This window comes from Bos javanicus, chromosome 9 (genome assembly GCF_032452875.1).
Source record: "Bos javanicus breed banteng chromosome 9, ARS-OSU_banteng_1.0, whole genome shotgun sequence".
Lineage (NCBI taxonomy): Eukaryota > Metazoa > Chordata > Mammalia > Artiodactyla > Bovidae > Bos > Bos javanicus.
The window spans coordinates 11,881,386-13,028,392 of NC_083876.1; the positions used below are offsets into that span (position 1 = coordinate 11,881,386).

Genomic DNA, 1,147,007 nt, shown 5'->3' on the forward strand with positions numbered 1-1,147,007 from the left:
GGTTGTCTCAGCAGGCCTTATAAATAGCTGAGAAAAGAAGAGAAGCAGAAGGCAAAGGAGAAAAGGAAATATGTACCTATCTGAATGCAGGGTTCCAAAGAATAGCAAGGAGAGATAAAACAACCTTCCTAAGTGACCAATGCAAAGAAATAGTGGAAAACAATAGAATGAGAAAGACTAGAGATCTCTTCAAGATAAGTAGAGAAACCAAGGGAATATTTCATGCAGAAATGGGCACAAAAAAGGATAGTAATGGTATGGACCTAAGAGAAGCAGAAGATATTAAGAGAAGGTGGCAAGAATACACAGATAAACTGTACAAAAAAGGATCTTAAGGACCCAGATAACCACGATGGTGTGATCATTCACCTAGAGCCAGATATCCTGAAGTGTGAAGTTAAATAGACCTTAGGAAGCTTTGCTATGAACAAAGGTAGTGGAGGTGATGGAATTCCAGTTGAACTAATTCAAATCCTAAAAGGTGATGCTGTGAAAGTGCTGCACTCAATATGCCAGCAAATTTGGAAAACTCAGCACTGGCCACAGGACTGGAAAAGATCAGTTTTGATTCCAATCACAAAGAAAGGCAATGCCAAACAATGTTCAAAGTACTGCACAATTGCACTCATCTCACAGGCTACCAAAGTAATGATCAAAATTCTCCAAGATAGGATTCAACAGTATGTGAACCTAGAACTTCCAGGTGTTCAATCAGGATTTAGAAAAGGCAGAGGAACCAGAGATCAGATTGCCAACATCTGTTGGATCATAGATAAAATAAGAGAATTCCAGAAAAACACCTATTCATGCTTCATTGACTACACCAAAGCCTTTGACTATGTGGATCACAGCAAACTGTGGAGAATTCTTAAAGAGATGGGCATATCAGACCACCTTACCTGCCTCCTATGAAATCTGTATGGTCAAGAAGCAACAGCTAGGGCTAGACATGAAACAACTATCTGCTTCCAAATTGGGAAAGGAATACATCAATACTGTATATTGTCACCTTGTTTATTTAACTTATATGGATACTACATCATGCAAAATGCTGGGCTGGATGAAGCACAAGCTGGAATCAAGATTTCTGTGAAAATATTAATAACCTCAGATATGCTGATGACACCACCCTTATGGTAGAAAGCAGAGAGGAACTCAAGAGCCTCTTGATTAAAGTGAAAGAGGAAAGTGAAAATCTGGTTTAAAACTCAACATTCAAATAATGATGATCATGGCATTCAGTTCCAACTCTTCATGGCAAATAGAGAGGGAAAAAATGGAAACAGTGACTGACTATTTTCTAGCGCTCCAAAACCACTGCAGATGGTGAGCACAGTCATGAAATTAAAAGACGCTTGCTCTTTGGAAGAAAAACTATGACAAACTTAGATAATGCATTAAAAATCAGAGACAATACTTTGCCAACAAAGGTCTATCTAGTCAAGGCTATGGTTTTTCCAGTAGTCGTGTATGGATGTGAGAGTTGGACCATAAAGAAAGCTGAGCACTGAAGAATTGATGCTTTTGAACTGTGTTGTTGGAGAAGACTCTTGAGAGTCCCTTGGACTCCAAGGAGATCCCACCAGTCAATTCTAAAGGAAATCAGTCCTGAATATTCATTGGAAGGACTACTGCTGCTGCTAAGTCACTTCAGTCGTGTCCGACTCTGTGCGACCCCATAGATGGCAGCCCACCAGGCTCTGCCGTCCCTGGGATTCTCCAGGCAAGAACACTGGAGTGGGTTGCCATTTCCTTCTCCAATGCATGAAAGTGAAAAGTAAAAGTGAAGTCGCTCAGTCGTGTCTGACTCTTCGCGCGACCCCATGTACTGAAGCCTACCAGGCTCCTCCGTCCACGGGATTTTCCAGGCAAGAGTACTGGAGTGGGTTGCCATTGCCTTCTCCATTGGAAGGACTGATTCTGATACTAAAACTCCAATACTTTGGCCACCTGATGCGAAGACTCATTTGAAAAGACCCTGATGCTGGGAAGGAGGAGGAGAAGGCAGGAGCAGAAGGGGAAAACAGAGGATGAGAAGGTTGGATGTCATTACCAACTTGATGGGCATGATTTTGAGTAATTTCCAGGAGTTTGTGATGGACAGGGAAGCCTTGTGTGCTGCAGTCCATGGGGTTGCAAAGATTCGGACACGAGTAACTGAACTGAACTGAACTGAATCCTGGCATTGTACAGGCAATGCTTCACTTATTTTTCAGTCTCTTTATCCATTTCCTACATATGATCATCCTGTAAGGAGCCTGGCTTACTCATTTAGTCAAAAGCCCACTTTGTTCATTTTACTTTGTAATTCAGTCTTCAGTGTCTTTTGCAGCACAATGCTATGAATTTTCAATTTATTTTAAATCTATTTTTATAACTGCCACTTCTACAATGTGGCAAGCTTTTTTCCCCCTTAACTTTAAAAAACATTATTTCTGAAAGAAAGCTGTTCTGAAATCTGGCTTTTTCAGCAAACTGAACACCCACATGACGAAGACAAAATGACAGAAGTTAGAGATGGAAAAGATGAGTAAGGTCACCTTGCCTAATTTTTTAGCAAGTACAGAGATATTTACACAGTAACACTTGAATCTACATAACCCAGCATTTTAAGTTTAGAAAATGTTGCTGACTGCTCACCCCAACTCCCCACCATTATGCCTTCTCTTACCTACAGGTTTTGCTTCAACCATATGAGTTTTGCTTTTAGTTCACATTTTCTTTGAAATCAAAGTTTATCTTTGTGTTAGAATGTGAGTCTTATTGAGTCCAGATTTGTTTTTCCTTTTAAATGATAACTTAATTTTCAACCCACATCCCATTTTTAGGAGTACCCTTCTCTTTATCTCTTAAAAAAAAAAATACCCTCAAAACCTTAACCATTTAAAACCCCAGCATTATTTTCTTCTTATTTCTTATTGGCAAGGAAACTGGGTTCAGCTTGGCAGTTTTTATCCAGGGATCTGTATGCAGCTACAGACAGATGGTGGCAGCAGCTGGCTTCATCTTAAAGGCCTTCTCACACACCTGACTGTTGACTGGAATCTTTGTCAAATTTCCAGCCAGAACGTCTACCTACAAATGGCCTCTGTGAGTGACCTGTGCTTCTCTCACAGCAGGGCAGCTGATCTTGAGACAAACAGTCCAGCAGAGCTGGCCACTCTTTATGATTTGGACTTTAAAGTCATGTAGCATCATCTCTGGAGAAGGCAATGGCAACCCACTCCAGTACTCTTGCCTGGAAAATCCCATAGACGGAGGAGCCTGGAAGGCTGCAGTCCATAGGGTTGCTAAGAGTCGGACACGACTGAACAACTTCACTTTCACTTTTCACTTTCATGCATTGGAGAAGGAAATGGCAACCCACTCCAGTGTTCTTGCCTGGAGAATCCCAGGGATGGGGGAGCCTGGTGGGCTGCCGTCTATGGGGTTGCACAGGGTCAGACACGACTGAAGTAACTTAGCAGCAGCAGCAGCAGCAGCAGCAGCAGCATCTTACCAAATAATCACAGAGGAGAATCCAGGTATAAGGACAAGTAAGGAGGAAGCTGGTGGGGAGATCAGCCTGCTTCTGGATGAGGACAGTGGGATGAGCACCATCTTGTTCCACAAACTACTAATTAACACTAATTCTAAATACTATGTGAATATGAAACCAAGCAGGACCCTGCAGGGCTCCTGGGCATGGAAGTCTTTCTGTGCCCTCTGTCTCTCATTTGTGGGAAACAGTCTCCATGACCTTCCCGGAAGTCCAAAGGGCAGATTGCTACAAAGTGGTTGCCACTCAGGGAAGGGAAGGGATGCAGAGACAAGGGAAGAGCAGCCAAGAAACAATAGTGAAGCATTGGGACAGGGTCCTAGTTCCACCTCAAGGGATACACGTAAAACTATTTTTGAGTTCTTTACAGACCTTAATTTCACCAACAAAATGGAAGATGTCAGCATTCTTCATTTCAGACATCACAGTTTGATAAGCTCAAGAGGCTCATCAGGAGACCACCTGAGGTCACATTGTTGTTCAGTCACCAAGTTGTGTCTGACTCTTCACAACCCCATGGACTGCAGCATGCCAGGCCTCCCTGTCCATCACTGTCTCCCACAGTTTGCCCAAGTTCATTGCATCGGTGATGCCATCCAACCGTCTCATGCTCTGTCACCCTCTTCTCTTCCTGCCTTCAATATTTCCCTTTATCAGGGTCTTTTCCAATGAGTCAGCTGTTCTGTTCACATCAGGTGGCCAAAATATTGGAACTTCATCTTCAGCATTGGTCCTTCCAGTGAATATGCAGGATTGATTTTCTTTAAGATTGACTGGTTTGATTTTCTTGCTGTCCACGGGACTCTCAAGAGTCTTCTATAGCACCACATTTGGAAGGTATCAATTCTGTGGTGCTCTGCCTTTTTTATGGTCCAGCTCTCACAACCATATGTGACTACTGGAAAGACCACAGCTTTGCCTAGATTGGCCCTTTTCACAAAGTGATGTCTTTGGTTTTTAACACACTGTCTAGGTTTGTCGTAGCTTTCCTGCCAAGAAGCAGCCATCTTCTAATTTCATGGGTACAGTCACCATCCACAGTGATTTTAGAGCCCAAGAAGAGGGAATCTGTCACTGCTTCCACCTTTTCCCCTTCTATTTGCCAAGATGTGATAGGACCAGATGCCATGATCTTAGGTTTGTTTTTTTTTTTTTTTAATATTTAGTTTAAAAAAAACTAAGAAGGCCAGATTAAAAGACTGCAGACCTTATAGACATCCTGATCCTTATCAGCAACTCCACCTTGGAACCGTTGCTATAAAACTCCTTGCCAAACCCTCCAGTCTTTCAGGGCACAGCCCATGGTGTCCCCCTTTGCCTGGCAAAGCAATAAAGTTATTCTTTTCTACTTCACCAAAAACTTTGTCTCTGAGATTCGATTCAGTATCAGTGTACAGAGACAGAGTTTTCAGCATCAGCTAGGGAATGAAAGATTTCAGCTTAGATACCAGTTTTAAGTTCTTTTCACACTACACCACACACAGTGCCCTGAATAGATCTTGAAATGAGAGTGCTTCCCTTACTCTGTCTCAGTGCTTCCAGATCACTCCCTTTAAGTTAGTGAAATTGGTGAAAAATATGAGGAGGAAGGGCTTGCTATTTCATAATCTGTAACTCCCCATGTCTGATCATTTCAGTTCAGTTCAGTCCCTCAGTTGTGTCTAACTGTTTGTGACCCCATGGACTGCAGCATGCCACACTTCCCTGTCCATCACAAACTCCCAGAGCTTACTCAAACTAATGTCCATTGAGTCGCTGATGCCATCCAACCATCTCATCCTCTGCCGTCCCCTTCTCCTCCTGTCTTCAATCTTTCCCAACATCAGGGTCTTTTCCAGTGAGTCAGTTCTTCTCATCAGGTGGCCAAAGTATTGGAGTTTCAGCATCAAAATCAGTCCTTCCAATGAATATTCAGGACTGATTTCCTTTAGGATGGACTGGTTGGATCTCCTTGGAGTCCAAGGGACTCTCAAGAGTCTTCTCCAGCACCACAGTTCAAAAGCCTCAGCACTCTGGTGCTCAACTTTCTTTATAGTCCAGCTCTCTCATCCATACATGACTACTGGCAAAACCATAGCTTTGACCAGATGGACCTTTGTTGACAAAGTAATGTCTGCTTTTTAATATCCTGTCTAGGTTGGTCGTAGCTTTACTTCCAAGGAACAAGTGTCTTTTAATTTCATGGCTGCACTCACCATCTGCAGTGATTTTGGAGCCCCCCAAAATAAAGTCTGTCACTGTTTCCATTGTTACCCCATCTATTTGCCATGAAATGAGATTGGATGTCATGACCTTAGTTCTCTGAATGTTGAGTTTTAAGGCAACTTTTTGCACTCCTCTTTCACTTTCATCAAGAGGTTCTTTATTTCTTCTTTGGAACAAGTCTGTTCTTCCATTTCCAGTTCTAACTGTTGCTTCTTGACCTGCATACAGATTTCTCAGGAGGCAGGTCAAGTGTTCTGCTATTCCGATCTCTTGGAGAATTTTCCATAGTTTGTTGTGATCCACACAGTTAAAGGTTTTAGTGTAGTCAATAAAACAGAAGTAGATGTTTTTCTAGAACTCTCTTGCTTTTTTTATGATCCAATGGATGTTACCAATTTGATCTCTGGTTACTTTGCCTTCTCTAAATCCAGCTTGAACATTTGGAAGTTCATGGTGCATGTACTATTGAAGCTTGGCTTGCAGAACTTTGAACATTACTTTGGTAGTGTGTGAGATGAGTGCAATTGTGCAGTACTTTGAACATTCTTTGTGATTGGAATGAAAACTGATCTTTTCCAGTCCTGTGGCCACTGCTGAGTTTTCCAAATTTGTTGGCATGTTGAGTATAGCACTTTCACAGCATCATCTTTTAGGATTTGAAATAGCTCAACTGGAATTCCATCACCTCCACCAGCTTTGTTCATAGTGATGTTTCCTAAGGCCCACTTGACTTTGCATTCCAGGATGTTTGGCTCTAGGTGAATGATCATACCATCGTGATTATCTGGGTCATGAAAATCTTTTTTGTATAGTTCTTATAGTGCAGCCATGAAATTAAAAGATGCTTACTCCTTGGAAGGAAAGTTATGACCAACCTAGATAGCATATTCAAAAGCAGAGACATTACTTTGCCAACAAAGGTCCGTTTAGTCAAGGCTATGGTTTTTCCTGTGGTCATGTATGGATGTGAGAGTTGGACTGTGAAGAAGGCTGAGCGCTGAAGAATTGATGCTTTTGAACTGTGGTGTTGAAGACTCTTGAGAGTCCCTTGAACTGCAAGGAGATCCAACTAGTCCATTCTGAAGGAGATCAGCCCTGGGATTTCTATGGAAGGAATGATGCTAAAGCTGAAACTCCAGTACTTTGGCCACCTCATGCGAAGAGTTGACTCATTGAAAAAGACTCTGATGCTGGGAGGGATTGGGGGCAAGAGGAGAAGGGGACGACAGAGGATGAGATGGCTGGATGGCATCACTGACTCAATGAACGTGAGTCTGAGTGAACTCCAGGAGTTGGTGATGGACAGGGAGGCCTGGCGTGCTGCAATTCATGGGGTCGCAAAGAGTCGGACACGACTGAGTGACTGATCTGATCTGATCTGATCTGATATATGTATTCTTGACACCTATTCTTAAAATCTTCTGCTTCTGTTAGGCACATAGCATATCTGTCCTATATTGAGGCCATCTTTGCATGAAATGTTCCCTTGGTATCTCTAATTTTATTGAAGAGATCTCTAGTCTTTCCCATTCTATTGTTTCCCTCAATTTCTTTGCATTGATCACTGAGGAAGGCTTTCTTATCTCTCCTTGCTATTCTTTGGAACTCTGCATTCAAATGGATATATCTTTCCTTTTCTCCTTTGCCTTTTGCTTCTTTTCTTTTCTCAGCTATTTGGAAGACCTCCTCAGACAACCATTTTGCCTTTTTGCTTTTCTTTTTCTTCGGGTTGGTCTTGATCACTGCCTCCTGTACAATATCATGAACCTCCATCCGTAGTTCTTTAGGCACTCTGTCTATCAGATCTAATCCCTTGAATCTATTTGTCACTTGCTCTGTATAATCGTAAGGGATTTGATTTAGATCATATCTGAATGGACTAGTGGTCTAGTCTAGGGACTAGTTTTCCCTACTTTTCTCAATTTAAGTCTGAATTTTGCAATAAGGAGTTAATGATCTGAGCCACAGTCAGCTCCGGGTCTTATTTTTGCTTACTGTATAGAGGTTTTGCCTCTTCACCTGCAGATGATATTACCAATCAGATTTTTGTATTGACCATCTGGTGATGTCCATGTATAGAGTCTTCTCTTGTGTTGTTGGAAGAGGGTGTTTGCTATGAGCAGTATCTCTGATGAGCTAGCTCTCATCACATCTTCAGTGAGTTCAGGCTATCTCTACTTGCTGTATAACCATAACAGCTCACTTCTCTGGTTCAATTGACCCCAGGTTCTGTTTCAATTCTAATGTTCTGGAATTCTAACTTGTATTTGCAGGTCAAAATCTGTTTTAATCTGCTAATTAAATATCATGAGTAAGTGTTAGTCACTCACTCATGTCTGACTTTTTGCAATCCCATGGACTGTAGCCCGCCAGACTCCTCTGTCCATGAAATTCTCCAGGCAAGAATACTAGACAGGATTTCCATTTCCTTTTCTGAACATCATCAGTATTACCAGATGATTATCCTAACAAATGTTCATGTGTTTATTTTTCTATCTTGAACCCCATGGAAAACCATGAAATCAATTCCCATTGCATGCTCCCTCATTGAAAATAAGATAAAGATTACATTTCTACTTGGAGTAGAGTTTATTGAAATTGCACACATTATTTTTCTTCTCCCTTTATGCAAAAGTAATTCATCAAGCCTCAGAAGGTTTCCCATGAAAATAATAAAATTGTGCAAACAACATGTCCTAATACATTTTACTGAGAAAATCTTTCCCCATCAAACATGAATCTGTGAACATGATGAAACTGAGAAATCTGGAATCTGTCAGAAGCATGGAAGTCACTTGGGAAACTAGTTATTAGTGTGCTGAATTTTCACATCACAGCAGTCACCCTGTGGGTTTACAGAGAAACATGAAAACCAAACTTCCAAAATGGTCACTCAAGTCATCTGAACTGATGTCTGGCAGAGATTGCAAAGCAATGGTGACCTTAAGGGTGACTTTGAGGTCAGTCATCAGTAACCCTTCATCACTTGGTAAGTTGCTCTGAATAAAAAGCATTGCTAAATGGGGATAAGACTTTATCTTTCCCCACCCACGACAATTTTCAGAGCTTAATTCACACATTCTTTCATCTCCTATGAACATTTCTTTATCCTCCCAGTCAAGTGATGTTAACAAGATGAAGTGTTGTCACAACTTTTTTTTCCCCATTTTGACTAGAAATCCACATGGCCTTCTCTCAGTTTTTTCTCCACCAACTGTCCCCTGTAACAAATGTTTCTGTTTACTCCTACATCTAAATCCAAAATAACAGTCATAGGTCAAATCTTCTGTGGATGCCTCTGCTTGTATGCACGACTCTACTTAGAAGCGCATGGTGCAACACGTAACTGGACATTGGGGAAACCTGGCTCATCCTCCCCTTCTCTGTTCCGGCTTCAGTCTTGACTGTGTTCTCTCAGCTCATGGGAGATCAGCTGTGGTTGGAGGATCTGAGCAGCCCCAAGGAGTTCAGAGGACAACCTCCCTCGCTGCCCACCCAGCCACTGGCCCCTAGGTCAACATGAGAAGAGACCAGTGGAAACCAATGATGAAATCTAAGATATATTAGGAGGTTGATAAGCACCCAGGTACCAAGTGGAGCCCCCCTGGCAGGGGAAATTCTAGGGGAGCAACCCACAGAAGTTTTTGGGTCCCAGCAAGACCTCAGAATCAGGAGAATGATCCTCAGACCCCTGACAGAGGCATTAAATTCAGGAGGTTTCTTCTGGATGGAAGTGAGACCACTTCTATGGGAAAAAGCCCCAGTGCACTGCAGGAGCATCACCATTAGATGAGGACAATTCAGGCTTCCAGTCTCGCTTCCCTGAACCACCCTGACTCAGCCCCTGAGGCAGAAAGTTAAAGGTTTTGCTGGCATCTCTCCCCATACCCCATGGGGTAGCATGCCCAGTAAAGGCACTTCTAAAGTAGGGGACTAAAGTGATCCCCACAGCCTGTTGTAACAATGAGCCTCTGGAAAGTGGTAGACTCAATACCTGATCAGTGAACCTTGTTTATGTAATGACTTGTCCAGAAACATCGCAGCAAGAAAAGAGGAAGGAATGGCTGATCTAACCCAAGTAATGCGCTATATGGGGAGGCCCCTGCCCACAGCCGCAGACCCTCAGGTCCCCCGCTGCAGCCCTATAGCTGCTCTTCCCTTTTCTGGAAAAAGTCCTCATTAAGAAGCCCATTAGAGAATACAGAGTTTCCTCTCTTTTTCTCTTTCCCTCAAAGAAAAAATGCTATTTTCAACATATATGGAAAAAAAAAAAGACTGAAAATTCAAGAAAATCAGTATTTTTATGCTTCTTTTTTGCCATCCCCCCAAACATGTCTTTTTAAAAATAGCAATGAGTCCATAAATGTAACTGGATTAAAAATGTGTTCTTAAAATGTGAGGAGAATACTTACAGTGTGAGAATATGCTGTCAAGAGGAAATAGAATAGACATGATTTCCTTAAGAAACATGCTTGAAATAAAAACATGGAAGTAAAATTAGAGGAAAGATATACATAGTCTATATTGATTCTAAGGTTAAAATCATATTGGAATAGTCTTATAGATCTGGCTGCTAGAACTTTTTCTTATCATTAGATGCTTAGTAGCCAGGAATAGAAATGAAAAGTTACTTAGGAGTCTTGGAAGTTTGCTGTGTTTCTTAATTGCATGTGTGTTTGAATAAATATATGTGTGTGTGTGTGTGTGTGTGTGTGTGTGTATGAACATCTGTGCAGTCATGTAAATATATAACACATGCATAATTTCAAAATATTTAAATTGGAATCAATTTTTATTAAATCTTAAAAAAAAAGGATACAAATGAACTTATTTACAAAACAGAAACAGACTCACAGACATATAAAACAAACACAGTTACCAAAGGGGAAGGGTGGGAGAGGGATAAATTAGGAGTTTGGGATTAATATATAAATACTACTGTACATAAAATAGATAACCCACAAGGAACTATTGCATAGTACAGGAAACTCCACTCAATATTTTGTAATAACCTATATGGACAAAGAATCTGAAACAAGTATAGATACATGTATATGTAGAACTGAATCATTTTGCTGTATATCTGAAACTAACACAACATTGTAAATCAACTGTACTCCGATATTAAATACAAGAGTGTTTAAAAATATTGAAATTTAGTCAAAATTCTGGTGTCTCTATGTGTTTGTTAGTTGCTCAGTCATGTCCGACTCTTTGCAATCCCATGGATTGTGGCCTGCCAGGCTCCTTTTTCCATGGAATTCTCCAGGCAAGAATTCTGGAATGGGTTGCCATTTCCTACTCCAGGGGATCTTTCCAACCCAGCAATTGAACCTGGGTCTCCTGCATTGCAGGCAGTTTCTTTACTGTCTGAGCCATCAGGGAACCCTAATATGACCTGAATTTTAAAGAACAAATGTGATGTTGAGATTAGACCCAGGCTATTAGTCGGTTCCCCACAGGGCTCTGGGGTGGAGCAGCAGAAACCCTAAGTGACCCAGCCACTGTCACGTACGTCAGGACCAATGAGTACTTTGTTCCTCAGCACCACAAATCCAGACATACATGATCGAGCAGGTGAGAGGTAGCTATACTTGTGACCACAGGCACACTCACAGACAGTGTTCACAGGAACACAGTCAGTGATGTTGGTGGGCTATTTGGGGCAGGGAAGGTTATAAATCCACATTTCATAAGAAGTCCCCAAGCACTTCTCTTACTGGTACTAAGAACACATTGTGCAAACTCTAAGGTTAAGTAGTTAACTAGGATATAGATTTCACTTTTGTTTTTAAGTTCTATTAGACTAACTTTATAAGATCAATTTATTTAAACTATCAATCTTTATAACAATAATTTCTTATTCAATCACACTGCTATGCTGAGTTGTCATTCAACCCTGTTTATATCTTGCAGTCTGGCACACCAATGTGCAAAAAGATGAAATAGCTTACCTCAGATCACATAACCAATTCCTTGTAAAAGTCTTTGAAACTTTAAAAAAATTATTTATTTATTTTAGTCAGAGGATAATTTCTTTACAATATTGTGGTGGTTTTTGCCATACATCGACATGAATCAGCCATGGGTGCATATGTGTCTCCCCAGCCTAAATCCCCCTCCCAATTCCATCCCTCTGGGTTGTCCCAGAGTGTCGGCTTTGAGTACCTTGCTTCATGCATTAAATTGCACTGGTCGTTTATTTCACACATGGTAATATACATGTTTCAATGCTATTCTCTCAAATCATCCCACCCTCACCTTCTCCCATGTGGCCTAAAAGTCTGTTCTTTACATCTGTGTCTCTTTTGCTGCCTTGCATATAGGATTGTTGTTACTGTCTTTCTAAATTCCATAGATATGTGTTAATATACTGTATTGGAGCCTCTCTTTCTGACTTACTTCATTCTGCATAATAGGCTCCAGTTTTGTCCACCTCATTAGAATTGAGTCTAAAAAGAACATGTTCTTTTTTATTTAGCTGAGTAATATTCCATCATATATATGTACCACAACGTCCTTATCCATTCTTCTGCTGAAGGACATCTGGGTTGCTTCCATGTCCTAGCTATTGTAAACAGTGCAATGAACACTGCAGTACATGTGTTTCTTTCAATTCTAGTTTTCTCAGTGTGTATGCCCAGCAGTGGGATTGCTGGTCATATGACAGTTCTACTTCCAGTTTTTTAAGGAATTTCTAAACTGTTCTCCACAGTGGCCGTACCAGTTTGCAGTCCTGCCAGCAGTATAAGGGGGTTCCCTTTTCTCCAAACCCTCCCCAGCATTTATTGTTTGTAGACTTTTTGATGGGGGCCATTCTGACCAGCACGAAATGATACATCATTGTGGTTTTGATTTGCATTTCTCTAATAATGAGTGATGTTGAACATCTTTTCATCTGTATGTCTTCTTTGGAGAAATGTCTATTTAGTTCTTTGGTCCACGTTTTGATTGGGTTGTTTGTTTTTCTGGTATTGAGCTGCATGAGCTGCTTGTATATTTTGGAGATCAATTCTTTGTCAGTTGCTTCATTTGCTATTATTTTCTCCCATTCTGAAGGCTGCCTTTTTTCTCTGCTTATACTTTCCTTCGTTGTGCAAAAGTTTTAAGTTTAATTAGGTCACATTTGTTTATTTTTGTTTTTGTTTCCATCACTCTGGCGGGGGGGGGGAGGGGGTTGGGTCATAGAGGATCTTGCTGTGATTTATGTCAGAGAGTGTTTTGCTTATGCTTTCCTCTAAGAGTTTTATAGGTTCTGGTCTTACATTTAGATCTTTAATCCATTTTGAGTTTATTTTTGTGTATGACGTTAGAAAGTGTTCTAGTTTCTTTCTTTTACAGGTGGTTGACCAGTTTTCCCAGCACCACTTGTTAAAGAGATTGTCTTTTCTTCACTGTATATTTTTGCTGCCTTTGTCAAAGATAAGGTGGCCATAGGTACATGGATTTACCTCTGGGCTTTCTTTTTTTTCCCATTGGTCTATATTTCTGTCTTTGTGCCAGTACAACACTGTCTTGATGACTGTAGCTTTGTAGTATAGTCTAAAGTCAGATAAGTTGATTCATCCAGTCCCATTCTTCTTTCTCAAGATTGCTTTAGCTATTTGAGGTTTTTTGTGTTTCCATACAAATTGTGAAATTATTTGTTCTAACTCTGTGAAAAATACCATTGGTAGCATGATAGGGATTGTCTTGAATCTATAGGTTGCTTTTGGAAGTATGCTCATTTTCACTATGTTGATTCTTCCAATTCATGAACATGGTATATTTTTCCATCTATTTGTGTCATCTTTGATTTCTTTCATCAGTGGTTTACAGTTTTATATATACAGGTCTTTTGTGTTTTTTTTGCAAGGGTGAATGGGATTGTTTCCTTAATTTCTCTTTCTGTTTTCTCATTGTTAGTGTATAGGAATGCAAGGGATTTGTGTGTATTAATTTTATATCCTGCAACTTTACTCTATTCATTAATTAGCTCTAGTAATTTTCTAGTGGTATCTTTAGGGTTTTCTATGTAGAGGCTCATATCATATGCAAACAGTGAGAGTTTTACTTCTTCTTTTTCAATCCAGATTAACTTTTGAAAAGTAAAATTTGCCAGAGTTTGTGTCCTTGAATGGGTCTGCATGTTTCTGCTTGGTTGTAAACATGGGCCAGTGCATGTCTCAATAGCTGTGTTAGGATGGAGGCTGGAGAGCTTCAGACATGAGGTGATTACCCCCACAGTGACAGTTCTAGTCACCCAGAATTCAAATCAAAATTGACAAAAGGGACTTGGTGAAGATCAGAGGTGGGTGGGTAACCAGGATCATCAAATATGGAGACATTTGAGTGACTGGCTGAGATGTTCAAACTTTATTCTCATGTAAGTGAATAATCAATTTTTGGAATGAGTGATTATTATCATAGATTTGAATATTAAGGAAAATATAAGACCAGCAATCTTAAAAAATAATTGACAACCTTAAAGCAGAGAAAATTGGAGAGGAGAAAAATGTATTTTTCTAATGTTAAAAACAAAGGATGCATACCAAAGTTATATAGCCTCTTGGGAGTCCCACATGACACCCAACAGTAATGAATACTGATAGGAAATGTATACCAACCCCTGCTTAGCTCAGGGTCAGATATCAATTTCTTCAATTCTTGGGAAGAATGTAAAGATGAATGTTGTCTTGAATAAATGAAGTTGAATGAATTGCACTGGAAATAAGCTGCCTTGTTTTCTCCAAATTGTCTCCATGTTTGCATAATAACAACAACCATGAATTGTTCTTGTAGAATTCAGTGGAATTGTCTTTAGATACTATTACCTTGAACCATACTATCACAGTCTGAAAATATTTTCAAATTTTTATCTCCTGGAATCTAGAAATAGGCCTGTTGACCAAGAACTGTGAGACCAGCTGAAAATATGGCAAATGTAATGCATATTATTATTTGAAGGAACATTTAAGCTAGTCATGCTGTACTCAAATTTTGTCTCATACAGAGATCCTCACTCTCCCTGATGGCTTCAGCTAAGTCAGAAGGAAGATGCCATCAGTAAAAGGAAGAATTCTTTCCCTTAAAATAAAAACCACTGGAGGAAGGGCTGAAGGAACGGAGACATAGCTGATGAGTTGACAGGGCAAGTTTCACTTTTATCAGGACTGTGCTTAACTTAAGAAAGATTAATTCTAAAACTTCTTCATGCAAGTAATCTCTGGTTATAATCCATAAATGTTGACTAATGATTAATTCAAGTAATGGACACTAGCCATTCACAGTGCTCAAGAGGTTGAAATGGTTGAATGCAGTTTCTCAATAGTTTGCTAGTAGTCCTCAGGGTGATACTTGGTACTCTTACAGCTTTTTCATAGGAAGTAAATACTATCTCCTTAGAGCTATGGGCTTCCCAGGCGGCACTAGTGGCAAAGAACCTGCCTGCCAATGCAGGAAATATAAGCGATGTGGGCTCAATACCTGAGTTGGGAAGATTCCCTGGAGGAGGAAATGGCAACCCATTCCAGTATTTTTGCCAGGAGAATCCCATGGACAGAGAAGCCTGGTGGGCTACAGTCTGTAGGGTCACAAAGAGTTGGCATGACTGAAGTGACTTAGCACACATGCACGCCATAGATCTACAATGTCATCCCACTAATACCTCTGTACAGCACAAGCTTTCTCAAACTGAAATAAATGTATTAATAGCAAGAGTTCAGCAAATTTCAGCTCATGGACCAAAACTGGCCCACTGCCCTTCTACATAAGGCCTACAAACTAAGAGCAGGTTTTATATTTTTTAAGTGGCTGGTGAAGAAATACAAAGAAGAATACCCTATGACACTTAAAAATAATATGAAATTCAAATTTCAGTGCCCATAAGTAAAGTATTATTGGAACATAATCATGCCTGTACATTTATGTAGCTGTTTTTAAGCTATAATGGTGAAGTTAAGGAATTGCAATAGAGACCCTATGACCCACAAAGGCAAAAATATTTACTATATATCCCTTTTTAGAAACAGTTAGCAGAACTCCAGTTTACAGCATTCCTGGAGCAAAACTTTATATAAGAAATTGAGAATGACTTTTTTAATAGTCAACTAGGTTTTTTTTTTTTTTTAATCATAGCTGTCTAATTAGAGAGAAAAAGTTGTCTCTGACAAGGTTTGGTTTGTGGGACGGCAATGAGTTCTCACTCGTAGTTGAAAGTTGTGATTTTGAAGCATGTGGAAAAATCCAGGCATGCCTGTAAAAGAATATATGAAGGCCCACAGTGTAGGCCTGAGCCCCGCGAGGCTTGAGGAAACACAGCAAGTTACCGGACACTGGCCCTGTTTGTGTTCCTTGCTGGCAGGCACGTAAAGCGGAGCTATTTATAGTGAGTCAGGCAGTGGCTCAACGTATGTTCGCTGCACAACCACCTTAGGAAAGAACCGAACAGTTTTTAAGAGAAGGGAAGGTGGGGAGAGAAGTCTTTTTTTTAAAATGATCCAGAATAGAAACATGTCAAAGAAAAAGGAGAACACGACACACATTTGAAAACACATGAGGGCGTCCCCAGCATCTGACTGGGAAAGTAACCAGTCCTGAGGACCTGGCTGTCCCTCCCAGGGTCGTGTGAGCACACCCAGGGGATGGCTGTGGGTTCCATGCTCTGATCTGGCACCTAGATCCACTCTAGCCCACAGCTTCTGTTTTCAGGGCCTGTTCAGAGCATTTCTCCAGCAGAACTGGGAGGGCTCCCTTTGAACAAACCAATTAAACACTGGAGCTTAGCTGACAGCACCCATCCCCTCAGGAAACAGGAGAGGAGGGGGAAACAACCCTCTGAGGTTTCCATCTTCTATTTCCTACAGATCAAGAAGACAGAATCAGGCTGAATAGCTCTGGGCTTCTGTGGCAGATTGTGGGATTTACTGGCCTCATATCTCAAATCCAGTGAGCAAATCTAGCTATTGCTGTGTGCAGCCTTCAACAGACGTGGGATCTCCCAGGCTTCTAGAGCTGAGGACCTTCCACTATGAGCACGTTTTAATAGATGTCACTGGGGTGCATCTTCTCTTTTATATCACCAAGCAGCTCTATGCCTCAGGACTCAGGCTCCAGACACCTGAGCCACACACCTGAGCAGCTGCCCTCACAGAATCAGAACACACAGCTTTCGGGGACAGTGGTTGCTCTGGGGCATGTATCATCTTCCTGCTTCCTCAGTGCAGCTACTGCCTGTGGACCCACCTCAGTTTTGTGGCTGTATCTGGTTTAGATTCGATTGCCCAGATTTATTCCTTCAGTTCACTGACTTTGAGCAGCTGTTCTGAGGTCCAGCCTTTTGCTCTCATTCCTCTTTGCATGAAGCTCCTTGCTTCCCAGCCTCTGAAAAAGAAGTAGTTTCCTTTGACCGAAAGAAGTAAATTGCGCTTATCTAACCGAGTGGGTTGAATCTGATAGGTCTGATTCTACACTTGCCCTAGGTTGACTCAACCATTACGCTGAGGTCTTGTGCTTGTTTTTGCCACCATTTCCAGTAACTAAACAAGCAACAGACTGTAACTCAGCAATTTGCTTTTAGCTGCCGGTTGCCTTTTCTCCAAGCGTAATCCTTCACATCTTCCTCTCTTGCTCACATGGTCAGTCAGGGCCTTCACATAAAGCCAGAATGTCATTGTGTGAACCAGTAGTATTTTTAGTACTGTTGGAAAATTGACAATCAACACCTATAAGGCAATGAAGATGAAAAAGATACCAATAATAAGAAGTGAAGCAACAGATCGAGTTTGCAATCAAAGTATTGACATTAGTGTGTCTGACACATGCAAAAGTGATATGATAAGTCCTGCAAATACAAAGGAAATTTATTTATCTACTAGGAGCTTTGTATGAAGTGTACATGTATAAAGTGTTAGCAGTATATCAATTTTATTTTAGAAAAACCTCTTAAAGTGGGTAGAGATACAAAAATTACCCCTAATTCTATTGCACTGTGAACTCTAAAACAACACTTATGTAGAATCTACCATTTTAGAAAAAGTTGCAATACTATGCTGTTGGTTAAGAATTAAATTATGTCTTTGTGAAAAAAGAGAATGCAAAATATTCCAAGGGAGTCATTACCAAATGTCTTTAATCAACTGAAACTGACAGACAATGAGAGTGGGTGATGATTCCAACAATGGAGAAGCAACGGAAAGGTTGTTGCTGAATGAAAAGATGCCGGGATTCCTGGCCTCCAGAGGAGAAGAATTCAATCCGGGGCCAGAGATGAGGCTTGATCCCTCAGAGCTTTTGTGTAATAAAGTTTTATTAAAGTATAACGGAGATAGAGAAAACTTCTGACATAGGCATCAGAAGGGGGCAGAAGAGTGCCCCCCTGCTAGTCTTCAGCTGGATGTTATATAGTCACTAGCAGTCTGTTAATGAAAGAAAGGAATGTCTTAAAATTCAGAATGGCACCAGGCCTCTCCCTCATAAGATGCATTTTGGGATAATCTTGGCACCAAATGGTTTATCCTGGGCCATAAAATGATTAACTTGAATCTTGAAGAAGGGCAGACCACCATACAAATAGTTTCATTTACATAGATTAGGGGAACAATATCTGAGTATAACATACTGATTTGTCAAGTAGGTTCTGAGCCAAGAGGCGGAACCCGACTTGAGGACAGTTTGGGGGTAAATGCATAGTACATTAGCATAGCTTAAGACAAACATTTCTATAAGAAAAAGGCATTGGTTAACTTCAGGTGAAACCAGGTGTCATTATGGCAACACAGCATTTTAAGAGAAACCTCCTTTTAAATTTGTATAGAGAAGGAAAAAAAATATCACTAGTTTGTTTCCTCCTGCCGCTTAAGAGAGATAAAAATGTCTGACACTTGCAGGCTACTTCCTCCGTTTGGAGACCCCTGGCTTTCCAACCTGTTACCCTCTCACAACGTCTAATGTGTGCTGTGTGCATGTGTGCTAAGCATGTCAGTCATGTCTGACTCTTTGTGACCCCATGGACTGTAGCCCTCCAGGCTCCTCTGTCCATGGGATCCTCCAGGCAAGAATACTGGATGGGTTGCCATGCCCTCCTCCAGGGAATCTTCCTGAACCAGTGATCGAACCTGAATCTCCTGCATTGGCAGGTGAATTCTTTACCATTAGCACCACCTGGGAAGCTCCCTGCTGCTGCTGCTGCTGCTGCTGCTGCTAAGTCGCTTCAGTCGTGTCTGACTCTGTGCAATCCCACAGACGGCAGCCCACCAGGCTCCCCCGTCCCTGGGATTCTCCAGGCAAGAACACTGGAGTGGGTTGCCATTTCCTTCTCCAATGCATGAAAGTGAAAAGTGGAAGTGAAGTCGCTCAGTCGTGTCTGACTCTTAGTGACCCCATGGACTGAAGCCCACCAGGCTCCTCTGTCCATGGGGCTTTCCAGGCAAGAGTATTGGAGTGGGGTGCCATTGCCTTCTCCGAGGAAGCTCTCTAATGTGTACTAAACAGGTTTTTAAAATTATAACAGGTGATGTGTTACAGGCAAGAATCCATAGGATTTGGAATAAAAGAGCCTGTGTGATTCTGGACAAGTCATCTAAATTTTCCAAATCTTAGTTTACTAGGTTTTAAAAATAGGAACAGAAATACTGGCCTCCACAGAATTTTAAAATGAGAGAAACATGTGCAATGTATTTACATAAAATCAATTCATAAACTGGGAGCAACTACATGAAAGAGATTTTAGTTTGACAGACTTTCTTCTGTCTGATGCCAATTTTGCTGATCTTGGTAATACTATTTGCTTCTTGAGCACCTGCTGTACATTTGGCCCTCTGCTAAGGGCTCATAGCACACTTTCTTTAAAAAGCATTTTATGACAACCTTGAAAAGTTAAGTGTATTACTACTCTGAATACAGGACACATTTTCTAAGACCTTAGTTTCTATTTGCTGCACACACAGCTGCTTCACCTGCTGTATTTAAAGACTGAAATGCTGAACCACTTCTGACTCACTTTTTTTTTTTTTAATTGAAGTATAGTTGGATTATAATGTTGTGTTCTTACTTTTCTTTTAAAAACCAGCTTCAGCATCACAGTACCCTCCACAATGGTCTTAGAACACATCCTTTTTGCTTCCTTAATGGCAATTCCTACCTCCTATGAGAGTTTAGACAATATCACAGATAATTTAAGATACATAAGGACTTTTGGGGAGGGAGGAGAAAGAGAAAATCTGATTTTACACATATGATGAAAAAGCAGTGATCTAGGAGAATTGATGCTTTTGAACTGTGGTATTTGAGAAGACTCTTGAGAGTCCCTTGGACTACAAGGAGATCCAATCAGTCCATTCTGAAGGAGATCAGCCCTGGGATTTCTTTGGAGGGAATGATGCTGAAGCTGAAACTCCAGTACTTTGGCCACCTCATGCGAAGAGTTGACTGATTGGAAAATACTCTGATGCTGGGAGGGATTGGGGGCAGGAGGAGTAGGGGATGACAGAGGATGAGATGGCTCGATGGCATCACTGACTCAATGGACATGAGTCTGAGTGAACTCCGGGAGTTGGTGATGGACAGGGAGGCCTGGCATGCTGCAATTCATGGGGTCGCAAAGAGTCAGCCCCGACTGAGTGACTGAACCGAACTGAACTGAACTGAGAAAAGGATCAAAGACAAAATTATAATTGTGGATCTGGGGATGAAAGATGCTAATGATATTATGGCAATGCAAATGTAATTTTGGCTTCAGATTGTGAATTTTAAATCATTATAACTAGGCTCAAACACATCTTTATTACTCAAAATAGGAACCATCACAATCAATACATTATTGCCAATGAGAAGTAAGTTTGGTATTCCTGTGGAGTAAAAATCTGTACCTTGGGATTCAGCAAACTCTTGGAAAGCATTTTTTGCATCCTGCTGGTTGTCAAAGCATTTTCCCTGCAAAAAGTTGTTGAGGTGCTTGAACAAGTGGTGGTATGTTAGTGGTAGGTCAGATGGATATGGCGGATGCGGTAAAATTATGTAGACCAATTCATTCAACTTTTGGAGCATTGGTTGAGCATTGCTGTGGAGAAGAATTAAGCACTTTCTGTTGACCAATACCAGCTCAGGCATTGCAATTTTGGGTTCATCTCATTGATTTGCTGAGCATGCTTCGTAGATGTAATGGTTTTTCTGCACATCACAATTCAATCAAGAAACAATTTCTTGTTGTTGCATTCAGTAAGAGAAGATGATACTTCAAAATGATATGTTTTTAAAATTTTTTGGTCAGCTCATGAGGCACCCACTTATTGAGCTTTATTCACCTTTCCAATCTGCTTCAAATGCCAAACAATCATTGAATGGTCAACGTTGAGCTCTTTGGCAACTTCTCATTTAGTTGTAAGAGGATCAGCTTTGATGATTGCTCTCAGCTGGTCATTGTCAACTTCCAATGCTGAGCTACTGCACTCTCAACTTCAAGACTTTCATCTCCAAGACTCTCATCTCCTTTGCAAAGTTTCTTGAATCACTGCTGCACTGTACCTTCATTAGCAGTTCCCGAGCCAAATTCATTGTTGATGTTGTAAGCTGTCTCTGCTGCTTTATGGCCCATTTTGAACCCAAACAAGAAAATCACTTGAATTTGTTTTTTGTCTAACATCATTTCCATGGTCTAAAATAAACTACAAGTAATAAGTCATTAGCTAAAAACCATATAGCAAGAAATGAACATTAACATAGAGAATAGACTTATAGACACAGGGAGAGGGTAGGAGAGGGTGAGATGTGTGGAAAGAGTAACATGGAAACTTACATTACTATATGTTAAATAGATAGTCAATGGAAATTTGCTGTATGGTTCAGGAAACTCAAACAGGAGCTCTGTATCAACCTAGAGGGGTGGGATGCAGAGGGAGATGGGAGGGAGTTTCCAAAAGGAGGGGATAGATGTATACCTATGACCGATTCATGCTGAGGTTTGACAGAAAGCAACAAAATTCTGTAAGGCAATTATCCTTCAATAAAAAATAAATTAATTTAAAAAATTATGTGTAACACAATCACATTCATTTAAAAATGTGTTCCAGTATCAAAGGTCAAATTTCAACAAAGCAAAAACCACCATTACTTTTCAGTTCAGTCTCTCAGTCATGTCCAACTCTTTGCAACCCCATGGACTGCAACACATCAGGCCTCCCTGTCCATTACCAACTCCCAGAGTTCACTCAAATTCAAGTCCATTGCATAGGTGATGCCATCCAACCATCTCATCCTCTGTCATCCCCTTCTCCTCCTGCCTTCAGTTTTTCCCAGCAGCATCAGGGTCTTTTTCAACAAAGCAAAAACCACCATTACTTTTGCTCCAACCATAATACTATTCATAAAGAAAAAACAAAACAAAACAAAACACTGTCCCTTTAAAACTGTACCTCTTTCGCTGTATTTTGTATTTGCTTTATTTATTTATTTATTTTTAGGTTTTGCCATACATCAACATGAATCCTCCACGGGTGTACATGTGTTCCCAATCCTGAACCCCACTCCCACCTCCCTCCCCATACCATCCCTCTGTATTTGCTTTAGAATTGTGAGAGCAAGTGCTTCCCTTGATGCTTTGTAGACTTACATCTCTAATTTTCTGGGTGAAAGACACATTCTTCTGAATGATGACGGAGGTACTACGTGAAAGGTACAAAAGACAACAGCTTGTCTCCTTTTTCTCCATCTGCTGTGGTTCAGAGGCTGGGCTGAAGGCAGAACTCTGTGGCCCTGCACCTCCACCTCCCACCCCATTGAGATGCAACATGTTGTGGGGATGAGGCCTTACCTCACACTGCAGGCTTGCGGGGAACCCAGTGAACACTTCTTGTGCTCTGGATTAAAACACTTGTGCATGTGTGTTTCTTTTTACAAAGAATAATTGTCAGCCTTCAAAGACCCTATGACATGTGGGGAGGAAATAGTAAGAGTGTGAATGAGGAAATGAATCTCAACACAGAGACTCATTCTCACGCTGCTCAATTACAGAGAAATCTCCCTGGTGTGGTTTTGCTGAGATCAAATATCAGCTATGGTCACAAACCCTCTTTTAAGTAAGGGAGACCCATGATGATCTTCAAGGCCCTGGGCAGCTTTCACCTTTGCCTCTGATGGGAGGCATAGCATAAACTACGCATATATTTTTTATCTGTGTTGGCATAGAGGTACATATGTTGATGTTATGTATTGGACATTTTATTTGACTTAATCCTTCTGATTTTAAAAGAAATAAAAACACTTTCACAGTCTCTTACAAATATGATGGCATTTGGAACTGTGTCTGCTTTGCAAAATGGATAAATATCTTATTTTTCAGATGATGAACTTCTATAACTATGTTCATAAGTGATAATTCTCAAATTAGGCTGCTTTTATCACATTTTGATATCAGGGTTACAATACCTTGATAAAAATAATAGAGAATTTTCCTTCTATTTCTATGTTTGGGAATAAACTCACTGTAGGAACCATCTTTTCTTCAAATTAAAACCTACCTATAAAATTGTTTGTGCCCAAATGTTTGAAGAGGAAGTTCTTAACTGATTTTCATTCCTTTTTGGTTTATAGCCTATTCTGTGTTTTTTCTTCTTTTACCATTTTTTTTTTTGCATTTATCAGTCATTTAAACATTTCATGTTCCTCAAACTCTTATGCGCTCTAGAGTTGTGGTTATCTAATACATTTTATTCTTGCAGCTCATACGGTTTTCTTTCTCTTTTTCTTGATTTTTTGTGCTAAAGGGTTGGTTATTTTAATCACTGTTTAAAGTGAGACCTTTGAGGTTTATTGATCAGATCTTTTGCTTTTTCTTAATTTTTGTGTCTATTTTTATCTTTATTATTCCTTTTCCCTACTTTTCTTTGCTTTTATAAAAATAGTTTCCTGGATAGAATGACTAGTTCATTTACTTATATTATTTATTAATAATGAAATAATTGATGGGAAGATTCCCTGGAGTAAGAAGTGGCAATCCACTCCAGTATTCTTGACTGGAAAATTCCATGAACAGAGGAGCCTAGCGGGCTACAGTCCATGGGGCCGACTGAGCACACATACACACAATTTAAATCGTATATTTTCTTCTGATAATAGTTTTGGCTGCATACTGTAAACTTTTTAAACAGTATTTTCTTTGGTGATTTCTGAAAAGTCTCTGTCGTTTTAATTTCCTCACAATCCAAGAAATGTTTAGCAGATTTCCTTTTTTAAAAAAAAAGGCTGCATCTGTGTCTCCTTTTGAGAGAATAGCACTGAAACGTGTACATGACCATATGTAAAATAGTTGACCAGTGCAAGTTCGAAGCATGAAGCAGGGCACCCAAAGCCAGTGCTCTGGGACAACCCAGAGGGATAGGGTGGGGAGGGAAGTGGAGGGAGGAAGGGGGTGGACACATGTATACCGGTGGCTGATTCATGTTGATATATGGCAAAAACCATCACAATATTTTAAAGTAAGTATCTTCCAATTAAAATAAAGTAATTAATTTTAAAAGTTCTAGCTTATTGGTTTTCTTGTCATTAAATTTTTTAAAAAATAAATCTCTTTCCCAAAGAAGACATAAAGAAGGCCACCCAGCATATGAAAAGATGCTCAACATCACTAATCAGGGAAATGCAAATCAAAACCACAATGAGAAATTACTTCTCACATGTCAGAATGACTACTATTAAAAGGAAAAGAAATAACAAGTGTCTACAATTATGTCAAGAAAAGGAAACACTCGTGCACTTCTGGTGGGAATGTAAACTGATGTAGCTGCTATAAAAAGCAGTATAGAGATTCTTCAAAAAATTCAAAATAAAACTACCATAATTCAAGGAAAATGAAGACCCTAGTTCAAGAAGATACTTGTATCCCTATGTTCATAGTAACACTATTAACAGTAACCAAAATATAGGAACAATCTAAATGTCCCTCAACAGATAAATGGATAAATATGTGTTGCATATAGAGTGAAATATTGCTCAGCCAGAAAAAAAGAATGAAATAATGCCACTAATCGCACCATGGATAGACCTTGAAGGTATTATGCTCAGCTAAATGAGTCAGAGAAAGAGAAATACTGTATGATTTCACTAATATGTGGAATCTAAAACAAACAAACAAAATTAAGCTAAACTAATAAACACACAGAACAAATTGCTGGCTGCATGGAGTGGGGTGGGAGGTGGGGGCTGGGAGTAGGTGAAATTGGTGAAGAAAATCAAAAGGTACATATTTCCAGATATAAAATAAAGAAGTTATGGGATGTAATGTACAGTGTGGTATATACTCAGTAATGTTACTGTACATATTTGAAAGCTTTTCAGTGTAAATATACAAAATTTCATCACAAGAAAGTACAATTTTTAACTTTGTATGACAGAAGATAACTACGCTTGTTATCTTGTTAACTTGTATGTCAAATCATTATGCTATACACTTGGAACTAATGTTGTATGTCAATTATACTTCGATAAAAAATTAATATATTTCTATTTTCATTTAATCATATTAAAATTTCATTTAATCATATTAAAAATTTAATCTTTATTGAAGTAAGATTAAAATCATAATTTTAATATGATTAAATAAAAATTATTCATTTATTCAACATGCTAAGTTAGTACAGAATGTCCTGCTGTAGGAATAAGTATTTTCTGCTTTGGAATTTACTAAGATTTTCTTTCAGACTGAGAATTTTTAAATGATCTGAAGACACTGGAAAATAAGATGCATTCTCTAGAGAGTAAAAGTTCAATATAAATCTTTTATTCTGCTTCATGATTTGTACTATTTAGATTTTGTGTATCCTAAATGCTTATATTTTTGCCACATTAATTAGTCAAAGATCAAGGGAAATGTTAAAAATCTCCCCAGGTCTATGTTTTTACAAACGATGTCTTTTGTTATTCTGGTTTTTTTTTTTTTTTCTTTTTGTGTCTCCACGTGAACTGTTCGGTATGTTCACAAAAATTTTATATCTACATAATGATTTGGACTCTTGGTCAACACAACAATTACTTTAATCCCATAACTGCTATTTTTCATCCTGCGTTAGTTATTTTTTGCCTTATATTAACTATTGCTTCCCTTTTATTTACCTACCATCTGATATTTAATTTTTTGTTATCAGTTTTCAGTATATTTCATAAGCTTGTCCTATCACTGGATATGGTTTCTGACTCAGTATAAGTCATTTCCTTTTGTTTTTTCCTTGAAATATGTAACCCATTCACATGTTTCTCAAAACAAATATTAAAGCTCCTATCATTTGTTTCTAAGCCATCTGGTTTGGTTTTTTAATTTTTCGTTTTTGTTTCTAGAGAGTTCTTTATGGTTGTTCTTTTGATATATGAATTATTCTTTTTTGTCCCTTTGTTCTGATCTTTCCTACAATTTTGAAAGCTGTATACTTTGGTTTTCATTTTGCTTGACTTTTAAACCTGCATCTTGTAAAAATAGCTTTTTCTTTTTTTTTTTCTGATTACTAGATACAAAAATGAATTGTTATCTTTTGAATACTTGAACCAAGTATGTTTAAGACATTTTTTTCTCCTCCCTACATTTTGAATTTTCAGTATTTTTTAATGTAATTATTTCAAATATAGACTATTACCATTTCATTACTTTTATCTTACATTAGTAAATTCTTTTTAACATTTACATTTCGTTTTTAACAGATGTTCCCCTCTCTTTTCTGTACTTTTACAATTTTTTACAGAGGGAGAGGTTCACATGTATTCGTATGGTTTATGAATTTCCCGCTGTTGGACTTAGGTTTGGTGTGAGGTCCTGATGAGTTGAAACACACCTTCAAGCTCTTTTTAGGTTAAGAAGAGACCAGCAGTGCTCTCTCTGCTCCACAGCATTTCTGAATACGTTCTTTGGATTCATGCAGGTATCAATGACAACTTGACTCTCTTCAAGTTCCTGGGACGCAATCTTTTCCATCAAAAGCCTGGAAGCTTTGTATCATTGTCTTTGGCCTGTTACTATGATAGTAAATTCATCAGATGCTAACCTTAATTTCCTCTTATTTAATTATGTCAGCATGGTACTGCTAACCATATGTTTTATCTGGCTGTTTGTTTGAGGGTCAGGTTGAACTGGTAACACTTTGTAGCCTACCCCTATCCCACCTAACACATACACACACAAACACACAAACATACAAACACACTCTAACTGGTAATCAGTTCATTCATTATTCAATTATTCAACATGTTTTTAAGTTAATACAAAATGTCCTGCCATAGGAATAAGGGTACAAAACAGGATGCCCTCTTCCCATGATCAGGAATACTGCAGAGAATCCTGGGAGGCTCACCCTCCAGGCAGGCCAGGAGGTATGTGGCACAGAGCCATGCTCGTGAGGACTCCTTATCTCTCCTGGGATTTCCTAATAGTCTGTGAAGAAGGGTTCTGCCCCATCTTTGCTTTCTAAGTCTGGTCTTTGTTGTTGCTGAAAAATCTCTCTGTCCAAAGTCTTAATATGGTCAGTCATGTTTCTGCAGAATCTTTAATTCCCCACTGCCAATGATCCTGTTTTCATTTTAAATTTCTATATCTTGTTTACCATGGATTTTCATTCTTTTTAACTTGCTAAAAGAATGCATGAACATATTGTTTATCTTAATTACTGAATTTTTTCATACCCCCTAATTTCTGCATCACTGATTCCATGGATATGAACTTGGGTAAACTCCGAGAGGTGGTGAAAGACAGGGAAGCCTGGCATGCCACAGTCCATGGGGTCACAAAGAGTCAGACATGACTTGGAGAATGAATAATAACAAATTTCTGCATCCCCCTAATTCTGGCACACGTTACTAAGCCTTCCAAAGCTGGCCCAGATTCACCTTTCCTGCACTCCTCTTTGTGACTCTTCCTTAATATCTACTGATGCTAAACAGTCATTCCTTTTATAAATTTATTTTTATCAAGGTGTAATGAACATACCTGGAAATTAATACTTTAAAAGTATAAATCAGATTTTTAGTATGTTCACAAAATTGTGCAACCATCACTGCTATATAATTCCAGGCCATTTTAAGCAGCCCAGAGAGAAATCCCAAAGCCATTAGCAGTCACTTTCCTTGGCAATTACTCACCTACTTTCTGTCTCTATGGATTTGCCTATTAAGCAGTTAAGATAAGTGTATCATTGCCTTCTCCTTTCACCTGGAATATTCTTCCCCTTCCAATTCTTTTCTCCCCCTTTTCTGTGGCACAAAATCGTACTCATTTTTTTAAGACTTGTATTCAATCTTATTGACATTTCCTCTACCCTTGTATGCACAGCCCTGTTTGTGCATTGCTGCCACAACACCTCTAACACTGGGTTGCCACCATCTGTCTGTCCTTACTCACTGGTGAGTTCTTTGAAAGTAAACTTAAAAAGTACAAACAATTTGTTCGATTTCATGTTTTACATGACCAGCATCCACACTCCTATTAAAATATGCTCCTTCTATTTTACTCCTTTGAAAAACTACTTCTCCCACTCAAATTATTTGCCTTCACAGAGCTGGTCTGTGAAGTGGCCAATTTCTGGCCACTCATATTGGATTTGTGAGAATCAAAATACCCCATACTCTCAGCTTCTGTTATAGGTTCAAACTTTGGTTACATGACCCAATCAGGGCGAATCAGTACACTTTGCTATAATATTTACATATTGGTGACACAAGTCTTTTCTTCCTTCTTGTTCAGCTCAGTTCACTCAATCATGTCCGACACCTTGTGACCCCATGGACTGCAGTACATCAGGCTTCCCTGTCTATCACTAACTCCAGGAGCTCGTTCAAACTCATGTCTGAGTCAGTGATGCCATCCAACCATTTCATCCTCTGTCATCCCCTTCTCCTCCTGCCTTCAATTTTTCCCAGCATCAGGGTCAGGGTCTTTTCCAATGAGTCCATTCTTTGTATCAGGTGGACAAAGTATTGGGCAGCTTCAGCATCAGTCCTTCCAATGAATATTCAGGACTGATCTCCTTTAGTATGGACTAGATGGATCTCCTAGCAGCCCAAGAGACTCTCAAGAGTCTTCTCCAATACCACAGTTCAAAAGCATCAGTTCAATTCTTTGACACTCAGCTTTCTTTATGGTCCAACTCACACATTCATACATGACTACTGGAAAAACCATAGCTTTGACCACATGGAACTTTGTTGGCAAAGTAATGTCTCTGCTTTTTAATATGCTGTCTAGATTTGTCATAGCTTTTCTTCCAAGGAGCAAGAGTCTTTTAATTTCGTGGTTGCAGTCACCATCTACAGTGATTTTGGAAACCAAGAAAATGATGTCTGTCACTGTTTCCATTGTTTCCACATCTATTTTCCATGAAGTTATGGGACTGGATGCCATGATCTTAGTTTTTTGAAAGTTGAATTTCAAGCCAGATTTTCTATTCTCTTCTTTCACTTTCATCAAACGGCTCTTTAGTTCTTCTTTGTTTTCTGCCATAAGGGTGTGTCATCTGCATATCTGAGGTTATTGACATTTCTCCCAGCAATCTTGATTCCAGCTTGTGCTTCATCCAGTTTGGATCTCACATGATTTACTCTGCATATAAGTTAAAGAAGCAAGGAGACAACATTCAGTCTTGACGTACTCCTGTCCCAATGGGGAACAAGTCCATCGTTCCATATTTGTTTCTAACTGTTGTTTCTTGACCTGCATACAGATTTCTCAGGAGTCAGGTAAGGTGGTCTGGTATTCCCATCTCTTGAAGAATTTTCCACAGTTTGCTGTGATCCACACAGTCAAAGGTTTTAGTATAGTCAAAGAAGCTGAAGTAGATGTTTTTCTGGAATTCTCTCACTTTTTCTATTATCTAATGGATGTTGGCAAGTTGACCTCTTGCTCCTCTGCCTCTTCTAAATCCAGCTTGAACATCTGGAAGTTTTTGGTTCATGTACGGTTGAAGCCTACCTTGGAGAATTTTGAGCATTACTTTGCTAGTGTGTGAGATGAGTACAATTGTGCAATAGCTGAACTTTCTTTGACATTGCCTTTCTTTGGGACTGGGATAAAAACTGACTTTTTCCAGTCCTGTGGCCACTGCTGAGTTTTCCAAATTTGCTGGCATATTGAGTGCAACACTTTCAAAGCATCATATTTTAGGATTTGAAAGAGCTTAGTTGGAATTCCAACACCTCCATTAGTTTTGTTCATAGTGATGCTTCCTAAGGCTCACTTGACTTTGCATTCCAGGATATCTGGCTCTAGGTAAGTGATGACACCATCATGATATTCTGGGCCATTAAGATCTTTTTTGTATAATTCTTCTGTGTATTCTTGCCACCTCTCCTTAAGATCTTCTGCTTCTGTTAGGTCCATACTGTTTCTGTCCTTTATTGTGCTCATCTTTGCATGAAATGTTCCCTTGGTATCTCTAATTTTCTGGAGAAGATCTCTAATCTTTCCCATTCCCATCGTTTACCTTTATTTCTTTGCATTGACCACTTAGGAAGGCCTTCTTATCTCTCCTTGCTATTTTTTGGAACTCTGCATTCAGATGGATATATCTTTCCTTTTTTCCTTTGCCTTTTGCTTCTCTTCTTTTCTCAGCTATTTGTAAGCCCTCTTTAGACAAACATTTTGCCTTTTTGCATTTCTTTTTCTTGGGGATAGTAATGATAACCACCTCCTGTACAATGTTATGAACCTACATCCATCATTCTTCAGGCATGCTATCTATCAGATCTAATCCCTTGTATCTGTTTGTCACTTACAGTATTGTAAGGGGTTAGATTTTGGTCATACCTGAATGGTCTAGGGGTTTTCCCTACTTTCTTCAGTGTAAGTCTGAATTTGGCAATAAGAAGTTCATGATCTGAGCCACAGTCAGCTCCTGGTCATTTTTGCTGACTGTATAGAACTTCTCCCTTAGTTCAGTTCAGTTCAGTCGCTCAGTCTTGTCCGACTGTTTGTGACCCTATAAAGCGCAGCACACCAGGCCTCCCTGTTCATCACCAACTCACAGAGTCCACCCAAACCCATGTCCATTGAGTCGGTGATGCCATCCAACCATCTAATCCTCTGTCATCCCCTTCTCCTCTTGCCCTCAATCTTTCCCAGCATCAGGGTCTTTTCAAATGAGTCAGATCTTTGCATCAGCTGGCCAAAGTATTGGAGTTTCACCTTTAGCATCAGTCCTTCCAATGAATATTCAGGACTGATTTCCCTTAGGGTGGACTGGTTGGATCTCCTTGCAGTCCAAGGGACTCTCAAGAGTCTTCTCCAACACCACAGTTCAAAAGCATCAATTCTTTGGTGCTCAGCTTTCTTTATAGTCCAACTCTCACGTCCATACATGACCACTGAAGAAACCATAGCCTTGACTAGACGGACCTTTGTTGACAAAGTAATGTCTCTGCTTTTCAATATGCTGTCTAGGTTGATCATAGCTTTACTTCCAAGGAGTAAATGTCTTTTAATTTCATATCCGGCTTCAAAGAGTATAACCAATATGATTTCGGTATTGACCATGTGGTGACGTCCCTGTGCTGAGTTGTCTCTTGTGTTGTTGGAAGAGGGTGTCTGCTCTTGCTATGACCAGTGTGTTCTCTTGGCAAAGCTCTTGTTAGCCTTTGCCCTGCTTCAGTTTGTACTCCAAGGCCAAACCTTCCTGTTACTCCAGGTATCTCTTGACTTCCTACTTTTACATTCCAGTCCCCTATGATGAAAAGGACATCTATTTGGCATTAGTTCTAGAATGCCTTATAGGTCATCACAGAACCATTCAACTTCAGCTTCTTCAGCATTAATGGTTGGAACATGGACTGGGATTACTGATATTGAATGGTTTGCTTTGGAAAAGAATAGAGATCATTCTTTAATTTTTGAGATTGCACCCAAGGTACTGCATTTCAGACTTTTTTGTTAACTGTTAGAGCTACTCTTTCTTCTAAGGGATTCTTGCCCATGGTAGTAGAGTTTCATCTGAATTAAATTTGCCCATTATTGTCCATTTTAATATACTGATTCCTAAAATGTCGACGCTCACTCTTGCCATCTCCTGTTTGGCCACTTCCAATTTACCTTGATCCATGACTCTAACATTCCAGGTTCCTATGCAATATTATTCTTTACAGGATTGGACTTTATTTCCATCCCCATTCACATCTGCAAGTGGGTTTTTTTTTTTTTTTCCCTTTGGCCCAGCCTCTTTCCTCTTGTGTCAAAAGCTATAGAACTATGACTTAGATTATCCCTGTGTGTAGAGATAATAAGATAAGCTTACCAAGAGGAGATGAGATGAGAAACAGAGGGAAAAAGGAATCTTTAAATCATCTTTCAATTCCCTGGAGAGAGAGATGAATGTCTAAGGGCAGAATCCCCTCTTTCCTTATATCATGTGAACTATTTGATTCCTTTAGAGGAACACAGTATTATGCCCATTAACTACAATATTTTTGTATTCATTTTCTAAGTACTTATCTAGGCTAATTTCCACAGACAAATACTCAATCGGTGTTTTTAATTTTTTATATTTATTTATTTGTCTGTGCTAGGTCTTATTTGCTGCATGTGAGTACTTCGACCTTCACTGTGCCTTGTGGAATCTAGTTCCCTGAAGAGCAATTGAACCCAAGCCCCCCACTTTATGAGCACGAAGTCTTATTCACTGAACCACAAGGGAAGTTCCATTCAAGAGGTGTTTTTAATACACTAGCTGTTAATGCCACAGCTTCGTCTCTTCACTCCCTAGCATCTGACGATTGATCTGTTTCATACGTTTCCCTTTCATTTTCCCAAACCACAAATGTTTGGAGTCACCACTGTAAACGTGGTCCAACATGATATTTCTCCTACCAGTTTTACTCCCAGACTGGTTTATTAGGACTAAACTGGGGGTGGGGGTGGGGAACTCATATAACTAGGGCCTGTTCAAGATGACACCTATTTGATGTTTGGCATCTATCCTAGCCTCTTTTCATCCATCCACTACTCAGTACTCAACTCATAACTTGCAAAGATAAGAAGTGTCCTGGTGTGGAAAGGCCTCCTCAGGCATAACCTTTGCATGGCCTCAGGGACTGTCAGACACCCCAGGGCTAGATGTCAAATTCCACATACAATCTTGACTCGATATATGTGTAGGTTGTGATCTCTTATGATCTTAACACACTTTGTTGTGGTCTGACTTTCATTTTTTGGATGAAATTAAAAACACTGCTTGAATGGATAAAAGTATTTTGTGCATGGTAGTAAAATAATACTGACTAAAAAATCTTTTCCTATAAATCTCCATTTTGATATGAATAATTTGACCTCAAGAAAAATACTACACAATAAATTGGCAGGAAAATTTTTGGCAAATAAGAGGTTAAAATGGTGTGCAAGGCACACATCAGCCTAGATATTATAATGCTGGTGAATATTTCTGTTGTGCCTTGTAGATTTCAAGTTCCTCTCTCTACTGTTAATGCTACAACTCTGCCTTGAGTGTTTCTCCTTCTTTGACTATGCTAGAAGAGTGATTTATGAAGAAATATATAAAAAGAAGCAAATGTTTGTCCATGTGTAATGTCCCAGGCATCTCTTAGCAATCACCTCATCTCATCTTCACACAATCTTGCCATGCATATTATTATATATTGAAAGAATCTGAAGCTCAGAAGAGATGATATGCTGATCAATGGGAGATAATAAATCGAACTCCAGGTGTGTCTGAGTTTACTGTATGTAACATATAACAGGATTTTAGAAGGAAATTTTAGAAAGGTCCTTTCCTTGTAATCAGGAAAATGTGAAGTTTGTCACATGCTTTATAGAACATGTACAAACTGATACCTGCTTCAAATTTGACTAGAAATCAATGTTTTTGCTTTTTGCTCATAGTAATAAATCACTGCCAAGCGCTTACTGAGAGTCAAGCATTGTGTAAAATAAATGCTCTGTGTATATGACCTTATTCAATCCTTATACAAACCCCACATAATAAGAACTATAATTATCACCATCTCATAGGTTTATATTTTAAGACTCAAGCTGTCACTGAGTGGTCTTCCTAACTCCAGGGCTCAAGCCTAATCACCAGACTATAGAGCCAGGCAGTAGGTTAAAGGGGGACCTTCTTAAGTGTCTCCTTCTGCTAACTCACTGAGGAATTTTTATAATGGTTTTATCTTCTTTTGGCCTTGGTTTTCTCTTCTGTAAGATTAGAAGATAGAACGAGATCATTTTCAGAACTTCCTCTTTTGAACATAGAGCATTTCCATGGCCTGGAGCAGTTTTCAAACATACAAGGATCAAGTTATCCAGACTTCTTTCATCTGACCTTTTAAAAAGTTACTCAGCCTGTTGTTTCTGAACTTGAGCCTTAGGTCAAGTTTTGATTTGGGAAACATCACTGGTGTTACTCTGGGCTTCCCCATTGTCTCACTGGTAAAGAATCCATCTGCCAACACAGGAGATGCAGGTTCAATCCCTGTGTTGGGAAGATCTCATGGAGAAGGAAATGGCAACCCACTCCAATATTCTTGCCTGGAAAATCCCATGGACAGAGCAGCCTGGCAGGGTACAGTCTGTGGGGTTGCACAGAGTCAGACAAGACTTAGAGACTAAACAACAGCAACAGTTGGTGTTACTCTACCGATGAAGTACATACTGATAGACTTCTTCACTCCCTACGTACAGGCTGTCCTCCTGAGCCTATTGAAGAATGAATATGAGGTTTCTGGATCATATGGTAGTTCTATTTTTAGTTTTTAAGGGACCTCCATACTGTTGTCCAGAGTGGCTGCATCAATTTACATTCCCATCAACAGTGTAGAAGGGTTCCCTTTTCTCTGCACCTTCTCCAGCATTTATTGCTTATAGATTTTACCCTGAGAACACTGCAATTGAAAAATATACCGTTACCCCAATGTTTACTGCAGTACTATTTACCAGAGACGGGACAGGAAAGCAACCTAAATGTCCATCGACAGATGAATAGGTAAAGAAGATATGGTATGTATACATGACGGAATGTTACTCCGCCATAAGAAGGAACAAAACTGAGTCATTTGTAGAGACATGGGTGGACTTAGAGTCTGTCATATGTTGTGAAGTAAGTCAGAAAGAGATAATCAAATATCGTATACTGCTGCTGCTGCTGCTGCTGCTGCTGCTAAGTCGCTTCAGTTGTGTCCAACTCTGTGCGACCCCATAGATGGCAGCCCACCAGGCTCCCCCGTCCCTGGGATTCTCCAGGCAAGAACACTGGAGTGGGTTGCCATTTCCTTCTCCAATGCATGAAAGTGAAAAGTGAAAGTGAAGTGTCTCAGTCGTGTCCGACTCTTAGCGACCCCATGGATTGCAGCCCACCAGGCTCCTAATGCATATATATTAGTGGTACAGATGGACCTATTTGGAGGGCAGGAAGCGAGATTCAGACAGACATGAGGACCCAGGTGGGCAGGAGAGGTAGGACAGATTGGGAGAGTAGCATCGACGCATATACACTACCGCGTGTAAAATCAATAGAGGGAACCTGCTGCTTGGCACAGAGAGTTCAGCTCAGTGCTCAGTGCCGACCTAGATTGGTGGGATGGGGGTTAGAGTGGGAGGGAGGCTCAGGGCAGGGGATATTTGTCTACAAATAGCTGATTCATATTGTCAGATAGCAGAAACTAGCACAACATTGTAAAGTAATTGTACTCCAATAAAAAAAGAATTTTTTATAATATGAGAGAGTCTAGGCTTCCCAGGTGGCTCAGTGAGTAAAGAATCCACCTGCAATGCAGGAGGTGCAGGAGGTGCAGGTTCTATCCCTGGGTCCAGAAGATCCCCTGGAGAAGGGCATGGCAACTCACTCCAGTGTTCTTGCCTGGAGACTCCCATGGACAGAGGAACCTGGTGGGCTATAGTCCATAGAGTTGCAAAGAATCAGACACGATTGAAACAACTGAGCACGCATGCATGCAGATGAGAGAGTATGATGCTTTGTAGAAGAAGGAACTTTTCAAGTGATTACATCCTAAATAGCAGAGTGAAAATAGTAAAACCTACAGCAAGCCCACTAGAATTCTTGGTTGTTAATAAAAGTTAGGGTAGGGAATACTATAGAAAAGTCTCCACCCATTATACGTGGCGGCTCAGAGAATAAAAAGGCAATGCAGGAGACTGGGTTTGATCTCTGGGTTAGGAAGATCCCCTGGAGAAGGGAATGGGTACCCACTCCAGTATTCTTGCTGGGGAATTCCATGGACAGAGGAATCTGGCAGGCTACAGCTCATGGGGGTCTCAAAGAGTCAGACAGGACTGAGTGATTAACACTTAGGATAGGAAAAGTCTCCACCCATTTTAATCATAGAGTTTTTGGTTGCTAGAAATCTCAAACTGTCCTTTGGCATGTTTCCTCTTGGAAGTTCTTTGCAAATTGTGAAATATACACACAGGCATATCACACATTTAAGTGCAATGTATCCACATTATCCATCTTAAAACACATTATGTTAGGATCACCTTAGAACATGAACCTCTCTCAGATCACATCTACCCATCTTCCTGTGTGCATGCATACTCAGTTGTTCTGCCGTAACCAACCCTTTGCGACCCCCTGGGCTATGTGGCCTGCAAGGCTTCTCTGTCCAGACAATGTTCCAGGCAAGATTACTGGAGTGGGTTGCGATTTCCTTCTCTAGGAGATGTTCCTGACCCAGGGATTGAACCCAATTCTCTTGTGTCTCCTGTACTGGCAGGTGGACTCTACCACTGCGCCACCTGGGAATCCTGAGCTAACCTCTAACCTGAGTTTCGTGTTAATCATTCCCTTGCTTTTCTTTACAATTTTGCCATTCTTGTATATACCACTGAGGAAATTTTTGATTTTGCCTGTTTTTGAAGTTTGTATGAATGGAATAATCATACTACATGCATTCTTCATGCCTTGCTGTTCTCATTTCCCATCGTTTTATTTTTTATTTTTTAATTCATCTATGTAGAGGATGTAGCTATGGGGTTTTTCTTTGTCACTGATTAGTAGTACTCCATGGTATTAAATATATCAACACTACAATTTATTTATCTGTTCTACTGTTAATAAGTCTATACATTATATCTGTTTGTTTTGTTTTGCTATTATGAACATACATTTATCTGTTTCCTGGTACACACATGAGACAGTTTGTCAGGCATTTATAAATATACATTGGAGAGGGATTGTTAGATTTTAAGATGGGCACATTTAAACTCTACTAAGCTGGTTTGGTTCCATTGATAGTTTAACATTTTTAATCAATTTGATATAAATATTTGGAGAAGGAAATGGCAACACACTCCAATATTCTTACCTGAAGAACCTCATGGACAGAGGACCCTGGAGGGTCCATGGGGTCACAAAGAGTCAGACATGACTTATGACTGAACAACCAACAACAATATTTAACATTCTGGAGAGTGAAAGAAGTCATAATCCTACAGAACTGTAAAATGTGGCTTCCTATCTGTATTTGAAACACAGCAAAAGAATACTGTCCCCAGGTAGACTTAACTGGCTTTAATCAAGACATAGTAAAAGCCAGTAGAAGAGAAGTTGGGCTACTGAAATTAAGAAAAATCCTCAGTGCATAAAAACTAGAAGAAAATCAGCATAAGAATGGATAAATGAATATGAGACCATTCTGTTTCCAGAAAAATAACTTGGAAAGATGGGCATTCTTGCTTCTTCTTTGTTACTGATTTATTTTGTCAGCCCCTAAAAATGACCAGAGTCCTGTGAATTCTAGACCAACAAACACAAACTTACAAACCAGGAATACCAAGTCAAGCATCTAGTCTGAGCCTGCCTCCCCATCCTTCTCGCCCACACCTCATCTGTCCCCCTCCCCACCTCCCCCATTTCCATCTATGTCATCACAGTTTGCATGGATTCCAGGAATAGCTCTAGCCATGCTCCTGGTGAAACTTGGTGAGAGTCACAGTGTACGAGGGAAATAGCGCCGAATTTTCTAAGTAACTGACATCTGAAGGAGTATGTTCTAAGAAACGTAAAAGGCAATATAGAGTTCATGCTTGCTTTATGAGTTTATCATTTTTTCCATTATTGAATCTCTTAGACGTCATTCCGACAGCCCTCAGAAAGAAATGCCTGAGTGTCGCTCTTCAGCAGCTATTCCCAGACTGCACAGAAACCATGAACCTCAGTGGGCACTGGGTTATTCCAAGTGGACTGTGACTCTCGTGCACAGACACCATTGTCACGGGTGAAATATAAGGCACAGAGCAGTTCATGCACCTATGCACCATGGCTAATCAAGGTATGTGGATAACCTTGTGATGAACAAAGAACAAGAGTTCGTAGCATCATACATTAATCCTAGGTAGCTTTTATCCTCTTGATCAATGGATATGTAGATTTCAACTACTATGGAAATGAGAGGAAATTTTTCATATTGAAGTTGTTCTTGCGATCTAAAATCTGGGACCTACTGCTGCATAATATACATCTGCTCCTCTAACGTTATGTGTATCTGTGCACATGCAGACACACACATATATATTTCTAGATATACTTTATAAATACCCACACTGCCAGAAGGATGGGAGGACAGTAAGAAAAATTTTCTCTGCAGAGATGTACCTTCCAGCTCTCTCTGAGACAGTATGTTAAATTATTAAACAGAATACTTCACATTTGTATTTGAACATCTTGTTTGTCAACAGATACATTAGAGAACACGATTATTCAACAAGATTTATCACACTGCAAATGGAACATAGGTCCATTTGGGTTACGTTTTGTAAACATTATTTATAAATCACTAAATACTTAATAGAAAGGGGATCAAACAGCTGAATTGATTAAATATGAATCAGAAAACAAGAGGAAGCAACAGTTCAATAATAACAAGTATCTTTTCTTATTTACTGTCCAGATTTCAAAAAACTGAAATTCATTTTTTTTTCATTTTGCTAATTCAGTTTTGTCTCTCAAAAATACACAATTTCTTTCAGACCAGAGTGTAATTATTAGCAGCCCTGAATATACATATGGGTGCATTTATTTTCTCTTGATCTGAGAAAAAAAATTTTCCTTGAGTGGAAGAGACTGATCTTTTCTAATTAGCATAAAAATGACACCCCTCCTTACAACTCAATTTTATAATTAAACTCTCCAAAGAAAACGAAACTAATAACAATTCTTCACATGGCTAAGACTCAGCATAACGGTTTCTCTCTGACTAACACTCCTCAGAGAATTGTTATGGAAAATCACTAAACTGGCTTCTGACAGTGTTTTCATATTTAAAACAAATCATAAACGACAGTATTTTCATTACTGCTAATAATGAAAATATTGACGTCTAAATGTTTATACTCTGGAAATATACGAGATGAGAGCTTGACTAAGTAAAATGTGTTGATCACAGAAATAGATTTTTTAAAACTAATAAAACAACCGGCATCTGATGCCTTACATGGGGTTACATCTTCTTCCCTAGTGATGCTTGAGACAGAGTAAAAAAAGAAGTGAAGCAAATATATAAAGGAAAACAATAAACTTAAAAATTCTTAACTAGATGACCCATTAGGTGACTACTGTTTTTTTTTTTTTTTTTCCTTTTCCCCAACAAGTCACTCAATAAATAACGTGTTTGAGAGTGTTTGTGTAAGCAGTGTCTTGGCTCCAGGGAAAAATAAGATTAGAACTGACTCCTGGAGTCGGTCCTGGCAGACTCACTACACTGAGCAGTTCTATGGTGTTAGCTGATGCACCGGAGGTGATGTGCAGGACAGATTAACCTTTGTATCTGCTGTGATTTTTTGTTGTTATTTAGTCACTCAGTCGTGTCTAACTGTTTTGCGAACTCACAGACTGTAGCCTGCCAGGCTCTTCTGTCCGTGGAATTTCCCAGACAAGAATACTGGAGTGGGTCTCCATTTCCTTCTGCAGGGGAACTGCTGTGTTTACAGATGTGAAAATATAGATACTGTAGCAACTATGGTACTATGGTACCATGATAACATAGGTACTATGAACATCACATGAGAATGTTCAAATCTCTTTCTCCTTTAACGCAATTATCCCTTGCTCTTGCCCTTCAGTAGAAACTTTTCTCTCCCCACGGGGAAACAAAATGTTGCCACACCCAGACCTGGCTAAGGAGAGTGAGCACTTGCTGCTGCCTGATTGAAGAGTGGGGCAGCTTTTGTGGGAGAGTCTGGGAGTTTCTGGCAAGCTCTACCTGCTCGTAAACATGGGGCATCTACAAAGTCTGGCTCCTGGTAAAAGGATGGACCTGAATCTGAGTGAGAACCACTCCAGGGAGGTCCATCTACTCAGAAAGACACAATTTCATTTAGAGCAGATAGCTCCAGACAGTAAAATTGGTTCTTATTTCAAGAGGACAATGGAAACCCATCTTATCCTCCTGGCACTTGTACGTTGCTTCCATGCTACAGCAGGATCCCCCTGGCCACCAGATACCTACCATGCTGGCATCTTAGTCTCTCATCCACTAAATTCATTTTCTCCTCCAAAGCAAGGGAGTACATCTTTTTACATGTTCAAACTTTACCTAAAAATATATCATCAACCTACTCAACCTGGATTTGATTAGGCATAAAATAGACTGATGATGGCAGTGCTTTGCCACTATTTTTTTTAAATTTGAATTTATTTATTTTAATTGGAGGTTAATTACTTTACAATATTGTATTGGTTTTGCCATACATCAACATGCATCCGCCACAGGTGTACATGTGTTCCCCATCCTGAACCCCCCTCCCTTCTCCCTCCCCATACCATCCCTCTGGGTCATCCCAGTGAACCACCCCTGAGCATCCTGTATCCTGCATTGAACCTGGACTGGCGATTCATTTCTTATATGATATTATACATGTTTCAATGCCATTCTCCCAAATCATCCCACCCTCTCCCTCTCCCACAGAGTCCAAAAGACTGTTCTATACATCTGTGTCTCTTTTGCTGTCTCACATACAGGGTTATCGTTACCATCTTTCTAAATTCCATATATATGCGTTAGTATACTGTATTGGTGTTTTTCTTTCTGGCTTACTTCACTCTGTATAATAGGCTCTAGTTTCATCCACCTCATTAGAACTGATTCAAATGTATTCTTTTTAATGGCTTAGTAATACTCCATTGTGTATATGTACCACAGCTTTCTTATCCATTCGTCTGCTGATGGACATCTAGGTTGCTTCCATGTCCTGGCTATTATAAACAGTGCTACAATGAACATTGGGGTACAGGTGTCTCTTTCAATTCTGGTTTCCTCGGTGTGTATGCCCAGCAGTGGGATTGCTGGGTCATAAGGCAGTTCTTGGAGAAGGAAATGGCAACCCACTCCAGTGTTCTTGCCTGGAGAATCCCAGGGACAGGGGAGCCTGGTGGGCTGCTGTCTCTGGGGTCGCACAGAGTCGGACACGACTGAAGTGACTTAGCAGCAGCAGCAGCAAGGCAGTTCTATTTCCAGTTTTTTAAGGAATCTCCATACTTTCTAACACCATACACAAAAATAAATCGAAATGGGTTAAAGATCTAAACGTAAGACCAGAAACTATAAAACTCCTAGAGGAGAACATAGGCCACTATTTTCTTAAAAGGCATAAACAAGAAAGCATGAGCCACTAGCAAACCATTCCTAAAGCTCCTTGGCATTTGAGGTGTTTCCGTTTTAAGTTCTTTAAAAGCAAGTATATTCATGACATTGTAATTTATCTGAATACAATATTGAATTGTGCCATCTTCACAGCTAATATGCAGGAACAAGTCACTTGGTCTAGTCGAATGCCCTGAAGTAAGGAATTCTCTAATTAAAATTGAATAATGTTACACAGTACATAACTCTCATGCAATGATAAAAACCTTTTTTTCTTGGAAAAATAATTCTCTGAAGAAGTTATTCCTAAAGTTACAGAAATCCTCCAAACCTAGGATGTGAAAGACCCAAGAAGTACCTTACAAATTTCAGAGGTCTCCTGAATCAATGAATATTTAATACTTTCATGGTATAAATTCATCTCCTGGTAAAAATTCAAGTGCTCATTGAAGAATTAGCACTCCGAGTTACAAGTGACCAAAAAACAAAAGAAAAATCTTACAAAGGATAAAAAAATTCAGTGGGAATCCAATGGTCCACATTATTGAAGACATGGGCAAAGGCAGTCAGTTTTAGGAAAAGTCTTCACACAACCGAGACTCTTCCTGTGGTTTCTTCCTCCATATGGAATTTTTCTCCATGTTGATTCCCCATCCTTGTGGATTCTTCCTGTATGTGGATTTTTCTTTTCTGTGGCTTCTTCCTCACTGTGGATTCTCCTTCCCTGTAGATTCCTCTACCCTGTGGATTCTTCTGCCATAGAAGCAAGATGTTTGTAGCAGCTATGGCATCACATCCTTCTAACCTGAAGTCTAATGGAAAGAAAATATACTCTTCTCTCAATATTCCCAACCAAAAGTTTCATTCTGTCTGATCACATGCCCATCCCTCAATCAGTTATGAAAGCACAATTCCCTATTAGGCTTGAGCCTTTGTCACCCTAACGTTCCACTTTAGAGCTGAGGCTGGAGGTCCTTCTGGCCTAGAACAATGAGGATGGAGGAGAACCTTAAACTAAAACTGGAGGCTTTTTCCACAAGGAAGATGGATATTGGAGATGAAAACCCCACTGCCCCAGAACACTCTGCTATCAGCTCACCTCCTTTTATTCTCTGTGTGCCAAGGATGTTTAAAAATTTATAAGTGGAGGTATAATTTAATGAGCCTAGTAACTTGCACTCTCTACCACATATTTAAATTTTTAATATAATTATTAACTATATTGTACTCCATATTAGCTATTTCTCAAGTGGGTTCTTTATTGTAACATGCACAAACACTTGCAAGTTTCATCCAGAATGCAGAATTCAAATTTTACTTTAGCCAATTCAAGACAAAGGATACTATTAGGACAATTTATAGTTGCATAAATGTAGTCTAAATCATTAAGCTCTTCTCTCCCTGCCAGGAAAGCATTTTCTGATCCTGTATTTAATGTATTTTATTAAAGAGTCCCCAAATATGAAAAACAAAAATTGATTAAAAATATGGCCTGCAGATAATAGAGAATGCAGAAAAAGCATATTACTCAGTACAAACACTCTAAGTATAAAGACATCATCATATTTAATATCTTATTAAGTGATAATTTTTCATGGCTGGAAGGACCACAGACATCATTCAATCCTGAAACTTCTTAATAAAGATGCTTTCTCAGTAAGCTGCTGCTGCTGCTGCTAAGTCACTTCAGTTGTGTCCGACTCTGTGCGACTCCATAGATGGCAGCCCACCAGGCTCCCCCGTCCCTGGGATTCTCCAGGCAAGAACACTGGAGTGGGTTGCCATTTCCCTCTCCAATGCATGAAAGTGAAAATTGAAAGTGAAGTCACTCTGTTGCGTCCGACTCTTAGCGACTCCATGGACCGCAGCCTACCAGGCTCCCCCGTCCCTGGGATTTTCCAGGCAAGAGTACTGGAGTGGGGTGCCATTGCCTTCTCCTCTCAGTAAGCTAGTTGCCATTATTTTTCCAGTTGGCAGGATAGCCAGGATAACATAATACTAGCAAATCCTGGGGTTGGTTCTATAAAGGATTCAGTTCCTCCCGGCAGACACACACATGACCCCAACTCAGCTGATTCCTCCCCAGGCTCCATTTAACCACGTGTCTTTGAGCCCCTCTGTCTTCCTAGTACTGCACAAGGTGCTGGAATACAAAGATGAATAAGATGAAGGTGGCCCCTGGACATCTGGAGCTTCCAGCCCAGTGTGGATGACAGGCATCATTCGTGTCATTACACAAATACATTCGTCAGTCCAAGGTGTACTTCATTTTATAAAGGAAAGTTTCAGTATCCTGTGAGAGGGTCTCAGGGCCCATTCAGCCCAATCTGGAGGCTTAGAAAAGTGGCTTTTGCACCAAGTGACACAGGATGAAAGTCTAGGTTATACCACATGCTGAAGGTCCCAAAGATCTAGAACACAGAGCACAGGGGAGGAAGTTATGTGGGGCCAGGTAATACAGGAGTGTGTAGACTGCAAGGGTTTGAGTCTTCTGAAGTTTTAAGCGAAGGATTACATAATCAGATTTCCACTTGCAAAATCACTCTGGCTAATGTACAGGGAACACATGTGGATGTTGGTGTAAAAATGATGTCAGAACAGCGAGGAAGGTACTAGATCAGTCCAGGTGAGAGAGGTCAGTGGGGTAGTGGCTTGTCCCAGGGGCCACTCTTGGAGAGAAAACACTGGACAGATTTGAGAGAGATTTTGAAGATAAAATTGAAAAGACACTTTGGTTCTCACAAGTTTGAAGAGTATCTGAATGCTGGCAAGTGTTTTTTCAGTGTGCTTTCTGAGAAGTTTGAAAATCAGTCCCAGTTTTCCTGACGAGACTGAATGAAGACTGTCACTCTGCCATAGCTGCATTCTTGCATTCCGCAGGACCTGTGAGTGCTCCAGTAGCAACCGTGCCCACAGTCTGCTGCTTTCCATCAATGCAAATGCTTTTGGTTGGTTGCCTGGATTTCCAACCCTGTCAATTCAAATCTCTTTGCTCCGGATTAACGTTTAGACATCTTCAAAATGTGAAAGCATCCAATAACCCAGGGTACCTGTGTGTCTAAAACTCTTCTGAGTCCTGTCATGGTTTATAAATATCTGTTCTTTAAATCCATATACCAATGTGACCTGGAGGACTTTCAGTTCAGTTCAGTGGCTCAGTCATGTCCGACTCTTTGTGACCCCATGGACTGAAGCACGCCAGGCCTCCCTGTCCACACAAACTCCCAGAGTTTACCCAAACTCATGTCCATTGAGTCGGTGATGCCATCCAACCATCTCATCCTCTGTCATCCCCTTCTCCTCCTGGCTTCAATCTTTCCCAGCATCAGAGTCCTTTCAAATGAGTCAGCTCTTTGCATCATGTGGCCAAAGTATTGGAGTTTCAGCTTCAACATCACTCCTTCCAATGAACACTCAGGATTGATCTCCTTCAGAATGGACTGGTTGGATCTCCTTGCAGTCCAAGGGACTCTTGAGAGTCTTCTCCAACACCACAGTTCAAATCCATCAATTCTGCAGCACTCAGATTTCTTTGTAATTCAACTCTCACATCCATACATGACTACTGGAAAAACCATAGCCTTGACTAGACGGACCTTTGTTGGCAAAGTAATGTCTCTGCTTTTAAATATGCTATCTAGGTTGGTCATAACTTTCCTTCTAAGGAGTAAGTGTCTTTTAATTTCATGGCTGCAGTCACCATCTGCAGTGATTTTGGAGCCCCCCAAAATAAAGTCTCTCACTGTTTCCCCTGTTTCCCCATCTATTTGCCATGAAGTGATGGGACCAGATGCCATGATGATGTTTCTGAATGTTGAGATTTACAACTGAGCAAAGTAGCCGACCTCACATAATACACTATATATGTATTGTTCCTCAGACAAATGCTATGTCTCAAAATTAAAAATTCACATCTAGACCAAGATGATGCAGAACCCCGCCATTCTGCCTCTTCTTCCCTTTTCCTTCCAAGCCCCAGCAGTACCACTACTCCCCAGAATCTATCTGTAGGCCATTTTCTCTTTTTTCAAATCAGAGTTTCCCGAACTGCTGGTGTTGGTCCTGAGACTTCCACCTTCACATCTAGCTACTCATATATTTATTCAGCTAACACATACTTTGGGGAGCCTCCTCTATTCACCCCGTATTAAATATCTCCACGAGGCACTCCACCACCAATCCTGTCCACATATAAGAATTTAATCATCAGGCCTCCCAAAATCTACCCCTTACCTGTGTTTACTGTCTCAGCGAAGGTTAACATAACCCACTCACTTTACCTCCCCTGATGCCTAACCCGCATCCCTCCTGCCCTTCACAAGCCAGTCACAAAGTCCTATTCTTCTTAAACCTCTTTCAAATCCAGCCCCTTTCCTTCCATCCTTCCCTTCTAGGGCCTCCAACCATACCCTTGTCATCTCTGCTACAATAAGCTTACACTGAGGAAGCTCACACTTCTTTCCACCTACTCCAATCAATCTTTCCAGTCCAAGTTTTTCTATTATGAAGAGTGATTGTGTCACTTCTGTGCCCCAAAATCTCAAAGGCGGGATTTCCTCACTGCCTTTAGGATAAAAATCCTAGCATCTCAGTACAGCAAACAGCTCCTTTTGGACTATGCCCCCTGGCCCTTGGGCTGCATCCAAGCACCACCACCTGCTCCCCAAAGACCAGCTGTAACTGGTTCCTTGTTCTGCAGTTTTGCAACAAGGTTATGTCCATGCACTTGCTTTCTCTGCCTCGCTCTGCAACTGCCCCTCTTCCCTATAGTCCTATTCTAATATTACTTCTCTGCACAATATCCTTAGGGTCCTGTCATTCTTTCTACTTTATCCATCAATTTTTTAGGACACTCAGATTACCACTCACTGTGATCCTGTGTTCTGTCTCTCTCTCCCAAGATCAGAGGAAAACAAATCTCTGACCCCCTAAGAACAACCACTGTATAGGATATTCAGCAAGTTAGCAACTAGCATTTGCAGAACCAGGACTGATAATTGTAACAACACTGAAAAATGAATAAGTGCTTTTGTGTGCTAAGTGTCTTACAAAGTTTGAAATGTGCGTGCACACACACACACACACCCATTAAGGAAGCAGAATTAGAGCCTGAGTGAAAGAAGTGTAAGTGTAAAAACCTCACCTTGGGATGCCCAGAACAAAATGACTTTCAAGACTTTTTTTTTACACAACCAACAGCAAAAATTCACTTTATATCACAAATTCTTCATCATTCAATCATTTTTAATATGGGAATTACAATTTTACAAAATAAGTACTTCCCCTTACTATATATGCTCTTTTGATATTTTTTCTATCCATCTTTGATTTTGTAAGTGTTGGCTTTAAGCCCTTCAATTTACTTTGTGACTTATTTTGGAAAATGCTGTTTTATAATTTTTGCTATATTTGATTTACCCAGATTTGTATTCACACAGCTTCTGTAAATAATTAAGGCTGCATGTAAAAAGTAAATAAGTAATTTCTCTACCTTTTAGGTCTACTTAAAAATCGTGGATTTAAAAATTAGTTGATAACCACTGCCAAAGCCATACTACTTTCTAATGACAGCAAATAGCTTTTGATGATAATATGGGGAAATATTTCACACACATTGAAATCACTGGAAGCAGGCTAAAACGTGAAGCAGGATTTGCAATCATTGGCTATGCATTTTCTGTCTTCTAGGCCTAATGTAAATCATATTTCCTGCCATGACAGAGCCCTCTGATAGCTCTCCTTTTCCACTAGGTATAATTTCTTGTTTGTTTCTTACCAAAATATTATAAAATATGAGCATGGGATAGTTTTCTCGAAATGAAGCCAGTTGTAGGAATCAATTTAATGTTTATATGAAGAATCATTTCAGAATATTCTTCCCCTTTCTTTCCCCTATTTCTAAATGACTCTATCACTTGGAATAAATCACGTACAGCTCTCATATCACCATAGTATTTGGCGAGGAAATTTGCAGTGTTTGTTCTTTAATCTTGAGAAGCATGTATCAGCCAACCATCATGTTGCCTCATGAAAAGCAATAGATAACTACATTTCATATGTCAGCATTTCGGTGCCCAATAAAAGAGAGTGTTCATTGTTTTCTACATGAAAGAGCAAACATTCAGGATGATTAAAAAGATTTTGCCAGTATTTCTCTATAGAAACATTCTTCTCTTTAAAAAAAAAAAAGTGTCACAAGAACTATACCAGAAATGAGGGTATTTATCATTATATATATATATGCCTTCAGGACTAAAATTGTGAATATTTTAAGCTGAGAATTTGAAAAGCAACATACATAAATAAAGGTCTTGCTTTTAAATAATTTGTATTTCAGAGCAAGATTTAAGCTGTGTTGAGAAATCTGTTAAAATTAAACTTCTATCCTACCATTTTGCTAAGTATAGTAGCACAGCTGACATGAATTTTAAATCTAAGTACTCATCTTTTATGAGTGAGGTTTAGAACACCACTTTTCAAAATATAGTATGGGGTCCTCTTGGTATGTTTTGAGGCTATGGGGATGATGCTATCACCAGCCACATCTAGTCCCATCACTTCATGGCAAATAGATGGGGGAGAAAATGGAAACAGTGACAGACTTAATATTTTGTGTGCTCCAAAATCACTGCAGATGGTGATTATAGCCTTGCAATTAAAAGACACTTGTGCCTTGAAAGATAAGCTATGACAAACCTAGACAGAATATTAAAAAGCAGAGACATCACTTTGGCAACAAAAGTCTGTATAGTCAAAGCTATGGTTTCTCCAGTAGTCATGTACAGATGTGAGAGTTGGACCATAAAGAAGCCTGAGCACCAAAGAATTGATGTTTACAAACTGTGGTGTTGGAGAAGAATCTTGAGAGTCCCTTGGACTGCAAGGAAATCAAACCAGTCAATTCTAAAGGAAATAAAGCCTGAGTATTCATTGAAAGGACAGATGCTGAAGCTGAAGCTCCAATACTTTGGCCACCTGATGCGAAGAACTGACTCATTTGAAAAGACCCTGATACTGGGAAAGATTGAGGACAAGATGAGAAGGGAGCAACAGAGGATGAGATGGTTGGATGGCATCACCGACTCAATGAACATGAGTTTGAGTAAAGTCTGGGAGATAATGAAGGACAGGGAAGCCTGGCATGCTGCAGTCCATGAGATCGCAGACTCGCACATGACTGAGTGACTGAACAGCGATAACTACCTCTGAAGCCTTGAAAGGAGTATAAAGAGGAGGGTGTGTGATTCCATATTCATACAGGTATTGTTCTATTTCAGATGAATTAGAATTTTTTACATCTAAATATGCCAAAACTATTTCTAGGGGATTTTCTATATTGTAGAAAATATTGTGTAGGAGGTCATGCCACCCAAGGTAGGCAGCATCCACATGGTGGTGGTGAAACCTACATAATTCACTGTCCAGTTAGATGCAGTGCCTGAGTGGGCAGGGGGATGACTGGAGTGAGGACGGCAGTGATGACAGCTCTGCAAGTGACGTCTGAGCCCAGGCAGGGAGAGGAAGCCACCGATGCGGGGAGATGGGGGAAGGGGGCAGCAGTGATGCTTGCTGATCACACAGTCTCGTCCAAGAGGAGAATATGTCAAGGTGATGGGCACCAGGTTTCTTAAGGTCAGAGAAGGGGGAACACACATGGAGGGAGAGAAAACTAGAATGAATCCTATGGCATTGAAATGGGAGATATTGGTATGAAGTCCTGTTTTTCAACATATTTGGATAACATAGAAATAGATGCAGATATAAGTGTGTGTATTAGAGTTCTCCAAGAAACAGAAGCAATAAGATATCTGCGTGTGTGTGTGTGCACTCACGTGCACCTCTTTACAGTTTATTATTTGAATTTGGCTCAAGTGATCACAGAGGCTTCAGGTCTGAGGACCAGCACTTGGCCAGCTGGACCCCAGATTGCTGCTAGTGTGGTTCCCATCTGGAGGCCACAGGCTCAAGATATGGGAAGAGCTGAGGTTTAGGTTTGAATCCAGAGGCAGGAAACGTGGATGTCCTGGTTCAAAGGCAGTCCGGCAGGAAGAGTTCCCCCTTGTTTGTGGGAAAGTCAGGGTTGTTCTGTTTAGGTCTTCAGCTGATTGGATGAGGCCCCTACACTGGAGAGGGCAACCTCCTTTCCTCAGGCCACTATTTCGAAGGGCAGTCTCACCCGAAACACCCAACACCCTAACAGACACGTCCAGAATAATGTGTGACCAAGTGATTGGGCACTCCATCACATTAACACATAGAATTAACATCACAGTGTGTGTGTGTGCTTGTGTGTCTGTTTAAAATACCTAGCACCCAGATCTTGTTTACTAAGTGCAATTCTCCCTTAAAAGGGTTCCTTGAAGTAGTGACTGAATCCAAGGCTGGGCAGGCAATCCCAGACCATCTTGCTGTGTCATAAACAAGCACTCAAGAATAATTAAGACACATCCAAGGCCACAGAAGCGAGCCTGAAAATGTTCCCATTGGCTAAAACCAGGAGAAAATAATTAATAATAGCAATAGGCTAGAACATCAAATAGAATAAGGATCCATGAGCTCATACTTCCATAAATTAATAGTTAATTAATTGAACATTTGATGAGGCCATCTCTCATACTTTCACAATCTCGAAGTACATACACACTGAATATATACAAATTACAAAGAGAAAAAGGGTAACTTTCTCATAGGGAATGCTGGTGTACAGCACTTTAAACAAATGATTGACATTAATCATCAAAAGGACAAATCAAATGAAGGATGCAATGAGACAAATGCAGTGTCACTTCTGGGGTACTCCTGCAAGACATAAAATCTGTGTTCTGAATCTAACTATGAGGAAACACAAGACAAACCCAAACTGAGGGACAGTCTACAAAACAGCTGACCTTTATCTTCAGAAGTGCCAGGGTAATGAAGTCAAGTAAGACCGAGGATCTGTCCCAAATTGAAGGAGAGCAAAAGGGATGTGGCTTTCCCTGGTGGCTCAGATGGTAAAGAATCAGCGTGCTGTGCAGGAGACTTGGGTTTGATCCCTGGGTCGGGAAGACCACCTGAAGAAAGGAATGGCTACCCACTATTCTTGCCTGGGAAATCCCATGGACAGAGGAACCTGGCGGGATACAGTCCATGGGGTCACAAAGATTCGGACATGATTGAGTGACTAAGACTTTACTTGCTTTTATTACTTCAATGGATGTGGCAACTAGATACAATATATGATTCTGAATTGGATCTTTTCTCCTAAAAGACATGGTTTGATAAAATGTAAATGAGGTCTGAGATTATGCAAGAGTGGTATATATTTATATTAATTCCTGATGTGTATTGGAGTAACACAAGGTAATGTCTTCGTTTATAAGCAATACTCACTGAAGTACATAGGGTGATGAAACATCATGCCATCCACTTACCCTTTTCTGTTCTTGCAGCTTTTCCCCATGTTTGAAATTGTTTCAAGGTAAAAAGATAAAAATATGTATTATGGAACATTTTATTGCATTGGCAATCTGAAATATCACTGGTTTCTTTGAGAATAGAGCTCTTTGGCCATAATCCTTTAACTATTATGTCTGTTTACTTTGAAGTAAAAAGGCAGTAATTACTACACTTAAATATTATAAATTACTAGTTATGACTTTTTAAATCTTAAACAAATTCTTGGACTTGGATTTTCATTATGCAAATCCTGTGGAGCAAGTCATGGTACTTGAATACATATAGTTCTGGGAGGACAGTCTCATTTTTCCTCCAAAAGTGGGGTCCTGCTGCTTGCCATTCCAAAGCCAGTAAAGAGACCAGAATGGTGGAAAGGAAAGTTTGTTTTATTTCTGATGCCAGCAGTTGGGGTGGGGGAGGTGGGGTCGGGCACTTGTTCAAAGACTGACTCCTGCCACTGATAGTCAGTGGACAAGATGATGGAGGGAGGGGCTGCATACAGAAATAACACAGTGAGCCCTGGTGGTCAACTTGAAATTGGTCGTCAGTGGCCTGATCAGTATCACCTTGATTATTTTAAGTACAGTTAAGTTAAGTACAGTTAATCTGCAGTTCCACGGTCAGTTTTTTTTCCCATTTCCTTGAGGTTAGTTCTCAGAATTGTGACAGCTTATGTCATGGCTACAGTCTGATTACCATGTAGTTAACTTCTTCTACTTGGTGGGAATTTCAGTGGCTATAAGACAGCTCAAAGGACATGGCTCAGAATACTATCTATATGTCCTCGAGAAGGAGCAAAACTTCTTAACTATGCTTAATGATTAAACTACTGTTATTTAGTTTTGTTGAACTGTTACCCTGTGTTTCTGCATGTTTTCAGTTCTGTGATTAAGTTTATTCTTTGGTTAAAGTTTTCCCACGGACACAAGGCAGGTGGAGGACATGGGAGGCAAGGACCTCAGCGTCCTGCTCTGTACCCTACTTGGACATCCTTCTTCTGTTTAGAAACTTACCCACAGCCACCTCAGTGAGATTGCTTTAACAGTTTGTATCACCTATCCCTTTATTATTAAACTCTGAAGACACTTTTCAGCCCTTGCTTGATGCCTCTGAAAAAAATTTGATATTCTTGACCTCCGTTTCCTTGAAAATCTCAAGTCACTGGACTCTGTGGCAAGGTCTTCTCAACTCCGGCCTCTCCAGGAGTTTCTTCTATTTGGCCTCCTGAGGCCCCTTCCCTCTGATAGCCCCTGAAATATCCATGCTCCTTTGAGCTCTGTTCCCCTGGGTGGCCTCTTTTCTTAAGGCACGCCTTTCCTGAGTCACCTCTTCAGTCTTGGTCACCACCTGCTTGCTGATGGTCTCAGGCTTCTCCTGGAACCAGAGACCACTGCCCACTACCTGAATGGCTCACTGCCTATGACACACCCACATCCTATCCCACAAGCATCTCACAGTCCTTATGTCCTTCATGCCATCTCCCATCCTCCCTTAAGCCCCTCCCATAAGGTTTTCTTTTCTGTTTATCTCCCTTTAGAGAATCACATCACCATCTACTTAGGGCCCAAACAGTCAACAAAATATTTTTTAACTTTCTTATTATTTATCAGATCCGTACACTTCTTTCTCTTCCCTCCCACAGTCTCAGTTCAGACCACCGTTGTCTCTTCTCCCAATTACAGAGTCAGAGTTGGCCTCCTGGACAGAAGGTTGATTTTGCCCATCTTCAACATGTCTTCCCTGGTGGCTCAGATGGTAAAGAATCTGCCTACAATGCAGGAGACCTGGGTTTGATCCCTGGATCAGGAAGATCCCTGAAGAAGGGAAAGGCTACCCACTCCAGTATTCTTGCCTAGAGAACTCCGTGGATAGGAGGAGCCTGGTGGGTTTCAGTCCATGGGGTCACAAAGAGGCATACGTGACTGAGCAACTGAGTGCATACACACACACACACACACAATGTGCTTTCATGTGACGCTGGGTATACAAGTTACGGTATCATCCAGCCATGAAAATCCTCTGACCACAATCCTATATTCTCGGCCCATTGCCTTTGGGCAAAAATGTGAACTTCTTAGCAAGGTGTGAATGATCCTTCCTAATCCAGTCACTGCTCACCTCTGTCACCAACAATGTGCCCCTTTATGTCCTTGACAAAGCTATACTTTACCCAACTCTGACTGGAACACACTTCATGAACCTATTTCTTTTCTTCCTCACTGTCACTTTTGGGTGGCACATGCCTTCCCAACAGCCCCTCGGCCACTGGATCCTCCTTCAACACCCCGTGGTTGCCCGGTCCTTCTATCAAAGCACTTAGCATACTGAAGGACTCTCTTCTGTCTCTACTCTCATAACCACAGTCAAGCGTCAACCCCTCCCCCTGCTTCACACAAGTCACAGAGTGCAATCCAATTCTTTCCTCTGGTTCTCATTACTTCACATTACTTGCTGCTACTGCTGCTGCTGCTAAGCCGCTTCAGTTGTGTCCAACTCTGTGTGACCCCAGAGACAGCAGCCCACCAGGTTCCCCCGTCCCTGGGATTCTCCAGGCAAGAATACTGGAGTGGGTTGCCATTTCCTTCTCCAATGCATGAAAGTAAAAGTGAAAGTGAAGTCACTCAGTCGTGTCTGACTCTTAGTGACCCCATGGACTGCAGCCTACCAGGCTCCTCCAACCATGGGATTTTCCAGGCAAGAGTACTGGAGTGGGGTGCCATGACCCATATGCAAATCTGCCATCTCCTCCAGCCCACCCCCACCAGCCCCGATGTTGCTCACAGGCTGCTGATCTATGGGCAACCCATGTTCATTTGAAGGTTTGCTTTCATCCCCTGGTCCTTATGTGGCTGCTCCTTCCTATCATTCTTACTGACCTTAAATGTCAAATCAGCAGGGAGGCTCCCCAGACCACCCAGTCTACAGCAGCCCCTGTGTCATTCTCTGCCCTCTGAACCACTGCAACTCTCCACATTGCACCCATCTCTGCTGAATATTTGTCTTCTTTATTGGTTTATTCATTTCTTACTTGTGTGCCCCTACCCAGAAGGTAAATTCCACGAGCATACAGACCTCGTATGTTTTGCTTCTTTATATAACCATAATGCCAAGAAAAATGTCTCAATAAATAAGTCGTTGAACGAATGACCCCCCCCCCCCCCATAGGACTACAGGCTTCTTGATGACAGGCTCTTATCTTAGCAATTTCTGTTTACCTGACACTATCCTTGGAATACCAAATGCAGGACTCTCACCAATTCATTCAACAGATATCTGAATTATTTTTGTATTCAAGCAGCATGCAACGGATGCAACTGAGAAAAGCACAGATCAGATCAGTTGCTCAGTCATGTCCAACTCCTTGTGACCCCATGAATCACAGCACGCCAGGCCTCCCTGTCCATCACCAACTCCCAGAGTTCACTCAGACTCACGTCCATCGAGTCAGTGATGCCATCCAGCCATCTCATCCTCTGTCGTCCCCTTCTCCTCTTGCCCCCAATCCCTCCCAGCATCAGAGTCTTTTCCAATCAGTCAACTCTTCGCATGAGGTGGCCAAAGTACTGGAGTTTCAGCTTTAGCATCATTCCTTCCAAAGAAATCCCAGGGCTGATCTCCTTCAGAATGGACTGGTTGGATCTCCCTGCAGTCCAAGGGACTCTCAAGAGTCTTCTCCAACACCACAGTTCAAAAGCATCAATTCTTCAGCGCTCAGCCTTCTTCACAGTCCAACTCTCACATCCATACATGACCACAGGAAAAACCATAGCCTTGACTAGACAGACCTTTGTTGGCAAAGTAATGTCTCTGCTTTTCAATATGCTATCTAGGTTGGTCACAACTTTCCTTCCAAGGAGTAAGTGTCTTTTAATTTCATGGCTGCAGTCACGATCTGCAGTGACTTTGGAGCCCAGAAAAATAAAGTCTGACACTGTTTCCACTGTTTCCCCATCTATTTCCCATGAAGTGATGGGACCGGATGCCATGATCTTCTTTTTCTGAATGTTGAGCTTTAAGCCAACTTTTTCACTCTCCACTTTCACTTTCATCAAGAGGCTTTTGAGTTCCTCTTCACTTTCTGCCAGTCCAGTGAAAAAACTCATCATCCGCCTGCATAGACCCCAAGTATACAATTGCAACTCAATTTCCCAAGTTGTCTATCCTTCTAGAATCACCCTTCACTTTGATCACATAATGTAAAATGATTTTAAAAACCCATGCCATGTGAAAACTAGCAAGCTGGATGGTATTGCTATAAATCCATCCAGGGATGGGAGTGATTGGTTTCAGAAGCAGTTTGTCAACTGTTGTTCCAATCCCTGCTGCAAGCCGCTCACCTTGGTGTTATCCTGCTTCCTAAGTCTGCTGCCTGCTGCCCCCACAAGCAAAAGCCCACCCTCCATTCCACCAAACACAAACCTACTGTATGTTACTGACCTGTAATGAAGATTTGGGCACTTAAGGGGAAATTATAATTCAGAACAGAAAACTGTCTACTTTTAAACAGCAGTCCTGAAATCTCAGGCTTTTTTCCAATGAGAAAGCTCACACTCATCTTTTTTTTTTTTTTTTTCCCTTAGTCCCCAGCCTGCTACACTATTGCTAATCCTTATCTCCACCCACAGAGATCTTTCTCCTAGAAAATCCCCATTAATTTTATTATCCAGAACACTTATCTTTCCCAGCATCACACTTTTTCTCTGACATAAGTCACATATGACATTCACAGTGGGCCATGAATAGGTTTTCGTAAATGAAGGAGCTGCCCACTCCCCTGAATGGGGGGTAGGGGGGTGACTCTGTTTGAACAGATCAGAGCTATCATCCCAAGCATTCTAGATAATATATTTTTCTCAACGATGCCTAAAATTGCATTTAGTTTTAGGTCAAACGTTTTGCACGATTGACTCACTGACAGCATTCAGACTGAAGTCTTCAAGTCTTTGGGAAGAGCTGCCTTTCAAGCGAATCTCTGTCATTTTGTGCTTTTTGATTTGGAATTCTGACCAAAATACAGACTTTTTTTTTCCTGCTCTGTTTCATCTTATTACATTTGGCCTATCATTTCAGGCTGTCGAGATCTTTTGGGAGCTTGGTTCTGGCACGCAGTAAACTCACTCCCCTGCCAACTTTGTGTCAAATTCAACTTGTTCTCCAGGCTCTTAGAAGCCACCAAAAATGGCTGGCAGGCATGTGCTGCTCTGTTAGAGGATTCCAAGAGCTTTAGATGCAGGGTGAGGCTCATATGCTCAGGCTTGTGTCTCCCGTTTGTCTAGATAATCTCGTCACCCTTTATCTTACTGTGTAGGTTGTCCTGGGGTGAGAACGAGGCCTGGGGCGGTTGTGGGGGGCAAGTGCCCTAAAACAGAATTTACTGCAGAGGGGCACGGCTTGTCTTGGGTAAAAGTGAGGTAAGAGCAGAGTAGCCTTGCAGGGTTTTTGGAGTGAAGAATCCCTGAAATTGTGCAAATTGGATTTCCCATTTGTCATTTGAGTCAGACTCGCAGAGTGTGGCGTACGGTGATTAGTTGCTCCATCATGTCTGACATTTTGTGACCTTATGGGCTGTAACCTGTCAGGTTCCTCTGTCTATAGGACTCTCCAGGCAAGAATACAGAGTGGGTTGCCACTTCCTTCTCCACTAGAGTGTGGAGACACATTCAGTTTTCAGATGATATCTTTGCCAAAGTTTACTCTGTCAGCCCGAGCTTGAGCTGTCATATCACCACCTTCTTTTCTCTGCTGGTTGAAACCCCACTGTTAAGCTCATTTCTCTAGGGATTTGAGACCATGATTACTGAGGGAGAGTTCCAACACCAGAAATAAGAGGCTTACTCTTTCTTTTTAATTAGAACACAGACCAAAAAGGCCACTTTATTTAATGCATTTTGCAATCTTCTGTGCCAGCCTTTGTATTATTTTCTTTGTTCTGCTTTTCCCATGTCCCTGTAGTTGGGTCCATTAATACCACCACTTCTAAAAAAGCCAGGCTGAAAGCCAACCTGGCTTAGTCAAGCTGTTGGGATCCTCTTGGCACCTCTGTATCCATGCAGGCAATTAACTTGTTTTGTCTAGACCTGCTCGCAGTGTTTTCTGAGGGTCTGGATTGCTATGCCGTGTCCAAATCCCTATTCCCCAGAACTGATGCTTAAGTGATCCCATAGCTGCAAGTCACAATGCTCCCCACTCCTTCTTCCCTCCTCCCCTCTCCCTCTCCCCCTTCCTCCCCTCCCCCTCTCCTCCTTCTCCCTCCCCCTCATTACCCCTATCCCTCACCCCAACCCATCTCTGTGACACCAGCTTTGCTCAGCTTTGGAGTCTGTGTTCTCTACTACAGAATCGTGTCCCTTCATCTGGGCTATTCTTTTTTTTTTTTTCAGTTTTAAAATTTATTTTTGTTTTTTAAAATTAAATTATTTTAATTAGAGGACAAATACTTTACAATACTGTGATGGGTTTTGCCATACATCAACATTTTTATATAGCTGTTTGTCACATTTAATATACACACACAAATTCCCTTTTGCATTTTAAATAGTAGGTAAGTCATAGTTATTTGATGAATGAGTGAAGGAGCCACTAGTAAGCACTGGATGCTCAACACTCAGGAAACCATGATTAAAATGACTGGGCCGCTAATGGTCCTCACAGTGTGAGTACTCCACTCAGGAGCCTGCAGAGGACAGCTGTGCCTCCCAGTTCCAAGCAACGCTTCAGTTAGCACTCTAGTCGGCAAAGCCATGGTTGACAAGCTCAGTGCCTAGCAAATACAGAGGGCGTTCAGAGAAAAGTAGCAAAAATGTATGGTGTGTAAAAAACAGGCCTATAGTTACCAAAGGATATAGTGGAAGGTGTGAAAGGGGGAGATAAATTAGGAATTGGGATTAACATATACACACGACTGCATGTAAAATAGATGAACAACAAGTATCTATTGTATAGTACAGGGAACTATACTCAGTATCTGATAATAATCTGTAAGGTAAAAGAATGTGAAGATGAATATATATATATATGCATCTATGCATAATTGAATCACTTTGCTTTTCACCTGAAAATAACACTACATTGTAAATTACATACCCTTCAATTAAAAAAAAAACAAAACAGAAATATAGATCAATGGAACAAAATAGAAAGCCCAGAGATAAATCCACACACATATGGAAACCTTATCTTTGACAAAGGAGGCAAGAATATACAATGGATTAAAGACAATCTCTTTAACAAGTGGTGCTGGGAAAACTGGTCAACCACTTGTAAAAGAATGAAACTAGAGCACTTTCTAACACCATACACAAAAATAAACTCAAAATGGATTGAAGATCTAAACGTAAGACCAGAAACTATAAAACTCCTAGAGGAGAACATAGGCAAAACACTCTCCGACATACATCACAGCAGGATCCTCTATGACCCACCTCCCAGAATATTGGAAATAAAAGCAAAAATAAACAAATGGGACCTAATTAAAATTAAAAAGCTTCTGCACAACAAAGGAAACTATCAGCAAGGTGAAAAGACAGCCTTCAGAATGGGAGAAAATAATAGCAAATGAAGCAACAGACAACTAATCTCAAAAATATACAAGCAACTCCTACAGCTCAACTCCAGAAAAATAAATGACCCAATCAAAAAATGGGACAAAGAACTAAATAGACATTTCTCCAAAGAAGACATACAGATGGCTAACGAATGCATGAAAAGATGCTCAACATCACTCATTATTAGAGAAATGCAAATCAAAACCACTATGAGGTACCATTTCACGCCAGTCAGAATGGCTGCGATCCAAAAGTCTACAAGCAATAAATGCTGGAGAGGGTGTGGAGAAAAGGGAACTCTCTTACACTGTTGGTGGGAATGCAAACTAGTACAACCACTCTGGAGAACAGTGTGGAGATTCCTTAAAAAACTGGAAATAGAACTGCCTTATGATCCAGCAATCCCACTGCTGGGCATATACACTGAGGAAACCAGAACTGAAAGAGACACGTGTTCCCCAATATTCATCGCAGCACTGTTTATAATAGCCAGGACATGGAAGCAACCTAGATGTCCATCAGCAGATGAATGGATAAGAAAGCGGTGGTACATATACACAATGGAGTATTACTCAGCCATTAAAAAGAATACATTTGAATCAGTTCTAATGAGGTGGATGAAACTGGAGCCTATTATACAGAGTGAAGTAAGCCAGAAAGAAAAACACCAATACAGTATACTAATGCATATATATGGAATTTAGAAAGATGGTAACAATAACCCTGTATATGAGGCAGCAAAAGAGACACTGATGTATAGAACAGTCTTTTGGACTCTGTGGGAGAGGGTGAAGGTGGGTTGATTTGGGAGAATGGCATTGAAACATGTGTAATATCATATATGAAGTGAGTCGCCAGTCCAGGTTTGATGCACAGTACTGGATGCTTGGGGCTGGTGCACTGGGAAGACCCAGAGGGATGGTATGGGGAGGGAGGAGGGAGGAGGGTTCAGGATGGGGAACACATGTATACCTGTGGCAGATTCATTTTGATATATGGCAAAACCAATAGAATATTGTAAAGTTAAATAAAATAAAATTTAAAAAAACACACACACACAGTAAATATGACAGGGGAGGAAATGGATCACATGTGTGTGTTCATGTCTGAGGCACACGTGCATTTGCACACACACATACACACACACACAAACAGATATAAATTCTAAACTACAGCAGCCCCAGAACACGCTGAGTCCTTTGCCACTCCCCTTGCTCCAGCATCGCCCTTTTCATTATGCAGAAACAAGCAGCTGAGAATGATTCTTCTGTGATCATTTTGTGATCAACTTTATGAAAGGCAGGTTGTATCCATTCTTATTGTTCTAAAATTTGATCCAAGAGTTTAAAATTTTTTTAAACAATGTTTCAGATGTGACTTAAAAGCAATGGTTTTATTTTTGCATTTGCATAATCCCTGTTCTCACCAATCCTAATTGCTCTTTCAATAACTTTGTTTGAAGACATTATTTGACATTATAATAGGCACTAGGAAAACAGCAGTGGAAAAATCCATAAGCCCTACCTTCATACAGTTTATAAACTAGAGACAGACGGGATAAACTGCACTTGGAGACATGTGATTAAAGATGTGTTATATCTCATGTCCAACACCCCCTTTAAAATTTTATGAACTCATGATTAAGGGAAAAAGAAAAGAGGAGATGGGTCATAAAGAGATGAGATATTTTAGCAAATTTATGGAATTCATAAAAGAGGTTGAGAAGTAGTAACTGGGAATTAGGTCAGAGGAAATCTCTAGCCTGTAACACACAGAGAAGCTTACAGTCTAAACTCATCTGTAATGGAGAAAGCAGGCAATGCTTGGACTGAAAAAGCTACATTTAATTGAAGGCAAAGTTAGTTACAAAGCTAAAAAGAGGAGGGAGAATAGAAAGTGTATATGTGGACCAGGGACAGTCCTACAGTCTCATCTCCCCAGCCTCCACGTGAAGCCCACTCAGAAGCACGCTTCTGTTTACCAGGCTGGAGGAATACTCTCTAAAGAAGCTGAACAATCCTAGAGAAAACAGCTTCTTTAACATTTCTCCAGTGTAAGAAACCTAAAGTGGGGTTCCCAGCCCTCCCCAGCCTCCCAGTACTCTAAAGTGTTTGCCTGTCTGCTAGCCCTGTCCACACACAGAAAGTTACTAATCAGCTTTTTAACCAGCTTATTTATTTTAAAAAATAAATAAATAAACAACAAAGATACACCAGAAGCCTAAAGAGATAGAATAAACTGCACTTAGGAAGCATGATAGAGTAATCAAAATAAACAAACACAATAATCAAGTTTAAAAATGAAACAACAACAGGCTAAGTGTTCTCAGAGAAGTCTAAAGGAATTACATCCACAAAACAAAAATAGGAAGTTACTAAAGATACAACCAGAGAATTAAAATGAGCTCTCACCTAAAATGAGCACTGCTACTCAAAATGTCAGAAGTGGATTGAAAGGTAAGGAATTCTCCCAGAACATACAATAGGAAACAAAACCAAACTAAGGGACTGAAGATACTAGAGAAAACAAAAACCTAGAGATACAATTCAGATGAAGGTGAAGCTTCAGAGATAAAAGATTCAAAGTCTCTAGGTGAAAGACCACTGCACAGCCGGAACCATGAATTAAAATCCATCACTTCAGAATTCCTCAATTCTAACATTTAGAAGCAACCAAATTCAAGGTTTTAAAAACCTCCCAGGAAAGTCAGGGCATGTTGAAAGGAGAGAGAATCCTAAGCATGAGCTTTTTGTGTTTTGTTTTGTTCTCTGCTTTTATCAGCAGCAGTGACTACTGGAAGGAAACAAAGCAGTATCCTGGGCGTTCTGGGAGATGAACACCTTTTCAGCCCAGAGCTCTATATATACAAATTGTACTAAATAGAATTTTTTTTTTAGGTCAGGCATGTGAGCAACAACAACAACAAATCACTTTCCCTAACTGGCAGGTGAAGGGAAGTCTCCAGATACCAGCTGTGCTCAGAGCCAGAGGACAAGTAGAGACAGAAGCAGAGGATGGAGGGTGAGCATGTAGGTCCGTGAGAAGGTAGCTCTGAAATGTCCAGCACTGTGGAAGAGTTAAATCACCCTGGCCCATCCAGAGAACCCGGTCAGATCACACTAATAAATGTAAGGCAAACTCTTCCTGGCATGTTCTTGGTATCTTAAGGAATAAAGGCAGATTATTAGATGTAACTTCCCAAAAGACTTATGCAATATGTATACACCTGGGGGCTTCCACGTGGCGCAGTGGTAAAGAATCCACCTGCCAATGCAGAAGACACAGGAGGTGGGGGTCTGAGCCCTGGATGGGAGAGATCCCCTCAAGGAGGAAAGGACAACCCACTTCAGTATTCTTGCCTGGAGAATTCCATGGACAGAGGAGCCAAGTGGAATACAGTTCATAGAGTTGCAAAAAGTTGGAAATGACTGCAATGGCTCAGCCTTCCTTATGGTGCAATTCTTACACCCATACATGACTACTGGAAAAACCTCACCTTTGACTACACAGAACTTTGTTGGCAAAATGATGTCTCTGCTTTTTAATACGCTGTCTAGTTTTGTCAGAGCTTTTCTTCCAAGGACTGAGCCCACAGACACCCACATACACTATATGTATGTATGTATGTGTATATATATATATATACACACACACAACTAATATATACATCATTTATGTGCACATGAGATTATTATATTAGACTATTAAAAATCATTGTTGTTCAGTCGCTCATTTGTGTCTGACTCTTTGTGACCCCATGGACTGCAGCACATGAGGCTTCCCTGTCCTTCACCATCTCCCAGAGTTTGCTCAGACTCATGTTCATTGAGTGGGTGATGCCATCCAACCATCTCATCCTTTGTCACGCCCTTCCCCTCCTGCCCTCAATCTTTCCCAGTGTCAGGGTCTTTTCCAATGAGTTGGCTCTTCTAATCAGGTGGCCAAAGTATTGGAGGTTCAGGTTCAACATCAGTCCTTCCAATGAATACTCTGTGTTGATTTCCTTTAGGATTGACTGGTTTGATATCCTTGCTATCCAAGGGACCCTCAAGAGTCTTTTCTAACACCACAGTTCGAAAGCATCAGTTCTTCAGCACTTAGCCTTCTTTATGGTGCAACTCTCACATCCATACATGATTATTGGAAAAACCATAGCTTTAACTATACAGAACTTTGTTGGCAAAATGATGTCTCTGCTTTTGAATATGCTGTCTAGGTTTGTCAGAGCTTTTCTTCTAAAGAGTAAGAGTCTTTTAATTCCATGGCTGGAGCGGGTAGCCAGTCCTTTCTACAGGGGATCTTGGGATCAAAATGGGTCTCCTGCATTGCAGGCAGATTCTTTACCATCTAAGCCACCAGGGAAGCCCACATTATAGATTATTATTAGATTATTATACAAGAAGATTGTTAGACATAACCTGCCAAAAACATACGCCATGTGTATATACCTTGTGTATATACACAAGATTTACATATACATCATTTATATATATACTATATGCAATATATATATAATATGTATACTCCATATATTTGAGGATATTGATATTTCTCCCAGCAATCTTGATTCCAGCTTGTGCTTCTTCCAGCCCAGCGTTTCTCATGATGTACTCTGCATATAAGTTAAATAAGCAGGGTAACAATATACAGCTTTGATGTACTCCTTTTCCTATTTGGAACCAGTCTGTTGTTCCATGTCCAGTTCTAACTGTTGCTTCCTGACCTGCATACTGATGAAAGTGAAAGAGGAGAGTGAAAAAGTTGGCTTAAAACTCAATATTAAGAAAACGAAAATCATGGTATCTGGTCCCATCACTTCATGGAAAATAGATAGGGAAACAGTGTAAACAGTGTCAGACTTTATCTTTTTGGGCTCCAAAATCACTGCAGATGGTGACTGCAGCCATGAAATTAAAAGACGCTTACCCATTAGAAGAAAAGTTATGACCAACCTAGATAGCATATTCAGAAGCAGAGACATTACTTTGCCAACAAAGGTCCGTTTAGTCAAGGCTATGGTTTTTCCAGTGGTCATGTATGGATGTGAGAGTTGGACTGTGAAGAAAGCTGAGCGCCAAAGAATTGATGCTTTTGAACTGTGGTGCTGGAGAAGACTCTTGAGAGTCCATTGGACTGCAAGGAGATCCAACCAGTCCATTCTGAAGGAGATCAGCCCTGGGTGTTCTTTGGAAGGAATGATGCTAAAGCTGAAACTCCAGTACTTTGGCCACCTCATGCGAAGAGTTGACTCATTGGAAAAGACTCTGATGCTGGGAGGGATTGGGGGCAGGAGAAGGGGACGACAGAGGATGAGGTGGCTGGATGGCATCACCGACTCAGTAGACGTGAGTTTGAGTGAACTCCGAGAGATGGTGATGGACAGGGAGGCCTGGTTTGCTGTGATTCATGGGGTCGCAAAGAGTTGGACATGACTGAGTGAATGAACTGAATCCCATATATATATGTTATTTTTTTTCCATGCAGAAGAAAATTCTGGAAGACTATGCACTAAAATTTAAATATTAGTGTTCTTCTCTGAAGGTAGAAGCAATTCTTTTAACATCTGAATTTTCCCCCTCTTTCCCTGAATAGTGAGCATATATTATAGAGAATGAGATCATTGGGTGGCATCACCGACTCAGTGGACAGGGGTTTGAGCAAGCTCCAGGAGTTGGTGATGGACAGGGAAGCCTGGCATGCCACAGTCCATGAGGTCGCAAAGAGTCGGACATGACTGAGTGATTGAACTGAACTGACTGATTACTCTGTGATCAAAATATAAAGAAGCATTTGGTCTTATTTAAGTAGCCTAAACATGCATCTGCTTCTTCATTTGTTATTCATTTGCTCCTAACCCCTCTGTAATCTAGCTTCTATCCCCAGTCCTTCATAGGCATTACTGTCCACCCAGGTGAAAAATGGCTTCTGAGTAGCAAAGGAGGTCCTGCCATTAATCACAATCTGCTATGCTATTTGATAATTATTAACTACTCTTCGTTTCATTAAATTCTGTCTCTTGTCTCTTCTCTGGGCCTTCCCTCTCTGTCCACTCCTTTGGTGTTCATTTCGCTAGCACCCTGCCTTTGACTTTAGCTGGACTCTTTTCCTGGACACCTCAGGTATCCCCCTGAGATTAACTATCCTCTCTATGTTGTTGACTCTGATGTCTCACTTCCAATTCAAATTTCCTTTGTGGCATCAGAAACCTAATGTTAAGCTCTCAACCACATGTGTCTGCTTGGACATGCAGAACTGAATTTATTACTCTCTTCCTTGCCTCCACACAACCCCACCTTCTATACTTTCTGTCTCAGTTTACATACTGAGATATGGCCAGTATCTTTCCCAGGCCAGAAATCGCCTCTTGGTTTCCACCTCTGACTCATCCTACATGAGGTCGTTTAGGACTCCTGATTTCCTGGGTCTGGCGTCCTCTCACCATTTCTGCTACCATTGCTAGTATATATCCTTTCATCACCTATGTCTCGCCCACATGATACAGTAACTTCTGTGTGAGGTCCCAGCCTCCAGTCCTGTGTCTCCCCACAAACATGCACATTGCCACTAGAGGGATCGTCCTAAGATAAAAAACCTTCCCTTCCACTCTCCTGACTGTAATCACTTAATGTTTCCCAATTGTCCTCAGTAAAAATCTTACCACATCAGAGGCTTTGTGGTTTGATGCTTTCTCTCCAGTGGAGATTCAACTTTCCCCATTGTCTCCTAGATCCTGGATTTATCTGTGAACACTTCTCCCCCAGAAAAGACTTTCTTTCTCATGTGTCTTCTCCACCTGCTCCTGTTATTCATCCTTCTAGAATCAGCTTGAGCACTTTTTCAAGGAAGTTTTCCAGAATTCATTCCAGTTGTAATTTTGTGTACTCTTAAATTTCTTGTATTAAATCGTGAAGTCTTAATGGAAAGAACTGCTTTTCATTCCCACTAGATTGCAAGAAATTGTTGCTTTTAGGTCATAGATTCCTTAGGTCATATATGAACCATTTCATATAATTTGACACATTCCAGCACTTAATGTAGTGCCTGGCACTTAATGAATGTTAGATAATTTTTTTAAAGAAAAAAATATGTTTTACTAACATTGTCTGTGGAGGAATTACTCTTGACCTCTGGGCTTGAGATTTATCTATGCAGTTTAGAAATTTAAAAAGGGAGGGGGAGCTTCCTTGTTGTAGATCAAATACTTCATATTTTAAGATTAGAAACTAAACTGTCATCGTTTGTCAGCACCTTATACTATTGTTTTTGAACCTCTATCAAAAATCTCTCTAACCCAACAAAGGAATCATTAATTGGAATAAGGGACATGCTAAAAACCAAACTAAAATGCACTTAAGATATTCATATATAAATTTTAAAGTATTTTTTAAACATGATCCACATGAAAAGGCTGTTCTCATTTGGAAAAGAGAAATAAATTTACTGTTGAATATTCTGACTTATACCTCCTTGTGGTTAATTTTCAGTTAGCAGTGTGTGGTAAAATCAAAGACTTTTTCAGACATTCTTGGCTTCCATAATGTTTAAAGGAAGGCTTCCTGCTGAATTGGAAAGGGCAAAAATATTGATTGAACACAGTGAAATCAACTGGACCTTTTAGTGTTTGATCTGTTTGTTTCCTACTAACTTTTGAATGGGCTGACCGATTTTGATCAAATTTGCTGCACTTCAATTTTTTATTGTTAACTTACAATGTTGTGTTTGTTTCAAGTATTCAGCAAAGTGGTTGTGCTATTCTTATATGTGTGTATTATTTTTCAGATTTTTTTCCATTCTTGTATAGTTTATTACAAGATATTGAGTAGAGTTTCCTCTACTACACAGTAGGTTCTTGTGGATTATCTATTTTATGTCTAGTAGTGTGTATATGTTAATCCCATCTCCCTAATTTATCTCTCCCCCACTGTCCCCTTTGGTAACTGAGCTTGTTTTCTGTTTGTAAGTCTCTTTCTGTTTTGTAGACAGTTCATTTGTATTATTTTTTCAGATTCCACATATAAATGACATCATATGATATTTGGCTTTCTCTGACTTACTTCCCTAAGTAGGACAACCTGTAAATCTATCCATATTATATTAGATAGATAGATAGATAGACATTTACAGCACATCATCTTTAACCACTAATCTGTTTCCACCTCTTGGCTATTTCATATAGTGCTGCGATGAACAGTGGGGTGAATGCATCTTTTTGAATTAGAGTTTTCTCCAGATATGTGCCAGGAGTAGGATTGCAGGATTATATGGTAGCTCTATTTTTAGTGTTTTCAAAGACCCTCTATACTGTTCTCTGGAAGAAGTACAAGCTGGAATCAAGATTGCTGGGAGAAATATCAATAACCTCAGATATGCAGCCATGAAATTAAAAGATGCTTACTCCTTGGAAGGAAAGTTATGAACAACCTAGATAGCATATTGAAAAGCAGAGATATTACTTTCCCAAGAAACGTCCATCTAGTCAAGGCTATGGTTTTTCCAGCAGTCATGTATGGATGTGAAAGTTGGACTGTGAAGAAAGCTGAGCGCCGAACAACTGATGCTTTTGAACTGTAGTGTTGGAGAAGACTCTTGAGAGTCCCTTGAACTGCAAGGAGATCCAACCAGTCCACCCTAAAGGAGATCAGTTCTGGGTATTCATTGGAAGGACTGATGCTGAAGCTGAAACTCCAGTACTTTGGCCACCTCATGTGAAGAGTTGACTCATTGGAAAAGACCCTGATGCTGGGAGGGATTGGGGGCAGAAGGAGAAGGGGACGACAGAGGATGAAATGGCTGGATGGCATCACCGACTCGATGGACATGAGTTTGTGTGAACTCTGGAAGTTGGTGATGGACAGGGACACCTGGCGTGCTGTGATTCATGGGGTCGCAAAGAGTTGGACATGATTGAGCATCTGAACTGAACTGATACTGTTCTCCATAGTGACTGCAATAATTCACATTCCCACCAACAATGTAAGCTTCCCTTTCCTCCACATCCTCTCCAGAATCTATTATTTATAAACTTTGATGATGGCCACTCTGACTGAAGTAACGTAGTACTTACTACCTTGCATTTCTCTAAGTAATTGCAGTTGTGATTTTCATTTCTCTAACTAGTGATGCTGAGCATGTTTCACATGCCTGTTGTCATCTGATCTCTGCATCTTCTTTGGAGAGGTGTTTATTTAGGTCTTCTGCCCATTTTTTAATTGTGTTGTTTTAACAGTTTGTACGGGGATCTAAGTTGTTTCAAGATTTTGGCTATTAGAAATGCAGCTACTGTAAACATTTGTTTAGAACTAAAGTATTTGTGTGAACATAAGTTCTCAGTTCTCTGGGATAAATTCTTGAGTGCAATTATTGCATCATAAAGTATATGCATGTTTAGTTTTACAAGAAACTTGTCAATTTTTTTTTCAATATAACTGTACCATTTCTCATTTCCTCCAGCACCATAGGAGTGTCTCAGTTTCTCTGCATCTTCACTCACACTTGGTCTTTTCAGAGTATTCTATTTTGGCCATTCTGGTATTATATCTCATAACAGTTTTATACATTAAGAGTGTGCAGAGTCTGAAGAAATACTAATTTCACTGTCATGATATTGGTAACTTGCGTCCTTTTTACAAAATATGTCAGCCTTGTTAGAGGCTTGTTAATTGTATCAAACTTTTCAAAGAACTGGCTTTTGATTTCATCAATTTTCTGAATTTTTTTTTGGGGGGGGGGCTTTTAATTTCTTGGAAAATCTGCTCTTGTTTGCGTGCATGCGTGCTAAGTCACTTCAATCCTGTCTGACTCTTTGCGACCCTATAGATTGTAGCCCACCAGGCTCCTCTGTCCATGAGACTCTCCAGGCAAAAGTACTGGAATGGGTTTCCATGCTTCCTCCAGGGGACCCTGGGATTGAACCTGCATCTCTTACATCTGCCTGCATTGGCAGGCGGGTTCTTTACCACTAGTACCACATGGGAAGCTCCTGCTATTATTTCCTTCCTTATTCTTACTTTACTTATTTTTTGAATTTCTTACTATAAAAACCTTAGATTTTTATTTGACACTTTTCTAATTTTCGAATGTAAGCATTTAATGTTAGAAATTTCCCTCTCAGCACTGTTTTAGTTGTGTCCTACAGATTTTGATATGCTGGGTTCTTTTCATTTTTATTCAGTTTGATGTATTCTTATTTCCTATGGGACTTCCTCTCTGACCCATCAGTCATTTAGAAATATATTGCTTAGCCTCTAAGGGTTTGTGTGCTGCTGCTGCTGCTAAGTCACCTCAGTCGTGGCCGACTCTGTGTGACCCCATAGACGACAGCCCACCAGGCTCCCCCATCCCTGGGATTCTCCAGGCAAGAACACTGGAGTGCGTTGCCATTTCCTTCTCCAATGCATGAAACTGAAAAGTGAGAGCGAATATATTTGTTGTTGATTGTATTTTTATTCCATTGTGGTCAGAGTACGCATTATGAATGCTTTTACTTCTTTTAAAATTGATGAATTATGTTTTACAACCCAGGGTATGCTATATCATGCAAAATCTGTGGATTCTTGAAATAATGTGAATTCTGCTGTTAGTGTAGTGTCCTTTGAAGGTCAATTACATGCTGTTGGTTGATGGTGCTGTTGAGTTCTATATTGTTAGTGGTTTCCTTTCTAGTTGTTCTTGTATGTGTGTGTGCTGTCGTGTTCAGCTCTTTGCAACCTGATGGACTGTAGCCCACCAGGCTCCTATTAATTCTTAAAAAGTGGGTGGTGGAGTCTCTAACAATAATTCTCGATATTTTTCTTTTATTTCTATCATTATTTTGCTTCACATATTTTAGAGGTCTGTTGTATGATGCATACACATTGAGGATTGCCAAGAGTTTTTGCTAGACTGATGTCATTATTATGTAACAATTTTCTCTATTTCTCATGATTTTCTAAAGTATACTTTATCTGATATTAATATAGACATTTAAGCTTTGTTTTGATTGATGTTTGTGCACATCATTTTCAGTTCTTTTACTTTCAACCCACTCATACTATTATAATTGAAATGAGTTTCCTATGTCTGTGTGTGCTGAGCTGCTTCAGTCATGTTCAACTCTTTGTGATCCCATGAACTGTAGCCTGCCAGGCTTCTCTATCCATGGGATTCTCCAGGCAAGAATATTGAAGTGGTTGCTGTGCCCTCCTTCAAGGGATCTACCTCACCCAGGAATCAAACCCACCTTTCTTATATCTCCTGCATCAGCAGGCAGGTTCTTTACCACTAGCACCACTTGGCAAGCCCGAGTTTCCTATAGATTGCATATAATTGAGTTATATATTTTTTAAGCCACCCTACCAAACTCTGTCTTATAATTGGTACATTTATGTTATTTGCATTTAATGTGATTCAGTTGTTTCCACTGTTTCCCCATCTATTTGCCATGAAGTGATGGGACCAGGTGCCATGATCTTAGTTTTCTGAATGTTGAGTTTTAAGCCAACTTTTCCATTCTCCTCTTTCACTTTCATCAAGAAGCTCTTTAGTTCTTCACTTTCTGCCATAAGGGTGGTGTCATCTGCATATCTGAAGTTATCGGTATTTCTCCCGACAATCTTGATTCCAGCTTGTGCTTCATCCAGCCAGCATTTCTCATGATGTACTCTGCATACAAGTTAAATAAGCAGAGTGGCAATATACAGCCTTGACGTACTCCTTTTCCTATTTGGAACCAGTCTGCTGTTCCATGTCAAGTTCTAACTGTTGCTTCCTGACCTGTGTACAGATTTCTCAAGAGTCAGGTTAAGTAGTCTGGTATTCCCATCTCTTTAAGAATTTTCCAGAGTTTGTGGTGGTCCATAAAGTCAAAGGCTTTAGTATAGTCTATAAAGCAGAAGTGGATGTTTTTCTGGAACTCTCTTGCTTTTTTGATGATCCAGCAGATGTTGGCAATTTGGTCTCTGGTTCCTCTGCCTTTTCTAAATCCAGCTTGAATATATGGAAGTTAACGGTTCACATACTGTTGAAGCCTAGCTTGGAGAATTTGAGATTATTGATATTTTAAAACTTAATTTTGGCATTTTGCTTTTTGTTTTCCATTTTTCTCTCTGTATTTCATTTCTCTGTTTTATTTTTGCTGCCTTCCTGAGGATTATGTTGAACATTCTTCAGTCTGTCATTTTTATTTATCTATAGTATTTTTTAATGTATTTATCTGAATAGTTTTCATAGTGATTTCTGTAGAAATAAATTATGTATAAATAACTTGTCACAGTCATTTCACCAGTTCTGGTAAAGTATAGAAAACTTACCTCCCTTTCTGTCCCTTTATCTTCCTCCATTTATAATATATTTGTCTCAAATATTTTCTTTTGCACATTGTATACATACAATGTTATAATTCTTGCTTCAGCCATAAAATACAAGTTCAAAAATTCAAGATAAAAATAAAAGTCTATTGCTTTTTTGTTTTCAGTTTTCTTTTTTCTTTTAAGACTACTTGTTTTATCATTTCCTTTCTGTCTAGAATATATCATTTAGCTATCCTTTTAGATTAGGTCTGATGGCAACAAATTCTTTTAGAGTTTATGCATCTGAGAATGTTTTGATTTCTCCTTGATTCCTGAAGGTTATTTTTACTGGATATAAAATTCTGTGTTCACATTTCTTTAATAGTTGAAAAATATTATCTCCCTTCCTTCTGGCCCCATGGTTTCTAGTGTGAAATTCACTATTATTCAAATTGTTTTTTATTTGTAGGGAAGTTTATTGTGTCTCTCTTGATGCTTTTGATATTTCTTTTTCTTTGTCTTTAGTTTTTAGAAGTTTGTTTATGATGTGTCGCTTGTCCTATTCAACATTTTCTCAGCTTCTTGAACTTGTGCATTTATGTCCTTGGTTAAACTTGAGGTAGTTTCATCTTTATTAATTTGAATACTTTAAAATCCCACTCTCTCTCTTCTCTCCTTCTGAGACTCTGATAGCACAAATGTAAGATCAGTTGTTACAGCTCCCACACATGTCTGAGATTTGGTTCATATTTTCAGCTCATTTTCTCTCTTTTTTTACATGTTGAGAAATCTACATTGTTTTATATTCAAGTCCTTTCCTCTGTCATCTCCTTTATGCTGTAAGCCCATCAACTTTTATATGTTTGGTTATTGTACCTTACAATTAAAAAGTTCTATTTGTGAAATTATTTATTCTAGCTCTGTGAAAAATACCATCACAATTTGTATGGAAATACAGAAAACCTCGAAGAGCCAAAGCAATCTTAAGAAAGAAGAATGGAACTGGAGGAATCAACCTGCCTGACTTCAGGCTCTACTACAAAGCCACAGCCATCAAGATAGTATGGCACTGGCACAAAGAGAAATATAGATCAATGGAACAAAATAGAAAGCCCAGAGATAAATCCACGCACCTATGGACACCTTATCTTTGACAAAGGAGGCAAAAATATACAATGGATTAAAGACAATCTCTTTAACAAGTGGTGCTGGGAAAACTGGTCAACCACTTGTAAAAGAATGAAACTAGAACACTTTCTAACACCATACACAAAAATAAACTCAAAATGGATTAAAGATCTCAACGTAAGACCAGAAACTATAAAACTCCTAGAGGAGAACATAGGCAAAACACTCTCCGACATACATCACAGGAGGATCCTCTATGATCCACCTCCCATAATATTGGAAATAAAAGCAAAAATAAACAAATGGGACTAATTAAAATTAAAAGCTTCTGCACAACAAAGGAAACTATAAGCAAGATGAAAGACAGCCTTCAGAATGGGAGAAAATAATAGCAAATGAAGCAACTGACAAACAACTAATCTCAAAAATATACAAGCAACTCCTACAGCTCAACTCCAGAAAAATAAAGGACCCAATCAAAAAATAGGCCAAAGAACTAAATAGACATTTCTCCAAAGAAGACATACAGATGGCTAACAAACACATGAAAAGATGCTCAACATCACTCATTATCAGAGAAATGCAAATCAAAACCACTATGAGGTACCATTTCATGCCAGTCAGAATGGCTGCGATCCAAAAGTCTACGAGCAATAAATGCTGGAGAGGGTGTGGAGAAAAGGGAACCCTCTTACATTGTTGGTGGGAATGCAAACTAGTACAACCACTCTGGAGAACAGTGTGGAGATTCCTTAAAAAACTGGAAATAGAACTGCCTTATGATCCAGCAATCTCACTGCTGGGCATACACACTGAGGAAACCAGAATTGAAAGAGACACGTGTACCCCAATGTTCATCTCAGCACTGTTTATAATAGCCAGGACATGGAAGCAACCTAGATGTCCATCAGCAGATGAATGGATAAGAAAGTGGTGGTACATATACACAATGGAGTATTACTCAGCCATTAAAAAGAATACATTTGAATCAGTTCTAATGAGGTGGATGAAACTGGAGCCTATTATACAGAGTGAAGTAAGCCAGAAAGAAAAACACCAATACAGTATACTAACGCATATATATGGAATTTAGAAAGATGGTAATGATAACCCTGTATGCGAGACAGCAAAAGACACAGATGTATAGAACAGTCTTTTGGACTCTGTGGGAGAGGGCAAAGGTGGGATGATTTAGGAGAATGGCATTGAAACATGTATAATATCATATAAGAAATGAATCGCCAGTCCAGGTTTGATGCAGGATACAGGATGCTTGGGGCTGGTGCACTGGGATGACCCAGAGGGATGGTACAGGGAGGGAGGTGGAAGGGGGTTCAGGATGGGGAGCATGTGTACACCCGTGATAGATTCATGTTGATGTATGGCAAAACCAATACAATATTGTAAAGTAATTAGCCTTCAATTAAAATAAATAAATTTAAATTAAAAATAAATAAATAAAAGGTTCTATTTGGCTCTTTTTTATATCTTGCATTTAAATTATTATTATTATTTTGTAGAGCCTACCTGTTGAGACTTTCCATTTTTTCAGTTATGTCAAGCTTGTCTAAACATTTTTAACATGTCTTATTTAACACCTCTGTCGTATAAGTTTTTTCATCATTTTATGTGTTTTCATCTGTTGATTTTCTTTTTTTGTTCAAGATAGGAATTTTCTGTATCTAGGTATTAGAGATTACTTTCTGTTGTATATGAATATTTTTATTATTATGAGACTCTGTAGTTATTAAAGCATCTCTTTTAGGAGACCTTCTCTGACATTATGTCAGTGGGAAGAGGGAGGCACTATTTCGTGATCCACCTATAGGGATTGTGTTTCCCACATTGCCATGTTTGACTCTCCAAAGAAGGAATCCTTGTTGCTGGTGGGGGGGTGTGGTACTCCAGGCTCATCACTAGCTTCTGTTGACACCACCCTGACCTGGCAAGGAAGAATATCTCCCACTGACATGGCCTCCACTGACACCATGAGGGTGAGGTGGCCTTGTTAACTTTGGGAAGGGATAAAAGTTCTGGCTTCCAGTGATTCTACCCCAAGGATAAAGAGAGCAAGGTGGTACAGATTCACCAGGGTAGACCTTTAGGCTCACCACTCTGCCTTTGCTAAAAGGATGGGAATTCAGCCCCAGCTTTGTCCATGGTATTTGGCTGCAGTAGGAATGGAAGCTACTGTCTGAAAGTCTTATTTCTTTCTAGGCTTTTCCCCTTCTCCTTTGGTTTGAGAGGATAGGCTTTCCTTCAGTCAGTCAGTTCAGTCGCTCAGTAGTGTCTGACTCTTTGTGACCCCATGGACTGAAGCATGCCAGGCTTTCCTGCCCATCACCAACTGTCCATCGAGTCAGTGATGCCACCCAACCATCTCATCTTCTGTTATCCCCTTCTCCTCCTGCCTTCAAGCATTCCCAGCATGGGGGCCTTTTCGAGTGAGTCAGTTCTTTGCATCAGGTAGCCAGAGTATTGGAGTTTCAGCTTCAGCATCAGTCCTTCCAATGAATACTCTGTGTTGATTTCCTTTAGGATGGACTGGTTGGACCTCCTTGCAGTCCAAGGGACTCTCAAGAGTCTTCTCCAACACCACAGTTCAAAAACATCAATTCTTCGGTGCTCAGCTTTCCTCATAGTCCAATTCTTACATCCATACATGACTACTGGAAGAACCATAGCTTTGACTAGACAGACCTTTGTCGGCACTATACCTTAAAGCTTTCCTTAGGGTTTTGTTTTGTTTTTTGTTTTTTTTTTTTTAATCTGCACCCATTGGAGTTTCCAGCACACAGTTAGGGATGTGAGACAAAAAGAAAACCCAGATTTTTCTCAATATGATTTTAAATTGTATTCCTCTAATTGCTAATTATGAGGTGCATCTTTTTATGTGCTTACTTGCTATCTGTATATCCTCTTTGGTGAAATGTCTGGTCATGCCATCTGCCCATTTTCTAAATGAATTATGTAGCTTTTTACTGTTAAATTTGGAGAGTTCTTTGTATAATCTAGATACAAGTCCTTTTTCAGATATATGACTTGCAAATACTTTATCCCAGTCTGTAATTTGATTTTTTTATCCTCTTAAAAGTCTGTTTCACAGACAAAAGTTATCAGTTTTGATGAGGGTATTTTTTTTAAATAGCTTTGAATACCCAAACCTTTTTCCTACAACCACTTTTCTAGGGTGCTGCAACAATTGGAGGGCTGTTAGCATCAGGATGGGATCAATCAGGACTCTGCTCTACATGAGCGTTTCCCTGTGGTTCCTTTGAACAGCATCTTGAAGTAGTTTCTCTTATAACAATTATATTATGTGCAATATCACGAGCATGAGACTATACTGGCAATATTCATTGAATAATCTACTATGGAAAATAGTCAATAAATATTATTGATTGTCAAATAATCCTTATTTTCTCTACTGAAATAATAGGTACTATCTACTGATAAATAATATAATCTGTTTTTTGGATTGTCTACTCTCTCTTGATAAGTATAATTATAAATTTTCTAGTAGCCACAGGTTAAAGGGTTTTTTTTAAAGGTGAAAGTCATTTATAAAATATGTTTTACTCACACATTTTAGGTTCCAAAGATAGAATATCAAGCTGGTTTTATTTGTCCTGGTTTGAATAGAATTTTCCATCCCACTTAGAATTTTTCATGCCATTTAGTAGACAACGGCTCATCTGTGAGGTATCTGTCTTTTGGTCAGCTGCTAACTTTCCAATGCAGCCACATGAGAGAAAAAATTACTTCTGGGAAGGCTATACATTGTAGGATGTGTGAATCAGAACCCATGTTTTGTTTTACACCTAATGATATATTCTACTGGAAATGGAGTCAAGATCAGATAAAGGGGAAATAAATCCTCGCTTTTCATGAGGCTCCAGACAAGGTACTTCCCACCAGCAACTGTTCTTCTGTCACTATTATCGAGCACTTTTCTGTTGCTGTTTTACTGGTGAATACAGCATCTCTCTGTATTCAAACACCGAACAACAACAAAATCGCCTTGATCTCATCATCACTCTTCAATGACTTTGATATTTAATTGTGACAGCAATATACCTGGAACCCCTTAGTCCGCAGACGTTTTGGATGGAAAAAACCAGCAAGAATGGGGAGCCCTGCAGACAAGCAGCGGCAAAAAATCCACAGAGACGTTGTTGTGTCTTGTGTTTCTTCATCAAACCCCATCAAATGGATAAAAGATGCAAAATTCTAAAAGAAATAAATTTGCCTCTGCAAGCCAAGATCAAATAGGCCTATTAGAACAATAACCATAAAGTTTTCTTCATTTTACTTCCGAAATAAAATTAAGATAAAGACCTAGAGGATGTTACCAAATTAAAATGGATTTGATTAATGGAACTGTTTTATGGGGTTACAAAATCTCTTTTATCCATTTTATGGGATTTGATGAAGAAACACAAGACACAGCAATGTCTCCATGGATTTTTACTGCTATTTGTCTGCAGGGCTTCCCATTCTTGCTGGTTTTTTTTTTTTTTTTTTTTTTTTATCCACAATGTCTGCAGACTAAAGGGTTCCAGGTATATTGCTGTCACAATTAAATATCAAAGTCATTTAAGAATGATGATGAGATCAAGGCAATTATAAAATAAATAATATAACTTACAAACACAGGTGTTTGAAATTTCTTAGAAAATTTTGCTATGTATAATTAATTATCTCATTTAGAAGGGAAGAAATATGTGAGAGGGATTAAGAGGTGCAAACTTCCAAATGCAAAATAAGTAAGTCCAAACATTCAGAAAACTAAGATCATGGTTTCTGGTCTCATCACTTCATGGCAAATAGATGGGGAAACAGTGGAAACAGTGTCAGACTTTATTTTTCTGGGCTCCAAAATCACTGCAGATGGGGATTGTAGCCATGAAATTAAAAGATGCTTACTCCTTGGAAGGAATGTTTTGACCAACCTAGATAGCATATTCAGAAGCAGAGACATTACTTTGCCAACAAAGGTCTGTCTAGTCAAGGCTATGGTTTTTTCAGTGATCATGTATGGATGTGACAGTTGGACTATAAAGAAAGCTGAGTGCAGAAGAATTGATGGTTTTGAACTGTGGTGTTGGAGAAGACTCTTGAGAGTCCCTTGGACTGCAAGGAGATCCAACCAGTCCATTCTGAAGGAGATCAGTCCTGGGTGTTCATTGGAATGACTGATGTTGAGGCTGAAACCAATACTTTGGCCACCTGATGCAAAGAGCTGACTCATTTGAAAAGACCCTGGTGCTGGGAAAGATTGAGGGCAGGAGGAGAAGGGGGCGACAGAGGATGAGATGGTTGGATGGCATCACCAACTCGATGGACATGGGTTTGGGTGGACTTCGGGAGTTGGTGATGGACAGGGAGGCCTGGCGTGCTGCGGTTCATGGGGTCGCAAAGAGTCAGACTGGACTGAGTGACTGAACTGAACTGAACTGAAACAAATAAACTCATAGAAAAAGAGATTAGACTTGTGGTAGCCAGAGGCAGGAGGTGGGGGAAGGGGAATTGGAAGAAGGTATCAAAAGGCACAAACTTCCAGTTATAAGATAGAAAAGTTCTAGGGATGTAAGGTGCATGCATGTGCGTGCTAACTCACTTCAGCCATGGCCAACTCTTTGTGACCCTAGGGACTGTGGTCCACCAAGCTTTTCTGTCCATGGGATTCTCCAGGCAAGAATAATGGAGGCATTGCCATAACCACCTCCAGAGGATCTTCCCAACCCAGGGATCAAACTGGTGTCTCTCAGTTTTCTTGTATTGGTAAGCAGGTTCTTTACCACCTGAGAATCCCCTGGGTATAATGTACAACATCATAAATATAATTAACACTGCCTACATATGATATAGGAAAGCTGTTATGAAGTAAATCCTAAGACTTCTTAACACAAGCAAAAAGGTCTTTTTTTTCCTATTTCTTCAGTGCTATATCTGCATGACATGAATGATGTTACTAAACTTACTCACTAAACTTATTTTGATAATCATGATGTATGTAAGTTATTACACTGTACACCTTAAATTTATACAATGCTGAATGTCAAGTATATCTTAGTAAAACTGAAAGAAAAATGTTAGTTAGCTTATTTAAAAATAAGATCCTGTTTTAGAAACAATAGTATGATAAAAACCATCTAGCAATATTACCCCATATTTGGCAGGATGAATACATCAATAAATTGTACTTGTAAAGGTCAAAGTAACATAAAAAACACCTATTGAATATCTCAAAAGGTACAAAATTTAATAAAGAGACAAAGACTTCATTAAAAAAAAAGACTTCATAAGAGGGGGAATCAAAAATTAATAATTTAAAAAAATTATTTTTTAAAAAATAATCCATGAATCTGAATTTACAAATAAGATGGCTAGAATTAAGCCATAATCCATAAGAATTAAACATATCAGGAATACCAATCCTCTTTAAATCAAATGGTTATCATGGTAGGGGTAAATGAAAACTTATATCAAAATCAGAAAAAGAGATTCTTCTTAAGATACTGATGACTATTATTATCTTGAACCTTCCCGAAAATACTGCATTAATTTTTTTCTTCAAATTCTTTTCTCAGCAGAATGACTAACACTGTAAAATTTGTTAAATATGAAATTTGTAAAGTATACTTTTGATATTGAACTAAAGTATACTGACCCATAAATCCATGGAATGACTTTCTTCTTCCATTTTCATTATGCATACAATTAGATGGCTCTGAGTGAATTTTGCAATGGTTCAAGACTGTCTGAACTTGTAAAGAAAGGAGTAATAGTTGTCCTGGAGTTTCTGCATCAGTGATAATATTAATTTCTTTGGAACAAAGTGGAAAATTATATTATTTTAGAAATTATGAATTTGTCCTAGGTTTGAAATTATAGATTATGTTCTCTTTTTTAAACTATGTCAATAGTTTAAAGCAATAAGAATTTCTTCAAAATTGCTTTTAAAATTAAAATGCACTGCCAAGGCCTAATATAAGACCTGGCTGGCTTTGGAGTCCAAGAGTCATCACCATCATGACTTTCTTCTTTGAGGCAAGGGCACAGTGCCAGAAATGGTTCATAAAGGAGAAATTTTTGAAGACAAGGCAAAGATGTCATGGCGCGTAAAGCAATGTGGAAATGTGATGGTTAATTTTATGTGTCAACTTGACTCGGCCACAGGGTGCCAGACAGCTGTTTAAATATGATTTCTGAGTATATCCATGAGGATGTTAGCATTTGAATCTGTAAAGCAGATTGCCCCTCCAATGTTTGTGAGCATCCTCCAGCCTGTCAGGCACATGAACAGAATTGGGAAGGAAGGAAATTCTTTCTCTCTGCCTGACGCTGGAGCTAGGACCACTGTCTTCTCCTGCCATTGGACAAGAATGTATACCAATGGCTCTCCTGGTTCTCAGGTCTCAGACTCAGAATGGAAATATCTCCCACTGGCATTCCTGGGCCTCTGCATTGCAGACAGAAGATTGTGAGACTTGTCAGTTTCCATAATGGCACATGCCAGTTCATAATGATAAATTAACCTCTCTCTCTCCACACACACACATAAAACACACGCATATATCTGTGCATGTTGATTGGTTGGAGGTTCTCTGGAGAACCCTAAAAATATATAGTTTATAAAAAATTAATAATGTCTATATTTAATGGTAAGCATTAATATGGAATTTTTAGCTTCAAGGTCATTTCACGAGATCATTATATCTAAAGGATACTTTGATTCACAAAGCAAAATCTTCTTTCTGTGAAATAGTTTTTAATATAGCCTCAGATGTCAATATGGAGAAGGCAATGGCACCCCACTCCAGCACTCTTGCCTGGAAAATACCATGGACGGAGGAGCCTGGTAGGCTACAGTCCATAGGGCCGCTAAGAGTTGGACATGACTGAGCGACTTCACTTTCACTTTTCACTTTCATGCATTGGAGAAGGAAATGGCAACCCACTCCAGTGTTCTTGCCTGGAGAATCCCAGAGATGGGGCAGCCTGGTGGGCTGCCGTCTATGGGGTCACACAGAGTCGGACACGACTGAGGTGACTTAGCAGCAGCAGATGTCAATATATCTACTGAGAATGATTTTTGAGGCAAATTGTACTTTTGGTAATTCGAATGTTTGTCTCTCTGTTGTGGTTTACAATTGTGTTTGCCTAGCTGTCCCTAATGGTTTCTCCCCACTCCAAGTTACTAGTAAAGAGTTAGAAAAAGATAAAAATCTTCATGAATAATGAGGTTAACAGGACTTTCAGATTAAGATGTCGAGTAAAGGCATTTATGCCCCTTTTCTGGAAAAAAAAAAAAAAATCCACCTCAAAGCAATGTAAGTTGATCACCAGGCTGTTTTGCCCAGAACTGAGAGGTCTCCTGAAACAGTGAACTCTCAGTTGCTGCATTTAGGGCAATCAGGGCAAACCAGAATGACTGGTTACCCCAGAAGAAGAAAAGGAAAATGCTATGTTCACTGAAAGTAGGAAGCATCTGTTGCCCCTACTCCTCTGTGTGATGGGAGAAGTAGGGGGATGAGAATGGATTCCCCATGAGGAGACTGCTCAGCCCAGAGGAGAAGCAAGAGTCCCAGCAGAACCACAGGAAGTTGCAGGAATCAGGAACACCTGAGTCCCCAGAAAGCAGGGGCAGGAAAGGGACTGAAAAGGGATTGTTTACAGCTGCTGCATGGAATCCTGTCTCCCCCACCTGGTCCTTATCTGATGCTTCTCCTGACACTTGCGCTCCTCTGAGCCTCAGCCATCTCCTTGCTCCAGTTGCTGAGGAATCATCTGACTCACTTCAGGTTAGTGCAGTCTTCCAGTGCTTTACCTTATGGCAAAACTCACACCCCTCAACCTACTGCCTTGGAGCCTCTCTGCTTGATGCAGGGATGCAGGATGCTGCTTGGTACACACACACACAACTCAAAAGTCAGGAAGGTTAACACAGGAGAGGGGAGATTGGGGCACTTCTCTAATCAACAGGAGATAGGAGTGGGGACAAATCATCTCACCTGTCTCTACCTTGCCTGGATAGATGACCCTGAATCACAGTTTATACAGACCCTGAGCCACAGGCAGGTCCCAGGTGATGGGGCATCAGCATTCTGTGCCAGGTCACGGCAGTTCTGAAGGCCTTGTAATTGGCTCTGCTTTGTGGGCACCCAAACTCTCAGGCCACCCCACAGGAGACTATGCTTCATTTTCTGAAGATGGTAAATCAAGAGGCTCTGGAAACTGGAACCTTGAAGAATTGGGGAAGAATCTGCTTTCCAATTCACTGAAAGGAATATCAATGGGAGTATCTCCAGTGTAAGTATGGGAGTGTTTCTACTGGAGGTGCCAGTGACAGAGACCACTTAGTGATACCATGGCATCTTCCCTATGAATGAGGAGGAGGGGAACATTCATTAACTCTTTCTAACTCAAATGACAAGGTCATCACCATAATTTCTGGAAAGAGTTCTCTCAGGCCTCCCTGTGTTGAGATCATTTCTGCAGAAGTCTGGAGGGAAATCTGACAATGCCTTCATTTGAAAGACGTGATTAAAGCTTGTCCATCTCACCAGTGGTCAGAGAAACTTGACCCCTGTTGCAGACACAGACAGCAACTGACCCTTAAAAGCCAAAATATGCTTCTCCCCTTTCTCTCTTTTTCCTGTTTGTCTCTCTCACTCACACACACACACTTACACATCATAGAGCTTGCCTGGCTCTGGGGAGACATGTTCCCTCTCCCTGAAGTGAGAAGGGAAAACCTCCTTCCATACCCAAGAGACAATTTTTAAGTAGTCAGTAGTCCCAAGAGACTTCCCAGCTCAAGGCTGCAGCAAGAGGGCTCTGGCTGCAGCAATGAAAAACCAAACCCATGTTCAATCTTCAGCAAGTTGAAGACTTTTATCTTTGCCTGGACTGCCTGCCACAGGCATTTTTCCCAGTGAATTTAACCAAAGACTATATTTTGAGGCAAAACTCTGAATGTGAACAAGCTGTCCCAGCAATAGGCTTTTACCTTCTGCAGAATCAGTCAACAAAGCATTTTGTGACTGCGTGTGTGTGGGACACTGAAGGAGGTGCTGTGCGATGAGAAAGAGGTGACGATGACTAACAGCAGCTAGAAAATATTTATGAAGAGGAATTTTGAGTCCTCACATGCTTTCCCCTACACTTTCTTTAGACTCTTGAAAAAGTTATAAAGGCAATTATTAAGCGGAAGCTATTAGAAGCCAGGTTATTGAGAGGAGAACATGATGGAATATGGCTTCTCAGAGGAACTGGTTACTAATAGCCTTTAAGTTCAGTACATTTCAGATAAGATTCCTAACACCAAAGCTTCCCCTCCACGTTATGGATAAGAAATCTTATGACCACTTCACTCACCTCAGCAACCACACTATGCAAAAAAACAGACAAGCTTTGGACTCAGAATATATCCCCCATCTTGGAAGGGCATCTTAAAAAGCTGAAGTGCTTTTCAGCTCCTGGAATGATTTCCTATTATTTCATTTCTGTCTCACTAAGTATTTCTCACTTTTTCAGTTCTCTAAGTTCTTGAGAAGCATTTTTATTTTTCCTTCCTCCTTTGGTTTTCCTTCCCTCCTCAGAAAGAAATCTCACTCCCACACTGTTCCCTTCTTTTCTGCAGGAGTAGAGAATTCTAAAATTGTGTTGTGCCCTGTGGTGAGGTCTTTTCAACATCAAATGAAATGCTGTTCACAGAACTTAAGCCATTGTCACAAGAGGTATAGTTTATAGACTATTTCCTCATTTGTAAAGTCAACGTCTTACCTTTCAGAGCTCTGTTCCAAGTGGAGTGTGGCTACAGAGAGTCAAATAATGTGTGGAAAGTGAGGGCGAGCTCTGAGATCTGGCCTGGAAATGTTCAGGAGTGCTTCAAATGCTACAACATCTATATGTATTTTGAGAGATATAATTGTGCATTGCAAATGTCAAAGAAAGTTTATTTACACAGAAAGATTGTGGTTTCTCACTAGATCAAAATTAGGAGAATGATCACAGGAACAAATTACATGAAAGGGACTCTTTCTTCTCAAACACAGTTTAGCAATTACCTTTTTTCAGACTCTCCACTTGAAAAATCTCCCAGAAATTCAGGATGGGAGGGCATAAATGGCCCCCAGATAAAACCACATCCCTGAAAATTGATCTTTCAGATTATTTCAAACCACCTCTAACAATGGAAAACACCATTGCCAAAGACTGCCTTTTTCTTTGGATTTTTGGTTTTCCTGGAGTAACTCAGTGCCTTTAAGGATAAACACATCGAATAACCACTTCCCCCACCCAAGAAGCTGCCTCCTCATCATCTATAACATTCCTAGTAGTGAGCCAATATTTTTATCCCTAAAACTTGGACTCACGGGTTCCCATTTTACCTCCTTACATCACCAAAAGCAATGGAGTCCATTTTCTGTGGGCAAATAGTGTACTCAAGGGCCCCCCATGATACACCTCCCTTCAAAGCCTTCATCCCATTCTCTAATGACATGGGTGGGCTCTGATTCCTAGACCACTAAGCTATTCCAAACACCTCCCTCTGGAGCCTCAACAGGAAGCTCTTTAACTCTCCTTGAACAGATGATTCCTGTTGAGGTCTAATCAACACAAAATTCCAGCAAGACCACTTAGGCACTTTCTATAAACCCAGCCTAAACCTCAGGAGCTTTCTTAGTGAACACATCTGCTCTTATTCATTGAGCTCACAGTCGGCTAAGCCAAATGTCCCCTATCCTAGAAATGTGCAACTTGACTTCTGAACCCAAACACATAACTTTGCCTTTAAACCTCTTACATGTCTTTATGTTCTACTTACTCAAACATTCCAGTCTTTTAAAGTTATTTTTGAAACCTGCTTCTTTAGTCAATATATTAATTATTCTTTCTAGTTTTTTAAGTTATGAATCTGATTAATATGCCATTGATGTGTTTTTGTAAATCGATTTATTTAAATTTTTGAATAGAACAGGATGAGACAGAGTCTTTCATCATGTCTCTACAGAAATAAACCTGGATTGAGATCAGTCCAATAAACTTTCCATTCTCTTTTGGGCATAGGCACTCTGGCCCCATTACTCAAGCCTGAGATTCTAAAATAGTCACCCCTCTCCACCATTTCCTTAAAACCTGGGAAGAAATAGGAACTTTTACCAACACTACTGAGTTTTTATAGACACACCATCACTCTCCCAGGTCCTCAAAAGCCATACTGACCTACACGGTGGTGGACACAGCAGGGGCAGTTATTCATTATGAGTAGCTGGATGAATACATACGGAGATCTTTTTATTCCAGCATTCTTTGAATATCCTTTAAACATGTCATCTCAGCTTCTCTCTACTCTACAAAAACAAAGCCAAATTCTCCATGTGTTTGACTCTAAACCAAGTTTTGTGTGGTCTAAGGAGACAAAGTTAGAATCAATGAGCCCAAGTTTTAGAGAGAAAGATACTAGATCACTATGGGGAATATAGATCAGTTTCCTGGGTGAGGGCAGTGACTATTTGACATGTTTATATTTAAAAGCACTGAGTTACTCCAGGGAAAGGAGACAAGATTAGGCCTCATTGCTCTTCCTCTCTGCATTGTATCACTTCCAGCATCTATACCCTGTCTATGAAAATAAGAGAGTTTGTTCATCCCAACTACCATCCCTCTGCTGAATGTCCAACCTGAATCCTTCAACACCAGGAAACCCTTCACACTGCAGACCTTTCTTTATTCCATACACATCCAAACTGACAGGATATAACCCATGTAAAATGTTCTCCTAAAAGCAGAGTCTATTACTAAATAAACATTATATGTGCATTTGAGTTAAGGGATGAATGTCAACAACAGTTAAAACATCAGTACATCAATTAATATTTGCATTTTAACAAAGGCTGTCAATGCCCTAAATCAAAAAAGCACATTTGTAAAATGTGGGTTTTTAACATCCACGTCAAGGAAAGCAACTGTATGCCTCCACTGAGTTGCAAACCAACCCCTAAAGTATTACCATTCCCATGAAGCTGGAAAAACTGACCTGTGTATGTACTCCTTCCAAGTACAATCGATTATTATCTTTATTTCTGTATTACATCTCCCTGGTGGTTCAGCAGTAAAGAACCTGCCTACATGCAGGAGATCTAGGTTCAATCTTTGGGTTGTGAAGAACCCCTGGAGAAGGAAATGGCAACCCATTTCAGTATTCATACCTGGGAGTTGATGAGTTCATGGAGTCACAAGAGTTGGATACAAAGTAGTGACTAAACCACCACAACCACAATGACAAGCCCATTAACCTTCCCTAGTTAGAATTAAATATCAATAAATGATTTTATTTTAAAAGCAGGGGATAAATTGGGAGATTATGATCTGACATATACATATTACTATATACAAAATAGGTAGCTGATAAGGACTTACTGTATAGCACAGAGAACTTCCCAGGTGACTCAGAGGTAATGAATCTGCCTGCCTGGCAGGAGATGTGGGTTCAATCCCTGGGTAAGGAAGATCTCCTGAAGAAGGAAATGACAACCCACTCCAGTATTCTTGCCTAGGAAATCCCATGGACAGAGGAGCCTAGTGGGCTACAGTCCATGGGGTCACAAAGAGTCAGGTACCACTCAACGATCAAACAGCAGCAGCAATATAGCACAGGGAACTCTACTCAATACTCTGTAATGACATTTCTAGGACAAGAGTCTAAACAAGAGTGGATATACGTTAACTGACTCATTTGCTGTACCACAGAAACAAAGACAATGTTGTAAATCAGCTGTGCTGTGCTTAGACGCTCTGTGTGTCCAGCTCTCTGTGACCCTATGGACTATAGCCCGCCAGCTCCTCTGTCCATGGGATTCTCCAGGCAAGAGTACTAGAGTGGGTTGCCATCCCCTCCTCTAGGGGATCCTCCCAACCTAGGAATCGAACCCAGGTCTCCTGCATTGTAAGCAGATTCTTAACTAACTGAGCCATCAGAGAAGCCCAAGAATACTGGAGTGGGCAGCCTATCCCTTCTCCAGGGAAACTTCTCAACCCAGGAATCAAACTGGGGTCTCTTGCATTGCAGGCAGATTCTTTATCAGCTGACCTACGAAGGAAGCCCCAATCATACTCCAATAAAAAATTAGTTTAAAAAAATAAGTTAGAAAATTTTGAGATTTAAAAAAAAAATTCTGACTAGTTAGTAAAGAGCTTTTACTCCAAAGTTTTTTTTCTACATATTGAAAATATCTTCATTGAGAATAAAATCTCAGAAAGATTTCAAAAGCAACACCCCAAAACTAATTATCCATAAAAACAATAGTAACAATACCAGTATCACCAATACACTGCAATAACAGGACTAGAATGACAGCTTTTGTTATAAAAGATCTCAAACTCTACCACCAAAGCTGCATCTTGTCTTGACATTCAAATGTAATCAAGTTTTTAAAACTGTCCAACATCTGTTACCAAAATACAATTTACCAGATCTTGAGTGTTTTAGGATACTTTTCACCCAATTCAATTGGAATTAAGCTAGTTCCTCTGTACATAAACACGAATGTAAATTTTTGGATTGCTTACAGGAAATTTCGGTCAAAACTTCATTACTCTTTAAAAATTTTCTGGTGATCCCAGTAAGTTTAATAATAAAAGGGCTTGTTTTCAAAGATTTGCTAAAGAAAAATTATCATTAAACATGGATAGGATTGCAGTGTCATAAGGATTTAGAAGGAATTTTGAAAGTCAGCTTAAACTATTAACCCTACAGGTTCAAACCAAAGCTAAACTCAGAGAGATGAAGACTGGTTCCTTTCTGTGGATGCTAAGAGGAAAGGTTTCATAGCCATGAGCTTTCATGGTGTGACATCATCTCTGTTAATTAATAAAAGTCCTTGTCACTGACCTGAATTATAACAGCCCTTCCTTTCTGTCACTGCTGGTGGTGGCTATCCTGGTGTGGGGAACTGACCCATCCTAATTCAGGGTCCACTGGCAGCTCCTCTTGGGAAGAGCATGAATTCAGTAGGGATCTCAGGGAAAGACAGAGATGGAATCCGTATAGCTTTCGTCTCCCAAATGTTTGTTTGCAGGGACCCTAGAAGTCTTGGATGAACCCCTAGGTGAGTCTGGGGTGACATGGCTGACCTCTGCTCCCACAGCCCCTCTGGATCAACTATGATCCCCATTTCATGGGAGGGCTGCAGATCATAACAAGGACTGTAGAGTCAAACCATGTGCATTCAAATTATTAACTGTTTCCAATACCGGTTAATTTGACAAGCCATATAAACTTTTGAAGTGTTTCCTTGTTTCCTCATTCAGAAACCAAGGGTGATAAGGTTGGTTAAGGAGTGAATCACAAGATGGATAAGCTCTGGGTCACAGACTAAGGGTTTAAGAAACCCCTGGACTCTGTATCCCCATGCTTTCTCCCTTACCACACAATTTCCATTACATGTAATCTTGAATGCATCAGGGAAGGACAGAAAATAAAATAAACCAAGCATCACTGAGAAACCTGTTACTAGTAGGTAACAGTAAAAGTGAAAGTCTCTCAGTCATGTCCGATTCTTTGTGACCCCCATGGACTATCCAGTCCAGGCCAGAATACTGGAATGGGTAGCCTTTCCCTTCTCCAGGGGATATTCCCAACCCAGGGATTGAACCCAGGTCTCCTTCATTGCAGGCAGATTCTCTACCAGCTGAGCCACAAGGGAAGCCCACTAGTAGGTAAAATGCACCACTTATCAAGAACTGGCTTGGTCTAGTTCAGGAATTCAATGGTAATGTGGCCAAAGCATCATCTCACACACAACATAGGAGGGGACTCTAATCTCCAGTGATGTGACTTCTCATCTGTGTGTCAGATAGGCTGGCAACAGTCTCCCTGGGACATTGGTCTGGAGAAGATGTCTCATCTACTAAATATGAAACTGGGCCCAAATTGAGTCTTTCGCTTGCAAGCTTTGAGCTTTTATTCAGTACAACTGCCTATTATCCCCAATTCTTACCATAAATTATTTGCTCGAAGCCTTGCTTTACTTTGATTGTATGGTGGGCTGACTTTGATGAGGAAAATGTGTTCATCATGTTTCTCAGAGTATCACTCTGTAGAGCATCACTGGGGGAAAATCATTTCTCCTTTCCAAATGCAGGAAAGGCTGCTGACGTTTATGCTGCCATGAGTCTTCAGCAGGTCCTAACCTGACTGTTAACATTGGCCTGTCAATCCCAATGGGTTTGGCTGGCAGTTTACCAGATACGCAGCCTCAGCATCATTTGAGTCAGCAGCCCATACCACTGTGGTCTTGCCCCAGCTGCGAATTTCTTAAATAGCAATTATTTGGCTATAAGACTGTCAATGTAGTTGGTTGAATCTAAACCACACTGATCAACCTTTTTGCTTCTCTGTCTTTAGCAATCTGTGCTTATGGTACTATGTCACCCACAGGAATTTGTTTTATTAAAAGGAGTTGCCTATATAAAGATTTTGTAAACCTAGTGAAGATGAATTTTGGTACAAAATCAGGTTATCTTGGAGACATATGTTAAGAACATTCACAAGTGCATTTATTAATATTTGATGCCTTTAAAAAGCCAAAATGAGGGGGGAAGCATCTGTGGTGAGATGAACATATGTAGCAAGTTTTTTTCCTTGCTTGTTTGAGACTGTTGATCTGTCAATATATGTATGAGGAAATTACTCCATTTATAAGTGATACATCTGAGAAATCTGCTAAGAGAAGTATTGTAAAGCAGAATAAGTTAGCTAGTACCCAAGAATAGAAACTATGAAATGTATGGAGAAAGGTATCCCCAACTCAGTGTCTAGTTACCCTTGCTCAACCATAGAAGAAACCATGGATATAAATTGCTTTAGGCAACACTTAAGAATTTATAACAAGGGTATAAAGGAGAGATGATGTTTTCATTCCTTATGAAAAATGATTCCTGATAAAATTTGATGCTGACCTCTAAATATTCCATGCACTGTGATGAGTTCTGCAAAGAAACAGAAAATGCTCTAACAGTGCATTAAAGGCAAATGAGCAAGATATGGAAGCTAACGTTAAAAAAGCAACTTGAGGCTTTTGCGGGGAGGAAAAGTGATGTGCATTTACTTAATAACACCTTTGCTTAACACAATACTGATGTTGCAATTGACCTGAAGAGTGCACCTCTATTGAAAGGCTGAGTTTGGACTATAAGCTACCCAAGAGTTTGGTTTTCAAAAGTAAATATAAATACACAGCAACAATCCTATATCCACCAAACATTATTTATTCAAGTTTCACTTTATACCTAGATATTTTTAGAAAAACTATATCTTTGCAAACACAGTATGTGCATGCTAAGTTGCTTCAGTCATGTTTGACTTTGCGAACCTGTGGACTGTAGTCTATCAGGCTCCTCTGTCCACAAGATTCATCAGGCAAGGATACTGGTGTGGGTTGTCATGAGCTTCTCCAGGGGATCTTCCCAACCCAGGGACTGAACCTGTGTCTCTTATGTCTCCTGCATTGTCAAGTGGGTTCCTTACCACTAGCGCCACCTAGGAAGCCCCTTTGCCAACACAGTATGGAGTGATTATTTAGTTACTTTTAAGCTTTAGGTATTCACCAAAATGTGTCTCTTGTGCAAATGTATGTAATTTTCTAATGGAATGTATAGCTACTTTCCATCGTACTATCAAACCAATTACTAGTGAAAACCCATGTTGCTCTTTTCTCTTCACAAGTGGGATGCAGTTAGAAGTTTACCACCATGAGATGGAGTGGGAAATACATGCCCAGGTTGGCTAATGCTACTCTGGCATCAAGGGATAGGAAACTCTCCAGAAAACTCTCTGAAAGTGGAGAAAGTGCTCAGTGCACTTGTTTTGTTTGTGATGTGGGTCTTACAGAAGATCGTGTGTGTAAACCACATTTCTAAGATTACTTCCCCTGAGCAAGGGGTGGCAGCTGGGACTTTTCAGCAGCACATGTCACCGTCATGTCATCGTCCCTCATCTAGAGGGTCCCACACGGCTCATGGGGGTATCCTACCTTGCTGTTGACCCTGCCGACCTCCTTGGCTACAATCACAAGTGAGGGAGTCTCCCCACCTCTGCTCCCAGCCATGGGCTTCTTCCCTTTGTAGCAGGACTGTTCTGTCTCCCACAGTGGTCAGGATGAAAGGCGTTGGGAAGTAGACCAGTGGCCCTGGCCAGGGCTCTGCCACCCCCTGGCACTTCTCTATGCCCATGTGTCCCACAGCTGAGCCATGGCTATGTGCAGCCACTCTGTCTTCCTGGGGCAACTGATAGCTTGCTTGTGTCCCATGGTCTGGACCATTGCTCTGGGGCACAGCATGTGCTTTGTCCTGGGGCTGCCTCTCTGTTCCTCCTGGATGTAAAGTCCCACCTCATTCCTCTCCTCACAATGCAGAGCTTGCACCTCCTCTCTACAACCAGGAGCTCTGATGGATCCTCCTTCAACACCACTCTCAGAGTCTGAAGTTCTCCTCGTCCTCTACCTGGAGAAGATTTTCCATTGCTTTATATTTCTTCCTGCAGCTAAGCAGCATCATAATCCTAATTATTCTTTATGTTTTTCTAATGAATTTATTCTTTCACTGGAAGCTTACATTAAGGACATAAAAGTGAATTGCTTCAGCTCCCAGGTGTATAATCTTATCAGGTAAGTGGGGAGGAGTAAGACCTTGGGAAGAGGTGATACAGTGATGCTTTATCTTTTTAAAATTTATTTTATTGAAGCATAGTTGATTTATACTCTTGTGTTAATTTCTACTGTGTGTCAAAGTGATTCAGTTATAGACACACACATATATACAATATATATGTTCTTTCACTAATTCTTTTCAAGTGGCGCACTGGTAAAGAATCCGCCTGCCAATGTAGGAGATGAAAGAGACGCAGGTTTGATCCCTGGCTTGGGAAGGTCCCCTGGAGTAGGAAATGGCAACCCACTCTGATATTCTTGCCTGGGAAATTCCACACACAGAAGAGCCCAGAGGACGACAGTCCGTGGGTTGCAGAGTCAGACAGAGCTGAGCACATGTACACTGCCAGTACCACTGATTGTTTTCTATTATGGTTTATCACAGGATACTGAGTATGGTTCCCTGTGCCATACAGTAGGACTTGGTTGTTTATCCATTCTGTATATAATAGTTTGCATCTGCTAATCCAAACTTCCAATCCTTCTCTCTCCCCCTTCCCTTCCCCCTGACAACCACAAGTCTATTTGCTATGTCCCTGAGTCTATTTCTGTTTTGTAGATTAGTTCATTAGCATTCTATTTGAGATCCCACATATAAGTGATATCATGTGGTATTTGTTTTTCTCGGCCTGACTTACTTCAGTTAGTATGACAGTTTCTATGTCCTTCCATGTTGCTGCAAATGGCATTATTTTTTTTTTTATGGCTGAGTACTATTCCATTGTATATATGTACCATTCTTTATCCATTCATCTGTCAATGGATATTTAGGTTATTGCCATGTCTTGGCTCCTGTAAATAATGCTGCTGTTGGGGTGCATGTATCTTTTCAAATTAGAGTTTTCTCCAGATTGATGCCCAAGAATGGGATTGCTGGGTCATGTGGTAGTTCTAGTTTTCCTTTTTTTAAGGAACCTCCCTACTGTTTTCCATAGTGGCTGCACCAATTTACATCCCCATTAACAGCATAGGAGAGTTTCCTTTCCTCCACACCCTTACCAGCATTTATTATTTATAGATTTTTTGATGATGACTATTCTGGTCAGTTTGAGGTGGTACCACATTGTAGTTTTGATTTGCATTCACTGATGCTTTCTTTAGAGGTGACAACGAAGATTCAGGGCCAACTGTAGACAGCTGGCTCAGAGCTGCTTGGGCCCCAGAACTCCTGTCTTTCTACTATCCCCATGTTTGCCTGTGGGACTTAAAATTCCTCCAGAAGCTGCATCATAGACACCCCCTCTATATTTTAAGTGTGAAACAGCTACTTCTCTTGATCCTGCTGCAGCCTCCCGTTGGTAACCTGTCGGTGACTCAGTGTTGCTTAATAAGCTGAATTTTAACACCATAGACAGAGAAGCCTTTGTCAGGGTTAGTGAGTCTTCAACATCCCAACTGCAGTCAATTGAACTGGCTTTATTTACCTGCACAGTCTGAGTTTGAGGCCTCGAGAGACTATTTCCCAGGAAAATCGCAATCCCCTTTTCACAGCAGAATCCCTGGTATGTTAGTGTAGCGCCTGGCTCATAAGAGGCATTCAATGAGTACTGAATGAATAAATGAATGAATGCTAATATCTGAAAAAAAAAAAAACATGCATGTGTGGGTGAATAAAGATGTAAAATACAATAAAATATTAAATATGCTGTAATAATAAACCCTGCTGAGATCTGACTGCACAGTAATGTAAACACCAGACACCTCTGTTTATCATGCCTCCCCCAACACTAATCCATTTTGTCCTTCCCATCCTGACTCATGTAAGGTGTTCTTGAGGCTTATAGTACATGGTACGTATGCACTATGCATACCCATTAACTTGGCTAAATCCCTCACTAGTCTGTATCCTCCCAGAGGGCAGGGCATCCTACTCATGTTCTATTCATCGCTGTATCTGTAGCCTCCGAAAAGGTGCCTCACTGCCTGACACCTCATGGGTTTTCAAGGAATATTTGTGGGCAGATTAGATTAGGGCTTGACTGACAGGTCTTCAGGGTTTTAGCCCCCATTTAATTTTCTTAACCTTTATAACATACTGAGACAGATTAGTCAAAATTACTTCCAAACAAAAATACGTGAGGAGATAGGTCTATCTTTCCAGGGGTTTTAAACTCTTTAAATCACCCCTAAACAATGGGTGGTGGAGTTGAGTGCACATTTGCATGTGGAAAGTGGCGAGGACTGGCTTGAGCACAGGAGCTGAGCTTGGCTCCCAGAAGGTAGGTCATCTCTCAGGGGCAACAGCTCAGCTTCTGCACTATGAGATATTAGGTCCTGTCACGCCAGAAACCAGAGGACCCCCTCCTTTAAGGACAGTCTGAACTGTCTCTTGGGAAGTGTGTCCCAGGACCATCCCTGGGTAGGACAGCTCTCCAGCTCCTTTGCACCAATCTAGCTGTGTATGTTCTGGCAGGAACAATTCTTACTGCCCAGTAAACTGACCAAAGAAGTACTTCAACAGGAATACTTTTTAAACTCTAACAGATTTTTTTCCTACTACTTTATCAAATTTTTATTTTGCCTATTTGGTTGGAATCCCAGATGTCCTTTTGAGTTTAAAGACCATCCTTGGGAAAAAAGCTGATATCTCCATATGCCTAACATTCCAAAAACCCTGCTGCTTGCAACTCAGCCAAACCATAGTCTGAAGTTTCTCCCAAGAGAACCACTAGGGCAGATGTCTGGGGAGCTGTTGAAATAATGCAATCATCTCATGTTGAGGTCCACTGAGGTGGTAAATGAAGAGACTTGGACAAGAAATTGCTAAGATGCCTAGTTAGACTATATTATAGAAGAAGAATGAGGACGGATGGACAGGAAGATGGAAGAAAGGGGATTTGCAATTCTCTAAGTGAAGCAGGTTACAAATAAACTGAGGGTGTGGAAGTGGAGAAACCGCTGGTTGAGAGACTCACCTGTTTTCACTAAACACTAACATAACTCAGGTCTTTGTTATCTGTCTCCAGTACCAGCTTGTGAGCCTGGAGACCCACATGGCTCTGTCTTGGAGCAATGTTCTGATCAAAGAAAGATCAAAACAGCCAGTAAATATTTCTTTAATTTTTATTTTTACTCAAAGTCTTTACTCAGATTTTTCTAAGATGATGAAAAGGATCCAGATATATAGACTTAAAGTAGCATACAAATATTCCTCAACTTGTGGCAGGGTTATATCCTAGCAAACACAATGTAAGTTGAAAATATAGTAAGTTGAAATGCATTTAATGCACCAAGCTTCCCAGGAAGTGCTAGTGGTAAAGAACCCGCCTGCCAATGCAGGAGATGAAAGAGACACAGGTTTGATCTCTAGGTTGGGAAGATCCCCTGAAGAAGGAAATGGCAACCCATTCCAATATTCTTGCCTCGGTAATCCCATGGACAGAGGAGCCTGAAGGGTTGCAGTCCACAGAGTCACAAAAAGTTGGATATGACTGAAGCAAGTTAGCCGTAGCAGCATCAAGTTGAAACTATCTCAAGTCAAAATGCATTTAATGCACCAAACCTACTGGAGATCATAGTTTAGACTAGCCTACTGTACATGTGCTCAGAACACCTATATTAACCTAAAGTTGTGCAAAATCAGCCAACACAAAGCCTGTTCTATAGTGAAGTGTTGAATATCTCATGTAATTTATCAAAGACTATACTGAAAGTGAAAAATAGAATGGTTGTCTGGCCACAGAAGGGTGGTTGGTATGTCTGTTGTTCAGTCTCATGATCTTATGGCTGATGGGGAGCTGTGGACCACTGCCCAGCATCACAAGAGAGGACGTACTACAATCACTGGCCCAGGAGAAAAATCAAAATTCAAAACTCAAAGCATGGTTTCCGCTGAATGTGTATCACTTTTGCACCACTGCGAAGTCTAGAAATTAAAAGTCAAATCATGGTTAAGTCAGGATTTGTCCATACAAATATATGTTCCTTGTCTTTCCCAAACACCTGCAGTGCCGCTCCAGTGTCTCTCTTTAAATCCCCCCAAATCCCTTTCCTGCACCCTTCTGTTCCCAGCCCTGGCTCACCTCTTGATTTTTGTAAGCCTCTACGTTTCTTTGGAGAAGGCACTGGTGACCCACTCCAGTACTCTTGCCTGGAAACTCCCATGGACGGAGGAGCCTGGTAGGCTGCAGTCCATGGGGTCGCTAAGAGTCGGACACAACTGAGCGACTTCACTTCACTTTTCTTTATGTCTCTGAGTTGATTGCCCGCTCCCTGTCATCCTGGTTTCTTATGTGGTTCCAAAAAGTGGCTTGAGCATCTTTAGATCATTTCTGAGATTGCAGGAAGGAGTCAGATGGGCAAAGTCAAAACTTCCCTTTGCAGGGAGACTGAAAAAAACCAGACTCAATTCAAAATTTTTGTCCTGTGAGGACAACCTATCTCCCTCTCTTCTATTTCTTGAAGGTTATGTCATGAAGAGCAGGGGAATGTGGTCAGGGACAGGCACAAGCAGAGGATTCCTCAGATGGCAGCATAACCAAGTGAATGATGCTAATAGATGATGTAGGCATGGGCCCTGGTTCTCCAGTTCCCACCTGGGAGTGTAGATGAGAAGGACCCTGAGTTCTTGGCTCTCAGGCCTGGGACCTTTGGGACCCACCACCCTTCCTTGTCTTTGCCAGTGTATGCTCACATACTTTCTTTGGCAACCATCGCATTTCTTTTACTGAGGCTGGATGGGTAGACTTTCCTGGTTTGGTTTCCATCATTATGTAAAGTACTCATAAATACTCTGAATCTAGTGTTAGCTTTTTTTTAATACTCTAGTGTTAGCCTGGGTTGTTGGTGAGATTGGGACTAGTGCAGGAATATGGTTAATTTACAAAACCAACTAAACAAGGCAAAATAAACTTCCTAGTATCAAAACTAATAGGACATGCCCTCAAACTAAATGTATTTTTATTTTTAAAGTAATGCCTTGAAAAGTGAGAAAAGTCACATATGAAGTTTAAGTGGACAATATTCTTAAAGACTGAAGTGTTTAGTTTCACCTGTAAAATCTATGTAAAACTTATAGTCCACAATTTTGGTACATTTCTCCCTATTTTTGCCTTGACTTGAATCTGCTTAGTGGTATCATCATCTGAACCTTTGTGTATTGTTTGTGTGTTATGCGTATGTGAAAATGTTAGTCACTCACTTGTGTCCGATTCTTTGCAACCCCATGGATTGTAGCCCACCAGACTCCTCTGTCCATGGGATTCCCCAGGAAAGAATACTGGAGTGGCTTGCCATTCCCTTCTCCAGGGGGTCTTCATGACTCAGGGATCGAACCCAGCTCTCCTGAATTGCAGACAGATTCTTTATCATCTGAGCCACCAAGGAAGCCCTGATGTTTTAATCAGCAAAAAAGACTTGTGAATGTCTCCTCAAGAGTTTTGGTGATCACAGAACACTTTTGAATTGAACCTATCCTCAGAGACCAACACATTTCAATAGATATAGCTAGGCTTGCCCTGCCCTCCAGCAAGGCAGATTTGAAATCTTTGGGCCCCTCTTAATCATTTCCAATGCCAAATAAAAATCTTTGTAGGTATTCACAGAAGCACATTATCACTATTCCTTAAAATTTTTATTTAAGTTTTCCAAACATTTCAGAAAGTATTTTCATGACCACCATGGATTTTCACTCTCATGTTTGTCAATAGGGCATCAATTGTTTGATGATTTTTGCATTTTCTAAACCATTTTCTCTTCTATGATGGAAATATCTTCCCTCTGTGATGGTGTCTAAAACTTTTGCTGTCTCCCACTTGTCAACTCCAGGCCTACATGTTGGGTTGGGTTTGCTGTGATAATCTCTTTAGATTTTTCACCCTGCCATGTTCTCACAGTTTACGCTGCTGCTGCTAAGTCGCTTCAGTCGTGTCCGACTCTGTGCGACCCCATAGACGGCAGCCCACCAGGCTCCCCTGTCCCTGGGATTCTCCAGGCAAGAACACTGGAGTGGATTGCCATTTCCTTCTCCAATGCATGAAAGTGAAACTTGAAAGTGGAGTCGCTTCAGTCATGTCCAACCCTTAGCGACCCCATGGACTGCAGCCTACCAGGCTCCTCCGTCCATGGGATTTTCCAGGCAAAAGTACTGGAGTGGGTTGCCATTTCCTTCTCCAACAGTTCACGCTAATTAACCTCAAATCTCAATCCAAGCTTCTGTAATGTCTTATTTGTAATAAATTTACCTTACATCAAATGTTAAACATCCATTATCTTCATGAAAAGAATTTCTACAAAATGATGTGTTTCTATAATTTGAGGATCACATATACTCAATTGTGGAAAACAGGAAACCAAAATCTCATTAGAAAAAAAGTCGTCCTTATAATACCTAAGAACTTGAATAATGCTCATTGAGCACCAGGAGTGTTTTAGGCATTGGATATTTACCAACTGACTTAGTCTTCACAAAAATTCTAGAAAATAGATGTAGGTATTTATATGGTCTTGAAAGAAAACCTTAAAAACAAAAAATCTTATGCTTTGCAGAATCACACACTAAAAATAACAGAATTTATTGGAAAAACAGTATTAGGGTAGTCAAAATCTAGGTACCATGGCACTATGTAACATAACACTGAAGAGCAACAGTCATTGGTACCATCAACAAGGACTCAACAGCCAAAAACGCAGACATGAGCCTGGCAATTGCTTTGTGAATAGTTTTGATTACTGATTCAATCTCTATATTTTTTGTAGCTTTATTCAGTGTTTCTATGTCATTTGAGTCAGAGTTAATTTCGGTCTTTCTGAATTCATCTATTTTGTCTAAGACATCAAATTTTCTGGCAGATAAGTGTTCATGAAATGGTATTCCCTGTAGTAGTCACAGAGCACCAGTTGGATAAGGTGGGAGGTGTGAGGGAGGTTCAAGAGAGAGGGGACATATGTATGTCTGTGGCTGATTCATGTTGGTGTAAGTGGCTTAGATGTAAAGAATCTGCCTGCAATGCAGGAGACCGAGGTTTTGATCCCTGGGTCAGGAAGATCCTCTGAATAATGAAATACTCCAATATTCTTGCTTGGAGAATTCCATGGACGGAGGAACTTGGCAGGTTACAGTCCATAGAGTTGCAAAGAGTCAGACATGACTGAGCGACTATCACTTTCACTTTTTCATGGCAGAAATCAATGCAATGTTGTAAAGCAGTTACCCTCCAATTAAAAATAAAAAACATTTAAAAAATCGCAGCAGTAGCAGTATCATCTGTTTTATTTCTATTAGTAGAAGATTGGTAGTAAAGTTTCCTATTTCATTCCTAGTTTTAGTAATTTGATCTATCTTTTCTTTGTCATGTGAGCTAAAGGTGTGTTAATTTTTCAATTATTTTTTAAATACAACTCTTGGTTTTATTCACTTTTGTCTTTTATATTTTCTATCTATTTCATTTATTTTCACTCTAATCTTTATTATTTCCTTCTTTCTGTTTGTTTGGGTTTAGTTTGCTCTTCTTTTTCTAGTTTCTTTCAGGAGAAAATTGTTATTGATTTGAGTTCTTTATTCCTTTTAATATGGAGAGCTATGCTACAAATTTACCTCTGCCCACTGCTTTCTCTGCATCTTGTAAGTTTTAGAACCAATCCAGAAAAAGTGTTTTCATCCAGGCTGTCTTGATGTCCAATCAGAAGACTAACAACTGCTATTTATCTTTTCGTTTTAAGATTTGGAGATTAGCAACTTCATAGATAAGGGCAGTCCTGACCATAAACCCAACTGCATTTGCAACAGAACAGTAGAGTCAGGCTATCCTGTCCAGCCTTAAATCCTGGTGCTCACTTCTCATCCTTACCAACACATGTCCTTTATGACACTTTCTTCCCCCTCCAACAACCCCAGAATAGGGCACTTCTGTCTGCATGAAAAACCTATTTGGGCAGATGCCCATTCTCTTCAATGACTTTCTTATCTGTCTGGGTGCTTATCTGCTGTCTCTTGGGCAGCAAAAGCTTCTTCTTCTGTTCTCTGGACATTTTAAAGCCAAACTTCTTTTTGCAGTTATCACGCCATCCTTTGCATGTGTATATATGCTAAATTGCCTCAGTTGTGTCCGACTATTTGTGATATTATGGATGGTAGCCCGCCAGGTTCCTCTGTCCATAGGATTCTCCAGGCAAGAATACTGGAGTGGGTTGCCATGCCCTCCTCTAGGGTATCTTCCCAACCCAGGGATTGAACCTTTGTCTCTTATGATCTCCTGCATTGGCAGGTGGGTTCTTTACCACTGAGCTGACTGGGAAGCTCAAATCCAATTTTAGCTCTTTCATTTTTCTTCTACTCTAAGTTGTCATATAATACTTTGCTTTTTCTCAAATCATATTAGAGTCTACAGGTAGGTCTTTCTTATAACAATTCTATATTCACAGAAAAGCTGCATTTTCAGTGCTCAATAGAAAGGTATTCAAAGAAAAGTACAAGGTTTTCATACCTGCCGGCATAGCTGCAGTGACAGTTCCAGTCCCTACTCTGAGTTATTCATCTGGAAATGGCAACAACCACTGCTGTGCACCTCAATCTACAGTCCATTTCAAGTAATTCAACTTTTTCTTGTAATGTCATGACTTTGCTTCTTGGAAGAATGTCCAGCATCACTAGTGGAATTTCACATGGTTACCAGTGTTATTCAAGCTTCACAGTATTGCACTAAACATGGTGAAAATATTCAAGAGCTACAGAGATCATTTTTTTACTGCAATACTCACTTTACTAGAAAGATGAGCTGCTCTCGCTGAGATGTTGAGTGTCACACTGTGTTTTAAGCAGACACTCAAGACATCTGAGCTAAACACATCAGCAATGGGCAGAGCCAACAAATTATGACAGTAACAGATTACACACCACAGTTAATTGTATGCAGTTTATGATGTAGTACTGCATCGCTCTACTTGTTACATTTCTCTAAACTGGATGATGTCATGGTGCCATGCTCAGTCTGTGTTGTCATGCATACCTGTTAATAAATTTAACTTTTGTATAGATTGCCTGTGTTTTACTGTAGTAAATAATAAACTAATATCTACAAACATTTTATAAAATATGATATACTTTTTCCTTAACTTTTTTTATATTTGTAGGCAACACAGTTTGTCTACAAGTTTTTACATTGTTGGAAATGTCCAAAAGTGTTTCCAATCTATTTATTGGAAAATATCTGCCTATAAGTGGACCCATGTCAGGTTTTTTTACTAAGTTGAGTCTAACTCTTTGTGACCCCATGGACTGTAGCCCACCAGGCTCCTCTGTCCATGGGATTTTCCAGGCAAGAATAATGGAGCGGGTTGCCATTTCCTTCTCCAGGGGAAGCTTCTGACGGAGGGATCAAACACGAGTCTCCTGCATTTCTGCATTGGCAGGCGGATTCTTTACCATTGAGCCACCTGGGAAGCCCATAAGTGGACCAGTGCAGTTCAAACCCATATTATTCAAGGATCATTTTAAATTCAATATACTTGCTAAGTGTTGCATAAACATTTATAGGTGTGCACACAGTGGTTAGCATACAAACATATTTCCTCGTGCTGCCAGCTGGATGAGCCTAGAGACAGCACCACTCTGATAACACCCATTCCTAGCACCCGTATCCTGGTTTCCAGTACATTTTCATGTAAAAGGATCCAGGATTCTATAGAGAAATTGCTGATTCTAGGACTAAGGCAGGGAATACATAACATGATCCTGAAGTATCTTATAATGTCAGAATGTTAGGAAATTCTTAAAAAAAAAAAAAAAATTCCATCATGATGATGGTGTCATGAGTTAACTAGTGTTACTCCAAAATTCATGTTCACATAGGACCTAAGAATGTAACCTAATTTGTAATCCAAAAATACTTAAGAAGGTCATCCATGAATAGTTTGGACCCTAAGTTCAATGACTGGTGTCCTTCTAAGAACACAAGGCATAAAGAGAAACAGAGAATAAAATGTTATATAAAGACAGAGACAAAATCAGGAATGATGAGTCTACAATCCAAGGAATGAGAAGGATTGCCAGAAACCATCAGCAGCTGAAGAGACAGGAGGGTTCTTCAGGCTTCAGAGGGAGCATGGTCATACCAGCACCATAATTTCAAACCTGTTGCTTCCAGACTGTGAAAGAATACAGTCTATTGTTTTGAGCTCCCGAGTTTTTAGCACTTTCTACAGTATCTCTAGGAAACTAACACAGAAGGGATGTCAAAGCAAGAATATTTAAGCAACAAAACAAATTAAATAGAATTGTATTAGAACACAAAATGTAAAGTATGTTAAGTCCATGCTAATAAAATAAATGACTTAATAAATGACTATACGGGAAGAGACAAAACTTTCATGCAGAAAAATATAAAATATTTTACTTTACCTGGACCTGAAGCATGATTCTCAATCCAACCCTTAGATGTGGTCTGTGCATAATGGTTTTATTTCAAAGGGTATGTTATAAAGAGGAGAGTATAACTTTATGGTGGAAAATCTAATAAACAGTGCTTCAGCCAAGTAATCAAGCTCAACATCAACAATCATAAGTCATGTTTATAGCATGCACTCTTAATATAATGTGAAGAAAATGATGCTTTACTTCTGTGGTCTTCCTCTCAAGAACACATAAATCTAGTCTAATCATGAGGAAAACATCAGAGAAGTCTCAGTTGAGGGACATTCGACAAAATACCTGATTAGTACTGCTTGAAACTTTGAAGGTCATCAAAAACAAGGAAAGTCTGAGAAACAGTCATGGTCAAAAGCAGCCTAAGGAGACATAATTTTTCTGCTTTATTCCCTCTCTTTTTGGTGACTCTACTTGTGTGTACATTAAGGCTACAAGATCTTATGCATAGGTCATTTTTCCTCTGAAGTTCACTCTCTGTTTCTCACATAATAATTTTTTAATGTTTATTTATTATTTTGGCTGTGCTGGGTCTTTGTTGCTTTGCATGGGCTTTCTCTAGTTGAGGCAAGCAGGGGCTACTCTTTGTTGTGGCACACGGGCTTCTCTTTGCAGTGGCTTCTCTTGTTACAGGGCACAGGCTCAAGGCTCAAATAATTGCTTTTTATTTTTCTATCAATTTATTTATTTTAATTGGAGGCTAATTACCTTACGATATTGTGGTGGGTTTTGCCATACATTCACATGAATCAGCCACGGGCATACACATGTCCTGCATCCTGAACCCCACTCTGACATCCCTCCCCACCCCATCCTTCTGGGTTGTCAAAATGCACTGGCTTTAAGGGACCTGTTTCATGCATTGCACTTGGACTGGTCATCTATTTCACATGTGGTAATGTATATGTTTCAATGCTGCTTTCTCAAATCATCCCACCCTCCCCTTCTCCCACAGAGTCCAAAAGTCTGTTCTCTATATCTGTGTTTCTTTTGCTGCCTCGCATATAGGGTCATCATTACCATCTCTCTAAATTCCATATATATGTGTTAATATACTGTATTGGTGTTTTTCTTTCTGACTTACTTCACTGTATATAATAGGCTCCTGTTTCATCCACCTCATTAGAACTGATTCAAATACATTTTATTTAATAGCTGATTAATATTCCATTGTGTATATGTACCACAACTTTCTTATACATTCATCTGCTGATGGACATCTAAGTTGCTTCCATGTCTTAGCTATTGTAAAAAGTGCTGCAGTGAACATTGGGGTTCATGTGTCTCTTTCAATTCTGGTTTCCTCAGTGTGTATTCCCAGCAGTGGGATTGCTGCGTCATCTGGCTGTTCTATTTCCAGTTTTTTAAGGAATCTCCACACTGTTCTCCATAGTGGTTGTACTAGTTTGCATTCCCACCAACAGTGTAGGAGGGTTGCATTTTCTCCACGCCCTCTTCAGCATTTATTGTTTGTAGACTTTTTGATAGCAGCCATTCTGACTGGCATGAGATGGTACCTCATTGTGGTTTTGATTTGCATCTCTCTGATAATTAGTGATGTTGAACATCTTTTCATGTGTTTGTTAGCCATCTGTATGTCTTCTTTGGAAAAATGTCTGTTTAGTTATTTGGCCCATTTTCTGAATTGGGTTGTTTATTTTTGTGGTATTGAGCTGTATGAGCTGCTTATATATTTTGAGATTCATTCTTTGTCAGTTGTCTCATTTGCTATTATTATCTCCCATTCTGAAGGCTCTCTTTTCACCTTGCTTATAGTTTCCTTTGTTGTGCAAAAGCTTTTAAGTTTAATTAGGCCCCATTTGTTTATTTTTGCTTTTATTTCCTTTACTCTGGAAGGTAGGTCATAGAGGATCTTGCTGTGATATATATCAGAGAGTGTTTTGCCTATGTTCTCCTCTAGGAGTTTTCTAGTTTCTAGTCTTACATTTAGATCTTTAATCCATTTTGAGTTTATTTTTGTGAATGGTTTTAGAAAATGTTCTAGTTTCTTTTACAGGTGGTTGACCAGTTTTCCCAGCACCACTTATTAAAGAGATTGTCTTTTCTCCAGTGTATATCTTTGCCTTTTTTTCAAAGATAATGTGTCCATAGGTGCATGGATTTATTTCTGGGCTTTCTACTAGGTTCCATTGGTCTACATTCCTGTCTTTGTGCCAGTACCATACTGTCTTGATGACTGTAGCTTTGTCATATAGTCTGAAGTCAGACAGGTTGATTCCTCCAGTTCCATTTTTCTTTCTAAAGATTGCTTTGGTTATCCGAGGTCTTTTTGCATTTCCATACAAATTGTAAAATTATTTGTTCTAGTTCTGTGAAAAATACCATTGGTAGCTTGATAGGGATTGCATTGAATCTATAGATTGCTGTGGGTAGTATACTCATTTTCACTATATTGATTCTTCTGATCCAAGAACATGGTATAATTTTCTATCTATTGGCATCATCTTTGATTTATCAGTGTTTTATAGTTTTCTATATATTGATCTTCTGTTTCTTTAGGTAGATTTATTTCTAAGTATTTTATTATTTTTGTTGCAATGGTAAATGTGACTATTTCCTTAATTTCGGTGTTTTCTCATTGTTAGTGTATAGGAATGCAAGGGATTTTGTGTATTAATTTTATATCCTGAAACTTTACTAAATTCATTGATTAGCTCTAGTAATTTTCTGGTGGTGCCTTTAGGATTTTCTGTGTAGAATATCATGTCATCTGCAAACAGTGAGAGTTTTACTTTTTCTTTTCCAATCTGGATTCCTTTTATTTCTTTTTCTTCTCTGATTGGTATAGTTAAAACTTCCAAAACTATGTTGGATAGTAGTAGTGAGAATGGGCATCCTTGTCTTGTTCCTGACTTTAGGGGAAATGCTTTCAATTTTTCACCATTTTGCTATAGTCTCCTTTGTTTCTTTTTCATTTATTTCTTCCCTAATTTTTATGATTTCTCTCCTTCTACTAACCCTGGGGTTCTTCACTGCTTCTTTTTCTAGTTACTTTAGTTGTAAAGTTAGGTTATTTATTTGATTTTTCTTCTGTTTCTTGAGGTAACCTTGTATTGCTATGAACCTTTCCCTTAGCACTGCTTTTATTGAAGCCCATAAGTTTTGTCATGCTTTCATTTTCATTTGTTTCTATGCATATTTTGATTTCCTTTTTGATTTCTTCCATGACTTGTTGGTTATTCAGAAGCATGTTGTTTAGCCTCCATATATTTATATTTTTGCTAGTTTTTTCCTCTAGTTGACATCTAATCTTACTGCATTGTGATCAGAAAAGATGCTTGAAATGATTTTTTTTTTTTAATTTACGAAGTCTAGATTTATGGTCCAGGATGTGATCTATCCTGGAGAATATTCTGTGTATACTTGAGAAAAATGGAAATTCATTGTTTTGGGGTGAAATGTCCTATAGATATCAATTAGAGCCAACTGGTCCATTGTATCAATTAAAGTTTGTGTTTCCTCGCTAATTTTCTGTTTGGTTGATCTATCCATAGATGTGAGTGGGATATTAAAGTCTCCCACTATTATTGTGTTACTGTTAATTTCCCTTTTCATACTTGTTAGCATTTGTCTTACATATCGAGGTGCTCCTATGGTTGGGTGTATATATATTTATAATTGCTATATCTTCTTCTTGGATTGATCCTTTGATCATTATGTAGTGTCCTTTTTTGTCTCTTTTCAGGGCCTTTATTTCAAAGTCTATTTTATCTGATATGAGTATTGCTACTCCTGCTTTCTTTGGGTCTCCATTTGCATGAAATGTCTTTTTCCAGCCCTTCACTTTCAGTCTGTATGCGTCTCTTGGTTTGAGGTGGGTCTCTTATAGACAGAAATAATTTCTTTTTATGTAGCATTTTGTAAAGAGCTTGTAAATGTGTTCTGCAGTAGTGTCAGCCCAAATCAAGATAATCCACCACTGCCAGAAACAGTATCTATGTCTGTTCATTTCTGATGATTTCTTAAGGACCCTTCCTCTCATTAAAAAATAGTTGTTATTGAAGTATAGTTGATTTACAATGTTGTGTTAGTTTCTGCTGGACAGCAAAATGAACCAGCTAAACCTATATATCCACTCTTTTTTATTTTATTTGTTCACTTTTTATTTGGCTGTGCCAAGTCTTAGCTGTGGCATGCTGGATCTCTGTTGCATCATGCGGGATCTTTTGTTGCAGGGCACTTCTAGTTGTGGTACTTGGGCACAGGCTTGGACACAGGCTCAGTAGTTGTGGGGCACAGCCTCAGTTGCTCCACAGCATATGGAATCATACTCACCTGACCAGGAATTGAATTCACCTTCCATGATTGGAAGGCTGATTCTTTACCACTGGAACACCAGGGAAGTCCCTATCCATTCTTTTTTAGATTCCTTTTCCATAAAGGTTATTACAGAGCACTGAATAGAATTCTTTGTACTGTTTTATTTCCTTAAGCATATTAAACGAACTCATTTTATATTTTACATCTAATCATTCTGATTCTTGATTTTACAGGGCAATTTTTCTTACTTCTCCTAAGCTGGCTTTTGGGTTTTATCTGTTTTTAATTTTTTTTTTTTTTCTTAAAATGGATTCAGTATTGGTTGGTACCTTTTTTTATATGCTGAGATCTGCATTTAATATTTTTATTTCCTGGAAAGTTTTGATTTACTTTAACTTTCAAGTTCTTGGTTTTCGTTAACTATGGGAAAGGATCCTCCAGTTCAGGATCACTTCAAACTAAATTCTTCTTTTGTTTTTGAAAGAACTAAACAGTGAGTATTTTGTCTTCAACCACACTTGAGGCATTTTCCCCCTTTCTATTGACAGCCAAATCTGTGGGAGGAAAGCTCATTTATGTAATTTATCCTTTAAGCCTGGGTGTTGCCCTTTAGGGCCTCTGGCTTTTTAATAGGATGTCTAATCCAAATGCCCCTTTTGTACAGTTCAGCCACTTTTCACCACTAGCACCATGTGTGGGGTTCATTTCTAGGTCACTAAAGATTGAAAGGGGCTTCCCTCATAGCTCAGTCGGTAAAGAATGTGCCTGCAATACAGGAGACCCGGGTCTGATTCCTGGGTCAGGCAGATCCCCTGGAGAAGGAAAAGGCAACCCACTCCAGTATTCTTGCCTGGAGAATCCCATGCGCAGAAGAGCCTGGCAGGCTACAGTCCATGGGGTCTCAAAAGTTGGACACAAATTAGCGACTAAACCAACCAACTAAAATTGAAAGATGCTCAGAGCAGACACGGCTTCAGTGACTGCTTACTTCATTGGATTTCTGACTTGCCTTTTCCTTCCTACTTTTGACTTTTCCTTTACTCTCTGGCTCATTCAACTGAGCATTTAGAAAGATGGTTTTTTCTTTTGTTTGTTTGTTTTTAAATCCAGCATTTAAGTGTTTGGTAGCTGAAGGAATTTTTAGTATATCTAATATACAATGTTGTCAAAATGAAAACATTTTATTCTAATTTTAAATAAACATCAGTTGGAGTACTTCAATTGCATTTCATCTATTTACTTTTATATTTAAAATTTTAAAGTTGATTTTAAATATAAATTGATTTTTATATTGAAGAATTTTTGCTTTTGAACTGTGGTGTCGGAGAAGACTCTGGAGTCTCTTGGACTGCAAATAAATCAAACCAGTCAATTCTAAAGGAAATCAGTCATGAATATTCATTGGAAGGTCTGATGCTGAAGCTGAAACTCCAATACTTTGGCCACCTAGTGCCAAAAGCCAACTCATTGGAAAAGAACCTGATGCTGAGAAAGACTGAAGGTACGAAGAGAAGGGGAAGCACAGAGGATGAGATGGTTGGATGGCATCACCGACTTGATGGACATGAGTTTGAGCAAGCTCCGGGAGTTGGTGATGGACAGGGAGGCCTGGCATGCTGCAATCCATGGAGTTGCGAAGAGTCGGACACAACTGAGTGACTGAATGGACTAACTGACTGGCTTTTATATTTAATCCAAGCGTTGACAATATTGTGAAGGGACAATTTATTCTGCACATCAGGATGGTCTTTAAGGGACTTTTTTCAGTCTAGTGGCTTGTACACCACACATAGCAGAGATTTTCCACTTTTGATGATATACTTCTATGGTTTCCCAAGCTGATGATGAATTTCATGTTTTTTTCTGAAATGATAAAATATGTTTGTCATCTATAATCATGGTACTGGCTATGCTAGTAATACTACCTCTCCACAAAAATGAATAAAGTTAAGGCTGTAAAAATATGTAAATCATGTCTCAAGAGCTCTTCTGCTTACAGGAATTTGTGGATTTAGAGAGCATTATGATCAGAGGAAGATGATTCCCTTTCATCACTTAAATGAAACTTGAGTAGTCATCTAATCCATTCATTCCTGTCAATAAAAATGATAGTAAAATTATTTTTATAAGTTAGACTATATCCTAGTTAAAGGTTTCCAAAGAAAAACCACAATTTCTAAAAAAAAAAAAAAAATTATAGTATTTATCATCTCTGACTCTAAAAAAAGCTTCTTTCTTCTATAATCATGGCCGCAATCCCACCTGTCCTACTCTAGTTTACCTCCTAGTTACTAAGGTTTTCTTTTGACATATGTGAAGAAAAGTGCCAAAGGGATTTGTAAAATTTGGAGGAAAGTGGGTTTTTCTCCAATGGCTCAGTGAGTAAAGAATTTGCCTGCAATGTAGGAGATACAGGAGACTCAGGAGACGTGGGTTTGCTCCCTGGGTCAGGAAGATCTCCTGGGGGAGGAAATAGCAACCCACTCCAGTATTCTTGCCTGAGAAATCCCACAGACTGAGAAGCCTGGCAGGCTACAGTCCAAAGGATTGCAGAGTCAGACATGACTGACCAACTAAGCATACATGGGGGAAAGTGAGAATAATTGCTTTTCCTATCTTTGACCATTAGAAAGTCAAAATCATTGTAAATTTACAAGATAAGGAGGCATAGATGCTTGCTACTAGCCACTTTCACAGAAGCTTCTTGCCATGACATAACCACCACACCTGCCCTACCTGGCCTTCCACATTTTGAGATAGGTTACTAAAATATCTCTATTTTAGTATCTAAGAGAATATCTAAGAGAATACAAGATAACCGTTAAAAAATCTAGCAGTTTCTCAAGCTTTTACTTGCTATGGCATTCTCTTATTTCCCCAGGTTATTACATTTAACACAGTACTCAATTCCAGCTATTAAATGTCTCTTCAGTTTATTCTCTACTAGACATCTCTTCTCACAAATTCAGCATTCTTATCCTTCAATAATATCAGTGGTTTTTCTCTGAAATCTCTTCAAGATTATGATCTTCATGCTCATCTCAAGATGAGTCATCATCATGGTCTCTTTACCTCTCAAGAAATATACACCCTGCCACCCACATATCTGTGTAGAAACATCCCAGTTGATATAAATTGATGTTATTGATGTTACTAGACCTTTTAAATCTAGGTTCAGATACACATTTATAAGTGTTGAAAAACCGAAGATTTTCTGACGTCTGAAGTCTTAATGTTTAAGCTAACACTAGAGTAGAGTGTTTGATCATATAGTAGAGTAGAGTTTGGATCATATAATTTTATAGTTGATAGTCATATATATATAAATTGTGCCATTAACTTTTAAGGGGTAGATACATACCACAAAATTTGCCATTTTAAGGGTACAATTCAATGGTATTTAGTACATTCAAATGTTGTACAACCATTAAAATTGCATAGTTCCAGACAATGGCACCCCACTCCAGTACTCCTGCCTGGAAAATCCCATGGGCGGAGGAGCCTGGTAGGCTGCAGTCCATGGGGTCACTAAGAGTCAGACACGATTGAATGACTTCACTTTCACTCTTCGCTTTCATGCATTGGAGAAGGAAATGGCAACCCACTCCAGTGTTCTTGCCTGGAGAATCCCAGGAATGGCAGAGCCTGGTGGGCTGCCATCAATGGGGTCGCACAGAGTCGGACACAACTGAAGTGACTTAGCAGCAGCAGCAGCAGCAGCACACATAACAGGCATATGTGTCTGCACAAACACACACACACACACACCACACACACACACTTCTTGCCCTGATGTGACACTGCAGCGTAGCTTTGTTCATTCTGATAATCAAGCCTGGTTCAAAAGGTCTTAAGCAGCAGCACGTATTTCCCATCCAACCCTGAAAAACACAGCAGGTTGTGCTTATTAGCACATACAGAAAACAAAGACAAATTTCTGTGAGAAAATACACTGAAAAATTCTCTAAAAAGACCCACACAAAACCGACAGTAGTACTTATCTCAAAGGAGGTGGGTGAAGAGAGAAAAATTAGGGTGGTGGCAGAGACAATTTTAGCCTATTGGTAATGTTTCAAATTAAAAATTTATTTTTAAAAGGGGAGTATTAGCAGACATATAAGCTAACCTTAGCAGATTTACATACTCTTTTCACTTTCTTAGGTTTATATATATATTTTTTAAATGGTTAAGATGGAGAACACACATCATCATCTCTACAATCATAGTTGTATTATCCTAAATAACAATTCCTGAATAAGCATGCTGGGTCATTTATTTCCCCTCCAGTCTTTAACATAACCTCATGTGTATTTTTTGTATCTAATAGATTACTATATTCCAAACCCCACAGAAGACAGATTTTTTCTTTATATGGCACTCATTTTCAAACAAGGTACTGTGTAGTGGAAATTACTATCAATTAAAATTTTCTCTTAAACTTATACAAATTAACAGAAAACCCAAATAGTTATAAAGAGAATAATAGAATTTCAGAAATACAAATATTACATGAGCATGTATTAGAAGAAGACAAATTTAATATATTAACCAGTGTTGCATCTAATTTAAACAGGTCTGTTCTAATTTGATGGGAATCAGTCTCATCTGTTGGAGAAGGAAATGGAAACCCACTCCACTATTCTTGCCTGGAGAATTGCATGGACAGAGGAGCCTGGAGGGCTACAGTCCATGGGGTCGCAAAGAGTCGGACACGACTGAGCAACTAAACCACCACTATGACCAGTCTCATCTGTTGGGGCTTCCCTGGGGTCAGACAGTAAGGAGTCTGCCCACAGTGCAGGACACCTGGGTTTGATCTCTGGGTGGGGAAGATCCCCTAGAGAAGGGAATCACAACACATTCTTGCCATATTCTTTTCTGGAGAATTCCATGGACAGAGGAGCCAAGCAGGCTACAGTCCACAGGATCTCAAAGAGTCAGACACTACTGAACGATTAACTCTTTCACTTTTCTTTCTTTCAGTCTCATCTATAGAGGCTAGCTACTGATGCTGTCATATTTCCTGAATTTGGGGCCTGTTTTCACATTTAAATTTGATAATTTTGGTATTTTAGACATGCTCTAGACATCACAGTCTAATATAATGTGCACAGGAATGTAATAGAAGTCAAGTTTTAGACCTAGTAATAAACTGCAAAACCTTCTAATGTAGATTCTTCAGATCTACATTAAATTGACTTAAAAATTGACTTAAAATCACTCAGCAAGTTAGTAATGACTTAAATTGGGATAAACCCACTGATCATTGTATATAAATGTGTTTTCTTACATGCAAATCAGCTAGAAAAGTAAAATTGGTGTGAGAAAGAAAACCATCCCAGGAGTCCATTAAATGCCATTAAATGGTCTCCTAAGCACAAGCTTGTTTCTAATATAGAATTTTTCAATATATTACTTTTCTGTTTAACTAATCTTGTTTCCTTTCAGTTAACAAACTGCTTTTCCCAGTGTTTCTGAATTACAGTTAAACTTCTAACACTGTTCCTTACAGATGGGTCATTATTAGAACTGGACTCTTGTGAATTCTCTCAATCTCTACTTTGCATACTTTCTATTTCTCACTCTCCCCTTGTGACTAAATCAAACATAGGAAGTTGTACAGCATAATTTCACTTCAATCTGTATTGAAAAACTGCTCTTACTCCTAAAATGTGATGGACAATTAAATTTTTAAATTGCCAATAAACAGCATGAATTACAGGGTCAGAAAGCAGACCACTTGAGCCAAACACCTGGGTTTAAAGATTGAAACCTCTCGATACTGATTCTAAACATGAATATAAAATGGAGAGCTATGAAATGTGAGCAGACAACATGCCAGAAGGTGCTAATGAACTAGGAGCATCACAAGGTGTCCCGTAGATGCTGCTCCAACGTCTATTCAGTTGTTCTTCTTTTTGTCCTTATAAAGAGAAGGCTATCAGATTTAGTAAATAAAAGCACAAGATGTCCAGTTAAATTTGGACTTCAGAGAAATAAATAAAATTTCAGTATAAGTATGTCCTCATGCAATATTTAGAACACACATATGCCCAAAAATTATTTGTAATTCTTCTGAAATTCAAGTTTAACTTAGTGTCCTGTGTATTTTATCTGGCAACCCATTTGTATGCCAAATACCTTTGTGGTATCTCTGAAAATAATCTAGCCTTTCCTATGAGTTAGTATGTGATATGTGATTTTCACAAATTGAAGGAAAAGAAATTTTCAAATGTCAGACTAAATATCTGATAAACTTTGCCTGGAAATGTAACCAGGGACATTTTCCAGACCTGGTGTGTGGGATAGTCCACAAGTGCTCAAACACTTTTTTAAAGGGTCAGATAGAAAAATATTTCAGGCTTTGCAGGGCATAGTCTCTATAGTGTGAAAGCAGTCACAGATAATACATGAACAAACAAATGTGACTGTGTGTCAATAAAACTTTATTTACAAAAACATACGCCAGGCTAGCTTTGACCACAGGCTGTGGTTCTTCAATCCATGTCACATTTGAACTGGCACTTAGCCAATATTCTGGTGACATTCGATTTAAGCTATTGGGAGGTCAGTCCTACAAATTGGATATAACTAGACACCCCCAAATTAGAAAATAGCATGATTGTGAAATGAATTGGAAATCAAATTTTGTATATAAACTCTGAAAATCTGTGCTATATCCTGTTGCTATTTGGGAGACAGAAGAATGACCTTATGACCAAACGGATTTGAAATACTGATTAGCACTAATTAAAGTTAGCACCTTGTACCATTACTCAGGTCATAAGAAAGGGAGACACTATCTGTTAGCCAAATTACTAAATTTTAAAAAAGAAATTAAAAAAAAATTTTTAATTAGAAATGGAGGTGAGGGCTGGCAATTTCAAAGGAAGAAAATTTAATCAAGAGAAAAAGCACTGAAGTAGGTGAAGGGAAAAGCATGTTGTAACCCAAGGGCAGCTGAAAGACAGACATATAACAGGATACGGCTGGTGGATAAAACGGGAGAGACGGGTCTTTAGTAGTTTCCAAGACTCCTTGCTCAACCACAGAAACCAGAGAGGGGCAGATGGATGCAAAAATGGACACAGGGAAACTGAATATGGCTGGAAGGAGGCGACAGAAAGTCAAGGTCTAGAGAGGGTGAAGGGGAATGACAACTTGGAGAGACACATTCCCTGGCAAGACATGTGGGAAACAGATTGGTTTTGTTTGTGATCTCTTGCCAGCAGCTGCTTGCTTACAATCTGAGAGTTAAGTCAAAGATGACAGTGTACCTGCTGATGACAGGAAAGTCTTTTTTACAGGGTGTTTTTTTGTCCTGGGTTCAGCCTGATAGGAAGGACTTGGGCATATGTTTAGAATCAATCATGCATGTGACAGCCGACCTTGTATTTCAGATTATCTCTGGGAATGAATGTTTCACTTGCTAAATTTGAGGCATAAAAAGATGTAAAGAAAGTTGAGCAGAGAAGAGTCACTTTATTAAATGAGTGTCTCTTTTCCTTTTCATCACCATCAAAGCCAGAATCAACCTGCCACCACACTAACTGTGGAAATGACTGAAACGAACTGAAGAGGTTCTTGTCTTTGAACTGCTATTCCCATGGCAATAAGACTAGATTGTGTACGACAGACAGCACAGAATGAATAATGAATAAACACAGCGCATAGTCCCAGGGAACTCAGAGTCCAGCTGATGCTTGTGGGAATCCACCAACAAAGAGATAAGGGAGTCAGGATGTCAGAAATAACCAGCATTTTTACTTTGTTGGAACCGGTGAGTCCGTGAGATGAAACTGTCCCCCAAGTTAGAATAATAACTTAGAAGAAACATTCTATGATGGTTTTGTGCTACTACCTGGTTATTGTCACAAAACAGTAACTGAACTAATCTTAATAATAAGTCTCTTACCTATGAACCTTCAGATTGCAAACTTTCAAAGATGAGACCATGTTTCTCTTGTCCAATCACGTAAGTTAGTTCTCATGTCTGGCATACATTGTCATGTGTGTGAATCCCCTACAACTGGTTGTGTTTTTGTTTTTGTTTTTAATTTACCATACAGTACTGTATAGAGTACAGGAGTTGTTGTTCAGTTGCTCAGTTGTGTCTGACTCTTTGCTAACCCACGGACTGCAGCATGCCAGACGTCCCATCCTTAACCATCTAACGGAGCTTGCTCAGTTTCATGTCCACTAAGTTGGTGATGCCATCCAACAATCTCATCTTCTGTTTCCCCTTCTCTTCCTGCCTTCAATCTTTCCCAGAATCAGGATCTGTTCTAATGAGTCAGCTCTTCACATCAGGTGGCCAAAGTATTAGAGTTTCGGCATCATTCCTTCCAATGAATATTCAGGATTGATTTCTTTTAGGTTTGACTGGTTTGATCTTCTTGCAGTCCAAAGGACTTTAAAGTGTTTTCTCCAACACCACAGTTCAAAAACATCAATTCTTCAGCATTTTCTTTATCATCTAATTCCCCCATCCATTTAAAACTACTGAAAAAAACCATAGCTTTAACTAGATGGACCTTTGTCAGCAATGTCTCTGCTTTTTATTATGCTGTCTAGGTTGGTCATAACTTTTCTTCCAAGAAGTAAGCATCTTTTAAATTCATGGCTGCAGTCACCATCTGCAGAGATTTTGGAGCCCAAGAAAATAAAGTCTGTCACTGTTTCCATTGTTTCTCCATCTATTTGCCATGAAGTGGTGGGACTAGATGCCATGATCTTCATTTTTTAAATGTTGAGTTTTAAGCCAGATTTTTCACTCTCCTCTTTCACCTTCATCAAGAGGCTTTTCAGTTCCTCTTCGCTTTCTGCCATAAGGGTGGTGTCATCTGTATATCTGAGGTTACTGATATTTCTCCCAGCAATCTTGATTCCAGTTTGTGTTTCATCCAGCCTGGCATTTCCCATGACGTACTCTGCATATAAGTTAAATAAGCAGGGTGACAATATAAAGCCTTGACATACTCCTTTTCCAATTTGGAACCAATCTGTTGTTCCATATCTGCTTCTAACTGTTGCTTCTTGACCTGCCTAACAGGAGGCAGCTGAGGTGGTCTAGTATTCCCATCTCTTTCAGAATTTTCCACAGTTTGTTGTGATCCACACAGTCAAAGGTTTTAGTGCAGTCAATGAAGCAGAAGTAGATATTTTTCTGGAGCTCTCTTGCTTTTTCTATGATTCAACGAATGTTGGCAAGTTGATCTCTGGTTCCTCTGCCTTTCTAAGTCTAGCTTGAACATCTGGAAGTTCTTGGTTCACATACTGTTGAAACCTAGCATGGAGAATTTTGAGCATTATTTTGCTAGCATGTGAAATGAGTCCAATTGTGCAGTAGTTTGAGCATTCCTTGGCACTGCCTTTCTTGGGGTTGGAATGAAAACTGACCTTTTCCAGTCCTGTAGCCACTGCTGAGTTTTCCAAATTTGCTGGCATACTGAGTGCAGCATTTTCACAGCATCATCTTTTAGGATTTGAAATAGCTCAGCTGGAATTCTATCACCTCCACTAACTTTGTTCGTAGTGATGCTTCCTAAGGCCCACTTGACTTCACACTCCAAAATATCTGGCTCTAGGAGAGTGATCACACCATCATGGCTATCTGGGTCAGTAAGATCTTTTTTGTATAGTTCTATGTTCTTGCCACCTTTTCTTAATATCTTCTGCTTCTGTTAGGTCCATACAGTTTCTGTCCTTTATTGTACCCATCTTTGCATGAAATGTTCCCTGGTATCTCTAATTTTCTTGAAGAGATCTATTACCGGGGTCCAGCCCCAGTTGGATCCAGGGATTCCCTCGGGAGGACAGCATTGGCGATTAAGGATAGATAAAAGGAAAAAGAGACAGAGGTGAACTAACTGGTTTACGTGGGAAACTAATAAAACCTGTGACACCAGGTTTGCACTGATGACGGAGGCCACAGGCATCCTCTCAATCGCGGAAGGTGCCCCACCTTAGGCACCTTTTCGAATGGGTCTTAGAAGCCCAGCCAAGTAAGTAGTCTCAGAGAGCCCCCATGCTCTGATCAGTCACCCTGAAGGAAGAACAGAGAAGAAAAGGAGAGAAAAGGAAGCAAGAAAGAACGACATGGGGAGACCAAGCTTTGAGCAAGGCCCATAGCTTTATTTTCAAAGGGAGCTTATATACATTAAGTTGTGCATAGAGGATAATAGGGGTGTAAAATCATGCAAAGTCAGCAGTCTTTGATCCTTATCTAGACCAGGCTTTCTTTTCTGCAAACTTATCATATACAAATGGTTTAGATGATTTACATCATCTTCTGGCCAGAAGGCCTGTTAACATTTTATGACTCTGATAAAGGTTTGTCAACCATAAGACTTATTTTCTCTAAGAGTAATTATTTTAAAGTTTGGCACCATCCTCCGAAGGTGTTAGATAAAGTTGCATTCCTATAGGGCAAAGATGCAGTGGGCTTACAACAAAGGAAAGAATTTATTACCTTAAGGGTCTGAAGTTGTTAACACCAAGGCCACTACTTATTTTTTCTATATACCAACTATATTAATTAATACATTTCCAAGGATACAATACAGGGGATGTGGAAACTTGGCAGCAAGCATTGGCTCAACAATGAAATCTTCTACTAGTTCCATTCTAACAATTTCTAACTCTCCGAGAGGCTCTATACTATTTGAATATCTTAAGCTTCCCATGTCTCTCGAGGTTGGGAGACTGTAAACAATCATATGCGTAGCTGTAGGAGTCCAGATAAACCTGTCAGGCAAGTTAGAGAGCCATCTGAGGGGTTTGGATTGAAACACTCCTATTATGCCCAGAAGGCTAATTAACTAGAGCTCTAAGTTGATTTTCTTCAGAGAAAGGTGGTCAGGGATAGCCCCCCCCGCCCCCCCCGTTAATGTCAGAGGAGTTGGTAAAAATCGTAAAATAGTAAAACAGACAGATTCTGGTTTTGGGGTAGACACTCAGGCAGATCCGGGGGGGCCCCTTAAGCCCTGATTCGCCTTGCCCGTCAGGGCTCTCCCGCATGACCTTGTCATGGGTAGGAACTCCCGTGCTGGCTCCTGGCAATCTATAGTCTTACCCATTCTGTTGTTTTCCTCTATTTCTTTTCATTGCTCACTTAGGAAGGTTTTCTTATCTCTCCTTGCTATTCTTTGGAACTCCACATCCAGATGGGTATATCTTTCCTTTTCCCCTTTGCCTTTCACTTCTCTTCTCTTTATTTGTAAGGCCTCCTCAGACAACAATTTTCCATTTCTTTTTTAGGGGGATGGCTTTGGTTACTGCCTCTTGTACAGTTTTATGAACCTCTATCCATAGTTCTTCAGGCACTCTGTCTTTCAGATCTAATCCTTTGAATCTATTTGTCACTTCCACCATATAACCATGAGGGATTTGATTTAGGTCATATCTGAATGGCTTAGTTGTTCCCCTACTTATTTACAGGATATCTAGAAGCAAGCATAAAATCACTGGTGATACTGGTACTGCTAAAAAGCTCCAGGAACTGGAGACCATCGACAGAATGAAGAGAGACAAGAAGAACAAGAAGTAACTGAAGAACTGAAGAGATTCAGAATCCAGGAAATGGCAAGGAGATTTTCTTTATTTGAGGAGGCACTGTCCATTTTTGAGTCACAGGACCCAAATGGTACATGAAGGTTGCAGCAGCCATTCAAAATGAAATCAGTGCTACCCTGCCATCCATGAAGAGGAAAAAAATAAAAGAGCTACTAAATAGGTATCAAAGGATAGCAATAAGGAGTCAGAATCTGTGGCATCAACATCCTTTTGAGTGAAATTGCAGCTTTTCCTCCGTCTCCTATTTCTGATGATCCTTCAGCTCTACCATCTCCCACCTCCTCTCTCTCCTCCAGTCAGTAACTCTTCTTGCCTGTTCGCTCAGTACCAGCCCCTGTATGCCAGCTGTTGTGCTGTATTACTGTACTTTTCAAGGTACTGTACAGTACTTCTCAAGGTACTGTGAGATTAAAGATGTTTCCTTATTTTTGTGTTTGTTTTTTATGTATCATCTGTGTTTAAAGTATTATAAACCTATTACAGTACAGTAGCATATACCTGATTGTCTTAGTTGGGTACCTAGGCTAACTTTGCTGGACTTATGAGCAAACTGAACTTAACGAATGTGCTCTCAGAACAGAACTTGTTGGTATATGGGGGATTTACTGTAATTTATATACTCTGATCAAATTAACTTGCAAAAAAATCTCCAGCTCCTGTGTGAAAATTTTGCCTCTGTCACAATAAGGTGCATAAGAAAGACTTTATTCTGATAAAGTCACTGCTCCTGCTGCTGCTGCTGCTGCTAAGTCACTTCAGTCATGTCTGACTCTGTGCGACCCCATAGACAGCAGCCCACCAGGCTCCTCCGTCCCTGGGATTCTCTAGGCAAGAACACTGGAGTGGGTTGCCATTTCCTTCTCCAATGCCTTGAAAGTGAAAAGTGAAAGTGAAGTCTCTCAGTCGTGTCCGACTCTTAGTGACCCCATGGACTACAGCCTACCAGGCTCCTCCACCCAACGGGATTTTCTAGGCAAGAGTACTGGAGTGGGTTGCCATTGCCTTCTCCTACAAAGTCACTAGATATCATCAAAGGCAAAATTTATCTTGCTTGAAGCATAGAAAGTGAAAGTGACATCGCTCAGCCCAACTCTTTGTGACCCCGCGGACTGTAGCCTCCGTCCATGGGATTTTCCAGGCAAGAGTACTGGAGTGGGCTGCTATTCCCTTCTCCAGAGGATCTTCCAGACCCAGGGATCGAAATCGAACTGAGGTCTCCTGCATTGCAGACAGACACTTTACCATCTGAGCCACCAGTGAAGCCCTTGAAGCATGGAAGCTATTCTTTATTGAGCATGTCAGGCATGGTGCTAAGTGTTTTTATGTGTCTCACAGCACTCTGGCAAGGAGGCATTTTTAATATTTCTATTTACATTTGGAAAACAATGAATGCTGAAAGGCCAAGGAATTTCTCAGGGATGCAGCTAAGAGGCAACAGTGTGAGTCTTGAACCCAGACTGCCCCGTCCCCCCAGATGCCAGGATCTTGGTCATATTGGGTCACTCACCCCAGTGGGCATGCCCAGGGTGGCCCTCATTCATTGCCATCAGTTGCCCCTGACTCTGTGCTTGGGGTTCCCATTTGGGGTCAGAAACTTGGCTCATCTATTCATTCAGGGTGTTGTTTCCCAATAGAAAAGCACCCTTTTCTGCCATTGACCACACTGACTCCCAGAGTTAGCTCTGCCGATCTTAACTGTTGGACAGGAGTGCCTTTGCTACCGTTCCACTTGTGTGTGGGCAGCCCTCCAGGGGCCCGATCTTTGGCTGTGAGTATTCACTGAAGCTGTTCTCATTTCCTGATGGAATTGACACAGGGACTGCTTAAGGCCATTCTATTCAAAGTTGAGCCCTCAAAATTTCAGAGTAGTAAGACCTGGGAGCTGGATGAAAAGCAGTTTCCTACCCCTTCACCTGACTCACTCTATCAGTAACTCTGGAATCTGCATTTTAGCAAGATCTCCAGGGGAGTCATAGGCACACCTGAAACGGAGCAGGACCTGTTTCTGTGTGTAGTACCTCCCCAACTTCTATCTAAAAAAGCTCTTGCCCCACTGGTTGGCAGTGCATGGGGGGGTAGGGGGTGGGAGGTGTGGAGTCAACCTTTGGACAGATGACCACTGCCTTATCCCCTCTTCCCTCAGTTGCCAGCATCTGAAATAAGCAAACTTTACTTTCTACCAACCTGGCCTGCATATTGGCTTTTGAGTGGTGAATGGCTAGACCCCACACATTCTTTAAGTAACAGATTTTGGCCCCCAGCGTGGGGCTGCTACTGCTGGCTCCTCTGCTTTCATGGCACCTGACTCTCCTGGGGTTTCCAGGAGAGAACTATGACCAGAACAATATATGAGCCTGCTGCCTGTGGCTAGCTAGCCCAAGTAGGGAATTTGGAGGATGTTCTCAGCAACCGCCAAAACCATTTGTTTTGAGGATCCTCCCTATTTCTCCTCTTCTCGGCACTGGCTGCCCACTTACGCTTATCCTTGGTGGAATGGAAACTTGCATTTGGGACAAGCCGACAAGCTCCAAGACTGGGTAAGTCCACCAGTGTGCACACGGGCAACCCTCCCATCTGTGAGTGCCAGCGCTATTCGGGCATTCTTGCCAGTTGGTTCATATGTCTATCTGCCATTGAGGACCATCTGTGAGTACCAGGGCTATCTGGGCATTCTCGCCAGTTGGTTCTGATGTGTATCTGATGTTGAGATCAGTCTGGAGCACGAGGTGCTCTTTGGGCACCTTTGGCAATTGGTCCTGATGTGGGTCTGATGCTAAGGACCTTTTGTGAGCACTACCTGCAATTTGGGCATTTTTATCAACTGGTTCTGACATTTGTCTACTGTGCTGACTGTTTGTGAGCATTGAGTGACATCTGGGCATTTCTGTCAATTGGGTTCTGATCTCTAACTACCACTGAGAATTGTTTGTGTTGGGGAATGTTTGTTTGGGACTCTGTACCAGTCACCCTCGGAGAGGGTCTGTGACAGATCTGTCATTTTGTGTGTGAGTGTGTATTCCACCTGTGTGATTGTTATTTCTGTTGCCTTATGTAAAATGGGAAATTCAGGTTTTATTCATTAAGAAAAATTTTAGCTGTAAAATGACAAAAGAAAAAGAAAGATGACTTATTTTTAGACAATGTGTGGTAACACTATTCCTTAGACTCTGGAGAAGATTGGTTAAGATAAAACTAAAAAACACAAAGATAGGTTCTTTTTACATATGCAGTTAGGGAAATCTAACTTGATAAAATGCATTTTTCAGATCCTGAGAAAACAAAAATATGCCTGGGAGAAAACTTGAAGATAACATTGATCATATCCTTGAAATACCAACACAGTCCACTTTGCCTGGAATTCCAGCCTGGGGTTAATTATAGAACTTCAAGCTAAGAGAAAACTTTATAAAAGGAGGAAAGCCTTTTAAAATTGAGTGTAAACTTGACTATCCTGACTATTACCCATAAACTGATAAGCTTAACTGCAATGCCTAATTCACGAAATGCAATAAGATGGAAAAAAATGAGGTCTCTGGATGTTTGTGTGCCTCAGTATGTGTTTTTGTCCTTGGATAATATTGCTGAGGTTAATTCGTAAAGGAGATCCTTTTAATTGACCTTAAAAATATAATTACCTGCAAATCAAACAAAGCAAAATTTACCTACTTTTGTCTGCTTTTAAACCAAGAGGAAAATTAAAGGTGTTTGGATTTATTAAACATGCATGATATATCATTAGAGAAAATTATTCTGTGAAGAAATGTTTGTTTTTAGAGTTATGGAATATGTTCTTCAGCTTGCCAATCAGAAAATGCTGGTATAACATTTCAATCACTTGTGTCTTGATTTTGTCAAGATCTTCAAGGGTTAAAAATTGTGGTATACAAAACTGACAAGGAAAACATTTCTGTGTTTAAAATAAGTAGGATATGTGTTGTTGGCAAAGAGAAAGTATAAAGAATGGGGATTTTTTGGCAAAAAAAAAAAAAATGATGATGACTTTGTCCTACAGTTGTTTGGTTCTGGATGAAAAAATACAGGACAAATTTATTTGGATCCAGAAAATGATACAAAAGACTTATGAAAATGGAACTTTGAGAAAAGAATTTTGTTTTTTGTTTTTTAGGGTTTTTTTTTTTTTTTAGTTTTATTTACCGAAAAGAATTTTGTATGTTGTCAAGATTAAGAATAGACTGAATTTAATTACGGTCATGAATTGTGTTATTAACAGTAAACTGATACAAGACTGAATTTGTTTTTTGTTTTGTTTTCATTCTGTTAAGAAAACAAAGTTCTCCTAGATTATTGATCTGATTTTGGTAACATAGATTTCTAAGGGAAAGTAATTGTTTGTTTCTAACCATACTTTTAACCCTAGAGTTCAAGAAGGAAAATTGTCCAGTAAAGTTGAACAGCGTATAACTGCCCATGATGTTGGCTTTCCTGGTGGCTCAGATGATAAAGAATCTGCCCGCAGTGCCAGAGACCTGAGTTTGATCCCTGGGTCAGGAAGATCCCCTGGAGAAGGAAATGGCAACCCACTCAAGTGTTCTTCCCTGGAGAATCCCATGGACAAGGAAGCCTGGAAGGCTACAGTCTGTAGGGTTACAAAGAGTCAGACATGGCTGAGCAGCTAACGCTCAGTTTTCAAAGCTGTCACGGAGTGTAACTACTCATAATGTGTAGCACTGCTGGTTTTAAGTTGACCGCTTAAAGCACATGTACAATGTTTGTGTGACAATTGGATGTGAACGATAAAATGTGTACCCTAAAATGTATAAAGCATTTCCCTATTAATACACCTCTGAGCCTGTTCATGATATCTGATTAGTTTCCCCCAACGTGGACAACTAGGCACATGTATCAACAAAAAGGAGGCATAACACAGAGGGACATGGATGGACCCAGAACAGGCAAATGAACCACTCTGGCAATGCTGGAAAAATATATTGATCATCAATGCTTCCTATGAAAGGAGTTTCAATTAAAAGGGGAAAACTATGGAAGAAATTTTCACATATTGAGGTATGGGAAAGTCATTCTGGCCTATACATGACTTAAGTTGAACTGTGTGTGTGTGTGTATGTGTGTGTGTGTGTGTGAGTGAGTGCTGTCGCTTCAGTCCTGTGCCAACTCTTTGCCTGCCAGGCTTCTCTGTCCATGGGATTCTCCAGCCAAGAATACTAGAGTGGGTTCCCATGTCTTCCTCCAGGGGATCTTCCTGACCCAGGGATCAAACCCACATCTCTTGCAGCTCCTGCATTTCAAGGAGATTCTTTACCGTTGAGCCACTGGGGGAAGCCCAATTTGAACTTTAGGCTAACCAAAACAGCCTGTTTGTAGCCTATTCAACATAGGCTCTCCATCCCCCTTCTGATGTCTATGTCAGAAGTTTCTCAGTCCTTTTTCACTGTAATAAAACCTGCCAGACAAAAGCTCTGAGTGATCAAGTCTTGTCCCTGATCCTGAAGCTAAATCTTCTTCTTTGGAGATCACAAATCCAACACTGTTCACCATAAACTATCATCTTGGGGGCTCATCCGGGATCTTCAGGACAAGGCAAGAACACTCAGAGCTCTAGCCTCTCTGCTTTCTCAATATACACGTTTTCTGCCTTGTTTTACTAACTCTACATTGTCTTTGTGTGTGAGTGATTGAAAACCTATGGGTGAATCCTGTGGATGGAACTTTCCTCTCTCGTTCATATTTTCCTGGTCTCTTTGACCATTCTGTAACTGCCTGGGGGATTAGAACTGCTAACCTAATCTGTTGGATCATAGACTTTTTAAGGGACTTGTGATCCATGCCGTTAGTATGTACTTTTACATAAACCCCAAGCTTGGGCTTCCCTGGTGGCTCAGAGGGTCAAGCAATTGCTTGCAATGCCAGAGACCTGGGCTCAATCCCTGGGTCAAGAAGATCCTCTGGAGGAAGAAATAGCAACCCACTCCAATATTTTTGCCTGGAGAATCCCATGGACAGAGGAGCCTGGTGGGCTACAGTCCATGGGGTCACAAAGAGTCAGACATGACTGAGCAACTAACAAACATACACTTTACATTGCTTTAATCATTAAGACAAAAATTAGTACAAAGGTAGATTTTGATTATTATCCTTATTGTAATATGTCTAGTAATTTTCAAATGTTTGCCCAGGTACTATGAAATTTTATTGCCTTTCAGGTTCTGTACCAATCCCTCTTCAAGATTGAGGAGCATCAAAGAAAAGGAGGAATTGAAACAGCAGGCCTGCCTACCCTTTTGCCTATGGAAAACTTTAGTCAAAGAATAAGTTTAATCAGAGAACTGAGAAATGTGGAAACAAAGGAAAACTGTCAAAAGAAACTAAATAATAATAATAAGGTAGTCATTAAGCATAGCCAAGGACCTTTAGTTCTTTCTCAAGGGCCACAGATAATATTCTGAGCCATATCCTGTGAGCTGTCTTGCAGATACTAAATCACGAGGCAGGAAAGTTAGCTACATGATGACCAGATTGTGCCCAAGATGTAAGCTGCCACAATTCCAAGAACTGGCTGCAAAGAAATGGGGACAAATGGACCCTGGAAGTGAAGATTAACTGTACCTAAAACAACCAAGATGATGCTGGTCAGACTACTGATGATGGTTTGAAAATGACTTTCAGAGATGACTGTGCTGTTTCTTCAGGCAGTAACCCCCCTCCACTTCTCTCTATAAAACATCTTGACATCCACTGGGAGTCAGCCTTTGGACAGCCATCTGCCACCCTCTCCCCCCACAGTTTTCAGCATGTGAAATAAGCAAACTTTCCTTTCCACCAACCTGGCCTGTTTTTGGCTTTTGAGGGGCGAGCAGCCAGACCCCACACACACCTTTTGGTAACACACTCAAATTGGAAAAGCATCAACTTGGGGGGCTTCCTCTGGCCATCATTTTTTCCTCCTATTCAGAAGACTCAAAATGACTCTGTATCAGTGGATATTCCAGGACCTCAGGCTCAGGGCAGTCACTCTCCATCTCAGTGAACCAGAAACTCCTGGCTAGAGAGAATAGAGGTCAGTGGCAGCCACACTTGAAAATGGCTCTTCTTCATAAAAGTGTAAATTTCATGTTTTTTCCTGGGAGTCCTAGTTCTCAGATTCCCAATAAAATCAATGACACAGAAGCTTCACTTGGGATCTGACCTGTCACTGATCCTGGTTACATTTTGGCTCTGATGTACTTCCTGAATACAAGGACTCAGAGCTTTGTAGATAAGTTTAATGCACATTTTTAAAAAGATTCCATATATAAGTAATATCATATCTTATTTGTTTTTCTTTTCTGACTTTACTCTGTATGACAATCTCTGGGTCCACCCAGGTTGATGTAAATAACATTATTTTGTTCTTCTTTATGGCTGAGTAGTATTCCATTGTATACATGTGCCATATCTTTATCTATTCATGTGTCAATGGGTTTATCTACAAGACAGAAATAGAGTCACAAATGTAAAAATCCAAATTTACGGCTAGCAGAGAGTTAAAGGGGTGAGGTATAAATTAGGAGATTGCTATATATAATAGATACCTATATATAACTCTCTCTCTCTATTATATATATATATATATATATATCCTCTATATAAAATAGATAACTAAGAAGAACTTTACTCAATATTCTGCAATGACCCATTGGGAATAGATTGTGCTATACACCTAAAACTAACACAGCATTGTTAATCAAACATACTCCAATAAAAATAATTTTTTAAAAAAATATAGTAAAATAAAAGGACTCAAAGCTGAGTCCTTAGAAGCTGAGCCTGTAGAAGATCATGTAGGATTCAGTTCAGTGTAAGAGGATGGAATCCTGGCAGCCGGCAATGAGAGCTCCGACAGAACCTTAGCTTCATTTCTTACTGCCTCGGCAATCACTTCTCCTGGGTGTTTATTTAATATCCAAGAGATTAATTTTGACTAAATGCCCTAGAATCTTATCCTGTTAAGAAGCATTTATTGTCTACTTAGAGGGATGCCTTGAATGCATAGATTGTAGGAGGATAATGCAAGCAGAATACCAATTAATTGTGTTACTAGATAGATGCAAGCTCTAATGAAACAATTAGGTGGCCTTATTCAAGAGTAAGCCTGACCAAACAATGCATGATAAATAAGAAAACCAAACTTGAGTTTCAATTGTCCAGAACAAGGGTTCTTCAATGTGGACTGCAAACAAATCAGTTTAAGTCTGTTTTTCAAAAATGCTTAGTGTAGATTTCCTTTAAAATTAATTTTCTTTTCTATTTTCATATGGTACTAAAAATTTATGTCCACCATCTCCCCATCTCACTTCCCTCCGTCTATCTCTGTATCTGCCACCCCATTCTTGAAGTGTTTGCATCTCTCTCCTTGTGATCACATGACTTATTTTAGATCTGGCCTTCAGAAGATTTCAATCTGCATTTATAACAGCCAGAATTTAACTTCATTCTGCATCTTGGACAAAGCAGCAGTGAGAGATGTGTAGAGATAGACATGACATGACATGAAGAAGAGTGGGTGAGGGAAAGATAGTGTTGAGAGAGGCAAAATTCAAGTGGGAGGGAAGATAACCAATAAATAGAGAGGAGCCAATAGACGATCAAGGAGAATAAAGACCCTGTAAAAAAGACCACAGGGCTTTACAAGATCCAGATGAGAGACCCTCAACTAACCATGGACTCTGTACCAGAAATCTAACACTTCTCAGCTTAATTGTGTTATAAATAATAGTATAATTATTTCACTTACAAAAACACTTGAATATTCCTTCAGGTAGCATGGTCAAAAAGTCATTGTTATGTCAAAACTTGAAATAAATATGCTTTCATTTTTTTAATATGCACAATACTACTAACACCAGCAAAATTATTACGCATACTGCACGTAGCTTTCCAAACAGCAAAAGTGAAGAAGTGCTTTGGCGAGTAGGAAGTATAGAATATTTGGTCCATATGTAGTTTTCAAAAGCATCTTCTTAACTGATGGTGGATCCAAGCAAAAGCAGATCAACCAGGGTGCAGTCGGCTCGGGTGCTTAAAAGAACTTGTTGTGGAAATCTTCATTTTGGCCCTCATGGATATCTAAGCATTTCTGATGTTTACCTCACTTTTGAAAATGAAAATATACAAGCAAACATAACTAAATCTATTTTTATGGATACTCATAAACGTGGTAATAATATTCTTTAAAGGAAAGAGATGCTAAACATAAAACTCAGGATGAAAGTTGCCTGCCAGAAGGAAGGCAACAGGAGGCACTATGGGAAATCACAATGACCTTCGGAATATTCTCATTCTTAAACTGAGTAGTGAGTATTTACCGTATTTCTAGAATCATAGCTTACATGGTATATGTCTTTATATGCATAAAATATCACATAATAAACATTGTAAAAATCATCCAAAAATTTTGTTACACTCCCAAATAAATCCACAGAATGTCAATTCAGAAACATCCCAGTTATGAAAATTCATGTCTGAACACTAATTACATGGGGGATGTAAAAAGGCTCATGCTTTGAAATGTTGTTTTGTTTGAGTTGAAAGCAGAGAAGACATCAGTCTGCCAGAGAAATCAAGCAAAGGACACTGGGCCCTTCTGTCTCTTGGTTGTTTACGAGTGTAAAAATGATAGTTTTGGTTTTTACCAAAAATAATTCTAAGTATTTTTTTTTCCCAGAGAAACTATAAGCTTTTCAGATAGACTACATGAATTTCCTTAAATACTATTGCAACTACGTGTTTTGGTTGGAATAAGTGCCCACAAATGCCATGAGGGTTTTGACGAACAAACTGAAATAAAGAATCCACTAAAATTGTTTTTAAATCATTTTATTTTAAAAAACTAAGTTTATTACAATAATCAGAAAATAACAAAGACTTGTAGAAGAGCAAGCGCATTAGGTATATTTAGGAAGCAGAATAGATAAATGCAGAAGAGGCTGCCCTAGGCAACTTTTACCTCTGTGAATGACCAAGACCTCTGAGGGCTGGCTCACTGGGGGATGTGGGTCTTTTCAGACTCCTATGATGAATCAAGAGTAAATTTTATCAGTGTAGTAGGTTACATGAAAATGAAAAAACCAGCTAAGAAAATGCAGGATACAGCTAATATTCCAATGGTCTTGACAAGCTAGAACAGTGGACCAAATCTAACAAAATATATTCAATAGGAGTATATGTAAAGTCCAACACATGTGTTTTAAATATACAGTAAAAAAAAAAAAAGTACATGTGAAAAGAAAAGATACCCAAAATGATATCTATTTCTGCAAGAATAGGATCAAAAATGAGGTAACTGTTTCCTACTCTGAACGGGTCATTGAGAAATCTTGCATTTGTTCCTGAGGGCACCATCTTAATGTTGAAGAAAACAATCAGGTTAAAGAACTGTCTTGAACCAATCTTATAAAAGGGACAGCGGACACCCAAACCAAAACTGAGAGGATGCCACAGGGATCGGAAGCCAAAGGTCAACGTGTGTAGTTATTTCAGGGATTCACATGTGAGGAGGGAGCTAAATTTGCACATTTTTCTCTTTGATGGTGAGGACATGGCCAAAGAAAGGGAGAGTTTAAGCTAATATGTATCTTCCCTCGAGATAAGTAAACTGAGGTAGAATACTGTAAAGGAAACAAATATCTAACTCGGGATTATGTTAATTTTAGGTTAATTTTAAGATTGCTTCCAAATCTGAAGACTGTATGTGTGTTGGCATGCATAGGATTTTAAACCAGTGTATTTTTTCCAATTAATACAGTTTTCCAAAATTTTTTAGAAATATATATCAGCACGATAAAATTTTGACTAAACAATAGCGTAAAATCAGAGCTAAAACCAGAATCAAGAGAGGTTAAATAAACTGATGTTAAGAAAAAGAGTAAACCAAAAAAAATTAAAAAATAAAATAAAACACGGTGATCAAGATATTCTCACTTTCCCCTTGGCTTGAAACATCAGAGCAGGCGTCTGTCTTCCTGGGGCTTCCCTGGTGGCTAGGTGGTAAAGGATCCATTTGCAACACAGCTGACATTGGTTCAAACCCTGGGTCAGGAAGATCCCCTGAAGAAGGAAATGGCAACCCATTCCAGGATTCTTGCCTGGAGAAATACCATGGATACAGGAGCTTGGCCAGCTACAGCCAATGGGGTCACAAGAGTTGGACATAGATAAGCAACTAAAGCACTGCCCCCACTGTCTTCCTGACCCTAGATCCTGACCCTCTTTTCTGAGAGCATTTATTTTAGAAAACATGTAAATTCCTTCTCTGCCTCTCAGAAATGTAAATCAACTCTCAATCTCTCCCCCCTCCCTCATTTTACTACCTCAGATTGTCTTTCTTCAGGACCTGGGAGCCACCATTTGAAATGTGCTCATCAGGATCAGTTCAGTTCAGTTCTGTTCAGTCACTCAGTCGTGTCTGACTCTTTGCAACCCCATGGACTGCAGCATGTCAGGATTCCCTGTCCATCACCAACTCCTGGAGCTTGCTCAAACTCATGTCCATCGAGTCAGTGATGCCATCCAACCATCTCATTCTCTACCGTCTGCTTCTCCTGCCTTCAATTTTTCCCAGCATCGGGGTCTTTTCCAATGAGTCAGTTCTCTGCATCAGGTGGCCAAAGTATTGAAGTTTCAGCTTCAGCATTAGTCCTTCCAATGAATATTCAGGGCTGATTTCCTTTAGAATTGACTGGTTGGATCTCCTTGCGGTCAAAGGGACTCTCAAGAGTCTTCTCTGACACTACAATTCAAAAGCATCAATTCTTTGGTACTAAGCTTTGTTTATTGTCTGACTCTCACATCCATACACAACTACTGGAAAAAACATAGCTTTGACTAAAAATAATGTCTCTGCTTTTTAGTATGTTGTCTAGGTTGGTCATAGCTTTTCTTCCAAAAAGCAAGCGTCTTTTAATTTCATGGCTGCAGTCACAATCTGCAGTGATTTTGGAGCCCTCAAACATAAAGTCTGTCACTGTTTCCATTGTTTCCCCATCTATTTGCCAAGAAGTGATGGCACCAGATGCCATGACCTTAGTTTTCTGAATGTTGAGTTTTAAGGCAACTTTTTTCACTCTCCTCTTTCACTTTAATCAAGAGGCTCTTTATTTCTTCTTTGGAACCAGTCTGTTCTTCCATGTCCAGTTCTAACAGTTGCTTCTTGACCTGCTTAGAGGTTTCTCAGGAGGCAAGTAAGGTGGCCTGGTATTCCCACCTCTTGAAGAATTTTCCACAATTTGTTGTGATCCACACAGTCAAAGGTTTTAGAGTAGTCAATAAAGCAGAAATAGATGTTTTTCTAGAACGTTCTTGCCTTTTCGATGATTCAACAGATTTTGGCAATTTGATCTCTGGTTCCTCTGCCTTTTCTAAATCCATCTTGAATATCTGGAAGTTTATGGTTCACATACTGTTGAAGCCTGGCTTGAAGAATTTTGAGCATTAGTTTGCTAGCGTGTGAGATGAGTGCAATCGTGCAGTAGTTTGAGCATTCTTTGGCATTGTCTTTCTTTGGGATTGGAATGAAAACTGACCTTTTCCAGTCCTGTGGCCACTGCTGAGTTTTCCAAATTTGCTGGCATAGTGCTGCTGTGCTCATCAGGATATGCCTTGACTAATCTCCCTGTGCAACTAAACTCAGAGGGTGTAGTCACAGAGACAAACATTTGAAAACTCAGGAATAACTCAACATTACACACACCTTGTTGCTCAGCCCATCCTCTAACCTCCTCAGGTGCTTTTTCACCAGCTCACCTAGCACTTAACAACACTCAGGCCTTTTGTTTCAGCAGAAATTAGCTCAGACTGAGCGCGCTCTCCTACACTGCAATAGACTTGAATAAAATCATCCTTGCCTTTTAAACTTTCTCCAGGGCAAATTTTGCTTTGACAGCCATGGTCAAGGTAAGACCTAAGAGTAGGGAACCAGAAAGGAAACCCAGAGCTATGCAGTCACCATCATCTGGCAAACATTTCCATATGCCTATCAGTCCACTGCAATGACAGAGAACATAAAATATATGGTCTCCCAGAACATAGGGTGTATCAACTACAAATTGACTCTTGCCAAGAGCATTTGCCAGTGACTGAACAACAACAACAAGGGCATTTGCCATCTGCCTCTGCAGAGATTGAACTTCGTGGTGCTGCAGCTGCTGACCTTCAGCACCCCCTGAGAGTAATTCAGCGTGGAAAGTGAGGCACTCTGTGCTCCAGGGAAATTGGTAGACAGGTCTTCAGACAGATATTTTCAGGAATTGATTTCATGTTCCCAATCCTTGCATCTCTTCATATCTAGAAAAGCACTAACTCCCTTCCTGGTGACATCAATGCCTCATGATTAGCAGAAAACCTTTTGTAAAGTAAGCACTTGGCTGCACTGAACTCCCTTTTCACTGAGATCTTATATATTGATCTTCCCCCACTACCTCTTTGAAGCAGTTTCTCAGAGCTATTTGAGGTGCTGTTTTCCAGGCTGCAGTCCTCATTTTGCCCAAAGAAAACTTAACTTGCAACCCTCATGTTGTATATCATTTTAGTCGACAGGTGTGACCACAGGTGACTTTAATGCAGTCTGGAAAAGGCAGAGTGGCTTGAAATCCTATCAAGTTCCCTGAAGGAATCATACCTTTCTATGATTGGCCTTGGAGAGAAAAGCCCAAGGTGCATATGTAAAACTACAGCAAGAACAACAATCAAGCAAAAAGCTTTTGACACATCTAGTGCTGGAAAGTGAAAGTGAAGTCGCTCAGTCGTGCCAGACTCTTTGCAACCCCATGGAATGTAGCCTAACAGGCTTCTCCATCCATGGGATTTTCCAGGCAAAAGTACTGGAGTGGGTTGCCATTTCCTTCTCCAGGAGATCTTCCCAACCCAGGGATTGAACCCAGTCTCCCACATTGTAAGCAGATGCTTTACCGTCTGATCCACCAGGGAAAGAGCAGGAGGCAATTATCAGGCATAAGCAGGAGTGGAATTGCTGACTCAGTGATGTGGAAAGAACAGTAAAGCCTGCAACTCCGACTCCTCATGTCTTGATTATTATGTGGTCATATTACCAAGTCTAAGCTTGCTCTGCTCGCCACATAACAGGCCAATGAATTCAAGAGATGAAGTATCAAGGCAAGGAATATGATTTTATTCAGAAAATAGGCAGACTGAGAAGATGGCAGACTCATGTCTCAAAGTAATCATCTTGGGGTCTGGATCCCAGGTTCTTTTATAGAATCAGAGAGAAGCCATGAGGAATTAAAATCAAAAGGCAGAATAGATAGGGAGAGTCATGATAAGTCAAGTTAAAAGGCTCTTCAGTCTTGTAAAACATCTCCCCTGAGGGGCCAACATTCAGAAGGATGTGTTAATCTCTTCATTTTGTTGTAACTATTTATAGGTCAGCAGGGTCAGATTATCTCTCTAAGAGATAAACAAAGGCTCTTTAACAGTCAAACAGAGGGGCAGGGTCCTCTGAGTCAGGCTATTATGTATGACTGTAATAACAAACGCAACAAAAAGCAAGTCAAAGAAGCAGTTTCTAACATAGAGGCAACTGGCTTCTCCCTGCAACAGTTACCAAGGGATGTACTTCCTCTTTCTCTCTCTCTCTAGTAAAGAGAAGTGAAGTGAAAATCACTCAGTCATGTCTGACTCTTTGCAACCCCGTGGACTATACAGTCCAAGGCATTCTCCAGGCCAGAGACTGGAGTGAGTAGCTATTTTCTTTTCCAGGGGATCTTTGCAACCCAGGTATCGAATCCAGGTCTCCCGCATTGCAGGAGGATTCCTTACTAGCTGAGCCACCAGAAAAGCTCCTAGTAAAGAGAAGAGCCTATATTTTGCTCGTTGGTTGGCCACTCCATTGCTAATATAAGCACACATCTGCTCTGGAGCAGTGCCTACAGCAGGTCACAGAAGTAGTCCAGGCCCCCTCGGCCCAGCCGTCAGATGGACACTTGACATCCAGCTCCCTGGCTGGCTCCAGGCACGCCAGCAGGAACTTCAGAGTCAGGTAGAGGACACCAAGCCTCCCACCACAGCTGTTCTTGTGCTCAAAGAAGTGTGCTCAGCAGTCTGGCTGCCCCACATGAGATGTAAATATCAAATATCATAGAGGGAGAGAGAGCTGTCCCAGAGGGCAGAGGAACCAGGAAGTCAGCATCTGTGTTAATGATACAAACAGTAACAACAGCAGCCAATAACACTGCCAGCCCAGGTGCTATATGTGCCTTAAGTCTCTGCATCCTTCTACAACCCAATGAAGAAGATACTATTATTATTCCTACTTCTCTAAGGAAGCTGAAATTCCCATATTTAGTGAGAATAACATTTAAACTAATGCTGATTCTAAACCCATATTCTTGTTAATAAATCCAGTGGTCTTCAACTCTAGGTTAACCATCAAGTCAGCTGGGAAGCTATTTAAAATATCAATATCTGAGTCCCATTCCCCAGAGATTCAGATTAATTGTTTTGGGGTGAGACCCAGACATTAGTGTTAAAAAAAATTAAGTAAGTCCTTCTGAAGATGACTGTGCTGTGAGCTGTGTCACTGGGCTATTCTGTTTCTCCTCCTGCCATTTCTATGGTAGAAATAACAGCCAGAAATTGATGCCAGCAGAGACAAAGCTAGCTTTCACCAAGCTCTCCCATCTAATTCACCTCAGAGAGTAGCAGTCTAGCCTCCACGCTTATCATCCAACTCAGGCTGCACCTGCCAAGATCATCAGTTAACTGCTACTGACACATCCACAATCATTTTAATGCTCATCTTCCTGCACTATTTGATTCTGTGATTAGAGTATCAAGCTTGAAACTATACCCCCTCCCTTTTTTGTAAAACATGCTAACTGTCCTGTGCTCCCAGTGGATTTTCTGCTGTGGCTCATACCTGTCATCTTGCTGTTTTCCAGGGTCCCTTCTTGACCCTCCACTTTTCTCATTCAGCACCTTTGCACCCTGTAGGGCTAGCTCACTCTGCCCAACATTATCAATTACCTGCCAAGGAAAACAAACTCTTCCTGTAGCCAGTCCCTCTCCTGGACCTCAGTTCCATGCAACAGCTGTATTCCAAATGTCTCCACCTGCTACACTGTAGACCAGGATGCTGGACGCGGGAAAGGGGGCCAGTACAGCTCAGTAGCCTGGGGTCTGTTATACCATGAGGGGCCTACCATATGCCTTATGCAAGGTGGAGTGCACACTTACTCCTTAGCTCCTGAGGAGGAGGTAAACCCCTCATGCCTTCTCTTAGAGTCAGAGGACAATGTTCTGCTGATAGTGAAGGAAAACTTACCAAGAATACCATTTTATCAAACTGTTAAGGGAACAGAAACCAAGGGAAGTGTAACTGTTGGGTATTTGCCTATTTCCAGGTACTAGGACTCAAGCCAAAGGAGAAATTGTTCAGACTCACGGTTGATTTGCTATTACTCAGACTTCTGTACCCTGACTCTTTGTACTGCTAGCTAGAACAAGTATCATCAGGTTCTCATCTTTTTTTTTCCACTTCAAATATTTAAGTAGAGAAATATAATTTATTTCCCAATGACTGCCTCAATAAAGACAAATTGTTAGTTCTATATCTCAGTGTTTGATAAAGTAATGTGTACTCATTTTACCCTGTAAGGTAATAATACTCTGAAAGAAATGACTTTATCACTGTTTATTTTTAAATTTTATAGCATTATTCTGAATAGTCATGATACTAGCACTGATAGTGATACTGTTATTTTCTCTAATGAAATGTTTTATAATTTATAATGCCTGTTATTATAGTGTCCATCTTAAATTTTTATCGCTAATACATAAGAACAGAAGAACATTATAGCATCCCATCCTTTATTTCATGAGTTATGAATGAGTAATAACTTAAAGGCGCATACACTGAGCCTCTGGTTCAGTAATCAAAATCCAAATTTATATGAGTTACAAGCCTAGAGGTGCTTGTTCCATGTTGTGATAATTATCTGGATTGAGATTCCATTTCATTTATAATAAAGTGCAAGTGCTACAAAGACAAAAATGCAGTTAGGAGGTTTACACATGTAGTCACTGGATTGCTGAATATATAAAATATATTAAAATAATCTCTACAGTATTAAATCTTTAAAAAATTCTGCCATAATTTCTTTTTGCGTACAAGTTAATACGCATGCTGTGAATATTGGATGCAAAAGTTTTCCATGGATTCTTCCTTTTTGCTTCTTAAGTTTAATGTTAAAAAACATCATTTTCTCTGTGCTCCATATAAGACTTGCTGAAACTTGTCCATGAACACAGAGATCTTCAGGATATTACTATTTTTCATTTCTTGCTTCAACTATATCTCTAAACAAAAATCTTTAGATAAGATGGTTTGCAGTTTAATTTTCATAGGAAATGTGAATCAAGAGTTGGAATCTATTGCCTTTTTAATACTAATCTAACAGCAAGAAAAAGTCAAGCAGTTTCCATGGAAACCAATCATCATTAGAACTGTTTTTCTTGATATTCAGTTGGGTATGAAACAGGTGAATTCACTTTCCTTCCAACACAGAACCATGACCCACTCTGTAAAATAAAAACCTCATGAGATATGTGCCTGACTGATGTGTTTCTGAGTAATATTTTCGGAAGGAACAGGAATTACCTATTAAGGAGGAGCATTGATAAATCCCAGAAGTCAGGCATTTGGCCGACGCCCACCTGGCCTTCTAAGACCCACAGACATTTCCACTGACCACAAGGGAGTCAGACACTTTTTCCTGCAGCCTGTGGACCACAGACATGCAGATCAAGACAGAAACACCCTGGCTGCCAGCACAAGTTCTTTTTGTTATTTATCAGGAAGACTCTCAGCCAAAATCAATAGTTTCTGATCTCCATCCCCCATCCTCCATTTCCCCACCTGGACAATTTGTAGTTATTAACAAAGCAGAAGTCCTAGCTTGATAGAGATTCCAAGAATTAAAAACAGATTCAAATAACCAGTGGGATCTTCAGGGTAGAGACCCAGAGTATCAGTTTCCACCTATGTAGGTTAGGATTTTGTAGTCACATGCCAAGAAAATGGGATGTCAGAAGACTATCCTATAGCTCAAACCAACAGGAGTGAGTTGCTCCTAGATTATGAAACTGAATTTCAGGGATTGCTAATGTTAGGTAGTTAAAATAAGAAAAAGGAGTCCAGAATGGTGGTGGCTAAAAGACAAGGAAAGGAAAAGCCCACAAAAATAGAACAAAGGAAGGTCCAAGGACCAGAGTGAGGACCTCAGGTAGAACACGCAGCTCTCCTGGCCAGCCCAATTTACATAGGGTAGGCCTAGAGGGAGAGGAAAAAAACATATAAATAGAGGAGCCAAAGGGGAAAAAACATATAAATAGAGGAGCCAAAGGGCCAGGGCTCGCTCGCGCGCTCTCTCTGGCTCTCACTCCTCTTCGCGTCATTTGAGTTGGTATGCACTCATGCTTTGAGGATGTATCTTCCTTTTATTTTCTGAATAAAACTGAGCTGTAACACGGAGCTGTAACACAGTCTGTCCAAGAGCTGAGACACAGTCTGTCCAAGGGCTTTAACTTCCGTCGCTTCAAATTTTTGTTGTGACGAGACAGAATTGAGGAAATTACATACTCCCCTGACACTAACATCTTAGTTTTCACTGAGGGAAAAGTACTTGGTGGTCTCCATCAATTTAAAAAATACCAGCAAAGTAAACACTCTGGAACTCAGTCTCTGCAGAATCTTTCTATGCTAAGCCCCACCCTGAGTGCTTCCTTCTGAAAGTTAGGAGTGAGGTAAGTACAGGTGACTTGGTGTTCTTTCTAGAACATCTGTTGTACAAGGAAGACAGTACAATAAAGCTAAGGGCCTGGATGAACTTTGGAATTAGACAGAGTGGATTTCTTTCATAGCATATGACCTCAAGAAGTTTATTCCACCTTACTCATCTTGACTGTTTTCCAGCTATGAGATAGAAATAACTGTAAGAGATGTTTACAGAAATAATTGGGCTGTCTTATGCAAAATAAATATCACTATGCCTTACACTTAATTAGTACTCGAATGGCAGCTAGAGTGCAAGCATTTTCAAGTTTTTTGATGATTTTGGTACTCATTAGAACATAGTAACTGGGAGAGAAGAAATGAGTCCTTCTACCTGAATGTTCTAGTTGTACCTCCCTTTCTTTCGGCACCGAACATCTTTCTTGATTTTCCTAATGACCATATTAGAGGTCATTTCTAATAACCAACTGAACCGTCTTGTATGTCTATAGATTTGTGTTAGTGTGCTTTCACATTTCCTTCTGATACATTTTCTGAGGAATGAATTCAGTGGTCAAGAATCTCATCTCTGAAAGGTGTTCTAATTCTTCCAGGACAACTGGCTTCCTCCCCTGTGTTCCCACCAAGAGCAGGGCATTCACTTCACTGGTTGGTTGGTTGTCTGTGTGTCTCTCTCCCTGGATACACAGAAGCTCCTTGAGGGCAGAGACCAGGACTGCTTGTCCTTATTGAACTCAGGAGTGTGAAAAACTTTAAAGTACACACTTTGGGAAAACAAATACTGAGAATTGTTCTGGCCAGCAATGTCATTTGGCATTGGAGAGTCACTGGGGATGGAAAAGCACAGTCAGACATGCTGTGAGATTTTCTCTAGTAAATGCCAGAGTAGAAAGTGACTGGGCATTTGGGAGCTCCCAAGAGCACCACATTTGAAGCAGCAGCTTTGGAGTGAGTGCTGTTTTAGGACTCACATCTGTTCTTCATATTTTGTTGTTCAAAGACTATGCACAGCAGAATGTAAAATATCAGTAAATGGTCTTTTTTGCTGGAATATAATTGCTTTAAAATGTTGTGTTATGTCTGCTGTACAACACTGTGAATCAACCATATGTAACAGTTTTTAATCCTTTGCAGTCTTACTTTTGTCTCTTAAAAATTAAGAGAAAGTTATCTTTAGTCTTAAAGGATCATTAGCTACTCAAGACATCAATGATAATGAGAATATGATCTTTGTTCCATTTCTAAAATTCTCGAGACACAAAGAAAAGCTTTGTCAAAATTCAGCTTATATTTCTAAAATATAAGAAGGATGAAAACCAAATAATCATGATAATCATAGTCATGTGAGGTCAATGCCATTAATAATAGCAAATGGAGTATTAATTCACACTTGCTTTGTGTGTAAAAATGTAACAAACTTTAATTGCCTTTTATTAAACTTGTTTTAAAAAAATTATTGGTGATCTCCCCATTTAATATGCTAAACACATTGTTTACATAAATGGGATTTTGGCAGTAATGATAAGAATATAAAATTGAATTAATCAAATCAAATATTTCAAGAAAAGTGGTTAAGATAGAAAAGATCACTCTACTCTCAAATGCATTGTCTTACCATTACAAAAACAGCATAATCATACTAATAGAGCCAGACATGGAACAACAGACTGATTCAAAATTAGGAAAGGAGTATGTCAAGGCAGTATACTGTCACCCTGCTTATTTAACTTATATGCAGAGTACATTATGGGAAATGCCAGGTTTGATGAATCACAATCTGGAATCAAGATTGCTGGGAGAAATATCAATAACCTCAGATAAGCAGATGATATCACTTAAATGGCAAAACATGAAAAGAAACTAAAGTGCCTCTTGATAAAGGTGGAATAGGAGAGTGAAAAATCTGACTTAAAACTCAGCTTTCAGAGAACTAAGATCATGGCATCTGGTCCCATCACTTCACGGCAAATAGATGGAAAAAAGTGGAAACAATGACAGATTTCATTTTCTTGGGATCCAAAATCACTGTAGATGGTGATTGCAGCCTTGAAATTAAAAGACCCTTGCTCCTTGGAAGAAAAGCTATGAAAAACTTAGTGTATTAAAAAGCAGGTATCATTTTGCCAACCAATGTCCCTTTAGTCAAAGGTATGGCTTTTCCAGTAGTCATGTAGGGATGTGAGAATTGGACCGTAAAGAAGGCTGAGCACTGAGTAATTAATACTTTTGAACTGTGACGCTGGAGAAGACTCTTTGTTGTTGTTGTATGTATTTAATACTGATACAATGTATTTTAGATTTCCATTCTTGACATAAAACCTTCTTGGCTATGTCATAATATTCTTTAATTTGTATATTATTTTTTTAATTTATGTATTTTTTAATTGAAGGATAATTGCTTTATAGAATTTGGTTGTTTTCTGTCAAACCAAAACATGAATCAGCTATAGGTATACGTATATCCCCTCTCTTGAACCTCCCTCCCATGTCCCTCCCCATCCCACCCATCATAGTTGATACAGAGCCCCTGTTTGAGTTTCCTGAGCCATACAGCAAATTCCCATTGGCTATCTATTTCACATATGGTAATTTAAGTTTCCATGTTACTCTCTCCAAACATTTCACTCTCTCCTCCCCTCTCCCCATGTCCTCTCTCCCCTTTCTGTATGTCTGTTTCTCCACTAATGCCCTGCAAATAAATTCTTTGGTATCATCTTTCTAAATTCCACATATATGCATTAGTATATGATATTTATCTTTCTCCTTCTGTCTTATTCCACTCTGGATAATAGGCTCTAGGCTCATCCACCTCATTAGAACTGACTAAAATGCATTCCTTTTTATAGCTGAGTAATATTCCATAGTGTATGTGTACCACTACTTCTTTATCCATTCATCAGTTGATGGACATCTAGGTTGCTTCCATGTTCTAGCTATTGTAAATAGTTCTGTAATGAATAATGGGAAACATGTGTCTTTTTCAATTTTGGTTTCCTCAGAGTATATGCCTAGGAGTGGGATCCCTGGGTTATATGGTAGCTTTTTTCCTAGGTTTTTAAAGGACTCTCCATACCATCTTCCATAGTGGCTGTATCAATTTACATTCCCACCAGTGGTGCAAGAGGGTTCCCTTTGGAGAAGACCTTTGAAAAATCTCTTGACTCCAAGGAGATCAAACAAGTCAATCCTAAAGGAAATCAACCCCAAAAATAGATTGGAAGGACTGATGCTGAAATTGAAGTTCCAATACTTTGGCCACCTGATGCCAAGAGCCAAATCATTGGAAAATATCCTGATGCTGGGGAAGATTGAGGGCAAGAGGAGAAGGGGGTGACGGAGGATGAGATGATTGAATGGCATCATTGACTCAGTGGACATAAGTTTGAGCAAACTCAGGAAGTTAGTGAAAGACAGGGAAGCCTGGCATGCTGCAATTCATAGAGTCAGTAAGAGCCAGACAACACTTGGCAATTGAACATCAACAAAATAGTTGAAAGAGGAGGATTTAGGGGAGCCACTGATTTCTTCATCTTATCCAGGTACAACTTGTGTACAAAAGTACATTTTAAATTAAAATAAAAATTCTGAATTTTTACCAAAATATATTCTACTGTTACATAACAGAGGTGGAACAAAATGTGTAATATTTATTCTGAGGACTAGTGACTTTCAAGTATATGATTTTTAAAATAAATTTTTGTGGGAATAAAATTTCTGAAAACCATCATAAATCGTATTGTATTTAGAAGGACCCAACAAGCCTCATGCTAAAAACAGATAAACTTATTGAAACATTTAAAGTGGAAATTGATACCCATTTCAGAGAAAATATACTTACCTGCAGTTCCTCAACCTGCGACTTATTTCAAATTTATTATGGGAAATTACATGTTTCCCATTCTAGTTTTTTTTCTTGAAAACAAAGACTGACTTTAGAAAATTTAAATAGCACAGTTAACTCTAAATATTTCCATGGTATCTAAAATTCAACTATGAAGACATAGTCCTAACTAGCTTTCAAAACCTTCAATGATATTTTAAAAGCATAACATTATAGAAAAGTGCTATTTGGCAAAAATCTTTATGAGAACAAGAACAATGAATAGAAAACAATAACAAATATAGTAGACATTAATCCAAATGCATCAATAGTCACTTTAAAATGTCAATGATCTAAATACACCAGTTAAACGGCAGAAATTGTCAGTGAGTAAAAAATTAAAGCTCAACTATATGTTGTATAGAAAAAATCAGATTTAAGTATAAAGATACATATAAATTAAAAGGAAAGAGATATAGAAAGATATACATGCAAACAGCAATCAAAAGAAAATGAGAGTAATAACCATATTAACTTCAGACAGAGCCGACTTCAGGACAAGGAAAGTCATCAAGGATAAAGACGGCATTGCATCGTGTCAAAGAGTGTATACTTCAAGAAAACATAACAATCTTATGTGTATAGGTACTTAACAACAAAGCATCAAAATACAAGAAACAAAACTGCAAGGAGATTGATGAATCCACTATTACAACTGGAGACTTTAACATTCCTTTTTCAGAAATTGCTTTCCAGGTGGCGCATGGGGCAAAGACCTGCTTAACAATGTAGGAGACACAAGAGACATGGGTTTGATCCCTGGGTTGGGAGGATCCCCTGGAGAAGGAAATGGCAACTACTCCAGTATTCTTACCTAGAGAATTCCATGGACAGATGAGCCTGGTGAGCTACAGTCCATGGGGTCACAAAGAGTCAGACATGACTGAAGTGTTTAGCATTCTTAGAAATTAATGGATTCAGGAGGCATCAAATAAAAAATAACATAGTTTAACAGCACTATCAAACAACTGATTATAGACACCTATAGACAACTGTATCCAACAACAGCAGAATATATGTTCTTCTCAAACTTACGCAGAACATTCATCAAGATAGACCACATTCTGGGCCATAAATCACACCTTAACACATTTAAAAGAATGAAATCCTACATCTACTTACAGATCATAGTGAAATTAAACTAGAAATAAATAACAAGAAGATAGTTGGAAAATTTCAAAATACTTAGACATAAAAAAACTTTTGTTTTTTTTTAACACGTGGTTCAAAGAAGTAATATGAAGAGTAATTTTAAAATATCTTGAACAAAATGAAAATAAAATAAAACCACCTTATCAAAATTTGTGAGATACCATGAAAGCACTATTTAGAGGGAAATTTGTAGCATTGAATACATGCCTTAAAAAAAAAGACCTAAAATAAAATATTCTAAGTTTCTAAGAACAAATTAAATCCAAATCAAACAAAAAAGAAAAGAAAGAGAAAAATTAGAGCAGAAATAAATGAAGTTGAAAATAAGATATCAATACATAAAAAACAAAATAGCTTTGGGCAAAATCAACAAAATTAATAAGCCAGACTTCTTTTTAGAAGACACAAATCACTTATATTAGAAGTGAAAGAGCTACAGCACGACAGCTACCCTGAGCTTTAAAAAGATAGTAAAGAGAGACCAAGACCAACTCTGTGCCCACACAATTTACAACCCAGATGAAATAGACCAGTTCCTTACGTTACACAATATGTTAAAAACACACAAGAAGAAATAGACAATCTGAATATAGCTATTAAAGAAATTGGATCAATTAACAAGCTTCTGAAACAGAAAGCAACAGGTCAAGAAGGATTGAATTCTACTTCTGAATTCTACCAAACACTTCAGGAAGAAACGACACCAATTTTCTCAATCTCTTCCAGCAGATAAGCAGAGGGAATATTTCTTAATTCATTTCATAAAACTAGCATTACCCTAATATCAAAACCAGACAAAGACATTACAAGAAAACTAAACTACAGATTAATCTACTTCATGAACATAGATGTAAAAATCTTCAACAAAATATTAGAAAATCAAATCCAGCATATATTTAAAAAAAAAAAATGTACACCACCACAAAGTAAGATTTGCTCGAGTTATGTAAGTCTGGTTCAACATCAAAAAATCAATTAATGTAACAGATAACATCAACCCACTAAAGAAGAAAAATTACAGTCATGTTAATCAATGCAGAAAAAAATATTTGACAAAATCCAACTCCCATCTATGACAAAAGCTCGCAGCAAATTAGAAACAGGGGAGATTTTCCCCAAGTTGATAAAGAATATCTACAAAACATCTTCCCCGGTGGTTCAGATGGTAAAGTGTCTGCCTACAACGTGGGAGACCTGGGTTGGATCCCCGGGTTGGGAAGATCTTCTGGAGAAGGAAATGGCAACCCACTCCAGTATTCTTGCCTGGAAAATCCCATGGACGGAGGAACGTGGTAGGCTATAGTCCATGGGGTTGCAAAGAGTCGGACACGACTGAGCATCATTTGCTTTACTTTACTTTACAAAACACCTTAACTAACATTATAAATGGTGAAAAACTCCAAACTTCCCCACTAAGATTAGGAATATAGAAAAGATGTCCTCTCTCACCAGTGCTTTTCAACATCATGTTGGAAGTCCTAGCTAATATAGTAGGACAAGAAAAGAAAATAAAACTGTACAGACGGGGAAGGAAGAAATAAAACTGGTTTGGTTTTCAGATGATATAACAACAATAACAAAATCTTGAAACTAACAAGCAATTTTATCAAGATGACAACATACAAAATTAATATACAAAAGTTTATCACTTTCCTATATATCAACAATGAACAAGTAAAATTTGAAATTAAAAGGACATTGCCATTTACACTAGAACTCAAAAACATACCTAGGTGTACTTCTAACAAAATATGTGCAAGGTTTACATGAGGCAAACTACAAGGCTTGGAAGAAAGATATTCAGGAAAAACTAAATAAATGGAGAGATATTCCACGTTCATAGATAGAAAAACATATTGTCAAAATGTCAGTTCTTACCATCTTGACCTGTAGATATGCAAGAATCCCAGTCAAAATTCTGGCAAGTCATTTTGTGGATGTTGATAAACTGATTCTAAAGTTTATATAGGGAAGCAAAAGACAAAAAATAACCAACTCAACACTGAAGGAGAAGAACAGAGTCAAAATCTGACACTATCCAACTTGAAGACTTACTTTTTATTTTTACTTACTTCTGCATTCCAATCACCTATGATGGAAAGGATGTCTTTATTTGGTTTTAATTCTAGGAGGTCTTGTAGGCTTCTTTGGTGGCTCTGCGGTAAATAATCTGTCTGCAATGCAGGAGATCCAATTTCGATACCTGGGTCAGGAAGATCTTCTGGAGAAGGGCATGCAACTCACTCAGTATTCTTGCCTTGTAGGTCTTCATTGAACCAGTCAACTTCATTTTTTAGCATCAGTGATTATGGCATGACTTGAATTATTGTTGAATGGTTTGCATTGGAAATGAATCAAGATCATTCTTTCATTTTTGAGATTTCTTCTAAGGAATTCTTGCCCACAGTAGTAGATATAATGGTCATCTTCACCCATTCCAGTCCATTTTAGTTCACTGACTTCTAAGATATCAATGTTCACCCTTGTCATCTCCTGTTTGAACACATCCAATTCATTTTGATTCATGGACCTAACATTTCAGGTTCCTATGCAGTACTGTTCTTCACAGCCTTGAACTTTAATTTCACCACCAGAAACATCCACAACTCAGCATCCTTTCTGCTATGGCCCAGCCCCTTTATTCTGTCTGAAGCTATTAATAATTGCCCTCTGTTCTTCCCCAGTAGTATATTGGACACCTTCTGACCTGGGGGGATCATCTTCCACTGTCATATCTTTTTGCCTTTTCACACTGTTCTTGGGGTTCTCCAGGAAAGAACACTGAAGTCGTTTGCCATTCCCTCCTCTAGTGGATCACGTTTTGTCAGAACTCTTCACTGTGACCCAGCTGTCTTGGGTGGTCCCACATGGCGTGGCTCATAGGCTCATTGAGTTAAGCCAGCCCCTTATTCGTGACAAGGCTGTGATTCATGAAGAGGGAAGACTTACTACAAAGCTTCAATGATCATTAGCAAAAGAAGAGACAAACAGATCAATGGAACAGAATGTAAAGCTCAGAAGTAGACCACTATGAATATAGTCAACTGATCTTGGACAAAAGAGCAAAGATGATATCTTCTACAAATATATGCTGGGACAACTGAATATATCTACTTTAAAGAAAGAAATGAATTTATACACAGATCTACATCTTTCACAAAAGTTAACTCAAAATGGATAATAAATCTAGAGTTAATATGTAGAAGTTTAAAACTCCCAGAATATAACATAAAAGAAAATTGAGGTGACCTTAAGTATGGCAATGAGTTTTTAGATATAATACCAAAGACACAATCCATGAGAGAAGAAACTGGTAAGTTAAACTTCATTAATATTCAAACCAAATAAAAAACAAGAAATCCTTCAGTAAGAAACTGGATAAATAAACTGTGATACATTTAGACAATGAAATACTACTTAGCACCAAAAAGAAATGCATTATCAAGCCAAGAAAAGACACAAGGGACGCTTCCATGCACATATTAAGTCAAAGAAGCCAATCTGAAAAGACTATATTCAGTATGATTCTAACTTTATAACATTACGGAAAAAGTAAAACTATGGAGACAGCAAAAAGATTGAGACTGAGGTTTCCATGGGTAATGGGTGAGGGAAGATGAACAGGTAGAGTACAGAAGAATTTGAGGCGGTGAAACAATTCTATATTATGATGGCTGTATGTCGTTACATACCACCAAGAGCGAACCTACTGTGTACAACGAACTTTGGGTGATAACAAGGTACCAGTGTGGGTTCATCCACTGTGACAAGGGTAACACCGTGCTTCAGGGTGTTGACAGTGGAGGCAAAGGGTATATGAGAACTCACAGTACTTTCTGCTCATTTTGCTTTACCTTAAACTGGGCTAAAACATGAAGTTTATTAATATAAAAAATATTTAAGTAACAATACCAGTTATTCTCTGTATATTCATACTTAAAATTGACAGTGTTGTCACCCAACTGTGGCAAAATTGAAAATAATGACTTTATTATATGTATACAAAACTACTACTTATCATAAGGATGCAAAAATTTTTGTTCATGTTATCTCTCTCTAAATAATGTGCAGACTTTGTTTTTCATGGACCAGTGATAACTGTAAAATTGCTCTCTAGAGGTGCATATCTCACACTTATTTGATCCCCAAACTATTTTTAAATTATGATGTATTGACAGAGCCCCAACAGGAACTCATGACTAATGTGACAATTTCATAATACCTTAAACACTGAAAATGTCACCATCGTGTGTTAAAGATACAAGACGGAAAGGTACAGAATGAGCAGAAGATCAAAGTGGACTTCCAGCACCCAGGAATTTGTGGACAGTGCTTTAGCACACTGGCCAAGCAGCACGTGTCAGGTGCTTTCATTTTTGAGACTTCCAAATACTGTTGGGAATTTTTCTTAGAGTCTAGAATAATGATAAAAACAAAAATACAAATATCTTAAGCTTTTTCTAACATTTAGAGCAAATGCATCTCACACAGTCCCAGGATAACTGCAGCCCTTAAGGCTGGCACACCAGAACCCAGGCAATAGGAATGCCTGATCCCAGTCCTGCCCACCAGTGGGCCAACCCAGACCTAGCATTCAACCATGTCAGGAACTGGCTCAACCCATCACCCACGACATCCATAATGCCCAGGCCACAGCCATCCACTCCAGAAACTGGGTCTACCCACCAGTGAGTCAGCACTAGGCCTGGGGTCCCTGGGGCCACACGGGCGGCCCCTCCATGACCTGGCCCCACCCACTACTGACTGGCAACCTCTGCACAAGGCACAGCCTGATAGTCACCTGCACCAAAGGCCCAGACACTCCTCCCAGATCACCCACAGTCGTCAGCCCACCACACAGAAGGACCCGTAGAGCCACACAGGGGGCTTCCCTGATGCGTACAGCATTAGTGACCAGAGGGGAGCACACCAGTGGGACACAGGATGTCTCTGACAAAGGCCACTTCTGCAAGGAAAGCAAACTACCAGATACATAGAAAGAAAAACAGCAAATAGACCAAATGAGACAACAGAGGAGCATGTTCAAAACTAAGGAATAAGATAAAACCCTAGAAGAACTAAATGAAGTACAGTAAATAATCTACCCAAAAGAGAGTTAAGGGAAATGAGCATAAAGATGTTCAAAGAACTTGGAGGAATGGAAGGACAGAGTGGGAAGTTATAACTCTTCAGCAAAGAGTAAGAAAAAAAAAAAAAAACAAAAAACAAGCAGAGGTGAAGACTACAATAACTGAAATAAAAACTATGCTAGAAGGAATAACAGTAGACTATATGATACAGAGGAACTGAGCAGAGAGCTGGAAGGCAAAGTTAGTGGAAATCACTATTGCAGAACAGAAAAAAATGAGTGAAAAGAAATGACAGTTTATTAAGACACCTCTGGTACAACACCAAGTGCATGAACATTTGTATTCTAAGGGTCCCGGAGGAGAAATGAGACAGAAGATGGGCAGAGGATAAATTTGAAGACATAATAGCTGAAAACTTCCCTACCCTGGGAAGCCAAACACACATCCAGGTCCAGAAAGCACAGTCCCAAACAGAATCAACCTGCAGAGGAACACACCAAGACACATTATAATTAAAATGGAAAAAATCGAAGATAAGAGATAATCTTAAAAGGAGCAAGGGAAAAGTAGCACATTACATACAAGGGAACTTCCTTATGGCTATCAGCTGGTTTTTCAGCAAAGACTCTGCAGGCTAGAAGGGAGTGGCAGGATATAATTAAAATGATGAACGGAAAAACCTATGACCAAGAACGTTCCACCTAGCAAGGCCCTCATTTTGATTTGGTGTAGAAATCAAAAGCTTCAAAGACAAGCAAAGGATAAAAGAATTTAGCATCACCAAACCAGCAAATATTCACAAAAAATATTAAAGGACAGAGGAGCCTGGCAGGCTACACAATCCATAGGGTCTCAAAGAGTTGGACACAACTGAAGTGACTTCGCACACGCAGGCATGCATCTAAGTGAATAAGAAAAGGCCACAACTAGAAACATGAAAATTACCAAAGAAAACTCCATTAGTAAAGGCAAATATACAATAAAAGTAGTAAATCAACTTCCTATAAAGCTAGTGGGAAGGTTAAAAGATGAAAGTGGTAAAAATAATCAATATACATAATAAGTTAAGGGATACACCAAACAAGAAGATGTAAAATAGGAGGTATAAAACAGTAAACGTGGGGTGAGGGGAGTAAAAATGAAGGGTTAGTAAAATACATTCCAACTTAGAGATCCACAATTTAAAATAATCTTAGAGAAACTGAGAGATAGCTATGTACAGTGTGGAGAAGATAGTCGATGACTAAGTATTTATCATTGTATGGTAACATATGGTAAATAGACTTCTCTTGGTGATCATTGTGAAATGGATAGGAATATCAAATCACTGTTCTGTACGGCAATTAGACTTCAAAAACAAAGAAACAGACTCATAGCAAAGAGATCAGATTTGTGGTCACCAGACACAGGGAGGTCGGGGGTGGGGAGATTGGATGGAGACATCAAAAAGTAAAAATTTCCAGTTATAGGATAAATAAGTAGCAGAAATGTGATGTACAACATGATAAATGTAATTAACACTGCTGTGTGTGATATATCAAAGTTAAAATGGTAAAGCCTAAGATTTCTCATCACAAAAGAAAAATCTTTTTTTCCTTTCTTTCATTTTTTATCTAATGAGGTGATGGATGTTCACTAAACATACTGTGTTTATCATTTCAAGATGTATATGAGTAAAATCATTATGCTATACACCTTAAACTTGTACAGTGTGAATTGATAATATGTCAATTGTATATCCGGAGAAGGCAATGGCACCCCATTCCAGTACTCTTGCCTGGAAAATCCCATGGACAGAGGAGCCTGGTAGGCTGCAGTCCATGGGATTGCTAAGAGTCGGACACGACTGAGCATCTTCACTTTCATTTTTCACTTTCATGCATTTGAGAAGGAAATGGCAACCCACTCCAGTGTTCTTGCCTGGAGAATCCCAGGGATGGGGGAGGCTCGTGGAGTGCCATCTATGGGGTCGCACAGAGTTGGACATGACTGAATGACTTAGCAGCAGCAATTATATATCAATAAAAGTGAGAGAGAAAAAAAAAGAAAAGAAACTGAATACCTAGTGTATAAAAGGCCCTGTTTCCTGGAGTGTTCCAAAGGAAAAAATACATTTAAAAGGAAAGTTACTGTGAATATTTTTGCATACGACATATGAACATCTTGAGAAATACTAGTATTCTATGGAAGAGGATTTGGAAAATTCTGCCCTAGACAATTAAAACTTTCCGCACAAAGAAGAAATATTCTTTTGAAAAATCCTAAATGAAAAAAAACCCAGAATCTTCATTCATCCTGGCCAATATTGGCAAGACTGTCTGCAGAGGAGATTGCTAAGCTTATTGCTAGAAATAGGAAGTATTATATTCCTTCAAAAGCAGGTGGTCTCCTGATAAACATAAGCATGTTAGGGCTGGCAGAAATAATAAAACCTGTTCTTATGTAAGCAGCTTTAGGCAGGCAAGAGCTCCCTGCCCTTTGTCTTGTCACTGACCTTAAATCTTATGTTCTCCTCATCTCAGGCCCAAGCCCACTTTTCAAATATTTTGATCAAACAATACCTTGCCTCACCTGTCAGTTCATCTTCATCAACTGATGACAAGATCTATTCCCTAGCTTCCTGTTCAGCAATCTTGTGAGCAAACTGTGTGATTAAGACAGCATCTAAAGAAAGATTATGAGAAACAGACAAGCCTGCAAACTAGCCTGCAGACAGTAGAGGGATAGCCATGACTCTGACCCCCGATCTCCTTGTCTAACTGAGATTACATCCCTATTTCCCTTTAAAAACTTTCCTAGCTGAGCAGAATCTTCAGAGTTGGACTCCAGAAATGAGTCTACCTTCTTTCCAGATTGCTAGCATTCTGATTAAAAGCAACATTCCTGTCTGCCAACTTATGCCTCTCTCTCAGATATCATTTTTGAGTGGTGAGCAGCCAAACCTGAGTTTGGTAAGACTTAGAATTCAAGAAATGGTGAGCACTGAATTATACTGGTGCCACAGGTAGATAAATAGCCCTCTCAGGGAACTCCAACCTGCTCAACCAACAGTTTCCAACCTCCCTCTATACGATCATCCTGGAGGGAATAATTCCTCCATAAAGAAGTGAGCCAACACTGAATCACTGCCCATCTCTCCTTTACAGAAGGTGCCGTATTTAGTTTCATCATTTACATATTAGATGTAAAATTAATTTGATTGAAATTTTCAATCACTTAGAAAAAAAGCACAAAAAGATTTCATAACTATTACTTTTAGAAGGCAAGGATGACAGAGGCCAAGTGAATAACCAAATACTGTGACCACAGACCATCCATGGAGACAGAATGTCCCTGTATGATGCAAATTCACCAAAATGTCCAGCTTCACTTTTCCATAGCCCCAAATGAATTGATTTTCTCTAAATAAACTTTCAATTACTGAAAAAAAGGACTAAAAAGTGATTTTCTTCCCATTGTATAATATGTACATCTGAAAATTCATTGCAATTTATGATTTTGATATCCATATGTATATCATATGTGCTATTGATGAAAAAAATATTTATATAAAAGCTTACCTGTGGACAAAAAAATGATGAAAGCTTACACTGTGAATACAAAAGAAATTAATCTATGATAGAGGTTATCTTAAAAAACAAAAAAACGGACCCAAGAATTTGCTTGATTTTTTATTTCTATTGAAGATATTAGCCTAGTTTAGCTTATATCTATGGATCAGTTGTGTATTCCAGTTACAGTTCAGTCGCCCAGCCTTGTCCAACTCTTTGCGACCCCATGAACTGCAGCACGCCAGGCCTCCCTGTCCATCACCAACTCCCAGAGTTCACTCAAACTCATGTCCATTGAGTCGGTGATGCCATCCAACCATCTCATCCTCTGTCGTCCCCTTCTCCTCTTGCCCCCAATCCTTCCCAGCATCAGAGTCTTTTCCAATGAGTCAACTCTTCGCAGGAGGTGGCCAAAGTACTGGAGTTTCAGCTTTAGCATCATTCCTTCCAAAGAAATCCCAGGGCTGATCTCCTTCAGAATGGACTGGTTGGATCTCCTTGCAGTCCAAGAGACTCTCAAGAGTCTTCTCCAACACCACAGCTAAAAAGCATCAATTCTTTGGTGCTCAGCTTTCTTCACAGTCCAACTTTCACATCCATACATGACCACAGGAAAAACCATAGCCTTGACTAGACGGACCTTTGTTGGCAAAGTAATGTCTCTGCTTTTCAATATGCTATCTAGGTTGGTCATAACTTTCCTTCCAAGGAGTAAGTGTCTTTTAATTTCATGGCTGAAATCACCACCTGCAGTGATTTTGGAGCCCCAAAAAATAAAGTCTGACACTCTTTCCACTGTTTCCCCATCTATTTGCCATGATGTGATGGGACCGGATGCCATGATCTTCGTTTTCTGAATGTTGAGCTTTAAGCCAACTTTTTCACTCTCCTCTTTCACTTTCATCAAGAGGCTTTTTAGTTCCTCTTCACTTTCTGCCATAAGGGTGGTGTCATCTGCATATCTGAGGTTATTGATATTTCTCCCGGCAATCTTGATTCCAGCTTGTGCTTCTTCCAGCCCAGCATTTCTCATGATGTACTCTGCATAGAAGTTAAATAAGCAGGGCGACAATATACAGCCTTGACGTACTCCTTTTCCTATTTGGAACCAGTCTTTTGTTCCATGTCCAGTTCTAACTGTTGCTTCCTGACCTGCATATAGGTTTCTCAAGAGGCAGGTCAGGTGGTCTGTTATTCCCATCTCTTTCAGAATTTTCCACAGTTTATTGTGATCCACACAGTCAAAGGCTTTGGCATAGTCAATATGTTTTTCTGGAACTCTCTTGCTTTTCTGATGATCCAGCAGATGTTGGCAATTTGATCTCTGGTTCCTCTGCCTTTTCTAATACCAGCTTGAACATCCCTTTTGATTATACAGTGGAAGTGAGAAATAGATTTAAGGGACTAGATCTAATAGATAGAGTGCCTGATGAACTAAGTACAGAGGTTCATGGCATTGTACGGGAGACAGGGATCAAGACGATCCCCATGGAAAAGAAATGCAAAAAAGCAAATTAGTTGTCTGGGGAGGCCTTACAAATAGCTGTGAAAACAAGAGAAGTGAAAAGCAAAGGAGAAAAGGAAAGATATAAGCATCTGAATGCAGAGTTCCAAAGAATAGCAAGGAGAGATAAGAAAGCCTTCCTCAGTGATCAGTGCAAAGAAATAGAGGAAAACAACAGAATGGGAAAGACTAGAGATGTCTTCAAGAAAATTAGAGATACCAAGGGAATATTTCATGCAAAGATGGGCTCGATAAAGGACAGAAATGGTATGGACCTAACAGAAGCAGAAGGTATTAAGAAGAAGTGGCAAGAATACACAGAAGAACTGTACAAAAAAGATCTTCATGACCAAGATAATCACGATGGAATGATCACTCACCTAGAGCCAGACATCCTGGAATGTGAAGTCAAGTGGACCTTAGAAAGCATCACTACGAACAAAGCTAGTGGAGGCGATGGAATTCCAGTTGAGCTCTTTCAAATTCTGAAAGATGATGCTGTGAAAGTGCTGCACTCAATATGCCAGCGAATTTGGAAAACTCAGCAGTGGCCACAGGACTGGAAAAGGTCAGCTTTCATTCCAATCCCAAATAATGCTCAAACTACCACACAATTGCACTCATCTCACATGCTAGTAAAGTAATGTCCAAAATTCTCCAGTTGTGTATTAGTGGGCATCTAAACTCTTGAGAGTCCCTTGGACTGCAAGGAGATCCAACCAGTCCATTCTAAAGGAGATCAGTCCTGGGTGTTCTTTGGAAGGACTGATCCTAAAGCTGAAACTCCAATATTTTGGCTACCTCATGCCAAAATGAGTTGACTCATTGGAAAAGACTCTGATTCTGGGAGGGATTGGGGGCAGGAGGAGAAGGGGACGACAGAGGATGAGATGGCTACATGGCATTACTGACTCAATGGACATGAGTTTGGGTGAACTCCAAGAGTTGGTGATGGACAGGGAGGCCTGGCATGCTGCAATTCATGGGGTCGCAAAGAGTTGGACACAACTGAGAGACTGAACTGAAGTGAACTGAAAGATATCCTGACTTAATCCAATTCTTCAACAAGTATCATTTTCCTAAAGAAAAGCACCAGGTAGAGAATAAGAGCACTTTTGTGACAAGAAAATCCCACAGCTCTGCTTCAGTGGGAATCAGAGAAAGAAGGAAGAAAGTGACAATGTTGGCAACAGATATCTGCTTCAACGTCTATTGTATGAATCATTCTTCTTCGTGGAACATAAAAAGTACATACCTTGTATTTTATGTTTGCAAAGTTAAATGGATGTTTAATCTGACAATGAAAAAGTAATGGCTATGAAAGCTCACATTTCAGGAAGTACCACAATATTGTGACTCATGAGGAAGCTCCATGTGGTAGCACTTCTATGTTTATTTTGAATCCCGAAAGTTCTGAACTGAGAGCACTGGTGTATGAAACTTGTAGTCCTAGTTTGTAACTTATCTTGAGAAGTCTGTGTTCAGTTAGTTAGTGTATCTCACTTTTCAGGCAATTCTCTGACCCTGAAGAGCAGCTGAAGGAAGACCTCTTCCTGGCTGCTTTGCTAAGTGTTCTTAGTGCCATCTGCTGCATGCTTCCAGCTACTGTAGGGGAACCACTCAGGTTACTAGGAGCTAGTGGATGTAGAAAGTGAGGACACCATGTCTATCAATCTACAATCCACATGTGGAAAGAAAACACACCACAACAGCATTCTGACATGGACAATTCTTTTGAAAAAGTCTTGGAATAGTTGAAAATAATGATTAGTTTCATGATTCTTACACTAAAAATATTTCCTTAATGTACTCTATTTCTTCTGTTTTAAAGTCCATGAGTAATAATTTCCTCTAATACATATCAGTAGTATCAGCTTCAGCTCATCTGTAGTGAGGCTATTAATCACAGGGAGCTATACTTAATGTCTTATTATAACCTATAATGGAAAAGAATTTTCAAAAGAATATATATCTGCATATACATGTGTATATAACTGAATCCATTTACTGTACACCTGAAACAACACAATACTGTAAGTCAACTACATTTCAGTAAAAATTTTAAAAAGCAAAGTGAACCTATTATTATCTTTCAGCCTGCTGCTAGAAAAGTTAAAAAAAAAAGGATCGTGTTTGGAAGCAGCAAAAATAATTTAGTGGCACTAATAAAGTTTACTGAGAAATATTCTTTTTTTTTTAATTAAATGGCCTATTTTTAAGCTAAAAAAAAGACATAAGGAGAGAAAAAAATAGTTGAGCCCATTATTCTAAAGACTGCTGCTGCTACTGCTAAAGCTACATGGGTGCATGCTAACTCACTTCAGTCGTGTCTGACTCTTTGTGACCCCATGGACTGTAACCCACCAGGCTCCTCTGTCCATGCGATTTTCCAGGCCAGAATACTGGAGGGGTTGCCTTTTCCTTCTCCAGAGCATCTTCCCAACCCAAGGACTGAACCTGTGTCTCTTACATCTCCTGCATTGGCAGGTAAATTCTTTACCATTAGTGCCAACTGGGAAGCCCAGGTGATAGCATTAGTGATAGTTAATGCTACCTAAAGGAGGGAAGCATCTGCTTGTGACTAGATTAGCTTCTGTAACAGGGGAGTCGCAGCCAAGTGCATAGACCTGCGCGTTCTTAACCAATAGCCCATTTGAAAACATGGTCCATAAAGTTTCTGAAGACTGGCACATGCCATATAACTAATTATAAACATTTGATATGTTATTTTCTTACGTATATTGTCTTTTTCTGAAACAAAATTCATCTCTGTGAGACCTGGTGAGTTTTAGGGAGGCTGCCAGGTAAACCTGAGCTCTTGTGTCTACCCTGGTTCCAGTCTGTCCACTATTTCTGGCTCCAGGGTCCTGCTGTCCTTCAGGTTCAGCAATGTGCACTGCTTGAGGTGAGTCCTTAATTTCAGGGCTTCTCTTCCAGCCTCACCTCATTTGGGGGCTGTTCTTTGCTTCATTGCAAGAGACTTAGAAAGTGGAACATTTCAGTTAGATGTTCACACTTGCTGTAAAAAGCATGATGAAACATGCTCTGTTGAGATAATTCCATAGTTCAGTCCTCAGCAGTCAAGGTTATGTGGGTATAAAATGCCCAGAGATGATTATCACAGTCTCTGTCTCTTTAACTAATTGCCCTCAATAGTTACACTGTAACAGTTCCTTGAGCTTGTCTCTTTTTATTCCAGAGAATTATTCCTTTCTTTCACCCAAAGACCATCCTCAGCTGGCAAATAACGAATCCAAGAATCCTATCCCCTGCAGTGTATGAAGATCATAGCCTCTGTAAAAGCACACAAGCCATTTCCTCAATGTTGGAAATGAAGCAGACAGTGTACTAATGCAAAAGGTGTTTAATTATGCATAAAACAAATCACAGTTGCAAAACGATAAAGAAATTAGAAGCATTAGAATAAAAGGCTGCAAGGACAAATATGACCAAAAGCTCTGCAAGGCAATAACAAATAAATCACAAAAAATACTTACAATTTTAGGGACTCTTGAAACACAGTGTCAGTTATTATTTCTAAAAGCCAATAGACTAGGTTGACTGAAATCTTTCATAATCAATGTGTAAATAAAGTAATGCTTAGATTTTCTTTTTCAGTCACTGAGAATTTTAAATTTTACTTTGTGTGTGATAGAGACGTAAGTCACAATGTTCAAAGCAAGCCTAAATGTATCCCTTCCTAGGAACCCTGGTCACATGCACCCCAAAATGATTAGAAAAAGAGCACTTCTTAGCCTAGAATACCTAGAATATCTGCTCTGAGACTTTGTACTTAATAGTTCATGAAACCATGAGGTAACTACCATATTCTGTGTGTCCTGAATCTCTCTTTATCATGGTTCATGCAGTACCCAGGCTTTTGTGCTTACCTGACACCTCTTTTCCTGGATGCAAGGAATCTGTGAAGCCCACTATCTCTACATTATGGTGACTTGATGAGTTTCCTTTCATGGGAGGTTATGCATTATAAGAACCCACCATGTGGGCAGGGTGATGCCTGCAAAACCCCCACACATGCAGAATAAGACCCACCACAGCTGTGTGATGGGCCAGTTAGCTCACCTGTTGCAACTGGAAAGGGTTTGGTGCACCTACGATTTTTTTCCTAGTCTTTTATTTGACATTATTAAACCCATAGTTGCTCAAGAAATAGCAGTAGTGAAATTAGCGTTTGAACCCAAGTCCACTGGCGTTCCCAAATATATTCCTTTCTTGTAGAACTGCACCTACAAATACCCAGAGAGCTAAGCTACATAAAAATCAGAGTTAGAACCAGGGTGTCTCATGGGTTTCTGCCAATGACTGTTCCTAATCAACAATAAAAAGCTGATATTTGTGCTTACTTTTCCTCCTTTAGTTTGATTTAATTCTAGCCTGACATATGTAACATCTAATCTGAATCAGGATCTACGTTATCCTGAAGCATTTCCTGTCACTGTTAGCCCGTCTAGGCCGCACTTCTACATGAAACTCAGCCTTTCTTCCCGTTTCTCCCCATTTGCCTTCCCGTTCGGACCAACAACCCACATCCTCCTGCACACCAACTCCTCGTTCCTATTTCTTTTCTGCCTTTCAGAAGAGAAGACATTCCACAGAAGACTGAAAAGGACTAGAAATAAATTAGTTAAACAAAGGAGGCAAATAAAGATACAAATTGCAGGAACAGGTTGGGATAATAAAACAGAAAAGAAATCCAGGATTTCCTGTGAAGGAGTAGAGCTGAGCATCTCTAGGCAATCACAGCTCAAAACAAAACAAAAAAAAAACTCTTGAAATCCAAATTGCTTCCCAGATAGCATTTCCCAGTATTTTATCAAGCATGAAATGTCCAATATCTGTCAGTGGAAATGTGGAAAGACATTCCTAAGGCCCTCTTGGATTCATGCTTTTTTCAAAGCCCAGGCATTAAACGTCAGATCTACCCCTTAAGAAGAGCAGACGCTCAGCCTCCCCCTGGGGTTTTCCAGGAACAAGACGCAGGCCTTCAGAAAATGGGTGGGAAACTTCCTCCAGCTCCTCCATAAATCTGCAGTGGGATTTATGTTTATATTATTTATGTTATTTATATGTTTATATATATATATGTTTATATATATATTATTATATGTTATTTATATTTATATGTTATTTATATGCTGCTGCTGCTGCTGCCGCTGCTGCTGTTAAGTCGCTTCAGTCGTGTCCGACCCTGTGTGACCCCATAGACGGCAACCCACCAGGCTCCCCCGTCCCTGGGATTCTCCAAGCAAGAACACTGGAGTGGGTTGCCATTGCCTTCTCCCTCTTCCGACTGAGAAACCTTCAAACAGTCCCATGTCTTGAATGAGACGTCTGTGTGGTTTCCCTTCTATTGTACTAGATCTTACTTTATGATGGTATAACTGCTTTGCTTCCCCTTACCATTCATTTTTCTGATTGTAATATCCCCTCTCTTTGTTACAGAATAAATTGGATCAGATTCATTTTCATAATATAAGAAGCAGCATAGAAATACTCTGTTTTGTTACATAATAGCATTATAAAATCCAGTAGAACCACTTAAGTTTAGAATTAGAAAGGCACTTGTAATCAACCTTTCAAAATTACTAATCGACCTGCCTAAACATACAAGGAATGTTTCTTGATGAATGAGGCTGTGAAAGTCAGCATTCCTTCTTCCACTGAGAAACAGAAAAGCAACAAAACTGTGAAATCTGCTTTTTAGTGAAACTAGGAGACAGATGATTCTGACTTCAATATACATGTAAAGCTACAAAAAGTTTATTTTTATCAGTCATGTATGAGAATTCCAAAACCTCTGCATCCCCACCAACCCTGGCATCTTGGTGTGGCCAGGCTTTGTAATTTTAGCCCTCTGGATAGGTGTGTAGTTGTGTTTTGTTGTGATTTTAATTGGTATTTGTCTAATGACTGGTGATGTTGAGCACCTTTTCATGTACTTATCTTTCATCTGAATATTTTTTTGGAAAAAGTAAAACTGTATTTATTCATAGAAGACATGACATTCTATGTAGAAAATCCTAAAGAATCTATAAAAAGTGATTCAAAATAATAAGTAAGATCTTATTTAGCAAGATCTCAGGATACTAAGTGCATTTGGCTTCCCCAGTGGCTCAGCAGGAAAAGAATCCACCTGCAGCGCAAGAGATGTAGGGGATACAGGTTTGATCCCTGGGTCAGGAAAATTCCCTGGAGAAGGAAATGGCAACCCACTCCAGTATTCTTGCCTGGAGAATTCCATGATCAGAAGAGCCTAGCGGGCTGCAGTCCATGGGGTCACAAAGCGTTGGACATGACTGAGCACACACACTCACACAGGTCAATATGCAAAATGCAAAAATTTAATAAATAATATCTGTACATTAGCATCAGCATACGAAATATTTAGGAATATATTTAACAAAAGATATTTAAAACATATACTAAATACTGTAAAACATTATTGAAAACATTTAAAAATCTAAAGGAGACATAAATAAATGGAGAAATATACCAGGCTCATATATGGAAGAGTCAATATTGTTAAGATGTCAATTCCACCCAAATATATATATATATATATAGGTCCTGCTGTGTGGCATGTAAAACCTTAGTTCCCTGACCAGGGATTGAACCCATGCCCCCAGCACTGGATGTGTGCAGTTTTAACTACTGGATGGTCCCTAAGTTGATTTGTATTTAACTCAGTCCCAATCAAAATTCTTGAAGAAATTTTTAGTAGAAATTCATAGGTTGATTCTAAAATTCGTGTGGAGATCCAAAGGACCTAGACAGCCACAATTTTGAATAAAGCTTTTTTTACAGTACTGTAAATTTCAAGAGTTTTCATATGGCAACAATAATCAGACAGTGTCTAATACTGCCTTGCTAAATGTTGTACAGTAGATCTAAGGGACTTATTCAACCTTCATAACTGAAATTTTGTATTTTTTCACAAATACCTATTGGTGAAGTGTCTGTTAAAAGATTTTTCCTATTTTAAAATTGAGTTATTTTTCTTTTATATTGTGTCTTGAGAATTCAAACCTTGCTAATCTGGTGGTGATCAGTGAGGGTATTGTTATCGCATTATTATTTTAACCTACACTTCCTTGGTTATAAACTAAGTCCAGCACTTTTACAAAGGCTTATTGGCCTTTAGGACTACTTGTTTGGGGAAATGCCTGTGTTTTGCTCATTTTTTTTTTCCATTTAATTTTCTCCCTTTTACTGATTTGTATGAGTTCATTGTATGTTATGGATATGAGTCCTCTATAGGTCAACAAATATCTTCTCCCATTCTGGCTTGTCTTTTAATAATTTTTATAATACTTTTTGATGAGCAAATTTGTAATTCTAACATAGTCCTAATTTTTATATTTTCCTTTTGTCTTATGCTCTTTGTGTCCTATTTAATATTTCCCTTCCCAGATGTCATGAATATATTATACAAATTTATTTCCAGCAGCTTTATCTCTGTGCTTCATCCACCTGTTAATGGTGTGAGAGAGGGACCCATGGGTATATTTTCCCATATTCATACTTATTACTACATCCTGCACTGTTTATATAAAGGACAGACTTTCCCATTGATCTGCACCGCTTAATCCTGTTTCCAGGCTCTCTCTTCTATCCCCCTTGGGCTATCTTAATTATTCCACACTGTCTTAATGTTACTAAGCCTTGATATTCAGTTGAGATATCTGGTAACTTGCCAAGTTTCATGAACTAACACCACTTTGACTGTCTTTTACTCCCTTGTAGGTATCAAATGTTTCATCGAAGGTCATCTTTATTCCTGCAAAATACATCCTTTAGAATTTATCTTTAATACAGTTTTGTGGGGTTTTGAACACTTCCAAATTGTGTTTTTCTGAAGATGTCTCCTTATTTTATTCTACCTCCATTTTAGAGGATAACTTCACCAGCTATATATCTCAAAATGTTGAAGACATTTCCCACTGGCTTCTAGCATCCTTGGTTACATTAAGGACTGAGCTGGCAGTCAAGGTGCTGGGCTCTTTCTTGGAGGTCATGTGTTTAAGGTTTTCTCTTTGCCTTAGGAATTCTGCATTGTTGTTGTCATGTGTCAGGATATCCGCTTTATTTATTCAAATTTTATTGTGATAATTGTAGATTCACATGCAGTTGTAAGAAATAATACAGAGAGATCTCCCTGTTCACATTCTCGAATTTTCCCCAGTGTTAAAAGTTTTGTAGAAGTTCAACAACCAGCATTAATATTTGTACAATCCTCTGTTCTTATTCATATCTCTCCAGTTTTACCTGTACTTGTGTTTGGTTTTATATAGTGTCTCCCTGGTGGCTCAGACAGTAAAAAGTCTGCCTGAAATGCGGGAGACCTGGGTTCGATCCCTGGGTCGGGAAGATCCCCTGGAGAAGGGAAAGGCTACCCACTCCACTACTTTTGCCTGGAAAATCTCATGGATGGAGGGGCCTGGAGGGCTACAGTCCATGGGGTTGCAAAGAGTCAGACACGACTGAACGACTTCACTTATCCCAGTAAAGATGTGGAAGAGCCCCAATACCAAAAGTATACTTCCTGTTGCCTTTTTATAACCACACACACCTCTCTCCATGGCCTCCTTGGTCTAGAGGGACAAACCACACAATGAATTCCTACCCCAGTTATTTCAGTTCTTCTCTGTCTATATTTTGTGTTTCTCAGTGTGTCTTATGCATTTTCCATCTTTTCTCGACTCTGCTTTCTGGAAAATTTATTCCAACTTGTCTTCTACCTCACTAATTTTTTCAGCTATTTGTATTCAATTGTTAAAGCTTTACATTGAGTTTTTAATTTTACTTACAGTTTTAGGCTGAGAAGATTGATTTTTTTAATCAGTATCTTTCTTAAATAATTTTTATTTCTCATGTCTTTTTTTTATATTTTTAGTTTGTAACTATAAATCATCTTATGATACATGCTTGTTAATTTAAATATTATATCTGAATTCATTATAAACTTTCTGTTGTGTATTTTGCTGGTTCTAATTAATGATATCTTCTTTTTTGTGTGTCTGATCATCATATCTGAAAACAAAATAATTGCAGAAATAATTCAAGGCCTCAAAAGAAGGTTTTAATTTGCTTTCACCAGTGGGTTGGGGGCACTATGAGAGTGTCATCTGAGGAAGTTGCAGGTTCACGTAAGGACTTCTTTCCTTCTGCCTCACCCCTTCTTCAGAGGCTATAGCCCCTTTCAGACTCTGCATTTGGGTAGGAACTGACTTCTGAAGTCTATCCCTTTGCCTCAGGAGGCTGCCAAAACCAGAGCTCAGTTCCACAGCTGTTTCTTTCAATAGACAAATACCCTCTGGGTAAAAGCAGCTTTTAGTTTTGAGCTTAACCTTCTTAATTTTCAGTTTCTCCTAAATTTTGGCCAGGTAATTCTTCATTATCTTGTTAGCTCTTTTAGCTTTTAGAAAAATTTTAAATGTTTAAGCTTTTTTAGTTACCATTTCAGGTAACTAAACATCATTTTAAAAAATATTTTTGGAAATTTGAATCATGTTAATGTAGTACGAGTTTAGAAATAAAACATACATGCACAAACATATACAAGATGGAAGTATTCCAAAGATCCACTTGTGAGAGCAGAAAACTTTGGGAGAATTTTGTCACAGCTATCCATGCCATAATATTCTGTAAAATTAGCCACAAAACCATGGAGTCTGTGTTTTGTTCTTTACTTTTGAGGTTAAAAAAAAAAAAAACATAACAAAGAAAGATGTGCAGATTGCCAAAACTTCTTGGCACAAGGACAGCTGAAACAGTGGAGCACGGAGTTGAAGGAAAGAAGACTTATTTTCCGTATTAATCACACAAGTTCATTTACTACTGAAAGTTTTCAGGCAGTTGAATTTAAAATCGTGTATTTGTTTGTTTTTTGTTTTCCCTTTAGTTTAAAAACTGTGCCTTCCAGTTAGCTAAAAGGAAAGATCAAAATTAGTACTGCTTCATTAGATTGGCTTCAGTTGCCTGGTGAGCTCCAGGAAAGTCTCTATAAATATAAGAAAGTATATATAAGAATATAAGCAAGAAGGCTCTCACCTTGATCTACAATTAAGTGAAGGCACCTCTCTACCAGGCAGTGCAACTTCAAAAAGCAACAGTGACCCTGCAGATCCATTTCTGCAGGGCAGCAATGGAGATGCCAACATAGAGAACAGATTTGTGGGCACAGGTGGGGAAGGAGATGGAGAGGTGAATTGAGACAGTATCATTGAAACATATACATTACCATATACAAAACAGATAGCCAGTGGAAATTTGCTGTATGATGCAGGGAGCTCAAGTCAGATGTTCTGTCCTACAACCTAGAGGGATGGGATGGAGTGGGAGCTTGGAGGGATTGTTCAAGAGGACGGGGACATACATAAACCTAAGGCTGATTCATGTCGATATATGGCAGAAATCAACAAAATATTGTAAAGCAATTAGCCTCCAATTAAAAATAATTAAATTTTGAGAACAAGATGGTGGAGGAGTAGGTGGACATGGAGTACATCCCTCTCCACGGATACAAAAGGAATACACCTCCAGACACAGAAGTGCATGCAGAACACCAGCTGAAAGCAGACAGGAGTAACTGCCCAGCAGAAAAGAATAGATAGACCCATGCAAAACTCAGTAGGATGAAGGAACTAGGGGGAAAAAATGGGAGTGTTAGTAGGACTGGACCTGCCCTCAGCAGGTGGGGGAATTGAAGCAGAGGTCCAATCCCCACAGCGGGGCAACTGTCTGAGTCAGAGGAGAAACATTTAAGGCTGAGAGTGAAACAGCTGATCTGTGGCAGCCTAAATGGAATGAGAATCAGACAGTCCTTGCCACAGCCATACATACACCACACAGGGACGCAGGTCCCCTGGAAGATCCAGCGGCTAGGAGCTGGAGTTTAGGGATTGTGGAGCAATCCCTGGGTGAAGGCTGCTGTTGACCGCGGTGAGACAGATCAAGGGTGTGCGAGGGAGGAGATCATGGTGGGAAATGCATGGAAGCAAGGTGATACTGCTGAGTCAGCATAGGGGGTGGAGCCATCACCATAGCCTCTCTCTCCCCACCTGCCGGCATCGGTAGGTGAACAACAGAGAGGCAGGCCCATCAAAGGACTGATGCACTGAACCACAGAGCAGGACCCCACCCAGGCTGCCTCTTTAAGTGCCTTACGTGCCAATCCATAGAGTAGGACCCCAGCCGGGGGGGCCCCTCTATGTGCCTGACATGCCGAACAACAGAGAAGGACCTCAAGCAAGGGAGACTTCTAAGTTCCTGGACGGGCAGAGCTATGGAGAAAGACTGGCCAAAAAGGCCTTCAGAATGCCAGCTACAAGTGGCTCCAAAAAAGACTCAGACAGGGCCATAACTCCTGCTGTGGAGGCAGTCCGTGTCCCTGCACACTTGGTGCCGCTAAGGTCCCCGGGCCAAGCAGCTGCGCCACCTTCACACTCAACTCTCACTGGGGCAGAGCTGCCACAGACCAAAAAAAAAAAAAAAAATCTTGCCTCTATGTGTGCAGGGTTGCTTTGGTCTTGTCCATCTCTTTGCAACTCTGTAGACTGTGGCCTGCCAGGCTTCTCTGTCAGCGGGTTTCTCCAGGCAAGAATACAGGAGTGTACTGGCCAATACTGGTTGCCATGCCCTTTTAGAGCACTATATCTCCTGCTGCCCTAGCTGCCAACCCCCCTGAGTACCTGGTGCTGCCAGAACCCCTGCGACCCAAGCAGCTGCACCACCTCCACACCTGGCCCTCACTGTGCAAACCCAAGTCCCCCAGGGCAGCCTCAGGAGCAAACCCCAGTGGATGACCCACATGTAGAGGTGGAAACAAAACCACAATTAAAATCCAGAGGCAGTGTGGCCAAGGAAGAAGACCCAAACCCTTCCCACCAGCTGTACAAGCTGCAGATTAAATCCACAAGATCAACTAGGCAGACTCTGTGTCTATGGACTGTATTAAAGGACATTGAGAGCTCCCACAAAAGAAAACACACTAGTTCTGTGGACACTGGAGGCAAGAACACACAGGAGTAGAACCAAATTAGAATCTGAGCTGCCCCCATGGAAGGTCCAGAGATCAGCACAGTGCTGGAGGGCATCCTAGGGAGGTGAGGTGGAGTGTGACTCCCAGTGAGAGAGAGGACTCTGACAGCAGTGACTCAAGAAAAACTTTTATTATTCTTATTGTTTCACCTGTTCTGTATATTCTTTTGGATTTTTTTTTTCTTTTCTTTTCTTTTTTTTTTTTTCCCTTTACCCCCTCTCTGTTGTAGTGGTTGATTTTAATGGCACTTTGAAATCTAATTAAGCTCTTGAGCTATGTTTTTTCCCTCAGTCACATTTTTTATTGTTATAAACGTCTGCCTCTATATTGGGCTTTTGCAGTTCTGTGGAGTTTTCCTCTTTTTTTTGTTTCCCCCTCTCTCTATTTATTTAACTTTTAAATCTATAATCATTTTTTCTACATTTATTCCTTTGTTTGCTTTTCCTACTATTCTTTTCCACTTGCAATTAATCTTTAATGTATATAAACCTTTTTTATCTATCTCTATGTAACTTTGCATATCTAATATTTCTCTCTTTTCTTTCTTTCCTTTCCTCACAACATATTTGTTAGTTTTATTTTCATTGCTTTGTTCCCTAATTGACACCTTGCTTTAGTTTTGTTTTCTACTTTGTGCTTTAGTTAATTTTGTTCTTAACTGGTAGATATAATTTTGGGTTTCCTTTCTTCACCAGATCAATCTATTGTACTTTATTTTTGCTGGACTATTTAGATTTTGCGTATGGGTGTATATATACATGTGTATATTCTGTCACACTTTTTATTGTTGTTATAAACCTCTGCCTTTACATTGGGCTTTTTTTCTCTCCTCTTCCTTTTTTTAATTCTTTTCTCTTTTTATAATTTTAATGTTTTAAGCCTATTATACTTTTCTACATTGATTCCTTTGTTTGCCTTTCTGACTGTTCTTCTCCCCTTCCAGTTAATCTTTAATGTATATAAATCTTCTTCATCTACCTCTATTTAACTTTGCATACCTAGTCTTGCTTTCTTTTCTTTCTTTCCTTTCTTCTCAACATATTTGTTAGTTTGTTTTCATTGCTTTATAACCCACTTGGCATCTTGCTTTAGTTTTGTTTCCAGTTTGTGCTTTAGTTAGTTTTGTTCTTAACTGGTAAATACAATTTTTTATTTCCTTTGTTTCCCAGGTCAGTCTATTGTACTTTATTTATTTATTTATTTATTTTGGACTGTTTTGACTTTTCTCATGGGTGTATATGTGTATATTCCATTATTTTAATTATTACTTTCATGATTTTGTAACTGCCATTTGTCTGGGGTTCATCTTTGGTTTCTCATTTTTGGATATCTGGTTTAATCTCACATAATGCCATAACAAACCACTTGTGGAATTTTTGTTCCTAACCAGAGATCAAGCTCTGAGCCTTTGGAGTGGGAACACTGACTCCAAGGCCCTAGAATACCAGAGAACTAACCCTAGGGAGTATCAAATAGTGAGAACTCACGCAAAGGAAACCATTCGAATACAAGACCTGGCATCACCCAACCACCAGTAGCACCCTGTGCTGCAGGCTGCATCTAAGCAACAAACAAAGCAAAAATACAAACCCAATCATCAGCAGACAAGATTATCACCTCACTCAGCCTTGCCCGTCAGAGGAAAAACAAACAAACAAACAAACAAAAACTCAGTACAAATATTACCCTATACAAAGCTTACACAAACCACTGGACCAACCTTAGGAGGGCATAAACCAAAAGGAGGGAAAAAATTCAACTTTTTTCAAGGAAAGAATTTAACTTTCCTTGAAGCCTGAGAAAAGAAGACCTCAAACACAATAAGTTTAAAAAAAAAAAAATGAAAAGGCAAAGAAATACTACACAAATGAAGGAACAAACTAGAAACATAGCAGGCTAAATAAATGAAGAGGAAATGGGGAAACTACCCGAGAAGGAATTAAGAATAATGATAGCAAAGATGATCAAAAGTCTTGAAAACAAAATGGAGAAAATACAAGAATCAATTAGCAAAGACCTAGAAGAATTAAAGCATAAACATACAGAGACAAACAACACAATTACCAAAATTCAAAATACTCTGGGATGAATCAATAGCAGAATATCTGAAGAGGAAGAATGAATCGGTGAACTGGCAGATAAAATGGTGGAAATACACTCTGAAGAGCAGAATAAAGTAAAAAGAATGAAAAGAACTGAGGATAGTCTCAGGGACCTCAGGGACAATATCAAATGTACCAATATTCAAATTATAGGGGTCCCAGAATAAGATGAGAAAATGAAAGGGTATGAGAAAATTTTTGAAGAGATTATAGTTGACAATTTCCCAACATGGAAAAGGAAACAGTCAATCAAGTCCAAGAGGCACAAAGAGCTACATACAAGGAGAAACATGTCAAGGCACATACTAATCAAACTAAAAAACACTAAACACAAAGAAAGAATATTAAAAGCAGCAAGGGAAAGGCAACAGGTAACATACAAGGGAAACCCCATACGTTTAACAGCTGATCTTTCAGCAGACACTGCAGGCCAATAGGGAATGGCAGGATATATCTAAAGTACTGAAAGGGAACAATCTACAACCAAGATGACTGTACCTGGCAAGGATCTCATTCAAAATTGATGGAGAAATAAAAAGCTTTTCAGACAAACAAAAGTTAGGAGACTTCAATACTACCAAACAAGCTTTACAACAAATGTTACAGGGACTTATATAGTCAAGAAATAGAAGAAAAAAGACCAAAATCAACCCCAAACAATTAAGAAAAAGGCAATGGGAACATGTATATCAATAATTATTTTAATGAAAATGGATTAAATGCTCCAACCAAAAGACACAGACTGGCAAACAAGACCCATATATATGCTGTCTACAAGAAACCCACTTGAGACCTCAAGACACATATAGACTGAAAGTGAGAAAATAGAAAAATATATTCCATGCAAAAGGGAAGCAAAAGAAAGCTGGAGTAGCAATCCTGATATCAGACAAAATAGCCCTTAAAATAAAGATTACAAGAGATAAGGAAGAACACTACATAAGGAATCAATCCAAGAGGAAGACATAACAATTGTAAACATCTATGCGCCCAACATAGAAGCACCTCAATACATAAGACAAACACTAGCAGACATAAAAGAAGAAATTAACAGTAACACAATAATAGTAGGAGGCTTTAACACCCCACTCACACAAATGGACAGATCATCAAAACAGAAAATCAAAAGGAAACACAAGTCTTAAGTGACACAGTAGATGAAAAGGATCTCATTGATATCTTCAGGACATTCTATCCACATGCAGAAGAATACAACTTCTCAAGTTCACGTGGAACATTCTCCAGGATAGACCACATCTTAGGTGATAAATCAAACCCCAGTAAATTTAAGAAAACTGAAATCATATCAAGAATCTACTCTGACCACAACACTATAAGACCAGATATCAGTTACAAGAAAACAATCATAAGAAACACAAACACATGGAGATTAAACAATACATTTCTAACTAACTAGCAGGATACTGAAGAAATCAAAAGGGGAAATAAAAAAACTTATAGAAAAAATGACAATAAAAACACAACTCAAAACCTATGGGATGCAGCTAAAGCAGTTGTAAGAGTGAAGTTTATAGCAATACAATCCTACCTCAAGAAACAAGAAAAACATTGAATAGACAACTGAACTTTACACCTAAAAAAACTGGAAAAAGAAGAAGAAGAACAACAACAACAAAAACACCCAAAATTAGATTAGTAGAAGGAAAGAAATCATAGAGATCTGAGCAGAAATAAATGAAAAAGAAATAAAAGAAACAATAGTAAAGATTAATAAAATTAAAGCTGGTTCTTTGAGAAGATAAACAATATTGACAAAACTTTGGCCAGACCCATCAAGAAAAAAAGAGACAAGAATCAAATCGACAAAATTAAAAATGAAAAAGGAGAGGCTACAACAGGCTATGCAGAAATACAAAGGATTATAAGAGACTATTATGAACAACTATAGAGCAATAAAATAGATAACCTGGAAGAAATGGACAGATTCTTAGAAAAGTTCAGTATCCCAAGACTGAGCCAGGAAGAAATAGAAATTATGAACAACCCAATTATAAGCACTGAAATTGAAGCTCTGATAAAAAATCTCCCAAAAAACAAAAGCCCAGTACCAGATGGCTTCACAAGAGAATTCTATCAAACATTTAGAGAAGAGCTAATGCCTATTTTTCTAAAACTCTTTCAAAAAAATTGCAGAGGAAGGAACACTTTCAAACTCATCCTATGAGGCCACCATCACCCTGATATCAAAACCAGACAAAGACAACACAAAAAAAGAAAACTACAGGCATAGATGAACATAGATGCAAAAATCCTTAACAAAATTTTAGCAAGAAGAATTCAGCAATACATCAAAAAGCTCATACACCATGATCAAGTTGGGTTTATTCCAGGGATGCAAGGATTTTTCAATATACGTAAATCAATCAATGTGATACACCATTAACAAACTGAAAGAATAAAACCACATGATCATCTCAATAGATACAGAGAAAGCCTTTGAGAAAATATAGCACCCATTTATGATTAAAACTCTTCAAAAAATGGGCATAGAAGTAACCTACCTCAACATAGTAAAGGCCATAAGCCTACAGCAAACATTATTCTCAATGGTGAAAAACTGAAAGCGTTCCCCCTAAGACTAGGAGCAAGACAAGGGTGTCCACTTTCACCACTATTATTCAATGTAGTTCTGGTAGCCCTAGCTACAGCAATCAAAGAATAAAAAGAAATAAAAGGAGTCCAGATCAGAAAAGAAGTAAGCCTCTCACTGTTTGCAGATGACATGATCCTGTACATAGAAAACCCTAAAGATAGTATCAGAAAATTACTAGAGCCAATCAGTGAATTTAGCAAAGTTGCAGAATGCAAAATCAATACACAGAAATCACTTGCATTTCTATATATTAACAATGAAAAGTCAGAAAGAGAAATAAAGGAATCAATCCCATTCACCATTGCAACAAAAACAATTAAATACCTAGGAATAAACTTATCTAAGAAGATGAATTGTATTCAGAAAATTATAAGATATTGTTGAAAGAAATCAAAGACAACATAAACAGTTGGAGAGATAATCCATGTTCCTGGGTAGGTAGAATCAATATTGTGAAAATGACTATACTACCAAATGCAATCTACAGATTCAATGTGATCCCTATCAAATTACCAATGACACTTTTCACAGAACTAGAACAACAACAACAACAACAAATCACAATTCATATGGAAGCAAAAAAGACCCTGAATAGCTAAAGCAGTCTTGAGAAAGAAGAATGGAGCTGGAGGAATCAACTTTCCTGACTTCAGATGATACTACAAAGCTAGTCATCAAGACAATATAGTACTGGCACAAAAACAGAAATATAGACCAATGGAACAAGACAGAAAGCCCAAAAATAAACCCATACACCTATGGGTACATTAATTTTGACAAAGAATATACAATAGGACAAAGACAGCCTCTTCAATAAATAGTGCTTGGAAAACTGGACAGCTACATGTAAAATAATGAAATTAGAACACTTCCTAACACCATACACAAAGATAAACTCAAAATGGATTAAAGACCTAAATGTAAGACCACAAACTATAAAACTCTTAGAGGAAAACATAGGCAGAACACTTGATAACATAAATCAAAGCAAGATCCTCTATGGCCCACCTCCTAGAGTAACGGAAATAAAAACAAAAGTAAACAAGTGGGACCTGATTAAACTTAAGAGCTTTTGCACAGCAAAGGAAACTATAAGTAAGGTGAAAAGACAACCCTCAGAAGATAATAGCAAATGAAACAACTGACAAAGGATTAATTTCCAAAATATGGAAGCAGCTCATACAACTCAAAACCAGTGAAACAAACGACCCAATCAAAAAGTGGGAAAAAGACCTAAACAGATATTTCTCCAAAGAAGACATACAGATGGCTAACAAACACATGGAAAGATGCTCAACATCGCTCATTATTAGAGAAATGCAAATCAAAACTATAGTGAGATATCATCTCAAGCCAGTCAGAATGGCCATCATTAAAGAGTCTATAAACAATAAATGCTGGAGAGGGTGTGGAGAAAAGGGAACACTCTTGCACTGTTGGTGGGAATGTAAGTTGATACAGCCACCATGGAAGATGGTATGGAGAGTCCTTAAAAAACTAGGAATAAAACCACCATATAACCCAGCAATCCCACTCCTAGGCAAATACCCTGAGGAAACCGAAATTGAAAGAGACACATGTATCCCATTGTTCATTGCAGCACTATTTACAATAGCTAGAACATGGAAGCAACCTAAATGTCCATCGACAAATGACTGGATAAAGAAGTAGTGGTACATATACACAATGGAATGCTATTCAGCCATAAAAAGGAACACATTTGAGTCAGTTCTAATGAGGTGGATGAACCTAGAACCTATTATACAGAGTGAAGTGAGTCAGAAAGAGAAAGATAAATACTGTATTCTAACGCATATATGAAAGTGAAAGTGAAGTCGCTCAGTCGTGTCCGACTCTTCGCAACCCCATGGACTGTACCCTACCAGGCTCCTCTGTCCATGGGATTTTCCAGGCGAGAGTACTGGAGTGGATTGCCATTTCCTTCTCCAGGGGATCTTCCAAACTCAGGGCTCGAACCCAGGTCTCCTGCATTGTAGACAGACACTTTACCATCTGAGCCACCAGGGAAGTCAAGTAATCCAAGTCTATGCCCCAATCAGTAATGCTGAAGAAGCTGAAGCTGAACGGTTCTATGAAGACCTACAAGACCTTTTAGAACTAACACCCAAAAAAGATGTCCTTTTCATTACAGGGGACTAGAATGCAAAAGTAGGAAGTCAAGAAACACCTGAAGTAACATGAAAATTTGGCCTTGGAATACAGAATGAAGCAGGGCAAAGACTAATAGAGTTTTGCCAAGAAAATGCACTGGTCATAACAAACACCCTCTTCCAACAACACAAGAGAAGACTCTATACATGGACATCACCAGACGGTCAACACCGAAATCAGATTGATTATATTCTTTGCAGCCAAAGATGGAGAAGCTCTATACAGTCAGCAGAAACAAGACCAGGAGCTGACTGTGGCTCAGACCATGAACTCCTTATTGCCAAATTCAGACTTAAATTGAAGAAAGTAGGGGAAACCACTAGACCATTCAGGTATGACCTAAATCAAATCCCTTATGATTATACAGTGGAAGTGAGAAATAGATTTAAGGGCCTAGATGTGATAGACAGAATGCCTGATGAGCTATGGAATGAGGTTCATGACATTGTACAGGAGACAGGAATCAAGACCATCCCCATGGAAAAGAAATGCAAAAAAGCAAAATGGCTGTCTGGGGAGGCCTTACAAATAGCTGTGAAAAGAAGAGAAGTGAAAAGCAAAGGAGAAAAGGAAAGATATAAATATCTGAATGCAGAGTTCCAAAGAATAGCAAGAAGAGATAAGAAAGCCTTCTTCAGCGATCAATGCAAAGAAATAGAGGAAAACAACAGAATGGGAAAGACTAGAGATCTCTTCAAGAAAATCAGAGATACCAAAGTAACATTTCATGCAAAGATAGGCTCAATAAAGGACAGAAATGATATGGACCTAACAGAAGCAGAAGATATTAAGAAGAGATGGCAAGAATACACAGAAGAACTGTACAAAAAAGATCTTCACGACCCAGATAATCACGATGGTGTGATCACTGACCTAGAGCCAGACATCCTGGAATGTGAAGTCAAGTGGACCTTAGAAAGCATCACTATGAACAAAGCTAGTGGAGGTGATGGAATTCCAGTTGAGCTATTCCAAATCCTGAAAGATGATGCTGTGAAAGTGCTGCACTCAATATGCCAGCAAATTTGGAAAACTCAGCAGTGGCCACAGGACTGGAAAAGGTCCGTTTTCATTCCAATCCCAAAGAAAGGCAATGCCAAAGAATGCTCAAACTACCGCACAATTGCACTCATCTCACACGCTAGTAAAGTAATGCTCAAAATTCTCCAAGCCAGGCTTCAGCAATATGTGAACCATGAACTTCCAGATGTTCAAGCTGGTTTTAGAAAAAGCACAGGAACCAGAGATCAAATTGCCAACATCTGATGGATCATAGAAAAAGCAAGAGAGTTCCAGAAAAACATCTATTTCTGCTTTATTGACTATGCCAAAGCCTTTGACTGTGTGGATCACAATCAACTGTGGAAAATTCAGAAAGAGATGGGAATACCAGACCACCTGACCTGCCTCTTGAGAAATTTGTATGCAGGTCAGGAAGCAACAGTTAGAACTGGACATGGAACAACAGACTGGTTCCAAATAGGAAAAGGAGTACGTCAAGGCTGTATATCGTCACCCTGTTTATTTAACTTATATGCAGAGTACATCATGAGAAATGCTGGGCTGGAAGAAGCACAAACTGGAATCAAGATTGCCAGGAGAAATATCAATAACCTCAGATATGCAGATGAGACCACCCTTAGGGCAGAAAGTGAAGAGGAACTCAAAAGCCTCTTGATGAAAGTGAAAGTGGAGAGTGAAAAAGTTGGCTTAAAGCTCAACATTCAGAAAATGAAGATCATGGCATCCGGTCCCACCACTTCATGGGAAATAGATGGGGAAACAGTGGAAACAGTGTCAGACTTTATTTTTCTGGGCTCCCAAATCACTGCAGATGGTGAATGCAGCCATGAAATTAAAAGACGCTTACTCCTTGGAAGGAAAGTTATGACCAACCTAGATAGCATATTCAAAAGCAGAGACATTACTTTGCCAACAAAGGTCCGTCTAGTCAAGGCTATGGTTTTTCCTGTGGTCATGTATGGATGTGAGAGTTGGACTGTGAAGAAGGCTGAGCGCTGAAGAATTGATGCTTTTGAACTGTGATGTTGGAGAAGACTCTTGAGCCTTCCCTGGACTGCAAGGAGATCCAACCAGTCCATTCTGAAGGAGATCAGCCCTGGGATTTCTTTGGAAGGAATGATGCTAAAGCTGAAACTCCAGTACTTTGGCCACCTCATGTGAAGAGTTGACTCATTGGAAAAGACTCTGATGCTGGGAGAGATTGGGGGCAAGAGGAGAAGGGGATGACAGAGGATAAGATGGCTGAATGGCATCACTGACACAATGGACGTGAGTCTTAGTAAACTCCGGGAGTTGGTGATGGACAGGGAGGCCTGGCGTGCTGTGATTCATGGGGTCACAAAGAGTCGGACATGACTGAGCAACTGATCTGATCTGAACGCATATATACAGAATGTAGAAAAATGTTACTGAAGAATATATTTACAGGGCAGCAGTGGAGAAACAGACAGAGACTAGACCTATGGACATGGAAAGAGGGGAGGAGCAGGTGAGATGTATGGAGAGAGTAACACAGAAACTTACATTACCATATGTAAAATAGATAGCCAAGGGGAATTTCCTGTATGGCTCAGGAAACTCTAACAGGGGCTCTGTATCAACCTAGAGGGGTGGGAGGGGGAGCGAGATGGGAGGGAGGTTCAAAGGGAGGGGATATGTGTATCAGACCAGATCAGATCAGATCAGATCAAATCAGTCGCTCAGTCGTGTCCGACTCTTTGCGACCCCATGAATCGCAGCATGCCAGGCCTCCCTGTCCATCACCAACTCCTGGAGACCTATGGCTAATTCATGTTGAGGTTTGACAGAAAACAACAAAATTCTGCAAAGCAATTATCCTTCAATATAAAAATAAATTAATAAAAAATAAATTTTTATAAAGGCAATAGCTAAGTGTTGTTTAAATGCATCTCCTTGGTCACATTATACCTTAATTGAAGTGTTATAGATTGTAAGCTTCCTGAGGAGAGAAACAATTAAAATCACACTAATAGACACATAAGGACCCACATAAAAGTGAAATAAAAAACCCAGGACTTCCTATTTAATAAACTGTAAAAATAAAACAACAGTAGTTAGGAGCTCATAATGTTCACTGAAAACAGTAAGATGTTTTTCGCATAAAAAGAATTGTAGTTTAAGACACAGGATGACGTGGAATGTCTGTAATTCAATCCCCTTCCCTATCGTCTGGAAGTGTGTCCCAGTTAACCATAGTTATATATCCCCAGACAACAAATTCACTCAGCAATTGTGCTGTACTTTGTCCTCGAGGTTTTTAACCCTCTATTCACCACATTCTTCAGGAGGTGGAGAACGTAATGATTTTTGTGCTGTCATTCCCCTGTTGCTCATTTCTTCTCCTTGCCAAGATGGTTTTGCACTGAGAAAATATATTTAAGAAGTTGCCCCAGGGTGGACTTATTTGGATTCAGATGAGTTCTGACAGACCAGGGATGTTCTCAACTATATACGGATGTCTCATAAGAGATGAAGGATTAGAAGAAGGTCTCCAGTTACCATAGGATGGATATGAGTGGCCTCACAACACCTATGAAGGTAGTTTTCTTCAATTATTTTCATTAAATACTGTGTGGATCCCAGGAAGAAGGATCAAATATATGAAGTACGAAAGTAACAATGCAATATGTGGACAAACATCCTCTGTTCTACAACTCAGCACTGCACCTCTTTCTAGACCTGAATGCTAGTCTCCAATCTCATCCTGAGTCTTGGCGTCCCCTTCTAGCCCAGGTAACCATCATATGTCCTGTATCTTTTCTTTGCTTTTTTAAGGTTGTTGCCTAGCATACATATGCAAGCAGCATATTGTTTATTTTGTGTGTGTGTGTGTGTGTGTGTATGTGTGTGTGTTAGTCGCTCAGTCATATTTGGCTCTTTACAACCCCATGGACTGTAGCCTGCCAGGTTCCTCTGTCCATAGGATTCTCTAAGCAAGAATACTAGACTGGGTATCCATTCCTTTCTCCAGGGGATCTTCCCAACCCAGGGATTGAACCTGGGTCTCCTGCATCACAGGCAGATTCTTTACCATCTGAGCCACCAGGGAAGTGCCATTGTTTACTTCAGTCCTTTATACAGGTGCAATTATCAAGTGTCTTCTTGAACGTGGACTTTTTGCTCCTGAGATTCTTCTATATTGAATCTGGTTATAATTCACTCATTTTCCTATCATATACTGGTTCCTTTTACCAATATTCCACAGTTTGTTCATTCACTCAACTATTGGGTTGTGTGCAGCTTTTCTCTGGTGACAAGCAGTGCTTCTAATAACATTCTCATACACATTTCATGGGACCCCTGCGAGTGTGGTTTTCAGGAATAGAGACAAGGGTGGAAATCTATAGGTCCTAGAATTTGTGTGTCTTCAACTCAGTTGGAGAACATTTTTGATTCCAGTTCACACTTACTTCCACCAGGAGCACATCATAGTTTTCTCACTCCAAACTCAAGGCCAAAGCATCATGGCCTGACATCTAGCGGGTATGAATGAACTTCTCATTACAGTCTTAATTTCCATTCACCTGAGTCTTAGTGAGATGGGACATCTTATATTTTCTGGCTTCCTGTTTTTCTCAAGAAAAATGGCTTTACTTTTTCTCATTTGTTGGCCCGTTTTATTAGACTGTCTTCTTCCTGTTGATTTTTGTGATTTCTTTATACATCCTGAACTCTAATTTTTTATCAGTTATATACATTACAAATATCTCCTAAATTTGGTTTGTCTTAACTTAGGAATATTTTGAGCAGAAGTTCTTTTTAAAAAATGTATCCATTATTAATGTAAGGACCTTGTTTTAGAAAGCCCTCTCTATGTTGTGGGCATAAAGATATTCTCCATCAGCACATCAACTGGTAATTACATATGTGCTGAGTTTAGGACCTAGCTCATCTTCCCCAAAATTATCCCAATCCTTTCTCTTTAAAAGTCTGTTTGTCTCCATTAATATAAAATGCCAACTTATCATCATCAAGTTTCTGTGTGCTTCATTTCTGTTTCTGGGCTCTCTTCTATTTTGTTCACTGGCTTGATTATTAGACTTTAGTAATTATTCTTCAGGGCTTCCCTGGTGGCTCAGAGGGTAAAGCGTCTGCCTGCAATGCAGGAGACCTGGGTTCAATCCCTGGGTCGGGAAGATCCCCTGGAGAAGGAAACGGCAACCCACTCCAGTATTCTTGCCTGGAGAATCCCATGGATAGAGGAGCCTGGCGGGCTACACAGTCCACGGGGTCGCAAAGAGTCTGACATGACTAGATATCAGCTCTTTTGGACTTCAAGCTCTTAAACTTAAATTCTAGAATCCATTGGTTTAATAAGTTTCATTACAATAAAGAATACATGAAAACAAGCCAAAATCATCAAGCATTTTATTACTGATACAATAACATTCATTTTACAGATTTACTAAAGGGAAATTCAGGTATAACCTAAATCAAATCCCTTATGATTATACAGTGGAAGTGAGAAATAGATTTAAGGGCCTAGATCTGATAGATAGAGTGCCTGATGAACTATGGAATGAGGTTCGTGACATTGTACAGGAGACAGGGATCAAGACCATTCCCATAGAAAAGAAATGCAAAATAGCAAAATGGCTGTCTGGGGAGGCCTTACAAAATAGCTGTGAAAAGAAGAGAAGTGAAAAACAAAGGAGAAAAGGAAAGATATAAACATCTGAATGCAGAGTTCCAAAGAACAGCAAGAAGAGATAAGAAAGCCTTCTTAGTGATCAATGAAAAGAAATAGAGGAAAACAACAGAATGGGAAAGACTAGGGATCTCTTCAAGAAAATCAGAGATACCAAAGGAACATTTCATGCAAAGATGGGCTCGATAAAGGACAGAAATGGTATGGACCTAACAGAAGCAGAAGATATTAAGAAGAGATGGCAAGAATACACAGAAGAACTGTACAAAAAAAGATCTTCATGACCCAGATGATCACGATGGTGTGATCACTGACCTAGAGCCAGACATCCTGGAATGTGAAGTCAAGTGGGCCTTAGAAAGCATCACTACGAACAAAGCCAGTGGAGGTGATGGAATTCCAGTTGAACTATTCCAAATCCTGAAAGATGATACTGTGAAAGTGCTGCACTCAATATGCCAGCAAATTTGGAAAACTCAGCAGTGGCCACAGGACTGGAAAAGGTCCGTTTTCATTCCAATCCCAAAGAAAGGCAATGCCAAAGAATGCTCAAACTACCGCACAATTGCACTCATCTCACATGCTAGTAAAGTAAGGCTCAAAACTCTCCAAGCCAGTCTTCAGCAATATGTGAACCATGAATTTCCAGATGTTCAAGCTGGTTTTAGAAAAGGCACGGGAACCAGAGATCAAATTGCCAACATCCGCTGGATCATGGAAAAAGCAAGAGAGTTCCAGAAATCATCTATTTCTGCTTTATTGACTATGCCAAAGCCTTTGACTGTGTGGATCACAATCAACTGTGGAAAATTCTGAAAGAGATGGGAATACCAGACCACCTGACCTGCCTCTTGAGAAATTTGTATGCAGGTCAGGAAGCAACAGTTAGAACTGGACATGGAACAACAGACTGGTTCCAAATAGGAAAAGGAGTACGTCAAGGCTGTATATCGTCACCCTGTTTATTTAACTTATATGCAGAGTACATCATAAGAAACGCTGGACTGGAAGAAACACAAGCTGGAATCAAGATTGCCGGGAGAAATATCAATAACCTCAGATATGCAGATGAGACCACCCTTATGGCAGAAAGTGAAGAGGAACTCAAAAGCTTCTTGATGAAAGTGAATGTGGAGAGTGAAAAAGTTGGCTTAAAGCTCAACATTCAGAAAACGAAGATCATGGCATCTGGTCCCACCACTTCATGGAAATAGATGGGGAAACAGTGGAAACAGTGTCAGACTTTATTTTTCTGGGCTCCAAAATCACTACAGATGGTGAATGCAGCCATGAAATTAAAAGACGCTTACTCCTTGGAAGGAAAGTTATGACCAACCTAGATAGCATATTCAAAAGCAGAGACATTACTTTGCCAACAAAGGTCCGTCTAGTCAAGGCTATGGTTTTTCCTGTGGTCATGTATGGATGTGAGAGTTGGACTGTGAAGAAGGCTGAGCACTGAAGAATTGATGCTTTTGAACTGTGGTGTTGGAGAAGACTCTTGAGAGTCCCTTGGAGTACAAGGAGATCCAACCAGTCCATTCTGAAGGAGATCAACCCTGGGATTTCTTTTGAAGGAATGATGCTAAAGCTGAAGCTCCAGTACTTTGGCCACCTCATGTGAAGAGTTGACTCATTGGAAAAGACTCTGATGCTGGGAGGGATTGGGGGCAGGAGGAGAAGGGGACGACAGAGGATGAGATGGCTGGATGGCATCACTGACTCGATGGACGTGAGTCTCAGTAAACTCCGGGAGTTGGTGATGGACAGGGAGGCCTGGCCTGCTGCAATTCATGGGGTCGCAAAGAGTCGGACACGACTGAGCGACTGATCTGATCTGATCTGAAAGGGAAAGCTGATTTTTTTAAAATATATATTTCACCCTATAAACACTGTGTTTCTCTCCGTGTATTTAGGTCTTACTTAATGCTGTTTTATTACATTTAAAAATTTTCTCCATGAATGGCTTGCATACTTTTTGATAATTTATTCTTGCTGCTGCTGCTAAGTCTCTTCAGTAGTGTCCGACTCTGTGCGACCCCATGACGGCAGCCCATCAGGCTCCCCGGTTCCTGGGATTCTCCAGGCAAGAACACTAGAGTGGGTTGCCATTTCCTTCTCCAACGTATGAAAGTGAAAAGTGAAAGTGAAGTCGCTGTGTCGTGTCTGACTCTTAACGACCCCATGGACTGCAGCCTACCAGGCTCCTCCGTCCATGGGATTTTCCAAGCAAGAGTACTGGAGTGGGGTGCCATTGCCTTCTCCGAATTTATTCTTAGATACTTAATTTTTAAAATATCAGAGTAAAGGTTATATTTGTTTGATTCCATTTTCTGCTTTTTGTTGCTAATGTATAGAGGTATGATTTAAGGTTTTTACTGCTTTATGTGTTCAGCAATCTTGCTAAATTTACTCGATTCTTTAGAGGTTACTTTTACCCATAATGTTCTTATAATATCTATATTTTGAAATCAAGGTAAGGAGTGTCACATAAAATGAGCGAGGAATATTTCCTCTACTTCTATACTTTAGAATAATTTGTGTAAGTCTGGAATTAATTAATCTAGTGAATGTTTTATGGAAATTAGAATTAAAATATCTGAGCCTCTTTGGGAAGGTACACAGAAGGGGAGACTTTTAACTACTGATTCAGTTTCTTCCTAGTGAAAATTCTATTTTTTTGTCCCATTTGTCTGGAAGTTAAATTTATATTTTTGAGAATTTGTTCATTTTATCTAACATTTTATATTCATTAGAATAATATTTGAATATTAACTTATTACTTTTAAATTACACAGAATATCTAGTTATACCCTCCTCCCTTTTCATCGATATTATTTTTTTCACTTTTTTTCCTTGCTCAGTCTTACCAGAGTTTGTCAGTTTTGCTATTTATTTCAAATAATCAATTTTTGGCTTTGTTTATTCTCTCTATGGCATGTCTGTTTTCTTTCTATTAAGTTCAGTTCAGTTCACTTGCTCAGTCGTGTCCAACTCTTTGCAACTCCATGAACCGCAGCATGCCAGTCCTCCCTGTCCATCACCAACTCCCAGAGTTCACCCAAACCCATGTCCATTGAGTCGGTGATGCCATCCAACCATCTCATCCTGTGTCGTCCCCTTCTCCTCCTGCCCTCAATCTTTCCCAGCATCAGGGTCCTTTCAAAGAGTCAGCTTTTCGCATCAGGTGGCCAAAGTATTGAAGCTTCAGCATCAGTCCTTCCAATGAACACCCAGGATTGATCTCCTTTAGGATGGACTGGTTGGATCTCCTTTCAGTCATCTATTATTTCCTATTTTTGGAAGATGAATGCAGGTTTTATCTAATTTCTTAAGCTCATTTAATTTGAGGCTTTTCTATTTTATAACATAATGATTTAAAACTCTGTAATCCTTCCTGGAACCACATCAGCTTCATCACATGAGTTTGATATACAGCTTTTTCATTACCATGTTGTTAAATATGGTAAATTTCCTCATGATTTCTTACTTGACCTATGATAGAAATATTAAATCTCTAAATGTATTAGTTTTGCCTTATCTTGTTGTTAATTATTTCTGACAGTCCCACTGTGGTCAGAGCATGTGTCCTACATAACCCCAGTTGTGAGAGGGTAACAGCAGGAAGGCCAGGGGTCTCCAAATGGAGGAAATAGCCTGCAAGTGTCAGACATTTTTTTTTTTTTTTTACTTTACAATATTGTATTGGTTTTGCCATACATCAACATGCATCCGCCACGGGTGTACACGTGTTCCCCATCCTGAACACCCCTCCCACCTCCCTCCCCATACCATCCCTCTCTCTCTTAAGTGGCAGGAGGAAACAAACTAGCGATATTTTTTCCTTCTCTATACAAATTTAAAAGGAAGTTTCTCTTAAAATACTGTGTTGCCATAATGACACCTGGTTTCACCTGAAGTTAACTATTCTCAAACCTAGAGATAACCAATGCATTTCTCTTATGGAAATGTTTGTCTTAAGCTATGCTAATGTGCCATGCATTTACCCCAAACTCTGTCTGCAAGTCCTTCCGTTCCGCCTCATGGCTCAGACCTACTTGAAAAACCAGTATGTTATACTCAGATATTGTTCCCCTAATCTATGTAAATGAAACTATTTGTATGGTGATCTGCCCTTCTTCAAGATTCAAGTTAATCATTTTATGGCCCAGGATGAACCATTTGGTGCCAAGATTATCCCAAATGCATCTTATGGGTGAGGTGCCTGCTGCCATTCTGAGTTTTAAGACATTCCTTTCTTTCATTAACAGACTGCTAGTGACTATATAACATCCAGCTGAAGACTAGCAGAGGGGTACTCTTTCTGCCCCCTTCTGATGCCTTTGTCAGAAGCTTTATACTCTAATAAAACTTTATTACACAAAAGCGCTGAGCGATCAAGCCTCGTCTCTGGCCCCGGATTGAATTCGTCTCCTCCGGAGGCCAAGAATCCCGACGTCTTTGCGTGATTCAACAACAGCCTTTCAGTTGTTTAACATTTGATGAATCTGGCTTCCCAGCACACTACGTGGGTAGTTTCATGATAGTTCTAAGTGCCCTGGAACAGCTGAATGTTTTGCAATTGATCTGCTAAGGTTGTTAGTTGAGGTAGTCAGATCTATACTCTCATGATTTTGTGTCTTGTCTTGCCTGTTACCAGACAAATTTCCCAGTTCTGATAATGTATTAATATGTTTTTCATCCTTTTCATTTCATGCATAAAGATTGTATTATTAAACAGGTATTTTCAAATTACATTCTTAAATCTTGCTAGTAAATTGAAACATTTCTCGACTTTATAACTACCTTTTACCTCTATTAGTTTTTTTTTGTCTTAAAATCTATTTTGTCTGCCATTTACAGAGTTTCATTTTAAATTATTGCTTGCTGAATGTATCTTTTTTTTCTTTCTGAATATGTCTTTGTTCTATCCTTCCACGTTCAAACTGTATCCTGAAATTTTAGGTGAGTCTTTTATTTTTTAATTAAGATTAGAAATCTGGTCTTTTAAATGAATCTTTAATTATATTTTATAGTACTTTCATATTCTTGCAAATAAAATTAGGGAAAAATAATAATACAAAAAATGAGATCAATTTCCCCAGACATCACTAAAACACTCTGAAACTCACGTAACTAAGCACAAAAGATTTCTGCACTGCACGTAACGTTTTAAACCCAATTTATCTAACCAGTTTGTGCTTAATGGATGTTATTGAATATACTGTGTGTTTATTCTGTGGAGTATTGAATGCAAATTATCTTGACTCTCTATGCTTAATAATGAATACGTACTGTTGTAGAACTAAACAGAGAAATCACATGTTAAACATGGTAGGCATGCTATCTAAATTGGATCTAGGAGTTAGTGCCCCTAGGTAACCTACAGAAACAGCCAGAAGCTAAACCCACAGGAAAATAATATTAGCAAGAGATTAGACCTTATTGGAAAAACAGAGGAGATACTTCTGCAAGAACAGGAAAACTTCCTTACTGAACTTACACAGAACTTCACATTTTTGCTGATACATATGTAGATATATGCTAGTTGGCTTTCATTTCAGAAAATAATTTTTGATGAAACATATGCAAGTCATTACAAATACCTAACTTTTGAGAGCTCAGACAGGAGGGATATCTGTATGATTTCTACTATCTTATTTTTGTGCTTTCTCTGTATCCCATTTTATCTGTTTCTATTTTGGTTGTTTTACTTTTTTCAAAATATTGATTGGATAGTTTTCCTTACTCATTTTTCTCTCTATGGATTTGAAATTTAAGCCTTTTACATCTAGTCTTTCATTTCCTTAGTATTTCCAACTTGCCTAGGTATCAAAATCCAAAATTACAATTTTCACTGTTTTTAAACAATGATCTTATTAAACCTTTCAATCTGATCAAGTCCTCCTGATTTATATGTAATTATTGACTATCATAGTTCTACCCTGTTTAAACCAAAAGAAAAAAAAAAGTGTTGTTTGTGCATCTAATGCTGTTTATATTTATCTACATATTTACTGCTTTCTTTGTCTGCCATTCTTTTGGGCACCTTCCATATGGAATTGGTTTCCTTTTGTCTGGAATCCATCTTTTGAATTTTTTAAAATGTATATATCTTTTGTGACAAACTTTCACACTTTTCTTCATCTGACAGCATGCTTTTATTTTGTTTTGTTTCTTCAAATTTATTTTTGTTCACTATATAATTCTATATTGACATACATTTTCTCTCATCACACTAAATCATTCCACTGTTTTCTTTTTTTTTTAATTTTATTTAACTTTACAATATTGTATTGGTTTTGCCATATATCAAAATGAATCTGCCACAGGTATACATGTGTTCCCCATCCTGAACCCTCCTCCCTCCTCCGTCCCCATACCATCCCTCTGGTTCGTCCCAGTGCACCAGCCCCAAGCATCCAGTATCGTACATCCAACCTGGACTGGCGACTTGTTTCATATATGATATTATACATGTTTCTCAATTGTCAGCCTGATTATTTTCAAATTTGCTACTGCCTCATTCTTTCACCTCTATTTCTAGAACTCCAAATATGTGAATTATATTAGAATTTTTTCTCTCATCTACCCACCTCTTTTCTATTATATTTTCTCACTGTACTACTTTAAGAATAAATTTCTGAGATCCATCATCTGGTACATCATCATCTGGATAATCTCATGAAATAGCTAATAATCCATTAAATCTAGCCACAGTTTTATTTCAATTTATTTTTTTAATTTCTGAAAGTTATATGTATTCTTCAAGTCTGCTTTTTAAAGTTTATAGTACTTTTCCTATATTTTAACACTCTCTTTTTACAAGGAAATGTTTTAAGAATACTCAATTCAGCCATTTTATTGTCTGTCTGATAAATCCAGTATCTGGAAGTTTTGCACCTTTGATTCAGCTGTTGACTCGGATGGTGCGTCTTCCTGTTGTCCTGTTTTCTTGACTGTCGGCAGTTTTGACAATAAGCCGCTTTTCTCAGTGACATCTGCTAGTATTCCTTGAGGCTTTGATGGTGGGTGGTATGTTTGCATGAGTTTCTTCCAGGCTCCCGAGGACACCTTTACACTGAAAGGCTGCTGACAGCCTTTGTGAGCCATTGGATGACAGGCCTGCTGTCTGCAAATGCTGTGCTCTGGTTTGTTAAGAACAAATGGAGAAGCTTCCTTTCACATGAACCTAATGCCAGTTTCAAAACAGGTAATTTTTATTCAGTGTTCTTCCAATTCATTCTGTAGTCAAGGACTTAATGCACCGAGGTCCTGTGCAGGGAGCAACATCTGTGTGACCCTGACCTTGAGTAGTTTTGCCACCTGCCACCACCTGCCCCAAGCTGACACCCATGAAAACTGAATTTCAAGTTCCCTTAAACTGGACAAATATCTTCAAAGTGGTGTCTCCACTCACCTGTCAGAACTCTTATTGTCATTAGTTTTGGGTCCCCAAGGGAGGCTGGATCGGGCTGGAAATTCTTTCACGATATCATCACAGAACATCAAAAGCATGTTTCCTTATTACTCCAGCCAGTGTACACATGTGTGTGTGTGTATAAAAATATCTGCTCTCCGCTGCCCCCTAAAAAGTCATTAATTATCTGACATATAATGCCTATGTCTGAGGATGAAAGTATGCGTGCTGTGTGCTAAGTTGCTTCAGTTGTGCTAGCCTGCCAGGCTCTTCTGTCCATGGGATTCTCCAGGCAAGAAAACTGGAGTGGGTTGCCATGCCCTCCTCCAGGGGATCTTCCCCACCCAGGGACTGAAACCTCATCTCTTACATCTCCTGCATTTGCAAGCAGGTTCTTTGCCACTAGCACCACCTGTATATATGAGTGTGTAAAAACATCTGCTCTCCACTGTTCACTAAAAAGTCAATAATTATCTGACACATAACGCCTATGTCTGAGGATAAAAGTAAGGTATTTTATTTATTCAACAGACATTTGTGATAACCTACCATCTTCAGTCTATGTTGTTTCTATTTTTGTTGCCTTTGAATTCATAAAAGCCCCTCAAGAAGACCTTGTCCATGGAACCCGGGACTCTTGACAGTACCACATGGCGGTTTTTCCTTCTCTTGGAAAGAAGATGAAATAAAATCCAGTGTCTTGTGACCTTTCCCTGAAGACAGACAATATGAAATGTCATCAAATTCCCTGCTATGTCTTTCTTTCTGTTTGCTTTCTTCTGTTGCTTATCTTTGAAATTACGTTTGCTTGTGATTGATGTTTCTATAAAATAACTAGAGACAAACAAGCATCTCAGTGTCCCGAAAGAGGTAAGAAACTTGTGTTTAGCTGTAACTATCAGTCCCAATTTCTGCTTTGGGAATAGTGATAAAGGGATCTGAACACTCCCCATTTTGGACTAATAGCTCATTCCGGATATGGAGACAGCAGCTGGGAGATTAGAATAAAATGTTTTAAAAAAATTAAAAAAGGAAAAACATAGAACAGGAGGGAGAAACTCAGCCTATTTAGATCCATGTACATGAACATTCATTGAATATTTACTTCAGTTTGGAAGCAGCTGAAAACATATGAATCTATATGACTGAGCAACATTGGGCTTGCTGGTTAACCATGTTCCTTTATAAGAAAAAAGTTTTTAATAAATAGATAAACATTTCAGCATGGTGTAACACTTGATATTTTTCCTAAAATACTTTCCATATTTCCCATAAACTAGAAGCATCTATAAGCTATTGAACATTGACAGAGCACTGACAGGGTGCAGGGAACTTTGCAGAGATTATAAAACTTAGTTCATCTCCCAGTAATTCTTGTCTCCTATTTTGAAAGTGAGAAAAAGTGAGGGATAAAGAGACTAAATAATGTGCTGTTTACTTGTATGTTAAGTAGAGAGAGTATGGTTTAAGCTAATCCAATAAATCCTCTGATTTTCCAGTATAATTCATAGCAGAAAAAAAAAATCTAGCATAAGTTACATCAATTTTATTTATACCAAAACTGGAACATCATTTAAGGAGTGTTAAAGAAACAGGAGTATTTTATAATTCAAATTTGAGAAACAGTTTTATTTTTCTTCAAAGAGTGACTCTCTTTTCCAGAGCAAGGAAGCTTAAGAAACTTAGTGGATCAGTGAAGGTAGAAATAAAGCTAATATTTTAGAGGCCCTACGCACTTGTGTGTCCATAACCAACTTGTATATGCATGTGTATCTTCCCAGGTGGTACAGTGGGAAAGAGTTACACCTGCCAAGGAGGGAGACAGAAGAGATGCAAGTTTGATCCCTGCATCAGAAAGATCCCCTGGAGTAGGAAATGACAACCTACTCCAATATTCATGCCTGCAAAGTTCCATGGACAGAGGAGCCTGTTGGCTACAGCCCATGGGGTCGCAAAGAGTTGGGTACAACTGAGCAATTGAGCATGCACACATGCACACATCAAAATAAATACTAAGATTGGTGCAAAAGTAATTGCAGTTTTCATTGTTGAAATTTTCCATTTGATACTGGAATACATTCTTAAATAAATGTGGTTGTATTATACATCATTTTAACCTGCATTTCTCACTTTATGTTTTTTTTTCCTAATGATTCATTACTTGCTGTTTATTTTAAATTTTTTTTAACATCATGGAAATGATGTGAGATAAAAAGCAAATTTAAGTAATTTATTTAATCATGTTGCAATTTGTTCAGAGACAACTTGCAACATCAACGCACTTGGCCCAGGAACTGCTAAAGAACATACAGTGCAGTGGTGGTTCAAGAAGTTTTGCAACAGAGACCAGAGACTTGAAGGTAAGGAGCATGGTGGCTGGCCATAGGAAGTTGACAACAACCAATTGAGAGCAATCACTGAAGCTGATCCTCTTAAAACTACATGTGAAGTTCCCCAAGAACTCAATGTTGACCATTCTAGTCATTCAGTGTCTGAAGCAAATCGGAATGGTGAAAAAACTTGGTAAGTGGGTACCTCATGAGCTGACTGAAAATCAAAAAAAGCGTCATTTTGAAGTATTGTCTTCTCTTATTCTATGCAATGACAGTGAGCCATTTCTTGATTGGATTGTGACGTGTAACCAAAAAAAAAAAAAAAAATGGATTTTATATGACAACCAGCAATGACCAGCTGAGTGGTTGGACTGAGAAGAAGCTCCAAAGCACTTCCCAAAGCCAAACTGGCACCAAAAAAAAAAAGTCATGGTCACTGTTTGGTGGTCTGCTGCCAGTCTGATCCACTAAAGCTTTCTGAATCCCAGAGAAACCATTACATATGAGAAGTATGCTCAGCACATCAACAAGATGCATCAAAGCTGCAATGCCTGTGGCCAACATTGCTCAACAGAAAGGGCCCAGTTCTTCTCCATGACGACACCTGAACACAGATTGCACAACCAACATTTCAAAATTGAGTGAATTGGGCTATGAAGTTTTGCTCTCTCCCATCACATTCACCTGCCCTCTTGCCAACTGATTACCACTTCTTCAAGCATCTTGACAACTTTTTGCAGAGAAAATGCTTGTACAACCAGTAGAATGGAGAAAATGCTTTGCAAGAGTTCGTCGAATCCTTAAGCACAGATTTTTACACTACAGGAATAAAAACAACTTATTTCTCATTGGCAAAAATATGTTGATTGTAATGGTTCTTATTTTGACTAGTAAAGATATGTTTGACCCTAGTTATAATGATTTAAAATTTACAGTCCAAAACCGCAATTTTGTTTGCACCAACCTAGAGATGGTGATTGCAACCATGAAATTAAAAGACGCTTACTCCTTGGAAGGAAAGTTATGACCAACCTAGATAGCACATTCAAAAGCAGAGACATTACTTTGCCAACAAAGGTCCGTCTAGTCAAGGCTATGGTTTCTCCAGTAGTCATTCATGGATGTGAGAGTTGGACTGTGAAGAAAGCTGAGAGCCAAAGAATTGATGCTTTTTAACTGTGGTGTTGGAGAAGACTCTTGAGAGTCCCTTGGACTGCAAGGAGATCCAACCAGTCTATCCTAAAGGAGATCAGTCCTGGGTGTTCTTTGGAAAGACTGATGCTAAAGCTGAAACTCCAGTACTTTGGCCACCTCATGCGAAGAGTTGACTCATTGGAAAAGACTCTGATGCTGGGAGGGATTGGGGGCAGGAGGAGAAGGGGACGACAAAGGATGAGATGGCTGGGTGGCATCACTGACTCGATGGACGTGAGTTTGATTGAACTCCGGGAGTTGGTGATGGACAGGGAGGCCTGGCATGCTGCGATTCATGGGGTCACAAAGAGTTGGACACGACTGAGCGACTGAACTGAACTGAACTGAATACTATCTATAGAACATGTCTTTGATTCAGAAAAGAGAGATAAAAAATAAGCTTTGTCATAAAAAAAAATAGGTAAATGTATTCATGTATAACATGACAGCAAGAAAATGCAGTCACTTCATTCATTCCAATATTTTCCCATCTGACAGATTTCTTTCTAACCGAGGACCATTGTTACATAAGAAAATTATTAGCCACTATAGTATATTCATATATTGTTAAGTGAAGTAAAGAAATATTGTCAGTTTAATGTAAGATGGCACCCCACTCCAGTACTCCTGCCTGGCAAATCCCATGGACAGAGGAGCCTGGTAGGCTGCAGTCCATGGGGTCACTAAGAGTCAGACACGACAGAGTGACTTCACTTTCACTTTTCACTTTCATGCATTAGAGAAGGAAATGACAACCCACTCTTGTGTTCTTGCTTGGAGAACCCCAGGGACGGGGAGCCTGGAGGGCTGCCATCTATGGGGTCACACAGAGTCAGACACGACTGAAGTGACTTAGCAGCAGCAATGTAGCTTTTATAACGCTATGATTACCACAAAAAAGATATGTGTTTTTATTAAAATTCTCAAAAAATATGTAGCAATCCACAATGGAAATACTTACATTAAAATGACACTCAGACCAAATGTCCATGTTTGAACCTTTCATAAAATATCTCTAGGAAAGTGGTGAAAGGTGAGCTACAAACCACAGTTATTTTACTTTGCTCATTGGCATTTTATTACCATCAAAGGACTCCTGTATAAATTTATGTGGAATTAGATAAAGCTTGACTAAATCTGTGGCATCATTTCAAGGATCTATACAGTAATGCAAGCATGAAAGAACGCCTCACACGCCTTCAGAACCCTGAGCCAACTGGCAGTTCATTTGCTTCAAGACTCTTTCACTGCCTCTTTCTTTTCTGTGATGGAGGCAGAAAATGTGCTATTTGTTAGATAAAAATAATACTGATATTGTTCTAAATTTCTAGACTATTACTGACAGACATGCCTACTTATTTACGTTCTCTGATGTTTTAGACATTGAAATATTTTATTTTGAATGGGATAATTGTTTCTTTATGAATATCTAGCTTCATTTCCTCAGGCACATACTACAAACTGAAATTCTAAATATAGAAATAGATAATCTATACCCCAACATATATTACCTGATAACAGGAGAAAAATTCCTTTCCTCAATATGTTCAAAGGCTGGCTTAAAAGGCCTCTCTGTAGCGGGGTTTCTCATCCTTAGCTCTGCTGGCATTTTGGGAAAAGGAACTTTTGTGGGGATTGTCCTGTGTGTTGTCACAAGTTTATCAGCATCCTTGACCTCCACCCCTGGAACACCATAGCAATGCCTCCCAGCACCTCTCTCACCAGCACCGCACCTACCAACAATGTCTTTAGGCATTGTGAGCAATTCTCATGGGCAAAGTCATTCTAGTGTAAAGAATTCATAGAGGAATGCATGGTGTAAAAGTATATTAGTTGGCCTTGGATTATCAGGTTTAGATCATTTTCCTGTCAGTCTATGTTATGTACAGTTTAAGATCACCTTTCTATCATCTCATATTATGTATAAAATTCTGCTCTAAAGTTTTAGCTTTAGAAACATTACAGTGAACTGCAGGCTACATTACATAGAAAGAATAAATTGGAGTTTAGAGTTAATGTAAAAACTATATTATAGAGGAGAAATTTGAGAGGCCCATTAGGGGCCGAGGTGAAGAACTATAAGTGTCATGTTGTAGAGTCATGAAGTAGGAGACTATCACGTGTATGTATATGTGTGTGTGTGTATATATATATATATATATATATATATATATATATCCCATATATATGGCTATATATGGGATTCTCCAGGCAAGAAAACTGGAGTGGGTTGTCATTTCCTTTTCCAGGCAATTTTCCCTACCCAGGGATCTATATGTTTGCTATAAGTTCATTTTCGAAAGATTAACCTGACATTTGTGGGACAAGCTGTCATAGTGGAAGAACCTAAGTTCAACTCCTCTCACAAAAAGAGCAAAATCAGAACTAACGGCAGAACAACCATTGACAAAAAAAGATCAGAAGTTACCAAAAAAGATCTTCTACTTCCAAAGACAAAGAAGAAGCCACAACAAGACAATAGGAGGGGCTCATTCATAACACAAAAGCCTAATCTGATTAAGGAGGCTGCTAATGCTTACTATCTTGTTATGGATTTTTTTTTTTGTAGTTGTCAATAAATAGATGTTGAATTTTACTTAATTTTTAAAACATTCATTCTAGATGATTGTATGATTGTTTTTTTTTTTTTTTTTTGGCTGATGGAATGATTTACTTTTTAAAATATTTTAAAATTGAAGTATAGTTGATGTACAATATTATATGTTATCAGTTCAGTTCAGTTCAGTTGCTTAGTCGTGTCCAACTCTTTGCGACCCCATGAATCGCAGCATGCCAGGCCTCCCTGTCCATCACCAACTCCCAGAGTTCACTCAGACTCACATCCATCGAGTCGGTGATGCCATCCAGCCATCTCATCCTCTGTCGTCCCCTTCTCCTCCTGCCCCCAATCCCTCCCAACATCAGAGTCTTTTCCAATGAGTCAACTCTTCGCAGGAGGTGGCCAAAGTACTGGAGTTTCAGCTTCAGCATCATTCCCTCCAAAGAAATCCCAGGGTTGATCTCCTTCAGAATGGACTGGTTGGATCTCCTTGCAGTCCAAGGGACTCTCAAGAGTCTTCTCCAACACCACAGTTCAAAAGCATCAATTCTTCGGCTCTCAGCCTTCTTCACAGTCCAACTCTCACATCCATACATGACCACAGGAAAAACTACAGCTTTGACTAGACGAAACTTTGTTGGCAAAGTAATGTCTCTGCTTTTGAATATGCTATCTAGGTTGGTCATAACTTTCCTTCCAAGGAGTAAGCGTCTTTTAATTTCATGGGCAGGAGGAGAAGGGGACAACAGAGGATGAGATGGCTGGATGGAATCACTGACTCAATGGATGTGAGTCTGAGTGAACTCCAGGAGTTGGTGATGGACAGGGAGGCCTGGCATGCTGCTATTCATGGGGTCGCAAAGAGTTGGACACGACTGAGTGACTGATCTGATAGAATATTAGCTGTATTTCCTATATTGCACAATATTTCCTTGTAGTTTATTTATTTTATACATAGTTATTTGTACCTCTTCATCCCCTCCCTCTATCCTGCCCCTTCCCTCTTCCCACTCCCCACTGGTAATCACTGGTTTCTTCTCTATATCTGTCAGTCTATTACATTTTTGTGATGTTCACTAACTTGTTTGATTTTTTTTATATTATACATAGAAGTGAGAGCATACAGTACTTGTCTTTCTCTGACTTATTCCATGTAGCATAATACCTTCCAAGTCCATCCATATTGCTGCAAATGGCAAGATTTCCTTATTTTTTACAGCTGAGTACTATTCCATTTGGAGAGGGCAATGGCACCCCACTCCAGTACTCCTGCCTGGAAACTCCCGTGGATGGAGGAGCCTGGTAGGCTGCAGTCCATGGGGTCACAAAGAGTCAGACACGACTGAGCGACTTCACTTTCACTTTTCACTTTCATGCATTGGAGAAAGAAATGGCAACCCACTCCAGTGTTCTTGCCTGGAGAATCCAGGGATGGGGGAGCCTGGTGGGCCGCCGTCTATGGGGTCGCACAGAGTTGGACACGACTGAAGTGACTTAGCAGCAGCTGCAGCAGTATTCCATTGTATGTGTATATTATACCTGTGGATGGACTCTTAGGTTGCTTCCAGATCCTGGCTATTGTAAACAGTGCTGCCATAAACACTGAGGTGCATGGATCTTTTTGAATTAGTATTTACATTTATTTCAGATATATACTCAAGAATGAAATTGCTGGGGTCATATGGCAGTTCTATTTTTAGTTTTGTGAGAAACCTCCATACTGTTTTCCACAGTGGTTGCATTTCCATCCCCACCAACAGTGTACGAGGCTTCCCTTTTCTCCACATCTTTGCCAAGATTTATTTATGCTGTCTTTGATGATGGCCATACTGACAGGTGTGAGGTGATATCTCACTGTGAGTTTGATTCATCCTTCCCTAATAATTAGTGATGTTGAGCATTTTACAATGTGTCTGTTGACCATATGTATGTTGTCCTTGGAAAAATGTCTGTTCAAATCTTCTACCCACTTTTAAATGGGCTGTTTGTTTTTCTGATGTTGAGTTGTGTGAGCTGTTTATATATGCTGAACATTAAGCCCTTATCAGTTATATCATTTGCAAGTATTTTCCTCCATTCAATCTGTGACCTTTACATTGTGCTGATGGCCTCCTTTGCTATGCAAAAGCTTTTAAGTTTAATTAGATCCCATTTGTTTATTTTTCTCTTGCTTCCTTTGCTTTAGGAGAAAGAACTGACTTACTTTTAAATGCTAATACACCCTTGTATTTTTTAGTTTATCTCACTTGGTATTGATGTATATATATTTTATATATGGCTGTATTCATATATTTTTATTATAATAAATATATGTTTATGAAATAGATGATGTAAAATTTTATTTTAATGATCTTATTCAATTATGGTGTTGGGTTTACAGTGGTTTCATAAAATAAACTGAAAGGTATTTAAAAAACAAAAACAAAACCCATGCCTTAAAGGAACGGTGCAGTGGAGGTGATCCAGAGGCTCCAGTGGGCGAGTGGGCAGGCAGCTGGCAAAGTGGAGGCTGGGAAACCAGTAATGGGATGCTTCTGAGACACAACATCAAGGTTTTCATTTCTGGAGGCCACTTTCAATAACAAAGCTGATGCTTTCCCATGTCAGAGCATTAGTCAAGAGTGAAAGGAATGTTTAAGCATGGAAATGATTGTGATCCATTTATCAGAGTTGAAGCCCTAGATGGGCCCATAATCTTCCCTTCTATTGCAGGAATAGATGGTTCTTGGCGGACGTGTTTGCTGGTGGGCAATATTTTAAAGCATCGATGCAATTACATTAAACCATATTTACATTTGTTTATATATACATACGTCTCTCAGTCGTGTCCGACTCTTTGTGACCCCATGGACTGTAGCCCACCAGGCTCCTCTGTCCATGGGATTCTCCAGGTAAGAGTACTGGAGTGGGTTGTCATTTCCTTCTCCAGGGGATCTTCCCAACCCAGGGATCAAACCTGGGTCTCCTGCATTGCAGGCAGATGTTTTATCCTCTGAGCCACCAGGGAAGCCCATATATACATACACTAAGCTACGCACACACACACAATCATACTCTTGGGTTTAAAATGTATTCCTAACTGCAGCCTGAGGAATAGGATGGGTTATTTCATGGAGTGCAAGGAAGTGTCTGCTACTGAAATTACTCTCATGCGCTCAGTACAAAGCATCCTGAAGACAGCCTCCAGAGAACCTTTGTAAAATTCATTCCTTTAAGAATACAGTCCAAGGACTTAATAATCTGGAATCCATAAGCTCCAGGTTATATGAATTGTTCCAGAGGTTGTCTGAAAAATTATAGGTATGTTTTTCAGACTTTTGCTAAGACTTTCACCAAATTCTCAAAGCTCTGTCATTCAGTAAAACTTCAGAATCATAAGTTAATTCAGCACCTATCACCAGACATCTAAAATGTCACATATATTTTAGAGTGAAAGAATTAAACACTCATTACCACTTGAATATTGCTATTAAAAGTAGAATAATATTCACAGCTATATGTGTTAAAGGTTTAATTACATCTAGTCTCCTTCAATAAGGTATTGTTAAATAAAAAAGAGTTGACTCATTGGAAAAGACTCTGATGCTGGGAGGGATTGGGGGCAGGAGGAGAAGGGGACGACAGAGGATGAGATGGCTGGATGGCATCACCGACTCGATGAATGTGAGTTTGAGTGAACTCCGGGAGTTGGTGATGGACAGGGAGTCCTGGCGTGCTGCGATTCATGGGGTCACAAAGAGTCGGACACGACTGAGCGACAGAACTGAACTGAACTGAAATAAAAATGAGTACATAGCCTAGTAATTATCAGGTGTGGCTACTTTCATTTGCTTTTTTAAACTTCACAAACAGTTCATGGAAAGCTGTCATCTACAAACTTATAGTTTTACTTCTGGGTTATCTGAAGATTTACCCAGGAAAAAACATATCCTTTTACAAGCTCATGGTTCTATTACTTTTATATGTTTTCTCAATCATTTTTAACATCATAATGCTAAAAATTACAGACGGTAGTGTTTCATAAAATTCATTAGCTATTACTTTCAAATTGTAGGGTGAATCACAAACTGAACCTGAGGGAAGTCTTGCAGACCATGATCACTAGCAGTAGTGGTCAGATTTACTGTCAGAGCTTTGCTAGAACTTTACATCAGCTCTTCATTTAATCCTCACAAAAGCTCTCTGATGAGGATATAATTATTCCGCTTTAAACAGCAAAGAAATGAAGACAGAGAAACTCGGTCAGGAATCCAGATCCCATAACTTGGAAGTTTTTCCTGACTCCAAATTCTGACCAGTTTAAAAGTAACATTGGCCACACTACTCAAAATAAAATAAACAATGAGTAGCTACTGTCTAGCACAGGGAACTATACTCAGTATCTTGTAGTAACCTATAAAAGAAAGGAATCTGAACAAGAATCTCTATCTTATTCACTTTGCTGCACACCTGAAACTAACACAACCTTTAAATCAACTACATTTCAATTTAAAAATTCAGATAAATAGATAAACAAAAGAGAGTCCTTCCAGCCCCCGCCTCTATTGTAATTATTGGTCCGCTTCCGATTCTCAGCGCCCAAAAGAACATTGGGTCTTGTGGCCCCCAGTTTCTTCCTCATTTTTAGTCTTTTAATCCACATCAGGAAATAACCTTCTTCCTTAAAACTATTTTCAACTTTGTCCCCTTTTTTCTCAAAATGCCTCAGTCTGGGTACAAAACAACAAGCCTAAAGCAAAACCAAAAATTTTGAGAAGGCGCAAAGTTTACTCCCTCTATTTCATTGACCTTATTACACTGTATCTCATCAGAATCTTATGCCAGAGTAGCAAAACATATTTTTCCAAAACAAAAACTAAAACAACTTGATTGCAATCCCACTTTCCCTCTATCTGTTTTTCAGGACACTCGCCTGTTACATGAACTCTTTTTACTTTCAGGATTCCTACATAAGGCCCAGTGTCAATTTGTAGCACTTGGATCCTAACATTTTGCAGAATCCAGAGCCGCTTAGCCACTAAGCTGCAGACCCCAGGGTGATCAGAGCCTTGGCCATCAGCTCTGGCTCTCCTTATCTTCCCTTTTGCCTCTGTGGGCGGTGACTCGTCCCATTTTGAAACCATGACTCAAAAAGGCAGCAAGCGTGACCCTAAGCAGCCCAAAAAACAGGACCAGGTTTTAAAAATAATTTTAACAGACTTTCTGTTAGCCTAACTTTGTACTCAAAAGCCTCATATTAAAAAAAAAGAGAGAGAGAGAGAGAGAGAGAAATTTCTGGTTAAAACTCTAGGAACTCGGATGCCCACCCCTGCCAATTCCTGACCTGTCAAAGATTCCAGCATCTGTTCCATTGGTTTCGGCACCACTGCCTGAAAACTGTGTTGAATATCTATGAGTTATTAGAGATAAACATACAGTTTTCCCTGAACGATCCGGTCAGCTCTGCAACCTTTCATTTTAAATAAAATCAAACAAAACTACATCATTTATCCAACATGCATCTTCATTCCAGGTAAAACTAAGCCTGAAAAATGTATACACATTAAATTAAACTTTGGAGGAAATGTTAGAAATGAAAAGTGATAGTTTTTATTAAAAATGCTCTAACAGAGCAAAATCAATAGGCTTCCCAGTAGTCTCAGACCTCCCAGTTGGCAGTGAAACGCTGTCAGTCTAACAGTAGCTCAGACTCAGCCAGAGGACCTGTGCGCCTGGCTGTGACAGCCACTCGGGTCTCGTGAGTCAGCATCATGTTATGCTGAGAATCTTGGTCAAACCCAAATCCTCAGCCTGCTGCTTCCTCGCTCCTCCCCTACAGAATCATTAACGTCACTGTCTCACTTCTGAATTCCTTCCTGCCCATTCTGACCTGATTTCTCGTTCTATAAGAAATTCTGCAAGGAAAACAAAACCCAGAAACAACTTCTTCCAATGACCTGCTTGTGGTCAAACCCTATCTTGATTATCTTTGTCCAGCATTTCCCTGTTGAAGCTTCCTTTATGGCTGCTGAGGCAGTGGTCCTTGGTGATCCTCAAGGGTTACTCAGCTTCCTATTCTCCTTCTCCTCCCCTCAGTGTTTGGCTCTGAGCACCCCCTCCTCCAATTTTGGTCCTCAGGCCTTTTCTTTTTTTCAGCCAATCTACATATTTTCCCAGGTAATCTAATCCCAACCCATGACTTTCATCATATATGATGATTGCATCTTTTATATGTGTATATATATATATATGCAGGAGATGCAGGTTCGATTCCTAGGTTGGGAAGATCCCCTGGAGAAGGAAATGGCAGCCCACTCCAGTATTCTTGCCTGAAAAATTCCACAGACAGAGGAGCTTGGCGGGCTCTAGTCCATGGGATCGCACTGAGTGAGTGCACACACACACACACACACCTACGTACATGTTGGTGATTCTCAAATTTTGATTCCTGGCTCCCTCTTGAGCTGCAGACCTGTTAACTCACTGGATGATTCCACTGGGCTATCTCAGCAGGCAGGCCATATTCCATGTGAAGTTGAAGTCACCGTCATCCCCCTCCCCAGATGGCTGTACCAGATGGTCTTTCCAAGTTCAGGAAATAACACCAGTAGTCATCCAGAGACTCAGGCCTGAAAACTGGAGGTTTGGCTGGACACCTGTCCATGGACTGGCAGCCATCACTACCTTCCACCAAAGACATGCCATCTCTGAATCCCAGTTTGGAACAGTGTGTGCCACACATGCTCAAGCCACACTCCCTGCCCGCCCCCCCTTTAAACTCAACTAATATTCAGGGTTTTTCTGCACATGGAAATAGGAACATGTAGAGTGTCTTATTTCACATTCTTCAGGGGCTCCCTGCTCAAATCAGAACACAATCCCTAAATTCCCACTGAGACTCTTAGCTGTAGAGTCCCTGCCTTACTGTAACACCTTCAGAAGCACCCTGGGCTCCAAGAGAATCCAGCCACTTGTCACTCTCAAAGGATTCCTGGCCTACACAGGTTCTCAACTAACTTTTCTTTGAACAGCCTGCCCTGATGTGTCACCGAAGTCCAGCTCTTCCTCAAGGAAGCCCAGCCCCTGCGTCCTTCAGGAAAGCCTCTCCAGCTTCTTGTAAGATCCGGTGCAAACCTCCGGGAACCCGTCACATTAGAATTACTATCCAGTCCGTGCACCTAAGAATCAAGACATTTTTCATCTGCACCTGCTCCAACTAGCTCATACCTGATGATTAACGATAGCTTGCTGAGGAGATGAAAAGGTTTGGGGTGATTCATAAAGAGTGCTTTCTTAATTTCTCTTTGAAAAAGTTTATGGTAAAATGTCAGTGCCACTAGGGGGCATAGAATTATAACGGAATTTTCCCCGGACACTCCCTCAAACAAGAGGTTTGTCTTCTGTATCAATCTCTTCACACAGTTTCTAAATGCATATATCTTAGAAAGAGTGAATAGCTGTATTCAAATTACTTCCAGGAAGAAGCATTTAAGTAGTTAGCTGAAAGACACTAGTGCAGCCATACTAACATAACAGGAAGAAAATAGAAACCTGGTATAGCCAAGTATGAAAAAATAGGAGTTTGTGAATAAAACTGAAGGTAGTGTTAGGAAAAAGATAAAAATGTAAGTATAATTCCAAGATACTGTTTCTTCATGATTTGGGACTGTTAATGTAGTGTTAGGAAAAAGATAAAAATGTAAGTATAATCCAAAGATATTGTTACTTCATGATTTGGAACTGTTTTAAAATATTCAATACAAAAGACAAATCACTACACATAAGCTTTTGTTCTTCAGGAAAAGTGAAGCGGGGTATTGAGGCTAATTCTGTGTTTAGAATAAAATCCCAAGTCCTGCTATGAAACAGCTACTAGAAACTTTTGAACACTTCCCTTTTTAAAGGAAAAACAGTCAAATATATTAATGTGATAATAGGCTAAAGCTTTTTATTTCAAAAGTTAATATAGTCTAGTAGTTTAAAACCTGGTTTTGTTTTTTGTTTCTGTGGATTTTGTTTTGTTTTTTTTCATGAAATAACCATAAGTTTGAATTCAGACTCAATTTCTCATTAGTTTTGAAAAAGTATCAACTTTCTCACGACCTCACTTTCTTCCTTATAAACCTGTAGTGCTCATTTGTGAGGTTATGGTCAGAATCAAGTGAAATAATTCTTGTTAGGACCCCAGACAAGGACCAGGATTCATGAACTGGTCTCAGGGGCCCGGGCAGGGGCCTCTGGCTCCCGAAAAAAAAAAAAAATTCTTGTTAATCACGGTGCCTCATCTGCAGTAAACACATATGACATATCTGCTATTATTTTGCTTTGACGGTGGTAACTGGCACACTATTTTAGTAATTCCTAGGAAAATAAATTTTGATAGTTGTTGAGATGAACATGGTGAGACTTTTTGAGCCCCTCCCCTGCTCTGTCTGCTCCCCGACCAGCCTCTCTTCACACCCCTGTGCACTCACACCTGCACTGTTTCTGCACCCCTAGGCACAGGCTGCTCTGAGGGGACCATGCCTCACCCACTGAGGGCAGGGCTGGGACGGATCCATGCTATGTAGGAACCTTCATGTTAATTGGCAGGTTCTTATGCTCTCTGACATTGCCCCAGGTTTCCTACTTTCTGTCCCTTGGTAAAATATATAGAGAATCTCAGCATCACATCTCTAAGAATCCTCAATAGAGTAAAAATGATACTGTGGTCCACAATGCTGACACATTTAAAATAATCAGATTCACTGAATCAATGGTTATAAGATACCTAAGAAATACAATTATAGTTGCTGTGCTTGTAGGTTTGGTTCTGATTTGACAGGAGGAAATAAAAGCTAAAGGGAAAGGGTGGCCTGGCCTAAAGGCATTCCACTCAGGCGTTAGGGGACTTCAGTTCTTCTTCCAAGGCAAACAGCTGAGCCTTGGGCAAGCAGCCAGCAATAGTTTTCCATTTCTTCATCAGCAAATGTCCCTTTTGCTCTAAGGTTTGAGGATTCTGTTTATTACCACCACTCTGGTTGACCTGGCATTTCACAGTGGATCAAAAAGCATCCACATCACACAAACAAGTAGCACTTGCATCAGCTGTGAGTTGATCAGAACTATGACCATGACTCGATGGGAAGAGTGTAGAGGTGGTAGGACCAGAACAGACAGGGGGCTGGGGAGGTCCGGAGAAGGAGAGGGGAGAGGCATGTGGTGACGGATATTCTGTAAAACCAGCTCACCACTGGTTATTCTGCCTTGAAAGTCCTTCCCGAGCACCTCTAGCTCTTGTATAGAATGTTCCATATTACTAGAGTGCCCTTCAGATGAAAAATATAATGGCATAGAAAACACACTGAAGTTAAATATTTCTAGTAGCTATTTTCAGTGCAAACCATCTCCAAGTAGACTTCAGAGAATAAAACCTTCCATGGTCATACATTTCAAGCAGACATCTCACAATAGTTGAAAGCACACCCACCTCCAAAGGATGGGGAGTGAAATCAGCTCATGTGCTCTACGCTAGAAATAAACACTTGCTTTGGAAAAGACGGCTGTCTTTTACCTTTCTACCTCTTTATAAGGCTCTAATGTAATATTACAGGTGGAATATACACGACTATATCATTTCATTCTTTGTCTACCCTCTCCTCTGATATTAGGTTTTAATATTTCAACCAAAAGAAAGGCAGTTTCCTAGCAACATCTGTGTTCAAAGGCACAGCAACAGAAAAAAGCTTGATCACAGCACTCTGTTTTTCCAACAGTTAATTCCTGCCTCTTGAGAGAAGTTAGCTGGTAGTGAAGAAGCCAGGTACACACGAGGAAGCCATTAGGAGAGGTGTGCAGCCTCACGTGGCCTTTCCTTCCCAGCAGGCTCAGGCGGGGTGTCAGAGTTTGTGGCTAAACCTCTTTTCAAAGGGAGCCTGCAGAGACACTGAAATACAGCCCATGAGCTCTTCAGTGTGCCTGCGTGCTCAGTTGCTCAGTCAGTCGTGTCCGACTCTTTGACATCCTATGTGATGTAGCCCCGGGCTCCTCTGTCCATGGGAGTCTCCAGGCAAGAATGCTGGAGTGAGTTGCCATGCCGTCCTCTAGGGGCTCTCCCAGACCCAGGGACTGAACTCCGGTCTCTTAAGTCTCCTGCACTGGCAGGCAGGTTCTTCACAGCTAGCGCCATCTGGGCTAGCGTTTCAGTATATGTTCTGTTTAAGATGTGGGAGGGATAGGAAACGCAGAGGCAAGGCTGCTGGGTTCCTGTAACTCTCATACCAACCACCTGTGAATGCTTGGGCTGGTCCCCTCTGGGGTGTCTCAACTTCTAGAGAACCAGAGAACCGATCTCAAAGGCCCTTCCCAGCTCTAAACCTCTGCTGACCACCACCTTTGATGCTACTTTAAAGTGTCACGCATTTGCTTAATCAACATTACGGTTTCCCACCTTGCCACACACTCAGGAAAGCATCCATGAGAAGTCAGGCAACTGGCTCTTTCCCTGGAAATCTGTCCCGCCTTCCCAAAGCTTCCAGCTAGCACGCTGGGCCCAGCAGTGCCAGTGAGACAAGGGACCTGATCTTCGCAGTGGGGTGGGGTTAAGTGTGCAAGAAGGAAAACTGCTCGTTCAAGGCGAAATGCTTCTCATTTTCCTGCCTGCACAAAAGCCAAGATTTTCACGCTGAAAGCGTGCACACGAATCCTTCTAAGCCTCTAGATCTTTCACCCTGAAAGCCCTGCGCGGAAACTCTGGGGGGAGTCTAAATATAGCGACGCCAACTCCCTCGCGCTCCGCCTGGTCCTAGCTCGGCCCTAGGACTGGAGCGCTCTCTCTGGGGCGCTCTCTCCCTTGGCCTGAACCTTGGGGGCACTAGGCCGCCCCCTTCCCCCTCCACGTGCGCGCGCGCGCGCGGGTGGAAGTGAATTAGGGGGCAGTCACGTGGCGCCGCAGCCAGCTGCACTGAGCGCCTCCGTGAAGCGCCCGCGGCCACCCGGCTCGGGCACCGGGCGGGAGGGGGCGCGGGGTCGCGCCGGCGGCCGGGAGCCGGCGAGTGGGTTGCGCGGACATTGCAGCGATGACAGGAAGAAGGAAGGGGCCAGCGGGGCCGTGCGGCCGCTGCCCGAGGCAGACCGGAGCCGGCACGGGTGTGCGCACACGGAGGAGCTGGCCGAGCATCCCCAGAGCCGGGGGCAGCTGACACGGGACTCACGCCTCGGCTTTCGGCTTCTGGAAGCAAAAAGGCACTGGGACTCACTGTCTCGGAACCATCTGTTCTGGCTTTGCGGTGGAACCCCAGTTCTTCATTCAGTTTAACTAGTGATCATTTCCTTCCTATTTGAGGGGGAGGGGAGGGGTTCCACTCTTTGGGAAGAAGTTCCCAAGCCCAGCTTCCTCTCAGTGTCTCCCGCACAGCGGCTCACAGTTTTTAACGCCGCCGTCTCGCTGAAGGCCAGAGGCTCGGCGGCCTCCCTCCTCCCCCAGGGGGAAGGGGGTTTGGGGCGCCCCGCTCTCGTGTCGGAGGCGGCGGGAGAAGCCTCTCACTGCGTAAGTGGCAGCACAGCGGGGTAGGGAGAGGACCCAGCGAAATTGCGGTCCTGGACTCTCCATCCTACAGGGTTTCCCCCCGCCCCCAGACTCAGGGATTGCCGCCGCCACCGCCGAGAGACTTCGCCTGTTTATGACTTTCTGTGACTTCAATGCAAATTTCTTGACGGAGGGACCCGGTCTGTCCTTCCCTGCTTCGCGCCGCTGTCAGGCACAGCCCAGCGCCAGTCGTTCACCGCGGAGAAGCGGAGTTTTGACGCACCCCACCCCACCCCCGGCTGGCAAGGATGTCCAGCTCCTCTATCTGATGCTGGGATGGAAAGTCACAGCCCGCAAGCTGGAGGAGTTTGTGGCGGTGAGATGCCCAGCGCCCATCTCGCCGGCTAGGCAGTCGCGTCCCGCGGGGCTGCACCCTGAACGCGGGGATCCGAGCGCCCCCGCCCGGAGCCTGGGCCGGCGCGCTCGTGGACTGGCTGGTACCTGGAGGGCAGGGCTGGGCCGTTCCCGCGCACACCACTCGCGGAAGGACGACGGGACGAGCCCGCGCGGCGGTGCAGCGGCAGGAGGAAAGGGCGCCTGCCTCTCCTTTTCCTCCTCTGGGTACGAGGGGGGCGCACCTTCCAACAGCTCCGAAGCCCTGGGGAGAATACCCCGAACTCTCGTCCCTGACAGGGGTTTCGGTGCCGCAGGTCCCCTCCGGCGTGGGGAGCCTGGGATCCGGCGTGGGGAGCCTGGGACCCGGCGTGCGCGCGCAGGAGCTCCCTCTCCAGCCCCGGGGGGCGCTTCGCCAGGAGGGAGTGTCCGCCGCGGGGACCGAGGGGCTGGAGGAGCCCTCTTGGAGTGACACTCCCGCGACACGTCCCGATTTCGCCTAAGGAACTGAAGGCTACTGGACACCTGGACTCCTCGCCTCCTCCGGGTGCCCTCTCCGCCCCCCGGCGCGCAGCTCGCGGGCCGTCCGGCGCCCCGTCGGTGGCGGCTCCCTCCTCGAAAGCGGCCGGCGCGCATGAGGCCGCGGCCCCCTCCGCCGGGGCCCCCCTCGCGGTGCCCGCGGTGATGCCATGCCCCGCCAGCACGCGGGCGGCGAGGAGGGCGGCGCCGCCGGGCTCTGGGTGAGGAGCGGCGCGCCGGCGGCGGCGGCGGCGGCGGCGGGCGGGGGGCGCACGGGCGGCGGCATGAAGGATGTGGAGTCGGGCCGGGCCAGGGCGCTGCTGAACTCGGCGGCCGCCGGCGGCGACGGGCTGCTGCTGCTGGGCACCCGCGCGGCGGCGCTGGGTGGCGGCGGCCTGCGGGAGAGCCGGCGGGGCAAGCAGGGCGCCCGGATGAGCCTGCTCGGGAAGCCGCTCTCCTACACCAGCGGCCAGAGCTGCCGGCGCAACGTCAAGTACCGGCGGCTGCAGAACTACCTGTACAACGTGCTGGAGAGGCCCCGCGGCTGGGCGTTCGTCTACCACGCGTTCGTGTGAGTACCCGCGCCCCACCTTGCGCCCCCCGCACCGCGGCGGCCGGGGGCACCCTCCTGCCCGGTCCCCTGGGACGCCCGGCGCCCACGCCCTGGCCGGCCGCGCGCGTATACACGCACACACACACATATACACGAGCCCACACGCTCTCGCGCGCGCACGTGGTGGGTTTTATTTCTTTGCACGTGTTTAGGGTCTCCCTTCTGGCGCCTGCCACCTCCCTGAGCCCCACCCCCTCGCCCCTGCAGACGGAGACTTCCCCGTGGGGCACGCAATGAGCTGCCCGGCCGCTCTTGGCGCTCAGGGGCAGAGCCGGGCAGGCGCGGGACTCGGGCTGCGCGGATAATTGGGAGCGATGAGGTCTCGAGATGCGTCCGTTCCAACCGAGGGGGGCGCCCGGGAGCTGAGAAAGGCGCATGAGACCGTGCGCCCGCGTGGAGCTTGGGAGAGTGTTGGAGAGGTTAGGAGGTGATGGCGGGGTAGACGCGACTCAGAGAGGCTAGGCGCAGGCCTGGGTCTTGGTCCGGGGCGGAGCTGGGGAGGCCGCTGCGCGGTGGGGACAGCAGCTAGGTTGCCAGCGCGCCCGGAAACACGCCTCGCAGCCATCTCAGCCGCAGCTAACGGAAAATCTCTCCGTGCAAGAAATCCTTCCTGTCACAAAGGTGGCAGAGGTCTGGAGGAGGCGAGCAGGGCCAGGCGAGGTGATGTTCGCTCAGGCGCGGAGGACGAGGCCCGCGTGGAGTCCAGCGCTGTCGCGCAGGGGCGCAGGCAGAGGTGCGGGGCACATGGCCCGCCGGGGACTGGGATCAGGCAGTGGGTGAAGTTGGCACTGGTGGTTTGGAGCCAGAGCGTGTGCGTGTTAAGTAAGCCTCACCATCTAGCAGAGAATGCTTAATGAGAAAATGATTGGAAGCAAATGTTTATTTTTCCCTGAGGCATTTAAAACCTTTCAGTGGCTTTAAAGTTTACTACTGTTTTTCCCACAACGTCCATTCATTCAATCTCCTGTTAGAATTACGTTTATGTGGACATTTTACGGTAGTTTTTATGCCGTTACACCCACATCTTTTCTTTTCTGCTGCTTTTTTCTCCTCTCTTTGTCGTTCCCCTTTTCTGCTTCTTTTTGTCAAAATGGAATATAAAAGTCTCAGTCTTGGGAGGCCAGTAGAGAAAGTTGCAGGCACTCCCTGATAGGTTTCTTGTTTCCTAGTTAAAAAAAAAAAAAAAGGGTTTGGAAGACATGAATTAGGTGTTTTTTTTAAGAAATGAGGCCTGTCATCGAAACACAGCTCTCACCTGAGATGGAGGATTGGCATCAAGTCCAGAAACATTTTTGAAATAACATGGAGGAAGGGGCTGGTTTTGTAAATAGGTGAGCCTGGAATTTTACCACGTAGTAGTCAGGAAATTGGTGGAGTCTACAATCTGTGGGGCGCTGGTGTCTGGAAAATTTTACAGTCCCAGATTGATGTGAACATCTAGCACTAGGCAGAATATTCCAGCCAACTTTCCATCTTACAACGTACACAAGGAGAAAGTTGTGTAGTATCATTATTACATCAAAAGTATAATGTTTGCAAGATTCACATTTCCTTAAATGTGGTTTCTGTTGTAAATGCTAGACTTAGAGAAGCACTACTGATACTTTACATGTTCATCCACTCTGAGTTGATATAATAATTAATCCTGTTACCTGATGAGCCTGATAAATTATTTTGACCAATCTGAATCCACTAAAACATTTAGCAATATGATCTGTGCTCAGTTTGGCAACAAAGTATATACTGTATGGAAGATGATTTTTTTTACGAGAGTTTGCTCAGAATATTCATAACTCTGATTTTACAATATGATGCTACTTAGCAGCCTTGAATTTTTGGTAGTTTATATATTGTATATTCAGAAAGGGTTAGAGACAACCTTGGTTAGTGCTCATGCTTTGAATTTGCTAAGTGTTGCCCTTGAACATGAATGAGGGCTTCTTGTAATGCAACATTTTATTTTCAATATGTTAGGATATAACAGGTTTTTCTGGCCTTACAGAATCTTAAATTTTTGACAAATGATTGTTCAAGAGGTTCAAGTTTGAATAATTCTCTACTCACCGGTCTTTATCAGTCAGCCAGTGTCTTTTGTGGTAGAAACAAAACAAATTATGTACTTATTAATACCACATGCTATTGTAAACCTTTGAATTAGTAATTTCTAGAGTCTGAAACTAATGATTCAGTGATGTGGCAGGGGGTGCTAGACTCATGGTGATACAAAGTCGGAATCATCTTCTGGGAGGTTGTGCACAACTACAGTTGGCCTAGGAGGACAGGCCGTCTTTGGCAGCAGCAGCTTATGATTTAAGTGAGCTTTGGAATAGCTGGGCTTTATACATTAGATTAATAAAGGAAAGTTACTTTGAACTATAAGTCTAACAAGACCATTAATAATAAAGGAAATTATAAGAAAACAATTTCTAAAGCAGTATAAGTAACTAATTCCTTGCCAGCCTGGGAATCCCCAAATCTTACTTTAATAACAGTTTTTGTAGCACATTATGGTTCTTGCCAAGAACAAGTGTACTGTGATGAATGAGGTGTATACTTCAGGGATGGATTTACTCTGTTGATTTGTGTTTTCATTGCCAAGAAGCAAGAAAAGTATGTTTAAAGTTATGTTTCGGGTAAAGAGACATTTCTGTTAAATATGCAAAAAGCATGATTGTAATGGTATTTTAATGGTATAAAGCATAGTTTCAAGTGTGTGTGTGTGTGTGTGTGTGTGTGTGTGTGTGTATATATATATATATATATATCCCTGGCTCACTGATGAGATGGCTGGAAAGAGCAAGAGATGACCTGCTATAAATACTTTCTTCCAATCTTTATGAATCGAGGGAGCTTAGGAAAGTCTCTTTTTTTATGGTAATTTAGGATTTACCAGGCAACCATGTTTCCTAGTTTCCTGTTTTCAGCTGCCCTTTAGTTTAATAGAAAGTGAAAGAAAGTGAAGTCGCTCCGTCGTGTCTGACTCTTTGCGACCCCATGGACTGTGTAGTCCGTGGAATTGTCCAGGCCAGAATACTGGAATGGGTACCCTTTCCCTTCTCCATGGGATCTTCCCAAACCAGGGATCAAACTCAGGTCTCCTGCATTGCAGGCAGATTCTTTACCAGTTAAGCTGCAAGGGAAGCCCAAGAATACTGGGGTTGGTGAGTGAGTGAGTGAAGTCGCTTAGTCGTGTCCGACTCTTTGCGACCCTGTGGACTGTAGCCCACCAGACTTCTCTGTCCATGGGATTCTCCAGGCAGGAATACTGGAGTAGGTTGCCATTTCCTTCTCCAGGGGATCTTCCCAACCCAGGTATCGAACCCAGGTCTCCCACATTGCAGGCAGACGCTTTAACCTCTGAGCCACCAGGGAAGCCCACTGGGATTGGTAGCCTGTCCCTTCTCTAGTGGATCTTCCTGACCCAGAAATAGAACTGGGGTCTCCTACATTGCAGGTGGATTCTTACCAACTGAGCTATCAGGGAAGCCAAATGCATGATTGGCTCCATATATAAATTTGTGGTGTATCTTTGCCTGGCTTAATGCTTTGGATTAGAATGTATAGATATTTTATTTCTAAGCTGGGAACCTAGAAGCCATTCTTGATGTCTTCACTTTTCTCAAGCTTGCTCCTGCTGGCTACCCATACGATCAGTAAAATCTGTGTGTTCACTTTATAAGTTTTTTTTTTTTTTCTTCAGATCCATTCCCTTCTCTCCTTTGCTACTGCTACTCTCCCTGTTTCTCTGTACATCTCCGTTGGATTCTTTGTAATATTCTCTGATTTGTGTTATGAGCCTTCCAGCTCTTTGCTCTGACAGCAGTGTTTTCCTAAAATGCACATCTTATCACATTATCTCCTTGCCTGTAATCTTTCCAAGACCCTTCTCCATCTATTCATCCATTTATTCATCAATCCATCTGCAAATATTTGAATCTCCATTTTGTGCTAATTCCCAGATTAATAAGGTGGGGGCCTCCATTCTTAAGACGGGAAAAGATTCCAGTAGGGGGTGAGTGCAAGCCTGTGAACAGCAGTGAAATGCTGCTGTTCCAGGAGCGAGTTCAGAGTCTTATAGGAAAGGAGGGGAAAGTGGAGCCCAGGGTGGAAAGTTCAGCACAGGCTCCAGAGAGGAAGGGAAGCACAAGCTGAGTTTTGGCAAATGACTAGTTAATTTTCAGATGTGAAAGCAAGGGTGGGAGGGGAGTGTGGCGAGCCATCTTGCTGGAGGGAAAAGCATACGTAAAGACGTGGAATTGGAATCATGTCAGTAGTTCCGGGTACTGGAAAGTATTTATAGGATGAGAACAACCTCAGGAAAAGAGGGCAGAGCAATAGCGCACGTCCCTAACCTCGGGTGACTTCCAGTGCCAGCCATGGAATCTAGTCTTTATCCTGTAGGAACGACTGGTCACTGAATGCTGATAATCAGAGGGATGATGTCATCAGATAGGAATTTCAGAAAGATGTGGCTTTCATTGGTTCAGTCAGTGGATTGAAAGGTACCAAACAGAACCAGTGTGGCTGGTGAGAATTTTTCAGCAACTGGCCAGGTTTCCCACTCATTCTCGTGTTCTTTTATCCATAAATTCATGGATGTCTGTTGAACAGGATTCAACGATGTCTGATGAATCGTGCCACGCTCTGTTACAGGCGGGTGAGAGATAACTTCCTGAGGAGCTCAGGCAGCAACCGTGGGGACAAGAAGGAGGGATTTAATTATAAAACATTTAAGTAGGTAGAACTCAGAGTGTTTTCATCACTCCAAATGAAAAGGATGACTCTGAGCTGGGTGACTTGGGGAACAGAAGTACCATTCACTAAGATACGGGACAAAGGATGTGAGAATATGTTCAGGGACCATGATGAGTTCAGACTTGCACTCAGTGATTTGGAGATGTTTGCAAGTCATTTGGGGGGAGACTGCAAGGGATAAACACGTGATAGTGAACCTGCTGTACCCAGTTTCTCTCCATTGAGTCTTAGACCAGCAGCCACCACCTGTCATGTTTTGTCAAGAAGAGAGCAGAAATAAGTAAAATATATTTGAAGGAAGGACCGCTTTTTCAAATCTGGAGCAGAATCTTGATGTCTAGAGCAGATATCTAGATTTGGAAGCTGCCAGCAGTGTTGTGCTGGTGAAAGCAATCAAGAGGAGGAGTGAGTTAGCCCAGGGATGCAGAGTGGGACAAGGACAGGTGGAGGGCATGGTGGGAGCACCTCCCGCCGGCAGGCAGTAGGGGGCAGGTTAAGAGCTCACAGAAGACCTGGGGAAATGTGACAGCGACCTCAGCGCTGGGGGGATAAGCCAAGAGACTTTCTCTTCACTGAAGCAAAGAAAGGAAGACGTGTACAGGAAGGAGCCGTGGTTGGTGTTTCCGCTGCTGCAGAAATGACTAGAAGAGATGTGTTAGGATTTTATTGGCTAGTGATGAAGGCAGTCGCTGGTGGCCTTTGCTGAAGCAGCTTCACTGAGATGACATCACACACGGGATTTAAGCAGGTTGGGGATGGCTGGGTGCTGGGAAGGTGGGGACAGGAGTGTAAGTTAACTCCAGATTCATTGGATTGGCTCCCAAGAACCCTCCTGACATGGCCCGTGCCCCCTTTCGTGTCTCATCTCTAACGCACCCCCCCAGAGCTCCAGCCTTGCTGTCTTGTGTCTTCTGCTAGACAGTGTTTGCTCCCACTGTTCCCTGGGGTTTTCCCTACCCTTACCCTCTGGCTGCCCAACTCCTACAGCTTCTTCAAAACACAATTCAAAGATCACCTCTCCTGAGCTCATGTCCCGGATGCCGGGTTAATGTAGGTGCTTCTTGTCTCAGGTTCCCCGGCCCCGGGAATGTCATTACTGTGGTGCTTGCCCTGCCATGTGGTCATTGTTAGCTACTTGGTCTGTCTCTCCCGTGAGAGGGTGAACTTCCCCTGCAGAAAACCTCCTACAGATCTCTGGGTCCTAAACACCTAGCAAGGTGCCCTGTATCTAGTAGACCCTCCATAAACATTTGCTTTCAGTTCAGTTGCTCAGTTGTGTCCAGCTTTTTGCGACCCCATGAACCGCAACACGCCAGGCTTCCCTGTCTGTCACCAACTCCCAGAGTTTACTCAAACCCATGTCCATTGAGTCAGTGATGCCATCCAACCATCTCATCCCCTGTCATCCCCTTCTCCTCCTGCCTTCAATCTTTCCCAGCATCAGGGTCTTTACAAATGAGTCAGCTCTTCGCATCAGGTGGCCAAAGTATTGGAATTTCAGCTTCAACATCAGTCCTTCCAATGAACACCCAGGACTGATTTCCTTTAGGATGGACTGGTTGGACCTCCTTGCAGTCCAAGGGACTCTCAAGAGTCTTCTCCAACACCACAATTCAAAAGCTTGCTTTATGAGTAAGTAAATCATTTTCCTTGGAAACTTTCCATAGAGGAATTGCAGAGTGAAGCAGAGCTGAAGGAATTACCAGGTGTTTGTGATTTTCTTGCTGCAGTCCATGGGGTCGCAAAGAATCGGACGTGCCTGAGCGACTGAACTGAACTGAAGATACTGATGATTCACTTCGAGGAGAAAGGTATGGGTCCAGAAGTAGGAAGTCTTTGCTTTGCTTTGCTTCGAACTTTCCCACTAATGCTCTTTGTGACTTGGAAGGAGTAATTTCACCTTCCTGGGTCTCCAAATCCCATCTGTGAAGCAGTCACAGCAGTGTTTGTGATGCAGCCACAGTAGTGGAGGTGGTGAGGGTCTGAAGTCTTATCTGAAGGGGAAGGAGTGTTTGTAATGAGCGACTTGATATTTTCTCTTTTCTTACATTTGAATTCTGATTTTAATACTGAAAGCAGCAAATAATTTTTGTTGTTGTTGTTAATATAGCATTTAAACTAATAGTTTAAAATAGGACAAGATTTTATTATCACATACCATACTCAGTAATCGGAGAAGGCAATGGCACCTCACTCCAGTACTCTTGCTTGGAAAATCCCATGGACAGAGGAGCCTGGTAGGCTGCAGTGCATGGGGTTGCTAAGAGTCAGACATGACTGAGCGACTTCACTTTCACTTTTCACTTTCATGTATTGGAGAAGGAAATGGCAACCCACTCCAGTGTTCTTGCCTGGAGGATCCCAGGGACGGGGAAGCCTGGTGGGGCCGTCCATGGGGTCGCACAGAGTCGGACACGACTGAAGTGACTTAGCATAGCATAGCATACTCAGTAATGTGGGTTTCCCAGGTGGCGCTAGTGGTAAAGAACCTACCTGCCAAAAGAGGAGACCTAAGAGACATGGGTTCCATCCCTGGGTTGGGAAGATCCCTTGGAAGAAGGCATGGCAACCCACTGCAGTATTCATGCCTGGAGAATCCCATGGACAGAGGAGCCTGGCAGGCTACCGTCCAGGGGGGAAGTCACAAAGAGTTGGACACGGCTGAAACAACTTAGCACACATACTTAGCAATGTAGTGTCTTACAGATCAAGATTAGCCTAACTCCCCACACCACTGTTTTCAGATTTTCCACATGATCTTTTCAAAATTTCCCTTCCTCAGCTCTGAGCTGCAGGGCCACCTCCTAATTATTTGCATTAACTCCTAACTCCTGGTGAGGTCTGTGGGCCGCATAGCAGTCAAGGGGGTCTTTCTGAGGAATTAAACAAGACAGCACTCCCCTGTTGGAGGAGGAAGGGTTTGTTTGTTGCCTGTCTCTGCCCAGTTTCTTAAGGGGGGTGAGGGGGAGGCTCTCTGTCTGCTTCTCTGCTGTGTCACCTGCACACAGACCTGTGTCCACCACATAGAAGATACTTCATGCTTGCAGACTGAAGCCTTACTGACACCCCACACCTCCCTCAAATACACGGATGGCTTCCTGGAGGAAGATGGAATTTGACTGTCTCGGCCACTCCCTGTGTCAGGACTCAAACAGACCTGATGAGTGACTTTTTTATTTACATATGTATTCTGTTCGGAGTTAAGCCTCTGTCTGCAGAAATTGATGTTTGCATTTTAATTTTGCTCCTGAATTCTTTAAAAAATCACTGATTTCCCTTAAATACAGTGAGGCCTTGTACAAGTTACACTGCTTTATGCCCTGCTAATCTAGTAACATTTTAATAAAATATATACGTATAATAAAATGCACGTGTATAATAAAACAAAATGCTCAAATCAATCTGTTTTCAGAAATTGAAACAATGCTGTAGTATTTGAGGATCATATTACAATTAGAAATGTTGAAAGTGTTACAATCTTAGTCTTGGGAACTTTATGGCCTGAGAGAAATGAAACGCAAGATAAGAAGTGTTGTCGGAAGCTTTGCGACCCCATGGACTGTAGCCTACCGGGTTCCTCCGTCTATGGGATTTTCCAGGCAAGAGAACTGGAGTGGGTTGCCATTTCCTTCTCCAGGGGATCTTCCCAACCCAGGGATCAAACCCGGATCTCCTGCATTGTAGGCAGATGCTTTACCGTCTGAGCCACCAGGGAAGTCTGGTTCATATTACAATTAGAAATGTTGAAAGTGTTAAAATCTTAGTCTTGGGAACTTTATGGCCTTAGAGAAATGAAACATAAGACAGGAATATTTCAAAATGGCATGAAGTCTTGATGCAGAAACCACTACAAGCCAGGAAGGTAGCCAGCCGTCTTTTAATAATTGCTTGCAAAGAACAGGTGCCAGTGGTTTTAATTTTTAATTGCAAATGGCTATTTTGGCAGATGAGAGCTCAGCAGAACAAGTTTTCACCCAGCCGGCTCTTTTGAAACTGCTTGAAGCACAATTGCGGGGCAGCCACAGCTTCCACTTGTGTTTAACGATGGGTAGATGTTTTCATTACAGTTTTCTTTTCCTTCAGCCGTTTCATGGATACTATTTGAAGTGTTATTTGGTAACACGGGAGACAGATTGGCCATGCAACTGCATTTTTCATAATTTTAAAAATTGCTTGATGGCTCTCAAAGTTTTAGGTGATCCTTTTGATCCTTTGTGATCAGTTTCCTAAATGCTACTGAAGTCATCTGTTTATAAACTGAAAAATGCTTTGCACTTTTCCCATTTTAAATCTTTGTCTCTATCTGCACACGTGTATTTTATATACAGTCTATCCTAGCAGAGAACTTGTTATGCAAATATTTACATTTACCTTATTTTTGCTCCTCTACAAGTAAATAATGGATTTGAATAAGATGCAATTGAAATAAAAAGATCATCTGGAGTTTATATCATACTTTGAAAGATATTAACTGTATATAAAGAAAAAACTTTTTTACACACTTAGTCATAGTGTCCGTTGCTTCCATTTATAGTACCTGGGAGGTAATTTGAGAAGCTTTCTTCCTTCTTCAGTCCGTGGCAGGATGATCTTTTATAATCATGTTGTTGTTGTTCAGTCGCTCAGTCGTGTCTGACTGCGACCCCATGGGCTGCAGCACGCCAGGTTTCCCTGTCCATCACCATCTCCCAGAGTTTGCTCAAACTCATGTCCATTGAGTCGGTGATGCCATCCAACCATCTCATCCTCTGCTGCCCTTCTCCTCCTGCCCTCAGTCTTTCCCAGCATCAGGGTCTTTTCCAGTGAGTCGGCTCTTTGAATCCAGTGGCCAAAGTATTGGAGCTTCAGCTACAGCATCATGAACTATCATGTCATAATTTCTCTTTTTTATTTAAACGATGAATTGTGATGAACACCCGACAGGCATTGTGTGTACCGCTGAATGGGCTTGATGCTGGTGGTTCAAAAAGGGGAGTGATGTTGACCTTGACCTCAAGGAAGTTTACTGGGGAACAGACCAGGATGCTGACTCAAGGGGAATGATGGTGACCTGACCACAGTCAGCCCCCAAGTTCCTGGAGGAAAAACTCAGAACCAAGCAGGCTGACTGAGAGCCTGCGTTCTTACCCACTGGATCCTGATCGTGGGCGGTGCCTGTGGGCCCAGGCCCCTCATTTCATGTGGATGGTGTAATTTAAAAACAGCTCTCGTGTCTGGTATAGCTCTTAGCAATATAGTATATACAAAATAATTATTTTAGTATTAACAACATTTGTTTCTCTGTCTCCGAATTCGAACCAGCCCAAGTTTTAATTTTTCCATAAAGTTTTTCTTGATAGCTCTGGCTTATTTCTTTCCTTTTATTTACCTCCCAAAGCTTTTATTATTTGGACCATGTATTTTACTCCTTAATTACATTCTTGCATTGCTTTCTAATTGGATTGTTTAATGCTTCACAAATAATTTGTGTCTAAAGAAACCAAAGTACCTTTTTTTTTTTTTTTGGTATCTCCTATGGCATCAAGCCCAGATTTTTATCCTTTGTTTTTAATCAAAATTTACCTAGTTTATTGCTACCAGGAGGACTATTTGAATGTTATAAGTTTTTAGTTTTCAAAGAGAAATTTCCTTAAGTTCTATTAGTTTTAATTTTACAGCCACTTATATTAAGAACCCAGATTGTTATAATAACTTCTTAATAGCATTTCCTATAAACATCATATTTCAAACTTATACTTTCATTGCAGGATAACTAAAATTCACGTAAAATAGCAGCAATTGTTTGTTTACATTTCACAATGGCTGAAGGTAGAACTATTGGCTACAAACTGATTTTACCGAATTTTCTTTCTTTAAACTAATAGAATACTTGTGTTTTCTTCACACTAGTATAAATGTCTTCCATTTAGGCTCCATGCTCCCCTCCTTCATACACATAGGGGAAACGCTTGATATTTCTTCTTTTCTTTCCTTCATTTGTCCCGTCATCTTTCCCCAAATTAAACTGCTCCTAGTTTTTGGTTTTTTTCCTCCTCTCTTGGCATCCATATTTCTGGAATGAGGTTTTTCCTCATTTCTTTTTACCACATTGTATAATTTGATTTCTCTTCCTTTTAAAGCTATCTGCTCTTAATCAGGAGATGCGCTGACCTTATAATTGCTTACAGGCTGCAGGAGTGTCCTGCATGAGCAGACCAGGCCACCTAATGTACTTACTGCCCTGCAGCAATTCACCAAGGCCTCTAGAAAGATGTGTGGCTTAGAGAACTCTCTTTTTCCTGGGTTTTGGTTAGGCTCAGGTTTCTGAAGAAATCAGAGAGTGAAGCCTTAAAATTGCTCTAAGGCTTTCTAATATCTACCTATTATTTCTTAAATCTGGGAGTAATCAGAGATGCAGTGAATAATTTTTTAAAAAATTATGCTTTCCATTTTGGAAGTTCACTACTGTATATAACTGATAAACTGCTGCTGCTGCTGCTAAGTCGCTTCAGTCGTGTCCGACTCTGTGCAACCCCGTAGACGGCAGCCCACCAGGCTCCCCCGTCCCTGGGATTCTCCAGGCAAGAACACTGGAGTGGGTTGCCATTTCCTTCTCCAATGCATGAGAGTGAAAAGTGAAAGTGAAGTCGCTCAGTCGTGTCCGACTCCCAGGGACCCCATGGACTGCAGCCTACCAGGCTCCTCCGTCCATGGGATTTTCCAGGCAAGAGCATGATTTATATATATATATATATATATAATGGAATATTGCTCAGCCATAAAAAAAGAATGAAGTCTTGCCGTTTGCAGTAACAGGGTTGGACGTTAAGGGCATTATGCTGAGTAAAATGAGTCAGAGAAAGACAAATACCAGATAATCTCACTTAAATGTGGAGTCTAAAAAACAAAACAAATGAACAAACAAAATGGAAATAGGTTTATATAGACAGAGCAGACTGGTGGTTGTCAGAAGGGCAGGGAGCAGAGAGTTGGGTGTAACAGATGGAGTGGATGAGAGGTACAGACTTTCAGTTATAGAATAGATAAGTCATGGGATGTAATATACAGCATGAAGAATATAGTCTATAACATTATAATAACTTTATCTGGTGACAATCTGTGACAAGATTTAGTGGTCGTTTCATAATGTACTTGATTGTCAAATCACTACACCATACACCTGAAACTAACATAATTTGGATGTCCACTATACTTCCATAAAAAAAAAAAATTATCACACAGACTGTTTACAGTCGTTAGCAGTTTCCTTTCTCAGTGAGCCAAGAAATAGATCTATAATTTGGCAACAGAGAGCTGCAGTTTTCCTCTTTAATTGGAGATTAAAGTATGGACTCAAGATGCAAGTTGTCAGAGGATTGCATATGACACAGAAAACCACCTGTACTTTTTCCTAGTTGGAAAAATTTTTCTGAAGCATAGGCTTTATGAAAGCTATTCCTATAGTCTTTATGGAATGGATGCCAAGTTAGGATTCCCTTTTCTCTAAACTGAGTGAATGAGGGACTGGGTGAGATTGAGGATTTGGATTCTTCTCCCATGATTTTCAGTCATTGGATACCTTTCTCAGCTTTCCCATTTGTATTAGAATGTTAATTGATTGGTATTTGTTCAATAATGTGACCTCATGCTTTGTGTAAGGACCTGAATTACACAGGAACTACAGAGACTGAGCAGAAATAAGACACAGCTTATTCTGTCAAGGAATTTTTACTTCAGGAGGATATGCATTTACTGAGCTGCAAACCCACCTCTCTGAGTTGACAGGATAAAAGCAAAGGTTGGCCCTTTTCCAGTATCATTTAGCTACTGCTCCCATTAAAGGAATTTTCAGGGTAAAGTCCAGTCACCGTAGAGAACTGCTGTCAGCTGCCTCTCTTGGCCCCTTGGAGATCTTTGAACCTGGGTGCCCAGTCACTGTGCAGGTGGGCGTTCTGTGCAGTGCATCCCACACAGAGACCAAACCCAGGAGCTCCCACTGATCATAGTGATTCCCAAAGAGCAGTAATTAAACTAGTTAAACTAAATGTTCTGGTTAATAAAACATTCTGAGTATGTTCAATTTGCTCCCAAGTATGTTTAAAAACAGAAATGAACCCAATGCTGCTTCATAATACTTTGGGGATGTTACTTTTTCTCCCCAAAATGACTTATAGAAAATAATGCAAACCAAAATTTGTTGTTGTTGTTTTAAGTCAAATAAAAAGGCCCATTTATCTTCAGTACATATTCTAAATTTCTACTCTTGTTAGCTTTCTTTATTCTAGTACATGGAGGGAAGATATTATGCCCTGCCTTCCATGAGGCCTAGGATTCATTCATTCTTTCATTCATTTATTCAGTATCCAAGTGCCCAAGAATGTGTGTTCACTGCAGTCTCTAAGGTGCTGTTGATTATCTTATTTTATTTTATTGTTTTTCGTTATGCAATTGAAGATTGGTTATTTATTTTTTATTATTTTTTAATATTTCTAGGAGGTTATTTTTTTAATTTAAATTTATTTATTTTAATTGGAGGCTAATTAGTTTACAATATTGTATTGGTTCTGCCACCCATCAACATGAATCTGCCATGGGTGTACACATGTTCCTCATCCTAAATCCCCCCCCCCACCTCCCTCCCTGTACTATCCCTCTGGGTTGTCCTAGTGCACCAGCCCCAAGAATCCTGTATTGACCTTGGATTGGCAATTCGTTTCTTATATGATATTATGCATGTTTCAATGCCATCAGCAGATGAATGGATAAGAAAGCTGTGGTACATATACACAATGGAGTATTACTCAGCCATTAAAAAGAATACATTTGAATCAGTTCTAATGAGCTGGATGAAACTGGCGCACTTGATTATTTTAGATATATTTCTGAACTAGGTTTACAGTGAAATGACAGAAATACACAGTGACGTTATATTAATTTTAAAGGTACCGTGTCAGACGATTAGATCTTATAGTTCTGTTCTGCTCCATTAAATGGAAACGGAAGTTGGATGTCAGTACAAATGACTTTCAGTTCAGTTCACTTCAGTCGATAAATCGAGTCTGACTCTTTGCGACCCCATGAATCACAGCACGCCAGGCATCCCTGTCCATCACCAACTCCTGGAGTTTACTCAAAGTCATATCCATCGAGTCAGTGATGCCATCCAGCCATCTCATCCTCTGTCGTCCCCTTCTCCTCCTGCCCCCAATCCCTCCCAGCATCAGAGTCTTTACCACTGAGTCAACTCTTCGCATGAGGTGGCCAAAGTATTGGAGTTTCAGCTTTAGCATCAGTCCTTCCAAAGAACACCCAGGGCTGATCTCCTTCAGAATTGACTGGTTGGATCTCCTTGCAGTCCAAGGGACTCTCAGGAGTCTTCTCCAACATCACAGTTCTAAAGCATCAATTCTTTGGTGCTCAGCTTTCTTCACAGTCCAATTCTCACATCTATACATGACTCCTGGAAAAACCATAGCCTTGACTAGATGGACCTTTGTTGGCAAAGTAATGTCTCTGCTTTTCAATATGCTATCTAGGTTGGTCATAACTTTCCTTCCAAGGAGTAAGCGTCTTTTAATTTCATGGCTGCAGTCACCACCTACAGTGATTTTGGAGCCCCAAAAATAAAGTCTGACACTGTTTCCACTGTGTCCCCATCTATTTCCCATGAAGTGATGGGACCAGATGCCATGATCTTAGTTTTCTGAATGTTGAGCTTTAAGCCAACTTTTCACTCTCCTCTTTCACTTTCATCAAGAGGCTTTTGAGTTCCTCTTCACTTTCTGCCATAAGGGTGGTGTCATCTGCATATCTGAGGTTATTGATATTTCTTACAGCAATCTTGATTCCAGCTTGTGCTTCTTCCAGCCCAGCATTTCTCATGATGTACTCTGTATATAAGGTAAATAAGCAGGGTGACAATATACAGCCTTGATGTACTCTTTTTCTTATTTGGAACCAGTCTGTTGTTCCATGTCCAATTATAACTATTGCTTCCTGATCTGCATATAGGTTTCTCAAGAGGCAGGTCAGGAGGTCTGGTATTCCCATCTCTTGAAGAATTTTCCACAGTGTATTGTGATGCACACAGTCAAAGGCTTTGGCATAGTCAGTAAAGCAGAAATAGATGTTTTTCTAGGACTCTCTTGCTTTTTTGATGATCCAGCAGATGTTGGCAATTTGATCTCTGGTTTCTCTGCCTTTTCTAAAACCAGCTTGAACATCTGGAAGTTCACAGTTCACGTATTGCTCAAGCCTGGCTTGGAGAATTTTGAGCATTACTTTACTAGCATGTGAGATGAGTGCAATTGTGTGGTAGTTTGAGCGTTCTTTGGCATTGCCTTTCTTTGGGATTGGAATGAAAACGGACCTTTTCCAGTCCTGTGGCCACTGCTGAGTTTTCCAAATTTGCTGGCATATTGAGTGCAGCACTTTCACAGCATCATCTTTCAGGATTTGAAATAGCTCAACTGGAATTCCATCACCTCCACTAGCTTTGTTCGTAGTGATGCTTTCTAAGGCCCACTTGACTTCAGATTCCAGGATGTCTGTCTCTAGGTCCCAAATGACTTTAGGGGAACACATTTATCACCTTCAAAATAAGATCTTGAACCCAAGGGGCATCTACTTTACTCCTGTGTTTGACATGGTCCTTGACACTTGGCAGAAAAGACAATCACTGTGTTTAGGGGCCAAATTATTTCCAAGCTTGAAAATTCAAATTGGCATCCAAGTTTTTTTCCATAGAAGAAAAGCAGATAAATCCTTTAGATTCAGATCAACCAAAGAATAAACCCAAAGAGATGGTTGAGAGTCAGCACAAAGGAACCAACTTGTGCTGAGTCACTCGTGTCTGACTCTGTGTCCCCTGTGGACTGCAGACCACCAGGCTCCTCTGTCCATGGGATTCTCCAGGCAAGAATACTGGAGTGGGTTGTCGTGCCCTCCTCTGGTATCTTCCCGACCCAGGGATCAAACCTGTGTCTCATATGTCTCCTGCATTGGCAAGCGGGTTCTTGACCACTAGTGCCACCTGAGATGGCCTGCAGACCTTCCAAAGGTAGGACAGGAGACACACAAGGGAAGGAAAAAGGATGCAAATCACATTTGTGCCAATAGTGATGACTTTTGCACAGTCATCCAGGTCACCAATTTGGTGGGACCATGCTTCAGTGACCCTTTGCTTCCTTCACCCAGTGGAAGGGATTGTAGTCATTCCGCTGAAAGTGGAAGTTATCTTTAGCAGGGAAGATTCCCTTACATGAATCCAGAACTTTTGCTCCCAGTGCTGGACGTGATGAGTTACTTTACAAATGACTGTTCCCAAACTAGTTGGGTCATGCCGTGGAGTGTTGTTTTCCAGAGCTCATGGGTATGAAGTTTTATTCCAGGCTTCAGGGCAGGAAGTGATAATAAAAAATAAGTTTATAGATGGCACCAAAAGAGGTAGCCTAGACAACCTCCTAAAACAGTCAAGAAGCTATCACATTTTGCCGGAGAAAACAGAACACTCCTCTAATTCAAGGGTAGATACCATAGTTCACAATTGTCATTGATGACAGAACATTCTTTTTTCCTCCAAAAAAAGTTAAAGGCAATTACCTGAAAAAAAATTTTGAGGGGGTTTGTTCTTGATCCAAAGTCCCTTTCCACATTGCAGCCTTAATATAAATTTTCAAAGCACATGATAATACATTTGAGAGATCCACTCACAATAAAACTATTGTGCGTTTTTTATACTTACTTGTAGAGCCCCATGTGAAGTTGGTGGTTGCTTGAGAGTTAGGACCTGGGGGTTGGGAGGTGCAGAGAGAGACATAGCTTCATGAGGACCTGACCTGAAGCATCAGTGCTAGGAATGTGAAGGAGGGGAGCACAGCAGAGAATTCAAGGGGAGAAGCAGAGTTCTTAGCTCTGGATCCATGTTTGATCGACAAAAGAGATGAAAGAATCCCAAGTTTTCAAGGTTTCAAACAGATGCAACTGTGACTAAGCAAAGATGCTGGGTTGTGTTTTAGGGAGACATGGGACACACGGGTGAGCATGTAACCTGTTTGAGCCTGTTGAACCTGTTTGGACTTTGGGAGAGAGAGGAGGAGGGTCGCTAGTTACGGATGTAGGGGTTGTGGTAATGAGATGAAAGCGGTTAGAGAAGAATGTAAGGAGAGAAGTTTAGGGAATACTAGTGTTTGGGGAGGAAAGAGGGGGTGGGTCTGCGTAAGAGAGAAGAGAAAAAAAAGGGCAGTGCACTATCCACCAAGTCTCAGGGACGGACTGCAGTGGGCAGGGAGTATTGTAAGGAGGAAAAGAAAGCTGTCAACATTGAGGTGCATGAGGCTCTTTAAACTGGTGGTTTCATTTCCTTCAAGTATACACCCAGGACTGGAATTGCTGGATCATTTGATCACTCTGTTTTCAGTTTTTCAGGGAGCTTCCACACTGTACTCCATAGTGGTTGTTCCAGTTTACATTTCCACCAACAGTGTAGCGTCCCTTTTCTCCACACCCTCTCCAACAGTTATCATTTTGGTTGTCTTTTTGATGACAGCCATTCTGACCCGGGGTATCTCATGGCACCTTCAATTTTCATTTCTCTAATGATTAGTGATGTTGAATGTGTGTTCATGTATATGTTGGCCACCTGTATATTGTCTTTGGGAAAATGTGTATTCACATCTTCTTTCTGTTTTTTAATCAGGCTGTTTGTTTTTAGATATTGGAATTATACACTTTGGATATGAATCCCTTATGAGACACATCATTTGCAAATATCTTCTGCCATTTGTTAGGTTGTCTTTTTGTTTGGTTGATGGTGTCCTTTGGTGTGCAAAATCTTATAAGTTTAATTAGGTCTAATTTGGATTTATTTTTTGCTTTGTTTTTCTTGCTAAGGAGACAGATCCCCCCAAAATATTTCAAAGACTTATGTCAAAGAGTATTCTGCCTCTATTTTCTTCTAGGAGTTTTATTGTTTCCTGTCTTACATTTAGGTATTTCATCCATTTTGAGCAACCTACATGTTCAGATGAATGGATAAAGAAAATGTCATACCCACACACATACAGACACACACAATGCAATGCTACTCAGCCATAAAAAAAAAAAGAATGAAATTTTGCCATTTGTAGCAACATGGCTGGATATGGAGGGTATTCAAGAAAGACATATACTATAAGTTTTCACTTATATGTGGAATCTAAAATATTTAAAAAGTGACTGAAGTTAACAAAACAGAAAATACCAGTGGGAAAAGGGCTGGGGGAGGGCAAGAGAGAGGTGGGGGATTAAAAGGTACAAAGCACTATGTATAAAATTAAGAAGGTTCAAAGATGTACAGCTCATGGAATATAGCCAATATTTCATAATAACTTTAAATTGAGTGTAATCTATAAAAATATTGAATGTCTATGTTGTACACCTGAAGCTAATATAATGCTGCTGCTGCTGCTGCTAAGTTGCTTCAGTCGTGTCCAACTCTGTGCGACCCCATAGACAGCAGCCCACCAGGCTCCCCTGTCCCTGGGATTCTCCAGGCAAGAATACTGGAGTAGGTTGCCATTTCCTTCTCCAATGCATGAAAGTGAAAAGTGAAAGTGAAGTCGCTCAGTCGTGTCTGACTCTTAGCGACCCCATGGACTGCAGCCTACCAGGCTCCTCCGTCCATGGGATTTTCCAGGCAAGAGTACTGGAGTGGGGTGCCATTGCCTTCTCCGAGCTAATATAATACTGCCCATCAAATATACCTAAATAAAAATACAAAATGCCATTGAAAAAGTTTTAAAACCAACTTCTAAAAAAAAAAAAAAGGAGTAGAAATGAAGATGTAAATATAAGAAGAGGCAGTGATGCAGGTAGCCAGCATAGAGTGGGGGCAGGGAGCAGACCCTGGAGGGAGCCTGGGACACTTTGGAGTGGACAGGTCTGCAGCCTCAGATGCTCTGAGGTCACGGGTTTCATGGGGAAGGAATCACATCCTGGGAAAAGGGACAGAGTAGCCCAGTGATAGGCCAGGCAGGGGCACAGTGATCACCTCAGAAGGAACCCGTAGGGGAAGGATGTCTGGAAGGTGTATCTGGCGAGAGCTTGGTGTCCAGAGAGCCTCCCGAGTGGGCAGGGAAGTCTGGGGAGGAGCAGCCTTGCGGTCCTGAAGAGAAGAGAGCCCGAGGTGAGGGCGGGGCAGTGCTGAAGGGCTTGAGATAAGGCATGGGCAGCTGGGGAGAGGGTGGGGGAAACAGACTGGCTGGGTCATTGGCAATTAAATGGCCAAAGAGAGAGGGAGAATGGTAGAATTAGGTAGCACCAGAGAAAGCTTACCGTGGACGGAGAAGCCTGGTAGGCTGCAGTCCATGGGGTCGCACAGAGTCGGACACGACTGAAGTGACTTAGTAGTAGAGAAAGCTTAATGTTTATTTCTCCAAGCAGCTGGAGGTCTATACAAATATAAAAGCCTTGGGAAACTCCCCCACCCCTCCACCCAAGCTGGGGAAATATGGACATAATTGAGAGAACCAGAGTGCTGGATGAAGAGGAAGAGTGTTGATAAGGAAGAGTCTGGGATGGTGGCTTTGGGTGTGATGATGCAGCCCAGCATCCTGGACAGCAGCAAAGGCCTCGGTGGGCTTGGCAGGACCAGCTTGGAGGCTCTGCTCATTTGATTCCAAGGTCTCTTCAGCAGTGGTACCAGGGAAACTTAGAAGGCAGATGGATGTGTGACCCACAGCTGGCAACCCAGGTAACGTGAAGGAGGGTGCTCTGAAAATGTTAGAGCGACCTCCGCCAAGTCCTGGACCCGTCAGGGCCTGACCACCTGGTAAATGTGTAAGGGTGCAGGTGTGAAAGCTCCTCACTGTAATAATAGGCACGTGTAAAAGCACACATTTAGTGAACAAATGAATTAACATGGCTTATTACTTAGTTTGCAATAGCACTGTATTTGATACCAGAATTACATACCAAGAGGTTTCTTGTTGTCTCTACAAGCTCTCTGTGCTGACAAAAAGATTTTTTTTTTTTTTTACAATCTCTTTATTTTTGAATCTATGGATAAAAGCGTATTCTTAGAGCTCAAGGTTGGAAAAATTGTCAGGGACTACAATTTTGACACATTCAGTAATAGGATCACAGAGCTGAAAGGACCTTTGCTGACCTATGCTAACACGGTTCTTTCTTAGCTGGGAAAACTGTGGCTGCAGAAGAGATAAGTGACAGCTCCCATCAAACACTCGCTGCCAGAGCCTCCCCGACACCCTTACAAAAATGACTTCAGTCGTAGGTCTCGTGAGCTGCTGAGTTCCCTCTAGTGAAGATTCTCTGTGGTTTTTAAAACATGAGTAATGGGAGGGATAAATCAGGAGATTGGGGTTAACCTACATACACTATATATAAAGTAGATAACCAACAAGCACAAACTATACTTACTGCCTTACAGTGACCTATAATGGAGAAGAGTCTGAAAAAGCACAGATAAGTATGTATAACGGAATCACTTTAAACCAACACAATGTTGCAAATCAACTATACCTCAGTAGAGAAAACAAAAACACGAGTAGTGACATTTCCAATACTACTGTTTGCTCAACTACAATACGAAGCATATTCTTTTAACTGCATTTTAGTACCTTTTCTCCATATATATTAATACAGACAATATTCCGCTGTTAGCAATTCCTACAAGCTAGCAACAGACGTTATTTTTATGACATTTATTTCTCCCTAAGAAGTCAAATTCTGAAGCAGGGGTCTCTTTAGGGAGTTAAACCCTATATTGACTAGCTCTTTGAAAACTCTAGTACATGGAGAGAGCAGATAAGAAACAACTTAGTGTTAATGTTTAGTGGACCACGGATGCAGCACTGTGGTTTCTTTCCAGATAGGACAATTTTGTGAGAATTGGAGGGAGTTGGAGTGAGTAAAAGTGCATGTAAACATTCTATGAGGATCCAAAAGCCCCTCCTCATTCTGTGTCTGTCTGTCTTATACACGCACACACACACACACACACACACACACACATGCACAATCTAATTACACTTGATAAATACATGAAGGGAAGCAAAAGTGTTCACCCAGAAATTCAGATAAGCTTATACAGCTGTTACATGTATGAGCCCAGTGCCTTGCTTGTGTGCAGGAGGGTGTGGACCAGGGCAGTTAGACCCAGAAAGGAGCACCAGGGTGAGGTGACCATCTCACTTCTGGAAATCCTTGCCATGTTCATGAAAGGAAAGGCACATCTCCAGCTTTGCAAGTACAGTGTGTTTCTTTTAATGTGCATGGGTGAAATTAAGTTAAACTTGCTTTCCACCCTCCTGGTGTTCCTTTGTCTATATCCAACATGCTTTTTATAGTTCATATTGTCATTAGAAAGCTAGTGGTTTCTAATGGTTTCATTAATGAATTCTGAGGAGAAAGGAATTTGGGTGGGGTTTGCTTTGCTGGCCTAGAGATGCCATTTTTGCATGAATCATGTACCTACACTAGGAGGTTGATGTATCCTGTTGGTGCTTCTTCAGACACCTTCTTGGCTAGAAAATTCTGAGGCAGAGACGTGACTTGGAGGAAGTAAAGGGCTTATATTTAATTTTTCATTTGAATATAATTGCTTTAAAATGTTGTGTTCATTTCTGCTGTACATCGAGGTGAATCAGCCATATGTATACATATGTCCCCTCCATCTAACAGTTCTTTTTGTCCAAAGTTACTCCTGTGGCCTTTAAATACATGGGGCGTCTTTTCTTGGGCAGCAGATCCCGCTCCTTATGGTCCTGATTGGAGCTGCTTCGTTCACTGCCCAGCACAGCAGGTTTGGGGTGGGAGGTGCAGATAGAGAGGAGGCTGGGTTCTCCCTGTCACGTGGCCCTTGCTTTTTTCCTTAGAGAGGAGGGTTGCTTTGGTGCCACACACGGAGAGCACTTTCCAGAGGCCACCTTTCCTCATGGAGCAGATTTCTATCAGATAAAGGGACCCTGTGGTTAATAAACTCTGACCTTACATATCAAGGAAAGCCTGATCATGGGACATTTGTGAAATATCCCGTGTGGGAGCCACTCATCAAACCCACAGGCCGCATCCACACTCTGTGTCGCACTGTCAGTCCCCTAAGAAACGCTGATGACTCCCAAATGCAGCCACAGTAGTGACATGCTGATTACAGAGGCCAGAATTTTCTTTCATTCAGACATCTGTGTCCTTTGCAAAGGTGTAGGCCTAAGAATTTTCCCTGAAGTGTTGTTTTTTTGCTTTCTTTAAAAAAAAACAAAACCAAAAAACCTAAAACTCCATCCTGAGCACCTATATAATCAGTGATGGCAAAATTGTCCATGGGAAAACTTTACATTCTTTGAAAAGAAGAAAGTAAGGATATATGACATGGTTTCTTAAATGAATTAGGTGCAAAAATTAAGGTATAACCCAGTACGTGTAGTGTATACAAGATCTACTTTTATAAAAAAAAAAAAGAAAAATGCACACACAGTAGATTCTCATTTTCCATGGTAGTTTTGGTTGCTGAAGTCACTGCAAATACTGAATCATTGCTCCTGGTAGAAACACAGGGTTAGGCTCCTGGAGCCTTTGGTCACATATATACATAACGGACCTACACATAACTTTGTTTTGTCTATGTTTCTGTTTAAAGACACGTTATTTAATATACAGTAGATTCACTAACATTCACCTCATAACCGAAAACACTGTAATTCACGTCTGAATGACGCTTACCTTGTATATATATATATATATACATATATATATATATATTTTTTTTTTTTCCCTGGAAATGTAACGAAAAGTGGGGTCTGGCTGCTCCTTACACTAAAGCCAATAAAGAGGCCAGGTTGGTGAAAAGGCAAGTTTGCTTTATTTCGGATGTCAGCATCTGGGATGGGGCTGAGGGGATAAGTGGAGGGTGGACACCTGTCCAGAGGCCGACTTACCCTGCGCACTGGCAATCAGTGGGCAAGAACTTTTATAGCCTGAGGGAGGGGGCGGCATGCAGAAACAGCACAGTCAGCTTTGATGGTCATCTTGAAATTGGTCTGATCAGTCACATCCTGATTGTTTTAAGTACAGAAAATCATCAGTCCCAGGGTCAGTTTCTTCCCTTTTCCTTGAGGCCAGTGCTCAAAATGGTGGCACCTCTTGTCCCGGTTACACACTGGTCCTCATGTAGGTGACGTCTTCCACCTGGGGTTTCAGTGTCTACAAGACTGCTCACAGGACATGGCTCAGAAGATTATCTATAGTCTTTGAAGAGGAACTGAAGGCCCTTGACTTTGCTTAATGACCGAACTGTTACACTATTTGGTTTACTTTGATTGTTTCCTTTGTTTCTGCATTTTCTCACTTCTCTGATCAAACTTATTTTTTGGCTCAAGTTTTTCCACAGACAAAAGGCAGGCCGAGGACTCAGAGGGCAAGACCACAGGGTCCTGCTCTGTTTCAGAAAGCACATTGCGGTCTTCTTGCACTTGACACTGGACAGTGCCTCAGCACTATAGTGGAGCCATTTTAAATGACAAAATCATACAGACACACACTCACACACACACATGCAAAGCCCCCCAAAATGCAAAAATCATGACATTAAATAGAGGCTAAGATGGACACATTTACAACTTGAGTGAAACCAGAAGGCAGAGAATCTCCTTGTTCAGTGCAGCATGGGTGTCTTTGCCCCTCTTTGCACGTCCCCAACACGACTGCAAATGCCCAGTGAGCACTGATGCTGGAGTCACAAATAAATGTTAGGAGGAGGCAGACTCACAAACTTGGAAAGTGTGAGTCATGAGGATCGGCAATATATGTGCACGCATACAAATAGAAGGATAAAAGAACTGCTCCTAAGAAGTGATCTTTGTTAAACAGGATGGATGGTGCACCTTCTGTGGTCACACTCTGTGGCCCTCGTGAGTTCTTTTTTTTTTTTTTTTCACTGTGTCCATACACACACCTCTTCCTTCTCTGTCCTCCCTGCTCCTGTCCCACTTCTGCCTCTGTGCTTGCAGCGAGCCGTGTGCATTCTTCAAGGAGCTCCAGGGACAGGATCTTACTGGAGCCAAATTTATCAGAGTGAATACCCACTGAGTCAGCCTCTTGGCAAAACTGGGCAGTATAATTCTGCAGATGAACAGTGTTTTACAAATGCTGAGCGTGACACTCTGACTATGAGTTCCCTGGGTGATTTGCGTTACAGAATATCACCCATCTCCCCGCACCCTGGGGAGCCTGGATGCCAGGGCACTTGAAGTCTGTAAATGCTCTTGCTGAAATTCTTACCACAGGTCATCGGAATAGAAGCTTAGCAAATAGTAAACAACTTGAACAGTACGAGTGATGTAATGGCAGCTATCAGGTTGTATGTGACACATGCACGGAAATTCCCTTCAAGTAGATTCCAGTTTCAGATTGCCGTCCTAAAGCCAGAAGAGGTGACAAGTCCCTGTGTCTTGACCATACCTTCCCCAGGACGTCCAGGACTCAAAAGCATCCTTCTCTGGCTTGTCCTAGATCCTGTGCGTGGCTTCTCGGCTTATTTTTTAAAATCTTGCCATTCATACCTTGTAACTTTAGAAAAGAGGAAACTTTAATTTTGTCTGATGTTTCCTTCCTCATGTATTATCACGGTGTTCTTTTCTTTTACTTACCTGTGAAAGCCTGACTAGAAAGTAACCTCCCTGAAAGGCTTTCTTTCTAATTAATCAGGAGGTTTTCACTTTCCCCCAGGCACTTCCTGTGATTTACCCTAACCCAGGTTAAAAACAAGCTGAAGAAAGAATAGCATTGGAACATGTATATTATCATATATGAAATAGATCGCCAGTCCGAGGTCGATGCATGAGACAGGGTGCTCAGGGCTGGTGCACTGGGATGACCCAGAGGGATGGGATGGGGAGGGAGGTGGGAGGGGGGCTCAGGATGGGGGACACATGTACAGCCATGGCTGATTGATGTCAATGTATGGCAAAACCCACCACAGTATTGTAAAGTAATCAGCCTCCAATTAAATAATTTTAAAAATTAAAAAAAAAAAAACAACAAGCTGAAGCAGAGCTGATGGCCAGTAAAGAAAAAAAATGTGTGAGGCATGCCCACGTCTAATTATACTTGGGATTCATTAGTTTTAATGGTCTCCCGTGGACTGTTGCCCTTTATCCACTGTTAGTTTGTAATCTAAAATCATTCAAATTTACGTGTAATTGGATTTCTGCCAACAGTATTCCGTCCATCACTGTATTTCTTCTCAAGCATTGAGAATGCTGTCTTTTAAAAATGTTTGTATGCATATACATGAATATAATCAAAATGTGTGAAAACACCTCTTCATTTGAAAAAAAAAAAGTTAACAGGCTTGTAAAGAATAACTTTAGCAACAAATGGTGAGTTTATTTTAAGAATAAACTTTGTAAATGTATGGGCCTCTAAAAATAAAAATAGGGAGATTTATCAAATGTTAATTTTTCTTACTAAATATTCCAGTTACCCATGACAGGAGCAGACTGTAGTTACTGCTGATCTTGTGTCTGCAAAACCACAGGGTTTTAGGAAGAAGCATTTGGACACCTTGTGGCCTGCATCATTTATAGCTACATCTGTATACAGGAGCCTACAGTAAAATGCGATGGACCTTATTGGATCAGAGCCAGTGTGCTGCACTGGTCAAAGCTTTCTGGAGTTACTGAGGATGCTTCTGGCTGGAAACTAGCTGGGATGAAATTCTCCTTGATTGGTTGAGTCTGTGTCTTGTGAGTGCACAGCCTTGATGCTTGATCCTATTTATATATATATATCACCATCCAGCATGTCCCTGAGCACTGATGACCTTGTCCACCTGAGCTGCATTTGAACTGAGTTGCATCCTTGTTTGCTAGCCCTAAAAACTCTCTAATGACCTAGACTCCACCAATGCGCACAGCCATTCAGTTCTCTTCCAAAAGGCAGAGTCAGGTGCAGCACCAAACCATCATCAGAAGGTGCCTCGGTGAGTGTAATCACAGGATGGTCAGATGCTGGCCAGCCCTGTGGACCAGGGACCATAGCTTGTTCCTCTTCTGAGTCTGTATAAGGGATGTGAGTAGATGCGTCCCTTCTGAGACTGCCAGTGCTTAGGTCAAGGGTAGCACACCACAGCCCATGGGCCACATCCAGCCTGCTACCTGATTTTATTTTATTTTTTACTGGTCTATAGTTGATTTACAGTGTTGTGCTAAATTCAGGTGTACAGCAAAGTGATTCAGTTATACATATATATATGTCTAATTTTTCAAGATTCTTTTCCCTTATATGTTATGGTAAAATATCAAGTATTTTGTGCTATGCAGTACATCCTCTGTGGTTATCTATTTTATGTATAGTAGGGTATATATGTTGGGACTTCCCTGGTGGCTCAGATGGTAAAGAATCTGCCTGAAGTGCGGGAGACCCAGGTTTGATTCCTGGGTCAGAGAAGATTCCCCTGGAGAAGGGAATGGCCACCCACTCCAGTATTCTTGCCTGGAGAATTCCATGGACAGAAGAGCCTGGTGCACTACAGTCCATGGAGTCTGAAAGAGTCAAACATGACTGAGCGACTCTCACTCACTCATTTGTATGTTAATCTCAAACTCCTAAATTATCTTCCCTCTTTTCCCCTTTGGTAACCTTAAGTTTGTTTTCTGTGCCTGTGGGTTTATTTCTGTTTTGTAAATAAGTTAATTAGCATCTTTTTTTTTTTTTAGATTCCACGTATAAGAGATATCTTATATGCCAAGAAGATTAGGGTTAGGGTTAGGCTTAGATATCTCATATCTCATGTTATTTATCTTTGTCTGACTTCACTTAGTATAATAATCTCTAAGGCCACCCATGTTGTTGCAGATGGCATTATTTAATTCTTTTTATGAGTGAGTACTAACTATTCCACTGTATATCTATACTACATCTTCTTTATCCATTCATCTGTTGATGGACATTTAGGTTGCTTCCCTATCTTGGCTGTTATAGATAGTGCTGCCGTGGACATTGGGGTATATGTATCTTTTCAAATTATGGCTTTCTCGAGATATATGCCCAGAAGTGGGTTGCTGGGTCATATGATAACTTTATTTTACCTCCATCCTGTTCTCCACAGTGACTGTATCAATTTATATTCCCATCAGCAGTGTAGGAGGGTTCCCTTTTCTCCACACCCTGTGCAGCATTTATTATTTGTAGACTTTTTGATGATGGCCAGTCTGACCAGTGTGAAGGCTGACCTGCTACCTGTTTTTAAAAGTAAACTTTTATTGGAGCACCATTATGCATCATTTCTTATGTGTTGTCCATGACTATTTTTACTCTACATCAGCTGAGTTGAGTAGTCACAAGAGTGACCTTATGGCCCTCAGAACTGAAGCCATGCACTCTCTGGCTTATGCCAGAAAACCCTGTTTCCTATGATGTATACTTGCCTTGTTAGCAGGTGACTGTAGAGACATGGGACAAACATACACGTGTTGAGTCTGTTGTAAGTAGATCTGAAATGGAAAGAATGCCCTCAGTCGGAGTTCAGGTCATGACTGTGGGAGCACAGGTGAAGGTGTGAGGAGCCGTAAACTGTGGGTGAAGGAAAGGAACCTGGTCAGGAAACTTCGGGGAGCAGAGTAGAGCCGGACAAGGGAGAGATGTCACGAGATGAGAGAAAGAAAGACCACAGATCCCTGAGACTGAGATTAGCTTGTGCCTCAAGCTCCCAGGGTCTGTAGCAGCCATCCGACCCATGGGCACCCATTCATAAGCCTCCTTGTTGTTTGTATAAAGCAAGAGCTCTCTTTCAAGTAAAATATGGACTAAAAGAGGCCATTGTGAACTCATACAACTCAACGTTAAAAAAAAAAAAAAAAGCCCTATTAAAAAGTAGACAGAAGAACTGACTGGACATTTTTTCCAAATAGGAAATGCAGATGGCCAACAGGCATGGGAAAAGAAGCTTAACATCAATAATCATCATGGAAATGCAAATCAAGACTACAACGATGGATCACTCCACACTGGTCAGAATGACCATCGTTGAAAAGTTTACAAATAATAAGTGCTAGAGAGGGTGGGAGAAAAGGGAACCCTTCTATGCTGTTGGTGGGAATGGAAATTGATTCAGTCGCTATAGAGAACAGTACTGCTGCTGCTGCTGCTGCTAAGTCGCTTCAGTCGTGTCTGACTCTGTGCGACCCCGTAGACAGCAGCCCACTAGGCTCCTCTGTCCCTGGGATTCTCCAGGCAAGAACACTGGAGTGGGTTGCCATTTCCTTCTCCAATGCATGAAAGTGAAAAGTGAAAGTGAAGTCGCTCAGTCGTGCCCAACTCTTAGCGACCCCATGGACTGCAGCCTACCAGGCTTCTCCGTCCATGGGATTTTCCAGGCAAGAATACTAGAGTGGGGTGCCATCGCCTTCTCTGAGACAGAACAGTACAGAGTTTCCTTAAAAAAGTATAAATAGAGCTACCATATGATCCAGCAATCCTACTCCTGGGCATTTAAAAAAAGCACTGAAACTCTAAGTGGCTCAGTCGTGTCTGACTCTTTGCAACCCCATGGACTATACAGTCCATGGAATTCTTCAGGCCAGAATACTGGAGTAGATAGCCTTTCCCTTCTCCAGGGGATCTTCCCCACTCAGGGATCAAACCCAGATCTCCCGCATTGCAGACAGCTTCTTTACCAGCTGAGCCACCAGGGAATCTAATTCAAAAAGATGCATGCACACAAATGTTCATTACAGCTCTGTTTACAGTAGCCAAGACATGAAAGAAACCTAAGTGTCCATCAACAAAGGATGGATAAAGATGTAGTGGTACATGTATTCAATGGAATATTACTCAGCCGTAAAAAATAACTTACATTTGTAGCAACATGGATGGACGTGGAGAACATTATGCTAAATGAAATAAGTTAGGGAAAAACAAATACTCTATGTATCATTTATATGTGGACTCTAAAAAATTCAGCAAACCGGTGAATATAACTAAACAGAAGCAGACTCAGCTGTAGAGATGAAACTGGTTCCCAGTGGGGAGACGGAAGCAGTAGGGGCATGACAGGGCTAGGCGTGTAGGAGGAAACAATTAGGTGTAAGACAGGCTTCAAGGATGTATTGTACAATATGGGGAATACAGTCAGTGTTTTGTTTTGTAATAACTGTTAATGGAAAGTAACCTTTAAAAATTGTATAAGAATAAAAAATTTAGAAAAATAGAGACCAATACGTGTTTGTCCATCACGAAGCAAATTTAATTCACTTATTTCTAAGTTCCTAATAGATCCCCTTTTTGAAGCTCCAGTACTCTGGCCACCTGATGCAAATGACCAGAAAAGACGCTGATGCTGGGAAAGATTGAAGGCAGGAGGAGAAGGGGACGACAGAGGATGAGATGGTTGGATGGCATCACCAACTCAATGGACATGAGTTTGAACAAGCTCCAGGAGATTGTGAAGGACAGGGAAGCCTGGAATGGTTCAGTCCATGAGGTTGCACAGAGTCGGACACGACTGAGTGACTGAACAACACCAACAACAGATCCCCTTTAGACTCCAGTATTGACAATAAGTACAGTAAACTGGCTTGAGTGGAACAACCATGTGATGTAGTGGATGGGAACCATGTTCACAGAAAACTTGAATGTAACATCGATGGCGCTTCATGAAATTGGCATTTTCACTTTCATCTGTTCAGTCATTCTGTAAATGTTGAAGACCTATTAAATGTAAAGAACTTGTGAAAGACAGTTTGATGAATGAGAACATGATGGAACAACACCCACTCCCAGGAAACAGAAGCAACTTGTAAGGACGTTGGCCCAGGCACACTGACAACCACCACCCAGAGAAATCAGCAGTGACTGAATTGAGTAAATACTTGTAGCTGACTTCGAATGTGCTGACGCACGTGCCAGCACTGTGGGTATGGATGTGGGTGAGGCTGAGGCTTTGGTCTTGGAAAAACAGTCGTGTTGCCCACAAGGAGAAGGAGGTTGCTTCCTGCTGTAGAGACAGGGGGGCCACCCTGGGGTGTCATGCAGGTGGGTGCACGAAATAGTGTTAGAGTGTCCACTGCAGCATCACTGGTAATGACCATACAGGGAATAAAGCGAATATCTAACTGGAGGGGTCATCAGACAATAAAATACCATCCTGTAGTTGAAAGAAATGAACCAGAGCTATGTGAATCAATATCGATGAATCTCAAATCAATCACTGAGCCAAAAATAAGATGCGAAACATTCTTGTAGTATGAAACCAACTATATGACATTTTAAAACATGGAGGGATGAATTAGGAGTTTGGAATTAACAGATACACACTAATATATGTAAAATAGATAACCAATAAGAACCTAGTGTATAGCACAGGGAGCTATATACTTAATAATAACCTATAAGGGAAAAGAATCTGAAACGAGCACATATATAGAGAGACATATAGAGCATATATGTATAAATATGTGTAACTGAATCATTTTGCGGTACACCTGAACCTAACACAATGTTGTAAATAACTCTACTCCAATAAGAAAAGGCAACCATGGAAACCAGTATTTGTATATTGCTTAGACTAGCATGCATATGTGGTGTAAATATTTTTTAAAATGTTTTAGAGTAATAGCTACAAGGATAGCTTGTAAATCTGGAGAAAGAAAGAAGGAAATGTGATTGAAGAGGTTTTGCTGGATTTCAGCTGTTTCTGGATATTTTAATTCTTCTTTAAAACAAGACAAAACAGAAAACCTAACCAGGGAGGAAATACAGCAAAATGGGTGATGGAAAGATTCACATTTATTTTATTATTCTCAGACCTTTTCTTTTTGAAATATCTCAGAGGAGAAAAGAAGAGCCCAAGCGTGTTTTTAGGGAGACAATTCCAAAGAAAGGTAATATGGATGGTTACCCTCAAGGGATCTCCCAGGCCACATGGCGTGGATTAGGACCCACTCTGAGCTCTGAGCTCCTCAGTTGCACTGAGTCAGGTTAGTCCAGGGAGTGAAATTCGCCCCGTGGTGGAGTGACAGCACCCCGTCTGGTGGCCAGACTAATGAGTGCAGCCTGGAGGTGGCCATGTCTGAACCCAGGCCCTGGGCTGACCCGCAGGGGCCTGCACGGGCAGGTGGGGCATAGAACTTCTGAGGACCCTGTGGCCCATTCTTACACTGTAGAAGCTATTACTCCAAACAATTTGGGGCCAGGGTATCTTCCAGAATATGAAAAAAAAAGAATACTATGAGCCACCTGCTTAGACAAACGTGCACACGTGTGTGTACATAAATAAACATATGATTACATCTTTCCAGAAGTTCAGAGCCTGAGCCATCTGAGATCCCTGCTTAAGGACCTCTGTGGAGACACATTGCCTTGGATAAACTTGGCCAAATCCTCCAGAGAAGACAACCATGCTGCAGCTTCTGTGACTGCACAGGACTCTGAACTGCAGGCTCAGGAAAGGGCCGATGCTGCTAGGCATTGACCTAGATACGCTGCTAGCTGTCTTGGAGCACAGATGACCCGGATGCTGTCTTGGAGCACAGATGACCCGGATGCTGTCTTGGAGCACAGATGACCCGGATGCTGTCTTGGCGCACAGATGACCCGGATGCTGTCTTGGAGCACAGATGACCAGGATGCTGTCTTAAAGCACGGATGACCGGGATGCTGTCTTGGGGCACAGATGTTGCAGATGACCCGGATGCTGTCTTGGAGCACAGATGACCCGGAGGCACAGAATCTGTCCTTGCTCTAGTAGCTCCACTACGGCTCTTGGAAGGTTCTTTAAAGAACGAAACTACTGGGCTTAGGAAATTCTTCAGCTCGTCTGTCGCCTTGTGCACAGTCATCTGGGTGGTGTAATCGAGCCTGAAGTTTACACGGGAAGGGAACTCAGATGACAAGCATATTCTTGGCATCAGCCTCTGACCACCAATGCAGAATGTGAGTAAGGAATGACATTTTTAGTGAAAGGTCACAGACAACATGAACTTAACACATTTTTATTCACCAGGTGGCAAATAGGAATAAAATCCCAGAAGTTGGGTTCATTGAATAAATATTGCAGGTTGACTGAGGTATCCAAATATGTAGTACTACTCTTTTTTTCTGACTTATATATTTTTATTCATGATTTAAATCCTTCGTGACTCTTTCATAGCATCCATCTTTCATTCATCTGATGGCACATTTACATGATTGTTAGTCTGATTGGACAATTAAAATGCACTTAAGTGAGATAGAAACTAAGTTCCTTTTTCTTCTTTCTTGGAGAATCCATCTAGTCATTGTTGTTCTAATACTTTACACTAACCATTTTTTCCCTCTGAACTGGCCAACCAGCTACAGTGTCTAAAACCGGTGACTCACAACATCTATTTTGAAATCACTAGTATAAATAGATACAGTCTGGTTACACCACAATTTAAACAACTGTCCAAGCCAAATGAAATGCAAAAAAAGAAGGAAAAAAGTACTGCAGACACCTTGAAATGTGTGTTTCCAGCTAACTCTCAGAACAGGTCCACATTTATATAGCTATGTAAAAAGCAAGGGAATGAAACCAGAAATTCCAAAATATTTTCAAACGGGCTTAGACATTTCGACAGTGTACTATTTTTCTCTGCCAGGAGAATGAATAAATGAATGGTTTGCCCTCTGGGGGAAAAATCCATTTACAAGAGAAAATATTTTAAATTCTTACCGTTGCAGAAGGAAAACCAGAGTAGATCTTCGTTGTGGGGGGTGGGATGGGCGTATGTGTTAGGGGCAGGGTGACATGTTTCAGCGTGGGGTCTTGTTGGCTTATTTTCGTCCTTCGTTCATTCAACACGTTTCTGTGATGAGCACTGGAGGTATGAATGGTCCCTGCCTTCACGTGGTTACAGTTCTAAGGGAGGAACCCAAGGGAACAGCAATGCATTATGAGGATGAAATGAGCAGTCACTAATCCCGCGGGGAACAGAAGCCAGAGGCAGGACAGAGAGTGTTGTGAACCGTGTTTGTGAGGCATAGATTGTCCCTGGAGTGTGAAGTGAAGGAAGAGGTGAGGTTCAAGCCGGTGGTCACACCTTTTGTCCATTCAGTTGATGGGGCTGCACTCTCACTGTGCTATAATTACCTGGTTACCCTTTAATCTGCTCTGTAAAGTTCTCCAGAGGAGGAAGAGTATTTATTTATTTCTGTTTCCTAGTGTCTAGAACAGGGCCAGGTGCCTGGAGGGTACAAAATGCATGCACTTTTCGTTTAATTGAATAAATGGGAAGATGGATGGATGGAAGGAGGCTCTGTATTTAGAAAGAAATATACTTAGGTTATGATGGCTTCAGTGGGGAAAAATAACTTAGAAGAAAAAATGCAATACATTGGGTGTGGTAGTATGTAAAAATATTTTTCTAGAAGGATTCTTGGATTTTACAAATTAGAAATTACTTCCCCCTATGTCTGGCCCTTCCAAAATTTCATGCTCACACCTACACTAGCATGCTTGTTAGATTGTTGGACTGAACTCTCCTTTGATTTCAAAGTATACTCCTTCATTGAGATGACAGTTTTTAACTAGTAAAGAAGGTTTTCCAATTAAAACAGTAATTTTGCAATGTGTACCTCAATTATGTGAAAATAAACTGCTAGTACTTTGAAAAAAAATCTTAATGCTGTTAAACTCTTTAAAATAGTATTACATATCAAAGCTACACCTTTAAAATACCAGTGGAAGAAAAATAAAATAGCTCCAGAGACACAGGGACAGCAAGCAGACAGCTGGAATTTTGGGGAAATGTCTGTGGTATTTTAGTTTATTTTTAAGGGAAAGAAAAATTTTCCATCAAACTTTAGGAAACAATGACAGTTAAAAAACTTATACCCAATCAGGTTCTTTATAATGCTGTAGTTAAATTCAGATTATATTTTATTCATGAGTTGTAGGGTTTTTTAATTTTTTTGGTGGGATGGATAGGGTAAGAAACTGACTTTTGTAAGCTTCTTCCATCCCCTTTAATTACATTCTCATTCTGTTCCAATGCACACACTCACATGGATACTCACAGCGCATTATTTTTATTTTTCATGGGACCCTTGTGTCCAGACCATCATACCAGACAGAAATTGAACAACACTACAGATATCCTCCTCAAACTCCAGGAGATGGTGAAAGACAGGAAAGCCTGGCATGTTGCAGTCTACGGAGTCACAAAATGTTGGACACAACTTAGTGACTAAACAACAGTTATCCACCAGAATGTGAAAAGGAGACCAAACATAAAATATTCAGTAACATGTAGGCAACTTCAAAAATGCTTGAGACAGAAGTTTAAAAAAAAAAGAGAGAGAGGTAGAAAGGGGCTTTCTAGTCTTGGGTCTATATTAGTAGATGTTTCAGAAGGTGAAGAAGTTTTAATTATGTGCTTCACAGAGTGGGAGACTGACTCCTCTGAATCACTTTCTGTGCCTTGGGGCCCTCTCTGCTTCTCTGTCCCCTTCTCCAGTCCTGCCCCCCCTGACCTCCCCTCTCCCCTCTTCCTTCCCCCCGTCTCCCCACCACTGATGGCTCCAGAGCTCCTAGCACCCTGGGTAGAAGCAGGAGGGAGCTGAATGCTGCAGTCTCCCCACCAGGTCTCAAGTGTGGTTTAGGGAAGGAAGAGGACTTGTTTACACCTGGATCCTTTGGGCTTTTACTGAGCCTTTTATAGCTTACATCTCCTCTCACCCCGCTCACAAGAAGGTGCCCTGATCAACATCAAAATTGTTGTAATCTATTACTAAACAGTAAAAAAACAAGAATGAAATATTGCCATTTGCAGCAACATGGATGAACCTAGAGATTTTCATACTAAGTGTCAGAAGGAGAGAGACAAATACCATATAGTATCACTTACGGGGTAGTTTGTAAAGAACCTGCCTGCCAATGCAGGAGACATAAGAGATGCAAGGAAGATCCCCTGGAGGAGAAAGTGGCAACCCACTCCAGTGTTCTTGCCTGGAGAATCCCATGGATAGAGGAGCCTGGCTGGCCATAGTCCACAGGGTCGCAAACTGTCAGACATGACTGAAGCGACTTAGCATGCATATGTGGAATCTAAAATCCGAAGCAGATGGACTTACCGCTGAAACAGACTGACAGACAGAAGACACTTGTGGTTGCCAAAGGAGAGATGGGTAGGGGAGGGATGGATTGGGTGTTTGGGATTAGCAGATAAAGCTATAATATATGGCACAGATAGATAACAAGGTTCTATTATGTAGCCCATGGAACTATATCCTGTGATAAACTATAATGGAAAAGAACATGGAAAAGAATGAATGAATGAATAAAAATTGCTGTGTTCAGTTCTGACCTTGAAAAGAGGCTCTATGAGAGGATAAGACAGCACAGTCCTAGTCAGAAGATAAAGTTCAGTTCTGCTTCCCAGGCTGCTCTGAGAGGAGCTTACAGGAGAAAACTTCCAGGCCTCGTTTCCTCATCTGAGAGACAGGATGGTGAGGAGGGCTTGTCCAGGGTCATGTGACTCCGTGCACTGGTGCCTGGCCCCTCTGTCCCTCTCTGTGTGGGCACCCGTAGCATCCTGGGCCCTGGGCCATTGGCACCAGTCAGAGGCATTGCGAATGATAAGAATCAGAGCAGCAGGGCTCACTGGAGTTTGTTTATTCCATGAGAGTAGTTTTAATTTGTTCTAAAAGAGAGCCTTTTCCCTTGGGTTTTCATTACAAGATGCTTCAACGACCACACTTCTGAACCTTCCCTGTCTGGAAGTCGTTCTGTCAGCGTTTGGTTATCAGCCTGCCGTTGTCAGAATCACTGGAAAAAGCCATTTACTGCATCTCTTAGATACACGGATGAGTCCCCTGCTGCTTCAGTTGTTCCTCTAAGAGTCCCCCTTGATTTGAACACTCAGTGTCTGTTTACATAATTTCATCTACATCTCCGTGAAATTTATTTGGTAGATGTTAATTTCTTTGAGATTATTTAAAGAGGAGAAGATAGTAGATGGTATGCAAAAGAGCTTTTAACACCCCTCCCCTTTTATTTTTTTTGCATTTTTACTGTATTGGCAAGTTTTATCTGCTCCATTATTTTATAGTTGTGGTCATTGTACTGTTTATTAAAAATAGTTATTTGGAATTGCTCCATTACTGTCAATGTCTGAATAACATATTTACAAATATGGTATTCTATTTTGCCAGTTCAAATATGTATTAAATAACAATTCCTATTGCTAAGTGTGTCTACAAAAACAGTTGGTTCTCTTGCTAAAGATAATTATTTATACAAGTAAAGTGATGTTATCTTAATATTCTTTTCAAGACAACTATTTCCAAATGTTTATTAGAGAAAATGTTCTGGGAAAAATAAAGTATAGATATCACATATTTAACTGTGTGTTGGAAATTTAGATAAGCCTGGAAATCAGATAGTTTCATATATAATTGCATATGCTTATACTCAATACATATTCAAAAGACTGCTTTCTCATCTGTAAAATAGAAATAATAGTAGCATCTTCTCATTGAGTAACTTTAAAAATTAATAAAAGACAGTATATGAGCTCTATTCAGTGCCTGGCATGTAGTAAGTACTTAGGCAGTGGTAGATATTAGATTGAATTCATTCCATAAACAGAGTCCAGAATAATGCCTTAGAGATGTAACAATAAAAATAATCAATATTTTAGATGAAGGTGACAGAAAGGAAATAAACAGAAGAGACTCCATACTTGGGGACCATGTAATATAAAAATAGGAATAGAAGGGAGTCTGTAGGTTTGAGGGTCCTGCAGGGGAGAGAAGAAATGCCGCGTCATGTTTGGGATCCATTGAGCTGCACCTTATAGAAGGTCTCTGTGGTGAAGATGTATTGTCGCCATCTCATGGATTGGACCAGAGCTTTTATGTTGCTGCTGCTGTTTATTTGTTTTATTGTGGACCAACTGTGTCCTAGGTGCTGTGATCTGGGGAGAAACCTGGGAGGGAAGTGTGTAAGTCTGTGAGTCAGTTTCCTGAGTGAGTGAGGAGTGAGGATCACTGTGCCAGTCCGGAGGCGTTGCTGGAAGCACATAAATAGAGGGGGAGGAGGAGGGAGGAATTACCAAGGACCAGCACCAGAGGCTGAAGATGGATCATGTGAGAGCCTGCAAGAGGAGAGGAGAGGCTTCGGAGAATGAAGAGTGTTCAGGAGAATCACTGTTACAGGTGTCAAATGTGGTTTTAGAGTTTATGATGATCCTTATAAGTTACAGTGATAGCAAGTAAAGATAAAAATGGATTATTCTTGGCTTGTATCTACCATATTTACCTATGAAGACGATTGCACGTATCCACTTATTGTAGTATGAAATCATTGTTTTCATGAAAGTGAAGATATTGAAATAGTTGTTCAGTGAACAATGAAAAATGTACTTTTGCCTGAATCCTGAACATGCATTGCTCAAATGCTCTAAAATGCTCAGTTCTGCAATTTTCTGCATGATTTGTAGTAAACCAGACCTATTTCTGATAAATAGTGGTTTCTTCTTTTGTTATGTTTAGTAGCACAAGTTTTCTTTTAAAGAAAAACACTGGATGTTTTGTCTCAGTGGCTGTGAGTGAGCAGAAGGGGAAAATTGGGGAAGGGTCTTCAGAATCCACTGGTAGACTTTGACCTCTGTAACCCAACCAACAATGACATCTATCACAAAAATGACCTCAGATCCTGCTGGGTTCTGCTCAGATCAACAAATCTGTACTGGCTGCCCATTTCTGAGCAAACCACAAGCTTGCAGTTTTCAAATGTAAGAAGTCAATTACATAAATAACCTTGACACAAAGGAGAGAGTGTGGGTCACCATGAGGCATTTCCAAAGGACATTGCAGATTCTAAGGAGAAGGAGCCCAGTTGGTTGAGAGGGAGCAAGAAGAATCTCCTGGACAAGGTAGAATTAGGGAAAAATGGGGCTTCCCTGATAGCTCAATTGATAAAAGAATCCACTGCAATGCAGGAGACCCCGGTTTGATTCCTGGATCGGGAAGATCTTCTGGAGAAGGGATAGTCTACCCACTCCAGTATTCTTGGCCTTCCCTTGTGGCTCAGTTGGTAAAGAATCCACTGCAATGCAGGAGACCCCGATTTGATTCCTGGGTCAGGAAGATCCCCTGGAGAAAGGAAAGGCTGCCCACTCCAGTATTCTGGCCTGGAGAATTCCATGGACTATATAGTCCAGGGGGTCGCAAAGAGTCGGACATGACTGAGCGACTTTCATTTTCAGGAATAGGGACAGAGTGATGCCATGTTCTTGCAGTGGGAACCACGTAAATAAGACGTGGAGACAGGCTTGATGCCTGGTGCTCCTGGGCAGTGGCCATCCAGCTGGCTGGAGGTAAAGGATCATAACTGTGGGGGTGGTAGGAGATTAGGGTGGAGTGAAAGGTGGGAGCACCCCTAGTGCTAAATGTGTGATGTGGGGAGATTCTGGCTGATTCGGGAGGTGGTGAGGGGCCCTTGTTGGATTCTGAGTGGGGAAAGAATGCTGCTGGAGCAGAGGTTTCAGGACTGATGGGAGCAGTGCATGCTGTGCTAGGCAGTGAATTCAGGGGAAGTAGGGAAACTGTCCAGAACCTGTGGTCATAGCTCTGCCATGCACAGGAGCCTGAAAAGAATGGAAGGAAAAGGGGAAGACCCAACGGAGGGCTCTTCCTAGATGCAAACCACAGGGAACATTCCATGTGGGATTCCCAAGAGCACATGCACATGTCTGCGGGGTTGTTTTTAATTTTCCACTTTGCCTTCAGCTGTCTGATGCCGTCAGAGTTGTGCTCTGATTTGGCACAGGTGAACCTTGCCTGCAGAGATCTCTTGATCTGTATTAATGGGCTCTTGTTACCTTCTCAGGTCAGAAAGTGCATACTAAGTCACATTGGTCACTGCTTCTAGTCTGTCCTCGGTCCCCACATGGCCAAGTTCCACTGGGGATTCAGGCCCACAAAAGACAGTATGGTGTTAGGAACTGAGTGCCCCAGGAGTTTTAGAGGTGCTTTTCAATTACTGTAGAAAGACAACTGCTTCTCTCCCCTGCTGTGGCCTGGACATCACATATCTGTCCCCGGGTTCATCACTCAATGCATCTCTACCTGGTGTTCCATTGAGAGCAAGTGGCATGCTTGAAAACATATTATTGTATTTGTTTTTCATGACTCTAGTTTCCTACTCAGTAAAGAATCTCCATGCAAAGAGCATTTAGTTAGTGACATCATGTCATTTATTCGCCTATTACATCTTTGCAAGATTGCTATGTGTTTAATAAACTTCTAACACAAATAACAATAAAACAAAAGTCAATGTGTAATGGAAAGCACATTCAACTGCTCTCTGCTCATAAGCCGATAGTCGGAGAGGCAAGTGTTCATAGGAAGGAAAGGCACTTTAATTGGAAAAGCTGGCAACCTGGGGAGAAGGTGGACTCATGTTCTGAGACCAACTCCCAAGATTCTTTTAAGCCTTGACACTTTTTAAAGGGAAAAATAGGGGAAACAATCTCAGTGGATCATCGAGGCAGGAGGTTGGGTTCTGTATCTTTCTCCGTTGTGCGCAAACTGGCCCACTCTCTTCAGATGTTTTCTTGTCCACGTGATCTCCTGAAGGATTGCTTGGGGTTGGGTTGTTGGGGGTGGGAGTTAGTCTTTTTCTTTTTTAAAAAATGGCTTCATTCTTCACCTTTTTATTTGCAAAAAGAATCAACAGGTTAGAAAAGGCATGGTGTGCATTCAGGAGAGCGTAAGTCAGGAGTTAGTTTCAATTGATTAGTGATCTCATTTTTGTATTTAGGGTATTTCAAAAGACAGAGGGGAACAGAAATGAGCAAACAGGAAAGGGGCCAGAGAGCTGCTTTCAGATAATGAGTCAGTCACTCTTGGGCTTGCTCTTCTCATCCTTTTGGCTAATGAAAAGCAAGTTTAATTTTTTTTTTATTTATGCATCAAGTCTAGTCAAGGCTATGGTTTTTCCTGTGGTCATGTATGGATGTGAAAGTTGGACTGTGAAGAAGGCTGAACGCTGAAGAATTGATGCTTTTGAACTGTGGTGTTGGAGAAGACTCTTGAGAGTCCCTTGGACTGCAAGGAGATCCAACCAATCCATTGTGAAGGAGATCAGCCCTGGGATTTCTTTGGAAGGAATGATGCTAAAGCTGAAACTCCAGTACTTTGGCCACCTCATGCGAAGAGTTGACTCATTGGAAAAGACTCTGATGTTGGGAGGGATTGGGGGCAGGAGGAGAAGGGGACGACAGAGGATGAGATGGCTAGATGGCATCACTGACTCGATGGACGTGAGTCTGAGTGAACTCCGGGAGTTGGTGATGGACAGGGAGGCCTGGCGTGCTGCGATTCATGGGGTCGCAGAGTCAGACACGAGTAAGTGACTGAACTGAACTGAACTGAACATCCTAGACCCATCTTCCTGATCTTGATGTTCCATGAGGGATTCACCACCACATGCGTGCTTGTCAGCTTTGAGCCCCTCAGCTCTGGCCACGATGCCGTGGGCTTGGACCCACGGCATGTAGAGTACATTTGGCTCCATCACCAGGTGCCGTAGGACATTATTACACAACATCCTCAAATAAATTATTTTATTTTTTAACCAAAATCCTATGAATCATGGGACAAGTTAAAGCTCAATAAAATGACAGAGCCAAAAATAAATAAATAAAGATCCTGATTAAAAAATAATTTCACACTTATTTTTCAGCCTCTACTAAATACAGTGAGCAATTGAGTCATATGTTTTAACTGGAAGAAGTCTTAGAAAGGTAATATTAATTTTTCTCTTTCTCTTTTAAAATTGATCTCCTCATTAACTCACCATAATTGAAAACTGGGCCCTTTTTCTATGAATCAGAGATAAGTCTGATCATGTACTTTCTGAGAGCAAAGAAAGATAACATTTTAAATCTGAAACTTTTGACATTTCCCTCATGGGGTTGAGCCTGAGGGAAGAATGGGGTTGTTCACTCCGGGAGCTCTAGGAGGTTCTTAGTGACTTACTCAGCTTTGCAAAACAACCAAGACTAGGAAACTTCTCCTCAGATAAAGGCCTTTGTCTGTAGAAACTCATAGCTTATTTGCGAGTGATGTTATGATGTAGTCACAACTATTACATTTACAAATATAAATATATATCAAACCTGTATTATTGCTAGGATTTTACTAGAGAATATAATGCAGCCTATAAAGCAACATTAGTTTAACTTTTCTATATCTACCCTTGCAACTTCTCCAACTTCCCTTTTCTTGCCAAGGTCCTCAGAGTCCAAAGTACTCAAGTGACATTAAGATGTAAATATCAGCAGACCTCTCTGGAGGTTTGCACTTTAATCCCCTACTTAGATTCAGATGAGTCCCAGACACGGATGCACTGGGGTGCCTGCAGGCCAGGAGGTGGGATGAGCCACCCAAGGAGCTTTCCCAGAACCTCTGAAGTCCTTCTCAGCTGTGCTGAGGTCATGAGTGAAGGGTTCTGTCTACATTTCAAAATACCTGTCTTGAAAGAATAAATGCCCAGGTAGGACCCTTTGAAAATAAGGTGGGTGTGTTTTATCACCAGGTACATTTATTTTTGTCAACTTAAAGAGTCAGTTACTTGAATTTTAGTAATATGAAAACAGTTCAGTGTTAAAAAATAAGACAGGACAGTTATAGGGGTCAAAGCAAAGCCCATGGACATGGGTTCTTCATCATGCACACCTTTTTTAGGGTCTTCTTCCACTCCACATCCTCAGTCTGCAAGCTCTACCTTCTGAAAAGCCACCTCCTCTGGGAAGTCTCCCAGGACTGCCTGAATCCAGTGACTGACAATCTCTGTGCTTCCTCCACACCTTAGCAACCTGTGGTGGAATGCAGGAGATTTCTCCTCACCGGGCTGCTCTCAGCTCCAGCTTTGATTTTTCCCCTTTATTCCTAGGAACTGGCTGACTGAATGAATAAATGCTAAGTTTTTAGGGATGACAGCCAGCTGCCCATTTGAACTGTGGAGAGTTATTTTGGTGTTTGAATCTTACAACTAAGCCATGATTAGTAATCCTTGAATCAACAGTTGAGAGCTGGTGACTGAACCCTTTTGCCTGAGTATCGGCCACTTCCTGTGTTCTTACTCCAATACACTTACTGTATTTCAGTACAAACACATTTCCTGATAGACATTTCTTAGAATTGTGATTTCTTTTTTTCTTTTTACTGTGGCCTGTGGCTTTGAAAGTGTGTGAGTTTTCCAGACATATTCAACACCATCCAGACAGTGCCAACATGTGTCATGCACACAGTTTCTGATCATGTAGGGGTTTAAAAAAATTCCTGTTGAGGGAGAAATTAGCTACCTTGTGGTTAATGGTCCACCTGGGTTGGCCTTCTTTCTCCTTGATGTCTCACATTTGAGTCTCAGTCCTGACAATGTAATTTAATCAGTGGTGACTCCACACTGAAATCTTGAGCCCTGACCTCTTCTCTTGTTTTTCCGACTGCTTCCTTGACCTCTCCATGTGGATGTTTGATGGGCATCTCTCCCTGGACATGTGCAGAACAAGATTCCTGGTGGTCCTCATTGCCTCATCCCAACCTGCACCTGTGTAAGCATCCCATCTGGGTACCTCACGCCTGAGATCCATCGTCATGGTCACTCAGACAGAAGCAAAGACTCCCAGCAAACAAGCCATAACCTCTTCCACAAAATACAAAGCCCCAAATCAACAATTATGACTACTTGACTCTTCCCTTCCTCAAGCCTCAAGCCCTGTTGATGAGGCCATTCTTCTTGATGGGTCTCTAACCTCCCACTTGGTACCATGGGCTCTAGCCTCAGGATGGGAGTTAATGTCATGGCTGTTTAGGTATATTTTTCTGCTTCTGCTCCTATCCCCTCCAGTTTGTTCTCAACACCAGAGCTTGGGTGAACCTTTTAAAACCTGGCTTCCCTGGTGGGTCAAAAGCTAAAGAATCTACTTGCAATACAGGAGACCTGGATTCTGTCCTGGGGTCCAGCAGATTCCCTGGAGAAGAGAATGGCAACCTACTCCAGTATTATTGCCTGGAGAATCCCATGAACAGAGGAGCCTGGTGGGCTCCAGTCTGTAGAGCCACAGAGTCGGACATGACTGAGCAACTTTCAATTTCTCTTTAAAACCTGAGTTAGAGCATGTATTTCCTCTGTTGAAAACCCTCCGGTGACATGACTGCCGTGTTGTGAACACAATCGAAATACCTGAAGTTAATCTGTGTTGATCACTTACCACGTAGCCCAGCCTGTCTGAAGTATGCTGCCTGGTCTCATTTCATCCTGACCTCAATCTCTTATTGTCACCACTATCTTATACGTAAGAAAACTGAGCTAAACCAGGATGAAACACCTCTCTGAAGATCACTCTGAGAGTGAGTTGACAGAGCTTGTTTTACACTGAAGCAGTCAGGTTCAGAGCAGGGACAGTAAAAAATTAAGCTCAGTTTTTTTGTCCTGCCTTTTTTTTCTTCTTCTTTTATATGCTGTGGTTGTTATAAACAAGGCCTATCTCATAATCCATTTTTATCAATGAAGAAAGACAACAGTGATATATGACATATTTTGAAGTGTAACTTTGTGATGAAGATTCTTAGCATCCTGTTTATTTACAAAGTCCTTGGCAGCATCCTGAGTCACTACCTGGTATTTCTCTTGACACTGATGGCATCAGTGCTTTTCTGGTCTTGCTAGGTTACTACTGCTGGTTCTAACACTCACCTTGCACTTTAGTTCTCATCGGAATCCTGGTATTAAGGTTGACTTTTTCAGAGTCACTCTATACACACACACACACACACACACACACACTCACACACACACGTGTGTGTGTGTGTGTGTATATATATATATATATATATTTTTTTTTTTTTTTTTTGTCTGCACCGTGTGGCTTAAGGGATCTTCAGCAATCAAAGTACACTGGACAGCCAGGAAATTCCTTCCCATCCCAGTATTTTTAAAGTCATTATTCATTAAGGTGAGAGGTGAGTGTGTAAGTGATGAATGCTATTCCCAAAAAAATTCATGAATAAATTCCATTTTTTATGAGAACTAGCAGGAACTAAAAGAAATGCAGTTGTAGATGAAGAACAATTTTAATTCAGTTGGGTAGTATAGTGTTACTGTATTTTATCAGACTAATGATGATTGGAATAAAAATCATTATAACCTCACTATTGGCATATAATGAAAAACATTGCTAAAAATGTGTCAGCAACTCATTTTTTAAATTTATTTATTTTTAATTGGAGAATGATTGCTTTACAATGTTGAGTTGGTTTCTGCCATGCATCAACATGAGTCAGTCATAGGCATGTGTCCCCTCCCTCTTGAATGGCTCTCCTTCCCCCCCTACCCCGACCCCATCCTATCCCTGTGGTTTGTCACAGAGCACCTATTTACAAATAGGTTCATCAGTATCATATTTCTAGATTCTATATATATGCACTGGTATACAGCATTTGTTTTTTTGTGGGTGAAAAAAATTTTAATCACATCCAAATCTTCCATGAAATTTAAGCAAATATAAATATCATCCTCTACTCAGTCCTAATATATTTCTTTTTTTCCAATATCTATTAACATAGTGATGTCTAAATGATTGTCAAAAGGAAACTCATAATGCACAGGGAGACAGACTCCCCTGCCAAGAGCTAAGCCACTCATATATTCTTAAGTCCCTATAGTTTTAGAAACATAAAATTCTGCATAAATGATTAATATTTCTATTTAAAGTATAATAATCACACATTATGAATTTATTGAATTGAGTACAATGTAAAATTGGCATGATTATCCATCCAAATATACTTTTGAAACTTAATTTTCTTTAGTCTTACCATGTAGGCTTATCAACTCATGGAGCATGATCACTGGTGCTGAATTATAGAATCAAAGTAATAAAAAGTGAAAGCTTGCCTTGAGGAATTATTTTGAAATTGAGATTTACTCTTGGAAAAATATGTTAACCCACCATTCATCATATTATCAAATTATCCTAACATAGTTAAAAGCACATTGATGATTTTTCTTTCCATAGGGATCAGTTCTTTTACATTTATTTCCCATTTATATGACTTTACTCTTTTGTATTGATGTAGGCTTGATAATGAAGAAGACAATGGCACCCCACTCCAGTACTCTTGCCTGGAAAATCCCATGGATGGAGGTGCCTTGTGGGCTGCAGTCCACGGGGTCGCTAAGAGTCGGACACGACTGAGCGACTTCACTTTTACTTTTCACTTTCATGCATTGAAGAAGGAAATGGCAACCCACTCCAGTGTTCTTGCCTGGAGAATCCCAGGGATGGGGGAGCCTGGTGGGCTGCCTTCTATGGGGTCGCACAGAGTTGGACACAACTGAAGCAACTTAGCAGCAGCAGCAGCAGCAGACCATTTTGGGTCACTAGTGTAGTGATCAAATGAGCTTTAGGGACATAAAGGCTTAGGTTTAAAGATGGACCTGATACTTAACTAGTTGTGTTCGCTTTTCTTTTTTTTGGTCCAGTTATTGAATCTTCTCGAGCCTGCTCTTTACAGCTTCATATATGTAAAACATGTGGCATACTTCCTGACATACACCTCCTATTTTTTTTCTGGATTTATCGAATCTCATCATGGGCTAGAATAAGCTTACTGAGATGAAGACTGGGCTACCCCTATATTCTGTGTTTTTTTGCATCCATCACATCAGAGTAGCTAACTCCATAGAAGGGCCACATTCATATCTTTCTTCCTATTTCTCTCCTATTTGGAAAGCAATATTTGTCATTACTTCTCTCTTTAGCACATTTGTGTCCCGAGCCTTGTGTGCATTTGATAAGAGTTATAACCAATCAACTCATTTGCTTTACTCACAATTACTGCTTAGTCTTTTTTAGATTAAAAGTGTTCCCCATGAAAAAATGGGCACTTATATTCTAGGAATGAGAGGAAAAGTCTATGAAATCTTGTCCTTTCCCTGTGTAGAAATGTACCTGTATTTAACTTCTATTTTGTTCTTTTTAGCCATTCAAGAAGGATGGTGGTGATGTGGTGACATAAATAACTTTTGTCTGGAATGTTTTTATTTATTGAAAGGCAGGTGTGGAGCAGCTACCAGGTAGATAACATTACACAAAGCCCATGAGAGACAAAAAAGAAATTAAAAATTAAGTAATGTTCACAAATAATCACTCTGAAACAAGCGAGTGATCAAAAACTCAGGTTACCTCCTGGGAAAAGAGGGTTTTATGTGCCTAACAGGATATTTTTCTCTTACCCTAGCAAGGGCTCGTGGTGTCATTTAGCAAATACAGTGTTTTGGCTCACTCTTCTTCCTTTTAGGAGATTGCCTTTTTATTGTTACTGTTTTGTTTAAACCATCCTAAAGATTGGTGTAAGAAAAATAAACAAGGCTGCTTTGACAGCTAAAATTTATAAATGTGATGATCTAGAATCGTTGCCAAAGTTTCTCCAAACTTATAGAAGCACAGAGGGTAATAGTGGTGAGTTTTCATGTTGCTCTTTTAAAAATCTATCAAGATCAACTATTTTAAAGATCTTCTTTCTGGGAACTCAAGCAGGTACAGTTGAGTGGCCTGATTGTTAAAACAACCATGTTTTCAAGGCGGCTTCATGTTTCATTTCATTAGGTTTTGTCAAAAGATGTGAAGACCTTGATTATGCTTAGTGACTACAGCGATTATAATCGTACTTGGTATTAAGTGTGATATGCTTCTGGAGGGCCATCCTCTCAGGTCAGGGGTTTCAAAATATTCCTTGTTCTGCTGAGGCTCATCTGAACCCTCTCCCACCCTCTGCCCCTGTCCTCCCGTTTCCCATTCCAGAGTGTCCACCCTCCTGGGCTGTCCCCTCATCCGTAGCCCCTTCAGGACCATACACTTTGCTGACTTTAGATCAAGCCCCACTCTCCCGTCATCCTCCCTGCAAAATGGCCCTGAATCTCCTCCTCCTCCTACACTGAGGTCCTTGGAGGGCCCCCCAGTACCCACAGAAGTGGTGCAGTTTCTCTAGAATTCACTCCTTGGAACTTCTCTGGTTTCACAAGATCTAAGAGCAACCTCATTGGAGGTCAGCCTTACATCATCACACCCCAAAGTGGGATGAGAACAAAGCCTTGTGCGTCGTCACTGTCCCCGACATCAGGGAGGCAGGCGATGGGGGATTGGTCCGATAAGGCAAAGGACGTGGCAAATAACGTTACACTTGTCCTGTGTTGGCTTATATGGAGCTGACACAAAAGAACCAAATATATGTTGGTTTGATACTGGACACCCTAAGGTTCATGGAAGAACACTTCTGATATGGGAAAAAAAGACAAAATGTTAACATTTTCCAAAGACATATGTATATAAGAGAGAGAGGCAAATTTATCACAAAGATAATGAACCTTAATTTTCAGAGTCCCTTACTCACCAGTCCCTTGCAAGGTTCTGAATTTAATTTCTCAGTTGTATATTTATAATTTCACATCCTTTTTTTCTCAAAGGAAGATCTGTCTGTGGATCCACCTTATGGTCCTGTGATAAATTCTATGTAGTTCTTTAATGTAACTGTAGTTCCGTGTGAAGAAACACTAAGAAATAAGCTCTGTGATCTGTGGAATGATGTTATCTTATCTCTCAGTTCAGTTCCGTTCAGTTCAGTCGCTTAGTCATGTCCAACTCTTTGTGACCCCTTGGACTGCAGCATGCCAGGCCTCCCTGTCCATCACCAGCACTCAGAACTAGCTTAAACTCATGTCCATCAAGTCTGTGATACCATCCAACCATCTCATCCTTTGTCTTCCCCTTCTCCTCCCACCTTCAATCTTTACCAGCATCAGAGTCTTTTCCAGTGAGTCGGTTCTTTGCATCAGGTGGCCAAAGTATTGGAGTTTCAGTTTCAGCATCAGTTCTTCCAATGAATATTCAGGACTGATTTCTTTTAGGATGGACTGGTTGGATCTCCTTGTAGTCCAACGGACTCTCAAGAGTCTTCTCAACACCACAGTTCAAAAGCATCAATTCTTCGGCACTCAGCTTTCTTTATAGTCCAACTCTCACATCCATACATGACTACTGGAAAATCCATAGCTTTGATTGGATGCACCTCTGTTGGCAAAGTAATGTCTCTGCTCTTTAATATGCTATCCAGGTTGGACATAGCTTTTCTTCCAAGGAGCAAGTATCTTTTAATTTCATGGCTGCAGTCACCATCTACAGTGATTTTGGAGCCCAAAAAAGTAAAGTCTGTCACTGTTTCCATTATTTCCCCACTTATTTGCCATAAAGTGATGGGACCGGATGCCATGATCTTAGTTTTTTGAATGTTGAGTTTTTAGTCTACTTTTTCACTCTCCTCTTTCACTTTCATCAAGAGGCTCTTTAGTTCTTCTTCACTTTCTACCCTAAGTGTGGTGTCATCTGCATACCTGAGGTTATTGATATTTCTCCCGGCAATCTTGATTCCAGCTTGTGCTTCATCCAGGCAGCATTTCTCATGATGTACTCTGCATAGAAGTTAAATAAGCAAGGTGACAATATACAAATATTACTGTCACTATTTCTGTTTAGTCTGTTTGTCAATAATCTCACAAATCTCCCCAGAATGCTAAAAACATTAAGTGGTTATCTACATAGAAATTTTATTAGATAGGTTGACGAACTGTCCTTTACTACATAGAAATATATTTTAGGATATAAGCATTTTGTTTTTGAGAATAAGACAGAGTCTTTTAAAATATACAGTGAAGTCTTGCCTATAAATGAAAAATGTTCCCCTTTTCACCTATTGCATGTATTCTGTATTACATATATTACCTTTTGTAGATATATTAGATAGTATTCATATATTACCTATTGCAACCATTAAAATATTTTATTGTAAGATTGTAATTTGGGGACAAAGTTCATTTTTGTGGTGTGATGTTTACAAATTACCAGAGTCTCAAGCTCTGTTGTCGTCATTTAGATCCCCTCAAGAATTGCCGTGTGTTTCTGGGAAGAGAATCAGTAGAATTTCTCTAAGCCTGTAATTAGCTCAGTGTGTATTATTCACATTGTAGATCAGCTGTTACGTAAGAATCCATTTTCAGAATCAGGGCTCCTCTGAGGTCTTTGGAAGCAGGGTAACTGCCCAAAGCAGTCAGTCGACTTTCTTCCTTTCCGTGTCACTGTGTGGATCTGTGTGTGTGTGTGTGTGTGTGTGTATTTTTTTCCATGTCACTGTATTTTTCATGGAAAGCCCACAGTTGCAGATTTTCCCTTGTTTCCCCTCACGGGTGCAAAGTATCACGAGCTGTTTGTGAGAGGGTATGTTCTGTGCCAGTGGTTATGCACCCACACCCCGTGATGCCGGGGTGACATCTCCCGGAGGCCACACCGTTGGGGGATTACATTTCGGGGGCTGTTTTCAACCTAAAACAGAATGGCCTTAGTCACTCAGTGAATCACAAAAGGATTTCAGTTATCATTTGACTTCTCATCATGAATGAACCCCTAACCCATCACCCACGTTCCTCACTCCTGTTGGCTCTACTGACTTATCTTTGCTTCCGTAATCAAAATTAAAGGAAACAATTCCAAACTAGGAATTCTGTAAATGAATTCAGGCATAGGAATACAATAAGAACAATTTTACAGCTTCCGATATGATTGCTCCTTATATGCATGGGAATCTTCAAGGATTTGATAAGATTATTTCTACACTTGAAAATGTAAAATTAAATTTCATTCATTTTTCACAAGCTAATAATAATAAAGAAAAAAGAAATGGAGGCTTATGTCATGATATAAAGGTCCTTAATGAAATTCCAACTCTAAACTTATATTTGTTCATTTGAGCAGTTTATAGAAAGAATATAACAAATGAAATAAATTAACTTATTTATTTGTGGGGAAGCCAAACCTTATCCTAAGTTCTTGATATCATCAAATCATGAGTGTCAGTGTCATAATGTAGAATCATTTAAAAATAAAGGAAAATTTAATATTTTTCACAAACATTGACAGGTTGGTAAGTGATTTACTATTTTGAATCAATTCAGATACATAAGTTTAAATCTTATTTATGCCTTTAAAATTATTTATCTTTTTTCACATAATAAACTACTAATATTATACATGTGTATTTGAAGATTCTATATATTTTCAAATATACTAGAAAGTGATCTGAAATATAGTTTTATTGTTAACATGAAAATTTGAGATACATTTTAATAATTAACTGTAATAACTTCCTTATAATTATTTTATTATGAACATTTATGCTTAAAACTGTTAAAGTGCATTATTGTAAAATTAACAATAAAGTGGCAGAAAATCCATTTTAAAAAGTATAAGGTAAAGTTTAATATAATGGTGAATGAAATGTATAATTTTTAGGTTACTGTTTTCATCTTCCACAATATTGTATTACATTATTCATTGATACAGTGAGATGCTGCTGCTGCTAAGTCGCTTCAGTCGTGTCCAACTCTGTGCGACCCCATAGTAGGCAGCCCATCAGGCTCCCCTGTCCCTGGGATTCTCCAGGCAAGAACACTGGAGTGGGTTGCCATTTCCTTCTCCAATGCATGAAAGTGAAAAGTGAAAGTGAAGTCGTTCAGTTGTGTCTGACTCCTAGCGACCCCATGGACTGCAGCCTACCAGGCTCTTCTGTCCATGGGATTTTCCAGGCAAGAGTACTGGAGTGGGGTGCCATTGCCTTTTCCAGATACAGTGAGATGAATATTCCTAAAATATTGACTGAGATCAATCACCAAATAAACTATTACAACTTGAAAAATATGTGAGTTACTGTAACATTAGCAAATACTCATTAAGAAATGAATGAAATACTTTTTTTGTTTTTTTTTTGTTTTTTTCTTTAAAGAAGAAACAGCTTCTGTTGAGAAAGATGTCTGATGTCTTTTCTCCCATTTCCCTACCACCTATTTTCAGTTGCATTTACAACAAAGCTTCAGGCTGCTGCTGCTGCTGCTGCTAAGTCGCTTCAGTCATATCCGACTCTGTGTGACCCCATAGACGGCAGCCCGCTAGGCTCCTCTGTCCCTGGGATTCTCCAGGCAAGAACACTGGAGTGGGTTGCCATTTCCTTCTCCAATGCATGAAAGTGAAAAGTGAAAGTGAAGTCACTTAGTCATGCCTGACTCTTAGTGACCCCATGGACTGTAGCCTACCAGGCACCTCGGTCCATGGGATTTTCCAGGCAAGAGTACTGGAGTGGGTTGCCATTGCCTTCTCCAGGTAAGCTTCAGGCTACTCAGCCCCAAAATGGAATCACACCATGAAATGAAGTGAGAAGGGGTGTGATGGACTTCATTGATAAAATTAAGGCAGCCACAGAAGCTACTTGTGCCTGGTGTCTGTCTCTGCTCTGGACGTGGATGCCCATAAGCACCTGTTGGACTTGTGTTGACCTCCTAGACACCATCTGACTCCACCTGTCACCTCCATATGTAGAAAACTCAGGTCTTTTGTGCCTCTGCAGAGGAATACAGTTATCAGTTTGTCTTGAAAACTGACAGATCAAAAAAAGAAAGAAAATTTTAAATCGCCACTAGGTGAGTGAGTGAGTGTTAGTTGCTCAGTCCTGTCCGACTCTTTGCAACCCCATGGGCTCCTCTGTCTGTGGAATTCTCTAGGCAAGAATACTGGAGTGGGTTGCCATTCTCTTCTCCAGAGGATCGTCCCGACCCAAGGATCAAACCTCTGTCTCCTGCATTGCAGGTGGATTCTTTACCGTCTGAACCACTAGGGAAACCCCACTACTAGGTATGCACTACAAAAACAATTGTTTCCAGCAAGGTCTGCTGGCGGATGCTAAATGGATTAGATGAAATTTGGAGGAAAAGCAGGATTTTTGCATAGTGTCAATGTACTCCCCCCACGCACAAGGTAATTATCAATTATGAGGGAAAACATAGTCACTTTATAGTGGAGAAACCCAGAAGATACCACTTTAACCAAATGGTGAATACTAACATCACCAGTAATAAGATATCTGTGTCATGTTTCCCAAAAGGATGGTAATGGGACATATTAAAATCCCATTTATGGAAGCAGGGAATGTGCCTTGCATTACTTTGAGGTTTGTGACTGTCTTCATCAGCTTGGAAATCCCATAGGCTGGATGGATGAAACCATACAAATGAATTTTCTCACAGTTCTGGGGACTGGAAGTCCCAGATCAGGTGCCTGTCGATCAGAGTCCCGGCCTTTTTGTCGGGCTTACTGGTACACAGTGTGACAATCTCTAGGTTCATCCATGTTGCTGCAGATGACATTATGTTGGTCTTTTTATGGCTGAGTAGTATTCCATTGTGTGTATATACCACATCGTCTTTGTCCCTTCCCCTGTCGAGTACATTTAGGTTGCTCCCATGGATTGGCTATTGTGAATAGTCCTGCAGTGGGCTTCCCAGGTGGCGCCAGTGGTGAAGAACCCGCCTGCCAATGCAGGAGAGGTAAGAGATGTGGGTTCAGTCCCGGAGTTGGGAAGATCCCCTGGAGAAGGAAGTGGCAACCTACTCCAGTCTTCTTGCCTAGAGAATCACATGGACAGAGGAGCTTGGTGGGCTACAGTCCATGGGGTTGCAAAGAGTTGGACATGACTGAAGCTACTTAGCCTGTAGCACATAAAGACATTAATCCTGTCAAGTCAAGGCTGTATCCTATGACTACTACCTAGTTAAAGGTAACTTTATTACCTCCGCAGAGGCCCAGACCTCAGATACGATCACATTGAGAGCTGGGGCGTCAATTTATGACTTTGAGGGACACAGACATTCAATCCATAACATTCCACCCCTAGATACCCAAAGTTCATGTCTTTCTCTCATACGAAATATAATCATTCCATCCCGACAGTCTCAAAAGTCTTCACCTGGACCAGAACCAACTCTAAAGTCTGAAATCCAAAGTCCCATCTGTGAATCACCTGAGTCAGACATGGGTAAGAGTCGAAGCATGGTTCATCCTGAGGCAAAATTCCTCTCCAGCTGGAAACCTACCTCTCTCTGATAGATACACTAACGCTGCCACATCTCAAGTGTTTCCTTGGAGAGGCTGTGAATTTTCCCAACTTCCAAATCTTCCTTTTTGCCTAACAGTTCTTTCTTTGGTTTCTCTCTCCTCTCACATTTTGTTATAAGCAGTCAGAAGGATCCAAGCCACACCTTCTTTTCTTAGAAATTTCTTCTACTGAATATCTAGCCTCATCAATTACAATTTCTACCTTTTCACAAAACACTAGACCATAGCTTCACGTGTTCTTTGCCACTTTATAACAAGGGCACTGTTTCCCCAGTTTCCAATAACCTGTACCTCATTTCTGTCTGAGCCCCCAACGAAGTGGCCTTTAACTTCCATATTTCTGCCAACATTCTGTTCTTGATGATTTATGTATCCCCTAAGAAGATGAAAGGGCTTCCCTGGTGGCTCAGATGGTAAAAAAAAAAAAAAAAAAAAAAAATCTGCCTATAATGCAGGTGACCCAGATTCAATCCTTGGGTCAGGAAGATCCCCTGAAGAAGGGAATGGCAACCCACTCCAGTATTCTTGCCTGGAGAATCCCATGTACAGAGGACCTGGGACCTACAGTCCATGGGATTGCAAAGAGCTGGACACAACTGAGAGACTAACACTTTCACTTTAAGAAGAAAGCTTTCCTTCTAACTCTTCTCTTATCTTCCTGAGCCTCCACCAGAATTGCCATTGCACGCGTAGTTGTACCAGTGATCCACTGATGGCCATCATGAACTTCTCTGGCCTGCACCCCAGAATTATTCTAGCTGCTACCTGTCACCCAGGTCCAAAGCTGCTTCCACATATTTTGGTATTTGTTACACTAGCACCTAATTCTGGGCTCTGAAATCTGTCTTAGCTTTTATTTCCCTTTGTAAAGACCCTGTCTGCAAATAGTCTCACTTGGGACTGGGGCTTCAACAGATGAGTTTTAGGGGGACACAGCTTTCAGCCCCTACGAGTGGACCGTGTTTATGCTGAGAAAGCTGAGTGAGTCAGTTTCCAAGAGGAGGAGGGATGCTGTTGAGATTCAGGCGGAATCCACAGTGAGGGCTTGCAGAGCTGTGTTGAGACTTAAGATTTGTTTATTGTCAGAATACGGTTTCTCATAGTTTCGTTACCAGCATTTAGATAAAATCCCAGTAACTGGGATTACTCAGCTGGTCTTGAACCTTAGGGCCAAGCCACATACCTTTGTGTTCCTGAGTTTTGTTTTCTTGAGAGAAAAGATAATGACAGTGAACACATGTTTATTCATCACTTTAAACTTGGCTGCCTCTTGGGTTTAAATTTTTTAATATTATTTACTCAAGAAATAGCATCAATTTTATACAATATATAGTATTTTCCCCTTAATACATAGCAAAGTATATTAGGATTATCAAAGTAACCATGACAACCAGCTTCCTTACAATCCAGTTCATGATGGCAGAGCACATAAGCATGCAGATCCTTAGCAGGAAATATTTCTTTGTGGTGATAATATAAATATATAGATAGAGATATACATAGGTATATACATTCTAAAAAGTGTTAGCATATGTATATACACATATATAGTAATTTTTTTTAACAGAAGATAGACAAAAGATTTCCTATGAATGTGTCACAGGTTTTGTTGCGAATAAGCAGCCTAGCATCTTTAGAAATAAAAAGTATAAGAGGCTTGTGTCAGAAGCCCCGCATCCTAGGTCAGTCTTTGGCACTGCATGGCTGCACAGTCAACCATCTGACGGCCACCTGGGGCTTCAGTTTCCTCATCTGAGAAGAACAGTAGTCGTCTGTCAGAGCTGGAAGAATTTGGCCGAAAAAGGACTTTGTAAGCACTACATTTATTCCCCTCACTATTTCACTTCTGTAAGGGTGATTATTCTCTAATATTTATCACTTTTATGTTTCATAATTAAGGCTGATAGTGAAAGTCTTAGGAATTGATATCAGTATTACCATTAAAAAAGTCATAGAAGTAAGGAAAAGCACTTGTGAAAAGGTGCAGTGATTTGTAGATACTGTGCAGGAAGGAGAAGCAAGTGGATAATCCAGTCCTTGTCTCCAAGCTACCTTGAAAACTCCTCCAGAGCGTGGGTAATGATGAGCAGAATGGGGAAGCTGGGTGTGAGTTAGTGAGGCAGATTAAAGGAGACAGTGTTGCCGCAGTGAGAGTCGCTGCCAAGTAGAACTGACTTCCCTCTGGGAGGCTGCGGACCCCACTTGTGGCAGCTGCTCCCCTGGCTGGGGACCCTCGACCTCGCCCTGGAGTCAGGGACCTGGCTCCCCAGACCCGGGGCTCCCTCTGGGCTTGGGGTTCTGTGCCTCTCTGTGAATCTCCAGCACTAGGTTTGTGAGCAAGAGGCCTTCTGATTGTCCTGGTGAAGACTGTTGACCTACAGAAAAGCAAACCAGCATGGAAGGTCACACAGAATACACAACCCAGCAAGCGTATTCCTCTCCTTCAAGAGTCAAGTGTTCCATTTTTCTTTTAAAATGTTGGAAAGAATGTGCTCAATGATTACAGTCAGTGGTAAAGCCTACTTATTTCCAAGGTTGTATTCATTTGAAGTGGTTAGGTTGGGGGAGAAGACAAGGAAAGAGGATGGAGTAGGAAGTGAGGAAAGGGGTGAGGGGGGGGACGGGGTGAAGGCAGGTGAGGGTCCAGCCTGGAGGAGCAGAGGGGAGGGAAGGAGGGAGGAGGCCAAGGGCGAGGAGGGAGACTTTTGTAGGCCACACGCAGCTATCTCTTTAGACTATGGAAATCAGCATTGCCAGCTTTTATCTCCTACCTTTGAAAGTAGTTGAGCTGGATAAGTACGTCCTCCAGATGTTCAGCTTTCTGATTCCTTTCCTTTGGTGGAGCAGTAATTTGAAAGGGCTGCCAGAGTAGCCACTGGATGTTGTTTTCTGGACAGCAGAAGCCGGGACAAAGCATTTTCATCTGTATGAAAGCCAACCAGATGGTCATAAGCCAGTTCTCCACTTCAACTCTAGGAAGAGCTTAACATGACTCAGCTTTTTATTTCTAGAACTTGGACCAGTCGTCCTACAATATGTTTACATGACAGGGATTGACAAATTGTTAATTGTATTCCAATGAAAAATGAAAGCGTTAGTCGCTCTGTCTTGTCCGACTCTTTGTGACCCATGGACTGTAGCCCAACAGGCTTCTCTGTCCATGGGATTCTCCAGGCAAAACAACTTGAGTGAGGAGCCATTCCCTTCTCCAGGGGAACCTTCCTGACCCAGGGATTGAACCAGGTCGCCTACATTGCAGGCAGATTCTTTACCTTCTGAGCCACCACAGAAGCCGCATTCTTATAAGCTGTCCTTGAAGATTTGAGCATTGAAATGATGCAATTAATAGTAAGTGTCCCTCAGATTCTTTTTAGAAACAAGGAAAGGAAAATCTATCTATGTGTCTAGCTAGCTAGCTGTATTTACTATCTGTCTATTTATGTAACTGGGCTGCCCTTGTAGCTCCGCTGGTAAAGAATCTGCCTGCAATACCAGAGACCTGTGTTCAATCCCTGGGTTGGGAAGATCCCCTGGAGAACGGCCTGGCAACCAACTCCAGTATTCTTGCCTGGAGAATCCCCATGGACAGAGGAGCCTGGCAGGCTACAGTCCATGGGGTGCAAAGAGTCAGACACAACTGAGCGACCTAGCACAGCATAACATTTATGTAACTATTTACATCTATCTCTACTTATTTACAGACATCTATCTATTTATAAGGACTTCCCTGGTGGCTCAGACGGTAAAGTGTCTGTCTACAATGCAGGAGACCCGGGTTCGATCTATTTATATCTATATTTACATCCTTATCTTTATCGATTTATATTTTAGTATCAGTCTACTATCTATCTGTCATCTCCAGTGTTCTCTTTTGCTATTTAGAAGAGATTATTTTCTACCTTCCCAAGGCCTTGATAATAATTAGAGATACATTTTTTAATCGGTTGGGTTGGAGGATAGATTCAAGAGATGCTAAACATAGATCCTTAAAAAGGTAGGGAGTAGGTGTGGCCAATCGTCCTTTGACAACCTAAGTAAGGCTTTGCTGTCAACTGTTTCTAGTTCTCTGCTTTGAAGTATCACTCTGTGTGTTTTATTGATCAGTGAGTAAATATATGTGTGACCATAATTGGACAGGTGTTACCTCAAGTTTTACATACAGTGATGTTACATACAGACTATTTTGAAGAAAGTTATTTTCTGTGGTGTACTTTATATCTTTTGCTATGAAAGGTACTATAGTTTAATTCTTAAAAAAAAAAAATGCAGTAGTAATTTTTTGCTTTGCTCAGATCTTTCTGGGACAACAACCCAAACCTCTTTCTCTGTTTATATTTCCCAGAAGTCATTATATATTGGTGCCTGAGAACCCCTTGATTTTTAGCAATAAATATCCAAAAGACTGCTAAGGACACACAAAGCTTGGCTAGGAACTTAAATCTGTTAAATTTTCAAGTTAATTATACTTCCTATCCAAGGACATTGCAACAAATGATTAAATTATCATCTGGTGCACTTAAAAGTTGTATTCTCAGGGAGAATTGGAGAAAGAGCTCTAAGTTCTGTGGATTTATCCTAGAGTTGGAGTATTATTTAGGTTAAAACTCCGTGTCTTCTCCTGTGCTGTGGAAAGTCAGCCTGGCCTGTGGGCCACTGATTCAGCCCTGGTTCAGGCCCTCACGCCCTGCTCTTGGTCCTCCAGCCTTGTCTCCCACACAGACAGGCAGCAGTTCTGACGCCGACCATCAGCAGTTCAGACGGAGCGACTGGACGGTGGTGAGACTTGCCAGTGAGGTAACGACTGAACTTTCCTGGCAGTTTCTGAAGGTCTGTGACACACATTTCCAGAATGACCCCCTGTGACACTCTGCCTTTGTGGAATTTATGTCCTGTGTTCCATCGTAGATTCTTTTAAACTAAGCCGTAGGGTTTTATATTCCTGTTGCCTCATACTGTCAATTTTTAGGGTGGTGATTTTATGAGATGAGATCCGTGGCTTTGAAGAATCGATCCACTTTGGAATTGAGGGAGTGAATCACTGGACAGTCTAACTTAGTCTACTCAGGTAATCTTTCCTTTGTTTTTAAAATATATCCATTTCTGAACCTCTTACTGATTTTGAAATTGCGTTGCTCCTTATATAATGGTTTACATAAATTCAGAGCTTCTTGTCCCTGCAGCTGCTCTGATAGATGTGATTTTACTACCTCGTACAAAGATCTTCTGACTTTGGGGGTTACTCATGGGAGCTGAGTAACCTGCCTTGAGTTAGTCCATCCCATTTAGTTTTCAGGGAAGGGGTTAGTTACTCCCTGCCTTTCTCTTGAGCACAAAGACATCTCTGAGCATATGAACTAGGAATAGGAGACGAGTGTGAGGATGCACTACATCCAAAACATGGAAAAGTGTTGCTCTTTTTTCCTGGATTGTTGAAATATTGTTGTGTTTTTTTTCCCCATGAAGTAATGGAATAAAGGCCCCATTATAAAATATTTCACTGTATCATAAACTCAATTTTACTGAGTCAGTGTGGAGTCATAGATGACGTAGGAGAAACAGCATAGTTCTGTTTTCTGCCAAGTCCAAGAAGCAGGTGGGTAGCCATTGTTGTTGTTCAGTCGCTCTGCCCTGTCTGACTCTTTGTGACCCCACAGACTGCAGCACCCCCTGTCCTTCACTGTCTCCTGGAGTTTGCTCAAACTCATGTCCATTTAGTGGGTGATGCCATCCAACTCGGAGAAGGCAATGGCACCCCACTCCAGTACTTTTGCCTGGAAAATCCCATGGACGGAGGAGCCTGGTAGGCTACAGTCCATGGGGTCCCTAGAGTCGGACACGACTGAGCGACTTCACTTTGAGTTTTCACTTTCATGCATTGGAGAAGGAAATGGCAACCCACTCCAGTGTTCTTGCCTGGAGAATCCCAGGGACGGGAAGCCTGATGGGCTGCCGTCTATGGGGTCGCACAGAGTCGGACAGGACTAAAGCGATACAGCAGCAGCCATCCAACTATCTTATCCCCTGTTACCCACTTCTCCTCCTGTCTTGACTGTTTCCCCAGATCAGTCTTTTCCAGTGAGTCCGCATTTTGCCTCAGGTGGCCAAAGTATTGGAGCTTCAGCTTCAGCGTTAGTCCTTCCAGTGAACACTGAGCATTGATTTCCTTTAGGATTAACTGGTTTGATCTCCTTGCAGTCCAAGGGACTCTCAAAATTCTTCTCCAACACCACAGTTCAAAAGCATCAGCTCTTCAGCACTCAGCCTTCTTTATGGTCCAACTTTCACATCCTACAGGACGTGTAGGATGTGGGGAAAAAAGCATAGTTTTGACCATACAGGCCTTTGTCAGCAAATTGATGCCTCTGCCTTTTAATACACTCTCTAGTATATTATATAGTATTTTATATATGTGTGTATATATATATATATATATATAGTACATAAACTATATATATATATATATATATATATAGTATAGTATATAGTATAATATGGGCTTCCCTGGTGGCTCATATAGTAAAGAATCCACCTGCAATGCAGGAGACCCAGGTTGGATCCCTGGATTGGGAAGGTCCCTTGAGGAAGGGAATGGCTACCCACTCCAATATTCTTGCCTAAGAAATCCCATGGACAGAGAATCCAGGTGAGCTACATCCATGGGATCGTAAAGTCGGACACACCTGAGCAGCTAAGTACACATATAGTCTCCAGGGTAGCCATATCCCTAGTTTGCAAAGTGAATTTCTGGAGTAAGATTTTAGATTAGAACAGAATATAAGGATTTCTGTTTGGACATGATAGAAAATAAGACTCTGATCATTAGAAATAAATGTTACTATTTTTTTTCCTACTGCAGTTCTGCCATTAATGAGCCAGCATGACTTTTTTAGAAAATTCTATCACTCATCTTTTCTTTAGTATCTTGTTTTTGTTTCTTCCCATAAATTTGACATTTTCTTTAAAATCTTGGTAAAATCTTTCTTTATCCTGACTTTATCTGACTTTATCCTGATTGGTCATCAAATTCTGGTTTTCGAATCCTCTTTTTTATTTGGAGATGAAATTGATGTGTCCAAATCTTTCGCTTTGTTTTCATTCAAAAGCCTGGTATAGAATACATAGAACTGCATGTTAGGAGATCTTGTTGACCTAAATCCAAAGCAATTTTTTGGATACCAGAGTGTAGTTAGGTCTTGGGTACAATTGCTTTTTGGTTAGTATTTTCTGTTGTCAGCTTTGTTTTTGCTTTGATTTGTGTATGTGTCTATGTGTGGACACGTGTGTGTGTGTGTGTGTGTGTCTGTTTCCACAACAAGCTCTGAAATGTTTAAGGCTTATCTCCTTCAGCTTCTAAATCAAATTAGTTCAGTATTGTAGTCTCAGTTCCTTTTGTCTCCTAACAACTGCTCACCCAAAACCTGGTTCATGGGGTCAGATGCACACCCGTCACACTAGTCTCTGAAGTCTCCATGGCCCCACTCCCAAGCTGTGGCATGTGACAGGCTGGGGGGTTGCTCACTTTGGGCCCATCAGCAGCCAACTTGCATGCCAGCCCTTCCAGGCTCTGCCCTCCAGAAACACCAGCACCAGCCTTAGGTTTAAGATCACCTGAAGAGAGGAGCTCCAGGGATGGAGCAGGTGGGATGGTTCCCAGAGAAATGGGGAACCTCAGGAATGGGGATGTTAGGATAGCATAAAATAATTTTTTCAACAGGGAGGCATCTTGTAGTAAAGATTCCTAGCTATTTGGCACACCACAAACTTTCTAAACTACTTAAATTTATCTTGGAATGTGATCCATTTGTGATGTCACAGAGAATAAAATGTATCTGGCAGGAACATTTTACTGAAGTTGTTTTCCCTGGACTAAACCTTATCTTGTCTTTGAAGCACTTTCCAATGGCTTTGCTCTGAAGATGGTGCATTTCAGAGTAAGGTTTAGGGAAGGGACCAGCTTTTAACCATAGGTTGTATCTATGACACCTGGCACAATAACTAGGGAACTCAAGTGAAGACCACATTTATCCTGGACATCCATCATGTGCAAAACACAGTGAGTGCCTTGGAGCAACTTGTTGACTTGCTGTAACGCTACTGAACTGTTCCTCAGACATGAACACATGAAGTGGGAGGGGTAGCCTTGCTTTGTCCTTTTCATTTTTCATTATGTTGATGGAGACCACATGTCTTCTTTAGGTGATGTTGTTCCGGGTGGTTAGTAATGACTGCCATTATCGTCTGTGATAGGGCAGTACTCAGATAGCAGCTCCTCTGTGTGTAATCAGATGAACCAGATATTATGTTTGGCTTTGTTTATGGAAAAAAAAAGACTTGATGAAATTGTGGTTTGAGGCCTATTAGCAAAAAGGATCAGTGGTTTCTTGGAATTACAATTTGAATTTTTGAGAAAAACAGAAGAAAGTGTCTCCCTATGGGATTGAATTGGTCTGTGTCATTGCTTCTCTGGCTGAAATCTGTGGATTCTATCAGAAAAGTCACTGGAATGAGAAATGACCCTATAAAAGGGCATTAAGCAATGGCAAGAAAAATATAAAGATGATGATAACACCAGTAACTCAGCCCCAAAAGAGCACCGTGTTAAGTGCTATAAAAGTACCATCATACTGAATTTTCTCAACCCTGTATCCTCATCCTCATTTCACGGATGGAGAAATTGAGAACTAGAGAAATTAAGATACTTTCTCAAGGGCATTAGTGGGGGCATCAGGATTCAAATCAGCCTGACCCCAGGGCTGTGCTCCTAAAGCCACATTGCTGCACATTATACATAAAATCTTGTATTAATCACATCCCCAAATGCATTAAGAAATAAAAAAGTGGGGGAGGGAAGGAGTGGGAGGTTGGGAATAGCAGATGCAAACTTTTATATATAGAGTGGGTAAACAACGAAGTCCTACGTACAGCACGGGGAACTATGTTCAGTATACTGAGATATACCATAATGGAAAATAATATAAAAATAAACAATGCATATATTAATATATGTATAATTGAGTCACTTTGCTATACAGCAGGAATTAATACAGCATTGTAAACCAACTACACTTCAATAAAAAGAAAAGAAAGAAAAAAGCGACACTGTTTATAATGTGTGTGTATATTTTTAATAAAAATTACATTATTCTTATTATTTATCTGGAAAACTTCATTGCATTAATTTGCTAGAAGACCGAAATAAAACTTGGCATTTTCTTAGCATGTGTGTGTGATGCTACAGTAAGTGTTAGGATGTCTTTGGAACAACTATTAATTTGCAAGGTCTTTTTTTTATTGATGTGTGCTATTAAGTAATTATTTTTCTCCCATTTTGGGTATGTTCCACATTTGATCTTCGACTGCTTTCAGGAAGTGACACAATATAATACTTAATTCCATCTTTATTCCACTTCATTCCAAAAACAAAAAAGAAATGCAAAGCCCTTCTTTTATCCTATGAAAAAGGCCAATAAAAGGAGAGAATCACCCCAGGCAATTTTCTTCAAAATTGGCAGGAAATTTTGTTGATAAAACTATAGAAAGCAACTTGAGATTTATATACAAGGATTTCAAAACTTGTTTTTCTAATGCAGTCTCACTCCAGAATTCACTGAACCCCACAAGGTAAGCTTGCAGTGAATATTTGTTTTGGAATATCATGACGATGACAGGCAAGAATGTTCCATGTAGGGTATTGAGATATAATTCACATACCCACACAGTTCATCCCTTTAAAGTATAAAATTCAGTGGTTTTTAGCATATGCACAGAGTTGTACAACCATCATCACTATGTAAATCCATAACATTCTTTTCATCCCAAAAGGAAACCTCATACACATTTGCAGTCGCTCCCCACCCCTCCCACCACCACTGCTGCCTTAGGCCACCTCTAATCTAGTTTCTCTCTGTAGGGATTTGCCTGTAATGGCCATTTATTAACACGATAAATGGAATAATGTAATATGTGGCCTTTTGGGTCTGGCTTCTTTACTTGACATACTGTCTTCAAGGTCCACCTGTGGAGCAGCATGATTAGTGTTTACGTGATTCCTTTTTGTTGCCAAATAATATTCCACTGTATGGATAGATATTTTATTGATCTGTTAGTTAACTGATGTATGTTTGGGTCATACATATTTTTCATACTAAAAATCTGAAGATTAGGAGCAAGAACGCAATCCATGCTAATTTGCAACTGGAGGACAATACCATTCTTGCCTTTGCTTATGAAAAGAATATACCTTTAGAAAGAAAAACCCTGACTTCCATTATTTAGGCAAAAGAGAACAGGAGAATTTGTTTTCTTATGAAAATAGCTTCACAAATTAGTTTTGTTTTTCCTTCCTTTGCCTGACATTTGATAGTATAAAATCATTGGTTGTAAACCACACCCCGCAAAAAATCCACATTAACTCAAATATAAGAGGAAATACCTCTATTAATTTTTGTGCACCAAATTAAGCCTGAAAATAATCAATGTAGTATTATGAAACCAAGAGTAGAAATTAGCATTATGTTTCCCTCATTGTCTTTGTTGGATTTTTCCCAGATAACCCAAAAGGAAACATAAATTTCAATTTATGTGAGTTTCGTGATCTGATACTTTAAGTGGGTGCTTAGCAAGTGGCAATAGAAGAAAGAGTTCTAGGCTACAATTACTTACTGCAAATCACAAGCTTCTAAAAATACTCTTACTAATTGTGTACCAAAGAGATTGAGTAAAAAAACGTGGAGTGGTGGTGAAGCTTTGCTCATCTCGTTACTTGCTTCTGTAGTCCACAATGCATGCGGAGTGCCCTGTGTGGTTATTAGGGCTCTCAGAGAACACACGGGTCCTGCGTATTTGGGAAACCCCAGCATGAAGGGTGAGAAGCAGGCATGAGGGCTTGCTGGGCGATTGCGCCCAGAGGACATCATGGTCAAAACTTTCTAGCTCTGCTCTGATTATCTGATTATTTCTGGTTTACAAACCAGTACATGGATTCTTCTCCTTTTGACCCCAACCCCCAATCCTCTTGGTTTCTTCCATCCACTCACCTTCCTTAAGAAGCCCTCGCCACTCTTTGCTGTGACAGTCCCTCCCTCATCCCTTGCCCCCTCAGTGCCCCAGCCCCCAAAGTACTGCCCATACACTCCTCCCGCTTTACCTTTTTTATTAAATTGTCTGTCTCTTTAAGGAACCAAGAAGATAAGCTGTTTGAACTGATTCCCACGGAGAGTGAATGACCCCTGGTACCTCTGACTTTGCTATAAGGAAGGAGATGGAGTGGGAAGTGCTTCTGAGCTCCGGTGATTCTTTAATTTGTGGAATACCAAGGTGGAAAGGGCAAAAGGACTTTGTGGGGAAGATACCTCGGCTAATGTCTCACACTCGCCAAAGAGAAAGGAGGGGAAGCAAGAGGCCACGCCCCAGCTTCTGTCCAGACAGAAGGAGCTGACGGCTGCCCCACGTCTACCTGCGTCCCCACCAAGTGTGAACCCCCACCAGGGACTGCTCTGTCCCCAATCACACCTGACTGCAGACCTCAGAGTGTCCACCTGGACCTGATGCAGCAGATGGAAAAGGCTTGCTTCTCCAAGTTTGATTTGATTTGTTTTCCATTCTACAACCAGCTCTGCAGGGCGTCTTTATCACTGCTCCATAAGCAGGGATATTAAGAGCAATTAGCGGTCACACAGATGGTAAGAGCTGAAACCAGCCCTCACGCTGAAGGGCCTGAGCTGGGAAGCCAAGCCTTCCCCTTCAGACCTTTGGGTGCTCAGCAAAACCCCATCATGAGAGACCTGTGATTAGAGGAGGAGACACCCCCATACACCCAATCCACTGCTGGAGTCTGGGCTCCAGGGGAACCTTGACTCAAGCTTCCAGTGAGACACACCCCACTTTCCTGTCACCTGGATCATCTTAACAGGGCTTGGGTGTCTTTGAACTGTCTCCAGTTTGTGTAGCTGCTCATCAGTTAAGTGACAGTCATGATGAGCTGAGTGATCATGTTAAAATGTACAGATTTACATTGCCTGGAACTCAGGTTTGTCATTGTTCTTAACAATTCTCTCTCTCTCTCTCTTTTTTTAACATGTCCACATAAGTCCTCAGAGGAAACCTTACCTGTAGGGCAGCTTTTAGCACTTTTATTTTACTGATACTGAAACTGAGGCTTAGGGCGTTTATAGCGACCTGTACAGTGGATATCAACACAAAGGCTTCTGACGTCATCTCCTGTAAGTCTTCTCTGCCCACTGGTTCTCCCAGCCGCCACCCCCTAGCCTGTTCCGGACCAGGGTCATCGCATGTGACCTCTCAGGCTCTCTGCTCTGTCAGGTACAGGAACTCCTGTTTTGCACCAGCAGAGACTACATGCTCCCCCCTACCCCGCCCCCGACACCTGCAGTCCCTGACAGAGGATACCCTATCCTCTCACCCATTCCTGCACTCCGTGGAGCGAGAGGCTGCAGTGACCAAGCATTTAGGTTCCTTCCCAAGGTGTTACTTAACTGTGTTCCTGGTAAACTCTGTCCACTCTGACAGATAGTGAAAGTTTCCAAAAACTTTCATCCCTGCCTTATACAGACCAGCCTCTGCCCCATACACAGCCGTAGGGCATTATTATCAGAGCCCAGACACTGCACTGTTCCTCCTCCACATGGCGCTTTAAAAACATTTCCCTTTGGGCTGCATTTCTTGGCATAGACTTTGTCCCTCCTCCATTCTGATTGTTTATACATCAGGCCCAAACCAAATAAACACCCAGCATGAAAAAGAAAATGGGGCAAGAGAAAAAGTTTCAGAAATAACATCAAGAATGTCTTTTAGGGACTTCCTGGTGGTCCAGTGGTTAAGAATCCGCCTGCCAGCGCAAGGGACGTGGGTTCAATCCCTGCTCCAGGAAGGTTCCACGTGCCGCAGGGCAGCTAACCCTGTGTGCTACAACTCCGGAGCCAGCACTGTAGAGCTGGTGCTCTGCAACAAAGAGAAGCCACCACATTGAGAAGCCTGAGCACCCCAATGAAGAGAAGCCCCCACTCACAGCAACTAGAGAAAGTCCATGCATTGCAATGAGGACCTAATACAGTCAAAATAAATACATAAGAACTATTTTGCAGAGCACAGAACCTTCCTTGGGTCATTCAAGACCTCCCGGGTAACTTGGGCCATGAAGGTGACTCTCTTAAGAGTTTTCTGTCATCTCCATTGTCCAAGTCCAGACTGGGTCCTGAGGGTTTACTCCAGCATTTCTTTCTGTCTATACTTCATCATTTGTTCTTTGTACCATGTCTGGCCTGGGAGCACAGATAAAGATACTGGCAGAGTAACACTTGAAAGAAGTGACAAGATCCCTGTGACAGTGTGAAGTCTTTCCCACAATTAAATGTAAGAGGGTCATAGTGTCAGATCACATGTCATCAATTTTCCCTGTTATTGTGCTTAGTCGCTCGGTCATGTCTGACTCTTTGCGACCCCATGGACTGTAGCCTGCCAGGCTCCTCTGTCCATGGGAATTCTCCAGACAAGAATACTGGAGTGGGTTGCCCTGCCCTCCTCCAGGGGTCTTCCCGACCCAAGAATTGAGCCAGGGTCTCCTGCATTGCAGGGGGATTCTTCACCAGCTGAGCTACCAGGGATGCTCCTGATCATACATAGCTCACTTATTTCAGTAGTTTTTCATTTTTCACACCTTCTTTTACTGAAAACATGTCCCTTAAAAGTTTTTTCCACATTATGTTCCTTTTCTTGTTAACAAATTTGTAACAGAATACAGTCTTATTTTACCTCTAGTAAATCTAAGTAGATCTATAATCCCTGTCATTAGATCTTTTAAAATTATGATTGATTTTCAGCAACATTCAATACACTTGAAGTTTCTGGATAAGTTATCTGGAATAGGTGAGATATAATCGTATGCAACAAGTAAAATACAAGAGTTTTTCAGAATACGCTTAGTGTCATTGTTCAAACACTATTAAAATTGCATCATATTTATCTATTAAAATATTTACATTTTATGATAGTTATCCATCTGTTGCTTCAGTGGTATACAGCAATGAAAAAATTCTATGATTGAAAAAAGTGAGCTTTTAAAAATGTTAATCTCTTGGCATATCTTCTCATTGTCCTTGAGTTGCCAAAAATATAAGGTTACTGAATACTATCACCTCCAGAAATATTTCATGTCAAAATAGGGCACCCATAAAGTGAAAACTGTTCTTTAGAGTGAGAGAAACCTTATAGCAATAAAAATAATTGAAGGGTTTGACTGTTAAAAATGTCTCATTAAGTCATTATACATCTTTCGCTCATTCAAGCTTCTTGAAGCCAGAACTTAATTTACTAATGGTCTGTCAACAGTTAATTCTGAGGTTTGAAGGCTAGAGATGGCCCCTGGAGCCCTCTGGTTGGGATAGAAACCCTGCAGATGTGTGGTGCTCTCTGATGTCAGTGGTTGTAGCAGAATGAGTCGGCCCGAGACAGGGAGGCAGTGCCCCCTCAAGTCCACTCCACTGGAAATGGAGTCGGCCTTCACGCAGGAAAAGTGGAACAGCAGAAAGAGTTGGTCTTCAGTCTCAGGGGGCATCCCTAAGCTTGTCCTGGCCTCTCACAGCTGTAATGGTTTGTTCCAAGGGAGGCCAGGTGCAAGCTCTGAGCATCCACTCAGAAAGATGGCAGCATCCCAGTGGGTGACGGTTCCAGAGCAGCATCTTTGACAGCAGAGTCAAACGCTCTGGGACGGGTCCATACCTCGGGATTCCAGTCTCATCGGAGAGAGAAGCTTCAGAGGTGCTGACTTTACAGCAGCTGAGTTGTGTTCAAATAAGAATGCAAAGACTCTGTATATATTCATGTAGGCAAGAATACTGGAGTGGGTCGCCATTTCCTTTCCCAGAGGATCTTCCCAACCCAGGGGTCGAACCCGGATCTCCTGCCCTGCAAGCAGAATCTTTACTGACTGAGCCACCAGGGAAGCCCTCCATGTTTATGAAGTATTGAGCAAATTATTTATCTCTGCTTATTATATTTATTTTTTGTAATTAATGTTGAGGTAAAGTTTACATACAAGAAATGCACTACAGTTCAATGATATTACATAGAGTTTTTAAGTAGTTTAATTATATTTAGTTGTTTTAGTTGAAAACAGCCATTTTTTTTCACAAGGATTACTGCTTTATTCTCTGTGGATTATTTTATTTTACACTGAAGTATAGTTTATTTACAATTTTATGTTATCTTCAGGTGTACAGCAAAGTGATTCAGTTATACATCAATGTATATCCATTTTTTTAAGATCCTTTTTCCATATAGGTCATTACAAAATATTGAGCAGAGTTCCCTGTGCTCTACAGTAGGTCGTTGTTAATGGTCTATTTTATATATAGTAATGTGTATATGTTAATCCCAAAGTCCTAATTTATCCCTCCCCACACATTTCCCCCTTTGGTAAACATAGTTTGGAAAACAACCGTCTTTGGTTCAACTTCAGTGCTGAAGGAAAAATGAAACACAGCCAAACCCAGAAGCTGACAGTATCTGATTCAGTAACTGATTTGGTTTTAATTTCAAGAGTTACTAAAGAGTTAAAGAGTACAAGATTAAATTTGTAACATGGGATTTCAAAATTTAGCTGGAATATCTTGCAAAAGTGGGAAAACATGCTTTTTTATGGACTCTTTTTGCTTCGCAGACATACCTAGCCACACTCTTATGTGGAATCGTATGGTTTCATCATACTCTTATTCGCAGTTGCTTCTCTAAAATTTTGACCTCCTTCCAAGTCTCTGTGCTTTAATTCCTGTTTGTTCCTTGCCTTACCTTCCTGCTTAACTGTGTTTCATGAACTAGGCTTGCAGACAGAGATTGTGGACAAAGCATAAGTAAAATAGCTAGTCATACATAGTTGCATTGGGTCAACTTAAATAACGTAAAAAGTTGATGTTAGCAATGACAGGGCATCTCCCTGTTGCCAAAAGTGCCTAACGGCCTGATAGCTTAGATTTCGTAGGCCAGTGGTTCCCAACCTTTGTGGCATTAGGGACCAATTTCGTGGAAGACGACTGCTCACCTCTTGCTGTATGTGTGGCCCAGTTCTTAACAGGTCATAGAAGGAAACAGCCCAGGGCCCAGGGGCTGGGGACCCCTGTCTTAAGCCACAATAGTAGAAGTGTATTATTATTATTGCTATTGTTAGTTTTATTTTGCAGTTCTTTACATCTTGACTCATAGGAAAATGTCAATGTACAGTATAATGAAGTATCATTTAGAGTACTGTACATGAGTTATATACATGAGTAGACTTCAAAGAGTGAAAATTACATTTACATTATCCCTTATTTTTCCTTAGAAATAGATTAACAATTGTCATATATCAGATAATGACCCAAAAATATTCAAAATTATTAGCTGTTCTATCACTGACTTTATAAATCTAAACTAATAACAGGCAGCAAATTGGCTTTGGTTCTTCGCATAGGTTCTTAGAAGCTTGAACTCAAATTTAGAAAGATCAGTGAATTAAAAATTAGTACAGATTCATAGAATTTGACATACTATATCTGAATTGAATATTTATTCCTTTTACCTGTCTCTCTGTTTGCCTCAGACTTGTGTCAATTATAGGGTTTCTCTCTGTAGTTTCAATAAAGAGATTTTAAGTTGGATTGTATAGTTCTCTTTTTGCAAGTATTGTTTAGAAGCCAATGTCCAAAACCTGTGATTTATGAAATATTTGTGAACAAAACTCCCAATGTCTTTGGAATGATCCAAATGAAAGAGGGGCTTGTGCTGAGCGATTTGCCAGCTTGAGACCTGCCTTTCACAACTGCTCTGCAGTTGACCCTTCCGTCTTACTTTGCATCACCAGATGAAAATAAGGTTTCCTTTCAAGTGAGGTTGCTAAGGGCAACGAGTACTGACGCCAAAAGATGAACACTCTACCTCCTTAGTATAAAGCCTACTTTGTGAGCTAAATAAAGAACCAAATTGCAGGGAAAGCAGTCGCATAAATGTGAAATATGAGGAAAAGAATATAATCAGGAATTTGAGAGTTGTGAAAATCAGAAAGAGAAATCCTATCAGTGCTTTCTTGTTCACTGCCTGGCATTTTGGACAGATGTCCTCTCTCCTGGGCACTCTGCATTCTCTCCCTCATAGCAGAAAATCTGCATCCTTTCCTGGATCAAGACTTCTGTTTGTAACATAAATGTATGTCATTGGTTCTTAGCGGAGTTTTTTTAAAAAATGCAAATGAGCTTCTGATGGAATCGCATCGGGTGGTATTTGTCAACTTTTAATTTTGTGTCTTCCAGCACAAATAGCTGCACCATCACTGTTCTTTATGTTATTTGGAAAATTGTTTCCCGAACACACTGGTTTAATGAGAAAGGCTTCACGGGATGTGTTTATAGCAGCATTCATAATTTCTTTGGCCAGATTGTGTTGCTTGAATAATCACCATTACTATGATTGCAAAAAAAATCTTAAAGACACTTCTTCATTGTATCCTAGGCCTTGCTAGTCCCAAAGGGTGAGTTTGTTACTCCCTTATTGGCATCTGCTCTGCGCTAGGAGTCTCAGAAGCCTAGGAAAATAACAAAGAATCAAGAAATGCCAGATTAGTATACTGTGAGCCATAATCAAGCATGAACTAGATGCTGTAAGAATGCAGAAGATTCAAAAGAACTGTTCACTAAGTCACATTGAGCTCGTGGACCTTTGAGAGCATCTGCCTGCTGCAGGGTCACTTCCTTGATCATCAAGGCTCATCCAACTGGTCTATTTGTTTCTCTGCCCACCTCTCTCCTTCTTCTCCACTTCTGGAACCAAATTGTTGGTTAAAGAAGAAACCAGGGAAGATTCTTCCTCCCCGAGAGGAGAGTCTAGAATTTGAGTTCCTTGACCCAGCACTCTGCAAATACATTCTATGTGAGCATGGATGTTGCTGACATTTTCTAAGCTAACAAATGAAGACGGGAAAGGGCTCTGTAGGAACCACCAGGAACAGCCTCTGTTTTCTAAGACAGTCCTGATTTCGAATGAATCTTTTTACCTGGGTAAGAACTTGTTTATGTCCTGATGGCCTTGGTCCTAGAAATATGGTCAGTATAGCAAAGATGCAGAGGAATGAAGGAGCACTGCTTCAGTGTGGGAAAGGTTTCTGGTGAGGAGCGGTAAAGATTGAAACTAGAAAGTTACATAAGGACACACTGCAGAGGCTTTGTCTGCCAGACTGGGATACTTGGACTTTGTCCACCAGGCAGGGGAGTCATCACATCTTTCAAGAGAAGAAGTGTGATCATTTTTTAAAGGAATAACTCTAGTAACAAGATGGGGAATGTATCAAGTTTGGGTTTTCAGGAGACAGGCTGACTTGAAGGGTTGCTGACTTAGAGATAATAAAGGTGTGGTTGGGACGACTGAGCCTCTGAGGATGCCAGATGCCACCAAAGAGTCCAGCAGGATGAAAACTGCAAAAGTTATAGTAGATTTGGCCACTGAAAGTCATTTGAACCTTAGGGCCATTTGGATTCAGTTCATAAAGTCTCATTTGTTAGGAAAAGACCCTGTTGCATGTAAGCTCAGTCATATCTGACTCTTTGCAACCCCTTGGACTGTGGCCCATCTGGCTCCTCTGTCCATGGAATTTTCCAGGCAAGAATACTGGAGTGGGTTGCCATTTCTTCCTCCAGGGTATCTTCCCAGTCCAGGGATCCAGCCCTGCATCTCCTGCGTTGGCAAGCTGGTTATCACTGAGCCACTTGGGAAGCCCCTGGAGACCCTCTTAGTAATGGACAAAAGGATTTTCTGAGAAAGGGATTTTCTAGGGGGCAAGAGAAGGGACCTAATGGAGTTAAAATTTTTCTTTGGAAGAAAGAAGGAAGGATTCCAGGAAAATGAAACTAACCTGATGACTATCAAGGAAATAAATCCACATTATAGAATTACAGGACTGACCGTGCATCACTGATGTTTACACTGCACGCCATGGCCAGAACCCCACCTAACATAGTTCAAAGCGGTCAATCTTTTAACAGCTTATATGGAATCCGAATTCTGAGCTAATAAACTGGGATATTAAAACTAGTGCCCTAAGGTTTGATTTGCAGAGAGATATTTATATTCACTGTTTCTAAGGCTTTTCTTTCAACCTTTCTCAAAACCACAGTTATTTCACAATTGGTCCTCAATATTGCAGGCATCAGTTGGTGGGACCCAGGCTTCTGGTATCCCAGGCAGCCTCTTGGGGGCAGTGTGGATGTCTCTACCTGGGGCCTGAATATTGGCATCATGATTAGCAATACCTGTGACCTTCAAATGCTCCGTTTCTTGCTGGTAATGATGTTCAGTGAGGAGAGAATGAAGATACAAGGATTAGTCCAGTGCTTTTCTGCAGTGCTGGGGGGCAACTCTTATACTCTTCCTGTGCTGGATACTGTATACTCAATGCTATTACTGGATCACAACCAAAGCAGTCCCTTAAAGTAGTGTTATTTACAGTTCTCTGATTTAAGAAAACCTGGCATATTAAAGCGTAAGCTTAAAATAGAAGGATGCCAGGATTTACAGTTATAAATATCCTTGCATAGGGATACTCCTGATATCTTGAATATAATTCCATACACTAACCTTATTTTCAGTGCTTCAGGAATACATCTATTGCATAAGGAAGAAAGGCACATCCATAGTTTGGTAGGTAGTAGTTTTAGCCCTAAGCAATAATTGACACTTTAGTGCACGCATTAGTAACTATGGTGATAAAGTCCATTGACCAGGAGAATAACTGGGTTTCCACGGCCCTTTCCAAAGCCTCAGAGTTGCAGTTGATCATGGTTTTATCCTTTGTTTTCATGTCTTGTCATCTTCATCCCTGTGAAGCTGATGGAATATTTTCTTTAACCCATTATGCAAAATCAAGTGATCATTAAGTCAAGCAGGCTTTAGTTTGTAGTTTTATTGCTCTCAAGGACCACTGATTGACATTGTCCTTGTGAAACAGTATTTCAGAGTATTGGTTCAGCAACTCTATAAGAATGGTTGTTTTTATCGGCCACTCGAACTATTCGCTCATTTCCTACTTCTTGCAACGATGCATCTCTGGGTGCTATTCGAAATGAGAAGGGAGCTAGTGGGATGCAGGGGTGAAGAGCAAGGGTCATGTAGAGGAGTCAGAGGATCCAGTGTAACTCATGGTAGGTCACGGCTGTGTTTATTTCAGCAGCTTCTGCTGCCGAAATTTGGAATACAAATTCTAGGCTTTTTCCTGGAAGAACATTTTTCTCTAAATTATATGCAAAGAAAGCAGGTGAGGGCAGCAAAGAAAACTGTAATCCAAGATGCATTTCAGCATTGGAAAATTTAGAGGAAGTTGGGAAGAGAAACATTTTTGGTCTTTGTGGTATGAAATATTATTTATCAGGTGACTGTGTCAGATTGCAGCTAATGATGTCTGAAAATGAGATTGGGAAAACGGTGACAAACTGTTGCTTAGAGATTTGCACATTGCTCTAGTGGCCAAACAGGCATTGAAACATTTCCTTTATCTGTGACAGCTGCACTCTTCTCTTGACCTCTAAAATTAATGATGTAGGTCATATTTTTTCTTACTCTGAGAGTTAAATTATCCTACTTAGCTACCTGTATCATCAAGGTCATTAGAGGATTGCCAAACCCCTGACTTCATGGTGAGCTGGATAATTATTACACTTGAAAAAGAAATGATGGTTCTATTAACCTAGAGAATTTACAATTTGATGAGTTTAAGGTTTATTTAATATAAGAATTCTTTAACCACATAAATTTCATTCTTAACCACTTAGCTTGGTTTATGCTGAGAGATGAAATAACTAATTTGGACTTAGGTTAATTTGAAAATTTAATATAGAGTAGACTTAAATACTCTCATGCAGAAATGGTCCTTGTTACCTACACTGTTAGGTTAAGTTCCTTGAGCAAAATAGTTGACATTTTTGAATCTGTGTTTCGAGCACTGTACTTAAAACTGTGCATCATCCCTGACTTTTCATGCATTATTGATTATTCCCTATTCTGCTTATTCATCTGTAAAATGGAGGTAATAACTAGACTCATCTCAAGGGCTTGTTTGAGAATTCAGTAAGGTCATCTACACAAAGCACTTAAAATAGTAGAGTAAGCCTTCAATAAATGTAAGATACTAAAATCAGCTATTTCACTAACCAAAACAGCCATAATAAGCGTTATTATTATTGACACTTGTGAATGTTCTGGTCACTCACACAAGGACCTGGCAAAGCTGAGAAACAAGCGCAGTTCTGTGTGGTTTCAGAGTCCAGCCCCTTCCCTGCATTCACCGGAGCTAACCCAGCCTTGAGTAACCTCGTCACCGTCATCTCGGTCCCTGCTCTGCTCAGACCCATTCACCTCTCTCTCGTTCAAGTTTTTGTTTTTCTTATTTTTAAAAAAATTATTTGTCAGATTTAGTCAGAGTTTCTACTTTTAGAAGACAATACCTAATGCTGTGGTTCTGAACCACAGTTTTGTCCCAGGTAATTTCACTCATTTTAGTAAAATAGTGCAATAAAGAACTAAAATTTACAAAGCCCCAACTTCAGACCTTCTGAAACAAACTCCACTTGGTATAAACTCAAAAAATATCCTATTAGGCCCCCTCTGTTTTCATTTCTGAATAGCAAATACCAAATATTGTGATATCAGCAAATAAAATACTATTCAAGAATTAATTTAACATGTAGCAGCTTTATAAATAGTATTATAAATTCTGTAGCTGAGAATTATTTTGTGTTTCTGTGTATGGAAGGAAAAAAGAGTGTTATGGACTGGGTTTTTGTTATACTCAATAAGCTCTGGGTTATATACTATATATCAGTATTAAGACTGTTAAATTATGTTAAATTCCTTCCACATTAGATGTTATAGAATAATTTAAAACATTACAATTAAAGACTCATTAAAAGAAAATACAGTATTTTTCCTTGGCTGCTCTTCTTCATCTGTAAGAACACTCTTCCAGAGAAAAGGCAATATTCACAAACTAATGCCTTTTCAATGAAGATACATTATGAGGGTGAGAGTGGGGTTGAGCGAAGATAAAATGCTAGAATCTATGTAGCAATGTGAAGCACTGCTTGGACAATTTTGCTTTAGACGCCAAATGCAATCATCGGATCATACGGCTCAAGGGAAATAAAGGTGGGCATTCCTGAATGGTTGGCCAGGCTTATGGAAATACAGATTTCTTTTTTTTTTTTAAGGAGTACATAACAGGGTTTAAACACAGGTAGTTTTGCAAGTGATTAAAAAAAAATTAAATTCTTGGAATGTTGCAAAAAATAGCCATGGTTGACGTAGAGAAAGGTACTTTTCTGAATTTCAGGGGACAAAAGCTCCCTTTGTTTTATTCTACCCTCAGGAAATACTTGAAGACTCAGTCTCAGGACAGAGTGCAGCATCAGGTAAATTTGGCTGTCATGGTCCTATGTCCCCAGCAAGTCACCTCTTCATGCAGAACAATGGAAGTGATGGACAAACAGCCTCCCATTGTCAGGACTTCATTGCAATTTAAAAAAAAATGATGACTTTATAATAAGATTTCACTGTGTAAAGCTTTACTTTGGCAGATCCAAGCGAAAGACAGTCATTCTTCTTATTTATTGTGGTTCCAAGTGTTCAGCCTTTTCATCTCCTTAGAATCAGTCTTGACTCCCTACTAGTCTTACTAGTCTTACTAGTACTTACTAGTCTTTCTCCTCCTCTGTATCCTTGTGACCCCTGACCTGATGCAGATCAACCCTGCCCAGCCTGTCTCCGGGTGGGAATGGCTCCTCTTCCACTTTGACCCTCGCACAGCCACACGATGGTCTACTTAGGGTGAGATCTGGGGCTGTCACCCCCTGCTGGAGCCCTGCAATGACCCCCACCCTGACCCTGACCCTGACCCCCAGGACCAGCAGACAGAAGAAACGCACTGATGAGTATGCACGCAGACCACACTCCCTGCGCATGGAGCCACCACCTCCGTCCTCTGTCTGCCAAGACCTGTGACTCCGAATGCGAGCTGTGTCTACCCTGCCCATCCTCCCTTCTGCCCAGGCTTGCCCTTCTTATCCTTCTCTTTTCCTGACTCTTTCTTTTCCTTTGTAGAGAGTCACCTCCTCCAGATGTAGGCTTGGAGGCCCTTGACCCTTTCCCGCCCTCCGCGTTGTTTTGTCATGTTAGTAAATCTGCCTCCCTGAGAACAATGTCACACTACTCTAGCCAAACCAGAAGTGACGAAAATATCTAGTTAAACCGTTCCTTTGAAAATATTTCACTTGGCCAGAACCAAGGTCCACAGCCTTCATTTTCTGCAAGGAAGCCAGTTCAGTATAGAAACTGGCAAGTTTAGGTGGTTTGGATGTGTGTCAGAGTTTTAAAGTGTTTCATCATTGGTTCTGATAGTTTTGCAGCACTTTTTTTTTCCCAATTAACCATTTCTGTTTGTGATGTGTGTTTTAATTTGCAGCTACATTTCAAGAATGTACAGGGCCCTGCAAAGGAAGTGGCTCCCCAGAAACAGGACATCTGATATATTTGCTGTTCTTGTGAAAGTTGTAAAACTACTCATTCTGAGAGATTTTCTCTTAAAGTAAGGTTTTACAATAGGACAAATCCAATAAATGGTTTAATTATGGCTGTTTTCAGATACCAATATTTTAAACCACATTTTTGTGTGCCTTACAAAACGTGGCCAAGCCATACTATTCTGATGAAAATAAGTGAATCCTACCTTACTTCTCTCTGCATACAACTGCACATGATGTAAGGTGTTGTGTTTTTAAAATTTTCTCAATAGTTTCTATTCTAGGGAGTGTCACATTTTTAGATATGTTTTCATCATATTATAGTTTAGGGGGAAGATTAGTACCTATATTCTTTTTTTAATGTAGCCAACACAAATCTACCAAAAAATATTTCTTGTTATATTTGTAGAATGATTAAAATCAAAGATATTGTCTTCTAATACCCATAAAGTCCAAACTGAAGTATTGCAAATCTATTATTTGTCTTTTTCTCGTTTTGTTTTTTGATTGGAGTATAGTTGACATACAATGTGATTTTAGTTTCAGGTGTACAATACAGTGTACAATATAGTACAATATTTTAAGACATTATTTGTCTTAATACATCGGCAATATGCATATTCTTCTATGTCTTTATAAATCGCCCTGTTTCTCATTTCTCAGAGATGACCCATTGAGAAGCCTGTAGAGGGGTCTTTAAGAGATGCTCAATTATTTTAGGAAACTGCAGTAATGACTTTCTTTGCTCAGTATGATATATTTAATTATTTCCAAAAAATAAAATCACATATAGAATCATATATACCAATAGCAACTTTATAATTTAAGCAGTTGCTTCCTAATAAAAAGGAAATATAAGTGTAAATTTTTCATATATTTCATTCTTGCTTTTGAATAAGTTAATCTTGGTTTTTCTGAAAATAATTGTTACAAGTGATGAAAAAGTTACATTCATATAAAATGTTTTTCCTCTTTGCTCAGAATTATAATTTTTGTATCTGAAAATCTTTATAAACATGGAAAGCTGTTATTTGATCTTTATGTTTCTGACTTTTGACTCTGCTGCTGCTGCTGCTAAGTCGCTTCAGTCATGTCCGACCCTGTGTGACCCCATAGACAGCAGCCCACCAGGCTCCCCCATCCCTGGGATTCTCCAGGCAAGAACACTGGAGTGGGTTGCCATTTCCTTCTCCAATGCATGAAAGTGAAAAGTGAAAGCGAAGTCGCTCACCCGCCATGTCCGACTCTTAGGGACCCCATGGACTGCAGCCTACCAGGCTCCTCCGTCCATGGGAGTTTCCAGGCAAGAGTACTGGAGTGGGTTGCCACTGCCTTCTCCGGACTTCTGACTCTAGTCCTTTACAGATCTTCTGATTTGGTGATGCTGTGTAAGCATGCTGTTTCTTTGCCTTTTTCTTCTTTTACTCTGTTAAGTTTATTGCACTAGAGATGATTACAGCGCCATTGCAATACATACAAAAGTTATTTACAGGGAAAATGTTACAGTTGACAGTTTTGTTATGCCCCTCAGCTCAAAAACAAAGAGAAGTTTCCACTGCCTACAGAATAGCTGAGTGGTTTCAGGTTATTTCTGATTTGACTGTTTCTTGTTGTCTCGGCTCCAAGATGAACTGAATTGGTCAGCGTTTCTTCAGTAATTTCTGCTCTTTTCTGTCTTTCTGCTTTTGCGCCATCTTCTACCCAATGTAATTTTCTCTGTTTTGAGTCCATTTAAACTCTATCCACATCAGTTTTCTTGACCACATAGGTGGCGACTTTCTTGATCCTTGTACCCTGGGGTGTCCTAAATAACTAATGTTCGCCTCGATTTTGTTGGTTAAGTTGTAAGGCCATCTCCTAGATCATTAGAATTTGCTGTGTGTCCATCAGTCTTTAGTCAAGTTTAAATACAGAAGCTAACCTTGCCTGTGTCTTCATATTGAAATTATTTACCACTTTTATCAGTGTTTGATAAGTATGTATAGGGCAGACATACTTGGCCAAGATATAGATGGTAGAGTTGCCTCCATAGACTAATAGAAATACCAGTATTTCTTCAGATACCTCTGAAGGCTTTGTATTTTCCTAAGAGTATTTAAATTAAGTACAGTTTGAAAAGGTGAAGTGCTTTTAATTGTGCAGCTGTTCTTTAAAATATGCCTACAGGTTTTAATGTCAGAGTATTTTTTAGATAAAGCACAGCCTATAAGAGAAATGAAAATTTGTAAAACTAAATTTCTCCTCCTGCATGATTCCATGGCCCCTTTAAAAAGTAAGAGGGTATTTTCAAAGCAATTATCATTTCTAATTCTTAACACAAAAAGAGCTGTCAGACTTTATGCCTTAATTATTTCAATTTGAGAGCTAATTTATTATATTGTTACAGTGTTGACAGGCTCAAATTCCCTGAAATAAATGATCAAAATAAGAAGCCTAGAATAAGGTAAAAAATTTATTCCTTTTTAATATTGCTGTTCTACTAAAAAAATAAGGATTATCATGGAGAAAGTTTAAAAAAGGAATGGCAAACTATTAAAATGGGGTGTTAAAATTTGCAGAAATTATTTGGCAGTAAGTATTTGACAAATGTTAATTGCATAAAATATTTGGTCAATTTGCCTTGGAATTTTGGTAAAATGAGGCAGCATTAAACATTGCAAAATTAAATTTGATAGAATGCCACTCAAAGTGCAGTTGCATTTTCTTTTTAGAATGAGTTATTGGGTGGTTCAAAAAAGAAGCATCTTATTGGCCACTATAAATCTAGCTATTATTAGCTTTACTTTCATAAAAGCAGAAGTGTTAAAGTCTGAGTACAAACTATGACATGAAAAGAATGCTTCCATATACCTTGAGAAATTCTGAAAATTTTAATATTTTAAGAAAGCATCTTGTTATAATTGAAATTTAAAAGATATTTGTTCTAAGGTAAGAATCAAAAAACACACAAATTCACTCATACATAACACATTTCTGGGGATTTTCTCTTTGCTGGACACTGTAATAGACACTTGGGATGAAGAGATGAATTATAACTATCATTCTTCAGAAATTTGAAATACAGGGCATGTAAGAGACTTGTAACCAAACAGATACAACAGAAATAATAAATGTCATGTAGATGATTGTATGGAATGTAATACAGTCACTAGGATAATGATCCTATTTGCTCATGGCCTTGTGGAGGTAGTTCCAAAGTATTTATTTTATATCCTATAATATAGTCATATTTATGTGTTTCCCTATAATTGCAAAAATATGAGAATCTATGTGAATGTGTATGTGTGCATGGGTGTGTCTAAATACACATATTTGTGTTTTTTAACCAGTTTATGAATATAACACTATAACCACTTGTTCAATACTTTTCCCCAGCCCAAAGAACTTCTTGATATTAGACTAAGTAGATAAGAAAGCACATCAACTTTGTAGGCAATAGATACTTTGTTTTAGTCACTTCCTAATGTCACACATGACCATAAATGGGTGTGATAATGGCCTTGAAAGCATCAGGTTACCTTCATATGATATCTAAATTAAAAGCAGGGCATGGGGACTTCCCTGGTAGTCTTGTGGTTAAGACTCTGCCTTGCAATGCAGAGGGCACGGGTTCCATCCTTGGTCGGGTGGCTAAGATCACACGTGCCATGCAGTGCAGCCAAAGATTAAATAAATAAACACCTTAAAAAAAAGGCATAATTTAACCAAAAAAGGAGAATGTGATTATTGCAAATGTTCAGAAAAAGAACAGAATACTTTTTCTATAGTAATCCGCACCATTATTGGTGATTAAGTGTCATCTTTATCAGTTCCTTTCTTGTCAAAAGAACTGTGCTTAGAACCACGTGTAATAATTTTCTGTGCTCGTTCATATTCAAAAAAGATGCAGACTCCCACACCAACACAATCATTCTACCTGTATGATTCTTAAGATATTTTGCTGCTGCTGCTGCTGCTAAGTCACTTCAGTTGTGTCCAACTCTGTGCGACCCCATAGACGGCAGCCCACCAGGGCTCCCCCATCCCTGGGATTCTCCAGGCAAGAACACTGGAGTGGGTTGCCATTAGGGAAAAGCTAACTTAGTTGTTTCTTGGCTTCCACATTAGGGACAGAGATAAACTTTAAGTATCATGGTTACGTAGACCATGGGTCTGTGTGCTTGTATGTACACCCATTTAGGCATGTGTACCAACCAGGGTTTCCAACTAGGAATGTCAGTTAGATACTTCATTAGTGGTTTTTAGATCTGTATGTATATTCACAAAGCCACCTGATTTTTGGAAAGTATTGACCATTTCTATTGCAAAATGTGACCTTGGGAATCTGACAGATGTTGCCTATCTGACTAGGGAACCAGTTTTGAAACATTTTAAAATATCAAGGCAGAAAGCTCTAACTAAATTAATGAGAATCAGCATCAATTTGTATTGACAATGGAATTGTCCTTATGTGTTTGTCCTTCCTTCCCCAGTCGACATCATCTGGCCTTTGATTATATGTGTGTATGCCTGTGTACACATGTGTATGTATTTCAGATTTTTAAATAAATAATGTTTATTGTTCAGTTGCTCACTTGTGCCTGACTTTTTGCGACCCCATGGACTAAAGCATGCCAGGCCTCCCTGTCCATCACCAGCTCCCCAAGCTTGCTCAAACTCATGTCCATCGAGTCGGTGATGCCATCTAGCCATCTCGTTTTCAGTCGTCCCCTTCTCCTCCTGCCTTCAGTCTTTCCCAGCCTCAGGGTCTTCTCTAATGAGTCAGCTCTTCTCATCAGGTGGCCAAAGTATTGGAGCTTCAGCTTCAGCATCAGTCCTTCCAGTTAATATCCAGGGTTGATTTCCTTTAGGATTGACTGGCTTGATCTCCTTGCACTCCAACGGACTCAAGAGTCTTTTCCAACATCACAGTTCAAAAGCATCAATTCTTCAGCACTCATCCTTCCTCATGGTCCAACTCTCACATCCATAAATGACTACTGGAAAAAATTATAGCTTTGACTATATGGACCTCTGTTGGCAAATTAATGTCTCTACTTTTTAAAACACTGTCTAGTTTGTCATAGCTTTTCTTCCAAGGAGCTAGCGTCTTTTTTTAAAATTAAATTTATTTATTTTGATTAGCAGCTAATTACAATATTGTATTGGTTTGCCATACATCAACATGAATCGACCACGGGTGTACACGTGTTCCCAATCCTGAACCTCCCTCCCACCTCCCTCCCCATACCATCCTTCTGGGTCATCCCAGTGCACCAGCCCCAAGCTTCCTGTATCCTGCATCAAACCTGGACTGGCGATTCGTTTCTTATATGATATTATACATGTTTCAATGCCATTCTCCCAAATCATCCCCCCTCCTCCCACAGAGTCCAAAAGACTGTTTTATGTATCTGTGTCTCTTTTGCTGTCTCCCATACAGGGTTATCTGCAGTCACCATCTACAGTGATTTTGGAGCCTAAGACAATAACGTCTATCACTGTTTCTATTGTTTCCCCATCTGTTTGCCATGAAGTGATGGGATCAGATGCCTGGATTTAGTAGGAAATGAAGTAAAGTTTGTATTCATCAACTGAAATGAATAATATTTTAAAAAGCCAAAAATATCCCTTGAGGTGAATTATAGCTAAGATAAAGTGCTTAAGAATGTTCAATTTACTCCATGATCCTGAAATCTCCTGCGATTTAAATCTTTCATTAACCTGATAATAGTTTATTTAAGACAATATAAACAGATACAAATGATCATTTTTATATGAACATGTTTAATGGTTCAGCAACCATAGAACTTCTTAATAAAATCTGAATCAAAAAAACTTTTCCTAATAGTAGTCCAGGGCAAGTGGACAGGGATTCAGGGTTCATAGCAATGTTTGGACATTTGCTTGATCAGCCAGGACAAAGTCTGATTCTTACCTTTTACCAAACTCAGCTCCCAAGTTGTAGTTCTTCCTGGTTTAAGATTCAGACCTTTCCCTCCATCTCTTTGATCAGTCTTAAGCTGCATCCCCAAACTGCTCAGCCAGGACTTGAGTCCACTTTTGAGGAAATCACATCCCCTCTTCGAATTCCAGCCACACTTTTTAGGAAACCCACCTCCTTTGTAACCGGGATTTCCATTTTCCCTCCATTGACATCCTGTCATATTTTGAAAGGAGCTGCCTTCTGTCAGCTCCCACAGAATTCTCTTCATGCTTTATTTCATTGATTTCTCTCACATTCATCTCACCTGGTTCTGCTTTAACCCCTTACAAATGTATATGTTTTTCATGATGCGTAAAAAGCAATTCCATCTTAGTTGTGTCTTTTTATATCTGATCCAGTCTTCAGAACCCATGCCCCAGGCATGCTTTCCAGAAATTTCCCCCACCTCTCTCCACCATGTTTGATAGTCTCTTAATTGATGAAATATTTATTGCCAATACACTCCATGTAGACCTCAGTGATAAGTGTTTTCTGTTTTATAGAGACCACTCCAATAAAGTGGTCTCTATAGTGCAGACTCAGCCTTGTAAGAGAAGGAGCCATGTCTTTTTCCTCTTTTAATTCCCAGTAGAGCACAGAAACCTTACCAGATACTCAGTGAATGCTCATGTATTGAGTAGATTAGAAAGATCATTATGAAGTCAGTGGTTTTCAATCAGGAACACCAGAGGATGTTTGGTAATGTCTGAAGACATTTCTGGTTGTCACAATTAGGGAAAAGTCCTATGGCATCTTGCCAACAGAAGCCAAGGATGCTACTAGACATCCTATAGTCCATGGGACAGCCCCACAACAAAGAATTATCCCCACCTCCCAGTGTCAGTAGTGCTGAAGTTAAGAAATCCTACTTAAGTAGATGTTCCATCTGACTGCAAATCAAGGATTTCATGTATTTCCTCAAAAAAAAGAACCTCTACAGATTCAGTCACGGGACACAATTATATGCAATTCACCTTTTTCCTCCCACTGTTTATGGAAGATCAAACAAGTACTCCAGAGATATCCCAAGATGATTTGGAAACTTAGTTCTTAAACACCTCATATGGCTACCATGCAATAAAATCAGATAAACTGAATCTACATTATATTTATCGAAGCATAGTAGGAATCACCTTCATCCTTTGATAGTAGCTTTATTCTTCCTAGACTTACTCTTTGATCTTTGAACTTTTTGTTTTTCAGTGATTCTTATCCTTTTTTATTTCATTGAAATGTAGTTGACATACAATATTATATTAGATTCAGTGTGTAATATAGGGATTTAGGATATTTTTATTCATTACAAGTTGACCACCACAATAAGTTTAATTACCATTTGTCCCCATGCAGAATTATTGTAGTATTATTGACTGTGTTCCTTATGTTGTACATTACATCCTCGTTACTTATTTACCTTACAGTTGAGAGTTTGTACCTCTTGATCCCCTTCACCCAGTTCACCTGCCCACCCTTCACCCCCTCCCACTACAAGCAACCAGAAGTTTGATCTCTGTGTCTGTGAGTCTGTTTCTTTTTTGTTTTGTTTGTTAATCTGTTTTGATTTTCAGATTCCTCATGTAAGTGAAATCATACAGTATTTGTCTTCGTCTGACTTACTTCACTTAGCCCTCAAGGTTCACTCATGTTGTTACAAATGGCATGACTTCCTTTCTTTTTTATGGCTGAATAATATTCCATGTGAATATATACCATACCTTCTTTATCTGTTCATCTATCAATGGACAGTTGGTTTGCTTATATATCTTGATTATAATAAATAATGCTTTGATGAACTCAGAAGTACATATATCTTTTCAAATTAGTGTGTTCTTTTTCTTCATATACATATCCAGAGTGGAATTGGTGGATCACATGTTAGGTTATAAAACAAGTCTCAATAATTTTAAGAATATTGAAGTTATATCTACCATCTTTTCCAACTACAATGGTATGAAATTAGAAATCAATTATAAGAAAACTGGAGTAAAAAATCATGTGGGGACTAAACAACCTGCTTACTAAACACCAAGGGGTCACTGAAGAAATAAACAAGGAAATAAAAATACCTGGACACAAATGAAAATAGAAGCAAAAATTTCCAAAATCTAATGGATACTGCAAAAGCGTTTCTAGGAGGGAAGTTCATAGCAATACAGACCCACAAGAAAAGTCTCAAATAGACCATCTAACTTTATATTTAAAGGAACTAGAAAAAGAAAAATTAAGTGTAAAGTTAGTAGAAAGGAGGAAATAATAAAGATCAGAGCAGAAACCAATGAAATAGAGGCTGAAAAATTAATAGAAAAGATCAAGGAAACTAAAAGCTTGTTCTTTGAAAAGAGAAAGAAAATTGAAAAACCTTTAGCCAGACTCATCTAGAAAAAAAGAGGACCCAAAACAATAAAATCAGATATAAAAGAGGAGACATTATAATAAATGCCACAGAAATAGAAAGGATCATAAGAGACTACTATGAAAAATTACATGCCAACAAATTAGACAATCTAGAAGAAATGGATAAGTTTTGATGCATACATATAATCTTCTATGACTGAATCATGAAGAAATAGAAAATCTGGAGACTGATTAATAATAATGAAATTAAAACAATGATCAAAAAATTCTCAGTGAATGAAAATCCTGGTCCACATGGTTCTCCAGGTCAATTCTACCAAACCTTAAAAGAAGAGTGGATACCTGTCCTCAAATTAATCCAAAAAGTTTCAGAGGAAGAAATATCTCCAAACTCATTTTATGAATAAAACATTACCCTGATGCCAAAAAAATTGTAACAATATTATTAACTATATTTACTAGACTGTACATCACATCCCTGTGACATTTATTTTATACATGGAAGTTTGTACCTCTTAATCCCCTTCCCTTATTTTGCCCATCATCCATTCCCCAAAATATTTTTTGTGTTTGAATTTTAATTACAACCAAAGTTCAATGCATTCAAAATTTCTACTTTTTTAAATTTTGCTTATCAGTGCATATTTTATATACATTAAGATATGAAATCAAAGAGAGTGAGGGTAGAAAAACATTTACAGAATTTATTTGAAATATAAAAAGGAAAATCACTTAGATGTTCTTAAAGACAAATTGTTTAGAGTTTTACTTATTGTAAAGGAATTAAAAATTTATATTTGAGCTTATTAAACAAATACTTTTCTCAAACTTTCCTGTAGATGGAGGGACAAATCAAAATAACCATAAGTGTAGTTGATTTTTGGTTCATATACTTGTCAACAAGCAATCAGCTTCTTACCAGGATATTTTGGAGGAGAAAGAACAATTCTCTAAAAAACTGCAATTATTACACATATAGTTTTTTACTAAGTTACACCTACTTTTAACAAACTACAAAATAGTGTATTATCTTAATATTATATTAATCAGTTTTATTTCCTTTTAAGAATCTCTAAAAATAAAACACATGTAAAGAACATGTTCACTTTAAAATTTACTGGTTTGAATAGCCATTCTGACTGTGTATTTTTATTGCCTTGTTTTTAAGACCTTTATTTCAGTCCATACAGAATATTCAAATAATTCAGTCCTGGAATTGCATTCATTGGTAAACTAAAAGAACATCCAATAAATAATAATCTGGTATTACACTTGGTTCTTGGAAAGAAAACATTTCTAGAAATAAAAATAATGTTATTCTCTTTCTCCTGTAATTTTTTAGCACTCTAATGGTAGTTTTATGACCCCTAAAAGAGATCTGGCCTGGAAAGCCATGTGTAAATTGAGATACACCTCTGATGAATCAAAATGAATTGTGAAATAGCCAGAAATGTCACAGACTTTATTCATCTTCTACAAATTGTTTCAAGATGTTTTCCATACATAAGCTTTCACTACTTTTTTTATTTTTTCATTCAGCAAGTATTTACTAAGATCCTACCATGTACTAACCACTGGTACCAGTGTACTAGGCACTTCAGCGACTGGTTACTGGTGATCATAACAGAATTCTTCCCATTTGACAGGGATTACAGTCTGATAGGGCAAACAGATAAGAAGCAAAGAATTTTATTAGTAAATACAGTCATTTATTCACTCAAAAATATGTATTGGATGCCTCTTGTGTTCCATGCCTGTTCTAGATTTGTGCCAAAACCTAGTTAGCTTACATTCTGGCTACATACATATACATATATATTAGAATTAGCACACAACAAAAAAATAGACAATATCATGGCAGGTTTTGCTATGAAAAACTAAAGCTCTGTCAGGGCACAATAATTGGGAGCTGGGTAATATATTTAGAGATATGAGAGTTCAGAGGTAGCCTCTCCAGGGGGTGTTTGAACAGAGATCTGGATGAAGTGGGGGGTGAGCCACAGAAGGAGGTTTCCAGGCAGGAACTGCCTAACATCTGGGGGACAGCAAAAGAGGGGTGGGGCGAGGGGAGAGGATGAGGTTGAGAGGCAGATGGGGGCCAAATGTCATGCACGCCAAACAACTTTGATTATTACAAACTGAGGAAAGTGCTTTGTAACAAAGAGAAGATGTTACAGAACAGATCAGTGGAGGCCTAACCTGATCTGGAGATTTAGCGGGGAATCTATTGGACACTGAGTGTGTTCCCTAACACCACAGGTTGTAGCCTTAACTTCCAATGTGACTGCATTTAGAGATACAGCCTTTAAAGAGGTAATTAAAGTGAAATGAGGTCGGAAGGGTGGGGCCCTAATCCAACAGGACTTGTGTCTTTAAAAGCAGAGGATGAGAACCCAAGGGTCCATGCACACGGTGAACAGGGCATATGACAGATCAGGAAGGTGGCTGAGAAGGTGGTTCCAGGAGAAACCAAACCTGGATTTACACATCCAGCTTCCGGAGCTGTGAGAAAGCATTTCTATTGTTTAAGCCACCCCACCCTTAGTGTTTCACTATGGAAGTAACATCAGAGTTGTATAACATCAGAGTTGATGTGAACTTTGGGCTGGAAAATGAAGGAGTAGAAGTTCACCACTTGAACTGAAGCATAAAGGAACAGTATGTGCAGAGACTCAAGCTGAGCAAGACCCTGAGGGGCCCACCTGTGCATAAAGGTCTTTCCCGGTCCCCAGTTCCTTATTTGCAAGGTAAAGGCTCTGCCTTCTAGACCTATGTGAATAACAAAGAACAGATTCACGCAGTTACTAATCATGGAAGTAGGTCAGTTAGTCAGTGCATTCACTTAGTTCTGTCCGATTATTTGTGACCCCATGGACTGCAGCATGCCAGGCTTCCATGTCCATCACCAACTCCCAGAGCTTGCTCAAACTCACTCATGTCCATTGAGTCAGTGATGCCATCCAAACCATCTCATCCTCTGTCGTTCCCTTCTCCTCCTGGCTTCAATCTTTCCCAGCATCAGAGTCTTTTATAATGAGTCAGTTCTCTGTATCAGGTGGCCAAAATATTGGAGTTTCAGCTTCAGCATCAGTCCTTCCAATGAATATTCAGGACTGATTTCCTTTAGGATGGACTGCTTGATATCTTTGCTGTCCAAGGAACTCAAGAGTCTTTTCCAACACCAAAGTTCAAAAGCATCAATTCTACAGAGCTCAGCTTTCTTTATAGTCCAACTCTCACATCCATACATGACTACTGGAAGAACAATAGCCTTGACTAGATGGACTTTTGTTGGTGAAGTAATGTCTCTGCTTTTTAATATGCTGTCTAGGTTGGTCATAACTTTTCTTCCAAGGAGCAAGCATCTTTTAATTTCATGGCTGCAGTCACCATCTGCAGTGATTTTGGAACCCCCCAAAATAAAATCTGTCACTGTTTCCATTGTTTCCCCATCTATTTGCCATGAAGTGATGGGACTGGATACCATGATCTTAGTTTTCTGGATGTGGAGTTTTAAGCCAACTTTTTCACTCTCCTCTTTCACTTTTATCAAGAGGCTGTTTAGTTCTTCTTCACTTTCTGCCATAAGGGTGGTGTCTTCTGCATATCTGAGGTTATTGATATTTCTCCCAGCAATCTTGATTCCAGCTTGTGCTTCATCCACCTCGATTTTTCTTATGATGCATTCTGCATAAAAGTTAAATAAAGTGGGTGACAATATACAGCCTTGACATATTCCTTTCCTGATTTGGAACCAGTCTGTTGTTCCATGTCCAGTTCTAACTGTCACTTCTTAACCTGCATACAGATTTCTCAAGAGGCAGGTCAGGTGGTCTGGTATTCCCATCTCTTAAAAGAATTTTCCAGAGTTTGTTGTGATCCACACAGTCAAAGGCTTTGGTGTAGTCAATAAATCAGGAGTAGATGTTTTTCTGGAGCTCTCTTGATTTCTCAATGATCCAGTGGATGTTGACAATTTGATCTCTGGTCTCTCTGCCTTTTTTATATCCAACTTGCACATCCGGAAGTTCACAGTTCATGTACTGTTGAAGCCTGGCTTGGAGAATTTTGAGCATTACTTTGCTAGCATGTGAGATGAATGCTATTGTATGGTAGTTTGAGCATTCTTTGCCATTGCCTTTCTTTGGGATTGGAATGAAAACTGACATTTTCCAATCCTGTGGTCACCACTGAGTTTTCCAAATTTTTTGGCATATTGAGTAGCAGCACTTTCACAGTATCATCTTCCAGGATTTGAAATAGCTCAACTGGAATTCCATCACCTCCACTAGTTTTGTTCATAGGGATGCTTCCTATGGGCCACTTGACTGCACATTCCAGGATGTCTGGCAGTAGGTGAGCGACCACACCTTCCAGGTTATCTGGGTCATAAATATCTTTTTTGTACAGTTCTTCTGTGTATTCTTGCTACCTCTTCTTAATATCTTCTGTTTCTGTTAGGTCCATACCATTTGTGTCCTTTATTGTGCCCATCTTTGCATGATATGTTCCCTTGGTATCTCTAATTTTCTTGACGAGATCTTTAGTCTTCCCATTCTATTGTTTTCCTCTATTTCTTTAAGTTGATCTCTGAGAAAGGCTTTCTTATCTCTCATTGCTATTTTTTGGAACTGTGCATTCAAATGGGTATATCTTTTCTTTTCTCCTTTGCCTTTCACTTCTCTTCCTTTCTCTGCTGTTTGTAAGGCCTCCTCAGACAACCATTTTGCCTTTTTGCATTTCTTTTTCTTGGATTTGGTCTTGATCACTGCCTCCTGTACATTGTCATGAACCTCTGTCCATAGTTATTCAGCCACTCTATCACATCTAATCGATTGTATCTATTTGTCAGGTCCACAGTATAATCATGAGTGATTTGATTTAGGTCATATCTTAATGGTCTAATGGTTTTCCCTACTTTCTTCAATTTCAGTCTGAATTTGGCAATAAGGAGTTCATGATCTGAACCACAGTCAGCTTCTGGTCTTGTTTTTTCTGACTGTATAGAGCTTCATCTTTGGCTGCAAAGAATATAATCAATCTGATTTCACTATTGACCATCTGGTGATGTCCATGTGTAGAGTCATCTCTTGAGTTGTTGTAAGAGGGTGTTTGCTATGACCAGTGCTTTCTCTTGGCAAAACTCAGTTAGCTTTTGCCCTACTTCATTCCGTACTCTAAGACCAAATTTGCCTGTTACTCCCGGTGTCTCATGGAAGTGGGGGGATGTAGAAACAAAAGAGGAGCAGCCAAGACAAAATAGCACAGGCTTGGGGCAGGGTCCTGGTTCCTCCTCAAGGGACACACATAATAATACACCTTTGAGTTCTTCTGGAAGGACTCAGGCCCCCATCCAAGTGGAGGATTGTAACTTCAGGCTATCAACAGGTGACAAGGTTCCTGGAGCACCAACCTATCACCTCACCACCAACCAATCAGAAGAAAGTCACACACTCTGCAGCCCTCACCCCAAATTTTGCTTATAAAAGCTCCCTGAAAACCACTGGGGAGTTTGGGGTTTGTGGGCACAAACCACCTGTTCTCCTTGCATTGTCCTGAAATAGACCTTTCTGTGCTCCAGATTCTCGTGGTTTGGTTCATTTGTCCTTACTGTGTGTTGGGCGCACAGCATTTCGAGAGCACATAGCATGTTCGAGAACTTGGAAGAAAACCCCGTGGCTGAAGCTCTGAGATCAAAGATGAGAACAGTAGGTGGAGACGTGACAGTGGCTGAGGGATTCACATTAGACAAGGCCTCATAGGCTCTGGGAAAGAGTCTGGCCTTTGTCTTGAAGAGGCTGATGTGATGAGGGAAAGAGTGAGGTCAGGGAGACCTGCTCCAAAGGCCTCCAAGAAATGAAGAAACTGGACTAAAATGGTGGCAGTCAAGATGGAGAAAAGGGGATTGGTATTTATGGATGGAACTGAAAGGACAAAGCTTACTACTACATTTCTGTGTTTTACGGACAGAAGGACTTCGTTATTGTTCTTGAGGTGGGGAACACTGAACTCATAATTTTATGCCCAAACCTGACCAGTTGCCATTTGGACATGTTGAATTTGAGATATATTGACTTAAAAAAAATGCACAAGTTGCAAGTTTTATTAGGGGCAAAATGAGGACTGCAGCTGGGAGACAGCATCTCAGATAGCTCTGAGAAACTGCTCTGAAGAGGTAGTGGGGGAAGGTCAATATATGTGATTTTGGTGAAGGGGGAGTTCGATGAAATGAAACACTTATCGTACAAAAGGTTTTCTGGTAGTCACAAGGAATGGATGTCACCATGAAGGGATTTCACGTTACTCTAAATATGAGGAGATGCAAGGATTGGGATCGTGAAATCAGGTTCTGAAAATATCTATCTAAAGACCTGCTGTTGCTGCTAAGTCGCTTCAGTCGTGTCAGACTCTGTGGGACCCCACAGACGGCAGCCTACCAGGCTCCGCCCGTCCCTGGGATTCTCCAGGCAATAACACTGGAGTGGGTTGCCTTTTTCTTCTCCAATGCATGAAAGTGAAAAGTGAAAGTGAAGTCGCTCAGTCGTGTCCGACTCTTGGTGACCCCATGGACTGCAGCTCACCAGGCTCCTCCATCCATGGGATTTTCCAGGCAAGAGTACCAAGGTGTGTTGCCTTCTCCATCTAAAGACCTATTCTGTCAGTTTTCCTGGAGCACAAAATGCCTCATTCTCCACCATGAACCCCCTTCAGGGTGTGTCAAAAGTCAACAGCTGCAGCAGCACAGGATTCAATCTCTGTAGAGGCAGATGCCAAATGCCCTTGGCAAGCGCCAATTTATAGTTGACAAATGCTTCTAAAATATCTAAGTGGAGAGAATCTGTCTGTGGGTGAATCTGGAGCTCAGAGATGGAAGCTGAACATATAAACCCCAGGTCACCAGCATAAACAGAGAATAAGTTGAGCCTGCTACAGTATAAATTCTCAGTGGACAGATATTGTCTTTGTTTTGTTCACGGATATGTCCCAGGTACATGGAACACTGCTGATATATAGGAGGCACTCAGTCCACATTTGCTGAATGAATGAAGGAATGAATAGATTCTCCTTAGGTAATACTTAAGGAGAAAATTGAAAATGACAAGAGAAACAGGTCTAGAGTGGAACCTTGGGGAATGCCAACAGTACAGGCCGGGAAGAAGAGCATGAATTTACAGAGAAGCAGCAAAGGAGCTAGGAGGGAGAGGAAGAAAGCTGCAGTCAGAGGCACAGGAAGCCAGGGGACAGGGTTTTCCTTTGGAGGAAGGCATGCCTGTCTCTGCAGAGAGTGGCATGCTGCAGCAAGCCTAGCTCATGAATGCACGCTTCTCCACCTTCACAACCAGATGGGCTTTCAAATACTTGAGTGTGTTTGTTAGTATCATTGCTGTCCATCTTTGCATCAGAGAAGATTTTACTTCTTAGGTGTAAGATTTACTTTAGATAAGGGTCTTCAGGAACCATCTTGGAAGGCTCATCTCTGACACATTCTCAGCCTGGGTGCCAGCCTGGGCGGGTATATTGACCTCATCATTCTTTGCATTAAACTGTGATCATAGTGACAGTTGCAGAAAGGCATACTCAAGTCACAGACTTTCAGTAACTTTTCTTGAAGCGTTCGTGTGGTGTCTCCTCTCTGGATGAAAGTTCAGTCTCCTCCCTCCCCTGTCACTTCTGCATGACACAGACTTTATTTGCTACATGGATAACCCTCAATGAGTCACAATTCAGATTTGGAGGGGTGGTAAAGAAATAAATTTTTTTCACCACCTGTATACCTTCTAGAAAAGAAAAGATAGACTGATTCAGGGGGAGAAAAATATATTTTGGTACTGGTTATACTTAATTCCCAGGGTTGTGAGGATACATCTTCAGATCTTAGTTCCTTTAGCTCAGACTCCCTTCCTTATAGCAGAGTCGTGTAGCCCTAGGAGACCATCTAAGTTGGGGTCAAGGTCTCCAGCTAGAGATCGAGGATATTCAGCAGAATTCAGCTTTCCTTGGCATCTAAGTGACCTTTTCCTTGAAGTGGATAATCCACTTGGCTTTCACATGTTCTCATCTGCAGTGGAAAGTCTAAGATGAAAAGTCATTAATTAGTCCTTGATTTAAATCTCAGTAGTAAACTGTAAATATTTAGGTTACAGAGTACTTCTCCCTCTTCCTCCCTGTTGTGTTTTCTTCAACACAGTTCTCCTACTTGAAATGTTATTATATGTTTATTACTTTATTTGGCCTTGGTCACTCTTTCCTTGAAAGATAATCTACCTGAGAACAGGACCATCAGCTCCAGTTTCAAAACTCTGCCTCAATACTGTTCAGGTCAGTTCAGTTCAGTTGCTCAGTAGTGTCCGACTCTTTCCTACCGCATAGACTGCAGCACGCCAGGCCTCCCTGTCCATCACCAACTCCCGGAGTTTATCTAAACTCATGTCCATTGAGTTGGTGATGCCATCCAACTATCTCATCCTCTGTTATCCCCTTCTCCTCCCGCCTTCAATCTTTCCCAGCATCAGAGTCTTTTCTAATGAGTCAGCTCTTTGCATCAGGTTGCCAAAGTATTGGAGTTTGAGCTTCAGCATCAGTCTGTCCAATGTAGGTGCTCTGTAATCTTTACAGGGTAAATAAAGGAATAGATGCTTAAACGTAATGACAGGAAAGTGAAAAAGTGAAAGTGAAAGTTGCTCAGTTGTGTCCGACTCTTTGAGACCCCATGAACTGTACAGAATTCTGGCCATGGAATTCTCCAGGCCAGAATACTGCAGTGGGTAGCTGTCCCCTTCTGCAGGGGATCTCCCAACCCAGAGATCGAACCCAGGTCTCCCACATTGTAGGCAGGTTCTTTACCAGCTGAGCCACAAGGAAAGTAAGTGCAAAGCTGTGGATTGAATTTACAGCTTAGTCTGAAGAGAAGTTCCTGCTATTAAGTCACACATTTGAAATCCAGGTGCAGTTTGGCATTTGGCATCTCCAGCTGACTCCTGAACTGCAATTCCAGGTGGATGTTTCCACCTGAAGAGCCAGCAGGCACTTTGAACTCAAGGTGTCTCCAACATCCAACCCTCTCACCTTCTCCTCTTTGAGAGAATCACCACCACCTACCTGTTCTTTTTACTTACACACTCCTTCTTACACACTCCTCTGACTCCTTCAAACATCCAGGCCAGCTCTGTTCATTCTGCCTCTACCAGCCTTTCCCATCCATCTCCCACAACATGTGGCTCCTGCCCTGGTTCATGGGTCACCCCCTCTCCCAGCATTGCAGTGGCTAGCTGAGGCCCCCAGGGCCTTAGACTCTTTCTTGTCCAGTCTGTATTCCATGGTGTGAGTTGAGATCTGTTAAGGTAACAAGGCACTGATGTGAACATTAATTCATCAGTAAAGAAACAATAGTTAAGTGCCTTTCATGTGTCTGTTCTAGTCCACACCCCCTTGGGGCCCTTTATTTTACAGAAAAAAAGAGCTCACGTCACTGCCCTTCTCGAAAATGTTCAGCCTCATTGTTTACAGGAGAATAAAACGTAATCTCATAAGATAATTGCCCCCAAACTCTTGCTTTTCTGGCTCCTTTCCAGACAGTTCTCAAGACTCTCACCACAGACTCTGCACATCACCCCTGGTGTTGCTTCTGGAATGGGTGTTTATGAAATTTGCATTCTGGGTTTGCCCTTTTTCATCTCATTCTTCCAACTGGAATGAACACCTCTCTCCCCTTACAATGTACTAAAATCCCATTCATTCTTAGAAACCCAGCTCAAGTGTCAGCTCACCCGTGAGCCCTGAGCCACCATCCTGGGCAGGCCCAGCATCTTCTGTTTGCTCACAGACTCCATTCATCCCTCTGTACTAGCACTGGCACATGCTGGGCAGGCCATTCTGAGAGCCTTAGAGACCTACATGCTTGGTAAGTCCTTTTTTTTTTTTTTTTTTTTTTAATTTGTTTACTTATTAGTAAAACTTCATTTCTACCTGATTACCTATTTGAGGTTTCAAGTTCATCTCAAATAATGTTTTTCTAACATGTCCCAAGATTCCTTCCGATGTGCTCTGGAGGTGGGTGCCTCAGTGGCACAGCAGCTCTAACTGCTGTGCTGTGCTCCTCTGATGCTCTATGTCTCTGAGCTGTAGCCACAGAGGAAGTCTTATACTCCACTTACTAGGAAGCTTCACACTGTCTTCAGAGTCAGAATGGAGATGCTTCCTCCACATGGAATGTTCTGTGCCACGTGGCCAAGTCTCTCACTTTCCTTCTGTCTTTGATGGGGCTCCGGAGCAGTGGCTATGTCTCCATGCCTAATACTGCTGATGATGGAAGGACCTAAAAAGCTCTTTATAATCAGTGTGGGGAGTGGTAGCCTTGGGCGTTATCTGAGAGCTGCTCTGCTTTCACTAATGACCGTCAGATTCAGAGTTTAATTGTCAACGCTGCCTCAGAATCCTTCTAGGCTGACTTAAAGGCTGACTTCTGTTGGCTTCTAAATGAGAACCGCTGATGTCAAGTCAGTTAAAAAAACAGCAAAAACGTGATTTTCCCTCATATCCTAAGGATCATATTCATGGGCACTAGGGAGTCTGGGCTATAAATCTTGTGGATTTTTACCATCATATTTAGAATAAACTAATGCTAGAAACAGTTTTGTAACAGAAGATAATAAAGGAAATGAACAAACAAAAATACATGTTGCAAAGGAAAAACACAGTCTCAGTGAGTGGATTAATTGCTTTTGTAAACTATGTGGATCTTTTTAAATGCAGGCAAGAGTTTTTAAATTATACAATTTAACTAAATAACATAGTATTTGCTCTGATCATTAAATAACCTTTCTATTGGAACCAAAGTTGTTGTGTAAATATGTTTTATGATGAAGAAGCACTTGCCAGATAATGTACTAAGAAATAGTTATTTAATTGGATTGAAGTAAATGAGAATGTAATTCGTCCCTAAAGTGGTCAGTTTTAGGTGGGAAATTGCAGGGTGAGTGTGAAGATTAAGGCCATTCTCCTACCTACCTACCCACCCACCTCCCTACCCACCTACATACCCTCTGACCTATGTATTTCCCTACCCACCAACCCACCTACCTATCTATTGATTATTCCTTAACCACCTACCTACCTCCCTGCTCACTTACCTACCTCCCTTCCCACCCATCTACATACCTACCTACCTACCCACCTTCCTCCCTCCCTACATGCCCGCCTACCTCCTTAGCCCACCCACCTACCCACCAACTACCTACTTACCTCCCTACCTAGCCTCCCCCACCCACCCACCAGTGGGATCATAGAAGAATGCACTCCTGCTCTCAAGGTGTTCAAGTACAAATCAAATTTCCCCAACCCAGCCCAAATCCCCAGGCAAGCCCCCAGGGGTCTTACCTTCACTTGCAAACAGTAACTGTTGACCTGTGGGCTCCCAGTAGGTGTTTGCCCTTTGATTATTACAAAGGCTTCCTTGGTGCAGAGGTTTCACACAAGACCCTGAAGTATAGGATGAAAAGAGGACCAAACAGAAGCTGCTGATTCTCAACAGGTCCCTCCCTAACAGGTAAAGAGGAGGGACCCTCTTCCCAGCTGAAGCCATGACCAGCGTAATATTGTGTCACTTACTTTGTTGTTGTTTAAACAAAAAACTGTATACATTTAAGGCTATAACATGATATTTTGATATACGTACACAGTTGGCCTCGATATCCATGAGTTCCTCATCTATGGATCCAACTCATGGGTGTCAAAGAATTCCAGAAAGTCTCAAAAAGTAAAACTTGAATTTTCTGTGTGTCAGCAACTATTTACACAGCATTTACATTGTATTAGGTGTTACAAGTCATCTAGAGATAAGTTAACATATATGGGAAGATATACATGTGTTATCCCTGGAGGAGAGCATGGCAACTCACTCTAGTATTCTTGCCTGCAGAATCCCATGGACAGAGGAGCCTGGCAGGCTACAGTCCATGGGGTTACAAAGAGTTGGACATGACCGAAGTGACTTAGCACGCACACATGCATGTGTGTGTTATATGCAAACACTATGCTGTTTTATAGAAAGGACTTTATATAAGTATCCATGGATTTTTGATATCTGTGCTAGGTCCTGGAACCAATCCCACGTGGACACCAAGGAAGAATTGGTATCTGTACAATTCTGGCTGCACAGAAGCTAGCTGTACAGAGTGAAATGAATACTGTAGTCAAACGAACAAAGACATACATGTCCTCACACACAGTTACGTGTGTGTGTGTGTGTGTGTGTGTGTTGAAAATACCTGAGATCCACTCTCTCAGTAGATTTTCAGTGTACAGTAGAATACAGAAGGTCCTTGGTTCACAACGGTTCAGTTCTTTGTCTTAACAGTGGTGCAGAAGCAAGGTGCATTCAGGAGAAACTACACTTGGGATTTTGAATTTTGATCTTTTCCGGCACTAGTGATTTGTGGTCCAACGATGTCTCTTGATCCCGGGCAGGGGCAGAGATCCACAGATCCCCACCAGCCACGGGATAACGAGGGCGAGCCACCCGTACACTGACAAACGTTCTTTCAGTACAGAATTCAATAAATTAAATGAACTATTCAACACTTTATTGTAAAATAGGCCTTTTATTGATGATTTTGCCCAACGAGGCTAATGTAAGTAAGTGTCCTGGGTGCATTTAAGGTAGGCTAGGCTAAGTACAACACTCTGTAAGTCAGGTGTATTCAATGAATTTTGATGTTTTCAACTTATGATGGGTTTATTGGAACTTTCCAGCATAAGTTAAGGAAGACTTGTATTGTAATCACCAGGCTGTACATTAGAATAGAATAGAACTATTCATCCTCTGTAACTACTTACTTTTATGTGTGTGTGTGTGTGCTAAGTCACTTCAGTTCAGTTCAGTTCAGTTCAGTCACTCAGTCATATCGGATTCTTTGTGACCCCATGAATCGCAGCACGCCAGGCCTCCCTGTCCATCACCAACTCCCGGAGTTCACTCAGACTCAAATCCATTGAGTCAGTGATGCCATCCAGCCATCTCATCCTCTGTCATCCCCTTCTCCTCCTGCCCCCATCCCTCCCAGCATCAGAGTCTTTTCCAATGAGTCAATTCTTCACATGAGGTGGCCAAAGTACTGGAGTTTCAGCTTTAGCATCATTCCTTCCAAAGAACACCCAGGACTGATCTCCTTCAGAATGGACTAGTTGGATCTCCTTGCAGTCCAAGGGACTCTCAAGAGTCTTCTCCGACACCACAGTTCCAAAGCATCAATTCTTTGGCACTCAGCTTTCTTCACAGTCCAACTCTCACATCCATACATGACTCCTGGAAAACCCATAGCTTTGACTATATGTAATTTGTCAGCAAAGTAATGTCTCTGCTTTTTAATGTGCTAGGGCAGTCATAGCTTTTCTTCCAAGGAGCAAGCATCTTTTAATTTCATGGCTGCAGTGACCATCTGCAGTGATTTTGGAGCCCAAGCCCGAGAAAATAGTCTGTCACTGTTTCCATTGTTTACCCATCTATTTGCCATGAAAAGTGTTGTTACCCACCTTAATTATATTGTTTATCACAGGGAATTTCAAGTGACCTTTCACAGGCTCTCCAAATAAAATTTATACCAAGAATGGGACATATTTCCAAAGAAATTTTTTAAAAAATGACAGTTTGTTTAATGGAATATTCATTTGAGTTTTTGCAATGGGATGGCTGAGACCTTGCATCAGAGATGCTTCCATGATCTTTGATTGTTACTTTTAAAATTTCATCATCTTTTATTGGAGTATAGTTCATTTATAATGTTGTCGATGTACAGCAAAGTGATTCAGTTAGATAGATGATAGATATATAGAGATTCTTTTTCAGATTCCTTTACCCTATAAGTTATTACAAGATACTGAGTATAATTCCATATGCTCTATAATAGGTCCTTATTGGTTATCTATTTTTTATATACTTTTAATTGTGACTTTGAACAGAAGCTTTCCTTTCTACAGATTAATCCTGGGCACCACATTTTGTAAAGTCTGGCTCTGTAGCCACAAGATTACATGTATTTTCTTATGACATGAATCAGCCCACGTCTGTTTGGTTCACTGGTGTGCGGCTGTCAGTGCCCAGGATCCAGTAGGTGTTCAGTTACTGTCTGGGGCAGATGTCAGCTGTCAGGCACGTACCTTGTCATGTTAGACTTCTTGGCATTTGAGAGAAATGTTCAACTTTGGTGAGACAAAGAAAAAATTGTTTTTTAACAAAAGCAATCTTTTGAGAAGAGGTTTCAGGGACACATACTCATAAAGTGACCCATAAACCTCTTGTTCCCCTTTAGCTATTGTCTTCCCTGTGCTGTTTCAGAACAGCAATTTAAATCCGTTTATGAATTTGATCAACACTATATTTATTAGGCACCTATTAAGTACCAAAGAGTGTTGTAGGGATGGGAAAACAGCCATAAATAAAACACAGTGTCTGAGAAGTCTGTGTTCTAGTGGGGAAGGAGTATACTTAAAGATAGTGTAGGTTGTTTGTGAGCACTGTCTCTGCTTTTTAAAAAAGTGAGTCATGAGCTCAGGGAATTGGGGTGTTACAGGCATAATCTGATGAGTTTCATAAATTGAATCACAGAAGAGAGTGCTGGTTATCATTTTGAGCAAATCCAGACAGACCATCTGGATGCCTAACACTCAACCTTCTCCCACCAGGGTTGTGAATGGCCTGTTGCAACCCCATTGTTGCTCACCTTGGGCTTCCCAGGAGTTACCAAGTCATGTGTTACTGGAAAATGATCTTGGATGACACATGCTTTCAGAAAATGACACCTATAAAGGGTCAGTGTAGGAACCCATTTTGGGAACAGTCTTTAATGAGGGCTGTAGGCGGAGGGCTCTTTGTCTCAGAATTACCCGCATACTTCAAGTCTGGTTGCACAGCATCTCTAAGGCAGCCTCCACAAGGATGCCTCTCCATTTTTTAGCATCTCTCTAAGCCACTGGGTGAATACTTTTGATTTGTACTTAAGGGAGTTTCGCTAAAAGCAGAAACAATATCCCTAGCACTCCGGAGGCATTTCAGACATTCCTTTGTGTGTTCAAATCCATTTGCTGAGTAGCTCTTTGATCAGCTTTGACTGTACAGTATGTGTAGCAGAAGCTGGAGCCCTGCCCTGGAGCCCCACTTGACTCTCCCCACCAAACATTGCATGGCCAGTCCTCAACCCTAAGTCTCTAGAGGGCAAAGCTTGCATTTCATGCCCTGGGCCACCGACCACAGCCACCCCAGAGGGTACTAGGTCTCCTGCATGGAGCAGCCCTGATTTTTTCACCTTGACTTTGGAGAAGAGCTACAAAGAGCAGCTAAAAGTTTCCACTGAGTGGCTTTCCTGAGACACTCAGGTGGCCCTGGCAGCCAGCATTTACTTTTTCTGAATTCCTTTTGCTATCCATGATCTTATAAAAGTGTTGCTTGGAACTGCTCCCTAAGAGGGTTTGCATAGTTAATTATGTTACAGATGTCGGCCTCCGCCTTTGCTGATCTGCTTGCGCTGCTCGCCAGTCTTCCCTCAGCAGTTGGTGGCATTAAGCGGCAGCTGCCTTATCTGTATCTTGCCTTTTTTTTTTTTTTTCCCACTTGGAGATTTGAGATCTAAGGCAAGTCTTGAGACTCTTCCCTTCTGCTCCTTCTGACAGTCTTATCTGAAATCCTTTCACATATTTAAGGGTGTACCCAGGTAAGGAAGGACAAAAAAGGCCAGTTTCTCCCTAATCCCCAGTAGAAGTCCCATGGTGAGCCTGCTTTTGTACACATTTGTACTTTATCAGTTGCTCCTTTTGTGTTGAAATGTAAAAATATTCTAGCTTTGTTTTCTTAAAAAAATGGCTCATAAGAAATACAGTAGCTCACAACGAAGATGTAAATTGTAGTCATTGGGGGAAAAAGATGCTACTGGCATCAGAGGAGAGAGTGTTTGTTCATCTGACATTCATTCATTCATTCAAAGACTATTTATTGAGCACGTGCTATTTGTTAAGGTCTCTGGGGCACACAGAGATGAACAAAACTGAATTGCCCCCACCCCCCTTGAAACAGGCAGCCTGAATGGGAGAACTGTAATCTTGGCCTGAACCAGCAGAAGTCTGAACTCCCACTCAGATTTTCACACCCCTGCTCTGCTAGGTTTGCACATGGAAAGTGTTATTCTTTCTCTGCTCTGGGAAGTGTTGTGAAAGCCTGACAGTCTCCCTTCCCCAAAGATGAAGTGCCCTGCATGGTCAGCAGGGTGGGGGGAGGGGAGGGCAGAGGAGGGGGCACGGGTCTCTGCAGACATGAGGGCCTCTTCTCCATGCTCACTCTGCTCACATGGGCTCCTCAATGTCCCCCAAGCTTCTCAAGTAGTGATGGGAGTTTTACTCCTAGTATTTTAAGGATTCTCCATACTGTTCTCCATAGTGGTTGTATCAGTTTGCATTCCCACCAACAACCCAGCCATCCCACTATTGGGTATGTACCCCAGTGAAACCAGAATTGAAAAAGACACAGGTACCCCAACGTTCGTTGTATCACTAATTACAATAGCTTGAACATGGAAGCATCCTGGATGTCCTTCGGAAGATGAATGGATAAGGAAGCTGTGGTACATATACACAATGGACTATTACTCAGCTATGAAAAAGAATGCATTTGAATTAGTTCTAATGAGGTGGGTGAACCTAGAGCCCATTGTACAGAGTGAAGTGAGTCAGAAAAGGAGAGACAAGTACGTGTATTAACGCATTTATGTGGAGTCTAGAAAGGTGGTACTGACACTCCTATGTACAGGGCAGCAAAGGAGACACAGACACAAAGAACAGACTTTGGGACTCAGTGAGGGAAGCAGAGGGTGGAATAATGTGAGAGAATAGCACTGAAACATGTACATCACCATAAGTAAAATAGATAACAAGTCTGAGTTTGATGCTTGCAACAGGGCACCCAAAGCCCATGCTCTGTGACAACCTAGAGGGATACTGTGGGGAGGGAGCAGGGAGAGGGTTTCAGGATGGAGGAGACACGTGTATACCTGTGGCCAATTCTTATTGCTGTGTGGCAAAACTATCATAATATTGTAATTGTCCTTCAATCAAAAGGAAAAAACAAAAGAAAAAAAAATAGTAGTGATGGGAGCCTAAAACAGAGGTGCTCTAGCAGGCTCCTCCCTCACCTCCTCTGAGCTCCCCAGGAATGTACCCAGCAGTGGTCCCCTCTCTGCATCCCACTGGCAGCTATCTGGACCTCTTCCAAGGCACCTCCTCAGGGACCCAGGCCTCCTGTTGAAGCCCAGGAAGCCTGAAGGACTCTGAAAGAGTATCATATTCTTCCTCCTGCCCATCCTTTTCAGCCTTGTGTAAATCAGACTCCGGGCTGACTCAGTACAGTTGAGTCAGCGTCAGACACGAGATCCAAAGCCTTCTGTCTGTCTGGCCCCTGAGAAGTGCTGGTCGTTATCCTACCCCTGGTCATCCCTGGCCCCTGCAGTGCCCTGGGCCCCATGCTCAGGGGCTCCAGACCCAGAGTTCCAAATCTCTGTGTCAGCCTTTTGTAGCGTTACTTTCTCCTCCTTTGCTTTTTTCTGCTCTAAGTGCCTAGTCTCAGCCTACTGGCAGGTTTGCTGCTTTTTCTCGCCAATGGAATTCATGCTTTTTCACACTGAATCTAAAATGAGAGATGATGAGACTCCCAGGGAACGACTTCTCTGTGTTTGCTTAGGTTTCTGAAGCTACCAAGTTCTCTGTCACCTGTTTCGGGGAAACTTCTGCCTCCCTGGAACAGAGGCTGTGTTGTGTTATTTATGTTTCTGCATCTGTGGGAGAAGTGATAAGTGGTAAAGGATATTGTCTTTTCCCTTTGTTCCTATTGATTCTAGGCAAGGTCGAGCATGTAATTTTTTTTCAACTTCTTCCTTATTTAGTGATTTTTCAGCCAAAGAGGTTTCTGCTAATACATAGAAATCTTTCTTTGAGGAAGCCATGATTGAATCAAAGTAGAGGGATGTGTAATGTTTGATGTGATTCATAATTGTTATCATCATAAAACTCCTGGAAATGTAAAACAAAAAGGGATCTTAGACATTACTTTGTCTAGTCCTCTTATTTTCAGGTTGGAAAAAGTCAGACCATGGAGAAGAAGAGCTTTGTTGGCAGCCCAGAGATCGTGGCCGGGCGCCAGGAGAAAACTCTGACTTTCGGTTCTTAGTCATCACTTCTCCCTATTCCACTCTTATCTCTCCCCCTTCTTAAAGAGAATCAAGGATGTCTAGTAAGGGACTGTAGACTTAAATTTACCGTTATGAGTAGAATAGTTAATCTCCTGCAGATTGCCATCCTGCAGAAGACAAAGCAGCAAAGTAAAGAGTGTATGAATTTAGACATAGACAGTGGCCACACACTAGTCTGTCATTTTCCTAGCTGTGTGATATGGTACCAGCTATTCAGACCCTCTAAACTTTACTCATCCATGAAAGGATGTAAATACTAACCATGAAGAGAGAAGTAAATGACTTGACATTGTGCATGCACAGAGCAATACCTAGCCCACAGTAAGTGTCCAATAAGTGAGATGCAAGACAGTTCTAAGAAGTCTTCTCACCCTTCATCAGAAACAGGTAACTTTTCCTCCTTATGCTTGAAATAGTGACTTTTCATTATGTTGCTATTAATTTAGGTTTTTGATACATCTTACAAATAAATTTGCAAATAGGTTAAAATATGCATTTTATTTTTGTGCCTTATGTTTGTTTATTCTGGCCTGATCTCTGTGTGGAGTGAGGAGGGAGTGAGTGTAGATTTATGGAAGTGTTTAAGTGTCATAGACCAGCATCTGTCAAAGTATTTCTAGGATCACCTGTATCAGAATCATCTGTGGGTTTTTTTTTAAAAAGAAAGATTCTTGGTCTGAACGACTCAATAAATAGGAATATCTGCAAAGAAGGGACCTAGGAATCTTTATTTTATGACAAACTCAAAATGTGACTTTTATGTGTTCTAACCCATTGCAATAGATGAATAATCTTAAATGCCAAATTAGTAGACCTAAAATATTACTTTAATTGTGCTACTTCCTTGTTTAAATATCCTTCAGTAATTCTCACTAACCTCTAGTTTGGCACACTCATTCACTATCATGTTGCATGATAGGCTGCTAAATGTCCCCTCAAAGATGTCCATGTCCTACAGATGGCCAAGAAGCCCATGATTAGATGCTCAACATGGCTAATTATTAGAAAAGAGCAAATCAAAGCTACAATGACCTGTCACGTCACACACATCATAATGACCATTGTCAAAAAGTCTACCAATAATAAATGCTGGAGAGGGTGTGGAGAAAGGGAGCTCACTAACTGTTAGTGGGAATATAAAGTGGTGCAGCCACTTGGAAAGCAGTGTTGAGTTTCCTTAAAAACATAAAAATAGAATTACCGTATGATCCACCAATCCCATTCCTGGGCATGTGTCCAGAAAAGAGGAAAACTGACTGAAAAAGATACATGCACCCCAGTGTTCATTAGCAACACTATTCACAATAGCCAAGGTATGGAAGCAACCTAAATGTTTATCAGTGGATGAATGGGTAAAGATGTGGCACACATACGATGAAATAATAGCTGTAAAAAAAGAATTAAGTAATGCCATTTGCAGCAATATGGATGGACATAGAGATGATCATACTAAGTGAAGTAAGTCAGAAAGACAAATGTCATGTGATATCACATATATGTTTAATCTAAAAACAGGACACAAATGAACTTATTTATGAAGCAGAAATAGATTCACAGACATAAAAAGCAAAGGGGAAAAGTGAGGGGGTTATAAATTAAGAGTTTGGGATTAACAGACACACATCACTACATATAAAATAGATAAACAATAAGGACCTACTGTATAGCAAAGGGAGCTGTGCTCAATATTTTTTAGTTGCCTACAGTAATTACCTACAGAAAACAATCTGAAAAATAATATGTTATTTGTTTATATACTATTATTATATATAATATATGTTATTTGTTTATATATTATATAAAATATTATTCTTTCAGATTCTTTTCTGTAGGTAATTACTGTAGGTAATTTAAAAATATTGAGCACAGCTTCGTTTGCTATACAGTAGGTCCTTATCATTTATCTCTTGCCTGGAGAATCCCATGGACAAAGGAGCCTGGCAGGCTACAGTCCATGGGGTCACAAAGAGTCGGACATGACTGAAGCAGCTTAGCATGCGCGCACACATACATATACGTGAGTGTGTATAACTGAATCACTGTGCTATACACCTGAAATTGACACAACATTGTAAATCAACTATACTTCGATTGAAAAAAAAAAAAAAAGATTCGGAAACTGGAAAATGGTGAAGGGACTTTGCAAGTGGGCTTATACCAAGGACTTTGCAATGGAAAGATTGCCCTGTCATCTGAGTGGGCCTGTGTCATCATCGGGGTCTTTACCTGAGAGAGGCAGGAGCGTTAGTAAGTATGGGAGGACAGGAGATGGAGACGGGAGCCGTAGAAGGAAGGCACACAGCTTCTAGTGGCTGAAAAAGCAGAGGAAACAAATTCTCCTCTCCCAACCCTGGAGAGCGGAGAAGGCAATGGCACCCCACTCCAGTACTCTTGCCTGGAAAATCCCATGGGTGGAGGAGCCTGGAAGGCTGCAGTCCATGGGGTCGCTAAGAGTCGGACAGACTGAGCGACTTCATTTTCACTTTTCACTTTCATGCATTGGAGAAGGAAACGGCAAACCACTCCAGTGTTCTTGCCTGGAGAATCCCAGGGACAGGGGAGCCTGGTGGGCTGCCGTCTATGGGGTCACACAGAGTCCGACACAACTGAAGCGATTTAGCAGCAGCAGCAGCAACAGCAACCCTGGAGAGAACCAACCCTACTGACACCTGAATTCAGCACAGTGAAAGTGATTTTGCCTTCTGACCTCTAGCACTATTAGATACAGATTTGCATTGTTCAAAGTCAGTAAGTTTGTGGTAATTTGTCATGGCAGCCATGGAAAACCAACCCTTCTGTTTTTCCAAGTGCCCCTCTTTTCAGGCCCTTGTCCCCCCTTTGTGGGTCCCTGCATTTTCTCTGGACCAGCCTGTGCTTTCACATCGTTAAGCCCTTTTTTGTTGTTGTTTTCCTTTTTCTGTTAGTTCACCTAGTTTTTCAAAGCTCTGAGTAAATCCTTTCTCTTATTTGTTTAAAAACTTTCCTCGCTCCTCCCAGCTAAGAGACACTTTACCTTCTGTGGAATTCTAGGGCAGTTGAGATCTGTGCGCCCAGTTATGAAAGTCTCTGAATCAGAGCATCTGGGCTTAAATCCTGATTCTAACCGTGGAGAAGTTTACTGACATCTCCGTCTCAGTGTCTTCATTGGAATCAGCCTCACAGGGCTGTGAGGTTGAGAGATGCTCCCCATAGAAGTGAACTGGCTTGGTGACTGAACCAGAGGAAGGGACCCGGACATGCTGGGCATCCTGTGAATTACTGCTCAGTGCATCTCTGATTATTGTCTTGTAGAGCTATTTAACCATATTGGTTATGTTTTAATGTGTTTTTGTTTGTTTGTTTCCCTGTTTGTTAACTCCATGAATGTAAATGTGATAATCATTAAAATAGCAACAATAACATCAGTAATAATAGTATAATGAGAGAGCCTCAGACTGTTTTGACTCTAGCTTCATAAGTTATTGGTTGTCTGAAAAGAAAAGAAATAGATTTATAGTTACCAAAAGGGAAAGGTGAGGGAGAGGGATAAATTGAGAGTTTGAGATTAATAGACATACGCTACTGCATATAAAATAGATGAACAGCAGGACCTACTGTATAGCACAATTAACTGTACTCACTAATCTGTAATAATCTGTAATGAAAAGGAATCGGAAAAAGAATAGATACAGGTATGTGTATAATGAAATCACTTTGCTTTACACCTGAAACTAACACAATGTAAATTAGCTATCAGATCAGATCAGTCGCTCAGTCGTGTCCGACTCTTTGTGACCCCATGAATCACAGCACGCCAGGCCTCCCTGTCCATCACCAACTCCCAGAGTTCACTCAGACTCATGTCCATCGAGTCAGTGATAAATCCAGCCATCTCATCCTCTGTCGTCCCCTTCTCCTCGCCCCCAATCCCTCCCAGCATCAGAGTCTTTTCCAATGAGTCAACTCTTCGCATGAAGTGGCCAAAGTACTGGAGTTTCAGCTTTAGCATCATTCCTTCCAAAGAAATCCCAGGGCTGATCTCCTTCAGAATGGACTGGTTGAATCTCCTTGCAGTCCAAGGGACTCTCAAGAGTCTTCTCCAACACCACAGTTCAAAAGCATCAATTCTTTGGTGCTCAGCCTTCTTCACAGTCCAACTCTCACATCCATACATGACCACAGGAAAAACCATAGCCTTGACTAGACGGACGTTTGTTGGCAAAGTAATGTCTCTGCTTTTGAATATGCTATCTAGGTTGGTCATAACTTTCCTTCCAAGGAGAAAGCGTCTTTTAATTTCATGGCTGCAGTCACCATCTGCAATGATTTTGGAGCCCAGGAAAATAAAGTCTGACACTGTTTCCACTGTTTTCCCATCTATTTCCCATGAAGTGATGAGACCCGATGCCATGATCTTCATTTTCTGAATGTTGAGCTTTAAGCCAACTTTTTCACTCTCCACTTTCACTTTCATCAAGAGGCTTTTGAGTTCCTCTTCACTTTCTGCCATAAGGGTGGTGTCATTTGCATATCTGAGAATATTGATATTTCTCCCCGCAATCTTGATTCCAGCTTGTGTTTCTTCCAGTCCAGCGCTTCTCATGATGTACTCTGCATATAAGTTAAATAAGCAGGGTGACAATATACAGCCTTGACATACTCCTTTTCCTATTTGGAACCAGTCTGCTGTTCCATGTCCAGTTCTAACTGTTGCTTCCTGACCTGCATATAGGTTTCTCAAGAGGCCAGTCAGGTGGTCTGGTATTCCCATCTCTTTCAGAATTTTCCACAGTGTATTGTGATCCACACAGTCAAAGGCTTTGGCATAGTCAAAAAAAGCAGAAATAGATGTTTTTCTAGAACTCTCTTGCTTTTTTGATGATCCAGCAGATGTTGGCAATTTGATCTCTGGTTCCTCTGCCTTTTCTAAAACCAGCTTGAACATCAGGAAGTTCACGGTTCACATATTACTGAAGCCTGGCTTGGAGAATTTTGAGCCTTACTTTACTAGCGTGTGAGATGAGTGCAATTGTGCAGTAGTTTGAGCATTCTTTGTCATTGCCTTTCTTTGGGATTGGAATGAAAACGGACCTTTTCCAGTCCTGTGGCCACTGCTGAGTTTTCCAAATTTGCTGGCATATTGAGTGCAGCACTTTCACAGCTTCATCTTTCAGGATTTGGAATAGCTCAACTGGAATTCCATCACCTCCACTAGCTTTGTTCGTAGTGATGCTTTCTAAGGCCCCCTTGACTTCACATTCCAGGATGTCTGGCTCTAGGTCAGTGATCACACCATCGTGATTATCTGGGTCATGAAGATCTTTTTTGTACAGTTCTTCTGTGTATTCTTGCCATCTCTTTTTAATATCTTCTGCTTCTGTTAGGTCCATACCATTTCTGTCCTTTATCGAGCCCATCTTTGCATGAAATGTTCCTTTGGTATCTCTAATTTTCTTGAAGAGATCCCTAGTCTTTCCCATTCTGTTGTTTTCCTCTATTTCTTTGCATTGATCGCTGAAGAAGGCTTTCTTATCTCTTCTTGCTATTCTTTGGAACTCTGCATTCAGATGTTTATATCTTTCCTTTTCTCCTTTGCTTTTCACTTATCTTCTTTTCACAGCCATTTGTTAGGCCTCCCCAGACCGCCATTTTGCTTTTTTGTATTTCTTTTCCATGGGGATGGTCTTGATTCCTGTCTCCTGTACAATGTCATGAACCTCATTCCATAGCTCATCAGGCATTCTGTCTATCACATCTAGGCCCTTAAATCTATTTCTCACTTCCACTGTATAATCATAAGGGATTTGATTTAGGTCATACCTGAATGGTCTAGTGGTTTTCCCTACTTTCTTCAATTTAAGTCTGAATTTGGCAATAAGGAGTTCATGGTCTGAGCCACAGTCAGCTCCTGGTCTTGTTTTGCTGACTGTATAGAGCTTCTCCATCTTTGGCTGCAAAGAATATAATCAATCTAATTTCGGTGTTAACCATCTGGTGATGTCCATGTATAGAGTCTTCTCTTGTGTTGTTGGAAGAGGGTATTTGTTATGACCAGTGCATTTTCTTGGCAAAACTCTATTAGTCTTTGCCCTGCTTCATTCTGTATTCCAAGGCCAAATTTTCATGTTACTCCAGGTGTTTCTTGACTTCCTGCTTTTGCATTCTGGTCCCCTATAATGAAAAGGACATCTTTTTTGGGTGTTAGTTCTAAAAGGTCTTGTAGGTCTTCATAGAACCGTTCAACTTCAGCTTCTTCAGCGTTACTGGTTGGGGAATAGACTTGGATTACTGTGATATTGAATGGTTTGCCTTGGAAACGAAGAGAGATCATTCTGTCGTTTTTGAGATTGCATCCAAGTACTGCATTTCAGACTCTTTTGTTGACCATGATGGCTACTCCATTTCTTCTGAGGGATTCCTGCCCGCAGTAGTAGATATAATGGTCATTTGAGTTAAATTCACCCATTCCAGTCCATTTCAGTTCGCAGATTCCTAGAATGTCGACATTCACTCTCGCCATCTCTTGTTTGACCACTTCCAATTTGCCTTGGTTCATGGACCTGACATTCCAGGTTCCTATGCAATATTGGTCTTTACAGCATCGGACCTTGCTTCTATTACCAGTCACATCCACAGCTGGGTATTCTTTTTGCTTTGGCTCCATCCCTTCTTTCTTTCTGGAGTTATTTCTCCATTGATCTCCAGTAGCATATTGGGCACCTACTGACCTGGGGAGTTTCTCTTTCAGTATCCTATCATTTTGCCTTTTCATACTGTTCATGGGGTTCTCAAGGCAAGAATACTGAAGTGATTTGCCATTCCCTTCTCCAGTGGACCACATTCTGTTTATATTAGCCACATTTTATTTATATTAGCTATACTCCAATATAAATAAAAATTAAGAAAAAAGAAATTGAGTGTTTTCATCTGTATAATGGGGATGAAAATATTGAAATTGATTTTCAGGAATCAGTAAGATGGTAAATTTCAAGTCCTGGTACAGCACCTGGAATATAGTAAGAGTTAAGTATTTGGTTTTCTTTTTTACTTCTTATTCCATAATATAAATCTTGATATTCCTGTTATTTTACAAAGCAATCATGTGAGACACAAGAGGAAATTAAGAATCTAATACCCGATGTGGTGCTTTACCACCACGTGTTTTAGGGGTCCTGAGACTCCCAGGCTTGTAGGGAGTCCTGCTGTTGAGAGATGCTCCAACCTCAATGGGCAGGAGATACAGGAAGCCTGCCTGCTTCCCTCCCTCCTTGCCTGGCTTCCTTCCTTCTTCTCTTTCTTTTATCAAAGATGCTCTCATGAATAGTTTGGCATTTTAAATACTTTGAATACAGCACTTTGAATAGATTTTCGAACCAGTTTTGAAAAAAAAAAGAAAAGAAAAAACCCTGAGATTCAATACATTGCCATTCATCATTACCTCCCCTTACAACCCTTCCTGCTATTTTGGTGCAAGTGAGAGCTCTCCAGTCCCAGCTCCTCTGAATTCATTTTTCAAATGCCAGTTCAGGAGCTCCGATGCTAAAATTAAGGTCTATTACATCTTCTGCACTTCCTTTGTCTGCTAATGTTGTAATATGATCTTTAAGTAATTGAGTTTCTTTTGACATGATTTCTTATTTAGAAACCCAGGCTTATTTGCAAGTCTTTTATCTCTGTATGTGTTTATATAATTTGTATTGATACTTTCTCCTCGATTGCCCTCTAATTGTTTTAGAGAGTCTTGGATTTAGTCATTTTTATTTATTTTATAAATAGTCCCATATTACCGAGGGAACTTGATACAAGAACACTAGGGGAAATGAAAACTAATTTTTATAAAGAAAAAGAATAAGTATACTTAAAGGTACTAAGTATATGTCTCAGAACCTAGCCCTTGTCTTTTATTATTTTTAAGCAAAGAAAGATTAACTGTTTTTCTTTTTTTCCTTTGGCCTCTAATATTGAAAGACTTAATTTTATAAATAATGTAAGGGATTAAACTTACCTAAATAGCAACTGGGGATTTCTCCCAAGCCTGTGAGATGGTCGGTCTGTATGTGTTCTTGCTGGAATATTGTACAGAAGAGTCAGTCTAAGAGGTTTCAGGCTCTCCCTGGAAACGTTGCCTGCTAACCCAGTGTCTTAGAGAACTGTTCATTCACTCTGGAGAGGCATTCTGACTCTGGACTCACTCACACACCCCACAAGTGGATTTAAACTGAGAAATGGAGAAGTCATTTGACAAAGTGGCAAATGTGATGTCCGCCTGCATGAGGCGTGAGAACCAGGGCTCAGAAGTGAGAGGCAGGGCTAAGCCAAGCATGGCTTTATGGACTTGATGACCTGTGGCTTGTGAGTAGCCAACGGGTCGTGCTGGCACAGAATGTCTATCTGTGCCCTTTTGGTGTGGGTCTCCCAGTTAAAAAGAGGCATTTGATGTCAGATAGAAAACATACAGTTTTAACTTACCACAGGCATCAGAGCAGGAATACCAGCTGTTTTACTTAAGATACAGTTGCATTAGAGCACAACAGATTTAAACAACTCAGTATAATCCTAATATGAATTCACCCATGATGATATTAATAAACAATTCTAAAGAATAAGATAAAAATTTATTTGTATGCTACAATAGTGATTTTTTTCCCTTATAATTTTCCCCTAAAATGAAATTTTAAAAATCATGTAATAGAAGATTAATGTTATCCTTTCAAATAGTCTTAATGAGATCAAATATAATCTAATTAATGACAAAATAATGATAAAATTTAAGTCTATATAAAAACATATATTCTGAAACTGTATACATTCTTAATATATTTAATGAAAGTCAAGTGGTAATCATTTTTCCTATGGTTACACAAATTTTCCCCAAACCAATTGATTATATTGGTTGCTAGTTTGGGGAAGTAATTTCACTGATTAATTTAAAAGTAATGTATGTGGTGAGATATGACTTTTCTTTAATAAGTATAATAGGAAAATAACTTCTATAAGAATTACTTTTTATTCTTCTCAAGAATCCCATTTTAGATAAAAATAAATTATAAAATCAAACATTTATCAGACAGTTCATTTAAAAACAAAAATGGATTCATCATCATCATGTCTCACTTAGTGCCGTTTCCAAAACACCTCATTCCCCAAGTCATTTATGTGCAGAATGTATGGATTCATTGTACATAAACTCTCATTTCACATAATTTACAAAAAAAAAAGAAATTTGAAAACAAAATTTTTACTTAATAACACATGTATGACCCCTTAAATTTTTCAGAGAAAGCCAGGTATTTACAAACTATAGATAAAATTTTTTTTATTATTATTATCACCTTCTCGCAACCAGTGACTTCATAAATTTCAACCTTAAAAATAAACAGGGTTCCTTTCAAATTGTTGTCAAAGGTGAATGGCCAGTACAGGGGTTGCAGATAGAGAGAGATGATAGGATGATTAGACAGCAATGTTAAGTGGAGAATAGATTCTGAAATGTTATTGAATAAATACAAAAAATAAATAATACCTTTTTAAAGTCTGTTTTGTGGTTGAAGGAAAGGAAGAACAGTGAGGAATAAAATTAGGACAATGTTGTAGACAGAGTGTCTGTCTCTTTCCCAAATACACGGCACTGCAATTCTAGTCTCCCGTGTGGTGGCATCAGCTGGTGATCAGGGCACACGGGTGGGGCACCAGGGAGACAGAGCAGTGCCCTCAGAGAGGAGACAAAGGTGTGAAGAAACCCTCACCCTGTGAAGAAACACAAGAAGACGGTCATCTGAGAACCAGGAGGCAGACTCTCCAGGCGTCTGCCCCTTGGTCTGGGGCTTCCAGCCTCCAAACCATGAGAAAAAGATGTCTGTGTGTGACCCACCCAGTCCATGGTGACCTGTCACAGCCACTGGAGCTCTTGGCGAGAGAGAGGATGGGAAGAGGGAGAGGAGACAGACGGCTTCAGCTCTGTGGTGCGCGGCCCACACTTGCCAGGGCGTGTGGGAAAGGGACTCCCCTCAAACTCTTAATTGGCTGGTTAACTGCCATCGCACTGCCGTTTTCACAGAGGGAAACATTTCCTTGATGTGGGGCAGATGAAGCCATGCTCCCCGCATAGCACAGCGTGGTCCTCACACAGAGCAGAGGAAGGTTGAGCTGAGAGCCCTCTGAGCAGCAGCTCTGTAGAGACATATTTCGACTTACTGGCTGGAGATTTATACTTTTCATTTGTTTCAAAATTCATAATAAAAACTGCAGAAAATGTCATCTTCATCTCTGAGGTAATGATTTCCAGTTACCATGTAAGACTTTTCTTTCATGATAAACAACCTTCCTCATATTAAATGAAATGTTTTTGGTTTAAAGTCAGGTACAGCATTCATGTATTCAGCACCCTCCCTCTCAAACAACATCCCATGATTTTCTGAGAAGCAATTTCATAATTTTCTGGTTTGTTTTTGGACTTTTGTAAACATGTTCCAAATAGCAATGGCTTAGAACAATTGCCCGTGAAATGAGTTGGAATAAACATCTAACAACTGTTACTCCTTCAATAATTCTTGAGATTTGTGAATTGCTATATTTAATGAGCTGCTGCTGCTGCTAAGTCGCTTCAGTCGTGTCCGACTCTATGCAACCCCATAGACGGCAGCCCACCTGGCTCCGCCGTCCCTGGGATTCTCCAGGCAAGAACACTGGAGTGAGTTGCCATTTCCTTCTCCAATGCATGAAAGTGAAAAGTGAAAGTGAAGTCGCTCAGTTGTGTCTGACCCTCAGCACCCCCATGGACTGCAGCCTTCCAGGCTCCTCCATCCATGGGATTTTCCAGGCAAGAGTACTGGAGTGGGGTGCCATTGCCTTCTCCGATATTAGTGAGCAGCTACCCTCAATAATGGGCTTTCCCAGTTGCTCAGGGGTAAAGAATTGCAGGTCAACGCAGGAGACATTGGAGACACAAGTTTGATTCATGGGTGGGGAAGATCTCCTGTAGAAGGAAATGGCAAGCCATTCCAGTATTCTTGCTGGGAAAATCCCATGAATGGGGTCGCAGAGAGTTGGACCCGACTGAGCGACTAAGCACAGCACACACGACAGTAACACTGGGCAGTTGATGACCTAAACCCCAGGGCATTCAGGAAGCATTTATTTCTTCCCCACAAGACAGTTAGGCCAGAAGAAATTTGGCTGATCTGGGCTGCCTCAGCTGGGCCTGGCTTTAGGTTGCAAGTTTGGTCTGAGTCAGCTGCACCTGTCTTTTGAGCCTCCTTGGATCAGAAGCTACATAAAGAATAGTCTGTTGTGTCAAAGCCAAACCAGGCAAGAACGTTTAAACCTCTGCTCCCTCGACCTTTTGAGGTGTTGATGCTCTTTGGGGATTAGCCAGGCAGGGAAGGAGGTTGCATCAGCTACTGTCTTGGTGAATGTATTCAGAAGCCATTGGGATTTTTAAGACAAGGAAAGAAAAAAAGAGTTTCCTTTCAATTTATTTTTGACATTTTTATGCCTCTTTAATGTGGCATCACATAGGTCTCCAGAATATAAAGTTCTCAGTAATATGCATATTTTTCCTTTATTTTATGAAAAAAATTTTAATTGAAGTACAGCTGATGTATAATATTATGTAAGTTACAGGTTACAGTATAGTGATTCACAATCTTTAAAGGTTATAATCATTTACAGTTATTAACAAATACTCTCTGTATTCTCCATGTTGTACAACATACCCTGTAGCTTGCTTTATACCCAATAGTTTGTAGCTCTTAATCCCCAGTGTTTATCCTGCTCCTCCCACTTCCCTCTTCCCACTCACTGGTAACCTCTGGTTTGTTCGCTGTATCTGTGAGTCTGCTTTTTTTTGGTATAGTCACTAGTTTATTATTTAGTTTTTGACTAGGTAATATATTTTAATGGCCCAAACATCAAAAAGTATACAAAGATGTATGAACAACAAGGTCATACTGTATAGCACAGGGAATGCTATTCAATATCTTTTGATAAACCATAATGGAAAAGAATATGAAAAATGATGTGTATATGTATGTATGATTCAGTCAATTTACTATATAGCATAAATTAATACAAGCTTCAATAAATTAAATTTAAAATAGTATACAAAGATGTAAAGTGAACAGTCTACTCCCCAATATTTTTCCATCATCTTCTCTTTTTTAAACAGAAAATAGTAGTATAAGTATTGCACAATGTTCTTTTTTTCCCAGTTAATGTATCATATATATTTTTCCATGTCAGTATAAAGAGCTCCCTTGTTCTCTTTTAGAGTTGTGTTTTATTCTGTTTAATGAATATATCATAATTTAAAGTCAGTCCCCCAATAAAGAACACTTAGGGTGTTTCAGACATTTTGCTGTTATAGATAATGTTGCAATGAATAATCATATATAAGTCTGTTAGACATTGGTGAGTAAATGTATTTGTAGGAAAAAAAATCCGAAAGTGGAAATGTTGAGTCAAAGTGTTTATGAATTTATAATTTTGAAAAAAACTATCACATTGCCTTTGATGACATTTCTAACAATATTGCTCCCACCAGTAATACAAAGAGAGCCTCTGTAGCTATAGCCTTATAGGAAGTTTGGCCAATTTCCTCACTGAAGAATGAAGTTGCATTGCTTTTATTATAAATGAAGAAGAACTTATTTCATGTATTTGAGAGCTATTTTGTATTGTTTAAAACATTAACTGTTCTTAGACTGAGATCAAGTTTCATAAGTTTTTGGATTTTTCTCTTAGTGCCTTTAGTAGATATTGACCAAGGAGCTGCATGTATACCAAGGAATTAGTCCTTTTCTTGGTTATTGAAACTACAAATATTCCTCATATATATTGAGTTTTATTATAGCTGTTTTTTTTTTAACTATTTAGAATTTTGTTTTTCTTTAATACATGGTCTAATTTATCCATTTTTCTTTTGTGGCTTCTAGGTTTTGTGTGATAGAAAAGCCTTTCCCAAACGTTATTTAAAAAATTCTCAATTACATTTCTTCTTATAATTTTATTGCTTTGTTTGTTAACATTTAGCCTCTGATCCCTTTAGAACTTGTTCTGTGTATGCATGAGATAGAGACCCAGCTTTTTTCTGCATGGGCTACCCAGTTGTCTAAAACTGGGCTTCTCTGATGGCTCAGATGGTAAAGAATCTATCTGCAATGTAGGAAACCTGGGTTCAATCCCTGCATTGCAAAGATCCACTGGAGAAGAGAATGGCCACCCACTCCAGTATTCTTGCCTATTGCCTGGAGAATTTCATGGACAGAGGAGCCTGACAGACTACAGCCCTTGGGCTTGCAAAGAGCCCGTGGTCAGACATGACTGAGTGACTAACATTTTCACGTTCAGCCAGTTGTCCACACCAGCTCTTGTGTGATCCATCTTGTCTCCACAGATATGAAATGCTACTTTTATCATATGCCAAAATTCTATATATTTTGGTGTCTATGTGTGAACCTTTTTAAAAATTTTACATCTCTACTCAGGCATGCAGGTTCCGTATTGGTTTGACGACTGAGATTTCATGGTATCTTAGGTGATAGAGTTACTTATTCCTCAGTGTTTCCCAAATTTCCCTGGATGTTCTTGGTTTGTTGCTGTTCTTGTTCTTTTATATAAACCTCAGAATGAACTTATTCTGTTCTGGAAAAAAAATATTGACTTATTTTGGGTGTAGTTATTAATGCATTCACACATTATCTTTGAGAAGACAAAGGTCTTTAGAGTGAGTTTTTCTATCCAAGAACATAATATATGTTTCTAATTGTTCAAGTTACCTTTTATGTCCTTTAGAGGCATTTAAAAAAAAGGTTTTCTTCATATGGTTCTAGTATCTTTATCATTAAGTTCTTTAAGATTCTTCTTATGGCTTTGCATACATGAAGCTGAGAAGGAAGGGCTTGGTAGATGTCTTTACACCCAGATTCCTGAAGGATTAGTAGAAACAGACAGATAATGTTGTAAGAAGGCAGGTAAAAGTTTTAAGTGAAATGAGGGGGAACTTGGGAAGCTATTGCCTACTGGGTGGCTAACTAGCTTTTGTCATGTTCTCCAGCAAAAGCCACCAGGCAAAGCACAATGAAAGCTAGAAAATCCACAGAAGACTGAACAATTGTCACTTACAAGCAAAAAGGAAATGGATTTTAGAATTTGTTTCAATTAGGTTTGGCTGCATTTACCAGCTATACCAAATAACAGTGAGTTTAAATAAGGTAGAGGCTTATTTCTCTGTTCTACATAAGTGCTGGGTGTTGGCACTCCAACATTGGTGTGATAATTCCATAAATATCAGTGATCCAAGAGCCTTATTTTTTTGTCTGCTACTATTCATAGTGTGTGATTTCCATCTTCAGATTTGCCTTGTGGTTCAAGATGGCAGCCATCATGTACTTTTCAGGCATAAGGACAAGCAACAGGGCAAAAGTATGTGACCTCAAGCTGAGTCAACCTCTTCTAAGGCCTTTCAGAAGCCCTACTCTCTCTTACTTCATCCTATCCTTATCTGTACAAGGGACTGCTCTAAAGAAAACAGAATTTCTGTTACTAAGGAGGATGGGAGATAGGATGCCAAGGAAACTTCTGGTCCCTGAGAGCATGAGTAACATTCTTTTTAAAATTTCCTCTTCAAGTGTATTGCAGAGAAGGAAAATACTGAGAGGGAAATAGGAAAGTAAATAAAATGAGCATAGTTTGATTATTTTTCACCTTTTAGGATCATTTTTAGACAATGTAGTGTTGAGCAAAATCTGGGCTGGAAATCACTGCTTTGGGCTTGTAGTTTTAACTGTAAAATGTTTTCTAGAGGAACTGAACCTCATGTTCCCTTTTTCTTCTTTAGAATTTAAGCACCTCAGTAATTAGTTAAAATATAGTCCCCAAAGGGCACAGTTTGTACAGGGCTCATAGAGAGGATTAAGAGATAGTCTATGCCTTTGGATTCAAAAGGCTTTCAGAAAACACAGATGATATTTTTTCTCTTCACAAGCCACTAAATTGGCCAGATTTGGGAGCAGCTCCCCCGGGGTCCTGAGGGAAAGCTTAGGTGGGCACTGGAGGGGAGTTTTCATCCTATGGGTCTTGTAGATGGGGCTGGTGTAGATTTGGTGCATAGAAAACAGTGTGATAGCTTCTGCTTGTTTATTTTTCTATTATTGAACTGGGGACTTTTCCTCTTATTTAAATACCAATGAAATCACATTCAATAGCAAGTTTATTGTATTTTTACTTTACCACAATATGTATCAGTAACTACTGTTTCATGAAACTTGTCTTAGTTTTATATGTGTGGAGGAAGAGGGGAGGGAGATGGAGAATATAAAATGTATTTTTTACAATCTAGTGAAAAATGTTTGAAAATTGCTGCCAAAGAGGCAAATATAACCTGTTAATGAGAGAAGATTGAGGACATTGACATCTGACATCTATGTCGCTCAGACTTGAAACAGCCCCCACCTCTACCTGGAGGCTCACTTCTCAGACACTCCATCCAGGGTCCAGATATTCTACTGTGTGAAATAATTTAGTTCCATAAATGTCTATCAATATATCAGAATATTACATTCCATTTCAGGTTCTCAACTGTAGCTATTCAGCATTTCTCAATATATCTCAAATTATATGCAAATAAACTCACAAGACTTTCAATTTACATAGCCCTTGGAAAACCTTACTTTATTAATTAGTTTTGGTTCTGCTCTTGTATTAAACTTACTATAATTTGTTATTTATAACTTTATTTATTATCATTTGTATTAAATTTATTATTTTCTATAGTAAAATAGAAGAAATTGTATGGTAGCACAGAAAAAAAGATATTTAAAAGGAATTAGGGCAACAACGGAGAAGGCAATGGCACCCCACTCCAGTCCTCTTGCCTGGAAAATCCCATGGACAGAGGAGCCTGGTGGGCTGCAGTCCATGTGGTCGCTAAGAGTCGGACAGGACTAAGTGACTTCACTTTCACTTTTCACTTTCATGCATTGGAGAAGGAAATGGCAACCCACTCCAGTGTTCTTGCCTGGAGAATCTCAGGGATGGGGGAGCCTGGTGGGCTGCCGTCTATGGGGTCGCACAGAGTTGGACACAACTGAAGCGACTTAGCAGCAGCAGCAGCAGGGCAACAAAGATGTCTTTCAGTAGGTGAATGCATAAATAAACGATGGTAGATGTAGACACGGGCGTATTGTTCAGTACTAAAAAGAATTGAGCTATCAAACTATAAAAAGACACAGAGGAAACTGCAGTGCATATTACCAAATAAAAGAAGTTAATCTGAAAAGACTACCTACATACTTCCTGTACGATTCCAACTATATGACATTTTGGAAAATGAAAAACTTTGGGGACAGTAAAGAGATAAATGGTGTCAGGGGTTGGGGGAGGGGAGATGAGTAGTGGGAATCTAGAGGATTTTTAGGGCAGTGAAGCTCCTCTGTATGAGGCTATGATGGTGGACACATCCCATTATACCTTTGTCCAGACCCATAGAACGTGCAGCACCAAGAGTGAACCCTGATGTAAACTGTGGACTCTGGGTGACGATGACGAGTCAGTGTTCATCAGTTCATCAGTCAGGTTCATCCGTTGTTAATAAATGGACCATCTGGTGGGGATACTGACAGTGGAAGATGCTGTCCATGGGTCAGGGCAAAGCCTACATGGGAAATCTCTTTTGTGCTCAACTTGTTGTAAACCTAAACAGCTCTAAAAAATAAAGTTTATTTAAAACCCTTTAAAAAAAGAATCTGCAAGTTAATATAAGAATTGTGAGAATGATTTCACACAATTGTGGGAAATTGTAGAAATCAGTTCTCCAATGGGTATTTCCATGGACTAACTGCTGAAAAAGGCTGACAATAACGCTGCGTGTGGAGGACAGAAGCCACCATTTGTGATGTATTACATGAGACCAGTAAGTAAGACAGAAGGAAAAAAATTTATATTTCACTGCATCCTCTTCCTTCAACAACCTTTCTACTCAATGCTCATTTGGTTTTCTTCTGCCTGGTCTCTATTGATTCTGAACTCCTTTCATTTCATAGCAGCAACCTGGAGCTTTTGCGCTCCACTAAATTTCATTTTAAAACCTATTCTTCCTCAGAAGTGATAATATAGATGCCACCCTTACAAGCACAACATTTAAAGAACATCAAATCCCCTAAATAATTTGTTTCTGTATCAGAGGAGGAGAGCTGCAGATGGCGTGTTCAGTGAGCCGAGAACTCGGGCCCGAGAAGCTATTAATTCTCACAGCAGCTCTTCTGCTGTTTTCTGTTCCCAGGAATTGATGTCATTCAGCGTCAACTTCATACACCATAAATCTATAAAATAAGAAAATAAAATTAGCTCTTGTACTTTAAGAATATTTATGGCACTATAAGCTTAGGCCATTGTATTTGTTATCTGCTGCAGTGTAACAAATTACCCCAAATGTAGGGGCACAAAGTGAGTTTGTGATTTCAGTTTTTGTGGGACAAAGTGTCTGTGAACAGCTTATCCGGGTTCTCAGCTCACTATCTCAGCAGATTGAAGGGGGCCGCCAGAACACTGAAGTACTTATCAGATAAATAGCTTTTCCCACTGTTTATTTTGGTAATCCCAGGAAAGTGAAAGTGAAAGTCACTCAATCATGATTCTTTGTGACCCCATGGACTATACAGTCCGTGGAATTTTCTAGGCCAGAACACTGGAGTGGGTAGCCTTTCCCTTCTCCAGGGGATCTTCCCAACCCAGGGATCGAACACAGGTCTCTTGCACTGCAGGCAGATTCTTTACCAACTGAGCCACAAAGGAAGCCCACAGTAATCCCATATCCTTCTCAAAATATTCCGATTTCTGTCCTGGATGGAGTAACATCTCTGGTTTTTCTGTTCCAGTTGCCTTCAGTTCACAAGTATTTACTGAGTGTCTCTCATTTGCCAATTTGGGCTTCCCAGGTGGCTCAGTCTGTAAAGAACCCACCTGCAATGCAGGAGACATAGGAGGTGCAGGTTCGATCGCTGGGTCAGGAAGATCCCCTGGAGGAGGAAACAACAGCCCACTCCAGTATCCTTGCCTGGAGAATCCATGGACAGAGGAGCCTGGCGGGCTATAGTCCACGGGTCACAGAGTTGGACATGACTGAGACAACAGAGCACACATTTGCCAGTTTAAGGCTCTGGAAACGCAAAATGAATAAGAGGACTTGATCATAGTGGATGAATGGCCTTGTAGAGAAGCAGATTGGGGGAGGGATATGAAGGGAGACCAAATCTGAATCACTTTGAGAGGAGGAAGGAGACTCAGAGCAGTTGCCAGGACCCATTTGTCTTGAGAGAAACTTCCCTACTAGTGAGTAACTGGACATCCGTTGTCAGTGACAGATTGGCCACAGCAGCTGTTGTATTGGGAGCTACAGAGCAGCCTATCAAGGTCATCTGAGTCAACAGGACTGTTCCAAGGCCGAAGGGCTAATGTGAGATTCTCAGTGAGAGACCAGCGCAAGGAGCAGCTTTATGACGATATTATTGGAATGTACCCGTGTTTACCAACCCACGAGGGGGAGGGTATTCTGAGTAGAGGATTAAAAGTGGATGAAGGCTTTTCTGAGCACAGTTACACAGATGGAAGGAAAGTTCTAGGAAGTAGAACTGAATGCTAGAAGTGTCAACAAACTAGCGGTCCCATCTGATACCTTGGACTTTAATAGAACCCTGGGGATCTTAACTGCTGAATTCCGTCAGCTCTGTGTCCTTGCCCAGCCGTTTCCTTTTCTCCCAAGTATGACTTCACCAATGCCAGAATTGGGCATCTCTGTCTCTGGGGAGAGAGACCCAGTACTTGCTCTGGAGTGCTGTGATGTCAGAGATTACGTTCATAGTTGAGGAGCTCGGTTCCCAGGCTTGCAGTGTGATGAATGGTGTAGCAGCAGCAACAGTCGGGTGCTTCCTTCCAGAAGGGCTTGAGAGTGTGAGTCTGGCATTAGCTCCACGATCAGTTAGGGACGAGGTCTCTGATGGGCACTTGGGTGGAGTCCTTTCTTTAAGAGGGGAGATAATGAGCTGGGATGTTCAAGAATCTTGAATTGGGAATGCAGTGGACTTCAGCTACCTCCTGAATATTTGATTGCCCAGTTAATGGCCTCCCAGAGGGATCTCCAAGGCTAAGGTCTTGAGTGTCACACAAGCCCCTGCAACGTTTCCTTTGCTGTGGCTTTTCTAACAGGAAAGGGTCTTGGGTCACCAGGACCAGTAATAGTCCTGGGTCACCAGAAAGACTGGTTTCACCGAATATGGCACGCCTCAACTTTTCACCTCCTTTAAGAGTCAGCCTGTAAGAAAGGCTTGAGGATGAATAACAGACTCTCAGAGGGGAAGCAGGAGTCCAGATGTCTCATGGGGCATCATTTCTCAAAACTGTGTGATAAGTATTAATCACCTGGGCATCTTGTTAAAATGCAGGTTCTGATGTAGCAAGACAGAGGGGTGGAGTGGTGAGCATTTGCATTTCTAACAGCTCCCCAGGTGATCCGCAGACCTCACTTGGAGTAGCAAAACTTGGGAGTACTAGAATAGGGAAAACATACCTAACAACACATGATTAGGGTCTTCCTACGCTACAAGGCACAGAAACTAGAGGAGACTTGGCTTAACCCATGCAGCTGCAGTGAGAATTTAAGAAAGCTTTAGGAAGACTCACAGATCAGCAAGGAAGAAACCAAATCCAAGCAAATACAGTTTGCTGAAGCGAGTCTCTAAAGAGGTCCTCGGGAAAGGACAGGAAATCTGGCAGTTGCTGGAGAGGCAGAAAAACCTAATTCCATTATCCAGTAACTCTGAAGGATGAGATCTTCTGGTTGAAATTTTAGGGGCCGCTTATATCCAGCTGCCACCCCCCACACCCCATCCTGTTCCCACACAACACCCCTCGTACCCCACCATTCACACCATTCATGCCACTGGCTCTCAGATGCCTTAATACATCAGGGAAGCAATGGAAACTTCATGACTTGTGGATGAATTTTAGGTTGTCAGACATTCATGGAGCAATTTGGTGGAGGGGGTAAGTGTGAAATCTCCCTAGGGAGGTGGGGGACATAGGTGATTGGAAGGCCCATTAGAAGATAGCTTCAGTATCCTTTGTTGTAATAGGTCATTTAAATGTTAATGCTGTGCAACTCAAAGGTTACCAAAATATTTCTCTTAAAACATAATGCAGTAAAACTTCCCTTGTATAATAGGTGCCATCCCAGTACAATCTTAGAAGTAGTTTTCAAAGCTCAAAAGGGTTGCAAAAGTTCTCCTTGATCCACTTGATCACGTATACAAGTGTGACTTGCCTGCTTCTCTCTACTGCTATTTATATCAGCTGTCCTCCAGGAGATCAGCTTTCCTCACAGCATCAGATATAAATAACCACAGTCCTCTATGATCTGCTCAAGATTGCCAGGTAACTTATAACCAGTGTCTGGTTACTTATCTTCATGATTAGTCAGTGATATATTTTGTTACTGGAGTTAATGCTTTTCATACACAATTCAATAATCATTACACAGTATCTCAGTGATTTTATTAGAAGATTCACTATTCTTAATGAGCAGGTGAGTTGAGTTTAAATACTACAGCAACAAGCCCGGCGGAGGTCTTTTGAGGCCATGCCCTTGAGTTGGAATTTTTGTGAGAGACTTAGTCAAGTGCAAATACAGAAGCGAACATAACGTACCCAATGGATGCAGCTGTCTTATCTGCCCCAAGTCTGCTCCGATGTCTTTCAGGACTTGGGAGTGTGGGCTCTTATTTCTGTTCATGTCCCTTGTACTGTAACTAAAAGAAAGCTGAAATATTCTTGCTTCTTAGAGAAAAATATCAGTCAACAGATATAAAACACTTTTCAGGGGTAAAACTAACCTGTAATGTTTTTGTCTTGAAACTATCCATGTTGAAAGCAGCCCTGTCTAGCTTCTGCATGACTCGTCAAACACCTTTGATCATTTAAATCATTTTAGATGTACCTTGATCTAAAATGTAGACTCGACTTCAGGTCATGTAGCAGCAATCATTAAATACTTAGAAAAATTAAAGATCAAAGTTTGGAGTAGCAGAAGTGTAACTATATACAAAAAAGCATTAACAAATAAAGAAGCTATAGTTTTCTCTATTAACATTTGGACTGGTGATGAGTCCAAATGTTATTAAATTTAATTAATGAAATATTTATAATTAATATAAGTAATGCATTTCATTAAGTATTGTTCATGATTTCAGTCATTAAAATTCAATTTAATTATGTCAATAGAATTTTAATGGAATTTAACATTACCACGCAGCTTAATAATTCGAATTTTAAAATAAATTTGTTGTAAATACAGGTCCATTTTCATTTTCCATTATAATAAATGAAAACAGAGCCTAATGGCAATTTCACAGATTCAATTTATTAACATCTCTAGTAGTGACCATACCAATATTATGCTGCAATAAACATATGTCCTTTTAAAATCCTGATCCCATTAGGGATCTATTGGGTCTATGCTTGTGTTCACTTTGTATCTTCTACAAGCAGCTTATAAAGGAAAGACACTGGAGCTTGATGCAACTTTCTGTTTTGTATTCTTACCAGAGCTGTGGCCTTAATCTTCTCTCTGGTGTACCCTGCCCGCCTCATGGATACGTCCTAACTGAAGGGAAAATAAAGTATTGGACATAGTATGAATTTTTGTCATTGCTGCCCTCACAATAAGGTTTTGCTGCAATAACAAAAGAAAATCAAAGCCTCAGATCTCAGTGGCCTGAAGAGCAAACCCCTATTTCCCTCTCATGTGCTCTTCTGCAGGAGCTTGGTGGACCCTTAAACCCCGAGACCCAGGCCAATGGATGCTCAACCAACCTGTGCTTCCACAACCACCAGCCCAGAGAAGCTGGCGGCAATTATGTCCTTGTGCTTAAACCTTCCTCCTGGACAGGACACACCACCAACTCTGCTCACGTTCATTGGCCAAAGCAAGTCCAAGGCCACAAACACTTCACAAGGAGAGGGGAAGTCTGGTCCACCAGAGGTCTATGAGGAGGCGGGCAGGCACCACTGTGATCAGTGATGACTCTAACAATTATTGCAAGTATTTAAACCTGGAACGGTAGCTTGTTTATCCCGACACAAGTTGAGTTTTGTCTTGAAATGGTAGCGAGGACTGTTATGTAATTTTCTACTATGAATTGTATAAATGTGCACTCAAGATTTAAGACATGCACACCATTATTAGGAATATTTTATGTATATATAAAATATGCTAGAAATATATATATATATATACTAGAAATATATATATATTAGGGCTATTTTATGTTTATATACTAGAAATATATATTATGGTATATATATTAATATATACTAGAAATATATATGAAGTGTCTTTATATAGCGGGCTACTGTCCATGGAGTCACAAGTACTGGAGATGACTGAGCAGGCATACATGTCTTTATATATAATATGCATATTATATTACATATACTAGAAATACATCATAATATGTGTTATATATATATATATATGCATGCTAGAAATATACATACATATATATTAGGAAAACAGTAAGACAGAGGGTCAGAACACTTGTTCCCTCCCATTCCTTCAGTGGGACTGGGAAGATTTTTTGAGAATCACCAGTTAAGAACTGGATACTGAAAAATGGGAGGGACATGGATTTATGGAGAGGAAAGGATGAGCTAAAATACAAAGAAGAAAAATTCAACACAAAAATTCTGATTTCTGGGCTATTCTTAATGAGCACATTTATGTTGTTTTTGCTAAAATATCAAGACCTTTTAATCCAGTGACTCAGCTTTTCTGTCTCCACTTCTCCTGCATTTGGTCTTATTGCTTTGCCATTTAAAACTCTACAGTGGGAGAGATGTTGAAAACTGGGTCCATTGCTCATGTGCACTGTGGCTCCTTAAACCTAGAAAGATCAATTGAGAAATTATTGGTCCTTCACATTTGTTTTATCACTTCTGATCATTTCATTGCTTGAATTGTGCTCTCCAGACTTCGTGATTCATTATAGTATCAGATCAATAAAAGATTAAATGTTTTCATCAACTGAGTGTAAGTAACTGTCACACTCTTCAGTGTCCAGGACCCTCCTCCAATGGCAGCAGTCAAGGTCAGGATTGGTCAGGGTACTTGCAATTTTTCCTTAGTTTTACTACTACATTTTAGCCTATGTTTATGGCTTTCTCAATGGCTCAGTGGGTAGAGAATCCATCTGCAATGCAGGAGACACAGGAGATGTGAGTTCAATCCCTGGTCCAGGAAGATCCCCTGGGAAGGGAATGACAACCCACTCCAGTATTCTTGCCTGGGAAATCCCATGGACAAACCAAAGGGTCACAAAGAGTTGGACATGACTGAGCAACTCAGAGAGAGAGAGCGTATGTTTGTAGAATTGCAGCCATGGTCTCTTTAAACTGAGTTTACATTTTGCAGTGAAATTAAAGCAACTTTTGGAGACAAAAATTATTTGCCTCCTTGATGTTAGTCATAGTGAATTTCCAACTCTTCTTAAAGGATGTGGTTGTATTTTTTCTCTGGATTGCCATAATAAATTACCACAAATTGAGTGGCTTAGAATGGCAGAATTTTATTCTCTCATGGTTTTGAGGCCAGAAGTCTGAAGTCAAGGTGTGGGAAGGTCATATTTCTTTTGAAGGCTCCAGAGAAGAGTCTCTTCACCTCTTCCCAGTTTCTAGGGATGCCCGTGAGTCCTCAGCATTTCTTGGCTTGTAGCACATCACTCCAGCCCTGCCTCCGTCGTCACCTGGCTATTTCCCCTCTGTCTTCCCTGTATATCTCTGTGTCTCTGTCTTAAGGGGTTTAAAGCCCATCGTGACCTCATTTTAACTGTATTACATTTGCAAAGACTCTGTTTCCAAACAGAATCTCCTTTACAGGTACCATAGGTTAGGACTTAACCTCTATTGGAGGGACACGGTTCAATGCACAGCGATTATTGAAGCTTTTCTGTAATTCTGTAGCACACTGTTTGCAAGACCCTGGGGAATGCCCCCTCTCCCAGCCTCAAAATCCAGACTAATTTCATTAAGACAAGTCCCTGTGCTTCTGATTGCCACAATTTTTAAAATTCTGCATCATTGTTTACATGCCCTGTGACCTGGTTCCTTGGAAGCAGTTCTCCTTCTCATGATTTTGTTGGTGGGACTTGTCAAACTTTTACCTTCCTTTAAAAAGCATCAGGAGGCAGTTCAGATGAACCAGAGGAGACATGCCAGTGACAAAGGGTGAGTCATTCTTTCCCTCCACCAGGGATCTCTGACAGATACTAATGGTAGCTGTCATTGAACTAAATGTGAAGCAAAGGTAAAAGAAAATAAGGCTTGCACTGCTTTAATGAAGATACTTAAAATTGCTTTCCCTTCTTGCTTTTCAACTTTTACATTGGATACAGTTAGCTAAATGCTTTAAAATAAATCTAAGCAAAATCTTGGAATACCATCTTTCCTTTCAAAGTAACATTAATATAATTTTACATGTAGGAAACAGAAAAACAGTTAGAAAATGCCATTTGGGATAATAAACTGAGACTCAACAGTGCCAGATCATACAGTGGTCCCTCCCACCCCCCTTATCCACAGTTTCCCTTTCTTTTGTCTCAGTTACCCGAGGTCAACTATGATTTTAAATATTAATTGGAAAATTCCAGAAATAAATAATTTATAATTTTTAAGTGCACACCCATTCTCAGTAGTGTGATGAAATCTTGTGTCATCCTGTCTGAGATCCCCAACCACTGATAATGATCCAGTCTCCCTGATCCAGAATCACTCAAAAGAGATGGTCCTTCTGACTTATCACCTAAAGGTTAATAGTGACCTACCACTAGGTCACAATGTCTGTGTCATTCACTCATTTCATCTCATCATACAGGCATTTTATCCTCTCATGTCAGCACAAGGAGGCTGAAGACTGTACAGTAGGATGTTTTGTATCTTTTTGCACATAACTTTTGGAGAATGCAATGGCACCCCACTCCAGTACTTTTGCCTGGAAAATCCCGTGGACGGAGGAGCCTGGTGGGCTGCAGTCCATGGGATCGCTGAGGGATGGACACGACTGAGCGACTTCACTTTCACTTTTCACTTTCCTGCATTGGAGAAGGAAATGGCAGCCCACTCCAGTGTTCTTGCCTGGAGAATCCCAGGGACAGGGAAGCCTGGTGGGCTGCCATCTATGGGGTCGCACAGAGTCGGACACGACGGAAGTGACTTAGCAGCAGCAGCACATAACTTTTATTAACATATATTGTTATATATATTTTTTGTTATTAGCTATTGTTGTTAATCCTCACTATGCTTAATTTATAAGTTAAACATTATTGTGTGTTAGTTGCTCAGTCATATTGTTGCAACCCCATGGACTGTAGCCCGCCAAGCTCTTCTGTCCATGGGATTCTCCAGGTAAGAATACTGGAGTGCTTGCCATTCCCTTCTCCAGGGGATCTTCCTGACCCAGGGGTTAAACCTGGGTCTCCGTCATTGTAGGCAGATTCTTACCATCTGAGCCACCTGGGAAGTCCAGACTTGATCATAGGAATGTATTTATAGGAAAAAATACAGTATACGTAGAGTTCAGCACTATTAATGATTTTGGACATCCACTGTGGGTCTTGGAACACATCCTCTGAAAGTGGTGGGAAGGACTATAAGTTGAGACCCAAGAGCATCCTTTTGTATTAAACTATATTGTGTGTGGTGTGGTGTGCTCAGTCATGTCTGACCCTTTGCAACCCCATGGACTGTAGCCACCAGGCTCCTCTGCCCATGGCATTTCTAGGCAAGGATACTGGAGTAGATTGCCATTTCCTTCTCCAAACTATATTACTATGTGAAATTAACACATACCATACATTATATATACTAATGTAGTGATTGCCCAAAGGAGTGAAGTGACTTGATTCTATCTAATAGGATTGCAAACACTTTTAATTATAATAATGAAAGATGATATGTTGCAATGTAATCCTGCCAAGAAGGAGACGAGCATGGATTTTGAGGTCTCCTAAGGATTATGTTATTTTATCTTTCCTATACGGACCTGTCCTTAGTTTAGGGAGCTTTACTTGGTAGCCAATTATAAATAAGTAACTTGAGTCACATCCCAAAACAAGTGAATCAGAAGCTACACTTTAAACAAACTATTATATACAAAATGGGTAAACAAGGTCCTACTTTATAGAACAGGGAATTATATTCACTATCCTGTGATAAACCATACTAGAAAAAATATAAAAAAGAATGTATATATATATATATATATATATATATATATATATGAATAGCTTAGCTGTATAGCATAAATTGATACAACATTCTGAATCAACTATATGTCAGTAAAATACATTTTAAACATAAAAATTAAAGAAAAATGTGCATTTTAATAAGATCCTCAAGTGAGCTGAATACACATTAAAATTTGTGAAGCTGATATGACTTGACTATAACTGAAAGATGATTAAATTCCTACACTTTACTCTTTCACAGTTTTTTTTAAGCTGATGTTTACACCTTCATCAAGAGATATGAGGCCTATGCTAATAAAAATGATTTTATTGATTACTTTGGGTGAAAATCTCCTTAAATCAGGCAGATGTTCTTAAATAGCTTGTAAACAGATTGTCAGAATGGAGAGCGCAGCAGATTAGGACAAACAGCCCCTGTCGATGCCACAGACTGGCCAGGAGAGCTCAACGGGAAGAAGAGGGCCCTAGTGTTGTATTGAAGCAAATCCCAAGTGTGTAGTGTGCCAGGGAAAGTTCATGCTTTCCCTGCACTGGCTCTGACACGTTCACACATGAATGTACTTCATTCAGAAGAAGTCAAGGCTCTAAACTGGCATAGTCTGACTTTATTAGAAGCACATGTATCATGGTTCACCCACTCCCTGGCCACCGGTGGTTTGTCCATGACTCAACTCTTGAATAAAGGGAGTTGACACTTGGATCTCAAACAAATCTAAATTACAGATTTATTTTCTTCCTCTTCATATTTCTCCTCCTTGCTCATTGCCATGACAGAACCTTACAATTCAGAGAAGTCTGAATAAACTACAAAAGGAATTCTCAACACTCCAAGCATTTTCATTCAAAGGCAAGTCCTGACTCTGATATTTAGACTGAGGTTCTGTGAAAAGTTCAAACAGAATGCTGACTTCTCCAGCCAATTAGAGAGAGTGATTTTTGTTTATAGTTTAAAGCCACCTGGTCCTGAGGTGTTTTCACTTTGGTGCTTATTTTTTTAGTCGAAGGTAGGAATTATTTTCATTCAGAAATATGCTTTGGATAACATCAGTCATTTGCTTAATCCTCAGATACCCCTGTTCATGAAATCCTGTGGGCAAATTAAAACCATTAATATTCTGTAAACTTCAGTCCCTGCTGTTAAAACTCACCTTCAACCACTTCCTCCAACTGCTCACAAGGAGCCAAAAGGAAGGATTTGAACTTCATTACATTTTATTTCTCCTGCTGTGCTCTGCTTTCCATTCCACTGAGAATGGGCAGGGAGATGGTCCAAACACAGGTAGGTAGATGGAAAAATACAGGCTGCAGAAAGCCCACATATGGAATAATCAAGCTCTTAATGGTCACAACGTTTTTATATATTTTCATTTCCATTTATGTAATCCCATTAGAGTTGTTTTGACATAACACTGAGTCATTTGATTTTTCTTTTCATAGGGTATTTTTTTTTGTTTCTTCAGCATCATCTAATTAAAAGCAAACATAAATTAATATAGCCTGTCAAGGAAATACTCACCATTCATGGTCCCATTATAATTATAATAACGACACTATCCAAAAAGGCAAAACCATTTTTTAAACCCATAATTAACTTATCGCTTATAATTTTTAATTTGAAAAGTAAATACCATGGAGTTAATGTTCATAAAACCTTGGTCTGTATTCCTTGCTATCAAAATGGTATTCAGAATAACTTGCATGGCAAATTCTACATACTTTTTATAAATGGGGAAACTTCAGTGACTGAGAGGAAAATAACCTGTCCTCCATTGAGTCATTCACAAACATTGGAAAGAAATTCTCAAATGCATTTCCTGAAAGAGTGTTTTATGAGTTCACATGCGCTACTTATATCCAGCGTGAAGGAATGCCCTGGTAATAAATAATCTTTGAAGTCTAATGATTAAGTATTTAGTAATAAAGATTCACTAGAAACCAAATGCAAACTAGTTTTCAAAAGAGAAAATATTCCATTTCAACATATAGGCTTGGAAATAGCACAGCTTAAAATTTACTCATATCAGATAACCCTCAGTGAGTTACTGATGTATTAATACTTTGGGATTATTTTATGAACAATAAAACTAGATGATGGTAGATTTTGGTCATAGGGTGAGCTATCACCATTAATGAATCATAAGTAATAAAGAGTAAAAGTAATAAGCTTTTTTTTTTTCAGTTGAAGTGATTTTTTATATTGCCACAATATGGGGCTTTTTAAATCCATTTGATTTAAAAAGCCACAACACAGATAATTCAGAATGTAAAGGCCACCCTATGATCAAGTACAGTTCTTTTTGATACATTAAAGTCCTTGAATTTGGAATTAAAAGGCTCTGAATTAAATAGATACGTAATTCTAAAAAAAACACCCTGATCTATTGGTCACACTTCTGATTTTGTGTCTTATAAGCAAATCTATAAGGATGCCAGGGGTGTAACTTGCTGGAAATAAATCCCTTCACCTGTTTATAGTATCCTAAAAAAGACTGTCCTGTTAAATCTTCCCACTTCCATCCCTCAACATGTATTTAGTGACTTTCATCAATTAATGCCACTCAACAATATACACCTTCAAAGGATGCCAACTGACCAAAGATATTCTAAATCTTCCCTTGGAGAGAACTGGTAGTGCATGCAAAACAATGGCTGACCTGTTGTCACCCTATTAAGGAGCATACAATTTGGCTCAATTAAAAAAAAGAGAAAAAGTGTTCTAAATTAGCTTTAATACAAGAAGGATTATCCAAGGCAGAGGTGGGGGAGGTAAAGGCATAGAGGGGGAGTTATATATACATTTGAACTGGAACCTAAGGGGTAGACAGTGCTTTTGATAGAAATGTTGGAAACTAATTCTAAGTGGTGGGTCCAGTATGAGCTGAGGCACAGGCTCAGGAAAGCCTAGGTGCATTTAGGTAGTGAAGCATCTGGTGAGGTCTGGACTCAGAGTGGAAACAAGAGCTAGAAAATATGGATGAAAATGTAGGTTGAAGCCATAATTGAGGCGACTTAATAACACCCTATGGACTGAAGATGATTCCTGTTGGTAACGGGACCATGAAAGGATGTTTGGTGAGTTGAGTGTTTCTGTCATCGAAGCATATTCACATTCGTTATAAAAAGAATAATACAGAGAAAATATATATACTTGGGATATAAAGTCATCAAACAGTTTAACTCACTTGAAATTGCCACTTTTAAAAACCAGTAACAGTTGAATATCATCAGTTTTCACATTAATAAATTCATTCCCAAGTCACAAATTGGTACTTTGTCTTGTTTTATGAAAAGATACTCTGAAAATGTAATTAAGATTGAGTGAGACATCTCTATGATTTAGTGAAAAACTATTTACACTTCTATTGGCTACCTTTTCTGTCCTCAGAACAGATAGATATATACCCCCATCCTCACCCATCTAGGGCAGACAGAATGAAAAAGACAATCACAGAAAACTAACCAAAGTGATCCCATGGATCACAGCTTTGTCTAACTCAATGAAAATATGAGCCATGCCGTGTGGGGCCACTCAAGATGCACAAGTCATGGGGGAGAGTTCTGACAGAATGTGGTCCACTGGAGAAGGGAATGGCAAGCCACATCAGCATTCTTGCCTGGAGAATGCCATGAACAGTATGAAAAGACCAAAAAGTGTGACACTGAACTTCTGATGACACGTATCTTCTGACAAGAAGCATGACACTGATGAACTTCAAAAGTCAGTAAGTGCCCCATAATGCTGCAGGAGGGGAGTGGACAAGGAACTCCAGAAGGAATGAGGAGCTGAGCCAAGGTGGAAACAGCGCCCACTTGTGGATGCGACTGGTAGTGAAAGTAAAGTTTGATGCTGTAAAGAACAATATTGCATAGGAACCTGGAATGTTAAGTCCGTGAATCAAGGTAAATTGGAAGTGGTCAAATAGGAGATGGCAAGAGTGAACATCAACAGTTTAGGAAATGGACAAGAAAGGGTGAACTTAATTCAGATGACCATTATATCTACTAATGTGGGCAAGAATCCCTTAGAAGAAATGGAGTAGCCCTCATAGTAAACAAAAGAGTCAAAAATGCAGTACTTGGATGCAATCCCAAAAATAACAGAATGATCTCTGTTTGATTCCAAGGCAAACCATTCAGTGTCACAGTAATCCAAGTCTATGCCCCAAACACTAATGCCAAAGAAGCTGAAGCTAACAGTTTTATGAAGACCTACAGGACCTTCTAGAACTAACACCAAAAAAAGATGTCCTTTTCATTATAGGGGACTGGAATGCAAAAGTAGGAAGCAAAGAGATACCTGGAGTAACAGGCAAATTTGGCCGTGGAGTATAAAATGAAGCAGGGCAAAGGCTAACAGAGTTTGCCAAGAGAGCGCACTGGTCAGAGCAAACACCCTCTTCCAACAACACAAGAGAAGACTTTACACATGGACATCATCAGATGGTCAATAAAAAAATCAGATTGATTATATTCTTTGCAGCCAAAGTTGGAAAAGCTCTATACAGTCAGCAAAAACAAGACCTGGAACTGACTGTGGCTCAGATCGTGAATGCTTTATTGCAAAATTCAGACTTAATTTGAAGAAAGTAGGAAAATGACTAGACTATTAAGGTATGACCTAAATCAAATCCCTTATGATTATACAGTGGAAGTGACAAATAGATACAAGGCATTAGATCTGATAGAGTACCTGAAGAACTATGGATGGAGATTCATAACACTGTACAGGAGGCAGTGATCAAAATCATCCCCAAGGGGGGAAAAATGCAAAAAGTCAAAATGACTATCTGAGGAGACCTTACAAATACCTGAGAGAGAAGAGAAGTGAAAGGCAAAGGAGAAAAGAAAGATAATTATTTGAATGCAGAGTTCCAAAGAATAGCAAGGAGAGATAAGAAAGCCTTCCTAAGTGATAAATGCAAAGAAATAGAGGAAACCAAGAGAGTGGGAGAGACTAGAGATCTCTTCAAGAAAATTAGAGATACCAAGGGAACATTTCATGCAAAGATGGGCTCAATAAAGGACATAAGTGGTATGGACCTAACAGAAGCAGAAGATATTAAGAAGAGGTGGCAAAAATACACAGAAGTACTGTACAAAAGAGATCTTAATGACTGAGATAACCATGATGGTGTGATCGCTCACCTAGAGCCAGACATCCTGGAATGTGAAGTCAAGTGGGAAGCATCACTATAAACAAAGCTACTGGAGATGATGTAATTTCAGCTGAGCTATTTCAAATCCTAAAAGATGATGCTGTGAAAGTGCTACACTGAATATGCCAGCAAATTTGAAAAACTCAGCAGTGACTATAGGACTTGAAAATGTCAAAACCAATACAATATTGTAAAGTTAAAAAATAAAATAAAATACTAAAAAAAAAGAAAATGTCAGTTTTCTTTCTAATCCCAAAGAAAGACAATGCCACAAGAATGTTCAAACTGCTGCACAATTGCACTCATCTCACACACTAGCAAAGTAATGCTCAAAATTCTCCAAGCCAGACTTCAAGAGTACATGAAACAAGTGAGAAATTTCAGATGTTCAAGCTGGATTTGGAAAAGGCAGAGGAACCAAAGATCAATTTGCCAACATCTGTTGGATCACAGAAAAAGCAAGAGAATTCCAGAAAAAACATCTACTTCTGCCTCATTGACTAGGCTAACGCCTTAGACTGCGTGGATCACAACAAACTGTGGAAAATCCCTAAAGAGATGGGAATACCAGACCACCTGACCTGCCTCCTGAGAGAACTGTATACAGGTTATGAGGCACCAGTTAGAACCAAACATGAAACAACAGACTGGTTCCAAATTGGGAAAGGAGTACATCAAGCCTGTATATTGTCACCCGGCTTATTTAACTTATACGCAGAGTACATCATGAGAGATCCTGGACTGAATGAAGCACAAACTGAAATCAAGCTTGCTGGGAGTAATAGCAATAACCTCAGATATGCAGATGACACCACCCTTATGGCAGAAAGTGAAGAAGAACTAAAGAGCCTCTTGATGAAAGTGAAAGAGGAGAGTGAAAAAGCTGGATTAAAATTCAACATTCAAAAAACGAAGATCATGGCATCTGGTCCCATCACTTCATGGCAAATAGATGGGAAAACAATGGAAACAGTGAGAGACTTTACTTTCTTGGGCTCCAAAATCACTGCAGATGGTGACTGTAGCCATGAAATTAAAAGACGCTTGCTCCTTGGAAGAAAAGCCATGATAAACCTAGACAGTATATTGAAAGGCAGAGACATTACTTTTCCAACAAAGGTCTGTATAGTCAAAACTATTTTTTTTCACAGTAGTCATGTATGGATGTGAGAGTTGGGCCATAAAGAAGGCTGAGTGCCAAAGAACTGATGCTTTTGGCCTATGGTGTGGAGAAGACCCTTGAGAGTCCCTTAGATGGCAAAGAAATCAAACTAATCAATCCTAAGGGAAATCAGTCCTGAATATTCATTGGAAGGACTGATGCTGAAACTAATACTTCAATACTTTGACCACCTGATGTGAAGAACCAACTCACTGGAAAAGACCCTGATGCTGGGAAAGATTTAAGGCAGGAGTAGAAGGGGATGACAGAGGACACGATGGTTGGATGGCATCACTGACTCAATGGACATGAGTTTGAGCAAGGTCCAGGAGATAGTGATGTACAGGGAAGACTGGCATGCTGCAGCCCATATGGTTGCATAGAGTCAGGCATGACAGAGTGAGTGACTGAACCACAGCTCTCCATTAATTGTTGTTATATTCCCATTAAGGGTTAATTATGGCTGGAATGTTTACATAAACTTCCCCAAATCATTAGCAAGTAAATGGTAGAGTTGGATTTCAAAGGCATATCTTTTACTTTTTCTCTGAGACTTGGGCTTTGATATTTATTGCATACAGGGGCTAAGCTATTTCTGAAGCCTGCAGCAACTGTTTAGTGAAAAATTGTAGGTTTGTTGAATGTATGCCCTGAACAAGACACAGAATCAGGTCCTGGATGAACAGTTGTCACCCAGAGAGACATTGTCCTTTTTTCTTGCTGAGCTTATATTTGAGTTGGGAGATAGATTTTAAATTATTGGTATTGGGAGGCACATTTTTTTTAAAGAAAGAACACTAATTACAAACTAAATGCTTCACCAAAATCAAGTTGTGTGCTACAAGACAGAATGCCAGTTAGTACTAAATGCTTAAGAGGATGATCCTAATGCCAGGGTGGGAAAAATAGCCTTGGGCATTTAAGCTATGAGATGAGGATGAGTAGGCATTGACAAGTAAAAGAAATGAGAGGATTTTAGGCAAAGAAAATAGCTTTTTTCTATTTTTGCTTTCTTCAAAATATAACTCTATCTCAAGGCAGATGAGTAGGGCAGCAAAAGCCAGGGATTTAAGAACATATTAGTTCCACTCAGGCCCCACTACACCCACTGATATGGGCATCATTGGCAGCCTGAGCACCACTGCTGTCCACGTATAAATAGGATCCCCACACCTGCCTGACTCGTCTCCGTCCTGTTGGGCACACAGTTCATTCTGACAAGTAGGAAATTGGATGAGGGGATCTGGAAGCCTTGTTTCTGTGCTAGCAATCTGCGACACTGTGTTTCTGGCCCTCATAGTGCTCACATTTGAATTCATGGTTTTATCAGAAATAGAGCATAGCAAATATACACAGCGATGAAGGGCAGAAAGGGAAGAATTGACTGATCGAGACTCTTCTAGATTCCAGAGGAATGGTTTTTGATGAGACAGGAAAACTGCGTGCCATTGTGCAAGTTTGAATGTCATTTATAAATTAAAATTGAGTGCATTTTCTTACTTGCTAAAAACAGAAAATTTGCTTTCATATAAGAAAGGTTTCAATTTGTTATTGAAACAGACAAATGATGTCAAATGTTAATTTATAGTATGTAGGATACCATGAGAAAATTGAGATTTTTGGAAAAGAAATCATGGGGTAAACTAGTTTATGGTTACTTTTCAATCCTTTCTTTATTCTGGTACTGAATTGCTGAATAGAGCAGAATTCAAACTCTGCTGTCCTTTGGTTGCTAAGTACTGTCCAACTCCTTGTGACCCCATGGACTGTAACATGCCAGGCTCCTCTGTCCTTCACTATCTCCTGGAATTTTCTCTAATTCTGTTGAGTCAGTGATGCCATAAAACCATCTCATCCTCTGTTGCCCACTTCTCCGCCTGCCCTCAATCTTTCCCAGCTTCAGGGTCTTTTCCAATGAGTCACATGTTAGCATCAGGTGGTCAAAGTGTTGGAGCTTCAGCATCAGTCCTTCCAATGAATATTCAGGATTGATTTCCTTTAGGATTGACTGGTTTGTTCTTTTTGCAGTCCAAGGGACTCTCAAGAGTCTTTTCTAACTCCACAATATGAAAGGATAAATTCTTTGGCACTCAGCCTTTTTTATGGTCCAACTCTCACATTGTACATGACTACTGGAAAAACTATAGCTTTGACTATATGGTTCTGTGTCAGCAAAGTGATGTCTCTGCTTTTTGATACACTATCTAGGTTTTACATAGCTTTCCTTCCAAGGAGCAAGTGTCTTTTATTTTCATGGGTGCTGTCACCATCTGCACTGATTTTGGAGACCGAGAAAATAAAATCTGTCACTGCTTCCACATTTTCCCCTTCTACTTGTCATTAAGTGGTGGGACTAGGTACCATGATCTTAGTTTTTTGAATGTTGGGTTTTAAGTCAGTTTTTTCATTCTCCTCTTCCCCATGCATCAAGAGGCTCTTGAGTTCCTCTTGACTTTCTGCTATTAGAGTGGTAATATCTACATATATGAAGTTGTTTGTATTTCTCCCAGCAGTCTTGATTCCAGTTTGTGATTCATCCAGCCTGGCATTTCACATGATGTTCTCTGAATATAACTTAAATAAGCAGGGACACAATATACAGCCTTGTCGTTCTTCTTTCAAGTTTGAACCAGTCAGTTGTTCTCCGTCCAGTTCTATTAATAACTGTTGCTGCTTTATCTGCATACAGGTTTCTCAGGAGACAGGTTAGGTGGTCTGGTACACCCACCTCTTTAAGAATTTTCCAGTTTATTGTGATCCACACAGCAGAAATACATATTTTGCTGGAATTCCCTTGCTTTCTCCATGATCCAGCAAATGTTAGCAAGTTGAAGTTTGGTTCCTCTGCCTTTTCCAAACCTAGCTTATACTTCTAGAAGTTCTCTATTCAGGTATGGCTGAGGCCTAGCTTGAATAATTTTGAGCATAACCTTGCTAACATGTGAATTGAGCCCAAATGTATGGTAGTTTGAACTTTCTTTGGCATTGCCATTCTTTAGGATTTGAATGAAAACTGACCTTTTCTGGTCCTTTTGCCACACCTGAGTTTTCCAAATTTGTTGACATATTGAGTGCAACACTTTAACAGCATCATCCTTTAGGATTTTAAATAGCTCAGGTGAAATTTCATCACCTCCATTAGCTTTGTTTGTAGTAATGCTTCCTAAAGCCCACTTGACTTCACACTGCAGGATAACCAGCTCTGGGTGAATGACCGCACTATTGTGGTTATCTGGCTCATTAAGACTTGTTTTTGTATAGTTCTTCTGTGTATTGTTGCCACCTTTTTATTCTCTTATGCTGCTTTTAGGTCCTTAACTTTTTGTCCTTTATTGTGACAATCCTTGTATAAATATTCCCTTGATATCTCCAATTTTCTTAAAGATATATCTAATCTTTCCCATTCTATTGTTTTCCACTAGTGCTTTGCATTGTTCATTTAAGGTCTATTTATCTTTCCTTGCTATTCTCTGGGACTTTGCATTTAGTTGGGTATATATTTCCCCTTCTTCCTTGCTTTTCACTTCTCTGCTTCTCTCAGCTATTTATAAAGCCACCTCAGGCAACCACTTTGCCTTCTTGCATTTTTTTTTTTTTCCTTTTAGATTGGTCACTGCCCCCTGCACATTGTAACACACCTCTGTCCGTAGTTCTTCAGGCAGTCTGTCTCCCAGATCTGATCCTTTGAATCCATTCATCACCTCCACTGTATAATCATAAGGGATTTGATTGAGGTCACACCTGAATGGTCTAGTGGTACGTTCTTCAATTTAAGCCTGAATTTTGCAATGAGGAGTTTATGATCTGAGCCACTCCAGGTCTTGTTTTTGTTGGCTGTATAGAGCTTCTCCATCTTTTGCTACAAAGAACAAAATTGATTTGTTTTCAGTATTGACCATGTGATGATGTCCATGTGTAGAGTCATCGCTTGGTTTGTTGGGAAAGGGTGTTTGCTATGACCAGCATGTTCTCTTGACAAAACTCTGGTAGCTTTTGCCCTACTTCAAGCACAAACTTGCCTGTTATTCTGGGTATCTGTTGACTTCCTACTTTGCATTCCAACTCCCTATGATTAAAAGGACATCCATTTTTGGTGTTAGTTCTAGAAAGTGTTGTCAGTCTTCATAGAAACAGTCATTTTCAGCTTCTTCACCATCAGTGGTTGAGGCATAGACTTGGATTACTGTGGTACTTAATGGTTTGAGTTGGAAATGAGCCAAGATCATTCCGTCCTTTTCGAGACTGCACCCAAGTGCTGCATTTCAAAATTTGCCCATTCCTGTTCATTTTGGTTTACTGATTCCTAAGATGTCAATGTTCACTCTTGCCATCTCCTGCTTGACCACATCCAGTTTATCTTTTTCACGGACCTACCATTCCAGGTTTCTATGCAGTATTGTTCTTTACAGCATCGGACTTTACTTTCACCACCAGACCCATTCACAGCTGAGCATCATTTCCGCTTTGGCCCAGTCACTTCATTCTTTCTGGAGCTATTAGTAACTGCCCTCTATTCCTCCCCTGTAGCATATTGAACACCTTCTGACCTGAGGTGCTCATCTTCCGGTGTCATATTTTTTTGACTTTTCATACTGTTCATGGGGTTCTACAGGCAAGAATACTGGAGTGGGTTGCCATTTCCTCCTCCAGTGGACCATGTTTTGTCAGAACACTTCACTATGAGCTGTCCATCCTGAGTGGCCCTGCACAGCATAGCTCATAGCTTAATTGAGTTACACCAGACTCTTCGCCATGATGGAGCTGTGATCCATGCAGGGGATTGCTGCTGCTGCTGCTAAGTTGCTTCAGTCGTGTCCGACTCTGTGTGACCCCAGAGAAGGCAGCCCACTAGGCTCCCCCGTCCCTGGGATTCTCCAGGCAAGAACACTGGAGTGGGTTGCCATTTCCTTCTCCAATGCATGAAAATGAAAAGTGAAAGTGAAGTCTCTCAGTCGTGTCCGACTCCTAGCGACCCCACGGACTGCAGCCTACCAGGCTCCTCCATCCATGGGATTTTCCAGGCATGAGTACTGGAGTGGGGTGCCATTGCCTTCTCCAATGCCAGGGATTAGCCCCTTCCTATACTGTTTGTTTCATTTAGGGACTTTTAATGTTCTGCCAAAGTCCAACACTAATATAATTCTAGGTTTTGGTGACTATGAATAAAACTGCTATAAACCTTCTCAGAGAGGTCTTTGTGAGTAATTTTATGTGGATAAATATGTAGAAGAAATAACCCTGTGTTATATAGGGAATGTATATTAATTTATAGGAAACCGCCGACTTTTTTCCCCAAAGTGGCTCTGTCATTGTGCATTCCAGTCAGCAAGGTGAGAGTTTCAGTAGCTCATTGTCTAGACCAGCACATGTTGGAGACAGATTTTAAAAATTTAGTCTTTTTTGTTGTTGTATAGTGGTGTCTTACTGTAGTTTTAATTTGCATTCCTCTAATAGCAATGGGTGATGAGTATGTTTACGTGTTACCTGCTACCCATTTTTCTGCTTAGGTGAAGTATTTTAAAATATTTTGCCCATTTCTTAAATGAGTTCTTTGTTTTTCATTATTGATTATAAGAGTTCTGTATAAATTCTGAATGGAAGAGTTTTTAATTAGATATATGTTCTGTGAATATTTCCTCAGAATCCCTGACTTTTCATCTTCTTAGCAGTCTCTTTTTAAATTATGTAGATTCTTTGAAATTTCCTACATGTACATCATGTGGTGTGCAAATGAAAGACACTTTTAGTTATTCCTTTCTAATCCACATACCCTTTATTTCTTTTTTGTGCTTAATTGCTTTGGTTAGAACTGCTACTTCAAGGCTGAATAGGAGTCGTGAGAGCAGAGACTTGCCATGTTCCTGATCTTAGGTGAAAGCTTTCATTCTTACATCAGTAAGTGTGATGTTAATTATGGGTTTGTTGTGGGTACCCTTTTTTAAGTTGAGGAAGTTACTTTCTATTCCTAGCTTACTGAGGGTTTTTATTATAAAGATACTGAAATTTGTCAAATACTTTTTCCACATCCAGTGAGATATTTGTATTATTAGTAGTACAGCTATTGTTAGTCACTGAATATTGAATCAATCTTACATTTCTAGGAGAAAAGCACTTTGACATAATATATTCTCTTTTTTGTACCACTGGGTTTTGTTGTATTTTGAGAACATATTTTATATCAGTGATTCTTACCTGGGGATGATTTTGCCTCCCAGGGGATCTTTGACAATGTCTGCAGACATGTTTGATTGTTACAACTAGGAAGAGGAGGAGGGTTTGCTGTTGGCATCTCGAGGGTAGAGGCCAGGGATGCTGCTAAACACCCTGAATTGCACAGGAAAGCTCCCAGTAACAACAACAACAACAAAAATTACCTGGTTATAATTGTCAATAATGACAAGCTTGAGACATCCTACTTATAAATTCCAAATGTTTATAATTTATCCACATATGTTTTAAGGCCCAGAAGATTTGTGCTACACCACTTCAGTCGTGTCTGACTCTTTGCAACCCTGTGGACTATAGCCTGTCTGATTCCTCTGTCCATGGGATTTTCCAGGCCAAAATACTGAAGTGGGTTGCCATGCCCTCCTCCAGGGGATGTTCCCGACCCAGGGATCAAACCCATGTGTTCTCCTGTATCTCTTGCATTGCAGACAGATTCTGTACTGCTGAGCCATGAGGGACTAACTTAGTGAATGTTCAATGTACATGTTATGTGCGTTCTCTTGGGGTGGGTTAGGAGTGCTGTTGTTTAATGTTAGGTCAAGTTGCTGAAGGTGGTGTTAAGGCCTCTGCAGTGTGGCTGAGTCACCTCCTTGTTCTGTGGATGGCTGAGCAGAGGGTGCAGACACCTGTAATTATGAACCTGTCACCTCCCCTTTCAGCTCTGTAAGCTTTGCTTCACATTTTTATAAATTCTTGAAAAATGGAACTCTATCATTACATAATGTTCCTCTTATTCCTAGAAACATTTCTTATTCCAGAGCACACTCTCTTATATTAATATAGCAATCCAAATTTCTTTTGATTAGAGTTTGTTTGGCATATTTTTTTCATCCCTTGTTATCTATCTGTGTCCCTGGTGGCTCAGATGGTAGAGTCTGCCTGCAATGCAAGAGACCTGGGCTCGATCCCTGGGTCAGGAATATCCCCTGGAGAAGGGAATAGCTACCCACTCTGGTATTCTTGTCTGGAGAATTCCATGAACAGAGAAGCCTGGCCAGTTACAGTCCATGGGACTGCAAAGAGTCGGACACGACTGAACAGCTAACACATTCACTTTCACTTTATCTGTGTCCCTATATTTAAAGTGTGCTCTGTACACATCATATAGTTGAGACATTCTTTAATTCAAGTTGACAGTTTCTATCTCTTAATTAAAATGTTTAGAACCCTTACATTTAATGTGGTTATTGGTATGGTGGATTTAAATCTACAATATTTCTAGTTGTTTTCTGTCAATTCTATGTGCTTTCTCCCTTTTTTATGTTTTTCCTATCTTGGAATTAAATGTTTTTTATGATTCTATTTTATCTCTATTATTCGTGTATTAGTTGTTATTCTTTTAAAATGTTTTACTTGTTCTGTATTTTACAATAAACATCTTTAACTTATGAAAGGCTACCTTTCAATAGCTTTGTATGTTTCACCTGTAACATGAGAACTTTTAACATACACCCCATTTACTCCCTTCTATCCTTCTGTTTTTGTTACCGTCAGTTTACTTCTATTCAGAAACCTCACAATACATTGTTACTCTTTTTGCTTTAAGTAGTCATATTATCTTTAAAATTTATCAGATTATCTTTATTTTTCTTTTTTTTTTTTTAGATTATCTTTAAAAGTGAGAAAAGATATCTTTCATATGTACTTTCATTTTACTACTTCCATGACTATTTCTTTGGATAGCTTCAGGTTTCCATCTGGTATCACATGTGTTAGTGTCTGAAGAACTTCCTTTAATTTTCTTTCTCTTCTTCAATATTTTTCCTTTTTCTGCTGGCTCCAGGCCTGTCCCCTACCTGGTCACCTGTAGGCTTCTGCCTCGGCCGGGACATCTCTCTTATATCTGCTTCCAGCCTTTTCAGGAGCACCAGATGGGAGCCACAGAGAAGAGCTGATGAGCAAGTGTGGATTCCCCTGTGTGTGGAGTCCCCAGCTGACACATTAGTCCATGCTCATCCCCTACAATTCACTAGAATTTTACCAAATTTCTTCCTGCCCCTTTATTGGGAGGCACCCTCTTCCTCTCGGCTTCCCTGGTGGCTCAGACAATACAGAAACCGCCTGCAATGCAGAAGACCCAGATTTGACCCCTGGGTTGGGAAGATACCCTGGAGAAGGGAACAGCTACCCACTCCAGTATTCTGGCCTGGAGAATTCCATGGACTGTATAGTTTATGGGATCGCAAAGAGTCAAACATGACTGAACGACTTTCACTTCACTTTATATGTACTCAGTTTAAATACACATACTTGGTAAAAGTAAATTAAATCCATTAAAAAACAATAGTTGTTTTTAATTTCTTGAATCTGTACTGCATAGAAAAAAAAACCAAAATCGCAGGATCCTTTCTAAATATTTATGTATTACTATATCAGAATCGAGGCCATCTTCTGCATATTGAAAACTGTCTTCTAGGCATGTGTGCGTGCATATGCAGTCACTTCAGTCATGTCTGTCTCTTGGCGACCCCATGAACTTTAGCCCGCCAGGCTTCTTTGTCCCTGGGGATTCTCCAGGCAAGAATCCTGGAGTGGGTTGCCATGCCTTCCTCCAAGGGATCTTCCTTACCCAGGGATCGAACCAATGTCTCCTACATCGCAGGTAAATTCTTTACCACTGAGCCACCAGAAAAATCCCATCTAAGTGTATGGAAGGTGATAATGAAAATAGAAAGAATAATGTTAATGCCTATGAAGTAATTTAATTTTCATTTATGCTGGGGTGAAATGTCATGAAGAAATGTAACATTGTATTAGTATATTGAATTAGTATAAAGGGAAACCATTGGACTGTAATAGAGCATTCAAATTGAGTTTTTCATGGAGCATATTCATACGTTAGCCCTTTAAAAACCGTAAATCAGATTAAAGTAAAGCAGCAGTGAGAGAGGAAGCGAAGTTTGCTGAGTAAGGCACCCTAGGAGAATGCTGTTCATATAATATTGCCTGATCAGTGTGTGCTGAAGCTATCTTTTAAGGAAAAATGCACGCTTTTTTGTGTGTACACACCTTTACTATTGTCCTTTCTTTGGAATTTCCCACCATAATAACCAATGTAATGAGGAAATTAATACTTGAATTAAATCTATTTCTAAGAACAGGAGAAAATAAAATTAATTCTGACATTACAAGGCATGTCAATTAACTCTTTCTGATGTTTGAGGAGCTTAGCCTTGGATTCAGAGTAAATCAAGAAATATTCATCTTTTGGGCACAGACCAGGTCTTTCACCCACTGCCGAAGTGTAGTCTCTGCTCTCAAGTGGCTTCTGGTCTGATCAGGAGATAAGGAAACTGAGCACAGACAGAGCCCCTAGTGTAGAGGCTGCGCCAGGCTCCAGGAAGTCAGGATGCACAGAGGTCCCTGGGTACCCCAGGCAGGGGAGCACGATAGAGAGCATCACAGGAGGATGATGTTGCAGGAAGAATCTGAAGTAGAATCCCCTCCTCTCAGCCCCAGGAGACTGTTTAGAGGATTATGACCCCAAAACTGAGCTGTCTGAAGTTTTCTTTAAGAAAGTGAAGGTGGAACTCCATGTGTGACCACGTCCCTCCCCCAAGCCCTGGTTTCTCTCATCGGCAATGGCCTTTCTGTTTTATTGTTCATGTGTATGCATTTTAAAGCTATACTATTTAGAACTATGGTTATTTTGTCTTTCCTGTGTCCTTATATCATTTTCAGGATCTTAAGATATTTTTACTAGATGATTTTACTTATTTGTGTGAAAAATCATACTTTAACAAATCTGTAGCCACAGAAAACCCAGGGAGGGTTCAGGAGAACAGGTGTAAATTTTCTCTCTGTGTCTTCAACAGCTACCTGACTGCAAGGAGCTTAGGTCAGACCAGACTTCAGGGCAGAGCTGGAGCCTGAGCTGAGGCCAGAACTTCTGATGTTACCAGCTGGCAATTAGGAAAGTGCCAGCAGAGGTGTGTAAACCAGCCAAGGAAAAGGAATGCAATTTAGGGCAATTGTCATATGATAACTCAGTGCCTATAATCATCTCTGAATGTATTCAGTTATTTAGATTGTGCCTTTTGTCCTGCATATTTACTTACATTAAGATTTTTCCATTAGTCTACCATTATGGAAAAATTAGTAAGTTATGCATCTGTAGGAAGGAGATGAATCAGATTGAGGCCCTGTTGACCTAAGGAAACAACCGAAGGAATGAAAGTGTGGCAAGAAGAAGTTATTAACATTGCTCAGAATGGCCAGACAGTTCAACATGAATAATTATGAGAGCAAATCTACTGAAACTAGAGGTTGAATAACGGGAAGGAATACCTTTGACTTTCGAGAACCTTCTATCAGACCAAAACGCTTTAAAGCCAAAAGGAGATCAAAAGCACCCATGATGTTTCTTACTTCAGGAGACCTGGCTCTCCAGCACTGAGCCACTTGCCTCAAATCCTTAGGAGAAATGTGACATCTTCATTATGATTCCTTTCAAGGAAGGAAGAGATGGGTCTCAATCCCCAGATGGACTTATCCATTTTGGTGCTGTGAGCCTGAAGTCAAAAGACATCAATCTGAGCAAACAAAAGTGCATTTTCTCCAAGGCTCTTTCCCACTTCAGTTATAAGCATAAGAATAATTATGGCAGAATAATTATGACTTATTTGAAAAGACCCTGATGCTGGGAAAGATTGAGGGCAGGAGGAGACAGGGATGACAGAGAATGAGATGGTTGCATGGCCTCACCAACTCAATGGACATGAGTGAACTCTGGGAGTTGGCGATGGACAGGGAGGCCTGCTGTGCTGCAGTCCATGGGGTCAGAAAGAGTCAGACACAACTGAGCGAGTGAACTGAACTGAACTGAATTATGGCAGAAAGAAGAGCGATCAGTTCAAGCTGATCATGGCTGAGACTTGGAGGAGCATATCTGAGTTCAGCTTTGTGTAAGAATAGTCTGCCTCTTCCCGTCTCTGAGCTGCCCCACACAACAGTGATCTTGCAGTTGAGGATTTGGGAATAACTGTTTGCAGTGGAGGCATCGCCCAGGTCTTCCCTGTACATGAACAGAGGGCTGTTTCTCTGTGGGTAGGTAATCATGCCTCCCAGTTTACCTCAAACAGTCCCACTTCATGCCTCTTTCTCAAAATATGGTTTGGGTGAAAATATAAAACCACAGGTTACCTGCTGACGGTGCCTCCAGAGAGAGCCCATCACTAGAGAGAGCCCATCACTAGAGGGGAAACTGCCAGCTAACCACGCTCACAGAGCATGCTAAACACCGCCGAAAGATAAGCATCCTAAATTTTATCATCTTGTTAAAAAAAAAAAGTGATATATATATACCTATGGCTGCCTCACTGTGCTATACAGCAGAAAAGAATGCAGCATTGTAAAGCAACTATACCTCAATAAAAATAAAGGTAAGAAACTAAAATAAAAGAAGCATAATACAGGTAAATGGACAAAGGTTCACACACTCACACACAGAGACACACACCCACCCCAGTATTCTTTTTTAATCCAAGTGCCAGTGAGACTTAAACGTATGATTGGAAGAAAAAGAAGAAGGTAGAAAAGTTGTCAGATAATTGGGTCCTCACTGGAGGCGGAGGTGGTTAGGGGGGAGCCCTGTTACCAGGCAGAGCAGAGAGATGACTCCGGGCTCCTGGAGATAGTCATGGGGAAAAGAGTCCCTTTCCAGGTGAGAGCCTTTCCCTTCATCCTACTGGGCTTTGTCCATACTCAGTAACTTGCATTAATCAACAGATCAATCAGGTGCTTCACCCCCGCTGTATCAGGAAAGGCCCAAGTGTAAGTGCAGCTAGCTAGTCTCCAGGTTTGTCTGATAGTAAGTCCTCTTGGGTACAGTTTTAGGAACAATTAGAGTTAATTAAAAAGACAGGGTTGTCAGCACCTGAACGATGTGGAAAAAAGAGAATTGGATTTGGATTTCCAGCTGCACCCAAGTTCAAGCTGAATACAACTGCTTTTTCGGGAATGTGTGTGTGTGTGTGTGTGTGTGTCCATGTGCGTATGTGCCTGTGTGCAGAGGAGGAAAGGGTTCATAACGTAGATACCAGATCAGTTTTGGAATAAAAGTGAAAGGCATTCTTAGTGGCTTTCAAATCCTCTAAAAATAGCCACATGTCTCTGCCAAAGCTAATATAGACAGGATTCCCATGGAAACCCTTTGGGCTACAAGGGTGGGTATTATTTCATCTCCGGCTATTGGGTGAATACTTCTGCCCACTTACACATCACGCTTCTTCATAACCTAGGACTTTATCTATTGTCAGGACCGATGAACCAAACCCTAAAGGCACCTGCTTGTCTAATCTGCTCATCTGAAAGGGAAAAACAGTACAGCAGTGACTGTACTTAATAAAAAAAAAAAATTTCACAAGGAAAGCTCAACAACAAAAAAAGAAACACATCTGCCTTGTTTCACATTGTGTGCTCATGCTTTTAGTTTTTGTAACCAGTTTCTAATTCCTAGTAGGAGTCCCTGATCGTGGCCAGATTTTATTACATAATTTGTTCTATATATTTATCTGTGATAATAGTCTGCCTCTTATATGTTGTCACATTTTGGGAGTCCCCTTTTTGGATGCATTTATCAGCTCTGAGGAACTAACAGAATTAAAGTATATAAGGTCTGCATGGAGCATGATATTGCTAGCTGGCCCTCAGGCATTCTTACTCTGTTCACTTTCAGATGGAAAATAAATTTTTTAAAAAAATATTAAGGGCCAGGAATGGTCAATGTATTTGCCTCTTTCCTTTTGGAATTATAACACTTTTGGGAAAAGATCTTTAACACAATAACTATCTGTAATCACTATCATTTTACAGATTCTGAGATAAGAATCTGTTTTAAAAATTGCAAAACTCAAGATTACAGTAAAATTAGAGGGTATTTTCTGCATAAGTTTCAGCAGATAAAAATTAGGTCTAATTTTATGACTAATTGACAGTCTTTAAAAATTTTTTTGCAGCTTCATTCTTTACTCTTATCTTTGCCTCTTTAGCCTACTTTCTAATAATGTGTTTTCTAAGCTGCATTATAAATAATAATTAACTTATGTACATGCTTCTTAAGTACCTACCAACACACATCCTTATAAATAAGATTTAATCATCATAAGTTCAGTTCAGTTCAGTCGCTCAGTCATGTCCGACTCTTTGCAACCCCATGAATTGCAGCACGCCAGGCCTCCCTGCCCATCACCAACTCGCGGAGTTCACTCAGACTCATGTCCATCGAGTCAGTGATGCCATCCAGCCATCTCATCCTCTGTCGTCCCCTTCTCCTCCTGCCCCCAATCCCTCCCAGCATCAGAGTCTTTTCCAATGAGTCAACTCTTCGCATCAGGTGGCCAATGTACTGGAGTTTCAGTGTTAGCATCATTCCTTCCAAAGGAATCCCAGGGCTGATCTCCTTCAGAATGGACTGGTTGGATCTCCTTGCAGTCCAAGGGACTCTCAAGAATCTTCTCCAACACCACAGTTTAAAAGCATCAATTCTTTGGCGCTCAGCCTTCTTCACAGTCCAACTCTCACATCCATACATGACCACAGGAAAAACCATAGCCTTGACTAGACGGACTTTTGTTGGCAAAGTAATGTCTCTGCTTTTGAATATGCTGTCTAGGTTGGTCATAACTTTCCTTCCAAGGAGTAAGCGTCTTTTAATTTCATGGCTGCAATCACCATCTGCAGTGATTTTGGAGCCCAAAAACATAAAGTCTGACACTGTTTCCACTGTTTCCCCATCTATTTCCCACGAAGTGATGGGACCAGATGCCATGATCTTCGTTTTCTGAATGTTGAGTTTTAAGCCAACTTTTTCGCTCTCCTCTTTCACCTTCATCAAGAGGCTTTTTAGTTCCTCTTCACTTTGCCATAAGGGTGGTGTCATCTGCATATCTGAGGTTATTGATATTTCTCCCGGCAATCTTGATTCCAGCTTGTGCTTCTTCCAGCCCAGCATTTCTCATTATATACTCTGCATATAAGTTAAATAAGCAGGGTGAAGCATAAAAGGTTATCAAGTCAAACGTTTCCAGAATGCTTCCAGGTTTATTGAACGATATACATATTCTCCAAAGATCATTTCATGTCCTTCTGTGGCTGATTTGACTTCTGGTTCTAATAGATGTCTTACAGTCCTGCAGTAGGTGTGTTTTCTTGCTTAGTATTTACGTGTTTGAGTAAGAATTGGGGAAGGGATACGGTTAGCTCTCCCCAAGTGGAGAGGAGTTACACTGAAGATACTTACCACCAACAGCAGCAGGAGTGGTTGGAAACTTAGGCAGGCGTCCTCAAGATTCCTAGACAGTATCTGGAGTGTCCAAAGCCAGGCTCCAGGGAGGCCTGGTTTTCCTCCCCTGCACAGCGGAGGCAAGACCGCATACCCTCTTCATCACTAGAGCTGGGTCCCGGTTGATCTGGTACATTTTCCTCCTTCCAGTTTCAGCTGCGGGAGGTATTCACCGACCATCAGAGAGAACCTGTCAGAGGGGTCAGTCCACCGAACATACCTGCTGGCGTTCCGAATATGAAGAATCCGTAAAATCACTTTTATTGTTACTTTGTTTTTTAGCCGCTCAGTTATGTCCGACTCTCTGCGACCCCATGGACTGTAGCCTGCCAGGCTCCTCTGTCCATGGGATTCTTGGGGAAATAAAGAATAGGGTAGTACAGTCAGGAGAAAAAAAAAAGTGCATATCTTGTAACTTTACAGCTGTGAAAGTGTCAGGGTGCAGATTTAATTCAGTGAGAAAGCACAGGGAGCGGAGAGGGAAAAGCCTTCACCTCTGACTGGCTGGGTCACCTTAGTGTGCTTCTAATTTAGAGGCTCCGCGTCTCTGGACTGAAAACAACACATTTAATGATGTGACACAAGCTCATTCATCATTTCAATCAGTCGTTACCTTCCACAGCGGTCAGACAGTGTTTGATACTGGAGAATTTGGAAAACATCAGGAGCAAGAAGCAATTCAGTGAGGCCCAGAAATGTGACCCTGTTGGAATCCTCCAGGAAGCCAATTTAGATTAGCAGCCAAAGCTGGGCAAATTGTCCTAGACCCTAGAATAAACACAACCTATTGTCCAAATAGGAGGAGGATGGCCTTGAGTAGTGATTAAATGAGTGAGTAATCCTACACGTTGTGGGATGCTGCTTGAATGCATTCCATTCACGGCTGTGTCTCAGGAATGACTTGAGTACATTACACTCATCTTTTGAGTTAAACTTGCTCTTCACGCTTTCTGCTAAATTACCTCTGTTTATCATTTAAATGGGATTTGAACATTTAATCTCATGTTCCCAAGCTATAAAGCTAATTTGGTAGCACTGAACCACTTTAGTGATGCTTGTAGTAAACACACCAAAAATCTCTACACAATTATATTGATGAGCTATTATCCAGAATCAAATGTTTTTATCTAACAGTAATGAAAGTCCATTCCATAAATGGTAGATTTTAGTTACCTATGAATTGTGAAGGACGTAATATAATTTATTACAAACATTAAAATTATCATTCATATAAATATATACCTTGTTGCTTATTTTTTTTAATGTGCTGGTACCCTGGTCCCTGCATGTGTCATTTCCACAGCACATTGAAAAATATCAACAAACTTACATTAATTATTTTTTAAACAGTCGTAATAACCCTATAGGCAGGATGTGTTGCCTTTAAAGGGATGAGTTACTATAAACACTATCCGTGTAGACATTTGCAAGAAACAGAGTGGGAGTTTAAATTACAGGTTCAAGAACCTATTTTTCGTCTTTCTCCCACACATATACTCATCTCCTGTCATATTCTTTCCCCAAAGTTTGCAAATTTCCAGTGTTTTGCAATAAATCCTTCCTTTAAATAAATGCATTAAGTGTCAGTTATAAGTCATGCTTGGTGCCATCTCTTGTCTTATATCAAGATTTTTCATATCAGAATTCCAAAAATATAAATTATCTTTTATCAAAATATAGTTGATTTACAGTATCATATAGTTTCAGGTGTAGTGTATAGTGATTCAATATTTTTGCAGATTACATTCCATAGGTTATTATAAGATAATGGCTATAATTCCCTAGGCTATATAGTAAATCCGTGTTGCTCATCTATTTTGTATATAGTCATTTGTATCTATTAATCTAAAACTTCTAATTTGTCAGCTCCCTCTCCTTCCCCCTTTGTAACCACATGCTTGTTTTCTATGTCTGTGAGTCTGTTTCTGTCTTGCATGCATATTCATTTGTGCTATTTTTTAGACCCTACATATAAGTGAAATTATACAGTATTTATCTATCTCTGTCTAATTCATTTCACTCAGCGTAATATTCTCTAGATCCATCCTTGTTACTTCAAATGGCAGATTTTTTTTAAATTACTGAGTAATTATGTAAATTATTATTTATTTATTTATTTATTTATTTTTAATTTAAATTTATTTATTTTAGTACCAGAACAAACTATATTATCAGAAAAGTGTTCATTTCAGGTCCATTACCTCTGCTGTAATTACTGTTACAAAATGAAGGCTCCAGCCAGTTCTCTGAATTCTAGAGTATTCTTTTTCAATTATGTATGTTTTAATTTTTTAAATTTTTAATGAATTCCATAGTGTCCTAGTAAAGGTTTTGCAAGTAAAGAGGGAGAAAACCTGAAGAGGAGGAAGTTGTGTTTTTACTGTTCCATGTTTCCAAGAAATCCCTTGATGGGTGATCATGTCCTGTTGTAGAAAGAACAAGACATTTGGGGAGAAAAGAGAAACAGGGACTGAACTCTTGGCCCTGTGTCCTTGGGAAAGTCATTGATCTCTTTTCACTTTCTCTCCATCTCAATATGCAACACTAATGAATACAGGGTTGGGGGCAATCAAGAGCTTCCTTTATAAGTGACTCTGATTCTCAGTTACAGTTCAACTGGAAGGTCTTATGATCATTTTGTTAATAGTAGCTTCCTAGTAAGGAGGAGAAAACCTAGTTAAAACAAGCCATCATTTGAAAGATCCACTTAGAATACCAGGCAGCTGTTGAGGATGTATGACTGTTAATCTTGAGGAAGCACACTGCTAGTTTAGTTTAAAAATTTGTCCCAACTTAAAATTGTACTCATTTGTAATGAATGACAAAACAAGCAAAAAAATTATATGAGAATTTACCAAAATATACTCCTCTAACTATGAAATGGTGTTTGCTATCAGATAATATAAAAAATATAAACTATTGATTCAAGAAATAAATATTAAGCACCTGATACATGCCGACTGCTGTACTAGGTGCTGGGGATACTCTGTAAAATAAGGAAAACAGTCATCCTCATCTCTCATGGCTTATATTCTAGTTGGGGATGGGGGAGGAAGGCAGACAATTGTCAGTCAGGAAGAAAGGATATCAGGTCAAGATAAGAGCTATGAAAACCATAGCTTGCTTTCTGTGTCTATGGGTCTATTTCTATTTGTATATAACTTCATTCAAAGGGGAAAGGCAGGGGAGGGGGATAAATTAGGAATTTGCGATTAATATATACACACTACTGTATGTAAAATAGATAAACAATAAGGGACTACTGTATAGCACAGGATGGCTACAATAAAAAGTGTTAGTCATTCAGTCGTGTCCAACTCTTTGCGACCCTATGGACTGCAGCCTGCCAGGTTCCTCTGTCCATGGAATTCTCTAGGCAAGAATACTGGAGTGAATTGCCATGCCCTCCTCCAGGGATCTTCCTGACCCAGGGATCTAACCCGCGCGTCTTATGTCTCCTGCATGGGCAGACAGGTTCTTTACCACTTGTGCCACCTGGGAAGGCCAATAAAAAGGCATATGATAGCAAGTTTGGTGGATGATATGGAGAAATTGAAACTGCTGTACACTGCTAATAGGAATGTAACATAGTGCAGAGACTGGAAAACAGTCTTGCAGTTCCTCAAAGGGTTAAATAGAGTTACCACATAACCCAGTAATTCCACTTCTAGCTATATACCCAAGAGAAATGAAAATGTACATCCATGCAAAAACTTGAATATGAATGTTCATATTTAAGCAGCATTATTCATAACAGTCCTAAAGTGGAAGCAACCCAAATGTCCACCAACTAATGAATGGATAAATGAATTGTGGTGTAAAATGTGACATTTTTCAACAATAAAAAGGAATGAAGTACTAATATATACTACAACATGGATGAACCTTGAAAATAGAACCACCAAAGACCACATATTACATAATTTAATTTATATAAAATATCCAGAATAGGCAAATCTACAAAGAAAGAATGGAGATTAGAGAAGAAATTAAATAATATGAATTAGAGAAGGAATTGATGAATTAAAACAAAAAACCAATAGAAAAAAATCAGTGAAACCAAAAACCAGTTTTTTTAAACAATGAAAATCAAGAAGCCTCTAGCCAAAGAGAAATAATTAGACACAATAACTAATATCAGAAGTGAAAGAGACATCACTACAGATCCCATTAACATTAAAGATAATAACAGAACATTATGAACAATCCTATGCACAAAAATTTGTTAAAGGAGAAAAATGGACCAATTCCTTAAAAGACACAATCTGCCAAAACTCACACAAAGAGAAATAATGTGAATAGGCCCACACCTATTAGATAAATTGAGTAAATAATTAATAACCTTAAAACAGCACTGGGCAAAGAAGGGTTCACTGGTGAATTCCATATGTTTCAGAAAGAAATTATAGCAATTATCTACAATCTCTTTGAGAGGATAGAAGCAGAAAGGCTACTTCCTAACTCTTTTTAAGAGGCCAGCATTACTTTAATACCAAAACCAGACAAAAATACAACAAGAAAAAAGAACTACAGACCAATGTCTGTCATGAACACAGATGCAAAATTCTCCAATATAATATTAGCAAGCCTAGTCCTACAATGTGTAAAAGAAATTACACACCACAACCAGGTATCCTGGGTATGTAAGGCTGCTTCAACACTCAAAACATCAGCTAATCATCACATCTATAGGCAAGAGAAGAAAAATCACATGTGTATATCATAAGCAGGAAAAGAATGTGACAAAAATCCAACACCTGTTCCTGCAGGTAGGTTAACTATTGCCTTGGGCTGGTCGGAGGGAAATGGTTAAAAGGAAATGAGAAATGACTACCTAAAGGCGTACAGCTTCTTTTGAGGTGATGAAATGTTCTCAAATTGATTGCAGCCATGTTTGCACAACTCTGAATATATGAAAAAAAAAACCACATTGAATTATACACTTGAAATGAGTGACTATACGGTATGTGACTTACATCCCAGTAACTTTTTTAGTGACAACTAAAAAAGTTAGTTAAAGGAGAAAAAGCAGAGCAGCAAGGCACCATCCTGGAAGGAGAGCTAGTGAAATGTGTTGTCCTGGGAGCTGGAAGGAGTGGACTTCTCGGAAGAGGGACAGATGGGTTAGCTGGGCCAGATGCTGCAGAAAGGTCAAATACAAAGAGACCAGGGAGTGGACTGCTGAGTGTGCCAACGTGGCAGCATTTAGGGAAGAGCCTTCCTGGTGGAGTTGAATGGGGAAGGCCCTCTGGAATGATGGAGAAAAAGAGCTGCAGAGGAAAAGATAACCTACAGCTTCTGCAAGGGATTTTGCTTAGAAGTTGAGTGGAGATATGGACAGGAGCTGGGTTCAGTTAGGGGGATCTTTGCTGCTTTTATTTCTCTGTCTTGTTTTCTTTTATTTTAGAACACCTTTGTTCTCTGATGCAATTGCTCTGGTACAGAAAGATCCATTGAAGCTATGGGAACAGAGGGGCTAGAAAAGTCTCTGAGAGAAGATGGGATTTGTAGCCTGTGAGGAGAAGTGATGAACCTTGGATAAGGTCTGGAACCCTTTTCCCAACATGATAGGAAGCAAGGCAGACAGAGTGGTTCATGAGGTTCGTGGGCTTCTTTGTAGCTGCTTTGTTTTCAAAACCATTGTATGTGTGTGTGTAATATCTTGGGTTCCCTTTCATCAGGTCCCAATCTGGGGCCATCTTACAGGGTTTACATGTATAAATATTTCACTGTCCATTTCACTGCTGGAGCTGTATATTGGATTTCGGCCTACAGTTCTAATTGTGGACAAGGAGAGGAATGAGAGCATTTCACCATGTGGAGAAGGATGGCTTCCCAGACAGCAGGTCTCCTGTCACTGACCCCAGCCAGAAACTCCCCAAATTCTCCTCTTTCCTGAAATACTTTTCCTGGCCCATTTCCATTCATGCAGTGATCAGAAAAGGATGAACTACCAATAGAAGAACAGAGTGGAATAATTTTAAAGTAAGACAGAAATACTGTGGCATAGCAGTACGTGGGTAAAAAGCAAATGCATGTGCTCTCTGTTTTGTTGATCTTTGCAAAAGTGATTTGGCATTTCTGAAAGTAATATAGGAATAAAATCAATGATGTAATGTTTACTGCTCTGAATGTAATAAAAATACAACCTTTTAGGTAACAGCTGTGTTCTGGGTTGGTTGATAGAATTACAAAATATTAAAATAAATCTAAGCATGATCAAATATAAATTCACAGATACACTGTGAAATGTAAAGCACTACTTGTATTCTTCAATCCTTTGAATCATCTGAGGAGGTTTTTAAAGAAGATACCAATTCCTAAGTTTCATCATGTATCAGTTAAATTGGAATCTCTAGAGGGAGATCTAAACACTGATTTTTTAAAAGTTTTAAAATGCAGTTTTTTAAAGGTTCATTTCCTTTTCCATTTTCAGTTATTATAAAATATTGACTCTATTCTCCATGTTGTACAATCCATCCATGAACCCATCTTACACTCAATAGTTTGTACTTTCCCCTACCCCCAACTGGGGGCTTCCCTGGTGGCTCAGATGGTAAAGAATCCATCTGTAATGCACGAAACCTGGGTTTGATCCCTGGGTAGGGAAGATCGCCTGGAGAAGGGAAAGTCTACCCACTCCAGTATTCTTGCTTTGAGAATTCCATGGACAGAGGAGTCTGGTGGGCTACAGTCCATGGGGTCACACAGAGTCAGACACAACTGAGCAACTAACACCTTCACTTTCACTCCCCCCACTGATAACCCCTAACTTGTTCTTTTTTTTTCTGTGATTCTTAAGCACAATTTTTTGAAAAGCTCTTTAGATGAGCTCCATGTGCAGGGAGGTTGAGAACCACTGTACAAATCATTGCAAATACCTTATAGAAAGCACAGAACCATATCATCAACTGTGTCCTGTCATTGTAAGCCACCTACAGGACGTGTGAAAAGAAAAAAATACACTAAAATGCAGTCCTACACTCAGAAACTTCTTACATCATGGCTTTGCCTGAAAGCAGTGTGGATAAAGCACAGGAAGCTAAATGATGTGTTTTTCTCTTGGTTTATTTCAAGATAAGGCAATCGAAAAAGTTCAACAGACTTGTGAGATGCAGAGGACCCAACAGCTGTTAACTGGATTGAAGTGAGAAGTCAGCAGATGATTTAAAAACTACTTTTAGGCACCATGCTGACAGGTGAACCCCTTCTGTCACACTCTTCTAGAGAGGGCTTTCCTAGAGTACATATATGTTTTTAAACCATGTTCAAGAAAAGAAAAAGAATCCAGTAAATCTGTGAACAGACTCAGCAGCACAGAGACCCTCTCAATACCAACTCAGCAACAGATTGAGGAAGGGTAAATGGAGGATATGGTTTAAGAATCAATTTTAATGGCCTATTTGATTGAAAAAGTTTTTTTTTTTTCCCAAAGGAAATAAATTGTAGACAGTGTTGGTAGTTATATCAGGTGGAATCATCCTATTATCCACAGTCCAAGAAGAAAGGCAATGGGAAAAGAAAGAGACAGAATGGGCAGGTCTAGCTCTCCAGGTGAAAGGCAGGTATTTAGCCCAGAGGGAGGACCGGACACATCTCACCTGGTGGTCTGCAGAAGATCAGCAGGTGAGATGCAGGAGAAGATCTGCTTGTGAGAAGTTTCTATGGTGACTTAGGTATCTGAAGAAAAAGTCTGAAAAGAATGAAATATAATGAAACTAAACATTACATTTTTTAAAGGAATAAAATACACTAATTATAATCTGCAAAAAATTAGTTTGTTTTTAGAACTGGTGTGATGACCTGAATAATGTTTAAATCAAGAACATTTCAGTGTGAAGTCATTGATTATTCCAAGTAGAAGGACACCATCATTCACATATGTGCATCCATTTCATTTTCCTTGCTTTTAGGGTGCTCTGCTACATGTGAACTTAAATATTACAGTCTTTTGGAGGATATGCATTACAAAATGTAACACCTGTCATAAAACCATAGAACTTCAGATAGAGCAGTATTAGTGTAAGGACAGACAGCAATAAATCAGTGGAAAGAGTCCAGAAACAGAGCCCCACGTACAGGTCCTCTGATTCATGACAAAGATGATGCTGTCATAAAGTGGGAAAAGGATTGTTTTTCCTAATAAGATCTGCAGGTGAATTGCATAGCTTTGTGGGGGAAAAAATAACAACAAATCTTGACCCCTTATCACAACTTACACAGAAATAAATTTTAATCAATTCTAGATAAATTGCATTTCTAAATGTAAAGCTAAAAAAAAAAAAAAGAAAACGTCTAGAAAAGAGTTGGTAAATTTTCCTTAAAGGACAAAGCAGCAAATGTTTTAGGTTTCAAAGATTATATAGTGTTGCAACTACTCAGCTCTCTGCTGTTGAAGAAGGAAAGTACCTATGGATCACATAGAAGGGAATAATACTGTGTGTGTGCCAATAAAACTTTATTTACAAAAATAAATTTGGCTTGCAGGCCATGGTTTTCCAACCTCTGTTCTAGAACATCTTTCTGAATAAGTAAAGTGTTCTCAAATTGAACTCAATAGGTATGGCAAAACCAATACAATATTGTAAAGTAATTAGCCTCCAATTAAAATAAATTTAAATTTTAAAAGGTGATAACAAAAATTAAAAGTTTAATAAATTAGACTGCATTTAAATGTTTAAATTTAGTCATCAGAATTCACTGTTAAGATTGCAAAAGACAGCCCACAGAGTAGAAGAAAATATTCGAAATACATATGTTCAACAAAGGACTCATATCCAAAATATATAAATGTGTGCACACACACACACACATCCTTTAAAGAGATTAAGAAAAGAAAATGACAAACTCAATAGAAAAAAAGGCAAGAAATTCTTGAATGAAAGTTTTACAAAAGGAACACCACAAAAGATAATATTCAAATGGCCAATATATGTATGAAAGGTTCTCAGTCTCATCAGTTATCAGGAAAGTAAAAAATAAAGCTTCAACAACATTCTACTATGCAGACATGGATTTAAAGGCGAGCAGTTCTAATGTTGTTGAGGACGTGGAATAAATGGACCTCTCACGTTCTCTGGTGAGCTGCAGATGGGTGTGATGCCTTTGGAAAACTGCACTATCTACTTGAAGCAGTCGTAGTTACATCCTATAATCCAACATTCCATTTTGGGTATAAAATAATAAACCCACCCAATATGTTCACTAAAAGACATGTACCTGAATGTCGCCAGTGGCACTCCTTAATTGTCACAAGTTGGAAACTACCGAATCCACATCAGCCCGAAGGCATAAATACATGTGGGTTAGTAGCACTGTGGATACAGCATTGCGAAGGGTCTACAAATACACATAAGGAACTACATCGTGGTGTATTTACATAAGACATTTTCTTACAATGGAGCAATAGGAATAATCTACAACTACATGCAAAGCGCGGTGAATCTCTCCCCAACTCCACCCTCCGAAAAACATTGAGTGAAAGAAGTCAGACACCAGAAGACACCAGAAACCAGTCAACATGTAATATGATTCCATTTGTGTGAAATTCAGAAGCAGGCAAAACTGACGTGTGCTGTTGGACTGGAAGTTCCTGGTTACCCTGGGGCGGAGGACGCAGTAAGTGAAAAGAGCGAGCGAGTGGTGCGTTCCGGGGACCAATGGCGTCGTGTTTCTTGAACCTAAGCGGTGTCAAAGGTTCCTCCAGCTGCGAGGTTAGTTGTGGTGCGCGTGTGGGTGTGCTGCGCTGCAGTGGGGGTTACTGTACAGACGACTCAGCTGCAAAGCTTTGCATTAGTCTAAGGATAATGGAGGCGGTGCCCCTTGGCTCCCTGTCTCCTTTCCTGCTTCCTGTTTACTTTCTTTTCCTTTTACTTCCATCAGTGTTTAATGTAAGCTTGATGGTCCAAAATAGCCCACAGTCTATAAGTTCATGCTAATAAGAATAAATGTTGAATAAATTAATAGATCAGAGGGGAGGCCTATCTCCCCTGTGGAAGAATTCAAATGATTTGTGTAGACACTCCACCCTGGAAGAGGTGGACCCCCAAAGCCTCCCTCTCCCCGAGGCCCCAAGGGTAGGCTGAGCACAGCGGCTTCGTTCCAAAGAGTGCAGCGTGGAAAGGAGGGAAAAGAGTAAGCTCACAGTGTGGAGGCCTGACAGATCCTGCCTTAGCAGGTGATTAAGGACAACATCATCCCTGAATCACTTATGAGTCATCTTGATAGTGTGTCCTCTTAACATGGAGTGATGACAATGATGCTTTACCTCCGTGGTCCCCCTTCAAAAGCCTGTAACTCCACTCTATTCATGAATAAAATATCAGACAACCTCCAACTGAGGGTCGTTTCACAAAATAGCTAACCAGGACTTCTTCAAACACAAGGGAAGTCTGAGAAACTCTCAGAGCCAAGAAAGGCCTGAGGAAATGTAATACCTAAATGTCACAGATGATATCCTGGATGAGAAAAAGGATATTAGGTAAAAATTAAGAAAATCTAAATAAAGGATAGGCTGCAATTAATTCAGTTCAGTTCAGTCGCTCAGTCGTGTCCGACTCTTTTTGACCCCATGAATCGCAGCACACCAGGCCTCCCTGTCCATCACCAACTCCAGGAGTTCACTCAGACTCACGTCCATGGAGTCAGTGATGCCATCCAGCCATCTCATCCTCTGTCATCCCCTTCTCCTGCCCCCAATCCCTCCCAGCATCAGAAACTTTTCCAATGAGTCAACTGTTAGCATGAGGTTTTAGCAACTAGAGTGTATCAATAAAGTAAAAGTGAAGTTGCTCAGTCGTGTCTGATTCTTTGCGACCCAATGGACTGCAACCTACCATGCTCCTCCGTCCATGGGATTTTCCAGGCAAGAGTACTGGAGTGGGTTGCCATTTCCTTCTCCAAGAGTATATCAATATTGGCTCATTAATTATGGTAAACATACTCTACTACTATAAGATATTAAAAATAAGGAAACCTGAACTCTATACACTATCTTTCCAACTTTTCTGTAAATCTGAAATTATGACATGAGAACAACCTAAATGTCCATCCGTAGATGAATGGATAAAGAAGATGTAGTACAAATATACACTAGAATATTACTCAGCCATAAAAAAATGAAATAATGCCATTTTTAGCAACATGGAGAGACCTATAGATTATCATACTAAGTGAAGTCAGTCAGAAGGAGAAAGACAAATGCCATATATGAGGTTTAAACTAGGACACAAATGAACATATTTAAGAAGCAGAAATGGAATCACAGACATAGAGAACAGATCTGTGGCTGCTATGGTGGAGGGATTGGGGGAAAGATGGACTGGGAGTTTGGGGTTAGCAGATGCAAATTATTATATATAGAAAATTGATAAACAACGAGGTCCTACTGTATAGCACAGGGAACTATATTCAGTATCCTGTGATAAACCATAGCAGAAAAGAATCTGAAAAAGAACTTGTTGTTGTTCAGTTGCTAAGTCTTGTCCAACTCTTTGCAACTCCATGAACTGCAGCACACCAGGCTTCCATGTCCTTCATTATCTCCCTGAGTTTGCTCAAACTCATGTCCATTGAGTCAGCAATGCCATCCAACCATCTCATCCTCTGTCACCCACTTCTTATCTTGCCCCCAGTCTTTCCCAGCATCAGGGTCTTTTCCAATGAGTTGGTTCTTTGCATCAGGTGGCCAAAATATTGGAGCTTCAGCTTCAGCACTATATATATATACATATATCTATATATAGATATATAGTCTGTATAACTGAATCACTTTGCTCTACACTAGAGATTAACACAAAATTGTAAAGCATTTATACTTCAATTTAAAAAATAAAAACATTATTACAAAATAAAACTTTACTTGAAAAGAAGCATTGGGTCCTAAATTTGGAAGCATAATCTGAGGAATCAAGTTATTAACAATAAGGAAGTACAAAAGTAGGCAACAAAGACTAATACAACCGAGTACCAAATTGCCTTCTTTACAAGTCTGAATGCATTTCTAGTGATTAAACCTTATGAATGTGAATTACTTTTGTTTACTTCAGCCCACGAAGGTGGGGATTTTATGTGCTATAACTCACTCAGAGATATTTTAAGTTAAACTCTTTAAATGTTAAACTTCGTGCAGAAGAACAGAATGATGAAATGAGTGTTTTTGTTAGTAATTACAGATTATTAAAAATAAGTTTTCACTCCAATACACTCTTTCAGCAAATATAATAGAAGCATCATAGAACATTGGAGCTTAAAGGGACATTTAAAAGATTAGTTCAACTCCTTCACGTTACATGAAATAACAGAGTGCCAAAGAGTTTGGACTTGCCCTGGGTCATCATAAATTGGCAGGAGAGCTGGAATTCACTTGTTCAGTTGGACAAGTATTTACTGAGTATTTTTTTATGTTTTAAGAGCTCTGACAGCTGCTACAGATAGAAAAATGAGTAAGAGTGTCACCCCAGGAGGATGAACAGGGGTGGGGATGATGAACCAGGTTCAGCGTGGCAGCGAGCAGTAAACAGGAGCACAGATGCCATGACTATGGAGGAGCAGGCCGCCTGCCACATCGGGTCATCACATGAGCCTTGGGGTCAGTGGGCAAGATTAGACAGGTGAAGAGTCAGGGGACAGGTACTCAGAGCAAAACTGATTATGCCAGCTAGAGGGGGAAGAGGTGAGTAATCTGTCACATGGGAGGCGGCACCTCCTGCCGTTACTGACTAGTGCAGGCAAGAAGCAGGGGCAAGCTACGAATTTGAGGGCAGGGGAGGGTTTGTGCCAGTTAATGAGCACAGTATTTATCCTACAAGATGTGGAAATTTATTGACCAGTGTTTAATTCGAGATCACTTGGATGGCTTTGTGGAGAATGGAGTTCAGGACGATATTAGTTACTAAGAACCTGGGAAGTTCTGTAGGAGTGGTGACTGCCAAGAGCCAGTTTAGGAAGATGTCAGTGTGAGGAAAAGGAGGCATGTTCAAGACATGAACACAATGATATGTGTAAAATGGATGGCCAACAGGGGCCCACTGTTTAGCACAGAGAACTCTGCCTGATGTTATGTAACAGCCTAAAAGGGAAAAGAAATTGGAAAAGAATAGATGCATGAATATGTGTAACTGAAGCACTTTGCCGTACACCTGAAATTGTCACACTAACATTGTTAATCAACTAGGCTCCAATGTAAAACAAAAAGCTTTAAAAAGTAAACCACACAAAAAAAGAAATTTTAGAGAAAGAAAAGGATTGAAGATTGATTAGCTGGGCGGGGTGAGTGGGGAGGGTGCATGAGGGCGCTGGATGTAACTCATCATAGCGTAGGTCTTCGGAAGATGCCAGGAAGCATGGAAAATCCCTTGGCTCTGTGAACCCACTATGTCCACCTCCACCCAGGAAACAGCTCTGAAGATCAGCAAGTGAGGCAGTTTGACAGACATTTTAAAGAAAACAAGCAACAACAATAAAACTCATCCTAGGAAAAGAGGGGCCTTCTTACCCTGTATCCACAGAATCAAGAGAAAACTTCAAGGTGATTCTCTGCAGAGTCAAAAGGATTTGCTTCTAAAGCTTTTGTCCTCATTCCAAAAGCTCCAGAGAGCCTACCCTAAAGTCTGTGTACCCTAAAAGAGGCACTGCCTTGAACCCCTGCCCTGAGGTATCTCACATTAGGCTGTGGTGACTAGATGAATGACCTGCCTGTAAGACAGAGAATGTGGGGAGAGGAACAGGAATAAAGATAAAGTTTAGCTTTAAACAAGCAAAATTTAAAATGCCTTTGAGCATTCAGTTAGAGAAATTCAAAAGACAGTAGGATAATCAACTCTCAGATTCGGGGAAGAACTACCCATATGAAAGGCATACTTGATGCTGAGAAAGTAGTCATGAAATGATGCCATTTCTCATGGAGAAGAATAGTGGAAAGATAAGGAGGCCAGTCTCTAGGTCACAGTGCTTAGAACAACAACTAAAAAGTCTCCAATAGAAGTTTCAATGAAATGGTAAAAAATCTACTGGGAAAACTAGATGAAAATCGTATCCCAGAGCACAGAAGTTTGATGGCTTTAGAAAGCATGATCAATAGCTTTGAATTTAAGAGCCACTGACAATAGTGCCCTAGGATATTCATTGAATCTAGCAACATCAAGGATATGGGTGACTTTAGTGAGGGTGGTTTCAGCTGAGTGATTGTCCTTGATTTCAGTGAAATGGGTGATGAAAACAAAGGACTGGTTTTCTGGATTGTTTTGGGAAAGATTGGATGAGAAAAAGAGAAAGGCAAGAAAACTTCCAGAGGCGGACCCAAGGAAGACTGTTTTATTTGGAATGAGCTGTTTAATATATTGTTGCTCAGTTGCTAAGTCATGTTCAACTCTTTGCAGCCTTGTGGGCTGCAGCATGCCAGGCACCTCTGTCCTTGACTATCTGCCTGAGTTTGCTCAAATGCATGTCCATTGAGTCAGTGATGCCATCCAACCATCTCATCCTCTGTCCACCTGCTTCTCCTCCTGCCTTCAGTCTTTCCCAGCATCAGGGTCTTTTCCAATGAGTTGGCTCTTTTCATCAGGTAGCCAAAGTATTGAAGTTTCGGCTTCCACATCAGTCTTTCCAATGAATATTCAGGGTTGATTTCCTTTAGAATTGACTGATTTGATCTCCTTGCAGTCCAAGGGACTCTACAAGAGTTTTCTCTAGCACCACGATTCAAAAGAATCAATTCTTCAGCACTCAACATACTTTGTGGTCCAAGTCTCACACCCATACGTGACTACTGGACAGACCATGGCTTTGACTATATGAACCTTTGTCAGCAAAGTGATGTCTTTGCTTTTTAATACTCTGTCTAGGTTTTTCATAGCTTTTCTTCCAAGGAGCAAGTGTCTTTTAATTTCATGACTGCAGCCACTGTCCATAGTGATTTTGGAACCTAGGAAAATAAAAATCTGTCACTGCTTCCACTTTTTCCCTTCTATTTGCAATGAAGTGATAGGACAGGATGCCATAATCTTAGTTTATTTAATTAATGTATTTATTTTAATTGGAGGATAATTATAACATTGTGATGGTTTTTGCCATACATCAACATGAAGCTGCCACAGGTATACAGGTATCCCCTCCGCATCCTGTAATCCTCTCCCACCTTTCTCCCCACCCTATCCCTCTGGGTTGTCCCAGAGCACTGGCTTTGGGTTCCCTGCTTCATGCATCTCGTACATGATCTTAGTTATTTTAGTGTTGAGTTTCAAGTCAGCTTTTTCACTCTCCTCTTTCACTCTCAACAAGAGACTCTTTGCTGCTGCTGCTAAGTCGCTTCAGTCGTGTCCCACTCTGTGCGACCCCATAGACGGCAGCCCACTAGGCTCCTCTGTCCCTGGGATTTTCCAGGCAAGAATACTGGAGTGAGTTGCCATTTCCTTCTCCAATGTATGAAAGTGAAAAGTGAAAGTGAAGTTGCTCAGTCGTGCCGACTCTTAGCGACTCCATGGACTACAGCCTACCAGGCTCCTCTCTTTAGTTCCTCTTTATTTTCTGCCATTAAAGTGATACCATCTGCATAACTGAGGTTGTTGATATTTTTCCCTGCAATCTTGATTCCAGCTTGTGATTCATCCAACCCAGCATTTTGCATGATGTACTCTGCACAGAAGTTAAAGAAGCAGGGTTATAGTATAGACTTCTCATACTCCTTTCCCAATTTGGAACCAGTCTGTTGTTCCATGCCCAGTTCTAACTGTTGCTTCTTGACCTGGATACAGGTTTCTCAGAAGAGATGAGAAACACCCTTTTTCTATACTAGATAAGGTGATCTAGTATTCCCACCTTTTTAGGAATTTTCCACAGTTTGTTGTGATCCACACAGTTAAAGGTTTTAGCGTAGTCAATGAAGCAGAAATAGATGTTTTCCTAGGATTCCTTTACTTTCCTATAAACCAGTGTATGTTGGCAATTTGACCTCTGATTCCTCTGCCTTTTCTAAATCCAGCTTGTACATCTGGAAGTCCTTAGTTCACATACTACTGAAGCCTAGCTTGAAGGATTTTGAGCATAATCTTGCTAGTGTGTGAATCAAGCCCAATTGTATTATAGTATGAACATTATTTGGCATTGCTTTTCTTTGGGTTATATTGAAAACTAACCTTTTCCAGTCCTGTAGCCACAGCTGAGTTTTCCAAATTTTCTGACATATTGAGTGCAGCACTTTAACAGCATCAACTTTTAGGATTTTAAATAGCTCATCTGGAGTTATGTCACCTCCCTTAGCTTTGTTCATGGTAGTTCTTCCTAAGGCCTACTGGACTTCACATTCCAGGATGTCCAGCTCTAAGTGAGTGACCACACCATCATGGTTAACTGGGTCATTAAGACCTTTTTTGTATAGTTCTTCTCTGTGTTCTAGGCAGTTCTTCTTAATCTCCTCTGCTTCTTTTGGATCCTTACAATTTCTGTCCTTTATCATGTCCATCCTTGCATGAAATGTTTCCTTGATAGCACCGATTTTCTTGAAGAGATCTCTACTCCTTCCCATTCTGTTGCTTTCCTTTATTTCTTTGCATTGTTAATTTAAGAAGGTCTTTTTATCTCTCCTTGTTATTCTCTGGAACTCTGCATTTAGTTGGGCATATCTTTCACTTTCTCCCTTACTTTTTGCTTCTCTTCTTCCCTCAGCTATTTGTAAAGCCACCTCAGACAGCCACTTTTCCTTCTTACATCTGTTTTTCTTTGGGGTGGTTTTAGTCACCACCTCCTGTACAATATTGTGATCCCCCATCCATAGATCTTCAGGCACTCTGTCCACCAGCTCTAATCCCTTAAATCTATTCATCACCTCCACTGTATAATCATAAGGTATTTTATTGAGTCCATACCTGAATGACCTAGTGATTTTCTCTACTTTCTTTAATTTAAGCCTGAATTTTGCAATAAGGACCTCATGATCTGAGCCATAGTCACCTCTAGGTCTTGTTTTTGCTGACTATATAGAGCTTCTCCATCTTCAGCAGCAAAGCACAAAATCAATCTGATTTTGGTATTGACCATCTGGTGATGTCCATGTGTAGAATCATCTCATGTGTTGTTGAAAAAGGTTGTTTGCTTTGACCAGTGTGTTCTCTAAACAAAATTGTCAGCCTTTGCCTTGCTTCATTTTGTACTCCAACATCATACTTGCCTGTTATTCCAAATATCTCTTGAGTTCCTACTTTTGCCTTCCAATCCTCTATTACGAAAAGGACCTTTTTTGTGTGTGGTGCTAATTCTAGAAGGTTTCTTTTATGCCTTCATAGAACAAGTCAACTTCAACTTCTTTGGCATCAGTGCTTGGGGCATAGACTTGGATTACTATGATGTTGAATGATTTGCCTTGGAAATAAAGTGATATCATTCTGTCATTTTTGAAGTTATAGGCAAGCATTGCATCTTAGACTCTTGTTGACTATGAGGGCTACTCCATTTTTTCTAAGGGATTCTTGCCCTTGGTAGTATATATAATGGTAATCTCCCATTTTTGTTCACTGATTCCTGAGATGTCCATTACAAGCTTGCCATCTCCTGCTTGACCACATCTAATTTACCTTGATTCATGGACATTCCAGATTCCTATGCAATATTTTTCTTTACAGCATCAGACTTTACTTGTACCACCAGACATAACCACACTGAGTGTCATTTCTGCTTTGGCCCAGCTGCTCTGTTCTTTCTGGAGTTATTAGTAATTGCCCTCCACTCTTCCCCAGTAGCTTATTGCACATCTTCTAACTCAGGAGGCTTATCTTCAAGTGTCATATCTTTTTGCCTTTTCATACTGTTCCTGGGGTTCTCCAGGCAATCATACTAGAGTGGGTTGCCCTTTCCTCCTCCAGTGGACTACATTTTTTTCAGAACATTTCACTATGACCCATCTTCTTGTGTGGCCCTTCATGGCATGGCTTATAGCTTTGTTGAGTTATGCAAGCTCCTTTGGCATGACAAGGCTGTGATTCATGAAGGAGAGTATATTTATAGGCTACACTACTAGCAAGACACCCTCCAGAAGGGAAGGTGTCTAAGAGGGAGGCTGTGATAATGCAGAACCTTGGAGGGGGAAAGAGAGACCAGATACGAGGGGCACTCAGCCAGAGGGGCTGCCACCCAGCCATAAAGGAATATATCCTTCTCTGGAGGGAAGGAATGGAGGAAGGGGAAGGGGAGAAAGGAGGGAGAATGAATATATTTATATATGTGTTTCAGTGTATGTGTGTGTGTGTGTGTCCCAGAAAGGGTGGTGGGGAAGTAGGGAGATGAAGATCTTGTTTCAGACTTTTTATTTACTTGTTTATTAGTATATAACTTTTCTAGTAGGTGGTAGGGTCATCATCTGAGAACGAAGTTAAGTAGAGTCCTGGGAGAGCAATGAGAGTTTGGATAAAGGTGTGCAGGCAAGGCAAATAATGAGCATAAAAGTAGAAAAGATTAAACTGAGGCTGTTAAAATGGGAGACTCAATGGTTGATGCAAAGATCTCCAAACTTGTATGATGTTTTTTTCCAATTATACTCAGGTAACAGGATTTTGTGGCTCAGCTGGTAAAGAATCTGCCTGCTTTGCAGGAGACCTGGGTTCAATCCCTAGGTTGGGAAGATCCCCTGGAGAAGGGAAAGGCTGCCCACTCCAGTATTCTGTCCTGGAGAATTCCATGGACTGTATAGTTGATGGGGTTGCAAAGAGTTAGACATGACTGAGTGACTTTCACTTTGCTTCGATAGGATATTAAAGGCATTTATTATGTATCCCTTAATAAATTATCAGCTTTATGCATTTGCAAACATTACCTAAGCCCCACTAGATGAATATGTTTATTACCCTAATTTGCAAACTAAGAAACTTCTCCAAGGTTGTACACCTGGTAAAAAGGCAGAGCACCAACATCAAACATATGCTGTTCACCAAATGCTCGATTTCCTCCAGGGAGTCGGAGTGACAATATGACATTTTTGCCTTTCCTCAGGGAACTTTTCATCCACAAAAGAAGTTATGTCAAATGTAAACGACCTATATGTTCAGCAGCAGATGAGTGGATACAGAAGATGTGGTACATATATACTGTGGAATATTACTCAGCCATAAAAAAGATTGAAATAATGCCATTTGCAGCAACATGGATGGATCTAGAGATTGTCATACCGAGTGAAATAAATCGGACACAGAAAGAGAAATATCAAATGATTTCACTTATATGCAGAATCTAGAAAGAAATTATACAAATGAACTTATTTACAAAACAGAAACAGACTCAAAGACTTAGAGAACAGACTTGTGGTTGCCCAGGAAGAAGGAGTTTAGGGGAGGGCTGGATTGAAGTTTGGGATTAGCGGATACAAATTATTACTATAGGACAGATAAGCAGCAAGGTCCTACTATACAGCACAGGTAACCGTATTCGACATCCTATGATAGAACATTTTTATGGAAAGGAATATGAAAGCTTGTATCTGAATCGCTCTGCCTTACAGCAAAAATGAACACAACATTGTAAATCCATTATACTTCAATAAAATAAATTGTTTAAAAATAGCAAGAAACGATAGGTGAAAGCAGATAGAAATGGAACAGGAAAAAAGCAGGCAGGAAAAAGAACCAGTTGGGCATGGAAGATAAATTAAAACCCATAGGAAATCTTATGGAAAAAATGAAGTTGTATCAATAAATAATCTCGAGTGAATGTAAGAGACTGTGGGCTTAGTGGGAACCAGGGGCCCTTGGCTACTTCCAGGAAATGTCTTCCTCCTGGGCTGACATCAGAGACACACAGGTCGGTGGTCACCAGGTAGATATGCCACATTCGGGGGCTGTTGGTGTTGAGGCAAGGAGGCATGAGGAAAGGGCTCATCCTTGCTCAGTGCCCCTGGGCTGCTGGGGGACAGTTGAGTGTGGGGTGGGGGTGGGGTGAGATGTGGAATTAGATATCACAGATGTAGTGTCTGCTGAGAACTTCCTCTAGCTTGGCATCAGCTGGAGAACATGTAAGGTCTAACAGAAAAGGACATCAGATTTCAGTTTTAGAAACATGACCATGCTGGTAACAGGCAAGATGGACTGTGTCTACTAATACAACAGGGAGCCTGATAATTATCAAAGCGGTGAGCTGTCAGTTACTCTGGGTCATGTACTCTGTGGGTGACTGACACAGATTCCATGACGATAAAGTGATTACAGTTAATCTCATGTCACATGTGAGGAAACCAAGGCACTGCTGGGTTAAGTAACTCACCAAGGTCTCAAAGCTGAAATGTGGCAGAGGAAGACTTGGACACAGGCAGGCTGGCAGGGGCAGGGAAAGCAGACACTCAGGACCATGCCAACAGCAGGGAAGCGAGGACTGGCCCAGGGTCTGAGGTCTGGGCCATGCTTTCCTTATTTTTTCATAGTTTTGCTGTTTGTATCTAAACATGGATCTCATGATACCTGTAGTGAGTTGTCTAGAGTCCCCCTCAAATTTCACATCTCTTCAGAACCTCAGAATGGGATCGGATCTTGAACCAGGTCAGTGTCTTGGCAGATGTAATTAGTTGCTAAGGGAAGTCACTCAGTCCATTCCCATGGACTGTAAGCTACCACGCTCCTCCATCCATGAGATTTTCCAGGCAACAGTACTCAAGTGGGTTGCCAATTCCTTCTCCAAAGGATCTTCCCAACCCAGGGATCGAACCCAGGTTTCCCGCATTATAGGCAGACACTTTACCATGTGAGCCACCAGAGAAGTCCTAATTAGTTGCTAAGATGAAGTCTTTCTGGAGTAGGGTGGCCATAACTCCAGGAACCAGTGTCCTTGTAAGGAGAGAAGAGGATGCATGGAGAAGAATGTTAGGATGGAGATAACTTGGCATAACGTGACTTGAAGCCAGGGATGGCCAAGGACTGCCAGACCCAGCAAAAGCCAGGAAGAGGCAAGAAAGACTTCAGCCCTAGAGCCTTCAGAAGGACTAATGACTGTTGGGCCCTCTTCTCAAACTTCAGACCGGAAGAATTCAAATTTCTGTTGTATTAAACCCAAACATTAGTGGTAATGTGTTACAGCAGCCCTAGGAAACTAATACATCTTTCTTTACAGAAATTTACACTTAAGGTTATCTATATCTATATCTATATCTGGTGTCCAAATAAGGGAATGGTTTCTGAAGAACAAACCCTTAATGACCGATGCTCTCCTGAGGACACCTTCATTATATTTGCCACCACTTGCCCAGTAGACTGGGCTTCTCCCATGGCTCAGTAGTAAAGAACCCACCTGCAAAGCAAGAGACTCAAGTTGGATCCCTGGGTCAAGAATATCCTCTGTAGGAGGGCATGGCAAGCCACTCCAGTATCCTTGCCTGGATAATCCCATGGACAGAGGACCCTGAAGGGCTAAAGTCCATAGAATCAAAAAGAGTCAGACAGGACTGAAGTGTCTGAGCATGCATGAACACCCAGCAGACAACCCTATTTGGATTCCCTGGGATGAATCTTGCTTCCACCTTCATCTTCTTGTCACACCTTAAATGTTTTGGATTCTAAAAACAGAATTCTTTTTACCTAGGCTGCAACAATGTGAAGTTAAGATTTACTTTATGACCACGACACTAACTTCTGTGCTTGCAAAAGGGTATGAAACTGCTCGCGTCTGCTTCAGGCTTAACTTTTGCCCTGACCCAGGTGTTGATGGAGCCTGTTCCTGTTCAAGACTGGAAATATCAGAGCTGTTTGTGAAGCCCATAATAAGCAACGTGAGCAACCGAGCACAAAGTGGGCCTCTTCATGTTGTATTGGAGAGACTGGGTTTCCACAATGGACAAACGCAGAATCTCAGAGCTGGCCAGAGAAAATCAAGACATCACTCCTACATAACAGAAGGAGTTAAAATTGTCTTAAATTCTACCAGTAGAGTAGCATGGACTTTAACTCTGCATCATTTATCCTTTCCTCGGCAAACCAGTTTCTTGTTGACCCATCATTTATATTGGTTACCGGTTTCGCCGATGCTCCGGGCTTGGTTCTGTTTACCATTCATTTTTCACAGAGAAAAGCTGGATGTAAATGTACTAGAGGTTTTCTGGGGCTGCCTGCTCGGATTCATCAGTCACAGAGACACCTGCATGTGTGCGCACACACCCACACACACACACACCCCTCCTGCAAGAGCTGGACGTGCAGCCTGGTGTCGTAAAGAGAGAGACATGGTGGATCAAGCACCTGTGCTCAGAGTGTTTCCCCTTCTCTGCACCTGCTACCCTGACTCCAGATGGTGCTGTTCATTTCAGCTTTTCCAATGAGCCAGAGTATCATGTGTTACCTGTGCATATGGAGGTAAATGGGCTTCCCAGATGGTGCTGGTGGTAAAGAACCTGCCAATGCAGGAGGTGCGGGAGACACGGGTTTGATCCTCTACATTGGGAAGATCCCTTGGAGGAGGGCAGGGCAACCCAAGGCCAGTATTCTTGCCTGGAGAGTTCCATGGACAGAGGAGCCTGGTGGGCTGCAGTCCATGGGGTCGCAAAGAGTCAGACAGGACTGAAGTCACTTAGCACGCAGCATGTGCATGAGGGTAAAGAACTGTCCTGTTCTCCAGAAACCAAATACACAGTAACAAAGCAGGCACCGCTTCCCTGTTCAGATCCATTCCTGCAAGGTTTGCATAGTTGTTTGATGAATTAAAAACGTTACAAGACAGACCACAGATCCTAAGGTCAGAGATGAGGTTCTTCTCAAGCTTCAGATCCCCTCCTTGGGGAACTCCAGTTAGTCGATTATAACACACCCCTGAGTTTTTTTGTTGGTTCTTAGATTCACTGGTCTATCGTCTGTCTGTCTGGACTTATAGACTCTGACCTATCTTACTCGGTACATCCTCTGTGATTTCAAGCATTGGGTCTGGTGCTGCTCAAGGGTGTGCTCGCTGACGGAGTCCTTGATGCCGGGCAGGCTCCCCAGAACCACAAGGCGGAGGATGGAGAGAAAGAAACCTCAGTAGACGTGTCCAGTCAATGGAGACGGAGTAGAAGCAGGGCCTCCACTGGTAACCTGAACAGAATCCCAGGTCACGCTGGGAAAGATGGCTTCAAGCTCTGTAGAGACAAAGACAGCCGTGAGTCAGGGACAGCACACACATCCTCAAGTGAAGTCCTTCGGGCCGCCATGTAGAGAGGTAGGGGGTAAACAGAAGCTGACCATTTCTAACGCTGGCCTAGAAAATGTGCAAGTAAATTAGACTCTCAGAAAGGCTGGATTCCAGGTACCCTTTCTGGGGTTTATGACAAAAATTTTACTCACTTGGAAATTCTGTGTGTATGTGTACACTTTGTGTATGATGGCATCATAGTACAGGAGTGGTCTGCGATGAAATATCAGGCTGGGGGGAAAATTTGGATTTTGTAATAAGATAACTGAACTCAAATGTGCAAAACACTTTCAGGTAAAGTTTCGGGTAAAGGTACCCAGGTAGGGCATGAGCCTTTGCATGTTCCCGCTACATCTGATCTCATATGGCCTTTTATAGAAAACAAGAGAGGCTTATTTCACCCCAAACATCCAGGGTATGTGTTGCCATGTGAAGAAATTGGGGAAAGAAAGTAGATACCACCGTGTTGCAGGGAAAGTGGAGACCTTAGCTGCATCAACATTAGCCATGTCACCTGGTTACGTTAGAAAGTCCTGAATAAACAGCTCAGGGGGAAGAGACATTTTCCTTTGAGTTCGTATGTCCCTGTGCTGTTGTCTGGGTGTCTTTTCAATTTTCCTTTGTTGAGGCTGTTTTTGGATGGCAGGCTCCTTTTTCTTATCTGTGGGAAGAAATGCTTTTCTAACTAGAGCCTGGAGGCTGTGCTGGGCTGGCAGGGTGTGTGCAGGTTCACCACAGAACACAAAAGCCTGTGTCACTGTGAACAATCGGGATATGCTGAAGTATGTCCTATGGTGCCTGAGGGCTCAGCACATGGGGAACTAAGACCAGCATGCTAGCCTGGGGGACCGCCACCACCCGTTCCCCTTGCCGCTTACTGGTGGCAAGTTCACCCTACCTCCAAGGCCCTGACGCTCAAGGGTTCAGATGGACCCTTTGCTTGGGGAGGGGGAAGGGGAGCAGTGGATGCTGGGGCCTCTTAGCTGCATGTGTTCCAGTTGAGTGCTTTGTTTCTCTTTTATGCTGCATTTCCTTGGAGTTCTGAATCTGGTGAGGCAGGATGTGATGGGGAGGAGAGTTGGGGAGAGGGCAGAGGAGAAAGGCAACAGGGTGGAAAATGCAAAAATGTGAGAGAGGCTAGGTCACTGAGGGATTTCCAGAAACCAAAAAAAAAGAAAACAAAACTTTTATTATGATATTGCTATAAATAATCATTCTGTATTAGTAAAGATTATTATAGCTGAAGGCAATAGAAATTGGACTAACAGTGGCCTATCAGGTTCAGGATTTATTTTTCTGAAACAAGAAACCTGAAGGAAATCAAGCCTCCATAATGTCCTTAAAGACTGAGCTCTATTTACTCCACCGTCCTCAGTCTTTCATCCTCATATTTGTCTTCTCATGGTCACAAAATGGCTGCTTCACCTCCAGCCTCACAGCTGCATTCCAGTCAAGTGGCAAGGGGCCCACGGGGTTCCTAACAAGGTTTGGCCTTTTCATGGGGAGAGATCCTTCTCCAGGGATTGCTGCCCACATGCCTTTGGCTAGAACGGAGTTACATGGAAATCATTACCTTCAGGGAGACCAAGAGCTTGGGGACTTAGTTTTCCAGCCTCTAGGGTAGAGAGCAGCACTGAGAGAAACAGATGGTTATAGATTTAGAATCAACCGCAGTGGGTCAAGGCCAAACTAGCAAACAGTTCAAGGAAAATAATTCAGGCAGACCTCGTTTTACTGCACTTCATTTTATTGCATATTTTACAAAGTGAAATTTGTAAAGTTTCCAAACCTTGCTCTGTTAGCACGACTTTCCCAACAGCACTGGCTCTCTTTGAATCTCTGTGTCACAGTTTGATAATTCTCACAGTATTTCAAACTTTCTCATTATTATCACATTTGTTATAGTGATTTATGATCAGCGACCTTTTATTGAAGTATAGTTGATTTATAATGTGTTAATTTCTGAATTTCTGGTGTACAGAAAAAGGATATATATACACACACACACACACACACGCACACACACATATATGGACTTCACAGGTGGTGCTAGTGGTAAAGAATCTGCTTGCTAATGCAGGAGACATAAGAGATGCAGGTTCGATCCCTGAGTCAGGAAGGTCCCCTTGAGTAGGAAATGACATTCCACTCCAGTATTCTTGCCTGGGAAATTCCATGGACAGAGGAGCCTGGCAGGCTACAATCCATGGGGTTGCAAAGAGTCGAACACAATTCAGCAACTGAGCACGCACATGCATACATATACATACATGTCCTTTTTCACATTCTTTTCTGTTCCAGTTTATTACAAGATATTACATATTGTCCTCTGTTCTAGACGGCAGGACCTTGTTGTTTGTGATCAGTGACCTTTGGTGTTACTACCATGACTGGCTGAAACCTTAGACAATGGTTAGCAGTTTTTTTACCAATAAAATAGTTTTAAATTAAGGTATGTACATTGTGTTGTAGACATAATGGTACTAGGAAGCAAAGTATTCCCATTTATTGTGATCATCTGAGACTGAAGCTGCACTGTATCTGAGTGACTGGCTGTGCAAAGTGAAGCAGAAATTATGAGTCTAAGGCCACCAGGTAGAGAGCAACACGTCAGCTAGCAAAGAGGATGGTGATCAGAGGCCACTGACCAACTGCTCTATACTCTCTACTTTATTTTTCCATCTTCTTAAGTGCTTCTCATTAGTTATCTGTATTATACAGTGGTAAAGAATCTGCCTGCCAATGCAGGGGACATAAAGAGATTCGGGTTTCATCCCTGGACTGGGAAGATCCCGTGGAGTAGGAAATGGCCGCCCACTCCAGTATTCTTGCCTGGAAAATTCTGTGGGCAGAGAGGCCTGGCAGGCTACAGTCCAAGGGGTTGCAAAGAGTCAGATATGACTGAGGGATGATGCACACATACGTAATATCAGCAGTGCATATGTGTAGCACAACAGACTCTATGGTCCATGGTGACCTGAGTGGGAAGAAGTCCGAAAAAGAGGGAGATATATATATATATATATATATATATATATATATATATGGCTGACTCATTTTACTGTACAATAAAAACTAACACAACATTGTAAAGCAACTATACACCAGTAAAAGTTAATTTAAAAAATAGGGCTTCCGTGATGGCTCAGTGGTAAAGAGCCATCTGCTTGCCAATGGCAGTCTGCTTGCCAATGCAGGAGACTTGCGTTAGATTCCTGGTCCAGGAAGATCCTACATGCCTCGAAGCAACTAAGCCTGTGCGCCACCACAGGGCCGCCGCGATGAGAAGCCCCTGCCCGGCAACTAGAAAGCGGCCAGCTCACCGCAACCAGAGAAAAGCCCTTGCAGCAATGAAGACCCAGCACGGCCGAAAATAAAGTTTAAAAAATAAACTAATGAAGCGTTTCTGTTCTCACACCCCTGAGTAACACACAGGACAGCAAAGTTTTATAACGTAACCAGGCCATCTTCTCTGCCGGGAGGCGGGAGGCCCAAGCCCCTGCCCTGTGTGCTTCTGTGGCAGAGCTTCCCGTGACAAAGGCCGGAGGTGGGATGGAGCGATCTGCTGAGCGGAAACCAGGAGCCGGCTAGGGAAGGGGAGGAGACAGGGACAGGGCAGAATCTGTCTGTTCTCCTCATCTCTCTTCATCTCTCTTCCTCCTTGGCCCCTGACTAATTCAGCCTTCAAGTCCATCAGTTTCTTCTCAGGGTCTGCTTGCATCTCCTCTGCGATGGTGGTCTGAGTTGCCCCACTGTGTCCACTCTATCAGGGCAGCATCCTTTGCCCAGCAGAGAGCTACGTGGAGCCCACCATACTTAAAGCTCTGCCAAAGCCCTGGGTTCAGCACAGTTCAGCCATAGCCTGATAGAAATGTAATGTTAGCCCCACAGGTAATTTTAATTTTTCCAGTATCAACATTCCATAAGTTAAAAAGAAATGGGTGAAATTAATTTTAATAATATATTTATTTTAATGAATATATCAAAAATATTGGCTTAAGTAATATTTACCAAATTTATATCAGTATTATATTGACATAACTGACATTATTATTTCATAGAAAATTATTAAGTTATTTTACATTCCTTTTTAAATTTATAAATAAAATATGTGATTTTATTTATTAATACACATATAATACTGCTTAAATAGTTAGACATAAGATATGCACACACACAGTTTCACTATATGTAACATGATTTGGACTTTAATGACAATAAATCTCCAAGATCTAAAAAAAGCAAAAATTATAGTTCAATAATGCAGGTAAATTAAAACAACAACTTATAAACTTCTGAGAATATTTTTCACATTGTATATAATTTGATAAGCACTTCCCTGAAAAGGAATTACTCTAAAATGAAAATACCCAAACAACAAAATATAAAATATCAGAAAAATAATTTATCATTATAATTCTGTGTTTTTACACTGAGTTGCTGTCACATACAGTAAAATGATTGGATGAAAGAATAAAATTATTTTTAAAATTATTGTGAGTTTAAAAATCTCTTAAGTAACTGGGTGTTGTTGGGAGTAATAAGTATTGGGATGATTATTTCATATAAAATTATTACTAAGTTATTTTGCATTCTTTTTTCACATGGAATCTTCAGCATCCCATGTGCATTTTATGATTATGGCATCTCTAAATTCAGTGGTTGCCATATGAGACAGCACTGCCCTAGAGCATAAGTAATGTCTTATTATAAACTAGCTAATTGTGCCTGATAAATATCTGCTATGCAAAATTTGTGGCTGTGATCATGAAGGAAAGTCCCCAGGCCCCAGTCAGTTCCCTGAAATTAGGCATGTGTATAATTAACTTTACCATCACCCAGAGTCTAGATTTCAACCTCATAGATTCAGAAATACCTGATTTTTTCAGAGTCCTAAAGCTGATTTACTTCACAGTCCTGATGCCAGTGACAAGATTCTGAGCCTGGTAGATAAAAACCTGAGACTCCCCATCCATTTTCAAAGAGGCATGCCAAGAGCTCTGGCCTGGCCATCACCTCCATGGACCAGGGTTTGGGACCCTGACCTGACCTATTTCTGTACAGTCCAATCATAATCACCTGAAGAGATGCTTTTAAAATCCTAGGTCCCAGCCCTGCCTGGCCTAGGTCTGAGGGAGGAATCAGACATCACCTGGTTTAAGTCTTTCAAATGATACCAGGGTGCATGCAGTCCAGCTCAGGAGCCACTGAGCCGTCCCACCCTCTATGGACACTCGAGGGGAGATGTAGCCCACCCTCAGTTACACCTGAGGGGAGACACAGCCCAGAGGGCGAATGACAGGCCCAGTGCCCTCTGCTGACCCAGAGCTCAAAGCCAGTGTTCTCTCCTTCAAATCAGTGTCCAAGCTACTCCCAAACCTAGAATTTAGCATATGCAGTTTTCTTGACATGTAGAAAAACCTCACTCTGTAGTACTTCCCCAGTGACTCAGTGGTGAAGAATCTGCCTGCAATGCAGGAGACCCAGGGAACTCCGGTTTAATCCCTGGGTGGGGAAAATCCCCTGGATGAGTAAGGGGCAACCCACTCTAGTATTCTTGCCAGGAAGATCCTATGGACAGAGGAGCCTGGCGGGCTACAGTCCGTAGCGTCCCAAAGAGTCAGACACAACTGAGGGACTGAGCACATGGGATAGTGATTAAATTAATTTAAATGTATGGATACAAAGAGAGGAACAGTGATAGAAACATTGAAGTATATGTTTAATTCGCTTCTTAATTTAGCACATTTTATATATTAGATATAGTAACTCTTTCACCATGGGATCTGTTTTGTGAGGTTAATTCACCACGGTTACCATCTTTTAATTTTTTTATACAATAAAAATTTTATTTTCATTTTTTGGAGTAGAATTGCTTTACAACGTTGTATTAGTTTCTGCCGTACAACAACATGAGTAAGCTATATCTATGCATATACCCTTCCCTCTCGAGACCCCTCCCACTCCCCCCGCACCCGGCCCCACAATCCCACCCATCTGAGTCATCACAGAATACAGAGCTGCGCTCCTTGTGTTATAAGCAGCCTCCCACGAGCTATCAATTTACACAGGGTAGTGTGTATATGTCAATCCCAACCTCTCAATTCATCCCACTCTCTCCTTCCCCGCTTGTACCCACAAGTTATGGTCCCTGTTTTTAAAATGAAAAAAAAAAATTGACGCACAGAGAGGTCCGTAGACCTACTGAGGCCTCACAAGTAGTGAGTGGCCAAGCCAGGAGCTGAGCTCTAATCAGAGACAATCTCTGAATCTTTCTTTTCCTTCCCTAAAATAGAAGCTCATATTTGTACAACTCTCCATCTTTCATGATTTTTTTTTCCCCTGCAGACATTATTATCTCAATTGATTTGGGCAGTGATCTCATTAACTCTATGGCAAAATTCTCTTTGTTTAGAAAACTAGAGAAAGACACATGGAAAGGTGAACTTAAAATGCTTACGGGCTGTGCCTAATAGTTACAGATTGTACTCAAAATGATCTAAGGCATCTCGGGAAGACTGTATAGGGCTATTTCTGTGATAAATTAAGTGTGCGGGTATCATTTTCTTCTGTTTTCTTTGGAGGAGGTTCTCAGTGGAAGGGTCCCAAAGGTGGAGAGGAGTGTTAGCAGGATGTGCCTGTGTTTCACAGAAGGCCGTGTTATGATGAACTTAGGTGGGTCCCAGTGCAGGAGTAGAGAATACCATGGTGTGGAAGGGATCTTAGTGTCCAGGTCAGATAGACACTTGTCAGGGTAAATGTTTGACATACTTGTCTCTCCAGAGCTCCTTTACATGTTGATTTAAGCTTCACCAACTTAGAGCCATACCTTTAGTGTTTAGCATCATAACCTTAACAAGCTTTCTTTTACTCTTCTTGAGGTCTAGATTGTTGGCTCTCTGTATGATGACAGTCATCACAAGAAAGGCTCCTAGGGTAGGACAGGTCTTCGGTGTACTTGAGAAGGTGAGGGACCAGAGACACCAAAGTTCATCATGTGAACCACCATGAGCTGATGGTGCATCATAGCAGCTTAGCATCAGTTTGAGCCACAGAGTCAACACAGAAAAATAACTCATTTAGTCATTTATCTCTGTGAAGCTTAGGTCTATCTGAGAATACTAAAGTGAAGATAAACGACAGAGCTTTTAGGTCCAAAGAATTATATTCAATCTTTGCTTATTCAACAAAATATTTTTTTTTCTTTAGTGTCTTCTAAATGCCAAGAATTGTTCCAGGTCTGAAAGTAAGAATGGTAAACAAAAGAAATAGAGACTTTGCCCTCCAGTAGCTTGCATTCTAGGGGAATCATCAGTGAACAGACTGTCAACACACAAGATCAGTGCAGTTGTTTTTTTTTTTTTTTTAATTCTTTTCCATTAAGGTTTATCTGAGAATGTTGAATACAGGCCCCTGTGTATACAGTAGGACCTTGCTGTTTTCCCCTGCTAACCCCAAACTGCCAATCCGTCACTCCCCTACCCACCTCCCCGCTGGCACCCTCAAGTCTGTTTTCTGTGTCTATGATTCTGTTTCCCAGACAGGTTCATTTGTATCAGATTTCAGGTTCCACATATAAGTGATGTCATATGGTATTTGTCTTTCTCTTTCTGACCTACTTTGCTTAGTATGATAACCTCTTGGCCCATCCATGTTCCTTGGAGCTTTTTAAGTGCTGTGAAGGAGATGAGCCAAGATAAAAATGACTGGCAGTGGGTGAGAATGGGGTCTTCCATAGAGAGTCAGGGAGGGCTTCTCCTAAGAGGTGACATCTGAGCTGAGGTCTCAGGGCTAAGAACCACCCATGCCACGAGTTGGAGGAAGAGCATGTTGGGCAGAGGACATGGTTTACATAAATCCCCGATGTAGCCACATTGCATGTGAGAGGAAGCAGAGGGGGCCACAGGACATAAGAGAGTAAGAGTGTGTGTGTGTGTGTGTGTGTGTGTGTCTGCATGTTCATAAGTACTAGCACCCACCCCCACCTCCCCCCCCCACACACACACTCATACACACTGAATGATAACAGTGTGACATCAGCCAGGCAAGTATCCGGGAAATTAGGATGGAAAGCTTCCCTTGATACCACACTTGGAGGTGTTCTAAGTCCCTTCTCCTCCCACCATGCCCTCCCCATCTCAAGCACATCCATGTAACTTGGGAAAAGATTTAAAATATTGGCTTCCAGAAAGGCGCACTATTCTCCCTGGTTCAAAAAGTCATTGCATGGCTGATTTATATTGATGTATAGCAAAAACCATCACAATATTACAAAGTAATTATCCCCCAAATAAAATAAATAAGTAAATTTTACAAATAAATCTCAAAAAAGAAGGTCATAGCAAATGATTCCTGCCTGCGCTTGGTTGGTGAGTGGTTTTTGTAAATTCAACTATTTGGAAATCAGTCATTTTCAAAGGCTAGTATCCAGTAAAAGAAAGCTTCTAATTTTTGTGGGAAAGAGAAATTAATATAACATACTGTCTAAATGAAGACTGCCACAAAACAAACTTATTTGGATGCTATAAGTATAAACCGCTGTTTTATTCTTAGTCACAGTGGTAAGTTAAATCGTTGAATGCATTTGTGGCTCTACAGTAAAAGCTAGTGTTTTACCTTATAAGAATCTTTAAATTCTGTTTCTTTTGTTCTGTTTTCAGTGTCTCAGAATCCCTTTCTTGTGCCATGTCCATTTATTTCTCAAAATCACTGATCATGAAACCTTTGCAAAATCTCACTTTAAATTCAAGCTTCTTGTTGCAGTTGTTTCTGCTTTGATACGGGAAGGTCTTGCCGTGTCGCTCTTTTGAAGCACAACATACACATTAGAGATATCTTCTTGTAGAGTATTTTGGAGTCAATTATTTTCTAAGTGTCTTATAAGTAAATCAATTCTTGAATGAAATAGATCTTTAAATAAACATGGCTCTTAAGATGGCTGTCTTCCGGTAATCACAAAGTCATGAATCAGAGCATTTCAATGACTGCTCATGTGTTTTTTCTCTTAATTTAGATTTTTTTTTTCCAATTAACTTTGAGATGCCTTTGCAACTCAACCTGCCTCTGGTGTTTTATGTGCCTGAAAACTTGTTGCTACTGTGTAATAATTAGGAGAACGTAACTACAGGGTTCCAATTACTCTGGCAAAGGAACTTATTACATTGTCTCCATACAAGCATGTAATTAATGTCTCTATTTCAAGGCCATTTCAGCAAACTCAAAACCAGGAGATTATCCATACATACATGGGAATGCAGAGGAATACGGGTGATGTCTTCATTGCAATGGACAACACCACCAGGATATTTTCTCATATGTGGCAAATATTTTATTATTACTAAATATGTGGTTTCAAATAAAACGTGTCACTCTAAAAAGTGTCAGTAGGGATAGGATCACCCCCCACAGCGGGGAGAGTTTTTTTAAATAGGTGAGATGCTTTCTGGTTGTCACAGTGTCTAGGCAGAGATCAGAAATTCTGTCTGTCTGCAGAGCATAGCAGGCACATTTGCACTCTGAAATCCTGCTGGACATTTATGTAGATAAAAAGCCTCTTTATAGTCACCTGAAGTTAAGCCTACTTCCATTTTGCAAATAGACATAAAAGTAATTTTGGACAATTGTAATACTAAATTTTTCAGGAATTCAACTACTGTGTAAATCAAGAAACAACTGTTGTTAGTTTTATTTGGAAAAGAGGTGGCTATTATTTTCCCTAAAAAAATGATGGCATAGATGGCAACACGGCTTGCAGCAGTGGAGTTGCCAATGAAACACACCTGGACTGTTAGGCATTTCCAGCAGTTACGGTCATGAATGTTCTGTGTCTAAGTGCCACCACCCGCCATGGAATGGTATCTTCTGATCAGGTATATCCTGCTCAAACACTGACCTATGGAAATATATTTTTATCGTTAATTCATTTCTTTATGTGTTTCCTTTATATTATGGACTTAGGGAGGGGGGATTGTGGTTAGGCAAATTACTTATGAATTTCATTTCAGGCTATTAGCAGGGCCTTGTAAAATAATTATGGTTCTAAAAGAGAGTCAGGTGAGAAAAGTGTGTGTGTGTGTTAGTCACTCAGTCATGTCCAACTCTTTGTGGCCTCATAGACTAGCCCTCCAGGCACCTCTGTCCATGGGATTCTCCAAGCAAGAATACTGGAGTGGGTTGCCATTTCCTTTTCCAGGGGATCTTCCCAATCCAGGGATTGAACCTAGGTCTCCTGCTTGGCAGGCAGTTTCCTTAAAGTCTGAGCCACCAGGGGAGATCAAGTTAAGATCAGTCCTAAAATGCATCACTCCTTTAGAAGAAGGGGGCTGCTGCGAACCTGCACTTTAGTGCAAAGAAATAAAAGGCAGGAAAAGCAGGTGGGAGAGTTGACCTTAATTTCAACTCCTGCTGTGTGTCAGACCCTGTGCGCAGCCCCTCAGAGGCATGATCTCATTTTTTGGTACGATGCTGAGAAATGCTACGTGTGCTTTGAGTCTCCTGGCACTGGAGTGGTACAGTCGGAGCTATCTCCTGACACGTGGGAAGCAGAGAATATGAGGAAATGAGTAGATGAATATTCTTGACGTTGCTGGGATGTTAAAATTATTTAAAAGTTCTATTAAATAAGTGACAGTCACAAAGCCAGATTTATGGTAGCTAATGAAATTTTCACAAAGAAGTATTATCATGAAATTTGAAAAAAAAAAAAAGATCTTGGTAGATGCAGGCAAGAATTCATATGCATATGAATGTCAGCGCACACCCAGCACTGCGCTTCCTATTTATAGCTTCCGGGACACATCCACCCTTGATACATGAACACTGAAATGGTGCACATATGTTTCTACCCACTTTTAGCTGTGGATTTGCTTCAAAAGTGGTATATCCACTGAGCCAAACCCCAGGCATTTAGAAAGTACAAAAAATTTAAATTTCTAAAGTGAACCAGAATGTGGGAAAAAAAAGAGAGAGAGAAAAGAGGCTGAGCCCAAGAGAGATGTCAGTTGTAAATCTGACAAAATTTTTAAAAAGTACTGTATGAAAATTAAACCTTATCAGAATTCAGTTCGACTCTGATATCGTGTTTGAAGACTGAGAGAAGAGGGCCTTTCTGAGACATAGAGACTTGCCAAGACATTTTTAAGCTTTTGAAGATTATTTTAGTATATAACATTCATAATTGTCAACTTTAGCATATTGCAATTTTGAATAGGTGATAGGTTGCTCTCTTTTTAAAATGCAAAGGTAAGGCTAGAGGTTAGTACTTAATGAGATGTGTGTATCTGTGCATCTTCCTTTTTCACTGACTGGAGGAGGATTGGCTAAAGAAGAAATAGAAGAGCGAGAAGGGCCAATTTCAGGAGAGAGGGTGCCTGTGCTGAAAAGGGGATGCATGGAACCAACTGCAGTAAAACTGGAGGTGCGCAACCTCCATCTTTACAAACCCCTCCCTCTTAGGATTCCTTTTGTTTCAAGATGTAGAGACCCAATCCAACTGGTTAAAGCAAAAAAGAGCATGCTAGCTCACTTAACAGAAAGCCCTGGAGTATTCCTTGCTTCCAGTGTAGCTGGACACAGGGACTCAGATGTTACTGGCTTGGTGTCTGTCTCTCTTTCCATTTCTGGTCTCTACTGTGCTTCCTCTGAATGGACTTAACTCCAAGTAGACGCTTTGAAAATGTGGGTTGACAGAATCATCTTACCTAAATTTTCCTTATCCGAGCAGAGTGAAATATCCTTTTCCCAAAAACTTTTTTAAAAGGGGTGTGTGTCTTATTGAAAAAATTCAGGTAACACACCCATGAAACAAATTCTGTGGGCCAGGGATGAAAGGATGATGCTGGTGCCCAGGCCAAGGTTATGTGTCTTCATAGAGGGAGGGGCCTCCACTCCAGCAGAACATGGGCCAAAGGCACCACAATTGGAGAAGATGCGATTGCATGTCCTCCAAGTGCTGGCGGCCCAACCCGAGAAGAACAGCCAGATTTTGAGAAAATCTGTTTTACTTATATGACAGTTACATAAATCCTAATTTTGTTCATCTTTCTTTTGAGACATAAGAATGAATAGTTAGGGAATGATGGAATTTTAGAACTGAAGAGACTTTGTAAATTATGTAGTTGCAAACCATCAATTTAAGTAATTTTTGAGAATTTGCTCATCTTTAAATTGAGTTCTGCTAATTGAGAGAGCTGGTTATCTTCCAGCACAGCAAAATGCCGGAGAGGAATGATGTAAAATATGAATCAGAATTTTATTAAAAGCTTTCAGTGTGTTTTGATATCTCCCAAAGATATCTCAGGAATGGCACCTAAGTAGACTACAGGGATTATTATCAAAAGTTTCCATAAAATTAAAAAAAAAACTAATCTCTTTTTAACTTCCCAGCTATGCTATCATTTCTAAAGTTTTATTTTGATTGTAACTTGTTACTTAGTCTAAGATGTGTATTGAAGAGTAATTCTGACTTTTTCTTCTTTATATTCTTGGTTCCTCTGATACTTCGTTGTTTAGTCATTAAGTCATGTTCAACTCTTTTATGACCCCATGGACTATAGCCCACCAGGCTCCTCTGTCCATGGGATTTTCCAGGCAAGAGTACTGTAGTGTGTGGTGGGTGACCATTTCCTTCTCCAGGGGATCTTCCTGACCCAGGGATTGAACCGAGTCTCATGCTGCTGCTGCTGCTAAGTCGCTTCAGTTGTGTCCGACTCTGTGCGACCCCATAGATGTCAGCCCACCAGGCTCCCCCAGTCCCTGGGATTCTCCAGGCAAGAACACTGGAGTGGGTTGCCATTGCCTTCTCTGTGAGTCTCATGAGTTGGCAGGAAAACTCTTTACCACCAAGCCACCAGGGTAAAGAAATAGTACCCTGTGATACTATTTTTCCTCATTATCATATATAAGTACAGTTGGTGTGCCCTGTTTGTTAGCAGAAAATAATTACTCTGTAAATGTATATGTGTTCATTTCAGAAAATGTACACCTTTAAAAGAAATATAAAAACGAACCCCAGTGGACAAATTCTCACAGCTCTGACCTTAATGGGAAGCCAGTGTCACATTTCAAAGCAAGCAGGGACCAGAGGGAGCCAAAGGCACCATTTGTGTCTGCATCTGGTTCCTTCGTTAGAGCTGATCCTGGTTGGTGATCTGACCTTGAAGAGTACCTGCAGCACCCTGGACCTGCGGTCACAGCCATGGCACTGTCCTTGTCATCAGAGGGAATCGGGTTTGAGGGATGTGGAGGGAGCAATGCAGAGATTCCTAGCCCTATAGCACGTGTGCACAGCCTGGCCTCCTTAACTGGCAGCCTCTTTATTCCAGAGGCATGTCCATCTTAAGTGGGATTCTGAAATGATGGGGAAGACATCAAACTGATTTTTGCTTACCTACAAAAGTTTATTTAAGGTTTCAACATAATTAGGTGTCTGTCATATTAAAAACAGTAAAATTAAATTTTGCAGGAAATGTTGATTTTAAAATTTGCAAAGGTCAAGAATTGAAATACAAATAGAAACTGTAACAGAATTAAAGGGCAAGAAGAGCTGATGGTGAATCTGTTCATTGAATATAATGAGATTATCCTCAGGCAGATGAGTCCTTAGCTTAAACAGGAAAATGAGTATACAGAGCAGACATGATATTGTTAATACACTTTAATCCTGATTTTGTTTTTGACTATAGAAACATTTTTCACTGAATCACAGCAGAGCTGCATCAAAGTAACTTAATTCTAAATTCACCTTTATTAGCTATTTATTAGCTATTCAAGTTTGTCAGAACAGCATAACAAATAAAAATCCATGATGACTCTGAACTATGTCAGTTTTTTATATATTAAAACCTTAAGCGTAGATATCGTTTGTTATAATTATATTGTTATAATTACATCCCAATTTGCTGTCTGAGCTCAGCCATTTAAGTTAATCATATTTTAATAGGTTATTATAATGATATTTAGTATACTTGAGATTTTGATTATGTGAATGGGATATATTACATGTTGAGAAGTTTATTAAAATTTTATAGAACAGTGGCTTATTTCACTAGCTACAACATAGACCTATGGTGTAAATAAATAATAGCAAAGTGAATATAGAAGTTTGACTAATATTTCTGGCAGAAAAAAAACAGCATATTTACTAGGATTCTATTTACTATTTACTAGGATTCAGTTACTAGGACTCTATTTACAATTTTTAAAACTCTTAGTATAATCATTTTTTATTAGAATTATACTTCCTATCTTCATTATTAGTTACCACCAATCAGTGTTTGAGTGCCTTAATAAGAATGTCACCATGTGCAAGACAGTAAAGCAGTCACTGTGGGGAAACAAATGTCAATATCACTGATCTTAAGGAATTTACAGCCTAGATGGGATGCGAGACATGAAATACTAAAAATAACAATATATAGCATTCTATGATTCCCAGTGAATGATTTGGAGAGTGAATTCTCTATAATCATTCAAAAACAGAGCAAGACTGTTTTGGAAGTTGAGCCAGGCCTTGAGAGGTGAATACAATTCACATTAGTGGAATGTGTTTGAAAGTTCACAAGTATGGCCAGATACCTCTCATCCTAATATGTAAGGAAATGCCATCAGTCTACATTTTTGAAAATATCTTTTAAGCTGATACTTCAGAGTCAGGCATGAGGTTTAACTAAGACATGTTATAATACATAATGTGATTATTACCAGGCAGGGGCACAGGAGAGGACTGATCAAGCCCTCAGTTCATGGTACATCAGCATTGTTAGTCCAAAGACTGCCTTTCTTTAATATAGAATATTTAATCTTTTAAATTGTGTTTTTCCACTTCATCTCCTATTTTCAATCCCATTTTCCCACATAGGCACCTGTTTGTGTATATTTAATGTAAGACTTTCATATATATCTGTGCATATATCTACATGTACACATACACATATACACATGCTCTTCCATTTGTGTAAATAACTCTAAATTTAAAAACACATCCCATACATTATTTATTCATTTTCAGATTCTTTTCCATTATAAGCTATTACAAGACATTGAGCAGAGTTCCCTGTGCTATACAATAGATCCTTGTTAATTATCTGTTTTATATAGAGAGGTGTATATATATACTCATCCCAAACTCCCAAATTCCTAATTTATCCCTCCCTCCTTTCCTGTCTGGTAACCATAAGTTTGTTTTCTATGTCTGTGAGTCTGTCCTGTAAATAAGTTCATTTGTAACGTATTTTAGATTGCACACATAAGCAATATCATATGATATTTCTCTGACCTGCTTCACTTAGTATGATAATCTCTAGGTCCATCTGTCTTGCTGCAAATGGCATTATTTCATTCTTTTTATGGCTGAGTAATATTCCATTGTACATATGTACCCCATCTTTATCCATTCCTCTGTTGATGGACTGTTAGGTTGCTCCTACATCTTGAGTATTATAAACAGTGCTATGAACATAGGGATGCGTGTATCTTTTCAAATTAGTTTTCATCTTCTCTGGATTTATGCCCAGGAGTGGAATTGCTGGATCATATAGTAGCTCTATTTTTAGGTTTTTAAGGAATTTCCATACTGTCCTCCATAGGGGCTGCAACCAGGAACTTTACTAACATAAATTATATTCATAAATTCCGTAAAGAAATAGACTTGTAAATTTAACTAAGTTAATCACTTCCACTCACAAAGAAAGCAGAATCTGTATTCTCTATAGCATGGTCAGGTTATTTGTCCAGAGATCAAACATGCAGACTACAGAGCTGGAGTGAGAAACAGGTATGAGTCAGGCACAGTCCTGGTCGGTGGTTTGAGTCCTGACTCAGGTCGGCCCTGGGTTCTGCTCTTGAAAACTAGCCTTCCTTGAGCAGGTCCCATTCGGCTCTCAAGGCAGCCTCATCAGGCTCGTCTCTGTGGCAGAACCAAGACTTAGATTTGTGGCCTTCAGGTGATGCTGAAGAAATATCAAATCTTCTTTGAAAAAAATAATATATATATATATATTTCTGATTTTAGTTAACTGTAGGTATTATGTAAAAACTTCCTAATGACTGTGTTTTAAGGCCGTCCAGAATAATTCAGATTAAAACAGGTGAGAAAAACAATTCACTTTAATTATTAGCACCTTGTCATTAGTGCTTTAGATCATGGAATCCCAATAGTCAGACTCACAAATCATTATCAGAGGCACTCACCTTCAGTCCCATCCCAGCCATACTCCCCAATCTACAGCTTGAGTTTCAAAAGTAAAGCCACGCACTTTTAAATAAAATCTTATTTCACCTCTTTATCCCTTATGCAGCAGAACAGTGGTAGCAATTTCAGTTTACTCAAACATTGTATTCAACAAAATTAACAATCCTCTTTGAATTTAATGTGCTGATGAAGTTAACCACTCATCCCTAAGGCAGACAAAGCAAAACTTGACCTCATTTGTAAGCATTATTTTAGCTTACAAATTCTATTGATATTAGCTATAGTTTAGGAGAAGGCAATGGCACCCCACTCCAGTACTGTTGCCTGGAAAATCCCATGGACAGAGGGGCCTGGTAGGCTGCAGTCCGTGGGGTCGCTAAGAGTTGGACACGACTGAGCGACTTCACTTTCACTTTTTACTTTCATGCATTGGAGAAGGAAATGGCAACCCACTCCAGTGTTCTTGCCCAGAGAATCCCAGGGATGGGGGAGCCTGGTGGGCTGCCGTCTATGGGGTCAGACAGAGTCGGACACAACTGAAGGGACTTAGCAGCAGCAGCAGCTGCAGCAGCAGCTATAGTTTTGGTCATAAAGATGAATATAAGACATATTTCTAAAGATGGACTTTTTGTGTATTTATGAATCGAAGTATTTGGTTTATATTGATTAGATAATTTTTTAATTTTTATTTATTTAGTTTTGACTCGTGGCAACAAGGTTTTCCTTGTTGCCAGGCCTCTCATATTTGACTCTTTGTGATTCCATGGACTGTAGCCTGCCAGTCTCCTCTGTCCATAGAATTCTCCAGGCAAGGATACTGGATAGGGTAGCCATTCCCTTATCCAGGGGATCTTCCCAACCCAGATCTGGAACCCAGGTCTCCTGCATTGCAGGCGAATTCTTTACCATCTGAGCCACCAGGGACGCCTTTAAATTGTATTTATTTATTTTTGGCTGTGTTAGGTCTTCCTTGCTGCGCAGGCTTTTCCTCTAGTTGTGCTGAGCAGGGGCTACTCTCGAGCTGCAGTGTATGGCCTTTTGATTGCAAGGGTTTCCCTTGTTCCAGAGTGCGGGCTCTAGGGTATGTATGCAGACCTCAGAAGTTATGGCTCGCAGGATCTAGAGCCCAAGCTCAATAGTTGAGGCACAGGGGTTAGTTGCTCCTCTTCTTCCCAGATTAGGGATCTTCCCAATTTAGGGATCAAACCCATTTCTTCTGCATTGCCAGGTGGATTTTTTACCACTGAGTCATCAGGGAAGTGCTTGATTAGATCATTTTAAATCCACCTTTCTTCATCATTGAGCAAGATGCTTTTAATAAATGTATTCGTTTCTGGTTTGGTTTTGTTTTGTTTTAAGGTATTTGGATTAGAAAGAACCTCAGGATCCACAGAGAGTTGTCCTCTTAGGGTCTAAGAACCCACGTACTGGTTAGCAACAGACCAGAGACAGACTCAGACCCCCAGTGGCCACCCAGTGGCACTGTCCCATGCCTGTCTTGGAGCTCAGGCTCCTGAAGCCTCTCCTCCATGTAAGAGTCTTCCTTGCATATGCATCTCTGTACTGAATGTCAGGACTCCCACCAGGACCTCTCTGTCAGAGTGAGTGAGGCTGTTTTCTCAGGACCTCTCCCTAGCCTGCCGACCCCCAGGCTGCACCAGCATTAAAGTCCCCACAGATAATCACTGAGCTGTTTTAAGGGATTTCCCCAGGGTGTCTGTTCTGTCTCTAACAACAGGACCTGATCTTCTGACCTTGTTCTTCTTTTTTTTTTTCTTTTGACCACGTGGCTTGCCGGATCTTAGTCCCCATGTGTGCATGCTAAGACACATCCCTCATGTCCAACTCTGCCACCCTATGGACTGTAGCCCACCAGGCTCCACTGTCCATGAGATTCTCCAAGCAAGAATACTGGAGTGGGTTGCCATGCCCTCCTCCAAGGGCATGACCCAAAGATAGAACCCACCTCTCTTATGACTCCTGAATCGGCAGGCGAATTCTTTACCACTAGCAGTAGAAGCACAGAGTCCTAATCACTGGACCACCAGAGAAGTCCCCTAACCTTCTCCTTGGGGCCACCACAGAGGCCAGTCTTAGGCAAATCATGCTGTATATTTGTCTTGGACAGAATCTCTATGTTCCTATCGTCTGCTCCCATAGAGTCCTCTGTTTCAAAAGAAACTCTTTTCAGGAGTGGAGAGCAGGTAGACTGGCATTATGTACAGGTTCATTTTCAACATTTTGATGTTTGCATATCCAAATCCATTGACCTTGAGATAAAACCTGGACTAGGAGCAAACACTTCACAGGGAAAAAAAAAAAACCCACACTGCCTGCTCACTGAGTCTTCAGAGCCACACACCCCCACATCTGGTGTGGGAATTGCCAAGTGCGTGCATTTCTGCAGGGATCTAACTGTCACAGGCTTTTCCTAGAGTTTATGCTTAATGGTTTCAGTTTCCAAAAGTAGAGCGAGTCTGCCTAGTGTATCCGTACCAGAAAGTCCCTGCAGGCATTCAATCTGCCCTATAAATTAGTCTCACACCAGCTCCCCTCCCAGATTCTGGAGCTTTGGCCACATTGTGTTAATGCTTTGAATATTTTATATGCTTGCTAAAAAAAAAAAAAAGAAAAAGAAAAGAAACAGATACTCCTAGTGTTCACAGAACGGTAGTCACTGGTAAGTACTGGTCCTACTTACTGTCAACAGGTACTTTTTAACTTAATTGAGTCCTTGACTAAATGCTTGATTCTGCAATTCTTCTCATCTTCTTTATTCTCCTGAAGAGGTCTTTCCAAGATCCTCTAAGAAAGATTCTTTTTATTCTTAGAACTAATGCTTTTGTTTGTGAGATGTATAAGCCCAGTAGTCATCCGTTGATAACTTTTACAGCCTTAAGTAGATGCATTTTAGGGGTGGAGTAAAACATAGCATTTATAAAATGTAGACTCTTGAATAAAAGCAAAAGCATTTATGAGTCATATTCATAGGACTGTACATGTCATTGCTCTGGATTTTTTTAATTATCAAAATGTAATAACACATTTATAGGATGTAAAGAAGGCTGAGCGCTGAAGAATTGATGCTTTTGAACTGTGGTGTTGGAGAAGACTCTTGAGAGTCCCTTAGACTGCAAGGAGATCCAACCAGTCCATTGTGAAGGAGATCAGCCCTGGGATTTCTTTGGAAGGAATGATGCTAAAGCTGAAACTCCAGTACTTTGGCCACCTCATGCGAAGAGTTGACTCATTGGAAAAGACTCTGATGCTGGAGGGATTGGGGGCAGGAGGAGAAGGGGACGACAGAGGATGAGATGGCTCGATGGCATCACTGACTCGATGGACGTGAGTCTGAGTGAACTCTGGGAGTTGGTGATGGACAGGGAGTCCTGGCATGCTGTGATTCATGGGGTTGCAAAGAGTCGGACACGATCTGATCTGGGAAATATAGAACAAAGTTACATGTAGTTCCACTATATGTAATAATGTTTAAGTACATAAAATAAGGTTTTTAGTTGGAGTTTCAGTATCAAACTCTCAGAAATTAATAGAATGAATGTACATAGAAGAATATAGTAGACCTGAAAAGCATTATGAACCAATTCTACTTAAAATATTGCATAGTGGGTATATTATTTCTTGCTTTGAGGCGGCTGGTAACCAGGAGTCCAGGTGAAAGTGAAACTCAGAAACATCTTGGACTGTGACTTTGCCTCTTCCTTTGATGGTTTTCTGTAATTTTCATTTATTGACTGCTCCCATGATGGTAAACAATTTCATGTACCCAGACAGAAACTGAAGGTTCCAAGAGTGTTTTCTTTATTTTTTCCCTTGAAATTGATTGGATACTTGTCAGATAGAACTAATTGTTTAACTTTTTTTTTTTTTTTACCATAAAAGGAAACACAGTCATCATTCCCAGCAAAGTCAGTGAAGCCATTCGATGAGAGAAATAAAACAGGCAAATATGCCAGAGGTGATACAACTGCACCCCTGAGGAAAGGGTTGGTCACCATCTATCTGATGCTCGTAAAAATAGGGTTGCTCACTTGTCTTACTGGCTGAAAAAGTAAAATTCACTTATTGGGTAAAATTAGAAAATTAAGAAAGATAGAACAAAATTTGCTCATAACTCCATGTACTGAGTACCTCTGTTTCTAACGTGCTGCTGTATTTTCTCCTGATCTTTCTCGAATGTGTGTGTTTTGACCATTTGGGGTTGCCCTATATTCTACTTGGGCTGCATTACAGATGGATTCTTAACCAGCTGAGGTACCAGGAAAGCCCTTATATTCATTTAACTTTGCAGTTAATCATTTATCTGTTTTCTTGAAAATTCTTCACAAAACCCATTTTAATGGGTTAGTAATAATTTCCTGTGTGGTATTTCCCTATTGATTAACATTTTTTTCCAACTTTTCACCTTTACAAAATTTACAGTTGTGAATACTTTTGTACTAAAGCCATTGTGTGTATGTGTGTGTATGTATGTATCTCAGACTATTTGTTTTGGATAGATTTCTAGCATAAACATTGCTTGTTCAAAAGGCTATATCCACACACATTATAGAACTGATTTGTTAAAGGGTTGTAAGCAAATTATAATTTACAGTTTTGCCACTCCTTTGATCAAAGTCTTATTTATAAAATCTATTTGTGTAGCAGACTAGGGGTAGGTTTTCAAGTACGAGTATAAATGTGAGTATAAATGTGAGTTTTGAAAAAGAATTTACATAAGAGCTCTTCAGTAACGTGGCATGTGGTGTGCCCTTTCACAGTGACATGAGATTAAATATGGAAATGTTAATATTAAAAGAAGACTTAATTGCCAGGTACATCTGTTGATCAGTGAATTACCTCATCATAGCTGTGGGTATAAGCACTCAGAATCTAAAAGAATTTAGTACAGACTAATGAGAAGTAGACCTTTTCCATCCTGTTTGTTGCTTGTTTGTTTCTTCCTAATGAGTGTGTGGTTTTTCTAAGAGTCTTACAGAGCTGGACAGAGGCTGTGTCTTTTTGCTTTCTACTTTTTTTTTATTTCATTAAAAAAAATTTTTTTTCTTCTTTTTATTTTTTCTTTTCTTTTATTTTTTAACTTTATAGTATTATATTGGTTTTGCCATATATCAAAATGAATCTGCCACAGGTATACATGTGTTCCCCATCCTGAACCCTCCTCCCTCCTCCCTCCCCATACCATCCCTCTGGGTCGTCCCAGTGCACCAGCCCCAAGCATCCAGTATCGTTCATCAAACTTGGACTGGCGACTTGTTTCATATATGATATTATACATGTTTCAATGCCACTCTCCCAAATCATCCCACCCTCTCCCTCTCCCAGAGTCCAAAAGACTGTTCTATACATCAGTGTCTCTTTTGCTGTCTCGTATACAGGGTTATTGTTACCATCTTTCTAAATTCCATATATATGTGTTAGTATACTGTATTGGTGTTTTTCTTTCTGGCTTACTTCACTCTGTATAATAGGCTCCAGTTTCATCCACCTCATTAGAACTGATTCAAATGTATTCTTTTTAATGGCTAGTAATACTCCATTGTGTATATGTACCATAGCTTTCTTATCCATTCATCTGCTGATGGACATCTAGGTTGCTTCCATGTCCTGGCTATTATAAACAGTGCTGCGATGAACACTGGGGTACACGTGTCTCTTGGAGGCTAATTACAATATTGTATTGGTTTTGCCATACATCAACATGAATCCACCACAGGTGCACGTGTTCCCCTTTATGTTCATCCATAGATATTCAACCTAGACAGCGTATTAAAGAGCAGAGACATTACTTTGCCAACAAAGGTCCATCTAGGCAAAGCCATGGTTTTTCCAGTAGTCATGTATGGATGTGAGAGTTGGGCTGTAAAGAAAGCTGAACACTGAAGAATTGATGCTTTTGAACTGTGATGTTGGAGAAGTCTCTTGAGAGTCCCTTGGATTGCAAGGAGATCCAAGCAGTCCATCCTAAAGGAAATCAGTCCTGAATATTCATTGGAAGGACTGACGCTGAAGCTGAAACTCCAATACTTTGGCCACCTGATGAGAAGAGCTGACTTATTAGAGAAGACCCTGATGCTGGGAAAGATTGAAGGCAGGAGGAGAAGGGGATGACAGAGGATGAGATGGTTGGATGGCACCACCGACTTGATGGACATGAGTTTGAGCAAGCTCCAGGAGTTGACGATGGACAGGGAAGCCTGGCGTGCTGCAATCCATGGGGTTGCAAAGAGTCAGACAAAACTGAGAAACTGAACTGAACTGATAGATACTCATCATTTTTCACATGTTGCTCTTGCCCTTATGTGCTTGGGGTGTACTTGGAGGAAGGTCTTGTGAGCTCCAGTTCAGTGTTTTATAGAGCAGGGAGCAAAAATGGGACCAGCTTGAGGAAACAGTAGTGGAAGCAACCAGTCATAAACTACAACCAAATTAACTGTATGAGAAATGCAGGACAAATATCTAATCCCCTAGTTAGAGAAAGTGAAAGTGAAGTAGCTCAGTCGTGTCTGACTCTTTGCGACCCCGTGGACTGTAGCCTACCAGGCTTTTCCATCCATGGGATTCTCCAGGCAAGAATACTGGAGTGCGTTACCATTTCCTTCTCCAGGGGATCTTCCCCAATCTTCCCGCATTGGAAGCAGATGCTTTAATCTCTGAGCCACCAGGGAAGCCTAGTTAGAGAGGCATCAGCCAAATATCTTGGAGTCTAGGAATTTTCATACAAAGTTTTATTTCTAATATGAGTTATCCTGAGATGACCTTTGGGGGTGCTTAAGCACTGAGTCTGTCAATTACTTTATCTGTTACTATTTTTATCTCCAGTTTTTTTGTTCTACAGGCTTTTACTGGATTGATTCTCTTTACCTTATCTTTTTGATTATATTTTTATTTTCTTCTTTTTAATTGATTTGTAAGATTTGAGCTTTATTTTCCATTGTATGAGCATAAATCTATAGATGGCTTTACAGTTTTCAATTCTGTTTCCTATACAGAGTAAACATTCTACTCCGTAAGTAGCATTTCTCATGAGATTGGCCAGTGAGAATGATCTCAATAGTGTGTATGATACAGTGTTTGACTCCAATTATTTATTTTTTCTGTGTCTGTTTATATTTGATGTCTGGAAACCCTACAATTTAATTCTTTAAATCAGTCCACAAAGTGAGTTTTCAAGCAGTGCATGTTTTGATATCAGCATATTTTGAGTTCCTGTACCAACTACCTCTTACTAATACATATGTTTATGCAACAGGACTTGGTTCATAGTAAGTGAAACTGAAGTGAAAGTGAAAGTTGCTCAGTGATATTCAACTCTTTGTGACCCCGTGGACAGTAGCCCACAAGGCTCCTCTGTCCATGGAATTCTCCAGGCAAGAACACTGGAGTGGGTAGCCTATCCCTTCTCCAGAGGCTCTTCCCGACCCAGAAATCAAACCGGGTCTCCTGTATTGCAGGCAGATTCTTTACCAGCTGAGCTACCAGGGAAGCAGTTCATAGTAAGCACTCAATAAGTGTTTATTTTTACCTTGTCATGTTTATTTAGTATTTACTATATATATAGCAATTGAATAGATGTTTCAAAGGTATAATTGATTAACACAGTAATCATTTTTCTTTGAGTGGGAGATAAAATGTATTAAATTATAACCCATAAATTGTCTTCTAATATCAACACTTTTTAAAATCATTTGTTTTGGACTGTCATTGCTGCACGAGGGCTCTCCCTTGAGGTGAGTGGGGGCTAGCCTTCACTGAGGTGCCCAGCTCCTCACTGCGGTGGCTCCTCTTGTTGCGATGCACAGGCTCTAGGTGCAGGCTCCGTAGTTGTGGCACACAGGCTTAGTTGCCCCAGGACGTGTGGAATATTCTCAGACCAGGGATTGAACCCATATTGCCTACCTTGGCATGCGGATTCTTAACCATTGGACCACCAGGGAAGTCCCTAACGGCATCTTTTGTTCTTTGAAATTATTCCTCTACTTGACATATTGTCTTCTAACCCTGATTCCTTCTGAGCTGGAGTGCTGGTCCTCACAGTTTGGCACCTCAGCCACCTAGGAAAGTACTGTCCAGGACACACCCCAAACCTGCTGCCAGTAGGTCTCAGGCAATTGTGAGGTCTCCTAGGTGGTGCTGCTGGTGGCCCAGAAGGTAAAGAATCTGCCTGCAATGCAGGGGAGCTGGGTTCGATCCCTGGGTTGGGAAGATCCCTGGAGAAGGGAATGACTCCTCCACTCCAGTAATCTTGTCTGGAGAATTCCATGGACAGAGGAGCCTGGTGAACTGTAGACTATGGGGTCCCAAAGAGTGGGACACAACTGAGAGATTAACACTTTCGCTACTTTAACCAGAGCTTACACACCACAGAAGTACATCATTACCCTTACACACGTAAGAGGGGTGTGCAGCCAACATTCCCCTCCTTTGGCACCCACCAAGACAACCCCCCAGTAGAAGTGACACGTGGGGTGGATCCTGCAGGATAAGGAGCAGATGCTCTGAGCAGGAGGGCATTCCAGGCAGAAGAAGCCACTAGTGCAGGAGAACAGGTGCCTTGGGGATAAGTGGAAGAAATTCCCTTTGACTGTTGTGTAGAAGGGCAGTGGGGAAGGAGGTGGGAAGTAAGAATGTTAATATCCTTGGGCTTTTTCCTGACAATAATAAGTTGTTAAAGAAGTGCTAGCAGGAGGTGCAGAAAACCAAATGCTTGTCCAACAAAGATCCTTCTTCTGGCGGCTGTGAGAGTTTACAGGGGATGGAAGTTGGAGAGTCAATGGTGGCCTTTCCAGGATAGTGGCAGGGAACATAGAGAGAAGTGGGCTGATTTGAGAGATCCTTAGGAAAAGCTAAGGAAGAAGTTGTTGAATATAATTTTGAGTTTTCGATTTCAAATGACTGAATCCACAGTTAAGACAGAAAGGAGGAAGCACATTCACCTGGGGGGAGGCGGTGCATAGTGGGGGAGCGGGCGGGCTTGCAGCCACATATGGAAGCTGTTTGGTTTGAAATATTCAGTGAGGGTGCCTACATCCACCACATGAAACACACACCTGTTAGGCCTCCGTGTCCCTGGTGGAAGAGGGGATGATGTCAAGAGGCACAGGCCCTTTGGACTAGCCATCTCCTTGGTGTATTTCTTGTTAGTCATCCTAATGGTCTACTGTATCGTCCTAAAATCAATTGATACAAAGGTAGAGAAACCAAACTCCTTTTGTCTATTATTTTTGTGCCTTGTGCCTTGGAATGACAGAGGAGCATTTCCCGAGCAGGATAGAGAGTGACAGCAATTGCAAAAGTGACAGCACATATGCTGAGTCACGGCCGTGTTGACCAGGCAAAACCTTGCACGCAAAGAACACATGTGAAAACAGCAAACCACGTGGGCTGGAGGTGGACACACCTGTTGGAAATGTGCACAGAGATCGCTTCCCTACCGTTTACTCCTGATAATGTCAAGACAAAGGAGGATTTAGTGACGGGCAGTCTGCTGCATAAGAGACTGATTGCTTTCTCATTTTTCCCTGGACTTTCACTTTTTTCTAAAATTCACAGATGTACCCTTGATGCAGTCTGGGGATTTTTGTGAACTGCTGGAAAATTTCACTCACACACTCACAGTTCCAATGAACACAAAATACCTCTTCCAGGGAGCAGTTGCCAATAAGCTGTATTTTTAGAGGCACAGGTCACAGTTTCTGTTTTCCTCTATTGTGACCATTAATGGGCCCTGATGATTGAGAAACAGCCTCTGATGAAAGGCATTGCCCACTGCTTCATTATACGCTCTGGGCAGTAAACGTTTACTGCACTTTGCTTCAGCTAACACGTCATTAAACAAGCTCCGATCACATAGCTGTTACTCCCTCAACCATGTCTGTCGTTTCCCTGGGTCTGAAATAGAGCATCAGTCCTTCCGGTTCCTACAGCTAAATGTCCCCTCTCCAGGATGTCACACCATCATCCGTGTGCATGCTTTCTCCAGATGTATTCCTGTTCACTTTCTGAATTCTTTGGTAAACTCTGCCACTCAAGCAAAGAGACTGTCCCTCCTGTTTCCAGCCATATTCTTTGATGTGTTGCTTAAAGGAATTCTTTGCTGTGTGATGCGAGGTGAAAACCACCCAGCGCACAGACCTAAACCGTGAGCTGCTGTGACATTTTATGCCACAGAATGCACGTCGTATCCTGGTTTGCTGGGCATAGAGTTCCTCTGGGAATTGGAGGACTAAGCTTTCTGGTTATCTGAAAAGAGCAGAAATCTCTTTTTCTTTCCTATTGTAGGAGCAGCGAGAGCAAACTTTCTCACCGTCCAACTCTGAAGGGAACATGTTCTCTTATTTTTTTTCTGGGTTTGAAAATGAAAAAAGGAAATGCTCACTTGCACACAGTCCCAGCTACTATAATGTTAGTGGTAGAAATTACGACCATCAGCAATTAGAGGGGAGAAGTGGTTCAGGTGCCATCGGCTTTCTGTAAGCCTGGCTATAAAAAATAAAGTGCCTCTTTGGGCATGCTTAGGCATTATTTGGGGGTTAAGAATGGAGACGGGGGAAAAAATCTGAAACGTAAACACATGTTTTTCATCCTGACATGTCAGGTTAACATTATTTTCCACAGCTGCAGCTGAGAAGGGTTAGTATCTTTTCATCTATTTTCTAAAGCAACACGGTAACATTTTTTTTTTTTTTTTTTTTGCCAGCTAACCTGGACGTCTAGCTCTCCTTCCTACAGAGCATCCACTTGTGTAAACGGATGAGGGTCATTTTCATGTGTTTATACAAAGGCCAGAAAACATCTTCTTGCCTAAAGGTCAAGCCTGGCATCATTGCACGTGGCTTTGCTCAAGCCCAGACCTCGCCAGGTGGCTTCAAAGTGCTGGGTCAGAACCCAAGTGCAAAATAAGCTGCTACAGTTGGCATCGAGCTTCCATGATAATTTCCTGGGCAAAGATTGAAGGAAAGGAAAATTCTGTGGACAGTCAGTTCTGAAAAGCATATTTCTAGTAGAAAGGAAGACTCGTAGAGGGAGAATTTTTTTTTTCTCTCCTCCTCTTTCCAGAAGAATCCTTTGCTTATGTTTCCTGAATCTGAGAAACTCTAATAAATTCCAAATACTAGAGAATTTCAAGAAGGTTCATTTGAATGTCATCAGCTAATCAGATTCTATGCATCCTCTTTTGGGAAAGGATCATCATTTATTTTTCCTGCATTTGTGGATAAATATACTGTAAATGATAAATATATGTGGGTATCTCCTTCCTACTGAAAAAGGACACACTCTTCCACCATCAGTTTTCTTAAGTTTTCTTAAGAATTTAGCCAAAAAAGTTACTCTTTTGTGTTCCCATGGCATGTCTTATGGCCAGCATGTATTAGGATTATTGAAGGATGAGTCTTTCTACTCCTCTGGATGGTAAGCCTTTAGCTGCTAAGTTCCAGGGACCCCCTCATCCCTGGAACAATTCCCAGCATCCTGAGGCCCCTCCTCCTATGGTGCACAGAACACATTACCCATAATAGATGCTGAAGTCTTGTTTACTGATTGCGAGCACATTGAACAGAGCCCCCACAGGACCCCATTCATACTCTGCTGAATAGCATTTGCTGTCAGAATTCACTGAATGATAATCCCTCCCCACACCCCCCCACCACCCCATCCCCGGATATTCTGTCAGAGGCATGCTGCTAAAATTGTGTGCAGAAGCTAACTTGAAACTGTCATGATAAGAATCATTGAGAAAGAGCTAAAAAGCCACTTTGCCTGAGAATTATCACTTCTGGCCCAGTATGGAGGCAGGGAGGCTGGTTAGCTTCTTACAAAAAGGAATGAGGCTGCTTCGACTGGCTTCAAAGGGAAGACCACCGAGAACTGCTCAATACCTGCCCCCAAGTTTCATTTCTGACTCCCTGGCAACCTTGCAAAAGTTTCAGGAACAAGTGAGAGCAAATTACAAAATAAACCTCCGCCAGGGTTGAGCCCAGAACCTTTGTCATAAGAATTACTGAGTCAAGGGAGGGGCATTTTTTTTTTAATTTTATTTTATTTTTAAACTTTACATAATTGTATTAGTTTTGCAAAATATCAAAATGAATCCATCACAGGTATACATGTGCTCCCCATCCTGAACCCTCCTCCCTCCTCCCTCCCCATACCATCCCTCTGGGTCGTCCCAGTGCACTAGCCCCAAGCATCCAGTATTGTGCATTGAACCTGGACTGGCATCTCGTTTCATACATGATATTTTATTATTTTATTTTACATGTTTCAATGCCATTCTCCCAAATCTTCCCACCCTCTCCCTCTCCCACAGAGTCCATAAGACTGTTCCATACATCAGTGTCTCTTTTGCTGTCTCATACACAGGGTTATTGTTATCATCTTTCTAAATTCCATATATATGCGTTAGTATACTGTATTGGTGTTTTTTCCTTCTGGCTTACTTCACTCTGTATAATAGGCTCCAATTTCATCCACCTCATTAGAACTGATTCAAATGAATTCTTTTTAATGGCTGAGTAATACTCCATTGTGTATATGTACCACCGCTTTCTTATCCATTCATCTGCTGATGGGCATCTAGGTTGCTTCCATGTCCTGGCTATTATAAACAGTGCTGCGATGAACATTGGGGTACACGTGTCTCTTTCCCTTCTGGTTTCCTCAGTGTGTATGCCCAGCAGTGGGATTGCTGGATCATAAGGCAGTTCTATTTCCAGTTTTTTAAGGAATCTCTACACTGTTCTCCATAGTGGCTGTACTAGTTTGCATTCCCACCAACAGTGTAAGAGGGTTCCCTTTCCTCCACACCCTCTCCAACATTTATTATTTGTAGACTTTTGGATCGCAGCCATTCTGACTGGTGTGAAATGGTACCTCATAGTGGTTTTGATTTGCATTTCTCTGATAATGAGTGATGTTGAGCATCTTTTCATGTGTTTAGCCATCTGTATGTCTTCTTTGGAGAAATGTCTATTTAGTTCTTTGGCCCATTTTTTGATTGGGTCATTTATTTTTCTGGAGTTGAGCTGTAGGAGTTGCTTGTATATTTTTGAGATTAGTTGTTTGTCAGTTGCTTCATTTGCTATTATTTTCTCCCATTCTGAAGGCTGTCTTTTCACCTTGCTAATAGTTTCCTTTGATGTGCCGAAGCTTTTAAGGTTAATTAGGTCCCATTTGTTTATTTTTGCTTTTATTTCTGATATTCTGGAGGTGGGTCATAGAGGATCCTGCTGTGATGTATGTTGGAGAGTGTTTTGCCTATGTTCTCCTCTAGGAGTTTTATAGTTTCTGGTCTTATGTTGAGATCTTTAATCCATTTTGAGTTTATTTTTGTGTATGGTGTTAGAAAGTGTTCTAGTTTCATTCTTTTACAAGTGGTTGACCAGATTTCCCAGCACCACTTGTTAAAGAGATTGTCTTTAATCCATTGTATATTCTTGCCTCCTTTGTCAAAGATAAGGTGTCCATATGTGCGTGGATTTATCTCTGGGCTTTCTATTTTGTTCCAATGATCTATATTTCTGTCTTTGTGCCAGTACCATACTGTCTTGATAACTGTGGCTTTGTAGTAGAGCCTGAAGTCAGGTAGGTTAATTCCTCCAGTTCCATTCTTCTTTCTCAAGATCGCTTTGGCTATTTGAGGTTTTTTGTATTTCCATACAAATTGTGAAATTATTTGTTCTAGCTCTGTGAAGAATACTGTTGGTAGCTTGATAGGGATTGCATTGAATCTATAGATTGCTTTGGGTAGTATACTCATTTTCACTATATTGATTCTTCCAATCCATGAACATGGTATATTTCTCCATCTATTAGTGTCCTCTTTGATTTCTTTCACCAGTGTTTTATAGTTTTCTATATATAGGTCTTTAGTTTCTTTAGGTAGATATATTCCTAAGTATTTTATTCTTTCCATTGCAATGGTGAATGGAATTGTTTCCTTAATTTCTCTTTCTGTTTTCTCATTATTAGTGTATAGGAATGCAAGGGATTTCTGTGTGTTGATTTTGTATCCTGCAACTTTGCTATAGTCATTGATTAGTTCTAGTAATTTTCTGGTGGAGTCTTTAGGATTTTCTATGTAGAGGATCATGTCATCTGCAAATAGTGAGAGTTTTACTTCTTCTTTTCCAGTTTGGATTCCTTTTATTTCTTTTTCTGCTCTGATTGCTGTGGCCAAAACTTCCAAAACTATGTTGAATAGTAATGGTGAAAGTGGGCACCCTTGTCTTGTTCCTCACTTTAGAGGAAATGCTTTCAATTTTTCACCATTGAGGATAATGTTTGCTGTCGTTTGTCATATATAGTTTTTATTATGTTGAGGTATGTTCCTTCTATTCCTGCTTTCTGGAGAGTGTTTATCATAAATGGATGTTGAATTTTGTCAAAGGCTTTCTCTGCATCTATTGAGATAATCATATGGTTTTTATTTTTCAATTTGTTAATGTGGTGTATTACATTGATTGATTTGCGGATATTGAAGAATCCTTGCATCCCTGGGATAAAGCCCACTTGGTCGTGGTGTATGATCTTTTTAATGTGTTGTTGGATTCTGATTGCTAGAATTTTGTTAAGGATTTTTGCATTTATGTTCATCAGTGATATTGGCCTGTAGTTTTCTTTTTTTGTGGGATCTTTGTCAGGTTTTGGTATTAGGGTGATGGTGGCCTCATAGAATGAGTTTGGAAGTTTACCTTCCTCTGCAATTTTCTGGAAGAGTTTGAGCAGGATAGGTGTTAGCTCTTCTCCAAATTTTTGGTAGAATTCAGCTGTGAAGGCATCTGGACCTGGGCTTTTGTTTGCTGGAAGATTTTTGATTACAGTTTCAATTTCCATGCTTGTGATGGGTCTGTTAAGATTTTCTATTTCTTCCTGGTTGAGTTTTGGAAAGTTGTACTTTTCTAAGAATTTGTCCATTTCTTCCACGTTGTCCATTTTATTGGCATATAATTGTTGATAGTAGTCTCTTATGATCCTTTGTATTTCTGTGTTGTCTGTTGTGATCTCTCCATTTTCATTTCTAATTTTATTGATTTGATTTTTCTCCCTTTGTTTCTTGATGAGTCTGGCTAATGGTTTGTCCATTTTATTTATCCTTTCAAAGAACCAGCTTTTGGTTTTGTTGATTTTTGCTATGGTCTCTTTTGTTTCTTTTGCATTTATTTCTGCTCTAATTTTTAAGATTTCTTTCCTTCTACTAACCCTGGGGTTCTTTATTTCTTCCTTTTCTAGTTGCTTTAGGTGTAGAGTTAGGTTATTTATTTGACTTTTTTCTTGTTTCTTGAGGTGTGCCTGTATTGCTATGAACTTTCCCCTTAGGACTGCTTATACCGTGTCCCACAGGTTTTGGGTTGTTGTGTTTTCATTTTCATTCGTTTCTATGCAAATTTTGATTTCTTTTTTGATTTCTTCTGTGATTTGTTGGTTATTCAGCAGCGTGCTGTTCAGAAGGGAGGGGCATTTTTAATTAAAACATTTGTTTTTATTTAAATGGACCAACATGCTTATTTCCCTACGTGACTTATAACCTGGTGAGAATTTACTTATAAGGTAATATTATGATATTGTGTATACTGTTTTGGAAACCTTCTAAATGTGATTGCTTTCCTGGTGAAATCAAGCATTCTAAGGTTTGTCTTTTTTTTTTTCTTTTTTATTCTTTACCTACAGATGCTATTTTTGTTGTTGAAGTATAGTTGATTTACAATTTTGTGTTAATTTCTGGTGTATAGCCAAGTGATTTCTTTTCATACTTTTCCCACTCTGTTTATCACAGAACACTGACTATAGTTTCCAGTGCTATACAAGAGGACCTTGTTGTTTATCCAGCCTATATATAATTGCATGTGTGTGTGTGTGCTCAGTACCCCAGTCATGTCCACATCTTTGCAGGCCCATGTACTGTAGCCTACCAGGGTTTCCATTCCCTGCTCCAGAGGATCTTCCCAACCCAGACTGAACCCAGGTCTCTAGCATCTCCTGCATTGGCAGGTAGATTCTTTACCACTGCACCACCTGATACTATTTATTTGTCAATAAGGAATTGTGGTGTTTTGTCTACTTCATTTTTATAGTTCATTGCATTTGTTTTATTAGCTACCTGTAACTAAAGTAAACAGTCTGAGAATTACATATTTAAATGAAACAAAAATTTTTAAATAGCCTGCTTTGCAGAGGTTTGTTTCTAGGATCCTCCCAGCGTGAAGATCTCACCCTGAGAATGAGGTCAGCCCACTGGGGGAAACAGTGATGTTTGAAGCCCACTTAGTGTTGGGTAACAATCGTATGAGTTTACAAGGTTTTTCAGTGTTTTGCTTGTCTATGCTTGTGCCTGGGGTACAAGAGAGAAATAACCTTTATCTTCGTGAGCCTCTTCCTCTATTTCTCGTAGTTATCAGATGGCAATTATCAGGTATCTCAAGGTACCTCTTGTACCACCTTTGAAAGTGAAGACTCATTTCAATCACCTTCTTGTGCCCCCTTGCACCAGATGCTTATCAGCAGGTGCTGGGCTAGGGGCAGGTGCTCACATCCTGGACCACTGACTGTCTTGACCCAGGGCTCTGCTGTGGTCACCAGAGCCCATGGAGCCAGGCAGGAAAGAGGGCACCAATACAGCTGCTGCCCCATCAGCCCAGGGGCCACTGATGCTCAGCCCTGTGGGGTGGGGACCAGGTGAGAGGAAGCGCAGGGTGTGGACCACCAAGCATTGTTCAGCAAGAGAGGCAGGAAATGCCCGGTTCCTGGTGGAGGACCGCAGAGCCGCCCCACCCTCAGGGCAAGGGTGCCTGTAGGAAAGATGGACCCTAGGGTGAATTAGCTCCACCCTCTGCAACCCTCTGTTCTCGGCTGTGGGACGGTTCACACCCCCACTGCGCGCTCGCTGCCTGGCTTCAGACTGCCACTCTCCTATCTACTAATCGTGCCACCTCAGGGAGATGCCTCAGGCTTTCCTCAGCCCTGTGTCTGCCTCTGTAAAATAAATGTAAAATCATTGCCACTCTCAGAGAGTCCTGAGAAGTTTCCTTAGATACTAGAAAGCATCCCAGCTCACTCCTGTGAAGAGCATCACCTGAACCGGGGCGGGGCGGGGTTAGCATATCCGCATGGTATTGTCTGTTGAGCTCCATCTTTGCTGTTGAACTCATTAACTTCTATGTGGCTTCCTTCCATCAAGAGTATTTCCGAGGGTCTTTGCTTCCTTCTATGCTTGCATGCTAACTTGCTTCAATCATGTCCGACTCTTTGTGACCCTGTGGACTGTAGCCTGCCAGTCTCTTCTGTCCATGGGATTCTCCAGGCAAGAATACTGGAGTGGGTTGCCTTTTCCTACTCCAGGGGATCATCTCGACCCAGGGACTGAACCCATATCTCTTATGTTTCCTGCATTCATGCAGGAATATTCTTTATAGCTGGTGCCACCTGAGAAGCCCTGCCAAATCCTTTGCAGTAAATTAATTTTTAAATTGAAATCCGGAGGCTTCCTCATGTGGAACGCCTCAGTGTGGAGGTGTGCTTTCTTTTATCTTGTTCTTTGGCAAAGGTAAAAAAATACCAACCCAGGCCCCAGTGACAACAAGAAGTGCAGAAGTGTGACTTTTCCTTGACTGGTTTTGTTTGTGTTTCTTTTAAAGAAGAGAGTGCTTGTTTAGAGTTTTAAACAGGAAACCATGTGGCATGATGTTCATAATTTTATATGAACTTTCACATAGAATCTTGTCAGCAGAATTCAGAAATCCAAGAGCAGGTAGCAAGCACAGGCATGCATGGGAAGGGGGTGGGGTGGGAGAGAGGACCATGGTCAGGAAGCTTGGGATTCAGCTTTGGTTCATGCATTTAAATGACGTGTGTGTGTGTGTGTGTGTGTGTGTGTGTAATCCTGGTGCTGTGTATTTTAGGAGATGCAGAAAAGAATCATAGATTTTATTCTCATGAAGCTTATAGAGTCAGGGAAGCAACACACAATGTGTACCTGAGAACTTTACATCCAAAGAACCTCACACGTACCTGGCAACTGGAAACTCTGCATCACTTACTTTTTGTCCCCAGAACACATAAAAATGAGAAATTACAATCAAATGTTAAAACCACGTTTCTATAGGTGCCCTAAGAGATGTAAAATTCTGCAGAGAGAGAAGGAAAAAATGGAGTCCCCAATGACATGCAGGATGCTTGGCTTTGTGGGCAGATGGCCCACCTGCAAAGGCTGTGAGGCAGGAAGATTTAGCACACAGGGGTGTAATTGTGAGCAGTTTAGTTTCATGAAATTAAAGTGGTGAGAAAGGAGGTCAAAAAGTAGTGAGGCTCCAGTTCAATCATGACTTTGAATGTTAGGCTTGGAAACTTGATTCTCTAGGCTATGAGGACCCAAAGTGATGGTCTGATCAGAGCTGAGCTTCAGGAGGATGGATTATTAAAATGATCCAGAAAATTTCTGGTATTGAACACAGCAAGAGTAAGCATTGAATCATCTGGCAATGAGCCTAGGAAGGAGGGGATCAGAGAGCCTGAGTGACAACACTGATGCTATGCATTTTGAGCCCTAATGACAGACAACAGTGCCAGCACTGAGCGGGGCAGTCCAGGAGGAAGTGCTGGATTGACAGGGAAGGGGTGATCTATGAGGCTGAAGGTTCTGGCAGGACATTCAATGCCAGGACTCATGAGAGATCTCCAGTGGGCAGATCCTTCAAATACAGAAGATACTGAAGCCCTGGAATTAATTGCCAAGGGAGAAAGTGCCTGTGGACAGGAGACTCTCCTTGACTGACACTCCCCTTCACAGAGCAAGAACCTACAAGAGGCGATGGGAGAACACTGGAGTGAAGACCTTTACTCATCAAGGAAGTTGCAGGGGAGAAAGCATCAAGAAGAAAAGTGCAGGCAAGAATTGTATTGTTGAAAATAAATATGGAGCCTGAGAATAGATGCTGAGTTTGGTGACCTAGAGGAAACTGGTGACCCTTAATGAGGGTGAAAGAGCCACGTCCCTGAAAAACACACAGTAGGAGATCCAGGAGGGCTGTCTGGCAAGACTTGGAAGCCCTGAGCTGGGAAAACTTGTATCAGGATGTTGAGAGGATGGATCTTTGAATTATCCTAATCCCACTCCCTTAGATGGCATCAACTTCACCTGGCAATTGAGGGGAAGAGTAAAATTGGAGTAACTTTGTAAGAACATGGAGACTGCAACAGACCTATAAACTGAAAGAAAGGACCCCACACACCTTAGGGATTGATTGTGAAAAGTAGCAGTGAGGACTGAAAGATCCCAAAGCAAGAGATAACCTGTGAGACCAAAGAACACTTGTGAGTCCCAGTGTTTTGAGCTCTGTGGGTACAGATTCCTGTTCACAGGTTAGGGTTGGATGTGTCTCCCCTGAAGCTAGGAACCCCTGGGCTGGGGAAGCTGTGTCAGGGTCCAGCCTCATGTTGGCCCATGGAATGTGGCCGGCCTGCCCGCGGAATGACCTTACTATCTTCCTTTGGGACACCTCTCAGTAACATGAGAGAAACAGACTGTTTCCTCAAGAGCTCCTCGAGGTAGAAAAGGAACTCAGACTCTCAGCTGTGCCTTCAGCAAGGGGTTAGGTCCTCCTAAACTTGTCCTGTATATAAAAGATAGGAATCGGTACAAGTACTTCGTGGATCTGGGAACTACAGAAGGATATTTGGGGTATCATTCAGGAGCTGCTGGGACATGTTTATTGCCAATGCTGAGTAAGAACTGCTTCAGAGTAAAATATTGGGGAAGACATAATAAAGATCTGCCTAATGCTACAACTAAAAACCAATATATAGATGACACCATCCTAAAATCACACTAAATGCTATATAAACGTGGTTATTTTCATTATTTCATTGAAGTATAGTTGATTTACAACACTGTTAATTTCTGCTGTATAGCAAAGTGACTCAGTTATACACATATATACATTTTCTTCATGTTCTTTTCCATTATGGTTTATCACAGAATACTGAATATATTCCTTGGGCTATATAATAGGACTCTGTTTTTATCCAGTCTTTATATAATAGTTTGCATCTGCTAATCCTAGACTCCCAGTCCAACCCTCCCCTATCCCTGCTCCCCTTTAGCAACGACAAGTCTGTTCTCTATGTCTGTGAGCCTGTTTCTGTTTTGTCGAGAGTTCATTTTTGGCATATTTTAGTTGCCATGTATAAGTGATATAGAGGAGGGCATGGCAACCCATTCCAGTGTTACTGCCTGGAGAATCCCCTGGACTGAGGAGCCTGTCAGGCTACAGTCCATAGGATTGCAAAGAGTCAGACATGACTGAAGTGACTGAGCATAGCACATAAGTGATATCATGGTATTTGTCTTTGACTTTTTTCACTTAGTATGATAATCTCTAGGCCCATCCATGTTGCTGCAAGTGGCATTTTTCATTCTTTTGCATGACCTAGTTGTATTCCATTGTGTGTATAAAATGTGATTATTACAATAAACATTGTCAGCATTAATAGAAATGGTGAAGACATGTCTTCCCACTTACTACTATGTATGTAATTGAGGAATAGTGGGGGTAAAGTGCAGTTTATCCTAGTTCAACAATGACTCAATTCATATGAGAAAAACGATCTAGTATATTCATTTTAAATACCAAAGACCCTTAAACTCAAGCGTTTACTTGAGTATATGTTACTCAAAACTGGGTTCTAAAAATATGAAACCAACATGTTGCTGGACCACAAGTACAAAGGCAGGTAAAAATACAGTCTAAAAGTAGAGACAATAATTCAGAAAATGCATTAAAATTGAGCATAATCATGGAAGCAGAATTAACACTGGATGGGAACGTTGGAGTTTCCAGTGTCAGCCTCCTGGTTTATAATTGGTAAGAGAGGTCCAAGGTCCCCAAGACCCCACTAAATGATGCAGACAAATCAATCAATGCCCCTTCTATAAATCAGTAGGGCACATTAAACTGGCACATTATATGTTTTTATAGTCATCAGTTAAATGTTTAAAAAATATCTGCTCAGTTTGAATGAAGCTTAACTCACAGGGAGTATAGAATTAGCCTATTTCATCACAAGAGTTAGGAAAATTTGTGAATAAGCATTCACACAGTCTTATTTAAACTTGTGCTGAGTGTGAAGAAATGCTGGTTAGTAAAAGATCCATTGAGAATTCATATGTATCTTTGGGATGATTTTAAAAATTGACTTACTCTCTCCATTTTCTAAAATTATAATCTCACAATTCAATAAATTTCATGGACACTAAGTAATACAGACTGCATTATTACTGTAAAGAGATTTTAAGAATTTTAAGAACCTGTGTTTGTTTATTATTCAAAGTGAGTATATTGCATGGAAGAAACATTTAGGAAGGGTATTTTTCTGAGTTTTCTTCATTTTAGTTGTGTTCCTAGTACACACTTGGCTGTTTCAATCATTGGGCTTGTGAAAGCTAAGATCAGTGAATTTGAAATTTACATAAACATTGCCATTAATAATTATATTATTAAACTATATGCATTAGTTACAACAGATGTATTATATCCGACTTGCATTTTACAGAAGTGTATTATTGCACTCGGTGGGTGAGTCTCTTGACCTTGATGTGTTGGCAATGATTTTAGAGGTATTTTGGAGGTTTTAATAAAGAATTCATTGACTTGTTTCCTATTTCCCTGTATTACTTCAGTTGGATATGTGTGTGTGCTTTGTTAGATATGCCACACACTCTGAGGAGAGTTAATGTCTATGAATTTGTTCATTCTATGACAATTGATATCCATTATTTCATGATTTGAAAATCTGAGAAGTTAGATATGTGCATGATATATACAGGCAATTAATATTCATATGGTGGTAAAGCTGGTAAAAATTGTAAATCTGTTAATAAAAATACCAAAACTTTAAAATGAAATCATGACATCACATCACTGGGTTCATATTTCTTCATAATTTGAAGCTATTTTTTAAAAATAAAGTCACTACTAAAATCAAAGCTGTTAATTCTTCAATTCAGTTCAGTTGCTCAGTCATGTCCAACTCTTTGAAATCCCATGGACTGCAGCACACCAAGCTTCCTTGTCCATCACCAACTCCCAGAGCTTGCTCAAACTCACGTCCATTGAGTTGGTGATGCCATTCAACCATCTCATCCTCTGTCATCCCCTCTCCTCCCACCTTCAATCTTTCCCAGCGTCAGGGTTTCTTCCAATGAGTCAGTTCTTCGCATCAGGTGGCCAAAGTATTGGAGCTTCAGCTTTAGCATCAGTCCTTCCAAAGAATATTCAGAAATGATTTCCTTTAGGATTGACTGGTTTGATCTCCTTCATGTCTAAGGGACTCTCAAAGTCTTCTCCAACACCACAGTTCAAAAACATAAACTCTATGGCAGTTAGCTTTCCTTATGATCCCATTCTAACATCCATACATGACTACTGGGTAAACCATAGGTTTGATTATATAGACCTTTGTTGACAAAGTAACATCTCTGCTTTTTAATATGCTGTCTATGTTTGTTATAGCTTTTCTCCCAAGGAGCAAGCATTTTTTAATTTCATGGCTGTAGTCAATCTGCCATGATTTTGGAGCCCAAGAAAATAAAGTCTGTCACTGTTCCCATTGTTTCCCCATCTATTTGCCATGAAGTGATGGGACCAGATGCCATCATCTTAGTTTTCTCAATGTTGAGCTTTAAGCCCACTTTTTCACTCTCCTCTTTCACTTTCATCAAGAGGCTCTTTAGTTCCTCTTCACTTTCTGCCATAAGGGTGGTGTCATCTGTGTATCTGAGGTTATTTATGTTTCTCCCAGGAATCTTGATTCCAGCTTGTGCTTCATCCAGTCCAGCATTTCGCATCATGTACTCTGCATGTAAGTTAAATAAGCAGAGTGACAAGATACAGCCTTGACGTACTCCTTTCCCAATTTGGAACCAGTCCATCGTCGCATGTTCAGTTCTAACTGTTGCTTCTTGATCTTCATACAGATTTCTCAGGCAGCAGGTCAGGTAGTTTGGTATTCCCATCTCTTCAAGAATTTTCCACAATTTGTTGTGATCCACATGGTCAAAGGCTTTAGCATAGTCAATGAAGCCAAAGTAGAGGTTTTTTCTGGAATTCTCTTGCTTTTTCAATGATCCAATGGCTGTTGGCAATTTGATCTCTGGTTCCTCTGGCTTTTCTAAATTCAGCTTGAACATCTGGAAGCTCTCGGTTCATGTACTATTATAGCCTATCTTGGAGAATTTTGAGCATTACTTTGCTAACATGTGAAACGAGTGCAACTGTGCAGTAATTTGAAATTCTTTGGCATTGCCTTTTTTTGAGATTGGAATGAAACTGACTTTTTCCAGTCCTGTGGCCACTGCTGAGTTTTCCAAATTTGCTGGCATATTGAGTGCAGCACTTTTAACATCATCATCTTTTAGAATTTGAAGTAGCTCAGCTGGAATTCCATCACCTCCACTAGCTTTGTTCATAGTGATACCTCCTAAGGCCCACTTTACTTTGCGATTCAGTATGTCTGGCTCTAGGTGAGTGATCACACCATCATGGTTATCTGGGTCATTAAGATCTTTTTTGTACAATTCTTCTGTGTATTCTTGCTGCATCTTCTTAATTTCTTCTACTTCTGTTAAGTCCATGCAATTTCTGTCCTTTATTGTGCCCATCTTTGCATGAAATGTTCCCTCTGTATCTCTGATTTTCTTGAAGAATCTCTAGTCTTTCCCCTTCTATTGTTTTCCTCTATTTTGTTGCATTGATCACTTAGGAAGGTTTTCTCATCTCTCTTTGCTGTTCTTTGTAACTCTACATTCAGATGGATATATCATTCCTTTTCTCCTTTGCTTTTCACTTCTCTTCTTTCTCAGCTATTTCTAAGGTTTCCTCGGACAACCGTTTTGCCTTTTTGCATTTCTTTTTCTTGGGTGGTTTTGACCACCACATCCTGTACAATGTTACGAACCTCTGTCCATAGTTCTTCAGGAACTCCGTCTATCAGATCTGATGTCTTGGATCTGTTTGTCACTTCCAGTGTATAATCATAAGAGATTTGATTTAGGTCATACTTGAATGGTCTTTTCCTTACGTTCTTCAATTTAAGTCTGAATTTTGCAATAAGGTGTTCATGATCTGAGCCCCAGTCAACTCCAGGTCTTGTTTTTGTGACTGTATAGAGTTTCTCTGTCTTCGGCTGCAAAGAATATAACCTATTTGATTTCAGGATTGACCACCTGCTGATGTCCACGTGTAGAGTCATCTCTTGTATTGTTGGAAGAGGGTGTTTCCTATGACCAGACCAGTGCATTCCCTGGGCAAAACTCTGTTTGCCCTGCTTCATTTTTTCCTCCAAGGCCAACTTCCTTTTTTCTCCAGATATCACTTGAATTCCTACTTTTGCATTTGAGTCCCCTATGATGAAAAGGACATCTTTTTTGGGGGGCAGGGGGGTGTTATTTCTAGAAGGTATTATATGTCTTCAAAGAATTGTTCAAATTCAGCTTTTTCAGCACTAGTGGTTGGGGCATAAACTTGAATTACTGTGATACTGAATGGTTTCCCTTGGAAACGAACAGAGACCATTCTGTCATTTTTGCGATTGCACTTGAGTACTGCATTCCAGACTTTTTTGTTGACTGTGAAGGCTACTCCATTTCTTCTAAGGGATTCTTGCCCACAGTAGTAGATATAAAATCATCTGAATTAAGTTCACCCATTCCAGTCCTTTTTAGTTCACTGATTCCTAAAATGTCAGTATTCACTCTTGCCATCTCCTGTTTGACCACTTCCAGTTTACCTTGATGCTTATTCCAAGACTATTTTATTTTTAATTTTTTAAAAAAATTTTGTAGTAAGGCACAGCCAGTTAATAATGTTGTGATAGTTTCAAGTGAACAGTGAAGGGACTGAGCTTTCTCCCCCAAACTCCCCTCGTATCCAGGCTGCCACATAACATTGAGCATTGTTACAGGTGCTGTACAGTAGATATTGCTGGTTACCCGTTTTAAATGCAGTAGTATGTACATGTCCCAACCCCCAATCCCCAACTATCCCTTCTCCATATTCTTCCCCACTCACATCCAAATGTTTGCTCCCTATGAGTCCTTTTCTGTTTTATAAGTAAGTTGATTTGTGTCTTTTCTTTTTAGATACTACATATAAGGGATGTCACAGGATATTTCTCCTTCTCTGTCTGACTTACTTCACTCAGTATGACATGTTCTAGGTCTATCCATGCGGCTGCAAATGGCATTATTTCATTCTTTTTAAATGCCGAGTAATATTTCACTGTGTATATGTGCCACATCTTCTTAATCCATTTCTCTGTTGATGGACATTTAGGTTGCTTCAATGTCCTATCTATTCTAAACAGTGCTTCAGTGAGCATTGGGATACATGTATCCTTTCAGATCATGTTTTTCTCTGGATATATACCCAGCAGTGGGATTGCAGTATCATATGGTAGCTCTGTTTTTAGTTTTTTTTTTTTTCTTTTAAATTATATTTTATTTTTAAACTTTACATAATTGTATTAGTTTTGCCAAATATCAAAATGAATCCGCCACAGGCATACATGTTTTTAGTTTTTTAACTAAGCCTTCATATCATTCTCCATAGTGGCTGTACCAATTTACATTCCCAAAACAGTGTAGGCAGGTTCCCTTCTCTCCATAACCTCTCTAGCACTTATTGATTGTGGATTTTTTGATGATAGAAATTCTGACTGATATGAGGTGATATCCCATTGTAGTTTTAATTTGCATTTAACTACTAATTAGTGATGTTGAACATCTTTTCATTTGCCTCTTGGCCATCTGTATGTCTTCTTTGGAGAAATGATTCAGGCCTTCTGCCCATTCATTGATTGATTTGTTTTGATGCTATTAAGTGTAATGAGCTGTTTTCTACAGACTCAATGCAATCCCTATCAAACTACCAATGACATTTTTCACTTAACTAGAACAAAAAGTGTTAAAATTTGTGTGGAGACAAAAATAAATAAATAAATAAACCTTGAATAGTCAAGGCACTATTTGGATAGAAAAACAGAACTGAAGAAATGAGGCTACCTGACTTCAGAGTATACTACAAAGCTACAGTAGCTACATAGATCAAAACAGTGTGGTATGGAACAAAATAAAGAAAATGTAGACCAATGAAACAGGATGCAAAACCCAGAAACTAACCACGCACCTATGGTTAATTAAGCTATGACAAAGGAGGCAACTCTACACTATGTTGGAAAGACAGTCTCTTCAACAAATGGTGCTAGGAAAACTGGACAGCTACATGTAAAAAAATAATAAATTAGATCATTCTTTAATGCCACACATGTAAATAAGCTCAAAATGAGTTAAACACCAAACTGTGAGAATAGACACTATTAAACTTCTACAGGAAAACATGGGCAGAATATTCTCCTGAAAAAAAGTGCAGCAATTTTTTTTTCAATCCCTCATCCAGAATAAATGGAAATTTTGAAAATGGTCCCTGTTGTTGATCAGTCACCAGTTTGTGTCCAGTGCTTTGCAAACTTATGGACTGTAGCATGCACACCAGGCCCCTCTGTCTTGTACTGTCTCCCAGAGTTTGCTCAAATTTATATCCATTGAATAGGTGATGCTACCTAACCATCTCATCCTCTGCTGTCCATTTCTCATTTCGCCTTCAGTCTTTCCCAGCATCAGGGTCTTTTCCAATGAATCAGCTTTTCGCATCATGTGACCAAAGTATTGGAGCTTTGGTTTCAGTAACAGATCATCCAGTGGATATTCAGGGTTGATTTCCATTACTGGGTTGACTGGTTTTATTTCCTTGCAGTCCAAAGGGACTCTCAAGAGTCTCCTCCAGTACCACAATTCAAAAGCTTCACTTCTTTGACTATCAGCCTTCCTTATAGTCCAACAATCACATTCATACATGACTACTGGAAAAACCATTGGTTTGACTATATGAATCTTTGTTGGCAAAGTGATGTCTCTACCTTTTAATATACTGTCTATGTTTGTCATAGCTTTCCTTCCAAGGAACAAGCATCTTTTAATTCCATGGCTGCAATCACCATCTACAGTGATTTTGGAGCTCCAGAAAATAAAAGCTCTCGCTGTTTCCACTTTTCCCCTTCTATTTGCCATGAAGTGATGGCACCAGGATGCATTGATCTTAGTTCTTTGAATGTTCAGTTTCAAGCCAGCTTTTTCACTCTCCTCTTTCACCTTCATGAAGAGGCTCTTTAATTTCTCTTCAATTTCTACCATTAGAGTGGTATCATCTGCATATCTAAGGTTGTTGATATTTTCCCCAGCAATCTTGATTCCACCTGTTGATCCATCCAGCCTGGCATTTCACATGATGTACTTTGCATAGAAGTTAAGTAAGCAGGGTAATAATATGCAGTGTTGTCATATTCCTTTCCCAGTTTAGAACTAGTCATTTGTTCCATGCCTGGTTCTAACTGTTACTTCTTGACCCATATACAAGTTTCTCAGGAGATAGGTAATGTGGTCTGGCATTCCCATCTCCTTAAAAATTTTCCACAGTTTGTTGTGATGTACACAGTCAAAGGCTTTAGCATAGTCAATGAAGCTGAAGTAGATTTTTTCTGGAACTCCTTTGTTTTTTCCATGACCCATTGAATGTTGTCAATTTGATCCCTGGTTCCTCTGCTTCTTCAAAACCTAGTTTGTATATCTGAAAGTACTCAGTTCACATACTGCTGAAGCTTAGCTTGAAGGATTTTGATCATCATCTTGTTAGCATGTGAAATGATCCTAATTGAACAGTAGTTTGAATTTTCTTTGGCATTGCCCTTTTGGGGATTGGAATGAAAAATGACCTTTTCTAGTCCTGTGGCCACTATTGAGTTTTCCAAATTTGCTGACATATTGAGTGCAGCACTTTAACAGCATCATCTTTTAGGATTTGAAATAGCACATCTGGAATCCCCCCACATCCACTAGCTTTGTTCGTAGTGATGCTTCCTAAGGCCCACTTGACTTCACACTCCAGGATGTCTGGCTCTAGGTGAGTGATCACACCATCGTGGCTATCTGGGTCATTAAGACCTTTTTTGTATAGTTCTTCTGTGTACTCTTGCCACCTCTTCTTAACCTCTTCTGCTTCTATTAGGTACTTACTGTTTCTCTCCTAAAGGATCATACCCTTCCTTACATGAAATACTCCCTTGCTGCTGCTGCTAAGTCGCTTCAGTCGTATCCGACTCTGTGTGACTCCATAGACGGCAGCCCACCAGGCTCCCCGTCCCTGGGATTCTCCAGGCAAGAACACTGGAGTGGGTTGTCATTTCCTTCTCCAGTGCATGAAAGTGAAAAGTGAAAGTGAAGTCGCTCAGTCGTATCCGACTCCTAGCGACCCCATGGACTGCAGCCTACCAGGCCCTTCCATCCATGGGATTTTCCAGGCAAGAGTACTGGAGTGGGTTTCCATTGCCTTCTCTGTCCCTTGGTATCTCCAAATTTCTTGAAGCAATCTCTAGTCTTTCCCATTCTATTGTTTTCTTCTGTTTTTTTTGCATTATTCATTCAAAAATGCCCTCTTATCTCTCCTTGCTTTTCTCTAGAACTCTGCATTCAGTTTGGTACACCTTTCCCTTTCTCCCTTGCCTTTTACTTCTCTTCTTTCCTCAGCTCTTTGTAAAGCCTCCTCAGACAACCACTTTGCCTTCTTGCATTTCTTTTTCTTTAGGATGGTTTTGGTTACTCCCTCCTGTACAGTGTTACAAACTGAAGTCCAGTGTTCTTCAGGCATTCTGTCTACCAGATCTAATCCCTTTAATCTATTGGTCACCTCCATCACTTCATGGGATATAGATGAGGAAACAGTGGAAACAGTGTCAGACTTTATTTTTGGGGTCTCCAAAATCACTTCAGATGGTGACTGCAGCCATGAAATTAAAAGATGCTTACTGCTTGGAAGGAAAGTTATGACCAATCTAGATAGCATATTCAAAAGCAGAGACATTACTTTGCCAACAAAGGTTCATCTAGTCAAGGCTATGGTTTTTCCAGTGGTCATGTATGGATGTGAGAGTTGGACTGTGAGGAAAGCTGAGGGCTGAAGAATTGATGCTTTTGAACTGTGGTGTTGGAGAAGACTCTTGAGAGTCCCTTGGACTGCAAGGAGATCCAACCAGTCCATTCTGAAGGAGATAGGCCCTGGGATTTCTTTGGAAGGAATGATGCTAAAGCTGAAACTCCAGTACTTTGGCCATGTCATGCGAAGAGTTGACTCATTGGAAAAGACTCTGATGCTGGGAGGGATTGGGGGCAGGAGGAGAAGGGGGCGGCAGAGGATGAGATGGCTGGATGGAATCACTGACTCGATGGACGTGAGTCTGAGTGAACTCCGAGAGTTAGTGATGGACAGGGAGGCCTGGCGTGCTGTGATTCATGGGGTCACAAAGAGTCGGACATGTCTGAGCGACTGAACTGAACTGAACTGAATGTATAATTGTAAAGGATTTGATTGAGGTCATATCTGAATGGCCAAGTGGTTTTCCCTACTTTCTTTAAGTCTGAGTTGTACAATAAGTAACTCCTGATTTGAGCCACAGTCAGCTTCAAGTCTTGTTTTTGCTTACTGTATAGAGATTTTTCATCTTCAGCTGCAAAGAACGTAATCAGTCTGATTTCAGTGCTGACCATCTGGTGATGTCCATGTGTGGAGTCATCTCTTGGGTTGTTGGAAATGGGCATTTTTTATGACCAGCATGTTTTGTTGACAAAACTCTGTTAGCCTTTGTGCTGTTTCATTTTGTACTGCAAGGCCATATTTGTGTGTTATTCCAGATAGTGCTTGACTTCCTATTTTGCATTCCAACCCCCTATAATAAAAAGGACATCTTTTTTGGTGTTAGTTCTAGGTATTGTAGATCTTCATGTGAAAATGTGTGTGAAAGTGTTATTCACTCAGTCTTGCCTGACTCTTTGTGACCCCATGGATTATAGCCCACCAGGCTCCTTTTTCCATGGAATCCTCCAGGCAAGAATATTGGAGTGGGTAGCCATTCCCTTCTCTAGGCAATGTTCCTGACCCACGGATTGAACCTGAATCTCCTGCATTGCAGACAGTTTCTTTACCATCTGAGCCACTAGGGAAGCCCCATAGGTCTTCATAGATCTGGTCAACTTTAGCTTCTTCGGCAGCAGTGGTTGGGCACAGAATTGGATTACTGTGATATTGAATATTTTGTTCTTGGAACAAATTGATATCATCCTGTCATTTTTGAGATTGTGCTGGAATACTGCATTTCAGACTCTGTTGTTGATTATGAGGGCTACTCTGCTTCTTCTAAGTGATTCTAGCCAACAATAATAGATATAATGGTCATCTTAACTAAATTCTCCCATTCCTGTCCATTTTATTTTAGTTCAGTCATTCCTAAGATATTGTTCATTCTTGCCATCTCCCACTTGACCATGTCCAATTTACCTTGATTCATGGACCTAATAATGCAGATTCTTATGCAATATCGTTCTTTACAGACTTACTTTCACAATCAGATACATCCACAACTTAGCATCATTTCCACTTTGTCCAAATTGCTTCGTTCTTTCTGGAACTGTTAGTAATCACCTTCTACTCTTCTCCAGTAGCATATTGGACATCTCTGGATCGGGGGGCAGGGAGCTCATCTTTTGGAGTGATTTATTTTTGCCTTTTAATACTATCTGTGGCTCAGATCATGAACTCCTTGTTGCCAAATTCAGACTTAAATTGAAGTAAGTAGGGAAAACCACTAGACCATACAGGTATGACCTAAATCAAATCCCTTATGATTATACAGTGGAAGTGAGAAATAGATTTAAGGGCCTAGATCTGATAGATAGAGTGCCTGATGAACTATGGAATGAGATTCGTGACATTGTACAGGAGACAGGGATCAGGACCATCCGCATGGAAAAGAAATGCAAAAAAGCAAAATGGCTGTCTGGGGAGGCCTTACAAATAGCTGTGAAAAGAAGAGAAGCGAAAAGCAAAGGAGAAAAGGAAAGATATAAACATCTGAATGCAGAGTTCCAAAGAATAGCAAGAAGAGATAAGAAAGCCTTCTTCAGTGATCAATGCAAAGAAATAGAGGAAAACAACAGAATGGGAAAGACTAGAGATCTCTTCAAGAAAATCAGAGATACCAAAGGAACATTTCATGCAAAGGTGGGCTTGATAAAGGACAGAAATGGTATGGACCTAACAGAAGCAGAAGATATTAAGAAGAGATGGCAAGAATACATAGAAGAACTGTACAAAAAAGATCTTCATGACCCAGATAATCACGATGGTGTGATCACTGACCTATAGCCAGACATCCTGGAATGTGAAGTCAAGCGGGCCTTAGAAAGCATCACTACGAACAAAGCTAGTGGAGGTGATGGAATTCCAGTTGAGCTATTCCAAATCCTGAAAGATGATGCTGTGAAAGTGCTGCACTCAATATGCCAGCAAATTTGGAAAACTCAACAGTGGCCACAGGACTGGAAAAGGTCAGTTTTCATTCCAATCCCAAAGAAAGGCAATGGCAAAGAATGCTCAAACTACCGCTCAATTGCACTCATCTCACATGCTAGTAAAGTCATGCTCAAAATTCTCCAAGCCAGGCTTCAGCAATATGTGAACCGTGAACTTCCTGATGTTCAAGCTGGTTTCAGAAAAGGCAGAGGAACCAGAGATCAAATTGCCAACATCTGCTGCATCCTGGAAAAAGCAAGAGAGTTGCAGAAAAACATCTATTTCTGCTTTATTGACTATGCCAAAGCCTTTGACTGTGTGGATCACAATACACTGTGGACAATTCTGAAAGAGATGGGAATACCAGACCACCTGATCTGCCTCTGGAGAAATTTGTATGCAGGTCAGGAAGCAACAGTTAGAACTGGACATGGAACAACAGACTGGTTCCAAATAGGAAAAGGAGTTCATCAAGACTGTATATTGTCACCCTGTTTATTTAACTTATATGCAGAGTACATCATGAGAAACGCTGGACTGGAAGAAACACAGGCTGGAATCAAGATTGCCGGGAGAAATATCAATAACCTCAGATATGCAGATGACACCACCCTTATGGCAGAAAGTGAAGAGGAACTAAAAAGCCTCTTGATGAAAGCGAAAGAGGAGAGTGAAAAAGTTGGCTTAAAGCTCAACATTCAGAAAACGAAGATCATGGCATCTGGTCCCATCACTTCATGGGAAATAGATGGGGAAACAGTGGAAACAGTGTCAGACTTTATTTTTGGGGTCTCCAAAATCACTGCAGATGGTGACTGCAGCCATGAAATTAAAAGACGTTTACTGCTTGGAAGGAAAGTTATGACCAACCTAGATAGCATATTGAAAAGCAGAGACATTACTTTGCCAACAAAGGTTCATCTAGTCAAGGCTATGGTTTTTCCTGTGGTCATGTATGGATGTGAGAGTTGGACTGTGAAGAAGGCTGAGCACTGAAGAATTGATGCCTTTGAACTGTGGTGTTGGAGAAGACTCTTGAGAGTCCCTTGGACTGCAAGGAGATCCAACCAGTCCATTCTGAAGGAGATAGGCCCTGGGATTTCTTTGGAAGGAATGATGCTAAAGCTGAAGCTCCAGTACTTTGGCCACCTCATGTGAAGAGTTGACTCATTGGAAAAGACTGTGATGCTGGGAGGGATTGGGGGCAGGAGGAGAAGGGGACGACAGAGGATGAGATGGCTGGATGGCATCACTGACTCTATGGACGTGAGTCTGAGTGAACTCCGGGAGTTGGTGATGGACAGGGAGGCCTGGCGTGCTGTGATTCATGGGGTGGCAAAGAGTCGGACATGACTGAGCAACTGAACTGAACTGATGGGGTTTTGCAGGCAAGAATACTGGAGTGTGTGCCATTTCCTCCTCAGGTGGACCATGTTTTGTCAGAACTCTTCACTGTGACCCGTTCATCTTGTGTGGCCCTGCATGGCATGGTTCATAGCCTCACTGAGTTATGCAAGCCCCTTTACCACAATAAGGCTGTGGTCTATGAAGGGAAAATGAACCCTACTTAAACTCAAAAGTTTTTTCACAGTAAAGGAAACAATAAACAAAACAAAAAGACAACCTATATATTGGGAAAAAAATGTTTGCAAATGATGTGATCAACAAGGGATTATTCTCCAAGACTATGCAAAATTAAGAATTACCTAATATTCCAAAAGGAACACTAGTGAGGACCAGCTCAGACAAATACTCAGTAAAGCTGCTGGGTCCCTGTGGATGGTTCTCTAAGTCCAAGAAAAATTGTCTCCCCATCACCCCCCATCTAGCCCATCATCCAGGCCTCCATAGTTGGTGCTTTGAAGGAACCTATGTCCCCTGGTGAGTCTTACTCATGAAGTAACTCCTCACACATCATCTTTCATCAGCTCATCGCTGGCCTGGTGCTTCTGGAGCTTCTCTGTAGGTGACTCAAGCTCCACATCTGTCTGCCCATGGTAGCCACAGCTGATTCTGATTCTTATGCTTGGTTCCTGCTTGTGGGTCTCTTTTGGCTTCCTTTCTGGTCCCTCTGCTCCCATCCTGTCCTCTGCCTGGTGCCTCACTGATGCCCTTTATGGATGGAGGCCCCTCTGGCGGGCACTGTGCCCCCTCTCTTGTCTCCGCTCTGCACATTCAGGCCCCAGAGCCCCTCCTCCCTATACCAGCACAGACCCATTAGGCTAGTGTCTTCTTTTATATTTTGAATGAGATACCTCTCAAGTCCCCTTATCATAGCATGTGCAAGTTCAAGTTGACCACATAGAGTTCCTCATGGCTCCCATTTGAGGGCATATACTGTTCTCATGAAGACTTCCCAGGTGGCTCAGGGTTAAAGAATCCACCTGCCAACACAGAGCACGTGGGTTCAATCCCTGGGTCAGGAAGATCCCTTGGAGGAGGAAAGGGCAACCCACTCCGGTAGTTTGCCTGAAAAATCCCATGGACAGAGGAGCCTGGTGGGCCACAGTTCATGGGGTCACAAAGAGTTGGACAGGACTGAGCAACTGAGTGCATGAGAAGCACTGTTCTCATGACCTGTATTTGTGGGAGGAGATGAGCTCCATGTCCTACTCCTCTGCCACCTTGAATCCCACCCCCCCCCCATCATTTCCTGGCTTGAGAGGGTAAGTCACTTGAACACTAGGTAGTGAGAACTGAGATTCAAACCCAGAGGGTCGAAGGTCAAAGTTTGTATCCTTACACACTTACCTTAAATCTTTTCGGGGTGGGGGGTGGGGTGGAATACTGAGAAGACTGCTAACTAACTCATTACACATCATCATCAGGGGTTTTCCTTACTTTTTAAAGTAGATTTGATAGGTTATGAATGCATGCATACATTCCAAAGAGTATATATGTTATGTGATAAGTCTAATATTTGAATAGCTCACTTATCTATGGTAGAAAGAAAAAGATACATTGCAAACCCAAAAGACATACTGGGCCTCCTGGGGAAATGTTCAGAGAAAATGGCAGGTTTCTGCTCTTTCTGGCAGTAAATCATAGACAGACTCACAAAGAAGACATAGGCCACCTGGAGACATCACCAAAATGATGGTGTCTGGTGATGACATCCTTTCCTCTGTCCTGAGTGGGACTGTCCTCTACCCTTTCCTGTCTCTGGGTGCCTGGGGACCCTCAGAGCTGGGCACATGTAGTGTTTAAGAATGCAGCTTTTTATGGTAGTCATGTACTGTACTCATTTCCCAAGTTGTGTCTAATGTGTGCATCTTATAACTGTTGGGAAAAGGCATGAGCACATTCCATGTAGTTCAAATGGTAAAGAATCTACCTGCAGCATAGGAGACCCAGGTTCAACCCCTGGGTCGGGAAGATCCTCTGGAAAAGGGAATGGCAATCCACTATAGTATTCTTGACTGGAGAATCCCATGGACAGAGGAACCTGGTGGGCTACAGTTCATGGGGTTGCAAAGAGTTGGACACCGCCGAGCAACTAACACTACTACTACTACGAGCACAATCATAAATGTGGAAAAGCTGCATTTCATTATGTCACTTGACTTTTAGCTGGACATCTGGGGAAGAGCAGCTGATAGACAAGAGAGGGAGTATGAGTTTTGTGACGGCACTAGGGCAGAGAAATAACAGTGATGGATTCCCCCCAGTGCCTGTGTGGATGGCTGTGATGAGGATGGAGAGAAAGATAAGCTTCCAGTAATGGTGGGACCCACGTCAGTGACGTAGTGGGCTCAAAACTGCACTCTGTAAATGGTGGTGAAAATACTCTTCAGAGTTACTCAACATGAGTGTTCTAGACAATTCACCATCTGCCCACAAAAGTGCTCTCTACCACAATTTCCATTCCATAGACCTTCCCAGACCCTCCCCCGCTTACAGCCCCTCCAGGAAGGGCAGCAGAGCTCAGTCCTGGGTTCTGCTTCTCTTCTGTAGCATTTGCACACTTGGACACACTGCCCTTCTCCTCAAGCTCGACTGCAGCAGGCTTATAAATGAGGGACAGGTCTACTTGTCTTCCTCTCAAATTGTTTATAACTGAGTTTCATGGATTATGTTCTGTCATTGTGGGAGACATTTGGAGCTAAATACTCCATCACAGCTGAAATGCCACAGCCATTTATCTCTCCTTCTGAAGAGTGTTTATTGCAGAGTCTCCACTCATGAAGTTTTGAGGGATTTTTTAAAAAATATATTACAGTTTTCTCCACATCTCTCAACAGCTGGTCATTTCTGACATTACTCTTCTCTCAAATCAACCCTCCATCTCTTTCACTTCTACTTTATTAAAAACCACTTATTTTCTCCCTGGACACCATGCTCCTCTTTGACCATTTTTCTCAAGTTCTGAGACCTTTGTCCCCTCTCACTGAAGCACTTGAGTGTTGCTGTCGTAACTGCCTTCAGGAAGCTTTGTTTCATACTTTTGAGTTCTTCCCTCTGTGTCTCTTGCAATGCTTCTTATGGCCAAATAAACTAGGACCAAGGAGTTTCAGTCTCTACATTCAGGGTCTCATCACTGAGGTGCCCCTTGCATGACTTCTGCCTTTTCTCTGTAATCTCAGGAAAGATGTTCATTTCCTAGTGAGTCTTATCCCCAAAGACCAAAGCAGAGAGCATGTGTCTTGATGCCCTCTTTTTTCCCTCAAGAAGTCTAGGAAAATCCAGCTCTTGCACCCACCCTTTCCTGACCAATCTGGGGCAACCGTCACATTCCCGAGGTGACTAAGGTTGCAGCCTCCTGAATCTCCCCATTCTTCAGCACCAACGTGACCTTTCCTCGTAGGAAACATCGTTGTTTCTTGGATGCTGTAACAGGAGACCATAGACTGGGTGGCTTGAATAACAGGAACTGATTTCTCTAGAGTCTAAGATCAAGGTACCAGCTGGGTCTTCCTCCCTTGAAGACTGTGCCTTAAGCTGTATTTCTACATGGCAGAAGGAGCTGTATTCTCTCTTCCTCTGCTTGTAAGGGCACTGATCCAGCTGTGAGGGCCTCACCCTCATTATCTTATTGGAATCCAGTTACTTCCCATAGTCCCCCTCCAGATACCATCACAGGGGGGTAGCACTTCTGCATGTAAGTCTGAAGGGACACAGACGTTCCATCCTTCTCACCTGCTCAGCTCCTGCTCAGATGCGAGGTCATCTGGGTGACTGCATTATCTTTAGACTCTCTACAAACCACAAAGAATGTTTGTAATAAACAAAATTTTACTGGTTGATAAAGTGTAGAATCATGTGCCAGATTTTCCTTAGAAAAATTTCCAGCCACCTCTTCTTGTGGGGTGTCTGCTGAGCTATGTTCATAAGTATGGTCTGTACCCTGTGCCCAGGGATTAAAATCACCTGTGACAGATCACAAAGGAGGGATGTCCACAGAAGCTCCCAGAGTGGCTTCTTAAGCTGTGCATTTGAGAACTGGCAGGTGCTTCTACGTCTTTGGTTTTTAACCTTAAATAAGTTTTATCGTGGGCTTCCCGGTGGCTCAGCTGGTAAAGAACCCAATGCGGGAAGTTCAGGTTTGATCCCTGGGTCGGGAAGATTCCCTGGAGAAGGAAATGGCAACCTGCTCCAGTTTTATTGCCTATAAAATTCTATGGACAGAGGAACCTGGTGGCTACAATCCATGGGGTTGCAAAGAGTCAGTCATAACTGAATGTGTGCACACACACACACACACACACGTTTTATCTTCTGTTTTTACTGAGCCTGTCTGTAGTGCTTATTAGAAAATGGGAGAGCGAATCAATGTATAAATCCTCTGCATTTACTGCATATTTCTGCTGTAACAAATAACTTCAAACTTAGTGGCTTGAAACAACACAGTTCTGGAGGTCAGGAGTCCAAGATGTCCCACAGCTAGGATCAGGAGTTGGCCAAGCTGTCTTTCTTCTGGAGACTCCAGGAGAGAACCCACGTCTTTCCTGTCCCAGATTCCAGAGCCACCTTCATTCCTTGGCTCCTGAACCCATATCCCCCGACCTTCCTCCTCCCTCTCACAAGGACCCCCGTGATTGCATTGGCCCCTTTGATAGTTCAGGAAAGTCTCTTCATCTCAAAATCCATCGTTTAATCACCTCTCCAAAGTCTCTTTGCCATGTAAGGTGACATCATAGGTTCTGGGCATTAGGACATGGACCTCTTTAGGGGCATTATTCTGTCTTCCCAACTCTAATTCCTTGTCCATTTGAACCTGTGTCTAATACTTTTCACATTCTGAACTGAAAATAACCATATTAATATTCAAATGAAGAAAGGAAAGTTGCTTCTTACAATCACAGCAAGCAGCTGCTTAATGAAGTACAGAGCATTGTGCTGTGCTGTTTTAATGGGAAAATATTTATGACATTTTAACACAAACTGGTGGTTACACATCAGATTATTGCTGATACATACATAGAGTTCATTCATACTGATGGTATGTAGCAGTAAAAAATGAAGAAGATCTTTTCTCATGAAAATGCCAAAATCCATTCCATATAGGTACTTATAGGAACCTCCTAAAATTTTCACGTGTAAGAATATGTCACATTTCCAAAAAGCTCTCCCAGGGACGTTCTTACTCTACCTGTGTTTCTTCTCAGCGTAGGCGTTTGGGCACAAACGCTGTCCCCCATAACCAGCTGTGAGCCAGCGGCAGCTGGGGGAGGAGCACCGTGTGCTGTTGGCAGGCGCCGGGTGCCCCAGCCCCTGACCCAGGCCACTTCTAAGCTGACCACACCTCAAAGGCCGCACCCCATGGCCAAATCACATGCTGACTCAAGGCCTCAAAAGTAGAGAAGATGGGAAAAAAGAACCCTCTAATTAACTTGGGAAACCAAATGTAATGGGTAGACTGTGAATGGAGAGCACAATATACCCAAATACATTTCACCCAGTGAAGCCAGGCCACCTTCAGATCAATTGCTTTGATCTACTTCATCCACCACATTTGTCTATGATCCCTTTTATAAAAAAAAAAAAATCTTTAAATATAGCTAATTTACAATGTGTTAGTTTTGGGTGTACAGCAAAATGAGTCAATTATATATGTGTGTGTGTGTGCTAAGTCGCTTCAGTCATGTCTGACTCTTTGTGACTCCATGGACTGTAGCCCACCAGGCTCCTCTGTCCATGGGATTCTCCAGGTAAGAATACTGGATGGGTTGCCATGCCTTCCTCCAGGGGATCTTCCTGACCTGGGGATCTTCCTGACCCAAGGATCTGACCTGCGTCACTTATGTCTCCTGCATTGACAGGCAGGTTCTTTACCACTAGTGCAACATGGGAAGCTCTCAGTTATATACACATACATGCATACACACGTGCACACACACACAGAGGGCTTCCCTGGTGGCTCAGACAGTAAAGAATCTGCCTGCAATGAGGGAGACCCGGGTTCGATCCCTGGGTCAGGAAGATCCCCTGGAGAAGGAAATGGCAACCCACTCCAGTATTCTTGCCTGGAGAATCCCATGGACAGAGGAGCCTGGTGGGCTACAGTCCACGGGGTCGCAAAGAGTAGGACACGACTGAGCAACTTCACTTTATATACACACATTCTTTTTCATTATGATTTAGCACAAGTTATTGAATATGGTTCCCTGTGCTCTAGTAGGACCGTACTGTTTACCTATTTTATGTATATAGTGTGTATCAGTTAATCCCAGGTTCTTAATTTACCTCCCCCCACTCTCCTTTCCCCCTGTTATCCCCTTTGGTAACCATAAGTTTGTTTTCTTTGTCTATGAGTCTTTGTTTTGTAAATAAATCCACTCATATCATATTTTAGATTCCACATATAAGTGGTATCATATGATTTTTGTCTTTCTCTGATTTACTCCATTTAATATGATAATCTCTAGGTCCATCTGTGTTGCTGCAGATGGCATTATTTCATTCTTTTTTATAACTGAATAGTACTCCATTGCATATATGTACCACATATTCTTAATCCATTCATCTGTCAATAGACACTATGATTACTTTCCTTCATAGTACATAATACATAAAATACTTCCATGTGTGTTTGTTAGATTCATTTTTTTTCTAAATTATTTCTATTAATAAGTATTATTTTTAACATTCTTTCTGTAATTCATGTTTAAAGATGGATCACAGTAGTCTAATGAGATAAAAATTAACATTAAAGGTTTGGCTTTCATATTGTTGAAGAAAATTAGTTTCCTTTTCTAAATAATTACTAATACTTGAAGTTTATGAATCATAAACTAATTGCAGACTCCCTACCTACTATTTTAGAAGTTAATTGAGCAAAAGAGATAGTCTTCAAATTTATCAAGGCTTGCTCTCTAGTAAATTTAGAGGGAGTCTATGAAATAATGAAAAAATTGATTTTTTTAAAGAACAAAACTGTTACTGTTAGGAAATTATTAATTTTGTTTCTTGCATAAAATTATTCATTAATCTTTTCTTTAATCTTGACCCTTGTTATGTGTTGTTAAGAGACATATTTTTCTCATCCATGTTCCTCCTCTTCTAGTTGGCAATTATTGTTAATCTCTATTGCCTGAGTAAATTGAGAGGTGGAAAAATTAGCCTGCCTTTCAATTTACACATTTACTTAACAGAATAAAGTCAGTATTTTTGTCCTAGAATGGAGCCTGAGTTTTGCAGTCAAATGGTTCAGGAGCAAAATTGCACCAGAGGAACGGAGCTCTGCCCTGTAGGAGAGGAAAGGAGAAAGAAGAGCCAGCTGATGATCAGGTTGGCACTTAGGTTCATGATGGATCAAGCCTCTGTTTAATCTCTCCATCTCTCCGGCCATCTCTCCATCTCTCTCTCCCTCCCTCTCTCATTTTTCTACTGCAGTCAGTAATGTTTGGATACAGGAATCATCACCTTGCTTATTTCTAGCCCAGTTCTGCAGTGATGTTCTCTTGCCAACATGGACAGCGTTCCTTGTTTTCAAAGTTCTTTCAAAGCTTTTGTCTCCTTTGATCCTCAGAGCATTGCTGGGTGTCAGGGGTGGAGAGGGACCCACCTTGACACATGAAGATCCTTCATCAACTGCAGCATCTTAGAGAACCTCTGGGCAATGTTGTCTTGTAACTTGTTTTAGGAGCAGCCAGAAGTGACGTGAAGTGAAGCATCACTCTGTCCCTATTCCTGAAAGTGAAAGTCGCTCGGTCGTGTCTGACTCTTTGCAACCCCATGGACTAGTTCATGGGATTCTCCAGGCCAGAATACTGGAGTGGGTAGCCTTTCCCTTCTCCAGTGGATCTGCCCAACCCAGGGATCCAACCCAGGTTTCCCACACTGCAGGCAGATTCTTTCCCAGCTGAGCCACAAGGGAAGCCTGGGGGAAAATAAAATGCAAGCCCTGCCCCATGCTGGCCTGATGCGCCCCTGGTACTCCCCTTTTCCTTGACTTTTCCCACCCCTAACCTTGAAAGGTTCTAGGCCCTCGGGCTCTTTATCCCCCTCTCCCTCCAAATCTGCTTCTGCAAAGGGCTGGTGACCCCTACCCGGCTCCCTACACTCTGCCCCTTTCCTGATCCCTGCTTTTCCATCACACTGACTCTTTGGGAAGTACTGTGTGTTCTATGTGTTTACACAGTGTGTTTGTCGTCTGGCTCCCCTGCTGGAATGTTCAAATGCTGAGAGTAAAGCTTTCTGTCTGTTTTGTATGGATTTCCTCAGCAATTGGAATTGTGCTGGCAAAGAGCAGCGTCGGAGGGCAACGGGAGTGGCTGGGTGCAGACTAAGGGCAGAAGAATCAGCAGGTGCTGTCCTCATGGGCTCGCTCATCTGATGAGCACGGCAAATGCAGCTTGGATTAGAGTCATCAACTGCCTGGCCTTATAGTTCAGCCCTTGATAGAAGCCTCAGTGACCCGGTGGTCTGTCTAATATGTGAACCCTGGAGGTCCACAGTAAGCTGAGTCTGGGAGCAAATCCTCCCTTAGCCCAGGCACCTCCTTCCTGGGCAACTGGAAGATATTTGCAAGGGTCACTCCCATTTGTCTACCACCCCTGGCGCACATGGGCACTGCATGTGTCCGATGAATGAACAAATGAGTAATAGATGAATGACACCAGTCACTTGTATGTTGAAGTCGGTTGCTCTTGTGGAAAGCTTTATCCTTGACTGTGGGGGGAAAGCCTCAGTCAGGCTGAGTCAGTGAGCGAAGGAGGCTTGTTTCACATCTAGGAGGCCAGCCCAGATGTCTTGCCTCCACGGGGCCAAGGTGGCTGCTGCGCAGGGAGCCTCACAGCTGCCTGACTGAAGAGCCCATCTGAATCTTGGGCTCCTCTTCCTCCACATCCCACCATAGCTTCCACCATCCTGCCAGGAGCTCTGGTTCTGGGGGACTGTGGTTTGCATGTACCAGCTCGGGGTATGTCTGTAGAACTACACATCACATCTGCAGTGTGAAAACACCAATTTAATCTGCTGTAACCACCACAGAGATATATCCTCATATATGACACTAGGGCTACATTAGTTGCCAGCCATCCTTCCCCTTAGTTTAGTCATTAGACCCCCGGATTAGACTAATCAGGCAAGTCAGGCAGGTTTGGGGGAAAACCAGATAATTATAATGAGCTAAATTTAGAAACAACAGTCATTTTTTTGTAGCTTAGAAAGAGTAAAAGTCGGTGTCTCTCTACCAGTCTTTTGCCTCTGAAGCTACGAGAACATTGTAAGAAATAATGAATAGAAAGAAATATGTCCTGCTTCTAACTGGAAAAAAAAAAAAAGGCTTTTATTTCAGCTGTCATGGATGCCTATCTGCCTAAAAATGAGCATATTTATCTTTCATATTATCTCTTCAGTATTTCTGCTGTGATCTCAAGTTTTTTTAATTCCTTCTTTTAATACAACCCACAAAATAAATACATATATATATATATATATACATACACATGTACGTATGCATTTCTAGATATGTATTTATACATACAAGTATGTTTGCATATGTATATAATGCACTCATGGTAAATCGGTCCAGCTGTGGTGTGTCCTGCATCTCCTCTCACTGGCTTGTTTCTCCTTCCCATGAACCATGGTTCTCCAGTGATACTCTCATCCCCAGGGACCCTACAACAGTCTGCTAAGGACTTGTTAAAGAGAGACTCTTATCAACTAGCCTCTGCTTATTTCAATACCTCCTTAAAATCTGAAAAAAAACTCACAAAAACAAAGGACTTTTAAAGGAAACTTTTAAAGTCAACTTTTAAAGTTGAATTTCATGCAGTAGTTAGATGGATGAGTTGTTTTGGGCTGGAAGCATTTCTGTGGCACAGACCTGGTAAAGGAGCCTTCTTGATTCGCTTGCAAATGACATTTTAATAGTTAGAGACCTGGCTCTTTCTCCCCTTGTAACTCTTTCATGCATCCACCACACACATTCTACGTGGAAACCCCAGTGCTAGGAACTGAAGGAGAGGCTTTAACTCATAAGATATACACCTCAAATTGTGCAGTGTGGATTTGCCACGTGAATAGGTTAGGCCATTTAGCAGACGCCACCGGGCTTCCAAGAGAAAGGATACTTTGGTCCGAAGAATCAAGGAAGCATTCAGGGTGGAGGTGGCATCTGAACCAGCAGCAAAGTCATCAAATATAAATAGAAGTCCCATCAGGGGAGGAGAAGGCCTGGGAATTCTAGGCAAAGGGAAGATGTGATAAAAAGCATGTTGTGAGAGAGTGAATAGGTGTTTGAAATGAGGCATGTTTTCATGAGACAGAAGGTTTCTCTGAGAGAGTGGTGGGCGGTAGGACTAGAAAGATTTGCAGACAGATTGTGGACAACCCCAAGTGTGGGCTGAGGGACTTAAAATTTGTGTAGTGACAGATGAGGAGGTATTCGAAAGAATCACGGAGAACAGGATCTTAATACCTTTTACCCACATTTTAATGACCAGTTCTGGCTTTCACTATTGTTTCTGTTTTAAGTCGCTCTACAGCAACGCTTCTCAGCCAGGGCTGGGATTTTGTTAAAAGTACATGGGGTGGAGGCCAGGCAAGCTGGTGAACATCCTGAGCACACAGAACGCCCCTGCAGAAGACTTATCGGGACCAAAATGTCAGTAGTGCCGAGGCTGAAAAATCCTGCTCTGTGTTTGCCAAGGGAAAAATCCCCTCAACATCTTGTTTAGTCAGACAAACACTGTCTCCCAAAGGCTGTCTTCTACAAGAACTGAAAAATAGAAATCCTTTCAGAAAGCAAACAGACTTCCCCACAGGAACCTCCAACTCTTCCATCCTGTTTTGCCCCACCAAAAAACAATGAAATAGCCAATGGAAAAATGCCAGCTTTGTATAATTGTTTAGAGTGATTGATTTTCTCTTTCTTTTATTTTGGTAAGATATATAACATAAAATTTTCCATGTTACGTGTACAATTCAATGGCGTGGAGTCCATTCACGGTGCTAGGTAAGCATCACCCTGTCCTACTCTAGAACTTGGTCACCATCCCAGGCAGGAATTCTGTACCTGCTACTCAGTAACCTCACTTGCTCTCCTCCCTGGGGCCCTGCTCCCCCGTGTTCTCCTTTGTGTCACTGTAAGTCTGGCTATTCCAGGGACCTCATGTAAATGGAGTTGTGCAGTATTTGTCCTATTGTGGCTGGCTTGTTTCAGTTGACATGTATTTTCAAGGTGCATGCATGTTGCAACATACATCAGAATCTCATTGATTTTTATGTCTGAATAGTATTTTGTTGTGTTTATATTACACATTTAGTGCTCATTTACATCTATTGGTAGATTTCTGGATTATTTCCATTTTTGGACAATTGTGAGTAACAGTGCTATGATTGTGAATAATGCTGCTGCTTCCTTTCATTTTGGATTCTTAAGAGGACTTAATACCAAATTATATAAGTATTAGTGTATAAAAGTAAAAATAAAGAATGTTAGTTGTGTACCAAATTGTTTACACCAAAACAAGCAAGCATCCTTTTTTTTTTTTTTCAAGTAATTTCAGTTTAACGTGTATGTAAAACCACTGGTGGAGACCAGGAAGGAGTTCACACATGGTCACACTCGTGAGGGTGTTGGCAGGTCACAGGGTAAATGAAAACCATGTCTGTGTGCAGCTTGCCTGCCATCGACCCCCTAGCCTGCTCACCAGTGCATTGCCCAGGCTCTCAGTGATTCTGCACTTGGAAATAAGACTTTATTTTTGCAACTTCTCTCAATAGATGCCTTTTTAAATTCATTGTGAGCAAATTAGAGTAAGAAGATGTGAAAGAATCAAAATATTCATGAACCCCTTGACAAGTGGCCTGTGCACTGGGATATCATTTTTTGTAAATATATGTATCCATAGAAAGCCCCATACCAAAGTATTAATAGAATATTAATATTCACTTAATACTTTAAATGGATTGGATAAGATTCTGTTTGTTGTTCACTTGATTGATTTCTAGATTTTCTGCACTGGACTAAATTTAAAATTAGAAATTGAAACCAATAACGTTTTTGAAGATGATAAACTACGTGTTTTTTTTTCTTCAGGACTGCTTTTAGGGAAAACTAAACATTCTTTTCCAAGAAAATGTAAAATATAGAATATTTATGTGATGGAATAACTACATAGCAAATATAGAAATGACCTATATCTTTAATTTTCAATATCAGATCACAAAAAGATAAAGTTGAATGACTGAAAGAAGCAAGTTGCAAATAGTATATGGAATTATATCACAATGTAAATTTAATAATAAGCATTAAACAATACTATAGATGGGTTATGGATTAGGAATGTAATAAGGGTATAAATTTATAGACTGAAAAGATACACACCTGATCTGTGATAATAATTGTGTCTGGTGACAGAAACAGAGATGGGCTGGGAAAAAAAGAGGGACCTCAGTTTTATCAAAAGTTATCTGGTTCTTTTATAGCCAAATTAATAGATCAGAAGCCAAAATGACAAAATGTGAACATTTGGAACTTTAGGGGCTGAATACATAAAGGTTTGTTACATTGTTCTCTATACTATGTTTTTACAGCTCTAAAAATGAAAGGAAAAAATATTTTACTAAATGTACTTGAGTATAGAAAAAAAGATTTGAATTGACTACAAAGTACCTATCCTTTCAGTTCAGTTCAGTCACTCAGTCGTGTCCGACTCTTTGCAACCCCATTAATCGCAGCACACCAGGCCTCCCTGTCCGTCACCAACTCCAACTCCCGGAGTTCACCCAGACTCAAGTCCATCGAGTCAGTGATGCCATCCAGCCATCTCATCCTCTGTCATCCCCTTCTCCTGCCCCCAATCCCTCCCAGCATCAGAGTCTTTTCCAATGAGTCAACTCTTCGCATGAGGTGGCCAAAGTACTGGAGTTTCAACTTTAGCATCATTCCTTACAAAGAAATCCCAGGGCTGATCTCCTTCAGAATGGACTGGTTGAATCTCCTTGCAGTCCAAGGGACTCTCAAGAGTCTTCTCCAACACCACAGTTCAAAAGCATCAATTCCTCGGCGCTCAGCCTTCTTCACAGTCCAACTCTCACATCCATACATGACTACTGGAAAAACCATAGCCTTGACTAGACGGACCTTTGTTGGCAAAGTAATGTCTCTGCTTTTGAATATGCTATCTAGGTTGGTCATAACTTTCCTTCCAAGCAGTAAGCGTCTTTTAATTTCATGGCTGCAGTCACCATCTGCAATGATTTTGGATCCCAAAAAAATAAGGTCTGACACTGTTTCCACTGTTTCCCCATCTATTTGCCATGAAGTGATGGGACCAGATGCCATAATCTTCATTTTCTGAATGTTGAGCTGTAAGCCAACTTTTTCACTCTCCTCTTTCACTTTCATCAAGAGGCTTTTTAGTTCCTTTTCACTTTCTGCCATAAGGGTGGTGTCATCTGCATATCAGGTTATTAATATTTCTCCCAGCAATCTTGATTCCAGTTTGTGCTTCTTCCAGCCCAGTGTTTCTCATGATGTACTCTGCATATAAGTTAAATAATCAGGGTGACAATATACAGCCTTTTCCTATTTAGAACCAGTCTGTTGTTCCATGTCCAGTTCTAACTGTTGTTTCCTGACCTGCATATAGGTTTCTCTTACATAAGGATAAATTGATAATTCCTTTACTGCTCAGAAGTAGCACATATTCCTGTAAGAGATTCAGTTTAGAAATGTATGTAAGTAATGTATGTATGTAAGTAAGATAAATTACTTTTTTTTAAAGTTTCTTTTGCGTTTTTATTGTTGTATAGTAAATGTAAACTGTTCTGTTAGTTTCAGGTGTACAGCAAAGTGATTGAGTTTAAATATATATATTGTTTTTCTGATTATTTTCAATTATAGGTTATTATAAGATATTGAGTACAGTTCCCTGTGCTATACATTAGATCACCATTGTATATCTGTTTTATATGTAGTAGTGTGTATATGTTAATCTCAAACTACTAATTTATCCCTCCCACCCTTTCCCCTTGGGTAACCAAGTTTGCTTTCTGTGTCCGTGGGTCTACATCTGTTTCATATATAAGTTTATTTGTATTATATTTTAGATTTCATGTGTAAGAGTATCATATGATATTTGTCTTTCTCTGACTTATTTCACTTAGTATGATAATCTCTAGGTCTATCCATGTTACTACAAATGGCATTATTACATTTATTATGGCTGATTAATATTCCATTGTGTATATGTTAATCTTTATCCATTCATCTATGTCTTGGCTATTATAAATACTGCTGCTATGAACATTGGGATGCATGTATCTTTTTGAAGTATGACTTTCTCTGGATATATGTCCAGGAGTGGGATTCAAGGACCATATGGTGATTCTATTTTTAGGTTTTTAAGGAACCTCCGTACTGTTCTCCATAGTGACTGCACCAATTACATTTCCACCACCAGTGTACGAGGGCTGTCTTTTTCCAACACCCTCTCCAACATTTATTATGTGTAGACTTTTTGATGATAGCAATTTTGACTAGTGTGAAGTGATATCTTATTGTAGTTTTGATTTACATTTATCTAATAATTAGTAATGGTGAGCATCTTTTCATGTGCTTGTGGGCCATCTGTATGTCTTCTTTAGAGAAATGTCATTTTAGACCATCTGCCTATTTTTTGATTGGGTTGTTTGGTCTTTTTTGATATTAAACTGTATGAACTGTTTATATATTTTGAAAATTAATCCCTGTTGGTAGTATCATTTGAAAATATTTTCTCCCAGACCATATGTTGTCTTTCAGTTTTGTTTATGATTTCTTTTGCTGTGCAAAAGCTTTTAAGTTTAATTAGGTCCCATTTGTTTTTAATTTTCATTACTGAGAGTTGGATCCAAAAAGATATTTCTGTGATTGATGTCAAAGATGTCTGTGTATGTTTTTCTCTAGGAGTTTTAATATCCAGTCTTACATTTAGGTCTTTAATCCATTTTGAGTTTATTCTGTATATGGTATTAAAGAGCATTCTAATTTCATTCTTTTACATGTAGCTGTCCAGTTTTCCCAGCACCACTTATTGAAGAGGCTATCTTTCCTTCATTGTGTATTTTTCATTCCTTTGTTGTAGACTTAACATAAGAATGTGAGCTTATTTCTGGGCTTTCTACCCTATTTCAGTGATATATGTATCTGTTTTTGTACCAGATCCATACCATTTTGATTACTGGAGCTTTTTCATGTACTTTGAAGTCAAGAAGACTGATTCCTCCATATCAGGTCAATGGCAGGCAATCAGTACTCTATTCTTCCTTCTCAAGATTATTTTGACTATTTGGGATCTTTTATACCACCATACAATTTTTAATATTTGCATACTAGCTCCATAAAAAATGTCATTGGTTTTATGTTAGAGATTGCATTGAATCTATAGATTCCTTTGGATAGTATGGTCACTTTAACAATATTGATTCTTCCAATCCAAGTATATCTTTCCTTTTGTTTGTGTTATCTTTTCTTTCTTTCATCAGAGTCAGTTTTCAGAGTATGTACTTTGCCTCCTTAAGGTTTATTCCTAGTTATTTAATTCTTTTTCATGAAATGATAAATGGGATTGCTTCCTTAATTTCTCTTTTTGATTTTTTATTCATAATGCTTGGAAATGCAAGAAATTTCTCTGTGTTAGATTTATATACTGCAACTTTACCAAATACATTAATGAACTATTATATTTTTCTGATGACACCTTTTATCATGTCATCTGCTAGCAGTGACACTTTTTGTGTGTGTGTGTCTTTATTTTTTTTATTTTATTTTTAAACTTTACAATATTGTATTAGTTTTTCCCAACATCAAAATGAATCCGCCACAGGTATACCCGTGCTCCCCATCCTGAACCCTCCTCCCTCCTCCCTCCCCATACCCTCCCTCTGGGCCGTCCCAGTGCACCAGCCCCAAGCATCCAGCATCGTGCATCGAACCTGGACTGGCGACTCATCTCATACATGATATTACACGTGTTTCAATGCCATTCTCCCAAATCTCCCCACCCTCTCCCTCTCCCATAGAGTCCACAAGACTGATCTATACATCAGTGTCTCTTTTGCTGTCTCGTACACAGGGTTATTGTTACCATCTTTCTAAATTCCATATGTATGCGTTAGTATACTGTATTGGTGTTTTTCTTTCTGGCTTACTTCACTCTGTATAATAGGTTCCAGTTTCATCCACCTCATTAGAACTGATTCAAATGTATTCTTTTTAATGGCTGAGTAATACTCCATTGTGTATATGTACCACCGCTTTCTTATCCATTCATCTGCTGATGGGCACCTAGGTTGCTTCCATGTCCTGGCTATTATAAACAGTGCTGCGATGAACATTGGGGTACACGTGTCTCTTTCCCTTCTGGTTTCCTCAGTGTGTATGCCCAGCAGTGGGATTGCTGGATCATAAGGCAGTTCTATTTCCAGTTTTTTTAAGGAATCTCCACACTGTTCTCCATAGTGGCTGTACTAGTTTGCATTCCCACCAACAGTGTAAGAGGGTTCCCTTTTCTCCACACCCTCTCCAGCATTTATTGCTTGTAGACTTTTGGATTGCAGCCATTCTGACTGGTGTGAAATGGTACCTCATTGTGGTTTTGATTTGCATTTCTCTGATAATGAGTGATGTTGAGCATCTTTTCATGTGTTTGTTAGCCATCTGTATGTCTTCTTTGGAGAAATGTCTGTTTAGTTCTTTGGCCCATTTTTTGATTGGGTCATTTATTTTTCTGGAGTTGAGCTGTAGGAGTTGCTTGTATATTTTTGAGATTAGTTGTTTGTCAGTTGCTTCATTTGCTATTATTTTCTCCCATTCTGAAGGCTGCCTTTTCACCTTGCTAATAGTTTCCTTTGTTGTGCAGAAGCTTTTAATTTTAATTAGGTCCCATTTGTTTATTTTTGCTTTTATTTCCAATATTCTGGGAGGTGGGTCATAGAGGATCCTGCTGTGATGTATGTTGGAGAGTGTTTTGCCTATGTTCTCCTCTAGGAGTTTTATAGTTTCTGGTCTTATGTTGAGATCTTTAATCCATTTTGAGTTTATTTTTGTGTATGGTGTTAGAAAGTGTTCTAGTTTCATTCTTTTACAAGTGGTTGACCAGTTTCCCCAGCACCACTTGTTAAAGAGATTGTCTTTAATCCATTGTATATTCTTGCCAAACCCACAGCAAACATTATCCTCAATGGTGAAAAATTGAAAGCATTTCCTCTAAAGTCAGAAACAAGACAAGGGTGCCCACTTTCACCATTACTATTCAACATAGTTTTGGAAGTTTTGGCCACAGCAATCAGAGCAGAAAAAGAAATAAAAGGAATCCAAATTGGAAAAGAAGAAGTAAAACTCTCACTATTTGCAGATGACGTGATCCTCTACATAGAAAACCCTAAAGACTCCACCAGAAAATTACTAGAACTAATCAATGATTATAGTAAAGTTGCAGGATATAAAATCAACACACAGAAATCCCTTGCATTCCTATACACTAATAATGAGAAAACAGAAAGAGAAATTAAGGAAACAATTCCATTCACCATTGCAACAGAAAGAATAAAATACTTAGGAATATATCTACCTAAAGAAACTAAAGACCTATATATAGAAAACTATAAAACACTGGTGAAAGAAATCAAAGAGGACACTAATAGATGGAGAAATATACCATGTTCATGGATTGGAAGAATCAATATAGTGAAAATGAGTGTACTACCCAAAGCAATTTATATATTCAATGCAATCCCTATCAAGCTACCAATGGTATTCTTCACAGAGCTAGAACAAATAATTTCACAATTTGTATGGACATATAAAAAAACCTCGAATAGCCAAAGCTATCTTGAGAAAGAAGAATGGAACTGGAGGAATCATCCTACCTGACTTCAGGCTCTACTACAAAGCCACAGTCATCAAGACAGTATGGTACTGGCACAAAGACAGAAATATTGATCAATGGAACAAAATAGAAAGCCCAGAGATAAATCCACGCACATATGGACACCTTATCTTTGACAAAGGAGGCAGTGACACTTTTATTTATTCATTTTCAGTTTGGGTATTTTTTATTTCATTTGCTTGTCTCGTTACTGTGGCTAGGACTTTCAAACTGATGTTCAGTAAAAGTGGTGAGATTGGGCAACTTTGTCTTTTTCCTAGGATAAATGAGTTTTTAAAAAGTTGTTGCTCAGTCGTGTCCAAACTTTGTGATCCCATGGACTGCAGCATGTCAGGCTTCCTTGTCCTTCACCACCTCCTGGAGCTTGCTCAAACCTATGTCCACTGAGTCAGTGATGCCATCCAACAATCTTGTACTCTGTCATCTCCTTCTCCTGCCTTCATTTTCCCCAGCATCAGGGTCTTTTCTAATGAGACGGCTCTTTGCATCAGGTGGCCAAAGTATTGGAGCTTCAGCTTCAGTATCAGTCCTTCCAATAAGTATTCAGGATTGATTTGCTTTGGGATTGACTGGTTTGATCTCTTTACAGTCCATTGGACTCTCAAGAGTCTTCTCCAACACCACAGTTCAAAAGCATTAATTCTTTGGCATTCAGCCTTCTTTATGATCCAATTCTCACATCCATACCTAACTACTGGAAAAACCATAGCTTAGACTATACCAACCTTTGTTGGCAAAGTAATGTCTCTGCTTTCTAATATGCTGTCTAGGTTTGTCATAGCTTTTCTTCCAAGGAGCAAACATCTTTCGATTTCATGGTTGCAGTCACCATCTGCAATGATTTTAGAACCCAAGAAAGTAAAGTCTGTCTCTGTTTCCATTGTTTCTCCATCTATGTGCCATGAAGTGATGGGACTGGATGCTTGAAGTTAGTTTTCTGAATGTTAAGTTTTAAGCCAGTTTTTTCACTCTCCTCTTTCACCTTCATCAAAGGTTAGTTCCTCTTCACTTTCTGCCATAAGGGTGGTGTCATCTGCATATCTGAGGTTATTGATATTTCTCCCGGAAATCTTGATTCCAGCTTGTGCTTTATCCTGCCAGGCATTTTGCGTGATATACTCTGCATAGGAGTTAAATAAGCAGGGTGGCAATATACAGCCTTCACATACTCCTTTCCGAATATGGAACAGTCAAAGGCTTTAGCATAGTCAATGAAGCAGAAGTAGATGTTTTTCTGGAATTCCCTTGCATTTTCTATGATCCAACAGATGTTGGCAACTTGGTCTCTTGTTCCTCTGCCTTGTCTAAATCCACCTCGAAAATCTGGAATTTCTTGGTTAATGTACTGTTGAAGCCTACCTTAGAGAATTTTGAGCATTACTTTGCTAACATGTGAAATGAGTGCAATTGTGCTGTAGTTTGAATATTCTTTGGCATTGCCTTTGTTTGAAATTGGAATGAAACTGACATTTTCCAATCCTGTGGTCACTGCTGAGTTTTCCAAATTTGCTGGCATATTGAGTGCAGCACTTTTACAGCACCATCCTTTAGGATTTGAAATAGCTCAGCTAGAATTCCATCACATGCACTAGCTCTGTTTGTAGTGATGCTTCCTAAGGCCCACTTGATTTCACACTCCAAGATGTCTGGCTCTAGGTGAGTGATCACACCATATCATGATTATCTGTGTCATTAAGATTTTTTTTGTATAGTTCTTCATGTATTCTTGCCACCTCTTCTTAATACTTTCTGCTTCTATTAGTTCCATACTGTTTCTGTTTTTTGTTGTGCCACTTTGCATAAAATGTCCCCTTGGTATCTCTAATTTTCTTGAAGAGATCTCTCATCTTTCCCTTTCTATTGTTTTCCTCAATTTCTTGGCATTGTTCACTTAGGAAGGTTTTCTTATTTCTCCTTGCTGTTCTTTGGAACTCTGCATTCATAATGGTATATCTTTCCTTTTCTCCTTTGTCTTTCATTTCTCTTCTTTCTTAAATATTTGTAAGACCTCCTCAGACAACCATTTTGCCCTTTTGCATTTCTTTTTCTTGGGGATGGTTTTGATCACTGCCTCCTGTACAATGTCATTAACCTCTGTCCATAGTTCTTCAGGTCCTCTGTCTATCATATCTAATCCCTTTAATCTATTTGTCACTTCCAGTGTATAATCATAAGGGTTTTAATTTAGGTCATACATGAGTGGCATAGTGTTTTTTTATACTTTCTTCAATCTGAATCTGAATTTTGCAATACTGAGTTCATGATCTGAGCCACAGTCAGCTCCCAGTATTGTTTTTGCTGACTGTATACAACTTCTCCACCTTCAACTACAAATAATATAATCAATCTGGTTTTGGTATTGACCATCGGCTGATATCATGTGTAGAGTCATCTCTTGTGTTGTTGGAAGAGGGTTTTGCTATGACCAGTGCATTCTGTTGGTAAAACTCTTTGCTATGACCATTCTGCATTCTCAAGCAAAAATGCCTTGCTTCATTTTTTACTCCAAGGCCAAACTTGCCTCTTTCTCCAGATACTCTTGACTTCCTACTTTTGCATTCCAGTACCCTATGATGAAAAGGACATCTTTTTTTGGTGGTAGCTCTAGAAGGCCTTTTAGGTCTTCATAGAACCTACAGCTTTTTTAGCATTAGTGGTTGGGGCATAGACTTGGATTACTGTGGTATTGAATGGTCTGCCTTGGAAATGAACAGAGATCATTCTGTCCTCTTTGTGATTGCACCCAATTACTGCATTTCATACTCTTGTTGACTATGAGGGTTACTACATTTCTTCTAAGGGATTCTTGCCCACAGTAGTAGATATAATGGTCATCTGAATTAAATTCACCAATTCCAGTCCATTTTAGTTCACTGATTCCTAAAATGTCAATGTTCACTCTTGCCGTCTCCTGTTTGACCACTTCCAATTTACCTTGATTCATGGACTTAACATTACAGGTTTCTATGCAATATTGTTCTTTACAGCATCGGCCCTTACTTTCACTATCAGACACATCCACAGCTGGGTGTTGTTTCTGCTTTGGCTCAGCCTCTTCATTCCTTCTGGAGCTATTTCTCCACTTTTCTCCAGGAGCATATTGGGCACCTACTGACCTAGGGAGTTCATCTTTCAGTGTCATATCTTTTTTGCCTTTTCACAGCATTCATGAGTTTCTCAAGGTAAGAGAGACCTGGAAAAGTAGAGACTCTAAATAGAGCGCCTTGGAAGATACTTAGAAGACCAAGGCATTAGTATTTATAATTTGGGGAAACTTGTTCTAAGCAACAAGATATCTGTCAGAATCATCCCACAAAACATAAGGTACCTCTTGGTAATAAGGCCAAGACTCCATTAATTCTACCCTGTTCCCTTAAGGAAACTTTGTAATTGACCTTCTGCTGCAAAACCCCACCAACCTTGGTTCTTTTTTTTTTTTTTTTAATTTTATTTTATTTTTAAACTTTACAATATTGTATGTGGAGATAGGATTGTCCTACTGTGTGGAAAGCCAAAGCAAACCCTATAATCTTTTCTTAAAATGTTTTCATAACTTCCATCGACACATTTCACCAATAACACTTCACCGCCACTATTTTTGCTGAATGACTCTCAAGTGGAATGTTGATTTTTCTGTTGATTCCAAGTCCCATTTGATTTATATCATTTTTCAGCTGCCCCCTCCCAAAATCTGCTGGACTGAGCTAGTTTGTCTTCTTGCTCCATGACCATAAATGGTGTAAATTTTTTTTATAAAGTCATCACCATATTTCAGTCAACCTCTGTTTCAAATATGTAAATATGCCTCAAACTCAGGACTGTATTGAATTTTCTTTTTCTTTGCAAGAAGTATACAATATAAATTTTATACAAAACTTATAGGCATGGACTTAAGGGTTTCTTTCCTCCCTGTCATTAAATACAGTGACTATTATTTATATATTAAAGTGCTCTCTCCTGCCAAGACTAGAGGTAGCCTCAGGATCCTTCTCAACATTCAACTCCAGTCTGATGCTCAGCTAGCCAAAATTATTATCTAAGGTGAAGCCTCTTACTGCACATGTATACAGAATGTAGAGAATCCCCTTCTTCTTTTCAAACCAACATATAAATCACTGCATCAATCATATTGATTGAGACTTTTTTCCCCCCTTCAATTTCTAGAAGCAGATTGCCATCTGCCGTCTAGGAAACAAAACTGACTGTCTCTTCATAGATCACAAAATAAGAAATATGTTTTCACATCAGCAAAAGTTCAGGGTGTTTTTATTTCAGCATGAACAGAGTTATTTTACTGGTAATGTATTGTGGTAGTAACAATTTAAAACAATATGCTGCTGCTACTGCTAAGTCGCTTCAGTCGTGTCCGACTCTGTGCGACCCCATAGACGGCAGCCCACAAGGCCCCGCCGTCCCTGGGATTCTCCAGGCAAGAACACTGGAGTGGGTTGCCATTTCCTCCTCCTATGCATGAAAGTGAAAAGTGAAAGTGAAGTCGCTCAGTCGTGTCCAACTCTTAGCGACCCCATGGACTGCAGCCTACCAGGCTCCTCCGTCCATGGGACTTTCCAGGCAAGAGTACTGGAGTGGGGTGCCATTGCCTTCTCCCAAAACAATATAGTGAGTGAATATATTATATTTCAGATATTGTGCCATGTATCATACAGGTATTTCCTTACTTTATCTTTGCAACAGCTCTATGAAGTAGGTACTGTAATTACATAGGTGAGAACACTGAGGTGAAGGTGGATTAGGTTATTGGACCAGTAATGCCTGGAAATGGCTGAGTCCAGCCTTAGCTCTCATGCCCGGCCTTTGAACACTGCACTACATGCAGGGTGTGCTGCCGGCTCATACTGGCTCACCAAAGTCCAGCAAAGAATTTTCAGGAATTTTGTACTTTGGCCACTATTGACAATTAAGCTATATAAACTTAAAATTAAATAAATTACATTAAAAATAAAAGCTATAGAAACTCTGAGTCCATTATGTCCTGATTGTTTACTATGCTTTACTATTATAACTCTCAAGGTTATTTATGTCCACCATCCTTTCCTGGTGGGCAGACAGTATAACAGTGTGTTATTGCACTTTTCTCCCTAATTCTCCTTTCACTGGCCTTACACAGGTAGCTTGCAATCAGTCAGAGATGGAGAATTTATGCCACAGAAAGTAGCAAATGCTACCACTCAGGGTCTTGTCATTGTGTTTTGTTCAGAGTCGATTGTTAACCATGTATTAGCAAATCACTGACCAGTCTGGCAGGAGTGTTTGTGTTCTGTTTGCCTGTTGTTTTGTGGTTGTGTTCTGTTCTGTTGGGTTCCTCACTATCCACATAATTCGATGTGAGTTGAGATTTGGGTGACTGTGTCTAATCAGAAAGTGAGAAAAGTGTTGGGACTCATTACAATGTCTAGTCAAGCTGCACGTTATTAACAAAATGGGCCTGAATCTTAAAAACAGAGTATGTATTAAATGACAAATAGCAAAGCAGATAATGAGTCTTTGGGGCATAAACTGATGGTTTTCCAACTCTCAGATAAGTATCTAAAATTAGAGTATGTTTATTAAAGCAGAAGTAAAGGAAGTTTGCAAAACAAGTTTTGTGTGTGTGTGTGTGTGTGTGTGTTTTAGTTGCTTACTCATGTCCGACTCTTTGCAACCCCATAGACTGTAGCCCACCAGGCCCCTCCGTCCATGGGATTCTCCAGGCAAGAACACTGGAGTGGGTTGCCATTTCCTTCTATATATATGCATATACATATACATTTATGTATCATTGTTGTTCAGTGACTAAGTTGTGACTGACTCTTTGTGACCCCATAGACTGCAGCATGCCAGGCTCCTCTGTCCTCCACTGTCTCCCAGAGTTTCCTCAAATTCATGTACTTGAGTGGGTTGTCATTTACTTCTCGAGGGCATCTTCCCAACCCAGGGATTAAGCCCACATCTCCTGCATCGCCAGTGTGTTCTTTGCCACTGAGCCACCTGGGAAGCTCATATTTATGTATACATACATTTTTATACTGCATGATTTATTTTATAATCCCTATCTAGGTCCCAGTGTCTGGGACCACTGTCTAAACAAATAATCTATTGTTTCAGTTACTAAATGAAAGTTTTTCAAAACAAGATCATGTCTTTTCATCTTTATATTTCCATCCTCCATTTTACCCTTTGTCTTGGGATAATGTGTTAAAGTTTCTAAGTGCTGATAAATGATTGTAAGATTCATCTGCTCATCACATTCACAGCAGGCATTCTGTTTACAAATGCTGTAATACGTTCTATTTCCTGGAAGTCTGTTAGACTATGGAACTGAGTGGAAAATTTACATATTTCAGTTCTCACCTAGGCTTGCCAAATAGTGTTTTAGTTCACTTTTTATGCAAACCTGCAAATGAACCATTTACCACATCTTTTGAAGTCATAATGAGACAAAATATTCATGTTAATAACATTACATCATTGTTCATTTGGTCATTCATCCAATGAATTTTTTACCAAGTACAATAATAATATAAGCACAATAGCTCCTTTTTTTTAGTACTTACTATATTTCAGGTCTTAATATATGCACTTTACCTGGTCTGTCTTATACAAACCTTCACAGGGTAGATGAGAAAACTCTAGTTTGGGCAGTTCAAGTTACTTGTCCAGACCTAATTTTATATAAATATCTCTTATTTCTGAGCTTCCGTATTTAAGACTCGTGCAAGGTACCATGTGAAATGTCAGAGAAACATTGTAACACAGTTATGAGTTACAAGAGTAACACAGTTATAAGTATTGAAGAACTTCCATCCTCATTGGAGAAAGGATACATGGGAATGGTTACAGTAAAAATATGGGTACATATCCCTTGAGCCCCCCAAAAAATCACTTAGAAAAGGAAGAAATAAAAAGTTTGCCTCTCAGTTTATATTACAGGGTTTCTTTTACAAGACAGTTTCCTTTGCCAGTGTAAAACATTCATATTATTAATCCTGACAAAGTAAATGTGAGAAATCATATAAGTGTCTTGATACCTGTAATATTTGGAGAATATATTATTGTCTGATATAATGTGGCTAAGAAGAGACTGATCATGCTAACCACAGCCAGCAAGTTCTCTGATAGCTCCCAGTCAGTTCTCCAAGTACAAATTTGTCTGCATAAGGCATCAGAACTAGTAAGTTTCCTCCTGAGCACATGACTGATTGAGTTCCTTTGCTTCTTATGCTTCTTGTACAGTATGCTAGAAGGTTCTCATCAAATCAGTTTACATAATAGACTTTTGTATTCCCTGCAGAGATAAACAAAAGAATCCTATGTAAAAGGAAATCAGTGAATAAATTCCATAATCATCCACAAATATTCTTACCACATTGCTGTGACTACAGACACAAACCATAGCTTCATAAAAGAACATAAAATATTTGGTCACATATTATATAACTTTCACTTTTCATTAAATATACATTTTAATGTATATTATTTTATTATACAACCTAAAAAGCACCAACATTTGAAAGAATAGTTACGGACCAAAAATTTGTGAGAAATTAACTTCACGCCACTTTACATAACTATTATTCTCTTTATAAATGTTATTTATTCTGTTTCCTGGAAGTCTGTAGAATATGGAACTGAGTGGAAATTTTGCATGTTTTAGTTCTCACCTAGCATTGCTAAATTATGTTTTAGGTCCCTTGTCATATGAGGCTAATTCCAAGGACTTAATAAAAGTAATTTTTCCTGGGTTAGTTTTGACTATTTTTATGGCCTTCCAAGAGCAATAAGCTTTAGGTATTTTCCAGAAATATTAATTTGATGGACAGCCTGTTCAGTGCCTTTGTGCAGTAAAAAAAAATTTTTAATCTTTTCTCCAGATACTTTTTCTGTGTGTTTAGAAATCATTGTAATATGCTGGTTTTCACTTTTAATTTTCCCTCCTGAGATATTTTAATATCATTTTCTTTTTGCAGGTATATTTTGTTTTATCAACTGAGCATTTTATAATGACTGCTTTAAAATCTTTGTCTTATGACTCCGACAATTGTGTCATCTCAGGGTTGGCATCTGGTGACTGCTTTCCCCTTGGAAATGGGTCATGTGTTGTCACTTTTTCTCACGTAGTTTTAATCGTGTCCTGGACATTGTGAGTATTGTGTTGTGGAGACTCTGCATTCCATTATGTTCCTGCAAAGGGTGTGGAGGGTTTTCTGTCGGCGGGTGATTGGTTAGACACAAGCTGCCAGCTGTTTTGCCCTCACTGGCTAGTAGGCTAGGTTACCTTGAGTGTGTCTCAACTGTGTCCTGCACACACAGCTTCAGGGCTTAGGAAGAGTCTTGGGCAGAATCTGCCCATGCTTTGGAGTCCCCTTCATAGACTCTCACTTTCCCTCTTATGGCTCCTTCTGCAAGTGGCCCCAGAGACCTTTAAGGTAAGGCTGCAAAAGCCTGAAATGCAACTCCTCCAAATCTTTACTCCCTTCAAAATATTCCTACCTGTGTTCACTCTTCAGAGACTTCAGGTAGTTATTTTTGTATTTTGACCAGAATTTATAGTTACTTGTAAAAGGTTCATTTAGGACCTTGTTCTTCCCATTGATTTCATGGAACAAAACATTTTACTGCCATTTTCCAGAAATGTTGTAATAACATTGCAAGGTTATTGCAATAACATGTAAATTCCTGAAGGCTGCAATTCACACAGATTCCTGAGGGTCAGGCAGTTATAGCCTGCTGTCTGCAGCAGCCCTGAGAGTACAAGCTACACAAACATGCAGTTACGTTGACACAGTCATACCAAAAAGCCAATGGGTCACATTTTACATAGATTCGAAGGTTGTGTTTTCCTTTTGTCCCTCGTTCTTACCTTCTCTGAAATATTCACCTACAACACTCAAACGATTGAGAAATCGAGCCCAATTCCAAGTAATTCAGAGAGAATTTTTCCATCACTTACTGAGTAATCCACATCAATGTTTAATACAAAATCGCTGAGAAAATCTGCCTTAAATTAGCTGCCGCCTGTTGCAGCCACAGCTTGCAAGCTGGCACCACATCTTGTAATCCCTCTTTCCAGTTACCTTGCATATTGCTCACTGATTGCTTTTTGTAAGACTATCATAATTACTATTCATTTTGTGAAAATGCTATTTTGAATGTAAACTTCTGATGGTGAAGACCAGCCAGGTACTTATTACTTAAGTACCTGGTCAAAACTTCTATTTAGCTGGAAAAGTGAAAGTCACTCAGTTGTATCTCACTCTTTGAGAGCCCATGAACTCATCCATGGAATTCTCCAGGCCAGAATACTGGAATGGGTAGCCTTTCCGTTCTCCATGGGATCTTCCCAACCCAGGGATCGAACCCGGGTCTCCCATGTTGCAGGCAGATTCTTTACCAGCTGAGCCACAAGGGAAAGCCGAGAATACCAGAGTGGGCAGCCTATCCCTTCTCCAGCAGATCTTCCCCACCCAGGAACTGAACCAGGGTCTCCCACTTTACAGGTGGATTCTTCACCAACAGAGCTATCAGGGAAGACATTTAGCTGGAAAAGACCTTATTAAATTGCATTTATCCATTGTTCCAACTTTATTTATGACTATATCATGGACATGTCCTCATCCTTCTTCTGTCTTAGATGCATGTCACTCTCTATCAGATCTTTGTTACATAACACTTAGGATACTGAAAGAAATATCTCTAGGTTTCCACATTCTTTCTTATTTTTATCCCTCCTAGGACTATAATTGTTACAGGCTGAGTGCCATATTTCTTTTTTATTCACCATAAACCCCAAGCTCTCTCACTGCCAATATTACACCTGATTTTCCCTTCAAACTGCATAAGTAAGAAAATGCCCTTTCTTTCATTTATATGCAGGGCAGTAGTTAAACACTGAATTCCAGTACTTATTTCACAAAAGATGTAGAACATATATGCCCACTTGTTTTGATAATAGGTTAATCCTATACAGGCAGGGCTTCCCAGGTGGCTCAGTGGGTAAAGAATCCTCCTGCAATGCAGGAGACACAGGAGACGCAAGAGATGCAGGTTCAATTCCTGAGTCAGGAAGATCCCCTGGAGGAGGATATGGCAACCCACTCCAGTATTCTTGCCTGGGAATTCCCAAGGACAGAGGAGCCTGGTGGGCTACAGTCCATGGAGTTGCAAAGAATCAGACATGACTGAGTGACTGAGCATGCATGCATGCATGTATCTCTATATATTACTGCAATAACTATTAAACATTTAAATGATGTTGATATTTAAATCAAATACAGCATAAAACAAATGTATTACAATGTTAATAATTTTTAGAAGATTGCTTTTGTCTCTTAATTGTCCAGGGGTCCCTAACTGCCATCATCTTACCTCTTTGATTAAGGCACATAAAATACAAAAATAATATTTAGTTTAGTTTTTTTTTTTAATTGAAGTATAATTGATGCCCCATATTATGTTGCTGGTATATAATATTGTAATTTACAATTTTAAAAATTATACTCCATTTATAATTATAAAATATTGGCCATATTCCCTGCATTGTACAGTTTGTTGTTGTAGCTAATTAATTTTATACCTAATAGTTTGTACCATTTAATCTACCCCTGTATCGCCCCTCCTCCACTGTCCCCACTGGTAACCATTAGTTTGTTCTCTGTATCTGTGACTCTGCTTTTTTGTTGTTGTTGTTGTTATATTCACTTTCACTTGTTCCTTTTATTTAATTTTGTATTTTTTAGATTCCATATATGAGTTATAAGATATAGTATTTGCCTTTCTCTGTCTTATTTCACATAGCATAATACCCTCCAAGTCTGTCTATATTGCAGCAAATGGCATTATTTCTTTCTTTTTATGGCTGAGTAATATTCTGTTGTATGTATGGACCACATCTTCTTTATCCAGTCCTCTGCTGATAAGCATTCAGGTTGCTCCCACATCTTAGCTATTGTAAACAGAGCTGCTCTGAGTATTGGGGTCTATATATCTTTTTAAATTTGTGTTTTGGTATTTTTTATATATATTCAGAAGTGGAATTGCTGTGTCTTTTGCTGTGTTTATTTTTAGTTTTTGAGTACAAAAATAATTTTAATCAAAACTGACTCAATAGTATAAATGAAATTCCACAAACTAGAGACTACCACACATAATAAAGCACAAGTTTATTAGAGATCAGGCCAAAAAGTTTTCTGAGGGGAGGAGAGTCAACTCTAAGAAATAGCACTTTGAAGTTACTGGGGTGTGGGCCTGGGCCTGACACGAGGTGTGGACATCATCTGCTGAAGGGAATTCCAAAAAGAGCAAAACCCCTTTCTCTCTTCGTAAGTTCCTTGACAAGTCTCCAGCATCCGTTCTTCTTTGGCGCATCTTTACATGATAGCGGGAGCGTGTCTCCTCTACCTGTAGATAGCAACTGCCATGATCACAAGAAGAATTAACACCTGTAACTCACTGATGAGGTGTCATGTGCAGGCGCTGGCCCATAAGTGTGGCTGGACAACCTGTGAACATTTAACATCACCCCCATTTTCTGAGGAGGACCCCGATTCTCAGCAATATTGTATAGTTCATCTCCCAGCTTTGCTGGAGATGACAAAGCTGGGCTGACAGCCCGTAGCCATCTAAATCCCTGGCATGGACGTGACTCAGGCCCCGGTACTTGGAGGATGAGCTCATCCAATGAGAACAGCTCCCTGGGAAGGCTGCATCATGGATGTGTAAGGCTGGAAATCCAGGGAGTCCTGGGAAAGCCCAAGGCATCCTTCCTTGTTTTTTGCTCATTTGTCTTTTCCTCTTCTCTCCTCTCACATTTGGTAAATAGGTGAGTCATCCTGAAAATATGCACTTCTCTTCAGTTTATTCATCTCTAGATTTATTCCAAAATGAAACATATTCTTTAGAAACCAAAGACAATATAAAAATAGGAGAACTCAGATCAAATAAACCTCTATAATTCATATGCTACGTATTAGTGTATATTTTCTGTTAATCTAACTTTCTGTGATGATTCACTGAAACACAAAACATGGGAATTGAGTGATAAACTTTCTTCAAGTCTTCACTCTGAAGGGAAGGAAAATTGTAAGAATAGAAGTAAAAGTCCTCAACAGAAAACAAACCTATGGTCACCAAAGAGGAGGACACAGGAATAAATTAGGAGCTTGGGGTTAACATGTACACACAACTATTTATAAAATAGATAAACAGCAAGGTCCCCTGTATTGCCCAGGGAACTATACTCAATATCTTATGATAACCTGTCATGGAAAAGAATCTTAAAAAGAATAGATATATACGTATAACTGAATCACTTTGCTGTACACCTGATACTAACCCAACCTTGTAAAGCAACTATCTTTCAATAAAGAAAAAAGCAAGGATCTGACATAAAAATTCTTCCAAGTACATACTTAGAGAAAAAAACAAATTGTGAAGCAATCAGTTATATGGAAATAATGTCCCTAACCTTTCCCTAAACTATGAAGGTTGTAACATTTCACGGCCACTGGCGCAGCTAAATATAAACAGGATTATGCTGGGCTGCCCCCCGTGCTTGTGCTGACTGACACAACAATTAAGAAACAAGTTTCCTTTGTAAATTACAGCTCCACACAGCGTTGAGTAAGCAGAGAGTGTACATTAGAAATATTTTTAGCTTGACATGAAACTTTCCAAAGGCTCCTAATTAAGCATTTAAGCCCAAGGCACTATAATTGCAACTGCCAAAATAACTGGGAAATCATACCTTTGGTGGGATCCTTCTTAAAACTATTGTTTCAAAAACCTTATGGAAAGGCTTTATTATTCTTCGACATTCTCTTAACCAGAGGGCACTTCTAAATCTGCCCACTTGGTGAGAAATGGAGACGCGTTGTTTCTGTGCAGGGAGTGGATACTATAAATGTGGAAGCACATACAAGGGAAAAGAGAGTGGACATCAGTCCTTGGTGACTCGAAGAGAAAGACTCCAGCCTTGTGCTACTGGATTTCACTGCAGAGCATCCCATTTCCATGAGTCAGAGGTAGATTCTGGCCATAGGAGTTCAGCTCTCAGCATCCTTGAGGGTGTCTGATTAGAACACCATCTCACTTATTATTTGATAAGTGACACTATCTAATCTTTGTAAATGTGCTACATTTCCAGAAGAACAGTAATGGGATTTCATGCAAAATGTTCTTTTGTAGCTCATACTTCAATATTGTTATGTGAAGGTAATGTGCTTTTTTACAGTTGAAATGCTAAGAGCTTTCAGATTAAAGCATCAGTGGCTTTTAATGAGGATTTTTCAGGGCCATTAGCATATATGAATTTAAAATAACTGTCATTTATCTACCATTGTCATACAAGTTATGTTATGGTCACTGGTACAATTACCCAGATAAATCTGTGAATATTTTTAGAGGATTTCAAAGTTTAAATAAATAATCAAAGTGGTATTGTTTGAAAGGGCTTCCCTGGTGGCTCAGATGGTAAAGAATCTGCCTTCAGTGCAGCAGACTCGGGTTTGATCCCTGGATCAGGAAATCCCCTGAAGAAGGGAATGGCTATCCACTCCAGTATTCTTGCCTATTTCAATATCATTTTTATTGAATGCATTTAAGGTTACTAATTAGTATTATGATTCATTTCAGTCCCAAACCAAGAGTTTCAGCAGCACAGTGAGTAGTTTACAGCAAAACTTAGTTGATGACTGACACTGGTGAAGTCCTTCCTATGGGCGTCAGGCAGCAAGTGCACTGATCGCTGAATCACTCAGCACCGCTCATCCTATACACATTCGACTTGGCTGAGGAGTCCAGGGGTCACAGAGTTTAGGTATCCTTGCCCAAGGTGACACAACGCAAAGGGTCAGAGAGGTGTTTGGACCCAGGCCGTCTGACTCTGGGTATTTCTCTTAACATCAACAGAATGCAGATGAGCAAATCCTCATTGAATGAGCCAATAAATAAATGAAGACAAAGATGCGTAAAGGAAGACATCAGACAGCAGTAGAATATGTATGACAGTAAAGTGACAAGGCTTATTTCCAAACAAATGCTACAGATCATTGATTTTATGCTTATACAGGCTCAGAATAGACCCCTGGTCTCTTGTCTTGCACCAGTGCTGTCGCCGATTCTCAGAACAGCTATGGCACTCTCCTTGGGGACTGACTTTAAGTCAGCATACAGGTCACAAATGCACGTGACTTAGCCAAGTGGCTTTCTATTCCCACCGTATTTTCTAACTAAAAAGACTCCCCCTGCGTGGTCAGCTTCCTCGCCAGAGTTGGCTCTGAATGACATCTGGCTGTGAAAAGAGTCAGATTCATCCTCTCAGGGTGAAAATGTGCTGAGCCAAGGTATTCATAGAGATTCTGTCACAGTTTACTTTAATGACTTCCCAAATCATTTTGAGCAATGAAGGAATTGCTCTAAAGGTTTAGTCCACTCTGTTGGAAGCCCTGGTTGGGTTCCTGCTCATTTAGATAAATGAGTTTTTTCAACAAGACCAAAATGGGCCTCATTCTTGGAAGATCCAAGTGTGAAAACCCGTGCCTTGCTCAAGGTCCGCTCCCTGCTGGAAAATAAGGGCTGGAGCAGAGGGCGAGGAGGTGGGAAAGAGACTGATTGTCCTCCTCCCAGCCTGTTCCAAGACTGGGGCTCCTGGGAAGCCCCTTACCCTCTAGTTCAGTCTTAGTGGTGATGGTAAGAAGATGGCACAATGATTTAGTGAAAAGGGGAAGACTGAAGGATTTTACCGGCAAAAGGCAGTGGGTCTTTGGCAAAATCTCAAAGTAGAAAGTTTGATTTCTGAACCCCTATTAGGCCCCCATCAATCTCCCCTTATTTTATCTCCCAGTGAGACGGCACCCTCATTTCTTCCTGGATCTCAATTCTTGTTCTGTGCCAGATGTCAGAAAAGTGCTAGCTAATGGCAGTTTGCCACGTGGTTCACCTCTAATGTTTGCACCTCACAAAGAAATGTTTATTTTGTTTTTTAAATTTATTTTTAATTGGAATATAGTTGCTTTACAATGCTGTGTTAGTTTCTGCTGGGCAGCAAAATGAATCAGTTATACATGTACTTACATCCGATCCCTCTTGAGCCTTCCTCCCACCACCACCCCGTCCCACCTCTGTAAGTCATCACAGAGCACCGAGCTGAGCTCCCTGGGCTCCATAGCAGCTTCCCACTAGCCATCTATCTAGTACATACGGCAGTGTATATATGTAACTGTTACTCTCTCAATGTGCTCCCCCTTCTCCTTTTCCCTCTGTGTCCAAAAGTCCATTGTCTGCATTGGTGTCTCCGTTCCTGCCCAGCAAAAAAAGGTTCATCAGTACTGTTTTTCTAGATTCCATATATATGCGTTAATATATGATATTTGTTTATTTCTTTCTGACTTACTTCACTCTGTATGATAGACTCCAGGTTCATCCACCTCACTACAATTGACTCGATTGTGTTCTTTTTTTACGGCTGAGTCATATTCCATTGTATATATGTACCACAACTTCTTTATCCATTCATCTGTCAATGGGTTGCTTCCATTTCTTAGCTATTGTACATAGTACTGCAATGAATATTGGGGTGCATGTGTTTTCTCTTTTTTTTTGCATGTGTCTTTTTGAATTATGCCTTTCTTAGGGTATATGCCTAGTAGTGGGATTGCTGGGTCTTATGGTGGTTTTATCCCTAGTTTTTTAAGGAATCTCCATACTGTTCTCCATAGTCACTGTATCAATTTACATTCCCACCAACAGTGTAGGAGGGTTCTCTTTCCTTCAGATCCTCTCCATCATTTATTGTTTGTGGACTTTTTGTTGATGGCCATTAGGACCCACGTGAGGTGATACTACATTGTAGTTTTGCTTTGCATTTCTCTAATAATTAGTGAGGTTGAGCATCTTTTCCTGTTTGTTAGCCATCTGTATGTCTTCTTGGGAGAACTGTTTCGGTCTTCTGCCCAGTTTTTTGATTGAGTTGTTTGTTTTTCTGATATTGAGTTGCATTAGTTGCTTGTATATTTTAGATATTAAGAAACTTCTAAAGAAGGAAAATTACAGCTTAATTCTGCCACCAAGAAGTGCCTCTGTCCCCCCCTACCCACATTCTTCAGCAGTGAGTCAGCAGAGACTTGCAAACCATCTCTGAAATGCAGAAAGAATGCCAGCTCCTTCTTTAGAGGAAGATATAGCTTAGAAATAGCTATAGAAGTTTAAATTAAACTTACTTGTATAACCAGTATTATATATCATCATAAGCAGGGACTATCTGAGGAGAACCATGAATTTCTGGTATTGTGTCTCTATAGAGAAGAACCAGGAGAGATAACCTCCCATTGAAAATCACCCAGTTTCAATGGAAGAATCTGAAAGCAGGGTAGCCCGTGTTCAGGAGGGGCCAAGGACACTGGGGCTGTGACATTTGCTGACCACTTGAAGGGCCAGTGTGGCCTCCTCATGTAAGGTCTTCTTGAAAAACTCTCAGGGCAGCCTTCTAATATTCACAAAATTCAGTAGTGAAAAGTTTGTATTAATAATATAGATAAACATTTACATTGATCAGTGCTGATTTATTCATCACAAATGTACTTAGTTAACAAGATTAGAAATAAATTTTTCTTTCTAATGGACAGAAATTTTCTCTACAAGGAATTAAGAGAGGCATATTCTAACCTGGCTTTGCAACTCAAATAATCCAGCCCACCAAAGGAAAATGGCAGCACACAGCTTATAAGAACACCCTTCCTGACTTCAGATATCTGATAGATGAGATTAAATATGTTTTCTGAGTCTGCTCCACTGTAAGACAGCCAATCATGTATTGACTGAAAGAAGAAGAGTGGTCCAATTTAGCCATATATCCAACAGAATTTGAAATTTGAGCTATTAAATCTAAGTGTTCCCAAAGCAATCATTAAATACTCAAGCAAATGGAAGAACAATGATCCAGGATCGATGCTGTTAAAATGTATAAGATGGAGCAGATGCTTCTAGGTTCCTCCAGAGGCACTGTTCTCAAACAGGTCTGTGGGAAGCACAGGTGAGTTTTAAGGTAATGCCATGAAGCTCTACACAAGCATGTAGAACATGAATAGGGAGACAAGAGTTAACATCAAATGCCCAACAGACAGGTTCTGAGGAAAGGGGCCAAGGAGAGGGGATGGGAAGATTCTGCAGTTCTAAAATCAGATGGTGAAGCCGCGTTTCCATCACTCTCAGGACAGCCCTTCCTCAGCAGTGGGAGAGTCCACTGACCAACCACTGACCCTGCTGTTGTCCTCTTCGCCCGCTCAGGAGCTTCCTCATCCCCACTCATGGGAGATCTATTTCCAGAGATTCACAGACAGCCCCAGAGTCTCCACATACTTGAATTTATAATAAACACTCAGAATTTTAAACACTAACATTTAAGAACATTTTTCTGCATCTAAATATATCAGTCTGCTGAGTATGCTTTTTGAAACTAAGAACTTTTGCTGGTTTTCTCATGGAATCAAAGGCCACACTTGGTTTAATGCTTGCAATGTGATCCCTTGAGCAAAGAGAATTAACTTTCATAGTGCAAAAATAAGAAAGAAGGAAGGAAGGGAGGGAAGAAGGAAGGGAGGAAGAGGGAGAGCGGTGACTACTTAGCTCAGGCTCTGATTCGGCTCCATTACTGGTATTTATTGAACACCTACTGTATGCACAGCAAAATCACTCTATCAATTTCACTGTGACCCCTGACAGACTCACCTCCTGAATGGCTCTTGCCCCCAGCTTTCTTGTGCGAATGATCCTCTTTCACACTGCCTGGTTCCTGGAGGTGCTGTGAAAATTGACAAGTGTGTTTGCAAAGTTTGCAAAATCCTCAGATGAATGTGTTGTGTAAACACCAAAGTGTGCAGCCTTTCCAGGCCACAGCCTGTGTCCAGAACTTCTCTAATAAGCCAAGTTTTCCTGTTTGGGAGATGCTTGCCTGGGGCTGTTTCATCATGAGACAGCCAATGTGCCTTTTATTAATACACATCCATGACTCATGACCCAGTAGAAGATAAGGCTGCAAAGATCAAATTGTATTTTACATGGACTAAGTGTCTCCTAACCTCTTTCGTCCCTTTTGAGTAAAGTACCTCAAATCTTCATGATTCATTATACGTTAAAATTTTTAAAAAGCACTTTCTTCTTGACTAACAGGTATTCCTTACATTTAGGAAGATTTTTTCTAAGATGTTCAAAACCCAAAAGTAGTTGATCACTTAGAAGTTAGTCCATATATAATTGAAATTAATAATTTTAAAAGCCCTGTTGAATTCCATAACAAATGAAGACATCATAGCATTAAAATGATGTATTATCAGGTTAAAGATCATATTGTTATCACCTTTTCAAGTAGTTCAAACATTATAAAATAATTCATATGCACGTTTTTAATAGACTTGCTGAAATCTTGCAAATTCGTGTCTTAAGTTGCTAAAAACCTCTGCTATTTAAGGTTGTCAACATCCATCTGAAATTATTAGTTCAGTGATACTTTTTGAAAAATACAATTTTGTGCCTCTTGTAATGAGGGTTGACAGTGAGCGGTATTAATTAGCACTCAGCAGTCAGGGCCAGAGCTGACTTCCAGCTGTTAATCTGGGACCAACTCAACAAAGACTCCTATGAGCTAATCAAGTCTGGTTACTGGTCCTTCAATTTATAATATGTCATAATTCTCTGGGTAAAGCTTTATTCCCATTTGGTTTCTTAATATCTACATTATTATTGTCATTGCTTGCAATTTATGGAAACGGTCACTTTTTGAGTAAATTAGTATGTTCATGGCAAAATATATGCCCTTACCCTAAGGTAAATGGCAGATTTTATTTTATTTTTTTTTAGTCATGTCCAACTCTTTGTGACCGCATGAACTGTGGTCTGCCAGGTTCCATTGTCCATGGGGTTTCCCAGGCAAGAATACTAGACTGGGTTGCCATTTCCTTCTCGAGGGGATCTTCATGATTCAGGGATTGAACCTGCATTGCAGACAAATTCTTTACCACTAAGCAACCAGCGAAGCCCCATTTTTGACACATATTCAATCAATTTGAGACTCATTAATTTTTTTCCACTCACCATAGTTATTTACATAAAATAAAAATTATTCTGTAAATACTGTAGGGAGAAATTAATACTTTTTAAAAGGTATCTATACATGTTAATAAAGTTAAGAATATTTATTAATGGTTTTATAAAATTATATTTTATAGTTAGTTTCCTTGAAAATAATTAAGATGCTTTTTCCAGAACACAGTTTATATTCAAATGTAGATCAGTGAAGATAGATTCTCACCATATTAATCTGTATGTCTCCATAGTAGATAAATGATGGACTATAGCTATAGTGAGGTGGTGGCTTTTCACTGCTTAAATAAATAGACATACACATAATACTGCTGGATAATAAGCTCTCCCTTTCATTTCTTTTTTGCTTCAGGAAAAATTCATTAGTAAATATCAAGTTCCTTTGTGACTTTTCTAATAATGTTTACAATGAACTCTGTAACAAAAACTGTAAAGAATGCAAACAATAATTTAAGCCTAAGACACACTTCACTATACTTGTATGAAATGAAATAATAAAAATCTCCTTACCTAGAGATGTGCTAAACATGGCTCGCAACAACTAGGAGGGGCTGAATGTTAAATTTTTAGAAATTTTGTGAGCTGGTTGGAGTTTTCCAGGTGGCTCAGGGGTTAAAAAAAAATCCCCCTGCCAGTATAGGAAATGCATGTGATCGATATCCTGGTTGGGAAGATCACTTGGAGAAGGAAATAGCAGCCTGTTCCAGTATTCTTGCTTGGAGAATCCCTTGGACAGAGGAGCCTACTGTGCTACAGACCATGGAGTCGCAAAGAGTCGGACACGATTGAGTGACTAAGCACGCACCCATGTGAGCCAGCTGGCAACCACACACGCTATTAAATTTTAACTATATCAATTTATACATAAAATACATTTAAAGCAAAATTAATAAATATTCAAAACTCGTCCAACCCTGATTTTCTTGCCTAAGTTTCTTTTTTTATTTTATTTTATTTTATTTTATTTTTAAACTTTACATAATTGTATTAGTTTTGCCAAATCTAAGTTTCTTGTTATGTCCCTGTGAAGGGATATTTGGTTACAGGCTAACCTTTTCCCAACTTCACGTCTAGTGACATCACAGTGGTAGCCAGAATGTGGCCAAGGTGGGGGTATATACACCTCAAAAACAGCACATCCCACTGGCCTAACATAACAAAGTTATTCGGTGAATGTCTCTTTCTAATAAGTCTTCATATCAGTTTGTCCTTCTCCTTCTGATAGACTTTAGTGAAAACAAGGAAAGGACAATATTGTACCTTCAAACCTGTAAAAAGTGCTTTGAGACTGAATAATTCTAAGCCTTCTTTCTAATCTAAAAATCAAGTAGGATCTCAGGCAACACTCAAAAATGTGCTTTAAGTGTAGGTTGCAGGTTGGCATATAATTTTTGTGCCATTCTGGGGGGCAGCCTGGCTGATATGCAACCCAGTCAGATATCTGTGCCCTTGTGTTGAGCAGCAGAAATGAAGATTAGTCAACATTCACGAAAAAAGAGCAACCTTCAGCGAAGATTAGGGTTCTCAATCTAGATGTAGCTGATCAAAGTCACCCATTAGTGGGATGTTTTTAGGCAGTGCCTCCAGCCCCATAGCTCAATTTCTATTTGTTTTTACTTTTATATATTCCCGTGCATGCCTGCTAAGTCACTTCAGTCATGTCTGACTCTTTGTGACCCTATGATCTGTAGCCCACCAGGCTCCTCTGTCCATGGGATTCTCCAGGCAAGAGGACTGGAGTGAGTTACCATGCCCTCCTCCAAGGGATCGTCCCAACACAGGGATTGAACCCATGTCTCCTGCATTGGCAGGTGGGTTCTTTACCACTAGCATCACCTGGGAAGCCCAGTATATTTCTTGTAAAACAGAGACACTTTAGAGAAATGTATAGTTGCATGATATGTACACCAAAATGTTAAAGTAAAATGGCATGCATAACTTACTTTATGCTTCCTGGATGGAATGAATGTGCCCTTTGTGTAACCCACTTCCAGCCAGGACCACTCAAGACAGGAGTGTGGCGATGCCTGCTCTCTAATGAGCTGTCTGTGCAGGGAGGTTACAGTGACCCGCTAAACAGAAATACAACAGGAGTGCTTTTATTAAAATATGCATGCAGCATTACATTCAGGATTTAAATTGGATTCTTAAATGAGTTCTCCTAAAATGTAATACAGATTTTTGCAATGTAGTAGAAAAGCAACCTGTGCCAAGTTAGAAAAAGAGGGGGGAAAGGTGTTATGAATGTCAATAAATGATCTCTTTCAATCTGATTGTACTGAAGTTTTAAATTAACCAGCTACTGTTATGCACAGAATATATTTTTTTAATTTGTTTATTTTTGGATGTCCTGGTTCTTCATTTCTGCACATGGGCTTTCTCTACTTGCAGTGATCAGGGGCTGCTGTTTGTTGTGGCATGCAGGCTTCTTACTGCAGTGGCTTCTCTCCTTTCAGAGCATGGGCTCTAGAACGTAGACTGAGTAGTTGTGGTGCTCTGACTTGGTTGCCCTGTGGAATGTGGAATCATCCCAGACCAGAGATCAAACCCGTGTCCTCCACATTGGCAGGCAGATTCTCAACCACAGGACCACCAGGGAAGTCTGTAAAAAATATTTCTAATCACTCTTTACTGAGACAACACTAAATATGAGATGATCAGAATATTGTCCACAGTGGCAAAACTCAGGAAATTATGTAGCCTTAATTGATGCAAATGTCTCTTTTTACTATTAATATGTATTGGTACATATAAAAAACATTCAATGCTACTCTAAAATTCTGTCAAAGTCTTTTTTTAAGTAATCCAAAACAGTTTCCAGTGTCCATGATTGATTCTTTAAAGAGAGAATAATTGTGTGAATAAATGTTAAAGGATTCTTTTATCATACTTCAGTCCTCTAAGGGATCGTGTGTTCTATTCAACCTTGTTATAGTGTCAAAGTGTGCAGACGTTATGTCTAAATGATTTGCTAAGAAATTGGCAATAGAAAAAAAATACATGTGCATGTATATCTATATAGATAAAGAAATATATATATATAATACAAATAAAAGCATGTTACATATATGTGATCAGAGTAAGGAGATTAATTTTATCATGCCAGCTGAGAATTGTCATTTATGGATTCACATTTTTTCTATTGTAATTAGATGGCCTTGAGGAAGAAAAGATGTAATTATCATTTTCAATGTCCCTGGCCTCACTGAGCAAACAGCTCTTGATATTGACACTTTGTACCATGGATAATGACACTCTTCCTTCATTCAGAGGAACTGAAAAGTGCCACATAAGCACTCACTCATCAGTGGCTATTGTTTTATCATCAATTATCAAGCATTAGAAAAGAAACAGCACCAAGCCTCACCCAGTGGAAATTATTGTATTCCCACTAAGCCTCACCAGGATTAAATATTCAAATCAAGTTCATGTTTTTGATAGGAAAATATGAATCTATGCCTTGGGAAACCAAAATATTTTTAAAAGATCCAGCATTTTAAACAAGATAAGGTGAGACTATCTGAAATGTAAAAGTTTAAGGAGCATAAAATGGCTACTAAAAATTAACTAGAGACTAGGAAATTTTTCATAAAATCTTAGTTTAATTAAACACATTATTTTACTAAAATACCAGATTTTAGAAATAAGACAATTGGTAAAACAATTCAAGTAAAGATAGGTAATCTTTATTGCTAACTATATGAATACTAACACACACACATAAAATTCACTTCAAAGTCAGTAGGTCTTAATTTTATGTACCCTAATTTAGACAAAGAGAGCATACAAGTATGTTATTCAGTTTGGTTAAATATTTTAGTTATTCTAATAAGGCTATAATATTTATATGGGTTAATGTAGTCTGGAAAGACACTCTGGCTAAATTTTAGCTCTTGTTAGACCAGGGGAAATAAATGCTATTATGGAAACCAAGAACTTGGAAGTAAGTAGTTTTGAATTAGGAGCATATTAAACTGTAGAAATGCTACCAGCTGAGAGAGAAAATTCAGCATGCAGAGTTCCGCTTCTGGTATAGATGAGAAAGTAAATTTGAACTCAAGACCTATCTTCTGAAAATCTTAACTAAAAATGTTGCTTTGAATTTGTCAGTACATCTGAGTTTACCTTGAGCTTTGATTAACTAATGAGTATTAGATAGGACCCAGTTTACAGTGTGTAACTCATATCTATTCCTCCCCAAAGAAGCTAAAATGAGGGGTTTGATTCTTCATGAACTGAGGAAAGCGTACATACTCACCGTTTTGATTCTGAATGAGCATCTTAAGTATGTTTGTTAGACACAGCTGCATACAAATGTTGTCTCTTTTTCTGTTAAAAATTCTATCATTTCTATCTTGCACTTCTTTCCTCATCCTCTTCAAGAATTCTAAAGACAGGTCTTTGGAAAAGTTAATACAGTTGAAACTTTCGCTTAGATCACAACCTTTCTCATATGTATCTACTCACTTAATTTTTTGTTGTTACAATAATGCTTCAAGACAAGTGACAACTTTTAGGGATCCCTAAGAGTTGCCTCATTGGAAAAGACTCTGATGCTGGGAGGGATTGGGGGCAGGAAGAGAAGGGGACGACAGAGGATGAGATGGCTGGATGGCATCACTGACTCGATGGACGTGAGTCTGAGTGAACTCCGGGAGTTGGTGATGGACAGGGAGGCCTGGCGTGCTGCGATTCATGGGGTCGCAAAGAGTCAGACACGACTGAGCGACTGAACTGAACTGAACTGAACTTCCCTTAAAAGTTTCAAAGACTCACTATGTGAATTTCAGTCACTTAGACAAAAGTTCTTACATAGTTGGAAGATGTATAATTTAAGAAAAAGTAATAGTAAAAGCAGGCAGGTCATAGTTTTCCAAATCCTGGACTGCAAAGCATATATAATATATACATGTGTGCATGTATATGCAAAACCAAGCAATAAAAATATCAACAAAAATGAAAATCCAGCCAAGCAATAAATAGTAATAATGCCAGGAGTGAAATTCAAATCAAACATAAATGGAATTATGGAAGAAATAGCTGACTGTGGGATTGTTGATGCCTCCCCATTCCATGTAAACTTCAGGAAAGCAAAACTGTCAACCTACAGGAGGAAGGTGGGAGGGTGTGGAAAGGATGAACATGACCCAGAGAAAGTGAGACCAGCAAACAACATTCACGTTAAAGGAATTCTCGATGTTTCATTCCATGAAAGTGCAAAGAACAAAAATGTTGGCCACTGACCCAAACCTAGAAAGCAATGTAATGATTTTCCAAGGCATAGAAAAGATGCTTTTTCGCATACTGTGCATGTTTCACTGGCCCAGGCCATGTGGCCCAGGTTAGAAAGCAGGTAAGGGCCACCCAGGGAAAGACCAGTGCAGGATTCAAGACCCTTGAGGACAGACAAGAGAAGAGAATATGCACAAGGCCACCCCTTGCAATGCATCAGTCCCCACAGCCAGTGTGCAGGTGGCTCCACACCGCCCCAGGCAGTGTGACTGTTCACGCTGGGATTTGAGAGACCAGGGACAGATGCTCCCCCTGAAGATCATGCATGCATGCATGCTAAGTCACTTCAGTCATGTCCGACTCTTTGTGACCTTGTGGACTGTAGCCCACCAGGCTCCTCTGTCCATGGGTTTCTCCAGGCAAGAATACTGAAGTCGGTGGCTGTTCCCTCCTCCAAGAGATCTTCCCAACTCAAGAACTGAACCCACATCTCCTGCGTTTCTTGCATTGGCAGGCTGGATCTTTACCACTAGTACCACCTGGGAAGGCCTGGGGGGCTCCTGATCTCCCAGTGAGGAGGTGTCCAGCCCCTGCAACTCTCTCTCTATGATTTTTTTTTTAACTTTATTGAGTAGATCTTAAACATCCTCAGTGAACACACACACCAGTTGCCTCTGTTACCTCTCAGAGGTGACAGATAAATCCATTGCCAAGGCCACTCCGCTTAGGAGGCCCTGCCCAGGCCAGAAGCTGGCGTGATGTGTTTCCAGCAGAAACAGGAAGAAACTATTCAAACTGCTCATGTTTTCTTACAATGAAATAAGATGCTTTCATTCTCATTTTTAAGGTTTTGTTGTTGTTGTCATTGTTGTCATTCAGTCTTGTCTGGCTCTCTGTGATCCCACGGACTGTAGCCCACCAGGCTTCTCTGTGCATGGACTTCTCCAAGCACGAATCCTGGAGTGGGTTGCTGTGCCCTGCTGCAGGAGAGGGCACAGCATTCATTTCTCTAGGGGATCTTCCAGACCCAGGGATTGAACCCAAGTCTCCTGCTTGGCAGGCAGATTGTTAACCATTGAGCTACCTGGGAAGTCCTTCTAGGCTTTTAAATTACAGTATATTAAAAAAAAATTACATGAGTTTGAGTAGGCTCTGGGAGTTGGTGATGGACAGGGAGGCCTTGCGTGCTGCAGTCCTTGAGGTCACAAAGAGTCAGACATGATTGAGCAACTGAACTGAACTGATACTAAAAAACAAAGTTTTACTCTTTTTTATTTCCCTATATAACTGGTGAGGAGAGAGTTTTAAATGTTTTGACAAAAATGTTGAAATATCACAGTCAGTCATAACTTTCCCTTGATTATTAAGGTCACTTTGTGATTTTGCGAGTCTGTCTGACAGACAGAGACTCTGTGCTGATCCTGGTGGCTTCCACTCTAAGTATCAGATATGTTTATAAGATGTAGCCTTTGCTATTGTCATCATATTGACCTGGGTAATCTGCCTTTTGGTTTCAGCATAAAGCTAAAACTTTAGAGTATAAGTAGGCATTTGCCTGGTGAAACAATTTGTGTTTTTTTTTTTTTTTTTTTTTGTATATTTGCAAGTTCAGGGAGAGAAAGCAATGGTAGTTTTGTTGACCAGGACACTGACTTGTGACCTGAAATAATGGGAATTCTCTCCATATGTTTTAAATCATTCAACCTGCTTATTAACAATTATTTCCTCAGAGTCTACCACAATGAGTGCAGAAGATGATACAGAATTACATGGACCCCACTCTCAAAGACTTTGCATTTTAACTAGAGGATAAAATAGATTCCTTAATTTATTCAATAAACATCTGAAAGTTGACCAAGGTCTGGGCATTGGGCAAACCCTTGGGCTGCATAAGGGGACAAAATGCACAAAACTATCTCTTCTAGAACTTGCATCACACAGCAATGAGTGAGTAAAGTGTAATTAAGTGGAAAATGATGTGAGTCAAGAAAGGAAACCAGACAGTAAGGACTTGAGAGTCTGGGGAACTAGCAAAAAGAAGAATTTGAGTTGAACCATGGCTAACAGAACTATGTATGAATGATACATCAGAATAAAATTAATCTATAATTTTCTTATTCATTTTAACTTTAAAATACTCTTTCACTTTGAAAAATTCATTTATGAATAAACAAAGTTTTCAGATACAGATCTTTGGTGTTGGTGGAGGTTTAGTAGCTCAGTCATGTCCAATTCTTTGTGACCCCATGGACTGTAGCCCACCAGGCTCCTCTGTCCATGGGATTTCCTAGGCAAGAATACTGGAGTAGGTTGCCATTTCCTTCTCCAGGGGATCTTCCTGACCCATAGACCGAACCTGGGTCTTCTGCATAGCAGGAGGATTCTTTAACAACTGAGCCACCAGAGAAGTCATAGATAACTTTTGTTGGTGGTGGTGATGGTGGTTTAATACTGATCTATAGTTTATAATTTTTCTGTATCAGGCAGCTTCACCAACCATCATGAAATTCTCTCTGCTTAGTAGGTGCATGACAGCCACTGAAGAAAGTGGTTTCTATTGGCTGTGTCCTGCCCCTCTACAGCATCATCTAAGATTAATGGCCTTAAACCACCCTTTCTCAATACATTCAACTTCTTTCTCCAAAAGAGTGCAAACTTTTGGTGAAAGTGCAAGAACAGCATTCCTGGAGAGAAGTACCATTGCTCATCCAAATTGGAGTGGTTTTCCTACATTTACAGAATTTCCTATCCTCTTTTCCTCCTTTCAGGGGAGAGGAAACATCACAGACCCACTTAATGTGGATAACTGTGTAGCATACGCACCGAATCATTTATAACCATAAAGCCAGAAAATGGCCTTTCTCTTTCAAGAAAGAGCCAGTCTCTAATATTTCTGGATTCTGTAGTTGAAACATATATTTAGCCATTGAATATATTTGCAAACAGTCTTAAATGCACATTGACATTTTTATTTTTTAGTACTCCATTTCCCTTTCACATCTGCCTTCAACACCAACACCTCCCAAATCATAAACTCCTTGAGTATATAAAAACAAAACTTCCTTCTGGATTCTTTTCTATCTCCAAGATGGAACTATCATTCATTGGCTCATTCTTGACTTTTGGTCATTTATAGTCCATGTATTCGACAAGTAATTTGTTGGAGGGGATGTTGAATAAAGGGCATAGCGTCGTGTTGGGACTGTTCAGTGTCATGTTGGTAACTGTTCAGTAAGTGCTACTGCATTTCCAGAGGTCTTAGCAACTGAATCAGTCAAAGTGCTTTGCTCTCAAGTCAAAGTCTGGCCATAAGCGTTTTATTTGATCCCAAAACAAGAAGTTCACAGACAGTCTATATCCAAAGTTAGTTCAGTAGACAGAACCTGGGATTCAGCTTCTCTGTGACACTCTAGTCCTCACCTCATGGTGACAAGGTGGCTGCTGCATATCTGGGCATCTTGTCCTCACAGAACATCCATAGCAGGAAGGTTGAGAGGGCTTATCTCTTTTTCCTGTTTCTCAATCTCTTTCTCTCCTTTTTTAATCCATAGATATTCTTTCCTAGAATGCTCTCTAGCACACTTTCCTTTCACCTTTGTCAGTCAAAATTGGATGGCATGTCCATGACTCAATGCAAAGAAGGTAGAGGAAGCAAGTTCAGCTTCTATGGCAGAAGGTGGGCTATGCTGGAAAGAACAAAGTGTAGACACTTTGTAGCTTGGCAGAGACAGTTTTAAAATTTTATTGTATTGAAGTACACTTAAGTGTATTAAATTCTACTATACATTAAACTGATTCAGTTAAACATATATATTCTTTTTCATATGTTTTTCCATCATGGTTTATCACAGGACACTGAATACAGTTCCCTTTGCTATACAGAAAACCTTGTTGTTTATGAATACACATTTTAACAGCTATGAAAATGTAGAAGTCTGTGAGCCTTTTAAAGTTCTCTTTTGGCTCAGACGGTAAAGCGTCTGCCTGCAATGCAGGAAACCGGAGTTCGATTCCTGGGTCAGGAAGATGCCCTGGAGAAGGAAATAGCAAACCACTCCAGTACCCTTGTCTGGAAAATCCCATGGACGGAGAAGCCTGGTAGGCTACAGTCCATGGGGTCGCAAAGAGTCGGACACGACTGAGCCACTTCACTTTCACTTCATAGCTGTAATCTGATCACCCATGTGTTTGGAGTAATGATCTTAATGATAACGTTTTATTCTTAATATCTGTATCTCTTTGTCCATAGAAATTTATTTCAAATAATTTGCATTTTTTCAATAAAACAAATGTTCCTATGTTTCTGTCACCTAATACCCCTCTTTCAAGGAAAAAAGCTGTTTTCCTGACACGTTAAATTTTTACTGAATTTGACCTCTTTGTTTTTGTTATTGGTTAGTCCCTAAGTCCTGTCTGACTCTTTGCAACCCCATGGACGGGAGGGCTTCCCTGACATTCATTTAGCTCCCTGAGTTTGTGCAAACACATGTGCACTGATGATACCATCCAACAATCGCATCCTCTACTGCCCCCTTCTCCTCAATTTTTCCCAGCATCAAGGTTTTTTCCAATGAGTTGGTGCTTCACATCAGGTGGCCCAAGTATTGGAGATTTAGCTTCAGCAGTAGTCCTTTCAGTGAATAGTCAGGACTGATTTCCTTTAGGATTGACTGGTTTGATCTGCCTGCTGTCTGAGGGACTCTCAAGCAGTTCAAAAACATCAATTCCTCGGTGCTTAGCCTCCTTTATCGTCCAAATCTCACATCCATATATGACTGTTGAAAAAGTCATAGCTTTGACTAGACCGAACTTTGTTAGCAAAGTGGTGTCTCTGCTTTTTAATACACTGTCTAGGTTTGTCATAGCTTTTCTTCCAAGGAGCAAGTGTCTTTTAACTTTGTGGCTGCAGTCACCATCCACAGTGATTTTGGAGCCCAAGAAAATAAAATCTGACACTGTTTCCACTTTTTCCTCATCTATTTGCCATGAAGTGATGGGACCAAAGGCCATAATCTTCGTTTTTTGAATGTTGAGTTTTAAGCCAGCTTTTTCACTCTCCTCTTTCATCCTTATCAAGAGGCTCTTTATTCCTCTTCACTTTCTGCCATTAGGGTGGTATCATCTGCATATCTGAGACTGGATATTTCTCCCAGCATTCATGATTCCAGCTTGTGATTTATCCAGGTTGGCATTTTTGCATGATATACTCTATATAGAAGTTAAATAAGCAGGGTGACAATATACAGGCTGTTGAACCAATCCATTTTTCCATGTCCAGTTCTAACTGTTGCTTCTTGACCTGCATACTCAAGATGTAGGAAAGGCAGTCCGGTATTTACATCTCTTGAAGAATTTTCCAGTTTGTTGTGATCCACTCAGTCAAATGCTTTAGTATAGTCAATGAAGCAGAGGATGAGATGGTTGGATGGCATCACCGACTCAATGGACATGAGTTTGAGCAAGCTCCAGGAGTTGGTGATGGACAGGGAAGCCTGGTGTGCTGCAGTCCATAGGTCACGAAGTGTCGGACACAACTGAATGACTGAAATGAACCTAACTGAATGAAGCAGAAGTAAATGTTTTTTGGAATTTCTTTGCTTTTTCTATGATCCGATGGAATCCAATCCAAGAATCCAATTGTTGGCAATTTGATCTCTGGTTTCTCTGCCTTTTGTAAAGCAGCTTGTACATCTGGAAGCTCTCAGTTCACAGACTGCTAAAGCCTAATTTGAAGGATTCTGAGCGTTACATTGTTAGCATATGAAGTGAACACAATTGTTCAGTAGTTTGAGCATTCTTTGGCATTTCCCTTCTTTGGGATTGGGATGAAAACTGACCTTTTCCAGTCCTGTGGTCACTGCAAATTTTCCAAATTTGCTGGCATATTGAGTGCAGCACTTTCACAGCATCATCTTTTAGGATTTGAAATAGCTCAACTGGAATTCCATCACCTCCACTAGCTTTGTTCATAGGGATGCTTCCTAAGGGCCACTTGACTTCACACTCCAGGATGTCTGGCTCTAGGTGAATGATCACACCATCGTGATTATCTGGATCATTAAGACCTTTTTTGTACAGTTCTGTGTATTCTTGCCACCTCTTCTTAATCTCTTCTGCTTCTGTTAGGTCCTGGCCGTTTCTGTCCTTTATTGTGCCCATCTTTGCATGAAATGTTTTCTTGGTGTCTCCAATTTTCTTGATGAGATTTCTAGTCTTTCCCATTCTATTCTTTTCCTCTATTTCTTTGTATTGTTCAGTTAAGAAAGCTTTCTTATCTCCCCTGGCTATTCTTTGGAAAGAACTCTGCGTTCAGTTGGGTATATCTTTCCCTTCCTCCTTTGCCTTTCGCTTCTCGTCTTTTGTCAGCTATTTGTAAGGCCTCCTCAGATGGCCAGTTTGCCACACCACAGCCATGAGCCGTGGTGTGCTGGAACACAGTGTGTCTCGTATTTGTATTTCCTGGGTCTTCTGAAAGTAGTAACCTTCGAAATGTGATTTTTACATATACAAACATTCAAGACAGCATGAAAACTGGTGAAGTCTGAGTTGTGTCTACAGTTTAATTAATTGTATTTTGCCAGTGTCAATTTGATTTTGATAAAGTATTGTAGTTACTTAAGACTGCCATTGGGGGAAGCTTAGTGAAGTGTTCACCGAACCCCTCAATACTACTTTTGCAACTTCTGTAAGTCTATACTTATTTCAAAATTAAAGAAAAAAATTAAGGTGTTTTGTCATTCCCATCTTTCTTCAGATTAAGCACACTTATGCCTTATAAATTTGAGGCTTATATACTCAGTGCATAAACTTCCTCATTAAAAATTTTCAAGATTCTTATGATAATAAAGTTTTATTACATTAGAGTCCTATAGTAATCACAAAGTGTTCTTTTAACCACATAAAGTGGTTAGTGAAAGTGAAAGTGTTAGTCGCGTAGTCTTGACTGACTCTTTGCAACCCCATGAACTATAGCCTGCCAGGTTCCTCTGTCCATGGGATTCTCCAGGCAGGAATACTGGAGTGGGCTGCCATTTCCTCCTCCATGGGATCTTCCCAACCCAGGGATCAAACCTGGGTCTCCCACATTGCAGGCAGATTCTTTACTCTCTGAGCCATCAGGGAAGCCCCTTTAATCACATGTGGCCTTTTAGCCTTCTACATAATGTTGTAAGAAAAAAATCCCATCGATGGCACTTAAAGAGTCTTATGGTAGGAATAATATTGGGCTTTTAAAAACATGGGTAACAAAAGTTTTCTAATCTTTGCATGTAGAAATCACTGACAAATAATTTATAATTGTTTTACCCACATTTTTCAATTTTTCTTTCACATTTATCTCATCATTCATCGCTCCTTCCGAGGTGATTTTATCGTTGCTTCTCCTAAAATATCTAAGCTCTGTGCTCATTTTTGTATCTTTGTGCCTGCCTCCCTCACTTATTTTGAAAAACCTGTTTGTCTTCCTCTTCTGCTGTGTTTTTACCATTTTGGATTGTTACGGATCAAAAAAAAATCTTTTTTTCCTCTTGTGTCTCTGCCTTCAGTAAGTGATTATTGACCTTCTCTGTGTCAGATACTGGCCAGGACACAGAGGCAAGATGATGCCCTCTTCTGAAAAGCCAAGGTCCAAGGAGAAAGAAGGACAAGTCCTCAGACAAAATGATTCGAGGTTTACAACACCAAGTGTCATACACATGGTGACCCTTCCACAGCCTCACCGCCTTTTCTGTTCTCTCCTGCCTTCCTCAGAAGTGCCACCTACAAGGCAGCAGAATGTCGCAAATACTTGAGCTCCAGTCTGCTTTAAACTTCAGTTCCAACTGATCATTTTGACAAGATCTTTGCAAAATGCTTGGCCTTCCTTGGGCAAAAATGGTTTTTAAAAGCCCTGACATCCAGGCAATGGAGTCTCAGAGGCACTTTTGCTCAGTGAGTGAGTTTGACTTACTTTGTTACTTACTTATCTTTTCGAAGCTTCAATTTCCTCATGTGCCAAATAATGGGAATAATAATATGCAGTGCTGAGGATTATGTGAAACAATTTGTGGAAAGCACTTAATTCAAAACTAAAAATTAATTAATATGCATCCCTGTGCATATTATTTTGCTCTTTCTAAAAACTTTTTTAGGATTAGTGACTTTTACAGAATCCATTTATTTATTTTCCACTGTCAGAATGTCAATCAAGCAGTACGCACATTCCCTGTAAAATCCATGCTTTCCAGGTAGAAATCTTCCTTCAGAACATTATCGTGTTTCATACGCTGGGATATGAATTCAATTCCTGTGATCTTTCATCCTTTTTTGTGTTAGTAGTAATGTATTTCTGGTTCACTGTTGCTGGTAGGGCTCTGTAGTCTGTGTGTCTGTCTGCCTCTCTGTCTTCGTATGTCTGTGTGTGTGTATTTTGAAGCATAGAGAGAGGGAAGAGGGATCAGACTCCACTCGGAGTGGTTTCCCCTTTGGTTGTATTTTCTGTTCATTTCATGGAGATCGGTATTGATGTACACAATATTAGCAGCTTCATGTGAAGCAGATTGGGGTAACGAGCTCCCCTTTTCAGACAGTAGCATAAGTACTGCTACTCAGTCTCCTAAAGTATCCCCAGGCTCATCGGATTATGAGTAATCCTAAGTAAAGGGTGGCCATGAAATCATTGGAAATCTTTCTTGGAAGGGCCCAAGTGGAGAAGCAGCCAAACAGGAACACAGTACGTGCCTCATAAATTTCCCTTTTTATTAATAATGACCCAGAAGAAAGCAGATGGTTTCAACTAGGCAGACCAACCAGCAAAATTCCCAAAACAGAAAATAAACATCAGAGATCCCTTTAAAGGCTAATTTGAAACACAAGTAAATTCTCAGAGGGCCAGCACCAAATTGAAAAACTCGGAGAACCAGAGAGGGTATGAGGAGAGTGAGATGAATTAGTGGGTGTCGCCCTTGCAGTGCCTGGAGCGCCCCAGGCTTCCAGAGTTCAATGGCCAGGAGGACTCGCAAGACTGTCCCAAATTCAGGGTCTCTAAGAGAGATTCCCTGAAACTCAGCCCTGATGCCCTCCGAGCCCCCGGTGTGGTTTTGACTGCCTCTGTCAGAAGCCTCTCGATTGTGAGCCAAGGGGCAGGTGGAGTCACTGAGCTTCAGGCCTGGACCGAGTTTCATAGCCTGATTGTGAAGCCTTCTTCTGAACAGAGGCCCCTCAGATGGTTTATGTTTCACGTCCCACGAAATGTGGACACACCTGCTGTTGTCAGATCGAGAAACAGTTCAACCAGCTCAAGGAGCTCATCTCCGGTGGGACCTTTGTTCTGTGCCCACCCTTATTTCTCCCTCTGCCCTCCTGTCCTGCCTGCCCGTGCCTCCCCACTCTCCCTGAGATCCTGGGCTTGCCAGGCCTGTGGGCTGCAGTGGTGCTGAGTTTGGCTCCGACTCTTCATGAACTTTCAGACCAAACCCATGCAGGCAAATAACTGACTCCCATCATCCTGACACTCAGTTCCAGGCAGGCGCTGACAGTCCAGCCCCACATCACCAGAATCCCATCAACTGTGACTGTGACCAGCTGGGGGCCTCTCCTGCGCGGGGGAGGCCTGCCCTGGGTTATGGGGGTGCGGGACTGTTCTGGGCCAGGGGGTCTGTCCTGGAGGAGGAAAAGCAGCCTCTCTAAGGAGGAGCCAGTGACTGGGCAGCAATGTCACATCTACCGGATCGAAAAGGGAAGCTGACCCAGTGTTTGTAATCTACTCAAGATGCATTGATTTCTGGACCAGGGAGTGCAGTAGTGCGTGGCCGGCTTTCTCTCTGCTTTCCTGCAGTCTTTCTGTTTAGATATTTAATAACTTTAGAAATGCTCAGCAAATAGCTTTCAAAACATGTTGGTGCTAATTTGCAGAGTGTTTTGTGAGCTCACGCCAGTGTGGCAGCAGCCTTCCAGCGACTCTGTTTTGCTAGGGGAAAACCCAACCAATGTCTCTCTATATCTAAAGATAGTCACGCTTTTTTTTTTTTTCTCCTTTCCCCTCTCAGCTAAATACCTTTGCGCTGTTATTCATAGGCTCATAGCCAAAAAAAGAGAAGTGGTGTTATTTTCTGGAGAATGCAGGCTAGAAACTGCAAGTGGCTCATGGCAGCTGATTGACTCACATGATTTTTTGTGTTTGAAGACACTCTACCATGTGCAAAGAGTGCATTTCTCAGCGAGCAGGCATGTATTAAAGGTGGCGGACGGAAACAGAGGTCAAACATGACCCCAAACCTCTAGAAAAATCAGTCTTCCTGGTCTCTTTGTTTGTACCTCTGTATTGAACACCCACAGAGAAACTGCAGCTTTTCCAGACCCTCTTAGCCATATTAATCCTTCAGAGAAGTAACCAGAGAACTCAACACAATCAGGGTCCAACAAGCCTGTCCTCAGAAGGCGAGATGTGTCAGCTTAACACCACAAATCATACCCTCTTTGAAAGTGAAAGTCACTTAGTTGTGTCCGACTATTTGAGACCCCATGGAATATACAGTCTGTGGAATTCTCTAGGCCAGAATACTGGAGTGGGTAGCTTTTCCTTCTCCAGGGGATCTTCCCAACCCAGGGAAATGTTTCTTGGATCCCACTGTCTTTTCTCAGTGTTGCATTCCTAAAATTCACATTTTTAGATTTCCTGATTTTGCATATGATTGCACAATTTTTTTTCTCATTAAACCCTATGCACTTTATTGAAAAGACTCTAAAAGACTTAAGGAAAGACAAATTTACCTGCTTAGGGAGCCAGCTACACAACAGTTCTAGGAACTAATTAAAACTAATGTTTGAAAAGAGCTCAATGTTAGATAAGCGGGAATAGGTGGACTGGACTCAAAGAAGACTGATTAAATTCCATCTAGAGAACAAGGTAGGCCATTAGTTTCTTCCAGATATAGGTATAATTATTTATGTAGCAAATACTTCTTTAATTTTGTTAGGGTGTCTAGTTAAAAAAATAAACTTCTTTAAATCTATGGATAAATATGGTAGCAAAATATTACATCTAAAAATATCAAACATTCAAATTCATATTACACAAAACAAGTATTCTGTGTTGTAAATTCAGTTCAGTTCAGTTCAGTCGCTCAGTCGTATCCGACTCTTTGCAACCCCATGAACCACAGCACACCAGGCCTCCCTGTCCATCACCATTTCCTGGAGTCCATCCAAACCCATGTCCATTGAGTCGGTGATGCCATCCAACCATCTCATCCTCTGTCATCCCCTTCTTCTCCCACCTTCAATCTTTCCCAGCATCGGGGTTTCTTCCAATGAGTCCATTCTTCGCATCTGGTGACCAAATTATTGGAGTTTCAACTTCAGCATCAGTCCTACCAAAGAATACTCAGGACTGATTTCCTTTAGGATGGACTAGTTTGATCTCCTTGCAGTCCAAGGGACTCTCAAGAGTCATCTCCAACATCACAGTTCAAAAATATAAATTCTTTGGCGCTCAGCTTTCTTTCTAGTCCAACTCTCACATCCATACATGACTACTGGAAAAACCTTAGCTTTGAATAGATGGACCTTTGATGGTAAAATAATGTCTCTGCTTTTTAATATGCTGTCTAGGTTGGTCATAGCTTTTCTTCTAAGGAGCAAGTGTCTTAATTTCATGGCTGCAATCACCATCTGTAGTGAATTTGGAGCCCCCAAAAATAAAGTCTGTCACTGTTTCCATTATTTCCCCATCTACTTGCCATGAAGTGATGGGACTGGATGCCATAATCTTAGTTTTCTGAATGTTGAGTTTTAAGCCAACTTTTTTGCTCTCCACTTTCACTTTCATCAAGAGGCTCTTTAGTTCTCTTTCCCTTTCTGCCATAGGGTGGTGTCATCTGCATATCTGAGGTTATTTATATTTCTCCCAAGATTCTTGATTCCAGCTTGTGCTTCATCCAGCCCGGCATTTCACATGATGTACTCTGCATATAAGTTAAATAAGCAGGGTGACAATATAGAGCCTTGATGTACTCCTTTCCTGATTTGGAACCAGTCTGCTGTTCCATGTCCAGTTCTAACTATTGCTTCTTGACCTGCATACAGATTTCTCAGGAGACAGGTCAGGTGGTTTGGTATTCCCATCTCTTTAAGAATTTTCCACAGTTTCTTGTGATCCACACAGTCAAAGTCTTTGGCATAGTCAATAAAGCAAAGTAGATGTTTTTCTGGAACTCTCTTGCTTTTTTGATGATCCAGCAGATGTTGGCAATTTGATCTCTGGTTCTTCTGCCTTTTCTAAATCCAGCTTGAACATCTGAAAGTTCACAGCTCACATACCGTTGTCATATAGAGTGAAGTAAGTCAGAAACAGAAAAACAAATATCATTTATTAGTGTGAACTTTCTTTTGATCACCACTTTGTCCTAACAGGAGACAGACTGTGTCTGCATCCACTGTAGAGTGGCTACAGCCTCAGTGAAACACTCAGATATCAAAGATAGGTCCACACCCTGCTGCCCGCATGCACAAATGCTTGTATCTCAGTCTCAACTATCATTCTCACCTCATATGCTTGACTTACAGTTTCCTCATTACTATGCCCCTTCTCTTGTACTTAACATCTGCTTGAGGTGCAGTACATGCAAATTTATTTGTAAAATAAATTTAAAATAAATACAAAAATAAAATATAAATTAAGTTACAAATGGCTATCCTAGTATTATCCTTAATAACCTAATGCCAATTCCAAACTACCAAAGTCTCTCCCCAGAAGCAGTGTTTGCTCACTAAGAAAATCTGGGTCAACACCTGACCTTAGTTAAGCTGCTTATCTTTCTTTTATCTGTTTGTCTTTTTTTTCCCCCCTGAGATGTTAGCCTGGTTGTTTGCAAAATAATCTGATAGTCTCACAAGGTAACATTTCTTAAACATTGAAATGTTAGCAGTAGCCCAAGCTTGAACAAATTTGACTTTACAAAGCCAAGCTGAATTATCTTAAAATACTACTTTCTATCAGTGATAACAACTATACCTAACTTAGTTTCACACACATACACACAGGGTCCCAAACATCTTCATGAAGTTTTAAATTTAACTTATAGTGTAGAAATATAAATTCTGTACAGTTATAGAAAGCATCATTTGAAAGTTTAATTACTTATGTTTCTTTTTCATTCATATATTTCTATAAATTTTGAATTACAAAATTCTAGTTTTGATCTTATTTGTTTCAGATGCTTGACACCTTCAATCAGAGGATCTAATATGTATTCCATGTAAATGGGAAGATTAGAATACTAAGAGTTATACAGAGCTTTTCCTATCTGAACTGATATTTGAACATTGTTTCCATTAGTGGCTCATGAAGTTGCTGCTAGGGTTTTTGTGGTGGCTCAGACAGTAAAGAATCCATCCTCAGTGCAGGAGACCTAGGTCTGATCCCTGGATCGGGAAGATTCCCTGGAGATGGAGTGGCTACCTGCTTCAGTATTGTTGCCTGGAGAATCCCCTGAATAGAGGAGCCTGGTGGGTTACAGTCTATGGAATCGCAAAGAGTCGGACACGACTGATCAACTAACACTTTCACTTTCAGAGTTACTGCTACTTGAAAAATCACCCGTGAGAAACATTTCATGCCTTTGATCCAGGAAACACTTGTTGAGAACCTTCTACCTTTTGGGTCTCTGTTACATGACTTACATTTCTTCATGAGACACAACATCTTTGGAGGTGGATATTATAATCCCTTTTCTGTAGATGAGAAAACTGGAGGCTAAAGGAGGGGAAGTAACTTTACCTTGAAACCTACAAGTTGTCTGTGCAAACTTGATCGGAACTCCATATCCTCTGTGTCTGACTCCAAGTTCTCTCATGCCATTGTGTTCTCACTCTCCTTTCTGTGTTCTCATTCAAGAGCAGGTATTTCTAAAAGTCCTCATGAAAAAGTATTTGATAGACAGTCTTGGCCAAAGTGCAAAAAATTAATGGGCAAACTATCTCATAGATATAATCTCCCTCATCCATCATAATTAAAGGAATCAAGTGGAATTAGTAGATTCACTACAAAATACTGAACCTGTCTCAGACTCACACAATGGCCCTGTCACAACCCTACGCCTTGTAGGATTCAGTGCATTATCTCTTTGACAGGCTAATCCCCATGCTGAGTTCTTTTGATCATAAGGGATCCTGGACAGGATGTTTTCCCATCCAGAAAACCAGCATGACTGGGATGTCAGATGGAGACTTGTCATGAAAACTTGGCCCGGATTCCAAAGCCAACAGTGTGTTGAAATTAGGACATATCATTTACTTAGTTCCTGGCTACACTTTTCACAACTGACAACTGGAGATCACTCATAATATCTTCTATGAGTGTGCACGTTCATCCAGGAGGATTCCGGGTCAAGAGATCAGTCAATAGCAGTCATTTAACTCTGACTGTGTGTTAGACTGGGGTGGGATGGAGGGCTTAGTGTCTAGGTCCCCAGAATCCTTAATGAGGGGTGTTGGGAAGAGAAATACGGGTTTTCTTCAGAGAAGGACTGCTGTACACAACTCTTCTGTGTGTGCTGACAGAAACTGTACAGCACATCACGTTAAAGTGAAAAAAAAAAAAAAGCTAGAGTTTCTAACCAGCATTGGAATCAAACAAAACTTATTAATTAAATATCTAAACCCAGCTACCCACTCTTGTACACATTTCCAGGCACCATATCGCCAGTGTCAACTTCCCTGGGACACAGATAATAACAAACATTTTACTGAATATATTAGTGTGTTAGTATATTGAAGATATTAGTGTATCCTGGGAGCTTTTCATTATATATATAAAACAAAAATCTTTATTAACCCTGTTTCATAAATAACAATACTGGGACTCAGATGAATTAGGTAATGTGGCCAGATGTCAAGCGGTGTAAAATGACAGTCAGGACCTTAAACATGTCTACAGCTTTGTTATGCTACCTTGGAATCTCCCCATCATGCCCATTTTCCTTCCCAAAACCTTCTTTATTTCATTCATCTCCCTTTGGGGCTTCTTCTATGAGGATTTTAGTCTAATCTACCTTAAAAGCACAAAAAATGATACCAATGTTTGTGTTAATAATTGGACGCATAAGTCTGCCTCCAAATCACACTTTGGCCAGACAGTTTAATTAGTTCAGTCCTTGCCACACATCCAGTCATCAATCCATCACTTTAAAAGCAGGAGAACAGTTTTAGAATTCAGATGATGTATTATTTTAATAATTGAATTTATGTGTGTATGTGGGCTTGAAGGAAGATAGTTTGAAAATATATATTCAGTCAGCATTTACTTTATGGAGGGAAGTCCCTGGAGGTGGAATTGGCAACTCACTCTAGTATTCTTGCCTGCAGAATCCCACGGATAGAGCAGCCTAGCGGGCTACAGTCCATGGGGTCACAAAAGAGTTGGACACGACTTAGCAACTAAACAACAACAGCAGAGCTAGTAAACCTTAATCTACTCAGATTTATTACACAACACTAGCTTAGCTCTTTCTCAGAGTAACTGACAACTTTCTTTACACTCCTTTTTAAGAAATGATCTTAAGAAATCATAATTTTGGTTTCGTTCTGTTTGTTATTTACCTTAGAGTACTTGGTATTTAAAGCTCAGGCTGTCTCTTGCCAGCTTCTTTCAATTCACTGCCATCTGTGACTGATTTCAAAGAAGCCATGAACATTGCAGAACAAGAGGAGTTAGAACTCCATTCACTCCACTTTGGTGAAACCAACCTGCAGTGTTGTTGTGTTTGGTTTGTAGTGCACTTGAGAAAAATACAGATAAATGGAAGCATGTTTCAAAGCAACAAGGAGGTGAAGGGACCTGAAACATTTGTGAAGAGGAATAATAGAAGGAAGTAGAGATGTTTATGGAGAAGGCAATGGCACCCCACTCCAGTACTCTTGCCTGGAAAATCCCATGGACAGAGGAGCCTGGTAGGCTGCAGTCCATGGGGTCGCAAAGAGTCGGACATGACTGAGTGACTTCCCTTTCACTTTTCCCTTTCATGCATTGGAGAAGGAAATGGCAACCCACTCCAGTGTTCTTGCCTGGAGAATCCCAGGGACAGGGGAGCCTGGTGGGCTGCCGTCTATGGGGTCGCACAGAGTCGGACACGACTGAAGCGACTTAGCAGCAACAGCAGCAGAGATGTTTAACCCAAAGAAGAGAAATTGCAGACAGAATAGAATAGCAGTTACCCAATAATTGGAGAATTCTTGTATGAAACAGTCATTTCTGTTAGCTGAGTGAGTGATAGTTGCTCAGTCGTGTCTGACTCTTTGCGGCCCCATGGACTCTAGCCCGCCAGGCTCTTCTGTCCATGAAATTCTCCAGGCAAGAATACTGGAGTGGGTTGCCATTTCCGTCTCCATTTCTGTTAAGTTATTGGTGTTCATAAGATAAAATGTACTTCCTCAAAAACGTGTGGGTCCTTAGACCCCTCAGACTCCAGCAGTTAGATGAGCACTTAATGGAAATGATGTTCTAGTCGAGATGCAGAGCCCTTGGTGTGTTCCCCAAGGTCGTCTGGGAAGGCAGGACCTGACCCTCCCTCTGACACTGGCAGTGGCTGTTAAAAGTGGGCCTCTCTACACCAGAGCAGATTCTGGCAGATGTCTGGGGGCTGGAGGATCAAGGCCATGTTGGTTCAATGGCACAAGCTCCCAGCTGTGAGAGGATGAAAGTCTGGGATCTAATGTGCAACAGTGTGCTGCACTCACAAATCCCTGAGAGAGTAAATCCTAAATATTTTCACCATGACAGCAATAGCAGCAAGGACACTGTGTGAATTGAAGGATGAGTTAACTAACAAAATGAAAACGTAAAATATAAAAATCCACTATAGTGAAAAAATGTACTAATGTGTTCTGAGGTGCCACTGAGGAGGGGACAGCCCCATGTCCTAAGAAGATAATGAAAATAGAGATTCAAGCACAAGTGAGTGTCAGGAACCAGTTTCTGGCCAGGACTTAGTCTCAGATGTAGGAAAATACCCAGTTAGTGTTCATGCTCCGGAGAAGGCAATGGTACCCCTCTCCAGTACTCCTGCCTGGAAACTCCCATGGACGGAGGAGCCTTGTAGGCTGCAGTCCATGGCGTCACTAAGAGTCAGACTCGACTGAGCGACTTCACTTTCACTTTTCACTTTCATGCATTGGAGAAGGAAATGGCAACCCACTCCAGTGTTCTTGCCTGGAGAATCCCAGGGACTGGGGAGCCTGGTGGGCTGCCATCTATGGGGTCGCACAGAGTCGGACACGACTGAAGTGACTTAGCAGCAGCAGCAGCAGCAGCAGTGTTCATGCTCAGGTGCAACAGGACTTGTGAGGGGGAGGGTTGGTAACTCTTAGTGGGAGAGAGAGCAGCCTAGGGGAGCAGTGACCAGCTGTGTGTGCATAACCTGAGTGCAGGATTCCTACCTACACTGCAGGCTTTCCCGGTATTTCCTAATCCTGAACACCTCTGATTTTGTAGTAATATGTGGACTGTTCTGCACTGTGTCTTTCCATTTTTGCATGACTTGAGATAAATTCAGAAGGGCTTTTTCTTCCTCGGGTTTCCTCAGGTATCTCTGACCAACAGTGTCGGGTATCTCTGACACTTCTGAAGACAGAAGATTTTGACAGTCTTTTTGACATTCAGTCATTTCAAGATATAAGATTAAAAACAAAAATTTCGAGGGGGTGGAGTTTCAAGTACATAAGACATGTGCATCCTTTAAGATACCCTCCATAGGGTGGCTAAGGCTAGAAATGAGCTCCACGTGCCTACAGACAGTTAATGCAGGAGGGGTGTGACAAGGCTCAGGAAAGATTGGAGATCATTTCTGTGCCAAGAACCTGGCATTTTAAGAAGCTGAGAATTTAATACTTTAGGGCATATCAAAATGTTCCCTTGCCAAAATTGCTGCCTTGAAAAGTCCACAGTGTCAAATTGGTCACATCAAACTTTCACCTGCACATGCTTCTTCTGGAAAGTACAACTATTTCTGAATTGTTGGCATTTTGCTTATAATTTTCTTAGACTATTTTTTTAATGTTAAAATTTGGAAACCTGGTATAATTATTACATCATTGAGTCAGATAACCTGGTTTCTGTTGTGACCACCATGACATCAGGAAAAGCCTGCTATTCCTTGCTGATAAAATATAATAAAATATAATAAATTCGTCATCTTTCTTAAAATGCATCCAAATATTTAAAGCCATCATTCATTATTAGACTCATTTATCATCATTTTATTGTCCTGAAAATACTGTGTTATTTCTTTGAATGCCCTTTTATGTAACCAGGTCAAAAGTTTATACCCAGGGGAAAAATTATACCTTGCACAAATAATCCAGTAATGCACATTTGTTGCATATATCATCATGATGATGATTTAGTCTATAAATAACACACAGATTTCTTAAAGTCAAATACTCAACAGAAGAGGATGATGATTTCTCGCTGCTTTAAATTTCTCTTGTGTTAATTTTCCCTTTTTTTGTTTTAACCATCTGTGAGCTATACTTCTGAAAAAAAGAAGTTTTCTAGTTTCCAAGTAGATGTCCTGAGAACTCACACACACTGGCCCAGGGTTGGTCTGCCGGCTGCCTGTACGTGCTGATCCTGCACCGAGGGCAGAGTTCTGAGCGCCTGGCCCCTGTCCTCCTAATCATCACCATACATCTTAGAGAAAATTTAGGGGTAATTTAAATATGTATCACTTCTGTGGTTAGACTTCCAATTTTTTATGTGACCATGTAACATACTGTTCTGCTGACCATGGAAAGCATAGCAGGAAATTCTGGGAAACAAACAGAGATAGATTCTTAATATTTTCCTTTTTCTGTTTTATCCCAGTCTTTATGGTATATTTACATGTACATGTAGGAAATACTGTGAGAATATGACTGCCTGTTCCTTCATCATTTAATATGTTAAATAAATAAACTTGAGGTAGAATCAATTGTTCAAGAAGTAGCTACCCACTAAAGTTAAAGATTGATTTTACTTTAAGTGTAATAAGTCTGCTGTAGCAGTAACAAGCAAATTAAACAAAAATATTCTAAAGTATACTTACTATATTAACCCACAAAGAATAATATTTAGCTTAAATGTAAACCAAAAGCCACCTCAGTAGTTCACTAAATACAGAATAATAAAAGCTGGAAGAAGATCAAAGAAACTGCCCTAGGTACCTGTCATGAATTCTGATTCTGTAAGAAACATGCCTCTTCCTTTTCCTCCCACTCTTCTGAGTATTTGTTCAATAATACTTTCTGTCCAGCAGACTCTGGGATTGGGCTGGAATTCATCTGCAGTCTCAGATTTTTTTTTTTTTCCTGAGACAGAGCCTTGAAAATTGTGTTCTAACTGATAAGAAATTAAAGCAGCTGTTATGAAGAAATTCAATGAACTACAAGAAAAGATAATTCATTATGAGCCTATTAGGAGAAATTTTACTCTCCTTCCTTCTGCCAAAATAGGAAGTTTCCCCCTAAAGAGTAAAACACAAAACAAGACAAACCAAGAACAATAGCAAAGCAAAGGAACCTAGGACTCCAGGGAGGCATGCAAGCTTCTTGAAGTTCCTTGAGTATTTTCAGCCCCAAGTCGATTTTCTGCAAAGATTTGATGGATAGAAGAATGGGTGGGTAGATCAATGGACAGATGGAGAGACAGGTGGATGGATGAATAGATGGGAAAGAAACTGATCATGACTAATGACCAGTGAATGGCTTTATCCAGAACTGTAACCTCAGTACCTCTCCCTTCCCTTAATTTCCAGAAGAAATTCCGAGCAGAACTAACTGTGTCTTAATCTACCGGGACATGTGTTGTCATGTTAGCTTGTTACTAGAATCAGGTGCTGAGGTTTTAAAATCATTTCTCATTTGAAGTTAAAACAGAGTCAGAGTCATCTCTGAATGATGTTTCTTTGCTAATTTGCTTTCCAATACAATATTTGTCATGAGTGAGGAAGGCCATTTGTAGAAGCTTCTACAGAAGTGAACCCGCAGGGAGTGTGGCATCTATAGACACGCTATGACTTGTGAATCTCAGCAAAAGCACAATGTTGGGAGTTACTGCTCTGAAACAGCAGTCAGGACTGATGTCCATCAAGTTCTCTGTGCCAGCCAGTTTTCCAAGAGCTCATCATGAATGATTTCACTTCCTATTCTTGAGACCTCACTTAGACACGCCCTATTAACCCTGTTTTACACCCCAGTGTGGTTGAGTAACCAGACCAAGGTCACACAGTCAGGACCTGGAGCCAAGCTCTCCAGCACCAGAGCCTTCACTTTATCAGGAGAGACATGTTTCATTTCCTGATTTGTGCAAAAACAAGGAGGTCTGCATTCAAAGCTCCCCTAATGAAATGCTCTTCTTTACTACCATCTCGGTTGAGTATTCAGATTGTGTATTCTGTGACCAAAATTGAAAAAAAATTTTTGAAATTGGCATCCTTATTTTATATCAAGTCATTTTTATAGTCAGTCATTCATTCATACAGGTTTTGGTAAATCCTATGTACTCCTTGTAGACTTAACAACCAGTTCTACTAAAACAAAATTGGAAAGACACGTGTGACTGTTCTGCATTGTCTCCAGAAATGACAGAACTCACAGTTTTCTTGAGATCCTTACACGCTTAGAGGTAGAATCTTCTTTCCTTTTAATCTAAATCTTCCTAGAATTATAATAGCTTTCAATTTCTCTTAAAGGGATCAAATTTTCATCCTCTATTGATCGTTTATATACAAATAATTTTTCTTTCTGGCATCAATATTATTAAACCTAAAATGGAACGTACCAATTGGAGGTGATACTTAAAAGTTTAATGGACTTTTGTTGTTGTTTATACTTAATTGGAGCTTGTAAGTTATGCTCTTCAGCTCAGGTAATTTAAAAACGATTGTAGTTTATGGTTCTATGTTATATCCACCACAAACATAATATGCCCTCCCTGAAGTATAGCATCAATTTTGCAAAACAACCTCGGGTTTTGCAAAAACAACCTCAAACTCCACTAAATAAAGCAGTTCTGCAGGTACCTGCACAGTCTGGATGAGACTTCCTTTACTCCATCAGAAATCTTATCCTAATACAATCTTCCTTCCTTTTATGGACAGTAAAAGGACAGAAATGCTTACAAGGTATTTCTCCTTCCAGATATCAGATGTGATTTATTACTGAGTAAGCAGCCGGCACAATGGCTTTAACTGGCTTAGAAAAGCCTTGCTGTCCTTTCTCCTTAATCATATTAGTAGCCATCTTGGGATTTAATTACACTCCCAAGTATCTAAGTACATTACATAATAAGACATTAGTCGCTCTGTTGTGTCCAACTCTGCGACCCCATGGGCTGTAGCCTGCCAGGCTCCACTGTCCATGGAATTCTCCAGGCAGGAATACTGGAGTGGGTTGTCATTCCTTTCTCCAGAGAATCTTCCCAACCCACGGATCAAAGCTGGGTCTTCTGCACTGCAGATGGATTCTTTACCATCTGAGCCACCTGGGATGTATGTATTCTTCATGAAGCTTTCATAACAGTCAGTGAGCTATTGATAACATGATGGTACAGAAGACAGTTTAAACCATGACACTCGGTGATGTATCAGTTCAGTATGGTTCACTCGCTCAGTCATGTCTGATTCTTTTTGACCCCATGGGCTGTAGCATAGCCAGGCTTCCCTGTCCATCACCAATTACCAGAGCTTACTCAAACTCATATCCATCAAGTTGGTGATGCCATCCAACCACCTCATCCTCTGTCATTCTTTTCTCCTCCTGCCTTCAATCTTTCCAGCATTGGTGCTATATAGACTCTGAAAATGTATCTTTGGATTAAAGCTCCTCATTTTACATGGGGTACACCTAAAGCCAACTGATATTATTATACTTAGTGCCTTGATTATGATATCACTTAAGCATTAAAAATCATAGTTACTTAACCCAAGTGAGAATGACTCCTCCTACTTGGTAGGAAAAATATCTTAATATAAAACTTCTAGCTAGCAAAGGGGAATGGGGGAGAGATAAATTAGGAATTTACGATTGCTGCTGCTGCTAAGTCGCTTCATTCGTGTCCGACTCTGTGTGACCCCATAGACAGCAGCCCACCAGGCTCCCCCGTCCCTGGGATTCTCCAAGCAAGAACACTGGAGCGGGTTGCCATTTCCTTCTCCAGTGCATGAAAGTGAAAAGTGAAAGTGAAGTCGCTCAGTCGTGTCCGACTCTATCGACCCCATGGATTGCAGCCTAGCCGGCTCCTCCATCCATGGGATTTTCCAGGCAAGAGTCCTGGAGTGGGGTGCCATTGACACTACTAGATGTAAAATACATAAGCAACAAGGACCTACTGTATAGCACAGGGAACTATACTCAATATTTTGTAAAAACCTCTAAGGGGGCCTTCCCTGGAGGTCTAGTGGTTAAGATTCCCTGCTTCTACTGCAGGGGGCATAGGTTCTATCCCTGGTCAAGTAACTAAGATCCTACATGCCACGTGTTGTGACCAAAAAAAAAAAAAAAACAATCTATAAGGGAAAAGAATCTGTAAAAGAGTATCTGTCTATTTATACTTACATATATGTATAACTGAATCACTTTGCTGTATACCTACAATTAACACAACACTGTAAATCAATTATCCTTAAATAAAAAATTCTTTCAAAATAATGTAAAACGATTCAGCTTTGCTGTGTTCAGGGAAGGGAAATAAGGGAGCCTAATAGTTTTATATTTCTGGAAAATGTTATCATCAATTTAATGAAATTAGATAAGTTAAATACAAGTTTTATTGCTGCTGTGCTTTTATAAAAAAAACATAGGTGAACACATTCATTCACCTGGAAGAAATAAATATCATCATCTTACCAACTAAGCAGAATGGTTGTGTTGTAGAAATGGTGGGAAATATAGTTTTAGGCCCTGTATGGTCTATCAACATAGCTATTAATTGCAAATTATTTAGTAATCATGCAATGAGATTTTTCATGGAAATGTATTTTCATTTCAATCTCTAAAATAACTAAACCCAAGACAGAAAAATATAACATTTCTCAAGTTTAATGGGAGTAATTTAATGAGAAGAAAAAAAAAAGTTGACAGGCTTTTGATTAAACAATATCATAAAAATAAACACTAACAGTATAGTCTAGTAGCTACCTCTCACTGTCTGCCACAAATCAAACACTGATGGGTATCCCACATCACTGCCTGCCTTGTTGCCACCATAATTCAGTCATCTCCAACTGCAGACACAAATAAGTCTTATAGACCATTTAGCAAGCAAAACACAAACTCTACCCTTAGCTGAATCCATAGCCCTTAGGCTTCATTTATATTCCCTTGAAATATTTGTCTTTAAAAGTTTACCAGAAAAAAAATACATTTATGCAAAACAGAAAGTCAAATTTCTCAAAAACAAACAAACAAATAGCAACAAATAGTCACATGGATCGTCTTCAAATAGAGCTATGCCTAGTTCTTCCAACAATGCTACCATCATGAAAATACTGGGGAAGCTGGCCCTGGAATTGCACATCCCCTTGACAGTCTTCACCAATGGAAAGTCTTTGCCCATTAGAGATGGATTTCATGTTTAGAAGCAGCGAGAAAGCTCTTAGAACCTTGTTTTGATTAAGGCAGATAAAGAAACATTTGCACAAAAGCTCTGTTACAGCCGCTCACTATGACAGTACCATTGTCGTGAAGGCCGTTGTCGCCCATATCCTCTGGTTTTGGCTCACACAAAATCTCTGATGTATTTTACCCAATACTATGAATTCTCCATGAAAAGTGTCATGGATGTCACAGAAATACATCATCAATCATTTCACTTAGATTTTGGCAGATAAACTTTCTCCATGTTGGAGTTTCTACTGCAGCCTTTTATGATTTATTTCCTAGTTTTATTGGAAATGGCATGTTTCAATACCAGTGCTTATTTTCTTCAAACACATATTATCTTGTCCACTCTACTTGAAACAACACAACAAATCTCAAGTTGTCACTGTGATTGTTCATCACTCATAACTCAGAACGTGGGAGACATCTTGGTAGAAGCTTTTTCATTCTTTTTTTCATTTAAATTTTGCTTCTTTCAGCCTTAAGTTGTTTTCTTTTAAATGCAAATGTTTTCTTTTATAATTTTAATTACTCAGACATTAACCTCACAGCTAATCTACTTAAATAGCCCAAGTCTATATCCAATTTACTTTTTTTATTGGTTTTTAGTGTACTGTTGCCAACATCCATTGGATAATAGAAAAAGCAAGCGAATTCCAGAAAAACATCTACTTCTGCTTTATTGACTGCATAAAGCCTTCAACTGTGTGGATCACAACAAACTGGAAAATTCTTAAAGAAATGAGAATACCAAACCACCTTACCTGCCTCCTGAGAAATCTGTATGCAGGTCAAGAAGCAACAGTTAGAACATGGAAACAACAGACTGGTTCCAAATTAGGAAAGGAGTACATCAAGGCTGTATATTGTCACCTTGCTTATTTAACTCATATGCAGAGTACATCATGTGAAATGCCAGGCTGGATGAAGCACAAGCTGGAATCAAGATTGCTGGGAGAAGTATTAATAACCTCAGATGTGCAGATGAATCCAGACTTATGGCAGAAAGCAAAGAGAAACTAAAAAGCCTCTTGATGAAAGTGAAAAAGGAGAGTGAAAAAGCTGGCTTAAAACTCAACATTTTCAAAATGAAGATCATGGCATCTGGTCTCATCACTTCATGGCAAATAGATGGAGAAACAATGGAAACAGTGAGAGACTTTATATTCTTAGGCTCCAAAATCACTGCAGACAGTGACTGCAGCCATGGAATTAAAAGATGCTTGCTCCTCGGAAGAAAAGCTATGACCAACCTAGACAGCATATTAAAAAACAGAGACATAACTTTGCTGACAAAGATCTGTATAGTCAAAGCTATGGTTTCCCTGGTAGTCATGTATGGGTATGAGAGTCGGACCATAAGGAAGCTGAGTGCCAAAGAACTGATGCTTTTGAACTGTGGTGTTGGAGAAGACTCTTGAGAGTCCCTTGGACTGCAAGGACATCCAACCAGTCAATCTTAAAGGCAATCAGTCCTGAATATTCATTGGAAGGACTAATGCTGAAGCTGAAGCTCCAGTACTCTGGCCACCTGATTCGAAGAACTGACTCATTGGAAAAGACCCTGATCCTGGGAAACACTGAAGACAGGAGAAGGGGATGACAGAGGATAAGATGGTTGGATGGCATCACCACTTGATGGACATGAGTTTGAGCTAGCTCCAGGAGGTGATGATGGACAGGCGAGCCTGACTGCTGGAGTCCATGGGGTTGCATAAAGTCGGATACAACTGAGTAACTGAACTGAACTGAGTGTACTGTTGAATCTTTACATCAGAGATATTTTAATTGAGGAAACTTAAAAATACAATGAATACTAAAATTATTACTAAGATGAATGCCAAAAATAAACAAATATTAACATTTGCTTATGATTATATTAGTTTTTTTGGCAATAAACCTCAGTAAAATTGGTCCTGTCGCATTCCCCTCTCAGTTCACATCTTCATACTTTTTATTGCTCTCTATATGTTGATCCATATATAATATTATGAAATGTTTGATATTTTTCTTCATTTATAAAAATTGCATCATATGTTAAATACTCTCTGTAACTTGCTTTTTTCAATTAACCTAGTCAATTGTTTTTTTAATATAAGCAATTATATTAAAATATAATTTTTATATTTAGAGAAATAAATACAAATGTTTACTTTTATTTTATAGATAAAAATAAGAGGTGGCTTTTGTATACAAAAAAGAATGTCTATAGTTAGTTACTTCTCTTTAAATTAATATCCTGCTTAATAGAATTTTAACTGTAAAGCCTACCTTTTCATAAGATTACAAAGTAAACTTATAAATCTATTTTTTTAAAGTAGCAATTTTGTGAATAAGTGAAAATACTACCCTGTATTTGTTCCTGTATCCTGTATTTGAATTAATATTCAATTTATTTATGCATTTAGTACACTAAAATTTCCTAAATTCTTAAAAACCTTGCAGAAAGTTTAAGCAAACTCTCTTAAACATTTTAAAGAAAACCTCAAATATGATATACCTGATTCTTTCTATAAATATCCAGGAAGTCAGAGTTTAAGATACTCATAAGGAAATTAAAACAAAATAAAATCTTCCCAAGCATTCAAATGCTGCTTATACATACAATAAATCTAAATGGATGGTTCTAAGAAGTCAGATTGTCTTGAGTATCTAAATACTGATCACAAAGCTAAGTTTTCCTAAATATTTTGATGAAAATCTCAAATCCTTTCTGTTGGATTCCTATGTGTGCTTCTCTTTAAAAAGCAGCATAAATACCAATTAACAAAGTGATCACAAATCATTACTATACTTGTACATAATATAAAAGTGATACTGAATTTGGCTTGTTGCTTATCATCTCCCTCATTTATGTATCAAGGAAACAAAATGACCACCTCAGATGTGTGGCTGACTAGAGATTAAGTTTACAGATTGTAGAATTAGGACCTTGATATGTTTATAGATTTAGATTGCTAGTCAGAAATTTGAGACCAACAAATAAGAACTTAAGTGTGCTTTTCTTACCTGTCCTACAGAGCCAGTGATTGTTGGGATAGGTCCTCCTGCTAGGGGTCACTTGTCCTATTGCTGAGAAAATGTTTCTCACAGTGTGTCCCATGGGCACTCCTGACTGGTCATCCTTAACCATTGTTTCCTTAGCATCTCATACTCAACTTTTTAATAAAGCTTCCTCTTTAAAGTTTTACCCTCTGAGTTTTCCTAGTGGGACTGATGAAAATAAAATTCAGTATACTTACATAGTTTCAATTGCTATATTTGTCAACGTCAAAAAATTGTACAATTTGATAAAAAATAAAAAATAAAAAAAATAAAATTCTATTAACCTGTAGACAAAAAAATAAAATAAAATAAAATTCTATTATCCTGTAGACAAAAAAAAAAGTACAACTTGAAACTTGCATTTTATTTGGGGCAAAATGAAGACTGTGGCTTGGGGGACAGCACCTCAGATAGCTCTGAGAAACTGCTCCAGAGAGGCAGGTGGTAGGTCAGTATGTATGTGGTTTTGGTGAAGAGGGAATACATGCAATCAAGCACATATTTTTCCAGAAGATTTCTACTAGTCTGGGGATCATTTCTGCTAGTCATGAGGAGGAGTCATCACCATGAAGGACTACAGTGCTTCTCTAGATATGAGGAGGTACAAGAATCGAGCAAATCGGTTTCTGAAAATATCTAACTATCTGAAGACCTGCCCTGCCAGTGTTTCTCCCAGCACAGAGTGAATAATTTCTGCTCTCCACCCCAAATTCCTTTCAGGGTGTGTGGAAGTTCAGCAGCACATGATTTGATCCTTGTAGAGGTAGATGGCAAGTGCCCATGGCAAGTGCCAATTTGTAGCTGATATATCTCTCTTCTGTAGACACTGGAAATCCACAGATGCCTCTCTTCCATATACTTATGGAATATATATACATATACTTATGTTCGTTTTGAGTAAGATTATAAACTTAGGCCTCTGACCAAATTTTCATTTTCTCTTCTGGTCCTTTGATTGTCACACCCCTGGAGACACATTCCCCTGCAAACTGTCTGCAGACATCTTTGAAAGCATTCTTACATTCTGGTAATAGCTATGCATTTCAAATACAACTTCATCTTCCCTACCCTTTACAGGGAATCAACTACTCTTCAAGGATTCCTGGCTCCCTTTATGGAACAAAGACACCAAAATCTGGGTATCAGGAGTGCATGTCAGATTGCAATTTATGAGAACTGAAGGAAGACATGGTGGCATTTTAACAGAGCTTGGAGAGACTTTTTGAAGTTTATGTGAACTGCAGAAAGTTCGTTTTAACTTTAAATTCAATTTTTAAAGATGCTTATGAAACAGACCTTTATAAATAATGTCTGTTTAAAATGTGTGTCTTAATATAAAATTTCTTATCTCTCTTTTCCTTTTATACTAACATGATTTCACAAGTTTGAATATATCTATCATATAAGCTATATCAAATTATATGATTAAGTTATGAGCATGTTTAAACTTTGTATAATTAGATATGATTTGCTTAGCTCCTGTCTCTATCTTAGCTTCAACTGTGTCTTCTCTTTCCTTAGATAAAACATTATTTTACATTCATTTTTGTATATATACGTTTTCAATGACTTTCCATATATATCTATATTATATTTTTATATATAATAGTATAAATAGATATTGCATATATATATAGTAATCCCTAACATGACTATATCATTATTTATCCATGAGATTTAGTGTTTCTAATTTTTTTCGCTATTAGAAACAATGCTGTAAACAAATATTCTTAAATATGTCTCTGTTACCAAGTGCTAAAGTTGCTCTAGGTTCTATATCTAGAAATGTAACTATTAGGTTATTCACTCTTCACTTTTAACTTTATGAGATATTGATAAATTACACTTCAAAGTGGGCTGACAATTTTCACTTCCACCAGGGGGTATAAGATTTTCAATTTCCACTTGTTCTCACCAGTACCTCACATTGTCAGATGTTTTAATTTTTGCCACTTCTGATCATAGAAAATGACTCTGCATCATTGCTGTGCTTTTCACTGCCTTGATTGTGAGATTGAGCATCTTCTTTTAAGCATCTTTATTTGCCATTTGGCGTTCCTGCTTAAGGAATTTCCCGTCCTCATCCTTGCCCATTCAGTTCAGTTCAGATCAGTCGCTCAGTCGTGTCCGACTCTTTGTGACCCCATGAATCGCAGCACGCCAGGCCTCTTTGTCCATCACCAACTCCTGGAGTTCACTCAAACTCACGTCCATCGAGTCAGTGATGCCATCCAGCCATCTCATCCTCTGTCGTGCCCTTCTCCTCCTGCCCCCAATCCCTCCCAGCATCAGGGTCTTTTCCAATTGCCCATTACTACTGTGTATTTTTCTAAATGATTTTATATGTTCTAAATATTTATCATGTTATATATGTTAATATATATATTTTCAGATACTTTTAGCTTTGTGATATCTCTTATTGTACAGAAGTTTTATATTTTAATATAGGTAATTCATGGGCTTCCCTGATAGCTCAGTTGGTAAAGAATCCACCTACAATGCAGGAGACCCCAGTTCGATTTCTGAATTGGGAAGATCCGCTGGAGATGGGATAGTCTACCCCCTCCAATGTTCTTGGGCTTCCCTTGTGGCTCAGCTGGTAAATAATTCACTTGTAATGCAGGAGACCTGGGTTCGATCCCTAGATTGGGAAGATCCCCTGGAGAAGGGAAAGGCTACCCACTCCAGTATTCTGGCCTGGAGAATTCCATGGACAGTCCATGGGTTTGCAAAGAGTCGGACATGACTGAGCGACTTTCACTTTCATAAGAAATCCTTTATTACCCTGATGCAATAATGGTACTCACATTTTCAAGATTTTTTTAAGTTCTTTTTCCACATTTAAGCCTTTAAATCATTTGGAGTTCATTTTTATCTGCTGCTGCTACTGCTGCTAAGTCGCTTCAGTCGTGTCCGACTCTGTGTGACCCCACCAGGCTCCCCCGTCCCTAGGATTCTCTAGGCAAGAATACTGGAGTGGGTTGCCATTTCCTTCTCCAATCATTTTTATCTATTGTATGAAAAACCAAGTCTATTTCATTTTGGTTTTATTTCCAAAGGCAATTATTCCAGTACCCATTGTGCATTTTCTTATTTCTCTGCTGATTTGTGATGCCTTCTCGAGACACAACAAGATCTATGTGCATATATACATGTGAGTGGGCTTCTGGACACTATTCTTTGAACAGATCTACTTTTTGTCTATCCTTGCACCCACCAATCCTCTTGATTATTGTATATTTAAACCACCTGGGAGGGAAATTCTTCCCTCTCCTGTTTTCTTTTTCCTAGTAGTCTTGGACTAATACTCTTTAATATGATAATTAAATCACTCTGTTAGTCTACACCCTCTTCAAAAAAAACCACTTATGGTTTGCCTAGAAATTAACAGAATTTGTAGAAAACTTTGAAAGAAACATTATCTGAATAATATTGTGTCTTCCTATCCATGCATTTAACGTAGCCTGCCATTCATTCTGGTCTTCTGTGAATAACAGTAAATATCAGAGTCCCATGCATGTGTTGCTATATTTATGCCTGGAAACTGAAATATTTTGTTGCCATAGTGTTTTTTTCTATTTTCTTTTTATATTTAGCTATTTTTTGCTATATAGAAACGTTACCTGTTTTTATAAATTAGTCTTACAGTCAGCTACCTTGCTGAATTGCCTACCTAATTTTAGTAGACAGTTTTATATTATCTTGGCTTTGTTTCATTTCAGTTAAGTTCAGTCATTCAGTCATGTCTGATTCCTTGCAGCCCCATGGGCTGCAGTATTCCAGGATCCCCTGTCCATCACCAACTCCTGGAGCTTACTCAAACTCATGTCCATCAAGTTGGTGATGCCATCCAAACACCTCATTCTCTGTCATTCCCTTCTCCTCCTGCCCTCAATCTTTCCCAGTATCAGGGTCTTTTCCAATGAGTCAGTTCTTTGCATGCAACAGGTTGCCAAATATTGGAGCTTCAGCCTCGACATCAGCCCTTTCAATGAATATTCTGGACTGATTTCCTTTAGGATTGACTGGTTTGATCTTGCAGTCCAAGGAACTCTCAAGAGTCTTCTCCAACACCACAGTTCAAAAGCATCAGTTCTTCAGTGCTCAGCTTTCTTCATGGTCCAGCTCTCACATCCATATATGACTACTGGAGAAACCATAGTTTTGACTATACAGATCTTTGTCAGTAAAGTAATGTCTATGCTTTTTAATATGGTGTGTAGATTTGTGGTAGCTTTTCTTCCAAGGAACAAGAATCTTATAATTTTGCTTTGTTTATAGGTGATCAAATGTATTGGCCATGTCATCTTTTTTTCTCTAACTTTCCAACTCAATTTCTTGCCTTATTGCTTTGGCTAGCATTTCTAGTACAATGTTAAATGGTAGGATTGATAGCATTTAAGGGGCAAAGGGCAAAAAAAGACAGTTTTGAATCAAGTTTGATGGAACAGAAAGGAATTAATGAACTAAATATATTTTAAACTATTGATTGTGGTAATCCAATTGGATGGTGATGATGATGGTAGTAATGATGATGATGATGTGTATGTGTGTTAGCCTCTCAGTCATGTCTGACTCTATGCAACCCCATGGACTGTAGCCTACCAGGCTCCTCTCTCCATGGGATTCTTTAGGCAAGAATCCTAGAGTGGGTTGCCATTCTCTTCTCAGGGCATCTTCCCATCCCAAGGATTGAACCCAGCTCTCCTGCATTGCAGGCAGATTCTTTACCATCTGAGCCACCAGGGAAGCCCACAGTAATGATGATAGCCAACATTTAATAAGTGAGTATTACTGCATCTAAGGAACTGCACTAAATATTTTGTATTTGTATCACATTCAGTCATTAGGCAAAGCATGCGAAGAAGGTAACTGCTACTAGCACCATCTTAGGGATAAGAAAATGGGTTCTACAGAAATGTAGTCACTTACTCATGGTGATACAGCTAGGGATTGGTGGATACAGGATACAAATCCAGGCTTTCTCCCTTAGAATCCTCAACACTAGACCATCAGCAAATTCCTTTAGTTCTGTGAAGAACAGGAAGAGAGGTAATGAACTTTATCTCCAAGATACATCATTTTAAACTCATTTTCTCTTCTTTCTTGGCTATATCTCTGATTATCTTCTCTGGAGATTTTTTTAAAAACAGGATAGAAACCCATATTCCTTAGATTTCACTTAAGTAATTCTTGAGTACCAATTATGTGCTGACCATTCAGAGCCATTCAAAAAATACCTAAAGACACAATTTCCTCAATGAGATTTCAGTATAATGAAACAGATAAATGAGCATGAGATTAACTGTAATTTCAGGCAGAATAAGAGAAGTGTTACAAATAAAACTGTAAGCAAAATGATACTTGGGATAAAAGCCAGGAATAAATTAGATTAACTTTAAGACACTTTCCAGCTGGTGATTCTGCAATTCATTCTTTACTTTTTAGTTTTTTGATTATGTGGTCACTGATGAAAGAAGTAGAAAGATAGAGACAGATGAATTTCTATGGAGGCTTGGTCATGCACTTAATATTTTTAATGAATAGAGTAGAAAATTAAAGGTATACCCATACTCCTAAGTAATAATTTTATAAAAATACATGATTGCTACTTCAAAAGCCAAAATATCCCAATTTAAATATTAAAAGTCCAGTACTACTTCAGATATATTTAATCTCTGAATTTTTGTCCTACTATACAGAGAGGGGTTCATGTTACAAGTGGATGTGGGTGGTACTAAGGTTCATTTGCATAATTATTAGTAATGCTGAGCAGGGCACAGTCAACAACTAAGACATACTCTTTTTCAAAAAATCTGAATTTCTTCAAGCAAATCTTTTTTTTTTTTCTCTTTTTAAAAATTAATTTAATCGGAGGATAATTGCTTTACCATACTGTGATGGTTTTTGCCATACATCAACATGAATCAGCTACACATATGCATGTGCTGCCCCCCATCCTGAATCCCCTTCCACCTCCCTCTCCACCCTATCCCTCTGGGTTGACTTAGGTAAATTTCTTCTGGATACATGTGTGCTTGTGCTTAGTCACTCAGTCGTGTCTGACTCTTTGCAACCCCACGGACTATAGCCCACCAGGCTCCTCTGTCCATGGGATTTTCCCAGGCAAGAATACTGGAGTGGGTTGCCATTCTGGATATGTAAGACGTCATAAAAATAAAGAAAAAGTCTGTCATATCTTGTGGAGAGAAATGAGAGAATCCATCAAGAGTTACCATCTTCAAGGAAAGCAAAAGGCACTAATATTGTGTAGTGTTAAATGCTCAGAAAGGTTGATACTTCTACTTGGCTTGTCTTTAACTTTCAGATATTCATTTTTCTAAAGATTAGTACTTTTAAAATTCACTATGAGACTGAGTAATCGTGCATATTGGGCATATTCCTATTATTCTTTTCTTCTCTCCACAGCACACACTGTACATATTCTAGGGGTGGTTTAATTCATTTCTCTTGCATTCTGTTGGGTTTATGTTGATTGTGAGATGTTTCTCTGAAGAATTGAAGGGAGCTTGACAGCAGTCTATGCATCATCGTAGGAGCTGTATGCTCGTTAATGTTAGAAACCACTTTTACTTTTTCATGTGGGGAAAAAAAAATCTATATTTTCAATTTGTCTTAGAGTTTTAATGTGACTAACAAGTTATGACTCATGCAGTTCTTGCTCTGTAATTAATCACAAGTCTAAAATTCATCCAAAACCTACTCTTCCATGGGATTTCAAGCAGTGGTGAGCCTTGGACTCACCAATCTTCCTGCTGTGCCCTCCAGGTCTGATTAGAGCTGATGAAAGTAAGAACAGCACCTGTGCTCTCTGCACTCCTCAGAATGTTCCACAAGGTGATTTTTTTTTCTCTGACACTCTTTTTCTCTATTTACTTATACCCCAATTTCCTTCTAGGACAACTGGTGGCTCCTTTTGCAAATGAAAAATGTGTTGTTTTTTTTTCTGGCATACCATCTTTGTAAAACAAAGTGAGAAACTATAACATCAAAAATCCTGCTTAGACTACTTTTCCTGATGAACTCACACTCTACTAAAAACCACAGAAGCATCCATTGTTGAGTTGTACAAACTCCTTTTGAAAATTCAGAGCTAAAATTTTTTAAGGTTTAGTGAAAAAATAAAAAGACAAAAAGAATCCAATATGAAACAAATACACTTGGGATAGAGCTGACTGGGGGGAAAAAATGCCCTCAGAATATAGCATTTGCAAGCAACAGGGCAGGATAATGTCAGAAAGATAGAATTGCTTGTGCATACAGCCCAGGGATGCAGGAAGGTGGAACAGAAAGCTCCCATTGCTACCTGCAGGAAGTTCTCATGGTGCAGCTCATCACACAGCAGGCAGTGAGTGAGAACAAGACAAATATAAGGAAGTGCAGAGAACAAAGGATGCAAGGGATGAGAATCTAGAAAAAGGCATAGTAATAGGAGTGGGGTCTTTAAGTGTAAACCACAGGTGAGACTTAACAAACTACAAGCCTGCTAAAAAGATGTTAATAAAATCACATGCAGCAGCATACTGCATAGAGATTTGCTGTCATTGTGTGATGTGAATGAAGAACCCATACCATTAAGGGCACATCCAATATGTCTTCTTCGTTTTCTCAAAAGTTATATGATGAGATAAATCTCTGCCACATGAAGTAGGTATTTGAAGATATGACTCAGTTAAAAATTCTGATACATATAAAGGAACAGAAGTTTGAATTCTTTTAGCAAAATGTTTTATACTATGGTTGGAATGGTGTTCTTGCCTGGGGTTACTTACTCTTTGATACAGGATATAATCTAGCACCTGTGGCTGGGTCCATCCTCAAGGTTACCTCCCCACTTTCCTTCAATTATGCTCAAGTGAATCTCTGAAACCTGTGTATAATGGTAAGTCTCCAGCAGCAGGCAATCACTGAAAGAATTCAACAGTAAGAGATTATTTAAAAATTTTAAAACTGCATCATGACCAGCTTATCATAAATCAGCACTGTCTTCTCTCAACACATACGAGTCTCTTCTCAGCTTCAGTGCTATTGTCTTTGAAAGGAAATAGCAATAATGGCAAACTCATTGGGTAATCGTGAAGATTAACATCATATAATAAACTAAAGCACTTATCAGAACAGTAGGCCATTTGTTGAACTAGAAATGATTCAACAAACATTACCTTTTTTTTATTTTATATTGTTAGACAACTTCAATTTAGACCATCTTTGTGTATACAATTAATAACACATCAGTGCAGAGGTAATAATAGAAACTGAATAGTATTTCCTGACTGAATAAATTAGTACATGGTACAAAACAGTTCCTGCTGCCAGGATGAGCATGATCAACTTGGATAGATAAAAAAATTAATTGCCATTGACAAAAAAAAAATGCTATCAAATGAATAATTCAGAGTGCTGAAAGAGGGATTTACTTTCTAACAATAATGATAGAACAGGTACCCTGAAAATCCTTCCTAAAATGTCACTTAGAAGTCTATAACTGAACTGGCAAGAAAGTCAAGGAGCTCCTCAAAGACCAAAAGTAAGGTGAAATCATAAGTCAGTAGAGAAGGTAGTTGGCATCAGCCATATGCTTCTGCCAATGCTTAGTGGCCAAGAGCCCGAATTACACAGGGAAAGGAAGCAAGCCCTAGGGAGCTGGTGGGAGTGTCCCAGGCAAAGAAAGAACTCTGTTAGGACAGCTGCCACGAAGAAATAGTACAATAGGGAGGGACAGGCACTCTGCAAAGTCCAAGACTAAAGAAATTAGTTACAGCAATGGCTCTCATTCGAGGAATAAAAAAAGTCTCTACTCAGAATGACAAGCCAGCTTTTACAGGAAGCGTGTGTGTGTGAGTGTGTTCTTCCAAATTTTTTCTTACCTGACAAAAGAAAAAGCAAACTCTCTCTCCGGGACTGCAGGAATTTTCGCATTGTATACCGAGTGAGTGTGAATGGACATGAGAGTAAACAGAAAAAACAAATGCCAGAATCAGACCCTCAAAAGTTCCAGATATTGTATTTTTACTGTTTCAAAATATAAAACAGGCATGCAAATCTGTTTAAAGAAATAAGAGGATTCCACAAATATCACTAAGGAGCATTAAACATAACCAGGCATTTTATTTGAATGAAGAATGAACAGAACTTCTGGACATGTATGGAATGTCTTCCTGTGAGTGTGTGTGTTTTGTGTGTAATAACCATGAGATATAGACACAGCTTAAGAATTAGTGATGTAGAATATAAATACGAAGAAATGTAGTACTAAGGGGAAAATTATGAACAATTTAGAAAGAAGGGTTGAGGTACATTTCATCAGAATTCCAGAAAGAATAAGGAATGTAGGAAAGAGGAAATATTCCAGAACATGATTGTTAAGAAATTTCTGTAATTGGAGAAAGATGCCAACTTTCTGATTTAAGTAGCCACATTATCCCAAAATGGATAAAACAGAGAAATCCATACACATTATAGACAAACTATACAAGATAAAAGATTCTTATAAGAAGCCCAAATCAAGAGCACAGTAAATAACCTAAGAAGGAATGACATTTAGACTAAAACTAACTTCTCAACAACAATAATGCAACAGAGAAGACAATGGAATAATTTTAAAATTCTAAGGGACAAATTACTGACAAGTATAATTGGACTAATATGTCTTTCAAGAACAAAGGCAAAACAATTTCATTATTATGCATTCCAAAAATTAAATGTAAAAAGCTAAAACAAAGAATTTCTTACCAAGACACCTCACATATGTATTTTTGGAAAGATATACTTAAATAAAAAGGCAAATTATCCCAGAAGAGATATCTTGCCTAAAAATAAAAAGGAAGAATGGTAAGCATAATTAGGCAGAGATAAGCAAACAAATGGGTGGGGCGGGGTGGGGGGGAAGCTAACTTTCATAGTATTAAAAACTACCAAAAAACAATAGCAAATACATTTTGAGGGAATTATCAGAATAAAGTTGTTTCAAAAAAGAAGGACAGTTTTCTTCAAGGGAAGATTTGGGATGTAAGAATGGTGAGCAAAGCATAAACACATAGGTAAATCTAAGCAATCTTTGGCTGCAAATAATGAAAAGTAGCATTAGTTTGGACATTAAATAAAATAACTTAAAACCTGGGCAACAGGCACATCAGTTGTTCTTATTGGGCGTGGTGATCAGAGGTGAAGTGCTCAAAGGCCCTGGTATTTATTCCAAAGGAGGGTAAATATACTGACTCAATTTAAACTCTAAGTTAAATATGCAAATTAAAAGTTAGACTAAGCACTGAAATAATAGAATTCAAGAGTATGATTCAAAAACTAGTAAACAGAAAAACTAATTCTACAAGACTGAAAGTAACATTAGAAAGTAACAAAGACTGACTGGAACATGGAAAACGCATAGCAGCTAGATTGCTAACCTAATAAAATAGACCAAATATTCTACTTAAAAGACAAATATAGACAGACTTTTTTAAAACTTCCCTATAGGAAACCCACTTAAAAATATAACACAGTAATACTGAAAAGAACATTATTATGAGAAAATATATACTGAGTAAACTGACCAAAAGGAAGCTGGTATAAGTATATTAAAGGCAGACAAAATTAACTTTGAAAGAAAAAACATTGCGAGAGAGAAAGAGGGTTAATGCACAAAATAAAACTTTGAAAACTGGCAGAACTGCAAAAAGAAATGGACAAATCCAGCATGCTAAAAGTCAAGGGTAGCCAGGCATCCTCAGCAATTCCCAGAAGGCATTACAGAAGGAAGCTGATTCTGGTGCTGGGATTCAGGGATCCCAGGCACTGGCCAGATAAACAGGGTAAAACAGATAACAGAAAACAACTGCCCCAACACAGCATTTTTTGAAAAACTGCGAGTACCTGGGTACGACTCAGTGCTCAGAAGGCAGGCAGTGTTGAGGAGAAAGTGGAAGACCACAAGTAGGAGTTTCACGCGCTTTGTTAGACTTTACCCTAATACGACTGAGACCAGTGAAGGATGTTAAGCAGATGAGTGTCGTGACCAGATTTCTGTTTGAGTTCTTCTGGTGGCCTCAGCGTGGCGACCCAGGATGGGGCTGTGATGACCTATAAGTGCATCTGGTCTCGGGATCAGGGGGACGCTGACATAGAGATGCAACCCCGAAACCACTGTTAGTCCACATAGCATGAGCCCTAGTTCTCCCGGATGGTAACCGTCTCCTGGTCACCCTAGCCTTGGTGACGTTCCTCGTTTGGCCATTTAAGGTGTTCCCTGCTTTCCTGTCCACTTGCGTTCTTAAAGGCTCCTTCATTCACCCATCTATCCCCCTCATTCGATATTTAGCAACCAACTAAAGCAAGACACTCTTTTGTAGGCATCAGAAATACGGCAGTGAGCAAAAGAAGAAAAATCCCTGCCTGCGTGGAGCCCACAGTCCGTGTGTATTCTGCGTGTGTGTAGGAGGAAACAGTGAACAGAATACACAAGTAACTTAAGGACATTAGAAAGTGCTAAGTACTGTGGAAACACTTTAGTAGGGTAGAGAGTTGGAAAGTCCCTAAGCACACAGGGATTAAGTAGGTGATCACAGTGAGCAGTCTTGCTAAAAAGGAAATATCTCGACTAAGACAGGAAAAGGCAGTGAGAAAATAAGCTGTGCAAATATCAGAAGGAAGAGTGTTCTGGGCAGAAACAGGGTACCTTGAACGTTTGTCTTCTCTTGACTCCAATGAGTCAAAGCAATTATTCTAACACTTGAAAATTTTGCCCTTGATGCGTCCTAGGAATCACGTATTGTACACATGGCTCTCCCTCCCATGGGATTAACATATCACATTTAAAGAGGAAGAGAATTAGAAAACATTCATGAGGACATCAGTTACCCAGTGCCTTGATGTTTTCCTGCTTCTTGGCTAGCATTCAACCCAAAAGCTATCACCCTTACCTCTGGGGATCTGTGTCCCGCTCAGCAACCTGAGTGGCACTGAGCTTTGAGAGGTTGTCCTAACATCTTTGTTAGAAACCAAATGCAAATTGTTTCCAAGAGGTTGACTCAAGTTTTTATTCTGAAGGTGAGAAAGGACCAAAAGCAAATTTCTTTATAAAGAAAATACTGAGATGAAATGAATTTCCCTGTTTGTCTTGGTTGACAGTTCTTGTGCGATAAGGTTGATTGCTTTTATTTTTCATGGAGACTGTCAGATGAAGTGAAAACTAGCATAAGGATATTGTGTGAAGAATTTTACTCACATAAAATCATTCCTTTTAGAGGCTAAAGAAGAAAATGTGTTTTACACTGAAGGAAATTCAGGTATTTTAGGTTGATTGTCTTACAGTGAGTACCAAAAACTAACATTTTGAATTTGGTATGATACCCTCAGAGTACCAATTAAACTCAGAAAGTAAATACCATGGTCACACAAACTCTCTTGTGTTCAGACAGGGATTTGAGTTGGATCTTCCCCCCAGAAACTAAAACCTAAACTCTAAAGCAATCAGATACTGTCAGCTAAGCCATGCCAACTGCCATCAGCGGGTTCCTCCTTAATGAAGAAGGGCAGGCACTGCTTGTACCTGCAATTCCATGAAAACACACACATGTAGACTCGGGAGGTGGAGGGTGGGCTTCAGAGTTTACTTTTTGTTTTTCAATTGAAGTACGGTTGATTCACAATGCTGTGTTAGCTTTACGTTCACAGCAAAGTGGTTCTGTTATACACACATGTACAGTTTTTAGATTCCTTTCCACTATACATTATTACAATATATTGAGTATAATTCCCTGGGTAGTTCCTTGTTGTTTGTCTATTTTGTATGTAGTATGTACATTTTAATTTCAAACTCCTGATTTATCCCTCCCCCTTTGGTAACCATAAGTTTGTTTTCTATGTCTGTGGGACTATTTCTGTTTTGTAAATAAGTTATCTTATACTTTTTTAAGATTCCACAGATAAACAATATCATATGATATTTTTCTTTCTATGTCTGACTTACTTCACTTAATGTGATCATTTCTAGATCCATCCATGTTGCTGCAAATGGCATAATTTCATTTTTTTATGGCCAAGTAATGTTTCATTGTAAATATGTACCACATCTCCCTTATCCATTCCTCTGCTGATGTGCCCATGTCTTGGCTAGTGTGAACAGTGCTGCCATTAACATTGGGGTGCATGTGTCTTTTTTAAGTAGAGTTTTCTCTGGATATATGACCATGAGTGGGATTGCTGGATCATATGGTAGCTCTATTTTTAGTTTGTTGTGGTGCTGAGGAAGACTCTTGAGAGTCCCTTGTACTGCATGGAGACTAACCCAGTCACTCCTAAAGGAAACCAGTCCTTCATTGGAAGGAATAACACTGAAGCTCCAATTCTTTGGCCACCTGATGCAAAGAGCCGACTGCTTGGAAAAGACTCTGGAGGTGGAAAAGATTGAAGGCAAAAGGAGAAGGGGGTGGCAGAGGATGTGACAGTTAGATAGCATCACCGACTCAACAGACATGAATTTGAGCAAATTCCTGGAGACAGTGAAGAACAGAGAAGCCTGACGTGTGCAATCCATGGGGTCACAAAGAGTCAGACATAACTTAGCAACTGAAAACACATGCACAACAAGACACTTTTCCACACTGTTCTCCATAGTGGCTGCACCAATCCACATTCCCACTGACAACGGAGGGAAGGTTCCCTGTTCTCCAGCCCCTCTCCCGAGTTCATATTTTTAAAAAACTCCATGATGATGTGGATGCTTGTCCTGGGTCAAGAACCAACACAGAATATGCTAGTTAAACTTGAGCTGGGCTACAAATGACAGGAATTCTGCCCATGCTTCTCATGAGCAATTCACACATATGCTATTGAGAGCTTGATTTTTTTTTTTTTAAGTGGTGGGCAGAGACAGAGAGAGCAGTATCTTTAGAAGAATAAAAGGAGAGCATGCAGTTATGAAGGTTCTCTAAAGGAACACAAACTTTATAACCTATTTATAATCTACTTGTAATAGGTCTGATGCATTTATTTAATATATAACTATGTATTCATATATTGAAATTGTTAGTCTTTTTCAAGAATGGATAAAGGACCTTCGAGGCTTTTGTCTTACATCCAAAATAGTCTGTTAATTCTCAAAGGATTTATAAAGCTTAACAACTCAAAGTTTTTGTATCTACTTCAGAAAACTACTTACTTACTAGAAAATTCAGTAAGATCTTTACTAGGTGAGTTGGACAAATTCCAAACTCTAAAGGGTCAGACGCTGCAGAAAATTTTCATTTATTTTAAAGCAATATGCTTGAGTTACAAAACATAAGGGTCTCCTCAATGTAGAGGTGCTTTGAGTTCTGGTAGTTCATTTATTAGCGAGTCTATTAAATTGAAACAATGTTATTTGTAAGTTACAATAACATATCCAATAAGAATTGGTAAAGATGATCACATTGTAATTGAAATGTTATATAATGGCTCTGAAAAGTAGTAAAAAACAATGCTTCTAAATTACAGTATTTAAATCAATGTTTTAAACTGAATACCTATCAGTTCAGTTCAGTTCAGTTGCTCAGTCGTGTCCGACTCTTTGCGACCCCATGAATCGCAGCATGCCAGGCCTCCCTGTCCCTCACCAACTCCCGGAGTTCACTCAGACTCACGTCCATCGAGTCGGTGATGCCATCCAGCCATCTCATTCTCTGTTGTCCCCTTCCCCTCCTGCCCCCAATCCCTCCCAGCATCAGAGTCTTTTCCAATGAGTCAACTCTTCACATGAGGTGGCCAAAGTACTGGAGTTTCAGCTTTAACATCATTCCTTCCAAAGAACACCCAGGGTTGATCTCCTTTAGAATGGACTGGTTGGATCTCCTTGCAGTCCAAGGGACTCTCAAGAGTCTTTTCCAACACCACAGTTCAAAAGCATCAATTCTTCGGCACTCAGCCTTCTTCACAGTCCAACTCTCACATCCATACATGACCACAGGAAAAACCATAGCCTTGACTAGACAGACCTTTGTTGGCAAAGTAATGTCTCTGCTTTTCAGTATGCTATCTAGGTTGGTCATAACTTGCCTTCCAAGGAGTAAGCGTCTTTTAATTTCATGGCTGCAGTCACCATCTGCGGTGATTTTAGAGCCCAGAAAAATAAAGTCTGACACTGTTTCCACTGTTTCCCCATCTATTTCCCATGAAGTGATGGGACCGGATGCCATGATCTTCATTTTCTGAATGTTGAGCTTTAAGCCAACTTTTTCACTCTCCACTTTCACTTTCATCAAGAGGCTTTTGAGTTCCTCTTCACTTTCTGCCATAAGGGTGGTGTCATCTGCATATCTGAAGTTATTGATATTTCTCCCAGAAATCTTGATTCCAGCTTGTGTTTCTTCCAGTCCAGCGCTTCTAATGATGCACTCTGCATATAAGTTAAATAAGTAGGGTGACAATATACAGCCTTGACGTACTCCTTTTCCTATTTGGAACCAGTCTGTTGTTCCATGTCCAGTTCTAACTGTTGCTTCCTGACCTGCATATAGGTTTCTCAAGAGGCAGGTCAGGTGGTCTGGTATTCCCATCTCTTTCAGAATTTTTCACAGTTTATTGTGATCCACACAGTCAAAGGCTTTGGCATAGTCAATAAAGCAGAAATAGATGTTTTTCTGGAACTCTCTTGCTTTTTCCATGATCCAGCGGATGTTGGCAATTTGATCTCTGGTTCCTCTGCCTTTTCTAAAACTAGCTTGAACATCAGGAAGTTCACGGTTCACATATTGCTGAAGCCTGGCTTGGAGAATCTTGAGCATTACTTTACTAGCGTGTGAGATGAGTGCAATTGAGCAGTAGTTTGAGCATTCTTTGACATTGCCTTTCTTTGGGATTGGAATGAAAACTGACCTTTTCCAGTCCTGTGGCCACTGCTGAGTTTTCCAAATTTGCTGGCATATTGAGTGCAGCACTTTCACAGCATCATCTTTCAGGATTTGAAATAGCTCAACTGGAATTCCATCACCTCCACTAGCTTTGTTCTTAGTGATGCTTTCTAAGGCCCAACTGACTTCACATTCCAGAATGTCTGGCTCTAGATGAGTGATCACACCGTCGTGATTATCTGGGTCATGAAGCTCTTTTTTTGTACAGTTCTTCTGTGTATTCTTGCCACCTCTTCTTAATATCTTCTGCTTCTGTTAGTTCCGTACCATTTCTGTCCTTTATCAAGCCCATCTTTGCATGAAATGTTCCCTTGGTATCTCTAATTTTCTAGTGTGTATAAAAGCTTTGCTGGAAATGTCAGCCAGAAAGCAAGTTTCAAGTCTGTATGCATTCTGTACCCGAAAAGCACCCTGTTTAGAATACTTAAAAAAATGTGTTGATGCTGATCTCCATTATGTATTAGAGGAATATTCTTATAGAGAATCACCAAGAAATACCTAGGTCTTAGGGAAAAAAAACAAACAAACAACCTTTTCAAGTCACGGTTTTCAAATATCAATTGATAAGAAACTAAAGAGCCTTTTTTTTAAGTGCAGGCTCTGGGACTCATACTCACAAACTCAGAAATCCAGAAGCTTGTATTTTTAACAGATACACAGTAAGAAGCAATAACAATTTGTCCAAGACTGTTTTGTTTCTCTCTTGTTTTACTGGTATAACACTCACTTCTACTCTTAGTGTGCTAGTTTGAATGCTAAATTGTGGTCAGCTAAAGTTTAGAGTGCTTGAAATGCCCTAAACTCTCCCAAGAGGTAAAAACGATGCTGCTAGAATTCTTAGGCACACCCTCCCCCAGTAGTCACTGGCACCCTCAGCTATGTCCTGGTCACCAAGCAACCTCTCAGAAATGTACAAAAAGTGTTGTAATATTTTAGAAGTACTGTAGAAGTCACTGTCAAGGAAATCTCCTTTGGAATTCTATCACTGAGGAATACTGCATCTTTTTTTTTCCCCCTGTAAGTTCTTAAACCCATGTTCTGAGTGACAGCTTAGGAGGTAATTCCAAGAAAAAGGGAAAGAAGAATAAGACACTCAATGCAGAACCTAGTGAGAAAATTTTGCTGGGGAACACATGTACACACATGGCTACTTCATGTCAATGTATGGCAAAACCACTACAATATTGTAAAGTAATTAGCCTCCAATTAAAATAAATTAATTAAAATAAATAAACAATTAAAAAAAAAGAACCAGAATTTCACTGTACCTGTCGTGGGAGTTATTGAAGATTTCTGTAAGAAGATGAAGGCCTGTCAGAGCTGAAACTGATGTTGGTTTCTTCTTTCTTGGTCAGCTAAGAGATTACACAAACCTTAACCCCAAACAACGAAGGCTGGGGACCATTTTGAGAGTTATGAGAGTTAACAAAAATAGATCCAAGGGAAGAGGTAAAAAAAAAAAAAAAAAGAACAGGAAAAAAAGAAGAAAGAAAGCACAAAATGTTTATGAGACAAGGAGGCTGCACCAGGAGAGACCCTGAAATGTGTGGAGACCCGGGGTCACGGCCAAAGTTCATGACTCTTGGCAGGGAGGCAGAGGATGAGTGGAAATTTTTCTAAGATTAACTTAATTAAAGATTAAATGAACTTCCTTAGGGGGCTTCCCTGGTGGCTCAGATGGTAAAGAATCTGCCTGCAATGCAGGAGACCTGGGTTCAATCCCTGGGTTGGGAAGATCCCCCGGAGGAGGGCATGCCAACCCACTCCAGTATTCTTGCCTGGAGAATCCCATGGGCAGAGGAGCCTGGCGGGCTATAGTCTATGGGGTCGCAAAGAGTCGGACATGACTGACAACTAAGCACAGCACAGCACACAAGGAGTACTCTTACCTGATAATGGCTTTATTTAAAAGCCGAGGCTCTCTCTGTCCTGTCTACACATCAAAAACCTTGTCTCTCCTGACCATACTACCAGTATAGTGCAAGGTAGGAATATTTTCCTGGAATATTTTGTTCTTCTTCAATGATAAATGATAAAGTACTAACAATTTGCTATTTAATTTAAAGTGTGTGCAAAGTATGTTTTTGTTTGTTAATGAATAATAGCAATGAGGGGAAATGTCTGTTTTATTATGCGTGTATTATTGAGCAAATAATTTTGTGTACTGATTTTTCACTTACATTCCAGCAACATTTTCTCCTGATATTTCATGTCTTTCTCAAAAGTTATGTTTAATAACCATTTACTGTTTCAACTTAACCTGTACTGAAATTTCTCAGCAACCATCATTCTTCCTTGAGACACTTAAGATTATTTTTCTCTTACACATAATATTGAAATGAATATCGCTATGCATAAGGCTTTTCCTTATTCAAATTATTTATCAAGATACATTCATAATAGTTAACACTTACATGAAACAGCATGAGTATTTTTGAGGCATATAATATGTATTTCCAAATTACTTTGAAAACAGATTTGTACTCTTTACATATATTCAGCAGCAGTATATATAATTGATTATCATGTTTTCTTATTTTGATAACAAAATACATTATTTTTCTTAATTTACGTCACTTTGATTACTAGGCAAGTCAAACCTATCCACCTGTCTTTTCTCCTCCTTTGTAAGGTTGCTATTGTTTACAGCCTCTTGACTAATTGGGACCACAGTGTTTGTCTTAAACATTTGAAGGAGTTTGTAGTCTGTACCTGTCACAAATTGTTAACAGTCCTATATATTTTCAAACCAGGTTGGGATCTGCCTTTTTTATTTCAGTATATTCTTTTGGGTCACACAGAAATATAACTTCTTTTATTGAAGTGTGTTTGATTTAAGTATTGTGTTAGTTTCAGGTGTACAGCATAGTGATTTTGCTTTTTGCAGATTATATTCCATTAGAGGCTATTATAAGATATTGAGTATAATTCCCTATGCTGTGCAGTGAATCCTTGTTGCTTTATCTATTTTATGTAGAGTGGTTTGTATTTGCTTTTTGTATAATACTAATTTGTCCCTTCCCCACCCTTTCCCCTTTGGAAACCATAGATTTGTTTCCTAGGTTTGTGAGTCTATTTCTAATTTTTATATTGATTTATTTGCATTATTATCTTTTTTAATTTTACTGGAGTATATTTGATTTACAGTGTTGTATTAGTTTCAAGTGTACAGTAAAGTAAATCAGTTATATGTAAATATATATATATATTCTTTCTTTAGATTCTTTCCCCATATAAGCCATTACAGACTTCCTTTACTGTACAGTAGGTCCTTATTGGAGAAGGCAATGGCACCCCACTCCAGTACTCTTGCCTGGAAACTCCCATGGACAGAGAAGCCTGGTGGGCCGCAGTCCAGGGGGTCGCTAAGAGTCAGACACGACTGAGCAACTTCACTTTCACTTTTCACTTTCTTGCATTGGAGAAGGAAATGGCAACCCACTCCAGTGTTCTTGCCTGGAGAATCCCAGGGACGGGGGAGCCTGGTGGGCTGCCGTGTATGGGGTCTCACAGAGTCAGAGACGACTAAAGTGACTTAGCAGCAGCAGCAGCAAGTCCTTATTAGCTATTTTATATATATTAGTGTGTATATGTCAATCCCAATCTCTTAAATTTACCCTTTCCCCCCTAGTAACCATAAGCTCATTTTCTACATCTGTAATTCTATTTCTGTCTTGTCATTTGTACCCTATTTTTAGATTCCATATATAAGTGATATCATATGATGTTTGTCTTTCTCTGACTTATTTCACTTGGTATGAGAATCTCTAGGTCCATCCATGTCACTGAAAATGGCATTATTCCATTTTTATAACTGAGTAGTATTCCACTGTAGTATTCCGTGTGTGTGTGTGTGTGTGTGTGTATGTGTGCATAAAGCATCTTGTTTATACTTTAATATATTGATGGATGGATAAGTTGCTTCCATGTCTTGGTTATTGTAAATAATGCTACTATCAACATTGGGATGCATGTATCATTTCGAGTTAGAGATTTTTCCAGATATGTGACCAGGAGTGGAATTATAGAATCATATGGTAACTCTATTTTAAGTTATTTGAAGAATCTCCGTACTGTTCTCTATAATGGCAATACCAATTTGCATTCTCACTAACAGTGTGGAAGGGTTTCTTTTTCTCCACACCCTCTCCAGCTTTTATTAGTTATAGACTTTTTGATGATGCACTCTACTGTGTTATTTTGTACATGCTTTTAAAAATGCACCCTCATATTGATTTTCTATGTTAACAATTTATATTTTTTAGAATGTTTTGGGTTTTGTTATTTATAACTAGCCCCAATATCTGTTGAATTTCTTTTTGTTGGTGACTGTGTGAGTCAGACATTTAACATTATTTTTGTTTCATAAACAGCTACTGTCCTGAAATTTATTAATCTTTCCCTTCTCCACTCACTGTGACATTTCCTTCATTGTAAGTAAAATGACCTTTGTGTACGTTTCATTCCCAACTATCTCTTTTACTTCTGTGATATGTTTATATACTCTCATGACATTGGAGACCATCTTCTACTTTATATTTTGATAAAAATATGAACTTTCAGAACAGTTTATGACAAGTCACTTTATTCTATTTCACTTGAAATAGAGGTTCTGAACTAAAACCTTTTTGCACAAAATAGGTAGTTTGGAGTTCTAAGCAATCAAGTAAAAATTTTTCATAAAAGGTGAGTTTTAGAAGGAGGTCACTTAGAGGACATAGTCCTTGAAACTCACATTGTTAGAGAATGAAGGCTTAGTGGTGTTTTTCCCCTGTAGTTACTTCTAACACCTTCCACATCGTGACACCAGTGAAGAAGGAGGCTTTTCTTTTCCTAAGTGATTAGTACATACAGTGAACCATGACAAGTAATTATCGTGACCTTTGAAATTTTAATATATGGGAACGTTGTCACAGTATTATTTTTAGACAAGTCTCCTAAATTGCTTTCTACGTAATCTTTTCAATAACACATATCCTGAGCATTGTTCACCCTTGAATTGGTTCTAAAGCTGCCTGAGAGCCAGGCTGATTTCTTACTGCAGGAGGGTGAGTAAGGATGAAGAATCCCCACCAGAGACTGGATCAGGCAGATGAAGCCGCCAGTGGCAAAGCTAAGCTCGATTCCGCATCTCCTGAATGCCATTCATGGTGTGCCTCACAGCCTTAATACCTTCCCACGTTATGGATCCCTTGGCCCCTAGAGACAGAGTCATAGTAGTTTCTCGTCCTCCTTCAGGAGAGATACATGCATTTTCTTGTACTGGAAAATGAAAGGACCACATAGCCCTGTCTGAGCCAGTAATGTTTAATAAAAATGTGATGACAAAGACATTTTCTTCCACAAGTGCTTTACCTAGTATGTGCATTTGTTCAACATTTCTATCACCCAGAATTGGGATTCTTTATTTTCCCCTAGCCATTTAAAAATATGTGAAAGAATACAATTTATCCACAGCAGATTTTCCATACCCATTTCCATTCGACTATGTCTCCAGAAAGCATTTATCAACAGAAGCTAAGCATATGGACTTTCTCAAATTAAGAAAAGCTTTTTGGAACTTGAAGAGGGTTTTGAGTAGCACTGAATGCAACAAGCTGTAGTGAATTATTCAACAACAGGAGATCAAAGGAGTGGAGGAAAAAATTCGTGTTGTAGAACCAAAACTCTGTTAAGATGATATACGATGATTTTAAAGGTTACTTAATTTCAGGGCATGAACAAGAATCAGTGAGTGAAGAAATTCTTACAAACCTTTCTATCTTCCTTTTTAAAATTAAAGAGGTTGGCTAATTTGAATATACCACCTGTGCTTTACTCTCCTGTTCAACATTCTTTATGTAAGTTGAGAAAAAGACATCTAATTTCACACATATTCCTCATTGCCTGCAATTAAAATATATATACACATAATTTAATATTCTCATGAAATTGGAACATAAAATAGAAAAATCCTACACATCCTTGTGATGTTTTAAATCTCGCATGTTTTAAAATTAAAGCTGTAATATTTCAATGGGGAGGTTTCCAAAGAAGGGTTAAGTTATTGAGGCATAGCCAGATTTTAAATCTCTCGAAAGAAAAAAAATGTATGTGTAAGGAAGAAAGTTACAGATAATAAGATTTAATGGTTGTGAGACATATCAAGCAAAAACTGATTGTGTTCTCTAGAGAAAATGTCTTTGGGGCAGACAGAGGAGAAATGAGGTGTGATACTGAATGAGGTTTTAGAAATAAAGAAAACAGAAACAGAGGAGAAAGAGCAAAATTAAAGAAAAGATCAAATCAGAGGATAGTATATAGGAGTTGCCAAGCTTTTTCTTTGATTAATCTGATGGAACGTTAAAGCACTACATGTAAATTTTTCCAAAGTGAGAATGATGATATTTGGCCAACAGCAGACTGTTTTCATGAATGGAGGCTAAGTCACCTTAGATGCATAGACAACCAGCCTGCACTGTGACTAGCCCAGAGCACGGTCCTTAGGACTGCGGTGAGAGCCAGTACTCCTATGTGAAAGACACCGTACACCTACTTGGATATTTCTTAGCTTCCTCAATATAGAAGACAGACTATGTAAAGCAAAGATATCTAAAAGAATGTCTGGGCACTTCTAAATAGACTTACTGTGGCTAATACAGAAAGTAAACAGTTCCGAACTGATCATCACAGGCAGTTTCCATTTGGTAAGATCAGAGGTCTAGGACATCCCATCAGAACTTCAGATGGCAAGCTATATTCAGTGGCTACAGTAAAAGGTGATCGTCAGTGAGCACAATTCCAGATTATTCCTTTAGTATTAAACACTACTGAATTTTCTTGATGCAGAGTTATATCTTTAATAATAAAATGTAAGAAAGTGTGTAAATCCCTTTACCAAATAGAAATCACTTTTTTACTTGAATTGCATGATATGGCACATCACTGCTACATAATGGTAATAAACCTGAATTGCAGGAATAGTATTTAACCATAAGCTAATCTGCTGATTGCTTATGACACTGCTACTGCTGCTAAGTCGCTTCAGTCATGTCCGACTCTGTGCGACCCCATAGACGGCAGCCCTCCAGGCTCCTCTGTCCCTGGGATTCTCCAGGCAAGAACACTGGAGTGGGTTGCCATTTCCTACTCCAATGCATGAAAGTGCTTATGACACTAAGCACTAGATATCATTATGTTTTTATTCCTTACACATTTCTAAGAAAATGCCAATAAAAGTGTTGAATCCAGAGTTGGATGTGAGATTAAAGTTCATCTCTTTTACCTTCTCATCTTACGGGGAAATAAAACCTTTAAAGTTAAGTCTACTCTTATTGTTCAACAATGACAGATAGAAAAGGAAACCATCTGCCAGTACATTCAAAGATTATATCAGTCAGTTCGGTCACTCAGTCATGTATGACTCTTTGCGACCCCATGGACTGCAACACACCAGGCTTTCCTGTCCATCACCAACTCCTGGAGTTTACTCAAACTCATGTCCGTCAAGTCGATGATGCCATCCAACCATCTCATTCTCTGTCGGCCCCTTCTCCTCCCGCCTCCAATCTTTCCCAACATCGCGGTTTTTTCCAGTGAGTCAGTTCTTCACATCAGGTGGCCAAAGTATTGGAGCTTCAGCTTCAGCATCAGTCCTTCCAATGAACATTCAGGACTGATTTCCTTTAGGATTGAATGGTTTGATTTCCTTGCCATCCAAGGGACTCTCAAGAGTCTTCTCCAACACCACAGTTCAAAAGCATCAATTCTTTGGTGCTCGGCTTTCTTTATATTCCAACTCTCACATCCATACATGACTACTGGAAAAACCAAAGCTTTGACTACATGGACCTTTGTTGTCAAAGTAATGTCTCTGCTTTTTAGTATGCTGTCTAAGCTCGTCATAGCTTTTCTTCCGAGGAACAAGTGTCTTTTAATTCCACAGCTGCAGTCACCATCTGTAGTAATTTTGGAGCCCCAACAAATAAAGTCTGTCACTGTTTCCATTGTTTCCCCATCTATTTGCCATGAAGTGATGGGACCAGATGCCATGATCTTAGTTTTTTGAATGCTGAGTTTTAAGCCACCTGTTTCACTCTCCTCTTTCACTTTCATTAAGAGACTCTTTAATTTCACTTCACATTCTACCATAAGGGTGGTGCTATCTGCATATCTAAGGCTATTGATATTTCTCCTGGCAATCTTGATTCCAACTTGTGCTTCATCCAGCCCAGCATTTCACATGATGTACTCTGCATATACATTAAATAAGCAGGGTGACAATATAGAGTCTTGATGTACTCCTTTCCCGATTTGGAACCAGTCTGTTGTTCCATGTCTAGTTCTAACTGTTGCTTCCTGACCTGCATACAGATTTCTCAGGAGCCAGGTAAGGTGGTCTGGTATTCCCATCTCTTGAAGAATTTTTCACAGTTTGTTGTTATCCACACAGTCAAATGCTTTGGCATAATCAATAAAGCAGAAGTAGATGTTTTTCTGGAATTCTCTTGCTTTTTCTATAATCCAACCGAAGTTGGCAATTTGATCTCTGGTTCTATCAATGTTTATATATGGAATAACAAATTGTATTACTATCGCTTGTGAAGCTTTCTCCTACCTGTTACTCTTCACCTCAATAGTTGATTAATATGTTGTTGTTGTTGTTTAGTTACTAAGTCCTGTCTGACTGTTTGCAATCCCATGGACTGTAGCCCTCCAGGCTCTTCTGTTGGGATTTCTCAGGCAAGAACACTGTACAGACATTTTAATATTTAAAGTTTTTGTTTATAATCATTCTTACAGAATGGAAGGGATTTTCTTTTTTTGTCTGTTTGAGTCTGGTAACTCATTATTCCCTATGTATTATTCTCCTAAGCTTACTTCTTCACCTTGTCTCTAAACCTCCTATCCTCTTACTTATATACCATTGAACTCTAAATTTGAAAGTTGCGAGTCCCCAGGCAGCTTTCTACATGAAAAACTGATCAACATGAGTAAAATACATGTGAAGTGCTGAATGCAAATGTGACTTAGTACCTACGAGCAGAACTGACGCAGGTACAGAAAGTCATCAACTTCTCATCAACTGATCCTCACAAGAAGCTTTAAATGGGAGACACACCTTGTCTTGGATCTTTGCAGGACTGGGTGGGACTGGCCTGGGGAGGGAAGGCCTGCACCTGTGACTCTAGCTCTGCCGAGTTCAGGTGTGAACAGCATTGCCAACTACACTGACTTTGAACTTTATCCCAAGGACAAAGGGAAGCCCAAGATGAGTTTACAGCAGCAGAATGACATGACTCGATTTCGGTTTGAGAAAAGTCATTCCAGCTTTAATGTGAAGGATGGGAAAAAATGGGCCCATCATGTGAGTGGTGAGTCGGACGAGTGCCTAACATAGTGCCCAATCAAGAGGGGTTGGATGGATGAGTCCTGAGTGTGTGGTGGTGGAGAGACCAGTCCTGCTGCTGCAGAAATCCAAGCAAGGAAAGGGTTCATTGGGCCAGCATGTGGCTCATCATAGAGTCTGCCCTAGAATGAAGTCTCCAATCCGAGTCTGCGAACCTAAGAACATCCATGCTGCAGGCTGAATCCGGGGCAGAGGAGGTCTTCTATTTTGTTTGACAGAAAAGCATTATCCTTTTGGCAGTTTGCTTTCCTTAGAGATGCTGCACTCTAACCACTGAAGTTGTGTTACTTCTGAGCTGGCAGTTTTGCTGATGGCTTCTGTGCTTTGGAAGGCTTGCCCAATGCATTTTATTCTTCCCCGTTTGCCAGGGCACATTTTTCTTTCTTTCTTCACGGCAAGGTCCAAACACGTAAGATTTCTAACAATTGACATCTAGGAGAGGAAGAGGCTGGAGAGCAAACATGAGAGTAAGCAGATGTGCACCTGGTGAGTTGTTGCAGAGCATTTTTATTAATCGATGGCATTCTCATCCTAAAATGTTGACAGATTAAGCTTGGATAGGAGCCAAAATACTCATCATCACTGAAAATAATGACTGGAGGGAATTACACATTGCTGGCAATACAGAGCTATGCACATAGAAGGCAAATGAAAAAGAGTTGACGAGTATATTAATGCATAACTTTTTCCTAATGAGCATGAATGGATTAGATCTATTTACTAAGTTTATAGAAACTTCACTTGAAAATAGAGCTTGCCTCCTCCTTGTTAATCCAGGATCCCTCCTGCTTAGTTTCAGAGCTGTTTGTGATTTCCCAGAAATGGCCACAAGTGTTTTCTTTATGCTGAATTTATTGGAGAAGTTTGTAGCCTCATGTGATGCAAAATGCTCAGGCTTGTTGGTTATACTAATTCAGATATAAATTCAAGTTGGGCAACTGTGTACCAGTTGTCTAACTTTTCTGAACACAATGAACAGTTCTTCATTCTTCTTTCATGATCTAAACTTCAAGCTTAATTTAATTTAAATAAAATGCTAACGGAAATATTAGGGATATTAGCGGCACTCGGAAATTCCAGGTATGTTTTTCCACTTTCTTTTTTCTCCCCACCAGTAGATGCCAGTTAGATCTTAATCAGTGGTGGTATTGATGATGCCTGACAAGTTTGGGAAACTCTCAGTGCATTCCCTGCAGTAAAATTACAGAAATTCAGACCTGAATTTGAATCAAGGCCACTGATCAACATGAGAGTTGAGCAATACGTTTCAACTTGATTATTCCCTGGAGCAGGGGCCCTTGTTGTGTGTGCAAGGGTAGTGTGCATCCACTGTTAAATGATGCTACTGGAAAACCAACATTAGTTATCTCATGTATGTCTGCAGATATTTTCCAAGGATACCCAGATGCTGTTGTGATTAGAAAAACTCATTCAGAAGCCCTAGAGAGTTTGAGTAGTTTGTGTTGTGCTTTCTTAACTCACAGCTGCATAAAATACAGTTGCTTTCCTGTAGAGCCTTCGAACTTGAAGTGACTTGAAGGGGGCCTCATGCTTTAAGGGGCTTTCCTGGTGGCTCTGATGGTAAAGAATCTGCCTGCAATGCAGGAAACCCGGGGGTCGGGAAGGTCCCCTGGAGAAGGGAATGGCTCCCCACTCCAGTGTTCTTGCCTGAAGAATTCCATGGACAGAGAAGCCTGGTGGTCTACAGTCCATGCAAAGAGTCGGGCACGACTGAGCGACTAACACTTTCAGTTTTTACTTGTGCTTGAAGGTCAGGGACTTAGAATATAGCAATTTAGAGCAGAGAGACTGACCTGTCCGGGTGGCATCTGGAGAGGTTATGCACTCAGTCCAAGCTAGGGCAAGGATGAACTTTATAAAATAGATTAATAAACATACTAGAACACACTCTATTTAAAATAGATAACCAACAAGGATCTACTGTATCATACAGGGAATGCTGTTCAATATTCTGCAATATCCTAAATGAAAAAAGAATCTGAAATATTTATATATATATATATATGTAGAACTGAATCTCCTTGCTGTACACAGAAAACTAACACAACCCTGTTAATCAGCTCTGTTGTTGTTCAGTGGCTAAGTTATTACCAGCTCTTTGCGACACTATAGACCATAGCCCACTAGGCTCCTCTGTCCATGGGATTCTCCAAGCAAGAATACTGGAGTGGATTGCCATTTCCCTCTCCAGGGGGTCTTCCAGGACCAGCCATAAAGCCTGAGTCTCTTGCATTGACAGGAGGATTCTTTACCACTGGACCATCAGGGAATATAAAATAAAAACTGCAAAAAATAAAGTAAATGTGCTAGAGAAAAACTAAGAAGGATACATGAGCTTGTTTCATTGATGGGGAAAGGGAAACAGGATAATTTTTGCCCTGCAAATGTGTTTTATTACCTGAAGTAGGCCCTTCAGAGGGCTTCCTTGGTAGCCCAGACTGTAAAGAGTCCACCAGCAATGCAGGAGACCCCAGTTCGATCCCTGGGTTGGGAACATTCCCTGGAGAAGGGAATGGGTACTTACTCTGGTATTCTTGCCTGGAGAATCCCATGGACAGAGGAGCCTAGAAGGCTACAGTGTCTAGGATCAAAAAGAGTTGGATGTGACTGAGCAACTAACACACACACATACACACTTCAGGGGTGGGGCTGTCACGGTTCACAGAGGTGCTGTCTTCCAGGACCAGGTCACCTGTGTGAACTCACCTGTTGGTGTAGATGGGGGGAAGTACGTATAGAGAGCTGGTCTCATGTGTGAAGGGCCAGATTCCCACAGCCACATTTGCCAGGCCACGGGGTTCTTTTCCACCTTTGAAAAATGTGAAAATACAAAAACAAATATAAAGCACAGTGAAAGCAGGCTTTAAAAAAAAGAACTTCCAATGCAATGATAAAAGAAGGCACAAAAGAGCTGAGGGATAGATCTTAGTTTCTTGGTGGAGGAGAGTGTTTTATGAGGCTAAGTTGGTGGGGAGGGGCAGCAGTGGCCCTGAGAGAGCCCGGGTTGGCCCCCTGCCCTCAGGCTCCAGCTGGGGACTGGGCAGCTCTGGATTTAAGTACCTGCAGAGAGCGGGGTGGAGCCTCTGGTAACCATAACTCAGCAGGTCTCCTAGTCAAAGGAAACACACAGAATCCAGACCAGATCATCCCGCCTGGCCAGCTGTCCCTGGCTTGTTCACCCCACTTGCTGGTTGAGAACACTGCGTTTACCACTCTGCCTTTTCACAAGAAGCTGGGAGAGGAAAGTTACTAGAATAATGCAAGAATCAGAAAATAGAACCTGTTAATTTAGAAGAGGTTGAGGAGCTGGGGTTATGTAGTCAAGATACCAAAGGAATGACTTAATACTTTGCTTTTAGTATAAAAAAGAAGTGCAGCAAAAATGCAAATCTATTCTTTTTATTTTACTTTTAACTCCTGAAGCATAATAGGAAGTAGCCAGAGGTGTCAGTAACATGTATTTAGGTTAGACTGGAGGAAGAACTGTGAGGCTACAGGGTGTCTGTTTTAATCAAGAGGGGTGTAGAGCTTGGCTGATGATGATACAGTCTGGCTTCAAAGATGCTTTACCTCTTAATTTAAAAAGATTAAATAACCGTTGGTTCTTTGCTCCCAAATAAGAAAGTCCACATTTTTTTTTTTTGCTTATCTTAAAAAGAGACCACAAAAAATCAGAAAAATTGATCAAGTGGCTTCCATATTGAGCAATTTTCCTGAATTCCCCTAAAATAACTATTCCTTGAATCTCCCTGAAAATAGCAGATACAATCTTAAGTGTTCATATTTTATGAAACATTATTTCTTTAAAATAAGAAATGTATGTGTCTGTGCTAAGAACTTGAAGATTAAAGGGTAAAGAAGATGAAAAGCAGACCTTTTTTCTGTGTGATGATGTACTTCAACTGTACACACACACACACACATAACCACAGAAACACAGACTAAATTTTAAGTGCTGTCAAAAAACTTCTAATCATTAGAAAAATGACAAATTGATTCATTGTATTTCTGCTTTCCCATCTAACCATGTATAATTATATAATAAGATCCTGCTTGAATATTAGCACATAAAAATGAATCTGACTTGAAATGTAAGATCTGTGAAATGTAGACACTTCTAAAAATCATAGTCAGGACCAAGGTTCTCATGTAAGGCAGAATTTGCACAGAAATTCAAGTGCAAACAGAGCCCACACACAAATTAATTAATTGACCTCTTCCCTAGACTAGCCCAAATGGTAAAGAACCTGCCTGTGATGCAGGAGACCAGGCTTCAATCCCTGGGTTGAGAAGATCCCTGGAGAAGGGAATGGCAATCCATGCCAGTATTCTTGCCTGGAGAATCCCATGGACAGAGAAGCCTGACAGGCCACAGTCCATGGGGTCGCAAAGAGTCAGACATGACTGAGTGACTAACACACACACACGCTAGACTTTGGTTACTCAGTGACTTTGGTTTTATCCCTGATAGCTAATCTTGGGGAACTGAGACTTAGCTATGGAGTCAGTTTTTTTAAGAGAAAACACCTTTTTTTTAGTGTTAGACTATTAAAACTGAGCTCTTTCACACAACTCCAAAAAACAGTGACAACACAATCGTTGGCAGTTTCTATGGCAGTGATTTCTCATTTCATGTTTTCTTTCCAGCCACTTTATTGTTTACCCAGGATTAGTAATGGGTATTGATTCCTAATACAAAGAAAACACAATTCAAGCTTTTCCCTGAGCATTATGCAGCCATAACCCAGTAACTTCCAGATATCATGCTTGCCTGGAAATATTTAAGGGGAAACTGATGCTAACACATGCTCTCTTAGAACTTTCAGGGGAGGTGTCAGTGAAGCAGAAGGGACCGACCACACAACAGGGCTGCGTGATGATACAGGGAAGTAGGAGATACACAAGGGCCATGGTATAGGGACCACTCGCCCTCCCTGGGACAGCTCTGTGGACCCACTACCTCCCAAGAACCTGAGGACACAAACAAGCCTGCTTCCCGCTTGAGTTCTCCCACCTTTGGTCTTAGCTGTCAGCCTTCCCCAGTCTGAAAAGAAAAACATTTTCCTATGGTCATTTCCACTGTGATGTATGTGGATGCTTCCCTTTAGTACCTCGTGTGCATGTGCTAAGTAGCTTCTGTCGTATCTGACTCTTTGAGACCCCATGGACTGTAGCCCACCAGGCTCCTCTGTCCATGGGATTCTCCAAGCAAAAATACTGAAGCGCATTGTCATTTCCTCCTCCAGGCAATCTTCCTGGCCCAGGGATTGAACCCAAGCCTCTTCGGTCTCCTGCATCAGCATGTAGGTTCTTTACCTCTAGTGCCATACCATCTGGTATTTCTAGTACCTCACCCTTCCATCAGAGAAGGCAGTGGCACCCCACTCCAGTACTCTTGCCTGGAAAATCCCATGGATGGAGGAGCCTGGAAGGCTGCAGTCCATGGGGTCACTAGGAGTCGGACACGACTCAGTGATTTCACTTTCACTTTCACTTTTATGCACTGGAGAAGGAAATGGCAACCCACTCCAGTGTTCCTGCCTGGAAAATCCCAGGGACGGGGGAGCCTGGTGGGCTGCCGTCTATGGGGTCGCACAGAGTCGGACACGACTGAAGCGACTTAGCAGCAGCAGCAGCAGCCCTCCATAAATCAGAAGAGTTTTCCTACATGACTACAGTTTTCTGCAAGATTTGATTGAATCAGTTTGCTTTTATTTACAAAAAAAAAAAAAAATTTGACCATAACACATATTAAGGAGCAGATTGTAAGTATGGTCTTGCTTTATTTCATTTAAGCTGGAAGAAAATGGGGAAAATGTCAAATGCTTAATATCTCTCAAGAGCCGCCTGGTCCTTGGGAACATCACTTTTCTGTATACAGCTGACTGGCCCCAGTAGTTAGCCAGAGAAAGCCAACTGCCTCTCTGCAGAGGGAGGGATGAGCCGTGGTTATACTGGCTCTGGTGAAGACGCCTTTCCCAGGCATCTCAGAGGGCCACCACTCCATGACACGCCAGGGTTTCAGGGAGATGTGGTCCAGAGGAGGTGACGGGGGGAGTGTCCTGAGGGGACTCAGTTTTAAAAGAATAAATATAATAGGACTGAGAGATGTGAAAAAAAAAAAAAAAGCATTCCATTGCACTGGAGACATTGGAGACCTGCAGGGAATTTATTATGGTACAGCTTCTAGAAGATTTTAGAGCTTTTCACAAGGTGTTGTGCCCTGGGAAAGAAAGCTGTGGAAGGGAGCCTACTCCCAACTCTTCCTCCCACCCTACCACCCCAAGTGAAGTCGCTCAGTCGTGTCTGACTCTGCGCCCCCATGGACTGTAGCCTACCGGGATGCTCCATCCATAGGATTTCCCAAGCAAGAGTACTGGAGTGGGTTGCCATTTCCTTCTCCAGGGGATCTTCCCGACCCAGGGATCAAACCCAGGTCTCCCACATTGCAGGTGGGTTCTTTACCATCTGAGCCACCAGGGAAGCCCAGAACAACCTCCTCAAGTCACCGCTAATATTACCAGGTCAAGTTACTCTAATCTAGACCAGGATTTCTCCGTCTCAGCACTACTGACATTTGGGTCAGACGTTGTTTGTTGTAGGTGCCTGCCGTGTGCTTTGTAGGATGTTGAGCAGACTTTGTCCACCAATGCGGTAGTAACCCCTCCACTCCCCAAGTTGTGACAATCAAAACTGTCTCCAGACACTCTCAAATGTCCCAGGGAAGGTGGGGGAGGTAGACAGACAAAATTGTCTTTGACTGAGAACCATGGATGTAGATTCAACTTTCCACATTGGGTTCTCTGTTTCTTAAGGATTCCTAGAGCACGGTAGCAGCTTAAAATCTCTCAGTCCTGCTTGACTTTGTTTAAACCCAAGCCAAATCTAGTTAAGGATGGTACTACTGTTTTCCACCAGCATCTGTAGGTATTTTGTAAAGCTGTGTATCCTTGAAACATGCGTTGGATGGTCTTTTACTGGCAGAACCTTGTGGAGATGGTTATTATTTTAATGGTCTCTGGAATAAAAAAATCTCTGAACAAGAAATTAACCATTTTTGTGAATATGTTTCAGAGTCATGAGAGAGAGTTCTTTTATGGGGAGAGGTGAATTCTGTTCCTCCCAAATCTTTGAGAACAGGGCGAGGGGGAGGGAGTCAGAGCAATGGAGAAAAATGCCATCTGCCAAGTTCTCAATCAGAGCTGCCAAAGAAACTGGGTGCTTACAGCTCCTTCCCCTAGAGCGCCCAACCAAACCAATGAGAACAGTGAGGGGGGTAGGTACATGATGATACCTGGAAAAAATAGCCTCCAGGGAAAATTCAGGGGTCCTATCCCTTCATTGGGCCCCTAGGTGTATTACTTCAGCTTCCCAGGTGGTGCTAGTGGCAAAGAACCCGCTTGCCAATGCAGGAGACTCAGGTTCAATCCCTGGGTCAGGAAGATCCCCTGGAGAAGGGCATGGTAACCCACTCCAGCATTACTGCCTGGAGACTTCTGTGGACAGAGGAGCTTGGCAGACTATAGTCCATGGGGTCACAAGGAGTCATACAGGATAAAGAGTCAGACACGACTTAGCGCGCACACACACACACACACACACACACACACACGCAAGTACGTGGGTATATTATTTGTGACTTTGTAGAATAGGTTTCAGGAAAAATAAAACCCGTGTCAACAAGTTCAAGTTAACACACAATATTGAAAAACACATGACATTGGCCTGATGTTGGCCCTGATTCTATAAAACATTTCCCCAAATGACTTGAGTATCCATGGTCAACCAAAGGACTAGTTGGCCCTGGATCGGGTGTTTGCCTCTGGGCTAGTGATTCTGCAACCAAGAAAAAAGAGGCAGGCATAGAATATTTATATGGTCTCTGGGAGCTGCCCCTTCTGCAGGCTGTAAGGGCCAAGGTTATTGGTGAGACAGGAACACCAAAACATAGCTATTTCTACCCACTGCTGTGCCTAGTTTCCAACAATACTGACATAAATTGTCATCATAATAACAACTAGCATATGTTGAGTAGTTGTGCTAATAACTCATATATGTCAGGTGCTTTTCCAAATGCTTTTCAGTCATTTACTCATTTAATTTTCATGGCAAGCCTGTGAGGTAGACATCATTATGTCACCCATTTTACAGATGAGGGAACAAGGAACCAGAGAAATCCCCCAAACTGAGCAGCTAATAAATGAAAGAATCAAGAATCCCACCCAGGTGTCTGGCTCCATCTTTTAGTTACTCTGTTGAGCTTCGTCTCTGGGGAAAAAATAAAAGTCAGAAAGTGAAAGCTTATTAATGACTTCAGACAGTTAGATGCCCACATTTTGGCAAACTGTCCTAGGTGGGTTGGTTTTTCAGGGAAAGGATGAGCTGGTATTAAAGAGGCCTGCTGGTGGTGGCAGACCCACTGTGTGGTTTGTGCCTGAGTTTTGATGTCCAGCATGGACATGCGCCATGTGAGCTCACTGGTCATTTCCAGCTGTCAGTGTGTGTCCAGGGTGACGGACAGGTCCGTAGAACCCTATCCTAACTGCTTCCTGAGGCCCTCGACATCCACTTCCTCACCCTCTTGTGTGCCTGTGTCAGAACCAGGGTCTCCCGCATCCACTAATTAATCAAAGGAACGTCTAAGGTGCTATCTCCTTGTAGTTTTGATTTGCACTTCTCTAGCAATGAACACGGAGAAGGCAATGGCACCCCACTCCAGGACTCTAGCCTGGCAAATCCCATGGATGGAAGAGTCTGGTAGGCTGCAGTCCATGGGGTCGCTAGGAGTCGGACACGACTGAGCGACTTCACTTTCACTTTTCACTTTCATGCATTGGAGAAGGAAATGGCAACCCACTCCAGTGTTCTTGCCTGGAGAACCCCAGGGACAGGGAGCCTGGTGGGCTGCCATCTATGGGGTCGCACAGAGTCGGACACGTCTGAAGCGACTTAGCAGCAGCAGCAGCAATGAACAATGTTGAGTGTCTTTTCACATGTTTGTTAGCCATCTGTGTGTCTTTGGAGAAATGTCTGTGTCGGTCTTTTGCCCACTTTTTGATTGGGCTGTTTGTTTTTCTGGTATTGAGTTGAATGAGCCACTTGTATATTTTGGAAATTAATCCTTTGACAGTTGTTTCATTTGCTATTATTTTCTCCCATTCTGAGGGTTGTTTTTTCACCTTGTTTATAGTTTCATTTGCTGTGCAAAAGCTTTTAAGTTTAATTAGGCCCCACTTGTTTATTTTTGGTTTTTATTTCCATTACTATAGGAGGTGGTCAGACCGGTGACCTCACACCAGTCAGAATGGCCATCATCCAAAAATCTACAAACAATAAATGCTGAAGAGGATGTGGAGAAATGGGAACCCTCTTGCTCTGTCAGTAGGAATATAAATGATACAGCCACTATGGAAGACAGTGTGGAGATTCCTTTAAAAACTAAAAATAAAACTACCATATAACCCAACAGTCCCACTACTGGGCATATACCTTGAGAAAGCCACAATTGAAAAAGACACATGTATCTCAGTGTTCATTGCAACATGATTCTCAATAGCTAGAACATGGAAGTAACCTAGATGTCCATCGACAGGTGAATGGATAAGGAAGCTGTGGTACATATACACAAGGGAATATTACTCGGCCATAAAAAGGAACAATTTGAGTCAGTGCTAATGAGATGGATGAACCTAGAGCCTATTATACAGACTGAAGTAAGTCAGAAAGAGAAAAACAAATATCATATCAGTTCAGTTCAGTTCAGTCGCTCAGTCGTGTCCAACTCTTTGCAACCCCAAGAATTGCAACACACCAGGCCTCCCTGTCCATCACCAACTCCCGGAGTTCAGTCAGACTTGCGTCCATCAAGTCAGTGATATATATGGAATATAGGGGCTTCCCAGGTGGCCATAGTGGTAAACAACCCTCCTGCCAATGCAGGTAGATATAAGAGACGAGAGTTCGATCCATGGTTCAGAAAGATCCCCTGCAGGAGGGCACAGCAACCTGCTCCAATATTCTTGCCTGGAGAATCCCATGGACAGAGGAACCTGGCAGGCTACAGTCCGTGGGGTCGCAAACAGTCAGATACGACTGAAGCACGCTTGGAATCTGGAAAGATGGTACCGATGAACCTGTCTGCAGGGCAGCAATGGAGACACAGACATAGAGGACAGACTGATGGACACGGGGGAGGAGAGGGTGGGACTGAAGGAGAGAGCAGCAGGGAAACGTATACACCACCATGTGTGAAATAGGTCGCCAGTGAGAATTTGCTGTATGACTCTGCATGACTCAGGGAACTCAAACCAGGGCTCTGGATATCATAGATGGCTGGGAGGGGGTGGGAGGTGGGAGGGAGGTTCAAGAGGGAGGGAATATATGGCTGCTTTGTGTTGATATGTGGCAGAAACCACTACAGTATTGTAAGGCAATTATCCTTCAATTAAAAATAAACATATATATTTTTAATGGGAGTCTGACCCCTCAAGTGTGACGGGAGTGGGACCCCACCCATCAGACCACCTGTGACCTGTGTGGGTCATCTACACCCCCCAACTCGTTCTGCTGCTAATGGGCAGAGAGAGCTACTTCTTAAAGACTTTCCTGCGCCTCGGATGTTACTTCAGAATCCAGAAATCATAACCTTTAACAATTCCCTGAAGCTCATTTCAGTGAAGAAAAAGCCCGATGTCCTTTGCTTTTTCTACCTTCTACAATTTTGCTCAGAACGCTGTTAATGGTCCCAATTCCTCGCCCAATTCCAGTCTGTCTTTTAGAAATATTTTTCTTACTAAATCTTAGCCAATAATTTTTATATTTATGTTTAGTCTGATTTTTTTTTTTTTAAGCGTAGTGGTTTTGCTACACGTGAATATTTGGATCGACCATTTCCTTTAACCAGTGGTCAAATATGAGAACAAAGATGCATACATGGCACGTTTAGAAAGTCCGTGGGGTTGGGGTGGACAGCATATTATGTTTGGGGACAAGTGGGAGACCAGCAAGAAACAGAAGTCCGGGGCATTTCTGGAGCCCCAGGTGGTCAGTGACCAGCAAAGAACAGGGCAGTGGAGCCGGGAACTGTGGTTGAAGTCTCAGCTCTGCTTGTTACTGAACTTAGGACCTCGCTGGAACATAAGAATCTCTGTATGCTTCCATTTCTTCATCTGAAGAGACGGAAACATAAGAGACTCTATTACTCTAGGCTGTACTAAGAATTGCATGAGCTAAATAAACCACTAAATTCTTTTTTTTTTTTTTAATTTTCTTCAGCTTGTGTTTATTTTTTTCCCTTTCTTTTTATTTTGTTTTTTTTTTTTTAACTTACATTTTTCTTTTTTTTTAATTTAATTTTATTTTTAAACTTTACAATATTGTATTGGTTTTGCCAAATATCGAAATGAATCTGCCACAGGTATACATGTGTTCCCCATCCTGAACCCTCCTCCCTCCTCACTCCCCATACCATCCCTCTGGGTCATCCCAGTGCACCAGCCCCAAGCATCCAGTATCGAGCATCGAACCTGGACTGGCAACTCGTTTCATATATGATATTATACGTATTTCAATGCCATTCTCCCAAATCATCCCACCCTCTCCCTCTCCCACAGAGTCCATAAGACTGTTCTATACATCAGTGTCTCTTTTGCTGTCTCGTATACAGGGTTATTGTTATCATCTTTCTAAATTCCATATATATGTGTTAGTATACTGTATTGGTATTTTTCTTTCTGGCTTACTTCACTCTGTATAATAGGCTCCAGTTCCACCTCATTAGAACTGATTCAAATGTATTCATTCTTAATAAATATAATGCTTAGTACATGAAGTGAAGTGAGTGACGTTGCTCAGTCATGTCCGTTGCGACCCCATGAACTGTAGCTTACCAGGCTCCTCTGTGCATGGGATTTTCCAGGCAAGGGTACTGGAGTGCGTTGCCTTTGCCTTCTCCAGGGGATCTTCCCAACCCAGGGATCGAACTTGGGTCTTCTGCATTGCAGTCAGAGACTTTACCATCTGAGCCACCAGGAAATCTGTTAGCTACTCTTGCATCCTAGGGAACCTTGAATTGAACATCCTGACAGTTTCCAAGGGAAGCAAATCAAAACTGGGAATCAAGAATTCAAAACTCACCGAATCACTGAACCTAAATTGGTTTTGTGACCATAATATGGTGCCGGGGACCAGCCCCGGCTGATCCAGGGTATTCGAAGCGGGGACAGCATCGGCGACCTATTTATTTAAATATTTTATCAAAGATATAAAGAGTAATAGGATGAGGGTAGCTCAGTAGGAAAATTCAGTGGAGAAAAGAGGCTGAGTAGCTTGGTTTACGCGGGAGACCAATAAAACTTCAAGACAAGAAGTTTGCACCACTTACGTAGGCCGCAGGCGTCCTTCCGTTCTCCCGAAGGAGAGGAGACACTGAGGCCTCCCCGGTCGGATCTTAGAAGCCCAGGCATAATTAGCAAGCATGGTGGGTTCCGCGCTCCAGGTGGAGACTCAGCCAGAATTTGGGAGAGAGAGCGACATGGGGAGACCAAGTTTCGGTGAACAAGTCCCGCACTTTATTTTCCAAAGTAGTTTTTATACCTTAAGTTGTGCATAGAGGATAATGGGGGAAGGGGTGGAGTCATGCAAGGACAGCAGTTCCTGGTCCTAATAGAAGCCAGGCTTTCAAACTTATCATATGCAAAAGTTCAGGTGAATTACATCATCTTCTGGCCAGGAGGCCTGTTAACATTTTAAGAAACTTACCTTTCTCTAAAGGTGATTATTCCAAAGTCAGGCACCAGCCTCCAAAAAAGCATTGGACAAAGCTGCATTCCTATAGGGCAAAGGTGAGGTGGGCTCAATCAAGAAAAGAATTAAGGGTCCAAGGTTACAAACATTGAGGCTACTACTTACATTTCTATACACCCATTATATCAATCAATACACTGCCAAGGACACAGTAGGTAAGGAGTATGGAGACTTAGCAGCAAACATTGGCCCAATAAGTGAAAAACCCTTCACCAATACAATTTCTAATCAATCTTTTTACTACTCAAAGGAATCTGTGTTTAGACACTTTAGAACATCTCCTGCCTCTCACAGTTGGGAGGCTCTGAACAATCACATGTGGCCGGAAAAACCTATTCAGGCAGGCTAGAGGATTTCCAAAGGAGTTTGTAGGTTAAACACTGTCACACCCAGGAATTATTAACTGGAGCTGTAAGCTAACTCTTTTTTCAGAGAGAGGTAGTGGGGGACAGCCCCCCATAAAGTCAGAGGTGTAGGTGAAAGCACAAAGCAGAAAGTAGGCAGACTCTGGTTTTGGGGGTAGATGCTCGGGAATTTCCAGGGGGACTCCTGAGGCTTGATCCCGCCTTTGCGTATGCCGAACCTCCTTCCTCATGATCTTTGTCATGGGCAGAGTTCCTCACGCTGGCTCCCGGCAGTGATAGAATTCCAGTTGAGCTATTCCAGATCCTGAAAGATGATGCTGTGGAAAGTGCTGCACTCAATATGCAATATGCCGGCTCCCGGCAATATGGGTAGTAACTTTGTCAGTTAAGGATGTAAAGAAAATTTTAAGACACATGGATCCTTCAGCTGGAAACTGTTAATACTTTCAAAGTATGTCCTTCCAAAAGGGTCCGGGGTGGGGGGCAGTTTGCAGGGGAAAAAGTGCCAGAAAAATCCATCCACTGACAGCTTACTAGACAATGGCAATGGTTTAATAGTTCACTCAGAAAGTGTCAGAGGACCCAGCCCCAGTTCTGTATCATGACTGACTTCATACTGGTGGTCTTATTGTATGTATAAGCCTCCTAAGGCCTCTAAGCATACAGTGAAGGCCATCATTTCTAGCGGGTTACTTAGTAGAAGAGCACACTTCCTACCTGTGCTTTAGTTACCTAGTATATGCTACTCTACTTCCTCACATGATCTTCAAATAAAAGAGACCTAGAAACACAGTTTTTGTCTGTGGGTTTGATTTTTGAATGCAGAGATTTCCTTTTCAGGTGAAGATGAGTTTGGAAAAATGTACTAAAATAATTCAATCCCAGTTTACTAAATTAGAACAGTTTTTAATACTTCATGCGGCTGCTGCTGCTAAGTCACTTCAGTCGTGTCTGACTCTGTCGACCCCATAGACAGCAGCCCACCAGGCTCTGCCGTCCCTGGGATTCTCCAGGCAAGAACACTGGAGTGGGTTGCCATATCTTTCTCCAGTGCATGAAAGTGAAAAGTAAAAGTGAAGTTGCTCAGTCATGTCCGACCCTCAGTGACCCCACGGACTGCAGCCTTCCAGGCTCCTCCATCCATGGGATTTTCCAGGCAAGAGTACTGGAGTGGGGTGCCATTGCCTTCATAGGTAATATCAAAAACACTCACTTCGGAAATATTTATACTGTTTATACTGACTATTTATACTGAAGTTCATCTTTTTCTTGTAGTTCATCTAATTATAACTTGCTTATCTGAGACTTACTAACATTTTCTTTTTTTTTTTTTCTAACAACTTCCAATGTACCTGAGATATGAATTCATGACAGGTTTTTTTGAAAACATAAAGCATAATTAGCAATTGTTTATGAGCTGAAATTAATGTTGTGTTACTATGGAGTCAGTAATTATATAAAGGTCAAAACTTCTGAGTAAGCTCTTCAAAATGAGATAAAGTGACTACCTCGGGGATCCTGGAGGGGAGGGAAAAGTTTTCACCCACCTAGAGTCCCTTACTAGGTCTGAAAAATGAACTAACAAAGATTAACAGGGAAAAAGAAGCACACAAATTTCTTTAAATTTCACAGGACCTGAGACCCTTCATATGGAAATGAAGATTCAAAAAAAAAGAAAAAAACAAACCTGTGTATTGTTCTGCTGGGTTTGATGAAAACTGGATTATCATGGATAAAAATGAATGACAGGCTAAGGGGTATATGGTCATTGTAGTACATTGGCGGGGGAGAGGGTGGATTTCATTCCTTTCTTTCTATGATTCTAGTAGCCTTTGTGTGTGTGTGTGTGTGTGTGTGTGTGTGTTAATCATTCAGTCATGCCTGACTCTTTTCGACCCCATGGACTATAGCCCACCAGGCTTCTCTGTCCATGGAATTCTCCATGCATGAATACTGGAGTGAGTGGCTATTCCCTTCTCCAGGTGAAATTCCAAACCCAGGGATTGAACCCGGGTCTTCTGCATTGCAGGCCGATTCTTTACCATCTGAGCCACTAGATTGTACTGTGACAGCTGTCATTGCAGTGTGCAGTTAAAAAAAAAAAAAAAACCTTATCAAAATTGGTGAATTTTTATGTAGCCATTTTAGAACTGAAGGTGGAAGAAAAAAGCAACATTTTTGGCATATTATATTTTGTTATTTCAAGAAAGGTAAAAATGCAACTGAAACACAAAAAGATTTGTGCGGTATATGGAGAGGGTGCTGTGACTGATTGAATGTGTCACAAGTGGTTTTGGAAGTTTCATGCTGGAAATATCTCTCTTGATGATACTGCAGTCCAATAGGCCAGTTGATGTTGATAGAGATCAAATCAAGACATTGAGAACAAACAACGTTATACCACAAGGGAGGTAGCCAACATACTCAGAATATCCAAATCAAGTGGTGAAAATCATTTGCACCAACTTGGTTATGTTAATTACTTTGATGTTTGGGTTCCACATAAGTGAAAAAACCTCCTTGACTGCATTTCTGCATGCAATTCCTCACTTAAACACAGTGAAAACAGTCTATTTTTAAAGCAAATTGTGATGAGCAATGAAAAGTGGATACTGTACAATAATGTGGAACAGAAAAGATCATGGGACAAATGAAGAGAACCATCACCAACCACACCAAAGCCCAGTCTTCATCCAAAGAAAGCAATGTTGTGTATATGGTGGAATTGGAAGGGAGTACTCTATTATGAGCTCCTTCTGGAAAGCCAAAGAATTAATTCCAACAGGTACTGCTCCCAGTTAGACCAACTGAAAGCAGTACTCAATGAAAAGTGTACACAATTAGTCAACAGAAAATATATAATCTTCCATCAGGATAACACAAGACCGCATGTTTCTTTGATGACCAGGCAAAAAAACTGTTACAGCTTAGCTGGGAAGTTTGGATTCATCCACTGAATTCACCAAACCTTATACCTATGGATTTATTTCGATCTTCACAAAATTCTCTTAATGGAAAATAAATTTATTCCCTGGAAAACTGTAAAGGATACCTGGAACAGCTCTTTTGCTCAAAGAAGACTAAAAATTTGGGGGAAAATGGAATTATGAAGTCACCTGAAAAATGGCAGACAGTATTGGAACAAAATGGTGAATATATTGTCTCAAAAAAATTCTTGGTGAAAATGAAACATGTGTCTTTTATTTTTACTTTAAAAACCAAACGATCTTCCTGACCAGCCAAATATATGGCTAAGAGACCAACATCATCAGAATAGATCTACAAGGGAATTCCCTGGTAGCCCAGTGCCTAAGACTCCATGCTTCCAGTGCAGGGGGCCCAGGTTCAATTCCTGGCCAGGAAACCAGATCCCACATGCTGTGACTAAGACCCAAAGCAGTCAAATAAATTAATTAATTTTTTAAAAGAGACTAGGTCTACAAATAACCATCTCCTTATATATCCAACCGTTCTTTAACTGAGTGCCTACTGTGTACCAGTTGCTTTTCTGGCGTGTTCCAGACAAAACAGCCTAGGTGCGTGGCCTCTTGGAGTTTATAGAAGGCAATGGCAACCCACTCCAGTGTTCTTGCCTGGAGAATCCCAAGGACGAGGGAGCCTAGTGAGCTGCCGCCTATGGGGTCACACAGAGTCAGACATGACTGAAGCGACTTAGCAGCAGCAGCAGCAGCAGGATTATAAAACAAACAAACAAAAAACAAATACCCAAATGTACATATACAATTAGAACTCATGATATGAGCTTTAAAGGAAAATAAATGGAACCATAGCAGGGAGAAAATGCCAGGTGGCTTTATTGAAATTTGAAGGTGGTGTCATCTGGCTAGGAAGGAGGATTTTGGGTAGAGAACAGCTTATGGGAGGGAGGAGCTTGCTCAGTAGTTCAGGGAAGCCAGGGAAAGGTTTCAGCTGAAGCCCTGCAGACTAAGGCAAGGTACTGCTGCAGGGGACGGCCATCTACAGCACAGAACCTTGTGAGCTGAGAGGGAGGCTTTGTATTTCATACGAAATGTAGTGTGTGTGTGTGTATGTGTGCGTGTGTGTGTATGTTAGTTGCTCAGTCATGTCCGACTCTTTGCAGCCCCATGGACTGCAGCCCACCAGGCTCCTCTTCAATGGAATTCTCCAGGCAAGAATACTGGAGTGGGTTGCCATTTCCTTCTCCAAGGGATCTTCCTGACCCAGGGATCAAACCCAGGTCTCCTGCACTGCAGGCAGATGCTTTACCATCTGAGCTACTAGGGAAGCCCTTCAATGTAGTCAGAAGTCTGCAAAAGATTTGACACTTCCATGCTTAGATGTGTGATTCTATGGATGGTGGGTAAAGATTACTCCATCTCTCCTGGCGAAAACAGACATGAAAAGGCAAGAGAAAAGGCAGAAAGCAAAAAGAAGCTGCGTCTCAGCCACATGGCTGACCCGGGCGCAGTCCTACAGTGTCCCCTACAGAAAGGAGACTGTGCTAAGAGCAGAGATGGCGTGTCTGTGGGCTCAGCCTTTTGCCTTCAGGGATCCACCTTCATTCATTTCTTTAACTGCTGGGGAAGATGATAAACTGCTCTGCCCCACAGAATTGTATTGGTTTGGGACCCAGAACTGCATAGAAAAAGATTAATTAATATTACTGCTGCAAAAAATTACCAGCTCATGAAAAGCTACACTGTATATTAAAAACCAATCTGCTCACATTGTTTATGAGAAGCATCTGTCCACAGTGTCTTCTGAGGCACTTCTTTCTTTCTCTTCTTTCTCTTTCTACATTGAATTCTGGTTTCTGGAAATCAGATATTTTTAACTACAATTATTACTTCTGGTCATGTAGGTAGTTATGTAAGCAATGGTACCAAATGGTTTCCTAAGTCCCAAACTGTGTTAAAAGACAATGAGAAATATATAAGAGGTGCCAACAGCCCTAATGTTCCTTAGAATCATCCTTTTAATTCTTTGCTGCTGCTGCTGCTGCTGCTAAGTCAAGTCAGTTGTGTCCGACTCTGTGCGACCCCATGGAAGGCAGCCTACCAGGCTCCTCCGTCCATGGGATTCTCCAGGCAAGAGTACTGGAGTGGGTTGCCATTGCCTTCTCCGTTTAATTCTTTGGCGGCGTGGGGGCAGGGGGGGTATATTTCTAATTGTGAAAATTCAAAATCTTTTCTATATAGCACTTTAAGGAAAATATTTTATTGAAATGTTTTTATTGAAAATATTTAGGGTCAAATGATGTGCTGCAACAAGTTTCCAAGACCATAGCCACTTGGTAAATGTTAAGACAGTCAAGACTCAGAGACTTCATTTAAAAGAAAAAACAAACCTAAGCCTCAGAAAATATTGACACAAGGAATTGAGTTCTACAAACTAGCTAACTTTGGTCTCACAGCAGGAAATTTTATAGCAGTTTCAGTAGTACTTTGTGGTTCTTTATTAGCCATGTGGAAATGCTAAAATGTTTATAACTCAGAATTCTTTAGTTTTAATATGTGGCAAATGTCCCTGGACTAAGTTCCACTGAGATCCTCAGATATGTCAACTATAACAAGTTTAAATTTTTCCAGTAAATATAACTTGTTTATATCTCACTTTGAAAAACTTTTGTTTATACTACAAATCAAAGAAGCAAATGATCTCTTATTTTATGATTTGTTTTTTTAATGTGGCCTCCTTTGACTCTGGAGAACTTAGAGATTTCTACAAAGAATTTTAACCCAAATAGGTGACAATGGGACTAATAAATAAATAAATTCAAATAAATTCAGTGTCTCAAAATATATAATCATTTCATCTAGATAAAATGAATGATAAAATAAGTTGGGAGGAAAAAGGCTTCACTGCAGAGGCTGTGAGTTTGATCCCTGGTCAGGAAACTAAGATTTCCACATGCCTAGTGATATGGTAAAAAAAAAAAAAAGAGAGAGAGAGAGAAGAAAATATTTAGAGATGCAAATAGTGTGAATGCCAACTTAACCATATCCTGTACCTTTCATTAACATTGCATACTTTATTGTTCTCATTAATTAAATTTTTATCTAGGATTGTACTACATTTATGAATTTATTACTCTACTATTCAACATTTTATTCACTCCAGCATATTTTATGTTCTTAATGTCACACCTTTTTGTCTCATGTATTCCTTAACTTGGAGAAGGCAATGGCAATCCACTCCAGTACTCTCGCCTGGAAAACCCCATGGACAGAGGAGCCTGGTAGGCTGCAGTCCATGGGGTCTCTAAGAGTTGGACACGACTGAGTGCCTTCCCTTTCAATTTTCACTTTCATGCATTGGAGAAGGAAATGGCAACCCACTCCAGTGTTCTTGCCTGGAGAATCCCAGGGACGGGGGAGCCTGGTGGGCTGCCATCTATGGGGTCACACAGAGTCAGACATGACTGAAGCGACTTAGCAGCAGCAGCATTCCTTAACTAATCACTGTAATCCTAGTTATTTTTATTAATTTGTCTATGAACATTCATACTAGCTTTATAAATGATTACTCCACTATTTTATTACTATACATTTACTTTTCCAGTGTTTTCTTATTACTAATTAGCACCCTTGCCTTTCAGCTAAAAGAAGTCCCTTTATTATTTCTTGTAAGGCTAATTTGGTGGTGATGAATTCCTTTAGCTTTTGATTGTCTGGAAGACTCTTTCTCTCTCATCCAGTTCTGAACGATAACTTTTGCTGGATAGAGTATTCTTGATTGGAAGGTTTTATTTTCTTTCAGCACTTTGCATATGTCATGCCACTCTCTTTGGGGCTGCAAAGTTTCTGCTGAAAACCTGCTGACAGTCATTAGGGTTCCCTCGTACATGAAAAGCAGTTTTTCTCTTGTTGATTTTAATATTTTCTCATCTTTAACTTTTTAATTTTTGGATTATAAAGTGTCTTGGTATATGGGTCTCTCTGGGTTCATCTTATTTGGAACTCTCTAGGTTTCCTGGATCTAAATGTCTGTTTCCTACCCCCAAGTTAAGGAGGATTTTGGCATTATTTCCTCAAATAAAATTTCTTTTCCTTTCTCCATCTATTCTTCTGGGAGCCCCATGATATGAATATCTGTTTGACATTGTCCCATAAGTCTCTTAAGCTATATTCACTTTTTTTTTTCATTCTTTTTACTGCCCCAATTAGATGAGTTACATTGTCTTGTCTTCTATTGACTTATCCTTTCTTCTGCTTCATCTTAGTTCAGTTCAGCTCAGTTCAGTTGCTCAGTCATGTCCTACTCTTTGCGACCCCATGGACTGCAGCACACCAGGCCTCCCTGTCCATCGCCAACTCCCGGAGTTTACTCAAACTCATGTCCATTGAGTTGGTGATGTCATCCAACCATCTTATCCTCTGTCAATTCCTTTTTCTCCTGCCTTCAATCTTTCCCAGCATCAGGGTCTTTTCCAATGAGTCAGTTCTTTGCATCAGGTGGCCAAAGTATTAGAGTTTCAGCTTCAGCATCAGTCCTTCCAATGCATAGTCAGGACTGATTTCCTTTAGGATGGACTGTTTGGATCTCCTTGCAGTCCAAGGGACTCTCAAGAGTCTTCTCCAACACCACAGTTCAAAAGCATCAATTCTTTGGTGCTCAGCTTTCTTCACAGTCCAACTCTCACATCCATACATGACTACTGGAAAAACCATAGTTTTGACTAGATGGACCTTTTTTGGCAAAGTTATGTCTCTACTTTTTAATATGCTGTCCAGGTTGGTCACAACTTTTCTTCCAAAGAGCAAGCGTCTTTTAATTTCATGGCTTCATCTAGTCTGCTGTTAAATTTTTCTGCTGTATTCTACAGTTCAATTAATGCATTGTTAAGCTCTGTGGCTTCCATTTGGTGCTTTCTTATGTTTTCCATCTCTTTATTGAAGTTCATCCATTCTTCTCCCCAGGTTGGTGAGCATCTTTATGACTGTTACTTAGAATTCATTTTTTAGGTAAATGACTTATCACTTTCATTAAAGTATTCTCCTAAGGTTTTATATTATTCTTTCATTTGGAAAATATTCCTCTGTTTCTTCATTGTACTTGACTCTGTCTTGGCTTCTATAGTAGTTGAAACAGCAACCTCTTCCAGCCTTGAAGGAGTGGCCTCATGTAGGAGATGAACCTTGTCACTCAATCCTGCCTCAGCTCTTTCTTTTCTCTCAAATCTTTGTGATTTTCTAAGAGCCTATTACATTTTCAATGGTTCATAGTAGTTGAGGGTGTGCCAAGACCTGATAGCTTCCCTTGAGGCTCCATCAGTAGAGAATCTACCTGCAGTGCAGGAGACCTGTGTTCGATCCCTGGGTCAGGAAGATCCCCTGGAGAAGGAAATGGCAGCCCACTCCAGCATTCTTGCATGGAGAATCCCATGGACAGAGGAGCCTGGTGGGCTGCAGTCCATGGGGTCACAAAGAGTCAGGCATGACTGAGCAACTAACCCTTAACCCCTTAACCTTAACCCAAGACCTGATAGAGGATCCCCTAATGAGAGGATCTCAGCACTTCATTCAGCCTGAATGGAAGCCAAGAGCTTCAGGCAGGCAAAAACTTTTTTTAAAGTATTTATTTAAAATATATACAGTCCTTTAGGACCATTAGTGTAAGTCCCACTGGCCACCCAAGCCAGGAGATATGGAGGTGGCTCTGGGTGGCAGTTGCAAAAACTTGGGGCTCCAGAGGAATGTATAAGCTCTTTTCTGATAAACACCAGCAGTCTGGAGCAAGAGAGAGGGAGGGCATCAAGGCAGCATCCAGAGCCTATGTTCCTGAGATCCAGTCTGGCACCACTGGATATATGTGCCAAACCTGAAGTTCCAGGATGGCAGAGAGACCTCCTTCACAGAAAGACTTGCCCTGGGGAGGTGGGAGGGGTTTCAGTTTGCTAGCTACACAGTGCCCTGGGGGTGGGAGCCTCTTGAGAAACATTTCTCTGAAGGAGAGTCCTATGGGGCCCAGGAATGCAGGTCTCCCCTCCACCAGCCACCAGAGCCAGCCACAAAAACTGGGGCACCACAGGTTAAAAACCCAGGCCCCAGTCACATATACAGCTCCCCACCAGGAGACACTTCCCTGGGGCAAAGCAGAGGGAGAGGGTGAAGATATCACCCACCTTCCAAGGTCTCTGAAAAGGATTACAGTCAGCTCCAGATGTGTGAATAGTTAGAAGCCTACCCCTTGGACCACAGCCATGAAAGTGAAAGTGAAGTCACTCAGTCGTGTCCAACTCTTTGCGACCCCATGGACTGTAGCCCACCAGGCTCCTCTGTCCATGGGATTTTCCAGGCAATAGTACTGGAGTGGATTGCCATTTGGACCACAGCCATGAGGATTAGCAAATCAGCAAATCAGCCTTCTTCACTGAAGGACCAGCCTCCTGGGTCTGTTGCCTCCTGCTGTGCTCTGGTGGAGACAGCTGTTTAAAAAAATCTTTCTCCACTGGTTGTGGTCCTACAGTACACTGCTGGCCACCAGGGTCAGGCAACATAGGGGTGTCCCTAGGCAGCAGCAAACATCAGGGGACCAGACAGGAGTATGGGCTCCTTGTGGGGAAACACCAACCATCAGAGTCTCATGGGACCAGGAAGGCAAGCCCTCCTGACCTCCACAGCAGGGCAGTTGAGTGGTGTCGCCTGGTGGTGACCACGAAGGCAAGCCCTCCTGACCTCCACAGCAGGGCAGTTGAGTGGTGTCGCCTGGTGGTGACCACAGACATCAGGGAACCAGACATGTGGGTGCTCCCCCAGAAACAGCAAGGAGACAGCATGGGGTTGGCGCCCGCCTGTCTCCACCCAGGAGAGTAGCCAGCAGGCTCTGGGGGTGTGCGGAGTGGAGTCAGACGCCAGCTCAGGGCCTTCTTTACTACAGCAGCTGAGCCTACTTCACTTTGAGCTGGGAGTGATCAGCTGCCTTTAAGCTGGGCCCTGGGGCAGCTGAGCTCAAGCACACAAGCCTTTTAAGAGCTGTTTGTTGTTTGCCCTCAGGACAGAAGCCTCACTGGTTCTCAAATTTAGATGTTTAAGGGGCTCAGACACAGGTCCTAAAAGTCAAGGCTTGAAACCTCCGCTCCTCAGGGAGGAGCTTCCGTCACTGGGCAAGAGGCAGGGTTTATGGCAAGAGGAGGCCCAGCCTCCACGCGGTTTTCTTCTCCATCGCCCCTTCAGTTCTTCTAAAAAAGAAACCATTCCATGTACAGCTGTAGACTCAGTGCATCCGTGAGAAAAGAGCTCAGGATCTCCCTGCATTGCCATCTTGAACTGGGACCCAGTGAATTTGTCTTATTTTAATTGAATATATTGATATTAAGTTAGTCATTCATAGGTGAACAATGCAGGTGTGTTTTTCCACCTGTTTTTGTGCTGGTGATTCTGAACACACAGCCCTCTAGGCAGGTGCAATTCCTGGTCACAACAACTATTCAATAAACCTTGTTCCCATTCCTATCAGAGAAGGCAATGGCACCCCACTCCAGTACTCTTGCCTGGAAATATCCCATGGATGGAGGAGCCTGGTAGGCTGCAGTCCATGGGGTTGCTAAGAGTCGGACACGACTGAGCAACTTCACTTTCACTTTTCACTTTCATGCATTGGAGAAGGAAATGGCAACCCACTCCAGTGTTCTTGCCTGGAGAATCCCAAGGACGATGGAGCCTGGTGAGAGAACTTTAAAGGATCAAAGGAAGAAAAGGATGACCTTGAAAGATTTAGTCCAGGAAATAAATACATGAAAAGGAGAAAGCATCTAAAAATTGAATGTTAAAACATATATATTGCTTAGAACTCCTTAAGCAATGAAATTGCTTCAAATATACATTTGAAAGTTACTAAGAAACAGATCTTAAAGTTCTCATCATAAGAAAAACTTTGTAACTATGCATGTTAACTAAACTTATTGTGGGGATCATTTTACAATATGTGTGTGTGTGTGTGTGTGTGTGTGTGTGAAATCATTATGTTGTACAGCTTAAAATAATACAGTGGTTTATGTCAATCTTATCCCAGTAAAACAAGGGAATGCAGATAGATAAGTTTACTTGAGAAGAAACCAAAGCTTTTACGTTAATCTTTCTAACATGAATCAATTCCTTGGATACATAAAAGATTGCAAATTTCTTAGTTTGTGATATTCTCAGTTAACTGGCTAAATCAGAAATACAAACTTTGCTTTTAGCCAGTTTGGTCAAAAATTTTATTGGGTGCTTCACTGAATTTAGGGAAAGGATGATCTAAAATATGCACAAGCATTCAATATTATAAGGACTATATACAGTTGAAAGAACCCATTCCAAAAAGACCCAGAAGAACCTTGGAGATTCCACAGTGTATGCTTCATAATCACTCCATGGGTTATATTTGTATTAATATATTTTCCCCATAGGAAGATTCTTACCATTAAATAACTTTCTATTATCCTTTAACCACCTTGAAGGAAATTTTCTTAATTTCCTTGAAAGTGTTATTCACTCAGTTGTGTCCTGCTCTTTGCGACCCTATGAATTGTAGCCTGTTTAAGTTAATTTTAACATCAGAGAATACAAACAGAAGGCTTGGAATATTTTAGATCCATGGTAGCATGAGAAGCCTTCATTTTATTTTCAGATTAACCTTTAATGTAGAAAGAAAAGAAATTCCTAGATAGATAATATAGATAGAGAGTAAACTCTAATGTCTGTCTACACATGTATCAGTGCAAAAAAGTTATTCTTTTTTTTTTCTTTTTTTTCTTTCTTTTTTTTTATTTTAAACTTTACAATATTGTATTGGTTTGGCCATACATCAACATGCATCTGCCATGGGTGTACACATGTTCCCCATCCTGAACCCCTCTCCCGCCTCCCAGTGCACCAGCCCCAAGCTTCCTGTATCCTGCATCAAACCTGGACTGGTGATTCAATTCTTATATGATATTATACATGTTTTAATGCCATTCTCCCAAATCATCCCCCCCTCCCTCTCCCACAGAGTCCAAAAGACTGTTCTATACATCAGTGTCTCTTTTGCTGTCTCACATACAGGGTTGTCGTTACCATCTTTCTAAATTCCATATATATGCGTTAGTATACTGTATTGGTGTTTTTCTTTCTGGCTTATTTCAGTCTGTATAATAGGCTCCAGTTTCATCCACTTCATTAGAACTGATTCAAATGTATTCGTTTTAATGTATTCTTTTAATACTCCATTGTGTATATGTACCACAGCTTTCTTATCCATTCATCTGCTGATGGATATCTAGGTTGCTTCCATGTCCTGGCTATTATAAACAGTGCTGTGATGAACATTTGGGTACACGTGTCTCTTTCAATTCTGGTTTCCTCTGTGTGTATGCCCAGCAGTGGGATTGCTGGGTCATATGGCAGTTCTATTTCCAGTTTTTTAAGGAATCGCCAAGAAACTAAAGACCTATATATAGAAAACTATAAAACACTGATGAAAGAAATCAAAGAGGACACTAATAGATGGAGAAATATACCATGTTCATGGATTGGAAGAATCAATATAGTGAAAATGAGTATACTACCCAAAGCAATCTATAGATTCAATGCAATCCCTATCAAGCTACCAACGGTATTCTTCACAGAGCTAGAACAAATAATTTCACAATTTGTATGGAAATACAAAAAACCTCGAATAGCCAAAGCTATCTTGAGAAAGAAGAATGGAACTGGAGGAATCAACCTGCCTAACTTCAGGCTCTACTATAAAGCCACAGTCATCAAGACAGTATGGTACTGGCACAAAGACAGAAATATAGATCAATGGAACAAAATAGAAAGCCCAGAGATAAATCCATGCACCTATGGGCACCTTATCTTTGACAAAAGAGGAAAGAATATACAATGGATTAAAGACAATCTCTTTAACAAGTGGTGCTGGGAAAACTGGTCAACCACTTGTAAAAGAATGAACTAGAACACTTTCTAACACCATACACAAAAATAAACTCAAAATGGATTAAAGATGTAAACGTAAGACCAGAAACTATAAAACTCCTAGAGGACAACATAGGCAAAACACTCTCCGACATACATCACAGCAGGATCCTCTATGACCCACCTCCCAGAATACTGGAAATAAAAGCAAAAATAAACAAATGGGATCTAATTAAAATTAAAAGCTACTACACAACAAAAGAAACTATAAGCAAGGTGAAAAGACAGCCTTCAGAATGGGAGAAAATAATAGCAAATGAAGCAACTGACAAACATCTAACCTCAAAAATACACAAGCAACTCCTGCAGCTCAATTCCAGAAAAATAAACGACCCAATCAAAAAATGGGCCAAAGAACTAAATAGACATTACTCCAAAGAAGGCATACAGATGGCTAACAAACACATGAAAAGATGCTCAACATCACTCATTATCAGAGAAATGCAAATCAAAACCACGATGAGGTACCATTTCACGCCAGTCAGAATGGCTGCAATCCAAAAGTCTACAAGCAATAAATGCTGGAAAGGGTGTGGAGAAAAGGGAACCCTCTTACACTGTTAGTGGGAATACAAACTAGTACAGCCAGAAAAATTATTCTAATTGCCTTGGAAACTAGACATTAGGATGAACTGGTAATATTCCCAACAAAGTTTCCTACTCTGCGGGTGCCATAAGCTTTTGATTTTTCATTTATTAATTTCTTAATCAACCAACATTTATTGAACGTGCTGTGCCAGGCACTTTGACTTAGTATTGGAGATGTAAGGATAAATGAGACTTGGTCATTGCCACCAGAGACTCAGAGGGCATCCTGAGGCACGATCCCAGTCCTCAGTCCTGTGTCCAGAGCTCCATGAGGGGCATGTGGATATGAGTTTAGGAGGACCCTTGTGATCATATAATCCATCAGTTATGGAAGCGATATTTTAAAAACATAACTTCATAAATGTTGACTCATAACTAAGGTTGTCTAGTTGTAGAACCATAAATAGGTTCTCCTCCCACATGCCTTGCAAAGTTTGAGTGGTAGAATGTGGTGCTCAAACTGAGGTCCCTCCTGTGTTTATAGGAGGGAGTTGAGGGTGATGACTGATCTATTGTCACACTGATGTGGATGCGGAAGGAGGGATAAAAGCTCTCGTCAGTTAATCAAAGGGAAGAGAAAATAAATATTCAGTGGAGTAAGACCAGATGCACAGCATGAACTGCACGAGCCACCCCCAGCACAGAACGTCACCGCCACACAAGGCACTTTCACTTGTCTGGGCGCCAGGACGTCTCTGGCATGGTCTCTTATTTATTCAAATATGACGTATATTAGTTAAAATTTTTACCTTTTGAAATTGCAAAACCAACTCCATGTGTTTCATGAGACTTTAAACTGCAAACCTTGAGTTTTGCTGGATGTAACTAGGATGCATTAGATTAAGACAGACATTTAATAGGGCATAGGAGTGTGGCTCAGGATAAGAATATGCAAAATCCAGAGCGTCAAAAATTTTCATCTTATCTAGGATAATTCAAAGTGTGTACAACTTGTTAAATATAGTTTTGATGAAGTAGAAATGTTGACAAAATTATTAAGGAAGGACATCAAGAACACACTTGCTATCTATTCATATTAGACACAGCATTATGACAAGAAGCACCAAGGGCAGGGGCCATATTTGATTCTTTTCTTAGATGAAATGTATGTTATTTAACTTGCTTTTTTGTTTTTGTTCGGGAAACGTTTTGTCTTGAATATTAGTAAGTTCAGTGTAAAGCTTGAGGCATGGTCGTACCTGCTAGGAATATTAACAATTCATGTTGCCCTCCTGTTCTTACATCTGACTTCTTATTCTGCACTGATCTCATTAGATGTGTGGCCATTTTTATGCTGTCTTAAATCATCTTTGCAGAAAAATGTGCATAATAATAAAAATGTAATATTAAATTCATAATAAAAATATGAACCTACATATCACAAAGTTAACGGAGGTCTTTATGTAGAGTAGCATGACATACCTTGGCCACATCAAGTATTAATTTATCTGTGGAATCATATTTAGAAAGTAAATAAAGAGAAAAAGACATCAAGCAATTTACTTAAAGCAATTCAAGTATATTGCATCTGGGAGAAGCAGTTATGGTATATTTTATAGTTTCACAATTAACAAAGGAAAATTTTTCTTTATAAAAATGTATCAATTATTTCCAGAGAGACTGATCCCTTGAGTTGGCTTCTTTGTGTTTTATCCAGTCTTGACTTTTTGAATCACCTTGAAAGCAAAGAGAGCATTTGAGTCATGTTTGCTGCTAACCCAGTAATAAACGATGAGGCTTTGGCTATTTTTTTCAGAGGTCATTACTAAATTGCAGTTAATCACCTTAGTTAAGACACATGGGCATTTCACAAAAAGCTGCCAATGGTCCTTGAAATAAGGTTAAATAGATCTAATTTATGTCAGACTTTAATTAACCATATGCACTACTGTGTGAGAATGTTCATGCATATGTTGCTTACATTGATTGCTTTCATAAGTTAATTACTGCAACACACTTTTGCTTCTGTTAATTTGTGACCTAACAAATGTTCATACCAGCTGTGTAAGTGATTGAAGGCAATAAATGAGTAAACCATTGGTTTACTTGTTTTGATGAAATGTCGTCTCAAGCTGTCCTCTATCTTAACACGTTAGAAAAGATACTTGTAAAGTGATGCTCATATTAACACAGTTGTAATCACTGTCTAGTCATACTTGGTTAAATAACAGAGCCATGAACCTCCACATTTACCTGCTATCTTTCCTCTCTCTAGTTAGTCGGGTGATCATCGACTGTGGTTTACTTTTACTGTGGCAGAATTTATATGTGCTTTTCACACTGTCTGGACTACGCCTGGTCCTTATACAAAAATAGACAAACTACGTCATGCCCAATGTTCTTCATGATCTACTTTTGAAATTTTATTTTTTATTGAAGTATAGTTGATTTACAATGTTGTGTTAGTTTCAGGCATATGACAAACTGATTCAATTATATATATTTTCAGATTCTTTTCCCAAGTAAGTTATTATAAAATATTTAGTAGAGACCCCTGTGCTATACAGTAGGTTCTTGTTGTTTATCTATTTTATATATAGTAGTATGAATCTGTTACTCCCAAAGTCCTGATTTATCCCTCTTCTCCACCATCTTTCCCCCTTGGTAGTCATAAGTTTGTTTTCTATGTCTGTGAGTCTATTTCTGTTTTGTAAATAAGTTCATTTCTATTACTTTTTTTAGATTCCACATATGAGTGATGTGATATTTGTTTTTCTCTTTTTCTTACTGTACTTAGTATGATAAGCTCTAGGTCCATTCATATTGCTGCAAATGGCATAATTTCATTTTTATGGCTGAGTAATATTCCACTGTATATATGTATCACATCTTCTTTATCCATTTATCTGTCAATGGACATTTAGTTTGTGTCCATGTCTTGGCTATTGTGAACGAGGTTCATGAATCTTTTTGAATCATGGTTTTCTCTGGATATGTGCTCAGGGGTATTACTGCTGAATCATATGGTAGCTGTGTTTTTCGTTTTTTAAGGAACCTCATACTGTTCTCCATAGTGGCTGCGCCAGTTTACGTATGGTCCATTTTTTAATGGACCATATGGTTGTTGGTTGATTTACAATGTCATATTAGTTTCAGGTGTGCTGCAAAGTGATTCAGTTATACACACACATGTACCTATTCTTCTTCAGATTCTTTTCCATTATAAGATTTTGAATATAGTTCCCATGGCCCACTTTTAATTGGATACTAAAGTTTGTGTTTAGAGAGATGATTCCTATAGATGATTCCAAATAACACTTTTAAACAATAGAAATCATCTTTTATTAAAGCAAAATTTTACTTTTTTATTCCATCAGTCTGTTCCCCACAATCTGCATCACGTTGGTTAATATACTGTGCTAATACCCTCCTACTAGAATATCTCATATAAAAACCCATGTTTTTCTTAAATGCAATTTAAAACAGCTTTGTGAAGAATCAGATTTCAGGATGTCTGAATCAAGATGGTGGATTGAATGCATGCATTCACCTCTGATCCCTTTCTGAAATCCCAATAAATTGAATGTAAAGAGTTTTTAAAAGGTCTTAACACACTAGGACACAGGAAATAAAAAAAGAAAAAGAACACAAACAAGGCTGGAAAGCATATGGACAAGTGGTAACTGATTTAACAGAACGTGAAACCCTAAAGCAGCTGCAAGAGCCACAGAGTGAGGGGATTATAATGTGATGTGGACAAAACATTCCTCTGGACACGGAAAGAAAGAGGCTAAGACAGAAGGCTTCTCGTAAGTTTGTTAGAGAAGCCATTAGACCCCAGAGCCATCCCTCCAACTCCACATAGCAGGTAGCTCACCCTCCCCGACCCTAAGAATACTGGAGAAATGCAGACGATGGTATGGTCCCAGCACCCTGGTGGAGAGGGGGAAGGATACTGTACTGAGAACAGGCAGGGAGATGGTTAACATATGCCTGCATGCATGCTAAGTTGCTTTAGTCATGTCTGGTTCTTTGCAACTCTATGGACTATAGCCCACGAGGTTCCTTTGTCCATGGGATTCTCCAGGCAAGAATACTGAAGTGGTTGTCACACCCTCCTCCAGGGGATCTTCCCCATCGGGGGATTGAATCTGCATCCCCTGCATTGACAAGTGGGTTCTTTACCACTAGCACAACTGGGGAAGCCCCTGGTTAACACATCCCAACTCCAAAACCCTGACCAAGAGGACTACATCCCCACCCCAGGTACTGAAGATGCCTTCCCTGGGGAATTCCCATTGCCTGGAAAGGAAGATTTGACCCCAGTGAGGTGACAGGCTGGGGGAGAAATTCCCCACAGATGCCAACCAGCTCATGGAGCTCTGTCATCCTGGAGGCTCCACCCTGAGGACAGGACTGTGTGAGCTTAACAGAAACTCTGAACATGAATTCTACCAAAATGTGTCCCAGTTCTCTCTATTAAGAGAATGAGAGCTGTGCACAGGAAATGTGTGTGTTGTCTGTGTGTGCAGGGGTGTGTATGCCTATGTGTGTTTGTGGTGAGAGTGTGTGTATGTTTGATGAGGTTGTATGCGTGTGTGTGTGTGTACATGTTTGATGAGGGTGTGTGGGTGGTGAGAGAGTGTGTGTGTGTGTGGTGAGGATATGTGTGTGTTGTAAGGGTGTGTGTGTGTGATGATGGGGCCAGGAAATGAGATGAAAGGGAGCTACTTCCTCATTCTCATAAGAGTTAGTAAATAATGTCTAAAAAAACAAGAAGCAGCAAAGAGGTTTCCTACTTAGATTGTTTTTTATCAGACTTGAAAGCTGTTGGTTTAGGAGCAGGAAAATATGTGACTCTTAATTGCATGCAGCATCACTTTGACTTTTTTTTAAAAAGCCTAAATTTAAAATTATAATAGATGCTTACATAAAAACAGACATTAAGGAGAGCAAGAGAAAGCTGCTATTCTTTCCTTACCAATTCCCAGGGTTTGTCCTTTATTGTTCATTTTTGTATATAGCTTCTTGATTGCCTGTCATCTTAAGACCCATGTAGCCCTAGCAATTATCATGTTGAAAAGCCCCAAGCTGCATCATATCAAATAGCTTAAAATGCTTCTGTATCTTACATTAAATGTAAATTATATGTGGTATAAAAAGACAAATTTCATAAAGTTGCTTTTTAAATTGTTATTGCTTCATAGAATTCATTTCATATATGATTTATTTGTTAGCATTGCAGGTTTTTTGTACTTTATTTTACACTAAAACTACTTTTTAAAATGCCCAGGTAATGTTTTTTTAATTGTCATAAACTACATATAACATTGTTTTTCTTAACTAAGACTATGTCAATTGACTATGATTTATATGAAACACAAATAGTAATTTGGTTTAAAACAGATTTGAGCATGAAAAAACAAATGCAGTGCCATTCTAGAGTAAATATCCTCAATAAAGCAGCAAGAAGACAGAAAAAATCTGAATTTTAATGAGTCAAAATATTTTGGAGTGTGTTAAATGAAAGGCACCTTCAGATGCTCAGATTGGAAAGAATTCTGGACAGAATTTACTATGTTAAGAATCTTAAGAATTTAAGTTAAAATTTTTAATTAGATTAGGGTTTACCTTGCGAGGTATTATGAAAACTGTAAATGAGAGTCAAAGAGAGTTGTGAGATTAATCTTTCCTGACCAGAATGTTTCATCCCTAAGTCAGGTGAGTTTCTGTCATCTGTTCAAAGAGGATGCCTTTGGTTCTGGTCCATGATACTTACAAGGTGAGCATCCCAGCTTGGGGTAGGGGAGTGGCAGCCGTACAGTCATCCTTCTGGAGATCATGCCTTGCCTGTGACCATGCTAATGATAGTCTGTGTTGGGTCACAGGTAATTAATTCAACTTGATTATTTCACACCAGGTCTAATGAGTTGACCAGTACTTGTCTTCTACTCCATAGCTCTTAAGTATTGAGATTTTTCTCAAAAACAAATATAGAAAAATCATGCTTCAAAAGTACAGTGTATTCAATTGCATTCTGTTTGTGTTACAAACTATTTCTTTCTTTAAATTGGTTGTATTGGGGTCACAAATGTCCTGCCAATAATAAAAATAACAGTAGAGGATGGTAGCTCAGTTGGTAAAGAATCCACCTGCAGTGTAGAAGACCCTGGTTCAATTCCTAGGTCAGGAAGATCCTCTGAAAAAGGGATAGGCTACCCTCTCCAGCATTCTTAGGCTTCCCTGGTGGCTCAGATGGTAAAGAATCCGCCTGCAATATGGGAGACCCGGGTTCCATCCCTGGGTCGGGAAGATCCCCTGGAGAATGGGAATGGCTACCCACTCCAGTATTCTGGCCTGGAGAATTCCACGGACAGAGGAGCCTGGCAGGCTACAGTCCATGGGGTCTCAAAGAGTCTGACACAACTGAGCAACTTTCACTTTCACTATAAATAAGTGAGTGAATTCACTTACTATAAATAAATCTTTGTTCTAATCTTTAGACAATGTGCCTGATCTCATTGAATTTTTTCTTCCAAGAGGCAATAAAATCGATCAATAAATAAACAAATAAATGTATTATAGATCTCCCATTAAAAAAATAATTCCAGATGGTCATAAATACCATAAGGAATAAAGCTGGGTGTTTAGGAATAGAGAGTCAGGAGGTCCTCTTTTAGTTTGAGTGACTGGGATTATCCACAGAGGTAACATTTGAAATGAAGATTGGATAACCTCTGGGCAAAGATCTGGGGACAGAATACTCCATGTAGAGCCCATACAAAGGCCCTAAGTAAATGCTAACAACCTCTACACAGATGATGATGATGATAATTGTGGTGCTGATGGTGATGACAATGATGTTGATAATGATGAGGACAATGGTAAAGACAGTGATAAAAATAGTGATGATGGGGGTGATGCTGAGGATGATAATGATGATGACCGTGGTGAGGATGATGATGATGGTGGTCGTGCTGATGATGGGGATGACAAAGATAATGGTGAGGAGAAGGAAGATGAGGATGGTGAGGATACTGGTGTTAGTGACAGCGGTAGACCATTTGTCTCACTGGGTTCTCACAGCCCTGCTAAATTTACTTTCCACACTCAGGATAGCTTCACCAAATTGTCTGCTTTGCAGGTTTAGTTGTTTCCTTTCTATTGCAACATTCTTATCAACAGATCTCCTGTTAAAAATAAGAAAGAAAGCAAAATAGATCACCAAACCCATTCAGCTGTCTCCTCCTTCTCAGTTCCTTTTCACAGGGAAACTCCCCAAAGGAATGATCTCCACTTGCTGCCTCCATATCCTTAGCCTCCATTCACTCCAATCCATTCCCACTGAGCTTCTGTCTCCACTTTTGCCAAATTCAAAAGCCTCACATATTTTTCAGTTCAGTCATCTGGCATCTATCTGTTTTCCTCACACTCACCTCAGGGCAGGATCCCCTGCAAATGACTAGCCGCCTTCTATAAATCCTCCTTTGCTACATTCTGAGGTGCCACACTCCCCTGGTTTTCTCCTCCTTGCTGGAAGAACCCTTCTCAGCCTCTTCAGCGGCTCCTCTTCTCTAACTTTCTTCTGTACTTGAGAAATTGTATGGACCTAACAGAAATAGCCAAGGTTAAGAGGTGGCAACAGTAACAGAAGAACTATACAAAAATGACCCAGAAAACAACAATGATGTGATCACTCACCTAGAGCCAGACATACTGGAGTGCAAAGTCAAGTGGGCCTTAGAAAGCACTACTAAGAACAAAGCTGGTGGTGCTGATGGAATTTCAGTTGAGCTATTTCAAATCCCAAAAGATGATGCTGTGAAAGTGTTACACTCAATATGTCAGCAAATTTGGAAAACTCAATAGTAGCCACAGGACTGGAAAAGGTCAGTTTTCATCCAAATCCCAAAGAAGGGCAATGCCAAAGAATGTTGAAACTACAGCACAACTGCACTCATTTCACATGCTAGCAAGGTCATGCTCAAATCCTCCAAGCTAGGGTTCAACAGTATGTGAACCAAGAACTTCCAGATGTTCAAGCTGGATTTAGAAAAGGCAGAGGAACCCGAGATCAAAATGCCAACATCCATTGGATCATATAAAAAGCAAGAGAATTCCAGAAAATATCTGCTTCATTGACTACACTAAAGCCTCTGACTGTGTGGATCACAAAAACTGAAAAATTCTTCAAGAGACGGGAATACCAGACCACCTGTCTCCTGAGAAACATATATGCAGGCCAAGAACCAACAGTTAGAACAAGACATGGAACAACAGACTGGTTCCACATTGGGAAAGGAGTATATCAAGGCTGTATATTGTCACCCTGCTTATTTACCTTATATGCAGAATACATCAAGTGAAATGCTGGACTGGATGAAGCACAAGTTGGAATCAAGATTGCCAGAAGAAATATCAATCACCTCAGATAATACAGATGACACCACCCTTATGGCAGAAAGCAAAGAGGAACTAAAGAGTTTCTTGATGAAGGTAAAAGAGAAGAGTGAAAAGCCTGGCTTAAAACTGAACATTTAGAAAACTAAGATCATAGCATCTGGTCCCATCTCTTCATGGAAAACAGATGGGGAAACAATGGAAACAGTGAGAGACTTTATTTTCTTGGGCTCCAAAATCACTGCAGATGGTGACTGCAGCCATGAAATTAAAAGATGCTTGCTCCTTGGAATAAAAGCTATGACCAACCTAGATAGCATATTGAAAAGCAGAGACATTACTTTGCCAACAGAGATCTATATAGTCAAAGCTATGGTTTTTCCAGTAGTAATGTATGGATGTGAGAGTTGGACTATAAAGAAAGCTGAGGACCAAAGAACTGATGCTTTTGAACTGTGGTGTTGGAGAAGACTCTTGAGAGTCCCTTGGACTGCAAGGAGATCCAACCAGTCCATCCTAAAGGAAATCAGTCCTGAATATTCATTGGAAGGATTATGCTGAAGCTGAAGCTCCAATACTTTGGCCACATAATGGGAAGAGCTGGCAAATTGGAAAAGGCTCTGATGCTGGGAAAGATTGAAGGCAAGAGGAAAAGGGGATGACAGGATGAGATGGTTGGATAGCATCATTGACTCAATGGATGCGAGTTTGATCAAGTTCCAGGAGGTGGTAAAGTTACAGGGATGCCTGGTGTGCTGCAATCTATTGGGTTGCAAAGAATTGGACGTGACTGAGCAAGTGAACACAACTGACTGACACTTAGGATTGACCCAGGACACAGCACCAGGTTTCCTTTAGTTTCAAATTTCCCATGGATGCTTTGTCTTTAAATCCCAACTGTAGGAGGCTCAGCTGGTGGTTTAGCTGGTAAAGAATTGGCCTGCAATGTGGGAGACCTGGGTTTGATCCCTGGGTTGGGAAGATCTCCTGGAGGAGGGGATGGCCTGGAGTAGTCTGGCCTGGAGAATGCCATGGACAGTATAGTCGCAAAGAGTTGGACACGACTGGGCGACTTTCACTTCACTAGGAGGATAGTGCCCATCTTTTAGTGGCTGCTGCATCTCTCACCTCATCTTCAGGCTCATATGATTAGAAGACTCCTTGACATTTCCACTTATTTGTCTGATGAAAGTGAAAGTCACTCAGTGGTGTCCGACTCTTTGCAACCCCATGGACTATACAGTCCATGAAATTCTCCATGCCAGAATACTGGGGTGGGTAGCCTTTTCCTTCTCCAGGGGGTTTTCCCAACCCAGGCATTGAACCCAGATCTGCAGCATTGCAGGCGGATTCTTTACCAGCTGAGCCACAAGGGAAGCCCAAGAGTACTGGAGGGGATAGCCTATCCCTTCTCCAGTTCATCTTCCCGACCCAGGAATCGAACCAGGGTCAGGCAGATTCTTTACCAACTGAGCTAGCAGGGAAACCCTATTTGTCTGATAGTCAGCTGAAATTTAGCACAGCCACAGGAAATCTCTTGATATCATGCCATAAAGATGATGCCTCTAGATCACTAGAAAGTGACCCATGTCTCAGTAGCCCTCATCTTCCACTCAGTTGCTTTACAACATGCATTCTAGATTCTTCCTGTTTCCCTGTTCCATATCCAATCCATCAGTAAATCTTGTCCATTCTTCTTCTAAAATATTTCAAATCTGCATGTTTCTCTTTTTCACTTGTTCCCTCCCCCACTTCCATTACTGGTTCCCGTCTTGTCACCCTGGGTTATTTTTTTTCTCAATTGAAGTATCAATGATTCACAATGTTGTGTTAATTCTGCTGTATGGCAAGGTGATTCAGTTACACATGCATTCTTTTTCATATTCTTTTCCATTGTTGTTGATCCCAGGATACTGACTATAGCTCACTGTGCTCTAGAGTAGGACCTTACAGTTTATGCATCCTCTGAATAACAGTTTGCATCCACTAACCCCAAACTCCTGCTCCTTTCCTCCCCTACCATCCACCCCTTCAGCAACCACAAATCTGTTCACTACATTTGTGAGTCTGTTTCTGTTTCATATACAGAATCATTGGGATTATTTTTTGAATTTCACTTATTAACTGATATTACATGTTATTTGTCTTTCTATGTCTGACTTACATCACTTAGTATAATAATCTCAAGGTCCATGCTGCTGCAAATGGCATTATTTTGTTGTTTTTTTATGGCTAATATTCCATTGGATATATGTACAACATCTTCTTTATCTATTCTTCTGTCAATGGACACTTAGGTTGTTTATGCTGTGCATGCCACTAAAAGGAATTCTGTCTCACTGATTGATTCATGGTGCACAGTTTGCCTCCTCAGTAACATATAAACTCCAAAAGGCCAGGAAACCCATCTGACTTATTCTGGTTTTCATCCCAGAGTAGAGATCAGTGCTTGCTTCATAACTGGCACTCAGTACATATTTATTATAAAATGAATGATGAATGAAAGATTAGGTATTTCAACCATAAAGCTAAGTCAAAATCCACCTGACAGGTTTTCTTAGAATGAAAGAAAGGACCATAAAATGGGGCCTTGTATTAAAATGAGTCACATGCAAATTTGAGCTGGTAAATGTATCATTTTTTCAGTCTCTTACAACTGATATTCTAACCATAGCAGACCTGTTTATTATATTTTATTAAATATAATGTATAAAGTATATTTATATAAATCAGTCATATGTATAATCTGTTTTTATTTAATAAATCTACTTAATTATTAAAATACAAATTCTGTAGCAAATTCTTCAGTTCAGTTCAGTTGCTTAGTCATGTCCAACTCTTTGCAACCCCATAGACTCCAACCTGCCAGTCTTCCCTGTTCTTCACCAAATCCCGGAGCTTACTCAGACTCATGTCCATCAAGTTGGTGATGCCATGCAACCATCTCACCCTCTGTCATCCCCTTCTCCTCCCGCCTTCAGTCTTTCCCAACATCAGGGTCTTTTCCACTGAGTCAGTTCTTCGCATTAGGTGACCAAAGTATTGGAGTTTCAGCTTCAGCATCAGCCCTTCCAATGAATATACAGGACTGATTTCCTTTAGGATAGACTGGATAGATCCCCTTGCTGTCCAAGGGACTCTCAAGAGTCTTCTCCAACACCGTAGTTCGAAAGCATCAATTATTCAGCACTCAGCTTTCTTTATAGTCCAACTCTTACACCCATACATGACTACTAGAAAAACCATAGCTTTGACTAGATGGACCTTTGTTGGCAAAGTAATGCCTCTGCTTTTTAATATGCTGTCTAGGCTGGTCATAACTTTTCTTCTAAGAAACAAGTGTCTTTCAATTTCATGGCTGCAGTCACCATCTGCAGTGGTTTTGGAGCCCAAGAAAATAAAATCTGTCACTGTTTCTACTCTTTCCCCATCTGTTTTCATGAAGTGATGGGACTGGATGCCATGATCTTAGCTTTCTGAAAGTTGAGTTTTAAGCCAACATTTTCACTCTCTTCTTTCACTTTCAAGAGGCTCCTTAGTTCTTCTTTATTTTCTGCCATAAGGGTGATGTCATCTGCATATCTGAGATTATTGATATTTCTCCCAGCAATCTTGATTCCAGCTTGTGCTTCATCCAGCCCAGCGTTTCTCCTACTGTACTCTGCATATGTTAAATAAGCATGGTGACAATATACAGCCTTGATGTACTCCTTTCCCAATTTGGAACCAGTCTGTTGTTCCATGTATAGTTCTAACTGTTGCTTCCTGACCTGCATACAGATTTCTCAGGAGCCAGGTAAGGTGGTCTGGTATTCCCATCTCTTTCAGAATTTTTCACAGTTTTTTGTGATCCATACAGTTAAAGACTTTGGCATAGTCAATAAACCAGAAGTCGATGTTTTTCTGGAACTCTCTTGCTTTTTCGATGATCCAGCGGATGTTGGCAATTTGATCTCTGGTTCCTCTGCCTTTTCTAAAACCAGCTTGAACATCTGGAAGCTCATGGTTCATGTATTACTGAAGCCTGGCTTGGAGAATTTTGAACATTACTTTACTAGCATGAGAGATGGGTGCAGTTGTGCAGTAGTTTGAGCATTCTTTGGCATTGCCTTTCTTTGGGATTGAAATGAAAACTCACCTTTTCCAGTCCTGCGGCCACTGCTGAGTTTTCCAAATTTGCTGGCACACTGAGTGCAGCACTTTCACAGCATCATCTTTTACGATTTGAAATAGCTCAACTGGAATTCCATCACCTCCACTAGCTTTGTTTGTAGTGATGCTTCCTAAGGCCCACTTGACTTCACATTCCAGGATGTCTGGCTCTAGGTGAGTGATCACACCATCGTGATTATCATGATCGTGAAGATTTTTTTTTGTACAGTTCTTCTGTATATTCTTGCCACCTCTTCTTAATATCTTCTGCTTCTGTTAGGTCCATACCATTTCTGTCCTTTATTGAGCCCATCTTTGCATGAAATGTTCACTTGGTATCTCTAATTTTCTTGAAGAGATCTCTAGTCTTTCCCATTCTATTGTTTTCCTCTATTTCTTTGCATTGATCCAAGGAGCAAGCGTGTTTTAATTTCATAGCTGTAGTCACCATCTGCAGTGATTTTGGAGCCCCAAAAATAAAGTTTGTTACTGTTTCCATTGTTCTCCCATCTATTTGCCATGAAGTGATGGGACCAGATGCCATGATCTTAGTTTTCTGAATGTTGAGTTTTAAGCCTACTTTTTCACTCTCCTCTTTCTTTCATCAAGAGGCTCTTTAGGTTTGGTAAAAACCTCTGCTTGCCTCTCTATGGTCTTCCTGGTGGCTCAGATGGTAAAGAATCTGCCTGCCATGCAGGACACTCGGGTTCAATCCCTGGGTCTTGAAGATCCCCTAAAGAAGGGAATGACTCTCCACTATGGTATTCTTGCCTGGAGAATTCCATGGACAGAGGAGCCTGGCAGGCTATACAGTCCATGGAGTTGTGAAGTGACTAACACCTTCAATTTCACACTTTTCCTCTTTAATTCCTACACATTATTTAATCTCTCTCAGCTTTAAGTTCCTCATCCTTAGATTTGGTGACTTTCAACTATCAAATTCTCTGACTCTGTCTTATTATTACTTGTTTCTTTTCCACATTTTCAATTGTACATTTTGCATAATTAGGATAAGACTGTAGCTGTAACTGGGGCTGTAAGCATCCCTGAGGAGATGAGAACACACGCAAAATAAGCCAACTCGTGAAAACAACTACTCATATTGATAAATTATACAGATAAACTGGAATTTTAAGGGAGAAAAGTAAAATTTTATTGTAGTAATTTATAATAATGCTCTATAAAGGGGGAATTGTGGGTTGGGGTGTCCAGAGAAGTTCACCCTCCCCTTGTTTGATGGGATATTCAGGGCAATAAGACTTGAAAGTCCTGGGAGACAGTCTGTGAGGCCAGGACACATTTAGCTGCCATCTGAAGCCCAAGTCACTTCAGGCAAGAAATTATGTTAGCCTTCGCTTGAACCAACAAGAATATGCCCTGAGGGAAAAGAAAGCAACCCTCCACAGGCGTGCACCAACTAGACCACTTCTAAAGGAAGTTATGTTTGTTTCTGGGCTTCCCTGATGGCTGAGAGGGTAAAGAATCTGCCTGCAATGCGGGAGACTCAGGTTCAATCTCTGGGTCAGGAAGATCCCAGGAAGATCTCCTGGAGAAGGGAATGGCAACCCACTCCGGATGCCTTGCCTGGAGAATCCCATGCACAGAGGAGCCTGGTGGGCTACAGTCCATGGGGTCACAAAGAGTTGGAAAGGACTGAGCAACTATCACATTTATAACTGAAGCGACTTAGCACATGCATGCTTGTTTCTGCCATAGAATCCTACATTTGTAAAATACACATGCAGGAAAATAAGATAATTTTGATCAAAATTAAAAAGTATATTTTAACCAAAAGCAATTTCCTTTTATTTTGTACACCTTTTAATAATTCTTTCCCTTGTGTCACTGTGATTGTAGAAGTATGTGAATCGTACCTACTTACCCAAAATGAAGGGTGAGGTTGGACAGCCAGCCACCCAAAGAGTCCGGGGGTGGTGAGGGAGAGTTGCACACTCTTGAACTTAGCCAGATGACCCGAAAATGTGTGCTCTTAGAAACCCTACATAATTTCCTCAGTTCTCTGTGTTATTTTGCATTTGTAAAGCTCATTTTTAGGTAAAAATATTTTTTGTTGTTATACGACTTCAAACAAATTCAAGGCAGAAAATAGTGGGAGGTTTTCTTTTCAGTAAAATTCCCAAATATATTTATGTAGCAGCCAGATCCGGCATGGAGTGAACACTGGCCATGGGGTCAAAGGCACAGCTTTGTCATCTGCAGGAGTGGTGGGACCATAGCACTGATTCCTCTACATTCGTCTTTCATGCTCAGAAAGCATATCCTGTGCTGACCACTTTCCAAGTTGTCTTAATGAAGTGCAAGCCCATATTCAAGCACCTGGTGTATGGAAGAACAGTTGGATTTCCTTAGAAAGTGCCCTGAACCTAGTGCCCCTTTAGCTAGTTAAGAAGACGTTGATTGAACAAACTTCTGTGGAGCTCCTGCATGCATGCATGCTACGTTGCTTCAGTTGTGTCCAACTCTCTGCAACCCTATGGAGCTCCTAGCAGGTACTTTATGTTTCCCCAGGCGCAGGGCTTCAAGAGGGAACAGGACAGAAGGTAGGTTAGTGGTTGCCGGGGACTAGGGGTGGGAATGGGTGTGAAGACTCTCAAATGTGATAGAAATGATCTGAAATAAGATTGTGATGATGGTTGCACAGTTCTGTAAAAGTGCTAATAATTGTAGAATTGTCCATTTACAACATCACGGATCAGGCAGAACAGAAGGGCCTGGGTGAGTGGCAACCCCAGACACAACCCAGCTGGAAACTCTGCTCTGCTTAGAAAGAGGGGGTGGGATTCCAGGCTGTGCTGTCTGTCTCCAGAGACACTTTTCTGCTTTAGGAAGGTGGGAAGGACTCCCTCACTCAGATTTGAATTTTGACCCCACCTCTTCCATGTTCTCTTTTATTTCCAGCAGTTGTCTTTCTTATCTGCTATGCCCCTGATCTCCTTTTCCTCTAACAGATGAATCCTGCTTGGAGAGACAGCTACCCACTGTGTCCACCCCTGGGCAGCCCCTGGAGGTCATGTCCTTCCAGCCTGAGTTACCCACCCCATGCTCAGGAGCCCACACCTACTCGCTGACCAGTTTGTGTGTTCCCTCATCCACCTAGCAAGCATTTATGGGCCTTATTACCTAGTTAACATTGATGCAAACATATAAAGTCAGATGATGTCTCTGGCACTAAACCCTATAAGCCTGTGGACATCTCCCAGATGGGACCTGGTACTTGGGCCCCAGCAACTTCATAGGCATGAGCTCCCTTTAGCAGAGAGAGGTGGGCCTTTTCACTTCTGTCAAAATGAGTAAAAAGAGTAAGAGCAAATATACTTCCTGGGTTTCTCAAACTGGTAGCTAAATGTTAGGGTAGCTCGTGAAAAATGTTTATTCTCTGTGGTGTCTTTCTGAAAGAGAGGCTTGAAAGAAATATTCATTCGTCTTAAACTGTTCTCTGGGCCTCAGTTTTTCCTACTGTAACCCCCTTGGACTTAACCCCGCTTTGAACTTAAGCACTCCTTGACATTCTGAAACATATCCAAAATTCAGCCTTTAGCTTGGCAGAGAGAAGTGCAGGTTTGAAGAAGAACCAAAAGGGGCCAAATTTTCCCCAGAAAAGCTTAACAACTTTGTGGCCTAGCAGAGGACCCAATGTATCCAGCTGAATTATGTGTGCATTATTATTGAAAGGGTTATCATTTCAGTCGAAGTATTAAAGTTTCAGCAAGAAGAATCTCTTCGCCCAGTCCTGTTTGCTTCCATCCCCAGGGCGGGGTCATGCAGTCTGGGCAGAATCTCATCTGACTGGGGCATGTGTCCGTCCCCTGGTGCCTCTGGAACCTAGGTGCTCATGTCCGCTCCCAGGTGGTGTGGTCCTCAGGCCACTGGGAAGACAGGCCGGGTGTGACCAGGTATGACGAGAACTCTGTGATACTCCGAGCTGTCAGTCAGCGCCCCAGAAGGGGAAGAGGGGAAAGAGGGGACATTGGTATAAACGTACAGCTGGACCATTTTGGCCAGAAAAGTGGGCACTCAGGTAAGTCACGCGTTTGCTCCACACAAGGGGGCAGTCAGAGGCCATGATCAGCACCTAGGCTCTGAGTCTGTGCTTCCCGGGTTGGAGTCATGACTTGGCACACCCTAACTCAGTGACTCTCAGCCGAGGTAAATGAGACTAGTAACAGTACTGTTTGGAGGATGAAATGAGGTGGTCTAGGCAAATTATTCTGAAAAGTACCTGCCATGTGATATACACTCTGTCAGTGTTACTAGAAAGTAAAAGTGAAAGTCACTCAGTCGTGTCCGACTCTTTGTGACCCCATGGACTATACAGTCCATCGAATTCTCCAGGTCAGAATACTGGAGCGGGTAGCCTTTCCCTGCTCCAGGGGATCTTCTCAACCCAGGGATTGAACTCAGGTCTCCCACATTGCAGACAGATTCTTTACCAGCTGAGCCACAAGACAGGCCCAAGAATATTGGAGCAGGTAGCCTATCACTTCTCCAGCGGATCTTCCAGACCCAGGAATCGCACTGGGGTCTCATGCATTGCAGGCAGATTCTTTGCCAGCTGAGCTATCAGGGAAATTACCTGTGTGCTATACCTGAACATGGAGCAAGCTCACAGTCAAGCCACAGAGAAAAGGGCATTTCAAAGGGCAAAGGAAATGTGGTATAACTCGAGGGGTGCTGGGGTTGGGTGGGGTGTTAGTTATGGAACAAGATTCCACAATCTCAGTCTAACAACCTTCTCATGAGGCCAAACTGAGATGTTTATCAAGTGACTCGACTGAGGGTAGATCTCAACAGTAGTAGGTCCTGTCCCTTGCCTAGTATTTAAACTTCCTTCCTGTTATATTCTTTTCTTTGTTTTTCCTTTCTTTGTGCTGCCCTTCATTCATCCTCCTTTATTTTTTTCCAGTGATGCACTGAAAAGATTTGGGGGAAAATGTCACAACATCTAGCAAAAAGTCATTTTGTCTTGCTTGTAACCAAACAGTATGTTGTGACTCCCTTCTAAATAAGAGTTTCTTTTTCACTTAGAGAATCATTCATTTTCAAAATATATATTGATTCACTAATTGACCTGGAATATTAAAATTAAAACTATTTTGCTTCTAAATAAATTCATGTTAATATAATTATCACTAATTACCCCCTGCTGCTAAGTCACTTCAGTCGTGTCCGACTCCATGCGACCCCATAGACAGCAGCTCACCAGGCTCCCCCGTCCCTGGGATTCTCCAGGCAAGAACACTGGAGTGGGTTGCCATTTCCTTCTCCAGTGCATGAAAGTGAAAAGGGAAAGTGAAGTCGCTCAGTCGTGTCCAACTCTTAGTGACCCCATGGACTGCAGCCTACCAGGCTCCTCTGTCCATGGCATTCTCCCTACATAGCCAAATATTCATCAAGAGTTTTATGATTATAAGATTTGAGACGTGGAGTCATTCTTGACACCTCAGTTCTACAGCTGGTAGGTAGGCGTCCCGGAAGACACTCAAAAATACATTTTACAGGTGAAAAAAATTAAAGAGATTGACAGATAATAGAGTTAAAGGAATCATAACCTCAGTTGCAGAGAGGTTCTGCTTTCCATATACTAATTGTCCTATAACTTTTCAGATTATTTGGGGAAATTTTGAATACAGATTTGAAGCTGCGAAAGTACAGTTGAGTTTTCCAAGTAGAAATACAGATTTCTTTAAAGTAATTTTTCTTTGAATGTTCACTGTGCTTCCATAGGGGTTCAAATGTGCCATGAAACACCCGCAGTAGAGGTAGCGTGTAGCACTAAAATGACCATTTAAATAAGCCATAGAAGTCATCACTTCAACCTTGGCCTGCGTTACTGTGTAGACGCCTATTTAGCTGATTTTAGGAGGGGAAATCCTTGTCGCTTTTAATGGAAAAAGGCCTTTTTGAAACTTCGGTCATTATAAGTAATACATTTGACACACCCGGCCAGGTTTCACAGGCTGTTTAAACTTACACAGTTAAACTACTCTGAGGTGAGACTTGGAAATTTGATCACCGATATCTTTTGTCTTTTTCATGATCATACCATGAGTATGACACAAGAGATATGTGGATGTTTAAACAAATACGGAGTCTCCTCTTTCACTCTTGTTTAAAATAATAATAATGTTTATGTATTTATTCTGTCAGGTCTTAGTTGCAGCATGCGGGATTGCGCTCGTGTCCACTGCATTGGGGGGCAGTTTCTTAATGTCTGGATCACAAAGGAAATCCCTCCTTCACTCCTAAGCACAGTCTGCCTCCTTAGTGATATATAGTGCTGTCCCACATGATTATTTTTCATTAAAAGTTTGGTTCAGCTGTTTTCAGAAGTTCCAGCCTGCTACACAGTCACGGAAATATAACCTGTCCCTTCTTGAGCCATACAGAATCTGCCTGAAAACAACCTCAGCTACAGCTCCTGTGGGGACTTGTCACCTCAGATGGAAATGAACACTGAGAGATTTTTACTGTCAAATAATGTAAAGCAGGTCTCACCAAGATGAGGTTTATTTTTAGTTACTACCAATTTTGAAGTCAAAATTACAAAAAAATAGCAGTCATTTTCTAGTGTGTTGGCTCATAATCAGGCAACTGTTAATAATAGCATATTTTTATTAATAACCTTCAGAAACACCTGTACTTATTTATCAGAAATCTTCAAAATGGTATGCTAGTCAAGGAGTGTCAAAGTATCATTTGAAATCATTGAATAAATTCCGGGATCAGTTTTTTATGAAGAGTGAATTAGCTGCATTTTCAATACATTCATCTGGGGGGATGTTTTGGCATCAAGGTTAAGGGTACAAGCTGTAGTATTAAACTAGCTATTTCCAACCTTCAATACCTACCAACCATGTGATCCTGAGCAAGTTACTTCTCAGTGCCTCAGTTTTCTCCTCTGCAAAATGGGGATGAAAATAATACACTGATTGCTCACTCTTTTGTAGCTCCTTCTTTACACCAGGCATGTTCTGTGCAAAAACAGACAAATGGGAAAAGAGGCAGAGAGAGAGATGGCAGATAGATGTCACATGTCTTCTATTGATCTAGGATCAACCATGCATATAATCTTAACAACAACTGTATGAGATGGGCACTATGATTTTCTTTTCACAGATAAGAAAACTGAGAAACTAGAAGTAAAACAATTTGCCCAGAGGCAGCTTGGTGCCAGGGTCTGGACTTAGACCCAGGCTGTCTACCCTGCAATTCTATCCTCAGCCACTGCCCTGCAATGCCTGATGCACATATCAATATAGGGATCTTACTTAATGAGTTTATATATGTTATATAAACCACTTAGATCATGGTATGGTTCTAATACATAGTCAATGAACACAAATTACTGTTATTGGTTTCTAAAAATTTTAAACCTTATTTTACAGTATTTTGTTTCTTTTATTGCATTAAGTATATTAAAGGTCACTAAAATTTTAATATTTTTACACCATAGTTAGCTATGTTCATGGGATTTGGTAAGGTTATCTTGGGGTCAACATATACTAAAATGTAACACATCTTTTTTGTTTCTATAATTTCACATACCAGAGTATGAAACAGTCATGTCAATTTTTTTTTAATCATTCACTCCTTTTTTTTCTACAAATCACCTAATACATAGGGATAAGACATCGACTACATGCCTGGCCATATTCCAGAACCTGTTCTAGGGCATTCAGCAGAAAACTATATTGACAGGGTCCTGGCTGTCATAGCTTGTGTGCTATGCTGTGCTAAGTCACTTCAGTTCAGTTCATTTCAGTCGCTCAGTCGTGTCTGACTCTTTGCAGCCCCATGGACTGTAGCATGCCAGGCTTCCTTGTCCATCACCAACTCCCAGAGCTTGCTCAAACTCATGTCTATCGAGTCGGTGATGCCATCCGACCATCTCATCCTCTGTCGTCCCCTTCTCCTCCTGCCTTAAATCTTTTCCAGCATCAGGGTCTTTTCCAGTGAGTCAGTTCTTCGTATCAGTGACCAAAGTAATGGAGTTTCAGCTTCAGCATCAGTCCTTCCAATGAATAGTCAGGACTGATTTCCTTTAGGACTGACTAGTTTGATCTCCTTGCTGTCCAAGTGACTCTCAAGAGTCTTCTCCAACACTACAGTTCAAAAGCATCAATTCTTTAGCACTCAGCTCTCTTTATAGTCCAACTCTTACATCCATACATGACTACTGGAAAAACCATAGCTTTGACTAGATGGACCTTTGTCGGCAAAGTAATGTTTCTGGTTTTTAATATGCTGTCTAGGTTGGTCATAACTTTTCTTCCAAGGATCAAGTGTTTTTTCATTTCAGGGCTGCAACCACCATCTGTGGTGATTTACTGGGAGAATTCCATGGGCAGAGGAGCCTGGCGGCTATTAGTCCATAGGGTCACAAAAAGTTGAACACAAAATCACTTCAATCATGTCCAACTTTTTGCAACCCTATGGACTATAGCCCACCAGGCTCCTCTGTCCATGGGATTCTCCCAGTAAATCATTTTGCCATTGACTCAATTGCCACTATAGCCATCAATCCTGGGAAGCAGCACCTCGACTAAAACTGAAATTTTCCATGGTTAAGCATTTGGGACTTTAGCAAAGTGATGTATCACATAGGTCATGATCAGCTGTGTCACTAACTTTTCCCCCAAGCGCTTAAGAAAAGGTATTTAGGTTCCACATTTAAGTGATATCATATGATGTTTATCTTTTCCTCTCTGACTTACTGTACTCAATATAGCAATTTCTAGGTCCATCCATATTTCTGCAAACAGCATTATTTTGTTCTTTTTCATGGCTGAGTAATATTCCATTGTGTATATGTACCACTCTTCTTTATCCATTCGTCTGTTGATGGACATTTAGGTTGCTTCCATGTCTTAGCTATTGTAAACAGTGCTGCAGTGAACATTGGGATGCATGTATCTTTTCAAATTATGGTTTTTCTCCAGATATATGTAGCAGTGTAAATTAACTATACTCCAACAAATATTAAGAAAAAGAAAGAGAAGGCATTTCAGGATTTCTGAGAACTGGATATTGCTGGATCATATGGCAGTTCTATTTTTATTTTTTTAGGAACCTCCGTACTGTTCTCCATAGGGCTGCACCAATTTACAGTCCACCAACAGTGTAGGAAAGCTCCCTTTTCCCTACACTCTCTTCAGCCTTTATTGTTTACAGTTTTTTGATGATGGCTATTCTGACCAGTGTGAGCTGATACCTCATTCTAATTTTTATTTCACTCATATATGGAATCTAAAGAAAAAATTGTACAAATGAGCTTATTTACCAAACAAAAACAGAGTCATAGATGTAGAAAGCAAACTTGTGGTTACTGGAAGAAAGGTAGGGAAGGATACACGGGGAGTTTAGGATTTACATCTACAGACTACTATACATAAAATAGATAACTAATAAGGACCTACTGTATAGCTCAGGCAAATCTACTCAAAGCTCTATAATGACCTAAATGGGAATAGAATCTAGGAAAGGTAGATATATGTATAACTGAGTCACTGTGCTGTTCAGAAGAAACTGACACAATCTTGTAAATTAACTTTACTTCCAAAAATTAAAAAAAAAAAGGAAAGGCATTTCAGGATCTCTGAGAACTGCATCCATGGAGAGAATGCACTGGCCATGTTTCTCTCTGGTGACTATGAAGGGGTAGGTCACAGGTCGGCCTGCTCTCCCCATCACTGCTGGAGAAAAGCCATCATGATTCCGAAACAGCAACTGAGGATTTCAAAGCCGTGAGAACAGAATTTGATGCTCATCTTATTCCCTTATGTTATTTCCTTCATGCACTTAGTTTTTAAACAAACCTTCCATATTCTCATATCATCAATATCTCATGAAATGATTAGCTGCATTAGGGAAGACTTTTCATCAGATGATGTCTTTGAGTATACAAAAAAAAAACTCATTTTTATAACAATATTAGTATCAAGATGATTCTTTAGTCATTTTATTATTTGAAGGGAAATTTAAAAGTTTATAGAAAATTTATTTCCCTAAAAATTTAGAGGAGGAGGTTTCTTTATTCTGCAATTCCATGGCCTAGCCTTAAGATATGACAGGGAGAAAGGAAACTCATGTACATTGACCACTCAGAAATTTAACATAATCTCCTTTATGTACTGGACTGTACTGGAAAAGATCAGTTTTCATTCCACAGTACATGAACCGTGAACTTCCAGATGTTCAAGCTGGATTTAGAAAAGACAGAGGAACCAGAGATCAAATTGTCAACATCTGTTGGATCATCAAAAAAGCAAGAGAGTTCCAGAAAAACATCTACTTCTGCTTTATTGACTACGCCAAAATCTTTGATTGTGTGGATCACAACAAACTGGAAAATTCTTAAAAAGATGGGAATACCAGACCATCTGACCTGCCTCCTAAGAAATCTGTATGTAAGTCAAGAAGCAACAGTTAGAACTGCTCATGGAATAACAGAATGGTTCCAAATTGGGAAAGGAGTATGTCAAGGCTGTATATTGTCACTCTGCTTATTTAACTTACATGCAGAGTATGTCATGCAAAATGCTGGGATGGATAAAGTGCAATCTGGAATCAAGATTGCTGGGAGAAATATCAATAACCTCAGATACACAGATAATACCACACTTAGGGCAGAAACCGAAAAAGAACTAAAGAGCCTCTTGATGAAAGAGAAAGAAAAGAGTGAAAAAGTTGGCTTAAAACTCAACATTCAGAAAACTAAGATCACGGCATCCAGTCTCTCATCACTTCATGGCAAATAGGTGGGGAAACAATAGAAACAGTGAAAGACTGTATTTTGGGGGCTCCAAAATCACTGCAGATGGTGACTGCAGCCATGAAATTAAAAGATGCTTGCTCCTTGGAAGGAAAGTTATGACCAACCTAGACAGCATAAAGTAATTAGCCTCCAATTAAAATAAATAAATTTACATTTAAAAAAAATAAATAGAAAGCAGAGACATTACTTTGCCAACAAAGGTCCATCTAGTCAAAGCTTTGGTTTTTCCAGTAGTCATTATGGATGTGAGAGTTAGACTATAAAGAAAGCTGAGCACTAAAGAATTGATGTTTTCAAACTATGGTGTTAGAGAAGACTCTTGACAGTCCCTTGGACTGCAAGGAGATCCAACCAGTTCATTCTAAAGGAAATCAGTCCTGAATATTCTTTAGAAGAACTGATGCTGAAGCTGAAACTCCAATACTTTGGCCACCTGATGCAAAGAACTGACTCACTAGAAAAGACCCTGATGCTGGGAAAGGTTGAAGGCAGGAGGAAAAGGGGATGACAGAGGATGAGATGGTTGGATGGCACCACCAACTTGATAGACATGAGTCTGAGCAAGCTCTGGGAGTTGGTGATGGACAGGGAGGCCTGGTGTGCTATAGTCCATGGGGTCACAAAGAGTCAGACATGACTGAGCGACTGAACTGAACTGAACTGAATCTCCTTTAACTCTTGCAATAGCCCTGGAAGTAAGTACATTTGATCCTCATTTAAACATGTGAAAACAGAGATTCAGGAAAGCCATGGATCTGGCCCAAATTCACTGCAGTAGCAGAAACAGGCAGTGTCCAAAGGCCTTGTATATTTTGTGAAATCACAGTATTTTACCTGAGAAGATATCATACCTGTGATTACAAGACTACTGCTGTTCAAAGAAGAAAGAGGTTATGAACTGTCTTTATAGACTCTGGTGTCACATATATCACAATAATAGCAGGAAGAAGTATCTCTATATGCCTGCTTGTAATTCCTCAAAAAACCATTGAATTAATACCATCCGCAATTATTTTAAGTCAATTATCAGATGAAGTGTTTCCTTGTTAACAAATCACTTGATGGTCCATTAAAAGGAATAAAATAATGTAATTGGCATAGATGAGATTAGCAACTTTCCCATCCATGTTATGATACACCTTTTAAAGCCACCATCTTCATCAAATAATGCATGCATGCATGCATATTAAGTCACTTCAGTCATGTCCTACTCTTTTTGACCGTATGGACTGTAGCCCATGAGGCTCCTCTGTCCATGGGATTCTCCAGGCAAGAATACTAGAGTGAATTGCCATGCCTTCCTCCTGGAGATCTTCCTGATCCAGGGATCAAGCCCCTGTCTCTTATGTTTCCTGCATTGGCAAGCAGATTCTTTAACACTAGTACCACCTGGGTTCAGTTCAGTTCAGTTCAGTTCAGTCACTCAGTCGTGTCCGACTCTTTGCGACCCCATGAATCGCAGCACGCCAGGCCTCCCCGTCCAGGGTAGCACCAATCAAATAATATTTCACTGTAATTCCCAGAAGAGCAGAGTTTGGGCTGGAAAACATAACTGAGATACAAGCAAAGCAAGACATTGCTTATTTAATAGCTCACTAGCCATTGTAACTTCAATAGAAATGTACTGACCTGGAACATTTGTGTATCCATTTGTAGAAAGTGGAAAAAAATCAAAAGGCTTTAGATACTTTGTATGACTTTGAGTTTAGTCCTTCTAAAACACCAAGCACATTTGTTTATTCCTTAGAAAATGTCTATTAAATTTAATTGGCTAAGCAAGGAGAAAAAGAAGTCAGTCTGGACTTGTTGATTGGCAAAGTGCCTGATCCTCCTACTAAGTATGCATCAATTCTAGAACTACTAGCATATGGAAATCTTAAAGTATCTGAAATACACTTGTCTCATTTACAATATACAAAGGAGGAAGATTCCCTCCTCTCATTTTCTCCAAGTGAACATGAAACTGGCCAGGTTTGTGCAGAGCCTCAGAGCAAGCTCTGTCACCAACCCCAGTGTCCTGACTTGGAGGCTGGTGGCCTGGTGGCCTCCGCCAGGCAGAGTTGTACGACTCTTCATATCCCTGGGTTATGCGCTTTGAGTTTCCCACCAGTGATCATTTTAACTGTGTTCCCAGATAACGAACATCCACAATAGCCCTTGAACCTTGGCATTAACTGCAGCACATGAATGAGCTGTCAGGGCCTTGTGCATAGGTCCTCATGGATCCCAATTAATAATAATGATGTTCAGAAAACAAAGAGGTTAATTTTTAAAATGAATTAATATGCTGCATTTGATATGCTGTTTCTCCTGAGCTTTGAATATGAAATAGGCATTGTTTCATATTGCAAATCTGAGGTCAGGCAGTTTTTAATTTGCTCTTTGGACCCTAAGTTGGGCGGGAAAGTTTGGAGCATCTAAACTTGTCATCATCACCAAATAATATTTATTACATCCCATATTTCATAGTAAAAGGGTGGGGTTTGGCCTGGTAGCTGAGATATGACACTTCTTGAGTACTTAACAGTGCATGAACCTACTCTGTACTGATTAGGATGTCCAAGGTCAGGGGAGTGTCTCTAATGACACATAAATGAAAGTATTAAAGACTTTCTCAGTCTTAGTATAAAATCCTAATGGATACAATTTCACCTCATCTAGAAACACTATCTTATCTGTCTGTACTTCAAGAAACAAAACAATGAGATTTATCTTATAAAGAAGCTCCGTGGCATGCCTTCATCATTTTATCTATAATACCCACATTTCTTTGTCAAATATTAAATAATGAGATTTATCATTGAAGCCTCAAAGGAAAGGTCTACTTGGAAAGCTATATGATAAGTTACATGAAAATAGTTTGTAGTTAATTTTGTCTTATAGTTAATCCTTTAACTAGAACGTTGGCTTCTTTACAATTTACATATGGTAAGAATATAAACAACCATTTTTTCTGAAAGCTTCCTGAAAGTCCTAAGGGTCCAATTACACTATGTTACGAAGAGGTACCAACATCTGGGGTTTTCCCAGAACACCAAAAAATCAATTACCGCAGCACCACATCAGTTTAAAAAGCAATTATCAACTTTCCCCACTATATCAGGGTCAGATTTCATGGCGGTCAGATCCTTAATTTTAAAATAATTGCTGGACTGAACTTTGATTGCCAATACCACAAATTTGAAGGAAAATTGTTACTGTTCCTTGGTCATTCTTATGATATTAAAAAAAAAAAAAATGGGTTGACTTCACAAACAGCCAAGACCTTTCTAAAACCAGCTGGCTTGCAAATTCAACTGACCTGTTGTTACCATACTTCACAGTCTAGAATCATGGGAATAACTTGTTCTGAATTTGCTGGCTGCCTCCCTGTGAGGCATGAGCGGAAAGCTGGTTCTCTGATCACCATATAAGCAGGGTTTTATTAGGTTTTGGCTTCCCTTCTCAAGTGGAATGGATAATCTTTTCTTTCCTCTTAATGGATTTTTAGTACCAATTTTTCCTCCCAAGGTATGTCTTAGGAGAAAAGAGCAAGTGGAGATTGATTTTATACTATCTTTATACCCTTGCCAGTTACTAAGATTTTCAGTTATCCCAAGTAATGTTTTTATATTTATGAAAAATAGTCTCTTGAGTTATTGTCTGCATTTCAGTATTTAAGCTACTTCACATATTGGATTTGAAGGAAAAGTGAAAATGAATACAATATAAAAACTTCTAAAGCCAAACCACTGTAGCTAAATTTTTTGTTATACTAATAAACCCATGCTAACAGTTCCTTTTAGTTTTCTTTAAACAGATTCAGAAAAGACCTGAAAGAGTCTGTTTTATCAAGAAAGATGAAGATTTTATACACAGTTACTTTAATAATCAATGTTACCAGCATTGTCTTCTTGAAATTCCGTAGGAGGAGATGATAGCAGATGTGTGGACCAATGGAAGTTTTAAACAGCAAACAAATGCACATACACAGCCTCATTTAATCACCACCCCTCACCACTTTTCCATTTTACTATTCTTTTCACTCTTTGCTCATTAGCATTTCTATTGGATCAAAACTGCTTCTCAATTGGCAGTACCTGTATTTACCTATATTGACTCAGAAAAAGCAGAAAGAAGCACTTGTATTTTTAACACAGTACAGTTAAAATAAAATGCAGACACGGGTTTTGGCCCTCTCTAAAGAGTGCTCCAGGTCGGAAAGTTAAACCCTCTCTGGCATATAATATTAATTCTCTACAACATTACACAAATCATTTGCTTGTGTGCTCTCTGAGGGCATATGAAGAGGAGAAGTATTGTTTCTTCTCTTGGAGATACCGTGAGACTTGTTTTTCATGGTCTGGAGTCCAACAATGCAGAATAGGATTACATGTGGCAAATACTTCCAACCAGGACACCCAGGTCCCCACACTGGAGCAGAGACTCCGGACGTCGTGATGGGCAAGGACAGCTGTAAATAGCCGGGTCTTTCATGTCTCTCCCATTTCTTTAAAATTGATTATGAAGCATCAACATTTGGCAATGTGAGATTTTCCTGAGTTGTTATGCCATGTGCATTTTATGGTGTCAGTATTACAAAAGGAACAGAAGAAATTTAACAAAAGTAGTATAGCTTTAAAAGTTTTCATGTTGTATTCATTTTCACTTATCAATACCCAATTTTGGCATGTTTGTTCAATGGATTATAAATAGACACATCTATGCTGCTACTGCTACTGCTGCTGCTGCTGCTGCTGCTGCTAAATCGCTTCAGTCATGTCCGACTCTGTGCAACCCCATAGACGGCAGCCCACTAGGCTCCTCTGTCCCTGGGATTCTCCAGGCAAGAACACTGGAGTGGGTTGCCATTTCCTTCTCCAATGCCTGAAAGTGAAAAGTGAAAGTGAAGTCACTCAGTCGTGCCAGACTCTTAGCAACCCCATGGACTGCAGTCTACCAGACTCCTCCGTCCATGGGATTTCCAGGCAAGAGTACTGGAGTGGGGTGCCATTTCCTTCTCCGAGACACATCTGTAGAGATTAATAAATCATTCTTCCCATTTTTTTTATAAATCATAATTGGAATAAGTCTAGCTGGTACCCTCACCAAAATTATCCTGGGAAACAAGGGTAATGTTTGCTTTACCTTGCCCTCTCCCCAATAAACTAAATTTGTTTTGAAAAATGATTACCAATTTAATGCCATATTTAATCATGAGGGGAAAATAAGAACTTTTCTTTCCAAAAAAAAAAAAAAGACTTTTTCTCAGATTGCTTTTTAGTCAAAATTGCCATGAACAATCTTTTTATTCAAAACTTCTCTCTTTTTAAAATTTCCAAAGGAGGTGTAAGAAATTTGCTTTTGTTCTTTCAGGAGCAAAATTAGTATAAGAGTAACACAGATATTTCTCTTGAATATTTATTTTTTCAACAACTCTCCTGGTAAGTCAGACCGCTAAAAATCAAGAATAGCTAAGCAAAACTAAAAATTATGCCCTCAGATCAGATCAGATCAGTTGCTCAGTCGTGTCCGGCTCTTTGCGACCCCATGAATCGCAGCACACCAGGCCTCCCTGTCCATCACCAACTCCCGGACTTCACTCAGACTCACGTCCATCGAGTCAGTGATGCCATCCAGCCATCTCATCCTCTGTCGTCCCCTTCTCCTCTTGCCCTCAATCCCTCTCAGCATCAGAGTCTTTTCCAATGAGTCAACTCTTCGCATGAGGTGGCCAAAGTACTGGAGTTTCAGCTTTAGCATCATTCCTTCCAAAGAAATCCCAGGGCTGATCTCCTTCACAATGGACTGGTTGGATCTCCTTGCAGTCGAAGGGACTCTCAAGAGTCTTCTCCAACACCACAGTTCAAAAGCATCAATTCTTCAGTGCTCAGCCTTCTTCACAGTCCAACTTTCACATCCATACATGACCACAGGAAAAACCATAGCCTTGACTAGCTGGACCTTTGTTGGCAAAGTAATGTCTCTGCTTTTGAATATGCTATCTAGGTTGGTCATAACTTTCATTCCAAGGAGTAAGTGTCTTTTAATTTCATGGCTGCAGTCACCATCTGCAGTGATTTGGGAGCCCAGAAAAATAAAGTCTGACACTGTTTCCACTGTTTCCCCATCTATTTCCCATGAAGTGATGGGACTGGATACCATGGTCTTCGTTTTCTGAATGTTGAGTTTTAAGCCAACTTTTTCACTCTCCAGTTTCATTTTCATCAAGAGGCTTTTGAGTTCCTCTTCACTTTCTGCCATAAGGGTGGTGTCATCTGCATATCTGAGATTATTGATATTTCTCCCAGCAATCTTGATTCCAGCTTGTGTTTCTTCCAGTCCAGCGTTTCTCATGATGTACTCTGCATATACGTTAAATAAACAGGGTGACAATATACAGCCTTGACGAACTTAAATTTTTTTTCCTTATTGTACTTTTTTTCCAAAGTCTGTCTTGATAGTCATCTGTATTCAACAGAAAGGCCACTAGTAGCCAGTTTTAGTAAAAAGATGACCTGTCACCCAGAATTAAAAAGATGACCTGTCACTCAGAATTCCATGATTCACTTGTCTGGACTCAGAGTACCATTGGTGTCACTGAGTGCAGTTGATGAGGCCATGGCTTCACAAGAAAGAGAACTAAAATAATTAGCCAAAAATCGGGCAGAAAATCCTAACTGATTATTGCCAACCTGTGAGATGCATGAAACAAACACCCCTGGGATGGTGAGATGCTGTGTCTGGTCTCCTGTTAGTTACAGAAGCCAAGGTGGCTCTGGGCCTTGCCTGTCCTGGGGCTGAGCCAGCTGCGTGCCCTGCACCACCTGCTGGCAATGATGACTAAGACGCTGCAGCCATGCTTGCCACACCTTGTAGGCAGTTGGTCCAGAGCTGCTGTGTGCTTCAGAAGCCATGAAGGGAAAGTGGATTTCCAGGGCTGGGGCAGTCGAATGATCCCAGACTGGCGCGATCTGTCTTGAATTCTCAGAATATGTTTTCAGAGCTTGGAGGAAGCCCATATCATAGGAGGGGAAACTCAAATATTGACTCTTTCTACCTATGATGATGTCATCTGGATTAATCATCCAAATGTAACTTTTTGCACTCTACAAAAGGTCATGTGAAATCAGGTTCCCTATTACAGATTAGATTATATATCAAATTCCAAGACCTTAAAACAATCTTTTGTAGCCTTTTCTGTTGCTGCCTCTTAGCTCTGAGAATGTAGATTTTCTGAAAACTTTGAGCCTGGTTTCCAGTTCGTCAAACACGCTGCTCCCCACATCATGAAAACCAGTGTTGAGAACCTAAGTATTTTCACATGCAAAGGAAGGGTTTGAACTTGGAGCAAAAGAGGGACTTTCTCCCCATGATTCAAATTTTCAACTCCTTCTTTTTCTGATATCCTCTTTAGCCAAAAATTATTCCTTCCTTAATTTAAACCCTGAGCCTTCTCAAATAGAAACCCATGTCCTCCTCTAAAACATGCATCTTGTCAGTAAACATGAAAATATACACCTGTGCTCACCTTTTATGCTTTGATGGTGTTTTATCCCAATCCACTCCCATTTCCTACAGAGCATCCATGAGAGCAAATAGCTTTTAGGGTTGAGGATGATGTACCTAGAACGAAGGGCAAAGTTTAGTTCTTAATACATGACAAAGCTGACCTCATTCCTGAAGAGTGCAGAGAAATGTACTTTTAGAACTTCATATTGTATCCAAATCCATTAAATTAAAAGAGAGGTCCAAGGAACTGGGTGGAAAAGTAGTTAATATTTCACCAAATAAAATGTGGGCCATATCTCTGAAATTAAGAAGTTTGGCTTGTATAACTGGGGCGAGATATGAACAGATAGTGTTTGTGCCTGACAACTGAAGTCATTACTTAAGAACAATTTGTCCTTAAGAAGAAAATGACTGTTGTAAGTTTGCCAAGTTGAAGTAAGTTAGAAGGGTGGGTGGTGAAATGCAGGCAAAGAAGAAGGATTCAGTGAGATTAAGAAAGTATTTCTGAATAAAGGCCATTGTTGTGTTACATAAAGGACTCAACTTGAAAGTTTGACTTCAAAGGAAACTTTCCAAGGAAACACACACATGTGTGTATACAAATACACAGAAAGCCAACACAGACACCAAGTACATGTACATCATTGGAAAGACATTTATTGGACACAATATTAGATTCAGTCTAAGATCTTGCACTGTATACTTCTTTTAATGTACACAGAACTTTTCCTTCTAGAACCCTGTATTCTAGAATCTGTCTTGTGACTGCAAAATTTTAGAAAGAACTTATTTCTACAGTGATGTGAAATCCTCTAAATAAAGTTGGAAATTTGACAAAAACATATTGGCCTCTTACAGCAATGCTGAGTTCTAAACCTAAGTCCATTTTGTAAATTATTTACCAGCTTGAACTGGAGTTAGACATTGTGAGACTCAAAGCCAAATTATCAGATTTCATCTTCTTTGAAATTTTCTTTTCCACTTAATAGTAACTCTCTTCTCAGGAATTTTCTATTAGCAAAACTGTTGAAGATCTCTCTCTACCATTCATTCCCTTTTAATCCATCTGCCAAAACTGTTCTTTAACTGAGGGTTTTTTTTTTCCTTTAAATAAGCCAATTTTATTGTTTTAAATCAAAAGTCATAAATTCATATGCTACCTCTAGATTGTAAATTCCAGAAGCAGGCCTCTCTTCTCACCTGATCTTCTGTTTCTTCTGGAGACCCAGGAATGTACTCTCGAATGGATGACTGCTTACTGACCACTCTACAGGGGCCTCATCCCCAAGATCCTGTCATCCATCCTCTCAGTGACTATGTGTTGAGGGCTTCGTGTTCCAGGCATAGTTCTGAGAGCAAATAGCTTTTAGGGCTGACCAGGTGAGTGAAACCTGCTCCACAGGTCTTCCAGCCCAGTGATGAGCTTTCGTTATAACTTCTGACACACCTTTTATCCAGTAGAGATGCATACATTTGTATTAAAATCTTGATCAGTTAACATTTTCCTAAGTGGACTTCACACTGACTTGCAGCCAACTGACGTTAAACCAAAATTTTCTTCCTATGAAAGTGTATCCACTTAAAGAAGGGTTATTAATTCAGTTATACTTTTGTGAACAAGGAATTAGGATATTCAAAAGCAGAGACATTACTTTGCCAACAAAGGTTCGTCTAGTCAAGGCTATGGTTTTTCCTGTGGTCATGTATAGATGTGAGAGTTGGACTGTGAAGAAGGCTGAGGGCCTAAGAATTGATGCTTTTGAACTGTGGTGTTGGAGAAGACTCTTGAGAGTCCCTTGGACTAGAAGGAGATTCAACCAATCCATTCTGAAGGAGATCAGCCCTGGGATTTCTTTGGAAAGAATGATGCTAAAGCTGAAACTCCAGTACTTTGGCCACCTCATGCAAAGAGTTGACTCATTGGAAAAGACTCTGATGCTGGGAGGGATTGGAGGCAGGAGGAGAAGGGGACGACAGAGGATGAGATGGCTGGATGGCATCACCGACTCGATGGACGTGAGTCTGAGTGAACTCCGAGAGTTAATGATGGACAGGGAGGCCTGGCGTGCTGCCTCATGGGGTCGCAAAGAGTCGGACATGGCTGAGTGACTGAACAGAACTGAACTGTATTCTCAGAAGATTTTTCAAGATTGTGTGTGTGTGTGTGTGTGTGTGTGTGTGTCTGTGGAGGAAACTCTCACTTCTGATAAAGTAAGAATAACCTTTTTTTGTTAATCTATCTCATCTGTTATAGAAAATATTCATCTGTATTAAAGAGTGGCAGGGGTTAACTTGAAAGCATGACAAGGTAATAAAAAGTGCTTTTCTAGAAATGTAATCCTTCTCCCAGACACACTTGGCACAGTAAGCTGGTGTGAATGGCTGGTTTGAAACCAGTGGTGAGGTTGTGTCTGACATCTGTTTAATGAGCACAGTGCTTGGAAGGAAGAGCAAACCATAGCGTTGAACCTGGGGGAATCCGGGGCCACAACGCTGTGGGTGTGTGCGTGTGCACGCATACACACAATTCCGTCGTCTCACACACTTTCCCAGTCTTGTCAGCTGTTCCAGGCTTGTTATCTGGATCCTGTTAACTTGAGATTTGTTCTGAGCTCATGGAAAAGGTCTCCCTTTGTTTTCTTCTTACAGATAGGAGAAGCCTTTTGGCAGAGTTCTTCAAAGGCAGTGAAGTTGGTGGCATCATGGAAATTTGGCAGCAAGTTGCAGACTAAGGCAGACCTAAACATTAGTTTAGGTTATTTTCACGAGCAGTTGTTCCATGATTTTTTCATCCCTTTATTTTGCCCTGAGCAGGATCACTCACAAGCATCCCTCCTAAAGGAAGCCCCCCATCTATACTTATCATTGTGTAGTCTGAGTAATTGTGAAATTTAAATTTACCCTGGAAACATAAACATGAAGACAGAACATGAATAAATCAGCCCAGGGCCTTCTGAACTCTTTGGTTTACACTTCTTTAAAGTTAATACAAAAAGTCAAATGGAGGCCATTGATTAAATAAAAAATTGAACAACTAGATTACTTTGATGTATTTCATGCCAGGTAATTTTGTCCTTTTGCCTTTTAAATCATTGTTAATTGCTTTGAATGTTGCCAAATTGTAGGCTCACTCTAATCTGTTATAAGTACAAGTAGGAAATTAGTGCCTCTGATAAAAAGAAGGCAATGTATATTATAGGTGATTTAATCCACCTTAGGTTGGTTGGGTTACTTGGAGAATGGTATGGGTTTATGTGGAAGGAATTAAGACCCAGCTCTTGGATAGTGTCTCAGATAGTAATGACCTCAAAATAATTATTTTAGCTTTTTTTAATTCGGAAACATTGTGATGCACCAAAGTAGCATAAAAACGTGGGTCTCCTTAAGCTTATATTTTCTACAGATACAACACAAAAAACAATAGTTATCAACAAAAGGCCACCCTTAAATGTTTTTAAATGCTAGGTTGTTTAGCTATCATCCTATGTCACCATTTCATAGAAACTTTCCTGTGCTACAACTCGTCAACTACAAGCACAGACAAGGGCATGAAGTTGACAAATATTGAGCATACACATCACAAAACACAAAACACTGGATTTGGGGGGTTTTTTATTGACATATAGTTGATTTACAGTGCTGTGCTAGTTTCTGGTGTTCAGCGAAGTGATTAGGTTATATACGCACATGTAGTGTCTTTAATGTCTATCCCTCTCTCATACATAAATACTTTCAAGGATACCAGCCATAATTTGCACATTTTCTAAACAATAACTCAACATATTCCTTGAGGGTACAGTGAAGACTTTGGTGTTTTTTATGGTCCCTTGTACCTTTTCTTCTTGACATGAAACCTTACAGGGAAAACCTGTGTATTAAACAGATAAGAAGAAAGATACTCTGCAGGAGGTGGGGCAGGGCAGGCTGGACTCCTGGGACTCTGGCTTTCCCCATTCCCACCAAGGTGAGCTTTTGACGTCTCGACATTTCACGTGATGTCAGACGTTTTGAATGTGTAATAGAATGACTGCTGGCAGACCACCCAAAGGTCTCTCAAAAGTATGGACAAAAGCAGGTGTTTGAAGCCCTCAGTGTTCAGACCCCTTGCATCAGAGTGTCCAGAAATGGGTGTGACGCTCAGCTCCGCCCCTGCTCAACAGTGTGATCTCAAGCGCCTCACTTAACCTTGTGCACCTGGGCTTTCCAGGCTTGGAGGTGAGTGAGGGCTGACCTAGAGCCCTGGGTCTTAGCCCTCTCTGTGCTTAGCCCTCTCTGTACATAGAAAACTTTAAGATTTCAGCACCCAGGCCCCACCCCCAAGGAGTCCAGGCTGTCTTCGTCTTTGGATGAAGCCTAAATGTGAATGTTTTAAACACTCACTGGATGATTCTCATGTACGTCTTGGATGATCTTCCATTTCTAAACCCATTGAAATGCTGATGAGGATGTTCTTTTTTTGCAAATTTTTTTTAATTGTGTTTTACATTGGAGTGGGCTTCCCTGGTGGCTCAAATAGTAAAGAATCTGCCTGCAATGCAGGAGACCCGGTTTCAGTCCCTGGATTGGGAAGATCCCCTGGAGAAAGGAGTGGCGACCCACTCCAGTATTCTTGCTGGAGAATTCTACAACCCATGGGGTCACAAAGAGTCAGACACAACTGAGTGACCAACACTTTCACACAGTTGATTTACAATGTTGTGTTCGTTTCAGGTGAACAGAAAAGTGATTCCGTTTACATATACACATACCTATCCTTTTCAGATTCTTTTCTCATGTTACTACAGATTTTCGAGTTGAATTCCCTATGCTACACAGTAGGTCCTTGTATTTTACCTATTTTGTGTATAGTAGAGTGTGTCTGTTAATCCCAAATGCCTAATTTATTCCTCCCTCCTCCCCTCTGGTGACCATAAGTTTGTTTTCTGTTGAGGACCTTTACTTCTGTCCTTATGATTTTGCTTCCTTTGAGAGTTGAGGCTTGAAGGAGGTATATCAGTTGACGCCCATGTGTTGGGTTACACTGAATCATCACGGAAAGTTAGAGTAGTGAAAATATAGACTAATATGTTGTGACTTCTAAAGGTTTATCTGAATTCTGCTGTTTAATATGCAGCCCAACGGCCTTCCATGTCTAAAGCCAGGGTTGTCTAGTCACAGAGATGCTAATTAGGACATTGTTAAATGTCTCAGCCATCCTGCTCCAGAGCTAAAGGAAGGTTCATTTACAAAATTTTTACTCTCTTAGTGCCTGTATTGCCCATGGTGTGGATTTAATCACATGATTGGCCTTTTTCACATGCATAAGGGGGTTCCCCAGAAAAATAGTTCATCCTTGTTCTCATCTTCCTTCCCCAAATCATTCAAATTTTCTACTAATTCTTCAATATTCAGTCTCATGAACTGTGAAAAAGAAAACTTCTGAACTCTTTTTTAGAATTACTGCATCATTTGACTAGATTTCTTAGGCTCTTATGTGCTGTATGGGCTGATGTTGACCTGGAGCCCAACACAGACTACCTGGCACCTAAGAGGTGCTCCATGATTTTTTAATACATGAAATGTTTCCAGTTTAGCCAGTGGACTCTTGAGTTCTGAATAGTGTTCCATGAACTCAGTTCCCTCGTGAAGCCTCCACTATCCATGACAAGAGAACAGTCTGAAGGTAAGACAAACAAATGAGCAGTTGAGGGGCTCAGTGCCTCCACCTCTCCACCCCCATCCCAGGCTGACCAGTTGGAAGATGAGGGGTCAATCTGATGGAACCAAGTATCAAGGATGGACATGGTCTCAAAGAACCTACTCAGAGAGTTAAGAGGAAAACAAAGCCACTGTTGTGTCCGATCTATGTACACTGCGCTTTTCATGTGAGATCTAACCCCAGAAATACACTATACTCTCTCCCTACACACCCGTGGGCACCAACAAAACCCTCTCCTCTATCAAAATGTGCTAACTTTCAATTGTCTCTCAGCTGTTAAAGCCAAATATTAACTCTATTGAACAGTGTGATAAGGGAATTTATATTAATATATTTCATCCTGATATATGAAATATATACAACAAAATATGAAAACCTTATTATGTGAGGACACATAATAAATATGCGTTCAGTTCAGTTCAGTTCAGTTGCACAATCGCGTCCAACTCCTTGTGACCCCATGAATCGCAGCACGCCAGGCCTCCCTGTCCATCACTAACTCCCGGAGTTCACTCAGACTCACGTCCATCGAGTCGGTGATGCCATCCAGCCATCTCATCCTCTGTCATCCCTCTGTCTTCCTGCCCCCAATCCCTCCCAGCATCAGAGTCCTTTCCAATGAGTCAACTCTTCGTATGAGGTGGCCAAAGTACTGGAGTTTCAGCTTTAGCATCATTCCTTTCAAAGAACACCCAGGGCTGATCTCCTTTAGAATGGACTGGTTGGATCTCCTTGCAGTCCAAGGGACTCTCAAGAGTCTTCTCCAACACCACAGTTCAAAAGCATCAATTCTTCAGTGTTCAGCTTTCTTCACAGTCCAACTCTCACATCCATACATGTATTAGATTGATGTTAAACGCATTTTACATTAAAGTCAAGAATCAGGTAACAGTTCCATCAACATTACGGAAGAATTGTCCTAACGGCACTATTGAAACGTCATTTCTTACATTCTTACATTTCTTACATCAAAGTGTAATACATTATCTGAAAACAGGAAAACCTGTGGTGATCATCCATTAATGCTACATTAGAGATGTTAACATCTGTGTACCACAGCTGGGACCCGTTTTACTAATAACAAGCAAACATAAAACCTGTTTGCTGCAGGAAAAGTGAAGAGTTGGGTTTAGAACTGTGCTTGTCTTCCTCTTTTCTCTTGTACTCCTGAGTTACATTGTACACTCAGGATGCTGCCAGCCATCTCCTACTTTGCTTTCCTATTTGAAAATGTGAACTTTAAATCAGATTTTTTTTACAGGAGAAAATGAGTTTAGAAATATCTGGTCCTGTTATGAGGCAGAGCCTTCATGGATAAGCAGAATAAAATGTGTTTAGCTCTCAGGCAAGGTCTGGGCAATAATGATCTGCAAATCAGAGCTTGAATTCTCGACTCTCTGCCTGGGAATCTTGCCCAGGGCCTTTTTGGCTCTTGTTTTTGCTGTCTCATATTTGCCATTTAATTTATATGCATCAAATTAACACTAACTGTCATATTTGGGCAAGAAAAGGAAGATGCTTACCAGTTGCTGGAGCTGAGGAACTTTCCAAGGAACAAAGCTCCCAATCAAGTTTCAGGTTTCTGTATTTTTAGAAAACACACATATATACGATTTACTACAAAGGCATTCAACACACACCCTTAATTCTAGAATTGTGTACCAATTAAGGATGCCATGAACATATTTTAGGAGACAAGATTTAGTTAGTACAGCATATCTGCATCTGAAGAGTAAGTAGCAAGAAATGTTATTTTGGTTATATAATATTCTGGGCAGCCCTGAGATGCAGAAATGTTAAGGAAAACAAGAATGCTTCTTCATAAATGAGGAGGAATGAATAAATCACACTTTCATTTTCAGAGTTTATAAGACAAGCAATAGTTTTATGATTTTTTTAATTGCTTTGGGGAAATCTCAGACTGAAATTATTGGTGAATAAAAGCTTACTTATAAATTGAGGGTCTAGGAGATTCACAATACAATTCAAATCTAATTACAGGAATGACATTCCAGAGCACAAAAGTGTGGGAAGTGTCTTGAGTGTGTTTAACTTTTTAGCTAAACTTTCAGCAATAGCTCTTTTCATCTAATGCTCTAAAACAAATAAATGTAATATAGAGTGATTTTGCACTGGTAAGGATTTTTGAAAGCCTGCCAGCCTTGGACCAGAGTGAAAGGAATGCTTTGATGCACATGATTTTGTGCGTTGAGTTTTCATCTGTGATAGATGGGGTCACAGTGAAAGAAGCTTGACAACATGGGGGGAGGGGAAGCTGGGGGCCCAATGGACCCACAGTTGAATCTGATAGCAGGCCATTAAGACGAACGTTAAACTACTCATGATGTCAATTTGTAAAAATATTTATCAACTACCTCCATATTTTTTCACTTGCTAAACTTTTACATAAATATTTTTGTTTCCCTCAATTTTCTATTCCAATGCCCCAAGTTACTTTATATAGATATGTTATCATTTGAAGCAAAAAAAAAAAGTGACTATCCTTATTAATTAATTAATTCAGTCAGTTTGGTCGCTCAGTCGTGTCCAACTCTTTGTGACCTGATGGACTGCAGCACGCCAGGCTTCCCTGTCCATCACCAACTCACGGAGCTTGCTCAAACTCATGTCCATCGAGTCAGTGATGCCATCCAACCATCTCATCCTCTGTTGTCCCCTTCTCCTCCTGGCTTCCATCTTTCCCAGCATCAAGGTCTTTTCTAATGATTCAGTTCTTCCCATCAGGTGGCCAAAGTATTGGAGTTTCAGCTCCAGCATCAGTCCTTCAAATGAATATTCAGAACTGATTTCCTTTAGGGTTGACTTATTGGATCTCCTTGCAGTCTAAGGGACTCTCAAGAGTCTTCTCCAACACCACAGTTTAAAAGCATCAATTCTTTGGCACTCAGCTTTCTTTATAGTCCAGCTCTTAAATCCATAAATGACTACTGGAAAAACCATAGCTTTGACTAGACAGACCCTTGTCAGCAAAGTAATGTCTCTGCTTTTTAATATGCTGTCTATGTTGGTCATAGCTTTTCTTCCAAGGAGCAAGTGTCTTTTAATTTCATGGCTGCAGTCACCATCTGCCATGATTTTAGAGCCGCAAAAATGAAGTCTTTCACTGTTTCCATTGTAATTCACTTCTAATGCTAATACAATTTATTTGAACCAGAGATTATAAAACATGGTGATGCTGATTCTCCTCATCTCCTTATGGACAAGAATGATATAAATGAAAAGTTAGATAATAACTCATATATATATATATATATATATATATACACACACATATATATATATATAAATTCACGTCAAACTCCGCAAGACCACCAGCATTATAGCAGGTGATGGGGAATGTGGAGAGGGGAGCACTGGGGAAGTGGAGTTTGCAGGGTTAGGGGTGGACTGAGATGATGGGATAGAAAGTATTTCAGGTATGAACTTGAGAAAAGAGGCCAAATGAGCACAAAAATGGGGAGACCAGCCAAAGAATCTTGTGCGTGGAGAACAAGGCTTGACAGAAAATGGACAGACCAAGACTTGGGAGGCAGGCAAAACCTTGTTGGTGTTAAGAGAACAGCAGGAGCCCCTTAAGGCTCTTGGAAGGAGAAAGTTCAAAGGAGGATATAGGGGCAGTTTGTTGCCTACATGCCAGGAGAGAAAACATGAAGCCCAAGAGGCTTATAAGAAGCTGATGGCAGCCTCCAGCTGTGTGGCTCAGGGAGCCTGGACTGGACAGAGCTAATTTTATCACTTCTCAGGGCCACACACGGTCCCTGCACAGGATGGTAGCTGTGTTATGATGTAACACTCAACAGCATACAATACGATCTTGCATCTCCAGAGTTTGTCACCTGAGCATTTAGAATCATTCTAAAGATATTATTATTTTTTCTCTAAAGCAATGAGATCTATATCTTAGAAGATACAGTTTCATCCAAATTGTAACATTTACAAACTAAAACATTACACATATTATTCAAAAATAAAAGTTAACTTAGTAGTAGTAGTAGCGTTATCCGTCAGTCATGTTCCATTCTTTGTGACCCCATGGACTGTAGCCCACCAGGTTCCTCTCTCCATGGGATTCTCCAGGCAAGAATACTGGAGACGGCAGCCATTCCCTTCTCCAGGGGATCTCCCCAACCCAGGGACTGAATCCGGGTCTCCTCCACTGCAGGTGGATTCTTTACCATCTGAGCCACCAGGGAAGCCAAAAGGTTAATTTACATGTTTACAAAAGAAAAATCATTCTGTAACTGGTTGAGCTTAAGTGACTGGAGATATTTTCAGACATTTTGCAGTCAGTATCTTTTGGAAACAGTAAAACTGGTTTAGAGTAATGTATTTTAGAAGGGCTTCTTATCTTTGTTTAGTAAGAAACAGAAAGTTATCCAGTGGAGATGGGAAAAACACCTCTTTGCTGGACCACAATGCAATACATGGGTTACATATATGAAACTCATATTTGTGAATAATCTATTGAAAGCTTGAGCGAGGTCTTCCCTTGTGGCTCAGTGGCAAAGAATCTGCCTATTAATGCAGGAGACATGGATTCAGTCCCTGATCCAGGCAGGTCCCATAAGCCATGGAGCACCTAAGCCCTTGCACTACTACTGAGCCTGTGCAAAGCCCATGAATAGCAACTTGATAATAGCCCCTCCTCTCCACAACTAGAGAAAACCCACACCGCAACAAAGACCTAACACAGCCAAAAATAAATAAATAAATAAATTTTTTTTAAAAAGCTTGAGTGAAGTATGATTTAACATATATTTTAACTCCTTTTTTCCACAGAACAAACCTTAGTCTTATTGGAATTAAACTTATTTATTTTAATATATGATTATTGTTTCCTGTTAAACTCCACAGAAAACCAGTTTATTTCTGCACTTCTAATAGCATGAAAATGCTTAAAATCTTAAAGGAGTTTGTTCAGTGAATATACATCCCTTAAATGAGAGTAGAAAACACTCTTGTTAAAGGCTGAATTTGAAACCTCCAATTAGATCGTGGCGGCTTTAATCACAGCTCTTATTTTTAAGATGGCAGCTTGTATTCCTTGTCAAGTCAGTCATGATGAGTTTCAGTGTCGTGTTTGTGTTCCCACAATTACCCATTGTTTGGGAAAATTAAAAAGAACAGATATCCACTTAAATAGATTACAACAGTGTTGTCTTGGCCACTTTACAACATTAGTTCTCAAGTCGGGGTGGGTGTCTTGGCAGCTCTGTACTTCTTCAATCAATGGACTCAGCCATTGGAATTGTTCCCTGATAGACTCTTAAGTGTACACTGTGAAACTTTAAGAACAACAGTATCATCTAAGTTGCTCATTTTACTCCTCTTTCTGCCCTTTATAATGGTTTGTGGATCGCTGTAAGCATGTGGCCAAGTGATTCATGTCAATCAGCAGTAGAGGAAGTTTTCTGTGACCTTCCAGTTTCTGAGTCTTTGCAGCCACCACAGTGTTTCATGTCATAATACCTGTATATTTATTGATTCTAAAACTTTCATCCACAGTGAAAATAGGCAAGAGGGTTCAGTTCACTCAGTCATGTCCAACTCTGTGACCCCATGGACTGCAGCATTCCAGGCTTCCCTGTCCATCACCAACTCCCAGAGTTTATTCAAACTCATGTCCATTGAGTCAAGGATGCCATCCAACCATCTCATTCTCTGTCATCCCCTTCTTCTCCAGCCTTGAATATTTCCCAGCATCAGAGTCTCAGGGTCTTTTCAAATGAGTCAGCTTTTCGCATCAAGTGGCCAAAGTATTGGAGTTTCAACTTCAACATCAGTCCTTCCAATAAATATTCAGGACTGATTTCCTTTAGGATGGACAAGTTCGATCTCCTTGCAGTCCAAGGGACTCTCAAGAGTCTTCTCCAACCACAGTTGAAAAGCATCAATTCTTTGGCACTCAGCTTTCTTTACACTCCAACTCTCACATCCATACATGACCACTGGAAAACCATAGCCTTGGCTAGAGGGACTTTTGATGACAAAGTGATGTCTCTGCTTTTTAATACGCTGTCTAGGTTGGTCATAGCTTTTCTCCCAAGGAGCAAGCGTCTTTGAATTTCATGACTGCAGTCACCATCTGCAGTGATTTTGGAGCCCCAAAAATAAAGTCTGGCACTGTTTCCACTGTTCCCATGAGGGTACAGAAATGAGGGTACAGGGCATGAGGGCACAAAAATATTTTATTTTATGTGAACTGTAAATATTTTCTTGATTTTGTATACTCCATATTTATAAGAAACAGTTCTTTTAGACTCCTATTTTACATGAGTTGATGATTGTAATCCCATTATTTGCTTGTTAAATAAAGGAAGTTATATTTAGCCATTTACATATTTTGAATTTACATGCAGCTTACACACACAGTCAATCATCATTACCCATGAGTTCCTTGTTTATAGACTTGCTAACTAAAATTTAGTTTTGAGACACAAGTCAATCCCTGTGGCCCTTCTGTGGTCGCTGGTGGAACAGGAAGGATTTTAGTCTCCAAGGTGCATGTTTCCAGCTGAGGTGGGACACGGCTCTACTGAACCTTGTATTCCTTTCATGGCCTACTTACTATGACATTTTTCACATTATGTGACTTTGTTGATGATTTCACTATTTAAAATGGCCCCCAGGCTGGTGCTGAAGTGCAGTCTAGTGATCTAACCCAAGAGAGCTTTGATGTGCCTTATGGAGAAAGGACATGAATGAGATAAGCCTTTTTCAGTCATCAGCTATGCTGCTACTGGTTGGGAGTTCAATGCGAGTGAATAAGCAGCACACAATAAGAAAGACGTCTTGAAACAGTAACACATGTAAAACAAAGTTATGGACTGAGTAATGGAAAAGACTCATAACCAGAGCTCCAGGAGTCTCAGTCTACTTTCCTTCTGGGCAGTGGTTCAGGACTCGCTAACCCACTGTTCACAGGAACTGTATAAAACATACAACCACCACAAACAACAAGAGGAATCAACTATCCTTTTCCTTTACTGGAAGCCACTTTCCCAGCATTTCATTGTGAGCCATAACAGCCTGACTGTAAAGGTGAGGTGTGTCATCTGAGCACATTTCTGCTGCACTATCCACTGACCCACAACTTCAAACAAGGTGCAGGAGGAAGGTGGCCCAGGAGTCTCCAGAACTGTTAACCATACATATTTTTTTCCTCCAAATTTCAACAATCAGACTGCTATTGAAGTTTAACTTACTGGATTTAGACATCATTGATGCTGAAAGCTCGACCTCTGTTCACGTGCCAAATTGAATCTCAGAGACACAATTTGGGGTGAAGCGTAAAAGAATAGCTTTATTACGTTGCCAGGCAAAGGGGACAGAGCAGATTCCTGCTCTCAAAGCTGTGTCCCAACCTGGGAGGATTTAGTGAGGAGTTTTATAGCAATAAACTCCTTAAGACCCCATGGACTATAGCACACCAGGCTCCTCTGTCCATGGAATTATCCAGGCAAGAATACTGGAGTGCGTAAAGCCATTCCCTTCTCCAGGGAAACTTCCTGCCCACGGATACAAACTGGGATCTCCCGCATTGCAGGCAGATTCTCTACCATCTGATCCACCAGGTAAGCCCAGCGTAGCACAGGACTGCCCTCCTTTACAGAGAAGGCAATGGCACCCCACTCCAATACTCTTGCCTGGAAAATCCCATGGATGGAGGAGCCTGGTAGGCTGCAGTCCATGGGGTCGCGAAGAGTCAGACACAACTGAGTGACTTCACTTTCACTTTTCACTTTCATGCATTGGAGAAGGAAATGGCAACCCACTCCAGTGTTCTTGCCTGGAGAATCCCAGGGACGGGGAAGCCTGGTGGCCTGCCATCTATGGGGTTGCACAGAGTCGGACACGACTGAAGTGACTTAGCAGCAGCAGCCGCAGCCCTCCTTTAATTTGGCCTCAGGCGGCTTCTTGATCTTGATGAGTTTCTCCGGTTCTTTTAATCTGGCTTCAGATGGTTTCTTGACTACTCCTCCCTTGACTCTGCATTCCCTCCCGTCTCTGATTAGTCACTGTTTGAATCTGCTGTTTGGAACTCAGGGAAGGTTATGGAGGCTAGAGTCTGTTCCCAATAAGGAATAGGAGAAATGAAGACTTCTACACCCAGGAGCCCCACAATGTCCTGCTCAGTTTCATTTAAATGACACTGTTCATTTAAAATTTTAGGAAAGGCTCATAACTGAGGTCAGTACTATGTAGTTCAAGGCTTTAGAACTGGCAACACCTAGCAGGGTACCTTATGTATCAATAAATAGAGAGTAATACACTTTATGTCTTGAGAGGGGCTAAAGCATGCTTTCACATGGAGTTATTGTCATGGATTTGGATTTAGCTGGAAATGATGTTTGAGCTTATGCCAGTCATCCTCTGCTTCCACAGAAGGGAAATGCAAGCCCGGAGAGGTTAGGGTGTTTGCTGCTAACTTAAAAAAAATGCACAACATGAGAGTTGTGTATGAAGTTTAATTGAGGGAAAATGAGGACTATAGCCCAGGAGACAGCTTTTCAGATCGCTCTGAGAAAGTGCTCCAAAGAGGTGCGGGCAGGGGGAGAGGTCAGTACATATATATATGATTTTAGTAAAGGGTGAGTGCATGCAATCAAGCACACATTTTTTGCAGAGGTTTCTGCTAGCGTTGTGAAGGGTTCTGCTAGTCACAAGGAGCAGTTGTCACCATAAAGGATTTTAGTGCCTTTCTAGATATGAAGAGTTACAAGAACTGGGCTCATAAAATCAGCTCCTGAAAACATCTATCTACCTGAAGACCTATCTTGCCAGTTTTTCTCCCAGCCCCAGAGTGCCTCATTGCTGCTCTCTACCCTGAACTCCTTTCAGGGGTGTTGAAAAAAAAAAAAAATGAGCAGCTGCATCAGCATTGATTTAATCCTTCAAGAGGTAGATGGCAACTGCCAACAGCAAGTGCTAATTTGTAGTGGACACTGCTCAAAGCCACATGCTGAGGCAGAGCTGGGAGGCGCTGCCTGTCCATCCTGTGAATGCATGCCCCCATCAGATCACCCTTTCTGTGAGTCTGGAGGCCAACTACAGAAGAGAGGAGACATTTTTACTACTTAGAGGGTTCATCTCAAGCCCCAGGGGCAATTGTTGTTGTTAGTTCGTAAACATATGACTTTTCTTCCTCATGATTTTATAATTAGGAGTCAGAAATTCCTGATTAACTTAGATCAGAAATTTTAGCTTATCTTTTCATTTTAGGAAACCAAGCAATATTTTGAAAGTTACCCTTCTATTACTTTGTGATGACACTAAAATACTTATACTAAAGCTTAACTTTCATTAGTTAAACAGAAACTCAATTGTGTTTGGTTTGAAACCCATGACTGAATGCTGAGCAGGTTTATCAAGGCGCCATGGGCAATAATGCAAAGGAAATGTTTTGCGAAGAATGTATTCTGTGCCGCGTTCGGAGCCCAGTGCTCCCCCGGTGACTCAGTATCCAGTACAGGTGATTGGCAGGGTCTACCAACAGCTGATCTCAATAAAACCAACTTGATTGTGCCCTGGAGAACTGTTGTTTTTGGAAGGAGTTGGTGAAATTAAACAATGAGGACTGATTTGCTTCATGTCTTGTAGTAGTCAGAGGAAGATATACAAGAACAAAGAGATATAATTAAGGTACAGTATTTTTCTCCTACTATACATGTGCTGTATGGAGCAGAATTTCAGCACTGGCTCCCTTCAGCAGTGACAAGGGAGAAAACCCACAATTAAGATCAAAGTCTCCTTTCACACACAGGAAATGAAATACTATAAACCTAATGGTATTAATTTTAGGGTTTTATTTCCTCCTTTTTATTACCTCTTTAGGAGAAAACACATTCCTTGCCCTGCAAGGAACAGGGAACAGTGGGTTGCTATTTTCTTCTCCAGGGAATCTTCCTGACCCGGGGATCAAACCTGTGTCTCCTGAATTGGTGCATGGATTTTTTTACCACTGAGCCACCAGGGAAGCCCTTTAAAAATTTCAGTTAACACATTTTTCATGTTCTCTAAGCAAGGTGATAACAAGTCCCATCCCCTTTGTGACTTTTGGTCAGCACAGTGGAAGATAATGACATTATGTAATTTTAACATATATCTCTAAACAAAAGACATCCCTTTATTAATTAAAGATAGTAAGAAAAAAGTATGGTGAAAGCCTTTAGCACATATGTTTCGATACATTTTTTCATTCCTTTCTTATTATTTTCCTTTAACTCTATGAAGCTTTCAACAGATAATATGGGGGTACTTCAGTGCCTTCAGATCATGCTATGCACTACAAGGTCTCTAAAGGAATAAACAGTTCAATTAAAAAAAATGATAAAATGTTAAAAAAAAAAAAGAATGTATTCTCTGCTGTCAAGAATGTGGAGTTTGCCATTTATGCAAAGAGATACAAGGGTCACTTAGGCTTGCAACAGGAGGACTGATAAGCTGCAGTTCCTCCATCAGGATTTTAGACACAGGGACACTAAAACCTACCCCAGCCCCACCATTCACATTACATGCCAAATAGCTCTAAGTCTCTCAGTAATGAACCTCAGGTACTTCAACTGGACCCAGCATTCCCTCTGCATATCACCATAAAGAACCCCGGGTATTTACACTGAACCCAGCATTCCCCTCACGTCTAGTGATGAAGAACCCCAAGTACCCTCTATTCCCCACCCCCATGTCTCATGGTAAAGAACCCTGTGTTTTCCTGCTGGACCCAGCATGGCCTCTGTGTCTTTAACAGAGACACAGTTTCAAGGGTTGGACCTGTGGAAATCTTTTGGGACAGTGGCATTCAGCTGAAAAACATTTGGGAAATTCTAAATTCCGAACTTCCAAAGATATTTTATGGTGAATGTGTGAATGCAAACTCAAAGCACTGTGGGTGGGAGGACAGAAAGGTCATTGTGCCGTAGGCTGGTGAAGAACAGCATCTCAGGAGGCGGGATTTAACATGAAATAGAAATGTAGCTGAAAACAGCGGAGGGCTGAGGTGAGAAAGGGAAAACTCAGGTTCTGTCTCCCAAGCTGTTGACTGATCATTTGCGAGGGCGATGGGCAAATGTGCTGACAGTGATTACCAGGAACCTTGGCTAAGTTACACATTTCTGTGTTATTTGTGTGCTTGTTTATATCTTTACTTCTGTGATTTTATGAGTATGTCATACAATATTTACAAACAGGTACAAATACACTGTCTTGGCCAAAAATGTTGAAACAGCGAGGTTAACTGGTGTGCAAGGTAGTCAGTACCTATAGTTCATTCCTCTCTCAAGTGTGCTGCTGCAGGGATGAAGAAAAACAGCATGGGCTTGGCTGCTCACCCAATCAATAGGTGATGAATTTATACCTGAAGCTAATAAACCGAGGAGCAAGCAAAAAGTAGCCAATTTGAACTTTACGATTCCTCCTCAATTTCAATATATTCATTTTTTCAAGTGTATCTTAAAGTGTCCTTTAACATTTTTTTAGCTACTTATGCCTAAAGCACAAAGTGTGTTTTTGGTCTGAAAACATATCCAAGTTTGAAAGTAACTGAAAAAACCCTTGAGACAGAGGAACTATTTTATAACTATTGTCTGCTTGGAAAGCCATTTTTCCATTCATCTTCCTAAGATATTGTTAAAGGGATTTTTTTTGAATCTGGGAAAATGATATATTCGCACTTTTGTGTTTATAGCTTGAGTGTATATAAAGGTATACACATACATGCAGCAAAGTGTAAGGATAACAAGAATAACATGTAAAGTTGCAGAAATTTGACTGTCCCTGAAATCCAGTAATGGCAATTGTGTTTTACATCTATAAACATAGCCCTAATAGCTTAGCTCCTCACTTGGGCAGACAGTTTGCCAGCAGTGGGGTCAGGGGGGCCACTGTGGCTTCTGTCACATTTGCAGTTCGGGGCAGGATTTTTCTGGCCTCTCCCACTTCTAGCTCATTCTACTCTATATCTTTCTGTCTCCTAAACATTACTGGACAAGCTGGTTACTTATAGGCATCTTTATATGCTTATCTACTTCTTGTTCAGCAAATTCTCAGACTTAAAAGGTCAGAGGAGGTTCTCGTGATGAGTATAATAGACACAGATACTGTTGCTCCCTCTCCTGTCTTCTGTCACCATCTCTGTGACTCTTAATGTTGTCTAAGAGCATCTGGATGATCCCAGAAATTCAGGAACCAGATAGAATAGCCTCTGATTACCTGATGTCTACTGAATTGCTTGACAGGAGTGCTAAAGGCCTGAATAAAAGACTGTCTCTAGGATAAATGCTATCAAGAAAATATTCACTCTCTAATAACTCAAGCACACTTATTTCTATTTTGTCCCCTGTATTTCCTTCTCTGTTGGCCCCCACTGTGATTAAAAATCAGAATAACTACCAGCTTCCATGGATTGCCACGTGTGTATTACATACGCACATGTATACAATATTGACACAACAATCTGAAAAGAGAAAATTTCAGTGGTTTTCTCCACATGTGGTTTCAGTAATACCAACCCTAATTACCCAGTTGAGGAGAATTAGACTTTACAGGAGGTGCTAAATATAATCTAACGAGTTTTGTAACAGACGTATTTTCATAGAAACAGGAGCACTTGTTTGTTATGGCTTTTTTGTGGTTTGAAAGGCTGCACTGCCTTCCTATCTACTGGTAAAGAAATTCTTCTCTAGCTATACACGTTTGCCACAGCCTTACCTCGGCTACTTCCCTTATGGCTCAACTGTTAAAGAATCCACCTGCAATGCGGGAGACCTGTGTTCAAACCCTGGGTTGGGAAGATCTGCTGGAGAAGGGAAAGGCTACCCACTCCAGTATTCTGGCCTGGAGAATTCCATGGACTGTAGAGTCCATGGGGTCACAAAAGTCGGACACGACTGAGCGACTTTCACTTACCTCTGCTACTACTATCTGAATGTAAGTTGCCTTGCCAGAGAGCTGGTTTTCAGATTCCTCCTTTCAGAAATCTAATGTAGTCTCTAAAAGGCCTTCGTTTTTTCACTAATGAATAGATGAATCTCTCTTTGCTATTAAATATAGCTTTTAATACAAGTCAATAAATAATTATTGTATTCTTCTTTGTATAAGAATCTGGTGGGTAATGCTGGCGCCTAGTAGGTGTTCAATGAATTTTTCTTAAACTCAAAGAACTAAGACAAAGGCCTGCTCTCAAGGACTTCATAATCCTCTCAAGAGTACCCTGTATTTGTGCAATATGTTCATTTCATCACACATATAATCAAGTCCTACCTAAGCACGGCAGATATTAGGCTTCTCATCTTACAAATGAGAAAATCAAAGCACAAAGGAAATAAGAGATTTGGCCAACAGTTCTGTATTAGGGCTCTCCTTAGAAACAGAACCAAGAGGATGTATGTGTATGTGTATATATACATATATATATATATATATAGGCTTCCCTGATGGCTCAGTGGTAAAGAATCCACCTGCCAAGGCAGGAGATGTGAGTTCGATCCCTGGATCAGTAAGATCCCCTGGAAAAGGAAATGGCAACTCACTCCAGTGTTCTTGCCTGGGAAATCTCATGGAAGACATAGCCTATGAAGTCACAGAGTCAGACACAATTGAGCACAGCACAGAAGCAGCAATATATATACAATGTAATATTTACTGTGAGGAATTGGCTAATGTGATTATATAGGCTGAGAAGTCCCATAGTCTACCATTTGCAAGCTGGAGACCCAGGAAAGATAGTGGTGTGGTTCATTCCTAAAGCTTGAGAACCAGGGTAGCTAATGGCGTTGATATAAACCCCAGACCAGGGGCAGGAAAAGATGAGATGAAATGCATATCCCAGCTCAAGCAATGAGGCACAAAAGAGGGTGAATTCCTCCTCAACAGACTGGATGGTGTGCACCCACAATGGGGCGGGTTGTCTACTTTACTGGTCCACCAGTTCAAATGCTAATATTACCTGGAGCCGAGCTCACAGACATAGCCAGACATAGTATTTTCAGCCTAGACACCCAGTGGCCAGTCAAGCTGACACATAAAGTTAGCCATCACAAGTTCCAAGCTCAGAAGTAGTGAAGCCAAGCTAAAATCCAGGCTTTCTAAAATGCATAATCCAACACTCGTTAGTTGAACAAACTTCCTTGGTTCACGAAAATCAAACTGAAAAGGAAGCATCTTGGCAAAGGAAGAAAGCAATATCCATTTATTCATTCACTGACACCCCAGATAAGTAGAAAAAAAGTATCCTGCTTTCCACAGCACATGGCCTTCGGTTATTATTTAGTGGCTATCGATTACTGTCTATCACAGTCATACTTTATTGATAGGGCTATAAACTTTTTAGTTATGAAGAGGAAATCCATATCTAAACATTTTTATTTTAAAAAATAATTTCACTTTACTCAGTGGAAAGAAAACATTGGAACCTTTGTCCATTAAATCTGGTGCACTGCCAGCTTTTGTAAATAAAGTTTTATTAGAACACAACCACACCATTCTTTTAGTATTGTCTGTGGCTGTTTTTGTGCTACAACTGCAGAGCTAAATAGTTCCAAGAAAGACGTTATGGCTCACACCAAGTCTGAAATATTCATGACCTGGTCCTTTACAGGGAAAGTTTGCCAAACTCTGATGTAAATCTTTCTTCTTTCCCTTCCTCTACTGCAAAAGGAAGTAACTAGTGGGAAAAGACATAGCCTAGATTCTCTTAAGGCAAGAAGAGGAAATAATACGTTTTCTCCCTAGACTTTGCAGGTGATACTTCTGAGTCCCTGCCAGCCTCGTGCATTTTGAAGGGCCTAGGAATCATAAGCATTTCTGGCTCTTCATTAGCGCAGCCTTCCTGCCATGCTCTCAGAATAGCAGCAGAAACATCAGAGGATACGGAAACAAGTAAACTTTACATTGAGGAGGATAGTAGGGCTTCTTTAGTGCATCACTGTCACTTTTCTGATGGAAAAACTGAGATATATTTCCATTTTAAGATAAAGGATGGGCGCCCATGAAAACTGAAGATTTGGAGCAAAATGGTCAACTATTAACCACTTTCAATTTTTTTTTTTAATTTTCCATCACCACTTAATATGAATTAGTTTCAATTATGCACCTGAAACAATAACAACAGAATTAAAGTAAACATCTCTAGAATTGTCAGTGAAGGGTATAATATGAAATTAGATACAGTCACATTCTGTCTCACTTTTTATGTTTGTGGCTCTTTTTGGTTTTTTCCATTGGAGTATAATTGCCTTCAATATTATATTAATTTCAGGTGTACAGCAGAATGAGTCAATATTTTTATACACTCCAAAATGATCACGCTGTATGTTTAGTTACCATTTGTCACCATACAATTATTACAGTATTATCAACTATATTCCAAATGTTGTACGTCACATCCATGGTTTATTTATTTCATAACTGCACGTTTATACCTCTGAATCTCCCTTACCTGTCTCACTCATTACCCCAATTCCTCCTCTCTGACAAGCCACTAGTTTGTTCTCTATATCTGGGTCCATTTCTGTATTTTTTATTAGTTTTAGATTCCAACTATAAATGAAATTTTACAATACTTATCTTTCTCCATCTCACTAATTTCACTTAGTGTAAGACTTTATAGTTCCATCCATTTAGTCAAAGTGGCAAGGATGCATGCCTTTTGTGGCTGAATAATATTCCATTGTATATGTATTTGCTGTTGTTGTCATTGTTGTTCAGTCACTAAGTCATGTGCGACTCTTTGCAACTCCATGGACTGCAGTATGCCAGGCTTCCCTATCCTTCACTGTCTCCCGGAGTTTACTCAAACTCATGTCCATTGAGTCAGTGATGCCATCCAACCATCTCATCCCCAGTTGCCCCCCTCTTCTCCTGCCTTCAATCTTTCCCAGCATCAGAGTCTTTTCCAATGAGTCGGCTCATCCCATCAGGTGGCCAGTTAGCTACCAGGCCCTGCGTTGTGCAGTGACTGCTGGTCCTCTAGTTGGCAGGGCCAGATCTCACCATGACTGACTGTGGGGACCCGGGAACCCAGGTTCGGTTCTGGCCTGCTAGGAGGCAGGTAAGCCCCCAGTGCTAATAGGATGGAAGAAAAACTCCAACGGGCACATGCCTGCATCAGTGTCCTTATGATAAAATGACCTCCCCAGAACGGCTGCTTGCAGCATCTGTGTCACCAGGGGGAGTCCCGGTTGCCTCCTGCCTCTCTAGGCATTGCTGTGAGATCAGCAAGCAGCTATGATTAGGCTTCTTTCAGATTACTGCCTCTGAACTTGGGCTCAGAGCTTGTGAGATATTCTACACTCCCTTTTACACTCCCTTTAAGAGTGGAGTCTGTGTTTCCTACAGTCCTCTGGCTGTCTTGTGCCTGAGCCCCGCTGGCCTTTAATGTTAGGTGTTCTGGGGGCCTGTCTTTCCATTGCAAGGTCCCTGAGATTGGGAGCCCAACGCAGGATTGAACCTCTGCAACTGTGATCATCTTCCTGTTTGCTCCATCTACCCAAGGGTGTGGGTCTTGACTAAACCGTGCCTCTGCCCCTCCTACCCGTCTTGTGGTTTTTTTGTTTATATGTTTAGTTGTAGGAAATCTTTTCTGCTAGTCTTCAGGTGGTTTTTGTGGAGAGTTGCTGTGCAAACAGCTATAATTTTGGTGTGCCCATGGGGGAAGGTGAACTCAGGGTCTTCCTGCTCCAGCATTTTGACCACACTTCCCTCAGTTTGATTTATCATATATGTGGAATCACCAACTTCAATGCTTTGTAAACAAACAAAAAATATTCTTGATGTTTACTTACATAGAAACAGAAAGAGAAAGCAGACATGTTTGCTTACTTAGCAGCCCCAGAGGAGTGTCTATAGTTTTTACAACTGATTGCAAATATATTTTTAGAGGTGGGAATGTTCTGTACAGTCTGTCCACTACTTTCCAACTTTGCTCCATAAACTCTTTTTGTTTTGTTCCATAAACTCTTCAGCAGCTCCACTCAGTATGATGCTGGCTTTCAACTTCCTTTCAGCCTGGGTCACCAAGAGCCACAAGAGCCATTGTAGGCCAGTCCCAAAAGAAAAAGGTATCTTCCTTACCCCTTGGGCAGGTACTGACATGTGCAATAGTTTCAAAGTTTATGGTTATTACTCTCTGGAAACATCTGTCTGCTGGGTTTAGTTTTTCCTGACATTGTACTACATCATAAAGTCTGCTGCCAAGGGTACTTAACTTGCCAAGGGTACTAAACTTAACTGCTAGTTTAGTCACTTTCCTACTTTATTTCTGTAGGCCAAATAGACTAGAGAAAATCAGTAGCAATTCCCCACTCCATGGCCCCCATAGAATAACCTGGCTCCATTGGTTGAAAGTTTTTATTCTGCGAAGCTTAATACTCTCATTTCATGGGAAGTGATGGGTCTTCTTGGCTTATGTGTAACAAAGAGTTGCACTGAGATTTCCCATGTAATGTGATTGCTCTCAGGAAACCTCTCAAGGAAAGTCTGTTTTTAAAGTAAGTGGATCATATGGGTCTAATCAGTTGAAAGAAACCAAATTCATAATTGACTTTTTATTATCAAATATAGTACTTTAAAATAGCTTTTTGCTTGCAGGGAAAAATAACTTTAAAGCCTATTTTTATCCCCTTTTACTTTGTTCCCAGTAAAAATATTTAAGTTACTTCAGAATTTCTGTTATTCATTTTCAGATAATGTAATGGCTATTATCATATATTCATAGAAAATTGCAATAATTAAGTTATTATTTGCCTAATAAATTGACCATTTCTTTTATGGAAAAACCATTCAGGCCAGACAACTATTGTCAAACATCGTTTAACATATGTTTTCAACCTTTGCCATAGCTCACTTTCTTGCATAAACAGACCTTTTGAAACAAAGCATGGAAAATTTAATTCACATGGGTGCATATTATCAAAACTATTAGTCTGGATTATTTTCCATGATGTCAGCACCAAAATTGCCTCTTGAAAAGATGCCTTTGAAAGCAACATTCACATAGATTATACAACGTTGTCTCTTTCTTAACCTTTGCAAACAACTTTTACTTCATTCATGACTATAATTAGCATGTTATTCTTCCAAGGCCTCTTCAACTGCATGTGGCCTGTTCATCAGCGTGGCAACCTGGCCTGTAGTTCTTGGAGCTCATTTTAAGGGTGAATCTCTGTCTAGTCAATTCCACCAAGGTTCCTTCCCATGTAGAGACCGCAGCCCATCAGCTTCTCAGTGCTGCCACCTGTTAATTTAGGGCAGCCTCAAGTCCTTTCATGCATTGGAGAAGGAAATGGCAACCCACTCCAGTGTTCTTGCCTGGAGAATCCTAGGGACGGGGGAGCCTGGTGGGCTGCCATCTATGGGGTCGCACAGAGTTGGACACAACTGAAGCGACTTAGCAGCAGCAGCAAGTCCTTTCCAGAAGCTGGAGTAATGAGCGACTGGACACTGAGGTCCAGCTGTCCACGACTGTTATGTGTCAGGAAGGCACTGTGACTAGTGAGCCTGGGGAAGGTGGTCACAGAGGTTCCAGCCCAACGTTCACGTTGTCATTCACGCGGGCTCACCTAGACACAGCGTGAGGTGACCTGAGCCCCTCAGGCCCCGCTGGGCATTGCTGCATGTGAGACATTTTCAGATGTCTTCCTTTACAATAAGCAGGAGTTTTAGACAATCAGTCACTTTAATTCTTTTCATGATTTCATCCTTGTTAGTAAAACTGGTGGAAATTGTGTAGCAATTGTGTGTCAGTGGGATGCTCAGTTGGCATTTTTAACTCAATTTGGTATTTATATACTTGGTTGTTAGGTTAAAACACACAAACTCCGAGCTTGATGCGTCCTCGTTTAGCCTTTAAAACAGTTCTAGAGGAGAGGCAGTTAGGTGTATGGACAGGGGGCTGGGCAGGGACCAGCTGCCACGTGACCGACTGACTCAGAAGCAGCAGCATACGGAAGGATGTAGTTCCATTATTACTCCCATTATTACATTACAGAAGATGTTGTGCGGAAAATAGAACGGAAACAGAGCTGCCCAGAGGGTCTCTCTTGGAAAATGGTGGAATTAATGTTCCGGTGGGGATCTTAAAACCCCAACAAAGGAGTTTGGATGTGACAACAAGAGAAAGGAACCGTACCTTTTAAGACGGGAAATTGGCGTGACAAAAGCAGGCCTGCACCAGGCTGAATTCCAAGTGCACCGCTGCTTCGGCTTGATGGGTCAGGGCTATCACTTGTGAAATTCAAATGTTAACCTTCTTAATAAGACCTTCCTGGACACTCTGTCCAAACTTCATCTCCACCCTGTCCTCCCCTGCTTGTGTAGGGGTTTTCCACCTCCTTAGCAGGTATCACTCTCTAACATTATATACGTTTTATTTGTTGACACTGTTTGCAACCCGGTTATCCTACAACAGAGATTTTTGTCGATTTTATTCACCGCTGTGCCTTCAGCACCAAGAACGCTGCCTGGCACATGGCAGATTCTGAGTAATATGTGTTGTGTGAGTAAATGAATTTACTAGTACCTGCACCCCACTCCAGTACTCTTGCCTGGAAAATGCCATGGACGGAGGAGCCTGGTAGGCTGCAGTCCATGGGGTCGCTAAGAGTCGGAAGCGACTGAGCAACTTCACTTTCACTTTTCACTTTCATGCATTGGAGAAGGAAATGGTAACCCATTCCAGTGTTCTTGCCTGGAGAATCCCAGGGACGGGGAGCCTGGTGGGCTGCGGTCTATAGGGTCGCACAGAGTCGGACACGACTGAAGCGACTTAGCAGCAGCAGCAGTAGCAGCACCGACCTGATTCTAGTTACTGGTTAGTGGTTAGTAGCAAATCAGAGAGAGAAGGTTCCTGCCTTCGTGGAGCTTACTTTCTCACAGAGGAGACTAAAATGAACAAGCAAATAAGAATTCCAGTTGATGTTATTTGCAGAGGAAAATGCAACAGGGAAACAATATCAAATATCAAATAGAATGTCCTCCTGTTTCATGCATTAATATATGACAGTAGGAAGACTGGTTTTGCTTTTGATTTTAAATTCATTATTTCTTAACTGTCTACACTGGTTTTCAGTCTCAGTAGTGTCTCCTGGGAAGAACGCAGAAACAAGGGCCTGACTGATGGTTTCTGAATTGCAGCCTCGGGCCCTTTAGGAAACGGTGTACTGTTCCCTCTGAAGACAAGCACGGTGCATTTGGGGATTCTTGGAGTAGGGAGTTGGTAGTTCATGTTAGGAATAAATGGATCAAGATTAACATAATAAAATGTAAAAGCAGTAAATGTAAGCTTTTCAGAAATTTAAGTGAGAGAAATTTAGATTTAGTTTACATTGTTAAATTTGAACCAGTGGTGTCATTTACTTCTTTAAAAAGAGTACAACTTTAGGCTGCATTAATATTTCTATTTCAAGGAAAGAGAAGTTACAGACAAAATCATATCTTTATGAAGTATACCCCAGATACCCTGCATCATCCAGAAAGTACTCGAGGCTGCTAACAAAACACATATGGTATAAGTGGATAAAAATAAGCGAAGGTCTGTGGTCCCACTAAACTGAAGGCCCTGTTAAGCACAGACCATGCCAAAGTGCACAGTGCCAGTAAATACCCAGTGACTGAAGTAATACAGTAAAGGTTAAGACAATGACAGGATAATTTAAAGAAGTCAGGAGTGACATTAATCCTTAAACATTTGCCAGAAGGATCTGTGCCATTATTACCAAGTCACAAATTCACCACCCAGCTTCCTAGCAGCCAAGGCAAGGAGACAAATACGTTAAAAGATTACTGCCTTCATAAAGTAAAACCTCAGCATTTTCCCTAGAAGCAATAGATGGTGCTTTAGCTCAATGGATCATGGGATTTCACTTGTCTTCAAAACACAAGCCTTACAGAGTTTTCTCACCTTTAAAGACACCAAACCACCTTTAAAGACACCAAACAACCTTTAAAGACACCAAAAATGTATTTAATTACCATTGCGTTGCAATGGAAGTTAGGGCATGTGGTAGATAGATTTAATGTGCAAAATGCCCTTTTATGGAAAAATTATACAAGAAGGACATTTTGCAAAGTGCCAAGTTTAGAAATAAAGGCAAATTTAGGATGCCGAAAGAAAAAAAAAACTGGGCTCCAGTTTCCTTAGGCAGATTTCTCAGATTTCTTTCCAGATTTCTCAGGCAGCACTTCCTCAGGCAAATGCGGTGGCAGCCGGCGGGTTATCTGTGGTCGCTGATGCCAGCGAGTGCACTCCAGTCCTCGTGATTCACTGCGCACCGTGAGGTCTTTCCTCAGATACACACTCTATTAAAGCGGTAATGAGAAATTCATGAGAAGTCAGAGGCAGGGTTGAATTTCCTTCAGAAGTTTCTTCTAAAGAACTGTTTTCTTTGACAACTTCCTATCTACTTCCTGTTGTCATTCTTTATTTTAATTCCGCAATTCGGGTCCCTTTTAGACATTTGCAATCACCTCTACCCCACAACTTTCCTAAATAGTTGACTCACATGGACAGTTACGCGTGGAAAGCATATCGTCCCCCAAAATCCTTGCCAAGAGCACCTTCTAAGTGGGAGTGTGTGGTTGCTGCACCCACAGAAGCCTGTGCTGTAAGTCTGCCTGCTGACTGAGCTCAGCTGCCTCAGAGAGAACTGTCTCCATCAGCCCCTCTTCCTCCTTCTCCACTGTGTTATTCACCATGGCTCCTGCGGGGCTGAGGTGTGTGTTTGTGTGAACGATGTTGCATAACTTCCTTTATTTTCCCATCACTTTAATTCTTCCTAAATGAACCCCTGCTCAAAGCATGAACTGGCTTCCCAAGTCACAGACGTCATCTGTTCCACAAGCACCCACATTATTTCCAAGTAGACCCTTCTCCCAAAGTAAGAGGAGCCTGGTGGGTTATAGTCCACAGGATGGTGAAGAGTCAGACATGACTTAAGGGATTGAGCATGCACGCACCAAAGTAAATCTGACAAACTGGGCTAATTAAAGCCCACAAAAGCTGATGGTGGTTTTCTGGGATAAACATAGAGGCCTTTCAACTGACAATATTTTGTATCATAAATACCCTTCTTTTCCTCTTATAATAATCTCTGCGTTCTAAAGGACAGAAAGTCCACATCAAAGTTAATTTCCTCAGAAACAAGACATAAATGGTTGCTTCAGGCAAAGTAAAAACCAATAGGTGTTACAGAATGATTTTCTAGGAATACAGATTTTATGATACCGCAGGATTAATTATAAGAGAAAGAATATTCATATTCTTTCAAAATTATTTTAAAACCTACCTCTGGGGGGAAAATAAACAATTAGGACTAAATACGTGAAAATAAATATCTAAAATGCTCTAGGATTAAAAAAAAGAAACATTACCTGAGTAAGTTGGTGACCCATGCCTAATAGGTAATTTTCCACTCCCCAGCGCCTGACTCATCTCCTACCACAGGCTTCTAATTTTTGTGTGCCATGAACCTTCAGCAGTCTGGTAAAGCCTGTGAGCTTTTCCTCAGAAAAATGTTTTAAATGCATAAAATACAGGTGATTACAAAAGAAAAAAATTAAATTTGAGATGCTATTATTAAAATATTAAAGTGTCTGATAGAATTATACATATGCTTCTTTATTGATGAGGTAAAAAAAAAAAAAAGAACAACTCCCAGCAGTGGGTCTAATAACTACCGTAATCTTGAAATAGTGATAAGGCAAAATCAACATTTGAGATGAAACACAACTGGTTCATCTACAGCTGTAGAATGGGGTCTGAAAATATCTGTGGTTTCTGTGAGTGACAGACTCACGAGTCCTGCTGATACCATTGTGGTTTTTAATCCTGATGATACCTTCATGGTTTTTTGCCATGATTCGTGACAAAGATATAATTTTTCCCATCCACATTCACCCCTCCCTGAAATTCTACCTACAGAGCCCTTGGGGACTTGTATACCCTAGATAAAGACACCCCATGTCTAGTGACTCTTGCCTCTGCTCCCACTTCTATTCAGCCTGCAGAGGGGTGGAGTAGGGTGGTTGTCAGACTGCGCACGGGTGTGTGGAACCTTAGGAGCAGTGAGGTCCACAGAGCCACACTCTGACCCAGCAATGCAGGCAGTCCCCTCGGGGGTGATGCTGTCAGCCCAGTGCTTCTCCAGCCAAGGGCCCTGTCTCTGGCAGGGCCACCCAGAGCTACTTCACAGCAGCGTGTGTCTGTTGCTCCCATAATGCCACTTTCCAAGATCAGGAAGTGTCCCCAGTTAGCCTGTATGCCGTTTAAATCTTCTGTGCTCATTCTGCACTTTCTGTTCATTTGCTTCCTCCCGGTGGAGGGCACTCCTGTATCTCAATCAGAACTTGTGCCAAAGATTCAGACCCACAGTTCCATGTGGGTGTCCAAGATTGGGGTTGTCTTCTCCTCAGAATCTGGTTTTCCTCTTCACTCTCCTGACTTTTCCCCTCCTGACTTGTTAAAAGCATCACCAGTAAGTGCGGATGGAGACCTCAGATTTCTCAGCCCCCACCCGCTTCCCAAACTCTACCTGCAAGGCCAAGAGTTACCAAGTGAGGGAGCTACTGCTTTAACAACATCCCTTCAGGCTGCCTCATTTCTGCCAGCAAGCTCTCAACCTAACCCGAGTCACCATTACTCCTCACCCTATTTCTCAGCTACTCAGAGATGTCCTAACGCACGTGGCTGCTGACTTGATCTTCCCAGAGGGCACATCTGATGAGATGAGCTTCCTGTTCAGAAACAAAGGCTACTTCCTGTTCAGTGGCCTCCACTGTCTGCTGAACTACAGACAGACCCTGAAGTATTATCCGTCATGGCCCCAGACTCCCAATTCAAGCCACCTGTCCCATCCATGCTACAGTTAAACTCAGTAACTTCTTGTTCCATGAAACAGGGAGCAGGAGCAGATACTTTATCTCATTCATTTTCTGGCTCGTTGCCTCTCTCCTACTGTACTCTCCTTCTGGAATGTGTTTCTCCAGAAATTTCTCTTGTCAAAGCCCAACCTTTCCTTCAAAGACCAGCTCCAGCAACACCCACTTTTAGAGATTTTCTTGATGTGCTTCCACAACTCCCAACTGAACAGAACACGGCCCCCAACCCCACCACTTCCTTTCAGGCTCTGTGATATTTCTCCTAGCATGTATCTGTCTCTACCTTCATGATGACTGTCTTGTGTGTTCTCTTTACTCACCACACTGCTTGTTAAGGATAGGGTCTACTTTGGTTTATTCTCATCTCTCAGTTATGCTTGGCATGGTGTTTTTCACGGAGGGTACTCAGTACATGTTTTCAATGGAGCCAAGATGATTCCTATGTTAAAAAAAGAAAATGAAGTTGCAAGAATGACTTGCTTTACATTTTTCATGAACCACCAAAGAATAAGCTAGCTAGAAGGAGTTCACTAACTCTACCCTGTTGATTAGTTAGTGAGTTTTGGTGATGCTTGCACCTGGCCTTCACCCACGCCTAGACCTAGAATGGCCTAGACCATCCCTTTCCCCAGCCACACAACCGTAGTGCAGACCAACCCTCCTGGGCCTTCAGGGCTCGTTTCAGTCCTTACCTGCTCCAAGAAGTCTTCCCAAACCCCAGGTCTGACTCTGTAGGTATACCACCTGTGCAGTCTCATGGAGCCCAGAACTGAAGGGTGCCACACTTGGTGTCACGCTCCACTGTCATTGCCTTGAAATTCTTCCTAATCTTTAACAAAGGGTCCCCACGTGTTCACTTTGCACCAACACCACAAACTAAGTAACCAGTCTCGTGCGATTCCTCCTGTCCCGTATGCTCCTGTCATCCCCTGCATCTTCCCTATCTTTGCAGTCATCACTCAGAATTTTCACTTACTTTTTACATCTGTTTGCTACCCTGTATGCCTCAACAGATCATAAACTCTGCAAAGGCAAGAAAAGAAAGTCTTGTTTATTGTTATATCCCTGTGACTCAGCCTAGTATCATATGCATAATCAGTATTTGCTGATTGGACAAGTGGATGAATGGTTGAAGGAAGGAAGGAATTTGGGGATTAATAAATGTATGTGTTCATCCATACCCTCTTGGGCAGCCAGAGCAGTGGAAGTCATTGGTTTTCTGTCTTCAGCTGGGCTCCCATAGAAATAACAGATTTCTAGTACAGAAACTACTCTTGTTAAAAAGGAGGGTAAGATCAGCTCAAGAGAGAAAATGGGCAAAGCAGTGACACGAAGGAAAAAGATTAAGCAACACCCAGCTGTTAATGAAGAAGGCACTCGCAAAAGGGCTAGTGATGTAGGTCTGTTTTGAAAATACACATGGGGGTCATGAAGCCACTATTGAGATGCTCTTGGAGGAGACGGTGTCTTAGTGACTGAGTCATCCCCTGCTTGCTTCTCTGCATGTTTTCTGCTCACCCTGGACTCGGGAGGCATCTCTAGATAGCAGTCACTCACCAGAGGGAAACATCTGTCACTGTCTGTATTTGATGCCATATCATCCTCCGAACTACTTTAGTGATCCCTGGGTTTCAAGGTGTAGGTGTGCTGGAATTTGATTTCTAGTTTACGATTCCCAGTCTTTTAGAGCCAATTTATAGTAAAATTGGAAGAATCCTGAATCATGAAGTACATGTGTCAAAAGTATGATGAGTGGTTATTAACTCAGATACCAAGTTTTCTCCCTAGTAGCGTCCTTCCCTGAAGCCCTTCTTGAAGGCTTCTGCTATTCAGAATGGTAACTACTTCCTTCTCAGCGGGAAGAGAGAGAGAAGTGCCCCCACTTCCAACTCCAAGAGTCTTGCCAGACCATCACTGCTATCCTCCCTGCTCCTCAGCAACACTGCACGGTGACTCCAGGACAGACAGTGCTCAAACCCTCTTCCTGCTAAATAGCCTGGGATGAGTCATAAAATGTTCCTAATTCTCAGTTTTCATGTCTACAAAACAGGGACAATGAGATTTCTACTCCATAAATTTGAGAGGATAATGTGGAAAGTGCATGTGAAAGGGACTTAGCACAGTGTCTCCCTTATAGGAAACCCTCTGAATGTGAGTAATTATCAGCAGACCCACTTCACTTCTGCACCGAAATGGATGTATAGAAATAAGGAATGCTTGGTATCAATCAGGAGTCAGCAAATTTTCCTCTAAAGGCTAGAGAGTAAACATTCCAGCCTCGTGCTTGGAACACAAATCTCAGTTCTGGAGTTTTGCATGAATGCAGCCATAGGCAATACACAAGTGAACGAGTGTGGCTGTAGGGGCCAGATTTGTCCCCTGTCCCTAAGTCACCAATCCCTGGCTTTGAACTCTTGGGAGCCCCAGTCAAGTGTAATAGAAAGACATGCAGACTTGTCAGAGGAAGACAAGAGGGGCCAAAGGCTAGATCCACGTGATGCTAAAGAACACAGAGCTGATGTTTTAAAGGAGATTGTTCAATAAGAGATGAAATTATGTGAGTCAGTCCTCTAGAATACAAAGAAATATTTCAGATTGCTATTATGTAGCAGTATTTTATGTTATCATTGCCTCATAAGTAGAAGGCAATACTTGGAAGCAGTTTTAATTTTGTTTCTCCACCACAATAAATTACAAGGAGAATCAGCGTGTTTGCAGTAGCTTATAATATTGTTAAAAGTTACAGGTCAGACAGTGTTTTCTGAAAACCACAATTTGGCAATATAGCTATATGACTTAGAGCAAGTAGCTCAGCTATTGGGATTTTTTTTTTTTTTTAATTTCAGGATAAATAAATTTTCAACGTTAAAACCAAGCCTGCCCGTTTTATTAGACGTTTACTTTGGGAACTTGGTTTCCCACCCTGGGGCCCCAGAGGTTCAGTATTTCTAGGAATGAAAATGCCTGCAAATTGACTGCTACACATGCTCCCTGTCACTACAGCACAAATGAAGCTGGGCAGGGGAACATTTCTGTAAGGGTTTGACCGGAAAGGAATGGAAAGCATGTGGGTAGCAGAAGTCACTTTCTGTTCTTATTATTAAAATAAAGAAATGACAAATGAGAATCCGGGAGCAATGTTGGACTCTAAAAAGGAGCCCATGGCTTAGTAACCACTCAGAACGCTTGACGGTTCACCAAAGCTGCTAAACAGGGGGGTGAGTCTGCTCCTTTAACAGCAGAGCGGCTACAGTTTGTGCTCCAAACAGGAAAGCAAAACACACTTCTGGGCCTTTCAGGATGCCTGCTCAGGAGAGCTCTTTGTAGGAAATTTACAGATTCCTAGCCAAGGGAGGACATTTAAGCATAGTACACAACACACACACACACACACACACACACACACACACCTCATCAGTAAAGTTACAAAGGAGCCCCACATGCGCTGGACATCACATTGTACTTTGATATTTTAAATGGCTAGCCGCTTTTAGAGCTTTTACAATTTAACCAATGTCAGTTCAAATGGATTGTGTGCTTTATCCACTGGAAATGAGAAATTAAGTCTGTCATGCTGAGGCCAGGTTCTCATCAGATTTCTCTTATTTTGTTGTTTTGCAGTTTTCTCCTCGTCTTTGGTTGCTTGATTTTGTCAGTGTTTTCCACCATCCCTGAGCACACCAAATTGGCCTCAAGTTGCCTCTTGATTCTGGTAAGTGAAACATAAAAACAAATGTGTACATAAAGTTTACATAATGTGTGGACTGTCTATAATATTTATGCAATGCATTTTGTCCCACAAAAAGTTATCTCTAGAAAAAACAAGAGTTTCTGTGTAGTATAAAAGTCCCAAATGTCACTGAAACCTTTGCCTGCTCTTTTAATCTTTAGTTAGTCCTCTAGAATACATGGACATATTCCAGATTGCTGTTATGTAGCAGTGTCTTATGTGATTGTTGCCTCCTAAGTAGAAGGCAATACTTGGAAGCAGTTTTAATTATGTTTCTCCACCACAATAAATTACAAGGAGAATCAGCATCCATGCAGTCTCTCATAATATTGCTAAAAGTTACAGGTTAGAGAGTGTTTTCCGATAACCACAATTTGGCAATATAGCTCCTTAGAATTGGCCAAGAACTGTGAGGATATAGCACCTCATAAGAAAACAGAAGGCTTCATGCTCTTTTCAACCAACAGACTGTATTATGAATTTTGCTGCTAATGCAGTTACCTGGTGAGAAATTCTGTAGTTTGCTCTGTTTCCATTATGCTGTCAATCCTCAACCAGAAAGAATTGCTCAATTCATTTTAAAATGGAAAAATACCACAAGATATTTTAGTCTGAATTATTCTGGGCCTTTTCAGCTCTTATCCGTTCTATTACAACTGAGCTATGGTACTGTATACTTAAATCACAGCTGATTGAAAGTTTGGTTCATTTACATCCATTTTGACCTACTCACCATGTCCCAGAGTATCAGACTTGACAGTGTCAGAACTGTCTGAATGAGCTATAAATTGGAACAACTTACTTTTCCATAACATTTGGTGGACTAGAGAGGGAAAGAGAGAAAGAGGAGGGTGGAGGAAGATGAGTGTGTGCCCTAATAAACAGAAATTGGTTATGCACAGCAATGAACATTTTACAAAGGAGAGTACTTTTACCTTGAAGCCAGAAAGTGAAAGGTGTCAACTCATATAACCTGGAGAGCTGCTCTTTTCCTTGCCCTGTCAGAGACTGGTTTGTGCATGGAGTTACCAAGACTTGATCCAGACTCCATCCTACATGAAGGAGAAATCACTTTCGAACTTAGAATGAATCTTTTCCAATTTGTTTCCATACAAATTGTACTCAGCAATATATTACTAACATCAAGGTTACTATTTCAAAGCCCAGGCAGACAACAAATAGACTAAAGAGCCCACTGGGGATTTGTTCCATTTCCAGGGGTTCCACTGGGGTAGAAAGTGGGCTTTTAGCTTCATACACCAAATGGTCTGAGCAATTCAGTCCTTGCTAAAGAGTTTCTAAATAGTTCAAAGAAACCTATGTTATTAAAAAGGCAAAAGCTGGTTAATATCATGATTTTTAAAATTTCCTGAGCAGTAGACAACTAACCAGAGTTCAGTAACTAAAGTATATGTGGGTATATAAAAATATAGATGTTTTATACCTCCCATTGTTTTTTTGCCAGTTTTATTGAGATATATTGACATATATTGTGTAAGCTGAAGTATATAGTGTGATGATTGTATATACATATATATTGCAAAAGGACTACCACATAAACTTAGTTAACACTTCATAAGTTCACATGGTTACCATTGTGTGTGTGTGTGTGTGTGTGTGTGTGTGTGTGAGATGAGAATGCTTAAGATCTACTCCTTTATCAACATTCAAATATACAGTACAGCATATTACCTACAGCCACCACACTGCGCGTTAGACCCTCAGAACTCATTTGTCTTGTAATAGGGAGCTCATATCCTTTGAGCATCTTCACCCATCTCCCCCACCCTGCCTGCACGGTCATCAGGCTACTCTGTTTCTATGAGGTCAGGGGTTTTTGACTTTTAGAACCCTCATGTGAGTGAGATCATACCATATTCTCTGTCTCACTTATTTCACTTAGCATAAGAACAATCCATGCTGTCACAATGGCAAGATTTCCTTTTATGGCTGAATATTATTCCATTTCACATGTGTATGTGTCACGGATAGATAGTTTCCATGTCTTGGCTGCAATGAATATGGGGGTGCAGAGGTCTCTTTGAGATCTTAATTCCATTTCCTTCAGATAAATACCCAGGAGTAGGATTGCTGCATCATATGGTAATTCTGGTTTTGGTTTCATAAGGAAACGTCACACTGTCTTCCACAGTGGCTGCACCAATTCTGCATTCCCACCAACTGTGTAGGAGGGTTCCCTTTCCTCCACATTCTCCTCAACACTGATCCCTCGATTTTTAATGCAGCCATTCTCACAGGTGTGAGGTGAAATCTTATTGTGATTTTGATTTGCATTTCCCTGAGGATTAGTGGTGTTGAGGGCCTTTTTGTGTACCCATTGGCCATTGATAAGTCTTCTTTTATCCCTCAGTCTTTTTTTTTTCTCTAATTCCCTTGTTTTTAATCAAGTTTAAGATACAATTTACACAGAACAATCATCATGCATTTTAAGTGTCTACTTTCATGAGTTTTGACAAACACCTGTTGTTTGTCACGTGTATTTGTTTCTTAGGGCTGTATTACAAAGTGTGTCATATACATGAAATTATATATATCATTGTGTTGAGTGAAAGAAAGAGGTATTATATAGTCTTGTGTTTGGCTTCTTATACTCAACATGATAGTTTTGATATTCATTTGTATATTTTTTAATTGAAGTATAGTTGATTTGCAATGTTCTGTTGGTTCTGGTGTATAGCAAAATGATTCCAATATACATTTTTTTCCTATATTCTCTTCTATTGTGGTTTATTAGAGTGTGTTGAATATAGTTCCCTGTGCTATACAACAAGTAGGACCTTGTTGTTTATTTTGTCTATGGTAGTTGGTATCTGCTGATCCCAAACTCCTAATCTATCCCGCTCCCCACTCCCCATCTCCTTGGATAACCGTAAGTTTGTTTTCTATGTCTATGAGTCTGTTTCTGTTTTGTAAATAAGTTCATTTATATCATATTTTAGATTACACATATAAGCAATATCATATGATATTTCTCTGACTTACTTCACTTAGTACGATAATCTCTGAGTGCATCTATTTTGCTGCAAATGACATTACTTCATTCTTTTTTATGGTTATACTATTTCATTGTATACATGAACTACATCTTCTTTATCCATTCATGTGTTAATGGACACAGGTTGCTTCCGTATTCTAGCTATTGTAAATAGTGCTGTCCTGAACATTAAGGTGCACGTATCTTTTTGAATTACGTTTTCCTCCAGATAGGAGTGAGATTGCTGAATCATATGGTAGTTCTATTTTTAGTTTTTTAAGAAACTTCCCTGCTGTTTTCCATAATGGCTGCACCAATTTACATTCCCACCAAGAGTGTAGGAGTATCCCTCAGTCTCAAATGCCTGCAGCTCTGACAAAGTTGAAACCAGTCCTTTTCTGTTCATGTCCCCAGATCCTTGCTGCCCCTCACCACTGCTCCACTCGCCCGTTGACAACGAAGGGAAAGCTTTAACAGCCACGAGCACAGTCATCAGGCACATTTACCAGGGAACTATAGCAGTCAAAATCTGTTTCCTTCCTCACCAAACACAAGTGGTTATTGTGCACATGAGCCAGGCCTAAAGTGGGCATCAGAGTCACTTCTGGTTGGAGGGACAAGTCTGTGTAAAGAGCTGCTGTAATGTACAGTTTGTGGTGAGAAAACTCTTGCAAAGATACTTTGTTTTTTTTTACTATTAGGAAAGCATGATACATTCCCAAATGCATCCCTTTTCAAATATTCCTGGTTCATTGGCCCCCATCAGGCCCCAGTGCACGTGGCAGTGGAGTGACCATCATATTTGGTGCCTTCTTTGCACTGAGCTCAGCAATGGGGTTTAATCCTCACAACAGCTTTATGAAGCAGGTGATGTTACTACCCATTTTTAACAGACGAGGAAACGAAGGCATAGAGAAGTGATTCCCTAAAATTACTCAGCTAAAAAGTGTTAGAAGTGGAATTTGGAGTCCTGACTCCAGAGTCTACATCATGCTCTTCATTCTGGGCTCCATGGTCCCCATTTGGCTTGTAATCAAGGCCAGTAAGTTATAGGTTTACACGCAGCAGGGGAGTGCAGTTCTGGGTGACAACAGAACCTATGAGCTCAAGAGAACAGAGCAAAGCACCAAGGACAACAAAAAGCTGGTGTTGTTTTCCTGTGCTCTGTAAATTTTTCAGAACTGAAATGGAACTAGCATTTAACTACCTTTCACATATCAGGCTCACTGATTTCTCATTAAAGCAAACGACATTTTTGAAAACTTGCGATATGAGCATCATTCCTCCCATTTTACCACACTAAGTATAAGGCAGAGCTCAGGCTGCGCCCCAGACCCGGCTGCCACCTCGCACTCTCTTCCCCCTCAGTTGAGACCAACAGGTCAGCCGAGTGAGTCTGGCGTCGCTCAGGGCAGCTTTACCATCCAAGCCTTCCCTGTGGTTCCACATATGCCAAGAGTGAGTCCTGAAACCCTTTTATTTAGGTTAAGTTCATTTCTTTTTTCTTAAAGAGTCTGTTTACAAAGCTGTCACAAACGGGAGTATCCCTTCACACCACTAGCAGTGCTTTGTATCAAGAATTACAAATCCGGATTTGTGAACAATCAACAGCTCCCATCTGGCGTGCCAACAGTCCCGGCTCCTTTGTGCAGATGACCTGAGCACCTGTTGGTGAATGGAGCTCTCCTATTTTCAGTTAAACTAGTGTGGAAAGTTTTGTTCAAGTTTGTATGTTTCTGCATCTATATCTCACCTTCTTAATAGCAATGCTGCTTGGAGCCCAATTCCTCTCTATTGGATAACCTCTTGTCTTCCACATTAAAGTATTCATTTTGGCCTTTAAATGTAAACTCTTCAACATGTTGATGATTTGTATATATTTCCTGTGACATCCTCCCCTGATGACCTCTCCTCTTAATGAAAATGATGTATATCGTTTGCAAAATGTTCATTGAAGGTGGTCATTTCTAAGATGGCTGACACATATGCAGTAAAAAGAATGTCATTATTAGTTTCAGCAAGAAGAGAATGTCTCAGTGTATTTGCTCCTCTGCCCTCCTGCTGGAGAAGGAAATGGCACCCCACTCCAGTACTCTTGCCTGGAAAATCCCATGGACGGAGGAACCTGGTAGGCTACAGTCCATGGGGTTGCAAAGATTCGGACACCACTGAGCGAGTTCACTTTCACTTTCCTCCTGCTGTGTGGGTAGGACTTCCAACCACAATGAATTGTGCTGAGCATCTGGACAAGACTCATACACACAGTCAGAGATCCAGGCTTTCCCAAACATCTGGCTGTTTGGCACCTTCTGGATACAGCATATGCATATTTGCTGGTTGTGCTCTGTGTCACAAAGCAAACATGGGTTTGCTGTTTCTGTGCACAATGAATCAGTTCCTGAAATGTGTACAAATCCAATTTAGGCAGATCTAATTATATCTTCAATGCACTAGTGGAGCTTACTATTTAAAGAAAATCTGTAGTGAATCCTTTTGTAAAGTGAAGAGTCCCCTTGAAAAGCTAATAAGTACATAATTAATCTGTGTTACATGTTTGTTTTCTTCCTCTAATGTGGGTACATGTGGGTTTTGTTTTTTTTTTTAATCACTGTAAACTACCCATTATATAACACGGTACTGAAGAATTAGATATGTTGCTACCATTTCCCATCTATCCTACTGGCAGAAGGAAAGTCAGCCCCAGAAACATTTACCAGTCCTTCCAAAGTAGAAAGGCTTGCACATAAAATTACGTAGATTTGATGTACAAGATGACATTGCATCTTTACATTTAAAGGCTGGCATGGACATTGTAAAACAGGATAACAACGTCAGGACAAGGATCCATTCGAAGGTCTTCAGTCTTCTGTGGATAGAAGATGTGAAATGATCAAAAGTGAGGAATGAGCAATGCTCCTTTCTGTTTATCACATCCCTGTCATGTACCGCAGAAAGCAAGCAGAAGATCCCAAGGAACATTGAAAACTGCAATTATTTTCCTTTGCTTGTCTTTCATCAAGGCAAACGCAAATAAACTTTAAATGATTCATGGGGACTAATGACCCTCATCAATCTGCTGATGACTGAAAAGAAAATGCAGGAGCAGTTTACACCTACACGGAATCTTCACCGAGGATAATAACAGAGTAGGCGAGGCACTCTGTGAAACGTACTTCAGATTCAGAGGTTGTTCAAGAGTTGTTCAAGTTGAAGATAATGGAATTATGCCTAATCAAGACCATGTCTCCACCCACAATTAAGGCAGCCAAGACCTTCCACACTCCCAGCGTGAGATGTGGATGCCGGGGTCTTCACCAGGGTGTCCAGTGTGTGTCACAGACCTGCTCCACGTGGCTCCGTGTCTTGACATAATGAGCAGCCCTGAGCCAGGCCGCTCTGATGCCAGCAGCTATGTCCTCTAATCACAGAAGCTTACTCAGCAGGAGGAGTGGTGGGGAACATGGTGGTGTTGGAAGCAGTAGAGGGTGGCTAGAAAATAGCAGAGTCCAGGAGGGGTGGCAACTTGTCTTACCATGGTCCCAGGCTTCAATATTTTCCATCGTTTGAAACCTGCTCGGACACCTCCTCCTGCGGAGAATGAACGGGCTCTTCCCTCTGACCTCCTGCAGCACCCGAGTCTGAAGGTGTGTCTCCTCCCTTCTCCATGGATGCCAGAGTGTTTCCGCAGCTCCCAGCGTGGATGAGGTTTTGAGGGGGAAGATCGGGGTACAACAGTAAGCAAAACAGCAAAATCTCTGTCCTCATGGAAAATATAGAGTAGACAAGTTAACAAAACAAGTGTTAAAAATAACAGTAGGGAAAAAAGGGAATAGATAATTATGGAGTGTTTCAATTGTGTGTTCATACAGGTCTGCCAAGAAGGGTAGACTCGCACCAGAGGCTGCAGTGAGGTGAGGCAGCCAGCCCTGCAGGGATTAGAGGAAAGAGCTTTCCAGGTGGATGGAGCGGGGAGGGTAAAAACCCCAGCAGGACTTCACCTGCTGAGCCTCAGGAGGGTAAGAGGACCAGGCCAGCTGAGGGAGAGAGTGATGTAGGCTGGGGAAACTGAGGCATCATGGGCTGTAACTCGGCAGCAGTGCTGAGTAAAGCAGGATCTGGTGGCAAATTATCAAGAAATCTTCTTTGATGAGAGAAGACGGCTGATGGTTTAACTGCACAAGATTAATGTTGAAATGTTGCTCTCTCATGGATATGGCACCAAAATTAAACCCTGATGCAGTTCCTGACTTAAAAGAACTGGATGGAGCAGGGGAGTCACAAAGGGGCAGCCCTCTGGGAACCATCGGCATCATTTGTGGAAAACCTAATGGAAAATAACAGAAAACCTAATAGACTACAAGGCAGAAGTGAGGTCTGATAAGCCCAAGGTAGGGCTGGACTGGAACCAAAGACGTGGCCCCTAGACGAATAAGAATTGCAAATCCCGTGTGGTTGGACAGGGCCCCGCAGACAGTTGTGGGAGAACCGAGACTCTCTGCTGCTTGCAGGGTACACCCTGTTTCAGATGCTCCCTGCCTGCCTAGGCTCTTCATCTGCCCTTGGTCTCCTCACTGTCTCTGTGGCTTAGACACACATCTTCCTTTGATCTGTGTACCCCAGTTCTGGATGTTCCATTTGGTGTCTGATCCTGTATAATTCCACAGATTTCCAGAAATTTCCCTGGATCCTACCTCCCTCCTGTCCTCATTGCTCCAGGCCTCGTGCCTTAATTCACTGCAGTTTTAATTCAGATAAATGTGAAGTGCTTCCTACCTTCCAGCCCAGTGACTGGAGTCCCAGACATGAGTTAACACCGCCCTGACCCAGTGGCAGACCCGTTAGCATATTCCTGTCTACAGCCTCTGACTAATAGAGGGAAAATGAAAAGCCTTGAGATCATGGATCTATAAAAAATAAATGATGAAACTAGGAGATGAAAGAAAAATGGGTTAATTTGACATTTTTTAATACCCACTTAAGATATTTGGCCACCTGATGGGAAGAACTGGCTCATTTGAAAAGACCCTGATGCTGGGAAAGATTGAAGGCAGGAGGAGAAGGGGACAACAGAGGATGAGAAGGTTGGATGGCATCACTGACTCAATGGACATGAGTTTGAGTAAACTCTGGGAGTTAGCAATGGACAGAGAAGCCTGGCGTGCTGCAGTCCATGGGGTCACAAAGAGTCAGACACAACTGAATGACTGAACTGAACTGAAGATATATGGACATGAGAGAATAAATCTATCTCAAGTCATTGATTTCTCATGAAAGTCACAGATAAGATTACCAAAAGCTACTTTCAATATAGGTCTACTGATCACCCGTACATGGGGAATTTGGGTTTGGAACTATATAAACCCAAAGCTGTTCCCATGCAACCTACCTCCCACTCAGATATTGAATATTGAGTTGGAATATGAGGGTGTTCTTTACCCTGCAGGCCTATATCAGGGGTCACAATTAAGGTAAAAAGACACATCAGTGCTTTTGCAAAGTAGAGAAAAAATTTCCAAGCTGTAAATGGCCGTTTGACAAACAGCATTACAGGCTGGATTCCAGGAGAAGGCTGCAGGCCTGACTTCCTCTGGGGCTGGAAATCATAATGAATCCACAGATCATAATGGAAATGGAAAACAGAAGTGAGACTTGCAGGTGTCACAGGCCCTCCAGCTGTGCCTTACCGGAGGCTGCAGGCAATTTGTGCTGAAGGGAGAAGCCTAGAAGCCCTCCTCCCAGGAGCCAAAGCACCTCAACAAAGATGCCCTTGGGTGGGGCCCAGACTGAGGGGAGCACCAGCCCTGGGTGGTCAGGCAGGAGAGAGGACTCACTCTGGCCCCCACTCCCCACCCCGGACTCTCCTGAACTTTATTTTCTTAAATCAGATGGAATCAGGTACTTATCACCATCAAATGCAGCCTTCAAAGTAAAGAACAGGGACTTCCCTGGTGACTCAGTGGTAAAGAATCCTCCTTGCAATGCAGCAGACACGAGTTCAATCCCTGATCTGTGAAGATCCCACACACCACAGAGCAACTACACCCATGCACCACTGCTTCTGAGACCACGCTCTAGAGCCTGCAAGCTTCAATTACTGAGCTTGCACACTGCGACTACTGAAGCCTGTGCACCTAGAGCTTGTGCTCAGCAACAAGAGAAGCCACCACCGTGAGAACACCGTGCACCACAACGGAGAGTGGCCCCTGCTCTGCGCAACTAGAGAAAGCCTGTGCTCAGCAACGAAGACCCAGTGCAACCAAAAATAAAGAAAGAAAAATTAAAATTAAAAAAAAAAGAGAACAATCCCAGCCTGATCAGAGGGCATCATGCACACTGCAGGCAGAGGATGGGGAGCCTCCTGCTCTTTGGCCTCTTCGAGATCATGATGGTAATAACTGGGGAACTTGTGACTTGATTACACATCTGTGAGTATGGGGCCCCACTTGTTCAACCCATCTGGGTCTCTCCTGCAAGCTCCATCCTCAGTCACTTTCTGGCTTTGGCCTGGGGTCCCCTGCAGTGGATAATTGTGTCCTCAGGGTCACTGTAGCCAGGCAGGGATGAGCATGCTCCCCGCCACCCCACCCCATTCAGACAGGCAATGTGTGAGCAGGTTGTGAGGCTTGTCTGTTCATAAAGCCCAGTAAAAGAACTGTAGGCTGGAGTCAGAAACAGGCAACATCCAGCTGGGCTGTTCAGAGGACAAATGATTCCTTAAGGCCCCTCTGCATCCTGAAGGACATCTTGACCTAAAGCTGCTCATCTATCCATTCATCCATTTATTCACCCATATGGAATATTCACTCAGCACCTCCTGGGAATGCTCTGAGCCAGAGGGACTATCCATGTCACATGCCAGCTGTATACTTGACACTTACAGTCCCCACCCTGTCTGTCGAAGTTCCTCAAAACCATTTTTCTACTTAAATCAGGTGGAGAGTTTTGAGTATTATGCATATGCAGTTCTCTTTCTTCACAGTCCCATGATGCAAATTGCCTCAAATGTGATGATCAATTGGAGAAGGTTACGGCAACCCATAACTTGGGTTGGCAACTCTTGTCCACAGAAAATCGCATGGACAGAGGAGCCTGGCAGGCTATCGTCCATAGGGTCACAGAGAGTCAGACACGGCTGAAGCGACTTAGCAGGTGATGATCAATTGGGTAATGATGTCAGTGTAACATGAAATTTAAAGATGAGTTTTCCTAAATAGCAGCAGCTGAACATAGAGAAGATCCCCTGGAGTAGGAAACAGCACCCCACTCCAGTATTCTTGCCTGGGAAATTCCATGGACAGAGGAACCTGGTGGACTACATTCCATGGGATCACAGAGTTGAACACCACAGAACACGCACCCACACACTCATGCATGAGTGTAAAGCACATTATCTGGACTGAATACAGCGAGCCTGGAGGGGTGGGGTCACATTGTTCTTTGTTTTGGACACTTGCTCTGCCTTGGAAGTGCCCGTAGCATGATTCTCTCCAGTCTGTGCAACCACACAAAAGAAAAGTGATCCATCTTTAGCACCATATTTTGTGAGAAGCCTGCACCTCTCTCCCTGTGCCTTGTGATGTGGGGCCCTTGTCTCCAAAGCCAGTGGACTGCACCGTCCCAACACCCCCCATCAGGCTCTCTCCACACTGATGTGAGTGAGGGCCAGGACTTTCACAGCATCTCTCTGATAGAACTTGACATGTCTTTTAAACCATACTGGTATCTTATTAGGATTGTTGTTTATGTTAAATCTCTGTTGAGAAAGTTCCATAGGCTCAGAGTGGTTTACCCTAGTGCTATTTTTTTAATTAATTTATTTTTTATTGAAGGATAATTGATTTACAGAATTTGGCTATTTTCTGTCTTGAGAAAGAAGAATGGAACTGGAGCAATCAAGCTTCCTGACTTCAGGTTATACTAAAAGGCTATAGTCATCAAGACCATATTGTACTGACACAAAAACAGAAATATAGACCAATGGAACAAGATAGAAAGCCCTAGCTCTATTTTTATCATAAAGCCTGATTTTTTATGGAGCAAGGTTACCTAAAACCTGGGTTTTCATCAATGCGTTTATTCTTTAAATGATGTATAGGTGATTTACAATGTTGCATTAGAGTCAGTTCAGTTCAGTTCAGTTGCTCAGTCTTGTCCAACTCTCTGCGACCCCATGGACTGCAGCACACCAGGCCTCCCTGTCCATCACCAACTGCCAGAGTTTACTGAAATTCATGTTCATTGTGTCAGTGATGCCATCCAACCATCTCATCATCTGTCATCCCCTTCTCCTCCCGCCCTCAATCTTTCCCAGCATCAGGGTCTTTTCCAGTGAGTCGGTTCTTCACATCAGGTGGCCAAAGTATTGGAGTTTCAGTTCAGTATCAGTCCTTCCAATGCATATTCAGGACTGATTTCCTTTGGGATTGACTGGTTGGATCTCCTTGCAGTCCAAGGGACTCTCAAGAGTCTTCTCCAACACCGTGGTTCAAAAGCATCAATTCTTCAGTGCTCAGCTTCCCTGGTGGCTCAGAGGTTAAAGCATCTGCCTGGAATGCGGGAGACCTGGGTTCAATCCCTGGGTCAGGAAGATTCCCTGGAGAAGGAAATGGCAACCCATTCCAGTATTCTTGCCTGGAGAATCCCATGGAGGGAGGAGCCTGGTAGGAAAGAGTTGGACACGACTGAGCGACTTCACTTTCAGCTTTCTTTATGGTCCAGCTCTCACATCCATACATGACTATTGGAAAAACCATAGCTTTGACCAGATGAACCTTTGTTGGTAAAGTAATGCATTAGTTTCGAGTGTACTGCAAAATGTTTCAGGATTCAGTTATGTTATATATATACATATATGTGTGTGTGTGTGTGCATGTGTGTGTATAGACATATATATTATTCTTTTCATTATGTTTGTTATAGGATGTTGAATATAATTCCCTGTGTTATACAATAGGTCCTTGTTGTTAATCTATTTTACATATAATAGTGTATATATGTTAATCCCAAATTCCCAATTTATCCCTCCTCCTCTTTTCCCCTTTATAACCATAAGTTTGTTTTCTGTCTGTGAGTCAGTTTCTGTTTTATAAGTAAGTTCATCTGTATCACTTTTTAGATTCCACATATAAGTGATATCATATAACTAAATCTTTTTCTTTCTGACTTACTTCACTTGGGATCATAATCCCGAGGTCCATCCAAGTTGCTGCAAACGACATTATTTCATTCTTTTTCATGGCTGAATAGTATTTCATTGTATATATGCACGACATCTTCTTTATCCATTCCTCTGTCAATGGACATTTAGGTTGATTCCATGTCTTGGCTATTGTCAATAGTGATGCTTTGAACATAAGGCTGCATGTATATTTTCGAACTAAAGTTTTCTCCACATTTGTGCCTAGAAATGAGATCACTAGATCATATGTTAGTTCTGTTTTTGGTTATTTGAGGAACCTTCATCCTGTTCTCCATTGTGACTGCACCAATTTCTATTCCCAGCAACAGTGTAGGAGAGTTTATTTTTCTCCACATCTTATCCAGCATTTCATCAATGCATTTATTGCACTGTGGCAAAAAAGTTGGTATAAGTAGATGAGACTATCCATTTGCCAATCCAGAAGTACTTGCTGCATTCTGCTTGATACTATAGTCTTTTTAAGTGAAAGGCATCAGTGTGTCCTTAAGTCATAGGATGACATGGGAGATGTCATTCTTAGGTCACATAAACCAGAAGGATAAAAACCTGTGTCAGATGATGGTTTATTCTTCATCCAAAGTTTCTTCTTCTCCCTTTTCTCAAGCTATATTAAATCTTTAAGCTTTACAAACCTGTTCATGAAAGGTTCACAATTTTTTTAATTAGTCAATTTTTATTTTTATTTTTTTAATTTTATTTTATTTTTAAACTTTACATAATTGTATTAGTTTTGCCAAATATCAAAATGAATCCATCACAGGTATACATGTGCTCCCATCCTGAACCCTCCTCCCTCCTCCCTCCCCATACCATCCCTGTGGGTCGTCCCAGTGCACTAGCCCCAAGCATCAGTATCATGCATTGAACCTGACTGGCAACTCTTTCATACATGATATTTTACATGTTTCAATGCCTTTCTCCAAATCTTCCCACCCTCTCCTCTCCCACAGAGTCCATAAGACTGTTCCATACATCAGTGTCTCTTTTGCTGTCTCATACAGGTTATTGTTATCATCTTTCTAAATTCCATATATATGCTAGTATACTGTATTGGTGTTTTCCTTCTGGCTTACTTCACTTGTATAATAGGCTCCAGTTTCATCCACTCATTAGAACTGATTCAAATGAATTCTTTTTAATGGCTGAGTAATACTCCATTGTATATGTACCACAGCTTTCTTATCCATTCATCTGCTGATGGACATAATTAGTCAATTTTAATCAAGGAAATTTGTATACAGTTTAGATAGAAAAATAATGTTTCTGCAACATTTCTGAAACAAATTTTAAGACTGTTATAATAGAGAAAGTTGAGAATATTTTATTTAGAATATAAGACAATTTGATTTAATAACAATAAACCTAATGTTTCACATTAACTCTATGGATTTTGACACCTTCTCAGTATGTAAAATCTACAACATTTGTGTTCTATCTTTTTCTGTCTTTAACATAAAAAAAAATTCCAAATAATTTTTAGACTTAGAAGATGCAGTTCTTAACCTTGCCACACATGACCTTCTTCCCACATCTCTCTGGTCCTTCCTGTTTCTCTAGGCTTATTTCCACATGGATTACCCTTGAAGGTGCCCACACAAGCAGCATCATGTGCATGCATACCTGCGTGCATGTGTGTAAACACTCACACACACATTCACAGTCACACTTTACACTCCAGCAATAGCAAACCATTCACACTTTCCAAGAACACTGCCTCTGTATTTTCATAAATGGATTTTTTCTACTTGAAAGCCCAGTTTATACAACTTCCCTGTTCTACCACCACCATAGTAATTCTTACTCATCTGTTAGGTCTCACTCCCACTCCCTGGAAGTTTTCCCTGACCTGCCCTCCCCAGGAATTGTTACATTTCCTCCCTCTGTGTTCTGGGATGCAGAACAGCTCCCAGAGGACAGGCTATAGCAGTGGATGGTCAATAACAGCATTCGTTGTATACAGGATGATCATCAATTTCCAAACATTTCATTTCTGCTAGACAGAAAACTACCTAAAAATTGGGACCTTATGTTAGTCTCTGTATTCCTAGTTTGTACCACAGGGCCTAGTAAGTAGCGAGTGCTCAAAAGACGTGTGACCCAGCTGCCTAGCCCAAAGAAGTTGGAAATATATTCCACATGCAGCCTGTTTTGTCAGCTCTATAGCATTATCATGATTTTTTTTTTTTTTTTGCTTATTTGTGACTGTGGTTTCTGTCCCCAGAATGCAGGCTCCTTAAGAATGGGTCTTTCCCTGTTCATCACTCCCACCCCAATGTCTGGAACAAAAAGGTGCTCAATAACTGGGAGAAAAAAAGGTTCAAAATAGAACTATCAACTGTGCAAAACAAATGACTAGATCCAGATATTAGTGTATAAATTCAGTGCCTCCGTGAAGACATTAAAATACCCTGGCCCTAATTAATCTTTTAATTTTAGCAGTATAAAATTCCAAAAATAATTTTTCATCCTTTGGAAGATCTGTAAAGGCAAGTATAATTAAGTAGTGTTGGGCACAAGTTTCAAGATCTAAAATAAAATGATTATTTGTTAACTTATGCCTCTTTTTTCCCCACTCATACTCATCTTCTGCTGAGCTTCAGTTACCCTTCTGAATCTGGGATCATCAAATATTTATGTTATTAAAACAAATACTCTTGCCTAATATCAAAGCAAGCTGATCACCAACATTAAAGAATAATCATATAATATGAGTCTGTAGCCAACATTAAAAATGAATAGGGTTATGTACTAAGAGAGAATTACTGCCATGACCCAGTCAGTTACTCAACACTAACATATTTTAATTATAAATTCATTTACCAATGACTTGCTGCTAAGTCACTTCAGTCATGTCTGACTCTGTGCGACCCCATAGATGGCAGCCCACCAGGCTCCCCTGTCCCTGGATTCTCCAGGCAAGAACACTGGAGTGGGGTGCCATTTCCTTCTCCAATGCAGGAAAGTGAAAAGTGAAAGTGAAGTTGCTCAGTCGTGTCCAACTCTTCGCGATCCCATGGACTGCAGCCTACCAGGCTCCTCCGTCCATGGGATTTTCCAGGCAAGAGTACTGGAGTGGGGTGTCATTGCCTTCTCCATTTACCAATGACTTACTCCTTCACTAATGATCTTTAGAGGCAAAAGCAATAGGGACTAATGCCTCTAAAGCTTCCTACGATAGTGTTTTAGATCAACTGCACCTATTCAAACTAGGATGTTTTCATCACTCTCTCCTAGACCTCATGCAAAGCATTATTTATATTTCACTTTTGACACAATTTTTTTTAAACCATGCATTGAAAAAGCATTTCTTTAGTGTCTACTATGTTCTAGGCGCTACACCCTGGTTTCCTCCCTAATCTCATTTGGATTATTCTGTTTTCTCCCATTTTTAACCTAAAGTAGAATTTTAAATAATATTGTGAATTAAAAGACCAAGTGTCTTATCTGAAGAGAGAAAGAATCAAAAGTGAGTAAGAGAACAAAAAGTAAGCAGAATTAAAGATGATGTGAACCATAAATATGATGACATAATAGAAATGTGTAAAAGAACCACTGGTTACAACAGAGAATGTGACTGTTTCTCCACTGCAAGATGAGGAAGGCTCCAGAGGTGGGGACCTTTAAGTGAGATCTAGAGTCACAGAGATCTGAATCAGTCTGGCTAAATTCTTAGGGTTCAGGTAGACAGATAGAGCTCAGATAAGGGCTAGAACCAGACAGAGAAGAACCTGGTTTTCTAAACTAAAGTCATTTGGAACTTATGCTGTAAGTGATGAAAACCATATGAGGTCTTTAAGCAGCTCAATAACCTCATCAAATTTGTTTTTGAGAAAAATAACTCTGCCTGCACCTTGGAGGGTCAGTGGAATAGGGAGGGAACAGTGGAGGACAGAGCTGAGTGTAAAGGAGTGACCATAAGGTGAGAATATTATTGAAGCATTTAGGGATAAAATAGTACTATTGTCCCCATCTCTCAACGAAATGTTGAGTGCCCCAGATGTTAATGAAAGCATATGGCTTATTGATATGTGACTTAAATGTTGAAATCTTTGAGCATTGAGGAGCTCAGCAGTGCTGAGCTGTGCAAAGGAGGTAGTGGGTGACCCTGGCATGCAGGGTGCTTCTAGGATCTTAGCATCCTCAGGCTGGGGCATGTTAACACAAGTTGAATGTGCTTATTTGCTTTGGTGATTTTTTTTTTTTCTATCTAATGGAAAGAGAACCCACTTAAATAATGATTTTGTTCATCTGAAATGTTAGTCATAAAAAGTGGCTAGTCACCACAGTTTTTAGAAATTTCCACCTTATAATTAAAAAAAAAATAAAATTGTTGGTCATCAGTAGAAACATAAAAATGAATTCTGGCTCTTGTTAGGAACAAATCATATTGAAAATTTATTTTATGCCTCTATATTTCTGAATATTACAAAATGAAGAGAGAGTAATCCCTCATTTCAGATGGATTTTTCTTGGAGATTCTCCCAAGCAATTAATTTTTCTCTTTGGTTTTCCTCATCTTGCCTCCTGAAAATCCCAAAGTTTGATTTTTTAATTCCTAGCTATCTTTTGATGACAAAAAGCTTACACATATTCAGGTAAGCTAAAACTTTAAACAATTTTTTAAAATTATTTTCCTTTGAAATTGTTTTGATGATGCAGACGTTGATGCCAGTGACTAAACTCTTTTATTGATGTTTGTTGCTTAGTATGTGACCAAGACTTGATGTCAGAGGCTTAGGCATGCGGCAGAGCCTTGCAGCCAACAGGGATAAGGCCAGCCCATGCATACCAGCACACCACCATAGTTGATCCTACAACAAAAGAAGGGTCCATGCACCCCACAGAGGGAGGTAAAATTGCATAGTTTTAGAATGCATTACAAATGATCACCCACATAATCATATACATTTATAAAGGCATAGTTGTAAATAAACCTCACAGTAACCACAAACCAATAATCTATAACTGATACACATGCCAAAAATGGAGAGAGAGAGAAAGGACTTGAAACATAATACTGAGGATGGTCATTAAATCACAAAGAAAGAGAGCAAAGACGAAAAAAAGAAAAAACAAGAACTACAAAAAAAAAAAAAAAACAATGAACAAATGGAAATAAATATATAGTCATCAATAACTACTTTAAATGTAAATAGAGTAAATGCTATACAATCAAAGTGGCTAAATGGATGCAAAACAAGACCCATATATATGCTGCCTTCAAGAGACTCACATCAGTTCTAAAGACACACGCAGACTGAAAGTGAAGAGGGTGGAAAAATGTACTTAATGCCAGTGGAAATGGAAATAAAACCTGGGTAGTAAAACTCATATAAGACAAAATAGACTTTAAAGCAAAGACTAACAGCAGAAAAGAAGGACATTACATGATGATAAAGGGATCAATCCAACAAGAAGCTGTAACAATTATAAATATATACGCACTCAAGAAAGGAGCAACTAATTACATAAAGTAAGTACTGACAAACATAAAGGGAGAAATTGAGAGTAATGACAGTAGGGAGACATTAACACTTCATTTACATTAATGGACAGATCATCCAGACAGAAAATTAATAGGGAAATATTGGCCTTTAATGACACATAAGATCACACAGACTTAATAGATATATGTGTGGAACATTTGACCAAAAGCATTAGAATACACATTTTCAAGTGTATATGGGACATTCTCCAAGATAGATCACATGCTAGAACACAAAAACTGTCTAAATAAATTTAAGAAAACTGAAATCATATCAAGCATCTTTTTGACAACAATGATACAAAAATAGAAATCAACTAGAAGAAAAAAAACTTCAAAAAGTTCAAACACATGGAGACTAAACAATATGCTACTGAACAACTAATGTGTCACTGAAAAAAATCAAGGACAAAATCAAAAAATACCTGGAGACAAAGGAAAATGATAATGCAAAAATTCAAAATCTGTGGGATTCAACAAAAGCAGTTTAAGAGGGAATTTTATACAAGCCTACCTAATGAAACAAAGATTAATGTATCCCAACCTGGTAAAGGCCATATAGAACCCTCAGTTCAGTTCAGTTCAGTTCAGTCACTCAGTCGTGTCTGATTCTTTGTGACCCCATGGACTGCAGCACACCAGGCCTCCCTGTCCATCACCAACTCCCAGAGCCTACTCAAACTCATGTCCATCACGTCAGTGATGCCATCCAACCATCTCATCCTCTGGCATCCCCTTCTCCTCCTGCCTTCAATCTTTCTCAGCACCAGGGTCTTTTCCAATGAGTTGGTTCTTCACATCAGGTGGCCAAAGTATTGGAGTTTCAGCTTCAGCATCAGTCCTTCCAATGAATATTCAGGACTGATTTCCTTTGGGATTGATTGGCTGGATCTCCTTTCAGTCCAGGGGACTCTCAAGAGTCTTCTGCAATACATCAGACCCACAGCTTTTACCATTTCCTCTATGATCAGGGACAAGATAAAGAAGCCCACTCTCACCACTTTTATTCAACATGGTATTGGCAGTCTAAGTCATACTAATCTGGTAAGAAAAAGAAATAAAAGGAATCCAGATGAGAAGGAAAAAGTAAAACTGTCACTGTTTAGAGATGTCATGATACTATAATTAGATTGGGCTTCCCTGTGACTCAGAGGGTAAAGCATCTGCCTGTGATGCGAAAGACCCAGGTTCGATCCCTGGGTCGGGAAGATCCCCTGGAGAAGGAATGGCAACCCACTCCAGTATTCTTGCCTGGAGAATCCCATGGACAGAGGAGCCTGGTGGCCTACAGTCCATGGGGTCACAAAGAGTCAGACACAACTGAGCGACTACGCTTACACTTACGCTTATGCTTATGCTTAATTAGACTATTCTAAGGAGGCCATCAAAAAAAAAAAAAACTGTTAAAACTTAGCAATGAGTTCAGTAAATTTGCACGATACATGTTAAGGTATAGATATCTGTTGCATTTCTACACACTAACAATGAACTATACACAATACACTAACAATGAGCAAGCTCTGAGAGTTGGTGATGGACAGGGAAGCCTGATGTGCTGCAGTCCATGGGGTCACAAAGAGATGGACATGACTGAGCGACTGAAATGAATGAACAATGAACTATCAGAAAGAGAAATTAAGAAAACAATCCCATTTTACAATAGCATCAAAAATAATAAAGTACTTATGAATAAATCTAACCAAGGAGAGAAAAGACCTGTACTAGGAAAACTATAAGATATTGATGAAAGAAACTTCAGATGACCAAAACAAATTAAATGATATACCTTGCTTATGGATTGGAAGAATTAATATTGTTAAAATGCCTGGACTACACAAAGCAATCTATAAATTCAGTAAAATCTCTATCAAAATTCCGATTAGCATGTTTCACAGAACTACTAATTCTAAAGTTTGTATGAAAGCACAAAGGCCCTGACTAACATAAACAATTTTGAGAAAGAAAAACAAAGCTAGAAGTATCACGTTCCCTCATTTCAAACTATACCTCAAAGCTACAGTAATCAAACAGTATGGTCCCAGCACAAAACCAGACACATAGATCAACAGAACAGAATAGAGAGCCCAGAAATGAACTTACAGTTATATGGTCAGTTAATCTACTCAAAAAAGGCAAACATAAGCAATAGGAATAAGACAACGTCTTCAAAAAATGGTTCTGGGAAAACTAGACAGCTACATGCACAAGAATCACAGCTACTTTCTCACACCATATACAAAAATAAACTCAAAATGAATGAGAGACTTAAATGTCAGACCTGGAAGCATAAAACTCCTGGAAGAAAACATAAGGAGTAAGTACTTTGACATCAATACTAGTAATATTCTTTGGATATGTCTCCTCCAACAAGGGAAACAAAAACAAAAATAAGCAAATAATAGATCAGACTAAAAAACTTCTGCATGGTGAGGGAAACAGTCAACAAAATGAAAGAACAGACTACTGAATGGAGAAGATATTCACAAATTATATGTCTGATAAGGGGTTAATATTCAAAATATACAAAGAACTCATACATCTCAATATCAGGAAAACAACCAACCAGGTTAAAAATCGGCAGAGTACCTGAATAGACATTTTCCAAAGAAGACATACAGAGGCCAACAGACACATGAAAAGATGCTCGACGTCACTAATCATGCTGCTGCTGCTGCTAAGTCGCTTCAGTCGTGTTCAACTCTGTGCAACCCCATAGACGGCAGCCCTCCAGACTGCCCCGTCCCTGGGATTCTCCAGGCAAGAACACTGGAGTGGGTTGCCATTTCCTTCTCCAATGCATTAAAGTGAAAAAAATAAAGTGAAGTCGCTCAGTTGTGTCCAACTCCTAGCGACCCCATGGACTGCAGCCCACCAGGCCCCTCCGTCCATGGGATTTTCCAGGCAAGAGTACTGGAGTGGGGTGCCATCGCCTTCTCCGCACTAATCATGAGGGAAATGCAAATCAAAACCACAATGATATCTCACCTCACAGCTGTCAAGATGGCCATCATCAAAAGACAATAGATGACAAGTGTTGTGTGAGGATGTGGAGAAAGGGGAACCTTAATGCAGTCTTGTTGAGAATGTAAATTGGTGCAGCCACTGTTGAAAACAGTATGCAGGGTCCTCAAAACATTAAAAGTAGAACTACCATGTAATCCAACAATTCCATTTCTAGGTATTTTTCCAAAGAAAGCAAAAACACTAATTCAAAAAGATACATGCACCGTATGCTAATTCGTGGCATTGTTTATAATAGCCAAAATATAGAAGCAACCAAGTGTCCATTGATAGATGAATGGATAAATGTATGAGATAGATAAATGATAGCCAGATAAAGTAGATAGATATACACACAGTAGAATACTACTCAACTGTAAAAAAGAGAAGGAAGTCCTGCCTTTTGTGACAATTTGGATGAACATTGAAAGGATTGTGCTAAGTGAGATAAGTCAGGCTGAGAAAGACAAATACCATGTGATTTCACTTATATGTGGAATCTAAAAACAAAAGGGAGGAGGGTTCAGGATGGGGAGCACGTGTATACCTGTGGCGGATTCATTTTGATATTTGGCAAAACTAATACAATTATGTAAATTTTAAAAATAAAATAAAATTTAAAAAAAAAAAGAACAGAAGCAAAAAAAAAAAAAACAGAAGCAGACTCAGAGGAAAAACTGGTAGTCGCCAGAGAGGATGGCATTGGGGGATGAGTGAAATAGATGAGGGGGATTAAGAGGATACAAACTTCAGTTGCGAAGTAAATAAGTCACAGGATATAATATACAGCACAGGAAATAGAGTCGATAACATTATAATAGTTTTGTATGGTGACAGAGGGTCACCAAAGTTACCACAGTGGTCATTTTGTAATGATAAAATATCAGATCACTGTGTCTTAACCTCAGACTTCAATTAAAGTATTAAATACATAACCCAGGAGTTAATTAAAACATTTCATGCATTAAATAAATTTCTATTTAAATTTATCTTGGAAAGTATAAAAATCAAATATAAGATGATTCTTTCTTCCTGCTGTTTTTCTTTCCTTTTCTGCCAATAAATGATGTCACATCTCACACTGTTTCTCACTGCCTGAGAGCCACCCGGAAGCTTGTCAGTTCAGGGCCACATTGAGCACCGAGAACAAGGCAGTGTGGGCAGAGTAGCATCTGCTTGGGGATACTGATCATGTGGGAGACCCTCTCCTGAGGGCATGACACGTTCGCAGCCTCAGCCTTCTGCTGTCGCAGGTGGCAGGGAAGCCTTCTCAGCTTGCAGTCTCATTCCTCTCCTCTTGCCCAGAAGAGACACGTGGGACGTGGGTGCTGCCCCAGTTCTCAGTGCCCCTGCCCGACCCCTGTGGGCACCCAGTTCCTCCCAGGAAGACTTCCATCCCTACAAAACCTGGTACATGGCCAGAGTCGCCGTGTGAGGACACAGCACAGCCAGGCCTCCCGGAGACTCTGGTCCTGGGCAGACCCCCACTCATCTCAGAGGACCTGAGAGCCCCTCCACGGTCTAGCCCTCACCTCCCATCCGCCCTGTCTTCTCCTCTCCCCTCCCCGCATTTCCCTCCCACTCTCCATCCACTCATTTTCTGAGCTGCTGCCTCGGAGCCTCTCCCAACCTAGCAGCCTCTCGCATCCAACACCTCCTCACGTCCAACTGTGCAGCAGAGCCAGCCTGCTATCCTGCGGGAGGATGGCTGCCTGCCCCACCCAGCACTGCCTGTATAGCTCTCCGTAGCACTCACCTCCTAGTGGTAAAGCATGATTATTTATTAGGATTATTTTCTGCCTCTTCAAGCAGGCATAGAGTGCGCAAGGATTTTTGACTCTTGGGTCACTTCTGTATTTCCACCATGTGGAATACTACTTGGCATATAGGAAACACTCAATAAACATTGAAAGAATGAATTTATTTTATTTAGTAGTATGCATCAGACACTGTCCTAAGCAGTGCACAAATATTAAGTCATTTAAACCCTGGTAACAACCCTATAAAGAAGGAGTTTTACCTCCAATATACAGAAAAGCAAAGTGAGACACAGTGAGGTTTGTTAACTTGTCCAAAGTAACACAGCTGATACGTGGCCGGGCTCCTCCATGCTTCTGACACATACTCTCCAATGAATGAATGAATGAAACATGGTGGAATCTCTGTTTTCTGCATTTTGTCCTAAACATCCGACTGTAACCACAAGAGTGATCCCAGTGTGTGACAGTGACCTGATCAAGGGACTGTGTTGGAAGGGAATGAGCAGCCCATTGATTGTCCAGGGGCTGGTATCCAGGAGAGAGAGGCAATAGGCTATCTACTGGGGCGGGTCATACAGAGATGTGAAGAAATCAGAACTTGTACATTCATAGCAGGACAGGGGACACAGGGCTGTGGAAATGAGTCTCAAATCATGGGGTCAACTGTAGACCCTCCTTCTTATCCTGCCTTCTCGTGCGCCCTTTCCTGGGCCAGGGTTTCTCCCAACAATCCCAGGGACTGTGATCACGTAAAGCACATGTGAGACAGACTGACACGTGTTCACGTAGGGCTTTATGCATCTTATAAAGGAGCTGGTTGGAGCAATCGCCTCCATGTTGGGGAAGCAATCACAATGATTGAAAGGGGGTAATTAGAATTGGGAGGAAGCATATTTCTGCTAACAAACAGTTGCCAAATAAAGATCCTGCTGGGTTTCCTTTAATTAATGAGATGGCTTGGTTGTAATTATTCCATTAATCGTTTAAATACAAAAAAGTTCTATTAAGGATCTTGAAAACGATTTCCTCTTAAATATGTTAAACCTTCTCTTTTATCCTCTTATTTCTGTTCTTAATTTGCCAAGTAAATCCTTTTTAAAAATGGTACAAAAATAAGTGTTACCCAAACTCTAGCAGAATTATCACAAATTTTGAATTAGTGGAGTATAAATGGAAGTGCTGAACTGTATTTATGCTCTTGAGGAAGATAAGATTCTACTGGATCTGCATTTAGTGTGCAAACAAGCAAAGTAGTGAAAGAAGTGAAAATAGGAACTTCCATAGTATTTATAAGCAATTTCTATTTTCTAATAAGGTGCTGATTTGGGGTATATATAGAAATAAATATATATATATGTTAGTCTTTGAAAACCTTACCTTCAGTGACTCTTAGATAGTCTTTATTATGGGGGAGGGGAGTGTAAATTCCCACTTTAACACAATTCTATACTCTGCCTCTTGGGGGGCAGGGGAGCAGCAGATGAGCACCCCCCACACCCACACCTGCACCCTGTACCCATGGGTCTTCAGCCATGACCAGAGGGTGCCCAGTGAGGCTGCCTTGAGGGGGCCAGATGGCCCTTCCTTACTGGAGGCCTCATGGTCTGTCTGGAAGATGAGAGGAGGAAAAGGGGATGCAGACCAGAGAAGAGAACTGTTTCCATGGCAGCCAAGGAGACTCCCAGGGCCTCCTTGATTCACCCAGCCCCCTCCAGCCTGGCCCCCACCCTCCACCCTTCACCGAGTAAATTTGCTCTCCTCACACTTTGCTGCTTGAATTCCTCTGTCTAGATTCTAGAGAGGATCCAACGACTGCTGTATCACATTCCCTCCATTCAGGTTTCCATGCTGCCTAGGCAGTGGCAAGGAGGGTGTTTCCTCCAAGCATGCTTTGGGGGGCAAAGCCTTGCTTCTGAATAGATGGTTATTTTTGCTCAAGGGCCTACTTTAAGTCCAGACAAGTTCATGGGTCTGTATTTCCACAGCTTTGGTCACTAACTGTGTGCAGGATGCTTTATTAGTTCACAGTGTGAATCGATCCTCTCACATGTGGTTCAGTTGCCACCAGAGTCTCCAAATCAAGCATCGTGTTGCCAGAGAGGATGGAGTCTGCAACCAAAGAAAAGAGCAGGAGAGCAGAGCAGTGTTACAAGTTACTATGACCAATCAGATCCCTGTAACCCTGAGTGACTTTCTATGTCAATCCTGGTGATAGTGATGCGTCAGCCGGATGGGGGCCATTGTTCATCAGAGGTTGTGTGGCAGGTGTGTGTGATGGGGAACCAGCAGGGGTGTATTAATTAGTCTATGCTGATGATAGGAACAGAGATGTTTGGCAGAAATCACAATGAGAGCAAGTAAGAGTGATGCTTCTGTACAACAGGAGCCATCTCTGTCTGAGGTGCATGCTAGATACAGAAGAGGAGGCGTCTTCTCGCCATCTGGGAGACCAGAAGAACAGACGAGGGTCAGAGCACGGCCTGGTGAATGGCACAGCGGAGACATGGACTGTTATAGAAACAAGCGAGACCCTGAGGGATTCCTTGAAATCAGTTGTCAGGCTAACTCACCTTTAAATCAAATCAATAAGTATTTCCCTGTGCTATGTCGTATGCTTAGAGATCATAAAAGTCGGTGTTCTGAAACACCTGGAAATCTTCCAAGTAGTTTTCTTGTTTTTATTCTCAACTCTAGTTTTTAAGCCCGGGGTAGAGAAGACATATGCATTATTATTCTATTGTTTAATGATTCAAAGGAACAACAGGCAGAGGACCTCAGTAAATTAATTCATGTTTATCAAGGAACAGGCTCTTCATCTTCCCAACTTAAGAACAACGTTCTTGATTTACAGCGTAACGGGCCTTGAATGATTCTGATGGATAACTAGAGATGTAAATAAACATTCCGGAATCATGACAGACTTCTTAAAGGATACAGTGTGAAGATTCACATGGTTAATAAAATCGAAACTATGAAAATAAATGATCTTGCATAAGTTTGATTTTTTGAAGATCTGAATGTTCCAAAGAGCAGAAAAGTTGAAATTTTCTTCCACTCAAAGAGTGTTATTAATGGAATGTTGTTACAGTGCCACGGATTTACTTTGGAGATAACATTTTGTGTTTATCAGAGATTGAACAGAAAGCTGATATGCGCTTCTATTAGTGGCATGGTGTAGAAGGAAAGCAAAAAGGTGTCTGATTCCTGGTGGACACCCCCCCATCACCCTGCCCCATTCTCACAACTTGCCAACTAGCTGAGCACCATCTCCCTGGACAGCTCGACCGTGAGGGTCTCAGGGTTCTCCCTCCATCAGCGCAGCCTCTGCCTCCTCATTCCTGAGTAAATAAAACCCTAGCTGCTCCTGCTGGGCCTTCAGGAGACACGGTGGCTCCACTCTGAAGTTCCATGTCCTTCAAAAACCGAAACCTTTCAGGATTCTGCCTAAAACATGTTCAAATAAAAGGAATACACTGCCCTTCACTGTCTCTTTATTTTCCCAGCATGTCTTAAGAACCTTCCTTAGCCAATGGTGAAAAAATCCTATCGTTCCAGTGAGATAGTAAGAAGAGGGGAGACCTCAACACAGGACCCCCCGTGAAAACAAAATTGTTATAAATCATAAGCGTGAGATTGGTAATTACTGTTACTGTCCTCCAGTTTAGATTCTTCAGAACAAGCCCATTGACACCAGACATCTTGTGGTGAGAAGCCACTCTGCAATCGCAATTAGTGTCAATAATGCTGGATAGGCAGCTTAGGAAAAAACCACGGGCCAATTAGTTCCTTCCAATTTTTCTTCTCCTAGCTAGCTCTTTCTCCGGACGGTGATTTTAATGGATTGATAAAGCAGTATGCTAATTAGTGCTTGCTGAAGCTAAAGTTTTGAACCTAAGGAAACTTCAGGAGGCATTTAGAGAGCGAATTATTGCAGTGGGTGACCTCACAGCACCTCAAAGTATGAGTTTTCTTGTGAATATATCTTACCATTCCAAACAGACTGAAATCTCCTCTTGGAGACAGACATGCTGCTCACCTTGATGTCCTGCCTGGCTATGCTCTTCAGTATACATTTGTAAAGTGACTCATGAAAAACAGAACACTTACCAGTGAAGTAGCCGTCACACAGCGGTTGGTTATATTAAACAAAGCAAATACCCCAAAGGCAGAAGGGAGGGGCATATTTTTGGAAGGTAGGGAATCTCCTACTATGAGAACAAGGTCTTTATTAGTCATTTACTTTATACATACTGTGCTGTGCTTAGTAGCTCAGACATGTCCAACTCTTTACGACCCCTGAACTTTAGCTTGCCAGGCTCCTCTGTCCATGAGGATTCTCCAGGCAAGAATACTTGAGTGGGTTGCCATGCCCTCCTCTAGGGGATCTTCCCAACCCAATGATCAAACTGAGGTCTGCTGCATTGCAGGCAGATTCTTTACCTTCTGATCCGCCATAGTGGTGTGTATATGTCAATCCCACTCTCCCAATTTATCCCTCCCCCAGTTTTCCCCACTGATGACCATGTTTGTTTTCTGTATCTGGTGACTCTATTTCTATTTTGTATATAAATTCATTTTTTTTTATATTCGACATATGCTATGCTATGCTATGCTAAGTCACTTCAGTCGTGTCCGACTCTGTGCGACCCCGTAGACGGCAGCCCACCAGGCTCCCCCGTCCCTGGGATTCTCCAGGCAAGAACACTGGAGTGGGTTGCCATTTCCTTCTCCAATGCATGAAAGTGAAAAGAGAAAGTGAAGTTGCTCAGTCTTATAAGCAATGCCATATAACAGTTATCTCCTTCTGACTTACTTCATTCAGTATGACAATCTCTAGGCCCACCCATGTTGCTGTAAATGGCTTTCATTTGTCTGTTTTACGGTTGACTAGTATTCCATTGTATATATTTACTATATCTTTTTATCCATTCCTCTGTCAATGGACATTTACAATGCTTCCATGTCCTGGTTATTGTAAATATTGCTGCAATGAATAGTGGGGTGCATGTATCCTTTCAAATTATGGTGTTCTCCAGATATGTGCCCAGGAGTGGGATTACTGGATCATACAGTAGCTCTGTTTCTAGATTTTGAAGGAAACTCTTTACTGTTTTTCCATAGTGGCTGCACTGATGTACATTCCCACCAACAGTGTAGGAGGTTTAATTTTCTCCACACCCTCTCCAGCATTTATTGTTTGTAGACTTTTTCATAATGGCCATTCTGACCACTGTGAGGTGATACCACATTTTAGTTTTGGTTTGCAAAACATTTTAGTTTTGGTTTATTATTTCTCTAATAATTTGTGATGTTGAGCATCTTTTCAAATGTGTAACCATCTGTATGTCTTCTTTGGAGAAATGTCTATTTTGATCTTCTACTCATTTTTTCATTGGGTTGTTTTTTGTTTTGTTTTTGATATTGACCTGCATGAGCTGTTTGTATATTTTGAATATCAATCCCTTGTCACTTGCTTTGTTTTCAAGTATGTATTTTACCATTCTGAGGGCTGTCTTTTCATTGTGTTACAGTTTCCTTTCACCTAGGTTCAGTTGGATTACTTTTGTTTTCATTTTTATTACTCTAGGAGATAGATCAAAAAGATCTTGCTGCAATTTATGTCAGAGTGTTCTACCTATGTTTTCCTTTAAGACTTTTATAGTATCTGGTCTGAATTTATTTTTGTGTATGGCGTTAGGAAGTGTTCCAATTTAATTATTTTACATGATGTAGTTGTCCAGTTTTCCCAGCACCACTTATTGAAGAGACTGTCTTTTCTCCATTGTGTATTCTTGCTTCCTTTGTCATAGATTAGATGGCTATTGGAGAAGTCAATGGCAACCCACTCCAGTACTCTTGCCTGGAAAATACCGTGGACAGAGGAGCCTGGTAGGCTGCAGTCCGTGGGGTCACTAAGAGTCAGACACGACTGAGTGACTTCCCTTTCACTTTTCACTGTCATGCACTGGAGAAGGAAATGGCAACCCATTCCAGTGTTCTTGCTTAGAGAATCCCAAGGACAGCAGAGCCTGGTGGGCTGCCATGTATGGGGTCGCACAGAGTCAGACACGACTGAAGCGACTTAGCAGCGGCAGCAGATGACTATAGGTGTGTGGGTTTATCTCTGGACTTTGTATCATTCCATTGATCTGTATTTCTGTTTTTGTGTGTATTCCTGTGTATTTTTGTATTTGTGTATATGCTTTGATTACTGTAGCTCTGGAGTACGGTCTGATGTCAGGGAACCTGATTCCTTCAGCTCCATTTTTCTTTATCAAGATTGCTTTGGCTATTTGTGGTCTTTTACATTTCCATACAATTTTTTTTTTAATTTGTTTTAATCCTGTGAAAAATGTCGTTGGTAATTTGATAGGGATTGAATTGAATCTGTAGGTTGCTTTAGGTGGTATGGTCGTTTTGACAATATTGATTCTTCCAATCCAAGAACATGGTATATCTCTCCATCTGTCTGTGTCATCTTTGATTTCTTTCATCAGCATCTTATAGTTTTGTAGTATACTGTAAGCATGGTATACTTATAGTTTTATAGTACAGGTCTTTCACTTCCTAGTGTTTTATTCTTTTTGATGAAGTCATAAATTGGATTATTTCCTTAACTTATCCTTCTAATCTTTCATTGTTAGTGTATAGGAATGTAAGTGATTTCTGTGTATTAATTTTGTATCCTGCAACTTTACCAAGTTCATTGATGAGCTTTATTAGCTTTCTGGTAGCATCCTTAGGGTTTTCTATGTATAGTATCGTGTCATCTGCAAAAAGTGTCAATTTTACTTCTTTTCCAGTTTAGATTCCTTTTATCTCTTTCTTTTCTGATTGCCATTCCAAAACTGTGTTGAATAGTAGTGGTGAGAGTGGATATCCTTTTCTTATCCCTGATCTTAGAGAAAACGCTTTCAGTTTTTCACCATTGAGATTGATGTTTGCTGTGAGTTTGTCATACATAACCTCTGTTATGTTGAGGTAGGTTCTATGTCCACTTTCTGGAGAGTTTCTATCATGTACAGGTATTAATATTCATTTAAATTTTAAATTCTTTGTGGGTAAGTTCCTATAGTTCTTGAGAGAAAGAAAAGCCTATAGGATAATGATAAATTAACAAATTATCAAACTGAATCAAATGAAAACATGGTTTGATTTCACTCATTTGGGAAACTCTTGGTGTTCCCACTTCAATCGGATCTGGACTTCTAACTTCAGTTTCAAGTTGAACAGATTCTTTTGTGATAATTTGGCAAAACCTTAGCAGAATGATAATTGAGTTCAGTTCAATGTGCTGCAAGCTGTTTCCAATTTTTCTAGCTTGGAACTCACACCTCAGTATTTTTGTTCTAACTCTAGCTATCCACATGTGCATGCAGACACACCTGTATATAAACCTTAAACAAGCTAATGTGTAATTTTGCTAGAGTTTGGAGGACCAAAAAGCCATGGGTAAGGCTGCCTTTCATTTCCACTGCATGTACCGCCAACATGGCGCCTCAGCAGAGAGCACCGCTGTGCTGTGTCCTGCAGACAGACCCCACCCTCCTCCTGGGCCTAAGCATGCTTTGCCCTTATGTTACTGTGACTTTAAGACGGTGAAAGGGGAACCCAGAGGGGTCCCTGGCTGGTTCCCTCACATCAGGCAGGCACTGCAGCAATTGACAGCAACCAGCCCATTGTTAAGTGTCTAAACTCACTATAGGGAGTGTCCCCCTCAAGGTCTCCCCCCAGCAACTAGGATGAATGCCGTCTGGTCCTGACTCTCCAATATTGGGGGCACCCACCTTCTGCCGTGTGGCCCCAACACCTGATGAAAACCTGCCCCTGATCCTTCTTAGGCAACAAAATGTGACTCCGGCATTTGGGATGGGACGTTTTCAAACTACTCCCTTCCTCGTGCCCCTCTGAGAACCCTCTGAATAAATGAACATCAGTGTATAAATGTGATTAAATGAATCATTTTTCAGAGAGCGATTTGAATTTTAAAAGTGTGGGAAACTTGAACACATGCACACCCATGGCTGATTCATGTGAATGTATGGCAAAAACCACCATAATATTGTAAAGTAATTAGCTTCCAATTAAAATAAATTTTTTTTAAAGTGTGGGAAACTTGAAAGGATAAGTTATGTATAGAGAAATTTGAAGGATCAAAAAACCAGCAAGCAAGAAACCTGAATTTTCCTGGTAGTCCTGAAACAATTTCATTTTCCAGAGTCTTCCTATCCCAGCCAGTGAGGCGGCCCAGTTACTGGCTTCGAAACCATCTCAACCACCAGTGCCTCATCCTCACCCTACTCCCACTTCCATGTCCCTCCTCTGCTCACCCCACTCAGTGTCTCCTCAGTGAATGCTGCCACACCCACACCACCATGCTCAATATAAGCGTGATCCTGTCTTCAAGTCAAATCAATCCCTGTGGTAAAAACATTCATTGCCTCACATCTCTTCCAATTCACTAACAGTTAATATACCATCCCCCAAAAAGTAAGGAGAATGTGAAATCGAGCTAGGTTGATGGTGGTGCATGATGGCCTCCAGGTAATGGTCTGTAAGCCTGGGTTTGGGGTCTTTTTCTGTCCTGCAAAGAGACGAAAATCCTAAAGATGATTTACTTTTGATGTTTATTTCCACATTCCAATTTCAGCATTGGATCCTAACTCAATCCTAACTTCATTTCCTCAGTAAGTATTTGTCTCGCTGATCCTGCCGACTACGCCAGTCATCTCACGGTTGGCACTGTCCGTTGAACCCAGAGTAGGTAAGACGCGAGCAGGGAAGCTGGAAGGAAACTCAAGGAATCGTAGGAACTGCAGACACATTTACTGTCTCCTGACTGGCACAGCAGCCATAGCAGCAGACATGCTGTATTCTCTCCTCTGTGGTTGACCCAGCGGACACAGCCATAATGCAGCCTCACCACCATAATGCAGCCTCACCACCATAGTGCAGCCATAACGTAGCCCTGAGGGCTTTACCAGGTTGAGCTTATATATGCTCACAAAACAAAAGTAGCCCGTGGCCAAGCAAGTACCATGTGACACGCGTGCACAGTGCTGTAAGTCATCTCAGCTGTTACATAATCGTTGCAAAATGTGGGGAGAAAGCAAAAGGCCACTGAGTGACGTAGCGTGACCACCGCCATCTTGGCTACTTCGCTCTTTCCCTACAGTGTTATACTGATAGGGGTCTCCAGATTACAAAGAATTATAACTGCAACCCCTCTGACTGCTGCCTTTCTTTACAATTTACAGCTCCGCTGACATCACAGATCCTTTCCCTGCAGGGACTGTATGAGGAGGCCTGCTGGCCTGCGAGCCCTGTGTTACTTTAAGTACACATACAAAAGGCAGAGCAAAGACAGCTGGAAAGTGATGATGTTGATATTCAGAATAAGGGCAGTACTTCCAATTTTCTACGTCTAATTAGCCACAGCTCTTCAAGAATTGGTGCAAATGTCACGGGGTTCACAATGTCAGTGTATCATCTTCACAAAAAATGCTATTTGATGGCATGAAAACAGAAATAACTGATGGTCACAGCAGACAGCTTGTAGATTAGACAAAGGTCACGGTGTTTTAATGAACCATGCTGTTAATTAATGAGAAAACAATGAGAACATGAGCTGTTAGGCTTGTGAATTTGTACCAAAAAAAAAAAAATCAATCAATCTGCACCTAAAATCTCTTGGAGTAACTCACAAAGAACTGCAAGAATAGAAACACAGAAACATAGTTATTAACACCAGCTTTACATCACAGGCTTCCTCCTAGTAGGTCAAGTATTCTGATTATTATGCACTAATGTCTTTAGCAACCATTTGAGGAAATACAGGGCATTTTATTTAAATTAAAAACAAGCCAGAGAAAATGAGCTGATTTATCCTGAGGTACAGCAGCAGAGGCACCAGAAACTGTGTCTTGGTTGCCCTGAAAAGGTCAGGAGAACTTCATCCCAGATCGAAATCATTTCAAATGAGCATGATGAATGTTTTTATTTTTAACTCATTTGAAAATAAAATAAGGAGACCCATACAAAGGGTCATTTAGAGCCATGAAACCAAAACACAGTGAGGTCAGATCCATCCTTGGACTTGATGAAGAACATTTCCTCTTTGGACGCTGTCCCCCCTGAGCTAGATGACAAGCAATGACTTTTTTTAACTGAATTTTTCTGAAGTACTTGTAGACCCACATGTAGTCATAAGAAATAATATTGAGATATCCTATGTATACTTAACTCAGCTTCTCTCTAATGTAATATCACAACCAGGATAATATTGATACAATCCACAAATCTTATACAGATTACCCCAGCTTTGCATGGAGTGTGTATATGTGACTATATGTATGTGTTTGTGCGAGGGTATTTAGTTCTGTACAGTTTTAACTCTGCTAACAGTCAACACACCAAACAGCTCCATCATCGTGAAGGTTTTTCAGGTCACCCTTCAGTAACCACACCCACATGCTCTTCCCCACCAGAGTCCATCCCCCCCATCCCCAGTTCCCAGGAACCACTAATCTGTTCTGCATTTCTAAAATCTTTCAGTTGAAAAATGTTATGTAGACATAATAACATGGCATGTAACCTTTGGGATTGCCTTTTTCCACTAAGCCCCATCCCCGCCGAGATTCATCCAGCTGTCGTGTGTGTCTGTAGTTGGTTCATTTTTACCGTGGAGCAGTATTCCACAATATGGATGGACCACAGCTTGTTTGACCATTCCTTTGGTCAAGACATCTGGGCTATTTTCAGATTTTGGTCATTATGGATGAATCCACTATGAACCTTCATGTACAGGTGTTTGTACAAACATAGGTTTACACTTCTCTGGTATGACTACCCAAGAGTACAATTACTAAGTCAAGTAGTATGCAGTTTTAACTTTATAAGAAATTCTCAAGCTGCTTTCCAGAGGGGCTGTATCACATCCACACTAGCTATGCCTGAGAAACAAGGTTTCTGCACATTCTCGCCAGTAGTTTGTGTTGGCACTATTTTTAATTTTACCCATTTTGATAGATATGTAGTGTTATCTTGTTGTTTTAATTTGCATTTTCCAAATTTAATTTAATTTGCATTTGCTGATGATGTTGAATATTTTTTGATGTGTTCATTTGCCATCCATTATTTTCTGTTCATGTATTTTGTCCAGTTTCTAGCTGAATTATTTTTTACTGTTTAGTTTTGAGAATTTTTATATTTCTTTTTAAACTGACTTACAATGTTGTGTTAGTTTCAGGTGTACAGCAAAGTAAATCAGATATACATATATGTGTGTGTGTGTGTGTGTGTGTGTGTGTGTATGGACTTCCTTGGTGGCTCAGGTGGTAAAGAATCCGCCTGCAATGAGGGAGACCTGGGTTCAATCCCTGGGTTGGGAAAATCCCCTGGAGAAGGGAACAGCTACCCACTCCAGTATTCTGGCCTGGAGAATTCCATGGACTATATAGTCCATATGGTCGCAAAGAGTTGGACACGACTGAGCAACTTTCACTTCACTTCATTTTCCAGTTTTTTCACAGATAGTTTATTACAAAATATAAAGTAGAGTTCCCTGTACTATACAGCACGTTCTTATGAGTTATCTTTTTAAATTTATTTACTTTTAGTTGTAGGATAATTGCTTTATAATGGTGTGTTGGTTTCTGCCATACATCAACACGAATCAGCCACGTATGTGTTAGTTGCTCAGTCATGTCCAACTCTTTGTGACCCCATGGGCCATAGCCCACCAGGCTCCTCTGTCCATGGAATTCTCCAGGCAAGAATACTGAAGTGGGTTGCCATTTCCTTCTCCAGGGAATCTTCCCAGTCCAGGGATCTAACCCAGTCTCCTGCATTACAAGCAGACTCTTTATCATCTGAGGCACCGGGAAGCCTATTGAATCAGCCATAGGTATACGTATATTCCCTCCGTCTTGAACCTCCCTCCTGCTTCCCACCCCAGCCCACTGCTCTAGGGTGTCACAGAGCACCAGGTTGAGCTCCTTCTGTTATACAGCACCTTCTCATTAGCTATCTATTTTACATATGGTAATGTATATATTTCAATGCTACTCTCTCAATTTATCCCACCTTCTCCTTCCCCACCTGTGTTCGTAAGTTTGATCTCTGTGTATGATTCTGTATTCCTGCCCTGCAAATAGGTTCATCAGTACCATTTTTCTAGATTCCATATATGTGTATTAGTATACAATATTTATTTTTCTCTTTCTGACTTATTTCACTCTGTATAACAGGCTCTAGGTTCATCCACCTCACTAGAACTGACTCAAATTCATTCCTTTTTATGGCTGGATAATATTCCACTGTATATATGTACCACAGCTTCTTTATCTGTTGATGGACATCTAGATCAGTTGTCTATTTTATATATAGTACAAGTGTGTATATGTTAATCACACTCTCCTAATTTATCATTTCCCCCCACATTTCCCCTTTGATAACTGTAAGTTTGATTTTGAGGTTTGTGAGTCTGTTTTTGTTTTGTAAATAAGTTAATTAGTATCATTTTTATTAAATTCCACATTTAAGTGATATCATGTAATATTTATCTTTTGCTGTCTGACTTACTTCACTTAGTATGATAATCTATAGGTCCATCCATGTTACTACAAATGGCGTTATTTCATTCTATTTATGGCTAAGTAATATTAAGTGAAAGTGGAGAGTGAAAAAGTTGGCTTAAAGCTCAACATTCAGAAAACTAAGATCATGGCATCTGGTCCCACCACTTCATGGGAAATAGATGGGGAAACAGTGGAAACAGTGTCAGACTTTATTTTGGGGGGCTCCAAAATCACTGCAGATGGTGACTGCAGCCATGAAATTAAAAGACGCTTACTCCTTGGAAGGAAAGTTATGACCAACCTAGACAGCGTATTGAAAAGCAAAGATATTACTTTGCCAACAAAGGTCCGTCTAGTCAAAGCTATGGTTTTTCCAGTGGTCATGTATGGATAGGAGAGTTGGACTGTGAAGAGGGCTGAGCACTGAAGAATTGATGCTTTTGAACTGTTGTGTTGGAGAAGACTCTTGAGAGTCCCTTGGACTGCAAGGAGATCCAACCAATCCATCCTAAAGGAGAAGAGTCCTGGGTGTTCATTGGAAGGAATGATGCTGAAGCTGAAACTCCAGTATTTTGGCCACCTCATGTGAAGGGTTGACTCATTGGAAAAGACTCTGATGCTGGGAGGGATTGGGGGCAGGAGGAGAAGGGGACGACAGAGGATGAGATGGCTGGATGGCATCACTGACTCGATGGATGTGAGTCTGAGTGAACTCCAGGAGTTGGTGATGGACAAGGGAGGCCTGGCGTGCTGCAGTTCATGGGGTCGCAAAGAGTCGGACACGACTGAGCGACTGAACTGAACTGAATATTCCTTCCTGTGTATATATACATATATATCACATTTTCTTTATACTATCCTCTGTCAATGGACCTTTAAGTTGCTTCCATGTCTTGGCTATTGTAAATAGTGCTGCTATGATCCAGGGGAGCCTTGTGGGCTGCCTTCTCTGGGGTCGCACAGAGTTAGACACGACTGAAGCGACTTAGCAGCAGAAGCAGCAGCATGAACACTGGAGTATATGTATCTTTTTGAATTATGGCTTTCTCCAGATATATGCCCAGGAGTAGAATTCCTGCATCATATGGAAGCTTTATTTTTCGTTTTTTTTTTTTTTTAAGGAAACTCCATACTTTTCTCCATAATGGTTATAAAAATTTATGTTTTCTTGAACAATATAGAAGGGTTCCCTTTTCTCCACACTCTCTCCAGCATTTATTGTTTGTAGATTTTTGGATGATGGCCATTCTAACTGCTGTGAGGTGATACCTCATTGTAGTTTTGATTTGCATTTCTCTAGTAATTAGTGATGTTGAGCATGTTTCCTTGCGCTTTCAAAACATCTTTGTATGTCGTCTTTGGAGACATGTCTAGATCTTCCACCCGTTTTTTTGATTGAGTAGTTGTTGTTGTCTTTTTTAATTTTGAGCTCTATGAGCTGTTTGCGTTGTTTGGAAATTAATCTTTTTTCAGTTACTCGTTTGCAAGTATTTTCTCTTGTTCTATGGGCTGTCTTTCATTTTATTTATGGTTTCCATAGCTGCGCAAAAGACTTTAACTTGGTCCCATTTGTTTATTTTTGTTTTTATTTTCATTACTCTAGGAGGTGGATCAAAAAAGATCTTGCTACAATTTATGTCAAGGAATGTTCTGCCTATGTTTTCCTTTAAAGTTACATTTACATCTTTAACCCATTTTTAGTTTATTTTTATGTGGTGTTAGGGAATGTTCTAATTTCATTCTTTTACTTGTAGCTGTCCCAGCATCCTTTATTGAAAAGACTGTCTTTTTCTCCATTGTATATTTTTGCCTCCTTGTCATAGATTAGGTGACCATAGGTTGGTTTATTTGTGGGTTTATCTCTGGACTTTCTATCCTATTCTACTGATCTATATTTCTGTTTTCATGTGTATTTCTATATATTTCTGTGTTTGTGTATGTGTTTTGATTACTGTAGCATTGTAGTACCGTCTGAAGTCAGGGAACCTGATTCCTCCAGGTTCATTTTTCTTTCTTAAGATTGCTTTGGCTATTTGTGGTCTTCTGTGTTTCCAAACAAATTTTTAAAAAATTTTTTCTTGTTCTGTGAAAAATACCATTGGTAATTTGATAGGGATTCAATTGAATCTGTAAATTGCTTTGGGTGGAATAATCATTTTGACAATATTGATTCTTCCAATCCAAGAACATGGTATATCTCTCCATCTGTTTCTGTCATCTTTGATTTCTTTCATCAGTATCCTATGGTTTTCTGAGTACAGGTCTTTTGCTTCCTTGCTGCTGCTGTTGCTAAGTAGCTTCAGTCGTGTCCGACTCTGTGCAACCCCATAGATGGCAGGCCACCAGGCTCCCCCATCCCTGGGACTCTCCAGGCAAGAACACTGGAGTGGGTTACCATGCCCTGCTCCAATGCATGAAAGTGAAAAGTGAAAATGAAGTCGCTCAGTTGTGTCTGACTCTTAGGGACCTCATGGACTGCAGCCTACCAGGCTCCTCTGTCCATGGGATTTTCCAGGCAAGAGTACTGGAGTGGGGTGCCATTGCCTTCTTCTTGCTTCCTTAGGTAGGTTTATTGCTATGTGTTTTATTCTTTTTGATGCAATGGTAAATTGGATTATTTCCTTAATTTCCCTTTCTCCTCTTTCATTATTAGTGCATAGGAATATAAGTGACTTCTGTGTATTAATTTTGTACCCTGCAATTTTACTAAATTCACTGATAAGCTTTATTAGTTTTCTGGTAGCATCTTTAGGGTTTTCTATGTGTAATATCATGTCATCTGCAAACAGTGACAGTTCTACTTCTTCTTTTCCAATGTGAATTCCTTTTATTTCTTTCCTTTCTGACTGCTGTGGATAGGACTTCCAAAACTATGTTGAATAGTAGTGACAAGAGTGGGTATCCTTGTCTTGTTCCTGATCTTAGAGAAAATGCTTTCAGTTTTTCACCATTGAGAATGATGTTTGCTGTGAGTTTGTCATATATGGCCTCTATTATGTTGAAGTAGGTTCCCTCAATGCCCACTTTCTGGATAGTTTTTATTTATAGATGAGTGTTAGATTTTGTCAGAAGCTTTTCCTTCATCTACTGAGATGATCCTATGATTTTTATTCTTCAGTTCGTTAATATGGTGTATCACATTGATTAGCATATATTGAAGAATCTTCACATGTCAGGAATAAATCACAGTTGATCATGTTGCATGATCCTTTTAATGTATTGTTGGATTCAGTTTACTAGTATTTTGTTGATGATTTTTACATCTATGTTCATCAGTGATATTAGCATGTAATTTGTGTGTGTGTGTATGTGTGTGTGTGTGTGTGTGATGTCTTTGTTTCACTTTGGTATCTGGATGATTGTGGCCTCATAGAATGAACTTGGGAGAGCTCCTTCCTCTACGATTTTTAGAAGAGTCTTAGAAGAATAAGTGTTAACTCTTGAGAGTTTTTATACTTTCTCAATACTTGTCCTTTGTCAAATATGTCTTTTGCAAATATTCTCTGTGTGTGTGTGTCTATAGCTTGTCTTTTCATCCTGTACTTTTTTTTATTTTAATTTTTAAACTTTACAATATTGTATTAGTTTTGCCAAATATCGAAATGAATCCACCACAGGTATACATTTGTTCCCCATCCTGAACCCTCCTTCCTCCCTCCCCATACCATCCCTCTGGGTTGTCCCAGTGCACCAGCCCCAAGCATCCAGTATCGTGCATCGAACCTGGACTGGCAACTCGTTTCATACATGATATTATACATGTTTCAATGCCATTCTCCCAAATCTTCCCACCCTCTCCCTCTGCAACAGAGTCCATAAGACTGTTCTATACATCAGTGTCTCTTTTGCTGTCTCGTACACAGGGTTATTGTTAGCATCTTTCTAAATTCCATATATATGCGTTAGTATACTGTATTGGTGTTTTTCTTTCTGGCTTACTTCATTCTGTATAATAGGCTCCAGTTTCATCCACCTCATTAGAACTGATTCAAATGTATTCTTTTTAATGGCTGAGTAATACTCCATTGTGTATATGTACCACCGCTTTCTTATCCATTCATCTGCTGATGGACATCTAGGTTGCTTCCATGTCCTGGCTATTATAAACAGTGCTGCGATGAACATTGTCTCTTTCCCTTCTGGTTTCCTCAGTGTGTATGCCCAGCAGTGGGATTGCTGGATCATAAGGCAGTTCTATTTCCAGTTTTTTAAGGAATCTCCACACTGTTCTCCATAGTGGCTGTACTAGTTTGCATTCCCACCAACAGTGTAAGAGGGTTCCCTTTTCTCCACACCCTCTCCAGCATTTATTGCTTGTAGACTTTTGGATCGCAGCCATTCTGACTGGTGTGAAATGGTACCTCATAGTGGTTTTGATTTGCATTTCTCTGATAATGAGTGATGTTGAGCATCTTTTCATGTGTTTGTTAGCCATCTGTATGTCTTCTTTGGAGAAATGTCTGTTTAGTTCTTTGGTCCGTTTTTTGATTGGGTCATTTATTTTTCTGGAGTTGAGCTGTAGGAGTTGCTTGTATATTTTTGAGATTAGTTGTTTGTCAGTTGCTTCATTTGCTATTATTTTCTCCCATTCTGAAGGCTGCCTTTTCACCTTGCTAATAGTATCCTTTGATGTGCAGAAGCTTTTAAGTTTAATTAGGTCCCATTTGTTTACTTTTGCTTTTATTTCCAATATTCTGGGAGGTGGGTCATAGAGGATCCTGCTGTGATGTATGTCATAGAGTGTTTTGCCTATGTTCTCCTCTAGGAGTTTTATAGTTTCTGGTCTTACGTTTAGATCTTTAATCCATTTTGAGTTTATTTTTGTATATGGTGTTAGAAAGTGTTCTAGTTTCATTCTTTTACAAGTGGTTGACCAGATTTCCCAGCACCACTTGTTAAAGAGATTGTCTTTAATCCATTGTATATTCTTGCCTCCTTTGTCAAAGACAAGGTGTCCATATTTGTGTGAATTTATCTCTGGGCTTTCTATTTTGTTCTATTGATCTATATTTCTGTCTTTGTGCCAGTACCATACTGTCTTGATAACTGTGGCTTTGTAGTAGAGCCTGAAGTCAGGTACGTTGATTCCTCCAGTTCCATTCTTCTTCCTCAAGATAGCTTTGGCTATTCTAGGTTTTTTGTATTTCCATACAAATTGTGAAATTATTTGTTCTAGCTCTGTGAAGAATACCGTTGGTAGCTTGATAGGGATCACGTTGAATCTATAAATTGCTTTGGGTAGTATACTCATTTTGACTATATTGATTCTTCCAATCCATGAACATGGTATATTTCTCCATCTATTAGTGTCCTCTTTGATTTCTTTCACCAGTGTTTTATAGTTTTCTATATATAGGTCTTTAGTTTCTTTAGGTAGATATATTCCTAAGTATTTTATTCTTTCCGTTGCAATGGTGAATGGAATTGTTTCCTTAATTTCTCTTTCTATTTTCTCATTATTAGTGTATAGGAATGCAAGGGATTTCTGTGTGTTGATTTTATATCCTGCAACTTTACTATAATCATTGATTAGTTCTAGTAATTTTCTGGTGGAGTCTTTAGGGTTTTATATGTAGAGGATCATGTCATCTGCAAATAGTGAGAGTTTTACTTCTTCTTTTCCAATTTGGATTCCTTTTATTTCTTTTTCTGCTCTGATTGCTGTGGCCAAAACTTTCAAAACTATGTTGAATAGTAATGGTGAAAGTGGGCACCCTTGTCTTGTTCCTGACTTTAAAGGAAATGCTTTCAATTTTTCACCATTGAGGATAATGTTTGCTGTGGGTTTGTCATATATAGCTTTTATTATGTTGAGGTATGTTCCTTCTATTCCTGCTTTCTGAAGAGTGTTTATCATAAATGCATGTTGAATTTTGTCAAAGGCTTTCTCTACATCTATTGAGATAATCATATGGTTTTTATTTTTCAATTTGTTAATGTGGTGTATTACATTGATTGATTTGCGGATATTGAAGAATCCTTGCATCCCTGGGATAAAGTCCACTTGGTCATGGTGTATGATCTTTTTAATGTGTTGTTGGATTCTGATTGCTAGAATTTTGTTAAGGATTTTTACATCTACCCCTACATATGTTGTCTACAAGAGACCCACCTCAAAACAGGGGACACATACAGACTGAAAGTGAAGGGCTGGAAAAAGATTTTCCATGCAAACAGGGACCAAAAGAAAGCAGGAGTAGCCATACTCATATCAGATAAAATAGACTTTAAAACAAAGGCTGTGAAAAGAGACAAATATGGTCACTACATAATGATCAAAGGATCAATCCAAGAAGAAGATATAACAATTATAAATATATATGCACCCAACTCGGGAGCACTGCAATATGTAAGACAAATGCTAACAAGTATGAAAGGAGAAATTAACAATAACACAATAATAGTGGGAGACTTTAATACCCCACTCACACCTATGGATAGATCAACTAAACAGAAAATTAACAAGGAAACACAAACTTTAAACGATACAATAGACCAGTTAGACCTAATTGATATCCATAGGACATTTCATCCTGTACTTTTGAAAAAGTCTGATTTATCAATTTTTCCTTATGCTTTTGGTATGAAGTCTATGAACTCTTTTCTTAGCTTGAATCCTAAATATTTTCTCTTATGTTTTTTACTAAAAGTTTTATGGCTTTAACACTTAAGCCCATAATCCATTCTGGATCAATTTTTGTATAAGGTGTGAGATATAGAGGTTCGTTTCATTGCATTTGGAGGTCAAATTGCCCCAGCATTGATTACTTTCAGTAATCAACTATTTCTTCCTCTGTTGAACTACTTTTGTATCTTTGTCAAATAATCAATTGAGCATGTTTGTCTGAATACATTTCTAGGTTCTCTTTTGTGTTCCATCATTATCTACATGTCTGTCCCTCTGCCAAGACCACACAGTCTTGATTACTGGAGCTACATAGAGGTTTTTCATATGAGATAAAGTAATTCCTCCCACTTTTTTCTCTTTCTTGGGAGTTTTCTTTTCTTTTCTTTTTTTTTTTTTTGTAAGCTATTCTAGAGTCTGTACCTTTCCATATAAACTTTAGAATAAGTTTCTTTACATCTACAAAAAAAAGTTGCTGAGATTTTGATAAGAATTTTATTAAAACTACAAATCAGTTTGGGAGAAGTTGCCATCTGTATCATGTTGCACCTTCTAATTCATGAACACGGTATTTCCATTTACTTAGGTTTTCTCTGATTTCTTTTATCAACATTTTGTAATTTTCAGTATGCATATCCTGTACAGATTTTGTTAAATGAATAGCTAAACATTTTATTTCCTTTGGAATGGTCATAAATAATATTGTGCTTTTAAGTATGGCTTCCACATCTTTTTTTTTAGTATGCAGAAATGTGGGTTTTTTTTTTTTATGTTGATCTTATAACTTACAACCTTACTGAATTCACTGATTAGTTCTAAGAGGTTTTTGATAAATTCCTTGTGATTTTCTCCTTAGACAATCATGCATCTGCAAATATAGACTTTTTATGTCTGCCTTTCCAATTTGCATGCCTTTTATTTCTTTTACTTGCCTTATTGCAGTGACTATAATATGCAATTATGTTGAATAAGGGTGATGAAACTAACATCTTTCCTTGTTCTTGATTTTTGGAGAAAAGCTTTCACTCTTTCATCATTAAGTATGACATTAACTCTAATGGTTTTGTAGATGACATTTATCAAATTGAGAGCACAAACTTCTAGTTCTGACTTGCTGAGAGTTTTTATCACAAATGAGAAAATTGGATATCCACACTTAGAAGAATGAAATTGGACCCTTATCCCCCACAGTGTACAAAAATTAACTCAAAATGGATGAAAGACTTAAAAGTAAAGCCTGAAAGTATACTCATGATTGCTGGGAGAAATATCAATAACCTCAGATATGCAGATGACACCACCCTTATGGCAGAAAATGAAGAGGAACTAAAGAGTCTCTTGATGAAAGTGAAAGAGGAGAGTGAAAAAGCTGGCTTAAAACTCAACATTCAAAAAACTAAGATCATGGCATCCAGTCCCATCACTTCATGGCACATAGATGGGAAAACAATGGAAAGAGTGGCTGACTTTATTTTCTTAGGCTCCAAAATTACTGCAGATGGTGACTGCAGCCATGAAACTCAAAGAGGCTTGCTCCTTGGAAGAAAAGCTATGGCCAACCTAGACAGCATATTAAAAAGTAGAGACATTACTTTGCCAAAAAAAAAAAAGGTCCGTCTTGTCAAAGCTATGGTTTTTCCAGTAGTCATGTATGGATGTGAGATTTGGACTATAAAGAAAGCTGAGCACCGGTGGCTCAGACAGTAAAGCATCTGCTTGCAATGCAGGAGACCCAGGTTCGACCCCTGGGTTGGGAAGATCCCCTGGAGAAGGAAATGGCAGCCCACTCCAGTACTCTCGCCTGGAAAATCCCATGGACAGAGGAGCCTGGTAGGCTACAGTCCATGGGGTCGAAAAGAGTTGGACACGACTGAGCGACTTCACTTTTGAACTATGGTGTTGGAGAAGACTCTTGAGAGTGCTTTGGACTGCAAGGAGATCCAACCAGTCCATCCTAAAGGAGATCAGTCCTGAATATTCATTGGAAGGACTGATGCTAAAGCTGAAACTCCAATACTTTGGCCATCTGATGTGAAGATCTAACACATTGGAAAAGACCCTGATGCTGGGAAAGATTGATGGCAGTAGGAGAAGGGGGAAACAGAGGATGAGATGGTTGGATGGCATCACCGACTCAATGGACATGAGTTTGAACAAGCTCTGGGAGTTGGTGATGGACAGGGAAGCCTAGTGTGCTGCAGTCCATGGGGTCGCAGAGTCAAACATAGCTGAGTGACTGAACTGAACTGAAAATATAGCACAATTAAAAGAAAACATGGAGAAGGAGCTTCTTGACATTAGTTTGGGCAATGAGTTTTTTTTTTTTTAATCAAGGTATAGTTAATATACAATATTATATAAAATTTAGGTGTACAACACGATTCACAATTGTTAAAGGTTGTATTCCATTAATAGTTATTATAAAATATCAGCTTATTTCCTATGTTGTACCTATACTATATGTCCACGTAAGTTATTTATTTTATACCTAGTAGTTTGTGCCTCTTACTTCCCCCCATTTATCCCTCCTGTTTCCCCTCTCCCAACTGATAACCATTAGTTAGTTCTCTGTATTTGTGAGTCAGCTTCTTTATTGTCATATTCACTGATTATTTTTATTTTTTAGATTCCACATGTAAGTGATATCATACAGTATATGCCTTTTGGTTTTCTTGATATAACTCCAAAATCACAAATAACAAAGACAAAAATAAACAGGTGGGATTGCATCTAACTAAAAATCTTCTGTGCATAAAAGGACACCATCAACAGAGTGAAGATACAGCCTTTGAGATGGGAGAAGACCTTGCACACCAAATATCTAATAAGAAGTTAATATCCAAATACATAAGGACCTTTCATAACTCAATAACAAAAATTAGTTAAATAACCTGATTTTAAAATGAGCAAAGGACCTGGATAGGCATTTCTCAAAAGAAAACATACAAATGACCAAACAGGTATATGAAAAGATGTTCAACATCACTAATCATCAGAAATGCAAGTCAAAGCCACAATGAGATATCACCTCACATATTTTAGAAAGGCTATTACCAAAAAGACATGAGATAACAAGTGCAAATGAGAATGAAGAAAAAAGGGGACCCTCCTAACCTACTGGTTGGAATGTAAATTGTAGAAAACAGTATGGAGGTTTCTCAGAAAATTAAAGCTAGAACTACCATATGATCCAGCAGAAATAAAGTCATGATCTCAAAGAGATATTCACACCCACATGTTCATTGCAGCACTATTCACAATAGCCAAGGTATGGAAGCAACCTCAGTGTCCATCAATGGACAAATAGATGTGACATAGATAGATAGATAGATACATTGGCAGAAACATACAAGAATATTAGTCAGTCTTAAAAAAAAGTAATTTGCAGTAACATGAAGTTGGAAGACATTATGATAAATGAAGTAAGTCTGACACAGAAACACAAGTACTGCATGATCTCACCTATATGTGGAATCTAAAAAGTTGAACTCAAGAAACAGAGAGTAGAGTAACTACCAGTAACTAGAGGATGGGGGAAAAGAGATACACCAGACCAAGGGCACCACGTGTCAGTCATGCAGAGGAATTAGTCCTAGAGACCTAATGTACAGCCTGCTAACTGAAGGTAACAGTAGTTTCAGTGTGTACTGGAAATTTGCTAAGAGATCAAATTTTAAGTGTTCTCACTATCACACACACACACAAAAAAATGTTACCTATGTGAGGTGATGGATATGTTAGCTTGATTACGGTAATCAGTTCACAATGTATACATACGTTATGACATCATGTATATGTACATTGTGTATATGTACATCTCAAATATACACAATTTCTACTTGCCAATTATACCTCAACAAAGCTGGGAAATGAAAAAGGGCCAAAAAAAGGTGATCTTCCAATTTCATTCCCTTCCAGTTCAGTCAGATTTATAATACTTTCCCTCTCTTTCTCCACAGAACTTTGTTCCTTTTAATTGAAATAAGATAGAAACTTCAGGAAACAAAAGACAAAATCTAGTCAAAATGGTTTTCATGCTTTTGCTCCCAATCAAATGAGCTCAGGTCTTGCAAGGGAACATTCTCATGGCCCGCAGCTCTGGGCTGTGAAGAGAGGTGTTCCACGGTCACCTCACTAATGCTCCCTTGGTGACCAGACAGTTTGAGGTTACTGTTTGCCAAGTCTAAAGCCAGGCCCTCAGAAAGAAGACGAAGGAACGCTCTAGTAGGAGAGAGTTCTGACCCCAGTCTTACTCTTCCCAGGCAGAAACTGTGACCTTGTAGTAAAATCCAATTACAACTTCCTCTTGTTTTATTTGGAAATGAAGGATTTTTCCCAATGTTGTTTAAAAAAAAAAAAAAATCAGTAAGCAATATTCCTAAACAAGTGCCCCTGAGTAAATCTATAATGTATCTGCCTCAGGATACAACATAGAAACGATTCAATGAAGACCTACCTGACTATACTAATAGAATGTTACCTTACTATACTAACAGAATATTACTTTACTCCAGTAGTCTTTGTTCTCAAGAATATTAGCTATACATCTACTGAGGGCCTACCTTACTATACTAATAGAATGTTACTTTATTCTAATATTCTTTGTTCTAAAGAATATTGGCCATACATCTACCAGTAGCAGCTATTTCCATGAAAAAGGAAAACCTTTATGTGATAGTGCCTCATTGCTCAAGCCATATTTGAGTTTTCTTAGCTATCCCTGACAATAGAACCCCCCACCAGTAGAGCACCAGACTCCCTGGCTCAAGTAGGAGGAGGAGACAGGGATAAAAGTAGACCCCCACTAAACACAGACTCGACATGGGCCCAGATACATGGGCCCTGTGGGTGTCAACAGGCTCTGTGTGAGGCTAGAGGAAGATTAAAGGAAGCCTTGCCTGCCCAGCTCTTCCCAACATGGCACTTCAGACACCTTAAGAATGAATAAACTCAACTACCTAGATATATAGTGTAAAAAGTGTTAGTCACTCATGTCTGACTCTGTGACCCCATTGACTATATAGCCCACCAGTCTTCTCTGTCCATGGAATTCTCCAGGCAAGAATACTGAAGTGGGTAGCCATTCCCTTCTTCAAGGGATCTTCTCGACCCAGGGATCGAACCCAGGCCTCTTATATGGCAGGCAGGTTCTTTACAGTCTGACCCACGAAGGAAGCCCACCTAGATATATACTGAAAACTAAAACAGAGAAAACCAAAACAAAGCCCTCATATCATGAATGAGCGTGTGCTGACCATGCTATGGTTATCTTCGTGAAATCATCTGTGGAGATTTAGCCATGGGCAGGACTTCCCTGGTGGCTCAGAAGGTAAAGCATCTGCCTACAGTGCGGGAGACCCAGGTTCAATCCCTGGGTTGGTAAGATCTCCTGAAGAAGGAAATGGCAACCCACTCCAGTATTCTTGCCTGGAAAATCCCATGGACAGAGGAGCCTGGTGGGCTACAGTCCATGGGATCACAAGGAGTCGGACACGACTGAGCGACTTCACTTTCACTTTTCACTTTCAGTGTTAAGTCACTGTAAGTAACAGCCATAATATTGGAGATTTATCTACCATCATGAGAAATATTTGCGGGTTACTTAGTGCAAAATAACAGAAGGAGAGAATCCTGTATCTCTACTAGGCATTTTAAAAGTGTAGCATATCACATACTCTAACTGAAGAAACAGACATTTCCCTGAAACTTGCAACAAAAATGCCATTTTTCTAAATTTGATAATGGCTTTTATCTTGGGATGTGGGGCAGGAGGATGGAGAGTAGATTAGGACATTCACTTTCTACGTTCAACACTTCTGTGATGTTTAGAGGTTTTAATAAAGACCATGTATCACTTTTATAATTAAGCAGTTATAACAAAGATCAGTTAATAACTGTGTATGTGTGTTAGTCACTCAATCATGTCTAACTCTCGGCAACCCCATGGACTGTAGCCTGCCAGTCTCCTCTGTCCATGAAGTTGTCCCAGCAAGAATACTGGATTATCATTTCCTCCTCCATAGGATCTTCCCAACCCAGATCTCCTGCATTGCAGGTGGATTCTTTACCACCTGAGCCACCAGGGAAGCCTCAATTAATAAATACTGTTCTATTAATACATTTTAAGTGCTGAGTCAATGCTTGTTTAAAAACAAAAGAGGGAAATATTTTTAAATGAAAACAAATGTTGATAAGCTCTGTGCCTGCCCCAGTCAAGGAATGACAAGGTGACTATGACAAGTTTGCTCCAGAGACATTTCTTAACAAATTCCAGTGGTTTACATTCTGTGACCCACTATTCAATGAACCTCTTTAGTTGGCCTTTCCCAGGATTCACTCACAACTCTTCCTAGAAAATCTCAAAGCCTTCCTGCTGGAATAAGTGTTATTTTCTAGGCAGCTCTCACCAAAGGGCAGCCTAGTAATTAACAAGTTTCATCTCCAGAGGCTTCAGGATCTCATTTCTGGCGAAGGATGTGTGTGCTACACATGATAACACTGTCAAAACTTGCTGTCTTATAAGGAGATTTTTGACATCATAACAAAAGAACTCTGTATACTCCTAAATATTTACCTCTCTTTGTCTCAGAACAACTCCTCAGAGCTCAGGGATTAAGTCACTCCTTGCAGCAAAATGAGGATCTGCTTTCTGTAAAACTGTAAACTGTATTTTTGGAGTTCACTCTTTCATTTCAAATATTTCATGTTACTGGGTAACTAAGGGCAATTGCACTATGTAGTCAGCCCTCCTTATCTCCAGGTTTCACACCCGCAGGTTCAACCAACCATAGATCAAAAATACTTGGGGAAAAAAACAGAAATTCCCAAGAAGCAAAACTTGAACCGTGTGCCAGAAACTGTTAACAAAACTTTTGATCATATTAGGTACTATAAGTAATCTAGGGATGACTCAAAGTATATGCAAGGATCTGCATGGATTACATGCAAGCCCTACTCCATTTTCCATAAGAGACTTGAGCATCCGCATATCTTGGTGTCCAGGGGGTCCTGGAACCAGTTTCCTGGGGATACCAAGGGACTGCATATAGCAGGCAAGAGGAATCTGTAATTCAAGCTGCACTTTTAGAATTAAAACTGACTCCTAAATTTGCAAGACATTAGAGACTTGAAGAGAAATAGTGTTCCACACTAGGAAACGTGGGGTTCCGATGTTCTCTGGGTTTACCTCGATTTGGAGAAACGGAAATGTTAGCTTCCGACTTTAACAACCAGATGTTTTAGATGAAGTGCCTGACTGTATAATATCCATGGAGCTTCCTGCTCTGGTCTGCTCGGTAATGCCTCTCCCTGACATGCCTTGTTTGATGTTTCAGGAATTCGTGATGATCGTCGTCTTTGGTTTGGAGTTCATCATTCGAATCTGGTCTGCAGGCTGCTGCTGCCGGTACCGTGGATGGCAGGGAAGACTGAGATTCGCCCGAAAGCCCTTCTGTGTCATAGGTGAGTATCAGAGTCCTGGACGCCCAGGTTTGGGGCACTGCATCCTTTTCTTCTTCTGTCTCTGGTATTACCACATTTGGTTTACGTTAAAAGCTAATATTCATGGATTCTTCACCATGGGCCAGGCTCTCTCATGGTTTGAGAGTGCTAACTCATTTAATCCGCTTCACAGCTCAGTGAGGTAGGTATTTTCATTATCCAAGTTTTGCAGATGAAGAGGCTGGGGCACAAAGAGGTGGAGTGAGTTGCGAAAGTCACACAGCTAGTAAATGGTGGCACTGGGACTGAGCCAGAGGTCCTGGCTCTGGAACTCTCACGTCAAGTTGAGCCGTGCTAAAATACACGGTTCTCGAGCATTGCCCTGAATTAGGGGAAGCATTGATTTCCGTGAGTATAAAGATCTATTTTTGCTCTACAGTGTAAGCAGTACTGCCTTTATGCTCTTGGTCAGCTGAAATGTGTAAGTGTACCGGTCCTGGTAAAGCTTATTTATGAGCAGGCCTCAAGAATAATTACATGTATGGCTTATTATACCCACTGTAACCATGAGACCTGATAAAGTGTTTTCCCCTCTGAAATTTGGGTCCCCACCTTACAGTCCCTGAATAAATATCACATCTCTACAACTCCCTGGCTGCTGTCGCTTCAAAGAGATTCCAGTCACCTGGGTGCCAGCCTGAAACTATAAAACATTCCAGAGTTAAGATCTGGCACCTCGGAGTGATATATTTTAAAGTATATCATAAAATTGAAAATTTTAGTCAATTATATCTCAAATTTTAATTATTTTTTCAAGTGAGCTGCCTACATCATGGCCTTTAATCCCTAAGTATTTCAGTATGGATTTTCAAAAGGAAGACTATGAGTCTGCATAATCTTCTGTACTTAAATTGGATGTTAGTACAACCCCTTCTCTAATCTGCTGGCTGTATCCTAGTTTTGCCAGTTGACCCAATAATGTCCTTGTAGCATTTTTCCCTCCAGTCTAGGGTCACACATGGTGTTTAGTCATCAGGTCTCTGTGGTCTCCTTTTATCTAGAACAGTTCCTCAGCCTTTCTGTCTTTTACAACACTGACATTTTTGAAGAATTTGACCTATTTTTTAAAAAATGGAATGTTTTTATTTCTTTGGGGGAAGAATAGTAAAACCCTGTGTACTATAGCTTCTTGTAATTGTGGATGTCGTAGTTGTCGTTATTCAATAGTTGCATTTGGTTTCCTTGCTCTTTTCTCCTTCCTATTTCTTTGGCAGCCACTCAAATCTCATGGACGGAGGAGCCCAGTAGGCTGCAGTCCATGGGGTCACTAAGAGTCGGACACGACTGAGTGACTTCACTTTCACTTTTCACCTTCATGCATTGGAGAGGGAAATGGCAACCCACTCCAGTATTCTTGCCTGGAGAATCCCAGGGATGGGGGAGCCTGGTGGGCTGCCATCTATGGGGTCGCACAGAGTCGGCCATGACTGAAGCGACTTAGCAGCAGCAGCAGCAAATCCAAATGCTGGAAGTTCCTGGTGAGCTCACTTATTTCCACTGTGTCCAACCTGAGAAACTGGGGGTTTTAGTTACAAGCTAGTTTAGGCTAAGCTCCTCATCAGCAAAGGGTTTTCCATTCTGTTTCAGAAATTGTTGAGCGTCTTTAGATACCTTCGTCACCCAATGCTTAAGGAGGAAGTGGAGAAACCCTTTGCACGCGCTCTGTCAGAGGAATCCTTTGTTCCATCTTTTATGCCAGTGCTGTGTCCATGTCCTGGACACTTGTCCTGAGCATGGGGGAGTGGGTGGGCTCCCCACACACCTGCCTATTTCAAGAGTTTCCTTTCATTCAACTGGACTTTGTGGAAACGTGACTGCTTGAAAAGCACTGCAGTTACAGAAGTGACTCTAGTGCAATTCTAAGTTACATCAACCTTGAAACACCTTGCTTGGCCTTCGCTCATGCAGTCTGTTTGTCTGGCTGCCCCTCTTCTGCCAGATGAAGTGCAGAGTAAACTGGGCACCAGCTCCAAGCCCCCGAGGGGCCCACCTGGCCCCCAGGGCACATCCGTGCAGGCACTTGGTTTTACTCTGAAGATCTCCTCTCTTTTTGAATCTCCACTCAAGCTACACCATGAAACACTGTAGCTCGATGCGAAATTATGGCACGAGAGCTTCTAGTACTATAAGGTACCCGAACAATTCACAAGGCAAACAGTTTAGTAGGACTCATTCAGCTTCTATAGGATAAAGTTGGTTCACAGCTGACTGCAGGAATGTCCCGTTTCAGACTTTAAAACCAATTAAAAATTGCCAAAGAATGTTCAAACTACCACACAATTGCACTCATCTCACACGCTAGCAAAGTAATGCTCAAAATTCTCCAAGCCAGGCTTCAACAGTATGTGGACTGGGAAATTCCAGATGTTCAAGCTGGATTTAGAAAAGGCAGAGGAACCACATCTGTTGGATCATCAAAAACATAAGAAATTTCCAGAAAAACATCTACTTCTGTTCTGTTGACTACGCCAAAACCTTTGACTGTGTGGATCACAACAAACTGTGGAAAATTCTTCAAAAGCTGGTAATACCTATCCATCTTACCTGCCTCCTGAGAAATCTGTATGCAGGTCAAGAAGCAACAGTTAGAACTGGACATGGAACAACAGACTGGTTCTAAGTAGGGAAAGAAGTACATTAAGGTTGGATATCATCACCCTGCTTATTTAACTTATATGCAGAGTGTATCATGTGAAATGCCAGCCTGGATGAAGCACATACTAGAATCAAGATTGCCAAGAGAAATATCAATAAACTCACATATGCAGATGTCACCACCCTTCTGGCAGAAAGGGAAGAAGAACTAAAGAGCCTCTTGATGAAAGTGAAAGAGGAGAGTGAAAAAGTTGGCTTAAAACTCAACATTCAGAAAATTAAGATCATGGCATCCAATCCCATCACTTCAAGGCAAATAGATGGGGAAACAATGGAAACAGTGAGAGACTTTATTTTTTGGGGTTCCAAAATCACTGCAGATGGTGACTGCAGCCATGAAACTCAAAGACCCTTGCTCCATGGAGGAAAAGCTATGACCAGCCTAGACCGCATATTAAGAAGCAGAGACATTACTTTGCCAACCAAGGTCCATCTAGTCAAAGCTATTTTCAGTAGTCATGTATGGATGTGAGAGTTGGACTGTAAAGAAAGCTGAGCACCAAAGAATTTATGCTTTTGAACTGTGATGTTGGAGAAGACTCTTGAGAGTCCCTTGGACTCAAGGAGATCAAACCAGTCAATCCTAAAGGAAATCAGTCCTGAATATTCACTGGAAGGACTGATGCTGAAGCTGAAACTCCAATACTTTGGCCACATGATGCGAAGAGCTGACTCCTTGGAAAAGACCCTGATGCTGGAAAAGATTGAGGGTGGGAAGAGAAGGAGACGAGGATGAGATGGTTAGATGGCATCACTGATGCGATGGACATGAGTTTGAGCAAGCCCAGGAGATGGTGATGGACAGGGAAGCCTGGCATGCTGCAGTCCATGGGATCATAAAGAGTCAGACATAACTGAGAGACTGAACTGACTGAGAATTTGGTTTTAATCCAATTCCAGAGGCAATGCCAGTGTATTTCTGGCCCCTAAGCTAAAGAGCATGTTCTCTCCCACATGTTTGCTGCCTTTTGATAGCTGTTCTCAGCTGCAGATACATGGGCACATCTTGGTCCTTTAATCTTCCTCTTCCTCTCTTGAATCCTTCTGGGACTTGGTGTAGCATGTGATGCTGAAGACAATGTTGTGTCATCTGTAACTCAGCCACCTTTAGGCCTGTCAGCTGTGACTTCACAGATTCAGTTTGACGTAGTGTAGGTGTGGTTGGAGCTTAGTTTCCACTTCAGGCCTTTTCTTCATTTGTTATTTTACCTCTACCAAATCAGCTTCTTTGGAAGAAAACCTCACAGATAAATACATAATGAATACCCACTAGAACAAAAGCAAGATTTGTACTTACACTTAAGGTAACTATGCACTTCTCAGTCTTTTATTTGATATATGTGTAATGATTTGATTCGTGGTCCAGCTGAACCTATGTAATAGTGAAACGTGTTCAAATGTGGCTCTTTTGGACGAGGTTGGTAAGATGTAACCTACACAAAGGAACCAAATGTCAGCTGCCTGAAGGCAGCTGCTGCTGCTGCTAAGTCACTTCAGTCGTGTCCAACTCTGTGCGACCCCATAGACAGCAGCCCACCAGGCCCCACTGTCCCTGGGATTCTCCAGGCAAGAACACTGGAGTGGGTTGCCGTTTCCTACTCCAATGCATGAAAGTGAAAAGTGAAAGTGAAGTCGCTCAGTCATGTCCGACTCTTCGGACCCCATGGACTGCAGCCTACCAGGCTCCTCCGTCCATGGGATTTTCCAGGCAAGAGTACTGGAGTGGGTTTCCATTGCCTTCTCCAGCCTGAAAGCAGCAGGGTGTCCCAAATGGCTCCTGGAGCCCTTTCTAGGCCATGCTTAATAGGGCCATAAAAAATGATTGATGTCAGGAGTAAAATGAGCAATCGCATTGGAAAGTAAGCCCTGATCTCCCTGCTTGACCTAATTGACTGCGGCAAAGTGGACAAAGAGTTGTCATCCCTCCCCTGCCCACTACAGCCACGCCTACTGCACGTCGCACTGCATCTGTCAGGCCACTGCTCACAGGCCTAAAGGTGGCCAAATTACAGGCAACACAACTCCATCTTCAGAACCACGTGCTACACCAAGTCCTAGAAGGATTCGAGACAGGAAGAGGAAGATTAAAGGACTAAGATGTGCTGATAACGCTGTGCGTTTGGAGATGTAGCTAAGCTCTCTCAAGGCTCCACATATCTGTAATATCTGGTTATTCTGAACATGCCACACACCCAAACATTTTCAGAAGGCTTGAGCATTCAAGAAAGGGCCCCGAGGAGACTGGTCACTGGTGTGACTGCTGTGTGGGGAATGCCTTCTGAGAGCGCCCTCTAAAATAGAGCTGAAGCAGAGCAAAGCTTCTTCAGCTGTTGCCTTGGGCAAGACAGAGCCCTGCAGACCAACTGATCCTATTGGGACACAGGTTGGTTCATGGGGCCCACGGGCTGATTCCCAAAGAATCGTAACTTCCCTCCTAACCTGCCCACTCCCCACCCCTACATGGGAGCCAGAACCAGAGCATTGCCAAATATTGTTGATTTAAGAAAACATAAAATCATTATATTCTTGTGTTTGAAAAACATCTTTTAGACATCTGTAACCAAAGGGAAGAAAAATCTACTCATTTTTTAAAATTAGATTCTTGCTTTCTTTACCAAACTGATTTATCTCTCCTTGATTTGGGGAGTTTGGAAACTGGTAAAAGCTTATCTTGAATTGCAAAATTCTTATATATCTATGCCTTCAATTTGGCAATGGCAATCCACTCCAGTACTCTTGCCTGGGAAATCCCATGGACAGCAGAGCCTGGTAGGCTACAGTGCATGGGGTCACGAAGAGTCGGACACAACTGACCGACTTCACTTTCACTTTTCACTTTCATGCACTGGAGAAGGAAATGGTAACCCACTCCAGTATTCTTCCCTGGAGAATCCCAGGGACGGGAGCCTCGTGGGCTGCCGTCTATGGGGTTGCACAGAGTCAGACACGACTGACGTGACTTAGCAGCAGCATGCCTCCAATTTACATCTCTCACCTAATACGCTATTGGAATAATATGTCTGCAGCTGTGGTCAGTAATCACTGTGCTACAACTTGAAGAGTTGAATGTGTTTGTGGATGACTAATGAGTTGCCCTCATTTGTCTGGACTTTCTGATTTCTTTTCTGATCTCTCTACAATCAAACACAACTCATTCACTCAGTGGCCTCAGTATAGAGGACGTGTAAAATAACCTCAGATTCTGAGTTCATAGTCACTCCTTTTCCAGCTTTCATTAATGACCTGCCTGAAAATTGCAAATCGTACCCAAGACTGCTGCTTAGATTACAATAATGAGCCTGATGAGTTAGAATGTCAACAAGTTACTCGTAACCGTGACTTTTTGGATCCCTGGTGACTCCTCCTAGAGACAGCTGGAACAAGGCCGTAGTTTTTAGTCATCTCAGAAAAGAAGAAAAGACTAGCCTGTGATTAACCTTGGATCAGTACTTGATGCTAAATATAAGTTGATTTTTTAATTGCTGTTTTAGCAGTTCCCCTTCTGTGTAATATTTCCACAGGAAGACAAAAAGAGGCAAAGCAGAGCATAGAGGTGTCCCCTGTGAGCTGAACGTATGTGCCTTTGACACGGGAAAATAGCAAATGTATCTTTTTTCTTAATGAAGAAAAAATAACCAGTGTCTTCCCTAGCTACAACAAAATTGGAGCCTTTATTAAAATCAACCACACAGCCAAGGCCACTCTAATATATCTGCGAGTTCATCTTATTGAAAGCAGTTTCAGCTGCTAATGTGTTGGAAAGCTATATCAGAGACACTTGGATGCCACCGGCTCCTAAACTGAAGATCCAGGCATCGTTTTTCTACCTCTCCAGCCTCTCCATCTTTCGTTCCAAGAGACAGTCTTTTCAGCTACACTCATTTTCTCACCCTCATAATCTCCTCTGCCCTTTACTGAAAGCTATTTCTCTTGGGTTGTTTCCTGTCAGCCGTGTACTCTTCTCTGCCTCCTTCTATGTCTGAAAGTCCAAACTCCATGCATATGGTCACCTCTATGTGATTAACTGGACCATCTGAGGACCGTTAAACCTTCTTGACTTGCTTGGCTACAGAACTATAAAGCCGTTTCAGTCTCTATAGTGAATATAGCTGATAGTTATTGAAATTTGCTACGCTATGGGTACTGCTCTTGAACTCGGTAAATACTGTCTTATTTAATTCTGCAGAAGTTTTATAATATCCTTTTTAAAGATGAGGAAGTAAGATAGGGTTTGAGAAACTTGTCCACAGTTAGATGGTGAAAGAACTAGGATTTCAATCTAGAAAAATAAGCCTACCTGATGAGCTCCTTTTACTCACAACACTTTTGACATCAAATCTGTGGGATTTTCCCTCACATCAACCAGTTCTCCAACTTTCTGTACACCCTTGCAAGTGAAAGTTGCTCAGTCATGTCTGACTCTTTGCAACCCCATGGACTGTAGCCCGCCAGGCTCCTCTGTCTATGGAGTTCTCCAGGCCAGAATACTGGGGTGGGTAGCAGTTCCCTTCTCCAGATCTTCCCAACCCAAGATTGAACCCAGGTCTTCCACATTGCAGGTGGATTCTTTACCATCTGAGCCACCAGGGATGCCCAAGAATACTGGAGTGGGTAGCTTATCCCTTCTCCAGCAGATCTTCCCAACCCAGGAATCGAACCAGGGTCTCCTGCATTGCAGGTGGATATTTTACCAGCTGAGCTACAAGGAAGCCAACAACTCAATACAATTTTGACACTAACAATTGGTATTAGTATGAAACCCCGCCGATCCAGGGTTTAGTCTCACTGGACTTTCCCTCCCCAGCTTCAGACACCAGCCACAGAGAGGTGTCCAGGCTAACATGCTCTGCCTGGCCAACGGCAATCTAGAGATTCCAATAGCCCCACATGTTGCTAGAATGACACAGAGTTCAGGAAAGTGCTGTACATTATATCACATTATATTTTTTATATTTATTATAAAAGCTGAATCTGAGAACAGCCAAGTGAAAGAGATGCACCGGACAGATACTTGGGGCAGAGGACTGGCTAACATGGAGATTTTGTGCCCCTTCAAGAGCCCCACCTCCCAGAACCTGTGTGTTCACCAGATGCTCACCAAACCCCACGCTTTAGAGATAGCCGTGGAGCTGTCACTAACAAAGCACATCTGTTGGTCACTGGCTGTTGGTGACTGAACACTTTCTCTCCCAAGAGGTCCCAGGCCCTCCTGGTACCCAGGAATCTGAATAGGGACCCCTAGCCAACAGTCATCTGATGATTGTACAGAAGGCATTTATCATGCCAGAGATCCCTAAGTCTAGGAGCTCTGTACAAGGAACCCAGGAGAATGACCAAGTATCCACTCCCCAGAGTACCACATGACCCAACTGTGAGAAAAATTGCTCTTATTGTTTATTAGTGTTTTTAAATTAAATTTAGTCAGCCTTGTCCATTGTCATCAACTTACATTTGTAATATCCATTAGTTGTATACAAATGTTATCATTTGCCACCTAAACTCTTTGATTGCAGTATCAGCCTTAAATATTAGCCTTATCACTTCAATTAGATCAGGTTACTTGTTGCTGCTCTCCAACCTAAAGAAGAAATTAAGCTCTGAAGTAGACTAATTTGACTTTTCTATGACTGCATGGCCTCCTGTGCAATGCTTTCCTGAGGTCCCTGGGTGTGTCCCAACTAGAGACGTTTCCAGGTGAGTGACATCATTCTCAGAAATGTATTCACATGTTGTTCATACTATAGACTGCTGGAGACCTGTTTAGGTCACTTGACCTGGTGTGCAAATTTGAGTGTCATATAGCTTGATTAGCTCATAAGACTGGACCATAGGGAGAATATGCCTGGAGAAAATGAATAACTAAAGATTATTTCCCATTCCTTCAATAAACCTGAGTGGAGCACTGTGATACATGGTACTAATATTCTGTACTTTCAAATGTTACATAAGAAAATTCACTCACAGACAGAGCGCTTATTTATTACGTGCCAAACATGATCTTAGGTGCAAATGACACAACGATTAATAAAACACGATCCCTGCCTGTAAGCGTAGGAGCTCCTGTGCCCCTGGAGCAAGAAGGAGACTAGTTATGTTGATTTAGAACAAAGCTGATGGAGGCAGGAGTCGTGGACAGAAGGGTGTAGAACACCATGACTGATTGAACAAAGGAGGGGAAGGTCCCTTGGGTTTTGAGCTCAGTCACCCGCCAAACATCTGTACTATGTCCAAGTGTGGTTCTCAATGCCAGGGATGCTATGTTGCTCTAAATGGGCAGTGTCCTCTTTCCTGTCAAGCTGATATTCCAGGGGACAGAGAAAAATAATATGCAGAAATATTTTTGAAAAACGAGATAGCATCAACTACAGAGAATGCAATGAAGAAAATAAACAGAGAGATTAGGAATTCCTTTAGATTGAGGGGTCCAAGGGAGTCTTTCTAAGGAGTGAACACTCAAGTCAACCTGAGTATTACAGGAGCCATTGATGAGATGTGGGCAGAGGTCCTTCCAGGCCAGAGAGCAGGCAATGCAAAGGTTCTTGAGACCAAGGGAGCTCAGCCTGTACCAGGAAGAGACACATGGTCATTGTGGCCAGAGCTCAGTGAGCTCGGTGTGGTAGGTGATGGACAGATGGCCACTCCCAGGGGCCGTGGGGGCCACATGAGGCCATCTAGTTGCCTGAGATGAAGTAGTGTCTAAGATGGGCCACTAGGCAGAGGCCCAATTGATGACTGTTGGGCCTAATGATAAATATTTAGGTTAAAAACACAACATTTTGATCAGGCAACAAGAAATATGGCTATATAAGGCCCTAGGTCTCTTGGTCATCTGTCTATACCTGTTTGAACTTCATATTGGAATATATAAATCATTATCCATCCAGAAAAATATAAACCTGTCCCTTTGACTTTTCCACGCATCTGTGTATCTACCCTTACATCTATGTATCTGCCCATCTATATAGAAACATGAAATGTCCAAACCGAAAAGAAAATGTGTTTTTCCTGTGAGCAGCAGGAATTAGGAGAATGTTATGAGAGCTCTCACATTCCCCTTGGAAAATCTCACCAGGAAGCAGTTCCCAGGGGCCTCTGAGCAAAGGACTTTGCAGCATCCACTCAGTGATGGCTGTGAGGCAGACTTATTTCATTAAAGATGATTTATTTCCTTTGAGAAATGGTCCCTTGCTGCGTTGAGCTGTTATCTGAAGACTTACGATCAATAGGAGGCATTACTATCTCTATAAGGTCAGTTTTCTGAGTGCTGCTTGGAATTTGCCAGCAGGAGCCCCTCTCACCCCAGTGGAAGTTGAGCAATTCAGCCCCTGTGTGCGGCTGCGGAGATGTTCCTGGCACATTTTTGCAGGGCTTGTGTTTTATTTTTAATAAATACCACAGAGTGAGCGGCCCTGTGCACAGCTGAGTGCAGCATTTGAGAGCATGGATAATGTGCTGTGTAGTGGGTGGCTTTTAAAATTAGATTTTAAAGCTTCATCCCTATTAAGAGGCTCAACTGCAGTAAAATGCATCTTTAATTCTTCAAAGAGTACCTTCCTATAACGGAATTTGGAGCTCAGTTAGAAGATAGAGCTCATCAAGCAGCACTGTGTCCCTCTGAGACGTTGCTTCTCTCTCATGAGAAACAGTAAAATTGAGGCTCCATGAAGGGAGTACTCCCTGCTTAACCCCCAAGTCAGCCACAGGACTGGGGCAGAAAGCTGACTTCCCCTGGCTCCCAGCTCTAACACCCTGTCCCTGGAGAGTCAAATTTAATTACAGTATAATCCACTTAATCTACACACGGAAGAATAACGAGGGAGCAGGAAAAATGAATTTATTAGCAGGTTGGCAGGAGACCATGTGATGTAGATCAGCAACCTTCCTGTCAAGATGCAGGTTTCCAGTGAGTTCTAGGCGATTTTCCTGCCATGGGAGGTGATCCTGATGCCACGGCCACAACTGGCAAAGGACTGCTTGATTCTTCTCACTTTGACACATAAGTAAAGCTTCAACTTGGAAATGCTGCAGAACCACAATTTTATCAGAAATAAAACTTAATGGATTTTTTTTTTAAATAACGGTAATAGTAAGAGGAAAAAAAGAGTGCGTAGTTCCCCCTCAACACTCCTTTGGGTCAAAAGAAACAACCACATTGAATTAAATGCTCAACTCACCACCTTCCTTAAAACAAGAGATGAGTGAGCCTTTGCTTCATTGTTGACTTTTGATTACTTTCACACCAATCCACGGCGGCTGTGAACTTGCTAGACTATCTATTGTCTATTTCCTACACACACATTACAAAACAGACAATAGTTTAAGAGGTGTGTTTAGATAAGAAATCTGCCTTTAAAGCTGAATATAACAGGAGGTTAGAACTTGGGCTACTTGATATTACATGAACACAAATAAAATTTTGTGGTTTAAAGTATAAATCATATTTATGAATGATCTCATATAACCCTCACTGTTGTTCAGTTGCTCAGTCATGTTCAACTCTTTGTGAGTCCATGGACTGCAGCACACCAGGCTTCCCTGTCCTTCACTATCTCCTGGTATTTGCTCAAATTCATGTCCATTTAGTCAGTGATGTCATCCAACCATCTCATCCTCTGTCATCCCCTTCCCCTTTTGCCTTCAATCTTTCTCAGCATCATGGTGTGTTCTAATGAGTTGGCTCTTTGCATCAGTTGGCAAAGTATTGGAGCTTCAGCTTCAGCATACTCCTTCCAGTGAATATTCAGGGTTGATTTCCTTTAGGATTGACTTTCTTATTAAAATTGAAAAAGATGATGATCTCCATTTTACATATTGAAAACGTGAGCCTTAGATTAATGGTCTTATCAAGGGTCACACTGCATATAAGTAAAACAGTCAGAACAACAAAAAAGAGCAAGAAAGTGAGATATGCTCAGGACAACCTTCTGTGGTACCACGTTATCTCCCTGCATCACTCACATGCAATGCAACAGGAAAAAATAAATAAACCATGTGATGGGGTCTGGGTCCTGTCCCCATTGGAGACACTAGCTAATGTGAAGCCAAGAAGAAAATAGATGTTAGTATCAAAAAAGGCAGTTCCTTTTCCCAGCAGTCATCTTCCTAAGATCTGGCCCTTTTTTACAACTTTTCATTTTGAAATAATTGTAGACTTACTTAAAAGTTTCAAAAAGAGTAGAGAGAGTTACCCTGCATGCAACTATCCTTCAGCCAGCTTCCCCTATTGATGGCATCTCACATGAGTTTAGTGCAATTACCAAAAACAGGAAGTGGATTGGATGTGTTACTGACTAAACTGCAAACCTTGTTCAGATTTCACCAGTCTCTGCCTGCAGTCAATGAAATTTTACCACATGTACAGGTTAATTGAACCATCACCACCATCAAGACACAGATCCTTCCCACCCCCCTAAACAAACTCAAGGTGCCATCCCTTTAAAGTCACTCCTCCCAAAAAAATCCCAGTTCCTGGGAATCACGGATATGTTCATCACTGTAATTTTGTCACTTTTAGATTGTTGTGTAAATGCAACCATACAGTCATAAATTCAGTCTTAAAATTGCTTTTTTTTTTCACTCAGTATAATACTCTTGAGCTCCATGTAAGTCATTGCAAATAACAGTAGTTCAGTCCTTTTTATCGCTGACTAGTATTCCATCGGAGAAGGTGATGGCACCCCACTCCGGTACTCTCACCTGGAAAATCCCATGGACAGAGGGCCCTGGTGGGCTGCAGTCCATGGGGTCACTAGGAGTTGGACACGACTGAGCGACTTCACTTTATTTTTTCACTTTCATGCATTGGACAAGGAAATGGCACCCCACTCCAGTGTTCTTGCCTGGAGAATCCCAGGGATGGGGGAGCCTGGTGGGCTGCCGTCTATGGGGTCACACAGAGTCGGACACGACTGAAGCGACTTAGCAGCAGCAGCAGCGGTATTCCATGCTATGGATTACACAGTTTATCCATTACCTGTTAAAGGTCATCTGGCCAGATGACCAGATGGTCAGGTCATTTCTATTTATAAATCAAGCTGTCATGAACATTTATGTAGAGGCTTTGTATGAACATAAGTTTTTATTTCTCTAGGATAGATACCCAGGAGTGGGGTTACTGGCTCCAATGGTGTTTGACTTTATCAGAAGCTACCAAACAGTTTCCAGTGTCTAGCTATTTCTTTAAAATACAGAAATGCCTAGAATACTTCACGACAGTAAATTACATCCATATTGACATTCACTACTTTCATAGAAAATGTTTCTACTTCTGTTTTTCTATGAAAATTATTCTAATAAGCAGAAGTTTCTGAAATTCATATTTGATTACTTGGGTCAAGAAATAAGTGAAAATATAGTCCATTAAGGAGCAGTTCTTCATGCTCTAGTAAATGAATGCAAATTTGATGCTTATGTAGATGAAGTGTTGAGAGACTAATTAATGTAAAAAAACCAATACTATACAAATTCCTGAAGGACCATTACCTAAATCTAACTTTACTTTGTAGGAAATCCTTATTTAAGCACATTTTACTGAAACAAATACTAATTGTACTTTCCTGCTAAAGCAGCAGTCCCCAGTCTTTTTGGCTCCGGGGACTGGTTTCATGAAAGACAATATTTCCACTGATGGTTTCAAGATGATTCTCATAAGGAGTGCTCAACCTAGGTCTCTCACATATGCAGTTCATGGTAGGGTTTACACTCCTATGAGGATCTAATTTCAGCCACTGATCTGACTAGAGGCAGAATTCAGGCAGTAATGCAAGCAATGGGGAGCGTGTGTAAATATAGATGAAATTTCACTTGCTCACCCACCACTTACCTCCTGCTGTGTGACCATGTTCATAACAGGCCACCGAACAGTGCTGGTCCATGACCCAGGGGTTGGGGACCCCTGTGCTAAAGGATACTTATAATCACATCAAGCCTCAAATCTGAATCCCTCAGGATAAAGTGCTTAAAGCTGTCACCAAGCTTTGGACCCAATAATCATAGTCCTGATGTAATGTAAACAAACATTTGTTCTCCCTGATCCCACACCTTTCAAAAATCCCCTATTCTTTTTTTAACCATTTTTATTGAAGTGTAATTTACAATGATTTATTAGTTTCAGGTATACAGCAAAGTGATTCAGTTATATATATATATATATATATATATATATATATATATATATATGAATATTGTGCTATGCTTAGTCACTCAGTCATGTCTGACTCTTTGTGAATCCATCCATGGACTATACCTGCCAGGCTCCTCTGTCCATGGGATTCTCCAGGCAAGAATACTGGAGTGGGTTGCCATGCCCTCCTCCAGGGGATCTTCCTAAGCCAGGGATCGAACCTAGGTCTCCTACATTGCAGGTGGATTCTTTACCATCTGAGCCACCAGGGAAGCCTATGAATACTGGAGTGGGTAGCCTATCTTTTCTCCAGGGAATATTCCCAACCCAGGAATTGAACCAGGATCTCCTGCATTGCAGGAGCTCAGTTGCATTGCAGTAGCTCATTGCAACTGAGCTACCAGGGAAGCCCATATATAAGAATATATGTATTCTTTTTACAGATTCTTTTCTGGTATAGGTTATTATAAGATCCTGAATATAGTTCGTTATTCTATACAGTAGGTCCTTGTAGCTTATCTATTTTATGTATAGAAGTGTGTATCTGTGAGTCCCAAATTCTTAATTTATCCCTCCTCCCTTTCCCCTGTGGTAACCATACATTTGTTTTCTGTGACTGTGTCCATTTCTGTTCTGTAAATAAGTACATTTATATCATTTGTTCAGATTTCACGTATAAGTGGTACTGTATGATGTTTGCCTTTATCTGACTTACTTTGCTTAGTAGGATCATCTGTAGATCCACACATATTGCTACAAATGGCATTATTTAATTATCTTCTGTGGCTGAGTAACCTTCCATTGTGTATATGTACCACATCTTCTTTATCCATTCCTCTGTTGATGGACATTTAGGCTGCTTCCATATCTTGGCTATTGTAAATAGTGCTGCTATGAACATTGCATGTGTATCTTTTTGAAGTAGAGTTTTCTCTGGATATTTGCCCAGCAGTGAGACTGTAGGATCACAGTGCAGCTTTAAAAAAAAAAAAAAAATCCCCCAATTCTTAAAACTATTCTTAAAACCTTCAAAACCCCTCTCAAAATCTCCCAGTGAATCTTCCATCGTAATCAACAGAAAAGTCATTTTCTCAAAAGTTAGTAACAACCCCACACATTCATGAATTTCAGCTCCATCACCACTCTGGGTATAAGCAATGTTAGAACAACTAATTACTCATTTGGAAGAAGATCACGTTGGATCCATATTTATCTTATCATATTCCAAGATAAATTCCAAATAAATCAAAGATTTAAATAAATATTGGATGGCAGAAATGGGTAAATTGTCATATAATCTTGGAACCAAGAAGGTCTTTTTAACTGTGACTGAAAATATAGAGACCATAGAAGAAAACATTGATAAACTTACGCTACATAAAATTTTTTAAAGATATAATTAGATTACATAAAATCAAAAATACTGTATGATAGAACAAAGTAAAACAAGCAAGGTTAAAAGACAAATGCAGGAAAATATATACAACACCTATCAGAGACAAAAAGTTAATCATCTTAAACTATAAGCAGCTCTAGAAATCCAGAAGAAAAATCCAGCAGCCCAGAGGAAAATAAAAGATAGCAAATGAATATGAACAGACAGTTCCCAGCCAAAGAAATACCCATGTGCCCTGTAAACACAGTCTCGCTCATAAGAAATACAAAAAGGCAGCATTTTCTCACCTGTCAGATCGGCAAAATCCAGTTACTTTTTTAGTGAGACAGTGAGGAAACAGGAGTGCAAAGTGGTGTCACCCTTATGGAAAGTGTCACTACCATTAAAATAACATGGAGTTTACTCTGTGCCCCGGGAATTCTCCTTCCTGATAGTCTCACCAATTTGTAGTAAGTAGTAAATAGAGCTGGAGAAGGAAATGGCAACCCACTCCGGTATTCTTGCCTGGAGAATCCCATGGACGGAGAAGCCTAGTAGGCTGCAGTCCATGGGGTCGCACAGAGTCGGACACGACTGAAGCGACTTAGCATGCATTGGAGAAGGAAATGGCAACCTACTCCAGTGTTCTTACCTGGAGAGTCCTGTGGACAGAGGAGCCTGGTAGGCTATGGGGTCGCACAGAGTTGGACACAACTCAAGTGACTTAGCAGCAGCAGGGGTGGTTGTAGCTTTATTTTTGACTGGTTGTTCATTGTGCTTAACCCTCGTTTCCCCCAGAAGGGCTTCCTCAGCCCTGAACCAGGTTCCCTGCGCCTGCCCTGCTGCTGTCTGAACAGGCATCACCCTGGTTGTGTTAACTTCCTCAGTCCATCTTGCCAGCTGTCCTTTCACCTCTGGGTGAGTGGAGGACATTGGTCTCGTCTACCCCACCCACACACTTTACTATCAAAACCCAGGTCCTAGCAGCTTCTGACCACAAATCAGTGTGTATTGAGTGAATAAAAAATTCAAAACAGTCACAAGCTATGAGGCATTCACCTGCACAACCTCACCTCCCCCGCAGTCTCATCCTATACATACGCAAGGGAAACACAATATAAAGAATGAAGCGGAACTGTGGCAGTTATCCAAGCAATGCAAGGAAAGGGTAGCACCTTTACCTCAGGTAACAAGAATTTTCAGAAAGATCATTTTTGCCTGTATTTTTTTCATGTAGTTGCTTCATTTGGTCATGTGAATGTAATTTTTTAATAAAGTGCTTATTTTTCATGCTTGTAATTACAGGCTCCTTAACAGGGTGATCTTCTGCTACTGTTTTCTCAAACTTTTTACTGCTGCCTTTTACAAAATGTTTGAAATATTTGATTTTAGCTCCTACCACAGACTCCAAATCTGTGTTTGGAATGTGAAGATCAAAGTAGTGTAGCTAATCCTCAGGACTTTGCCATCGTGTGACTTCAGAATCCATCTCCTATCAAGTTTCTGTGGTTTCTGGAATCTTTACTGGTCACAACATTAAAATGTGCACATCTGAAACCATTTTTTAATTACATTTTTTTTTCTGCTTCTCCACAGTTCGCTTGTGGGAATATAGCCTGTCCCGATGCATCCCCAAGGTGGTATCACCATGTGTTTTCAATAAACCTTGTTTTTTGTTCTCCTCTAAACAGAGCATGTCTTGTTCAAAAAGCTCTTGATGGTAGGGAAGGGATTGATAATAGAAAGAAAGAGAGCCCAGCGTGGGATCCATCCTCGTGACTTCAGGATTTGTCGGGAAGCAACTCGTCCCACAGTCAGAGCTGAGACTCATGTCATTACCATGAGTTCTAACCCTGTCTCTGGGAATAACTTACTCTGTCATCTTGAACCAGCCTGGGACTCCATTTCTTTCCTTTTAATCACAGATAAGAACAGCAGTATACTTTATAGACTTCATAAAAGCAAATATGAAATTAGAAAGTTCTAAAACCTGCCCTTTATCTAGTGCCAACGAGGATGAGTTTTGCCAAGCATTTGATCATTAAGGATGGAACTCAGGTCTGCAATTAATCATGGTCCGTTTGACTAATAATCCCCCTAAAAAGATGGATATAATCTGCACATGGCACCAAGTAGGATTTTAAAAATTATGCATGTCAAGTGTTTATTTATGGCTTATATTTACTCAAATTCACTCTTTTAAAGCACCATTTTTTTTTCATTCTTCACAGAAGGAAAAGTCCATTTTCACACCCCAGTGTTTATCCCTAAGGATTATCCAGCAGCCGAAACTGTATCTATTTCTTATTTCTAAAAAATAAGAAACTGTGCCTTGAAAAAGACTGAAAGTCAGGTGTACCGGGTAATTCTCAAAATCCCTGGATGGTACTCAGAATCAGTTCCCACCCACAGGTGTCTTTTGGTTACTGACATTTGGTTACTGAAATGACATCTCCACCTGCAAAATCCAAATAGCACAGTCTGTTCAAAGAACTTCCGAAAGACATGCTTTCAGAAATTTTAGTAGTAGGTGATGATTAATCAAAACCTGCGTGCCATCTGAAAATAAGTATCAGATTTCTCAAAGAAAAATTACATTTCCCAATGCTAGTAAATACAACTGGCTGCCAAGAGTCAAAGGGTCAGTATCATGTAATGCCTGAGAGTAGGAACCAAAAGGGACGCTGGATATTTTGTTTTCACTTGGTAAAGTTACACCTGTAATGACATCATTGTTTCGCTCTGGGAGCATAAACACTCAGGTTACCACACTGAAGAGGATATCCGAGCATCAGATTTCATCGTGGGGCCAAAGGGGATTTCCAGCAGAAGTTTCAGCCGTGAGCTTTCATTGGTGGCAATCCAAATCTTTTTTTAGACTTGTAGTCAAATACCGGTGTGAGCCCTGCTGAGTTGGAAGTGACTGCACGGTTGCCGTCTGGTAGGCATGAAAATAGGTACCAGGTGATGGTTTTACACAGCTTCCTCAGATGTGTGCAAAACTGCAGTTTCGGAAAGTCATTCTTGTGCTTTCTATATAAAGGAACACCACATAAGGCCAACAGGTCACGGCCCTGGAACACATTCTGAATCATCCAGAAATACCCTCTGATGCTTCATCCTCCTGATGGATGGAGAGCTCATGGGATTACACCCAGGTGATTTACTCAGGATCCTCGGGGGTGCCTTCAGTAGGATGCGTTTGCCTCCTGCTCATTCACAGCAGTTCTCAAAGGACATATGCTTCTTCCCTGCTTCATAAACACAGAAGCACAGCTTCCACACATCCTCCCAGCTGTACCCACCTCTGAAGTGAGATGTCTGTGATCACACTGTGAAGCGGAAGGTCCAGCGTGAGGCTAGTCCTGTGGCACCACAGGACTAGATCAGACCTCAGCACACCTGCGTCTGCACCCCTGACCTCTGCCCCCGCTCCAGCCTCCCCATACTGTCTTCCAGTGTCTGGAGGGATCTCAAGCAGCCCTGTTACCCATACCCCTCAAAGAGCCCCCCTTTCTGCCCCCTCTGGCAACAACAGCCCCCCATCTCAGCCGACAGGCTTTACTCACCCAGTTTCTCAGGCCAGAAATCCTAAAGTCACCCTCAGAGCCCGTTCTTTGTGTCAGACCCCACAATCAGCCCTGCAGTGGGTCCTGACACCTCCTCCTTCGCACGTCCCAAGTTTGCCCCCTGCCTGGGTCCTCCTCACTTTCCCTGGCTCCTCTGAGGCTGCTCTCGCCCTCAGGCTGGACCACACCAGTGGCCTGCTAATTGGCCCTGTGACCTCCACTCATGTCATCCAGCCCCCTCTGGATCTGGTTCCCAAAGGCAACCAAAATGACCTTGGAAGACACAAGTGTGATTGATCCCACACCCGAACCCCACCACACCTGGAAGGACAGCTAAGTGAAAGTGAAAGTGAAGTCTCTCAGTCGTGTCCGACTCTTAGCGACACAATGGACTGCAGCCTACCAGGCTCCTCCATCCATGGGATCTCCAGGCAAGAGTACTGGAGTGGGTTGCCATTTCCTTCTCCAATGCATGAAAGTGAAAAGTGAAAGTGAAGTCACTCAGTCATGTCCGATTCAGCGACCCAATGGACTGCAGCCCACCAGGGTCCTCCGTCCATGGGATTTTCCAGGCAAGAGTATTGGAGTGGGGTGCCATTGCCAGCTAAAGCTCTTCCTAAAGCTGCCTTGATCGGGCCAGAGCCACCCCCTCACCTCCCCTCAAGCACGTGACCACACTTCCACCTCTGGGTCTTTGCACCTCCTGCCTGGAGGGCCTCCCCCTAGATGGGGAGATGGCCACCCCGTTGCTGCACTGGACCTGGATTCCTGTGACATCACTTCAGAGACATCCCCCCAGACCTGAAAGCACCCCTGTGACCTCTTACCCTGTGACCTGTTACCCTGTGACCCCACCCCTTTCCCTGCTTGCTCTCTCTCAAGATTCTCTGTCGCTCCTGCATCTTGGATTCTGCCCTTACTCATTTGGACAATGTCAGTCTACACTGTGTTATAGAACATTAACTCCTTGAGGACAGAAAAACATCTGTTTTCTTCACTGCTCTATCCCCTGTGTTCGGCTCATAACAGACATGTGTGCTGAAAGGTGTTTGGTGGGTAAACTACTGCCTGAATGAATGAATTACCTTAACACTTAAGAAAGCTCATTTCCAAAATTCCTGATGATGCTTCATCACTGAACCATTTAGTCTCCAAAGAAAGAATGTACTGCCTAGAGTTATAGAAACCGGAGTCAGGAAGCGTCCTGGACCCTTTCCAGTTCGGTCCATCTCACTGTGAAGACAGGGAATCCAGCTTTAAGAGAACTGATGGTGAAGCAAGCATAGCTCAAGCTTCTTATGCTTCTACACTTTATATCTCTGTTCCTTTTGAGAGGTTAGAATGTTGTATTCACAAGGAAAATTCAATGAGGCCATAAAATTTCAGTTCCTCCTTGACTTGATGTTCTGTTTGTAATAAAGCATCTGGCATGGTACACTGTGGTGTTGGAAAAGATGCTGGAGAGTCCCCTTGGACTTCAAGGAGATCAAACCAGTCAATCCTAAAGGAAATCAGTCCTGAATATTCATTGGAAGGACTGATGCTAAAGCTGAAGTTCCAACACTTTGGCCACCTTATGCGAAGAACTGACTCATTGGAAAAGACCCTGATGCTAAGAAAGACTGAAGGCAGGAGGAGAAGGGGACGAGAGAATGAGATGATTGGATGGCATCACCAACTCAATGGACATGAGTTTGAGCAAGCTCCAAGAGTTGGCGATGGACAGGGAAGCCTGGCGTGCTGAAGTCCACAGGGTCACCAAGAGTTGGACACAACTGAGTGACTGAACTGAACTGATGGTACACTGAAAACTTACAAATTCATGCAGAAATTGTCCCATGTAGACAGGACAGCTGACCACTACTCTGTTAGTCTTCTGTCCTATTGGGACAACCTAAAAGATAAAAACTGGTTAATATAAGATTTCCTCTAAATTTACCTGAATGTTCACCATTTACAAGTAGTTATATTCCCTACCCTTAGTAATCCATTACTCCATGGGTTTTCATACTTAAGGCTTGCCTACATCCCTGTTCACCGATCTTTTTACAAGAGAAAGGTTATCAAGAAGGAAGCATGGAATAAAGTATAAGCACTTTAGAACCAGACATATAAAAAGCCAAAACCATGGCTTTGATTCTTGGCCCCATGTACTAGCTAAGACCTTGGATAAGATTCTTGAAACTTCTTGGTACCAAGTTATTCATCTGTAAAGTTTGGTGTATGTGTGTGTCTGTGTAAAATGTTGTTTTAAGCCAAGGCGGTAACCTGATGTCAGGCACAATGAGGCAGACCCGGGCTTTCTGTGTATTACGTCTCTGAATCCCCACAACAGCCCTGGGGGAAAGTGGTTCTGTTCCCTACTTTCAAGTGAAGACCCTGAGACCTGGCACGGTCAGTAGGCCCGAGGGTCCACACCCTGGAAAGGACAGCACTAGGAGGACCCGGGCTGTCTCACTAGGTCCACACTGATGACCCTCCGCAGAAGGCTATTATGGAGACGGGCTGGAATCGATTCCGTGCGCTGAGCACCCGGAGGAGCCCGTATACCCGGGACACCAGCAAACACCCCTTCTCACCACCGACTCCCTTGGCCAGTGGCCAGCCTTCCTGGGCCAATAGCTTCTATTTTAAATAACTAATAATTCTCTTTATTCTCATTCGAACAAAGTAGACGTGTCTAAAGAAACTAAGCTAAGCTAAGTCACTTCAGTCGTGTCTGACTCTGTGCGATCCCATAGACAGCAGCCCACCAGTCTCCCCCGTCCCTGGGATTCTCCAGGCAAAAACACTGGAGTGGGTTGCCATTTCCTTCTCCAATGCATGGAAGTAAAAAGTGAAAGTGAAGTCGCTCAGTCGTGTATGACCCTCAGCGACCCATGGACTACAACCTCCCAGACTCCTCTGCCCGTGGGATTTTCCAGGCAAGAGTAATAGAGTGGGGTGAAAGAAACTGAACTTTATACTAATCCCACCACCCAAGGAGAATCACTGTTAGCATGCAGGTATAGGTACTCAAAGTATTTAGTTTTATATATAAGAACACATAATCCGTTGGAGGCAAAATTGGTAGCAACTTAACATTCTGCTGTGTATCCTACCTATCTCATCAACATCCTTCTAAAACATGAGGTTTGTGGTTATGTTGTTATCCACGGTGGTGATACTGCTACTGCTGACTCAATGGACATGAATTTGAGCGAACTCCAGGAGATAGTGAGGACAGGAGAGCTGGGGGTGCTGCAGTCCACCGGGTCACAAAGAGTCAGACACAGCTTAGCAACTGAAGGACAATGATAGAAGTTGGATAAAATTTATTATGGGCTAACACTGAACAAAGACCTTTTGAATGTGCTAACCACATCTCTGTGATAGAGGCACTTTTATGATTCCTATTTTACAAATAAAGAAATTAAGGCACACAGAGATTCAGTAACTTACCCCCAGCTGCCCAGCTAGTAAGAGAAGGAGCCAGGGCTGGAACCGAGGCTGATGGATTCTGTAGTCCATGCTTTGGAACAGAGGGACTGGATTGTTTCTGATGAATCCATTTTTGTTAGAGATTTGAATTAGAATCTAAATTTTTATATTATTTAATAATATTATAATGAACCTTTATTGACATCTATGATTTTTTTCATTAGGCTAAATTCCTAGAAGTACAATTACTGAAAGGATAGGGTTCAAATAGTTAATGCATGCATTGTAAATTAATGCATGCTTCAGTCATGTCCTACTCTTTGCAACCCTAGGGACTATAGTCTCTGTCCACGGGATTCTCCAGGCAAAAATACTGGAGTGGGTTGCCATGCCCTCCTCCAGGGATCAAACCCAAGTCTACAACATCTCCTGCATTGCAGGCGGATTCTTTACTGCTAAGCCATCCGGAAAGCCCCCAGATAATTAATACTTTTGGCCTATAATGCTAAAGTTCCCTCCCCCACAAAGTTAAACCATTTTATTGCTACATAAAATCTTCATGAGAAAACTTTTCCTCCTCCTCTTTGTAAATATTGACTTTTTTAAAAAAAATGCTGTCCGTTTCATAGATTAAAATGGTACCTTGCTACTATTTTAAATTTCAAAGCTAGAAATGCTAAAGAACTTCTTTCCACATACCTATTGTCCATTTTTACTTTTTCTTGGGGTTAAATTTATATTTATGCCTCCTGTCCAATTTTCTACCGGCATATTTTCATATTATCTTTACACATTAAGGATAGGAGTCCTTTGGCCATCATCATATATGTTGCAAATATTTCTTTGAAGTTTTTTTTTTAATATATTTATTTATTTTAATTGGAGGCTAATTACTTTACAATATTGCATTTCAATCTATGTGGGGTTTTTCAGCACATTTTTAACTTTTCTATATTTTGTATACTTGTGCTTCTCAACTGCAAAATGTGGGCTATTTAACTATTATTTCTAAGACCCTTGATATTATAAAATGTTACTCTGTGTGCTCACTGTAAGAAAATAACCCATCAAGGAAATATCCATCAGATCAGTACTGAGCATCTGTACTATGGCAGGTACTGAACAGACACTGAGTTTACAACAAAAAAGAAATGCTTTGCCTGCCTTTAGTCACCTACTGAAGTTTCTGGAAGAGACAGGCGGGCTAGCAGATGACTGCTGAAGGGATAGTGAGTGTGACAGCGTGCACGCAGAGCTCCAGGCACCAGTACACAACCACACCCTCGATAGCCTGACGCCTGGGCTGAGCTCTTGAAGCAGCTGAGAGCTGGCTGTACAAGGAAGGAGAAGAGTCTTCCAGAAAGAGCTGCAGCATTTTGTCGGGCACTTTGAAGCCAGGCAACAGAATTTGATTTTTGATCTGAGTGTTGGAAAAAAAATGGTTTTGATCATAGAAGTAATAGGAACACTCTGACCGTTTAGTAACAGAATACATGAGTTTAAAGAAAGCAAAGACAGGAGCGTGAAGAGCTGGTCGGAGTTCATGGGGTGGCTGGGAGAGGGGGAGCCTCACCCTGAACCAGGACCAGAGGAAGGAGGGAAGTGGGGAGGGACTGTGGACTAAACAGCTCTCAGAACTAAACAGCTCTCTGGATGTGAGGTGAGGGAGGCAGGAAAGAAGGTGCCCACCCACAAACCCAGCGTGCAATCTGCATCAGGATGCTGGGGTTTAACTGACACATTTTATTCAGAAATTTACCTGGGAAAAGAAATAGGCTTAGAATAATTGATAATTTTTTAAAAGGAATGACACTGAGGGGATATTACCCGGCCTAATATCTAGTGTCATACAGATGCAGGAGTAGGCAATAAAACAGAAAGGCTCTAGAAACAGACCTCTCGGTGAGTATATGGAAACATTTGGAAAAGAATAGACTTTTTATTTAGGTGGTACTGGAAAAGCTGACTATCATATAGGATAAAAAAACAAGATGATTTCTCTGCTTCTCCATAGAGACAAACCTATATTTCATAAAAGTTAAAGATGTCTCTGGGAAAGGAAATGGCAACCCACTCCAATCTTCTGGCCTAGGAAATCCCATGGGCTGAAGAGCCTGGTGGGCTACAGTCCATGGGGTTGCAAAGATTTGAACATGGCTGAGCGACTGAGCACACAAAGACGTCTCAGATAAAGTCATGCTAATTGTTATACAAATCCTCAAACTCCAGTAACTTCTCAAAGTAAAAGTTCATTTCTCACTTGTGCGGTAGTCCAGTGCAGGCGCTTCTCAAGGAGACTGGGGTGTGTGGAGAGGCCCTGCTCCGCGCATTCACTCAGGCCCAGGCTGACAATGACCCGTCATCTGCAGCATCTGGCTCTAAGGACATCCTCAGTGCCCATGTGAGCTGGCGGATGGGAAGACAGCCCCTGAGGCCATCTGCGTCCCCTCAGCCTGGACATGGCTCACGCCCTCTCCATTCACTGTCCATCAGTTAGGACAGGTCACATCCCCACTCCCGGAAGCGAGCAGATGAGAAATGACATCCCTGGTGGGCAGCCCCTTCCCAGAGCTTGTTCTGCACCTCGGAGGAGGAGCAGGCTTCTGGGGAGGACAGCTGGCTACCGCTGCCACAAAGAACATGCGTTCACTCGATGAGCGTCTCAATACACCAAAGAGACTCTAGGAAAGTATTTTTATAATCATAGGCAAAGGCCTTTGTGGTGACTTGACTTCGTAATGACATGAAATTCAGAATCTGTTTTTTTTTTAAAGGTGATGTTTTATCTATCATATTGACAACTATCACAAATTTTTAATATTCTATGCCTTTAATGTCACACAGTAAATAGTAAGCTTTAGGTATTTTTATTACTATTGTTATTTTTGCTTTTTATTAGTAAAGAGAGTGAAAAATCAGCACTTGGGTACCATCATTTGGAGGGCACTTGGATATCAAAACACAGCACATGCCAACCTTCAACCCAGCAATCCAATCTCTAGGAATGTATCCTTAAGAGAATACCTACAAAAATTTATGTATGGGGCTGTTCATTTCAGAATCATTTCAGTAACAAAGATTAAAGTAATCTACTGCTCAATACTAAAGAAGTAGCTAATTACATAAATTTACTTCTTACCTTATACTTATGTCTAAACTTCTGATATTTTATAGCAGCTATTACTTTTATAATTTTAAATGAGATAGTTCATTAAAATTTTCCAAAGTTTAGCCTATGGTGAGGCCACTGAAAGGAGCTCAAGGAATTAGAACAAAAAACGTGGTGGGAGAGGATGGAATCGCCAGGAATGTAGCATTTGCTGCACTTCTGTTTTGACCAGAGGCAGCAAGATGAAATGAGCTTACAGTGCAAGGGGAGATTTATGTTAGCTGTTACAAAACTTTCTGAGACACTATCATAATTTACAAAAAACCTTAAAGCCTAAAGTCTCCAGTTAAAATCTATTATAAATGTCAAGATGAACCCCGTTTGTGGTTTGCCTCTAGAAAATTTCTCTCTCCTAATAATTACTAGTTTAGAAGTGTTCATCTGTGCATTGTTTAATCCATGTGATTTAGTTCTTCCCTTTATGATTTTAAATTAAGCCAAGTGTACTAAAATATACTCCCTAATAGGTGAATTGTGGCATGTAATTGTAGCAACAAAACAGCCCACCAAGTTCAAACATTGCTTTAACCCAGCTGTCACTCCATGACAGGATAACCTTGGATGAGGATTTTTCAGTGTTTCACTGATTAATCCCTTCTACACAGGGCAGCACACAGGGCCCAGTGTGATCAATTTGTATTGATTTTGCTAATACTAGAGCAAAGTTCCAGTGGGGTGTAATAATAATCTTGAATACTTAATGTGTCTTAAATATTACTTTAGTATTTTGTTCAAATCTGCAGTGTCCTCAAATCTCAAGAATTAATCCATAAATCACTAAGTGATTCAGTGAGTATGTGAGCCTACTTCCTAATACCTCGTAAGCCTATATTCCACATTTCTAATGGGCTAATTATAATCAATAATTGTTTCTTCCCTACTTCCAAAATTGTTTTCATTGGGAGGGGCATTTAGGAGCTCGAGATTAAGATTACATGTTTTTTACTTTTTCATGTAATTTGGTGCTTCTCCTTGTTTATTAGCAGCTTTATTTCTTTCTCTAACCCCATTTTCTATGGACGTATCCATAAAAGTACTGTCTGTTTTAATATAATTTATTTCTGCTTTATTTTCCCGGCCTTTCTTTCTTTTCTGAGCACTTTATACAATAACGAATTTATTCTTGCTTTAGTTTCCACCTGCTTTTGCAGCCTACCCCTTTCTCCCTCCCCCCGACCACAAACCCTCCAGTTACTTCACCCTGATTTTCATTATCCAAGGAATGATGCACCATGACTCCTAAGGGCACAGCTCGGGAGTCAGGTAAGGGCCAGCACAGCCACTTGTAGATGCTGTGCCTTGGCTAGTTGAGCCCCGCAAGCCTCAGTTCTTTGTTTTTAAGGAGGACATGGCAATGATACTGTCTGCTTTATGGCACTGTTTGGAGGACTAAATGAAACGATGGACCACAAGGCTTTGCAACCTTGGCACTACTGACATTGGAACCAGGTCATTTCCCTCCCCCCGCCACCAGAGGGTTATTCCAGGCGTTGCAGAATGTTAGGAAGCAACCCTGGTCTCTACCACTAGGTGGCAGTAGCAACTCCTTCCCACTTACAACAACCAAATACCTCTCCAAACATTGCCGAATGCCCCCGGGAGGAAAATTTTCCCCTCTGACAACCACTGGTGCACATAAAGCATTTAGCAATGCCTGGTACATGGATGGGACACGATAAATATTTGCAATAGTTTGATGATCAGATGAATGAATGAATGAATATTCATTTTAATGCAAGTGTCCTAGACAATGCTTGACCCTTAATTAACTGCTTCACACACTAACAGATGAACAAAGGAATTTGAAGCCAGTGAGGCTCAAGGCTGTCTGTGTTTGTTACACTGTACTAAAATGTTCTGTCTTCTCTTAAATGCTCCTACGTTGCAAAAAGAAAAACATTTTAGACAAATAGCTACTTGTGCAGCTTAAGTTGTTCTACCCAAATTCCACTCTGCTTTATTGAAATGTAATTGACATAACATGGTGTAAGTTTAAGGTGTACAATCTATTGATTTGACCTGCTTATAGGCTGCAAAGTGATTATTAGTTAACAACTGCATCATTTCACATAATTGCCATTTCTTTTTTGTGGTGAAACATTTAAGATTCACTCTATTAACAATTTTCAAATATATAATACAGCATTATTGACTATAATCATCATTCTATACATTAGATCCCCAGAACTTGTTCACCTTATAACTGGAAGTTTGTAATCTTTCACCAAGATTTCCCCATTTCTCCCCACTACCCTCCTCCAGTAACCATGATTCTAGTCTCTGTTCCTTTGAGTTTTACTTTTTGAGATTCCACATATGAGTGATATACATTATCTATCTTTCTCTATCTGGATTTTTTCAGTTAGCTTATTGTCCTCAAGGTCCATCCATGTCTTTGCAGACATTAGCATTTCCTTCTATCTCACGGATGAACAATATTTCAATAACGATAGGCAGATCTTCTTTATCTATTCATCCATTCATCGATGGACACAACTTGCTTCCAAATCTTGGCTATTGAGAATAATGCTGCAATGAACATGGGGGTGCAGGTATCTCTTCAAGATCCTGCTTTAGTTAACTCTGGATATATACCCAGAAATAGGATTGCTGCGATAGTTCTATTTTTAATTTTTTGAGGATGCTCCATACTGTTTTCCATAGTGGCTATACCAGTTTACATTCTGACCAGCAAAGCAAAAGCGTTCTCATTTCTCCCCATCCTCACCAATATTTGTTATCTCCTATCTTTCTGATAATCACCATTTTAACAGGTTTTTATTTTCATCCCCTGATGATCAGTGACATTGAGCACCTTTTCAATACATCTGCCATTTGGATGTCTTCTTTGGGAAAATATCTATTCAGATCTGCTGCCCAATTTTTAATTTGTTTGTTTTTTTACTATTGAGTTGTATGAGTTATTTGTATATTATGGATATTAAGTTCTTATCAGCTATGTGATTTGAAAACATTTTCTCTCTTTCATTGCCTTTCCATTTTGTTAATGGTTTCCTTTACTGTACAGGACTTTTCAGTTTGCTATAGTTTCACTTCTTAATTTTTGCTTTTCTTGCCTTCACTTCTGACGTCAAACCCAAAATATCATTGCCAAGGCCAGTGTCAAGAAGCTTACCCCCTGTTTTCTTGTAGGAGTTTTATAGTTTCAGGTGTTACATTTAAGTTTTTAACCCATTGTGAGTTAATTATTATGAGTGGCGTGCGATAGTGTTCAGTCTCATTCTCTTGCATGGGGCTGTTCAGTCTTCTCAACACCATCAACTGAAGAGACTGTTCTTTCCCTTCCCCATTGTGTATTCTTGGCTCCTCTGTCATTAATTAATTGTCCATATATATGTGTGGCTTCATTTCTGGGCTCTGTATTCTGTTTCCGTTGACCTTTTTTTATGCCAGTTTCATACTATTTTGTTACTACAGCTTTGTATTATACTATGAAGTGAGGAAGTGTGATATTTCTAGTTTCATTCTTTGTCAAGGTTGTTTTGGTTATTCAGAGGGTTTTTTTGTTATTCCATACAAATTTAGAACTAATGTTCCATTTCTGTGGGGGGGGGGGGGGAAGCACTTTAATCTGACAGAGATTGCACTGAATCATTGCTTTGGGTAGTACAGACATTTAACAATATGAATTGTTCCATCAGCATGGAGTATCTTTCCATATTAGTGTCTCCTTCAGTTTCCTTGATCAATGTTTTATAGTTTTCACTGAACAGATTTTCCACCTCCTTGGTTTAATTCCTTCCTAAATATTTTATTCTTTTTGACGCTCCTATGAATGGGACTTTTTTCTCAGTTTCTCTTCCTGATAAATGGTTGTTTGTGTGTAGAAGCACAACTGATTTTTGAATTATTTATTTTGTGTCGTACAACTTTATTCATTATTTCCAACATTTGTTTCAGTAAAATAATGCTTTGTCATTTGCAAGTAGTGAGTTTTACTTTTTCCTGTCTGGTCTGAGTGATTTTTACTTCTTCTCTTGTCTGCTTGCTCTAACTAGGACTTTCAATACTATATTGAATAAAAGAGGCAAGCATGAGCATCCTTAACTTGTTCTTACAGGGAAAGTTGTCAGTTTTTTAGCACTGAATGTGATGTTCACTATGGGCTGAGGTACATTCCCTCTATATCCACTTCTTTGAGAGCTTTTATCATAAAAGTGTGTGAATTTTGTCAAATGCTTTTTCTACATCTATTGAGTTGATTATATCACTTTAATTTTCTTTTGTTAATGTGGTATATCACACTGATTTGCAGATATTGAGCCATCCTTGCATCCCTGGAATAAACCCTACTTGATCGTGGTATATGATCCTATTAATGTATTGTTGAATTCAGTTTCCTAGGATTTTGTTAAGGACTTTTACATCTATGTTCATCAGGGATGTGTACTTTTATCTTTGGACAAGGTCCAAAATCCTGTCTGGTTTTGATATTAGATTAGGGCTACTGCTAAGTCACTTCAGTCGACTTTTTGCGACCCTATGGGCGGTAGCCTGCCGGGCTCCTCTGCCCCTGAGATTCTCCAGGCATGAACACTGGAGTGGGTTGCTGTTTCCTTCTCCAGAGGGGATCTTCCGACCCAGGGATTGAACGCAAGTGTCCTGCATTGCAGGCGGTCACCTGCACTGTAGGTGGATTCTTTACCAACTGAGCTACCAGGGAAGCCTATTAGGGTAATACTGAGCTTGTAAAATGAATTCAGAAGTGCTTTCTCTACTTCTGTTTTTTTATGAAAGAGTTTGAGAAGGATTGGTATTTATTCTTCAGATGATTTAATTCACCACTGAAGGACTGGACTTTTTTGTTCACTGGGAGGTTTTTGATTACTGATTCCATCTCTTTGTTAGTGATTGGCCTGTTCAAAGTTTCTATTTCTTCCTGATTTAGCCTTGTTAGATTATATGTTTCTAGTAAGTTAACTATTTCTTCTAGGTTGTCTGTTTCACTAAGATCTGTTTCTGGGAGTTTGTCTTGTTCTTTCATTTGGAACATATTATTTTGTTTCTTCATTTTCCTTGACTCTCTGTTAATTTCTGTGCATTAGATAAAAATAGCCACCTACACTAGTCTTGACTGACAGATCTTATATAGGAGATGAACATCAACAATTAGCCTAGCCTTTGCTTCTCATTGTCTTTGAAAAGTTTGTAATTGTCTAACCACCATGGTCTTAGTGGCTCCCAATGGTCAAATATGTGCCAAAACTCATCAGTGTCTCAAGCAGAGGGTCACAGTCATCTTCTGGATGAAGGCCAGTTGGAAGTTGGACCCTCAGGCAGCAGCTGGGAAAGTATGTGATTAGACCTTATCCAGGGAGAAACTGGGAGGTAGGCATTTCACCTGCTCCCTCTGTGTTGCTGCTGCTGCTAAGTCACTTCAGTTGTGTCCGACTCTGTGTGACCCCATAGCCCACCAGGCTCCTCTGTCCACAGGACTCTCCAGGTAAGAACACTGGAGTAGGTTGCCATTTCCTTCTCCAATGCATGCTAAGTTGCTTCAGCCGTGTCCGACTCTGTGCGACCCTATGGACAGCAGCCCACCAGGCTCCTCTGTCCCCAGGATTCTCTAGGCAAGAATACTGAAGTGGGTTGCCATTTCCTTCTCCAGTTCCCTCTGTACTAGACCCAGTTATTAATATACAGCCATGAAATGGGGGTGGGGGACTGCGGGGTCCTGAACCCATTAAGAACTTTCTTTGCTATAACCCTGTAGGACTCCTGGATTCAAGCCCTGTTGGCTGTCAGAGCCAGGTGATCCAGAGGTTTTTCTCCCAAGCAGCAGCCTCAAAAGCTGGGCCACTAGATATGCATAAAAACTCCTCGAGAAGGATACTGGCAAATTGGAGCAGGCCAGAGGGAGAGGGCAGGAGACATGTCCACTGGCTCCTGTGACCTCAGGAGAGAACTGCAGTCACTGTCCAGATGCATTTAAATTGGAGGCCTGACCTGTGGCAGCAGCTTGTAAAGTAGGCAGGTAGAATCCTTTCAGGAAAAGACAGGGAGATGGGGATTTCTACAGCCCAGGGCTCACACCCACTAACATCTGCTTCCCTGTCGGCTATAGTGTGTGTGTCTCATGGATGCAAGCCTCACAGCTTTCAGGGCTAGGTGTTTGGGGGGCCGATCCCTCTGGTAGGAGTCTTAAAAATTGGGGTGCTAAATGTGGGGTTCAAACTCTCAGTCTCTCAAGGAGAAGCTAGGAGTTTGAGGTCCCTTCTGGGTGTCTGGCACTGTGCTAGGAGTGGGGTTTCTGGTGGCCACGTCTCAGCCTCCCCTGCTGTTTTGATGTGAGCGTTCTCTTTCTGGATTTCCTCCAGAGGGAATTTCTGCATGTGTAGCTGCTCATGTGGTGTGTCTGTGGGAGGAGGGCAGTGAGGAGCCTCCTATGAGGCCATATTTAAAGGCCACACCTACCCACGCTTATAAAAGGTAAACCTTAGTGAGTTTTGCTTTTTATAAATGTCAATGAATGACGGCTATGAATTATTACATTGCTGTAGAATTCCATGCTGGTTTGATTAACTTAAGAGTATTTTTGATTGATGTTCCAGTTATTAAGCCACTGATGTGGTAAGAGAAGAAAGCTCAAGCTACTTGTAAATGTTTATTAACTTAAGTTTATTCTATAAACATTTACTGAGTGCCCGCTCTGTTCTAGGTACTTGGGATACAAGTATCCAACCTTGTGGAAGCTGTAGTCTCCTAAGTAATGGACTACAGAAATAATACATACATACATACATAAAAATAAGACAAGAGTACTCACAACTTCTAAAATAGTAACCTGGGAAATAGCTAGATGTACCGACAGCAAAACTCCAGCGGATGACTATAACCCAAGCAGAAGCATTTTTGTTTGCTGACTCATCGGTGCCATTTGGTTGCTCACTTATGACTTCATGTCACTGAATTCTGACTTTCTGATCCGAATTACAATAAGGGTGTTCAATCAAATCTGTGGTTACCTTTGCATATTTTGTGACTTAAAATCTTTAGATTATGATTCACTGTGAGCATGGTTGTTGAAACTGTCTCAGACCTACAGGGTTTCTTTTACTTCCTCTAGGTTTTGTCTACTAAAAACATACTTTGGTGCTGTAGTGTAACTGCTCTATAGCTAATTTTTAAAAACTGATACAATATATGTTTTCTGTGTTTCACTTTTTCATCTAGAATATCTAACAGATATTGGTGTTACAAGGATTAAAACAATATGACATTTGAAAAAAACTTAAAACTAAAGAAAATGCCTGGACAAAGTAAATTTCAAGTCTGTGTTTTCTGCACCCACACTAGTCATTTATTTATTTCAACTATTTCTAATATTTTAGCATAGTAAGTAGGGTATTGTATCTTTTTCTTTGTACACTTGTGAGGAAGTAGTACTACAATGAGAAATAGAAGCATAATGTATATCCAGCAGGGCCATATAAGGAATGTTTCTTTGTCTATAAACCACTTGTCTCAGAAGAAAATCCCTCCGAATGATGAAAACCAAGAGATGTTTTCACACTTAACTCTTTTTTAAGTTTTTTCCTGATTTCAAAAGATGTTTTCATTGTTATAAAACTCCAAGATTAATGAAATTAATAACTTCAAAAGTGAAAAGTCCTTTATCCACATTCTCATCCCACCTCTCAACCCATAGAGAGAAATAATATTCTATGTATATCCTCACATGTTTTTCCTAGTCGTATAATGTATTTTTTATTAAGTAAGACTACACTGTACATTCTGCTTTGCAACTGACTTCTAGTCACTTAACGTGCCTGGTGTTTGTATTAACGTATTTAGTTTCCGCTCCTCTCCAATAGCTACAGAAAAGGACAAGTTTGTGGCTGTCTGTGCGCCCAACCACAAACTCACGCAGCCTACATATCTAACGGTAGAAATGCCTTCCACTGACCCGTGTGCCAACCCCCAACCCTCTCTCCAAGTCCTGACCCAAGAGGGCACCAGGAGAGTGACTCTAAAGATCCTCACAGTCCACACCCAGGGGCCAGACCTTCCTGCGAGCGTGAAGGACTGGGCTGAATGAAAAATCCACATTCACTCAGCGGTTAACCCTGATGACCCCAGAAGCATAGTAAACGCTGCACCCCGAGGGGTCTGAGTGTTGCTGCCTGGCCTTGCACGCCCACCTGGAGCAGGAAGGACATTTTACTGAGGATGAGCAGGTCAAGCTGACTTTTTGTAAAATCGCCATGGGAGGCTATTTATCCCACTTCACTCCTCCCACTTCAAAGCTACTTTCCATCACTCCAATATTTACCCTTGGAGCGATTAAGTCCTCCTTTATCTTTTCTGCGCTTTCGTTAGCTGCTCTTTTTAGCAGGTATGATTTAAGCCAAATGTCAATATGTCAGACATTAAATATCCATTCCCATGCACGGTGTGGACCATTACCTCCTCTGTTATAACAAACAGAATGTCAATTAACTTGAGTGCAGAAGTTACACAAAACTGACTGACAGCAGTTTATAAAGGACTCTACCCAGAGCGCTTGAAGCATTTAGCTTAGTTGAGGCCTTTCTTTCAATCTGCAAAGCTGCAGATACAACAACAGAAGTGAAATTTTTGTAGGAAGGAGCAACAAGCTTTGGGGGCAAGAAAACAGGAAACATGATTGTGCGAAGCAGCACTTTCACAGCTAGACAGGCTATGATGTCTCCACGGCATCATCGGGGAAGCTTCGGGGCTGGGGCTCCTGCCGGCTGGACACCCCGCTCCAACAGTGACACCAGGGCTGCAGTAGGGGGTGCCCCCAGCCCCTAAGTCCCCCAGAGCACCAGACCTTCCAAAGGCCACGTCCAGTTCTTCAAAAGTTAAACAGGAAGTGGTCCAAACTGGATGGCTAATGCAGAGAACTGCCGAGGGGTAAGAACGTGTCAGCAGAAGGCCCAGTCCTCCACCTTACGCTCCTCGGCCATCACAGAGTTCACGTGGCGGGCGCCAGCCTGGAGCTCAAGTTCTGCTCCCAGGGCCCCAAATAGGTCCAAAGTGACGCGTTCTGAAATCCTCTCTGGGAAAGGAAAACCTCCTGGCCATGCGACTTACGGCTGCTTCAACCTGTTTCTTTCAGATACCATTGTCCTCATCGCTTCCATAGCGGTCGTTTCTGCCAAAACTCAGGGTAACATCTTCGCCACGTCGGCACTGCGCAGCCTGCGCTTCCTGCAGATCCTGCGCATGGTGCGTATGGACCGGCGCGGCGGCACCTGGAAACTGCTGGGCTCCGTGGTCTACGCGCACAGCAAGGTGAGCTCAGGCTTCCGCACCCGCGGCCGCCCTGGTCACCAAACTCTTCGAAAGCAAACTTGGGCTTTTCAGAACCTGGATAAAGCCATGCGAGGACACAATGTGGATTATGTAAAAGTCACCATAAATATCCAAGCAGTAGTCAAACACATGAAATCATGCTCAGATTTTGTTTTTTGTTCCTGTTTCAAGTATTTTTCACCTCTAAAAAATCTCTCATTCTTTTTATAGCTATAAGGCTTCCCTCATAGCTCAGTCGGTAAAGAATCTGCCTGCAATGCAGGAGACCCGGGTTTGATTCCTGGGTCGGGAAGATGCCCTGGATAAGGAAATGGCAACCCCCTCCAGTAGTCTTGCCTGGAGAGTCCCAGGGACAGGGGAGCCTGGTGGGCTGCCGTCTATGGGGTCGCACAGAGTCGGACACGACTGAAGCAACTTAGCAGCAGCAGGCTATAGTCCATGGGGTCGCAAGAGTCAGACATGACTTAGTGACTAAACCACCACCACCACCACCATACCCAAGTAGTAGTCAAAGACATGAAATCATACTTAGATTTTGTTTTTGTTTCTGTTTCAAGTATTTTTCACCTCTAAAAAAATCTCTCATTCTTTTTATATCTAGGAATTAATCACAGCGTGGTACATAGGATTTTTGGTTCTGATTTTTTCATCTTTCCTTGTCTATCTGGTGGAAAAGGATGCTAATAAGGAGTTTTCTACATACGCGGATGCTCTCTGGTGGGGCACGGTGAGTGAAAAAATTTGGTTTTATTTATGGGATGTTGTGAGATGTTTCCTTTGAACACAGTGCAGTGATTCCCATGAGTGGTCTCAGTAAAACTATAAATGAACTTCCAAAAGGGAAATTTTGTGCAAATACACAGCACTTATAATTATCTGAAGAGTTGCCTCATCTGTTTAGGTCTAACAAAGTTCTCTTACAAATCAACTTACTGCTTCATGCGTGCCAGTCTGTTGCAAAATAAAAACGAATAATTTTTTTAACCTTGATTAAAATGTTCAGGGGCTCACTTATTTATTTTAACTTTGTGGAGCACAGCTTTGAAGTACAAATTGTTGTGTTGTTTGTCACTCATCAGAAAGTTTATCTGAGGCTTTAAAAGAAGAAATAGTAGCTGAACAAAAGCTATTAGTAAAATTGTAGTACAAAAAGGGAAAGAGAAAAGAGTGGTAACCATCTGTGAGATCAGAGATTACAGATACTGTGTTTCAAATTTTTCTACTCTTCTTCTTTTATGTTGTTAAAGGATAGTTTTCCAAACAAATAAAAGTTAAAACGTGATTCTCATACACATAGAAAATAAAGCATGTGTAAATATTTTAAGTTATTATCAATGAAGGAACTAGGAAGATGTTATAGCCAGTTCAGGACTATCCCAAGAACAGAAGTGTATACAGATTAGGAGTACTGAATGTGCAAACAGAGGCAAACCTGGCTGCTTCCACAGTGAAAGCAGGAAGTCAGAGGAACCCCCACCAGACAGTATTTATTTACATATCTATAGACAAGAATTATTTTGCATTCCTGCTGCAACTTACACTATCATAAAATAGCTCAAAGGCCATGAAAGGTGCAGAGCCTGCCCCATAAAATCAGAAATCGATAACCTAGAAGAACGTACTCCAAACAACACATAGTTTTCCACTGAAACAAAGATTGTCTTTCTATTGTAAAGAATTTATTAAACAGTCATTGAATTGTGTACCCTAATAAGAATGTTTTAGGATAAAGGAATGCCTTATACAATGTGTAAACTACATTTCTTTTTATTTTATTCCTTAATATCTTCCAAAATAGTGAAAATACAACAGCAGTTAGAGTTGTCTGAAGTCTCTTTGGTCCAGCAAATTTGTTCTCCTATAAATCATTTGTAATATTTCTTGAGTGTTAGATCGTTGCCAAAATAAAAATGCATCATCTTCTTAAACTGTGATTGAAGCATTAGTAAGTTTGTTTGCCAGTTTGCTTTGTGGAGGTCACTGCGGCACTATTCCGCTATTTGTCAGAAGCTCGTCAGTGAGAACTAGAACTGTCATCAAAGACGAGGATAACTCATCAGGGCTTGAAGTAAGCAGAACCTGGTGCAGCATAGCAGCAATAAAATGAATAAGAATCAGAAGCATAGTCGTTTGAAGATTAAGATTCTTTTTCCTTAGATTGTCAGAGCTAAATGTGTACAAGATTGTGCCACTGATAACAAAGCATCCTGTTGGCTTCATAATTTGATTTCCAACTCCTTGCCCTCCCCCACAAGCAATAATGACCACTTTGAAAGAAGGAAAGTGGAAAACCCAAAAGAGAGCTGTCATCTGACATGCCTAAAATACTTTTTATGTGCTGAGAACGAATGAAAATGTATGACTCATAGTGGGGATGAACTGAGTAAACTGAGCAAAAAGGAGGTTTTTCTAGCCAGCAAGGAGAAGACAGCGATTTGAATTTTAGTTTTTGCATCGCTGTGAAGCTACTAATGTGGCTGAATGACTGAGACCCTTGGGCACCCTTCTGTACGGAGGTGCAGCTGCTGGTGCATCCACCTGGCACCTCTCTAGCCTTCCTTCCATCATCTTCCTTTCTCCTTCCTACTACTCTCCTTCCTACTTATCCCCTTCCTACTAATCCCCTTCCTACTAATCTCCTTCCTACTGCATTGTGTGTTGAGCGTGTGTGGGAAACTCTCAATGTACTTAGTCACCAGCTTGTTTCTTTGCCAGAATAACCCACGTAGCAGGTTTCCAAAGGTCATCTCTGTGCCTTTCAGGGAAAAGCAGCATCTATTCATTGATTTCAGGGCAGCAGTGCTATTCTACTGAAGTTTAACCTGTACTTCGGGCTTCCCTGGTAGCTCAGCTGGTAAAGAATCTGCCTGCAATGCAGGAGACCCTGGTTCGATTCCTGGGTAGACAAGATTCACTGGAGAAAGGATAGGCTACCCACACCAGTATTCTTGGGCTTCCCTTGTGGCTCAGTTGATAAAGAATCTGACTGCAAAGCGGGAGACCTAGGTTTGATCCCTGGGTCGGGATCAACCAAGGGATCCCTGGAGAAGGGAAAGGCTACCCACTCCAGTATTCTGGCCTGGAGAATTCCATGGACTGTATGGGGTCGCAGAGTTCGACACGACGGAGTGACTTTTGCTTCACCGACTCTGATGCTGGGAGGGATTGAGGGCAGGAGAAGGGGACGGCAGAGGATGAGATGGCTGGATGGCATCACCGACTCAATGGACATGAGTTTGGGTAAACTCTGGGAGTTTATGATGGACAGGGAGGCCTGGCATGCTGTGATTCATGGGGTCTCAAAGAGTCGGACACGACTGAGAGACTGAACTGAACTGAATCTGTACTTAGCAGAATCTTTGAATGGCCTAATTATATCTCTTTCTAAAAAAAAAATCTAGTCTTGACTACAGAAGCAAAAATTTTCTAAGATATTGAGCTTCCAGGAATAAGAAAATGCCTTGTTGGTCCATAGTGGGTTTGTTGATATTAGCTAACTCATTAATGAAATTCTCTGAAGCCATAAAAAGCGAACAAGAGAACTTACTAGTTCTGTCCTTATAAGTAGAACATATACTAGGTCTCCAATATAAAGTAAAACAAATATAGAATACTCCACTGTGCTTAGTCACTCAGTTGTGTCCAACTCTTTGCAACCCCATAAACTGTAGCCCACTAGGCTCCTCTGTCCGTGGGGATTCTCCAAGCAAGAATACTATAATGGGTTACCATGCCCTCCTCCAGGGGATCTTCCCAACCCAGGGATCAAACCCAGGTCCCCTGCCCTGCAGGCGGATTCTTTACCATCTGAGCCACCAGGGAAGCCCAAGAATACTATAATGGGTTACCATGCCCTCCTCCAGGTAGTCTTCCCAACCCAGGGGTTGAACCCAGGTCTCCCACACTGCAGGCGGATTCTTTACCAGCTGAGCCACTGGGGAAGCCCAAGAATACTGGAGGCCATAGCCTATTTCTTTTCCAGGGGATCTTCCTGACCCAGAAATCAAACCGGGGTCTCCTGCATTGCAGGCAGATTCTTTACCAGCTGAGCTACCAGGGAAGCCCATGGAATACTCTACATTTTATTATATATTAATGAAGACCTCAATGAAATCTTTCTAGTTAGAACTGTCCATGTTGCATGTAATGCACACCTTGCTAACTAAGGAAACATCCGGAATATAGGGAAATGAAGGAAATGAAAGAATCCTGATTTGATGAGTTTCTTAGTGCTGGGCTTTGGTGAAAAAAAAGGAAATCCCCATTTATTTTTTTAAAAAAAAGCCTGAAGTAGTGATATATAGTTTAAAATGCAGTTTATAGTCTATGGATATAGTATTCAGTGAATTCTAAATATTATATGCAAAACTTCTCTAAGAAGAAGATACTTTCCCCAAACCAACTTTAGGAGGAATGCGTAGTGCAATCAGCACTGCTCAAAGCAATAACAATTTAGAGAACCTTGGTCCCTGGAAACTATTCCCATAATAGATGACAATGCTCAGCCCATAGTCCATAGCAAGGGCTGGTGTTAAGCCCCTGGCAGCTACCCAACCGCAGATGGGGGCTGCATGAATGGATATGGGGAACCTCTACAGCAAAGGAGCAGAGACCAATGTCCTTCCTGACAGACCTACAGCTTCAGGGCAGAAGGGTTTTGGGAATCAGAGTTTCATTGAACAATGTTCTGGACTCTGAAGGAGCAACCAAAGAGGTGTTGATGACGGACGTTGATGAGGCCAGGCAGCTATAAGAGGAGAGGTCTTCTGATTGTTCGGTGGAGCTCTGCTTAATGTCACTTCCTATTATTATTATCTTTCTTTTCAGTTACTTCAGGTTTATTCTGATAATCAAAGAACAGGTTTTCCTGGAGTTATTTTTTATTATGAGCTCCTTCTTCCCTGTTATTATCTTCCCTCCTTTTGATTTGATTTAGATTTATTCTGAAATAACTTAAGATACCATCCTCCTAAAGTAGTTTTTCCCGGTAATGACCCTATCCTTGAAGGCCAACTTGTCCTTTTTTTATTTACCACTCTTACTGTGTTGAAGATGGTGTTATGGGTTTTCTTTAAAGATCCAACAGCAGCAGATGGTATAAACCTACTCTTGAGGTTTATATAGCCTCCACCTGAGACCTGTGCTTGACATGATTCCTTCAGACATGTAGAGGATTTGGCGTTGGCCAGTTAGTCCTAGAATTTGCTCTTAAAAACCTCACACTTTTCCCAAGCAACAATATGGGAGGCTCTGTATGTAATGCACACTCAACAGGTTATGCAGCCCATATGTATGCCATGAGTTCATCCCCCTACAAAATCTAAGAATAGGAAATGGTGCCGATTTGTGGAAAGAGCAAGGATACCCTTGTCCTTGATGACACTGGTCACCTTTCTGAGAATCAACGCCCCCCCCCCACTTCCAGGGGGTTTACCAGGACATAGTGTTCTCTGCCACCTCTTAGAAGCTATTGGTTTCTGACTCAGTAAGTCTGCTGGTACAGTAAATAGAAGTGTTTCTTACTACCAATGTGAGGCCTGATGGAATCAGAAGCTTTACTTCCAACTATTCAGGATTATTAACAACCAAGTGAAAACTGAGACATACACCCCTGGCAATATTTTCCATACAGTCTAGCGGTTATTAACCTCTCCAAGCCCCATGCCTACCTTTGGGGCATTTACGGGGTATATTGGGCATGAATCCCTGGAGAACTCTTTCCTTAAGACATCTGTTCTTAAAATTGGCACATGTGCAACTCTGGACACTTTTGTTAAGTGTTATTCTAATAGTATTGAGCACATGCTGTATTAAAAAAAAAAAAAAAACAGTATTATAGTCAGGAGACCAGGGTTCCAACCCCATCGTTAGTGTTAGTAGAGATGTGATATTAAGCAATTGTTTAATATTGCTGTAAAACTGAGAATATAATAGTACCCAAACACAAAGTTGCTCTGTGTTTCAAATGAAACTAGGACGTGTGGATTCACTTTATCCAATACTAGATAGTTGTGACTGCCACTCTTATTGCTTATCTGACCACAAGCCTGGGAGAACAGTAGGGAGTGCTAATGCCCTGAGCCCTTGCCACAGCAAAACTTGAGTTTCATGATGCCACCACTGTGGAGTTTCCAATGTGTAAAGATTGAAAATCTTTCTGACCTACTAGTTCAAGATGACCAAATGTCAAAATTAACTTCATAGATTCTATGACTACCTACTATCTGAAAGTGTATGCCCAGGAAGTAGCCCAAGAGATTACTTGGGCTAAGAGAAGAGAACAGGGAAGAAAAGAGACTAGAAAGAAGAGAAACAGAGCAGAGAGGAGGAAAGAGCAGGGAGGGAGAAGAAGATTGTTGACAACTGTTGACAGGACTCTTCCCCCTTAAAGGACCCCCTTAGGAATTGCTGGAGGGAATGTAAGTTGTGCACCCATTATGGAAACCAGTCGGAGAAGATGATGGTACCCCACTCCAATACTCTTGCCTGTAAAATCCCATGGACAGAGGAGCCTGGTAGGCTGCAGTCCATGGGGTCACTGAGGGTCAGACACGACTGAGCAACTTCACTTTCACTTTTCACTTTTATGCATTGGAGAAGGAAAAGGCAACCCACTCCAGTGTTCTTGCCTGGAGAATCCCAGGGATGGGGGAGCCTGGTGGGCTGCCATCTATGGGGTTGCACAGAGTCGGACATGACCAAAGCGACTTAGCAGCAGCAGCAGCGTGGAAACCAGTACAGCTATTCCTCAAAAAAAAATAAGACTAGAACTACCACATGATTCTGCAATTCTACCCTAAAGAAAATAGAAGTACTAACTGGAGAAAATATATGCACCTCATATTCTATTTACAATAGCCAAGATTTACACTAGCAGCACTGTTTACCATAGCCAAGACACAGAAGCAACCTAAGCACCCATCAACAGATGAATGGATAAAGAAGATATGTGTATATATACAGTGGAATATTACTCAGCCATAAAAAAGAATGAAATGATGTCATTTGCAGCAACATGGATGGACCTAGAGGTTATCATACTTAGCAAAATAAGCCAGAAAGAGAAAGACAAATACCATATGATTTCACTTACATGTGGAATCTACAATACAAAACAAATATACAAACATAGCCAAACAGAAACAGAGTTACAGATACAGAAAACAAACAGGTGGTTGCCAGAGGGCAGAGCAGGAGGGAGAGGGAAGAAATAGGTGAGGGAGACTGAAAGGTACAAATAAGTGAGTCCCAGGTATAAAGGGTACAGTGTGGGAAATATAGCCAATAACTGTGCAGTGTCTTTGTATGTGATATCGTAGCTAGACTTACCTTGGTGATGGTTTCAAAATGCTATAGAAATACCAAATCACTGTGTTGTGTAACAGGCACTAACAAAGGGCTTTAGGTCAATTATGGCTCAAAACAAACAAATAAACTCATAGAAAAAGAGACCAGATGTGTGTTTACCAGAGGCAGGGAGTGGAAGGTGGAGGAATTGAATGAGGATGGTCAAAAGGCACAAACTTCCAGCTCTAAGTGCCATGGACATGATGTACCATGCAATAAGTATAATGAGCTCTGCTGTGCATTATATATGAAAGTTGCTAACAGAGTAAATCCTAAGCGTTTTAAAAACTATATTTATATACACATATATGTATATTTATATATCCATTTCTTTAATGCTGTATCTATATAAGATGATGGGTGTTCGCTGAACTTATAGTGTTAATTATTTCATGATGTGTTCAAGTCAGGGCATTGTACTGTGCACCTTAAACTTCTGCAAAGCTGTGTATCAATTATTTCTCAATAAAACTGGAAGAAAAAAAGATGAAAGAAAATAAAAATAATTTTAAAGAGACCCCCCTTAGGGGGAAATTATACTGTACTGTGGAAATCTACGAATAGTCTATTTTTAATTTGCTCACATAAATGCATTAGCTATAAACAGCTATTCATACCTGTGTTCTGCAAACCAGACCAGTAAATATTTGTTGATTTGTTGCTTGAAGAAAAGAAGGTAGGTTTATATCTCCTGGTCTCTAATTAATTGTGCTATTGAAAACAATTAACTGTAGCCTAATCTATGTCTAAATTATAACTTGAACACAGCACCTGTCTCCCATTAAAGAAAAATACTGAGGAAAGCTTGGACCCAAGTTTACATTTGTTGTGCAGTATGATTCCTGAGGGAGAAAACACTTGATTGTTGAACCCACTAAGAGGCCCCGAGCAGACCTCCGACTTTGCTACCATAATTACTCCTTTCTGCCAATATTTGCAACCCAAAGACTTTCAGAAAATCTCTCCTTACCTGCATGACTGCAGTTGAGGGCAAAACTTCCTCTGAGCTGCTCCCACATGCTGCAGCCCCTTCCAGTAAATGCCCACCCGGAAGGACAGCACGAGCCACAGGCACCACCAAGCCCACTGGTGAGGCCACAGGGGAAGCAGGCCTGTCCTTCTTGTCCCAACCCTTCCCGTCAGGCTGGTCTGCCGGCTTCCACCTCTAGTCATGAAGTGTGACAACCAATTAAAGTATTATTTTGCTAAAACAACACTGCAAGAGATATTGGAACGTTTAAAAAATGTGTTTTTTAATTGTTTAGGGACTTCCCTGGTGACTGAGATGGTAAAGAATCTGCCTGCAAAGCAGGAGACCTAGGTTTGATCCCTGGGTCAAAAAGATCCCCAGGAAAAAGGAATGGTGACCCGATCCAGTATTCTGGCCTGGAGAATTCCACGGACAGAGGAGGCTGGCGGGCTACAGTCCATGGGGTCGAAACGAGTCCAAAAGAGATATTGGAACTTTTTATAAGTGTATCTTTTAATTGTTTGAATTCAAAACTTTATAACCTTTCCTAGTCAAAAGTCAATGAGTATGAATCAGTAATAAGTAAATATGTATATAAATACATAAATTTTCAAAATTTCACTAACCAGCAGATGTTAAGAGCATAGATCCTAGGGGCTCTGGAAGGAGTCAGAAAATGGAATGACACTCAATACAGTGAGTTTCCTCCAGGCCTGATTTTTGCCAACTCCTTAGGGTCACACATGCCAACTATAAGCAGGTAATTCCTTCCAGGAGCTCCCAGGGAAGAGGGTGTCTTTGGGGCTCTCTGTGAGCCCACCTTACTCTAGCTTTACATCCAAATTAGACCAGTTACTGCAGCTCAGTCCCTGGAGCTGCACGTGGCTTCTGGAACACAGAAGTGGGTGCATTGCTGAGCACAAGTGTGGGAGCAGAGACCCAGAAAGGCTACTCAGTTCATGTGCAAAGGATCAACTGAGAAAGCTTCCCAGGGCCTTCCAGTTACTGGGGAAAGGGAAGAAACATAAGGTAGCTGCACTGGGGTACCTCAAAGACAGCTTGACCTGAAAGCCCAGAAAAATCAGCAGCCTTCCTGCAGACTACTGCCTCAGAAGGTAAAGAATCCGCCTGCAATGCCGGAGACCTAAGACTTGATCCCTGGGTCGGGAAGATCCCCTAGAGAAGGAAATGTCATCCACTCCAGTATTCTTGCCTGGGAAATCCCATGGATGGAGGAGCCTGCTGGGCTACAGTCCATGGAGTCACAAAGAATTGGACATGACTGAGAGGTTAACACTTTCACTTTCCTGCAGCCCTCTTCCAGGATGGTTTGATGGAATGCAAGCTTCCCTGGTGGCTCAGACGGTAAATAATCTGCCTGCAGTGCAGGAGACCTGGTTTCAATCCCAGGGTTAGGAAGATCCCCTGGAGGAGGGCGTGGCAACCCACTCCAGTATTCTTGCCTGGAGAATCCCCCTGGACAGAGGAGCCTGGTGGGCTAAAGTCCATGGAGTTGCAACGAGTCAGACATGACTGAGCAACTAAGCACAGCACAACCAGAGGCTGCCTTAGAAAGGGAGCAGCCACGTCAAGCAGGGGGGTCAGTGTGATGCCCCCTGATAACAGCAGGAGGCCCAGTTTCCCCCTTTGCAGCCATAGGAAGCAAAATGATCTGCCCACAGGCACAAAACAGGAACCCTCGCCCCCGCTCCCTGGCATCCTGGTGCTAGATCCTTCCCCAGCCTCACCTTCAACAAAAGGCCCCTCAGCCCTCAAGCAAGCAACACCCCAGCGACTGTGAGGTCCAGCAGAGGAAGTGGCTGCTCCAGACTGGGCTGTGGGCCACTCCAGCTCCTCCTGGCCTGGCCCTGGTGGCACAAGGAGAAGGTAGGAGGGTCTCACTATCCTCCACCCCAGGCAGCCCAGGTATGACTCTCAGGGTTCATGACACCTCCTCACCAGTGCCATTAGAGGGGCAGCCCTGAGTTCAAAAGGAGGGCGCGGCACTCTTAACTGGACTTAGTACGTGGTCACTTTGCTGTGTCTGGAAGCAGCAGATTAAAACCCACTCAGAGCCCCAGGCCCAGGAAAACAACTCAGATATGTGACTGGAATGGAAAGCAGACAAAGAAATGCAACATTATTGCTGTGACCAGACCATGAAATTTCTCCTTCCGTTTATTATTGTTAATAAACTACTGGAAAGGATTAAGCTGTTTTGCAGAAAAGGTGTGGTAGATTAAACTCGTTCCTGCATATTTAAGGTTATGAACCTGTCATGAGATGTAGCCAGGAGTGTTTTATCTGCAATCAGAATCCCTTCCAAGACTGCCAGGGGCATCTGGTTCGCTCGGCTGCTGTTTTGCACAACACGTTCTTTCTCACACCCTCACAGCCCAAACAAGCCCTCCTCGTTCCAGGCCCTTCTCTCCCCGCAGGTGATCCTCCTTGTCCTTCACTGCAGGTGATGAAGCCACCGTGAGCTTTTCCAGCCCAGCTCCCTCTTCACGTTGTGTCCACACAGTCTCCACCCTGTGGAGGATACATTCATCCACGCGACCAAGGCTAGCCCGCCACCATGTGCCCTTCCCCTTGGCTTGCTGTTGCTGCTTAGTCACTGAGTCATGCAACCCCGTGAACTTTCATCTGCCGGGTTCCTCTGTCCATGGGCTTTCCCAGGCACAATAGTGGAGTGGGTTGCCATTTCCTTCTCCAGGGGATTTGCCCCACCCAGGGATCGAACCCGAGTCTCCTGCATTGGCAGGCGAATTCTTTACCGTCTGAGCCACCAGGGGAGCCCCTGTCTTGGGTATCCCCCACCATAAAGCCCCCACTTCCCCTCTGCAGACTTGGCCTCTCTGCAGACAGGCACAGATCCGTCCTAGAAATCCCCACCTCACTTCAGAGATTCCCAGGAGTTCTCACCCCAGTTTCTCACTCTGTTTGTTACCAATGTTCTTGAAAGCGTTCTTTATTTGTTTACTAAACACTTACTGAGGTCCTGTTACTTTGCGGCAAACTTCATGCTAGAAAACAGAGTAAAGAAACAGTCCTTCCTTCCAGTTGAGGAAATGCGGCCCGAGGGAAAGCAGAGTAGACCACCCCTCATGATGGGAACCAAGAGGAAATGAGCAGGCCAGAAAGAAACCGGAGGCCCTGCCGTGGACAGTGGGCAGGGGGCCTCTCCGAGGACAGCCAGCTTAGGACAAGATCTGCAAAATGAGAAGGAGCCCTGGCAAGGGGGAATGGCTGCGGGGAGAGGCTGTGCAAGGGCTCTGTGGAAGGATGGCCTTGCCCATTCAAGGAGAGAAAGGACACTGTGGTCAAAGTGCAGTGAGCAGAGGGAAGCCCAGGGCGGTGTGGGGGTGCCACGGAGACAGGGTCACGTTCTCCACAGCTCGGAGCTTAGAATTTATTCTGAATTTGGTGAACAGCCATTGAAGGACTTTTAGAGAGGAGTAAGAAAATAGCCTGTGCAGGTGTGTGGAGAAGGAAACAAGAGAAACAGGAACAAAAGCAGAAAAGGCAATTGAGAGATGACGGCTCATGATCTTCAAGAGCCAGGACGTGGAAACAACCTCAGGGTCATGACAATGGATCAGCAGGAGGGGGTGGTGTACACATGAGGGGCCTGCTACTCAGCATGGAAAGCGAAGAAACTCTGCCAACTGCAGCCACGTGGATGGACCTTGACCTCTAAGCCCAACAAGTCAGACAGGGACAGATACTGTATGATCTCACTTATATGTATTTAAAAACAAATAAAAATGGGCATAGAAGGAGCCTACCTCAACATAGGCCCTATATGATAAGCCTACAGCAAACATTATTCTCAGTGGTGAAAAACTGAAAGAATTCCTAAGACCAGGAACAAGACAAGGGTATCCACTTTCATCATTATTATTCAACATAGTTCTGGAAGTCCTAGCTACAGCAGTCAGAGAAGAAAAAGAAATAAAAGGAATCCAGATCAGAAAAGAGGAAGTAAAGCTCTCGCTGTTTGCAGATGACATGATACTGTACATAGAAATCCCTAAAGATAATATCAGAAAATTACTAGAGCTAATCAGTGAATTTAGCAAAGTTGCAGGATACAAAATCAATACACAGAAATCACTTGAACTTCTATATATACTAACAGTGAAAAATCATAAAGAGAAATTAAGGAATCAATCCCATTCACCATTGCAACAAAAAGAATTAAATATCTAGGAATAAACTTTCCTAAGGAGACAAAAGAACTGTACACAGAAAATTATAAGACACTAATGAAAGAAATCAAAGATGACATAAACAGGAGGAGAGATATTCCATGTTCCTGGGTAGGAAGAATCAATATTGTGAAGATGACTATACTACCAAATGCAATCTACAGATTCAATATGCTCCCTGTTAAATTACCAATGGCATTTTTCAGAGAACTAGAACAAAATATTTCCCAATTCATATGGAAACACAAAATACCTGGAATAGCCAAAGCAGTCTTGAGAAAGAAGAATGGAGCTGGAGGAATCAAGCTTCCTGACTTCAGATTATACTACAAAGCTACAGTCAGCAAGACAGTATCGTACGGGCACAAAAACAGAAATACAGACCAATGGAACCAGATAGAAAGCCCAGGAAGAAACCCATGTACCTATGGGTACCTTATTTTTGACAAAGGAGGCAAGAATATACAATGAGGCAAATACAGCCTCTTCAATAAATGGTGCTGGGAAAACTGGACAGATACATGTAAAAGAATGAAATTAGAACATTTCCTAATACCACACACAAAGATAAACTCAAAATGGATTAAAGACCTAAATGTAAGACCACAAACTATAAACCTCTTAGAGGAAAACATAGACAGAATACTTGATGACATAAATCAAAGCAAGATCCTCTATAACCTACCTCCTAGAGTAAGAGAAATAAAAACAAAAGTAAACAAGTGGGACCTGATTAAACCAAAAAGCTTTCACATAGCAAAGGAAGCTATAAGCAAGGTGAAAAGACAGCCCTCATAATGGGAGAAAATGATAGCAAATGAAACAACTGACAAAGGATTAATTTCCAAAATATACAAGCAGCTTATACAACTCAATACCAGAAAAGCAGACAACCCAATTAAAAAGTGGGAAAAGACCTAAACACACATTTTTCCAAAGAAGACATAAGGATGGCTAACAAGCACATGAAAAGATGCTCAACAACGGTCATTATTAGAGAAATGCAAATGAAAACTACAATGAGATATCACCTCACACCAGTCAGAATGGCCATCATCAAAAAGTCTACAAACAATAAATGCTAGAGAGGGTGTGGAGAAAAAGGAATGCTCTTGCACTGTTGGTGGGTATTTAAATTGATACAGCCACTATGGAAGACAGTATGGATATTCCTTTAAAAACTATGAATAAAACCACCATGTGACCCAGCAATCCCACTCCTAGGCATATACCCTGAGGAAACCAAAATTGAAAGAGACACATTTATCCCATTGTTCATTGCAGCACTATTTACAATAGTTAGAACATGGAAGCAACCTAGATGTCCATCGACAGATGAATGAATAAAGAAATTACGATACATATACACAATGGAATGTTACTCAGCCATAAAAAGGAACACATTTGAGAGCTCTAATGAGGTGGATGAACCTAGAACCTATTATACAGAGTGAAGTGAGTCAGAAAGAGAAAGATAAATATCATATTCTAATGCATATATATGGAATCTAGAAAATTGGTCCTGAATAATTTATTTACAGGGCAACAGTGGAGAAACAGACATAGAGAATAGACCTATGCACATGGAGAGAGGGGAGGAAAGGGTGAGATGTATAGAAAGAGTAACATGGAAACGTGCACTACCATATGTAAAATAGATAGCCAACGGGAATTTTCTGTATGGCTCAGGAAACTCAAACAGGGGCTCTGTATCAACCTAGCGGGGTGGGATGGGGCAGGAGATGGGAGGGAGGTTCAAAAGGGAGGGGATATATGTATCCTATGACTGATTCATGTTGAGGTTTGACAGAAAACAGCAAACTTCTGTAAAGCAATTATCCTTCGATTAAAAATTAAGAAATTTTAAAAAACAGAAAGAGATGAGATTCATGGTTACAGCAGGTTTGGGAGGTGGAGTGGAGGAAGGTGGTTAAAAGGTACCAGCTTCCAATTAGAAGATAAACTAACACCAGGGATGTCAGTGCCACAAGGTGAGTGACTGTAGGTGACACTGCTGTGTGACATGCAGAAAAGCAAAGAGTAAATCCTATGAGTTCTCATCACAAAAAGAAAAGTGTGACCCTTGTAGAATATCTCTGCAGAATGATGGATGTTCACTAGCCCTGCTGTGGTCATCGTTTCACAGCAAATGTAAATCAAACCACCAAGCTATGTGCATTGAACAGTGATGCACGTCAACCATCCCTTAATAAAATCTGGGAAAAGTATAGTAAAAAAGAGGCTGCTACAGAGCCTGATCTACCATGGCGCCCACGAGGACAGAGAGGAGGGAGGGGACTGGGAATATTGAAGCATCGTAACCTGCTGAGGGATTCAGAGAGGGACCTGTGGGGAAGGAGCAGCAAGGGTTCCTCGAGGCTTCCAATTGAGCAGCCCATACACGAGGTTTGTGAGATGTTAGTTCCCTAACCAGGGATTGAACCTGGGCCCTCAAGGATTTCCTGACAGCAGTGTTCTTGATTGGGAAGGGATGTAATTGGCACAGCAGGCTGGGGGTAATAAAAGTTCTGTCTTAAATATATTAAGTTTAAATGACTGGGCAGCATCCAAAGAGAAGTATCAGTTGCAGATATGTGGATCCAGAGCTCAGAAGAGTGGTCTGACCTGGAGGCAGAAACTCAGTGTGTTCCTCATAAAAATGGCATTTAAGTCTTGAGAACGTTTTAGATCACCTGGCAAAAGAGAGAAAAGAGGAGATAGAAGAGAAAGGAAAAATGAAAGAACAGAATTTTTCAAAAAAGAGAAAAAGACCCAGAAGCAAACCTTAAGAATCTAATATTCGAAGGTTGACTGGTGTAGGATGAGCCACGTAAAAGAAGCTGCCAAAGATGTAAAGCTATGACAAACAGCATATGAAAAAGCAGAGACATCACTTGCCAACAAAGGTCTATATAGTCAAAGCTATGTTTTTTCAGTAGTCATGTATGGATGTGAAATTTGGACCATAAAAAAAGCTGAAAGCCAAAGAACTGATGCTTTAGAACTGTGGTGCTGAAGAAGACTTTTGAGAGCCCCTTGAACTGCAAGGAGATCAAACCAGTCAATCCTGCAGGAAATCAATCCTGGATATTCATTGGAAGGACTGAAGCTCCTTTACTTTGGCCATCTGATGCGAAGAGCTGACTCATTGGAAAAGACCCTGATGCTGGGAAAAAACAAGGGCAAGAGGAAAGGGGAATGACAGAGGATGAGATGGTTGGATGGCTTCCCCCACTCAAGGACGAGTTTGAGCAAATTCTGGGAAATCGTGAAGGACAGGGAACCCTGGCATGCTGCAGTCCACGGAGTTGCAAGGAGTTGGACATGCCTGAGCAACAGCAACAATAAAGAAGTAAAGGGAAAACCATGAAAGTAAGGCAAGAAGAGAGTTTAGGAAGGGTGGTCAGCTGAGCGGGATGCTTTTGGAGGGTTTACAGCACAAAGTGTCCCTTCCATTACCATTTCTGCCTCTCAACAGGTTTCCCTCCTCTGAAAGCTGGGGAAGGTGACATGACCAAGATGGCTGCTGTTAGAAACCGCTGGCGACCCTGTCCCTGTGTCTACCTCTCTTCTCAGTCCTCATTCTCCTTGTTTTCCATGAGCCTGTGACACCAGGGCTCACCTGGTCTTCTGTGAAGCTGTCTTCTCCATTGAGTTTCCATTTACATAACCCGTTCCTAGTCCTCCTACTTTTGAAACAATATACTCCTCTGGCTTTCCTTTTCCTTCTGCCCCTTAATTGTGTGGGTTTCCTGAGGAGGTGTCCTGCACCCCTTCTTCACACTCTGCTACCTCATGGCTTCACAGAGCTTCCACAGTCACTCAGCACCTGATTCCAAAATCCACATCTCAAGCCAACCTCAAGTCTTAAGACGCAGGCTCTCCTTCTTAATTCCTTGCTAATATGGCTTCCCCAGGTAGCACTAGTGGTAAGGAACCCACCAGCCAATGCAGGAGATTTTAGAGATAAGAGTTCTATCCCTGAATCGGGAAGATCCCCTGGAGGAGAGCAGGGCAACCCACTCCAGTATTCTTGCCTGGAAAATTCCATGGACAGAGGAGTCTGGTGGGCTACAGTCCATGGGATTGCAAAGAGTCAGGCATGACTGAGCTCACACACACACAAACAAACACAAACACACACACACACACACACACACACACACACACAGAATGTCTAAATCAGCCACATACTGATATTTGAAAAGCCGTCATTGAAAGTCACTCTTCATCTTTGCTCCCGAACCCTTTCCTTCTTGTCGTCTTTCTATTTATGGGGCCACATCTTCCACTTGAAATGTTCAAATCCTGTTGGTTTGGTCGTCACCTTCCTTCTGGATGATCTGTGGATATGCTACTATTGCTGTTCTTCAGCTTGTCTCTTTAGTCTCCACCTTGTACCATCCCACTTCCACTGTTCTGATTCAATCACCCCATCATTCTACCAGGTCAGGCTTGCCTCGTCTGTCCTGGAGCACAGCCAGAACTCTGTTCTAAAGCACACAAGCAGCCCCTGGAGCAGTTTATCATCAGGGAGACAAGACCCAGGGATCATTTCTCAGACACTCCCTGGTCTAGCATTAGCTAGCTCCAGTGCAGCTAAGTACACATTCCAAAACCCACCCTGTTTATCCCACTGCTGTGCAGCTGTTCATCTGTATCCCCTCCCTGGATTACTCTATCATCTCTGTCTCTCAAAATAGTACCCCTCCTTCAAAGCCTGGGTATGATGATATATTCCCAACAAAGCTTCTGCAACTCGCCCAAGCTAGTACTAATCTCTTTGAATTTGAGCAGCAGATTATTTGTGCTTTCAGCATAATACCTGTCTTGCCCTATTTTGTGTTTTAATGATTTGTGTGTGACATACTTCCCTTCTTATGCCCTAAATATCTTAGGAGCCATGCACCTCTCATTTTTGTTCCACTACAAATCAAAGCACGCACCCTACACACACCAGGCCTTCAGGAAATGCCCTCCAGGGAAATGAGTGGATAGACTTAATTAACACAAATTATTGTTTTGTGTACTGATCCAGTCCTAAAGCCGAAGAATTGATGCTTTTCAACTGTGGTGTTGGAGAAGACTCTTGAGAGTCCCTTGGACTTCGAGGAGATCCAACCAGTCCATTCTAAAGCAGATCAGTCTTGGGTGTTCTTTGGAAGGGCTGATGCTAAAGCTGAAACTCCAGTACTTTGGCCACCTCATGTGAAGAGTTGACTCATTGGAAAAGACTCTGATGCTGGGAGGGATTGGGGCCAGGAGGAGAAGGGGACGACAGAGGATGAGATGGCTGGATGGCATTACCGACTCCATGAACTTGAGTCTGAGTGAACTCCGGGAGTTGGTGATGGACAGGGAGGCCTGGCGTGCTGCAATTCATGGGATGGCAAAGAGTCGGACACGACTGAGCGACTGAACTGAACTGAACTGAAAGCCATGGTGTGATCATTCCTATATCACTGATGGTTATCCACTTACTAATCTAGCCTTTCTTTGAATGCACTTAGGAAAGATGGAAAATCGTATTATAAGGGAGGAACAAGTATGTAGGTTACTCCCTTCCTTAAGCAAAGAGTTCTGTTATGTGTCATGGAAAATTAAAGCACAGTAATAAAATGCGCCAGCCAGACTGCTTGAATAATGATTTAGTGGAAACTGTTCGTGAGTCCTGACTTCCCTCTCAAGTACTTAAGCTGCACGTCCTGTTTATTTGTTTTTAGATAACATTGACCACGATCGGTTATGGAGACAAAACCCCCCTGACGTGGCTGGGAAGGCTGCTGTCAGCAGGCTTCGCACTCCTGGGCATTTCTTTCTTTGCACTTCCTGCTGTGAGTATCTTTGCAAAAATTAAACACTTCCAGTTGGATTGTAGAGGTTTACTAGCATGAGCTTCCTTTAAACAATATGCCCTGGAACATAGCTATATTTACTGGTATCATTTTTCTGATATAATGTTGACTTTTCTACATATAGCTAGTTGGATAATTTAAAAAATGGTCTTCCCTTGGAGACATTTAACCCAAAAGTTTTCTACCAGCTGGGGCTTTAGGATCGAATAATAATTCAGGTGGCATCAGTCAACATGCTCCTAATACATTGAAAATAGGTGTAAAGAGTTAAAGCTGTCCTCCTCTTAAACTGATGGCTCCAGTTAAGTGTGTGAGGTGTGAGCTACTGAAGAGATTCATGTGCCCACGTGGAGTATTTACCTCTTCGGATCCACTTGAGTGAGAAGCACTTGGATTTAAACGGTCTTTAAAGTGTCAGATGATTTATTGTTTGTGTCATCATTGATTTTTGTTAACCACCAGTTTCTGTATCATATCAGAATGAAGAGCACACTTATCTTCTCTTAAGCTTCTGATTATTTTCCCCTGAGTGGATGAAGCCTGTCTTTCTGGCTGTTTTATCCTCTTGTGTCTTCAAAGGCAGTTTGTGAAAATATTTATTACGATTTGCCACCATCCCCAAGCTCTCTCTTTCGCTCACTCCACCCCTCGTGGGGGAAAGGAGCCCAGAAGCAGGCGTGTTAGAGCCATGGCCGCCGTGCTGCTTAAGAAACCAGAGCCTCCATCTTGCTTGAGACACAGGCAGGCTCACAGAGACCCCAGGGCACCCGTCCAAGGAGCCAAGGGGGTGGGGCCTTCAGCACCACAGGCTGAGGTTCCTGGGGCTCCACCTCTGCCCGAACCCCTTGTCCTTCCCATGGCCAGTGCTCAGCTCCAGGCTGACTGGCTGGTTGCATCCCAGACCACCTAAAGTCAGAGAAGGGTCCCCAGGGACCATGCATGAGCTCAGGTACCAGATCTCACTTTGAATTCGGATTCAGTCCCATGCTCCCCAAGTGTGATTGTGTTGGTTTGCTAGGACTGCTGTAACAAGGTGTCACAGACTATCTGGCTTGACCTAACATAGTTCAGTTGTCTCGTGGTTCTGGAATTTTCCTGATGGTTCAGATGGTAAAGCATCTGCCTACAGTGTGGGAGACCCAAGTTCGATCCCTGGGTCAGGAAGATCCCCTGGAAAAGGAAATGGCAACCCCCTCCAGTAATCTTGCCTGGAAAGTCCCATGGATGGAGGGGCCTGGTAGGCTATAGTCTATGGGGTCACAAAGAGTCGGACACGACTGAGCAACTTCACTTTCTTTCTCATGGTTCTAGAGGTGAAAGTTGAAAACCAAGGAGCTGGCAGGGCTGGTTCTTTCCGAGGGCCCCAAAGGAGGGATGCATCCAGGCCTCATGGACACCGTATCCTCATGGCTACTCCCTGTGTCTCCCTCTGTCCATGTCCAAGTTTCCTCTAAAAAGGACACCAGCCACACTGGGCTAGGGCCCGCCCTATGAGCTCACTGTAACTTGATCACCTGGGTAAAGACCTTTTCTCCAAATAAGGTCGTACACTGAGGTCCTGGGGATTAGGACTCCAACCTGTAAATTTTGGACACAAGTCAGCCCGTAACAGACCCTGAGTACATTTATTAATGTCATGTATGAAGAGTTATTGCACCCAAAGAAAGTTTTTGAAGACCAATGATATAACATAAGTCAAGTGCTTGTCATGAAGAAAACTTTTACAATATGTGTGTGTTTCCTGCTGAGACAAAGTGGAAAAGAGGACAGAAAGCTTCTGTCCATCCAGAGTCACATGAATCCGGCGACCTCAGCCATGTAGAACAGACACCCACGTGACAGCCAGATTCCCTACAGGAAAACACCTTAGAAACAGCAAAATGCAGTCTTGTGCTTTTTTTCCCAAAATAATGGCACCAAAGACCTGCCACTGTTGGGTTTAATACTCATCCTGAGGCCACACGTATAACAGCCCATGTGATCCCTCAAAGAATCACAGACATGGCGGAGGCCACGTCAGGGCGATTCCCTTGCAGGGCAACAGTGTCCGCCATCTCCCCAGGAGAGATCGAGGTCTTTCATTACCTTCGCTTAATTTAGAGGGAAGTCTGATAAGGTGAGTTCTGTAGTTTCACACTTCTTCGAGGATTCTAAACAGCAATGTGGAAGTAGGCTGCAGAACCAGGAAGAGATAATAGCAAAGGATGGAAAAGAGAGCCTGTAAGCAGAGAGCAGAGACAAGTGTTCAAAGGTGTAAAGACCTGGGCCAGTTCGCATGAAGGTCAGCCATCTTCAGGCACTGCCTGCATCCCACCCAGCAGATTGCTCGCCTCCATCGTGAAACCCTGGACCATCATGGCAGAGTCAGTTGTATTGCTGTTAGGTTAAGGGTCAGAGACTAATTAGTCATTCTTGAGAAGCTTTCCCAATAAAGTGATTAAGATTTTATATGTAAATTAAATCAATTCGTGTTGGAAATCAAAATCTCACTCACCCGTAGCATCCCCTCACAGGGCCAAGCAGAGTAGACTTTACCATGGAGAGTTTCACTGCAGCCTCATGGTAGGTGCAGGGTTCTTACTGAATGAATGAAAGATGGTTCATGTTTACCTTTAATAAAAAAAAATAAAAAGGTGGCTGGAAACACCAGTATGTCCAGTGCACCTGCCGGCCGCAGTGGTGTCAGATTGAAATTAGGGGAACACAGGGGCACTTTGCTAAGAAAGTCAGAATGGATGCTGGGCCTGCCTTCCACCCAGGAAAGAAAGGGCCAAGAAGAGAAGAGCCTTCCCTGTCTTTCCCTGGAAGTAGGATTCTCCTGTACACCACAGAGGCATTCTCCTGCACATCACACAGGCATGCGGGCCACCACCTCGGCTGGGGTCTGTTTCCCTGAGGCCCCATCCCAGGGCCTCAAGATAAGGAGAATTCTCCTGTATTCTTGGCTGAGAAGCATGAGTAGCATAAGCCACCACTGCCTTAGAGGGACTGTCTCCACCTGCGGACCCTCGCTTCCCTCTTGCTGAGAATATCTTTAACCTGTTTGCCAAGTACAGGGTACAAATCAGCTCTTTTAACCTGGAAGAAAAGGGATAAATATTTTAAATATTTGCCAAGATGTCTTATTTCTATCTGATGTTTATGGAGAACTTCTAAAACTTAAAACCTGAAAGTTTATCTCACCTTAGAAAGTGAAGTCGTTCAGTCGTGTCCAACTCGTTGCGATCCCACCAGGCTCCTCCGTCCATGGGATTCTCCAGGCAAGAATACTGGAGTGGGTTGCCATTTCCTTCTCCAGGGGAATCTTCCCTACCCGGGGATCAAACCCTGGTGTCCCGCATTGCAGGCAGACACTTTAACCTCTGAGCCACCAGGGAAGGTAATGAATTAAGACAAAACTCAATTTCTGAGAATGTGTCTCTGTCGGTCTCAATATTTGACGGGATGGCACGTTAGCTATATTTTACACAGCAGGCTTTATTTTTAACAGACCTGCGTTTCTGTATATGAACTGACGGCTGAGGGAGATGGAGAAGGACTGGACAGGAGCCGTAACCAGACGATGAGCAGAGCTGGTGTCATGACTGCTGTAATGTACAGTCTGGCTCAAGAGCCCTGCAGCCCACGGTCGCCATCTACTAGTGTGTGTTTCTAAGCAATGCCAGCGTGATTTTCACCACATTTTAGCTTGTTTGGCAGGTGCTCAGTTTGTGTTATGCAGGGCCTGTCTTCATTTTCCAAAAGGGATTTAACTCTGAACCTCATATTTACATAATGAATGCTCAAAAATAGTAGCCATTGCTGTTAATTCAATTTCTACAAAAACTAAATTATGCTTCCTATGAGTGGATTATACACATCTATGCATGTAATATAAATACATAATATAAATATATGCTATAAATTCTGCTGTTTCAGTCTCTTACATGTTTAAGCTTCATGAAAAATGACATTAAAAGGAAAATAAATAAATCTTTCCTAAATGGTCTTAAGGAGCAGAAGGAAATTTTGGAGTTGTGAATAACTAAGAGTTGATTTGGATTTGGAAACAGAAGGCCATTTTTATAACCTCTAAATGCAGGGAGATGTTAAAATCCACGAATAAAATCCTACAAACCAGGTTTTCATAAAGCTTAGTTTGTTCAGTCACAACCTGCGTGAGATGAAAACCTCAGACAGGACGAGACAGTCGCTGAGAAAGAGCGATGGAAAACAGACCCTGTGACGTCGTTTCTAATTTCACAGTGCAGTTGCACATCCTGATTGATGAGGGAGTCCATCACTGCTCATTAACGGCAATAGTATCATTGTATAACTGTATTTAAACATAACTGCGTTATGTATTATCTGGTTATCATCACAGAGGTACTCAGAATTGTGGAATCTCAAGGAGAATTCTCCAGTATTCTTGCCTGGAAAATCCCATGGACAGAGGAGCCTGGCAGACTATACAGCCCACGGGGTCACCAGAGTCGGACATGACTTAGTGACTAAACCGCCTCAAGATAAGGAGGAAGAGTAAAGGTTATCTAGAGCCCAAAAATATCCTCATCAAGTTGTCATCCACTGAGACCTAAAACGTCGCAAGGATGAGACATACCACCCCCTCAGACAGCCCTTACTATCTTTGAGTGACTTCAAACACATAAAGAAAAGAAAAACAGCCGTCCCTTACCTATGGCAAGGAACTGACTTACAGTTCGTAAGATACCCGGCTGTAACCTAAGGGTTAGATTCCTTGAAGTTTAATAAAAAGCTAATAATTTATAGCTAGCAAGTACAATCCCAGACTCGAAAGCAGAGGGGCTCTGCTTCCCACACCAATAAAGTGGAGACTAAGAGACAAAGCCCAGAGACTGAACTGAGTGAACTCTGAAGCCAACCTCAACCTGAGGCTGACATGAAGCATCTTGATTCCACAAATTTAGACCAAAGCAAACTGAAAATAGGGGACGTATCAAGAGAGCAGGATTTTGGCAGATGAAGACGATATGCAGAAAAAGGCAAACCAGCCAAAAAGCCAGTATAAACACAGAAGGATCAGGCTAGTTTTACCAGCCCCCAGACCTAATGGGTGAGCCAAAACCGAGAAAGCAAGGCTTGCTCTGAGTGTTAAGACTCTGAGGATTAAGACCCAGGAGAGGGGCTTCCCTGGTGGCTTGGTGGTAAAGAATCTGCCTGCCAATGCAGGAGACACGGGTTCAATCCCTGATCCAGGAAGATCCCACGTGCCAAGGAGCAACTAAGCCCGTGCACCACCACTACCGAGCCTGGGCTCGAGCCCACGTGCCTGGAGCCCAGGCTCCACCACAAGAGAAACCACTGCAATGAGAAGACCAAGAACGGCAAGTAGATAGTCACCGCCACTTGCCACAGCTAGAGAAAGCCCTCACAGTAATGAAGACCCAGCACAAAGAAAAACTAATTGATGAGTGAATTAATTAACTTTAAAAAATAAAGAATCGGGAGGATAAGTATGTGCTTTGCATTGACCTGTGCTCTCATCTGTACTGGACAAATAGGCAAAAAGGAAACATCTCCAAGCCTGAGTGTCTATGTGTCTCATCTAAACAACTGTCCTTCCCCACTTGCTTTCCTTTGGTAGGTGTAGAATTATAGCATCATGAACAGATCTTAAAATTTAATAAGATCATTCCCCCACCCATTCATGAACGGAAAGTATAAACTGGAGTAGTTGCCATCAGCATGCTAAAATAGCTCCCAGGTCCACATCCACGAGGCAGTAACACCTCCAGATTTTAAATCCCCCTCATCTGTCACTGGATAGGCCTGTTTTCTCTAACTTAGGTGCAAAGAAACGCCACAGAGAAGGCCATGCAAAAGCATTTTTTTATTTGGAATTGTGGGGCCTCCTCCTATACCCTAGGAGACTGGAGGGCAGCACCTGGTGATTTTCTGAAGGACAGACATCATCCTGTTTCTTGTTCAACAACTTGCCATTGGCCAGTGGCATAATAATAGAGGAAATCATGTTTGTCTAATAAGTAATGAGATTATGGACAGGTTGCATACTGTTTGTATTTTCTCAGACTCTTCTTAAAGGGTTGTTTTTTTCTTTTAGTATTTGTATTATTTAATGATGCTTTGGGGGGAATTTTTTTTAAGCACTATTTCTGTATTTTGTCACAGGGCATTCTTGGCTCAGGTTTTGCATTAAAAGTACAAGAACAGCACCGCCAGAAACATTTTGAGAAAAGACGGAACCCAGCTGCCAACCTCATTCAGGTAAATGTCAGTGCACCAGGAGCACGGCCCTCCCTGCAGGGGTGCTGGGTCGGGAACCAGGCTCTCTGTGGCCTCACTTGCAAGAGCTACCCTTTGGTTTTGTTTTTAAACACGAAGCTAGAACTTATTGCACAGTCTTGGATTTGGTCATGGGCTCCCCACTCCCAAACAGAAAAATATCTATTTTCAGTCAATGGTCTGTGCTTCGTTTGCATTCATTAACCATGCCAGCAAGGCCACAGGGGCTTCACTAGTGGTTCAGTGGTAAAGAACCTGCCTGCTAATGCAGGAGACCCAGCTTCGATCCCTGGGTCAGGAAGATCCCCTGGAGAAGGAAATAGCAACCCACTCCGGTATCCTTGCCTGGAGAATCCCATAGACAGAGGAGCCTGGCAGGCTATAGTCCATGGGGGTCTCAAAGAGTCAGACACGACTTAGCAACTACACAGCAACAACAACAAGCAAGGCTACACAGATGTCAGCAAGGCAGTGCTGCTCCCGGAATGGCCTAGAGTCATGAACTAGTTGGTGAAACACCATTGATCATTCAGGATGGAGCAGAAAGCCTGCACTGCACTCACCTTCTGCGGCCAGGTGTATGTGGCTGTTCTGAAAAACACATTTATTCAGAATGTCAAGGTTTAGTACTTGGGGGATCACTTTTAATGCTGCCTAGAGCAATAACTAGAAATACTTATTTTAGAAAGTGGTGTAATGGAGTCCATCAGTGTTTGAGCACATTGAAAAGTGAAAGTCGCTCAGTCGTGTCCGACTCTTTGCAACCCCATGGACTTAGTCCATGGAATTTTCCAGGCCAGAACACTGGGGTGGGCAGCCTTTCCCTTCTCCAGGAGATCTTCCCAACCCAGAGATCGAACCCAGGTCTCACACATTGCAGGCAGATGTTTTACTAGCTGATCCACAAGGGAAGCCCTTGAGCACCTTACTTGAAGCTAACTCATAATGTATAAGTTGTTCGGCGTTTAATCTTCTTTTCAATAACTCGGGTTTGCTTCATCAGTAAAGGAATGCTTCTCTTTTGTCCTCCATATCTCTGGGGAGCAGAACCACCCTGGAAGACGGGTTAAAAATCACTTAATATGTTTTCCTCTGGATCCATGCTGTGGAGTTCATATTTAATTACAGCAGAGATGATTATGTAATCTCCTCCCTGCCAGGCAGCAGGCGACCCAGAGCTACAGAACCAGAGGCTCTGGGGCGGTGGCTGTGGTTTCTGCAACAGGAACACGCTCTCTCACTTACACTGTGGGTTCCGGGAGAGGGAGGGGGTCAGCGGCCACAACACACAGCCCTCCTGCAGCCTTTGCTTGTGGCTGTGATGCTGGCACCTCCTGCAGAGGTAGGCTGAGTAGAGGAGGGCTCAGCAACATCAGGAAGGGAGTCCATCTGTTTCTGTGGCCACATGAGGGTGTCAGTGTTTAAATAAAGCTGTTCCCTGACTCCTAATGCGAAGCACTGAGGGGCTCTAGTTTTTAACTTTCCAGGTTTTAAAGGGGCACCAAAGATACAGTAAATTCTGTTTTCCTGAAGGAAATATCCCTGAATAGCAGGAGTTTAAGATCTGAGGCCAAATGATGAGGGGTGCTGAAGGAGAGCGTCCGCACCCCAGAGCATACAGAAAACACCCGAGAGCGAGCCCCCCACCCTGTGGAGCTTAACTGACCATAAGGTGTCCCCACATGTCTAATGCATTTTTCTCCTTGCTGCTTTTCTCTTTCGACTCCTCTTTCATGTATACATCTTTCAGTTCTTGAAGGATGCTTTCTAGCCTGTGAGCACAGAGTTACTCCCTGGGTTCCTGGCACAAGCCCAGTCCACTTGGGGAACGGATAACATGCCTTACACACACCTGATCTCAGGAGCACAGCCATGCCATTGGCATGGATAATGATCAAATTTATTGAAGATCCTTGTGAAATTGTTTTATTCACTTTTTTTATTTTGTATATTTTCTCAATCAACGTGTGCTCAAAGTACAGACACTTCTGTGTACAGATCCTTAATATTTGTGGATATAAAAGGGGACTCTGTCCAAAAACATCTTAGGCCATCCGCTGTCCTGTTGGAAAATGAGGCCCCTGCCGAGTTTCTGAGGCTCCGACTCCTTGTGATGACAGAGCTGACAGCTGTGCCCCAACACAGTTGCCAGTAGCTGCAGGTGGCTGCTTACATTTAGAAGTTCAGCTCCTGGATGGAACCAACCACATCTCAGGTGTACACTAGCCAGCCAGATGCTGGCGATTGTACTGCATGAAATAGATACAGAGAAAAATAGGAGGGAATTTCTGATCTAACTCATCGTTATTAACTAATAAATTGTGAAAAAAAATTCCAATTGAACTTGAAAACAGATTACATTTCCTGCAAGAAATCTCTGGGCCAGAGGCATTTCTATGCCAAGAGCCAGGCAGAGCTAGGCCAGAACAGCCTCAGACGTCACCCGTAGGAAGCAACGGGGCTGATTGCAAAGTTTACTTAAATATCTAGGTTTTTATTTTGTGGAACAGGGTAAGGTAACATATACTATGATCGATAATTGAACTTGTACCAAGATAGGCAACAGTGGAGTAAAATCTTTTTTTTTTTTTTTTTTTTTTTACTCAAAGCTCTATGTGTTATTCTAAACAAAAAAGAATTTAAAATGAAAAGCTCTAAATGTTGAAGAATACCTTTAAACCTAATCATAGTTTCATAAATCAAAGTGGATTCTACCAATTTAAAAAGCAATTGTTGCCCTGTCCAAATGTAATTAATTAATTTATTCAGTCCAAATGTAATTAATTAATTTATTCAGTTCAGTTCAGTCACTCAGTCATGTCAAACTCTTTTGAGACCCCATGGACTGCAGCACACCAGGCTTCCCTGTCCATCACCAACTCCTGGAGCTTACTCAAACCATGTCCATTGAGTCAGTGATGCCATCCAACCATCTCATCCTCTATCACCCCCTTCTCCTCCTGCCTTCAATCTTTCCCAGCATCAGGGTCTTTTCAAATGAGTCAGTTCTTTGCATCAGGTGGCCAAAGTATTGGAGGTTCAGCTTCAGCATCAGTCCTTCCAATGAATATTCAGGACTGATCTCCTTCAGAATGGACTGGTTAGATCTCCTTGCAGTCCAAGGGACTCTCAAGAGTCTTCTCCAACACCACAGTTCAAAAGCATCAATTCTTCAGCACCCAGCTTTCCTTATAGTCCAACTCTCACATCCATACATGACCACAGGAAAAACCATAGCTTTGACTAGACAGACCTTTGTTGGCAAAGTAATGTCTCTGCTTTTGAATATGCTATCTAGGTTGGTCATAGGTTTTCTTCCAAGGAGCAAGCGTCTTTTAATTTCGTGGCTGCAGTCACCATCTGTGGTGATTTTGGAGCCCAAGAAAATGAAGTCTATCACTATTTCTGTTGTGTCCCCATCTATTTGCCATGAAGTGATGGGACCAGATGCCATGATCTTAGATTTCTGAAAGTTGAGTTTTAAGCCAGCTTTTTCATTCTCCTCTTTCACTTTCATCAAGAGGCTCTTCAGTTCCTCTTTGCTTTCTGCCATAAGGGTGGTGTCATCTGCATATCTGAGGTTATTGATATTTCTCCTGGCAATCTTGATTCCAGCTTGTGCTTCATCCAGCCTGACATTTCACATGAAGTACTCTGCATATAAATTATATAAGCAGGGTGACAATATGCAGCCTTGACGTACTCCTTTCCCAATTTTGAACCAGTCTGTTGTTCCATGTCCAGTTCTAACTGTTGCTTCTTGACCTGCATACAGATTTCTCAGGAGGCAGGTAATGTGGACTGGTATTCCCATCTCTTTAAGAATTTTTCACAGTTTGTTGTGATCCACACAGTCAAAGGCTTTGTCATAGTCAATAAAGCAAAAGTTTTTCTTTTTCGATGATCCAAGGGATGTTGGCAATTTGATCTCTGGTTCCTCTGCCCTTTCTAAATTCAGCTTGACTTAATTTATTAGATTCAAAAATAATAATAAAATTATTAAATATGTTCATTGTTTTTCCTTGCTGTAACCCTTTGCCAGAAGTCAGGGCTTTATGCTTTGATTATAGATTATTGGAATTTATTTGAAGGATGCTTTAGATTAAAAAGCAAGCTTCACTTGCTGATCCATCAACTTTCTTACCCAATTAACCTACCTTGGTTTGCTGACCACACAAAGCATCAAGACCAAGACCAGTCTCATCTGTTTGGGGCCAGAGTTGCTGTCTGTGTAAAGGGCACTGGAGAGGCCCAGAATGCTCTGTCGTTCGGGCACCAAGGCAACTAAATTAACAGCATTTCAGGGTTTTATATAAAAGTTTAAAACTTCAGCAGCTTGCAACAAATTTAGTTGTATCAATATCTTTGCATGATTCATTTAAGTTAACATTTCCTTTCAGGTAGACCTGTCTGGAAAAAAAAAAAAGCAACTATCAATGATGTTTAGAATACCTGCCCAATGTCACCACTTGTATTAATAATGTCTGAGACTTGTGATGTGCCTCTTGCTGCGTGGTGTGTTTCTACCCCATTCTGTCACTTGATCCCCAGGACAAACCTAGAAAGAGGTAGAACTCAAGTCCTTGGTGTTTGAATCTGAATCTAGTGCTCTGGAATCTGAAGTCCAGTGCACTGGGCGTATCCAGTGCCTCATAGATATGTCTCTGAAGCCTGGAGATTCGTATTTCAAGGTCCTTCAGAAGTTCCATGTGAAGAGTTTCCTTCTAGAGCGATTGCACCAGTTCAGAGAGGAGCCAAGGTACTTTGTAGGAAACAGAGACAGGTGGGTAAAATAAGTTTGTGAAATGAATGCTGACTGGGGGCTTATTTTCCTGAGGGAAGAGATAAGAAGATGCTGTTCTGGAGAAATGAGTTGGCCGCAAAGAAAAGCAAACTGTATATTGAAACTTTGGCTTCTTCCTATGAAAGAATTAAGCCTGTATCCCATTACCCTAAAGTGATGCCCCTAAAGTAAACTCAGACCACTGACACAGAGCTTGTACATCTTTTGTAATGCTTCAGTCATAAATAAGGACAGATGCTGAAAAAAAAAATCATCCTGGATATGAAAAACATGACTTCAGAAAAAGAAGAAAACAGAAAAGGAGATAAAACTGAAAATCTAGAAAAGGAGAATAAAAAGAGATGAAAAAAGAAACAAAAAAGTAGGAAATTTGGATAACCATTCCAGGAGATCAAATATTCAGCCAACATAAATACTTCACAAAGAGTACAGGAAAACTGAAGGTAGCATTTTGTCAAAGAAATTTCATATTCTGGATCTCCAGAACTGAAGGACAGGAGTGGCCACAGTAAAAGACCCACCCCCCTCCCCCAACCCCTGTAAGGGCTCAGCCCTGATAATGAAAAAGCTTCACAGGATACCCTTGTGAAATATGAGGACTCTTGCAAGAAAGTGAATCCTAAATGCTTTCTGAGCAGAACATACCCAAAGGGTCCTGAATCTAGATTGCATGGATTTCTCATTAGTAACCTTAAAATTAGAAGACAGTGGAACAATAGTTTCAAAATTGTGGAGGAAAATTATGTCCAATCTATAATTTTTTATCCAGCCATAATATTCATGGAGTGTGACAGTCACATAAAGACGTTTTCAGATATGCAAAATCTCAACATTTTACCTACCATTTACCCTTACTCAAGAAGCCAATATATATATTTTACATTTTCCTTATCCATTCATCTGTTGATGGCCACTTGGATTGTTTCCATGTCTTTAATTGGCTGTACAGCTGTAAGTGGGATTGCTGAATCATATGGTGGTTCTGTTTTTAATTTTCTTTGGAACCTCCATGCTGGTTTTCTTTGCAATGTATATACATATGTATATATGTATGTATGTTGCAACAACACAGATGGACCTTGTTATTATACAAAGCGAGAGAGCCAGGCAAAAAGACAAATACTGCATGGTCTCACTTATACGTAGAATCCAGAATTTTTTTTTTAAATGTCCATCTAGAAACAGAAGCAAAAAGTGATTGCCAGGAGCTGGAAGGTGGGGAAATAGGATGAAAGGGTACAAGCTTTCAGCTATGAGAATGAATAGGTTCTGAGGATCTAATGTGAAACGTGGGGACTGTCACTGATAACCATGTTGTATAACTGAAATTTGCTATGATTGTAGAACTTAAATGTTCCACACCAAACAAAAAAAAGACAAATATGTGAGGTGATGGATTGCCTAAATGAAGGAGATTCTTTCAAAATGTATACATACATTAAACCATCATGATGTAAACTTTGAAGATCTCACAATTTTATAAGTCAATTATACCTCAATAAAACTGAAGTCCAAAAAAAAGAAGGAGAAGGAAAAGCTGCTTGAATTGATCCTCCAAAACAAGGACATGAACCAAGAGAGGAAGGAAACATGGGATCCAGGGAACAAGAGATGCCACACAGGAAGGAGAGCTCAGAGAGCTCAGGGCAGGCCTGGGGAGAAGTCGTCAGGGAGACACAGTGGACTCACAGCTTTCTCAACATAGCTGATGAATAGAATTTTTGAGTTCTGTTCCAAAGTTTAGGAATGTTTTCCTCATAGGTACATAAAGGCAAATCAATAAATTAGAATAGGGTAATACTAACTCTACAAATGTATGGATGTGAGAGTTGGACTATGAAGAAAGCTGAGCGCCAAAGAATTGATGCTTCTGAACTGTGGTGTTGGAGAAGACTCTTGAGAGTCCCTTGGACTTCAAGGACATCCAACCAGTCCATTCTAAAGGAGATCAGTCCTGGGTGTTCATTGGAAGGACTGATGCTGAAACTGAAACTCCAATACTTTGGCCACCTCATGAGAAGAGCTGATTCATTGGAAAAGACCCTGATGCTGGGAGGCATTGGGGGCAGGAGGAGAAGGGGACAACAGAGGATGAGATGGCTTGATGGCATCACTGACTCGATGGACATGAGTTTGAGTGAACTCCGGGAGTTGGTGATGGACAGGGAGGCCTGGCATGCTGTGATTCATGGGGTCACAACGAGTAAGACATGACTGAGCGACTGAACTGAACTGAATTCTACAAAGTCTACCTAGACAGTATATTAAAAAGCAGAGACATTAGCTTGTCAACAAAGGTCCATCTAGTCAAGGCTACGGTTTTTCCAGTGGTCATGTATGGCTGTGAGAGCTGGACCATAAAGAAAGCCGAGCGCCGAAGTATTGATGCTTTTGAACTGTGGTGTTGGAGAAGACTCTTGGGAGTCCCTTGGACAGCAAGGAGATCCAATCAGTCCATCCTAAAGGAAATCAGTCCTGAATATTCATTGGAAGGACCAATAATGAAGCTGAAGCTCCAATACTTTGGCCACCTGATGCAAAGAGCTGGCTCATTTGAAAAGACCCTGATGCTGGGAAAGATTGAAGGCAAGAGGAGAAGGGGATGACATGGGATGAGATGGTTGGATGGCATCACCAACTCAATAGACATGAGTTTGAGTGAACTCCGGGAGTTGGTGATGGACAGGGAGACCTGGTGTGCTGCAGTCCATGGGGTCACAAAGGGTCAGACACGACTGAGTGACTAAACTGAAGTGAACTGAACTCTACAAAAAGCCAAAATTAATTATACAGGAAAGAAAATAGTAGTCAACAGTACATCACATTTCTGAGCTAGGAACCATGGTTATGTGGTCAAAGTAACGCAAGCATAAACACTTAACTAAAGTTAACTGAAAGTTAACTAGAATTAACTAAAAATTTTTCAGTCGGATGAGAGCAGGGGCACGTGTATACATGGCTATGTCATTATCTTCTGTGGTAAGAAAATTAAAAACCTCAAAGAGATGTGAGAGCAATCCCTAAAATAAGGATTCTTAAAAGCAAAAGCTATAAAAATTGAAGGGGTTGCCATTAAAGAACAAAAATGAGTGAGAAGTAAATTGGAAAAAAGAGATGACTGGTTTTTACCCTAAATATTTTTGTTCTCCAGCTTCTTAAAGTCTGTACCTTGAAAAAGTTGTTCCATGTTAGCTATACCTGTGGATGATCAGCCACAATTAAGATTTCCAGAAAGAATCCAACATTCCATAGCTATAATACTCCAGACAGAACAAACTGCTGCTGCTGCTGCTGCTGCTGCTAAGTCGCTTCAGTCGTGTCGGATTCTGTGCGACCCCATAGACAGCAGCCCACCAGGCTCCTCCGGCCCTGGGATTCTCCAGGCAAGAACACTAGAGTGGGGTGCCATTTCCTTCTCCAATGCATGAAAGTGAAAAGTGAAAGTGAAGTCGCTCAGTCGTGTCTGACTCTTAGCGACCCCATGGACTGCAGCCCACCACGCACCTCCGTCCATGGGATTTTCCAGGCAAGAGTACTGGAGTGGGGTGCCATTGCCTTCTCTGGAACAAACTACTAAATCCTCCCTAAAGCATAATTACACTGACATGGTGCTCATCATTAGAGACCAAAGTGTGAACTTGTTTGGCTGCCTCAAGCACCAGCTTGCATGGTAAACGGTGAAACTGACTTTCGTTTTGTTTCTTGCTGACTCATCCATGGGAGTACATGTGCCATATAAATTAAGTCCCTCAGGGCAATGTCTTGCTAACCACTGTGTCATTTTAGCCTTGAAGAGAGGAGCGCTGGCTCCTGGATCACATGGCTGTGGCCTTGGGTTCAGCTTCAAGAAGCGATTAGCTGAGGAGAGCTGAGCAGAGGACAGAGGTATTGGAGGGTGAGAATAATAGACTCGCTCCGCTGCCTCTTTGCTGACTAGCATCAGCCCTGAGGCAGGGGCCTCTGGCTTCCCTGTTCTCCCATTTATAAGATATTTTTAGGAGAAGCATGATGGAGGGAATAGAGCTTAGCTGTTGAGATAAATTTGATAGAAAAAGAGTAAGAAGCCAGATCTCACTGCTAAGAAAATGTTTAATTTTCTAAGAGTGGCCTCTTTTGCCCCTAGTTCTTTATAATGTTGGCAGGTAATGTCTTGGTCCCATTTTTTTTTTTTTGGGGGGGGGGGCGTACTGTTGTTTCAATTTTTTTTCACTTTTATCTAATAATGCTCAGACCTGCTGTGTACTTCTAACGTCTACGTGAGTCCTACTTCCAAAGTATCTGAGTTCACATACATCTGACTCCTTCCATGAAAGTTGTCTTATTAAAGCCACGTGGGTGGGAATGGGCCCTCTGGCCTTCACTATAGAAGTTGTTGTTCACTTGCTCAGTCATATCCAGCTGTTTGTGACCCCATGGACTGCAGCATACCAGGCTTCCCTTCACTAGCTCCCAGAATGTGTTCAAATTCACGCCCATCAAGTAGGTGATGCCATCCAACCATCTCATCCTCTGTCACCCCCTTCTCCTCCTGCCTCAAATCTTTCCCAGCATCAGGGTCTTTTCCAATCAGTTGGCTCTTTGCATCAGGTGGCCAAAGTATTGGAGCTTCAGCTTCAGCATCAGTCCTTCAATGAATATTCAGGGTTGATTTCCTTGAGGATGGATGAGTTTGATCTCTTTGCAGTCCAAGCAACTCTCAAGAGTCTTCTCTAGCATCACAGTTCAAAAGCATCAATTCTTTGGCTGCAATAATAAAACCATGTGTCTTTACTGATTACTCTATATCACTTGTAGATTGTGTTTGTACAGTATTTGCCAAAATTAATGTTTCAAGATGATACAATAATTGCTTGTTCTCTATAAGCTGCCATGATGCGTAGCATAAGTCTTGAGAGATTTGTAGGTTATATCAACATGAGCTGTGTGAGGAAGGCTCTGGGCAAGGAAGTGGCATCGATTATTTAAACCTTTCTCAATAACATAAAACCCCTCAGGTCCTACCATATATTTCCCCACTTTTTTATATCACTCTGGAACATCTTATTGAAGTATAAGGTGCTTGAGGAATGCAGCACAGCTCCTAGAAAACTGTGCTGCATGTCTCCAGCAACCAGTGGAAGAGCAGACCAGACCAGAACCCCAGGGTCCCAGGGTCCCCCCCTCCCCCAGGGGAGCTCCGCACTGCCTGCTAACAGCAAGGATAGGCTCCCCTGCTTTTGTACTTTGGGGAAGTAGAAGCACAGAGTATGTACTCTTCTGTGTCTTGTTTCTCTCACTCAACAGTATTCATGTAAAGTTCATCCACATTGTTGGGCATAGTTATAATGGACGGTTCCTGTGTGATGCTCCACTGTGTTAACATACCACAGCCCACCTGTTCATTGTCCTGACAGCTGCTTAAACATTCCTGACTTCGGTTGATTAGGAAGGCTTCCCAGGTGGCTCTAGTGGTAAACAACTCACCTGACAATGCAGGAGACATAAGAGACGTGGGTTCTATCCCTGGGTCCAGAAGAGCCCCTGGAGAAGGGCATGGCAACCCACTCCAGTATTCTTGCCTGGAGAATCCTGTGGACAAGAGGAGCCTGGTGGGCTACAGTCCATAGAGTCACAAAAAGTTGGACACGACTGAAGCAACTTAGCCTGCACGTACCCTGTTTAGACATAGAAAACAAACAAATCTATGATTACCAAAGGGAAAAGATGCAGGGCAGGATTAAACTAAGAGTTTAAGATTAAAATATGCACAATACTATATATAAAATAGATGAATAAAGACCTATTGTATAGCACAAGAAACTACACACAATACTCTGTAATAACCTGTATGGGAAGAGAATCTGAAAATAACTAGATATATGTATAACAGAATTACTTTGCGATACCTAACACAACAGTGTAAATCAACTCTACTTCAGTTTTTTTAAAAGGGCTAGAGCTGGTGAGACTCACAGGTAGAGAGAACAGCGTATTAATAGTGGCTACCAGTGGAGAGGGAAGGGGCAAGATAAAGGTAGGGGATTAACATGTACAAACTATTATGTATAAAATAAATAGGCTACAAGGCTGTGTTGTGCAACATGGGAATACAGCCAATAGTTTATTTTTTTATAATTTTATTTCTTTGTTTACTCCTTTACTTTGGGCTTCGCTGGGTCCTCGTTGCTTTGTGCCAACTTTCTATAGTTTCAGCAAGCAAGGAATACTTCTCTTTTTAGTGCATGGACTTCTCATTGCTGGTGGCTTCTCTTGTTACAAAACACAGGCTCTAGCCACTTGGGCCTCAGCAGTTGGAGCACAAAGTCTCGGTAGTTACAGTTTACAGATTCTAAAGTACAGGCTCAGAAGTCGTGGCGTGTGGCTTAGTTGCTCCATGGAATCTTCCCGGAACAGGGATCTAACCTGTGTCCTCTGCATTGGCAGCCATATTCCTATCCACTGTGCCACCAGGGAACTCCAAGCCAATATTTTATAACTACAAATGAAATATAAACCTTTAAAAATTGTGAATGACTATATTGTGTACATGTATATTGTGCACCAACTTCAGTTCAGTTCGGTTTGGTTGCTCAGTCATGTCCAACTCTTCGAGACCCCATGAACTGCAGCACACCAGGCCTCCCTGTCCATCACCAACTCCCGGAGTTTACCCAAACTCATGTCCATTGAGACGGTGATGCCATCCAACCATCTGATCCTCTGCCATCCCCTTCTCCTCCTGCCCTCAATCTTTCCCAGCATCAGGGTCTTTTCCAGGCCGAAGTATTGGAGTTTCAGCTACAGCATCAGTCCTTCCAATGAACACTCAGGACTTATCTCCTTTAGGATGGACTGGTTGGATCTCTTTGCAGTCCAAGGGACTCTCAAGAGTCTTCTCCAACACCGCAGTTCAAAAGCATCAATTCTTCTGCGCTCAGCTTTCTTTATGGTCCAATTCTCACATCCATACATGACTACTGGAAAAACCGTAGCCTTGACTAGATGGACCTTTGTTGACAAAGTAATGTCTCTGTTTTTTAATATGCTGTCTAGGTTGGTCATAACTTTCCTTCCAAGGAGTAAGCATCTTTTAATTTCATGGCTGCAATCACCATCTACAGCGATTTTGGAGCCCAAACAAATAAAGTCAGCCACTGTTTCCACTATTTCCCCATCTCTTTGCCATTTACTTCAATAAATAAATAAATAGGAAAATTAATATTAAGGTTAAAAAGAAATAGTGCTGTTTACAACATTATAGTGTACCTCTTTTGATGAACTTATAAGCATATCTGTTAAATATAGATGTAAGAGTGAGTAGCTGTCCTATAGGGTATTTATACTTCAGCTATAATAAATATGGCCAAAGTTTTCCAGATTAGTTATATCAATTTTAAGTCTTTTTTTCTGCACACATTTATTCAATGATCATCTCATGGAAAGGAATATTATTAGATTACTGTTTTCTTCATTGTAGGTTTCAAAAATCATGAATGAGGGTCAGACAGCAGGATTGTGACCTGTTTATATGAATTTGCCACACAAAATAGAATGTTTTGATTTATAACTTAAAAATTTTCCTCTCAGGAGAGGAGAGTAAACACTTGGTCCCTAGAGATGTTTTCAGGCTTATTGCAAAGGAAGAAATTCACCAAAATCTCTGTGGCAAGTAAGTGCAGGCTATCTCTCTGATAGACAGTTCAGAGGGAAGCTTCCAACAGCAGTCACCAAGCAGGCAGCAAGGACCAGGGAGGGATGCTAAGACCGAGAGCCAGGCAACCTGAGATGACGTCTCACCTCTGCCATCCTTGTGTTAATTTCTTGATTTATCTGAGCCTTTATTTTCTTATTTACAAAATAAGGTCTTAATCCAGACTCCAATTTGTGAGAGTTACATGAAAATACTTTGTATCACATGTATGGGGTATAATTATGTGAAGTAGACCAAGCTTGTGTTTTACGTCAAAGACCTATGAACGTGTTCTTAGATGCCAACGTTAAATCCTTGTGTGCTTTGCGGTCATATTCCTGAGAATACATTGCCCCACCTTGTTTAACAGTGCCTTCATTGTTAGCATTAGAAGTACTGTGTGGTTCAACCTCAAGGGATTTCAGTATATCACTAACATGCCCTGGTGGTCAGCAGTTAACCAGCTAGCTTACTAATTAATTTACTAATTGCACTACGGATTTCCTTTCTCTCACAAGTGGTGATGAAGTGCGTGCTCCCAGGAGGCATGGTCACCTCCCATGTCTCCCCCTAACCAGTCCCAAAACTCCTGTGTTAGGCTTTGTCGTGCTTTTACTTTTGATATGAGTTATTTTGAAAAGCAGTTCTTCAGATGTGATGGAATATGTATGACAGTTAACCAAAAATGCCAGAATCTTCTTCAACTCAGGTGTTTATCGGGGCTGAACATAACAAGGAAAAGATGCATCATCTGTATGAATTTGCTTATCTCCTCCTCACTGCATTCTCTCCCCTTCTCTCTTTTGTTTTTCTTTCTTATGTCCCCACGTGTGCCGTGTGCAGTGCGTTTGGCGTAGTTACGCAGCCGATGAGAAATCTGTCTCCGTTGCAACCTGGAAGCCGCACCTGAAGGCCTTGCACACCTGCAGCCCCACCAAGTAGGTGTCAGTGTGACAGTCAGTGCTGTAGCTGAGTCTCCTTAAGTTTGTGAAACAAACCACACACACACAACCACACACACACCCATAACCACACACATACACAATGTGTCGATTCGAGGAGTGTCTTATTCTCTGTTGTTTTTTGAGATTCAAACCTGTTTGGTAACAGCTCAGATATGAAACTGAATGGACTCAGTATTATTGCTCACCATCCACATATTGGGCTTAAAGGTGAAAAGAATCTAAACTTTATAAAGACTTATTTTTACTGTTTCATGCTTATTTTCTAACATCTCATTCATAAAGCCCGCCAGAATTCCTAAGGTAAATGCTGTGGTTCTGGAAAAACAGTGACTGTTAAAACGCCCCCCATCACCTGACCCAACAAAAGGCTGTTTGGGAAGCATTGTGTCTGCACATTTAAGTCCCTCAAGGTCATTTCTCCATGAGGGACTCCTTACAGGACAGGACAGGTGTTGAGCTTCACTTGCAGATCAAACAGACATCAGTAGTGAAACAAGAGAAGTGGATACAGTGAGGTAAGGGGAGCACTCCAGTTCAGTTTGGGATTAGTGTTCAAAATTTAAAGAGACCTTACCTCCATTCATATGTTATCTGCCAAATAGGTCACCTGGCTATGCTTCAGCTCAGGGTGGGGGAGTCACACCCCCCTGTGCTTGGAAGGGAGGCGGCTGGGAAGATGCTACACAGACTGAGGGCTGCCACAGCATCTTTAATTCCCAAACAATCCCTAGTCCTGGAAGCCTGGACTGTGGTTCAGCTGACACACTAAACCATAATCACCATCTAATTAAAGAAATCCTCAGTGAAACTAGCAAAGCCAGTAAGCCAGAGGCTTGCTGTGAGTCACCCGCTGGACTAGTGGTCAGTCCCTGGATTGTGCAGAGTGCATCTGAGTGCCTGCTGTCCCCTTTCAGAGCCCATTACAGCCTTAGTCCCAGGGCCTCGTGGGATTGGAGGCAGCTGATGACTGTGACGGTCCGAGAAGACTCTTCTTACACAGTGCAGGAAACCAGCTGGGGCAGCCCTCACAGCTGGCTCCCTGGAGCCACTGTCTCCCAGGAGATCTGTGGGACCGTTATTAACTCATGGGATCTGTTACAATGCTTCCCTGCGCTGCCCTGAGCCTGGGGTTCACATCCATAGGTGATGATGAGAGCTGGCCAAGGTCACCTCTGACCCTACGGGGGAGGTCAGGGTCACACCTGTGCCAGCACCTGCGACGGAGATGCACTAACCCAGGATGCTGGAGGGGGCGCAGTCTCAGCGGGGATAGAATCCACTTTTCATTCAGATCTCAGAATTCAGTGAAATTCCCCTTATTCAGTATTAGATTCTTTCAAAGTTTTAGTATTTTAAAACATCAGTATTAGATTCTTTCAAAGTTTTAGTATTTTAAAACAAAAAAGGAATATAACTGGTGTGCCATCTGTTCCTTGGGTATATATGAATCAAAAACGGGAATTGTATCGAAAGTGTATGTCTCATCTCCAGGAAGGTTGCTGGGGAATGTGTAAGAGGTAGGCTAGTGGGAAAAAAAAGGAAAACAAAAGAAGGCTCTCGAGTGACAGGAGAGCGTAGGCTATTATTTTATTATGTGTGATTATTTGGCTTCCCACTTCCTGCCGTTTTTGGTTTCAAAGCCATCCTGAAACCTGGAAAAGCTATTCAGTAATGAGTCAAATTCTTGCAGTGCACAAACTGTTGTTTTACTCCCATGGCTTCTTTTTTTCTGGTATTTTCCCTGTTTTTAGTGGGAGTGGAGAAATTTGTGCACATACCCTGCCTTCATCCTGCCCTCTGTGGCCACCAGCACCCTCCCCTCCCTCTCCTCTCCCTGAGCCCTGGGAGCCTCTGGGTCTCAGCCTTATTTATGAATGACAGGTATGTGTCCAGGAGGACGACAGCCACTGCAAAGCTCCTCTCCCTTCAGTTCATAGTTTATTGTCCCAAACTGCATGGTTCTTAATCCTTGCTGTTATTTTCGTTTTTTGTTAAACCATTGAAAACATGATGGTTAATTATGGACTCTTTCTCAAGAAAAATATTCAATGCCCCAAAATCAAAATTTTGCCTACAATTTTAATGTATTTACAAACTCCCTGAAGACAAGTTCAGAACCTTTGCTTCAGAAACAATCCTGCTTTAATCAAATGTGTAGGTTTGTGAGGAGGCTAATTTACAATGACTTAGAGGGATAATTTTACATTTGTAACTAACTGGCTTACCAACTGCAGAGTGATGTAGTAAGAAACAGATCAAAACTTCTTCTTCACATCATGGATTTCCTAGAGTGTTTCAGGTTAAGAATCTCTGAAGGGTAAGTTCATTCACTCATTCATGGGTTCATGCAGACATGAGCACAGTCGCGGAGGAAGGCATTTCCCTCTGCCTTTCTAGGTCCTTCCAGATGGTCTAAGAATTAAGTTGACTTGAGACAGATTAACAGGAGAAAATCAAGAGTTTAGCAATATGTTCACATGAGAGGGACCCAGGAGAACGGAGTGACTCGACAGAAGTGCCAAAGCCCTCTCCTTAAACTCCACCTTCAGCTGAAGACAAAGGAGGGTGTCGGGTCTGGTTTGGGAGGAAGGCAGCGCACCTGGAAACGGGGAAGCAGCTGCTTGGCAAAGGAGTTACCTCTGCTGGTTGGACTAGCAGAGAAGGCAGGACTCGGAGAGGACTCTGGTGAAGACAGTCACCTCCAGGCCCTGCCGAGCGTCCCCACCACACCTGGCCCATCACCCTCACAGACCTCTCTGGTGACAGCCCTATTCTGGGGAAGCAGTCCCTTTATCTAAATTCTTTTAGGTCGTTAAGGGAGAGATAACAAGAAAAACTTCCTAAGACTTCCTTTTCTTAAAAAAATTAATCAGCCTGAGGCTCAAGAGGGAGGGGACATATGTATCCCTATGGCTGATCCTTGCTGATCTATGGCAGAAACCATACAATATTGTCATTATCCTTCAATTAAAAATAAAGAAAAAAAAATAAAGAAAGAAAATCAGCCTGAATTTATCCTCATGCCAGAGACACACTTTGGGGTGCCAGATTTTGGAGGTGCCACATTCTGCTCCCCTACAGCACCTACTGGGTCACAGTGCTGCTCTGGGCACAGGGAGTGCAGCAATGGAGGAGGAAAACCAAGAGAATCTCAGGCTGAGCTCAAGGAGTCTAAATGCAAGAGATACTGGGAAGAGACAGTAAAAATAAATAAGCAAAATATTTAATAGAGTAGATGATGCTAAGAGCTAAAGAGAAAAGTAAAGTAGAGGAGGAATTAGGGGGGCATTAGGGGCTATGATTTTAAATAGCTGGTCAAGGGAGAGATTATACTATCAACAGCAGGAGAAGCAACAATGACTTTGTTATCAGTAAAGACCGAAGCCTGAGATCTTGTCCTCCCAGTGAGAGACACTGTGGGCTGCCTTGACTGCTCATCATTATCCCAGGGAGAAGGATGATGGAACAGCTGTGAGGGGGCGGGGGCAGAGATGCTCCTCAGATCTTCCGGACACTCTCCTTTCTGATCCAGTTCGTCTGCTGCATGCACTTTTGAGGTCTTAGCAATTGCAAAGTTTTGTTTTAACGACAGAAGGATTTAGGGAAGGAACACTTTTCTTGATTTTCATCTCAAAGAGAGTGAAGGCTGTGCAGAGGGTGAAGCACCAATAACTATGCTATTTGGGGAAATGAGTCAGATAGTTTATGAAGCTGTGTGGATCATCAAGCTCCCCGGGGCCACGTGGCACCTTAGGGAGTTAGAATTTAGAGATTTTCAACTTCAAGGCCTTCCATTCATTCATAAGAAAATTGAGACCCACAAGAAAGTGAGCCACGTGCCCAAGGACACACAGCTCATTTACAAAGAGTGGGGACCCTACACCATGTTGGGTAGACCCAAATTTCCTAAAACAGTTTATTAGACCACCCAACACTAAGCTAGGTTGGCTATGTGCCTAATTTCCTGCAAGGAATTCACATTAAAAAAAAAAAAAAAATCTTCCTCAACAAGTCATTAACATACAAAACCACAGTCACACATGAACTAAAGCAGATTAAATAGCCCCAGAGTCTGCCTGAACCACAGGGACTCCAGCTTCACTGTAACCAGCACAGCAGTTCTAAGAGTCCTTACTGATGCTGGTTAGATCAGAACCACTTTTTCCTAAACCCTGGATGACTTTGGCTGATGAAGACTCTCTAGCTTTCAGTCACATGTGGGCGGTATCTCGGGTCTGTGCCACAAAGAACACAAGTTAGAAATTTGGATACATTTATGATGAAGTGTTTTGCTTCTATGGCTCTTGCTCGAAAAGAAAGGATTAATCAAGGTACTTGATTCCCCAGTTTGGTCATTATCAAGTGCTGTAAATGTGTTCACCATGTATCATCATTTTTCTTCTGTCTGCACGCACCTGAAGGAAAGAGCAAGGGGAAGCTTCAAGCAGGTTTGTAATTTCTGTTCTGCTACGTGTTTGTTGGTAAATCTGATCCCTCACCTATGTTTTAAATGTGTCTCGTGAGAAAAATCGATCAACAAATGCAAGGTGATTCAAAGTGACCTTTCACAAGATTGCCTGCAAAGGGTGCTGTTGTATTGATTTTTCCCCCACCTTGGGAGTGTCTTTCCCTAAGTCACTCAGTGCTTTTTACAATCTGCAGAGCATGGGACATTCTAGGGAAAAAATAATATTTATGGTTTTTGGTTGTTCCTTGCTGCTGTTTTCCCAGAGTCTGACTGAGTATTCAAATCCCATGAAGCAGGATAAGATCTACTCCCTTCACAGGCTCCTTCTTTTAGAGTGAGAAATTGCATGATTTGGGGCAGGGGATGGGAAGGAACACTGTGTTCAGGAGGTAAGGACAAGCTCTATGCAATGTCTCCAGCTCGTTCAGAACTCAGGCGCCCTAATCCTTTAGTTAGGAAGAAGATAATCCTCCCGGACACATCACCAAATGAAGTTCACTCTACGGTCATTCTTCCGTGCCTTAGAAGGAAATGCTTTATCAGATTAACTAGTAGAAAGCTAGACCCAGAGGGAACAGGAACTGAAAGAGCACATTTTAACCTGGTTTCGTGACTGCCAAGAAGGATCTGGGTTTGAGAACAGAACCCAGAAGGAGAGAGCTGCATGGATCCCAGCCCAGATGGGGTGAGGAGGTACAGAGAAGAACCAGCAGGGAGTCCCAGCCCCTGGGATTCCTTCCCATGAGGGATGCAAGGCTTTTCCGGTCATGACCACCCATCCCAGTAATGACGAAACACAGGCACCCCCTGCCCTGGGCTGGCCCCTGAGTGGGGAGCCAACGGCGGTCCAGGGATTGTGTCGTTAGCTTTGTGCTGTTATACGAATGACTGTTATATATTTATCATGATGTATTTATTCACTCCTGAAACCAGAGTTGCGAGTTCTCTAGAGGTGATGAGTCTCTGGGTCATCCATTTCTGCATTATCTCAATCAACACTTACGACGATTATAAACAGCCACAAAGAAACCTTCGTTTGTGATGAGAGGTAGATGCGATTGGACGTACCCACTTGTCAGGGCCGGGAAGCCCACACGGGTTCTGGCACTGGAGACGCTTCTTTCACGTGGCAGATACACAGTAAAAGCAGAAGGCAGTGGTGCTCTCCAGGTGGTGTTTCCAGAAAGTTTTAGTGGCTCGAAGAGTTGCTCTTCACTTTGGAGGTATTTGTGCTCAAAGAGAAGAACTGGGCTTTAGACACTGGACGAGGTGGGCCGAGCGGCTGTGCCCCTCGTGTCCTGCTCTGTGTAGACTCCACACAACCCCACCCTCCTCCTGGGTGGAAATTCTACTCGAGACAAAGTCAAACGAAGTAAATCATAGTCACTGTGTGCCGTTTTGGTCTCTTGGGTGACATTCGAAGTTTTCTTTGTCTTGAGAGCATCGATTTACAGATTATCTCCAAGAGGAGCCTGTCAATTTATAGTCAGTGTGAAGAAAAAAAAAAAAAAGGACCCCATCGTCTCCAAGTCCTCAGCACAGAGACCCTCTTTGGCAGACATGACCTGAAAATCAGGTCACCTGTCTGGGTTTCGTCCTCCGGAGGGGACATTTGTGGTGGTTTTGCTTCAGCACAGCCGTGACTGAGGGGCCACTCTGGGCTGATGGCAACACTGCCCTTCTCCAAAGATCACCGAGGCAGAGGGCACAGGCAAGACTCTAGTGGTCAGGCTGCCGTCCCCTGTCCAAACGCGAACCAAGCAGACTACGACCAAATGTTCTAAATGCCGTGATGCTCGTGTTATTTTTATACCTAAAACATTATACTGTGTTTACCTAAACGTCATATACCATGTTCATATACCTAAAGTGTTAAGATCTATTCTGCATGGTTGGGGCTGAGTCTGTCAAAGATTACCCACCCTCCCCTGTAGACTTGTACTTGGGGCTTCCCTGGTGGCTCAGCAGTAAAGACTCCATCTGCAATGCAGGAGACACAGGAGATGCAGGTTTGATCCCTGGATCAGGAAGATCCCCTGGAGGAGGAAATGGCAATCCACTCCAGTATTCTTGCCCAGAGAATCCCCATGGACAGAGAAGCCGGGCAGGCTACAGTCCATAGGGTCACAAGGAGTCGGACACGACTTAGTGACTAAGCAACAAAAAAACAGACTTCACCTGAGCCACACTGCTGGCTCAGAGACTCACACAGAGACATCTAGCTTCTCCGCGGTCTTTGAACATTTGGCAAAAGCCACCGTGAACACACCGCATGTTGCTGTGTGGCACACGTCTTACTTCACGCTTCACCGGCACACATTGGGGTCTCCTGTATGCCAGTCCACATATATGTCACCATGTGTGAAGCTATGACGGGCAATGTGCTCCGTAAACACTTCTTGGGTGACATAATAAAATACCCCTGACCTCTAGTACTTGACGTGAAGAGAGAGAAAAGACCAACAAGAGAGGTCAAGAGGAGGAATATAAAAGAGAAAATGAAAAGTTAACAACATTTCAGTCATCTGAAGGAAATAAGGGGCAGTCCCACTTTAATGTGACCTTCGCTTCCCCCGCTGTGACCCCCGGGGCAGCGACGTGTTCATGGCAGATGCAGACAGGTTGTAGTAACAACAGCAGCACCAGCCCAGGAAGTAACAATTCTGCCCTCCACTGAGCAAGTGTGCACAAAGGAAGTGCATCCTGATGATAATTCTCCCTTAGAAGCAGCAGCTCTGAGTCCAGCATATGGCTGGCGAGTGCTGGACCCAAGTTCAGACCGGCTGATAACACTGCTTTGGCTACAGCTCTACCACTGTGATTCAGATAAGGGAGCGTGGATACACTGCAGCCAACCCTGTTATCCTCCAGAGCCTGGAATCTCCTAAAGGCTTCCTCAAGGGACCTCTTCGTACATGCTAAGACCTGGGAGGGACCCAGATGTAGGAGAGTCTACCCAGCAGCCAGCACTGCCCTCATCGAGGGGCCAGGACAGTAGATCAGGCCTCTCTCTACACACTCATCTACACCCCTGGGGAACTGGGTCCCCAGCTTCAGGACCTTCTTGTGAGAAGATTTCATCTTCCTACATGGAGATTAGCTTGTGCTTTCTAAAAACTCGTGCAGAGCCTCTCGGGCTAAGGAAAGGCACCCAGTCCCAAGATGGTGACCAATTCAAAAATCTTAAAAAATACAACACATCAGCCTCCAGGAGAGCTTGCTAATCTAGCTTAGCTGAACAAGAGTGACCGTGGTCCCAGGTCAGGTGTGAATCACCATCCATCTCAGCCGACCCTACCCTGTTCCTCTTCTGAAGCCAAAAACACTGCTTCTTGGGCATCGTTCATCGTTTTCCTTTCCATCTTTCCACTGAAACAGTTTTCATCCTATGCGTGGTGGTAAATGATGTCTACTGATTTTATTCTAATTAATCATCCCCCTGAGTAACTTTTCCCACTCATTTTATAAGCTGGGCAGTTCTCCGTTTGGGTATAAATGGCCACTTCGCAAGGACAGAATGTCCCTGTAAATGCATCCAGCATCCTCACCTTCCTCTCTGCCGCCTCCACCAAGCTGACTAGGCTGTGAGTTAGCTATCACAATGGTACGAGAAAGCTCTTACTTCTTCCTACCTGTTAAGGTTTTATTGCTCCAAAGACAGATCATACATCAGAGGCTTGGGGAATATCCGTAAATCTCCCTGCCTCTGCTAACCCCGTCTGCTTAATCAACACTCAGTGGCTGTATGCCTGCTTTGTAGTTAAACCACTGTAATGCAGGTCATGAGGCATTAAGAGAGCCCTGCCAGACTTCTTAGTAGACTCTCTGAAGTTGCTTTAACGGGTACTTGTGAGACAGTTATAAAGATGCGTGTCTTAAAAGTTAAAGCATAAGCAAGACTCATTACGTTACATCCTGTGCTGTGATCCACAGGGTGCTTTGCCCGAACTGTTCCTGCACGGTTGCCTTTATTAGATTCTGAGTAGTGTGACTCTCAGGAGAGAATGCGACAGCACTGATGGAGACACCGTGCTCTTCCATTTCTTCTGCATTTATTTTCCATTATTTATATGTCTTTCTTTTGTGTGCAGTGAATGATCTGCATGGGCTATTAAACTAAACTCAGGGAAACAACTTCTTTTTTCGGCACAGCCAACTTGTGTCCTTACCGGCAAAAGGTTAGGTTGTTGCAAAAAAATTTTTTTTCAAAATAGTCTCTCCTTCTGTTCACATTTATTGATCCAAGGAAAGGATTTAGTCTTTGAAAAGCACATTGTAAGAGTTAATATAAGAAAAATGATCTTTTTCTTACAAACTAGCAACCTAGAATATTTCCTTCTATCTTTCAGAACATGTTCTTTCTGACAATTGGTTCCTTATATTTATACCTTCAGTTCAGTTCAGTTTAGTTCAATCACTCAGTCATGTCTGACTCTTTGCAACCCCATGAATTGCAGCACACCAGGCCTCCCTGTCCATCACCAACTCCCAGAGTTCACTCAAACTCACGTCCATTGAGTCGGTGATGCCATTCAGCCATCTCATCCTCTGTCGTCCCCTTCCCCTCCTGCCCCCAATCCCTCCCAGCATCAGAGTCTTTTCCAATGAGTCAACTCTTCACATGAGGTGGCCAAAGTACTGGAGTTTCAGCTTTAGCATCAGTCCTTCCAATGAACACCCAGGACTGATCTCCTTTAGAATGGACTGGTTGGATCTCCTTGCAGTCCAAGGGACTCTCAAGAGTCTTCTCCAACACCACACTTCAAAAGCATCAATTCTTCTGAGCTCAGCTTTCTTCACAGTGCAACTCTCACATCCATACATGACCACTGGAAAAACCATAGCCTTGACTAGACGGACCTTTGTTGGCAAAGTAATGTCTCTGCTTTTTAATATGCTATCTAGGTTGGTCATAATTTTCCTTCCAAGGAGTAAGCGTCTTTTAATTTCATGGCTGCAATCACCATCTGCAGTGATATTGGAGCCCCCAAAAATAAAGTCTGACACTGTTTCCACTGTTTCCCCATCTATTATTTCCCATGAAGTGATGGGACCAGATGCCATGATCTTTGTTTTCTGAATGTTGAGCTTTAAGCCAAATTTTTCACTCTCCTCTTTCACTTTCATCAAGAGGCTTTTTAGTTCCTCTTCACTTTCTACCACAGGGGTGGTGTCATCTGCATATCTGAGGTTATTGATATTTCTCCCAGCAATCTTGATTCCAGCTTGTGCTTCTTCCAGCCCAGCATTTCTTATGATGTACTCTGCATAGAAGTTAAATAAGCAGGGTGACAATATACAGCCTTGATATACTCCTTTTCCTGTTTGGAACCAGTCTGTTGTTCCATGTCCAGTTCTAACTGTTGCTTCCTGACCTGCATATAGGTTTCTCAGGAGGCAGATCAGGTGGTCTGGTATTCCCATGTCTTTCAGAATTTTCCACAGTTTATTGTGATCCACACAGTCAAAGGCTTTGGCATAGTCAAGAAAGCAGAAATAGATGTTTTTCTGGAACTCTCTTGCTTTTTTGATGATCCAGGTTCAGGTTTCATACAAATCAAGAACTTTTTTATTTCAAGGTGGATTCTTTAACCAGCTGAGCTATCAGGGAAGCCCCTATTTCAAAGCAATTAGTGTTATCTACTTCATTGATTCCTATAAAGATTTTAATAGTTCCAGAATATTTTATTCTTCAATCATTTATACCGTGTTGCACTGTTACTTATTACAAGGGTTTCTATACCCTAAAATATTTATATTCTTATTTTTGTATGCAGCAGATGCTAAGACATAGACTACCATCATTTGGAAAGCCTGCTTCAAATCTAATTGTTTCTACTTAACCATTAAGAACATGGCATCCATTTTGAGCAGCATAATTAATTTAGTTTGTCCTTGGTGTTTAAATAGTCCATGTACTTGCATATTAATAATGAGGAAGCCAAATGGCTTTGCTTTTCAAGACCACAAGCCCCTGAGCCCTTTTCCAGTTGCAACGCCTAGTAACAACCTGCTGTCTCCCCCTCACTCCTAGTCAGGTCTGTAGTCATAAGCAGAAGCTCTTCAGAATACACACCTCATGGAAGCAGAGGTACCAGCATCCCGGCTGCTGACATGAGATCTGAGAATGCCAACTAACCTCAGGTGCATGACCAGGTCACCCGGCCCTCTACTGAGCCCTGCTCAGACTTACTCTTCTGAGGACTCCTGAATGAGGTTTCCAGCCCGCTTGTATTCCTTCCGCTGCCTGCTGCCTGCTTGGGTCCCCTGCGCCCTGGGGACGAACAGGCAGGTCCGAGTGGACCCTCCTGGCGGTGGACAATGCTGAGCCGTGCACGCACGGAGTTGTCCTGGCTCCACTGCGCTGCCGAACTGTGCAAGGGGCGAGAATTTGCAGGAGGCTTATCCTGTGAAGGGCTGAAACCTTTATTAAGCGTAACAATAACTACAGCGTTCTGAGTCCAGGAGGATTACCATGGGGATGCTGTGATGCCACCCAGTCCCTGGTAGGGATCCCCCAGGGGCCAACTGCACGCTGGCCATTTGAGGAACACGAGCATCTGGTGACAAGAACCCCTGCAGGGCGGACATGCCTTCTGCCCTAAGACAGCCCGTGGCCAGGGACCGAGGGCTGCACACCGTCAATGACCACAGTCACCTTTTGGTTACTTTCTCCAAAGAGAGGCCTCCTTGTTTCTTGGGGATAGTCTTTGGCAACCTTCCTAAAAAAACACTGTCTCATAAACCTTTCTCAAAAATCACATTCATAGATATCGCAAAAAAGCCGAAAAATAATGAAAACGTACTGGACTAGGGAAGAGTATTTTTTTAATCAATGTGTGTTTTCAATAGCAGTCACCTAATCCATTTAATAGTAAGCTCATCAAGGTGCTCTGCTGATTTGCAAAGGGGAAATGAACTACAAAAATTAATAAAAGTAAACTTTTTGTAGGAAAACACAAGAACAGATCTTTGGCTTGGAAAAGAAAATATTGCTTGGCTAAAAAGTTCTGGATTAGGATATTATTCTTAAGTCATACTATGTCAGAAGACATATTACGTCAGAAGAAAGAGTGAAAACATAACATCTTTTTTTTTTTCTAATTTAGTGTTTAATGTGTGAGTTCACTTCAAAATAATTCTAACATTAGAATATTTTAACATTAGATGTGTCAAATATTCACATACTTTAGAAGGACAAAAGGGGAAAAGGTACCCAGAATTCATTTATATCAACTCTCATGCCTTAAGTAGTACTGAGATTCAGAAAATAATATTCTTTCCATTCCCGTTAATTCTTAAAGACAATATTAAATGTTTTATAGGGACAATTTTTAAATATTTTATAAGAGTATTTTTCAAAGGTTTTTGTTATTGTAAATAACATTGGTAGATTTAATGCTGATACCTATTTTAGATTTTTTAAACATTTTTAGCAACTGAAATTTTTAAAAAACTAAATTTCATATTAAATGGTTTTATAATGGTTTTATCAGTTTCCTATTCATTCAGTTGGCAAAGGAAAGAGAGATATCTTGAAAGTTTGAGAAATAATTTGCTATTAACTGAACCCAACCTTCTATAGTAATTAGCATCTGTTAGTTCCAGAAAAGGTAATGGATTAAAGTATAATGAGACCACTTGTAACGGCAGCTCTGTCGATAAGCCATTCATTAATCTAAATAGAGGTGCATAGGTGCGTTCCTAAACCAGATCCTTATACATTTAAATAACGGAACAGATGGCTGAAACTTAAAAGAGGCTTGTAGTTTCTAGTATTAAGGGGAAAAAAAAGCTTGAAAAGAGTGGGCATTTTGAGCACCATCCCTTTGAGGATTTGTTTAAATACTGTGAACTTTGGATGACATGGAGGATGTAGCCTGAGCATAAGAAGATGCAGTTTTATACTTTATTGTCATTGAATGAATCCATCATTTAATCACACGTTTGTCAAGTGCAGAGAAAGCCCTGCCTGTGTTAGTGAGCCCTGAACCGCCTGCCCTGCCTGCCCTCTGCCCGCACCCCAGCAATCCTGCCTGTGTCTGCCCTTCCGCACAGAGCTGTCAGCTGCATGGCCAGCACGTGTGTCGTGACCAGGACCTGCTGACCACTGCAATCCACTGCCCGATGTGTTTTCACATAAACACACAGAAAACACGGTGTCTTCCTAGAACATCATCTGTTAAGCAGCTAGGCATGGAAAAATCAATGTTACTGTGCTTGTTAGCTACAAGACATAGATCCGCTAAACACATTTGCTGTTGGCAAGCTGCCGCTGGGGACAGTGGACATGGCGGAAAGCGCAAAAGAAAGTGTTTCACGTGGTCTCCGAGAATCCCTGTCCATAAGAATTCTGTCTCCATGTCCCACAAAGGCTGCATCTGGATAGTGGGCCTCAGATTCATCCAGTCCACTGCTTCAGGCCTGAGAGCCCTGGGCTTCTCGCTCCACAAGGGAATCACTTTTTTTTCCCATAAAAATATAAATGCACTCTATTTTTTTTTTTAATATTTTAAGTAGGGTTGATTTAAAACATTTGTTAGTTTCTGCTGGAGCCTGGTGGGCTGCCGTCTATGGGGTCGCACAGAGTCGGACACAACTGAAGCGACTTAGCAGCAGCAGCAGCAGCTGCACAGGAAAGCTAATCAGTTATATATGTATCAACTCTTTTAGATTCTTTTCCCATATAGACTATTACAGAGTGTTGAGTAGAGTTCCCTGTGCTATATAGCAGGTCCTTATTAGTTATCTGTTTTATATATAGTAATGTGTATATGTCAGTCCCAATATTCCATCTATTCTTCTCCCCACAGCCTCACTTTGTAATGAATAACACAGTACTTTATAAATGAACAAGAACACAGAACTTTGTACAGTTCACCTGATCCCCATAAGAGTCCCTCAGCTACATTGCTATTTTTATCTTCGAGTTAGAAGAGAGGCCTCCAAACCCAGGTCTCTGATTCCAGCCTGCGCTCCCAGCACCTCATACCCCACTCACACTCAGGAAGGCCTGGGGGCTGCCTTGTTAGCACTTCCTTAACAACCAACCACAGTTCAGGCCAAGCTGGCGTCTGAGAACTGAATGTGAACAAATATAATTCACCAGGAGCTGCCACAGCAAATCAATAACCTGTTTAATAGCAAGAGTCTGTGTTGATGAACACAACATCTCATTCTGTTAAATCCGTCATCTGGTTCATTATAAACTGAAGCTGTTCTACCTCGTGTGGTTTTTGTCTAGCAAGAATAAATGTGTTAAGTGCTGTACGTCTAATGCTGTCTGCAGTACTGCCAGCTGTTCCAAGACTGCATGGATCTGGAAGTCATAATCTTGCCTGGAATATAAAATGCATGCAGACTACATATGCATGTGTAACTGTCATCTCTGTTTTCCTGTAGAAATATTTTAGAAATTACATAGATATGCTCCCCCCCCAAAAAAAAAACGAAAAACTTTTTTTTAAGTTTCAAAAGTTGAGGTTAAAGCTAAAATGTGTCTCTAAGGCGAACACCAAACCAGTTCTGGGGTCTTTCCAGTGTCATGGTGCGCAAACCGCTGTGCTAGGTCTCAGGCCTTTGTTGAATCCAGGAAGGGTTTGCAAAACCGTAGGACGAGATGGACTGGAGATGAATGCAGAGAGATTAAAGACAGCTCAAATTTTCAATAAGGAGAAAGGTATCGATGTGCCCCTACTTGCTAGAAACATTTCATGTGATGCAGTATGTGATCGATCCGTCGGTCGTGTGTACAGTTGCATCAGCGCATTGACGCAGGTGGATGGGCGGCCCGGCCTGAAATGCACTAACGCCGCCCCTGTCGCCCGCAGCCAGAAGCTCAGCTTCAAGGAGCGCGTGCGTATGGCCAGCCCTCGGGGCCAGAGCGTCAAGAGCAGGCAGGCGTCGCTGGGCGACAGGCGGTCCCCCAGCACGGACATCACGGCTGAGGGCAGCCCCACCAAAGTGCAGAAGAGCTGGAGCTTCAACGACCGCACGCGCTTCCGGCCCTCCCTGCGCCTGAAGAGCTCGCAGCCCAAGCCGGTGGTGGACGGTGAGTTACCCCTGTCTCTCCATAACTACGTATTACACGAAGGCAAGGACCAAGTGGCAGATTCTGCCTGGTGCCACTTGGAGAGAGGGCAGGAAGCAACCCCAGGGAAAGAACCGTGTGTTTGTTGCTTGTTTTCTTGGAAGTTTATTGTCTGCCTTGGGCAAGTGTACAGAAGTTGACTTTTGCAGGCAAGTTTGGCAGCTGGATCTACATTGCAAGGAAGTCAGAGACAGTGGTGTTCATTCTTCTCTGGTATCTACAGCATAGCGTTACTTCTCAGGTAGGTCGGGGTCAGGTCAACAGGACCGTGCTGCTGATGCACAGAGTGTATCCAATCTGCAAACTGACCAAGATGACCAGGGGCTCAGGACACCTGAGGCGCAGGAAGAAGGGCCAGAGTCTTTCTGGACCCAGTGGAGGTGCTGGTCCTTTTATACTGAGCTTTGCTTTTCCCTACATCAGGGGCCAACTGCTCATCTTCCTTAGAGAGAGTCCTGTTGAAAGTTCTTATCTAATGATAACTGGAATTCTAGTTCTTCTCCCAAAAGGAATTAACCTATTTTATTTACTATATTAAGTGGCAGAAGCTTCCTTTGCCAACACATTTTACTGAGTGCCATACAATTTCCACGTTTATGAAATAAAACCTTCTTTTTCATTTTGGCTTTCCTTTTAAGAATGCCCCCTGGGATCTCTTATCCTGGGCAAAGGACCAAAATCAAATCGCATCTTCCATTAATGCATAAAAGCTTGCAAAGGCCATCAGCCCCTGTGCTCACCCCCCCAGGCAGAACCTGAATTTTCCCAGGCCCTGAGAGCCCGCGGGATAAAATTAACAACCCGGGTCATGATCACAGTGACCTCAGGTTCCCTCGGTCCCAGGCCCCTCCCGGCCCATTCAGAGCTCCTGAGGCCGCCCTCCCCACACTCTCAGGGGATCCCCCAGAGTCCCCTCCACACACCTCCCACGCTGCACACCTTTGGACACCCTCCAAGTAGTGCCAGAGGCTGACCCGATGTGGCCCCTCCTGATGGAGCTTGCAGCTCCCTTCTGCACTGCACACTTGACCTGTCTCCCACCTGCCCAGGCTCCCCACCACCTGCCACTGTGCTGAGATGGGAAGGGCTCTCTGCCCAGCACTGTGCCTGCATGCTAAGTCGCTTCAGTCACGTGCAACATTTTGTGACCACCCCACCCCCACCCCGCCCTGCCCCAGGCTCCTCTGTCCATGGGATTCTCCAGGCAAGAATGCTGGAGGAGGTTGCCATGCCCTCCTCCAGGGGATCTTTCCGACTGTACACCCCACACCAAGCCCCCAAGTACCCAGAGTCACTGGCAGCACAGCTTTTCAGCATCCTCTGGTTTCCACACTCTCCTCCCTAGGAATTTGGCTGAAAGCCCATGAACAGCTGAGTCGAGAGTTACCAGTAACAAGGCTTATGGAGCACTCAAAATAGACTTGCTGAATATAAATGGACACACATTTCTGGAAGGCAAGTTGGCAAAAGACACCAAAGCCTTTACATCTGCCTGAGCTCGGACACCTCCTACCCTGCAGTTTCATTTCTAATTCCATTTCTAGCAATTCCATATCCTAGAAGTGAAGTAGCATACATACAATATAATGAAGTAACAGACATTAGAAAAGATGCTATAAGTCTAAAATTATTGAAATAGAAAAAGGATCACAAAAAATAAATTATTCCATTTTGGCTGTGTGTGTGTGTGTGTGTGTGTAAATTCATGTGTTTATAGTAAAAGTTCTGGAGAGATTTACAACAGTGAATGAACAGTTATCTCCAAGTGGTGACATCATAGTTGTATTATGTTTGTTCATATGTATTATTTTGTTCATCTGTATTATCTATTATTTCTGTATGAGCATGTATAGCTTTTGTGATAAGAAAGCAGAAGAGGATTTTCTATTAAAAAATCGGGTCCTCCTTTCAGACGCTGCCTCTTTCCTTCCCCACGGTGGGATATTGTTTGTACTCCCGTCGGTCCTGTCCCCACGTTGGTCCAGCGGGTGGCACCAAACCCTTCTCCTTAGCCCAAATTCCCCCTTACCTTGGTGCTGGCACAACCCTTCACTGTGTGTGGACGTGAATTGTCTAATAAGGTTTGACAGCTCCTACTACAAATAGACCCCTTCATGGATCACAGCCTTGTCACGGCAAAGGGCTTCCGTAAGTCAAAGTATGAGTCCTGCCATGCAGGGCCACTCAAGACAGATGGGTCATAGTGAAGAGTTCTGACAAAATATGGTCCAGTGAAGGACGGAATGGAACACCACTCCAGTATTCTTACCGTGAGAACCCCAAACAGTATGAAAAGGCAAAAAAAGATATGACACCTGAAGATGAAGGCCCCAAGTTAGAAGGTATCTAATATGCTACTCAAGAAGAGCAGAGGGCAGTTACTAATAGCTCCAGAGAGAATGCAGTGGCTGAGCCGAAGCAGAAACGACACTCAGGTGTGGATGTGTCTGGTGCTGAAAGTAAAGTCTGATGCTATAAAGAACAGTATTTTATAGGAACCTGGAATGTTAGGTCCATGAATCAAGGTAAATTGAAAGTGGTCAAATAGGAGATGTCAAGCGTGAACGTCGACATCTTAGGAAGCAGTGAACTAAAATGCACAGGAGTGGGCAAATTTAATTCACATGATCATTGTGTCTGCTACTGTGGGCAAGAACCCTTTGAAAGATATAAAGTACGCTTGTAGTCAACAAAAGATTCTGAAATGCAGTACTTGGGTTCAATCTCAAAAATGGCAGAATGGTCTCAGGTCATTTCCAAGGCAACCACTCAACATCACAGTAATCCAAGTCTGTGCCCCAACCAGTAATGCTGAAGAAGTTGAGTGACCTGTCTATGAAGACCTACAAGGCTTTCCAGAACTAACACCAGAAAAAGATCTCCTTTTCATCACAGGGGACTGAAATGCAAAAGTAGGAAGTCAAGAGATACCTGGAGTAACAGGCAAGTTTGGCCTTCGAGTACAAAATGAAGCAGGGCAAAGGCTAACAAAGTTTTGTTAAGAGAACACACTGTTCATAACAAACACCCTTTTCCAACATCACAAGAGACAGCTTTACACATCAGTTCAGTTCAGTCACTCAGTCATGTCCAACTCTTCTCGACCCCATGGACTGCAACACCAACTCCATCACCAACTCCCAGACCTTGCTCAAACTCATGTCCATCGAGTTGGTGAAGCCATCCAACCATCTCATCCTCTGTCATCCCCTTCTCCTCCCAGCATCGGGGTCTTTTCCAATGAGTCAGTTCTTTGCAACAGGTGGCCAAAGTATTGGAATTTCAGCTTCAACATCAGTCCTTCCAATGAACACCCAGGACTGATTTCCTTTAGGTTGGACTTGTTGGATCTCCTTGCAGTCCAAGGGACTTTCAAGAGTCTTCTCCAACACCACAGTTCCAAAGCATCAATTCTTTGACGCTCAGCTTTCTTCACAGTCCAACTCTCACATCCATACATGACTACTGGAAAAACCATAGCTTTGACTAGATGGACCTTGTTGGCAAAGTAATATGTCTACTTTTTAATATGCTATCTAGGTTGGTGATAGCTTTCCTTCCAAGGAGCAAGCATCTTTTAATTTCATGGCTGCAATCACTATCTGCAGTGATTTTGGAGCCCCAAAATATGAAGTCTATCATTGTTTCCATTGTTTCCCCATCTATTTGCCATGAAGTGATGGGACCAGATGCCATGATCTTAGCCCTTTGAATGCTGAGTTTTAGGCCAACTTTTTCACTCCATTCTTTCACTTTCATTAAGAGGCTCTTTAGTTCTTCTTCATTTTCTGCCCTAATGGTGGTGTCATCTGCATCTCTGAGGTAATTGATATTTCTCGAAGCAATCTTGATTCCAGCTTGTGCTTCATCCAGACCAGCATTTTGATGATGTCACACATGGATATCACCAAATGATCAATAAAGAAATGAGACTGATTGTGTTCTTTGCAGCCAAAGATGGAGAAACTCTACACAGTCAGCAAAACAACTCCTGGAGCTGACTGTGACTTAGAGCTCCTTATCGCAAAATTCAGAATTAAATGGAAGAAAACCATTATTCTATTCAGATATAACCTCAGTCTTATCACTTATGATTATACAGTGAAGTTGATGAATAGATTCAAGAGATTAGATCTGGTAGACAGAGTGTCTGAAGAACTATGGACAGAGGTTCCTAACATTGTATAGGAGGCAATGACCAAAATCATCTCAAAGAGAAAGAAATGCAAGAAGGCAAAATGGCTGTCTGAGGAGGCTTTACAAATATCTGAGAAGAGAAGTGAAAAGCAAGGGAGAAAGGGAAAGATATACCCAACTGAATTCCAGAGAATATTCAAGGAGAGATAAGAAGGCCTCCTTAAATGAACAATGCAAAGAAGTAGAGGAAAACAATAGAATGAGAAAGACCAGAGATCTCTTCAAGAAAACTGGAGAAATCAGAGGAACATTTCATGCAAGGATGAGCATGATAAGGACTGAAACAGCAAGTACCTAACAGAATCACGACCCAGATAATCATGATGGTGTGATCACTCACCTAGAGCCAGACATCCTGGAATGTGAAGTCCAGTGGGCCTTAGAAAGCATCACTATGAACAAAGCTAGTGGAGGTGATGGAATTCCAGTTGAGCTATTTCAAATCCTGAAAGATGATGCTGTGAAAGTGCTGCACTCAATATGCCAGCAAATTTGGAAAACTCAGCAGTGGCCATAGGACTGGAAAAGGTCAGTTTTCATTCCAATCCCAAAGAAAGGCAATGCCAAAGAATGCTCAAACTACCACACAATTGTACTCATCTCACACACTAGTAAAGTAATGCTCAAAATTCTCCAAGCCAGGCTTCAGCAATATGTGAACCGTGAACTTCCTGATGTTCAAGCTGGTTTCAGAAAAGGCAGAGGAACCAGAGATCAAATTGCCAACATCCACTGGATCATGGAAAAAGCAAGGGAGTTCCAGAAAAACATCTATTTCTGCTTTCTTGACTATGTCAAAGCCTTTGACTGTGTGGATCACAATCAACTGTGGAAAATTCTGAAAGAGATGGGAATACCAGACCACCTGACTGGCCTCTTGAGAAACCTATATGCAGGTCAGGAAGCAACAGTTAGAACTGGACATGGAACAACAGACTGGTTCCAAATAGGAAAGGAGTATGTCAAGGCTGTATATTGTCACCCTGCTTATTTAACTTCTATGCAGAGTATATCATGAGAAATGCTGGGCTGGAAGAAGCACAAGCTGGAATCAAGATTGCTGGGAGAAATATCAATAACCTCAGATATGCAGATGACACCACCCTTAGGGCAGAAAGTGAAGAGGAACTAAAAAGCCTCTTGATGAAAGTGAAAGGGGAGAGTGAAAAAGTTGTCTTAAAGCTCAACACTCAGAAAACGAAGATCATGGCATCTGGTCCCATCACTTCATGGGAAATAGATGGGGCAACAGTGGAAACAGTGTCAGACTTTATTTTTCTGGGCTCCAAAATCACTGCAGATGGTGACTGCAGCCATGAAATTAAAAGACACTTACTCCTTGGAAGGAAAGTTATGACCAACCTAGACAGCATATTGAAAAGCATAGACATTACTTTGCCAACAAAGGTCTGTCTAGTCAAGGCTATGGTTTTTCCAGTAGTCATGTATGGATTTGAGAGTTGGACTGTGAAGAAAGCTGAGCACCGAAGAACTGATGCTTTTGAACTGTGGTGTTGGAGAAGACTCTTGAGAGTCCCTTGGGCTGCAAGGAGATCCAACCAGTCCATTCTGAAGGAGATCAGTCCTGGGTGTTCTTTGGAAGGAATGATGCTAAAGCTGAAACTCCAGTACTTTGGCCACCTCATGTGAAGAGTTGACTCATTGGAAAAGACTCTGATGCTGGGAGGGATTGGAGGCAGGAGGAAAAGGGGACGATAGAGAATGAGATGGCTGGATGGCATCACCGACTCGATGGACGTGAGTTTGAGTAAACTCTGGGAGTTGGTGATGGACAGGGAGGCCTGACGTGCTGCAATTCATGGGGTTGCAAAGAGTCAGACATGACTGAGCGACTGAACTGAACAGAAGCAGAAGAGATTAAGAAGAGGTGGCAACAATACACAGAAGAACTATACACAAAGGGTCTTAATGACCCAGATAACCATGGTAGTGTGGTCTCTCACCTAGAGCCGGACATCCTGGACAGTGAAGTCAAGTGGGCCTTAGGAAATATTACTATGAGCAAAGTTACTGGAGCTGATGGAATTTCAGCTGAACTATTTAAAATCCTAAAAATAATGCTGTTAAAGTGCTGCACTCAATATGTCAGCAAATTTGGAAAACTCAGCAGTGACCATAGGACTGGAAAAGGAATTTTCATTCCCGTCCCAAAGGGCAATGCCAAAGTATGTTCACACTAGCATACAATTTCACTCATTTTGCATGCTAGTAAGATTATGCTCAAAAATCCTTCAAGCTAGGTTTCAACAGTACGTAAACCAAAAACTTCCTAATGTACAAGGTGGATTTAGAAAAGGCAGAGGAATCAGAGATCAAATAGCCAACATTCATTGGTCATAGAGAAAGCAAGGGAATTTCAGAAAAATATCTGCTTTTCCTTCATTGACTATGCTAAAGCCTTTGACTGTGTGGATCACAACAAACTGTGGAAAATTCTTCAAGAGATGGGAATACCAGACCACTTTACCTGTCTGCTGAGAAGCATGTATATGGGTCCAGAAGCAACAGTTAGAACCAGACATGGAAAAACTGAGTGGTTCAAAATTGGGAAAGGAGTATGACAAGGCTGTATATTGTCACCCTACTTATTCAACTTCTATGCAGAGCACATCATACAAAATGCTGGACTGGATGAATCATAGGCTGGAATCAAGATTGCCGGGAGAAACATCAACAACCTCAGATATGCAGATGACACCACCCTTATGGCAGAAAGTGAAGAGGAACTAAGGAGCCTTCTGATAAGAGTGAAAGCAGAGAGTGAAAAAGCTGGCTTAACTCAACATTCAAAAAACTAGGATCATGGCATCCAGTTCCATCACTTCATGGCAAATAGAAGGCGAAAAGTGGAAGCAGTGACAGGCTATATTTTTCTGGATTCCAAAATCACTTCAGACGGTGACTTTAGCCAAGAAATTAAAAGATACTTGCTCCTTGGAAGGAAGGAGAAACATAGACAGCATATTAAAAAGCAAAGACATTACTTTGCCAACAAAGGTCCATCTAGTCAAAGCTATGGTTTTTCCAGTAGGCATGTATGGATGGGAAAGTTGGGCCATAAAGAAGGCTGAGTGCCCAAGAATTGATGCTTTTGAACTGTGGTGCTAGAGAGGACTCTTGAGAGTCCCTTGGACTGCAAGGAGGTCAAATCAATCAATTCTAAAGGAAATCAACACTAAATATGCATTGGAAGGACTGATGCTGAAGCTACAACTCTAATACTTTGGCCACCTGATGCAAAGAGTCAACTCACAGGAAAAGATTCTGATTCTGGGAAGGATTGAAGGCAAAAGGAGGAGGGGGCAGCTCCCGCCCTAGGTTCCTACATGGTGGAAACATATCTAATGCCCCAGGGAGTCCACACCCTTCCTACATGTCTTCAGAAAGCATGCGCCTCCATACTGTGAAGTCCTTACAGTTGGTTGAACACATCTAAATATAAATGTCATAGAATCCAGTTGGAAAATGAATTCTCCTTGCATGTTTGGCCAGAGGGAAAGCATTTTTCAAAGATTCCTGGAGTCAGCTCTGTCCATCACACTATTTCAAGTTACTGCAAAAATGCCTCAGGGGTCAGACAGAAACAGAAGTCCTTCTCTTTCCAGATCACAAATTGGAAAGATCTCCCACCATCCACTTTCTGCATCATTTTGTAAAAGTGCACTTCTGTTTGGTTAGAAAAGAATTGCTTTTCCCTGGCTGATGCCTGACTGAATTGGTCCTGAGTTCCCCAAGTAACCAGAGGCCAACTGCTGTCATATTGAAGTAGTTTTGCTGGCCACCTGCCCACAAGAGACTGTGATCCCCGACTCCTTATTGTACCCAGTAGCCCAGAACCCTGACCTCTGACTCACCTCAACGTTAGACCTTGGGAACAGAGAATTCTCTATATAGACAAAAAAAGAAAAAGAAAAAATGAAGTAGCTATCAAATAAATGTAGACTTCAATTTATACATTTTTATTTATGGTGCCTCTCCAGGTTTTAAGTATTTCTAAAATCCACTTATCATAGAAAATAATATATAATACTGCATCCAGCTCCTGATTATTTCAGATCTCTTTGCTCATTCACTTCTGGGGCTCTTTTTTTCTACTTCTTTTTTTCCTTTACACATTTTAGGCATGTCAGTGCCCACTAACAGCTTGGGGAAAGTAGATGAATAGCAGTAAGGGAAACAAAAACTTACACTGGCCTTGAAGTTATTAAATAAGTTACATTTGAAAAATAATGGGCCTGTAACTGAAAGATAACATAAAAAAAGAAATTTAAGGTTAATCTGTAAATCTTAATGAAATGGAAAAAGTGAAAGCCTCTCAGTCATATCCATCTCTTTGTGACCCTATAGACAGCATCCCACCAGGCTCCTCTGTCCATGGAATTCTCCAGGTCAGAATACTGGAGTGGGTAGCCATTCCCTTCTCCAGGGGATCTTCCAACCCAGGGGTCAAACCCAGGTCTCCCGCATTGCAGGTGGATTCTTTACCATCTGAGCCACCAGAGAAGCCGGAGAACACTGAAGTGGGTAGCCAGTCTCTTCTCCAAGGAATCTTCCCGACCCAGGAATCAAACCAGGGTCTCCTGCATTGCAGGCGGATTCTTTACCAGCTGAGCTACCATGGAAGCCATGTAAATTTTAATAATTTCTGCCAAATCTGATATCCTTTACTACAGAGGACTTTCCAGATGTTGCAGTGGTAAAGAATCTATCACCTGCAATCCAGGAGACTCAAGAAACATGGCTTCAATCCTTGCATCGGGAAGATCCCTTGGAGAAGGAAATGGTAAACTGCTCCACTCTTCTTGCTTTGAGAATCCCATGGACAGAGGAGCCTGGCAGGCTATAGTCCGTGGGGTTGCAAAGAGTCAGACAAGATTAAGCACACATGTGCTGCACTGCACTGTATGCTCAGAGAGCTGATATGCCTGGTGTGCACTGGGTACCTATTTACTACAGATGATATTATTTTTATGATTTAATAACTCTTACAAAAGGTTATTAAATATTCCGTGTTGTTTTTATTTGCTATAATTTTGATTAAATTTACATGTTACAGTTTAAAAGGGCACAATTTTAAACTCCACATCCATGTGTACCTGAGAAGTGGAAAGTAACAGGCAAATTTTAGCACCAGAAATTTAGAAAGAGGAAAAGGAAGAAAAGCTATAAGGAACTAGGGTGGTGTTGCCATAGCAAATTTATTTTGACCAATAAGAGATGAGGGATTCTCCAGGCAAGAATACTGGAGTGGGTTGCCATTTCCTTCTCCACGGGATCTTCCTGACCCAGGAACTGAACCCAAGTCTCCTGCATTGCAGGCAGGTTCTTTACCAACTGAGCTGTGAGGGAAGCCCTGATGAATAATAATAAGAGATAGAAATGTTCCATTAGCCAGTCAATAGTATTTAAGCTTCTTCACATAATCTCAAAAATTAGGTTGGATATGACTTTCTGAGATTCCATATATAATGAGTGTGAGCTGTATGTTTTTTTTTTTTTTTTTCTTTCTGTGTCTTATTTATCTCAGTGGCATAATGTCCTCCAGGTCCATCCATGTTGTTGCAAATGGCAGGATGTCTTTCTTTTTTAAGGATGAGTAATACTCCACTGCATAATTTATACAACTTCCTTTAACTATCAGATCAGATCAGATCAGTCACTCAGTCATGTCCGACTCTTTGCGACCCCATGAATCGCAGCACGCCAGGCCTCCCTGTCCATCACCAACTCCCAGAGTTCACTCAGACTCACGTCCATCGAGTCAATGATGCCATCCAACCATCTCATCCTCTGTCATCCCCTTCTCCTCCTGCCCACAATCCCTCCCAGCATCAGAATCCTTTCCAATGAGTCAACTCTTCGCATGAGGTGGCCAAAGTACTGGAGTTTCAGTTTTAGCATCATTCCTTCCAAAGAAATCCCAGGGCTGATCTCCTTCAGAATGGATTGGTTGGATCTCCTTGCAGTCCAAGGGACTCTCAAGAGTCTTCTCCAACACCACAGTTCAAAAGCATCAATTCTTCAGCGCTCAGCCTTCTTCACAGTCCAACTCTTACATCCATACATGACCACAGGAAAAACCATAGCCTTGACTAGATGAACCTTTGTTGGCAAAGTAATGTCTCTGCTTTTCAATATGCTATCTAGGTTGGTCATAACTTTCCTTCCAAGGAGTAAGCATCTTTTAATTTCATGGCTGCAGTCACCATCTGTAGTGATTTTGGAGCCCAGAAAAATAAAGTCTGACACTGTTTCCACTGTTTCCCCATCTATTTCCATGAAGTGGTGGGACCAGATGCCATGATTTTCACTCTCCACTTTCACTTTCATCAAGAGGCTTTTTAGTTCCTCTTCACTTTCTGCCATAAGGGTGGTGTCATCTGCATATCGGAGGTTATGTATATCAAATCATCATGGTATACTTTTTAAATATGTACAATTTTAATTTTAAAAATACAATAGAAATATTAGGTGGGTTAGAAATGATATGGTATCTCAATAAATGAGAATAATGATGAAAGTGACATTTATTGGCTGGCACTGTTCTAAATGCTTGACTTCTATGATTTCCCTTCAATCTCTCAGTACTGAGTCTGAGTGAACTCCTGGAGTTGGTGATGGACAGGGAGGCCTGGCGTGCTGCGATTCATGGGGTCGCAAAGAGTCGGACATGACTGAGCGACTGAACTGAACTGACCCCTATGAGGGAGGCATGCTGTGACCCCGGTCTTGTGAATGAGGGGTCTAAGACCTGCCCAGACCTAACAGCCATGAACGGGGAGCCCAGGGCACCTCCAGTCTGACTTCCTTCCCAGCCTCCTGTGGGACCCATTCGCAGCTGGACCCCAGATGTCATATCAGTTTCCCCTAAAGCATCTTTCATTTCCCCTTCTCCCCACTGTTGCTCTCCCCATCTTTACTTGGCCAGATCCCCTCCCTTAGAAACCATTCAGCTTTGCCACTGGCCCACCCACCCTTCTCCCAGCCTGAACTGCCCAACATCTGAACTGCATCGTCTTCAGAGAGTGGAAGATTTGGCAAACTGGGGACAACGACCTGTCTCTGTGTCGATCAGGCATCCGAAAGGGGCTGAGGGCCACAGCCGGCTGGCCTGTGTCTGTTTACCCAGGCGGGGGGACAACCACAAGGCCATCTGTGATCTGTTTCCAGATATAAGAGGTGGTGTCAGGAGACAGATCGTGGTCCACACAGATGATGAGCACGTGAAACATGGCAGAAGCAAGTCCATCGAGCACCAGGCAGCCTGAACCCAATGAATGAAGTTAGGAAGCGCTAAGTCCAGGTTTCTGGCAACTAGTTTGCTATCAAAGAGGCTTTGGTGACAGACCCTGCTATGCTGGGAACGCCTTTCAGAGGTGCCTCGAAGGGCAGGGCAATCTGGAGCAAGATAAGGAGGAGCTGCAGTTGGATCCACCCTGTAGAGCATAAAAAAATCTGCTTCCATGCTACACGTGTAACCAGCGTGTGTCAACGTGTATGACCTTGTCTCTGCTCAAGGGGAAGTATTAGTTCTTGTGGGTGATCTGCTGGCCACTCTGGGAGATGTGTCCTCGCCAGATGTTTGTGAGAAAGACTGGCAGCCCTGTGCAGGAGACGTGTGGAGGTCCCCTCAGTGGAGGCTGGGTGGGCAAAAGATGGGAAATGCTTTCCAGTTGTGGGGTCCCCATGGCCCGTTCTTTTGTTCTAGGCCCTGCTGCAAGCTCTCCTCTCTTTGCTTCTCCTCTGCTGCCTTTCTCTGGCCCCCAAGCCAGGGTGCCTGTCAGGGTGCACTTGACTGCGTGGCACAAGAGTGAAAGTGAAAAGTCACTCAGTCGTGTCCGACTCTTTGTGACCCCACAGACTATCCAGTCTATGGAGCTCTCCAGGCCAGAATACTGGAGTGGGTAGCCTTTCCTTTCTCCAGGGGATCTTCCCAACCCAGGGATCGAGCCCAGGTCTCCCGCAGTGCAGGCGGATTCTTTACCAGCTGAGCCACAAGAGAAGCCCAAGAATACTGCAATGGGTAGCCTTTCCTTTCTCCAGGGGATCTTCACAACTCAGGATTTGAACCCAGGTCTCCCTCATTGCAGGCAACCAACTGAGCTTTCAGGGAAAACCGTGGCACAAGAGAAGCAAGTTCAGTTACCTTGCTGCTGCTACTGCTGCTAAGTCACTTCAGTCGTGTCTGACTCTGTGTGACCCCAGAGACGGCAGTCCACCAGGCTCCTCTGTCCCTGGGATTCTCCAGGCAAGAACACTGGAGTGGGTTGCCATCTCCTTCTCCAATGCATGAAAGTGAAAAGTGAAAGTGAAGTCACTCAGTCGTGTCCGACTCTTAGCGACCCCATGGACTGCAGCCTACCAGGCTCCTCCATCCGTGGGATTTTCCAGGCAAGAGTACTGGAGTAGGGTGCCATTGCCTTCTCCGTTACCTTAAGTGGTAATAAAATGTGTAATCGACACCACAGGGGAAAGAGCAGCCCCCAGCCAGGAGGCAGGCGCCCTTGCCCCGCTTCTCTGGGCTCTCTCTAGTCTCCCTTTCCTCTGCCCAGCTGTAGTCTGGGTGCTGTCTTCCCCCAGGTTGGGAGCAAGACACCCATAAGCACCTTCACATACAACACTGAGAGGCAAGGAGGGGACCGGCCTGTTTGTGAGGAACACTGTCCATTCCGGTCTCTCTTTGTAGAATCTGGTCTCAGGCCTGAAATGACCGCTGGTGAGGATGGTGGCTCTGGGTCTGGGGTCAGAGTTCCCTGTGGCCCAAGGGTCAAGAGGTGGGGCAGGAGGGGTGACTGAAGAGACGTGAAGCTGTGCGTTTGGAGACTGGCTTTCAGAAGGAAACCTTAGTGGTGTCAGAGGCAGCCAAGAAATGGTTCCTACTTTGTGGTGAAGGTGAGGAGGCAGAATGCCTCTGAGCATGTTTCCTCCCAAATATTCCGCCCTTCTGTCACGTCTGTTTCTCTGAGCGTCCAAAGGCCAGATTTTTCTGTTTATTATTGCTCTTTCCTCCTTTCTTCCATCACCTAATCTTCATGAGACCATGAGTGCAGACCAGCCTAACTCCCTTGTATTTCAAAAGCAGGACAAGGTGGGTAAAGAGAAACCTGAGGAAAAAACAAATGAATTCGAATTTATTTTTTTTTATTTTTAAATGAATTTATTTATTTTAATTGGAGGCTAATTACTTTACAATATTGTAGTGGTTTTTGCCATACATTGGCGTGAATCAAATTTAAATAACACACCAACCCAGGCTGTGCGTTTCCTGTTGCCGCTGCCACCCAGGGAAACCTGAGTTAGTGCTTCCTTCACTAGCCCCTCACCAGCCCCAGATGCCTCACCCCCAAGTTGCTGGCCAGGACCCCTTCTTCCCCTTCAGGAGAATGACAGCCAACCAGGTCTCACCTGAAATTAGCAAAAGAAAAAAAAAAATGCACCGCTCTCAACTCCTCTTGAAGATAGAAAAGTCCCTCCCCTTCCTCCCTTCCTTAACTTCTGTTCCCTGGGCCCCCAGCCCACCGTCTCCTAGAACTCTAGTTTGAGATCATCAATGTAAGGTCAGTGGGACAGTGGCAGAAAAGAAGCATTTCAGCAGTTGGCCACCAGCCTCAACCAACAGGCTCCTGTCCGCACAGTGGGACGTTTTCTTCCAAGGGGCATAAATCACAGGCCATCAGCATCTTGTCCTTGACTCATCCACACACACAGGGCTTTCGTTTAATGCTGAGCCTCGTCTACGCTTCTTCTGCAGTGGCATCTTCTTCCCTCGTGTGTTTCTCAGTCTCCCTAGATGACATTTTTGGTGTTTCCACAAAATGCCAAGCACAGCACTGCACTTACTGTTTTTTCCTGACTCTGCACTGATGGCCCAGCTTTTGCCAGGCTCTGATTATCATTTTACACAATACATGATACTCCCTGGCACTTCCTGAAATTACCTGATGATGCCTCTGCATCGTGTCAACAGAATTAATTCTCATGAAGGCGGTATTCCCTCAGAGCTTCACCTGGACCCTGGCAGAACAAAGCCTAAGGGTTTTCTTTCATGACCAAATGAAAGGACTTCTTGAAAATGACTGGATCCAAAGTCTGGAAATTAGTCCACAGTCCACTCTATGCCCAGCTTAATGGTTGGCGTAATTCTGTGCAAGAGCCTGGAGGGTATTTAGTAGGAATCTGAAACACACTTTCCATCTTTCAGCAAGTATTTGGTGAACGTGGTTACCTGGAGGAATCCCCTCAGTTCCCGTCCCTGGGTTTCTTTTCTCCTTATTTGTCTGATTCAGCCAGTCCCTTCTCCACCCAGAGACAGACCCTGCTCCTCCCCTGTGGGTTCTGCATTCCTCCTGTGCCCCAAGATCTGAGTCCATGTCCGTGGTTCTTATTTCTCTTGGGAGCCGGGAGAGGAGGGCCCTTTCAATCTCTGCTTATAGACTCTAAGAGACTACGTAATTATTGTATTTCTGGTAAGGTTGCTTTTTCCAATTCTTGTTGTAAAATGCCAGTTCCTCATTTCTAATTACTGGGGAAATGCATTTCTATTTTGATCAGACTGGAGATCACTCTGGCCTTCTATTCTAATCTAAGTACTCTGTATCATAGAACAGGATTTCTGTCCAGATTTCTCTAGGCTCTTACCCAATGTTTGCTGCCACCCTGCAGTGACAGAGAAAATTATATTCGGTTCCTCTTGGTAGGAGAAAATATCTCCATGCTTAAGGTATGAGTTATGGGTAGATTCTGCCGCCTCCTTCTGGCAGACTCTAAGCTGCCAAGTGACCTCTGAGTACGACTTTAAGCCATGTCTTCCACCTTCTGTGGATCTAGATTTTATTGTTTTAACTTTTCATTGTATATTGGAGTATAGGCAATTAACAATGTTATGATAGTTTTAGGTACACAGTGAAAGGACTCAGCCATACATATGCATGTATCCATTCACTCCCAAACCTCTCTCCCATTCAGGCTGCCACATGACGTTGAAAATAGTTCCCTGTGCTTTACGGGAGAACCTTGTTTATCCATTTAAATATAGCAGTGTGTACATGCCCATCCCAAACTCCCTAACTATCCGTTCCCCCACCCTAATCTTTCCTCCCTAGCAACCATAACATTGTTCTCTAAGTCTGCTGTTTGTTTCTATTTTGTAAATAAGTTCATTTGTATCATTTATTTTTAGATTCTACATATAAGGGATATCATACAATATTTCCCTTTCTCTGCCTGACTTACTTCAGTCAATATGACAATCTCTAGATCCACCCATGTTCCTTCAAATTGCACTGTTTCACTCTTTTTTAATGGCTGAGTAATGTTGTGTTGTATATATGTACCACATCTTCTTTATCCATTCCTCTATCGATGGACGTTTAGGTTGCTTTTGTGTCTTGGCTATTGTAACTTGTGCTGCAGTGAAGATTGGGGTGCCCGTATCCTTTCAGACCATATGTTTCTCTGGATTCATGCCTCCTGGGCATGTATTTCATGCCCAGTGGTACTGCAGGATCATATGGTAATTCTAGTCTTTTAAGGAACCTATATACTCTTCTCCATAGTGGTTGTACCAATTTACATTCCCACCAACAGTGTAGGAGGGTTCCTTTTTCTCCACACTCTCTTGTTTGCAGACTTTATAAAGATGACCATCCTGAATCCTGTGCAGTGATATCTCATTGTACTTTTGATTTGCACTTCTTTAATAATTAGTGGTGTTGGACAACTTTTCATTACCTCTTGGCCATCTATTTGTTTTCTTTGGATAAATGTCTATTTAGGTCTTCTGCCCATTTTCTGATTGAGTTATTTGTTTTTATGATAATATGCCACATGAGCTATTTGTGAATTTTGAATACTAATCCCTTGTCAGTCGCATCATTTGCAAATATTTTCTCTCAGTATGTAGGCTGTCTTTTTGTTTTGTTTATGATTTCCTTTGCTGTGCAAAAGCTTTTGAGTTTAATTACATCCCATTTGTTTATTTTTATTTCCATTACTCTGGGAGACAGATCAAGAAAGATATTGTTGCAATTTATGTCAGAGTGTTCTGCCTGTGTTTTCCTATAGGGGTTTTACAGTATCAAGTCTCACATTTAGGTCTTTAATCCATTTTGAACTTATTTTTGTGCATAAAGAATGGTCTAATTTATTTATTTTTCCATGTAGCTGTCCAGTTTTCTCAGCACCATTTGTTGAAGGTACCGTTTTTCCACCATCATATAATCTTACCTCCTTTGACATAGATTAATTGGCTATAGGTATGTGGGTTTGTTTCTGGGCTTTTTATCCTGCTCTGTTGATCTACTGTAGATCTCTATTTTTGTGACAGTACCGTACTGTTTTTTTAATATAAATTTATTTATTTTAATTGGAGGTTAATTACTTTACAATATTGTATTGGTTTTACCATACTGTTTTAATGACTATAGCTTTGTAGTATAGTCTGAAGTCAGGGAGCCTCATTCTTCCAGCTCAATTTTTCTTTCTCAAGATTGCTTTGACTATTTGGGGTCTTTTGTGTCTCCAAACAGATTTTAAGATTTTTTGGTTCTAATTCAGTGGGGAAATGCCATTGGTAATGTGGTAGAGATTGCACTGAATCTGTAGATTGCCTTGGGTAGTACAATCACTTTGACAATATTGATTCTTCCAGTCCAGGAACATGGTATATCTCTCCCTCTGTTCGTGTCATCTTTGATTTCTTGCATCATATCTTATATTTTTTTGAGTATAGGTCTTTTGCCTCCTTAGATAAGTTTATTCCTTGGCATTTTATTCTTTTTGTTACAACAGTTAAATGGGATTGTTTCTTGAATTTCTTTTTCTGATCTTCCATTGTTAGTGTATAAGAAAGCAAGAGATTTCCATGTGTTAATCCTGTATCATGCAACTTTGCATGCTCAGTGACTTTAGTCGTGCCCAACTCTCTGCGACCCTATGGACTGTAGCCCGCCAGGCCACTCTGTCCATGGGATTCTCCAGGCAGGAATACTGGAGTGCATTGCCATTGCCCTCTCCAATCATGCAACTTTACCAAATTCATTGATGTGCTTCAGTAGTTTTCTTGTAGTGTCCTTAGGGTTTTCTATGTATAGTATCATGTCATCTGCAAACAGTGACAGTTTAACTCCAATTTGAATTCTTTTTATTTCTCTTTCTTCTCTGATTGTTGTGGTTAAGACTGCCAAAGCTATGTTTGATAAAAGTGGCAAGAGGGGACATCCATATCTTGTTCCTGATCATAGTGGGAATGCTTTCAGCTTTTCACCATTGAGTGTGATGTTAGCTTTAAGTTTGTCATATATGGCCTTTATTATGTTGAGGTAGGTTCTCTCTGTGCCCACTTTCTGGAGACTTTTCATCATAAGTGGGAGCTGAATTTTGTTGAGAGCTTTTCCTGCATCTATTGAAATGATCATATGGTTTTTTTATTCTTCAATTTATTAATGTGGTATATCACATTGATTCATTTCTGATATTGAAAAGTCCTTGCATCACTGGGATAAATCCCACTTGATCATGATGTATCATCCTCTTAATGTGTTGCTGGATTCAGACTGCTAGTATTTGGTTGAGGATTTTTGCTTCTATGTTCCTCAGAGGGAGTGACCTGTAATTTTCTTTTTTTGTGGTGTCTTTGTCTGATTTTGGTATGAGGGTAATAGTGGTCTCATTGAACAAGTTGGGAGTGTTCCTTCCTCTGAAATTTTTTGGAAGAGTTTGAGAGGGATAGGTATTAACTCCTCTCTAAATGTTTTATAGAATTCTCCTGTGAAGGTCCTGGACTTTTGTTTGTTGGGAGTTTTTTAATGACAGTTTCAATTTCAGTGCTTGTGATTGGTCTGTGCATAGTTTTTTGTTTTTTGTTTTCTTCCTGATTCAGTCTTAGGACACTGAACCTTCCTAAGAATTTGTCCATTTTTTCCAGGTTGTCCGTTTTATTGGCATATAGTTGCTTGCAGTAGTCTCTTGTGATACTTTGCATTTCTGTGGAGTCAGCTGTAGCTTCTTTTTCATTTCTAATTTTATTGATTTGAGTCCTTTCTTCTTGATAAGTCTGGCTAAAGGTTTATCAATTTTGTTTACCTTGTCCAAGAACCAGCTTTTAGTTTCATTGATCTTTGCAGTTGCTTTTTTTTTTTTGGTCTCTATTTCATTTATTTCTGCTGTGATCTTTATGATTTCTTTCCTTCTACTAACTTTAGGTTTTGTTTGTTCTTCTTTCTCTAGATGTTTTAGGTGTAAGACTAGGTTATTTGCAAATTTTCTTGTTTCCCGAAGTAAGTTTTTATTGCTATAAACTTTCCTCTTAGAACTACTTTTGAGACTCCCCTGGTATTCCAGTGGTTAAGAATATGCCTTGCATTGCAGGGGATTGGGTTCAATCCCCTGGTTGGAGAACTAAGATCCCACACGCTGTGGAGCAACTAAGCCCATGTGCTGTAAATGCTGAGCCTCTGAGCCACAACACAGAGTCCATGCACTTCAACAGAAGCTCTCACATGATGCAGCGAAGATCCCACATCCCACAGCTAAGACCTGATACAGCCAAATAAATAAATAATTTTTAAAAGAACTGCTTTTGCTGCATCCCATAGGTTTGGGGTCATTGTGTTTTTATTGTCATTTGTCTGTAGGTATTTCTTTTTCTTCTTTGATTTCTTCAATGAGCCATTGGTCGTTTAGTAGAATATTGTTTATTCTCCACATGTTTTTGTCTTTACAGTTTTTTTTTTCTTGTAGTTTATTTCTAATCTCACAGCATGTGATTAAAGAAGATACTTGATATGATTTCAATTTTCTTAAATTTACAAGGCTAACGTCATGGCCCAGAGCATGGTAGTCTTGTGAAATGTTCCATGTGTGGTTGAGAAGAATGTGGATTCTGCTGCTTTTGTTCTATAAATACCTATTAATTCTGTCTGGTCTAATGTGTCATCTAAGACCTGTGTTTCCTTGGTGATTTTCTACATGGATGATCTGTCCATTGATGAATGTGGGATGTTAAAGTCCCCCCTCTATTATTGTGTTACTCTCAATCTCTCTCTTTACGGCTGTTAGTATTTGCCTTATATATTGAGGTGCTCCTATATTGGGTACATATATACTTAGAATTGTTACCAGATTGATTCCTTGATCATTATGTAGTGTCCTTCCTTATATCTTTTAACAGTCTTTATTTAACTTCTGTTTTGTCTGATAGAATTGTTACTCCAGCTTTCTTTTGATTTCCACTTGCATGGAATTATCTTTTTCCATCCCATCACTTTCAATCTGCGTGTGTCCTCAGTCTGAGGTGATTCTCTTTTAGGTGGCATATATATGAGCTGTATTTTTGTATCCATTCAGCCAGTATGTGTCTTTTGTTGGTGCATTTAATCCATTTACATTTAAGGTAATTATCAGTGCATATGTTCATGTTGCCACCTTCTTAATTGTTTTGGGTTTGTTGTTTTTCTCCCCATCCTCTTTTGTTCTCTTGTGGTTTAACGACCATCTTTTGTGTTGTTTGGGGTTGCGTTTTGCTTTTTATATTTTTATCTATTGCGGTTTTGGGGTTTGCTGTCCCCATGAGGTTTTGATATAGAAGTGTATATATGTACAAGTTTGTTTTAAGTTGCTAGTCTCTTTTCTGCCTGGGGGAGTTCCTTTAGCATTTGTTGCAAAGTTGCTCTGGTTGTGCTGAATTCTCTTTAGCTTTTGCTTGTCTTTAAAGTTTTGATTTCTCCATAAAATGTGAATGAAAGCCTTATTGGGTAGAGTATTCATGGTTGTAGGTTCTTCCCTTTCACCATTTTAAATATATCACTCCCTTCTTAAATATACACAAAGAGTCAGACACAACTGAGCGACTGAACTGAACTGAACTCTTAAATATACCCCTTCTTTAAATATACCACTTTAATATACTCCCTTCTTTAAATACACCACTCCCTTCTTTCCTGCAGAACTTCTGCTGGGAAATCAGCTGGTAACCTTATGGGATTTCCCTTGGATGTTATTTGTCATCTTTCCCTAGTTGCTTTTGATATTTTTCTTTGTCTTTAATTTTTTCAGTTTGATTCCTGTGTGTCTCAGAGTTCTCCTCTTTGGGTTTATCCTCCCTGGGATAAACTTCCTGCACTTCCCGGACTTGGTTGACTGTTTCCTTTCCCATGTTAGGAAAGTCTTTTAGCTATTATCTCTCCAAATATTTTTCTCAGGTCCTTTCTCGCTTCTCCTTCTGGGACCCCTATAAGTGAATGATGGTATGTTTAATGTGCCCCAGAGGTCTCTTAGGCTGTCTTCATTTCTTTTCATTCTCATTTCTTTGTTCTGTTCTGTGGCAGTGATTTCTACCACTGTGTCTTCCAGGTCACTTATCCATTCTTCTGCCTCAGTTACTCTGCTATCGATTCCTTCTAGTGTATTTTTCACTTCAGTTATTTTATTTTTCATTTCTGTCTGTTTGCTCTTTAGTTCTTCTAGGTCTTTTTGAAACATTTCTTGTGTCTTCTCAATCTTTGTCCCCCATTCTTTTCCTGAGATCTTGGATTATCTTCACTATCATTTTTATGAGTTCTTTTTCCAGCAGCTTGCCATCTCCACTTCATGTAGTTGTTTTTCTGGGGTTTTATCTTATTCCTTCATCTGGGATGTAATCGTCTGCATTTTCATTTTGTCTAACTTTTGGTGATTGTGGCTTTCATTCTATGGGCAGCAGGATTGTAGTTCTTCTTGCTTCTGCTGTCTTCCCTCTGGTGGGTGAGTCATTGGAGAAGCTTGTACAAGCAAACCTGATGGGAGAAAGTGGTGATGGGTAGAGCCAGGTCTTGCTCTGGTGGGCAGGTCGTGTTCCATAAAACTTGTCTGCTAATGGGGCTATGTTCTGCACCACCCCCATGGTTGTTTGGCCTGAGGCAACCCAGCCCTGGAGCCTACAGACTCTGTAGTGGGGTTAATGGCAGCCTCCAGGAAGGCTCACACCAGCGAGTTCTTCCCAGATCTGCTGCTGCCATTATCCTTGCCTCTGCAGTGAGCCACAGCCACTCCCTTCCTCTGCAGGAGACCCTATAGTACTTAGCAGGTAGTTTTGGTTCAGTCTTCCATGTGGTCATTGCTCCTTTCCCCGGGTCCTGGTGCACACAAGAGTTTATGTGTGCCCTCCAGGAATGGGGTTTCTGTTTCCCCCCAGTCCTGTGCAAGTCCTACAGACAAATACCACTCCAAAGTCAGGAGTCCAGCAGTGACCTGGATGAGTGATTCTGGCTCAGACAGAGTCAAGCCCTCGCTGGTCATGATGTCATCTCAGGGCTCAGCTGGGGGTGGGGATATTGTCCCCAGCTCACTATAGTGCTTGCCTACAAGTCTCATCTCTTCCCCACATCAGCCCCTCCATTTGTTTCCTGGATGTCTTTGTGACATGCAGCTGGCAGAGAGAAAATGCTCTCCCTCTCTCAAGAGATGCTGTGCTGACCTGGCCTCATTTCTTCTGATTCAGAGGAAAGTGCTTTGCACGGCTTTCTTCCCCCAGGAACCCTGATCCATCTCTTTACTTCCTAGATTTCCCAAGAAGTGGGTCCCCTGTGCCCCACCTGTCATAATGTATGTGTGTGTGCATGTCTCAAGATGGACCCTTCACAGGGTGCTGCATTCCCTTCAACTGGTGGGGTTCCATTCAAGTCATCTTAATTTAGGGGGACTGCCCAGGACTAGCATTCTGCTGGGCACTGAAGGAGCCACCTGAGTGGACATGACCCATCTGTCTGTAAATTTTACCACCAGCCCTTCCCCAGTTACAGTTGATTGGCACTTGTGTGGGGGGAAGGCATCTTCCTCACTCTGCAGCCTTCACATTTTTCACAAAATAAGTGCAAAGTTAGCTATTACACAAATCACAGAATTTACCCCTTAGGTAAGGGAAGCACTTTTGAACTGCATGGTGATTTTTCATTTGTATATTTCAAACTATTTCCTTCAAAGGCACACTTAGTTTTCTGCTCCACAAAGGGAAGCCAATATGACACAATTTTAAAATTATATTTAATTGCTCTCATGGAGTGTTCTACTGGGTGAAAAAGAAAGAAAGAACAAGAAAAGGCCAGGATCCTTTCAGTGGCTGACCCAGGAAAATGCCAAGTTACCCAGGCTCTGCTTTCTGTATATGCAGCATGAAGTTCAAATTATTGTAAATTGCTTTATTTTATTTTCAATGTCAGGTTTTTCCCAGCTTCTCTTCTCTTGCCATCCTTTTCCTCTGTTGCCGTGTACAATACATAACAACAGTTCCTAAAATCTGAAAATATAGAAACCTCAGAAGAATATTGCCTGGGGAAAATTAATCTCTGTACCTCTAGTGACAAAGATTCATTTGCACATGAAATCCTGAATTCCCGCTGGTGAGAGATTTGCATCTTTCATTAATCTTACACAGTAGCAACTGGTGTACATCATTCTGTCGGAGCCAGTGACTAAGCTTTCCCCAGATTGTTTTGAACCTGTGTTCCAATGGTTTTGTGCTTTGATCAAAAAATGTCATGACCTCATGACATCTTGCATTTGCATTTTCAAGCAAAGTGGTCCTCTCCCCTCAGGCTTAGTGGCTTAAAACAGCATCCGGCTTTCATCTTGCACTTCTGTCGGGCAGTCCTTTGGGCTTGGCTGGACTCACCTGGGCACCTGGGATTAGCTGCTGGCAGGACCCATCTCTGCTGCACGAGGTCTCCCAGTCTCCAGCAGGTCAGCTGTGTCTCATGGTTCTGGGTTCCCTAGAGAGTGTCACCCAACAGAAGTCTGTGTGCCTGATGCACAGTGAGGCCAAACCATACTGAAACATTGGAGTTTGGAGCAGAGAAAGGTTTATTGCAGGGCCAAGTAAGGAGAACAGGTGACTCATGTCCCCCAAAGGCCCCAGACTCCTTGAAATGTTTCACAAAGCATTTTTAAAGGCAGGTGAGGGAGGGATGTTGTTGCAGACATCTTGGTGTCCGAATCCTTTGTTCTCGCAGCTGTCCAAGTAGGTCAAGTCACGATGCAGTGCTTAGTCTCTCAGTCATGTCGACTTTCTGTGGCCCCACAGACTGTAGCCCACCAGGCTCCTAGGTGTGTGGAATTTTCCAGGCAAGAATACTGGAGTGGGTTGCCATTTCCTCCTCCATTTAACCCAGGGATTGAACCCGTGTCTCCTGTTTCTCCTGCACTGGCAGGCAGATTCTTTACCATTAGTGTCACCACGAGGGAAGCCAGGTCAGGCCACAATGTCCTGTAAACGTCCAACAAGACGAATGTTATTCTCTGTTCTGCAATACCTTGTCTCCTCGTGAATGGAAAAGTATTATATCCTTAAGGTCAGAGTCTTGAAAATGAGCTCTTTCTGAATGTTTCTGGCTATAGGCAACATTCTTAACTCTAAGCAAAAGCAATAGAATGAAAAGGTTCAAGTAAAGGAAACGGATCCAAGATGGAGTCAGGCTTGTTCTGTGTTACAAGAGCAAGAGCAGAACCTGCAACATTCTTAACTCTAAGCAAAAGCAATAGAATGAAAAGGTTCAAGTAAAGGAAACGGATCCAAGATGGAGTCAGGCTTGTTCTCTGTTACAAGAGCAAGAGCAGAACCTGCAAGGTCTGCTCAAGACTCGCACAGAGTGACGTCCGCTGCATCCTCAGGGTCACAGGTCACAGGACGGCCTGACGTGGAGTCCAGGGAAACAGGCCCCAGTGTTGCACCTCACCACCTGCCACTCTTGTTATGTGCAGTTGGTTTTGCAGACACAGTGCTGATGTCTGATCACTGTGTGTTCCTCCACTTCCAGAGCCTCGGAAGGGACGAGAAGGAAGACAGCATCCTTAGCACCTGATACGTGCCAGGCGCTGATGAGGCCTTTCCCATCTGTTGGCTCCTTCAACACCCACACAGCTGTTTTGCAGATAAGAAAAAATTGAGACTCAGAAAATCTAAATAATTTGCCTATGTAGCTCAGGCTAAATAGGGGGCCAGGGTTTGGAATTGCACTGAGGTATGGTTCCAAAGCTCTTCACGTCCTGCTGGGCTGCTTATCGGATTTCTTTCAAGTCATGTCACGAATGAGTGAACGAGTGAAATGTGGACTAAATCTGCTGTAAGTTCAGTGTTAGTCAAATGATTTGTTATCTGCTTTTAGTATGGCAAATCTGCTTGGGCCATACCCCCTTAGTCATTATATAAACTATAAGTATTCTTACCCATCCTTTCAGATGTCAAGGTAATGCATCAGTAACTCCCATTATTTTTTGAAAGGCACACTTAAATATTGCCATCTTCAGCCAAGCTCATCCAAATGGTACCAATGTTGACACCTTGGCGTTTCCTGGCAGTATCACTGCTCACCAAATAAGAATTGAAAGCTGAGGAGAGTTTACCAGATCTCTTTTGAATTCCCCAACAGATTTGATTAATGAATAATGCAGATTTGTAATTCTACTGTTTGTTGGGCCACTGCAAACCATGGCTGTTTGATTGAAGTCAGATGTCTCTGAATATGGTTCAAAAGAAACAGAGTTCATCTTTTTGTACGTAAGATTAAGTAAGTTCTTTTAAGTCACTTTGCCATGTTTCAGAATGTTTCTCCCTGGGGTGAAGTACTGCCTGCCTGAGTCTAGAGTGGCAGGAGCCATCCATTGACCTCTTCCAGTTTGACCTAGTGCAGTTATTTTACTGTGCTCAGGGCCAGCTGAGACCATGCCAGCAGGCGTGGATAGTGACTGTCTCAGTTACCTGCGTCTGGTTGGCCTTTGTTTTCTTATAATCACTTGGCTTCTCGTCTGCCTACAATGCAGGAGACCCAGCTTCAATCCTTGGGTCAGGAAGATCTCCTGGAGAAGGAAATGGCAACCCACTCCAGTACTCTTGCCTGGAAAAATCCCATGGACAGAGGATCCTGGCAGGCTACAGTCCATGCAGTCACAAAGAGTCAGACACAACTGAGCGAGTTCAGTTTCACTTTCTCTGCTGCTGCTGATGCTAAGTCGCTTCAGTCGTGTCCGACTCTGTGCGACCCCATAGACGGCAGCCCACTAGGCTCCTCTGTCCCTGGGATTCTCCAGGTAAGAATACTGGAGTGGGTTGCCATTTCCTTCTCCAATGCATGAAAGTGAAAAGTGAAACTGAAGTTGCTCAGTCGTGTCCGACTCTTAGCGACCCCGTGGACGGCAGCCTACCAGGCTCCTCCGCCCATGGGATTTTCCAGGCAAGAGTACTGGAGTGGGTTGCCATTGCCTTAGAATTACCCAAATGTTTGTTCCAAAAAAGGCAGTCCTGCTCGACTACAAACGTACCTTGCTTTTATTGCAAACGCTGAGATGACTTACTGGTGAGACTACAAAAGTCTACAAAAGTCGATATGTGTGTATATGGGTTAAAAAAATAATGTTTTCACAAAGCTGTGAGGTTTATGTCTTTATTTTTGTTACCAAAACCTAGTACACTCTTCTGTACATGAGTGCTAAATAGAAAGAAATGGAATTTAGGAGGAGAGAGAAGCTTTATTTCTTTGCCAAGCAAAGAGGGAACACAACAAGCTGGTGCCTCCAAAACCTGTGCCCCACTTTGAGCGGGTAGTGAGACGTTTTTATTGTCATAGTTCAAAGGGGGTATAATCAGCTTGTGGACATTGATGGTAACTGGGAGTCAGCACCACCAACTTTCAGGTTCCTTCAGGTCTGGGGTGTTCATGCTTGTGGGCACCACATCATCATTAATTGTTAGCTTTTCCTTCCTAGACAGGGTTTCAGTGCCTGCAAAACAGCTCAACAATATTGTATCCCTGGAGGGAGAATCAGGACCTTGCCCCAAGACTGCGCTGTTGTTTCCTGGGTATTCTTCTCTTGTCGCTGTCTCTGCCCCCTTCCCTAGTTAAGCATTGCTTGAATCTGCCCTTGGGAGCTCCTGGAAGCTGAATGAAGGCTGTTTCCCATAATCAAGAAATGGGGGACACTGAAAGATTTTGTGCCCAGGAGCCCCACAGGGCTCTCTGCTAGGTATCATTTTCAATTGAGTATAGTGAGTTCTCAAGAATTTTTTTATGAAAATTAAATTAATCCAACACAGTGGTTAAATGCACAGTTTTGGAATAAAAGAGAACTTGTTTCAAATCCCACAGCCCCTACAAGGTTGGCTGAGAGGAGGCCACTGACTTAACCTCACTGTGCTTGCATTCATTCTTTTTCTAAAGTAGAAGGAATCAGATCAGATCAGATCAGTTGCTCAGTCATGTCCGACTCTTTGCAACCCCATGAATCGCAGCACGCCAGGCCTCCCTGTCCAACACCAACTCCCGGAGTTCACTCAGACTCACGTCCATCGAGTCAGTGATGCCATCCAGCCATCTCATCCTCTGTCGTCCCCTTCTCCTCCTGCCCCCAATCCCTCCCAGCATCACAGTCTTTTCCAATGAGTCAACCCTTCGCATGAGATGGCCAAAGTACTGGAGTTTCAGCTTTAGCATCATTCCTTCCAAAGAAATCCCAGGGCTGATCTCCTTCAGAATGGACTGGTTGGATCTCCTTGCAGTCCAAGGGACTCTCAAGAGTCTTCTCCAACACCACAGTTCAAAAGCATCAATTCTTCAGCGCTCAGCCTTCTTCACAGTCCAGGCTTGTTGGTGTTCTAATGAGATGTAATGATGTAATGTGTGTAATATTCTTGCCCAACACAGAATAGGTCCTCAATGCATTGAATGTATTGCTACTATTTGTTAACTCATTAATGCTAATTTCAACATTAATTTTAATCAGTTAATATCCTGGCCTTGATTAATTTTCATGTTTCATCTTCATTTCTTCCAGTACTTAATGGCAATTTCTTTTCTTTTCTTTTCTTTTTTTTTTAATTCTGGCTGCCTTCAGTCTTCACGGTGGTATACTTCTCTTGCAGAGCGTGGGCTCTAGAGTACATGGGCTCAGTTGTTGCAGCATGTGGGCTTAGTTGCCCCACAGCATGTAGGATCTTAGTTCCCCAACCAGGGGTTGAACCCAAGTCCCCTGTATTACAAGGCAGATTCTTAACCACTAGACTGCCAGAGAAGCCCCTGATGGCAATTTCTATCAATGGCAAGAAAGGGAAAGTGTTAGTCACTCAGCTATGTCCAACTCTTTGCAACCCCATTGACTGTAGCCCCCCAGGCTCCTCTGTATGTGGGATCTTTCAGGCAAAAATACTAGATTGATTGATTGCCTTCACTCAGTCGTGTCCGACTCTTTGCGACCCCATGGACTGTAGCCTACCAGGCTCCTGTGTTCATGGGATTTTCCAGGCAATAGTACTGGAGTGGATTACCATTTCCTTCTCCAGGGGATTTTCCCGACCCAGGGATCAAACCCATCTTCCACATTTCAAGCAGATTCTTTACTATGTGAGCCACCAGGGAAACCCTATCAATGACAAGTGAAAGTTTAAAATTATATGATCATACAAACTTTATATCTCTATTCCTTATAGTGAGTTTTAGGAGTCTTCCTGTTAAATAATTTATATAATCACAGAAAGAAATTAGTCATCCTTATTTTATCTCAGACTATTTTTTATCATGGATCATTGCTTTTATTAAAGATGACAGAAATAATTCATTTGTTCTGGAAGAGAGGTGTTCGTTTACTATATGACAGGACATAATAGTTTACTATATGGCAGTACATGGCCCATAATAGTTGCTCAAAATAAAAAATATTTATTGTGAGTGAATAATTAACAGATAATGAACAAGTAAATGATTTAATATTTATTTGGAGTGAATCCATGCACCCTCTTGATAGAAATTGCTTTAGGATTATAAAAAGCCCCCACACAAATGAGATTGCTGAAGCACAGAATGTGATATTATTATTAAATTGTTTATTGCTGAATCACTGAATGCTGGGGTATTCAATAAATGGTATTTGAGTTATTTTTAAGATAATGAAAATCCTGTATTGCCTTATAGTTGCAATAACTTTAAAAGAAGTATAAAAACACACTCCAGTGTTACCCTTTGAATAAAGATGGTGAATATAGTAACCTGTGCAATTATAAAGAATTTTTAAAGTATTTTTTCATCTTCTCTATATCAGCAGTTAGCTAGGCATTATTATGGTGTGATCAGCAATTACAGCAGTAGAGACCATGTTAATCATTTTTTAACACTCTCCAGTGCTTCAGATCATCACACAAAACAGAAAGACCTCTTTTAATTAAGTGTCAGGAGCTATCCAGGAAATTTTGCCAGCATTTCTGCTAGCCAGTTAGTAAGGTTAATTGGCAATCCTTAATAGAGAATCTTAGAGAAATTTGTATCATAGTTAACATAATTTAAGATGCTGATAATGCATGAGTTATCTACTCAATCAGCATGACAGGGATCTTTGAACTTACAGAGAAATTGCTCAAGTGTCTTACATAATGTATCTGTCATTAGGGTAAATTAGTATTTCCAAATGTTGCTAATTAGCAAGCCTGAGAACAAACATAACAAAAATCAGGTTTTCCAAATTGCAAGAGTGCTGGTTAGTAAACACAGATTTTTGGTAAACACAGATTACCACTTTGACTGAATTCCCCATTCGAGATTCCCGTGGTCGGCAGGCATTGTGCATAGTATGTTTTACCTTCCTGGGAATCATCAGGTGTGCTGAGTGTGTACTGAAGGTTAAGATAACTCATACTTTAGGAGGTTACAAGAATGTAGTTTTGTAATATTTGTGCCTAAAATTGGTTGTGACTTGTGTTAAAGTAGGATGAGCTGGAAGGTGAGAGATCCTGTTTTCCAGCAGTGATAAATGTGAATGAAGTGCTGATTGCTAATAAAATGTCCACAGGGTCGGGGGGTGGGGAAGATGCAGTTTTGGAAGAATAGGGATGTGGTGTCCTAATTCTGAGGTGACTGTGGAAACTTTTAAAAAGTTAAAAAAGAAGAAATAAGAAAGAGATGGAAAACTGAAGTGCTGGAGAAGACTCTTGGGAGTCACTTGGACTGCAAGGAGATCAAACCAGTCCATCCTAAAGGAAATCAGCCCTGAATAGTCATTGGAAGGATTCATGCTGAAGCTAAAGCTCCAATACTTTGTCCACCTGATTCGAAGAACCAGCTCATTGGAAAAGACCCTGATGCTGGGAAAGATTGCAGACAGGAGGAGAAGGGAACGACAGAGGATGAGATGGTTGGATGGCATCACCAACTCAATGGACATGAGTTTGAGCAAACTCTGGGAGATGGTGAAGGACAGGGAGGCCTGGTGTGCTGCAGTCCATAGGGTCATAAAAAGTTGGAAATGACTTCTGCACAACAACAACGAACAAGGAAAACTGGGAGTGGGAACCAGATGAAAAGACTATGTCTTCAGCCCTTTCCAATCTACGGTGGAGGGTCGTGAGGTCACACTTAGGGCAGGTAGGGAGATTTGGGGTAAATGGGTGGGGTGAGAATAACAGGAAATAGAATGCATCACAAGTAGTAGGAGCCATACTATTTCATGAGCCTTTTAGGTGTTTTTTGGGCCTTTGAGATATTTTTCAAAGAATTCTTATTTTACCAAAGTAATAAATTTGCCTAGTTATAAAAGTCAAATAATACATATTAACACAAAATGAATCATGGAGTTAAATATAAAACATAAAGCTATAGAATTTTTAGAAAAAACAGAAGAGAAAATTTTCAGGATCTGGAGCTAAGCAAAAAACCACAACCCATGATAAGAAAATTGACAAAGTAGATATCATGAACATTTAAGATGTTTGCTCTGCAAACTACCTTATTAAGAGGATGAAAAGACAAGTTGCAGGCTGAAAGAAATGATTTACAAACCGTATGTCCTGCATAGATAAGAAGATTCCAGACTCAACAGTAAAAAAAGAAAAAGAAAAGAAAATTTGCACTAGAAAAAGGAGCAAAGACAGAAACAGACATTTCGATAAAGAAGGTATAGAGATGTCAAATAAGCACATGAAAAGATGTTTATATTCATTTGCTACTAGGAAAATGCCAATTAAAACTACAGAAGATATCACTACACACCTATCAGAATAACCAAAGTAAAATGTAGCAATAACAGAAGATGCTGGGGAGGATACAGAGGAAGGAGTTCTCATATGTTGCTTGTGGGAATGTAGAATGATGCAGTCCTTCAGGAAAACAACTTGGTAGTTTCTTATAAAACTAAGCATGCAATTATTGCATGACCAAGAAATTGTATTCTTGGGCACTTATCCCAGAGAAAGGAAAACTTTTATTCATAGAAAACGTGTGCATCAATGTTCATAGCATCTTTATTCATAATAACCAAACACTAGAAGCAACACAGATGCTATTCAGTAGATAAATGGTTAAACAGACTCTGGGACCCATGTACCAAAGATTCTATCCAGCCCTAAAGGTACAAAAGCTTTTGCTGTGCACCATTTGCCTGAATCTTGAGGGAAATATGCTGAGTAGAAAACAGGCCAGTTTCAAAAGGTTGCACACTATATGATTCCATTAATGTAACATTCTAGAAATGATGAAATTGTAGAAATGGAAATGAGATTAGTGGCGGCCAGGAGTCATGGAAGCTGGGTTATGGGAGGGAGAACAAGGCTGTGAAAGGTCAGCACAGGAACTCCTGGTGGTGATGGAGCCATATCACGACTGTATCACTGAGCATCCTGGCTGTGCTGCAGCTCTGCAAGATGTTATCATTGGGGGAGATGGAGTAAAGGGTACAAAGGAACCCAGAGTTACTCCTTACAGCTGCATGCTGCTGCTGCTAAGTCACTTCAGTCGTGTCCGACTCTGTGTGACCCCATAGACGGAAGCCCACCAGGCTCCCCCGTCCCTGGGATTCTCCAGGCAAGAACACTGGAGTGGGTTACCATTTCCTTCTCCAATGCATGAAAGTGAAAAGTGAAAGTGAAGTCGCTCAGTCGTGTCTGACTCTTAGCTACCCCATGGACTGCAGCCTTCCAGGCTCCTCCATCCCTGGGATTTTCCAGGCAGGAGTACTGGAGTGGGGTGCCATTGACTCCACAATTACATGCTTGAATTTGCAGTTGTGACTAGCAAAATTGAAAGTTTTAAAATAATAAAAGTCAAACAACATAAGCTCTTTATATCAGGACAGATATAAAGAGCTCTCCCACTTGCCTCAAGTCTCCCACTCTACCCTGCAGACCTCCTTTCCGGAAGCAACCATTTCTGTTTTTCCATTGTTTCTTCTGATACTTATCAGTGGCTTTTTTTCAATAGTACATGCATGCAACTAACTTCTGATTAATCAACTTTGAACGTTTTCTATTAACTTAAAATTCTAGTAAATGAAGGTTTCACTCTTTTTTTTTCACTGTTGCCCTTCTGCAGAGCCTGCCATCATTCCATAAGTTTTTATAAGTTAAAACTCAGCATTTACATTATGCCTGTGTATTATGTTGTATTACCACTACTTGCTTTTCCAATGGTAAATGAATGCCCTATTTCTTGCCGGCGTCGCTTTCATAACTCTTTCCACATCTTCCAGTCATCCTTCAGTAAAAATGTCTGCAAGGTCCTCTGTGTCAGCTAAACGACCCAGTTCCACTGTGGTTTTTCACAGACACCCCCTCCTCCTTTCCACTGGGTTGGCTGCTTGCCAAGCCCGCTGCAGACATCAGCTCTGACTTCCTTCTGATTTTCTTCTAAACTGTGTGTCCAGCCTACAGAGGCCCATGACTTTGTCTTTCTTGATGGGAGGCGTAGCACTGACTGCTGTCAACGTGCACGGGTCTCTCCAGTCCTACCTGGACAGAACCCCCTCCACCTGGCCCACAGTGACCACCAGGGCTTCCTTCACCCTCACCCATGATTCCTGCTGTGTCTGCTGCACTCACTCTTGGTTTACATCCCCATTTTGATGGGGTACATTGTCCAGGACATTCTTGGGAAAAAGCACAGAGAAAGAAATATTTTTTGCGATCTTGCATGTCAGATGACTTTTTTCCATCCTCTTGCTGCTTGAGAGGTTGACTTGATATATACTTTTAAGCCAGAAACAATGTCCTTTGGAATTTTGAGGGCATTGCACCCTGATATGCTCGTTTTCAGGACTATTAAGTCCAGAGCCTTTGTGATGTTTGAAGGTGGCCAGTGGTGGATGTTGCTTGTTTTATGTTTGGAATTTTGTACAACCCACTTTTACCCTAGTGTGGTAAATTTTCATAATGAAATTCCTGGGTATGAGTTTTGTCTACTATAGTGGAGATTCAAGGGGTCATTTCAAACTGGTGAATCATGACTGTCCATTCTAGAATGTTGTGTGTGTGTGTGTTTAATGAGCTCTTCCTTCATCTTCTCTGTCTCATGAAAATTCATCATTTAGAGGCAGGGTATGGGGACTGGCCCTCTGACTTCCTTCTCCCACTTTCTGCTTCTTTGTCTTTTTGTTCTATTTTCTGGGCATTCTGGTCAATTATCATCCAAACCTGTCATTTCTAAGGTTCTTCATTGCTGCTGCCCTTGTTTACTGTGTCCCTTTTTTTGTTTCATACTTCTGGTATCCTACCTTATCTCTGTGAAGATTTTAATGACAGTGTTTTCTTTTACTTCATTTTGGGTTGATTTTGATCTCTTTGAATTCACTAATACCACAGATATTTTTTCTCATACTGAAGTGTTGGCTCTCACAAGGGTGACTAGAACTTCTCAGCATATGGCCAGTGTCGGTCAGCTTGACCGTCTCTGTGGGTTGATCTGGGTCAGTCTTTTCCTGGGGAACCTCTGAGGTTAGTTGTTCAGTCGCTCAGTCATGTCTGACTCTTTGCACCCCCATGGACTGCAGCATGCCAGGCTTCCCTGTCTTTCACCATTTCCTAGAGCTTGCTCAAACTCATGTCCCTTGAGTCAGTGATGCCATCCAACCGTCTCATCCTCTGTCACCCCCTTCTCCTCCTGCCTTCAGTCTTTCCCAGCATCTTTTCCCAGCTCTTTGCATCAGGTGGACAAAGTATTGGAGCTTCATCATCAGTCCTTCCAATGAATATTCAGGATTGATTTCCTTTAGGATTGACTAGTTTGATCTCCTTGCAGTCCAAGGGACTCTCAAGAGTCTTCTCCAGCACCACAGTTCGAAAGCATCAATTCTTCGGCACTCAGCCTTCTTTATGGTTCAACTCTCACTTCCATCCATGACTACTGAAAAACCCATAGCTTTGACTCTATGGACTTTTGCAACTTTTAATACACCATCTAGGTTTGTTATTGCTTTTCTTCCCAGTAGCAAGCATCTTTTATTTTCCTGGCTGTAGTCACTGTCTGCAGTGATTTTGGAGCCCAAGAAAATAAAATCTGTCACTTACCTTCAACTCTTTCTTCTTGAGCTGGTCAGAGTCCTCAGAGGGAACTTCTCCAGACTCTTACCTGGAGGTGAGATCCTGCTGCCCTTGTGATGGTGACCAGCTGTTAGTGGGTTCTCTACATCTGGGCTGTATATGGTCACCTGACACCCACCCCCAAGGGCTCCTCACTTGAAGCCCTGCAGCCAGTATCCTGCGGTAAAGAAGCAGAATCAGGCAGACTCCACACCACCTTCCTCATCCCAGTTACCTTGCAGGTTCTGGCAGGTCCTGACTGGTCTGAGGTGTGAGTGCTGTTGCTTCTCAGCTTTTCCCAGCCTTAGCTGGGGTTTCTGCCTGGGGTCAGCTCGCCAGCTACCCAGCTTGCCCATTTGCCTTCCTACTTTCAAAATTATGTGGCTGCTGCCTCTTCTCTTCCTGTTATGGGTTTATGTCTTTTTTAAAAGCATCTCATCCCTATACGTTTAATGAGATTTTCAGAGAAGTCAAGATTAGATGTGTGTGTTCATTCTAGCATCTTAACCCAGAAAGGAACGTCTGTCTTGTGTGTGTATGCGTGTGTATTGCTTATTGTGTATGAAAGTCAGATTTGGAGATTGATGCTAGGCCATGCCAACAGCAAAGTTGTCAGGTCCAGTCAAAGGCCAATTGTGTTTTCTCTTTACTGTGAAAGTCTTCTACGGAGCTGAAGGTATATACAGCCATTTTCATAGTGTATACAGCCATACTTTTCAGAATGTGGTAGTCACAGGATAATCTAGATCTAACTGGTTTTAGGCAGGAAAAAGAGAGTAAGCTGCACCTTCTCTACTAGTGTATTTGAATGTATCTCTTCATTTCTGCTGTGGGTATTACAACTTTATTTTTGGTCCCATATTTTCCCCTCCACATAGAGAATGTTATAACAACAAAAAATACAACAAACATCAAGCACAACTAAATTATGTATTCTCTATCAATATATAATCTTCAATTGTGCTAGCAGCGTTTGCATCTACCTTGGTAGAAATATATAGGAAAATGCAATTACCTGTTCAAAATATTAAAATTAGCTCTTTAACTAGAATATTGCTGTATAGGGCAAGGATAGTTTATTTTGAAACCAATATACGTCAATGGCAACAGATATGAATACTGGAACTTTTCCTAATACTATACAGCCTAGAAAAAAATTTCATGAGCATATGTTCACAAATGAAACAATTTCCTTATAGCATTATGTTTTATTTCTATCAGAATTCAGTGAGATGATGTCCTAATTCTTAATAAAATCTCACTTCTCAGCTATTTACTCCAAATCTCCTAGGATTCCGAATGGAGTGACCAATAGTCAAAGGACTGAAAGCTCCCACTTTGTCCCTACAGTACTAACACTGCACAGCACTGGGTTAAAAGTCACACTTGGAAAAGCATAAGGACGAGAGGATCCCGAGGTGCCATGTGAATTCTCAGTGTGTGTCACTGTAATATATTAACATTCCATTCCCAGAGATTGCTCTTGAAGAGGAAAGTGAGTCAGGATGGGCCTCTTTGTTATGTGAATATAGAGGATGTGCTCTCGCTTGTTGTACTGGCCATAAAATTCTTCTGTTATTTACTGATTGTAAATTTATAGACTCAAGAATTTAAAGTGCACTGACCTAAAATAAAAGCCTAAAATAAACCTAAAATAAAAGCCTAAAATAAAAGCTCAGTATACAGTATTTATTCAACAGATATTTCCTGAGTTCTACTATAGAAGTTATTCATTCTTTTACTTTGAACTTATTTACCTCAAATATTTTTGTGGATCACTGGGAGAAAATCCTATTTTAAAATCTTATAGCAATTAAATGCTATGAGGAAAACTTGGATTTTTTGTTTTTCACAGTAGGATCTCAAAAGTGTATCTAGTCATGAGAGATCATCAAAAAAAAAATCCGGAGGTTAGCTGGTGAGCTAAACTTTGTGATCAGTCAGAGTTCAGAGTTGGAGGTATCACTCACCCTGACTTGTCGCCTCAGTAAATATTAGATTGCTTAACCCTGTCCTTCACCCCAGGCTCTTGAGATAACCAGAGAACAAGATTACACTCCAGGCTTCCCAGGTGGTGCCAGTGGTAAAGAGCATGCTTGCCAATGCAGGAGATGTTAGAGACACAGGTTCTATCCCTGGGTAGGGAAGATCCTCTGGAGGAGGACATAGGAGTCTACTGGAGGGAATCTACTCCAGTATTCTTGCCTGGAGAATCCCATGGACAGAGGAGCCTGGCAGGCTATGGTCCCTGGGATCACATACAGTCAGACACAACTGAAGCAATTTAGCACAGGAAGATAAATAATGAACACAAACTAGTAAATTGTTCAGTATGTTGGAAGGTGACAAGTGCTGTGGGGGGTGGGGAGGTGGGGGGAAGGTGACTAAGGAGCTACAGATGAGTGGAGAGGGTAGCAGGAAGCCTTGGGTAAGGCGGTCCAAGTGGTCCTCCTGGAGACATGAGGCTAAACAGAGGCCTCAGGAGTAGGGGAGCTCCCAGGCCATCTGGAGGGAGCATCCCCAAAGGGAGCCCAGGGTGTGAAGTGCAGGGAGCAACCCCAGGTCTGGAGAAAGCTCTCCTGGAGGGAGCTGATGAGAAGGTAGGGGAGAGGCCAGCACTCAGGATCCTGTAGGCCTGGTGAAGCTTTGGACTTATAGTCTGGAAAAAATCTGGAGATTGGTGCACAGGTACACGTGATCTCAATTTTCAAAGGACTCAGTTCAGTTCAGTTCAGTTGCTCAGTTGTGTCTGACTCTTTGTGACCCCATGAATCACAGCACACCAGGCCTCCCTGTCCATCACCAACACCCAGAGTTCACCCAAACTCATGTACATTGAGTCAGTGATGCCATCCAGCCGTCTCATCCTCTGTTGTCCCCTTCTCCTCTTGCCCCCAATCCCTCCCAGCATCAGGGTCTTTTCCAATGAGTCAACTCTTCGCATGAGGTGGCCAAAGTACTGGAGTTTCAGCCTCAGCATCAGTCCTTTCAATGAACACCCAGGACTGGTCCCCTTTAGAATGGACTGGTTGGATCTCCTTGCAGTCCTTCAAAGGACCCCTTTACCCTTAATTACTCTGTGTCTTGACAAGTTATATAACCTTATGGAGGTCAATCTGGAAAGAAGAAAAAACACAGGAAAACAAAAGGGATCAAAGAAGTGCAATTTGGGTACATGTATTCAGTTATGTCCCCCTTCATGGCCTTGTAGTGGTAAAGGGTCTTCTACAACTCAGTGAAGCTATGATCCATTCTATCAGGAGCTACCCAAGACTGAGGATCATAGTGAAGAGTTCTGACAAAACGTAGTCCACTGGAGTGGAGAATGGCAACCACTCCAGCATTCTTGCTGCGAGAACCCCATGGGCAGGATTAAAAGGCAAAAGGAAATGACACTGGAAGATGAGCCCCCTCAGGTAGGAAGCTGTCCAGCACGCTACTGGAGGGCAGTTACTAATCGCTCCAGAATGAAGCAGCTGGGCCAAAGCAGAAGTGACACTCAGCTGTGGCTGTGTCTGGTGGTGAAAGCAAAGTCCAATGCTGTAAAGAACAATATTGCATAGGAACCTGGAATGTGAGGTCCATGAATCAAGGTAAATTGGACATGGTCAAGCAGGAGATGGCAAGAGTGAACATCAACATCTCAGAAATCAGTGAACTAAAATGAACAGGAATGGGTGAATTTAATTCAGATGACCATTATATCTACTACTGTGGGCAAGAAGCCCTTAGAAGACATGGAGTACCCTCATATTAACATAAGAATCTGAAATGCAGTACTTGGGTACAGTCTCAAAAACAGACAGAATGACCAGTTTTCTTCCAAGGCAAACCATTCAACATTACAGTAATCCAAGTCTATGCCCCAACCACTGATGCTGATGAAGCTAAGGTAACAGGTTCTATGAAGACCTACAAGAGCTTCTAGAACTAACACCAAAAAAAAAAATGTCCTTTTCATCATAGGAGTCTAGACTGCGAAAGTAGGAAGTCAAGCAATACCTGGAGTAACAGGCAAATTTAGCCTTGGAGTACAAAATGAAGCAGGCAAAAGCTAATAAAATTTTGTCAAGAGAACACACTGGTCATAGCAAAAACCCTTTTTCAACAACACAACAGATGACTCTACACATGAACCTCACAAAATGGTCAATAATGAAATCAGATTGATTATATTCTTTGCAGCCAAAGATGGAGAAGCTCTATACAGTCAGCAAAAACAAGACCTGGAGCTGACTACTGCTCAGATCATGAGCTACGTATTGCAAAGCTAAGCTAAGTCACTTCAGTCGTGTCCAACTCTGTGTGACCCCATAGACGGCAGCCCACCAGGCTCCCCTGTCCCTGGGATTCTCCAGGCAAGAACACTGGAGTGGGGTGCCATTTCCTTCTCCAATGCATGAAAGTGAAAAGTGAAAGCGAAGTCGCTCAGTCGTGTCCGACCCTCATCGACCCCATGGACTGCAGCCTACCAGGCTCCTCAGTCCATGGGATTTTCCAGGCAGGAGTACTGGAGTGGGGTGCCATTGCCATATTGCAAAATTCAGCCTTAAATTGAAGAAAGTAGGGGAAGCCATTAGGCTATTCAGGTATGACCTAAACAAAATTCCTTATGATTATACAGTGGAAATGATGAATGGATTCAAGAGATTAGATCTGGTAGACAGGGTACCTGAAGAAATACGGATGGAGGCTCATAACATTGTATTGGAGGCAGTGACCAAAACCATCCCAAAACATAAGAAATGCAAAGTGCTAAAGTGGCTGTCTGAGGGGGCTTTAGAAAGAGCTGAGGAAAGAAAAGAAGTGAAAGGCAGGGGAGAAAAGGAAAGATACACCCAAATGAATGCAGAGTCCAGAGAATAGCAAAGAAGATAAGAAGGCCTTCTTAATTGAACAATGCAAAGAAATAGAGGAACAAAATAGAATGGGAAAGACTAGAAATCTCAAGAAGAGAAGGGAACATTTCATACAAGGATGGGTACAATAAAAGACAGAAATGGTAAGGACCTAACAGAAGCACAAGAGATTAAGAAGGGATGCAAGAGTACACAGAAGAACTATACAAAAATGGTCTTAATGACCTGGATAACCACGATGGTGTGGCCACTCACCTAGAGCCAGACAGCCTGGAGTGTGTAGTCAAGTGGGCCTTAGGCAGCATTACTATGGACAAAGTTAGTGGAGGTGATGGAATTCCAACTGAGTTATTTTAAATCCTAAAAGATGATGCTGTTAATTGCTTCACTCATTATGTCAGCAAATTTAGAAAACTCAGCAGTGGCCACAGAACTAGAAAAGATCAGTTTTTGCCGGGGACCAGCCCCAGCTGATCCAGGGTATTCGAAGGAGAGACGGCCTAGGCGACTATTTATATGCTAATTAGAGATATAGAGAACAATAGAATGAGGATAGCTCAGTAGGAAAATTCAGTGGAGAAAAGAAGCTGAGTAGCTTGGTTTACGCGGGAGACCAATAAAACTTCAAGACAAGAAGTTTGCACCACTTACGTAGGCCGCAGGCGCCCTCTCGAATAGCGGAAGGTGTCTCACCCTAGACTCCTTCTCGAGTGGGTCTTAGAAGCCCAGGCATAATTAGTAAGCGTGGTGGGTTCCGCGCTCCAGATGGAGACTCAGCTGGAAGTTAAAGGGAAGAATGACATGGGGAGACCAAGCGCTGGTGAACAAGGCCCGTAGCTTTATTTTTAACAGGGGCTTTTATACCCTAAGTTACACATAGAGGATAATAGGGGATGCAAAGTCAGCAGTCTTTGGTTCTTATCAAAAACCAAGGTTTCTTTCCTGCAAATGTATCGTATACAAATGGTTTAGGTGATTTACATCATCTTCTGGCCAGAAGGCCTACTAACATTTTATGACTCTTAACAAGGACTTATCAACAAAGACTTACTTTCTCTAAGAGTAATTATTTCAAGGTTTGGCACCATCTTCCAAAGATAAAATTGCATTCCTATAGGGCGGATTTGTAATGGGTTTACAACAAAGAAAGAATTTATTACCTTAAGGGTCTAAAGTTACTAACACCAAGGCCACTACTTATTTTTTCTATATACCAACTATTAATTAATACACATTCAAGGATACAATTCAGGGGATGTGAAAACTTGGCAACAAGCATTGACTCATCAATGAAATCCTTTACTAGTTTATTCTGACAGTTTTTAACTCTCTGAGAGGCTCTAAGCTATTTGAATATCTTAAGCTTCCCATGCCTCTCGAGGCTGGGAGACTGTAAACAATCGTATGCATAGCTGCAGGAGTCCGGGTTGTCAGGCGAGTTAGAGAGCCATCAGAGGGGTTTGGATTTAAACACTCCTAATTGCCCAGGAACTTTATTAATTGGAGCTGTAAGTTAACTCTTTGACACAGAGAGAGAGAGATGGTGGTAGGGGACAGCCCCCAGTAAAGTCAGAGGTGAGAGCACAAAGCAATAAAGTAGGCAGACTCTGGTTTTTGGGGGGAAAATGCTCGAGAATATCCGGGGGGACTCCTGAGGCTCGATCCCGCCTTTGCGTATGCCGAGCCTCCTTCCTCATGACCTTTGTCACGAGTGGAATGCCTCACCGGCTCCCCGCAAGTTTTCATTCTAATCCCAAAGAAAGGCAATGCCAAAGAATCCTCAAACTAGAATCCAGTTGTGCTCATTTCACATGCTACCAAGGTTATGCTCAAAATCCTTCAAGCTAGGCTTCAACAGTAGGTGAACTGAGAACTTCCAGATGTACAAACTGGGTTTAGAAAAGGCAGAGGAACCAGAGATCAAATTGCCAACATTCACTGGATCATAGAGAAAACAAGAGAATTCCAGAAAAACATCTATTTCTGCTTCATTGACTCCTCGAAAGACTGTGTGGATCACAACAAACTGAGGAAAATTCTTAAAAAGATGGGAATATCAGATCATCTTACTTGTCTCCTGAGAAACCTGTATGCAGGTCAAGAGGCAACAGTTAGAACCAGACATGCAACTGACTGGTTCCAAATTGGGAAAGGAGTATGTCAAGGCTCTATATTGCCACCCTGCTTATTTAACTTATATGCAGAGTAAATCATGCCAAATGCCAGGCTAAGTGAATCACAAGCTGGAATCAGGATTGCCAGGAGAAATATCAACAACCTCAGATATGCAGATGATCCCATTCTAATGGCAGAAAGTGAAGAGAAACTAAAGAGCCTCTTGATAAGGGTGAAAAGAGCAGAGTGGAAAAGCTAGCTTAAAACTCAACATTCTAAAAACTATGATTATGGGATCTGGTCCCATCACTTCATGGCAAATAGAAGGAGAAAAGTGGAAGCAGTGACAGATTTTATTTTCGTGGGCTCCAAAATCACTGCAGATGGTGACTGCAGCCATAAATTTTAAAAAAAGATTGCTCCTTGGAAAGAAAATTATAACAAACCTAGACAGCATATTAAAAAGCAGAGACATCAGTTTGACAACAAAGATCTGTACAGTCAAATCTATGGTTTTTCCAGTAGTCATATATGGATGTGAGAGTTGGATCATAAAGAAGGCTGAGCACCAGTTAATGCCTTTGAATTGTGGTGTTGGAGAAGACTCTTGAGAGTCCCTTGGACTGCAAGGAGGTCAAACCAGTCCATCCTAAAGGAAATCAACCCTGAATATTCATTGGAAGGACTGATGCTGAAGCTGAAGCTCCAATACTTTGGCCACTTGATGTGAAAAATGGACTCATTGGAAAAGACTGTGATGCTCGGGGGGCAAAAGGAGAAGGGGGCAGCAGAGGATGAGATGGTTAGATGGCATTGCCAGTTCAATGGACATGAATTTGAGTAAACTTTGGGAAATAGTGAAGGATGGAGAAGCCTGCCATCCTGCAGTCCATGGGATAGCAAAGAGATATGGCTTAACAACTGAGCAACAACAAAATTTGGGTAGAGACACAGATAGTACCCTGATTATAGAAGACCTGATGAAATCGGGATTTTTAATAAAAGGGAAAAATAGAAGAAGAGAGATGATGAGGTAGGTTGTTTTTAAGAAGAGTCACTTGGTGCTTACAGGCTAAACTAGATTCACATTCCACTGAATACTCAAGCAAAACAGTCACAAGATAAACATTCATTTTCCTAAGTCTCCTCAACGGGTGGTTTACTCATCCTTGCTGACTTCTTGGGAGGCTGGCCATTCAGCCCAGTTCACCAGGTCAGAAAACAGGACGTGAGGCGGTTCCCCCAGGATGGCTGCTCCAGCCCCGTTTTAAAGGTCCCACCTACCTCATTTCTCACAGGGAGCTGCAGCTCCTGCATCTCTAAAATGAGCACAGTATATCCCATCAGTGTGATATCTTAAAGTATAGCTCATCTTTGTGCACCATCCCACACACAAGGACCCAACGAATGATAGGCCTAAGTCCAGTCCTAAATTTCTACATCCAGACTTTACTGAAGTCAAAAGGAAATGCTTCCCTCACAAAGCAAACATGTCCCTGAGTGTTCTGGGGGCAGCAGGTACCTGGATGAGAAGATACAGGGACGATGGATGCATGGGGTGAAGAATGGGGTCCCTGCCCTCGCTGCTCACTGTCTGCCAAGGAAAGGGGCTTGTTAACAGCAAAATAACAAGAAATATAAGAGTTTGTACCCAGAACAGGAGACAGGGTAGAGTCAGTGTTGGGAGTCAGGCTACATTTCCCGGATGTCGAAGACTCTTGAAAGGCTCATAGTTGGAAAGCTGGATCTGAGGTTTCAAACTCTGCCCTTCTGCCCTCATTCTCTTTGCTTCGGATAACTCAAATTAAATAGGAATTGCTCAACTGCAAATGGGCTTCCCAGGTGGCGCTAGTTGTAAAGAACCTGCCTGCCAATGTAGGAGACATAGGAGACTCCACTTCAATCCCTGGGTCGGGAAGATCCCCTGGAGGAGGGCATGGCAATCCATTCCAGTATTCTTGCCTGGAGAATCCCATGGACAGAGGAGCCTGGTGGGCTGCAGTCCACAGGGTCACAAAGAGTCTAAGATGACTGAAGTGGCTAAGCAAACTGCAAAATCAAATTCTACTTTTCAACATGGCACAAAAATTCTATGCATGCTGAAATGTAAATAATTTATTATAAGTATCCTGACATTCTTATCTTTCTTCTCATTTTGGGATGCTCCTTGCTTTTCTGGTGCTCTCTGTATATAGTCATCTGTCCACTGCAAATTAAGCATCCACAGATTGCTAGCCAAGAGAAAAAAAAAAAAAAGGAGAGCGGGCCATGCAGAGGGCAGCCCTTGGGAGAGCGGGCACAGGTAATAATGCTCAGACAGTACCTTGAAGAACTATGTGTCATCAGTATTGCTGCAGCACGAGATGAAACTCCACGTAATAAATGAGGCTGAATGAGGGCTTTCAAGCTATCAAAACAAAGCTCCCCCTTTCATGGCAACCAGCAATTCAACTTCTAATCTGTGCTGAGGAATTGACTTTGACGTTAAACATCAGTTGATGCAAAGGAAAAGTTCCTAGAAGGGAAGAGGCCAAAATTTAATAGGATTTGCCTGAGTGTTAGAGCTATAAACAAATGTTTCTCATTCTACTTGATTTAATTTAAAATTCAAATTTTTGAAGTTTCTGGAGTAAGCATGTATTACTGTCATAATGAGAGAAAAACAAAAGCTATTTGAAAAGGCAAAAGTCTAGAACAAAACATATATCATCTGGAGGTTTTTTTTTTTTTTTTTCTGGGGTTCTTATTGGCATCTTGAGGACCTAGCAGAACCCAGCAGAGAACAGAAGAAAGGTCCCTGCCAAGGTCATAGCAAAATGAAATTGTGCCATGGGCGTCAGGGCCCAGGTGATTATTCTAAACTCTAGCGGGATTAAAGGAGATGCCTGTGAACTAGCACATGCCTAAAGTGGAGACTCGAGGATGATATTTAAGATGTCAGGAAGTGATAGTGGGGAAGAGGTAATCAAAAGACAAGTTGCAAGGAAGGAACCCTTGGGAAATCTATCACAATTCATAACAGGTTGTAATAAATTAGTTATCACCACCGTTGATAGTGGCTATTTTAATGCTTGTTCCTTATAGAGCAGTGGAATAGAATCGTTACACGGTCCACTTAAATTTCTGAAGTGTATCATGAACTTGTAGCCCTCACATTTTTACTATGAGAAACATATTACACTAATGATTTCCAGTAAGTTCTCCAACTTGGGAAGATTTTTTTTCTTCATTCTGATTGTTCTCCTATTTTTCAAATACTCTTCAAAAACCATATATTATTTTTGTGATGGAAAAAAACTTTAAATTCCATAAAGAATTTTAAAAGTGCTGTCAGTCACCTCTAATCTCATGCCCTGACACAGCTAATTTCATTTTTACATATTCACTTATAGCTTGTTTTCTTTATATATATCACTGTACATAGTCATTATCAGCAAGAGGATTTGGGCTCATATTTCAATTTTACTAAACATTTAAGGATACTTTCATACTATCATATACTACTCATAATTATTTTTTATCATAGTTGTGTAGTACATCATCATGGTCAAATACTATAATTTATGGATTCCTATTTGGGACATTGAAATTTATATAACCATCTCTCTACAATAGGCAATAATGTAATAACCATTTTTCAGTTCAGTTCAGTTCAGTGGCTCGGTGCTGTCCAACTCTTTGTGACCCCATGGACTGCAGCCCGCCAGGCCTCCCTGTCCATCACCAACTCCCGGAGTTTACCCAAACTCATGTCCATTGAGTCGGTGATGCCATCCAGCCATCTCATCCTCTGTCGTTATTACATTATCTTTATTTTTTATAATTGTATTTATTTCTGGCTGCCCTGGTTCTTCATCACTACGTGGGCTTCTCTCTGGTTGTGGTGAGTGGGGACTGTCTCACTGCAGTAGCTCCTCTTGTTGTGAAGCACAGGCTTCAGTAGCTGTAGCTCGTGGGCTCAGTCGTTGCGGCTCCCAGGCTCTAGAGCACCGGCTCAGTAATTCTGGCACCGGGGCTAAGTTGCTCTGACGCATGCGGGATCTTCCCGGATCAGGGATCAAACCCTTGTCTCCTGAATTGAATTGGCAGGTGGATTCTTTACCACGGAGCCACCAGGGAAGCCCTATCTTTATTTTCTTTTTGAAATTATTTTCCAAAGATCATTTCTCTGATAATAAATTGTAATAAATTATGATTGCTGATTTTAACTTTTTTAAACTCTTGTTGCCGTGAAATTTTGTTCTGACTTACATTGTCACTAACAACATCAAAGTGTACCAGTGTGACCTCAGTTTTTTTAGTGTTAGTTGTTCTTTTACTATTCGATAGATATAAGTCCATACCTTCAAATACTTTTGTTTTTTTTTTATTTCTAATTAGGTTGAAAAGTTTTCTGTCATTTTTTTCTACTGGTGGTCTTTTTTGACTGACTTATTTGTATGTTTATATTTTGGATTGTGATCCGTTCAAATAGGTTTCCTTATACATTGTAAATATTAAGCTTCTTTATAGCTTCCAACTTTTTCCTGATCAGCACTTTCCTTTGCTTTATAATTGACCATTTCAGGTAGTAACACTTTCTGCATTCATGACCAAGGCTGTCCGCTGCCTCCTTTATAATTTCTCCTAATGACCATACATCAAGCCCTTATCACTTCCTGCACTGATTAAACAAATATTTTCTGTTAGGTTTTGACAGTTTGGCCTTATTTTGATCTCTGGACATAATGTAGCTCCTTGTGTGTGAAACTGTAATGACTTCCATGATAGAGAACAGGGTCATGGCCTGAAGAGCAGGTCTCAAGGCTGAATGGTGGAAAACAGTGGCTAGAATTCGGAACTCAGAGACCCTCGGGCTGGACAAAAAGACGGTGAAACTTGTTCCCAAGTCACCAGTTTGTAAGGGGTTTCTTTTTCTGGTTTTCGTGATGTGATCATTTCCTGTTGTCTTGGGAAGCACCCATATTGTCTCAATTGTGCGAAATACACTAGTAGTGCAAGGGGAGACACGGGGGTGAGTCTGAGTCCAGTGGTGAGTAGTCACATGCCTAGGCTCCAGCTGGGGGTCACGGAGGGCACCATTCTCCACATCCAGTCACACAGATTCCTCGGCGAGCTTTCATAAACTCTCTGAGGCCTAGGTTCCAGCCTGTCCTGGTATTGATATTTTTTTTAAACAATCTCCAGGTGAGTCTAAGGTGCAGCCAAGGTTGAAAACCATTGTAATCGTTTCATCAGGCAATGTAAAAGAAATCTAATCCATAAAGCAGAAGACCAAGAGAAAGAACTAGAAATTCCTGGTTCTTTTTTTTTTTTTTTTTTTTCATAAACACCTGTCTCTTGATGGCAATATTTATGGTGGGACCAGGAAAAAATGGTCTTTGGATGTAGCAGAAGTTTCCAGAATGCTTTCTTTATGCCCCTCTCTCTTTAGTCTATAAGGTCCAAAAGGTTCTGTCCCAAAACTAAGGAATACAGTTTCCAAAATATGGGGGAACAGAGTATTTCAAAGTAGATCTTGAACCTGCTAATTAATAGGAGACGGAGCAGGTGGGAGAGACAGAAGGTTATGTTTCCAGCTTCTTCTCCTCCCAGCACAGATGGGACATGCAGGGGGCAGGCCTTCAAGATATGCGAGGCTCAGCCACCGGTAGCGGGGTGTGGGGGGCACCTCACCCTGCTGGCACATGGCCCTTAAGGACGGGGGTTTTCAGGTCTGCTCATGTGAGCTCCTGTTCCCGTGACCACATTCCCCAAATGTCAGGGCAGGGGAACAGCGATGTCATCGAATGGCTCCGAACCAGTCGTGGCTGGAAGCTCAGTGCCCCACATCCGGGGCCTCAGAGGTCAGGCAGGGTTTTAATCCTCTAGGAATCATGACAAAGACATTTAATGTGTTATAAACCTCACTCGAAAGAATACGGACATCTCAAGACACTTATGAATCAGAATGATGGCATTCCCCCCAATTTTGTGGCTTTGAAATAAGGGGGAAATTTTTCTAACTCAGCCCTTGCTTCAACACATGCCAGTAAGGATTATTTCCTATTAGTTTGCTCTGACCAAACTTGCAAAAAGAAAAACTTTTTTTTTTTTAATCGAGAGCTTAATTTATGCCTTGAATAATCAAGTGGTAAGTGGTGTTATGAAATTCCCTAATGAGATGCCTTGGATACAGTGACGCCCACCCTCTGCCCAGCCTGTTTCTAATCAAGACAGAGAGACACAGAAGGTCTCACTGGGGCAGGATGGGGGTGGAGAAGGCTGTGTCATCATTGTCAGAGATACTCCCAGTTCCGCTTGCATTCAGCGCGAACCTTATAGTCTCACTCTCTTTACATCTGTGCTTATTGTGACAGCACCTACCTGCTTTAAAAGTTTTCCATTAACCTCATAATAATGAAAGGACCCTGACTTTTATGTTATTTGACTCTCTGGGGGCTTCCCTGGTGGCTCAGTTGCTAAAAAATCTGCCTGCAATGCCAAAGACTTGTAAAGATCTTTATTCCAAATAAGGTCATATTCTAATGTTCTGAGTGGACATGAATTTGGGAGCAAGACATTCCACCCACTACCCCCAATTAAGAGCAGGTTGGGATCAAACTGAAAGAAGAAATGTGGAAAGTTCCTGGAAGGATGTTGTTTAATCTCAGGCATGAAGTTTATGTGCTAAGAGGGCTGTGGTTAATAGGTTAATGTGGGTTAATAGGTCAACCAAGCAAACTGGGCCTGCTGCCCTCGAGGTGTCAGTGAGTCAGGACCAGCCATCAACACAGAGTCAATGGGCGCCTTCTCATTAGAAGGGTGGCCCTCTTCCCCGGAGAGACGCTGAGGGTCCCCCAGCCAGTGGGACAGGCTGTGCCCCCAAGCTCTCCTGAACTTCAGGCTGCCTCCGCTGCCCCCTGTGTGTGTCCTGACACTGCTGATGCAATGCAGAGGGCAAGAATTGGACCATAAAGAAGGCTGAGCACCAAAGAATTGACGCTTTCAAACTGTGGTGCTGGAGAAGACTCCTGAGAGTCCCTTGGACTGCAAGGAGGTCAAACCAGTCCATCCTAAAGGAAATCAACCCTGAATATTCATTGGAAGGACTGATGCTGAAGCTGAAGCTCCAATACTTTGGCCACAAGATTGGAAGAACTGACTCATTGGAAAAGATCCTGATGCTGGGGAAAATTGAAGGCAGGAGGAGAAGGGGATGACAGAGGATGAGATGGTTGGATGGCATCACTGACTGGATGGACATGAGTTTGATCTAACTTCAGGAGTTAGTGATAGACAGGGAAGCCTGGTGTGCTGCAGTCCACAGGGTCAACGAAGAGTCAGACACGACTTAAAGACTGAACAACAACAGCTCCACTGACCACTGCTGAGGCCTCGAATGAGGTGCTTACCTTCTTGGAGCCTTGATTTCAGTATCTAAAAATCAGGCTTGTCATCACCAACTTGTCCAGTTGCTATAAATAAGAAAACTAACACGTGCAGAAGTTTTGTCTAAGTGTCTGGCATACGTTTCAGCAAGTGCTTGTTATTATGATCATTATTGTGAGGTCATGGTTCTGGAGAACCCCCTTAGGATGAAGCTTGGGGACCAGAAGGCCAGAGGGACCATGAACAAGCTGTGAAGACTCATCTGCATCTTTTCCCCCTACTCCGCTCCTGGCATACAATAAACCAAGTAAACACACAGTGAATCATTGAACTGAGTGATGCACCAGCTGAGTTCCAGATGTGAGCCCTGCTCCAATAAATGGGCTGCTTATAGTCATTCAGGACTTACAGCCTGACAAGGACAGCCCATTTCAAAGTCTCCTTCTTCTATGATGTAGCAGATGATCACTGAGCAGAGCAGGTGACAGAAAGCAGTTTTAGTCCCTTGGTGGTGGTGTTCAGTCACTAAATCATGTCTGGCTCTTTGAGACCCCATGGACTACAGCATGCCATGCTTCCCTGTCCTTCCTACCTCCTGGAGTTTGCTCCAACTTATGTCCATTGAGTCAGTGATGCCATCCAACTATCTCATCCTCTGTCATCCCCTTCTCCTCCTGCCTTCAGTCTTTCCTAGCATCAAGGTCTTTTCAAATGAGTCAGCTCTTCGCATCAGGTGGCCAAAGTATTGGAGCTTCAACATCAGCATCAGTCCTTCCAGTGAATGTTCAGGGTTGATTTCCTTTTGGATTGACCCGTTTGATCTTGCTGTCCAAGGGACTATTCTTTATTCATTTCATAAGCCCTGACTAATTGGTGTTTATTGTAACCCTGCTTCCTTTTCCAAACTTTGTAATTAAACCAAAAGTTGTTTTGCCCAGTTTCTGAGGCATGGACTTTCTTATCCCGTCTGAGAACCTGCTCTCAGTTTCAGCCCTGCTGTCATCAGCCAGCTCTGCCCATGTCGAGTAACTGACAGGGAGACAGTGTTCTTGGAGCCAGACGCTCAGCACCCTCGTTCAGGGTGTGGGGCTCCTGGGGTCACGATGTGGGCTTCAACCTCTGTCTAGTTGCCAGTTCATTAAATGTCCAAAACCTGCCTTCCTAACTCCAAACAGCTGCTTTCTAAACTCTGGCTATTAGCTTCAAAAGAACTGAGCAAAAGAGCAGTGTGGATAAGCACAAATCCATCACCACTGCTGGGAAGAAAGGATGTCAACAGCCCCATGTCCCCTGGCAGACAGTTCAGAAGGGTAGTCATGTCAAGTTACGTGAAATGGGTGATCTTGCAGGAAAAGGAGAAAGGATAATAGCAATTGGCAGCCTCACACGTGTGGATTTATAAGCCGAGTCTGTGAGGCCCCCATCCCTATGGAAGACCAGTTGGGGAACGAGTTTTAAATCACCGCTGTGCTGTCATCTAACTCGCCCTTTTCTCCTACAGCTGACACAGCCCTTGGCACCGATGACGTGTACGATGACAAAGGATGCCAGTGCGACGTGTCCGTGGAGGACCTCACCCCACCGCTGAAAACCGTCATTCGGGCAATCAGGTCGGTGAGAACGTTTCACAAACTGATTCTGAGACCTCCCGCTCATTGTTTCAGTCACCGTGTTGCTAAGTTCTCTTTCCTGCAGGTCAAAGTGAAAGTCACTCAGTCGTGTCCGACTGTTTGCAACCCCATGGACTATACAGTCCATGGAATTCTCCAGGCCAGAATACTGGAATGGGTAGCCTTTCCCTTCTCTAGGGAATCTTCCCCATCCAGGGATGAAACCCAGGTCTCCCGCATTGCAGGTAGATTCTTTACCAGCTGAGCCACCAGGGAATCTCCCATAATAATTCCTTTCTTTCTTCCTATTCATCCACATGCCTATTAAATTGTGAGATATTTTTTCTTAATACAGAACTTGACTGTATTCAGCATGAGATGTGTTATAAGTGGTGATTCATGTTGATGTATGGCAAAACCAATACAATATTGTAAAATAATTAGCCTCCAATTAAATAAATTTTTAAAAAAACACACAATGGAAACAACAAAAAAGAGAAAAACTAGACCAGGTTCCAAACAGATCACATGAGAATTGGCTTATCGTGTGAATTTCTTGCTTTGGTGTGTAGATACAGCTGAATTTTTTAAATTATTTTTCTGATTGATGATTAAATCCCTATTCTGTACTTTGTGTCAAAGAAGAGTCCCTCTTTGTTATTTCAAAGCAGGTTGAGTTCTGAACATGGAGAGCCTGAGTGCTTTGCAGGGAGCTGCAACTGTCCTGCCAAAATTTATTTGTAAAGTCTGACCATGGTACACGTTCTCTCCTGATGGTGGAAAATTGAGAGTGTGTCCAAAGCAACTTTTATCTCCAGAATCCACTTCCACAAACGATCCAGGATCCACACTAAATGAGCTGCTGCTGTTCTGCCCGCCCAGTTCAGTCCTTTTGGGAGAATGTGTATCTGTAGAGGATGCCGAGTGGCTGTCTGCAAAAACGAATGCCTCTGCTCTCTTTGGCTTCTCCTGCCTCTTACCAGGAAGCCTGGGGAGGGCTAAAACTATCCAGCCCAGTGTAGCTACCTAGGTACTTGGTCTGAGCTCAGATGTCAGAGTGATTGATTTTGCATTGCTGGTTCGAGCATCTTGTTAGTCATTGCTGTACTCTGTGGTCAAGGTTGTCTTGGAGAGTAAAGGTGAGTTATAAAGATTTGGGTATTAATAAATGTTTGCAGGGACAAAAAAACTATGATATGATGAAAATGTTTGTCCAGAAGGTGCTTAAATTTTACCTGTAGCTACAGCCCACACAGAAGTGAAGCTAAGCCTGGTCACTTCCCTCCAGGACCTGCGAGCAACACCCCAGTGGTAGGGCACCTGCGTGTCCTGGGCCTCTCGTTTCTTCGTGACTGTTACTGACATTCCTTGTCTTTCTCAAAGTCTCCCAGTTTGGGCAGTCATGTGCTCACACTGCCCCCTGGGGATCTCAGAAGCCTTGGGTAATATTTAATCCGAGAAAACCCAAGGATATATAATAAATGCTATCTGCAGCCTCCATTAAATGGATGGAAAGGATCTTTTGTGCACTGCCCAACATTGTAGCCACCAGTCACACGAGGTAATTCAAATTTGAATTAATTACAATGGAATAAGGAGCTTCCCAGGTGGCACCAGTGGAAAAGAAACTGAGACACAAGAGACACGGGTTCAAGCCCTGGGTTGGGAAGACCCCATGAAGTAGGAAATGGCAGCCCCCTCCAGTATTCTTGCGTGGAAAATTCCAAACACAGAGGAGCCTGGCGGGCTACAGTCCATAGGGCTGCAAAAGGAGTCGGACGTGACTAAGCCCATGACATGACACAACAATGGAATAAAATGCAAAACTGAGTTCATCAGTGGTGTGGCCAACACGTAAAGCACTCAGGGTCCATGCGCTGCCACGCTCCCACTCTGGGCAGAGACACAGTGCATTCCTATCACTGCGGGAAGTTCTCCAGGACTAGCTGGCCTACAAGTGACCTTGAAATTCTTTCCATCCATCGTGACAGGCGTCAGAGACCCTTGCCTTTATTTGCAACAAATACAGTAAAATCTTATCTCCGGGGAGCAGATTAAGTTTCCTAAAAGTCATACTTAACCCAATTTGTGTCATTTCCCTAGACCTTCTGAAGCTTTTGGCTTTTGCCTTACAATTTACACAAAGAATCTTGAGCTGTGAGGGAAAAAAAAAATGAAATGGGTTTATTCTGCCAACTCAGCATCTTAGCAGCAGCTTGCAATTTATTTTGTTCTACCTTGCTCTTACAACCTGACTGATTTTTGAAAAGTTCTTTGCAGAATTTCCTTGCTTTTCAGAATTCATTCTTGGTTCTTATTTTTAACAGGACTTTATTATTTACACATCTCTCCTTTTTGTGAATTTCGGAAGCTGTCTGCCTGCTACTTCGTAACTCTTGATGTGGTGTTTTTCTTCCCTGTTTCCCTATTCTGCTTAGTGGGTTGTTTTTTTTTAATAACTTCTGAGTTCCATTTAAAATTCTTTGCTTCTATAGAAACATAATAGCTACACTCAGTAGTTAATAACTTAATTGGAAATCTTTGACTTATGATAGAACTTTTAATATCTAAGAATTAAAGGACTACCCAATGCAATCAGCAATTCTGAAAAGGAGTCTGCAAGTAAAAGTCCGTAAATCATATGCAAAAGTGTCCTTTTCCTGAGCTTAATTATATAACAAACTGAACATCAATTGACTGGAATGTTTTTGCTAGGACACGCCCACCGCCCACAGCTCACCTGAAATAGGATTTTATATGCATGTTACTGACTGCAAGTGTGAACCATCTATTATTCATCTCAGAAATGGCGACTCTGTTTTTGGCATTTTCCTTGTTTTCTTTTGGTTGTTTGATTATTTAACATAACAATTTGAACATGCCTTTTGTTTTCCAGTAGCTCTAATAATAATAGTTTTCCTAAGAGACAAATTAAAATTAAAATGTGTAACAAAAAAATATGTATTCCACTGCAAGGATGACAGCATATAAAATAGTATGATTACATTCACAAAGAGTGAAAGTAGGAATTCTTATTTTCAGTTTTTAGTATTTATTAAGCCTCTGACATTTTCTAGTTATTTTTGAAAATAAACATTCTCAGTCAATAAGATGATTAAGGTCACTCTCCAAATTCATCTGGATTCCATTCCTGGTGAATATGAGATTCTTGATGTCTCATCACAGCAAGAACTCAGTGAGAGACAAAGTGATAGGTAAGAAAGTGAAAGAAAAGTGAAGTCGCTCAGTCGTGTCTGACTCTTTTCGACCCATGGACTGTAGCCTACCAGACTGCTCTGTCCATGGGATTTTCCAGGCGAGAGTACTGGAGTGGGTTGCCATTTCCTTCTCCAGGGGATCTTCCCAACCCAGGGGTTGAACCCGGGTCTTCTGCATTGCAAGCAGACGCTTTACCATATGAGCCACCAGGGAAGTCTAGGTAAGAAAGGTAAGAAATTGATTTATTTAGAGAGAAACATAGTGCACGAATAGAGGGTAGGCCATCTCAAAAGGCGGGAGGCCCTGAAATATGGGATGGTCAGCTTTTATGAGCTGAGTAATTTCATAGGCTCATGAGCAGGAGCCTATGGGCTGTTTATTCCAACTATTTTGGGGAAGGGGCAGAGATTTCCAGGAATTGGGCCACCACCCACTTTTTTCTCTTTGATGATCAACCTCAGAACTCTCGTGGTGCCTGGGGGGTGTGTCACTTAGGTAATATATTACAATAAGCATATAGTGAGGCTCTAAGTCCTCTAAAAGTCGAATCTTCCACCATCTTGGACCCAGTTGGTTCTAACCAGTTTTAGTCAAGCCCTATGGCTATAGCTTCCCTGATGGCTCATATGGTAAAGAATCTGCCTGCCATGCAGGAGACCCAGGTTCTATCCCTGGGAAGGGAAGATCCCCTGGAGAAGGAAATGACGACCCACTCCAGTACTCTTGCCCGGAGAATCACATGAACAGAGGAGCTTGGTGGGCTATAGTCCATGGGATTGCAAAGAGTCGGACACGACTAAGAGACTAACACTTTAGAAAGAATGGCCATGTTATTATTTTAAAGGTTGTGATCTGCCTCTTTTCTCCTGTTTCAATTCCATTACCTAAATGCACTTGAAGACTTTCTTTTTTTAATGAATGACATCATTTTTTATAGTAGTGAACAGCAGCTATTCTTAGACATTTCCAAGCTATGCCTTAAAAGACAGAAAAATACTTTGTTTAGTTCCTCCAGGCTTGCCACAGATTTTTTTCAAAATATTTTTAGTTGGAGTGCATGAGGTTGTTGGAAATGTGTTTTCAAACTCATCTCTGGGAGAGAAGACTGAACTTATTTTTAACAAAAATTCTGTATCTTGTTAATGATTTAATTCAAACACTGTTAAGTTTCTTTGCATTCAGTCATATAAATTAATTTCCAAATATAAAAATGAAATTAGCAGGGAAGTAAACAGAATCCCAGGGATGGGGGAGCCTGGCAGGCTGCCCTCTATGGGGTCACACAGAGTCAGATACGACTAAAGCAACTTAGCATCAGCAGCAGCAAACAGATAACAAGAAAACTGATAAACTCCTGAAAATACTACACACTCTCTTCTCATTGTACAGTTGACCCTTGATCAATGCAGAGTTAGGGGTGCCAACTCCCTATGTAGTTGAAAATCTGCATATAACTTACATGACTTCCCACAAACTTAACTACCAATAGCCTGCTCTTCACCAGAAGGCTTCCCTATCTGTAACATAAACAGTCAATTAACACACAGTTTATACATGTAACATATACAGTATTTTTACCAAAAATCAAGCTAGAGAAAAGAAAATGTTATTAAGAAAATCACAAAGAAGAGAGAATACATTTACAGTATTGAGCTATATGTTTACAGATGAATCATTTCCCTGTACCTACAATATTGTCTCATATAAAACACTGGAGATGTTATATGTAGTACTAACACTGGGCATCCAAAAGGAAAAGATACTGTGAAAAAATAATTCATATTTATTTATGTTTATTTACAGGTAAAGCAATACATGCATTGATGATGAAGAAGCAGCAATATGATTGCTTCATGGTAGCTTACCTTATACACTAATGAATCCCTCATTATTAAAATTTTTATGGCACACAGCACAGTCAGGTTCATAATACAGTATTGAACTCTATGAGATTTAAAAAAAGAAAAAAACTTCCCTGTAATTGTAAGCTGATATGCAGTTTCTCCAATTATGAGAGAGAGACCTACTGTACAGTATTGAAATTCTTTGAAAGTGAAGTTATAAAACAATAAGAAAGCTAACACACTATTAATTTTATATTAAATATCACTCATGTCTAGGTAAAGATAGATTGTGCTGTGCTTAGTCACTCAGTCATGTCTGACTCTTTGTGACGCCATGGACTGTAGCCCACTAGGTTCCTCTGTCCGTGGGAATTCTCCAGGCAAGAATCCTGGTATGGGTTGTCATGCCCTCCTCCAGGGGATCTTCCTACCCAGGGATCAAGCCCGGGTTGCACTGCAGGCAGATTCTTTACTGTCTGAGCCACCAGGGAAGCCCAAGAATACTAGAGTAGATAACTTCTTCCTTCTCCAGGGGATCTTCCCAACCCAGGGATCGAGCCCGGGTCTCCTGCATTGCAGGCAGATTCTTTGCAAGCTGAGCTACCAGGGAAGCCCCAAAGATAGATTAATATTTACATATGTTTTATGCATTCATGACATACCTAACTTTTTCTTAATTTTTTTCAGTATCTTTAGCTATGTCATCTGAGTTTTTTCAAATTGTCACAAATCTCAAAAAAAATTTCCAATATATTTATTGGAAAAAAAATCCACGTATCAAGGAACCCAAGCAGTTCAAACCCGTGTTGGTTAAGGATCCCCTGTATTATGGTATATCCATGTGCTAGGGCTGCCAAGACAGAACACCACCGTCCTGGGGGCGTAACCACCAGAGGTTTATTCTCTCACAGATCTAGAGACTTAAAGTCCAAGATCAAAGCCCCCTTGGGGCTGGTTTCTTCTGAGGCCTCTCTCCTTGGCCTCAGAGGGCCACCTCCTCATCATATCCTCATGCAGTCTTTCCTCTGTATGTGTCTGCATCCAAATCTCCCTTTATAAAGACAGCAGTTAGTGTGGGTTCAGGTCTCTGCTAAGATCTCATGTTAACTTATCCACCTCTTTAAAGACCCTGTCTCCAAACACAGCCACATTCTGAGGCCCTGGGCTTTGACATAGAATCTGGGGGGAGAGGGGGGCAGACACAATTCAGCCCATGACACGGGGTGAGACATCAGTTTTCCTATCACTGTTCACAAAGTATTTTCTCAAGCACAATATCAAAATTTTCAGATTAAAAATAAGCCCATTAATTACCTGGATATTCCTTGCAACATCAGACATCTGGGAATATCTGAGCACATTCCCTGGCTCACCTTGCACGCTTGCACTGATTTTGTACAAACACTGCATAAGTGTGAGTCAGGCCAGTTTTGCCCCCAAATCAAGATATGCTCATCAGACAGTGAAGAATCTGCCTGCAGCGTGGGAAACCGAGGTTCGATCCCTGGGTTGGGAAGGTCCCCTAGAGAAGGGAATAATGGCAATCCACTCCAGTATTCTTGCCTGGAGAATTCTGTGGACAAGAAGAGCCTGGCGGGCTACAGTCCACGGTGTCACAGACAGCCGGACACAACTGAGTGACTAAACTTTCACTTTCATGTATTCGAAATAATAGATGTTAAATGTCATAGTAAAACTCTACATTTATAAAAAGCTCTTGGAAAATCATTTTTAAAAATACAAAAGAGATGGTTGTAGCTGCATTCCTACTGCATAGGCTGGATAAATTCTCAGATGTACTCAGCAAGACAGCACAGGAGCCCCGTGTACAGGCCCGGGTGGCTGGGCAACAGCTTGGTCTGTTAGAACCTTGAGGGGAAACTCTTGCCTGCTCCTCATGGTATTTTTTCATAGAATCACCACATCTAGGATCAAGGCCGCTCCTAATGAGATCCTCTCATCCTCCTAATGAGAACCTCTGTGGTTCTTGTTTACATAACCATGTTTTCTGTCCGTCGTCAAGAAATGAATCAGAATTACAGTGCAACCTGTTCTTGTGAGGAGAACCCAAACAAGGTGAAGGAGATTACTCAGTGTGCGGAGGAAAGAGGGCCCAGAAGCTGGGGATGGGTCACGACCTTAACAGCTCCACGCTCACTCTGTCTCCCGCAGACGCGACCTCTCATTTCCTGGATGGAACCAGCCTTCCAGATAATTAGATGATAAACGAGGTCTGGGGTAAAAACTCAACAATTCTTTTTTATAATGTGCATTTTTTACTGAAGCATAGTTGATTTGCATGTTGTATTAATTTCTGCTGTATAGCACAGTGACTCACCCATATAGATACACTTTTTTCCACATTCTTTTCCATTATGGTTTATCACGGGATATTGAATATAGTTCCCTGCGCTGTACTGTAGGACCTTAATGTTTATTCATCCTGTATATAATAGTGACAGCCTTTGTTTTCCTGGGCTGCAAAATCACTGCAGACGGTGACTACAGCCATGAAATTAAAAGACACTTGCTCTTTGAAAGAAAAGCTATGACCAACGTAGACAGCATATTAAAAAGCAGAGACATCACTTTGCCAACAAAGGTCCATCTAGTCAAAGCTATGGTTTTACCAGTAGTCAGGTACAGATGTGAGAGTTGGACCATGAAGAAGGCTGAGCGCTAAAGAATTGATGCTTTTGAACTATGGTCCTGGAGAAGACTCTTAAGAGAAAGAGATCAAACCAGTCAATCCCAAAGGAAATCAACCCTAAATATCCAATAGAAGACTGATGATGAACCTGAAGCTCCAATACTACAGCCACCTGATTCCAAGAGCCAATTCATTGGAAGAGACCACGATGCTGGGAAAGTCAGAAGGCAGAAGGGGACAACCGAAGATAAGGTGGTTGGATGGCATCACCGACTCTCTGGACTTGAGTTTGAACAAACTCCAGGAGATAGTGAAGGACAAGGAACCCTGGCATGCTGGCCATGGGGTCACAAAGAGTCGGACACTGTTGAGTGACTGAACAACAAAATATAATAGTTTGCATCTGCTAACCCCAAATTCCCCATCCTTAGTTGAAACTGCACCCTGACTTTACCAGGCCCCGCAGTTAATTCTACCCTCACCCCCCTCCCCGGCCCTAGGCTACTCAGGAAGGTGGTCTGAAACCAGCACTGTGCCACCTGGGGCAACCCGCACCACCTCCCTGTGACCTTCCCTCCTCGTGGGTGACTTGGGCTGGGGACAGTGCTGACCTTCGTGGTGGTGAGGATCACAGGGGTTCCCCCCTGCAGGGCTCTGGGCACTGGGCCAGCATCCTAACCGGGGCTCTGGGTTCCCTGGGGACCAGCCCACCCTCTGCTCAGGCCAGACCTCCTCCTCTGGGAGCTCCCCCTGCTGGGTCAAGGCTGCCTGCTGTGTGAAAGAAGCCCTGCTTTTTCCCATCTGGGGGTCCGCCTGCTCCCACTTCCCTAGGTGCCTTCTGTTTCCCCTTAAAGTTACCGGCTCACCATGCCCTGTGCTAAGGAGTCGCCCAGAGCAACGCTGCCACTCGGAGCTGGTAGGATGCGAGCCATGAGCTCCTTGGGGTGCTGTGCAGCCCCCCGAAATCCCCCTCCCAGGAGTCCAGGACAAGATTCTCCTCTGCCTCCTCCACCCACACAAACCTCCAAACACACTGAAATAGTCACTTTCTCCTCACCGTGGTACACAGTAAGAAGGAAGATGACCTGCAGAGAGCCGGGAGGGGCTGATGTGTGGTCCCAGAGTGTGTGTCCGGGAGACTGCCGTCACCGAGAACTCGGGAGGACATGATGCGGGGAGGCGAGGCCAGACCACAGGAGCAGGAGGCCTCCAGCGCACAGGAAGGCGAGGGGTGTCCACGTGAAGAGGTGACCCTCCTGAGTGAGGCATCATCCCAGCACATGGCAGAGGGACTCTGACTACAGCGGGAAAACAGGCTGCAAAGAGGGGGCACTGGTGGTTACAGGCCTTCCCAGATGGCACAGTCGTAACCCAAGCAGGAGACGCAAGAGATGCCCATTCTGATCCCAGGGTCAGGAAGATCCCCTGGAGTAGGAAATTGCAACCTGCTCCAGTATTTTGCCTAAAAAAAAAATCCCATGGACAGAGGAGCCTGGCGGGCTACAGTCCATGGGGTCGCAAACAGTCGGACACAACTGAGCGACAGCACACACTCTTTGTTACAAACCCTGGGGCTTGCGGGGGCGGAGCCACACAGTCACGGTGAAAAGAAGAGAAGGTGGAGGCCCCGGCTCTTTCGATGCAAACGATAACGGGACATCAGGGCTCTTCAATGTAAAAATAATGGGATGTTTAGTGGTTGGAGAGGAGGGAATGGAGGGAGAGGAGTCGATGAGACGCCCTGATGCTGAGTCAGGGGCAGCTGAGAGTGGGGAAGAGGGGTGCGGTGCATGGTTGCAAGTGTCTTTGGGGGCTGCGGTGGGCCCAGCAGGCAGCTGGACCCCTGAATGTGAAGCCCAGGAGACAAGCTAGGAACTAGGACAGACTTGGTCATCATCAGTGCTAATATGGATGGCTTCCAGAAGCATCCTGGAGAGAGCATGGTCCACACTGAATCCAGGTTCACAAACTGTAAAGAACCTGGGAAGGGAACAGGAGCTGATGGAGATAAAGCTGGGGCAACCAGATGGAGGGACCAGGAAGGGGAATAGAGCAGTGAGGAGAGCCTTAGGAGAAGGAGGCAGGGTCCTCTGTGGTTAAACTCTGCTAAGAGGTCAAGAAAAGAAAGAGGGACAAGGTCCTTGGAAATCAGCAACAAAGAGGTCACCTGGAAATTTGGAGAAAATTTCAATAGAGGCCAAAATGTTGGAGCCAGATTGTAAGCACATTTTTTTTAATTAGAATCTTTCTCCCTAGTAGGAACATAAATGAGGCATCAAGAATATAACTAGCAAAGACTCATCAGCTCTTCTGAAATTGCTCAGATCTGATCAGCCAAGAGAAGAGCCCCAGAAGACTTGTCAATTTCTGAGTGGGGTGTGGAGATCACACCTGATTGTAACCCCAGATTGAGCCAGGAGGTTTCCCAGTTTTCTCGCCCTGGGTTCTTCCTATTCTCGAAGGCACGCAGGTTCTCTTACCAGGCTCTAAAATGCATTCTCAACTCCGTATCCTTAAATCTCACTTCAAAGTTCAGACAAAAATATACTCCACAAATAGAGAAGAGGCACATGTCTGCCACTGAGGGTTTTTGTTAAAACCCGCAAGCTGTTTAATCATCACCAGCTCTTTAACTTTGCCGATGGCATCTGGGCTGTTTTAGCACAGGTGATGGGAGAAGGCGATGGCACCCCACTCCAGTACTCTTGCCTGGAAAACCCCATGGACGGAGGAGCCTGGTAGGCTTCAGTCCATGGGGTCGAGAAGAGTCGGACACGACTGAGCGACTTCACTTTCACTTTTCACTTTCATGCATTGGAGAAGGAAATGGCAATCCACTCCGGTGTTCTTGCCTGGAGAATCCCAGGGATGGGGGAGCCTGGTGGGCTGCCATCTATGGGGTCGCACAGAGTCGGACACGACTGAAGCGACTTAGCAGCAGCAGCAGCAGAGGTGATGAGTCTTTGTTTGCAAGTCACTAGGAAGACATTCTTGCCAGCCAAGTCTGTGACACGTGATAGGACAGGATGCTGTTAGGGAACATTTTATGAATCATTTAGCACAGATTTTTTAATCAGCTAATATCCTCCCTGGAATATTCTTTTTGTTTGTTTCTGTTTTGAAGATAATTGCTTGTGGCCACATTTTGCCCTGAGGCTGCATTAAACCAGTGTGTTCACTGAAAATGCACTTACTTTGCAGCATCGAATTTTTAACCTTTTACTTTGGTATAATTTAAACTGAATCTCCTATTCATTACCAAGATCAAAAATATTCAAGAGTAATCAACATGTATGGACAGTTTGTTGACTTACTTATTTGTTTCAAACTTTAAAGTTTATGTAGGGTTTTACAGTCCCAGGAAAATGAAATTCCCCAGTGTATCCATGGTTACCACATTAGTGCTCACAAAATTCTAGGAAGGAAAGTTACCCATTTGTAGACTGGCTTGGATCCAGAAGTTCTTGCTTGGGTTTTACTACGCTCACCTCTTTGAAAGAAAGCCAAACACTATGAACAGAAGAACCTACTAGACATTGAGTGTGCAACAATACTAAGGGAGTTCCCTGGTGGCCTAGTAGATAAGATTTCACTGCCATGCTACTGCTACTGCTAAGTCGCTTCAGTCGTGTCCGACTCTGTGCGACCCCATAGACGGCAGCCCACCAGGCTCCCCCGTCCCTGGGATTCTCCAGGCAAGAACACTGGAGTGGGTTGCCATTTCCTTCTCCAATGCATGAAAGTGAAAAGTGAAAGTGAAGTCGCTCAGTCGTGTCCGACTCTAGCGACCCCATGGACTGCAGCCTACCAGGCTCCTCCATCCATGGGATTTTCTAGGCAAGAGTACTGGAGTGGGGTGCCATCACTTTCTCCAGCCATGGCCTGGGCTCAATCCTTGGTGGGGGAACTGAGATCCCACAAGCCACATGGTGTGGCCAAAAAAAAGAAAGAATCTCCCTTTAAAAAAAAAAAATGAAATTTTAAGCATTAGAAGGAAAACCCTATTCCCAGTGGTGGAAACAATGTGACCCTAAAACTTCCCTGACCCCTAAGTCAGCCGAGTGAGGCATCTGCTTTCCCCTCAGGTGAGGACATCTGGTAGACTGTGTATAGTGGAGCTGATTTATGTCTCTATCAAGAACTGACAGCAAGAAAATGAAACTGACCAGTGCTTCCTCTTCACGCCTGGAGTTCCTTAGTCACTGGCTGGCAGCCCTGTCTGAGATGACAGGAGGGTGAAGGAGTCTCGGTGTGAAAAGTAAGAATGAAAGTGTCGGTCACTCGGTCGTGTCTGACTCTCTGTGACCCCGTGGACTGTGGCCCACCAAGCTTCTCTGTCCGTGGAATTCTCCAGGCAAGAATACTGGAGTTTCGGTGTATGATTCTACAACTAGTTTTAAAGCGTTTCAACGTCTAGATACCATATACATGAAGGCAGAATGTATTATTGAATCATGATTATATGTTAACAGGAAAATAACTTTAGTGAATCATCCAAACAAGTGGTCAACACACCTTCAGTGGAGACCCAAATTATCAACTTCCATGGGTCTGGTTATCTAGAAGTCGGATCTGTTCCATGATCAGCCCCCCCACAAATTGACCAGTCTCTAAAAGGCTAGAAAGAGAGAGAGATTTCATGACAGAGGCCCTGGGTCACTTCAAAGATGAGCCCCAGACAGATAGATGCTGCACTTCTCATGGGAGTAACAAGTCGGGATTGAATTTGCCAAACCGGGAAAGAAATGGATGTGGAATGCAGGTTACTAGAGGAGATCCGCACAGTGCACCAGTGTAAATCCACACCAAAAACATAAGATCTGGAACACGATGGGCCATTTCTGAGCCCAGAGAAGTTTGTCATGTGTCCCCAGAGATGGGGTTGCAGAGTGGGAAGAGTCTGGGCTACACGCTGCTCTCCCGTGTGTCTGGGACCCTCCTACATGACCCCTGGCCTCCAGTGTGAAGCCTGGCACATCAGGGGCGCCCAGTGAGGAGTGAATGACCCGGTCCCACTCACCAGCATCCTTTGGCATCACTCAGGGAAGCAGCCACCCTGAGCTCATGGAGATTCCCCGGGCTCTAGGCACATGGGACCCTTGAGTCCCGTTAGGGCCCCTGACCACAGGCACTGTGGCCTCCACCGAGACCCCAGAGATGGAGAGATTGAGACCAGCTGGTCCTACAGGCCTCTTGGGCTCTACATTCCCTCTCATTGGAGCCAGGGCCCCTGCACACACTAACAGGAGCTCGATGAGTGTTTACTGTGAGGATGAACGGATCCATCGCCAGGCATATCCTCTCCTTTCCAAGGCAGCCCTTGAGAAGCTAACGGGACGTGTTGGCTGGCTCCTGGTGGGACTTCAGGTCTTCCCTGGGAGGAGTGGGGCACGAAGCACTGTGCTCTGACTGGAGGCCTGACACCCAGGCCCACGGTTCACACCACCTCGTGTGGGCCTGATCTGTATGATTCGAATGATACCCAAAGTGCCTTCACTCCTTTGCAGGGAGGTGGGGCGCTGAGGTCATTCTGCCCCACCCCCACCCCAATTCCGCCTCCTGTCCGTAATGCTCAACCGGGCTGCAGGTTCGAATCGCCAGAGGAGGCTTATAAAGTCTCTGGATCAATTAAATGGAGTTTCTGGAGGTGGAAGCGGGCACCCGCCTTTTTTTAAGCAGCTTGATGGGGACGCTGCTGTCTTTAAAGCCAATGAGACCGCCTCTCGGGTTCACCGTCTGAGCCCTCCGCCCGCGCGTGGCTTGGCGGCTGCCCGCCTGTCCGTCGGTCTGGTGGTAGCCACGGTTACCCCGCGTCTGTTTTCTAGTCTCATCTCTGCATATTCACATGCAGGGTTTTTAACCCCGACTTAAGAGGCCTGAGACTTTTGCAAGATTCCGTGACTTATGGCAGCACAACAAATGCACCTCCACTTCCTTATAAGTGCACATGTGTTGTGTGTATATATAGCTATACTCCACTCGGAGTTTAACTTGCTGCGGCGATTTCTTCGTGCTCAGAGAACTGCTTGAGCAGATTTCTTCCCTTTTCAAGCCAGGTGCCAGTTTAGGTTTGTGGTGAATCTCTTGCTCCCTCTCGTGGTCACGCCGGGGCATGTCCGCTGCAAGAGGAACTTCTGGACTCCTGGCCCGCTCAGGCACCCCCAGCAGTGAGGATGCTAGGTTCAGGGTCTTTTGCTGTTTGCTGCAGTCCATGGGGTCGCTAAGAGTTGGACACAACTGAGCGACTTCACTTTCACTTTTCACTTTCATGCATTGGAGAAGGAAATGGCAACCCACTCCAGTGTTCTTGTCTGAAGAATCCCAGGGACGGGGGAGCCTGATGAGCTGCTGTCTATGGGGTCGCACAGAGTCGGACACTACTGAAGCGACTTAGCAGCAGCAGTGTGAGCTCCCAGAGTGCAGTGAGACTGTAACCTACCGGCCCACCTTTTGGCCTCCTCCAAAGGCCCTTCCAGCAACGCCGGAAAGAACAAGCCATGCACATGGCAAAATTTTATCCAGTGCCTGCTATGTGCTAGGCATGAGAGTGAAAAGAGGCAGTTCATGTAAAGTATCGTTTCTGTTGCTGTTATTTTGTGTTAAAATATTAACATCTTAATACCAAGACAAGAGTAGAACATTGTGATTAAGAGCTCAGCGCTGGAGGGACACTGGTTCAGATCCCACACTGACATCCTGTTTAACTTCAGGCAAGTCACTTAACTTCTTCAGGCCTCAGTTTGCTTATCTGCAAAATGGAGCTGACTAGAGTCCCCATCTCCTAGGTTATACTATAGAGTACTGCCTGGCAGTACTGTCATCTTAATCATTTAATGCATTATAAAGGTTCTAATTTCACTCTAGAATGATTGCTCAAACCCTCCTTCCTATCAGGCAATTCATAGATCATATTAAACTTCTATTGTTGTTGTTGTTTAGTCGCTCAGTTGTGTCTGATTCTTTGCACTTTGCAACCCCATGGACTGCAGCATGCCAGGCTTCCCTGTCCTTCACCATCTCCTGGAATTTGGTCAAACTCACATCCATTGAATCGGTGATGCCATCCAACCGTCTCATCCTCTGTCATCCTCTTCTCCTCCTGCCTTCAATCTTTCCTAGCATCATGGTCTTTTCCAATGAGTTGGCTGTTTGCATCAGGTGGACAAAGCACTGGAGCTTCAGCTTCAGCAATCAGTCCTTCCAATGAACATTTCGGTTCATTTCCTTTAGGATGGACTGGTTTGATCTCCTTGTTGTCTAAGGGACTCTCAAGAGTCTTCTCTAGCACCACAATTTGAAAGCATCAATTCTTCAGTGCTCAGCCTTCTTTATGGTCCAACTCTCACATCCATACATGACTACTGGAAAAGCCATGATTAGGGATAGGGGAACCCACGCTGGATATGGCCTAATTTCTGTAGGGGCTCTCTGAGAGAGTGAAGGGGGCCAGTTCAAGGGCAGAGTGAATTGGCCCCCCAAGAAGACACAGCTGGCGATGAGATGACAAGACTAACGTGGCCTTTAGCTTACTTGTGAGAGTGTCAGCGGACACACAGAGGATGCAGGAGAATGTCCAGTGATTGGACCGCCAGACGTTCTCCTGAACCTGTACAAGTGTGCCTGCCTGGCCCAGCCCAGTGGCTCCAGCTTAGCAGGGCAGTAAATGCTCGGGCCTGGGTATCTGCAAACTCTACGTGGTACTGCTTCTGTTACCTGAGATGGCTTCCCCAACCTACTGAGCCTTCACTTGACCCAAATACTAAATGTGGAAAATTCTTAGGGTTTCATGCAACATCGTGGAGGTAAACGGCCTCCTGCTTAGTGCAGGGCCAACCATCCTGCAAGGTCACAGCGGTGGGAGAGTCACCCATGTGAAGATGGGGAGGGTGAGACCTTCACATCCCACCATCCAGCTCCATGTCCAGGAGATGGGAACCCTGGGACCTCAGGTCCAGCTCATGACATGGTAGAGACAGAAGCCATCTGAGTCGTCCTGGGGTCGCCAGGGAGGCGAGGGGGCTTAGCTCAGTCTCCCAGGTTTTCCACTCTCTTCCTTCTGATTTCACCCATGAAAATCAAGTCCAGTCCCTGGAACAAGAGAGAGGGGATTGGGTGGAGGGAAGGAAGCCGAGGTGTCTGGATGGTATAAACGTCTCAAATCACCCACCTTCACGACCAGGGTCTTTGATCAGGAAGAGCCATCACACAATGGCATGACTTCCAGGGAGCACGTCCCCGTGGACCAAGCCTGGCACTCAGGATCTTTACAAGCGTCTGCAGCGACCTCCTAGGGACAGAAAGCTAAGGTTTTCCTCTATTCAGACTTTAACCATGTGTTCGTCCCTGTTCTTCTGATGGCCCTATGATATATAAATTTCATTCAGCCACCAGGCTGTCCCCATCCTTACCCTGGAAGGTTTCATTTTGCTATCAGCTCTCTCTCTCTACATTCGGTACTTACTGGGTAATGATTGTGTCATTTGTTCCTTACTTTCAGTGTTTTTTTTTCCTTTCTCTTTCCACATAATGATATCTTATTATTTGTGATTTAATTCTTCTCTGAAATCCTAATTATATTAGTAATTTAAGGGAAAAGAATATTATATTTTCATGATTTTCAGGAGCAGTTCTATTTAAAGAATTCTTTGCTGAATCAGAGCCCTAATTATTAATGAATAAACATTTATTTTACTTTAGCAAGTTTTTTTGTATTCATGAAACAGAGTCAATGGCTTCAGCTCTGCCTGAAATGTGCCTTGAAGAACTCAGGTCTGTTTTATTCAGAAGATCTCAGGAGTGTTCCCTGTCACAGAACAACATAAACAGCTTTGTACAACTAGAGAAAAGCTGGTCCCCAGCCGTCTCTGATCCTTGCCAGGGATCGTTTGAGATGCTGGGAGGGAAAACAGCCTCTGCCATCAATGAATCTCCTTGAGAATCCAGAAGGGCTGGCATGGGCCTGCAGGCAGACGAATGGGGGCAAAGGATGAGCGTCTGGAGAGAGGAGGTGGGTGCTCTCCCCCCACTCCGTCACCCCCTCCCCTCACCAGGGAGCTGCCATCAGAGCCTCCAGACAAACAAACCATTCCTCCCTGCATTCAGGGACCTCATACGGCCTGGTGGAGGCAGATATATAAGCAAATAATTACAGAAGCAGTTCTATTTCAAGAATGTATTAGTAAAGGTTAATAGACCAGTGACCACTTTGAAAGAAAGGCAGAAGTTTCTATTAAAACTGGCGTTAGAACTGAGTCTTGACGATCTTGTAGGATTTCAGGAAGAGGAAAGAGCATACACAGACAGTGGTGGTATGCAGTTGAGTGGTGTGTTTGTGGTCCCACAAGTTCCAAGGAGGAACGGGATAAGAATGAGGAGGAGAGGTGCGCAGAGGCCAGGACATCAACAGCCTTATAGGATGTGAGAAGGAGTGTGATGTTTACCCAGGAGGCCAAGGAAAACCAATGTGGTTGAGGAAGAGGGTAAGAATATTAAGAACAAGTGATTCAGGAATGATTTGGAAATGCCCTGGCTATCCAGTGATTAGGACTCCCTGCCTCCACTGCAGTAGGTATGGGTTTGATCTCTGGTCAGAGAACTAAGATCCTGAAAGTCAAGTGGTGCAGGCCAAAAAAGGGGGGGAAAGAAAGAAAAAGAAATGATTCAGCAATGATTAGATACAATCATTCTGAAGTCAATAGTAAATTATAGGATCAAGTTTGGGGCTTAATAACCAACAAGACAACTTGGATTCATTGCAATCAGCTGTCATTTAGGATAGGCAATTTTCCATTTAAACCTGCATTTCTTCCCAATCATCCCACTTTCCACCAAGGAGCAATACCTTTTGGTTCAGAGAGCCTAGTTGACTGATTCCCAGCTGGGGACCCATGAGTGTGATAACAGGAGTCTATGAGCCAATTAATAGTTGAATAAACACCAACCAGTTTTACATATAGCTGCAGTAAGGCTGCACAGATGCAATAAAATGCTATGCTTCTCTGCTTTCTCCAGGAATTATATCAAGTTGTTGTAGCAACTGGTTATCTTAGGCAGCTTAGCTATTCATGGCATCATGAAATGTCTTGATAAAATACTGTTTTAAAACATGAGTCCATATTGGGGGTCAGGCATTGTAATTAACAAGACTTCTGATTCTGAAAAGTCTAGACATCCAGCTTAGGTGACGAGTGTGTTATGTTTGAAACATAAAGAACTTAGGTAGCTAATTGAGCAGTATTCTGCAGGAATAATTTATGAAGCAAATTTTTCATAAATTTCTATACAAATGTACATTTCCCTAGAGAGAATGGAGTTTCTTAGCATATCTGCATCTCCAAAATGCACATACCTATATAAAAGACCATTTTGACAACGTTTATATTTTATGGGATGGTTAACACCACCTTTGGAGAAGGAAATGGCAACCCACTCCAGTGTTCTTGCCTGGAGAATCCCAGGGACGGGGGAGCCTGGTGGGCTGCCCTCTATGGGGTCGCACAGAGTCGGACACGACTGAAGTGACTTAGCAGCAGCAACACCACCTTATATCTTGGACTACTGGCGGGGGCGGAGGGTGTCACATGAGAAGAGTAGAATTGCATTTTGACTTTAATTTTACTTCAGAGTTTCAGTGGACTTTAAACAGTTCCAAGAATTAGTATTAATATTTAGTCTCTTATGTAGTGGGTTTCCCTGGTGGCTCAGTGGTAAAGAATCTGCCTGCCAGTGTAGGAGACGCGGGTTCAATCTCTGGGTTGGGAAGATCCCCTGGAGGCGGAGATGGCAACCCACTCCAGTATTCTTGCCTGGAGAATCCCATGGACAGAGGAGCCTGGAGGGCTGCAGTCCATGGGGTCACAAAGAGTTGGACATGACTTAGCAACTAAACAACAACTCTTTTGTAGTGTGTTTTTCTACTCTCAGGGTGTGCCTCAGAGGAGATAGTTCACATAACCTCAGGCTTTCCTGTTGCCTTTCTGCAGATGCAGGAACCTAAAATAACTTCATGCTTGACTTTCTTCCCCCAGCATTTCCTCTGTATACTAGTGAGCTGTTTGGGTAACTTCTTTTAGTGAAGTTACAAAGATTAATATGTAATACATTGCTCTTACAGAATTATGAAGTTTCATGTTGCAAAACGGAAGTTTAAGGAAACACTCCGCCCATACGATGTAAAAGATGTCATCGAACAATACTCTGCTGGTCACCTGGACATGCTGTGCAGGATTAAAAGCCTGCAGACACGGTGAGCAACTCGAAGGTTACCTGTTCTAAGGGGACAGGCACAGAAACTGTCTGGGAGTCACCTCTCCAAAGTAGGGAAATTCTTGAATTCCATGTTTCTGACTCATTTTTAGTGGACAACCGGACTTCTGTGTTAAAATGTAGATTCTATTTCAATATAAATCAGGCACTGAAAACCTTTAAGTATGGACAGTGTCTAGTGTCTCGTCTATGGAAATGGGGGTGTTGGCGGTGGCTGCAGAGGACTGCTGTGGGACTGCATGAGTTAAAGCAGGGGCCTGAGTGCTTGTGCAACGTTCAAGGTGGCTGCTGATGTCATTTTGTTATTGCCTGAATCCTATATCGGAGAAGGCAATGGCACCCCACTCCAGTACTCTTGCCTGGAAAATCCCATGGATGGAGGAGCCTGGTAGGCTGCAGTCCATGGGGTTGCTAAGAGTTGGACACGACTGAACGACTTCACTTTCACTTTTCATTTTCATGCATTGGAGAAGGAAATGGCAACCCACTCCAGTGTTCTTGCCTGGAGAATCCCAGGGATGGGGGAGCCTGGTGGGCTGCCATCTATGGGGTCGCACAGAGTCGGACACAACTGAAGCAACTTAGCAGCAGCAGCAGCAGAATCCTATATATCCTTTAGAAATAAGCTAATCTTTCTCCTTCTTAAGCCTGACAAAGACAGACCTACAAAGACAGACCTCTCCCTCCTCTGACCCCGTGTGGCATGTAGAGTCCCCTGCAGGTCACCATCATGTCCCTCGTGGTGGGATCCTGCACTGAGAGTCCAGGAAGAGAAACTGAGGTTGTGTATTGGCTCCTGTATTGCTTCCCAGGGGCACGTCTGTTCCCCTGGCTCTGAACCAAGCCTGGGCCTGTCGCTCCATCCCTGTTCTGCAATAGGCTGGCTATACACCATCTTTCCAGTGAGGGCTGAAAGAAATGAGTATGTTACTCTAACACGTGCTTGATTGTGTTATCTTGAAGCCAAAATATTTAGTTCAGTTTGTCTTGCTTCACAGTTCAGTTCACTTCAGTTCAGTCACTCAGTCCTGTCCGACTCTGCGACCCCATGAATCGCAGCACGCCAGGCCTCCCTGTCCATCACCAACTCCCAGAGTTCACTCAGACTCACGTCCATTGAGTCAGTGATGCCCTCCAGCCATCTCATCCTCTGTCGTCCCTTTCTCCTCCTGTCCCCAATCCCTCCCAGCATCACAGTCTTTTCCAATGAGTCAACTCTTCGCATGAGGTGGCCAAAGTACTGGAGTTTCAGCTTTAGCATCATTCCTTCCAAAGAACACCCAGGACTGATCTCCTTTAGAATGGACTGGTTGGATCTCTTTGCAGTCCAAGGGACTCTCAAGAGTCTTCTCCAACACCACACTTCAAAAGCATCAATTCTTCGGCACTCAGCTTTCTTCACAGTCCAACTCTCACATCCATACATAACTACTGGAAAAACCCTAGCCTTGACTAGACAGACCTTTGTTGTCAAAGTAATGTCTCTGCTTTTCAATATGCTATCTAGGTTGGTCATAACTTTCCTTCCAAGGAGTAAGCGTCTTTCAGTTTCATGGCTGCAGTCACCATCTGCAGTGATTTTGGAGCCCCCCAAAATAAAATCTGACACTGTTTCCACTGTTTCCCTATCTGTTATTTCCTATGAAGTGATGGGACCAGATGCCATGATCTTCGTTTTCTGAATGTTGAGCTTTAAGACAACTTTTCACTCTCCTCTTTCACTTTCATCAAGAGGCTTTTTAATTCCTATTCACTTTCTGCCATAAGGGTGGTGTCATCTACATATCTGAGGTTATTGATATTTCTCCCGGCAATCTTGATTCCAGTTTGTGCTTCTTCCAGCCCAGCATTTCTCATGATGTACTCTGCATATAAGTTAAATAAGCAGGGTGACAATATACAGCCTTGACATACTCCTTTTCCTATTTGGAACCAGTCTGTTGTTCCATGTCCGGTTCTAACTGTTGCTTCCTGACCTGCATATAGGTTTCTCAAGAGGCAGGTCAGGTGGTCTGGTATTCCCATCTCTTTCAGAATTTTCCACAGTTGATTGTGATCCACATAGTCAAAGGCTTTGGCATAGTCAATAAAGCAGAAATAGATGTTTTTCTGGAACTCTCTTGCTTTTTCCATGATCCAGCGGATGTTGGCAATTTGATCTCTGGTTCCTCTGCCTTTTCTAAAACCAGCTTGCACATCAGGAAGTTCACGGTTCACATATTGCTGAAGCCTGGCTTGGAGAATTTTGAGCATTACTTTACTAGAATGTGAGATGAGTGCAGTTGTGTGGTAGTTTGAGCATTCTTTGGCATTGCCTTTCTTTGGGATTGGAATGAAAACTGACCTTTTCCAGTCCTGTGGCCACTGTTGAGTTTTCCAAATTTGCTGGCATATTGAGTGCAGCACTTTCACAGCATCATCTTTCAGGATTTGAAATAGGTCAACTTGAATTCCATCACCTCCACTGGCTTTGTTCATAGTGATGCTTTCTAAGGCCCCCTTGACTTCACATTCCAGGATGTCTGGCTCTAGGTCAGTGATCACACCATTGTGATTATCTGGGTCGTGAAGCTCTTTTTTGTACAGTTCTTCTGTGTATTCTTGCCACCTCTTCTTAATATCTTCTGCCTCTGTTAGGTCCATACTATTTGTGTCCTTTATCGAGCCCATCTTTGCATGAAACGTTCCCTTGGTATCTCTAATTTTCTTGAAGAGATCTCTAGTCTTTCCCATTCTGTTGTTTTTCTCTATTTCTTTGCATTGATCACTGAGGAAGGCTTTCTTATCTCTTCTTGCTATTCTTTGGAACTCTGCATTCAGATGCGTATATCTTTCCTTTTCTCCTTTGCTTTTTGCTTCTCTTCTTTTCACAGCTATGTGTAAGGCCTCCCCAGACAGCCATTTTGCTTTTTTTTGCATTTCTTTCCATGGGGATGGTCTTGATCCCTGTCTCCTGTACAATGTCACGAACCTCAGTCCATAGTTCATCAGGCACTCTATCTATCAGATCTAGTCCCTTAAATCTATTTCTCACTTCCACTATATAATCATAAGGGATTTGATTTAGGTCATACATGAATGGTCTAGTGCTTTTTCCTACTTTCTTCAATTTCAGTCCTTTTTCCTACTTTCTTCAATTTCAGTCTGAATTTGGCAGTAAGGAGTACATGATCTGAGCCACAGTCAGCTCCCGGTCTTGTTTTTGCTGACTGTATAGAGCTTCTCCATCTTTGGCTGTGAAGAATATAATCAATCTGATTTTGGTGTTGACCATCTGGTGATGTCCATGTGGAGAGTCTTCTCTTGTGTTGTTGGAAGAGGGTGTTTGCTATGACCAGTGCGTTCTCTTGGCAACACTCTATTAGCTTTTGCCCTGCTTCATTCCATATTCCAAGGCCAAATTTGCCTGTTACTCCAGGTGTTTCTTGACTTCCTACTTTTGCATTCCAGTCCACTATAATGAAAAGGACATCTTTTTTGGGTGTTAGTTCTAAAAGGTCTTGTAGGTCTTCATAGAACCGTTCAACTTCAGCTTCTTCAGCGTTACTGGTTGGGGCATAGACTTGGATTACTGTGATCTTGAATGGTTTGCCTTGGGAACGAACAGAGATCATTCTGTCATTTTTGAGATTTTATCCAAGTACTGAATTTTGGACTCTTTTGTTGACCATGATGGCTACTCCATTTCTTCTAAGGGATTCCTGCCTGCAGTAGTAGATATAATGGTCATCTGAGTTAAATTCACCCATTCCAGTCCATTTTAGTTCACTGATTCCTAGAATGTCGACATTCACTCTTGCCATCTCCTTTTTGACCACTTCCAATTTGCTTTATTCATGGACCTAACATTTAAGGTTCCTATGCAATATTGTTCTTTACAGCATCGGACCTTGCTTCTATCACCAGTCACATCCACAACCGGGTATTGCTTTTGCTTTGGCTCCATCCCTTCATTCTTTCTGGATTTATTTCTCCACTGATCTCCAGTAGAATATTAGGCACCTACCGACCTGGGGAGTTCCTCTTTCAGTGTCCAATCATTTTGCCTTTTCATACTGTTCATGGGGTTCTCAAGGCAAGAATACTGAAGTGGTTTGCCATTCCCTTCTCCAGTGGACCACATTCTGTCAGATCTCTCCACCATGACCCGCCCGTCTTGGGTGGCCCCACAGGGCATGGCTTAGTCTCACTGAATTAGACCAGGCTGTGGTCCGTGTGATTAGACTGACTAGTTTTCTGTGATTATGACACACACTGAAGTGTGTCTGCCCTCTGATGCCCTCTTGCAAGACTTACCGTATTACTTAGGTTTCTCTTACCTTGGATGTGGGGTATCTCTTCACGGCTGCTCCAGCAAAGCACAGCCACTACTCCTTACCTTGGATGAGGGGTATCTCCTCACCGCCGCCCCTCCTGACCTTGCTTCACAACCAGGCCCAAATTACCAGCCTGATAACTGAACAGTTCTTAAAACACAGGGACCGAGTCTTCAACACGTGTTCATGCACACGGCACACTTAGCAGTGTGAGGCATATACTAGGCCCTCAGTAAAACACCTGCTATCTTCTAAAACCTTAGGTATGGAAATCACAAGTTTTTCACTTACCCATTCATGCATCGGGCACCCTGGACACCCAGAGATGAACAGATAAGCCAGTCCTTGTGGAGCTTGCAGTGGAGTAGATTAGACGTCATGGTTGCCTGTACTTTTGTGCACACAAAGTAAGCTGGAAAGTGCAGTCAGTATTCCTGATAATTCAGCTCTAAAACACACAAAAAGAAAGAAATTAATTCCAACGTAGACTGATTAAGTCTCCTTGCTGCTGCTAAGTCACTTCAGTCGTGTCCGACTCTGTGCGACCCCATAGATGGCAGCCCACCAGCTTTCCCCGTCCCTGGGATTCTCCAGGCAAGAACACTGGAGTGGGTTGCCATTTCCTTCTCCAATGCATGAAAGTGAAAAGTGAAAGTGAAGTCGCTCAGTCGTGTCCGACTCTTCGAGACCCCATGGACTGCAGCCCACCAGGCTCCTCTCCATGGGATTTTCCAGGCAAGAGTACTGGAGTGGGGTGCCATTGCCTTCTCCGTAAGTCTCCTTGGAAATTGTTTTAACTCGCCTGTGATCCTCTTACAACCTGTCACCAACTGGCCAAGGTCTTCCAAGTCTTTTTTGGGACTCCCAGTGGGTTTTTGTTTGTTTGCTTGCTTGCTTTGTTTTGTTTTATATTTTTTAATTTTTTTTAACTTTTTATTTTATGTTGGAGTATAAACAGTTAACAACATTGTGATAGTTTCAAGTGGACAGCAGAGGAACTCCGCCATACATATACATGTATCCATTCTCCCCCAAACTGCCCTTCCATCCAGGCTGTTTTTATTTTTTTCTCCGTACCTTTTAAAGTTTTAACTTCTGTTTTTTTATTACAAATGTGATTTGTTTTATTTTTCTTCATAGGGATAGGGTCACTAGTTAAAATACACTGTAAAATCCGCACTTTAAATTTCATTTCATATTGCAGTTGTAGAAATAGTTTATATAAATAGTAACCATTAATCATTTACAACAAAGGTTCAATGTAAATTAGGATCCTGTTATTTCTATGATTGTTTATGGTTTTCTGGTATTTCTGGTAAAGTTTTATTTTTCTGAGGGTGAAGGAATTAATGTTTTTGAATGTGAAATACCTTTAAACTTAAAATTGATACCTTCCATAAATCAGCTGACCAGGAGAGAGTGCCAAAGCATTACAAACAACAGTTTTTCCACTTAACATATGTTTGCACAATGTTTTTTATTGTTTGTTTGTTTTTATTGAAATATATTTGATTTACCGTGTTGTATTAGTTCCAGGTGTGCAGCAAAGTGATTCACTTATACATGCATATATATCTACTTTTTTCAGATTCTTTTCCTTTATGTGTGTGTGCTAAGTCGTTTCAGTCATATCCAACTTTTTATGACCTTATGGACCATAGCCCACCACACTCCTCTGTCTATGGGATCCTTCAGGCAAGAATACTGGAGTGGGTTGTCATGCTCTCCTCCAGGGGATCTTCCTGACCCAGGGGATCAAACCTACATCTCTTACATCTCCTGCATTGATAGACAAGTTCTTTACCACTGGCGCCACCTTGGAAGCCTCTTTTGTCTTATAGGTTGTTACAAATATTGAGGATAGTTGCCTCCCAATGTTTTTATAAAGTTCAACCTCTACAGAATTTGCAGAGCTAATCTGGAGTTTCTCACTTATGTGGTGTATATATACCCTTCAACTAGAATCCCCAAGATGGAGGCGATAGCTTTCTTATCTCCACATATCAGATATATAATAAATGTTCACTTAAATGACTTGTGCTACTCAGTTCAGTTCAGTCGCTCAGTCGAGTCAGACTTAGCAACCCCATGAACTGCAGCATGCCAGGCCTCCCTGTCCATCACCAATTCCTGGAGTCCACCCAAACCCGTGTCCATCGAGTCAGTGATACCATCCAAGCACCTCATCCTCTGTCGTCCCCTTCTCCTCCTGCCCTCAATCTTTCCCAGCATCAGGGTCTTTTCTAATGAGTCAGTTCTTTGCATCAGACGAATGAGTATTGGAGCTTCAGCTTTAGCATTAGTCCTTCCAATGAATATTCAGGACTGATTTCCTTTAGGATGGACTGGTTTGATCTCCTTATAGTCCAAGGGACTCTCAAGAGTCTTCTCCAACACCACAGTTCAAAAGCATCAATTCTTCAGCACTCAGCTTTCTTTATAGTTCAACTTTCACATCCATACCTGACTACTAGAAAAACCATAGCTTCGAATAGACAGACCTTTGTTGGCAAAGTAATGTCTCTGCTTTTTAATAAGCTGTCTAGGTTGGTCATAGCTTTTCTTCCAAGAAGCAAGCGTCTTTTAATTTCATGGCTGCAGTCACCATCTGCAGTGATTATGGAGCCCCCAAAAATAAAGTCTCTCACTGTTTCCATTGTTTCCCCATCTATTTGCCATGAAGTGTTGGAACTGTATGCCATGATCCTAGTTTTTTGAATGTTGAGTTTTAAGCCAACTTTTTCGCTCTCCTCTTTCACTTTCATCAAGAGGCTCTTTAGTTCTTTGTTTTCTGCCATAAGGGTGGTTTCATCTGCATATCTGAGGTTATTGATATTTCTCCCAGCAATTCCGGCTTGTGCTTCATCCAGCCCAGCATTTCACATGATGTACTCTGCATATAAGTTAAATAAGCAGGGTGACAATACACAGCCTTGACATACTCCTTCCCCAATTTGAAACCAGTCAGTTGTTTTATGTCCGATTCTAACTGTTGCTTCTTGACCTGCATACAGATTTCTCAGGAGGCAGGTAAGTTGGTCTGGTATTCCCATCTCTGGAAGAATTTTGCACAGTTTATTGTGATCCACAGAGTAAAAGGCTTTGACATAGTCAACAAAGCTAAATGTTCTGTTCTACTAACATGAAATAATTATGATTTTGTCATATTTTAAGTGACTGAATTCAGGAAATGCCTGATCAGAGGTGGAAACAGACAAATTACTTTGTAGTTTAGGACAGGTTTGCCTCCAGAAGCTCAGTCATAATAGATTTCATCATGGACTAAAATAATGAGAAAATTAACCTTGTGTAATTTCCATGTGAAGAAAATAAGTATCTCAACTGGAAGAAGTTCATTTTATTTCTTCTTATATAGATTAGAGATAATTGTATTTTTCTTTCCAAAACACTTCCTCTGGCTTGGGGCCGCCTCCACCTTTCGCACTCATAACCGGATCTTTCTTTCTGATAGTGTGGATCAAATTCTTGGAAAAGGACAAATCACATCAGACAAGAAGAGCAGAGAGAAAATAACCGCAGAACACGAGGCCACGGATGACCTCAGTATGCTCGGCCGGGTGGTCAAAGTTGAAAAACAGGTACAACTCAACTAAACTGCCTAAGGTCTTAGGCAGATTTTTTTTCCAGTTTATTGCAATAGAATTGACATATATCCCTGTATAACTTTGAAGCGTGTAACGTAACAGTCTGACCTACATGAGCTGTGAATGATGACCACAATAAGCTTAGTCAGCATGCGTCATCTCACAGAGACACAACATAAAGAAAAGCAAAGAAAAACAATTGTTCTCCTTGTGACGAGAACTCTTAGAATCTGCTCTCTTAACACCTTTCCTGTGCACCACACGGCAGTATTAGCTATAGTTATCACTTTGTGCATCACACCCCAGCACCTGTTTTTCCATAACTAGAACCTTGAGCCTCCTGACCACCCTCCTCTGATTTCCCTCCCTCCACCCCCTGCCTCTTGCAACCACAAGCCTGATCTTTTTTCCTATGTGTTTGGGGATTTTTTGTGTGTGTGTATTTTGTTTTAGGTATATTAACTGGGATCATCCAGTATTCACCTTTCTCTGTGTGATTTATTTGACATAGCATAATGCCCTCAAGGTGCATCCATGTTGCTGCTAATGGCAGGATTTCCTCAGGTTTTGTTTTTTTTTTTTTAATGGCTGAATAATATTCTATTGTATATACATGTACACCACAACTTATTTATCCATTGATCTGCCATAGACACTCGTTTCCATGTTTTGGCTGTTGTAAGTGATGCCTCTGTGAACACAGGGTGCAGATATCTTTTTGAGTTAATTTCTTGTTACCTCTGGGTATGTGCCCAAGAATGGAATTGCTGGATCATGTGGTGGCTCTATTCTTAATTTTTTAAAGGGATCTCCACATTGTTCTCCATAGTGGTTGCACCAATTTACCTTCCCACCAACAGTGAGGCAGGGCCCCCTTCTCTCCACATCCTCTCCAGCATTGTTATCTCTTGTATTTTTGATGACAGCCATTCTAATAGGAGTGAAGTAGCCAGAATATTTTTTAATCAAAATTGATTATAAGCAATTGGATGTATTTTAGTGATTGATTTTAAAAGGAATAAAATCAAGAAAGAGCAAATAAATTTTCTTCATGCATAGACCATGTTCTCCAAAACACATGAATTTCTGCATAAGGAATAGAAAATTTCCTCTCATCAATTAATACTTGAACTTCAAACAACTCTGGATTTCAACAGTAGAATAATAAAAATCTATTTTTTAGATTTAATTTATTATTTTATTAATTTATTTTTATAAATTTATAAATTATAAATTAATTTATTATTTATTTATTTATTAAATAATTTATTGATTAAATTTAAATTTTTAATTTGATTTATTATTTTATTAATGTATTAATTAATTTATAATTTATTTATTTTTATAAATTATAAATTTATAAATAAATTATAAATTAACTTATAATTATTTAAATTTAAAAATCTAAATTTGTGTTTTGGTTATTTTCATTGTCTCTCTCTTGGGTCATTCTTAAAAACAAACAAACCACACATTATAACTGTGGTGACGCACTGAATATTTGTTGACCCTGAAAGTGAGTATCTTCTCATACAAAGACAATATTTAGAAGTCAAAATGCTCCTCTGATTTAATTATAAAATGCCAAGCATTTGATACCTATATTTTAAAATCTAGAATTGCCTAGATTGATCAGGGTTGGGAGGGGGGGATTGTATTGTGTTTTTTGTTTTTGTTTTTGCGGGGTGGGGGTGGGTGGATCTTAGCTCCCAGACCAGAGATCCAACCTGTGCCCCCTGCAGTGGAAGCGCAGAGTCCTAACCACTGGACCGATAGGGGAGCCCCCGTATATAGGTCTTAGTTTCTTACAGAATTAGCTTCCTGTTGCACAGTAGAGTACGGGAATGTCCTCATGGAAGAGGCCGAGGAAAGGTAACCTGATGAGCAGGGGAATCTGGAAATTGCCTTTCTAAAGGGGCTTATACGGTCTTTGAAAACATCACGTTTAAAGAATGGGGAGGAGAAGGGTGCCGGTGGAGACGAGGCAAAGGCCAGAGCATCCGCCCCCAAGACCTCCCTTCCCACGGCCGCGGCTGGACCGTGCGTCCCAAGCGGGTTCTGAGTCAAGGCCGCGAAATGCCGAGCACTCGGGACCTGCCGAGTGGTTGCAGCCTAACTTCATTCCTTAAACTCTTGTGAACAGATGCACGTTTTCCGCTCTTTCAGGTCCAGTCCATCGAGGCCAAGCTTGACTGCCTGCTGGATATCTACCAGCAGGTGCTGCGAAAAGGCTCCGCTCCGGCCCTCGCGCTGGCCCCCTTCCCGAGCCCGCCCTTCGAATGTGAACAGACGTCGGACTACCAGAGCCCGGGCGACGGCCGGGACCTATCGGGCCCGGCGCCGGGCGGCGGCCTCCCGCGCTCGGCCAGCGCGGGCCTGGCGCGGGGCCTGCAGCTCATCCTGGCGCCGAGCGAACTGGGCGCCCAGGCGCTCTACGCGTTCAGCCCCGCGCCGACGCCGGCGCCCGGGAGCCCGGGAGACGGCCCGGCGGCCCCGCGCGGCCTGGCGCCCCCGGCGGCGGCGAGTGCCGCCCGGCCGGCGGCCCCCGCCACCCTACAGATCCCTGCAGCGCTGCCGGTGCTCGGGCAGCTGCCCCACGGCCCCGCCGGCGCCCCGGAAGCTCTCCCCGAGCTCAGCGCCCGCCTGGCGCCCGCCAAGGACCGCCTCCCGGCCAGGGAGCGCGCCCTGCGCCAGAGCCTGGACCTGGGCGGGGCGGCCCTGCTGTCGGTCCGGCCCGCGGTGCCCCAGGACCCGGGCCGCTCGGTGTCGGCGCAGAACCTGGCCCGGTCCACCGAGGACCTGGACGTGCAGCTGTCGGGGAGCGAGTCCAGCGGCTCCAGGGGCAGCCAAGAGTTTTACCCCAAGTGGCGGGAATCCAAGCTGTTTATCAGTGATGAAGAGGCGGCGGGTCCAGAGGACACCGGGACGGACGCCTTGGACGCGGTGCCGCCGGCCCGGGAGCCCGCCCCGGCGCCGGACTCTCTCAGGACTGGACGGTCGCGATCATCTCAGAGCTCGTGTCCGGCGGCGGGGGGCGCTGACGCCCTGGGCCGGCCACACGTGAGGCTGAAATGAGGCCTCCGATTGCCCCCCACCCCGGGGCCCGGCCGCCCCTTAGCCATACACATCGCTGCATGAACTCTCTGGAAAGCCCTTCTCAAAGGTTGAACCCACAAAAATCAGGAAGAACATGAAAGGCAGTTCCTAAGCCCGTTATCTTTCAATTGCATGAAAATGCATGTTTAGGGGATGCTGAACTTCAGGGTACGACATTGCCCCTCACTCAATAAGGTACCTTGAGTTAAGAATCCCGAGACACCGACCCTGCTCATGCTGCGGGGGTGGGTGTGAAACGTCAAGGTCAGGTCCATTAGAAGATTGAACTCTGTGTTTTGAAATGATGGCTGTTGACGCCTTCAAATGTCAGGCATTTCTGCTGGTGATAAAACGCAGAATTCATTTTCAAAATTTGGCCATAATGTACACGTGACACAGTGACCGTCATCAACAGCTGCTAACAAGTTACCCATAACACAGAATCGGGGTATCAGACATGGCTGCCTGTTCAAGATGTAGATGCCAACCTGTCCTACCCAACCATTTTATCATTAATGTAATTTGAATGTCAATTTGTGTGCTTTTGGTGACTTAACGCTGTGGCCAGCAATTTTGCACATCATTTTCATGTTTGTTTGTTTTGTTTTTTTATGACGAGAATGTTCTTCAGTTAGAAAACGTGCAAATAATGAAATTCAGGGCCAGTGGGGCAAATAGGCTGACTCTTTGACACCTTCGACTTCATGGAAACAAATTCCCTGAGGGCTCTATCAGCTGCTACGCAAGCAACTGAGTCCCAAAGAGTGGATGGCACACGGGGGTGGGCTCACCCCTGTGCAGTGGCCCTGCCCAGGCCTGCAAGCTGCCTACAGATGGCCTGTGAGGGGCTCTTCCCACGAGGCTGAAAGCCAGGCAGGCTCTCGGGGAGGAGACATGAGACAGAGATGGAAATGGCTCAGAAAGAATCCTAACACCGGGAAATCAGTGATGCTCAAGAAAACGACCTTCCCCTCCAGGGTGATGAGAGGGAGGGAAACAAACCAAAAGAAAAGAACTTGATTTTTTTAAAAAACAAATACTGTTAGGGAACTCAACTACCTAAACACCCCTTATTCTTATATATGAGCAGAGAGTTTTGCAAGGTATTTATTTTTTAATATGCCCTGAATGTGTTTTGCTATTATGTCATACATTTTGCATATGAAAGGCTAAAACTAAACCTCCTTTACTTTTTATACTGTCGTGGACATTTTCTATTCTCCCCAAGAATGTTGCCCGCCCCTACTCTGAAAAATGATTGACTCAGTTTCCTGGTACAAGCTCATATAATCAGAAGCCAGGTAACCCTGGCAGGGTCTGCAAATCAAAACACAGCATGATGGCCAAAAAGACCAAGGGAAACAAATTAAGAAATATCTCTACCAGAAAGCAAGCCAAGGTGACCACTTGTTAGCAGCCAGAATGGCAACCCCAGACCATCAGAATTTCAGGGCCAGGGGAAGTTAGAGAGCAGGTGGATTAAACTCCAGCCACAGGAAGACTTAAAAAGAGTTTTCTCCTTGGCTGATATTGCTGCCTCCAGGATAACTTTTCCAGCAGCCAGGGGATGGATCAGGGCTGTCAACAGCTGCCCAAAGGCAGGACAAGGCCCTGACACCTGCCGAGTCCCTCCCAAACTCTCTTCCCCAACCTGCTTTCTCCACCCCAGATCCCCTTTCTCGTCCACAGGCTGTGGGCTCCCTGCCTCCCTTCACCAGCCTCCCTCCCCCAAGTAATCAACTTCTCCACTCCACCTCCAATATACATCTCAACCCTTGTCCTTTTTTGATAAGCACTGAAATTTGGAAGGATTCCTCCTCTCATCCCACCTAGATCCTCGCACACACCCCTGGCATGCATCCTTCAGGGTCCACTTGGCTGCCAGAGACACTTAGAAAAGAGCACATCCATTTTACACTCCGGTTTGAAAGATGTTCTCAAACTCTTTAAGCCACTGTTTTTATTTCAAAACATAAAATTTTAGTCAATTATTAAATGCAGCATTTCATCTACCCATGTCTCCAAATTTGTGATCCATCTTCCCAAGGAGGTTGTACACGAGAACACAGACACACACACACACACACACACACCACCCCACCATGCCAGCAGGCCATCTCCAGGTATCACTTGAAGAAGAGGAGGGAACTTTCAGGTAGCACTGAGTCTCAGACACGCTCTGTCCGGGTCAAAGCCCACTGGCAGCAGGAACTCTGAATGTACTGAGGACCCCACCTTAGGCCCCGTTAGGCCTCAGACACAGCCCAGTCCATCTGGCATCACTGAAGATGCAAGATTCAGAAACAAACCCAAACCCATCACCGAGGGTTCATCACAGCCCAACATGGTAAACCATGCTGGGAGAAGCTTTCACACACCCAAGCCATGACCATTTTGTGTCTGTCTTACTCCAGCACAAAACTTCTTGGATGTCGAAAGCTTGTTGTATTGTGTGAAGCTATAGGGCTGTGTCTGCTGTGTTCCTGTCAGCGGAGCTGAGAGGGGTCTCTCCCTAACACTTAGCAAAGCCCCTTCCGTCAGCCCCAGTGTCTCGAAGCACAATTAGCTGAGTGCTGATCGGCCTCTGGCTTTCTCAGGCCTCGACCGTCTGCCGCCTCTGGTACATAGGGTTGAGCAAGCTAGCGCTTTATGGCAAACATCCCTTCTACGAGGTTCACTAAAAAAATTTTGCTCCGTCTGATCTAAATGTTTGCATTTTGTTCAACTAAATTAACATCTATAGATAGCAAGTTTTGTTTAAAGTAAAAGACACTCGATTGAGTTTTTCAGTCTTTTCTCTCTTGTTCTAAGGTGCCTTTCTCACCTCCCCTTGACTCAGTGATTCTGAAAATTCTTAATTTGCCAGAAAACAAGTCTCACAGAGAGGAAGGAATCAGGCACAAGGTGACTCGTTCTCATGCCTGTGTGCAAAGCAAAACTATAAGGAATGATGAAACTGAGCAACTAAATGAATAGGTCACTTCATCCAGATTGAGAAAATACAATAAATGTTAACTTATCTCCCCAGAAGCTGATATTTTTTGCCTTAAAATGACATGGTTGTGTTTTTGTAAGAGAAACTTAATTTAATTATGTACATTTAAGTGAGCAGTTCTGGAAGTCACGTATGACAATGCAGTTGTCTGTTTCCTGAACACAAATAAATCAGGAATATCGTATCCATTTCAAGCTACCATTAAAATGTAATTTCCTTTGCTCTCTTTTACTGGGATTATTTGTTTTAAAGTAAAACATTAAAAAGATGTCTATAAACAGTTAGTGTGACTACTTTCATCTGGTACCAACTGGTTGGTTCTGAACTGATTGGGTCCCAGTAGATCCAGCAGATTTGGAGTTGAAATTAAAAATTATCTTTTTGCAGAATTCATGCTTCCAATGCAGGGGGTACAGTTTCAATCTCTGGTCAGGGAACTAAGATTCTCCATGCCTCATGGTACAGCAGAAAAAAAAAATTATTTTTTTGCAATGTTGATGAAGAAATCATTGATACTCTGGGATGGGAAAGGTTTGCAAATGTTGTTGAGGGTATCATAAGAAAAACTAATTTGATATCATACTAAATATTTATTTTTGTATATTTTTATACATTTTTATTTGCTGCATCAAAGCAAATGCCAGCATATGTGAGCCCTGTGTTAACTATAATAAAAGGGTTTGCTAAACAAGTGATAAGAAGTGGGAACCAGCACGCGCCCAAATGCTGGAGCCCCAGCTGCTCAGACTGGCCATTAACACCTATCCAGTGCTCCCCAGTGAGGGAGTGGAAAAGTGTTAGTCACTCAGTCGTGTCCAACTCTTTGAAAACCCACAGACTGTAGCCCGGCAGGCTTCTTTGTCCATGGACTTCTCCAGGTGAGAATACTGGAGTGAGTAGGTAGCCATTCCCTTCTCCAGGGATCTTCCTGACCCAGGGATCGAACCTGGGTCTCCTGCATTGCAGGCAGAGTCTTTACCATCTGAGCCACCAGGGAAGCTGAGAAGATGGGGGTGGGAGGGGCACTCCCAAAAGGGATCTTACCCTTCTGCCCTAAAAAAAAAAGGAAAAAAAAAACCTCTTGTTTCACTGGCAGTTTTGCACTGTGTCCATGATGAATTCCAGTGGAATTATTTGATTTGAAAGGAGGCTCAGAATGTTGGGGGCTTCCTTGGTGGCTCAAATGGTAAAGAATCAGCCTGCAATGCGAGAGACCTAGGTTCAGGTTCGATACCTGGGTGGGGAAGATCCCCTGGAGAAGGAAACGGCAACTCATTCCGGTATTCTTGCCTGGATAATGCCATGGACAAAGGAGCCTGGCAGGCTAGAGTTCATGGGGTCGCAGAGAGTCGGACACAACTCAGCGACTGACGCTTTCACTTTTCAGAATGTTGGAACTCTGGATCACAAAGCAAGGAGGCCCTAAGAAAGATGCTTTAAATGGAGGGAGGTGAGGGAAGGGGTGTCACCTGAGGGGCCTCCCCTCCGCCACAGCTCCAAGGGGCTCAGGCAGGTCCCTGCCTATTCTGTCACTTTGGGGAGGTGACACTTACTAGTGAAACTAACAAGTAAACACGGAATGTGCTTGCTTGACCAACTCAAAAATGTAAACAGCTTCCACACACTTTCTCACCTATTTTAAAGCATCTCTCACCCCAGCTTAAAAGCAAAATATACATACAATTACTCTGCCCTCATCACAAGTAGGTTCCCAGACCTTGAAGTGGTTACTTTCATCATTCTGGTTTCAACCACTTCAACTGCTTCTTTAATTTTTTTTTTAATTTTTAATTAATTAAAATAATACTTCACCCTCTGGTTTACCTAACTCCAAGTTACTGACGTTTTCACTACATTTCAAAGCAAATTATAGGTGCATGCACTGCTCTGGAAGTCAAATAAATAAATAGATAACTCAAAGGCACGCTGGTGTGACATATATCTTTGCCAGCCTCCACCACTCACTTCATTCCTATCACGGTTTTGTCGCCTAGTTCAAGTCCAGTGTGCTCTGGGGTAGGTAAGTCTCGGGGTCCAAGGTTGCCATGCACGGTCACCTACTTCCTCCACTTCTCACCTACTAGCTTTTTCCTTTTTTAGTGATGTTCATCTCTGTCCATCACTTGCTTCTTCTTTCCTCTCCTTTGCCTTCCTGAGTGTGACTACCTTCCTGCCCTGCCAACCCCTGCCCACTCCATGACCCCCAAAACTAGGTGTTCACACCTTCCCCTGGTGCAGCTCCTAAGTGAGTGGTGACAACCTCACACCAAATGCAGCCCAGGTCAACAGACGCTCTTGAGCACCGGAAAGTCCTCACCAAAGCCCTTGGGCCACGATCCAGCACCACCCCACTTTTCAGGACTTGGGGTGGGGAGGCCTCTGCCTTTTCAGATGGAAACTCGTGCCCAGTGAAGACTAGCTCTCTTGCTCTGGATCCCAACCCCCTCTTTCCTTACATCTGTGGCATCTCCCTCTCTGTTTTTTCCCCTGTAAACAGAAAGGAGCCTTTCCCGAGACCAGCAAAGTCAAGACCTCACCTTCCTCTTTATCTCCACATCTCACCTTCCCTTTAGAACCAACAATCGATAAATTGTAGAAGGTAATTCCATTTCCCCAGCATCTGTCCCCCAGCCAGCAGGACAGTCAAACCACGTCTGCCCAGCCCTCAGACAGCCAGCTCTGCCCTGGTCAGTATGACTTCTTTTTTTTTTTTCATTTTAAACAAGAAGTTTATTTAAACAACAAGACGCTTGACTTGAAGGGAAAACTATCTAGGATTCATTTTTTTTTTTTTTTAGCATGACTTCTTAGAAGCACTTCCCTCTTGGCTTTTCTGGGGCGATCAGCTATGCAAACACTCTTCCTTCCTCTTAAAACTGCTCCCAAGTTTGTCTCTGATCCAGTGGGTCAATCAGCCCAAGTCACTGGCCCAAGCTCCTTGTTCTCTTTGCTCCATGGTCAGGGTTCCCAGATCCCATCACCAGCCTCTCCCTTCTCTGCCCCCCACTCCCTCCCCAGGTGGTCCCATCCGTGATCTCCGCTCTTAACGCAGGGACCCCTCCCAACCATGGATCGCCTGCCCTGAACATTAGTTCCAAATGCCTCACTTGGGCCCAGAGTCCCCTGCAACGCCCCAGACAAACTTCTTGAGGGGGGAAGGGCATCTCAAAATATTCCCCAAGGTCCTCCCACCAGGCCCCGCAGGCCAAGGTGCTCGAGAACCCTGAATGGATGAGAATGTCCTGGTCTCTTTGCTTTCAGGCGCTTCCAACCCCTATCTCAGAGGCCTTTCTCTCAAGAAGGGTGTGACCCTCATGCTTCACTCACCCTGTGTCACAGATTTGGTCTGTCACTTCTCACAAAGGTCTCTGGGCTTTTCCAAAGGAGAATCAAGAAGAAATTAATGAATGCCAAGTAGTGAGTAACCACGTTTCTGCAGAACCGGGAGCAGCAGCCCCTCTCTTGTCCCCTCCCCCAGGCCTCAGCATCCTTCCCCTCTGTCCCTCCCGCCTTCCCCAGCACGTGGGCTCAGATCCTATAGGTGGTACCCAGACCTAGGCTTGGCCCTTTCACCAGGAGGCCCGACTGCTCACACGTCCCTGTGAGTTCCAAGGAGAAAAAAGAGTTTCATCTCCCTTCCCCAGCCCCTGAACTGCATAAAAATCACATTCCTGATTCCCGCTTATCTTTATATCCTACCAATGCCAAGCGCATAGCCAGAACTGGCCTCCAGTCTTGGGATTCCAGACTTTAAATAGCAACTCATGTACACACAACTGTAAACAAAATAAAAAACGACATACTGTGTAGCATAGGGAACTCTGTTTAATATGCTATAATAACCTACTGTGAAAAACAGTCTATATATATATATGTCATATATTATATAAATGGAGTCACATTGCTGCACACTTGCAAACTAACATAACATTGTAAATTAAGAAAACACTAAATTAAAAAAAAAAAGTTTAAAAACCTAGCAACTCATGGTTAGTGACTGCCCAGTGTTGTACCAACAAATGCGTCAGAGGTGTAACCTAATTTAACCCTCACCACCCGACCACAGGCAACCTGTCAGGATGGATTTGGCTGCAGGTTTGAGAAAACCCGAGGACATCCCATTATCTACCATAACTGAAGGTCAGAGGTGGGTAGTTCCACGCAGAGTACAATTTGCTCTGTGACATCATTAAGGTTCCCATCCAGCCTGCTGACTCCTGGTCAAGAGGAAAGTACCGGTGGTTCTTCTCATTGTCCACAAGGTGGCAGCACACAGCACCCGGATCACATCTAAGGGGGAGGGCACCCATTGGGATATATAAGCCCTTGGCTGACGGCTGGTTAGACTAATGCAGCCCACCCCCACCCCCACCCCCACCCCCGTTCTCATTCCTGAACCTGGCAGCAGTCACATATCTGCCATCATTGGCATAAACCACTCAAAACTCACTCTTTGGAGTTCTGTCACAGTCCAGATGGGTGGTCAAGATACAAATGTGGATTTGGCATCTTGGAAAGTTCTAGAACAGAAACTTAGGAAACCCTGCTAGGCAACTTATTCATGCCTTGAGGGACTTCGGGCTCTTTTGCTCCGAGAAATAGCCCTTCAGCCTCACCACCAACGGCTGGGCATCGGGAACTGCGCCTGATGGCCCACCTCCCAGGCTACTGGGGTGGACCACCTTCTGCCTGTCTTCACTGCCACGTCTCTCCCCTCCTGTGTCTACCTGACAGGGTCCTTCCAGAAAAGGACCTTCTTTAGAAGGCCCTGTTTTCATCCTTCCCCCCTACCCCCCAGACCAACCCGGGGAGCAGTTTCCTCTCCTGCTCCCTTTTCCTCCCCTGGGCCGCACGCCCGGAGACCCCTGCCTTCTGGACAGACTCACCCAGAGGCCCTCCTGCGCCAAACCCGTTCACCCACAGGGAGCGCACTCCAGAGGCCTGGCACGTGGGGCCACTCGTTTCACTGGATCTTTGCTGGCGGACTGCACCTCTCTCTCACACCCAAGCCTCCACGCGTCTCCAAAATGTGCCGAGAAGGCCTCCGAGGGCCAAAGATGAACCACGGACGCCACCTCGGGTCCTGCCTGTCGGGTCTTTCTTCAGATGCCTCCTCGCCTCTCGACTGCCCAGCAGAGATCAAGACCGTTTGATGGACAGAATGAACTCTGAAGGGGTCTGCAACCAAACGTTCAGTAACAGCAGGCCTGGGAGGGCCTAAGGGAGATGGAGCCCCCTCCCCGGTGGGACGGGAACAGGCCCCGTGGGTCCAGCTGGACGGCATGAGCTGCGGCCAGGTCGCGGGTGGTCAGCGGCTGGCTCCCCGGACCAGCTGCAGCAGCTCGAGGCCTGCAGGGAGAGCGCGGGGCGAGACCGGACTCTCCCGGCTGGCCAGGGCCCCGAGGGGACCTTGAGGGTGTCACCGGCCCGGGGCCTCCGCCCCTCCCTGTCCGCATCTCCTGGGCTTTTCCACCCCTCCCCGACGGCACCCCCTTCCCCAGAACTTGGGGTGGGAGGGGGGCGGCAGAGGGAAAGGGGACACCCGGACAGCCAGCAACGCAGGCGACCCTCGAGAAACCCGAGATACAGACTCCACCCCTGAGTTCCCCGAGGTCACCTACCTCGGCCCCAGCTTTTGGGGTCCCGGCTGCTGACTCTCCAGACCATGAGGAACAGCCACTGCCGCGACTCCAGCGAAGCCACGAGGAGGACGCGCGTCAGGCCCGTGGCTGCGAAGCCCCTTTCCCGCTGGATGAAGGTCTGGCTGTGTGCCCCGAGGCGGAGCAGGTCAGCGTCCAGGTGGCCTGGAGGAGGGGGCGTGAGGATCACAGCGAAGAGGGAGGAGGGGCAGGGGAATGAGCTGCGGGAGGGCCCTGGGATATACTGGGGGCAGGGAGAGGAAAGAAGAGGAAGGGGCAGGGCAGGGACCCCTCTCCCAAGATCAGCTCTTCCTGGTCCCTTTCGATGTAAAATTCCAAAGGGAAGGCGAAGCGCTCCGGCACAGTCCACCACCGCGACTTGAGCTCCATGTGCTACTCTCATCGCTGGCCCTGAAGCGGGAAATCCAGGAACTTATCCTAGCACGACTTAGAGGAATCAGGAAAAACCCAGGGATGCACTAAATATTGTCAGTGAACAACCCACCCTACAGAGGGGTGGGCCTCGCCCACAGTTCCTCTCAAGAAAACCCTTCCCAACTGGCGTGCTCTTTCCAGTCCCTTCACCCTAATTGAATTATCTGATCTGTGTTTACCTCTCTGATGCCCAGGAATTCAACAGTATCTTCATTCTAATCTGAAAGATCTTGGAACAGATATGCTGGTGTGAACCAGGGCAGGGTTGAGGGGTAGAAGGTTCTGAAGCAGAAGTTTCCAAGTGGCCTCCCTGGTTTTGGACAGGCACTGTGTTTGACTGTTTGCTGTGTCAAAATGCCATGGACTAGGAGCTCATAAACAGCAAGCATGTCTTTTTTCACACTCCTGGAGGCTGGGAGTCCAAGATCAAGGCATCAGCAGATTTGGGGTCTGGTGAGATCTCCCTTTTCATACTGATCTCTGTTCGTTTCCACGGCAAATCATTCAGTGTCACAGTAATCCAAGTCTATGCCCCAACCAGTAATGCTGAAGAAGTTGAAGTTGAATGGTTCTATGAAGACCTACAAGACCTTCTAGAATTAATTCCCAAAAATAAAGATGTCCTTTTCATTATAGGGAACTGAAATGCAAAAGTAGGAAGTAAGGAGATACCTAGGGTGACAGGCAAATTTGGCCTTGGAATACAGAATGAAGCCGGACAAAGGCTAACAGAGTTTTGCCAAGAGAACACACTGGTCATAGCAAACACCCTCTGCCAACAACACAAGAGAAGACTCCACATGAACATCACCAGGTGGTCAATACTGAAATCAGATTGATTATATTCTTTGCAGCCAAAGATGGAGAAGCTCTATATAATCAGCAAAAACAAGACCAGGAGCTAACTGTGGCTCAAATCATGGACTCCTTATTGCCAAATTCAGACTTAAATTGAAGAAAGTAGGGAAAACCACTGGTATGACCTAAATCAAATCCCTTACAATTATACAGTTCAGTTCAGTTGTTCAGTCATGTCCAACTCTTTGCGACCCCGTGAATTGCAGCATGCCAGGCCTCCCTGTCCATCACCAACTCCCAGAGTTTACTCAGATTTATGTCTATCGAGTCGGTGAAGCCATCCAGCCATCTCATCCTCAGTCGTCCCTTTCTCCTCCTGCCCCCAATCCCTCCCACCATCAAAGTCTTTTCCAGTGAGTCAACTCTTCCCACGAGGTGGCCAAAGTATTGGAGTTTCAGCTTTAGCATCAGTCCTTCCAATGAACACCCAGGACTGATCTCCTTCATAATGGACTGGTTGAACCTCCTTGCAGTCCAAGGGACTCTCAAGAGTCTTCTCCAACACCACAGTTCAAAAGCATCAATTATTCTGTGCTCAGCTTTCTTCACAGTCCAACTCACATCCCTACATGACCACCGGAAAAACCATAGCCTTGACTAGATGAACCTTTGTTGGCAAAGTAATGTCTCTGCTTTTGAATATGCTATCTAGGTTGGTCATAACTTTCCTTCCAAGGAGTAAGCATCTTTTAATTTCATGGCTGCAATCACCATCTGCAGTGATTTTGAGGCCCCAAAAAATAAAGTCTGACACTGTTCTCACTGTTTCCCCATCTATTTGCCATGAAGTGATGGGACCAGATGCCATGATCTTAGTTTTCTGAATGTTGAGCTTTAAGACAACTTTTTCACTCTCCTCTTTCATTTTCATCAAGAGGCTTTTTAATTCCTCTTCACTTTCTGCCATAAGGGTGGTGTCATCTACATATCTGAAGTTATTGATATTTCTCCCGGCAATCTTGATTCCAGCTTGTGCTTCTTCCAGCCCAGCATTTCTCATGATGTACTCTGCATATAAGTTAAATAAGCAGGGTGACAATATACAGCCTTGATGTACTCTTTTTCCTATTTGGAATCAGTCTGTTGTTCCATGTCCGGTTCTAACTGTTGCTTCCTGACCTGCATATAGGTTTCTCAAGAGGCAGGTCAGGTGGCCTGGTATTCCCATCTCTTGAACAATTTTCCACAGTTTATTGTGATCCACACAGTCAAAGGCTTTGGCATAGTCAATAAATCAGAAATAGATGTTTTTCTGGAACTCTCTTGCTTTTTCGATGATCCAGCAGATGTTGGAAATTTGGTCTCTGGTTCCTCTGCCTTTTCTAAAACAAGCTTGAACATCTGGAAGTTCATGGTTCACGTATTGCTGAAGCCTGGCTTGGAGTGTGACAATAGATTTAAGGGATTAGATCTGATAGACAGAGTGCCTGAAGAACTAGGGACAGAGGTTCATGACATTGTATGGGAGGCAGGGATCAAGATCATCCCCAAGAAAAAGAAATGCAAAAAGGCAAAATGGCTGTCTGAGGAGGCCTTACAAATAGCTGAGAAAAGAAGAAAAGGAAAGATATACCCATTTTAATGCAGAGCTCCAAAGAATAGCAAGGGATGATAAGAAATCCTTCCTCAGTGATCAACACAAAGAAATAGAGGAAAACAATAGAATGGAGAAGACTAGAGATCTCTTCAAGAAAATTAGTGACACCAAGGGAACATTTCATGCAAAGATGGGCACAATAAAGGACAGAAATGGTACGGACCTAACATAAGCAGAAGATATTAAGAAGAGGTGGAAAGAATACACAGAAGAACTATACAAAAAAAGATCTTCATGACCCAGATAACCATGATGGTATGATCACCCACCTAGAGCCAGACATCCTAGAATGTGAAGTCAAGTGGGCCTTAGGAAGCATCACTACAAACAAAGCTAGTAGAGGTGATGGAATTGCAGTTGAGCTATTTCAAATCCTAAAAGATGATGCTGTGAAAGTGCTGCATTCAGTATACCAGCAAATTTGGAAAACTCAGCAGTGGCCACAGGACTGCAAAGGTCAGTTTTCATACCAATCCCAAAGAATGTTCAAATTACCAAACAATTGCTCTTATCTCACATGCCAGCAAAGTAATGTTCAAAATTCTCCAAGCCGGGCTTCAGCAGTACGTGAATCATGAATTTCCAGATGTTCAAGCTGGATTTAGAAAAGGCAGAGAAACCAGAGATCAAATTGCCAACATCTGTTGGATCATGGAAAAAGCAAGAGAGTTCCAGAAGAACATCTATTACAGTTTTGTGAACTATGCCAAAGCCTTTGACTGTGTGGATCACAACAAACTGTGGAAAATTCTTAGACAGACGGAAATACCAGGCCTCCTGAGAAATCTATATGCAGGTCAAGAAGCAACAGTTAGAACCGGACATGGAACAACAGACTGATTCCAAATTGGGAAAGGAGTACATTAAGGCTGTATGTTGTCACCCTGCTTATTTACTTTATATGCAGAGTACATCATGTGAAATGCAAGGCTGGATGAATCACAAGCCAGAATCAAGATTGCCAGGAGAAATATCAATAACTTCAGATATGCAGATGACACCACCCTTCTGGTAGAAAGCCAAGAGAAACTAAAGAGCCTTTTGATGAAAGTGAAAGAGAAGAGTGAAAAAGCTGGCTAAAAACTTAACATTCAAAAAACTAAGTTCATGGCATGCGGTCCCATGACTTCATGGCAAATAGATGCGGAAACAGTGGAAAGGGTGACAGACTACTTTCTTGGGCTCCAAAATTACTGCAGACGGTGACTGCAGTCATGAATTTAAAAGACATTTGCTCCTTGGAAGAAAAGCTATGACCAACCTAGACAGCATATTAAAAAGCAGAGACAGTACTTCACTGACAAAGGTCCATCTAGTCAAAGCTATGGTTTTTCCAGTAGTCATGTATGGATGTGAGAGCTAGACTATAAAGAACGCTGAGTGCAGAAGAACTGATGCTTTTGAACTGTGGTGTTGGAGAAGACTCTCGAGAGTCCCTTGGACTACAAGGAGATCCAACCAGTCCATCCTAAAGGAAATCAGTCATGAATATTCATTGGAAGGATTGATGCTGAAGCTGAAGTTCCAATACTTAGGCCACCTGATGGGAAGAACTGACTCATTGGAAAAGACCCTGATGCTGGGATAGATTGAAGGCAGGAGGAGAAGGGGACGACAGAGGATGAGACGGTTGGATGGCATCACTGACTCGATCGACATGAGTTTGAGCAAGCTCTGGGAGTTGGTAAAGTACAGGGAAGCCTGGCATGCTGCAGTCGGTACGCGTAAGAGTTAGATACGACGGAGAAAATGAACTGACATGACATCTCCCTGGTTCACAGATGGCCTCTTTTTCACTTTGTCCTGATGTGGCTGAAGAGGCGAGCAAGCCCTTTGCAGTCTTTCAGAAGGACCTTCATATTTTTCATCTGGAGGAACTCTCCCAAAGCCCCACCTCTAATACCATGGCCTTGCTGCTAAGTCGCTTCAGTCGTGTCCGACTCTGTGTGACCCCATAGATGGCAGCCCACTAGGCTTCCCCATCCCTGGGATTCTCCAGGCAAGAACACTGGAATGGGTTGCCATTTCCTTCTCCAATGCATGAAAGTGAAAAGTGAAATCGAAGTCACTCAGTCGTGTCCGACTCTTAGCAATCCCATGGACTGCAGCCTACCAGAATCCTCCATCCATGGGATTTTCTAGGCAAAAGTACTGGAGTGGGGTGCCATTGCCTTCTCCAGCCTTAGAGGTTTGTAAATCAATGTGTGAGTTGTAAGGTACACAAACCTCCAAACCATAGGGTCATGCCAGCTGATAAAGTAGGCTGTTTAGTCTCCTGCATTGAGAGAGAGGAACAAAGAACCTCTTTCTAGGGTGGGTGGGAGGGAGCCTATCATAAGATTCAGCTGTATGACTCTAAGAGTATTTGGATAAGCAGAGCCAGTTTTGTAAAAATGGGGCAATTTTTGGTTATCTTGACAATTTTTCAGAAGCAAGGAGATTGCTTGGTCTTGATTGCAGAATGTCATTTCTTTGTCTGGTTTCAAACCTAGTTACCAAGTAAGTGGTCTTTCGACACCTCCTTCATCAGAGTCACTGATTGGTCTTGACTGGTGAAACATTCTGCAGGAGATATTTATGTTTGGTAGGAAATATTAGAGTTTGGTAGGAAATATTAGAGTTTGGTAGGAAATGTTAGAGTTTATCTTCCAACTTCCTGCTGCAACTCGTGGGTCTGTTTTGTGTTTTTTGTTTTTTTTTTTAATTTTCAGTCTCCTTTTTTGGATAAAGGACATTTATTGACAGGGTCTAGATTTGCACTATCCCATCATCAGAATCCATTGACCTCATGGTTATCTGGAGAAGATGGTCTGTTTCTCCACGTTGGTTAGTCCCATGTGCCCTTGGCTGCAAGATGAGATGCTGAATTATTTTAAAAGATTATGACTGCACAGTAGCAGTTAGGATCAGACAGGATACAAGTTCTTACTAGAAATAAAGTAATTATCATTCCTACTAATAGGTTGCAAAAGAAAGAGTCTAGAGTTCAAAACGAGGCCATGAAATTAGGTCCCATTCCATCTCAATCTGTTCTAGAAAGCCAGGTCAGCTTTTATTTTACATGTGTGTTAAGTCACAACTTTTTGCAATCCTATGGACCATAGGCCACCAGGCTCCTCTGTCCGTGGAATTTCCCAGGCAGAATACTGGAGTGGGCTGCCATGCTCTCCTTGATCCAGCAATAGAACCCACATCTCTTACATCTCCTTCATTGATGGGTGGGTTCTTTACCACTAGAGCCACCTGGAAAACCCCATCTTTTATGTTAACCAATCACGAATTATTCTACCTGGCCAATAGTGAACCAGGTGAACAGCAAACACTGTTGGAAGTAAAATGAACTTCTTAGCTGGCTAAGAAGTAAACAAAGACCGTGCCCTCATCCATAACCAGCATGAAACGAAGTTAAACTAATTCGCTGGACCTGAGCAGAGACCTGTGGCTTCTGATCAGAGACAAATTTTAGACCACCTTTTCTTGTTGGATTATTCCTACCGCTAGAATGGGAGCCCCCAGAGTAGAGATGAAGGGGGAGTTGGTTACCTGGCCAGGCTTCTTGCAAGCTCTGCTGAATAGTCCATTCTTCCCCCATTCTAGATCTCTGAGCTTCTTTCTGAGAGAAGCAGTTTTCTGTAGGATTAGGTGTTTTAAAATTAGAAAGTCTCTAAAAGTTACTCTATATACACAAGATAGAATTTCAAAATACTCAGATGGAAGCATGTTGTCCACATAAAAAAAAAAAAAAGTACCTTAGGCAGTGACTGCAGAGAACAGAATAGAGAACAGTTTTAAGATTCCTTAAAAACTTATAGCTCAAGTCACCATGTTATCTGGCAACCCCACTCTTGGGTATGGAGCCAGAAAAGACTGAGTGACTGAACTGAACTGAACTGATTGCACACTTGGCTTCCCAGGCGGCACCAGTAGTAAAGAATCCTCCTGCCAATGCTGGAGACATGAGACACAAATTATGTCCCTGGGTCAAGAAGATCCCCTGAAAGAGGAAAAGGCAACCCACTTAAGTATTCTTGCCTGGAGAATCCCATGTACACAGGAACCTGGTGGGCTGCAGTCCATGGGGTTGCAAAGAATCAAACATAACTGAGCATGCACACACAGAGGCATAGAGGCATTGCACACTTAATAGACTACAGTGTAGTGTAAACATAACTTTTCTATGCACTGGGAAACCAAAAAGGTTGTGTGACTTGCTTTATTGTGATATTCACTTTATTGCAGTGGTCTGTACCCAAATTCACAATATCTCAGAGGTGAGCCTGTAGATACAGGAAAGCATCATGCAGCCTTTCACTTCACCTCTGTTTTTGTTATTCAGTTGTTCAGTCATGTCCTACTCTTCACAATCCCGTGGACTGTAGTACACCAGGCTTCCCTGTCCTTCACTGTCTCCCAGGGTTTGCTCAAACTCATGTCCACTGAGTCTATAATGCCATCCAACTATCTCATCCTCTCTCACGCCTTTCTCCTCCCACCTTCAATCTTTCCCAGCATCAGGGTCTTTTCCAATCAGGGTTGGTTCTTCACATCAGGTGACCAAAGTATTAGGGCTTCAGCTTCAGTATCAATCCTTCCAATGAATATTCAGAGTTGATTTCCTTTTGTATTGACTGGTTTGCTCTCCTTGCAGTCCAAGGGACTCTCAAGAGTCTTCTCCAACACCACAGTTCAAAAGCATCAATTCTTTAGCACTCAGCGTTCTTTATGGTTCAAATCTCACATCCATACATGAGTACTGGAAAAGCCATATCTTTGACTATACAGACCTTTATCGGCAAAATGATGTCTCTGCTTTTTAATGAGCTGTCTAGGTTTGTCATAACTTTCCTTCCAAGCAGCAAGTGTCTTTTAATTTCATGGCTGCACTCACTGTCTCCGTGATTTTGGAACCCAAGAAAATAAAATGTGCCACTGTTTCCACTTTTTTCCCATCTATTTGCCATAAAGTGATAAGACTGGATGCCATGATCTTCATTTTTTGAAGACTGAGTTTTAAGCTAGCTTTTTCACTCTCCTCTTTCATCAAGAGGCTCTTTAATTCCTCTTCGCTTTCTGCCATTAGGTGGTGACATCTGCATAACTGAGATTATTGATATTTCTCCCAGCAATCTTGATTCCAGCTTCTGCTTCATCCAGCCCAGCATTCTGCATGATGCACTCTACATATAAAGTAAACAAGCAGGGTGGCAATATATAGTTTTGACATACTTCTTTCCCAATTTTGAACCAGTCAGTTGTTCCATGTCTCGTTCTAACTGTTGCTTCTTGTCCTGCATACAGGTTTCTCAGAGACAGTAAAGAGGTCTGGAGTTACCATCTCTTTAAGAATTCTCCACAATTTGTTGTGATCCACACAGTCACATGCCAACGGATGTTGGCAATTTGATCTCTGGTTCCTCTTGCCTTTTCTAAATCGACCTTGTACATATGGAAGATTTCGGTTCACATACTGTTGAACCTAGCTTGAAGGATTTGGGGCATTATCTTTCTAGCATGTACGGTACAGTAGTTTGTACAGTAGTTTGAATGTTCTTTAGCACCAGCTTTCTTTGGGATTGGCATGCAAACTGACCTTTTCCAGTCCTGAGGCCACTGCTGATTTTTCCAATTTTCAGTTCACCTCCAGGGGGCACCAAAGTATACTTATAATAGAGCAAAAGGACAGGTGGGTGCTGATTTCAAAGGTGGGCCTTGTTTTATTGTCTTGAGTTGAAGTTACCTACTTCATGTCATCCTGAGGTTTGGGGTGAGACAAAATATGCCGTCATGACACTTTGATTATTTTTAATTAAAGTAATTTAAGAAATGTCTGAGGCAAGAGGGACATTTTTAAACATTCTTTTTTATTTATTTACTTTCAGCTGAGAGAGGTCTTTATTACTGCCTATGGGCTGTATCTCTTTGTGGAGATTGGGGGCTACCCTCTTGCTGAGGTGCGTGGGTGCTTGTTATGGTGGCGTCTCTTGTTGCAGAGCACAAGCTCTAGGTGCACGGGCTTCAGTAGTTCCTGCTCTCAGGCTCTAGGACGCAGGAAGAGGGTCATTTTGATCCCGCCTATCTCCCTAGAAGCAGGACATAAACTCCCCCGGGGAGAGGAGGGTTCCTTGCAGCCTGTGTATCAGAGGGTGGAGGTGGTGCCCTCAGACTGTCTGCTGGGAGAGCCATGGAGACCGAGGCCCGTCAGCCAGTCCTTCCTGCAGGTGGGATGGTTACCTCAGTGGTATCTGTTTGCTGGAATTGGCCCCCAGTATCCTCCTCTTGAGAACCTGGGCTTTTATGGTAGGAGATGATACCCAGCCAGGGAGCAGTGGGGTCCATTGTACATATCAGTGAAAAAAAATGCCACCTGCCACATGAGTAAACAAAAGGTGGTGTTGTCGTCAACCCAGCACATTACAGCCACCAGGACCGCCCCAGTGGTGAGCCCTCAAGGGAACCTAGGGTGGAAACAGCTTGCCCACCGTCAAGCCCCCAGTGGGTGCAGCCACCCCCAGTGGTCACCCTGAAGGGACTCAGGATGGTGCACAAGATCCTAGCCCTAGGTAGCCGGGATGTATATCAAAGGGATGAATTCAGTGGTCCCAGACTCTTGCATCTCTCCATTCCAAGAAACAAATGATAAATTCCTTAACTTCAGATGCCAGGTTTTTCTTTCACTAAGCAGCAATCTTTTGATGTTCCATCACTACCCGGTCTTTGTTTCAAGTCTCCTCCATATCCTGGTTCCTCCCGTCACTTCTTGAGAGCAGTATCTCAGAGTGACCAGAGATGCTGTGTTTCGGGCTGTAGCTCTCAATTTTGTCCACCGAATAAAACATCCCTCTCCACATTTATGTTGTACAATTTTTTTTTTCCAGTCCACATGAGACATGCAATGCAATGATGCAGGCGTCCCCGGAGGAGCCCTTTGCAGGGCCATCCTATCCACTTCCTCCCCTCCCTTCCTCTCGCCCCCACCCCACACCCAGTCTCTCTCTCCTTCTTGACCCCCTCCTCGGTACTTTCCTGTTAAGCGTTCACAAGGCTTCTTTCTCCTCTGAGAAAGAAAACTCTAAGGATTGCCTTTCCTCAGAGGAACAGGGTGAAGTGAAGAAAAGAGAGACCACACAGCGATCTAACTAGTCGGGGCCACCCCTCTGCTGTCAGATGGAAGGGCAAGTTCGACGGGACCACATCCTCACAAGAGGCTCCAGCTTCCAAGTACTTCATTGCTGCTGTTTTTAAGTGCCAGCCTCCCACGGTTCCTGTTTCCATCTGTCCCGTGATGAGGATGTTTGCATAATGGTGTTAATGATGTGGTCCTGTCAGAAGCTTGGAAGGTTTCTTTAGACAAAGATAAGAAGATAATCCCTGAGCTCCCCGCAGCGGTCAGAGCCCGTGTCATTCTGAGGATCTCAGAGGGACAGTTGCCTACAGGTGATGGCCACCCACGGCGAGAAGCTGTCTGGAGCCAAGAAACCTCTGGGGCTGCCGTCCACATGCAGCGTCCTGAGGTGAGCTGCTCTCGCTTGTGCTGGGTGGGGATGCTCTCCACTCCATCTGGGCTGCTTCCTTCATGGGAGGTGAGCACTGGGTCTTCTCTCTTTCAAGATCCAGGCCAATCTGTTTGGAGGCCTCCATCTGGGAGCAGAAGTGGAATTTTAGACTGTGCCTCCTCTGATTTTCCTGTGTGCGTGACCATAGCTTTAGTTGTTGTTTGTATGCGGGTCATGTGACCATAGCTTTAGTTGTTTGTATGCGGGTCATGTGACCATAGCTTTAGTTGTTGTTTGTATGCATGTCATGTGACCATAGCTTTAGTTGTTTGTATGAGGGTCATGTGACCATAGCTTTAGTTGTTGTTTGTATGCAGGTCATGTGACCATAGCTTTAGTTGTTGTTTGTATGCATGTCATGTGACCATAGCTTTAGTTGTTTGTATGAGGGTCATGTGACCATAGCTTTAGTTGTTGTTTGTATGCGGGTCATGTGACCATAGCTTTAGTTGTTTGTATGTGGGTCATGTGACCATAGCTTTAGTTGTTTGTATGCGGGTCATGTGACCATAGCTTTAGTTGTTTGTATGAGGGTCATGTGACCATAGCTTTAGTTGTTTGTATGAGGGTCATGTGACCATAGCTTTAGTTGCTTTTATGTGTGCCGTGTACGCGTAAGCCACTCATGGTCCATCCTTTTCTGGGAGCCAGGCCACTCTGGAGCCTCTGTCTGGGAAAGGAGGTGGAACTGGGGGCTATGCCTCATCTGATTCTTCGTGGGACCATGCATTTCTTACATGTCAGTGCTTGCATTGACCACTTGAGACATCTTTGGTGAATACAGGGCTCACGTTTGAGGACACCAGGGTATCCTTCCCTACTGCACTGGTTTCGCCTGTGGTGGAGTGTTAAGATCTTCCCTTTTTGAACTGGCTTTATCTGTTATCTGGGCAGGACTCAGCCTCCTCTCTCAATCGTCCTGCTATTTATATTTTGGAGTTTCTGTCCTCAGGCAACGAATCCAAATTACTCCCCCAGGGTGTCCATCTACCTTCTGCCTCATCTCTAGATTTTGATAACAATTCCTTTCCTCTTGGTTTCCACTAGAAATTAAGGTTTTTAAGAGTTGGAGATTCTAATCTAAATATGCAATTGCAGCTACTAAAATAATATAGCATTTCGGTATACAGTAGGTACATTCCACTCAAATGTGGGATGTACATTTTGAGTAAGGAGTTTTATGCACAGTTGGGCTGAGATTAGATTAAGCTTAATTGAGTAAGTGAATTTTGTTATTAAAAGTAATTAGACTGTGCAGGACTAGATTTGTTTCCTCTCTGCTAAAAGAACAAGTTTACTTAGAATAAAGTTACTTAGTAAAAGCTTTTGATAACAGATTATGTAGATTTCCTTGCCTTTAAGTGATCTGTATTTGTTTTTAAATATTCACAGTGACCTATGATTCTGTATGACCAAATGTATTTTAAAACTTTTTGATACTTTTGATGAATTTCCTATCAAATTCTAAAGTTGTTTTCTTTTTTTTTTTTTTGCTTTGGCTAGCTTTGGGATAGTTCAGAGGGCCCTTGAGGCACCTCAGAAAGGGCTTCCCAGGTGGTGCTAGTAGGAAAGAACCTGCCTGCCAATACAGGTGACATAAGATGCAAGTTAGATCCCTGGGTCAGGAAGACCCCCTGGGGGAGGGAACAGCAACCCACTCCTGTATTCTTGCCTGGAGAGTCCCATGGACAGAGGGGCCTGGTGGGCTGCAATCTGTAGGGTCACACAGAGTTGGACATGACTGAAGTGACTTAGCACGCATACATATTAAACTGACTAGAATTGATTGCCATGCCAAATTACATGGAAAGCATTGTGAAGTGAGTGATAAGCCATTGTATGGTACAAATAAATGCTATTAATACAGACATTCTAGAAACTATATAAAGCTTCTGAAATTTGTGTATGCTCTGGTATAATGTTATAAGTTTAGTTGTTATCTTACAATGTTGTATGTAACAACTTAGATAAACATCTTTGCCAAAAAGACTTCCAATCACATCTTTAACTTTGCCTTTTAAAGACCTTTCTCATTCACAGTCAGCAAAGTTGATACTTTTCAAAACTGCTACATCTTCAAGAAGAATACTAGAAAGGATGTTTTGACAAAACTAGGTTTCCGATAACTTCTAAATCATACTGTTAAACTAGGTAAGATATATTAATGGAAACTCCAAATTCATAAATGTTAGTAAAAAGGATCAGTCATATAGTGCCAGGGTCCAGCCCCGGCTGATCCAGGGTATTCGAAGCGGGAACGGCGTCGGCGACCTATTTATTTAAATATTTTATCAAAGATATAAAGAGTAATAGGATGAGGATAGCTCAGTAGAAAAATTCAGTGGAGAAAAGAGGCTGAGTAGCTTGGTTTACGCGGGAGACCAATAAAACTTCAAGACAAGAAGTTTGCACCATTTACGTAGGCCGCAGGCATCCTTCCGTTCTCCCGAAGGAGAGGAGACACTGAGGCCTCCCCGGTCGGATCTTAGAAGCCCAGGCATAATTAGTAAGCATGGCGGGTTCCGCGCTCCAGATGGAGACTCAACCAGAGTGAGAGAGAGCGCGACATGGGAAGACCAGTATTTCGAGAAACTGATTCCAATTCTTTATTTTCCAGAGTCTGTTTTTATACACTGAGATGTTGTACAAAAGTCACGCGGGGACAGCAGTCCTGACTTAAGTCAGGTGCTTCACACAAATATATACAGAGGTCTTAGGGGTGTTACATCATCTTCTGGCCAGGGGGGCCTGCTGACAATTTACGACCCTCTCCTTGTGACAGTGGTCAGAACACTTTTTTCTCCAAGGGTGATTATTCTTAAAACAGACGCCACCCAAATAAAGTTACATCCCTATAGGGTGAGGGTGTAGTGGGTTTCAGTTAAGGAAAGAATTTACTTAGCCTAAGGTCTAACGTGATTAATATCAAAGGTTAATACTTATTTCTTCTATATATTCATTAATGTGTGTAAGAACAGGGGATATGGAGACTTAGCAACAAACATTGGCTCAACAAATGAAAAACCCTTCACCAATACAATTTCTAATCAGCCCATTATACTTATAGTTTTCTAACTTTTCTAAGGAACCTGTTTTTAGAAGGTTTAAAGCCATCTCGTACCTCTCTCTCACGGTTGGGAGGCTGTGAGCAATCACATGTGGCCGGACAAGCCTGTCAGGCAGGCTAGAGAACCTTCAGAGGAGTTTGTAGGTTAAAACACTCTTATCACGCCCAGGAATTATTATTAACTGGAGCTCTAAGTTAACTCCTTCTCCGAAAGAGGTGGTGGGGGACAGCCCCCCGTAAAGTCAGAGGTGCAGGTGAGAGCACAAAGTAGTAAAGTAGGCAGGCTCTGGTTATGGGGGTAGATGCTCGAGGATTTACAGGGGGACTCCTGAGGCTCGATCCCGCCTTTGCGTATGTCGAGCCTCCTTCCTCATGACCTTTGCCATGGGCGGAGTACCTCACTCTGGCCCCCAACAATATAGGACTCAGTAAACTGATGAATATGATTATAATTTTTTCCCTAAAATATTACTGGCTTTTAATCTATGTCTCTCCTAAGGAAATCTTTCCCCCTAAGTATAGTTATGACACAGTCAGAAAGTTAAAATCAATAGATAAGTATGGGTATTGGAACCCAAAGCCTAAGTCCAATTACAAATTACATAACAGCAGGGCCAAGGGGTTTCATCAGGTTCAAATAATTGTAGATAAAGAGGGAAAGAGAATTGCACTATTTACTAAAGATTCTAAGGAATATTCCCTGCCGAAGGCTGATCAGTTCCAATCCACGATCACTCTTCATTGCCCCTGTACAGCAGGAAGTAACCAAGAATGGTCATCACCTCTTTCCCCACAAAACTGTGGAATGGACATTTAGAATCAGAAATTGTAATAGTGTACAACAAATCTGACTCCATATTAGATCGGTTTCTTTTACTTTAACCTTTGTATTCTATTGGTTTTGCTACAAGTTGATCACTAAAGGGATGTTGCCTACAGGTTAAAGTATACATAATGAACCTTCTCAGGAAACCCTATCCCCATGCTTGAATGTTAAGCTAAAATACCTTTGTTCAGCTCACAGGAACATCCTGACCCAGCCCACCTCTGAATGGCTTCAGGTAAGAAGGAATTACTATCAGATCAGATCAGATCAGTCGCTCAGTCATGTCCCACTCTTTGCAACCCCATGAATCGAAGCACGCCAGGCCTCCCTGTCCATCACCAACTCCCAGAGTTCACCGAGACTCATGTCCATCGAGTCAGTGATGCCATCCAGCCATCTCATCCTCTGTCATCCCCTTCTCCTCCTGCCCCCAATCCCTCCCAGCATCAGAGTCTTTGCCTATAAGTCAACTCTTCGCATGAAGTGGCCAAAGTACTGGAGTTTCAGCTTTAGCATCATTCCTTCCCAAGAAATCCCAGGGCTGATCTCCTTCAGAATGCACTGGTTGGATCTCCTTGCAGTCCAAGGGACTCTCAAGAGTCTTCTCCAACACCACAGTTCAAAAGCATCAATCCTTGGGCACTCAGCCTTCTTCACAGTCCAACTCTCACATCCATACATGGAATTACTATATCCCCTCCCAAATATGGCCAAAACCAGAAGATACTTGCAACAATTTATGTCCATGGGGTCACAAAGAGTCAGCAGACACGACTTAGCAACTGAACAACAACAACAAATAACCTATATTGCCATCTTATAAAATTCTCATTTCTTACATTAACAAATGTGTGACTGAGCCTATGATAAAATGAGAACATATAGTTCCATATGAGATCAATGATTGTAATAGCAAAACTCTGGATATGGAAAGAAGTAACAAGAGGGAATATTTTCCTAGACCATAAGAGGCTAGTAAGACAGGTGGTCCAGAGACTTTTGGATACTAGTAAAGGTCTAGTATAGCACATTGAGTGGCCTACCAATGAAATTTTTGCCAGGCTGGGAATAAACATTCCTAGCACCATAGGATGAAATGGTCAGGAAATGCCACCAAAGGGTCAAATTTATAACCATGAAGGGGCTCTACTGACTAAAAATTGTCACTTGCCATCTGTGGATGGTGCCTGCAGTCATGAAATTAAAAGATGCTTGCTCCTTGGAATAAAAACTATGACAAACCTAAACAGCATATTAAAAAGCAGAGACATTACTCTGCGGACAAATATCCGTCTAGTCAAGGCTATGGTTTTTCCAGTAGTCCTGTATGGATGTGAGAGTTGGACCATAAAGAAAACTGAGCACAAAGAATTGATACTTTTGAACTGTGTTGTTAGAGAAGACTCTTGAGAATCCCTTGGACTGCAAGGAGATCCAACCAGTCCATCCTAAAGGAAATCAGTCCTGAATATTCATTGGAAGAACTGATGCTGAAGCTCCAATACTTTGGCCACGTGGATATGAAGAACTGACTCATTTGAAAAGACCCTGATGCTGAGACAGATAGAAGGCAGGAGGAAAAGGGAATGACAGAGGATAAGATGGTTGGATGGCATCACCAACTCAATGGACATGAGTCTGAGCAAGCTCCAGGAGATGGTGAAGAACAGGGAAGCCTGTTGTGTTGCAGTCCATGGAGTTGCAGAGTCAGACACGACTGAGTGAATGAACAGCAAAGTCTACCCCTCCACTGACCTTCATCATCCCCTGAAAGGAGTTTACGGTGGAGATCAGGAGTTAGGTACTCCATGCTCAGGGGAAAAATTGGCACAACAGGCCTTTATATAGTTAGATATTTTCAGAAGAAAGTCCAAATTCTTGCATCTTCTCATATATAGAAAAGCATTAAAATTACTAATGGTGACATCTTCTTTGGCCATTGAGATGAGAAATGCTTTTGGAGGTAAAAATGGAGTAGCTATGTCAGACTCCGATGCCATCAACCATTAATTAACCATTAACCATTAATGTGGGTACCTTTATCAAGTTTATGATTAACCTCCTTATCTGAACCTTTCTTTTCTTGTTCAAAATGTGTTCTCCTGAAGATTGAGGAAATTGTAACCAAACAGGACTCTACAGAGCCTTGCCAGGACAGGCCTTCCCTATATCCTCTGCCGTAGCTCCTCTCTGAAGTTCCCAGATAACAGTATTTGATGCACATTTCCTGGGTTGTTTTACAGATGTGAAAGTGAAGTGAAGTCTTTCAGTCATCTCCGACTCTTTGCAACCCCATGGACTGTAACCTACCAGGCTCCTCTGTCCATGGGATTTTCCAGACAAGAGTACTGGAGTGGGTTGCCATTTCCTTCTCCAGGAGATCCCAACCCAGGGATCAAACCCGGGTCTCCCACATTGTAGGCAGATGCTTTATCATCTGAGCCACCAGGGAAGTCACAGATGTGAAAACCCCCCACCAAATGGAAGATATTAACTACTTAATGACCATGAGCACATAGCCCCAGGCCTCCTGGAGCCTAAGGACTGATAATGTTAACTCCTGTGACACCACCCTGTGACCTCACTATCAGCCAATCAGAGAATTGTGCACAGGACTGATCACACACCCTGCACCCCTCACTCCCTCCCCTGGCTTTTAAAAATGTTTTGCTAAAGCTCTTCAGGGAGCTCAAGGTTTTTAGGGCATGAGCCCCTTCTTCTCCTTTCATTGCCCTGCAATAAACCTTTCTCTGCTTCAAATCTTTCGCTGTTTTTGGTCTTACTGTGTGTTGGGCACATGAATTTGCACTAACAGTCTCACAGAAGGTGCTGAAGCAAATAGACAATCTATTAGAAACAGAAAGCTTCTATTGCCCAGGCTGTTCAGGGAAATTAACATTCAGTAGCTCTACTTCTGGCTGACAATAGTAACATTTTCAACTCCCAGATGGCTTCAAAATAAAGAAAAAACAAAATCCTATAGTGATGATATTACCAGTTGATCAGCTTAGACTACTCTTGGTAATTTCATTTCCCTGCCAGTGATCAACTTAGGAAATAGCTGTGTGTCCCAGTTTCGAAATGAGGTGAAACCTAAAATGTCCTTCTCAAAATAGATCAAAAGAAGTTCGTCCTTCCTCTTCTTCTCCTGGTGGTTATGATTAGATATGATTTGGGAAAGACTACAACCTGCCTGGAGATGAAGCCAACACAGCAGGAGTGGGCAAGGGAGGAGACCAAGAAACTGAGTCTCTGGCCAGCACCCTGCACCCAGCTCCTGTTATGGACAATTACACTTCCTTTTTCTTCCACTAGAATTTCCACATCTGGTGGGGAAGCGAGGTGGGGTGCATGGGGGCAGGTATGATTTCCCGGCTTTACTGAAGTATTATTGACAGGTTAATCTTTATATATTCAAGGTTTTACACCAAAATGGTTTTGATCTGCATATACATATGTATTAAGTGAAGTCATTCAGTTGTGTCCCACTCTTTGCGACCCCATGGACCGTAGCCTACCATGCTGTGACCCCATGGACTATAGCCTACCATGCTCCTCCGTATGTGGGATTCTCCAGGCAAAAATACTGGAGTGGGTTGCCATTTCCTTCTCCAGATCTTCCCGACCCAGGGATCGAACCCGGGTCTCCCGCATTGCAGGCAGACACTTTACCATCTGAGCCACCAGGGAAGCTCATACATATGTATTAATTACCCTGAGGTCCTGAATGAACTGGTATTCCCCAGTAGCAGGTTTTCTGACACGCAAAAATGCGGCTTTATAGAGAAGTCCCTGGCAGTCCAGGAAGATCGCACAAGTGGCAGAGCAGTTAAGCCCGCAGCCACAACTGAAGCCCTAGAGCTCCATGCTCCGCAACAAGAGAAGCCCCCGCAAGGAGAAGCCCGCACAATTAAGTGAAAAGTAACCCCCACTCTTGGCAACTAGAGAAAGCTTGAGTGCAGCAAGGAAGACCAGGCACAGCTAAAAATAGAAAACAAATAAATAGTAAAATGGGGACTATTTTTAAAATTATTTTTAATTAGAGGATAATTACTTGACAATATTGTGATGGTTTTTATCATATATTGACATGAATCAGCCATGGGTGCCCCTATCCTGTGAGAAAGCCCTTCTCCTGGATTGCCACTTAGAGCAGAACGTTCCAGAAGAAACACCTAAGGCTTCTTGTGTTTCATGACATCTTCCTCCTTACCTTTCATCCCCTGGACATATCCCAATTCCTGCAACACCGCTCATTGGAAAGTGATGTCACCTGTAGGTGGGGTTACCCTAAGCAAGGAGGTTGGAGGTGGGAACTTCACCAGGGACTAGGCACCCAGGGGACTCCCTCAGACCCAGGATACTGCAGCCTTGGGACCCAAGCCTACCCAAGCTCCAGGGATGTCACACCAGCCCTGGTCACCATACCTGAGGGGAATAGAGCCAGCATTTCTTTTCCACTTTTTTAAGATATAATTTTTCCTTAATTTGTTTATTTTTAATTGAAGGATAATTACAATATTGTGTTGGGTTTTGCCATACATCAACATGGCTCAGTCATAGGTATATATATGTCCCCTCCCTCTTGAGCCTCCCTCCCGCCTACCACCCCATCCCACCCCTCTAGTTGTCACAGAGCCCTGGTTTGAGTTCCTTAAATCATACAGCAAATACCCCTGGCTATCTACTTTGCATAGGCTAGTGTATACGTTTCCATGCTGCTCTCTCCATCAGTCCCACCCTCTCCTCCCCCGTGTCCATCAGTCTGTTCTCTATGTCTGTGTCTCCACTGCTGCCCTGCAGACAGGTTCATCAGCACCATCTTTCCAGATTCCATATATATGCAATAATATACGACATTTATTTTTCTCTTTCTGACGTACTTCACTCTGCAGAATAGGCTCTATTTTCATCCACATCATTAGCACTGACTCAGATGCGATCCTTTTTCTGGCTGAGTAAAATTCCATTGTGTATATGTACCACAACTTCTTTATCCATTCATCTATCAGTGGACATCTAGGCTGCTTCCATGTCCTAGCTATTGTAAATAGTGCTGCAATGAACATTGGGATATATGTATCATTTGCAATTCTGGTTTTCTCAGGGTATATGCCCAGTAGTGGGATTGTTGGGGGCATATCGAAGTTTCATTCCTAATTTTTGAAAGGGATCTCCATGCTGTCTTCCGTAGTGGCTGTCTCAGTTTACATTCCCACCAATAGTGCAAGAGGGTTCCCTTTTCTCCATACCCTCTCTAGCATTTATTGTTTGTAGATTTTTTGATGATGGCCATTGGGACCAGTGAGAGGTGATATCTCACTGCAGTTTTGATTTGCATTTCTCTAATAATGAGATGGTGATGGCAGCCATGAAATTAAAAGACACTTGCTCCTTGAAAGAAAAGCTATGACCAACCTAGACAGCATCTTAAAAAGCAGAGACATTACTTTGCTGACAAAGGTACGTCTAGTCAAAGCTATGGTTTTTCCAGTAGTCATGTACGATTGTGAGAGTTGGACCATAAAGAAAGCTGAGTGCTGAAGAATTGATGCTTTTGAACTGTGGAGTTGGAGAAGACTCTTGAGAGTCTCTTGGACAGCAAGGAGATCCAACTAGTCCATCCTAAAGGAAATCAGCCCTGAATATTCATTGGAAGGACTGATGCTGCAGCTTAAACTCTAATACTTTGGCCACCTGATTCGAAGAACTGACTTATTTGAAAAGACCCTGATGTTGGGAATGATTGAAGGCAAGTGGAGAAGGGGACGAGAGAGGATGAGATGCTTGGATAGCATCACCAACTCGATGTAGATGACTTTGAGTAAACTCCAGGAGTTGGTGATGGACAGTGAGGTCTGGCATGCTGAAGCCCATGGGGCTGCAAAGAGTCAGACACAACTGAGTGACTGAACTGTTCTGAACCTTTGTTGGCAAAGTAATGTCTCTGCTTTTCAATATGCTATCTAGTTTGGTCATACCTTTTCTTCCAAGGAACAAGTGTCTTTTAAAATAGATGTCTTTTAAAATAAATAGATAAAATAAGGGACAAATCTTGAGATTGTTGAGCCCCTGGATGAGAGGTGGCCTACTAAACCCCAGGCTTAATAACATTCCAAGTTTCACAAGACAAAACAAATAGCATTAACATGAAACCAGAGCTGCAATTTGGTCACAGATTGATGAAGATATCAGTTTGCATTCTGGGATTAATAGCAGGAACTCCGAACTGCAATCTTTGAACTCTCACCCAGAGAGTAGACTTATAGCCGGGGACCTTTTCCCAACTGGGACTCCAGATGTGCTGTGACAAGGGACTTCCCAGCACTCCTTGAGTCTGGATGTTGGTCAAAACCCAATTTGGTGATGTATCCTCTGCTGTTTCTATTTCTCTTTTCTTTTAATGTTAGTATATTGAAAGTCAGTTAGATAATTCTCTAATAAATATTGGTATTATTTATTTGTATAGAACAAGTGGCTTATTTTGTTAACAAATCCTTTGAACCTGAAACAAAAGTGAAAACTTTCAACAAAACAATAGCCCCCACAGGAGGTTGTTTGTATTTTTGATGGAGCTGCATGAGCTCTTTGTGTGCCTTGCAGACCAATTCATTGTGGGTATCTTTGCCAATATTTTTCCTATTCTGAGGTTTGCCTTTGTCTTTCCTTTAGGGTTTCCTTTGCTGTGCAAAAGCTGTTGAGATTAATTAGGTCTGGTTTTCTTATTTCTGGCTTATTTTCCATTATCCTAAGAAGTGCATGTAAAAAATATTTGATGTAACCGATGGCAAAGTGTGTCCTTCTGAAATATTCCTCCAGAATTTCCCAGGATCTGTGCTTATACTTGGAACCTTATATTACTTGGAGTTTCCTTTGGTGTATGGTATTAGCAAGTCTTCCCATCTCATCCTGTTTTTCATGGTTTGAGGAACTTCCACAGTGTCATCCATCATGGCTCTTACCAAGTTCCATCCTCAACCTCAACGGAGGTGAGTTCCCTGTTGTCCACACCATCTCCACAACTTACTGTCTGTGGAGGTTTTGACAATGGCCATTCTCACGGGTGTGAGGTGATACCTCGTGGTACTTCGGATTTCCGTTTCTCGAACACAGCGATGTTGACAACTTTTCATGGAACTTATTTAGAAGAGGGTGATTGAAACTCACCTGTTGGAACCGGCCTCTTGAAGGTCTGCCCAAGTTGGACTTCCTATTCGCCGACGAGCTCTAGGACACTTTGTGAGGGGAGGTGTTTCTTCCTGGCTGCCCTGCGGGCCTTGTGAATATGGAGTGCCGGTCCACACACCTTTGCAAGTGGTTTTATGGCAGAAAACCACAAGGCCACCGCATGTCTTCAGGCCTCATGATAATTTTTTTTTCTACTGTAATTTCATTGTTACTGTGTGTTGGAGTAGAGTTCATTTGTGTTGTCCTGTTTGTTTCCGGGGTACAAGAACTTGATTCAGTTCTGCTTAGACTCCTCTGTTCTCTTCCGGGTTCTATTTTCCTGTGAGGTGAGTACTGTGTGTTCTCTAGCCTTTCGTGTGGTATTCAGCCGTCCTTTTGTCTTCTCCATTTGATATCTGTTAAAGTGAAGAGGTTCATTCCAACGTCTTAATTGCTTCTTCTGCCCTAACATTTTCTTTTTAAGAATCAGAAGTTGGTCTTGTAAGTTTGTGAGACTTTCTCTTGTGTAAAGGAGTCCCTTTGTATGAATTTTTAGATTCCACCAGTCAGGGTTATCGTATGTTATTTTTGTCTCTGATTCACTTCCTTTAGAATCCCAGTCTCTGGGTCCATCCATACTGTGGCCACTGGCATTATTCTGTGCTGTTTTTTTGACTTAGCAGGATTCCAGTGAAGAGACGTACCTCTTGGACTTCAGTTTCTGTTTTTAGACAACTGGTTTGATTCCAATGTCTTGGTTCTTGTAAATCATGCTGCCCTGAAAACAGAAGTGTGTGTGTCATCTCGAATTCTGATTTTCTCTGGCTCTAAGCCCAGGAGTGGAGGAGTAGGATAGCCCGATCAGAAGTGTCGGCTAAAATTTATAGTCGCAACCTGGAAGGAGTTATTTTATTTGGTGGGAATGTTTAGGACTCTGAGCCCAGGAGATAGCATCTCAGTAGCTCTGAGGAAACTGCTGCAAGGAGTCAGGAGGGTTAAGTCAGGCTACAGGAAAATTTGCAACAAAGGCAGCAGGCACTCTGAATATCAAAGATCAGGTATCAAATTAAGGGATTTAGCATTCTGTGTATGGGAAGATGCAAGCCTCTGGGCTCCCTGAATTTGTATTCATCTCAGCTATCTGGGGCGAATTGCGTTTCCTTGTTCACCTTGCTTCTTGCATTCCTCCAGCTCCTCAGCAATCACTGTGATGGGGTGGCAGCCTCTGCAGGATTGCAGTCTGGGGAGCCCTCATTCACATTTGGAGGCCAGAAATTGTTGATGGCTGTGACATTTCTTGTTTATTCATATGGCAGGAGGTATTTTCATTTCACAGGAGGTTTTCCTATGCTTAGTTTTTTTGTTTGTTTGTTTGTTTGTTTAAGAAATCCTATGCTGCTTTGCATAATTCCTGTACCCATTTACATTCCAGCAAAGAGGGAAGGTGGATTCCTTTTTCTCTGAGCCCTCTGTGGGACCTAGTTTCAGTAGGTCTTTTTGATACTGGTCTTTCTGAGCAATATGAGGGGTAATCCCTCACGTTGGGTTTGATGGGTCTCACTTTAGGAGGTAGTCATGTGAAATATGTTCCCAAGTGTTTTGGACTTTAGACAGTGTGAATACAATGTACCTCTTGAAATTGGGTCCCGCTTTGAATTCTTTTTTGATGATTTTCTCAGGGACATTACTTGAAGGGCAGGTGCTGTTTACAGCCTCTCAGGCCTTTTGAATAAAATTAGGCTTCTCTGCTGGCTCAGTCAGTAAAGAATCTGCCTGCTATGCAGGAGACCCGGGTTCGATCCCTGGGTCAGGAATTTCCCCAGGAGAAGGAAACGGCAAGCCACTGCAGGATTATTGCCTGTAAAATCCCATGGACAGAGGAGCCTGGTGGGCTACAGTCCATGGGGTCACAAAGAGTTGGACACGACTGAGTGACTCAACCACCACAGGCCTTTTGAATAGTAAGACTCCTTGAGAACAGGTTTTAAGGTTGTTTTACTGTATGTAGCCACAAGGTGGCAGCAGCTCTTCATGTTCAGCTCTGGTTCCTCGGGCAGGCAGAGCCTCAGGGAAAAGCCTGTGTGTGCATGGATTTTCAATTAGAGTGGAATACTTTGGCCACCTGATACGAAGAACAGACTCATTGGAAATGACCCTGATGCTGGGAAAGATTGTAGGCGGGAGGAGAACGGGACGCCAGAGGATGAGATGGTTGGAAGGCATCACCGACTCGATGGACATGAGTTTTGAGAAAGCTCTGGGAGTTGGTGATGGACAGGGAGGCCTTGCGTGCTGCAGTCCACGGGGTCGCAAAGAGTTGGACATGACTGAGCGACTGAAATGCACTGAACTGAACTGGGCCAGGAGAAACACCAAACACTCAAAGGTTTGTGTTTCATTACTTCTTCCCCTTTACCCTGGATCCACAGGACACATCCTAACTCCTCTTCCCTGGGCCGGGAAGATCCCCTGGAGAAGGAAATGGCAACCCACTCCAGTATTGTTGCCTGGAGAATCCCACGGACAGAGGAGCATGGCAGCCTACAGTCAATGGGGTCGCAAGAGTCGGACAAGACTTAGCAACTAAACCACCACCACCACCACCCACATATGGAACATCATCCAACGAGAAATATCCAGCATAAAACTTCACAAACCGCTTTGGACACATAGAAACAGTGAAACAGTATGGGCTCTGGAGATGCCGGAAGCTCAAAAAACTGTCAGAGGCAGGAAGGACCCTTGGCTGGAGCCTCTGAAGGGACTGCAGCACTGGGAAACCCTGACCTCAGACATCTCCAGGACTGAGAGGACAGGCTTCTGTTCCTCGGAGCATCCGTGTGTGGTCGTTTGTCACCGCTGCCCCAGGAAGCTCATGCAGCTGGTGCAAGTTCCCTGCCCTGATCTAAAGCCTCCCTCCCATTAGGGGCAGCCCCCTGCACCTATGCTGTTTGCACTAACCGTAAGGCTCACGCTGAGCCCCGGCTCCCCTTCTGGGCACTGGCGTTTTGGAGGGTGAGGGCAGACACCACCACGTGCCACCAGCCTCCAGCCGGGAGCCAAGTCTCTAGTGAGCTTCCCTGAGGGGACAGGGGTGTGGGTGACTGTCAGGGTTCTGCCCTTCATCACTGGGGGAAGAGACACCCTAGACACCCTTGATGGAGGAGAGGCAGGATTCGAGGTGAGTGACCAGTGCCTCCCCACTGCGCCCTGAGGCCCATCTCAGCTGTGGGAACACCGGCCTGTGCTGAGCCCTGGAGCCTCCCCACAGGTCCAGAGATGAGGTGGCCCTGCAGACCCCGCCCCTTCCTCCACGTCCAGTAGGTGGGACACACCTTCTCTTTGTCACTCCAGGAACCCTGCAAACTCCACCCCTTCCTTCATTTCTAGTAGGTGGGATACCCCTTCTTGCCACTCCAGGAGTGGTTCTGGAAGTGATATGTGAGTGGTTCTGGGGTTTGCAGGCTGAGCCCCTGTTGCTGTGTGCCCCCTTCCCCACAGGAGCATCCAGAGCAAGCTGTCTGCCCTGCTGCCTGAATACCCGCCTCCACTCAGTAGTCTCAGGAAAGGATCAGGGGGTACTGTAGCAGCATCTGGGACCTCCTTTAATAAGAGTGTCCTTGTTTACAACCATTTAGCTAACAAAAGTCTTTAAGGTAAAGGGTCTAGAGAGAAGAGAGGAAGCTACAAACAAAACCAGATGGAACCAGCTGGGACCACAGTGGCAGCGAATCTGACTTCCAACAGACCCCGAGTCTCATTGTGTGTTGATTTTAGTGTATTATTGATGTAGGGGATAGATGGGCTCCAGATTAGACATTTATAACTGGTTTCCTGTAGGAATTTCGTGGGACACAAAGAAATGGGCTTCAGGCTGGATGCTTACAACTTAGCATGTCTGAGAGAAGTGACAGGTGGGCTTCAGTCTAGGTGTTTACAATCAGCCTCCTGTTTGCCCTCTGAAATGGAAGTAACAGCAGAGAGTAAATAGCTAGTGTTTGTCGCTTGTAAACACCTTAAGGTAATAGTCATGCAAGGACAAAGAGGGGGCAAAAGCCTGTATGAGTAAAGGATTAATGCGCCCCCCCACCCCGCCAGTCTTTTGGGACCGGGAGACACTACTACACGCACAGAGAGGCTTCCTATGGGTCAGAACTCAAGAGATAATGCCAGGCCCTAATGAGTCTTGCTCCTCCCAGAAGCCTCCACTTTGAGATCCATCTTGGCTGAGGGGTGAGTGTGCACCCAGGGGAGTGTCCCAGGGTAGGTCAGGTGTGGGAAAAGAAAGCAGATAATGGGGCTAAAGGAAGACAAAGACCCGGAAGAACTGCCCTGTATAAATGACTTAACCGCCTCTTTGCTGTGCTCACCCTACTTGAGGGGGGCCCCACACGTTTTCTCTGCCTTGCTTCTGTCTTAAAAAACCATTCTCTATGTGCTCTCCCACTTGGTATGCTGTGCCTCTAATAATAAATTTTATACCTGCATTTACAGTTTCTGCCTCCAATGTAAAAACATTTTTCACTGGGGGCAAAGATCCGGGGAAAAATAGCTTCTAGCCTCTAGCCCTTGCTGGTCTGGTGGCTAGGATTCCTGGTTCTCATCCAGGACTTCCCAGGTTCAATTCCTGGGCAGGGAATTAAGATCTGTTCACATTACTGCTCAATACTAACTCGATCGTTATATTAAGTGACACACCAACCATTGGCCATGACTCAACATTAAGAATCAAAAAAAAATGTAAAAAGGAGGTGGCACCCCACTAACTCGGAAAAGCTGATAGCTTACAGTGAAGGATTCGTGATCTCCAAAGAAAATTTAGCTTTGGGATCAGGGACCAGACTTGATCACACAAGAGTCTTTGTGTAGCAGAGTTTTATTAAAGTGAAAAAGAGACAGAGAAAGCTTCTGACACAGACATCAGGAGGGGGATGGAGAGTGCCCCTGCTTGCTAGTCTTAGCAAGGGAGCTATATACTTTTTTAATTGGTTATTACAATAAATCAAAAGAATGTCTCAAGGTTGTAAAGATCTTACTAGATCCACTCCCACAATTTACATTTTAAGACAGGATTAGAACTAACAATAGAAAGATCTTACCAGACACTCCCATAATATACATTTTAAGATAACAGGATTAGTTAGAAGGTTTTCAAGAAAGAGAAACTGTCCTCAAGGAGGATACATTGTTATAAAATCCTTAGTACCCAGGGAGAACAAGATGGCAGAGGAGTAGGTGGACGTGGAGTACATCCTTCTCCACGGATACATCAGGGATACACCTCCAGACACAGAAGTGCATGCAGAACACCAGCTGAGAGCGGACAGGAGGACCTGACCAGCGGAAAAGAATATATAGATGCAGGCAAAACTCAGTAGGATGAAGGGACTAGGGGAAGAAACGGTAGTGTTGTTAGAACTGGACCTGTCCTCAGCAGGTAGGGAAACTGAAGCAGGGGTCCGATCCCCACAGCGAGGCAACTGTCTGAGTCACAGGAGAAACATTTAAGGCTGAGAGTGAAACAGCTGATCTGTGGCAGCCTAAATAGAATGAGAATCAGTCTTTGCTGCAGCCATACGTACCCCAGACAGGGGTACAGGTTCCCTGGAAGGCACAGCAGCTAGGACCTGGGGTTTAGGGGTTGTGGAGCAATCCCAGGGAGAGGGCTGCTATTGACTGTGAAGAGACGGATTGAGGGGATGTGAGGGAGGAGTCTGTGGTGGGAAATGCCTATGGAGGAAAGCCAGGCAGCCATGGAAGCAAGGCGATATTGCTGAGTCACGTGTAGGGGATGAAGCCATCACCATAGCCTCTCTCTCTCCCCACTTGCCAGCAACGGCAGCTGAACAAAAGAGAGGCTGACCCATCAAATGCCTGACACACTGAACCACAGAGTAGGACCCATCCAGAGAGCTCCTTTAAGTGCCTGACGTGCCAATCTATTGAGTAGGACTCCAGCCAGGGGGCCTCCCTCTAAGTGCCTGACGCGCGGAACAACAGAGAAGGACCCCAGGCAAGGGAGCCCTCTAAGTGCCTTAACGGGTGGAGCTACAGAGAAAGACTGGCCAAAGAAGCCTTCTGATCGCCAGCTACAAGAGGCTTGAAAACAGACTCAGATAGGGCTGTAACTCCTGTGGGCGGGGGGCAATTCCTGCACACTTGGCGCCACAGGGTCCCTACAAGCCAAGCAGCTGCACCACCTTCACACTCAACTTTCACTGGGGACAGAGCGTTTTTGCCACAAGACAAAAAAAAAAATCTTGTGTCTATGCATATAGGGTTGCTTCCATCATGTCCGACTCTGTAACCCACACTTCTAGGACCCTACAGAGCAGAGTCTGTGTGGCTGCTCTGTGGCTTCTCTAACAAATGACCCCAAGCTGGGTGGTTTAAAACAATAGGTATTCATCCTCCCACAGTCCTGCAGACCAGATGTCTGAGATCAAGGTGGTGCAGCCCTCCAGGGGCTCCAGGATGGGGTCCTTCCTGCCTTTTCTAGCTTCGAGGGCTCCAGGAGTCCCTGGGCTTGTGGCCCCTCCCTCGCATCTCTGCCTTCCTCATCATGGGACTTGTCCCTGTGTCTGTGTCTCCCTTCTTTTGTCTCTTACAAGGAACCTGATAACTGGATTGAGGGCCACCCTCACTCAAGATGACCTCACCTCAACATCTTTAAATGCATCTACAAAGGCCCTACTCCCAGATACGGTCTTGTTCACTTGTTCTGGGGGGACACATCTTTCAGGGCCACCATTCAACCCATTGAAAGTCGTGCCTGACTCTGTGTGACCCCATGGGCTATAGCCTGCCAGGCCAGAATACTGGAATGGGTAGCTATTCCCTTCTCCAGGGGATCTTCCCAACCCAGAGATCAACCTCAGGTCTCCTGCATTGCAGGCAGATTCTTTACCATCTGAGCCACCAGGGAAGTGCATTATCTGTGTATAAAATCACGCTCATTTTAGGAGAGTACCAAGTCTATATGAGACTGGCACAGCCATGTGGGTGGGGGTCTGGCGAGAATGAGGACCATGGAATCACCTGGAAAGAATCAAGGCCTGGCTTCATCAGAAGGTGAGCTCTTCCACCATCGGGCCCATGAGAACAGTCACTCCATCCTACCCATGGAAAGGGGCCCAAGTGTCAAGTCCAGAAGTGTCTACCTTGCATAGCTGGCTCTTCTGGATATCATCAATACCATGATGTAACGAGTAACCACGGGATTAGGGGTAGAGGAGAATTAGCGTGGGGACTGGCCGTGGACTCTGGAGGAAGTGCTGACAGTCACTGGGGCACAATGAAGTGGGAGCCTGGGAGGCCCCCATGTTACTGAACCAAACCTGGGTCCACACGCCTGAGTTCAGTAAAGCCAGTCTACTGACGCAGGTTGTGGTGAAGGAAAGTGAAGCGATAATTACAAAAGCACCCTGAACTCCCTGGAGGGTTTCAGCAAAGCAGCTGTACAGGCCACATTAGGGAGGGGGGCACAGATTATGTGATCTGCTGGTGCATGGTTCTCTGGTTGGTGAGGTAACTGGTGGCTAACCTCACAAATTCTCAGGCACTGGAAGCTCTGGGGGTTACATGTTCATGCTCATCAAGTATTTGATGAGCTCATCAGCTTAACTTCTTCGATTTAGTGTGGGTTCTAACATCTGTAAAACAACGCAGGGAGCGTGCATCAGATACTGTTATCTCCATACTTCAGAGAGGAGCTACAGCAGAGGAAGGGACAATGGGGTATGTCCTGGGAAGGCCCATGGGCTCCTGCTTGGTTATTCCAGGTGTCTGGGTTCAGCAGTCTGGGAGGCGGGGTTGCCTCCTGGGCATGGGGAGCAGCAGGATCGCAGTCCTTCGAGGGGCCTTTTAGCCCCCAGGGTGAGATGGGGAGAGGGTGGATGGACAGATGCATCTGGCCTGGGAGGGGGGGTCCAGGCTGGAAATGTCACTGGAATCATCACCGGGAGGAAGAGGAAAGGCCAGGTGGGTCATGGCCAAATCCATGCAGGTGATGGTGGTCTTTTGGAAGCAACTCAGAGCCAGATGGACTGGCCCTCAGAGGCCCAGCTTCATTTTCTTGAAAGTGAAAGTGAAGTCGCTCAGTCATGTCCAACTCTTTGCGACCCCATGGACTGTAGCCCACCAGGCTCCTCAGTCCATGGAATTTTCCAGGCAAGAGTACTGGAGTGGGTTGCCATTTCCTTCTCCAGGGGATCTTCCCAACCCAGGGATTGAACCCGGGTCTCCTGCACTGCAGGCAGACGCTTTACCATCTGAGCCACCAGGGAAATCCACTACAAAAGAGACTAAATATTAATACTAATTCTTGCACCATTTTAAAGTCCACTGAAACCCTGAAGTAAAACTACTTTACTTTTAAAAAGTGCAGGGTTGTTCCTTTGTAAAACACGGTGTCAGAGTTTGAGACACCATCAGGAGATGTATGAGCCCAGTGCTGCTGTGGCTTCATCAAAGGGGCTCAGGCACTGCCCACATCCCCACTGGGGATGAAGTCCATCAGGGCACTGGGGTCCACAGACTTCAGGGAACACTTTGCCCTCGGGACTGGTCTCCCTTCTTCCAACCAGCTGCTGGTCAGAGGCCCACATTCTCACATCCTGATTCCACCCCCAGAGTCTGAGGAATAGTCCAGTGTATAGACGGACCACTCAGTCTTCACATTCCTGACGCTGGACATTTTGGTGGACTCTATGTCTTGGCTATTGTAAATAGGGCTTCCCTGAAAACAGAGGTACATGTGTCATTTCAAACTGTGATGTTCTCCAGATCTGAGCGCAGAACTGGGGTTGCTGGATCCCATGGCTCCTCTGTTTACTTTGTTAAGGAACCTCCATGCTGTTTTGCATCGTGGCCACACCCTTGCGCATCCCCACTCAGAGTGTAGGAGGATTCCATTTTCCCTGCGTCCTCTGCAGCACTTCTTCTTGGGACATCATTCTGATGATGGACATTCTGGCCGGTGGAAGGGGATTCCTCAGTGTAGATCTGATTAGCATTTATTTAATAATGAGTGGGTCTTCCCTGGTGTAGCTCAGCAGTAAAGAATCTGCCTGCAATGCAGGAGATGTGAGAGATGCAGATGCAAGTTCGATCCCTGAGTCAGGAAGATCCCCTGGAGAAGGACATGGCAACTCACGCCAGTATTCTTTCCTGGAAAATTCCATGGACAGGGGAGACTAGCCAGCTACAGTCCACAGGGTTGCAAAAAAGTCAGACGTGACTGAGCAACTGAGCAACTGAGCACAGTGATGAGTGATGGGGGGTGTCTTTCCAGGTGCTTGATTCATTTATATCTAGCCATATATATGTTCTTTTTCAGGTTATTTTCCCATATAAGTTATTACGGAGTGTTGCAGACGGTTACTTGTGCTATGCAGTGGGTCCTTATGGATGATTTTATAAACAGTAGGTGTGTGGATGTTAATCTGAACCAGCTCATTTCTCCCTGCCCTCCTCTTTTCCTCCTTGGGAACCATAACTTTCTTCTTGGGAACCGTAAGTCTGTGAGGCCATTTCTCTTTGGCAAAGAAGTTCATCAGTCTCCATTTTTTAGATTCCACCTAGAGGTGACACCACATGAATCTTTTCTTGTCCTGTCTCCCCTTCTTCCCTTATAATGATCACCTCTACTTTCCTCCCTGTGGCTGGAAATGTCATGATTTGGTCCTTTTTAATGGCTGAGTGATATTGTATTATGTCTAGGCACCCCATCTTCTTTATCCGTTCATCTGTGTTCTGCACTTAGATTGCTGCTGGGTCTTTATGGGACCTAGTGCAGCTGTGATCATAGGGATGCAGACGTCTTCTCAAATTTTGGGTTTCTCCATATCTACACCCAGGTGTGGGATTGCTGGATCCTATGCTACTTCTGTGTTCAGTTTTTTCAAAGAAACTTCATACTTTTTGCCTAATGGGTGTACCGATTTACATTCCCACCAAGAGTGCAGGGGAGTTCCCTTCTCTCCGCACCCTCTGCAACATGTATTGTTGGAGATTCTCTGAGATGGCCATTCTGACTGGTGTGAGGTGATAGCTCACTGGACTTTTGATTTGCCTTCCTCTGACTTCCCTGGTGGCTCAGATGGTAAAGTGTCTGCCTACAATGCAGGAGATCTGGGTTTGATCCCGGGTCGGGAAGATCCACTGTAGAAGGAAATGGCAACCACTCCTGTACTCTTGCCTGGAAAATCCCATGGATAGAAAAGCCTGGTAGGCTACAGTCCGTGGGATCGCAGAGTCAGACACGACTGATCGACTTCATCTTACCTTACCTAACTATTAGTCATACTGAGCATCTTTTCAAGTGCTTAATGGCCATGTGTATACCTTCTTCATGAAATGTTCATTGAGATCTTTGGCCCATTTCCTATTGGGTATTTTTGTTTTATTTTTGATATTGAGCTGCTTGAGCTCTCTGTATGTTCTGGAGATGAATTCTTTGTGGGGATCTTTGTTTTGAAATATTTTTCTTTCCTATTCTGAAGGTTGTCTTTTTCTTTTATTTGGGGTTTCCTTTGCTGTGAAAATGCTGCTAAGGTTAATTATGTCCCTTTGGCCTATTTTTATTTTATTTGTTGTTATTCTAAGATGTGGATCCAAAAAGAACTTGCTGTGATTTAAAACAAAGCATTTTCTGCCTATATTTTCCTCAAACGTTTTAGAGTGTCGTCCTCACTTAGAGATCTGTAAATTATTTAGAGCTTAGGTTTGTGTACGGTGTTAGGGAGTGAGAAATGGACTATTTCCTGCCATATCAGTAAACAAGGATATCACAGTCATCAGCAATTGCAGCCCTCCAGTGAGCCGGTGAGCCCTCAGGGAAATCAGGAAGAGGAGAATATCTGCTTTCTAGCAGCCGTCAGACTGCAGACACTCCCTAAGGTGAGCCCTGAGGAAAGGAAGCTCAGGGTGTGAAAACAGGAGGCTGGCCCCAGACAGGTGAGGTGCAAATGAAAGGAATGATTTCAGTGAGCCCCGACTCTTGCATCCTCCCATACACAGAAAAGCACTAAATTCCCTGACTGGGGATATATGGTGTTCTTTAACAATAAGCTTCTGGTATTCAGACTACCTGCCCTTCGTTACAAAGTTCTCTGTAACCTGGTTCCTCTCTTCACCTTCTGGGTGCAATTCTCTCAGGGTTACTTGACATGGTGTCTCCTGGGCTTGAAATCCTAAAAATCCCCACCAAATAAAACATAACTCTCACCTTTTAGGTAGTGAATACTCTTTAAGTCGACAAGAATATTGTAATTTTGTTCCCATTTCCATGGTTTAAGGAATCTCCACGCTGTCTCCATGGGCTTCCCAGGTGGTAGTAGGGGGAGAGGACCCGCCTGCCAACATAGGAAACATAGGAGACGTGGGTTCGATCCCTGGGTGGGGAAGACCCCTGAAGGAGGGCGTGGCAGCCCACTCCAGTAATCTTGCTTGCAGAACCCCATGGAGAGAGGAGCCTGGCAGGTTACACTCCACGGGGTCGAAAAGAGTTGGATACGACTGAAGTGACTTAGCACGCAAGCGCACTGGCTCCATAGTGGCTGTTGCCAATCTTTGTGCTCAGCACAGCATGACTTCTGTTCTCAGTAGGGCCTGACCGTCACGCTCACTATGACTTGGTTCTTGTCCTGAGTATGCTCTGATTCTGGTCCTCTCTATGGCTTGACTCTAGTCCTTTCTTAATCCTGAATCTGTTCTTTCTCTGGCCTGACTCTGTCCTCTATGGCCTGACACTTTGCCTCACTACAGCCTGACATTCTGCCTCACCGGGCCATGAATCTTGTGCTCCCTGGAGACTGATTGTTCCTCACTGGACTCTCATTTTGGTCCTCACCACAGCCTGACTCTGGTCCTCAGTAACAGCGTGACTCCCGTTCTCAATAGGGCCTGATCGTCATGCTCACCAGTACCTGACATTCATTCTCAGCGTGCTCTGACTCTGGTCCTCTCTAGGCACTGATTCTTTTACTCACTGGGCTCTGATCTTGGTCCTCTCTATGTCTTGACTGTCATCCTTTCTACATCCTGAGTCTGGTCCTCACTATGGCCTGATTCTTGCCTCACAAGGGAGCGACATTTTGCTTCACTTGGCCTGACTGTTCTCCACTGTGCACTACTCTTTGGCTCATTATGGCCTGAATCTTTGCCTCATTGGGACCTGACTCTGGTCCTCAAATAGTGAGTCCTCAAATAGTGAGCTCTGGCAATGGACATCATTACGGCGAGAACCTGATCCTCACTAGGCTCCGAGTCTCATTCTCTCTTGATTCCAGCTTGTCCTTCCTCCAGCCCAGCGTTTCTCATGATGTACTCTGCATATAAGTTAAATAAACAGGGTAACAATATACAGCCTTGACATACTCCTTTCCCGATTTGGAAATGCTGCTTCCTGACCTACATACAGATTTCTCAAGAGGCAGGTCAGGTGGTCTGGTACTCCCATCTTTTTCAGATTTTGCACAGTTTGTGGTGATCCACACAGTCAAAGGCTTTGGCATAGTCAATAAAGCAGAAATAGATGCTTTTCTGGAACTCTTGCTTTTTCGATGATCCAACAGATGTTGGCAATTTGATCTCTGGTTCCTCTGCCTTTTCTAAATCCAGCTTGAACATTTCGAAGTTCACAGTTCAAGTACTGTTGAAGCCTGGCTTGGAGAATTTTGAGCATTACTTTGCTAGCCTGTGAGATGAGTGCAACTGTGTGGCAGTTTGAGCATTCTTTGGCCTTGTCTTTCTTAGGGATTGGAAAGAAAAACTGACCTTTTACCCTCTCAAAGTGAAACTAACACATTCCCCTGCCTGAGGCTGCCATTCTAGGGGACATTTGTAAGGATTTTTAACTTTGTTTCCTCACCTCCCCACTCATCTCTGATCCATAAAAGAGCCTGGCAACCAGGCCCTGAGAAGATGGTTATTTCAAGGCACTAGCCTGCCATCTTAGTCAGCCAGCTCCTCTATTAAAGTCTCTTCCTTGCCTCAACCCCTCCTCTCTCAAATTCACTGGCCTGTCCTGTGGTGAGCAGAGCGAGCAAGGACTCGTAACAGAAGCAGTGCTTCGGTGTACGCTGGATGCATGCACGTTTTCATCAGCGGTTTTCTCAGAATATAGGCCAAGGTGTGGGGCTGTCAGATCTTAGTTTTGATCTGAGTTTTTTTTTTTTTTTTTTTTCAGGCATTTAGAGACTGTCCATCAAGCTGACTGTTGCCAGTGTATATTCCCACAGAGAGTTTAGAGACATTCTTTTTCCTCCAGGCTCCCGCCTGCATTTATTGTTTGTAGATTTGTGAGGATGGTGATTGTGACTGGTGGGATTTATTTCCCATGGTCTTTTTCATTGGCATTCAGGCAGGAATTTGGGATCCTTAGTTAGCATCTTGTCCTGTTGTAGAAGTTTATTTTGTGTTTTTGTTTTTTTTTTTTCGTTTGGTGTCAGGACACTTTAACTCGGACAATTGAGTTCCTGAAAGTCAGGTGTGCTTAGAGTTATTTCTCCAACACACTCCCCAGGACATTTCCTGAGGGCATCTGTCATTAACAGAATCCCAGCCCTTGTGAACTGAGGTGCCAGCGAACACCAGAGATTAAATTTTAGTTATAAAAATTGTCCACAAGGTGGCAGCAGTGTTTAGTCCTACTTCCCTTGTGGCTCAGTTGATAAAGAATCCACCTGCAGTGAGGGAGACCTGGATTAGATCCCTGGGTTGGGAAGATCCTCTGGCGAAGGGAAAGGCTACCCACTCCAGTATTCTGGCCTGGAGAATGCCATGGACTGTATAATCCATGGGGTCACAAAGAGTCGGACACGACTGAGCGACTTTCCCTTTCACTTTAGGGAAAGTTGTGGCAGAAAGCAGAGAAACTAAAGAGCCTCTTGATGAAAGTGAGAGTGAAAAAGTTGGCTTAAAACTCAACATTCAGAAAACTAAGATCATGGCATCTGGTCCCATCACTTCATGGCAGATAGATGGAAATTTTCAAACAATAGAAACAGTGACAGATTTTATTTTCTTGGGCTCCAAAATCACTGCAGATGGTGACTGCAGCCATGAAATTAAAAGACGCTTGCTCCTTGGAAGAAAAGCTATGACCGACTTAGACAGCATATTGAAAACCAGAGACATTACTTTGCTGACAAAAGCCTGTCTATTCAAAGCTATGGTTTTTCCAGTAGTCATGATGGATGTGAGAGTTGGATCATAAAGAAAGCTGAGCACCCAGAAATTGCTGCCTTTGAACTGTGGTATTGGAGAAGACTCTTGAGAGTCCCTTGGGCTGCAAGGAGATCCAACCAGTCCATCCTAAAGGAAATCAACCCTGAATATTCATTTGAAGGACTGATGCTTAAACTCCAATATTTTGTCCACCTGATGCAAAAAACTGACTCCTTAGAAAAGACCCTGATGCTGGGAAAGATTGAAGGCAGGAGGAGAAGGGGACGACAGAGGATAAGCTGGTTGGATGGCATCACCAACTCAGTGGATGTGAGTTTGAGTAAGCTCCAGGAGTTGATGATGGACAGGGAAGCTGGGCATGCTGTGGTCCATTAGGTCACAAAGAGTCAGACACAACTGAGCAACTGAACTGAATTGAACAACAGAAGGATGCAATATTTTTACGGAATCCACTTTATTGAAATATTACCACACCGTGAGCTTTTTGTTGGTTTTGGGGATGAATTGCTTGTGGGTATCTTGGTTTGCAAATATTTCTTTGCATTCTGGGTTGCCTTCATTTCTGAAGGTTTCCTCTTTTGGACACCTGCTTTGAAATTGAAGCAGGTGCATTTTCCTGGTTTTGGTTTATTTCCCATTGCTCTAGGAGATGGATTTCAAAATATCTCGCAATGAAGTCATCCAAACCCAAAAAGACCTTGTAGTTTATACCATCACATGCTCTGTCTATATTTTTTTCTTAAGACTTTCATAGAATCCCTCCTATCCTTTAGATATTTATGATTTGGAGCTCATTTTGTGTATGGTATTAGTATTTGAACCTCATTCTCATTTTCTTTATTTGAATAAGCCTCCCACGATCCTTCACAGTGTCTCTTACCAATGTCTATTGCCAGCATAATATTCCCTTTTCTCCACGCCTTCTCCATCAGTTGGGGTTTGTCAAGCTTCTGACAGTGGCCATTCTGAGTGCTGTGAGGTGATTCCTTCCTGTGGATTCAAAATGCGTTTCTCATATTTAGCGAAAACTGACCTCTTTTCATGTGCTTTCTTTCCAAGGGTGAGTTCATGTTACCTCTCGATGCAGCTTCCTGTAACTTGGCCCTGTTTTAATTGTTTTCTGATGACCATCCCCAGAACATTTGTTGGGATCAGCTGTTTTTGACTTCTAGACCCTTTGACCTTGAGAGTACTCAGTGTTCATCAGCACAGCTTTTCAAGCTGTTGTTCCAGAAAATGGCATCAACTTAGCAGCATTACTCAGCCCCACGCATTTACCCCTACCCCTCAGTCATTTCAGTGTGATTTTACACTGGAATAGAAGTGATTTGTGATTTTATATGTGTTTCAGTTGTACAGGAACTTGATACACTCATGGATGAACATTTATCTATTCTCTTTCAAGTTCTTGCTCTCATCTAGGTGATTATAGTATGTTCAGTAAACTTCCACCTGCTATTCAGTAGGTCATTTTGGATCATCTATTGGATACATATATGTGTGCCTATGTTAATTCAAATCTCTTCATTTACTTCACCTGTACTGCAGATTGGGGGCTCCTATAGAGGGCAACAGAGAAGGCAATGGCACCCCACTCCAGTACTCTTGCCTGGAAAATACCATGGACGGAGGAGCCTGGTAGGCTGCAGTCCATGGGGTCGCTAAGAGTCAGACACGACTGAGCGACTTCACTTTCACTATTCACTTTCATGCATTGGAGAAGGAAATGGCAACCCACTCCAATGTTCTTGCCTGGAGAATCCCAGGGATGGGGGAGCCTGGTGGGCTGCCCTCCACGGGGTCGCACAGGGTCGGACACGACTGAAGCGACTTGGCAGCAGCAGTGGAGGGCAAGAGGCACTCCAGGAATGTCATGGGGTCACAGTGCCTGCCACATCCTCCCAGGACCCTGAGCCCCAAAACAATCCAGCCTGGGACTCAAGCCTCCCCAGTCTCCAGAGATATGATATCAGTCAAGGTAATCATGGGATGAGGGGAAATAGAATCAGCATATGTTTCTATATTTATTGTTTATCTAGTTATTTGAATTTGAGTATATAGGTGAATTACAAGTCAGTGGGTGTTTTTGTTTTTGTTTTTTTAATTCATAGTCACTTGATTCTCTCACACATTGATGTGTATATGCTATATTTTAGGAATTGGTCCTGTACAGATTATGGCAGAAAGTGGAGTATCACTCCTGGTGTTACCCAGTAGGTCCTCGGGGCTTATTTTCTAAATAGTAGTGTGCACATGTTAGACACGTAGCTTATTTCTATATGCCCAACAGCTGTCCTCTCTGCTAACAGTAAGAGAGATGAGTTTTTCTCTAAGTCTGTGAACTGTTTATCTTGGCTCAAAGAGCTCCTACGTATCCATTTTTAGAATCCGCCTACAAATGACGTCATATTCTTTTGCTGCTCCCTGTCTCTCTGACTTCACCTGCTCTGATCGTCTCTACCTCTTGCCGGTGCCTGAATATGGCACTGTGTCATTCTTCCTGGAGGCTGATTCACATGCCATTGTGTGTATAGAACCATTTTCTTTATTCATTCCTGAGTCCTTGTCCACTTAGGTTGCAGCCGTTTCCTTCCTTTGGAAACCGGTCTGGCAGGGATGGCATGGGTACCCTTGTCTTTGAAAATGTTTCTTCTCCCTGTCTGTGTGCCCGGACACGGGATTTCTGTTTCCTGAGGCACTTCCATGTTTCATTTGCTAAAGATCCTCCGTATTGTTCTTTCTAGTGGAAGAACCAATGGAGATTGTGAGTAATCCCATCCAGATTAATGTCTTGATGGGAGTTTCTATTCCTAAACTTCCCATTTTTATTTTGTGAACCTTCATTCTTGATTATTTCTTGTGTTTTTAGCCATCCATGCACTCTTTTTCAGTTGGGGTACAGTTGATTCACATACCTCTCTTTGCTTTGAGATACAACAGAGGGATTCAACATTTTCATGGAATAAAATTATACCATTTAAAGATACTGCAAAATCATGGCTATTTTTCTCTCTGCTGCATATGATATCCTATTATTGTTCTTAAATTATACATAGTGATTTTTAAGAAACTTAAATAATTAAGAAATTATTTTTTAATCTCTATTTCAATCCGGCAATACCCACAACAAAATCCCCACAGGTATCCATTCATTTCTGGATTTGTGAGTCTCTTTCTCTTTCATAGATAAGTCCATTTGTGGCTTATTTCAGATGGAAATTAAGTATGATTTCCTATGGCAGTTTTCTCTGTGTTTCTGTGAATCTTACCTTAGATGAAAACATGTAAGTAAATTCTCCTGAAAGGAGTAAAATGTTCAGGAATGGTATAATGTGAAAAGGACTTTTGTCCACCTTTCAGCCCGCACAGTTTCCAACCTGTAATATGAATTTTTCCATATTTTAACCCAGGAACGTGAGGCACAGAATTTCTGGCCTGAAATATGAACTTTTCATATTTCAGCTTGGGAACTGGGGGCACATCACCACTTCTGGTTACCTGAATCTGCTTAAAGCTTTTCCTTTGTAATGAAGTTTGATGTCTTCTCTGCTTTTTTACAGCATGGTTTTGACATGTTTCTTTTGAAAATTATTTTACTTTCCAGTCATTCCTAGCGTATAAATAAGTGTAAGCAGCACTACAAAGTACTCCCATTTGCCATATCACATAAAATACTCTGGTGTGTTTTACCCCATACTAGGATACCCTACCAGGGAAGAAGCACATGGACCCCCAGAAAGGAAATTTCATGGTTCCACCTTATAATCCTATCCACAGGCCCCTTCAACCTTCATCCTTGCCCCAGCTATATGGAAGTCTTTTTCCCACATTGATTCCATTTTCTTTTTCTGTAACTACTGGTGACACCGTCCCTCCTTTTCAAAACCTTTGTGGACTTAAAGCACACAGGATGATTAGGACCTGGGTGGCCTTTTGAGTGTGATTTATTTGACTTAATCTCTTCCATGTTCATCCATATTGTAACATGTATCATAACTGCTTCATTCGTCATGGCAATTAGAAATACATCATATTGAGCATTTAAACCATTTCAATATACAGTCTATAGCCTTAACTACACTCACTTTGCTGTATACATATTCTCACCATCCAGCTTCACAACTTATTCATTTGCCCATGAAACTATTCAATGTCTCTACATTTTTGCCAACATTTTGCTAGTTTTCATTTTCTTGGTTGTAGGCTTTCTAGTGTTGGAGGGTTTGGTGTTATGGTGTTAATTTGCATTTACATCTTTAACATCTTTTTACTTGCTTGTTGACCATTTGTATGTCTTATCTGGAGAAGACATACCAAAAGGTCTATTCAAGTCCTTTCTCCACTGAAAAACGTGTGTGTTTGTAGGGGCTTGCAGCGCACCCCGGCCCAAGCCAGGTCTGCCAGGCGGTTGGTCCTCTGGGCACCGTTGGTCTCAGTGAGCCCAGCCTGGCATGGTCTCTGTGAGGAGGAAATTCGGTCACCTGGGCATTCTTAGTGGCATCACAAGGGCTCCACTTCCTCCCTGTCGCTGGCAGGAGAAGGCACACCAGGCCCCAAGTGCTCGGCCCGGCAGTGCAGTGTGAGAGTGGATTGGGGGTTGGGAGGGAATCTGTGGCTCCACGTGGACGCAGTCTCTCCCCTCCGCCTCTCCCGGAAGTGGGCACTGGGGCGGAGGGCACCTGGCATCCTCTTGGGCATCTCCTCCCAGCTCCTGCAGTGGGTCCCAGGTGAACTGGCAGGAGTTTCAAGAGCCAGCGTGCAGCGGCTGCAAGTGCCCATTTAGTGGGATCCCAGCTCCTGATTGGTATCCATGCGTGTAGCAGAGGGGTGCGGAGCACAGGTAAGGGGACTGGGGCTAGGTGGCAGAGGGTGGAGCAGGGAACCACATATCATACCGTTACTGTTGGCACAGTCTCAGAGCCCCCTAACCTGGTGGTCGCAGAAAGGGCTCGCCTTTGGGGTAAAGGCTTTGAGGACATTCCCAAGCCAATCCCCTCGCATAAAGCTCTGTCCTGAGCAGTTTTTCCAAGTAGCCTAGGGCCCCCAGTGAGGTCTCTGCAGACCCTGAGAGGGGCCGTTGCTCTGAGACAGTCGCTCTTGGCCTTTGGGAAGTCCAGGGTTTATCTTGCCTAGTGATTTCACCTGCTGGGACCCCGCAACCCCAACTCTGGCTGGCTGGCCTATCCCTGCTTCTGGCATTTCTGCAGCCCAGAGGGCCTTTGGCCACCTGCTGGGATGGGGAAGGGAAGGTGCCCGAATTGCACCCTGGAAACTTGCTAGGGTGCAAGGATTTAAAAACCTGGTGACCACCCAGGCAGAAGAGAAGGGAGGAGGGCACCTTGCTGCCCTTTCATGGTGGAATCAATGGCTGTCCTGCTGAGAGGGCGCCTTTCCATGGGACCCTGTGCAATGAGTTTGGTGTCTTGTAACTGAATAATTAGAACGTTTAAAATTTTTAAATTATGTCGTCCTTTGATTTAAAAGCAAAACTCCTAGAACCTCTTAAGTTTTTTGTAAATTGAAGTCTAAAAACTGAAGGCTGATTTTCCTTCCACTGTGGCATTCTATGAAGAAATGTGCATTTTTTGAGAAAAGAGTCAAGAAAAGGGAAGGAAGCAGAAAACCCAGAGGTGCCCCTGTAGTTTGGCAAAGGCCATGGGAGGTCATGCTGGCTGTTGGGAGGCAGTCTTTTCCTGTGGCTGATGGGCACAGAGCTCTGTTGGATTGTCCTTCGCATGGCTGTTCTTGTTTGTGGAAATCCAGCTCAGAGCCTTCTCGTGATGTGTAAGAATTTCCCAGACTAGGTCCCCAGGCAAATCCCGCAGGGCCAAGGGTTCCTTCCTTCATTGTTATCTGTTTGTTTGACTGAAAACCAGCAATGACATATTTTTCTTTCAATCTCGTTTCTTTAAGTCTGATCTATCATCCAGACCTTAGAGTAGACCTGGGTGATATTTCCTGTCCCCCTCAATAGGCTTGAATTCTAGGAAAGAATTATAGTCAGATGTCCATGTTTTTACATGTGAGGATACTGAGATCCAGAGAGGGTGGAGGACTGTCCAAAAGAGAAGGGCATATCCATCCAGGAACCCTGGCTCCTGGGTTCTTAATGAGCTTCCTACCCAGCATGGTCATTAATCAGCAAGTGTTGACATTGAGGATAAACTATTGGTGAAAATGTAAAAGGCTTTTTTAAAGAATGTGCCTACCAGCTGTGCGTCTTATGGAGTATTTTCACCACATCCCCAACCCTGGGAGAGTGCTGGGCACAGGGCAGATGCTTCATAGTTTTTATTGAATAAGTTCAGTTTCACATAATTATATCCACAGTGTCAGCAACACTATTAGGCATATTAGAACAGCGGTCTTTTCAGTTGGAACTTCACAGATCAGTAAAGAAAGAGAACTGTTTTTATTAGGAGGACTGTAACAGAAAGGTTTTAAGTTTATCTCACAAGGATATTTTTTTAAAAAAAGAAAGAAACAAATCTCTCCCGTCATCTCCAAGGCCATTGGAGGTCTGCTGAGGACCCAGCGCAAGGGAAGTTCTACCTCTTGGGATGCCCCTGCTTCAACATCTCCCTAAGCCAGCAGCCTGGGACAGCTGACTACACTTGAAGTTCCTTCCTTGACTTCGGGGGCTTTTGTGGAAGACAATTTTTTGACAGACATGGGTGGGGGAAGGCTTTGGGATGATTCAAGTACAGTACATTTAGTGTGAGCTCTGTTTCTATTTCTATGGTCTTCCCTGCTGGCTCAGTTGGGTGGGGAGTCTGCCTGCAATGTGGGAGACCTGGGTTCAGTCCCTGGGTTGGGAAGATCTCCTGGAGAAGGAAATGACAACCCACTCCGGTATCCTTGCCTGGAGAATTCCATGGACAGAAGAGCCTGGTGGGCTACAGTTCATAGGGTCACAAAAAGTCAGACACGGCTGAGTGACTAACACTTATTTCTGTTATTATTACATCACCACCACCTCAGATCATCACGCATTAGATCCTAGAGGTTGGAGGCCCCTGCTTTAGTTCCCTCTTTCATCTTCGACACAGCTCCAGTGTGCTTCCTCTTGTCTTCCACTTTCAGAACTACCTGCTGGGCTTCCCCGAATGTGATATGAGCCTCCTTCTCTCTCTTCCTTTCCTGATCCTGAGTCCCTTCTCATAACTGGGTTTCCCTGATCTCCATCTATGCACCTTCGCCCCAGGTGGCGGTAGGTAGTTCCATCCCTGGGTCAGGAAGATTCCCTGGAGGAGGGCATGGCAACCCACTCCAGTATTCTTGCCTGGAGATCCCATGGACAGAGGAGCCTGGCAGGCTATGGTCCATAGCATTGCAAAGAGTTGGACATGACTGAAGCGACTTAGCACAGCACACACAGAGGACCTTTGTACTCTAGACTCGTGATTGTTTCGGTTCTTTGGAGTCCCTTGTAATTCCACATGTATGTTAGGGTCAGCTTTTGTATTTCCTCCTACAGGCCTTTTGTAATTCATGTTGAATCTTCATTTCAGATTGAAGATGCATTACACTGTATTGCCATCTTAAGTCTTTCCATCACTATGGAATATATTTATTTAGGACTTTTTTCAGCCATGGTGTATAATTTCCAGTGTGCCAGTCTTCACATCCCCATTACATCAATTCCAAAGTATTTTATTAATGTTGACATTATTGAAAGGGAATTATTTTTTAAATTCCCTTTCAGATTATTAATTTCTAGTGTATACAGACAAAACAAGGTAATCATCTATTTTTATCAGTTTGGACAACTTGATAGTTTATTACAAATTTTGGTGATAATCCAGCACTACATTATTAGGTTGCTTAGTTTATTCCGGTTTGGCTATTAAGAACTACTTCCATTGGCTCTTTTTTTCATATAACACTTCTCTTTGTGGGTTTTTTGCTTTGTCTTTCTTTACTTTCTCATACTTTAAGATTGTCCTAGCTCATGTATTTACTGTCTTAATCCTAGTCTCTGTCATTTCTTTAAAGAGCTTCTGTTCTTTTTTTTTTTAACATTAAATTATTTTTGGCTATGCTGGCTCTTGTTGCTTCACACAGGGTAGTTGCAGTGAGCAGAGGCTGCTCTCTAGCTGCTGTTCCTGGGCTTCTCATTGCAACGGCTTCTCTCGTTGCAGAGCTTGGGCTTGGGAGCGTGCAGGCTTCCACAGTTGTGGTATGTGGGCTTAGTTGCCCCGGCATATGGAATCTTCTAGGACCAGAGATCGAACCCTTGTCCCTTGCATGGGTAGGCAGATTCTTTACCACTGAACCACCAGGGAAGTTTTCTCTTCCCTTTATTCAGTTCAGTTCAGTTCAGTTGCTCAGTCGTGTCCGACTCTTTGCCACCCCATGAATCGCAGCACGCCAGGCCTCCCTGTCCATCACCAACTCCCGGAGTTCACTCAGACTCACATCCATCGAGTCAGTGATGCCATCCAGCCATCTCATCCTCTGTCGTCCCCTTCTCCTCCTGCCCCCAATCCCTCCCAGCATCACAGTCTTTTCCAATGAGTCAACTCTTCACATGAGGTGGCCAAAGTACTGGAGTTTCAGCTTTAGCATCATTCCTTCCCAAGAAATCCCAGGGCTGATCTCCTTCAGAGTGGACTGGTTGGATCTCCTTGCAGTCCAAGGGACTCCCAAGAGTCTCCTCCAACTCCACAGTTCAAAAGCATCAATTCTTCGGCGTTCAGCCTTCTTCACTGTCCAACTCTCACATCCATACATGACCACTGGAAAAACCATAGCCTTGACTAGACGAACCTTTGTTGGCAAAGTAATGTCTCTGCTTTTGAATATGCTATCTAGGTTGGTCATAACTTTCCTTCCAAGGAGTAAGCGTCTTTTAATTTCATGGCTGCAGTCACCATCTGCAGTGATTTTGGAGCCCAGAAAAATAAAGTCTGACACTGTTTGCACTGTTTCCCCATCTACTTCCCATGAAGTGATGGGACCGGATGCCATGATCTTCGTTTTCTGAATGTTGAGCTTTAAGTCAAGTTTTTCACTCTCTACTTTCACTTTCATCAAGAGGCTTTTTAGTTCCTCTTCACTTTCTGCCATAAGGGTGGTGTCATCTGCATATCTGAGGTATTGCAAGCCGGCAATCTTGATCCCAGCTTGTGTTTCTTCCAGTCCAGCATTTCTCATGTATGTTTCTGCATACAAGTTAAATAAGCAGGGTGACAATATACAGCCTTGACGTACTCCTTTTCCTATTTGGAACCAGTCTGTTGTTTCACGTCCAGTTCTAACTGTTTCTTCCTGACCCGCATACAAATTTCTCAAGAGGCAGATCAGGTGGTCTGGTATTCCCATCTCTTTCAGAATTTTCCACAGTTTATTGTGATCCACACAGTCAAAGGCTTTGGCATAGTCAATAAAACAGAAATAGATGTTTTTTTGGAACTCTCTTGCTTTTTCCATGATCCAGCGGATGTTGGCAATTTGATCTCTGGTTCCTCTGCCTTTTCTAAAACCAGCTTGCACATCAGGAAGTTCACGGTTCACATATTGCTGAAGCCTGGCTTGGAGAATTTTGAGCATTACTTTACTAGCGTGTGAGATGCACTAGCAATTGTGCTGTAGTTTGAGCATTCTTTGGCATTACCTTTCTTTGGGATTGGAATGAAAACTGACCTTTTCCAGTCCTGTGGCCACTGCTGAGTTTCCCAATTTCTGGCATACTGAGTGCAGCACTTTCACAGAATCATCTTTCAGGATTTGAAATAAAAACATACATAAAATCACTACAGATGGTGACTGCAGCCATGAAATTAAAAGACGCTTACTCCTTGGAAGGAAAGTTATGACCAACCTAGATAGCATATGGAAAAGCAGAGACATTACTTTGCCAACAAAGGTCTGTCTAGTCAAGGCTATGGTTTTTCCAGTGGTCATGTATGGATGTGAGAGTTGGACTGTGAAGAAGGCTGAGTGCCGAAGGATTTATGCTTTTGAAGTGTGGTGTTGGAGAAGACTCTTGAGAGTCCCTTGGACTGCAAGGAGATCCAACCAGTCCATTCTGAAGGAGATCAGCCCTGGGATTTCTTTGGAAGGAATGATGCTAAAGCTGAAACTCCAGTACTTTGGCCACCTCATGCAAAGGGTTGACTCATTGGAAAAGACTGTGATGCTGGGAGGGATTGGGGGCAGGAGGAGAAGGGGACGACAGAGGATGAGATGGCTGGATGGCATCACTGACTCCATGGACGTGAGTCTGGGTGAACTCCGGGAGTTGGTGATGGACAGGGAGGCCTGGCGTGCTGCGATTCACGGGGTCGCAAAGAGTCAGACACGACTGAGCGACTGATATGATCTGATCTGAGGAGGTAAATATGCTCAGCTGACAATACATGGAAATATATACATGTATTCCAGCTTAACTTTGAATACATTCAGCTAAAGGTAATTTATGATGATGTCTCCAGCCTGATCCGCTGGGACACGAATATTGTAACCTTTCCTTTTGTTTATCTGTAACTTCCCATTCCGACGGTAAGATACCTGGCTTCCACCACTTGTCATGTATTGAAGTCAGTGCTTGGCCCATGTGATTACTGAAAAAACTGTCAGACTGTCTTCCAAAGGTGTCTGTGCATGCATTCCACCAGGATCTTTGGTATGTTCTTGTTTGATTGTTTACTGTCAGTACCTCTGTGGCCAGGTATCTGTTTCAGTCTTTACCAATTATTAATGGGTTTGTTTGCTCTAGCATTCTTGGGCCATTTGAGTACAGATTCTTTATCAGATATGCATTTTCAAAAATTTTATCTTTTGGGCTGTGCTGGGTCTTTGTGTGTGGGCTTTTCTCTAGTTACAGCGAGCATGGGCCATAACTAGAGGTGTGCGAGCTTCTCACTGCAGTGGCTTCTCTCGTTTGGGGGGCACAGGCTGCAGGGCTCAGGGGCTACAGTAGTTGCAGCACGTGGGCTCAGCGTTGTGGCTTCCGGGACCTAGAGCACAGGCTCCGTAGTTGTGGTACACGCGCTTAGTTGCTCCCAGCATGTGGGATCTTCCTGGACCAGGGATCAACCCTGCATCTCCTGCACTGGCAGGCAGATACTTTACCACTAAGCCCCTAGGGAGGCTCTCAGCATGTTTTAGAGTCTAGTTTTCCACACACGTGTGTGGTGAGAGAGGCCAGGATCAAGGGGTCTGGGAGCTGGGAGTCCTCAGTCACTGTTCCGGCTGTGCCATCCAGAGCTCTGGGGCCTTCGGTGAGTGCCCCAGCTTTCCTGGACTGTTTCCTCCCCTCCAAATGCCCTGCTGCTGGACTGTAGCCCACCAAGCTCCTCTGTCCATGGGATTTCTGAGGCAAGAATACTGGAGTGGGTGCCATTTCATTCTTTGCAAGATAGTGTTTTGAAGATATTTTCTCCTGGATTGTGGTTTTCATGAAGGAAGGGGGACCCCTTCCAGGGCTTGGGAGTGGGTCCTTCTCTGACACTTGGAAATGAATTGTTCGAGGAGACGAGTGCTGTCCAAACAAGAGACTTTATTGGGAAGGGGTGCTGGGGTGGAAGGCAGGAGCATGAGGGAAACAGAAAGCCTCTGCCAAGTAGCTCACAGTCTCAGGTTTTATGGTTATTGGGTTAGTTTCTGGTTTGTCTCTGGTCAGTCATTCTGCGTTGGGATGCTTCCTGGGGGCACACGCATCACTCAGCTGAGATGGATTCCAGCGAGGAGGATCCTGGGAGGTTGGTGGGACCTCTGGACTGGAGTCTCCTATCTCCTTTTGACCTTTCCTGAATTCTGGTTGGTGGTAGCTTGTTAGAACCTTGTTCTTGTCAGGACCGCCTGTTGTAAGATGATTCCTTCGAGTGGTTTCTCTGATGCCTGGCAAGGGCAGGTATGGAGTGGTTCCCTTAACAGTTTGTCTTTTGGTTTTCTTGAATAAGGTCCTTCACAGAGTAAATGTATAAATTTTTAAATGTCAGTGTTTTCATTAATTTATCTTAAAAATTTGGTCAGTTGACTTTTTTGGTGTGTGTTAGAACTCATCACCAGACCAAAAGTCACATCGATCTTTTGTTGTTTTCTAAAATGTTTATATTTTTAAACTGAATTGTGGTGTCAGTTGCAAAGTTTGTGTTTATGTTCATTTCATTCCATATGGTTTTTAAACAGTGATTGATGATTGCTTTACAATATTGATTTGTCATACATCAACACGAATTAACTATGAGTGTACATGTGTCCCCTCCCTCACGAGTCTCCCTCCCACCTCCTGCCCATTCCCACCTCTCTAGGTTATGACAGAGCCCCAGTTTGAGTTCCCTGAGTCATACAGCAACTTCCCATTGGCTGTCTATTTACACGTGTTGGTGCGTCCATGCTGTTCTCTCTCTAGTTCCCCACCCTTGTCCCTAAGTCTGTTCTCTATGTCTGCATCTCCATTGCTGCTTTGCAAACAGATTCGTCAGTACCATCCTTCTAGATGCCATATATATGCTTTAATATACGATATTTGTTTTCCTCTTTCTGACTTACTTCACTGTTTAAGAGGCTCTAGATTGATCCACTTCATGAGAACTGACTCAAATGCGTTCCTTTTTATAGCTGCATTGAACAGAGTTTTTAATTGTTCCTTAGCCTCGTTTTGAGAAGGGTCTGGAGGTGTTCGGCTCCATTTCAGTTTGGGTTTCCAGTCTTAGTGCTCACAGCAGAGCTGGTTCTGGATGAGCTCTCTGGGATCTGTGAGCGCGGTGCTGCCCGCTCTGCTCTGGTGGCCCACAGGGGGCGCCCAACCCCGCTCTGAGCTGCGGGCACAGGATGTTCCGCCTTCAGACTTGGCTGCGTGAGCCGCGGGCAGGAGCTTTGTCTCCTCAGGACCGTCAGGGCTCAGGCTTCTGGATAACCCGGCTGCGTCCAAGCTGAGAGGAACAGGGTTGCCTCAGTACCCACCAGCAAGGAGGTGCTGCGAGAGGGAAAAATGAGGACAAAGTAGTTTCCTGTGTCCAGCTAAGTGCTGACCGGAGGTCCATCCCAGAGGACTCAGGAGGGAAAGAGCTCCATGTGGAAAATAGGGGGGTTTTAGTTAGATTTCTGTATAATATAGAAAACTAAGATCATGGCATCTGATCACACCACTTCATGGCAAATAGATGGGGAAACAGTGGAAACAGTGACAGACTTTATTTTGGGGGCTCCAAAATCACTGCAGATGGGGACAGCAGCCATGAAATTAAAAGACGCTTGCACCTTGGAAGAAAAGTTATGACCTAGACAGCATATTAAAAAGCAGAGACATTACTTTGCCAACAAAGGTCCGACTAGTCAAAACTATGGTTTTTCCAGTAGTCATGTATGGATGTGAGAGTTGGACTATAAAGAAAGCTGAGCGCCAAAGAATTGATGCTTCTGAGCTGTGGTGTTGAAGACTCTTGAGAGTCCCTTGGACTGCAAGGGGATCCAATCAGTCCATCCTAAAGGAAATCAGTCCTGAATATTCATTGGAAGGACTAATGTTGAAGCTGAAACTCAGATGTCTAAATACTTTAGCCACCTGATGTGAAGAACTGACTGGTTTGAAAAGACCCTGATGCTGGGAAAGATTGAAGGCGGAAGGAGAAGGGGACGACAGAGGATGAGATGGTTGGATGGCATCACAGACTCAATGGACATGAGTTTGGATAAACTCCGGGAGCTGGTGATGGACAGGGAGCGACTGAACTGAACTAACTGACTGATGATATAGAGGATGACAGGTGATGTTCCTTAGTGCAGGGTGGTCACTGTTTCTTGAGAAGACTGTCCTTTCTTTGCAAGTTTTTGGCTTGATCTTCATGAACTAACTGGCCACACACATGCGGGTTTTCCAGGGCCCTCTATTCTGTTCCTGTAGTCCGTGTGTTGGCGTTTGTGCCAGTTCCTCACCATTGTGGTTACTACAGCTCCGGGATGTCGTTTGAAGTCAGAGAGGAAGATGCCTCCAGGTGTGTTCTTCTTAGAGGCTTTTTGGCTGTTCAAGGTCCTTAGTTGTTGCAGGCTAATATTAGGAATGTTTCTATTTCTATGAAAAATGCCATTGGCTATTATGCTGTGATTGCAGTCAGTGCATTTGCTGATGGCTTTGGTTGCAATGGACAGTCTACTCATTGTTCCAGTGCTTGAGCATGGAATATGTTTCTGTTTATTTGTGTTTTCTTCGGTTTCTTTATCAGTGCTTTCTAGTTTTCTGACTACTGGTCTTTTATGTCCTTGGTTAAGTTTGTTGCTTGATGTTTTATTCTTTTTGATGCAATTATAAATGAGATTTTCTTAGTTTTTGTTTCTGATTATTATTAGTGTATGCAAACACCACTGATTTTTGTATATTGATTTCAAATAATTCAACTTTACTGAATATATTCTAAAAACTTTTTGAGAAGTTATGTGGAAAATTTTATTTGTAAAATCTGTTTCTTCTGCAGTAGGTCATCCAGAGGACCCAAGGCATGACAGCTACTAATAGAGTCTTCCCACAGTGCTTCTTGACAGTGTAGACTCCTTCAAGGGCAGTGAGCATCACAACTTCCCTTGAACTTGATCTAGGTAAGTCTTGGCCTCTATAAGAAAGTTTCATGCTTGTCTTTTATGAGTTTCTTCTGTGTATTAACATGGTTGTTTTGATAAATAATTTACTTTCCAGTAATTTAAAATGTACAAAAAATTCCTAATAATGGTAAAAAGTACTCACATTTACCACATCACCTAAAATACTCCGTGTGTTTTATCCAAAATGGGTGGCATTCTCCTGCCGAACCAGCACGAAACCACCGAAATCAGGAAATTACATGGTTTCCACATTATAATGTAATTCACAGGCCCACTTCCACTTTCAGCAATTGTCCAAGTATACAAATATATCTTTTTCCCCATCCTCAACTAGTTTCTGTTTGGAATGTCACTGAGATTCTGGATCATTTGGACAACCTTGTGAATTTAAAGCAGACAAGGTGAATATGTGATTTGGGTGGCGTTTTCTCTATGGATTTTTTTTTTCACTAATGTTTGTAGTGTTTATTCATGCTGTAACACATATCAGTACTACATTCTTTGTTTTCCATTGTAATTAAAACTAGATAACATGCCATTTACCATTTAAATCGTTGTAAGCATACAGTGTTGTAGTATGAACTACCTTCACTTGTGCAAACCAGTTTAGTAACATATGTCCCTTTTGTGTGCTTTGGAGAAGCCCCGGAAATTGAGTCAGTGCTTGAAATGGCCCAGGATATCACCTTAGATACTATCTTAATCTAAAAACAAAACAAGGACTTCCCTGGTGGTCCAGTGGCTAAGTCTCCTCTCCTAAAGAAGGGGACGCAGGTTCAATCCCTGGTCAAGGAACTACATCTCGCATGCCACAACTGAGAGTTCGCACGTCACAGCTAAATATCTGGCTTGCCTGAAGGAAGGTCAACCCGGCGCAGCCACATAAACAAACAAAGAAATATTAAAAAAATAAAAACAAGGAAGGAAGGGTATGGTTGTTGTGCAGATTTATGTCTTGGCCTTTCCTTTTGATAAAGAGTTTCACAAGACTGTCTTCCTTCTATCTAGTGTAGAGACAGACTTCCTTTGAAATGAGATTCCTCTTGTAAATGTGACTCACAGAAGAGCCATCTTGACTTGAGTTCCAGAGACGATCATGTGTCCTCTTTAAAAAAAAAAAAAATTAGGTCCAAGTAATTCTCATGCTGAAGAGCTGTATTTCGGGGTAGCATTTGCTCCCCCTCAGTTTGGATGTATCCCAGTTTGCTTACACAGTCATCTATGGAAAACAACCTGCTATTTGAAGGTTTGTCGCTATTACAAGTATTGGACACTTTTTCAAAGCCATTTTCTAAATACTAGATGTGCAGTGTTTGATCCTCAGGTGAGCTTTGTTTAGCTTTGGGGGGAAAACAGCCAAGTTGCTCTGGGGCATGTGGGACCTTCGCATATAAGGGATCGAACTTGAGTCTCTTGCATTGTCAGGCACAGTCTTTAGCACTGAGCCACCAGGGAAACCCCCGGGTTTTATTTGTTTTGTTTTTTTTTTAAGTTTATTGGTTCTAATAGGTGTGTAGTGCTACTTCACTGTAGTTTTAATTTGTAATTTCCTAATGATATATGATTTTTGAGTATTTTTGATATGTTTATTTACTAGCTGTATGTATTTTCTTTGGCCAAGTGTTCAGATCTATAAATCTTTAATGAGGTTGTTTGTTCCAGATTTTTTCAGTATTATTTGAGACAACCCTTTATCAGATATGTATTTTGTAAATGTATCTCTTTGTGGCTTGTGTTTAGGTTTTCTGAATAAGGTCTTTTACAGAGTTTAATTTTTTAACTTTTTAAAGGTCATGTTATGTACGGTAAAGCGTCTGCCTACAATGCCGGAGACCCGGGTTCAATCCCTGGGTCAAGAAGATTCCCTGGAGAAGGCAATGGCACCCCACTCCAGTACTCTTGCCTGGAAAATCCCATGGATGGAGGAGCCTGGTAGGGCTACAGTCCATGGGGTCGCTAAGAGTCAGACACGACTGAGCGACTTCACATTCACTATGTATTTTATATCCTTTTTTGATAGACTTTAGATTTTTGTTGTTGTTGTTAAAATTCATAAGCAAAACTGAGGTACTGTAGATACAGCTTTGCATTTTGTCTGTTGAGAAGTTTGAGTGAATTTGGTATAAGCTGTAAAATTTCTTTCTACTTTTATTTGATTGCATATGGTTTCCAATTATTTGTATAACAATTTTCCGAGATGTCATGGGAAGTCAGTTTCCCCAAGTGAAACTGCGTCCATGAAACATCAACTCTTTTCAGCCACTGGGAATCATTTTCTGCTTTTTCTGTCTTTGAATTTGACTTGCTTTGAGATGATTCCACTATCTCATACTAGCGGAATCACAGGATGTTTGTCCTGTTTTGGTCTGGTTTGTTTCACTTAACATAATGACTATAAGGCTCATCCACATTGTAGCATTGTCAGAATTACCTACTTTTAAAGGCTGAATCATATTCAATCGTGTGTATACCACAGTTTGTTTGTGGAATTGTCTGTCCATGGACACTTGGATTCCTTCTATTTTTTGGCCAGTGTGAATAATGCTGTTGTGAATATGAGTGTAGAAATATGTTTATTTTTTTCAGCCCATTTTTCAAAACTTTTAGGCACATAATCTGAATTGGAAATGACATATTGTATGTTAACTTCATTCATTAGTTTTTGAGGAATTTCTGTAGTGTCTTGCACAGTGGTTACACCATTTCACTGTATTTTTTGTATGGTAGAATATTGTTGAAGCTTTTGCATGTACCTTATTCTGCATATTCATTCATCCACTGATGGACAGTTGCAATGGTTCTGCCTTTGGGCTATTGTGTATAATGTTGCTATGAATGTTTGTGTACCAGTTGTTGTTTAAACATCTGTTTTCAGTTCATTGATATGTATATCCAGAAGTGGAGTTGGTGAAGTAAACAGTAAGAATATTTTTATCTTTCTGAGGAAATGCCAAACTATTGTACATATAGTCTGTACTACCTTCCATATCCACAAGCAAAGTGTAAGATTTCTGGTTTTCTACATTGCTGTTAATATTTTGATCTTGATTGTAAACGTTTAGTGAATGTGAACAAATATTGCATTGTGATTTTAATCTGTATTTCCATCATTACAGACAGGAAATATACCTAAGACAATTTTTTAACTCAAACCTCAGCATCTTGCTTAGTAGCTATAGCTGTTGCATTACCAAACACTACAAACAATTACCCTATATATTAAAAAAAAATACCCAAAATCACTCATCAAAATTCATTAGAACATCACAACCAATTCTACCATGTTAATAAATCCAAGCTCACTACAAATTTATGAAGATTTTGCAAAAAAACCTTATAAAATTAACAACAGAATGCAATGAATGTCATCAATATTCTTATATGGAATAGAAACATGACAATCAAATGAAAAATCATCATTGTGTTTTGACAGTAAGAACAGTAATGACGAACATGTGAAAATTCAAGATTTTAATCATAATTGTTAACAGTGCATTTATTGAGCTACTGTCCCCATCAAATATCATAATGAAATTCCCATTGCTTTGTATTTGTTTACTTTTCCAAATGAAATCACAACAGATTTATTTCTAGCAATTCATTATACATGAAATACAAGTCATATGTACCAATATATAAACAATCTAAGGATTATCTGTTCCTTACATGGAAATGGAGGTTCCATGTTCTTTATTTATTTATTCATGTAGCAAGAACCCTGCAGTGTGGGTTTTACATCTTATTAGAATTATGAACATCAGAATCAGCTTACTGTTTCTTCAATAGCCATAGCATTTATATGTTACCTATATAAATGTCCTTTTGAGGAGAAACAGTTATGTCAAATTTTGTTTTATCCATTCCTCCCATTGGCACTAAGTTAGTCAAAAGAATCAGAGGAGGATTCTGGTCCTCATTCGATTCTTTGCCTTCCATTTTATCCTCCTTTTTTTTAAATTGTAGTTTTAGCAGTCAATTAACTACTAATCTTTCATGAAACAGAGTCTAGTAATCCAACAAAAATCCCATCCAATTATAGCAAACTTTCACTTCATCCAAACTACAAAGTTGAGGAGCCCTTGATTGGTTTGTTCTTATTAATAGTCTTACTAATTCTAATAGTATTCTCATCTGACCCTCTAGGAGACCCACAAAATTATATACTCTAGCTAATTTTTAAATATAAGACTGCGGTTGACTAGTGTTCAATTAGAAAAGAATTGAGGTCAAACAGGACATGGGAATACGGCTTTGTATAGAGGGGTCGGGCTGCCCTGGTGGCTCAGATGGTAAAGAATCTGCCTGCAGTGCAAGAGACCGGGGTTTGATCCCTGGGTCGGGAAGATCCCCTGGAGAAGGGAATGGCTACCCACTACGGTATTCTTGCCTGGAGAATTCCATGGACAGAGGAGACTGAGGAAACTTTGTCTCTGGCGCTAGGTGCAGCTCTCAGGGGAATGGGCTGTGTTAGTCACCAGTCCAAGGGCACAGGGCGAGAGGAGGGGACAGGAGGCTCCTCTGGCTCTAGGGCAGGACTCGGGTAGGGGGGGGCGGGTTCTAGGGAAGAAAGGCCTGGCTTCATCCCAGGCCTCAGCAAAGAGCTGCCACCTTCCAGGGGGAGCTCTTCTTTGTAACCTTCTGTGTACCTAGGCTGACCTGATCACATGGACTCTTACAAATGCTGATTTGAGGTAGTATCTACCTAGGACAGCTCCCAGAGCCTGGCCCTGCCACGTGGACTATTCTTTCTGCTAGAAGAGCTCGGGGCTCTGCCCTCACCAGCACTAGGAGTGGCAGTGCTTGCATGCTAAGTCGCTTCAGTCGTGTCCAACTCTTTGTGACACTATGGACTGTAGCCCGCCTGGCTCCTCTGTCCATGGCATTCTCTAGGCAAGAATACCGGAGTGGGTTGCCATGCCCTCCTCCAGGGGATTTTCCCAGCCCAGGGATGGAACTAGCATCTCTTAGGTCTCCTGCACAGGCATGCGGGTTCTTTATCACCTAGGAAGCCCCTAGGAGTAGCCGAGCCCATCTTTTCTCAGGCCTCCTCACCACCACCCCAGCCTCCTGGGAGTACCTGGGGGTGGCGGGGAGCAGGCAGTTTCCAGCTGGAGCCACCTGGGTTGCCCAGGCTTTCTATAGTCAATACTCTCTTGCTCTATTCTTGGGACTTCAAGTTTCTTCGTCTCAGTAAAGGTGTAAAGTTTGTTTTGGCCATGATATTGTCTTTGTCATTCTATGTATTGATCTGGTCTATTACAATCATTGAAAACTTGTCTTGTTTGCATTAAGTTAGAATGGTCAACCAAATAGTCATCTCCCAGAAGGTGAGAGATCAAATTTGCAAGGTAGCTGTTTTCTCAGAACACTTGATTAATCCATTATTATTGGGCCCTCTTTCTTTTGTTTCCTAACATATTGTTGATTTACAATGTTGTGTTAGTTCTCAGTATACATCATAGTGATTCCGTATTTTTGCAGGTTATTATTATTATTATTATTGCAGTATTTTTGTCTTTCTCTGATTTATTTCACTAAGTATAATATTCTCTATGTTGCTACAAATGGAATTCTTTCATTCTTTTTATGGCTGAGTAATATTCCATTGTATATATGAACCACATCTTATTTTTATCCATTTATCTGTTGATGGACACTTGGGTTGCTTCTGTATGTTGGCTACTGTAAAGCTGCTGTGAATATCAGGGTGTGTGTATCTTTTCAGATTTTTTGGATAAATACCCAGAAGTGGGATAGCTTGACCATATGTTAGTTCTTTAGTTTTTGAGGAATCTCAATACCGTTTTCCACAGTATCTGCATCAATTTATATTCCCACGAATAGCATGCAAGGGTTCCCTTGTCTCCACATCTTCAACCAACACTTGTTATTTCTTGTCTTTTTATAATAGCCATTCTTATAAGTGTGAAATGATATTTTGTTGTTGTTTTGATTTGCATTTACCTAATAATTAATGATGTTGAGCATCTTTTCATGTGCTTTTTGGCCATCTGTTTCTCTTCTTTGGAAAAATGTCTATTCAGTTATTCTGCTGGTTTTTTGATTGGATTGTTTATTTTTTTTAATTGAGTTGGATATTAACCCCTTGTCAGTTGCATCATTTGCAAATATTTTCTTCCATATTGTAGGCTGTCTTTTCATTTCATTAGTGGTTTCCTTTGCTATGCAAAAGCTTTTGAGTCTGATTCAGTTCAGTTCAGTTCAGTCACTCAGTCGTGTCTGACTCTTTGCGACCCCATGAATCGCAGCACGCCAGGCCTCCCTGTCCATCACCATCTCCCGGAGTTCACTCAGACTCACGTCCATCGAGTCAGTGATGCCATCCAGCCATCTCATCCTCTGTCGTCCCCTTCTCCTCCTGCCCCTAATCCCTCCCAGCATCACAGTCTTTTCCAATGAGTCAACTCTTCACATGAGGTGGCCAAAGTACTGGAGTTTCAGCTTTAGCATCATTCCTTCCAAAGAAATCCCAGGGCTGGTGTCCTTCAGAATGGACTGGTTGGATCTCCTTGCAGTCCAAGGGACTCTCAAGAGTCTCCTCCAACACCACAGTTCAAAAGCATCAATTCTTTGGCACTCAGCTTTCTTCACAGTCCAACTCTCACATCCATACATGACCACTGGAAAAACCATAGCCTTGACTAGACAGACCTTTGTTGGCAAAGTAATCTCTGCTTTTCAATATGCTATCTAGGTTGGTCATAACTTTCCTTCCAAGGAGTAAGCGTCTTTTAATTTCATGGCTGCAGTCACCATCTGCAGTGATTTTGGAGCCCAAAAAATAAAGTCTGACACTGTTTCCACTGTTTTCCCATCTATTTGCCATGAAATGATGGGACCGGATGCCATGATCTTTGTTTTCTGAATGTTGAGTTTTAAGCCAACTTTTTCACTCTCCTCTTTCACCTTCATCAAGAGGCTTTTGAGTTCCTCTTCACTTTCTGCCATAAGGGTGGTGTCATCTGCATATCTGAGATTTGTTAATTTACTTTTGCTTTTCTTTCTTTTCCCATGGGAGACTGATCCAAGAAAACATTGCTACAATTTATGAGATTGTTTGCCTATGTTCTCTTCTAGAAGTTTTATGGTTTCATGTCTTACATTTAAACCATTTTGAGTTTATTTTTGTATATAGGGTGAGAGAATGCTCTATTCTCATTGGTTTACATGTAGCTGTCAGTTTTCTCAGCACTCCTTGTTGAAGAGATTGTCTTTTCCCCATTGTATATTCTTGCCTCCTTTGTCATAGATTAATTGACCATAGGTGCATGCATTTTTTCTTGGCTCTCCATGCTATTCCATTGACCCATGTGTCTGTTTTTGTGCCAATACCATGCTGTTTGATTACTGTAGGTTTGTAGTATAATCTTAAGTCTAGAAACTTATTGCCTCTAGCTTTGTTTTTCTCAGAATTGTTTTGGCAATTTGGAGTCTTTGTGGCTCTGTATAAATTTTAGGATTACTTGTTTTAGTTTTGTGAAAAAAAGTCTTGGATATTTTGATAGGGATTAAGTCTGTAGATTGCCTTGGGTGGTATGGTCATTTTGACATTAATTCCTTGACACCATGAACACAGTATATCTTTCCATCTGTTTGTGTAGTCTTCAATTTCTTTCATCAGTATCTTACAGTTTTCTGAGTACATGTCTTTTACATCCTTCAATAAGGTTCCCTAGTATCTCAGCTGGTAAAGAAACTGCCTGCAGTGAGGAGATCCCAGTTCAATTCCTGGGTCAGGAAGATCCCCCAGAAAAGGGATAGGTTACCCGTTCCAGTATTCTTGGGCTTCCCTGGTGGCTCAGATGGTAAAGAATCTGCCCACAATACAGGAGACCTGGGTTCAACCCCTGGGTTGGGAAGGGAAGGGAACAGCTTCCCACTCCAGTATTCTGGCCTGGAGAATCCCATGGACTGTATAGTTTATGGGGTTGCAAAGAATTGGACACAACTGAGAAACTTTCACTTTCATTCCTAGGTATTTTATTCTTTGTGATGCAATTGTGAAATTGTTTCTTTCTCTTTCTGATAGTCTGTTGCATCAGTTTTGCTTTTAACATACTGATGAGTCAGTACCTATAATTATCATGAACTATGGATGTGAGAGTTGGACTGTGAAGAAAGCTGAGCGCCCAAGGATTGATGCTTTTGAAGTGTGGTTTTGGAGAAGACTCTTGAGAGTCCCTTGGACTGCAAGGAGATCCAACCAGTCCATTCTAAAAGAGATCAGCCCTGGGTGTTCTTTGGAAGGAATGATGCTAAACTCCAGTACTTTGGCCACCTCATGAGAAGAGTTGACTCATTGGAAAAGACTGTGATGCTGGGAGGGATTGGGGGCAGGAGGAAAAGCGGACGACAGAGGATGAGATGGCTGGATGGCATCACCGACTTGATGGACGTGAGTTTGAGTGAACTCCGGGAGATGGTGATGGACAGGGAGGCCTGGCGTGCTTCGATTCATGGGGTTGCAAAGAGTCGGACATGACTGAGCGGCTGAACTGAACTGAACTGAAAGTCCACACTATTCTGACTTCTTTAATTTTTCCTACTATCTTTTTCCTATTCCAGCATCCTAAACTATGTTTCGGAGAAGACAATGGCACCCAACTCCAATACTCTTGCCTGGAAAATCCCATGGGTGGAGGAGCCTGGTAGGCTGAAGTCCATAGGGTTGCTAAGAGTCGGACACGACTGACCGACTTCACTTTCACTTTTCACTTTCATGCATTGGAGAAGGAAATGGCAACCCACTCCAGTGTTCTTGCCTGGAGAATCCCAGGGACTGGGGAGCCTGGTGGGCTGCCGTCTATGGGGTCGCAAAGAGTCGGACACGACTGAAGTGACTTAGCAGCAGCAAACTATGTTTAATCATCATCTCACCCTAGGCTCCTCTTGGCTGTTGCAGTTCCTTAGACTTTCCTTTTTTTTTTTATTACCTTCATAATCTTAACGAGTACTGGTCAGGAATGTTATAAGATACCCCTCTATTGACGTGTGTCTCACATTTTTCTCATGATTAGACTGGAGTTGTGAGTTTGGGGAAAGAAACTGGAGAAGTACTGGCCATCACATCATATCAAATGTGTGTACCATCAACATGACTTCTCTTGATGTTGACCTTGATCATTTAGCCAAAGTAGGCTTGTCAGATTTTGCCACTGGAAAGTTACACACACATTCCTTTGCAGAGAACAGATTTGGAAGTCAGTCACTCTGTGTCCACACCTAATTAAAGCAGAAGTAGGTTCCACCTCCTAGAGGGCAGAGGATCTATATAAATTACTTGTACATTTTCTGCAGGCAAGTTTGTTTATTCTCTGTCACTTATTTGTTCAATCATTTATTTGTATCAATATGGATTCCTCTCTTACTAATCTTTTTCAAGAACCAGCTTCTGGCTTTGCTTTTCCTATTTGTGTTTTGTATTCCATTGGTTTTTACTCTAATCATTTTATTTCCTTAATTGTTGTTTCCTTAAGATGATTCTGTTTTCTCTAATTTTTGGAGTTGAATTTTTACCTCATTTGCTTCATTCTTGCTGGTAATTGCAGTATAAGGAGGAATCAGCAGCTCCCCTCGGCCCTGGGAGCCCCCTCCACTCACCCAGGCATCCTCGCTGGAACTCTAGAAACAGCCAGGTTGGGTGTGAGACCCTTGGCCTGCTCCCACACTGCCCTCTCTCCAGGGACGTGAGCTCCTTCACCCTCCTGACTGTCCTCCTCAAGGAGTCTTCACATTATATAAACATCCCACTCTCTTTAAATTTCCATGAGACTTGTTTTGCTGTAGAAATGTTAGGGGAAACATGCTGACTGAAACACCCTCCCTGGCCAGGTGCCATAGTAACCATTTGTGTGAGTTATTTTATAACAGGACGTCCTGATAAGGAGCTCAGAACTAACAAGTCACCACCAACGGGAAAGGTCAAAAGGAGAAGCCAAGTGTCCAACCAACTCCCAGAATCCTCCTTGCTGGCGTCCATCTTGGCTGAGCAACATGTGTACCACCAGGAAGGACCCTGAGTCAGAATGATTGACCAAAGACAACCTAGAAACTAATCCCATCACCATAAAACCCGAGACTGTGAGCCACGTGGCACAGCAGTCCCCTGGGATCCCTTACTCTTCTGCTCTCCTCCCAGGAGCCCCTTCCCAATAAAGTCTCTTGCTTTGTCAGCATGTGTGTCTCCTCAGACAATTCATTTACATGTGTTAGACAAGAGCCCCCTTTGGGGCCCTGTAAGGGGTCCCCCTTCCTGCAAAGGAAAGACAAGAGTCACTTTCTATTGACCTTCTTTAAAGGCTTGGCAAGAATCCCACAGCCCTGACAAAGACTCTGTATTGCCCCTGATGGTTTGGCCTTCATGCCCTCTTGTGGGCTTATTATGATTTTTTTTCTATAATACTTTTTAGAAAAGTACATTTCCAAATGTGCTCAATTCTTAGTCCCAAGAGGTGATCCCAGAGTTAGCCACCAGGTAGAGGACAATCTTATCAATTACACTTCCAGCTAGTTCTGTAAAAGTAACAGGAAAGGCTTCTTGCCTCAGAGTTTTAGCACTCTTTCCGAAAGCACTCCAAATTTTTACATTTTCTGTAGATAACCATATTTATAAAGGGGATAGGTAAAAGTAAGACTGAATAAGCTTATTTATTCACATGATTCAGCAAAACCACAATATTTATCTAATTGTCTTCTCAGGAAGGTGAAACTTAAAACTCCTGTGAGCAGCCCATGAGAATTCCACACCTGCTCCCAGCTTTGTCCCAAAGCCAAAGCCCCAGAATGTCTCCGGGAGGGAGACCCTGGTTCTTGCTTATCCTTGATGAATTAATGTTTGTTTTTTATTCAACAAAGGAAAAACTTAGAACTCTGACAGAAATATATCAAAAGGGATGTTCCCAAAAGTCCTTTGAATAGGTGACATGAAATTACGTTGGTGATGACTAGGTAATAACCCACACAGCTCTCTCACCTCTGCTGTCAAGAATATCTTTCCATGGGCAACACAGAAATTCAATGTAGGACTGGGAAGAGAGCTGGATGATGAAGACACCTTCCCTCATTTGCACTTGAAATAGACAGTCACTTCTCTAGGCTCTGCCATTGGAGAAGGCAATGGCAACCCACTCCAGTACTCTTGCCTGGAAAATCCCATGAACAGAGGAGCCTGGTAGGCTGCAGTCCATGGGGTCGAGAAGAGTCAGACACGACTGAGCGACTTCACTTTCACTTTCACTCTCTAGGCTCTGCTAGAGCCAGGTTATCAGGCCCATCTTTGTCCCGGATGAAGGAAGAAACTCCAGATGGGTGCTTAGTTATGAAATGTGTCAACTCAACCATCCTTCCAGAATGAACCCCAGTCTGGACTTCCCTAGCGGTCCAGTAGTTAAGACTGCATGCTGCCAATCCAAGGGGTGTGGGCTTCGATCCCTGGCCAGGCAGCTAAGATCCTGCATGCTGTGGGGTGCAACCAGAAAGAAAAAAAAGAGTGAATCCCTGTTGAGGGTAAAGCATGAGACAGAAAGCCCTCCTCCGCCTGCCAGCACCACAGCTGGACCTCAGCTGAAGACAGCTGCCCGCTACGGGCCTGCCCCCACCTATGGCATCCCTGCCCCCTTCCACTTTGAGAGCACTTTATACTCTAGGAAACCAATGAAAGGCTGAATGCAGTTAACACAATTATAGGCAAGTGTGAGTGCCAGAAGCCTCACTGCTAGAAAAGAGGTTCTCACATGTGGCAGGAGAGCAGAGAAAGCTGAGACCAGGCTTTCAACCACAGAGAGCAGCTGAGCTCCAGGGTGGAGCTTCCACTGCAAGAAGGATGGTTCTGCCAAGGTCGAAAACCCACGGGATCTGATGTCTGGGTTGATGCCCTGGAAAATCTTTGTGTTCTCAGCTCCTCCAAGCCTGCAGGAATGGCCCAGCTCTCCATCCTTATTAAAAGGTAACATCTTCCACTTACTTGAGGACAATACAGAGATAACATGTGCCTCCCTCAAAGTTCCCAGGATCTGCCCCACAGGCCATAAGCCAATAACTAATCACAGCCTGGTTGGGCATGTGCTACCTGTTAAGTTGCTACAGAAACCAGCCAGCTTGTGCCAGGAGGAACCTAGAGAGGATGCAACAGATGAGATGATGATGGTATCTGATGAAGTGTAAGCAGAACATAAGATTGGATGTTCAGTTCAGTTGCTCAATCATGTCAGACTCTTTGTGACCCCATAGACTGCAGCATGCCAGGCCTCCCTGTCCATCACCAACTCCCAGAGCTTATTCAACTCATGTCCATTGAGTTGGTGATGCCATCCAACCATCTTATCCTCTCTCAGCCCTTCTCCTGCCTTCAATCATTCCCAGCATCAGGGTCTTTTTTCTAATGAGTCAGTTCTTCACATCAGGTGGCCAAAGTATTGGAGTTTCAGCTTCAGCATCAGTCCTTCCAGTGAACAGTCAGGACTGATTTCCTTTAGGATTGACTGGTTTGACCTCCTTGCTGTCCAAGGGACTCTCAAGAGTCTTCTCCAACACCACAGTGCAAAAGCATCAATCCTTCAGTGCACAGCTTTCTTTATAGTCCAGCTATCACATACACACATGACTACTGGAAAAAACATAGCTTTGACTAGATGGACATTTGTTGACAAGGTAATGTCTCTGCTTTTTAATATGCTTCTAGGTTGGTCATAGCTTTTCTTCCAAGGAGCAAGCGTCTTTTAATTTCATGGCTACAGTCACCATCTGCAGTGATTTTGGAGCCCAGGAAAATAAAGTCTGTCACTGTTTCCACTGTTTCCCTATCTATTTGCCATGAAGTGATGGGACTGTATGCCATGATCTTAGTTTTTTGAATGTTGAGTTTTAAGCCAACTTCTTCTCTCTCCTCTTTCACTTTCATCAAGAAGCTCTTTAGTTCCTCTTCACTTTCTGCCATAAGGGTGGTGTCATCTGCATATCTGAGGTTATTGATATTTCTCCCAGCAATCTTGATTCCAGCTTCGATGAGGACTGGATTAGGGAGAGTTCATCCATTGGCGAGCACTTCTGCAAGATAGAGGATTTCATGCCTGACAAGTGTCCTGAAAGGCAATCTTACTACTAGGATGGCTCCCAGAAGCAGAAAACAATAGATCACACTAAGCAAAGGGTAAAGCCCAGCAGGTACCAAAGATGGAAGAAAGAATCAAAAAGCACAAAGTCAGGCAATGGAATATTATTCAGCCATTAAAAAGAACACGATCCTTCTCAGAGAGACAGTTGCATTCACATGTTTGTTGCAGCACTATTCACAGTAGCCAAGATATGGAACCAACCACAGTGTCCACCAGTGGATGAAAGGCTAAAGAAGCTGTGGTGTGAACAATGAAATTTTATTCAGCCATGAGAAAGAAGAATATCCTGTTATTTGCAACAACGTGGATGGACCTGTAGCACATGATGCCAAAAGAAATAAGTCAGACAGTGAAAGACAAGTACTGTATGGTATCACTTACATGTGAAATTTTATTTTATTTCATTTTTTATTTTTTGCTGCCCTGGGTCCTCATTGCATGTGGCGGCTTTCTCTGGTTACAACATGAGGGCTTAGCTGCCCCACGGCATGTGGGATCTTAGTTCCCCAACCAAAGGATTGAACCCACATCCTCTGCAGTGGAAGGCAGATTCTTAACCACTGGACCACCTGGGAAGTCCCACAGGTGGGGAATTTTAACAAGCTGCTGCTGCTAAGTCACTTCAGTCGTGTCCGACTCTGTGTGACCCCATAGACGGCAGCCCACCAGCCTCCGCCATCCCTGGGGTTCTCCAGGCAAGAACACTGGAGTGGGTTGCCATTTCCTTCTCCAATGCATGAAAGTGAAAAGTGAAAGTGAAGTCGCTCAGTCGTGTCCGACTCTTAGCGACTCCATGGACTGCAGCCTACCAGGCTCCTCCCTCCATGGGACTTTCCAGGCAAGAGTACTGGAGTGGGGTGCCATCGCCTTCTCTGTTTAACAAGCTAAACTCATGCAAACAGAGTGAAATGCTAGTTACCAGAGGCCAGGGGATAAGATAGATACTGTTTAAGAGTACAAACCTATGAGTAGTAAAGAAGCCACAGAGATCTAACACACAGTATAATGAACATAAACAACAAGACTGCACTCTACTCAAACTTGCTGACACTAGAACTTTACAAAGAAAGGTTTCTGTGTAAAGTAATGGAGGTGGCTCAGGTGCCATGCTAAACTAGGGTCTCTCAGGGCATTTGGGGTGGTGATCACCTTCTCCAAACAACAGAAGCCCAGAGATGCCACTCAGCCCTCAGAAGCCAGGAAGATGCGATTGTGGGTGGCCAGGTCCAAGGGTCCAAGGTTCTATCCAGGGGTAGATGGAATATGGCATCTCTAGGGATACTGCATAGTCTGTACATAAAATATCAAGCTAGGTGACCAGGAGGCTGAGGGTGAGAGACACAGTAAAAAGCTTTGCTGTTGCCCAACTTCCAGACTAAAGCCAGTTTTCAAACTGACCTCCAGGAAGAAGGACCTGGGAACACTGTGACAATTGTAGACGATGATTCCCTCCTCCTTCAGCTTGAGGAACCTGTAGTCACTTACACAGGTAATGGACCTTCAACAAAGAGAAATGCCCAAACATCACAGGCAACTCAACCCAAAGTCCTAGATGACACTGATACCTACGGGCTCCTCATGGCCCCCCTCCTGGAATGTGCACCTGTGGGAGGCAGGTGACAATTGGAATCCTGCCCACATGGGTCCACTGGAGCCATAGCCCACCCTGGTGGTAGTCTTCCAGCTCCTGTTTCCCAGCATATAACTGAGCTGTTCACACTTTAGGCTGGCACAACTCCATCACCAGAAAGTTAAAGAAAGTTCCAAGAAAGTTAAAACACGATGACAGCACTCTACACCCACACCTCAGTAGGTCTGGAGTGGGTTCTGAGAACTTGCATTCCTAACAGGCTTTGGGGCTTCCCTGATAGCTATAGTTGGTAAAGAATCTGCCCGCAATGCAGGAGACCCCTGTTCGATTCCTGGGTCACGAAGATCTGCTGGAGAAGGGATCGGCTACCCACTCCAGTATTCTTGGGCTTCCCTTGTGGCTTAGCTGGTAAAGAATCCGCCTCCAATGAGGGACACCTGGGTTCGATCCCTGAGTTGGGAAGATCCCCTGGATAAGGGAAAGGCTACCCACTCCAGTATTCTGGCCTGGAGAATTCCATGGACTGTATAGTCTATGGGGTCACAAAGATTGAGTGACTTTCACTTTCACTTTTCACTTAGAGGACTTGAGAGCAGAAAAGGACTGGCAGGTCCAGGCTGTGATGCAGGCAGCCCTGCAGATCCTATAGTGTGGGGTATCAGTGGTGGGGAAACAATGCCACTTGGAGCTGATGGAAAACCCCAGTGGGCACGTCATAATGCAGACCCTGTGGGCCTGGGCCACAGCATCTGCACTGCAGACTCACACCTTTTGAAAAGCACTCCTGGCATGCTGGCCCTGGTGATGGCTATAGGGTACCTGCCAGGGACCAGCCCCGGCTGATCCAGGGTATTCGAAGCGGGGACGGCATTGGCGACCTATTTATTTAAATATTTTATCAAAGATATAAAGAGTAATAGGATGAGGATAGCTCAGTAGGAAAATTCAGTGGAGAAAAGAGGCTGAGTAGCTTGGTTTACGAGGGAGACCAATAAAACTTCAAGACAAGAAGTTTGCACCACTTACGTAGGCAGCAGGTGTCCTTCCAATCTCCCAAAGGAGAGGAGACACTGAGGCCTCCCCAGTCGGATTTTAGAAGCCCAGGCATAATTAGCAAGCATGGCGGGTTCCGCGCTCCAGATGGAGACTCAGCCAGAATTTGGGAGAGAGAGTGACATGGGGAGACCAAGTTTCGGTGAACAAGGCCCGCACTTTATTTTCCAAAGTAGTTTTTATACCTTAAATTGTGCATAGAGGATAATGGGGGAAGGGGTGGAGTCATGCAAGGACAGCAGTTCCTGGTTCTAATCAAAGCCAGGCTTTCAAACTTATCATATGCAAAAGTTCAGGTGATTTACATCATCTTCTGGCCAGGAGGCCTGTTAACATTTTAAGAAACTTATATTTCTCTAAAGGTGATTATTCCAAAGTCAGGCACCAGCCTCCAAAAAAGCATTGGACAAAGCTGCATTCCTATAGGGCAAAGGTGAGGTGGGCTCAATCAAGAAAAGAATTAAGGGTCCAAGGTTACAAACATTGAGGCTACTACTTACATTTCTATACACCCATTATATCAATCAATACACTGCCAAGGACACAGTAGGTAAGGGGTATGGAGACTTAGCAGCAAACATTGGCTCAATAAGTGAAAAACCCTTCACCAATACAATTTCTAATCAATCTTTTAACTGCTCAAAGGAATCTGTATTTAGACAGTTTAGAACATCTCCTGCCTCTCACAGTTGGGAGGCTCTGAACGATCACATGTGGCTGGAAAAACCTATTCAGGCAGGCTAGAGGATTTCCAAAGGAGTTTGTAGGTTAAACAATGTCACACCCAGGAATTATTAACTGGAGCTGTAAGCTAACTCTTTTTTCAGAGAGAGGTATTGGGGGACAGCCCCCCGTAAAGTCAGAGGTGTAGGTGAAAGCACAAAGCAGAAAGTAGGCAGACTCTGGTTTTGGGGGTAGATGCTCAAGAATTTCCAGGGGGACTCCTGAGGCTCCATCCCGCCTTTGCGTATGCTGAGCCTCCTTCCTCATGACCTTTGCCTCGGGCGGAGCTCGCTCCCCGCAGGTACCATGTGACCATGCAGCACACCCAGAATCCAGGAGCTGGGTCCTCTCAGACCCACCAGGTCATTAGATCAGGTGGGCCACATAGCTGTCCCTCATGAGATGGAAGTCGCATAGCTGGGGTGAGTGGTACAGCTGGGAAGTCAGCAAGCAGGACCAGAGGGAACAAGCAGCTGCTGGAAGAGACATAGTCATCCTTCTGCTAACACCTCTGGCTGCATGGGGTGGCCATTAAAGACAGTGAGGGGGGAAGTCCCCCCATGGCAAGAACTTCAGATGGTGCCCCTGGTCATCCACTGTGTGCTGAGTGGCCAAAGTTAAAACACATATAGCCTCATCAGTTCAGTTCAGTTCATAAGCAGTGGCAACGTCCTCCCTATTAACTGGGAAAAAGTCCAGCCCACCAGCAAAGGGCGGCCAGAAAATAGGAGGTCTGGGTAGAGGCAAGTGTGTGGATTCACGCATGTGTAGGCATGCTTTTCTGGTGTTTGTTACCCACCCGCCAGGCCAGGCAGACTAACCAGCTCAGGAGCTGGTGCTGGTCGCTGTCATTGGCCCCCACAGTGTGGCACCGTGCTTACGTGGAGAGATCAGCCCTGGAGGAGGGAGTGATGCTGTGTGTGGACCTGTGCGGCCTGGGCTCCCGGTCACCCAGGCTGGTCTTGTGACCACCCCTGCCAAGTGCTAGTCTTGCCAGGAACAGAGCAGAGCTAAGTCCCCAGTGTGGTGCCACTCCGAGAAGACCACCCTGTCCCTTAGGGGAAAGCTGACTACATCGGACCCCCTTCTCCTCTTGAAAAGGACAACAAGTTGTTCTGACAGGAAGAGATGTGTTTTCCAGATGGGATTTCACCCCCAGGAGCTCAGCCAGCATCACCAATACAGGAGCCCGGGTAATACCACCTCCAACCCAGGGACACACCTTATGGCACAGAAGGAGTGGGAGGGACACACGGCCAGGGACCACTGGTCCCATCAGATGCCACAGCTGCAGGGAGCTGCCAGGCACACAAAGTGACAGCATGGCCACAGCTCAAGTGCCAGCTCAGAGATGACAGGCTGCAAAGTGACACACCTTCCTCCAGGAAGCTGTCTGTACTTATAGCAATGACGTGGCGGGGGTGGGGGGTGGGGGGCTCTGTCACTGCCAGACAGAACACAGGCTGAGGACCAGGGAGGGGGGAGTGACCCACCCTGTCCAGGAGACCCGTGTGTGGGGTATCAGTGCTTCCAGGCCCTGCAAGCTTGGCGGAAAGTGCACAAAGACTGTCTTTCTGTGTGGGAATCTATAATTAAATTACTAAGATTTTCTATTAAATTCTAGGTACAGGCAGAGCTCAGAAATACTTGGTTCAGACCACTGTGATAAAGCAAATACTACAATAAATCAAGTCACACACATGGTTTTGGTTTCCCGGTCCATTTATACTTCTCTATGTGTGCAATAGCATCGTTCTAAAAAAAAAGTACATACCTTAATTTAAAAATACTTTCTTGCTAAAAACTGTTAATCATTACCTGACAACAGCAGTGTTTCCACAAACTTTCAGTTTGCAAAGAAACAGCATCTTTGACACGCAATAAAGCAAAGCACAATAAAACAATGCATGCCTGTAAATTATACACCAAAGACAAAAGCTAAAATAGTGTGTGTGTGCCTTGGGAGACTGTTCTGAATGGAATTGTGTCTCTCCCAAAAGGTCCTACGTTGAAGCCCCACCCCCAATGTGACTGTGTCTAGAGATATGGGCTAATTAGGGTTACGTGAAGTCATGAGGGGGAGCCCTAATCTGAGAGGAACTGGCGTCCTTATAAAAAGAGACCCCAAAACAGTCTCACAGCCCTCCCCAAGCCCGCCACCTCCCCAGCTCATCCAAGGCCATTAGGATCCAGTCTCCAGAACTGTGAGAAGTGAATTTGCTGTTTAAATACTCAGTCTGTGGTATTTTGTGGTGGTAGCCTGAGCTAATAAGTACAGAATGTACTTATACAAGAATGTTCATTATAGCATTTATTATAATAGCCAGAAACTGGGGTGTCAGGGGGAGGAGGGAACTCATCAGTATTAGAATGGATGAATGACATGGTATAGTTATACAAGGAAATACTATATAATGAGGAAAATGAATGAAACACAAGCCCAGGCAACATAATGGATAAATCTCACAAAGCATGCTGAATACAAAAAAGTGTGTTAGTCACTTAGTTGTATCCGACTCTTTGCAATCCCACAGACTGTAACCCACCAGGCTCCTCTGTCCATGGAATTCTCTAGGCAAGAATACTGGAGTGGGTAGCCTTTCACTTCTCCAGGGGATCTTCCTGACCCAGGGATTGAACCCAGGTCTCCCACATAGCAGGCAGATTCTTTACCATCTGAGCCATCAGGGAAGCCCAAAAGTGAACGTAAATACAAAAAAATGGATTTGAAATCATACAACATGTATTTTCTACTTTTTCATAAAGTAAAAGTTACATATAATGTTTAGGAATTAATGCTGTGATGATAAAATTATAAATAAAAACAAGGAAGCGATTATCCTAAGATTTTGTTAAGAAGGGGAGCACCTCGGAAGGGCACAAGGGGGAGCCCACGTGTTTGTGGACACTGGTCTATTTTTTTAAACCTTGATGGTTTCTACATGGATTATCACATTGTCATAATTCACTGACCTCTACATTCATGCTTTGTGCACTTTTCTACTTGTGTATTATATTTCATAATAATTAAAAAAAAACTGTGATATTTCCAGGAATAGCCAAGTATCAAAAAACAAAAAACACCCAACAGCAAACACTTTGTTAGGAAGGAATTCATCCTACAAATGTCTTCTCACATACATTGCTTATCATAGCAAAAGATTAAAAGTTAACATCAACTAAGACTAATAAAAATGTCATACAACATCTATACACTGAATATTATTCAGCATTTTTAAATGGCTTATTTGTATATATTCAGATATGGAATAATCTCCAAAATTAACAGATCGATATGTGAAATGTGTTGTCACATATTAAAATATATATGCATAAATAAAATAGGCATTTATAAACATATTTCTTTGGAATTTTTAGCATCTTGTGGTGCCAAAAAGTAAGGACGTGTACACAGTTTTTAAAAGGATGTATACGTATTGAAGGGCTTCCCAGGTGGCACTAGTGGTACAGAACCCACTTGCCAATGCAGGAGACATAAGAGAAGAGGAATGTCTTCCAGATATAGTTTTGCCCCCACGACAAAATACTTTAGCAAGGAAGTATTTTAACATTAAGGTATGTACATTTTTGTTAGTGCTATTGCACACGTATAGAGGCCTATGGGGAAGACCCCTGGAGGAGGGCGTGGCAGCCCACTCCAGTATTCTTGCCTGGAGAATCCCATGGACAGAGGAGGCTGGTGGGGTACAGTCTATTGGGTCGAAAAGAGTCAGACACAACTGAAGTGACTTAACACACACACATACACATTGAAAGGACACACCACAGAAACCATTCTGGAACAACTCTATCTCTTCCAAGATACTTAGTAATTACAAGGAGGAAAACAGTGAGCCTACAGTGGAGAATCCAGGCAAATGATTTCTTAGCCACGTGATCAGGGTTACCTTCACCACCAGCAGCTCACACAACATCCTTCATCCCCAGATATAATGTCATAAGGACATGTGATCACAGCTCTGTGGCCTCTTTCCCAGCACTGCGTTGCCATCTAATCATGAAAAAGCATCAGACAAGTCCCAACAAGGACGCGCTACACATGAAGCTACATCCATATATGTATGTATAAAATATGCACATATAGACAGAGATAAAATCTGAGTAGAGGCTGGGTGACTGAGGGTCAGAAAGTGAAGGAAGGCTCACCTTCCACCACGTACACTTTTGCATCTTCTGAATTTTCAACCCTAGGCGTGTGTTATATATTCCCCAAACTAAAGTTTTAAGTAAATCTATGAAAAGTTGAAGACATAATGAGTGGCTTGCTAGACTTCACTACAAAAAAGCACTCAGCCTTACGGTTAGCTGAGGTTTCACAGAACTAGACTGTGAACGGAGCTCCAGTTTCCTTCCAAAATCCATTCAACACCAACATGTATAGTCTGTGATGGTTTTATTTCTCTTTTGAGGTCTTAAAAGTGACTGTAACTCAAAGAAAGCATGAATGTATTTCCTGGTAATATTATTGCAACTCTCAGAATATATAGAGCAAATTGCATCCCACTCAGGTATTAAGTATAGAAATAATGAAGAAACTCATTTTAAAGTCAGGATATTATCATGTCTCTAACTAGTTTTAATGAAACTGTTATAATCTATTTTGTCCTCACTATAATGATAAAGGGGCAAGTGACCCACTAGACGCCACTCCCAACTCTGCTGCTCATAGCCTGTGTGACCACGAACAGGTTGCTTATTTCCCTGTGCCTGAGTTTCAAGGGAATAATCCAAAGACCTATCTTATGTCATTGTTTTGAGTATTGATAATATCACTTATCAAAATCAGAACAGGACCTGACCCTTCAGCTTTCAGATTTAAAAAATCTATTTTTAAAATGTTCTAGCTACTTTTAGATGTTTTTGACATTTAAGAGAATCTAATACATTAAATTCTGATTTAATCAAATGTTGCAAGTTTCATTCGATATATTCAGTCATTTAAAATTTTTAGCAAATTACATTTGTAAAAGCGTAAGTTTGGGTTTATTAGTTATGAAGGTAATAATAAGAATTTAGTGTTATTTTATTAGATTACTATTAATTCTGATTAATAATCATATCAAAGAAGGTACAAGTAGGAGTGAGTTTTCTTTTTCTTCAGGCAGAGGTAATCTCTCCAGGGAGCATCCTGAGGCCGCCTACTCCATAAGCTCCTCCCCCCAGAAGCTCCTCCCCAACCACCTCCACCTCCGCCCCGCCCAACCCCGGCACAAACCACCCCCGGGCTCTGGGAGGCATCCTTCTGCCTCTGCCTTTCCCAGGTGGGGGGCCTCCATACCCCCACCTACCTCTAGGTTGGGAGCCTCTCCCTCCCCAGCATCATTCCCATCCCACCATCCAGCCTCTTCCTACAGCAGGTAATAAACTCACCCTTGACCCAATGCCCTCTCCATTGCCAAATATTTCTGTGTTCCCCACCTCAACAAAACTTGCCCAGGTTTAACTATCCAGGGACATTGGTTCTGCTTACCAAACCAATCTACCAGACAGACTCCAGATACATTTCAATTCACTCCCAACTGGCTTCTAAGAGCTCACAGCTGCAACTGAGCTGTTCCTGAAGAAGCTGGCAGAGAGCTGGGGGCACACAAACCAAGGAGCAACTGTTCGTCCTTACCTGCCTGGGTTGCTCAGCAGCACCCCCACAACAGGCATCTCCCTCCTTGGAGCTCCCCACTCTTCCTGGTAGGGACTCAGGCAGGAAAGGAGAGCTCCATCCAGAGTGGGAGTTGTGGCGGGGGGGGGGGGGGGGGGCGGACTCCCAGAAATTTTCTTTTCTCCATCATAACCTGGAAAGAACACTGACAGGAAGGAAATCAACAAAGATAATTTATTATAAAACCATAGAAAATTTCCTTAAAAGATTGAGCTTGCAGTCACTCGAAAGGGACAGAATTAAGAACAGGTGCCCCCATCCCTACCCTCATCGGCGTCTTTCATGGTGCTAACAGAACTGGATGGAGCCTTAGCCTCCAGACCTCCAGGTCAACATTCGCACAAGCCGTGCTTTCCCTGTCTTCTGGATTAGGGGGCCGGGATCGGCCCCGCCTTAACCCTAGCGCCTCCAGGCCCGCGTAGAATTTAGCAGCTGTCTGGTCCGAGCTCTGGCTAAAAGGAAAGCGAATGGTCAAATGCAGGCTTTGTGAGGTCCATCAGAATCACCTGGAGGGCTTGTGAAAACCCAGATTGCCTGGTAGCCCTCTCAGGGATTCCGGTTCTCTGGGTCTGGGTGGGGGACAGAGTTTGCATTTTTAACAAGTTCCCGGGGGACGCTGATTCTGCTGGTCTTGCTGTCCTCGGATATCTAAGCGCTAGGGCTGATTAGGGAGATTTGGCGGGAGATGTCCCCTCAAGATGCTGCCCAGGGCTCTCACCTGCAGTCGCAGATGCTCTAGGTTTTCACCTGCGGGTCTAGCCGCAGGCCATTCGGTCTCCCTACTCAGGAGCCGGGACCCACACCGGGGGCTTTTAGACTGAGTGGCTGTTTTCAGAACTGTCCCAGGACCTCAGACTAAGGAACCGGAGGGAGGTCCACCTACCCAGACCGCTGGCCGAAGGAAGCATTCCTGGCTAGGGCTCCTGAAACCCCTCACCTCGATTTCGGCGGACCCGAAGCTGGAAACATATTGCCACGATGAGGAACTTGGTCACATACTGGTAAAGGGGCGATCCGATGATGAAGACCAGGACTCCGCATCCTGGGACTGCACTGACCACGAGGGAGACCCTGAACCACCCGTAGAAGGCCGCCAGCATCTCGCTGTCCTGGCCTGGGAAGCGAGGTTGGGGTCACGGAGGAAAAGGGGCCCTTGGGTGAGTCTGCCCAGACCGGCCCCTGGATGATCAAGGATTCCAGGAAACCTCAGGGGCACTGGACCAAGGACCTAACCCCCACCCCCACCCCAGGGGTAACGGGGGGCGCACGGGATGAGATGCAGCCTGCAGGACTTCAGAGGGCGCGAACTCCGGGCTCACTCACCAAATAACGCTTGTAACATCCACAGCTCGACACAAACGACTTCTAGGGTGTGACCGGCGCCTCTAACCCCTCTCAGCCTTTGGGCGCTACGAAGCGCCAGGAGCCGGAGGGACGCGGGGAGGAACATGGGGCAGGGCGGTCCGGAGCGAGCGCGGCCTCTTAGGCTGCCCAGCCCCGCCCCTTCCGCGCTCTCGGACCCGCGTTCCGGGCCTCCAGTGCCCAGCATCCCGCATCTCGCATGCAGCATCCATCCTCCGGCGCCGCTCCGTGTGGTCTGCCAGGCGAAGCAGAAGCTCAGGCGCAGGGATGGTCGCGGGTTAAGGGCCCCTGAAAACAGCCCTAGGCCCTCCAGGCTCAAGTGTGCCACCCCAAGCGTGCCACGGGGTGGCGGGTGGGGAGTGGGGGCGAGCTCCCTGGGTGACAGGCATAGGGAATCTGGAAATCAGGCCACGGGATGAAGGGGAGCGACTGAAGAATGGAACCCACGCCTGCTCGGAGGAGTCCACGATCCTCAAAGCCGCCAGCCTTCTAGAAGGCTGTCCTCTCAGGCCCGGGTCTCCCTCCCGCAGCCACAGAAACCATCTGCCCTTTGCGGGACACCTGAGGCCCGGGGCGGAGCCTAGGGTTCCAGCTGGCAGCGGTAAGACCTGCACTCCTGGACCTGAAACAGTGTGTCCAGAGGGAAGGAAACCCGCAGGCTGTGAAGATCGCGCTGGACATCTTGGGTCTTCCTCCCAAACGTATCCCTCTGATCTAACCTAATCCCACAGCTTACAAGAGGGCCATCTGACAGCACACCTGACCAGTGTTTCTCAAAACTGCCAAGGTCGTCAAAACACATGAAAGTCTGGGGAAACGTCACAGTCAAGAGGAGCCTAAGGAGACAATGACAATTAAAGGTAATGTATCCTAGATGGAGTCTTAGGATAGAAAAGCGACAGTTGGTAAAAATGACAAAATCTGAATGAACTGTGGATTATTTAATGTGTCACTTAGAGAGCATATTAAACAGCAGAGACAAAGGTCTGTCTAGTCAAAGCTATGGTTTTTAATGTAGTTGTGTATGGATGTGAGAGATGGACCATAAACAAAGCTGAGCACCAAAGAATTGATGCTTTTGAAATGTGGTGTTGGAGGAGACTTTTGAGAGTCCCTCCAACTACAAGGAGATCAAACCAGTCAATCCTAAAGGAAATCAGTCCTGAATATTCATTGGAAGGACTGATGCTGAAGCTGCAATTTTGGCCACCTGATGCAAAGAACTGACTCATTAGAAAAGACCCTGATGCTGGGAAAGATTGAAGGCAGGAGGAAAAGGGGATGACAGAGGATGAGATGCTTGGATGGCATCACTGACACGATGGACATGAATTTGAGCAAGCTCTGGGAGTTGGTGGACAGGGAAGCCTGGAGTGCTGCAGTCCTTGGGATCCTGAAGAGTCAGACCGAATGAGTGACTGAACTGAACTAAAAGGTGGGGGTAGGGTGGGGAAAATGGGTGAAAGTAGTTAAAAGGTACAAACGTTCAGTTATAAAATAAATCCTGGAGATGCAATGTACACCATGGTGACTATAGTTAATAATGTGCATGCATGCTCACTTGCTCAGTCATGTCCGACTCTTTGCAACCCCATGGACTGCAACCCACTAGGCTCCTCTGTCGATGAAATTTTCCAGGCAAGAATACTGGAGTGGGTTGCCACTTCTTACTCCAGGGGATCTTCCCAACCCAGGGATCAAACCCATGTCTCCTGTGTCTTCTGTATTGGCAGCCTGATTCTGTACCAGAGCCACCTGGGAAGCCCTATAATTAATAATAATGTACTCCATATTTGAAAATTGCTAAAGAGGTGATCTCAAAACTTCTTAAGAAAATTTTGTAACTATGTGTGGTGATGGATGTTCACTAGACTTCTTGTCGTGATCATTACACAAAATATACAAATATCAAATCGTTATGTCATACACCTGAAATTCATGTTATATGTCAATTATATCTCAATTGAAAAGACATTAGAAAATGATATCACAAAGTTATTTGTGGATGACAGATGGATGACAGACTTGAAGATACTTGAATGCCAAAAAAACCCCACAAAGTATTGATATTCTTCCAAATAAACAAAAACCCAACAGAGATCCCAACAGAAAAATGGACAAAGAACATGACTTGGCAATTCACAGAGAAGGAAAATAAGTTACTTACCAGTATATGCGATGATCTACCTAAGTACTGAGAAACATATATTAAAACAACAAGATAAAGAAAAACAAAGTCAGAGGACTGACACTCCCTGACTTCAAGACCGACTGTAAAGCTACAGTAATCAAGACAGCATGGTATCTGAAAAGAATAGACAAATAGGTCAATGAACAGAGTCAAGAAATAGACTCACCTGATTTTTGACAAATGGAGCAAAGGCAACACAATGTAGAAAAGATAATCTTTTCAACAAACAAAAAAAGAGTGAGTGAGGGAACCTAGACAGACCTCACACCCTTCACAAAAATTAACTCAGAATGAATCAAAATGCTAAATGTAAAATGCAAAACTATAAGGCTCCTAAAAAATAACATAGATGGAAGTTGTTTGTCAAAAATATCAAAAGGCTTTAGAACAGGAACTGGGCATTCAACTCACAGCTTCAAGTGGGTATATGGAGGATACCATTATCGATCACACCAGCTGTGCCAACTTCTGGATTAACTCTGTTAAGCCAAAACCTCCTGGCTGGCCTCACCCTTTCTGCTTTGCTCTGAAGTCTCCCAAAAGCTCCTCTATGCAGTACTAGTTGGGTTTGTTTTTTTCTCCATCAAACCTCTTGGCGTGTCAGGGACCAATAAACAGAAGGCCAGTGCTGGAGAATCCCCTGGTAGGTGGGAAGCGCTGAGGAATTGCCAGTCATCTCACAGATGACCTCTGCCCCCAAGTTCCCACAGTCAATCTTTGGGATCTGAGGTAAAACCACCCTACCCAAACCACATGTAGTGCTGGAAGTTTGCTAACTTATCTCTAATTCTCTTAAGATGTTTTAAAATATGGACCACAATTTTCTTTAAGGAATAATTTGCTGCTGCAGTATTGAAACTGTGAAAAATTGACATTTGAAGAAAAATAAGTTATTGCTATAGGACTGGGGGCGGGGAAGTAAAGAAACTTAAAATCTGTTATCAAAGTAGTTCAACGTTTTAAGAAAACTTGTCCTCTTCGAGAGAAAAGTCAACTTCAAGTTTTGCACCAGCTTATTTTTAAAATTCATTTACTTAGTTAATTTATTTTAAACTTAGTCCTGACCACACACAAAACTCTTTTCTCAGGGTCCACTTCCCACAAATCTTCCACTGCTTTACTTATTTTAACACAAATCTAACTTTCAAGTTTTTTAATATCTGGAGAGATTATTTTTAAGTAGACTTTCCTAAAATATACTTATTCCTAAAGAATTCACCCAAAACTCTTTTCTCATTTGCATTTTCTTTCCTTAAAAGTTTCTCCACACTGAATTACTTTCCTTGCTGACAAATTTGTAACAGATATAACGAGGTTTTATTTAGCTTATATAAACCTAGGCACAATAAAAGTTCTTATGCTTAATGTGCATGACTCTAAATTAGACAGTCTATATTAATTAGATCAAAAAACTTAAACAGATATTAATGCTGAATATTTCCCAGTCCACATGAACCCGAAATTCATTTAGCTTAATATCTTTTGTATTTAGAATTGTTGATTTGTAAGTATTTACTTTTCTTAAGCCAATTAAATAGAGCTCGTTTACAAATTAACGAGCAAGATTATCCAAACACAAAGGCACATACGGAAACACATATATCCAGACAGACACAAAAACAAATCTCATAGCTTCATTTTCTATCTTAGTCAGAATCAGCTGTCACAGTATGAAACTCACTAGTCATAAGTAACAAAGGGAATGAGTTAAATTTATAAATAATTTTTGCCTCATTTCCCCTGCCCCCAGTCTCAGGAATCAGTCTCAGGAATTAGAGATGATCTAGATAACATAGATGATCCTGAGAGCTCTGGTCTCAAGGCACAGGTAGAAAAAAATCAGGACTTATCCCTCTAGGATCAGAATTAGTTTTTCCTCCAAGCTAGCTTTCTCTACTGGTTGGGAATTAAACAGGGGTCAGTTAACCTTCAGTTGGCATTGTGTACTTAATTGGTGCAACTGAAAGTTCATGATTTTCATAAATCCACCCTTTTCCTTTAATGGTTTTTTTTTTTTTTTTTTACTCGTCCGGGATATCGACTCACCCCTGGCCTCAGGGAGTGGCAGAACCCCGAACTCTTCAACCGACCTTTTAATGGTTTTGAAAGTTGATCAGCCAGTGTAACAAGGTCATCTATGTGTAACTTGGACCAACCTAGAGTGTATCTTTTGACTAGAGTAGTCAAATCTTCATCTATACCTTCTAAAAAGGCAGGGTTATGCAAAGGATTGTTTTGATGGTTAGAAAATGATTTCAGGTGTCAAGGAAGCATGTTGCTTAAAAGTTAATTTCAAACCTTTCATAATAGTCCAGAATTGATTCATCTGACTTTTGCTTGTACTGTTGAATCTCTGTCCAGTCCACTGTTTGGGGAGAAACACTCAGATAAATTCCAGTAATTTCTGAGCTAATTTCTTCCAATCAGGGTGAGAATGAAAGTGGTTCAAATCCATTAAGGGATCTTTTCATCGTGCTTTCTTTATTCATTCCCTTGCTTTGCTTTCAGAAGCTAACAGTTGTATTAATTGATATAGATCTGAAAACCCAGGCTGGTAGGTCCAGATGGTTAACTCAGATTCCTTAGCAAATCCCAGTGGGTTCTGACACAGATCAGGAAATTCCTTGGCTAAAGCTCTATGTTCTGCTCTGGTCCAGGGTTCACCTCTCCCTGTAATAGGTTTCTCCTTAAAGAGAGCTATAATCACTTCTGATTTTTTTTCCCCTTTACTGGGGAAGTGGGAGCAGCAGGAGGCGGAAAAGTTGTTGGAAGAGAAAAAGAAATAGCACCTGGGCCATGCAATTCAGATAGAAGAGGATGTGAGCAAGAGCAGAGGGAGAGACCAAGTCAGAAACAGTACTAACAGCCTTTTTTAGTTTGATACAGTTTCAAGCAATTTACTATTTCCTGAAAAGAAGTTACTCTAGCGTTTCCTTTCTTGGAAGCTTTTAGATACTAATTAAAGGAAGCATTCCATTCAGTGAGTTTGATCTTACAGCCAGCTTTTTCTAACTGTGCACACAAAAATAGCAATTTTAGAATATCAAAAGAAACCCCAAATTGGGCCATTTTAGGTTGCGATCTTCTTCAGTATAACTTCCCCAAATAAGTAGATACTTGCAAATATGAGTTTTGCGTGTACATAAACCTGGCTGGAGTGTTAATGGCTTTCTGGTTTTCTGATGCCCCTTATTTCCTTGTTTGAGAGGCTCCATTTCCAATTTTCAGTTGAATTTGTCAGATAAAATTTACTACTGAAATGACCCACCCAGAAATGTGGCAGGTCAGCATGCTGCTTGTGAGTTCAACTCCTCTAGCTTGTCACCCTAGAGTAGTTTCAGCCTTCATATTGGTTTCTCCCTTTGGCGGTTCTAAGACCACCACAGGTCTTGGATGGCTGAATACTCAATTCTTATTCACAACCCCCTGAGGATCAAGTGTTTTAATTAATACATGGTTTTTCCTATGGGACCACTGCATGGTATGAGGTCTCTGTCTCCACCACTGCTGTAAATTTCTCAATCACCTAAGAAAGCTGTAACTGGCTGTGGGGCACCGTCCCCTTTTCTTTGGAGCAAAGATCTCATGTAATATCTTTATTTTTATCCAGACAAATTCTATTACAGCAGCTAAATTGAGGAAATGCATCAAATCAGTCAGCACAGACCAATCAGTCTTCTATATCTGAGCAAACCTGGGTATATTTCAACCAGTCCCACCCGTATCTTTCACCTGGATGGATATTCTCCAGTATCTTTCAACCAAGCCCCAACCAGTATCAGTCCACTGGGTGGGTATTCCCCTGAATATTTCAACCCTTCCCCTAGTATCTTTCAACTGGGTGTATATTCCTGGGTATCTGTCAACGAGGCCCTTGCCAGTATCTTTCAATGGAAGAAGGCAGATACCTACTTATTTATTTATTTACTGCCAAATAAAACCCAGGATCATCAACCAGCATGAGAGATCCCAGAACCAGAGGAGACTCACCTAAATTTGTCTGGACCTTCCGAGAAGGTAGATGGGTACAAGAGGCCTCTGCTGGTACCAAGGCTCCAGTTCTTAGAAGAGGTGAAGCAAAGGCGAGAAGTCCACTCTGGGTCCCTGCTTTATGGTCGCTGTAAAACTGTTGACTTTTTTTTTTTTTTTTTTAAAGCACAATGTGAGACTTGCAAGGCAAGTTTTATTTGCAGCAAAATAAAGACTATAAGAGTTGACTCATTGGAAAAGACTCTGATGCTAGGAGAGATTGGGGGCAGGAAGAAAAGGGGATGACAGAGGATGAGATGGCCGGATGACATCACCGACTCGATGGACGTGGGTTTGAGTGAACTCCAGGAGATTGTGATGGACAGGGAGGCCTGGCCTGCTGCGATTCATGGGGTCGCAAAGAGTCGGACACGACTGAGCGACTGAACTGAACTCAACTCAACTCAACTGAAAGACTATAACCCAGGAGCAGTTTCTCAGAGGTGTCTGAAGTGCTGTCTGTCCGGCTATAGTCTTCATATTTTACTCCAAATAAAAGTTAACTTACAACTCTCACACCGTGCTTTTTTGTTCTTAAGTCGGCACTATCAAACAATTTTGAACAGTAATGACTAACGTACTTTAAAAAGAGTTTGTGTAGCATTTAGAATCAGCACAGGTGCATCGTATTAGCAGTTTATAGGCACCCCTTTCCCCATTCCTATCAAGGATGCTCAGCCCTCGGCTTTGCCACTGGAAGAAGTGGCTGTGGAATGCTGGCTTATTTACATATTTGAACCTTGAATTCCAGATTCAAATCCCTAGTGGAAGAGTAGGGTGATTTACTAAGGGGAGTTAGATTCCCCCTCCCTGGCTCTCCTCAAAAAAGGTGCCACCAACTCTTTCCTGTCTGGTGGACAGGGAGACCTATCTTAATTTTGTTATCTCCCAGGAAGCAGTTGTTTATGTGTCTCCAGGCCCACCTTTAGCTTCCCAGCCTGGCCCTGTGAGTACACATGAGAGGCAACCACTTAAAATTCACTCTCAAACCCCAATATTACCAGCCAGCAGCTTTTCATTTGAAGCAGGTGAAGGGATTGCTTCCTCTCTCCCACTAAGTATGGCAGACTGCCGGGTGGGGAAGGTGCAAAGTGGGCGTTGGCAGGGAGTTCCTGGTGTCCTCCACCACCGTCTCAGGTAAGTGCCAGGTACACAGAACCAGAGGTACCTAAGGCCCTTCCTCTGGGCTTTCTGGAAGCCCAGGGCACGCCCTGGTCAACTCCACCCGGACTTCCAGCCGTACAACCTTTGGCATGACAGTATATGCCCAAGGAGACCCCGGAGCCTGTGACTGGGCCCTGTCCCCAGAGTCCACAGGGTCCTCATCAGAGTCAAACGGAGAGGAGGCTGCAGAATCCTGGGGCCGCTGCCACATGAAAGGCTGTCCCAAAGACACCCATTTCGTCCTCTGCTTCCTGAGAGAAAGGCCCGGCAGCTAGCTCCTTGGCTAGCCTTAGCCGGGCCCTGGGCGCAGTTCCCCAGGCCCAGGTATTCATGATCAGTCCATCTGCCCCTTCCCTCCGCCCCTGTGCTCAAAGTCTAGCCCAGCCTTTGGGTCCTTTTCAAGGCCGCCTGGCGGAGGCGGGGCACGACCTCCCAGGAACCTGGCGCTTGTGGCTGGAAACACACTCACCCGCACCGAGCAAACCCGACCCCTCTTACCTCCGGATGCGCCCCGGCGCGCTCGCAACTTGCCCAGCGCCGGCACCTCGTCTCCGTGAGCCCAACCCCAGGAACGCACAGGTTCCATCTCCCGGGCCCCGGCGGGTTCCTGCGCCCCTCCCTGGGTGGCTGCGTCCGGAAGTGCCTCCCGGCTCCAGCTCCTCAGCTCCCGAGGATTTGTTGGGCCTTCGCGAGCCGAGACTCCCCTGGCGGGCAGAGCGGCAAGTCGGGGGCAGGAGACTGGGGTGGAGGAGCTGGCGGAACGCTGTTCCGGCGCCAGCAGCGGGAACTTGCAGACGCTCGGCCCCTGCCCTTCCACGGGCGCAAACGGTGGTAACCTTGGCGTGACACAGGGGTGTGCCCCCGTCGAGTCCAGAAGTACCTAGTGCCCCTTGGGAAGAACTCGAAGACAGGGGAAGGAGCGGGGAGCCGCCCTGCAAAGTGCCGGCTCAGGGAGGGCTGAGTGGAGCCCTTGGAGCCCAGCGCAAAGCACAGCTCAAACACGGCTAGCTCAAAGTCCGTCCTAAAGGAGATCAATTCTTCGGCGCTCAGCATTCTTCACAGTCCAACTCTCACATCCATACATGACCACTGGAAAAACCATAGCCTTGACTAGACGGACATATGTTGGCAAAGTAATGTCTCTGCTTTTCAACAGCATTGTTTCAACAGCATTCAACAACAACATTGTTATCTAGGTTGGTCATAACTTTTCTTCCAAGGAGTAAACGTCTTTTAATTTCATGGCTGCAGTAGGTTCTCATTGAAATGCAGGTTCAGTCGGTCTGGGGCAGACCTTAAGATTCTTCATTTTTAAGTTTCTCGGGTAGTGCTAGTTAATGGATCACATTTTGAGTACCAAGGCTGTGGTCCTATAAATACCTCAACTATCCACCTAAGACTGCCTCTAGAAGATAAAAACCAACCAACAGAAAAGTGTGAGGTAGTCTTCTAGTGCACATTGTCTCAAGCTCTATATAGCAGCATGTGCTGGGCTCCATCTCTTTTCAACTGGAGGGGATCCTTTATACAGCCTGCCTTACCCCACCCCACTCCCCAGCCAGGTCCCTCCTTCCAGTCCACAAACGAAAAGGAGATTATTCACTCCTGTTAATCAATTGCCATGCAGGGATGTGAATCCTGAATTGCCAGGTATTCTGATTTTTTTGTGAAATCTACCATTTTTTATAATGTTGGCACCTGATTCAAAAGGTAGAAACTAACACAACATTGTAAATTTACTATACTCCAATATGAGTATAGTAAATAAAATCATGGCATCCAGTCCCATCACTTCATGGCAATAGATGGGGGGAAAATGGCAACAGTGACAGACTTTATTTTCTTGGGCTCCAAAATCACTGTGGACAGTGACTGCAGTCATAAAATTAAAAGATACTTGTTCCTTGAAAGAAAAGCTAAGACAAAGCTAGACAGCATATTAAAAAGCAGAGACATCATGTTGATGGCAAATGTATGTATAGTCAAAGCTATGGTTTTTCCAGTAGTCATGTATAGATATGAGAGTTGGACCATTAAGCAGACTGAGTGCCAAAGAATTAATGCTTTTGAACCATGATGCTGAAGAAGACTCTTGAGAGTCCCTTGGACAGCAAGGAGATCAAACCAGTCAATCCTAAAGGAAAGCAACCCTGAACATTCATTGGAAGGACTGATGCTGACACTCTAATACTTTGGCTACCTGATGCAAAGAGCCAATTCATTGGAAAAGACCCTGACTGGGAAAGATTGAGGACAGGAGGAGAAGAGGGTGACAGAGGATGAGATGGTTGGATGGCATCTTCAAGTCAATGGACCTGAGTCTGAGCAAACTCTGGGAGATAGTGAAGGACAGGGAAGCCTGGTGTGCTGCAAGACTTAGGGTCGCAAAGAGCCAGACATGACTGAGCAACTAAACAACAATACTCCAATATAAAATTGGGCTTCCCTGGAGGCTCAGATGGTAGAAAATCTGCCTGCAGTGCAGGAGACCCGGGTTCGGTCCCTGGATCAGGAAGATCCTCTGGAGGAGGAAATGGCAACCCACTCCAGTATTCTTGCCTGGAGAATCCCATAGACAGAGAAACCTGATGGGCTGCAGTCCATGGGATTGCAAAGAGTCAGACGTGACTGAGCAATTAACACTTTCACTTTACTTTCTTTCAAAATAAAAATTTTTTTTAATTTTAAATAGAAGGAAAAGAAAATGGTGTGGTTAAAACAGGAATCACAGGCCTGTGGAAACTGGTTAGCAACCTCCAAAGAGTGTTGTGCCTTTTAGGTACACCCATATTCTCAGGCTGTAGGAACCAGTGTGCTTCCAAAGATGTGCAATGCCTCATGTTTAATTCCTCATTGCTTCCCCTCTATCTCAGATGCTCCTGGCCTTCAGAGACTCAGAATCCGCTTTGCTTCCATCTGGTCCTCCATCAGCTCTCTCCAAGGCTTAATGCAATTTCTAACAAGCTTCTTTTGTAGGCTAGATTATTTAAAATTTAAATGGAAACACAAAAGAACTATTAGTTGAACAGTTAACTATTAGTTGAATAGTTTTGGAAAAAAGTGTTCAGTGTGCCTGATTTAGTTTAATTATTATTATATAGTGATTAATACTATGGTAGTGATTGAGACTGTGCAGTATTGGCAGATTAGATGTAAAGTGTAAAGCTATAAAACCTTTAGAGGAAAATGGGAGTAAATCTTTGGGAACTAAGGCTAAGTTAAGAGTCCTTAGACTTGTCACCAAAAAGTTGATCCATAAAAGAAAAAAAAAAAAAAAACTGATCAGTTGGACCTCACCTAAAAGTTTTGTGAAAAAGTGTTCATAAGATGAAAAGGTATGGGAATTTCCTGGTGTTCCAGTGGCTAGGACTCTGTGTTTTCACTGCCAAGAACATGGGTTCAATCCCTGATTAGGGAACTAACATTCCACATGCAACTTTTTAAAAAATGCAAACTACAACTGAGAATATTTCCAAATCATATATCCAACAGAGTATTAATATCAAGAATATACAAAGAGTTCTCAAAACCCCAGTATAAAAACCCCAGTATAAAAAAGTCAGTAGAATTAGAAAATAAGCAAAAATACTTCAGTGAAGAGGATATACAGATGGCTAATAAACATATGAAAAAAATGGTCCTCATCATTTACTACTAGGGAAACATAAGTCAAAACAGTATACAACTATCAGAATGACTAAGATAAAAAATCATAGACAACCTCAAAGCTGATGAGGATTCAGAGAACTAGATCACTCATACCCTGCTGGTGGAGAGTAAAATGGTACAGCAGATTTGGAGACAAATCTGGTGGTTCTGCAAATGATTAAACTTAGAATTAACACAGGACCCAGCAATTCCTCTCATAGCTATACATCCAAGCCAAATGAAAACAGATGTCCCCACCAGAACCTGCACATGAATGTTCATAGAAGCTTTACCTGTAATAGCCAAAAGATGGAAACAACACAGTTGCTTCAACAAGTGAATGGATAAATGGATTGTGAAACTGCAGTCCATTTATACTATAGACTATTAGTCAGCAAGAAAAAGAAACCACTGATAGAAGCAACAACCTGGATGAATCTCCAGAGAATTATGCTGAGTGGGAAAAAGAAGCCAACCTTCAAAGTTGACACACTATATAATTCCACTTATATAGAATTCTTGAAATAACAAAATTGTAATGAAGAACAGGTTAGTAGTTGCCAGAAACTGAAGAGGAATGGGGCCAGAAGGAAGTGGAAAGAAAGTGAAAGTTGCTCAGTCAAGTCCAACTCTTTGCGACCCTATGGATGATACCCCACAATGCTCCTCTGTCTATGGGATTCTCCAGGTAATAATACTGGAATGGGTTGCCTTTTCCTTCTCCAGGGGATCTTCCTGACCCAGGAATTGAACCCAGGTCTCCTGCATTATAGGCAGATTCTTTACCATCTGAGCCACCAGGGAACCTGAGAAGGAAGTGTGGTGAAGGGGGGCTATAAAAGGGTAAGATGTGGCTACTTGTGGTGACGGAAGTGTTGTCTTGACTATGTCAGGGTCAGCATCCTAGCTGTGACACTGTTTTACAAGATGTTACCACTGGGGAGAAACTGAGGAAGAGTATGTGGAAGATACTACAACTGCCTCAAATTTCTTACAACTACATGTGAATCTACAATTATCTCAAAAAAGTTTAATTCAAATTATAAAATCAGAGGGACTACCCTGGTGGTCCAGTGGCTAAGACTCCGTACTCCCAATGCAGGGAGCCAGGGTTCAATGCCTGGTCTGGGAGCTAGATCCCACTTGCCGAAACTAAGAGTTCAAATGCCACAAGTTAAATGCCATATCCCGCATGCCGCAACTAAGACCCAGTGCAGCCAAATAAATAAATATTTTTTAATAAAATTAAAATTAAAAAAAAAATCTCAAAATCTGTCTGTAAGTCCTGATCTAGGGGTCCCTCTTTAGCTGCCACACACCATTATGTCCTGCTGGTATTGGAAGCTGGATAGTTAAAAGTTAACACAGTATTAGAAGTCCTAACCAGGGCAATAAGGCAAGAAAAAGAAATAACAACTATCTAAATTGGATAGGAAGAAGTAAAACTGTTACTATTTGTGGATGACATGATTTTAGATAAAGACTCCATCTAAAAACTGATATAAATAATAAATGAAGCAAGTAGCTGCAGTCCATGGGGTTGCTAGGAGTCGGACTCGACGAGCCACTTCACTTTCACTTTTCACTTTCATGCATTGGAGAAGGAAATGGCAACCCACTCCAGTGTTCTTGCCTGGAGAATCCCAGGGACGGGGGAGCCTGGGGGGCTGCTGTCTCTGGGGTGGCACAGAGTCGGACATGACTGAAGCAACTTAGCAGCAGCAGCAGCAGTACACAACCTTCAAAAATCTGTTGCTTTTCTATACACTAACAATGAGCTAGCAGAAAGAGAAATTAAAAAAATAATCCCATACACGATCACAACAAAACGAAGACAACATCTAGGAATAAATTCAGCAAGGAGGTAAAAGATTTGTACAATGAAAATTATAATACGCTGTTGAAATAAATTGAAGACACAAATAAATGAAAAGCTATTCTATTCTTATGGATTGGAAGAATTAATATTGTTTAAATGTCCATACTTTGCCTAAAGCAAACGACTGACTCATTACAATCACTATAAAAATCCCAAGGACATTTTTAACAGAAATAGAACAAAAAATTGTAAAATGTATATGGAACCAAAAATATTCCAATTAGCCAAAGCAATCATGAGGAAAAAAAGAACAAAGCTGGAGGTATAATAATCCCTGATTTCAAATGATATAACAAAACCATAGTAATCAACACAGCACGGTATTGGCAGAAAAGCAGATACATAGATGAATAGAACAGAATTAAGAACCAAAGAAATTAACCCACATGTATAAAGATGATTAATTTACAGCAAATTAGCAAAGAACATAGAATGGAGAAAACAGTGTCTTCAATAAAAGGTATTTGGAAAACTAGAGAGACACATTCAAAAGAATAAAACTAGACAACTATTTCACACCATATACAAAGATCAACTCAAAATGGATTAAAGACATGAATGTAAGACCTGAGACCATAAAACTCCTAGAAGAAAACATAGGCAGTACATTCTTTAACATTGGTCTTAGCAATATTTTTATAGATTGTTTCCTTGGGCAAGGAAAACAAAAGCAAAAATAAACAAATGAGACTACATCAAACTAAAAAGTTTCTGCACAGCAAAGGAAACCATTGACAAAACAAAAAAACAACCTACCATATGGGAGAAGATATTTGCAAATGACATATCCAATAAGGAGCTAATATCCAAACTAAATCAAGAATGCACATAACTTAACAACAAAAAAACAGACAACCCAATTTATAAAATGGGCAGAGGAGATGAATAGATATTTTTTCCAAGGAAAGCATACAGATGGCCAACATGTACATGAAAAGGTGTTCAACATCATTAATTATTGCTGCTGCTGCTGCTAAGTCGCTTCAGTCGTGTCCAACTGTGTGCAACCCCATAGACGGCAGCTCACAGGCTCCCCCGTCCCTGGGATTCTCCAGGCAAGAACACTGGAGTGGGTTGCCATTTCCTTCTTCAATGCATGAAAGGGAAAAGTGAAAGTGAAGTCTCTCAGTCGTGTCCAACTCTTCGCGACCCCATGGACTGCAGCCTACCAGGCTAATTATTAGGGAAATGCAAACCAAGGCTACAATGAAGTATCTCCTCACACCTGTTAGAATGGCTATTATACAAAAGTGAAGAAATAACAAGTGTTGGCAAGTATGTGGAAAAAAGGGAACCCTCATACAGTGCTGGTAGGAATGTAAATTGGTGCAGCCACTGTAGAAAATGGTATAGAGGTGTCCAGCTATCCTACTTCTGGATATTTATATAAAAAAATAATAATAAAACACTAATTCAAAAAGACACATGCACCCCTTTGTTCATCACAGTATTATTTACAATAGCCAAGATATCAAAACAAGCTATGTGCTCATCAGTGGATGTATATGCGGCCTATATATATAATGGAATATCTGTTGTTGTTGTTCAGTTGCTAAGTCATGTCTGACTCTTTGTGACCTCATGGACTGCAGCACAGCAGGCCCCCTGTCCCTCACTATCTCCTGGAGTTCGGAGAATATTACTCAGCCATAAAAAGATGAAATATTGCCATTTATGACAACTTGCATGGACTTTGAGAGTATTATGCTAAGAGAAATAAGTCAGACAAAGACAAATACTGTATGATTTTACTCACATGGGGAATATTAAAAAAAATAAAATAAATGAAGAAACCGAACCAAACAAAAACGAACAGGTAGGTACAGAGAACAAAATAGTGGTTACCAAAGAGGTAGGAGTAGGCTAGGGTGAAATGCGTAAAGGGGATTAGCTGTATGGTGATAGATGGAGGTTAAAATTTTAGTGGAGAGCACACTCTAGGCTAGAGCTTAACTGGTAGCTCAGTGGTAAAGAATCTGCCTGCAATGCAGGAGATCCCAGTTTGATTCCTGGGTTCGGAAGTTCCCCTGGAGAAGGGATAGGCTACCCACTCCAGTATTCTTGAGCTTCCCTGGTGGCTCAGATGGTAAAGAATCTGCCTGCAATGCGGGAGATCTGGTTTCCATCCCTGGGTTGGGAAGATCCCCTGGAGGGGGCATGGCAACCCACTCCAGTATTCTTGCCTGGAGAATCCCCATGGAAGAGGACCTGGCAGGGGTCACAAAGAGTCTAATGCAAGTAAGCATAGCATAGCACACTCTAGGGTATGCAGAAGAAATAATAATATTGTACACATGAAGCTTATATACTGTTAGAAGCCAATACTATAATCAATAAATCAATTTTAAAAATAAAATTTCCATAGGAAAAAAAGAAAAAGATTCTCTCAGAAGAAGTCAAGTCTTTGACAAGACTGGGTACTTGGTGAGAACAAAAGCTCCAGTTCCTCCTAAACGTCCCTTCATTTATGCCCATGACCTCACTCACAGTCTGAAAACTACTTCCCTTATAGAAGAAATTAAAACCCTTCCATCACTCATCAAAAAGTCAGTAAATGCCTCCACTACGACAGGCATTTTGTGAGTTGCTGAAAGACACTTCTTAAAGACAGTTTTTGTCCTGAAGAGGGAAAGAAAGACAAAGCAGGAAATTGCAAAGTGGTATCACAGGTACTAGGAAGCAGGAGTGGAGAAGGCAATGGCACCCCACTCCAGTGTTCTTGCCTGGAGAATCCCAGGGACGGGGAGCCTGGTGGGCTGCCGTCTACGGGGTCGCACAGAGTCAGGCACAACTGACGCGACTTAGCAGCAGCAGCAGCGGCAGGAAGCAGGAGGTACAAGGTGTTGCTAGAGAACGTAAGGTCATCAGTCCAGTGAAGGGGCACACCAGTTCAGGGTCTCCAGGGAAACAGAGCCAGAAGGGGACACACACACACACACACACACACACACACACACAGGATTATTTCAAGGAATTGGCTTATACAATTGTGTATTTGGCAGGCCTGAAATCTATAGCGCAGGATGGCAGGGGATGATTAAAGTTTTGGGTGGTGAAGATTACAGAACATTGAAATGTAAACATTCAATGCCACTAAGTTGTACATGTACAAATTATTGAAATATTGAGCTGATGTGACAGAATTCCTTCTTTTGCAGGGAAACCTGTTCTCCTCTGGAGGGTATCCACATTATCAAGGATACTGTTTTTTACTTAAAATCCGTTGATTGTAGATGTTAATCACACTTACAGAATACCTGCACAGCAACAACTACATTGATATGTGAATAAATAGCTGGATACTATAGAGAACCAAGTGTATTCATAAAACTAACCATTACAAGAAGTATCTTAGGAGACTCCCATAGAATAGTGGCCTCTAACCATGTCCTCAGCTTCCTTTCTCCCACTAGTCTCTTTGCCTCCCACATCTCCCTGACCACGTCCAAAGCCAAGCCCTATATCACAGTTGACCCAATTGCCCCCTGCTCCTTCTGCAAAACCTGCTTCAACAGTCTTTCCTTCTCTCATGACTTCTTACCTCAGTCTAGAAACATGCTTCATCCTAAAAGAGTCAGCTTTCAACTCCTCATCTCCCATTCCACCTGTAACCCAGGCTACAGCCTTCCTTTTCCCCAAATTCCTCCGAAAAACAATCCATACTCCTGTGAACCACACTAACTCCTCAATGCTTTATGGCACCTGCCTCTGCATTTCAATGGAATTCATTCTCTCTAGACCTGCACTGTACAATGTAAGCAAAATATTTCATTAGTAATTTATATTGGTTACATGTTAAAATGGTAACACTTTAAATATGCTGACCTAAATGAAATATATTATTAACATTCACTTCACATTTCTTTGTAGTGTAGTCATGAAAAAATTGGAAATTACGTGTCACACATTGTTTCAGTTGGACAGTATTGCTCTAGATAGTTTCCTATGAGCCCCTGTGTGTCTAATCCAACACTCCTTTTCACATTTCTTATCCTGTTTGCACTGATTTTCTTCTGCTCCTTCTTGACACTCCTGATTTGATGCTTTTCTTGGTCTCCCATTCTCTTTGCTTTTCCCCCTCTCTGCCTCATTCACCCTAGGGAGTTCTGTCCATTCTCATGACTTTACCTACCCACATTATAATCTCCATCCAACCATCTCATCCTCTGTCATCCCCTTCTCCTCCTGCCTTCAATCTTTCCCAGCATCAGGATCTTTTCCAATGAGTCAGTTCTTCTCATCAGGTAGCCAAAGTACTGGAGCTTCAGCTTCAGAATCAGTCCTTCCAATGAATATTCAGGACTGATTTACTTTAGGATTGACTGGTTTGATCTCCTTGCCTTCCAAGGGATTCTCAAGAGTCTTCTCCAATATCACAGTTCAAAAGCATCAATACTTTGGCACTCAGCTTTCTTTATAGTCCAACTCTCACATTCATACATGACTACTGGAAAAACTATAGCTTTGACTAGATGGACCTTCATAGCCCAAGCAATATCTCTGCTTTTTAATATGCTGTCTAGGTTGGTCAAAGCTTTTCTTTCAAGGAGCAAGTATCTTTTAATTTCACGGCTGCATGAAACTTATTTAATTTCATGGGTGCATGAAAATATATTTAAGTATAGTTGTGATAATAAACCTTACAACCATCCTGATTTGTTTGTAATCTGTCTGCTTTTTAAACATTGAAAACACATTTATGTTCTATTTGATATTTTAATGAAAAATCTATGAAAATTTGATTACATATATTAATGTTAAGGCATTTAAAGTTTCAATAACACTTAGCTAAGTTAATAAATTCTATTTTAATAGCTATGGAAGCAGGTGCTTAATTTTGAGGAAATTATTAAGTTTTATTGCATATAATTAGCAACAGTACCCTTGGCATTTAACCAAGTACAAATAGATGTCTTCTCCACTCAGAGAAGTCCTGTTAACAATAGGTGCGACACACCAGATTCGGAGGAAACTGCCAGTTAGGACGTGTATTCTTCAACAAATACATACCCAGTGCCTCCTCCATGCAGATGCTATTTGAGATGTTGAGGATGCATCAGTGAACAAATAAACAAAGATTCGTGTCCTCACGGTGCTTGCAGTTGAGTGCCTGCTCTACACTGGGGACACAATAGGGATAAGAGAGACCAGAATGCTCATCCGTGTGGAGTTCAAGTTTTTAGTGGTGAGAAAGAGACAACAGGTTGCTAAACATAGTATGTAAAACAGGGGAAAGGGAAACAGGAGTGAGAGATCACTAGTAATGTGTCCTGAGAACGCTTCATAGAGCCTTGCATTTGAGTGGAAACCTAAGGGGAGGGAGCATTAGGGTTTGTTTTGTTCTTACTTATTTGCATTAATTATGTCTGTTTAATAGCAGTAATAGTATACATGTTGTTTCACAACTTCCTTTTTTTTCACTTACTAGACTACAAACATATATTTTTTTTACATCCCTATAAATGTAGATCTATATCATAATTACCAGGTCTCCTAAATTTTTAAACAGGTTCTTTGAAATGTTCAAATTATTTGGAGCTGTTTATCTGTGTCTTTCTCTTGAGTTTTTCTTAAGCTGTGCCCATCTAAATGAGTGGGTTAAAGGTATCGTGTATTTAAACATATAAGAACTGTAATACACACTGTGCAGCAGAGAGCTTCTGTCCACTGGTATGTCCCAAGTTCAGTGAAAGTCCACCCTTCTCGTGACCTTGGACTTTGTGAAGTCTCTAGCCACTCTAGGTTGGTCCTGCTACTAATAGTGCATGCTCAGTTGCTCAGTCTTCTCCAACTCTTCGCCACCCCATGGACTATGGCCCACCAGGCTCCTCTGTCCATAGGATTCTCCAAGCAAGAATACTGGAGTGGGTTGCCATGTCCTCCACCAGGAGATCTTCCCCACCCAGGGATCGAGCCCAGGTCTCCTGCGTCTCCTGCATTTGCAGGTGGGTTCTTTACCACTAGCACCACCTGCTGCTAAGGTGAGAGAAAAACAGAAAAACTTGTCCTGCCTGCGCACTGCAAAACTTACCCGAGAAGTGTTTTCCTTCTGTCTCAAACAAGGAGGGAAATAAATGCATGCTCCTAAGGACCAGTTCAAGAGATGGAGAGGCAGTAAGAGAACTCACTGGCCACACTGGCCCAGAAGCATCACCAGAATCAGGTTGGTCCCTCAGTCTCCCTGTGCCCAGCAGTGTCCTGCCCAGGGGACCCCCGGGGTTCTGGAGGCCTGCCTGTTCAGGCTGGGAGTGGGCTCTGGCTGGGGACCAATTCCTGTTCCCTCCCTCCTTGGCAGCACTGCTAGCCAGAGCCACCCCCTCGCCCCCCCGCTCTGTGTGATGGAGGTGGGGGTTCCAGGGCCGGCCAAGTCGATGGTCATAAATACTGTGGCCTGTCTTCACATTCACCTCGAAAATTGTCTGGGACACTGGCTCCAAGTGCAGGGACTCACTGTGAGTGGCGGGACACTCCAGGGAACCCAGGGCAGCCCACTCAGTGGCGAACCTGGCAGGAAAATCCAAGGAGCCCACACATCACCCTCAATGCAGGTCCAGTGGAGAAAAACCCACACGCTCCCACTTCCAAGTAGTGTCTTAGTACTTACCAGGCAACCAAAAACAGTGTAAAGAAAAGGGATAAAACTTTTTTTTTTTTTAAGGGAGCATTGGGGTCTCAAAGCCAACTTTTGAATAACAGGAATTCTAGAAAACAAAAGGGGAAAACGATGAACAAAATAATTTAAAAGTATTTCCCAAAGATTAAAGTCAGAAAGGCCTAAACATCTCAAAAACACCACTGGAACCTAGGGGACAATGAAGCAAAGAATGAGATTTTGAGGGAAAAATCATTTCCACCCAAGAATTTATACAGCCAGATGTCCAACTAACTGGGCAGATAGAATGAAAATATTTTCAGACATGCATTCTTCCTCAGGATATGATAGAGGATTTATTTGCTTAATCAAAATATAAGGATGTCTGTCTCTTAAGAGAACTAAAATAACGAAACCATTGCCTCAGAGACCCTATACTTGGTGGGGGAAACTCAGGGTTCTCAAGGTGAATGCAGCCAGGGAGCCCCAACCTTACCTGACCTCCCCCACTTTCTCCAAATCCACCCACACCCTGGACACAGAAACACTCCCAAGTATTTCGCCAAGGCTGGTAGTGAAAAGCAAAGAAAGGGGTTAATCCTTTTACTCTTGAAAATTCTAAAGCTAATATTTTAACCCAAACTGGACTCCCCAAACTGAGGAGACAATGAAATATAACTTTAAAAAAAAACATATTTCACATCTAGGTACAATATTCAAGTACTTTAGAATGAAGCAATCTCTCTGGCAGATACTCAGATGGCCACTGAGAATTACAAGGAACTGCAATATTGTATCTAGAAACATTATAGGAAGAAATTTGCCAGCTGTGAGGTTTCCAAGAGAACTCCTAAATTCTAAACCACCTTTCCCTTCATTCCATGGAGTAAAGCATTTCATTTCAAAAATTCACTTGAAACCTATTTTTATATCTTTTTGTTGCCCGTTGCTCTTAAACTCTACCTGAAAAATGTATTTCTCATTTTAACTAACCCAGCACATTAGACACAAGCTTCTACTACCACAATTATTTTGAATACTTCCGCTTCATATTTCAGTCTCGTTATCAGCTTGCAAGTGTCTGTTTCTTTCTTCAGCTTGCTTATGATTATCTGCTTCCTTCTTGGAATTCAGTTAACTCATCCCCAGAATCCTGGAAGGTAATCAGAAACAGTAGGAAAAAAGAAAGAGATAATTTACACTAGATATCATGAGGATCATCTTGAAGATGATTATATGTATATCAGTTTAATACTTTTGCGTGAACGCTATCAATACTGCTATAAAATATGAAAATAAACAAAAACAACAAAAAGTAAGTCATGGGGTCCAGAGACCCCAGGATCCAACAGTGGGTGGTAAGTAATCCACAGCAGGTCCCAGAGAACAGCTGGCTTAGATAAAATTGGTTAAGTCTGCAGGAGCTGGGTAGAATCTTTAAACATTTTGAATCACTATATTCAATAAAGGGCCTGGAAGTACTGGGGAGACACACAGCTGGGGAGAGTTTGGGAATAAAGGAGGAGTACATAGAAAAATAAGCATTTGAAAAAAGCAAAAGTAGTATTTGAACAAGAATTCAATTCATAACATCAATAAAAACAAAACTTGGTGCTAGAAATTGCAATAAACTCTATGCAGCTATGAATATTGTAATATAGACTTGCATATTGATCTAACAGAATTGTATAGTGAATCGGCAGGATACTGGGTCTGATGTGTGCAGGTAAGATGGAGGACCAGAGTAAAAGTTATTGAGTGATTTCTGTGAGAGTGAATTCTGTGCACCCAAAGGAGTGTTTAGAGACTTCTTTGAAAATTAATATTTTTATTTTTTCAAATTATAAAAACCAAACCACCAGTCCTTCTTAATCTTTTGTTCTACTTTAAAACTTACTATGATATTTATGAGCTTAGAAAGTTTTAACAGTTATGTTTAATGGCTTCTGAATGGCATAGGGTACCACTGACAAATTTAATTAACTAAACATCCTCATACATGGCAAAATGATTGCAAAGTAATCAAATAACAAGAACTTTTGGGTCGGGAAGATCCCCTGGAGAAGGAAATGGCTACCCACTCCAGTATTCTTGCCTGGAGAATACCATGTAGAGGAGACCGGAAGGCTGTATTTCATGGGGTCACAAAGAGTTGGACACAACTGAGCAGCTAATACTTTCACTTTCTGAATTACTAGTTCCTACAAATCAAATACACAAAACATTAATATATTGAATATAAACTGGGACTTCATCTCAAAGTCACATATATAAACCCATTACCTAATTATATATTTTAAATTGGAATTGCAAAAACATCTGTCTAATATGTTAAATTATCTAAAATATTACAGAAACATAAAACACTATGTATTGGGTTGGCGAAAATTTCATTCAGATTTTTACATAAGATGTTACAGAAAAGCCAGATGATCTTTTTTGCTAACCCAATATATGGATTCCTTTCTTTTTTAAAACCACTGGAGATTAACTAAAGTAAAAAAAAAAAAAAAAACTGCTTATACTTTATTTATTTTTGGCTTCAATGCATCTTCATTGCTGCATGTGGGCTTTCTCTAGTCGTGAGCAGCTCACAGACTCTAGAGCTGGGACGGGAGAGTTGTGGTGCAGGAGCTTAGCTGTATGTGGAATCTTCCTGCAGCAGGGATCAAATCTATGTCCCCGGCATTAGCAGGTAGACTCTTAACCACTAGACCACCAGGGAAGTCCTAAACTGCTTATATTTAAATGTGTAAAATTGGACCAATTTTGACATATAGACACATCCAGTGAAACCACCACTGTAATCAAGATAATGCCCATTGCATCATCCCAACACTAGGAGGGTACCCTAGTGTCTCTTTCCAGTCCCTTCCCCTTTTGACCCCATCCCTAGGCAATCACGTCCTGACTTCTATCACTATAGATTAGCTTGCATATTCTAGGATTTTACATAAATGAGAGGCTGTTTTTTAATACAAGGACTAATACTATGGTTTCAATTCTCTTAAACATTTCTATACCTGATTCTGAAACTTCAAAGAAGTAAAAGATCTCAAGACACATACACACACACACAGGTGACAATAACATACATAGAACTGACAGTACCCTTGTAAGCCAACTAAGGAATACAAATATCATCCTGTAGCATTTTGATACTGGAAAGAGACTGCACGCCAGAGATTTTCATGGGGATGCTTCCTGAACTGTATTCTTGTAGGTGAGATTGATAGGACCTCACATGTCAACTCCTAGTTGCTGTGTGAATCACTCCATAACCTCCAGAGAAGATGGCTATGGAGCCCCAGATCCTTGGGTTTCAGTTATATGCTCACTTAACTGCTCTGCCTTCCCACAGAAGTTTCTAACTCTATCCCGTGACCCCTTGGAATGGATTTTGCCCTTCTTTAGCTCCGAGTTCATATTCAGCTTAGGTCTCAAGACTTTAGACCCTGTCAGACACCTGTGAATTTCTCATGCACTTCTTTGGCCTCAGAACTCCCACAGAGCATACAAGAAGGAGCCTACCTGAATCCCGAGGACCTCCAGCCACTGGATCTGAGCACAATACCCCAACTCCTGATGGGAAGGGCTTCCCTGGTGGCTCAGTGGGTAAAGAGTCTGCCTACAGTGAGGGAGAAGTGAGTTCGATCCCTGGCTTGGGAATATCCCCTAGAGAAGGAAATGGCAACCCACTCCAGTATTTTTGCCTGGAGAAGTCCATGGACAGAGGAGCCTGGTGGGCTAGAGTCCATGGGGTCACAAATAGTCGGACTCGACTGAATGACTAACATGTGACTGATGGGAAAGCTGTGTAGCTTCATCTTCCCAAGTAGTAGTTAATAGGTAATGCTTTAAGCTGGACCAAAAAATCAAGAAATGGAGGTACAATCTATGGAGGTGTTTCAAGAGATTTTCCTCTGGGATCCAAACCACGTGGACCATGCACTGTTGGGTGTGTTCAGCCATCTCTCAAAAGTTAAGGCAGAAGCTGGAAATTCGGTGGCATCTGGGGAGGGACAGGGTTCAGGAGCAAGTGGGGGGCTTACTTTGGCCTCTGAATACCTTTTACACTCCTTCAGATTTTTGTTTCTCCGAAGTCTTTAATTAGATTTTTCCATTAAAAAGTTATTCCAACCCCTCACGAATGCTAAACTGGTCCCCTTAAAACTGTCTGAAATGCACCTGCGTGTGCCTATCTAACCCTTTGTGACCCCATTGACTGTAGCCCACCAGGCTCCTTTGTCCACGGGATTCTCCAGGCAAGAATACCGGAGTGGGTTGTCATTCCTTTCCCCAGAGGATCTTGCCAACCCAGGGATCAAACCCGAGTCTCCCGCACTGCAGGCACATTCTTTACCGTCTGAGCCACCAAGAAATGTACCTGAAAGTGAAAGTCGCTCAGTAGGGTCCGACTCTGCGACCCCATGGACTGTATAGTCCATAGAATTCTCCAGGCTAGAATACTGGAGTGGGTAGCCTTTCCCTTCTCCAGGGGATCTTCCCAACCCAGGGATCGAACCCAGGTCTCCGCATTGCAGACGGATTATTTACCAGCTGGGCCACCAGGGAAGCCCCCCAAAATGCACCTGGATCTCTGCAAATACGGATTCGCGCCACTGAAAGGCGTCCCGATGTGGGCTCTTCCCTCACATCTCTGGGACTGTCCCAGCCTGAGTCCACCGTTACGGCTTCCGCAGCTTCTCGGCCGTGGCCGCCCGCGGGGCGCGCAGGGAAGAGGGAGGCTTAAGCGCCGCCCGGGGGCGAGCCCCAGAGCAGCTGAGCCCGCCGGAAGCAGCAGCAGCTGCGAGTGTTTGAGGCGAGGCCTGCGAGCCAATAAGGCCGCGGGGTGGGGCGGCGCCGGCCAAAGGCCCTAGAAATGCGGGAGCGCGGGCTGCTCTTGCGCTGTGTGGCGGGCCGACTACAGCATGGCCTCTCCCAAGCGGTTTCCGACGCTCGTTCAGCTGGAGCAGCGAGAAGGGACGCTCTTCGAGGTGCTTGGTAACCTCACCAAGCGGCCCTACTGGTTTCACTCCGAGTACCTGAAGAGCCCGAAGGCAGTTCACCTGGAGGCCTGGCTGGTGGAAGCGATCTTCGGTGAGTGGGCCCGAGAGGGCAAGCCAAGGCAGCCGCTCGGCCCCGGGGTGGCCGCGTCCTCGGCAGGCCTCTCTTGCGGTCCAGGCTGCTCTTCAGCGCCCCTGCTGCGGCCTCCCCTCTCGCCCCCGCTGCTAACGACGTCTTTGCTTCCCGCGCAGGCCGGGGTGGAGAACACATCCCTCACGTCGAGTGTGTGTCACAGACCCTGCTTCACGTTCATCAGTGGGATCCGGACGGCGAGGCTGAAATCTTGATATTTGGCCGGCCTTATTACCAGCAGGATGTATCCAAGATGATCATGAACTTGGCTGACTATCACCGTCAACTCCGGGCGCGAAGTACGCGGGTGGAAACCATGAAAGGCACCGTAGGCAGGCCCCGGGTTCTTGGGAGAGGTCCTGATGTTTCCCGGCTGTGCCTGGGCAGCGGTCTCACTCTTTTAGTTCTCCTGGGAGAGGGTTTCCTCTTTGCAAGGGATCTAGAAGAGCGAACTGACCTCCTGTTCTCAGATTTCGGACCCCTAGCCCCGCAGCCCGAACGGATAACCCCCTTTGTGGGACGCATGGGACACAGGTGCGACTTCCTCTCTCTGCTCTTCTTCCAGGCTCTGAGAAGGCTCCTGCCCGGGAGGCGGCCACCCAGCGATCCCCAGACGCAGTCCAAGAGGCCGGGACCCAGCGGTCCCCAGACGCAGTCCAGGAGGCCGGGACCCAGCGATCCCCAGACGCAGTCCAGGAGGCCGGGACCCAGCGATCCCCTAGCGCAAACCAGCAGGCGGCGATTCAGCTGTCATCCGGGAAAGTCCGGGAGACTGTAACCCAGCGATCCCCCAGCGCTGCCCGAGAGGCCGGGACCCAGCGATCCCCCAGCGCAATCCAGCAGGCGGCGACCCAATCGTCACCCGAGAAAGTCCAGGAGACTGGGACCCAGCGGTCCCCCGGCGCAGCCCGCGAGGCGGCCACCCAGCGGTCCCCCGGCGCAGCCCGCGAGGCGGCCACCCAGCGGTCCCCCGGCGCAGCCCGCGAGGCGGCCACCCAGCGGTCCCCCGGCGCAGCCCGCGAGGCGGCCACCCAGCGGTCCCCCGGCGCAGCCCGCGAGGCGGCCACCCAGCGGTCCCCCGGCGCAGCCCGCGAGGCGGCCACCCAGCGGTCCCCCGGCGCTGCCCGCGAGGCGGCCACCCAGCGGTCCCCCGGCGCTGCCCGCGAGGCGGCCACCCAGCGGTCCCCCGGCGCTGCCCGCGAGGCGGCCACCCAGCGGTCCCCCGGCGCTGCCCGCGAGGCGGCCACCCAGCGGTCCCCCGGCGCAGCCCGCGAGGCGGCCACCCAGCGGTCCCCCGGCGCAGCCCGCGAGGCGGCCACCCAGCGGTCCCCCGGCGCAGCCCGCGAGGCGGCCACCCAGCGGTCCCCCGGCGCTGCCCGCGAGGCGGCCACCCAGCGGTCCCCCGGCGCTGCCCGCGAGGCGGCCACCCAGCGGTCCCCCGGCGCTGCCCGCGAGGCGGCCACCCAGCGGTCCCCCGGCGCAGCCCGCGAGGCGGCCACCCAGCGGTCCCCCGGCGCAGCCCGCGAGGCGGCCACCCAGCGGTCCCCCGGCGCAGCCCGGGAAGCCGGAACCCAGAGCTTCCTCGAAGTTACGCAGGATCCAGATACCAGTTTCTGAAGGCGTTCCGCGCTCAGGAGCAAGAGAACGAGGCAAGGTCCAAATGAAAGCCCCTCCTGGAATCCTGTTCTCCTAAGTCCCGTTCTGCTGCAGAAGCTGAGAAAAGAATGGTGTGCGTTTTTGATTTTTGGTTTCCCTGGTCCCCGCCACTCCCTGCTAAAGGTTTGCAAACATGAATCTGAAGAGTTCTAATAAAGAATCAAATTTCCCTAACGTCTGTTATTAATAACTGGCAGAGTGATGCGGAGGGAGAAGCACCTTCCTCCAGCAGCAGCTATTGCTCTGGACTGCATCCATCTAGATGCATACGTGCTAAGTCGCTTCAGTCGTGTCTGACTCTTCACTATCCTGTGGACTGTAGCCTCCTCATTCCATTGGATTCTCCAGAAAAGAATGCTGGAGGTGGTTGCTATGCTCTTCACTAGGGGATCTTACCCCCACTGGGATCCAACCCGCATCTCTGACGTCTCCTGATTGGCAGGCGGGTTCTTTACCGCTAGCGCCACCTGGGAGGACCCCTACCCATAACACAGGTGAGAGCTTTTAGTTTTGCACCCGCCCGGGGCCTCAATCTCTCCCGCCTCGGTCAGGAGCTTCCCCAGTGCTCGCGCCTGGCTTTGCAAGGTGAGGGACCTCCAGGGCCGGCAAGTCTGTCCTCATGGGAAAACTTTCCAATCCTGCGATGTTTCTACTCAAAGTGACATGGGACGCGAAAACTTGGTTTCAACCCGGGCCTCACGGCTGGGTGCAAGCGACTTCCCAGCTTGAGCAACTGCTGGCTAGGAGGGAAAACTGAAAGGGCCAGGACAATCCAGCAGTCCTCTCAAAGTCCTGCGCGGGTCACTCAACCTTGAGTGATGGTTTGAAGTTATTGAGACACAAGCAGTGCTGGTGACTCTTCTCGACCAATTAGTAACCACAGGAGTGGGGTGTTCTTTGTCACTTTAGGATTGAAACATACTTGACATGTTCAGTTCAGATCAGTCGCTCAGTCGTGTCCGACTCTTTGTGTCACCATGAATCGCAGCACGCCAGGCCTCCCTGTCCATCACCAACTCCCGGAGTTTACCCAAACTCATGTCCATTGAGTCGGTGATGCCACCCAGCCATCTCATCCTCTGTTGTCCCCTTCTCCTCCTGTCCCCAATCCCTCCCAGCATCAGGGTCTTTTCCAATGAGTCAACTCTTTGCATGAGGTGGCCAAAGTATTGGAGTTTCAGCTTTAGCATCAGTCCTTCCAATGAACACCCAGGACTGATCTCCTTTAGAATGGACTGGTTGGATCTCCTTGCAGTCCGAGGGACTCTCAAGAGTCTTCTCCAACACCACACTTCAAAAGCATCAATTCTTTGGTGCTCAGCCTTCTTCACAGTCCAACTCTCACATCCATACATGACCACTGGAAAAACCATAGCCTTGACTAGATGGACCTTTGTTGGCAAAGTAATGTCTCTGCTTTTCCATATGCTATCTAGGTTGGTCATAACTTTCCTTCCAAGGAGTAAGTGTCTTTTAATTTCACGGCTGCAATCACCATCTGCAGTGATTTTGCAGCCCCCCAAAATAAAGTCTGACACTGTTTACACTGTTTCCCCATCTATTTCCCATGAAGTGATGGGACAAGATGCCATGATCTTCGTTTTCTGAATGTTGAGCTTTAAGCCAACTTTTTCACTCTCCTCTTTCACTTTCATCAAGAGGCTTTTGAGTTCCTCTTCACTTTCTGTCATAAGGGTGGTGTCATCTGCATATCTGAGGTGATTGATATTTCTCCCGGCAATATTGATTCCAGCTTGTGTTTCTTCCAGTCCAGCGTTTCTCATGATGTACTTTGCATAGAAGTTAAATAAGCAGGGTGACGATATACAGCCTTGACATACTCCTTTTCCTATTTGGAACCAGTCTGTTGTTCCATGTCCAGTTCTAACTGTTGCTTCCTGACCTGCATACAGATTTCTCAAGAGGCAGGTCAGGTAGTCTGGTATTCCCATCTCTTTCAGAATTTTCCAGTTTATTGTGATCCACACAGTCAAGGCTTTGGCATAGTCAATAAAGCAGAAATAGATGTTTTTCTGGAACTCTCTTGCTTTTTCAACATTTAACTTGACATGTTACACTGTGTAAATTTTAGGTGTACAACACTATCAGTTTGGCTTCCTGTTCCTGGCTGCCAACTGGGATGCTGGTCCCCTCACTAGAAGTAAACTGTTAACAGCTGGGTGTTAGGATTAAAAAAAAAAAAAAAACCCACAAATCAAAGCACAAATCAATTTAGTGCTATGAAATTTTCATTTTAAAAATACAAGGAAACCCAATTTTAAAGAGCAGGCAGTGGTATGTCTGTTGTAGACCCTCTAGTCACTACTAATGACCACTCCAATTTTAAATAAGCTTTTGGTTTATGAGGGAATAAAGATGCAAAGCTGAATTTACAAATAGGTTATTAACTATTTTCAGAAGAGCCAAGGGAAGCCAAGGCTGAGTGAGCTCTAAACATTTAAGACTCAATAGACTGAAAGGTCCAACTGAAGCTACATCAGAGAAGAATTAAGACTCATCCTTGATCCCCCCCCCCCGCCCCTCCCCTCCAGCTGTAAGTAGTACACACCTTTCAACAGTTTAACTTGCACTTTACGTAATTGTATACACCTTTTTGCTCCTCCTAGCAGCTTGATTTTCCTGAGGATGGTTACAGTTTCATTTAGCCCTCCCCTTAGTGGTTGATTAGTTTCCCAAATTACTCAATTACAAACTGCTGCCTTTAATTTCTACTTGCTCCTTCAGTCCTCCTAACTGGAGATCCACCAACATCAGTGTTCATAGCAGCACTATTTATAGTAGCCAAAATATGGAACCAGCCTAGGTGTCCAACAACAGAAGAATGAATAAAGAAGATGTGGTACATACATACACAATGATATATTACTTAGCCATAAGAATGAAATTGTCACTTACAACAACGTGGATGGACCTAGAGTATTATGCTTAGTTAAGTCAGAGAAAAACAAATACTGTTATCACTTGTATATGGAATCTAAAAAATAAACTAATATATATAACAAAACAGAAATAGACTTACAGATACAGAGAACAAATTAGTGGTTACCAATGAGGATGAGGTAGGGGGATGGGCAAGATAGGTGACTATAACTAAGAGATACAAACTACTATGTATACAATTGATAGGGAACAAGAGTCTCTTCTTGTGCTGCACAGGGACATATAGCCATTATTTTGTAATAACTAAGTGGAGTGTAAGCTGTAAAACTACTGAACCACTATGTTGTACACCTAAAACTAACATATTTTAAATCAACTCTACTTAAATAATAAAAAGTTTTTTTTTTTTAATCCTGAAGAATTCTGGAAACACTGACTTGCACATTTCTACAAGTAAAATGACTGAGGGTTAGTAAAGAAGTCAGCCTAAACAGATTTTTAACAGGCTGAATAGAGGCACCAAAGAAAAAGGTTCGCTGTTGACAGACTGGAAAACGCCTGAGCTAGCCGTGGAGCTCATGTAACAGCCTGGCCAGGGCCCCCTGCTCGGCTGTGCGAGGTTGGCACTATTTCACTATTTCCCTTATCAGAATTCCTTAACTCCACACTTTTGATCAAAACAAGGCCTCTTAAAATATCACTATTAAGAGTGGAAACCAAACATGTGCTTCCTGATGTGATGCACTGTGAAAGACACAGTATGATTTACCCAATATTTTTGCCAAAAATATACAACCTAGATCTAACCATGCTGCTGCTAAGTCGCTTCAGTCGTGTCCAACTCTGTGCGACCCCATAGACGGCAGCCCACTAGGCTCCTCTGTCCCTGGGATTTTCCAGTCAAGAATACTGGAGTGGGTTGCCATTTCCTTCTCCAAACCATGAGGAAGCACCAAAAAACAACAGGATTTGTGAGCAAGAAAAAGATAAAAGCAGATTGTTTGAGAACAGTGAATCCTGATGCACACTTTAGGGGCAGTGTAAACAGGTTGGTAGCGAATCATTTAGTGTGGAGGGTGTCTTTCAGTGGGCTCACTAGAGCTATTAAAATTTACAATGTCAGCTGTTTATGCATTCTCTGGAAATCTTGGGAATATAGCTATGGAGCATAAGTGACAGGCTATTTCTGTTATGTCCACCTGTATGCTTCAGTTTAATATATATTTTCACTATTTACAGCATCAGAATTTTTCACTAGACCCTAAGGAAAAACTTTATTACAGCCTTCTCAGGTCCTTCTGAAGCACATGTAAAATGAGACTCTAAAAAGGCTCTCATCTTATAGCCTCAGCACCTAAAAAGGTGGTTGTGATTATAACTGGAATTGCACTGAGTTCTGAGAAGACTGACCACAAATGTGCAACCCTGGACTTTGCTAGCCAAGAACATAGTGCCTTCACTTATTCAGCTGTTTATCCTTCCTCCTTCTACCCTTTGCATTAATGTGAAGCAGGACGTAATAAGTTAGTATTTTTATAATCCCTAAGGTAAAACAGAGGGGGAAAATCTCTTTAAAGTATTGTTAAAATGATAAATAAAAATTTATCTAACATAAAATAATGAAAGAGGAAAAGAACAAAAAAGACATGATAGGAAACAAAGCAAAATGGCAGACAAATTCAATCATATTGATAATTACATTAAAGTAGAATGGGCTAAGTCCCCCACTCAAAAAGCAGAGATATTCCAACTAGATAAAGACAGATGCAAAAGACTATATAGAATAGTATTCTATCAATACTTAAATGTCCAGAAAATGTGACTTAGTGGAGACAGACAGCAGACTGCCTGGAGCTGGAGGCAGGAGTGATGACAGACTTTATAAAGGGATGGAAAAGTTCCCAAGCTGGCCTGTGTTGATGGTGGCACAACTCAAAAGTTTGTTAAAAAGAAAGTAAACTGTACACTCACATTTTTATATTATGTAACCAACTAAGTGCATTTTTAAAAATTGCAGTCCAATAGCACTAATACCTCGGAGAAGGCAATGGCACCCCACTCCAGCACTCTTGCCTGGAAAAGCCCATGGGCAGAGGAGCCTGGTGGGCTGCAGTCCATGGGGTCGTGAAGAGTTGGACATGACTGAGCGACTTCACTTTCACTTTTCACTTTCATGCATTGGAGAAGGAAACGGCAACCCACTCCAGTGTTCTTGCCTGGAGAATCCCAGGGACGGGGGAGCCTGGTGGGCTGCTGTCTATGGGGTCACACAGAGTCAGATACAACTGAAGCGACTTAGCAGCAGCAGCACTAATACCTAAATTCTCTAAAATAAAGATTGTTGACAAAGATGTAGAGCGACTGGAAGTCTCATACATTGCTGAAAGGAATGGAAATTGGTTCAGTCACCTTGACAACTTGAACTTACACACACCCTATCACCTAGCAATTTCAATCCTAGATATATACTCAATAGAAATGCACATATGGATGCACCCAGTTATGTACAATTTTCATAGTAGCCCTATTTGTTTTAAGTTCAAATAGGGAACAATCAAAGTACATATCAACAGGATGGAAAACTAAAGGTTTATTCATACAATGGAAATATAACTGCTGGCAACATGAACAAATCTTACAATGAGTCCAATTATAGTTGTCACAACAGTAGTTATCCTTGGGGATGAAAGCAGGGGCTTCTGGAGTGTAACTAATGCCTTTTCCCCCTCTGGCTTCTGGCTTAATGGATGTGTTCTGTTTGATGAATCTTTTCACACTGTGGATATACATGGCTTTGGTATGAATAGAATGCTCTACATCAATAAAATGTTTACCAAAATTACAGAAAAATATTTGGAGTAATAGAAAACTTCTTAAAGGGACTATATGAGCAGTGAGATTTTGTAATTACTTTAATACTTTACATATCACCTTATTTAAAAATATTGAGGATGTAAGTATGTTTGTCATCAGAAAAATCAACAATGCTATTTTTGAACATGGTACTAGTAGGTATTTCTATTCTGGCAACATGTTAGAAAAAAATTGTCTTGTCCCTTAATAGAGTAACAAATACTATGTATTCTTAACAAATTAAGTGTATTCTAACTCCTCTTAAAACACACATGCACACACAGAGAATGGGACTAAATTCAATCATGGAGAAAAATAAAAGCACATGGGAAAGTATAATGGAGATGTGAGATGCTAGAATCAACGTTTTGGTTCAAATCTCACACATCACCACATCCTAGCTGTGTGACCTCAGCAATTTACTGAGACTGCAAGCATCCTGTGCTTACCACAAGGCCTGGTATGTGACACAAGCTCTTATCAATACATATATAACTAGAATTACTTCCAAGTTCTGAAAACTAGAATGACAGAACAACTACTCTTTTTAGATATTGAATATTGCATTAGTTTTCTAGGGCTACCATCACAAAATAACAGACAAGGTAGCTTAAACAACATATTGCTGAGCATTACTTTATTAGCGTGTGATATGAGTGCAATTGTGCGGTAGTTTGAGCATTCTTTGGCATTGCCTTTCTTTGGGATTGGAATAAAAACTGACCTTTTCCAGTCCTGTGGCCACTGCTGAGTTTTCCAAATTTGCTGGCACAGTGAGTGCAACACTTGCACAGCATCATCTTTCAGGATTTGAAATAGCTCAACAGCAATACATGAACCGTGAACTTCCAGATGTTCAAGCTGATTTTAGAAAAGGCAGAGGAACCAGAGACCAAATTGCCAACATCTGCTGGATCATCGAAAAAGCAAGAGAATTCCAGAAAAACATCTATTTCTGCTTTATTGACTATGCCAAAGCCTTTGACTGTGTGGATCACAATAAACTGTGGAAAATCCTGAAAGAGATGGGAATACCAGACCACCTGACCTGCCTCTTGAGAAATTTGTATGCAGGTCAGGAAGCAACAGTTAGAACTGGACATGGAACAACAGACTGGTTCCAAATAGGAAAAGGAGTACGTCAAGGCTGTATATTGTTACCCTGCTTATTTAACTTACATGCAGAGTACATCATGAGAAACGCTGGACTGGAAGAAGCACAAGCTGGAATCAAGATTGCCGGGAGAAATATCAATCACCTCAGATATGCAGATGACACCACCCTTATGGCAGAAAGTGAAGAGGAACTCAAAAGCCTCTTGATGAAGGTGAAAGAGGAGAGTGAAAAAGTTGGCTTAAAGCTCAACATTCAGAAAACGAAGATCATGGCATCTGGTCCCATCACTTCATGGGGAAACAGTGGAAAGAGTGTCAGACTTTATTTTGGGGGGCTCCAAAATCACTGCAGATGGTGACTGCAGCCATGAAATTAAAAGATGCTTACTCCTTGGAAGGAAAGTTATGACCAACCTAGATAGCATATGGAAAAGCAGAGACATTACTTTGCCAACAAAGGTCCATCTAGTTAAGGCTATGGTTTTTCCTGTGGTCATGTATGGATGTGAGAGTTGGACTGTGAAGAAAGCTGAGTGCCGAAGAATTGATGCTTTTGAACTGTGGTGTTGAAGAAGACTCTTGAGAGTCCCTTGGACTGTAAGGAGATCCAACCAGTCCATTCTAAAGGAGATCAGTCCTGAGTGTTCATTGGAAGGACTGATGCTAAAGCTGAAACTTCCAATACTTTGGCCACCTCATGCAAAGAGTTGACTCATTGGAAAAAGACTCTGATGCTGGGAGGGATTGGGGGCAGGAGGAGAAGGGGACGACAGAGGATGAGATGGCTGGATGGCATCACTGACTCGATGGATGTGAGTCTGAGTGAACTCCAGGAGTTGGTGATGGACAGGGAGGCCTGGCGTGTTGCGATTCATGGGGTCGCAAAAAGTCGGACACGACTAAGTGAACTGAACTGAACTGGCTTAAACAACAGATACTTATTTTTTCAAATAAAATAAGTATCTTATTTAAAATGAGTATTTCTGGAGGCTATAAGCCCAAGCTCAAGGAGTCAGAAGGTTTGGTTTCTTCTGAGGCCCCTCTCCTTGGCTTACAGAGATGGCTGCCTTCTTGCTGTGCCCTCACCTGGTCTTTCCTTTGGTCATGCACATACCTGTATCTGTATTTCCTCTTATTAATAAAAGTCACACTGGCCCACAAATGACCTCATTTAACCTTAATCACCTCTTTAAAGACCCTATTTCAAACAGAGTCACATTCTGAGGTACTGAGGTTAGGACTTCAACATGTCAATGTGTACAAAGAGTAGAGAACAGGATCATATAGTAACTTAGTTTAGGATAATTTTTTGGAAAATTGGAATAAGTTTTAAGCATAAACTTCTTCCTCTAAATGTTGAATAGTCAAAATACATCCAAAAGTTTTTATAAAAATCCCATTAGTAAATACCTGTAGGAGTATTTATCAAATTTCTACAAAAGGAGTAAAAGTAGGCACTCCTAAGCTTAACTGTAAAAGGTGAGGATGAGGGGAAAATCACACAGAAAATAGTAATTGGTTTAACTACATACAATAAAAATTTTTGTATGCAAAAAACTTGAGCAGCAAAGGGGTGGACAATATTGGTTATAATGGATCATTATTTGTTATAAAAGCTTATACAGATAATAGAAACCCTTATCTTCAGAGTTGAAAGAAATAATGACAGAAAAGAATAAAGAAAAATGTAAAAAGCTTTTAACAAAAATGTGAAGCAAAGTAGAATAATGTTCAGTATCACTTGTAATCAAAGATTTGTGTTGTTGTTGAGTCACTAAGTCATGTCCGACCCTTTGTGACTCCATGGACTGTGGCATGCCAGGCTCCTCTGTCCTCTACTATCTCGAGTGATTGCTCAAATTCATGTTCACTGAATCAGTGATGCTATCTAACCATCTCATTTTCTGCCACCTTCTTCTTTCGCCTTCAGTCTTTCCAAGAAACAGGGCCTTTTCCAATGAGTTGGTCTTCGTATCAGGTAGTGAAGTATTAGAGCTTCAGCATCAGTCCTTCCAATCAATATTCAGGGTTGATTTCCTTTAGGATTGACTGGTTTTATCTCCTTGTAGTCCAACTGATTCTCAATAATCTTCTCCAGTACAATTCAAAAGCATCAGTTCTTCAGTACTCAGCCTTTTTTATGGTCCACCTCTCACATCTGTACATGACTACTGGAAAAACCACAGTTCTGACTATACAGACCTTGATTGGCAAAATGATGTCTCTGCTTTTTAGTATGCTGTCTAGGCTATCACAGCTTACCTTCCAAGGATCAAGTGACTTTTAATCTAATGGCTGCAGTCTATTATATGCTTATAAAAGAAGGTTCACTGCAGACTTTTCTGAGTGTGGATAAAAGAAGACTTTACTAAGAGTAAAGTTAATGCCTGCATATGTGTGTATGTGTATGGGTGTATGGGGGGAGGGCTGTTGTGTCCAACTCTTTGTGACCCCATAGACTGTGGGGTGCCAGGCTTCTCTGTCCATGGAATTTTCCAGGCAAGAATACTAGATTGCCATTTCCTATTGTTCCAATATTGCCATTGCCATTGTTCCTTCCCAACCCAGGGATCAAACAGGCATCTCTTGTGTCTTTTGCACTGGCAGGCAGATTCTTTACCACTGTCCCACCTGGGAAGCCCAAGATTTGTGTGTGTGTGCTTAAAATCCTTGCAAAGTGCTATTATCCCTTACTGACAAGGGGTGAAGAAACTGCCAGAGCTAAATTAATTCCAACTTTGTGTCTGAAACCATGGAGCTCTTGGCAATCATTCCTCCAACAATTCTGCTTCCTGAAAGCGGAAGCAGCATGGAGTTGGGACTGTTTTGCACAGATTGGTCACATCACTGAATAGGTAACAGAAAAACAACTCGGCCCATGCAGGACACCTGCTTGGGGAGAGGTTGGGGAGACAGCTGGGGAGATAGCTGGCTGGAAGGACACCACTCAGTGCACCAGCTGCCCTGGACCCTGGCTCCTCTGGTGAATTACAGCCCCAGCAGAAGGGAGGAATGCTGATCACCTCAGCTTGCATGTTGAAATGCCCTCCCACGTTTGAGGTCAGAGACTCCACTCTAAGAAAACCCATGGCACACTGAGTGCTATTGTGAAGCCAAATACCAGCGTAAAAGTGAGAGCCTCATACGAGAAGCGCTGGCATTACCTAAGACCTGGTTAGAAATGCAAATTCACAGGCCTGATGTACTGACTCAGAATCAGTGCAGAAGGGGCTGAGGAAGCTGTGCTGCACAAAGTTCTCAAGATGATTCTTAAAGTTTGAGAACAAATGATGCAAAAGAAACTCAAAGCTGATTGACCCTGCATTTCTGGCCTCTGCATGTAAGGGCCTGAGTCTGACAATAAAAATCATAAAAGGGTTAATAGCTTCAAAATGGTAACAACTAAGAAAAAAAAAAGAAACCCATCACCTAACAGCCTTTTACCCACCTCTCACATCAAGACATGAATGAACAGTCTTTTATAAATTTGCTTAATTTTCAGTGAGCAAAGATCTTTATGCCTTCAGACAAAAATGAAATTCATTTATTAACTAGAGTGGCACTACAAACTCAGGTTTGAAGCAAAATAATCAAAGCACTATACTTCATCTAGACTCAGGGGTGGGGAAAGGCAGAGATTTAAGGATATTTGCTTCTCTTGAACATTAGCAGCAGAAGCAGGACTGTTCTCACGCTCCTGACAACACTCATGCAACAGGATGCTGGGGCACCTGGGGACCTGGTGCCTGGGCCTTCAGGAATTCCTCGAGTTGTTCCATCTTCTCAGCTGGATAAGGAAAAATGCTGGGTTTCAAACTCCTCCTCCAAGGGGGAAGGGGTGTGCTGGCAGTATCATTTCTCGGGCTGGAAGCTCTGAATCTAGGATCTGAAATTAGTGGGCTGATGGAGCTGAAGCCAGCACCGGCAGGTAGGTGTCTGAATGCACATCTCAGCTTTGCTTTCTCAGGGTCCTGCTTGGACTCCTCTCTCAAGGGAGGCCCAGGGATCACCAGCAAAATGGAGTTGGGGCACTGCAAGGAGTTTTGGGAAGACGAGAGGCTGGAAGGAAGTCAGGTAAGGCCAGGCAGTTCCCCCTGCCTTCCTCCCAGGCGTGTTTGCCAAGCCCCTCACCTCGGGCGCGCTGCTCCCGGTGCACTGATGCCTGGCTCAGAAGCACGCTCTTCACCTGACGCTGGACTGCCGGCCGCGCGAAAACTGTGACTTCGACTACGTTCCCAGCGTCAACAGCGTCCACCATCAGCAGGGCCTGGCTCATCCACTCCATTTCTGGAACCAAGGCTCGGTCTGGCCCTGAAAACGAAAGGAAAGCCAGAGAAGAGTGTGGGTGAGGGGCAAGAGACGCTGGCCACGAAGGGACGTGACGGCCTGGGACCCGACGGGGCTCGGGGCCCTCGACCGCTCTGAGAGGCCCGCTAGGCCCAGGGTCGCACACCAAAGATCAAGTCGGCCAGCCACGCCTCCAGGAAGAACACCAGCGGATTCCTCAACTCCTGCGCAGGAAACCACCACGGCCGGATGCGAACCCGTGGCGAGGGAAGCGGGAACCCCAGCAGCCTGTCCCCGCGGGCCTCGTAGTCGCCAGCGTTGTCGACCATGCTCCAACCACAGGCGAGAAGAGCAGCTCTGGCGGGACTCGGGTAGGCGCGAAGCCTGGGCCATTTACGGCTCCCGGCCGGCCCCGCCTCCTCCGGTGCGCATGCGCCCAGCCACAGCGCGGCCCGGGGGCTCGGACTCGCGCAGATATTCGGGCGCCTGGAGTTCCGCATATGCGCCGCGCGGTCCTCTAGCAGGTCTCACCGTGGAGCCCTGGAGGCTCTAGGAGGCGCTGCCAGGCAAATAACGGCCGACCCCGAGGCGTCCGTAGTTCCCGGATCGTGTGGTTGCATGAAGTGGGGTCCCGTCTAGGCCCGGTCGGGTCAGGCCGCGGGCGGGCTCCTGGAATCCGTATCTTCTCTCTCATATGCCGACTCTGGTTTGTTGCCGCTTCAGACGCATTTCTACAAGTGCGTCGTGTCTAAAATGCAGTCATCAGACATGGTCGTTCCAAGAGATGTAGCAGGTGGAGACAAAAGTCGTTTACTTCCAAAATCCTCAAACAGCGAGTACTGATGAACATTTATTCTCATTGTTCTTAATTTTAGTTAAAGTTTTAAATTGTGAAGATTTCTCACAGTTTAAAAAGTTGTTTAACGCTCATGTATCCCCTCCCCTTGCCCCATTTAACAAGATGTTAATATTTCCCGCATTTGCCTTCTCTCTTTAAAACAGATGCCACTAAAGACCTTTCCTCTCTCCCCACAAGAAATTATTGTCCTGAAGGTTGTGTGAGTAGACCGCGCGCGTTCCTGTTCTTTCCTAGTGCATTTCTACAAGTATTGTTTGATAATTGTTGTATAGACAGCATCTGCTATACAAACGACTGTACACTTACAATTAGTTAAGATGTGTTTGTTTTTTACATCTTTTTAATGAAAGATGTTGATCATTTACGTAAGGGGGATGGTCAATTCCCCCTTACTGAATTCCCTCATCCGCATCATCTAGGCCTTAACAGTAATCCAAGAGGAGATATTGAATCTAGCTTTACTGGATACTTTTATTTCAATTTAATTTTTAAAATGAACATAATAATACATGCATATTGTAAAAAAAAAAAAAAAAGCCTTGAGGATATAAAGTAATATGGGTAAGTTCTCCCTTTCATATATTCTCCCTCAGTATTACTAATTACTTTTCAATCATGTATACTGTGAATGTCTTCTAGTTTAAATTGCCTTTTCACCTTTTTTAAGGTGTTTTTGAGGAATACAGTTCTGAATTTTAATATAGTCAGATTTATCAGTCTTTAAGGTAAGTTCATTGTGTCTTTCTTAAGTCCTGCTCTGCCCTGAGGTCTAAAGACATTCTCTATACTTTCCACTAAGAATGCTCAAGTTTCTACCATAACTTTAAAATTCCCGAACCACCTGGGGTTAATTTTTTCAGCTGGGCATAATATAGATATAATTTCATCTTTTTATAAATTATTAATATTTTTCCTTGAGCCATTCTCTTTAGAATGCATCCAACTTGAGGCCTCTTCAAATTCTATCCCTGAAAAATTTCAGACTCCTACATGTAGCATGAGTTAGCCGCAAGGCTGGTTTGTGGTAGTTAATTATTAGGTCAAGACATACTTGAGAAAGGCAAGGTCATGAAAAATTCTTTTGGCATTCCCATCTGGATGGCAAAGTTTATTTCTGATTTAGTTTTATTTTGGAAGTATAGCCATTTGCAGTCTTATGCAGAGAATGTACAATGTTTCCTACACTTGGCAAACTTTGAGTTTTAGTAGCTGATCCGTGTCAGCTTCAGAACAGAATTGCAAGGTTTTTAGGATTTAGCTGAATCTGCCAAGGTGAATCAGTTCCATCATTTTATACCTCTAAAGCTTGCTGATTTGACTCTGATTGGTGGGAGAGAGAGCATGACTTGAATACTGGCTCCAATATTTTCTAGTGGTGTGACCGAATACAAGTTATTTGAACTTTCTGCACTTGCTTTCATTTTCTCTTGCTTAGCCCTGGAATGACCAGTCTGAGAGTATTTGGGTTCAGTCAATAAAATATGTGAGTGAAAGTATTAGATGCTCAGTCATTTCCAGCTCTTTGCAACCCCATGGATTGTAGCCTGTCCATGGAATTCTCCAGGCAGGAATAATGGAGTGGGTTGCCATTTTCTCCTCCAGGAGATCTTCCCAACCCAGGGATAGAACCCAGGTCTCCTGCATTCTTTACCATCTGAGCCAACAGGAAATCTTGAAGACAGGCTTCCCTGATGGGGAATCAAACCCAGGCCGGGGTGGTGAGAGCACCAAATCCTAGCCACTAGACCACCAGGGAATGTCTGGTTTTGTAATTTCTCATTGAGAGTCTCTGTTCTTCACTTCATGTAATCTTCAGTTCCCAAGATGTAGTCTCTGTACAATGAAAAATGTAACAAAGCATGGGGTTTTTTTGTACCAAATAATAATATCAAAACGTACCTCACAGATAGTTAGAAAAAAGTGGTCAAAATGAGGAGAATGAACTAGGAAGGTGATATTAAATCATTCAGACTAGAAGCAATCATGTAGAAAAAGAATGCAATAAAGGCTGTGTTCTGAACAGTTGAGGACAGTCTTCTAATCCTTAGGAGCTTCTGCAAACAGTAACTACATATTGGTTCCCCTGGATGGATGGATAAATTAATAAATAAGGAGATATTATACTACTGAATAATATTCAGGCAAAGAAATGAAAATCATTACTGACAAGCTATTTAGAATATAACAATAACTTACAAAGTACATTTTAAAAATATTATGGTTAGCGTAAAGAAAGAAAGTGAAGTTGCTCAGTCGTGTCCAACTCTTTTCGACCCCATAGACTATAGCCTACCAGGCTCCTCTGTCCATGGGATTTTCCAGGCAATAGTACTGGAGTGGATTGCCATTTCCTTCTCCAGGGGATCTTCCCAACCCAGGGCTCGAACCCAAGTCTCCCGCATTGTAGACAGACGCTTTACTGTCTGAGCCACCAGACAGTATGGTTAGTGTACATTCTGAAAAATCTAGTTTGCAATCCCCTCTTATCTATCCTGTCCGCTCCTTCCCTATATAGTTAACTAGTAGTAGTTTTGGGAGACCTGGGTTCGATCCCTGGGTTTGGAATTTCCCCTGGAGAAGGGAACAGCTACCACTCCAGTATTCTGGCCTGGAGAATTCCATGGACTGTATATTCTATGGGTTTGCAAAGAGTTGGACAAGAGTGAGCAACTTTCACTTTCACTTTTCCATTAAGAAGACATGCAGGTAAGAATGTGAGAATTTTTGCTTCTACTTTTTTTGTAATATTATTAAATTGCTGCAAAAATAATTGTGATTTTGTATTGTTGAACTTTGCTGTTTGATATTGGAATACATTATTAAATAAATGTTATATATCATTTTAATGCACATTTCTCACTTTGACTTTTTTTGCTAATGACTTATTACTTGCTGTTTATTTTATATTTATTTTACACTATCAAAATGATGTTAGACAAAAAAGCAGATTTTTGAGTGATGTATTTTTATTTGAATTCAAATGGTTGAAAAGCAGTGGAGACAACTCACAATATCAACAACACATTTGGCCCAGGAACTGCTAATAAACATACAGTGCAGTGGTGATTCAAGAAATTTTGCAAAGGAGAGGAGAGACTTGAAGATGAGGAGCACAGTGACTGGCCATCAGAAGTTGACAATGGCCAATTGAGCAATCATCAAAGCTGATCCCCTTACAACTACACGAGGAGTTGCCGAAGAATTCCACGTTAGCCATTCTACCCTCATTTGGTATTTGAAGCAAATTGGAAAGGTGAAAAAGCTCGTAAGTGGGTGCCTCATGAGCTGACAAAAAACTGTCATTTTAAAGTGTCATCTTCTCTTATTCTACACAACAACAATGAACCATTTCTTGATTGAATTGTGACGTGATGAAAAGTGGATTTTATATGACAACCAGCAGTGTCCACCTCAGTGGTCGAACTTAAGAAAAAGCTCCAAAACACTTCCCAAAGCCAAACTTTTACCAAAAAAAAAAAAAAAGATCATGGTCACTGTTTGGTGGTCTGCTGCCAGTCTGATCCACTATAGCTTTCTGAATCCCAGCAAAACCATTACATCTGAGAAGTATGCTCAGCAGATCAGTGAGATGCACCAGAAACTGCAGTGCCTACAGCCAGCATTAGTCAACAGAATGGTCCCAATTCTTCTCCATGACAATGTCTGGCCACACATCACACAACCAACACTTCAAAAGTTGAGTGAATTGGGCTACAAAGTTTTGCCTCATCCACCATGTTCACCTGACCTCTCGCCAACTGACTATCACTTCTTCAAGCATCTTGACAACTTTTTGCAGAGAAAACACTTCCGCAACCAGCAAGAGGCAGAAAATCCTTTCCAAGAGCTCTTCAAATCCTGAAGCTCAGATTTTTATGCTACAGGAATAAACAAACTTATTTCTCATTGGCAAAAATGTGTTGATTGTAATGCTTCCTATTTTGATTAATAAAGATGTTTGAGCATACTTATGGTTTAAAATTCATGGTCTGAAACAGCAATTACTTTTGTAGCAACCTAATACATGTATTTTATTGTGCTCTTTTCCTACCAACTTTTTTGCTTTGAAAAACTTTAAACCAATGGAAAAAAATCTAAGAACATTAAATTTACATTCTATACCTTTCATTGAGTTTCACCAGTTGTTAATGTTTTGTTTATTTTCTCTCTTTACCTTTTTCATGGAATGTCTGTAAGTGGCAGGCATCATGACTTTATCTTAAGTATTTCATCATTACCTCTTAAAAGCAAGGACATTCTCCTATGTAACCATGTAAAATTGTTCACTCAGAAAATTTAACATTAGTCTAACCTCTTGTCTAATATATGATCCAACTTCGATTTCCCGTTTTTTTCCCAATAATGTACTTTTAGCTAATATAGAATCAGTCTCTGCTGTTGTTATTGTTTAATGACCCTGACATTTTTGAAATATTTTAAATTTTTTATTGTGGGAAATTTCAAACATATACAAAGGTAGAGAGGATAGCATAAATGAATGATCAATAATACTAGTCCCACAACTTCAAAAAATATCAACTCATAGATTATCTTGTGGGAAAATAAAGATCACCCAAATGGGAACAAGTGAAGGCTTTTTATTAAGAGGTTGCTATAGCAAGGGAGTTAGCTACCATCATTTGTGTTGGCAGAGTCTCAAAAGCAGGCAGAGGAGAGGGAAAAGTTTATATAAAATGGAAAAAAGGTATGCCTGAAGGAAGAGGTGTTGGCCTGGGGAAACTGTAGGTGGGCTAACTGGAAGCAGAGCATTGTATGTGATTGAGTAGGGGTGCATATTTGACTTTCCCAGCTGGGTCTCAGTTGATCCCAAAGGAAAATGAGTGAAGCTGTCAGTCATTAATCAAGTCCTGGCCTCTTGTGTTGATTGTCATAGGCATTGTTTGCCTTCCTGGACTGAGTGCTGCAGAATGTGAATCAGAATTCTGTTTTTATATTTGGTCTGGCCATTGTCTGTATATTTAAACTCCTGGTCCCTGCTTTTGACCATTCTCTCATGTGCTGGAGGTAGGTGAATTCAGGGATGGCTGAAAACCCAGATCTTCACTGCTTGGAGATTGCTTCTCTGTCTTCATGGTCAACTGTGTTGCAAGATCTGCTTGCCCTTTCTGTTCTATCATCATGGAGATCATCTGATGAGAGAATGAAGGTAGAAGCACTTCAGACTCTGGATAGAATGTTTCAAAAGAAAATTCAGAGAGCTTTATTTGAGATGAACATTTTACTGAGTGAGAAACAAACTGTTCACAAACAGGCTTGAAGCTCCACACTGAGCAGTTACATCTTAGCTTGTGAAGCATGAGGAGGAACAACCATGTATCATGTATTGTGATTGTAATTGCCAGAAACTTACACTCTTTCGAGAGCACTAATGGTGGCTCAGATGGTAAAAGCGTCTGCCTACAATGCAGCAGACCCAGGTTCAATCCCTGGGTCGGGAAGATCTCCTGGAGGAGGAAATGGCAACCCACTCCAGTATTCTTGCCTGGAGAATTCCATGGACAGAGGAGCCTGGTAGGCTACAGTTCATGGGGTCGCAAAGAGTCAAACATGACTGAGCGATTTCACTTTGTTAACTGTAGTTGATTAGCTAGGTTATACTGACATGAATAAAGCTTAAGTTTTAAGATCAGAGTCAGCATTTCAGGGAAATCAGAACAGTTCTAAGTTTTAATTGAATGACCCTTCAGTGTTTGGGCTAGGAGTGTATTCATACTGTGGCCTCGGCCTCCATTTTGGTTTCTCTTTAACAAATACAGTGGATCAACATATGACCACTATGATAAAAACAAGAACAACTACTGATTTCTGTAAAAAGATTTGGAACCAGTGTCCTAACTGCTCTAGCTAGGCCAAGAAAACAAACCCAGGAGACCATGAGAGTCATTTGCTTTTTCCTTAAGGCAATACATAGCCATTCCATGTTGCCTGTTTCATTGACCACATACTACAACAAGAAATATGAGCAATGACACAGACAGCACTGTGACCAGCCAATAAGGAATCCAAAGCAATGCAGTTGTCCATCATTACTCAGGCCAGTGGGTTGAGAAACTGATCTCTGTTCCATCTAGAGCAGACATGGTATAATTAATAACTTCTGCCAAAGTTAGTGATAGGTTTCTTCCAATCTTTTGTATTTGTGTGGTTCCTACCAATGGGGTGGCATCCAGTCCCATCACTTCATGGAAAATAGATGGGGAAAAAATGGAAACAGTGACAGATCTTATTTTGGGGGGCTACAAAATCACTGCAGATGGTGACAGCAGCCATGAAATTAACAAATTTGGAAGAAAAGCTGTGACAAACCTAGACAGTGTATCAGAAAGCAGAGACATCACTTTGCCAACAAAGGTCCATCTAGTCAAAGGTATGGTTTTTCCAGTGGTCATGTATGGATGTGAGACTCGGACCCCAAAGAAGGCTAGGCGCTGAAGAATTGATGCTTTTGAACTGTGGTGTTGGAGAAGACTCTTGAGACTCCCTTGGACTGCAAGGAGATGAAACCAGTCAATCCTCAAGGAAATCAACCCTGAATATTCATTGGAAGGACTGAGGCTGAAGCTGAAGCTCCAGTACTTTGGCTGCCCAATGTGAAGAGCCAACTCATTGGTAAAGACCCTGATGCTGGGAAAAATTGAGGGGAGGAGAAGAAAGAGGTGACATAGGATGAGATGGTTGCATGGTATCACCAACTCAATGGACATGAGTTTGAGCAAACTCTGGGAAATAGTGTAGGACAGGTAAGCCTGGTGTGCTGCTGTCCACGGGGTTGCAAAGAGTTGGACATGACACAGTGACTGAAAAACAACCAATGGGGACACTGCTCTGACTGTTCTCATAAATAATCAGTCAGCAACACCCTGGACTGTGTGCCTGAATAATCAAGAAAGTCTTCATTTTGGTGGGAATGCTAATTGGTTAAATTACTGTCACTCGAGGTTTTGGCTGCATTTTTGATGAAATGCTGTGTGTTTAAATCTGCCATGTTTTTAAGGCTTTTTATGAATAATATTTTTAATTTCCCCTTATAGCTGAGAACAGCTATAGTTCTCAGTTTCAGTATGGAGTAGTTTGGGTACAGAATTTAAAGTTTAAATATTTAAATTATATATATATAAAGCTAATAACATATTCAATGGTATATCTTGCACTCTAGAGTCCAATATTCAATGCTTCCAGTCTTTCAAAATTGGAGGAAATACAGGAACCATGAAGTGAACACATAATCTTAGAAAAAGAGCAACTCCAAAACAAAATAGGGCATAGATAACTTCTATAAATGAAATTCTAAATGGTTGAACATTTGTATTACACAAGAGCTGATGGTTAAGGAAAAGTAAAATAAAATGAATACTGAGCAAGAGAATTAAGAACGAGGTAGGAAAAAGCCCGAAAGACAGAAAGTATGTTGCATAGGGTCACCTGGGATGGGGCTTTCAGAGTCTGTGTCAGCTCTCTGTCCCCAGTCCACCCCTCAAAGACTTTGAGAAACCTTAATCAACTGTGGAGGACATAACCTTAAGGAAAGCAAGATCTAGCTACTTGCCTAAGTCAATAAATATTTAAAAGCATTATTAGCCTAATCCTCTGCCTCTTGAGAAGTTTGTATGTAGGTCAGGAAGCAACAGTTAGAACTGGACATGGAACAACAGACTGGTTCCAAATAGGAAAAGGAGTACGTCAAGGCTGTATATTGTCAGCCTGTTTATTTAACTTCTATGCAGAGTACATCATGAGAAATGCTGGGCTGGAAGAAACACAAGCTGGAATCAAGATTGCCGGGAGAAATATCAATAACCTCAGATATACAGATGACACCACCCTTATGGCAGAAAGTGAAGAGGAACTGAAAAGCCTCTTGATGAAAGTGAAAGAGGAGAGTGAAAAAGTTGGCTTAAAGCTCAACATTCAGAAAACAAAGATCATGGCATCTAGTCCCATCATTTCATGGGAAATAGATGGAGAAACAGTGTCAGACTTTATTTTTCTGGGCTCCAAAATCACTGCAGATGGTGACTGCAGCCATGAAATTAAAAGACGCTTACTCCTTGGAAGGAAAGTTATGACCAACCTAGATAACATATTCAAAAGCAGATACATTACTTTGCCAACAAAGGTTCGTCTAGTCAAGGCCATGGTTTTTCCTGTGGTCATGTATGGATGTGAGAGTTGGACTGTGAAGAAGGCTGAGTGCTGAAGAATTGATGCTTTTGAACTGTGGTGTTGGAGAAGATTCTTTAGAGTCCCTTGGACTGCAAGGAGATCCAACCAGTCCATTCTGAAGGAGATCAGCCCTGGGATTTCTTTGGAAGGAATGATGCTAAAGCTGAAACTCCAGGACTCTGGCCATCTCATTCGAAGAGTTGACTCACTGGAAAAGACTCTGATGCTGAGAGGGATTGGGGGCAGGAGGAGAAGGGGACGACAGAGGATGAGATGGCTGGATGGCATCACTGACTCGATGGACGTGATTCGAGTGATGAACTCCGCGAGTTGGTGATGGACAAGGAGGCCTTGCGTGCTGCGATTCATGGGATCGCAGAGTCGGACATGACTGAGCGACTGATCTGATCTGATAGATGTGATTACACTGCTGTAGGAAAGAAATATTTCTATTTCACTAAGCACTTACACACTTGTGCTGAATTCTTCTCTGACAGCTGTGTTCACTACCTTCTCTCCAATTCAGCTGTGAACAGGATAGCACCCTGCTCTTATCCTCACCCATAAGACCCAGGTAATCTGCCCTTGTCAGACGCGCGCAGCACCCCCTCGCAATCCACCTGCTTGCCAGCTGCCTTCCCTGGGCAGCTGTTCTCCGGAGGGGACCGGCCCCTGGGCGGTGAGTGGCTGCCGTCACGCCCAGAAAGGCCTCGTTTGCCTCTCCGCCCTGGGGCTGCGGGAAACCCACTGGGTCCTCGCTTCTCCGCCTCCCCGAATTCTGGCAGCCCAGCCGCTTTGCGAGGCCGGGAGGGGCTCTGCCCAAGGCGGTGGCTCCCAGAGCCAGAACACCTGTCCTCCTAATCAGGCTGCTTCTCCCGGTTGCAGGGGTCCTGCGGTGGGAGAGCAGAGGGAGCAAACTGATACCCACAGAGCTCTAAAGAGCCAGGAGATTTAAAGATCCAGCTTTTCGTCCATGTCTGAACCAAGAGACTGAGCAGGAGAATGCGGTACGTGGTTAGAGAGCCGCGTAGGTGCCCAGGGCGGCTTTCAACAGTAGCTCAGAATGGGGAATTATCCAACTATCATTAGATTTCTTGGAGCAGGAAATGACAACCCACTTCAGTATTCTTGCCTGGAGAATCCTGTGGACAGAGGAGCCTGGTGGGCTGCTGTCCACGGGGTCGCTAAGAGTCAGACCCGACTGAGCGACTTCACTTTCACTTTTCACTTTCATGCATTGGAGAAGGAAATGGCAACCCACTCCAGTGTTCTTGCCTGGAGAATCCCAGGGACGGGGGAGCCTGGTGGGCTGCCGTCTATGGGGTCGCACAGAGTCGGACACGACTGAAGCGACTTGGCAGCAGCAGCAGCAGTAGGCACTGAACCGTTATAGAATAGCACCGCAGCTGAATGTGGGCTCTGAATACAGACCGGCTTGGTTTTAGATTCATTTTCTAGCAACTACTAGTTGTGTCCACGGCTGTAATAAGAGGATAATAGTACCTATAATATCTGTCTTATAAGGCTGTTGGGATTAAGTTACTGAATACATAGCAGTTTTTAAAAACAGTGCCTGGTTCATAAGGTGTTCAACAAATATTAGCCAATATTGACTCTCAGTAAAAGCAGTAGCCAAGATTATTAGAATTACAAAAATATAAGGACATTTTGAAGATGTCAGCAAACCCAAGGCTTCTTCTAAAGTCTCTTGTTTATATTTCTTGATATAACCACCCAGCTCTGAATTATATTTCTTTATATGACCATCCAACTCTGAATCATTCTGGCAGCAATTCCGTCAGAACCTTGTTTTGCTCAGCTGATTACCATCTACTCACCTCCACAACTTCATTATCACCATCTCTAACTTCCCGCAGAGCCAGATGCCAACAGCTAGCCATGAGTACTGGGAGTATTACAACCTCTTTCACTTAAGAGCAGGAGCAGGTCAAAACTCCTATTGCCTATTCAAGATGCATGTAGCCCGGGGTACTTCCCTCCCTCCCCGTATCCCCGCCCCACCCGCCGACCACAGCCGCTGGGACATCCTCCAAGCGCTGCTGCCTCCTGCCTCCTGGCCTCGCAAGCACCGGAGCCCAGCTCTCCAGACCTGACCATCCCTCCTCCTCCCTCAGGCCCGGGTGGGGCCTCCTCCCCCAAACGGAGCGCTGGTTCAGCACTCATCTAGAGAGATCCAAGGTGCTTCGAGGACACAATGGATTATCCAGGTGTTGGTCGAGTGGTATCGACGCAGCCAGGACGCAGGAGAGAGGCTTGGGGTGGGTGGGGGGCAGGCCTCTGCGTAAGTCTGTGTGGGAAGGGAAATTTGCCCGTCTCCTTTTTTCCAAGGGAAAAAAGCCCCTGAAGCTGACTTCTGCGCCTCTGAGAACCGAGACTCTCCGGGAGAACCATTTAGCGTCCATCCGTACATCCCGCGTGTGGACAGAGTTCCGCCTGCGGGAGGAACTGGGGCCTCCTGGCCTTTTTTTAGGGCTGTGGGATGTGGAGGTCGCATGCCTGTTTTAAACTTCATATCACGTGCTTCAGATTCTAATTTGGCTGCTTTTCTATCCTGTGCGGGCAGCTCAGACCGGAGGAGGCTAGGAAAGCCCTCGAGACTGGGAGGAAACGGAACCCTGTTGCCGAGGCACCCTCCAAGCCTCCGGCCCTTTGCGGGGCGAGCCTGGCTGCGGGCTACAAGTCCCAAATACGGCCGTACGGGCCCACAGTAAGTCGGAAACAAGTGCTCGCAGGTCCCCGCTTTGCTTTGGGTTTCATTGTTTCTTAGTGCAAATCAATTCACTTAGGACTCCCCGCTGATCTGAGAGTTTAAAAAGGGCGCTTCTGTGCTGACGGGCTGGAGGGAAAGTGGTTTCCCTAGAGGTTGGGGTCAAGAGTAGGAGAGAAGAGGTAGACTTGGCCTGGAGTCATCATGCCGTCTGTGGAGTCGCACAGAGTCGGACACGACTGAGGTGACTTAGCAGCAGCAGCATCATGACCCGGCTTTAAAAACGGGTTCCTCATTTTACACACCGGTCACAAGATCAAAGAGCGGCGGAGCGGAGTGCCACTCCTAGCCTTGGAATGAGGCTATGTTTAACCTCCCCCCTCAACAGTGGCCAGTGGGCAACCCGGGGCCTTGAGGCCTCCCTGGGGCACGCGACCATTGCAGGGAACGTCCAAGTTGAGACCCGTTGGAGGCTCGTGACGGCTTCCGCTGAACCTGGGCCGCTCCCACATCACGATCGGGAATTTCTCCAGCTTAACTATAGACGGAAACGCCATTTGGGAACTACGACTTGGCGGGCCCTGGCGACCCGCCTCGGCTCCCAGGAGCCCAGGCTTGCCCGAAGTAGTCCAGGACTCTCTTTAAACCGAGCCGCCTCACAGGCATGGGATTCTATCAGCATAGCCCAAGGGCCGGAAAACTGGACGTGAACCAAAAGAGCCTGGAGAACCACACAGACCACAGAGGATCTGGGAGGATCAGACGCGGCCAACGGGCCTTCTCCGCCTCCTTCCCACCAGGTGAACGGTTTAACCCTCCACTGCTCTTCTAGAGGAGGGAGGGTGGGAGCAACTGGGACACCAGGCTCAGGTGAAAACAAGGCAGACAAATCGTTCCCTTAAATGTCTGCAATCTCTTGTAAGGGGCTGCCCAGGTAGCAGCAGTGGTGAAGAATCCGCCTGCCGATGATGCAGGAGACGTAAGAGATGCGGGCTCAATCCCTGGAAGATCCCGTAGAGGAGGAAATGGCATAACCCACTCCCGTGTTCTTGCCTGGACAGAAAAGACTGGCGGGCTACATACAGTCCATGGGGTCGCAAGGAAGCAGACGCGTCTGGGTGAGCACACACAGGAGGGTGGGAGCGGGGCAAAGGGACACACCGACTTCCCCTCTTCCATCTTAGCTCGCGCGAGGTCTTCAGGGGCTTTGTAGAAGTGTTTCCCCCTGGCAGAGCGCGCAGGGTGGAGTGAGGGAACCCTGGAAAGCTCCCAACACCTCGCGGAAAGGCGAATAGGGCTGCCATCCCAGGCCACAGCCCCAGTTTGTCTCCACCCTACCTGTCCTCGTCCTCGAACTTGCCCAGAGGCCTGAAGCACGCAGCCCTTTCCCACGTTCCGGCGAGGAGCAGTTGCCTCCTTCTGCCAAGGACAGTGGACTGAACTTGTCGCTAGGGCGGCAGGAAAATCGAGATCCCGGCCAGGCCCATGGGGTCCAGAGTCTGCATTTGCAGCGGGATCTCGGTCAGTTGCTTGAAGTGCAGGATTTGGCGCCTGGGTTGTGAGCCCAGCGGGGAGGGAGCAGGCCGGACTGCTCTGGGCGCGGGTAAACGACTGTACCCGCGGCCGGGAGCGCGGGAGGTGGAGAAGCTTGCCCGAGAGGGCCGGGTGGAGCGTGCCCGCCTAGAACTCACCTAGGATCTCTTCCATCTGTTCCATGGGCAGATCGAAGACCACTTGGTTTACAAGTGTTCTCCTTGGAACCAGAAGGAGGCCCAGGTCGATGTGTGCCTGACACATGAATACAGATAAATACTCCTCCTCTGGGGACGAGGCCCCCGCAGTGTCCTGGTGGACGGTGGATACCACAGCCCGTCGGAATCCGCGAAGCCCCCGGGTGGGGCGGGGGGGGCCTGGGGTTTTTGGCGCAGGGCTTGGGCCACCCCAGTAACCTAGTATCAGGCCAGACCTGGTGCCAGGGGGCCGGGATTCTCAAGGGTGTGCCTGTTGCGAGCGGACGAGCCCCAGTACGTGGTACCCAAATGTTCCGGGAGGACTGCTCCGCCCTGGCCCCGCCCGCCCCTGTCCGTGCTGCCCCGGGCTTTCCAACTCAGTCCTCAGGAGCCTCTGGGGACTAAGGGATCAAAAGACAATTGGATCTGCTTTTGTTTGCTCAGATAGGCTGTAGGTCACTGAGAACTGAGACCAAGTCTTCTACCTCTAGGTATGCCTACTACATTCCTGGCATGAAATGTTTATGGAAGGAATAGAAAAATGTGCATTTCAGCGCTACCCTTGCCGCTTATTGAATTTGTGAATTGGAGATGTGTTTGTAACTTCTCTGTTCCTCGACTTCCTCCTCTGTAAGATGTGGACAGTAAAAATGGTGATACTTGTAGGAGTGTTTAGGAGATTAAATAAACATTGTATGCGGAGAACTCAGCACAATTTCCAGCTCACAGTATTTTCCTAGTTCAACAGATAATTTCCACTATGCACGACGATGTACTTGCACACTTAGACTGCCTGTGACATTCTGCAGACAACAATGACTAGTTGCTCTGAATCCTGGAGCCTACTCCACTTCCATTCACCCTTCGTGGTACAATCCCTGACTCCAGCTAGCTGGGTGCAACCTTGGGCAAGATGTCTAACCTCTCTGTTTTTCAGTTGTCATCAGTAAATGGGGGTGGTGGTGATAAAAGTCCTTCCATCTTAGAGTTGTGATGATTAAATGAATTCATGCATTTAAAGCCCTTAATTGTGCCAAGCAAATAACAAATGATCAATAAATTCCAGCTATTACCATTATCTACACACATAAAACTTCTTTGCATGTTATGAATATGGTTTCCAGTTTCCAGAATTTCTGTTAAGTTTGCCTGGTAAAAAATTTGGAAGGAATACATTTATCTCTTGGTTACATTTTTTATTTTTTGAAATCATATGTAATGAACACACTAATTCTATAATGACCTTAAAACTACATTTAAATGTCCTGAGGGGGACGATAGTTTTTTTCTTTGTATAGCAATTGCAGTTTGAAGCTGGAATCATGCTCCCACAGGTCCTGAGAGGCAAAATAGAAGTGTAAGTTGCTCAGTCAAGTCCGACTCTTTGTGACCCCATGGACCGTAGCCTGCCAGGATCCTCTGTCCATGGAAGTCTCCAGGCAAGAATACTGGAATGGGTTGCCATTTCCTTCTCCAGGGGATCTTCCTGACCCAGGGATTGAATCCAGGTCTCCAGCATTGCAGGCAGACTCTTTACCAACTGAGCCAGGAAAATGGCACTGCAGAAACACCTGGTTTGGGCCTCACCTCCCCCTGGGCCTCAAGTACAATGCCCCCCAGTTTCAGTTTCTTTATCTGTGAAATGGAGACATGCACACCCGCCTCACAGGAGCCTTCTAAGAACTAAATGAGAAGAACCCAGCTGGTGGTAGGGACTCTCTCTGAGACAGTGTGATTCTCCCTGGTCCAGGTGACAAATTAAGCCCTGCAGGGTCTGTTTTCCAAAATCACAGTTCCCACTGAGTTCTTACCTTGATGTGTGCCAAAATTTGAGTACAATTGTTCATCCCTGTGTTGAAGAGACTAGGAAGTATTTGAGTTCCCTTGTAGGAGAGAGGCTCCTCAACCTGCTGGGTCCTGGGACTGATACAGAGGTGACCTCCAGCCCCACCCTGGCAGCTGGGCCACCACGCAGCTTCTCAGCCTTGGACTTGGGAAGCTTGAGCATTTGGCAGTGGAGAAGGGCCCAGGTATGACTTTGGCAGACCTGTGCTAGTTCAGCACCTGCCTTTGGAGCAGGACAAGTCCCTGCCCCACTCCAGAGCTGGAAGTCAATGTCACCTATCATACCCCATGTCAATATGTGAGCCAGTACACACATTTCTGTCTGCAGAAAGTGCAGCCTCCAGGGCCTTTCAGGTCTAAGTCATGCTTGAACTCATGCTTTTGTTCCTTTTCCATCCATGCTAGAGGGGGCAAGTATGTGATAGACCTCACCTTAAATCCCCATAATCATACCGATTTTTTACTTGCTTAAGTGATCAGATCAGATCAGTCGCTCAGTCGTGTCCGACTCTTTGCGACCCCATGAATTGCAGCATGCCAGGCCTCCCTGTCCATCACCAACTCCCGGAGTTCACTCAGACTCACGTCCATTGAGTCAGTGATGCCATCCAGCCATCTCATCCTCTGTCGTCCCCTTCTCCTCCTGCCCCCAATCCCTCCCAGCATCAGAGTCTTTTCCAATGAGTCAGCTCTTCACATGAGATGGCCAGAGTACTGGAGTTTCAGCTTTAGCATCATTCCTTCCAAAGAAATCCCAGGGCTGATCTCCTTTAGAATGGACTGGTTGGCCCTTCTAATTCCTGGTTGGTTATTACAAAAGGCTTAGTGTCACAGATAGGGTGGGGATGCATTTTGCTGTATTTTATGAATAATTTAAAATGCAAATATAAGAAAAGTACAAGGATTTATATTATCTGGAATTAGTATCTTAGATGTCCCTTTCTTCACCATCTCTCACCAAGTGAAAAAAAAGTATCAGAATGTTAATTTTCCTAATCAAACACCCAAGGGGAAGGAACTAGATAATTCAAAACAAAACAAAAAAAGGGAAGCTGGACAGACACAAAGCTCCACTTAAAATAGACCTAAAAGAGTAATTTTAAGTGCACAGCAAAATGGAGCAGAAAGTTTAGAGGCTTCCCATACACATCTCATTAACTCTCCACCCCTTTGGAGAAGGCAATGGCAACCCACTCCAGTACTCTTGCCTGGCAAATCCCATGGACGGAGGAGCCTGGTAGGCTGCAGTCCGTGAGGTCGCTAGGAGTTGGACAAGACTGAAGCCACTTAGCAGCAACCCTCCACCCCTCCCTCAGAACCTCCCTCCCCATTAGCATCCTTCACCATATGGGTGCATTTGTTACTATGATGAACCCACATCTGCACATCATTACCACTCAAAACCCATTCAACTTTAGTGTTCATATTGGTGTAAGGGTAATTTTCATCTCAATTAGGAACTATCCTCCCTGCTTCTGTTTTCTGCAGAGATTTTAGATCACTAGTACAATTTCTTCTTTAAATGTTTGTAGATGTCACCTTTATATGGCAGAACAAAGTGAAGAAAATTCTTCAGAAAGTCAAATAATAAAAATTAATAAAAATTTCTGGGAATTTCCTCACAGCTCAGTGGTTAGGACTTAGCACTTTCACTGCCAGGCCCAGGTTCGATCCCTGGTCAGGAACTAAGATCACACAAGCCTCACAGTGCAGGAAAAAAAACAAAAACACTAAAAAAAACAAAAACACAACTTAATTGTGAAAGACACTGTTTAAAGAAAAAAAAAAAACAAGCCACAGACTTGGATAAACTATTTGCAACACACATTTCTAATAATGGATTTGTATACAAACTAGACAATGAATGGTTAAAACTCAATAAACTTGTTTTTGTTCAGTCAGTCGCCAACTTGTGTGCGACTCTTTGCAACCCCATGGACTGCAATAATAAAACAACTCAATTAAAAATAAGCTAAATAATTGTTCAACTAAGATAGGAGAGAAAATAAAATTAATTTGCACAACTAAAACCACAAAATGTTGAAAAGAATGAAAGTTCAAAAACAAGAATAAAGGACAACAGCAATGTTAGGTAGGTAGAATAGAGAAAGGAGTCCAAAATGAAGAAAGGAGAAAAGCCTGCAAAAAGGAAGTGAAGGAAAACTCCCCAGACAGGAGTGGGAAACTTGGGTGAAACAAACACACCCACTTCTACTCTATCATCCTGATTGATGATGATGCCCTAATTTGCATATGGCAGGCTTGCAGGGCAGGAGGCAAAAAGTATAAAAAGAGGGAGCCTAGACAGGTTAAGGCTGCTCCTTCAGGGTTGGCCCACTTCATGCTTTGGGGGTGTACTATCCTTTGTTTACCAAATAAAACTCCTGAGCTGTAACCAAGCTCAGCAATAAATAGAAAATAGTAACAAATATGGCAGATATTAACCAACGATTTCAGTAATCACTTTAATGTTAAAGTGGTCAGTTTAGTCAGAGATTGTCAGAATGGATCAAGAAACAAGACCCAACAGTATGTTGTCTATAAGAAGCCTATTTGAATACAAAGACATACCTAGGTTGCTCAACCTAAGTTTGTGTGCCCTAGCACACTGTGGCCAAACAACCAAAATATCTCTTTGGAACAAAGAAAAATTATTGCAGGGGCCAAGCATGGAGAATGGGTAGCTTGGGCTCAAATTACCCAAACTTCCCCTACGGTTTGGGGGAAAGATTTTAAAAACAAAATTTGGAGTGAGGACTGCAGGGTGTATGACTTTCTTCTGATTGGTTGGTGGTTGTACTCTATCAGTGTTGTACTCTAGGAATCTTCTGTTCATCTGCAATTTACCATTCTCCACCCGGGTGGGGCTTGAGTCTCTCCGTAAGAACTCAAAGGCGTATTGTTTTGTTCCTTGAGGAGGAACCAGGACTTTGGTTAAGACCAGAACCAGCAGGTAAGCAAGATAGCCTGAATAGTTTGTCAGCCATAAAATAGTTCCAGTTCCTCTTCAAGAGATATAGGTAAAAAAAAAAAAAAAAAGAGAGAGATAGGTAACAGTCTGAAACATATCGTTGAGGGTTATGCAGAAACCAAGATACCCAGGTGGAGGATGGTGACAATATGCTGAATATGTGTAGATCCCAGACCGGCTGGAACCAAAAGTTTATGACTAAGATTCCCAAAACACCCTGTTACATCACCACCAACCAGTGAGAAATTCCACAAGCCTCAGCTTTCACTCCAAATACTGCCTTTAAAAACTCTGCCCTGAAAGTCATCAGGGAGTTCAGGCCTTTTAAGCATGAGCTGCCTATTCTCCTTACTTCTTGTTGTTCAGTCACCAAGTCATGTCCAACTCTTCATAACTGCATAGACTGCAGCATGCAGGCTTCCCTGTCCTTCATCATATCTTGGAGTTTGCCCAAACTCATGTCCATCCTATCAGTTATGCCATCCAACCATTTCATCCTCTGTCACCCTCTTCTTCTGCCCTCCATCTTTCCTAGCATTGTGGTCTTTTCCAATGAGACAGCAGTTTACATCAGGTGGCCAAAGTATTGAAGCTTCAGCTTCAGCATCAGTCCTTCCAAAGTGTATTCAGGGTTCATTTCCTCTCTATTACTTGGAGCCCCACAAATAAACACTAATTTTCTTCACCATAACCTAGGGTCAGTAGGTTGGCTTTGGTGTGTGGCAGGTGAGTGGACTCAAGTTTGGTTTCAGAACAATAGTTTTTGGCTTTTATTGTTTGTTTTTCCTGTATCCAGAGGCATTGAGGAACTTCCCCAACCAAGGACAGAACCTGGGCCCCTGCACTAAAGTGCAGTCTTAATCACTTGACCACCAAGGAAGTCCTGATGGTAACAACAGCTTGAACTAAACAAAAATGAAAACACAACTCAACATTTGTCGGATACAGTGAAAACTGCTTAGATAGAAATATATAACCTTAAGTTCATATATTAGAAAAGAAAGGTCTAGAATCAGTCATCTAAGTCTGCACGTTACGAAGTTAGAAAAAGAGGAGCAAATTAAATCCAAAGTAAGCAAAATAAAAGAAATAATAAAAGAGTAAAAATCAAATTGAAAGCAGGAAATCAAAAGAGAAAACCAATGGTTCTTTGGGGAATAAAAAATCGTAAACCTCTTGCCAGGTTAAACTAAGAAAAAGAGAAGATACAAATTACCAATATCATAAATGGGTTGAAGATGAGACATCGCTACAGATTCCATTGACTTTAAAAAGATAATAAAGAAGAAAAAAAGATAATAAAGGAATAATATGAATAAGTCAGACTATCTTCATTAAGTCTGTATGACTTTAACCCATGAGACTGGGCACATCTCTGGACTGCAGCACTGCCAGTGTCTCGCATGCCTGATGCAAGGCTTCAACCACTTTGAAGAAGCTGGCGACCCCCTGGACCTTTGCTCCATCAGTTTAGGCCAAGTTGCAGTGTGCTATGGCTTCCACCTTAAATACGCCTTAAAGCGCTGGTGAGGTAGGTTGATTCTGAGTCCACGGACACACCTAGAACTACTCTGAAGGATCACGTGGGAGGATCACGTGTGTTTGCCAAAACCTGTGGAAGTCTTTAAAGAATGTAAAGAGTCCAAAATGTCTTGCTGTTCTCCAAAAATAAAACCATTCAAATAGGGATAATTAAAATAAACACTTGCGCATTATGCTTTCAAAAACAACAAACACTGTGAACATGACTGTTGCGTCTGCATCACTGAGACGCGGGTCCTCGCGGTGGCCAGGCCTCATGCGAGCGCGGAAGGCCCAAGGCACCCGAGGCGGGCGCATGGACTCATGTCGGCGCTCGCGGATTGGCGGGGGCGCAGAACGGTGGGAGGCCATTGGTCCGGCCCCGCTCAGGACGTGGCATCCGCCAATGGGAGGCGGCCGGGGCGGGGCTCCGGCGCGCGAGGGTCCGAGCCGCGGCTGCGTGGCGGCCCCTTAGGACCAGCCTTCGACGGCACTCCGAGGGTGCAGGGCCGGATCTTGTTCGCGGAGCCATGTCTCGGCTGGAAACCGGCGCCAACGCCTCCTCCTGGGTTGCTGCTTCCCGGCGGGATGAGGCGCTGCCTCGGGCTCCGGATACGAGCCCGGCGGAGGAGCAGAGCCAAGGCAGTGGAAGAGGCCAGAGGACCTGCGCGGGTGGAGGCCAGAGGGGCTCCTTCGGCCTCCAGCAGCCTGAGGGCGCGGGTATTCGAGAACCGCCGCTCTCCTTCAAGCTGAAGAACGACTGCGTGGGCGCCGTGATCGGTGAGAGCGCAGTGGGGCGCTAGAAGGTGCGGGGCGGGGCCTACATCACTCCCGCCCCGCCCACCTCGCCTCCAGTCAGCTGCCCGCGAGGAGGCTTGTCCCCTCCCCCGCCCCACCCCGAGGTTTCTGACGTACTTTGCTACTAAAATGATGGCGTTGAATGCAACTGATAGTTGATCAGTTCAGTCAGTCAGTTCAGTCTCTCAATCGTGTCCGACTCTTTGCGACCCTATGGACTGCAGCACGCCAGGCCTCCCTGTCCATCACCAACACCCAGAGTTTACCCAACTCATGTCCATGGAGTCAGCGATGCCATCCAACCATCACGTCCTCTGTCATCCCCTTCTCCTCCTGCCTTTAGTCTTTCCCAGCATCAGGATCTTTTCAAATGAGTCACTTATTCGCATCAGGTAGCCAAAGTATTGGAGTTTCAACTTCAGAACACTCAGGACTGATCTCCTTTAGAATGGACTGGTTGGATCTCCTTGCTGTCCAAGGGACTCTCAAGAGTCTCCTCCAATACCACAGTTCAAAAGCATCAATTCTTGGGTGCTAAGCTTTGTTTATAGTCCAACCCTCACATCCGTACATGACTACTGGAAAAACCATAGCCTTGACAAGATGTACTTTTGTTGGCAAAGTAATGTCTCTGCTTTGTAATATGCTATCTGCTGCTGCTGCCAAGTCACCTCAGTCGTGTCTGACTCAGCGCGACCCCAGAGGCGGCAGCCCACCAGGCTCCCCCGTCCCTGGGATTCTCCAGGCAAGAACACTGGGGTGGGCTGCCATTTCCTTCTCCAATGCATGAAAGTGAAAAGTGAAAGTGAAGTCGTTCAGTCCTGTCCGACTTTTAGCGACCCCATGGACTACACCCTACCAGGCTCCTCCGTCCATGGGATTTTCCAGGCAAGAGTACTGGAGTGGGGTGCCATTGGTCATAACTTTTCTTCCAAGGAGCAAGCGTCTTTTAATTTCATTGCTGCAGTCACCATCTGCAATGATTTTGGAGCCTCCTAAAATAAAGTCTGTCACTGTTTCTACTGTTTCCCCATCTATTTGCCATGAAGTGATGGGACCAGATGCCATGATCTTCATTTTCTGAATGCTGAGCTTTAAGCCAACTTTTTCACTCTCCTCTTTGACTTTCGTCAAGAAGCTCTTTAGTTCTTCTTTGCTTTCTGCCATAAGGGTGGTGTCATATGCATATCTAAGGTTATTGATATTTCTCCTGGCCGTCTTGATGCCAGCTTGTGTTTCGTCTAGCCCAACGTTTCTCATGATGTACTCTGCATATAAGTTAAATAAGCAGGGTGACAATATATAGCCTTGACATACTCTTTTCCCTATTTGGAAAAGGAGTCTGTTTTTCCATGTTCAGTTCTAACTGTTGCTTCCTGACCTGCATACAGATTTCTCAAGAGGCAGGTTAGGTGATAGTTTATAGAGACTGTAATAGAGACTGTAATTTAGGAGAGCCAACTCTTAGGCTTATGAAATCTTTGGGGAAAAAGGTCAGATCTTTGGCAGCTTACCCCGCGGTGAACAACAAATGAGACAGCCAATTTAGATAAGAAGGTGTAGGGTATTAACTTGAATATGATTTATCTGCTGAAAAACAGGGTTATTTTTCTTCATATATATTGAGTCTTACAAATCCATTTTTGAAAAGCATTTAGAAATGATTGGAATTAAGGTTTTCCCCCCTTTTTAAGAATTGTGGTAAACAACATACAGTATTGTTGACTGTGAGAACAATTTTTGTAGTAGATCTATAGAAGGTTTTCATTTTGCATGACTGAATCTCCCTATCAAAAATTCATTTCCCCATTCACCTGTTTCCCCATCATCCCCCCCTACCCCCATCCCTCCGGCAATTGCCATTCTACTTTGTTACTGTAAGTTTGATTACATAAGACACCTCGTAGAAGTGGAATATGCAGGGTCTTTTGTTGTTGTTGTTATTGACTCATTTAACTCTCAAGGTTTATCTGTTGTCACAAATGGCAGGATTTCCTTTTAAGGCTGAAAACTTGCATTGTATGCATACACCACATTTTCTTCATCCAGGCATCTGTTCACAGATCCTTAGGCTATTTCCACCTCTGAGCTATTGTGAATAATGCTGAAATGAATATGGGAATGCAGCTATCATCCTGAGATCCTAGTTTTGATTCTTTTTTAAAAAGGATTTAAAAAATGTATTTAATTAATTTAGTTTTGATTGTGTGTGGACTTCCTCTAGTTGTGGAGAGTGAGGGCTCCTCTTGGCTTGTTGCAGGCTTCTCTAGAGTATCGGGCTTCAGTAGTTGTGGTGTATTGGCTTATTACTTGCTCTGAGGCTTAAGGGATTTTCCCTGACCAGGGATGGAACCCGTGTTCCCTGCATTGGCAGGTGGATTCTTAGCCACTGGACCACCAGGGAAGTCCCTCAATGCTTGTGTATTAAATTCCCAGAAGTGGGATTGCTGGATCACAGGTAGTTCTATTTTTAGTTTTTAAAGGAATCTGCATGCTGTTTCCATAGTGGCTGCATCAATTTCCATTCCTAGCCACAGTGCACAAGGGTTCCCATTCTCCACGTCCTCACCAACTTGTTAACCCTTGTCTTTTTGATGAGCCGTTCTAACAGGTGATACGTCATTGTGGTTTTGATTTGCATATCCAATGATTTCATCATTTTTTATATACATGCATTGGTCATAAATCTTCAAAGAAGGGTCTATTCAAGACCTTTGAACATTTTTAATTGGAATTTTTTGGTTGAGAGTTTTGTGTAAGGGTTCCAATTTATCCACATTCTTTTATCCAGTTAGTCTTTGCTTGGACTGATGATGAATTCTTTGTGTCTAGGGAAAGGGGCCTCCTGTCACCCACACAATTTGGAATAAAAAGCTTCTGCTTCCCTTTTAACAAACTGAACGTGATTACTGAAACTTGGGAGCCTTTGTTTGGACGATTTGGGAAGAACTGGAGAAGGTTCTTTAGGCAGAGTAGGTAGTAGGTTCCCTGTAATTCATTTCATTTTTTAAAAATTCTTTTATTTTAAAAACAGGTCGTGGTGGGTCAAATATAAAAGAGATCCAGAGCTCAACATACACAAAAATACAGGTAAAATTTCTATGTTCTTAAGTCATTAAAGATGGTGACTTACGGTCATTCCTAACTCTAATTTCTGTCCTGTTATTAACATATGGTGGGATAAGTTGACAAAGTTTTTCATACTTCTTTTTAAGAACTCATCTAAGCTGTAGTCCATTCATTATGTCTTAGATGGTGATTGAAGGCAATCCTGTATTTCCTTTACATTTTTATACTACATGAGGCTGAGTGCTGGAGGAATGGTAAGGGAACTCGTCTCACCTGCCTTCCCTCTTGAATCTAGATAATAAGAGGGTATCCTGAAGCAGAAGTAAGAATCTTTGGCACCAAGGCAATGCAGAGCAAAGCAAAAACAGTGATAGATGATCTTGTTAAAAAACAAGAAGAATACAAAACAGAATCCAAACTTGGTAAGTCTGTTTTGCCCCCTAGAGCCCTGTAAAATTTTAAATGTTTTATTCAGTGTCATAAGCCATATTATAGCTGTTTTTCCTGATAACAAAGCTTTGGCTTGCCATCGTTAAATCTAGTGTGTTATAGAAGGAATTTTTTTCTATGAAATCCAGAATACTTTTCCTCAAACTGAAACACTTAATATCTGTGGTTAAGTCTAGCAGTTTTACTTTGGAGTAAAACAGAATAACCTTTTAATATACTTCACTGTTGATAGTAGAGCAAGGGTTAGTCCTAGCCTTCTGTCTATGGTTATTTCCCTGGAATGTGACTAACTTTGAAAACTGCTTAAGTATTTGATATTTTTAAAAATCTCAAATATACTTGGACTAGAGAGAAAGCCATTATTAAGCCATTTTCAGGAGAGCCTTGTGTTCACCTAGCAACCTTGCATCTTGGTGTTTCTTGGGAAAGTACCTCCAAAAAGCCTCTAGGATACTATTTCCTCTGTTTACCAGGGGTAGCATCTGCCACACAGGATTATTATAAAGATTTAGTGATGTGTGATTTATTAGCAAACACTAGGCTCTCATGCTTTTTAACTTCTCCAGTATTTATTTTATTTTTATTTTTTTTTTTTGCCTTTCAGAAATCTGAAGTAACTAACTGACAAACCATGACCAGAATTGTCATGGCACTGTTGTACCAAATTCCTAAATTTTATGTTTCAGGCATTATTATTGTTGGGTTATTAAAACAGAAAATTGAAAATAAAATAAAATAAAATAAAATAAAACAGAAAATTGTAAAATGGCTTGGGATTTTATATTGGGAAGGTTTGTTTGGAAACTGATGTGGAATTTTTTAACAGGTGTTGCTGCTGTCCAACTTTCAGATGGAAAAGATGCAATGAAGGATGTTTCAGGAGAGCAGAAATTGATTGATTGGGATAAATTCCGAGAAAACATTTTGAAATGGAATGAGAAAAAGTGGGAAGGTTAGTGCTGGATCCCAGCATTTTTCTATAGTATATTGTTGTTCCTCTTAATTGAGGTTTTTAGCCTCTGTAAATGGCGAAGGCAATGGCAACCCATTCCAGTACTCTTGCCTGGAAAATCCCATGGATGGAGGAGCCTCGTGGGCTGCAGTCCATGGGGTCACGAAGAGTCGGACATGACTGAGCGACTTGACTTTCACTTTTCACTTTCATGCATTGGAGAAGGAAATGGCAACCCACTCCAATGTTCTTGCCTGGAGAATCCCAGGAACAGAGGAGCCTGGTGGGCTGCCATCTGTGGGGTCACGCAGAATCGGACACGACTGAAGTGACTTAGCAGCAGCAGCCTCTGTAAAAAAGTGTTGCTCTTAGTAATGAAATCTATATGCAAAATGACAGTATAATTTGAAATGCTATAAGTAGTGCCTAGGGCATGATAGTTTCTATGTCTGTGTTGTGGTTTATGTTATAAATGGGAGGTTAAAATTTGATATCTCATCTTCTTTGAGACAATTCACTGCACAAGTTTAATAAAATTAGAAAATTGGGACAAAAGGGAAATGAAGTGAGTAAACCTGCCAACTGTAAGTTAACATTTTGCTGTGACTGAGCAAAAGTTGATCTTGGAGTTTCTTAACCAAGAAGGGCAAAATAAAAGGGAGGAAACATTTAATAAGTATATACAGTTCTTGAGGAAACAGATTTTTTAAATTCTCACTTGGAATTAAATATAATGTTCCATATTATTCATTGAATTTCAGAGTAAATTCAAGCTTCATTTGATCAGAATGAGACAGAAAAACAACACCATTTATTTAAAGTTAAGCAGTGACCATTACTATGTGACTACGGTGGTCAGCCTGTCCAATGCCATCACAACGCAAGTGTTAGAAGATTTGGGGCAGAGATAGGGGACAGAGAAAGGATTTAAGTTGGTGGAGTCCTGATGAGCATTTAAAAAAGAAAACAAAGTAGCTTCAGAGAATAGAATAAGGGTAAATATTTTATTCCTTAACACTAATGGGATGGATCTTCAAAGCAAAGAAAGTTAGTCTGCTATGAGAAAAGATTCGTCAGTTGTGATGACTGAGTGTCTTATGAAGCATGGTTTATTTTATTTTGTATTTAATTATTCAAGATCTTGTTCTTGGGTGAAAAATGTAATTGAAAGACAAACCAAAAATGGAGATCTCCTAGAGTATAGAACAACTGTCTAAAATCCCCATGTCTGCAAGGCGACCTTGATATATATTTTAGTTTGATTTCTATTGCTTTGAATAAATGACAGTAAAATGTGAATTCTCATTATTCATTGAAGTTTAAATTTTGTTTTTTTCCCCAGGTTTGCCTCCGGTTAAGAAAAACTTTTACATAGAGTCAGAAAAAACAAGTTCAATGTCACAAGAACAAGTAGACAATTGGAGGTGGGTTAGTTTTAATACTTTTTAGTGAGTATTTGCAGAATTAGGCTAGTAAATTAGCTCACTCAGGAAAGACTTTATATGATTGCATTTGAAACTTTAGCTTCCATATTCAAAAGAAAACTTGGTTGCATCTGAAATCATATATTAGGGATTGCTGATCAGTACAACTTTTGGCAAAGAGGGAAAATGGGCTGTATTTGTGTCTAGAGTAGTTACTATCCATATATGGTTATTAAACACTTAAAATATAGCCCATATAATTGAGGAACTGAATTTTAATGTTTAAATTTAAAGAGAGACATGGTTAGTTTCTGTCGTATTTGGCAGTAATTTTATAGAATTCTTCCTACAACTGTTAAGAATCATAAGAAATTGATCTGATATCTGAATAGTAGAATAATTTCTTACTTTTAAATCCTTATTATATGGAACTAAAACTCCTAATGGTAACATTTTTCCTATTAATATATTTTATAAAACTAAGATAGTATGGTATAGCAGACAGAGCAGTTATTCTAGGATTGAGGTAGGGCTCTGACCATGGACAGACCATAACTAAAGACCATCTGTCCGATGAGAGTAATTCCCACTTCAAAGGATTGCTGAGGATTAATTAAGGAAATGTGTGTGAAATGTTATAAGCCCTCAGGTGTTTGCCAAATCTGACTTTGATTCATGAAGCATATAATTTTCAGGTTCTATTCTCAACCTTTTCATGAAATTTTCATTGGCTTTCATGCATACAGTGTAATTATTTTTCTTCTCTGGAACTGTTCTGGTAAAAAAAAAAAGATGAACTAGCTTCTATTTCGTATTACTTTTTGACTATAATTTAACCAACAGTCTGATTTCAATCAGTTGCTGTTGAATTCCTAGATATGCCCTTAATGTTGGAAAAATTTTCTTGCTTGGGGAGTAAAGTGATCAAAGCCACTAATCCTTAATCCTTGTTCTATTTTCTTAAAGGAAGGAAAATTATAATATAATTTGCGATGACCTGAAAGATGGTGAGAAACGTCCTCTTCCTAACCCTACTTGTAATTTTGAGGATGCATTTCACTGTTACCCTGAAGTTATGAGAAATATTCAAAAGGCAGGTTTTCAAAAGCCAACACCAATTCAGGTATGCTTTCTTTAATTCTAACATTTCACTGGCTCCCCCCTCCTCCCCCTGCCAATTTCTGGTCATTTGAACTTATAACACCAGGAACAGCTGTCTCTTATAAGCATCCTCCCAGCACACCCACCACTGCCTAGCACTCAAAATGTTGAGAAGTTTGGGGCTGGGAGAGGAGGAATACTTGACAGAAAGAAATGCACTTTTTATTTTAATATATATCATTCTGTTCTAGTCACAGGCGTGGCCAATCATCCTACAAGGAATAGATCTGATAGGAGTAGCCCAGACTGGAACAGGGAAGACATTGTCCTACTTAATGCCTGGATTTATTCATATTGACTCCCAACCTGTGTAAGAATTTCTACATCTGGGTATTCTTTAGGGGTTTAGTAGATAAGAATTCCAAAAAATGCAATGTTTGATTGCACTGGTCTAAGGGGAGTGCCTCATCTCAGGGAAAAATCACTTTCTGTGGTGTTGGTGGATATAAATGGATGAAACATTTTCAGGAAGCAGCAGGTAATATCTGCCACAAGTCTTCACAGTGAGATGTTGGAAACAAGTTATTCAAATGACCGAGTTCAGTACAGTCCTCTGAGAATGTCTGACACAGAAAAGCACTGGCTGTGTTCCATGAGAAGGCTCGTGTCTGGGCTCTAGGATTCTTTGGTCAGGCTGTTTTTCTTTTTATTTCTCCGCTTTTTATGAGAGGTGCATGTTGATGACTTAGATGTTCATTGCTGCTGATTTTGAAGGCACTGGATGAAGGTCCTGTGTGCCTGAGATGGATACTGATGTGCTTTTTCTCCAAAGAGCCAGGAACGGGCCTGGTATGTTAGTCCTCACCCCAACTCGCGAGTTGGCTCTGCAAGTGGATGCCGAGTGCTCTGAATACTCATACAGAGGTCTTAAAAGGTGAGTTGCTTTCTTTGGCCATCCCTGCACCAGCATTTTAATCCTCTGTAGCTTTAGACATCCTCCTCATTGTTTTCACACATAATGAGACGCCGATTGGCTCAGTATGTGGCCAGGCATTGATTACCTTTCATTCAAATTGACTGTAGCTGGGGTGTTGGGGTCAGGTAATGAGGATTCGAACATGGACCTTGTAGGACACATCAGTGTGGGTTGATAGCTATGGATCGTTCTCAGAAAGGGGCCAGGACTATACTTAGCCTGATACTTTTGATTTATATACTTTTTTAAATTTTATACCTCAAATGGGCTTAGGTTCGTTGGGATTTTGAATTGTGAAGGCGTATTCCCCACCTGAACATGAACCTCTGTATTTTTTTTTAAGTGTTTGTATATATGGTGGTGGCAATAGAGATGGACAAATAAAAGACTTATCAAAAGGTGCAGACATTATCATCGCCACTCCCGGAAGACTCCATGATCTACAGATGAATAACTTTGTGTACCTGAAAAGCATAACCTACCTGGTAATCTTGGAGCAGGGGTTTGGGGCCCTGGGAGGAAGAACTTAGCTCTCATCAAACCTTTTAGAATGGCTGTCCATTTCATAATAGTTTTAAATCCTAGGAATGCTTCTCATTCCCTCTAGTTTGTTAAAATATACATTTTAAAGATAATTCCATTTTAATATTTTATAAATGTTAGAAAATGCAGATAAGTACAAAAGAATTCCACATGACTACTTTAGACATTTAAATTATATTTTCATTGAATATATTTAGAAACTTATTGGTTGTCAAACAAATCAATGGTGTTCAAGTACATATAGTTTAGGTAGTGGAGGAAATGAGAAAGTTATCTTAATATTCATAGGGAAAGAACATATATGTTAGCTACCGTCCACATCTAATCTAGCCCTTTTTTGGCTTTGCTGTGTGGCTTGCAGGATCTTAGTTCCACTACCAGGTATTGAACCCACATCCTCGGCAGTGAAAGCGCGGAGTCTTAACCACTGGTCCACCAGGAAATTCCCCTAATCTGGCCCTTTCTAATGCAGGTATTAGATGAAGCTGACAAAATGCTGGATATGGGATTTGAACCCCAGATAATGAAGATTTTATTAGATGTACGTCCAGACAGGCAGACAGTTATGACAAGGTAGGTATATGTTTAATTTGCCAGTCTGCAAAGTAGAACCAGTGGAACAGAATTCATTTGATTTTAGAGCCTTCAGATCAGTTCAGTCGCTCAGTCGTGTCCGACTCTTTGCAACCCCATGAATCGCAGCACGCCAGGCCTCCTGTCCATCACCAACTCCCGGAGTTCACTCAGACTCACGTCCATTGAGTCAGTGATGCCATCCAGCCATCTCATCCTCTGTCGTCCCCTTCTCCTCCTGCCCCCAATCTCTCCCAGCATCAGAGTCTTTGCCAGTGAGTCAACTCTTCACATGAGGTGGCCAAAGTACTGGAGTTTCAGCTTTAGCATCATTCCTTCCAAAGAAATCCCAGGGCTGATCTCCTTCAGAATGGACTGGTTGGATCTCCTTGCAGTCCAAGGGACTCTCAAGAGTCTTCTCCAACACCATAGTTCAAAAGCATCAATTCTTCGGCACTCAGCCTTCTTCACAGTCCAACTCTCACATCCATACATGACCACAGGAAAAACCATAGCCTTGACTAGACGAACCTTTGTTGGCAAAGTAATGTCTCTGCTTTTGAATATGCTATCTAGGTTGGTCATAACTTTCCTTCCAAGGAGTAAGCGTCTTTTAATTTCATGGCTGCAGTCACCATCTGCAGTGATTTTGGAGCCCAGAAAAATAAAGTCTGACACTGTTTCTCCATCTATTTCCCATGAAGTGGTGGGACCGGATGCCATGATCTTCATTTTCTGAATGTTGAGCTTTAAGCCAACTTTTTCACTCTCCACTTTCACTTTCATCAAGAGGCTTTTGAGTTCCTCTTCACTTTCTGCCATAAGGGTGGTGTCATCTGCATATCTGAGGTTATTGATATTTCTCCCGGCAATCTTGATTCCAGCTTGTGTTTCTTCCAGTCCAGCGTGTCTCATGATGTACTCTGCATAGAAGTTAAATAAGCAGGGTGACAATATACAGCCTTGACGAACTCCTATTTGGAACCAGTCTGTTGTTCCATGTCCAGTTCTAACTGTTACTTCCTGACCTGCATACAAATTTCTCAAGAGGCAGATCAGGTGGTCTGGTATTCCCATCTCTCAGAATTTTCCACAGTTTATTGTGATCCACACAGTCAAAGGCTTTGGCATAGTCAATAAAGCAGAAATAGATGTTTTTCTGGAACTCTCTTGCTTTTTCGATGATCCAGCGGATGTTGGCAATTTGATCTCTGGTTCCTCTGCCTTTTCTAAAACCAGCTTGCACATCAGGAAGTTCACGGTTCACATATTGCTGAAGCCTGGCTTGGAGAATTTTGAGCATGACTTTACTAGTGTGTGAGATGAGTGCAATTGTGCGGTAGTTTGAGCATTTTTTGGCATTGCCTTTCTTTGGGATTGGAATGAAAACTGACCTTTTCCAGTCCTGTGGCCACTGCTGAGTTTTCCAAATTTGCTGGCATATTGAGTGCAGCACTTTCACAGCATCATCCTTCAGGATTTGGAATAGCTCAACTGGAATTCCATCACCTCCACTAGCTTTGTTCATAGTGATGCTTTCTAAGGCCCACTTGACTTCACATTCCAGGATGTCTGGCTCTAGGTCAGTGATAACACCATCGTGATTATCTGGGTCATGAAGCTCTTTTTTGTACAGTTCTTCTGTGTATTCTTGCCATCTCTTCTTAACATCTTCTGCTTCTGTTAGGTCCATACCATTTCTGTCCTTTATCAAGCTCATCTTTGCATGAAATGTTCCTTTGGTATCTCTGATTTTCTTGAAGAGATCCCTAGTCTTTCTCATTCTGTTGTTTTCCTCTATTTCTTTGCATTGATAGCTGAGGAAGGCTTTCTTATCTCTCCTTGCTATTCTTTGGAACTCTGCATTCAGATGCTTATATCTTTCCTTTTCTCCTTTGCTTTTCGCTTCTCTTCTTTTCACAGCTATTTGTAAGGCCTCCCCAGACAGCCATTTTGCTTTTTTGCATTTCTTTTCTATGGGAATGGTCTTACTTAAAAGTATTTTGAGATCTGTTGGTGAAAGATATGTTATCACTTAGTATAGCAACTCAGTGCAACAGTTTAACAATGACTATTGGGTTTCCTGAATTAAAAATAAGATTTTTATGAAAACATCCTGGAGAAACTGTTCTATAGGGGGTCTAAGATTGGAAAAAGTAACCATCTGTCCTTAGAGGTGAATATTTGATCACAGAACACTTTTTAGCCAAGATAAAACTGAAGCAAGGAAGAGTATATAACTGGGGAAATACAGTAAATTTATTCATTTTGTTTCCTAAGTAAACCTTGTTAATTAGTATGGAAGTACAGAAGGTGGTTGTTTTCATAACATATGACTGAAGAAACATCTGAATTTACATATCCAATCATCATTACAGTTAAAATGTTTTTATTTGGCTCAAGCTCTTGGTTTTGTCTGCCGACAATGTATGAAAGGGCTCCCAGGTGGTGCAGCGGTGAAGAATCTGCCTGCCAATGTAGAAGATGCAAGAGACTCAAGTTTGATTCCTAGGTTGGAAAGATACCCTGGAGTAGGTAATGGCAACCCACTCCAGCATTTTTGCCTGGAAAATCCCATGGACAGAAGAGGCTGGCGGGCTACAATCCACTGAGTTGCAAAGAGTCAGACACGACTGAGCATGCACACACACACACACAGTGTATGAAAAACGCTGGGCTTTTACTTTTATTTTTTACCATTTTTAAAGGCCAAGAAAAAACTAATCTAACACCTGCATTCATTTTAGCTCCCTATAGATGGGAAAGGTATACCTCTCCTTCACCTTTTGTTTATAAACCTATTAAACTTATTTGAAGATTTAATTTAGTAGCTTCTTTGAGCAGTTCATTATGAAGCATATATTTTCTGTGAAGTCAGCCTCATTAAAAAGTACTGTTTGTCTTTCCTGGGTAATTTGGTTCATAGCATTCTTAGGGAAACTTAGTAATGTTTGATTCCTAATAAACATTTTAACATTTTTGTATTACATTTTATCTCTAGTGCAACATGGCCATATGCTGTTCGTAGACTCGCACAATCTTATTTGAAAGAGCCCATGATTGTGTATGTTGGTACTTTGGATCTAGTCGTAAGCTTATTTTTAATTACTATTTATATCTTATTAATTTTGTAACTGTTTTGCCATTATAAAGTTCATTGGCCTTTCACTTCATAATTGAAATTGGCCTTTTAACTAATTATTAATGAAAATTGACCTTTTACTTAAATCAGTGGTAATTAATAACAAGTTGTTGCCTAGGCTCATTTTATGAGATTTCACAAAAAACAGGATAAAGACTTTAGAATCTATTTCATCTTGGGGGTAGAAAAATGGTAACTGATATTTGGAAATTTTGTATTAAGTTGTCACAATACTTAATTAAAGCTCTTAGTGTCATAAGCTGAACATTGTAAAGGCTATAGCCATAATTTATGGCAATGGTTAATGTAAGCTTGGCCTCAACCATGGTTATTCCTTTTCATATGATAGCAACCAGTTGCTTTCAGCTCATTGACAAGTATTCGAAATTCCGAGCTTATCTTGGGTAACTAAGTGGTAAAAATCAAAGACCAAGCTCTAAATCCTTGAGTAGGAACGGGAGATTTTTGGAAGAACTTGCCATTTTTTCTGCTGGCAGTTTATTATTAAAACATTTAACCAATGACAGAAGTAAGATGGATTTCGAGCCATTAAGGAGTTTACCTATTAATGTTGATGTACTATGATCTGTGAATCCTTTAGGCTGTAAGTACTGTGACACAAAATATAATTGTCACCACAGAAGATGAGAAAAGATCACATATCCAAGCTTTCATCGACAGCATGTCTCCTAAGGACAAAGTCATAATATTTGTCAGCCGGAAAGCTGTGTGAGTATATTTTTTACATTGAAATCATCAGTCATGTGTTTGTTTTAGCATTGTTTCTATTTGTATAATCATTTCAAACGAGGGAAGGGTGTATGTCTTAGAATATGTACATTATTACTTCAGACTCTTGCCAGGGGAGATAGCAGTAATGAATTGATTGTGGTATTCAAATAAGCAATTAGACCCCTGACTTTTATTTTTTGTTTTAGGGCTGATCATTTATCAAGTGACCTGGGTATCCGGCGTATATCAGTAGAGTCTCTGCATGGCAATAGAGAACAGAGTGATAGAGAGAGAGCATTAAAAAGCTTTAAAACAGGTACATTTACACAGTTAGTATTGCAGTTTAAAACGGCCCAATGCTTGGTCTTCCTGAGTGATAGCACCTTTCATGGAACCCATGTCTAATATTTGCCTTCAGCTAACAGATCCCAGAACTAGCTCTAAATGTTAATCAGATTCTCTTTCTTCAGCCCGTGTTTAAAACCTAGATATCAAGGTAAGAATTTGCAGTGGGGGATGGTTGTCTTAATTTACCTGAAAGGCATATATCTTTGACATGATTCATGAACCATTTGGATGGTGGTATCTATTCTGTTGTAAATTGCCAGCAGTTAAAAAAGACTAAGTAGAGACTTCCCTGGTGGCCTAGTTAAGACTCTAACTTCCAATACAGGGGGTGTAGGTTCCATCCCTGGTTGGGGAACTAAGGTCCCACGTGCCTTGTGGCCAAAAAAAAGAAAGACTAAGTAACCTCTCCCCATGCACTGTCTTTAAGTTTTTTTAAATATTCAAAGCAGTAATATTTCACCCGATTAGCTAATAGGGGACAGATATGTCTTGGGTTGGTTTGTACCAGAATGTGTCTGTATTCTTTCAGAATGTGTCTGTATTCTTTGGGTTTCACTCTCCAGGTAAAGTGCGAATACTGATTGCTACTGATTTAGCATCTCGTGGTCTTGATGTCCATGATGTAACGCATGTCTATAATTATGATTTTCCCCGAAACATCGAAGAATATGTCCACAGAGTGGGACGTACCGGGAGAGCAGGGTAAGTCTGTGGAGCCTGCCCACCAACCCCGGGGAGACCCCTCATTCTTCTCACAGACTGTCCTTACCTTGAAAAAGAAGACTTTTGCTTTCTCTCTTTGAGCAGAGTCATAAAACCCCTGTGATGTGCTGTTTGATCAGCTGCAGATTAGATCCCAAATTGCTATTTCAGTGCCTAAATGTTTTTTTTTTAAACTGAAGTATGGTTGATTTACAATGTTATGTTAATTACTGGTGTACAGCAAAGTGATTCAGTGATACATATATATACATTTTTTAATATTCTTTTCCACTATGGTTTATCACAGGATTTTGAATATATTAATAGTTCTTTGTGCTGTATACAGTAGGAACTAGCTGTTAGCCATCCTATGTATGAAAGCTTCCACTGCTATCCCCAACCTCCCACTCCATTTCTCCCCTAAATCCATCCCTCTTGGCAACCATGAGTCTGTTCTGTATGTTTGTGATTCTATTTCTGTTTCAGAGATAGGTTCATTTGTATCATATTTTCGACTCCACGTATAAATAATACCATATGATATTTGTGTTTCTCTGTCTGATTTACTTCACTTATTGTGATAATTTCTAGGTCCATCCATGTTGCTGCAAGTGGTATTATTTCATTCTTTTTTATGGCTAATAGTATTCCATTGTATATATGTACTACATCTTCTTTGTCTGAATGGCTAAATCTTACTGCATCCTACATAGTTGGGCTTGTGAAAGAACTGATGTTTTGCTATACTTTTATTCAGTTTTGCTAGCTGAATCATTAATATAAATTATAAATCAAATTACATTAACTTCTTCCCCCGCTTGAAGGAGGACCGGGGTATCTATTACCCTTATCACTAGAAATGATTGGAAGATTGCTGGTGAATTAATTAATATTCTGGAAAGAGCAAATCAGGTGAGAATATGCAACTCTATTTTCTTAAGTTTATTTTCAAGGTTTATTCTAAGTACTGGGCCTTACAGCCTGTCAGGGAATACAGATATTAAGCAAATAATTATGTGTGTTTTGAGGGTTGTAACATGGCAAAGATGAGGTGCTATAATATAATATGATGATATAATATAATGTATAACTGGGGAACCTGTTCTAATGTGGAGGAGTGTCACTGAACGCTGCTGAAGAAAAGCCCCGTGGGTGGAGGTTGGAGAGTGTAGAGGAAGCAGGGCACGTCCTCAGGCCTCAAGAGGAGAAAATGGCACCAGATAAAGGCACTGGGAAGCAGCTGAAGGGCCATGTGAGCAGGAAGGCTGTGTACTGACTGACAGGGGGTTTTACCACCAGACTGGTTGTTATACCTTGAAAATTCAGTGCTGACTATGCAGAGGAACACATTCCATTCTGTTTGGAAGGTATCTGCAATCAATTGTGGAAATTCTTTGACTATTTGGAGGCATTTTAGCATGTTATAGAAAAGCTGATATGTTAAAGGAATCATCTCAATCCTAATAAGACATTTATTGGCTTCAGAGTGTCCCAGAGGATCTTGTCTCAATGGCTGAGAGATACAAAGCAAATAAACTGAAAAAAGAAACAGAAAACAAATGGGGAAGACCCCAAGGAAAACCCAGGAAGTTTTATCATTAATGTCTGTGTAGAAAAGTGGTACCAGCCTACTACAAAAGGTAAAATTTGAAAAACTCATGGACTTTCAAATGCCTGTTTTCCTTAGCTAGGTTTTGTTAGTGTGTTTATTACAGTCAGCATTATCTCTAAGAGCCATTAACATAATAAGTCAGGTCTTATTCTTTATTTGGGGCCTATGATAAAGAATCTCCCTGCAGTGCAGGAGACCCAGGTTCAATTCCTAGATCGAGAAGATCCCCTGGAAAAGGGAACAGATACACACTCTAATATTCTTGCCTGGAGAATTCCATGAAACTTTTGAGCTTCCCTGCGGCTCAGATGGTAAAGAATCTACCTGCATTATGGGAGATCCAGGTTTGATTCCTGGGTTGGGAAGATACCTGGAGAAGGGCCTGGCTACCCGCTCCATTATTCTTGCCTGGAGAATTCCATGGACAGAGGAGCCTGGCAGGGTACACAGTCCATGAGGTTACAAAGAGTTGGACAGAACCACATATGCCCCATGCCTCTATTCTTTATCTGTTCCCTAAATTCTAGTTAATATATCTTAGAATTATTAATTCAAAAGTGGGAAAAATCTTTTAAATTGTCTGGAGAGATCATTAAGCATATAATGGAATATAATGGAATTGGTGGAGGTGTAAATTAGTGTAACCTCTTACACCTGAGCAATTAGGTGGCAGTGTATTAATTGTAAGTGTATATACCTTTTTATGGACTTCCCTGGTGGCTCAGACGGTAAAGTGTCTGTATACAACGCGGGAGACCTGGGTTCCATCCCTGGGTCGGGAAGATCTGCTGGAGAAGGAAATGGCAATCCACTCCAGTACTATTGCCTGGAAAATCCCATGGACAGAGGAGCCTGGTAGGCTACACAGTCCATGGGGTCACAAAGAGTTGGACACGACTGAGCGACTTCACATACCTTTTTGTTTTATTTTGGTTTTTGGCTATGCTTTGCAGGTTGTGGGATCTTAGTTCCCTGAGAGGATTGAACCCGGTCCCCAGCAGTGATAGCACTGAGTCCTAACCATTGAACAAACAGGGAATTCCCCATACACTCCTTGATCCAGTAATTCCCCTGGACGCAAATATGCAGTACGGAGCCATATGAATAAACAATGGAGAAAACCACATAAGGGAATAATATCTATAACATAAAGAACTCCTAAAACTGAACGTAAACAACCTGATTAGAACATGCACAAAGGACTTGAATGGACATTTCTGCAAAGACACACAAATGTCCAACAAGTTAAAGATGCTCAGCCTCACTAATCACGAGGGGAGTCAAGGATCACCTTGCCCTGTTAGGGTGGCACACTACATTAATATGTGTTTTTTTGTGTTTATTTTTCAGAGTTCAAGATTTTTCAGAGTTACAGTTATTTAAGGTACTGTGCAAGTATTGGAAACATGCTGGCTGTATGAAGAGATATCTGAATCTTAAAATAATAGTGTTTAAAATGTAGAATTGAATATTTTATACTTTCCTTAATAAAGCAAAAAGTATTTAAACTTGAGTTGAAATTTTTATGGATATTAAAGAATGTAGCATTAAAGTTTCACTTTTTAGTATCTTTCTTAAAAAAAGTAAATTTTGTCTCCTGTAATGTTGCTATGTGAAGGTCAGTCTAAGGGGTTTATTTAAATCTTATTCAGATGTTGTCATAGCAGTGAAAATGTTAACATAGTAAATGTTTTTCTATAATAAAAAGGCAATCTGGTCTGTCTTTCTCAATAGCCTTTAATTCTGTGTTTACCACATCATGTTTCTTTTTTTTTTATTGGAGAACAATTACTTTACAATCTTGTGTTGGTTTCTGCCATACATCAGCATGACTCAGCCACAGGTACACCTATATCCCCTTCCTGCTGAAACTCCCTCCCTTCTCCCTGCCCATCCACCCCTCCAGGTTGTCACAGAGCACTAGGTTGAGCTCCCTGTGTCACAGAGCAAATTCCCACTTGCTCTGATTTTACATAACGCTCATTTATATGTCTCCATGCTATTCTCAGTTGGTCCCACCCTCTCTTCCCCCACTGTGTCCACAAGTCTGTAGCCTGTTCTCTATGTCTGCATCTCCATCTCTGCCTTACAAATAGGTTCATCAGTAACATTTTCTAGATTCCATACCCATGCATTAATATACAATATTTGTCTTTCTGACTTACACAGTGTTTTATTTGGTGGTATTTTTCTTAATACTTTGAAATGAAATAGTAAAGGAATTTCATAGACCAAAATAGCAACAACTGTGTGTTACATTTTAGCCTCCCTCCCCAGGCCCAAGTAAATCTTGGGAAAGTTCATTTCTATGAAAGCTACTTTGATCATGTTCCAAACTTTCCTCTGTAGTTATGTGTACAGTTTTCTGTTCCGTGTATAATAATTACTTGTGTCAAGTATCATCTATCAGAAGCTGGACAGGAAATACGTTCATAATACAAGAACCACAAACACTCTTCAAAAGGTGTATGCAATAAGAATAAATTTTGTATTAAACTTCATTGCATCAAAATGCATTAAAATAATTGAAAAGCACATTAATGTGGGTTATAGATAGGTTTTCAGTGAAGGTGGGCTAGGCTAATAGCTAAGAGCTTTTCTTAAAATGCAGAATTAAAAGCAATACATAATGGAGGGGAAAAGACAGTCTCATCAATAACTGGTGTTGGGGAAACTGAAATTCTAGAAGACTTGCCCAGGCACCAGGGCATCGTCTGGACCAGCCTCTTGCCCTCCTAACCTGGCTGGTGCTCATCCACTTCCCGAAGTGCAGCACAACCATAACCCAGTCTGTAGGGGTGCATCAGGTCATCCAGACCTTGCTCCTGAGCAGAGCTTCCCAAGGCCAGCCTGGCTCGCAGAGACTGAAACAATTTGCTAGACTCAAGGCTGGGAAGGCAGTTGAGTGTTGCTAAATAAATGGGAGGGGAGAATAGAGCAGCCTATGATTGGAGTCCAATGTTCCACCGTCCTGGTGGGAAATGTGTTGTCCTAGACTCTGAACATTCACGACATACACTCGCTCTGTGGTCTGTGGCTTAGACTTCAGCCTTTCAGGCGGGTCATTCGGGTGACCCTGACTTGAGCAGACACAGCTCTGTGGCCCTGCCATAAGCCATCCCATCCCAGTTGGAGAGAAAGGCAGCTGGACTGAAGGACAGGTGAGCTCGGATCATACCCTGGGGAGTGGGTGCACCAGGGGTGCCTTTGTGTTCCTTCCATTTTATTATAGTTTCCAAGTTACTGGATAGGGAGGGTGAAGTTGACCTCATTTTTTGAAGTGGAATCCAGACAGGGGCAGGGTAGCACTTTTTGTTAGCCTAGGCATGTCTACATGTGACTTTTTCATCAAGCTTGCTACTTCAAACACAAGCCCTTCCGTGGCCTTCACTTAATGAACACATCTTTGGCAATGACAGAGCTTGGGTATATCTCCTGTTTCACATGTCTGTTATCTGTTCTGCCTACCAGAGTGTTTAGGGGTACAAATTTGCTTCTATTGTTCATTTTGTAACTGCACTTCTATTTCAGGCCTCCTCATAATGTCTGTGACAATAATTTCCTGACAAATTAGGGTACATGAGTGCAAAGTCACTTCACTTGTGTCCCACTCTGTGCGAGCCTGTGGACTGTAGCCCACCAGGCTCCTCTGTCCATCAGATTCTCCAGGCAAGAGTACTTGAGTGGGTTGCCATGCCCTCCCCCAGGGGATCTTCCTGACCCACATAGTGCCACCTGTGAAGCCGCACAAGTTAGGGGGTTCGTATATATTTTCATTTTGTAATCTATGGCTCTGAACTATTAAAAGACTCAAGTTCTAGGAGGATCTCTTTAGTATTGAAATGTTGCTGCGATGAGCTGTGAACGACACCGGGATTCTTGGCCTCCAGAGAAGAGGAATTCGATCTGGGGCCAATGACAAGGCTTGATCACTCAGAGCTTTTTATGTAATAAAGTTTTATTAAAGTATAAAAGACATAGAGATGGTTTCTGACATAGACATCAGAAGGGGACAAAAAGAGTGCCCCCTTGCTAGTTTCTAGCAAGGAGTTATACACCTATTAGCAAGCTGCTCATTAGAGAAAAGAAACACCTCTAAGCTGAGAGAGTTGCACCGGGCACCTCACCGACAACGTTCATTTTGAGACAGCATTGGCACAAGCTGAGCCATGCCTGGCCATAAAACAGTTGACCAGAATCTTGAAGAAAGGCAGATTTCCAAGCAAATACGTATTTTTTTTTTTTTTTTGAAACACATTAACATAGTTTGAGTGAACTCCGGGAATTGGTGATGGACAGGGAGGCCTGGCGTGCTGCGATTCATGGCGTTGCAAAGAGTCAGACACGACTGAGCGACTGAACTGAACTGAACTGAAGGAAGATATTTCCATGAGAAAAATGCATTGGTAAGCTCAAGATTTCAAATAAAGTTAAGTTCAGGCAGAAGCAGGTATTGTCATGACAACACAGAATTTTAAGAGAAAAAAGGAATTAAAAAAAAGTCCACCAATTGCAGTTTTAATTTCCCCTGCCACTTGGGCACCTCTGACCAGCCTACAGAGGCTATTAACACTCAGTATGTACGTGACTTCTAGGGTTAAGTAAGTGTTAGTCGCTCAGTCGTGCCCAAGTCTTTGTGACCCCATGGACTGCAGCCCATCAGGCTCCTCTGTCCATGAGATTTTCCAGGCAAGGATACTGGAGTGGGTTGCCATTTCCTTCTCCAGGGGATCTTCCAGACCCAGGGATGGAACCTGGGTCTACTGCAGACAGATTCTTTACCAACTGAGCTACTTTTTGTACTGCCTAAGTGTAAACAGGGTGACCCAACTTCACTCTTAATAAATGATCTGAGTGAGAAACAAGAAACTAAAAAAGAGTGGAGATCTCTGAATCAGGAGGCATCTAAGAAGTCAGTCTTAGTAGTAGTGTTTTTTGTAATGGTACCTGAGTCAATGATGGAACTTGTAATAGTTGTGGCCTGGATTCTTAAAAAAAAAAAAAAAAAATGATAATGATCCTGGCTCTAAAATCTGTCTTATCTCCTGGTAGGCCTTATCATACCTCATCACTGGACCTGGCTTTTTTTCCCTCAGGCCTTTCCTGGGTATATTCTTGCTCATTTTTCTATGTGAAACTTAGAATCAGTTTATCCTGAAAATCCATCTGAATGGTTCTTAATTAGGATTGCATTAGATGTTAGACTAATGAGCAGTGACATTTATATGACATTCAATCTGATCAGTAAGAACACTATATGCTTGCAGGTGTGTCATTTCCTCCAGATGGTGTTGAAGTTCCTTTTATGTTCCTTCGGTAAATACTGGGCATCTACACTGGAGGTGTGGCATGAACACAGAAGGCACAAATTCCTGCCCTTGGACTTTTTCCTACCTGAGATCATGAAGATATTCCCCTATGTCATCTTTTGGTTTTTCTTACCTTTCCCCTTAGATTCACTATTCACTTGGAACTGACTTTTGTTGGATGATTTTATTCCATCTAGATGGGCAGTTAATTAAGCAGCATTTACTTAAAATCTACTTCCCTGCTCACTGGTACTGAGTCAGAGAGTGAATGAATGAAAGTCACTCAGTTGTGTCCGACTCTTCAACCACATGGACTGTACAGTGGTCAGAATACTGGAGTGGGTATCCTATCCCTTCTCTAGTGGATATTCCCAAGCCAGGAATCAAACCAGGGTCTCCTGCATTGCACACAGCGTCCTTACCATCTGAGCTATCAGGGAAGTCACTGGTACTAGCAGTGTAATAAAGCAAGTGCTCAAATATGGGTAGAACTAGATGTATCTCAAAGACAGAATCAACTTAATTCATGTCTGGAGTTGGTGAAAAAGGAAGGATCCAAGAATGAAATGGTTATTTAGTGTTCTGGCCTGAGAAACAAGAAGTGTGACAACTCTGGTGCAGAGGACACCTGGAGGAACAGAGGAGAGGCGGAAAGTCATGGCTGTGGACCCTGCTGACAGTGAGGCATCTCTCAGACTTCAAAATGAAGATGGGAGGTAGGCAGGTGGAGATGAAAGTAGCAAGTTGTACCTCTGAGCACCATTCCCTTTACAAAATTAGGTCTATGAAAGCAAAAAAAGTATTAAGACCATCCATGTAGTCAAAAACCTGTGGACACTTTACAGTCAGCCCTCTATAACCTCGGTTTAATTTCTGTGGATTCAAAAACTGTGGGACATGTCATAGTATGTATTTATTGAAAAAAATCCAGTTGTAAGTGGACCTGTGCAGTTCAAATCCGTGTTGTCTGAGGGGTAACTGTGTATGTAACACAGTTTGTTTATCCACTGCCCCACTGATGAATGTTTGGGTTGCATCACCCTTTTGGCTGTTGTGAATGGTGCTGGTATGACTATTCATGTGCAAGTATCTGTTGGGAATCCCTACTGGCAATTCTTTTGGGTGTCGACCTAGGAGTAGTATTGCCAGGTCATATGGCAATTTTAACTTTTTGAGGAATCTGTGAACTGTTTTCCACAGTGGCCACATCATCTTCCATTTTCCCCAGCAAGATACAGGGTTCCAGTGTCTCCACAATCTCCCACCACTTGTTAATCCTGTCCACTATTATACGCTGTTGTTTCTGATATTTACACTGAAGCTATCTTAGATGTGAAGTGGTTTCTCATTGTGGTTTTAAACTGCATTTCTCTAGTGACAAATCATGTTAAGTATCTTTTCATGAGCTTCAGTTCAGTTCAGTCATCAGTTGTGTCCGACTCTTCGCGACCCCATGAATCGCAGCACGCCCGGCCTCCCTGTCTATCACCAACTCCCAGAGTTCACTCAGACTCATGTCCATTGAGTCAGTGATGCCATCCAGCCATCTCATCCTCTGTCGTCCCCTTCTCCTCTTGCCCCCAATCCCTCCCAGCATTAGAGTCTTTGCCAATGAGTCAACTCTTCGCATGAGGTGGCCAAAGTACTGGAGTTTCAGCTTTAGCATCATTCCTTCCAAAGAAATCCCAGGGCTGAGCTCCTTCAGAATGGACTGGTTGGATCTCCTTGCATCCAAGGGACTCTCAAGAGTCTTCTCCAACACCACCATTCAAAAGCATCAATTCTTCGGCGCTCAGTCTTCTTCACAGTCCAACTCTCACATCCATACATGACCACTGGAAAAACCATAGCCTTGACTAGACGAACCTTTGTTGGCAAAGTAATGTCTCTGCTTTTGAATATGCTATCTAGGTTGGTCATAACTTTGCTTCCAAGGAGTAAGCATCTTTTAATTTCATGGCTGCAGTCACCATCTACAGTTATTTTGGAGCCCAAAAACGTAAAGTCTGACCCTGTTTCCACTGTTTCCCCATCTATTTCCCATGAAGTGATGGGACCGGATGCCATGATCTTTATTTTCTGAATGTTGAGCTTTAAGCCAACTTTTTCACTCTCCACTTTCACTTTCATCAAGAGGCTTTGAGTTCCTCTTCACTTTCTGCCATAAGAGTGGTGTCATCTGCATATCTGAGGTTATCGATATTTCTCCTGGCAATCTTGATTCCAGCTTGTGCTTCTTCCAGTCCAGCATTTCTCATGATGTACTCTGCATAAAAGTTAAACAAGCAGGGTGACAATATACAGCCTTGACGTACTCCTTTTCCTATTTGGAACCAGTCTGTTGTTCCATGTCCAGTTCTAACTGTTGCTTCCTGACCTGCATACAGATTTCTCAAGAGGCAGGTCAGGTGGTCTGGTATTCCCATCTCTTTCAGGATTTTCCACAGTTTATTGTGATCCACACAGTCAAAGGCTTTGGCATAGTCAATAAAGCAGAAACAGATGTTCTTCTGGAACTCTCTTGCTTTTTCCATGATCCAGCAGATGTTGGCAATTTGATCTCTGGTTCCTCTGCCTTTTCTAAAACCAGCTTGCACATCAGGAAGTTCACAGTTCACGTGTTGCTGAAGCCTGGCTTGGAGAATTTTGAGCATTACTTTACTAGCGTGTGAGATGAGTGCAATTGTGCAGTAGTTTGAGCATTCTTTGGCATTGCCTTTCTTTGGGCTTAGTAAGCAGAAGATATTAAGAAGAGATGGCAAGAATACACAGAAGAACTGTACAAAAAAAAGCTTCACGACCCAGATAATCACGATGGTGTGATCACTGACCTAGAGCCAGACATCCTGGAATGTGAAGTCAAGTGGGCCTTAGAAAGTATCACTATGAACAAAGCTAGTGGAGGTGATGGAATTCCAGTTGAGCTATTCCAAATCCTGAAAGATGATACTATGAAAGTGCTGCACTCAATATGCCAGCAAATTTGGAAAACTCAGCAGTGGCCACAGGACTGGAAAAGGTCAGTTTTCATTCCAATCCCAAAGAAAGGCAATGCCAAAGAATCTGATTTGATCTGATGATCTAAATGCAATAAAAATTAATTTAAAGGTATAGTTTTATGATTTCTGACATAAATACACCCATGTACAGCCACCACAGACAAGATACAGGATGTTTCCATTACCCCAAATCTTCTCTTGTCCTTTTCCCAACCAGTTTGATCAACACCAGGCAGCCAATGATCTGTAGGTCTCCAGAGATTAGATCTATTTTCTAGGATTTCATAAAAAATGGATCATGTGTTTTCATTTGTGTCTGACTTCTTTTGTCTGGCATAATATGTTTTCTGCTTTTTGTTTGTTTCTAAATTTCCTTAATTTATTTCTAATAATCTTCAGGTCTTTTCCTGAAAAGGAAATGTCCCCAGTTTTTATAACATTTATCAGAAATATATGGATACCATGTTATTTTTTTATGTTGTCTGTGGCATTTGTATTTTTTATTTATTTTTTTTATTTGGCTGCTCTGGGTCTCAGCTGTGGTCTATGGGATGTAGTTCCATGGCTAGGAATCGAATCAGGGCCCCCTGCTTTGGGAGCGTGGAGTCTTCACAACTAGACCACCAGAGAATTCCTGGATATTCATATTTTTATTTGCTCTCTTTTTTCTTTTTATCATTTGACTTTATCATTTGTTTCAGGCCTGAGCATTTGTCAAGCAAGCTGTGTATCAGTCTCTGCATGGCAATAGAGAATAAAGCGATTGAGAGAGAGCATTAAAAATCTTTAAAACAGGTACATCTATACAGTTAGTATTGCAGTTTAAAACTATCCCGTGCCTGGACTTGCCTGAGTGATATCTCCTTTTATGGAACCCATTTCTTTATTTTGCCTTTAGCTCACATATCCCAGAACTAGTTCTAAATATTAATCCAATTGTCTGTCTCAAGCTATGTTTTAAACTGGGAAATCAAGATAATAATTTTCATCCTCTTCCTATTAAAATACCAAGGGACATTCTCATGGAATTAAAAGAAAGAATTCCACACTGTATGGAAAGATGAAAGAGCCTAAATATTCAATACAATCTCAGGAAAGAAGCCCTGATACAGACACACCAGGCTTCATGAATGCTAATAAGAGGACCAGAAATTTGTATATATGAGAGGATGATAGCATAGTCTTACTTTCGGTCTGCCCACTCGAAATAGGCAGGAAGGTGAGTGCCTTACCCAGGTCCCAGAGTGCATCCAGGCCTGTTTCTGCCGCATTCTGTGCTATGTCAACCCTGTATTGAATCCTTCCTCTGTGAAGTCTCAGTGCATGAGCTCCATGTGATACCAGCCCACAGGTTGAACAGGGACTGGAGCTATTTGTAGGCCAAAAGACCTAGGCAGTAGATGGGAGAATGACCCCCACTCTGCAGATGGAGAGACTGGGGAAACCCTGAGGGGCACATGGCTTGTCCAGGGCCACATCACTTATAAGAAGGAGGAGCCTGGTCTGACAGCAGCTGTGTCCCCAGAGCTCACGCCCTGGCTGCACCCAGGCATCCCAAGGCTGTGGGGAGGGCTATGTGGGTGTCACTGTGCCTGCACATGGCCTAAGGGGGTGGGTGAACAGTCAGAAACACAGAGGTTCCCTTGGGGAGCTTTGTGTAAGGGACCTTGGCAATGAACCCAGGAAATGATGTTACTTCCCAGCAACAGAACCCAACAGAACCAGGAACCCAGGTATCCAGGCCTCCACAGTGGAGAGGAGCCCCCAGCCAGATTGCTTGCTGCCAAGATGTTCTGCTGTTTGCCCCTGCCCAGAGGCCAACGCCTCAGGAGAGCTCACAGGCAGAGTGTGTGGGAATGCGGTCGACGCTGGCTCAGGGCCCCCCCAAGAGGCCTCTGGCCCTTTGCCCGAAGGAACAGGAAGGTAACACGGGAGCCCCAGACCGGACCGGGCCACCTCTCCCGTCCCACCTGGGTAACCCTGAGTCCTTTCCCTGTGAGTGTGGATGGGGGTTTCTCGGGGTGTGTCGGCCACAAGCAACCCCAGGCGGATGTGGGTCAGAAGCCTGTGGGCCGGTTGTGTCCACACCCCAGGGGAGAGCAGGCTGGGTGGGATGGAGAGAGTCCAGGCAGCGCCAGTTGCCCAGGCTGACCTCATGCTCTCAGGGGGGTCTCCTTCATCTGGGGTGGGTATCTGAACAGACACACGTTGGGAGCAGAAGTTGGAGTGGGCAGAAGCAGCAGCCATACTGGCCAGGCCCAGCTTGGAAAACTCCAAGCAGGGCTGGCTGACGGTCACTGTCATTGCAGAGCTTCCCACTGGATCTGGCTGATGAGGGGGACACCCCATCCACCTCCTTGAGGGAAGGGTTGGACCACCATCCCCCTGCCCGTGAGGCCCAGTGCAGGCTCCAGGTGAGCATGCCCACAGAGGGGTCAGCCCAACTGGGAATGAAGAGGAAGCGGGGAAGGTCTGCTGCCCAGACACCACCCAGGACACACCCCAGGGACCAGTCTCAGGCTGCCACGGAGCTCAGCACACCCGGCTCTGACCCAGAGCCCCGAGAACCCCTGCCTCTGAGGCAGCAGGAGGACCTGGAGCCCAGCACGGCAGAGCACGGAGGTGAGGGGGCTGCGGCCGGTGCATGTGAGTGTGTGGGGAGGGGGTGCTGAGCCACACAGGGAGGAGTTCTCCAGAGCTGAGTCTAGGCCTGGAGCAAAGGCTGGCCTCACACCACCCATCTTGCAGACTGCAGTCAGAGAAGGCATCCTATGCTGGGTATTCTTTGGGATTCTCTGGGAAGCTTTCTGTCCTCGGATATGCAATGACAAGGCTGGCCTGTGGGTAATCTTTTCTTCTCTCACAGCTCTAACACCGGCCTTCAAAGTCAACCAGGCTCCACTTTCAAATCCCGTCCCTACAGAGGTGGTTGCTCCAGGTGCAGGAACCAGGGATCCACTGAAGGGAGATCGAGACCTGAGACTTCCCCTCCCAAAGACACCGGGCCTGCAGGGTACTGGCCAGCACCCTGGGCAGATCGCAGCTCTGTGTCTGCAGGACCCCCAGCCCCAGGCACCGATGTCCCACCCCCTCAGCAAGAACATCCACCTCCACCTGCACCTGTACCTGCTCGGGCTTTGGCAGGAGAACCCGAGTCAGGGGATGAGTCACCACCTCTGCAGGGAGAGCCTGCCCTGGCTCCTGCCCAAGACCCAGACTCCCCAGATGAGTGACCCACCACTGCAGGGAGAACGGGCCCCCGCTTTGGACAGAGACCCAGATCCCTTTCCACTTCCATTTCTAGAAACACCATGTCCAAGGGAAGGGTTGGCTCTGCAGCCTCTATCCCTGTCTGCCCCCCATGGACACCATCAACTCGCTCCCAACCCAGGGGAGACTGGGTTCCCTTCCCCTGAGAGTCTTTTCATTTGGTTTTTCTGGAACTTTCTTGTGTTGCTTTATGTTTTTTTTTTTTGGCTTTCTGTATTTCTTTCCATTGAGTTTTTATTAATAAAATTTATTCTAATTCTTACAATTTGGGAACATTGAAGACTTTCAAAATGCTGTGTAACCATCACCACTTTTTAGTGTCAGACCCTTTCAATCTTTCCACCCATTTCCCAACAAATCCCATATTCATGTCCCTGTTCATCGCTCTCCTTGTCCCTGAACACACATTAATCCTTTTCTTTCTACATTTCTTCCTATATTCTGGGTGTCCCCAATCAATGACTATCAGTGAAATGATAGAAGTAGTTTTTTTTCTGACTCCCCACATATTGTAAAACTACATTTGAGAATTCTTGTTTCTGTTTCATTTGAAGTACCTTTGGGTATCTGAAAGGACAGTGTAGTTACTTTCAAGATATCATGGGCCAAATGAAGCCCTTTTGGCAAATGTAGTCATAATCTCCAGGCAGGCATTACTGTTGTAAGTGTGACATCTCAACCAGAAGGCAAATGCTGAGCTCTTCCTGTGGCACAAACAAACTCACAAAATAAGCCAAGAAAGAGAGCTGGAAAAACAAACCACAACAATAACTGGTAAAGCATTCCTCATGAGAGAAGGCTAGAGAATGACCCAACATCCTTGTGGCCCAAATCCCTGAAGAAAATCAATGTTCCACAAAGAACAGAACACATGGGAAGTTCCAAGGAGAGGCAGTGCACATGGCCAGTGTAGTTTAGAGATGGCCTGACTGCTAAGAGGAAGACACATGCCAGTGTAAACCCTTTGCAGACAGCAGTGATGGTCATCCCCATGGTAAGTGTTTAGTCTGGTGACAACCTGCCCCAGGCACCACACGAGGGAGCAGACCTGGGTCTCTTCCTCTGCCCCACACTACTCCCTCATGAAGGCAGCTCAGGTGCTTTCGGGACCTGCCTACCTGTCTGGCTCATCCATGAGCTGCATCTACCTCCAGGGCAGGCCTCCACCTTCTCCTCTCTGTTCACCGTGAACCTGCACACAGTGGGCCTTCAGAACCTCGAGAGACTCAAGCCATTCCCACTGTAGCCAGAACCCTCCCCAGGCATTAAAACTCCACCCCTGTGGAGTCACTGTGGCCCAAGCACTGGTTCCAGAACCCTGGAGGCCACAACAGCCTCTATGGTGTGAAGAGTGAGGTCCCTTTTTACAGAGCTTCTAAGCTGTTGTTTCATTGTCAGCTCTGACCATCCAGTAGCAGCCAGGTGGGCCACACTGCAAAGAAGCTCAGAAGCTGAGTTTCAAGGGAGGCATTGAAAGGACACCAATGGATACAACATGCCTCAAACTGAGTGAGGGTCCCCACAATACTTGGAAAGGCCTGTGGTGTGCAAGTGGGCAGTAGGGCCCCCAAGGTCCAAAGGAAGAGTGGTACTCAGGAGCAAAGACCATTGGCCTCTCCTGTAGCGGCTCCAGATGGCATCCCGTGAACAGTGGACAGCAAATGTGGTCACATGAGCATGACTCTGTAACTGCCTCAGAAAGCAAGAGAAAGGGGTCAGGGTGTGTGGGAATTCGGAGGGTGTGGTGGGGTGGTTGTAGGGAGGTGCCCTTCCTCTCTTCAGTTCAAACTGCTTTTGTGAGTCTCAAAGCTACCAGATGGCAGTTAGCAAGTCAGGCCTGGACAGTATCCAGTGTGGGCTGGTGCCTTAGCCCCTGTCACAGAGAAAAACCACACCAGTGGCTTCCCTGAGTTCAAATGGCAGGATCTGGGGGTTCTGTGTGGGTACACACCTCCTTGCTGTAGCCAAGACATCCCCTTCTCTGAGTACCAGTTTCATCCTCTAGAATGAGGACATCGATTTCCACCTTAGCAGGTTGCTATCTTAATCCTGTGAAGACAAATTTGGGTTATCCTAGAATTAATATCTAGCCCTTTAGATATATCACCTGAATCCAGATTAAACTGGAGTCTCTCAGTGTCATCTGGCATTTCTTCCCTGAAGCCAGCCAAAACCCACACACTTGCATTTCCAGGGTCTCCACTTAGCTAGCCTGTAAGAAAACCCAGCGAGGTTCAAAAAAGCTGACAGACATGCAGAAGAGGACTCACGGGCAGACGACTTTCCTCAGGTCTCAGGTGGAGCTCTGGGACCACAGCAGGAACCGGCGCTCTCAACCCCTGGGCTCAGCAGTGCCCTCATCCTCAGCCCGGACAGGAGCAGGAAGATCACCTACTGCCCCAGGCTGACCTCATGCCCCTCCCACTACTATAGCCTGATCTCATCGGCCCCGCCCCTTCCGGCAGAATGAGCACTCTTCTTCCCCTTGTTTCCAGCGTGAGGCCCGGCGCTGGGCCCCGATTGGTCACTGCCCCAGTCCTGAGCCAATCACGGTGGCCAGGGAGGATGGAACACACCGATTGGCCAGGTCCAGGTCATGTGACCATACTCTACAAGACTTACGTTGAAGCTGTGTCAAGGGTGGGAGACTTTGCGATGCCCCAAGAGCAGGGTTTGGAGAAGGCAATGGCACCCCACTCCAGTACTCTTGCCTGGAAAATCCCATGGACGGAGGAGCCTGGTAGGCTGCAGACCATGGGGTCGCAAAGAGTCCGACACTGACTGAGCGACTTCACTTTCACTTTTCCCTTTCATGCATTGGAGAAGGAAATGGCAACCTACTCCAGTGTTCTTGCCTGGAGAATCCCAGGGACGGGGGAGCCTGGTGGGCCGCCGTCTATGGGGTCGCACAGAGTTGGACACGACTGAAGTGACTTAGCAGCAAGACCAGGGTTGACAGTCCAGTGCTCAGTGTCCTGGGATGTGCCTGCCCATCCTCTCCACACACCACTTTGTCCTCTGCTGACAAAATATTCATGACACACCTCTTCGCTTCCCAAGGGCAGTTTCACGCAACCACTTTCAAGGGATCACGGCCTGTTTGAAGATAGGTTTAGAGATCCTCTGCTAGCCTCTAGGCTTGTTTTTTGTGTCATATTAGAATAATTTATTCAGTCAAACCCCCATCCCCCCCACCCCCCTGCCCAGTGCCACCACTTCCTGCTCTGTTTTCAGGATTCTTAGCTGTTCTGAGAGAGGACATGGCCCAGGGGCCTCCCAAAGGGAGTGAATTTTGTCCAAGGAAGCACCTGAAACACTGAATCACGGAATCACTTTGCTGTACACCTTAAACTAACAAATCATTAAAAATCAACAATACCTCAATTAAAGATACTCATCAAAAATTGTTCTAAAATTTGTCAAGTTTTTCTTTGAAGTGTTGGTTCTTGGTATGTGTCTAATCTTGTGGTGGTGTTTCCCCAATGGATACTAAATCATCCTAATGGGCCTCCTTTCTCTAGTTACATATTAAGAAGCATTTTTCAAAATCCCAAGTAGCAAGGACTTCAGATCTTTGGTAATTTGTGGAGCACCCCAGAGGCAGGTGTCCTTTTCTGTGTCTTCTTCTCGCATTTGGCCATTGCCGGTTTCTAGTATACACAAGTGCCCCAGAAAGTTCTCTGTAGTGAACCAGGCATATTTCTGTGAGGACAGGGGATGTTAGCATGGAGGAGGGTCTGAGTCCATAATGACCACTAACCATGATGAGCAACATTAAGTGTAGTGTGATAATATCACATCTTATAAGGGATTTATACCTCTAACATTGAAAACTCCTAAAACTGAACATAACCTGTTTAGAACATGTGCAAAGAAGTTAAAAAGACATTTCTCCAGAGACACACAAATGTCTAACAAGTTAAAGATACTCAGCCTCACTAATTACTAGGGAAGTCAAGCATCACCCTGCCCTGTTAAGATGGCACACTACATTAGTTGTTTTGTTTTGGTTTTTTTTGCATATATTTTTCAGAGTTCATGATTTTGTATATCTGTAAAATATAGTGGTGGGGAGAGCAATATAGGGGTGGGGAGAAAAAAAAGTTATTATAGGAATATAGGAGATAAGGTGAAATCATGTGTGAAACTTTTGAAAATTGTAGAGCACCTTTTAGAATTTAAAAATCTTTCTATAAACATAATAAAATTTTAAACAGTCTTAACTATGATGTTTCTTTTCTTTAATTTTAAGTATTTGGTTTCATCAAGTCTTAGTTGCTGCATGTTGGATCTTCACTGCATTTTGCCAGATCCCTTGCTGTGGTGCACAGACTCTCCAGTTGTGTCGCATGGCCTCCAGAGTGTGCAGGCCTCAGTAGGTTTGGGGCGTAGACCCAGTTGCTTCATGGCATGTGGGATTCCAGTTCCTAAGTCCCCTGAATTGTAAGGTGAACTCTCAACCACTGGGAAACCAGGGAAGTCCCTGGTTTTCATCTTGAGGTGATGAAAGTTTCTGAAATTACATAGTGTAACGGTTATTTTTGAATATAATAAAAACCACTGAATTGTAAGCTCTAAATGGATGAATTGTATGTTAATATGAATTTTATCTCAATAGAGCTGTTACTTTAAGTCCTCCTTAAAAGCAGAAAAGCTTGTAGGTCGTCAGGGGAGGCAGAGCATAGGCCAGCTCCAAAAGATTTCAATGTTGCAATGCTGGATGACCCTGTTCTGTGAGGTCAGTGGCTAGGGGGCATGGAGGCATCCTTCTAGGCTGCATTAAGTGCAGGCTTGTCTCGGCTTACTGAGTCTTGATTTATCACCCTTCACACATCAGTCCCTTGGAAAAAAAGTTTTAAACAAATCGATGGTTTGTAGCAGCCCTTTGGAGGAAGTTTATTGATATCAGAGACCCTTTTCTCAGACAAGATCCCTTCACAGTTTCTGGGGCACACATATTTTGGGGACACCATTCAATCTGCTTTCTATAGAAAGTGACCCTCTCCTTCTAGGAACTGACTGAGGTCCCATATAAACTGGAACAGCACCAGCCATGTGGGTGGGGTTCTGGGGAGAATGAGGACCCTGAAAACACAATGGGTTGGGGCGAGGGGCTAGGCTACCTCCCAGCTTTCCTTTTGGGTTTTCACTTCAGTTCTGGAACAGAGTTGGCCTCACCACTGGATTTTGTTTTTATGCAGATTATCAGTTTGTGTGGCTTCTAGACTCTTGGCGTATTTGGAAAGGCCTTTCCTATTCTGATGATCTAATAATTGTTATCCCTTGGTTTCTACAAAACTGCTTGTCTCTTGCCTGTCTCTTGCCTTTTGGTTGCACACCTTTGGGCCAGCTGTAGTGTGTGTGTGTGTGTGTGTGTGTGTGTGTGTGTGTGTGTAAAGTGTGAGACAAGAATATTCTTTCCTAGATGACTACCTAGTTTTCTCACTATCAGTCAAGAAAAGATCTCCCTTTTCCCAACTATCTGATACATTATGTTAATCTTCTACTAAAACTATGCATGTTTGGGAGTTTGTATCTGGCTTTTTCATTGTTCTCTTCATCTCTCTGAAAATCCATGCATCAAGGCCAGTCCAAGGCACATGTGTCTTCACACTTGTGAGATCTCTGAATGGGGAGGCTTAATAATAGGCAGTATTTTCAGTAGTTATTCATGAGCCAATAATGTACCTTGTACCATATAGTGGCCTGGATTCTTCAACAAAATGATAATAATCATGGCTTTAAAATCTGTCTTATCTCCTGGTAGGTGTTATCACCCCTCATCACTTGACCTGATTTTTTTCCTTCAGGGGTTTCCTGAAGTATTCTTGCTCAGTTTTTCTGTGTGAAGCTTAGACTCAGTTTATCCTGAAAATCTGCCTGAATGTTATTTAATTAGGATTACATTAGATGTTAGACTAATAAGAAGTGACATTTCTAACATTCAATCTGATCATTAAGAACATCGTGTATCTTCACAATGACCCGAGTACTTGCATGTGTGTAGATGTCTACAGATTTTGTTGAGGTTTCCTTTATGTTCCTTCTGTAAATACTGGGCATCTGCACTGGAGATACAGCATGAACACAGCAGACAGTTTCCTGTCCTTGGATTTTTGCCTACCTGAGATCATGAAGATATTCCCGCACGTCATCTTCCGGTTTTTCTTGCCTTCCATTTAGATTCACTATTCGCTTAGAACTGACTTTTGTTGGATTGATTTTATTTCATCTACATGGGCAGTTAATAAAGCACCGTTGACTTAAAATCCACTTCACTGCTGACTGGTAATAGTGTAATAAAGCAAGTGCTTATATATGGATAAGACTAGATACATTTGAAATACAGAATCAACTTTATTTTTCAATTCATGTCTTCATATCTGGAGTTGATGGAAAGGAATTAGCCAAGAATGACACCGTTGTTTGGGCCTGAGAAACAAGAAGCAGTGACAACTATAGGGGAGGCCCCTGGAGGAACAGATGGGAAATGACAAGTCACTCACTCACTTGCCTGAGCTTGAGGCATCTCTTAGATATCAACATGAAGATGGGAGGTAGGCAGGTGGAGATGAACGTAACAATTTGTATCTCTGAGCATCATTCCCTTTAGAAAATTTGGTTATTTGAAAGCAAAAAAGTATTAAGACCCTCCATGTGTCAAAAAATATGTGTACACTTTACAGCCAGACCTCTGTAGCCTCAGTTTCACATCTGTAGATTCAAAAACCATGGGTCATATCATAGTATGTATTTATCGAAAAAAATCCAGGTGTAAGAGGACCTGTGCAGTTCACACCTGTGTTGTTTGAGGGTTACCTATATATGTAAGAGATACAGAGTGTATCCATTACCCGAAATAGTCTCTTGTCCTTTTCCCAACCACTTCAATCAACCCCAGGCAGCCAATAATCTGCTGATCACCAGAGATTATATCTACTTCTCAAGGATTTCATACAGATTGGATCATGTATTTTCCTTGTGTCTGACGTATTTTGTTTGGCATAGTAAGTTTTCTGTTGTTGCTTTTTGTTTGTTTTTAAATTTCCTTAATTTATTTCTATTAATCTTCAGGTCTTTTCGTGAAAAGGAAATGTCTCAATTCATTATAACATTCATTAGAAATATATGTATAACACTTTGCTTATTTATGCTGTCCATGGTATTCATATTTTTTTTGTAAATTTATTTATTTTAATTGGAGGCTAATTACTTTACAATATTGTCATGGTTTTTGCCATACATTCACATGAATCAGCCATGGGTGTACATATGCCCCCCATCCTGAACTCCCCTCCCACCTCCCTCCCCATCCCATCGCTCAGGGTCATCCCGGTGCACTGGCTCTGAGCAACCTGTCTCATGTATCGAAACTGGAGTGGCTATCTATTTCACATATGGTAATATACATGCTTCAATGCTATTCTCTCAAATCATCCCACCCTCGCCTTCTCCCATGGAGTCCAAAAATCTGTTCTTTACATCTGTTTCTCTTTTGCTGCTTCACATATGGGGTCATCATTACCATCTTTCTAAATTCCATATATATGTGTTAATATACTATATTGGTGTTTTTCCTTCTGACTTACTTCACTCTGTATAATAGGCTCCAGTTTCATCCACTTCATTAAAACTGATTCGAATGCATTCTTTTTAATAGCTGAGTAATATTCCATTGTGTAAATGTACCACAGCTTTCTTATCCATTGGTCTGCCAATGGACATCTGGGTTGCTTCTATGTCCTACCTATTTTAGACAGTGCTGTGATGAACATTGGGGTACACATGTCTCTTTCAATTCTGGTTTCTTTGGTGTGTATGCCCAGCAGTGGGATTGCTGGGTCGTATGGCAGTTCTGTTTCCAGGTTTTTAAGGAACCTCCACACTGTTCTCCATAGTGGCTCTACTAGTTTGTATTCCCACCAACAGTGTAAGAGGGTTCCTTTTTCTCCACACCCTCTCCAGCATTTATTTTTTGTAGACTTTTAGATAGCAGCCATTCTGACCAGTGTGAGATGGTACCTCATTGTGGTTTTGATTTGCATTTCTCTGATAATGAGTGATGTTGAGCATCCTTTCATGTGTTTGTTAGCCATCTGTATGTCTTCCTTGGAGAAATGTCTGTTTAGTTCTTTGACCCATTTTTTGATCAAGTCGTTTATTTTTCTAGAGTTGAGCTGCAGGAGCTGCTTGCATATTTTTGAGATTCTTTGTCAGTTGCTTCATTTGCTATTATTTTCTCCCATTCTGAAGGCTGTCTTTTCACCTTGCTTATAGTTTCCTTTGTTGTGCAAAAGCTTTTAAGTTTAAAAAGGCCCAATTTGTTTATTTTTGCTTTTATTTCCATTATTCTGGGAGGCGGGTCATAGAGGATCCTGCTGTGATTTATGTCAGAGAGAGTTTTGCCTATGTTTTCCTCTAGAAGTCTTATAGTTTCTGGTTTTACATTTAGATCTTTAATCCATTTTGAATTTATTTTTCTGCGTGGTGTTAGAAAGTGTTCTAGTTTCATTCTTTTACAAGTGGTTGACCAATTTTCCCAGCATCACTTGTTAAAGAGATTGTCTTTTCTCCATTGTATATTCTTGCCATCTTTGTCAAAGATAAGGTGTCCATAGGTGCATGGATTTATCTCTGGGCTTTCTATTTTGTTCCACTGATATATATGTCTGTCTTTGTGCCGGTACCATACTGTCTTGATGACTGTGGCTTTGTAGTAGAGCCTGAAGTCAGGTTGATTCCTCCAGTTCCATTCTTCTTTCTCAAGATTGCTTTGGCTATTCAAGGTTTTTTTATATTTCCATACAAATTGTGAAATTATTTGTTCTAGTTCTCTGAAAAATACCGTTGGTAGCTTGATAAGGATTGCATTGGATCTATAGATTGCTTTGGGTAATATACTCGTTTTCACTATAGTGATTCTTCTCATTCATGAACATGGTATATTTCTCCATCTATTTGTTTCCTCTTTGATTTCTTTCACCAGTGTTTTATAGTTTTCTATATATAGGTCTTTTGTTTCTTTAGGTATATATATTCCTAAGTATTTTATTCTTTTCGTTGCAATGGTGAATGGAATTGTTTCCTTAACTTCCTTCTCTTTCTGTTTTCTCATTGTTAGTGTATAGGATCCAAGGGATTTCTGTGTGTTAATTTTATATCCTGCAACTTTACTATAGTCATTGATTATCTTTAGTAATTTGTGTTAATTTTACACATGGTAGTGTATATATGTCAATCCTACTCTCTCAGTTCGTCCCCTTCTCCCCCTCCCCTGCTGCGTCCTCAAGTTTGATTTTTATGTGTGTACCTTTCTTTCTGCTCTGCAAATAGATTCATCAGTACCATTTTTCTAGATTCCATATGCTGTGCTTAGTTGCTCAGTCCTGTCTGACTCCTTGCAACCCCATGAAGAATAGACTGCATGTGTCTTTTCAAAATATGGTTTTCTCAGGGTATTGCCAAGTGGTGGGATGGCTGTGTCATAGGGTAGTTCTATTTTCAGATTTTTAAGGAACCTCCATACTGCCCTCCATAGTGGCTATATCAGTTTACATTCGCAGAAAGAGTGCAAGAGGTTTCCCTTTTCTCTACATCCTCTCCTGCATTGTTTGTAGAGTTTTTGATGATGGCCATTGTGATTTGTGTGAGATAATACCTCATTTGTAGTTTTAATTTGCATTTCTCTAATATTGACAAAATAGTGAGTGATATTCAGCATTTTTCATGGGTTTTTGGCTATCTGTATGTCTTCTTTACGAAGAAGGCAATGGCAACCCACTCCAGTACTCTTGCCTGGAAAATCCCATGGACAGAGGAGCCTGGTAGGCTGCAGTCCATGGGGTCGCATAGAGTCGGACACGACTGAGTGACTTCCCTTTCACTTTTCACTTTCCTGCATTGGAGAAGGAAATGGTAACCCACTCCAGTGTTCTTGCCTGGAGAATCCCAGGGATGGCAGAGCCTGGTGGGCTGCCATCTATGGGGTCGCACAGAGTCGGACACGACTGAAGAGCCTTAGCAGCATGTCTTCTTTGGAAGACATCACAGTCGTCTTTTATGTTTCAGCCTCCATTGATCTTTATTTCTGTTCTTGTGCCACTATCATACTGTCTTGATTACTGTAGCTTTGTAGTATAATCTGAAGTGAGGGAGGCTGATTCTTCCGGTTTCACTTCTCATTCTCAAGATGACTTTGGCTATTCAGGATCTTTTGTGTTTCCATACAAATTGTGAAAATTTTTGTTCTAATTCTGTGAAAAATGCCATTGGTGATTTATAGGGATTGCATTGACTCTCTAGATTGCTTTGGGAAATATAGTCATTTTCAAAATATTGATTCACTTAATCCAAGAACATATCTCTCCATCTGTTTGTGTCATCTTTGATTTCTAAGCATAATGTTTTGATATTTATGAATTTTAAGTGTATCAGCACTTCATTCCCTTATTAAGCAAATTCTTCATTGTTTAGACATAAATTGTCCATCTGTTGGCCACTTGCTTCTTTACCCACCAAGTTTTGACTATTCTAAGTAAAACTATTATAAACAGTTCAGTTCAGTTCAGTTGGTCAGTCATGCCTGACTCTTTGCCACACCATGGACTGCAGCTTGCCAGGCCTCCCTGTCCATCGCCAGCTCCCAGAGTTTACTCAAACTCATGTCCGTTGAGTTGGTGATGCCATCCAACCATCTCATTCTCTGTCATCCCTTTCCCCTCCTGTCTTCAGTATTTCCCAGGATCGGGATCTTTTCCAATGAGTAAGTTCTTCCCATCAGGTGGCCAAAATATTGAGGACTTCAGCATCAGTCCTTCCAAGGAATATTCAGGACTGATCTCCTAGGATGGACTGGTTGGATCTCCTTGCAGTCCAAGGGACTCCCAATTGTCTTCTCCAACACTACAGTTCAAATGCATCAATTCTTCAGAGCTCAGTTTTTTTATAGTCCAACTCTCACATCCATACATGACTACTGGAAAAACCATAACTTTGACTAGATGGACATTTGTTGGCAAAGTAATGTCTCTGCTTTTTAATATGCTGTCTCGGTTGGTCATAAATTATCTTCCAAGGACCAAGCGTCTTTTAATTTCATGGCTGCAGCCACCATCTACAGTGATTTTGGAGCCCAAAATATAAAGTCTGCCACTGTTTCCACTGTTTCCCCATCTATTTGCCATGAAGTGATGAACCGGATGCCATGATCTTAGTTTTCTGAATGTTGATTTTAGGCCAAATGTTTCACTCTTCTTTCACTGTCATCAAGAGAGGCTCTTTAGTTCTTCTTTGCTTTCTGCCATAAGAGTGGTGTCATCTGCATATCTGAGGTTATTGATATTTCTCCCAGCAATCTTGATTCCAACTTGTGCTTCATCTAGCTCAGCATTTCTCATGATGTAATCTGAGAAATGGTGTCTTAGTTGTTGCTAAAAATCCACTTTTGCAGGGTAGCAGAGCAATGCTTAAAACCAATGATGAGAGAGTTCCCTGGTAGCATAGTGGTTAGGATTTGACTCTTTTCTGTTGTGACCAGAGTTCAATCCCTGGTTGGAAAACTGATATCCAGCAAGCAGCATGGCCAAAGAGAAAACCCAGAACAAGCCAAAAAAAACAGAAAGCTGAGTGCAAAAGTGTACTTTGTAGGAAAAGCACCTCAGGTTCACCTCTCTGAATTTTACTTTTCTCACTGTCATTTTAGAAGGTTCTGAAGCATATACTCTTGTTCCTTGTAAAGCTGTTGTGTCAGAGTTTGAGACACCACCAGATTTCTGGACCTAGCACTCCAATGGCTTTATCAGAGGGTCTTGGGTTAAAAAGAGAACCAAGGTAGCTATGCCTGTGTCCACCCCGGGAATAAGTCCCATCAGGACACCATGGCTCACATACAGTAGGGAACCTCTGCCCTCTGGACTGGCCCACATCCTTCTTTTCACCTGCTGACCAGAGGCCCAGATAGCCCCATCCTAATTCAACCCCCCAGGGCCTGGATTCGGGATGGTTTTGGGGTAGAAGGACCCTCATACTCCTTTATCTGCCTGGACATGAGCATATCTATAAGAGTCTGAGTGTTTCTGATCTTTGGAAGCCTTGACCAGCATTGCCTGAATTAGGGTTTCTGTTCCCAACCAGAGACAGAAGTCAGGCAATGGCAGTGAAAGAGTTGAATCCTAACCACTAGACCAGTGGTCAGTGACAAGGCCATGGCTGAGTGGCTTATTTCCACAAAGAAGCAGAAAGTATTGAAACAAGTAAAATGTTTATTAAGTCAAAAAATGGTATGTGTGAATAGACAAAACTGTGCTCTGAAAGAGGTTTCACCATTGTAGTGGCTTAAATCACTTATATGCAATGTTTTTTTCAGGTTTTCTGATCAATCATCTTGCTTTGTCTGGTTCTGAGTCTGTATTTGGTTTATCTCAGGATCCTTCCCATGTGTGTGCATCACTTAGCCAAGTCAGGTTCTAGCAAGGAAGCCTAAAGTTAACTGATGTCACTTACTGACTGTAGAGTGGTGCCCACTCACCCTTTGACCCTTGGGAACTTTTCTCCACATGTGTAGTGGAAAAGGTCTCCTTGACCTTGAGAATGAGAACTCTATGGTCTTTTATCTGTTACCTGGACAGGGATTGGGTCCTATTTCCTCCTGCTATTGTCTTCAACTTGTAGTATATATCCACATAGTAGAGACTCCAGGTTTTCTGTCTGGGGCCTATCTCTCTTCTGCCTCATTTCCAGCTAGTGTGGGTGGAAGGATGGGGTGTGAGGTTACTACATCTGCATGGCATTCCAGGTATTGAGATCTGGGCATTTCCCCAGGCAGTCAACTCCCCACACCATCCTCCCAGGAAGTCTAGATCCAGGATGTGGAGGGCTTATCTATATATCCATGTCCCTTTGCTTCTCTGTAACTTCCATTCCCACAGTGAGGAACCAGGCTCCCACTATCTGCCATTTATCTGTGCATTGTACCTTTCCAGATTACATAAACAGTGGTTTCAGAATTGTTAGCTACTACACTTCCCTTGCGGCTCAGCTGGTAAAGAACTCACCTGCAATGTGGGAGACATGGGTTTGATCCCTGGGTTGGGAAGATCCCTTGGAGGAGGGAAAGACTACCCACTCCAGTATTCTGGCCTGGAGAGTTCCATGGACTATACAGTCCAAGGGGCTACAAAGAGTTGGACATGACTGAGTGACTTTCACTTTCAAACTCTGGAAAGGACTCCATAAAACAAAGCCTACTGCTTATGTATGGTCCATTTTGCCTTTAGTCTAGAGAATCTGTTCATTGCTAAAGTTCACTTAGGTCAGCATCTTTTGCCCTATCCCCTACTGTGAGGTTTTTCCATGCATTTCTAATACAGTTAGAGTCTGTCATATTTGGAATTCTATTCTATGAAACTCTTATAGTCTAAATAAGTAAATTTGAATAGATGATGATTGATCCCTTGGACTATAAAATTGGTATGCTTATCAAATGCATACTAACAGGAATCCACCTAAAGGATATCTTAAGTCTGTATGCATGTCAGGAAGCAACAATTAGAACTGGACATGGAACAACAGACTGGTTCCAAATAGGGAAAGGAGTACATCAAGGCTTTATATTGTCACCCTGCTTATTTAACATATGCAGAGTACATCATGAGAAATGCTAGGCTGGATGAAGCACAAGCTGGTATTAAGATTGCTGGGAGAAATATGAATAACTCCAGATATGCCGATTACAACACCCTTATGGCAGAAAGCAAAGAAGAACTAAAGAACCTCTTGATGAAAGTGAAAGAAGAGAGTGAAAAAGTTGGCTTAAAGCTCAACATTCAGAAAACGAAGATCATGGCATCTGGTCACATCACTTCATGGCAAATAGATGGGAAAACTGTGGAAACAGTGTCAGACTTTATTTTGGGGGGCTCCAAAATCACTGCAGATGGCGATTGCAGCCATGAAATGAAAAGATGCTTGGTACTTGGAAAAAAGTTATGACCATCTGGACAGCATATTAAAAAGCAGAAACATTACTTTGCCAACAAAGTTCCGTCTAGTCAAAGCTATGGTTTTTCCAGTAGTCATATATGGATGTGAGAGTTGGACTATAAGGAAAGCTGAGTGCTGAAGAATTGATGGTTTTGAACTGTGGTGTTAGAGAAGACTCTCAAGAGTCCCTTGGACTGCAAGGAGATCCAACCAGTCCATCCTACAGGAGATCAGTCCTGAATATTCATTGGAAGGACTGATGCTGAAGCTGAAACTCCAAAATTTTGGCCACCTGATGCGAAGAACTGACTCATTTGAAAAGGCCCTGATCCTGGGAAAGATTGAAGGCAGGAGGAGAAGGGCACGACAGAGGATTAAATGGTTGGATGGCACCACTGACTCAATGGACGTGAGTTTGAGTAAACTGTGGATGTTGGTGATGGACAGGGAGGCCTGGTGTGCTGTGGTCCATGGGGTTGCAAAGAGTCCAACATGACTGACAGAACTGAACTGAACTGATCTAAAGGATCACTTCAAATTCCCCACCCCATGATGTGTTTTAACATCTCTGCAGCTTTGCCTTTACAAGAATGTCATCAATGGAATCATACTGGATTCTTTCACTTAGCCATTGGCATCTAACATTTATCCCTGTCATTCAAGGGTTCATGTTTCACTCCTGTTAACTGTTGAGTATTATTCCTTTGTGTGTGTATAGGAGGAAAAACAATTTCCCTCTGCCCCTTTGGTTCTTGGTTGAGCCTTCCTTCTCCATCAGTTCAGTTCAGTTCAGTCGCTCAGTCATGTCCAACTCTTTGCCAAATTATCAGAAGAGAAACAGAAGTTTTATAACGTGTATACCTCTTGCATACAGGGGAGATGACAAGGAAAACTGAGTCACTTTCTGCAGTGACCAAAGCCATCACCTTAAATACTGTTTTCAGCTAAAAACATATGGAAGACCTTGGGGGAAAAGGGGAGGCCAGTTATGGCAGGTTATCGTGGAAAGCACAGTAAACAATCACATGATTCTCTGCATATTTACGTCGGGACCTCTTCACTGATAAGAGTTCCTTGAGATGTAACTATCCTTCTATTTCAGGTGCAAAGAGGGACATCCCCTTACAAACAGAGACTTCCCTAATAAACGTAAATGTAACTCACAAAAGGGCAACCTTGGGCTCCCCTGGTGTTCTACTGGTTAAGGATCTGTCTGCTAATGCATGGGATAGGGTTTGATTCTTGGCCCAGGAGTATCTCACATGCCTCAGAGCAGCTAAACTCATCCACCACAACTACTGAGCCAGCACTCTGGAGCCTGGGAGTCACAACTACTAAACACATGTACCACAACTCCTGAAGCCTGCACACCTAGACACCATGCTCTGCAATGAGAGCAGGCCCCACTCACCAAAACTGGAGAAAGCCCTCTCGAAGCAATGAAGACCCAGCACGGCAAAATATAAATTAATAAATCTTAAAAAGAAAAAAGGGCAACCTCTACTCAGCTTTTCTTTTCTTTTCTTTTTTACTGAATTAAACAGAGCAAAATATGTCAAAGAGACATATTTTAGGGCTGCATGTTCTGCTCCCCTTGACATCGATGTAACCCAATTTACCTACACATTCATCTACTGAAGGATATCATGATTTCTTAAAATTTACAGTCATTATGAACAGAACTGCTATGCATAATTGCATCCTTGTTTGCATTTGGATATAGATTTTCAGAGCAGTTTCCTAGACACTGAAAGCACGATTGTCAGATCCCAAGGTGAGACTTATTTAGCTTTGGGGAAAACTGCCAAACTGCCTCAGAATGCATTCCACCAGCAATGAGGAATAGTTCCTATTGTTGCTCACCCTCCAGTGATTGGTTTTATATATATTTGTAGTTTAGCAGTCCTAATAGTTATAGTGTGATGTATCATGATTTTAATCTGTAATTCCCTGATGATACATGATGTTGAACCTACATATTATTAACAACTAAGGAAATTCTGACATGTGCTGCAAAGTGAGTAAAATTTGAAGTCACTATGCTAAATGAACAAGCCAGACACAAAAGGACAGATACTCTATTATTCCACTATGAAGTGTCCATGTAAGTCTACTGCAAAGACAAAGTAGATAAGGGTACCAGGGGCTGAGGGGAGTTAGACCTGTTGGTCTTGGACAAAGACCAATGACCGTGTATGATGGTGGTGGTGGTGGTGGTAGATGCTCCGTTGTATTCGACTCTCTGTGAACCCATGGACTGTAGCCTGCCAGGCTCCTCTATCCATGGAACTCTCTAGGCAAGAAACTGGAGTGGGTTGCAATTCCCTTCTCCATGGGATGAGCCTCTGGCAAATCTCCAGCTTCACCCGGCAGAACTCTAAGCCAGATTCAATTGCCCCAGTTAAGTTTAGTTCAGTTCCTCAGTTGCGTCTGACTCTTCCCTCTCTAAATGAGCCTGGACTACCCACGAGAGACAGGACACAGCCAGTAGAAACACCTTCTCACACAGTTTTCCTGCTCATCACCTACCACCATTTCTACAGTCTTGGTCTGTCTCCTTTGGGTCTGAGAGCTCAAGACTTCTTGGAAGTGAAGTATTCTCCTTCTCAGTAAATGGAACCTGGCACACAGCCCCGTGAATCATCCTGCCAGCCAAGGACATCAGCTCCTCTTACTGAAGAGCCATGTGTCATATGCGTCCTACAGAAGTCCTCAAATTAACAACAGCAATGCCAATGAGAAGACCTAGGGTCAGGGAGGCCTGAGGGTTAGTGAAATTATCACCAGATTCACCAGACTGCCAGCTGCTAAGGTGAGTGGCAGCAACTTTCCACTAGCCTGACAGTTTGGTGGTCATTTCCTCAACCTGGTGACAAGATACCTGGGGGACACCTTGGTGGCAATATGATAAGTGGGTAGTGAGACCACTTGGAAAAGTGGAAATGGACAGAAGGTGGATCCTGCAGCAAGAGCTGACTCTCTGGGTTGATGCAGTTGTCTTAGAATTGTAAATGGAACTGTGCAGTGGTGAGGTTATTTAAACTTAGACCAAGCCCTTGGACTCCACATGCTCTTGAATTTTTATTTACTTTGCTCTCACTAAGGTTTCTTGACTTTCCCCAAACTTCGGAAGGTTATGGAATATGGGGAAGAAGGCAGTGAATGATCAAAGAGAATTTAATTCTAGTTCTAGACTATGAAAGTCTAACATATTGGCAGTTATGAAAAGATGTCCCTCTTCCAAGAATTTAGTTCTGTAAATACTTTTCAGAAGTCAGGAGACTTTCAGAGATTGAACTTGGCTGAAGAAATATCCATTTTCCTCTTCCATACTGCATAGCACACCCTCCTTAATTTTGGTCTCTAAAATCTAAATTAACGAGGACATCTGCTTCTAGCAAATGCAGTCAGTGTTGTCCTGCTACCACCAACATGCAATCTTAAAACCAAAGGAAGAAAAAGAAGAGGAAAAAAGGACAACACGGTACAGCTTCCAGAAATCAGAACGCTTCTCAACTCATCCTCTTTCCACCCACATTCTGCCTTCACTGATGTGTCTCAATTTTCTGTCATAATTCAACTGCAAATACACCTGTGTGCTCAGTCGCTTCAGTCATGTCTGATGTATGACCCCATGGACTGCAGCCCATCAGGCTTCTCTGTCCATGGATTCTCCAGGCAAGAATATCAGAGTGAGTTGCCATGCCCTCCTCCAGAGGATCTTCCCGACCCAGGGATCAAACCTGAGTCTCTTAGGTCTCCTACATTGGAAGGTGGGTTCTTTACCACTAGAGTCACCTGGGAAGCCCCAGCTCAAATACACTTAACAGGAAATATAGCTAACAGTCCTGTTTGTTCTGTCACCAATCAAAACGCACCAAGATTTGGTCAGAACCGAAAAAAGCAAACAATGAAAATTTTGTGAAAACAAACTACATTCAAGGATTCTGTATGCCCACAACCAGTTCAATCACACATGCCTCTAAGGGGGACAGTCTAACTCTGTCTGGGCAAAGATGTGCCCAGCTCCCAGCCTGACAGTCATTAGGTCACCTTGACTTGGCTTCTGTTATAAGCCAAAGCTGCCCATGCAGTGTAATGTGGACTACAAATTAAAGTTCCATATAAAACCTTAAGTTTTCTACTAGCCACATTTACAAAGCAAAAAGAAGAAGCTGAAATTAATTTTCAAATTATATTTTAATCTAGTATACAAAAAAATACTATCATTTCAATATGTGATCCGCTGCTGCTGCTGCTACTGCTGCTGCTGCTAAGTCACTTCAGTCATGTCCGACTCTGTATGACCCCATAGACGGCAGCCCACCAGGCTCCCCCATCCCTGGGATTCTCCAGGCAAGAACACTGGAGTGGGTTGCCATTTCCTTCTCCAATGCATGAAAGTGAAAAGTGAAAGTGAAGTCGCTCAGTCGTGTCCGACTCTTAGCGACCCCATGGATTGCAGCCTACCAGGCTCCTTCATCCATGGGGTTTTCCAGGCAAGAGTACTGGAGTGGGGTGCCATTGCCTTCTCCGCAATATGTGATCAGTATATCACAACTCATGGGTGGCATGCAGATAAAGCTGTCCTTATTTTTATGATTAAATATGTTCCTTTTGAAGACAAAGTGCCTTTTTTAGGATGAGAAGTGGAAATTGAACCTCGTTTTCCTTGGGAGTGAGCCTGTTACTAACACCCATCACAAGCTCTATGTATCAATAATTAATAACAACCACTTCTAACTGTAATCCAAAGCCTCCAATGAATAAAATCTCAGAGCTTCATAGGAGAATGTTATCAAAGGTTTAGAGATGAGCTAACACACACCCTGATCAAAGTCTTTCGAAAACTGCAGCCTGGGGGACACTCCCAAACTCATTCTGTGAGGCCACCATCACCGTGATACCAAAGCCAACAAAAATACCACACAGAAAAGAAAATAACCAGACAGTATCACTGATGAACATAGATGCAAAAATCTTGAACAAAACACCAGAAGGAAAAAAAAAAAAAAAACAATGACATTAGAAGGATCATACACCAAGTTCAAGAGGAATTTATCCCAGGGGTGTGAAAACTTTTCCCTATATGCAAATCAAACAATATGAGACACTATATTAACAAATTGAAAGATAAAAAATCATATGATAATCTCAAAAGATGCAGAAAAATCTTTTTGACAAAATTAAATACCAATTTACGATAAAAAAAAAAAAAAACTTTCCAGAAAATGGGCATAGAAAGAGCCTACCTCAACATAATAAAGGTCATATATGACAATCTCACAGCAAACATTATTCTTGATGGTGAAAACCTGAAAGTATTTCCTCTAAGATCAGGAACCAGATAAGGGTGCCCACTCTCACTGCTATTATACAATATAGTTTTCTAAGTCATAGCCAGAGCAATCAGACAAGAAAAAGAAATACAAATGATCCAGATTATAAAACAAGAAGTAAACCCCTTATGTTTGCAGATGACCTGTTTCTATACATAAAACTCCTAAAGATAGAACCAGAGAATTATAAGAGCTAATCAGTGAATCTAGTTAAGCACAGGACACATAATTAATACTCAGAAATCCTTTGCATTCCTATATAACACCAATGAAAAATCAGAAAGAGAAGTTAAGAAAACAATACCATTCACAACTGCAAGAAGAATAAAATATCTTGGAATAAACCTACCTTAAGAGACAAAAAATGTGTATGCAAACAGAAATGCTGTATGAAGAAAGATATCAAAGATGACACAAACAGAAAGGTATATGATGTTCTTGAACTGGAAGAATCAATATTGTGAAAATGACTATGATACCCAAAGCAATCTGCAGATTCCATTCATCCTTATCAAATTACCAATGACATTTCTCCAAGAACTAGAACATATAATTTTTTAATTTGCATGGGAAAAAATACCCCTAATGGCCAAAGAAACCTTGAGAAAGAAAAGTGGAACTAGAAGTTTCAACTTTTCGGACTTCAAACTATACTACAAGGCTAGAGTCATCAAGACAGTATGTTACCGGCACAAGAACAGAAAGATAAACCAAATGAACAAGACACAAAGCTGAGAGATAAACTCATGCACCTATAGGCACCTTTTCTTTCACAAAGGAGACAAGAATATACAATGGATAAAAGACAGAAAAGAGAACCTCTTCAATAAGTGGTGCTGGGGAAACTGGACAGCTACATGTACAAGAATGAAATTAGAACACTTTTTAGTCCTATACACTAAAATAGATGCAAAATTGATTAAAGACCTAAATGTAAGTCCAGAAACTATAAAACCTTAGAGGAAAACAGGGGCAGAATGCTCTTTGTCATATATCAAAGTAAGATCTGCTTTGACCCACCACCTAGAGGTACTGAAATAAAAATAGACAAAGGTTTAGCATCTAGCTAAACTTCAATGTATTTAAACAGCAAAGAAAACTATAAACAAGATGAAAAAACAACCCTCAGTATGGGAGAAAATAATTGCAAATGAAGCAACTGAAAAATGAGCAATCAACAAAGTTTCTAGGTGGAGCATACAGTTCAATATCAGAAAAACAAACAACCAATTAAGAAATAAGCAGAATCCTTAAACAGACATTTCTTCAGAGAAGACATTAAGAGGGCCAACAAGCATATGAGAAAATGATTAACACTGCTGCTGCTGCTGCTGCTAAGTCTCCTCAGTCGTGTCTGACTCTATGCGACCTCATAGACGGCAGCCCACCAGGCTCCTCTGTCCCTGGGACTCTCAAGGCAAGAATACTGGAGTGGGTTGCCATTTCCTTCTCCTGATCAACACTGCTCGTTATTAAAGAAATGCAAATCAAAACTACATGAGGTATCATGTCACACCAGTCAGAATGGCCATCATCAAAAATTCTACAAACAATAAATGCTGGACAGGAAACGGGAAAAAAAGAAGCCTCTTGCACTGTTGGAGGGAATACGAATGGATACAGCCACTATGGAGAACACTATGGAGGTTTCTTTAAAAACTAGAACTAAAACTATCATATGACCAAACAATCCCCTCCTGAATATATATTCTGAGATAAAAATAATTGAAAAAAGACATATGTACCCCAATGTTCATTTCAGCATTATTTACACAGCCAGGACATGGAAGCAACCAAGACGTCCATCGACAGATGCTTGGATGAAGAAGTTGTGGAACATATACACAATGGAATATTACTGAGCCCTGAAAAGGATCAAATACAAGTAAGTTTAACTGAAGTGGATGAATCTAGAGCCTTTGATACAGACTGAAATAAGTCAGAAAGAGATAAACAAATATCATATATTAATGCATACAAATGGAATCTTGAAAAATGGTACTGGTGAACTTTTTTGGAAGGCAGAAATAGATACACAGATGCAGAGGAAAGACTTGTCTGCCCATCTGGGGTTGGAGAGGGTGGGACAAATTGAGAGAATAGCATGGAAAAATAGCCACTATATATGTAAAATACCTAGCTAGTGGGAAGTTGCTATATATATAGGGAGCCCAACACAGTGCTATGACCATCACAGTGTGATGACCTAGAAGGGTGGGATGCTGGGAGGTGGGAGGGAGGCTCACCAAAGAGGGGAGATATATATCACACACATACATATATATGCACATATATATAAATATATATATATACTTAGAACTGATTCATGTTGTTGTATGAGGGAAAGCAACTAAACATTGTAAAGCAGTTATTCCTCAACTAAAAATAAATAAATTTGAAAACTCTTACTCAATAAGTCTGTACTGTCATCTAAACTATATGGGATCATCCTCTATTCCTAGCTACTTTTCCACTATGTATTAGTGCTTATTCATTCCTTAAAGGCTTTGAAAATATGATTTTAATGGCTACACACTATTCCTTAATATCTTATATAAATTAGAAAATTTTGTATCTCAATCTAGAAATATAATACCAAATAGGCTTATAGTTAAATATAGAGCTTTCACATTAAATTCAGTTTAAAGAGAATTCCTCTGAAGATCTAAAAGTCTTATGAAAAGTCATTACTTGGAATATTTTTTTCATTTGTTATGCCTTATGGTCATTTGCTTCTAAGGACTCGTTTACTTGTGTAATTTTTCCTTTGACTATACTTTTTCACTGAAATAACATTTTAAATTTAAAGACTGTCAAGAGGGACTGTTGTGTGTGTTAGTCTTAGTCATGTCTGATTGTTTGTGACCCACGGACTGTATCCTGCCAGGCTTCTCTGTCCACACAATTCTTTGGGCAAGAATACTGGAGAGGGTGGCCATTCTTTTCTCCAGGGGACCTTCTTGACACAGGGATCAAACCTGGGTCTCCCACATTGTAAGCAGATTCTCTAACATCTGAACCACCAGAGAAGCCTGACCGTGGTGTAAATGGATGCAAAAATCCTCAAAAGAATATTAGCAAGCCAAATTCAAGAATACATTAAAAGAATCATACACTATAATCAAATGGAATCATTTCTAAGGATGACATTATCTGCAAATCAATCAATGTCTACAGCATATGAGCAAAATAAAGAATAAAAATCATATGATCACCTCAGCTGTTGCAGAAAAAGCTCTTGATTAAGTGTAATATCTATATATGATTCCAACTTTCAATAAAGTGTTTATACATGGAACATACTAAAGGCTATATAAGACCACAGCTAACATCAGACTCAGAGGTAAAAAGTTGAAAGTTTTCCCTAAAAGATCAGGAATAGTATAAGGATGTTTGCTCTTGCCAATTTTATTCAACATAGTATTGCAAGTCCTACCCAGAGCAATTAGGCAAGAAAAGGAAATGAAAGGAATCCCCATTAGAACAGAAGAAGTAAAACGGTCACTATTCAATTATGACATGATATTATATGAAACCCTAAAAACTCCATGAGAAAACAATTGGAATTAATAAATTCATCAAGATAATAGGATTTGAACCATCAGAGAGAGAGATGAAGAAAACAGTCCTATTTACAAATGCATCAAAAGGAATAAAATACCTTGAAATAAATGTAAACCAGGAGCTGAAAGACTTGCACAGAATCATGGACTCTGAGACAGGAATTCTGGGTTGAAATCCCTGCTCACTTGATAACCTGCTGAGTGACCCTGGGCAAATCACACAAAAAGATCTGAGGCTCAACCATTTCAACTGCAAAATGGACGCAAAACCAGTACCTCCTCCCAGGGTTGTGAAACTAAAAGGAAATGCTTATTTAGACCAGGGGGTTGGAGGGTCTCCAGCAGTCTCTCCTTGTGTTAAACTTCTCTGGAGCTGGGCTTTCCTCATCCTGTGGGCAAGGGTCCAATGTGGAGCTGGGCAGCCAGAAGGGGCTGGACCAAGACCAAGACAAAAATGATACTAGTTATGCGTCAGGGAGGGAGGCCACCTCCTTTCCAGAACTCAGAGTGGGGCCTGAACCAAGGACTGGGGTATGGAAAATCAGAAGTGATAACTCCGAACCCCCCACAGCAGGGATGGCGTCTTCCTGGCAAGAACCTTTTCTCTGGTCCAGGCTCCAGTGTGATGTGGTGCTGCTCCCAGAGTTCTCCATGTCTCCACCAGGCAAAGAGCTCTCAGGAGTTGGAGGTCTATTAAGCCACAGGTGCCTGACTGTCAGTATGATACAAGGACTAACAATATCGATAATGAACTATATTTTTAAAAATGACAGAAGTACAGACAAGGCAGGGGATGGGAAGCAGAAGGATTGACTACCTTTCAGGCCTTTAGCAGAAATGTATCAGAAATATCTCCACACCAGCTCAGGAGAGCCAACATGGTGGAAATATAATGGAAAATCAGGCTGTAAGTCTAATCTGCTGGTTAGATTAATCTACACTGCTGATCCCAGAGACCAAAGTCCCAATCCACCAACCCTATTGTGCACATCCAGACACCAAAGGAAGAAATACAGACCTTGCTTTTGGAAGTCTCAGTCAGACTTAATGTTGGGGTTGTTCAGAATGGTCAGTGGTCACTATGAACTCAGTCCCTCTTCCGTGCTCACATTCTCTGTCCTCACAGAAACATACATGGTTCACTACAGAGAACTTTCTGGGGCACTTGTGTATACTAGAAATTGGCAATGGCCAAATGCGAGGAGAAGACACAGAAAAGGACATCTGCCTCTGGAGTGCTCCGCAAATTACCAAAGATCTGAAGTCCTTGATACTTCGGATTTTGAAAAATATTTCATAATATGTAAATGGAGAAAGGAGGCCCATGGGGACTATTTGGTATCCAGTGGGAAAGGAAGTTGGATCCCTACCTCACAAAACACCACCAAAGATTAGACACATACCAAGAACCAACACTTCAAAGGAAAACTTGACAAATTTTAGAACAATTTTTGATGCATGAATATCTTTTTTAAAAAAATTTAAATGTTGATTTTTAATGATTTGTTAGTTTAAGGTGTACAGGAAAGTGATTCCGTGATTCAGTGTCTCAGGTGCTTCCTTGGACAAAATTCACTCTCTTTGGGAGGCCCCTGGGCCATACCCTCTACTCAGAACAGCTAATAGTCCTGAAAACGTGAACAGCATGTGATGGTGCTCGTAGGTGTTTTTTGTCTGAATAAATTATTCTAATATGACACAAAAAGCAAGCCTAGAGGCTAGCAGAGGATCTCCAAACCTATCTTCAAACAGGAGGCCTTGCTCCCTTGAATGAGGGTGCATGAAATAGGGCTTGGGAAGGGAAGATGTGTTTTATGAACATTTTGTCTGCAGAGGACAAAGTAGTGTGTAGAGAGGATTCGCAGGCACAGCCCAGAACACAGCGACTGGACTCTCAACCCTGTTCTTGGAGCATCACACTGTCTCCACCCCTGACACAGGGTGAGCAGCTCTCACGTGTCCTAAAAAGTCACATGACCTGGACCTGGCCAATCCGTGTGTTCTGTCCTTCCTGGCCACTGTGATTGGCTCAGGACTAGGGCAGTGCCCAATCAGGGCCCAGGGCTGGGCTTCACGCTGGAATCAAGGGGAAGAGGCGCTCTCGTTCTGCCGGAAGGGGCGGGGCGGGTGATGTCATGCTGCAGCAGTGGGAGGGGCGTGAGGTCGGCTTGGGACGGTTGGTGACCTTCCTGCTTCCCTTAGGGCAGAGCCGACGGCCTGAGGGTGAGGTTGCTGCTGAGCCCAGGGGTTGAGAGCGCCGGTTCCTGCTGTGGTCCCGGAGCTCCTCCTGAGACTTGAGGGAAGCCGTCTGCCTGTGAGTCCTCTGCTATTTGTCAACTTGTTTGAACCACGCTGGTTTTCTGTCTACGGGCTAAGTGGAGACCATGGAAATTCAAGTGTGTGGGTTTTGGCTGGCTTCAGGGAAGAAATGCCAGATGACACTGGGAGACTCCAGTTTAATCTGGATTCAGGTGATATCTCTTCGGGTCAGATATTAATTCTAGGATAACCCGAATTAGTTTTCACAGGATTAAGATAGCAACCTGCTAAGGTAGTAATGGATGTCCTCATTCTAGACGATGAAACTGGTACTCAGAGAAACAGGCAGCTTGGCTACAGCAAGGAGGTGTGTGCCCAGACAGAACCCCCAGATCCTGCCGTTTGAACTCAGGGAAGCCACTTGTGTGGGTTGTCCATGTGACAGGGGCTATGGCACCCAGCCCACACTGGATACTGTCGAGGCCCGACTTGGTAACTGCCATCTGGTAGCTTTGAGACTTACAAAAGCAGTTTGCACTGAAGAGAGGAAGGGCACCTCCCTTCATCCACCCCCACCACACCCTCCAGATTCCCACATACACTGACCCCTTTCTCTTGATTTCTGAGAAAGTTACAGCGTCACCCTCATGTGACCACATTTGCTGTCTACTGTTCATGGGCTGCCATCTGGAGCTAATACAGGAGAGGCCAAGGGCCTTTGCTCCCGAGTACCTCTCTTCCTTTGGACCTTGGGGGCCCTACTTGCACACCACAGGCCTTTTCCATGTATTGTGGGGACTGTCACTCAGTTTGCAGCACGTTGTATACATTGCTGTCCTTTCCATACTTCCCTTGAAACTCAACTTCTGAGCTCCTTTGCCTGCAGCGTGGCCCATGTGGCTGTAACAGGAAGGACAGAGCTGACAATGAAACAACAGCTCAGATCTGACAGCCCAGAAGCTCTGTAAAAAGGGACCTCACTCTTCACACTGTAGAGGCTGTCGTAGCCTCCAGGGTTCTGGGACCAGTGGTTGGGCCAGAGTGACTCCACAGCTGTTTTAATGCCTGGAGAGGGTTCTGGCTATAATGGGAATGGCTTGAGTCTCCTAAGGTTCTGAAGGCTCACTGTGTGCAGGTTCACGGTGAACAGAGAGAAGGTGGAGTCTACCCTGGAGGTGATCACAGCTCATAGATGAGCCAGACAGGCAGGCAACTCCCAAAAGCACCTGAACTGCCTTCATGAGGGAGTGGTGTGGGGGCAAAGAGACCGAGGTCTGCTCCCTCGTGCGGTGCTTGGGGAAGGTTGTCACCACACTGAACACTTACCACGGTGATGACCATCACTGCTGTCTGCAGAGGGTTTACACTGGCATATGTCTTCCTCTTAGTGATCAGACCGTCTCTAAACTACACTGGCCGTGGGCATGGCCTGTCCTTGGAGCTTCACATGTTTCTTCTCTTCCTTACTGAATATTCATTTCCAAGAGGGTTATTTGGGCTATAGGATGTTGGGTTTTCTCTAGCTTTGTCCAATGAGGATCGCTTTTCGGTTATTGGGGTGGTTCATTTTTCCAGCTCTCTTTCTTGGCTTATCCTGTGAATTTGTTTGTGCCAGAGGAAGAACTCAGCATCTCCCTTCTGGCTGAGATGTCACACTTACAACAGCAATGCCTACCTAGAGATTCTGAGCACATTTGCTGAAAGGCCTTCGTTTTGCATATGCCATCTTGAAAGTACCTACACTACCTTTCAGATACACAAAGGCTACCTCAAAAGAAAGAAAACAAGAATTCTCAAGTTTAGTCTTACGATATGTGGAAAGTCAGAAAAATCCCCTGGAGAAGGGAAAAGACACCCACTCCAGTATTCTGGCCTAGATAATTCCATGGACTATAAAATCCATGGGGTTGCAAAGAGTCTAACAAGACTAAGCAACTATAACTTTCACTTTCACTCAGGAAAAAATCCATTTTTCTATCATTTCAGTGATTGGCATTGATTGTGGACACCCAAAGAATTGGAAGCAATGGAGAAAAAGAAGACTAAATGTTGTCAGGTGGGGGAGGGAGGAGCGGGGAGTGCTTGACATGAATCCAGGCTTTGCTGGGAAGTGGGGGGTATAGAATGAGAGAGTCCGAATGTAGACAGTGGTGATGGTTATACAGCATTGTGAAGGCCTTGATATTCCCAAATTGCATCAATTAAGGTAAAATTTCTTAACAAAAACTCAACAGAAAAAAAATACATAAAGCCATAAAAAAATAAAACAGCATAAGAAAGCTACACACAAACAAGATGAAAATAAACTCAGGGGAAGGGAACTCAGTCTCCCCTGGGTGGGGAGCAAGTTGATGGCATCCACGGGAAGCAGACAGGGATGGAGGCTGTAGAGCTAACCATTCCCCTGGACATAGAGTTTCCAGAAAGGGCTCTGGGTCTCTGTCCAGAGTGGGGGCCTGTTCTCCCTGCAGGGGTGGGTCAGTCATCCTGGGAGTCTGGGTCTTGGGCAGGAGCCAGGGCAGGCTCTCCCTGCAGAGGTGGTGACTCATCCCCTGACTCGGGTTCTCCTGCCAAAGCCCGAGCAGGTAAAGGTGCAGGTGGAGGTGGATGTTCTCGCTGAGGGGGTGGGACATCAGTGCCTGGGGCTGGGGGTCCTGCAGGCACAGAGGTCCGATATGCCCAGTGTGCTGGCCAGTACCCTGCAGGCCCGGTGTCTTTAGGAGGGGAAGTCTCAGGTCTTGATCTCCCCTCAGTGGATCCCTGGGTCCTGCACCTGTAGCAACCACTGCTGTAGGGACAGGACTTGGAAGTGGAGTCTGTTTGAAATTAGAGGCCAGTGCTAGAGCTGTGAGAGAAGAGAAGGTTACCCATGGCCAGCCTTGCGATGTGCGTATCTGAGGACAGACAGCTTCCCAGAGAATCCCCAGCATAGTATGCTTTCTCTGACTGCAGTGTGAAAGATGGGTGGTGTGAGGCCAGCCTTTGCTCCAGGCCCAGACCCAGCTCTGGGGGAGTCCTCCCTGCGTAGCTCAGCACCCACTCCCCACACACTCACATGCACAGCCCCAGCCTCCTCACCTCTGTGCTCTGCTGTGCTGGGCTCCAGGTCCTCCTGCTGCCTCAGAGGCATGGGTTCTCGGGGCTCTGGGTCGGAGCCGGGTGTGCCAAGCCCCGTGGCAGCCTGAGACTGGTCCCTGGGGTGTGTCCTGGGTGGTGTCTGGGCAGGAGGCCTTGCCTGCTTCCTCTTCATTCCCAGTTGGGCTGACTCATCCATGGGCACGCTTACCTGGAAACTGCACTGGGTCTCACGGGCAGGGGGTGATGGTCCGACACCTCCCTCGGGGAGGTGGACAGGGTGACCCCTCATCGGCCAGATCCAGTGGGAAGCTCTGCAGTGACAGTGACCGTCAGCCAGCCGTGCTTGGAGTTTACTGAGCGGGGCCTGGCCAGTATGGCTGCTGCTTCTGCACACTCCAACTTCTGCTCCCAGAATGAGCAGAGACGCATGTCTGCTCAGACACCCACCCAGGTGGTTGGAGACCCCCCTGAGGGCGTGAGGTCAGCCTGGGCAGCCAGGGCTGCCTGGACTCTCCCCATCCCACCCAGCCTGCTCTCCCCCAGGGTGTGGCCACAACCGGCCCACAGGCTTCTGACCCACATCCGCCTGGGCTTGCCTGAGGCTGACACACCCTGAGAAACCCCTGACCACACTGACAGGGAAAGGACTCAGGGTTACCCGGGTGGGATGGGAGAGGTGGCCCGGCCCAGCCTGGGGCTCCCGTGTTATCTTCCCGTTCCTTCGGGCAAAGGGCCAGAGACCTCTCGGGGGGGTGCCCTAAGCCGGTGTCGACCGCGTTCCCACACACTCTGCCTGTGAGCTCTCCTGAGGCCTCAGCTTCTGGGCAGGGGCAAACAGCAGAATGTCTTAGCAGCAAGCGATCTGGCTGGGGGCTCCTCTCCACTGTGGAGGCCTGGAGACCCGGGTTCCGGGCTCTGTTGGGTTCTGTTGCCAGGAAGTGACATCATTTCCCAGGTTCATTGCCGAGGTCCCTTACACAAAGCTCCTCAAGGCAACCTCTGGGTTTCTGACTGTTCACCCACCCCCTTAGGCCATGTGCTGGCACAGTGACACCCACGCCGCCCACCCCTCAGCCTTGGGGAGGCCTGGGTGCAGCCAGGGCATGAGTTCTGAGGACACAGCCGTTTTCTGACCAGGCTCCTCCTCCTTATAAGTGATGTGGCCCTGGACAAGCCATGTACCCCTCAGGGTTTCCCCAGTCTCTCCATCTGCAGAGTGGGGGTCATTCTCCCATCTACTGACTAGTGCCTATTCAACCCGTGGGCTGGTGTCACATGGAGCTCATGCACTGACTCTTCATAGAAGAAAGATTCAGTACAGGGCTGACCTAGCACAGAATGAGGCGGAAACAGGCCTGCATGGGCCCTGGGACCTCGGACGAGGCAGTCCTCTCACCTTCCTGACAATTTCAAAATCCCCCACTGCCCCCCACCCAGAGTGGGAGGTCTGAAGTAAGATTCAGACATCGCCCCCTCTGATCGACAACAACCTTCGTCGCCCTCCTGTTCCACTGAGATTCTGGCTTAAGTGTCCCATCTCAGCCTCTAGGGGAGGGGGAGGTTGCCCCTACAATGGCTCCCAGCATTCTCTGTTTTACTCTCGTCACATTGGGTCATTTCCCCCCTTGCAGGGTGAATGGGCCCTGTCATTGGTTCAAATCTCAAGATTGATTCATGCAGATTCTGCGAAATCTTCTCATTTCCTCTCTACGTTGTTCAGTCTCTCTCACTAGATAGGTCTCTTTGTTAACCTTTCTAAATTCAGTCAATCAGTTTTTCCCTCTCTCTCTCTGTCTGTTTCTCCCGTGGATGCATGCCTATGAATATATGTATGCGTGTCTATTGTTAGCCTCGGGTTAGGTTTTAGGGTTTAGCTTTCAGTGCAAGAAAGGATTGGGGTTGGAGTTGCTGTGAGGGGAAGGGATAGGGGTGGTGCTGTTGTTTCTGGTTCACTGAGTGGTGTGAGTTCTTAGCCTATTTTTCATATGAACCCCTCATCAGAGACACCACTTGCGAATAGTCTCTCATGTTCAGTTTGCTACCTTTTTGATTTGTGAACGCTTAGCTTTTCCGTTGCAAAGCTGTTCAGTTGGATGGAACCCCCTGGTGTTCTTTGGTTTCCTGTTTCCCTTACTTGAAGAGATGCATTTTTGCTTCCCACACCAAATGTTAAGGAGCCCTGATGTGATGGAGCCTACGGCACATGCTTATTTCGAGGAGTTTCAAATTCCCTTGTGGCTCCCCTAGTGAAGAATCCACGTGCAACGTGGGAGACCTGGGTTCGATTCCCGGGTTGGGAGGATCCCCTGGAGAAGGGAAAGGCCACCCACTCCAGTATTCCAGCCTGGAGAATCCTATGGCCTGTATAGTCCATGGGGTTGCAAAGAGTCGGACACAGCTGAGCAACTTTCACTTTCACTCGTAACTTCAGGCTTTGGGTTGACGTGTTCCACTGATTTTGACGAGCTGTGAGAACAAAAGCCAACGCGATTCTTCAGATGCTGCCGTCCAGTTTTGCCATGGCCCTTTCTTGAAGAGGCTCTTGTGTTCCCATTTGCATATTTTCCCCTCCTTTGTAGTAGAGGAATTGATCGTAGAAGCTTGGGTTTATTTCTTGGACTCTCAGCTCTATTGTGTGGATCTGGATCTGCATGTATGTTTGTGTGACCAACACCACAGTGTCCAGATGATCCTAGTGTTGCAGTCTAGTTGGCTATCAGGCAGCCTGGTAGGCCCCTATCAGGCCTTCTTTCCTTAGACTGTACAGACGATTTAGGCTCCTTTGTATTTCCATACCCGTTTTGGAATTCCTTGGTTTGGTGCCCCGAGAACATCCCTTGGCGTATTGAGAGGAATAGCATGGACCCTCTGGATTGCCTCCGGGGGTGTGACATCATTTTACCAATAGGAATCCTTCCAGTCCATGAGCTCAGCTTACTTTCCATTGGACCGTGTGGATTTCATCTTCTTTCATCCATCTCTTGGAGTTTTCTGAGAACAGGTCCTTCCCTCCTGGGTTAGATGGACTCCTGGGTATTTCCTTTGCCAATGTCATTGGCAGTGGGGTTGATACTTACCTTCTCATTCTAAGAGTCTGCTGTGAGCATTGGAAATGCAAACGATTTCCCTCCCTTCCTCCCTGTCCATCTCTCTGAGCCGCCAGGTTGAACAGGCCTAGTCAGGGTCACACGGGACTCAGGGAGTGCAGCTCGACCGTGTTTCTCAGGCCCTCGGTGCTGGGCATCATTCAGTATACTCTCCATGTACCTTCCTTGGCCTGGTGTCCCTTCAAACCTTTCCCTCATTTTAATAGCCTTGTTTGTGTTCTTTGTCTCTCTGGAGACAAATCCTTTATCAGCTGTGTGTTTGCAAGTATTTGTCTGCCAGTGTGTGACGTGTCCTTTGCTTTCTTTTCATAAGGTCTTTACCAGGGCAGAAACCTTTGATTTTACACAGTCTGCAGGATTGCCTTTTTGTGCACTGCCTTTCTGTATTGTGTGTGAAGACTCAAAGCTCATGCCTAGCCTCTGCTCGATTTTCTTCTCGATTTGTGAGACGGTTGGCACGGAAAAGAGGTCTCAGAAAACTTTGAAGTGAATTTGGTGTAAAGTGTCAAGTTTCCATTCACATTCATGTCACCCACTCCGGTTTTCAATTCATCGCTCCTGAACTCCTTTGGAGGCCTTGTGGGAAGTTTGGTTGCATTTCAGTTTGAATTTCTGCCCTTTAGTAGATTCACCCAGTTCTGCCAACAGGAACACTGAAGGGGAGTGAGGTGCAGCCTGCACTTCCAGCACTGACCACAGGGTGGGGCGAGTGCTGGTCTCCCCTCTGGGAGCCACAGCCTTAGGCATCCCAGTAAGGAGCAGGCTCTGTGTGTGGCTGAAAGGAGTTAGTCTCTCAGGCGCCTCTGCGACGTTGCCTTTGGGTCACCCAGGTGGGCGTTTACCGTGAAAGGAACCATTGCACCGCAAGTGAAGTGAGAGCCCGTCTGAAATCCGCCACTGCTCCCAAAGAGATGTACCTGAGGCCCCTTGAGGGTCCTGCACAGAGCCCTCTTTGGTGGACATGCTGGGGATCTGCTCCCTTGTGGGCTGCCCAGGGAAGGCTGTCAGCAGTCCAGACACGGCCCACGGTGATGACCGTTGCTGCTGTCTCCAAAGGGTTTTCGTTTGGTGTGTGTCCTCATCTGAGTGGTCAGGCCATGTGCACCGCCTCCCCTTGCAACTTCTAGGCCAGGTCTCCTAGGCTAGAACTCTCAGGTCTAACTTGTGGGTCTAGGCTGCACTGGCCATGTGCTTTGCCTCTCCTTGCAACTTCACAGCTTGCTTCTCTTCTTTACCGTACACTGATTTTCAAGAGTGTGTTTGGTCCACAAGGATGGTGGGTCTTTGTCTAGCCTTGTCTCATGAGGTTGAGACAGCGCTTTTCCGGTTGTTGGCCTGCTCATTTTGCCCACTCTTTCCTGGCTTCTTTTTGTGACTTTGTTTGTGCCTGAGGAAGAGCTCAGCATTTCCCTTCTGGCTGAGACATCACACAACAGTAATGCCTACCTGGAGATTATTTGCCAAAAGCGTCTCCTTTTGCAGATGACATCTTGAAATCACCTGCACTTTCTGAAAGGAAATAAAAAACAAGAATTCCCAAGTCTACTCTTAAAATATATGCACAGTCTAATAAAACCAACTTTTCTATGATTTTGTTCATCGGCATTGACTGGAGACATCCAGGATATGCGAAGACACTCAGATATAAGAGGATTAAAGGTTGTCAGGGGCAAGGGAGGAACAGGGAGTGCTTGAGGTGAATACAGGATTTGCTGGGGTGGAGGGTGGGGGCAGGGAGAATGAAAGGGTCCCAAACTAGAGAGTGGTGAGGGTCACACAGCATTGTGAAGGTCCTTAATGCTCCGTAAATGTAGCACTGAACATCAGTTTTATCAATTGACACTTAAAACAATCCACAAATCTGTGAAGGACAATATAAATCAAGAAAATACAGAAAAATCAAATGAAAAGAAGCTCGGGGAAGGGAACTCAATCTCCATTGGCTGGAGAGAGAGTTGATGGCGTCCACGGGGGGACAGAGAGGGATGGAGGATGCAGAACCAACCCCTCCCCTGGACACAGTGTTTCCAGAAATGGAACTGGAAAGGGCTCTGGGTCTCTGTCCAGAGCAGGGGCCCATTCTCCCTGCAGGGGTGGGTCAGTCATCATGAGCGTGTGAATCTTGGGCAGGAGCCAGGGCAGGCTGTCCTTTCAGAGGTGGTAGCTTATTGCCTGACTCAGGTTCTCCTGCCAAAGCCCGAGCAGGGGCAGGTGTAACTGCACATGTAGGTGGACGTGGAGGTTCTCGCTGGGGGATTGGAGCATTGGTGCCTGGGGCTGGGTGTCCTGCAGGCACAGAGATCTGATCTTCCCAGGGTGCTGGCCAATACCCAGCTGGCCGGGTGTCTTTGCGAGGGGAAGGCTCAGGTCTCGATCTCCCCTCAGTGGATCCCTGGGTCCTGTACCTGTAGCAACCATCTCCGTAGGGACAGGTCTTGGAGGTGGAGCCTGGTTGAACTTGGGGGCTGGTGCTAGAGGTGTGAGAGAAGAAAAGATTAACCTTGGCCAGCCTTTCCCTGTGCCTCTCTGGAGACAGAATTCTTCCCTGAACTTTCGAGACAATTCCCACTCCAGGAAGTCACAATAGGATGCCTTCTCTGACTGCAGTGTGAAAGACGGGTGGTGTCAGGCCAGCCTTTGCTCCAGGCCCAGCCCCAGCTCTGGGGGACTCCTCCCTGTGTAGCTCAGGCCTGGCCTGCTTCCTCTTCATTCCCAGTTGGGCTGACCCCTCCGTGGGCACGCTCACCTGGAAACTGCACTGGGCCTCATGGGCAGGGGGATGGTGGTCTGACCCCTCCCTTGGGGAGGTGGACAGGGTGACCCCTCATCGGCCAGATCCAGTGGGAAGCTCTGCAGTGACAGTGACCGTCAGCCAGCCGTGCTTGGAGTTTACTGAGCTGGGCCTGGCCAATATGGCTGCTGCTTCTGCACACTCCAACTTCTGCTCCCAGAATGAGCAGAGACACATGTCTGCTCAGACACCCACCCGGGAGGTTGGAGACCCCCCTGAGGGCCTGAAGTCAGCCTGGGTAGCTGGGGCTGCCTGGACTCTCCCCATCCCACCCAGCCTGCTCTCCCCTGGGTTGTGGACACACCTGGCCCACAGGTTTCTGACCCACATTTGCCTGGGGTTGCTTTAGGCCAACACACCCCGAGAAACCCCCATCCACACACACAGGAAAAGGACACAGTGTTCCCACGTGGGATGGGAGAGGTGGCCTGGCCTGGCCTGGGGCTCCCGTGTTACCTTCCTGATCCTTTGGGCAAAGGGCCAGAGGCCTTTTGGGGCGGTGGCGGGGGCCCTGAGCCGGCATCGACTGCGTTCCCACACACTCTGCCTGTGAGCTCTCCTGAGGCCTCAGCCTCTGGGCAGGGGCAAACAGCAGAACATCTTGGCAGCAAACAATCTGGCTGGGGGCTCCTCTCCACTGTGGAGGCCTGGATACCTGGGTTCCGGGTTCTCTTGGGTTCTGTTGCTGGGAAGTGACATCATTTCCTGGGTTTGTTGCCGAGGTCCCTTACACAAAGCTCCCCAAGGGAACCTCTGGGTCTCTGACTGTTCACCCACCCCCTTAGTCCCTGTGCAGGCACAGTGACACCCACACTTCCCCCCTCCACCACCACCACCACAGCCTTGGGGAGGCCTGGGTGCAGCCAGGGCCTGAGCTCTAAAGACACAGCAGCTTTCAGTCCAGGCTCCTCCTCCTCATCTGTGATGTGGCCCTGGACAAGCCATGTGCCCCTCAGGTTTTCCCCAGTCTCTCCATCTGCAGAGTGGGGGTCATTCTTCCATCTACTCCCTAGGTTTCTTGGCCTACAAACAGCTCCAGTGCCTGTCTAACCTGTGGGCTGGTATCACATGGAGCTTGTGCACTGAGACTTCACATAGGAAGGATTCAATACAGGGCCGACCTAGCATAGAATGGGGCTGAAACAGGCCTGGATTATGCTCTAGGACCTAAGAAAAGGCACTCCCCTTCCTGCCTATTTCAGGACGCCCCCATTGGGAGGACCCACCGTAAGATTCAGACATCACCCCCTGTGATAACAACCTTCCTTGTCCCCGCGTTCCATTGAGGTTCTGTTTCAATGTCCCTTCTCAGCCTCTAGCAGAGGGTGAGGCTGCCCCTACAATGGCTGCCAGCTCTAAGGCGAGTGCAGAGAAAATGAGAGCAAGCCAGGCAGTCAGACAAGCAAAAAAAAAAAAAAAAAAGTTCATTAGAGGGAAGAGCGAGGGTGACTGGCTCCTAAGGAGAATCAGCGTTCCCCCTTTCTGATGGAGTCCTTCTTATACCCCACCAGTGAAAAATTCTCTGAAGGGATGGTAATGTAGCTGGAGGTCTGGAATCTGGTGGTCTCACAGCTTTGAGAAGACAGTTGCCAGTGAGATAACAGGATGCCATTGGGGCAGTTTGGTCAGTCTCACAGATTACTGTGATTTATTCTTTGTTTACAAGGTCGACCTAATGAGCCATCTTATCAATGAGCCCCCATGTGGGCCCTATCATTCCAGCCTTTTGTTTTAGGATAAGGGCTGAAGGTCAGTCTTTTGTAACTGCTTCCTGTGGGACAGGGGTGTCATGGGGTAAGATAAGAAAAGGCTGCAATGAAGGTCATGGGGATTTGTGTGGGGTTGAAGTTTTTGATAACCTGAGTAGTTAGAAGTAGCTCATGGATAGTTTGGTTGGTGAAGGCTTGTAAGCGGTCCTGAAGAAATTTTGAAAAAAGATGCATTCAGCAAAAAAAAAAAAAAAAGACTGGGAGCTGACTGTGGCCCAGATCATGAACTCCTTATTGCCAAATTCAGACTTAAATTGAAGTGGGAGAAACCACTACACCATTCAGGTATTACCTAAATCAAGTCCCTAATGATTATACAGTGGAAGTGAGAAATAGATTTAAGGGACTAGGTCTGATAGAGTGCCTGATGAACTATGGATGGGGGTGAAAAGAACAGAAGTGAAAAGCAAAGGAGAAAAGGAAAGATATACCCATTTGAATGCAGAGTTCCAAAGAATAGCAAGGATCTATAAGAATGTCTTCCAGTGATCAATGCAAAGAAATAGAGGAAAACAATTGAATGGGAAAGACAAGAGATCTCTTCAAGAAAATTAGACCTACCAAGGGAACATTTCATGCAAAGATGGGCTCAGTAAAGGACAGAAATGGTATGGACCTAAGAAGAGGTAGCAAGAATACACAAAAGAACTATACAAAAAAGATGTTCATGACCCAGATAATCACGATGGTGTGATCACTCACCTAGAGCCAGACATCCTGGAATGTGAAGTCAAGTGGGCCTTAGGAAGTATCACTACAAACAAAGCTAGTGGAGGTGATGGAATTCCAGTGGAGCTATTTCATATCCTAAAAGATGATGCTGTGAAAGTGCTGTACTCAATATATCAGCAAATTTGGAAAACTCAGCAGTGGCCACAGGACTGGAAAAGGTCAGTTTTCATTCCAATCCCAAAGAAAGGCAATGCCAAAGAATGCTCAAACTGCTACATAGTTGTACTCATCTCACACGCTAGTAAAGTAATGCTCAAAATTCTCCAAGCCAGGCTTCAGCAACACGTGAACCATGAACTTCCAGATGTTCCAGCTGGTTTTAGAAAGGGCAGAGGAACCAGAGATCAAATTGCCAACATTCTCTGGATCATCAAAAAACCAAGAGTTCCAGAAAAACATCTATTTCTGATTTATTGATTATGCCAAAGCCTTTGACTGTGTGGACCACAATAAACTTTGGAAAATTGTATAAGAGATGGGAATACCAGACCACCTGACCTGCCTCTTGAGAAACCTGTATGCAGGTCAGGAAGCAACAGTTAGAACTGGATATGGAACAACAGACTGGTTCCAAATAGGAAAAGGAGTACGTCGAGGCTGTATATTGTCATCCTCCTTATTTAACTTATATGCAGTGTACATCATGAGAAACGCTGGGCTAGATGAAGCACAAGCTGGAATCAAGATTGATGGGAGAAATATCAATAACCTCAGATATGCAGATGACACCACCCGTATGGCAGAAAGTGAAGAAGACCTAAAGAGCCTCTTGATGAAAGTGAAAGAGGAGAGTGAAAATGTTGGCTTAAATCTCAACATTCAGAAAACTAAGATCATAGCATACAGTCCCATCACTTCATGGCAAATATATGGGGAAACAGTGGAAACAGTGTCAGACTTTATTTTTGTGGGCTTCAAAATCACTGCAGATGGTGATTTCAGCCATGAAATTTTTTAAAGACGCTTACTCCTTTGAAGAAAAGTTACAACCAACCTAGACAGCATATTAACAAGCACAGACGTTACTTTGCCAACAAAAGTCCATCTAGATAGGCTATGGTTTTTCCAGTATTCATGTATGGATGTGAGAGTTGGAGTATAAAGAAAGCTGAGCACCAAAGAATTGATGCTTTGGAGTTGTGCTGTTGGAGAAGACTCTTGAGAATCCCTTGGACTGCAAGGAGATCCAACCAGTCCATCCTAAAGGAAATCAGTCCTGAGTGTTCATTAGCAGTACTAATGCTTAGCTGAAACTCCAATATTTTGGCCACCTGATGTGAAGAGCTGACTCATTTGAAAAGACCCTGATGTTGGGAAAAATTGAAGGCAGGAGAGAAAGGGGACGACAGAGGATGAGATGGTTGGATGGCATCATTGACTAATGGACATGTTTGGATAAACTCCGGGGGTTGGTGATGGACAAGGAGGCCTGATGTGCTGCGGTTCATGGGGTCGCAAAGAGTCAGACACAACTGAGTGACGGAACTGAACTCAAAGTTAGAAAAATGGTAAGTAGAAGGAGAGGGCCTAGAAAAGGAGGACCCAAGGCATCCCATTTCAATTGCTTAACCAGTTTTCCCATGAATGACTGATGTGTTGGCGTCCCCTATTTCTTGCTGCTTCCTTTACAACACCTGATTTATCGATGTAGAAACAGCAGGCTTCCTCCAAAAATAGACATAGGCCTCCTTTTTCTGCTGTGAGGAGTTCTACTCCTCTTCTGTTTTGGAGGACCATGGTTGTTAAGGAATCTAGCTGGTTTTGGATAGTGATAAGGCTGTTAGCTGTTTCTTCTAGGCTGTGATAAGGCTGTTAGCTGTTTCTTCTAGGCTGTCAGTGAGGTCTTTAGAAAGGCTTTGATAGTAATTTAAAGAGGTTGTGAGTCCTACAGTCCCTGTCCCAATCCCAGTGGCTATTCCTAAACTGATTACTAGAGGAATGAATTTAATTGCCCATCTGGGTCAGTTATGAGTTAGTGGGATAGGAAGGGTCTGAGTGTTAGGAGCAATAGACATGTCTGGGGCCAGATATACCAGGGTGCATGTTCCTGTCCAGTTAGTGGGAAGACATAAGTAGTGGTTCTACATAAGAAGGAGGAGGAAATGGCAACCCACTTCAGTATATTTGCCTAGAGAATCCCATGGACAGTGGAGCCTGGTGGGCTACAGTCCATGGGATCGCAAAAAGTCAGAGACAACTAAGCGACTAATACTAATACCACATAAGAAAAATATTCCATGAGTAAGAAGACAACAGCTGAAATCAATAGCAAATAGGAGTCTTTCTGGGAACTTGTTAGTAGTCTCTGAAACTGACAGTGAACTCGCAAGTGTAGCCTCTACAAGAGGAGTATTTACACCACATGCAGAAGGGAGTCTCCCTGAGAAAGTAAGAGAGTGTCCTGCAGTTTCTGAGACATGATAGATCAGCCTGAAGGGAAGGAGAGATGTGAAATGTGATTACAGAGGTGTGGCGGTATAGCTCCTAGTTGGGGGTAAGAATTGTTTATAGAGTTTTGTCTGGAAAAACAGAAAGGAGCCATTTGTTGTAGACGAATGTCAGAAGTGATGGGTGTTAAGGAGCAGTACACAGGCTAGATCAGTGAGTGGGCTTGGGATCATAATAGAGGCTTTGAATTTTGAGAGAAGGTCTCTCCCAAGAATAGGAGTGGGGCATTTTGGGAGTATGAGAGAAGAATGAGAAAATGGGCTATCTTGAAGTGTGCAAGGTAGAGACTCGGTTATTCATGGTGTAGATATGAAACCGTCAACCCCTATAACAGAGACCTGAGATACCTTGGATTTTCTGGAGTAGGCAGGCATAGCGGAGTACGTGGCCCCCGTGTCAATGAGAAAGGAGATCAGCTTACCTGTGTCAACTACAAATTAGCACTTACCAAGAGCATTGCTTTTGAACTGTGGTGTTGGAGAAGACTCTTGAGAGTCCCTTGGACTGCAAGGAGATCCAACCAGTCCATTCTGAAGGAGATAAGCCCTGGGATTTCTTTGGAAAGAATAATGCTAAAGCTGAAACTCCAGTACTTTGGCCACCTCATGCGAAGAGTTGACTCATTGGAAAAGACTCTGATGCTGAGAAGGATTGGGGGCAAGAGGAGAAGGGGACGACAGAGGATGAGATGGCTGGATGGCATCACTGACTCGATAGACGTGAGTCTGAGTGAACTCTGGGAGTTGGTGTTGGACAGGGAGGCCTGGCGTGCTGCGATTCATGGGGTCGCAAAGAGTCGGACACAACTGAGTGACTGATCTGATCTGATCTGATCTGAAGAGCATTGCCAATGACTGAACAACAAAGGTGTTTTCCATCTGCCTGTATGGAGCTTGAGCCCCATGCTGCTATAGCTGTTGACCTTCAACAACTCCTGAGGGAGTTCTGGGTGGAGGGAGGCACTCTGTGCTCCAGGGAATTTGGTGGGACAGGTCTTTAGATAGTTGACAGTTTTTAGGAACAGACTTTAAGATCTCAATCCTTGCATCTCTTCATATCTAGAGAAGCACTAAATCCCTTCGTGGTGGTATCAGATCCTCATGACTAACAAAAAGCCTTTTTTAAAAAGAGTGCTTCATGATATTTAAGTCCCCCTTCACCAAAACCTTATATATTGTCTTTCCCACACTGCCGCTTGAGAGCAGTCTCTCAGAGCTATCTGAGATGCTGCCTCCTGGGCTGCAATCCTCATTTTGCCCCAAATAAAGCTTAACTCACAGCTCTCAAGTTGTACATCTTTTTTTAGTGGACAGTTATGGTGACCACGAAGGGACCCAGAGAGGACTTCCTTCCTTCGACTGGACTCAACCAGGAACCAGAGCTTTGGTACCAGCAGCGGCACTTTGCACCCATCCGCCTCCTCAGGGAGTGCAGACGAATTTGGGAAAGTCTCTCCTGGTTCTTGAATCTCCCATATGGGTTGAGATTCTGAGTTTTATTCAGTGGTGGAGCAGGTTACCTGCCCCCTCCTAGTAGGAAGATACTAAGGTGGGGCATACTCCCCTTAGTGAAACATCCGGGGCATAGCCACTCACGGTCTAGACACTGAGTGGGGCTCGGTTGAAAGATACTGTGGAATTCCCACCCAGTCAAAAGATGCTGGGTAGGGGTGCTGGCTCAAAGATGCCAGGGGAATTGCCCACGCAATGGAAAGGTACTGGGTAGGGGGGCTTGACTGGGAAAAAAATAAATACCTGGGGCTCGGCTGAAAGATGTCGAGGTCACTTCACTATAGGGGACTGAATGGTCTTGGGTGAGTGGTCAGGTAAGAGGCTGATATGACACTTTTCCTCAATTGGACAGCCATTATAGAATATGACAGAGTAAAAGTGAGGAAAATACATGAGAGCTTTGCTCTGTAGAAAAGGGACAAGACTCCTCCCGGCCAGTTTCGGTTTTCTCCGGTGACTGAGAAATTTATGGGAGTGGTGGAGGCCTGGTCCTCATACTGTTCAGCAGTCCCATAGGAAACCCACTCATTAATTAAAATACTTGCTCATCTGGGGGTCGCACATAAGGACTGGCCATTCAGCGACTGAGCAGCCACGGTGTTCCTAGATTGCCAGAGGCAGAATCCGAGACGTGTAAGATGAGCTGAAATGACTCTGGGGTGATTCCTGGAGGAGTTAAGCTCACAAGCAGCACATGGGCCCACTACACAAGTTCTCTAGTGATTTTTATCCCTGAAAAATTCAGAGTAAAATGGGAAATAGAATCTCTCAAAAACAGAAATAAAGGGGTGTCAGAAAGCCAGCCTCTGACTAACACTCTAGGTAGCTTCATGTACAGTACATATGGAGCTCATACTTGCAAGTACCTAGTTAATTGGAGAAATTGTACTAAAAGAGATCTCAACCTCAAGTGGCAAAATTGGGGTTCTTTTGATATTCTAAAATTGATATTTTTGCATTCACAGTTAGAAAAGGCCAACTGTGCTTTGACTGGTATCTGCTGCTGCCAAGTCGCTTTAGTCGTGTCCGACTCTGTGCGACCTCAGAGATGGCAGCCCACCAGGCTCCCCCATCCCTGGGATTCTCCAGGCAAGAATACTGGAGTGGGTTGCCATTTCCATCTCCAGTGCATGAAAGTGAAAAGTGAAAGTGAAATTGCTCATTCGTTTCCGACTCTTGGTGACCCCATGGACTGCAGCCTATCAGGCTCCTCCGTCCATGGGATTTTCCAGGCAAGAGTACTGGAGTGGGTTGCCATTGCCTTCTCCGTGACTGGTATCTAGAAGCTTGTAAAACAGAAAATGGTAGAGTAACTTCTTCGCAGAAAATCAACAAGAAATTGCTTGAAACTGTCACGCGAGTGTATGTTCCTCGGTTCTTTGTCTCGTTACAACAAAGATTTAGAGCAACGGACATTAAAGCCCTCTGTGCGTCACAGCTCTTGGGTCTTAGACAAACCGTGCTACAGCTCTTAGGCAAATCAGTGTTACAGCTCTATTTTATTTAGAAGATAGCAGGAGAGTGAGAGAGAGAGAGAGAGAGAAAGAAAAGAGCACACGCACGCGGGAGAGAGAGTCCGTGAGAAAGCGCTTTGGCTTCTCCTTTTATATGTATTTTCCTCCATCTGGGCCTGCCCTATGCAAATTGGGCTTAGCCGGGAGTGCTGTTTGTTCTGTTTGTTCTGCCTGAAGTCTTCACTCTGGTCCTCGGACCTTCCTTGTCTTTTAGCCACCGCCATTTTGGACTCCTTTTCCCTATTCTACCTACCTAACAAAACTATCAGAATGAAAAAGGCTGCTAGCACTGACTTTGCCAGGTCACAGGTCTAGTGGAACTGGGAAGTCACGTTTGGCATTTATGCCATTTGGTTTTTGCTTTTTGGGGCACTCTTGCCACTTGGCTTTTGATTTGGGGGCATCTCTTTGCTTTTTATTTCATTTGGACTGTGACTCCTGGCTGGTGAAGTTCTGTTTCAGTTTGGTTTTGTTGGTTTGAGTGCACAGACATGTGGTACAAAGTGTTCAAGCTAGTATGTGAATTGCTCACTCTAAGGTTCTACGCCCCACCTGGGAACCCCTTGGGGAAATTTTTTAAATGACTGGTCAATCTATAGCTATGATCCAATACCAATAAAAATGGCCTAAAAATATTAGGTCTTTATTGACATAGAATAGGAAAACGCACTGAAGTTCTCTCACTTCCAGGACTTCCTCCTGTAATCAACAGCCGGGAGCTGATCAAACTGAGACCCCTACTTCGCCAGAGGGACAATCCCTGCTGGGACCAATCTGCCCTTGTTATCAGGGCCAAGTTAAGCAATATCTGATCTAAATTTCGGTTGTAAAACTATGGTCACAAAAAAAAAGTACGATTTTTGACAATGTGGTCACAATATTCTTTAGACTCCAGAGGAAGCGTGAAGAAAAAATTATCTCTTTAAGAATTCTTGCCCTGAGGAAATAACTCCTCCTATACATCTAGACCATATCTAATTCTTGAAACCAAAAGGAACATAAAGGGGAACAAAACCTTTTAAAATCTTACTGCAACCATTTTTTATTCATAACTAAGTTTGGAAAACAAAGCTACAGGATCTCTTGTGTCTGTTTGGATGTATGTATGTCTCAGTATGTGTCTTTGCTTTTTTTGATAATATTGCTGATTGCTGAGGTCAGTTTGTAAATGAACTCTAATCTAAAAAAAAAACGTAAGTGCTTACAAATCAGTAATTCTAAATACAAGAGAAATTAACCTAAATGAATTTCAGGTTCATGTGAAATGGGAAATATTCAGTGTTAAATACCTGATATTAATGTTTAGTTGTTGATCTAAATAATGTAGACATGTCTAGGAGTACTTAACATTAAGCAGAATATTTCCATTGTACCTAGGTTTAATATAAGTTAAATATTATTATATCTGTTACAAGTATGTCAGCAAGGAAATGACCTCCAGTGAAAAGACTTCTAAACAATGTAGATGAGCTATGAGCTTTTAGATAGACTCTATTAAAAATAATTATGCTCTTTAGCAATATGTGTCTAGTCTCTCCAGATTGGGGTAAGTTAGACTCTATTAAAAATAATTATGCTCTTTAGCAATATGTGTCTAGTCTCTCCAGATTGGGGTAACTTGTACTTCTAAGGGTTGTGCTAAAATAAGTGTTGGAATTCTATTGAATAGTGGAGTTATTTCCAAATAAAATAAGATTTTGAAACATTTATTACTAAATACTAATTACCTCTTACAGAGAAACTAAAGATATTTGAGATTAAATATAAATGATGCTTGGTGCCATTCTAAAATGTGATTTAAGAAGCTTTGTCAACAAATATCAATGAGGTTTAGAACAACTCAGTCAGATAGGACTATAAGTCATTGTGAAACAATACTATTCAGCTAGCCAAAGTCCCAATAAAGAATTTCAGAACAGATCATTTAAGAGATAAAGAAACTTAAATCTATTGTCAAAGGCAGTTCTTTATCTGAAGAAAAGGTGTCCTCTTAACAGAGAGAAAAGCTAAATTCAAGTGTTTGCACCAGCTTACTTTACTTAAAAGGTAAACTTAGTTAACTTTATTTTAAACTTAGTCCTAACCATATATGTATAAACACACACAAAATTCTTTCCTCATGGTTCAGTTTTCACAAACCTTATCGTACCCATTACCGTGTTCTTCCATCCTAAAAAGTCACCTGGAAGTCAGACTTACTTCCTTTTCCCTTCACAAAATTCTATTCCTCATACCTTCTTTACTGAAAACACACTTCCTACCTCCCTTAAGCAACCAAGAACTGACTTTTATATTAGCATTTTATAGATAAATAAATACCAGTGATGATTTCTAAAACCTTTGTTTTCTTAGAGAACATTTTAGAATGGCACCAAGCATCATTTATATTTAATCTCAAATCTCTTTAGATTTCTAGCCTAATTTTGGGATGCTTCAGAGGGCCCCTGAAACATCCCAAAGAGAGATATTACACTAATTAGGTTAATTTTATATACAGAATTTCATGGGAAGTATTGTCAAGTGAGTAGTAAGTCTCAGGTTATATTGTATGGTAATATGTTACTAATATAGATATCCTAGAAACTGTATGGAGTTCCTGAAATTTTGATATGTTTGGGTAAAATGTTATCAGGCATAATTCAGTTACTATCTCAAAATATTGTCATAGCACTAACCAAATTTTGCAAAAAATGCTTCCTCAAGATTTATGAAAAGAAAAAAAAAAAAGATTTATGAAAAGGACTTTTGGATAAATACCAGTTTCTGAACTGGAGAAAGATTCTAATGAAAAATCTGCTGACTTCACAAAGGTTAACAAAAGGACTGAATGAACTGGTGAATATGCTTATAACTTTTATGGTTTCTAGTTTTTCAGGTCTAAGAAAAACTTTCCCTTCAAATTAATTATGACAGTAATTTGGTAAAATTATATTTTATAAACAAATTGAAACATTTGTCTTTTCTCTCTATCTGAACCCTCCAGAGATTGGAAACTCTTAGTTTCCAGTAATTTTATCAGATAAGTTAGGAAGGTTATTTCACTAACAGGTACAGAAATCTGAAGGAACTTGAATCTGAGACCTTGAGAAGGGAGGAATTCACTTAGATCTGTCAGGCAAAATCTGTGATAAACGTTTGGCATGACTTTCTAGCCCTGAAAGGTTTTATTTTAAATGGAAATCTGTGATCAATTATGGTTATATAAATCATCAGGCAAAGTTTATTGCGACCAGACCTATATTACAAACAAGTCTTAATTTGGTTATATTTGGTAAAAATGATGGTGATTTTAGGGAGAAAAAGATGTTTCAATGAATGTCAAATCCCAGTTTGTTAATGGAGGTCTGTATCTACTAAGACTCATTTCCTGGATAGTTCTTTGTTGTTAGGGTATATTAATGTAAAATTTAATTGCATTATTAAAGGACACTCTAGGGTTGTTTCTGAAGCTTATCTTAGTAATCTGTCTTTGGATGACCTGCAATTAAGACTGAAAGAAGACATAGTTTAAGGAACTCTCCAACCTGGATGGATGGACCTTTCTATCAGGTACTCTTAACTAGCTCATGCCCAGTGAAATTGAAGGAAAATTGACTCTTGGGTTAACTCCCACTTCCAAAGGCCCCTAAGCTGGACTGGCCTGTAAAGAGGCCTGCTGACCTCACACTCACCTTAAAACAATGCTCAAACAGAGGAAACTACACTACACTAGGATGAGAAGAAGATGACATCAGAAGTAGACAGCTTGCCCAAGATGCTGATCTGACTTTTATGATCATTTATAATGTTTTCTGGATTCCTTGGACCTGTGCCTATCAATCAAATCTTTTCTATCATGGACACGATTCTATGCTAGTTTAAAACTCAATCCAATTGTTTGATTGTGGCCAATTACCTATGTCTAATACTTCTGGGTTTCCTTGGTGGAGTTCTGTTCTCTAGGGTTACCCACTAGGAATTTATTTTAGATGAGTGTTCAGTCCTGTTCTATCTTCACGATTTTGCAAATGGGATTCTCTCACCTGGCCAATTAATAATACCTGCTCTTGGGGATGCTGGTCATAGATATAAGTCTTATCTTAGGGTCATTTTAACTCAATTGGAGTGATAAGCTAAGTCTCAATTAACAAAATTAAACTATCATCTGTGAAAAGGAAAATTTCCACAATTATGGGGTGGATCTACATGGTTAACACCAGGTTATGGTCATTTAAGTTTAAAAGCTCCTCTATGTTGGGAAGGGTTAAGTCATACTAAAAACAATCAACCTGGTAATTACGAGACAAGGCTGGGTGCTTTATGAACTATGTCTCTTATTACCATTAGAGAGAGTGATTGGTATGGAATTCAGTGGATTTGTGGCACTAATTTATGGCCTTCACAGCTACAGGGTTGGATACGAAGGTGTAGCCTGGGATTCCCATGAATTTTACGTCATACACATTAATGAATTAGAGGTAACCCTAGCCAGTCTACCATTGGTATGATCTCAATGGGTCAAAGATCTGTATTCTACTGGTATGATCATTTAGCAGCTTGTGTGTATGTGTGTGTGTGTGTATGTGTGTGCACCTTCAATGGGGTTGGAGGATGTAATTGACCATATCTAAGCCTTAACATCTTTGATAAGCTTTAAATGAGAGTAACCGGGCTATTAGCCTATTGAATTCTGAGATCTCTATGATGAGAGAGGCAGTGCTACACAACTGCAAGGCCCTTGACACCTAAAAGCATCTCAGGGAGATATCTGTGCTATAATGCAAACTGAATGCTATATTTTCATACCTGGTAAATCCTTTAACACATTTGAATCACATGAAAAATGAGCTTTCTGCTTTAAGTGACCCATTCCCTAATCTGGACTGTCTTTTAAGAAAACTGGTATGGGAGGCTCATGGCTAAAATATTTACTTTTAATTCCACTAGTGTTATTAACTATACCATTTGTATTTTGCTTGTTTCACAAGATTATCACTTCTTATATTACCAAGTGTATGAACCTCCAATGAAAATGATGACTAGATTTGAAGCAGTTGATCAAATGTATAGCTCGATATATGATCAATGATTGTAATAGTGTAACTCTAGGTTTGAAAAGATGCAACGAGAGGGAATACTTTCCTGGGCTATAACTAGAAGACAGGTGTCCAGGGATCTTTGACTATTAAGACCTAGTCCAGTAATAGCACATTGAGTGTCTTATCAACAAAAACCTTCTTCAGAACTGGGAACGAGCCTTCCCAGCAACACGGAACAAAATGGTCATGAAATGCCTGCCAAAGTATGGTCGGATTTATGACCACAAGGGGGCTGTGTCAACTACAGATTGGCATGGACCAAGAGCATTGCCAACGACTAAACAACAAAGGCGAGATTGAACCCCACGCTGCTACAGCTGTTGACCTTCAACAACCCGGTAGAGTGAGGCACTCTGTGCTCCAGGGAATCTGGTGGGACAGGTCTTTAGATAGTTGGATGTTTTTAGGGACAGATTTTATTATTTCAATCCTTGCATCTCCTCATATCTAGAGAAACACTAAATCCCTTCATGGTGATATCAGATCCTCATGACTAACAAAAAACCTTTTGTAAAATGAGTGCTTCATGGTATTGAACTCCCCCTTTGGTAAAGAATCTGCCTGCAGTGCAGGAGACATGGGTTCAATTCCTGGGTCGGGAAGATCCCCTGGAGAAGGAAATGGCAATCGACTCCCAAATTCTTGCCTGGAGAATCTCATGGACAGAGGAACCTGGCGGGCTTCAGTCCATGGGGTCGCAAGAGTCGGACACGACTTAGCAACTAAACTACTACTACTACTACTACTACTTCCCCGAAACCTTATAAATTGTCTTTCCCCCACTGCCCCACTTGAGAGCAGTCTTCTCTCAGACCTATCTGAGATGCTGCCTCCTGGGCTGCAGTCCTCATTTTGCTCCAAATAAAACTTAACTCACAACTCTCAAGTTGTACATCTTTCTTTAGTCGACACCTGCCAGTGCAAAAGTTAGCCTGGGCTCCGTAGAGGTGATGAGAGGGGGCCTGGGGCCCTGGGCACCTCCAGTATTTCAGTGCCGAGCCTGAGGAGGCTGTTCAGAGCTGGGTCAGAGAACTGCTTAGGACCAGGAGGGGATGTCCGGTTCCCTTGAGGGATCCAATGTCCCTTTATGCCACAGCTGGGACACAGACCTGGAGGGGGCCTTGGCTTTAGGCATGAGTGGGCCCAGTGGCCTTCTTTGCCACATTTGAAGCAGGGCCCAGGTCGCTTCCTTTCTTTGTTGGTTGATGGAGGCTTGGAGTCATGTAGGGCAGTGGCTAAAAGGTGGCATTTGGCCTGATCTTGTTGGGCCTTCTCTAGCTTTGCCTGTCCTTCCTGGTTATTGAAAATCTTAAAGGCTGAATTTCAAAGGTCTCGTTGAGGGGTTTCAGGACCTTCTGTCTTTTTTAGTTTCTTTCGGATATTTGGGGACGACTGGCAGATAAAATGGGTGTTAAGGACAATGGTGCCCTCTGCTGAAGTGGGGTCTAATTTTGCATATTTTTGTAGTGCTTCTGTTAACCTGTCTAGAAATTGTGCTGGGTTTTCATCTAACCCTTCAGTTATTTCCGAGAGCTTATCAAAGTTGATGGTTTTATGCCTTGCCTTTTGGAAGCCCACAATGAAGCAAGCAACTGCGTGATTACAGGCTGCTCATCCAGGTCTCTGTGCCTGATAATCCCAGTTGGGATCATCGCAGGAACAGCTGTTGCTATATATATAGCAAGCCTGAGAGGCTTGCTATTGCTATAGTCCTAGGAGAAGAGTGGAGGAAAGGATGATGTAAATATCATGCCAGGTTAAGTTGTAAGACTGGGTAAGATGCTTGAATTCTTTTAGATAATTATCAGGGTCCGAGGAGAAGGAGCCAAGATGCTTTTCAATCTGAGATAGATCAAAGAGGGAGAATGGGACATGAACCCAAACAATGCCTTCTGCCCCAGCTACTTCCCTTAAAGGAAAGAGTGGAGCGCAGAAAGGAGTGGAGTCCTACGGTGAAGTTTCCTGTTTCAAAGGTGTTCGGGACGGGGTACTGGGGAGGGGATCTAGGGAGGTGGGGTAAAGCCTTAGGACCCTCGGGGTAGAGGATGGGGCTGAGGTCTCAGAGCTTATCTCAGGCACAGGCTGGGGAGCAGGTTGGGAGCTGCAGCGGTGGCCTGTGCCTGAGGAGGGAGGGAGGAGGGGGTGTAAGGTGGAGGTTGTGGAACTGGATCTGGAGCTGCTGCAAAGGGATTGGGAGCTATAGGGGGTGGGCTGTGGTCAGAAGGGTCGAAGGAAGAAGAAGGAAAGTATGAACAGGGAAGGGGAGACATCGTATTTGGAGGATGTGGCCCAGAGTGGATTCACAGAGAGAGGGGTCGAGAGCAAAGAGCAAAGAAAGCCTGAACATAAAGGATTTCTAACCACTTGCCATTGCGGTGCAGAAGTTATCAAGGTCTGATAGAGTATCATAATCAAGAGTTCCGTTTTCTTGCCATAGGGACTTGTTATCAAGTCTGTATTGCAGCCAGACGGTGTTAGAATAGTAAATAAGTCTTTTTGGTCTTATCTCCCCTTGGAAGCCCAAGGCTTTTAGGTTACGGAGAAGGCATCCTAGAGGAGTAGGTTTTGAGGGCTGGGATTGAGAATTTCCCATTGCCGCTGAATAGGGAGGTTAGACAAAGGCGAGAGAAAGCGAGAAGAAAGGTCCCAGAGAAAAGGCTTCCCCATTCTCAGGACTCTCTCAGAGTAATAACAGTCTGCTTTGAAATGGGCGTCCCCTATTTCAAAGTCAGACGGAGTACAAGGGCCATGGAAATCCTCCCGCCCAGTGAGAGAGAGGGGATCCGAGAGAATGGGATTTCACTCACTCTTGTAACCTGTGGATGAAAAGTGGGCTGGTGTGTGGATGTCAGTCCAGCAAGGCAAGTGGAGAGTCCCGGCCTGGAGATGGTCTCAGTTTCTCTGCCAGGTCCAAGGGAGGGGACGAACGGAGGTGGGCAAGGAGCCCACCCAGTTGCCATGGATCTTCCTTCCTGGGTTTTGGCACCAAAATGTAAGGCGAGTGCAGAGAGAAAGAGAGCAAGCCGGGCAGTCAGGCAAGAAAAGGTAATTCATTAGAGGGAAAAGAGAGGGTGACGACTGGTTCTTAAGGAGAACCAGCGTTCCCCCTTTCTGACAGAGTCCTTCTTATACCCCACCAACGGGAAATTCTCTGAAGGGATTATCACGTAGCCAGAGGTCTGGAATCTGGTGGTCTTGCAGCTTTGAGAAGACAGGCACCAGTGAGACAACAGGATGCCATTTGGGCAATTTGGACAGTCTCATATTGTCACCCTGCTTATTTAACTTCTGTGCAGAGTACATCATGAGAAACGACTGGAAGAAACACAAGCTGGAATCAAGATTGCCGGGAGAAATATCAATAACCTCAGATATGCAGATGACACCACCCTTATGACAGAAAGTGAAGAGGAACTCAAAAGCCTCTTGATGAAAGTGAAAGTGAAGAGTGAAAAAGTTGGCTTAAAGCTCAACATTCAGAAAACGAAGATCATGGCATCTGGTCCCACCACTTCATGGGAAATAGATGGGGAAACAGTGGAAACAGGGTCAGACTTTACTTTTTTGGGCTCCAAAATCACTGTAGATGGTGACTGCAGCCATGAAATTAAAAGACGCTTACTCCTTGGAAGGAAAGTTATGACCAACCTAGATAGCATATGGAAAAGCAGAGACATTACTTTGCCAACAAAGGTCCGTCTAGTCAAGGCTATGGTTTTTCCTGTGATCATGTATGGATGTGAGAGTTGGACTGTGAAGAAGGCTGAGCACTGAAGAATTAATTGATGCTTTTGAAGTGTGGTGTTGGAGAAGACTCTTGAGAGTCCCTTGGACTGCAAGGAGGTCCAACCAGTCCATTCTGAAGATCAGCCCTGGGTGTTCATAGGAAGGACATGCTAAAGCTGAAACTCCAATACTTTGGCCACCTCATGTGAAGAGTTGACTCATTGGAAAAAACCCTGATGCTGGGAGGGATTGGGGGCAGGAGGAGAAGGGGACGACAGAGGATGAGATGGCTGGATGGCATCACTGACTCAGTGGACGTGAGTCTGAGTGAATTCCGGGAGTTGGTGATGGACAGGGAGGCCTGGTGTGCTGCGATTCATGGGGTCGCAGAGTCGGACACGACTGAGCGACTGAACTGAACTGAACTGACAGATCACTGTGATTTATTCTTTGTGAAATCATCATAATGAACCATCTTATCAATGAAATCCCATGTGGGCCTGATCACTTAATAGGCTTGTGCCAAAGTACTGATTCTGAATGTCAGCTCACAAGGCAGCAGCTTGGAAAGTGCAAGGGTCATATAAAGGAGAATTCTGGACTAATTTTAGGGAAAGTGCCAAAGGGGCAAGGATTTCCTGGAAATTTCTCTAGGGATGAAATCACTTATTGATGACATTTTAAAAAATCCTACCTGTACCTAGCTGGCCCAGTACTAGCAGGATAGATTTCTGACATTCCCCACTTACCTTGCTAGCACTGCTTGCCTTACTATGTCTCTCTATTCCCTGTGGAACACACATATCCAGCCCAGCCATGCCCACAATGCTCCTCCAAAATGGCTTCCCCCTGAGGGCCTGGATTCCCCCCACAACAGACTCCTTCCCTACCACACACAGTGGTTGGACTCAGCCATGACTCACAACCCCTCAAGGTGGTTCCCAGTCCACGTCAGCTCCAGCCAGAAGCACATCTGCAACTGTTGAGGTGGGGTTCACACTCGGCTGCACTGGTGGCCAACCAGACCCACCAGCCTGCCCAAAGCAACAATGGTACATCCAACAGGACACCACACTCAGCCTACACAGGAGACACGCTGGATTTCCTGTCTCTGCTGACCTGAAGGAACTGTTCTTCTGAGCCACACAGGAGACATTACATAAGTCCACTCATTCAACATGGAGATATAGTTCATCTAAGTTCATCTACCTAATATTAATGCCTAGAAACAAAAAAGGCAAAATGAGGAGACAAAAATATATTACAAATGAACAGCTAAGACATAACCTCAGACAAAGAATTAAACAAAGATGGAGATAAATAATCTACATCAGATGGGTGTAAAGTAATGGTCATAAATATATTTACTTGCTTATACCCTTGCTGGTTCATTGGTTAAGATGTTCCTAACAATGTAGGAACATCAATAAAGGACAGAAATTGTATGGACTTAACAGAAGCAGAAGATATTAAGAAGAGGTGGCAAGAATACACAAAAGAACTGTCCAAAAAAGAGCTTCACGACCCAGATAATCACCATGGTGTGATCACTCACATAGAGCCAGACATCCTGGAATGTAAAGTCAAGTGGGCCTTAGAAAGCATCACTATGAACAAAGCTAGTGGAGGTGATGGAATTCCAGTGGAGCTATTTCAAATCCTGAAAGATGATGCTGTGAAAGTGCTGCACTCAATATGCCAGCAAATTTGGAAAAGTCAGCAGTGGCCACAGGACTGGAAAAGGTCAGTTTTCATTCCAATCCCAAAGAAAGGCAATGCCAAAGAATGCTCAGACTACCACACAATTGCACTCATCTCACACGCTAGTAAAGTAATGCTCAAAATTCTCCAAGACGGGCTTCAGCAAAACGTGAACCGTGAACTTCCAGATGTTCAAGCTTGTTTTAGAAAAGGCAGTGGAACCAGAGATCAAATTGCCAACATCCGCTGGATCATGGAAAAAGCAAGAGAGTTCCAGAAAAACATCTATTTCTGCTTTATTGACTATGCCAAAGCCTTTGACTGTGTGGATCACAATAAACTGTGGAAAATTCTGAAAGAACTGGGAATACCAGACCACCTGACCTGCCTCTTGAGAAACCTATATGCAGGTCAGGAAGCAACAGTTAAAACTGGACATGGAAGAGCTGACTGGTTCCAAATAGGAAAAGGAGTATGTCAAGGCTGTATATTGTCACCCTGCTTGTTTAACTTCTATGCAGAGTACATCATGAGAAATGCTGGACTGGAAGAAGCACAAGCTGGAATCAGGATTGCCAGGAGAAATATAAATAACCTCAGATATGCAGATGACACCACCCTTATGGCAGAAAATGAAGAGGAACTAAAAAGCCTCTTGATGAAAGTGAAAGAGAGTGAAAATGTTGGCTTAAAGCTCAACGTTCAGAAAACTAAGATCATGGCATCTGGTCCCATTACTTCATGGGAAATAGATGGGGAAACAGTGGAAACAGTGTCAGACTTTACTTTTTTGGGCTCCAAAATCACTGCAGATGGTGACTGCAGCCATGAAATTAAAAGACGCTTACTCCTTGGAAGGAAAGTTATGACCAACCTAGATAGCATATGAAAAGGCAGAGACATAACTTTGCTAACAAAGGTCCGTCTAGGCAAGGCTGTGCTTTCTCCAGTGGTCATGTATGCGTGTGAGAGTTTGACTGTGAAGACAGCTGAGTGCCAAAGAATTGATGCTTTTGAACTGTGGTGTTGGAGAAGACTCTTGAGAGTCCCTTGGACTGCAAGGAGTTCCAACCAGTCCGTCCTAAACGAAACTAGTCCTGGGTGCTCATTGGAAGGACTGATGCTAAAGCTGAAACTCCAATACTTTGGCCACCTCATGTGAAGAGTTGACTCATTGGAAAAGACCCCTATGCTGGGAGGGATTGGGGGCAGGAGGAGAAGGGGACGACAGAGGATGAGATGGCTGGATGGCATCACTGACTCGATGGATGTGAGTTTGAGTAAACTCCGGGAGTTAGTGATGGACAGGGAGGCTTGGCGTGCTGTGATTCATGGGGTCACAAAGAGTCAGATATGACTGAGCGACTGAACTGCCCTCAACTAAACTGTTTATACTAGTTTTACGTAAAATAGCCAAAACTTGGTGGGAAAAGCAGTTGTTCAACAAATGAACAATGTATGTCTGACGAACAATGCAAAAGTAGCTTAAAAAAGGAATGAACTGCAGATACATTTAAAATTCATGAATATCAAAACATTATGCTTAGAGATCAAAGATGACACAGACAGATGGAGAGATACACCATGTTCTTGGATTAAATGAATCAATATTGTGAAAATGACTCTACTACCCAAAGCAAACTAGAAAGTCAGTGCAGTCCCTGTCAAGTTACCAATGGCATGTTTCACAGAATTACAACAAAAATTTTTACAATTTGTGTGGAAACACAAAAGAACCAAAATAGCCAAAGTCTTCTTAAGAATGAGAAATTAATCTGGAACAATTAGCCTCCCTCACTTCAGACTATACCACAAAGCTACAGTAATCAAGACAGTATGGCAGTGGCACAAGAACGGAAATAAAGATCAATGTAGGCCAAAATGTAGAAGAAGACTTTGATGCCTTCCAAAGAAGACATACAGGTGGCCAAAAACCCATAAAAAGATGCTCAGCTCACTAATAGATGCTCACTATTCTGTCAGTACTAGAGAAATGCAAATCAAAACTACGAATGTGGTATTACTTCACACCAATCACAATTGGCATCATCAAAAAATCTACAAACAATGCAGGAGAGGATATAGAGAAAAGGGAACCCTCTTGTGCTCTTGCTGGGAATGTACATTGACATAGCCACTATGGAGGGCAGTATGGAGATTCCTTAAAAATCTGAAAGTAGGACTACCTTATGACACAGCAATCTAGGTTACCCTAGAAAACCATAATTTGAAAAGACACATGCACCCTACTGTTCATGGGATCACAAGGATTCAGACAGAACTGAGCAACTAAGCACAGAATAAAAAATATATGTATATATATATATATATATATACACACACACACACACACACACACAAACACATATATAATAGTTAAAAACATAGTTCAGATATATACACACACACACACATACATACACATATGGAGCCTACTGTTCATGGGGTTGCAAGGAGTCAGACAACGCTGAGCAACTAAGCACAGAGTGTGTACATATATATATATATATGGAATCTAGAAAAATCGTACTGATGAATCTATTTACAGAGCATAAATAGAGGTAAGCCATAAAAAGTGAACTTGTGGACACAGCAGGGGAGGGAAAGAAGGGGACGAATTGAGAGAGTAGCATTGACATATATACACTACCATGTGTGAAATGCTAGCTAGTGGGAAGCTGCTGAGCAGCACAGGGAGCTCAGCTTGGTGCTCTGGGATGACCTAAAGAGGAAGGAAGGGTGGAGGAGGATCAACAAGGAGGGTGTATATGTACGCATACAAATGATTCACTCATTTTACAGCAGAGACTAACGCAGCATTGTAAAATAACTATAACCCAATTAGAAATAAGGAAAAAAGAAAGAACAAATAAAAATATGAATATCCAGCACTCCCCTGGTGGTCCAGTGGTGAAGATTCCATGCTCCCAATACAGGGATCCCAGATTCCTGTACTAGTCAGGGAACTAGATCCCACATGCCACAACTGAGACCCAGAGCAACCAAATAAAAAACTAAATTAAAACATACAAACATCACAGACAGCATAAATAAAATGTTATCCATATATTTCTAATGGACTTTATAAAGAATGGGTACATTTCCTTTTAAGGAAAAGACTTGAACATTAACAGAAATAAATTAAGGAAATTTAAAAACAAAAAGCAACCTAAAACTTACTATGCCAAACAATAAGAGTCAGACACAAAGGAAAAATACATGATCCGATCTGTTTGAAATCCTAGAAAAGTAGATCTAATCTCTGGAGATCAGCATATTATTGGCTGCCTGGTGTTGACTGAAGTGGTTGGGAAAAGGACAAGAGAATATTTGGGGTGATGGATGCATCCTGTATCTATTACATATATAGGTAACCCTCAACCAACACAGGTGTGAACTGCACAGGTCCTCTTACACCTGGATTTTTTTTTGTGTGTGATAAATACATTCTATGACATGACCCATGGTTTTTGAATCCACAGATGTGAAACTGAGGCTACCTAGGGCTGACTGTAAAGTGTACACATAATTTTTGACTACATGGAGGGTCTTAATAATTTTTGCTTTCAAATAACTAAATTTTCTAAAGGGAATGATGCTCAGAGATACAAATTGTTACTTTCATCTCCACCTGCCTACCTCCCATCTTCATGTTGATATCTAAGAGATGCCTCAAGCTCAGGCAAGTCCACAGCCATGACTTGTCACTTACTGTCTGTTCCACCAGGGGCCTCCCCCATAGATGTCACTGCTTCTTGTTTCTCAGGCCCAAACAACAGTGGCATAATTGGCTACTTCCTTTCCACCAACTCCAGATACAAAGATATGAATTGAAGAAAAATAAAGTTGATTCTGTCTTTCAAATGTATCTAGTCTTATCCATATATGAGCACTTGCTTTATTACACTAGTACCAGTCAGCAGTGAAGTGGATTTTCAATGCTTTATTAACTGCCCATGTGCTGCTGCTGCTGCTGCTAAATCGCTGCAGTTGTGTCTGACTCTGTACGACCCCAGAGATGGCAGCCCACCAGGCTCCCCCATCCCTGGGATTCTCCAGCAAAGAATACTGGAGTGGGTTGCCATTTCCTTCTCCAACGCATAAAAGTGAAAAGTGAAAGTGAAGTGACTCAGTCGTGTCTGACTCTTAGCAAACCCATGGACTGCAGCCTACCAGGCTTCTCCATCCATGGGATTTTCCCGGCAAGAGTACTGGAGTGGGTTGCCATTGCCTTCTCTGAACTGCCCATGTAGATGGAATAAAATCAGTCCAACAAAAGTCAGTTCCAAGTGAACAGTGGTTCTAAATGGGGAGGTAGGTAAACCTGGAAGAAGACATAGGGGAATATCTTCATGATCTCAGGTAGGCAGAAATAGACACAAGTCTACTTTGTTCATGCTGCTCTCCAGTGTAGATGCCCAGTATTAACAGAAGGAACATAAAGGAAACTTCAACACCTTCTGGAGAAATCTACACACATGCAAGTACTTGAGTCATTGTGAAAATATACAGTGTTCTTAGTGATCAGATTGAATGTGAGAGATGTCACTTATTAGTCTAATATCTAATGCAATCCTAATTAAATAACATTCGGGCTGATTTTCGGATAAACTGAGTCTAAGCTTCACACAGAAAAACTGAGCAAGAATATCTCAGGAAACCCCTGAGGGGAATAAAAATCAGGTCAAGTGATGAGGTGTGATAAGGTCTACCAGGAGATGAGACAGATTTTAAAGCCATGATTATTATCATTTTGTTGAAGAATCCAGGCCACTGTATAGTACAAGGTGCATTACTGGCTCATGAACCACCACTAAAAATACTGCCAGTTATTAAGATTCTGACTTGTTAGGTGCCTCCCAATTCAGAGATCTCAGAAGTGTGAAGACGTGTGCCTTGGACTGGCCTTGATGCATGGATTCTCAGAGAGATGAAGTGAACAATGAAAAAGCCAGAGACAGACACCCAAACATGCATAATTTTAGTAGAAGATTGATATAATATTTCAGATAGTTGGGAAAAGGGAGATCTTTTCTTGACTGATAGTGAGAAAACTAGGTAGTCATCTAGGAAAAGATATTCTTGTCTCACACTTTATACACAGACACACACACCCTACAGCTGACCCAAAGGTGTGCAACCAAAAGCCAAGAGACAAACAGTTGTGTAGAAGCCAAGAGATAACAATTATTACATCCTCAGACTAGGAAGGCTTTTCTTCCTAGTCTTCCACAAAACTGATAATCTGACTGCATAAAAACGAAGCCCAGTGGTAAGGCCAATCCTGTCCCAGAACTGAAGTGAAAATCCAAAATGTAAGATTGGAGGTAGCCTAGCCCCTAGCCCCAAGCCATCCTGTTTTTAGAGTCCTCATTCTCCCCAGAACCCCACCCACATGGCTGGTGGTGGTCCAATGTATATGGGACCTCAGTCAGTTCCTAGAAGAAGAGGGTCACTTTCTATAGAAAGCAGGTTGAATGGTATCCTGGAAAGATCTGTGCCCAAGAAACTGTGAAGGGAACTTGTCTGAGAAAAGGGTCTTTGATATCAATAGACTTGTTCCACAAAGGGCTGCTATAAACCATAGATCTGTTTAAAAACATTTTTTTTCAAGGGAATGATGTGGGAAGTGCAATAAATCAAGACTCAATAAACCAAGACATGCCTGTGCTTCGTGCAGCCTAGGAGGATGAGTCGGTGCCCCCTACTCAACTGACCTCACAGAACAGGGTCATCCAGTATTGCAACATTGAAACCTCTTGGAGCTGGCCTGTGCTCTGCCTCCCGTGATGTCCTACAAGCTCTTCTGCTTTTAAGGGGCTCTTATAGTAACAGCTCTAATGAGATGAAATTCATATTAATATGCAATTCATCCATTTAGAGCTTACAATTCAGTGGTTTTTATTATATTCAAAAATAGCCATTGCACTATGTAATTTCAGAAACTTTCATCACCTCAAGATGAAAACCAGGGAACTTCCCTGGTGGCCCAGTGGTTGAGAGTTCACCTTGTAATTCAGGGGACTCAGGAACTGGAATCCTACATGCCATGAAGTAACTGGGTCTACGCCCCACAACTACTGAGGCTTGCACACTCTGGAGGCCATGAGACACAACTGGAGTCTGTGCACCACAGCAAGTGGTCTGGCAAAATGCAATGAAGACCCAACATGTAGCAACTAAGACTCGACGAAACCAAATACTTAAAATTTAAAAAAGAAATATCATACTTAAGAGTGTTTAAAATTTTAATATTTTTTCTCACACCATACACAAAAATAAACTCAAAGTGGATTAAAGATCTCAACGTAAGACCAAAAACTATAAAGCTCCTAGAGGAGAACATAGGCAAAACACTCTCCTACATACATCACAGCAGGATCCTCTATGACCCACCTCCCAGAATATTGGAAATAAAAGCAAAAATAAACAAATGGGACCTAATTAAACTTAAAAGCTTCTGCACAACAAAGGAAACTATTAGCAAGGTGAAAAGACAGCCTTCAGAATGGGAGAAAATAATAGCAAATGAAGCAACTGACAAACAACTAATCTCAAAAATATACAAGCAACTCCTCCAGCTCAACTCCAGAAAAATAAATGACCCAATCAAAAAATGGGCCAAAGAACTAAATAGACATTTCTCCAAAGAAGACATACAGATGGCTGACAAACACATGAAAAGATGCTCAACATCACTCATTATCAGAGAAATGCAAATCAAAACCACTATGAGGTACCATTTCACACCAGTCAGAATGGCTGCGATCCAAAAGTCTACAAGCAATAAATGCTGGAGAGGGTGTGGAGAAAAGGGAACTCTCTTACACTGTTGGTGGGAATGCAAACTAGTACAGCCACTATGGAAAACAGTGTGGAGATTCCTTAAAAAACTGGAAATATTTTTATAGAAGATTTTTAAATTCTAAGGTGCTCTACAATTTTCAAAAGGTTCACACATGATTTCACCTAATCTCCTATATTCCCATAATAATGTTTTTTTTTCTCCCCCACCCCTATATTGCTGTCCCCACCAGTATATTTTATAGATATATAAAATCGTGAACAGTGAAAAATAAATGCAAAAAAACACAAATCGATGTAGTGTACCATCATAACAGGGCAGGGTGATCCTTGCCTTCCCTAGTGATTAGCGAGGTGGAATATCTTTAACTTGCTGGACATTTATGTGTCTTTGAAGATATGTCTATTTAACTTCTTTGCACATGTTCTAAACAGGTTGTTTATGTTTGGTTTTAGGAGTTCTCAAAGTTAAAGGTATAAATCCATTATAAGATGTGATTTTATCACTCTAGACTTAATGCTGGGGTTGTTCAGCATGGTCAGTGGTCACTATGGACTCAGCCCCTCCTCTGTGCTCACATTCCCTGTCCTCAAAGAAACATGCATGGTTCACTACAGAGAACCCTCTGAGGGCACTTGTGTATACTAGAAACTGGCAAAGGCCAAATGCAAGGAGAAGACACAGAAAAGGAAACCTGCCTCTGGGGTGCTCCACAAATTGCCAAAGCTCTGAAGTCCTTGCTACTTGGGATTTTGAAAAATGCTTCTTAATATGTAAATGGAGAGAGAAGGCCCATTGGGGCTATTGTGCATCCATTGGGAAAGTGAGTTAAATCCCTGCCTCACAAAACACAACCCAAGCATCTAGACACATACTAAGAACCAACACTTGAAAGGAATACTTGACAAATTTTACAGTTATTGATGAGTGAATATTTTTCTTTTTAATTGAGGTATTATGGGTTTTTAATGATTTGTTAGTTTAAGGTGTACAGCAAAGTGATTCAGGGATTCAGTGTCTCAGGTGCTTCCTTGGACAAAATTCACTCCATTTGAGGGGCCCCTGGGACATGTCCTCTACTCAGAACAGGCAATAATCCTGAAAACAGAGCAGCACATGGTGGTGCTCGTGGGTATTTTTTGACTGAATCAACTATTCTAACATGACACACAGAAGAAGCCTAGATGCTAGGAGGGGGCTCTCCAAACCTATCTTCAAATAGGAGGCCTTGCTCCCTTGAATATGGGTGCGTGAAACTGCGCTTGGGTAGGGAAGAGGTGTGTCATGAATACTTTGTCTGCAGAGAACAAAGCGGCGTGTAGAGATGATGCGCAAGCTCATCCCAGGACACTGAGCACATGGACACACTGACTGGATTCTCAGCCCTGGTCTTGGGGCATCGCACTGTCTCCACCCCTGATATATGGTGAGGCGCTCACAGGTGTCCTGGAGAGTATGGTCACCCGACCTGGATCTGTCCAATCGGTGTGTTCCATCCTCCCTGGCCACCGTGATGGGCTCAGGACTGGGGCAGTGACCAATCGGGGCCCAGGGCCGGGACTCACTCTGGAATCAAGGGGAAGAGGAGCTCTCCTGCTGCTGGAAGGGGTGGGGCCGGTGAGGTCAGTCTACAGCAGTAGACTTGGGGCAAGAGGTCGGCCTGGGGCGGTTGGTGACTTCCTGCTCCCGTCAGGGCAGAGGCGCTGGCTTGAGAATGAGGGTGCTGCTGAGCCCAGGGGTTGAGAGCGCTGGTTCCTGCTGTGGTCCCTGAGCTCCACCTGAGACCTGAGGGAAGCCATCTGCTTGTGAGTCCTCCTGCTTATCTGTGAGCTTGTTGGAACCAAAAGCCTGGGTTTTTTGTCCATCAGGCTAAGTGGAGACCCTGGAAATGCAAACATGTGGGGTTTGGCTGGCTTCAGGGAAGAAATGACAGATGGCACTGGGAGACTCCAGTCTAATCTGGATTCTGTGATATCTCTTGAAAGTGAAGTGAAAAGTCCTTCAGTCCGACTCTTTGCGACCCCATGGACTATATGATTCATGGAATTCTGCAGGCAAGAATACTTGAATGGGCAGCCTTTCCCTTCTCCAGGGGATCTTCCAAACCTAGGGATCAAACCCAGGTTTCCCACATTCCAGGCAGATTCTTTCCCAGCTGAGCCACAAAGGAGGCCCAAGAATATTGGACTGGGTAGCCTGTCCCTTCTGCAGCAGATCAGGATTCCTGACCCAGGAATTAAATTTGGCTCTTCAGCCATGCAGGAGGATTCTTCACCAGCTGAGGTATCAGGGATGCCCAATATCTCAAGACCAGCTACTAATTGTAGCATTACCCTAAAGAGTCTTCCCAGGATTAAAGTAGCAATCGATGTCCTTATTCTAGAGGACAAAACTGGAGCTCTAAGAAGGGGGTAACTCAGCTATAGCAAGGAAGTGTGTACCCAGACAACCCCCCTCCCCAGATCCTGCTGTTAGAACTCAGGGAGGAGCTTGTCCGTGTGACAGGGTCTAAGGTACCCAGCCCACACTGGGTGCTGTGGGGACCTGACTTGGTAACTGCTGTTCGGAAGCTCAGACTCAGAAAAGCAGTTTGCACTAAAGAGAGGAAGGGCACCTCCCTTCATCCACCCCACCACACCCTCCGGGTACTCCCACACCCTGCCCCCTTTCTCTTGCTTTGTGAGGAAATTAGAGTCATGGTCATGTGACCACATTGGCTGTCCACTGTTCACAGGCTACCACTGGAGCTGCTACAGGAGAGGCCCCTTTGCCCCTGAGCACCTCTCTTTCCTTTGCACCATCGGGGCCCTCCTCCACACTTGCACACCAGAGGCCTTTTCTGAGACATTCAGGGACCCTCCCTCAGTTTTCAACAGGTTGTATCCACTGCTGTCCTTTCGATGCCTCCCTTGAAACTCAGCTCATGAGCTCCTTTGCCTGCATCACAGCCCACCTGTCTGACACGGGAGGGACAAAGCTCTGAATCCAAAGCTCAGATCTGACAGCTGGGAATCTGTGTATAAAGGACCTGATTATTCATGCTGTAAAGGCTGTAGTAGGCTCCAGGTGTCCAGAACTAGGGCTTGGGCCAAAGTGACTACAGAGGCATTTTGATGCCTGGGGAGGCTTCTGTGTATAGTGGGGCTGGGGTGAGTTTCTTGAGGTTCTGAAGGCCCACTGTGTACAGGTTCACAATGCATAGAGAAGAGAAGTTGGAGTCTACCCTGGAGGTGGTCACAGCTCATGGATGAGCCAGACACGCAGGCAGGTCCCGAAATCACCTGAGCCACCTTCATGAGGGAGTGGTGTGGGGCAGAGGAAGAGACCCAGGTCTGCTCCCTCATGTGGTACCCGGGACAGGTTGTCACCAGACTAAACGTACGTGGTGATGACCATCGCTGCTGTCTGCTAAGGGTTTGCACTGGCATGTGTCTTCATCTGAGAGGTCAGGCCGTCTCTAAACTACACTGGCCATGGGCATGGCCTGTCCACCCTCACATGTTTCTTCTCTTCCTTACTGAACATTCATTTCCAAGAGGGTTTTTGGGCCATAGGATGTTGGGTTTTCTCTAGCTTTGTCTCATGAGGAACTCTTTTTGGTCGTTGGTGGTGTTCATTTTCCAGCTGTCTCTCTTGGCTTATTCTGTGAATTTGTTTGTGGAACAGGAAGAGCTCATCATCTCCCTTCTGGCTGAGATTTCACACTTACAACAGCAACGCCTACCTGGAGGTTCTGACCACATTTGCCAAAAGTGCTTCGTTTTGCAGATGACATCTTGAAAGTACCTACACTGTCTTTTCAGTTACCTAAAGGCTACTTTAAATGAAACAAAAACAAGAATTCTCAAGTTTAGTCTTACAATATGTGGAGAGTCAGAAAAATCCCCTGGAGAATGGAAAAGCTACCCACTCCAGTATTCTGGCCTAGATAATTCCATGGACTGTAAAATTCATGGGGTTGCAAAGAGTCTAACAAGACTAAGCGACTATAACTTTCACTTTCAGTCAGGAAAATATCCAGTTTTCTATCATTTCAGTGATTGGCATTGATTGCAGACACCCAAAGAATGGGAAGAAATGGAGAAAGAAGAAGACTAAATGTTATCAGGTGGGGGAGGGAGAAACGGGGAGTGCTTGACATGAATCCAGGCTTTGCTGGGAAGTGGGGGGGAGAGAATGAGAGGGTCCGAATGTACACAAGTGATGGTTACACAGCATTGAGAAGGCATTCACTTCAGTTCAGTTCAGTTCAGTCGCTCAGTCGTGTCCGACTCTTTGCAACCCCATGAATCGCAGCACGCCAGGCCTCCCTGCCCATCACCAACTCCCGGAGTTCACTCAGACTCACATCCATCAAGTCAGTGATGCCATCCAGCCATCTCATCCTCTGTCATCCCCTTCTCCTCCTGCCCCCAATCCCTCCCAGCATCAGGGTCTTTTCCAATGAGTCAACTCTTCACACGAGGTGGCCAAAGTACTGGAGTTTCAGCTTTAGCATCAGTCCTTTCGAAGAAATGCCAGGGCTGATCTCCTTCAGAATGGACTGGTTGGATCTCCTTGCAGTCCAAGGGACTCTCAAGAGTCTTCTCCAACACCACAGTTCAAAAGCATCAATTCTTCGGCGTTCAGCCTTCTTCACAGTCCAACTCTCACATCCATACATGACCAAAGGAAAACCATAGCCTTGACTAGACGAACCTTTGTTGGCAAAGTAATGTCTCTGCTTTTGAATATGCTATCTATGTTGGTTATAACTTTCCTTCCAAGGAGTAAGCGTCTTTTAATTTCATGGCTGCAGTCACCATCTGCAGTGATTTTGGAGCCCCCCAAAAATAAAGTCTGACACTGTTTCCACTGTTTCCCCATCTATTTCCCATGAAGTGATGGGACAAGATGCCATGATCTTCGTTTTCTGAATGTTGAGCTTTAAGCCAACTTTTTCACTCTCCACTTTCACTTTCATCAAGAGGCTTTTGAGTTCCTCTTCACTTTCTGCCATAAGGGTGGTGTCATCTGCATATCTGAGGTTATTGATATTTCTGCCGGCAATCTTGATTCCAGCTTGTGTTTCTTCCAGTCCAGCGTTTCTCATGATGTACTCTGCATATAAGTTAAATAAGCAGGGTGACAATATACAGCCTTGATGTACTCCTTTTCCTATTTGGAACCAGTCTGTTGTTCCATGTCCAGTTCTAACTGTTGCTTCCTGACCTGCATACAAGTTTCTCAAGAGGCAGGTCAGGTGGTCTGGTATTCCCATCTCTTGAAGAATTTTCCACAGTTTATTGTGATCCACACAGTCAAAGGCTTTGGTATAGTCATTAAGCAGAAAGAGATGTTTTTCTGGAACTCCTGCTTTTTCGATGATCCAGCAGATATTGGCAATTTGATCTCTGGTTCCTCTGCCTTTTCTAAAACCAGCTTGAACATCTGGAAGTTCACTGTTCACGTATTGCTGAAGCCCATCTTGGAGAACTTTGAGCATTACTTTACTAGCGTGTGAGATGAGTGCAATTGTGTGGTAGTCTGAGCATTCTTTGGCATTGCCTTTCTTTGGGATTGGAATGAAAACTGACCTTTTCCAGTCCTGTGGCCACTGCTGAGTTTTCCAAATTTGCTGGCATATTGAATGAAGAACTTTCACAGCGTCATCTTTCAGGATTTGAAATAGCTCAATTGGAATTCCATCACCTCCATTTATTAACAAAAACTTAACAGAAAAAAATACATAAAGCCATAAAAAAAATCACAAGAAAGCTACACACAAACCAGATGAAAATACGCTCAGGGGAAGGGAACTCAATCTCCCCTGGGTGGGGAGTGAGTTGATGGCATCCACGGGAAGCAGACAGGGATGGAGACTGCAGAGCCAACCGCTCCCCTGGACAAGGTGTTTCCAGAAAGAACTCTGGGTCTCTGTCCAGAGCGGGGGCCCATTCTCCCTGAAGGGGTGGGTCAGTCATCATGGGCATCTGAGTGTTGGGCAGGAGCCAGGGCAGGCTCTCCCTACAGAGGTGGTGACTCATCCCCTGACTCGGGTTCTCCTGCCAAAGCCTGAGCAGGTACAGGTGGAGTTGGATGTTCTCACTGAGTGGGTGGGACATCGGTGCCTGTGGCTTGGGGTCCTGCAGGCACAGAGGTCCGATCTTCTCGGGGTGCTGGCCAGTACCCAGGTGGCCTGATGTCTTTGGGAGGGGAAATCTCAGGTCTCGATCTCCCGTCAGTGGATCCCTGGGTTCTGCACCTGGAGTAACCACCTCTGTAGGGGTAGGTCTTGGAAGTGGAGCCTGGTTGAATTTGAAGGCCAGAGCTAGAGCTGGGAGAAAAGAAAAGTTTGCCCACAGGCCAGCCTTGCCATGTGCCTAGCTGGACACTCAAACTTTCTAGAGATTCCCAAAGAATACCCAGCATAGGAGTCTTCTCTGCAGTCTATAAGATGGGTGGTGTGAGGCCAGCTTTTGCTCCAGGCCCAGCCCCAGCTCTGGGGGACTCCTCTCTGTGTGACTCAGCACCCCCTCCCCACATACTCACATGCACAGCCCCAGGCTCCTCACTCTGTGCTCTGCCATGCTGGGCTCCAGGTCCTCCTGCTCTCTCAGAGGCAGGGCTTCTCGGGGCTCTGGTTCAAGAGCCAGATGTGCTGAGCTCTGTGGCAGCCTGAGACTAGTCCCTGGGGTGTGTCCTGAGAATCAGGCCTTCCCCGCTTCCTCTTCATTCCAAGTTGGGCTGACTCCTTGGGCATGCTCACCTGGAGCCTGTGCTGGGCCTCACTGGCAGAGGGGTGGTGGTCCGACCCCTTCCTCGGGGAGGTGGATGGGGTGCCCCCTCATTGGCCACATCCAGTGTGAAGCTCTGAAATGACACTGACCGTCAGCCAGCCCTGCTTGGAGTTTACTGAGCTGGGCCTGACCAGTATGGCTGCTGCTTCTGCCCACTCGAACGTCTGTTCCCACAACGAGCAGAGATGAGTGTCTGCTCAGATATGCACCCAGGACGAAGGAGACCCACCTGAGGGCGTGAGGTCAGCGTGGGCAGACGGTGCTGCCTGGACTCTCCCCATCCTGCCCAGCCTGCTCTCCCCTGGGGTGTGGACACAACCGGCCCACAGCCTTCTGACCCATATCTGCCTGGACTTGCTTGAGGCCGACATACCCCTAGAAACCTCCATCCACATCACAGGGAAAGGACTCAGGGCTACCCGGGTGGGATGGGAGAGGGGACCTGGCCTGGCCTGGGGCTACCGTGTTACCTTCCTGTTCCTTTGGGCAAAGGGCCAGAGGCCTCTTGGGGGGACCCTGAGCCAGTGTTGACCGTGTTCCCACACATTCTGCCTGTGAGCTCTCCTGAGGCCCCAGCCTCTGGGCAGGGGCAAACAGCAGGACATCTTGGCAGCAAGCGATCTGGCTGGGGGCTCCTCTCCACTGTGGAGGCCTGGAGACCCGGGTTCCGAGTTCTTTGGGGTTCTGTTGCCGGGAAGTGACATCATTTCCTGGGTTCATTGCTGAATTCCCTTACACAAAGCTCCCCAAGGGAACCTCTGTGTTTCTGACTGTTCACCCACCCCCTTAGGTCATGTGCAGACACAGTGACTACCACTCCACCCACCCCTCAGCCTTGGGAGGCCTGGGTGCTGCCAGGGCCTGAGCTCTGAGGACACAGCTGCTGTCAGACTAGACTCCTCCTTCTCATCTGTGATGTGGCCCTGGACAAGCCATGTGCTCCTCAGGGTTTCCCCAGTCTCTCCATTTGCAGAGTAGGGGTCAGTCTCCCATCTCCTGCCTAGGTCTCTTGGCCTACAAACAGTGCCTGTCTAACCTGTGGGCTGGTATCACATGGAGCTTGTGCACTGAGACTTCACATAGGAAGGATTCAATACAGGGCCGACCTAGCATAGAATGGGGCTGAAACAGGCCTGGATGGGCTCTAGGACCTAGAAAAAGCCACTCCCCTTCCTGCCTATTTCTTGACCCCGCGTTGGGAGGACCAGAAAGTAATATTCAGACATTGCCCGCTCTGATATCAACCTTCCTTGTCCTCCTCTTCCATTGAAATTCTGGTTCAAGTGTCCCATTTCAGCCTCTAGGAGAGGGGGAGGCTGTCCCTACAATTGCTCCCAGCATCCTTGTGTTTTACTCTCATCACCTTGGGTCATTTCCCCCCTTGCAGGGTGAATAGGCACTGTCATTGGTCAAACCTCAAGATAGATTCATGCAAATTCTGTGAAATCTACTTGCCGGGAGCCACCACGGGAAGTCCCACCCATGACAAAGGTCATGCGGAGAAGACCTGACAGGCAAAGGCAGATCAGGACTTGAGGGATTCCCTGGATCTGCTCGAGCATCTACCCCAAAACCAGAATCTGTCTGTCTTACTATTTTGTGCCTTTCACCAACTCTTCTGACATTAACAGGGGCTATCCCCGACCACCTTTCTCTGGAAAAAGTCAACTTATGGCTCTAATTAATAAGTCTCCTGGGCATGAAATGAGTATTTCAATTCAAACCCCTCTGATGGCTTTCTAGCTTGCCTGACCGGTTTATCCAGCCTCTTGCAGCTACGCATGTGATTGTTCACAGCCTCCCAACTGTGAGAGACATGGGAGGCCTAAAACATTCTAAAAATATAAAGCCTTTCAAAGAGTTAAAAACTATTAGAGTAGGGCTGGTGTAAGATTTCATTGTGGAGCCAATGCTTGCTGCCAAGTTCCCATATCCCTTATCCATTGTGCACCTGGGAGTGCATTAGTTAACATAGTCGGAATGTAAGAAAAACAAGTAGTAGCCTTGGAATTAACCACATCAGACCTTTGAGCTAATTGGTTCTTTCTTTGTTGTGACTCACTGCACCTTTGCTCCGTGAGAATGTAACTCTGTTTAACACTTTCTGAGGCTGACATAGATTAGAAATATAAAGAAAAAACGCGTCAAGGGAAAATAAGTTTTCTGGTTGAGCAGCCTTTATCAAAAAAGGGTTATAAAATATCCACAGGCCTCCAAGGCCAGAAGATAATGCACACAACATTGTTTATGGGAAAGGTATGCAGAAAAAATCCTGGTTTCGATAAAGACAAAACAGATGTAATGTTTGGGCTGACTCTGCATGACTTTGCATCTTTCATTTCCCTCTATGTACAAGTCAAGGTATAAAAGTTCCTTTTGAAAATAAAGTTATGGACCTCGCTCACCAAAGCTTGGTCTCCCTGTGTCACTCTCTCTTTCTTTTTCTTTCTCTCTCTGTTCTTCTTTCAGGATGATTCCTTGGAACACAGGAGCTTCATTGGCTTTCTGTGTAAACCAAGGAAGATCAAGCCCCTTTCTCTCCCTTTTTACTTTCCTTATCGCCGATGCCATCATCCTGAGGGTACCCCTGGATCCTGCTGGGGCTGGACCCCGGCATCTACTCATTTCCTCTCTCCATCGTTCAGTCTGTCTCTCTAGATCTATCTCTTTCTTGACCTTTCTAAATTCAGTCTGTCTCTTCCTCTCCGTGTTTCTCCTGTGGATGCATGCATGCATGTATGCATGTATATTGTTCACTTAGGGTTAGGCTTTAGGGTTTAGTTTTGAGTGAGATAAAGGTTTGGGGTTGGAGTTGGTGTTAAGGGAAGGGATAGGTCTGGTGTTGTTTCTGGGAGACTTAGTGGTGTGAGTTCTTAGTCTATTTTACGTATGAACCCCTTATCAGATATTCCACTTGCAAATATTCTTTAATGTTCAGTTTGCTACCATTTTGATTTGCGAATGCTTAGCTTTTCTGTTGTAAAGCTGTTTAATTGGATGGAAGCCCATTGGTGTACTTTGGCTTCCTGTTTCCTTTACTTAAAGAGACCCATTTTTGCTTCCCCCCACCACATGTTCAGAAGCCCCTGACTTTTAGGAGCCTATGACCCATGCTTATTTCAAGGAGTTTCATAACTTCAGGCTTTGCGTTGATATGTTTCACTGAATCTGAGGTATTATGAGACCAAAAGCCAATGTGATTGTTCAGAGGTAACCATCTAATTTTCCCATGGCCTTTTATTGAAGAAGCCCTTATTCCCATTTGTATATTCTCCCCTCCTTTGTCGTAGATGAATTGACCACAGAAGCTTGGGTTTATTTCTGGACTCTCAACTCTATTCCATGGATCTGGTTTGGTGTGCTTTATTTATTACCAGTACCATGCTGTCTGGATGATCCTAGTGTTGTAGTCTAACTGGCTATCAGGCAGCCTGGTATGTCCATTTCAGGGCTTTTCACCCGATTGTATTGACTATTTTGGCTCCTTTGTGTTTCCATACACATTTTGAAATTCTTTGGTTACAATGCCCTAAGAACATCTGTTGGTATTTTGAGAGGAATAGCATGGACCCTCTGGATTGCCCCACAGCGGGGTTGGGGGTGGGTGACATCATTTTACCAATAGGAATTCTTCTGATCCATGAGAACAGCTAATTTTCCATTGAATTGTGTGGGCTTCACATTCTTTCACCCATCTTGCAGTTCCCTGAGAACAGGTGCTTCCCTCCTGGGACAGATGCACTCCTAGGTATTTCCTTTCAGTGAATGTCATTGTCAGTGGGGTTGATACTTGCCTTCTCATTCTAAGTGTTTGCTGTGAGTGTTAGAAATACAAATGATTTCTCTTCCCCTTCCTCCCTGTCCATCTCTCTGAGCCTCCAGGTAGAACAGGCCATTCAGGGTCACACAGGGCTCAGGGAGTGGAGCTAGACTGTGTTTCTTGGGCCCTCGGTGCTGGGCATCATTTGGTGTACTCTCCATGTACCTTCCTTAGCCTGGTGTCCCTTCAGACCTTTCCTTCAGGCTCGTTTGTGTTAATGTTCTTTGTGTATTAGGAGACAAATCCTTTATAAGCTCTGTGTATGCAAATATTTGTCTCCCAGTCTGTGATGTGTCCTTTACGTTTTTCATAAGATCTTTACCAGAGTACAAATCTTTGATTTTACAAAGTTCACTGTATTCCTTTGTTATTCTTTGTGTACTGCCTTTTGGTATTGTGTGTGAAGACTCAGAGGTCATGTCAAATTTCTGCTCGATTTCCTTCTGGATTTGTGATACGTTTTGCATGGAAAATATGTCTAGGAATAATTTGAAGTGAATTTGTTGTAAGGTGTCAAGTTTCCATCTACATTCATGTCATTCCCTCTGGTTTCCAAATTCATTGCTCCTAAACTCTTTTGGAGACCTTGTCAGAAAGATGGTGGTTTTTCAGTTAGAATTTCCACACTTTGATGGATTCAGCAGTTCTACCAGCAGGGACGCTGTGTCCAGTGAAAGGCTTCACTTTCAGCACCGACCCCCAGGTCGGGTTGACAGGCCGCTGATCTTACATCTGTGAGCCACAGGCCACAGGCATTCTTGTGTCCCCTTGGCTGTGTGAGCAGCTGAAGGGAGTTTAGTCTCCGCAGGAGCCCACAAGGCTTTCGGCTTTGGACCGCCAAAGGTGAGCAAGAAAGATGATAGGAAAAACTGTGCCAGAAGTAGAGTGGGATCCACCCTGAGGATGGGCATTGATAGTAAAGGGATGCACCTGTGGTGCCTTGATGCATCCTGCACAGTCTTCTCCCAGAGAGAGAGAGAGATGTCTGTGGGCTCTGCTAGGCCCTCTGCTCCCTCTTGTGGTCCCGAAGGCTGGTTGTCACCATACTGAGCACCTAGCGCTGAGATGATGACCACTGCTCTCTGCACTGGTTACCTTTGCCCACATGTACATCCAAAGTGTCAGGCCATCTCTGAGCTACACTAGCCATGTGCATTGCCTCTCATTGGACCTGCACATGTTTTTTTCTGTTTCCTTACAGAATATTAATTTTCTAGAGCATTTGGGGGCCACAAGGATGTTGGGTCTTTCTCTGGCCTTGTCTTATGAGGAACACTTGTCCCTTTGTTGGTGTGGGTTTATCTTTCCAATTTCCTGCTTGGTTTATTTTTGTGAGTTTGTTTGTGCCAATGGAAGAACTCAGCATTTCCCTTTTGGCTGAGGTGTCACACTTACAACAGCAGTGCCTACCCATCTTTGCCAAAAAGGCTTCATTTTGCAGATGACATCTCAAAACCACCTGCACTGCCCTTTCTAATACCAAAAGGCTATTTCAAATGAAATCAAAAGCAAGAGTACCCTAGTCCAGTCTTAAATTATGTGGGCAGTCAGAAAAAGCCACCTTTTCTATGGTTTCATTGGTAGGCATTTATTGGAGACATCCAGAATACGGGAAGAAACAGAGAAAGAGGAAGGTTACAGGTTGTCAACAGCCTCATATATGCAGATGATACCACTGTAATGGCGGAAGGCAGAGAGGAACTAAAGAGCCTCTTGATGAAGGTGAAAGAGGAGAATGAAAAATCTGGCTTAAAACTCAACATTCAAAAAACTAAGACCATGTCATCTGGTCCCATCTCTTCATAGCAAATAGATGGGGAGAAGTAGGAACAGTGACAGATTTTATTTTCTTGGGTTCCAGAATCACTGTGGATGATGACTGCAGCCATGTAATTTAAATATACTTGCTTCTTGGAAGGAACGCCATAACAAACCTAGACACTGTATTAAAAAGCAGAGACACCACGTTGCTAACAATTGTCCATATAGCAAAGCTATGGTTTTTCCAGTAGTCATACTATATGGATGTGATATTTGGACCATAAAAATGGTTGAGCGCCAAAGAATCGATGCTTTCAAATTATGCTGGAGAAGACTCTTGAGACTTTCTTGAACAGCAAGAAGATTAAACCAGTCTGTACTAAAGGAAATCAGTCCTGAATATTCATTGGAAGGGCTGATGCTGAAGCCAATGCTCCAATACTTTGCCCACCTGATGCGAAGAGCCAGCTCATTGGAAACGACCCAGATGCTTGGAACAATTGAAGGAGACGAGACAAGAGGGGCAGAGGATGAGATGGTCAGGTAGCATCCCTGGCTCAATGGATATGAATTTGAGCAAACTGCAGGAGACAGTGGAGGACAGAGGAGCCTGGCTCACTGCAGTTCACAGGGTTGCAAAGAGTCAGACACTACTCAGCGACTGAACAACAGCAACGAGTCATTGTCTTGGCTCTTAAAATATGCTTAAGTTTTAGGTTTTAATGTATTTTGTCTTAAATTGTCTTGAGTAGTGTGCAATTGCTAGTATGTTAAAGATTACAACTGTTTGGATATTCTAAACTGATTGACAATATTTTTATTAATCTCAAAAAATTTTGGTAGTGACCTTGGTATTTTTATTTTTAACTATACTAATCATATTAGATGTTGCAAAACATGTTTCAGTAAACTAATATTTACAAATATTTATCTCTATGCTATGAGAAAATATCAGGCATGGCAATATTTTAATTTGAAAACAAGCTAAGAAGTCTATTTTAGATGTGCTACAGATAATTTGTATTCTTTTAAAGCCATGAAAGTAAAATTTTAAAACATTCTGATTTCAACATATTTAAAATACGAATACATTAACGTGTTTTCATACACTTCCATCTTCAGTTCAGTTTAGTCGCTCAGTCATGTCCGACTCTTTGCGACCCCATGAATCGCAGCACGCCAGGCCTCCCTGTCCATCACCAACTCCCAGAGTTCACTCAGACTCACGTCCATCGAGTCAGTGATGCCATCCAGCCATCTCATCCTCTGTCATCCCCTTCTCCTCCTGCCCCCAATCCCTCCCAGCATCAGGGTCTTTTCCAATGAGTCAACTCTTCGCATGAGGTGGCCAAAGCACTGGAGTTTCAGCTTTAACATCATTCCCTCCAAAGAAATCCCAGGGCTGATCTCCTTCAGAACGGACTGGTTAGATCTCCTTGCAGTCTTCTGCAAGTGTCCAAGAGTCTTCTCCAACACCACAGTTCAAAAGCATCAATTCTTCGGCGCTCAGCCTTCTTCACAGTCCAAATTAGGTGTTGTTGTTGTTGTTGTTGTTGTTTTCAATCACTTTTAAATTCTATGCATATTGTCTGCCCATAGCATATGTTTAGTAAAGATCTTTGCACTAGTGAATAAATGAATAATTCAGTGCCCTTGAGGATCAGGGAGGAAAACTCTCTTCTATGCCACTAGTGAAAATAGACATTTTTATAACCTGACAGAGGGCATGTGAAGAAAAAATAATGACAGCATGTTCATAATTGTAAGGGATTATGTGTCTCTCACCAGGCCCACCCTCCGTGTCCCCGTCTCATTCAACTCCCTGGAGTGGAAGGCCCTTGTCACTGATACTTTCCTTTCTTTACACACGTGTTTCCATCTCTGAATCGTGCAGGGTTTCCTCCCATAAGACAACCCTGGGTCTGTAACGGACCCCAGAGCACACATTTCCTCCAAACCAGCCCCTTAAAACCAGCTCCAGCTATAAAATAAGCCTTGTTAATATATTACCTGAATATAAATAATAAACTAGTGAATAAAACAAAAAAAGAAAGACTCATAGATACAGAGAACAAACTAGTGGGAAGAGGGAAGAGGGAGGGGCAGTATAAGACTGGGGATAAGGAGGTACAAAATTTTATGTTTAAGCTACAAGGAAATATTGTACAGCACAGAGGATATAGCCAATGTTTTATAATAACTATAAACAGAGTCAGTCGCCTCTGACTCTGTGACCCTATGAACTGTAGGCTACCAGGATCCTCTATCCTTGGGATTCTCCAGGCAATAACACTGGAGTGAGTTGCCGTTTCCTCCTTCTGGGGATCGTCCTGACCCAAGGATGGAACTTGCATCTCCTGCATCTAATGCATTGAAGGGGCTTCTTTATCCATTGAGCCAGGTCCCATAAATGGAGTATATACTTTTAAAATTGTGAATCAGTGTCTCACAGACTTTATTGTATATCATCTATACTTCAATAAAAAAGATTTTAAATGAAAAAATTTAAACAATAATATAGAAAGTAGAGAGGAAAACACAGGGGAGCTTCCAGAAAAGGAAAGCTCTGTGCTGCTCAGTTCAGTTCAGTCACTCAGTCGTGTCCGATTATTTGTGACCCCATGGACTGCAGCAGGCCAGGCCTCCCTGTCCATCACCAACTCCCAGAGTTTACTCAAACTCATGTCCATCGAGTCGGTGATGCCATCCAGCCATCTCATCATCTGCCGTCCCCTTCTCCTCCCACAATCACTCTTTCCCAGCATCGAGGTCTTTTCCAATGAGTCAGTTTTTTGTATCAAGTGGCCAAAGTATTTGAGTTTCAGCTTCAGCATCAGTCCTTCCAATGAATATTCAGGACTGATTTCCATTAGGATGGACTAGTTGGATCTCCTTGGTGTCCAAAGGACTCTCAAGAGTCTTCCCTAACACCACAGTTCAAAAGCATCAATTCTTTGGTGCTCAGCTTTCTTTATAGTCCAGCTATCACATCCATACATGACTACTGGAAAAATCATAGCTTATACTAGACAGACTTTTGTTGGCAAAGTAATGTCTCTGCTTTTTAACATGCTGTCTAGGTTTCTCATAGCTTTTCTCCCAAAGAGCAAGCATCTTTTAATTTCATGGCTGCAGTCACCATCTGCAATGATTTTGGAACCCAAGAAAATATAGTCTCTCATTGTTTCCATTGTTTATCCATGTATTTGCTGTGAAGTGATGGGACCAGATGCCATGATCTTACTTTTCTGAATGTTGAGTTTTAAGCCAGCTTTTTCACTCTCCTCTCTCACTTTCAACAAGAGGCTGTTTAGTTACTCTTCATTTTCTGCCATAAGGGTGGTGTCATCTGTCATCTGTGTATCTGTGTATCTGAGGTTATTGATATTTCTCCCAGCAATATTGATTCTGTGCTGCTGTTTAACAAAATAATGTCCTGGACAAGAGCCCCACAGCCTCTCCTCAGATGCCGTGGCGCCAACAGGGAGATCTCTTTTCCTTCAGACATGGCCACACGCAGGCACTTGTTCCAAAGGCCCTGCGATGCCCCCTCAGTCATCCTGGAGTGGGGGTGGGGGCGGAATCTCTTGGCCACAGGGAAGAATGGCCTGCAAGTAAGTGGACAGGTTGCGCTGGAGCCCTGCACACGGAAGAAAGGGGTGGTTCTTGCGCCACCTGCCAGCCATCTGATGGCAGAGCAGGACGCTCAGAACAGCATTTGGAGAGGGACATGCTCAATATGCCAGCAAATTTGGAAAACTCAGCAGTGGCCACAGGACTGGAAAAGGTCAGTTTTCATTCCAATCCCAAAGAAAGGCAATGCCAAAGAATGCTCAAACTACCGCACAATTGCACTCATCTCACATGCTAGTAAAGTCATGCTCAAAATTATCCAAGCCAGGCTTCAGCAATATGTGAACCGTGAACTTCCTGATGTTCAAGCTGGTTTTAGAAAAGGCAGAGGAACCAAGATCAAATTGCCAACATCCTCTGGATCATAGAAAAAGCAAGAGAGTTCCAGAAAATCATCTATTTCTGCTTTATTGACTATGCCAAAGCGTTTGACTGTGTGGATCACAATAAACTGGAAAATTCTGAAAGAGCTGGGAATACCAGACCACATGACCTGCCTCTTGAGAAATTTGTATGCAGGTCAGGAAGCAACAGTTAGAACTGGACATGGAACAACAGACTGGTTCCAAATAGGAAAAGGAGTACATCAAGGCTGTATATTGTCACCCTGTTTATTTAACTTATATGCAGAGTACATCATGAGAAACGCTGGACTGGAAGAAACACAAGCTGGAATCAAGATTGCCAGGAGAAATATCAATAACCTCAGATATGCAGATGACACCACCCTTATGGCAGAAAGTGAAGAGGAACTCAAAAGCCTCTTGATGAAAGTGAAAGTGGAGAGTGGAAAGGTTGGCTTAAAGCTCAACATTCAGAAAACGAAGATCGTGGCATCCGGTCCCATCACTTCATGGGAAATAGATGGGGAAACAGTGTAAACAGTGTCAGACTTTATTTTTGGGGGCTCCGAAATCACTGCAGATGGTGACTGCAGCCATGAAATTAAAAGACGCTTACTCCTTGGAAGGAAAGTTATGACCAACCTAGATAGCATATTCAAAAGTAGAGACATTACTTTGCCAACAAAGGTCCATCTAGTCAAGGCTATGGGTTTTCCAGTGGTCATGTATGGATGTGAGAGTTGGACTGTGAAGAAGGCTGAGCGCCAAAGAATTGATGCTTTTGAAGTGTGGTGTTGGAGAAGACTCTTGAGAGTCCCTTGGACTGCAAGGAGATCCAACCAGTCCATTCTGAAGGACATCAGCCCTGGGATTTCTTTGGAAGGAATGATGCTAAAGCTGAAACTCCAGTACTTTGGCCACCTCATGTGAAGAGTTGACTCATTGGAAAAGACTGTGATGCTGAGAGAGATTGGGGGCAGGAGGAGAAGGGGACGACAGAGGATGAGATGGCTGGATGGCATCACTGACTCCATGGACGTGAGTCTGGGTGAACTCTGGGAGTTAGTGATGGACAGGGAGGCCTGGCGTGCTGCGATTCATGGGGTCGCAAAGAGTCAGACACGACTGAGCAACTGATCTGATCTGATCTGATGCTCCCCACCCTCCCCCAACCCCGCTTGTCCAGGATTGATAAAATTACTAAATGTATCAATGTCCCAACCTCTCTGCTGATGACACTGGTGATGCCCTGCTCTCATCATGCCTGCTTTCCTGCTGGCATGTGTCTCACCCCTTGGAACCACAGCTTAGAGAAGAAGAGTCATCAGCTTTTTATGCCACCTGAAAAAAATCCCCTCTATTCCGTCCCTAGAAAAGAGCTGCACATTTCCACCATCAGATTCTCCACTGGATCATTAACCTGATTATAGAAATGGCCATCGGATACATGAAATGGTGCTCAGCATCACTAACCATCAGGGAAATGCAAATCAAAACCCTACTGAGAGATCACCTTACACCCCTTACAATAGCTGTCATAAAAATGATCAGAAATAAATACTAGCAGTAACCTGCAGCAAAGGGAACCCTCTTGCAGTGTTGGTAGGAATGTAAATTGCTGCAATTGCTATAGAAAACAGTCAAAATATTAAAAACATAGCTCAGAAGCATCAGTGAAGATGGCGGAGGAATAGGACGGGGAGACCACTTTCTCCCCCACAAATTCATCAAAAGAACATTTAAACGCTGAATAAATTCCACAAAACAACTTCTGAATGCCGGCAGAGGACATCAGTCACCCAGAAAAGCAGCCCATTGTCTTCAAAAGGAGGTAGGAAAAGATATAAAAGACAAAAAAAGAGACAAAAGAGGTAGGGATGGAGCTCCGTCCCGGGAAGGGAGTCTTAAAAAGAGAGAAGTTTCCGAACACCAGGAAACACTCTCACTGCCGAGTCTGCGGTGAGCCTTGGAAGCACGGACGGCAACATAACTGGGAGGGAAAATAAACAAATAATTAAAACCCACAGATTACGTGCCCAATGGTAGCTCCCCCAGCAGAGAAGCAGCGCAGACACCTGCACCCACCACTAGCAAGCAGGGGCTGGGCAGGGAGGCGCGGGCTGCAGGGGCTGGGCAGGGAGACGCGGGCTGCAGAGTAAGGACCAGGCCTGAATGCCCCGAGGGCAATCTGAGGGAACTAACTTGGGCTAGCAAACCAGACTTTGGGATAGCTACCACGAGAAAACCTCTAACTTAAGACACCGCCAGGAACGCTCACAGAACAAAGAACTGTACAGAGGTAGTCGGCTGTAGACCATCCCCCTCTGGTGACAGGCAGCCAGAGCCAGAAGGGGGCAATGGCAGCCCCAGAGAGACATTATCTACCAAACTGCAAGCAGGCTTCTTTGCTAACTAAGACTACTTGGGGTTCTGGACAGTCAACATCTGCCTGATAAGGTGCACTGGTTGTACACCCAGAAAACCAAGCAGCAGGGACAGGGGAGGTGATAAGTCGCAGCGACTGCACTTGCCAAACACTTCATCACCTGAGCTGCTCAGACCTGGGAAGGGCACAAAACTCAGGCCCAACCGTGTCTGTGCCTCTGAGGACTTCCTGAGTGCCTGAACCTGAGCGGCTTAGACCTGGGAGGTGCATGCAGCCCAGGGCTGGCCTCAGACAGTTCCCAGCGGAGCAACATAGAGCCTGAGAAGTGTGGGCAGGAAGGGCACACAGGCCGTGAGTGGGGGCAGACCCACTGTGGCTGAGACACTGTGAGCACACTCCAGTGTTATTTGTTTGCAGCGTCCCTACCTCCCTATAGTGTGACTGAACAAGTGAGCCTAAAAAAGTGTCCACCACTGCCCCCCTTGTGTCAGGGCGGAAATCAGACACTCAAGAGACCAGCAAACAGAAGAAGCCAAAACAGGGGGAACCGCCTTGAAAGTGACAGGTGCATTAGATTAAAACCCTGTAGTTAGTACCAGCTACATAGGAAGGGGCCTATAGATCTTGACAAATATAAGCCAGACCAAGGAACTATCTGAAAATGAACTGACCCCACACTGCCCACAACACCACCAGAGAAAGTCCTAGATGTATTTTTACTATTTTTATGATCATTCTTTTTTTTTTAATTTTTAAGTCCTCTATTACTCCTTTAATTTTCATTTTTATAACCTATTACTTTGAAAAAAAAATAGACCCTATTTTTAAAAGCAAACTTCATATATATATATTTTTTATAATTTTTGTGACTTTTTTCTTTTTTTTAATATTGTATTTTTGAAAATCCAACGTCTACTCTAGATTTTTAATCTTTGCTTTTTGGTATTTGTTATCAATTTTGTACCTTTAAGAACCCAATCTTCAGTACCTATTTTTACTTGGGAGCGAGATTACTGGCTTGACTGCTCTCTCCCCCTTTAGACTCTCCTTTTTCTCCACCAGGTCACCTCTATCTCCTCCCTCCCCCTTCTCTTCTCTACCCAACTCTGTGAAACTCTTTGTGTGTTCCATTGGCTGAATTGGTCTCTCTCCTTTTGATTCCTCTCTTTATCCTCCTGGCCACATCTGTCTCCTTCCTTGCCGGGGCCAGCACGGGAGCTCCCACACATGACAAGGTCATGCGGGAGAGCACTGACAGGCAAGGCGAGTCAGGGCTCGAGGGGCCCCCTGGATCTGCCTCAGCGTCTACCCCAAACCCAGAATCTGTCTGTTTTACTATTTTATGACTTTTACCAACTCCTCTGACATTAATGGGGGGTTGTCCTTGACCACCTTTCTCTGAAGAAAATTAACTTAGAGCTCTAGTTAATAAGTCTCCTGGGCATAATAGGAGTGTTTCAATTCAAACCCCTCTGATGACTTTCTAGCTTGCCTGACAGGTTTGTTCAGATTCCTGCAGCTACACATGTGATTGTTCACAGCCTCCCAACCACTAGAGGCACGGGAAGCTTAAGATATTCTAACCATGCAGAGCTTCTCAGAGAGTTAAAATTGTTAGAATAGAACTAGTAGAGGATTTCTTTGTTGAGCTAATGCTTGCTGCCAAGTTTCCATATCCCTTACCTACTGTGTCCCTGGGAGTGTATTGATTAATATAGTTGGTATATAGAAATGTAAGTAGTAGCTTTAATGTTTGTAACCTTGGACCCTTGAGTTAATTCTTTTCTTGTTATAGCCCACCACTTTTGCCCTATAGGAATGCAACTTTATCTAATGCTTTCAGAGGGTGGCACCTGACTTTAGAATAATCACCTTTAGAGAAAAATAAGTTTTCTGAAGAAAGGGTCATAAAATGTTAACAGGCCTCCTGGCCAGAAGATGATGTAAATCACCTAAAGCTTTTGCATATGATAAATTTGCAGGAAGAAAACCTGGCTTCGATAAGGATCAAGGACTGCTGACCTTGCATGACTCTACCCCACCCCCCATTATCCTCTATGCACAACTTAAGGTATAAAAACTACTTTGGAAAATAAAGAGTGGGCCTTGCTCATCAGGCTTGGTCTCCCTGTGTCGTTCTTTTTTGTTTCCTTTTCTCTCCTTTTCTTCTCTGTTCTTCCTTCAGGACAAATAATTGGAGCACGGGGGCCCTCTGAGACCACTTATTTGCCTGGGCTTCTAAGACCCACTCGAGAAGGTGCCTAAGGTGGGGCACCTTCCACTATTCGAGAGGGCACCTGCGGCCTCCGTGGTCAGTGCAAACCTGGTGTCACAGGTTTTATTGGCTTTCCACGTAAACCAGTTATATTGAGCCTCTGATCTTTCTCCTTTTATCTATCCTTTTAATCGCCAATGCCATCCTCCCGAGGGAATCCCTGGATCCAACCGGGGCTGAACCCCGGCAAGTGGCGCCCGAACCAGGCTCCCAGTAAGGTAAGCCCCCAGTTGTGCAGTTTTTGGATGGCTAGGACCCCACTCAGGGTGCCCAGGACCCATCTGCAGAAAATAAGTGGGGTAAAGAGGAGTGGGAAGTAGTGAAATCTTTTCAAAGGGAAAAGTAGAAAAGATAGTAGATTTTCTGACATGGGTAACACTGAAACTAAAGAACGGCAACTCTTTGTACAAGTAATCTTGAAACTGTTAAGTAAAAGAGGAATTAAGGTTAAGAAAACTAATATTCAATCTTTTTTTACATTTGTACAAGAGCAATGTCCTTGGTTTCCACAAGAGGGCACTGTTAACCTAGATATCTGGGAAAAAGTAGGGAAACAACTAAAAACTTACTGCGCTCAGCACGGCCCAGAGAAAATCCCTACTAACACATTTTCTCTGTGGAATATGATTAGAGATGCTTTAGATCCAGCTCTTGAATCTGAAAAGGTACCTTTTAAAGAGGAAAGTAAAGATGAAAAAGTACCTGTTAAAAAGGAAAGTGAGTCTGAAAAGGTACCTATTGAAAAAGACAGTGAAAATGAAACGGTACCTGATAAAAAGGAAAGTGAAAATAAAGAGCCTATACATACCTATCAAGAATTAAGGGCTATGTTAGCTGCCATGAAAACCAATAGTTATAAAGATGAAAAGAAAGATCAGCTTTCCCCTCAAGATGAAAAAGCTTTAGAGGAGGCAGCAGCTCAATATCATTCTGACGAGGATTGGCCTCTTTTAGCAAAAAATCCTCCTAAAGGTTTAACATCTCCATCCACTTAGACCATCCGCTCCTAAGAGCTTGACAGAAATATCTCCAATTACACCATCCACTCCTATGAGCCTGAGGGAAACATCCCCAATCAGACCATCCTTAAGATTTAAAACAGAGGATCCCCGGAGCAGGAGAGGAAAAACAGGGAATGCTTCGGTCCCCACTTGCCCCCTCCCCCCTATAAAGGTGACAGGTCTCCACTAGAACTTCTCCAGAGAAGGGTCCTCTCTAGCCCTGAAGATGAATTTGATCCCCACCTTGAAGCTTGTTTTCCAGTAATGTTTCATAAAATAAATGGACAACAGGTCCCTTTCTGGGAACTTTTTCCAATGAAATTAGTTAAAGAACTCAAACAGGCTTGTGCCTTATATGGGGCTGCAGCCCCGTATACTTTAACATTATTAGAAGCCTTGGCGGTCAGATGGCTGACGCCTCATGATTGGAAAACAGTTGCCAAGGCTTGTCTATCTGGAGGGCAACTTAAACTTTGGAAAGCTGAATATGAGGACCTTGTCCAAAAGCAGGCTAGCACTAACCTCAAACGTGGCAGAAACGACATTGTAAAAGAGAAATTGGTAGGAACTCGTGATTATGCAGCACTCGAGGATCAGATGAAGCTAGGCAAAGAAATTTTACAACTAGTATCACTCTGTGCCCTTGGAGCCTGGTGATTATTGCCTCAAGAAAAGGAACCAACCTCTTCCTTTTCAAACATTAAACAAAAACCAGAAGAATCATATGAGGACTTTGTATCACTACTTACAGAGGCAATCAACAGAGTAATTTCTAGTACGGAGGTATCTGAAATACTGATAAAACAACTGGCATTTGAAAATGCTAACTCTACCTGCCAGGCTATCCTACACCCTATAAGAAAATCTGGGCAAGTAGGAGATTTCATCAGGCAATGCGTAGACGCAGGACCAGCAATGATGCAGGGTGTTGCCATAGCAGCGGCCATAAAAGGAGATTCTTATCAACAAGCAGTTCAATCCTTTCTTACAGGCAAAAATTCCAGCAATCAAGGCCGGAATGCTGGCTTGTCCAAAGCCTGCTTTTCTTGTGGCCAGGAGGGGCACTTTACGCACGCCTGCCCCCAAAGAACAGCTAATTCTTCTCGGCCAAACCCTGCCTCCACGACTATGACTCCTAATCTCCCTAAGTCACCTGTCCTCGTTGTCAGAAGGGATATCACTGGGCAAAAGATCACATAAAAATGGAACCTTGCTAGTTCCTGACAAGCAGTCAGGAAACAGGTTGAGGGGCCAGCCTCAGGCCCCTATAACAATTGGGGCAACGACAATGAACCCATTCATACCCTTCGTCCCATCACAGAGCTCATCAGAGCAACCCCAGGCAGCGCAGGACTGGACCTCAGTTCCACCACCTCAACAATATTAACACCAGATAGTCCCACTATAAAAATCCCCTACAGGGGTTAAAGGCCCATTACCAACAGGCTTGGTGGGAATTATATTAGGCAGAAGCTCTTTAGCCATGCAAGGACTTACAATTATCCCTGGAGTAATTGATTCAGATTATACAGGAGAAATTCAAATAATGACTTCACCCCCAACTAAAACTATACAAATTTATAAAGGACAAAGAATAGCTCAACTTTTACTTTTACCTTATCACACTGCCATAGGGCACATTGCTACTCAAAGTGAGAGACAAGAGAGAGGATTTGGGTCCAGTGATATGGTCTTTTGGGTGACAGAGATTACTCAGAAATGCCCTATGAAAATTATCTTGGTTTGTGGCAAGTCTATTGTAGGGCTGTTAGATACAGAAGCAGATGTTTCCTGTATTGCTGGAAAGGACTGGCCCAGCTCCTGGCCAACACATACTACTGAAAATGAATTAGTGGGAATAGGGAGAGCCCCCGCAGTAGTTAAAAGCGCAAAAATGTTGGATTGGCGATTTGAAAATACCTGTGGAACTTTCCAACCCTATGTAGTTCCTTCACTCCCCTTTACCCTATGGGGGAGGGACATACTGTCTCAAATGGGAGTGCTGCTTTTTAGCCCTGATGAAAAGGTGACCTCTCAAATGCTCCATATGGGCTATGATCCATCAAAAGGATTAGGTAAACAACATGAAGGAATAATTGAGCCAATTTGCTCAACTCCTCAACAACTACGTGCTGGATTGGGGTATCCAAATTTATAATGGGGACCATTGTTTTTGCTGCCAACCCCATTACATGGAAATCTCAGGACCCAGTGTGGGTAGGACAATGGCCTCTGCCTCAGGAAAAATTACTGGCAGCTAAAATGTTAATCTCTGAACAATTACAATTGGGACATATTGAACCCTCCAATAGCCCCTAGAACACTCCTATTTTTGTCATTAAGAAAAAATCTGGCAAGTGGTGACTTTTACAAGATCTAAGAGCTATTAATGCCACTATGGAAGATATGGGGGCCTTACAACCTGGGCTTCCTTCCCCAGTAGCCGTTCCAAAAGGACATAATATCATTGTGATTGATTTACAAGACTGTTTTTTCACCATTCCCTTAAGCACTGAAGACAAAAAGCAATTTGCCTTTAGTTTGCCATCAGAGAATTTTAAACAGCCTTATTTAAGGTTTCAATGCAAAGTGTTACCCCAGGGAATGAAAAAAAGCCCTACTTTATGTCAAAAATTTGTCAATGCTGCTATAGAAGATATTAGGGCTAAATATAAACAAGTATATATGATTCATTATATGGATGATATTTTAGTAGCTCATCCAGATAGAGCTCATTTGCAAACTGTTCTCCAAGATTTGACTCAGGCACTGTCAGCCAGAGACTTAAAAATTGCCCCAGAGAAAATTCAAATCAATCCACCTATAACTTATTTGGGAAGGGTTATAAACTCTGAAACAGTGACTCATGAGCTGATACAACTAAGAAAGGACCATCTTGTTACTTTAAATGATTATCAGAAACTTTTCAGATCAGATCAGTCGCTTAGTCGTGTCCAACTCTGCGACCCCATGAATCGCAGCACGCCAGGCCTCCCTGTCCATCACCAACTCCAGAGTTCACTCAAACTCACGTCCATCCAGTCAGTGATGCCATCCAGCCATCTCATCCTCTGTTGTCCCCTTCTCCTCTTGCCCCCAACCCCTTCCAGCATCAGAGTCTTTTCCAATGAGTCAACTCTTCGCATGAGGTGGCCAAAGTACTGGAGTTTCAGCTTTAGCATCATTCCTTCCAAAGAAATCCCAGGGCTGATCTCCTTCAGAATGGACTGGTTGGATCTCCTTGCAGTCCAAGAGACTCTCAAGAGTCTTCTCCAACACCACAGTTCAAAAGCATCAATTCTTTGGCGCTCAGCCTTCTTCACAGTCCAACTCTCACATCCATACATGACCACAGGAAAAACCATAGCCTTGACTAGATGGACCTTTGTTGGCAAAGTAATGTCTCTGCTTTTCCATATGCTATCTAGGTTGGTCATAACTTTCTTTCCAAGGAGTAAGCATCTTTTAATTTCATGGCTGCAGTCACCATCTGCAGTGATTTTGGAGCCCAGGAAAATAAAGTCTGACCCTGTTTCCACTGTTTCCCCACCTATTTCCCATGAAGTGGTCGGACCGGATGCCATGATCTTCATTTTCTGAATGTTGAGCTTTAAGCCAACTTTTTCACTCTCCACTTTCACTTTCATCAAGAGGCTTTTGAGTTCCTCTTCACTTTCTGCCATAAGGGTGGTGTCATCTGCATATCTGAGGTTATTGATATTTCTGCCGGCAATCTTGATTCCAGCTTGTGTTTCTTCCAGTCCAGCGTTTCTCATGATGTACTCTGCATAGAAGTTAAATAAGCAGGTGACAATGTACAGCCTTGGTGTACTCCTTTTCCTATTTGGAACCAGTCTTGTTCCATGTCCAGTTCTAACTGTTGCTTCCTGACCTGCATACAAATTTCTCAAGAGAAACTTTTAGGTGATATTAACTAGATAAGGCCCTATTTAAAATTAACCACTGCTGAGGTAAAACCTGTCTTTAACATTCTATGTGGGGATCCTGATCCAATTTCAAAAAGGCAATTAACTGCTGAGGTTCGGGAAGCCCTAGACAAAGTAGAAAAGGCTTTATCTGATAGCTATGTAAAAAGAATTGAATTAGCAACTGCCTGGCAATTCCTTTGCCTGGCTACCCCAACTGTACTGACGACGGGAGTCTTATGGCAAAACGGCCCCTTAGAGTGGATCCATCTTCCCGCTCAAGCTAAAAAGGTAGTGGCTTCTTATCCAGGTTTAGTGGCTACTTTAATATTAAAGGCGAGAAAACGAAGTATTGAGTTATTTGGTAAAAAGCCATCATAAATTGTAATTCCATATAATAAAGAACAGCTTGATGCTCTCCTAATGTTTGATGAAAATTGGCAAATTTCTATAGGAAATTATGTCGGTCAAATTTTACGTCAATTACCTTCACATATTTTGCTAAATTTTATATCTAGACATCCAGTTATTTTCCCTGTTAGGTGTAAATACTCCCCCATTCCAGACGCTCAAATGGTTTTTACTGATGGTCAGCTAACAGCAGAGCTTCTATAGTTACAAGAGATCAGCATAAGGTTTTACAAACACAGGAGACTTCAGCCCAAAGAGCTGAACTCACAGCTGTTATTAAAGGCTTTTGTTATGTTTGCAGAGGAGGAATTTAACCTTTACTCTGACTCTCAGTATGTGGTCAGGCTGTTTCCACACATTGAGACTGCGGTTCTTCCCGAGAACAAAACTGCAATATTTCACTTGTTAACTAAATTACAGCAGCAAATTTGGAAACGAAACCGAGCATATTTTATTGGCTCATTCTGGATTGCCTGGACCTTTAAATGCCTTAAATGATCTGGCAGATTCACTAACTAAGGTCACGGTGGCTTCTGCTTTTGAAGAAGCCCGAGCTTCTCATTCACTTCACCATCAAAATGTTACTGCATTAAGATATCAGTTTCAGATTCCTCGAGAATCTGCTCAGGAGATTGTTCGTTTCTGCTCTCACTGTCCCACTGCTGTAAATAATTTACCTATGGGAGTTAACCCTCGCGGTCTCAGACCTAATGTACTTTGGCAGATGGATGTAACTCATGTCTCCTCCTTTGGAAAATTGTCTTTTGTTTATGTAACCGTAGATACTTTTTCTCATGTCATTATTGCAACTGCTCCCACTGGAGAGGCATGTAAGATGTAGTACATCTCTTTACTTGTTTTTCATATTTGGGTTTGCCAAAAGCTTTAAAAACTGATAATGCCCCTGCTTATACTTATACTTCTAAGTCTTTCCAAGAGTTTTGTATAAAGTTTCATATAAAACATAACACAGGCATCCCCTATAACCCACAGGGAAAAGCTATAGTAGAAAGAGCACATCAAACATTAAAAATACAAATTCAAAAATTACAAGAAGGGGAATTTAAGTATAGTTTCCCCACCAGATCCTGCAGCATGCTCTCTTTGTAATAAATAACCTGAGTGTTGATTCATCTGGAGCCACTGCAATGCTTCACCATTGGTGCCCAGAACCACAGAATAAAAAGCCATTGAAGTGGAAGGACCTCCTCTTTGGACGATGGAGGGGTCCCGACCCATTATTAACTAGCGGCCGAGGATATGCTTGTTTTTCCACAAGACGCAGGTTTTCCAATTTGGATCCCGGACAGACTGACTTGTCATGTCGCAGCCCCCCAGACACATGGTCCGCCCATTGCCTCGACCACAAAAAAGGAAGGGGCCTCCTCTACCTCCACTCCCTCTACCAATACAGGAAGTCCAGCTGACCTCTAGACAAATGACACCAGATATCCCGGATAAATAGGAAGAGGAACCACCCACCAGACAGATGTCACAACTCGGTATAAAAGATATTGTTCCCCCTAATTCTTTACCCCGCAGGAGACCACCGGGACGCCCAGCTCATACAACTCAACAAGCCTCCATACCCACCTGGGGACAGATTAAGATGCTCTGTCACCAGGCACATATGATATCTTCTCCGCAGGGCTCTTCAACTTCCCTTGAGAGAGTGTTTATTGCTATGCTTGCCTTGCTATCTTGCCAGGTAAGCGCCTCCTCTCCTGCTCCAGAAAATTATTGGGCATATTTCCCAAATCCTCTGACCTTCCAAGTAGTTACTTGGAACAGTGACCCTATACGGGTCCACACAAACCAGCCTCATCTTTTGGGAGGATCATATGCTTCCTGTACAAAGGATCAATACCCTATTAATTTCAATTATACCTTTAGGGGATTAACAGACGACCTTCCTGTTTGTTTTAACTTCCCCTTTGGTCATACAGGAAGCTTTATTACTCTTACCAAAGAAGGATGTTTTGGAGCCTCTAAAAAGGCAATTCTGACAGATTCCCCATCCTTAAGATATCGGTCAGTTTGGATATTACAGGCTCATATGCCCGGGGTTCTTGACCCCTATAAATCCCTGCTTTTCAAATCTCCACCAGAATATCCAAATTGTAATAATGTTGCCCCTTCAGATGTCATATGGAACACCATAGATGGTCGCTTAGGGTATCCGATTTGGAAATCTTGTACTTATAATTTGAGAATTGATTACAGAATACTGGGAGGAGGAAATTATACAATTCAGGACTGGAGCAACCCAAATCCAGGTCAGGACCCAAAGTCCAATGATGAATTTACCGGTAAATTTGATCAATTGGAAAGAATATTCAGTTCCTTGGCCACTAGCCGCCACTAGATGGCATCATAATCAATTTGTTTCTCCAATGTTGTCCTATACAGCTAAGGGCAGAACCTATTAGCAACCAGAAATTTGGAGAGCCCTTGCCACTACTGCCCCTATTACTTTAACCTGGCCAGAAAATAATTCTATTTACTCTATTTTAGCTTGTCTATCCTCTCCTTGTTTTTCTCTTCACTAATGACTCCAAAAGACTTAATATACAAATGAATTACTCAGGTGGACCTCATATAGTCTTGTGAACAATGTATGCTCTCATCCTGTTTGACCCCCCAATATAATGTTTGCTCTTTTGTTGTGTTACAACGTCCACCCTATCTTATGGTGCCTGTAACTGTAACCACACACTGGTATGATAATTATGGTCTTGCTGTATCACAACAACTACAAGATTTAATGCGATCACAATGGTTTGTGGGCTTACTTATCTTTGGAATAGCAGCTTTGATAACTTCAATTACTTCTGTTACTGTGGCAGCAATATCATTGACTCAACAGGTACATACTGCTCAATATGTTGATACTGTGTCCAAAAATGTTTCTTTAACATTGGCAACACAGGAAGCTATAGACAGGAAGCTAGAGATGAGGACAGACGCCCTAGAAGAAGCAATAATGCATATTGGAACTGAATTGCAGGCTTTAAAAGTGAAATTGGCACTGTCCTGTCATGCCAACTACCGGTGGATATGTGTCACACCCCTGAAAGTAAATGAGACAGATTATAACTGGGAGAAAATTAAAAATCATATTTCAGGTGTCTGGAAGAGTTCTGAGATTAGTTTGGATTTAGGGAGACTTCATAATCAAATAACGACCATAGAACACTCCCAATTAGATTTTACTGCCGCAGGAGTAGCAAGTGACCTTTTCCATACATTCTCTAACTTTATTTCAGGAAAAAACTTGCTTTCTACTATATTTAGCTATGCTGCTGTAGCTGCTCTAATTCTGCTTCTCATAATTATTCTTCCTTGTATTGTCAGAACTCTTCGACAGAGCACTCAGAAGCTCGCTACTGAATTACATCTGGCTGTCTTAAGAAATAAAAAGGGGGAGATGCGGGGAGCCAGCATGGGAGTTCCCACACATGACAAGGTCATGCGGGAGAGCACTGACAGGCAAGGCGAGTCAGGGCTCGAGGGCCCCCCTGGATCTGCCTCAGCGTCTACCCCAAACCCAGAATCTGTCTGTTTTACTATTTTATGACTTTTACCAACTCCTCTGACATTAATGGGGGGTTATCCCCGACCACCTTTCTCTGAAGAAAATTAACTTAGAGCTCTAGTTAATAAGTCTCCTGGGCATAAAAGAGTGTTTCAATTCAAACCCCTCTGATGACTTTCTAGCTTGCCTGACAGGTTTGTTCAGATTCCTGCAGCTACACATGTGATTGTTCACAGCCTCCCAACCACTAGAGGCACGGGAAGCTTAAGATATTCTAACCATGCAGAGCTTCTCAGAGAGTTAAAATTGTTAGAATAGAACTAGTAGAGGATTTCTTTGTTGAGCTAATGCTTGCTGCCAAGTTTCCATATCCCTTACCTACTGTGTCCCTGGGAGTGTATTGATTAATATAGTTGGTATATAGAAATGTAAGTAGTAGCTTTAATGTTTGTAACCTTGGACCCTTGAGTTAATTCTTTTCTTGTTATAGCCCACCACTTTTGCCCTATAGGAATGCAACTTTATCTAATGCTTTCAGAGGGTGGCACCTGACTTTAGAATAATCACCTTTAGAGAAAAATAAGTTTTCTGAAGAAAGGGTCATAAAATGTTAACAGGCCTCCTGGCCAGAAGATGATGTAAATCACCTAAAGCTTTTGCATATGATAAATTTGCAGGAAGAAAACCTGGCTTCGATAAGGATCAAGGACTGCTGACCTTGCATGACTCTACCCCACCCCCCATTATCCTCTATGCACAGCTTAAGGTATAAAAACTACTTTGGAAAATAAGTGCGGGCCTTGCTCATCAGGCTTGGTCTCCCCGTGTCATTCTTTCTTGTTTCCTTTTCTCTCCTTTTCTTCTCTGTTCTTCCTTCAGGACAAATAATTGGAGCACAGGGGCCCTCTGAGACCACTTATTTGCCCAGGCTTCTAAGACCCACTCGAGAAGGTGCCCAAGGTGGGGCACCTTCCACTATTCGAGAGGGCACCTGTGGCCTCCATGGTCAGTGCAAACTTGGTGTCACAGGTTTTATTGGCTTTCTGCGTAAACCAGTTATACTGAGTCTCTGATCTTTATCCTTTTAATCGCCAATGCCATCCTCCTGAGGGAATCCCTGGATCCAACCGGGGCTGGACCCCGGCACTTCCTCCCTCTTTTCTTCTCTGTATAACTCTGTGAACATCTCTGAGCAGTCCAGACTAGGGAGCGCATATAAGGAAGTGATTACTGGCTTGCTCTTTCCTCTTTTGATTCCACCTCATCTCATTCAGGTCACCTCTAACTCCCTCCTCCCTCTTCTCTTCTCCATGTAACTCTGTGAACCTCTCTGGGTGTCCCTCACTGTGGAGAAACTTTTCATCTTTAACCTAGATGTTTTATCAACGGTGCTGGATAGATGGAGAAGTCTTGAGACTACTGTAAAAATAAAACTGAAAACCAGAAGCAGGAGGATTAAGTACAAATCCTGAGAACACTAGAGAACTCCTGACTCCAGGGAACATTAATCGACAGGAGCTCATCAAATGCCTCCATAACCTCACTGAAACCAAGCACTACCCAAAGACCAACAAGTTCCAGAGCAAGACATACCATGCAAATTCTCCAGCAACACAGGAACACAGCCCTGAGCTTCAATATACAGGCTTCCCAAAGTTACTCTAAACCCATTGACATCTCATAACTCATTACTGGACACTTCATTGCACTCCAGAGAGAAGAAATCCAGCTCCACCAACCAGAACACCAACACAAGCTTCCCTAACCAGGAAACCTTGTCAAGCCACCCATACAACCCCACCCACAGCGAGGAAACGCCACAATAAAGAGAACTCCACAAAGTGCCAAAATACAGAAAGGCCACCCCAAACTCAGCAATATAAAGAACATGAAGAGACAGAGGAATACTTAGCAGGTAAAGGAACAGGATAAATGCCCACCAAACCAAACAAAAGAGGAAGAGATGGGGGATCTACCTGATAAAGAATTCCAAATAATGATAGTGAAAATGATTCAAAATCTTGAAATCAAAATGGAATCACAGATAAATAGCCTGGAGACAAGGATTGAGAAGATGCAAGAAAGGTTCAACAAGGACCTAGAAGAAATAAAAAAGAGTCAATATATAATGAATAATGCAATAAATGAGATCAAAAACACTCTGGGGGCAACAAATAGTAGAATAACTGAGGCAGAAGATAGGATTAGTAAAGTAGAAGATAGAATGCTAGAAAGAATCAGAGAGGAAAAAAGAAAAACGAATTAAAAGAAATGAGGACAATCTCAGAGTCCTCCAGGACAATATTAAATGCCCCAACATTCGAACCATAGGAGTCCCAGAAGAAGACAAAAAGAAAGACCATGAGAAAATACTTGAGATAATAGTTGAAAACTTCCCTTAAATGGGGGAGGAAATAATCACCCAAATCCAAGAAGCCCAGAGAGTCCCAAACAGGATAAACCTAAGGCAAAACAGCCCAAGACACATATTAATCAAATTAACAAAGATCAAACACAAAGAACAAATATTAAAAGCAGCAAGGGAAAAACAACAAATAACACACAAGAAGATTCCCATAAGGATAACAGCTGATCTTTCAATAGAAACTCTTCAGGCCAGGAGGGAATGGCAAGACATAAAGTGATGAAGGAAAATAACCTACAGCCCAGATTACTGTACCCAGAAAGGATCTAATTCAAATATGAAGGAGAAATCAAAAGCTTTACAGAAAAGCAAAAGCTGAGAGAATTCAGCACCACCAAACCAGCTCTCCAACAAATGCTAAAGGATATTCTCTAGACAGGAAACACAAAAACGGTGTATAAATTCGAACCCAAAACAGTAAAGTAAATGGCAACAGTATCATACTTATCAATAATTACCTTAAAAGTAAATGGGTTAAATGCCCCAACCAAAAGACAAAGGCTGGCTGAATGGATACAAAAAAAAGACCCCTATATATGTTGTCTACAAGAGACCCACCTCAAAACAGGGGACACATAGAGACTGAAATTGAAGGGCTGGAAAAAGATTTTCCATGCAAATAGAGACCAAAAGAAAGCAGGAGTAGCAATACTCATATCAGATAAAATAGACTTTAAAACAAAGGCTGTGAAAAGAGACAAAGATGGTCACTACATAATGATCAAAGGATCAATCCAAGAAGAAGATATAACAATTATAAATATATATGCACCCAACATAGGAGCACCGCAATATGTAAGACAAATGCTAACAAGTATGAAAGGGGAAATTAACAATAACACAATAATAGTGGGAGACTTTAATACCCCACTCACACCTGTGGATAGATCAACTAAACAGAAAATTAACAAGGAAACACAAACTTTAAATGATGCAATAGACCAGTTAGACCTAATTGATATCTATAGTACATTTCACCCCAAAACAATGAATTTCACCTTTTTCTCAAATGCACATGGAACCTTCTCCAGGATAGATCACATGCTGGGCCATAAATCTAGCCTTGGTAAATTCAAAAAAATTGAAATCATTCCAAGCATCTTTTCTGACCACAATGCAGTAAGATTAGATCTCAATTACAGGAGAAAAACTATTAAAAATTCCAACATATGGAAGCTAAACAACATACTGCTGAATAACCAACAAATCACAGAATAAATCAAAAAAGAAATCAAAATATGCACAGAAATGAATGAAAATGAAAACACAACAACCCAAAACCTGTGGGACACTATAAAAGCAGTGCTAAGGGGAAAGTTCATAGCAATACAGGCATACCTCAAGAAACAAAAAAAAAGTCAAATAAATAACCTAACTCTACACCTAAAGCAACTAGAAAAGTAAGAAATGAAAAACTCCAGTGTTAGTAGAAGGAAAGAAATCTTAAAGATTAGGGCAGAAATGAATGCAAAAGAAACAAAAGAGACTATAGCAAAAATCAACAAAGCCAAAACCTGGTTCTTTGAAAGGATGAATAAAATTGACAAACGATTAGCCAGCCTCATCAAGAAACAAAGGGAGAAAAATCAAATCAATAAAATTAGAAATGAAAATGGAAATATCACAACAGACAACACAGAAATACAAAGGACCATAAGAGGCTACCATCAGCAATTATATGCCAATAAAATGGACAACGTGGAAGAAATGGACAAATTCTTAGAAAAGTACAACTTTCCAAAACTCGACCAGGAAGAAATAGAAAATCTTAACAGGCCCATCACAAACACAGAAATTGAAACTGTAATCAGAAATCTTCCAGCAAACAAAAACCCAGGTCCAAATGAAAATAACCATGGAGAAGACATACTTGCACTTCCATGTTCATAGCAGCATTAGTTACCATAGCCAAGATATGGAAACAGCCCACGTGCTCATCAACAGATGATTGGTTGAAGAAGGTGTGAAATGTGTATATACACACTCACACACGTGCATACATATATATACATGCATATATGCACATACACAAAATAGAATATTACTCAGCCGAAAGAGAATATAAGAGACTCAGGTTGGATCCCTAAGTTGGGAAGATTCCCTGGAGAAGGAAATGGCAACCCACTCCAGAATTCTTGCCTGGAGAATCCCATGGACAGAGAGGAACCTGAAGGGCTGCAGTCCATAGAGTAGCAAAGAGCCAGACACAGCTGAAGTGACCTTACATGCACACAATAAAAAAATGAAATATTGCTATTTTCATCAATATAAATGGATCTAGAGGTTATTATACTAAATGAAATAAGTCACACAAAGAAAGGCAAATTATATGTATGTAATTTATATGTGAAATCTAAAGAAATAATGCAAATGAATATATATACAGTGAATCTATATACAGAAACAGATTGGCCAACATGGAAAACAAACTTATGAGGACGGATAAATTGGGAGTACGGGATAAATAGATACAAGCTACCATATATAAAATAAGCAAAAATTCATTACTTTATAGTTCAAGGAACTATATTCAATATCTTATAATAACCTGTAATGAAAAATAATCTGAAATATATATAACTGAATCATTCTTGGTACACTTGAAACTAACACAGTATTGTAAGTCAACTATATTATATTCTGTAAAAAAAAAAAAAAAAAAGACAAGGGAAAGAATAGATATAACAAAAGGAGCATCATCTGATTCTCATGCTTATTTCACCATTATTTCAAACACTTTATGAGATGGTCTGTTTCTAGGAAAACTGGCCTTATTAAGATCTGTTCTGGCCAGCCAGCAAGGGTGCTGAGAGACAGACCTTGAGCAGCGCCGCACGTGTCCTCAGCTCTGCGAACCCCTCTGGAGCGGCAGGAAGGGGTCCCAGGTTCCATCCCTTGTCTGGGAACTACATCCCACACGCCCCAACTAAAGATCCTGCATGCTGCAATGAAGACTGAAGATCTCGCATGTGGCAACTAGGACAGGACACAGCCAAATAAATAAATATAAATGAATGAAAGAAGAATGACAATATCCCATAGAAAGATGCAGGAGGAGGAGCCAAGATGGCAGAGGAGTAGGATGGGGAGAACACTTTCTCCCCCACTAATACATCAAAAGAGCATTTAAAAGCCGAGTAAATTCCACAAAACAACTTCTGAATGCCGGCAGAGTACATCAGGCACCCAGAAAAGCAACCCAAGTCTTCGAAAGGAGAGAGAAGAAATACAGCTCCACCATCCAGAACACCAACACAAGGTTCCCTAACCTGGAAACCTTGACAAGCCACCTGTACGAACCCACACACAGCGAGGAAACGCCACAATAAAGAGAACTCCACAAACTGCCAGAATACAGAAAGGACACCCCAAAATCAGCAATTTAAACAAGATGAAGAGACAGAGGAATACCCAGCAGATAAAGGAACAGGATAAATGCCCACCAAACCAAACAAAAGAGGAAGAGATAGGGAATCTACCTGATAAAGCATTCCGAATAATGATAGTGAAATTGATCCAAAATCTTGAAATCAAAATGGAATCACAGATAAATAGCCTGGAGACAAGGATTGAGAAGATGCAAGAAAGATTTAACAAGGACCTAGAAGAAATAAAAAAGAGTCAATATATAATGAATAATGCAATAAATGAAATAAAAAACACTCTGGAGGCAACAAATAGTAGAATAACAGAGGCAGAAGATAGGATTAGTGAATTAGAAGATAGAATGGCAGAAATAAATGAATCAGAGAGGAAAAAAGAAAAATGAATTAAAAGAAATGAGGACAATCTCAGAGTCCTCCAGGACAATATTAAACGCTACAACATTCGAATCATAGGGGTCCCAGAAGAAGAAGACAAAAAGAAAGACCATGAGAAAATACTTGAGGAGATAATAGTTGAAAACTTCCCTAAAATGGGGAAGGAAATAATCACCCAAATCCAAGAAACCCAGAGAGTCCCAAACAGGATAAACCCAAGGCAAAACACCTCAAGACACATATTAATCAAATTAACAAAGATCAAACACAAAGAACAAATATTAAAAGCAGCAAGGGAAAAACAACAAATAACACACAAGGGAATTCCCATAAGGATAACAGCTGATCTTTCAATAGAAACTCTTCAAGCCAGGAGGGAATGGCAAGACATACTTAAATGATGAAAGAAAATAACCTACAGCCCATATTATTGTGCCCAGCAAGGATCTCATTCAAGTATGAAGGAGAAATCAAAAGCTTTTCAGACAAGCAAAAGCTGAGAGAATTCAGCACCACCAAACCAGCTCTCCAACAAATGCTAAAGGATATTCTCTAGACAGGAAACACAAAAACGGTGTATAAATTCAAACCCAAAACAATAAAGTAAATGGCAACGGGATCATACTTATCAGTAATTACCTTAAACATAAATGTGTTGAATGCCCCAACCAAAAGACAAAGGCTGGCTGAATGGATACAAAAAAAAGACCCCTATATATGTTGTCTACAAGAGACCCACCTCAAAACAGGGGACACATAGAGACTGAAATTGAAGGGCTGGAAAAAGATTTTCCATGCAAATAGAGACCAAAAGAAAGCAGGAGTAGCAATACTCATATCAGATAAAATAGACTTTAAAACAAAGGCTGTGAAAAGAGACAAAGATGGTCACTACATAATGATCAAAGGATCAATCCAAGAAGAAGATATAACAATTATAAATATATATGCACCCAACATGGGAGCACCACAGTATGTAAGACAAATGCTAACAAGTATGAAAGGGGAAATTAACAATAACACAATAACAGTGGGAGACTTTAATACCCCACTCACACCTATGGATAGATTAACTAAACAGAAAATTAACAAGGAAACACAAACTTTAAACAATACAATAGACCAGTTAGACCTAATTGATATCTGTAGGACATTTCATCCCAAAACAGTGAATTTCACCTTTTTCTCAGGCGCACATGGAACCTTCTCCAGGATAGATCACATCCTTGGCCATAAATCTAGCCTTGGTAAATTCAAAAAAATTGAAATCATTCCAAGCATCTTTTCTGACCACAATGCAGTAAGATTAGATCTCAATTACAGGAGAAAAACTATTAAAAATTCCAACATATGGAGGCTGAACAACACGCTGCTGAATAACCAACAAATCACAGAATAAATCAAAAAAGAAATCAAAATTTGCATAGAAACGAATGAAAATGAAAACACAACAACCCAAAACCTGTGGGACACTGTAAAAGCAGTGCTAAGGGGAAAGTTCATAGCAATACAGGCATACCTCAAGAAACAAGAAAAAAGTCAAATAAATAACCTAATTCTACACCTAAAGCAACTAGAAAAGGAAGAAATGAAGAAGCCCAGGGTTAGCAGAAGGAAAGAAATCTTAAAAATTAGGGCAGAAATAAACGCAAAAGAAACAAAAGAGACCATAGCAAAAATCAACAAAGCCAAAAGCTGGTTCTTTGAAAGGATAAATAAAATTTACAAACCATTAGCCAGACTCATCAAGAAACAAAGGGAGAAAAATCAGATCAATAAAATTAGAAATGAAACTGGAGAGATCACAACTGACAACACAGAAATACAAAGGATCATAAGAGACTACTATCAACAATTATATGCCAATAAAATGGACAACATGGAAGAAATGGACAAATTCTTAGAAAAGTACAACTTTCCAAAACTGAACCAGGAAGAAATAGAAAATCTTAACAGACCCATCACAAGCACGAAATTGAAACTGTAATCAGAAATCTTCCAGCAAACAAAAGCCCAGGTCCAGAGGGCTTCACATCTGAATTCTACCAAAAATTTAGAGAGGAGCTAACACCTATCCTGCTCAAACTCTTCCAGAAAATTGCAGAGGAAGGTAAACTTCCAAACTCATTCTATGAGGCCACCATTACCCTAATACCAAAACCTGACAAAGATCCCACAAAAAAAGACAACTACAGGCCAATATCACTGATGAACATAGATGCAAAAATCCTTAACAAAATTCTAGCAATCAGAATCCAACAACACATTAAAAAGATCATACACCATGACCAAGTGGGCTTTATCCCAGGGATGCAAGGGTTCTTCAATATCCGCAAATCAATCAATGTAATGCACCATATTAACAAATTGAAAAATAAAAACCATATGATTATCTCAATAGATTCAGAGAAAGCCTTTGACAAAATTCAACATCCATTTATGATAAGAACTCTCCAGAAAGCAGGAATAGAAGGAACATACCTCAACATAATAAAAGCTATATATGACAAACCCACAGCAAACATTATCCTCAATGGTGAAAAATTGAAAGCATTTCCTCTAAAGTCAGGAACAAGACAAGGGTGCCCACTTTCACCATTACTATTCAGCATAGTTCTGGAAGTTTTGGCCACAGCAATCAGAGCAGAAAAAGAAATAAAAGGAATCCAGATTGGAAAAGAAGAAGTAAAACTCTCACTATTTGCAGATGACATGATCCTCTACATAGAAAACCCTAAAGACTCCACCAGAAAATTACTAGAACTAATCAATGATTATAGTAAAGTTGCAAGATATAAAATCAACACACAGAAATCCCTTGCATTCCTATACACTAATAATGAGAAAACAGAAAGAGAAATTAAGGAAACAATTCCATTCACCATTGCAACGGAAAGAATAAAATACTTAGGAATATATCTACCTAGAGAAACTAAAGACCTATACATAGAAAACTGTAAAACACTGGTGAAAGAAATCAAAGAGGACACTAATAGATGGAGAAATATACCATGTTCATGGATTAGAAGAATCAATATAGTGAAAATGAGTATACTACCCAAAGCAATTTATAGATTCAACGTGATCCCTATCAAGCTACCAACAGTATTCTTCACAGCTAGAACAAGTAATTCCACAATTTGTATGGAAATACAAAAAACCTCGAATAGCCAAAGCTATCTTGAGAAAGAAGAATGGAACTGGAGGAATCAACCTACCTGACTTCAGGCTCTACTACAAAGCCACAGTCATCAAGACAGTATGGTACTGGCACAAAGACAGAAATATAGATCAATGGAACAAAATAGAAAGCCCAGAGATAAATCCACGCACATATGGACACCTTATCTTTGACAAAGGAGGCAAGAATATACAATGGATTAAAGACAATCTCTTTAACAAGTGGTGCTGGGAAATCTGGTCAACCACTTGTAAAAGAATGAAACTAGAACACTTTCTAACACCATACACAAAAATAAACTCAAAATGGATTAAAGATCTCAACGTAAGACCAGAAACTATAAAACTCCTAGAGGAGAACATAGGCAAAACAGTCTCTGACATACATCACAGGAGGATCCTCTATGACCCACCTCCCAGAATATTGGAAATAAAAGCAAAAATAAACAAATGGGACCTAATTAAACTTAAAAGCTTCTGCACATCAAAGGAAACTATTAGCAAGGTGAAAAGGCAGCCTTCAGAATGGGAGAAAATAATAGCAAATGAAGCAACTGACAAACAACTAATTTCAAAAATATACAAGCAACTCCTCCAGCTCAACTCCAGAAAAATAAATGACCCAATCAAAAAGTGGGCCAAAGAACTAAATAGACATTTCTCCAAAGAAGACATACAGATGGCTAACAAACACATGAAAAGATGCTCAACATCACTCATTATCAGAGAAATGCAAATCAAAACCACTATGAGGTACCATTTCACACCAGTCAGAATGGCTGCAATCCAAAAGTCTACAATAAATGCTGGAGAGGGTGTGGAGAAAAGGGAACCCTCTTACACTGTTGGTGGGAATGCAAACTAGTACAGCCACTATGGAGAACAGTGTGGAGATTCCTTAAAAAACTGGAAATAGAACTGCCTTATGATCCAGCAATCCCACTGCTGGGCATACACACTGAGGAAACCAGAAGGGAAAGAGACACGTGTACCCCAATGTTCATCGCAACACTGTTTATAATAGCCAGGACATGGAAGCAACCTAGATGTCCATCAGCAGATGAATGGATAAGAAAGCTGTGGTACATATACACAATGCAGTATTACTCAGCCATTAAAAAGAATACATTTGAATCAGTTCTAATGAGGTGGATGAAACTGGAGCCTATTATACAGAGTGAAGTAAGCCAGAAAGAAAAACACCAATACAGTATACTAACGCATATATATGGAATTTAGAAAGATGCTAATAACCCTGTGTACGAGACAGCAAAAAAGACACTGATGTATAGAACAGTCTTATGGACTCTGTTGCAGAGGGAGAGGGTGGGATGATTTGGGAGAATGGCATTGAAAGAGGTATAATATCATGTATGAAACGAGTTGCCAGTCCAGGTTCGATGCACGATACTGGATGCTTGGGGCTAGTGCACTGGGACGACCCAGACGGATGGTATGGGGAGGGATTAGGGAGGAGGGTTCAGGATGGGGAACACATGTATACCTGTGGCGGATTCATTTTGATATTTGGCAAAACTAATACAATTTGTAAAGTTTAAAAATAAAATAAAATTAAAATAAATAAATAAATAGAAGATCTGTTCTAAGACAACAAAATGAATAAACAATGAATCAGTTATTATGAAGATTCCTAGATTATTTTTATTTTAGATATGGTCATAAACTACAAAAGTTTTTTTCAAAAATAGTACACTAACCATGCAAAATTGAAATGTATTGTCTGTAATTGAAAATGACTTAATAATATATTTGAACCATAGCTTTACATTAAGAGGAAAGCATTTTTACAGATATTTGACTGTAAAAGCAAGTCTATAGTCAAAATTTAGGGACTGCTCTATAAATTTCTAATGCCTTTTATTTTTAATCTCTGTGTGTGGCTTAAGGGATCTTAGTTCCCAGACCAGAAATCAAACCAGGGGTCCCAGTAGTGAAAGCCTCAAGTCATACCCACTGAACCCCCAGGGTATTCTCTCTAATGCTCTTAGTAAAATCTTTATTTAGTTTAACATAATTTTCATCTTTCAACAGAATGTTTTTAGAAAAGTTTAAGCTAATAATAAATCAAGCATTATAATACGGTTAATCAAAATGCCCCAAACCAAAAAATAGTAAGGGAAAGATTTATTAAACATATTTGAAAGGTAATACAAAAAAGACGCTATCTTATTAATCCAGAATTTGCTGCAATATATTATGTGCTCAAGTATCAACTACTTTGGCCAGAATTATACATTTTAACAATGAGGACAAATCGTACCAAATTTAGAATGAATAATCTATTATTAATATTAACTTTTTGGTATCAGTTCAGTTTGTCGTTCAGTCATGTTCGACTCTTTGAGACCCCATGGACAGCAGCACAACAGTCTTCCCTGTCCATCACCAACTCGCAGAGCTTGTTCACACTCATGTCCATTGAGTTGGTGATGCCATCCAGCTATCTCATCCTTTGTAGTCCCCTTCTCTTTCCGCCTTCAATCTTTCCCAGCATCAGGGTCTTTTCCAATGAGTCAGTTCTTCACATCAGGTGGCCAAAATATTGGAGCTTCAGCTTCAGCGTCAGTCCTTCCAATGAATATTCAGGACTGACTTCCTTTACGATTGGCTGGTTGGATCTCCTTGCAGTCCAAGGGACTCTCAAGAGTCTTCTCCAACACTACAGTTCGAAAACATCAATTCTTCACCGCTCAGCTTTCTTTATAGTCCAACTCTCGTGTCCATACATGGCTACTGGAAAAACCACAGCTTTGACTATACAGACCTTTGTTGGCAAACTAATGTCTCTGCTTTTTAATATGCTATCTAGGTTGGTCATAGCTTTTCTTCCAAGGAGCAAGTGTCTTTTAATTTCATGGCTGCAGCCACTGTCTGCAGCAATTTTGGACCCCAAGAAAATAAAGTCTGTCATTGTTTCCATTGTTTCCCCATTTGCCATGAAGTGATGGGACTGGATGCCATGATCTTGGTTTTTTGAATGTTGATTTGTTTTAAGCCAGCTTTTTCATTCTCCTCTTCCACTTTCATCAAGAGGCTCTTTAGTTTCTCTTCACTTTCTGTCATAGGGTGGTGGTATCTGCATATCTGAGGTTATTGATATTTCTCCCTGCAATCTTGATTCCAGCTTATGCATCATCCAGTCTGGCATTTTGCAAGATGTCTTCTGCATATAAGTTAAATGAGCAAGGTGACAATATACAGCCTTTACATCCTCCTTTCCCAATTTGGAACCAGTCCATTGTTCCATGTCCACTTCTAACTGTTGCTTCTTGACCTGTGTACAGATTTCTCAGGAGGCAGGTCAGGTGGTCTGGTATTCCCATCTCTTGAAGAATTTTCCAGTTTGTTTTGATCCACACAGTCAAAGGCTTTGGTGTAGTCAGTAAAGCAGAAGTAGATGTTTTTCTGGAACTCTTGCTCTTTCTATGATCCAACGGATGTTGGCAACTTGATCTCTGTTTCCTCTGCCTTTTCTAAATCCAGCTTGAACATCTGGAAGTTCTCAGTTCACATACTGTTGAAGCCTTGCTTGGAGAATTTTGAGCATTACTTTGATAGTGTGTGAAATGTATATTGAACATATTACAGAATACCTAAGCCACTTTCCTTAAGCCTGTGTTTTATTCTGTATAAGACATAAATAGCATATGTTAACTAGGGAAAAAAATTGATCCATGAATTAAAATGTTTTATTGTTACCTTTGAAAAATAAATTTTCAACAAATATTTTACTCCTTTATATAATCCTAATTTTAAGATTTTTGTAGGTACAGAATCGGAATACTTTGTTTGATCAAAGTTGTCTCAAGTAAAAGAGCTTGGGCAAAACAGCAGGGTCAAAACAGAAGAATGAAAATGGCAAGACTAAATTTTCCTAGCCTCATTTCTCTGTATTTGTACTTTTAAAATAATATTTATATTGATGTAAAATTCACATAATGCACAATTCATCATCTTATTTTATGTGTACAAGTCATTACATACATTTTAAGTATATTGTTGTTTTCAGTTGCTAAGTTGTGTCCAACTTTTTGCAACCCCATTGACAGAAACATGCCAGGCTTCCCTGTCCTTCACTATCTCCCAGAATTTGCTCATACTCATGTCCATTGAGTCAGTGATGCCATCCAACCATCTTATGCTCTGTTGTTCCCTCTTCCTCCTGCCCTCAATCTTTACCAGCATCAGGGTCTTTTCCAATGAGTTGGCTCTTTGCGTCAGGTGGCCAAAGTATTGGAGCTTCAGCTTCAGCTTCAGTCCTTCCAAAGAATATTCAGGCTTGATTTCCTTTAGCATTGACTGGTTTGATCTCCTTGCTGTCTAGGGGACTTTCACGAGTTTTCTCCAGAATTATTAAATACATCAATATTGCTGTGCAACCGTCACCACTATCGATCTTCAAAACTCTCATCTTGCAAAATGAAAACTGTATACCACTTAGTCAACAACTTTCCATTACCCCCTCCTCCCAGCCCCCTGGCAAACACCATTCTACTACTTTCTGATTCTGTGAATTTGACTATCTAGGTTCCTCCTATGATTGGAATCACACAAGTTTGTGTTTTGTGACTGTCATTACACTTAGCATAACAACCTAAAGATTCATCCATGTTGTGGCATATGTCAATATTTCCTTCCTTTGTAAAGATGAATAATGTTTCATTATTTGTATGTATATACCATATTTTACTTATCCATTCATCCCTGGATGATTGCTTCCACGTTTTATCCTTGGGTTGCTTCCATGTTTTAGCTATGATGAATAGTGATGCTATAAACATGGTGTTCAGCCATGTCTTCAAGACTATGCTTTCAATTATTTGGGGTGTATATCTGTACGTGAGGTTTGGGGCTTCCCCGGTGGCTCAGATGGTAAAGAACCTGCCTCCTATGAGGGAAATTGGGGTTCAATCCCTGGGTCTGGAAAATCTTCCAGAGAAGCTAATGGCAACACACTCCACTATTCTTGCCTGGGAATCTCATGGGCAGAGAAGCCTGGTGGGCTACAGTTCATATGGTCACAAAGAGTTGGACACGATTGAGTGACTAACACTACACTATCCATAGTGGAATTGCTAGATCATATGGCAATTTTTTAAATTTCTTTTTAGAAATGTTCATACTCATCTCCACAAAACTGTACCATTTTATGTTTCCACCACCATGCACACGGGTTCTAGTTTCTCCACACATTTGTCAATACTTCTTTCTCACTCTTTTTCTTTTTGGCCACACCTTATGGCATGTTGGATCTTAGTTGCCTGACCAGCGATCAAACCCATACCCCCTGCAGTGGAATCACAGAGTCGTAACCACTAGACCACCAGAGAAGTCCTGTTGAACATCTTCTCATATGCTTATTAACCCTGCATATATCTTCTTTAAGAAAATGTCTTTTCACATTGTTTGCTTTTTACAGTTAAGTTTAAAAGTTCTCTGTTCCAGACATTAAGCCCTTATCAAATTTATGACTTGTAAATATGATCTCTCATTCTGTCAGTTGCATTTTCACTTGGTTGATAATGTCTTTGAGACACAAAAGTTTTTAATATTTATGAAGTCCAGTGTGTGCATTTATAAATTTTTATGGCCTGTGTCTAGGGTGTCCTATCCATTAAATCATTACTAAAGCCTACTTTGTCAAGTTGCTAAAAATGATTACTATTGAACTTCATTTCCAGATATTAAAAAAAAAAAAAGTTTGGTTGGTGCTGTCTAGAGACAGCAGCCTCTAGAGCCCGTGGCAAGAGGGATGGGGCCATGACGTGTGACAGCATGGTGAGAGGAATATGCTTGGTGGGCAAGTGTGAGATGTGCGCAGAGAATGGTAGCTTCTCCAGTGTTTATACTCTCTACATAATGATGGGAGCAGTGAGAGACACAGCTGGAATTGTCCCTAAGTCAGGTCATCTTCAAAGCTAGCCATTCATTTCACTGATTGCACTGATGTGTAGAGTTTCTTAATCCCATGAGAAGGGGCTTATCTCTTAACTGTAGGGTAATAATGAGAGTGTGGGGTGACTCCTAAATCGAAGAACTCATGGTCCTCCTCAGTGTGATGTATCCAGTGTATGGAGTCAATTTTATAAGAGTTTAGGATGACTGGAAGAGACCCAGTTCAAGCCCAATGGATAAACTGTATGTTATTCACATGCTAAGGAGAGTGAAAAAACTGGCTTAAAACTCAACATTCAAAAAACCAAGATCATGGCATCTGGTCCCATTACTTCATGACAAATAGATGGCGAAACAATGGAAACAGAGAGAGACTTTATTTTCTTGGGTTCCAAAATCACTGCAGATGGTGACTGCAGCCATGAAGTTAAAAAACACTTGCTTCTTGGAAGAAAAGTTATGATGAACCTGGACAGTATATTAAAAAGCAGAGACATTACTCTGCCAACAAACGTCCGTCTAGTCAAAGCCATGGTTTTTCCAGTAGTCATGTATGGATGTGAGAGTTGGACCATAAAGAAGGCTGAACACCAAAGAATTGATGCTTTTGAGCTGTGGTGTTGGAGAAGATTCCTGAGAGTCCCTTGGACTGCAAGGAGATCCAACCAGTCAATCCTAAAGGAAATCAATCTTGAATATTCATTAGAAGGACTGATGCTGAAGCTGAAGCTCCAATACTTTGGCCACCTGATGTGAAGAACTGACTGATTGGAAAAGATCCTGATGCTGGGAAATATTGAAGGCAGAAGGAGAAGGGGACGACAGAAGATCAGATGGTTCTATGGCATCACTGACTCAATGGACATGACTGAGCAAACTCTGGGAGATGGTGATGGACAGGAAGCCTGGTGTGCTGCAGTCCATGGAGTAGCAAAGAGTCGAGCACAACTGAGTGACTGAACAACAAAGCTGGACTGAGGTGAGAACTTGAGACATTGGCTTATCAGCCCCTGTTCTTTTTCACTGATTTCTTCTAGTTTGTACACGGGAGAGATGAACTTATATGTAAAGGTGAGCTGCAGTGCCATTTCTCCTCTATGAATGTGATATAGACACTGACCCCCGTCACCCAGTAGGTGAAAGAACTGATCGATGTCACTAAAGGTAAAACCACTGATTGTGCCACGTGCAATGGGAAACTGAGAAGAGACTTACAGGTGGCATCAGGTGTACACCTGTAGTAGTAAGGTGACTCGTATTGAAGGAAAAACTGTGTTACAACCCAGTTATTTTTTTGTTTGTTTTGGCCATACGGCATACAGGATATTAGTTCCCTGACCAGGGATGGAACCAACACCCCCTGCAGTGGAAGCATGGAGTCTTAACCACTGGACCGCCAGGGAAGTGCCTCACAATCCAGTTAGGATGCCCATGATTCACACAAAGGGCACGGGGGTTAAAATTGAGGACATTTAAAAACGCCTATTAAAGAGACTCACGGACTTAGAAAATGAGCTTATGATTGTGGGGGAGAAGGGATAGTTAGGGACTTTGGGAAGGTCATGTACACACTGCTGTGTTTAAAATGGATAACCAGCAAAGACCTATTGTGTAGTGTGTGGTGCTCTGTTCAATGTTGTGTGCCAGCCTGGATGGGAGGGGTGTTTGGGGGAGACTGGATACATGTACGTATATGGCTAAGTCCCTTCTCTGTTCACCTGAAACTACCACAACATTGTTAATTGGCTGTACCTCAATAATGGCACCCCACTCCAGTACTCTTGTCTGGAAAATCCTATGGATGGAGGAGCCTGGTAGGCTGCAGTCCATGGGGTCACTAAGAGTCGGATACGACTGAACGACTTCACTTTTACTTTTCACTTTCCTGCATTGGAGAAGGAAATGGCAACCCACTCCAGTGTTCTTGCCTGGAGAATCCCAGGGACGGGAGAGCCTGGTGGGCTGCCGTCTATGGGTCGCACAGAGTCGGACACGACTGAAGTGACTTAGCAGTAGCAATACAAAATAAAAAGTTTAAAGTTAAAAAAAGCTTAATAGAATATTAGAAAGTTATAAAATAAATAAATAAATAAATAAAAACACCAAAAGAATATTAGAAAGTTATTAAATAAATAAATAAAAACACCTGTTGAGGGCTGAACTGAAAATGTCAACATTTAGTGAGAGTTCCCGCATCTCAAATAATCCATTTTGTTTCAATGCTAATGGGAAGAATAAAATTGTCTTGTGTTTTTGTGTTTGGGGGGAAAAACCCCACAAATCTCAACTATTCTTTAAGACAATATGTTTGTATCTTTCAAATATCTACTGAATGTCACTCTTTTTAAAATAAGACGCATATCCTTTCACTAAAGGATATGTCCATTGAACTTTGAAAAAGGAAAGTTCTTTATTTTTCCTTCCTCAGTGATCAAGGAACATAATCTTTGTGTCAGGAAACTTTGTGTCATTGTTAAAGTGGTGACTGCACTAATTATTTGTAAAATGGGGGTGAATAGGGATGATAAATATTTTCCAAAAGTTTGCGCTTCTGAGATTCAGTGGGCATATAATCAAGTGCCCATTTGATTAAAAAGATGTTTTAAAATTATTAAGACATAGCCTTGTAGAATCCAGAAGCCAGATGTGTATAGCCATAATATGAATTATTTAAATGAATTTCTCTACACATAAAATGTCGTGAATAGTACCTTTAGCTTGGAAAGAAAGCCAGGTATGTCTCCTTCCATATTATTAAACTCCACTGTTGCCCTTGGGTCTTTAAATTATCTTTAATGTAGATTTAGTTTCTGCCGGATGTGACTCTTACTACGACTCCCAGGGAGCACTTTCTAACCTTTACTATCAATAATATCCATGAATTCAAAGTCTTACATCCAGATGTAGGGCCAGCTGACTGGCACACCTGTCACCCTTAGTGATCACCAAAGTTGATCTGGCTGACAAGGCAGGTGACCCCCTCCATCCCACCACTCCAAGTGTGTGCCTTCCTTTCTGCTTTTGCACGCTCTTGGTTCCCCAGGCCCCAAGCTCTCTCTCCTCTGAGGGACCTCCATGAGCAGAAAGCATTTTTCCCAAGCTTATACAGCACAGTGGGTCGTGGTTGGAGAACTAAGATTAACAGACCTTTCAAGCACACAGAACCCTTGGGGTCAGCCAACATAAGCATCCAAGGAAAGATACAGTCCCTCTTGCATGTAGCTTGTCTATCCTAGGAGATAGGGTGTATGTTCAGTCTCTCGGATTTGAGAGTGGTGGGCTGTAAAGCCCCAGGCCCTGTCTCCTGGAGGACACTATGGAAATGGCCCAAGCGCAGGCAGGACTGTAAGTATTTCGAGAATCCCCGTCATGCTGTGGACCTCCAGACGGATCGCCAGGGCAGTAGGTGTGCCTGATCCATGGCAGAGATGTCTCCAACTTCTCTCTCCTCTCTCACTTGTCACTTCTATTGTGTCTGTTCTTCCTTAACTACCCTCCCACAGTCCCCAACTGCAGAGTCTGTTTCTGTTGTGCACACCTCTGCGGTTATGGTAATGCAGAGAGATAAATGGCCTGAATTGTAAGGGGATGGCTCGTGTTCACCAAGATCTTAAGGGGCTTCATTTCCAAACTAAATATGATGGAGGGATTGAGTGGTGGCCTATGAAGCTGGAATCATCTCTTTTCTTCTGGATTCTGCCCACACTTTCTTCTGGATTCTGCCCACACACGTGCATGCATGCTCACTCGCTTGGTTGTGTCCAACTCTTTGTGACTCATGGACTGCAGCCCGCCAGCATCTTCTGTCCATGGGATTCTCCAGGCAAGAATACTGGCATGGGTTGCCACTTCCTCCTCCAGGGGAATCTTCCCGACTCAGGGACTGAACCCGCATTTCCTGCATCTCCTGCATTGGCAGGCGAATTCTTTATCACTGAGCCAGCTGGGAAGCCCCTTCTGCCCACAAACTGAGCTCCAAACCAGTCTCTACCTCTTGGGGGTCTCAGTTTCCCAATTATACACAGAGTGTCTGGACACAGAATTGCATAAACAGATGCATAGGTGGGCATATTCTCAGGCTCCATCAACACTGGATGGGTCGTGGGTGTGTGTGGGCTCAGGAGACACAGGTGCACAGGCCTCCTAATGTGGGCGGATGCAGGTGGATCTGTAGCAGGAGTGGCCAGGACTCCTGCCGAGGTCCCAGCTGAAACAAGTGGCCATGGACGGGCCCCACAACAGTGAGTGCATCTGAAACCCACCTCCTTGCACAAACACACACCCTGGACCAAGGGCTCTGTTCTGCTCAGGAGGTAAACTCTTTGCAGTCCTCCCACATGCAGCCTCTTAAGTACCTCACATCCTCTGGATTCCAGAGGGAAAACATAATTTTACATGTAAGTAGTTTTCAGTGAGGCAATGGGGGTGGAAGTGACATTTACCCATGTACAGGCTCATTTCCCCCTTAGGACTAAGTGGAATAAACCCAACCAATGCAACAAGAGTTGAAGTCACATGTTGATTATGGCACATCCACACATTGAAGGTTGCTGATTCATTTCAGTTCTGTTCAGTTCAGTCACTCAGTCATGTCCAACTCTTTGCGACCCCGTGAATCACAGCATGCCAGGCCTCCTTGTCCATCACCAACTCCCAGAGTTTACCCAAACTCATGTCCATTGAGTCGGTGATGCCATCCAGCCATCTCATCCTCTGTCGTCCCCTTCTCCTCCTGCCCCCAATCCCTGCCAGCATCAGAGTCTTTGCCAATGAGTCAACTCTTCGCATGAGGTGGCCAAAGTATTGAAGTTTCAGCTTCAGCATCAGTCCTTTCAATGAACACCCAGGACTGATCTCCTTTAGGATGGACTGGTTGGATCTCCATGCTGTCCAAGGGACTCTCAAGGGTCTTCTCCAGCACCACAGTTCAAAAGCATCAATTCTTCGGTGCTCAGCTTTCTTCACAGTCCAACTCTCACATCCATACATGACCACTGGAAAAACCATAGCCTTGACTAGACGAACCTTGGTTGGCAAAGTAATGTCTCTGCTTTTCAATATGCTATCTAGGTTGGTCATAACTTTTCTTCCAAGGAGTGAGCGTCTTTTAATATCATGGCTGCAATCACCATCTGCAGTGACTTTGGAGCCCCCAAAAATAAAGTCTGACCCTGTTACCACTGTTTCCCCATCTATTTCCCAAGAAGTGATGGGACTAGATGCCATGATCTTCGTTTTCTGAATGTTGAGCTTTAAGCCAACTTTTTCACTCTCCTCTTTCACCTTCATCAAGAGGCTTTTTAGTTCTTCTTCTCTTTCTGCCATAAGGGTGGTGTCATCTGCATATCTGTGGTTATTGATATTTCTCCTGGCAATCTTGATTCCAGCTTTTGCTTCCTCCAGCCCAGCGTTTCTCATGATGATGTACTCTGCATATAAGTTAAATAAGCAGGGTGACAATATACAGCCTTGATATACTCCTTTCCCTATTTGGAACCAGTCTGTTGTTCCATGTCCAGTTCTAACTGTTGCTTCCTGACCTGCATATATTTCTCAAGAGGCAGGTCAGGTGGTCTGGTTTTCCCATCTCTTGAACAATTTTCCACAGTTTATTGTGATCCACACAAAGGCTTTGGCATAGTCAATAAAGCAGAAATAGATGGTTTTCTGGAACTCTCTTGCTCTTTCTATGATACAAAGGATGTTGGCAATTTGACCTCTGGTTCCTCTGCCTTTTCTAAAACCAGCTTGAACATCTGAAAGTTCATGATTCACTTATTGCTGAAGCCTGGCTTGGAGAATTTTGAGCATGACTTTACTAGTGTGTGAGATGAGTGCAATTGTGCGGCAGTTTGAGCATTCTTTGGTATTGCCTTTCTTTGGGATTGGAATGAAAACGGACCTTTTCCAGTCCTGTGGCCACTGCTGAGTTTTCCAAATTTGCTGGCATATTGAGTGCAGCACTTTCACAGCATTATCTTTCAGGGTTTGAAATAGCTCCACTGGAATTCCATCACCTCCACTAGCTTTGTTTGTAGTGATGCTTTCTAAGGCCCACTTGACTTCACATTCCAGGGTGTCTGGCTCTAGGTCAGTGATCACACCATCATGATTATCTGGGTCATGAAGATCTTTTTTGTACAGTTCTTCTGTGTCTTCTTGCCACCTCTTGTTAATATCTTCTGCTTCTGTTAGGTCCATACCATTTCTGTCCTTTATTGAGCCCATCTTTGCATGAAATGTTCCCTTGGTATCTGTAATTTTCTTCCTGAATGAAATCAACAAGCAGAATCATTTTTTATTTGAGAGCCTCTGTTGAGGTGTGTTATGTGAAGTAAATAGAAGTTTATAAAAAGTTCAACTAATATGTTCATATACATCTGTTACAGCAGCTAACTAACTTAGAAACAAAAGAATTTTGCAGAGTTTTTCAAGAAAAAGTTTGTGCCAAAATCTGAAAACAGCATATATTGCTTGAGGTTCTGAAAAAGGATAAATAAAAAAATTCTTGGGTTCATTTATTTAAGAAACATAGATTGTATTCTAAGAAATTTTTTGGATATTCAAGATGTATCATATTTCAAATCTATTGCAATGGTTTTGTCTTCAGATGTTTTACAGCTGGAATGAGTGCTGCTTACTTTCTAGTGCATAAATATAATTAAGTAAGAGGGTCATGAGCTTAATGTTCTTCTTTATTTCTTTATATTTTGAGAGCAATTGATGAGAGAGAAGCACAGTTTGACCCCCTCCCTGACAAGCTCCAAGACTTCCCAGATGTATTCCTCTGCTTCAGATAGCTATTGCTTCCTTGGAATCTTCTCTGGAACTCAGTTCCCAGAGAATATTATACAAACAGCATGCCTGAACCCTCTCATTTTTCACCATAGCACTTACTGCTTTCTGCTTTACAAGATAATTATTTTCCATTTGTTACTAACAGCATGTCTGTCCTACATGATTATAAGGTAAAGACTAGATCGCAGACACCTAGAACACTTAGCATGTCAGATGATCAATGACCACTGACTAATGAGAAATGAATCTACATTCTTACTTAGACGGTCTCATCCATCATCAATGCCATTTATATTTACATGCAGCCCAAATGAATCCTCTGATCTCTAAATTCATATCCAACTACATTCTCAACATTCATTTCAATGTATCATAGGAATCTCTAAGGTAACATATCCAAAACCAAACTCTTAATTCATATCCCAGGATGTTACTTCAGACTCCTGCTGATGAAAGTAAAACTAATGACTTGATGGTGGTATTAGAATAAGCACTCAGGGGCTTCCCTTGTGGTCCAGTGGTTAAGAATCCACCTGCCAGTGTAGGTGACATGGGTTCCAACCCTGGCCTGGGAAGATCCCACATAACCGCCAGCCAACTAAGCTCCCAAGCCATACCTACTGAGCTCATGTGCTGCAGCTATTGAAGCCCATGCACCTAGAGCCCATACTCTTTAACACAAGATGCCCCCGCAATGAGAAGCCTGCACACCACAATGAAAAGTAGCCCCCACTTGCCTCAACTAGAGAAAGCCCACGCGCAGCAACAAAGACCCAGTGCAACCAAAAATAAATCAATAAATTTATTTATTTAAAAAACAAAGAATAAACACTTAGATCCCTGACTTTATCTTTTGCTTCAGGGCTGATCATTTATCAAGCAACCTGGGTATCCATGTCTATCAGGGGTTTCTGCATGGTAACAGAGAACAGAGTGATCGACAGAGAGCATTTAAAAACCTTGTACCAGCTACAGTTATACAGTATTGCAGTTTAAAAGTGTACAGTGCCTGGGCTTGCCTGCATGATAGTACCTTTTTATAGAATCCATTTCTGAGATCTGCCCTCATTTGCAGATCCAAGATGTGTAATTGTTAGAGTTCTGAATATTAATCAGATTCTGAAAAATATCTCAGGCTAATGTTTAAACTTGGATATTAAGGTAACAGTTGGCAGTGGGAGACATTCTCCTAATTTACCTGAAAGGCATATATCTTTGAATGGTTCAGATGATCCAGGACCATTTGAATGCAGTATCTATTGTGTTGTAATTTGCCAGCACAATATTGAATACTCTAACCATCACCTCCCAGTTTCATTAAATGTTTTAATATTAGTAGTAGTTTACCAGATTAGATATTAGCCAACAGATATGTCTTGGGTTGGTTTCTACCAGAATGTGTCTACATTTTTTTGGCTTTACTCTTTGGGTAAAATGCAAATACTGATTGCTACAGATTTAGCGTCTTGTGGTCTCAATGTCCATGATGTCACACATCTGTAATTAAGATTTTCCCCAGAACATTGATGAATATGTGCACAGAATAGGGCATAATGGAAGAGCAGGTTAAGTAAGCATAGTCTACCCACAAAAAGAGCTAACCCTGGCTCTTCATTTTCCTGACAATTCTTACCTTGTTTTTTTCATTTTAAGTCGTTCAGTGGTGTCCAACGCTTTGCAAACCCATGGACCGTAGCCTGCCAGGCTCCTCTGTCCATGGGATTTCCCAGGCAAGAATACAGGTGTGGGTTGCCATTTCCTCCTGCAGGAGATCTTCCTGGCCCAGGGATCACTCGTGTCTCCGCATCTCCTTCATTGCAGGCGGATTCTTTACTGCTGAGCAGTAAAGCCAACTCTCTAGCTGTCCCAGAACCTGCTTTACTATGTTCTTCCTGTCTTTTTGGCCTGTTCCAGAACCATCAGACCCCTCTATGATTAGTGGCATGTAGCTGTTTCCGATTCCAGTCTTGGCTTTATTTCTATAGTGCCTCAACTTAGCTATACTCAGTGTCAAAGTTGGCATATGTAAGGGGACCTTTTTTTCCCTGTGAGCGTAATCATAAAACCCTTGAAACACGCTGTTTAAATAAGTGTGGATCATTTAGATTCCAAATTGCTGTTTGAATGGCAGAGTTGAAGTTTTGCTGCTGCTGTTTTTATTCTATTTTGCTAGCTGAACCATAATGAGTATAAATCAAATTACATTGAAGTTCTTTTCCCCTTTGAAAGAGTATGAGGGTATCTAATACCCTTATCACCAGAAATAATTAGAAGATCACCAGTGAATTAATTTTCTAGAGGAAGCAGAGGCCATCCTCAGGCCTAGAAGTCAGACAGTGGCCCAAGGTAGGGGCACTGGGAAGCAACTGATGGGCCATGTGAGCAATAGAGCAGTATACTTACTGATGGGTGTTTTGTAAGATCAATCTGGATTTTAGAGCTTGAGGATTCAGTGCTTCATGCACAGAGGGACATGTTTCACTTTGCTTGGAAGATGTCCTGTAATCACTGTGGAGATTCTCTCAAGATCTGGAGGCATTTCAGCATATTGTAGAAAAGCTGTTACACTGAAAGAATCATCTCAATCCTAATAACATATTTAATGGCTTCAGAGGATCCTGTGTGAGAGATATAAAACAAATAAATGGAAAAAAGAAATGGAAAACAAATTAGGAAGACCTCAAGGAAAACCCAAGTTTTATTGTCTGTTGAAAAGTGGTACCAGCCTACTTAAAAGAGGTAAAATTTGAACACATGGATCTTAAAATACCTATTTTCCTTAACTAGGCTTTGTTAGGTGTGTTTATTGCAATCAGTATTATCTCTAAGAGTTACTAACAGATATTATTCTTTATCTGTTACCTAAATTCTAGTTAATATATCTTAAGAGTAACAATTCAGAGGTGAGAAAAAAACGTTAAGTTGTACAGAAAGATCATTAAGAGCATAATGGAGCTGGTGGAGGCATAATTTGGTAGAAACTCTTCTGCAATTAGGTAGTAATGCAGCAATTTTAAGTGCATATACCTTTTGACCCAGCAATTCCCTTTCTAGGAATGTAATCTATAAATATCTCTGTATATGCAAGTAAAGATTTACACATTACAGCAGTATTTGCAGCAGGAAGACTATATCATAAATGCCCAGTAGGGGGCCACATGAACAAACTGTGGGGAAAAAACTCTTGCAAATCATATAGCACAAGGGATTAATACCAACATAGATTAATTAGGTCCCATTTGTTTATTTTTGCTTTTATTTCCAATATTCTGGGAGGTGGGTCATAGAGGATGCTGCTGTGATGTATGTCAGAGAGTGTTTTGCCTATGTTCTCCTCTAGGAGTTTTATAGTTTCTGGTCTTACGTTGAGATCTTTAATCCATTTTGAGTTTATTTTTGTGTATGGTGTTAGAAAGTGTTCTAGTTTCATTCTTTTACAAGTGGTTGACCAGATTTCCCAGCACCACTTGTTAAAGAGATTGTCTTTAATCCATTGTATATTCTTGCCTCCTTTGTCAAAGATAAGGTGTCCATATGTGTGTGGATTTATCTCTGGGCTTTCTATTTTGTTCCATTGATCTATATTTCTGTCTTTGTGCCAGTACCATACTGTCTTGATAACTGTGGCTTTGTAGTAGAACCTGAAGTCAGGTAGGTTGATTCCTCCAGTTCCATTCTTCTTTCTCAGGATCGCTTTGGCTATTCGAGGTTTTTTGTATTTCCATACAAATTGTGAAATTATTTGTTCTAGCTCTGTGAAGAAATAAAAGCAAAAATAAACAAATGGGACCTAATTAACCTTAAAAGCTTCTGCACATCAAAGGAAACTATTAGCAAGGTGAAAAGACAGCCTTCAGAATGGGAGAAAATAATAGCAAATGAAGCAACTGACAAACAACTAATCTCAAAAATATACAAGCAACTCCTACAGCTCAACTCCAGAAAAATAAATGACCCAATCAAAAAATGGGCCAAAGAACTAAACAGACATTTCTCCAAAGAAGATATACAGATGGCTAACAAACACATGAAAAGAGGCTCAACATCACTCATTATCAGAGAAATGCAAATCAAAACCACTATAAGGTACCATTTCACCCCAGTCAGAATGGCTGCAATCCATAAGTTTACAAGCAATAAATGCTGGAGAGGGTGTGGAGAAAAGGGAACCCTCTTACACTGTTGGTGGGAATGCAAACTAGTACAGCCACTATGGAGAACAGTGTGGAGATTCCTTAAAAAACTGGAAATAGAACTGCCTTATGATCCAGCAATCCCACTGCTAGGCATACACACTGAGGAAACCAGAAGGGAAAGAGACACGTGTACCCCAATGTTCATCACAGCACTGTTTATAATAGGCAGGACATGGAAGCAACCTAGATGCCCATCAGCAGATGAATGGATAAGAAAGCTGTGGTACATATACACAATGCAGTATTACTCAGCCATTAAAAAGAATACATTTGAATCAGTTCTAATGAGGTGGATGAAACTGGAGCCTATTATACAGAGTGAAGTAAGCCAGAAGGAAAAATACCAATACAGTATACTAACGCATATATCTGGAATTTAGAAAGATGGTAACAATAACCCTGTGAATGAGACAGCAAAAGAGACAGTGATGTATAGAACAGTCTTATGGACTCTGTGGGAGAGGGAGAGGGTGGGAAGATTTGGGAGAATGGCATTGAAACATGTAAAATATAATGTATGAAACAAGATGCCAGTCCAGGTTCGATGCACAATACTGGATGCTTGGGGCTAGTGCACTGGGACAACCCAGAGGGATGGTATGGGGAGGGAGGAGGGAGGAGGGTTCAGGATGGGGAACACATGTATACCTGTGGTGGATTCATTTTGATATTTGGCAAAACTAATACAATTATGTAAAGTTTAAAAATTAAATAAAAATTAAAAAAAAAAAACCAACATAGAGAACTAAAACTGAACAAAAACAACCTGATTTTAACATGTGCAAAGATACCGTACAGCAGAGATTGGCACAGCATAGTAAATCAATTAAACTTCAATTAAAACAATAAAAAATAATGAACTTGCAAAGGACTTGAATGACATTTCCTGAAGATATACAAATGGCTAACAAGTGAAAAGATGTTCACTTATCACTGCTGCTGCTAAGTCACTTCAGTCGTGTCCAACTCTGTGCGACCCCATAGATGGCAGCCCACCAGGCTCCCCCGCCCCTGGGATTCTCCAGGCAAGAACACTGGAGTGGGTTGCCATTTCCTTCTCCAATGCATGAAAGTGAAAAGTGAAAATGAAGTCGCTCAGTCATGTCTGATTCTTAGCGACCCCATGGACTGTAGCCCACCAGACTCCTTCATCCATGGGATTTTCCAGGCAAGAGTACTGGAGTGGGGTGCCATTGCCTTCTCTGCACTTATCACTAGGGAAATGCAAATTAAAGATCACCACACCTCAATTAGGATAGCTGCTATTTCATACTACTGGACTACATACTTTGAAATGGTTAGAACGATAAACTTTGTTATCTCAATTAAAAATTTTTAAAGGATTTGGGAACATCAATTTATGGGGTTTTTGTTTTATTTTTACATTTCTCAAGTTTTCTTGGAGAAATTTTAAATAATATATGGAAGTACTGGATTCATGATGGCAGTATGAAGAGACTTGACTGATTCTTAAAACAAGTGTTTAAAAATGTAGAATTCAAACAAAAAAAAAATGTAGAATTCAGTATTTTATGTTTTTGTAAAACCCCAAGTACTTAAATTTGAGTGGAAATTTCTTGTATGGATCTTAAGGACTATAGCATTTTTTAAGGAGTATATACATTTTTACATAGGGTTTTACTACATTTAAAGAAAAGTAAATTTTATCTCCTATATTGCTGTGTTAAGGTCAGTCTTTAAAGAGTTTAAAGCTTCTTCAATGTTGTCAAAGCAGTGAAAAAGAAGCTAACAGTTTTTTTTCTATGACAAAAGAAACAAATTGATATTCCTCAATAGCAGTCTTTAAAGAGTTAAAAACTTTTTCAATGTTGTCAAAGCAGTGAAAAAGCTGTTAACACAATAAATTTTTTTATGATAAAAGAAACAAGCTGATCTTTTTCAATAGCCTTTTATATTTACCAAATAGTATTTAGTACTTTAATACTTAACCTACTTTGAGATGAAACAGTGAAAGGATTTCATGGGACCAAAGTATGCAACAGCTATTTCTTACATTTAGATTAGCACCCCATGCTAGAACAAATCCTGGGTAAATTCATCTCCATGAAAACATATGACTGATCGTGTTCCCTTACTTTCCCCTATACTTTTGTGTAGTCTTCTATTCCCTACATGATAATTACTATTAACATTTAGTATTTATATTTGTGTATAATTAGTTAGGCCCTCATTACCTAATCTAACATTATTTATTTATGCAGTAAGTTTCCTGGTGTTACTGATAGGCAGATTGGAGAGAAAAGGAAAGGTGAAAGTAGAAATTAACAAATTAGAAAATACGAGTTCAGTGAAAAACGACGGACTCCTTTTATTTTTGTGTGCACGGAGTCTTCCTTGCTATACCTCAGATTTCTCCAGTTGGGGCGGGCAGACTTATTGCAGTGGCTTCTCTTGCTGCAGAGACAGGCTCTAGGCTGTGCTCTCAGTGGCTGTGGCACACGGGCTTAGTCGCCCCCAAGCATGTGGGATCTTCCCAATTCAGGGATCTAACCCACGTCCCCTGTATTGCAAGGCGAACTCCTAACCACTGGAACACTGTATGTCAAATATAAACTCACAAGTGTGACTGCATCTTCCTAAATTAGCAAATTTAAGCTGGTAGTTAAATTGAATAGATAAAACAGAAGAAACAGGAAAAGTAATCAAGGGCTTTCAAGAGGGTAAATCTAGCATACCAGAAATAAAGATGAAAACTCTTCCAACTCATGTAAAGCTAGGATGTGCAGTGTGCTGTGCTGTGACAGACCAGAACATTTTTCATTATACTCAACTATTATCAACCATAATTTATCAATTGCATTTATTAAACTTTAAGGAAATATCTTATCACTTATGGATAGGACTTCCGACTTTAAAAGTTCTCAGATCTTGAGAGTTGGAAAAAAGGGTATCAGGTAATGTTAGATAATTATTGTTAGCATGAGAATAGTATGAGGTAGGGAATTACTGGTTTGGGGATGAAGTATAGTAATACGTATAAATTACTTTGAAATGTTTTGCCAACACATAATGTGTGTACATGTAAGTAAAATTATACATGTATGTGAAAGTCAAAGTTGCTCAGTTGCGTCCAGCATATGCATATACATATGTCAAAGTGTTAGTCAGTTGTGTTCAACTCTGAGACCTCACGGACTAGGGCCCACCAAGCTCCTAATCCATGGGATTTTTCAAGCAAGAATACTGGAGAGAGTTGGCATTTCCTCCCCCAGGGGATCTTCCCCACCCAGGGATCAAACCTGTGTCTCCTGCATTGGCAGGTGGATTCTTTACAACTAAGCCACCTGGGAAGCCCAAAAGCTAGGATAACTGATAACAAAACTGAAAACATAGCATTAAATCAAGACAATCACTGAGGTCCAATAAAAACTCTCAACTCAGGTGAGCTTCCCTGGTTGGCAGTATTTGTGTTTATTGTTATTCACTAATGACAAGAGATAAAAACATATCCATGACTTCCCAGGCAAAAAGAACAGAACCTCATTGTTTGGTACCCTTGTGGACATTTTCTTTCCCTTGGCTAATTTAAACCTTTATCTTTACCCTGTAATAAACTGTAACCATGAATATACTGGTTTAAGTTGAGTTCTATCTTTCAGTGACTTATCAAACCTAAGAATGATTTGGAGAACCTCCTCAAGCTGCAATTGGTGTCAGGACTGGTCTCAGGGGAACAGTCTTCCCCCTAACTATACAGTTGTTTAAACTGACCTAACACTCTTCAGTGATTCCCCTCCCTTTGAATATGGGTGGAAATAGTGACTTGCTTTCAACCAATTATGTGGTAAAGGTTATGAGATACACACGATTACATGTTCGCTGTTAGGTGAAATAAGACTGTTGCACCCTCTTGCTGGAGTTTTTCCCCCCCTTGCCAGCAGTGAACTGCTGACATGCTAGGGGCTGCCAATGCTGGCCGGTTCACACAGCAGGGAACTGAAGGCAGTTTCTAGCAGCTGAGGACAATCTCTGGCCAACAGTCAACAAGAAATTGAAGTCTTCAGTCTTACAACCATAAGAAACTGAATTCTCTGGGGAAGCCTCAGATAAGACTGCAACCCCACTTACACCTTGACTGAAGTCTTGTGAGATGTTGTGCAGACCCATCCCAGAAGCCTGTCCCAGAGAAATGGTGAGATAATAAATGTGTATTGTTCAAGCCACTAATTTCATGGTAAGTTTAATGCAACAGTAGAAAACCAATATAGCCCAACTCCACCATCATTGTTACACATAAGCACTCGGACTGTTACCCTATCTTCTCCATATAACTAATCATAATTCTGATAAAATTAATAGCCAGTAGTTATAATATTACTTTGACTTCATAAATACAGCTGAGCAATATTCTCAAACTAGACTATGATTAATTTTCTTTTCTTGGACACAATTTTTCCTGGAGTTAAAAGAAGCTTGGATTTTTTTGTTTGCCCGATTTTCTATTTATTTATCATACTATTTTCTATTTATCACTGAAACTCTTCTCCAAATGTCCAATGATTAGTATGTTCAAACACATTTGGTTGTTAAACAAGATACATAAAATTGCACATAAGCATAAAGACTGGTAAGTTCAAGAAGTAAATTTTAAAACCTCACTCACAAAGACACAAAAAATATAGACAATCCACACAGAAGTTAATCGTTACATGAGAATGACAACAAAGTAAAATGATGATGAGAAAACAATAAAACACCCAATAAGAAAATGTGCAAAATACATGAATAGAAAAAAGTTAACAAGCAGCAGCTCCCTCAAGTTGAATGCTGAGTAGAGGAGAGAGGGTAACATTTTCATACTCTTTCAGTTTTGTACCATATGTGTATTATTGCTTTTTCAGAAATACATATAAAGTATTACTGAAAGTAAAAGAAAATAAGTTATGTTTTATATTTAGCCATGTAGTAAAGTATCCTATATTTTTCTATAAAAGATAATCAATTTCCCAAGACATGCAGAACCGATTTTTTCATTTCCCTCTTACCTATCCTATCACATAGGACAGGACACTACTTCCAAATATATTCATATGTTCAATAAAATCTACCCCGTTCATAGAGGCAATGATCATTTCTAACATTGTCCCTTGCCACCTTCCACACATTTGTGCTAGGTCAGGAGTGCTGTTCAGTAAGTGCTTGATGAATTTAATTGAGGTGATCTGTATTTTGTCCTTTTCACCCCACTCTGATAAAGCTTTTATACTTTAAATACTTCTTTGTTTTTAAAAGATTTACTTATTTATTTATTTATGGCTGGGTCTTTGTTGCTGCATGAGGGCTTTGTCTAGTTGCAGAGAATGAGAGCTATTTTCTAGTAGTTTGAGGACCTTTCACTGTAGTGACTTCTCTTGTTACGGAGCACAGGCTCCACAGGCTCTAGGGGGTACTGTAGCACATGGGCTCAGCAGTTGCGACTTGCAGGCTCCAGAGCTCAGGCTCAGTAGTTGTGACACGTGGTGAGTTGCCCCGGGACATGTGGGATCTTCTCAGAGCAAAGATCAAACTCATGTCCTCTGCATTGGCAGGTAGATTCTTAACCATTGGACCACCAGGGAGACCCTTAAATACTCCTTTGCTTCCATTAAATAATCTCTTTTCTAGGATAATCCATCCTTTTATATTGATTAGACTTGATGAAGACAAACTGATGGCTGAATAATTATATTCATTTTAGTCAATCACTGTTGTGATACATTTCAATTATTATAAAGTCACTCTAATTCTTGGGTTCTTCTTAAAAATAAAATTTCAAAACTCATCAAAAACCGGAAATCCATTGTTTTGCTCATATTCAATTTGCTTTGACAGAAATTCTTTACTTGGCTTTCCAATTTCGTCTCGAGAGAAGAGATTGACATCAGGAATGAAATAGTGCTCAAGGTGTTCTGTCTTGAGACACTGAAGAAAGTATGTCACACAGTTATCAAAGCAGAGCTCCAGGTCTTTGTAGAGCCACCAACTGTCATGCGGGTTCTGGGTACAGACATGAAGGAAGGCAGTCTTCACATGATAAGAACAGAACTTATCCAGTCCCCTTTGCTTTCCAAACTTTTTTTTCAGTTGTTCTAAAAGGTATTTCATCAGCTTTAAACACTCTTTCCTGTTGAATAGAAAACAGAAGCATTTATTTTTATTTCTTTACAACCTTTTTCATTCCACAAACAACTTCAGGCATCTTACAGGAAAAACATACAAAGATGTAGTAAACAATACAGATATATAATACATTTTTTATAAAGACACAAAAAACAATAAAGGTATGTATGTGTGCGTGCGTGCTCAGTCACTTCAGTCCTGTAGGACTCTTTCTGACCCTATTTACTGTACCCCGCAAGGCTCCTCTGTCCATGGGATTCTCCAGGCAAGAATACTGGAGTGGGTTGCCATGCCCTCCCCAGGGGATCTTCCCAACCCAGGGATTGAACCCACATCTCCTGCATTGCAGGTGGACTCTTTATGCTGAGCTACTAGGGAAGCCCAAAGATATGTATAAATAATATAATTATTATATTATATTATAAAACCTAATTATTTTTTCAAATACATACTTTAAAAGTTTCAAAAACATATTTTCTCCTTCCCTCTTCCCCATTCATAGCTTAAGTTTTTATTCTATTAGGATTAATTCAACTACATGAAAACTAACAGATATTTTACATTATTCATCCAGTTTAGTATTTAGAAAAATCTTGTTTTAATTTTTATAAAATCATTGTCTTATTTTGATTTAGATTAATCATTCAGTTATTTTGGTAGCTGACAAAACTTAATGTTTATAAAATTATTAAGCCTTATCAACAATAGACTTTTCTTAATGCTTGCTTCAAAGCCTGCATGTGAAGCCTTAAAGAACCCTCTGTGCCCACACTTTGGGTATCCTTGGTTTAACCTTTTAACTTCTGTGATCCTTATTCTATTCAGCTTTGAAAGTGAAAGTGAAAGTGACAGTCGCTCAGTCATGTCCGACTCTTTGCAACTCCATGGACTATACTCAGTCCATGGAATTCTCTAGGCCAGAATACTGGAGTGGGTAGCCTTTCCCTGCCCCAGGGGATTTTTCCAACCCAGGGATCGAACCCAGGTCTCCTACATTGCATGTGGATTCTTTACCAGCTGAGCCACAAGGGAAGCCCAAGAATACCGGAGTGGGTAGCCTGTCCCTTCTCCAGCAGATCTTCCGGACCCAGGAATCAAACTGGGCTCTCCTGCATTGCAAGCAGATTCTTTACCAACTGAGCTATCAGGAAAGCCCAACTTGAGAAACTGAAATGAATGATTCTTTTCAAAACTCAGTTCTTTATGGTATGTATGCTAATCAAGAAAAATAATTACCCACATCTTAGTGCTGTTTCAAACTTGGCTTGTCATTCCCTGGCCTTCCTCATAGCTAAACCATCTCAAAGCAAGCACCAGCACCCAATAAGAGTGGTCCTTTGGTCTCTTCCCATTATTGCAACATTATTATTCATTGCCTTGAACCAACCAGAACGTTAAGGCAAACCCAACTGTCATGGCTAGTATTCACACCCTCCACTCTTTCCTCCTCTCAGACGTCCATAGCATCCAGGCTCAGGTCTATGCTCCCCAGCAGTCCCTTTTTTTTTTAAGATTATTTTTTTAATATGGACCATTTTTAAAGTCTTTATCAAATTTTGTTACAATGCTGCTTCTGTTTTATGTTTTAGTTTTTGTGCCTCAAGGCACACGGGAATCTTAGCTTCCCGACCAGGGATTGATCCCGTACCCTCTGCACTGGAAGCTGAAGCCTTAACCATGGGCCACCAGGGAGGTCCCAGCATTGCTTCTAACAACATTCTTTCCTTAGTCCCTTGGACCTGGCGTCCTTGGTTTCATGTTTACACTCCAATACCCCTGGTCAATCCAGCCATGTGCTGCCCCCAGGACTCAACCCAGCAGTGGTAATCTTCAGGTTTCAACTATGGAGTCAGCAAAGAACTAAGCATTCTATTGGTATGTCTGTCATTTACAAAATAAGGAGGTTACCTGCAACATTTTACTCCTTCAGTTTCACAGCATGTTTTAGTTTGTCCATGATTTGTCAAAATGGCCTTTTCAATGTGAGAGAAGGACAGCCGCCATGTTTCTTCTTAATATCCAAAAGAAAAACATAAAAGCACTTTACCAAAAGCATCCAGTAACAAACAAATATTTAAGTGATTTCCTTCATTAAAATATAATTCTGAAAAATTTCTAGGAGGAGACAGACCAAAAGAAGTGAACGGATAAATAATGTGCTTACATATTAAAACAAGTGATTTGACCAAGCAAACAATGGGCCAAGATAGAGAACAATTAGGGGAAGAAGTCAGAGCTTAATATAGTGAGCTATGGTAAGATCTATTGCTTTTTATGTGTTGCTAAATTCTGTTTGCTGATGTTTTGTCTCTATATTGTTTATTCTTTTATACTATCCTTGCAAAGTTTTAGTATTTATGCAAAATGAATCAGGGAACGTTTCCTTTTTTTCTATTTTTGGAATTTTACGCAATAGAATGATTTCCCCTGTCTCCCCAAGTTTTACCATTGATAGCTCTGACCCATCCTATCACTGTTGAGTTTTAATACCAGGCATTGGTTTTTCATTTTAAAAGTCAATCAACACAACCTGTAGCATTAACAGAACAGGGGAGAAACATATGACCAACTCAACAGATGCAGAAAATGCAGCCAATAAAATTTAATATTCATTCATCGTTTAAACACCTTTCAGTAATTTAAATGCAGATGGAACCTTGATCTGATGATAGCAATATGATAATCTAACATAAAAAGTTGAAGTTTTTTCTTTGAAAACAGGAATGTAGGCTGCTATCCTCATTCCGTTTGACATGCAATAGCTATCGTAGCAGGCACAGTAAGAGAAGGAAAAATAGGGTGATAGCACTGGAAAGAGAAAAACAAAGCCATCATTTCTGATCGATGATATAATTGTGTGTATAGAAAATACAAAAGAAACATAATGACAGGTATGTGTGAGTTCCATATATTCTTCAGTCTACTTATCTGTTTTACAATTTTTCATAATGTTACAACTGCCTATGAGTAAATCTGATAAAAGATATACAAAATTTCTGTGGAGAACATTCTAAAACTTCACTGAAAAGTATTAGAGGCAATCCAAATAAACAGAGATGTGCACCTGCACATGAATTAAAGACTCATTATTATAAATACATCACATCTCCCCAAATTCATCTGCAGATTCAATGCTCTCACAATCAAAACTCCAGAAAAAAATGTTTGTGGAACTTGACAATACCAACATTTTTATAAAAATAACAAAGGGTCAAGAATATCTAAAATGCTCTTGAAGAAGGACAGAGTGGGAAAGCAACTATTGAGACTTATAAAGTGACATTATGTATGACATAATGGTATATAGCCCATGGACAGACAAAGATTTTGGGGGGACAGAAAAAAGCATATAATACATATATAATATACAGATAATAAATATATGGAAAAGGTGGCACAGAGAGAGGTGTGCTCACTGCTGCTATATAAATCCATTTACAACAATCCATTCATGCCATTCTGGAAAAGGCAAACTCTGCAGAGATGGTAAACAGATCAGTGGTTGCCAGAGATTTGGGATGGGGAAGGTTGAGTAAGTAGAGGGACTTTTCAGGGAAGTGAAAACATTATGTAATTATAGATAATGATGCAATGCATTTGTCAAAACCAATAGGACTTCATGGCATGAAGAGTGAACCTTAACATACACAAACTGTTAAAAAAGTCATTTAAGATGGTCAAGGGATCTCAGGAAGGAATGCACACTGTGAAAAGGGGCTCTAACTGTATCACAAACATATGACACAACCTCCCTGAAGGGGCTGGGGGCAAAAGGTGTTGACTGAAGTTGCTTTGGAAACAGGGTCTGTAAGACTGAAGGTGAAAGGAACGGTACATGTGCCCCGTGCACACAGGGGAATGGGTTTGCAATTCTGAAGCGCTCATATGTGTGGGTGGGAACTGAACAAGGAACGATGGGCTAGGTGGGTGGCAGATGGTAGGAGCCAGGTTTCTCACTGTTGGAATGAAAGGTTACAGATAGCAAGGAGGGAGGGCAAGATGACCCACGTGGTAACGGATTACAGTTAGAGGCATCAGCATGAACTCATGTACCACTTGATACAAATACAGGTGGTGAGCTGTGCATATCCTGGGGATAGTATACATACACATATTTCCTTGCTCCCCTAGCTGAAAGGGATGACACCCTAGCAGCAGAACACACATAGCACCCAGATCACACTTCTACAGTTCTAGTATACATTCTACAATAAAATGATCCAGAAAGTTCCTTGGAGAAATGGCTGATTCTAGGACTGAAGCAGGAATTACGCAAGATGAGCCTGGAGCATCTTGTAGTGCCAGAAAGTGAATGAGTACTGAAAATAAAAACCAAAAAACCACAATTATGGGACATATGTCCAAAGGATACAGGAGCCAACTGCAAGAGCTCCTGAAGACCAAAGCTAGAACAATTTAGGCAACAAAATGAAAGCAGTATTGAATTATAGCCCAAAATATGAGACAAATACCCATGAGTCCATACTGATATGGTTTAAGTAAACAGATTAGAGAGAAGAGATAAATCTCCCATGCAGAAGAATTCTGAATAATTTGTGTAAATACTCTGCTCTTAAAGAGGTGAGCTTAAGTGTGAGCTGTGCACAGTGACTTCCTTCCAAAATGCACAGTATGAAAAGGGGGGAAAGAGAAGATCTTAACAGGGAAGAAACCTGGCAAACACTCCCTGAGCCAGGAGATTAAGGTCCACACCAGCAGTGTTAAGTCAGGCCCACGATGTACCGTTGACGCAATGTTATGAGAACGGCACTTCATTTCTGTAGTCCTCCTCCCCCAAACCCAGAACTGCAATCTAATCACAAGAAAAACATGAGACACATGCCAAATGAGGGCTGTTCCACAAAATATCTGACTGGTACTCTTCAAAACTGTCAAGGTCACCAAAAACAAAGACTGAGAAACTGTCACAGTCAAGAGGAAACTAAGGAGACATGACGACTATATGGAACGTAGCATCCTACATGGGCTCCTGGAACAGAAGGAGGACATCAGGTAGAAACTAAGGAAATCTAAGTAACAGGACTACATTAATATTGGTTCATTAATTGTGACAAATGTGTCATATTAATGTAAGATGTTAAAATGGAAAATTGGTTATGTGGTATATAGGAATTCTCTATACTATCTTTGTACTTTTTTGGCAAATCTTAAACTATTCTAAAATTAAAAGTTTATTTTAAATAACGACATTGAGGTATCATTTCTCCCTTTTTTGAGTTATTGGCAAACATTCCAAAGTTTAATGAGTTCTGTTGATGAAGCTGAGGGTGAACTGGGTACTTTCCTACACGCAGCTGTTGGGAATGCAAATTGGTAATTCTGTATGGAGGTTACTTTGGCAATAATAGCAAAATTAGATATGGATTTACTATTCCTTGACAAACTGCAAAAATAGACTGTAAAAAGGAATGGGTGCTCAAAAAAACCCTTGGTGGGGTTTTTGAAAAGGTACACATACCTCAGTGTTCACAGCCGCATTGTTCACAATTGTCAAGATATGAAAGTAACCCAAGTGTCCATCAACAGATGAATGGATAAAGCAGCTGTGGTATATATACAGTGGAATACTACTCAGTCATTAAAAACAAGAATGAAATTTTGCCATCTGCAGCAACATGGACAGACTTGAAGGGCATTATGCGAAATGAAATAAGTCAGACAGAGAAGACAAAAACACTATATGACATGATTTTATACATGGAACTTAAAAAAATAAACTAGTGAAAATAACAATAAGATTCACAGATAAAAGACAATAAATGAGTGGTTACCAGTGGAGGGGGCAATACAGGGGTGAGGAAGTGGGAAAGACAAACTACTGGGCATAAGACTACAAGGATGTATCATCATACAACACAGGAAATATACAGCTAATATTTTGCAATAATTCTCAATAGAAAGTAACCTTTAAAAAGAGCATAAAAATTTTGTTAAAAGAAGAAATGAGTGCTGGTCTTCCATGGTAGCTCAGTGATAAAGAATCCGCCTGGCAACAAAGGATCGGCAGTAGACACAGGTTAGGTCCCTGATCTGGGAAGATCTCACAGGCCTTGGAGAAACTAAGCCCGTGCACCATAACTATACAGCCTGTGCCCCAGAGCCTGGAGGCCACGACCACTGAAGCCTGTGTACCACAAGAGAGCTGCCGCAACAAGAAGTCTGCGCACCACAGCTAGAGAGGAGCCCCCAGCTCTCCACAACCAGAGAAAAGGCTAAGGAGCAATGAAGACCCAACATAGCCAAAAGAAAGTAAATACATAGAAGTATTTTAAAAAACAAAAAAAGGAATGAGTGCTATCTCTATATAGAGCTATGGCGTGATAGCCAAGATATTAAGTAAAAATAGAAAAAATGTACTCATTATCTTAAAAAGGGGGTTGCATATAAATATATATACATACGCATATATATTACAGACAAAAAATGCTTGTACTTTTTAAAAACGAAAGGTAAACCCAAAACAATTAATGGATTTCCAATCGGGAAAGGAGAGAAGAGGGTAGAAGAAACATAACAGGGAAGCTGTGTTTCCCTAAGAATACTTTTCTCTGTAGCTTTGACTTTGAGACCATATGAATGCTTTATAAATTTAAAAAACAAAACTAAATCAACATTTAAAATCCAATGTCTAAAATTAGAAACAATAATGAAAATGAATTTTAAGCATGCTGAGTTGGTTGGCTTAACCCACCGGGCTTCAGTAGCTGCAGAACATGAGCTCGGTAGTTGCTGCTCCAGGTCTTAGAGCTCAGGCTCAGTAGTTTGTGGTGCCCGGGCTTAGCTGCCCCGTGGCATGTGGGATCTTCCCATACCAGGGATCAAACCCATGTCCCCTGCACTGGCAGGTGGATTCTTAACCACTGTACTACCAGGGATGCCTGAGAAAAATGTTATTTTAAAACAAGTTGTGGAATTAGCTAGAATACTTTACCCATAAACATTTCAGCATGATTTTCGGAGGTCAGTATTTATCTGTGTGTGTTTGATACTTAAGGTAAGATTTGCAAACAGTGAAACACACAAATCTTAAATATTGCATTTGATGAGTTTTGACAAATGACTATACCTGTGTAATTTAAGCCGTATCTGGAGTTAAAAAGTTATCATCACTCCAGAAAGTTCTCTTGTGCCCCTGCGTAATCAATCCACAGTCACCTCAGGCAACCAATGTTCTAATTAAAAATAAAAAACTGTAGATAAATCTCGCCTGTTCTCAAATGTAATATAATTGAGCTTATACAGTACGGACCTTTCGTTTGTTTTCTTTCACCTGTCTTAATGTTTTTAAGACCCTCTTTTATCAGTAGTTCATTGATTTCTGTTGCTGAGTAGTATTCTAGTTTACAAACATTATATCCATTATCTTTTGATGGACTTCTGGGCTATTTACAGATTTTGGCTGTTATGTATATTCTTGTATAAATGTGTTATGGACTTCATGTTGGATTAGGGAAGACATATGTTTTACTGTATAAGAAACTGCCAGACTGTTTCTCAAAGTGATTGTACCATTTAACACTTCCATCAACAGTGTACGGATTATTCTTTTTAAATAAAGCTTTTCATGTTCATTGACTGGAATATCAGAACTGAAATTGATGAATAACTTTTTTGCATTTAAATGAATTTAAAATGTAGGCAATTTAGATATTTGAGAACACTGCAGTTTTACTGATTTTTTTTTCTATTTTAGCATTCTTTGCATACATTTTGACATGAGGTATTGATAAATGTGATGAAATGTATAGTCCTTGCCATGCTCATTAAGTATCATTGTGAAAATGATCTTTAATGCAAAGAAATATCTTCTAGTTTTATTTTATACATAATGATACTTGTATTTAGTTGATGTTCAATCTCTTTTGTTAGATAAAGTCAACTATGGATGATTACCAGTTTGAAGGAATTTGTATTTTAATGTTTGTACATTTTAGTGTAATAAAAACTATTATGTTTCAAGTCTTAAGGTCAGAAAATAAACTTAATATTTTGACTGTCTTTTTATCTTAACAAAAAGAACTGCAAATAAAGTTTATACTTTTAAAAAATAATTATATTCTTGGTAACAACACCTGTATTATTATTTTGATAACAATTTTTTTTCATTTTTTGATAATATCAAAATCATATTATTTTTGATTCAAAAAAGATTGAAATTTTTGATAAAAAAATCAAACAAAGTATATATTTTAAAATATACCTGTGACCAGGATATTTTTAATAAGATATTTGAAAAGAAAAAAGCTAATATAGGTGTAATACATGCCTATCTATTGATAATACAAGTTATTTTCATTGCCCCTCTTAGCCACTCAGATACACACAGACACAGCCACAGGGTTTTGCCTAAATATGAATAATCTGAAATGAGGAGAGATGGAGACCAGCCAAGGGTGCCAGAGCAGAGGTCAGCTGAGTGCCTGACCGCCTCCACTTTTATCTTAGGCATGGATATGAGGAACTATCTAACCACACTGGCCTTTGTATAGCCACATGGCCACTGAAGCATGCTTCCTCATCTCTAGGCTGATGGGTCTCCCAGTCACCCCCAAGGTAGTTGGCCAAGGGCCACAAAGAGAGCAGTATGGGTCCTGTTGAGATTTCTGTATCACATGCAATGAGGGTTTCTTGGGATAGCCCTGCTAGAAACTGTACACCCTTCTCCACAAAGTTATATTCCTTTCACAAAATCATGATACATGTAATTCCTTCTTATAAACAACTTTTCTTACAGAAAATGACTCCTACATATATGCAATATAAAGTTATGAGGTGTGTCCACAAAACAAGCCATCAAACTAAGCATGATGGACGATTTCTTGGATATGTTCATTTGTTATCTGATCTCATCTGTTATCAGATAACTTGGCTTCTTTTGTTATCTGTCCTCCAATTTCCTTGGAGTCCAGCAGTAGTAGGTGCTAAAAGTCCTTTATAATTTATGAGAGAAAAAGAAAATAATCGGTGAATTTTTTTTCTACCTCAGAAGATATCACCATTATTCAGCTTCACCTGTAGACTATCTCAGCCCAGTCTTCACAACTTGAATGTTACCCAAGACCACCACCTGAAAACCTGTCCTGACCCAGAAGGCCACGGTACACGGGTGAGGAGACCCAACCAGTGGGCAGAATCGCAGCTGAGGCTGCAAGGAAGTTCTGCCAGCGGCATGGGGAGCAGTAGAAGCAGACAGAGGAGAGAGGAACGAGGCTGGAGTGACAGCTGAGGCTCTGGTGATAACATCAGGAATATACAGCTGCCATTAACTCAACTAGGGATTCTACAAGCACTGCCTCATTTTTATCTTCCCAGAATCTTTCAAGTAGTTTTGATTAACCCACATATGCAGATGACCAAAACAGGTTTAGAGGGGCTTGATAACTAGCTCCAGATCACACACCTAATGAGGGAAGAAGCCTCAGGATTCAAATCCAGGGCAGTCAGATTGCAAGGCCAGTCCTGCTTTTCTTTACTAGCAAGAAACAAACAAAAACAACATTCAAACGCGGGCTAGTAAACATTTTAAAGCTGAGTATTCGATATTACTATTAAAATTATGCCCTTTGCAATTCCATCTCTCACCAAACTCCCGTCTTAGCCCAATGGTTCTTGAAATGCCAACAGCACCAGTTGATCTTTCACTGCCCTAGAATGTAACATTAACGACTCTTTTATCTATGGATATCTTTACGTAAAGCTTCATAATCAAGATACCTTGGAAAAGACTTCCTTCCTTTGCGTGCTTGGGTACCAGGTAAAATGGCTGTCGTTTTAGATTGTCCTTAACTTTTGTTCCAAGCCAGTTACTGATGGGCAGGCCTTTCTGGGTGCTAGCAGGCCAGCTGCTTTTTGACTCCAAAGCCAGGATTATATCCACAGATATTTCTCTAGGTTTTCTAATCAGAAGTGTTACAGCAGGGCTCCCTCTTTTCTTCCTCTCCATAATGACATCAGTATCTGTTTAAAGATATAATAAGGAAGAAAGGGCTTATCAATCCATTTTTCTCTGACAACACAGGAAAAATAATTATAATTGGAGACCTGTAAATACTAACTGTAAGACAAAAATTAGTTCTAAAGAAGAAAATGACCCCACAAGGCAGTGTTTTACTCATTTAACCAGTATTGATTGATACCCCTCATGCAGTGGGGGTATCATCAAGATTCTGTTTCATATATAAAACAAGGAGCCCCCAAGGATTGTGGGATCTGGGAGTGCTGTGATTAAATTTTCATTTCAATTTGTGTTTGGCAGTTGGAGGAAGGCCTGCATATGAGGTCGGATGAGCAGCACGAAGGAGAGACGTGATTTAGAAGACCTCACCAGGAAGTCCCTAGCAGTCCAGTGGCTGGGACTCTGAGCTGATGCTGTCAAGGGTCGGGGTTCAAACCCTGGTCTGGTAACTAAGATCCTACAAGCCATGTGGGGCAGCCAAATTAAAAAAAAAAAAAAGATCACAGCAACAGACCAACTCAGAGGGCAGAGGCCTGTCGTACAGAGAGGCAGTGAGCATTAAGACACAGGGAGCAACTGTCATTCACTGTAGCATGATTCACAATAGCCAAGATATGGAGACAATCCACTGACAGATGAATAAGTAGAGACTGTGGCATATACAGACAATGGAATATGATTCAGCCGTAACAAGGAAGAAAATCCTGCCATTTGTTAACAATGTGGATGAATGTGGAAGTCATTCAGTTCAGTCACTCAGTCGTGTCCAATTCTTTGCGACCCCATGGACTGCAGCACGCCAGGCTTTCCTGTCCATCACCAACTCCCGGAGCTTACTCAAACTCACGTCCATGGAGTTAGTGACGCCATCCAACCATCTCATCCTCTGTCATCCGCTTCTCCCACCTTCAATCTTTCCCAGCATCAGGGTCTTTTCAAATGACTCAGTTCTTCACATCAGGTGGCCAAACTATTAGAGTTTCAGCTTCAGTATCAGTCCTTCCAATCAGGACTGATTTCCTTTAGGATAGACTGGTTGGATCTCCTTGCTGTCCCAGGGGCTCTCAAAAGTCTTCTCCAACACCACAGTTCAAAAGCATCAATTCTTTGGTGCTCAGCTTTCTTTATAGTCCAACTCTCACATCCATACATGACTACTGGAAAAACCATAGCTTTGACTAGATGGATTGTTGTTGGCAAGTAATGTCTCTACTTTTTAATATGCTGTCTAGGTTGGCATAGCTTTTCTTCCAAGGAGCAAGTGTCTTTTAATTTCATGGCTGCAGTCACCATCTGCAGTGATTTTGGAGCCCAAGAAAATAAAGTCTGTCACTGTTTCCACTGTTTACCCATCTCTTTGCCATGAAGTGATGGGACCAGATGCTATAATCTGAATGTTGAGTTTTAAGCCAACATTTTCACTCTCCTCTTTCACTTTCATTGAGAGGCTCTTTATTCTTTGCTTTCTGCCATAAGTGTGGTATCTGCATATCTGAGGTTATTGATAATTCTCCCAGCAATCTTGATTTCAGCTTGTGCTTCATCCAGTCCAGCATTTCACATGATGTACTCTGCATAGAAGTTAAATAAGCACAGTGACAATATACAGCCTTTACTTACTCCTTTGCCGATTTGGAAGTCTGTTGTTCTATATCCATTTCTAACTGGATACAGATTTGACCTGCATATAGATTTCCTAGGAGGTAGGTCAGCTGGTCTGGTATTCCCATCTCTTGAAGAATTCTCCACAATTTGCTGTGATCCACACAGTCAAAGGCTTTGGCATAGTCAATAAAGCAGAAGTAGATATTTTTCTGGAACTCCCTTGCTTTTTTGAATGTTCAGCAGATGTTGGCAATTTGATCTCTGGTTCCTCTGCCTTTACTAAATCCAGCTTGAACATTTAAGAGAGGCTGACATGGTCTAGGCTTGAGGCCTCAAGGTCTTAAAGGGATTAAGATTAAAGTATGAAAGGAAAGAAAGGAAGAGGGAGCAGAGTGAACCAGATACAAGCAAACCTTTGGGGAGGATGGACCCTTGCCCAGCCAGTGACACAGAGGGAGAGGGAGCTAGAGCCTGGGGAACAAAGCTCCACCAGAATGCTGGAGTCCCCTCCCAAGGAAGGGGCAGAGCAGGGCAAGAGACAGGAGCAGCCCCAACCCCGCCCACTTCCTATCCAGTCTCAGCGTCCTGGGCAGGCCATCTGAGTGCTTCCCATGTGTCAGTGTGTGTAATACCTGCACTGAAACCCTGCTTGTGGGAGCAGGTAACTCAGCTGTCACTCAGCCCTGTTTTCCAGGTTTGAGCATGACCCCTCCATCTCAGGAAACATGCGCGCCACTCAGAAGACACTCGGGGACAGCCCTGACGGTCCAGTGGCTAAGATGCCTCGCTCCCAATGCAGAGGCTGAGAAGCACTGGAGCATCTTTGAGGAGCTACCCCATGTCCGGGCAGGGGAGAAGCCCCAGCAAGACAGTAGGAGGGGCAAAATTACATTTAGAATCAAACCCCATACCTGCCAGAGATGCTCAGAGGGCTCAAACAAACCTTGTGCACACCAGGACCCAAAGACCCCACAGAGACTGAGACAGAACTGTGTTTGAGTGTCTCCTGCGGAGGTACAGGTCAGCAGTGGAAGTCATTGTGCTAAGCAAAATGCATGACCTCATTTATACAAAGAATCTAAAAAAGTCGAATACATAGCAGCAGACTGTACAACAGTGGTTACCAGTGGTGGGCAGGTAGGGAAAATGGGAAGACGTTCATCAAAGAGTACAGAGTTGCAGTTATATAGGGCGAGTAAGTCTAGAGATCTAACATACAGATCTTACAGTACTGTTAATATTGTTAATACAGTACTGTTAATACAACTGTACTGTTTATGGGCATTGTGCTAAGAGAGTAGGTTTCAGATACTCTCACTTCACACACAAAAGGCAACTGTGGGACAAGATGCTAATTAGCTTGACCGTGCTAGTCAGTTCATTATGTGTATCAAAACATCACGTTGTACACCTTGATTATGGACAATTTTTATTTTAAAAAAAAAAGACCCATGTATTGGAAGTGAAAGCAATAAAGAGGTTCAAATTAATAGAACTGGTAGATAAAACTGAATCTGTGAGGTAAGGGAGAAGGTAGGAGTCGGGGAGGCCATCTCGTGATGCTGGCCTGGGAAATGGTTGACGCTGAGTCTACTGTTCAACACAGAGTTGGCTGAAGGAAGAAAGACTGGACTGAGATGAACTTCATTTCATCTACACTGAGTTCTAGGTGCATGTGGGAAACCCAACTGGAGATGGCCACTGGCTAGAAATTTGGGAAAGGCTTCTAGAGGACAGATACTGGCTTTGGGGGGCGGGGTGTACAAGCAGTAGTGAAAGACCTCTCCCAGATAAGACTTTCAGAAAGGACGACAATGGGAGAGAGGACATATCTCCAAGGAGAAAATCCCACCACATACCCTCATTTTCTTTGTCACTAAATCCAGAAACCCACTTCCTTCTTACCCATGACGTCTCCTTTAGTCCTATTACCACCTAGGAGTGTCCATCCACTTTTCAGAGGCCCCCCAACACATGGTCTCTGGATCCCTTCCTTCTTACCTCGCTCCTTCCATCGCTCCCTCTCCTGCATTGGTGGCCTCCCCTCCTACCGGATCATTCCTGTCTTCACACAAAGGGGATCCAGTGTCTCTCATCCTAAAGGACACTCTCCGTTGACCCTGCATCTATGCTGCCTCCCCACTTACCCATCCTTCCACTTCCTTTGCAGCCAACACTTTCTAAAGAATTACCATTATGCTGTCTCTACAGCATCCCGACCCTTCTCTCTCACGTGCTGAGGACTCCACTGAAACTTCTGAGTCAAACTTACCAACAATCCCCAAAAAACAAACCGAACCAAGTGCAAACATGATCTGGACGTTAGTGCGCTGTAAACACTGAGCACTCCTGCAGAACACGCATAGTCTCCTTTTGCTCCCTCTCTTCTCTCCAGCCCCTAATGAGATCCTCTTCTTATCACTCTGCTTAATACTGCAATTTCCCCCCGGGCCATCCCCCAGCATTCCTGAACCCTCTCATTTTACTATACTTTTTCACCATAGGATTCTCTTAACTTATCCAAAGCCAAACTCTCAACTGCCTTCTTAAACTATCTTCTTCACAGAAGTCAGAGCAAATTTTTAAAAGCGTGAAGCCAATCAATCATTAATGAATGAAAGTCACTCAGTCATGTCTGACTCTTTGTAACCCCATGGACCTTGCAGTCCATGGAATTCTCTAGGCCAGAATACTAGAGTGAGTAGCCCTTGCCTTCTCCAGGGGCTCTTCCCAACCCAGGGATGAACCCAGGTCTCCCGCACTGCAGGCAGATTCTTTACCAGCTGGGCCACAAGGGAATCAATTACCCTCTAATTAAGACCTGAATTCTCAATGGAACATGGCATAAAATCTGAACTCCTTTCCAGGATCCACAAGTCCTCCTAGAATCTGGCCCATAGCCACTTTTACTTCATTTCATGTCACTCCTCCCCTTGTCCACATGGCCCTCTTTTTGCTCCTTGAGCTTATCAAGCTCTTTTCTGCCACAGGGCTTTACTCCACCACCCACTCTATCCCAACTGCTACCACGTCTCCCAGTTCATTCCCTTCAAAGCACACACTGTAATTTGCTTTTGCAAATTCAGGAGGGGAGTCCCACTGATTTTACTCAACCACCTATACCCAAGGGTGCAGGCAGCTTCTCAGCAAATATTCAGTGAAGATCAAAATAGAGCCAACTGGAAATTCTCTGGTGGTCCTGTGGCTAGGACTCTGTGCTTTCACCACCAGGAGCCCAGGTTCAATCCCTGATCAGGGAACTAAGATCCCACAGGGCCACATGGTGCGGCTAAAAAAAACAAAGGCAAACAAAAGAGAGCCAATCAGCATTTAGGATGAATACCAAGAAAATGCAGTAGACGAAAATTAAGAGCAAAAGCTTGTTTCTAGAAGGTAGTCTGGGCTTCCCAGGTGGTGCTAGTGGTGAAGAATCCGCCTGCCAATGCAGGAGACATAAGAGACACGGGTTCAATCCCTGAGTCAGGAAGATCCCCTGGTGGAGGGCATGGCACCTACTCCAGTATTCTTGCCTGGAGAATCCCATGGACAGAGGAGCCTAGTGGGCTACAGTTTCTGTAGGGTCTCAAAGAGTTGGACACAACTGAAATGACTTGGCATGCATGTAGTCAACAGTCTACTGCAGGGAAATCAAAAAAGATCAGGAGAAGAAATTAGTGCATATGATTAGACCTTAAAGAATCAAAAGTCAAAGATCTTACCTTCAATATGTTTAATTTCTTCCTTAATGATTTTCCTGAATTTGAACAGCATCTTAGAAGCCGATAAGATTCCCCCTTCTAAGAACTGATCCAGAGGACTTCCTTTGGGATTTCTTTTGAATTTCACAAAGTAATGAGCACTACTGTTGCAATATTCTTCCAGCTGAATTCGGGGAACCTCCAGTGTGAACATAAGATCAAATTCATTAGGAGCAGAAATCTAAGAAACAGGAAAAATAGCACTGATTGTGTTTGCCTGTAAATATGTTCCAACCCACTACAATCTTTTTCATGAAATTTCCACTTAAAATCATACTGTGAAAAGCAAGATTCCTAATATTTATACCCACTGAGACTAGTAGAGCTGGGAAAATATTATTGGTTTCAATTTTCAGGTTCTATACTCATTTATAAAAACTATACTCATTTTTAAAAAGAATTTAAAATAATATTCAAGGTTTAAAATCTGTACCAGTTTTTTTCCCTGAGTTCAAAGCTTGATAAAATTAAAGACCTTTAAGATGCCACCTTTTATGTCACAAGCTACACACTGAGCCACCCTCCTGTCACTGGTCTCAAAAATGTGTGTAGTTACTTCCTGGCTAGTTGATCAAGGCCCCTTGCCTTACAGCTGTCATCCAAATTAAGTGTTAGCTCCAAGTCACACACTAACTAAATAGTGTCTTTGAACCACAGCATTTTAAAAGCTTCAGGGTATTTCCTTGAAGTCCTGTGGTTAGGACTCCAAGTTTTTGCTGCCAAGGGCACATGTTCAGTCCCTGGTGGGGGAACTAAGATATCAAAAGCTGCACAGCATGGCTAAAAAATAAATATCATCATATATATAAAGAGCATCAAAGAATCTTCTTCATCACCACAATAATAATGATAGCAATTATAATCAATGATTACTTTCTTATATTAAAAATGCAGGGACTTCCCCAGTGGTTAAGAATCTGCCTTGCAATGCAGGGCACATGGGTTCAATCCTTGTCAGGGGATTAAGATTGCACACGCCGTGGGGCAGCTGGGCCCAAGACCTGCACCTACAGAGCCTGTGCACTCCAGTCTGTGTGCCACAACTCCACAGAAGCCCACATGCCACCGCATAAGATCCCATGTGCTGCAACTGAGACCCCATGGAGCCAAAATAAATTAAAAATAAATAACATTTTAAATGCACGAGTCTTTCACTCATTAGTGGTAAGCTTCAAACACAGCTACTGGACTGTCTTATTGAACACAATTATCTGGTGGCCGTATGTTTTTTGCCCCCCACATCAATGTGGCTAGTCCACATTGAGATGTACAGGTGCTGTGTGAACTATATCCTCTCCAAATTCATATACTGAAGCCCTAGCCCTCAATGTGACTATACTTGGGAGACAGGGCTTTTAGGAATTAATGAAGGTAATGAGATCATAAGGGGTAGGGTCTTAGTTGACAGGACTGGTGGACTTATAAGAAGTGAGATCAGTCATGTCTCTCTGAACACGTGCTGAGGAACACGGTGAGGATACAGGAACAAGGTCTGCAAAGCAGGCTGAGAGCCCTCACCAGAACCTAGCCATTTTGGTACCCCAATCATGGACTTCCAGCCTCCAAAACTGTGAGAAAATAAATGTCTGTTGTTTAAGCCTCTCAGTCTATGACATTTTGTTATGGTAGCCCAAGCTGACTAGGAGATACTACAAGGGTTAAACAAACACTTGAAGTGCCATCCATGGGAATGAAGTACAAGCCTCTGAAAATCCACTCCTCCAGAAATGGTCAAATTCAGCTTTTTCAGATCTCTGTAAATTAACCAAATGGCCTGCAACAATCCAAGGAGGATTTATTCAAGAAAAATGGCTGAATCTCAGTAAGGACAGTGAGCCTTGTGGACATTCTAAATTCTACATTCTACCGCCATGCCCAGCAGCATTCCCACTTCTGATCAGAAACCTCCATCAAGAGTAGCCACGACCCTGACTTCTAACAGCAAATGTTAGGTTTGCCTGTTTGGGAACATCATATAAACTAAATCATATAGTAGGAACTCTTTACATCTGACTTCTTTCATTCATCATTGTGAGACTCATCCAGATCACTATATCTATAGTGGCAGTTCTCATTCTTTATAGTATTCCAATCAATTAATGGAATATACCAAAATAGATTTATGTATTCTGTTGTTGAATATTGTTTCCAATTTTAACTACAAATAGTTCTGAGTTTAATTATTATAGTTATTCTGAGCATTCTTACATATGTCTTTGGGTGGCCATGGGCACTCATTTCTATTGGATATACACCCAGAATAGGACTGCTGGACCATAGGATAGGCAAACCTTTAACTTTAGAAAAAAATTTTAGTTTTCAAAAGAGGAAGTACCAACTTATCCTCCCATCATCAACATAAAGGAATTTCAGTTGCTTCACATCTTCCTCAAACTTGGAATTGTCAAAATTTTAAATTTAACATTTAAAATTTTAGCTCAATGAGCAAAAATTAGGTCCATGTGGACAAGAGGAAGATGACATGAAACAAAGCTGAAGAGGAGGCCATGGCCCAGATTCTGCGAGGACATGTAGATCCTGGAAAGGAGTTCAGATTTATTCCACTGTGTTCATTGAGAATGTAGGTTTTAGTTTTATATTTTTGAAAATTTACTCTGGCCTCTGTGGAGAAGATATTACAAGAAGGCAAATAAGGAGATCAGAAAGGCAAAAGTTCAGGTGAAAGATGGTGGCTTAGATGGGGGTGGGGGTGAGGTGCTGGGGATTGACAAAAAGAACATATGAACTGGCAAGCCCACAGGGATTTCTACAAGAAAATTTCCAGATTTTCACCCAGAATTTGATACTACATACAATAAAATGCATGAATGGAAATGCATCAATATGAATCCAAGTGAAAGAGTTAATGAGAAGTATCTTTTACTTCTCAAAGTAATGGAATCAATTCAGAAAGTTTGGAACCCCATTTTGAAATTCAAGTGCATGCATAAAATAAAAAATACACCAAAATAACAGTGAACAAAATAAAAAGCAATAATATTGTTCTTTTATGTGCTTTTCTGAATTTTCCAGGGAAATCAACACAGAACAGTGGCAAATACAGGAGAGGCTGAGGACAGAGGTACAGAGGGTTAGTACTGCTGTGCCATGGTCTACTGGAGGGCAGGCAGTGGGTCAACTCTAAAATGAACATGAAGACCTTTTAGAATCAATTTTTAAAAATCAATATATGTTTTAGATAAAACAAATTTCATTGGATTTCTTTTCATCAGCTTGATTTTAAAAAGGAGACTTGTGAATGGATAACAAGGAACTCTGCTCAATATAACAACCTAAATGGGAAAAGAATTTGAAAAAGAATAGATACATATATATGTATAAATGAATCATTTTGCTGTACTCCTGAATCTATCACAACACTGTTAATCAACTATACTCCAATATAAAATAAAGTTTTTAAAAAAATAAATAAAAATGAGAGTGATTCTGACTGGACACCGCTCTCTAAATGTCTTAATTGTCCTTGAGTTCTAACTAATAATTTTCTCTTTTCCTTTGAACCATGCATAGAACTGAACAGTTTGATATTTATGTAATAAGAATCATGCTCTAGACAGATAGTCTGATATAAGTTTTGCTCATTTGGCTTTCAAGTAGCTTTAGATGAAATTATGAGTGGTCTTCAGTGTTAAAAGTATTTAAGATCTAAAACCAGGTACATACACTACATCTTCCTGTGATAAATATCACTGCATGTGTGACTGCTCAGTCCTGTTCAACCTGTTGGGACCCCGTGGTCTGTAGCCTGCCAGGCTCCTCAGTCCTTGGAATTTTCCAGGCAAGAATACTGGAGTGGGTTGCCATTTGCTACTCCAGAAGAACAGTACAAAAAAAAAAAAAAGTCTTAAAAAAAAAAAGTCTTAATGACTTGGATAACCACGATGGTGTGGTCACTAACCAGAGCCAGACATCTTGGAGAGTTAAGTCAAGTGGGCCTTAGGAGGAATTACTACAAAGCAAGCTAGTGGAGATGATGAATTCCAGCTGAGCTATTTAAAATCCTTCAAGATGATGCCGTTACAAGTGCTTCACTCAAACTGGCAGCAAATTTGGAAAACTCAGCAGTGGACACAGGACTGGAAAAGATCAGTTTTCATTTCAATTGCAAAGAAGGACAAGGCCAAAGAATGTTCAAACTATGTGCATCCATTTCACATGCTAGCAAAGTAATACTCAAGATCCTTCAAGCCAGGCTTCAGCAGTAAGTGAACCAAGAACTTCCAGATGTACAAGCTGGATTTAGAAAAAGCAGAGGAACCAGAGATCAAATTGCCAACATCTGCTGGATCACAGATAAAGCAAGAGAATTCCAGAACAACATCTACTTCTGCTTCACTGGTTATGCTAAAGCCTTTGACTGTGCGGATCACAACAAATTGTAGCAAATTCTTAGAGAGATGGGAATACAAGACCACCTTACCTGCCTCCAGAGAAATCTGTATGCAGGTCAAGAAGCAACAGTTAGAACGGAACATGGAACAACGGACTGGTTCCAAATAGGAAAAGGAGTACGTCAAGGCTGTATATTGTCACTCTGCTTAATTAACTTCTATGAAGAGTACATAATGCAGATGATAGGCTGGATGGAACTCAAGCTGGAATCAAGATTGCAGGGAGAAATATCAATAACCTCAGATATGCAGATGATATCACCATCTGGCAAATTATACCACCTAATGGCAGAAAATGAAGAGGAACTAAAGAACCTCTTCATGAAGCTGAAAGCTAAGTGAAAAGCTGGCTTAAAACTCACCATTAAGAAAACTAAGATGATGGCATCCAGTCCCATCACGTCATGGCAAATAGAAGGGGAAAATATAGAAACAGTGACAGATTTTATTTTCCTGGGCTCCAAAATCACTGTGGACAGTGACTGCAGCCATGAAATTAAAAGATACTTGCTCCTTGGAAGAAGAGCTATGACCAACCTAGACAGTGTATTAAAAAGCAGAAACATCACTTTGCCAAAAAACGTCCATCTAGTCAAAGCTATGCTTTTTCAGTAGTCATGTATGGATGTGAGAGTTTGACCTTAAAGAAGGTTGGACCTGTGAAGAACTGATGCTTTCAAACTGTGGTGCTGGAGAAGACTCTTCAGAGTCCTTTGGACAGTAAAGAAATCAAACTAGTCAATCCTAAAGTAAATCAACCCTGAAAGTTCATTAGAAGGACTGATGCTAAAGCTGAAGCTCCAATACTTTGGCCACCTGGAAGAGCTGACTCATAAGAAAAGACTGATGATGGGAAAGATTGAGGGCAGGGGGAGAAGCGAGAGACAGAGGATGAGATGGTTCCACGGCATCACACAATGAATGGACAGGAGTTTGAACAGACTCCCAGAGATGGTGAAGGACAGGGAAGCCTGGTGCGCTGCAATCCATGGTGTGGCAGAGTCAGACAAACACGACTTAGTTACCGAACAAGAACTACTCCAGGGGATCTTCGCCATCCAGAGATCGAATTCAGGTCTCCCACATTGGCAGGCGGATTCTTGACCACTGTGCTAACCAGGGAAACTCAAATAGAACTGTTCAGTTCAGTCACTCAGTCGTGTCCGACTCTTTGCGACCCCATGGACTGCAGCACGCCAGGCCTCCCTGTCCATCACTAACTCCCGGAGTTTACTCAAACTCATGCCCATTGAGTCGGTGATGCCATCCAACCATCTCATCTTCTGTCGTCCCCTTCTCCTCCCGCCTTCAATCTTTCCCAGCATCAGGGTCTTTTCAAATGAGTCAGCTCTTCCAGGTGGTCAAAGTATTGGAGTTTCAGCTTCAACAATGAACTTCAAATAGCACTGAGTCCACACCAATAAAATGAGCAGCCATATAGCGTTCCAAGTTGTGACCAATAAAAATGAGCAGCCGTATAGGGTTCAAAATGGTGTAAAACATTCTCTGACGGTGCAGTTTACAATCTAAATGGAAAGCCAAAACAAATCAGCGTTTTAATGAGGTGTCACAGACCACTCAAGCATTACTTCCGAAAGGAAGTGAGGGGCGCGCAGGAGGTGGGTATTCTCCCGGGAACTGCGGAGGAGGCGCCCGGCGACTCACCTTCACTCGCTCGTAGTAGCTCCCTGTGCGGAGCAGGTCGACGCCTTTGAACTCCGACTCGCGGCTGTTCAGCCGCCGCAGCAGGTGGTCCCCCAGCCTGTTCACCACCTCCGCCGCTACGGATATCTCCTGACGGCTCAACTTCAACTTCTCCAGCACGGCCCGGGGCTTCCAGGCACCGGGCGCCTCCTCCCTTCGCCCGAGATGCGGAGAGGGGGCCCGCGGGCCGAGGCCGGGGCCTTCCGGGGGCCCGGACTGGGGTCTCCGCGCCCGAGCGGAGCTCGCGGTTCCCCGGCTGCGAGTCGAAGCCCTGGGCAGGGGGTGCCCGGGGGCCGCGGGAGGCTCTGCGTCCGCGGTCGGAGCCGCCGGGCCCTCCGCCTGGTCCTCGGCGCGGGCTGCCCGCGCGCGGACCTGCGGCTTCTCCCTCCGGGAGCCCGACGCCCCAGCGGCACCGCACCTGCGTGCGCCGGGCCGGGGGGCCTCGGGGACAGCCGCGGGCTCGCTGGGCTCCGCGGACAAGCCGCCTTCCACACACGGCGCCGAGACCCCGGAGGCGGTTTCCGAAGCTTTCCGCGTCGCCTTTCGCCGCGGTGGGGCCATGGCTGGCGTTCTCTTGTTCCCCTGAGGGAGACCAGCTCCGGGAACTGGCGGCGCAGGAGGAGGAATCGGCAATCGCGGTAGGAAATGAAACTTAAAAATGTGGCGGGAAATGAGCGAACGCGGTGGGACGCACGCGCGGAAAACCTGACGGGACGGGGCGGGGCGGGGCGGGGCGGTCACGCAGAGGCACGCCCCCGCCTCGGAAGCGCGGGCCCACGCCCGCCCAGGAGTCCGCTGGATTTCCTTGCTTCGAGCGCTGCCTTGTGGCTTGGGAACTAGGCAGAACCGAACCCAGGAAAGCGCAAAAGAGCTTCCCGAGCTTTGAAAGCTAGAGGGGTTTAATGGCGTGTCGCCCAAGAACATTTGGGAAAAAACTCTCTCACATATTCGGAGAAGGCAATAGCACCCCACTCCAGTACTCTTGCCTGGAAAGTCCCATGGATGGAGGAGCCTGGTAGGCTGCAGTCCATGGGGTCGCTGAGGGTCGCTGAGGGTCGGTCACGACCGAGCGACTTCACTTTCACTTTTCACTTTCATGCATTGGAGAAGGAAATGGCAACCCACTCCAGTGTTCTTGCCTGGAGAATCCCAGGGACGGGGGAGCCTGGTGGGCTGCCGTCTATGGGGTCGCACAGAGTCGGACACGACTGAAGTGACTTAGCAGCTTAGCATCGAACATATTGAACTTGACGGAGCAACTTTCTAAATGCAAGTTTAAGTAAAGGATTTTCTTATTAATAGTAAACATATTTTTTTAAATAGGTGGAATCATATGGATTGAATATTGAATAATAATTGGATTGAATAATATGGATTGAATATGGAATAAATATTTATTACTTAACCTTTTTTTTAAACTTATCGTTTTAAAAGCACCCACAATCAAACTGTAAAGTTCTTATTGGTGAGTTTTATCCACTGGTTCTCAAAAGCCTATCAAACATCGGCACTTATATTTTAAATAATTAATACTGCTTTGGCCGTTGTGATTCCAGAGTATTTCAATACAGGCTTTCAAGTATCGATTTCTAAAGCCAAGTCCTTTACAGAAATACATATTTGATAGAAAGTCCTAGGTTTAGCATGCCTTGGTACTTTTTTTTTTTTTTAACCATTCTAACCATTTTAAGTGTACAGTTCAGGGTGAAACCATCACCACCATCAGTCTCAAGAACTCTTCATCTTGAAAAACTGAAACTCTACCCATTAAACACCCCATTCCCTCCTGCTTGCTCTGACTTCTGGAAAGCACTCTACTTTCTGTCTCTGAATCTGACCATCTAGGTTCCTTATGTAAGTGGAAACATATTTTTCCTTTCATGATGAGCTTATTCAATATAAAGTCCTCAAGGTTTATCTATGTTGTAGCAGGCCTCAGCCTTCCTTTTTAAGGCTGAATAATTTCATTGTATTATATGTATGTAGCGGGGAAGAGGACGACAGAGGATGAGATGGTTGGATGGCATCACCAACTCCATGGACATGAGTTTGAGCAAATTCCAGAGTCGGTGATGGGCAGGGAGGCCTGATGTGGTGCAGTCCATGTGGTCACAAAGAGTCGGACACGACTGAGCCTGAGCGACTGAACTGATATGTATGTATATAATACACATTGTTTTCCATTCATCTGTCAAGGGACAAAATGCCTTGATTACTTTTTGAAAAGGTTTCTTTGAAACCAGTATTTTGATGTATCCTTCTCTGAATTTTAAAAGATGTTTTTCTTTTGTAAAATGGAAGGAGGACTAGTGTGTAGTCAGACTTCTTCTCAAGCAGACCAATTTCAGGCAAGAGTAAAACAGAAGCTGAAAGGTGGAAGCCATTTCCTTAAAATCACAGTCCCTTGGACTGTCTTCCAGGATGTGCAGGAGTATGCCTCTTCCACGTTGAAGACCTCTGCTCTGTGATTCTGTTTTTGTCCTCCAAGGGCTCCATGCCTGTCCTGAAATCCTATAAATGCCGAGGTAGCCGGCTTAATGCTGTTTTCTGCTGCTGCTGCTAAGTCGCTTCAATCGTGTCCGACTCTGTGCGACCCCATAGACGGCAGCCCACCAGGCTCCCCTGTCCCTGGGATTCTCCAGGCAAGAACACTGGAGTGGGTTGTCATTTCCTTCTTCAATGCATGATAGTGAAAAGTGAAAGTGAAGTCGCTCAGTCGTGTCCAACTCTTCCAGACCCCATGGACTGCAGCCCACTAGGCTCCTCCATCCATGGGATTTTCCAGGCAAGAGTACTAGAGAATGCTGTCTTCTAGCTGTTTTCAAAGTGCACTAGTGTTAGCTTCGGAGAAGGCAATGGCACCCCACTCCAGTATTCTTGCCTGGAAAATCCCATGGATGGAGGAGCCTGGTAGGCTGCAGTCCATGGGGTCGCTGAGTCGGACACGACTGAGCGACTTCACTTTCACTTTTCACTTTCATGCATTGGAGAAGGAAATGGCAACACACTCCAGTGTTCTTGCCTGGAGAATCCCAGGGACGGGGAGCCTGGTGGGCTGCCATCTATGGGGTCCCACAGAGTTGAACACGACTGAAGTGACTTAGCAATAGCAGTGTTAGCTTAACCAAAAGCATGCAAGCAACAGGCCACCAGACCACAGTCAAGTACCTTTTCTGCTGACCTGTCAAAAGAGGAAAACTTATTCCTTGCTCAATCTTGTAGCAGCAATCAGTGTCCAAATCACAGAAGGAATGACTATATGGAGTTTGGACTTTATCAGGTAGGAAAAAACAAGAGATTTGCTTGTGGGTATATATTTTACCTAGATGATTTTATATCTTTTCTTTTATGTCCCATGTTTATCTCAGTAATTCACTTATTCAACAAATATTTGGCACAAATACTATGTGCCAAGCTCAACCCTAGGCGCTCAGGATATACTGACAAACAAAGATCTTGCCCTCCTAGAGCTTACACTCTGGCAGGGAAAAACACACAATAAAATAATACATACATAAATTACTCCATATCACAGAAAATGATGAGCTGTATTAAAAAAAGGTGGAAGTCACTCAGTCATGTCCAACTCTGGGATCCCATGGACTGTAGCCCACCAGGCTCCTCTGTCCGTGGAATTCTCTAGGCAAGAATACTAGAGTGGGTTGCCATTCCCTTCTGCAGGGGATCTTTCCGACTGAGGGATCAAACACAGTCTCTTGCATTGCAGGCATATTCTTTACCACCTGAGGCACCAAGGAATCCCAAATAACTTATGGAACATGGGACCATTTAGGGTTGAAGTGAAATGTTAGTTGCTCGGTCATGTCCGACTCTTTGCGACCCCATGGACTATGGTCTGCAAGTTTCCTCTGTCCAAGGATACTGGAGTGGGTAGCCATTCCCTTCTCCAGGAGCTCTTGGAGATCCCCAAGGTGGGGCTCAAGGGATCCCGTCTTGCAGGCAGCTTCTTTACTGTCTGAGCTACCAGGGGAAAACAGTGCAAGAAATAACAGGGGGAAAAAAATAGTGCAAGAAAAATCAGGAATGAGGAATCATACAATTCTAAAATAGTGTTCAGTTCAGTTCAGTTGCTCAGTCGTATCTCTTTGCAACCCCATGGACTGTAGCATGCCAGGCCTCCCCGTCTATTACCAACTCCTGGAGCTTGCTCAAACTCATGTCCAACCATCTTATCCTCTGTCATCACCTTCTCCTGCCTTCAGTCTTTCCCAGCATCAGGGTCTTTTTCAATGAGTCAGCTCTTCCCATTAGGTGGCCAAAGTATTGGAGCTTAAGCTTCAGCATCAGTCCTTCCAATGAATATTCAGGACTGATTTCCTTTAGGATTGACTGGTTGGATCTCCTTGCAATCGCAGGGACTCTCAAGAGTCTTCTCCAAACCACAGTTTAAAAGCATCAATTCTTCGGCGCTCAGCTTCCTTTATGGTCTAACTCTCACATCCATACATGACTGCTGGAAAAACCATAGCTTTGACTAGAAGCTATGAAAGAAGCTTTGACCAAGCTTTGACCTTGGTCAGCAAAGCAATGTCTCTGCTTTTTAATATGCTGTCTAGGTTGGTCATAGATTTTCTTCCAAGGAGCAAGCATCCTTTGATTTTATGGCTGCAGTCACCATATGTAGTGATTTTGCAGCCCAAGAAAATAAAGTCTGTCACTGTTTCCATTGTTTCCCCATCTATTTGCCATGAAGTGATGGGACCAGATGCCATGATGTTAGTTTTCTGAATGTTGAGTTTTAAACCAGCTTTTTCACTCTCCTCTTTCATTTTCATCAAAAGACTCTTCAGTTCCTCTTCACTTTCTGCCATAAAGGTGGTGTCATCTGCATATCTGAGGTTATTGATATTTCTCCTGGCAATCTTCATTCCAGCTTGTGCTTCACCCAGCCTGGCATTTCGCATGATGTACTCTGCATATAAGTTAAAGAAGCAGGGTGACAATATACAGCCTTGATGTACTCCTTTCCCTTTCTCAATTTGGAACCAGTCCGTTTGTTGTGAACCACACAGTCAAAGGCTTTGGAGTAGTTAATAAAGCAGACATAGGTGTTTTTCTGGAATTCTCTTGCTTTTTTGATGATCCAACGGATGTTGGCAATTTGATTTCTGGTTCCTCTGCCTTTTCTGAATCCAGCTTGAACATCTGGAAGTTCTCGCTTCACGTACTGTTGAAGCCTGGCTTGGAGAATTTTGAGCATTACTTTGCTAGCGTGTGAGGTGAGTGCAGTTGTGCAGTAGTTTGAACATTCTTTGGCATTGCCTTTCTTTGGGATTGGAATGAAAACTGACCTTTTCCAGTCCTGTGGCCACTGCTGAGTTTTCCAAATTTGCTGGCATATTGAGTGCAGCACTTTCACAGCATCATCTTTCAGGACTTGAAATAGCTCAACTGGACTTCCATCACCTCCACTAGCTATGTTTGATGCTTCCTAAGGCCCACCTGACTTCGAATTCCAGGATGTCTGGCTCTAGGTGAGTGATCACACCATTGTGGTTATCTGGGTCATTAAGATCTTTTTGGTATAGTTCTTCCGTGTATTCTTGTCACCACTTCTTAATATCTTCTGCTTCCATTCGGCCCATACCATTTCTGTCCTTTATTGTGCCCATCTGCATGAAATGTTCCCTTGGTATCTCTAATTTTCTTAAGATCTCTGGTCCTTCCCATTCTATTGTTTTCCTGATAGCTCAATCGGTAAAGAATCCGCCTGCAATGTAGGAGAACCCCTGGTTCTATTCCTGGGTGAGGATGATCTGCTGGAGAAGTGATAGGCTACCCACTCCAATATTCTTCGGCTTTCCTTGTGGCTCAGCTGGTAAAGAATACACCTGCAATGTGGGAGACCTGGGTTTGATCCCTGGGCTGGAGAGGGAAAGGGCTACCCACTCCAGTATTCTGGCCTAGAGAACTCCACGGACTGTATAGTCCATGGGGTCACAATGAATCAGACAAGACTGAGCAACTTTCACTCTCAGTAAAATAGTGAGAGAATGACACTTGAGCAAAAGTTAAAGGAGGGGATACCCAGGGGAAGAGGGTGAGTTATCCCCTTAATGCCTCTCAGCTTCAAACACGCCCTTCAATAAAAGCTTACTGATAAACAGAATTCCTCTAAGCATTCCTCTTTTATTTATTTTAAATTAATTATATATTTAAGAAAAATTTTTGCCTTTGCTGGGTCTACCCTCTGGTTGCAATGCTCAAGCTTATAATTGTTGTGGCTTCTCTTGTTGCAGAGCATGGGCTCTAGACGTGCGGGCTTCAGTAGTTGTGGCATGTGGGCTCAGTAGTACAGCTCCCAACTCTACTACTCTACAACACTCCCAACTCTACAATAGAATGGGAAGGACCAGAGATCTCAAGAAAATTAGAGATACCAAGGGAACATTTCATGCAAAGATGGGCACAATAAAGGACAGAAATGGTATGGGCCAAATGGAAGCAGAAGATATTAAGAAGAGGTGACAAGAATACACGGAAGAACTATACAAAAAAGATCTTAATGACCCAGATAACCACAATGGTGTGATCACTCACCTAGAGCCAGACATCCTGGAGTAGTAGCCCAGCTCTAGAGCCTGGGCTCACTAGTAGTGGCTCATGGGCCCAGTTGCTCCACGGCATATGGACACTCCTGGACCAGAGGTCAAACCAGTGTCTCCTGCATTGGCCGGTAGATTCTTTACAGCTGAGCCACCAGGGAAGCCCAAGCATTTCTCTTTGAAAGTGCCCACTATGGTAACTTTTCTCAGCAGAAATTGCTGGAGGAACGTTGCAGGAAGATGTTTCCCGCAGTTTCCACATAATAGAGGGAGTGGCAGGGGATTGACAGAATGAAGGTATCAAGGTTCAGCCTGACACCCAGGTCTCCTGCATTGCAGGCAGATTCTTTACCATCTGAGCCACCAGGGAAGCCCAAGGAAAAAAAACACTAATTTGAAAAGATATGTACCCCTATGTTCACCACAGTATTATTAAAATTAACAATAGGCAAGATACGGAAACAACCTAAGTGCCCATTGACAGATGAATGAATAAAGAAGATGGGTCTATATGTACAATGGAATACTACTCGGCCATTAAAAGATGAAATCTTTCCATTTGCAACAATATTGAGGATATTATGCAAAGTGAGATAAGTCAGATGGAGAAAGACAAACAGCATATGATTTTACTCATAGGTGGGATTTAAAAAAAACAAAATAAGTGAACTAAGCAAGCCACAAAAACACACAGATATCCAGAGCAGAGTATTGGTTACCAGAGGAGAAAGGGAGTGAAGGGAAAGTGAATGGGTAAAGGGGGTCAACTCGATGGTGACTGATGGAAACTAAACTTTTGCTGGTGAATACCCTTCTGTGGTGTATACAGAGAAGACACAGTGTGGTACATGTGCTCAGGTCCACAGCTGTGTCTGACTCTCTGCAGCCCCATGGATCGTAGCCCGTTTCTCTGTCCATGGAATTCTCCAGGCAAGAATATTGGAGTGAGTTGCCGTTTCCTCTTCCAGGGGTCCAACCCACGGATTGAACCTGTGTCTCTTGTGTCTCCTGCATTGGTAGGTGGATTCTCTATCACTAGTGCCACCTGGGAAGCCCATAATATGGTACAGGTGAAACACATAATGTTATGATCCAGTATTACAAAAAAGAAACAGCTGTGAAGGGGAAAGTATTAACATACAAATATCCACCTTCTTGGTTTACAATTAACTTCCTTTTGTGCTGAATGCTATTCTTTTTTTAAGTATGAAATACCATAAAGTTTGTGGGGAGATGTGGATGCAGGGCAAGAGTTAAAGGAAAAATGTATTACAGGCTGAAGGAACAGCAAATGCAAAAGAAAAAAGACTAAGAAGGTATTTGGAGGCCAGATAATAAGCAATCCAACCACTGTGCTTTCCTTTTAGGATGACTGACTTCAAGTCCATTTCATAAATCAGTTTTTTTAAGAAGCAAGCATTTCCTATCATCTGTCGTGGGCAGGATCATGCCCTCTGTATTGCAGCTCACTTTGGCTTTATTCCAGAGCCCAGGAGCTGCAAATACTGACGCCTAAAGCCTGTCCTCTACAAGAGAAGTCACCACAGTGAGAAGCCTGTGCACCGCAACTAGAGAGCAGCCCCTACTGGCCACAAATAGAGGAAGGCCCACGCAGCAGCACAGCCCAGCACAGCCGATACATACATACATAGTTAAAAACAAATAAATAAATATGCACCATGTAAAGGGAAGAGTCAAATTGAAGATGTAGGCCTGTGATTCTCTAATCAAAGGCTCAAGCTACTAATTTTAAAATACTTATTAATAAAACAGTACATTGTGTAGCCTTGAAAATGACATAAACCTGTATTCCTTGGCATAGAAAAATGTCCATGATAAACTATTATGTGAAAAAAGTTACAAAACAGTGTATATAGATCACAGTATGACCATATTTTCATTAAAAGATAATGAAAATACATTTATAATTAAAACTTAATTAAAATCCAGTGCTGGCTACGATGAGATGAAATAATCTTACACTGTCCATGCAACCTGACACAAAGATTTTAGAAAGTTAATTTAGTAGTTATGAAAAATTTAAACATTGAGGAGTCCTTTTACCCAGAATTTTCATTTATAATGAGTCCCATAACTTTTTTTAAAAATAGTTTTTATGTAGTTATTTTTGGCTCTGCTGTTTTCATTGCTGTGAGGGCTTTTTCTCTAGTTGCGGCAAGCGGGGACTACTCTCCAGTGGCAGTGCATGGGCTTCCAGAAGTTGTGGCACGTGGGCTTAGTCGCTCTGAGCAGGTGGGATCCTCCTGGATCAGGCAGGGATCAAACTCGTGCCCCCTGCATTGGTAGGTGGGTTCTGTACCACTGAGCCACCAAGGAAGCCCAAGAGTCCCATAACTTTTAAAAGATACATGTACAAAGATGACCATAATATCAAAAAATTAGAAATGCGAACTAAGAGTGCTGCCTGCCATATCAGTAAACAAAGGATGTTGGAGCCATCAAGCCACCACACGTCTGGATGGTGAGCCCTGAGGGAACGCAGGATGGAAACCGGGAATGCCCACCATCTAGCAATCAACTGCTATAGCCATCCGCTCAAAAATAAACTATGGTTCATATAAACAACTGACTATATCACTAAAAAGTGAGATAGATTCATACATATTGGCATAGAGATAGTAAAAAAAAATTGTTTAAAAAAGTAGCAAACTAAAAAACAATATAGTCACATGTAATATATTACATGTGCAAAATAATAGTAGCATTAGTATAACTATAAAAAATGAGGCACTGGGACTTTGCTGGTGGTCCAGTGGCTAAAACTCCACGCTCCCAACGCAGGGGGCCTGGGTTCGATCCCTGTCAGAGGAACTAGATTCCACATGCTCCAACTATGTTTGCATGCCACAAATAAGACCTGGTGCAGTCAAATTAATAAATAAAAATTAGGAGGCATTAGCAAGAAGAGATAAGAAAGCCTTCTTCAGCGATCAGTGCAAAGAAATAGAGGAGAACAACAGAATGGGAAAGACTAGAGATCTCTTCAAGAAAATCAGAGATACCAAAGGAACATTTCATGCAAAGATGGGCTTGATATACGACAGAAATGGTATGGACCTAACAGAAGCAGAAGATATTAAGAAGAGATGGCAAGAATACACAGAAGAACTATACAATAAAGATCTTCATGACCCAGATAATCACGATGGTGTGATCACTGACCTACAGCCAGACATCCTGGAATGTGAAGTCAAGTGGGCCTTAGGAAGCATCACTACGAACAAAGCTAGTGGAGGTGATAGAATTCCAGTTGAGTTATTCCGAATCCTGAAAGATGATGCTGTGAAAGTGCTGCACTCAATATGCCAGCAAATTTGGAAAACTCAGCAGTGGCCACAGGACTGGAAAAGGTCAGTTTTCATTCCAATCCCAAAGAAAGGCAATGCCAAAGAATGCTCAAACTACCGCACAATTGCACTCATCTCACACGCTAGTAAAGTAATGCTTAAAATTCTCTAAGCCAGGCTTCAGCAATATGTGAACCGTGAACTTCCTGATGTGCAAGCTGGTTTTAGAAAAGACAGAGGAACCAGAGATCAAATTGCCAACATCCACTGGATCATGGAAAAAGCAAGAGAGTTCCAGAAAAACATCTCTTTCTGCTTTATTGACTATGCCAAAGCCTTGACTGTGTGGATCACAATAAACTGTGGAAAATTCTGAAAGAGATGGGAATACCAGACCACCTGATCTGCCTCTTGAGAAATCTGTATGCAGGTCAGGAAGCAACAGTTAGAACTGGACATGGAACAACAGACTGGTTCCAAATAGGAAAAGGAGTACGTCAAGGCTGTATATTGTTACCCTGTTATTTTAACTTACATGCAGAGTACATCATGAGAAACGCTGGACTGGAAGAAACACAAGCTGGAATCAAGATTGCCGGCAGAAATATCAATAACCTCAGATATGCAGATGACACCACCCTTATGGCAGAAAGTGAAGAGGAACTCAAAAGCCTCTTGATGAAAGTGAAAGTGGAGAGTGAAAAAGTTGGCTTAAAGCTCAACATTCAGAAAACGAAGATCATGACATCTTGTCCTATCACTTCATGGCAAATAGATGGGGAAACAGTGGAAACAGTGTCAGACTTAATTTTTCTGGGCTCCAAAATCACTGCAGATGGTGACTGCAGCCATGAAATTAAAAGACGCTTACTCCTTGGAAGGAAAGTTATGACCAACCTAGATAGCATATTCAAAAGCAGAGACATTACTTTGCCAACAAAGCTCTGTCTAGTCAAGGCTATGGTTTTTCCTGTGGTCATGTATGGATGTGAGAGTTGGACTGTGAAGAAGGCTGAGTCCCGAAGAATTGATGCTTTTGAACTGTGGTGTTGGAGAAGACTCTTGAGAGTCCCTTGGACTGCAAGGAGATCCAACCAGTCCATTCTGAAGGACATCAGCCCTGGCATTTCTTTGGAAGGAATGATGCTAAAGCTGAAACTCCAGTACTTTGGCCACTTCATGAGAAGAGTTGACTCATTGGAAAAGATTCTGATGCTGGGAGGGATTGGGGGCAAGAGGAGAAGGGGACGACAGAGGATGAGATGGCTGGATGGCATCACTGACTCGATGGACGTGAGTCTGAGTGAATTCCGGGAGTTGGTGATGGACAGGGAGGCCTGGCGTGCTGCGATTCATGGGGTTGCAAAGAGTCAGACACGACTGAGCGACTGATCTGATCTGATCTGAGCAACAAAATACTGACAATTATTACAGAGATGAAAGTCCGAAGGCCCGATGGAAATTACAAGTTCCTTAACTCAAAGTTTTGTATTTCTGTTTAAGCTTTAAACTGTGTATAAAAAAATACTCACTAATAATGTAATGACAAAAATTATGTATTCGATAGATATTAATAATCAGAATAATAAAACAGCCACATGGATCGTTTCACAATCCAACCAGTGGTAAGTTTCCTCTCT

General features: G+C 41.7%; 6 protein-coding genes and 2 long non-coding RNA genes across 18 annotated transcripts; 6 read left to right on the forward strand and 2 right to left on the reverse strand.

The window, feature by feature from the left end:
• The first annotated feature begins 201,245 nt into the window (after nucleotides 1-201,245).
• KCNQ5 (potassium voltage-gated channel subfamily Q member 5) lies at nucleotides 201,246-827,946 on the forward strand. Of its 3 annotated transcripts, none has more exons than XM_061427192.1 (14): nucleotides 201,246-201,653; nucleotides 608,700-608,790; nucleotides 657,785-657,911; nucleotides 692,364-692,539; nucleotides 693,162-693,287; nucleotides 710,812-710,922; nucleotides 717,094-717,189; nucleotides 730,524-730,618; nucleotides 735,067-735,093; nucleotides 744,944-745,164; nucleotides 794,564-794,672; nucleotides 813,499-813,630; nucleotides 821,439-821,565; nucleotides 823,738-827,946. In XM_061427192.1, exons 1-14 carry the CDS (start codon nucleotides 201,253-201,255, stop codon nucleotides 824,644-824,646), a joined length of 2,748 nt encoding a protein of 915 aa, XP_061283176.1. In that variant the 5' UTR covers nucleotides 201,246-201,252; the 3' UTR covers nucleotides 824,647-827,946. The 3 variants fall into 3 exon arrangements, with proteins under 3 accessions (XP_061283176.1, XP_061283175.1, XP_061283177.1); XM_061427191.1 differs by lacking the exon at nucleotides 735,067-735,093 and adding an exon at nucleotides 741,148-741,204; XM_061427193.1 differs by lacking the exon at nucleotides 735,067-735,093.
• LOC133253678 (uncharacterized) lies at nucleotides 227,360-245,310 on the forward strand. Its single transcript, XR_009738373.1, has 2 exons — nucleotides 227,360-242,194; nucleotides 243,959-245,310. It is a non-coding gene; the product is annotated as an uncharacterized LOC133253678 (long non-coding RNA).
• Nucleotides 257,639-276,811, forward strand: LOC133253677 (uncharacterized). Its single transcript, XR_009738372.1, has 2 exons — nucleotides 257,639-259,514; nucleotides 265,626-276,811. It is a non-coding gene; the product is annotated as an uncharacterized LOC133253677 (long non-coding RNA).
• Nucleotides 827,947-927,607: 99,661 nt separating the features above from the next.
• OOEP (oocyte expressed protein) lies at nucleotides 927,608-945,047 on the reverse strand. 2 transcript variants are annotated; one of them, XM_061427195.1, is made up of 3 exons: nucleotides 944,699-945,047; nucleotides 944,377-944,556; nucleotides 927,608-927,733 (listed from the first exon to the last, which is right to left on the reverse strand). In XM_061427195.1, exons 1-3 carry the CDS (start codon nucleotides 945,030-945,032, stop codon nucleotides 927,720-927,722), a joined length of 528 nt encoding a protein of 175 aa, XP_061283179.1. In that variant the 5' UTR covers nucleotides 945,033-945,047; the 3' UTR covers nucleotides 927,608-927,719. The 2 variants fall into 2 exon arrangements, with proteins under 2 accessions (XP_061283179.1, XP_061283178.1); XM_061427194.1 differs by lacking the exon at nucleotides 927,608-927,733 and adding an exon at nucleotides 940,578-944,032.
• KHDC3L (KH domain containing 3 like, subcortical maternal complex member) lies at nucleotides 931,058-933,336 on the forward strand. The gene is made up of 3 exons (XM_061428653.1): nucleotides 931,058-931,680; nucleotides 931,839-932,018; nucleotides 932,285-933,336. The coding sequence occupies exons 1-3, from the start codon at nucleotides 931,512-931,514 to the stop codon at nucleotides 933,334-933,336; spliced, it is 1,401 nt and encodes a 466-aa protein (XP_061284637.1). The 5' UTR covers nucleotides 931,058-931,511.
• A 10,866-nt stretch (nucleotides 945,048-955,913) lies between the features above and the next one.
• Nucleotides 955,914-982,519, forward strand: DDX43 (DEAD-box helicase 43). Of its 4 annotated transcripts, none has more exons than XM_061427200.1 (17): nucleotides 955,914-957,103; nucleotides 968,203-968,258; nucleotides 968,533-968,659; nucleotides 969,514-969,639; nucleotides 970,982-971,063; nucleotides 972,030-972,186; nucleotides 972,416-972,534; nucleotides 972,997-973,098; nucleotides 973,484-973,625; nucleotides 974,156-974,256; nucleotides 977,258-977,345; nucleotides 978,000-978,127; nucleotides 978,337-978,446; nucleotides 979,042-979,180; nucleotides 980,005-980,092; nucleotides 980,666-980,820; nucleotides 982,143-982,519. In XM_061427200.1, the coding sequence occupies exons 1-16, from the start codon at nucleotides 956,968-956,970 to the stop codon at nucleotides 980,780-980,782; spliced, it is 1,818 nt and encodes a 605-aa protein (XP_061283184.1). In that variant the 5' UTR covers nucleotides 955,914-956,967; the 3' UTR covers nucleotides 980,783-980,820; nucleotides 982,143-982,519. The 4 variants fall into 4 exon arrangements, with proteins under 4 accessions (XP_061283184.1, XP_061283181.1, XP_061283182.1 ...); XM_061427197.1 differs by lacking the exon at nucleotides 955,914-957,103 and adding an exon at nucleotides 964,740-965,150; XM_061427198.1 differs by lacking the exon at nucleotides 955,914-957,103 and adding an exon at nucleotides 964,740-965,150 and having other exon boundaries at nucleotides 969,538-969,639.
• Nucleotides 982,520-983,757: 1,238 nt separating this feature from the next.
• LOC133253681 (uncharacterized) lies at nucleotides 983,758-992,654 on the forward strand. Of its 5 annotated transcripts, none has more exons than XM_061427203.1 (4): nucleotides 983,758-983,953; nucleotides 990,804-991,023; nucleotides 991,410-991,722; nucleotides 991,967-992,654. In XM_061427203.1, exons 2-4 carry the CDS (start codon nucleotides 990,889-990,891, stop codon nucleotides 992,647-992,649), a joined length of 1,131 nt encoding a protein of 376 aa, XP_061283187.1. In that variant the 5' UTR covers nucleotides 983,758-983,953; nucleotides 990,804-990,888; the 3' UTR covers nucleotides 992,650-992,654. The 5 variants fall into 5 exon arrangements, with proteins under 5 accessions (XP_061283187.1, XP_061283185.1, XP_061283186.1 ...); XM_061427205.1 differs by lacking the exon at nucleotides 983,758-983,953 and adding an exon at nucleotides 989,802-989,895 and having other exon boundaries at nucleotides 992,024-992,654; XM_061427204.1 differs by lacking the exon at nucleotides 983,758-983,953 and adding an exon at nucleotides 989,819-989,895.
• A 119,449-nt stretch (nucleotides 992,655-1,112,103) lies between these two features.
• On the reverse strand, nucleotides 1,112,104-1,136,222 carry CGAS (cyclic GMP-AMP synthase). The gene is made up of 5 exons (XM_061427207.1): nucleotides 1,135,455-1,136,222; nucleotides 1,129,339-1,129,558; nucleotides 1,123,774-1,124,016; nucleotides 1,115,947-1,116,049; nucleotides 1,112,104-1,114,042 (listed from the first exon to the last, which is right to left on the reverse strand). The coding sequence occupies exons 1-5, from the start codon at nucleotides 1,136,052-1,136,054 to the stop codon at nucleotides 1,113,691-1,113,693; spliced, it is 1,518 nt and encodes a 505-aa protein (XP_061283191.1). The 5' UTR covers nucleotides 1,136,055-1,136,222; the 3' UTR covers nucleotides 1,112,104-1,113,690.
• Nucleotides 1,136,223-1,147,007: the final 10,785 nt, after the last annotated feature.

What these genes read in the sequence shown, in the direction of transcription:
- KCNQ5 (XM_061427191.1), top strand. Translation starts at nt 201,253, where the DNA reads ATGCCCCGCCAGCACGCGGGCGGCGAGGAGGGCGGCGCCGCCGGGCTC. An exon ending in ATGCTCTCTGGTGGGGCACG is followed by an intron (nt 693,288 to 710,811) that starts GTGAGTGAAAAA and finishes ATTTGTTTTTAG; the next exon opens with ATAACATTGACCACGATCGG. An exon ending in TGGTCAAAGTTGAAAAACAG is followed by an intron (nt 821,566 to 823,737) that starts GTACAACTCAAC and finishes CCGCTCTTTCAG; the next exon opens with GTCCAGTCCATCGAGGCCAA.
- KHDC3L (XM_061428653.1), top strand. Translation starts at nt 931,512, where the DNA reads ATGGCCTCTCCCAAGCGGTTTCCGACGCTCGTTCAGCTGGAGCAGCGA. An exon ending in GCTGGTGGAAGCGATCTTCG is followed by an intron (nt 931,681 to 931,838) that starts GTGAGTGGGCCC and finishes CTTCCCGCGCAG; the next exon opens with GCCGGGGTGGAGAACACATC. An exon ending in CCGTCAACTCCGGGCGCGAA is followed by an intron (nt 932,019 to 932,284) that starts GTACGCGGGTGG and finishes CTCTTCTTCCAG; the next exon opens with GCTCTGAGAAGGCTCCTGCC.
- OOEP (XM_061427194.1), bottom strand. Translation starts at nt 945,032, where the DNA reads ATGCGGAACTCCAGGCGCCCGAATATCTGCGCGAGTCCGAGCCCCCGG. An exon ending in GCTGGCCGACTTGATCTTTG is followed by an intron (nt 944,557 to 944,698) that starts GTGTGCGACCCT and finishes TTTCGTTTTCAG; the next exon opens with GGCCAGACCGAGCCTTGGTT. An exon ending in CCGGGAGCAGCGCGCCCGAG is followed by an intron (nt 944,033 to 944,376) that starts GTGAGGGGCTTG and finishes TTCCTTATCCAG; the next exon opens with CTGAGAAGATGGAACAACTC.
- DDX43 (XM_061427197.1), top strand. Translation starts at nt 964,901, where the DNA reads ATGTCTCGGCTGGAAACCGGCGCCAACGCCTCCTCCTGGGTTGCTGCT. An exon ending in CAACATACACAAAAATACAG is followed by an intron (nt 968,259 to 968,532) that starts GTAAAATTTCTA and finishes TCTTGAATCTAG; the next exon opens with ATAATAAGAGGGTATCCTGA. An exon ending in GAATGAGAAAAAGTGGGAAG is followed by an intron (nt 969,640 to 970,981) that starts GTTAGTGCTGGA and finishes TTTTTTCCCCAG; the next exon opens with GTTTGCCTCCGGTTAAGAAA.
- LOC133253681 (XM_061427201.1), top strand. Translation starts at nt 990,787, where the DNA reads ATGATGTTACTTCCCAGCAACAGAACCCAACAGAACCAGGAACCCAGG. An exon ending in TTGCCCGAAGGAACAGGAAG is followed by an intron (nt 991,024 to 991,409) that starts GTAACACGGGAG and finishes CTGTCATTGCAG; the next exon opens with AGCTTCCCACTGGATCTGGC. An exon ending in CAGCACGGCAGAGCACGGAG is followed by an intron (nt 991,723 to 991,966) that starts GTGAGGGGGCTG and finishes CTTCTCTCACAG; the next exon opens with CTCTAACACCGGCCTTCAAA.
- CGAS (XM_061427207.1), bottom strand. Translation starts at nt 1,136,054, where the DNA reads ATGGCCCCACCGCGGCGAAAGGCGACGCGGAAAGCTTCGGAAACCGCC. An exon ending in GCTACTACGAGCGAGTGAAG is followed by an intron (nt 1,129,559 to 1,135,454) that starts GTGAGTCGCCGG and finishes CCTGTTTCTTAG; the next exon opens with ATTTCTGCTCCTAATGAATT. An exon ending in GGAAGGAAGTCTTTTCCAAG is followed by an intron (nt 1,116,050 to 1,123,773) that starts GTATCTTGATTA and finishes TTGGATATTAAG; the next exon opens with AAGAAACATGGCGGCTGTCC.